The sequence below is a fragment of the Culex pipiens genome, chromosome 3 (assembly GCF_016801865.2).
Source record: "Culex pipiens pallens isolate TS chromosome 3, TS_CPP_V2, whole genome shotgun sequence".
Taxonomy (NCBI): Eukaryota; Metazoa; Arthropoda; class Insecta; order Diptera; family Culicidae; genus Culex; species Culex pipiens.
Window position 1 is genome coordinate 106,860,030 of NC_068939.1, and position 1,003,583 is coordinate 107,863,612.

The 1,003,583-nt window shown below is 38.3% G+C and overlaps 17 protein-coding genes, 5 long non-coding RNA genes, 1 other non-coding gene and 3 pseudogenes across 39 annotated transcripts; 12 read left to right on the forward strand and 14 right to left on the reverse strand.

The window, feature by feature from the left end:
* Positions 1–129,176: 129,176 nt before the first annotated feature.
* On the reverse strand, positions 129,177–134,564 carry LOC120421521 (uncharacterized). Its single transcript, XM_039584742.2, has one exon. It carries the CDS (start codon positions 134,562–134,564, stop codon positions 129,177–129,179), a length of 5,388 nt encoding a protein of 1,795 aa, XP_039440676.1.
* Positions 134,565–155,307: 20,743 nt separating this feature from the next.
* Positions 155,308–378,962, forward strand: LOC120422116 (fasciclin-2). 9 transcript variants are annotated; one of them, XM_052709795.1, is made up of 11 exons: positions 155,308–155,670; positions 324,899–325,073; positions 328,558–328,611; positions 330,464–330,630; positions 340,424–340,548; positions 340,635–340,930; positions 341,002–342,202; positions 342,268–342,451; positions 369,518–369,722; positions 372,074–372,190; positions 377,205–378,962. In XM_052709795.1, exons 1-11 carry the CDS (start codon positions 155,613–155,615, stop codon positions 377,332–377,334), a joined length of 2,712 nt encoding a protein of 903 aa, XP_052565755.1. In that variant the 5' UTR covers positions 155,308–155,612; the 3' UTR covers positions 377,335–378,962. The 9 variants fall into 9 exon arrangements, with proteins under 9 accessions (XP_052565755.1, XP_039441455.1, XP_039441462.1 ...); XM_039585488.2 differs by lacking the exon at positions 155,308–155,670 and adding an exon at positions 282,592–283,525; XM_039585496.2 differs by lacking the exon at positions 155,308–155,670 and adding an exon at positions 282,593–283,525 and having other exon boundaries at positions 372,110–372,190.
* Positions 185,903–186,893, reverse strand: LOC120421531 (uncharacterized). The gene is made up of 2 exons (XR_008212422.1): positions 186,549–186,893; positions 185,903–186,481 (listed from the first exon to the last, which is right to left on the reverse strand). It is a non-coding gene; the product is annotated as an uncharacterized LOC120421531 (long non-coding RNA).
* On the reverse strand, positions 213,545–214,202 carry LOC120421986 (uncharacterized). The gene is made up of 2 exons (XR_005606059.1): positions 213,891–214,202; positions 213,545–213,824 (listed from the first exon to the last, which is right to left on the reverse strand). It is a non-coding gene; the product is annotated as an uncharacterized LOC120421986 (long non-coding RNA).
* On the reverse strand, positions 320,439–330,594 carry LOC120422167 (uncharacterized). Its single transcript, XR_005606087.2, has 3 exons — positions 330,453–330,594; positions 322,733–322,824; positions 320,439–320,928 (listed from the first exon to the last, which is right to left on the reverse strand). It is a non-coding gene; the product is annotated as an uncharacterized LOC120422167 (long non-coding RNA).
* Positions 378,963–383,724: 4,762 nt separating the features above from the next.
* Positions 383,725–387,304, reverse strand: LOC120421952 (galactosylgalactosylxylosylprotein 3-beta-glucuronosyltransferase I). The gene is made up of 3 exons (XM_039585266.2): positions 386,686–387,304; positions 386,266–386,611; positions 383,725–384,714 (listed from the first exon to the last, which is right to left on the reverse strand). Exons 1-3 carry the CDS (start codon positions 386,925–386,927, stop codon positions 384,340–384,342), a joined length of 963 nt encoding a protein of 320 aa, XP_039441200.1. The 5' UTR covers positions 386,928–387,304; the 3' UTR covers positions 383,725–384,339.
* A 1,757-nt stretch (positions 387,305–389,061) lies between these two features.
* Positions 389,062–391,095, forward strand: LOC120421538 (molybdenum cofactor synthesis protein cinnamon). Its single transcript, XM_039584767.1, has 4 exons — positions 389,062–389,214; positions 389,274–390,361; positions 390,406–390,745; positions 390,800–391,095. The coding sequence occupies exons 1-4, from the start codon at positions 389,062–389,064 to the stop codon at positions 391,043–391,045; spliced, it is 1,827 nt and encodes a 608-aa protein (XP_039440701.1). The 3' UTR covers positions 391,046–391,095.
* Positions 391,096–391,184: 89 nt separating this feature from the next.
* Positions 391,185–392,484, reverse strand: LOC120421998 (beta-1,3-glucan-binding protein-like). Its single transcript, XM_039585312.2, has 3 exons — positions 392,248–392,484; positions 392,036–392,190; positions 391,185–391,977 (listed from the first exon to the last, which is right to left on the reverse strand). The coding sequence occupies exons 1-3, from the start codon at positions 392,482–392,484 to the stop codon at positions 391,185–391,187; spliced, it is 1,185 nt and encodes a 394-aa protein (XP_039441246.2).
* Positions 392,485–396,147: 3,663 nt separating this feature from the next.
* Positions 396,148–397,469, reverse strand: LOC120422209 (beta-1,3-glucan-binding protein-like). The gene is made up of 2 exons (XM_039585596.2): positions 397,231–397,469; positions 396,148–397,162 (listed from the first exon to the last, which is right to left on the reverse strand). The coding sequence occupies exons 1-2, from the start codon at positions 397,435–397,437 to the stop codon at positions 396,209–396,211; spliced, it is 1,161 nt and encodes a 386-aa protein (XP_039441530.1). The 5' UTR covers positions 397,438–397,469; the 3' UTR covers positions 396,148–396,208.
* A 2,318-nt stretch (positions 397,470–399,787) lies between these two features.
* On the reverse strand, positions 399,788–401,398 carry LOC120421047 (endochitinase-like; annotated as a pseudogene).
* Positions 401,399–403,451: 2,053 nt separating this feature from the next.
* Positions 403,452–404,819, forward strand: LOC120421075 (beta-1,3-glucan-binding protein-like). The gene is made up of 3 exons (XM_039584224.2): positions 403,452–403,716; positions 403,787–403,935; positions 403,997–404,819. Exons 1-3 carry the CDS (start codon positions 403,495–403,497, stop codon positions 404,787–404,789), a joined length of 1,164 nt encoding a protein of 387 aa, XP_039440158.1. The 5' UTR covers positions 403,452–403,494; the 3' UTR covers positions 404,790–404,819.
* A 49-nt stretch (positions 404,820–404,868) lies between these two features.
* LOC120421102 (beta-1,3-glucan-binding protein-like) lies at positions 404,869–411,487 on the forward strand. The gene is made up of 4 exons (XM_039584252.2): positions 404,869–405,308; positions 405,369–405,443; positions 410,453–410,547; positions 410,608–411,487. Exons 1-4 carry the CDS (start codon positions 405,018–405,020, stop codon positions 411,398–411,400), a joined length of 1,254 nt encoding a protein of 417 aa, XP_039440186.1. The 5' UTR covers positions 404,869–405,017; the 3' UTR covers positions 411,401–411,487.
* A 105-nt stretch (positions 411,488–411,592) lies between these two features.
* Positions 411,593–412,982, forward strand: LOC120421056 (beta-1,3-glucan-binding protein-like; annotated as a pseudogene).
* Positions 412,983–413,013: 31 nt separating this feature from the next.
* On the reverse strand, positions 413,014–414,638 carry LOC120421086 (uncharacterized). Its single transcript, XM_039584232.2, has 3 exons — positions 414,468–414,638; positions 414,156–414,215; positions 413,014–413,701 (listed from the first exon to the last, which is right to left on the reverse strand). Exons 1-3 carry the CDS (start codon positions 414,551–414,553, stop codon positions 413,014–413,016), a joined length of 834 nt encoding a protein of 277 aa, XP_039440166.1. The 5' UTR covers positions 414,554–414,638.
* A 1,103-nt stretch (positions 414,639–415,741) lies between these two features.
* LOC120421017 (protein slit) lies at positions 415,742–752,738 on the reverse strand. 5 transcript variants are annotated; one of them, XM_039584150.2, is made up of 20 exons: positions 751,514–752,738; positions 641,817–642,850; positions 451,696–451,767; positions 444,531–444,602; positions 442,451–442,522; positions 439,916–440,059; positions 439,591–439,826; positions 431,058–431,199; positions 430,846–430,989; positions 430,534–430,749; positions 430,189–430,346; positions 429,964–430,117; positions 426,525–426,743; positions 426,392–426,463; positions 425,964–426,332; positions 425,688–425,903; positions 420,010–421,528; positions 419,836–419,950; positions 419,374–419,516; positions 415,742–419,302 (listed from the first exon to the last, which is right to left on the reverse strand). In XM_039584150.2, the coding sequence occupies exons 2-20, from the start codon at positions 642,107–642,109 to the stop codon at positions 419,216–419,218; spliced, it is 4,443 nt and encodes a 1,480-aa protein (XP_039440084.1). In that variant the 5' UTR covers positions 642,110–642,850; positions 751,514–752,738; the 3' UTR covers positions 415,742–419,215. The 5 variants fall into 5 exon arrangements, with proteins under 5 accessions (XP_039440084.1, XP_039440076.1, XP_039440102.1 ...); XM_039584142.2 differs by having other exon boundaries at positions 419,776–419,950; XM_039584168.2 differs by lacking the exon at positions 442,451–442,522.
* On the forward strand, positions 487,287–488,168 carry LOC128093336 (uncharacterized). Its single transcript, XR_008212420.1, has 2 exons — positions 487,287–487,586; positions 487,644–488,168. It is a non-coding gene; the product is annotated as an uncharacterized LOC128093336 (long non-coding RNA).
* LOC128093337 (uncharacterized) lies at positions 600,162–602,891 on the reverse strand. The gene is made up of 2 exons (XR_008212421.1): positions 602,756–602,891; positions 600,162–602,349 (listed from the first exon to the last, which is right to left on the reverse strand). It is a non-coding gene; the product is annotated as an uncharacterized LOC128093337 (long non-coding RNA).
* LOC120421064 (nedd8-activating enzyme E1 regulatory subunit-like) lies at positions 602,343–605,943 on the forward strand (annotated as a pseudogene).
* Positions 620,852–620,923, forward strand: Trnaa-cgc (transfer RNA alanine (anticodon CGC)). The gene has a single exon. It is a non-coding gene; the product is annotated as a tRNA-Ala (tRNA).
* Positions 752,739–777,811: 25,073 nt separating the features above from the next.
* LOC120422006 (uncharacterized protein K02A2.6-like) lies at positions 777,812–784,420 on the reverse strand. 2 transcript variants are annotated; one of them, XM_039585324.2, is made up of 4 exons: positions 784,220–784,420; positions 780,543–782,212; positions 778,196–780,401; positions 777,812–778,124 (listed from the first exon to the last, which is right to left on the reverse strand). In XM_039585324.2, exons 1-4 carry the CDS (start codon positions 784,233–784,235, stop codon positions 778,003–778,005), a joined length of 4,014 nt encoding a protein of 1,337 aa, XP_039441258.1. In that variant the 5' UTR covers positions 784,236–784,420; the 3' UTR covers positions 777,812–778,002. The 2 variants fall into 2 exon arrangements, with proteins under 2 accessions (XP_039441258.1, XP_039441265.1); XM_039585331.1 differs by lacking the exon at positions 784,220–784,420 and adding an exon at positions 782,281–782,842.
* A 1,701-nt stretch (positions 784,421–786,121) lies between these two features.
* Positions 786,122–788,359, forward strand: LOC120422093 (tRNA-dihydrouridine(20a/20b) synthase [NAD(P)+]-like). Its single transcript, XM_039585445.2, has 6 exons — positions 786,122–786,247; positions 786,322–786,416; positions 786,474–786,595; positions 786,661–786,736; positions 786,793–787,187; positions 787,840–788,359. The coding sequence occupies exons 1-6, from the start codon at positions 786,239–786,241 to the stop codon at positions 788,340–788,342; spliced, it is 1,200 nt and encodes a 399-aa protein (XP_039441379.1). The 5' UTR covers positions 786,122–786,238; the 3' UTR covers positions 788,343–788,359.
* LOC120422100 (uncharacterized) lies at positions 786,975–787,785 on the reverse strand. Its single transcript, XM_039585455.2, has 2 exons — positions 787,149–787,785; positions 786,975–787,084 (listed from the first exon to the last, which is right to left on the reverse strand). Exon 1 carries the CDS (start codon positions 787,682–787,684, stop codon positions 787,199–787,201), a length of 486 nt encoding a protein of 161 aa, XP_039441389.1. The 5' UTR covers positions 787,685–787,785; the 3' UTR covers positions 786,975–787,084; positions 787,149–787,198.
* Positions 788,360–791,949: 3,590 nt separating the features above from the next.
* On the reverse strand, positions 791,950–955,049 carry LOC120421822 (amyloid-beta-like protein). Of its 4 annotated transcripts, none has more exons than XM_039585133.2 (11): positions 954,232–955,049; positions 907,997–908,167; positions 859,444–859,582; positions 849,071–849,289; positions 803,171–803,619; positions 802,957–803,109; positions 802,560–802,709; positions 801,817–802,484; positions 801,600–801,747; positions 795,678–795,854; positions 791,950–795,605 (listed from the first exon to the last, which is right to left on the reverse strand). In XM_039585133.2, exons 1-11 carry the CDS (start codon positions 954,298–954,300, stop codon positions 795,504–795,506), a joined length of 2,445 nt encoding a protein of 814 aa, XP_039441067.1. In that variant the 5' UTR covers positions 954,301–955,049; the 3' UTR covers positions 791,950–795,503. The 4 variants fall into 4 exon arrangements, with proteins under 4 accessions (XP_039441067.1, XP_039441042.1, XP_039441051.1 ...); XM_039585108.2 differs by having other exon boundaries at positions 802,560–802,697; positions 802,957–803,130; positions 849,071–849,292; XM_039585117.2 differs by having other exon boundaries at positions 849,071–849,292; positions 954,232–955,048.
* On the forward strand, positions 906,954–908,177 carry LOC120421852 (uncharacterized). The gene is made up of 2 exons (XM_039585144.2): positions 906,954–907,976; positions 908,036–908,177. The coding sequence occupies exon 1, from the start codon at positions 907,014–907,016 to the stop codon at positions 907,974–907,976; it is 963 nt and encodes a 320-aa protein (XP_039441078.1). The 5' UTR covers positions 906,954–907,013; the 3' UTR covers positions 908,036–908,177.
* Positions 955,050–975,981: 20,932 nt separating the features above from the next.
* On the forward strand, positions 975,982–977,193 carry LOC120421751 (uncharacterized). The gene is made up of 2 exons (XM_039585027.2): positions 975,982–976,616; positions 976,673–977,193. Exons 1-2 carry the CDS (start codon positions 976,347–976,349, stop codon positions 977,120–977,122), a joined length of 720 nt encoding a protein of 239 aa, XP_039440961.1. The 5' UTR covers positions 975,982–976,346; the 3' UTR covers positions 977,123–977,193.
* Positions 977,194–990,963: 13,770 nt separating this feature from the next.
* On the forward strand, positions 990,964–1,000,701 carry LOC120422106 (MICOS complex subunit MIC27). Its single transcript, XM_039585469.1, has 3 exons — positions 990,964–991,125; positions 991,190–991,527; positions 1,000,267–1,000,701. The coding sequence occupies exons 2-3, from the start codon at positions 991,194–991,196 to the stop codon at positions 1,000,632–1,000,634; spliced, it is 702 nt and encodes a 233-aa protein (XP_039441403.1). The 5' UTR covers positions 990,964–991,125; positions 991,190–991,193; the 3' UTR covers positions 1,000,635–1,000,701.
* Positions 1,000,702–1,003,583: the final 2,882 nt, after the last annotated feature.

Below are 1,003,583 nucleotides of genomic sequence, written 5' to 3' on the forward strand. Positions count from 1 at the left end.
AGTACATATGGATTAAAAGTACAGTCGGTATGATTGGGAAGTAAAATACCTAAACTGTATTAAACGTACACGCCGCAGAGTAGAGCTTTCTTGCTGAGTGACCTTTGCTCATTCCTTTGGTCACTCAAATGCCGAGTACCTTTTGCGCCAGTTATCCCAAAAGCTTTCCGTTCAACCAGATGGCCGAGTGGTTTAAACTCTGCTCTTGAGGTGAGCCAGCACAGGAGATCGGGGAGAGCCAGCCGCACGAATCTCGCGAAGAGTTTCGCGTTTTCGCGGTTCGGGGGTGATGAGATCGTGGAGGTGATAAAGCGGTCTAGGGGAATGACAAGCTATTGTCCAGGGTTGGTAACCGTGAGAGGGAACGGAATTCGGAACTGAAGCCTCTCATAAGTCTCGGCGTTCTGATGACGCGCCCAACGGTTCACTTTTATCAGTTCCGCGGAAGAGGCACCAGTGGCCCTCGATTGTGCGCGTCTCGTGATTAAATTGTAGGTTTTCTAGTTTCCATGAGTTTGTCTTTTTAGGTTATCTCTAGTGTAATGTGTTTCTCTGTCCTTTCCCTGTTAGCTAGTTTAGCGAGATTTAGTAGTTCGAACTAGTGCCGTGTCGTGTGCGTGTGTGAAATTCTGCCGTGCATGTGCGTTCCAGAAATCCTGGTAAGTGCTGTCGTTGGCCACCTCGTGGTCACCTACCCAGGGCGAAGCCTAACATCTATCCCGTGACCAGCTCTGCATCCACCGCCACGCTCGTCACAGACGGCCCGAACTACCGGGGACCAGCTACCGCTTCGATCCGGCCGCAACGCCCACGCCGCCGAAGGCCAGCGCTCGCCAAACCGCGCTCGGCAGCGGAACTGTACGGCCACGCCGTAACAGGACAGCAGCAACCGTCACCGCAGCGTCCTTGAACTAATCGCCATCGCGATCAGCATCCGCCATCGCGATCGCCAACCGCCATTGAAACCTAACCTGGAAGGTTAGGAAACCACGTGAGTGAAGAGGGAGAGAAGTCCGGCCTCGAAGGCGGACACGCGAACCGGCAACCAACAACCAGCTAACCAGCGTTCCAGCCGAGCAGCAGCAGCAGATCTTCAAAAGTAGATCGTCGCGGTTCCCTCGCAGGTGCGACCAACCACGTGCTCGAGTCCCGTCCGGTGCTAACCGGAGAGCAGCAACAGCAGCAGCAGCGAGTGATGACGTCGTAGACGCCGTCCGCCGCAGAACACCAACCGTCCAGAGTTTCTTCGAAACCAGCAGCAGCAGAACAGGTATCGAGACGACCACGTGATCGTCGACCGCGAACGCCAAGCCAACCGTGAGTAAAGCATGCACTAGTGGTAAGACCATGGCCCACACCTTTTCGCCCGCTACCAACCTTACCAACTAAGTAGCGCGGCGCTGCGCGTCGAGATTGTTCCGACACGTCAAAAATGAATACATAAAACGCACATAGCACACACACCTAAACCGGAAGAAGAAGAGAGAAGAAGGAAGACAAACACACGGTAGATTTTTGATGAAGTAACAGGATCTCAGGGAAAGGAAGAGGGGAGGATCGCCGGCAAACACGAACGTACGTACGGAAACATGTATGACTCACTGTAAATAAACGAACACCAAACACTACAAATGTTTTTCCTGCTGCACTTAACCTAGACACACAGTAGCTATAAAAACACTTATGCTAGGGTGACCGAGAGAGTCGGCTCATGTTATTCGCGACCGATTAAATAAATGTAGATTTTCTTTCCTTACTCTATTTTACTTTATTTTTCTACTGGAGTCAGGGCTCCGAATCCCTTGGACCATTTGGCTATTTTTCTGTTGCACTGTTTCAGGTAGACTGTTGAAGGCCGCAGGTGATGAATCACGCCCTGAGGTCTCCAGTCCGTTTCCGGTTCCTTTTTCAGCTACCCTTCCTGGGTAGTGGCTTGGTACGCTAGTCGGAGTACCTCCGACGCGTTTTACACCCCCACAGAACTCCCTGTCCCGAAACGGGATTACTGAACCCCCCTCGAGAGGTCTCTACGGCTGGGCAAACCGACAAACAGGTGGATGGTCTCCCTCGGGAGTGGCGCTTAAGCCATCTCACTTAACCATAGGGGAGTTCGATAGGCTGGCGGGCTATAACCGCATATGGGGGATGCAAAACCGAGGCGTGCATAACCGAGGTACAGAGCTTATGGGATTTTGGCTATATGGGAGACATTGGCTTTAATCGTACGAAAAATCATGCAAACATCAAAAAATTATAGTGTTTTGTAATCGGGATGATGTCAGCTATCCATTGAAATTATTATTTCATGAAAGTTTTCACAAAAATACGTATTTTTCCTGTTTTTCGAAAATGCATATTTTTTCTCTAAAGAAACCAAAAATATATTGTTATTGCAATATGGGTATCGAATGATCAGATTTTTTTCATACATTTTGGATGTAATAATAACATTTTTAGAAAATACTCAAAATTTTCACAAAACTACGTTTTTTCGAAAAAATACTCAAAATTTCAATTTTTACAATATGGGTATCAAACGATCGGGATTTTTTCAAACATTTCGAATGTAATAACAATATTTTTTGAAAATACTCCAAATTTTCACAAAACTACGTATTTTCGAAAAAAATATTCAAAATTTAAATTTTTACAATATGGGTATCAAACGATCGGGATTTTTTCATACATTTCGAATGTAATAACAATTTTTTTTAAATACTCCAAATTTTCACAAAATTACGTATTTTCGAAAAAAAATACTCAAAATTTCAATTTTTACAATATGGGTATCAAACGATCGGGATTTTTTCATACATTTCGAATGTAATAACAACATTTTTTGAAAATACTCAAAATTTTCAAAAAAATCGTATTTTCGAAAAAAAAATACTCATAATTTCAATAATTACAATGTGGGTATCAAACGATCGGGATTTTTTCATACATTTCGAATGTAATAACAATTTTTTTTGAAAATACTCCAAATTTTCACAAAACTACGTATTTTTGAAAAAAATACTCAAAATTTCAATTTTTACAATATGGGTATCAAACGATAATAATATAATAATATAACAATAACCGCAATAACTGTTTTTTTTAAATAAGAAGTTTTGTGAAAATTTTGAGAATTTTCAAAAAAATTGATTACATTCGAAATGTATTAAAAAATCCCGATCGTTTAATACCCACATCGTAAAAAAGGAAATTTTGAGTATTTTTTTCGAAAATACGTAGTTTTGTGAAAGTTTTGAGTATTTTCAAAAAAATGTTGTTATTACATTCGAAATGTATGAAAAAATCCCGATCGTTTGATACCCACATTGTAAAAACGGAATTTTTGAGTATTTTTTCGAAAATACGTAGTTTTGTGAAAATTTGGAGTATTTAAAAAAAATGTTATTACATTCGAAATGTATGAAAAAATCCCGATCGTTTGATACCCATATTGTAAAAATTGAAATTTTGAGTATTTTTTTCGAAAATACGTAGTTTTGTGAAAATTTGGAGTATTTTCAAAAAAAATTGTTATTACATTCGAAATGTATGAAAAAATCCCGATCGTTTGATACCCACATTGTAAAAACGGAAATTTTGAGTATTTTTTTCGAAAATACGTAGTTTTGTGAAAATTTTGAGTATTTTCTAAAAATGTTGTTATTACATTCGAAATGTATGAAAAAATCCCGATCGTTTGATACCCATATTGTAAAAATTTAAATTTTGAGTATTTTTTAGAAAAAAACGTAGTTTTGTGAATATTTTGAGTATTTTCTAAAAATGTTGTTGTTACATCCAAAATGTATGAAAAAAACCTGATCATCTGATACCCATATTGCAATAACAATATATTTTTGGATTTTTTAGAGAAAAAAATGCATTTTCGAAATACAGGAAAAATACGTATTTTTGTGAAAAATTTCATGAAATAATAATTTTAATGGATAACTGACATCATCCCAATTCCAAAACACTATAATTTTTTGATGTTTGCATGATTATTCATAGAATTATAGCCAATGTCTCCCATATAGCCAAAATCCCATAAGCTCTGTGCTTCAGTTAAGCACTCGGCCGTGCTTAACCGAGGCAGCTGAACGGTGCAAAACCGGGGCAGTGCAAAACCGAGGCGTGCAAAACCGAGGCATGACTGTATAGACATAAGGGGGTTGCTTATAAACATCACGAGTTATCGCAATTTTACAAAAAAAAAGTTGTGAAAATGTTACTTTTTGCGATTCTCTTTGTTTCGTCGTCCGTGTCTGTCGCGGGTGACCATGAACGACCATGATCGATGACGACCAACTTTTTCAAAACTTTTTTTCGTAAAATCGCGATAACTCGTGATGTTTATAAGCAAACCCCTTATGTCTATATATAAAATTTTTTGTAATTGTCTGCTCTACAACTATGTAGAACATTGTTACACTCTAAAAAATAACCCTGTGAAGTTAGAAAAAACACGAAATTCTAAAATGAAAAATTTTGTTCTAAATGAAAAAAATACCCTTCTGGGTCAATGTAGATTCGAAAAGTACATTAAATTTCCCATAAAATGACATGTTCCACAAAAATTTACAGTCGTGTAACGGAAAATGGGAGAATTTTTTAAACTTTTTCATTGTTTTTCGATGAAAAATACGTTTTTTCGGAATTCTGAGTACGCCATCAAATCGGGCGTCTAATTTTACATAAAAGTTATTTGACATCAAATTTCTATCTCATCACCGTTTCAGGCTGCAAATTATTGAAAAACATCTCTTTTTTCGCATGTTCAAAAATGGAAGGGGTCGTACCGCCCCTCCGTCACGAGATATCAAAAAACGGACCTCGGATTCGTGATCAGGGACAAAAGTTACCCCTTAGGACAAAGTTTCACGCAAATCGAAGAGGGGTCGGGGCAACTGCTGTGTGAGTTGGCGGAGAATTACCCAAATCTGAAAAGCACGTGTCACCAGTGTGTTTTGAAAGTAAAATTGTACTACGTGTCACAAGTGTGCACAGAATTCCCGTACAAACTAAAATAGGCTTAAATCAATAGTTTAACCGACTTAATCAGTATATTTTCAAAAACAAAAGATTGAATTGCCTTTAGAAAGTGGGCATCAACATAAATTTGTGAAAAACAAGGGAAATTTTCCACATTTTCCAACAACATGTACGACGTGTCACAAGTATGCACGATAATTTTGATGATAAATTGGTCTATGTCACAAGTGTGTATTGTGATATCCGGGAAACGGAAGCGAGTTCCCAAAATTGGGTTAAAGCATCTTTTAGTGTTCGTTAAGTATAGCAAAGCGTCATCATTAACTCATTTTCGACCAAAATGGTCTATGTCACAAGATAGCACACAGCAGACGAATTGGTGTTGAGTCATTAGAGAGCAATAAAAATTTACCATAGTTTGAACCATTCTATATATCACGTACAATTGACGCTAAATCGTGATCGGAAGGGTTTTTTTCCCTAAAATATTATTATTTTTATAGATTTTCAGTGTTCAGTCTCTTCAACTGCTTCGTTCCGTATACTAAAAAAAAAACAATTCTTTATTAAGGAATAAACCGGTTTGGAAACAAAAAGTCGATATAATCACTGTCTAAAAAAAGCATTCATTCAACCGCAGAAATCCGGCAGACCATCCAAACCGAATCTAACCATGTTGGCTGCCTTTAGGCACAGTAAAAAATTGGTACATTTAGAAGGTGGAATATAGCCTCTTTTATGATGTAATTTTACCTCAATTAGTAACATTACACCAGACAACTGGTAAAATTACACATTTCAGAGGTCATTTTTCTGACATAAAAGATGTACCCATACCCAAATGTAATATTACCATATTGTTTACTGTGTAGATATGCCATTCCAGGAGCCAGAAAACATAGGCTCACAACCATTCCATCTCATCATTGGCCGTTAAACGGACGCAGAGGTGGAGAAAGGTTTGCACGTGTTTGTGATTTGCACCTGGGGGTCCATTTGGGTTTACGTTTTGTCGGAAGGGATCGCCCTTTTTGGATGGAAGTAGGATTCTTTCTTCTTTTACCTTAAAGCTTTGCAGATGATTTTGATGATTGACATCCCTGTTGACTGGATGCTGCCGAATTACAAAAACACCAGAAGCAACACTTTTTGACTTATTAATTTACGAAACGTAGAAGAATTCTTGACTTTTTTTTGATAAGGTCCTATAAACAAATGTAAACATTGAGTGTATCCCGCTTACTCCGATGGACTTTGACATAAGGTGTGAAAGGGATACACTCAATGTTTACATTTGCTTATAGGACCTTATCAAAAAAAAGTCAAGAATTTTTTTTTTAGAAGAATTTGCGGTGCGATGTGCTGTGGCTATTCTTTTGGTTAGAATTAAAGTTAAACTTTGTTTGAAAGGAGGTAAACCTTGAGAAACGTCGAAGCCAATATACTGGGTACCGTAAACTGGGGTCAATCGGGACACATGGGGCGAATTGGGACAGCAGTTTTAACCATGTTGGAGCACAATATTGTGATTTTTCTGGTTGGTTTCGGTTAGAACAGACTCAGACCAACAAAATGTGTACATCCATTTCCAAATTTTAAAGCTTTAAGTGGTCTAAAAACTGCTGTCCCTATTCAGACTGTAGTCCCGGTTCACCCCAGATTACGGTATCTTTCAAGTTTGAAAGTTATTGCATTGAAAATCAATTTGACATGGGAAAAATAATCTTTGAATGTTTAAAATGTTAAATGCCCGGAGCAAAACTTGACCAAAACTTAAATCTTGAAAACAAGGATGCCAAAAATAAATTGTCATTCTGTTAGGTTTGCAATATTGTAGATGGATACTTTTAAGTTAGTTTAATGTCATTGTGAATGTTGTGATTCTGAAATGACAACCTCCATAGAAAAAAGGTGATTATTGCATTTGAATAGGAAACCTTAATTCCATTACAAAGTCGTGAAATTTGTTTTAACAAGCATTACTAAATCCTTTCTGAATTTCACGGTACGCATAACAAAAGCTAACATTTTCTCCGAAACACGTTTAGTAACCCAACTCATGCCCGCGACTTTTCATTTAGCATAACAAGATGGAAATTTAATACTAACCAGCGTCACCCAGAATACAGCTCAGAGAGCTCATTTCACTGATGCGTGCCTTGTGCAAATTGTGGATCTACCAGTGAATCTGGGTCGGGTGGAATCCAACATTGGTACACTTCCTGCTTTACACCCCAGCGAGCATCCTGACTAGAAGTTTCCCGGGAACTCTGGATGAAAAGTCAGATGGATGGAATATCTACGTTCGCGCTGCTGGCAACATTTGTCGGATAATAGGAAAACGTGATACGTTAGACGTCATGCACATCAGCCAGACAGAAAAAGTAAATTGCACCGAATTTACGAGCTGCAAACAGAACACTTTGCAAGCTTTATTACAGACAGGGTGTTTTTTTTTGGGGGAAGCACAAAGTATTCTTGGTTTTTCACCTAAGGCCAATTAACGTCCACATTCTGGCAGGATTACAACCATTGCTTTATGATTCTTGCGTGTCCAGTCGAGAATGTCATCAAACTGAGCAGAATGAAGGGATGTGCTTCTATTTTCGACACATTTTGTGTTAAAAAAGTTATTTAGTCCGGCATGTATTTCCATCGAGCACCTATAGTAACTGCAATCAAGTTTTGAAGCACCACAGTTCAATATTGATGATCTTTCTATAGATATGATTGAATATGCTCATCTGAAAGCTGTAGTTACGAAAAAGTTTACCTCAATTAATCGAACACGTCTTTCATTCCATACAACGTCAGGTAAATGTCACCAGACAAAAAGTTTTACTTCAAATGTCTTCTGACATGTTCCAAATTACTGCGGCAATAGGTTAGTCAACATGTAGTTAACCTCAAGTTTCGTCCTAAAACGTCTGTCGTTCGTTCAGCAATTTTGGGGGTTTCCCTGGCATCTAATGTCAATTCCATTACACTCTCCGGGCATGCTCCTGGGGTGGCTTGACAAGCACACTTCGCCAGTGTATTATAATTGAATTTTCTATTTTGTTTGCCCCCCCAAAGACGGGGGATGGTTCCACGTGCACTCCTTCGTCCTTAGAATTCCGGCTGAGCCCGCCTGTTGTTTCGGAAGTACCGTCAACCAAGGTGGATTGGGATTGTGATGCGAGTAGGAACAGTTGTTGTGTATTCTGTCATTTTTCAGACAGAGTCCCAATTGGCCCCCATTGATGGTTATTCGAAAGGAGAGAAACGTTTTTTGCCATTCTCCAACCGAACTCACAACACACAGTAATCAACAAAACTGTCATCATTGTGCCTTCTTTTGGCTCCACGGTATGGGGCCCCACTTCTCCATGTGCTGCCAACAACATCGGGATTATAAGATGCCGCTTTTCATCGTGACCCCCGTTGGCGTTGGGTATAATTTGATTGGTTGTCCTGATGCGACCAACGTCGGCGTACGTAATGGCATCGGACGAAGGCGGCGATTCCATTTCCGGTGATCGAGATCTTATTGAATTAATCGTGGCTCATTTCTGATTAGTGGCCTGGAGTGCTTGGACAATAAATGAGTTCCACTAATTTGGGTCAATTGAGGGATGTTTGGCCATACCATGATGTATGAAAGTGCCACAACTTTTTACGGGGGTATCATTTTAAGCTGAATGTTTGTGGTCACACCTGCTCTAACAAAGGATTTCTTCTGCAGTAATTAAAATAGGGGCAGGGGGGGCAGAATGGCCCGCCTAAGTAAAATGCGCAAAAAACCATAGAAAAACATAAAAACTTATGAATTCAGTGTAGTAGGCTTATGCTTTGGGATGTTCCCTTCAATGTTGTATACTTGGTTGATGAAATTTTTTAGCTTAAAACTGTTTTTGAGCCACTTAAAAAAAAAAGTTTTTTCGACTGTTTTTCCAGGGTGCGGGGCAGAATGGGCCACCCTGCGGGGCAGAATGGGCCACCTTAGAAAACAAGCCATTTTGTCTAATACAACGTTGAAGGGAGATAAGAAATGACTTAAGGTACCTTTCTAACATAGTTTCCATGAAGTGAGACCACTTTAATAAAAATAGTCACTTACCAAAACAAAGATTTTTGAAAATAGTGTTAATATGTTGAAAAAGGACACTATTTTTACAAATAATCATCAAAACAACTAAAAAATCAACTAATGTTGCATTAAACGTGATTTGTGAAGCTACCAGGAGTGAAATAATCCATTAAATCCAAATTTCATAACTTTTGATTGTTTTTATAAGGCAGGATAAGGGTGGTCCATTCTGCCCCCAAGTGGATTTTAATTTAACACTTCCACCACCAAGTCTCTAAATGATTTCAAGGTTCCGTTGTTGTTTGTATACCTTGGTAGTAACATCTAGTAACGTTATAAGCATTGAGCTAACTTTTTCAAGCAATCCAACTTTTCAGAAAGCTTATTTAAAAACCTCAAAATAAACAACATTTGCGTGGTTTTTCAATAAATTTACAATTTTGCTCATAATTCGAAAAATACAATGAATTCAAACGTCGTTTTCGGTATGGTGATGTTATTTGACGTCCTTTATAAGACCCTTGCCTTACAATTGGTCTAAATCCATTCTAAAGCCCAAAACCAAGGGTGGCCCATTCTGCCCCCCTGGTCCATTCTGCCCCCCCTGCCCCTATGCTTCAAAGGAATCGCAGTCACAAATCAGCAGCCCCCTTTCTGCCTTTTGGCAGTTTGACCACTTCTCCAGGCCGGTTCAACCACCCACTCCGGAAGAGAGCCTCCGCCAACTGTGCGCACCGTTTTATTGCCTCCCAAACATCTTAACGTTTTCTTTCGCGCCTTTTTGCCAAGCTGCCAATGTGGTTGCGGCATGAGGGTGGTGATGGTGGGTGTAAAGTTGAATATCGGTGTGGTGGAAATTAAACCGAGTGGAAAATTATGTTCTCTTTTCAGCAACATTTAAACTAAGCGCTCAACCAACAGGTCGAGGGGAAGTTTTGGGGTGGAACGTGGCATCACGTGAAGAGCGATTTTTATGCGGAGAATTTTCTGAAAATTGCATTTTTATTTTCGACAGGCCTTGGGGATATAAGAGAATGTAGGACACTAATTCTTTACCGGTTGAATGTATGCTACAGTATGTTAAAAAAGTATTTACACCCCTTGGACACTATGCACATATTGTGATAAAACATGTAAACAATTTAATAAAGAAAATGAAAATTTAAAGTTTGACAGAAACCTAGTACCGTAAACTGGGGTCAATCGGGACACATGGGGCGAATTGGGACAGCAGTTTTAACCATGTTGGAGCACAATATTTTGATGTTTCTGGTTGGTTTCGGTTAGAACAGACTCAGACCAACAAAATGTGTACATCCATTTCCAAATTTAAAAACTTTAAGTACTCTAAAAACTGCTGTCCCTATTCAGACTGTAGTCCCGATTCACCCCAGATTACGGTACTACGTTTTGTTCAGAAACTCATGCCGAACATTTTGCTACCATATGCTCATGATAAGATGATTTCTATAAAAAGTTATATAACAAATACTATTACAAAAATCAAAAAAGGTGCAAAAAAAGTTTGTCCACCTTTCAACAAATTAACACAAATAAAGTTATTTGTTGACAAATCACCATAAATCCAGCCTACGAACTCTAAATAGGCATCCTTGACTGATAAAAATAATAATTTGGATTGAATATAAAGTTTACTTACTACTTAGTACAAAGGTTTATATAACTCTGGAAATTCTATATAAAACTTATCTAAACTTAATTTTGCAAACTTTTAATTTAACTAAATGTCAATATATTACCATAGAATTGCTAAATATACATTTTGGAGTGAGTATAACACCGTATTGGGGGTCTTTGTATCGATAGAATAGATTTTTCGTTGGAATTTCGTACCAACCCGGAATTACGTCGTCGGAAAATCCGCCGGCATCCGAACCGGTCCACGATTCACAAGTCAACCTATGTGGCATCGGAAAGGGCATAAAATTTCCGATCTTTTGATACTCATACATCTAGGTTTTCTATAAAACCCACGTTTTTAAATACCAGCAGCCAGCAAAATCTAAACGTAGAAATATGAATTGATCTCAGTTGAAGGGTTCTCCAAATTTCTGAATTGCAAATGTAACATCCTGGAACAGAACTGCTGAATTCTAATAAAAACACTGATTGAATTGAATTGAATAATTGTCTTTTCAAACCGGTTTACAACAAATGTTGATTTTGTAATTATTTATTTTGCCTTCAGAATATAACTTTAACACCATTAATATCAACACAAAATTTGAATTGAGGACCTTAAACTTCAATGCTCGTTTTACCACACTTCCCTTTGACGTAGTGGGCTCATATTTGGCATTAGTTCGTATTTATGATCTATAGACAAATAAACGCTGAAAGTTTCATCCAACTCGATACGACCTGTTTCTCATTGGTGAAAAACTCGCTCTTAAATACATTTCTCAAGAAGTATGTTATTCGACAATTTGTCTTCTTTTAATTAGATTTTTCTCAAAATGTTGTCTTTTCATAACCGAGAAAAACCCTCATGGTTAGGATTCCTTCAAGATATCTCATTTCCCGGGGCTAATCCTGATGAAAGCCTTGGTAGTGACGCGTTTGACGACCTATGCGGGCGAAGGATCAAACTGGCTGCAAGACGGAAGTTCTAATCTATTATTAATACTTCAATTTCTCCCCGCAGGCCGTCCCATGTGGCAAAGACAAGATGCAAAAAAAAAATCTGTCGCCGCAAGGCGTGTTGTATTTTTTTTACGGAAAAATAAAATTAAGGTTGGGGTTAGCTCTTATGGCATCATCAGATTCGAGTTTCGTATCAGTGATTTTGATGTGTGCCGAAGATAAATGGAAGTTGGCCTGCCGGTGAAATACGGGCTGAATTTTACTGACAAGTGCTCGCGAAAAATGAGCATTCAATCGAGATGATGGCTTTTTAATTTGATTTCTGCTTTAAAATCGCAAGATAAAACGTTATGTACATTTCGAATGACATTAGAAAGTGTTTTCCTTGTATGAAATTAAATAATTTAGTATAAAATGAAACACAAAACATTTAAACTGGCACAATCCATGACCGAATGACCTATGGTTGAATTAAAGTGCTTTGGTTGTCGGATGTCGAAATTTATTGCTTAATTGATAGCACAAACCGAACAATTTATTTTAATTTATGCTCAACAGGCTTTGCCTAATTAAATTACGTGGAAGCTTTTCTGTATTACGCAATGAATTTGAGCGTCTCCCCCTAAAAAACGGGAGCTGCAACTGTACCGCGGTACCAATTTGTTTGCTCTGCTGTTAGTATCGTTTTTAAGTTCACCGCTTGCCTTATCCTGACGATGAACGAAGCTCTCGGGTAATTGCTGGCTACAGGAGAAAAGTGATAAAATCGAACCTCTATTTAATTAAGGACGTTCCGGCGGATGTTTAAAGAACGGAACCAATAAAGGGAAAGAAGCAAATTTCAGATACTTTTTGCAGCCAAGTTTGCTGGGCATCTTGGTAGAAGAAGATCGAGATTGTGGCGTGCTGTGAATAGCAATTATTGGCGGAGCTTAATTGAATATAAACAAGTAATTAAATAATCTTTGACAAGGCGGAAAGCTAGGGGAAAGTGCAGACACAGAAATGTTGCTTTTTTGCAAAAAGGTCTAAATAGGTCGATTATACTAAGCTACACTGTCCACATGTCCCATATGCAAAAACAACTAGCTGAGAAAAAACGCAAGGAATGTTTGTCCCACTCTTAAGGCTACGTGTTAAGTTTTCGGGAAAAAAACTGGATTTCCTTCAGATTTCTAGAACAAAGTATTGGATGGATATTTGGTTTTTCTGAAAGAGTACACAATTTTGAACCAAACTGCATCAATAATTCAAAAAGTATGAAAATGCATATGGGCCATTTATGCGAACATGGGTAGTACAATATATCGTCGCTTGTGTGCTATCTTGTGACACGTCCTATCTTTTTACAGCAGATAGGACGTGTCGTTGATTATTTATGATATTTGAAATTTTACAATCTTTTCCAACTGATACCTAAAAAGGAACAAGTTTCTCCCATGTGGTGTTATTTTATTTATTTATTCATATTGGCTCACCGAAAATTAGATTTGATTTCATGGGACACTACGGAAGTCCTCCCCAAGACTTCCGGTCGAACGAAACGGAAGCAAAATTAGATGCAAAAAGAAAATTAGATCCACGGTCAAAAGACATTTTGGGCACAACTTTCCCTTCTTCCATCAGTACGTATCAGTACGATTGCCGTCCCAGTCCCAAAGTCTTGCTCCAAAGGGGGAAGAGTGACCCTGACCCATTAGGGTGTAATATGAAAATCGATTTTCCAGCACAGCAATTTTTCAGTTCCTTTTGGGGTCCTAAACAACTCCCCAAAGTTTGAGAACGATTGGTTTAGTCCTCACATTGCGCAAAGCGATTCAATTTTCCATATAAATTTGTATGGGAAAAACAATTTTTTTGGATTTTGATATTTATAAAATCCACGTTTCACGCTGTACTAAAACCGGATTCATATTCGGATGCTCTGGAATGTACTCTACAACTTTCCCGAAGAGAGTATGGTGCTAGCTTGTCGCTGAAAGAAGATACAGCGTCCTCAAAACTCGTCTAAAACGTGATTTTCGATCAAAAAACACGTTTTAGACGAGTTTTGAAAACGCTGTATCTGTTTATAGGAGCAAGTTACCACCATACTCTCTTCGGGAAAGTTGTAGAGCACATTCCAGAGCATCCGAATATGAATCCGATTTTAGTACAGCGTGAAACGTGGATTTTATAAATATCAAAATCCAAAAAAATGGTTTTTCCCATACAAATTTATATGGAAAATTGAATCGCTTTGCGCAAAGTGAGGACTAAACCAATCGTTCCCAAACTTTGGGAAGTTGTTTAGGACCCCAAAAGGAACTGAAAAATTGCTGTGCTCGCTAAATTTGGACAACTTTATTTTTTTCCATACAACCATATTACACCCTACTGACCCATGTGTGTAAACACGGTTAGTTTCTGAGTTGGGGAGAAGATATTGCCTCCAGCAACGGAAGGACGAGATTTGTCACATAATATATGATTGGTAAAATATAAAATCAAATCTGTTTGGGCTTTATTCGCTTGTAACATGGAAAACATACCGTAAACCGGGGTGACTTTGATAGGATTTCAATTTGTTTTTGGAATATTTTCCAACAGGAAAGGTTTTTCTCAAGATTATTATTTCTAAAACATGTACTGGGGTACGCCACACCAAGTCCATGCACTATTTTGGAAAAAAGTTTTTTCAATAGTGTTTAGAAAATAGTTACGTTAAAAATTCTTAGTTTAAATTCCGGGGTGACTTTGTTAGTCATAGTTTTTCTTATTAAAATCATATTAAAGATGTTCAAACTTTATTTTTACGTTAAATGTACCATCACTAAAGTAGCTGATATAGTTTTAAGAAAAAAAAATCCATGTTTATATTTAGTTAACTAAGTTTATAAGCTTTTTAACAAAATACATATAAATTTTAGGTAAAATTGCTAAAAAGTCGGAATTTTGCCAGAAATTTGTTAAAACTAGTTTTGTTTATAAAACTATCGATTTAAATTGCATTTCATACTGAATTCGAAGCACGAATCACAAGTTTTTACATTTTACATGAAATTTGTTCAACTGAAATTGCCTATAAATTTGGAGAATTTTTGTTAATTGTGTTTCAAAAACACATATTATTTATTATTTACAAACTTATTTAACCTTCTCCTAGTGGAAAATTGTCCAAAAAATCCGAAAATGCATTCCGTTTTCCAATTCAAAATCATGTTCATTGAGAAAATCATGACACTTTGAGAAGTTTAAAATAATGACTTTCATCAACATTTTCTTAACTATAGTTAACTAACTTTTTAAACTTTTCAAAATTTTATGAAAAGTTCTTTTTGAGGTACTTTGAACACTTCTCTACCACGGTCAGTATGAATCTAAACCATTCCGTACGTATTTTAATTGTACTCTTCATTTTGCGGAAAAATCGCAAACCTATCAAAGTCACCCCATTTTACGGTATGCAGATAATATTTAGATCAACAAAATTATGTGACTCAAAGATCAAACGAGACCAGAGTGAACTCTGTACTCACTTCCGGCAATAACCATATTATCCCTTGTATTTTCCCGACCACGCGTCGCGACGCTCTGGCGCCAACTGCAAGCTTTCAACGTGCATAACGCAATTTACACACAGAAAGTAAAGCTCTTTTATGCATATCCGTAGCAGCCAAAGAGCACCACATGGCATGGCACTTTAGGGAAAGCCATGTTGAACTTTGCTCGAAAGTGAATTTCCCTACTTTCTTCCTTCATTGGCCTTCAGCGTGTAGCAGTCTGACAAAAAGAGAGTACATTTGCAAAATGTGGTTCACAAGTGCATTTTTGAAAATGTCTACTTGCAAACCATAAAGTGAATTTACCTTCCCTGTCATCAGTTTGAGATGTCAAGGGGGGGAGTAAGCCCTAATGTTGGTTCCCCCATATTGGACGAACCCCGAAAATCCCCCGGAAACAAACTTTGTCGAGTCCAATCACGTTTCGCATCAAGCCCCTCTGCCCCACGTGTCAAAAAAGGCTGTCTAAAAAATTCCAAACAGCATCCTTCCTGCAGCACTGGCTTTGTTTTGTGGGGAATAAATGAATATAAATGATAATTTTATTCCCATTCATCAAAGCCCTACCGCTCCGAACTCATCGGGATTCCGCGACGCGACATTGGCTGGCTGCAAAGGTATTTTTTGAGGGGAGTCTCGTCAAGGGTGAAAGTGATGTGATGTGTACCGTGCTATCGGGAAAAACTGAAAATTCCAATTTACCGAGCCTGTCACTCTGGCGAGATTTTACTTCCATGTCAATTATTTTGTCGTTTCATTCAGCTGCGTCACTGGTTCGGAAATATCCATTAAAGTTACTGGAATAGTTTTGTGGCTTCTGAAGTCTGAGGGGGGAAACACGTTCATGGTTTGTAAGTAATTTTCGGTTCGTTCGGCAATCCTGTGAGTTACTTCTTTTGGGATAGGAAAAAATGAAGCTGTTATATATATTTACAATCATTTTTTAATCGAATTGGTGAACTATCTGATAGATAATAAGATTTTTTGTAACTTAAATGATGAGCATTTAGTAATCATGCAGATAAAAAAAGGGAGGAAAAAAACCGTCAATTTTTCCGAGTGTAATTACATTTGTATTCTTGGCGTATTACCCCCAAAGAGGGGTGCAGAGATGGTGCACAGTAGCTTGGCGATATTTATTAATGTATAGGTCAAATAGGATTATCGTATTTCGACATCGCGATCTGAGCGTTTTGTTTTGTTGTTGATTGTTCAAAACAATTTTTGAAATTATTTTAAATTCTCAAGAAAACTTATAAGCGTTGGTAAATTTGCCATTGCCAGAAAGTAAGGAAATGCGTTTTCACAATTAAGTAAGATATTATCGGTAACCATTCAATCTGAATAACGAATATGAACATCATCTTTAGTATCGTTTATTTTTACGACAGTACCTACTGGTAAACTTTTGGCTTTTGTACAAAACTTTTTTTCTAGCAAGAGACTCTTGTCGCACAACTGACAAACTTCTATCGCCCACCTCGGTTGGCTTTCCGACGAACAATTGTTTCGATCAAATCAGTTTCGCTTTCTTTTAGAAAGTTTAATTTTCTTCATGTTCTAATGTATCCCAATCCTGGTCGTCGTTATTTCCGGGGGTCTACCGAGACGATTTTGTTTTGCCAAAAAAATAGGCATGAAAAGGTTAAATGCAATTCACATCTCTTTCGTTTAGTAAAAATCTAACTTTTAGTAAGTGTAAAAGTAAGTAATTTATTTCCCAAAATTTTTACTTGCCACAAAAAGGGGACTTCAGTATTGATTATTTGGACTCGACTTTCACATCCTTCAACAATTTCAATTGCTTCAACATAACTGCTGTTGTCAAAATTCATCCGCAGTTTGAAAAAATATCTTTTAGCTAGCTTCATTTCGAACATTTTTAATTCAATTGTTCACCTCCGTGTACGCACGAGTGCAAGCAGCAGTCAAGTGCTCAGTGCTCCATCGTTTTTTCGAAATTTTTCGCCGTAATTTACCGTGATTAGCCGCGAGTTTGCTCCAGCAGCATGCCAAGGGCCGGCCGTGGCCGTGGCAGTTCGAGTGCGGCCTCGAAAAACCCGCGAAGTTCGTCTACCGGCCGTGTGCAAAAAGGTAAACAAACCAACGCCGTGTCGACCGCCATCGCGCAGGGTAGAGTGAGCGCAGAAGGCATCGACAAAAAGTTACTACATCCCGGATATGTTCCGAGATCACCAGTGCGAACCCGTTCCGGTACTTCCGGTGCCACGACCAGTGGCACATCAACATCCGCCAACATCCCCATCAGGAACGAGTTCCAGATGCTGAGCGACGATGAAGAAAACAACAACAACAACACCGACGGTAGCAGCACTACCGACGACGACGACGACGATGATGGTCGTGCACGGAAAAAAGTGCTGACGTCAAAAAAGAACAACTCTCCAGCGGAACGTAGACCACCTCCAATTTTTGTTTTGGACACGTTGGCGGACGATGTTGACGAGTTGCTGGAAGGCCTCGGATATTGTCTGAAAATCGGTAAGTCGGCAGTGCAAGTGATTACACTGAGCAAAAAAGATTTCGACCTGGTGCTTGAAGAACTGAAGCGTAGCAACTTCAGCTTCTACACATACGACCCAGAGAAGCCCCCTGTTAAGGTCGTCTTGCAGGGTTACCAAGACCGTCCGATCGCCGACCTGAAGCGACACCTCTCGAACGCCGGAATAAAACCGCGGGAGATTAAAGTGCTCTCGCGCAAGGCAACGGTCACGGGTGTGCACACTCTGTACCTGTTGTACTTCGACCGCGGCACCGTCAAGATCCAAGACCTGCGGCGGACTAAAAAATTGGACGGTTTTTGGGTAAACTGGCGGTTTTACTCCAAAAACCCGACGGACGTAGCGCAATGCCACCGTTGCCAGAAATTTGGCCACGGCTCGCGGAACTGCAACCTCCGGCCCCGCTGCGTGAAGTGCGGTGAATCACACCTCACCGAGGCGTGCGCACTGCCACGAAAGGCGGACTTGGGGGACAAGGCAGAACAAACCAAGCCGCGCGTAAAGTGCGCGAACTGTGACGGAAACCATACCGGCAATTACCGCGGATGCGTCGCGCGCAAGGCCTACCTCGAGGAGCAGGAAAAGAGGAAGAAGAAAGCCCACCCTCCTCAGCGAAGTACGAGCGCAGCCGTTCCTGCAGGTGGACAGCCTACGGTTCCAGCGGACAACCCAGCGATCCCTCCTGGATGGGGGCGTTCGTTTGCCAGCGTGGTCGCTGCCGGTAGCGGCGATGCGACCCAGCAAGGAGTCACCGGGGAAGATCTCTTTACCCTGCCGGAGTTCTTTGCTCTCGCGGGGGAGATGATGACGCGGTTTCGGAGCTGCCGTAACAAGGCGGAGCAATTTCTGGCCCTCGGGGAGCTGATGATCAAGCACATCTATAATTGATTATTTTTGTCTGTGATCTAGTTTTAAGCTTTCTCTTTATCTATCCTTTTCCCATTGCACTTTCTGTAAGTTTTTTGAAAACTTTTTCTTACTCTTGTCAATTCCATAGTTATAAGTAATAATTTTTCGATTGAATTACGATGTAAAACACAGCTGAAAGGAACACCAAAACTCTGTTATATACCTAAATGAACACATTGTAACTTGGATTATTCACAAATAAAACCGAATTGAATTGAATTGAACAATTAAGTACGACATTACCAGTAACCATTTAATCTGAATAACGAATATGAACATCATCTTTAGTATCGTTTATTTTTACGACAGTACCTACTGGTAAACTTTTGGCTTTTGTACAAAACTTTTTTTCTAGCAAGAGACTCTTGTCGCACAACTGACAAACTTCTATCGCCCACCTCGGTTGGCTTTCCGACGAACAATTGTTTCGATCTAATCAGTTTCGCTTTCTTTTAGAAAGTTTAATTTTCTTCATGTTCTAATGTATCCCAATCCTGGTCATCGTTATTTCCGGGGGTCTACCGAGACGATTTTGTTTTGCCAAAAAAATAGGCATGAAAAGGTTAAATGCAATTCACATCTCTTTCGTTTAGTAAAAATCTAACTTTTAGTAAGTGTAAAAGTAAGTAATTTATTTCCCAAAATTTTTACTTGCCACAAAAAGGGGACTTCAGTATTGATTATTTGGACTCGACTTTCACATCCTTCAACAATTTCAATTGCTTCAACATAACTGCTGTTGTCAAAATTCATCCGCAGTTTGAAAAAATATCTTTTAGCTAGCTTCATTTCGAACATTTTTAATTCAATTGTTGTTGTAGATAGATTTCATAAGATTTTTTTTTGTGTTGCCATGGTAATGCGTTTAAGATTTTCAGAGGTTCAACTTTAGAAATATAATTAATAATTTAAAATAATCCACTCCACGTGTCGGTGGTGTGAATTTGGACACATATTTCTAATAATTCTTAAAGTGGTGTAACCGTGTAACGGAAGAGTGGAGTGTACAAAAAATAAACAATAAAGTCGTCCCTAGCCCTTGTTTGTCTACAAGCAAATGATTTCGGTTAATCTAATCAACAAACACTTGCTCCGGTTGGATTCATGGTTCAGACTTGGTTCTGCTTTCACAGCACTATGACTGTGGAGTGGCTGTCGCCTTCACCACATTTTGAAGACCCCAATCAATTAATATTCTTTTGATCAAGGCTATTCTGTGGGAAGCGGAAACGCATTCATTAAGCTATTTTGATGAAAATCATTAAAATTCTGACAGTGTCACTGGCAGGCATAAGCAGGCAGATGGAATAATCTAATGGAAAAAATGAATATTTTGTCCTCTGAACCAATATTTATCGGGGAAAATTGACTGTTTTAGTAGTAAATATAACGCCCAATAAGGAATCATTGACCCGTTTATGCTAGGAGAAAATGATAGAAAAACAATGGGTCACTAATCTGCCCATAATTGAAAATTCGGCTATTATGCCAAATCAAGTATTCCGAGAAAAACGCGTTTTAGTGTTTGTCACAAAATCTCCGTCAAGGCAATTTCCCATAAGAGTGGCATATTAGCCGTTTGGTTTTTCTTATCGGCAGCCAAGTCTAAACATTATTTCAGTAAAATTCAAGGTCCAGAAGATGCGTTGGAACGTCCTCTACCAGCTGGTGCTAATATCTCGTTTTTGCCAAAAGTGGATATTAGCCGTTTTTTCAATGGTGGGCAGTAATGAAGTGCATAAAAGTTCGATTGTATAGCACATACACATTTTACCTCGGACAAAATTGGAACCCATCAAATATCGCCCCAAATTACGTGCGTCCAGGAAATGAAATTTCATCCATTGAAATGCAGTGAACCAAAGGGGGGTGTACACTAAACAATTGTCCAATTTGGAGCACAACGGGGGTGTATAACCCCGGAAGCTGATTCCACTTCCCAAAAAACCCACTAGGGGAAGCGCAACACAAAGGAATACATGGCCAGATAACCCCAGGCAGGGGGCTACAAAAATCATATAAAATTTTATTGTTTATTGTTTGCCTTCATTTTCCCTCATCTTTTAGCACCCTTTCAGTGGTGGAGCTTTGGTGTTCGGGGTGAAAAAATCCCTCACTGCAGTCAAGTGAACTGATGTTACAAAGAAAAGGCTAATCCCGGAAAGTGTGTCAGTTTGAGATAAGCGCTAAAACATCTGCAGAGGGTTGGTGAAAACATGTATCAGAGCGATTCGAAATGAAATGTATGGGGGAGCTTCAGATCTTTCTTTCCTAGTTCGGTATACATAGTTTAATGCAAAAAGTATCTTAACATCATGCTTTTCAATGATTTGTAACAATAATTCATTTCGATTTATTAGACAGTCATAGAGCACCTATGAATTCCTCAGTACCACGAAAACTCCAAAGCAAGCAACTTAGTCATAGTCCAGGTCCCCATAATCATCGTTATCATTGTTTTAGTCATTACTCACAGATCTAAAAAACAAACATCTTCAATAATGAATCAGTATGGGTGCGATTGCTACTCGTAAAGCTGGTGCCAGAATGTCGCGCCGTCGCGACTCAGCAAATAGGAATAATCAATAAAATGAAATGGATGCTGAGCAGTTCTCTACGAAATCGGTCTTTTTTCTTCAATTTTAGTTTTTGTATTTTTTAATCCGACTGAAACTTTTTTGGTGCCTTCGGTATGCCTAAAAAAGCCATTTTGCATCATTAGTTTGTCCATAAAATTTTCCATACAAATTTGGCAGCTGTCCATACAAAAATGATGTATGAAAATTCAAAAATCTGTATCTTTTGAAGGAATTTTTTGATCGATTTGGTGTCTTCGGCAAAGTTGTAGGTATGGATACAGACTACACTGAAAAAAAATGATACACTGTAAAAAAATTTGGTGATTTTTTTATTTAACTTTTTATCACTAAAACTTGATTTGCAAAAAAACACTATTTTTAATTTTTTTTTATTTTTTTATATGTTTTAGAGGACATAAAATGCCAACTTTTCAGAAATTTCCAGGTTGTGCAAAAAATCTTTGACCGAGTTATGAATTTTTTAATCAATACTGATTTTTTCAAAAAATCGAAATATTGGTCGCAAAAAAATTTCAACTTCATTTTTCGATGTAAAATCAAATTTGCAATCAAAAAGTACTTCAGTGAAATTTTGATAAAGTGCACTGTTTTTAAGTTAAATCCATTTTTAGGTAACTTTTTTGAAAATTGTCACAGTTTTTCATTTTTTTAAAATAGTGCACATGTTTGCACACTTTTGGAAAAAAATATTTTTGAAGAGCTGAGAAAATTCTCTATATTTTGCTTTTTCGGACTTTGTTGATACGACCTTTAGTTGCTGAGATATTGCAATGCAAAGGTTTAAAAACAGGAAAATTGATGTTTTCTAAGTCTCACCCAAACAACCCACCATTTTTTATTGTCGATATCTCAGCAAGTAATGGTCCGATTTTCAATGTTAATATATGAAACATTTGTGAAATTTTCCGATCTTTTCGAAAACAATATTTTAAAAATTTCCAAATCAAGACTAACATTTCAAAAGGGCCAAACATTCAATATTACGCCCTTTTAAAATGTTAGTCTTGGTTTAAAAATTTTGAAAAAAATGTTTTCGAAAAGATCGGAAAATTTCACAAATGTTTCATATATTAACATTGAAAATCGGACCATTACTTGCTGAGATATCGACAATAAAAAATGGTGGGTTGTTTGGGTTAGACTTAAAAACATCAATTTTCCTGTTTTTAAACCTTTCCCAGTCACGACGTTCTAGCAGGGTTCTAGCAGAATTCTTAGAGAGCTGGATATTCTTAGAGCATTCTAGCAGAGATGTTCCACCGTTCTAGCAGGATTCTGACAGAACCAGCTCTGCTAGAATATTTCGTGACTGGGTTGCATTGCAATATCTCAGCAACTAAAGGTCTTATCAACAAAGTCCGAAAAAGCAAAATATAGAGAATTTTCTCAGCTTTTCAAAAAAAAAATTTCCAGAAGTGTGCAAACATGTGCACTATTTTAAAAAAATGAAAAACTGTGACAATTTTCAAAAAAGTTATCTGAAAATGACTATTACTTGAAAACGGTGCACTTTATCAAAATTTCACTGAAGTACTTTTTGATTGCAAATTTGATTTTACATCGAAAAATGAAGTTGAAAATTTTTTGCGATCAATATTTTGATTTTTTGAAAAAATCAGTATTGATTAAAAAATTCATAACCGGGTCAAAGATTTTTTGCACAACCTGGAAATTTCTGAAAAGTTGGCATTTTATGTCCTCTAAAACATATCAAAAAATAAAAAAAATTAAAAATAGTGTTTTTTTGCAAATCAAGTTTTAGTGATAAAAAGTTAAATAAAAAAATCACCAAATTTTTTTTACAGTGTATCATTTTTTTTCAGTGTAGTCTGTATCCATACCTACAACTTTGCCGAAGACACCAAATCGATCAAAAAATTCCTTCAAAAGATACAGATTTTTGAATTTTCATACATCATTTTTGTATGGACAGCTGCCAAATTTGTATGGAAAATTTTATGGACATACTAATGATGCAAAATGGCTTCTTTGGGCATACCGAAGGCACCAAAAAAGTTTCAGTCGGATTAAAAAATACAAAAAAAAATCGAATGACCGAAATCCTAGAGAACTGCTCTGCTGTGAAAGTGCCTGCCAGACAGCTCACCAAGCTACCAACGATACTTTTCCATGGTCCTATGTTTCTGCAGAATGGCCAAGTGTCCAAGATGCTCCATAGAGGGTCGTGTTCGTAGCAATCAACAAGTAGAGTTTTGAAAATACATGACCTTTCTTCCTAGGAAACGATTCCCGGAGTTCTTTGGGATTCGCGCAGGACAAAGGATGGAAACAATGTCATTTCTCACAGTCCGTTTCTTGCTTTGTCCTGGGAAATAAATATTCGGAAAAGCACTTGGGCGGCCTAAAAAAGTGAAAACTTTGGGGGTTTCAGTTAATTCCACGCGAATTCATCACAGGAATTTCCTCGTAATAAATTTCCTTAGTCTTTTTCAGCATCCGCTTACTTCTAAAAGTTCCTAAGAACAACCCAATTTCCATCGTCAGAATGGCTAAAAACCGGTCCAGTGTAGCTGCCACGGACAATTGAAGCTGAATGCCATATAAAACAATTGCTTCGTGCAATGGGCGTGTAGACGGGCATTTTTCTCTTTAAGAGATTTATTAAATGGACTACCGCCTGGATGGATTCTGGTGGGTTGAACCAAAGAAAAGCGGAAGAATAGCTCAAAGCGAAGAAATCACTGCCGATGGCATAAATCATTACGCAGCGGCGTTACTGTTTGGGGAAATACTTTTTTTGCGCACCCCAATTTCGTAGACGACGTGGCCAGATAGAATGTCATTAGCGATATTCGGGTCGATTTACAGTGAAAAATAGTTGATTTTTTGCATTGTTCCATTCTAAAGGAAATTTGAATCGGTGATATTTTTAAATGTTATTTTTTGCCTTGTAAAATTTTAGTAAGTGGGCTGTGCCCACGTGAATGGATTTATCGCCGAGAGTTATAAACTGAAAATTATTTATATTCGATCTCCGAACTTGTCATCCTTTCCTGAATAATTGTTGTGGACAAAAATAAACCAAGCATTAGGTGTTCAGAGCACATAACCCTGCAGGCCAGCCTCACTAAAATTGTGTCAAGATTTCGTCCACCTCTTTTCTTGAGGCCATCCAGACTTTGCGACTGAGGGTGTTTTGAGTAAAAGCTTCGTTCGTCAAACATACTCGAATAAACTGGGAAGGAAGCTTGTGCAACATGTCCTATCGTCGATCTTGGTCGAGGCAGGACATCTCCGTGCCTGTTTGTCTACCTTCAAGAAGTGTCGTCTGTCTCCTGGGCCACTTTGTCTTCGTGATGTGAAAGCAAAGTACCGTTGATTTTGCTAGCGGTTTTGTGAATGCACCTGGTATCTTTTGTTACGACAGTTATATGAAATTCTGTCTTAAAAAATTTTTTGATTAAAATTTTGTTTCTTTTACTTGCCATTTTGTTTGAATGTTTCAAGTATTTGTTGCAAATTGTTGATTATCAAACATTAAAAACTAAACCAAAGAATGTTATGAAATATGTTTAACGTAACAATGTTTGCATAAATGTTCCATATGCATTGTCATTAATGTTAATTACTGATGCAGTCTATCTTTAATATAGAAAATTGTATAAAACTATTTTATAAACGACATCTTTCATGTACACGTTGCGTTTTTCTCAGCTTGCTGTACCTTACTGTCACTCACATACCTACATGTGTCAATCTCCAGAAAGGAAAGTAAAAAAATCGAAATTCCCGCTAGTTGTCTCGATTTGATTTAAGGGGTTACATACATGTAAATCGAAAAAAAGGTAAGGTGGTTTGGGCACACTTAAACATTTTTTAAAATCATTTTTAAGGGCATTAAAATATATATTTTCAACTATTATTGTTGCGACAAAAACGCAAGTGTCGCACCCCTCGGACACTGCTGCTCAAGATCGTCGTGTTTTCGTTCTATTGTATGTGCTTGCGACTTGTGTCCGTGCTGCTGCTCAAGAACAATCAGAAGTAGACGACAGTTTGCAACGAGCGGTAGTAAGGACACCAAAGTCGTAAGTAATTTGTGTTGTTGTGAACTATATGTTGATTAACGACTCCAATAAAATTACAGTTTTGTAGCGATGGAAAATTTGGTGTTTTTATTGAGTTTTCCCGCTCATGAAATCGGTGTCCGCCCTGATCTCCCGACGTTCGCAACAATTATCAAAATAAATTTGAAGATATTTGGTTCTATCATTGCCGAGATATAGCCATTTTAAGTTAGCAGTTTCAAAAATGGGTGCCAGGGTATCTCCACACTGCTTTGGCCAAATCGGCTCAACATTTTGGTGAAGACTCGTTTAACCGGTCCTGTGTGCATGACGAAGCCCGATTTTCAAAAAGGTTTGTTTGAAAAAAAGATAAAAATAGTTTTATGTTTTTCATATAAAACATCGCCAGTTTTTGATTTTTGTATTTTTTTAAAAAGCAAAATTTCAAAATCGGGCTTCGTCATGCACACGGGATATGTCTTGCAAGATGGAGCCAATTTGGTCCATCCCATCTCGAGATATCGTGGCACCCGTAAATCAACTCGATGTTCAGAGAAAAACGCTCACAAAGTTCGACAGTTCGCTTTGCGCATGGCAAAATTTTGAACGTAAATTGTCTCTTACTCAGTTGAATCATGAATTATCTTCATGAAACTTTCAGGAGTGATTAAAAATCATCTTTTAAGTGGATTTATTAAATTTTCTGAAATATGGAATTTTTTATTTTCTACATGTATGTAACCCCTTAAACAAAATGAGTAGGATGATGTGCCATGTCGTAAATTTCCCCAAGGGCCTTCTGTTTTGCCGCATAATATCGTTCACACTGTAGTGTGGTGAAAATAAAAATTAATTGTGCGTTTACCGATGAGATGGTCAATGGCAATGGAACACCTGACGGCCAGTTTCCTAAAACTGCCGCTAGGTGCGCCTTTGTTGTACGCTAAATCCCCCTGGTGTCATTTGCATAGAACTAAATTGACAAACATAGATGCCGCCACTGTCACGCAAACAGTGACCGTGCCAGGTAGTCAACAGAGTTATCTAAGGCTGATGTCACGCACACTAGCTTACCATTTGTTTTTGCTGGGGGTACAAATTTTAACCTAAAAACCCTTCGTGTACAAACACGCAATACATGCGCACGTAGATAACTCTACTGAAACTTAAAAATAAAAAAAAAATAAATAAAAATAATTTATCGTGCGTTTACCGATGAGATAAACAACTGGATGGGAATGTCAACTGCAACGGTAATAGTTGTGCAGGCAAAGCTCCGGAGGCTACATTTTGTATAGTACCAGAATGCTTTTGTTCATTTATAGAAACTGAAACATGAAACTGATTCGAAACGAAAACATTTATTTTGTTATTACTCATGCTGATTGAATTAGTATTAATCAATTGATTGGAATACCTGTTGATAAAGCTAACAGTTCAATTAGCATTTATGTTTTTTTTAATCGCACTGATAGACAACAATATTATTTGTAGGATTCATTAAAGGTGGTAAGGGTTAGTGATGATTTCATCATTATTTACACAGAGCTCCATGAGTTACATATAGATTCAATGTGATGCTTGCGATCAAACAGTCATGAAATCGTTCCTCAAATCCAACAAGCGAAAAGGGGTGATAAAATGGCACTCTGAAGTGCATCTCGCTGATGCTGTATTCTATTTTTTTTCTGATATGTTTTAGGAGACATCAAATGCCAACTTTTCAGAAATTTTCAGAACGGGCAATAAATCTTTGACCGAGTAATGACTTTTTAAATCAAAAATGATTTTAAAAAAAATCTAAACATTCGTCGCAAAAAATTTTCAACTTCATTTTTCGATGTATAATCGAATTTGCAATCAAAAAGTAGGGGAAATATACCCATTTTAATCACTCTAAACCGTTCGACCAATTCTCATCACTTTTGCCGTTTTTCGCTATTAAATCAACATTTTCAGATGTATCAATAATGGAGAGTTGCTTGCTCACTTTTATTTGAGCTATTTATTACTTTGGAACAGTCAAAAACACTTTATAAAAGCTGTAATTCTTGTTCAAAGTGCTGATAGGCCGATAATAGAAATAGGCGGAAAAAGGGTATAGTTCCCCTACTTTAGTTAAATTTTGATAAAGTGCATTGCTTTTAAGTTATAGCCATTTTTAGGTAACTTTTTTAAAAATAGTCGCAGCTATTATTTTTTTTTAAATCAGTGCCTATGCCCAACTTTGAAAAAAAAAATTAAAGATGAGAAAATTCTCTATATATTGCTATTTCGAAATTTGTTGATACGGCCCTTATTTGCTGAGATATTGCCATGTAAAGATTTCAAAACAGGAAAATGGATGTTTTCTTAGTCTCATCTAAACAACTCACCATTTTCTAATGTCGATATCTCAGCAACTAGTTGTCCGATTTCCGATGTTAAAATATAAGCATTCGTGAAATTTTCCGATCTTTTCGAAAAAATCTGTTTGACCAATATTTCGATTTTTTGAAAAAAAATCATTATTGATTCAAAAATTTCTAACTCGGTCAAAGATTTTATGCCCGTCCTTATCCATACTTACAACTTTGCCCAAGACAACAAATCGATCAAAAAATTCCTTCCAAAGAAACAGATTTTTGAATTTTCATAAATCATTTTTGTATGGAAAAACGAAGTTGACTTTATAGCTGTCGGCAACCATTGCTAGTACCAACCACTAGTGTCTTCCTTTTTATCTACAAGGACTTCGCCGCCCTGGGCTCCTAAGAGTATGAAAGTATGGCACGGAGTGACGGCGCCAAATACCCATATTTACACAAAGAATTTTAGAGCGCCCGCCGCGGGATTCGAACCGGCGACCTCTGGATTGTGAGTCCAGTGCACGGTCCTATTGATCTACACGGGCGGGACAGCTGCCAAATTTGAATGGAAAATTATATGGACAAACTAATGATACAAAATGGCTTCTTTGGGCATACCAAAGGCACAAAAAAAAAAATCAAATGACCGAAATCTCAGAGAATTGCTCTGATTTATATTGCGTCTACAATCCGTCTAAGCTTGTTATAACTAATTTGTTATTGAATATGACCATTTGATTTTATATTAGTTGACCAAGTGTACGTGATTAATCCTATCATAATTGCACTGGCAATAGTCGATATCCGGCATCATATTCGTTTCTGCTGCTAATAGAATACTTAATTCTGGCTCCTGCTCCCGAACCTCTAAGCCATGTCAAAATAGTATCTCTGGATTATTTTTTCCACCTGCACCTAGTTGTCTCGCTACTTGAAGCATAATTTTCCCTAGGTACCTCCTGTTGATATGTTCATTATGCAATTGTCTTCCTGAGGTGACTCGATAAGGCCCTGTTTGTGGCGATACACTACCTTCTCTTTACTAAGCAATCGTGTTGGTCCTAGCCGGGGATAGAACTCCTGCTCTACCGCATACGAGGTGGAAACGTTACCACTAGGTTACATGGCTCGGTCCGGGGAGAATCTCACTATAGAATTCTGCTAGTATTCCATCCCCAAAAACTCTGACTTTTTAATATTGTTTGCTTTGTCGTTCTTGTTCGTTATTCTGAACCTATTTTACAGTATAACATTGAAATATGAGCATGGAATTATAATGAAGTGTACTTTTGCAGCCGAACCCGCCCGGATCTGGGAACTCAACGAGTTTTGTTTCCCTAGCCCTTCCTACCCCAAGGGACACGCTTCAAGAGGGACGTTCATTGTTTAAAAATTTGATTTTAATTTTTATTGCGGAAGATATTGAATGTTAAAACAGTGTCCCAGTTTGAGAGTCTTCCTAGTTGGCAGAAACCGGCGCGAGTTTGGATTGTCTCAATGTCCCTGATACGTGATGTAATTTCCATTCTTTGATGAATGACAACCAACAGACAGGGCAATCCTCTCTCTTTTTTTCCAGGAGGATCTCAAACCAGAAGACAAAAAGCGCGTTGACAGGTGACAAGGACGAGCCGACGTGAGATACTTCGACAACGGTGGTTCTTGCCTGAGGCATGGAAATAACTTTAATCTAGAGAGGGCCCTGGTACTGGTCTGAAGAGGTCGTTTTAAAGGAAGTAGGAAATCGTTCGTACAATACTAAAGTTGGATGGTAGCACTTTTTACTTCATTTGTGTTTCTTGAAAGGGTCATCCAAAACCCACTTGCACACTTGGGTGGTTTGGCGATTGTCTACGCTCAGTACAATAATGTTTTGCCTTCCTCACCTTACTGAGGAAAGGCTATAAAATCACTCAGAAAACGAACTTCTTAGTTTTATCTCCTAGACCCACCTTCATGTATACATATCGACTCAGAATCAAATTCTGAGCAAATGTCTGTGTGTGTGTGTGTGTAGGGATGTGGGTCTGTGCACCAAAAAATATGCACTCGATTATCTCAGCACTGGCTTAACCGATTTAGACCGTTTTGGTCTCATTCGATTCGTCTTGGGGTCCCATAAGTCCCTATTGAAAATTATGAAGTTTAGTAAAGTACTTCAAAAGTTATGCTAAAAAAACGATTTTAACAAAAGTCCGGAAGATTGTAAAAAGGGTGGTTTTTGTAAGAAAACTCGTCATGCTATACATTTTTAGAAAGGTAATAAAAAGACCTTTCCAATGCGTCAAAAACATTTAAGATCTGACAACCCTATCAAAAGTTATAAGCACTTAAGTGTTATTTATGCACTTTTTGGAGGCCGGATCTCGAATATTTCGATGAAAACGTTGTCCGGATCTCTCATGCGACCTACCGTTGGATAGGTAATCAAAAGAACTTTCCAACGCGTCCAAGACATTGAAGATCTGACAACCCTATCAAAAGTTATAAGCATTTAAGTGTTATTTATGAACCTTTTAGAGGCCGGATCTGATATATTTCGATGAAAACGTTGTCCGGATTTATCATGCGACCTGTCGTTGGATAGGTAATTAAAAGCCCTTTGCAACGAGTTCAAAAGATTGCAGATCTGACAACCCTATCAAAAGTTATACGCACTTAAGTGTTATTTATGAACTTTTTTCAGGCCGGATCTCATATATATTGTTGAGAACGTTGTCCGGATCTATCATGCGACAGGTCGTTGGATAGGTAATCAAAAGACCTTTCCAACGAGTTTAATAGATTGCAGATCTGACAACCCTATCAAAAGTTATAAGCACATAAGAGCCCTGAATTATGAAGATCTGACTATACCCAATCTGACGGTATGAATAATGAATCAAGTTGATAGAACACTGAAAGGTCCGCCCTTTTGTATCTATTTTGGATAGCATTACCCTCTAAATGTGAGGAAGGCACCAACCACCTAAGGGTGGATTAAGTAACGTTTTTTTTTATTTTAGACAGTAGTTCACCCGGGGAAGGGGGAGCGATTCATGGATGGTCTGATGGAGCACGAAATAAAATGTAGCTCGGCCTGCAAAATGGTCGAGTGAGGAAGTGAAGTTTTTTCCAATCAGCTGGATGGATCATTTTTTTACTGGTGCGGAGGTCCTTAGAAGTCATACTTTGCGTAAGAAAAAGAGGGACGATTGTATTAGGAAAATTTATCATTTGACAGGTCTAATTTTCAACAACGACGATTATGAAAAAGCGCTTTTCACTTGGGAAGTTACCAATACTCAAATGTCATGTTGTTAGAGATTTACGGTGTAGTTAGGGATGTTTAACAAGCTTCACATCTGAGATTTCCAAAAAAGTGTGCTCGTGGTTTATGTATGGTCCCTTCGGATACAACGTCGGTGGATACATAATCGATAAATGTTATGATTTCATCATTGATTTAAAGTTGATCGATAAGTGTCGTTGATAAACTCTTTTTTGGATACTCATGAGTTTGGCCTTTTATGGCTTTAAAATGCACGACACCATTTCCAGAGTTTTTTTTAAAGGGCCAATAAACTATTGTCTTTCATATGTTTATAGGACCTAATAAAAAAAACTCTAGGTTTCATCGTTCCTGCTCCTCCGTCGTCGGAATCAAAGTTCAAATGATATTTCCTTCCCTAGTCCTGGATATACGTTACATATTCATTCATTTATACCTCGATTTTTGGCACATGGTAAAAATTAGATGTTCTGCAGACAGAATGTCATCCGGACTTTCTGCTTTCGGGTATAGCTGTCTCCGTTGACTCTTGGGAGAAGATCGATAGTCTGTCATTCGCATATATGCAAATGCATTTGGATCTATTAATTTATGTTAAAATTTATACCTCCATTGTGAAATTAACAGTGTTTGGGGCCACGGCTCTCGGATCTTCGACCTGGAACATGTGAATCAAAACGTTTCGACGTTCCGCCTGGAGGTGTTTCCCTATTTTCGTGGTTCATAAAAACGACCTGATAGGAGCGAAGTTAAAAAAAACGGCCGACATCCGACAATGCCCCAAAAAGCAGCTTGGCATGTAATCCATTTTCATTACGAAAACCGACCGTGAAGGATTTCATCGGGAGAACATGTAGCAACAAAAAAATCCTCACGCCGAACGGCGTTTGAACAACCACGGTCGGTTAACTAATCGTCGTTCAATACAACGTCAAAGGATATTTTTGGGACGTTGCCACTCATTTGGGCTTTGAAGGTAGATTTTTATTTAATTTTAATTCGTTTCCTGCCATCGAGGCTGAAATAAAACGAGAGGGTCAGTAGAACGTGACATTCGTTGTTCGGGTTGTTGGCCTGGTCATTTATCCGATTGTTGAGTACCAGATTATCAGCTTTCGCTGAATTATTGTGCTCAATGTGAAACATTCGAGCTGTTATTTAATTTTTCACTTGTTGGTGAGCTTAATCTTCTTGCTTGGGTGAAAGGGTGGAGCAAACCAGGATTTTCCATTTAAAGAACTATGACGTGATTTTGGTGATGCCCACACCGTCGAGGAATAAAAAAATGTGACGCAAAATCTGACCACAGTGAAGTGAACAGAACTTGTTGGAGCTGAAAGTTTTTCTTTTGGGGTGCTAATATCGATTCATGCAGATCTGGTCAGTTCTGGATGCCATATGAGTCGTTATAATTTTTTAACACTCGGTTTTTTTGCCGGTTCCTTACCAAGTGCGTACACTGCTTTACTATTGATCAGATGTTTTGTATGGATAGTATTGGTATTTGGAAGAATGTTGTGTTCAGCAGCGGTTTGTTCAATGTTTCAAACTTTATATTCTTATTTAAATAGTTAAATTGATGGAGGTGCATGGTGTTTTCTGGTGAAGCTTGGCTTAGTATCAGGTACCATGGAACTCCATCAAGTGTATTACTTAGTTTTCTTATTTTCAATGCTATGCATGACATACACATATTTTTTAATCTATTTAATTAAATTTCAGTAAAATGTAGCATATCTTCCAGTTCCAGGTGTATTTTTCAGTTTCCAGAAAGAGAACTAAAAATAGCGCAAACGTGTGGCCCGCTAATGGCCCAGATTTACGATGATAAACGATCACACGTGAGCAATTTTCGAAAGCCGGAAGTCATGCGAGGAAAATATGGTGAGCTATAAAAGGTAAACAGCAACGCCACACAATGGCCACGTGTATTGGTTATGTTGCAGAGTGGTTGTGTTTTATTGTGAACTTTGTGTGCTGCAAAATGATGGCCAAAACGGAAAAGCTATACGTGTTGAAGTTGGCGCCCGTTCGGAGCATCTGGTGCAATGCATTTAGCTTGGCATTTCAAATAAGCTTCGTTAGTCTTTTGATTTTTTTTTAATTTTGATTTTTGATTTTTGATGGTCTTGACAAAGCGTTTAAAGAAAACCTGTACTGTATAAAGAATACCAATGTATTCATTAAAATTTATCCGATGCAATCGTGAAACTGCAAAGGAGAATCTACTCAAATCCATGAAATATTTATCCTAACCTTAGCCAGTACCAAATTGAGCGCATAGCGTAAATTGACACTCAATTTGCAAAATTTTCCCAACAATCGAGATCCAATTACAATGATGATGATGATTACGGGTCTTCCTGTCGTTGTCAGCACTCTGGCGTCCCCACAAATCTTTTTCGCCTGCGAGAGGGGGATCCGTGGGCCGACTATAACGAGGGGCAATTTGTTTGTGCAGCATAACAGTAATCCCTAATCAGCATTTTTGGCTAATTTATATTGTTGCCACTTTTGAATATAATCAGGATTTTCTTTGTTGGAAAGTTTTTCCGACGAAACGGTGGGGACGTTCGTGCGTGGGAGGGACCTCGTGCACTGCATAACAAATTTATTTTCAGTATCGGAAAAGTGTCTGTTTTCTTGTTTATGGACTTCGAATGGTGGGAAGTTAGTGTTTTTCTGTAAATTTATAACCTAGAAACTCAGTTTAACTTGAAATTACTGATTCTGACCGAGAGTGTAACAGTGACAATCATTTATTCCACTGCATCATGTAAGTGAAACTCGTTAAGATGAGAGTATTTCTACTTGTTTTTAGAAGTTTGGTCGAACATAAATTCATTGGAAAACTATGATTTTCCCATTTGGCAAATGTATTAAAATTAAAGTTTTCAAAGCACTTCTCCAGTGCCATAAAGCTTCAAATTGGGAGGCCACAAACAATCAGGACATGGACGTGCTGTACAACGTCCGTTAAACTTTTAACTCCCAGCTCACTATGGTGCACTGGGTGGCCAAGTTTCAAAAAAGTGACTTTCTCCAAGTATTTTTTTCTCGAAAGTAAACATTCTAACTAAGAAAAATCTAAATTTTCAAAGCTCTAAGTTTGTTCATTACGGAGATAAGCAAGCTGAAAGTCAAAAGATGGAGTAAAAAACTAGCGTTTTTCGTAAAAAAAGGCTGATTGTTTAATTTTAACATAGCTCAGCCATTTTAAATATTTTATTAGGACAATTATACATCCTTGGAAAGGTAATGAGATAAGCTTTGAAACTATTAATAGATAAAATGTTGTTTCCAAACCAAAAACTGAAGTTTTTATCGAATAACCGGAGCATTTTTTTGACAAAACTTATTTTTTTGTGTTTGTTAATCGAGTACTTTTTTTGCTAACCGATGCTAAACATGAAACCAAGATCACTTGAAAGATTGGATCATAATCTAACATTGCTGAAATCTCCAGCCTGCAATTTTTTGCGTTTTCGGAGATATGCCATTTTGAATATTTACGTTTTATCAAAATTTGCTGCAATCTACATATGCGCCCGTTTATTTCACTTGCTTTGCTACCTACTTCGTGGGCATCGTCGCTTCAAAAATTAGTACCTGGTTTCTAGAAGTTCGAAATGACTTTATTAGAATTTTCTGTTGCCTACATTTAAAATTGAGTACCTTAGTCAAAATAAGGTATTCGTACCGAAGTTTCTCAAGCGAAACTGGAGAATGGAGAATCTCAGTTTGACACCGAAAAAAGTATTCAGCAAAATATTGACTTAGCATGATGAATTTCTGCGATCAATCCATGAAACTGATCCACATTTAAGTTCTATGTTGGTTAGTACAAAACGTCATAAAAGTCCCTTTTAGTATGTAAGCCGTCAGAAACTCTATAATCAAATGAATTTTCATGAACAAGAACATTAGGATTAGTAAGAATATGTTTTGTATTTTATCGTTTTACTTCATAATTAATATTTTGAATAAAATAAATTTTTCTGTTATTTGATTTAACAATTAAAATTTTCGCAATTTATGCCCGTAAGGGTGGGGGGGGGGGTCTCAAGTTATATGGCATGGACTCACAAAAAGAAACACACAGCAGTAAATAATAAATATTTGACTCAAAATGAATTTATTACGCTTAACAAAATTTTGTTGGAGGGGTGGAGGGGAGGGGGGGGGGTGGTGAAAGAATGAGGGGGGAGGGGTTGTGTTCTTAAAGTGGGGATATATTATAATATATATAAGCAATTCTGTTATACTTGCACTTGTATGAAAAGACTATTTATTGTAAACAATCTACTATTGAAAAACATGAAAAGTCATAAAAATCGACTTATACCATTTCAATACCATAAAATTACCCAAATTTGTATGAAAAAACATTTAAAAAGCAAAAAAATAATTTGGCCGCCTGTTTGTATGGGGATGGCTCATAGTGCAGCTGTGGGTGTGAATCTCGTAGTTCTCCGGAGTGAACACACAAACTGGTGCAATCCCTTAGCTGCTGTTTCTGAGCCGTCAAATGGAGGCGGTGTGCCACAGTCAGCATCCTGTCCTCCTTTTGAACATGGACCTGTTGTGACCCAGATGTGGTGAAATAAACTTCATCTCACTCGCAGCACCACTGACTTAGGCATAATCCACTAGATATACAGTTCCGAAAACTGAACTCTTCGTTGTGGAATCTGATTGCAGTTTTAGCGATGATACATGCAGATCCTGAAATATTGCGGCTACATCCGCTCTGACAGTTGAAAAAAGTATCAGTACACTACGTGTAGATTCACGTGAAATATTTTTGTAAAATGTAGAGAAAAATTGTGAAATTTTTTTAATCTTTAAAAAATAATCAAAATTGATGGTGGTAAATCAAGTATTAGGAGCATGTTCTGAGCCCACAAGGTTATAAAGTCGATAAAAGTCTTCAAAACTCAGCAAAAATTATTATCGCCCTTAATTGCTGTATCAAGCCCATAAATCCACTCGTGAAAAAGAGTGGAAACAACAGCATGCAAAAGCATTAAAATGATCCATCTATATGCCACGAATGGATTTAGAAGCCATTCAGGTGAGAAGCCATCGAACAGTAACCCTGGTTTTACAGCAGCCGCGCACAGGAAGGCAGTTTATTATAAAATGATCCAAAAATTCCTTCATCGTACTAAAAATTGCCTCCTTGCTGCCTTCCACGTGGAGCGTTCCGCGGATGTTAGAAAATGGCCCTAAAAAATTGCCATTCGCAGCACGTTCTCCACCTCCGCAACTTTCCCCCTTTGAAAACGTCGATGTAGGGGGGTAGTTCGGTAGGCAGGTACCGTAAACCGGGGTGACTTTGATAGGATTTCAATTTGTTTTTGAAATATTTTCCAACAGGTAAGGTTTTCTCAAGATTATTATTTTTAAAACATGTACTGGGGTAGGCCACACAAAGTCCATGCACTATTTTGGAAAAAAAGTTTTTTCAATAGTGTTTAGAAAAATAGTTACGTTAAAAATTCTTAGTTTAAATTCCGGGGTGACTTTGATAGTCATAGTTTTTCTTGTTAAAATCATATTTAAGATGTTCAAATTTTATTTTTACGTTAAATGTACCATCACTAAAGTAGCTGATATAGTTTTAAGAACAAAAAAACAATGTTTATATTTAGTTAACTAAGTTTATAAGCTTTTTATCAAAATACTAATAAATTTTACATAAAATTGTTGAAAAGTAGGAATTTTGCCTGAAATTTGTTAAAACTAGTTTTGTTTATAAAATTATCGATTTATATTGCATTTTAAACTGAATACAAAGCACGAATCACAAGTTTTCACATTTTACATGAAATTCGTTCAATTGAAATTGCACATTATTTTTATTATTTACAAACTTATTTAACATTCTCCTAGTGGAAAATTGTCCAAAGAATCCGAAAATGCATTCCGTTTTTCGATTCAAAATCATGTTCATTGAGAAAATCATGACACTTTGAGAAGTTTTAAATAATGACTTTCATCAACATTTTCTTAATTATAGTTAACTAACTTTTTAAACATTTCAAAATTTTATGCAAAGTTCTTCTTGAGGTACTTTGAACACTTCTCTACCACGGTCAGTATGATTCTGAACCATTCCGTACGTATTTTAATTGTACTCTTCATTTTGCGGAAAAATCGCAAACCTATCAAAGTCACCCCGGCTATCAAAGTCACCCCGTTTTACGGTACTTGCTTTGTGTTGAATAAATGATTATAAATGACAATTTAATTCCCGTTCATCAATCCGCAGCATGCACAAACTCTTCAAATAGATTGAATCTAATTGCTTTCATTGATATGCAAAACTAGTTTTGTTTGGCATATCAAATCAAACTGTTAAATTTTCGTACTAACCTGAATTTTGTATATTTCATCGTTTTTTCTTTCAAAATATTTTTAGGTTATTTTTAATTTCGATTTCTTGCGTATAATGAATAGAAAACCATAAAAACTACCTTTTGTTCGTTTATTTCCAGACTTTAAATGTTCAATAATATTTATTTGTTTAAATTTTATTGTAAGTCATCCAGATTTATAATTTTTTTTATTTATTTTGTAATGTAGATAAACTATTACAAAACGAAAAACAAATGGATCTGAATATTATTTTTTGTCTTGTTGCAAATTGCAAGTAATCCTTTTTTCTCCTCAAAATAACACACTTCAACTCATACAATTGCTACGGGTGATAACACCGATGCCGATAAATAATCCGATATAACTAAATACTCCTTCGAAGGGCAAAGCTCTTCCTAGAAAAAGTAAATAAATAATTGAACAGTCCCAGGAGAATCTGGGTACAGTAGCTGATAAAACGAAGGACGTGGGCATAAAGGTAAAAGTGAAGGCTAGATAAAGGGGAGCTTAGGAGGATTTATCAGGGGAAAGTAGCAAGAGTTAGGAAATTCAATCAAGTTATACCATTGAAATAAATTGCTCGATTATGATACCTTTACGAGTCAATCATTCCTTGAAGTCTCTATGGGCTGCTTCAGTAAAACAACTTTCATTAAAGGCAATTAAAGCATACTAATTATTCAAACAGTATTAAAAAAACTGTTGGATCCTGGCGATATACCCATTCCAGAGTGGCGCCACCGTTCTGCCATGAAGTGGCACAATTTACGCTTCATTTTGCATTATGCCGCAATAAATTTTCTGGATATTATCCGCGTCCGACGTCGATTTGTCTCCTGGTGACACTCACTTGGCGTACCGAGGGCGTAATTCCGGCCTCGAAGTCGTCGCCAAGTGCCGCCTCTCGAACGAATAAATGGCCGAGGCCGAAGTGTGATATGGCGGGAAAACGGCACGCATCCCGACAAATTTATTGCTAATACGCTTGATTGTGTTGTAAAATGCAAATTTCACTGGTGTCGAGGACGGCTGTTTTATGATATTCATAACCAGTGAAAGGCATTTCATCAGACCGCTTCCAGCTGCCATCAGTGAGAATATGGGGCCTGGGTGAGCTGTTTTTGGCACGACTTTGTGGCTTCGTATGAATTTTGGAAATTCCTTCCTCAGTGGGAATATTCCTTATGGAATGTCTTGTTGGGTATTTGCATACGTAGCAGGTGAAGGATAGGATGCACGTGAAAGATGAACAAAATTAAGTAGAAGATTATATGCAATCCAATTAGGGCTTTCAGAATTAAAGGTATCTTGTTCAAGGAAAACAAAGCATAATTACATAAATTGCACAGCAATCTTAATTAAGCCGATTAGGAAATTCAACATGATATAACAAAGCTTCGCCCTTTAGACCTGATATTTAGAAGGGCAGTAAAAAATGATGAACGATAAAGATTTTATTTAAATTCAACAGTTCTAAGATAATAACTCAAATGAAACCAATTTAATTTGCTAAGCGATTCAGCAATTTTTCGACAATCTTCCCACATCGTTCCTCCTGGATCCAATCCCAGAATTCAATCTCAGATCTGGTGCTATTTATTCGGATATTTTATTCCATCTCCCCCTGCTGCAGATGCTGCTGGTGACGGGTCATGGCAACATATTGGCCTACAGGGTATACTTGTTGATCTAACCCGTCAGGGTTTACAGCTCAGCAGCTCCGAGTGCCCGAAAAACACGAATGAATTCTTGAAATAGAAGCTGCAACCCTGAAGTGCATCCTGCTTGAGCTCAAAATGTGGCTAGAAGGGGAAACCTGAAATTTATTTCCCCCTCAAGTGCTCCAGAGCTGCACCACGTTGACTGCACTTTCGGAACATTCGCCGGAACAAGTCGGAGAGAACGGAAAACGTTTAAAAGCAGCTTCCGAGTTGCTTATTTGTTGATTCCTCTCGGATCCTTTGCAGGTTCTGAATGTGTTGCCAAATTGAAATATGTGCACCAGGCTGCGCAAACGATTTCCTGGAAGAGAAATTGTAGGAAATAATTCCTTCAGTTCCACCGGATCAGATGAAATCCGGGCTTAGCTCGTGCCGGTAGCATTCGTTGGTGTCCCTAGAAACATGTTGCACAAAACTAACCAAATAGTGCTGATGTTGATTTGGAAACAGTATTGGTAATGATATATCATATGATTCGGTTTTCTTTTTTTGTCGATTTGCTTGTTTCTATTTGGCAAAATTAACGAAATTTAGAAATTAACGCAGCATAATAACCTTTGGCCATAATTGTCCAATTAGTTTACTAAATTAATGTTTGATATGTTTTTAACGTACTTTGTCAATACATATCAACTGTTCAACGCTTGACTACGAACGTTTGCAGATAAGTCCTCTTTCTGATTTTGAAGAATTGATTTACGTGAAGGCATTTAGGTATACTGAAAGTCAACTCTTTCGAAACAAGCTTAGAACAGGACACTTTCAAGGATCGATACATCTCGTGAAGCACTCCCGGAAGGAGGTCAAATTTCGTGTAACTTTTCGAACTACAAAGCGCTTCTACATCGTCCCACTTTTATTCCAGTTCGTTGAATAAATTGATTCGATTGAACAGGAGCTTAGCTTTTCCATTATGTTTCCGCTTCTCCAGCAAGGTTGCCTTTCCACCACCCTCTGACTACCTTTCATCTTAGACAAGCAATATTGATTGCTTTGCATCCACATCTTTTATCAATTTCTTACCAGCCAGAGAACAAACAAGAATTTGAACTGGCAAATCTACAAGTTTTTCCTGACTTCCGGGATGGCCCGACATATTGGAACCCATTTTTTCTCTTCGTTGTCCTGTGGTACGACAAGGGAAGCTGCACTTTGTTTCATGGCTCGTCTTGTCCTTGGAAGAGGAATATTTTTCCACTTTTCCAACATTTTTCCCTTTGTTTTTGTTTTGTAAGTCACAGCACGTTTCTCGCCACATCAACGCAAATTTTTGCCCCACTTTGTTAAAGCGAACCTTGATAGGCACATTAGACTTGGTTGTTCGGAATAAATGAATACTAATGATCGAGGCCTGGTTTTCCTCACCATTGAGAGCCTTCAGAGATTCCACGAAGGGAGAATGTTGAATTGATCGTAATTTATTAAAGTGGCGATTTTTTGCAACAGGTAAATCCATTTTTGTTTAGGTGAGATTGTGAAACTTTTAATAAATGTCTTGTATGAACTTCCTAATTATATAACCACAAATCACCATCCAACCGATACTTCATGATTTAGCTTTGATTAATTAAAACTCAACACAATGTAAACATGCTCAACACCAAACTTAAATGAATTTCTTCTTCCATTTTTAGAGGGTACGAGGCTATCCGTGCAGTGAAGCAATAAAAATCATCCTGCTAGTGTAAATTTTGTAATGTAAAACACCCTTGTTTATGCTAGTAAGGGCTTGCAAATGATGTTGACAAATCTAATCAACTGACTGAGGAAATATATTTCTGGTAGGGTGATGCCTTTAACAATTTGTTCAAAATTTCGGCGAACTGTGAGTGGATTTGCTGTTCAAATGGAAATTAGCAGAACTGAGTACACCATATTCTTTTTAAAGTCACCTTTTTTTAAACGATTCTCGATTTACTTAACTTTTTTTTAGTCATGACTTAAAATGAGAATGAACATGACTTAAATCTTTGGGATTTCGTTAATCGTCGGAGTATTTTCAAAATGTATCAATTGTATTTTGTTTAGTTATGCTATTAGAACATTTTAGCATGGGTTTGGAACACCTGGGATGTTCTAGTCCATCCGAAACTTCCGGGAATGTTGTGCAACTGGCTTACCAAAGAAACTAGTCGAAACTTTAAAACTTTGGCATCGGATCCTAACCAGATTGCTTCAGTGAGTGCGGAAGGCTATAGTACATTGTTGTAACAACTTGTTGGGATGATCTGGGTCATCCAAGGACTTTCTGGAGTTAAGATCTGCCGGTCTACCACCGTAACAAGCCAGAGGTCGACGGTTTTTGACCCCGGAACATACCCGCATAGCTTCACAGAGTATGGTAGACTACTTTCCAGATGTGTTGAGATGGCCTGGGTCATCCAAGAACTCCCTGGAGTTAAGATCTGTGGATCTACCACCGTAACAAGCCAGAGGTCGACGATTTTTTACCCCGGAACATACCCGCATAGCTTCAGTGAGTATGGTAGACTACCTTCCAGATGTGTTGAGATGTCCTTGGTCATCCAAGAACTCCCTGGAGTTAAGATCTGCCGGTCTACCACCGTAACAAGCCAGATGTCGACGATTTTTTACACCGGAACATATCCGCATAGCTTCAGTGAGTATGGTAGACTACCTTCCAGATGTGTTGAGATGTCCTGGGTCATCCAAGAACTCCCTGGAGTTAAGATCTGCCGGTCTACCACCGTAACAAGCCAGAGGTCGACGGTTTTTGACCCCGGAACATATCCGCATAGCTTCAGTGAGTATGGTAGACTACTTTCCAGATGTGTTGAGATGTCCTGGGTCATCCAAAAACTCCCTCCCCTCCCGTACCACCGTAACAAGCAAGAGGTCGACGGCTTTTCATCCTGTGACATACCCGCATAGCTTCAGTGTGTATTGTAGACTTCATTTCTGGTATGTTGGGATCTTCCAAAAAGTCCTTGGATGACCCAAGACATTCAACACAAAAATACGTCAACAATACGCACTGAAGCTATGCCGATATATTCCGGGGTCAAAAACCGTCGACCTCTGGCTTGTTACGGCGGTAGATCCACAGATCTTAACTTCAGGTAGTCCTTGGATGACTCAGGACATCTTAACACATCTGGAAAGTAGTCTACCATACTCACTGAAGCTATGCGGGTATGTTCCGGGGTCAAAAACCGTCGATTACTGGCTTGTTACGGTGGTAGACCGGCAGATCTTAACTCCAGGGAGTTCTTGGATGACCCAGAACATCTCAACACATCTGGAAAGTAGTCTACCACACTCACTGAAGCTATGAGGATATGTTCCGGGGTCATAAACCGTCGACCTCTGGCTTGTTACGGTGGTAGACCGGCAGATCTCAACTCCAGGGAGTCCTTGGATGACCCAGAACATCTCAACACATTCAAAAAGTTGTCCTCTGGCTTGTTACGGTGGTAGATCCACAGATCTTAACTCCAGGGAGTCCTTGGATGACTTAACACATCTGGAAAGTAGGATATCTTAACACATCTGGAAAGTAGTCTACCATACTCACTGAAGCTATGCGGGTATGTTCCGGGGTCAAAAACCGTCGACCACTGGCCTGTTACGTCGGTAGACCCACAGATCTTAACTCCAGGGAGTCTTTGGATGACCCAGACTATCCCAATAAGTTGTTACAACAATGTACTGTAGCCTACCGCACTCACTGAAGCAGTCTGGGTAGGATCCGTGGTCAAAATTTTGATGTTTCGACTTGTTTCTTTGGTAAACCAGTTGCACAAAATTCCCGGGAGTTTTGGATGGACTAGAACATCCCAGGTGTTCCAAAACCATGCTAAAATGTTTTTATAACATCACAATATTCAATTGATACATTTTGAAAATACTCCGACAAATAACGAAATTCCAAAGATTCTTGATTTAAGTCAGATTCTCAATTTAAGTCATGGACATTCTTTTTTTAAACGATTCTCGATTTAAACACCCCCGTTTCGTTGTGTAAATCAAGAATATGGTGTATTTCAATCTGTGAATGTAATAATATCTCTCAATTAAGTCTCCCTAGTTTTCAAGCTTATGGAGGTAATTTAAGGTGGTCTAGACGCACTCCTCATTAAGTTCCAGGACTGTCTGAGCCAGATAAAGTAATTTTCAAGTGCAGTTTTGTTAAATTGTAAGGACGACAAAATATATTGAAACAAAATATGAAAAACAGAGAAAAAAACTGAAAGATGAATTTAAATCGAACAGAAGTAAATAGAAAGTAAGTCACAATGAATAAATCAAAAGCAAATTAACAAAAATGAAAGTGTATTAATAATAAGAACCACAAAATTCATTTTAAATTATGTTATGATTCAGACCAAGATTCTGTAGAGTGCGTGTGGAAAACACCCCGGAATCGAGTGTTCTCTATAATACGCGTTCCCCAACGAGGACCAACCTCCACGTGCTCCAGATTCATCCCCTCAATGGTGGCTGCCAAAGCGTAACCGTTAAGATGGTGGCTTGTGATATGAGTCATCCCGACGCATAAGCTGATTTGATTTATTATGTTGCCAACAAAAGGGAAAAATAAACAATCCTTCCGCAGACTGGGTGGGGTTGGTAGTGGGGCACGAAATAAGGACAAATGTCTCCGTGGAAAACCCCATTGCGCGTGGTATCCCATGACACTTTCTTGCAATTTCTCTCTTTATCTCTGGTTTCGTCGTGAACAATGCTTAAGGGAGACTAGGGAAAATGTGAAAACTTTTTTGAGATTTTGAACTTAGTTCAACAGTACAGTTGGATAATTGAAACAGGAAAATTTCACCTGATGTTATTCCAAAACTCGTGATGAAATGAACTCCAGCATCCCTTACGAACACAAACATTTCAACCACGCATCCTTGGGAATGATTTTCTTTTCTGTTCGTCCTCATCGTCTCTGGTAACACACAACGTTTCATATTTATCACACAACTCCCCCGTTCTCTCGTGCCAGCAGGGAAAGCTTGAAGATTCGCTTTTCAATTTCCCAGTTGATCAGCTGGGGGAGATTTTGTCTCCACGTGCCCGAATACCCATAGGAAGCTGCACGGGGGATATTTCTTCCCCCAAACTTTAGAGGGGTTGCTGTTGTTTACATTTGAGAAGGCTCTGGGGTGTGACGAAATGTTTTCACAATGTATGTGGTATTCCGGGAACTTTCCATGTTGTCAATTATGGTGTTGACTTGGAGTCAATAAATCGCACAATTTGCATATTCGACTGGTTAGGCAACAAACTTTTTTTGTTATTTTTTTGGTATGATTTATAGATTTTGTTGACAACAAAAACTTGAAATTAATTGAAAGCTTACAAACACTATATACCGTAAACAGGGGTCAATCGGGACACATGGGGCGAATTGGGACAGCAGTTTTAACCATGTTGGAGCACAATATTTTGATTTTTCTGGTTGGTTTCGGATAGAACAGACTCAGACCAACAAAATGTGTACATCCATTTCCAAATTTAAAAGCATTAAGTGCTCTAAAAACTGCTGTCCCTATTCAGACTGTAGTCCCGATTCACCCCAGATTATGGTACAGTATTTTTGGAAATTGGTGTAATCTCATTTCTTAATATGCTAGATTGTGAAAGTAGAAAATGAATAGAATAAAACTTCCAAAAGCAACAGCTGGCATAACATCTCTCAAGCTTTATGAATAAAAAAAAAGAAAAAGTAACAATCACCGTCAGGGTAAGGTCACAAAATTCAGAAACAAAATGCTAATGAATTACAGATGGCACCCAAAATAACGGAACACGTAATAGATTTTGTATCGTTGCGAAATTGAAGACAAACCAAGCGATTTCGCCAAAATTTAAATCCTTGGGAATAATTAAAAAAGGATTTTGTGGCAAGTCTGCGGCTCGTGTTGGCGAAAACAACTGAAAATTCCGACAGTTCTGTCCTTGTTGCAAGATGGTAGTTCTGTTGAAATCTTCACCAAGGCCTAGGGGCTGAGCTCAAGGATTGCCCAAGTTGCAGACTGTGGAGAGCCTGCAGGCATTTTTCAAATTGCAGCTTAGAGTAACCAAAACCTTGCTGCATCCACAGTCTCACACCTGAGGGACCATCTGAAGTCCTTCGAGCTATCTGCAGTGCATGTGTGTGTGGGTAGGTGTTTGTGCACCGCAATATTTATTATGCTCTTGATAACGGAAGTGGCTCTATGCTAAATTACGGTTACGCTTCCGCCTGGTCTGCATGCTGTAGTTAGTTTAGATGTTCAGGAGGTTTGCAAACCTAAAGCTAGCCTAGACGAATTCCGAGAAAGATATCCAGAGAGATTATAAAAAATGTACAAACTCTGGAACATTGTCTTCCACAATACTGTCTAGTTTCTTGGATGTTTTATGGACACTTGAAAATTTGTTATTGTTATAAAAATCAAAACAAATATTTGAAATAAACTCCACATTCATATGCAATGTACGAAATGAACAATGCAATAAACTTGCACTAGCAATAATGACTCGTTGTTTGTGTTTCGTGTAAAGAGAACAACTTAATCCATCACCACAATATTCGGCAAGAGCTTACACGCTCGTAAAGAATACAATACTTGAGAATGGCAATCGTCTTCCAGAGCTAGACCGCCATCCTCACAGCGCTCACACAAATCACCAGACGTTCTCGTCGACTGCTCTCCAATTTCACCATAACGAGTTTTACTCTCTGGGTTTTTTCTTCCTCGTTGACGCCAAAAAGAGAAGAAAAATGCTCCAGGAAATAAAACTGATTTTCCTCAACGCACTCAATTTACTCCTCGGGGCATTTTCTCGTAATCGTGCAAGAAATTCATCTTGTTTATTCTTTCGGCAATAATTAGCTGGAATTGAGGCAAGAACCGTGCTAAAGGGGCGAGATCTAATCAGCGATAAATTGCTGACTGCTGCAAACGCAAACGGAAGGGTTCTCTGGGAGTGACTGATTCTTCGTCTTATGACACTTGAACTTATACAAACAGTGATTCGACCTTTATACAAAAATACTATTTTTTTTAAAACATTCAGAAATAAAAATACCAACGTTTAACAGTTTAAAGCAAAGGCTGATTTGCAGTCCACCATGTTCACTATATCAATGTTCTGCAAAAAAAGTGCAAAAAAATATTCATTAAGATCCAACACAACGGCAGAACGTGGTTGTTGTCGGCATCGGTCCCATGCCCATCAACTGCATATCAACATACTTCCGGAGTCCCATTTCGTGTTCCATCCTGTTAGACATCGGAAACTGGGATCAAGTAAATGTACTCGCGTCGTTTGTTTCGCACATCGTTGTTACTCACTAGTTATCGGCAGTCCTTCCACTGGGATGACCTTTCGTTAGTGCGTAATGGACGACCAGCTTCCAGTCTGTTGGGACTGCAGGTCCATAGCATGCCAATCGATAGAGGAGTCATGGGAATCCCTCCAGGAAAACATGTCAAAGCAATTTCTAACGATTAAATTAATCTAAAACAACAAACTATGTTTTTTTAGAGCTATGCTTGTCGATGCAAAGTGGTGCAATATGTTTGAGTGTTTCTAAACATTTTTATTTTTAAAGTTGGGCACATTCAATGATTAGTTTTGATTTCAAGTGTATCATTGAAAATTAGATTAATTTATTCTTTAATCATATCATTTTCAACATTTTCTGCAAAAAGTTTTGAAATAGAAGAATATAAAAGAACACAAATTTAACAAAGGTTAAAGGTAAATTTTTAAAGCCATCGATTTACTAGTACCCTCAAAAACCAGACATTCATTCAACCGCAGAAATTTGGCAGACCATCCAAACGGATCCAAACCATTTCGGCTGCCCAGGAGTTAGAAAGCATCATTTCCCGACTATTCAAATCCAGCATTAACTGGACGCAGAGGGTGGAGCAAGTCTGCACGTGTTTTTGATTTGCGCCAGGGGCTCTGTTACCGTTTTACGTTTTGTTCGGAAGGGATCCAAATTTAGTTCTGAGGTGCGATGTTTTGTTTTACTGGGTTGTTAAGGACACACAGAATTGTATTGTCCGTTTCTCTTAAAGGTACACGTCGCGTAACATTGCGGAATGTGCCGCAGACATTGTTGCCAGCGATTTTCTGCACTTTTGGTGCGGCGAAGAAGAAGATCAACAAAAACATAACGCGCAGTATGGGATTTGACAGCGCGCATTTGCCGAAAGTGCGGCGCGTCGTTCCTATGCTGGTTTGCCGCGTGTCTTTTTCGGGAATACGCACAATATTCTTTCCTAATTATGTGTCTTTTATCATGCAAATATTCTTCAAGACATTTGGAGGTATTTGGTAACATAATACTGCCATTGTGCACTCTTGTACTAAGCTTGCTTTGACTACAACATCTTTTCTATCTAGTTAGCGTAAGAGCACAGAGCGTCGATAAGTTTACAACGGGACCATCCATAAACCACGTGGACATTTTTTTTGAAATCTAAGACCCCCCCTCCTCCCCCCCCCCCTCGTGGACAATTTCCATACAAAACAACACTTTTTTGTATGGAGCGTGGACAATCTCTGAACCCCCCCCCCCGCCACTCCCCAAGGTGTCCACGTGGTTTATGGATGGTCCCAACGTTGAGTTGGTTTCTAATTTCTAACGCATAACGCGATAATGGTTTCCTTGTCGAACGGATGTTGCCAATTCACAGCAGCACCGGAAGCGGCGTTTTATAACTTATTCATTTCGGAAACATGGAAGCTTTTGCGGTGCGTTGAGGTTGCGGTCGGCGGTGTTCTCTAGGCTTAATTAAGGGTTCTTACTGTCGGTTGGCACTTAAAGAAAACTTTGTTTGAAAGGGGGTAAGAGTTTGAAAGTTATTGGTTGGAAATTAAATTCAACATGAAACGAATAATGCCGACATGCAGAATCAGATGCTTCTATTTCAATGTTGGTTTAAAGTTTGTAAACATCCTGAGGGAAAATTGGAAACAATATCATAGCTAGAAAACCCCCGCAAAGCTCTGTTTCAACAACTAACAATGCTTCCTTTGAAGGTAAACCTACCAGAGTCGCATACGGTTATGCATTCTACCACATGAAATGAAACAAATTTCATTGCACATTTGCCGTTTGTCAATGCTGCTAACTACAAAACTCATTTCGTGCATTGTTTTCTACGTGACTCAAACGAATTCCACGCTTATACATCATGAAGTTCATTGGAATTCAGCGTGTTTGTGATGATAGAAATATGGTTGTCGTTCGGTTGAGCTGGGAATATTGTTGATGAAAACACTGAAGTTAGTTTTGCAAATTGAAAATGGAAAACTGTGAGTTCAAATTCTAGTCAAAAAGTCGTGGCCAAAATTCCTCAAATTGTTGTAGTCAATTACATTTTAAACGGCCTTTTATTTCTGTAAACTTTGAATATTTACCGCAAAACTTAAATTAAATTTAAAGTTTCTAGTAATCCTGCACGATTATTTGTGCTTTTGTCAGCTATTTCTGCAACTAAACTCATGCCCTCGACTTTCCATTGAGCATAACAAGGTGGAAATTCAGCACTAACCCGATGCTATGGGGGGCCATTTCACTGATGCGTACCTTTTGCAAGCGGTGGATCACATGGTGAACATTTGCTAAACCAGGTATGCGGCAGGTGTATCTGGGTCGGATGGAATCCAACATTGGTACACATCCTGCATTATACCCCAGCAATCAGCGGCCAGACTAGAAGCTTCCTGTGGGAGGAACCCGAGACTCTGCATGTGAATCCAGATGGATGGAATATCCACGTTCGCACTGCTGGCAACATTTGTCGGATAATAGGAAAACGTGGTACGGTAGACGTCACATCAGCCAGACACGAAAAGTAAATTACACTGAATTTACGAGCTGCAAACAGAACACTTTGCAAGCTTTATTACAGACAGGATGGGTTTTTGGAGAAACATTTGAAAAGTAAACGTGCATCAACACCTGGTTTTTGGTTACGTTTTCCACCTAAGGCCAATAAATGACCACATTCTGGCTAACATTTTTTATGATTCTTACGTGTCCAGATCAAAACGTCACCGGTCTGAGTGACAGGAAAACAAGTTCTATGAAGAGTAGATGCTCCTATTTTTGTCACGTGACCTAGGAAGGGAATGAACGTCTTTTTCATCTTTTCGAGGTTAGTAATAATTATAAAAAAACACACATTTTGCTATAAGTCCAATATCTATACTATTACCATAGATAACAGCTGGTCGGTAACCAGTCCGTCGAAAACCTCTTGTAATTGCATTCACGAAAAAGTTAGCCCAACTTTATCATACACGTCGTTTATTATATGCGACGACACAGGTGAATGGCACAGGGAGGGATGGTTCCCCGGAAACATCTTCTGGCATATTTACTGCGGTAATAGCTTAGTTAACTTGAAGCGTCATCCTCGTCTGCTTGGAAATTTGGAAACGAGCTTCTAGTGCCAATTTCATCACACTCTGCGAGCATCGTCCCGGTTGTGGCCGTCTAAGCATATTCCTCCAGTGTATCGTAATTAAATTTTCTATTTTGTTTACACCCCTACCCAAAAGATGGCTCCACGTGCGCTCCTTCGTCCGTTGTCTCATCCTCATCGGCTTGGATAGGCCTAAAGAACTTTTTTGCTCATGCTTGGCCCCAAACGAACTTGGCGCACAAAGTTATCAACAAAACTGTCATCATTGTCTCTCCCTTTGGCCCCACAGCAAGAAGCTCCCTTTTTGTGTTGCCAACAACATCGTTTAATGATGGCGGACCCCCCGTCAGTCGTAATTAGATTTGTATCCTGAACGTGTTTCTCGTCTAATGCGACCAAAGTCGGCAAGACAGCAGAAGAAGACGTTTCTTCCACCGGCAACGGTTGGTGGTGGTCAAAATCTCGCATTTATCGAGGCTCACATCTGATTAGTTTCCTGGAGTGATTGGACTATAAATGAATTTCACGTATATAGGTCGATTGAGGACTGTGTGTGTGATTATTAGGCAATTATTGGCATAGTTAAAGGATCGTTTGATTATTCAGTTGAATAAAATCTGAAATTTTTCCAGCAATTTTTTTTCCAAATTGTCTTTTATTCCGTTAAATGTTATTTCGGAGATAATTATTTCTACATTAAAATTGTAAAAAAATAGTAAGAAACTGCAACAGAATTCACAATTCAACAACAAATCTTTCCAAAGTTAAGGAAATATAAATATAGGTTTATACCTATTGCTGATCATTTCGTATGAAAAAATACATTTGCGGTTGCACGCGTCTTCCCTATGAAACCTTTCTCTGAAGAAGTAATTAAAACATGCAACCCAAGCTCTCGCAATCATAAATAAACATCCATATGCTTGGAGGTTAAGGGGTTACATACATGTAGAAAATCACAAAATTTTATATTACAGAATATTTGTTAAATCCACTCAAAAGATGATTATTGATCACTCCTGAAAGTTTCATGAAGATATTTCATGATTATACTGAGTAAGAGACAATTTAAGCTCAAACTTTTGCCATGCGCAAAGCGGGCTGTCAAACTTTGTTGACGTTTATCTCTAAACTCCGAGTTGATTTACGGGTGCCACCATATCTCGAGATGGGATGGACCAAATTGGCTGAAATTTGAGGTGAAGACTCTCAAGATGTTTCCCGTGTGCATGACGAAGCCCAATTTTTGAAATTTGCTTTTAAAAAAAATACAAAAATCAAAAACTAACGGTTTTTTATATGAAAATTACAAAAATAATTTTATATTTTTTTAAAATAATCTTTTTGAAAATCGGGCTTCGTCATGCACACGGAATCGGTTTAACGAGTCTTCACCAAAATTTTGAGCCGATTTGGTCAAGTGGCACCCGTTTTTTGAAACTGCTTACTTGAAATTGCTATATCTTGACAATGACGCAACCAAATATCTTCAAATTTGTTTTGTTAGTAATTGAAAATGTATATTTTAATGCCCTCAAAATAGAATTAAAAAAAGTTGAAGTGTTTGCTTAAACAAACCTCTGACTTTTTTGCCGATATACATGTATGTAACCCCTTAAGGCAGTTCAACCACTCCTCCAGGCTGGATCACTCCGGCAAAGAGCCTCCGCCAACGGTTCGCGCCTTTTTATTGCCTCCTAAACATCTTAACGTTTTCTTTCGCGCCTCTTTTTCATGCTGCAAATGTGGTCGCGGCGTGGGTGGTGGGGGTGGCAGTAATGTCGAATATCGGTGTGGCGGAAATTAAACCGAGTGGAAAATTCTGTTCTCTTTTCAGCAACATTTAAACTAAGCGCCCTACCACCAACAGGTCGATTCAGTAGCACCGGAGAAGGAGTCGCTATCACGCTGAAGAGTGGTTTTTATGCGGCAAATTGGCAAAAGTGGCATTTTCACTTTCAAACAGAAGCGACTGGCGTTGCGACTTTGCGTCTGGGTGTTTGCCAAGAGTTCCTTCAGGTTGGTTCAATGCCACGTGGTGGTTTCATCCAGAGGTTGAAAATTTTGAACGTAATGAGTTTATTACTTTGTTGGTTTAGCTTTAGTTACTTATATTTTTTATTGGAGTCAGGTTATCAGGTTCTGCACTTATTTCAACCAAATTGAGTTTTAATGAAAGGGGTTCGTTTTTTGGAAACTGTGTTGTTCTTTATGGCAAATTTAGAATTTTACAAATTATTGTTTTCCAGAATCACTTCGTTATTTCGTCAAAATCTCTGCTCGAATTCCATTCTTATTAATCGAAATCACACGAATAAATTAACCTTATCCCTTAGGCGCTATGGTTTGACGTTCAAGAATTCTTCACCACAACACGCGAAAGAAAAAATCTGCCATTCCTTATGCATAAGATATGATGTCAATGAATATGGAATCATCTCTTTGAGCATCGTCCTGGTAAAGTGCTTCTGGTCTGGTGAACCATGAACGACGATGTGTTTGCATACGGAAAACGTCTTGAATGCTTGCAGAAGTTGCTGAAAGTTATTTCTCCTCCTTTTGGCACCTCGTCTAGACGATTTGCGCACATTCCCGTTGGTCGTGTAGTTCATCCTTGAGCATCGTGTATGCAAAGATTGGGTATGTTGGGAGATGTCAGAGATCACCTTTTGGTGTTAAACGATGTCACTTATTGAGATATAACTCAGGTGCAACAACTTTAGTAGGGGTTTTCTTAAGATTTGATTTTTCCCTTGAAAGTTTTTTTCCTAACAGCCTCTCATCTCCAGAATCCAATTCTGGCGAAAGCTTTGGTAGTGACACGTTTGATGACCTGTGCGAGTGAGGTATCAAACTCTGGGCAAGACGGGAGTTCTAATCTATTATTAATATTTCAATTTCTCCCCGCAGGCCGTCCAATGTGGAGCTGAAAAAACGCAAAAAAGCTGTCGCCACGTGTTGTTGTTTGCAGCATAAAAAATGTAGGTTGAGGTTATCTCTACACGGAACAAAATCCGGTTTGCGGAATCGCAAACTTTGCTTCCGATTTGCTCTAAAAATCGCAAATCTTGGTTTGCACTTGTCAGCAGGAAGCATTGCTTCCGATATCGCAAACCAGTTTCCCCGATTTCGCAAACGTAACGCAGTAACGCATACCCCGGCAAAAGCACGCAGCACGCAGCCACTTCAATATTTACCTTTTTGAATTGACCGTTGCTGCTCGTTATTTGGATGGAAATAAGAAGAAGAAGAAGAAGAGGTTTTTATTTAGTTTTAATTTTATTTATTTATTCATATTTCAAAACCAAATCAATTGCGTAACCGATTGCTGTGGCTTTTTGAAACCTGGAAAAAAACACAGACCAGGCGCCACTGACTGGCGACGGTTCGAACGAATCGATTCGTTTCATCTAGCAGAACAAACCGGCCTCGATGACCGTGGTGCAGCCGGGTATTGCTGGGCGCCGTCATCGGTGAGTTCCGGTGCTAGCAGTAGCAGGATGCGTTGCCGCCGTACACTTGTTGATGCTCCACTTGCCGAAGTCTTTGATGCTGGCACCGTGATCGCGCCGCGGATGTCGACGGATGATGTCGGCGTTTTGCGTTTTACGCAGCAGAGTATGCGGGTTCTGGTTGGCAGCCTTCGCCTTGTCCAGATCCTTCTCGTACTCGGTGACGTCGGCCGCGGAGCCACACAGACCGGTGCAGCGTGTTCGGGGCGGCGATCTGGTTGATTTCCGGCGCTGGCTTCAGACTCAGTTCTATGGCACCGCGCAGCGAGCTGGCACTTCCCTTGAGCGGATTCGCGTACCGCCGGAAGTTCTCCTCGTTCTGGAGGTTGATGCTCTTTTCCTCTTCGTGCCTTCGGGAAAGGTTCTAGTGCCGACTCAGGTTCATGACACACGAGAAAAACGAAGGCGCCATTCCGAATCCGAACTTAACCTCGACTTGAGCGCTAGGAAACCGTCTGCCTGGAACGAATCCCCGCTTTGGACATCCTGCTGGCGAGCAGAATCTCCGCCAGCAGTAGAATCGGAAAGCTGCAATGCAAAAGAGAACACAAAATTAAATTTCAATTATTGTCACATAACTCCAGAAAATTATTTAAAAAATCAAAAGTTCAAAAATTAAAAAAAAATCAGAAATTCAAAAATTCAAAAATTCTAAAATTTAAAAATTCAAAAATTCAAAAATTCTAAAATTTAAAAATTCAAAAATTCAAAAAATCAAAAGTTCAAAAACTAAAAAAAAATCAGAAATTCAAAAATTCAAAAATTCAAAAATTCAAAAATTCAAAAATTCAAAAATTCAAAAATTCAAAAATTCAAAAATTCAAAAATTCAAAAAATTCAAAAATTCAAAAATTCAAAAATTCAAAAATTCAAAAATTCAAAAATTCAAAAATTCAAAAATTCAAAAATTCAAAAATTCAAAAATTCAAAAATTCAAAAATTCAAAAATTTAAAAATTCAAAAATTCAAAAATTCAAAAATTCAAAAATTCAAAAATTCAAAAATTCAAAAATTCAAAAATTCAAAAATTCAAAAATTCAAAAATTCAAAAATTCAAAAATTCAAAAATTCAAAAATTCAAAAATTCAAAAATTCAAAAATTCAAAAATTCAAAAATTCAAAAATTCAAAAATTCAAAAATTCAAAAATTCAAAAATTCAAAAATTCAAAAATTCAAAAATTCAAAAATTCAAAAATTCAAAAATTCAAAAATTCAAAAATTCAAAAATTCAAAAATTCAAAAATTCAAAAATTCAAAAATTCAAAAATTCAAAAATTCAAAAATTCAAAAATTCAAAAATTCAAAAATTCAAAAATTCAAAAATTCAAAAATTCAAAAATTCAAAAATTCGAAAATTCAAAAATTCAAAAATTCAAAAATTCAAAAATTCAAAAATTCAAAAATTCAAAAATTCAAAAATTCAAAAATTCATAAATTCAAAAATTCAAAAATTCAAAAATTCAAAAATTCAAAAATTCAAAAATTCAAAAATTCAAAAATTCAAAAATTCAAAAATTCAAAAATTCAAAAATTCAAAAATTCAAAAATTCAAAAATTCAAAAATTCAAAAATTCAAAAATTCAAAAATTCAAAAATTCAAAAATTCAAAAATTCAAAAATTCAAAAATTCAAAAATTCAAAAATTCAAAAATTTAAAAATTCAAAAATTCAAAAATTCAAAAATTCAAAAATTCAAAAATTCAAAAATTCAAAAATTCAAAAATTCAAAAATTCAAAAATTCAAAAATTCAAAAATTCAAAAATTCAAAAATTCAAAAATTCAAAAATTCAAAAATTCAAAAATTCAAAAATTCAAAAATTCAAAAATTCAAAAATTAAAAAATTCAAAAATTCAAAAATTCAAAAATTCAAAAATTCAAAAATTCAAAAATTCAAAAATTCAAAAATTCAAAAATTCAAAAATTCAAAAATTCAAAAATTCAAAAATTCAAAAATTCAAAAATTCAAAAATTCAAAAATTCAAAAATTTAAAAATTCAAAAATTCAAAAATTCAAAAATTCAAAAATTCAAAAATTCAAAAATTCAAAAATTCAAAAATTTAAAAATTTAAAAATTTAAAAATTTAAAAATTTAAAAATTTAAAAATTCTAAAATTCTAAAATTCTAAAATTCTGAAATTCTAAAATTCTAAAATTCTAAAATTCTAAAATTCTAAAATTCTAAAATTCTAAAATTCTAAAATTCTAAAATTCTAAAATTCTAAAATTCTAAAATTCTAAAATTCTAAAATTCTAAAATTCTAAAATTCTAAAATTCTAAAATTCTAAAATTCTAAAATTCTAAAATTCTAAAATTCTAAAATTCTAAAATTCTAAAATTCTAAAATTCTAAAATTCTAAAATTCTAAAATTCTAAAATTCTAAAATTCTAAAATTCTAAAATTCTAAAATTCTAAAATTCTAAAATTCTAAAATTCTAAAATTCTAAAATTCTAAAATTCTAAAATTCTAAAATTCTAAAATTCTAAAATTCTAAAATTCTAAAATTCTAAAATTCTAAAATTCAAAAATTCAAAAATTCAAAAATTCAAAAATTCAAAAATTCAAAAATTCAAAAATTCAAAAATTCAAAAATTCAAAAATTCAAAAATTCAAAAATTCAAAAATTCAAAAATTCAAAAATTCAAAAATTCAAAAATTCAAAAATTCAAAAATTCAAAAATTCAAAAATTCAAAAATTCAAAAATTCAAAAATTCAAAAATTCAAAAATTCAAAAATTCAAAAATTCAAAAATTCAAAAATTCAAAAATTCAAAAATTCAAAAATTCAAAAATTCAAAAATTCAAAAATTTAAAAATTCAAAAATTCAAAAATTCAAAAATTCAAAAATTCAAAAATTCAAAAATTCCAAAATTCCAAAATTCAAAAATTTAAAAATTTAAAAATTTAAAAATTTAAAAATTTAAAAATTCTAAAATTCTAAAATTCTAAAATTCTGAAATTCTAAAATTCTAAAATTCTAAAATTCTAAAATTCTAAAATTCTAAAATTCTAAAATTCTAAAATTCTAAAATTCTAAAATTCTAAAATTCTAAAATTCTAAAATTCTAAAATTCTAAAATTCTAAAATTCTAAAATTCTAAAATTCTAAAATTCTAAAATTCTAAAATTCTAAAATTCTAAAATTCTAAAATTCTAAAATTCTAAAATTCTAAAATTCTAAAATTCTAAAATTCTAAAATTCTAAAATTCTAAAATTCTAAAATTCTAAAATTCTAAAATTCTAAAATTCTAAAATTCTAAAATTCTAAAATTCTAAAATTCTAAAATTCTAAAATTCTAAAATTCTAAAATTCTAAAATTCTAAAATTCTAAAATTCTAAAATTCTAAAATTCTAAAATTCTAAAATTCTAAAATTCTAAAATTCTAAAATTCTAAAATTCTAAAATTCTAAAATTCTAAAATTCTAAAATTCTAAAATTCTAAAATTCTAAAATTCTAAAATTCTAAAATTCTTAGACTTTCAGACTTTAAGAATTTTATACTTTAAGACTTTTAGACTTTAATACATTTGGACTTTTAGAAGAATCGACTTTATGACTTTACGACTTTTATACTTTACATTTTTGCGACTTTACGGCATTATGATTTCACGACTTTGAGACTTTTATATTTTACGACTTTATGATTTTGCGACTTTAAGAATTTATTATTTTATTGCAGATTGCAACGATTTTTAGACAATCGTGCAAGTTGTGGAAAGCTCTTCACAAATGTGCATACCTCAAACTACAGACTTTTAAACTTATAGATTTTTGACTTCTAGATGTTTAAACTTTTAGACTTTAAGACTTTTAAACTTTTAGACTCTAAGACTTTACGAATTTTAGGCTTTTAAACTTTTGGACTTTAAAACTTTTAGAATTTTAGACGTTTATACTTTTAAACTATTAGACTTTTAGATTTTGTACTTTTAGACTTTTAGAGTTTTAGATTTTTAGAGTTTTAGACTTAACGACTTATCGACTTTATGACTTTACGACTATTAGACTTTTTGATTTTTATATTTTACGACTTTATGATTTTGCGCCTTCATGATTTTATGACTTTGAGACCTTCAGACCCTTAGCCTTTTAGACTTTTATACGTAACGGCTTTACGACTTTAAAACATTACGATTTTATGATTTTGCGACTTTACGAGTAACGAATTTTAGGCTTTTAGACTTTTATACTTCACGACTTAACGGTTTTGTGACTTTACAACTTTTAGACTCTTAGATTTTACGACTTTCCAACTTTACGACTTTATGACTTAACAATTTCACGATTTGAGACTTTTAGACTTACAGACACTTAGACATTTAGACTTTTGGACTTTTAAACTTCAAGACTTTTATACTTTTAGACATAATTTTTCAGACTTTTAGACTTTAAGACTTTACGACTTAGCGACTTTTCACAGTGTACGTGTTTCCTGAGAACCCAACTTCATACCTCCCCTCGAGTTGAGTCTGCACAGTCAGTTTTGTCAATTTTTGTAGGTCAGTGTAATAAAACTTATCATATTGGGCAATTTTTCTAGCAGATAGGTAAAACCAGAACTTACTAATCGATCTAATCCAAATCGTACTTCCTACCAAATGTAGTTTACAGATGCCTGCAAACACCCAACGAGTGCGGATCGCATCTCCGACACGTGTGCAACACGTGAACCGTAAATTCTACACGACGAGCACCCCAGAAAAGAGCCGTTCACACCGGATCCGGTCGACCGGCACCAGCAGCTCGCAGAGTTGTATCGGAAGGCGCACGAAAACGGGATGATCACGTAAAAGGCACTAGGCCAGACGGAAAAGCTCGGCACACCGCGAATCCCGAACACATACATCGATTGACAACTTGTCCAACCCAGCCCCAAGAGTGTAGCCGCGCCTGGTACAAAACGTCGAGCAGGGCGATCTTGAACACCGCCAGTTGCAGCAAACGCATGAGCTTCCAGACGCACTTCGAGACACACCGGTGACGCGCCTGAGTACGATCCCAATCTGGATCCGACACGTGAAACCAAAATCGAGAGCGGAGGCAGCAGGACAAACGCACCGCAAAATTCCGGGTTATCACCGCACACACACGCACACAACTGGAGCGCGACCCAAACCGCATCAACTTCGCGTTGTTGAGGTTATAAACTCACCGCCGGTTATGTAGCAAATGCCAAACTTGGGACACGGAGGTGCAGGTGCCCTTGCCGGAACCGGACGGTAATCCGCTTCAGCTGACTGGTTCGTGTACTTGGCTGAAATGTGGCTTCAACTTCCCTCCAACTGCCATAAGTTTGCAGCGCAGGAATCGATCATTCTTAGACCGATTGTACGTCCCGCTGTAGTGCCGGTTTAGCTGAAACTTTTGTTTCTGTAAGAAAAAAAGTGAGGTATAATTTCAATATACTTATATAAACTAATATTACTCACCAATTCTTGATCAATTTTTGGCCAAAATATTAGCCCCGCAGAAATGTGGCACCTTCACGACGGTTTTTCCTCGTTTGTTTATGTTTTGCTAGCCGTGCGCAAACAGCTGAATCTGACAGCGTAACGCATTGGCTGCGGCAGGCAGCACAGACAAAAAGACCGCAAACATGATGTTTGCGATTTTGGAATCATTATTTTTCAATATCGAAAACAATTCTTTCAATATTGGAAACATTCTCGATGAATTCGGAAACGAGCATTGTTTTCGGATTCATCGCAATATTTTTCCGAATTCGCCGACCGGATTTTGTTCCGTGTAATGGCCTCATCAGATTCGAGTTTCGTATCAGTGATTTTGATGTGCGCCGAAGATAAATGGAGTTGGCCTGTCAGTGAAATTCGGAGTAAATTTAGCTGGCAAGTGCTTGAAAAATCGAATTCAATCGATATGATGACTTTTCAATTTAATATGTATTTAATGAACGAAGGTCTGATATCGTTTTGATTCTAGTTGATGTTTTCAAAATTGTAATTTTTTAATTTTGTTTGTGGTCCACTGAAGTTTAATATCAAATTGATTGCTCAACCCAAACCATTTGTTTTATTTTATGCTCAACAGACATTACCAAAATAAATTATGTTGAAGCTCTTGTGTTTCACACAATAAATTTGAGCTTCCCCCAAAAATAAAAGCTACAGCTTCGAAGGGGAGCCAACGCATTGTCCAAGTATCGATTTCAGCCCGCTTCTATCGTGACGTAGAACGAACTTCCCGGCCATTTGCCGGCTACAGGAGAAAAGAGATAACGTCTATTTAATTAAGGACATTCCGAAAGCAGCTAAAAGCAAGCAACAAATAGAGGGAATCCCGACCAGGATTTTGGAGCGCTGTTCATTGGAATTATTGAGGGGACCAAATTGAATATGAACAAGTATTAAAATAATCCAAGTTCGAGACAAGTTCAGGACAGAGAATAGTGCAGATATTCTATTTGTAATGTACATGCCCAGATTATTGTTTATATCATGCAGTTGAATCGAAACTTATCTCCCCCTTGTCGTAGTAATTTAATTTATTTATTCATTTTTTCTTCCTCAAATATTCATGTGGACTTGTGATAAGATTGCCAAATCATTCGATTACACTGCCGAGGGACACTGCGACAGCCATCCCCACGACTTCCGGTTGAGCGAAACGGAAGCCGAAACTAGAACTGCAAAAAGAAAATCAGATCCACGGTTGAATGACATGTTGACCCACACTTTTCCCTCTTTCTTCAGCGTGTGTATGTTATTGCAACTCTCACCGTTCCATGGCTTTTGCCTCCAAAGGAAGGGAACGACCCACGTGTGTACATGTGGTTAACTTCCGTAGATGGGGAGAAGATGTCACTTCCGGCAGTGGAAAGGTGAAGGGTTTTCTCATGATTTATGACTTGGCGCAAATCGAAAGTCAATCCTTTTTGGGGTCTCATCTGTTGTTGCTTGAAACCATCAACATAGAAAACATATCGACGTCGTCGTGCTATCTTGTCGCACCCGCCATTTTGACGTTCCAAGAAAAACGTGTTTTAATGTTTGACCTTGAATATACAAAAACGAGTGCACGCAATGTAAACAATAACAAACACGTTTTGTTTGGCTGACCATTCTGTGCATTGTCCCGAAGTTTGGTTGAAGTTGGTTGCTGGAGTCCCGAGTTATAAATACAAATGTTTACGGTAGTCTAGCTTTTTTTTTTTCATAAAATTATTTTTATTAGGTCCTTTTCGGTACTGGGACCTGGTTAGGACCGAGTCGGCTCTGATAGTCTAGCTTGTACGTGCGTCAAACGCATCCTGACTTTCCTGGCCTGAAATCCCTTTGGCCTTTTGTCGCACTTACATCAATTTTCATGGAGTGACAAGATACACGACAAGATTGAAACTACTTTCATATGTAAAGTGACAAAAATGCACGGAGTTTTTTCGGTTTTTGTTGAATATCTCAGGATTGGAATCGAATTTTCGGGATCTGTGAAGGTCAAAAGATGAGGCATTGTGAGCTGCACAAAATGGCGTTCTTAACTCAATTTGGCCCAAAATGCACGTACGACAAGTTAGCACGATGGCGACGATATGCAGATAATAGAGTACAATATGTTGCTATGATCAAACGAGTATGGGCACAGAATCGGGTTTGTGTTGTGGGCTTTTTACTCACTTCCAGGCGGTAATCATATTTTCCCCGACCAGGCGTCGCGACGCTCTGGCGCCAACTGCAAGCTTTCAACGAGCTTAACGCAATTTGTATACAGGAAGCATCGCCTCTGTTGTGCATCTCTAAAAAAAATGCAAAAAGAGCAACACATGGCAAACATGAACAAAGGCAACTTGAACGATGCTACGAAAGTGAATTTTCCATCCATTTTTTCTCGGCATTCAACTTGGCACTCTGCCGAAACGAGAGTACATATCCGAAATGTGGTTCACGAGTATGTAGAAAGTGGTCCATCAGGAAAGTGAATTTGATTTTCTCTCTCTGGTTGAGATGTCGAGGGTGAATTTCCCCTGGAAAAAAATGTCGTGTGGAATCACGTTCCGTATCAAGCCCATTCCCCCTACCTGTCAAAGAGGATGTCTAAAAATACCATACTGGAAAGTGGCTTTGTTTTATGTGGAATAAATTAATATAAATGAAAAGTTTAATTTCATTTATCGAAGCCATCGGTTTACCGAACTCATCGGAATTCTACCAATAACACTGCTGGTTGTTGAGGTATTTTAGAGTGAAGTATGCCTTGTTTCAAAAAGGGGAAAGTGAATTTGGGATTCGGAAAAACTGAAAATTCAATTCCACCGTATCTGTCACCATGGTAAGATTTGCCTTCCATGTTAATATTATGTTGTCGTTTAATTCAGCAACCCAAATTTGTCCAATTCGAGGTTGGCCGCCATGATGTAGTTTTGAAGCGCTTTTTACCCAGGATCTAAGCTAACTCCAAACATGTCTTAGGCGTCATCCATAAAGTATGTCACGCTCTATGGGGGGAGGGGGGGTCTGAGCAAGTGTGACATTGCATGTTATAAGTATAGGAAAAGCGTGACAAAGGGGGGGAGGGGGGGTAAATTTTGGCTGATTTTTGCGTGACGTACTTTATGGATGAAGCCTTAGTTAATTGGCTATCAAAGGAAGGAAACCTTGATTTTGGTTACGAGCGTTTCCAGGCTGTCATAGTCATCCATGGTATGTGCATATTTCAGCTAAGCCATAAATCTGCTCGCTTGTTACGATACCTGTACAGCATATCACATATTCCTCTTATCCTGTCGAGTTCACATAGAGTGAGAAAATTCCCCTCTGTGTTACAGCTGAGCTTAACTGTATCTAGCCTTACTAAGTAGACCTCACCTCACCTTTAGACTCCTTCGAGTGGATCACGTGAGACTTACATCGAAATCATCCGCCTAGAGATCTCAGGCTAATCCTGAGCAAATATCGGAAACGTGAGATTTCGACACTTTACTTTTTGTATAATATTTTGAGGGAACCCTTTTATCAATGTTATCGATAAATGTAAAATGATAAAAAATCAGGTAGGTGAAAACACACTTATTTTAGTCCATTTTTGTACTATAAAAATCCATCAATTTAATGGTTAACAATTTATCAAATCAGCAGAAAAATTAGAAATCCATTGTGCACAAGTGTGTTTAGCCCATAAACGCTCTACAGCCGTTGAAAATCGATGAAATATATTTTTTACGATGCTATCATATTTGACCTGCCCAGAATGCAGTCCCTGCCAGCAGAGCTAATAGAATGGCATAGAACCACAGAGAGGGGAAAATTTCTCCATAAATAGCTATCCTGTGGCTAGTAGCAGCAACCGTCTGTGTGTGCACCGTATAAAATATGCGCTTTATCGAATAGCTTTTCTCAATAGACATATTTTCCGGACGGTATTATAGCTGACATACCCTTTGCCACATGTTGCAAGTAAATATTCCCGAGTGCAACAGCATGTCCGTGGCGAATCCTGCCGCTTTGCTGAACGTTATCCCACGTGCCATGGACTCAATGGTGCCGAAGCGAGAAGGTTCAGGTCACATTCTTGCGGTGCCAATCTCCAGCGCTAAGAGTCATGAGAAAACGGATCGGAAGTGTAGATAACGCCCCGGAAGAGGCCAATTTTCCAATCACATGTGGAGGTGAATGTCAGTTGAGAAAAGGATTTCTGTGCTGTGGGCCAGCCGAGATGGGTTCGGAAAGATAAGGCGTACAATAAATTACTGATTCTTGTCCTATTTTTGTCATGTTTTGATTGTGACAATTTTGGTGAATATAGATTGTGGTGTCATCTTGAAAGGTTTTTGAGACGAAAATAACAAGAAAATTACAAGAGATAATTTATGTTTGTTGAATAGATCTGTTGTTTCTAATGATATTTTGGTCAATCATTTTATTAAACTTGTAACATCACACGATAATGATCAAAATGATTCATGCTTTTTTATAACTTCAATATCATCATGCGACCGACTGCGATGCTCAACACAGCATCCTTACAAAATAATGTGCCAACGTCCTCCTGCAGAATGTATATAATACATTTAGTATGAGCAGGGTGGGCAACATGAATAATGCTTCTCGATGGGGATATTTTACCTGATAAGAGAATTAAGGGGAACATCATAACCGCTTATAGTATAAACTCATACCCCAGAATATGCTGCTACGCAACATGGAAAAGGATGGAATCATGAACATTCATTCAAGGCCAATTTAATTAATTGAGCGCATTACTCATGCAACGTTGGACTCCAATGAGTCTAGCTGTGGAAATTTGTCATTAACGTTCCTGGGGTGGGAGGGGGGTTGGGGGGCGATGACAGCATAAACGGTGAATGCTTTGGGACCGTCAGGTTAGCTAAAAGCACCGACATTCATGTTGTAGTTTAATAAAATTGATTGACAGTGTAATGAGGGCTTGCATTTTACTTTAATAACAAAGATTAGTTTTAAGCTTTGCGATAAAATGTGACATTTGAATTGAATTAAGACTCTCTGGTGCCTACAATTGTGTTACATATAACTAATTTTTGATCTCTTTGTATGAAGCCACATACTATGCTTAATTAGAAACTGTTAATTAAGACCTTTCAATTCAATAGTCTAACCGTCTCATGTAAAGCTTGAACATGTTATACATTTTAGTAAGCCGTCAGTCTATTCAATTTTAAAATGGATATGAACACCATCTTGAGTGCCGTATAATTTAACGACATCCCTGCCTCTTCAATACCTTTTTGCCAAGGACCTGATGAGTCCAACTTTTGTCACACTTTTCTCTGCAAGCTTAATTACGGAATCCTTTTAAATTAACGCCCATTCTTTGGCTTGTTTTTCAAGTGCTCATCATGAAAAAGGACAGACAGTTTTTGCACGTCTTTGGCGTGTTAATAGCGCGTGAAAGCTAAGAAATTGTCACTTGCCGGAAGGTCTCTGATGATACTCCTCCGTCTATTTGCAACCCTCGTCGCAGGGAAATTATCATATTTAAGAAAAGGGTCGCGTCTACGGGGGTTGCTCTGGTTGAGTGAGACATAAGATTATCAAAAGTCCTCTGCAGTGGCTCGAGTGGTGTGTGTAAAGGTGGTATTTAGCCATTAAACGGGTCTCATCATAGCCATCAGAGCTCGCCCGGAGAGCTCACGCAGAAACAATCATCGTTCTAGCCAGGAATAAACAAATTTTAAATGTAGGTAGCTCTGGATTATTCGTTTCATCATATTTTTCCAAACAAAAATTGTATTGAAACTTACAAGGTTTGTGACCTATGTATAATTTAAAATTAGGCTTTTAATTAGTTTACTTTTGTTGACATAATTAAAACTTTCAAATAATCCACTCCACGTGTCACCACAAAACAAATTGGCGGACCCCCACAAGCGGTTGAATTGGGAGAAATCCGTTTGCAAAAGGGGTGTGACCATGGACAGGAAGGGGTGATATTATTATTATACAATAAAGTCCTCCCTAGTGTTTGTTTGCAAATGATGTCGCCTAATCTAATCAACAACCACTTGCTCTGGGGTCGTCTCATCGTCTGGACGTGGTTTAGCTTTCGTAGCATCGTGACAGTGGAGTGGTTTTCTCCTCTTTCGCCAGGCTCCTAGAACCACTAACCTATTAATATTCTTTTGATCAGGCTTATCCAGTGAGAGGCGGGAACGCATTCATTAAGCTATTTAGATGGAAATTATTGAAATTCTGACAGTGTCACTGGCAGCCAGGAGCAGGAAGACGGAATAATTGAATTGCAAATTTGAATATTATGCCCTCTGATCAAATATTTACCGAGGATGATTGGCTGTTTGGGATGATTTTGACGACCAATCAGAAATCATTGGTCCGTTTGTTTTCTGTCGAAACAATAAATGAAAACACAGAACTTGTTGTGGGTGAAGCGAAGAATGGATTGATTTTCTTTTTCATTTGTAGATCATTAATTACGGTCATTTCCTGAAAATCATGAACCACAAAGTAAACTTGAATCAACCAACGTCGGTTAACTATGCACTTTGGAAAATGAAATTTCAGTTAATGATGTGTGATCATCACAAAGAAGGAGTGAACCCCAAAAAATTGTCTAGGTTTGGATACAATGGGGGCGGATAACCCCCGGAAGCTGGTTTTGCCCCTCAAAGAAGGCAGCGTGGCTGCAAAAATCCTATAAAATTTGATTGTTTGCTTTCCTTTTCCCTTATTTTTTAGCACCTTTTCCATGGTGCAGCATTGGTTTCTGTGGTGAAAATACAACCCTATTGTAGGGGAAATATACCCTTTCTAATCAATTTTCAATTTTCTAATCAAATTCCAACTACCGGCAGCATGTTCTTTTGCACATTAGTTAGTCACTCACTTGAAAAATAATCCCGAAACATGTAAATAATTAGCAAGCGCCTTAAAAAAAACAAACGCGCCAAGTCTTTTGACGTTTCAATTTTGACAACCCATTCCAATCGAAGGCTGAAGAAAACCGAGCGAGAAGCGAAGGCAAAAAAAGAACAAAGGGGGCAAACACCAGCACCAGCAGCGCCTGTTGGAGTGAGCCAGTGAGGCCAGGAAGCTTTCTCTATACATGCAACTTTTCGTGAGTGTTCGCTTAAAGTTTCATTAATTTTGGCAGCACTAAGTAGACCCAAAAGAGCGCTGGATGAAAAAAAGAACTAAGCTGAATAGGAAAATGGGCGTGGCCCAATGCACTCGACTGATTAGAATGCATTTTGGAAATATTTTTTTTAAATGCTTATAAAAGGAATAGCATAAATTTTATTAAAAGTGAAAATAAACAGAAATGTTCACAAAAAAATGCTCTACTCGTTGGTGTACTTGGTTTTAGTAAATTTCAAGAAACACTCCAGATTATCCAGCATCATTCAAACACTACCGCTTATTAGGCTTAAAATGGGTTTATTTCCCCTAGTAAGTCGTGTAGGCTGCCATAAAGAAATAACTCGTTCAGGAAATTGCGTCAGTTTGGGATAGCCGCCAGGACTTCTGCAAAGGGTTGGTGAAGATATGCAGCATAACAATTCGAGACAAAAAAGCTTGGGGTGGAGCTGGAGATCCATGTTTTGACTTTGGCTTCAATTCTTAAAATGATTCTAAATTTTATTTAGAAAAAATACCAAAAGATGTCATTGTCAATCTCTTTGGAAATAGTGATTTATCTCGAGTAATTCTAAACAAAACAGCTGTGATTGATTTCATTTTCAGTGATTTCTGCTTCATAAGTTCTTCTTTGGGTTTTCCTTTTTTTATTTCCACATAGTTGGGTTTTCTGTTTTCAGTTTATCATTAATCTCCAAACAATGGCATACAGCTTCAATTGTCCATGGTAGCCACTCTGGTTCTTTTTTAGAATTTGGTCATTCCAAGTTGCAGAACGGTTTCTGAGAAAGCCCAAGAAAATTTATGACAAGGAAACTTTTATGATGCATTCGCATGGAATTAACTCGTGGCATTATTTTAAGTTTTCACTCTAACATCCATTAGCTGGGTGCTTTTTTAAAGAATATTCATATCCATTCTGTGAGAAATTGCCTTCTTTCCATTGTTTGCCATACGAATCCTCCAGGACTCTAGGATCCTGTCTTGAATTATGGGGAAAAAAATACTGGATAAAATTCATGGAAAACCCGTTTCCCAAGAAGAAAAGCCATGCAATCTAACAAGCTTCGCTTGTTGCTTGTCGAGAAGAAGAACCATCCAGAAGTTTCATGGTCTCTACGAACACGAGCCAACTGGCTGGCCATCGGATGTATCCTTGGCAGGGTGGCAATTTTCCAGCTTGCATTCCATGTTATTGATTATTTCTTCTTGTTGAGCCAGCACAGCGCGACATTTTGGCGCCAGCTTTACGAGATTACTGGCTAGTGGTGTTGATGAGGACGACGACGAAAGCGGCGATGTTTAGGGTCATAATAAGTAGTTGATCGAGTTTCTTGGCTTGGTTTTAAAAGTTTTGTCCGAGAAAAATATAAAAGTATTTTAACGATTTGACCAATTGGGTAATTTTTACATTCATATTTATTTTTCAATTCATAAAAATTTGAAAATATTTGTTGAATTTACCAGGGCTGTGGCATCAGGTGGCTTTAACGCGACTTTGACTGCGACTTCTACACGGGCTTCTAGAGATTAAGTGACTCACACTCCGATTCTGACTCCAGCTTTCCAAAAAGACCCGACTCCTATTCCGGATCCAACATCAACTCCCATACAGAATGATTGAAAATAACTGACACTTGCTTCGACTCTACAGCTATGGAAGTTATAAGTGTTGATTCCAATTGATTTAAGGGTGCACAGCAACGAAGGAAGTTGTTGTCTTCTTAGTACAAAATTGTCTAACTTACACAGAAGAAAAAAATCATGGTAAAATTTCATCTAAAAAGGGGTACATCTTTTATGTCAGAAAAAATGTGTAATTTTACCTCTGAAAATGTGTAATTTTACCACTATTCTGGTGTAATGTCGCTATTTCAGTCTAAATTGAGCTAAAATTACATCATAAAAGATGTTATATTCAACCTTCTAAAATTACAGCTTCCAAAATTACACAATTTTTTGCAGTGTACGGACCCAATCTTGCAACAACGTGATTGTAAATATAGTCAAACTTTGTTGTAAATTACTTGGTGGACAGTACTTTAGGGGATGAATAAAAAAATATTTCGATAGCACCCGTAGTTTTGAAGATACTAAAATGTCTATAAAAAAATCTGGGTGTGAAAGCTCTGGTTGATGTGCACCGTTAAAAAAAAAATATAAAAAAATAGTAAATGTTTCGGAAAATCACCATTTTTATTTTTTTTATGCAATTCAAAATACCTATATCATGAGTCCATTTTAGATTTTCTTGTGATGTGCACTCTCCCTTTCCATTACACAGAGTTTCACATTAGTTGTCAAATCTGCATTGAGTATATTTAATGGGATTATTCAATACCCATAAGAGGATTTGTTGCTGTTATCGGATTGCTTTGGATTTCTAAGAAAAAAAAAAAGCTCTAAGTAGATTTCCAAATTTTGCGCACCAAAAGGTCACATATGTAGCATACCAGTCTTTTTTATCTTAAAAAGCATAGAATTACATCACTATTTCGATCCTCTTCAGATTTATCAGAGTTCTTTAATAGGATTAAAGGTTGCTGAATATATAATTCAGAAATTCCTCCCCAAAATATTAATCATAATTACTGCAACTTTCCCTTCTCCTTGTAAACGGAAATTCACTTGGGTCCATCAAATTAATTACATTTTTATTGAATTATTGCACAACTTTATTCGCTTCAACCCTCCCTCGAGGGCCGTATTATTTCGCCGAGAAACACGAGTCAGCCAGATAGGGCAGACGGTGACTAACTCAGAATTGAGAGCAGTTATTCTTTGAACTATGATAAATGATACTTTTAATTGTGATCCTTTTATACTAATGATAGGGTCGGCTTTTTCTCCCCTTGACTCTTTTTGATTTCTCGAGCATTTGGATTTCATCGTGTTTTGGCAAATTTATTTATTGTGTTAAATTTGCTCTACATTTCACCATGTTTATTAGTGTTTCGTGTGCAGTCAGCAAACCATTCTGCCAGGACATAAATAAAAAATATGTTGTAACACCCTCTCTGGAATGTGGCCGGAGGAGGAAAGCCGGCACAATTGGCCGTATAGAATTCGTTACATTGGCAACCGTTAGATTCCCTGGTGGAAAAGTGCGTGATTGAGCACGGTTATTGCCCATGGGTTACGATGTGTGAGTGCAAACACACACAAGACTGATATCAACGCAGGACTCTTTTGAGAAGTTCGATAAGGGGGGACTATATTATTATATCATTTTGGAAAGGGAGAGGGAATGGTACCTAAATTTGTGTTACACATTGAATTCGTTTGTGTCAATATTTGTTTAGTTCCGTACATTGTAATCTGATGTGTTCTAATCTTATTTCGCCCACTTTTTAATAATACAAAGTTGTTACAAAGTTTAAAATGAGCAATTCTCGCTGAAACCGTCCCACTAGATGCACATGTTCTCAAATCGTGACGGCAATGTTCTCATTCGATTCAGCGCACCAAAAAACCATAAAAACAACCTTCGAACCAATGAAAATGTCAGCCGTTAGCCACCTGTAAATAAAAACATGTTTTGAACAATGGATTTTTTCGAAAAAATGCCCTAATTTGAAGAAATGATATCTCCCAAAATACATTACCAAACATCAAAAACTTATATATCGTTGGAAAGGTAATCGCGAGGGCTTTCTATCGCACTTTGACCCCAAATCCCACACAACAAAATTACCTTTTTCACAGTAACCTTAAGTTTTTCGCACCAACTTCTTACTACTAATTTGAATCCCTATACCTCCCCACAACACCACTTCATCTCCCATATACGCAAGCCATTTTCCCTCGAAAATTGACGATTTCATAAATATCCACTTGCCAATCCGCCATCATTTTCCCCTACTATACAATCCCAGCTATAACTAGAACACTTACAACTCTTCATCATAACAATTAACCAAACCTCATACTTCACCACACACCCATCTCATCCACACAACTACCATCTTCATTTGAGCCGTAATATACCAGTCATCTAGCACAATCCACTTAGATGAATAAATATCCTAAAAAACAACACGCTGTTTCAACTATGCTTTCCACAATCATTAGCTCATATTTATAACAATTTGCTTATTAAACCCAAATCATACAACAAACTAACCTCAAAAAAAAAATAAAAATAAAACTCAACCAACCACCCCCAATAAAACAAACAAATAATCTTTAACTAACACTCTAAACACTAAAATTACCATACTCTAACTGCAGAATACTCGATTCGCCACCTTTTCACATGAACTAATATTTAACATTTACATAATTTCATTTTCATTAAGTTCATGCCTTTAATTTGTATACCTCAACGTACACATAATAAAAATTTCAACTATTAACTCCTCTTTAAATATCAAGTTTTATCAATTACAATGGTATTGGTCGGGCTTAATAACCGTCAAAACAAGCAAGAAACTCGATTTTCGTCCAAATCGGACTACGCCCTTTTATTTGACACAAGTCAATTTACGATAAATTTATCTTTATTTGGGGTAAATAACAACCCCCAATTAAAAACTGTATGGAAAATTAACTTTAAAAAACAAAAAAAAAAATTAAAAATCCCTTTGCCCCACATACGGTGCAAAGCTACGCACTTAATTTTTTTTAATGGTAATTGCCTAGTTCTCGACATAAAACGATTTGAGGTAAATCGTAGTACCTAGGTACTACGTTTTGAAGGCAAGTGATAGGGGTACCATTTTGTATGTACATCGAATCAAAAATATTGTATGATCGGTGACAGAATGATTGTCACTAGGTGCGTACCTTTGCCCCGCTTTTCTCTATTTAATGCAAAAAATATGTTGGGATTCATTCAACTTTAAATTTAATTGCTCTTAATAGGAAAACTATGTATCAAGTTTTCATTTGCGCAACATAAATACACTGAAAATAGTTTTAATTGAAAAACAGACTACAACTATAAATTCTACGTAAAATTATCTTTCTAGTGAATTTCTTGCTCGACTTTGTACTACTTGCGGTTTTAGAGATATAGCAGTTTGAAAATGAAGGTTTTTAACATTGTTTGCAAAAAAAAGCGAAACTTTGGGGTGGTGTCAAATAAAAGGGCGTAGTTCGATTTGGACGAAAATCGAGTTTCTTGCTTGTTTTGACGGTATCAACAGCCCCACCAAATTTTAACTTGATCAAAAAATATTGATTTCAACTTTGCACTTTTATGTGTACGATTGAGGTTATACAAATAAAGCAGACCTTCCTGAAACTGAAATTCTGTACATAAAATATTACTTCAGTGAAATGTGGCGAATCGAGACTACAGTCTAAGTAAGGACATTAGTTTTCAGAGTACTTAAAAGCTTCAAATTTAGAAACTTGTTTGTTTATGTATGCTTTTACATAAACAAATTAAAAATATGATCTAATGAGTGAAAGCATAGTTGAAATAGCTGTCCCTATTCATCCTACATGTCCAGATTTGCCTCAGATGACTGTATATTCGGCTCAAATACAATCCTGCTTTGTTTTGCCTGTAAATAAGCCTCATTTCTGAAGTCTGAGCTTTGGTTATTTTTAACTGAAATTTTACCAATTTCTTTCATCCGCTAATAACTATACGAAAACTATTTCATTACACTACTTTTCTCAAGTTGATTTTATGCAAAATCGTCCAATCTTTCGAATGAAAATGGCTGCGTAATGATAAGTGGTTGCGAACACGGTCAAAATTCAAAATTAAGAGTAAGTTTCCCAAAAACCCTTAAAATTACCCTTGAAAAAATAATTTTTCATATGTTTATCAAAGTGCGATAGAAAGCCCTCGCGATTACCTTTCCAACGATATATAAGTTTTTGATGTTTGGTAATGTATTTTGGGAGATATCATTTCTTCAAATTAGGGCATTTTTTCGAAAAAATCCATTGTTCAAAACATGTTTTTATTTACAGGTGGCTAACGGCTGACATTTTCATTGGTTCGAAGGTTGTTTTTATGGTTTTTTGGTGCGCTGAATCGAATGAGAACATTGCCGTCACGATTTGAGAACATGTGCATCTAGTGGGACGGTTTCAGCGAGAATTGCTCAATTGATTTACAAAATGACAGTGTTGAAATTGGATGACAAGTACTTAAAAAGTATTGGTGTTCTATGAAGATTCTACAACGCACAAATGACGATGACGATGTTTGACGCAAATTGAGCACGAACGAGACTGTTGTCTCAATTTTTTGGCAGGGGGGCAATTTAATCAAAGTTCAACGACTTCTCTCCCTACAGTTGAAAAAAGTTTTTCTCAAACGGTTACTGGAAGTATTATTAATCAGCTTTTGTTTTAGACTTGCTTGATTCTCAATATTTCGAAATTTTTGTTAGATTGCAAATAAGTGTAGCATTTATGGCTGAATTATAGTTATTCAGCGTACAAAATGGGAAATTTAAACCATGAATCTAATCAGTTTTATCATATTGCCAAATCAGTTCCCAGACAATTTTATTGTTATCCAATTACGCATAAAGTATCAAAAGTCAGCAATTTCCCCACTCTTATCTCGCCTGTGCCGATCTAAATGGTACAATATTGTTTGCAAAACGAGCTTGAAGGCAACGCCGAAATTTGATATTTTCGGGAAACCCACGGAACTGGGAGGGTGAAATCGATTTCCGTCGAAATTTTGTTATCAACAGAACAGAGCAAAAATCGGTTTCCTGTGCTACCGTTTTGGGGTATCAGCTTTTGGAGCATCGTGGGGGGAGAAAGAAGGTACTCCAATCAAGCATTTATCAAAACAATCGGCATCCAATTATGGTAATGAGAGAAGTCGTTTGTGATTGCTAGTGGATGTTTTTCCTCGGTATGTTATTCAATTTTGGTTCTAAATGGAGTGTACTCGTTTGGAAGGTTAACTTTTCAAGTGGACTTTCGAGAGCCTTTTAAAATATCTTCATGATGGTTCGTATCGTTTAGCAATTTTTGATGGCTGTACTACTTATTCAAGGGAAGCAAAATGACGTCAAAAAAGAAAGTTCGTCGAAATTTGGACATTGTGCTCCAAAGTTTCATTCATTGCTGCGTTTTCAATAGAAGAATACGTTACGGGTATGTCATCTTTTCTTTTGTTCTTGGATTGTATTGTTAAAACTTTCAAGATATTTTGAGGAGTTATGCTTTTCGTTTTATACAAAATAGGGAAAAAGCATGTATATGTGTATGTGTAGAGAGATTATATCAATGTGATGAAATGAAATTAATTCCTTAGCTATACTTGAATTCTGACATTGACAATTTAATTTTGTCATGGTCTAAAAGAAAAAAAAAATAAACAGCTTTTACACCACATTTCCGAAGAATCTTTAGAGTCATCAGAAAGAGCATCGAAGATTGTGAGATTGTGAAGCTACAGTACCAGGGCTTGGTTGGGGAATTTTTTTTTGAATTTTTTTGAAATTAAATATGTCTTTATTGAACTTTCTTATAATAATTACACTTCTTTTACATGCTAAGTGGTTTTGGTTAATGCTCTTCATCTTTGTTGTATTTTTCGTTTTATTATTAAAGGATCACATGTATTTTATTTACTTCAAATTGTTTTACATTTTTGCATTGAATCGAATACATCTAGGTAAAAGAGAAAAAAAAACACTTCAACAACTAATCCTAACTTAAAACTAAAAAAAAGTAAATTCTTTGAAACATTCAAAATCATTAGAACGAGTAAACTACGAACTGTATTTTAAGATAAATCCTCCAAGCGTTCTTACTTGTTCCGCACGAGTTTTGCAACCACGCAGTGTTGTTGTCATCTCGATGAAAATGTTCAGAAGTTCTTGTGGTGAAAACAAGGCACTGCTGCCTCATCCGTTGATGCTGGTTGCTGGTTGCTGACTGAAGCCTGGATGTGTTGTATTCTTTGCAACTTTTTGCCAGATTTGGAACCACTCGAACAGATCCCGCTCCAGGTGACGCCAAAGCAGGAAAATCCACGTTCGTGTATACTGGTGGTGTTTTGCGACGATTTGGTTGGTGCCTCGTCGTCGCTTGCTGGTGAATTTTTACAAACTCAGCCCATTTTGGGTAGCTTCGATTCTTGGTCGAATTGTCGCCACCGCAGGTTGCACAACGACTCTTGATAAAACAGTTCCTTGCACCATGTCCAAACTGCAAGCAGTTCGAACATTGCGTCACTTCACGGTGCACTGGACGATAACGTTTCCATGTCACGATGATGTTGAAAATTCCAGAGCTGGTTTCAGCTCAGACGGCGTTGTCGATCCTTTCTCGAGATGAACCAGGTACAGTTGATCACGATACTTGATGTCCTTGTTGTGTCTCGTCATCTTGAAGACTTCGATCACGTTCAGCTTAAGAGTTTTGAGCTCTTCTTTCAGCACACTCACATCCATGTCGTACAGGCCTCGGAGGACCTGTTTCATCGGGCGTTTACCTGGATCGTCATGGCTGTAGTATTCAATCTTTGTGTTGTTCAGAAAATCCCGAACATAGTTGTAATCCTTTCTGGTAGGTAGCAGAATTTTGAGTCCATCAGCACACAAGCGAATGGAAGCTCGTAAAGCACCAGATTTGATAAACCCGGTCAGCCACTTCGCACCGAATCCGATAACGATGTTTTCACAAAAATGGGTGGCAACTTTCCCCGTCGTTCAAATTCTTCCTTCTCGCTCACGTCCACACGGGGGGTAGCAAACTGGTTTCCAGACGAATTTTGAGCGTCCTTGCTCAAACTGCCTGGCTTTGCAGGTAGCGCTTCGGCATTCTTTAGCTTCTTCAAATCTGCCGATCCTGCTGGTGAGGACCGCATCTTTTTCTTGCCGTGAGGCATTTTTTGCACTTTTAAAGCACTTTTTAGGAGCTAATATCCAGGAGTACCTCACTAATCGGTGGTCCACAAAGGAATGGGAATTTATTTTGATTATCTAATAAAGGGGAAAGTTGCGTAATTTGCTTGGTGGTTACTTGCTGCAGGGGGTGAGGTCAAAATGTGAATTTTGAGCTGAGAAATCACAAATTGTCATTAGATAGGATGCTCAATAGAAATTAAGTTTGAAAAGAATACCTATTATAAAAAATACACAAAGCTTAATAGTGAATTTGACTTTTGATTTGAGAGGATAATGATCAAACATCACCGACCATCTATTTTGTACATATTTTCGGTGAGGGTCGGATGATGTTTTTGAAGTTTGTATGGAAATCGTTTCTGCTGCCCACAACCAAAAATGCGTGCTTCGCAGTGTAGGAAATTGTTCTCCACACAAACCAACGCGGTGTTGCAGATAATGAAATTGAGGTGGTAAATTTATTTCTTTACGCTAGAGCCGTACACTTCCGCTTCCCCTTCGGCCAACTTGAATGAAAAGTTGTGCGACAGAATCCCTCCAACGCCAACGATGACGACGAAGGATTTGACTGGGGGCATGAGTTTTCACTTTACTCACGTCTAGCAGCTCCTGCACAGAAAAAAATCATGGTAATATTACATCTGGGAAGGGGTACATCTTTTATGTCAGAAAAAAGGTGTAATTTTACCTCTGGAAATGTGTAATTTTACCACTTTTCTGGTGTAATGTCACTTTTTCAGTCTAAATTGAGGTAATATTACATCATAAAAGAGGTAATATTCAACCTTCCAAAATTAAAGCTTCCAAATTTACATTATTTTTTTCTGTGTGGAATGCAATTCACCGGGGACCTCTGCTGGTGACGATATGCTATTCCATTTTCGTCGGCTGGTAGACTTTTTGCACGGAAAACTCACGAGGGGAAGATTTCAAGGTTAGACCACGTTTTCTGACTTGTGTGCGAATCCTTCAGTGTTCCGGGTTGTATCATTGACTCTCTGCTACAGTTGCAACACCTTTTCGACTGGTATATATTCTATTAATACTTGATTTCCCACCCTTTCAGCAAGTAGAAACAACCTGCCACAGTCTCCCACATCCGCGAGGTACATGAAAGCAAAGGTTTTAAAATGGAGCACAAGGCACCACACCACAGAGAGATTGCGAGATATGAACAAGAGCCCAATGATACAGGAGAAAGGTTCCCCAGTAATTACAGAGGATTTATAAATTTTATTCCATCCTTTTTTTTTGCTACATTTTTAACTTCATTGGTATGGATGGCGGTTGGAAAAAGGGAAAATTTTGATTCTATTAATTTATGGCACTTTTTGCGCAACGGAACTCGGGGACTCGAGGACTTTTGTTCTAGACCCTGAGTCAACCCAGAAACCAGAAGGAATATTTGGGGGAAAAAGCATGCCATCGTACGTTCTACTGTACGAGCAGTGAACATATACTATCACTCTCAATCACGCATTTTCAGCAGGGAATGAACCCTGTTACCATTTTCTTTCTATACCTCGGAGGTTGGGGCCTTTCACTTCGTTCCGGACATCGTCGAGGCTGTAATGTGGTGTTGTAGTTCGCACTAATAAACATCGCAATCTGTATGTAGAGCAGACATTTCTGGAGTGATAAATAAGTTTGTCAAAACATAATAAAAATAAACGATATTGCACAAGGGTGACACAACATCAAAGGCATTAATCATAAATTTTAAAATTTTAAACACTTGTAAAAGATTTATAGTCATTTGAAATGGTTTATTCTAAATGCAAAAGCAAACAGTACTCATCATAAACTATAAGTCAAATAAGTAAGCTCAAAATTTAAATCAAATAATTACAGCTGTTGCACTTCGAAACCTTTAATAGAACAGATTTTAATTTTCCCTCCTCAAACAAGTTGAAAACATCCAAAGTAAATTGACTGTTCTTAACTTTTTTGGAATTACTCTTTCTCGCAGCTCTGGATTGTTACAGTGTCAGAGAGTTCACTGTTACTCCTCCAAACTTATTGTCAAATATCCAAACAGATGCTTTATCCCACAGCCATTATTCAAAGATCCCTTCATCTCGTCGGCTCTCGTCGTCATCCAGCAGGAATACCCTATGCGTAAATTATTAATACATATCCCCGGCATCGGAGGAGTGTTCCTAAACAAATATTTAATCTCTTCCCTGAGCCGGCCGAATGTGATGGTCCGCCGTCCTCGAAGCTGAAATCTATCAAATGGATATTGTTGGTCGTTTCGAAATAAGAAGACCTTTCCAGAGAGAGCACTCTACTGACTCTTGAAACAAAGTATGGTTAAGTGACGGACCTCGAGGGTTTTGTGTACACAGAGAAATGGCCCAGAAAAGTTGATACGGCACACTTGCAGCGCCAATTCCTCCGGCGTCAAGAATTATCCTTAACTGTGACACGTGGGTGGAGTGCGCATCCTTAAAGCAACGCATGGCATGTGTTTTTGTTTATCTTCAGTATCCGTAAAAGGGCAACATTTTGACGCTCTATCAAAATAATTTCCATCACAATCAATCTCATCGTCAGCCATGCCAGACCTCCAGCCATCAAATTTGCGAATACGTAAGAACATCCTTCCTTCCTCTGGGCGTATGGTCGCAACTTCATCACAAAGATTTATCTAACAAAAGGGCGCATCCGCATATTTAATTGATAGTTTTCGCCAGCACATGTCAAGTTGACACAGTGACGGCGTTGGCAAATATCATAACCCATCAAGAACCTTCAACGGAACGGATCGAAGAGCCATGCCATGAGTCAGTCGGATAATAAACTTGACTAATGCATCAACATCTAAACAGTATATGGGCGTTTTGGGCATGTGGCATAGGGGAGAAAGTGCAAAATTAACATTGGCATCTTGACATTCCACCCCCTTGAACTGAATAGAGGGGCGCGCACAAAGCAGAGCAAAAGTTATATCAAACAAAGGGATATCGTTGACATGTGACTAGCTTGACATGACCGATCGACGGCTGTATTGTTTGTTCAAAAATAGTTTGTAAAGAAGAACTTTTCATTAGTTTTGGCAAATGTTTGAATCGAAAAAATAAATTTATTAAAAAAATGCATTCAGCAAACATTTATAAACACAGAAACTTATCGAAGTTTTTGACAATTAACGTTCGATTTCATTTTCAGAATGATAATGAGAATATTTGAAAATGTTCTGATGTCACGATCAACCACTAAAATGGCTAAAAATCATTATGAAAATATAACTTCTTAGAAGTGGCGTGACCAGGTTCTGACAGAAGGTATAGGAAAAGTTTTGATTACGGTATTTGTGAGGGACCCCTAGACAAATCTAGAACAAATTTCTGGCGAAGGTGGCACGTAAACCCCCCCTCCCCTTTCTCCTAGTACCGCTTGTGCTTCTTTGTGATGTGTGTATGTATGTAATAAATTTGATTATCTCAGCGATTTGTAAAAGGGTAATTCTCCGCCAACTCACACAGCAGTTGCTACGACCCCTCTTCGATTTGCGCGAAACTTTGTCCTAAGGGGTAACTTTTGTCCCTGATCACGAATCCGAGGTCCGTTTTTTGATATCTCGTGACGGAGGGGCGGTACGACCCCTTCCATTTTTGAACACTCGAAAAAAGAGGTGTTTTTCAATCATTTGCAGCCTGAATAGGTGATGAGATAGAAATTTAGTGTCAAAGGGACTTTTATGTAAAATTAGACGCCCGATTTGATGGCGTACTCAGAATTCCGAAAAAACGTATTTTTCATCGAAAGAAACACTAAACAAGTTTTAAAAATTCTCCCATTTTCCGTTACTCGACTGTAAAAAAAATTGGAACATGTCATTTTAAGAGAAATTTAATGTACTTTTTGAATCTACATTGACCCAGAAGGGTTATTTTTTCATTTAGAACAATTTTTTTCATTTTAAAATTTCGTGTTTTTTCTAACTTTGAAGGGTTATTTTTTAGAGTGTAACAATGTTCTACAAAGTTGTAGAGCAAACAATTACAAAATATATATAATACAAGCCTTACCCGACAAACTTCGTTCTGCCTTTTTTCGTTTGTTGACGTTTTTAACTTTTTTGCTTATTCAGCCTCCTGTGATCAAAATTTGATTTTACGTAACTTTTCCCATACAATTTGCAGATTTTCCGGAATCGGTTCCAGAGTGGCCAAAGTTGTAACTTTTTGGCGTAAGAACCTTCCTTGGACTTATACGAACCCAACGCAACAAAGAGCACCTCGATCTGACGTTCCATGTTGAATTGATTCGCGTTCGAACAAAACCGTCGAAGTTTTTTATATATATAGATGTAAACATCACGAGTTATCGCGATTTTACGAAAAAAAGTTTTGAAAAAGTTACTTTTTGCGTTTCTCTTTGTTTCGTCGTCCGTGTCTGTCGCGGGTGACCATGAACTGCCATGATCAACGACGACCAACATTTTCAAACCTTTTTTTTTTTCCTAAAATCGCAATAACTCGTGATGTTTATAAGCAAACCCCTTATGTCTATATATAATTTTTTTTTGTAATTGTCTGCTCTACAACTTTGTAGAACATTGTTACACTCTAAAAATTAACCCTGCAAAGTCAAAAAAAAAAATTGTTCTAAATGAAAATTAAATGAAAAAATAACCCTTCTGGGTCAATGTAGATTCGAAAAGTACATTAAATTTCCCATATAATGACATGTTCCAATAGTTTTTACAGTCGAGTAACGGAAAATGGGAGAATTTTTAATTTTTTTTTAGTGTTTTTTTTCGATGAAAATACGTTTTTTCGGAATTCTGAGTACACCATCAAATCGGGCGTCTAATTTTACATAAAAGTCCCTTTGACACCAAATTTCTCTCTCATCACCTATTCAGGCTGCAAATTATTAAAAAACACCTCTTTTTTCGCATGTTCAAAAATGGAAGGGGTCGTACCGCCCCTCCATCACGAGATATCAAAAAACGGACCTCGGATTCGCGATCAGGGACAAAAGTTACCCCTTAGGACAAAGTTTCACGCAAATCGAAGAGGGGTAGAGAATTACCCAAAAGTTATCTAAGTATTCAAGAAAAATATCTGAACAAAATAACCTTATTTTTAAATGAAGAAAGTGTTCAAAAATTAAAAGGATATGCAAAGACAGAAATCAAAAAAAGTCACCCGAAAACCCAAACAAATCAACAAGTTGCAGCACGTGTCGCTGGCGTTGTTCGCCGGTACACATAAAACCGCTTCAGCGTCATCCAGCCGGTTGTTCGTTTCATGAACACATTTTCCGTTCATATCACGAGTAGATGGATTCATTCCCGAGTGAACTTCGTCCTGTGGTCGACTCACCGCCGTTGTGCCGTTGCGCACGAGGTTGCACGTGTAGTTGTTTTCAATGAACTTTTACGACCACGCTGCTGGTCGGATAATGGAATCGGAGGGTTCAAGCGGCCTTTGCTGGATGCGATTCATGCAATAGTACGTTAAAAGTCACGCGGTACTATCGAATGTCTTGCTGAAATTCGTAGTAGGAGGATTCTGCAATTGGATAACATGATACATCGTCGTCGTCGTTTCAGTGTATTGCTTGCTGACCATTACTAAAGACACTTTCAATTATACTATCATTAGTTTAATTCGCTGCAACACCTTATCGCCTTCCTAACACTAAAAGTACTTTTCCAAATTGCTTAGCAGGTTTGGATGTACCCCTATCCACTTTCAGGTCACGGATTCATTCACACAATGGCAGGTTATATTTTTTATATTTGTAGTCATTTTTTGAGATTGGATGAAAACCTACCGGTCGCAGACACAGTCGTAAAATTCTTCGCCACATGGAGTTTCAACCACTCCCTTGAGAATATTGCCCATGCTAGCGTTTTCTCAGGACTTAAGGATGTTCCTACATCTTGTCGTTGTCTGGTTTGCACTAAAACACTTATACCGAGGAAACCTTGAAAATGGGTGCCTAAATTGGTCTGGGGAAAATTTAATTCCCATTCCGTGTTGGTAACGCCCTATGAATCCACTTTCGGTAGATCCATGTGTGGCACGTAATAGTGTGTAGCGTGTGGGAGCTGAGCGCAATGTTCGTTTAAAATTACGACTTTTATGAATCGTTGCTGCCTCCCGGGGGGCAAACAATTATGTTCGCTGCTGCTATGTGTCTAGGTGCAATGAGTGTGATAGTTACACGGAGAAAAAAGAGTTCCCAAAATCGTGAACAAGCGTTCATGAAATTCGGAACCACGAACAAAGTGTTCAAATTCCATGGTACGATTTTGAAAAACGTACCATGAAATTTGAACACTTTGTTCGTGGTTCCGAATTTGATGAACGCTTGTTCACGATTTTGAGAACTCTTTTTTCTCCGTGTAACAGGCGGACTAGCTTTGAATTAGAACTGTGATACAAGTTTTAAATGAAACCAAAATTTATTTTCAAAATTATGTATTTACATTGGTCTCTAAGGCAGCGCTACACCGGGGTTGAATATAATTTTTGCCAGTGCTTTGCTGTTCATCTTTCACGTGAATTGTACTTCGATGACGTTCATTCATAAAGTGGGTCTTCAAGTGGGATGTGGAATCATCTGCAAGCAGGTCACACTTGCAAAGCTTTACAGATTCCCAGGACAAAGTTTTAACGATTTATGATTTCAAAAATAATTAAAAAGAGCTGAGAAGATACGTTTATAAACGTGATAAAGTTGTGAAATGCTTTCAATTATTAAGACATTTTTTTCTTTTCTCATGCTTTGATGAGCACCAATACCACAATTTTTGCCGACATGCCATCGCTTGAAAATTTGACGAATAGCGCGCAGCAGATTCCAGAATAGGTTCAACAGGAGCCATCAAGGCGCCCCCGCAGATCCCACACAGTGAATTTAAAGAAACTGAACAATAAATTTAAATTCTACATAGCCCCTTTTTGCAAGTTCTTCCTTTCCTTCTAAATGTAAATACAAAGTTGAGATTTTCATGTCGCATGCACAAGATCGAAATTACTAGTCCTCCCAAGTTTCACCTTTTTCATTAGCAGCTTAAACAGATTGTTTCAATTTACTTTCGTCAACTCCGCCCTACATTGCCAAATAAAAATGAATTTCAATGAATGTTTTACCACCTGACAACAAATGCGTACCACACAAAAGCACCAACAAGTAATGAAATAATTAAATACAGTTCCAAACTTACACTGCTGGGAAAACTTTAGAACAAGAAACCAAACGGTGAGCGTCCCTTTCATAATTAGCATACTTTAAAAGCATTTACACAGAACGATGTGAAATGCGGGGAAGTTTAAAACTTTTCCACCACTCAAAGAAAAGGTTTTTTTTTCTTCTGAAAAGAATGAAAGACGGGAAAGGCCAAAAATACTTAGTGGCGAGGAAAAGTTTTACTATTCCCTGCTTCAACAATTCGAGGTTTTTCCACAGAACAGCTTCAAAATGTCATAATTTTTTGACAGAATCTTTTTCGCTTCTTTTCCTCCTCCTTTACAGTTTAATTTTCTTTAAAAGGATTATTTTTACGCTAATTCACGTTTAATTAGCTCACAGAAGTGCTGTTTTGAAGAGAAATATTTCCTAAACTTATTCTAAAATTGAAACCAGCATCCAGCATCCACCGTCCACACAAGGGACTTAACTATGAAGCCGTGTTGGCATTCCCCGATAAATGCAACGTTATTCTGGAGAGCGCCCCTAATTAGTGCGGTATCATCGGCAACACTTTCTATAATTAATGAGCTCTCGCGATGCAGTCACCAAAGCTGTCACGTCCACCGATGTCGGCAAACGGCCGCAACCATTCCCAACTTGTAGAAATCCGTAGATGAGTGCGTCATTAAATCCGCAACCAAAACTCATACACCAACTTCGATTTTGTTCGAAAATCAATTATGTCCAAACTTTCCGGAGAAACTATGATGAGATTGGGGACCGGGTTCGGATTGTTCTGGCCAGTCCATAGTCGTCGGACATAAAATTGGAGAGCATCTGCATCCCATCAGTGTTCAGTTTGAATTTAGCGTGTTGGGGGCCACGGGTTGACTGCTTTTGTCCGGCTAAGTTCAATCAATGAATTGAGTCATTATTTATTTTAATTGAGACCACTCTCGTTCGCAGCATTCCCGCGGTCCGGCGCTAAACGTTACCGCGTTGAAGAAAGGGTTTCCGTGGTCTTATGAACATGTATGGAGAAGAGCAAACATTAACACAGTATCACCCATTGTGAGGGCGGGTGTTATAAATTATTCCGTATTAATAACGCACCCTTTATGCGATCTGATGGCCCAGAATCTATCGAGAAATTAAAAAGAGAGATGTGAGCCGGTAACATGGAGTGAAACTTTCGCAGCTGTCATGGAAAACTTCACAGCATCTTGACAAAAAGTTTAACTCCATGTTGCACTTTTAATTTCTCGATAGGTTAGGTTCAAGTGGAGAATACTTCTTTCTGAACCACGACCGGGTGAGAGTGAAAAACGAAAGTAATTATGATGAAGACTATAGCAATACACGCTGAGCAGGACCCCAAAGGTAAAAATGTTCATACAATTACAACACAAGTGCTCTCAACATGAGTTTCGAAATTCCGGTTCAATTAAATATTTATGATCTGTTGTGCTAGAGGTCGCAGACGACTTGCAGGAAATTGAGATACCATACTTTTTGTCGAGATTGCGTGGTATTCAACTCGATTAATTGGGAACTAAAGCCCTATGCCAATGTTTATGTACAACGGTAAAAAACACGATTAAAAACCATTTCTAATCACTTTTTTCATTTTAACGCAAAAAAGTTATTGACAAGACAACATTTTTTCGTTGGATCAACTATGGTCCCCTTGGAACGAGCTGTCAAGTAGGACCTTTTCTGTCAAGAAGGGTCGTGAAAATTGAATTGAATTGACAAATTGAATTAAAAATACATTTTAAATCCATTGCGATCGTTCAAGGGGTCATTGTACTCAGAAAAATGAGCTTTATCGTTGTGAACAATAATATCACAAATTTAAGCTTAATTTTAGGAACCAATTAGGCAGCTGTCTAATAATTAGCAGACCTTTGTTTATTATATTGTAGCTGATTGGAAAATTAATTGAAATATGATGCATCATGTGCATATGGTTTATATGTAAACATTGAATGGGATTTATTGTTTGATAAATTTTACACTTAGGAATAAATCTGAATGATGTTTTTCAGAAAACAAAAATAAATAGTTACTCTACAAATTGGATCATTGTCACCACGTCGACAAAACTAACAATTTTTCTAAAATTTATGGACTGTATCAACTTGTAAAAAAAAAAATCAAATGCCTGGTTTCACGCAATCTGGCACAACAGTGTGTGGTCTCAACAATTAAGCAATTTAGCGTTACAAATGTGTCCAATGTGGATTGCTAATCTGGGGCTTAAACCGTCACTTGATAGGACATCAAAAGTAAATTTATTCCCAATCCAGTGATGCCAAGTTTCAATGTTGAGTAATCTAATTACGGGTTAGTGCTTTTGTCTAATCAGCACAATAATTTTATCGCATTTATGCCCTAGTGAATCACCATTTCAAACGATTGCGCTTGATTGGGCTGATATATCTTTGTCCAGAATAAATTGCAATTGATTATCGACGCACTCTGTTGTCGAAGCTGATGTAACTAAGATGAAATGGAGGAGTAATCAGTGCTTAACGTGAGTTTAAATCAGATAACCTTCTACAAACAAACATTCACCCATTTAGCATCTGACTTGATAATGTCTTCGTGACAAAAGGCTCCGCTATCAAAGTTTGCCCTCTATACCCATCCAGAGCCATCCGATGTAAATGGATTCAAAGGCCGGTGGGGTTGTGATCTCTGTTGAATGAACTGCAAAATGCTTTTCCAATACCCTGTGGATCAACTGGAATCACGTAACTCTCAGCAGCAGCAATATTCGAATCTCTGTTACTGATTATAAAAGGACAGGCTTTTGCTAGTGGCACCTTTGAACTATCGAACCAAAAATATTGCAATAAAATTATTCTGTCAAGATCGTCGAGTCGTTCCTGACGAATCGGTCGTTTACGGTGACGGTGAATGACGAGCGTTCCTCCGTCCACAACATCCCCTTCGGCGTGCCCCAAGGATCAGTGCTGAGCCCGACTCTCTACAACATCCTCACCTCCGACGTGTCGATGATCGATGGAGTGTCGTACGCATTCTTTGCGGATGACACTGCATACTTGGCATCGGATAAGGACCCGAAGATCGTCGTCGCCCACCTCCAAGCGGCACAGAACAACCTCGAGGAGTTTCAGCGGAAGTGGCGCATCAAGCTGAACGCTGGGAAAACCCAGTCCATCTTCTTCACCAGGAGGCGTGCTGCTCGGCACCTTCCCCGCAGATCGATCAGCGTCAACGGCCAGCCTGCGACGTGGGACGATGAGGTCAGGTACCTGGGTGTGGTGCATGACAAGAAGCTGAAGTACGACAAGCACGTGAACAACATCATCGAGAAGGTGGATCGTTCCACCAAGGCGCTCTACTCCCTGCTTAATCGGCGGTCGAAGCTGAGTATTAAGAACAAGTCGCTCGTGGTCAAGTGCATCATCCGTCCAATGCTGACCTACGCTGCTGCGGTCTGGGGCAACTGCTCCAAATCGCACCGTAAGCGACTCCAGGTGAAGCAGAACAAGCTGCTCAAGATGGTGCACAACTTGGACCCGTGGTACCCGACCGACGATCTACACGAGCTGGCCGGCGTCGACACCATCGACGCAAGCATCGAAAAGGCAACGAGAACCTTCAGGACTTCCTGTGGGATGTCAACGAATCCGCTCATCGAAGCACTCCTCCGTCAACAACTGTGATATTAGTCTTAAGCCAAACATAGATCTAGGGTTTTTTCTCAAAATTTATTTTCCCTAAAAGAGCACGCAGCTAGCAACATCTAAACATAGAAACATGTACCCTCCCTGTAAAGGATTATGAATTGATCTCAGTTGAAAGGTTCTCCAAATCTCTGATTTGCAAATGTAACATCCTGGAGCAGAACTGTTAAATTCTAATAAACACCAATTGAATTGAATTGAATAAAATTATTCTGAGAATCAATTCGTAACGTTAGTGTATTTAGATGATTTTGATTGATTGTTTTCAGATTTGAGAATTGAGACCTTGAAGCACCGCCTATTTTGCTGAGCATTCACAATCTTTTCTCCAATTCTCCATAAAACAAAACGAGAGCTACTAATAAGCATAAATTCAGCAAACACCCACGAATGTATGCTTAAAGCCGTAAAACATAACGAGGACATCGATTGTCAGCGTTGGCCGTCGTTTCTGAGAGAAAAAATCGAAACAACATTTGACACCTTTCCAAATGTTGGTGCCAAAATGTGCCCTGGCCCCTCATCATATAACCATCAATTATGCACCGCGCCTGGGTGGAAACATACGACGGGAACTCCGGAATTACCCGTATGCAACCGACCCAGTCACACGTCCCGACGATGGACGACATAATAAGCCACACTAACGAGCAAAAAAAGCACCGTAAATGTGTACCTTTTCCAATGCAACACCCTCCAGATTCCACAAGACTCAGGGTGAACTGTGGGGTGGGGGTGTGAAAATGACCCCGGAGGAATGGGACATAGGCGTTTCCAGGGGTAACACGGGTTGGGATGTGACTTTCGAGTATCGTTACAAAACCGAACCTCATTGAATCCGGTGCTGGTGAAGGTAATCACAGTGCCATTACAATGCGTAACACGATAGTGCTTTTATCGCAAAAGGTGTTATTGTAGCACGTGGAGGGGTCAACATCATTGGCATTTTTTAAATCTGCGAGGTTGCATGGAATCGGTGTGAGGTTCTGAATGGGCTAGTTGCATTCCGGCTTTCTGAATTTTGATATAATTTGTTAGTGCCAACTAAATCACGATAAATAAATCTGATAACGATTGCACTGAAACATACTGAATTTTGCCCGAAAAATTGTCTGCCAAGTCATTTGAAAAATTGTAAATTCTGTTGCGGCCATAGCCCCTCTCATACGAACTCTGGGATGCTTTATGAATGCTCTTGTGAGAGAAGCTTTGCTGTAAAACAAAAACTATTCCGACTCAACCGGATTGAGCTAGAAATGTTTTATTTCGACAGAATTACATATTCCCCAGTTGATCGTTGTGGGACATCGGCGTTGTCTTATTGGTATGGACTGGTCATGTCTGAGACACTTGCTAAAGATCTTCTAAAAGTGCTAGGAAATGCAACTCCGAAAAAAAGAGAATAGCCATAAAATCTAAATTATCAAACCTACCATTTGCGATCTGCTTCATTTTGGTGCGGAGAGAGATGTCATGACGCACCGACAAGAGTGAATTGTGTTATGGTTATTGTAACAATACTATATACATGCGATTTGAACCCCTCAACCAACGATGAATAAATATTGAGCACCTCATACAAATATTGGACTGAATGTTTCAATTTAGCTTACCGTAGTTTGAATTACTTCTAAACCCCATTTATTTTGTTTGATCAATTCATACGATCACGGGTGGTCAAAACAACCGATAACATTACGCAGCTGCCCTCCAACTACCAAAACGGCTGGACATTAGGGTGCCCAGAATATGGAACTTTTTTTCAAAACCTCGCTCCACAAGCTGAATATTATTCCTTGACCTATTTTAGGACTCTGGGCCAAATATGAGCAAAATCGGTCATCATTTACCCATTGATACTCGGAGGTGAAGTTTGTATGGAAAAAATCGAAAAAATGTATGGAAAACCCAAGTTTCATACGGTTTGATCTGCACCGTGCGCTACTTCCATCCAAATATTCCCAAAAGTGAGATTCTTATTGAAAATTTAATGCTCTACAACTTTGTAGAACATACCAAAGCTGTAAAGCTCGATCCTGAAAAGTTATTAGCGATTTAAAAAAGTCATTTTTGTATGAAAAACAGTTTTTTCACCAACTTTAGGCTCGGGTATCAATGGGTTAATCTCATCCAATTTCGCTCAAAATTTACACAGATGCTTAAAATAACCCAAAAAACCGTTTTCCGCTTGTGGAGCAGGGGGTAATTTTTTCTGGGCACCCTACTGGACATTCATGACAATTCCATGAAGGCACTATTTGGTGGTGTCCTTGTTCGTTCGTTTGTTTTTGTTTGCTTGTTTGTCGACATGACACCATGTGGAGACTCTGATGCATTTGTTCGATTCATTCATTTTGGCGTTGTTAGTTTGTGCGCTCTATCTCTCTCTGCATCAAAATATCTGAAAATATTGATTATCCATAAAAACTAAATTTATACAGGCGATTCTGTTGGCGGCTAGGCAGTCAGTCAAACCCCTCTGGCAGTTAACGTTATTGTGGCCATTTGGAAGGAAGGTCCTGACGAATCGCGTCCAACAGGACCACGCGTTGGCGCAACCGCCAGCAACGGAGAGCACACTTTTTTTTCCAGCGGGGCTTCGTCCTGGAAAAAAAGGAAATAAAAACTTTTTGGGGATATCGATTCTGGTTCGGTGCAGCTGAGTGAGGGAGAAGATGAAATTAAAAACCGTGCTGCTGAGACCAAAAAAGGATGCGGTAACGGTTATCACAATATTAACGTCAAGACTCGAAATCCTGACACATACTACTAAATATCATTTTTGTTATAACCGGTAAAAAATCATGTAATAAGTTGGAAATGTGGAAATATCATTAGGATATAGTATTAAAAGTAATTTTTTGGAAAATGCATGCAAAACATGTAAACAATTTTTCATCAGAATTTTAAAAGAATTTTTAAAAGCTTTGAAAAAGTCACTTTTTGCATAACTCTTTGTTTCGTCGTTCATGTCTGGTGCGGGTGACGATGAACGGCCGTGATCGACACAACCAGCTTTTACAAATCTTTTTTTCGTAGAATCGCGAAAACTCTTGATGGTTTTAAGCAAACTCTTTATGCTTGTGTATATTTTTTTTGTAATTGGCTGCTCTACAACTTTGTAGAACATTATCATACTCTAAAAAATAATCCTTCAAAATTGAAAAAAAAATTAATTTGTAATTTGTTGTTTTATTGGTTACGAAAGCCTGTTATAAACTGTGCACCAGGTCAAGGATTAAAAATGAAAAAAAATGTTCTAAATGAAAAAATGACCCTTCTGGGTTAATGTAGATTCGAAAAGTACATTAAATTTCCCTTAACCCTGAATTTTCAAAAAAATGATCCTGAGGAACATACGTTTTTTTTCGGAATTTTGAGTCATCAAATCGGACGTCCAATTTTACATAAAGTCGCTTTGACACAGAATTCCCTTTTGACCACCATTTCAGGCTGCAAATTATTGAAAAACATGTATTTTTTTCGTATGGTCAAAAATGGAAGGGGTCGTACCGCCCTTCTGTCACGAGATATCAAAAAACGGACCTCGGATTCGTGATCAGGGACAAAAGTTATTCCGTAGGAAATAGTTTCACGCAAATCGAAGAGGGGTCGGAGCAACTGCTATGTGAGTTGGCGGAGAACAATGCTTGAAAAGGGATCTATCACTGAATGGGACTGCTCGATATTCGATAGAACTTTCTGTCAGTGATCATTTCCCAAAACGATATTTGATCGCTGACATACAGCGCCAATCATGACCGTCGTTGCTTGGCGACGGTCAGTGAACGTAAACACGAAGACGAAACGAACGAAAAATGCCTCAAGCTCAAGCAGCCGCCCGAACGAGACAACGTGCTCTTTCTTTTTCTCACGTTTTTGTCTCTCTCTTCCTAATGTATGCTGCGTGGTGACAGGTGTCATATGATTGCTATCATTGGAGAGATGATCGGAATCTCGGTAGAATGTCAAACGAACGCTCTCCAAGCGATTTTTCTCCTGGAGGGAAGTCAATGATTGTGTGAGTGACTTTGCGTAGCACTCATTCCTTTGTGTGTGAAACGAACGAAAGTAGAATGTAAAAATCAGGTTGTCGTGGTGAAAACGATTGGAGTGTTCTGTCAGCTATCACCAAAAAAGTCGAAATTTCGCAAGCCCTGGCGGAGAATGATCCAAATAGTTACCTGTTTTCTTGGAATTTGCAAAACCGTTCCGTAGAAATTATAGTTTTCTCTTAGGGAGTGTATATTACCACCCCCTCTCCCTATTATGTACGGGCGCTTCGTCGTCCGTTATTCTCTACACATTTTTCATTGTTCAAGTTCATTGTTTCAAAATTTCATTTTAATTTTTATTGAAGATGAAATTGAATATTAAAACAATGTTCTAGTTCAAGAGGTTTCCCCGTTAACAAAAGCAAGCGGAAGTTCCCATTGTCACATTGTCGATACGTGATGTAATTTCCATACTTCGATTCGTGACAACCTAGAAACAGTGAAGCTCTCCCTCTTCGATCTTGGAGGCATTCATGCCTCAAGACAAAAAGAAAAACGCGTTGACAGGCGACAAGGACAAGCCGACGTGAGATATTTCCACTACGGTGACAGTGTTGCCAGCGGATACAATTTTCCGGCCCATAAGTAAGAGTTTGAACTGCTGAGGCAATACAATAACGCTCTTGCCCAGAGATGCTGGTCCGTACAAAAGCAGGAAATGGTTCGTACAAGAAGGAAGTTATCTACCTCTTGCTCAGCCTTTCGACTGCCTGTTGAGGCTGGTTTTACTTTTTGCTTCATTTGTATTTCTAAAAAGAGCAAGAAAAAATAATAAATGTAACATGGCCGGAAAACTGGCAGAGCGAAAGAAGGGAAGGACGTTTTTCCTGTTGTACAGTCACCCCACATATTCGGAACACCCACAAATTCGGAACACTTTTGTGGAAATTTGTCAATAGGATGCAAAATGCAACTTTTCTGTCGACCCTACTATTTTTGGGACCTTTATTTGGACATTGCCTTGCTATTTCACTAGTAAAAGTAGTACTTTTTGAACAAAAAACTTAATATCAAGACTATTTTATTGGGAGCAGCAAAACACTGCCTCCAAATGGCCTGTTCCATGATTGTGGGATGTTATTGTGCCTCCCACAATTGTGGAACACCTGAATTTTACTGATATTTTCACAAAAAAAGTTATCAGACCATTCATAAAACATTACTAAGCATGAGTTTTGTTGATCTCAGTGTGTGAAGTCATTATTTTGTAAAAAATATGTACTCCTGGAGAGAAAAAAAAGTTTGTTTACATCGTAAGAAAAAAGTGTTCCGAATTTGTGGATTTCAAGGGTCAATGTTTTTCTTTAAAAACTTGATATAAAACGTAACAATGTACAGCCGGTCTATACATCAATCGAAAGATCACAAGAAATGCTTTCCCATGAAGGTAAAAGCAAATCATTATGTTCAATTATCGATTTTCTATAATTTGTTGAACATTGGCCGATCTGTAAACTGTTCCGAATATGTGGGATGACTGTAGACTATTTTTGAATCGTTGCAGGAAAATATGGAATAGTTATATTTGGCTTGACAGAGAAGATTGTTAAATTGTGAGTATTTTTCTTTAGAGGACCCACTTGTTAAGGTTTGACGAGAAACTTACGTTCCGTCATCAGGGTGTAACATTGGGTCTGAGGGGTGAGATTGGGTCATACAAATTTCTGCATTTTTGTATGACTCAATCTTACCCCCCAGACTCAATTCACCCATGATGACGGTTTTACTTAAATTGAGATTATTTTTTTGTCTTCAAACTTTGGGAAAATGTCAGTAAATGATCTAAGAACATTTTTTAAATCGATACTTTGAAAAAATGTCACCCCCATTGACGGTTCTTGCTTACGTCATCCCAAAAATTGCATGCTTGATGGTTACGAACTATAAGCAACATAATTCTGTGTCTGTGTTCTGACTCTTTTTGTCACGTCAAGGTCCTCGTCAAAATATCCTTATCATCTTTATGTTTTGCGCTAACTTTGCTGCCCAAAGTGACCATGAGCCATGGTAGATGCTAGAGCAAATGATGACACTTCCAAGGACTGATCACCAAGAAAGAAGGACGTTGGTAAACAACAACGAATGATAACATGATAATGATTAGATGCTCACATAGGGATAATTGTAGATCAATCAGTACACCATATTCTTGATTTACACAACGAAATGGGGATGTTTAAATCGAGAATCGCTTAAAAAAAGAATGTCCATGACTTAAATTGAGAATATGACTTAAATTAAGAATCTTAGTGATTTCGTAATTTGTTGAAAAATTTCCAAAATTTATCAATTGTATTTTGTTTAGTTATGTTATTTAAACATTTTAGCATGGTTTTGGAACACCTGGGATGTTCTAGTCCATCCGAAACTTCCGGAAGTTTTGTGCAACAGGCTAACCGAAGAAACAAGTCGAAGCTTCAACATTTTGACAATGGATCCTAACCAGACAGCTTCAGTGAGTGCGGTAGGCTACAGTGCATTGTTGTAACAACTTATTGGGATGATCTGGGCCATCCAAGGACTCCCTGGAGTCAAGACCGGTGGGTCTACCGCCGTAACAATCAAGAGGTCGACGGATTTTGACCCCGGAACATACCCACATAGCTTCAGTATGTATGGTAGACTACTTTGCTGATGTGTTGGGATGTTCTGGGACATCCAAGGACTCCCTGGAGTCAAGACCGGTGGGTCTACCGCCGTAACAAGCCAGAGGTCGACGGATTTTGACCTCGGGACATACCCGCATAGCTTCAGTGAGTATGGTAGACTACTTTGCTGATGTGTTGGGATGTCCTGGGTCATCCAAGGACTCCCTGGAGTTGAGATCTGTGGGTCTACCGCCGTAACAAGCCAGAGGTCGACGGATTTTGACCTCGGGACATACCCGCATAGCTTCAGTGAGTATGGTAGACTACTTTGCTGATGTGTTGGGATGTCCTGGGTCATCCAAGGACTCCCTGGAGTTAAGATCTGTGGGTCTACCGCCGTAACGAGCAAGAGGTCGACGGATTTTGACCTCGGGACATACCCGCATAGCTTCAGTGAGTATGGTAGACTACTTTGCTGATGTGTTGTGATGTCCTGGGTCATCCAAGGACTCCCTGGAATCAAGACCGGTGGGTCTACCGCCGTAACAAGCCAGACTTCGACGGATTTTGACCTCGGGACATACCCGCATAGCTTCAGTGAGTATGGTAGACTACTTTGCTGATGTGTTGGGATGTCCTGGGTCATCCAAGGACTCCCTGGAGTTAAGATCTGTGGGTCTACCGCCGTAACAAGCCAGAGGTCGACGGATTTTGACCTCGGGACATACCCGCATAGCTTCAGTGAGTATGGTAGACTACTTTGCTGATGTGTTGTGATGTCCTGGGTCATCCAAGGACTCCCTGGAGTTAAGATCTGTGGGTCTACCGCCGTAACGAGCAAGAGGTCAATGGATTTTGACCCCGGGACATACCCGCATAGCCCCAGTGAGTATGGTAGACTACTTTGCAGTTGTGTTGAGATGTTCTGGGTCACCCAGGAAATCCTAAAAGATCATCAAAGTAGTCTACCATACTCACTGAAGTTAAGTGGGTAAGTCCCAGCGTCAAAATCCGTCGAACTCTGGCTTGTTAGGGCGGTAGACCCACAGATCTTAACTCCAGGGAGTCCTTGGATGACCCAGGACATCCCAACTCATCCGCAAAGTAGTCTACCATACTCATTGGGGCTATGCGGGTATGTCCCGGGGTCAAAATCCATTGACCTCTTGCTTGTTACGGCGGTAGACCCACAGATCTTGACTCCAGGGAGTCCTTGGATGACCCAGAACATCCCAACACATCAGCAAAGTAGTCTACCATACTCACTGAAGCTATGCGGGTATGTCCCGGGGTCAAAAACCGTCGACCTCTGGCTTGTTACGGCTGTAGACCCACCGGTCTTGACTCCAGGGAGTCCTTGGATGACCCAGGACATCACAACACATCAGCAAAGTAGTCTACCATACTCACTGAAGTTATGCGGGTATGTCCCGAGGTCAAAATCCGTCGACCTCTGGCTTGTTACGGCGGTAGACCCACAGATCTTAACTCCAGGGAGTCCTTGGATGACCCAGGACATCACAACACATCAGCAAAGTAGTCTACCTTACTCACTGAAGCTATGCGGGTATGTCCCGAGGTCAAAATCCGTCGACCTCTGGCTTGTTACGGCGGTAGACCCACCGGTCTTGACTCCAGGGAGTCCTTGGATGTCCCAGAACATCCCAACACATCAGCAAAGTAGTCTACCATACTCACTGAAGCTATGCGGGTATGTCCCGAGGTCAAAATCCGTCGACCTCTGGCTTGTTACGGCGGTAGACCCACAGATCTTAACTCCAGGGAGTCCTTGGATGACCCAGATCATCCCAATAAGTTGTTACAACAATGCACTGTAGCCTACCGCACTCACTGAAGCTGTCTGGTTAGGATCCATTGCCAAAATGTTGAAGCTTCGACTTGTTTCTTCGGTTAGCCTGCTGCACAAAACTTCCGGAAGTTTCGGATGGACTAGAACATCCCAGGTGTTCCAAAACCATACTTAAATGTTTAAATAACATAACTAAACAAAATACAATTGATTCATTTTGAAAATTCTCCGACAAATTACGAAGTCCCAAAGATTCTTAATTTAAGTCATATTCTCAATTTAAGTCATGGACATTCTCATTTTAAGTCATGACTTAAAAAAAGTTGCGTAAATCGAGAATCGTTTAAAAAAAGGTGACTTAAAAAAAGAATATGGTGTATTCTTAGAACTATGCAAGTATCATGTATCATTTTCATCGATAATGATGATGTTAGAGATAAAAGAAAAGTAGCTTCTCCTCAGAAGGTTTTCCTCCAACGCAACGTCTAGTGGTTAACAGTTTACGTCATATGTTGTTTCAGTCAAAATGGATTTAGAAGCTTATGGAACACATTCTAGGATTAGAATTTGGAATTTAGAATAATAGAAGAATCTTCACGCTTATGAATGTAGAATGACACTTCTTTTTCATACAAATTTCCTTGGAAAACTGCCAATTTGTTCCCAGCTTAAGTCCAAACACATAAAGCGCATCGTGTTCAAACTGTTTGGCAGTCTTTCAATCACCCCAAAACGTCAGTTGAAACACAATCCGCGAATGTCATACTTTTATTATTAATCCTGCAGTTGATCGATTGCTGTCGTTAATTGACTCTTTTTGGATGGATCGTCCGGCTACGGCTATTCCTACCGTCATCTGCACGTTCTGGCCATTCGTTACCAATCAAGGTTTAAATATTCCTCTCTGGTCTGCTCCTGGTTAGAGCACAAAAAAGTTCACCTACCGCGAACATGCACCGCGACATATCCATCTCCCGGTTTTGGCACATGGTAGAAATTGGATGTTCTGCAGACTCAATGTCGTCCACTGGCGTAGGAGCATGGTGTCCGGGTATTTTTGATTCCGAGGACTTATCCCAAGGGAACGATAGCCAGTCACTCGCATATTTGAATCTATTCATTTATGTTAAAATTTATGTCTTCAATGTAAAATGAACCTTCTAGTGACGACTCCCGGTTCCAGACCACGTTGATCAGAATGTTTCAACGTTCCGGCGTTTGCCACTTTTTTTTCTCAGTCTATAAAAAAGAATCTGCCAGGAGCGCCTACCGACAAAAAAGCGGACGACAATCGAAAATACCCAAAAAGAGCAGCTTGGCATGTAATCCATTTTCATTACACACACCAATCGTGGAGGATCCAAATAGATTGGTGAACAGCAAAAAATCCTCACACCAAACGGAATCTTCATTCAATAAACCCCCAAAGGGCGTTTTGGTAACGTGGCCACTTTATTGGGCTTAGGAGGTTACCTTTTATTAATTTTAATTTGTTCACCCCTGGAAATTAAACTGGACCATGTAGGGACCAACGGTCAATGGAACGTTACATTGGTTGTTCGGTATGTTGCATTTTGGTAATTTAGCCAACTGTCTAGCGCAAGATTATCAGTCTTGGGTCAGTGATTGTACTGTTTTATCGTGGTATGTAAGTGGTGTTATGAACTTTTTTCTTCTAATTTGTTGGAAGAATTAAACATTTTTTTCTCAATTAGGTAGATCCTTCAGGAGTTCATACATATTTAAATTGTAGTTTTGTCTGTCAATATTTTTGCACCTCTTTTCTTTTTATATTATTCCATCGGTTCCCAAAAATCCTCGTGCGACTTTGACTCCGATACCAGCTCTTCAAGACACCTGACTCCAACAACAAAGTTGTTAAAAATTGGCTGATCCCGAATCCTCATTCTATAGATTTAGCGAATCCGACTCCAATTTCGACTTCGGCTTCAGAGATTTTGTCGACTCCAACTCTAACTCTGGTTCCTCGAAAGTATCCGGACTCCACCGACTAAACAGCCCTGCACTCAGTATCGTTAATGGAAGTAACACGGTTATACCAATTTCTTCCCCGGTGAACTCGCAACTTTTCTTTGAAACGGCTAAATTAGTCGCGACTTTTTAGGACAAGACAGGATAGGAAAGAACAACGAAAAATACTATCACTTATACGAAATCCAATGTATTTTTTGCATCATACCAAAAAGTGCTCCGCAAAAAAGAAAGGAAATATATTATTCGTAAATATTATTTTCAGCACGCCATTCGAGAGAAAGAGGTGGATAACGAGTCTAGTTGAGAAAAAATATAACTGAGATGCGAAAATGTAATAAGCGGAAAAAGGAAAAACCAGCGAAAAATCCCGCGAACTACTCACATTGGACTGAAAATGCAAATGAGGCGCAAATGAATCAAGGCAAAGCGGAATGCAAATTACAGGAATAATTAATTTCTCCTTCTCCGTTTCCGATTTCCTCCTATTGTTTGTTCTCTGTAATAGAGGTGGCGATCCGTATAAGATTAAGGAATACTTTCTATTTTCACGCGATTTGCGTGTGGATTGCGTTACACATGGAAGAATAAATTCTCAAGTGGAAAGTGGCACTCGAATGAAAGTGGAATCGCATTCCGAATCATAAATCTAAGAGCACCTTCCCACTCATTTCCTTTCTATTTTACCTGCACAGGGAAAATTTACAATCGGGAGGGGGTGGTCAAGCATTACGGAAAATTTCCCAACTCGATATGCGATTGTGTGAGGACTAATTCCTTTATCAAGTGCGGTTATTCACGGATTTGGAAGGCGCGTTCTTTTGTGGGTTTTTATCACGGATCGTAACTTAATTTAATCACTTACTGGCTGCCGAAAAGGAGGAGAACAAGGAAGGGTCAAATGATATACCGTGCAATTATGTGGAGAATTTTTATGGTGTCCATATTTCAAGGGGTGACATAAATTCGGTCAAAATGGAAACTGATTTGATGTGAATGCCAAGCATAGCAGAAAAGTGAAAATGATTTTATCTGTAAGAAGTTGTTGTTTTTTTATTAACGTGACTTTAACCTAATTTGTAAGAAGTAATCTGGAACAAAAGTATTGCCACAGAATTACTTGCGGCTATGTCAAAGAAAATACCTTTCCCAACTCGAAATTGATTGCATGGCAAGCAGATACATTGCAAAATAAAAAAAGTTTAAATATTTGTTCCAACCACTGTTACAATTACCCCACAAGCTGCTCCTGCTGCTGTCACGGCTAGGTAACACGTTTTCCCTAAATTCATACCCACTTCGATACCATCAATTTCGAAACTTTGGTCGATAGCACAGTAACAATTTGTCCTGCGGAACTATTTGGCCAAATTTGTTTTCATCTTAGTTTGCCATTGGCTAGGATTGAAAAGCACAAGTATAGGAAAAGAATAACCAGGCACCAGATGTTTCGCTATATAAATTGGTCACAAGTTGAACTTCTGTACCGAACATTTGCACTTCTTGTTTTATCCTCGATTTTGAGGTCGTGTTTCGATCTTTTTTTTTTGCAAATCTGTGAGCTGATGTGGTCAGATTTGTGTTGGTTTTTGATTACTTGTTTATTTGTTCAGGAAGTCATGTTTCAACTTAAGTGTCCTAAAAGGGAAAACGTTTATCTCTACACATTTTTCTAAAATTATTTGATCGATCCACTTTTGGGAGGGATACTGGATTCTCTTGTGTATCAGATCTAACCGAATTACGGTCAAGACTTGACCGACAGAGAAATACAGTGCAATCTTTCGAGATGGACCATTTTAGCGCGAGTAGCGCCATCCGGCTTCCGAAACGCAACTGTTTCTTCTGCTTTTACGACGGTTCTGGAAATGGAGGGAAAAGGCTTTTTCACTTGGGTGGGTTTAATTTTTGCTCACATTTAATTACTTTGGCAACGGTCTGAACTTCTGCACGGGGGAAAAGAAATCCCAGCAGCAGCAGTACCAAAGTATATCGTTTGGAAGACTGTGGAAAACTGTCTGGAATAACAGCAAAAAATTGAATGAGAACCATACCAGAAAAACGGAAGTCCTCGTATAGTGGATAGGGTATAAAAGTACTGACTCATTTGCCCTTCAGTCGTTGCTGATCCGATTAACTTTTCACGAGTGTGTGATTTCTCCCTTGAATTGGGTGCATGCATGTGGAAAAATCTTTCTCAATTCTTGATTTACTTGACTTTTGAAGCGGGTTAGTATGCACACAACCATTAAAATTTGCTTTGTTTTTGAGAAAAAGAGCATTTAAAGGTCGTGCATATAAACAATAAAAATCATTTTCCATGTTAACAATTTGTAAATTTGAATAAATTAATTAAATTGCCTGCAATTAAGCTTTCACAGGCATTTCCTATTACTTCCAACACAAGTTTACTCCTACTCAACTATGTGAATGAATATAGCAAATCGATACAATTGTGTTGTATTTTAAACAATGATAGGTTTCAATTTTAATTTTAATTGGTATTGCAACAATATAAAATCCAGTAATTATAATATTAAAACAATATTGTATCCACTTTGAGCAAAACATGTTTGGAATGGAATGGTAAATGACAAAAAAAAAAAAAAATTAAAAATCAACAACGAGATTACACACAGTTAATGTGAACGTATTGAACAAATGATTAAGAATGAAGTGTGCTCATAAAAACAACACCCTCCTATTGATTGCATCAGTGATCTTTTTTTCAAATCAGCAATTGCATCGTAACCGTCCACTCTCTTAAACTGATCTTGGTGGTAATCTTTATAAATTAATCACATTCTAGTTATCTTCCCGATATTACAACGCGATCTTCCCGATATTTTACCTATACTCCTAACCCTTCAGTAAAATTAATTACCTAATCAATATTAGAACTTCGATAAAAACGACATCAATGATAAACAATCTGCAAGAAAATAGTTTTGCTGAAATAAATTAAATTCTGAACCAAGCTTATCTCTCAGTCAAATCGTTTACAAATTAAATTGTCTAATCCCTAACTGAACTCCTAACCTAACCATAAATTAGTGCAACATTGTGTACTGTCTGAGCTCATTCGCCTCCTAAGCCAGAGGCCAACAGCTTTAGGAACAAGGATTGGTGTACAACGTCCGACAAACTTTTGGCCCCTCGGTGGGTGTGGATAACGTAGTCCCTCTGCTCCTGTACCAGAGCTCCAAAATGGAAGCGGTGTGACACAGTCAACATCCGGTCCTTCTATCTAACATGGCCCTGTTTTGACCCAGCCGTGGTGAAATAAACTTCATCTCGCTAGCAGTCTACCGACTTAAGCCTAATCCGCTAGATATACAGCTCGAAAAAGACTACTTCTTTTGCAGAAGTCGGATTGCAATCTGTGTTAGGATACAGATTCTTAAATAATTGCAACTGACTGCAACTGCAACTTTGACATTTTTAGTCTCCTAGTACATCGAATAAAAATGATTTATAGTTTGTCTCCAACTATAGCTAACCAGTTAATTATACCGTCAGTGGGGGTGCCTATGGGTCAAAAAACGATACACCTCTCGTAATTTCTCAATAACAAAAACAATCTAAATAACATCGAAAATCTTTAAGCGTTCTTAGATAGTTTACTTACATTTTCCCAAAATATAGTGGAATTTGATGAAAAAAAATACCAACCGTTTGAAATTTACCCAATCTCCCCCCTTAGAGGGGGTGACATTGGGTCATATGAAACTAAAATGATGCTCAAATACAAAGATATGTAATCCAGCAGTGATTCTTGTTCGACGGAATCGTATTGACATGCTACAATGTTTGAAGCAGAGATTTTCAAACATTTGGGTACACAGCAAAAAATCCGATGGTAAAATCGCATGCAAAAGCATGCACATCACCTTCGTCAAAATAAACACTTAATATTACACACTGCATGTACAATTTTTGCAAACACAAAAAAAAAAGTTACAACCGACGGGATTCAAACCCAGCACCAACAGTAAGGACTGGCGCCTTAGCCCACTCGGCCATCAGACCGATGAAGAATGGAAAGGATAAACACATATATCCGCTTGACATTTCGGTCAAGTAGGTTTCCCATACTGATGGGCTACATATTTCAGAGTGTAAAATCACATAAAATTGCATAAAATAATGCAATATTTATTTTACACTCAGGCCTTTTACACGCAGCTGGATTACTACTTATTTAGCTGTGATACTTTTCGAGAAATTCCAATAAAAATATTAAAACATGGATTTTTTCGAGAGGTCATTTTTAGCCAAAAGCATACCTCAACTTTAGACAGCTGCCAAATTGACATGATTTGTTCTAGGGACAAGATTTTTTCAGGGAAGTCATCATAAGATGTCCCCTACATAACCCTTTTGACAGAATTTAGTTTCATTGAACCTGAGAAATGGTAAAATCCGTAAAAAAATACTTTGACCCAATTTCACCCCCCAGACCCATTGTCACCCTCCAGACCCAATGTCACCCCCACAGACGGTAGCTAATTCACGTTAATAATAATAAAATTTTGTAAACCTACAGATATTATTTGTTTGAGGTTTGTAACCCAAATTTTAAGATAAGTATGAAATTCAATGCCTAGCTCGGAAAGTTATAAAGTCGATAAAAGTCTATAAAGCTCTGTAAAACATTTTAATCGTTTAAAACCATAAATTCTCTCGTTGGCTCTGTGTGGAAAAACATCCTGCAGAGGCATTAAAGTGATTCATCTATATTCCCGGAATGGATTTTGAAGCCATCAGGTGGAGAGCAACGTAACGGTTGCCCCGGTTTTACAGCGGCCACACACAGGAAGCAGTTTATGATAAAATGATAAAAATTCCATCACCGTACTAAATTTGCCCTCATTTTGCCAGGTGCATACTTATTTGCCTACAGAATGTGCTTCCACGTGGAGCGTTTCCAGGATTGTAAAAAATGTCTTTTGATATATTGCCATTCACATCACGTTTTCCACCTTCGCAGCATCATCTTTTGGTAAAGTCGCAGTTAAAGGGAGCTGGTTTGTACTGCTTAATGTAGGAATAATGAAATAATTAAATTTGCATTGATCAATTCCTGTACCTTTGAATTCACATTTCAAATATGTAGATCTATAAATCTTTCATTTATATTTTAAATAGTAGTGTTCGTTTGATTAGTTTGACCATTTAATTTGATCAAATATTATAAATTTACCAGCTTGAGTAGAGCTACCAGCAAATAAAATAACAAACATATGTTGAAATCCCTTTTTTCTTGTTGCAAGTAATCCCAGACTTTCTCCTTGAAATAACACGCTCAGGCTCTCGCAACCAGCAAAAGAAAAAATAACCATTACGGGATAAATAATCCGATAAAAACTAAATCCGCTTTCACAGGACAGCGATCCGAGTCACATGAAGAAAAAAAAACAATAAAATGGTTCGAAAGTCATAGGAGGAACTGTGTGCAGAATCAGCATTAAACATAGGACGAGGGTACAAGGGTAAGAATCAAGAAGCTTAGAAGGACTTACCGGTAGAGCAAAGAAGAATGATTTAGAAAATTAAATTATGCAATCCCATTAGAATTAATTGTTCGATTATGATACTTGAATATGTTTTTTTTTAATTCTTCAGATTACGTTTACAGCTGTCAATGCTTACTAATTATTCAAGCTGCATACAATAGCAAAAAGATTCTGGTTCCTCTCCAGTTCTCGATCTGCCTTGAACCTTCCGGTGGCGCCACCATTCTGGCACGATGTGTCACACTTTTCGCTTCATTTTGCATTATGCCGCAATAAATCGTCCGGATATTATCCGCCACCGACGTCGATTTGTCTCCTGGTGACACTCGCGTGGTGTACCGAGGGCAATTCCGACACCGACGCCGCCCCTTAACGTATGGATAGCCGAGGCAAGTTTGTCTGGAATGGCGAGGAAGTGCACGTAGCCCGACAAATTTATTGCTAATACGCTTGATTGTGTTGTAGAATGCAAATTTTACTGGAGTTGAGGACGGCTGTTTTATGATATTCATAACAGTGAATGGCATTTCATCAGCTCTCCAGAGAGAATTTGGAACTTGTGTGAATTCTCATCTCACTCATATTGCGCTGATGAAGGGAAGATTTCACGTGGTAAGGTATTTTCAACGTTTCCATTCGCAGTAGGTTTTCATACCGGTACATGATATGAACGAAATTGAGTTGAAGATTATTCTTCCATCCAATTAAGTTTCAAGATCATCAGGTTTGAAGGAATACAAGACAATATTAAATTAATTGAGATGTAAGCTATGTAAAGCCGATTACCATGCTAAACAAGGATGTATAGTCTCATATGCTCAGACAGTAAAATGTTCTTAACAGTTTGTAGGGACGTTTGGTTGGAATTTCTTTATTAAATAGTTCCAACAATTTGAACGCTTTAATAAAACGTTTTTGATTCAGTATTTCTACAAGAAGAAACAATAGTTCACGACAATTTAACAACTCCTTAGCATCCTTGTCACGTCATTTCTCCTGGTTCTGATTTCCATAATTCAATCTCAGATCTATAGCTATTTATTTGCCATGATATTTTATTCCTTCGCCCTGCTGCTGCTGGTGACGAGTCGTGGTAACAGATTGGCCTACAGGGTCCTACTTGTTGATCTAACCCGTCAGGTTTTACAGCTCAACAGTTCCGAGTGCAAGTTAAAAAAAAGGGGCAAAGAAAACACGAATGGATTCTCCAAATAGTAGCATTCCAGCAAAGTGCAGCCCTCGATTGCATCCTTCTTGAGCCCAAAATGTGGCTAGAAGGGGTAAGCTGAAATTTATTTCACCCCAAGAGCTCCAGCTGCAGTTGGAACAAGTCGGAGAGAACGGAAAACGTTTAAAAGCAGCTTCCGAGTTGCTTATTTGTTGATTCCTCTCGGATCCTTTGCAGGTTCTGAATCTGTTGCCAAATTGAAATATGTGCACCAGGCTGCGCAAACGATTTGCTGGAAGAGAAATTGTAGGAAATAATTCCTTCAGCTGCACCGGATCCGATGGAATCCGGGCTCAGCCTTCAGTGGCAGAACCCGTTTGCCAAGTTGTGTAGGAAGCTAGAAACATGTTGAAAGGCACGTAAGTAACCACAGAGTTCCGTTTCGATTTTCAATATAAGGCATAGATAGGAGACGTTTTATGTTTTACTCTCAATACATTCAGAGTGTATCTTCAATTTATTTAGAAAAGATAAATTTATTCAGGGATTTGTTCAGTTTAAAATTTAATTCTTAGTTTGTTGAACACAGATGTGAATATTACTTAATAAATGTAAAATTAGTAAAATCGTTAAATAAGTTTATTTTAGTCACAACTTGTAGAAAATTCAATTTCTGATCCAAATCTGTTATATTATTGAAGTTTTGGAATGGTTTTGATATCATACGAGATATATATAAAAAAAGTGCAAAAAATTCGTGACGTTGCATCGCCGGAATGTGTCATTTGGAAGTAGGTATTTATGGAAATTAAGCATTTTACCCCACACTCAAACGAGGTAAGAACATGATATTTTCAAGGATCGAAACAATTCGTACAGCACCCTCGAAAGCAGGTCAAATTTCGTGTTACTTTTCCAACTATAGCGGGCTTCAACATCGTCCCACTTTTATTCCGATTCGTTGAACAAATTGATTCAATTGAACAGGAGCTTAGCTTTTCCGTTACTCCAGTTAGGTTGCCTTTTTCTACCCCATAAACACCTTTCGTCTTAGACAAGCAGAATTGATTGCCATGCATCCACATCTTTTATCAATTTCTTGCCAGACAGAAAACAAAAAAGAACTTCAAATGTAAATCTACAAGTTTGCTCGACTTCCGGGATGGTCTGATAAATTGAGACCCATTTTTCCTCTCCTGTGCCTCGGATTACGATGAGGATGCTGTAGTTTGTGGGCTAGTTCTTCAGCACGCCATTGCTTGGCAAAGGAATATTTTTCAGCACTTTCCCCTTGTCTTGGTATTCTAAGTCACAACACGTTTGTAGCCACATCAACACAAATTTTACTCCACTTTGTTAAAGTGAACCTTGATAGGATCATTTTGGGTTTGGTTGTTCGGAATAAATGAATACTGATGACCAGTTTGCCTCACCTAAATTTTAAGAAAGGTTTTCATTTGGTATTGTCTGCATGGTTTATTTTTTTCAACTGATTGGAAATTGCAGCAAATTTCCCTTAGAACATCATGCTTCCAAAATATCACGATTTAGCTTTGGTTATTCAATGCTCCGCATTAATCCTCTCCACGTGTCCCCACAATGTAAACGCACCAAACCCCGTAAACCTGGCAGGGAGTTGTGAATGATTTGAAACCAACTATATAATACCACGCAGTCGTCCGCAAGAGTAAGGTTTCTAATCAACTGGCACGATTCAGGAACGTCTGTCAGGGTCACATCAGTAGGGATTCCTATTTAAATCAAAATTTGCAGAGCCGAGTGTTTCAATCTGTGAATTAAATTATACCCCTCAATTAATGATTCTCTTTTTGGTGGCGTGTGGAGGCAATTCAGGCGGTATTCATAACAATCTATTCATAAGAAGTCATTCATATTCTAGAGCTGTCACAACCAGATTGTGTTGAGAGTCCTTCTTGTTCCTTAAAAAAAACCTACAATGGAGAATTCTTTTAATTTTTTTGAAATGTGAAGAGAATTATTTGAAGTATTTTTTTTGGTATCTTGGGTAAATATTTAATAAATAACAATGACATAATCTACCGTTTCCCCCAAAATTGAAAATGCAAAAATAATAAGCCGTACGAATTTCATTTCAAACTCTGTTGTAAATCAGTTCTACACTCTGTGCTGGTGGAAACCACCCGTGACTCGACTGTTCTACTCGATACGCGCTCCCCCACGAGAACCAACTCCCACATGCCTCCCAGATTCATCCTAGTCTGGTTGCTGGAGCGTAACCGTTGAGATGGTGGCTCGTGATATGAGTCATCCCGCCGCATAAGCTGATTTGATTTATTATGTTGCCAACAAAAGGGAAAAATAAACAATCTTTCCCCGCCCCGCAGATGGGGTGCAAAATTGCGTGTGGAGTTGGTGTGGCAGGATATGAGGACAAATTTCTCCATGGAAAACCTATTTCTCGTGTAGTATCCCATGGCACTCGCTTTTTCTCTCTTTATCTCTGGTTTTGTCTGCAGCAATGCTTCACGGGGACTTGGGGATGTTGAAAGATTCCGTTTTTGTTTTATTCAAAAAGCCAACATATCAAAAAGCAAGTTTGCAATACATTACATTTGATAGGATGATTTGAAAAAGTCCAATTCGTAGCAACCGAGCTTGGACGGCACGTTGTTGTAATTGAAATTTAATTGAAAATGAGCTTTGCTGATTATTTTTAAAATGATTAGATTTAGAATTCTGTATTAAAGAGCGTAGATTTTAGCTAAATATGAATTTATTGTTATGTAATATCGATTGGTTTCAAGTAAGTCCAGATCCAGAATCCAATGAAAAAAAAGAAAATATCATCAAATGAATCCGAAATATTTTTCTTAAAGTTCGTCCTTGGTGTCTCGTGGGTGGTCTCCTACAGTTTGTACCACGAGGATATGTTTAAAGATTTCCTTTTCAATTTTTCCTTCTATCTGTTGCAACGCGTTGGGGATATTTTGCTTCCACGTACCACGTGATCCCCCCCTCGAATTTTCGGATTTGTTGATGTTCTTTACATATGTGGAGGCCCTGAGCGTGGCGAAATGTTTTCAAAATAAATGTGTTTTGCCTATGGAAATTTGATTTTGTCAATTATGGTGTTGACTTAGAGTGAATAAATTGATCAATTTGCTTGTGGTTGTCGTTGTGCTTTCTTGTCTCTTTCCAAATTAAATTTGTTCTGTTCAGATATTTCAGTTCGCAAAAACTTTCATGAAATTGAGGACCAAATAGTATCCGTTTCATAACCATTTTTTCATGGTTAACAAATTGCTAATAGAATAAAAATAGCATCCAAATTAATTAGACGAGAGTTCTTGTATCATTGCGACATTCAAGACAAGGCAAATTCGCAGGCAACTAAAATCCGTGGGAATAAATGAATAGGTTTTCATGGTGGCAAGTCTGCGGCCCTTGGCGTCGAAAAAACAACTGAAAATACCAACATTGTTTGCTCTGCTGTGGAGTTGCTAGCAGGCTGACTCGTGGCTTTGCGGAAATCTCCACCATGACCTAAGGGATGCAATCAGCCTGCAGGCTCACTGCAAGCATTTTTCAAATTGCAGCTTAGAGTAGCCGAATCCTTGCAGCTCCCACAGGCACACACACACACATGGGACCATCTGAAGTCCGTTGAGCTATCTGCAGTGCATGTTTGTGTATGTTGAGGTGTGTATGTGTACCGCAGGTGGAAATATTTATTATGCTCTTGATAGCGGAAGTAGCTCTATGCTAAAATTACGGTTGCGCTTTCACCTGGTTTGCATTCGGTAGTCAGTGTTCAGGTGGTTCGCGTGCACACGGCTAACCTGAAGTATTTTTGAGAAGGGTTTTCATAGACAGATTTTGATACATAGTAAAAAGTGTGTTGCGTGTCGAAAGTGTCTACATAGTAGTCTTTTCGGTGACCTTGATTGATAGATTAATAAATTGTGTAAATATTATTGATCATGTATATTTCATATCAATGAAAATTAATTCCAGCGCAACTTGATAAACTGAACATATCAAAAGCAAAAGTTCAATCGATTTACTGCAATATTATTAGAATTACTTTTGACATGAGCTTATGTGAATAATTCAATCTATGACCACGTTTTTGAGTAATATAAGGACAACAACTCACAGAGCTCTTAAGGCCTTTGTACTGACTGCTCTCCAATTTTACCACCACTAGTTTTACTTTCAGCAATTCTTGCAGAAAACGCAATTTTCCCTCTTTTCTACTTCGACCAACATTGCTGAAGAATGCCCTCGAAGGACATAGATTTAGCCTCGCAAGACGTCGAAGTGAAAGGGGAGGTTAGCGCCTCGAGGCATTCACTCGTAATCGCGCAAGAAATTGATCTTGTTTGCTCTTTCGGCAATAATTAGCTCAAATTGGGGTAAGGGGCGAGATCTAATCAGCGATAAATTGCTGACTTATGCACAGCCTCATCAGGACTTGAGAGGGGAAAGTAATGTGGGGATTGACACTTGAAGTTGTACAAACAATAATAAATTGACTTTAGTTTTTTTTGTATAAACCAATCAAGTTTCACAAAAACAGGAGTTTAAAGTAGGTACGTAATATAACATAATATTCACCTTATTTTATTTCAGGGTCTCTTGTATATTTCCAAATTGTGTTTAAACGGTACGCTTAGGCAAAGTCTGTAAAAAGCCAATTCGCTGCCAATTAGTATCAAGTGTAATTGGGCTGCTGTAGAGTGCAAACGAAGTAGACTTAATAGCTGTCGGCCACCATTGCTAGTACCAACCACTAGTGTCTTCCTTTTTATCTACAAGGACTTCGCCGCTCTGGGCTCCTAAGTGTATGAAAGTATGGCACGGAGCGACGGCGCCGAATACCCATATTTACACAAAGAATTTTAGAGCGCCCGCCGCGGGATTCGAACCGGCGACCTCTGGATTGTGAGTCCAGTGCGCGGTCCGATTGATCCACACGGGCGGGACTAGAGTGCAGCTTCTATGTATTTTATCGAGAACTTTTCATCCAGGCTCAATATCGGGAAAGCCATGTGGTTGTTTGCTTTTCGAATGATAGCCGTTCTGGTGTTGCCATAGTCCCGTTTCGTGTTTCGTCCGGACAGACATCGGCAAACTGGGATCAAGTACACGAACTCGCATCGTTTGTTTAGCACACATCGCCGTTACGTTCCAAAACACACCAACTATGCACCAGTGCACTGCAGTGGACAGAACGAGGTCTATCGAAAAAGCCTAGTTTGATTAGTTGCAGCAAGAATCAATGACTCAACTGGGAGGACATTTCGTCAGCTACAGGGCGTAATGGACGACCAGCTTTCAGTCTGTTGGGACCGGTTGAGCTGCAACAGTAAACTGTACTGCATGCTAATTGCATGGTATCGAGGACCGATAGTATAGAACAAATCGATTGAGCAGTTAATTGTTTTTACATGTAAATTGTAACTGGACTAAATCTCAAGCCCCCGTTATGTTGTATACGATTTGTGTGATTGCATCGCTATGGTTAGAACGGAATGATTCCTCTAGAGGATAATGTAGCCAAATACACTTTAACCATTATTTTGATTTAGACAAGCAATGCTATTTAGAATTTTGCAAGTCGATGCAGAGTAGTGCAATTTGTTTGCAAAAAAAAAAAAGTGGCTTTAAAAGAGGTTCTGTCAATGTTATAACATTTTATTTAGTCAGATATTTGTGCAAAAACACTTTATAAACTTCAAATATCTTTTTAAACTCAGCCTTCTCAGTGTGCTTTGATTTATCACTGTACATTTTGCTGGGACCATGAGAATTTCGTAAACTCCGGAATTAATTTGCTTCTAGGCAAGATTAGAGACCACGGATCATCTTGTACCCTTCATAGGAATTGTTTCCCAGGCCATCCCCTTGGACCCCATGGTATGCAAAAGTCTTTAAATTTCAACGAAAGACTTGTACAGAGCAATGCACCCAATTGCTCAAGTTTTACGGGTTAATTCCCATTTTAACTTGTTCTGCTCAAGGCAAGCCAATTTTCAACCAAATGGGCTGAAATTTGGGCTGGAGGTTCCATTTTGAGTACTCTTTCGGGCAATCTCATATACTTTTTGATTTGAGCAATTTTATTTTTTTTGACCCGGGCTATTAGACATCTTTGTGAGTATTCTTTGCACAACTTTGCTTATTTATTATAATCTGACTTCAAAACAAAATGGTATTTTTCGACATAAAGTCCACTGTTATTTAATTTTAACAACTATCTTCCAGATATTCCTGTAAAAATTAAATAAATCTGTCCCAATTCCCGCTGAGGGGAAAAACCACTGAAAAGTACCGGGACCGGAGCTTACAAATTGAAAACGTAGGCTTATTCACGTGATGACGTTTTCCTCGAAGCTCGTTCACTATTTTAACTAATGCCCTCGACTTTTCATTGAACATAACCTGGTGGAAATTAAGTACTTACCTGTGTTAGTTTATTTCACTGATGCGTATGTTTTGCTCATGTTGGATTCCATGTGGTGAATATTTGCTAACCTAGGCATGCATGCCACAGTGAATCTAGGTCGTTTGGAATCCTGCTTTATCCATCAACAAACAACCTGACTAGATGTTTCCACAGGGAGGAACCTGCGGATCTGATGAGGATCCAGATGGGTGAAATTGCCACGTTTTCGCTGCTGGCAACCTTTGCTGGATAATAGGAAAACGTGATACGGTTTCGTAGACATTGCATCAACCAGCCAGGAGAAGAATGTTACATCGTATTTACGAGCTGCAAACAGAACACTTGGCAAGCTTTATTACCGACCAGATGTATCTTTTTTTGGAGAAGCACGTGCAAAATAAGCGTACACCACCTTCACTGATTCTTGGTTATGTTTTCCACCTAGGAGGGACAATTAACGACCACATTCTGGCAAGATTACAAAAATAATTTTATGATTCCTACGTGTCCAGCTCAAAATGTCATCAGTCTGAGCAGACCGGGGGGAAATTTATCTTAGCAGGGAGGTTACCGTCATCTGGGGCGAATTGGGACAACAGTCTGTAAAGGAACAGCACGTTTAAGAGCAGTTGAAAGTTTCTAATTTGGAACTGGATGTACACATTTGGTTGCTCTGAATCTGGCCTATCAGGAAACACTCAAAAATATCAAAATATTAGGCTGCAATATTGCTAAAACAGGTGTCCAAATTCGGGTCATGTGTCCCGATTTACCCCAGATGACGGTACCCGTATTATTAATCCATTCATTGGTTGTTGCAGAGATGCCAGAGACCATTCAACATCTGAAGCTTGTTTGTCTCACAAAGTTCATGAAAGAGCTGGTACATTTTTGTTAAATCATAAGTCCAAAATAGATGCACTTACCGTAGACAAAAAGCCGGCCGGTGTCTATCGTCGTCTGAAACCGGTTGTAATTGCATTCACGAAAAAGTTTGCCTCATTTTATCATGCACGTCTTATATTACCTGAGACGACGGTGACAGGTGAATGCCACCAGATGGAAAGTTTTGCCGGATACATCTTCCGGTATGTTCTATTTACTGCCGCAATGGCTTCGTTAACTTCAAGTTTTGCAACCGTCTGTCGTTCGTTCAGCAATTTCCAGGGATCATCCAGCTTCTAATGTCAATTTCATTACACTCTCCGGGCATGCTCCTGGGTCGACTTGACAAGCATATCCCTCCGGAGAATCATAATTAAATTTTCTATTTTGTTTACCCCCCGAAGACGATGGAAAGCTCCACGTGCGCTCCTTCGTCCCCCGTCTTGTCCTTACCTTCTCGGATGGGTCTGCCTGCTGTTTCGGAAGTAATTCGAATGAAGAAGAACTTTTTTTTTACGTTCAGGCTTGTCTCCAACCGAACCAAAGTTATCAACGAAACTGTCATCATTGTACCTCCCTCTCTTGCCTCACAGCAAGAAGCTCCCCTTCATGTGTTGCCAACAACATCGGTTTAGGATGGTGCACCCCCCGCCGGCCGTAATTAGATTTGTATCCTGAACGTGTTTCTCTTCTAATGTGACCAAAGTCGGCCAACCTCGCCAAGACAGCAAAAGAAGACGGTTCGTGCTCCGGCAATGGTGACCAAAATCTCTCATTTATCGAGGCTCATTTCTTATTAGTTGCCTGGAGTGTTTGGACAATAAAGTAATTTCACTAATATGGGTCAATTGGGGCCGTGTGTGTGTAATTATTTGGAAACGATTAAGGATTGGGTGGTTATCCAGAGAAAATTTGTCAATTACATAAGTAATTTAAATTTTAATACCTGATTTTTCCAAACGATAAAAGATTGTATGAGTGCAGATGTAATAATTGTTTTGTAGGGGTAAATAGAGTTGCCCTTACTCCAGTAATGGTATAAAACGAAACCCATGTTTTATATTTTCTTATACTTTTTATAAGTTATATTGCTAAACCTATTTTATTGCGGTTATAACATTTGTGGTTGCACATGTCTTCGCCAGAAAATCCTCCCCTGCAACAGTAATTAAAATATGCTTCCAAGCAATCGCAGTCACAAATCAGCATCCTTCTGCCAGGAGGTTAACAGATGTTCAACCACCACGCTCACCGAAAGAGAGCCTCCGCCAACTGTGCGCGCCTTTTTATTGCCTCCTAAACATCTTAATGTTTTCTTTAGCGCCTTTAATTTCCCTGCTGCCAATGTGGTCGCAGCGTGGGTGGTTGGGGTGGCAGTAATGTTGAACAGCGGTGTTGCGGAAATTAAACCGAGTGGAAAATTATGTTCTCTTTTCTGTAACATTTGGACAAACGTTCATCATCAGCAAGAAGAAGGCGAGAGGTTTGAAGAGGATAAGCAATTGCTGTAAGGTAAATTGGCAAGGTGGCATTCCCAAGTAACAAAAAGTTTCACGAGTTCTACAGGAGCTCATCAAGATAGCTAAAGCATAGCAGTTCGGACCGCGGTACAATAAAACTCGCTTAAAGTGTTCTTTCAAACTCTTGAAGATGTTTTGAATATAATTTAATTCTGCCACGACCAGAACTGCCATGCTGTGGCTTTCCGAAGAGCTTTTGTAGAACTCTTGCCATGGGTTTGGTTCAATCTATGTTTTGAGAAATATTGAATTAAAAGATATTTCGTCCATTGCAGTCCGGTCATAAAGCAAGATTCTCCAGATTTTTCAACAACAACATTACGTGGCTGTGATCGTGATTTCGTGTTACACGTCGATTCTGAACCAAAATTGAGTTAGGAACTTTGTGCAGCTTTCAATGTCTCACCCTTTGATCTTCACAGATCCTCAAAATTCGATTTCAATCCTGCAATGTTGTCACACATCATATAAAATGTGGTTCCTATCAGATTGTGGAATCACACCCTGAAGATGCCGTTTTGTCAATCTTGCGTGCACGTTTACTGTTAACATTTTTGAGTATAACTCGGAATTCCGGCAACCAAGTTCAACCAAATTTTAAGACAATGCACAAAGGTCAGGTCTGGAGTTTTTTTTTGAAAAGGTCCAATAATCCAAATTTTCAGTTTTTGCTTTGTAGGTGTTTTTTTTACTACACCGTCTTCGAGTTAATACCCCTGACTCAAGGCGGTTTCAAAAACACCCAAAAAGCAAAAACTGGAAATTTGGTTTATTGAAGCTGTAATTTTTGTTCATTCATTAAAGAGTGTTTTTTTCTCGGAACGTCAAAAAGCGTTATACGACAAGATAGCACGATCGCGTCGAAGTGTTGATTTCAAGGATGAAAAAAACTATGCTGTTACTTATGCATAACATACTATGCTGATGAAAATGGAATCATCTCCTTGAGCATCGTCCTGGCAAAGTACGTTTTCTTTGGTGAACCATGAACGACGATGTGTTTTTATGTAGATGATGGCTTGGATGAACGCAGAAGTTATTTTTCGTTTCATTTGGCACCTCGTCTAGCCGGCTGTTGTAATTTTTTTCCGTTGAGATCTTGAGTATATTATATCGCCGTGATCATACTATCTTGCCACACGTCACAATTATTTCTCACAGGTGCAGACTTTTTGTGAGTGCATGAAAAGTGTTTAAATTTCAAGGGTCTTTTGTTTTTTTTTATGTCCTAGAATTAAAAAAAAAATGCTGTAGTTGTTCAAAATGGCGTGATTTTTATTTTACGAAATCCAATTTCAAGGTTTATTTTTATTAGGATAACTTTAGAGTTTTATCTTTTCCAAGCTTTATTCGTGACGCTTGGAAGACTTATATGGGCTGGTATCGAACTGGCTGCAAGACGGAAGTTCTAATACATTTTTAATATTTCATTTTCTTTCCGTAGGCTGGCTCATGTGGCAAAAACAAAATGCAGAAAAGAGCCAGAAGGCATGTATTTTTGTGTACAAAATAGAAGAAAATGAAGGTTGAGGCTATCGCTTATGCTATCATCAGATACGAGTTTGGTTTCACTGATTTGTTTTTGCTGTGAAAAATTGACGTTGATGTTGTCAGAAAAATACAGTGTTGATTTTGAAGGAGTGTTGGAACAAATGAGCATTCAGTCGAGCTGATGACATTTTAATTTCGATTTTTAAGTTGATGGGCCAATGTCGACTGTTGACATTATTTCGTCTAGCTGATTTTGAATCTGTCTTTAATGATTATTTTTTTGTATTCGAGATAAATAATAACATCAAGATTTTCAAATTTTGATTTCATAAAAGTAAATACAATGTTTAAGGTTCTCTTAATTGTAAAGAAAAAATGATAGCATATATAGTGAAAAAACTAAACTTTATTTGAAATAAGTGTGTAAATATTATTTGGTAGAGTGTATTATTTGGAAGTTTAACCCAATGAGTTCCCCTTAAAAAAAATCATAAGCTGCAACTTCATAGTGGGCAAACGCTTTAGTTTAGCCATTTTTTCTTTTCTCAGCGAAGATCAAAATAAAATTATAATTTTATATCACAAAGTTTAATATGACAGTTGCTGCAGTAGATATTAGAGTAAACTTTTCCAACTAGCAAGCTGACCAAAAACCTAATTCCATCACGCACCTGAAACGAAACTTATCTCCCCTTGTCGTAGTAATTTCATTTATTTATTCATTTTTCTTCCCTCAAATATTCATGTGGGTTGGAAATAAGATTGCCGAAAAATTCGATTACACTGCCGAGGGACACTGCGACAGACTTCCGGTGGAACGAAACGGAAGCCAAAACTAGATGCAAAAAGAAAATTAGATCCACGGGTGAATGACATTTTGGACCAAACTTTCCCCTCTTCCATCAGCGTGTGTGTGTATGTGATTGCTGTACTCCCCTCGTTCGATAGATATGAAGAGAGTGGGTGGGAGTGACCCATGTTTGTACACGTGGTTTACTTCCGTAAATTGGGGAGGACTTTGGCATAAATCTCAAATCAATCCTTTTGGGGTCTCATGTGCATGTTTGATGTTTTTGCTTGAAACCATCAACGTGGAAAACATATGCAGATAATAGAAAAACTTTTTTTTCTGTGAATCAGAGAGCACAAGAGGAGAGTGTGGGCATTTATGTACTCACTTCCAGGTGGTAGTCACATTTTCCCCGACCAGGCGTCGCGACGCTTTGGTGCCAACTGCAAGCTTTCAACGAACATAACGCAATTTGTAAACAGGAAGCATCGCTCTCTTTTTCATCGCTATAAAACCCAAAGAGCAACACATGGTACTTGCGAACAATGCCATGATGAACTTTGCTACGAAAGTGAATTTTCCTACTTTCTTTCTTTTTTTTGACTTCCACGTGGCACTCTGCCAAAAAATGAGTACATTTGCTAAATGTGGTTAACGTGAGCAAAAACTGGTCCATCAGAAAAGAATGCTGAACTATTGACATGATGCGAAATGTTTGAATGCCTTTACAATTTACATTTCCTGTCGACAGGTTGAGATGCGAGCAGGGAGTTAGCCCACATTTTGGATTCCCCCTTTTTGGTGTGTTTAAAAAATTTCTTCGGATACTTTTTGCCGAATACCGTCACGTTTTGCATCAAACCCCAACGCACGTGTCAAAAAAGCTGTCTAAATATGGCAAACAGCATTCTGCCTGAAACTGCCTTTGTTTTTTATATTGATTTGGTTGTAATCACCGTGGAATTTTGAATTGGTTAAATTCGCCTGGTTCTGTTCGGTGACACCGAACAGAACCAAGTGAATTTAACCAATTAATTTTGTTTTTTGAGGAATAAATGAAAATAAATAATAATTTTATTCACATTCATCAACGCCCACTGTCACCCCAAACTCATGGGAGTTCCGCATCCAACCTATCTTGTCGCTTTTGTGAGATTTTTCTTCTATGTCAATTGTGGTGTCGCTTTAGTTACTGATTCTGAAATAATCTTGAATGTGGTTGGATTAGAATTGCAATTAATGACATCTGGAAGAAAAACGCCAATGTATTGAACAATTAAAAAAAGAATGCTCAGCAAAGGTTTAATCAACTAAACATTTTTTTTTGCTTTTTGAGTGTTTTTGAATATCCCTGACACAGGCCTGTTTCAAAAACACCGAAAATGCCAAAAAAAAAAATTTGATAAAAATTCCAGGTTTTATTCTATTCTCACAAAAAACCCTTGCATGAATGCTGAGCAAATTTAAATAGGTGAGAAATAACATTAAAAAACACATACAAGGGGAGTAGCCCTCGTTCATTTTACCGGCAATTACATTTTGCATCATACTATAAAGATTATCTAAAAGCACAGACAATCATTTACAAGTCAGACCTGCCTGTCCGTATTTACTTTTGGCAAACATTTGCTCCCCAAAGTAGATTATTACGTTGACACACGATGTCAACTTTCCGTTGAGTATCCCCCTTTGTTTTCAACTTTGTCCCCAGAGTATCAAATGCCATAATTAAATTTTCATTTTTTTTTCACCCCTTAATCATCAACGCATACATACCTTTCCTGTTGGGGGCCAAGCTAACCAGGTCCAAATAATTCAGAGGGTTTTTGTTCATCCGGTCCGTGTGGCCTAAACAAATTCAAAGTTCCCTTCTCCCACAGGCAGTGAAGTCAGCATCCATCACAGGGTAAGATTTGCGCGCTACTTCCGGGAAAGCCATCACCACTGCTGCTTCGGAGTGTAATTACATTTGTATTCTTGACGAGTTTTTCCCAAAGTGGGGTGACGCAAAGTAGCTAGGCGGAAATTACCCTAATGTACACGCAGAATCCCTGGTGGGTTAGGGCCCGTTGACAACTGGGGATTCCTCTCGGAATGAATGCGATTTATTAATGTAGGTCAAATAGGATTTTCGCATTACGACGACTCGATCTGAGTAGAATGTAAATTTTGTTTATTTTGTGAATCTATCCATGCTCGGGCGAAGGGATAATCAACGATTCGTCATGGATACTGCAACCTAAATTAGTCTAATTTGAGGTCGGCAGCCTTAATATAGGTTTGAAGCTCTCTGTAACCAAGATTTAAGATTACACTGAACACGTCTTAGTTAATTGGCTATCAAAAGAGAAAACTTCGGATTTGGATAAAAGCGTTTCCAAGGCTATGGAAAGCACTCCGTCCAAATCAAGCCATAAACCGACGGTAATTTACTTTTCCTGTTCGGCTTGATGCGGTACCTGTGCAGCATATCACGTTTTCCTCTTATCCTGCCATGTTTACATTGAGTGAGCAAATTCTGTTCTAGCTACCATGTTACAGCTGAGCTGAGCTGACAAAGATTTGATCTCGTTGAACGAAGGACCGGTGACGTGAGGTGACGTTTGCTCCCTCAGCATGGCTTTAGCATACAAACCATCTGTTCCTGGCTTATCTTGAGAAAATGCCGGAAACGTGAGATTTTGACGTTAGGTAGAGATGTCTATGTTAGTGATTTCAATCTCGAGCGCCAAGATTCATAAGAATATGATGCGGAAGAGTTTTTAAATTCGTTCAAACGGAAATCTTCCATTTGTCAGAATCTGAGCACACGGATGAACTTTTCTCAACTGATGAACTTTTTTCAAAAAATGATTTTGTCGATTCTGATGTGTAAACCTTGAGTAAAGGCAGAATCACAAAGGATGCATGGGAAGCTCCTAACCTTCTCCCCCTCTCTAACACAAGTCAAAGTACACGCAACTCCCAGTGAGTTGTTCGACGTAACATAAAATATCAAGCTCAATAAACTCGCATCCCAAAATGCACAAATCACCCATTAGATTAGTGCAACACTTGCTAGACTCGTTCAAAGTGTCCCTTAATCTCTGGAAACTTTTTATTTGCCACTTAATCGTTATTGATTTTGTCATTCACCTGATTTATGCTTTGTAATTACTAGAAGAGCATTAAACGTCCGATCAAGGTGCTCCACACAGCATCCTTACAAAATAATCTGCCAACCTTCATGCTGCTCCGGAGACCATCAACGTTCTCCTGCAGAAGGTATAACATTAGCCTGTCCCATTTTGAGGTCATGTCGAGGAATTTCAGGTGCTCACTTCTTAAATGATAGATTATGATGTTAGGAACAATGTTTTCTTAGACAAGAAAAAATAATAAAATACTTTCTCGCACCCCCTAGTCGATTTACTGAAAAAAGTCACTTTTTTGAACAAATTTTCTAAAATCGCTTGGAATCAATACAAAAACTGTTTCGATCAGGTGTGTATTATCTTCAAACGATAGGTTTTTGTCCATAGATTAAGATGCACTATCAATATTGGACCAAAATTTAAGTTTTTGGACTCTCCCAGGCGGATTTGTGTCGAAAAAATCGCATTTTTTCGAAACTTTTTTCAGAAATGATCATTTAATTTAGGGTAGCCTATTTTTCCCAGTGAAACCAATACATGCAGCTTGTAGGAAATTTCATGGCAAACATTTTTCCCTCTAAGAAAATGCAATTTCGACACTCCAGAGCCGAGATATTTGAGTTTTAGTGAGGAAAAAAGTGCCAATTTTCAAAATTTCTCAGAATTCAGAAGCAAGGCCTACTAATTACACGATGTAGCAAGCATATGTCTCAAAAGTCAGGGTATGCTTTTTTATAGTAATTTTGGCCGCTGAATCCGAATCTGAAATCAAATTTCGTGTAAACAGTGATGTTTTGGAGCTACACCCTTTTGGAATATTATTTGCGTGTTTAAGAGGCAGTTTTTGTAAATATTGCTCGGTTTGTTCTAGAGGTCGTATCGAGGTGCTCCGATTTGGATGAAACTTTCAGCATTTGTTTGTCTATACATGAGATTAACTCATGCCAAATATGAGCCCTCTACGAAAAAGGGAAGTGGGGTAAAACGGGCATTGAAGTTTGAGGTCCAAAAAATATAAAAAAATCTTAAAATTGCTCGCATTTTAGTAAAACTTCATCAATTCCAACTCTCTTAGATGCATTCAAAAGGTCTTTTGAAGCACTTCAAAATGAGCCATAGACATCCAGGATTGGTTTAACTTTTTCTCATAGCTTTTGCAAATTACTGTTAAAAATGTTTTTTTTTTATACCTCAATATCTTTTTGCAACAGCCTCCAACATCCATACTCCCATAGGTTAAAAGATTGGTAATTTCATAGACTATAAGCCTACGGGAATAACTTTTTGGCCAATGCAGTTTTTCTCATAGTTTTTCGATTTTTCTATAACAAACATTTTACAACGTTAGTTATTGTCCTGCATCCATAGCGGCACTTTTTAGTCTCACTTTTGTCATATTCGAAATCCTCGGAAAATTCAAACTTCAATGCCAATCCTGGATGTCTATGGCTCGTTTTGAAGTGCTTCAAAATACCTTTCGAATGCATCTAAGAGAGTTGGAATTGATGAAGTTTTACGGAAATGCGAGCAATTTTAAGATTTTTTTATATTTTTTGGACCTCAAACTTCAATGCCCGTTTTACCCCACTTCCCTTTTTCGTAGAGGGCTCATATTTGGCATGAGTTAATCTCATGTATAGACAAACAAATGCTGAAAGTTTCATCCAAATCGGAGCACCTCGATACGACCTCTAGAACAAACCGAGCAATATTTACAAAAACTGCCTCTAAAACACGCAAATAACATTCCAAAAAGGTGTAGCTCCAAAACATCACTGTTTACACGAAATTTGATTTCAGATTCGGATTCAGCGGCCAAAATTACTATAAAAAAGCATACCCTGACTTTTGAGACATATGCTTGCTACATCGTGTAATTAGTAGGCCTTGCTTCTGAATTCTGAGAAATTTTGAAAATTGGCACTTTTTTCCTCACTAAAACTCAAATATCTCGGCTCTGGAGTGTCGAAATTGCATTTTCTTAGAGGGAAAAATGTTTGCCATGAAATTTCCTACAAGCTGCATGTATTGGTTTCACTGGGAAAAATAGGCTACCCTAAATTAAATGATCATTTCTGAAAAAAGTTTCGAAAAAATGCGATTTTTTCGACACAAATCCGCCTGGGAGAGTCCAAAAACTTAAATTTTGGTCCAATATTGATAGTGCATCTTAATCTATGGACAAAAACCTATCGTTTGAAGATAATACACACCTGATCGAAACAGTTTTTGTATTGATTCCAAGCGATTTTAGAAAATTTGTTCAAAAAAGTGACTTTTTTCAGTAAATCGACTAGGGGGTGCGAGAAAGTATTTTATTATTTTTTCTTGTCTAAGAAAACATTGTTCCTAACATCATAATCTATCATTTAAGAAGTGAGCACCTGAAATTCCTCGACATGACCTCAAAATGGGACAGGCTAGTATAACATATATTTAGAGTGTGGGCAGGATGGGCAACATGAATAATGCTTCTCGGTGGGGATATTTTATGGTCTACGAGATAACAGAACTACACGGAAAAAAAAGTGTGCGAGAAATCGTGAATTTCGATTCATGAATTCGTGAATAATTTTGTGCATGATTTCGTGATACCTTTCATGATTTCATGAATTTTATTCATGAAATCGTGCATAAAAATGCACGAATTTATGAATTTAATTCATGGCAAAAATATTTTTACGAATATTCATGAATTTTCCTTCATGAAATCATGCATATCACTATTCATGATTTCATGACTGATTTTCATGAAGTTATGACTAAACTTCATGAATTCATGAAAAATATTCATGATTTTACGATTATTTATGCATGCGTAAATTTTACGTCGTAAAATTTTATTCGCGAATTTATGAATCATATTTTTCATGATTTCATGAAAGTTTACATGTTTTCATGAATAAAATGCATGAATTCGTGCATAACATTCATGGGTTTATGAATTTGTATCCATGTTTATGATGAGTGATCTTGATCAATCAAGAACAGTTTCGTTCGAACTGTCAAGTTTGTTTTTCGCTTGCCAGTTCAGCCGCGTGTTTATTTGCCACGAAGTCAATCGCGTTGTGACTTGTCGCGTCCTGTTGTGTTTGCCGGTAAAAGTGACCGTGATTTGCGGACCCGGGATTTGGAGGTGCTGTCCACCGGAACCGGGAAAAGATCTGCGGCCGTTCCGTTGGAAATGGCAACGGAGCCAAGGGCTAGCAGGAAGAGGACCGAGCTGCAGGAGGAGGACCGAGTGGCAGTAGGAGAACCGAGCGCGGGAGGAGGACCGGGCGGCAGGAGGAGGACCGAGCAGCAAGAGTAGGACCGAGTGGCAGGAGGAGGAACGAGCGCGGGAGGAGGACCAGGCGGCAGAAGGAGGGCCGAGCGGCAGGAGGAGTAACAAGGTAAGAGACAGAACAGTTCCCGGTTTGTTTCGATTGTCGAATCAAGGGGAACATGGTCCATAAGACAGTTCCCGTGTTTTATCTCCGCGTGTGACAGTTTCTTGGTCGTGGACTCGTAGGGATCTCGGTTTTCTGTCAATTGCCGGAGCATTCTACGCGTGTGACAGACAGTGAGGTTTGTTTTGGTTTTGGAAACGAAAAAATCCCGTTTTTTTTATCGGTTCTCGTGGATGCGCTGAGTGACATTTCGGTGCTTTGTTTTGAGCTAGAAATGGGGACATAGGTAAAGTATGTTAATAATTTTAATGATTTTAATATTGTAAGCATATTATTTTAAAGTATTTAACATATTTAAAGTATTTGAAGTTAATAACGTATTTTAATAATTTTCAGCATTTCAATTTTCTTAGGTACTTTAATTTTGTAAAGACTTTTAAGTTTTTTGAAATATTATTATTTTTAGGTATGTTAAGTATGCTAATGAATTTAGGAATTTTTTAATTTAACAGGTATGTTAATATTGTGACTTTTAAAAGTATCTAAGTATTTCAAGTATTTTAAATATTTCAAGTGTTTAGAGTTTGTTGAGTGTTGAAATAATTTTAAGCATTTAATTTTTTCCAGGTATTTTAATATTGTAAGTATTAAAAATATTTTAAGTATTTGAAATATTTATTTTTTAAGTATATTCATTTGTTCAGGTATTTTAATATTAAATGTTTTTAAAGTTTTCAAGTATTTCAAGTATTTGAAATAATTGAAGTGTTTAAAGTTTGTTAAGCTTTTAAATAATTTTAAGCAATTAATTTTTTATAGGTATTTTAATATTTCAAGAACTTGAAATATTTTAAGTATTTTTAAGTTTTTAACATATTTAAAGTATTTAAAGAATTTAAATAATTTTAAGTATTTTCAGTATTTTAAGTATTTTAAGTATTTTAGGTATTTTAAGTATTTTAAGTATTTTAAGTATTTTAAGTATTTTAAGTATTTTAAGTATTTTAAGTATTTTAATTATTTTAAGTTTTTCAAGTATTTCAAGTATTTCAAGTATTTTAAGTATTTTAAGTATTTTAAGTATTTTAAGTATTTTAAGTATTTTAAGTATTTTAAGTATTTTAAGTATTTTGAGTATTTTAAGTATTTTAAGTATTTAAAGTATTTTAAGTATTTTAAGTATTTTAAGTATTTTAAGTATTTTAAGTATTTTAAGTATTTTAAGTATTTTAAGTATTTTAAGTATTTTAAATATTTAAAGTATTTTAAGTATTTTAAGAATTTTAAGTATTTCAAGTTTTTTAAGTATTTTAAGTATTTTAAGTATTTCAAGTATTTCAAGTATTTAAAGTATTTTAAGTATTTTAAGTATTTTAAGTATTTTAAGTATTTTAAGTATTTTAAGTATTTTAAGTATTTTAAGTATTTTAAGTATTTTAAGTATTTTAAGTATTTTAAGTATTTTAAGTATTTTAAGTATTTTAAGTATTTTAAGTATTTTAAGTATTTTAAGCATTTTAAGTATTTTAAGTATTTTAAGTATTTTAAGTATTTTAAGTATTTTAAGTATTTTAAGTATTTTAAGTATTTTAAGTATTTTAAGTATTTTAAGTATTTTAAGTATTTTAAGTATTTTAAGTATTTTAAGTATTTTAAGTATTTTAAGTATTTTAAGTATTTTAAGTATTTTAAGTATTTTAAGTATTTTAAGTATTTTAAGTATTTTAAGTATTTTAAGTATTTTAAGTATTTTAAGTATTTTAAGTATTTTAAGTATTTTAAGTATTTTAAGTATTTTAAGTATTTTAAGTATTTTAAGTATTTAAAGTATTTAAAGTATTTAAAGTATTTAAAGTATTTAAAGTATTTAAAGTATTTAAAGTATTTAAAGTATTTAAAGTATTTAAAGTATTTAAAGTATTTAAAGTATTTAAAGTATTTGAAGTATTTAAAGTATTTAAAGTATTTAAAGTATTTAAAGTATTTAAAGTATTTAAAGTATTTAAAGTATTTAAAGTATTTAAAGTATTTAAAGTATTTAAAGTATTTAAAGTATTTAAAGTATTTAAAGTATTTAAAGTATTTAAAGTATTTAAAGTATTTAAAGTATTTAAAGTATTTAAAGTATTTAAAGTATTTAAAGTATTTAAAGTATTTAAAGTATTTAAAGTATTTAAAGTATTTAAAGTATTTAAAGTATTTAAAGTATTTAAAGTATTTAAAGTATTTAAAGTATTTAAAGTATTTAAAGTATTTAAAGTATTTAAAGTATTTAAAGTATTTAAAGTATTTAAAGTATTTAAAGTATTTAAAGTATTTAAAGTATTTAAAGTATTTAAAGTATTTAAAGTATTTAAAGTATTTAAAGTATTTAAAGTATTTAAAGTATTTAAAGTATTTAAAGTATTTAAAGTATTTAAAGTATTTAAAGTATTTAAAGTATTTAAAGTATTTAAAGTATTTAAAGTATTTAAAGTATTTAAAGTATTTAAAGTATTTAAAGTATTTAAAGTATTTAAAGTATTTAAAGTATTTAAAGTATTTAAAGTATTTAAAGTATTTAAAGTATTTAAAGTATTTAAAGTATTTAAAGTATTTAAAGTATTTAAAGTATTTAAAGTATTTAAAGTATTTAAAGTATTTAAAGTATTTAAAGTATTTAAAGTATTTAAAGTATTTAAAGTATTTAAAGTATTTAAAGTATTTAAAGTATTTAAAGTATTTAAAGTATTTAAAGTATTTAAAGTATTTAAAGTATTTAAAGTATTTAAAGTATTTAAAGTATTTATAGTATTTAAAGTATTTAAAGTATTTAAAGTATTTAAAGTATTTAAAGTATTTAAAGTATTTAAAGTATTTAAAGTATTTAAAGTATTTAAAGTATTTAAAGTATTTAAAGTATTTAAAGTATTTAAAGTATTTAAAGTATTTATAGTATTTAAAGTATTTAAAGTATTTAAAGTATTTAAAGTATTTAAAGTATTTAAAGTATTTAAAGTATTTAAAGTATTTAAAGTATTTAAAGTATTTATAGTATTTAAAGTATTAAAAGTATTAAAAGTATTTAAAGTATTTGAAGTATTTAAAGTATTTTAAGTATTTTAAGTATTTCAAGTATTTAAAGTATTTTAAGTATTTTAAGTATTTTAAGTTTTTTAAGTATTTTAAGTATTTTAAGTATTTTAAGTATTTTAAGTATTTTAAGTATTTTAAGTATTTTAAGTATTTTAAGTATTTAAAGTATTTTAAGTATTTTAAGTATTTAAAGTATTTAAAGTATTTAAAGTATTTAAAGTATTTAAAGTATTTAAAGTATTTAAAGTATTTAAAGTATTTAAAGTATTTAAAGTATTTAAAGTATTTAAAGTATTTAAAGTATTTAAAGTATTTAAAGTATTTAAAGTATTTAAAGTATTTAAAGTATTTAAAGTATTTATAGTATTTAAAGTATTTAAAGTATTTAAAGTATTTAAAGTATTTAAAGTATTTAAAGTATTTAAAGTATTTAAAGTATTTAAAGTATTTAAAGTATTTAAAGTATTTAAAGTATTTAAAGTATTTAAAGTATTTAAAGTATTTATAGTATTTAAAGTATTTAAAGTATTTAAAGTATTTAAAGTATTTAAAGTATTTAAAGTATTTAAAGTATTTAAAGTATTTAAAGTATTTAAAGTATTTAAAGTATTTAAAGTATTTAAAGTATTTAAAGTATTTAAAGTATTTAAAGTATTTAAAGTATTTAAAGTATTTAAAGTATTTAAAGTATTTAAAGTATTTAAAGTATTTAAAGTATTTAAAGTATTTAAAGTATTTAAAGTATTTCAAGTATTTAAAGTATTTAAAGTATTTAAAGTATTTAAAGTATTTAAAGTATTTAAAGTATTTAAAGTATTTAAAGTATTTAAAGTATTTAAAGTATTTATAGTATTTAAAGTATTTAAAGTATTTAAAGTATTTAAAGTATTTAAAGTATTTAAAGTATTTAAAGTATTTAAAGTATTTAAAGTATTTAAAGTATTTAAAGTATTTAAAGTATTTAAAGTATTTAAAGTATTTAAAGTATTTAAAGTATTTAAAGTATTTAAAGTATTTAAAGTATTTAAAGTATTTAAAGTATTTAAAGTATTTAAAGTATTTAAAGTATTTAAGTATTTAAAGTATTTAAAGTATTTAAAGTATTTAAAGTATTTAAAGTATTTAAAGTATTTAAAGTATTTAAAGTATTTAAAGTATTTAAAGTATTTAAAGTATTTAAAGTATTTAAAGTATTTAAAGTATTTCAAGTATTTAAAGTATTTAAAGTATTTAAAGTATTTAAAGTATTTAAAGTATTTAAAGTATTTAAAGTATTTAAAGTATTTAAAGTATTTAAAGTATTTAAAGTATTTAAAGTATTTAAAGTATTTAAAGTATTTAAAGTATTTAAAGTATTTAAAGTATTTAAAGTATTTAAAGTATTTAAAGTATTTAAAGTATTTAAAGTATTTAAAGTATTTAAAGTATTTAAAGTATTTAAAGTATTTAAAGTATTTAAAGTATTTAAAGTATTTAAAGTATTTAAAGTATTTAAAGTATTTAAAGTATTTAAAGTATTTAAAGTATTTAAAGTATTTAAAGTATTTAAAGTATTTAAAGTATTTAAAGTATTTAAAGTATTTAAAGTATTTAAAGTATTTAAAGTATTTAAAGTATTTAAAGTATTTAAAGTATTTAAAGTATTTAAAGTATTTAAAGTATTTAAAGTATTTAAAGTATTTAAAGTATTTAAAGTATTTAAAGTATTTAAAGTATTTAAAGTATTTAAAGTATTTAAAGTATTTAAGTATTTAAAGTATTTAAAGTATTTAAAGTATTTAAAGTATTTAAAGTATTTAAAGTATTTAAAGTATTTAAAGTATTTAAAGTAATTAAAGTATTTAAAGTATTTAAAGTATTTAAAGTATTTAAAGTATTTAAAGTATTTAAAGTATTTAAAGTATTTAAAGTATTTAAAGTATTTAAAGTATTTAAAGTATTTAAAGTATTTAAAGTATTTAAAGTATTTAAAGTATTTAAAGTATTTAAAGTATTTAAAGTATTTAAAGTATTTAAAGTATTTAAAGTATTTAAAGTATTTAAAGTATTAAAAGTATTTAAAGTATTTAAAGTATTTAAAGTATTTAAAGTATTTAAAGTATTTAAAGTATTTAAAGTATTTAAAGTATTTAAAGTATTTAAAGTATTTAAAGTATTTAAAGTATTTAAAGTATTTATAGTATTTAAAGTATTTAAAGTATTTAAAGTATTTAAAGTATTTAAAGTATTTAAAGTATTTAAAGTATTTAAAGTATTTAAAGTATTTAAAGTATTTAAAGTATTTAAAGTATTAAAAGTATTTAAAGTATTTAAAGTATTTGAAGTATTTAAAGTATTTAAAGTATTTAAAGTATTTAAAGTATTTAAAGTATTTAAAGTATTTAAAGTATTTAAAGTATTTAAAGTATTTAAAGTATTTAAAGTATTTAAAGTATTTAAAGTATTTAAAGTATTTAAAGTATTTAAAGTATTTAAAGTATTTAAAGTATTTAAAGTATTTAAAGTATTTAAAGTATTTAAAGTATTTAAAGTATTTAAAGTATTTAAAGTATTTAAAGTATTTAAAGTATTTAAAGTATTTAAAGTATTTAAAGTATTTAAAGTATTTAAAGTATTTAAAGTATTTAAAGTATTTAAAGTATTTAAAGTATTTAAAGTATTTAAAGTATTTAAAGTATTTATAGTATTTAAAGTATTAAAAGTATTTAAAGTATTTAAAGTATTTGAAGTATTTAAAGTATTTAAAGTATTTAAAGTATTTAAAGTATTTAAAGTATTTAAAGTTTTTAAAGTATTTAAAGTATTTAAAGTATTTAAAGTATTTAAAGTATTTAAAGTATTTAAAGTATTTAAAGTATTTAAAGTATTTAAAGTATTTAAAGTATTTAAAGTATTTGAAGTATTTAAAGTATTTAAAGTATTTAAAGTATTTAAAGTATTTAAAGTATTTAAAGTATTTAAAGTATTTAAAGTTTTTAAAGTATTTAAAGTATTTAAAGTATTTAAAGTATTTAAAGTATTTAAAGTATTTAAAGTATTTAAATTATTTAAAGTATTTAAAGTATTTAAAGTATTTAAAGTATTTAAAGTATTTAAAGTATTTAAAGTATTTAAAGTATTTAAAGTATTTAAAGTATTTAAAGTATTTAAAGTATTTAAAGTATTTAAAGTATTTAAAGTATTTAAAGTATTTAAAGTATTTAAAGTATTTAAAGTATTTAAAGTATTTAAAGTATTTAAAGTATTTAAAGTATTTAAAGTATTTAAAGTATTTAAAGTATTTAAAGTATTTAAAGTATTTAAAGTATTTAAAGTATTTAAAGTATTTAAAGTATTTAAAGTATTTAAAGTATTTAAAGTATTTAAAGTATTTAAAGTATTTAAAATATTTAAAGTATTTAAAGTTTTTAAAGTATTTAAAGTATTTAAAGTATTTAAAGTATTTAAAGTATTTAAAGTATTTAAAGTATTTAAAGTATTTAAAGTATTTAAAGTATTTAAAGTATTTAAAGTATTTAAAGTATTTAAAGTATTTAAAGTATTTAAAGTATTTAAAGTATTTAAAGTATTTAAAGTATTTAAAGTATTTAAAGTATTTAAAGTATTTAAAGTATTTAAAGTATTTAAAGTATTTAAAGTATTTAAAGTATTTGAAGAATTTAAAGTATCTAATATATTTAAAGTATTTAAAGTATTTAAAGAATTTAAAGTATTTAAAGTATTTAAAGTATTTAAAGTATTTAAAGTATTTAAAGTATTTAAAGTATTTAAAGTATTTAAAGTATTTAAAGTATTTAAAGTATTTAAAGTATTTAAAGTATTTAAAGTATTTAAAGTATTTAATGTATTTAAAGTATTTAAAGTATTTAAAGTATTTAAAGTATTTAAAGTATTTAAAGTATTTAAAGTATTTAAAGTATTTAAAGTATTTAAAGTATTTAAAGTATTTAAAGTATTTAAAGTATTTAAAGTATTTAAAGTATTTAAAGTATTTAAAGTATTTAAAGTATTTAAAGTATTTAAAGTATTTAAAGTATTTAAAGTATTTAAAGTATTTAAAGTATTTAAAGTATTTAAAGTATTTAAAGTATTTAATGTATTTGAAGTATTTAATGTATTTAATGTATTTTAAGTATTTTAAGTATTTCAAGTATTTTAAGTATTTTAAGTATTTTAAGTATTTTAAGTATTTTAAGTATTTAAAGTATTTAAAGTATTTAAAGTATTTAAAGTATTTAAAGTATTTAAAGTATTTAAAGTATTTAAAGTATTTAAAGTATTTAAAGTATTTAATGTATTTAAAGTATTTTAAGTATTTAAAGTATTTAAAGTATTTAAAGTATTTAAAGTATTTAAAGTATTTAAAGTATTTAAAGTATTTAAAGTATTTAAAGTATTTAAAGTACTTAAAGTATTTAAAGTATTTAAAGTATTTAAAGTATTTAAAGTATTTAAAGTATTTAAAGTATTTAAATTATTTAAAGTATTTAAAGTATTTAAAGTATTTAAAGTATTTAAAGTATTTAAATTATTTAAAGTATTTAAAGTATTTAATGTATTTAAAGTATTTAAAGTATTTAAAGTATTTAAAGTATTTAAAGTATTTAAAGTATTTAAAGTATTTAAAGTATTTAAAGTTGTACAGAACCGGATGGGGCCGGATCACTCTGGAGAGTTCCGGAGGAAATCAAACACCGCGGAGTTCGTAAAACACAAACTTTATTTTGCACTCGCAAACAGACCGAACTTCTCCAACGGACACTTTATTGGGATCTGATTACTCTAACAAAAAACTACATGTAACATACATGGATCAGATCGGTGCATCTTCGCGCCACCGATCGCAGTAAGCTGGGAGGGTTAATTTTGTGAGAGTGGGACCACAGAGAGTTTAAAATTAGAGAGAAAGAGCGACTTCAGAACTGCCACCTAAACAGGCGAGAATTAGTACGGCGCGGGGTAGCACCAGCCGCGCGTACCACAGTACATCATTAGTCGTCTCTTTTGCTTACCTCTACCAATTCTTTACATCCCGGCCGCCTTGAAAGACTTTTCAAACCCAACCTACTGACCATGACACTAATACTACACCTAACATCTAACACACCTAACAACTACTTACAAAAATTAAATGTAAACAAATATACATGGAGCAACAAGGAAAAATTATCACTTTCGCTTTCGATCGCGGTGCATCATTCTTCGGCACAATAGGTGCATCCTCATTGTTCGCCGATCAGCTGATGACCTAGCCGTTCTGCTGCTGCTCGTGGTGTTTACTGCTGCTGCTGTCGATCGCTGCTGATCGAATTCTTCATTCGCAGGTCAGTTGCAGGTTTTTTTAATCGTCTCTCGCTGCATTTTAGGGCTGCTGCTTGCCGTGGGGCGTCTCTGACGGCGGCAATCTCGTTCTCGATCCTCGGATGGTCGTCCTCGACGACGGATGCAACTCTGGGAACAAACATAGGCGGCTTTTTAACAAGAAAATCAGGGACAAAAAAAGACTCGCCTGGAGCGGAGGCCACCGTGGCCTCCGCGGGTGCCTCCGGCACCGATGCTACTGCCCTGGCGCGGACAGTGTGGGTGGATGAGCGGCGTACGTGCGACGTACGGTGTGTGTGCGTGGACTTGTGCGATGCTTCGACTGCGTTGATCGTCGGGAAGGCTGGCCAAGCGTTCGACGACCGGTGCAGGGTGACTCCAGCGGCCGAATTACTGCAGGTTTTTCGGTTGCTGAGTTGATCGTAGCTTTGCGTGTGCCCCCTTGGGCACGGATGGAACGATTTTTCTGGCGGTGTAAAAACAGAAAAGCATTACTGTTTGCTTTGCGTGGGAGACCACCGGTCTCCGGGCGCGCTCGCGCCGAGTCTAGTGCGACTAGACCAATCTTCTGGAATGCGTCCAGCGGGTAGATGCGGTTGGTGATGGGACCCTTGATTGACGGTTTGTTGGAGAAATACGGACCTTAGAGCGAGTGGGACAACAGCGAACAGGTGCAGGGGAACATGGGCATCAACGCTGGCAAAAAAGAAATGGGATTACTTTTTGCTCAAGTACAAAATACATAAACTTAACTGGTGTGCGGGAGTGCACATCTGCACCCCCGCAGGTGCGTAAAGCACCTCGATGGAGAATGTTTAGTTCTCTTGTTGTGTGTTTGGGAAGTTATCTGCTATGGGAAGGATGCAGATCTTGGAGATTCCTCTCTCGTAGACTCCGTCCTTCGTTCTGACGACCGCAACGCGAACGTTGCCATCGCTCCCAGTGCGGATGTCGGTCACTCGCCCTAGGTGCCACATCTGTGGCGGCAAGTTCTCCTCTTTCAACAGCACCATCATTCCGCAGGACAGGTTGTTGCGCTGTCTCGTCCATCGCGTTCGGTTGTGGAGATCCGACAGGTACTGCGTCGACCACTTACGCCAGATCTGCTGCACAAAGTCCTGTGTTCTCTGCCACGCTGACAGCCTGTTCTCTGGGACTTCCGCCAGGTCTGGTTCTGCCACCGCTGCTAGTGGTCTTTGGACCAGAAAGTGACCTGGGGTGAGGACGTCGAGATCGTTCGGGTCACTGCTGAGGGGTGTCAGGGGGCGAGAGTTCAGGCATGCTTCAATCTGCACCAACACAGTCACGAACTCGTCGTGCTGCAGCACTCGCAGTCCAATCGTCTTCTTGAAGTGCGTCTTGAACGACTTCACCGCTGCTTCCCACAATCCACCGAAGTTCGGTGATCTTGGCGGAATGAATTTGAACTCGATGCTCTCCTTCGCCGCGTCTCTCACCACCGCTTCGTGGAACTGTTGATCGCAGAACAGCTTCGCCAGGTCGTCCAGTTCTCTCTTCGCTCCCACGAACGTCTTCGCGTTGTCGCACATGATCAACTGCGGCTTTCCTCGCCGCGCGGTAAATCGCTTCAGCGCCGCCAGGAATGCTTGTGTGGTGAGGTCGGTCACAACCTCGAGATGTACTGCCTTCGTGACCAAGCACACGAACACAGCTACAAAGCATCGGACAGGTCTCGCCTTCCGACCGGGGTACGACAGCTGAAACGGTCCGCAGTAATCCACACCCGTTTTCAGGAACGGTGGAGCTGGATTTACGCGTTCTTGGGGTAGATCGGCCATGAGCTGATCTTGCACCTTGGGCTTGTTTCGGAAGCATGGCACACACTCGAAGATGACTTGCCTCGCTGCGCGCCGGACGCTCAGCGGCCAGAACCGCTCGCGCACACTAGAAATCAGCAGCTGAAGTCCAGCGTGGAAGTACTTGTGGTGGTAGTGCTGTAGAATCAGTTTAGTTAGCGGATGGTGGTTGTCCAAAATCATCGGATGCTTCCTCCCAGCTGAAACTGAAGCGTTTCGTAGCCGGCCGCCAACCAGTATTACGCCCTCCACGAGCCTAGGATTGAGCGCATTCAACTTTGAAGTCTCGTTAACTTCTCCTTTCTTTCCCAGATCTGCGAGCTCATGCGGGAAGCATTCCTTCTGCGCCAGCTTCACCAGCTCCAGCAGTGCCGCTTCGTGCTCGGCGTGCGTGATGTACCCGCTCTTTCGGCACTCACGGTTGGCAGGTCGAGCGTTGTGAGCGAATCTGCGGCAGAGCGCGGTGACTCGAATCAGCGCAAACAACGACGAACAGCGCGTGAACAGCTGCTCCGGCTGAAGAATCTGGACAGTGCAGGCGTACGACGCTCTCTGCTCCAGCAGTGCAGCTTCCAACTCCTCCTGCGTGGGGTTTCTCGTCTGCGGCCACTTGTCTGGACTTAGGCACAGCCATGTGGGTCCAATCCACCACAGCGATGCGTACGCGAGCAATGCTGGGATCATGCCTCGCGAGACCAGATCCGCCGGGTTTTCCACACCGGGTACGTGGTGCCAGACACAACCTTTGCTCAGGTGCTGCATCTCCGACACACGGTTTGCCACAAATGGATTCCAGCGAGATGGTGCGGACGCCAGCCAACTCATTACGACCATCGAATCCGTCCACAGATGGATCTCAATGTCGACCGGAAACAGAGGGCGTATCTTCTGCAGCAAGTGGCACATCAGCAGTCCTGACGAGCACTCCAGTCGCGGGATCGTCTCCTCCTTAGTTCGTCGCTTCAAGTCGGTCATCGGCGCAACCTTAGTCTTCGACGTCAGCAGGTTGACCGACACGCCACCGTTGCTCCAGGTGCTGCGCGTGTAAAAACACGCTCCGTACGCCTCAAGCGACGCATCGCAAAATCCGTGCAGCTCAAGCTTGACACACTGCAGGCTGAAACCAACCCAACGTGGCACAGTGATGTTGTCGAAGCTCATCATGTTTCGTCGAAACTCCTCCCAAATGTGCACAAGATTTTCTGGCAACGGCTCTTTCCAATCGATTCCTTTCTTCCACAGCTTCTGGAGGAAGATCTTGGCGATCACAACAACTGGTCCGACCAGTCCAACGGGATCGAAAATGCGTGCTGTGTCTGACAGCACCGTCTGCTTCGTGAACACCGTAGCGGCATTCCACGTCGGCGTTTTGAACTTGAACTCATCGCTGCTCGAGTCCCACAACAGACCCAGCGTCTTCACAGCGGCAGTTGACGAGTCCAACTCTTTCGCACCTCCTTCGTCTCGCAGCTCCTCGGGGATGGCTTCCAGCACGGCGTTGTTGCTGCTTCGCCACTTCCTGAGCAGGAACCCGGCCGCCATCAGCCGCTCGCTGGTATCTCCAACCAGCTTCTGCGCTTCCTCGATCGAGTCGGCTCCCGAGAGCATATCGTCGACATAAAAGTCATGCTTGATGGCCTTCGCCGCCAGTGGATGTGTGGTTTCCACCTCTTCTCCGACCGTGCGCAAGCATTTCGTGGCCAGGTAGGGCGCCGACGCCGTTCCGTACGTCACCGTAGTGAGTTTGAAGGTGCGCACAGGCTCGCTCGGCGAGTCCCTCCACAAAATCCGCTGCAGATCCTGGTCATCTGGGTGAACGTTCACCATGCGGTAAATTTTTGCGACGTCTGCCACGACGGCGATCTTCCGCAAACGAAAGCGAAGAATGATGGTCAGCAAATCATCCTGGACCACCGGTCCTACCATCAAAGCATCGTTCAGCGAGACCCCAGACGAAGTAGCACATGAGGCGTCGAAGACTACTCTCAGCTTGGTGGTCGTACTATCTGGTCTCAGCACAGCATGGTGAGGTAAATAATACGCCTGCTTCTCCTCCGTGTCTTCTTTCACCTCCTCCATGTGTCTCATCTCCAGGTACTCGTGAATGAAGTCAGAATACTGCTTCATCAGTTCTGGATTAGCGGTGAGCCGCCTTTCCAGCCCGTAGAACCGCTTCATCGCGATCGACCTCGACTCGCCCAGACTCTGCAGGATCGTCTGCTTCTTCGGCAGTCTGACGACGAACCGACCGGTCTCGTCGCGCACGGTGTTCGCCCTGAACAGGTCCTCGCAGGCGCTCTCCTCGAGCGAATGTGTACTCGGCGTCTGGCACGACTCCAACTCCCAGAACTTGGCGAGTAAATCGTTGATCTCCGCCAACGCTTCTGATTCTGCTGAGTTCTGGTTCGCTACGACTCGTGGTAGCTTCGCCGCTACTCCGTTGACAACGCCAGACACCACCCAGCCGAGCTCGGTGTTCTGGATCGTCGGGCTTGCTTCTCCAAGCTTCATCTTACCATCGGACAACAGGTCATAGTAATGTTCTGCTCCAATGATCATGTCCACAGGTCCAGGACGGTAGAAGTGCGGATCCGCCAGCTTCACGTCCTCTGGAATGCTCAGCTGCTCGGCATCGATGTTGTTGAACGGCAGATTCGCCGTGACCTTCGCCAAAACATGGAACCTCATCGATGCTGCGAACTCCGAAATCGTCGAAGAACGAGCGCAAACAGTAGCGGTCACCGCAAAGGTGGAAGTGGATTCTGCAACGCCGATTCCTTTCACCCGCAGGTAGTCGGACTGCGGCTTGCATCTCAGCTTGCGCGCGAACTCCTTGGTCATCAGGTTTCGCTGGGAGCCACTGTCAAGCAGTGCTCGAGCGAACAGGGTGTGACCTCGCGAGTCGCAAATCCGTACAACAGCCGTGGACAGCAACACTTCTCGAACCTCCTCCGTACGACTTGGAACAAGGGACGACGACAGGTTGCACGCTGCTGTGTGGCCTGTGGCGAGCTGTGAGCTTTGTGGTTGTGAGCTTTGCGAGACTGGTGTCTGTGTAGGGTTTTGTGTAGATTGAGTGGGTGTGTGACGGGTTTGGCTTTGTGTCTTCTGTTGTGGGTAGTGTGTGGATGGTGTGTTCCCTGAATGAGGTCGCGACGCGTTCGGGCCTGCAGCGGCAGCGTTCGACCTTTGGCCAAAGTTCTCGTGAAGAAGCGTGTGATGTTTCCGCTTGCACATCGAACAAAATCCTCTCGTACACTTTTCCACGACGTGACCAGGCTGCAGACAGTTGAAACACAGCATATTCCTCCTGGCAACCGCGACACGCTCTGCACAGCTCATCTTCTTGACCGCAAAACACTGGAACACGTTGTGCTGAGGTCCGTTGCAAAAAAAGCATCCGCTTGGCTCAGCAGACGCAGCGTGACTTGACGCGTACTTCGGCGGGCGACGCTCGTTCCTCGTAGCTTTCTTCATGGAATCGATCGTCTGCAGCACTCCACACTGTTCCCGCAGAAACTCCAGCAGCGTCTCGTACCTCACAAACTCCTTTGACTTCTTGTTGTGTTCCTCCCAGTGGCGCAATGTTGCGGCGTCCAGCTTGCTAGTGACAACGTGAGCGAGCAGGATGGACCAATCCTCAGTATTCACCCCGAGCTTGTTGATCATCTGCAGGTTCTTGTCCACCACGCTCAGCAGATGGTTCAACGCTTCAAAGCACTCGTCTCGTACGGGCTCAACAGCAAAGATGGCGTCGAGATGGCTCTTCAGGATCAGCTTCATGTTCCCGTAGCGATTCTCCAGCACGCCCCACGCCACCTGGTAGTTTGTATCCGACACGCGCACTGTGCTGATCTCAGCAAGTGCTTCTCCAAACAGTGAAGACTGAAGATTAGTAAACTTATCGAAATCTGAAAGGTTTTCACTGTTATGGATCAGCGACTTGAAGGAATCCCGAAAAGTTATCCACTCGGTGATGTTTCCCCCAAACGACGGCAGCTTGATTTCGGGCAGCTTCACGCGCGAAACAGTCGATTTCGTCTGAGCTGGTGCCGCTTGCGTGGGTGCTTCCTCCTTCCGCTTTGCTAGCAACTTCGCCTTCAAGTCACAGTACAAGTTCTCGAACTCCCACAACGCCTTAGTGTGCTCCTCTACATCTTGTGCTTTCTCCTTTCCAGCAGCATCAACCCCGAAAACATCAGTGAGGACGTCGATCTTGCGCCGCACGACGTAGAACTTCGCCAACGCATCATCCAGCATGTTCAGCCGCACGTCGATCTGAGCTTCGTCTTCGCCATCCTTGAAGCCATCAACGAACTTCTTCGTCATCTCCAGCGTACTACGAAGCTGCCTCTCCTGCATCTGGTACTCCCGCAACGTAGTCATCGCGATGCACTTCTTGGACCACAATTGACACCTGAAAACCCGACGCGCGCGACCTCTCGAAGACAGATGACAGAGAACAAGACCAACCCACTAAGCCAGGGACCCCAGAACCGTCAATCACAGGGAGAATTTCACCACACTCAAGAACCCAAGCTCAATAAAAATCGCATCAACTCAAATCGGTTCAGCTTTAATTGTGGATCACCACATCTCAAACAATACAATCAATTTTAATTGCAATGGCTGGCAGAGCATGCATCAGCTCCAAGCCACAGACCACTTCTACTTCCCTTTGAATCCGCAATCCGTCCGCAGCTCGAAATTCCGTCCGTCCAATCGTCGACACCAACTGCAACAGCAACCGTAGCAGCAACAACACCAACCGCCGAACTGCAACCGCCGCCGAATCCTCCAAATCCAACAGCACCTTCTTCAGCGTCCAACTGCAGCTCGTCGACGGTCAACTCTGGGTCGTTGAACTCCAGCCAGCGGTCGTTGACCTCGTCGCAGTCGTTCACCTCCGCACAGCAATGGCCAACACTGCTGCACTGCACAATTTCTCCGGAACTGGTCCACCGGTCGAGTGATCCGGTTCGAAGGACCAAAATGTACAGAACCGGATGGGGCCGGATCACTCTGGAGAGTTCCGGAGGAAATCAAACACCGCGGAGTTCGTAAAACACAAACTTTATTTTGCACTCGCAAACAGACCGAACTTCTCCAACGGACACTTTATTGGGATCTGATTACTCTAACAAAAAACTACATGTAACATACATGGATCAGATCGGTGCATCTTTGCGCCACCGATCGCAGTAAGCTGGGAGGGTTAATTTTGTGAGAGTGGGACCACAGAGAGTTTAAAATTAGAGAGAAAGAGCGACTTCAGAACTGCCACCTAAACAGGCGAGAATTAGTACGGCGCGGGGTAGCACCAGCCGCGCGTACCACAGTACATCATTAGTCGTCTCTTTTGCTTACCTCTACCAATTCTTTACAAAAGTATTTAAAGTATTTAAAGTATTTAAAGTATTTAAAGTATTTAAAGTATTTAAAGTATTTAAAGTATTTAAAGTATTTAAAGTATTTAAAGTATTTAAAGTTTTTAAAGTATTTAAAGTATTTAAAGTTTTTAAAGTATTTAAAGTATTTAAAGTATTTAAAGTATTTAAAGTATTTAAAGTATTTAAAGTATTTAAAGTATTTAAATTATTTAAAGTATTAAAAGTATTTAAAGTATTTAAAGTATTTAAAGTATTTAAAGTATTTAAAGTATTTAAAGTATTTAAAGTATTTAAAGTATTTAAAGTATTTAAAGTATTTAAAGTATTTAAAGTATTTAAAGTATTTAAAGTATTTAAAGTTTTTAAAGTATTTAAAGTATTTAAAGTATTTAAAGTATTTAAAGTATTTAAAGTTTATAAAGTATTTAAAGTATTTAAAGTATTTAAAGTATTTAAAGTATTTAAAGTATTTAAAGTATTTAAAGTATTTAAAGTATTTAAAGTATTTAAAGTATTTAAAGTATTTAAAGTATTTAAAGTATTTAAAGTATTTAAAGTATTTAAAGTATTTAAAGTATTTAAAGTATTTAAAGTATTTAAAGTATTTAAAGTATTTAAAGTATTTAAAGTATTTAAAGTATTTAAAGTATTTAAAAGTATTTAAAGTATTTAAAGTATTTAAAGTATTTAAAGTATTTAAAGTATTTAAAGTATTTAAAGTATTTAAAGTATTTAAAGTATTTAAAGTATTTAAAGTATTTAAAGTATTTAAAGTATTTAAAGTATTTAAAGTATTTCAAGTATTTAAATTATTTAAAGTATTTAAAGTATTTAAAGTATTTAAAGTATTTGAAGTATTTGAAGTATTTGAAGTATTTTAAGTATTCTAAGAATTTTAATTACTTTAAGTAAAGAGTTTAAAACTCTATAATAAAGTATACAAAAAAAGTATTTTAGGTATTTCAAGTATTTTAAGTTTTATGAGCATTTTATTTATTTCATGTATTTTGCGTATTTCAATTATTTTGAGTTTGTGAAGTATTTAATTTATTTTGCGTATTTTAAATAGTTTGAGTTTTTGAAGTTTTTAAAGATTTTTATTTTGTTTAGTATTTTAACAATTTCTGTGTTTTTTTTAAATTTTCAATTCAACTCTCTATGACTCTATTTGCGTCAAATTAAAGTGTTTGATCATCTGAATTTACAAAAATAAATCCTTTTATTGTAATTAATCACTTTATTGTAATTGGAGTTATTAATGAGACAAAAAAATTATGGCTTTACTATACGTATTATCGATTATTCTATTATTAGTTCATCAGACAATCGAGTCTGGACTGTACAAGAAATCCCTTAGGTCTTTTTGTATTTAATTTAAGTTTTCGTTGTATTTTTGTATAGTAACGATCGGTACCGTAAAACGGGGTGACTTTGATAGCCGGGGTGACTTTGATAGGTTTGCGATTTTTCCGCAATATGAAGAGTACAATTAAAATACGTACGGAATGGTTCAGAATCATACTGACCGTGGTAGAGAAGTGTTCAAAGTACCTCAAGAAGAACTTTGCATAAAATTTTGAAATGTTTAAAAAGTTAGTTAACTATAATTAATAAAATGTTGATGAAAGTCATTATTTAAAACTTCTCAAAGTGTCATGATTTTCTCAATGAACATGATTTTGAATCGGAAAACGGAATGCATTTTCGGGTTCTTTGGACAATTTCCCACTAGGAGAATGTTAAATAAGTTTGTAAATAATAAAAATTATGTGTCCTTGAAACACAATTAAAAAAAAATCTCCAAATTTATAGGCAATTTCAGTTGAACAAATTTCATGTAAAATGTGAAAACTTGTGATTCGTGCTTTGTATTCAGTTTAAAATGCAATATAAATCGATAATTTTATAAACAAAACTAGTTTTAATAAATTTCAGGCAAAATTTCTACTTTTCAACAATTTTATGTAAAATTTATTAGTATTTTGATATAAAGCTTATAAACTTAGTTAACTAAATATAAACATTGATTTTTTGATCTTAAAAACTATATCAGCTACTTTAGTGATGGTACATTTAACGTACAAATAAAGTTTGAACATCTTAAATATGATTTTAACAAGAAAAACTATGACTATCAAAGTCACCCCGGAATTTAAACTAAGAATTTTTAACGTAACTATTTTTCTAAACACTATTGAAAAAACTTTTTTTCCAAAATAGTGCATGGACTTTGTGTGGCCTACCCCAGTACATGTTTTAAAAATAATAATCTTGAGAAAAACCTTACCTGTTGGAAAATATTTCAAAAACAGATTGAAATCCTATCAAAGTCACCCCGGTTTACGGTACCCAATTAACGTTTCCGAAATGCTCATGTCAAGTTTTTGAATGTTGGTTTTACTAAATTTATGATTGTATTTTTAATTTATTTAAAGCATTTTTGAACATCACATAACTGGGACCTTTGTAAATTCAGAATTCTTCCGCAGTGACCGGTAATCGGTTCCAAGGTGGCCAGATGGAGCCAGAGTACATTGGCATCACATACAATGGCTACAGTTTTAAATTTCATGAATTTTGATATGTCACATAACAGGGTTCCTTGCACATTCCGAAATGTCCCCAGTGACCACCGGTAACCGGTGACCGGTTCCAAAGTGGCCAGGTGGGGCCAGATTTCATTGGCATCACATACAATGGCCAAAGATTTGAATTTCATGAATTTTGATATGTCACATGACAGGGTTCCTTGCACATTCCAAAATGTCCCCAGTGACCACCGGTAATCGGTGACCGGTTCCAAAGTGGCCAGGTGGGGCCAGATTACATTGGCATCACATTAAATGGCCCAAGATTTGAATTTCATGAATTTTGATATGTCACATGACAGGGTTCCTTACACATTCCGAAATGTCCCCAGTGACCACCGGTAATCGGTGACCGGTTCCAAAGTGGCCAGGTGGGGCCAGATTACATTGGCATCACATTAAATGGCCCAAGATTTGAATTTCATGAATTTTGATATGTCACATGACAGGGTTCCTTGCACATTCCGAAATGTCCCCAGTGACCACCGGTAATCGGTGACCGGTTCCAAAGTGGCCAGGTGGGGCCAGATTACATTGGCATCACATAAAATGGCCAAAGATTTGAATTTCATGAATTTTGATATGTCACATGACAGGGTTCCTTGCACATTCCGAAATGTCCCCAGTGACCACCGGTAACCAGTGACCGGTTCCAAAGTGGCCAGGTGGGGCCAAATTACATTGGCATCACATAAAATGGCCAAAGATTTGAATTTCATGAATTTTGATATGTCACAAGGCAGGGTTCCTTGCACATTCCGAAATGTCCCCAGTGACCACCGGTAACCGGTGACCGGTTCCAATGTGGCCAAGTGGGGCCAGAGTGCATTGGCATCACATACAATGGCCACAGTTTTAAATTTCATGAATTTTGATATGTCACAAGACAGGGTTCCTTGCACATTCCGAAATGTCCCCAGTGACCACCGGTAATCGGTGACCGGTTCCATAGTGGCCAGGTGGGGCCAGATTACATTGGCATCACATTAAATGGCCACAGTTTTGAATTTCATGAATTTTGATATGTCACAAGACAGGGTTCCTTGCACATTCCGATATGTCCCCAGTGACCACCGGTAATCGGTGACCGGTTCCAAAGTGGCCAGGTGGGGCCAGATTACATTGGCATCACATAAAATGGCCAAAGATTTGAATTTCATGAATTTTGATATGTCACATGACAGGGTTCCTTGCACATTCCGAAATGTCCCCAGTGACCACCGGTAATCGGTGACCGGTTCCAAAGTGGCCAGGTGGGGCCAGATTACATTGGCATCACAATAAATGGCCACAGTTTTGAATTTCATGAATTTTGATATGTCACAAGGCAGGGTTCCTTGCACATTCCGAAATGTCCCCAGTGACCACCGGTAACCGGTGACCGGTTCCAATGTGGCCAAGTGGGGCCAGAGTGCATTGGCATCACATACAATGGCCACAGTTTTAAATTTAATGAATTTTGATATGTCACATGACAGGGTTCCTTACACATTCCGAAATGTCCCCAGTGACCACCGGTAATCGGTGACCGGTTCCAAAGTGGCCAGGTGGGGCCAGATTACATTGGCATCACAATAAATGGCCACAGTTTTAAATTTCATGAATTTTGATATGTCACAAGACAGGGTTCCTTGCACATTCCGAAATGTCCCCAGTGACCACCGGTAATCGGTGACCGGTTCCAAAGTGGCCAGGTGGGGCCAGTGTACATTGGCATCACATAAAATGGCCACAGTTTTAAATTTCATGAATTTTAATATGTCACAAGACAGGGTTCTTGCACATTCCGAAATGTCTTCAGTGACCACCGGTAACCGGTGACCGGTTCCATAGTGGCCAGGTGGGGCCATAGTACATTGGAATCACATAAAATGTGCTCCGTTTTTTTTTTTTCACAAAACAGGATTCCTTGTCAATTCCGGTATGTGCCCCCAGTGGCACGATATGGTAAATGTACAGAAAAAGTAATCCGGAAATTGTGAAAATCGTACCATGAAATCGTGAATATTACGAGTTTTACTTTACGAATTTTTGAACTATGCATATTGGGCACGAATAAGCCAGGAGCCGTGAATAAATATGCATGATTAGACATGCCCGAATACACTCGTAAACGTGAATTAAATTCATGATTTCATAAAAAAAAATCACGAATTCATGAAATTTATGCATGATTTCATGAAGTTTATACATGATTTCACGAATTTTTTTACGCCTTCAAAAATAAATCATAAAAAATATTCCAGAACTCATGAATTTTGTGCACGAATTCATGAATAAAATTCACGATTTCATGATTTATTTACATTTTTTCATGAATTGTGAGCATGAAATCGCGAATATTTTTACGCCTTCATTTACAAATCGTAAAAATAATTCGAGATTTCATGAATTTTGTGCACGAAGTCATGCATAAAAATTCATGATTCCATGAATTTTATGCATGAAATCATGAATTTTAATTCACGAGGTATATTTTTTTGATCGTAATCATGAATTTTTATTCATAAAATCGTGAATATTTTTCACGACTTCATGCATCCATTTCATGAAATCATGAATATTATTCACGTTTACGAGTGAAATCGGTCATGGAAAGTCATGCATATTTATTCACGATTCCTGGATAATTCGTGCCCATTGTGCATAGTTCAAAAATTCGTAAAGCAAAAATCGCGATATTCACGATTTCATGGTACGATTTGCATGATTTTCGGAAACCTTTTTTTTCCGTGTAAGGGGAGCATCATAAGCGCTTATGGTATAAACTCATCCCCCGCGCCCATAATATGATGCATTGCATTGAAGAGGGCTGCCAGCATGAAAACACTCTCGATTTATTAAAGGGCAATTTAGCACATAGGATACTGATACGTTGCCCACGTAATTAATTGAGCGCGTTACTCATGCAACAGCGGCTTTCGATGGGGCTGGATGGGCAAATTTGTCATTTTGGATCTGGGGAAGGGGGTTACGATGACAGCATAACAGGTCGATGCATTAGAGCTGTCAATCTGGCTGGCAGCATCAACATACACTGAAATAAAAAAAAAGTACTAAATTCCTAAATTCTAGGAATTTTGCCTCCTTTCCTTATTAAGTAATCCAAAAAACCCGAGGGCTTTTGTTAATTTGATTTGGTTAACCGCGGTGGATTTTCTTGAAATAATTCGAACTGTCAAAAATCCACCAATGCATCTACCGGTGGATACTTTTCTACCACAGATTTTTGTGCGATCAATGTGGTAGATGCTTTGGAGGATTTTTGACAGTTCGATTTATTTCAAGAAAATCCACCGCGGTTAACCAAATCAAATTAACAAAAGCCCTCCGATTACTAAATAAAGAAAAGAGGCAAAAATTCCTACAATTTAGGAATTTGGTACTTTTTTTTATTTCAGTGTAGATGTGGTTGGTATTTGAAAAGGATCGATTTATAGGGACTAAAAAGGATTTAGTTTTGCCTAATTTTCATCGATTTTGGCTTAGGTATAAATGGAAGATGGAAAATGTGAAACTATTGAAAATTAAAACCTTGTTTGTATCCTTACTAAAATGTTGTGAATCAATGCTGCAAATTTTGTTTTGTTTACATTTGACTTTTTCAATCATAATTTCAAACATTAATTGCAAAATTTCTTTAACACTACATTTGGAAAAATAATAAAAATAATAAAATAAAATATTGATGATACATTTGATGCATATTCCAATGAAGAAAAAGATATTAAAAATAATCAAAAAGATCAAACGACTTTTTGCTGTATAGTAAGACATTATCATTAGTCTATCCAATTTCAAGAAAGGATATTAAACATCATCTTGAGTAACGTATAATTTTACGACAATACTTTCACTCTATTACATCTTCGCCAAGAACCTGATGAGTCCCTCTGTCTTTCCACTTTCCTCGGCAGACTTAATTACGGAATGCTTTTAAATCAACCGCTATCCTCGAGCTTTGTTTTGGGGAGCACTTCAGAAAAGGGGGACATCGTTTTTGCACGTCTTTAGAGTGTTAATAGCGCGTGAAAGCTAAGAAGATGTCACCCGTCGGAAGGTTCCGCTCCTGATGATGATGCTCCTTCGTCTATTTGCAACCCTCGTCGACAGGAAATTATCATATTTAGCGAAAAAAGGTGCGTCTCCGGAACTGCTCTGGCTACGTGAGCCATCAGATTAGCAAGTGGTAGGAGTAGGGTAAAATTTAGCCATTAAACGGGTCTCATCATAGCCATCAACACTCGCACCTGGGACCTACGCAAATGTCGTCATCGTCGTCCTGGCCAGGTTGTCACGTAGGAATAAAGTGACGGGACGTGGATCAGGAAAATGGCAAATTTAAAAGGTGAACTGCTTATCAAAATTTCATTCTGTCGAAGAACAGGCTTCCATAGAAAACTTTTTGGAAAAAATATCATCTGCATTTCAATTTATGCAAATACATTCCTACTTCTGTAAATTTGTACCAGTCTGCATATTTAAAACACATTAGGTTGTTTGTTTATCGTATTCTATAGTTGTGTCATTTCCCAAATATGCTTTCTAATATAAGTTTATGTTTGCAAAAAAGAAAAATTGCTGAAGCTTCTACCACCGACGTTCTGGAAATACAGTTTCTTTTTCAGAAGAAAAAAGTTACATTTCCATTGTGCTCTGGTACAATCCATTTCCGGCCCAAACTTATTCTCGGAGTAAGTTTAATCCATTTCAAAAGTTTTCGCAGCAAACTGATTCCAATGCAATTCACTTTCCCCTCGTGTTGGTGTTTCCATTTCTTTTCTCCATTATTCCACCCAACATACAAAACAAGAGGGTGGAAATTTTCGTCTGAACCGTCTCGTAACCCCCCAACTCCCAGAGCTCCAGACGCCAGTATTGATTGTGTTAACTCGACTTCCGCATCCTTTACCAATTGCTCACCAGCCCAAAAATAAACAACGCACACCAGCAAGGCAATCAGTGCGTAGCAAAGTTTGGAACGGAATTGTAAGCTGCTTAAAAAAGAGGGAGCACGTTTTGCTCGAGTTTGTTCCACTGGTGGGCTTGTTATGAATTAAAATGAATTTGAAGGTGACAGGGGTGTGAAGTACTTTTATCAAACAAAATTGAAAGGAGCTTGAATTCATCAGAAAGATTATAAATGAAGACTCACCTTGCTACTTTACCATTTTATTTTTTAATTTGCAAGCCATTTTGATGTTCATTGATTTGATGTTCATTTCGGCCCACATTGCCCATTCTAATTAATGTCGAAACTCTTTCGGTTTGACTTGTTTAAATATAACTTCAAGCATTGCGTTTTTTTCCAACTAAGTAAATTTGTGGAAATAAGTTCGTTTAACACTGCGGTTGTTGAAGTACTGCCGTGGTCTGAATGAATATTTTAATGTTGGCACCCTTTTCCATTTTTGTCGTTAGTTAGTGACTTTTCAAACAGAATAAATTTATTCAATCAACAAGCCGCGGTAAAAGTTGTCTGTTCTCAACAATATTCAAAAGAGATTTAAGCTTTTAAGAAGTTCACTTTTCTTGAGGTTGTTGAAACATCAAAATAATCTACTCCACGTGTCGCCACAAAACAAACAGCTTCCCTGCCATGTGGTGGAACAAATCTTTGTTCATAATGCTGAAAAGAGGGTGTGATTATGGACAGCAAGCGGGAAAATTAATAATATACAATAAAGTCGTCCCTAGCTCTTGTTTGTCTACTTGCAAATGATGTCGGCTAATCTAATCAAAAACCACTTGCTCCTGGGACATCTCGTCGTCTGGACTCGATTTTCCTTTACAGCATCATGACAGTAGAGCGGCTCTTTGCTGTAAATTGCTGTGAGGACCATCAACCAATTAATATTCCTTTGAGCAAGCCTATCTTGTGGGAAGCGGAAACGCATTCATTAAGCTATTTAGATGGAAATCATTGACATTCTGACAGTATCACTGGCAGCCAGGAGCAGGCAGGCGGAATAATTGAACGGTAAATTTGAATATTATGTTTTCTGAAACAATATTTGCCGAGGATGATTGGCTGTTTGGGATAATTTTGATGACCAATAAAGAATCATTAATCCGCTTGCTTTCTCTAGAAAAATAGTAGAAGCACAATTGATTGTTAATGAAGCGTACAACTAATTGATTCCGTTTTCCAATTGTATAGAATTAACAACTGTTATCTTATATAAACTCCGTTGCAATCACGTCAACTTTATGTGAATTAACAAAAAATAAATTACACAGTTGAAAAACAGGGCAAAATTATATCTGTGAATGGGTTGATTTTTCAATAGGGTTAACGTGCAATTTTACCTTTTTTGATTTTACTGTGTATGCTGCACTTCAGGAAATGAAATTTCAGTCATAGTTTTGCAATGAGCGTAAAGGGGGCACGAACCCCACAACAATTGTCCAAATTGGAGCACAATGGGGGTGTGTATAAACCACGGAAGCTGCTTCCACCCCTCAGAGGAAACAGCATAAAGGGATGCGTGACCCTTGGAAGATAGGCAGCTGGGGCTACAAAAATGATATAAAATTTTATTGTTTATTGTTTGCTTTCATTTTCACCCTTTCGATGGTGAAGCTTTGGGGTCTGTGGGGAAAAAGTAACCCCGCACTGCAGTTAAGTTGGTTTGGGCTACAAAGAAAAGGCTAATCCCGGAAAGTGCGGCGGTTTGAGATTGGCGCTAAAACATCTGCAAAGGGTTGGCGAAGATATGTGCTCTTCGAGATAAAAAGTTTAGGGTGTAGTTGAAGATCCAACTTGTGCTGGTGAGATCCGGTATAATCCTATTTATCTAAATGGGAACATTAAATATTAAAAAAAGCTTTTGAAAACAAGTTGAACAGGCGTCGAGATAAGGGGGGTTGCGTGGCATCCACGTGAAATTTATTTAAAATGTTTCTGGCTCCTGCTTATTTTTGACCAAATAAAATTTCCAATAATTTAATTTTCAACATAATAAAAATCCCATTAAGACTAACTAAATCAACCACCAATAATGATCCTCGATATCACCAGTATCATCGTCATCTCTTTCTGCCCTGGAAAACAAACATCCTCACACAACGAGCCCAGCAGCGATTGCTTTAGTTCCTCGTAAAGCTGGCGCCAGAATGTCGCGCCGTGCTGGCTCAACAAACAGGAATAATCAATAAAATGGAATGGATGCTGTGAAAGTGCACGCCACCCTGCCAAGGATATATTCGATGGCCAGTTGACTCGTGTCGTGAGAGAGCATGCAACTTTGGGATGGTTCTCGACAACCAACATGCACAGCTTGGGAAATCTTGTAGCTTCTCTTGTTGAAAAACGTCTTTTCTATTCCAGTGAAAATTCTTTCCAAGAATGCGAGTGTTCTTTCTCAAATAGTCCTATTAGAGTAGAGTTCTCACAGTGCATAGGTGGAGTTGAAAAAGTTCCCTCGAATGGAAGTAATTTCATTTTTTACCGACCGTTTCTTCCTTCAGCCAGAGGAATAAATATTCTGAGAAGCACTTGGGCGGCCTGAAAAGTGAAAACTGAAAAATAATGCCTCGGAGGTTTTCAGTTAAATCCACGCGAATTCATCACAGGAATTTCCTCGTCATAAATTTCCTTGGGCTTTCCCAGCATCCGTTTTACTGGAAGTTGCTTCGAATGGCCAGTTTTCCGTCGTTGGAATGGCTAAAAAGCGGACCAAAGTTGCTGCCACGGACAATTGAAGCAGAAGAATGCCACATAAAACAATTGCTTCGTGCAGTGGGCGTGCAGACGTTTGGAGATTTATGAAATGGACTCCCGTAGGACGATTTCTGGTGGGTGGAATAGGGACTGGAATATGGAAAGAAAAAGTTTAAGAAGATGAAACCACTGGCGATGGCATAAATCATTACAATTGCCTTTTTTTTCTTTCTACGCACAATATTTTTTCAAGTGATATGGTGAAAATAAAAAAGGTAAATGGCAGAACTTGTAAATTTCCTGTACTTTTCAAAATAATTTTATAATGTATATTAAGTTTTGCATAAATTTTATTTTTACTTATTTAATCTCATGCAAACGTATTTAAGGGCCAGCTTCATATTCAATTAAGGAAACATCTTCCCTTCCCAGTACCATTTGCAATGCAATCCATCCCCTTAAGAACAAAAATGTTCATAAGGGGTGAGAGGGTGTTTTTTTTCGCAAATATCAATCTCGATAAATGGTGTTTTTACCATTATCGGCTTATTTCAAATTTCTATAAAGAAATGCTTTAAGAAGATTATAGCGTTTTGCGCACCATAATTTCACATATGTTGCATACCCCTCTTTTTCATAATACCATACCAACAACATTTCCTACCACTTCAGATTCATCTGTATTTTGGTCATATCCTCCCGAAAAATCAATCATACTTACTTCAACTTTCGCGTCTATCTGTTAACGGGAATTCATTTTAGTCAATCAAATCAATTACATTTTTATTAAATTATTGCACAACTTTATCCAATTCAATCCTCCCTCAAGTGCCGAATTTCCCCTGCAAGAAACACGAGTCAGCCAGACAAGGCAGAAACGGTGGCTAATTCGGAATCAAGAGCACTTATTATGTGAACTTTGATAAATGATACTTTTAATTGTGATCCTTTTTTACTAATGATAGGGTCGGCTTTTTCTCCCCTTGACTCTGTTTGATTTCTCGAGCATTTGTGTTTTATTGTGTTATGGCAAATTTATTTATTGTGTTAAATTTGCTCTACATTTCACCATGCTTATTAGTGTTTCGTGTGCAGTCAGCCAACCATTCTGCCAGGACATAAATAAAAAATATTTTGTAACACCATCTCTGCATTGTGGCCGGAGGCAAAGTTGGCCCAATAGAATTTGTTACATTGGCAACCGTTAGATTCCCTGGTGGAAAATGCGTGATTGAGCACGGTTATTGCCCATGGGTTATGATGTGTAAGTGCGAACTCACACAAGACTGATATCCACGTAGGACTCTTTTGGGATGTTCGACAAGGGGAACTATAACTCATGTCGGAAAAGGGGCGGGAACGGTATCATAAATTAATTGAACCCAAATTTTTGTTACACATTGCGCTCGTTCGTGTCAAATAGTTATTTCGTTCCACACAGTGTGATTTAATTTGGAAAAATATGACCCTTGAAGGCAGATTTAATGTTGCCTATTGATTTGAAAGAGGTTTACTAAATTTCTGGACTTGCAAACAGAGTCAATGACTGAATGTTAAAAATTATTATAACAAAATGTTTATTTTTGCCTTACGTATGTACTATAAAGTAACGTTTTATTCGAGTGTTCAAAATGTAACAATTTACCATGAATCAATTCAGTCGATTCCCAAACCATTTTATTGCTATCCAGTCTCGCATAAAGTATCAAAAGTCAGCAATTTCCTAACACTTATCTTTCCGGTGCCGATCTAAATGGTACAATATTGTTTTCCAAACGAGCTTGAAGGCACGCCGAAATTTGATATTTTCTTGGAAAATCAGAACCGGGAGGGTGAAATCGATTTCCATCGAAATTTTGTTTTACTGGCGGTGGATCTTATCATCAGAACAGAGCAGGAAGCACTTTCCGCTGCAGGATTGTTGCCGTTTTGAAGTATCAGATGGAGCATCGCAAGGAAATAAAAGGTGCTTCAATCAAGCATTTACCAAAACAATCAGCATCCAATTATGGAAATGAGAGAAGTCGTTTGTGATTGCTAAAGGATGTTTTCCTTCGGTATGTTATTCAATTTCAGTTCCTAATGGAGTGTACTCGTTTGGAAAAGTTAACTTTGTAGAGGTTTTTGAAAGTCTTCACGATGGTCCTTTTAGTTGAGCTATTTGATGGCAGATGAAAAATAATTGCAGAAATGCAATTTGCAGATATGCTTGATGTTGTTGTTGTTGATTTTATTGTGGGAACTTTAACCCTATGGGTCATTCGCTCCCGTAAGATATGCTTGATGGTTAAGATAAAGTTTGGGTAACGTTCGCTAACTAACTTTTTCAAAATTCGCAAGCCTCAGATTCATCCTATTACGCTCTGTAGCAAAAATAAGAAATAGAAATAATAAATAACTTCCTCAAAAGTTTTCTTAGTCATCGCTCCGGAAAATCCTATAAGCGATACAGCTTCTTTCACACTTCCCGCTGAATTCAAGTTCGCACCAGACAAAGCCTCGAAATTGGCGCCAATTTGACGCGACATGCAGACGATGAGATTCTGATGCCACACTGTAGCAGCTACAGTTACAAGGCTAGGGAAGTGGGACTTGTTTTGATGATATCATTCAAGGGAAAGTTTTGTTGGGCAATTTTCTACGTGGTCACGTGCTGCAGGGGGTGGGCAAATGAAGTTCACTGTCGAAATGTGAGTTTTATGTTTTTTTTTGTTAATCAGTTTCTTAGGGGCGCAATTTCGATATACTATACTTTTGAACTAGATGGGAAAATTTCAAGCATATTTTTATGCGGGATTGTTTGTAAAAATATTTTAATACGCCTTTCTTTAAAATTATAGAAATAAATGTACTTTTCATACAATTAAAAGAAGTTTCAGCGTATCGAACAAACTGTTTCATGGGACAATAAATGTTTGACATAAAAATGAATTCGTTACACCACAATATTCCCTTTAAGTTTACCAAATTCTCAACGGTCCCTTGTCGTTAGTTTTTATTATGTTTTGACAAACTTATTTATTGCCTCAGAAAAGTCTGCTCTACATACAGATTGCGATGTTTATTAGTGTGAACTACAACACCACATTACAGCCCCCGGTAGAAAAATGACGACGATGGCCGGAACGAATTGAGAGACCCCGAGCTCTTCTGGGTAGAAAGAAATTGGGACAGGGTTCATTCCCTATGGAAAATGCGTGATTGAGAGTGATAGTTTATGTTCACTGCTCGTACAATAGAACGTACGCGAGCGCGCTTTTTCCACCCTAAATTTTGAGATCCTTCTGGATACGGGTTGGATTCCGGAAGGAGAACATGGGTCCTCGGGTTCCGTTGCGCAAAAAGTGCTATAAATTAATAGAATCAAAATTTCCTTTTTTCCGACCGCCATCCATAGCAATGTAGCGGAAAAGAAGCACAAAAAGCAAAATGAAATAAAATTTACAAATCCCCTGTAATTGCTGAGGGATATTTCCCTTGCTTCATTGTGCTCTTGCTCATATCTATAGCGATCTCTCTACGGTGTCGTGCCTTATGCTCCCTCAGAAGTTCAGAACCAATGATTCTATGTAACTCGTGGATTTGGGGCGCTTGCCGCAGGTCGTTGGTACTCGCAGGTAGGGTGGGACATCATGTATTAATAGAATTGTACCAGCCAAAAAGGTGTATCCATTACAACTGTTGCCCTGAAAGCTTCCCCTCGTTTTCCGTGCAAAAAGCCAACCAGTCGACGGAAAATGAAATAGCATATCGTCACCACAGTAGTCCCCGGTGTGTTGTACTCCCGAATCTGCCAGACCTGAGTGAAGTGAAGACTCATGCCGCGTAGCCGTCGTTGGCGGTATTCTGCAACATAGCGTTCCTTTCAGCATCAACCAAGAGAGGGTCGCGGAAGTGTTTGGCTATAGCGTAAAGAAATAAATTTACCACCTCAATTTCATTATCTGCAGTATCGCGATGGTGTGCGTGGAATGATTTTATGTTGACGTAACTTCGCTCAAATTGTGACTATTTATGACATTTTTGGTTTGTAATCTGATTGTACTATACTTTGTATTTCTTGAATTTCATTAGTTTATGTCACCATGAGCAGAGTAACACCTTACAAACAATCTTTGAACAAACAATGTTGCCGTCTATCGGTCATGCCGACCAAGTCTATTCTTGAAGCAAAAAAACTTTATCCTTGCCTTGATGTTCGCGCCCCTCTGTTCAGTTCAAGGGGGTGAGTAGTCAAAATGTCAATGTTAATTTTGCACTTTCTCCCCTATGTTGCATGACCTAAACGCCCTTATTTTGTTTTGATGTTGATGCATTAGTCAAGTATACGATACGACTGACTCATGGTATGGCTGACATCGTCACTGTGCCAATTTGGCATGTGCAGGCGAAAACTATCAATTATATATGGGGATGCGCCCTTCTGTGAGATTACTCTTTGCGATGAAGTTGTGAGGAAGTAAGGATGCCTTCGAGCAAATTTCATGGCTGGAGGTCGAGCATGGCGATGAGATTGATTGTGATGGAAATTATTTTGATAAAGCGTCAAAATGTTGCCCTATTACGGATACTGAAGACAAACAAAAACACATCACATGCGTTACTTGAAAGACTTTCGCTCACCATCCATCCACGCGTCTCGCCTAAGGATAATTCTTGACGCTTGAATTGTGCCGAATCAACTTTTCTGGGACATTTCTCTGTGTACACAAAACCCTTGGAGTCCGACAAGTGTGCAAAACCATGCATTGTTTCAAAAGCCAGAAGAGTGCTTTTTTGGGACGGTCTTTTTATTTTGAAACGACCAACGATATCCATTTGATAGATTCCAGCGTAGAGGACGGTAGACCTTCACATTTGGTGTCGTCGTCCTGGAATGAGATTAAATATTTGGTTAGGAACAGCTCGTACAAGCAACGGAAATGGATTAATATTTCACGCAGAGGGTATTTTTGCTGAACGACGACGAGTGTCGATGAGTGGAATCAGGGTTTATGAAGAACGGATTTGGGATAAAACATCTGTTGCGATATTTGATTGTCAATTCTAAAGAGTATAAGTCCACTCTTAGACGCCAAACAATTCACAGCAATGCGAATTTGTTATTCCAAGCAGATTCGGATATTCGAAGAAATTAAAATCATCGCTGTTTACGCTCTGCAAGCTGCAACAGTTGGAGTTATTTGATATTAATATTGTTTAACCCTAGTTAAACTAGTACATTTTGCAAGGATTGCGTCTAGAAATATGGTGCTGTTTTGTTACAGGCATGGCACAGAACTTCTGTATAATTTTAATAACAGTCCAGATTCGATTATCTGAATGCTATTGTTTTTAATTTTGTTATTCCGAGTTCTTTTTCTGCATTGGTTTACTTTGGTTGAATGTTGCAAGATAGCCAGCCTGCACAGCGACGTGCCTAGTTCTTATTAGAGTAACCAACATATCCTGTAAGCCATCTGCGGTGATTTTAGTTATGCAAATGCACTCACCAGAACAACAATAAAAACTTATTACAAAAGGAAACCGTGAAACCCAAACAAGTCAACAAGTGGTTCTAGTCAAGGCTAAAAACCCAAAAATAGCATGTCTAACGGCAAATCGTGTAACAGGCCAGGTTTTGATGGATCTAGGCTAAATCGACCCTGCTGAGTCCGAATATCGCGGTCACGAAGCCCGATTCCTTAAGGGAAGCGAGATATTCAAGATGGCGACCAATATGGCGGCTATATAGAGAAGTCAACAATATCACAGTATGAAGGTTGTCGACGTGTCGATTTTAACTAATTTCGGGTCGCTGAACCCGAATATAACCATGAAAATCGGTCACGGCGACCCAGTAGCGTGTAATCCAAGATGGCGTCCAATATGGCGAATAGTGAATCTTTAAGTATTTTTAAACAACATGTAACAGGCTTGTGACCGATCAAATTTAACTAATTTGGGGTCGCTGAACCCGAATATGACCATGAAAATCGGTCACGGCGACCCAGGAGCGTGTAATCCAAGATGGCGTCCAATATGGCGAATAGTGAATCTTCAAGTATTTTTAAACAACATGTAACAGGCTTGTGACCGGTCAAATTTAACTAATTTGGGGTCGCTGAACTCGAATATGACCATGAAAATCGGTCAAGGTGACCCAGTAGCGTGTAATCCAAGATGGCGTCCAATATGGCGAAGAGAGAATCTTCAAGTATTTTTAAACAAGATGTAACAGGCTTGTGACCGATCAAATTTAACTAATTTGGGGTCGCCGAACCCGAATACGACCATGAAAATCGGTCACGGCGACCCAGTAGCGTGTAATCCAAGATGGCGTCCAATATGGTGAATAGTGAAACTGCAAGTATTTTTAAACAACATGTAACAGGCTTGTGACCGATCAAATTTAACTAATTTGAGGTCGCTGAACCCGAATACGACCATGAAAATCGGTCACGGCGACCCAGTAACGTTTAATCCAAGATGGCGTCCAATATGGCGAATAGTGAATCTTCAAGTATTTTTAAACAAGATGTAACAGGCTTGTGACCGATCAAATTTAACTAATTTGGGGTCGCCGAACCCGAATACGACCATGAAAATCGGTCACGGCGACCCAGTAGCGTGTAATCCAAGATGGCGTCCAATATGGCGAATAGTGAAACTTCAAGTATTTTTAAACACCATGTAACAGGCTTGTGACCGATCAAATTTAACTAATTTGAGGTCGCTGAACCCGAATATGACCATGAAAATCGGTCACGGCGACCCAGGAGCGTGTAATCCAAGATGGCGTCCAATATGGCGAAGAGAGAATCTTCAAGTATTCGACGCCATCTTGGATTACACGCTGCTGGGTCACCATGACCGATTTTCATGGTCATATTCGGGTTCAGCGACCCCAAATGAGTTAAATTTGATCGGTCACAAGCCTGTTACATGTTGTTTAAAAATACTTGAAGATTCACTATTCGCCATATTGGACGCCATCTTGGATTACACGCTCCTGGATCGCCGTGACCGATTTTCATGGTCATATTCGGGTTCAGCGACCCCAAATTAGTTAAATTTGATCGGTCACAAGCCTGTTACATGTTGTTTAAAAATACTTGAAGATTCACTATTCGCCATATTGGACGCCATCTTGGATTACACGCTGCTGGATCGCCGTGACCGATTTTCATGGTCATATTCGGGTTCAGCGATCCCAATTTAGTTAAATTTGATCGGTAACAAGCCTGTTACATGTTGTTTAAAAATACTTGAAGATTCACTATTCGCCATATTGGACGCCATCTTGGATTACACGCTACTGGGTCACCGTGACCGATTTTCATGGTCATATTCGGGTTCAGCGACCCCAAATTAGTTAAATTTGATCGGTCACAAGCCTGTTACATGTTGTTTAAAAATACTTGAAGATTCACTATTCGCCATATTGGACGCCATCTTGGATTACACGCTCCTGGGTCACCGTGACCGATTTTCATGGTCATATTAGGGTTCAGCGACCTCAAATTAGTTAAATTTGATCGGTCACAAGCCTGTTACATCTTGTTTAAAAATACTTGAAGATTCTCTCTTCGCCATATTGGACGCCATCTTGGATTATACGCTCCTGGATCGCCGTGACCGATATTCATGGTCATATTCGGGTTCAGCGACCCCAATTTAGTTAAATTTGATCGGTAACAAGCCTGTTACATGTTGTTTAAATATACTTGAAGATTCACTATTCGCCATATTGGACGCCATCTTGGATTACACGCTACTGGGTCGCCGTGACCGATTTTCATGGTCATATTCGAGTTCAGCGACCCCTAATTGGTTAAATTTGATCGGTCACAAGCCTGTTACATGTTGTTTAAAAATACTTGAAGATTCACTATTCGCCATATTGGACGCCATCTTGGATTACACGCTGCTGGGTCGCCGTGACCGATTTTCATGGTCATATTCGGGTTCAACGACCCCACATTAGTCAAATTCGATCGGTCACAAGCCTGTTACATCTTGTTTAAAAATACTTGAAGATTCTCTCTTCGCCATATTGGACGCCATCTTGGATTATACGCTCCTGGATCGCCGTGACCGATATTCATGGTCATATTCGGGTTCAGCGACCCCAATTTAGTTAAATTTGATCGGTAACAAGCTAGTTACATGTTGTTTAAATATACTTGAAGATTCACTATTCGCCATATTGGACACCATCTTGGATTACACGCTCCTGGATCGCCGTGACCGATTTTCATGGTCATATTCGGGTTCAGCGACCCCAAATTAGTTAAATTTGATCGGTCACAAGCCTGTTACATGTTGTTTAAAAATACTTGAAGATTCACTATTCGCCATATTGGACGCCATCTTGGATTACACGCTACTGGGTCGCCGTGACCGATTTTCATGGTCATATTCGGGTTCAGCGGCCCAAAATAAGTTAAAATCGACACGTCAACAACCTTTATACTGTGATATTGTTAACTTCTCTATATAGCCGCCATATTGGTCGCCATCTTGAATATCTCGCTTCCCTTAAGGAATTCGGCTTCGTGACCGCGATTTTCGGACTCAGCGGGGTCGATTTAGTCTAGATCCATCAAAACCTGGCCTGTTACATGATTTGCCGTTAGACACACGAAAATGAGCCCTTTTTCGATTTCGTGCCTTGACTATTCCCCCTTGCAGAGAATTCGGCACGCGTCATTTTCGTTATTCGCCGGTACAAACAAACCCGCTTCGGCGTTGGCGTGCCGGTTGTTCGTTTCATGAACACATTCTTCGTGGAGCACGACGAGTAGATGAACTCACTCGCCGAATGAATTTCGATTCGTTTTCGCCGCTTCACCTTCGGCTTGTTTCGCATGTAGTTGTGATGAATGAATCTCTTTTACACTTTTGGTCGGTCTTTCAAACCGAGGGTGCGAGCAGCCGTCACTGGATGAGATTCATTCACTAGTACGCCAGAAGTCGTGCGGTGCGTATGGACGTTAGTCTTGCAGAAGTACGGTGGAGGTGGATTCTGCAGATGGAATACGTCACCAGGGTAACCGGGAAGATCAAATCGTTGGGAAACGGCGCGACGTGTTACCCAATTTAAGATCTCCAAGACAGTCGGTCGTTGGAGTTCGCCGGCGTATGTAAATAGTGTGACGACGGCGACAACGACGTGCCAAGTGCAGTGAATTAAATTTAGAGAAATTCCCCTCATGCGACGTAACAATTGTATACGCTCTCTCGGCAATTGTTTGAATTGTATGAATGGACCACGGTAGTACCAGCTGGATCGGGGAGTGTTACCCTCGGGTTCCACCGTACACACCATTGTGATTAATCATCGGAATCAATTCTGTGAGTTGCGACAGTTACCTTCAATTTATGAGTTGTGTTTACGGTGGGAGATTCTGAAAACAACTATTTGGTACAAATACCGGTACACCTGTGTTGTAGCACATGATCGTGAGGTGTAGAGGTACAGTGGTGGATATTACGAGTGGACAAGTTGCTTGAGTTCATGCTGCTAGTCCCAGAGCACACGAATAATTTAATCAATATTCATCTGATTGCTTGTAACAGCTCCGTTGGAGAAATATGGTAATGAAATGAGCAACAAGAATCAAGTGAAGTGGTCAAGTGCTTGCTTTCCTTACAAAAATATTGACAACCCAGAGCTAATTAAAGGTGTATGTGAGGTGGGAGAAGGAAAAGAAACAAGATACAAAAGCCATCAACGGTCCGGTCACACGTATACATCTATACAGCGCTCGCAGAATTCCAGCAGACTTAGCTTAAGTTCTAGCGTCCAAAAATGACGGCGAGGCTGAACTCCTTGTCGCTGGTGATACTTTGCTGGATAACAATTTTAGGTAAGCAAGTCAAACATCATCCTTCTACATTATGCAAACGCTTAGGAAGGATCACTCATTTTCGACACTAAGTCGTCCATGAGCGTCGGGAGCTCGGGCACCTGCCAGAAGTCGAGATAATCGGACCTCTAATTACGTCGCCGTTCAAGTAGCTCTATGTGTTCCCTACCTTTCTGTTGAACCTTGAAGGTGGCGTATTCTAAACATACAACGTTCTAGTACTTCGGTGGAATTCTCCGTCGATGGGAATCGATCTCCAAACACCACCTCGTCCTCCTCTCCTTAAGGTAGTGTTCCACTTGGCTGACTCAATGACTGTTTCGCGCAAAACTCGGCAAACCAGCGCGACTTCAGGACATGACGCGACAGAGTGAAATGTTCTATTTTGAGAGAAATGTGTTTTTTTTTGCTGTTGTCCCACGGTATGGGTTGCACTTCGAAATGGGACTGGACCGACGAATGGAAGTGGTGGGGTTTTGAGCTAACATGAAATCGTCGTTTATTTGCAGAAGAGATTTATTTTCTTTTTGACCTCCACCGTGGTCGCTTTGGGTTGAATTTGGAGCAGTTTACTGATTTATCGAACGTTGGTATACAGCAATTCTACATCAAAGAACAGATTGAAAGTAAAAATTCACCATTTTTCAAAAAAAATAGCTTTCACGATTTCAAAGAACCTATCTGAGCTGGGTTATTGAGGAAAAATAACAATGCTTTTAAATGTTTGCTTAAATGATTATCTCTAACATCAACAGTTCAATTGAAATTTAAATGAATGGGACCTGTTGAACGCTAACCATAAAATAAATATGCCCTCGCAAAATATTCTAGTAGATTAGCTTCGCGGTCAGTTCGGGACGGATTGGTTTATATGACCTAATTTTAACGACTACCTTTCGTTGCCAATCACTTTCTAATGCCCAAACACTGAACGGTTTGAGTGTGCGAAAAAAGGCACGTTTCAGCAATAAGATTTGTTCACTTGGTCTCCTCCACACTTGATGCCAGGCTATGAGCTCGTTCGTCATCAAATTATAATCTTTCCCGCTATAAATAGCAAAGTCGTATAATAACTTCACTTGCACCGAGTGCACAGCCTGGAGTTTGCAAATCTTCTCTGCATGAAACTGAATGGTGGTGTAGGGTGTTTAAAGAGAAATTGGGGCTCATTAGGGCGATATTATGGCCAAATCGTTTGTCCAGGTTTTTTTAGCTTGAGATTAGAACGTATATTTTTTTTTATTTTTTGCTCCTCATCACGATCTGAGATCACCCTAACCTTTCATTTATGTTGCCGAGTATCAAGAACATATGCAAGAGGATCCATATGTTTCGTCTACACACTAGCAAGAGTTGGTGGATGATGCGATCATATAACAGTTTGGGGTTGGATGGGAGGCAGCAAAAAGGAAAAACATTTCACATTTTGGTGGAAACATTTCGCTGTTTTTTGTTTTTGCTCGTTGAACCGCCCTTTGGATGGTCCGCTGACTTGGGATTTTTTTTGTGTATGTAGTTTTCACTATTAGTTCAAAAATTAGGGTGATGATGATCATATTTCTTGATGCATTCGTTTTTAAACATTATTTAATATTACTCTACTTATGTTTTTTTAATGTTCAAGTCTAAATGTTTTTTTTAACGGTGCCCTGCTGAGCTAGTGGAGCACACATTGTGGGAAACGACGCTCGTTCCGGAGGAAAGAATGTTTATGTAAACAACTTTAGCATTTTGACTTGTTGATCTCGACAGATCTGCTTTTACTTGTTTTGCGAGGGTATTATTTTTTTTCGCATAGACTTTTAGTATGATTTCAAACCACAATAGTTTTAGTGTTCGTTTGCGCAATTAGTGTCGAGATGTGTTTCGCTTGCATAAATCTGGCTGATACAATAACTTGAAAACTTTAGCACTGACCTCAACATTTTTAGGTATAGCTAATTCTATGAAAATTTATCCACAAGCTTGGAAGAAATCAAGGGTTGGCTTAAAAATTTTTTCTCTGAAATGACTACATTATTTTTTTGTATTAAAAAGACGCAAGTTTAGTTTTTTGATAAGTAATGCAAAATTTTCTGAGCAAATCCTTAGCTCTCTGTTCCTATATTCCCTTAAGTTTTTGATTTTTTTTAGACATAAATTGGCGATTATTGAATCTTCTGAAATACAATGCAACTTGAGCAAACCTAAACTTTGTAAAAAAATGTGACAGTAATAAAGCAAATAGGTCTACTATTTGTGTCGATAAAATATGAAGGAAAATATAACAAAATAAAAAGATTATTGTGACAGCAGAGCACTCCACTGACAAAATGTAAGATACCTGGTGCATGCACAACACGAAGCCACCTCAGACTCATACGTTACAGCGCTGCGAATGTTCTAACGTTCACACACCCAAGACAGGTTGCTTCTTTGCACCAAGTACAAAGTGAGCACAGAAGACAGACCAAAAACAGACGACACTTCGCGTGGGCTGAAGGAAGGACAAGCAAGCAGGAAGATGTCATGGCGGTTGGCCTCGTCCAAGATCGGCGATAGGACATGTTGCATAGCTCCCCTCCCCCGGTTTATTCAAGTATGTTTGACGAACGAAGCTTTTGCTTAAACCACCAGACTCACACACCGAGTCTGGGTGCCCGCAAGGGTTGACACAATCTTGATATAATTTGAACGAGGCTGGGCCGGTAGGATTTAGCAGGATGTGCTCTGAATACGTTAGCCTTGGGCTACGTTTAGACGGCTTGGAAGGAGGAATTTCTGTAATAGAGGTTAGATCAAACCTGTCTTCCTAAGGACCTCAGCACAGCATATAATTCAGGAATTTGATAGATAGTTGCATACCTGGAATAGAGTTGAGAAATGATGATTGGTTTAGATAATGTCGACAATTTTCTTAGGAGTTGATGGTTCAATAATTTGCATAACCTATTTTCAAAAACAAATTTTAATGCAATGTTCACATTTATTAGCCATATTTTACGCTCAATTAAGAATGATATTGGAAATTATCCTTTTCCGCAAAATAACCGAAACATGATACAAATCCGTTTCCACCATTTCATCTCCCCATTTATCCCATTTTACACACCAAATTCTGATGTTCGTTTTCAGTAAATAAGTTTACTGAAAATTTTCAGTAATCCTATTTTTACTGAAATTCAGCATTCGTCTTTTGAAATTACTGAAAATCAGTAAACCGTATCAAATTTACTGAAAATCAGTAACATTCCTGTCAGTCTATTTATGTTTCTGACATTTGCTCTGCCAGTCTATTTGGTTGCCATTTTAGTTTGTTCTCGAAGCGTGCCGTTGGAAGTCGAGTTTTGATCCGCGTCCGAACAAAATCGGTTCTCAGTTTCGCTGCGGCCGGAAGTGGATTCCTGTTGTTTTTTGTGTTTGGCAATCGTATATAGTAATAAATAAAGGCATTTTTATTGTTCTTAGGACTTTCTGTAACGCGATCTTTTGTAGAACTGGCTGACCATTTCTCTTTTTTCACTTTTCTTCCACGCGAAAACGAAAAAGTAGCCAGCGAAAAAAAGCTGGACTTGCTCCGACGTGATGACCTGCTGAACTCAAGTAGTTTTGGGGATCATGGATGAGAAATAATCTCGGAAATAATTCCGTAATTTGCCATTACCCGGGTTTCACCGGAGTACCGGGAACCGGATTAGCTGAAGACACAGTTCAGTTTGACAGTTAAGAATTACTGAAAATTCAATATTGTCTGACAATTCGGGCTTACTGAAAATTCAGTTCAATTTGACAGCTTATCAATTACTGAAAATTCAGTTTTATTTGACAAGTATTTATTTACTGAAATTTCAGTTCAGTTTGACAGATCTTCGATTGCTGAAAATTCAGCATTTCTTACGTCATTTTGACATTTTCAAACTTACTGAAAATCCAGTTTACCATCTGTCATCCTGATTGGTTTCAGAAAACTGAAGTTTCAGCAATTTACTATTTACTGAAAAACTTGCTGAAGATTCAGTAGTGCAGATTTCAGTAAATTTTTACTGAATTTCAGTGAAAGAAAGTTGCTGTGTAGGTTCAGAGATCAAAAGGAAGCAAACCCTCCAGTCACACGCCGGCATATCGCTTTCAACACAGTAGCAGTAGTGAAAGAACTCTTAGATTTTATGTGACACCCAACGGCAACGGCTGGAACGAGTTCGAGGTTTTCTTGCGTGGCACACATCTGGGCGCCGCAGCAAATATCTCGGATTAGTTTTCAAAAAGCCGTAAGAGCCATTGGTAAACAAAATCCTTTTTGCATCGGTAATCGACCTACTTACAAAAAAACCAATATCAAAAATGCTTGAGATTGTTCATCTACACATCCTTCAAGTGCCCCTAACTAAAAATAAATGAAATTTTGTTTAATTTTGGAGAAAAACGCAAATTAGTGTCAGAGGTCACGGTGGCTCTTACGGCTTTTTGAAAACTCACCCGAGATATGTTTTTCCACATGGGATACCCGAACAAAATGTTTAATGACACTGACGTGAGTAAATTTTGGGAACATTAACATAAAAATAAAATTAACAAATTTTGACACCAGCAAAAAGGTCAAATATTATGACAGCTCACTGCTTGTGCTGTTGAGAGGGGGTTTCCTCACAGCTTCATTTTGCTCTTCCATTTGCATTTTTAATGTGGTGTAACCGAGACAAGAACCCTTGAACGAAGAGTTTGAAAATTTAGACATCAGAAAATGTTACGCCCCATCAATAGAAGGACAAGATGACAAAATTTTCAAGTAATTTGTTGCACAACATAGAAAAATTGATATTAACGATTAGTTTAATGAAAACAGCAACGCTTGAAGGACCTGGCCTTCCGAACATTAAAAGCATCGTCAAAATATATCATGACAAGATTGTCATTTTACAGTCAAAAAAAATTTCATGTTCTGGAAGATCTCGAGCTAAATACTAAAGAAAGTTTTATTGGAAAACATTGCTCTAGGATTGCGAACTTCAATATCCTAGAGAAATCTTGCAGATTTCAATCAAAAACTTTTTCAATCTATTTTCCAGATTGGGATAGCACTTTATCCCGCACATCAGCCGTTATGATGCACACTCCGCTAAGGATAATATTTAATTTGGCGTAAATTTCGCCGGAAATCTCCTTCAAGAGGGATCAGCGTAATTGAGGCAGCAAATAAAACCCATCCTCGTCCTCGTTGGCGTCCATGATGGGCTCGGCCACGGGTTTACGGTATCGGTTTACACACTCACGCATCCCAAACCACACAACCGAATGCATATTATCGTTCCTGTGGCTTCGAGAAAACCCGAAAATTGAACCGATAATATTGTGATTACCGTTACCGGATCGTTTCTTGGCCTCGGCAGCAGCATGGTATCCAATTTCATTTTCTCCCTCACTCAGCTGCACCGAACCAGAAACGATATCCCCCAAAAGTTTTTTTTGTTCCAGGACGAAACCCCGCTGGAAAAAAATGTGCCCTCCGTTGTTGGCGGTTACGCCAACGCGTGGTCCTGTTGGATGCTCTCCGTCAGGACCTTCCTACCAAGTGGCCACAATAACGCCGACTGCCAGAGGGGTTGACTGACTGTCTGCCTACCAAGAGAATCGCCTGTATAAATTTAGTTTTTATGGATAATCAATATTTCCGATATTATGATGTAGAGAGATAGAGCACACAAACTCACAACGCCTGGGTTGAAAGGATCGGACAAATGCATCAGGGTCCCTGCAGGGTGTCCTGTCGATGAGCAAACAAACAGAAACAAACAAACAAGGACACCCACAAATAGTGCCCTCACATGAGCAACGGGGGTTGAAGCAAATGTCCAACAGTTTTTGGTGGTAGAGGAGCAGCTGCTTGATTCTTATATTGCTTTGACCACCCGAGATCGATTGAATTGTCTAGATAAAATAAATGAGTCTTAGTTGTGATCTGTAACCTAAGCTTCGATTCAAAATTAAATAATCATTTCAATTTCAATATATCGAACCAGTTCGATGATTTAAGGTTATCCCTGAAGGTCCATGGCTGCTACCTTTAACTAGTCCAACATCCACATACTTATGCTCAAAACCGTAAAACATAACGAGGACATCGATTGTCACCGTTGGCCTACACAGAAAAAAAATGATGGTAATATTCATCAGGAAATGGTGACAGATTAGGTGGCAAAAAAAATGATTAATTTTACCCCAGAAAATGATGAATTTTCATCAGTTTTTGATGAATATTCATCAGGTTCACATTTTTACACATTTTTTATGTAATATTAATCAAAAAAAGAGGTAATATTCAACCTACCAAATTTTCAACATACCAAAATTCAATTTTTTTGTTCTGTGTATGTTTTCCGAGGGTGCAAGTACACAGAAAAAAAAAGTTGAATATTACCTCTTTTTTGAGTAATTTTACATAAAAAATGTGTAAAAATGTGAACCTGATGAATATTCATCAAAAAATGATGAAAATTCATCATTTTCTGGGGTAAAATTCATCATTTTTTTAGCCACAAAATCTGTCACCATTTCCTGATGAATATTACCATCATTTTTTTTTCTGTGTACTATCGCACAGTGGATCCAGGTGTGACAAAAATCAAAAAATGAAAGTTAAATTTCAGCAGTGTTAGTATTTTTCTATTTTTTCTCATACCTTCAAAAACTCTTTCCCAAATTTTGAGCAAGATTGGATGTAATTTGAATTTTTGGCGGCTTTGAGAGTGCAGACATTTTTGTTATTTCTAGTAGCTGAAACTTCAAAATTCGCAAAAAATATTTTTTCTTAAAACTTGCATAACTCAGCCAATTTTAAACCAAATTTGATTCTTCTGGCTGCATTAGAAAGGTATTTAAAAGTTGTTGATTTTACTGTTCTTGGAATTTTGATTGACCCCTCCCCCCTTTTCAGCTATTCAAATGAAAGAAAGCATTAACTATTTTCAAGATTTTTTCGAATTTCAACCCTTCAGGAACAATTTTGTACGGGTGTGACCAAAGTCTCGTATGCAGTTTCTGTCGTGAAATTTAATGTACTTTCGGACAGTGTATAGCAAATTTTGCTCATACTTGCTCGAAAGATCAAAATTTGCATGTTTCTAAAAAAAGTCAAAGTGGATCTACTTTACTCTATTCACGAATCGGATCAAAAAGTCAGATATGGCAATCGCCTTATGATCTTTCTTCATATTCAAGAATTCAACAAATGTACTAAAATAATACTGGATTTTGGATTTCTTAGTGTACCAAGAACACCCCCCCCCCCTCTCTCCCTCGTCTTTTTTATGACTTGGTTAAATATTCCTCTTGGAATAACTGAAAACTTCAACGGCGAAAATACTTTCTATTGTAAAATTTCACATGTGCTTGTGTGCTATCTTGTGACCCGTCTGCTGAAAAAGATAGGAGGTGTCATAAGATAGCACACAAGCTACGATGTGTATCTGCATGGAGAATTATTGGAACAAAGTGATGCGGGCAGTGATGAACATAGTTAATGAGCAATTGCAAACATTTTAATGAATACCGTCATCAGGGTGACATTGGATCTGGTGGGTGAGATACAGTCATACAAAATTGCTAAAGTTTGTATGACCCAATCTCACCCCCAGACCTAATGTCACCCCTGATGACGGTACATACTTTTTTTGGTACGATAGATTTTCTTGTGGGAATCTTAACCATGCAAGATTATTTTTCAACTGTCCCAAAAAATCTTCCAAAAAGTCTTCCTACAAGCAGTTTTTACCTTACATATTTTTATGTGCAGCTTAGTACATAAAAAGCAGAGCAGACCTTGGCTTTAGTCGTAGATGAAGAGAAGAGGGAAGATGGGAAATTAAAAAACTAAGATTCAAAACTTTATTCTCAACTTTATAAATTAAAATGTATCACAAATTACTCTAATTAATAACTCTAATACAAAAAAAGTTAATGATTGATTAATTTTGAAGGTTTATCTTTGTTTTGCACCCTGGTATTTGGAGAATATTCGAAAGGGGAACGAGATAAAACCTTGAAATGAAATTTTCGTTGGCCTAAACAAAAATCTAGAGTTTTTTTAAAGGTCCTTTAATTTATTGTGTTTCATATGTTTATAGGACCTTTAAAAAATCTAGAAATGTCTTCTGATCTTTTTCTACCTAAACTACAGATACTACTAAAATGTGCACAAGTAAAATGTGATGATAATCTCATAGAAGTCAAATAACACTTTTCCTCAAATACACAAATTTTGGAACACCCTATTAACTGGACCACTCTAACGTTACTACTGTACTGACCCTGATCAACTTTTCGGAAGATGACAAAGCTGTTATTTAAAAGTGTGGTATCTACAAATTTGGTTTAACAAAATTTCGGTTATGGATCATTGTGATATGGTACCACCCTAACATTCTATTTGTTAACACACACACACACACAATGAAAATTCCAAGCTACTATTGATATAAAAAAATACAATTTCAGCAATTAAAAAAATATATTTAAAAAATAAATATTTATGAACCACCCTAATGTACTTAGATTTTATTTTATGAAAAAATAAATGTGTTTTTTGAATTCAGCTGCCCAAAATTACCCTTATATGACATATTTGGTAGAATACATGGCATTTTTTAATTTTGTCACAACTTTGTTCGGAGAGGATCCACTGTGTATCGGAGCGACATTTAATACCTTTCCAAACTGTGGTGCCAAAACGTGGCCTGGCCCGTCAAATCAACGTATAACCATCAATTATGCACTGCGCCGGTGACGGAACATACGGTGGGGGTCCCCTGAATTGCCAATATGCACCCAGCACAGCCACACGTCCCGACGATGGACGACATAATAAGCCACACTAACGAGCCGAAAAAAACACCGTTAATGTGTACCTTTCAATCCAACACCCTCCTGATTTCACAGGACTCATGGTGAACTGCGGGGGTGTTGAAATGTCCCCGGAGGAATGGAATATAGGCGTTTCCAAGGGTTACAAGGGATGGGATGTGACTTTTGGGCTTTGTTAGTGAACCTCATTGATTCCTGCCGCTGCCGAAGGTAATCACAGTGCCATTACAATGCGTAACACGATAGTGCTTTTATCGAAAATGTTGTTGTTGTAGCACGTGGAGGGGTCACAATCACAGTCAGTGTCTGGTTCCGTTTTTGATGGTTGTACGTAGGGTAGAGTAGTCATCAATGAGACACGGGGAACAATGATAAAATGGCTCTCACAAGACGTAGTTTCAATCAATCAGGCTCATATTTGGGGGAAAGGTGTGTCTACTAGATACACGTCTGCTATAATTGTGGCTTTGGTTATGGATGCTCCCTTGTAAAGTTATTCATACATGTTTGATTCTGGGGTGTAATAGTAAATTATGACTAAAAATTACATTTTCGCTCATAGGCTGCCATTAACACAAAAACTAATATTTCTCCAAATTTCTTTCGTCATTTTACAGGGCATAAGTTGGGCTACAATGTCCTTTTATTGGGTTTGACCAAAATTTAGAATATACCCAGAATCCAGGGCTGTCTCATTGTTCCCCACTCTTTTCTACCCATGGGTAACAATGAGACACTTTGATTTTTCTTCATTAAACTTTTCAAAATCTGTGGAAATCTTTCAAAACATGAATTAGAAGTGATTTTTGGCATATTTATTGAGTTTGAACTTCATTTAACCAAAAATATAAAGTTATTTGATAAAATATATGGATTTTACAAAATTTAAATACTTTTTAGTATAACTTTTGTAAATTGAAGTTTCATGTTGACAAAATTGCTTGAATATATTCAAAGCAAGTCACCTGCAATGGAACAATATTAAAGCATGATGTTTTACTAGAAAAGTATTGATTTTTGTAGAGTGTCTCATTGTTCCCCAGCTGTCTCAATGTTCCTGCCAAGTGCGTCTACAATGAGACAGTTGAATAACTCTGACTGTAGACGTCAGATCGATCTCATATTTTGGTCAATGTTAGAACAAACTAAAAGAAAGAAAATGCAACAAAAAGTTCTTTAAAATATACTAAAGAAAAAAATACAAAAATCGTTGAAGTTTAAAAACCAAAAGTGTCTCATTGATGACTACCCTACCCTATTCGACGGGAGGTTCTGATTGTCCAAGTTGCTCTTTAGAATTGGTCTTTCTGGATATTGGTGGCCGTATATGTAACTTAATCATGATTAAAAATTAAATAACTTGAGCAACTTCAAAATTTCAAATCTCTCAAAATGAGTAAAAAAAATTGAGCAAACGAAGTCACTACAAAACTTTAAATTTATAAATCAATCAACCTCTGAAAAAAGAAGCTCAATAAACTGGTAACTCGACTTTATGGCTTACCATGCCATCCAACCGTCCTCGGTCATTGAGCAGATCCATACCGGGCAATTGAATCCAGACCAAAAATTAAAAATAAACATCGAGTGCATATGGAAATACTCGGCGTCATAAAACCGCCACTCCACTATTCCGACTTCCGAGACTAGTTCCAGCTTAGCCCAGCTCGTTGCCCGGATTAATAATATAATAAAAACGACAAACTAAAATCCCCAATCACTTAATAACCATTCCGAAGTAAAGCCATTAGAAAAACCAATAAATTCTCATTTTATTTTTATTGCATTTCATCGAGTTCTCATTTCGCCAGAACATTGGCCGGGGCTGCACCGCAAAATTGTGGTTCTTGGAAAGGCCAGCCGGCCGCAACCAGGAGAGAGTAATGGATGCACTGATCCAAACTTGAACCAAGCTTGGCGAAAAAACGAGACCGACCGGCAAAAAAGCTGGTTCTAGTGCGGTCATATGCCCCTCTCATACAAACTCTGGGAAGTTTTATGAAGGCCCACGCGAGGAAAGATTTGCTGCAAAACAAAAACTATTCCGACTCATTCGGGGCAGCTAGACATGTTTTATTTCTACGGAATTATTCCCCAGTTGCTCGTTTTGGGACGCCATCGTTGGTCTGAGACACTTGCTAAAGAGCGTCTTGAAGTGCGAGGAAATGCATCTCCCGAAAAGTTACAGGGGTCATAAAATCTTAATTATCATACCATTTGCGATCTGGTTCGATTTGGTTCACAACTTTTCTCGTTATCGCCAGTTCGGTTCGCATCATCAAATAAATAAATAACTCCTCGTTTGGAGACATTGCGGAGTGGAGATGTTACGACGCACCGACAAGGGTCGAGTAAGATGTGCGTTTTCAACGGCTTGGTTGAGTCGCGACGCAGTCATATTTCATCTGTTTTTTTCGTGTTGGACCTGACGCGATTCTCTGGGAAAACTTGTTTTGTTTAACGAAGTTTCCATAAACGTACCAACTCGACAATCTTTGTAACAAAATGCTGTTTTAGCCAACATTGACCAAAGCCAACCAACAAATTTCCCAGAGAACATCCTCTCAGAAGCGATTCTGGGAAGCCCTTTCAGCCGGCCAATGTAAAATCTCTGCTTCAGTTCCCGTTGGTTCTTCCGTTGGCCGGAACGTGTCTCCCCAGTAGAGATAATGGGAAATTGAGGCAGCCCAACAAATGATTTATTCATAAATATTTCAGCACCCCCGAAAAAGTTTGCGCTTAGTGCAATGTGCATTAGAAGTAGAGGAGGAAAAGTCCGGAAGAGGATTTTGTTCCAGAAAAAAAGTCGACTTGTCCTCATGGAAACCTCAGACAGAAAAAAAAGGTTGATGCCAGAGGCCTTGTGCCGTTGAGTTATGGTGTTTTGAAGGAAAACTTTGCGCTCGACTCTGTTTGGGTAACGGATGACGAATGGCATCCAGTGCGGTTCTTTTACTGAGGGAATGGCCTTTAGGGAACGACGGCAACCCAGTTTAAACCGGTGCAAAGCTTACAGAACTTAAACGGCACTTTTACCTTTACTTTTTTGTTCAGTGTAAACAAACCAAGCTGACTTATGGACGGTCATTAAACAAATTGCTTGATAAATGAGAGAAAAGTTGACTAACATTTATCACTAGTTTAAACTCTGTAGGTACATTTGATAATTAAAAAGAATTAAAAGGTAGATGTTTTATTTGGAAATATGTGAATAAAGTGTTATTTTACAAAAAAGGGAAGCTGGTTTAGAATTTCAAATTCTTTATTTTAGGTCATCAGGAACAGGAGTGTGAGGTTATGACTTTGAACAAGCCACTAAGAAATGCCATCGCGAAGAATACCATTCGCATTTCGCCGATTTTTTCCTAAAAATAATATCCTTAACACAGCCTGTTCCATTATCATCAGCGATCCGGAGATTGGTCCCGCTGCTGAAAGTTACGTGATTCCAGTTGATCCGCAGATATTGGAAAAGCATTTCACAGCACATTCGGCAGGCGGACACCACCAACACCGGGTTGGAATCATTGGGTGGCTTTGTGGGGGTGAAGGGAAAACTTTGGTTTGCGAGCAAGAAAATGAGATTTCACCGCTGTTGTCGAAGAAAACCCGACAGAAATCGGGTCGCCCAGCTGTCACGGGGGTTATTATCAAGCGGAAAGTCTGTGGCTGATTGGGTGGATGTTTGCTTGTGGGTGGTTATTTGATTTAAGCACGCGTTAAGCTGCGATTCCGTATTAGCTTAATGGTCACGACTCGGAGACAACTTTGCGTTCCGAGGATAATCAATTTATTCTGATCACAAAGAGATTTCGTCTGTTCAATCAAGTGTAAATGTTTGAAACAGTGGTTCACTAGGGCGTAAGTGCGATAATATGATTGTGCTGATTAGACAAAAGCACTAACCCGATGTCAGCGTAATGAGTTAATTAAATATTCAAACGCGACAGCAGTGATTGGAGAAACATTGAATCAGCCACATCAATGGTGGCCATTTATCAATAAACTCGGAATAAATTTACTTTTTGGTGTCCTCTCTAGTGATGGTGATTAGCCCCAGATTGGACACCTTTTTACGCTCGATTGCTTAATTGCTGTGACCACACACAGTTGTGCCAGATTGCGTGAAACCGGGTAATTTAATTAGCTTTTATGGGAACAATTGAACATGACGATTTAATTACGTGTTGCTTCAGTAGTAAATTTCATAAGAATTGAAGTTAAGTTAAGTCGATGTTAAACTCACGTCAATGTAATCTTTTTTAAATTATTATTTGCATTTCCCATAAATCTACATTTAGTTCATCCCCATATGTTTAATTCATCGAACAATAAATCCCATTTGAAGTTGCTATCGAAAGCAAATGCTCCTCATTTTTCAAATAACTCTCCAATTGGCTGCGTTAGCATAAACAAAAGACAACTAATTATTAGAAAAAAAAAACGAAACTATTGGCACTACGCCCCCCGGGGCATGGCCTTCCTCTAACGTGGGATTTCTGCTCCAGCGCCTCTGACGAGACAGGAGAAACCGGGACCGACGTTTTACTTCACCATCCGATAGAAGCTCAGTGGATAAGGCGGGAATCGAACCCGCGTCTCATAGCATCATCGGGATCGGCAGCCGAAGCCGCTACCCCTGCGCCACGAGACAGCTACCTGCGCCATTAGACAGCTGTCTAATAAATCGAGTTAAATGCCGCGCAATCTCGACACTAAGTATGGTTTCCCGATTTAAAGCAAGCCACCAACCGCCTCCAGCACAGCAGATCATAAATATTTCATTGAATCAGAATTCCGATACTCTTGTAGAGAGCGCTCTTGCAAGGCACTTGTGTATGAATCAGATTGCCTTTGGGGAGCGCTCCAACATCTTACTCAGCGTGTACATATTGCCACGGTCTTCATCATAATTACTTTCATTTTCCACTCTCACTCGGCTGGATTCTCCACTTGAACCAAACGTATAGATTCTGGGCCTAGCCGTCAGATCGCATTAAGGGCGCATTATTAATACGGAATAATTTATAACACCCGCCGCACAATGGGCGATACTTTGTTTATGTTTGCTATTCTCCATACATGTCCGCATGGCCACAGAAACCCTTTCTTCAACGCGGTATAGATACTGCTTCTGGCCGATGATGATGACGAGCGCCAACCCGGACCGCGGGGATGCTGTGAACGAGAGTGGTCTCAATTAAAATAAATAATGACTCAATTCATTGATCTAACTAAGCGGGACAAAACCAGTCATTCCGTGGCCCCATGTGGCCCCCAACACGCTGGATTCAAATTGCACACTAATGGGATGCAGATGCTCCCCGAATTGATGTTCAACGAGTATGGTCAGGCCAGAACAATCCGGACAAGGTCCCCAATCTCATCATAGTTTCGCCGAAAAGTTTGGACATAATCGTTTTTCGAGCAGAATCGAAGTTGGTGTATGAGTTTTGGTAGCAGATTTAATGACACGCTCATCTACCTAGTTGGGAATGGTTGGATGTTTGCCGACATAGGCGGAAGTGACAGCACTGGTGGCTGCATCGTGAGAGCTCATTAATTATAGAAAGTGTTGCCGATGATACCGCGCTAATTAGTGGCGATTTCCGGAATAACGTTAAGCCCTGAGCTTGTTTGGGTGGTGAATGTGATCCTATAGTATTTATGTTATAATAAGTTTTGAAATATTTTCGCATCACAAAAGCTTTTTTGCAGGGTAATTAAATGTGAATTATACAGCGTAGAATTTAATCATTTGGTTAGTTCTACAGTTGGCTCAACAGTACAAAGAGTATACTTAATTTAATATAGTCATCTCGACCTTTTTGAATCCTTGCATGTCTATGACTTTCATTTATAAACCTGGATTATGCTCAAAATTCTACCACTGAATTATTTTTTCTAATATCCTGTTTGATTCAGCGGAAAATCATAAAAAATACGTTTCATTACAAAATAAACCGCACAATGAATGATCCGGCAAAAAGTTAGTCCCCAATTCGATATGCACAATCTTCCCAGCTCCTGGGGGTTCAACTGTGACTGTAACGGAGAGAAAAAAGGAGCAAAAAATGATTAAAACATCCGTCAAGAAATATGACATTTTGATCTCCTCCGGCTCCCTTGGGGACAGTTTTCATTTCTTATATTATTTTCCATTCCCTTGTTCGAGCAGGACGATTTAAACTCCAACCGGGGCCAAAGCTGTTCCTGGCACAAATCTTAGGCTGTATAATTCACGTCCTTCTTTTAGGATGGTCCGGTGGAGATTTTTCGTTATTACAACTTTTTTTTCGGAAGTAATGGCAAACAGTCATGGCTGAGGAAGTTTTGTGTGTGTCAGTGTAATCATAAACAGGGCAGAGAGGAAAAAGAATCCTTCGCTGGAAGACGGCAAACAGAACAACTTTTCCGCGCCGCAAAGTATTTTTGGATTTTCCGTGACTGCGTTTTTTTCCCGGAGGGTTAAAAATGTTTCCCTTTGCAAGGTGGAAAGTTTTAAACTTTCCCGCATTTCACATCGTTTTGCGTGAATGTTTTTAAACTATGCTAATGATGGGAGGGGAACTTGTTGGTTTTCTTTTTGGGTTAACTTCTTGCAGCAAAGATTTCCCAACAGTGCAAGTTTGGAACTGAATGTAATGTATTTCAGTACTTGGTTGTGTTATTGGTGAGAGTTGCACATTTAGCCAGGTAGCAGCACGCGAATTTACATCCATTTAAATTCAAATTGGTAGAGTGGTGATTTGTGGAATTTACGGGAGTGAATTGAATTATTTGTGTAGTCAAATTTAACTTCTAGAAAAACTGAGTTGTATTTTCGCCAGCAGATGCATCTATTGTATTAGGATATTTTGATCTGCAATCTGCGCTGATATTATAAGCAGCGTAAAATCTGCGTCAAAAAGGTTTTAACGCTTCATTCACGAATTCACCTCGTTTGACCTTCGATGTCAGTTCTGACTGTCGGAATCACAAGTTCCCTGTTACAAAATGCTCTCCTCTCCTAACCAAACTAAAGAAGATTCCCACGCCAGCAGCCAGTTCACCTCCCGGAGGATGATGACCCTCGAAGGGCCCTTCAAATCCAGTGCGCAGCCAATGTCGAGACCCATTCACCAAATCTGCCGGTATTTTCAAACGTTGCTGGCATGTCGGGCGCAAAAATAAAGGTGGGGGTGGTGTGGCGTGCTCATCATGGCGGCAAAAGAGGAAAGAAATTTTCTTATTAATTGAAAGCATTCAACAGCTTCATCACGTTCTAAAACGTGTCTTTTCAGCTCTTTTGGATCATTTTCGCTGTGGTGAAGGCGGATTAAGCTCGGCCCTGGGAATCCATCATCCGGGGGTCGGCGGGCCTGTCATCCGCAGAGCTGAGTTGCTTTTCTTTAAAGACATACTTTTCGCTGGGATGAGCAGAAAACAAAAATGTAGCTGTGCTTGGTTGCAGTGCACTTTTGCTGCTGTGCTGAAAATTGAGGCTCTGGGATATTAAATTGTAGTAATTTTGCATCATTAGCAAGCGCGCAACATTTACACAATGATATCAGAGCCTTCCACAGTGAAGAAAGTTGTCAACTTTAAATGCCTTAATTTGATAGTGTTTTTGAAGACCCACTTTACGAACGTCATCAACGTGCACTTCATGAGAAAGAAATGCCATCTAAGCATGGCAAAACTTAATTCACGCTCTGATGCGGTGCAATATTGCTTCACTCCTCCACTTGAAGGCACAAAACCATAATAAACGCTCTCACGCAATCAACAGGAGAAACAACGAGATCAGCACGGGATCAAAGAGCAATCAAGATTAACCTTTTCGCTTCTCAATCGAGTAACTAGAGGGAAATTTAGATTATTTTGAGCTTTCACAGAAGAAATTAACAATAATTTAAGACTGATGAATGTATAACGTCTTAACACCACCATTTAAATTAGTGCTATGTGTACATGACTTTGTGTGAAATCGTATCCGAAAATCTCCCACAAAATACAAACTAATCTGGACCATGTATTTGTAAGCAAAAAAGAACCAATGTCTTATATTTACCAAATCATTTGCATTGGTTGATGTGGCAAATTTGATCTTACCTAGAAATAAAAGAATGAATTATTTTAGTAAATTGCGTACCAAAAAGAAAACAATAACTAGTATTTTTGAAAATAACAGTTTCAAATCTAATTCTCATGTACGATTATTTCGCATTAATGATCATAACAATTAACTGTTCTAAGACAAATCTTCAACGACCTCTCCCCACACAACGGCATCAGCAAGCGTATTTGTCCCATCCTGGAGACAGTAGATTCATAAAGGTCGTTAAGTTTAAATTAACATTGCGCCCATCACCCACACGCTACACACTGTTTTAAGCACCACACATGGGTCTCCCCTTAGCCGAGTGTTCTTGGGGCGTTCCCCAAACTCTGAGTGAGAATTTAATTTTCTCCAGACCAATTTAGACACTCGTTTTTAAGGTTTCCTCGCTAGAATCATTTTCAAAAGCGTGCACCGTAAAAGGACCAGAATCGTCCTGAAGCCTTGAGGACAAACCAGCATCAGCAGCACCCTCGGGAGAGAGCGTTTAAACGTTCATGTGGTGAAGAATTTTACGACCGGTAAGTTTTAATCCAAGCCCCCAAAAAACGGCTGCGAATCATTTCCTCTATTGTGTGAACGAATGGACGGGCGCCACCCATCCGTGGCCCGGAAGAAGGTGAGAGTACACGTACAACCTGCTAAGCAATTCCGAAAAGTACCTTGCCAGACCTTTCTTTGGTAGACGTTGGAGGTTGAAGGTGTGGCATTTATACCTGTGCACTCTGAAAACTTGTGCTCGTACAAACAAATGAAGATATGCACAAACGAGCGTGAAATTGCTCTGCTGCCATAGAGGTTTGAATTTTTTTTTCCGAAAAACCATCAATTCGGATAATTGAAGGTGAAGGTCTATCGAGAAATTGAAAGTGATTTAATTTTATAATAGAAATTAAACAAAAATATGTTATAAAAACTCACTTCCAAGGCATCTTAAAAAATAAGTGATCTTCATACCCACACATAGTTATCATTCATCATAGAGAGATCAAACACACCATCCAACATTGAAATCAAACGGTTCCATAAACGCGCAGCACATATGGTTTCCAAATGAAAGACAACAACATTTCAGTTCCTGCAGCATCTCTCGTTGTCAAACTCCGATGATGAATGAAGCCATGCGGCATTTGCAAAAGCGTTGCCTTCAATTAGTTTCGTCGTTCGGTGACAGTTTAAAAACGGTTTTTTCGTATTCTCACTATTGGACTGTGAAACTGAAACTCCCCAAATGAATGAGTGGATGAATAAAAGAACGCCAGAACATGGCCTGTCAATTGAAACTAATCTACTTCACTTTTTGCTGCGTTCTGACTGTTCTCTATGAATGAGCGATGCATTCGTCATCATTTGTTTGAAGTTTTTTGTTAAACTAGGGGAACATCATCTAATTCCAGCGTGCCTCTAATGTTGGCAGGTCAGAACTTTGACATTCAATTAAAGCTAATTAAAAGCGTTTTCAACTGAAATCGAGTGATAAATAGCTCAATGAGAAGTGAGCAAGCAAGTTTCTATCAAAAGTTTTGCAAAATTAGTTGTTTAAATAGTAAAAATCAGCAAATTGGATGGAGTTAGGAGCGAGAGCTAAACCTGCCAAACATACGAGAATTTCCCCTAGTTAGTGGTTATGGACAGGGTTACCAGGTCAAAATTTGGAAAATCTGGCAAAGTATCGCTCAAAAATCTGGAAAAATCTGGCAGACGAAAATCTAACAAATCTCAATGGTGAAGATGGTGGAGGATATAAATGAATTTAAAAGTTTGTAGAATTCAGACGTTTTTACTGTTTTTTGAGGTCTAAAAAAGGTAGAATATACTTTTTATATAAGAAAAACATATTCTAATATTTTTGATTTTCAATTAAAATCTTTTATTTTAATCAAACAAATTTACAAAATGGGAATTAAGTGAAAAATCTGGCAAAATCTGTCAATATCTGGCACTGAGAAGACTGAATCTTTATTCTGGCTGACACTTGAAAAATCTGGCATTTCCAAATTTATCTGGCAACCTGGCAACCCTGGTTATGGATACTACAAAGTCGAATGATCATTGAATGTTTAATCATCAATCAGAACCGTCTTGAACGTATACTGGCTTAAAGACATTAAAAAGTGTCCCCAATGAAGAAGCCTTAAATTCATGTTCTTTGAGCTTGGAGTAGGTCATGAAAACTCGAGGAAAAGTTGAAATGTTGAGATAATATCCTCAAAAAACAAGCCACAACCCACTGACCAACTTTATCCGGAGAAAAGTAGATTTCAATTAGGAGGCAAATTTTCACACCGCAGCAGAAGTAGACTTCCACGCTTCACTGACCCGGGTACGACATTAATGTTTTCACCTGATGGCGAACTTGGCCCCACTCAAACAGCTCCCAAGCTGTTGAGTGAAAAATAAAAGAAGGCCAGCTGGAATTTATGTTCTGCACGAACGACTTCCAGAGGAGAGACGAGGGTTGCCCGAAAAGAGAACGGTGAATTATGGTCATAAAGTTGAATGAAATATTTAGCGAATTATGAACGAAGATGACCCTCTTCGAGCACGTCTCAAGTAAAATGAGAGCCAAAATCGTTGACTGCAGATTGGTCATCTCAGGAACGCGAATTTAATGGCCAATTGTTGCCACAGCTTTAGGGTAATTACGTATTTTTTATTAACACGGCAACTAAAGTGAATTATAACAAGGCTGCGCTACAAGAATAATACAGCTTGTAATGCTCAATATAAAATTTTAAGTAAAGTCTACTGGAGAAAGCATAGAATTATGAGGTACAAATTTGCATGCGAACCATTTCTGCATAAAGTCAGAAAATGTTTTCAAATATTGTAATATGCTTATGCTTGGCTTTTTTATGAAGAAAAATCTTTCTCACTTGGAAACAAATTAAAGCAAAACAAAATTTGTGTCTCAGAAGCTATTGTTTCGAGCAAACCAGATATCACAATCCACAAGCACAAATATTTTGTTTTAATTCGCTACTCTCGCGTCATAAGGGTCCCAAATTAGTTCATCATTTCACTCGAGCTTCAAATCCACCACCGTATGATCCCAGGGGTGAACATAATACCCCGCGCGTGCTAATTAAAATAGCAAATAGAATTATGCTCTTTTTCTACCCTCTCTCCCATGTGTTCTATGTTATCAGAGCAAACAGTAGGGAAACGCGCGAGATGGAAGTGAAAAATAGCGGTCCTCATTAAAACTCATGAGTACCACACCTGTATGGAGCAAAAGGGACTATTCCACAGAAGGTACGTCCTTTTCGCAGGAGGCGACAACGATACACACCACTCCTACATGACACCGGTGTGGAAACGGTACAGAAAAAAGCAGCACGAGCTCGTTTTGAAGTTTTATGGTGGCAAACTTTATCGTGTACCGTTTGGAACCGTTAGAGAAAACTTTTAGCTCACCATCTTGTCACATCATCTCATTTAAGCGGGACGAAATTTGCCATCAGAACAAATTTGAGACTTTTGGAGAAAGTTTGCCATGCCACCCCAAGGTGAAAATCCACCAAAAAGGTAATTCAACAGAGTTGGGTACCAGCACTGGTTTCCTGGAAGTTGGAAATAAGCACAAGTGTCACAACACAAGTACCCACACGACCACTAATGTGCGGGAGCACTATTGAGCCAGTCGTTAATAGAGATAACTTCGATGACGTTAGTTAAATTATAACTGCTATTGTTAGTATTTTGAAGTATAAGACAATGTGGATTAAAGTAATTTTAAGGGTATTTAAGATAAACACATGTTTCTAAATCATACAATTCTTAGCAATTTATGTTTTTGTTGTCAATACCCCTATCGACCACATTTGAATCACTCAACATTTCCACACTTACCCTGTTCAGCTAGTGAGCACAAACCAACGACAGGTTGTTTGCCAAATATGCTTAATGTTGACACAGAGATAAATTACAAACCCAACGCCAGCATAATTTATCAAGTTTCTCTCGCATATCAAAACAAGTTCAGGTGGCGCTGATAAGGTTCATGATGGTATGATAAAAGTGAGCCAACTTTCACACCTTTGATATCGCGATTCTCATAATATAAGGTAGACATACTCATTCTGAATCAAAATGTTGTGAATTTTTCAATTTCATACGTAAGAAACCATAATTAAGGTCTTCCACCCTACTTAAAGAGCATTGCTTGAAGAAAGGTAAACCTTAAAAGGTACAACTTTGCCATATCGCGCGCACACAAGGACATAACACCGCGCTGCTGGGACCTAGTGAGAAAAAGGATAAGTATCATCCACGCTACGACAGTGTAAAGAGTCTCCGGCAAACAAGACTCGGTTTGTAATTACCGGTGATGAAAACGATCCTTCTAAGGCGCTTATGCAGAGATTTATGGCATAATGAAACGAGCAGGAGAAGACTTGTACTTTGCTGGTATCTGCAGACTCTTAAAAACTATCTTCCAAATTGATTTCAAACTGGACACTTATTGATAAAAAGATACCAACAGAAGAATCCAAAACATAACAACAATAATAGGTCAACGATATTCACAATCCCGTGGACTTTCAACCACAAGCAGAAACAAACAACAGCTGTCAAGCACATCGAGGTGGCAAAAGTCATCTTTTGGAACCCATTCAGAGCCAGTCTGCGGCCTCATGAATAACTCATTCAGCTTCTGCAGATGGGCCGCCGCCCAGACGATGCAAAACGGACGATAATGAATGCTGAAAAAGGCCTTTATCCTCGGGTTAACCTTTCCTGGACGCTTCTTTTTTTTGCTGCAAAAATGTGTTTTGTACATGCAAAACGGAGCCATCTCTCGGGATGATCATGGAGATGACGAAGGAAGGGATACAAAGGCAAAACTTCTTGTTGCTCACTTTTGTCTCTTGTGTACAATCGCTGATGATTATTTCCAAAACAAGAAGGGGGAATTTGAGATAGGGACTACAGTTTTGACTCTTCCCCTTCGAGCGACATGCATTCATAATGAAGCAGTTAATCCATGTATTGTGTAAGTGACATAATGGAGCAGTTTTTTGGCTTCTGGTTCTAGAGATTACGTTTAACTATGCTTTTAATGTTGGTCTAATTGACCGCTCAGCGGTAAGTAGATTGATATTGCAATATGAAGGATTTCCTTTATTTTGAAACCTGTACGTACATTATTACATTTCTCAAACTGACCAAACTTCCAAAAAAATCCCAAAAATGGCGGTCAATACTTTTTATCGCAATTTCTGTCCATTGTGCAAAGATCAAAACTAAGTTTAGCGCACGCGAGTCAGCTCCCCACTTCATCTTGTTTGTTTTGCTTTTGACAAGGTCCAAACGAAGAAAGGCGGAAAATAACGGATTCAGCCGCTCTCCAGGTGAAACAGTAATTTGTTCCAAACAATGCAATCATTTCGTACAACTTTTCAAGATTTCCTCCAAAGTTGTTTCTTGACGAGATGCTCGAAAGCTCGCCCTTTCCGCGCGTTTTATTCCACAGCATGCGGCGAGAAAAGTTTCAATTTGGCCTTTCACATCAAGGTCATTCCGATGGAGCTTGTCAATGTGGGCCACAGATGAACCACAAGCTGTGTGCCGACTGCACTTGACTTCACCATGGTGTGTACTCTCGTTTTCAATGGGAAAGTTTCACGTTTAAAAATAGTCTCAGCCAGAAGAGCGGCGCGACAAAAAACGCTTAACTGAGAAACAAATCAGTTACCAACCACTCCCACCACCCACTGGCAGTTTCCGGAAGTAATTTTTATGTTCTCTTTTGCTGTCGAGAACCGTGGTGTAGGGGTAAGCGTGATTGACTCTCACCCAGTCGGCCTGGGTTCGATCCCAGACGGTCCCGGTGGCATTTTTCGAGACGAGATTTGTCTGATCACGCCTTCCGTCGGACGGGAAGTAAATGTTGGCCCGGGACTAACCTAAAAAGGTTATGTCGTTAGCTCAGTCCAGGTGTTGGAGTCGTCTCCCTGTGTCCTGCCTCGGTGGAGTCGCTGGTAGGCAGTTGGACTAACAATCCAAAGGTCGTCAGTTCGAATCCCGGGGTGGATGGAAGCTAAGGTGTAAAAAGAGGTTTGCAATTGCCTCAACAATCAAGCCTTCGAACACCTAGTTTCGAGTAGGAATCTCGCAATCGAGAACGCCAAGGCAATGCTGTAGAGCGAATATTTTGATTTTTTTTGCTGTCGAAGCTAGAGGCAATGCTGGAAAAGTGCACGTCGTCGCTCGATACGTTTATAGGAAAAAGTCAGTGGTGCGACGATGCAGTCGGGCGTGACGCATTTCAACGCTTTCTTTTGAACTAACGAAGGGAGTGATTTGAATCGTTTAAGGTCAATTTATGTTTCAATTGCAACGAATTCAATCGAAAGGAAGGGCTTCTAAAAAGGGCTAATTAAATTGACATGTTCAATGGACGTTGCATAATTTGTTGAATTTACATTATAAAGTTTTCCAATTCTGTTGATTTGAGCTTGTTCAGTGAGCCCAAATCTATCATACCTTGACGAAACAGAAGCGTTCATTGACATCAACTGAACAAGTGTCAAGTTGTGTAATTTACAGTCCAATAATATTCGTGCTTACATATGATTCGTATAACTCCGAACGTTGGTGTTTGCTTCATTATGGTGAGAATTTTTTTCTCACAAAACTCCAATCAAACTTGATAAGACCTTCGCATCCCTGTAACTAGAAAAGTTTTTGCTAGAATTATTTCCGTGAATCTGGTATCCTCGTTGGGGCTACTCATTTTGTTGTGCAAATACACGTTGTAGCATCACGATTTAATTAAACTCTTCATTATGCGCACCGCACTGATTTGCACTCAAGAGGAAGCTGTATTTTTTTTGGTGATGACCCAAAGGCACCTGTTTATTTGGAAACGACCTATGGCGCGAAATTTTAGGGTAGGTACCACTTCGAACGGATGCCGTAGTTTATTGGAACTTGTATTATTTATGTATAAACTAAGGCACGTCCCTGTGGCGTGATTTTGTGGCAAACGAGCCCTAAGGGGGTGGTGAGAGGTAGAGAGGGTGTTATTATTATTTATCACCCCCAGGGTAATCATCGCCAGCGTTCCATAAGTGACATCTAGATTCAATGTGATGCTGCCGATCAAATATTCATGAAATCGGTCCTCGGATCCGACAAGCGGCGATAAAATCGACACTATGATGTTCGCCTGGGTTTGAAAATATGGCCCTGGCCACATGACAAGCTGTCTGTTCAGCTGATTTCTTCAAGGGTTAGTTCACGGGCCAAGTTTTGCTTTGATCTACGATGTGAGTGATGACGTTGAGGCGATGAATTTTGTTAGAAGCGTCAGTCAGCTTCATCCTTTGGTTGACGAACAAGATTTCACCACAGACAGACACTCAGTCACTCAACTATAGTCAGTTAGTGAATCTCTGAGAACGCATCCGTCATATCCGAAGAACACACCCATACGGGATTGAACATTCACTCAACTTTATTTCCAGCTGTATCATTTTGTCGGAAACTTGTGCGGAATATTAAGTGGATGTATATTTCGGCAACAATCCGTCATATCATATTGGCTAGTTTTGCTGCTCGCTCGCGCAGGTGAGATTGGACTTGCCTCTTTTTACTTTCTTTCCGTTCCGTTCACGTGACGTGACACACCACGTAAGACACGGACCAAGTTCAATCCTAGTCTGGTCTAGCAGCACTGATTTAAGGGATCCAACCCATCCTTCGTTAGGGGGATCGTCGTGGTAAAAAGAAGGGACTAATGAAAATGTGGACCCACGTGCGGGGAATAACAATCGAGCGTCTGGCCAAATTGTACTCTAACGAGAAAATTACGGCTGGAAACCACCCGGTACGGTTCGTCTCTTCCGATTGTCCTCTGCTTTAAACACTAGAGAGGTATGCTGGGGAAATGGAAATCGTATTCATTCACTATTCCGGTGGAGTCCCGATCCGCTCGAGTAATTTAGAAAGGTTCCTGTGTATTGGAATAAACCTTTTGTGTGGTTTTGAACCTACCAAAAATTTGTTTGATTTGTGAGAATTGTTGCTTGAAACATAATGTAAAGGGTTGAATTTCAATCTTCGATCTCAATAATTTATGATACAGTTTTGCCTAGATGCACTTTTAAGAAAATACTCAACAGTCGTCTGTATGTGCATAATTTGTTGATACTTCAAATGTTTGCTCAGTTAGAAAGTGACAACATTAATTAGCTTGTATTACAATTTTCAGTATGAGTGGGCTAGTAATTAATTCGTTTCAATGCAGTCAGCATGGCTTGTCATAGCTCATAAACTCATAAACGACTTGAAAAGCTACAGCCACACTGCTTGTCAAACGTTGATTGCATAAGAAAAAAATCCATGAAAAATATAAAAAAGTTGTTTCTCTTTGCATTTTTTTTCACGTCAACGTGCCAACCAAGATGCAATGTTATGGGATGAGCAAATTTCATCAAAATTTCCACATTTCTACAAAAATATCCCACAGTTGAAACTCCGTTCTTCACCCAGCTGTGCACGCCGTTTTTTCACTTTCTGTTGTTCTAGTGCTTTCGCCGCGTTCCTCCCCTAAGTGCAGTCAATAGCTCACGTGCCCATAATCTGATGCGGCGAAGCATAATTTCTGTACGTGGCCCCCGTCTGTTGATGCGCTCGTCATATGCTTTCACCAACGACCTGTTCTGCTACAAAAACATTGCTCATTGACGCCGCACCACCACTTCGCTTAACTATATTTTCATTTCGAATCATTCATTCGACTCTGTTCTTCGCCGGTGTTTGTGTTTGGGAAATTATTATTTTTGTATCTAGAAGATAAATGATACATTAGCTTCGAGCTTGAAACGAGTCCAGAACAAAACGGAGGATAATTCTTAATAGAACGAGAAGGAGGACGGTTCCAGCCGACCACTCAACTCATCAGGATCAGGCTAGGGGAGATTGTTGAAACAAAAGAATTCCGCCTCAGAGGGCCTCATGTCTCAAGTATCGCGCTAATTGAAGCCCCGAAATGCTAATAATAGCCAAGTATGGTTCGGGAAAACAACACTGTCATTATCTGAAGCGTTGCTGGAGTTTGAGAAGGCGTCCATCATCGTTTTGGAAAGGGCATTGCCGGCAATAATTGATGGGCCAAGCCTAGAGAGATACTTCAGACTTTTGGTTTTGTAGTGAAGGGGTTGAAATACTAGCACAGTGTTTGAAAAGTTTTGTGTTTCTTATTGGTGAATCTAGAGCAATGAATGAAAATAGTCGTGAAAAGTATGTCGTTCCTAATGAAAATCTGATCAAAATTTCGTAATGTCTCCATCTGACTTTTTTAAAAACATTAAAACTGTAGATTTTTTATAACTACACCCAACCGGCGGTCGCATGATTGTGATACATGGCGGCATGAAAGTATATCAGAATCTGCATGAAAACTGTCCTCATGCATTTTTTGCGATATAGGGATATGACATTTTTGCCCGTTACCGATAATTATCGACATTACCGACGGCAGATTGATTGTATTGCAGAAAAAAAATCTTAACAGAACGAGGATTGAACCATCAACTTCTAGGTTGCTGATCCGACACGCTACCACCGCGCCATGGACGCTTGATGAATGGTGAGGGACAGAGCGCGAACATAATGTTCTCTCTAGAGTGTTGCTCGGGGACGCGCCAGCATTCTATGTGTTGGTGAGAACTGCAGATCGCTGACGTGTTTACACGCGGGCAAAAATGATCTATGGGCTTGCTGCAAAAAATGTAATAAAATATAACATTTTTTGCAGCAAATCCACTGTTGCAGATTTTGAGATATATTTTTCGTTTGGGTGTACAAAAGTAAAATAAGAGTTCGGAATTCGACCGGATCCTATCTTGCCCTAAGGGATACAATTCTAATTGAGAGTTATTTGTCCAAAATTTGATTTAAATTTTAATTTAGCTAGCTATTGAATGCTTTCCTTGTTCGGAATTTCCATTGTCTCAATGCCCCTGATACGTGATGTAATTTCCACCCTCCGATGCATGACAACCGAGCAGACGGTGAAGTCCTTTTGTTATCCTGCAATCCTGGAGGCTCTCAAGCCATGAGACAAAAAGAAGACGCGTTGACAGCCGTCGAGGACGAGTCGACGTGAGATACTTCCACCATGGGGACAGTGTTGCCAGCAGATATACATCTTCCGGCAGACCCACAGAAAGGACCTCGGAAAGAACTTTTGACGAAGGTATTAAAATAACGTTCAGGCCATGAGAATGCTGGTTGCTTACGAAGCAAAGTGGTTGTCCGTACAAAAGCAGGAAATGGTTCGTACAAGACTGAAGTTATCTCCTTCTTGCTCAATTCTGCTGCTGCCTGTTGCTGCTGGTTGCAGTTTTTCAGTCACATTGCACATTTTTTACTTCATTTGAGTCGTGTAGAAGAAGCAAGAAACAACAATAACTGTAAACGATCGGAAAAGTGAAAAGGAGACAAGGATTTTTGTTCTTTGTTAGCATTTAAGAAAGAAGTTTACACTACCATAGTTCTCGCAATCGTTATCTAAATTTATATTGCTATCGCGACTTTTGTAATGGAGTTGAATTAGGAGACATGCTTTTTTGTTTTGATAATTCCTGCAAATTTGTGGGTTTTGGTACTAAATAGTTGATCCGTGCTTCTATCGGATGGTGAAGTAAAACGTCGGTCCCGGTTTCTCCTGTCTCGTCAGAGGCGCTGGAGCAGAAATCCCACGTTAGAGGAAGGCCATGCCCCGGGGGGCGTAGTGCCAATAGTTTCGTTTTTTTTCGTTAGTTGATCCGTTAATATATTGTCACCCTAGCAGAAAAATCTTCTTTCCTACAAAAGGAAACAAACCAATTATTTTCCATGTTTGCCATTATGCTCCTCAAAAATCATCCCTTCAAAACCGCTTCTGACGGATGTGGTTTTGTGGTTGCCACTTTCACATGCTCTTCACGACTTCATAATGATTTTCTCTTCTAACTGATGTCGTCCCCAAAGCTCCCCATGCTCGGTGGAAACGAATAATAAGCAACAAAATTGTATGATCGTGGTCTGGCCCTTGTTCAGGCTCCTTGCGGTGGACACAGCCACGTCAAGCTCCTCATCATTGTGTCCTTATCATCTTTATTTTTTGCGCTCACTTGGCGACTCAAATGGCTACACCGTGGAATGAACCTCGGCAGAAGCTACTCAAGGACAAATGAGAACGCTTCCAAGGCCAGAAGGACGTTGGAAAACAACAATGAATCATAATGATTGCCTGCTCACACAGGGATAATCATTCAGCTTGGTGGATCAATCATCTTCTACGGAGCAAAGAATATCTCTTTTGAAGGTCCTTAGAACGTGTTTTTTATGGCGAGAGAAAATTATGGGACAAGTGTATTTGGAGGATTTGCCGAATGACGCAAGTATCATTTTCAACGTTGACGATGATGGAGAAAAAAAAGAAAAGCGATTTCCGCTTGGATGGTTTTCAATACTCTAATGTCAAGAGGATAGCGGTTTACGTCATAAGTTGTGTCACAGAGTACCAAAATGGATTTAGAAGCTTTTGCAGAACACTGTTGATGTAGTCATTGATCGTTATTATTGAGAGAAAGATTAAATTTGAGACGAGAGTTAGGTAATACAGTAAAACCTTATTTTACGCGATGCGTTACGTTTTCTAAATCGTCGTTTTCTTTGGAATGACGCAACATTTTAGCAATGTTTGAACAGCAATTAATAGGTTTTGTTCAGATCTACAAAATGCATTTTGAACCTTGCAATAATATTAAGTGAAATCGATGAAATAAAAGCGTAGCGCCTAGAACTTGAACTTCTGGAAGTAAAGGAAACAATTTCGTTTAAAAAAGCCACTAAAATAAAATAAATTACTAGTTAGATAACAACATTTCTACTAACAATCAATTCCAGAGATTTTTTTAAAAGGACCAATAACCTATTGGAGGAGCTAATAAAAAAAACTCTAGAATTGTACACTCCATTCACCAAGGTTCTTATCTCCCCTTTTGCTTCTAGTGGAGTAAACAAAATAAAATTTTAAAATGTTTTCCCTTTAAGCTTAATAGAGTTTGTTACGTTATTGAACATCGATTAGTTATCAAGCCTCGAATCCTATAATGGCGTGAGGTTTTTTTTTGCTGCAAACTCATCCTTTTGAATCCTTCACGGTCGGTTAGTATAATTAAAATGGATAACATGCCAAGCCGCTTTTTTTTCGATGTTCGTTCCAGGCAGACTTATTTTTTTTATGGACTGCAAAAAAAGCGATGAACGTTGAAACATTCTGATCCCACGTGGACAGGGTTTTGGAGATTCGGGAATCGTCGTTGGATTGGTTCCGAACACGGGTTCATTTCACAATGGAGGCATAAATTTTAATATAAATGAATAGATCCAAATATGCGAGTGACAGGCTATCGGTCCCTTGGGAGTAGACCCCGGAGTCAACAAAGACGGCGTTCAGTCTGCAGAACATTCAATTCTACTATGTGCCAAAAACCGGGGGATAAATGGATGAATATGTCGCGGTGCATGTTCGGTAGATGGACTTTTTCTGGCTTTCTAACCGGGGCCATGTCAGGAAGGGACATTTGAACCTTGATTCCGGCGACGGACGACCGGGATCGATGCGAAGGCAGATGAAAGTGTAGTAAACTAAAAACTCAAAACTGGTAAACTTAAAATGTCGTCAAACGACCATTTTCTGCAAATTTACAAACCAGACTGAAGACCTGTCGTCCCCGACGAAAGTCTTACGACCCGATCGGTTCAAGCACACCCACACACGCTCAAGCGCCGCGCGTTTCCGAACCGACGTTTTACCGACGTTCATTAGCTTCGCAACCATCGGTCTTAACCGCTCTCTTCAATTTCTCTCTCTTTCTTTTCCAACGCTTCACGTTGCGCAGACATACCCAACCTAGACGAAGCACTCACACTCAAACAGCCATACATGCGTTGCTGACCCTTTTCATGACACACGAGGTTGCACTCGCGTCGTGTGCGTCGTCGTACACTCAAAAAAATATTCACGTTTAAGTTACGTGAAAAGCTATGTGGTATTTTTCCACTAAAGTTTTCACGTAACTTCTACGGGGCGGCCCAGTAGAAACGGAATTTACTTGACCAGATCATTTCACGTCGTTTCTACGTGCTTAACACGTAAATGCTAAATGAATCAGCTGGTAAACTCTACATGAACGTTTTAGTAATTGTTATAGGAATTTTGTAGTACGAATGAGATTTAATTTCAGCTTTTTTTTTTTGTTGGTGTTTGAAAAAAGAAGAAAAAAATGCAGTTTTCAAATCATCTCAATGTTTATTTGCATAATTCTTTAATTGCATTCATAAAAAAAACAATTTCACGATTCGATTTGGTTTCCGCTTGACGATACGAAGTTGGTCACGGGTGATCATTCCGGCGTGGTCAGTGGCTTAAAAGATAGCTGGTCTGGCTAGTCAATTTCGCTCTGGTGTTAATTCTGGCCTACAAGTGGTCCCGTCGTTGTCGGTTCGTCCTCTTCCCAGTCTCGCTTGTAGCCGACCACGAAGAAGTTCGGTCACAATTTCCCGTTTCCCGGCCGCGGGGGAACCCGTTTCGAAGTTATGACTTGCTAGACGAGAGGGTGGCCGCAAAGCACCTGGCGTACTTGCACTTTTCCGGGCACACTCGGCAAAGCTCCATGGCCATTTCAGAAACATTTCCGGTGGCGTCAAGCACCACGTTAGCACTGGCCTTGCTTGCCATTCCGTCGGATGAAATCGACGCCAGGATGATGACCGGGATTGCGCCTGGAATTGCCTTCGAGGGATTCTTGAGGTCACCGCTAATGATCGCATCGACCAGAATTACAAAGGCCACCAGGAAAGAAGATGAAGCTTCTAGAGATTTGCAAAAAAAAAAAAAACATTAATTCTAATAAAACTATTTAAACCCATTTTTACTAACCGTCTGCTGCACTCTTTGAAAAATGTTGCGAGCGCAAGTCCGGCAGCAGGTCTTTGCTGTACGCCGTCAATTTTCATACAAAATAATCACGTAGAAATCTCGGCCGAATGGCGCACTCGAGTCTCGTTGAAGTTACATTTCAAAACACATAAAGGCTACATGAAAAAACCTAGTGGAAAAATACTATAAGGTTTTTCACGTAACATCAACGTGAAAACATTTTTTTGCCAGTACACTTTCACATTATTTTTACGTGTGTCACGTAAAACGAGCCTAGCGAGGGGAAAATCGGGGTTACGTGATTTTTTAGGTAGCATCAACGTGTGGATTATTTTGAGTGTAGCAATCGAATTTCGACTCTAACATTTTAAACAGTCATAGTTTATATCTATTACATATTTTTCATTTGATAATTTAATCAATCAAGTTTATTTTTTTTTTGCATCATTCCTTATCTTTGTCTTATTCTCTACATTATCCCCCTTCTCTACTCTCTTTTCCTTTCTTTGGTTTCTGTCAATTTTCAAATATTTCAATTTGAAGCGCCAAAAAAATACAATGTTATTCAAAATCTATTTTTAAGATCCTGGTTATGCGTAATTATGCTGTACCTGATGCTCAATTCTATGCTTTGTTTTATATTGTGGATATCTGTCAAATGAATCGAAATTTAATTCCACGTGGCAGCAAAAGATTCCAATTTTACAGTAGACCAAGTCTAAACCAAGTTTTAAAATGTAAGCAAACGGTGCACATCAACCAGAGCTTTGACACCCAGATTTTTGTTACATACATTTTAGTATCTTCAAAACTACAAGTTCTATCGAAATATTTTTTTATTTATCCCCTGTACTGTCCACAAAGTAATTTACAGCAAAGTTTGATTAATTCTACAATCCTGTTATTGCAGGATTTGGTCCGTAAGGTTGACAAATTTGGAATAAGAAGACAACAACTTCCTTGGTTGCTGTGTACCCTTAAAGTTATTATTTTCAAACTCGAGTAGTATTTTTGCTTTGGTTTACTTTATTTTATTTTATTTTTTTTTCTCAACTTCATCGTTTTTTTATTAAACCAACTAACTCAATCATTTCTCTGCTCAATCTTTTTTTTCGTATTTTTGTAACATACATATTTTTCTCGTCGTTAAAATTTATGCTGTCGTTTTTTTCTTTATCTATTTATAGAAACTTTTTTTTTATCTTTTATTTTTATTTTATTTTTTTCAAGTGTATTTGATAAACAATATATTACCTCTTCCTTTTCCTTTTGTTCAATCTACTTTAAATATTTTTTTCAACCATTTATAATGTTTTCACCCAATCCACGCTTTGTGATCCTTCAAACTCTTTATTGTTCCACGCAATTTTCTGATGATGATTTCTAGATTTCTTACATTTTATCTTCTCAAATACGTAGCAAAGTATTTTAGTAATTCAAATTGCTTTGTCATTTTAAGATTTTTATTCTGTTGCTTAAATTTTTCTTCAAACTCACTGCAACTCTTAATATTATTTCGCATCATTCTAATTCCTTATATGTGTCACTTGGTCATTATTCCCAACTTGTTTTCAGACGAATATGTTTATAATGGATTTAGCAATCTAGGCCATCGTACTTCAAATTTCTTCAAAGTTGACTCGACAGGACAGTACAACAGTTCTCTTCCCATTTTCTCTTATATTTTATCTTCGCCGGTTCCAATTTCCGATTCATTTGTTTTAATGTTTTCATCTCATTCACTCATAGTAATGCACCAAAATGCTATTTTTGTTTGCTTATAATTTTAAAGAGTTGATTTCTAGTATATCGTTTTTTACATTACTCTCTAAATTAACTAATGTAATCAAATTTAATCAAACTTATTAAGAAAATTCTTTTAATTTAATTTTCTTCAAAATTTCAATCAATTTTAATATACCTATTATGCATTTTGTTTTCCAAACTACCATTTCTTATATTTTCTCGTTAAACTGACAGATTTTTTTTTTTCAGAGCCATTCCAAACTATTTTGTTCTTCAGAAAAAATCACATCAATTTTATTACCTCGAGGAACATAGTCTAGAGCTTGTAAATTGTAAAATACGCTTCCATTTCCTCTTCAAACTTACAAAAAATAGAATCATTCCAAATTATTTTGCTCATTGCGTTTCTTCTCTACAGTTACTTCTATTTGATCTTCTGAAGATTTCCTTCCATGCTACCGTTTCTTTAATTTTTGCCTTGAGCTGACTGAAATTGAAATCCTTAAGAAACTCAGCTCAATGATCAATATAAGGCGAGTAAGTTGCGAGTAAGTTTCCGAATTACCGTTTCTTACATTGCCTTCGTAAACTTACTGAGATTTTATTTTCTCCATAAATGCAAATCAGAACCTTCCAAAATTATTCCCAATTGATTTTTTCCTGTTATCAAATACAAAAATAAAACACTTTTACTAATATTTTCTCCAGAAACTCAGTCAACATTTTCAAACTCGACTGTTTTTCTCTTCTTATCTTATTTTTTTTATTCTCTCTGATTTCACTGATTTTTATTTTATTTGTTGTTTTCATCTCATTCACTTTTAGAAATGCATCAAACACTTGTTTATTGTTTTCCATTTTAGATTAATGATTTCCAGAGTATCGTTACTTACATTTTCTCATTAAACTAATTGAAATTTTTAATTTCAATTAAAGTCATTGAGATAATCCCTTTTAACTTAATTTTCTCCAGAAATTCTGTTCAATGTTAAAAATATGGCGTGTTAATTTCCATGCTACCGTTTCTTGCATTTTTCTTGAACTGACTGAAATTTTCAGAATAATTCACATTTATTAGACACTTTTCTTTCCTTGAGAAAAAATCACTTTGTTTTACTTCCTCCAAGTACTTAGATTAAAAACTTCGAAAATTATTCCAAATTATTTAGTTCCTCTTGATAAACTGTCACTTTGATTAAATTTCTCCAAAAACTTAATCAAACAAAAGCATTTAAATCCCAAAACTTTATCTCTCAACCATCTCTGATATTTTTTCTTCAAACTGTAACAATTGCTTTTTTTTTCGACTGATAAAAAATTCCAAATGATTCCAATTTTTTTTTTCGTTTATTTTATGTTTGAGAAAAAATATTATTATTTTATTTCCTTTAAACACTAAAATAAGAAATTACTAAAATTATTTTTTTTCTTTTCTTGATAAATACAAACATTCTTTTTGATTTTCTCCAGAACCTCGTGTAGGTTTCCAAGCTACGCTGCTTATATTTACTTATTGTCTGAAATTATTATTATTTTTTTATTTAATATTTTTTTTCGATCGGAAATTGTGTTCAATGACCCATGCATTCAAGCTACCATTTCTTACAGTTTCTCCTTACACTGGCTAAAGTTTACAATTAATTCAAATTATTTAGTCTTTTTAATTTAATTCTTTTTTTTGTGAAAACAAATCACTTCTATTGAATTCCATGAACAAATAAAATGAGTGTCTTTCATCATTTTTTTTAAGCTGTCCTTAATTTTCAGGAGCATTTTAAATTATTGTGTTCCTAAATTTATTATTTAAAACATAATTTTTATTCAATTTTCTCTAGAAACTCAGTCCAATGATCAACAAAAAGCATTTGGTTTCAAACTTTACCGTTTTGTAAAATTACTCTAAAAATGACTTAAATTTTCAAATCATTCCAAATTATTTCTCTCTTGTATTTTCAGTTTGAGATAAAAAACTTTTTTTTCTCCTTAGCTATAGTTGTTTTTTTTTTTTTTAACTAATTGTTAATTATTTTGCCGTTTTTTTTAAATCCTCGGTTAAAAAAAATCATTGCATTTCTTTTTTTATATATGATCAATTCAAAATTTCAGTTAAATGATTAATTTAATGGTAGTCAAACTACCATTTCTAACATATTTTCATTTTGTATCACTGTATATAATTATCATCAGTGATTGAGATCATTCAACTCTAGGTCAACTGACTTCTTTGAAAATTAATTATTAATTTTATGAAATACTTCGAAACAATTTTAACTCAAATGACAGCCAATCAAGCGATTTAGCAGAATTTGCTATGTTTACCTAGAATCATTAGCCACCAGCGTTTCTTTATTTGCAAAAAAAAAACATTTCAAACAAAAAATCAAGCGGTAAAACTTCCCAGAACACCACCAACAGCAGATTTTTAATCAAATTATCCACCTCGATACGATCGAACCAAGTCAGCTATAGTTAAATTGATTGGCCTCCAAGGAACGTACGCGCCCGAGCTACGCTTGAACCAGTCGGTGAACCTTTCTTTTCCAGTGAAAATCGTGCCTTCGTCTGCGCTGTCTCAAAATAAGCCGGTTAGTTATTGCTGATTAAGAACTAATTGAAATTAGAAGGAGGTATCCCTCAAGAAGTGACCCTTGGCATTGGACGTTGGGTTTCTTTTTATTTATTTTTTCACACTGTACCGTCATCATGGGTGACATTGGGTCGGCCCCCCAGTTTTGAGTAATTTTTTTTCAACTTTTGTCTTATTTTCATTAAAGCAAAGTAAACTAAAACACACATCAAGGCCCATCCCACGAACGGGTCGAACATAATTCGGTTAGCGTTCTGCCTCCACACACCTTTCAGGCTCAGCCTAGAGATGTATAAAAGGACATCAGCGGAAAAAAATCGTACTACAAGCACTTTCTACACCCAGAACTGGGCATCGGCTTACGAGAGGATAAAGAGCACGGTTCGGTAGTAAAATGTTACTGTGTGCGGACGGAGAAGATAAATCCCGAAATTACCGAGAGTACATTACTCATGGGTTCATTTTCAAAAAAAGTTCATCTGCCAAAAAAAAGAACCGGTATTGAGACTCGAACCCAATACCTCCGGCATATTGAACCGTGCCTTTGCCGTATGGGCCACCAAGGTTCGGTAACTAAGTGTTGGTCATTTGTCCATACACTCATCCCTCATATTCGGAACAGTTTACAGATCGGCCAATGTTCAACAAATCATATAAAATCGATTATTGAACATAATGAATTGCTTTTACCTTCATGGGACAGCTTTTCTTGCGATCTTTCGATTGATGTATAGACCGGCTGTACATTTTTACGTTTTATATCAAGTTTTCAAAGAAAAACATTGACCCTTGAAATCCACAAATTCGGAACACTATTTTCTTACGATGTAAACAAACTTTTTATTCTCTCCAGGAGTACATATTTTTTACAAAACAATGACTTCGCATTCCGAAACCAATAAAACTCATGCTTAGTAATGTTTTATGAATGGTCTGATAACTTTTTTTTTGAAAATATCAGTTCAATACAGGTGTTCCACAATTGTGGGGGGCACAATAACATCCCACAATCATGGAACAGGCAATTTGGAGGCAGTGTTTTGCTGCTCTGGATAAAATAGTCTTGAAATGAAGTTTTTTGTTCAAAAAGTACTACTTTTACTAGTGAAATAGCAAGAAAATGTTCAAATAAAGGTCATAAAAATAGTAGGGTCGAGAGAAAAGCTGCATTTGGCATGTTATTGACAAATTAACACAAAAGTGTTCCGAATTTGTGGGTGTTCCGAATATGTGGGATGACTGTATAAGCCACTCAATGGGAATAACTGTGTCAATGAACGAATGAACACGCGAGAGGTCTATACTCTCGTAAAACAGTACTTTCCTCACGTTTCTTTTCGGGAGGACTATCCCCTCTATCTTTAACTTTGGGTGTACCTGACCTGAAACACAACGCGGTGAGGAACCCAGCAGAGTGGCCGGAAGTGTATTGTTTAGTCCCGGACATCAAAGGAGCGATCTCCGAAGGGTAAGGATATTGCGGAGAAGGAGGAGGTGAGTTGTGACAAAAGTATGTAAGTTTTTGGTTGAAAAAGTTTTCCCGAATCAGCGGTTGTCAATTGGAACAATTTAAATTCAGAACTAGTAAGATGAATTCCTGACCAGAAAATCACAAAAAAAAACAGAATTAACTCGGTTTTGTAGTAAACTAAAAACTCAAAACTGGTAAACTTAAAATGTCGTCAAACGAGTCTGGTTTGTATCTATTACATATTTTTCATTTGATAATTTAATCAATCAAGTTTATTTTTTTCCATCATTCCTTATCTTTGTCTTATTCTCTACAGAAAGCTACGAATTGCCGAACCAAATGAACGACACGACATGAGGACTCTTTCAAAACAGAGTCGTTTAACGACAGTGATCGATCAATTTCAAAATTAATAACGAAAGTACGACATTCGCGGATTATGTTTTTGCTGACGTTTTGGGTGATGAATTGGGAGGCTGCCAAGCTGTTTGCATTCGAAGCGCTTTCAGATTCTTTAGTTTCCATGCTGGATTAAATATCATTTTCACTCTTCACTTCTGTGAAGAGTACTTCATATTTTCAGCACCTCTTTCCTATCTATGTAACTCCATTGGTTCCAAAATAAACTCTAACCTATATTTTGGCTACGTGAGACAACGCGCCCTCTAAACAGTTCTTGCAGCTACTCAGTAATTCCCACGACACACCGCCTGGTGGCGGCGGCATTCAATTTGTCGTCGCGTGACTTTTTGATGTTTCCACGTGTTAACACGGATTATTCAATCACAGAACGTACTCCCCCAATGCTGGTGGCAGACACACGCAACGGCCAAAAGGCGTTACAACCTAATCAATAAAGCTTTTCCTTTAGTTAGTGGGGCAGGAGGGCGATGGAAACTAGGATACATAATTCATCGCGAGTGGTATTTATAGAATTATGACGCGAGTTTGCTTGGAAAAGGGTGAATTGTAATAGTAGAGACATGCAAAGCAGTTCCCTCTTTTCCAATGAGGGTATTGGACTACATCACCTTGAATGTCCCAACTGTGGCCAATACATTTCTTTAGCGCACACTCTCGGTAATTGGGAATGACATGCTTCCGGAGGTTTCCGACGTTGTTTCATTAGCCGCCGAAGCTGCCGCACTTAACGTCACTCATTTCGACTTCTAATTCGATTTCGTTCCTAATGAAATGGAACCCCTTCGCCACTGTCTGGGGATAACTCTCCAAAAGTAAAACAATCCAACGGCAAGTGGAAGATAAATCCCGACCTCTCGTTGTCCGACACTTGAGATCTGTCTCGTTTGACGGTTCCTTCTACACAGAAAAAAAATCGTGGTAATATTACATCTGGGAAGGGGAAGGGGTACATGTCAGAAAAAATGTGTAATATTACCTCTAAAAAGGTTTAAATTTGCCTCATTTATGAGATAAATTTACCTCATATAATGCTTAAATTTACCCTAGAAAATGTTGAATTTTACCAAGGAATAAGCAATATTACATCTAAAAATGCTTAATTTTAGTCATTTTCAGTAAAGTTCAGTGGACTGATCTAGAACTGTCATTTTAATGATATAACATAAACAAAACATGGATTGGAGTAATCTTTTTTAATTCATGGGGTGGTTATTGGATTTTGGGCCAGTTTGCCCAATTGATTCTGGATGAGTGTGGCAGATGCTCGCTTTGATCTCCCGGATGTTGACGTATGTAGTCTCACAAACGCCGGTCGAATCGATTTAGTCCACGAGCGGCGGCATGACTCCGAACCCGTTTGGACGGGTTCCGTTGGCACACGTTGGGGAGATCGGTTGATTCTTCCGTTGCACTGATTGTAATAATTGGATGACGGATTGAATAACGGCGACAAAGGTCATCATGTGGCATATTGCACTGAGTACGGCACCTCTCCGTCCTGGACCCTGATGTGCCCTCGGTTGTCTCAAGACTCCCCCTGGTCATCGCAGAATCGCGAGTTGGTCTAAAATGTTCGAGATTGCCTTTCCGGTGGAGGCGATACATTTGGGGCCACAACTTATACGAACCTGCTGCAGCATGTCAAAGAGAAATGCGTTTCGTCCCGAGTGATCAACAACGCGTCCATTTGAGTGTTGCGGTGAAACGATGTCCATTCCGTAAGGCCAGTTCGTAGCACCTTCGGCAAGATCTTAGCCAACGCGGACCGCGGCGCGTCAACGCTGCCGCAAACTTTAAAATCTGCCAGTTTCCGCCGCTGTTCAAAAGATATTCACCTGAAAATTAACGAGAATTTTAACAAAGTGTCATGTTCTTTACAACAAAAATACTTATCTAAATCGTTATCATCATCGATGTTGTTGGTCAGAATGATCCTGGTCCAAACACCCGAACGGGCGCCGCCGACAGCGACCGGCAAAATTCCTCCAACCCGATCGAAACCAGCACCAAAACACGCACACGATGACGGCCATGGAATCTGCCACGAATCTGGAGGGGCCCAAATTCCCGTACGCGGCGACCTTCTCCATCCGAACCAGCAGCAGCATCAAACACATACACGACGACGGCCACGGAATCTGCCACGAATCTCGAACGGGAGAAACTCCCGGATGCGGCGACCGTCAATTCCTCCAACCGGACCAAAACCCGCACACACACGCACACGACGACGGCCACAGAATCTGCCACGAATCCCGAACGGCACAAACTCGCGGCCACCGACAAGTTCTTCCAACAGAACCAGAAGAAGCGCCCCTTCACTTTGAACATTCCCAAACAACAACATTTGACAGTTGTCAAATTTGCAGTCTTTCGAAGTAGATGTCCGAAATCTATTGTGTGCAATATTGCATCAAAGAAGACGAAAAATTACACCTTCCATCGCAATATTTAACATTTGAAGAGTAAAATGTGTTATACTGAATTTTCGGCAGCAAATCATCTAAAACAGATGTAATATTACACATTCTTTTTTTAAGCATTCCATTTTCAAGCTTCCATTTTTACACAATTTTTTGCTGTGTACGGGGAGATTCCATAAGAGAACAAATCTTTCCTCGGCAGCCCCAGCTATTGATGGGTACGAATGGATTCCGCGTTGCAAGTATTCCCAACGGGGACGGTTCCATACATCTGCTTCACTTTTCGGATTTCTCTGGCGCTCTGGATCCAATGGCATTTATGTCTTTGTTATTGTCTCGTATTGCCAGCTGCTTCTGGCGATGGCGGCAGCGCGTTCTCTTCAATCCATTGAGCCAAAATAGTCCATTCTATTCAACGGTGCCCAAGAATATTGGCTGGTTGGTTTGTTGGAAGGTCCTCGGGAGGATGTTGTGAACGGGGAATACCGCTCGTTTTACCCACGTGCAAGTGAAAAAAAAGAGTCTGTTACTCAATTGTTATGGCGTGCAGAACTGACAGCTCTATTAGAAGTTGGTTTTCTCGTTGCTGTTGGAAAATCAATTCTGGACTTGCTATCGTCTTGTGGGTATGCCCTTAGGGTCGTTACCTTTCAATGTGGTTCTGCTTTAAGCTTTATAATTGCTTAAATGCTAAAAGCTTGTCAAGTACGTGCCTTACTCAACGTAGTTAGTTAAATATAGACAACTCTCTCAAACAGAATTTATGTCAGCAGAATATTATCAACGATAAATATGTGATCACATTATCCTGTGGTTAAATCAGGAACGAGCAATCGATTGGGGACACCCTTCTTTGATCATCCTATCACCGTTGATGCACGTACCGAGTACTTACAAGAGTTGACCAGAATGGCAAGTCATGCGAGTGCAAAGCTGTTGAAGCTACAACAAAAATTAGAAGCTGTGTGATCCATGTCAATCGTTCTGGAAAAAAGGATAAGTGAGCTCTGGTGCGCAGCAGATTGGAAAAGTGCTCTTGTTGTTAGTTTCTTTCAATGGTCCACTTGTTCATGCCAACGATGTTGATGCTGTTGTCGTTGCATGTACACATACAAGCTTAACCGGAAAGACTTTCTGAGTTCAGAGCCGTTCGATGACCAGTATCTTTTTGCTGTCGAGCATATCTACAGTATGCTTGCAAGTATGATTCTGCGATTTTATAATATTTAAGATTTATAAATTTCCTAATTGTCAAAATCTTATTTTCATATCTTCAAATATTACAACCTTTCTGTTTTCAAATCTTCAGATATTTTAGTAAGTTCTTTTTTCTTAATTTTTCTTGCTCTTGTTAGTGCCTTAGTAATAGAAATAATTGTTCCAAAATGGATTATGATGCAACACACAGCTGAAAGGAACTCCAAAACTCCGTTATGAATTGCAAAAGAATTGATTGTATCTTCACAGAAAAAAAAGTTGAATTTTGGAATGTTGAAAATTTGATAGGTTGAATATTACCTCTTTATTTGTGTAATATTACATAAAAAATGTGTAAAAATGTGAACCTGATGAATAGTCATTAAAAAACTGATGAAAATTCATCATTTTCTGGGGTAAAATTTATCATTTATTTTGCCACAAAATCTGTCACCATTTCCTGATGAATATTACCATCATTTTTTTTCTGTGTTGATTATTCACCAATAAAACAGAATTGAATTGAAAAAAAATCTTCAGATTTTCAAATCGCTCATTTTTCAAAATTTCAAATTGTCATTTTCTCTACCATTAAATTTTCCAATCCGTATCTATTTTCTTATTTCAAATGATTTGCTCTACGAAACAACCTGAACCATTCTGTAAGCAATCCCCTCTGGAACCAAATTTCTCCTAAAGCTTCATCTCTCCAATAAAAGTTCCACAACCATTCCTCCGGTACATTTCAAGCCATTGAAACTCAATCAGTTTGCTCGAGTGATAAGTCGTTTTAGCACATCTATAATGCACTTCAAATGCATACATACAGGAAGCATTGGCAATCCCAGGCGAAGGATTATGTCAGAAAGAGAAGGATAAAGTCTGTAATGCAATAGTCTCTCTTCTTTTTCTGCCCGGAAAGCCACACTGTAGAGCGATTTCGAGTGCAATGATGCAGAAGGAAAATTTGTAGCCCACTTTTCGTATTATGGTTGAATTGAGAATCCCTGAGCATTAGTGAGGTTGAAAAAATCTTTTTGCTGGCTTACGATGAGAATCCCGAGCATGGGTAAATAACAAGGGAAATGCAAAATAATACCATTCAATGGTATCAATACCAAATGTTGGTTTTCGCGAGCCCTTGAAAAAATGTCTGAAGTATAATTTAATACCAATCTGTGGTATTATACCAAATTTTGATATTGTTTTGTTATTGAGCAAATGTCGAATTTTGACATACTGTTACTTACTTACATACTTAAAACGCAAATCTACTCCAAATTAAAGCCAACTATTTTATTTTGGTCTAAAAAAGTCATTTGATGATCTTTATAAATTAGGGAATACCATACATTGGTATTGTAAAGGTATTTTAAATAAAAATATTATAAAATAAAGGTAATTCATAAAAAAAATCTATTTTAAATGATGTTTAGCATTCTTAAAAGTATACTGATACATTTGAAATTGATAAGAAAAACATTTATATATTTAGACGATTAACTTTACGACAACAATAGGTTCAACGTGAAAAAATTAAAATTTTAGAATGGATTTTATTTAACATTGTGTGCCTTTTGCGTCATAATCGATAAACTCAAAAAATAATGTCAATCTTTGTTAATTTGATGAAATAACTCTTTCAATACCAAAATGTTGGTATGCATGTGGTATTCGAACTTCGTTCTAAAATCCTTTTAATATTGAATTTGTGTTGAATCCTATTCAGTTGGAATCATGCATCCTCAAAAATCCCACGAAAAATGCCACGCTGCCTGGGCTATAGCCTTTCTCGTTCTGGTTTAGTTTGTTTCTCTTTCTTTGAATTTCCTGATATTTTTGCCTGCAGCTAAAACATGTTGATGCAGCAGCAGCTCATTTTCAACAAGCGTTGATAGCTCAGTTGGTAAACGGGTAGCTAAAATGGTGTCTGCACCTTACCTGTCATGAGTTCGATTCCAGTATTCCTCTAGTTTTCTTTACCTGATACTTTTTGGCTCTCCAAGCAAGACTTCGTTTTCCTGCCTGTTCGAAGGATTTAAATATAGCATCAAAATTCTACCCATATCTTATTGCAATCCCATTAGCCAAATTGAATTCCCGTTGTAATTCTATAGAGAATTATCATTGTTTTTTTTTCCAACGAGATTTTTATTTACCCGGAAAAATCTGTTACAAACTTTGAGGAAAAGAGCTCAAAAAGATCTTTTGAAAATTACGGACACTCTAATATCCACACAGTTATACTATAGGAAGCATCATAACAGCAGTTGGTAACGCTCCTTCCTTCAAGTTCTTACAACTTTTCTCTTATAGCCAGCATCAGTAGTGATAGCATGCTGTCTGCCATCCTGCGACGCTATGTTGATGACGCCGTTGGCCATGGAGAACCAGGCAATTTTTCAGCGTATCGTAATTATGATTGGTAGAAGGGATGTCAAGGCAATGTAAATATAATATTATCAGAATATTATGAAGAGTTGAGTGTTAGATTGAGGCTAAAAAAAATGTTACTTACAATATCGTAACTAGTCAGTATTATTATCTATTTTGTGTAATTTTTATTGATTTGATGTCGACATTCTTAGGTCTGGAGCATATTGGTCATCCCTTAATGTTAACTAATGTTGAACGTAGATGTTAAGCAGCATAGATCTTGATGATAATTAAATATAGCTTTCCTGATAAAAGTTGCCCGAGATCACAAAGTGTTTGTGTAAAATATCAAACAAGCTTTTGATATGCTACAAGTTCTAGTGAAAAAAGAAGCGAAGGATGTATTTTAATTAAATGCCCGTTTTTCCTCTCTGTTGTCTCATTTATTGGTAGTATATGAGAAACGTGTTCCGAACAGTCAAGATTCGTCAGTGTCTTGCGAACCTTCGTGGTGAACGGACACTAGAGCTGCGGTATTTTTTTACTACCTAAGCTCAGAGTTATTTCAAACAAAATTCACAGTCTTTTTAAAGACTACCTGATTTATTTTCCAAAATTCTAAACAGTCTTTTCAAGACTAACCCCACCTGAAATTTTGCTGTATTTTACAAACGAAGCCATCTTTTTAAGAGAACTTTGCTTGCAAAATGCGTCAAAACAAAGGTAAACGCAAATCTTCTGAAGATTTGATCGTTACGTCGGTGAAGCGTTTGAACGCTAAACCGGCTAACGGAAACAGAAAAAGAAAACAGCCTCATCCGAGGTCTGATTCTGATTCTGAAAGTGAGGTTAATCCTCCAATCCCATTGGCAAATAGTTTCGGTGTTTTATCCGAAACTGTTGACAAGGATCCTTCTCCTCGTACTGAGCCTTCTGCCGTCGAGAAACGAGTAAAGGCTCCGCCAATTGTAGTGACTTCCGTCTCCGATTTGGTCAGCTTTCGAACGCAACTGAAGAATTGCAAGGAAACTTGCAATTTGAAGGTTTCGTTCCAGCTTGGTCGAAGAGGAGAATGTCGCTTGTTGACGGAATCTTTACAAGATCACCAAACTTTTGTTGGTTATTTGAAAAACCACAAACACAATTTCTACACGTATGAGACCAAGAATGCTCGTCCATTCAAGGCGGTCCTGAAAGGTCTCTCCAACGACTTGTCGGTGGATGAGATCAAAAACGAACTTAAGGTGTTGCTTGGCTTTGCCCCATCCCAAGTAATACCAATGAAGAAAAAATCAAACGGGAATATTTCTCGCTTTGGTTTGAATTCACAATTTTATCTGATTCATTTCAACAGAAATGAAATCAACAATTTGAAACTTTTGGACAAAGTTCAGTTTTTGTTCCATGTACGGGTAAAGTGGGAGCATTTTAAGAAACATGGCGGTAATGGCCAGAATCTGACCCAGTGCCGGCGTTGCCAGGCATTCGGTCACGGTACTGATCATTGCGCTATGGTTCCAAAATGCATGGTTTGCGGGGATTCTTCTCACGACAAGGACAATTGTCCCGTGAAAGAAGTCACCCAATTTAAATGTGCAAATTGTGGTGGAAATCACAAATCAAATTTCTGGGATTGCCCCATCAGAAAAAAGGTTTTGGATTCTCGTGCTAAGCATCAGCCGAAATCCAAACCAAAATTTTCTCAAAGTCAGGTTGTACCTGCATCTTTAAATCAAACGTTCGTGCTGTCTCACTCGAACAATACCCCTACCGTGGAAAAGTTAGGTAACACTAATGGTATTTCTTATGCCAACGTCGTTTCGGGTTCGGGTTCATCCACGAATTTTAAATCCTCTACCAATCTTCAAATTGGGCAGGTACCTCAAATTTCATTTGAAAATTTTTCTGCTGGCAACGCTTTGGGATCTTCTGATCTCGGCGATGTTACGTTTGAAAAAATGACTTTTTTTGCAAAACTCACTGTTTGGTTTGATTCAAACAATGAGTAATGCTACATCCATGATGGAAGCTATCCAGATTGGATTAAAATTTGCGAATGATGTTGTTCTTACCCTGAAGTTTAATCATGGATCTAAGTAATTCTATCAATATTATGAATTTTAATGCTCGCTCTTTAAAAGCGAAAGAAAATGAATTTTTCAACTTTTTACGAGTTCATAACGTGCATGTTGCTGTTATAACCGAAACATTTTTAAAAACTGGCACTTATTTGAAAAGTTATCCAGATTATAAAGTTATAACCAATAACAGAATGAATCGAAATGGCGGTGGAGTTGCAATAGTTATCCACCGTAGTATGACTTATAGCACTTTACGTGACTTTAAGTTAAAAGTTATTGAAAGTTTGGGCATTGAACTTGAAACTTCTTTTGGGAAAATTACGATTGCAGCTGCATATTTACCTTTCCAATGCACTGGGGAAAATAAAAATTATTTCAAAGGGGATTTGAATAAACTTACTCGGCATAGATCTCGATTTTTGATCATCGGTGATTTTAATGCCAAACACCAATCTTGGAATAATTCAAAAGTAAATTCCAATGGTAAAATTCTATTCAGAGATTGCACTTCTGGTCTTTATTCGGTTTTATACCCGAATGGGCCAACTTGTTTTTCTTCTGTTAGAAATCCATCAACAATTGATTTGGTTTTGACAAATCAAAGTCAGTATTGTGGTCCTTTAGTGACTCATGCTGATTTTGATTCTGATCATCTTCCAGTAACTTTTTCACTTTCTCATGAAGCAGTTATCAGACCCAATAGTTCTGTGTTTAATTACCACAAAGCTAATTGGGACAGGTATCAGCATCATATTGAGAACAATTTAAATCATGATTTTGTTTTAGAAACCAAAGCTGATATTGATTCAGCCTTGGAATCTTTAACTAATGCAATTTTGGATGCTAGGAATATTGCTATTCCTAAAGTCCAAGTCAAATTTGATTCTCCCATTATTGATGACGATCTTCAGCTTTTGATTCGTCTGAAAAATGTTCGCCGAAGACAGTATCAACGTTCTCGTGATCCTGCACTGAAGCGAATTCAAAAAGATTTGCAAAAGGTTATTGACCACAGATTCACTCTCCTGCGAAATGAAAAGTTCGCAAGAGATGTCGAACAAATTAAACCTTATTCCAAACCTTTTTGGAAACTTTCAAAGGTTCTTAAGAAACCTCAAAAACCAATCCCTTCTTTAAAAGATGGTGATAATATTCTATTAACTAATGGGGAAAAAGCTCAAAAACTTGCTCAGCAGTTTGAGAGTGCTCATAATTTCAACTTAAATGTTTTGAGTCCTATTGAAGATCAAATTTCAATAGAATTTCAGAATATTGTTGAACAAGAATTTTCATCAGATGAAGTTTTTAATACGGATCTGAATGAAATAAAATCTATTATCAAAAAATTTAAAAATATGAAAGCCCCTGGTGAGGATGGCATTTTTTACATTTTAATTAAAAAATTACCTGAAGCAACTTTAAGTGGCTTGGTCAAAATTTGCAACAAATGTTTTGATTTGGCATATTTTCCCAGTAGTTGGAAAAATGCCAAAGTAGTTCCGATTTTGAAACCGGATAAAAATCCTGCTGAAGCCTCAAGCTATCGGCCCATAAGTTTGCTTTCATCTATTAGTAAATTATTCGAAAGAATAATTCTTAATAGAATGATGACGCACGTTAATGAAAATTCTATTTTCGCTGATGAGCAGTTTGGATTTCGCCTTGGGCATTCAACTACTCATCAGTTGTTGAGAGTTTCAAATTTAATTCGAAGCAACAAATCTGAGGGCTATTCTACTGGCGCTGCTCTTCTAGACATAGAAAAAGCATTTGACAGTGTTTGGCATAAAGGTTTGATTGCGAAATTGAAAAGGTTTAATTTTCCGATTTATATCGTGAAAATTATTCAAAATTATTTGACGGATCGTACTCTGCAGGTATGTTATCAGAATAGCAAATCTGATCAACTACCTGTACGTGCTGGCGTCCCTCAAGGAAGCATTTTGGGTCCAATTTTATACAATATTTTTACTTCTGACTTGCCTGATTTGCCCCCAGGATGTCAAAAATCACTTTTTGCTGATGATACAAGCATCTCCGCCAAAGGTAGAAGCCTTCGTGTCATCACAAGAAGATTACAAAAAAGCTTGGATATTTTCAATTCTTATTTGAAAGAATGGAAAATTACTCCAAATGCTGCAAAAACTCAACTTATTATTTTCCCTCACAAACCAAGGGCTGATTTTCTTAAACCAAAAAGTCATCACATTATAAAGATGAATGAGGTAAATTTAAAGTGGGAGGATCAAGTGAAATATCTTGGACTTGCTTTTGACAAAAACCTTACTTACAAGGATCACATTGAAAGTATCCAGGTTAAGTGTAACAAATATATTAAATGTTTGTATCCACTTATAAGCAGGAATTCTAGACTTTGTCTCAAGAATAAACTGTTAATTTATAAACAAATTTTCAGACCTGCCATGCTTTATGCTGTGCCGATCTGGACAAGCTGTTGTTTAACCAGGAAGAAAAAACTTCAGAGGATTCAGAACAAAATTCTGAAAATGATTCTGAAACTTCCTCCCTGGTTCAGCACCAGTGAACTTCATCAATTAGCCGAAGTTGACACTTTGGATGTTATGTCCAATAAAATAATTGATGCATTTCGACAAAAATCATTGCAGTCTTCAGCTGCATTGATCCGCTCTTTATATAGTTTATAAGTTAGTTTTAAGGTATCCCTTTTCCCTTTTGTACATGTAGGACCTCCTACATTTGAAATCACTGAATAGCGAAAGCTAAATATTTCATGAATAAATGAAAGTTTTTAGTATTTAAAATTGAGGTGAAAAGTCATCGATTGTGATTGGACACTCAATAATATTTTAACTGAATGAATGTACATGGAAAAGAAAAACTGAATAAATATAAATAAAAAAAAAAATGAGAAAAAAAAAAAAAAAAGAACAGTCAAGATTCATTCACTACACTTGACATTTGCTGAAGTTTGGCAATTTGCTCCACAGCTTTTTATTTTAATAGATTTCTGTAAGGATTGGTAAAGGTGTTTTTTTTTGGTAGTAGAATCAAGTTTTGTTGAAACTACCTAAATAAAATGTAACGCTGTAATTGTTCTGGCCATTAAAAAAAAACATTTCAAGATTCATGAAAAAATAGCTCTTCCATCACTTCCACCATAATAATTTGAAATATTTCTCTTGTAATCCTCTTCTCCTACAACCCCGCGCTAGACGCGTTCCAAACTCCATCTTTATTACTCAAGTTTCACGGGGCATCAGATTTGCCACCGTTTCCCTGCTGGCGCGAATGTCCTTTGGCATCAGCTCCTTGATATCCGACTCCATGCCCCACACCGGGTTCGTACGACAATTTGGGATGCAATATCCTCCCCGGTGGCAGCAAATGGCATGAACTGTGCAGCTCGAAACTTGTAAAAATCTTCCCGAAGTTTTTATCGCATTTTTTGTAGCAACAGCAGTGGCTCAAAGTCCTTCAGAGTTTGGTGGTGGAAGATGCCGTCGTACTTCTCATTTTTATGTGAAAATGTTTTAATAAAGTTTATTAAAAGAATGAAGTGCAAGGATTGCGGCTATTACGAACTGGGATTGTGTCGTCAGATTGTACTTACCAGCTAGTTCGGATTTTTTCTTTTTTTGTAGGGAAATTTGAGATTTTTTGCACTGATTTCCTTGCCCAAAGGGCAACATCCTCCATAGTTTTGAATAGAAAAAGAAGCCACATCGAGCAACGTTATAAACTTGCTAGAAGGCGTGAATTCTGGTAATGAAGAGCTTTTAATATTATGAACGTTGATTGGGTTATAAAGTTGCCGGTCGAAGAGATATAAAATGATTTAACCTTTCAAGATTGCATGGAAGCTTTTTAGATCACGTCGACGTCGTCGTGCTATCATGTCGCACCCGCCATTTTGACGTTCCGAGAAAAACGTGTTTTAATGTTTGACCTTGAATAAACAAAAACGAAAGCACGCAATGTAAACAATAACAAACACGTTTTGTTTGGCAGACCATTCTGTGCATTGTCCCAAAGTTTGGTTGAAGTTGGTTGCTGGAGTCCCGAGTTATAATTACAAATGTTTACGGTAGTCTAGCTTGTACGTGCGACAAACGCATCCTGACTTTCCTGGCCTGAAATCCCTTTGGCCTTTTGTCGCACTTACATCAATTTTCATGGAGTGACAAGATAGCACGACAAGATTGAAACTACTTTCGTATGTAAAGTGACAAAAATGCACGGAGTTTTTTCGGTTTTTGTTGAATATCTCAGGATTGAAATCGAATTTTGGGGATCTGTGAAGGTCAAAAGCTGAGGCATTGTAAGCTGCACAAAATGGCGTTCTTAACTCAATTTGGCCCAAAATGCACGTACGACAAGTTAGCATGATGGCGACGACGTGCTGGTAATGGTTGCGTTTGGCACTTTTATTCTTTCTAAAAATTCTAGAGCTTTTTTGATGAAATAAAAAAGTTGTATGGAGTTATTGATTTATTATAATACATATTATGTTAAAAACTCTCTATATAATTTAAGCAAATGCCATGGAAAAGGTTATTTTTATGATAAAATTCCGCTATTTAATGTCGCAAACACCTTTTATTCATTGTCCAAGTGGTATTTGAAATTCAAAAATGCTTAACGATCTTCTCTACTTTTCCTTTTTTATTTTCAGACCGGGTACGATTTCGGAAGGTTCCGAGCCTGCAGATTCTGCCTTCGGCATCCAACCAGCAGAATCCTGTAGGTGCCTTGCTGCTACTGACGTGAGGATGTCCCAGATGATGCACTGATTTACAATCTGCGTTGGAGTAGCATCGTAACATGACGACGAAAAAGTAAGTTTTGGTGTTAAGAAGAAGAATCATTAACAACATTATCATCACCATCGTGAGCGATAAAAAGAGAAGGTATTTTGGAATGCCTGAATTGGATTCCTTTCGTGCAGTAGGAATGTAGCTCTTAGAATACCATCTACCAGAAAATAAGAAAGACCTTTTCGGACATTCTATGCTAGCAAAGGAATGTAAACTGATTGTTTTGTACATGGAACTGGGGCTAACTGATATGATGGTACAACGAGGTCCAAATGTAATATGGATCAAGACAAACAAATCATATGACACCTAGAGAGCCTATATGGAGAGGCGAAATGTCATTCTCAGGGTTCCAATCGAGCAACAAGACCATTGAAAAACAAGGTCGGAATCAATTTAAAATAATTTTGGCCAAAAAACGTGATTTATAACGTGTAAAACTGTTAAATTATTATAATTTGCCAGTTTTTGTTATTTTTGTGCTTGTTCGGTACAAGAAACGTGCCAGCATCAAAGAAAAAGTTTTTCAACCTTAAATTTGAATGACCTTGAATGTTCGAAATTTCTCCCAGAACATTTAATTCCCTCCCCCCTAATAACACCGACCAACCAAATTTCTGAGCAGTCTCAACTCGAGTGAAAGCATGAGCTTTTGGGTCCCCGGAAATACGTGCACCTTTTTTTTCAAAAATAATTAGGCAGAGCCAATAGGTCTTTCTCCAAAGTTTGTATGGAGAATTAAACGTTAGCAGAAGGGCTGAGAATCGCACGTCAGCCGATGGGCTGTTTAGTAAGAGCAAATTGAGAGCCAAGGTGATATCTTTTGAAAGTGAACCATCCCAGAATAGAACGTTGCTGACCATAACCATTTCTCTCCCTTTATCCCTTTCCATTTCTAGAGCTCATCACGTGGAAGGATGCACTGGTGCATCTGCGGCCAATCCTGGGTGACGACTACATTATTCGCTGCGAGGTGACAGTAAAACCACCGGGGATCGTGGATTGGCTTCACAATGGAGATCCGGTAAGACACACTTTTAGAGTCTGTAGAGTTATCTCCAGCGATTGATACGTAATTGAGGATTGCGCGTAATTGAGCTGTTGATTCGGAATGTGCTAAATGTGAGTGTGGGTCGTCGCAAAGATGATGAAACACGAAAAGGAATCATCGTATGTCAAGAATGTGGAACATTCTCCGACACATTTAGTGTTGGTAATGGTGATTGTAAAAAAAGCTCGAACATTGATTTTCTCTTTATTATTTCTCTTAATAGCCTTTCATAAAAAACTAGATTTAAATTAGTTCATCCTTTAGAATTGGAGAGATTTGAACCTTGATTTGAACAATATGAATCATTCGGTATTTCCTAAAACAAATCCTCTCACAGTTTTACATAAATCATTTGATACTACTTGATTGCCATCATCGACAATGCACCAAACTTGTCGAAAGATTAGATAAGTGAATACAATTTAATTGGATTTAATCAACCGGAAGTGTCTTGTATGACTGGTTGGCTTAATCGAAGCTCTACTGCATCCCCACACTGATGGGGAATTGACGACCTCTGGGTGGAAATATTGCTGAGTTGTCGAATGAGATGACCACGAAACGTGTAGAGAACTGCTCTTCTGCCAAATCGCTAAGTAATTTTGGTTTGAAAAATGCATTCTCATTTTGGAAAATTGCTTTCTCACTTTATGATTTTCGAGATTCCTACCGCCATCATCTATCTCTGCGCTTTTCAATTGTCGACAGATCAAGAAATCGATTTGGTAGCAATTTCTCACAAAAGAAACCCGAGTCCAAACTATAAACCGCAAACGAAAACGCCCATCAATCATCAATGATTATTCGTTTCTTCATGGGATCGCTTAGCAAAATCTTGTTTCTATCAAAAAGTTTCACTCGAACACAAACAGTTATTCTTTTGAGCTCATATACATAAATTTCTTTCACCTTTGAAAAATAATAAAATAGTTTTCCATACTTTGGAGCCACACCTGATTTGAATTCTAATGATTGAAAATACTTGATACTATTAAAACGATTAAAACCTCCTAATGACGATATCAGTTGAAAACTTTAGCATTAGCATTAGCATTAGCATTAGCATTAGCAATAAAGGTCACACAATTCCGGATGGCTGCACAACGCTTATCTTGCTGTTTAACTGTAATTAAACGTATGATAGCACTAGACTCTCATCCGGTTACAATATTCCAACACGGGAGATACCATGTTTTCCTCTTTAGATGAGCTTGTAATACTATCCAGTAAGATAAGGGGCTCCTGGCCGGTACCTTGCTATCTCGGGGATTGGAAGGTATGTTAGTAAACATCTATCTAGAATGCGCAGAGATCTCTACGTCACCTAGTGGTATAGATGTTTGTAGGGAGGTTTTGGACTCAATGTTAGTAAATTGAACGTTTGTTTTTTTTAACACCACCACCACCACCACCAAAACCATACCATCACCACAAAAAGCCATGCTAGATTTTAATACAAATATATTACAAAACGAACACAACAATAACAGCAATTCCCCACAAAAACAGCATGATTCGAAAAAAAAGTTATCCGATCGGGCTCAAAATTTTTCTGGGGGATCCTTGGCCGAAATAATTAGACCCGTATTTTTTTGTTTGGCCATTAGGGTGACCTACGCCGTGTTAGGGTGGTCCGAAAAATGGCAATTTTCGTCGATTTTCGCAAAAACCACTTTTTTCAAAAAATCATATCTCCGCGCCATTTCATCCGATTTTAGCTGTCCTACACGCAAAAGAAAGGTGATTAGTTTGGCTATTTGGGAAAAATAGTAAGAAGTTTCGAAAAGCTAGCTTAACATTTGAAAAGGTCATATGAAAACATAAAATGCTGTTTTGAAGGTCTCGGGACCAAAGAGCCTATGTCTGAAAATATTTTTATCGGATTCCTCGGAAAATTTCACATAACATATCAAAAAATGGTGAAGTTATGTTTTCGATACTCTGAGATACGATTTTTTGAAAATAAAAACTGTGTTTTTCGACGCGCCACGCGCAAAAATTGGAAAATGACGAAAACGGGGAAAAATCGACTTTTTTCACTAAAACTGCGATAACTTTAAAATTTCAGCGATGACCTATAGATGTTATGGTACCAAAAGTTGCGTCTTTTAATTACGAAAATTTTAGTACCCTAACATGTATAGGTCATCGCTGAAATTTTAAATTTATCGCAGTTTTAGTGAAAAAAGTCGATTTTTTCCCGTTTTCGTCATTTTCTAATTTTTGCGCGTGGCGCGTCGAAAAACACAGTTTTTATTTTCAAAAAATCGTATCTCAGAGTATCGAAAACATAACTTCACCATTTTTTGATATGTTATGTGAAATTTTCCGAGGAATCCGATAAAAATATTTTCAGACATAGGCTCTTTGGTCCCGAGACCTTCAAAACAGCATTTTAAGTTTTCATATGACCTTTTCAAATGTTAAGCTAGATTTTCGAAACTTCTTACTATTTTTCCCAAATAGCCAAACTAATCAACTTTCTTTTGCGTCTAGGACAGCTAAAATCGGATGAAATGGCGCGGAGATATGATTTTTTGAAAAAAGTGGTTTTTGCGAAAATCGATGAAAATTGCCATTTTTTGAACCACCCTAACACGGCGTAGGTCACCCTAATGGCCAAACAAAAAAATACGGGTCTAATTATTTCGGCTAAGGATCCCCCAGAAAAATTTTGAGCCCGATCGGATAACTTTTTTTTCGAATCATGCTGTTTTCGTGGGGAATTGCTGTAAAACCATCTTCCTGGCCCTGCTGCCCACACGATACTCATTATTATGCCCAATCACCCCATGCACACAAATAGCGACACAAAATAGACGGAAATTATCACGAAAAAACAGGACTGCGCGTCCCCAGAAGCACTGCACTTATGAAGGCATTATTCAATTATTATGCCCAATCACCCCATGCACACAAATAGCGACACAAAAGAGACGGAAATTATCAGAAAAAAACAGGACTGCGCGTCCCCAGAAACACTGCACTTATGAAGGCATTATTCAATTATTATGCCCAATCACCCCATGCACACAAATAGCGACACAAAAGAGACGGAAATTATCAGGAAAAAACAGGACTGCGCGTCCCCAGAAGCACTGCACTTATGAAGGCATTATTCAATTATTATGCCCAATCACCCCATGCACACAAATAGCGACACAAAATAGACGGAAATTATCAGAAAAAAACAGGACTGCGCGTCCCCAGAAACACTGCACTTATGAAGGCATTATTCAATTATTATGCCCAATCACCCCATGCACACAAATAGCGACACAAAAGAGACGGAAATTATCAGAAAAAAACAGGACTGCGCGTCCCCAGAAACACTGCACTTATGAAGGCATTATTCAATTATTATGCCCAATCACCCCATGCACACAAATAGCGACACAAAAGAGACGGAAATTATCAGGAAAAAACAGGACTGCGCGTCCCCAGAAGCACTGCACTTATGAAGGCATTATTCAATTATTATGCCCAATCACCCCATGCACACAAATAGCGACACAAAATAGACGGAAATTATCAGAAAAAAAACAGGACTGCGCGTCCCCAGAAACACTGCACTTATGAAGGCATTATTCAATTATTATGCCCAATCACCCCATGCACACAAATAGCGACACAAAAGAGACGGAAATTATCAGAAAAAAACAGGACTGCGCGTCCCCAGAAACACTGCACTTATGAAGGCATTATTCAATTATTATGCCCAATCACCCCATGCACACAAATAGCGACACAAAAGAGACGGAAATTATCAGAAAAAAACAGGACTGCGCGTCCCCAGAAACACTGCACTTATGAAGGCATTATTCAATTATTATGCCCAATCACCCCATGCACACAAATAGCGACACAAAAGAGACGGAAATTATCAGGAAAAAACAGGACTGCGCGTCCCCAGAAGCACTGCACTTATGAAGGCATTATTCAATTATTATGCCCAATCACCCCATGCACACAAATAGCGACACAAAATAGACGGAAATTATCAGAAAAAAACAGGACTGCGCGTCCCCAGAAACACTGCACTTATGAAGGCATTATTCAATTATTATGCCCAATCACCCCATGCACACAAATAGCGACACAAAAGAGACGGAAATTATCAGGAAAAAACAGGACTGCGCGTCCCCAGAAGCACTGCACTTATGAAGGCATTATTCAATTATTATGCCCAATCACCCCATGCACACAAATAGCGACACAAAATAGACGGAAATTATCACGAAAAAACAGGACTGCGCGTCCCCAGAAGCACTGCACTTATGAAGGCATTATTCAATTATTATGCCCAATCACCCCATGCACACAAATAGCGACACAAAATAGACGGAAATTATCACGAAAAAACAGGACTGCGCGTCCCCAGAAGCACTGCACTTATCGATATCAGTTGAAAACTGAACTGAAAAATGTTACGTTTTTATCTCATCTCGTAAACTCATACAACACTGGGATATTTTTTTTTAATAATCTTATTTCTCGATTAAATTTTCAAAAGGCCCTATCTGCATAGGAAACCCATGAGGGATAGGTTGTTTTGAAAATTTAATCTAGATTTAAAGCACTACTGCGGGAGGATGGTGGAAAACGGGTTCAGTTAAGTGGAGGAAAATCACTGGAAAGGTAAAAAAATGCGCAATCGACAAGACTGGAAGAGATCAAAGAGGAAGAAAAAAGAAAAAAAAAACTATTGGAGGAAAAATCCGCGAACTAGTCGACTTCGACCGAAAATGCAAATAAGGTGGAAATGAATCATGGGAAAGCGGAATGCAAATTACAGGAATAATTAATTTATCCTTTACTGCAAGACTCCTCCATCCCTCTTTTCTTCTCTGTTATGGAGGTGGTGATCCGTATAAGATTAAGAAATACTTTCCGGTTTCACGCGGATTGCGTTACATTCCCTCCATGGTGAAATAACATTCGAAAATGTGGAATCACTATCCGAATCATAAATCTTAGAGCGCTTTCCTTCCCTTATTTTTCACTTTTCATGGTTCAAATTATAATTGGGTGATATTGGTTAAACTTTATGCTACATTTTCCAACCCATGTGCGAAGACGACTTCCTGTTTGAAGTGCGATTATTCACGGATTTGGAAAGCGCGTTCCATTGTGGGTTTTTATCACGGGTCGTTACTAGTTGCAATATATTATCCTTTTGCTGAATGCTCCAGGGCTGCTGCAAATATCAACTATTCCACCACCAGCTGTGCATGTTATCCTTTCCCGCATTGTTAAAATATCGAAAATAGCCTCCAGCTAAACTATGTTGAGCACACCTGTAACACTGAGTTAAGTACTCACATTTTTTTATGCGAATTCGACTGGAATTTCCAGCAGCTAGCAGTCACTGCAACTATTTCATATTTTATGTGGTGGAATATGGATTTATCCGTTTTCGGGTGTTCGAATTAAGAGCACTCCATAAATTACCAATCTGCTGAATGCAAACCAATATTGGCTTATGAGTCTATTACCTTCCTGGAAAATGGTGGATCAGATTAATTATATACAGTTCTGTTGAAATCGTCAAACAAGCGCCTTGCCAATAACTAACAATTATGCATGTAATCATCTGCAAAACCAATACCCTGCTTGAACAAAAATAATAATGTTGTACAAGTTTCAACAAAATAGATAAACATGGAAGCAACGCAAATGATTATCTTTCATGGAGTAAATTTTCTCTTACTTTTTCATGGCGCATCGGTTATTTTTTAAAGGATTCTAGAATTGAGTTATTAACTGAATTTAAATTTACTGGAGACGCATGGTATTTCCAGTATAGCAAATTCTAGTTAAGAGTTCTTTGCGTCTCCATCGAAATAATAATAGTTGGTCTCATCACAGAGAACAGATGTACATCTTGGTTCTAACTTGTGTGTAAACCGCGTAAACTAAAAAAAATGCGTTGCGTACAATCTTGCATCAAAGAAATTAGAGTGTGCAGGATCATAGACTAAATATATATAGATACGCCACTCCGCTGTTGGGGCTGGCGACACTACCGCCACGCCAAAATTACACCTGGTGGCAATTCACAGGTACTAATCTACCCTTAGGGAACGTTTGAAAAAAAAAATCCTCCTCAGTTTCAGTTCAATGCTCAGTGGGTATATCCAAGCAACTTTCGACTAGCAACTGCTGTTTCCAAGAAATGTCAAAACAAAGGCATTTTCATTTTTCGTTCTCTTTGCTGTTAGTTTAGCATCCTTCGCAAATGTTTTATAAATTTGCTGGTTGTGCAAATGCAGATTCTAGCGGCGTGAATGTTCCAGTCAATAGATCGAAAGTGTTGTGCTCTTCAAGAAAGCAGGTGAGGAAAAAAATATAACAAAAAAATCCTCCATCAAAAAGATTGTTTCGATTTTCACAGCTTCGTGAGATTCCGGAGAACTATGATGGTGAAAGCGAACTCGGAAACGATGAAGCGGAAGTCTGTCTAGCCGTCCATGGTGGATGGCAATCAACGCTCAGTCACACATCCGGACAAACCTAAGACCTCGACTACTGAACAAGCAAGGGCACAAATGCTGCCCCGCCAAAGAAGCTTCTCCTGCCACAGAAGCCCTGTGATTACCCAAATCATCTGGCACCTGTTCAAAAAAAAAAAAAATAGATTCCGGTGTTCAACTACAGGTTCGACGGCAAACCTGACCGGAAATGTTCGTCTTTTGCATCTGATCTCGTAAAATAATGCATCTTGAAACTAAGTTTTGAATCGGTTCGAAACGATAGTAAATCGGCGTCATGTTCCAATACTGCTAGTAGTTGTGTGTAACACAATTGGTTTAAATGTATACTACGCAATGTAAAATTCTTGGGAATAAAATAAAAATCTAGTTTTTTTTATTATTCTTGTTTTTTCACATTACATAACTGAACTTTGTGCGACTTCTCTTTTATTTGGGCCTGAGGTACTCAGCCAGGAACGGGGCTGGTTTCATTCAAGTTGTTGGGGACACGACACATGGGATGGGAACTGCTGTGGCGGCCTTGTCAATCGCCATTTCCGCTATCAACGCCTGGTCCTTTATATCGAACATCAACTTTTCAACGACGCGAATCCCATGAATTGGCGCAACCAGTTTGCTGCTGCAGACTCCACTGAAAAGAGAACACGATTTTATAAATTGTACAGATCAAATAGGAGAACCTTGTTGCTGTTCTTACCATTAACGGACCATCAGTTCCCGGCAGAGTCCCTGTTTACACCTCGCGAAAATCGTTTGTTGCAACTAACTCTCCGCCACAAACCGCCACCACCTCCGTTGGTATCATGGAAACCGTTTAAAACAAAGCAAGTTAGTGACACTTTTTGATGTCAGGAAACATTTGGTCGAAAAGTGCAGAGTGCTACGATTTTGTTTAGCAATTTAGTACCTGTAACTTGACTGTGGTGGCGCGCGGAGCGCTAAAGGGGTGTCGCCAACTGGATGTATGGCAAAATCCCGAAGTGAGACATCTAGGTAATTAATAATCTATGGCAGGATACGCTTGGCGGCGCCACCGTCGCGGCTGAGAATACTTGACTTAACAATTAAAAAGGCTCAATAATTTCGAAAGAAAATAAATGTTAATTTCGTTTAAATATAAAATTCACTTCTGTATAATTCCAGTTGACTAAAAATAATGCAAAAATGCATTAACATTAACGAAAACATAACAGAAAATTCATTCAAAAAATATTTTTCAAGCGACAACTTAAAATAGTCCCTTTACACATGTTATGTCTGATTTCGTTTTGTTTACCTTCTTTGGCGCGTAAAATTACAACCCTCTGATGAAGGGCAGTCAGACATTGGTCTGATGTCGTTCGTACGGAATGTTTTATGCAGTGATTAGATGGTCCAACGTTCTGCTACTGTAGGCCATCATGATTTTGGAAGTGGCGCTATCTAGGCGGATGGTGCACACCCTAGCTCTTTTCAACGTATTTTGGTTTAAATTTTTACACACGTTTTTCAGTGCTGTTTGTTCAATGATATACATCTGTTCTCTGTGGTCTCATGCTTAATCTGTACATTAATTATTTTGAATTTATTAAATTTAAATCGTTACAAAATGTTTCCTATAAACCCACAAGCTGCTGCTGCTGTCACAGATAAGTGATACATTATTTAGAATACGATGCCGCTTCGGTACTATCAATTCCAGAAGTGGTCAGATTTGCTGTGATTTTTGTAACTTGTTTATTTGTTCAGACATCCCACAGGCAAAACATATCGACCGATCCAAACGACATTACCAACGCTGAGGGATGGATCAACTTTATTTTCCCAACCATGAAACTTTCATCTCCACTCATTTCTCCTAATTTGTTGGATCGTTTCACTTGTGGGATGAATTCAGCTTCCTTTTGGGATGAAATCAGACCCTTTATGACCAAAACTAGGAAAATGGCGGTCTAGTATTGACAAACAGAGTAGTGCAGTGCATCCAGCTTACAAAACGCAGCTGTTTCCACCGTTTCTACTACGGTCAAGGAAGTCAAGGAAAAAAGCTTTTTCACTTGGGCGAGTTTAATTTTTGCCCACTTTTAATTACTTCGAAATGGTCCGAACTGCTGCTCTGGGGAAAAAAATCCAAGCAGCAGCAGCAAAGTATATCGTTTGGAAGACTGTAAAAACTGGCAGGAATTGCAGTTTTTGTACAGGCAGAATGGTCAGCCATACTGTGAAACGGAAGTCCTCTTTTGGCAGATATGGTATAAAAGTACAGACTCATTTGCCCGACTTCTGCTGTTGGTGGCCATTTCGCTGATCCGATTAACTTTTCACGAGTGTGTGATTTTCCCTTGGATGGGTTGCATGTGAGCAGGAAAATCTTTCTTTTTGGATACATTTTACTTTTAAAACCTCTACATTTATGCTTTTCACATGATAACTGAATCGTCATACTTTGCTATTACAAGCTTAACGTTATTTATTGGATAAGTTGAAGTTAAATAGTGTTTTTTTCCATGCCGGAGCTAAAAGTGTTGATTTGTGCAACTAATTAATTTACATTCCAATTAGTTTGCACTGCAACCCCCGAATGCTTCCTGCACAAACACAATCATTTATTGCAATTTATTGTTTGGTTGATAAGCTGCAATCAGGATATGAGGCAGCGATGTTAGGTTTAATTTCCTTTGGACATGTGTCAATAAAAATCCGTATTTTAAATAAATAGCAACAATCATAGCATTTTATATCAAAACTTACGAAGAATCATTGTTTTTATTTTCAGTGCACAAACTCTACCTTTCGGCATCTTCAACACTTGATCGGCAGCGCAAGCAGAAGAGGATCTGCAGTGTTACCTAGAGCAAAAAGAGGACTTGGAAGACTCCGATGAGTTCCAAAAATTCCATGGGATTTCTTGGCCAGGGTCTTGGTGAAGGAATGGAATGTCATGTCATGTAATGTTATGACTGTTACTGACTTCATTACTTGATCTTTAAAAAAAATGTTTGTCGGGCAAAGTGTGTTTATTTTTTTTTGTTTAAATAAAAACTGCTCATTGTCTTTTTCACGCAAACTTGATTTTTTTTCTATCCGAAAACATCCCAGAATATTTTTTTTTCTTTTAATCGTATAAAACCTGCTAACCATATTTTATTGTTTGTCAGCTAAAACATTTACTTCAATCGTTAGCCATTGTATCGTGGATTTCTTTACCTGAATTAGATTTTTTTGTCAATCAATTGCATTAGGATAGCTATTGACTTGTTCACGTACTCTTTGCTCTGTTAGATAACATGCCACTTTATCTTTTTTTTTTCCTTTTGCTACAGTAAAGGTCTGAAATTTTAAAATAAATAACTTTGAAAAATAGCTATTTAATTTAATTAGACTTTTCAGAGTTAATGAGTATATTACAAAAAAAGTAAAAAAAATACAAAAATACTTTTGTTTACAAAACTAGGATACTGTCCAACATTGCGTTATTTTTAAGCGTGCTTTCCTTTTCCGGGGATTTTTCCCAGCAAAAGAAGGAAAAATAGCGCACAAACGTGTGGCCTGCTAATGGCACTGATTTACGATGATAAACGATCGCGCGTGAGCAATTTTCGGAAGCCGGAAGTCATGTGCGGAAAATGTGGCAAGCTGTAAATGGTAAACAGCACACAATGGCTGCAAGGATTGGTTTTGTTGTGAGTGGGTTGGTTTCAATGTGTATTTTGTGCGTTGCTACAACGTGATGACCAAAACGGGAAAGCTATACGTGATGAAGCTGGGCCCTTGTCACAGCATCTGGTGCAGTGCATCAAGCTTGGCATTCCAAATAAGTTGGACAAATTTAGCAAAAAAAAAAAAAAATCCTGCATTCAAACTTTATATTGCTAATCAAAGTTAATAAAATTGGCTTACATAAAAGCAGTTGTCGACACCCCACCAATATTTTCCACCCTCCCGATGTTACGTCAACGGGGGGGATTCTATGTGCTGCCTCTAATGAGGGGAAATTTGTTTGTGCAGCATAAAAATAATCCCTGATCAGCATTTTCAGCTAATTTATATTGTTGCCACTTTTGAATATAATCAAGATTTCCTTTGTTGAAAAGTTTTTCCGCCGAAATTATTAACCGTTCGTGGGTGGTAGAATCCTCGTGCAATGCATAACATTTTTTTTATCAGATTCGGAAAATTGTCTTTTTTATATATGTATGGACTTGTAATGAGTTTATTTTATGAAGCAATAAAAAACTGTTCAATGATAAGTTGTAAAAATTACTGAGTAGATAATTTATCTGAATTCCTCATAGATAACCAAAAACTGAAGTGCAAATTATAATTATATTTATAGCATTGATAAGTGAAAAATCTGACGATGCCATTCTGAAATAATGTCAGCATTTCTATTGGTGAGACATACATTTTCAATCATCTGTTAAACGGTAATCAATTGAAAATGTTATCTATAACAAATAAATGCACAAATGAATATAATTTAAAATCAAAATAAATCCCCAAACAAATCATTTGTAAATACTGCTGTATTGCTGCGATTATTCAACTTCCAGGCCAGAGGTCAACAGCTTTCGAAATAAGCACTGCTGTACAACGTCCGATAAACTTTTGGCCCCTCGACGGGTTTGAATCTCGTAGTCCCTCTGCTGCTGGATCTGAGTTGCCAAATGGAGGCTGTGTGCCAAAGTCAACATCCTTTTCGCCTTCCTAAAATGGCCCTGTTTTGACCTAGATGAGGTGAAATAGACATCATCTCACTCGCATTCTGCTAGATATACAGCCCAAAAAGGATTACTCTTCATTTTAAAATCTGTTGCAATCTGTATAAGGATACGTGTAGGTTATGAATTATTGTAGCTCCACTTGTGACCACTTTAAGTTTCCTTCAATATTCATGATTCAAGATTCTAACGTCAATTGGAGCTTCAACTTCAGCAATAGATTAGCTTGAACTGTAATGCGTATCTGAATAAATCTTTGTCATTCTACTGTTATTTAAACACAACTCTAGAGGTTAAAGTCAAAATGCAAAAAAAAAGTCCAAAAAGCTCTGTTAACCTTAAAATTACACTAAGCCATCAGAGGGAAAGCAACAGCATGCAGAAGCATTACAGTGAAGATAAAATTATAAAAATGGCATTACCGTACTGAACTTTGCCTCAGTGTTGCTATTTGCTATGTGCTTTTATTTGCCTACGGATTTCGCTACCACGTGGAACGTTTCCAGAATTGTGGAAAATGTCTCCTAAAATATTGCTATTCAAATCACGTTGTCTACCCCCGCAGCATCTAATTGGCTTACATTGAATTTATAATACAGGCATGACACAAATTAAATTCAATTACCCAACTCATTTATCTCCAAGCAAGTTTTTATAACATTATTTTTTTAAAAGATCCACGAGATATATTGACTCCGACTCAAGCTCAGAATAAAATTATTTCGAATACACAGCCTTGATTTTAACGTGGTTAAAAAATACTTGTTTATGCTTCGGTTACTTAAAATAAATGTAAATGTTTACCAGCTATTTTAGAGCTACCAGCAAATAAAAAAGCAAACATATGTCAAAGATCTCTTTCGCTTGTTGCAAGTAATCCTCTTTTTTCTTCGTGAAACATCAAGTCTGTAGTGAGGTTGAGCACTCCAAAAATAACCATCACGGGATAAATAATCCGATAAAAACTAAATCTTCTATAACAGGGCAGAGATCTGACTACAAGGAAAAAGAAAAAAAGCAATAATATGATTCGAAGGTCAATGGAGGAAGCGTCGGGGGAAGTGTGTTCAGGCTGGACATTAGAGTATAGGACGAGGGTATAAAAGTAGATCATGAAGCTTAGAAGGACTTACCGGCAGAGGTAAGAGGAAAGATTTAGAAATTTCAATTATGTAATCCGCTTGAATTAATTTTTGGTTTATGGTACTTTTGTATGTTATTTTTGCTGCGCTACAGATTATTTCAACAGCAATTAATGCTTGGTAATTGTTCAAACATCAAGAAGTGCCTGGTTTCTTCCCCACCATTATGGCACCGAGTGTCACAATTTTCGCTCCATTTGGCATTATGCCGCAATAAATCGTCCGGATATTATCCGCCTCCGACGTCGATTTGTCTCTTGGTGAAACTCTGCTGGTGTACCGAGGGCAATTCCGGCAGCATCGTCACTCTTGAATGAAAAACTGGGCAAGGCAAATTCGCCTGAAATGGCGGGAAAATGCACGCATCTCGACAAGTTTATTGCTAATACGCTTGATTGTGTTGTAAAATGCAAATTTTATTGGAGTCGTTGAACATTGAAAGACATTTCATCAGATCTCTTTCAGCTGACATCAGTAAGAATATGAAACTTGGATGAGCTGTTCTAGATGGCTTTGTGGCTGCATGAGAAATTTGGAAATACACATCTCACTCATATTGAGGGGTGAATTTCACTTGGTATTTCCGACATTTCCATACGTAGCAGGTAAGAGTTTTTATTCTGGAGGAAAAGCTCTTCTTATCTTGCCTCGGATTTGAACCGCGAGTCGTTCAGAACGTCAGTCATGAGGTTGTCCAACTCTGGGTCAAACTGAACTTTGGAGTTGGGCTTGGTTGGCCTTCCGAGGCAGTTGGATTCACTTTCGGGTTGAAAAGCATCGTTGAATTGGTGGCCACCATTTTTATTACTCGATTTTAGTTGACAATGCTTTTAATGAGCTGTATTTGAATGTCAAAGTGCTGATATTATGGCAACCTTAGAGACAGGCTGATATCGAATGCTGTTCCCCTACTTGGTGATCACCCCGTCAGGGTTTACAGTTCAACAGTTCTGAGGACACATTTGAAAGGGGACAAAGAGTGTCGTGAAAACACGAATGGTTTTTCGAAGTAGAAGCTTCCTGCAACTCGCGATTGCATCTTCCTTAAACTCAACAAGGAATCTCAAGCGGGAAGATGAAATTTATTCTTTCCACATGCTCTAGCTTCACCACGTTGACTGCACTACCGGAACTTGCTCCGGAAAGAACTGGAATGAACGGAAGACGAACGCAGCTTCCGAGATGCTTATTTTTGATTCCTTTCGTATCTTTTGCAGATTTTGAATCGATTACCAAATAGAAATATGTGCACCCGGCTGCGCAGACGATTTTCGGAAAAGAAATTGTAGGAAATAATTCTTTCAGCTTTGCTGGAACTGATGAAATCTAGGTAGGAAACGAGAAACACGTTAGAAGGCACGTAAGTAACCACTGAGTGCTGATTGAAGCAGAAATACTAAAATAATATTTTCAAATCATATTTTGTTTTGCTTTTATACTAATACATTGGGATTCACTCTTGAGATTGAGTCATACATATGTCTGCATTTTTGCACATTTCACCTCCAAACACAGTGTAACTCCTGTTGACAGTACTGTACACAGAAAAAAAAATAATGGTAATATAACATCTGGAAAGGGGTACATCTTAACCTTCTAAAATTACACCTTCCAAATTTACACTTTTTTTGCTGTGTACAATAACTTAATTTCTGTTGAAAAAAGCTGTAATAGAACGTCAAAGTCAACAAAAGTTGCATGGTAAGAACAACATACTTTGAAAAGCACTCTTGGAAGCAGGTCAAATGGAGCCTAACATTTCAAAAGGGCACATAACATTTGTAAACAATAGTGTATCCCTTTCACTCAAATGACAGTTTACATAAGGTGTGAAAGGGACACACTCTTGCCTAAAAAAGTTATGTGCCCTAATGAAATGGCAAGCACGAAATTTCGTGTTACTTTTTCAACTGCAGCGGGCTTAAACATCGTCCCACTTTCATTCCGGTTCGTTGAACAAATTGATTCAATTGAACAAGGGCTTAGCTTTTCCATTATGTGTCCGTTACTCCAGCAAGATTGCTCTTTCCACCCCACAAACACCTTTCGTCTGAGAGAAGCAAAACTGATTGCTTTGCATCCACATCTTTTATCAATTTCTTGCCAGACAAAAAACAAAACACGAATTCAAAATGTGAATCTACAAGTCCTTCCTGACTTCCGGGATAGTCTGATAAATTGGATACCATTTTTCCTCTCCGGTGCCTCGGATTACGATGGAGGATGCTGCAGTTTGTGGGCTCCTTGCCTTGTTCTTCGACACGTCTTTTGCTGGAGAAAGGACTCTTTCCCAGCGCTTTTCGCCTTGTCTTTGTATTGTAAGTCACAACACGTCTGTAGCCACATCAACGCAAATTCTACTCCACTTTGTTAAAGTGAACCTTGATCGGAGCATTTTAGGTTGTTCGGAATAAATTAATAATAATGGCTAGTTAAAAAAACGAGGATATGTTATTAGGCAAACGGTTTAAATTTATAGCAATTATTCTGTTTAAATTTCTTTGAAGAAATCATCTGAAAGTTCTTAATTACGCTTTGATTAATTAAGACTTTGCTATAATCCTCCTCACGTGGCAACACAATGTCAACAGGCTCTACCTTTTAACCAAAAGATAGAATCTTACCTAATTTCAAAAAGAAACGAGAGAACCGTAGCAGTGAACCTTCAACTTTGAAAGGGCACGCTGTCTACCGCAAGAGGAATGTTTCTAATATGTCAGCACCCCATTTTGATCCTCACTAGTTGCAAATGATGTTGAAAAATCTAACCAACTGGCAGAATCAGTTTGCTCTGGGTAGGGATGCCACAATGATGCTTCAATAAATTTGGATTCTACGCCTAACTGTGAGAGGGTGTTTGAATCAAAATTAGCCAAGTATTTCAATCTGCGAATGAAATAATACCCTTCAATTAATGTTCATCGTGGGCCAGAGCTCGTGGGGTCGCTGGTGTTCGGAGGCTGTTGGCATATTAAGGCTTGGTATGTGGCAGGTCCGACGGCTTCTATACCGTGGGGAGGGGTGGTTAGGATCCCGGCGGCATAATTCGCTGTTGGGGACAGAGGGGGGGGTAGGGGTTGGGGGATTCTATCGGGGCTAGTAGGTGAGATTCGGTGTGTATTGAGGTTTGGGGACCAGGGGTAAGCTGGGGTGGGTTCGGGGTGTACGTCAAGGGTGGGTGACGCGTGAGTTTTGAGGGTATGGAGAGGGGGGTGGGGTAGCGGTCCGGGGGTGGGGTCCAGAGTCACGTAGGGAGGACCTGGGGTGGCAAGATAATATTGGACGAATGGGGGGGCATTGGTCGCGAATTTTGGGGATCTGGTGTATTGTTTGCTTGATTGGGCATAGCTGTTGCGGCCGGAGGGCAATAATTTTGGGGTTTTTGGGGTTTTTTGATGTAGCTGCGTACGAAATCTCATTGCAAACGCGGTTGTACCCCCCCCCCCCCCCCCCCTACCCCCCCCATCACCTTCTCCCCCCCCCCCCCCCCCCCCCCCCACCCCCCCCCCCCCCCCCCCCCCCCCCCCCCCCCCCCCCCCCCCCCCCCCCCCCCCCCCCCCCCCCCCCCCCCCCCCCACCCCCCCCCCCCCCCCCCCCCCCCCCCGCCCCCCCCCCCCCCCCGCCCCCCCCGCCCCCCCCCCCCCCCCCCCCCCCCCCCCCCCCCCCCCCCCCCCCCCCCCTTCTGTGGAGTGTTTGTAGAAAGCACCCGTGACTTGACTGTTCTACTCGATACGCACTCCCCCACCGAGAACCGACTCCCACGTGCTCCAGATACATCCCAGTCTGGTTGCTGGAGCGAAACCGTTGAGATGGTGGCTTGAGGTATGAGTCATCCCACCGCAAAAGCTGATTTGATTTATTATGTAGCTCACAAAATGGATAAAATAAACAATCGTCCCCCCACATGCCGGGTGGAAAGTTGCGTGTGGAGTTGGTGTGGCAGGATATGAGGACAAATTTCTCCATGAAAAATACATATCCCTTGGTACTTTCTCACTTTTTATATTTTTTCTAGTTTTGTCTTCAACAAAACCTTAAAATAATCTGGTGAAAGATAATATGACCAAAACTTTGTAAAACCATCGTAGTACCAACAAACTTTAAAAAGTCATACGAAAAAGTGACCAAACCAGGGCTGAGCTGTAGGTTAGTCGAGGTTAGTCGTCGACTAACAAGTTCTTTAACAAAAATGTCGCCCTCCTTAAACCATTTGGCGCCCTTAGCAGGGCCCAAGAAAAACTTCGCATTTTGCAAATTTGCCAAGTTGCCGATTTGTGCTGCGCCTTCTTGAAAAAGATAAAGCGCCCCCTCAGGAAGCCCCAGGGCGCCCAAAATGACATTTTCGCAAATTAAAAAAAAAGAGCCTAAGGGAAATCAGGGCTGAGCTGTAGGTTAGTCGAGGTTAGTCGTCGACTAACAAGTTCTTTAACAAAAATGTCGCCCTCCTTAAACCATTTGGCGCCCTTAGCAGGGCCCAAGAAAAACTTTGCATTTTGCAAATTTGCTAAGTTGCCAAGTTGCGCCGCGAAACGCTGCCGCGTTTGTTTGGAATCAACTAGCAGTGCTCTTCAACTTGTTCCGTTTTGATGATTCTTTCCTTTTTCTAGATGCTGCTGAGCAATTCTCTACGAAATCGGTCTTTTTTCTTCAATTTTAATTTTTGTATTTTTTAATCCGACTGAAACTTTTTTGGTGCCTTCGGTATGCCCAAAGAAGCCATTTTGCATCATTAGTTTGTCCATATAATTTTCCATACAAATTTGGCAGCTGGCCATACAAAAATGATGTATGAAAATTCAAAAATCTGTATCTTTTGAAGGAATTTTATGATCGATTTGGTGTCTTCGGCAAAGTTGTAGGTATGGATATGGACTACACTAGAAAAAAATAATACACGGTAAAAAAAATTTGGTGATTTTTTTATTTAACTTTTTATCACTAAAACTTGATTTACAAAAAAACACTAGTTTTATTTTTTTTTATTTTTTATATGTTTTAGAGGACATAAAATGCCAACTTTTCAGAAATTTCCAGGTTGTGTAAAAAATCATTGACCGAGTTATGAATTTTTTAATCAATACTGATTTTTTCAAAAAATCGAAATTTTGGTCGCAAAAATTTTTCAACTTCATTTTTCGATGTAAAACCTTTGCATGGCAATTTCTCAGCAGCTAAGGGTCGTATCAACAAAGTCTGAAAAAGCAAAATATAGAGAATTATCTCAGCTTTTCAAAAATATTTTTTTCAAAACTGGGCAAACATGTGCACTAATTATAAAAAATGAAAAACTGTGACTATTTTTAAAAAAGTCACTTAAATATGGCTATAACTTGAAAACGGTGCACTTTATCAAAATTTCACTAAAGTACTTTTTGATTGCAAATTTGATTTTACATCGAAAAATGAAGTTGAAAAATTTTTACGACCAAAATTACGATTTTTTGAAAAAATCAGTATTGATTAAAAAAATCATAACTCGGTCAATGATTTTTTGCACAACCTGGAAATTTCTGAAAAGTTGGCATTTTATTTCCTCTAAAACATATAAAAAAATTAAAAAAATTAAAAATAGTGTTTTTTTGTAAATCAAGTTTTAGTGATAAAAAGTTAAATAAAAAAATCACCAATTTTTTTTTACCGTGTATTATTTTTTTCCAGTGTAGTCTGTATCCATACCTACAACTTTGCCCAAGACACCAAATCGATCAAAAAATTCCTTCAAAAGATACAGATTTTTGAATTTTCATACATCACCGAAATCCTAGAGAACTGCTCTGCTACGTTGCTTGGGTCGCTGTTCGTTTTATGCATCGCTAGCATACAATGACCGGTGTTATGGTATATCTGGGTCTGGCCTGTCTTTGAAATATACTTTTTTGTTCGCTGCGATGATTATTTATTGCGGCTGGAGTGGCTATTTTTTGCCAAATCATTCAAAAAACTTACCTTTAGTAGGGGTGAAATCGGGTCAAAATGTTTGTTTTATGGGATTTGCAATGTCTCAGGCTTTTCAGTGAAACTTAATTCTGTTAAAGGTTTGAGTAGGAGACATCCTAAATACGTTTGCTGAAAATCTCATATTCCAAGAACAAAACCTGTGTTTGTAGCAGCTATATTTGTTAGGGGTACGTATTTCACCAACAAAGATTTTTCAAAAATTCAACCTTGAGTATACTCTTTTAAAAGGGTCGATTCCTTTGAAAGAGTAACAGTGCTGAGTGACTTGTTTTGATTATTTCTTAGTATTAGAGCATTATTTCAGTTTCAATTTTAAAACGATCCATCAAATTTAAATATATTTTTGGGAAATGTTGGTAAGCTATCTGAAATTTTTCGTATTTTTTTTCAGGTTTTGTGCGGTAGAAGTATTTTTTGTGTAATCCAAAAACGAATAACATATTTCACCCCCCCCCCCCCCCCCCCGCTCATCACTTGGCGCCCCTTGTACAAATATAGGCGCCCTCGCCAGGAACATTGGCGCCCTGAACCCGCCAACAGCGACTAACTAGTTCAAAATCGTACAGCTCAGCCCTGGACCAAACTCCTAAGTTTGAGTGTCTGTGTACTAGGTCACAAAATTCTAATGAATTCCAGATGGCAACCAAAACAATAAAACATACAAAAGATGTGGTATTTTAGAGAAATCCAAGACATGGCAAGCAAATCTACCAAAATTAAAACGGGTGACTGGCAGCGATGCTGAAATCTCCACCATGACCTGAGGGATGAGCTCAGGGATGTACTAGCCTTCATGCTTACTGCAAGCATTTTTCAAATTGCAACTTAGAGTAACCAAATCCTTTCTGCTCCCACTGACATACAGTGTTGAGCTATCTGCAGTGAATGTTTGTGCATCGCGTAGCTGCAGGTGAAAATATTTATTATGCTCTTGATAGCGGAAGTGCTTCTATGTTAAAATAACGGCTGCGCTTTCAGCTGGTCTGTTTACCATAGTCAGTGCAGAAGTTGAGAAGGTACACGAGGACCAAAGCTAACCTAGACGAATTTTGAGAGGTCCCCATAGAAAGATTTTAATGCATAATCAAGGGTTGCCTGCCAGATTAATATAATATTCATTAGACATGAGGATTTCATAGTAGCATTGTTTTTTTTTTTAAATTAAGTATGTCTTTATTGAACTTTCTTGTAATAATTACATTTCTTCTACATGCTAAGTGGTATGGCCTAATGCTCTTCATCTTTGTTGTATTTTTCGTTTTATTATTAACTGATCACATTTATTTTATTTACTTCAAATTGTTTTACATTATTGCTTTGAATCGAATACATTTGGGTAAAAAAGAAAACAAAAAAAAAATACTTTAACAACTAATCCTAACTTAAAACTAAAAAAAATAAATTCATTGAAATATTCAAAATCACTAGAACGAGTAAACTACGAACTGTATTTTAAGATGAATTTCGGTTGCTGACTGAAGCCTGGAGGTGTTGTATTCTCTGCAACTTTTTGCCGCTGATTCAACGGCAATGGCTGCAGATTTGGAACCACTCGAACAGATCCCGCTCCAGGTGACGCCAAAGCAGGAAAATCCACGTCCGTGTAACGTCATGATTCGAAATCCGGACACTTAGTACCATATTATTTTTGTTATAGCTGGAAAAAATCATGTAATAGATTTTAAGAGAATGCATGCAAAATATGTCTTTTCAAACCATTTTTCATCAGAATTTGAAAATTAAAATGACTTGTTGTGCTTCGAATCCCGGACACTGTTAAAGGCTGATTCGAAATCCGGACACTTTTGCTTCGAATTCCGGACACTCGATTTTGCTTATGAATCGCACAAATTTGGACTGAAATGTTAGTGAATGGCATTCTTTAGGTCTCAAATAAGCTGTTAACATCAAAACAATCGATAGTTTATATAAACATTTGCTAGAATTTAAGGAAATCAAAAACATAAATTTCTGCTTTGCCTTCCCGGTGCTTCGGACGCCTATGAAATATTTCAGTTGAAATGTTTCGCATTTTTGGTAAACTTATAATTTTATTTTATTTGATTGTTTTGGCATTAACTAAAGCGTTCAAACAAACTTTAAATGAAAGTTGATGTTAGAATTCATCAAATAACACCGTTTAGACATTCATAATGCGAATCGGCAAAAAGTTTTTTTATTGTAAAAATTAAAAAGAAAATTAAAGGGAAAGTAAACGCAAGTGACCGTTGCGTACGTGCACCAAAGCCCCCCCCCCCCCTCCGCATCCTGTTTTTGGGCGGCTATACCCCAGGTTAGGGGCGGCCCAAAATAACGTGGGGTTTCGACTCCCTTTCCCCGTGAGCGGCTGTTCCCAGGTTAGGGGCGGCTCTGAAGAGGTGATCGACCCCCCCTCCCCCCTTTGAGCGTCTGTTCCCCAGGTTAGGGGCGGCTCGAAGAAACTGGTGTCTGGCTCCATAGTCGAGGTAAGCGTCTGTTCTCCATGTTAGGGGCGACTTACAGCGGATAGAGTTCAGACCCCCCCCCCCTCCCCCCTCGAGCGGCTGTTCCCCAGGTTAGGGGCGGCTCAAACAGCGTCTGTTCCCCAGGTTAGGGGCGGCTGATTAACAGTCCCAGTGCCAGGGTGGGACTCTAAACAGTCCTGGTACGACGGTCCTCCGGCGAGACAGGGGGTTGGTGATGGCTACATGCACCCGCCGTAAAACAGTAGTGCAGAGAGCTCCAGATGCGAGCCGATCCAATCGCCGACGCGATTTTCGGGGATCCAGGGATTGGAAACTCGGGACGTGGAACTGCAGGTCACTCAACTTCAATGGGAGCGACCGCATTCTTTCCAACGAATTGCGGATCCGCGGTCTCGAAGTCGTGGCGCTGCAGGAGGTGTGCTGGGAGGGGAAAGACCACCGGGAGTACGGTGACTACACTATGTATTGGAGCGGCGGCACTACACGCGAGCTGGGGACAGCTTTTATAGTGTTGGGTGAAATGTCGAAGCGCGTGATTGGTTGGTGGCCAGTCAACGACAGAATGTGCCGGTTGAGAATCAAGGGCCGATTCTTCAACCTGAGCATCATCAACGTGCACAGCCCGCACATGGGAAGCGACGCCGATGACAAGGACGCTTTCTACGAGCTTCTTGACCGCGAGTACAGGAAGTGTCCAAAACACGATGTCAAGATTGTCATCGGCGACTTAAACGCTCAAGTCGGCCAGGAGGAGAAATTAGACCGGTTATTGGGAGGTTCAGCGCCCACCAGCAGACGAACGAGAACGGCCTACGACTCATCGATTTCGCTACCTTCCGAAACATGGCCATACGTAGTACCTTCCCAAGTAACCACAAGCACTAAATTGAAGTATTTATTCAGTACTAAATCAGCACTCGAATGCTTTGAAGTAGTAAATAAGCTTTGCGAATGCCTCAAAGTACCAAAACTTTTTAGCATTACAACTGGCATTAAATCACCATTTACGACCTTGAAAATGTGCTTCAAAGCATTTGATGTTTATCAACAAAGTAACCCATCCATACGGGAAACATTTCAGCCAGTCACGCTCTTATTGACTTTTATTCTTCTCCCGTTATACTGTTCCAATAAGCGTGCGGGCTAAGGCGCATTTCCCCCAGTGTGCAACAGTTTTATTTTTGCGTGAACTGGGTTCAATTCCCGCTGACTGAAGTGTTTTTTTTTGTTTATTTTTTTGTGGAAAACTGCATCCTGTAATTAAGCAAAATTTTTCAAAACATATGCCCATAGCACAAAGGACATTATCAAAAGTTCTCTGGTAAATTGAATGACTTTTCTCGCAAGCAAAAAGCTGCTTTCCGGAAGTCTGATACACTTTGTGAAATTTTGCCAACCGTGGACCAAGCACTCCTCGGCAAAACAGTTTAGGTTAGCCGTTAGCCATTACTTGTCCCTATTAACCCCAAGCCTTCCGTAATTGATTGTACTGTACTTGACTGGATGGCCGCAATTTGCTGAGTGACTCGTCAATAATTTTCGTCCAACAAAATGACAACGGGTTTTTCTCATGAACCAGAAACTCGAAACAGCAGAAAGAAAGTCTTCCTTAATGTTCGATGCATCAACCACATCGATTAAAACTTTCAAAACAAACACTCATTTCAGAATACATCAGTTGGCTGGCGCGCATCCTGGAGATCGACGAGAAAAATGCAAGAATAACATCAAAGTGTCACACTCACACATGAAACGCAACAGGAGAAAAACAAAAAACAAATGAGGCCCACCACCAAGTGTGTGGAGCAGCTAGCTGTCCTTTTTTTTCCCCCAGCCTTGACGTCGATAAAGCAGTTTTTTTTGTTCGAGCTTTCGGTGAGGCATTAAATCGGCATCACTGTGCGCCACTTGAAATATTTCTCAAGGGAAAAGTGCTGATTTAATGTTTTGAAGCATTATTTGCTGGTATTAAATGCCAATATAATGCTGATTTAATGCCGCTATTTAGTGCCTCGCGGTTACTTGGGTTCTTCCAGCACACCTCCCTATACAAGTACACCTGGAGATCACCAAACGACACGGAGACGCAAATCGACCATGTTCTCATCGATGGTCGGTACTTCTCGGACATAATCGACGTCAGAACCTACCGTGGCGCGGACATCGACTCGGACCACTACCTGGTGGTGGCAAAGCTGCGCCAACGCCTGTCCGAGGTCAACAAGATCCGGTACCGTCGCCCGCAGCGGTATAACCTGGAGCGACTCAAGGACCATGAGGTCGCTACCCAGTACGCGCGGGAACTCGAAGCTGCGTTGCCTGACGAGGGTGAGCTCGCCGAAGCCCCTCTGGAGGCCTGCTGGAGCCATATGGAAGCAGCCATCAACGCAGCGGCATCGAGCGCCATCGGGTACGTGGACCGAGTTCGACGGAACGGCTGGTTCGACGAGGAATGTCAGGCGATTTGGGACGAGAAGAAAGCAGCGCGGGACAAGTGGCTGCTGCACGCGCGGGAACTCGAAGCTGCGTTGCCTGACGAGGGTGAGCTCGCCGAAGCCCCTCTGGAGGTCTGCTGGAGCCATATGGAAGCAGCCATCAACGCAGCGGCATCGGGCGCCATCGGGTACGTGGACCGAGTTCGACGGAACGGCTGGTTCGACGAGGAATGTCAGGCGATTTGGGACGAGAAGAAAGCAGCGCGGGACAAGTGGCTGCTGCACAACACCCGTGGGAACAAGGAGTCGTACAAACAGTTGCGAAGACAGCAAACCCATCTCTTTCGGGACAAGAAGCGCCGCCTGGAAGAGTTGGAGTGCCAGGACATGGAACAGCTGTATCGCTCCAACGAAACGCGCAAGTTCTACAAGAAACTCAGTCAATCCCGGACTGGCTTCATGCCGCGAGCCGAAATGTGCCGGGATAAGGACGGGGGAATCTTGACGGACGAGCGTGAGGTGATCGAAAGGTGGAAGCAGCACTTCGACGAACACCTGAACGGCCCAGAGGCGGAGTACCAGGGCGACGGGGGAAACGACTTCAGCGGTATGGTGGACGGCGATGACGAGCCAGCACCCACGATGAGGGAAGTTAAGGATGCCATCAAGAAGCTGAAGAACAACAAAGCAGCGGGTAAGGATGGTATCGGTGCTGAACTTAGTTCGCTGATAGACTTCAAGCGAGATAGAAGTGTTTTCACCAGTCGCTAACGTATATTGAGCACTCTGTGAACACAAAAGCCTTTGTTTTACTGGCATTGTTTGCCAGGGATTTTTTCCATTTGTTGAATTTTTCGGGGCGTAGCTCCCAAAATGGAACCGAAACGGGAATTCACCATCAAGCTCCGGTTTGGGGCTGAGGCCCGGAATCCGAACAACGCGGAGATCTTCAAGTTCTTCAACAAGCAAGGATGGACCAGCGAGGACTTGAGCGCAATGTACCGCGACGACCACAGCGTGTTCGTGCGGTTCAAAACGGAACCGATGATGCGCGGTGCCCTGACCAAACTGGGGCCGAAGGTCAAGTTCGACTACGACAACGGAACCTCCCTGGAAGTGCAAGTACAGGCGGCCGCAGGTACGTTCAAGTACGTCCGGATTTTCGGACTCCCCCCGGAAGTGGACGATCGGCACATCGTTACGACGATGTCCAAGTACGGTGCCATCCAGCAGTTGGTGCGGGAACGGTATTCGGTGGAAACTGGTTTCCCGATCTGGAACGGGGTCAGGGGTCTCCACATCGAGCTGGTGTCGGAGATTCCTGCGCAGCTGACAATCCAGCACTGCAAGGCAAGGATCTACTACGACGGATTGCAGAACAAATGCTTCGGGTGTGGGGCACTTGATCACCTTAAGGCGACCTGCCCGAAACGGAACAGTGTCAACAAGCGGCTGGCCGCGGCGGCGACACCAGCTGGCGGATCCTTTGCCAGCATCGTTGCAAACGGAACACCTGCGGAACCGGTGGGCGCATCGCCCTTATCTGGAATGGTGGTACTCAACCCCAAACCCCCAGCACCCATCAGCAAACCTAACCTCGAAGACCACGTGGAGCCGGTTGCTCCAGAGTTTACGGCTCCTGCAGAGCTGCCTGCGCTGCCGCAGGGTGGAGGGGACGAGGTCGCGGAGGAGAGCGGCGATCAGTCCATGGACGAAGACGACGACAACCAGCAAAACGAAGGAGAAGTTTCGCCAAACGGCGCAGCTTCGATGGAGACGGACGCCGCCTGGACTGAGGCGAAGGGTAAAGGCAAGAAAAGCAAGGGGAAGCGTGGTCGTCCACGAAAGCCCATCGAGTCGGACGCATCCGAGTCAGATGCGATAGGAGGAAAGCAGTTCATCGTACCAGCCCAAGGTGCCGATCTGCTGGCGGCGTTGGCGCTGCCGAAGCCGACGGGACCACGAACGAGATCGGCTTCCGAGCAACGATCACCACACGACAACAAGTAAATTATTTCATCGTACCCACACTCCTTTTCCGGATATGACCTTTGCCCACCAGTACACTGACTCTCTTCGGACACTTTTACTAACACAAACGATACGCCAATACTAACCCATACTAACCATACTAACATATACTTATACTGATAATAATAACCCAAGCCACACTAACACAATGAACTATTCGTATTCTATTGCCACCATAAATTTAAACAGCACCAACACGACAGTTAATAAGGGATTATTGAAGGATTTTTTATATAACCACGACATCGATATAATTTTTTTGCAAGAAGTTAGTTATGAGGATTTCTCTTTTATTTTTACACATAATGCTTTAGTTAATATTAGTTTAGATCGTAAGGGAACAGCAATACTTATAAGGAAAACTTTTGATTACTCTGATTGTATATTTGATCCATCTGGTAGAGTTATCTCTGTAATTGTAAATAATGTAAATTTTGTAAATATTTATGCGCACTCTGGAAGTAATATGAAGAAGGAACGGGATAATTTATTTACAGAAGCTTTGACTGTACATTTAAACAAACCTAATTCTGCATCAACGTTGATTGGGGGAGATTTTAATTGTATTTTGGACGCGGCCGATACTAAAGGGCCCTACAAGAATTTTTCTTGTGGATTAAAAAGTTTGATTGATCTATTTGCTTATAAAGATATTGCTAAACTTAGAAAAGAAAACCAATTCACCTTTTATCGAGGCGATTCGGCCTCCAGACTAGATAGGTTTTATGCGCCTTCTAGTTTGGTCGAAAATGTTGTAGCTTGCTCTACATTGCCCCTCGCTTTCTCGGATCACCACTCTGTAGTAATTAAAATAAAATATTTAAATGGAAACTTATTGACAAAAGGGCGTGGCTATTGGAAAGTCAACCCCTCTTTACTTTCAATAAATAATATAACTGACAAATTTAAACAAGAGTACGAAAACCTTAAGCAAAGGAATGTATATAATTATAATTTTAATAGGTGGTGGAATCAACATTTTAAAAATAAAGTTAAACAATTTTATAAAAATGAAAGTTACAATTTAAATCTTACGGTCAGGAATTCTAAGTCAGCTCTGTTGAGCTCTCTAAACTATTTATCGAAGCGTTTGGTTGAAGGGGAAGATGTGGCAGATGAAATGAGTATTGTTAAATCTAAACTAATGAATTTAGAACAAAATCGGTTGAAAAATCTTGGGGAAAAAATGTCGTCGAGCACAATCGCAGAGGGGGAAAAAATGACAGTTTACCAGCTTTCAAATTCGATACATCGTGGAAGTTCTTTCGGTCTTCGTTTGAAAGACATTTCAAACGGAAATATTGTTACTGAAAGTGCCAAAATCGGCCCCATGGTGCACAGTTACTTTTCGGAACAGTACAATAACGTTTCAGATCTTGTTGACCAAGACGAAGCAGACAATATTTTACAAAATGTAACCAAGAATTTAACGATTGAGGAAAAACAAAGTTTGGAAGAGTACATAAGTGTTGAAGAAATCGCTGCAACTTTAAAATTATGCAACCGTAAAAAGTCGCCGGGCCCGGACGGGCTAACTTATGAATTTTATCTAACGCACTTTGAAATTTTAAAATTTGATATTTGTAAACTTTTTAATGCATATCTTAGTGGAGAATTAATTCCTCCAAAAGAATTCTCAGAAGGAATAATCACTTTGATACCTAAAAAAGGTGATACAACTCTTTTACAGAATCAAAGACCAATCAGCTTATTAAACACAGATTATAAACTTTTTACAAAAATTATTGCTAACAGGATACAGTCAAAAATTGGAAATTTAATAGATATAGGGCAAAGTGCATGTATTGCAGGGCGTTCATGCACAGATAATCTTAATGATGTTCGACGTATTTTAACTAAATCGATTGAAAGTAAGAGCTTCCAAGGTTTTTTGCTTAGTTTAGATCTCGAAAAAGCTTTTGATAAAGTTAGTCATAATTTTCTTTGGATTGTTTTAAAAAGGTTTGGATTTTCAGATAAGTTGATTAGTTGCTTGAAGTGTTTATATGGAAAAGCTTCTTCTAAAATATTGTTTAATGGTTTTCTTACGGAGGAGATTAAAATTAGGTGTTCGGTTCGTCAAGGCTGTCCTTTGAGTATGATTTTATTTGTTTTTTATATAGAACCTCTTATTAGGAATATTGATCAGGCCATACTCGGGGTCCTTACGTTTAATAAATTCCTCAGAGTCATTGCCTTCGCTGATGATTTAAATGTGTTTCTTAGAAACAATGAAGAGTTTGATATTGTTCTGAATATTATTGACTCTTTCTCGCAATGTTCAAAAATAAAGTTGAACAAAGATAAATCATGTTTTTGGAGGATAAATAAATGTAAAGGAGGCCCCTTTATGGTTGAGGAAACAGAAAATTTAAATTTGCTCGGGGTGACCTTTAAGAGCAATTGGAGCAATACTATTGATTATAACTACGAAAAATTAATTAATGGCATAAAATATAGGATCAACTTAAATAATTTTCGAACAATGGATTTAATTCAAAAAGTTTGGTATTTAAACACATTTATTCTTTCTAAGTTGTGGTATCTCTCACAAGTTTTACCACCAAAAAATAAGCACATTGCTTCAATTAGGAAAGTATCGGGAATGTTTCTTTGGAAAGGTTGTATTTTTAGAGTTGACAAAAGGCAGCTATATTTAGATATGGACCGCGGTGGATTGGGTTTCATTGATCCAGAAGCCAAGTGCAAAGCTTTATTTATAAAAAATATTTTAAAAGAAACAGATGACAACTCTCATGATGAAAAATACTTATTAAATTTTAATCATTTACAAAGATTGACGAGAAATGGCAAGGAATGGGTAGAAGAATCAAATAGGCTAATCAACGACAATATTCAAATAAAATGTACTAAACAACTTTACCGAACTTTCATTGATCAATACAATTTTACCCCGCGTATTGAAACAGAGTTTCCTTTAATTAACTGGAACATACTTTGGAATTTAATGAATAAACCATATCTTTTATCACATGATAAATCTAAACTTTATTTACTTTTCAACGATCTTGTACCAAACAAGCGCAAATTATTACATTATAATATAGGAAGAGTGGAAAATGAAATTTGTGAAGTTTGTGGTGAGATAGACACTAATCTGCATCGAGTTCGTAGTTGTCTAGCGGGAAAAGAAATTCGCGATTGGGTTTTCGGAATTTTTCGAAAAAGGTTCGCAGTTTCGACTAAGCAAATAGATGATCTGTTTTTCTGGCGTATTAATACTGAAAGTTTTCCCCAAAGGGCTGCGATGTGGCTTGCTGTACACTTTGTCGCTTACTGTGTGGATAAATTTCCCCGTTTCAATTTGTTTATTTTCCAGAGAAGCATAAGAGAGTTTAGATGGAATTCAAAAGGTTTAGTGAAGAAGTATTTTGAGGATTATTTGAACATTTGTTAAAAAGCGTAGGGAGTAGATGTCGTCGTGTGTGGTGCCTGCATTTTGTAAAGTTACAATGCAATAGAGAAATAAAGGATGTTTTAGAAAAAAAAAAAAAAAAAAAACTCATCAAGATGGGCCCGGACAAGCTGGCGGCCTGTCTACACCGGCTGATAGTCAAGGTCTGGGACACAGAACAGCTACCGGAGGAGTCGAAGAGCTATGGAAGATCATGTACGAGAACGGCTTTCCCGGGAAGCTGATCAGACTGGTGAAATCGACGATGGACGGGGCGCGGTGCAGCGTGAAGATTTCGGGAGCGATGTCCGACCCGATCGAATCGCGCAAGGGACTGCGACAAGGCGACGGTATCTCCGGCCTCTGTTTCAACATTGGGCTTGAAGGTGTTATGAGGCGGGCGGGCTTCAACATGCGGGGCACGATTATCAACCGATACAGCCAGTTCATCTGCTATGCCGACGACATGGACATTGTCGGCAGAACGTTCGAGGAGGTGGCCAGGCGGTACACCGAATTGAAGCGGGAAGCGGATAAGGTTGGATTGAAGGTGAATGTTGCGAAGACGAAGTATCTGCTGGCAGGAGGAACCGAGTCCCTTAGGACTCGCATAGGACCGAGCGTGACGATCGACGGCGACGAGTTCGAGGTTGTGGAGGAGTTTGTGTACCTCGGATCGTTGGTTACGTCGGACAACAACTGCAGCAGAGAAATTCCGAGGCGCATCATCATCGGTAGTCGTGCCTACTACGGACTCCACAAGACCTTACGGTCTGGTCACCCATCCCGGCGTACAAAGTGTACCATGTACGAAACGCTGATAAGACCCGTCGTCCTCTACGGGCACGAGACGTGGACGATGCTCGAGGAGGACCTGCAAGCGCTTGAAGTTTTCGAGCGACGAGTGCTTAGGACGATCTTTGGCGGCGTGCGTGAGAACACCGTATGGAGGAGAAGGATGAACCACGAGCTGGCGCAACTCTACGGCAAGCCAACTATTCGGAAGGTCGCCAAGGCTGGCCGAGTCCGGTGGGCCGGACACGTCGCAAGAATGCCGGACGCGCTGGATGCGCGCCAACCGAACCAGACTATCAATCCGGTGAAGTTGGTGTTTAATTCGGAGCCGGCTGGAACGCGGCGGAGGGGGGCGCAACGTGCACGGTGGTTGAACCAAGTGGAGGAAGATCTGGAAAGTGTGGGAGTTCCGCAGCGGAATTGGAGAGTAGCAGCCCAGGACCGAGTCCAGTGGCAGCGCATCTGGAGACAGCTCATGACCCGGAGGTTGTACGAGCAGTAAAAGTAAAGTAAGTAAGTAAGTAATGCGAACTTATATCCAAATAATTGATAAAACAAGTTGAAGTGTCCGGGTTTCGAAGCGTCCGGGAATTCGAATCATGACGTTATGCTGGTGGTGTTTTTTGACGATTTGGTTGGTGCCTCGTCGTCGCTTGCTGACGAATTTTTACAAACTCAGCTCGGTTTGGGCAGCTTCGATTCTTGGTCGAATGGTCGCCGCCGCAATTGAAGCATTTGGCTTCGATGTTCTCGTTGATTGTTTTGTAACGTTGTGTGTGCGTTCCAACCCCAACTCCAGTAGCTTTTGCACCGTGGTGCAGCGCCACTTCCAAAATTAGGAAGACTACTGGAGCACTTTCTATGGCCCGGCAGAGGCTCAATTCCCAGGGCAGGTTAAGGAGAAGCTCAAACACAAAGCTCACTGTGACACTCCCAAATGGCAAATCCAACGACTAACGAACCAAAATCTAACTATTGATTAATTGAGACCAAATTGATAACGACCATAGAACGTTTGCGAATAAAAAGTTAATAACGAGTTGAGCGCTTAATGAACGGACCGTCAACCTCCATTGAGCAAAGTTTTATTAAGGTTCCATTACAGGTGAACGATTCTACCTGAGTTCTGACGAGCGACTACCCTCGGTACCAGGATTTTTGTTGACGTCAACGTTCTAATTTGCTCTTGCTCTTTTCCTACAGACTACCTCATAATACTAATCTGACCTTCACGCCTCGTCCGGCGAGTGCTGCGGGAGGTTCGGCTGGCTCACGTGCTGTTGATGGAGGTTTTGGAGGCCGCACGTGGCTTCAGGAACTGTTGATTCTACCGGGCGACGATCGCGTTGTTCGCCTTATGCGTACACGCACCACTTGCAGGAACCCGAGCGGACCTCGCTGGCGGGTTGGATCGAATGCGGTCCAAGCTGGACGAGCCACCGATGGAATTGCTTCACCGGATCAGGTGCGGAAGCCGCACGTGGCTTATGCCGATCGCCTTCGCTTGAGCTGGTCGCGTGGTCGGCGCCTGAAAACACCAGCGTCCCGCGCACGGGTGGATCGATTGGCCGTACCAGGAAGTACGAGGATGGTTGGGCGACGAGGTGCGGTTCCGGGAATCTTGCTCGCAGGCCGCGCGGTTCGTTCTGGGCGAACGCCCGATGTGCACTTTGTCACGTGTCTTCACGCGAATTTTTGACCACAACACACCGCTCTGCGTCCACTGTGCGTAATCCACGCGTGCTCACCAATGCTGCCAGTGGTTAGTGTCTCGGCTCGCGCCGCCGTGCCGCTCACTCGCTGATGATGGCGACGCGGATGTGACGTGCGATGATTTCCACGTTGCATGCAACTCGTCGAACAGTTTCAGACCCCTAATGCGGCACAGGGGTTCGTGTCGAGGGGTTCGCGGATGAACTGTTCCACAGTCCAGTCACTCACGTTTGGCCACGCCCAGGATGACGGAGGGGCGTTTACAGGTGTCCACGGACCGTAGCGACTTCCGGGAGGGTGCGCGAAGTCGAAGGCGCGCCCAAGGAGACGTGCAGGGTGCGCCGAGCAGTTCCGGTGTGCCAGGGTGATGGAGAGTCGATCGGAGAACCTCGTAGCGGACGGTTCCTTCCTGGAGGGTTTTTGGGACCCTAGATTTTGACCCACGGCAAACTGTGGGTGCTGTTTACCGCGGCGAAATACATTTTAGCTTCGTGTTCACAAGGTTACAAAGATTCAGCATCTTCTTACCTGACTCTATCCGAACTAACTCTCTAACGCTTAATTCAACCGGTGCAAGATGAAAGTCGTACCGGGTTAGCCAATCTGTACAAACATTCTGGCTAATTAGATGTGGTTTTCAACTAAATTTAGCGAAGTTTTACCTGTTGACGTAATGGCTGACTCTCCTAGGCGTCACGTGTTCTTTCTCACCACTTGCACTTGAACTGACTTCGTGGACGGTCCGGACAGAAATGCTCGATAGGGAAAGGGAATGTACATGGGAACCCGTGCAAAGTATCCGCCTCAACTACTACACCGTTGAACGTTATACGTCCGTATATCCCCTCAATTTCAACCAATCACCAGTTGCCAGATGGTCCATAAGCATTGGTTAGTCCACCGTATTTACAAATACAGAGAGCCCAGCCCAATACCTCCAAGTTGTTCGACGTGCCATTTGAGTGTACCACCCTGAGTATTTCATGGAACTCAAACGAGGGATGGGTCAAGAGCCTCTCACAGTAGTGACGCCTTCCACAACTAGCGGCGCTGTTGCTGCTAAAGGGAGGCTAAAGAACGCACCACACTTAGGGTGATTCACGATCGTTACAGTTTCGCAAGCTTGAGTTTTGTGCTCACCTCCACAGGTTGCACAACGACTCTTGATGAAACAGTTCCTTCCACCATGTCCAAACTGCAAACAGTTCGAACACTGTGTCACGTCACGGTGCACTGGACGATAACGTTCCCAAGTCACGATGACGTTGAAAATTGCCCGAACTGCTTTCAGCTCAGACGGCGTTGTCGATCCTTTCTCGAGATGAACCAGGTACAGTTGATCACGATACTTGATGTCCTTGTTGTGTCTCGTCATCTTGAAGACTTCGATCACATTCAACTTAAGAGTTTTGAGCTCTTCTTTCAGCACACTCACATCCATGTCGTACAGGCCTCGGAGGACCTGTTTCATGGGGCGTTTACCTGGATCGTCATGGCTGTAGTATTCAATCTTTGTGTTGTTCAGGAAATCCCGCACGTAGTTGTAATCCTTTCTGGTAGGTAGCAGAATTTTGAGTCCATCAGCACACAAGCGAATGGAAGCTCGTAAAGCACCAGATTTGATAAATCCGGTCAGCCACTTTCGCACCGAATTCGATGACGATGTTTTCACAAAAATGGGTGGTAACTTTTCCCGTCGTTTAAATTCTTCCTTCTCGCTCACGTCCACAGGGAGGGTAGCGAACTGGTTTCCAGACGAATTTTCAGCGTCCTTGCTCAAACCGCCTGGCCTTGCAGGTAGCGCTTCGGCATTCTTTAGCTTCTACAAATCTGCCGATCCTGCTGGTGAGGACCGCCTCTTTTTCTTGCCGTGAGGCATTTTTGCACTTTTTAAGCACTTTTCAAGAGCTAAAATCCAGGAGTACCTCACTGATTGGTGGTCCACAAAGGAATGAAAGGTAGCATTGTTTATTTTTTCATAAGCAGTGACATTGATGGCACATGTGATTTTTCAAATAATTCAATAATTCTGTCAATTTGGAGAGATTTCAAGAACTATTTAATTTACTGATATGATTTGATTTCATAAAAAGTATCCCTAATAGTAATGTTTCTAAATCAAACGGCAATAAAATGTGCTGTTTGACGAGCAATACAATCTAATGCCACAACCTTTCGTCAGGAACGGTTAAATACTCAATCATTTAGGAGGGCAATCATTCTTCAACTAAAACTTAACAGCCAATACTAACAAAAAACTTCAGGCTTTCTCGTTGACTGCTCTCTAATTTCACCACAACAAGTTTTACTCTCGGCAGTCTTTTGCAGAAAACGCAATTTTTCCTATTTTCTGCCTTGGACTCGGATTAACTTTCAATAAGATTGCTCTTGAAGGGCTTAGATCAGGTCTCGAAAGAACAAAAGGAAAGAAAATGCTCCAGGAAATAGACAGATTTGCCGAAAGCAAACACCATCAGGAAGCATTTTTTTCGTAATCGTGCAACTTGCTTGTTCTTCCGGCAATAATTAGCTGGATTTGGGACAAGAAACGAGGAGTAAGAGGCGAGATCTAATCAGCGATAAATAGCTGACTGTTATAAGTCCTTCTGTTGTTGCAACATTAAAAAGTGACGGGAATGACTTAATATTTTTGTTAATTAAAAAGGTCACAGACTTTTACATGAGCGAGTTTTGGCGCTATTACCGTGACAATTTCCATCTCTATGTGTCATTTCCTGTAGATTCAGAATTGTGTTGTTTGAACACTCCGTGCTCAAATTCAACCCACTTCAACGAATCATCTTTGCGATAAACATTACACAGTACGTCTGGCCGCTTTATCGTTTATGATGTTTTAATGCATTCTTATGCATAGCGCACAACAAATGTCAGTAAATGACAAGAAGAAAGCTTGGCGTAATTTAACCTAACGCTTTCGCCAGAATACCAGATTGGCTGCGCTAGACTCTGATTAGATTAGTTTATAAAAAAAGACACATACTTCTACACAGTAAAAATTTGTGTAAATTTGGAAGGCTTGGAATTTTACGGTTATATATTACCTCTTTTATAAAGCAATACAATATTTACTTGTTTGATAGAAAAATGTACCCGTCCTTCCTAAACAAAATATTACCATTTTTTTCTGTGTACATGAAACAGATCTTAAATTGATGACCCTCACGTTCAAACGATGCGCTTAGTCAAATTTGGTCAAAAGCCAATTGGCAGTCAATTTGTTTCAAGTGTGATTGGGCTGTTATTCGGTGCAGCTTCTCCTGGGTCCAATGCAGAACTAACAGCAGTTTTCATCCACGCATCGGATACGCTTCGTGGTTGTTTGCCCTTCGAATGATGGCCGTTCCGATGTTGTCATAGCCCTGTCTCGTGTTTGGTTCCGGCAGACATCGACAAACTGGTTAACGTACTCGCATCGTTGGTTTAGCACGCATTGCTGCTACACCGACTATGAACGGGGGGCTGTACGAGGTCTATCGAAAAAGGCTTGGATTGAATGATTGCAGCAAGAATCAACGACTCCACTGGGAGGACCTTTCGTCAGTTTCCAGTATGTTGAGATCTGTTGAGCAACTCGAGTAAACTGTACTGCAGGCTAATTGCATAGTTCGAGGACCGATAGTTTGGAACAAATCGCCGTATTGCCTTGGTCAGAACAGAAATTTCACATTGGAGAACAATGTTTACAAGCCTTCTCTAATGATTATTTTAATCTAGACAGGCTAGATTATTTAGAGTTTTACTTATCGAAGCAATGCACAGTAAAAAATCATGGTAATATTACATCTTTTGTGTCAGAAAAAATGTGTAATTTTACCTCTGAAAATTTGAAATTTTACCACTTTTCTGGTGTTATGTAATTTTTTAGTCTAAATTGAGGTAACATTACATTATAAAGGAAGTAATATGCAACATTCCAAAATTACACAGTCCACTAATTCTCCATACAATTTTGTAGAAGAGACATACTTGATCTTTGTGAAGAAATAAATAAAAGCTGCGCATGAGGTCCTTTTGGAATGTGCTTCCACATGAATTGAGCATGTACAAAAAAAAAAGTTGGTAGATGTTGCTTAAAATTCTAATTAAACAGCAACCATTCATTAACACAAAACGGGTTTGCAAACAAAAGTCGATTCACTCGTTACCACAAAAAATAGACACTCATTCAACCGCAGATATTTGGCGGACCGTCCTTACCAAAACAAACCATTTTGACTGCCAAATTTTCACCCGTCCAGGAGTCGTCACGTCCATACAAATGCAGCATTAGCCGTCGAATTGACGCAGAGGTGGAGAAAGGTCTGCACGTGTTTGTGATTTACGCCTGGGGGTCCATTTTGTTTTACGTTTTGTCGGATGGAACATTTGGATGGGGCTGCACATTTTGATTCATCAGGGTTGTTAGAAACTCAAGATTTGATATAAATTTTAGATAAATTAACATTATTTTGCTACCCTTCGATCTAAAATTTCATTTTAAATGCTCAAAAAAACCTCAGCTCGCAACAATTTCAAAAAGTAATTTTTGAAGTAAAAGTCTAACATAGTCGAGATAAATCATGTGAAATCATGTGCTTTTCATACATCTAACAACTCTGCAATACACAACTTTGGAAGGTTCCTTGTCGAATGGTTGTTGCCAATTTCCAACAGTTCCGGAAGCAACGTTTTATTACTTATTCATTTTGAAAACACAGAAGCATTCGTGGTGCGATGAAATTGCGGTCGCCGGAGTGTTTCAGGCTTAATTAAGGGTTCTTGCTTTCAGTTTGAGTTTAAAGTAAAACTTTGTTTGAAAAGGGGCCAAACTTGGGAGAAGTCAAAGCAGATTTCCATTGTATCTATCAAGTTTGAAACTTATTGCCTGGAAATTAACTCTAGGCGTGCTAACCCCACCTTTAGACAACTTATGCGGTATCAGGATTGTTATGCCCCCCTCATTTCACAGATTTTTTTTCCAGATTCAGCTAAGAGTCGTTTTTAATTGCTGCTATACACAAAAATAATTTCAAAGTATTTTATAACTAATTTCACGTAAATTTCATGCTGGAGATCTCGTTTGATGGATGTAAAGTGAGTATCACTCTGATAATACAAATGAATCAAAACGTGAGATTGAATTTTAAGCTTGGAATAATGCTGAACGATTATTCCAGTGATGACATTATACCCTATATCCTGTATCCCTAAGATTTTTCATTCAACAAGGTGGAATTTCAGTACTAACCCGAGTCACCCGCATGACATCTCCGAGAGCCCATTTCACTGATGCGTACATTGTGCAAATAGTGGAAATCATGGTGAATATTTGCTAACCCAGGTATTCATGCCACAGCGGGGTCTGGGTCTTACATTGGTACACTTTCTGCATCAAGCTCTAGCGAGCAGCAGCTTGACTAGAAGCTTCGTGACGGAGGAACCCGGTAATCTCATAAAGAGCCAGATGGAAGAAAATTCCACGGTCCCACTGCTGGCAACTTTTGTCGGAAGATAGGGAAACGTGATACGGTTTCATAGACATTGCATCAGCTAGAGAGGAAATGTAATTTATACCGAATTTACGAGCTGCAAACAAAACACTTGGCAAGCTTTATTACCGGCTAGGTGTTTCATTGTTTTTTGAAACACATGCAAATTAAGCGGCCAACACACCTTCCCTTTGGTTGTCATTTTCTTCCTAGTAAAGAAAACTATCGACCACATTCTGGTAAGATTATTAAAATTATTTTTAGAGTCATATGTGTCCAGCTGAGTATGTCATCAGTCAGAGTAAATCAGAGGTAATGTTTCTGAGAAAGGTAGTTGCTTCTATTTTTGAAACGAATCTTTTGCGAAATAAAATAAACAAATCTCGAGTTTTTTTTTGAAAAGGTCCTATAAACAAAATTTTCACTTTTTGCAATTTGGGTGTTTTTGAATACCCCTGACTCAAGGCGGTTCTGAAAACACCCAAAAAGCAAAAATTGAAAATTTTGTTTATAGGACCTTTTCAAAAAAAACTCTAGAAATTGTGTGATGAAACAAGGCATAGCTATCTGATGCCCTAGTAACATTTTTAAACTTACAGGTTTTATCAGGGTTCTGAAAACCTTCATGCGGCCTAAATAGGCTTTTATGGCCTACTAGTCGGGTCCGGTGGCGCAGTGAATAGCGTGGTAGCCTCTAAACCCCAGTATGGCCTGGGTTCAATCCCAGACGGACCCGGTGGCATTTTTCGAGACGAGATTTGCCTGACCACGCCTTCTATCGGATGGGGAAGTAAAACGTCGGTCCATTTGCGTAAAAGAGGTTTTGGGTGACTCACCACACAAAACATTCGGACGCCTAGAAATGAGCAGAAATTTGCAACAGAGACCACAAAAGACCCGGGGGTCGTTAAAGTGGATTACTTTGCTTTGCTTTGGCCTACTTAAAACCTAAAATGTTACTAGGGTGTAGTAATTCTTCTTATGCCATTGGACAAATAAAGTTGCTCCAAGCATAGATAAAACAACCTGGTCGACGCTTGTAACCTGTTGTAATTGCAATCACGAAAAAGCTTGCCCCACTTTACCGTACCTATCATACAATAGCTTCGTGATCTTCAAGTTTCGTAACCGTCTATCGTTCTTTCAACAATTTGAATAAATCTTCCAACTTCTAATGTTAATTTCAATACTCTCTCCGGGAATGCTCATAATTAAATTTTCTATTCTGTTTACCCCCCCAAAGTCGATGGAAAGCTTCACGTGCGACTCTTCATCCCCCATCATGTCCTTGTACTTACCATCTTGTATAGGCCTGCCTGCTGTTTCGGAAGTAATTCGAATGAAGAAGAACTTTTTTCTCGTTCAGGCTTGCGAACTCGCAGACCAAAGCTATCAACGAAACTGTCATCATTGTCCCTCCCTCTGGCCCCACAGCATGCCTTCATGTGTTGCCAACAACATCGTTTAATGATGGTGAAACCCCGTCGGTCGTAATTAGATTTGTATCCTGAACGTGTCTAATGTGACCAAAGTTGGCAACCTCGTCAAGAATGTAGAAGACGACACTTTTTCCTACGGCAATGATAGTGGCCAAAATCTCTCATTTATCGAGGCTCATTTCTGATTAGTTGCCTGGAGTGATTGAACTATAAACGAATTTCGCTAATATGGGTCGATTGGGGACTGTGTGTGTGATTATTTTGAAAATATTGGAAAAGGATTTGATGTTTTTCAAAGGAAAACTATACTAAAAATAAATCTAGTATTGTTTCTGTTTTGGCTGCAAAAATGGTGCTCTCATATGTCTTCTCCAAATAATCGTTTCCCTGCAACAGTAATTAAAATATTCTTCCAATGTGCTGCATTCACAAATCAGCGGCTTCCTTTTGCAACAGTTCGACCACTTTTCCAGGCCTGAAAAATCTCCCTCGCCGGAGCCTCCACCGCGCCTTTTTATTTCCCAAACATCATAATGTTTTCTTTAGTGCCTATTTTCCCTGCTGCCAATGAGGTCTCGGCGTGGGTGGTGGAAGTGGCTGTAATGTCTAACATTGGTGTGACGGAAATTGAACCGAGTGGAAAATTCTGTTATCTCTTCAGAAACATTAAGACAATGCGCTAAAGAATCAGCAGGTTGATTCTTTTTATAAGGGGTAGGTTTGGAAATGAAAGGTTTCTCATGAAGAACGATTTTTAATGCGGAAATTTGACTAAAGTTTTCTACAGGTTTGGTATTTGTCACGTGTTGGTATGAGAAATGCTTAATTAAGGGGTTACATACATGTAAATCGCCAAAAATGTCAGAGGTTGTTATGAGCACACTTTATTTTTTTATAAATCTGTTTAAGACATTAAAATATACGTTTTCATCAATTAACAAAACAAATTTGAAGACATTTGGTTGTATCATTGCCGAGATATAGCTATTTGAAGTTAGCAGTTTAAAAAAACGGGTGCCACGATATCTCAACACTGCTTTGACCAAATCGGCTCAAATTTTTGGTGAAACCTCATTAAATCGGTCCCGTGTGCATGACGAAGGCCGATTTTCAAAAAGTTTGATTTAAAAAAAGATAAAAATATTTTTAAGTTTTTCATATAAAATATCGCCAGTTTTTGATTTTTGTATTTTTTAAAAATGCAAAATTTCAAAATCGGGCTTCGTCATGCACACGGGATATGTCTTGGGAGTCTTCACCCAAAATTTCAGCCATCTCGAGATATCGTGGCACTCGTAAATCAACTTGGTGTTCTGAGAAAAACGCTCACAAAGTTTGACAGTTCGCTTTGTGCATGGCAAAATTTTGAGCTTAATTTGTCTATAACTCACTTAAATCATGAAATATCTTTATGAAACTTTCAGGAGTGTTTGAAAATCATCTTTTAAGTGGATTTAATAAATTTCTGTAATATACCCCTTAAACGAATTAGCGTAATTTCATGGTAGTTCATGTCTGTTTTTAAAATTTATGATTAGAATCAGGTGATCCGATTGTGTTCCTTGTTCATTGTTGTAAAGTTTTTGGAAAGGGTATTATTAAAGATAACATTTAGTAACGAAATCAAAAAATAAACCCCAAGAAACACAATAGTAGTTGTTTAACTGTGTAGTAGAGTTTTTTTTTCTTATTTTTAAATGTGCTAAGCCAAAATTCAAAAAGTATTTTTGAACAGCAACGCCATGTATTGATGTCAAGCAAAAAAAAGGTGCAGGTGGTTATGTTCTACATGACCAATATGACAAAAAACTTTGTACAAAACTCTAAAAATCATGCTATTTTTATTTATATTTTTTAGTTCTTTGCCTATTTATTTAATCCTGAATAATCAAAAAAATCAAATCAAATTATTCGCTCTACAGCATTGCCTTGGCGTTCTCGATTGCGAGATTCCTACTCGAAACTAGGTGTTCGAAGGCTTGATTGTTGAGGCAATTGCAAACCTCTTTTTACACCTTAGCTTCCATCCACCCCGGGATTCGAACTGACGACCTTTGGATTGTGAGTCCAACTGCCTACCAGCGACTCCACCGGGGCAGGACCCAGGGAGACGACTCCTACACCTGGACTGAGCTAACGACCTAACCTTTTTTTAGGTTAGTCCGGGACCAACATTTACTTCCCTTCCGACGGAAGGCGTGATCAGACAAATCTCGTCTCGAAAAATGCCATCGGGACCGTCTGGGATCGAACCCAGGCCGACTGGGACTGGGTTAATCCTGAATAATTAATTCTAATTAAATTTATTCAATCAATGGCACCGGTAGAACCTTCTCTCAGGGCTATGGCCACTCCGGGTGTGGCCAATCCTGTCAAAATGGCCATTTTTATCACCAGTATCAAAAACCATGAATTTTGATACCCATATTGCCCCAAGTCGTATGGTTTGATAAATGTCCCCCCGGTAAAACCTTCCATCAGGGCCATGGCCACTCCGGGGGTGGCCAATCCTGTCAAAATGGCCATTTTCATCACCAGTATCAAAAACCATGAATTTTGATACCCATATTGCCTTAAGTCGTATGGTTCGATAAATGTCCCCCCGGTAGAACCTTCCCTCAGGGCCATGGCCACTCCGGGTGTGGCCAATCCTGTCAAAATGGCCATTTTCATCACCAGTATCAAAAACCATGAATTTTGATACCCATATTGCCCAAAGTCGTATGGTTCGATAAATGTCCCCCGGTAGAACCTTCCCTCAGGGCCATGGCCACTCCGGGTGTGGCCAATCCTATCAAAATGGCCATTTTCATCACCAGTATCAAAAACCATGAATTTTGACACCCATATTGCCCCAAGTCGTATGGTTCGATAAATGTCCCCCCGGTAGAACCTTCCCTCAGGGCCATGACCAGTCCGAGTGTGGCCAATCCTGTCAAAATGGCCATTTTCATCACCAGTATCAAAAACCATGAATTTTGATACCCATATTGCCCCAAGTCGTATGGTTCAATAAATGTCCCCCCGGTAGAACCTTCCCTCAGGGCCATGGCCACTCCGGGTGTGGCCAATCCTGTCAAAATGGCCATTTTCATCACCAGTATCAAAAACCATGAATTTTGATACCCATATTGCCCCAAGTCGTATGGTTCAATAAATGTCCCCCCGGTAGAACCTTCCCTCAGGGCCATGGCCACTCCGGGTGTGGCCAATCCTGTCAAAATGGCCATTTTCAGCACCAGTATCAAAAACCATGAATTTTGATACCCATATTGCCCCAAGTCGTATGGTTCGATAAATGTCCCCCCGGTAAAACCTTCCATCAGGGCCATGGCCACTCCGGGGGTGGCCAATCCTGTCAAAATGGCCATTTTCATCACCAGTATCAAAAACCATGAATTTTGACACCCATATTGCCCCAAGTCGTATGGTTCGATAAATGTCCCCCGGTAGAACCTTCCCTCAGGGCCATGGCCACTCCGGGTGTGGCCAATCCTGTCAAAATGGCCATTTTCATCACCAGTATCAAAAACCATGAATTTTGATACCCATATTGCCCCAAGTCGTATGGTTCAATAAATGTCCCCCCGGTAGAACCTTCCCTCAGGGCCATGGCCACTCAGGGTGTGGCCAATCCTGTCAAAATGGCCATTTTCATTACCAGTATCAAAAACCATGAATTTTGATACCCATATTGCCCAAAGTCGTATGGTTCGATAAATGTCCCCCGGTAGAACCTTCCCTCAGGGCCATGGCCACTCCGGGTGTGACCAATCCTATCAAAATGGCCATTTTCATCACCAGTATCAAAAACCATGAATTTTGATACCCATATTTCCCAAAGTCGTATGGTTCGATAAATGTCCCCCGGTAGAACCTTCCCTCAGGGCCATGGCCACTCCGGGTGTGGCCAATCCTGTCAAAATGGCCATTTTCATCACCAGTATCAAAAACCATGAATTTTGATACCCATATTGCCCCAAGTCGTATGGTTCAATAAATGTCCCCCCGGTAGAACCTTCCCTCAGGGCCATGGCCACTCCGGGTGTGGCCAATCCTGTCAAAATGGCCATTTTCATCACCAGTATCAAAAACCATGAATTTTGATACCCATATTGCCCCAAGTCGTATGGTTCAATAAATGTCCCCCGGTAGAACCTTCCCTCAGGGCCATGGCCACTCCGGGTGTGGCCAATCCTGTCAAAATGGCCATTTTCATCACCAGTATCAAAAACCATGAATTTTGATACCCATATTGCCCCAAGTCGTATGGTTCAATAAATGTCCCCCCGGTAGAACCTTCCCTCAGGGCCATGGCCAGTCCAAGTGTGGCCAATCCTGTCAAAATGGCCATTTTCATCACCAGTATCAAAAACCATGAATTTTGATACCCATATTGCCCCAAGTCGTATGGTTCAATAAATGTCCCCCGGTAGAACCTTCCCTCAGGGCCATGGCCACTCCGGGTGTGGCCAATCCTGTCAAAATGGCCATTTTCATAACCAGTATCAAAAACCATGAATTTTGATACCCATATTGCCCCAAGTCGTATGGTTCGATAAATGTCCCCCCGGTAGAACCTTCCCTCAGGGCCATGGCCACTCCGGGTGTGGCCAATCCTGTCAAAATGGCCATTTTCATAACCAGTATCAAAAACCATGAATTTTGATACCCATATTGCCCCAAGTCGTATGGTTCGATAAATGTCCCCCCGGTAGAACCTTCCCTCAGGGCCATGGCCACTCCGGGTGTGGCCAATCCTGTCAAAATGGCCATTTTCATAACCAGTATCAAAAACCATGAATTTTGATACCCATATTGCCCCAAGTCGTATGGTTCGATAAATGTCCCCCCGGTAGAACCTTCCCTCAGGGCCATGGCCACTCCGGGTGTGGCCAATCCTGTCAAAATGGCCATTTTCATCACCAGTATCAAAAACCATGAATTTTGATACCCATATTGCCCCAAGTCGTATGGTTCAATAAATGTCCCCCGGTAGAACCTTCCCTCAGGGCCATGGCCACTCCGGGTGTGGCCAATCCTGTCAAAATGGCCATTTTCATCACCAGTATCAAAAACCATGAATTTTGATACCCATATTGCCCCAAGTCGTATGGTTCAATAAATGTCCCCCGGTAGAACCTTCCCTCAGGGCCATGGCCACTCCGGGTGTGGCCAATATCCTACCACCAGTTTGGTCCCAACCCCATTGCCTTGAATCATTCTGGTTTCCGAGTGACCGTTCTAACAATGTTCTTTAGAAAAGAATTCCTTCCAAGTTGGTGCACAACCTGTGTCTTTCAATGTTTGTATGTGTGTATGAGCAATAAAATTACCACCGTCGATCCGTCTCTGACGGATTTCAGTCAAAACTAAAATTGTTCAGAGGCTATCTGTTAGCTTATATTGAGTGATTCGACAGAAACGTGCACGCATCCTGGTGGCGAGTAGAAGCACTACGCGACGATGTTCGGAATGACAGCGTGCTTGGAAATATTATTTTTTTTGCAGTTTTTGATTTTTATTTCATTCAAATATTTTTTAACATCGATGAAAGTTATTGTAAAGTGTGGCAATTGCAAAAACGAATCGAATGATGTATAAATCATAGGGGCTGAGTTAATTTTTCATGCTTTTTTCCTCGAATTTACCAAAAAGCTCTTTTGAAAAATTGATTTAAATAAGATTTAATTGATTGATAATGCTGCTTATGTGTGTATTATTGATAGAACAGACTATTAGAGTCATATTACAGCATAATAACAATAATTTTCTTAAAAAATGACCAGTTATTCGAATTTTTCCAAAAAAATCCAAAAAAACACCATAAAGCTTTTTTAAGATCAATATTTTGGTCAAACAGGAATAAAAGTAATGTTTTAACACTTTTACATTACATTTGATAATTACTTTCAACTTTTGCAACATATAACTCAAGTTATCCAAAATATCGATTATCTTTTTAGAAAAATCGTCTAAATAAAATACCACTCAAAATTAATCGCTACAATTCACCACGCATTATGATCGTTAGCGAAATTGCCACACTTTGCCATAACCCACTTTTCTGAAAATGTTTGATTTTTCATTATAAACGCATTTTTTCCCTTAAAACTGCTCAAAATGTATGGGGGCTGTCATTCCGAACACCGCTGGAACAACAGCGAACCTAGCGGAAAAAATGTCGTCGAATTCTTCAATAGTCCGCATGAAATGTGGCAACATGGTTCAAATTTTGCCTCGTCTCCTGCTTTCTTGGAACTGTCACGCGAGAATGTTGCACCATTGTTGCCACACTTCATTCGTTGCTGACCCCTTCCGCAGTACCAAGCATGCAACATTTTCGTAACGCGCGACATTTTTCGTTTTTCTGGATTGACACCTCACCAGAATAGAGCCCTTAGGACAAAGTTCTTTGTCAAAAAAAATCTGCCATTCTTTATGCATAAGATACGATGCCGATGAATACGGAATCATCTCCTCGAGCATCGTCCTGGCAAAGTACTTTCGGTCTTTGCCAGGACGATGTGTTTGCGTATTGACGATGTCTTGGAAGCACGCAGAAGTTATATCCCTCCTTTTGGCACCTCTTCCAGACGGTTGTTGTTATTCTCTTTGGTCATGTAGTTTATCGTTGAGAATATTGTGTATCGTCGTTATCGTGCTATCTTGTCACTCGTCACTTTTTAAAATTTAGAAAAAATCAAATTTGGTTGATCGACCTTGAATAAATTTACAAACACGTTTGAGTCCCTTTTATGCTTGTTGTATTTTGAAAGATTAACCTCAGGGGTTAACCCTGATGAAAGCTTGAGCCGTGAGGTATTGGAAGGCTTCAGCGGGTGAGGGTTTAAACTGGTTGCAAGACGGAAGTCCTAATCTATTATTAATACTTCAATTTCTTCCCGTAGTCTCATGCAGTGAAAACAGAATGCAAAACAAATCTGTCTCCACAGGCGTGTTATATTTTTACGGAAAAAAAGTAAGGTTGTGGCTCTAACAGCATCATCAGATTTGAGTTTTGTGATTTTGTTTGTGCCGAAAGTAAGTGGATGTCGTCCTGCCTGTTAAACATGAAGATTTTTTTCCAACCATTTCTTTTTTTTCAAATCACTAAAGTTTATGATGACACTTTCGCAAACTTTTCCAACTTGCAATCTGACAAAAATCTAATACCATCACGCACCTGAAACGAATCTTATCTCCCTATTGTCTTAGTACACGGAGAAAAATCATTTCCCCAAACCATAAACCAAACCAAGACCACTTTGTTCGGGATTCCAAATTTCAAGAACGCTTTTTAAAGATTTTGGGAACTGATTTTTTCTCCGTGTAATTCCATTTATTTATTCATTTTTTCTCCCTCAAATATTCATGTGAACTTGTAATAAGATGGCCAAAAAATTCGATTACTCTGTCAAGGGACACTGCGACAGTCATCCCCACGACTTCCGGTCGAACGAAGCGGAAGCCAAAGCTTGATGCAAAAAGAAAATTAGATCCACGGGTGAATGACATTTTGGACCGAACATTCCCCTTTCCCTCCTTTCCCGTGTGTGGGTGATTGCTGTCCACCCCCCGTTGGATGTTTTCTGGCCCCGAAGGGTGGGAGTGGCCCATGTTTGTACACATGGTTAACTTCCGTAGATGGAGGGATGACGTTGCTTCCGGCGGTGGAATGGTGAAAGTTTTTCCATGATTTATGGAAGCATGACTTCGGCGTAAATCTTAAATCAATCCTTTTTGGGCGTAATGGTTATTTTTGATGCTATTGCTTAAACATCACTAACATATAAAACATATGCATATAATATAGCGAAAATTGTTGCTGTAAATCAGGGATCACACGAAAAGAGGGTTACCAGGCAATAATCACATTTTCCTGTACAGGCGCCGCGACGCTTTGCCGCAAACTGCAAGCTTTCAACGAGTAATTTGTAAACAGGAAGCATCGCTCTCTAATGGATCGCTTTAAACCTCAAAGAGAAACATATGGCACTCAAGAACAATGCCAAGTCGAACTTTGTCACGAATGTGAATTTTCCTACTTCCTTCCTTTTTGACTTCCATGTGGAACTCTGCCAAAAAGTGAGATTTTTTTTCAAAATGTTTTTCATGGGTACAAAAAGAATTTTGTACTTTTGACATGACACGAAATACTTTCATACCGTAAGGTGAATTATCTTTCGCTGTCACAAGATTTAGATGTGTGCAGGGAGTAGGCCCCTAATTTCGGAACCTCCCCTATTTGGTGTACATAAAATCTCCCTGGAAAATGTTCACCTATTCCCGTCACGTTTTGCATCAAACCTTCACGCACGTGTCAAAAAATGCTATCCAAAAATTCCAAACATCGCCTACTACTTGCTTTGTTTTGTGTGGAATAAATGAATATAAATGATAATTTTATTCACATTCATCAAAGCTCTCGGTACCCTCAACTCATCGGGATTCCCCGACGACACTAAAATGGACCACATCTCGTATAAAGGGTGAAGGTGACGTTGCTATCGAGGGAAAAAAAAAATAAATTTTCAATTCATCTAGTCTGTCACTTTGGGGAGATTACACTTTCATGACAATTATTTTGTCTTTTCATTCAGCTGTGCTGCCCCTGTTCGCATAGATGTTCCATATGCATTTTAAATCACTTTGTTGAGTTATTGATGCAGTTGAGTTCAAAATCATGTTTTCTTTCAGAAACACCAAAAATATCCAGCACTTAGTTCTAGAAATCTGCATGAAATCTAGTTTTACTGCGAAAATTTAACACGTGTCATTACGTCTGGGAAAAACTTGCCTTGTGTTATTCTTAGCTTGCTGTTTTTGCATATGCGAACATGTGTAGTGTGGCACATTGTTTCGGATATACTAATTTAATAATCAAATTTATCAACAATTTTAAGAAGATCCTTTTGAGGAAGGAAACAGATGTCTTCAAAAATAACCATTCAAAATCAAAAAATAAAGTTTTTATTATTTAATGATTTTACTGAACAAACCTACACAGCAAAAAATCCAATGGTAAAATCGCATGCAAAAGCATGCACATCACCTTCGTCAAAATAAACACTTAATATCACACACTACATGTACAATTTTTGCAAACACAAAAAAAGTTGCAACCGACGGGATTCAAATCCAGCACCAACAGTAAGGATTGGCGCCTTAGCCCACTCGGCCATCAGACCGATGAAGAATGGAAAGGATAAACGCATATATGAGCTTGACATTTCGGTCAAGTAGGTTTCCCATACTGATGGGCTACATATTTCAAAGTGTAAAATCACATAAAATTGCATACAATAATGCCACAATTATTTTACACGCAGCTGGAATACTACTTTTTTAGCTGTGTAACACAAATAAGAAAGATATCACCAAATATGCCCCTCATTCCTTTCCCCGACAATTACATTTCGCAGCATGCCAACAAGATTATCTACATAAGCCAGACCTGCCTGTCCGTATTTACTTTTGGTAAACATTTGCTCCCCAAAGTAAATCATAGCGTTGACCCACGATGTCAACTTTGGGAAGAATCGCCCCCTTATTTTAAACTTTGTCCCCAGAGCATCTTATGCCATAATTAAATTTTCTCAATTTTTCCATCCTAAATCACCAACGCATACCTACATTTCCTGATACGGGGCCAAGCTAATCAGGCTGAATAAAAAATCAGAGGGTTTTTTTGTTTTACGGGTTCGTGGCCTACACAGCAAAAAATCACAGCATGCACATCACCTTCGTCAAAATAAACACTTAATATTACACACTGTATGTACATTTTTTGCAAACACAAAAAAAAGTTGCAACCGACGGGATTCAAACGGGACTCAACAGTAAGGACTGGCGCCTTAGCCCACTCGATCATCAGACCGATGAAAAGCTGTAAGGATAAACGCATATATGAGCTTGACATTTCGGTCAAGTAGGTTTCCCATACTGGTGGGCTACGTATTTCAGGGTGTAAAATCACATAAAATTGCATAAAATACTGGAATATTTATGGCCTTTTACACGCAGCTGGGTTACTACTTTTTCAGCTGTGTAAGCAAATTTAATGTATCATCAGCAGAGAAGTCAGCATCCGTCACAGGACAAGATTTGCGTTCTACTTCCGGGAAAGCCATCGCCACTGTAGCTTCAGAGTGTAATTACATTTGTATTCTTGACAAGTTTCTCCCAAAGTGGGGTGACGCAAAGTAGCTAGTCGGAAATTACCCTAATGTACACGCAGAATCCCTGGTGGGTTAGGGATTGATGATAAGTGGGGATTCCCCCGGAATGAATGCGATTTATTAATGTAGGTCAAATAGGATTTTCGCATAACGACGACTATATCAAAGTAGAATATACATTTAGACCATCCATAAACCACGTGGACACTTTAGGGTGGGGGGGGGGGGGGTAAGCGATTGCCCACACTCCATACAAAAAAGATTTTTTTTGTATGGACAATTGTCCACGAAGGGGGGGGGGGGTTGAGATTCCCAAAAAAGTGTCCACGTGGTTTATGGATGATCCCTTAGAAAATTAAGCCATTCTCAAATGAAGAGATAATCTTGGATTCGTCATGGATACTGCAACCTAAATTAGTCCAATTTGAGGTTAAAGATTTGAAACCTTATGTAGCCAAGATTTTAAGATAACGCCGAACATGTCTTAGTTAATTGGCTATCAAGAGGGAAAACATCGGAGCTGGATGAAAACGTTGCCAGGACTGTGAAACGAGCCAAACCTCCAAACTAAGCCATAAACCGAAGGTAATTTACTTTTCCTGTTCCGGCTTTATACGGTACCTGGGCAGCACATCACGTTTTCCTCTTATCCTGTCATGTTTACATTGGGTGAGAAAATTCCTTTCTGCCTGCCATGTTACAGCAGAGCTGAACTGACAGAGATATGATCTGGCCGTAGGAAGTAGTGAGGTGAGTTTTGCTCCATCAAATCCATCTGTTTCAGGGAATAAGGCTTATCCTGAGCAAATGCCGGAAACGTGAGATTTTGACATTTAGTAGAGGTGCTGCTCTTTCCGGTGAACGTTCAACGAAATACACTTATCCATGTTGTCGATATGTACGATATAACTTGATGTAGACAAATTTAATGTTTTGTCAGACTGACAGAAGTCTATTCTATCATTTTAGTTTTCTTTATTATATTTGTGACAGTTCATTTTTATAATGGCAAACTATACCAACAGCTATATTATCAAACATTGCAAAACGATGCGTTTATCTCATAAATTCGTTTTTGACCCTTCTGTAATGATGTTCCCGCCAACATTGCTGTGCTGATAGAATCGTAAAGAACCCTAAGTGAAAGAAAATTTCCCCATAAATAGCTCTCCTGGGCGTTGTTGCAGCAACAGTGTGCGATGAACCATATGAAAAATGCGCTTTATCGAATAGCTTTTCTCAATAGATATATTTTCCGGACCGTTTTACAGCCGGTGTACCCTTTCACACATGGTGCAAGTAAATTTTCCCGAGTGCAACAGCATGTTCGTGGCAAATCCTTCTGCTGCTCAGAATGGCCACGGAATTGATGGTGCCCAGGGTGAAGGTTAGGTCACATTCTTGTGGAGCCATTACGAGAAGAGTTAAAAGAAAACAGATTGAACGAGTTGAGTTACCCCCGGGAAATATAATTTTCCAATCACTTTTGAAGGAAGATATTTGCAATAAAAATAAGAGTTTTGGTTATGCATCAAGTAAGATGATTACAAGCCTTCGAAAGACCACAAAAAAGTAATTTTTGTTATATCCTAATGGCTGAAGGATTAGGATGTAACAAAATTGGTACAGAATTTATAACACCGCCGCTGAAAACAAAAACATTTTCTCCACTGAGCAACTCTCTACGAAATCGGCCGATTTCGACCATTTTTATTTTTTGTATTTTTTGATTTGACTCAAACTTTGTGGGGGCCTTCCCTATGACCAAATAAGCTATTTTGCGTCATTGGTTCACCCATACAAGTCTCCATACAATTTTGGCTGCTTTCCATACAAAAATGGTATGTAAATATTCAAACAGCTGTAACTTTTGAGTGAATTTTCTGATCAATTTGGTGTCTTCGGCAAAGTTGTAGGTATTGTTGAGGACTTTTGAGAAAAAAATAGGTACACGGAAAAAAAAAATTGCAGATTTTTTTATCAACATTTTTTTCACTAAAACTCAATTTCCCAAAATACGTATTTTTTTATTTTCGAGATTTTTTGATATGTTTTAAGGGACAAAAATCCGCAACTTTTGAGCCATAGAGAAACATGGTCAAAAAATCTGCCGCCGAGTTATGAATTTTTGAAAAAATAGTGATTTTTGGAAAAAATTTAAGTTTCATGCAAAAACAAGTTTGACATTACTTTTTAATGCAAAATTGAATTTGCAATCGAAAAGTACTTTACAGATTTTTTGATAAAGGGCTCCGTTTTCAAGATATAGCCACCGAAAGTTTGATTTTAGCGAAATATTTGCAGTTTTTCAATTTTTAAAAATAGTGACCATGAGTGACCATTTCTAAAAATATTTTTTTTTGAAAGGTTCAGAAAATTTGCTATAAAATTGTCTAAGAGACATTGAAGATTGGACCTCTGGTTGCTGAGATACAGCGGCTTAAAGAAAAAGAAACACGAAAATTGAAGTTTTCTAAGTCTCACCCAAACAGCCCACCATTTTCTAATGACGATATCTCAGCAATTAATGGTCCGATTTTCAATGTTAATACATGAAACATTCGTGAAATTTTCCGATCTTTTCGAAAAAAATATTTTGAAATTTTTTAAATCAAGACTAGCATTTTAAATGGGCGTAATATTCAATATTTGGCCCTTTTAAAATGTTAGTCTTGATTTAAAAAATTTCAAAATATTTTTTTCGAAAAGATCGGAAAATTTCACGAATGTTTCATGTATTAACATTGAAAATCGGACCATTAATTGCTGAGATATCGTCATTAGAAAATGGTGGGCTGTTTGGGTGAGACTTAGAAAACTTCAATTTTCGTGTTTCTTTTTCTTTAAGCCGCTGTATCTCAGCAACCAGAGGTCCAATCTTCAATGTCTTTTGAAAAATTTTATAGCAAATTTTCTGAACTTTTCAAAAAAAATATTTTTAGAAATGGTCACTCATGGTCACTATTTTTAAAAATTGAAAAACTGCAAATATTTCGCTAAAATCAAACTTTCGGTGGCTATATCTTGAAAACGGAGCCCTTTATCAAAAAATCTGTAAAGTACTTTTCGATTGCAAATTCAATTTTGCATTAAAAAGTAATGTCAAACTTGTTTTTGCATGAAACTTCAATTTTTTCCAAAAATCACTATTTTTTCAAAAATTCATAACTCGGCGGCAGATTTTTTGACCATGTTTCTCTATGGCTCAAAAGTTGCGGATTTTTGTCCCCTAAAACATATCAAAAAATCTCGAAAATCAAAAAATACGTATTTTGGGAAATTGAGTTTTAGTAAAAAAAATGTTGATAAAAAAATCTGCAAATTTTTTTTTCCGTGTACCTATTTTTTTCTCAAAAGTCCTCAACAATACCTACAACTTTGCCGAAGACATCAAATTGATCAGAAAATTCACTCAAAAGTTACAGCTGTTTGAATATTTACATACCATTTTTGTATGGACAGCTGCCAAAATTGTATGGAGACTTGTATGGGTGAACCAATGACACAAAATAGCATATTTGGTCATAGGGAAGGCCCCCACAAAGTTTGAGCTAAATCAAAAAATACAAATAAAATCCATTTCCGGTTTTGGTAGAGAATTGCTCCACTCTCTTTTGGCAGCACTTGCTGCTCCTGCAAAAAAGATTGAGGCTGGAGCCGCGACGCTCATGCAACCAAGCAAGCTGATGGTGCTGCCAAAAAGCTTGAAGAAATAGTCTGTACCCATTTTAAATAGTGGACGAATCTTTTCGCACTCTTCGGCAAAGTTGTTCCTTGGAACACAGACTATGAGCTCACGAGATTTTTGAAAAATGCAAAAATTGTTAAGGGGCTCAAAACTACCAAAAACGAAAACGCACTGATTTTACGAGTTAATCCTATTTAAATTTCAAATTAGAAGCGCCACGTTCTGTCGCAACCAATCAAGCTCGTATTTGGAATTCGGGCTCAGCACACATAGTGGATCATGCTCTGAAATGCCTGCGAAATTGCGATGCCTCTGTGTTCTCTTATGCTAACTAGATAGGAAAACCAGCAAGCTTAGTACAAGAGCGCACAGAGGCATCGATTGACCAATTTTGTTACATCTTACTGTGTATAGCTAAGTTTTTACCAAGGGAAAATTTAAAGCTCAATAAAACCTCATCTCAAAATGCATAAATCGCATACGATTAGAGCAACGTGCACACTTGCTAGGCTCATTCAAAATGTCCGTTAATCTCTTGAACTTTTTTATGTGCCACCTAATCGTTATTGATTTTGTCATTCACCTGATTTATGCTTTGTAAAATTATTTGAAGAGCGTAAAACGTCCAACCAAGGTGTTCAGCACAGCATCCTTACAAAATAATCGGCCAACCTTCATGCTGCTCCGGAAACCATCAACAGAACGTACAACAAATTGTGAGTATGGGCAGCATTAATAATGCTTCTCGGTGGGGATAGTTTACGGTCTACGAGATAAGAGAGTGATGGGGAGCATCATAAGCGGTATAAATTCATCCCCCCATAATATGATGCATTGTATCAAAACTGGAGAGGGCTATAGCCGGCTAGCAGCATGAAAACAATCTCGATTTATGGAAGGGAAATTTAGCACATAGTATTTTGATACGTACCCCACGTAATTAATTGAGCGCATTACTCATGCAACAGCGGCATCGAATGTGTCTGGCTATGGAAATTTGTCATTTTGATCCAGGTGGAGAGAGAAATGATGACAGCATAACAGGTCAATGCAATAGAAGCTGACAGTGCGGTGATAGAGACTATTTTTGCTAATCAAAATTTAACTGAATGACTGTAGATTTTATTAAAAACTCAAGAGATGATAAATAGTTTAATGGTTTAAAAATATCACGATAAAGATCATATAAAGCTATAAAAAACGGTAGCTATTTATTTATATATTCTGCTTTAGTATTCCTTTTTTTCTTTCATTTTATCTATTAAAAAAAAGATGCTGAGGAAGATGCCAATAAAAATAACTATAGGATCTATTAACTCTTTAGAAACATTGTCACGACTTTTTGCCGTTTACTAAGACATTATCATCAGTCTATCCCATTTTAAAAATGGATAAGAATACCATCTTGAGTATCGTAGAATTTTATGACAGTAATTTCGCTCTATTAATTCTTCGCCAAAGAACCGATGAGTTTCTCTATCTTAACACTTTTCCCGGCAGACTTAATTACGGAATGCTTTTAAATTAACCACTTTCCTCAATCCATGTTTTGGAGAGCTCTTCATAAAAGGGGGCACCGTTTTTGCACGTCTTCAGAGTGTTAATAGCGCGTGAAAGTTAAGGAGATGTCACTCGCCGTAAAGTTCCGCTCCTGATGATGATGCTCCTTCGTCTACTTGCAACCCTTGTCGACGGAAAATTATCATATTTAGGGAAAAAAGGATGCGTCTTCGGGACTGCTATGTCTGCGTGAGCCATCAGCAATAAGCGAAGGCCCTCTGGTAGGGGTGGGGTAGAATTCAGCCATTAAACGGGTCTCATCATAGCCATCAGAACTCGCACCTGGGACCTACGCAAACGTCGTCCTGGACAGGTTGTCACGTCGAAATATTGCGACGGGACTTGGACCAGGTTAATGGCAAACTTGAAAGGTGAGCTGTTCATTGACATTTCATCGTGACAAGAGAAAGTTTTGCACATAATAAAATTGTTTGAAAATATATTTTAACACTTAATTTTATCCAAATAAAATTTAACTTGAAAAAATTCTCCAAGTCAACAAATTTGAAACAGGACTAGTTTTTACAGGATTTAGTTGCGTTATTTTCAAAAATGTTGCAAAATCTAAAATTGCTGAACTTCTACCACTAGAGCGTTCATTGGATTTATGAAAGCCAGTTTCCATTGTGCTCTGATACAACCCAATTTTGGCCCTAACTTATCCCGGGGCAAGTTTAATCCATTTCAAAAGTTTTCGCAACAAACTGATTGAAATTTAATTCACTTTCCCCTCATGTTGGTGTTCCTATTACTTTACTCCGTTATTCCACCCAATATACAAAATAAAAGGTGGAAATTGGAAAAGGAATCGTCTTATTATCCTCAACTCCCAGAGCTTCAGACGCCAGTATTGATTGTGTTGACTCGACTTCCGCATCCTTAACCAATTGCTCACCAGCCCAAGAATAAACAACGCACACCAGCACAGCCCACAATGTGTAGCTAAGTTTGGAACAGAACTGTATGCTGCTTAAGAAATAAAGAGTTGGTTATGAATTAAAATGAATCCGAAGGTGACAGAGGGGCAAAGTACTTATGATTGAACGAATTTTAAGGCGTAAGAATTCATCATTAATCTCATTAAAAAAAATCGTGGAGTAGCAGAAGCGAAGCAGTCTTGATTAAAAAACTAAATTAATCCACCTATGTGGTTGGTGCCTTCCTCACTTTTTATCAACATTTGGTGATATGATGAGTTTGGACACAAATTCCATCTATTTCACAATGAAAAAATACACAAATGTCACTTAAGCGGTCATAACTTGAAACTGAGCGTTGCCAGATCTTCAAAAAACTCATAACCTAACCAACGATGGGTCGGATGATGGATCCGGACAAAGCTTAGGAATTTAAAAAAAAAGTATAAAAATATCACTTGGTCATATCTCGAGACAAGGTTGCCAGATCATCAATATTTTGGACTCATTGGAAAAGTCTTTTGATTACCTAACCAACGATGGGTCGGATGATGGATCCGGACATAGTTTACATACATTTAAGTGAGAACCGGCATAAAGAGAACATAAATATCACTTAAGTGATGGTAACTTGAGACAGGGTTGCCAGATCTTCAATGTTTTGGACTCATTGGAAAGGTCTTTCGATTGCCTAACCAACGATGGGTCGGATGATGGATCCGGACATAGTTTACATACGTTAAGTGAGAACCGGCTTCAAAAAAGTACATAAATATCACTTAAGTGGTCATATCTCGAGACAGGGTTGCCAGATCTTCAATGTTTTGGACTTATTGGAAAGATCTTTTGATTACCTTATCAACGATGGGTCGGATGATAGATCCGGACATAGTTTTCATATAGATAAGGGAGATCCGGCATCAAAATTCCAGCAACTGATTCGCAACTCTGACACTTTTTTTTACGTAACTTTTGAACTACTTATCGGATCTTCAAACAATTCAATAGTGCAGTATGGGGCACCAAAACGAATCGAATGCAACTTGTTTTACTCAAATCGGATCAGCCAGTGCCGAGAAAACTTGGCAAGAATTTTGAGCACCAAGGTGAATACGCACACACATACACACACACACAGACATTTGTTCAGTTTTCGATTCTGAGTCGATAGGTATACATGAATATAGGTCTACGAGCTGTTTTTCAAAAGTTCATTTTTCGAGCAGGATTATAGCCTTACCTCAGTGAGGAAGGCAAAATAAATAAAATATTGTTTTCGTAAAGATCAGAAAATTTCACGAATGTTTTAGATGTTAACACCGAAAATCAGACCATTAGTTGCTGAGAGATTAAAAAATGGTGGGTTGTTTGGGTAAGACTTAAAAAAACCAAGAGTTTCCAGCAAGGCCTCAGACTGGCAACTAATTAATAATTACTTTGATTTTAAGCTGGTAATTAGGTAATTCATTAATTACTTAGTAATTCATGGTTATTAGAGTAATTTAAAATAATTATTTGGTAATTGAAGTAATTTTGAGTAATTAAAGTAATCTTTTTCATATTGTACTTCTTCAACGAAACTTTTTGATTTTTTGATATAATGTATTAGAACAGAATTTCTTTTTTATTTCAAATAAGAGTGTCACACATGGATTGAAAAAAGACTGGTTCTGTATGTAGAAGGCCTTATTCACCATAATTCTCTCCTAAAACTTTCCTAAAATTTATTTTCAACATGTAGTTTAGCCAAGCTGATTAACAACAAAAGGCTACGCCATGATATATTACCCAGTAAAACATGTTTCATGAATCCAAAATCTATTTATTTTTATGAAATAATTGTAAAAATCCAGAGTTTTTTCTTTAAAGGACCTATAAGCTATTGTCTTTCATATGTTTATAGGGCTCAATAAAATAAAGTCGAGAAATATGATTTTTTTTTGCAAGAACTACATTAGAGCTGTCTTTCCTTCTAATAGACAGTCAAAATTATTTGAAGTTTATGTGGATCAAATATTTAAAACTAAAATTTATCATTGACAATAGCAATGTTTTCAAGTGAAAGCCATTTAAAAATAAATAAAAATAAAAATAAGTTTTTTGAATATAATTTTTAAGAGCTGAACTATTTTCTTGAAACATTTCCAAATATTTCTGAGACAAATGTTTCATTGTTAAAAATCAAACTCAGTGAATTGACTAATCACTAACTAAATTAAATCCAAAGTAAATGACAAATTACACATTATCTGTATTTTTGGTAACGTTTTTTTAAATATACTTGAGAAAAAAAAACAAACGAAATAATGTCAAAACAATGTACGAAAAACATTGTAAAACATAACGTTATTTTGAAGAATTTCACAGTTTTCATGAAGAACCGCTGCAGATATTTTTCAAAGTTTATGTTTGGCTCGAAAATCTGGGGCCCTTTTTTCAAACAACTTTAAATAACAATATTTCAATGGCATTCGACTTGCCAAGTTTCAGCACCCTCTAGTGGGAGAAAATGTTCAATGGGTAAACATGAAACTATTGTGAAATATTCTGCAATTTTCAATAAAAAATATTCAAAAAAATCACAATGTCCAGATTGGCACAAACAAAATAAATAAAAAAGCATAATTTAAGACTTTGAACAAAACAATACTGTTTGTACTTTGCTTGATATTGAGTGTTTTTATTTTATTTCATTAAATTTATTTTTGAAAGAGCTATCGAATGAGCTATTAATAAATATTCAAGATTAGAACCGTAGAAATAAATACTTAAATCTATTTAATATTAAATTATATATTTTTTCATCATAGTGAAAAGTAATAAAGTAATTAATGTAATTAATTAATTTGGACCAGTAATTTGAGTAATTAATTGGCAGACTGGCAAGTAATAAACGCTTCTGGAAACCCTTGAAAAAAACATCAATTTTCATGTTTTAAAATCTTTGCATGGCAATATCTCAGCAACTAAGGGTCGTATCAACAAAGTTCTAAAAAGCAAAATATAGAGAATTTTCTCAACTTATCAAAATCATTTGTTTGAAAAGTGGGCAAACATGGCCACTAATTTAAAAAAAAATTTATAACTATTTAAAAAAAAAGTTACCTAAAAATGGCTATAGCTTGAAAACGGTGCACTTTATCAAAATTTCACTAAATTACTTTTTGATTGCAAATTTGATTTTACATTGAAAAAATGCGACCAATATTTCGTTTTTTTTAAATCAGCATTGATTTAAAAATTCATAATAAGGTCACTGATGTTATGCAAATTTTGAAAATTTCTGAAAAGTTGGCATTTGATGTCCCCTAAAACATTTAAAAAAATAAAAAAAGTGTTTTTCTGCAAATTAAATTTTAGTGACAAAAAGTGAATTAAATGACCACCATTTTTTTTTTACCTTGTACCATTTTTCAGTGTAGTCCTTATCCATTCCTACAACTTTGCCGAAGACACCAAATCGATCAAAAAAAGTCTTCGAAAGATACAGATTTTTGAATTTTCATACATCATTTTGCCTTCCTCACTGAGGTAAGGATATAATCCTGCTCGAAAAATGAACTTTTGAAATACAGCTCGTAGACCTATATTCATGTATACCTATCGACTCAGAATCGAAAACTGAACAAATGTCTGTGTGTGTGTCTGTGTGTGTATGTATGTATGTGTTAAAAATTCTTGCCAAGTTTTCTCAGCACTGGCTGGACCGATTTTGATCAAACCGGTTGCATTCGACTTGGTTTAGGGTCCCATACATCGCTATTGAATTGTTTGAAGTTTCGATAAGTATTTCAAAAGTTATATATAAAAATGTGTTTTCACATTTATCCGGATCTCACTTATATGCATGAAAACTATGTCCGGATCCAACATCCAACGCATCGTTGGTAAGGTAATCAAAAGACCTTTCCAACGAGTCCAAAACATTGAAGATCTGGCAACCCTGTCTCGAGTTACGACCACTTAAGTGATATTTATGTACTTTTTTGAAGCCGAATCTCACTTAAATGTATGTAAACGAAGTCCGGATCCATCATCCGACCCATCTTTGGTTAGGTAATCGAGAGACCTTTCCAACGAGTCCAAAACATTGAAGATCTGGCAACCCTGTCTCGAGATATGTCCTCTTAAGTGATATTGATGCACTTTTTTGAAGCCGGGTTCCACTTAAATGTATGTAAACTATGTCCGGATCCACCATCCGACCCATCGTTGGTTAGGTAATCGAAAAACCTTTCCAACGAGTCCAAAACATTGAAGATCTGGCAACCCTGTCTCGAGATATGGCCACTTAAGTGATATTGTTGCACTTTTTTGAAGCCGGATCTCATTTAAATGTATGTAAACTATGTCTGGATCCATCATCCGACCCATCGTTGGTTAAGTAATCGAAAAACCTTTCCAACGAATCCAAAACACTGAAGATCTGGCAACCCTGTCTCGAGATATGGCCACTTAAGCAATATTTATGTACTTTTTGGAAGCCGGATCTCACTTAAATGTATGTAATGTCCGGATCCACCATCCGACCCATCCTTGGTTAGATAATCGAAAAACCTTTCCAACGAGTCCAAAACATTGAAGATCTGGCAACCCTGTCTCGAGATATGTCCTCTTAAGTGATATTGATGCACTTTTTTGAAGCCGGGTCCCACTTAAATGTATGTAAACTATGTCCGGATCCACAATCCGACCCATCGTTGGTTAGGTAATCGAATAACCTTTCCAACGAATCCAAAACACTGAAGATCTGGCAACCCTGTCTCGAGATATGGCCACTTAAGCAATATTTATGTACTTTTTGGAAGCCGGATCTCACTTAAATGTATGTAAACTATTTCCGGATCCACCATCCGACCCATCGTTGGTTAGGTAATCGAAAAACCTTTCCAACGAGTCCAAAACATTGAAGATCTGGCAACCCTGTCTCGAGATATGGCCACTTAAGTGATATTGTTGCACTTTTTTGAAGCCGGATCTCATTTAAATGTATGTAAACTATGTCTGGATCCATCATCCGACCCATCGTTGGTTAAGTAATCGAAAAACCTTTCCAACGAATCCAAAACACTGAAGATCTGGCAACCCTGTCTCGAGATATGGCCACTTAAGCAATATTTATGTACTTTTTGGAAGCCGGATCTCACTTAAATGTATGTAATGTCCGGATCCACCATCCGACCCATCCTTGGTTAGATAATCGAAAAACCTTTCCAACGAGTCCAAAACATTGAAGATCTGGCAACCCTGTCTCGAGATATGTCCTCTTAAGTGATATTGATGCACTTTTTTGAAGCCGGGTCCCACTTAAATGTATGTAAACTATGTCCGGATCCACAATCCGACCCATCGTTGGTTAGGTAATCGAATAACCTTTCCAACGAATCCAAAACACTGAAGATCTGGCAACCCTGTCTCGAGATATGGCCACTTAAGCAATATTTATGTACTTTTTGGAAGCCGGATCTCACTTAAATGTATGTAAACTATTTCCGGATCCACCATCCGACCCATCGTTGGTTAGGTTATCGAAAAACCTTTCCAACGAGTCCAAAACATTGAAGATCTGGCAACCCTATCTCGAGATATGGCCACTTAAGTGATATTGTTGCACTTTTCGGAAGTGCATCGTTGGTTAGGTTCAAGTTAGGTTATCGAAAAACCTTTCCAACGAGTCCAAAACATTGAAGATCTGGCAACCCTGTCTCGAGATATGGCCACTTAAGTGATATTGTTGCACTTTTTGGAAGCCGGATCCCACTTAAATGTATGTAAACTATGTCCGGATCCATCATCCGACCCATCGTTGGTTAGGTAATCGAAAAACCTTTCCAACGAGTCCAAAACATTGAAGATCTGGCAACCTTGTCTCGAGTTATGATTTCTTAAGTTATATGTGTGTGCGTTTTTTTTCTGGATTCAATAAAATAGCTGAAATATGTGTCCAAACCAATCATATTACCCATTGTTGGTAAAAAGTGAGGAAGGCATCAACCACATAGGTGGATTAAGTTAGTTTTTGTATTGAGAGCTGCCAAATTTGTATGCAAAATTATATGGACAAACTAATGATGCAAAAAAGTTTCAGCCGGATAAATTATCCCAAAATTCAAATTATTAAAAAAAAAATTCGTAGAGAATTGCATTACATCAGAATAATCCACCCCACGTGTAGCCTCAAAACAAACAGCCTCCCTTATAAGTGGTGTGAATTATATCTGCTGCAGAATTATTTCAAAGGGGGTGTGACGATGGACAGGAACGGAAGAAATTAAAATTATATTATAAAGTCCTCCCTAGTCTTTGTTTGTCTACTGAGCAGTTCTCTACGGAATCGGTCTTTTTTCTTTAATTTTATTTTTTGTATTTTTTAATCCGGCTGAAACTTTTTTGGTGCCTTCGGTATGCCCAAAGAAGCCATTTTGCATCATTAGTTTGTCCATATAATTTTCCATACAAATTTGGCAGCTGTCCATACAAAAATGATATAAGAAACTTCAAAAATCTGTATCTTTTGAAGGAATTTTTTGATCGATTTGGTGTCTTCGGCAAAGTTGTAGGTATGGATATGGACTACACTGAAAAAAAATGATACACGGTAAAAAAATTTTTGGTGATTTTTAATTTAACTTTTTGTCACTAAAATTTAATTTGCAAAAAACACTATTTTTATTTTTTTTTTATTTTTTGATATGTTTTAGAAGACATAAAATGCCAACTTTTCAGAAATTTCCAGAATGGGCAAAAAATCTTTGACCGAGTTATGATTTTTTGAATCAATTCAGATTTTTTCAAAAAATCGAAATATTGGTCGCAAAAATTTTTCAACTTCATTTTTCGATGTAAAATCAAATTTGCAATCAAAAAGTACCTGAGTGAATTTATGATAAAGTGCACCGTTTTCAAGCTATAACCATTTTTAGGTAACTTTTTTGAAAATAGTCTCAGTTTTTCATTTTTTTAAATTAGTGCCCATGTTTGCCCACCTTTGAAAAAAATATTTTTGAAAAGCTGAGAAAATTCTCTATATTTTGCTTTATTGAACTTTGTTGATACGACCCATAGTTGCTGAGATATTGCCATGCAAAGGTTAAAAAACAGGAAAATTGATGTTTTCTAAGTCTCACTCAAACAACCCGCCATTTTCTAATGTCGATTTCTCAGCAACTATAAATCCGATTTACAATGTTAAAACATGGAACATTCGTGAAATTTTCCGATTTTTTCGAAAAAAATATTTTCAAATATTTAAAATCAAGACTAACATTTCAAACGGGCCAAACATTCAATTTTACGCCCATTCAATAAAGCAAAACATAGAGAATTTTTTCAGCTTTTCAAAAATATTTTTTTCAAAGGTGGGCAAACATGGGCACTAATTTAAAAAAATGAAAAACTGAGACTATTGAGCATGAGCATGAGCATGAGGTTGACTGCCAATTAGCTGCTACTCCGTTATTGACAGATCAGCTGAAGTTAAACAATGAATCAAAAATGATCAGTGGGAGCCAACCATCCGTTCACTGTTTAACCTCTGAAGATCCCTACTTTATTAGTCAATACCGGCGCCCTCCCAAGAAGCCTGCAGTTCAACGAAAGGGAGGAATGTTAGTCCGATAGTTGAAGTTGCAGACTCATCAAGCACACAGTTTTTCGCTATATACTTGTTGATACCGCTTGAGACCGTTGAATCCACAGCATCTCCTTCAAGCATCACGTGATTATTATTTTTTTGGGTTAGTAGGATAAGGTATTGGCTTTTCGATGCCTCCCGAGCTACGATGCTATGGGGAGGACTTTCATAACAGACCCGTCGGCGAGCCTTCCGAGAAACGATGCTATGGGAAGGTCTTTCTGGTTAACACACAAAGTCACTCACACACAATTATTTCACTCCACTATTAATTAATCCAAAATGTCAGTGCGTCTTTCGATCATTATATAGAAATGGCTTTTTCACCATAAAAAATAAAACCTTTTTCGAAAAAAATATACACAATTTACCCGACGCCGTGCCTTCCGAACAACGATGATATAGAAAGGGCTTTGAAAATCACAAAACAATTAATTAAGATCGCAAAAAAAAATCACAAAAAACACCAATTATTCAACGAAAATTACGCTCAAGTCACAAATAATTCAGTAAGTCATGCTATTATTCGATTACCACAGTCACTCACCCCATACGAATAGCGACACAAAAGCACACCAAAAAATTAACCTGCATAATCACGATTTCGCGTCCCCACTTCCAGCGCACCAATGATGCTATTATTCGTTTACCACAATCACTCACCCCATACGAACAGCGACACAAAAGCACACAAAAAAAATAACCTGAATAATCGCGATTTCGCGTCCCCACTTCCAGCGCACCAATGATGCTATTATTCGATTACCACAATCACTCACCCCATACGAACAGTACACAAAAATAATAACCTGAATAATCACGATTTCGCGTCCCCACTTCCAGCGCACCAATGATGCTATTATTCGATTACCACAATCACTCAACCCATACGAATAGCGACACCTAAAAAAATGAAAAACTGAGACTATTTTCAAAAAAGTTACCTAAAAATGGTTATAACTTGAAAACGGTGCACTTTATCAAAAATTCATTAATGTAATTTTTGATTGCAAATTCGATTTTACATCGAAAAATGAAGTTGAAAAATTTTTGCGACCAATATTTCGATTTTTTGAAAAAATCTGAATTGATTCAAAAAATTATAACTCAGTCAAAGATTTTTTGCCCATTCTGGAAATTTCTGAAAAGTTGGCATTTTATGTCCTCTAAAACACATCAAAAAATAAAAAAAAAATAAAAATAGTGTTTTTTTGCAAATCAAGTTTTAGTGACAAAAAGTTAGATTAAAAATCACCAAATTTTTTTTTACCGTGTATCATTTTTTTCAGTGTAGTCCATATCCATACCTACAACTTTGCCGAAGACACCAAATCGATCAAAAAATTCCTTCAAAAGATACAGATTTTTGAAGTTTCTTATATCATTTTTGTATGGACAGCTGCCAAATTTGTATGGAAAATTATATGGACAAACTAATGATGCAAAATGGCTTCTTTGGGCATACCGAAGGCACCAAAAAAGTTTCAGCCGGATTAAAAAATACAAAAAATCGAATGACCGAAATCTCAGAGAATTGCTCTACTTGCAAATGATGTCGGCAAATCTAATCAAAAACCACTTGCTATTGGGACATCACCTCGTCTGGACTTGATTCTTCTTTCACAGCATCATGCCAGTTGGAGTAACTTTCTCCTTCATCAGACGGTGAGGACCATCAACCAATTATTAATCTTCTGGGCAAACCTACACTGTGGGAGGCGAAAACGCATTCATTAAGCTATTTATATGGAAATTATTTGAATTCTGACAGTGTCACTGCCAGCCACGAATAGGCAGATGGAATAATTTAACAGCGAATTTGAATGTTATGTTCTCTGTTCAAATCTTTGCCGAGGATGAATTGCTGTTTGGGATAATTTTGATGATCAATAAGAATTCATTGATCCGTTTGTTTACACCAGGGAAAAATGATGGATAAACAATAGATCGTCAATGAAGTGCACAACGGATTCAGTAACTTACACATTTGTATAGAATGGTTAACTATTATCTTGAACAAAGCATGAATCTCATCAAATATCACCCCAAACTATACATCAACCAACAGCAATCACTGTGCGTTTCAGGAAATGAAATTTCAGATCCCCAAACAATTGTCCAAATTGGAGCATACTGGGGGCGTTAACCCCCGGAAACTGATTCCACCCCTCAAATGAATCGGCAACAAAGGGTAACATGACCCTTGAAGATAGGGAAGCTGGGGAAGCGTGTTTCATTCTATTGTTTATGATGTACTTTCATTTTCTCTCATCTTTTAGCACCCTTTCGATGGTGGAGCGCTTTGTGGCTGATGTATAAATAACCCTCAATGCACTGACTAAATTTTTTTTTTAATTTTTTGAACATCTTTAATAAAAAAAAATCATATTCAAATAAAACATATATCAATGATTTGCTTTTCAAGTCGATAGTGTCGTTATCATTGTCATCGTAATCACTTTCTTCTCTGAAAAAAAAAAACAAACTTCCTCACACAACGAGCCAGTAAAAAGTTACTTGTTCCTCGTAAAGCTGGTGCGACAAAGTCGCGCCGGGCTGGCTCAACAAATAGGAATAATCAATAAAATGGAATGGATGCTGTGAAAGTGCCAGACAGCCACCCTGCCAAGGATATATTTGATATCCAGCTGGTTCGTGTTCTCGACAAGCAACAAGCGCAGTTTGAAAAATTACATAGCTTTTCTTCTCGGGAAACGAAACTGCCAAATTTTAAGAAAGGAACCTGGATTTCTGGAGAATTCGTAGAACGAAGAATGGAAACAATGTCATTTCTCACCGACCGTTTCTTCCTATTATGGGAAGCAGCCAACCTCGGCCTTTAAAAGTGAAAACTTAAAATAATGCCACCGGGGGTTTCAGTTAATTCCACGCGAATTCATCACAGGAATTTCCTCGCAATAAATTTCCTTGGGCTTTTCCAGCATCCGTTCTTTGGAAGTTCTTTGGAATGACCATCGTCGGAATGGCTAAAAAGTGGACCAAAGATGCTGCCACGGACAATTGAAGCTGAATGCCATATAAAACAATTGCTTCATACAGTGGGCGTGCAGACGTTTGGAGATTTATGAAATGTACTCTGAGGTTTGGAACATGTAAAAGAAAATGGGAAAGAAGGGCTCAAGACGAAGAAATCACTGCATAAATCATTACGCACCAGAGCCACCCTAGTTTTTAAACCGATGATTTTTGTGGGGAAAATGTCCTTTTTTCGGTAAAAAATCGTTAACTGATCTTACTTTTTGTTTTGAAATAGATTAAAAACATTTAATTTTAAGGGACCCGATCGTTTGAAGCATTGAGAGCACTATCACCACCCAAAAACCCTACTTTATACTCTTTGGCAAATCTATATTAATCATAATTACTGCAACTTTCGCATCTCCTTGTAAACGGAAATTCATTTGGGTCCATCAAATTAATTACATTTTTATTGAATTATTGCACAACTTTATTCGCTTCAACCCTCCCTCGAGTGCCGAATTATTTCGCCGGGAAACACGAGTCAGCTGGACAGGGCAGAAATGGTGGCTAATTCAGAATCGAGAGCTCTTATTCTTTGAACTATGATAAATGATACTTTTAATTGTGATCCTTTTTTACTAATGATAGGGTCGGCCGTTTCTCCCCCTCGGATGTATTTGATACTTCAAGCGACTGGGTTTTATCGTGTTTTGGCAAATTTATTTATTGTGTTAAATTTGCTCTACATTTCACCACGTTTATTAGTGTTTCGTGTGCAGTCAGCCAACCATTCTGCCAGGACATAAATAAAAAAAATTGTAACACCATCTCTGGAGTGTGGCCGGAGGAGAAAAGTTGGCAAAATTGGCCGTATAGAATTCGTTACATTGGCAACCGTTAGATTCCCTGGTGAAAATTGCGTGATTGAGCACGGTTATTGCCCATGGGTTATGATGTGTGAGTGCCGAACTCGCACAAGACTGATATCCATGCAGGACTATTTTGGGGTGTTCGACAAGGGTGAACTATAACTCATGTTGGTAAGGGGGAGAAAACGTCATCATAAATTAATTCGACCGAAATTTTTGTTACACATTGCTATCGTTCGTGATTAAAAGTGATTTCAATACTTGCAAAGCGATTTGGTTTATGATAAATAGTCATATTTATTTAGGCACACTGTCATTTTTTTGATATCTCAGACCTCAACCAATCTGTTATAGAACGTTAAAGTGTTGATGAGTCAAAATCAGGTGCTCAATCGAATAACATGCTTTTCTACATGGTAGTCAGCATCCGAGTCAGAAAATTTTCTTCATATTAAATCTGATCATGGTTATCATATTCAAGAATCGATTCCCACGCAATTTTATTGCTTTCTAATCACGCATACAGTATCCAAAATCAGCAATTTCCAAACTCTTATCTATCTGGCACCGATCTAAATGTTACATTATTGATTACAACGCGAACTAAAAAGCAACGCCGAAATATGATATCTTCGAGGCAAATCAGGACCGGGAGGGCGAAATCGGTTTCCATCCTTATTTTGCTTTGCTGGCAGTGGATCTTATCAAAACAACAGGGCCGAAGCACTTTTCTTTGCTAGCTTTTTACCGTTTTGGTGTATCGGTAAACATTACGGGGGAGAAAAGGTGCTTCAATCAAGTTTTTACCAAAACAATCGACATCCAATTATGTTTAATGAGAGAAGTCGATTGCGATTGCTCAAGGTTGCTTTCTGTTGGAATGTTATTCAATTTCAGTTCAGTGGAGCGAACAATAGTCTAACTTTTGAGAGGTCTATTGGGGTCTTCATGATGGCGTCATAGCTTCAAGTGTCTATGTTTTGCATAGAAAGAACTTGACTTTCATTTTAATTAAATCACAACTCTTAATGATTTCCAGCCAACATATTCAAACATGTAAAAGTTTTCTTAGTCATCGCTCCGAAAATCCTATCAGCGGTACAGCTTCTTTTCACACTTGCCGATGAATCCATAGTTGCACCAGCAGAAGCCTAGAAATTGGCGCCAATTTGACGCGACATACGGACGAGATTGTCATGCTACAGATTCAGGACTTGGCAAGTAGGGTTTGTTTTGATGATATCATTCACGGGAAAGTTTCCTTGGGCAATTTACTTTGTGGTCACGTGCTGCAGGGGATGGGCTAATGAAGTTCACTGTCAAAATGTGAGTTTTAATTTTGTTTTGAAAATTAGTTGTTGTTATAGTTATTGGATCTTGGGTGGAAAAATATAAATACATTGTTGGCGTAACTTTCAGTACCTCACAAACCTCACGCATTTGCCCCTAATTTGGGCTATTTTAGCTTTTTTAGTACAAATAACTTGTACCGTTTTTTTGCTACAAAGATTACAAACGAAGGGCTGTGTTTGAGTTAGCACGCAGAATAAATTCGGTACACTATTCTTATAATCCCTTCAAAGTTTCCACAAATTTCAGTTCCCAATACTCAATTCTAAGAAAAGTGTTGTCCCTTTCTTTAAACCCGTTAGTTTTATTATGTTTTGACAAACTTATTCAAGGTATCAGAAATGTCTGCTCAACTTACAGATTGCGATGTTTATTAGTACGAACTACAACACCACATTACATGCCCGGGTGGGAAGATGACGACAATGTCCGGAACGAATTGAAAGGCCCCGGGCTCCGAGGGATGGAAAGAAATCGAGAACAGGGTTCCTTCCCTGTGGAAAGTGCGTGATTGAGAGTGATAGTTTATGTTCACTGCTCGTACAATAGAACGTACGCGAGCGCGCTTTTTCCACCCTTAATTTTGAGATCCTATTGGTTCAGGGTCGGATTCCGGAAGGAAACCATGGGTCCTCGCGTTCCATTGCGCAAAAAGTGCTATAAATTAATACAATCAAAATTTCCCTTTTCCCGACCACCATCCATAGCAATGTAGCGGAAAAGTAGCACAAAAAGCAAAATGAAATAAAATTTACAAATCCCCTGTAATTGCTGGGGAACATTTCTCCTGGTTCTTGCTCATATCTGCGATCTCTCTATGGTGTCGTGCCCCTCGTGGACTTGGGCCGCTTGCCGCAAGTCGCTGGTACTAACAGGTAGGGTGGAAAATCATGTATTTATAGAATTTGCACCAGCCAAAAAGGTATACAGTTAAACCTCGCATATGCAACTCATATGGGGGTTTCTTATGCGAAGCACGCATATGCGAGGTACAGAGCTTATGGGATTTTGGCTATATGGGAGACATGGCCTATATTTTTGTAAAAAATCATCTTAACTATACAAATTTATAGTGTTTTGGAATCGTTATGAAGTCAGCTATACAGCTAGACCAAATTTACAAGGTTTACGATGTTCTAGGTCATCCGAAACTTCCTCAAGTTAAGGCCTATGTGTTCACCGCCGTAAAAGTATGAGGTAGGCGATTGTGACTTTGGTTTTTGACCTCAGATCATATCCGGATAGCCTCAGGGAGGTTCAGGGACTAGTCTACCTATATGTGGTGATGTTCTGGGTCTTCTGAGGAGTCCCGAGAGTTACAACCGATGGATCTACCGCCGTAACAAAATAAAGGTCAGTGATTTTTCACCTCAGATCATATCCAGATAGCCTCAGGGAGGTTCAGGGACTAGTCTACCGATATGTGGTGATGTTCTAGGTCTTCTGTAGAGTCCCGGGAGTTACGGCCGGTGGGTCTACCGCCGTAACAAGATAGAGGTCAGTGGTTTTTGACCTTAGATCATATCCGGATAGCCTCAGGGAGGTCCGAGGACTAGTCTACCGATATGTGGTGATGTTCTAGGTCTTCTGTAGAGTCCCGGGAGTTACGGCTGGTGGATCTACCGCCGTAACAAGATGGAGGTCAGTGGTTTTTGACCTCAGATCATATCCGGATAGCCTCAGGGAGGTCCGGGGACTAGTCTACCGATGTGTGGTGATGTTTTAGATCTTCTATAGAGTCCCGGGAGTTAAGGCCGATGGGTCTACCGCCGTAACAAGATAGAGGTCGATGGTTTTTGACCTCAGATCATATTCAGATAGTCTCAGGGAGGTTCAGGGACTAGTCTACCGATGTGTGGTGATGTTCTGGGTCTCCTGCAGAGTCCTGGGAGTTACGTCCGATGGGTCCGGGTCGTAACTCCCGGAACTCTACAGAAGACCCAGAACATCACCACACATCGGTAGACTAGTCCCTGAACCTCCCTGAGGCTACATGGATATGATCTGATGTCAAAAACCACTGACCTCTATCTTGTTACGGCGGTAGACCCACCGGCCGTAGCTCCCGGGACTCTACAGAAGACCTAGAACATCACCACATATCGGTAGACTAGTCCCTGAACCTCCCTGAGGCTGTCTGGATATGATCTGAGGTCAAACATTACTGACCTCTATCTTGTTACGGCGGTAGACCCATCGGTCGTAACTCTCTGGACTCCTCAGAAGACCCAGAACATCACCACATATCGGTAGACTAGTCCCTGAACCTCCCTGAGGCTACATGGATATGATCTGATGTCAAAAACCACTGACCTCTATCTTGTTACGGCGGTAGACCCACCGGCCGTAACTCCCGGGACTATACAGAAGACCTAGAACATCACCACATATCGGTAGACTAGTCCCTGAACTTCCCTGAGGCTGTCTGGATATGATCTGAGGTCAAACATTACTGACCTCTATCTTGTTACGGCGGTAGACCCATCGGTCGTAACTCTCGGGACTCCTCAGAAGACCCAGAACATCACCACATATCGGTAGACTAGTCCCTGAACCTCCCTAAGGCTATCCAGATATGATCTGAGGTCAAAAACCAAAATCACAATCGCCTACCTCATACTTGTACGGCGGTGTACACATAGGCCTTAACTTGAGGAAGTTTCGGATGACCTAGAACATCGTAAACCTTGTAAATTTGGTCTAGCTGTATAGCTGACTTCATAACAATTCCAAAACACTATAAATTTGTATAGTTAAGATGTTTTTTTACAAAAATATAAGCCATGTCTCCCATATAGCCAAAATCCCATAAGCCCTGTACCTCGCATATGCAACTCTTGCGACAAAACCGAATCAGGTGGAATGACTCGTATATGCAAAGTTGCATATGCGAGGCGCTCTTATGCGAGGTTTGACTGTATCCATTTCAACTGTTGCCCTGAAAGCTTCCCCTCCTGAGTTTTCCGTGCAAAAAGGCAACCAGACGACGGAAAATAAAAAAGCATATCGTCACCACAGTGGTCCCCGGTGAGTTGTTCTCCCGGAGTTGCCAGACCTGAGTGAAGTGAAGACTCATGCCTCGTATCGGTCGTTGGCGTTATTCGGCAACAAAGCGTTCCATTCACCATCATCCGAGGGGGACGCGGAAGTGTACGACTCTAGCGTAAAGAAATAAATTTACCACCTCAATTTCATTATCTGCAGCACTGCGAAGGAGTGCGTGGAAAAAGTTTTCCGGCATTGCGAAGAACGAATATTTTGTTGAGCGGCTTTTGAATGGTTCAATTTTGACGAAGCTTGACGCAAATTGTGACACATAAAAACTTGTTTGGTTTGTTAATCTGATGTCTTGTGAAATTTTAACTTCAGTTTTTCCCCGTCCGTGTGAATCAATCGGACCGCGCACTGGACTCACAATCCAGAGGTCGCCGGTTCGAATCCCGCGGCTGGCGCTCTAAAATTCTTTGTGTAAATATGAGTATTCGGCGCCGTCGCTCCGTGCCATACTTTCATACACTTAGGAGCCCAGGGCGGCGAAGTCCTTGTAGATAAAAAGGAAGACACTAGTGGTTGGTACTAGCAATGGGTGGCCGATAGCTATAAAGTCAACTTCGTTTTTTTTTTTCAGAAAACATGAACAAAAAGTTACAACTTTGTGTACTGATCTTAGAAAATCTTTATCATTCAGAGTGATTGTACTCTTCGGCAAAGCTGTGTCGTTGCTGCAACTCTAGTTCATGTTGACATTCTGACATGAGAAAGTTTGAGTTGAAATACAAACCAGGGTACTGTTTAATAACATTGGTTTAACCTGGAAACCAAGGACATAACATCAACTTTGTATGTACTAGGGGAGTGTGGGGTAATTTGGACACCCTAAGGAAATTGCTCTGCCACGGGCTGTATGGATATTTTAAAGGAATGTTAATGACACCAGAGGATAATAGAGACCATATTTGATGGAAAAATGACATTCATTTCGATAAATTTTGATGAAAAACCCATTTTTATCGGAAAAATTAAAAGGTGTCCAAATTACCCCCACATTTTTGTGTGGGGGTAAAATGAACACCCCTATGGGGTAATTTGGACATGCCTTGTGGGGTAATATGGACATACCTTGTGGGGTAATATGGACACCTTTTGTGGGGTAATTTGGACACATGTTGAAGAATAAGTTTAACTTTTGACTTTTTGAGCATGTTTTTTTATACTTCAACCTGAATTTGTATTTGCTTTATATTTGAAGTGTTTGTTTTGCTCACAATACTTCATCAAAGGTTTAAATAATCATTTTCTGATAGAACTATAATATAATAGGAAGATAACAAATAGTTCAGTGTAGTATACAAAATTTAATCATTAATTCTGAAATGATTTAAACATTGATTCTGGATTAGGCACAAATATAGGTTTTAGTGATTAAGTTATCGTTTAAGTTTATATAAATCAATCTTTATATAGAACTAATTAACCTGAATTAATTAACCATTTTTTTAATTTTACGTTCTGTAGCCCTTCAAATTTAAATATTATTGTAAACCAGCATAGAAATTAGAAATGTCAAAGAAATTAATTAAAAGCAATCAACATTAGAGTCTAGTTGAACGCCAAATGTGCAGTAATCAGATTTTCATCCATTCGAATATTGGAATAAATTTATCTAAATTAATAAATAGGGGTTTTGTGAAAGTTCTCATTACTCACATTCCTTATTGAGTGTTTTGAGATTTTAAATCCCTCTAAATTTATCTAAATCGCTTTAAAAACTCAACCAACCATGAAAGTTACTTTTTTTTGCCTGACAGGTAGACTTTCAGGTATGTCCAAATTACCCCACAAGCCATGTCCAAATTACCCCCATAGCATGTTTTATCATAAATTGCAATTTTTGATGATAAAAATGGATAAAATGCACAATTTTTATACGTACATATCTCAGGCATCGTCCAAGCAACCCCCTTAAACAAGAATTGTCCACTTTTTTTGCCATATAACTCCTACAAAACTTTATTTCCCAACCCTCAAATATTATAACTTAAGGCAGTGCCAACCGCCCTTTGGAAACTTTTACATAATATACCAAAACTACTTAACCTATTCCAACTTTTTTGGTTTGTCCATACTCCTAGGCCATTACTAGTACTAGCCTTATCACTTAAATTGCTGTTTTCACTTTATATCCGAAGAAAACGTGATTTTTAAAGGGGTGTCCAAATTACCCCCACTGTCCATATTACCCCAAACTCCCCTATACTTTGCATTCGGTTTTCGGTCCTTATCGTACTGAATTAGTATTTCTTTAATTTCATTAGTTTTTGTCTCGATGTGCAGAGAAACGCTTTACAAACAATGTTGCCGTCAATCGGTCATGCTAACCAAGTCACATGTCAACAATCTATTCTTGTTGCAAAAAAAACTTTTACTCCGCCTTGATGTACGCGCCCCTCGATAAATAAAGCGAACTGAAGTTTACGGGGGTGGAATGTCAAGATGTCAATGTTAATTTTGTCACTTTCTCCCCTAAGTCGCATGACCAAAACGCCTCTATTCTGTTCCGATGTTGATGCATTAGTCAAGTATATCATCCGACTGACTCATGGCATGGCTGTTGTCTTCTGATGGGTTATGATATTTGCCAACGCCGTCACTGTGTCAACTGTGCGTGTGCTGGCGAAAACTATCAATTATATATGGGGATGCGCCCTTTTGTGAGATAAATCTTTGTGATGAAGTTGCGACCATACGCCAAGAGAAAGGAACGATGTTCTTCGAGCATACACATTGGCAAATTTGATGGTTGGAGGTTGGGCATGGGCGACGATGAGATTGATTGTGAGGGAAATTATTTTGATAGAGCGTCAAAATGTTGCCCTTTTACGGAAACTGAAGACAAACAAAAACACATCACCATCCACCCACGCGTTTCATCTAAGGATAATTCTTGACGCCGGAGGCATTGGCGCTGCAAGTGTGCCGTATCAACTTTTCTGGGCCATTTCTCTGTGTACACAAAACCCTTGGGGTCCGACGAGTGTGCAAACTCATCCATTGTTTCGACAGCCAGTAGAGTTCTTTTTTGGAAAGGTCTTCTTATTCTGAAACGACCAACGATATCCATTTGATAGATTTCAGCTTCGAGGACGATAGACCATCACATTTGGTGTCGTCGTCCAGGAAAGAGATTAAATATTTGTTTAGGAACAGTTCTTCCACGTGCTGGGGGAAATGTATTAATATTTTACGCTTACGGTATTTTGCGTCGACGAGTGTCGATGGTAGTAATCAGGGCTGTATGAAAAACGGCTGGGGGATAAAGCATCTGTTGCGATATTTGACTGTAATTTTGAAAGAGTAAGAGTGCACCTCTTTGGTTCTGAAACAATCCAAAGCTGTGAGGAAGTGTAATTCCAAACAGATTTAGGACAGTCAATTTACTTGTAGTGCTGCAAATCTGTTTGTGAAGGGGAAATTAAATTCTTCTCTGTTTACGCTGTGTGAGCTGTAACAGCTGTAATTGTTTGATTCGGAATTTGTTTTACCCTTGTTGAATCAAAATGATGGCGGTTCATCTTCACAAATATGCAGTGATGACAAAGAAGAGTTTCAGATAAATTCAGGAATAACTATTTGAGACTTAGAGTTTTTGTGTCTGCCGCGTCCTCTGAATTTTTAGTGCAGTGAGTGCTCCGTTTGATTCACATATAGGCAGACGAAGTTATAAGGAGCATTTGATTAACCCAATCTTTCCTCCCAAGGCCCAATGTCACTCCTGCTGACGGTATATGAGTTAAACCGAAAAGTTATAGGAGTCAAAATTTTGTTGAATTTGGTTGCCGGAGACCCGAGTTAGAAGCAAAAGTGTAAACAGAAGACATGCATGTCAGAGTGTCAAACTGCATCTGACTAAAACTTTCACATAAATTTTTTCGCAAATGCATACTGCGGCAAATAGCATCGCAACTACATTCAATATGAAGAGTGACAATATTGTACAAGTTTTTTTTAGTCTTAGCCTCAATTCTTGTAGGGGAGATGGGGGTAAGACGGCCACCCTAAGGGAGAAGTCTCATAAAATTTACGCAACAGATTATTTTGATATCAAATTACGTACATATTGTTCTACTACTAGTCCATTATAGAAATGACATAAATTAGTTGGTCTAAAAACCAATTTTCAATACTTTTCAGCAATTTAAAAAAAATAATTGAAATCGTATATATATGAAATACGCGGGGTAAGACGGCCACCCATGTGGGGTAAGACGGCCAGTGCTATAAATTAACTTAATAACTTTGCTAAATTCACCCAAATACCTACATGGTTGGTTGAACAGACTTCTCTGAACATCATAACTATTTTGGTTGAAAAAAATCAGGTTTCAAATGTGAAGAAAAATGCTGTTTAAAAATTTTCATAATTTGGCTTAGTGAATTTCATATTATTGCAAACACATTTTATGACAAACTGTGAATTTTTACTACAAAACAAACACAATTTGATGCAAAATAATTAGTTTGTGTATTTCGATTACAATAAGTAAATCATAATTATGTAAACAATATTAAATTAGCGATTTTTATGAAAAGTTTGATAGGATTTCATACTATTCTATGAGTTTTGCTATATCACAGTAAAGAATGTTGTCGAAACAGTAGTTAACAGTATTTTGGTTAAAAATGGATAGTTTTATTGAAAATGCTTTTCCTTATCTTCAAATATGTATTAATAGTCAAAAACCGTCAAAAATATAACCTATATCAAATAAAATCTACAAATTACGGGTGGCCGTCTTACCCCCGGAGAAGGTGGCCGTCTTGCCCCCAAATAAATTATTTTTTTAAACATTTTTTGTAAATAGCTCATCGCATTTTCAAAACTTTTTCGAGGGACATAATCTAGGGAAAACTTCAATTTAACATCAAAAAATATTTGAAGACAGGAAAACATATTGTTATCTAACAAAAATGCCTAAGTTGTAATTCATGAAAATTACATCCAGTTTCAAGTTCAAAAATTATTTGTGTATTTTGAGCTATTTTTATACTATTTCAAACAATATTTTTGGCAAAGGTGACTCCTTAAGCATTATTTAGCATGAGGAACAGTATTGCTAAACATTTTAGTAATATTCATTAGTATACTTAGTAAAACAGTGGGGTGGCCGTCTTACCCCGCCTGGCCGTCTTACCCCCAGCTCCCCTACAAGCTATAGTTATCCAAATGATTCTAATGCACTCACCATAACAATAATAACAACATAAAAAGGGACCCCTCAACCCAAACAAATCAACAAGTGTTTCCCCCTTACAGCTCATTCGGCACGCGTCTTTTTCGTTTTTCGCCGGTACAAACAAACCCGCCTCGGCGTTGTCGTGGCGGTCGTTCGGCTCATGAACACATTTTCCGTTAATAGCACGAGGACGACGAATAGATGAACTCATTCGCCGAATGAATTTCGACTCGTTTTCGCCGCTCCACCTTCGGGTTCTTTCGCATGTAGTTGTGATGAATGAATCTCTTCCACACTTTTGATCAGACTTCCAAACAGAGGGTTCGAGCAGCCGTCACTGGATGCGATTCATTCAATAGTGCGCCAGAAGTCGTGCGGTGCGTACGTACGGAGTACTCTCGGTCTTTAGCTGTGAGTCTTGTTGAAGTTTGGTGGAGGTGGATTCTACAGTTGGAAAACTTGACCCACCGACGCCAAGGAGAACGAATCGTTGGGAAACGGCGCGAGGTGTTACACAATTTAAGATCTCCAAGACTGTCGGTCGGTTGGTCGTCGGAATTCGCTGGCGTATGGAAATAGTGTGACGACGGCGACAACGACGCGCCAAGTGCAGTGAATTGAATTTAGAGAAATTCCCCTCGTGCGGAACGTGGGCGGCATAACAATTGGATACGCTCTCTCGGCAGTTGTTTGAATTGTATGAATGGACCACGGTAGTACCAGCTGGATTGGGGAGTGTTACCCTCGGGTTCCACCGCACACACCATTGTGATTAATCATCGGAATCAACTCTGCGAGTTGCGACAGTTACCTATTCCTTTCAATGTATGAGTTGTGTTTACGGTGGGAGATTCTGAATTGAAAACAACTCTTTGGTACAAATACCGGTACACCTGTGTTGTGGCACATGTTCGTGAGGTGTAGTGGTACAGTGGTGGATATTACGAGTGGACAAGCTGCTGGAGTTCGTGCTGCTAGTTCCAGAGCACGCGAATAATTTAATCAATATTCATCTGATTACTTGTAATAGCTCCGTTGGTGAAATATGGTAATGAAATGAGCAACAAGAATTAAGTGAAGTGGTCAAGTGCTTGCTTTCCTGAGAAAAATATTGCCTTCCGAAGGTTGTAGTGGTTCCATTCGGAGCAAATTAAAGGTGTTTGTGAGGTGGGAGAAGGAAAAGAAACAAGATACAAAAGCCATCAACGGTCACACGTACACATCTACACAGCGTCCGTAGACTTCCAGCAGACTTAGCTTAAGTTCCAGCGTCCGACAATGACGGCGAGGTTGAACTCCTTGTCGATAGCAATTCTTTGCTGGATAACAGTATTAGGTAAGCAGTTTCTACATTATGCAAACGCTCAGGAAGGATTACTCATATTCGACACTAAGTCTTTCACGAGCGTCTAGAGCTCAGGTACCTGACGTCGAGATAATCAGGCTTCTAATTACGCGACACCACTGTCGTCGCTCAAGTAGCTCTTTGTGTGCCCTACCTTTCCTCTTAAACCTTGAAGGTGGCGCATTCTAAAAATACAACGTTCTAGTATTAGCTGCATTCACTTCGGTGGAAGTCGATGGGAATCGATCTTGGCACGAAGGCTTGTAACCACCACTTCGCCCTCCTCTCCTTAAGGTGGTGTTCCACATTACTGACTCAGTGACTTTTTCGCGCAAAACTTGGCACACCAGCGTGACTTCAGGACGCGACGAAGTGAAATGTTCTATTTTGAGAGAAATGTGTTTTTTTTCTGCTGTCCCACGGTGTGGGGTTGCACTTTGAAATTGGACTGGACCGATGAATGGAAGCGGTGTGAGGGTTTTGCGCTAACATGACATCGTCGTTTATTTGCAGAAGAGATTTATTTGCTTTTTGACCTCCACCGTGGTCGCTTTTGCTTGAGTTTGGAGAAGCTGCTTGCTGCTGGCAAACTCAATTCCAGCTTGTTATTTGAAGCTGAATGTTGTTCTACAGAAATTTAACAAAAAATGGCTTTTCTAATCTAATCTAATCAAACCCTAGCGCAGCCAGTCTTCCGAAGGGATCCTGGAAAGTGCCTTTGGTTCTATTACGCCCTTGACATTTCAAGAAAAAAAACTGGATTTGCTCCAGTTTTGTAATTTTGCATATTATTAGTTTTGATGAAAGTACACATAACCAGAACGAAAGAAATGAACTTAACATGACTTTACTGGAATCTGCCATACAGAACAAACAGAGAGCTGTGTGGATCAATCGGACCTGTTTGGATCAATCGGACCGCGCACTGGACTCACAATCCAGAGGTCGCTGGTTCGAATCCCGAGGCAGACGCAAAAATTCTAAGTGTTAATATAGGTATTCGGTGCCCTCTCCCCGTGCCCATACCTTCACACTTAGGAGACCCGGGAGGCGGAGTCTTGTCGCAAAAAGAACGATACACGCCTGTGGATCCGTTGACGAAACCGCAAGGTTTAAGAGGGCCACATTATAAGGTGTTACGTCGATTCCGTTTCCGAGAGCTGTTAAGAAGAGCTCTTAGTGCCGATGCATGTCTGGTTCACGGTATGCAAAACTCGAATTTCAAAGCTAGTCGCGTTTAACTAACTTGGTAAGATAGAACATTATATTTCAGCACTTTCGGAAAGTCATGCATGCATTGAAGGATAAACATAAAAATATATTCAATACAAAATCTCCCAGTTGTTTAGCTTCTCGGGCACTTTGGGACGGATCGGTTCAAACGACCTAATTTTAACGACTCCCTTTCGTGGCAATTCACTTTCTAATGCCCAAACACCAACCGTTGTGTGCGAAAAAGGCACGTCTCAGCAATAAGCTTTTTCCACTTGGTCGCCACACTTGATGCCAAATTATGAGCTCGTTCGTCATCAAATTATAATCTTTTCCGCTATAAAGAGAGAAGCCATATAATAACTTCACATGCACCGAGTGCACAGTCCGAAGTTTGCAAATCTTCTCAGCCTGAAACTGTTGGTGGTGTAGGGGGTTATTAGGGCGATACTATGGTATAACCAATTTTGAGGTTTTTTATGTCTTGAGATCAAATCGTGCATTAAAAAGAGGTTTTTTTTTATTAAATGGGATCACCCTAACCTTTCATTAATGTTGCCAAGTATCAAGAACATATGCAAGAGGATCCATATGTTTCGTCTACACACGAGCAAGAGCCGGTGGATGATGCGATCATATAACAGTTTGGGGTTGGATGGGAGGCAGCAAAAAGGGAAAACATTTCACATTTCGGTGGAAACGTTTCGCTTTTTTTTGTGTTTGCTCGTTGAACCGCTCTTTGGATGGTCCGCTGACTTGGAAGTTTTTTATGTGTTTGCAGTTTTTCCGTTTAGTTCTGCAGTACACTATAACAAAATTTGGTTGTTATTATTTTAACTACTTGATGCAGTTTATTTTCATATAATTTTATACAATTTCATAAATCATTTTTAAAATGTAAAACTCAAATGATTTTTTCAACGGTGCTCAGCTCTTGCTGAGCTGGTGGCGCACACATTGTGGGAAAACAACGCTCGTTCCGGAGGAAAGAATGTTTATGTAAACAACTTTGCCATTCCGACTTGTCGATCTCGACATATCTGCTTATACTTGTTTTACGAGGGTTTCATATTTTTTTCGCACGTACTTTTAGTGTGATTTTAAACCACAATAGGATACACACACACACACATGTTGACGGACGAGATCCAAAAGGCATTATTTTCCGTATTGTCCGAAGGTTGAGCAAAACCGCGAATGAGTTTTAGTGTTTGATTGCGCAATTAGAGTCGAGATGTGTTGCTCTTGCATCAATCCGGCTGACTTTCCTCAGAATGTTTACATACACAGTCTGGGCTGATCGGATTTCGCATTGTCTCGCAGGAATCCGACACCGGCTGGTACCGGTCAAGCATCGTTGTCACGCGTTCTGGATGAGTCATTCTGGACCGGACGTTTCTTTCGTTATGAGAGTGGCTTTTTTTTGCAGAATGAGATTAATTGACAGTAATGGATGCATATCTGTAGAGTTGAATCTTTTACTCTAGAAATTGAACAATAAATTTTAAGTATAATATTTTTTTTAACAATGTTCGATACAAAAATGATAATAATTCATCTAAAACTATCATCATTCATGAGGTGATGTTGGCCTAACAGCTTCATATTAATTTTTCAAAGAAATGAAAATGAAAAAGGTTACAAAAAAGCAATCTTCATGACATCATTTTTGCAAATCCAGAGTTTTTTTTGAAAAGGACCAATAAACTATTGTCTTTCATATGTTTATAGGACCTAATAAAAAAAAACTCAAGAAATACTTTTCCATCGATACAATTTTCACCAACAGAAAAATATCGGAGACATGACTTCAAAAATGCAAATAAGTGATTAAATATTTACCTAGACACGGGTTGAATGAAGAATCCAGGCGTCAAAAATGTATGACGAAATACAAGTATATATAAAAATTTAATAGCTTCTAGGTTTACACTTCTTTATAGACTCGTATTTACAAATATTGCAACGAAAATTAGATCGAAATAATCTTTTCATTGGCTTATTCTGGCAGGTTCAGCGTCATTCTGCTGATGATCTGGTACCCCGCCTGGACCGCGTACTGGACTTACAAACCAAAGGTCGCTGGTTCAAATCCTATGGCAGGCGCCTAAAAAAAATCCACATGTAAATATGGGTACCCGGCACCAAAGCATACACTTAAGGGCGTTGAAGTCCTCGTAGATAAAAGGAAGACACCGAGGTACAAGTGATAGTTGCCGACAGCTATAACTTCGTTTTTGGTGATCTGTTAGCAGTGTCTTGAGTGGTATACAGAATATATTCGACTTAAGTGGTATTCAGAATATTTTCAAAGCTGATAGGTAAATAAGAAAATGATCGAATTCTTAATCCACCTTTTGATCATCGTTGAAAAGGAAATTGAAGACCTCGATTGCGCTGAAAATATTTTCAAAATCTGCAACATTGTTGTACAAAATCGAACAAATTGTTGACGATTTTGGAAGCAAGTCAATGTTAACAAATTCGACCACATAGAGATAACGGATTTGCAGGATTTCTATTCATGTAAGGCAGCGTCATCCGAGAGAATATAGAACACGATCTGATAGTAGCGTCAGTGGGAGAGAATGATTTTCTACGAATCTTACAATTTCTCAGTTTCTCCTCAATAAAACTTAAATTCTGTTATGTAGGAGTTGTATGGGGTTGTGTAGGGGGCATCTTAAGAAAACTTTAATGAAAAAAAAACGTGCCTGGAACAAATCTACAGTGTTTTTTAAAGGTCCTATACCTAAGCTATTGTGTTTCATATGTTTATAGGACCTAATAAAAAAAACTCTAGAAATCCTGACATATTTATTGGCAGCTTTATAAAGTTGAGATACTTTTTTGCCAAATTGACCTCTCGATAAATCAACCTTTTAATATAGGGGAGAGTAGGGAGACTTTATCCCCTTTTTTGTATCGCACATAACTTTGTTAATTTCTCACAAAACTATGATTTTTTTTTTCATGAATTGAAAGCTTAAACATTCAACTATGTTTGACTGATAAGGGTATTTCATTAGATGAACTCTTCGAATCATGCCAAATGTTTAAAAAAAAACATTGTAAACCAGCATTTTCAAAATGTTACGGGGTAATTTGATCCTACTTTCAACATTTTGAAGAAATCTTAAGCAAATTGTTCATCCAAACTGTTATTTTTTAATAAGTTACAGCAATTTCACATAAAACCTGTACGTTTGTGTTCAAAATATAACAAGTTTAGTATGTACAATATTTAAAAACTTAAAATATTCTTTTTAGAACAAAATTGAGCATTTTTACAAAAGCTGGTAATTTTTGTTTAATTAAGCTTAAGGCTGATTCCAGTGACTGTAAAATGCAGGGATCAAGTCTCCCTTAATGCACTTTTTTAAACAATTGATTGTAAAAATAATATGACGATAAATTTAATGTCAAATGCGTATGAGTTTGGGAGTTGATAAGTTTATCAAGTTTATCAAACAATTCGTGGGTAAAAAAATATTCTTAAATAAATTTTGAGTGTTTTCTAGACATATCAAAACAAAGAAAAAAGATCTCTTGGAGGTTTTTTTGCAGCACTTTTCAGAAAAATGTGTGTAACTCAATCTATTTTTTTTTTAATTTTTTCTTTATTTTCTACAATGAGTTTTAGTCAATTTCGCATAACTTTCTAGAACAAAGCTAATTTTTTAACCCACATGCTGACGAGATACAGGCTTGGGATCAAGTGTCCCCGGGGATCAAGTCCGCCCACTCTCCCCTACTTTTTTGAAATTCCTATATTACGTACACAGTACCATTTAATTAAAATTGAGTAAACTTGTTCGATTACAATCAACTATTCAAGAGTATTGTTCTGTTCATTTGCGCTACAGACTTGTTTTTTCGAGTCATTGAACTTCCATATTGATCCAATAATATGTTCTGATTTTTATCACTGCCTATTCTCTTTGTCCACAATATTACCTCGTGTACCAGAGTCAGTTTGTTATAATTAACTGCATTCTTGCCGACCAGCAAAACCGGAAGTGGAACACCGAGTTATTAATAGAATAGGGGCTATGATATAGATGGAATGCCTTGCGGGCAGGTGTGCTCTTATTCACTTAAATATTCTCATTCCGCGGTAATGGTGTGGTTTCAACCTGCATCGGAATCTATTCAGTGCCACAGCCAGCATAACATCGTTACGCAAGGCTTCGATCCAATCACGGCTAAAATTGCGTTCGTTACAAACCAAAAGTCTTCTACTGGTGCAAAACCACTATCCAACAGCCGCGAGCCGCGATTTTCGCTGGATATGCATTTCGTTGGGGAATGCGCGTCGACATCATAAATTTTAAATTATACGCTCCGCATAAATAATTTACTAACTCAGCATCGTACTAAGAGCGTGAGTGTGGTTATGTGTAGGAATTCTCGTAGCTCGTAGAAGCTAAAGTGCATTCAATATCAGCATTAGCCTTCACATGCACACTTACAACTTCACATTTACAACAGTACGCCAAAGAGTTCGCACAATTGAATGACGCATGAACATATAGTGGCTGCACGTGTGCAACGGGCTTGCACCTGCTCTCACGCACACACGTTTACCCACCACCTGGAACACTTGTGCCGACGACGAAGGCGCTTCACTGAGCCGATGAAAAGAACCGCAGGAAAGATTTGATTTGCAGCACTTTCATAGAGTGGTGCTTCTTTCGAAAGGTGGAAGGTTGGGTCTTAACCCTTTTCTGCCAAAATTTTATTTGACAATTAAAATTGTTGTTGACACTCTTTATATGTATTTGCTGTCTGTTTTAACTATTATTTCTTTCAAACTCGCTTTAGGTAATTTAACTCTCTTAAAGTTGAAACAAATTATATTGAATCATAATCAAGGACATATTAAAGCAAAATAAAACAACTCAGGCCAATTCCCTATAATAACAAAGTTGTGTTTTTCTTCTTTCTAAAAATTTTGAAAGTCAAATTTGAATATAAAAGATCAATTCAATTCCGTCCAGAAGCGGGCTTAAGTTGTATAGAGGGTTAAATCTTGGTTGCATGGAGTGTGCACTGTGAGATTTTCAGTTTTGTAACTGTCTGAAAAATTAATATTGTAAATTCATCAAATTGTTGTTTTATTTTGCGTAAAAAAACATTTTCTATTTTAATTAGCCCTTCTCTAATTATGGGGAGTTTCGATTGAAACATCAATTTTTATGGCATTAACCGATTTAAACCACTCCCACCGTTATTTCATACCAGAAAGCGTTGAGAACCCATGCGTCACGCCCGAGTGCATCGTCGCGCCACTGACTTTTCCTACAAACGTATCGAGCGACGACGTGCACTTTTCCAGCATTGCCTCTAGCGCCGTCTGCAAAAGAGAGCATGAAAATCACTTCCGGAAACAGCCAGTGGGAGGTGGGAGTGGTTGGTAACTGATTTGTTTGCTTAGTCAAGCGTTTCTTGTCGCGTCGCTCTTCTGGCTGAGACTATTTTTAAACGCGAAACTTTCTCATAGAAAACGAGAGTACACACCACGGTGAAGTCAAGTGCAGTCGGCACACAGTTTGTGGTTCATCTGTGGCCCACATTGACAAGCTCCATGGGAAAGACCTTGAAGTGAAAGGCCAAATTGGAGCTTTTCTCGCTGAATGCTGTGCGAAAAAAGCGAGCTTTCGAGCATCTCGTCAAGAAACAATGGAGGAGCAGTTAAACATTTCAAGTGTTTGATTTTTCGAGGAAAACCTGAAAAGTTGTGCGAAATGATCGCATTGTTTGGAGCAAATTGCTCTTTCAACTCGAGAGTGGATGGACTCGTTGTTTTCCGCTTTTCTTCGTTTGGACCTTGTCAAAAGCAAAACAAACAAGATGAAGTGGGGAGCTGCTTCGGGTGCGCTAAACTTCGTTTTGATCTTTGCACAATGGACAGAAATTGGGATGAAAAGTGTTGACCGACATTTTTGGGAAAAGTTTTGGCGATTGGTCATTTCGAGAAATGTAACAATGTACGTACATGTTTTAAAGTAAAGGAAATCATTACCATTATCATATCAATCTGCTTACCATTGAGCGGTCAATAAGACCAACATTCAAAGAATAGTAAAACCTAACCTCTAGAACAATTTTCTTAAACCAGAAGCCAAAAAACTTCTCCATTATGTCTCTTACACAATACATGGATTAACTTCTTCATTATGAATGCGTGCCGCTCTAAGGGAAAGAGTCAAAACCTAAATTCCCCCTTCTTGTTTTGGAAATAATCATCACCGATTGTACACAAGAGACAAAAGTGAGCAACAAGAAGTTTTGCTTTTGTGCTACCTCTTCCTTCGTCATCTCCGAGATCATTCCGAGAGATGGCTCCGTTTTGCATGTACAAAGCACATTTTTGCAGCGAAAAGAAAGAAGCATCCAGGAAAGGTTAACCCGAGGATAAAGGCCTTTTTCAGCATTCATTATCGTCCGCTTTGCATCGTCTGGGTCTGGGCCCGACTGCGAAAGCTGAATGAGTTATTCATGAGGCCGCAGACTGGGACTGAATGGGTTCCAAAAGATGACTTCTGTCACCTTGTTGTGCTCGACAGCTGTTGTTTGTTTCTGCTTGAGGTTGAGAATATCGTTGACCTATTCTAGGTGTTATGTTTCGGATTCTTCTTTTGGTACACCCAAAACTGGGCAGCGCTAGTCCGAGAGACGCGAGAATAGTGGTACCATTTACGGACACAGAGAACACAGTTCGAGATGGGCGAGAGTATTATTCTGTCGAGGTTATTTTGCAAAAAAGTTCATCCGTCAAAACAAAAAAATCAAATGTGTCGACTACGGGATCGAACCAGTGACCTTTAACAGACTAACCCACAGACATAACTGCACAGAAAAAAAAATGATGGTAATATTCATCAGGAAATGGTGACAGATTTTGTGACAAAATAAATGATAAATTTTACCCCAGAAAATGATGAATTTTCATCAGTTTTTGATGAATATTCATCAGGTTCACATTTTTACAAATTTTTTATGTAATATTACTCAAAAATAGAGGTAATATTCAACCTACCAAATTTTCAACATTCCAAAATTCAACTTTTTTTTCTGTGTGCCTCGGCCACCACAGCTTGGTGAATAAGGAGTGGTCAGATGTCCATGTATGACACTTGTTGGAGATTATTTGTTATGGTGGTGTGAGTTGGTAGCATTATTCTTTCTGTTTTTTCGATGAGCCCTCATTTTGAGGCAACGATTCTCTTGACTCTGAGTTTTGAGTGTATCTTTTTATCAAGTATTTAAAATCAATTTGCAAGATAGTTTTCAAGAGTCTGCAGATACCAGCAAAGTAAAAGTCTTCTCCTGCTCGTTTCATAATGCCATAAATTTTTGCATAAGCGCATTAAAAGGATCGTTTTCATCACCATTAATTACAAACCAAGACGTGTTTGCTGGAGGTTCTTTACACTGTCGTAGCGTGGATAATACTTATCCTTTTTCTCACTTGGTTCCAGCAGCGCAGTGTCATGTCCTTGTGTTGCGCGCGATATGACAAAGTTGTGCCTTTTACGGTGTACCTTTCTTCAAGCGATGCTCTTAATGTAGGGTGGATTTTCTTAATTATGGTTTCTAATGTAAGAAATTGAAATATTCACAACTTTTTGATTCAGAATGAGTATGTCTACCTTATATTATGGGAATCGCGATATCAAAGGTGTGAAAGTTGGCTACGGTCTACTAGTCCCTCACTTTTATCATACCAGCATGAACCTTATCAGCGCGACCTGAACGCGTTCTGATATGCGAGGGAAGCTTGATAAAATATGCTGGTGCTTGGGTGTGTAATATAATCGCTGTATCAACATTCAGCATATTTGACAAACAACCTGTCGTTGGTTTGTGCTATCCAGCTGAACGGGGTGATTGTTAAGGTGGGAATTTTGAGTGAGTTAATAGAGGTTGAGAAGGGGTTTACTGGACTTTTTTTTAGTTATAATTGAGTTATTTTTTAAAGTTGTTTTTTTCTCATTACCTCATTGATTGATTGAATTGATGATCTTCGCTCATACTTTGGAACGAAAACAAAATTTGTGATACATACATAAATATTGGTCTTACCTTCACCATTTTCTGTCGCAAGTGCTTCTTAAAATAGAGGTAGTCAAAATTTGTGTTGTACTATTTGTGTTAATTTCCCACTTCAAGGAAACCAATGCTGGTACCCAACTATATCGTCACACCTTTTCGGTGGATTTTCACCTTGGGGGGGAAGCATCACAAACTTTCTTCCAAAGTCTCAAATTTGTTCTAATGGCAAATTTCGTCCCGCTTTAATGAGATGATGTGACAAGATGGTGGAGCTGAAAGTTTTCTCTAACGGTTCCAGTTCAGGGATACACGATAAAGTTTGCCACCATAAAAGTTTAAAGCGAGCTCGTTCTGCTTTTTTTCCTATACATGTAGGAGAGCTGTGTATCGTTGTCGCCTCCTGCGAAAAGGACGTACCTTCTGTGGAGTAGTCCCTTTTTCGCCATGCAGGTGTGGTACTCATGAGTTTTAATGAGGACCGCTATTTTTCACTTCCATCTCGCGCGTTTCCCTACTGTTTGCTCTGATAACATAGAACACATGGGAGAGAGGGTAGAAAAAGAGCATAATTCTATTTGCTGTTTTAATTAGCACGCGCAGGGTATTATGTTCGCCTCTGGAATCGTACGGTGGTGAATTTGAAGCTCGAGCGAAATGATGAACTAATTTGGAACCCATATGCTACGGGGGTAGCGAATTAAAACAAAATATTTGTGCTTGTGGATTGTGATATTTGGTTGCTTAAAACAAAAGCTTTTTTTTTGTACCAGATATCTAAACCTTCTCCAGTTGGGTGTATTTTAAATTTTATGTTGAACATAACAAGTTAAACTGTTCTTGCAGCACATGCTTGTTACGATTCACTTTAGTGTTCATGTTAATCAAAAATTCACCACTTTCGCAAAATTCCCCTAAAGCTGTGGCAACAATTGGCCATTAAATTCGCGTTCCTGAGATGACCAATCTGCAGTCAACAATTTTGGCTCTCATTTTACTTTAGCGGCCCTCTCTTGAGACTTGCACGAAGAGGGTCATCTTCGTTCATAATTCGCTTAATATTTCATTCAACTTTATGACCATAATTCACCGTGCCTTTGCCGGGTCGCTCTCGTCTTCCCGAGAACATAAATTCCAGCTGGCCTTCTTTTATTTTTCACTCAACAGCTTTGGGACTGTTCGAGTTGGGGCAAGTTCGCCATCAGGTGAAAACATTTATGTCGCAGCATGCCCGGGTCAGTGAGGCGTGGAAGTCTGCTTCTGCTGCGGTGTGAAAATTTGCTGCCTAATTGAAATCTACTTTTCTCCGGATAAAGTTGGTCAGTGGGTTGTGGCTTGTTTTTTAAGGTTACATCTCAACAGTTTAACTTTTCTCTGAGTTTTCATGATCTACTTCGAGCATAGAGAACATGAATTTACACTCAAGACGGTTCTGCTTGATGCTTGAACACTGAATGATCAATGTACTTGGTAGTATCCATAACCACTAGTTAACAAAGAACTTCAAACAAATAATGACGAATCATTCATAGAGAACAGTCAGAACGCAGCAAAAAGTGGGGCAGATTAGTTTCAATTGACAGGCCAACTTCTAGCGTTCTTTTATTCATCCACTCATTCATTTGGGGAGAGTCAGTTTCACAGTTCGGCAGTGGGAATACGAGGAAACCGTTTTAAAACTGTTACCGAACCGCGAAACTAATTGAAGGCAACGCTTTTGCAAATGCCGCATGGCTTCATTCATCATCGGAGTTTGACAACGAGAGATGCTGCGGGAACTAAAAAGAAAAAAGTTGGTATCTTTCATTTGGAAACCATGTGTGCTGCGCGTTTTTGGAACCGTTTGATTTCAATGTTGATGGATGATATGTGTGGAAATAACTTAATGTTTAAGATGCCTTGCAAGTGTTTTTTCATTACATATTTTTGTTTAATAGCTATTATAACATTAAATCACGTTCACTTTCAATTTCTCGATAGACCTTCACCTTCAATTATCCGAATTGATGGTTTTTCGGAAAAAAAAATTCAAACCTCTATGGCAGCAGAGCAATTTCACGCTCGTTTGTGCATATCTTCATTTGTTTGTATGAGCACAAGTTTTCAGAGTGCACACAGGTATATATGCCTCACCTCCAACATCTACCGAAGAATGGCCTGGTTAAGTACTTTTCCGAATTGCTTAGCAGGTTGGATGTGTACTCTCACCTACTTCCGGGCCACGGATGGGTGGCGCACGTCCATTCATTCACACAATGGAGGAAATGATTCGCAGCCGTTTTTTGGGGGGCTTGCTCTCAACCGCTCTCTCCCGAGGGTGCTGCTGATGCTGGTTTGTCCTCAAGGCTTCAGGACGATTCTGGTCCTTTTACGGTGCACGCTTTCGAAAATGATTCTAGCGAGGAAACCTTAAAAACGGGTGTCTAAATTGGTCTGGAGAAAATTAAATTCTCACTCAGAGTTTGGGGAACGCCCCAAGAACACTCGGCTACGGGGAGACCCATGTGTGGTGCTTAACAGTGTGTAGCGTGTGGGTGATGGGCGCAATGTTCATTTAAACTTAACGACCTTTATGAATCTACTGTCTCCAGGGGTGGACAATTATGCTTGCTGATGCCGGTGTGTGGGGAAAGGTCGTTGAAGATTTGTCTTAGAACAGTTAATTGCTATGATCATTTATATTATCGAAATAATCGTTCATGAGAATAAGATTTGAAACTGTTATTTTCAAAAATCCTAGTTAATTGTTTTTTGGTTTGCAATTTACTAAAATAATTCCTTCTTTTATTTCCAGGTAAGATCAAATTTCCCTCATTATCCAATGCAAATGATTGGGTAAATATAAGACTCTAGTTTTTTTTCGCTCAAAAATATATGGCCCAGATTTGTTTGTATTTAGTGGGAGATTTTCGGGTACGATTTCACACAAAGTAATGTACACATGGCAGGTGGCGTTAATACGTTATACATTCTCAGTCTTAAATTATTGTTAATTTCTTCTGTGAAAGCTTAAATAACCTAAATTTGCCTCTACAGTTACTCGAATGAGAAGCGAAAAGGTTAATCTTGATTGCTCTTTGATCCCGTGCTGATCTCGTTGTTTCTCCTGTTGATTGCGTGAGAGCGTTTATTATGGTTTATGTGCCTTCGTGCCTCCAACTGGATGAGTGAAGCAATATTGCACCGCATCAGAGCGTGAATTAGTTTTTGCCATGCTTTGATGCAGTTCTTTCTCATGCAGTGCACGTTGATGACGGTCGTAAAGTGGGTCTTCAAAAACACTATCAAATTAAGGCATTTAAAGTTGACAACTTTCTTCACTGTTGAAGGCTCAGATAACATTGTGTTGCGCACTTGCTATGATGCAAAATTACTACAATTTAATATCTCGGAGCCGCACAACAGCGAAAGTGCACCGCGAAACCAAGCACAGCTACATTTTTGTTTTCTGCTCAGCGAAAAATATGTCTTTAAAGAAAAGCAACTCAGCTCTGCGGATGACAGGCCCGCCGACCCCCGGATGATGGATTCCCAGGGCCAAGATTTTGCCGCCTTCACCATAGCGAAAATGATCCAAAAGAGCTGAAAAGACACGTTTTAGAACGTGATGAAGCTGTTGAATGCTTTCAATTAATAAGAAAATTTCTTTCCTCTTTTGCCGCCATGATGAGCACGCCACACCACCCCCACCTTTATTTTTGCGCCCGACATGCCAGCAACGTTTGAAAATACCGGCAGATTTGGTGAATGGGTCTCGACATTGGCGGCGCACTGGATTTGAAGGGCCCTTCGAGGGTGCTTCGAGGGTCAGCATCCTCCGGGAGGCAAACTGGCTTGCTGGCGTGGGAATCTTCTTTAGTTTGGTTCGAAGAGGAGAGCATTTTGTAACAGGGAACTTTTGATTCCGATAGTCGAAACTGACATCGAAGGTCAAACGAGGTGAATTCGTGAAATTCAAGAAAAATTTAGTTCAAGTCGTACTTTCCACGGGTTGTACTCTTTTCTTTTTGGCTTGATGTAAATAATTGATAGTTTTCAAAAATAATAATTTATTACATAAAACGCCATTAACGTACAAACTCAATGACACCAAACTTTTTAATTGCACGAACAAATATGTTCTTCAGTGACTCGTATTTTTCTTAATTTCTAGTAACCAGATTCGATTATTTATATTCTTTTACGCGAATTCCACCTGGTGAATTTTGGACTGCTACCTGGCTAAAATGTGCACCCTCACCAATAACACAACAAAGTACTGAACTATTTACGTTCAGTTCCAAACTTGTACTGCTTGGAAAACTTTGCTACAAGAAGCCAACCCAAAAAAAAAAAACAGCAAGCCTCCCCCCATCATTAGCATTGTTTAAAAACATTCACGCAAAACGATGTAAAATGCGGGAAAGTTTAGAACTTTTACCTTGCAAAGGAAAACATTTTTTCCTCAATCCCAAAAATACTTTGCGGCGCGAAAAAGTTTCCTTCTGCCCTGTTTATTATAACACTGGCGCACACAAAACTCCATCAGGCATGGCTGTTTGGCATTATTTCCGAAAAAATTGTAATAACGAAAAATCTCCACCGGACGATCCTATAAAAAGGACGTAAATTCTAAAGCCTAAGATGTATGTCAGGAACAGCTTTTTCCAGGTTGGTTTTTTCAGAATCGTCCTGCTCGAACGAGGGGAAAGAAAAAATAATATAAGAAACGGAAACTGTCCTCAAGGGAGCCGGAGGAGATCAAAATGTCATATTTCTTGACGGATGTTTTAATCATTTTTTGCTCCTTTTTTCTCTCCGTTACAGTCACAGTTGAACCCCCAGGAGCTGGGAAGATTGTGCATATCGAACTGGGGACTAACCTTTTGCCGGATCATTTATTGTGTGGTTTATATTCTAATGAAACGTGGTTTTATGATTTTCCGCTGAATCAGACAGGATATTAGAAAAGATAATTTAGTGGTAGGATTTTGGGCACAATCCGGATTCTTGTATGAAAGCCATGTGAGGATACAAAAAAAAGAGATCTGAAAAACTCCAGATTTAATTTTTCATGCTGTTAATAGTTATATTTTATGTGAACTAAAATAAATAAATTAAATTCCACTCTGTATAATTCACGTTTAATTAGCCTGCAAAAGAGCTTTTGTGATGCGAAAATATTTCAAAACTTATTATAACATAAATACGATAGCATCACATTCCCCACCCACACAAGCTCAGGGCTTAACTTTGAAGCCGTGTTGGCATCCCTTCAGCAAATGCAACGTTATTCCGGAAATCGCCACTAATTAGCGCGGTATCATCGGCAACACTTTCTATAATTAATGAGCTCTCGCGATGCAGCCACCAGAGCTGTCACTTCCGCCGATGTCGGCAAACATCCAACCATTCCCATCCGTGGAATCGGTTGACGGGCACGTCATTAAATCTGCAACCAAAACTCATACACCAAATTCGAGTCTGCTCGAAAAACGATTATGTCCAAACTTTTCGGCGAAACTATAATGAGATTGGGGACTGGGGTTCGGATTGTTCTAGCCAGTCCATACTCGTTGAGCATCAAATTGGAGAGCATCTGCATCCCATCAGAGTGCAGTTTGAATTCAGCGTGTTGGGGGCCACATGGGGCCACGGGTTGACTGCTTTTGTCCGGCTTAGTTAGATCAATGAATTGAGTCATTATTTGTTTTAATTGAGACCACTCTCGTTCGCAGCATCCTCGCGGTCCGGGTTGGCGCTCATCATCATCGGCCAGAAGCTGAATCTATACCGCGTTGAAGAAAGGGTTTCTGTGGCCATATGAACATGTATGGAGAAGAGCAAACATAAACACAGTATCGCCCATTGTGCGGGCGGGTGTTATAAATTATTCCGTCTTAATAATGCGCCCTTTATGCGATCTGACGGCTAGGCCCAGAATCTATACGCTTGGTTCAAGTGGAGAATCCAACCGGGTGAGAGTGGAAAATGAAAGTAATTATGATGAAGACCGTAGCAATACACGCTGAGTAAGATGTTGGAGCGCTCCCCAAAGGCAATCTGATTCATACACAAGTGCCTTGCAAGAGCGCTCTCTACAAGAGTATCGGAATTCTGGTTCAATGAAATATTTATGATCTGCTGTGCTGGAGGCGGTTGGTAACTTGCTTTAAATCGGGAAACCATACTTAGTGCCGAGATTGCGTGGCATTTAACTCGATTTATTAGACAGCTGTCTAATAATTAGTTGTCTTTTGTTTATGCTATCGCAGCCAATTGGAGAGTTATTTGAAAAATGGAGAGCATGTGTTTTCGATAGCAACTTTGAACGGGATTTATTGTTCGATGAATGAAACATATGGAAATAAACTGAATAAAGAGTTTTGGGAAATGCATATAAAATTTACCAAAAATTCAAAGCCCAAAGTTGATAAGCAATGATTTTGTTCAATAGCTTTTATCTATGTAAGACCCTGACAATGTAAATCGACACAACTTCACTTCGTTTCTTCTGAAATTTACTACTGAAGCAACACGTAATTAAATCATCGTGTTCAATTGTTCCCATAATAGGTAATTCAATTACCCGGCTTCACGCAATCTGGCACAACTGTGTGTGGTCACAGCAATTAAGCAATCGAGCGTAAAAAGGTGTCCAATCTGGGACTAATCACCATCACTAGAGAGGGCACCAAAAAGTAAATTTATTCTCAGTTTATTGATTAATGGTCACCATCGATGGGGCTAATTCAATGTCTCTCCAATCACTGCTGTCGCGTTTGAATATTTAATTAACTCATTACGCTGACATCGGGTTAGTGCTTTTGTCTAATCAGCACAATCATATTATCGCACTTACGCCCTAGTGAACCACTGTTTCAAACATTTACACTTGATTGAACAGACGAAATCTCTTTGTGATCAGAATAAATTGATTACCCTCGGAACGCAAAGTCGTCTCCAATTCGTGACCATTAGCCTAATACGGAATCGCAGTATAACGCGTGCTTAAATCAAATAACCACCCACAAGCAAACATCCTTTCCGCTTGATAATACCCCCTGTGACAGCTGGGCGACCCGATTTCTGCGGGGTTTTCTTCGACAACAGCGGTGAAATCTCATTTTCTTGCTCGCAAACCAAAGTTTTCCCTTCACCCCCACAAAGCCACCCAATGATTCCAACCCGGTGTTGGTGGTGTCCGCCTGCCGAATGTGCTGTGAAATGCTTTTCCAATATCTGCGGATCAACTGGAATCACGTAACTTTCAGCAGCGGGACCAATCTCCGGATCGCTGATGATAATGGAACAGGCTGTGCCGATGTTACGAAAGGATATTATTTTTGGAAAGATTCGGTGAAATGAGAATAGCTTTTTACGGGATGGCATAAGCTCACACTCTGGTGATATTCTAAAACAAACAATTCAAAACTGTATGGTTTTGTTTAATTTTTACGTTCAACCCAACATATTAGAATTTTCCCTCGTTATCAAATATACGACTTAGTTTAAAAAAAAGACTTAGTCACCTTTTCCCTCATTTATCAAAAAAATTGTTTAATGACCATCTATAAGTCAGCATGGCTTGTTTACACTGAACCAAAAAAGTAAAGGTAAAAGTGCCGTTTAATTTCTGTAAACTTTGCACCGGTTTAAACTGGGTTGCCGTCGTTCCCTAAAGGCCATTCCCTGAGTCAAAGAACCGCACTGGATGCCATTCGTCATCCGTTACCCAAACAGAGTCGAGCGCAAAGTTTTCCTTCAAAACACCATAACTCAACGGCACAAGGCCTCTGGCGTCAACCTTTTTTTCTGTCTGAGGTTTCCATGAGGACAAGTCGACTTTTTTTCTGGAACAAAATCCTCTTCCGGACTTTTCCTCCTCTACTTCTAATGCACATTGCACTAAGCGCAAACTTTTTCGGGGGTGCTGAAATATTTATGAATAAATCATTTGTTGGGCTGCCTCAATTTCCCATTATCTCTACTGGGGAGACACGTTCCGGCCAACGGAAGAACCAACGGGAACTGAAGCAGAGATTTTACATTGGCCGGCTGAAAGGGCTTCTCAGAATCGCATCTGAGAGGAAGTTCTCTGGGAAATATTTTTTTTTTATCTTTGGTCAATGTTGGCTAAAACAGCATTTTATTACAAAGATTGTTATTAAAAGTTAACGAGTTGATACGTTTCTGGAAACTTCTTTTCCCAGAGAATCGCTTCAGCTTCAACACGAAAATAAAAGATGAAATATGACTGCGTCGCGACTCAACCAAGCCGTTGAAAACGCACATCTTACTCGACCCTTGTCGGTGCGTCGTAACATCTCCACTCCAAATGGTATGATAATTAAGATTTTATGGATCCCTTTATTTTCTCTGAAAATGCATTTCCTCGCACTTCAAGAAGCTCTTTAGCAAGTGTCTCAGACCAACGATGGCGTCCCAAAACGAGCAACTGGGGAATAATTCTGTCGAAATAAACATGTCTAGCTACCCCGGATGAGTCGGAATAGTTTTTGTTTTGCAGCAAATCTTTCCTCGCGTGGGCCTTCATAAAACTTCCCAGAGTTTGTATGAGAGGGGCATATGACCGCACTAGAACCAGCTTTTTTGCCGGTCGGTCTCGTTTTTTCGCCAAGCCTGGTTCAAGTTTGGATCAGTGCATCCATTACTCTCTCCTGGTTGCGGCCGGCTGGCCTTTCCAAGAACCACAATTTTGCGGTGCAGCCTCGGCCAATGTTCTGGCGAAATGAGAACTCGATGAAATGCAATAAAAATAAAATGAGAATTTATTGGTTTTTCTAATGGCTTTACTTCGGAATGGTTATTAAGTGATTGGGGATTTTAGTTTGTCGTTTTTATTATATTATTAATCCGGGGCTTGGGCGGCTTAGTCCGAAATAGTCTCGGAAGTCAGAATAGTGAAGTGGCAGTTTTATGACGCCGAGTATTTCCATATGCACTCATTGTTTATTTTTAATTTCTGGTCTGGATTCAATTGCCCGGTATGGATCTGCTCAATGACCGAGGACGGTTGGATGGCATGGTATCCAAGTAAGTCGAGTTACCGATTTATTGAGGTTGTCTTTTCAGAGACTGATTTATGGGGAAAATGTATTGAAGGTTTTAAAAACAAATAAAAGTTTGAAGAACAGACTTAAACATTTAACTTTTTCTCTCGTTCGCTCAAGTTTCTTCTGGAATTTTATTAATTAATGTCTTTAAGTGAATTTCATTTTTTTAAGTGTTTCACATTCTTTTATTTTTATCCTGATTTATTATCATTTTCAATGGTCGCCAATATCCAGAAGCCCAATTCTGAAATGCAACTTGGCCTATCAGAACCTCCCAATGAATCCGTACAACCGAGAAAATACCTCACTGAACCCAGAATGTGATTGTGACCCCTCCACGTGCTACAACAACAACATTTTCGATAAAAGCACTATCGTGTTACGCATTGTAATGGCACTGTGATTACCTTCGCCAGCACCGGAATCAATGAGGTTCACTGACAAAGCCCGAAAGTCACATCCCATCCCTTGTAACCCCTGGAAACGCCTATATTCCATTCCTCCGGGGACATTTCAACACCCCCGCAGTTCACCATGAGTCCTGTGAAATCAGGAGGGTGTTGGATTGAAAGGTACACATTTATGGTGTTTTTTTCGGCTCGTTAGTGTGGCTTATTATGTCGTCCATCGTCGGGACGTGTGGCTGGGCTGGGTGCATATTGGCAATTCAGGGGGCTCCCACCGTATGTTCCGTCACCGGCGCAGTGCATAATTGATGGTTATACGATGATTTGACGGGCCAGGCCACGTTTTGGCACCACAGTTTGGAAAGGTGTCAAATGTCGCTCCGATAGGACTCGCACCCTCGGAAAAACATAGGCCAACGGCGACAATCGATGTCCTCGTTATGTTTTACGGTTTTGAGCATAAGTATGTGGATGTTGGACTAGTTAAAGCTAGCAGCCATGGACCTTCAGGGATATCCTCAAAACATCTAACTAGTTCGATATATTGAAATTTAAATCATTATTTAATTTTGAATCGAAGCTTAGGTTTCAGGTCACAACTAAGACACATTTATTTTATTTAGACAATTCAATCGATCCCGGGTGGTCAAAGCAATATAAGAATCAAGCAGCTGCTCTCCAACCACCAAAATTGCTGGACATCCGGTTTGACCCCCGTTGCTCATGTGAGGGCACTATTTGTGGGTGTCCTTGTTTGTTTGTTTCTGTTTGTTTGCTCATCGACAGGGCACCCTGCGGAGACCCTGATGCTTTTGTCCGATTCTTTCAACCCATGCGTTGTGAGTTTGTGTGCTCTCTCTACATCATAATATCGGAAATATTGATTATCCATAAAAACTAAATTTATACAGGCGATTCTCTTGGTAGGCAGACAGTCAGTCAACCCCCTCTGGCAGTCGGCGTTATTGTGGCCACTTGGTAGGAAGGTCCTGACGGAGAGCATCCAACAGGACCACGCGTTGGCGTAGCCTCCATCGACGGAGAGCACATTTTTTCCAGCGGGGTTTCGTCCTACAAAAAAAAAATGGGGGATATCGTTTCTGGTTCGGTGCAGCTGAGTGAGGGAGAAAATGAAATTGGATACCGTGCTGCGGCCGAGGCCAAGAAACGATCCGGTAACGGTAATCATAATATTATCGGTTCAATTTTCGGGTTTTCTCGAAGCCACAGGAACGATAATATGCATTCGGTTGTGTGGTTTGGGATGCGTGAGTGTGTAAACCGATACCGTAAAACCGTGGCCGAGCCCATCATGGACGCCAACGAGTACGAGGAATGTTTGCTGCCTCAATTACGCTGATCCCTCTTGAAGGAGATTTCCGGCGAAATTTACGCCAAATTAAATATTATCCTTGGCGGCGTGTGTATCATAATGGCTGCTGCGGTGTGCGGGGAAAACTGCTATCCCAATCCGGAAAATAGATTGAAAAAGTTTTTGATTGAAATCTGCAAGATTTCTCTAGGATATGGAAGTTTGCAATCGAGCAATGTCCAAATAAAACTTACTTGAGTTTTTAGCTCGGGAACGTGAACGTGAAATTTGCTACAGATGACTCTCAAATGACAATCTAGTCATGGTATGTTTTGAAGATATTTTTAGAATGTTAGGAAGGCCAACTACCTGTAGCTATTTTTTTTATTTTGAATTGAGAGATCTTCCTTCTCGATGCGTTTCTGCTTTAATTTAACTAACCATTCATATCCTTTCTCTACGTTGCGTAACAAATGACTTGATAATTTTGTCACCTCCGGTGGTTCTTTCTATTGATGGGGCGTAACATTTTTTGAAGGCTCAATTTTCAAACTCTTCGTTCAAGGGTTCATACTCATCTTTTCTCGGTTACACCACATTAAAAATGCAAATGGAAGAGCAAAATGAAGTTGTGTATAAACTCCCCAGTAAGCTGTCATAATGTTTGACCTTTTTGCTGGTGTTACAATTTGTTAATTTTATTTTTATGTTAATGATCCTAAAATTTACCCACGTCAGTGTCACCAAACATTTTGTTCGGGTATTCCATGTGGAAAAGCATATTTTCTGCGGCGCCCAGATGTGTACCACGCAAGAAAACCTCGAACTCATTCCAGTCGTTGTCGTCGACGTTGGGTGTCACATAAAATCTAAGAGTTCTTTCACTGCTGCTACCGTGTTGAAAGCGCTATGCCGGCGTGTGACTGGAGGTTTTGCTTCCTTTTGATCTCTGAATCTGGTGTAAAAAATGTGCTACCTCGCAATGGAAGAACATTCCTGGGGTTTATAGAGCATGAAAAGGCAATGTAACATCTGGATCATTATAGGCTGAAATTGCACTGCAAGATTTACTTCTTACATATTTTCTGAACAGTATTTTTTCCAAATTTCTTGTTAACTATTGAAGATCCACTGTACAACATGTTGCGTAAAGCAAACTCTCTCACTGCCTAGTAGTTTCAGTTGTAAAACAAGTGTCAATGAAGACCAACCAGCTCGCATTTCCCGCGACAAAGTCGAAGGACGGTTGTTTATGACATTCGCCAGATGTGGTGCAAATGTCAGTTGGAGGTTATGTTTTTTTCGCGCGCTTTTCCAATTCCAGACCTTTTTATGTCATCATCGCCGCGTTTGGACCACCATCCGGTCGCCCTCCAGACTGCTGTGAGAAAGGATGATGTTATATTTATTCCAGAGAACGCGGCATTCCAAACGGACTTGGCATTGGCGCGGATCTGATCCGACCGCGGATGACGCGCTCGCACTCAATGGCATCGTTTTCACCACGTTTTCACACCACATCTGAGAGAAGGCGGCTGAAATGCCCGATGGCAATGCTGATGTTCTCCGGCCCATCAAAATGTTATGACACGCGGCTCTAGCGGCATTTCTATGAGCCGGGAGTCCTACGAAGCATAGAGCGCGCGAAACCTAAAGAGGGATAAAAGGGGGTTGAAATGGTGGAAACGGATTTGTATCATGTTTCGGTTATTTTGCCGGAAAAGGAAAATTTCCAATATCATTCTCAATCGAGCGTAAAATATGGCTTATAAATGTTAACATTGCAATAAAATTTGTTTTTGAAAATATGTTAAGCAAATTATTGATTCAACAATTCTAAATAAAATTGTCGACATTATCATAACTAATCATCATTTCTCAACTCTATTTCAGGTATGCAACTATCATCAAATTCTTGATGCTGAGCAGAGGTCCTTAGGAAGACAGGTTTGATTTAACTTCCATTACAGAAATTCCTCATCCCAAGCCATCTAGACGTATAACCCAAGGCTAACGTATTCAGAGCACATCCTGCTAAATCCTGCCGGCCCAGCCTCGTTCAAATTATGTCAAGATTGTGTCAACCCTTGCGGGCACCCAGACTCGGTGTGTGAGTCTGATGGTTTAAGCAAAAGCTTCGTTCGTCAAACATACTTGTATAAACCGGGGCTATGCAACATGTCCTATCGTCGATCTTGGTCGAGGCCAACCGCCAGGACACCATCCTGCCTGCTTGTCCTTCCTTCAGCACACGCGAGGTGTCGTCTGTCTTTGGTCTGTCTTCTGTGCCCACTTTGTACTTGGTGCAAAGAAGCAAGCTGTCTTGGGTGTGTGGACGTTAGAACATTTGCAGAGCTTTAACGTGTACGTCTGAGGTGGCTTCGTGATGTGAAAGCATAACATCGTTGATTGTACTTGCGGTTGTGCATGCACCAGGTATCTTACATTTTGTCAGTGGTGTGCTCTGCTGCCACAATAATCTTTTTATTTGCATGATTTCTCCGAATTTTATTGTGTCAAAATTTTTACAAAGCTGTAGTTTGCTAGAGGTTGTTAAGGCATATTGTATTTTAGAAATAATTTAATAATAGCCAAATAAACCTTCAAAAATTAAACAAAGACAAGTGTTGAAAAACAAAAATGTTACCTACTGAAACTGCTTTACACGTTGGAACGAAATGTCAGTCTTATTTCAACTTTTATTTTCCTTCCTCAGGAAATAATGTCAAAAAGTCGTACGAAACATACCGCAACCCCGCTAGTTGTCCCGGTTTGATTTAAGCTGACAGGGTAGGATGATGTGACATATCGCAAATTTCCCCAAGGGCCTTCTGTTCTGCCGCATAATATCGGTTGTACAGCAATCGAAATGAAATGAAAATGTGGTTACCAATGAATTCAACAACCGGATGGAAATATAAATTTCAATGGAATCGTTCTGTTCAGGGAAAGCTCCGGAGGCTATATTTTATATTGTTTCAAAAGAAAACATTTTTCATCGATAAAAAACTCAATCAACAATTGATTTGGATCAATATGTCAGTAACAATAATGTGGATACTTTTGATTTGCATTAAAGTTGTCCGATTTATTTGAAATACAACAGCTATTCATTATTCGCAATAAATACTATTGAAATAAGCAATTTTCCAAACATTATAAAGCAGTGCTGCCATATCGATACCTGCTTTTAAACAATCAAAAAGTTTTTTTTGTTCTAAGATTTTTAATGCGATGTGTTATATCTTACTGATGTATGACATTTTCAACGACATAAAACTTTGGGAATCTGGCAACCCTGTTTCAAATTATGACTACTTTAGTGAAACTTATGTACTTATTTAAAGTAGCATCAGGCTTAACAGTATGAAAACTATGGCCGGATCCATCATCCAATAGGTGAGTGAAAAAACCTCCCTTGAGAGTCCAAAAGTTTGAAGATCTGGCAACCCTGGTTCAAGTTATGAACACGTAAGTGATATTGACATTCTTTCTAGAATTGGATCATAGTCATATGGATCAAAACGAGAACCGATCAAGCTTGATAAGCCTTTCACATCCCTGCAACTAGAATAGTTTTTGTTAGGATTATTTCGCGTATCCCCTCTAGAGCTACCCGTTTTGTTTTGCAAACACACGTCACAGCATCACGATTTAATTAAACTCTTCATTATGCGCATCGCACTCGTTTGCTCCAAGTATGGTGGGGGGTCCTTCAATAGGCCGGCTCGACAACGCTCAAAGGGAAGCTGTATTTTTTTGGTGATGACCCAGAGGCACCTGTTTTTTCATATCACTCAACGGAAATGTTCGGTAGCGCAGCGCGAAATTTCAGAAAAGGTGCCACTGCTGCTACTGCTGAAGTTTATTGGAATTTGTATTATTTATTTATAAACTAAGGCACGTCCCTGTGGCGTGATTTTGTGGCAAACGAGCCCTCAGGGGGTGGTAGGAGGTAGAGAGGGTGTTATTATTATTTATCACCCCCAGGGTAATCATCGCCAGCGTTCCATAAGTGACATCTAGATTCAATGTGATGCTGCCGATCAAATATTCATGAAATCGCTCCTCGGATCCGACAACTCGAAAAGAGGCGATAAAATCGACACTGCGATGTTCGCCTGAGTTTGAAATATGGCCCAGGCCGCAAGACAAGCTGCCGGTTCAGCTGATTGCTGATGCTATTCCGGGGTTAGTTCACGGACCAAGTTTTGCTTTGATCTACGATGTGAGTGATGACGTTGCGGCGATGAATCTGGTTAGAAGCGTTCGCCACTAACCTCCAAAAGGATACATCAGTCAGCTTTATCCTTTGGTTGACGAACAAGATTTCACCACAGACAGCCAGTCAGTCACTCAACTAGTCAGTTAGTGAATCTCCGAGAACACATCCGTCATATCCGAAGAGCACACACGCACACATGTGGGATTGAACATTCACTCAACTTTATTTCCAGCTGTATCATTTTGTTGGGAACTCGTGCAGAATATTAAGTGGATGTATATTTCGGCAACAATCCGCCAAAGCTTGTTAGCTAGTTTTTGCTGATCCCTCGCGGAAGTGAGATTGGACTTGGTTCTTTTTACTTTCCGTTCCGTTCACGTGACGTGAGACACGGACCAAGTTCAATTCTAGTCTGGTCTGGCAGCACTGATTTGAAGGAGCCAACCCACTCCCACTTCTATCGACTGTCCTTCGTTAGGGGAATCGTCGTGATAAGAAGAAGGAGGACTAATGAAAATGTGAACCCACGTGCGGCGAATAACAATCGTCCGACTGGCCAAATTGTACTCTAACGAGAAAATTACGGCTGCAATTGGGGGCCGCCCGGCACGGTTCGACTCTTCCGATTGTCCTCTGGTTTTAACACTGGGGAGGTACGTTGGGACGCCGGGATAGGAATCAACGAGAAAGAGAAATCGTATTCATTCACTATTTCGGAGAAATCCCGATTCACTCGAGTAATTTTGGAGGTTTCTGGATAATGATAGAACTCCTTTGTGTGGATTGATAAGGGCTCGTCAGATTTGTTAGAGCTGATGTCAGAATTTGTATAGAAACATTGCCTAAAGGTTGCAATTTAATCGTCGTAGTGCAATGTTGACTCGTTCTCTTCAAAAACGCTGTTACACTGGTCGAAAAAATAACTGTTTAGTAAAAAAAACTTCAAAGGCCAGCCTCATTTCAAACCTATTGACTCAGGATCGAAATCATTTCGATATTTTGAACTATTTTAATAATTCATCGGAAATAGTTTATGCTCTCAACTACACTAACACCCCCATTTACGCGCAGACGTTACGCTTTTTGTTTGGTTAATTTCTCGAAAACAGTGTAATGTTTTTACATTCTTTTGAAAGCAATTTGTAGATCTGCACAAGACCTATAAATCGCTTTAAAAAGATTGCAAAAATATTGCGTCGTTCCAGAGAAATCGACGAAATACAAAGCGTAACGCCTGAGCGTAAACCGGGGTTTTAGACTGCTAAAAACGACCTATTTATGGTGTTGCCTCATTATTAAGGGCATTTTTGTTATTTATCTCGACAGTTACGATATTAATTAGCTGCTCTTACAATGTTTAGTAGGAGCAGCATGTCATTAATTCATTCAGTTGCAGTCAGCATGGCTTGTCATAGCTCATAAACTCATACAGTGCACCACGGCCTGTGAACCATACTGCATATCATACGGTGACGGTGCTCAAAAAGGATGTTTTAAACTTAGAAGTTAAGTAGAGATTTTTCAATATTTGTTGACGTCAACGTGCCAACCAAGCTGCATTGTTATGGGATGGACCAATTATGGCAAAACTTGCACTTTTCTTTTATAAAGTCTCACAGTTGAAACTCCGTTCTTCATCCAGCTGTTCACAGTGTTCTTTCGCTTTTTGTTGTTGTTCTAGTGCTTTCGCCGCGTTTTCCTCCCTTAAGTGCAGTCAACAGCTCACTCACGTGCCCATAATCTGTTGCGGCGAAGCATAATTTCTGTCGGTGGCCCCCGTCTGTTGATGCGCTCATCATATGCTTTCACCACCGACCTGTTCTGCTACAAAAACATTGACGCCGCACCGCCGCTGCTACACTTAACTATATTTTCATTTCGAAACATTCTTCTGACTCTGCTCTTCGCCGGTGTTTGTGTTTGGGAAATTATTATTTATCGTAGCCAGAAGATAAATGATACATTAGCATCGAGCTCGAAACTAGTCCGGAACAAAGCGGAGGAAAATTCTTAGCTGCAGGACGGTTCCAGCCGGCCACTAAACTCATCAGGTTCAGGTTAGGGGAGATTGTTGAAACGAAAGAATTCCGCTTCTGAGGGCCTCACGTCTCAAGTATCGCGGTAATTGAAGCCCCGAAATGCTAATAATAGCCAAGAGTGTTTCGGGAAAACAACACTGTCATTATCTGTAGCGTTGCTGGAGTTTGAGAAGGCGTCCATCGTTGGGGTGGCAAGTGGGCGCCACTGCAGAAAGTCGGAAAGATTCAGCGATTGGAGCCCCTCTTAGAGCAAACAAGGGCAGTGCCGGCATTAATTGATGGGCCAAGCCTAGAGAGATACTTCAGAGTTAATTTTGGCTGTGTGGTTGGATATTCCATAGCACAGTGTTTGCAAAGATTAAGTTTCAAAGGGAAGAATGATTGCAATGATTGTAACTAGTCCAGAAAAGTTAATTTGAGTTAGTTTAATGTTGATGATGTTATACAAACAGGATGATTTCGGTGGCACCTTAATTCTTGAAATTTGGAAATCGATGCATTATTTTTGTTAATCTGTGTCTGTTTTAACACAAACTCATCCAGAATTGATGCACATTTAATACTGTACGTCTACAGTGTTTTCAACTGCAGTTTTTTCAATCTTCATTACATCGGTGAAATATGAGCTCGAAATCATAATGAAGAGTTTTTCAGCAACCGAACTCGACCGGATCTGGGCGTTCACCAAGTTTTGAATTGCTCTCCCTTCATACCCTGAGCGATACAACACAAGTGAAAAGTTCATTGTTTTAAATTTGATTGTAATTTTTATTCAGGAAGCTATTGAACGGAAGTTTCTATTGTCACATCTTCCCCGATACGTGATGTAGGGGAAATCTACCCTTTCCAATCAAACACCTATCTTCGTCATATGGAGAGTTTGATGCTCGATTAAAGCTCCAAAAATACTATTTGGGCTATAAACTTACCAGCAACAGCACCGCCTCGAGTAAGCACGCAAATGTATGCCACTTACTGGCCAAAAAGATCACATTTAATGCACTTTTGATCATAATTTGTATTTTGCGAGACCACTTCTCATCATTTTGTTGGCACACACAGTGACACACACGAGAATCCCTCAAACGCTTAATGAATATCGCCAAAATTAACTTTTCACTTTCGCTTACTTTTTCACGGTGCTTAAGATATGAAATTGCTTCCAACTACCGGCAACATGTTCTTTTGATCATTAGTAAGGCACTCACTTGAAGAATAATCCCGAAAAATGTAATAAATTAGCAAGCGCCATCAAAAAAACAAACGCGCCAAGTCGTTTGACGTTTCAATTTTCACTTTGCATTCAAATCGAAGGCTAAAGAAAACCGAGCGAGAGGCGAAGGCAAAAAAGAACAAAGGCTGGCCGTCAACACCACCAGCAGCACAGCCAGCGATGCCAGGAAACTTTCCCTATAAATGCCACTTTTCGTGAGTGTTCGTTTGAACTGTCAGCGCAAATGGCAACACTCGACAGAGTGTTGGAAGAAAAAAGAACTAAGCCGATATTAGAAAAATGGGCGTGGCCCAATGCATTCGCCTCGATTAGAATACCCTTGGGGATTGTTTTTTGTTAAATGCTTGGTAAAGAAATAGAATAACTTTTAGTGAAAGTGAAAATAAACAGAAATGTTCACAAAAACTTGCTCTACTCGTTGGTGTACTTGGTTTTAGTAAAATTCAAGGGAGACTCTAGATTATCCAGCATCATTCAAACACGACCGCTTATTAGGATTAAAATGGGTAGATTTCCCCTAATTTCCATTCTTCCCTGCCTGACAACCAAGAGACAGGGGAGTTTTCCTGGTGGCTCTCAAGCCGTAAGACAAAAAGAAAACGCGTTGACAGCCGACAAGGACGAGCCGACGTGAGATATTTCCACCATGGCAGCCGTGTTGCCAGCAGATACACATCTTCCGGCAGACCCACAGAAAGGACCATGGAAAACACCCTTGACTGAGGTATTAAAATAACGTTCAGGCCTTGAGTATGCTTGCAAAGTGGTTTGTCCAAACAAAAAGCAGGAAATGGTTCGTACAAGACTGAAGTTATCTCCGCCTTGCTCAATTCTGCTGCTGCCTGTTGATGCTGGTTGCAGTTTTCCAGTTACATCTCACACTTTTCACTTCATTTGTGCTTTGTAGGAGGAGTAAGAAAAATAAGTAAATGTAAACGACCGGAAAAGTGAAAAAAGGATTTTTTAGCTTAAGAAGCTCAATACAATTTAACCACATTTATCATGTAGACAAACATTACGTGGTCTTGCACACGTGAATTTTGGGCAAAGTTGAGTTAAGAACGCATTTTTGTGCAGCTCATAATGCCTCACTTTTTGACCTTCACAGATCCACCAGAGATATTCAATAAAAACAAAAAAAACTCCGTGCATTGTTGTAACTTTTTATATGAAAGAAGTTTCAATCTTGTCGCACCCTTCTAATTGCTGTAAATGCGTCAATTGGCCAAAGGGATTTCAGATCAGAACGCGTTTGACAGACGTGCATGCCCGACTACTGCAAATATTTTTAATTAAAACGCAGGACTCCGGCAACCAAATTTAACCAAACTTCGGGACAATACACATAATGGTGTACCAAATAAAACGTAATTGTTGTTGTTTACAATGCGTACTTTATTTTTTGTTTATTCAAGGTCAAAAATTAAAAGGCGTTATTCTCGGGACCTACGTGCGAATATGACAAAAAAGAGACCAAAAAGTGCCGCTATGGAGGGCAAAAACTAACGTTGTAAAATGTTTGTTATAGAAAAATCGAAAAGCTATGAGAAAAACTGCGATTGGCCAAAAAGTTAATACCGTAGGCTTATAGTCCATGAAATTACCTATCTTTTGACCTGTGGGAGTATGGGTGTTAATATTCCAACGCCAAAGGCTCTAAAAAAGTTGGAACGGTAACTTCAACTCAATGGTTCTCGGGCATAACTCAACCAATCAAGATGATTCTTCTTTCCAGTGATTTGTTAGGTTTTCTAGATGATTCTAGAACTTTGCAGAACTTAATTTGATCAGATCTGTAATTTTTGCGATCAAAACCATCTTTCCAATTTTTTTTTGCGTGTAAAAAAATAATCGCCAAAAATTCCGCGGAGGAAGTCGTTTTAAAAAAGGTGGAACGATGTTTTCGGTCGCAGAAATTACAGATTTGTTCAAATCAAGTTCTGCAAAATTTTAGGATCATCTAGACATTCTTACAAATCACTGGAAACTTGGGCGTCCGTGTAAGTTGGACAAGCGTTGGGCGTCCCAGTGTTAAAGGCTGTTGCAAAAAGATATTAAGGTTTTAAAAAAATCAATTTTTAACAGTAATTTGCAAACAGTAAGTCAAACCGATCCTGGATGTAAATGGCCCATTTTGAAGTGCTTTAAAAGACCTTTCAAATGCATATACGATAGTTAAAATTGATGATGTTTCACGGGAATGCGAGGTTTTTTTTTTACCTCAAACTTCGAAGCCCGTTTTACCCCATTTCCCTTTGTCGTAGAGGGCTCACATTTGGCATCAGTTCATCTCATGTATAGACAAACAAACGCTGAAAGTTTTATCCAAATCGGAGCACATCGTTACGACCTCTAGAACAAACCGAGCAGAATTTACAAATACTGCCTCTTAAGGCATGATACTGATGAACAATGGTCATTGTATCGGTTCCCAGGTTTGACAGTAATGTTATTTTGCACAAGTTTTTTTTTCAATAGTGAGCCTGACAATAGAATGATTCGAAGACAGGAATCAATTATTTTCTATTACCGAATCTTACAGAGAAAGAATTTCATTATTTCCAAAGAAAGATAACTAACAAGTAATGTTCCATGTTTGCCATTATACCCTTCATGATACATCCCTCGCAAACCACTTCTAAAGGATGTGGTTTTGTGGCTGCCACTTACACATGTTCCTCGCGACTTCATAATATTTTTTTTTTCTTCTGTCAGGCCACTTATTTACGTCATCCCAAAAGCTCCCCTCGGTGGACACGAATAATAAGCTCCAAAATTGTATGATTGTGGTCTGGACCCTTCTTCTTCTTCTTCCGGTGAACAAATCCACGTCAATGTCCTCATCGTCGTGTCCTTAGCATCTTTATTTTTTGTGCGCTCACTTGACGGCTCAAATGGCCACAGCGTGGAATGAACAAATGAGGAGGACACTTCCAAGGACAGATCCTTAAAAAGAAGGACGTTGGAACACAACAATGAATCATAATGATTGCCTGCTTACACAGGGATAATCATTCAGCTTGGTGGATCAATCTTCTCCTGCGGGGACGAGATTTTTTTTTTTTGCGTGAGAAAATTAAGGGACTAGTGTATTTGGAGGATTTCCCGAGTGACGCAAATATCATTTTCAACGATGATGATGATGGAAAGGCGAGTTTCGCTTGGGAGGTTTTCAATGCTCCAATGTCATGGGAATTAGATTATGTTCCTCTTCATCTGTTAGAAAAGCTTATAAAAAATTGCACTAAGTCTAATAGAGTACATTACGTTACAAAAGCACCCTTCAACAATTGCATTGAACGGCGATTAGTTATCAAGGCTTAAATCCTATTTTGGTGTGAGATTTTTTTTGCTGTTCACCCATCTAGTTGGATCCTCCACGGTCGGTTTGTATAATGAAAATGGATTACATGCCAAGCTGCCTTTTTTGTGTATTATCGGGTGACGCTCTTTTTTTCGGTGCTCCTGGCTGACTGAATTTTTATGGACTGCGAAAAAAGGCAAACGCCACTAAGCTGAACGTTGAAACATTCTGATCCCTCGTGGGCTTGGTCTGGCAGATCCGGGAATCGTCGCTAGACAGGCTCCGAGCACGGTTCATTTCACAATGGAAGCATAAATTTTAACATAAATGAATAGATCCAAATATGCGAGTGACAGGCTATCGGTCCCTTGGGAGTAGACCCCGGAGTCAACAATACTCGGCAGCATGAGCCCGACGCCAGTCGACGACGTTCAGTCTGCAGAACATCCAATTCTACCATGTGCCAAAAACTGGGGGATAAATGGATGAATATGTCGCGGTGCATGTTCGGTAGGTGGACTTTTTTTGTCCTCTAACCGGGGCCATGTCATGAAAGGACATTTAAACCTTGATTCTGGCGACGGACGACCGGTCCGGATCGGCAGATGAAACCAACGAATCGAACGAACGACACGACAAGAGGGCTCTTTCAAAAAAGAGTCGTTTAACGACAGTAATCGATCAACTTCAAAATTAATAATGAAAGTACGACATTCGCGGATTATGTTTTTGCTGACGTTTTGGGTGATGAATTGGGAGGCTGCCAAGCTGTTTGCATTCGATGCGCTTTCAGATTCTTTCGTTTCCATGCTGGAATAAATATCCTTTTCGCTTTCCACTTCTATGCCTAATATTTTCAGCACCTCTTTTCTGTTTATGTTACTCCATTGGTTCCAAAATAAACTTTAACCTATATTTTCTCTACGTGAGACAACGCGCCCTCTAAAAAGTTCTTGCAGTAACTCAGCAATTCCCACGACACACCGCCTGATGCCGGCGGCATTCAATTTGTCGTCGCGTGACTTTTTGATGTTACCACGTGTTAACACGGATTATTCAATCACAGAACGTACTCCCCCAGTGCTGGTGGCAAACGCACGCGACGGCCAGAAGGCGTCATAGCCTAATCAATAAGGCGGCTCCTTTAGTTTGTTGGAGTCGGCCAGGAGGGCGATGGAAACTAGGATACATAATTCATCGCGAGTGGTATTTATAGAATTATGACGCGAGTTTGCTTGGAGAAAGGGTGAATAGTAACAGTGGGACACCCAAAGTAGTTCCCTCTCTCCCAATGAGGGTATTGGAGTACATCACCTTGAATGTCCCAACTGTGGCCTATACATTTCTCTAGCGCACACTTTTGGTAATTGGGAATGACATGCTTCCGGGAGTTTTCGACGTTGTTTCATTAGCCCTACCAGTTGCCGCCGAAGCTGCCGCACTTAACGTCACCCATTTCGACTTCTAATTCGATTTCGTTCCTAATGAAATGGAACCCCTTCCCCGTCGCAGCCGTCTGGGGAGAACTCTCCAAAAGTAAAACAATCCAACGGCAAGTGGAAGATAAATGCCGACCTCTCGTTGTCCGACACTTGAGATCTGTCTGGTTTGGCGGTTCCTAGTAAGGAGAGATTCTTATAGAGCAAATCTACCCTCGGCAGCCTCAGCTATTGCTGGGTTTCTTACGAATGGATTCGGAGTGTCGAGTATTCCCAACGGGGACGGTTACATCTGCTCCTCTGAAAGTACTTTTCGGATTTCTTTGGATCCAATGGCATTTATGTCTTTGTTATTGTCTCGTATTGCCACTACTGGCTTTGGCAGCAGCGCGTTCACCTCAATCCATTGAGCCAAAATAGTCCATTCCATGGTTCTGACGAATATTGGCTGGTTGGTTGGAGTCTTTGGGGGGAAGTTGTGAACGAACGACTAGCGCTCGTTTTACCCACGTGCAAGTGAAATAAAAAGAGTCTGTAACTCAATTGTTATGGTGTGCAGAACTGACAGCTCTATTAGAAGTTGGTTTTCTCGTTGCTGTTTGAAAATCAATTCTGGACTTGCTTCTGCCCAGAAGGTGTGCTCTAAGGGATGTTACCAAGTACTGTTCAACATGGTTACTCTCACAAACAGAATTCCCGTCAGCAGAATATTATCAACGATAAATATGTGATCACATTATCCTGTGGTCAAATCAGGAACGTGCTATCGATTGAAGCCGCAAAAAGGGACACCCCTCTTTGATCATGGTAGTGTCTTCCTATATCGATGCCGATGCACGTACCGAGTACTTACACGAGCTGACCAGAATGGCAAGTCATGCGAGTGCAAAGCTGCTGAAGCTACAACGGAGAAAATAGAATTTGATCCATGTCAATCGTTCTGGAAAAAAGGATAAGTGTGCTCTAGTGTCCAGCAAGTTGGAAAAGTACTCTTGTTGTCCGTATCGACGATGTTGATGCATTTCGTCGCCATCGTGCTAACTTGTCGTACGTGCATTTTGAGCCAAATTGAGTTAAGAACGCCATATTGTGCAGCTCACAATGCCTCACCTTTTGACCGTCACAGCTCCCCAAAATTCGATTTCAATCCTGAGATATTCAACAAAAACCGAAAAAACTCCGTGCATTTTTGTCACTTTATATAACGTCATGATTCGAAATCCGGACACTTAGTAGCATATCATTTTTGTTATAGCTGACAAAAAATCAAGAATATACCATCAGGATGTAGTATCAACAGTCAGTTTTAAGAGAATGCATGCAAAAATATGTCTTTTCTAACAATTTTTCTTCAGAATTTTAAAATTAAAATGACTTGTTGTGCTTCGAATCCCGGACACTGATAAAAGCTGATTCGAAATCCGGACACTTTTGCTTCGAATTCCGGACACTCGTTTTTGCTAATGGATCGCACAAATTTGGACTTAAATGTTACTGAATGGTATTCTTTAGGTCTCAAATAAGCTGTTAACATCAAAACAATTGGAATTTTATATAAGAATTTGCTTGAATTTAAGGAAATCAAAACCATAAATTTTTACTTTCCCAGTGCTTCGGACGCCTATGAAATATTTCACGTGAAATGTTTCACACTTATGGTAATCTTATAATTTTATTTTATTTAATTGTTTTGACATTAACTACAGCGTTCAAACAAACTTTAAATGAAAGTTGATGTTAGAATGCATCAAATAACCCATTTTTGACATTTATAATGCGAACTTATATCCAAATAATTGATAAAAGAAGATAAGGTGTCCGGGTTTCTAAGCGTCCGGGAATTCGAATCATGACGTTATGAAAGTACCTAGTTTCAATCTTGTCGTGCTATCTTGTCACTCCATGAAAATTGATGTAAGTGCGACAAAACTGCCCACCATTGAAAAAACGGCTAATATCCACTTTTGGCAAAAACGAGATATTAGCACCCGGCGGTAGAGGATGTTCCAACGCATCTCCTGGAACTTGAATTTCACTAAAATAGTGTTTAGACTTGGCTGCCGATGCGCAAAACCAAACGGCTAATATGCCACTCTTATGGGAAATTGCCTTGACGGAGATTTTGGGACCAACACTAAAACGCGTTTTTCTCGGAATACTTGATTTGGCATAATAGCCGAATTTTCAATTATGGGCAGAAAAGGCCAAAGGGATTTCAGGCCAGGAAAGTCAGGATGCGTTTGTCGCACGTACAAGCTAGACTACTGTACACATTTGTAATTATAACTCGGGACTCCAGCAACCAACTTCAACCAAACTTTGGGACAATGCACAGAATGGTCAGCCAAACAAAACGTGTTTGTTATTGTTTACATTGCGTGCTCTCGTTTTTGTATATTCAAGGTCAAACATTAAAACGCGTTTTTCTCGGAACGTCGAAATGGCGGGTGCGACAAGATAGCACGACGACGTCGATTTGTCGGTGCATATACACGTACAGCTCAACCGGAAGATAAAAAAGAACGTTCCAAGTTCAGAGGCGTTCAATGACTAATATCCTTTTGCTGTCGAACATTTCCTACAGTGTGCTTGTCAATATCATGCTGCAAATCGTACTTATATCGGTGCTTTTATATCAATATCTTAATATAGTTATACCTTCAGCTCACCATGATTTCATAACATCAAATCTAATTTTTATTTCTCATCTTTAACAATTAAAATTTTAGTATCATTTTGATCTGAAATATATACATTGGCATATACAGTATATAAAAAGAGTATTTACACCCCTTGGGCACTATGCCAGCTGGGCAGAAAGTAAGTTTTATCCATGAGTACAAAAATTACGAAATTCTATACATTTTTGGAAAACCTAGATGTCTGGGTATCAAAAGATCGGAAATTTTATGCCCTTTCCGATTCCACATAGGTTGACTTGTGAATCGTGGACCGGTTCGGATGCCGGCGGATTTTCCGACTACGTAATTCAGGGTTGGTACGAAATTCCAACGAAAAATCTATTCTATCGATACAAAAACCCCCTCCAAAACGGTGTTATACCCACTCCAAAATGTTTATTTAGCAATTCTATGGTAATATATTGACATTTAGTTGAATTAAAAGTTTGCAAAATTAAGTTCAGATAAGTTTTGTATAGAATATCCAGAGTTATATAAACTATTATACTAAGTAGTTAGTAAACGTTATATTCAATCCCAATCATTTTTTTAATCAGTCAAGGTTGCCTATTTGGAGTTGGGAGACCGGATTTATGGTGATTTGTCAACAAATAACTTTATTTATGTTAATTTTTCGAAAGGTGTGCAAACTATTTTTGCACCTTTTTTGGTTTTTGTATTAGTATTTGTTATAGAACTTTTTATAGAAATCATCTTTTCATGAGCTTTTTGTAGCAAACTGTTCGGCATGAGTTTCTGAATAAAACGTAGTACTAGGTTTCTGGAAAATTTTAAATTGTTTACATGTTACATCACAAAACGTGCATAGTGCTTAAGGGGTGTACATTCTTTTTTTACATAACTTAACTTGGACCATTCTACAGAACAATACTCTCTAAGACCAAATTCCTCCCTTAGCTGGTTGCTCCACAACCATTCCACAACCTCCACATAGAAAAAAGTATAGTTTTGGAAGGTTGAAAATTTAATTAGATGAATATGACCTCTTTTTTAGTAATTTTACATAAAGAATTTGTAAAAATGTGAACCAGATGAAAATTCACCAGTTTCTGATGTAATATTACTCATTTTTTTGACACATTTTTCCGTAATTTTTTTTCTGTGCACGGTAGTTTAAGGTATTGAAACTGTATCAGTTTGCTCGAGTGATAAGTCGTTTTAGCCCATCCACCATGCACTCTAAATGTTTACATGCAGAGCAGCATTGGCAAACTGTACGTATATGCAAACGAAAGGCTCGAGCGAAGGATTATGCCAAAACGAATGGAATAAAAGTCGGTAATGCAATAGCCTCTCTTCGTTTCTGCTCAGGAAGTCTCACAGTGAAACGATTTGAAGTGCAATAGTGCAGAATGCAAAATATGTGTAGCTCTCTTGTCGTATTATGGTTGAATTGAGAGGGCTTACGTGAGAGTTGAAGAAATACTTGTTGTTGAAAGTTAGAGTTGGTTTTTTGAAACCAGGCTTTTTCATTCCTAATTTTTTCTCAACCAAAATTGCGGAATATTATGGAAACAAATGATTTGGCTAATCAGGAATGAAAAAAAAATTAAAGCTTCAAGATTCAAGATTTTGATTTATTTTTAAGATGGACAAATATTTTTGATTTGGTACCACGCCATATATTTTTACCAGTTTAGAAGAGCAACAAATGTTGCTCATTACAAAACTTCAAACAATGTTGAGGGTTGTGAAATATATATTCCTTCGAAATGTGCAAACCATGCTTCCTTGTTTGGACTAGCTCAAACTTCGTAGAAAGTTTCGTTGGAAGACTAAAGAAACTTTTGTGTGTGGGAGCAATTTTAATTACACACTTGTCTTGTTTCCTATTTGTTTGATCATTTTTTTAATTAGTTTAGGAAATAATTTTGACCTTTGTTCATGGTTGGCCAATTGACGTTGGCATCCAATACGAGTCTCATTCAGGATTTTTTTTGTATTACAAACTGTTCAAACGTGCATTAATATTGTTCAAATTCAGTATAATCAGTATTAGTATAGAATGAGACACTCGTTTAAATGAAATTCTATCATTTCCATCGCAATAATCTGTAAAATTTCTCTTGTAATCCTCTTCTTTTACGTCCCCGGGCTAGACGCGTTCCAAACTCCATCTTTATTACTTAAGTTTCACAGGGCATCATCAGATTTGCCACCGTTTCCCAGCTGGCTTGAATGTCCTTTGGCATCAGCTCCTCGAAACCGGAACCCATGGGCCTGGGCCCCACACCGGCTTCGTACGACAATTTGGGATGCAATATTCTCTCTTCGGTGGCAGCAAATGGCATGAACTTGTGTGCAGCTCGAAACTTGCTCAAAATCTTCCTGGAGTTTTTATCGCATTTTTTGCACCAGCAGCGGTGGCGCAAAGTCCTTCAGAATTTGCTGGTGGATGATGCCGTCGTACTTTTCATTTTTATGTGAAAATGTTTTAATAAAGTTTATTAAAAGTATGGCGCGCGCGAGGATTGCGGCTATTACGGACTGGGATTCCCGAGCAGGGGTAAATAACACGGGAATACCAAATTTTGGTATTACTTGGGCAAATAACAGCGACCAAAATGTGCCCTTGGTTGCCCAGTAATAGATGGTAAAATACCATGAAATCATACCAAAATCTTGTATGTGTAAGGGCACAACAATACCAAACCATGTTATTCCAAGGGTAAAATAATACCTCAAAATAAAACCATTTCAATACCAACTTGAGGTCTTCTGGATTTTTGAACATTGCTTGAATACCAAAACTTGGTATTGCCATGGTTTTAAATTTAGGTATTCCCGCGCCCTTGGAAAATCATATTTTGGTATTCCTGTGGTCTTCCACATACATGATTTTGGTATGATTTGATGGTATTTTACCATCTATTACTGGGCAACCAAGATCACATTTTGGTCGCTGATATTTGCACAAGTAATACCAAAATTTGGTATTTTCATACCATTTTTAGTGCAGCAGTTGCAGTTAGTGAAAAACGGAAATGATCCATATGCAACAGCCAAATCTACTCACCTGATGATTCCATGTTGTTCTTAGTGATATTCTTCATCACATCGAATGCATTTGTCATTGATAAACGGACTGTGCTTGAAGTTCTTGAAGCTTCTGAAAAATAACAAGATTGAAAAATAAGTGTTATTAAAATAAAACTGGATTGAAATTCACCAAAATTCAATAATCTTTCGATTGGCTCGTTTTTCAAAGTATTTGGTTTTTTTTTTAAAGTCATTTTATCGCAAAATTTATTATCTTGTCCAAATTGGTAAAAAAATCCCATAGTTTTAGAGAAAATTGATGAAACCTTTCAATACCAAAATAATCGAAAATGTGCCATCCTGACTTAGAAAATTTTCCACAATTTCAAGTCATTTCTGTAGGGGGTATATCAAAAATGTTTAAAATCAAGTTCGAAATTTCCGGTTTTCAATGAAAGCATTCGCTTTGAGACATCATTTTAGTGCAAAATTAATTATTTTGTCAAAATTGGTCAAAATTTTCCCAAAGTTTCAGAGGAATTTGATAAAACACTTTAATACCAAAATGTGCCATCCTGACTTAGAAATTTTTCCACAATTTCAAGTCATTTCTTTAGGGGGTATATCAAAAGTTTTAAAATCAAGTTTGAAATTTCCGGTTTTCAATGAAAGCATTCACTTTGATACATCATTTTAGTGCAAAATTAATTATTTTGTCAAAATTGGTCAAAATTTTCCCATTGTTTCAGAGAAATTTGATAAAACACTTTAATACCAAAATAATACCAAAATGTGCCATCCTGACTTAGAAAATTTTCCACAATGTCAAGTCATTTCTGTAGGGGGTATATCAAAAATGTTTAAAATCAAGTTTGAAATTTCTGGTTTTCAATTAAAGCATTTGCTTTGAGACATCATTTTAGTGCAAAATTAATTATTTTGTCAAAATTGATCAAAATTTTCCCATAGTTTCAGAGGAATTTGATAAAACACTGTAATACCAAAAGAATACCAAAATGTGGTGTTCGATCATTGACAAATTCTGCAATTTTGCAATATCAAAACAATACCTTAAATTGGTATGATACCACATTTTGCTCTTGCATAATCCTCAAGACAAATTTCAAAGGGTCCAGGAATACCAAAAATTGGTATTGATACCAGAGAAAGGTATTATTACGCATTTCCCTTGTTATTTACCCATGCTCGGGTTGTGTCGTCAGATAGTACTTACCAGCTAGTTTGGATTTTTCCTTTTTTACAGGGAAATTTGAAAAAGTTTTTTTCAAGCTGATTTCCTCCTCTAGAGGGATATCCTTCGTAGGTCTGAGTAGAGAAAAAAAAAGCCGCAGGGAGCAGCGTTATAAACTTGCTGGAACTTTGCTCCTCATGAAAGAAGTAGATAAAATTGTCAGGCGTGCACTCTGGTAATGGAGCGCTTTTAATATTATGAACGTTGATTGGGTTATAAAGTTGCCGGCCCAGGAGATATGAAATGATTTAACCTTTCAAGTTTCTACGGGTGCTTTTCGGGCCACCAGCTACTAATGCACAGTGGTCCAGATCGCAAAATTAAGTGGAAAATGGATTTTCCGAAAAATGGTGACGTTTTGGAGCTTTGGTGTCTTCAGAAGAGTTGTTGCAAATGGAAAGGGGCAACTTTTGGTTTGGTTCAAAATTAGGGTGGTTCACGATTAGGGTGATTTTGAAAATCTAACTTTTCAGGAATATTTTTGGGAATTTTTTTGTCTTCTAGAAAGTTGATGGGCTTGCCAATCCAAGCAACTTTGTCGAAGACACCAAAATTTTATCTCGTAATCTACGCCTTCTATGACCAAATTTATAAAAAGCATCTGAGCAAACCTTCAAAAATCAGTTTTTTGAACGTGGCAATTCAGGGTTAACTTTTAGAGAAAAGTGATATTCGGAGCACTTTTAGAGCTCTACAAAACAAACATTTTCATTTTTTGACATGTCAATTTGGACTTAAGGGTCAAAAGTTACAGCCATTTTAAGGTAAAAAAGATGCAAATTTAAAACTTAAATATCTCAAAATGGCGCAAGCCAAATTTTGAGCACTAGGTTGCATTTGAAAGAAGAGATCTAGCACTACAAACGCTGAAAAAATCTCAGGGGTGTTTTTCTTTAAACTTGAGATATCTTCATTTGAAAAAGTCTAATTTTCAAGGGAAAACCATATGGGACCACCCTAACGAAATTCGAAAATTGTCCAAATATATGTTTTTCCATGTAATTTTGCCCGCTAAATCTGAATCTGCCCTCAGAATTGAGCCAAAATGTCAACAAATCGATTTTTGGTCATATTTTGGGTTTAAATGATAATTTTACATGGAAACCCAAAATATGACCAAAAATCGATTTGTTGACATTTTGGCTCAATTCTGAGGGCAGATTCAGATTCAGCGGGCAAAATTACATGGAAAAACATATATTTGGACAATTTTCGAATTTCGTTAGGGTGGTCCCATATGGTTTTCCCTTGAAAATTAGACTTTTTCAAATGAAGATATCTCAAGTTTAAAGAAAAACACCCCTGAGATTTTTTCAGCGTTTGTAGTGCTAGATCTCTTCTTTCAAATGCAACCTAGTGCTTAAAATTTGGCTTGCGCCATTTTGAGATATTTAAGTTTTAAATTTGCATCTTTTTTACCTTAAAATGGCTGTAACTTTTGACCCTTAAGTCTAAATTGACATGTCAAAAAATGAAAATGTTTGTTTTGTAGAGCTCTAAAAGTGCTCCGAATATCACTTTTCTCTAAAAGTTAACCCTGAATTGCCACGTTCAAAAAACTGATTTTTGAAGGTTTGCTCAGATGCTTTTTATAAATTTGGTCATAGAAGGCGTAGATTACGAGATAAAATTTTGGTGTCTTCGACAAAGTTGCTTGGATTGGCAAGCCCATCAACTTTTTAGAAGACAAAAAAATTCCCAAAAATATTCCTGAAAAGTTAGATTTTCAAAATCACCCTAATCGTGAACCACCCTAATTTTGAACCAAACCAAAAGTTGCCCCTTTCCATTTGCAACAACTCTTCTGAAGACACCAAAGCTCCAAAACGTCACCATTTTTCGGAAAATCCATTTTCCACTTAATTTTGCGATCTGGACCACTGTGTAATGGTTGCGTTGTGCACTAAGGGAATAAAAGAGCTTTTATGTGATGAAAGAAAGGAGTTGTGTGTATTTTTTTCTTGAAAATTAATTAAGAGTGAAAATAGGATTAAGTTTCTTTTTGTAAACACAGATTATGTCGAACATTTTCACATAATTCCCACTGTTCAATGACGCAGTCGTCCTCCTCTCATTACCGCGTACAAACGGTCATTAAAATTCAATATTTTTCAACAATCTTCTCTTCTTTTCCTCCCTCCCTTTCAGGCCTGGTACGATGCCAGAAGGTTCCGAGCCTACAGATCCTGCCGGCGGCGTCCGTCCAGCGAAAACCTGTTGGTGCCTCGTTGCTGCTGACGTGCCGACCGGATGTCCCCGATAGCGCGCTGATTTCCGATCTGCGGTGGAGTGACAATCGCAACATGACGATACCGCCAAAAGCGTAAGTTTTCCGAAAAGCTCACAATTCTGTGAGCAAAAAGTTTTCTCATCTAGCGCGTGCACCACTAACAAAGTGCATTGTCCCAAACCACCTCCCCCAGCAGTTTCCCCCACATTTCCCTAGCTCGTTATCACCGGGCATATTCGAATGCGTCGTTATAACGGGGTGAGTGGGTGGGTTTCAGTGCACGAAAGCGCGAAAATGCCACCTTTGGAAAACATTTCAATTTTCATTGTGCACGCTCTCGTTGGCGCATCGCAGAAAATATGACACTGTGTGTGTGTGTGTGCAGGAAGCTTACCGGAGGGGAAAACCACGCCAACCTATAATTAACTGAACTCTGCAGCATGATTCTGAGACCACCCCCTACTTAATACCCCTCCCTTACCTTTGTTCCACACCATTATCAGTTTTGTGAGTGCACAAAGCTGCAGCAGCAAAGGGGAAAGTTTTTCCGAAAGTGGTGAGAGCCTTCCGGGCGGGTTTTTGCTAAATGTGACACGCGCGACACATCGGTGCGGCGTTCCGCGGTGACAATTGAAGGGAAATTACTAATTTGACGGATTGGGGTGTTCAAATTGGAAGTATTGTTTTATCTTTTCATTATTGAGTAACAGGTAAATTGAGTTTATTTATAACTCAATTTACTTGTTTAACAACTGGAAAGGAACTTAGAAATATTTTTTTCAAAGTTTATGTCTCTCGACTTTGATCGCGGTTGAGAAGAGATGAAAAATCGAAATAAAGATTTACAATCTCAACATTTCAATGAAAAAGCGAAAGTTAAATGAAATTTTACACCTTTATAGTTGTTTTGCAATCAAAAGCATTAAAAAAAATCTGGTACAGTATATGTCAATTTTCATAATACAAACTCAAACATTATAAAAAATAAACCTTTTGTCAACCAATTTTATTTCAGTTGATTGCAATTTTATTTTCACTAAACATTAATACTTCTGGGTGATTCTCCACCAGCCTACACAGCATTGGCCTAAGGGGTAACTTTTGTCAATGATCGCGAAACCAAGCTCCATTTTTCGATATCTCCACGGATATTAATCCTCTAAGCAAATCCGGTACCGTCATCAGGAGTGACATTGGGTCTGGGGGTGAGAATGGGTCATACAAAAATGCTGAAACTTGTATGGCCCAATCTCACCCCCAGACCCAATGTTACCCCTGATGACGGTAGCACTGTGTTGTTGAATTCGACAACATGGAAATGTTTCCAAAATCGTCAACATTTTTATCGATTTTGAACCACAATGTTATCGATTTTGCAAACATTTGCATCGAAATCGAGAAAAATGTTGACGATTTTGAAAACATTTTCATGTTGTCGAGTTCAACAACACAGTGTTACCGGATTTGCTTACAGGATTTCTATCCGTGTCGTGACGGAGGGGCGCTTCGACACTTTTGATTTTCGAATGTTCGAAAAAAGATGTTTGCGGCCAGAAATTGTGATTTTGAGGAAATTTGGTGTCAAAGGAACTTTTATGTGAAATTTGACGCCCGATTTGATGGCGTACTCAAATTTCCGGGAAAAAAATATTTCAATCGAAAAAATACAACAAAAAAAACTAAAACTATACCATTTTTCGAAATTTGCCTGTCAAAACAATGTGGAATGTGTCATTTTAAGAAAATTTAATGTTATTTTGGAATCTTAAATAACCTAGAAGGGTAATTTTTTCATTTAAAACAAAGTTTTTTATTTAAAAATTTCGTGTTTTTGTAACTATGCAGGGTTTTTTTTGAGTGCAATAATGTTCTACAAAGTTGTAGAGCAGACAATTACAAAAAATATGCATAAACATAAGGGGTTTGCTCGTAGCCATCACGAGTTATCGGCCATGTATCGAAAAAAAATTGGATAAAAACTGTCTGACAAAAATCTTATTATTATGAATAGCGAAGGGGGGATGGATACTAATCAATTCAAAAGTTTGTAGAATTCTGACGGTTAAATTGTTTTTCGGGCTCAAAAAATTAATTCATATTTTAAATAATATAAATATACATATTTTTTTAATAAAATTGTTCATTTTGGTGTTTGAAAAAGTTGAAAAATCTGGCAAATATAATGATCAATCATTAATCTGGCTAGCACTTGAAATAAAATGGATTTAACAGATTTATCTGGCAACCTTATCCGTGACAGACGCGAAACTGAAATGGTTGCTCGAAAGTACTTTTTCGTACTGTTATTTTGGCTACGAAAAAAAGCCGTGTATTTATCGAGAATGACAGGAAAAGTGAGTTATTCCAAATAGAAATTTTAAAATCTTTAGTTTGAAGCTCCTGTGGATGTATTGCTTCAAAATCAAACCATCCACATTAACGACCCCCGGGTCTTTTGTGGTCTCTATTGCAAGTTTCTGCTCGAACCTAGGAGTGCGAAGGCTTGAATGGGGAGAGCACCCTAACCTCTTTCTACTCCAAGGAACCTTCCACCCCAGTGTTTGAACTGACGACCTTCGGATTGCGAGTCCAACCGCCGCCAGCGATTCCACCGGAGTAGGCTTGGTTTGGTGTGTTGTTTGTACTTATGGCATGGAGGCGACTCCTACACCTGGAATGACTTAACGGCCTAACAGCCAAGGCCGGGACCGACATTTTACTTCCTCATCCGATGGAAGGTTGCAACAGATGGGAATTGAACCCAGAATCATCCGCTTACAAAGCGGACAGCGTAACCATTCGGCCACGCACTGCCAATACATTCTCAATACATTCTATGTAAATTTGTACCATTTCAAAAAGTTATATCGAACTCCAATATTGACACCTCAAAAACAAAATAACAAAAACACGACACGTATTACTATTTTATTGTGAAACTTTAAGGCAAGCTTTGTTATTTATTGGATTTATTATCCAATCTTAAATTAGTCTAACTATTGTAAAAAAGGATTCGGTTTAGTTTTTCTCAAGCTGATGTATCCCTAAATCACCAAAAACTTCAATTCAAATTGAAGACGGAAAACTTTCCGAGAATTGTGTAATTTCCCAAAATTGCTGCTGGCAGCGCCACTTTCGGATTACCAGGTGATGCATGTTATATTTTTTTCTCTTATAAAACTTTGCACAAAACTTAAAACGTAACGTTTTCACCTGGCACAACTACTTTTATCTGGTGGATTGTTTTAATGTCGTCGGCTTCGTGTTTTAAATTGTGCAGTTTATTAAAACTTCTTTGCGTGTATAACGGTGATTAGTTTCATTCTTTAGGCATTTTTTCTTCCCGACTCACCTGGGTGTTTGACTTGTTTTCGTTCTTTCTGTTCCTTGTAACATTCTGTTTCATGCAGTGACTTTTCACCGCACCGTAATTGGCGTTTACAACTTACCCCACCGAAAAAAAAAACATTTGTAGAAGCTTTCCCTTGGGAGAATCCAGTTTCTAACACCCTCGCCCTCCAAAAACTCGTCCCGATTTCATCCAGTCAAAATTAATTTTCGTTATTTTATTGTTTAGGACTAAATATTACTACCCACAGTACGATTCTAAAGGTCGAAAGCTCCCAGCGAAGTAAGTGTGCATTTTGGAGTTTGATTGTTGTTGTTTCATCATGTTTCCCCACCTTCATGCATTTCTAGAACTATAGAGCGTAATCGCGATCTCTTTCTCTAGCCTATAGATAGTTTCGCACGGGGTGGCAGAGCTTCAACACTTCCTCTTCAGCGAGCGTAGCCAATGCTGAAGCCACCGCGGTGTGTTTCCTTAATAGAAAAAAACAATAATAAATAGTGTCATCTGTGTACTTAGTTGATGGAGTTTTTTAGTTAACCGAGCTCATTAATACAACTGCGCCACTTTTGTTTTATATTGATTTCGTGTGACACTGTACAATTGTATTAACCATTCACATCAATGTTCATCAACAATCATTAAGAGTATCTGATAAAATCACAACTAAACATAAACAAAATCGAACGATTCATGAAATGGTTTCATAATGAATCATATTATCATATTACTTTATTACAGTCAAATTAAATGTTTGAAATAATTGGAACAATGATTGAAAGTTTTAAACAGTGAGAAAGAAACAAACCAGAATTTCCTGTATATGGATTTGAATACTTGAAGAATCGAATTCATGTAAACTCAAAGATATAATTCGAAAAAAATCACGCGTTATTGTATTGATACTTTCGTACATTATTGAGAGAAAAATAAATTGATTGCGTAACTATAATAAAGCATTTTTTGAAACACTTAGATTCAAAAATTCAAAAATTAGACTTGAAATTTAAAAAGTGTGTTTGCATTGCATAAATTGTTTGTGGATCATTTCTACAACTGTTTGAAGAATTTGCGACTGACCACTTGTGCAATGAGCTATTCAGATTATCGTGCAAAAGCAAACACCGACAATCTCATCTCACTTCATCAACCAACACCTCCATTGACCACCTTCGATCGAACGCATCAATCAAACTCTAATTATGTGCAAGCACGAACCACTTGCTATCAATCTCTCTCGCTCTGTATCTCTAACCTTTTCCTACCAGTTTAGTTCCGATGTGTAGAATCTGTCTATTGGTATCCATTCCAAGCATTCTGCGTGCGTGTGTGCTCTCACTTCTCACCGGTGGAATGATACTCCACGTGTACACTATCTTTTACGTTCCTGGAGAGTAGCCGTTAGTGATAATGCTTGCAAACCACAGAAAGTACCCTCCCACATAAACACACACCCACACCTACACAGGATTGATAGATCCTCACACTTAGAACTTTGCCGTATACGTGGAGTGTACCTTCTAATGAGCTGGCAAATTTCAAACGATTGATTTGTTTGCCTTGCTCCACATCACGTTCCGGCGTCGCCGTATGCCATATCCATTAGCCCCACTTTCATGTCCAATTCAATCAGTCCAAATTCCTCCGCTTTCGTAGCAGGTCCCAAAAGGTCTTTCTTCCTTTCTTCTTTGACGATGGTATTCCTGGGCAACATTCGTATTGCACAAGAAGAACTTCATTCCAGACATTCCAAGGCTCCTCCAACTTTTTTCCTCACGATGGTGATGATGTTGTTGCTGATGAGGATGTTTCTAATCATTGGTACTTTCTGAAACCAGGGCAGACTGTTGTGTGCACGTTCGAGCCGTCCTCAATCTAATTAAGAGTTTTTTCCTCCAGCTGATGTCCCTTCTCATCTTCATGTAACGAATACTGACACCACAACCACCCTAATTTTCTTCCTGCTCTCAAAAGTGTACAGAACTTTTACCCGACACACACTTAAACATGTAAAAACTTTCCTGTCCGAAAACTTTTCCACTTTCATTGCATTATTATGATACAGAAAAGTGCAATAAACAAGTCTAACCCAACACCACCCTAACACCCCCCAACTATCTCACCTTAATTCCAGGGCCGGACAATCGTCACCCCCCATCTACACCGAGTCGATTGCCTCCGGGCAGGCGCTGGCGCTGATCTTCAACTCGCTGCAGGAATCGATGGCCGGCGTGTACTACTGTGCGGCGTCCTATTCCGTGACCGAGCAGCTCGGCGCGTCCGTTTCGGTGGAAACTTACGGTAAGTGCAAGGGCAGTCATTTTGAAGCTTTTAAATCGTGTCAAATTAAGAATCAAAAGGTCTCTAGGCGGGCTTTGATCTTAAAATTTACATAAATATATTTTCCAACCGATTTTTCGCCTTGAAAATGCATTGGCAAGAGGAACTCCTTTATTTTTTTTTAATTTGGTATTTGGTGTTTTAATATTTTTATGTACCCCTTCTTATAACACGGGACTTCGAATTTCGAAAGCTTTGTTTTGCAACTTAAAAAAGTACATAAATATCACTCAAGGGTTCATAACTCCAGACAGTGTTGCCAGATTTCAAAGTTTTAGACTCTTTGGAAAGAGTTTTTGACCTAACCAACGAAGGTTCGGATGATGGATCCAAACATAGTTTACTCTGGTTTCAAAAAAGGACATAAATATCACGTAAGTGGCCATAACTTGAGACAGGGTTGCCGTATCTTTAATGTATTGGACTCGTTTGAAACGATGTGTACCATGGTGGTATTTGAATAAATTTCTGACCACCATATCTGTGCTCTATTGTACTAAGTTTGCTGGTTTTCCTATCTAGTTAGTATAAGAGAGCACAGATGCATCGATATATGACGAAACTGTGCATTCCAACGTGTCTGCCAGAAATCTTCCACTTGAGAATGATACAAGCCGTCACTTTTTGATGGGTAAGAATAATTCATTTTTTCCTCTTAAATAAGAAATAAAGAAATAAACTTATGAGTCAAAAGTTTATTTCTTTATTTTTTATTTAAGAGGAAAAAATGTCATAAGTTATGACCCTATTATTTTGTGGAAAATTGGTAGCTCCCGATTAGGTCCAAAATTTTCACCATTCTGCTTATCGCTTCTTGACACTCAACCAGAAGGTGGGTCGTAAATTGGTACAATTGAAGATCAAATGGTAGTACCAACATATTTTGCCTTTCTTACTAAAGAAAGCTATAGGTTTTACTTTATGGCTGGACGTCATTTCCATCTTCGTAAATATGTCGATTTAGCATGAATTTTAATCGGAAAAATCGTCAAAAAATCACACTGCATCGATTTTCGACGCTCCCTCGCCAAGTCGACAAGTTGTCAAGTTGAGCTTCGAATACTGGCGCATATATTTTGTTGCTCGACTTATACTCGTTTTGTAGTAGCTTGTCTACCGATGTTTCCTACAACATGTAAGATATCGTAGCTTTTCGGTTTCTTTTGCCCTGTCCGTTTTTGCATAACTATCCAATATTTATGCAAAAACATTTGTGACATAGGACATTCATCCGGCTACAATCAATTTGTTTCCCGTGCGCTCCTAAAATCGCCTAAATGTAGACTTCATTTTTTCGTGATTTCGTAAGTTTATTTAACAGAGTTCATTGGATTCCAATAGGAGCTTTCTAAGCTTTTCATCGTTTATATCGTTTTCAAAGTTTTCAATGCTGGCGACGCCAATGGCTTTCTACCTAAAGTTCTCGCGATTGAGTGTGTAGTGGTGCGGTTGTTAAAAAAAGCTATCTCTGACTCTGTCACTTCCGTAGAAGCTGCACACGCGGTTCACTTCTCGGGTGAGTTTTCAAAAAGTCGTAAAAGCCACCGTGACCTCCGATGCTAATTTTCGTTTTCTTCAAATTGAAACAATATTTCATTTGTTTTTAGTTTAGGGCACTTGGCGGACGTGTAAATGAACAATCTCAAGCATTTTTGAGATTGGTTTATCGTAAGTAGGTCGAATACCGATGCAAAAAGGGCTTTGTTTACCAATGGCTCCCTAAGTAACATTTTTTTCCAGGAGTTCTACAAGAGCTCTTCAAGATAGCTACAGCATAGCAGTTTGGACCGCGGTAGGATAAAATTCTCTTCAAAACTTCTTCAGGAGTTTGGAAGAGTACTTGAAGAGAGTTTTATCCTACCGCGGTCCAAACTGCTATGCTGTAGCTATCTTGAAGAGCTATTGTAGAACTCCTGGAAAAAAATGTTACTTGGGTCATACGGCTTTTTGAAAACTCAACCGAGACTTGTACCTCGGTTTTACTTGACTTGGTGCGCTGGAACGATGAACCAGAATACCAACACACAATAGGGCTCGTAATGAAGCTAAAAAACCAAAACCGCGGTGTGCGTTGTCACTGGCGCATGGGAAGCTTGCTATGATCGCGTTTGTCATAAACGCTTGTTTGATTACAAACGTACAAACATATTGTACGATTGAAAATATTCTTTTGTTGAAAATTGCGTTTTTTATTTCTTTTGGAAATCATATCATTTATAATACATCGCTTTCATTATAAGACTTTCTTTTGTGTTGACGTTATAAATAAACAAAGTCGATGTTATGAATTGAAAAAAAAAATCTACCATTGTAAAATTCTTTAGTAAGAAAGGCTCTATCTCACCCCAGGTGGGATTTAATCGGGGTTTTTTTTTTAATTTTTCGGGATTAGAGAATTACATTGAATTAAAAGTGCACTCTACTTAGTAGACCGAAAAAAGGGACATCTACTCAATGTATTTCCAAAAACTAACAAAATCCTCCTACGTGGTTAATGGGCTTTTTTGAGCGAACCGTTCTTATGAACCGGCTCAAGCTAAAGAACGAATGAGCGACCGCTCAAAAAAAATGAGCGGCGGTTCATTTTGTGAACCGGTTCTTTTCAAAGAACCGTCCAATCAAAGAGCGAGCCAAAGAACGAACCGAACGAGAGCGAATGAGCGAGAGCGAATGAACGGAAAGAACGAACGGAGCGCTTGATTAGCGTCGCTCGCGCCGTCGTCGACGTCGTCGAACGGCGTCGTTTTCGCTCACTCTTTCGTTATTTCGCTCTCGCTCATTCGCTCTCGTTCGGTTCGTTCTTCCACGCGCTGGTGGTGACGGTGCTGTTGAGAAAAGAGGGGGAAACTAGGTTCTCACCGGTCGCCTCATGTTCCAACATTATGGGGCACTTTATGCTTGTTGCTTGCCTGTGTCGGGGCGCCTGTGATTTTGAATCAGCTGACTGCCGCCAGATGTTGCATGATCTCATTATGTTAGTTGTTACACGCATTCGAACATAATTAGTATGCTAGTTTAAGGTTTTAATCCATGTTTTGGACCGTTTATTATTTAAAATGTAATTTACCACAGCACATCACACAAACTTGGTACTCTTTTGTGGTAATTGTTCAATAGATTTATTAAGGCATTTTTTCAAATCTTTTTTGACGCTTGTTTTGATCATTCATTTGCTGTCATGAATAAAGGTTGTTCTTATTAAACAAAAAACTGCATTTCAAGACTAATTTATTAAGTGCAGCAAAACGCTACCTCAAATATGCATGTTACTGAACACCAAATTAAATCTTTTGTTTCACAAAATAATGGGAAGATAATTATCAAAACGATAATTCAGCTAACTTTTCATAACATTTTACTTTTTACGATTGAAAGCAATAATTTGGTTGAAAATATTCACTTCTGAAAAAAAAACTCAAGTTTGTTTATCTCTCTATGAAAAAAGTTTTCGATATGTGTGGATTTCAGAGATCAATGTTTTTCTCCTTTTTCATATAAAACGTTTATATTTGAAATGCTTTCCAAAAAAGGATAAAGTAAATCGACGGTTTTCTATGTTTTATGGACGATCTCCAATCTGTTCAGAATAAGTGCGATGAAAACATATATTTTTGAATTATCAATCAACAAAAATCATACGAAGTGTGATACTCATGGACACTCCATTGGTCGTTTGAAAAAAAAATCTAAATATCTTGGGCAGATGTTTCAGTTCATTCCAGTCTATTTTCTGACTTTGAGCGGAATGAGCGGATGAGCCGTTCAAAAGAGCCGCTCATTTAAATGAGCGAACGAAAATGAGCGGCTCACAGAAATGAGCGGTTTTGCCCACCACTAGTTAATGCCTTACTCACACTTTTCAAATTAAAATTAATTTGGTTAAGATAAATATTAAAGAATAATTTGATTGTCGATGGACTTGAAATCTTTTCAAAGATGTGTCGTATAATGAGTTTGGACTCTATGGTCATCAAAAATATAAGGGTTTTGTTTCAATCAATGTTTCCAGCTTATTTAAAAAGTATTTCAACTACCATGGTTCGAGTGATGGAATCGATTACGTTTTCGTTAAAGAACATCAATATCACCACGGGTATTAATCTTCAAGCAATTTGAATATGGCGACATGTATCAGAAGAAAGTGAGTCATTTTCGCTAGTTCTAACTGTTCTGTGTTCTGCGTGCACATCCGTAAACATCGACCACTACTTATACAAAGCACCACCAAGAGGCAAAAGGTAATTACGAATATTTTTGGCACTTTCGTTGATAAAAACATGCGGTTTTGCAAAAAAAAATAATAACAAGACTAACTTTTAAGTCGACTTCGTCGTGCTATCTTGTCGCACCCGCCATTTCGATGTTTCGAGAAAAACGCGTTTTAATGTTTGACCTTGATTAAACAAAAACGAAAACACGCAATGCAAACAATAACAAACACGTTTTGTTTGGTTGACCATTCTGTGCATTGCCCCGAAATTTGGTTGAAGTTGGTTGCCGGAGTCCAAAGTTATAATCATAAATGGTTACGGTAGTCAAACTTGTACGTGCGTCAAACGCGTTCTGACCTAAAATCCCTTTGCCATTTATCGCACTTACATTAAGATAGCACGACAAGATTGAAACTTCTTTCATATGAAAATTGACAAAAATTTTGGAGCTTTTTTGGTTTTCATTGAATATCTCAGGACTGAAATCAAATTTTGGGGATCTGTGAAGGTCAAAAGATGAGGCATTGTGAGCTGCACAAAATGGCGTTCTTAACTCAATTTGGCCCAAAATGAACGTACGACAAGTTAACACGACGGCGACGAAGTGTAGTTTGACTATCAAACTTCTAAATTGTTGCTGATTTGTTCAAACATTTGATAAAAATAATGAGTTTTTTTGCAGCACCCCTTTTGGACAGACATTTCTGTTGCCACCTTTTGGTTCCTTGGATTAGCCATGGATAATTTCACAGTGTAATAAACAGGGCAGCTACCACCACGCGGCGCCACCGTCTTGAAGGAGAAAATGATACAGGTTTTTCAGACGAGTATCAATCTCCTGATATCAGTAAAGTAGTCATAACTTTAGATAACGTGACTAGATATCAAAGTTTTTTCAATGATGTGTCACAAGATAGATCCGGATATCATTTTCATTTTTGATTGGGTGCAATTATTTGGCGAGCAGTCTGATTAAATTACCTATTCGACGATGTGTCAAAAGACAGATCCGGAAGTCATTTTCATCCATTTTAGGCCATTACTTTCGATAGGGTGACCAGAGAACCGGCTCCGTGGCTTAATGGTTACGGCTTCTGCCTCACAAGCAGAAGGTTCAGGGATCAAATCCCGGCCGGTACCTTTGAAATTTGGAATCAGGAATTTGAACTTTGAATATGAACAAAAACGAAAATGAATCAGGTGGGATTCGAACTCACACCTCTGGATTGGTGGTCTGGGACGCCAAGCAGTCGGCCATCAGAAGGATTACGCTCTAGCAGTGAATTGATCCGTAGTGTTGAAACATGCTATCTTCTCATATTAAATACGCGCTGATCCCTGATTTGCCTGACGGGATTGGAAGTCTAAATATAGATCGAGTTTCCTTCAGATGCTTGCTTCTATGTTTAGGCGGGGCCGAACAATGCCCAGCGACCTCGGAATTGGACCGCAAGGAGCTCTGTCATTCTGAAACGGGTCGTTGGAAGCAGCGCGAGGGCTATCACCACCTAATACCCGGGACTGAGATAAGTTGTATCAGCATTCGGCATATACAAAGTCTGATACAAATTATACTTTCCCATAATTTCGCTACCGGTTAGCGGGTATTGGATTGGACCACACACACACACACACACACACACATTACTTTCGATAGGGTGACCAGATCTTCATTTTTGTTTATTCATCGAGAGGTCTTTTGATAATCTTCTTATATAATGTGAGGGGGTTTGGTATTAAATAATTTCACTTTTGTGATATCCGGACATTTACGAAATAGAGAGCTGAGAAATTAGGGCTAATTAGATAGCACTAGGAAAAACTATTTTTTCTCCAAATTTATGCACTACGAGGCATTATCTCAGCATCCATAAACTATGAAAAGTGAGTGTATGAATTTAGATTTAGACAATATTTGAAGGTCTGTCAATATGTGGAAGGCAACAACCTCCATAAGGTGAATTAAGTAACGTTTTTCATTTAGAACTGCCTAAACATTAACAAATAACAGTCTAATCTAATCTAATCTAACACAAATGCTGCCAGCCCTACCACGTTGTGTTTATCGTAGAGAGGATTCTGAGAACGGATCACATTTCACAGAATCTACAGGGGAGGAAGGATGCGTGGACATTCTGTACCAACCGCTCCGTGTTTGTATTATTGTTGAAAGTTGTGTTTAGTATTATAATATATAGTTAAATGTAATATAATATCTGCGTATGTAAACAAGCAGTCTATCCCCCTCTTACTTGACTTGAACTGTCACTTGAGCGGAAGGGATAACGTCATGATTCGAAATCCGGACACTTAGTACCATGTTATTTTTGTTATAGCTGGCAAAAAATCATGTAATAAGATGGAAATGTAGAAATATCATCAGGATTTAGTATAAACAGTCAGTTTTAAGGGAATGCATGAAAAATATGTCTTTTTCTATCAATTTTTCATCAGAATTTGAAAATTTAAATGACTTGTCGTGCTTCGAATCCCGGACACTGTTAAAAGCTGATTCGAAATCCGGACACTTTTGCTTCGAATTCCGGACACTCGATTTTGCTTATGAATCGCACAAATTTGGACGGAAATCAAAAAAATAAATTTCTGCTTTGCCTTCCCGGTGCTTCGGGCGCCTATGAAATATTTCCGTTGAAATGTTTCGCAATTTTAGTAAACTTATAGTTTTATTTTATTTAATTGTTTTGGCATAAAAACAGCGTTCAAACAAACTTTAAATGAAAGTTGATGTTAGAATTCATCAAATAACACAGATTAGACAATCATTATGCGAACTTACATCCAAATAATTGATAAAACTAGTTGAAGTGTCCGGGTTTCGAAGCGTCCGGGAATTCGAATTATGACGTTAGACTGCTTGTTTACAAATGCAGATTCGCCAGCAGAAAAATTATAAATTATTTCTATTATCGGCCTATCAGCACTTTGATCATGAGTTACAGCTTTCATAAAGTGTTTTTGACTATTCCAAAGTAATGAATAGCTCAAATAAAAGTGAGCAAGCAACTCTTCTTTGTTGATACATCTGAAAATGTTGATTTAATAGCGGAAAACTGCAAAAGTGATGAGAATTGGTCGAACGGCTTAGAGTGATTAAAATGGGTATATTTCCCCTAAGACGGAGCGTATACACAGCAAAGAAAATCATGGTGTTATTACATCTGGGAAGGAGTGCATCTTTTATGTCAGACAAACAGCTTTAATATTATCTTTGATAGGTGTAATGTTCAGACATGAACAAAAGAAGCACGCTTTACTTTTCAATACGATACTTTATTGATATCCGGACCGATTACAATACCCGACTGTATCCGACGACTGTCGGTGGTGAAAGAGGACGATCTCTGAGACACATTCTTTATCGAACCTGACTGCTATAATTTGAGGGAAATTACTATCTAAATTGGACACAATAGATGTTTGATGTGGTACTACTTTTATAGTGACCAAGGGACACTACACCTCTCCCTCACATAACCTTTGACTACTTACGAACACAGACTGTCGACGACTCTTTTGACTGATCGGTTATGTTTGACTTCTAGGTTATAATTCTTTAGACTTTTGCTGACTAGCGACTACATCTGACTGTTTTGGTCTTGCTACATGTGACTTTAGACTTTCAGGTTAGGAACTTTTCGACTGATTGCTGACTAGCGACGACACAGAACCCATTTTCATATTTTTCTGACTTCAAACGACTTGACTAACTTGACCAAACAGATTCTTTTAAACTACGCTGCTTTACCGGACGACAAACGGTTTCAATTTAATTAGATTAACAAACGACTTTGAAATTGAACGACAACTATTTCTGACTACAACTGAGCAATCTTCTAACTCACTTCATTTCACCGACTTACTGATGGTACCTTGCCACGTGGCCGCTCCAGAACTCCTCAGGATTACCGCTGCTTGCCAACATGCTCTGGATTGCGACAGAAGTCACTACGAAATTGCATGTCACCGATTTAGGAATCTGAACATCTGCTGAAATCCAACATCTTCCGGCACACAAATGTTTCTGGAACCAACCACTGGCATTCGGAATGGATTTGCTTGATCCGCCATTATTTCTAACGCCATTGCTTGACACTGCAACTGGCGTCCCCATCGACAAGGTCTTCAGACTTTGAGGTTATGGTTCTAACCTCGTGCACTCACTCTCGACCGTTTACTTTTACGATTCGCAAAACACGACTACCTTTTACTCGCGAACTCGATGTTTATCTCTCGTCGCCAAGTTGTAATGTTCAGACATGAACAAAAGAAGCACGCTTTACTTTTCAATACGATACTTTATTGATATCCGGACCGATTACAATACCCGACTGTATCCGACGACTGTCGGTGGTGAAAGAGGACGATCTCTGAGACACATTCTTTATCGAACCTGACTGCTATAATTTGAGGGAAATTACTATCTAAATTGGACACAATAGATGTTTGATGTGGTACTACTTTTATAGTGACCAAGGGACACTACAATAGGGTGTAAATATACCTCTGGCATATGCAATGCAATGCAATTAAAAAAAGACTTGCAATTCCAAAAATAACATCAAACTGGATATAATCAAAAACATTGAAAAGTATCAGTAGACAACTATGCCACACAAATTCTAGGCCTTAAACAATATTCAATGTGGTCAGCTAAGAGTCAAAACTGAAATGTCCAACTTTTCATTTGTGGTGGCTGTAAAACAAGACCATTTTTCCTACCCACCGAAGAAGACTCGAAAAATTTGTTGAAATTTCCCCCCACTGGGTTCGATCAAAACTTTGCATGCCGCTGAAATTTTAATCGTTGCGGCATGTCAGCAAAACTATTTAACAATCTAATGATTTTAATAAATTTTACATACACATACACACACGAACGTTGCATAACACTAATGGTGCGCATTTTGTGGAATGCAATCTCTGGAATTTGTACCAGATCTCCGCGATGCGTTGCCTCTGTCAGATCATCCTCCCCCACACACACACACTTGGGGAATAACTTTAATTTCCCTCGTTATGGACACATTTGAGTTTTGGATAGTGTGGCATGAACATGAGCGCACCGCGCGGAGCGATGGAATGTTTAATGCACGCGATGTGTGTGTGCGGTGTGGGGGATTGTTTTATGGAGGGATATTATACGACCAGCATCCTTCTCTGCTACATTCATAAAGCCCTTTGCATTATAATGCTACTGATGCTGATGCATATTGAGCAGCATAACGACCGTGTGTGTGTGCGTGTGTGTGTATTTATGTGCTGACTTGGCTGAATATGTGCAACAGCAGTGCAATTGTCATGCCGTACCAAAAGCTCGGGCTGTAACGAACGTTTATCGAGACGACGAGCTTCCTTTGTTCGTTCCTTTGTTTTAAATTGCACGTTAGCCGGTTGGTCTGTTCAGCGGGATCAACTCGAGAGCCACGATGATATCTTTTGAAAGTGAACCGTCCCAGAATAGAACGTTGCTGACCACAACCATTTCTCGCTCTCTCTCTCTCTCTCTCCCTATCCATTTCCAGTGGCCATTACGTGGAAGGATGCACCGGAGGATCAGCGGCCAATCCTGGGTGACGACTACATTGTTCGCTGCGAGGTGACAGCAAATCCGCCGGCGACCGTGGATTGGCTCCGTAATGGAGATCCGGTAAGGCATACACTTTCAGAGTCTATTGGGTCCTCTTGTGAGGTTTGGGGAATTGCGTGAGTACAATGAGTGTGTGCAATTTGCAGATTAAATCCAGCGGTCGGTACGTCATTGAGAATCGTGGGCTGTTGATTCGGAATGTGTCCGAAAGTGACGACGGTTTGTACACGTGCCGGGCCGCAGTCATATCCACCGGCGAGCTGGCGAAGCGCGTAATTCGAGTTGAGGTTCAAATCAAGCCCGAGGTGCAGAAGTTGCCATTGGTGCTGGATGCTGTCGAGGGACAATCGTTTTCGTACCTTTGCAACGCCACCGGCAAGCCCGTACCTGAGTTCCAGTGGATCAAAAAGAGCACACAGCAAAATGTAGTTGATATAGATAGGTATGTTTGTGTTGACTTGTTTCTTTCTCCTTCCCCGTAGCTTTATAGTTCCACTCCATTTGTTTCAATAGATTTTCCGTTAACGCATTGACCGGTCAGCTGGACATTAGCCGTGTGGAGCAGGATGACCACGATACGTACTCGTGTGTGGCCAAGAATGCAGCAGGTATTTCCGAGTCCACCACCAAACTGAACGTTCTGATTCGTCCAAAGATTTTGGAATTCATGAACATTACCGTACCTGAAGATAGTGACGCCGTGTTGGCATGTAGAGCATTTGGACGACCCCCACCGGAGATTACGTTCCGTCGCTTTGGAACGACCGAGGAGTATTCTGTTGGACTGCAGGTCAGTGACGACCGCATCGTGCTTGACTTGGATACCAACGCGGAACGTGGTGAGACCATTGGTAGTTTGCGAATTCACAAAGTAGACAAAACTGACGACGGACTGTACGATTGTATCGCGAGAAATCCGGGAGATGTTGCGTACAAAGTGGGACACATCACCGTCGAATACAAACCCAATTTTGACAACATGAAGTCACTGCCGCCAGTTTACACGTGGGAGCAGCGCCCGGCAAATCTTAGCTGCCTGGCTCAAGCCATCCCGAACGCGACAATCGAATGGCGCTGGAACGACCGACGTGTGTTGGATTTGTACGACATCAACATGAAGGTCGAGAATGTAGGTGCGCGCAGTGATCTGATCATTATTCCTCGGGAACCCCGCTACTACACGAGCTACAAGTGCGTTGCCACCAACCGACTTGGTAGCGAAGAACATGTCATGGAACTTCGCGAAGCACGCATTCCGGACGCGGTTGGACAAGCTCGACCAAGGTCCGTCAGCGCAACCTCCATGACCTTCGACATCATTCCACCGGCGATCGAAAGAGGACTGCCCATTACGGCCGTGTCCGTTCAATACAAGGAGGAGTTTAACCCCGATTGGAACACCGCCCTGAACCGCACCTGGTCGCCGGACAGTCCGTACATCGTAGAAGGGCTGCGACCGCAGACGTCGTACAGCTTCCGCTTTGCGGTACGCAATATCGTCGGTCTTGGTCAGTGGGCCGCTTATGTGGTGCACTCCACGCCCAAACGATCCGAACCGGAAACGCCCAAAACGCTGCACACGCCCATCCAGGAGGAGGACGAAGAAGATGACGCCATCGTGACGTCACCGTACGCCGACCACTTTGAGCTGCGGTGGAACGTCCCCGTTGACAACGGAGAGCCCATCAACTTCTACCGGGTGAAGTTCTGCCCGGTAAGTTTATAGAAACCAACGTGTTCGCAACGAATTATTCATGTCTCGTCTTTTGTTTCGCCCAGGGTTCCAAGATCAACGGCGTGTGGACGGAGCTGGAGGGTGCCTGCATCGAGGAGGACATCCAGATCTCGACCTCGTACGAGATGCGCGACCTGCAAGCGGACACCTACTACCGGATAGAGCTGATGGCACACAACGCGATCGGGTTCTCGAAGCCGGCTCACCTGCTGCTGAAGACAGCCCGAGGTGAGTCTAACAACAATCTTGGCAGCTTGTATAACGTTTACTCGGCTGGATTCGGCTATCCTCCGGCCAGCGCCGCCGGCCGCTTCGCATCCCGGCCCACGGAACATGTTTTACTGTTGTTTGTTTACTCTGTGTGTAGTTTTGTGTTCGTTTATCGCTTCTAATCTACACCACTCTCTATCAATAATACGCGTGACTTAATCACCACCACCCGATGATGTGTGACCAAGTAATGTAAGAACCGCCGGCAGAACATAAAAGTGCGCGTGAGAGTCGGCCACGGTTCCACAGAACCCAAATCTTTAATTGAGCTTGTGTAAACATTACTTCCTATATTTTAACTGAAACGCTCTGTACTGTTGCTCATTCTATGAACTTTTACTCTATTTGCTCACTCTTTTTGGCTTGCTTTCTAAATTTTGCGAATCTTTTATCCTCTTTGGTTTGGCAGCACATTTGGGAACGTTAAAAAGTGTCTAAATTCCAAATTTCAAACCAAAACCCGATGCGATATAGGTTGCGACCAGTGAAATTTAGCATCCAAAACACATCACATTGGTGTAAGAGATAGCGTTTCAGTAGGGAGGAAGATTCGTACTTTTAAGAGCAGAATCGAATAAGTTTTTCCTGTCTGGTAAATTATTTCCTGTCTTCTCACGTACTATCTGCTATTATGTGCATTGGAAGGAAAAAATACTTCCTTATTTTCTCATCTTTCTTTATTAGACTGGTTCCAATTTTGATAAGAAAATTTCAACTATGCCAAAAAAATATAAGTGAATTGGTTAATTTGTAAAGAACGTAGCAAAAACACACATCAAATAAAAAAACGATTTAAATTCAATTTGTTTATACTTTAAAATTATGAATAGGTTGTTACAGCATTACAATAACTATTCTGAATTCTAAAAACTGTAATGTTTCAAAAGATCAAGAAAATTACATAAGAAAATAAATAAAAACAATTTTAATTTAGAGTTCGAGCTCATAAACTTTAAAAATAGTTCGATTAAATTGTAAATTAAGAAAAATGTGTGGCGGTCAGTCTTTGGGAAACCATAATTTGAACCAGTCTAATCTTCTCGTTATTTATAAGTTTGGCGTACGCGAATAGCACCACGTTGAAAAAGCGATATCCTTTCCTTTAGTTTCTTTGGCTTGGAGACCAGAAGCAATATAATGTTCATTTTTTCAGAATAATTTTAATTAGAGTTTCCAATTTCGACATAGTTTTAGATTTAATTTATTGCTGTACAAGTCCTGGATAGGAGAAGAAACGTACGATTAAGTGATTTTAGATAAGCTAAGACAAACACATACATACACACACAATCGCCCCATTGTCAATTGGTGAATCACAAAAAGAAAACATGAAAAAGGCAATAAAATTAACGTCGAATATTCTGACATCATCAAAAACAACAACAAAAAACTGGCGTCTGCTTATCAATGCTAATTTCGAATGTCTCTTCCTCTAATTGGAACATCCTTTTTGGCAACCGACCTCACCACATCAAAAGCACACACTCATTCAAAAAGAAACTCGCAATCAGTCACGTATTTCGTTCTGAAGTTTCACTCCTTTTGTTCCGTCTGTAGATTTGTCGTTGGTTTTTGTTTCGGTGCGATTCAAGTTGTGCATTTCATTTCCGGTGGTTTAAGATAATCCATTCGCTTAATGTTGACTCTTGTCGTTTTTTTACGGTTTGGACGACCTCCCAAATTGATTGTCCCTTTGTTCGTTCATTGGTGTTGTTCTTTTCTCTTGGTAGTCATTCAAAAAAAAAACTTAAATTTAAATTAGTGCATCCAGTTTAACCGCGCCTACAATTCAAATTAATTTATCTTCTCCTTGTTCCACCGAATTGAACTCAAATCGAGTAGAGTAGTTTGTGTTTTCTGTTTAGAGTATCTGGCATTTGTTCTTGCTGTTCTTTTCCCCTCACTCAATTTCCAACTGCCATCTCAAATTGAACTACACTACCAAGCAATTAAAGTCATATCTGCCATTCATTCCTAGAAAATGCTCCTCTCACAGCTTTCTATTTTCGTCATCTCGCATATATCTGACGGTCATCTCCGACAGAAAGCCCCGGACTAGTTGAAAGATGAGATGAGTGAGCACAGTTTAATTGGTTTTAATCAACCGGATATGTCACATTTGATTGGCTGGCTTAAACGAAACAGTACGGCACCACTGTGGCACTGGTGTTAAATTAACAGTCATTGGATGCGAATATTGCTGACTTCACCATGTCACCAAAATTGGTACCAAGAGCTGTCGATTTAGATGACCAAAATAAAAAAAAATGTTTCCGAATCCAACGTTCATGAATTTTAGCAACACGAAGTTAAACGTTCATTTTAAATTAAATCTGATTTTTTTAATTAAAAAATTTCGTGTTTTCCGTGTTTCCCAAAATGTATGAACGTTGTTCACGTTTTCGATAACTTCTTTTGAGCTCTCTCCTCTCAAAACTAAATCACCAAATCAATATTAGATTGTGAAGTGCATTATCATCAAAACCTCAAAAAAGAATTTGTCGAGTCATCAACTATCTGTGCGCTTTTCAATTGCCAAGAGATCAAGAAATCGGTAGCAAAACCACAATCCGCAAACGAAGACACTCATCAATCATCGAAGATTAATCGTTTCACCCTGAGATCGCCTAACAGAATTCTTTTTTGCTTGATTCACTCACCCACATCCACTAAAATACACTCAGCCAATCTTTCATCTGAGCACACTGACATATTTTCCTATCCCCGTATAAAGTGGAAAAATAGTTTTCCCCCTGACCCTGGCTTAAAGTATTTGAGTTTTTCAATTTGCGTTTCTCTGGTGCGCCCATTAACCCAATAACGAAAATGACCCAGCAACTTCTTGTAGGAAAAACGTGGTGTTCAGTTTGATAAATTTGGCTGAAAATTGCGAATTTTATGGGTTCTGACAAATAATGATAAAAAAAGTTTGTTGTTGATACTTGACTTGTAAAGTATGCAAGTGGTGATACTTTACTTTAATTTATTTGAATATTGATTTGAATATTTTGGAATTGATTGGATTATACACTGCCCCTGATTGCATAAATATCCCATATGCATTTTAATCGATTTTGAGTTTTTGATGCAGTTTGGTTAAAAATCGTGTGCTCTTTCAAAAGAGTCTATAACATCCAGTACTTTGTTCTAGAAATCAGGAGGAAATCCAGTTTTTTACGAAAACTTAACACGTAGCCTTATGTATGGGACAAACTTCAAATGCGTTTTTCTCAGCTTGCTGTTTTTGCATATGGGACATTTATGCGAACATGGGCAGTACAAGTATCAGAAATTTGGTATGACCCAATTCCCCCTCAGACCCAATATCACCCCTAATGGGTATTTTGAATTAAATTTGAAAACTGTGATTGAATTGAATCATAGTTTATTAGAATTTAAGAATTTCAGTAAGTAGATTTCTTGCCTCTTATATTCAACCACAAGTTTGCATTTTTGCATTTTCATTCCCCATGTCTCATTATGTCATTGCCCGATCAACTTTTTAAAATGGTTTTTAACAAATTAAACCTATTTCGATTTGAAACGTTTCCTTTGATGAATAAATAAAGAATTAATGAAGACCGCAATTTTGAACAGAAGTGATATTCGCAAAGAGCTAGAAGCTAACAACAGAATACATTAAATTAAATGAAAAAAATTATAAAATTCGATTTGTCATGATTTTTTTTAAATTTTTTAAGAGTTTAGGCCGTTGTAAATATTTATTAAAGTTCATGTCATGTTTAAAATCAAAGTTAGCATCGATCGATCAACAATATTTTTTTGGTGAAATTCCGTTCTGTTTTTTTTCGACAAAAAGAATATTTTAGATTTTTTGAAAACTATAGATTGCAAAACATCTGGGCAGGTGTAAAAACATTTTAAAACACTTTTTTCATTCAAATGTTAAAGCCATGGTTTGTTATTTCGATTTTTATATATTTTTGTTTGATCAAGATCAATATCGGATCAAAATTTAAGTTTATGGATTTTTCTATGGAAATATTCTAAACACCTCAAAATGGAACAGCCAATTTGAGTTTTTAGATCTTTAAATTCTTGACAACAATTTGAATTATTGTAAGGATACCAGAATCCATGATCATAAAATATCTTGTTGAAATAATTGGATCGAAGAAAATTTAAAAACATTACAAACCAATTATCAAATTTATATAACTGAACACCATAAACCATAGAGCTACCCGACCCCCTAGTAAAACTGGAAGATAAATAAGACCCGTCTTCCTTCTTTTTCTCTCTCTCTTCCTCTTGTTTTTTCCCACGGAATCTCGACACTCTCTCGTTTAGGAAATTATTACTACGGCAGTGGCAATCGCAACTCCGCCCTGTGGCCATCCATCATGGCCGGATTGATGTTGATAGCCACGCTCGATTCGATCCATCAACGGCGATCGTAAAAGCGCGCGTCCAAAATCTTCCCGGGAACGATATGTGTTCTTCTTACTAGGGTAAACGGCCTCGGTAGTCGGACATTCGGGACCCTTGCAGCCAATTATCGTCGGAAAAGATATTCAGAGTCGTGTCAACGCCATTTTTAGGTTCTGATTGGGAAATTTGGCCTCTGTATAAACGAAAAATGCTAAATTGGCTAGGGACTTAGGATAATAACACGCTTAGAAGGAAAAGTTTTATGATAAATTAATATTTGATTTGATTTTGTTTATTCAATTCTACCAAATATGTAGACTTTATGATGCTTTTCTATTAAAATTGAACTTAAATTTATTTTAAGAAACAACATATAGCTTTGCCCGGAATGTATTATTTTTAAATTTATTTTAAATTTTTCTTCCAAGTGTGATTTTATCTAAACGATCATATTCTAAGGAAATTTTGAAGCAAAATAAATCAAATGACGATAACAGTGAAGGAAAAATGAACCGTTCTGTAAATGGCCCGTAGCTACGGTTTTTAGCGTGACTCCGTGCAACATGAAAAAAAAACAGAAAAACTATCTCTAAAGACGAAATCAATAGCCATTTTTTACATCACACCAAAAAGTGTTCAGCAAAAAAAAACGGGAAGATAGAATCGAAACGGAATAATTTGCTGCTGGCACATTTCGATGAGGTTTTTTTTATCTTATTTTTAGCACCACTTTTGAGAGAGGGTGGAGAAAAACGGGTCCTGTAGAGTGGAAAAGTATTACTGGAAGGCGAAAATTTAAGCGCAATCGACGAGACAGGAAGTGAGCAAAAAGGAAGAAAAAAGGAAAAACTATTGGAGAAAAAACCGCGAACTAGTCGCATTTGACCGAAAATGCAAATGAGGTGGAAATGAATCAAGGCAAGGCGGAATGCAAATTACAGGAATAATTAATTTCTCCCCTTCCCTGAGCGACCCCCCTATCCTCTCGTTTCTGCTCTGTAATGGAGGTGGCGATCCGTATTAGATTAAGGAATACTTTCTATTTTCACGCGATTCGACCGCGGATTGCGTTACATTCCTTCCATGGTGAAATAACTTTCCAAAATGTGGAATCGCTTCCCGAATCGTAAATCTGAGAGCACCTCCCTAGCCCCTATTCAACCTGAAGTGTGCACTATTAAAGGTTCAATTTATAATTGGAAGGGGGTGGTCAAACTTTATGCTAAATTTCCCAACCGAAATTGAAATTATGTGAGGACGAATTTCTGTTTGAAGTGTGGGTTTGCACGAATTTGGAAAGCGTGTTCTTTTGTGGGTTTTTATCACGTAACTTATTTTACCCAATGAAAAAAGAAAAAAATGGGTAGGCCCCATGATATACCGTGCCATTATGTTGGAAGTATTTTATAGCGTACGATATGGTTGCCATTCGGCCTAGTTGAGCAAAGTAGGCTAAGCTGAGCCAAATGAAAATTCATTGGTTGTAATTTCCTTTCATACAGCATATTTGTTAGTTTTCATTTTTTTAATTTAATTTAAAAGAAAAGAATTTCTTTTGAAAATTTTTACAGTGCATCAAAAGACTTTTAAAATACGAGAGCATTTAATTTCACTTAGTTAAAAAAAATGCTAACATTTTATTGTTTACTAAAATGATTTCAAATTTTGCGTACTAGGCCTATTTCTATTTTCGACCAAAACATGACTTTGATCATGAATTACAGCTTTCATAAAGTGTTTTTGACTGTTCCATAGTAACAAATAGCTCAAATAAAAGTGAGCAAGCAACTCTCCATTGATGATGTATCTAAACATTTTGATTTAAAAGCAGAAAACTGCAAAAGTGATGAGAATTGTTCGAACGGCTTAGAGTGATTAAAATCGGTTTTTCCCCCTACCTCATTTCAAAATTAATTTAATTAAAGCAAAAATTGATAATTTTTCAATTTCGGTGCGATTTTTTAATGCCGTCATTTGGGTCGAATCGGGATCACAGTCCGAATTGGGACAGCAGGTTTTAGAGCACTCAAAAGCTTGAAATTTGGAAAACGACGCAATATTTTTGTTAATCTTTATCTGTTTTATCCGAAACGAATAAAAAATATCCAATTATTGTGCAGTAACAAGGATGAAACAGTTATTTCAATTAGCCCCATGAGTCTCGATTCGTCCCAGATGACGGTAATAAAAATAGTTTACGGATTTTTTAATCCTTTTTGACCTATGGCGACCATATCGATACCCTTAACGTCAATGCCATGCGCATCAATCAATCAATTTATAATTCCCCCGCTGACTGTCCGTAATTAATGAGCTTAGTTTGTTGAAAAGAAAATATAAACTTGTTATTTCGCGCACGATCGAAAACAACCGCACTATGATTAAAACAAATCTTGTTGACTAGTGTGAAAAATCGGACGACACTCGGAAACCTATCGAATTTATCGCGACTTTTCGTGGCTTTTTTCGTACGCGTATATTTTTGCTGCATTTTTTCCGCGTCATTCACGGGACAAAAACTGAATAGGTAGGTGAAACAGTTACTAGAAACTAATCATTTTATCCGTAGAACTAATTCAAGGGGCAGATATGGTGATGGTATAACAAAGTTTCAGATCGTAGGCTAAACTTGTTAGAAAGAATCTGGAACCAAAGAGTATTGTCATGTTGAAGTTGAGAACTCCTCAAAGACTGTAATATTGTTTATAACCTTGGTTTGATCTGGACTGAAACAGTTGTTGAAAGTATCGTATGTTAACTCCTTCCTAATCTATAGGTCGTAGGAATGCTAAAGAACCAAAATCAAAATCTACATTTAGTCAATCTCGTTGAACAACATTTTCCATCTAGTATAATAACTTAAATTAATGAAGCAAACAGAATCCACGTTGGAAGCAATTCGGATGTAAATATTTGTGTGCTGTTAGGGCAAATAGACCACTTTTGTAAATAACACGTTCAAAACCATATCGAATTCTCACCAAAAATGCATCATCCATCATCCCAGAAATCCCCCAACAGAAAAACACAAAATACCAGTTGCAATCTATTATCCTTTTGTTGAGTGCTCCCGGGCTGCAAATACAAACCATTCCACCACCAGGTGAGCATTTTATCCTTTCCCGCATTGTTTTAATATCGAAAATGGCCTCCAGCCAAACTATGTTGAGCACACCTGTAACATCGAGTCCACCACTCAACTTTTTTTCTACAGAACACGTTCGACATTCGAATTCGACTGCATTTCCAGCCACGGCAACTATTTCATATTTTATGAGCAATATGGATTCGCCCGTTATTGAGTGTTCGATTTTAAGGGCCCTCCATAAATTACCAATCTGCTGAAAATGCAAACCAATATTCGATTCTACGAGTAGTACCCACCTGGAAAGCGTTGTATTAAATGGAATTGTACAGAGTTATGTTTGATGAGGGTTTGTGAAAATATTTCCCATTAATAGCTAATATTGAATCTTGAACTAAAACAGACCCCTGTTTTGTAATTATCAATGTAAATATTTGACAAACATGTTACCATTGAAACTATACACAAATTGTTATATTTTATGAAAATAATAAAATTGATCAAGAATCGCCTAAATTTAATTTTCTGGAGACGCACGACTTTTGATGCCACACTAAATTCCCCATCAAAACACCATGCGTTTCCATCGAAGAAAGTTCAAATCCTTCTGCCACCCTGACAATTTATTGCATCGCGTGATGGTACATTGCAAAATTATAAAAGTTTTAAAATTTGTCCCAACCGCTGTTACGATTACCCCACAAGCTGCTGCTACTGTCACGGGTAGGTAACACATTCTTCCAAAATTCGATCCCACTTCGATACCATCAATTCCGAAACTTTTTTCGATAGCACCGCTTAACAATTTGTCCAGCAAAACTATTTCTCCAACCGGGGTTGGCATCGTCTAGGAAATGCAGGCAAAAGGGACCCGGCACCAGATGTTACGCCGTATAAATTTGTCACATGGTGAACTTTTGTGCCGAATATTTGTACTTTTTTGGTCAGGTTTTTTGTCCGGTTCTTGGGAAGAGCTATGGGTTGAAGTGGTCAGATTTGGTGTGGTTTTTGATTACTTGTTTATTTGTTCGGGCAGCCCTCAGGCGACAAGTATCGAGCCAAACGGCACAGTGATCAGAACTGTCGGATGGACCAACTTTAGTTTTCCCAAAAGGGAAAACTTTTATCTCGACACATTTCTCCTAATTTGTTGGATCGATCCACTTGGGTTGAGGTAACCGAACTGAAAATATACCGTAAAACGGGGTGACTTTGACAGTCGGGGTGACTTTGATAGGTTTGCGATTTTTTCGCAAAATGAAGAGTACAATTAAAATACGTAAGGAATGGTTTAGAAACATACTAACCGTGGTAGAGAAGTGTTCAAAGTACCTCAAGAAGAAGTTTTCATAAAATTTTGAATGGTTTAAAAAGTTAGTTAACTATAGTTAAGAAAATGTTGATGAAAGTCATTATTTTAAACTTCTCAAAATGTCTTGATTTTCTCAATGAACATGATTTTTAATCGGAAAACGGAATGCATTTTCGGATTCTTTGGACAATTTTCCACTAGGAGAAGGTTAAAAAAGTTTGTAAATAATAAATAATATGTGTTTTGAAACACAATTAAAAAAAATCTCCAAATTAAAAGGCAATTTCAGTTGAACAAATTTCATGTAAAATGTGAAAACTTGTGATTCGTGCTTCGAATTCAGTATAAAATGCAATATAAATCGATAATTTTAAAAACAAAACTAGTTTTAACAAATTTCAGGCAAAATTCCGACTTTTTAACAAATTTACCTAAAATTTATACGTATTTTGCTAAAAACTTATACACTTAGTTAACTAAATATAAACATTGATTTTTTTTCTTAAAAACTATATCAGCTACTACAGTGATGGTACATTTAGCGTACAAATAAAGTTTGAACATCTTAAATATGATTTTAACAAGAAAAAACTATGACTATCAAAGTCACCCCGGAATTAAAACTAAGAATTTTTAACGTAACTATTTTTCTAAACATTATTGAAAAAACTTTTTTTCCGAAATAGTGCATGGACTTTGTGTGGTCTACCCCAGTACATGTTTTAAAAATAATAATCTTGAGAAAAACCTTACCTGTTGGAAAATATTCTAAAAACAAATCGAATTCCTATCAAAGTCACCCCGGTTTACGGTACCAAAGTCTGGGTTACAGCACCAGGCACTTTATGGTCATGGCCTATCTACAATCACTTAGCTTAGAATAGTTAAGTAAAGTAAAACTTAGAAAATGTACACAACTTACGGCCGTCATCCACAACCAACTTAGAAAATTTGCTGGGCTGATATACGCTGCTATGCAGTTGTTTGTTTACCTTTGATATGGAAACGTCAACTTACCGTAGATTTTGAAATTTTCCAAACCATACGTCAAGTTTATAATTTTATTCCTTTTCATTGTAGAAGATCAGATTCATTTCCATTGATTCAAACTCCTAAGCTAAGTGAAATTTTCTAAGTTAAGTGATTGTAGATAGGCCATCACTCAAATAAAAGAATGTTAACCATACTCTGACTCCGAATAGCAGCTACTATCTTCTTCTAATTTTTTGACAAAAAAAGCAAAGCAAAGCAATCCACTTTAACGACCCCCGGGTCTTTTGTGGTCTCTGTTGCAATTTTCTGCTCATTTCTAGGCGTCCGAACGTTATGTGTGGTGAGTCACCCAAATCCTCTTTTACGCAAATGGACTGACGTTTTACTTCTTCGATAGAAGACTAGGAGGATAAAGCGGGAATCGAACCCGCGTCCCATAGCAACTAGGGGATCGGCAGCCGAAGCCGCTAACCACCGCGCCATGCACGGAGAAAAAAGAGTTCCCAAAATCATGAACAAGCGTTCATGAAAATGGGAACCACGAACAAAGTGTTCAAATTTCATGGTACGTTTTTCAAAATCGTACCATGAGATTTGAACACTTTGTTCAAGGTTCCTATTTTTATGAACGCTTGTTCACGATTTTGGGAACTCTTTTTTCTGCGTGTGAGGCCCTCCTATTGATTGACATTGTTGCTTAAATTAAGAATATATTTTAGAAAGACTAATAATGAAAACCTTTGTGTTATAACACACACAGTAAAAAAATGTGTAAATTTGGAAGGCTGAAAATTACCTCTTTTATGATTTAATTTGACCTCAATTTAGACTTAAAAAGTGACATTACGCTAGACAAGTGGTATAATTACATTTTTATGGACATGAAAAATGCACCCAGATGTAATATTACCATGATTTTTTTAACTGTGCATCATGGACAAAACTCATTTTTTAAACCTATAAAATCAACAATTACACTTAAAATTGACCCAATACACGTATTAAGAATGTTTTAAGTGCAGCCTCAAATTAAAAAAAAATGAATCACTCGAACAATTTAATAACATTTTTTTGTTTTTCAAAAGATGGATTTTTTAATCAAAACAAATTTATGAATTTCCTTCATCTTCATTTTACCTTTTTTTTAAATCGCTAATATGACTTTTCTGGAGTAAGTTGTACAGCTTTGGTCATTTCGACAATGTTGTAAAGCGTGAAATTTCCAAAGAGAATCTTACTTTTAAAAACTAACTTAATCCACCTATGTGGTTGGAGCCTTCCTCACAACAATGGCTGTACACAAAATTTCATCTATTTTTTTGATCCGGAATGAAAAAGAACATAAATATCACTAAAGTGGTCATATCTCGAGACAGGGTTACCAGATCATCAATGTTTTGGACTCGTTGGAAAGGTCTTTTGATAACCTAACCAACGATGGGTCGGTTGGTGGACCCGGACTTAGTTTACATACATTTAAGTGAGATCCGGATATATGTGAAAACACATTTTTATACATAACTTTTGAACTACTTATCGAAACTTCAATCTGTATAAAACTCGATCTATGGGACCCCAAACCAAGTCGAATGCAACAGGTTCGGGTCAAATCGGTTCAGCCAGTGTCGAGAAACATGAGCTAGTTTGTTGGTCACATACATACATACACACACACATACACACAGACATTTGTTCAGATTTCGATTCTGAGTCGATATGTATACATGAAGGTGGGTCTACGACGTTTTTATACGAAGTTCATTTTTAGAGCAGGATTATAGCCTTACCTCAGTGAGGAAGGCAAAAGTGAATGGAAACAACGCCACCTGCTAATAAATTTGCAGAAAAATAGTTTTGCCTTCCTCACTGAGGTAAGGCTATAATCCTGCTCTAAAAATGAACTTTGTATAAAAACGTCGTAGACCCACCTTCATGTATACATATCGACTCAGAATCGAAAACTGAACAAATGTCTGTGTGTATATGTGTGTTTATGTGTGTGTGTATGTATGTATGTGACCAACAAACTAGCTCATGTATCTCGACACTGGCTGAACCGATTTGACCCGAACTTGTTGCATTCGACTTGGTTTAGGGCCCCATAGATCGAGTTTTATACAGATTGAAGTTTCGATAAGTAGTTCAAAAGTTATATATAAAAATGTGTTTTCACATTTATCCGGATCTCACTTATATGCATGAAAACTATGTCCGGATCCATCATCCAACCCATCGTTAGTTAGATAATCATAAGATCTTTCCAACGAGTCCAAAACATTGAAGATCTGGCAACCCTGTCTCAAGTTACGACCACTTAAGTGATATTGATGTACTTTTTTGAAGCCGGATCTCACTTAAATGTATGTAAACGAAGTCCGGATTCACCATCCAACCCCACGTTGGTTAGGTTATCAAAAGACCTTTCCAACGAGTCCAAAACATTGAAGATCTGGCAACCCTGTCTCGAGATATGCCCACTTAAGTGATATTGATGCACTTTTTTGAAGCCGGATCTTACTTAAATGTATGTAAACTACGTCCGGATCCACCATCTGACCCATCGTTGGTAAGGTTATCAAAAGATTTTTCCAACGAGTCCAAAACATTGAAGATCTGGCAACCCTGTCTCGTGATATGTACACATAAGTGATATTGATGTACTTTTTTGAAGCCGGATCTCACTTGAATGTATGTAAATTATGTCCGGATCCACCATCTGACCCATCGTTGCTTAGATTATCTAAAAACCTTCCCAACGAGTTCAAAACATTGAAGATCTGGCAACCCTGTCTCGAGCTATGGTCACTTAAGTGATATTTATGTACTTTTTTATTCCGGATCTAAAAAATAGATGAAATGTTTGTACAATTCCATCACATCAGCCATTGTTGGAAATAAGTGAGGAAGGCTCCAACCACGTAGGTGGATTTAGTTAGTTTTTTATACAATGTTTTAATTTTCTCATGTAAATTTCACCCTAGAACATAAATGGGTAAAAGTTGACAAATTTGCTCATAATTAGAGAACAATATTCAGCTTGTGGTGCACAGTTTTGAAAAATGTCCCATGTTCGGGACACCTTAATGAAATATGATGTAACAATTGTCAGTAGATGTTGTTCGGGTGTTGCACGCAATCGAGGAAATAGCTTTTCCACTTGGCCGGGTTTAATTTTTGCTCACATTTAATTACTTTAGATACGGACCGAGTTTCTGCACTGGGGAAAAGAAATCCCAGCGGTAGCAGTAGCAAAGTTAATTGTCCGGAAGATTGTAAAAGCTGTCCAGAAATACAAATTAAAAAAAACATTGGAAAGGGAACGGAAGTATTCTTTGGCGGAAATGGCATACAGAAAACCGTTCCATTTGCCCGGCTTCACAAGTGTGTGGCTTTTACTTGATTGAATCTTTTTTGTTTCATTCATTGCCTTTTTGAAATGATTTCTGTTATATGGTGCTCTGAAAAGCGATAATACAAATATATTTAAATTTAATTGGCAAAGTCGACTACAAATGAGCAAACAAATCCAGTTAAATGCGATACCAATATTGCTCACGTTAGTTTCCGTGGCTGTGGGTGTTGATTCGTTAAACCAATTAATTTGCATTCAATTATGTTTGCATGGGATCCTCTAATTACTTCCTCCACAAATACACCTACACAAATTGTAAATAGCACAAACACACATCGATATAACCGTCATTGAGGACAATAATGAATATAACACACTCACACACCATTTAGTGGAACGAAATTTTAAAAATAATAATACAATTATCATGAAAGCAAAAATCAATCAAACCCGCACACACTCCAGGCAGGATGGCGGATCCTCGCGACCAAGCTCTCCCTCAACCATTTAACGTATGAATAAACGAGTTATACCACCGGATACAGTCATCAGTATGAAGAGGAGGAGGAGGAGGAGTAAAAACATTGAAACCGTACCTGTTTGGTTAATGAGTTGCAGCCAGGATTGTTTCAGAGAGTAAACAGCAACAGTGTTTAATGAGATTTTAATTCAATCATTTCGGGTTTTATTTTCCTTTGGGATGATGAATCAATATTTATACCACCCATAATGGAGTACACTTTTATAACAGAGCAACATTGTATCCACTATCGTTTGATTGGAGGGTCTGTTTCGTAAATAATGAAAGGCAAACTGTTAAAAAAATTGAATACTAATAAACAACGAGAAAGTATGAGATGCAAATGAGAAAAAAAATAACACGAGTTATAAAAAACTCGCTTGTACATACCCATTCAACCGTTAATCGATGGAGAACAAGAGTAACTGAAATAAAACGAGATGAATCAACAATTCAATCAATGAGTGGTATTTTCTGTCGTGGTCCACCAGTCAAACCGAAAATAAGTGGTGAGGAAAATTCCTCCCTTCCCCCGCAGAGCAATTAATAGCATCAACGATCATTTCACCTCGACCTGACCATGTTTCCCCCCCCCTGAAATGAATAAATAAATTGTCCAAATGAATGTGTTCGGTTTAACACCTCTCGGCGGCCCCAAAGTGATGCCATTTGGCGGCTTTTATGCGTGTGCGTGTGCGTGTACGTGTGTGTGTTTGTACGTGTGGTAAACGCATCAGTGTCAGTGCCAAAGAGAAGAAGAGAAGCCTGAAAGCCTGAGCCCAGCCCAGAAGGTAATTATAGCTAGTCAATAAATCTAGTACAAGCCAAACCAAATCTACCTTTAGACATTCACTAAACGATTAACAGTTTCTAGAACTATTCTGATTAATTTTGCATATCATTAGACTAAACAACAACTATGTACTCAAAAGTTCACTATGTAAATATGTTTACTTTCTCTAGATAGTTATGACTATGACACCAGCTATCTCTCGTTCGATGTAAATACTCTACATACATAAGTCATACGTCATACATGCTTTCGATGTACACACAAGTTCTATAACTTAGCGTTAGGTTAGAGAAACACACACACACACAAATCTGCAAACCAAAATAAAACATGGGTGTCGCATCGACCGGGTCGAGATTATGCTCTCGAACTCTAAAATCGCAATTCTTGCAGAGCTGAGCACTGTTGGTTATTCGTTTTTCTTTGCTTAGTTTGGTACAACTTGTGTTTTATTTGCCATTTCTGTGCTTTTTTTGTACAATTCAATCGCTTTTTTTCTATTGATCTTTTCTGTTCTCTTGCATGTGCATGAAATATTTAGAAAATGTTTGATATTGCTTCCTTAAACGTATTTTTTAAAGAAAATTAAGCATAGAATATAAAAAGCAGTTTTCAGCTGGGTATTTTTTTTCTGAAATTCTTGATTTCACAGCTGTGACCTACCAAGGCACACCATCTGCTCCACCGATAATAAATTATGAAGTTCCTCAATGTGTAGATTTCCGCGGAGGATTTATTACCTGCCCACAGCATCAGCACACAAATTCCCCTAATATTGTAGTTTCCAAGTGTATATTCTCAACGAGAGTTTTCCCTCGCTGGGGCTACCACTACCTGTGTGGTTCGTTAATCTTGGTTACAAAGGGTTTAACCCACCGCCCACTGGTTGTGGGACACAGTCGAGCATAATTAGCCGCACCCGCGTCTCTCTTGGCAGGAGTAATGAATCTTATTAGTCTTACCGCCAACTACAACGACGCCGTTGTTTAACTTGCTGTACAATCAACAGCAGCAGCAGCAGGGAGCGGATATATTCTTCCACCTGCTTGACAAAGAGGCTCTTACCTTTGGGGATGAACAACCGTGAAGCGGGTGAAGTTGGTGCATTTTTTGCTGAATGAATTGGAATAACCTGCCCAACGATGCGTTCTGGATCCCAAGAGACTGATTTTTGATTTAAATAGATTTGTGTCAGTTTCCTAAAAATTATAGGCTTTTTGCAAGCTTTCAGCGGCTGATCAAAAATTTCATTTTTATCAATTTTGACGAAAGTCATTCAAATTTCACCACATATTTTTTTAATTCACCGCCAACTCACACGAAATCGGAAAAAGTTGTTTTAAGAGGTAGTTTTGGTCCCTGATCACGAATCCAAAATTCATTTTTTGATAACTCGTGACGGTGGGGCGGTACGACCCTTTTTCAGTGAGCTACAGATACCGGGAAGATATAGATATTTGGTGTCAAAAGGGACTTTTGTGTAAATTTGGACGATCGATTTGATGTCGTACTCAAAAATCCGATAAAACTTATTTTTCATCAAAACAAAGTTAAAAAAAAAGTTTTAAAATCGTTGCCATTTTTCATTAATAAAATTTCAAAAACCGAGTGACATGAGACATTTAATGGGAAATATAATGTACTTTTTGAACTGCTTGGAAGGGTATTTTTTTCAATCAGAACAACATTTTCAAGTTCAAAATTATGTGTAATGTTAATTTTTAAAAGTGTAACATTGTTCTACAAAGTTGCAGAAAATAACATAACAAAAAAATGATGTACAACCTTATGTTTTTATGTATTTGTCATGAGTTATAAGAATTTTACGAAAAAGTTTTTTTTTTTGAAAATTTTTATGATTTTGACCTGTTTTGAGAAACTTTAATCGTGTGATTTTGAAAGTATTTTTTCTAAAAGTCCTGTTGATTTGGCATAAGAATAACCCAATATTTGTTGTGGCTGGTTATTCTGATAAGTGAATTACCTTTAATTTTAAATCAATCTTTCAAACCTATAAAGTGTTTTGAAAAATTCGATAACCTTTAAATTAAGTTAAGGTTGTTTATTTGATTGTTTTTTTTTCTCATCGAAGTCATATCTAGAGGTTCCAATCTAGATGGAAGCTTTAGCGTTTGTATGACCTAATTAGCTCTCAATTAGTTTCCAAGATTTCGTCAGTTGGAAATTACAGGCTAATTAGCCTAAGTAGGTAACAGTCATTTTCTTCGATTCGAGTTCTTTGTGAGATCGTATCTCAGAAACTAGTTCGATGGCAACATTTCAAAAGGCATAATGTACATTTTGACATTTTCTGGGTTATTGCATATTCTGAAAGTAATCCTAATAAGCTACTTATATATATATATCCTAATAAAATACTTCAGTAAAGTCTGTTTAATAATGATTTTCAATAAGGTAACATAAACAAAATATTTGGCATCAGCAGTGCCTGTTTATAAAGCCCAGTCAACTTGTCAAATAAAACACTACATGAACCTCGTGGCGAATAAAAAGCATCAGGAAAAAGTCACCATGTACATTTGCCGAAGAAAAACGGATCATAACTGAGCTTTCCCTCCAATGCACAGTGGTCCGAAACCGAAATCTAGCGTGACAAAATTGATACCGGCCACACGTTAAGATTTAGAGCTTTGGTGTCTTCGGGACAAAGATCAGGGTCAATAGGAGCATCTTTTGGTATGGTGGACGTTAGGGTGGTCCAAATTTTAGGGTGGTTCAGAATTTCTATTTTGGTGGGATGACGAGATAGCGCTTTGGTGTCTTGAGAAAAGTTGTAGAGAATACCATTTTGAGCAACTTTGCTGAAGAGCACAAAGCTCTATTTTCAAACGGAAAGTTTATAGAGCCATTTTTGTAATTTAGGTTGATGTGTTTATGAAAAAATGAGTTTTTTGAATTTATCAACTCAGGCTTGTGTCGTAGCGAGTTGGTGTCTTCTAAACATTTGTAGAGCTTATCAAAACACACATTTATCTTCCAAGAGAGCGAAAATCGGACCTTTAAAACGAAAGTTATAGCCAAAATACGACGAAAAAGACGTCATTATGAAATGTGAATAACTCGAAAAGGTGGTAGAGTTTGGCCTCGCTCTTAGAAGCATCTGAAAGTACACATTTTAGAGTACATTTGCTGAAAATTTCTCGGGGGTCTTTTTTGTTTAACTTATTTAATCTCAATTTGAAAATGAGCATTTTTAAATCGTTTTTTGCCCATAACTTTTGATAGAATTGTCCAAAATTCATTTTTCAAGAATAAAAATGTTCATTTTGACAAGCTCTACAATTGTCTAGAAGGGCTCAAAAATGTACAAAATGATCTGGTGGTTGTAAAAAAGAAGAAACAAGTTTTGGCTAAAATATTTCAGGAATCAACAAAATAATTAAATTTATTCCTGAAATAATTCAGCCAAAACTTGTTTTGCCTTCCTCACTGAGGTAAGGCTATAATCCTGCTCTAAAAATGAACTTTTTATTAAAAGCTCGAAGACCCACCTTCATGTATACATATCGACTCAGAATCGAAAACTGAACAAATGTCTGTGTGTGTGTATGTGTGTGTGTATGTGTGTGTGTATGTGTGTGTGTATGTATGTATGTGACCAAAATTCTCACTGAGTTTTCTCAGCACTGGCTGAACCGATTTTGACCAAACCAGTTGCATTCGACTTGGTTTAGGGTCCCATACATCGCTATTGAATTGTTTGAAGTTTCGATAACTAGTTCAAAAGTTATGTATAAAAATGTGTTTTCACATATATCCGGATCTCATTTATATGCATGTAAACGATGTCCGGATCCATCATCCGACCCATCGTTGGATAGGTAATCGAGAGACCTTTCCAATGAGTCCACAATATTGACGATCTGGCAACCCTGTCTCGAGTTATGACCACTTAAGTGATATTTATGAACTTTTTTGAAGCCGGATCTCACTTAAATGTATGTAAACGATGTCCGGATCCATCATCCGACCCATCGTTGGATAGGTAATCAAGAGACCTTTCCAATGAGTCTACAACATTGAAGATCTTGCAACCCTGTCTCGAGTTATGACCACTTAAGTGATATTTATGTACTTTTATGAAGCCGGATCTCACTTAAATGTATGTAAACGATGTCCGGATCCACCATCCGACCCATCGTTGGATAGGTTATCGAGAAACCTTTCCAACGAGTCCACAACATTAAAAATCTGGCTACCCTGTCTCGAGTTAAGACTGCTTAAGTGATATTTATGTACTTTTCTGAAGCCGGATCTCACTTAAATGTATGTAAACGATGTCCGGATCCATCATCCGACCCATCGTTGAATAGGTAATCGAGAGACCTTTCCAACGAGTCCACAACATTAAAAATCTGGCAACCCTGTCTCGAGTTAAGACTACTTAAGTGATACTTATGTACTTTTATGAAGCCGGATCTCACTTAAATGTATGTAAACGATGTCCGGATCCATCATCCGACCCATCGTTGGATAGGTAATCGAGAGACCTTTCCAATGAGTCCACAACATTGACGATCTGGCAACCCTGTCTCGAGTTATGACTACTTAAGTGATATTTATGTACTTTTTTGAAGCCGGATCTCATTTAAATGTATGTAAACGATGTCCGGATCCATCATCCAAACCATCGTTGGATAGGTAATCGTGAGACCTTTCCAATGAGTCCACAACATTGACGATCTGGCAATCCTGTCTTGAGTTATGACTACTTAAGTGATATTTATGTACTTTTTTGAAGCCGGATCTCATTTAAATGTATGTAAACGATGTCCGGATCCATCATCCAAACCATCGTTGGATAGGTAATCGAGAGACCTTTCCAATGAGTCCACAACATTGACGATCTGGCAACCCTGTCTCGAGTTATGACTGCTTAAGTGATATTTATGTACTTTTATGAAGCCGGATCTCACTTAAATGTATGTAAACGATGTCCGGATCCATCATCCGACCCATCGTTGGATAGGTAATCGAAAGACCTTTCCAATGAGTCCACAACATTGACGATCTGGCAACCCTGTCTCGAGTTATGACTACTTAAGTGATATTTATGTACTTTTTTGAAACCGGATCTCATTTAAATGTATGTAAACGATGTCCGGATCCATCATCCAACCCATCGTTGGATAGGTAATCGAGAGACATTTCCAACGAGTCCACAACATTAAAAATCTGGCAACCCTGTCTCGAGTTATGACTACTTAAGTGATATTTATGTACTTTTTTGAAGCCGGATCTCACTTAAATGTATGTAAACGATGTCCGGATCCATCATCCGACCCATCGTTGGTTAGATAATCAAGAGACCTTTCCAACAAGACCACAACATAGAAGATCTGGCAACCCTGTCTCGAGTTATGACCACTTAAGTTATATCTGTGTACTTATTTTTCTGGATCTTAAAAAATAGCTGAAATATGTGTCTAAATCACTCATATTACCCATTGTTGGTAAAAAGTGAGGAAGGCATCAACCACATAGGTGGATTAAGGTAGTTTTTTCTTTTACAACCACTAGATCATTTCGTACATTTTTGAGCCCTTCTAAACAATTGTAGAGCTTGTCAAAATGAACATTTTTATTCTTAAAAAATGAATTTTGGTCAATTCTATCAAAAGTTATGGGCAAAAAACGATTGAAAAATGCTCATTTTCAAATTGAGATTAAATAAGTTAAACAAAAAAGACCTCCGAGATATTTTCAGCAAATGTACTCTAAAATGTGTAATTTCAGATGCTTCTAAGAGCGAGGTCAAACTCCACCACCTTTTCGAGTTATTCACATTTCTTAATGGCGTCTTTTTCGTCGTATTTTGGCTATAACTTTCGTTTTAAAGGTCCGATTTTTGCTCTCTTGGGAGATAAATGTGTGTTTTGATAAGTTCTATAAATGTCTAGAAGACACCAACTCGCTACGACACAAGCCTGAGTTGATAAATTCAAAAAACTCATTTTTTCATAAACACATCAACCTAAATTACAAAAATGGCTCTATAAACTTTCCGTTTGAAGATAGAGCTTTGTGCTCTTCAGCAAAGTTGCTCAAAATGGTGTTCTCTACAACTTTTCTGAAGACACCAAAGCGCTGTCTCGTCATCCCGTCAAAATACAAATTCTGAACCACCCTAAAATTTGGACCACCCTAATGTCCACCATACCAAAAGATGCCCCTATTGACCCTGATCATTTTTCCCGAAGACACCAAAGCTCTAAATCTTAACGTGTGGCCGGTATCAATTTTGTCACGCTAGATTTCGGTTTCGGACCACTGTGCAATGACAGCAGGGAGATAAAGACGTTTTTTTTAATTCCTATCTCTTGAAACAGATTTTGCACCCTTACGTACTATGGCCCTAAAAATGTATTTTGGTTAAAAAAAAAACAAAAAAAAACGAAAATTAAAAAAAAATAAGGGATTTTTTTTTGGTGATATAATGTTGAATAAAAAAAAAGATTTTTCCGTGAACATTTTTTTTGAAATGTTTTAATCATAATCTACAACTAGAGGGTGACGATTCTCGAGATTTTCAATTTCCCGGGAATCGAGAGTTGAATTTGGCCATTTCCCGGGAATTCCCGGGACCCGGGAGTTTTTTTGTATGCCAACAGTGGCAATAATTTAAAAGACAATGTAATAATATTGTTTTTTTTTTCAATCTATTAAGTTACATGGGTAATTCTCTACCAACTCACACGAAATCGGGAAAAGTTGCCCCGACCCCTCTTCGATTTGCGTGAAACTTTGTCCTAAGGGGTAACTTTTGTCCCTGATCACGAATCCGAGGTCCGTTTTTTGATATCTCGTGACGGAGGGGCGGTACGACCCCTTCCATTTTTGAACATGCGAAAAAAGAGGTGTTTTTCAATAATTTGCAGCCTGAAACGGTGATGAGATAGAAATTTGGTGTCAAAGAGACTTTTATGTAAAATTAGACGCCCGATTTGATGGCGTACTCAGAATTCCGAAAAAACGTATTTTTCATCGAAAAAAACACTAAAAAAGTTTTAAAAATTCTCCCATTTTCCGTTACTCGACTGTAAAAATTTTTGGAACATGTCATTTTATGGGAAATTTAATGTACTTTTCGAATCTACATTGTCCCAGAAGGGTCATTTTTTCATTTAGAACAAAATTTTTCATTTTAAAATTTCGTGTTTTTTCTAACTTTGCAGGGTTATTTTTTAGAGTGTAACAATGTTCTACAAAGTTGTAGAGCAGACAATTTCAAAAAATTTGATATATAGACATAAGGGGTTTGCTTATAAACATCACAAGTTATCGCGATTTTACGAAAAAAAGTTTTGAAAAAGTTACTTTTTGCGTTTCTCTTTGTTTCGTCGTCCGTGTCTGTCGCGGGTGACCATTAGCCTGTCCCATTTTGAGGTCATGTCGAGGAATTTCAGGTGCTCACTTCTTAAATGATAGATTATGATGTTAGGAACAATGTTTTCTTAGACAAGAAAAAATAATAAAATACTTTCTCGCACCCCCTAGTCGATTTACTGAAAAAAGTCACTTTTTTGAACAAATTTTCTAAAATCGCTTGGAATCAATACAAAAACTGTTTCGATCAGATGTGTATTATCTTCAAACGATAGGTTTTTGTCCATAGATTAAGATGCACTATCAATATTGGACCAAAATTTAAGTTTTTGGACTCTCCCAGGCGGATTTGTGTCGAAAAAATCGCATTTTTTCGAAACTTTTTTCAGAAATGTTCATTTAATTTAGGGTAGCCTATTTTTTCCAGTAAAACCAATACATGCAGCTTGTAGGAAATTTCATGGCGAACATTTTTCCCTCTGAGAAAATGCAATTTCGACACTCCAGAGCCGAGATATTTGAGTTTTAGTGAGGAAAAAAGTGCCAATTTTCAAAATTTCTCAGAATTCAGAAGCAAGGCCTACTAATTCCACGATGTAGGAAGCATGTGTCTCAAAGGTCAGGGTATGCTTTTTTATAGTAATTTTGGCCGCTGAATCCGAATCTGAAATAAAATTTCGTGTAGACAGTGATGTTTTGGAGCTACACCCTTTTGGAATGTTATTTGCGTGTTTAAGAGGCAGTTTTTTGTAAATATTGCTCGGTTTGTTCTAGAGGTCGTATCGAGGTGCTCCGATTTGGATGAAACTTTCAGCGTTTGTTTGTCTATACATGAGATGAACTCATGCCAAATATGAGCCCTCTACGACAAAGGGAAGTGGGGTAAAACTGGCATTGAAGTTTGAATTTTCCGAGGATTTCGAATATGACAAAAGTGAGACTAAAAAGTGCCGCTATGGATGCCTACAGGACAATAACTAACGTTGTAAAATGTTTGTTATAGAAAAATCGAAAAACTATGAGAAAAACTGCGATTGGCCAAAAAGTTATTACCGTAGACTTATAGTCCATGAAATTCCCTAACTTTTGAACTAAAAGACTATGGGTGTTGGAGGCTGTTGCAAAAAGATAATGAGGTTTAAAAAAACATGTTTAACAGTAATTTGCAAAAGCTATGAGAAAAGTTAAACCAATCCTGGATGTCTATGGCTCATTTTGAAGTGCTTCAAAAGACCTTTCGAATGCATCTAAGAGAGTTGGAATTGATGAAGTTTTACTAAAATGCGAGCAATTTTAAGATTGTTTTATGTTTTTTGGACCTCAAACTTCAATGCCCGTTTTACCCCACTTCCCTTTGTTGTAGAGGGCTCATATTTGGCATGAGTTCATCTCATGTATAGACAAACAAACGCTGAAAGTTTCATCCAAATCGGAGCACCTCGATACGACCTCTAGAACAAACCGAGCAATATTTACAAAAACTGCCTCTTAAACACGCAAATATCATTCCAAAAGGGTGTAGCTCCAAAACATCACTGTTTACACGAAATTTTATTTCAGATTCGGATTCAGCGGCCAAAATTACTATGAAAAAGCATACCCTGACCTTTGAGACATATGCTTCCTACATCGTGGAATTAGTAGGCCTTGCTTCTGAATTCTGAGAAATTTTGAAAATTGGCACTTTTTTCCTCACTAAAACTCAAATATCTCGGCTCTGAAGTGTCGAAATTGCATTTTTTCAGAGGGAAAAATGTTCGCCATGAAATTTCCTACAAGCTGCATGTATTGGTTTTACTGGAAAAAATAGGCTACCCTAAATTAAATGAACATTTCTGAAAAAAGTTTCGAAAAAAATCGATTTTTTCGACACAAATCCGCCTGGGAGAGCCCAAAAACTTAAATTTTGGTCCAATATTGATAGTGCATCTTAATCTATGGACAAAAACCTATCGTTTGAAGATAATACACACCTGATCGAAACAGTTTTTGTATTGATTCCAAGCGATTTTAGAAAATTTGTTCAAAAAAGTGACTTTTTTCAGTAAATCGACTAGGGGGTGCGAGAAAGTATTTTATTATTTTTTCTTGTCTAAGAAAACATTGTTCCTAACATCATAATCTATCATTTAAGAAGTGAGCACCTGAAATTCCTCGACATGACCTCAAAATGGGACAGGCTAGTGACCATGAACGGCCATGATCGATGACGACCAACTTTTTTAAAACTTTTTTTCGTAAAATCGTGATAACTTGTGATGTTTATAAGCAAACCATTTATGTCTATATATCAAAATTTTTGTAATTGTCTGCTCTACAACTTTGTAGAACATTGTTACACTCTAAAAAATAACCCTGCAAAGTTAGAAAAAACACGAAATTTTAAAATGAAAAATTTTGTTCTAAATGAAAAAATGACCCTTCTGGGACAATGTAGATTCGAAAAGTACATTAAATTTCCCATAAAATGACATGTTCCAAAAATTTTTACAGTCGAGTAACGGAAAATGGGAGAATTTTTAAAACTTTTTTAGTGTTTTTTTCGATGAAAAATACGTTTTTTCGGAATTCTGAGTACGCCATCAAATCGGGCGTCTAATTTTACATAAAAGTCCCTTTGACACCAAATTTCTATCTCATCACCGTTTCAGGCTGCAAATTATTGAAAAACACCTCTTTTTTCGCATGTTCAAAAATGGAAGGGGTCGTACCGCCCCTCCGTCACGAGATATCAAAAAACGGACCTCGGATTCGTGATCAGGGACAAAAGTTAACCCTTAGGACAAAGTTTCACGCAAATCGAAGAGGGGTCGGGGCAACTGCTGTGTGAGTTGGCGGAGAATTACCCACATTTAATTCATACTTATTCTAAGAAACGGTAACTTCAGTATCCTCTTTATCTGAGGAACTATATCTACCTTTTGTTTTTTTTCTGAATCTGCAAATACAAGATCGTTTCTTGAGCTTTTTTTGACTCAAAATTGTAGTTTAAAATGTCAACGAATTTTTGGTTCGCACTAAGTGATTTTTAAAAAGTTTTTTTTTTGTCGCATGAATTTTGTGAAGTAAAAACAAATAGTGCAATATAAATATAAAAAACAACGGATTAAAAACAACAACTTAAACTTTTTTTTTCCTTTTGAAGGTTAACTGTAAATATAAATTGAAGAAATAATTACAGTTATCAGGAAACCCCGAATGTTCACAATTGTTTTTTTAAAAATATAATTGAATATTGAGGTTGACATGAAACACAAAATGACTTATTGACCTCTTAGAATTAGAATTAGAATTAGATTTAGATTTCATTTCTGGGGTGTAACTGCTAAGTATGCTTCAAGATAAATTTTGGGGTCCAATTTATTAATTTTTTAGCTTCTTTTAATTATAGTTATTGGTATTTTTGACAAGTTGAATTTTTAACTTTTTTAATAAAAAGATCAGAGAAGCATTGGTTTATTCGAACTTGGACATCGAACATTGAACTTCCAATGTTCTATAAAATTAAGAATTGTATAATTTTGCATCGATATTTATAAGTATAAAATTTCCCGGGAGTCTCGACCGAATTTCCCGGGAATCGAGAGGTCCAAAAATGGTTGATTTCCCGGGAAGTTTTTCCCGGGATTTCCCGCTCGTCACCCTCTATCTACAACTTTGCTCAAGACACCAAATTAATCAAAAATCCCTACTCAAGGTACAGAATTTCATACATTTTGATGAACAGCCCCCAAAATTGTATGGAGATTTGTATGGAAAAACTAATGACGCAAAATTGTTTCTGTTGACAAATATAAAGAAAAGTCGATTTGCGAAATCGTAGAGAACCACTCCACATCGATGCATCTGTGCTCTCATATGCTAACTCGATAGGAAAACCAGCAAGCTTAGTACAAGAAAGCACAGAGGCATCGATTTGTTGAAACTGAGAAATGCTGTGCGCCCTATTACTCCATACAAAATTTGGAGAAACATCATTCGACCCTGTCTAAATATTTTAGACCATTTCAAAGTCTATGGGGACCCCAACGTGTATGCTTTCCCTCGAGTTGAGATTGTGCAGTCATTTTTTTTTGTAGGTCAGTGTAATTTACTGATTTATAGTGGTTTAAGAAACATAAAAATATGGTGATAGGATCAATCCATAACGTGATTTATTTAAATAGGATTTTTTTGTTGAAGAACAAGGAAAATTGGTTGTAAGAAATATATTTAACTTTACCGTTTTCTCAAGAGTTCATTCTTTGCAAATAGAAGTAACAAGAAAATAACTAATTCGATCTAACACTAACAATAGGGAAGCATTTCTGCCAGATCATTTTAGTAATTCTCAAATCAACCCTACTCGACGGTCCAACGCAAAAGCACACCAAAAGGGAAACTCTCGCAGAACCTCCTGGCGGCGGTGCTGGGCAAAACTTTGAAAGCACCGCTCGCAAACCGGGCGCGATAAACGGGAAGTGTAAATGCAAAAGTTCCACTTCCGCTGTTCCGCCTCTTTGTGGCGAACCAACCACCGAGAGCAAAGGTCGAAACACTCCCGCGGGCTGTAATCTATCTGCTGCTCTGTTGGTGGTGCCGTTTGGTGGTGTGACCACAACCCCCGGTGAAATCTGGCCCAACAACCAACGCCGAGAGGACAAGTTAGTGCAGAGCGAGCGAGCGCCCGGATGTAGTGACAGAGCACCTTTGGCCCTTCCGGTTCTTGGGTTGGTGGAGAAATATTTCTCTTTTTGGAACGTCGGTTGCAACGCTGCACAAAATTAGTACAATTACAAAAGTTATTTATTTAATTTCAAGTTTCACTATTGATAACCCCTCCGCGCGTTGGACGGAAACTGCGGTAGCAAAGCTTTTAGCACAAACACACAAACTCATCCACTTCTGGGCATGATAACTCTCTTTTTTTCCTTCGCACAAAATCCCATTTCGATGTGTAGAACTGTTCCTGACACTTGCTCACTATACTCTTGGAGAAGGATTATTTTTCTCTCTGTTTTCCACTGCACATTTAATTATAACTTAGTAATTAATTTTTCGTTTCTCCTTTTCTACCCTCGTCGTTTTTGGCAATTTAGACCAAATTTCTGTTTAATTTCCTAGATTTAATTTGTCAAAATAAATAGTGGCGACCTGTTTCGTTCCAGCAAACTAATGACACTTTTTTTTCTCAATTCCGTACTTTTTCCCTCTTTTCTTCCCAAAAATCCACGTGTCATCCCTCCACCAGGAATCGACGTGGTCCTGCGGGTGGACGATCGGGCCCTCTCGTCGGCGGCCGTCATCGGGATCGTCGTCGGGTGCGTCCTGCTGCTGCTGCTGGTCATCGACATCCTGTGCTGCCTGATTGGAAACCTGGGCCTGCTGGCGATGATGTGCCGCCGGACGAAGCGGTCCCCCTCGGACCTGATGGGCGACGAGGAAAAGCTCGGAAGGTAAGTCGGTTTTTCTTTGCTTTTCTATTTGCTTTCTTCATCTTGTTTTGTCGAGAAAAGAAACAGATCGTTAATTTAAACGGAAGGGAGCAGGATAAAAGACCATTCTGCGGTGTCGTCGTTAGCTGACCTGGATTGAATTAGTTGCTGAGGATGTTGAGGAGGGTAAAATTAATCACTGGTGATCAATTCACTCCAAGAAAGCAGACTATTGAGGACAGTTGGTGATTTGCAAGTCTTCCTCATTGTGATAGAAATGGGGTTATGGAATTGTTCTTTAATTACTACATCTGAAAATTTAGAGTTCAATTCTATTTGCCAAAGTAGGCCGATGGCTAATATTTGAACAAAATTTGTGCAGGTGAACCTATCGACCAAGAGGTTTAAACATTTTAGCTATTGAAAACGACAAAAAAATGTTCACATCAATCACCGAATTAGTTGTTTGCTTTATATTTTTATAAATATTTCAGGGCCCATTTAGGCATGAACAAATAGACAGTTTGCTGATAAAAACGTTACTTAATCCACCGATGGTGGTTGGTGCCTTCCTCACAATTATGTACATATTTGTTTCTGTAGTAAGAATGTCAAACCTACAAATTTTATCTAAATTTTACTTCTTACAACATATCTACATGGAGTATGGGGTCTAGAATCCCAAAAATCATTGGACGTAATATTAAAACAACACCTACGGGGCTGTTTCATGAAAATTGTTCACTTTCAGTAGTTATATTATTTTAAAGTTTTTTAAGCCTTAAGGCAGTAAAAAAATATATCTGTTCATTTTTCCCGGGAGTTTCAAATCAACAAAATCCCGAGAGCCAGATCTCCGGATAGATCCGGACAACTTTTTCATCAACATATTTGAGATCCGGCCTCTAAAATGTGTACAAATGACACTAAAGTGCTCATAACTTTTGATAGGGTTATCAGATCTTCAATGTTTTGGGCTCATTAGAAAGGTCTTTCAAATACCTTTCTAAAAATGTATGATCAAACGGGTTTTCTTACAAAAACCACCCTTTTTACAATCTTTCAAACTTTAGCCAGAATCGTTTTTTTAGCATAACTTTTGAAATACTTAACAAAACTTCATAATAGTTAATATAGGTCTTGTGGGACCCTAAGACGGATCGAATGAGACCAGAACGGCCCAAATCGGTTCAGCCAGTCCGGAGATAATCGAGTGCATTTTTTTTGGTGCACGCACAGAAATTTGCTCTGAATTTGATTCTGAGTCGATAGGTATACGTGAAGGTAGGTCTACGAGGTCGAATTAAGAAGTTCATTTTTCGAGTGATTTTATAGCCTTTCCTCAGTAAGATGAGAAAGGCAAAAAGATTAACTTTGTTGAAAAATATTGTCTTCAAAGTATTGAGTAATGGATAGTAGTTTTCAATTTACGAAAATATTTGCACCACATCTTTGGTTGAAGGGCGATTCCCAAATAAAGCCAAAAATATAAAAAATTACTGTGAATTTTGTGAAAACAATTAAAAATAAATGCATAAGTAATTTATTCGCTCATCAATTTAAATTTTCTTGGATGGTTTTAAAAAGCAACTTAACAAACCTAATTCAAAATTGCGTCGAAGTTTGTATGTCGCAATTGCTTTAAACTTCCTCAACAATGCTCCAGATAAAAGGAAACCTTGGAGAGATTTTCATACCCAACTAGCTTTCTGTTTCGAGTGAGCAACGACCAACAAAGGAAATGCTCATAGAAATTAATTATTTCCAGCAATGCAATTTCCTTGCTTCAAACAGCAAACTATTTTTACAAGGATTAACTCCACTCTCGGGGGAGGAAAATGCGCAACGCGGCGGCTACAAAGCAAAAATGGTCTTTTATCCTCCCAGTCGAGGGTATATAGAAACGAGTTCAACCATAAGCAGATAATGTAATTAAAACTTGCCTCATAGTTTAACAAGCTTCGTGAAGTTTTTTTTTCTCTGCATTCGCAAACATGAAATAAAAAAAAACGTGTGCACTGTTACTAACCGGCAAGGGTTGGATTTTGCTTTCTATATACCTACTACCCACCATAGTCTCTGCAACTAACTCACTTTTCGACGCTCATAATTTCTGTAGAACAATACTCAACCAAATTCCATCGCTCTCTGTACACTGTATACTCCATCATCGTAATCGTTGTTTTCTCATCCCCTCTTCCTCGTTTTGTTCCTTTCGAATTAATTAAAAATAAACCCCGAAAATCACCCAAAAACAAACGAAACATTCTCTACACCTCAAACCGCACAACTCCAAACCCTAAAAATAAATGAAACAACAAAAAAACGCAAAAATTCTGAACCACAATCGCTACATTATAACCACAATCCAGTCTATACGGTTGGCGTTTTCCGCTACCCTATTGCAGTGGCAGCCTCATCAAGGAGCGTCCCCCCTCGCCACTGCCGCTGCCCCCGCCGATCGTAAAGCTTGGTGTGACCACGCCGATGTAAGGATACACACTCTCTCTCTCTCTGTCTCTCTCCTGCAAGTCCAAAAGCTTTTTTTCCTGCTGCTGCAACCCCTCGTTTTGCGTTTGTGTTGATATTGTTGTTGTATTTTGCTAGATTTGCTTCCCACCACTATTATTAGGCGTCGCCGGTCCCCGTGCTTTTGAAAAACCAAGCGGAATTTTCCCGGTTTTACCCTTTTGCAAAAGCCCACTTGACTGCGAAGCGGAGAAACAGTCAATGTCACCCAGTTGTGATGTTGATATATAAAAAAAATACTTTACAGCTTTCAATAATTTCATGAAACATTTTTCCTTAAATTTCACTTCTTTTCTTCTCAAAAACTAAAATTAGTAAAAGCCTAAAATGGATAAATCTTCAATTTCAGTATTTAAAGTTCTCTAACATTATGATTTTTTGAAACCAATGTATGAAGGACAAATGTTCTGGTGTAAACACGGTGTGTTTCATAGAACGACTTAAGATAATAACAGCATGTCTGGTATTTGGCACCAAGAAAGAAGGTTTTTTTCCGACATTTTTCGGGGTTCTTCAGAAAAGTCGCAGAAAATCGATGAAATATGATGTACAAATCATCAAGTTTCTTATGGATATGAAATTAAAATCCATATTTCACCAACATTTGATCTTCAAAAAAAGTTTCCCAAACCAATTTACCAGATTTTAGCTTTCTTTATTGAAATTATCTCAGAATCAATGCTGGAAGATTCAAGACGATATAATAAGCAGAGATATTCCAAATTTTTAAAAATTAAAGCATAATTCATTTTCTAAATCAAAACTTCTTTTTTGAAATTTCAAGACTGCTTCCAAAACATTTCACCCAAAAAGTATAGCGATATGCTTTATACATTATTACCGTTATTATTTTTTTACAACAATTAAAAGTCTTCTTTTCATTTGGTAATAATTTTTAGTAATAATAATTTTTAGACCTCGTGATTTCTTGTGAAAATTTTGAACTGGTTACAAAAACATGAAATAAATAAACAAAACATTCCGCAACAAAATAAACATTTCAATGCATCAAATCCAACATAGATTTTGATCCTGCATGCTACTGCAGGCTTTCGCTATTTTTTAGTCCTTTTCCAATTTAAATTTGCATTCAAACGGTACTGGGGTCCTTTCCGGCTTTTTTGAAAATTAAATTGCCATAACTTTTGCTGTATACATGCTAGAGCCTTGAAATTTTTTGACATTAAATTTATAGTATAAAAGACAATCACACCGTCTTTACAGACTGAATACTAATATATAACGAGACAAACATTAAACGAAAAGCTCCAGAAGGATAAGGCGGGAATCGAACCCGCGCTCCATAGCAACTTAGGGATCGGCAGTCGAAGCCGCTGTTATTAAATTTTTACAAAAAAAAGCTTAGAACGTCCTCTTTCCGAAACCGATCTAGAAAATCGGATATGGTCACTGTGTCCACCGGGAATCGGCTACAACCGAAAAAAGACTTTTTTGAGACCCTAACTTTGACGACCTGTATCTCCGGCAAATTTCATCCAATCAGGATGCTCCGGGTTGCATTTGACAGGTATTATTTATCTGTACTTTGACCACAAATATTAATATCAGGGCCAGGTGACCTACCGGTTCTGGGAATCCGGAACATCCGAAAAGTTCATGTTTTTTGTTTTTCACTATATGTGATACCAATACTCTCATGATAGTTGGAATTGATCCATAAAACTTACTAAAAACAAATACACGAATGCCAGAACCACTCTGGAGTGTTAGTGGCCACTTCCGGGTAACGTGGAACAACAGCATGATCGTATATTGACATATCTTTCAATTTCATGAAGTTTGATATGTCGGATGATAGGGTTTAGGGATAGGGGATAGGGAAAGTGTCCCCAAGGGGCCACCGGTAACCGGTTCCAGATTGGTCAGAATGGGTCAGCGAACAATGCACAGTGGTCCAGATCGCAAAATTAGGTGGAAAATGAATTTTCCGTAAAATGATGAAGTTTTGGAGCTTTGATGTCTTCAGAAGAGTTGTTGCATATGGAAAGGGGCAACTTTTGGTTTGGTTGGAAATTAGGGTGGTTCACTATTAGGGTGATTTTGAAAATCTAACTTTTCAGGAATATTTTTGGGATTTTTTTTGTCTTGTAAAAAGTTGTTGGGCTTGCCAATCCAAGCAACTTTGTCGAAGACACCAGAATTTTATCTCGTAATCTACGCCTTTTACGACCAAATTTATAGAAAGCATCTGAGCAAACCTTCAAAAATCAGTTTTTTGAACGTGGCAATTCAGGGTTAAGTTTTAGAAAAAAGTGGTATTCGGAGCACTTTTAGAGCTCTAAAAACAAACATTTTTATTTCTTGACAAGTCAATTTGGACTTAAGGGTCAAAAGTTACAGCGATTTTAAGGTAAAAAGATGCAAATTTAAAACTTAAATATCTCGAAAAGGCGCAAGCCAAATTTTGAGCGCCAGGTTGCATTTGAAAGAGGAGATCCAGCACTACAAACGCTGAAAAAATCTCAGGGGTGTTTTTCTTTAAACTCGAGATATCGCCATTTGAAAAGTCTAATTTTCAAGGTAAAACCTTATGGAACCACCCTAAAGAATTTCGAAAATTGTTCAAATAGATTCTTTCGATGTAATTTTGGCCCCTGAATCTGAATCTGTCCTCAGAATTGACCCAAAATGTCGAAAAATCGCTTTTTGTTCATATTTTGGGTTTCCATGTAAAATTATCATTTAAACCCAACATATGACCAAAAATCTTTCAAATGCAACCTGGCGCTTAAAATTTGGCTTGCGCCTTTTCGAGATATTTAAGTTTTAAATTTGCATCTTTTTTACTTTAAAATCGCTGTTACTTTTGAACCATAAGTCCAAATTGACTTGTTAAGAAATAAAAATGTTTGTTTTTTAGAGCTCTAAAAGTGCCCGAAGACCACTTTTCTCTAAAACTTCATCTTTTACGGAAAATCCATTTTCCACCTAATTTTGCGATCTGGACCACCCCAGTCACGAAATATTCTAGCAGAGCTGGTTCTGCCAGAATCCTGCTAGAACGGTGGAACATTTCTGCTAGAATGCTGTAAGAATATCCAGCTCTGTGAGAACTCTGCTAGAATCCTGCTAGAACGTCGTGACTGGGACTGTGCAATGGCATGACCGTAGATTGTCATATCTTTCAATTCCATGTCGGTTGATAGAGTTTCTCTCATATTCCGGAAGTGTCCCAAAAGGGGTCACCGGTAACCGGTTCTAGATTGGCCAGGATGGCTCAGCAAACAACGGTATTATCGAAGATGGACATATTTATCTTTCAATTTCATGAAGTTTGATATGCAACATGATGGGATTTCAACAAAAAAATCAAGTTGGCCGTACATCGGGTACCCGGGAACCAGAGTGGTTGTGGCAAACGTATATTGTATTTTTAGTAAGTTTTATGGATCAATTTCAACTATCATGAGAGTATTGGTATCACATACAGTGAAAAACAGTAAAACGTGAACTTTTCGGATGTTCCGGATTTCCGGAACCGGAATATCACCTGGCCCTGATATTAATATTTGTGGTCAAAGCACAGGAATGCAATCTGGAGCATCCTGATTGGATGAAATTTGCTGGAGATACAGGTCGTCAAAGTTGGGGTCTCAAAAAGGTCTTTTTCGGTTGTAGCCGATTCGCGGTGGCCACAGTGATCAACTCTGGTTTTCCAGATCGGTTTCGGAAAGAGGACGTTCTAAGCTTTCATTTGTAACCATAAGAACCGGAATCGGAACTGGATTTTTGACTATTTTTTAATGTTTGGGGTCGAAAAGGACCTGAATACCTTATGTGTGATTTTTTCAATACCAAGGGAAGGTTAATACAAATGTATTAATTGAACTTACTCTTATTTGACTGGTAAAATTATATTTTAGGCAAGCGTACTTAAGGTTTGATCTTGATTTTTTTTTAATTAAAAAAAGCAAAATAGATGAAGGATTAATTTTTTCTAGCTTTATATTCTAGAAAATGATTGACAATTAATAAAAGAGGTCTTAAGATTTGATTAACACACATATTTTAATATCGTTCAAATAACATTCTACTAGTATGAACATTTTTTGAACAAATAAGATTATAATTTTAAACTTGATTTTTTTTTATTTCATAGCAATTGGTTCAAAACAATGATATAATGATTTCAACTCAAGATTCAAAATGTTTATGGGAGTGATTTTTCATGGCAGCGACTGTAGCAAACCAAGCTTCAGAAGAAGGCGTACAAGTTGCCTTTTCGCAGAAAAATTCACTCTACCAAGCGGATATTAGTAGCAAGTGCCTCCACTTGTTGTACAACTGTAGAGCAAACATCTCTGGCTCAAAATTGGCTCCTTTTCGACGTGCACCGTGTTATTAGCATCCATTTTTTTTCTTGGCTTTTAATTATCAACCCAGGTTTAGCATGTCGAAAAAGAGCGCGAAATAGTGCACAAATGAATACAGAGAGTGTATTTGCATGAACGTTTCCGAGTGCTGTAGACAGCTTGCAGGCAGGAAGTATGATCCTGTTTCGAATTTGCATGAAGATAAATATTTGATTTAGTGTTGAGAGTGTTGAAACTGAGAATTTAATTACAGTTGGGATGTGCCATTTCGCTGGCGCGATTACTCATGTTTGGTAGATTTCTGCGAATGCGTTGGGTAACTTGTAGTCGATGAATGTAATTTTGATTTAAGTACCAAAGAACAAGAAATATATTAGGTTTTTGTAAAAATTACTTGCTGAAGAAGGGATAAAAATAAATAAACGATTCAAGCTATGAATTAATTCATCTTTCCAACACGAACTATATTCAAAACAAAAACAATTCATCATCAAACACCCAATCACTTCCATTTCCATTCATTCATAGCCATTGTAGTGCATGTAGCGTGCTTTCGTTCTCATTTCATTGCATCTGTTTGGGGTTTAATCTTACCTGTCTAGCACTTCAAAGCTACAATTAATCTCACCGTAATCCACAGGGAGGATGAAAAGCAACCGCTCAACAATGGCCCCGATGGCGATGTCCTCAAGAGTTCCTCGGTCGAGTTCGACGGCAGAGGCGTCCAGATTCGAAGTGGCGAGATTATCGGGAAAAACTCCGCCGTGTAATTTGACATCCCAGTTGGGATCCCTCCCCCCAAAGAATCGTGCGTACGAGTGGTCGAGGTGAGAGTGAATGTGGTGACGGGACGACGGGACACTTGCTACCGGAAGGTCCGCTGGAACTGAGAGATTTGCTGACTGATGTAGGAGGTCGTGGTCAGAGTGTCTACCGGACGAGATTGAATGTACATTTAGTGCGTCTACTATAGTGATAAGTCGAAATTACTGTTCTTTTTATGAATGTACTTTCCGGATTGGGATAGAGTTCGCTCTAAGAATTTACCAAAATACAGGTCCGTTCCGAGCGAAAGTGCCGTTTTCATTTTGGAAGCATCGTATCATCCGAGAGTAATCATTTTTCATCCTATATCGATAAACTTCTTGATTGCTACGTCTAACACACTATGACTGTTTTATTGGAAGATGTACAACCATTTATAACAATATTCACAGAGAATATTCGACTAATTTAGCTGTTTTATACCAATTACATTACCCAAGGATGCTAAACTGTGTGCTTCTGCTTGACAAGAATAGCTACAGAGTTCCGACGTGCTCAAAATGAAGCGTACTGTTCCAAATTGGTAGCAGAAAGAAAGATTATACTGATTTCAATCGCACTGAACAAGAGAAAATCGAACAAACCAGAGGAAATATTAAAGAACAAATGTTTAAACTATCTATTTGCTTCTGCCTTTACGCAACAATACTACAAATACCTACCAAAACGTGTGCTTTGTACCAAACAAGAGAAGAGTAAAGAAAACGCAACATACCCTAACAAAATGTTTGTCGCCACATTAACAACCCGTTCGGAACATAGCTTAAACTTTACTATTATAAACAAAAAAAAAACTAGATCTAAACACAACTTTTTTCGTTGAGCTTCTGTGAACTTAATGTAGTTTAGGCGAAAATCAATCATCATTCATCGGGAGCGATGGTCGCAAAATGGGTGAAAGAGAGAGAGAGACGAGAATCAGTGTATAATTCAGTAATTTAAACAAAATAGCAGTCATTTAAGTGGAAACCAGTCGATTACCAGCAAACCATAGAAGGAATGAGAATCGAAAAAAGCCAAAAGTCATCAGAAGGAAAGCAGAAAGCCAACAATAATCCGTCGTCTGTTGTCGTAACAGTCTGCCATAAATGTATTCATATTTTACCTGAAATCATCAACTTGTGTGTACTTTACTTGGAGATGCGTCTCGAGTATCGAGCCTCTCAGACAGGTGTGACCAACCAAAGTATTTATATATTTCCAAAAAGCCATTAAATCATCAATCCTCTTGGCGCTACATAGTTTCAGTCTGCAACAACAATTGGTCGATTCGCATTAGTCATGACTCAGTTAACTATTTCTGTACACTCGGCTCGGAGTGTTTGCAGCAGAAGTTTTGTTTTTTGTTTAATTAGATCTCATCCGAAGAAGAAAAATCTTATCTTTAGAAAGCAAAAGTACTATTAATTTAAGTGTCTTATAGAAATTAGACTAGGTTTTAGTTAGTTTTTTTTCTTCGACATTCAATCAAACGAGCAGAAAACCATATTGCTGTATGTTATTTTGAACATATACAAAATTCACCGGAAAATGTAACGAACGCTGAAAATATACGTTTTTAATGAAAATACAATCGTCGTTGACTCCTTTTGTTGAATATCACAGCTCTTGCTCCGAACTAAATTCATGTACACAAATCTTGAACAATGAAATGCTGACATCGAAATTTTTTGTGATGCACTTTTTTGGCTTCCTTTCCAGAGTGCAAGGCAGAACGAGCCATCTTAAAAAACCATTCGAGTGATTGGAATTGGAAAAACCCCTATGTGGTTGATGCCTTCCTCACTCCTAACTAAACTTGAGTCATATAAAAGGTCAGGAAATAAAAAATGTACATCTTAGCACTCAACATGGTCGTTGGTACGGAACCGACTAAATCAAAAAAAAATCGGTTTGAAAAAAGTATATTTTATCAATTTAGTTGACAGTTAAAAACGAGACAGGGTTGCCAGATCATCAGATCCAACAGATAAGTGAGATCTGGTTTCAAAAAGTACATAATATCACTTAAGTGATTATAAGATACAGCGTTGCAAGATCTTCAAAATTTGGAACTCTTTCGGAAGGTCTTTTGGTTATCTATGAAACAATATTTGTTACGATTTCCGGCCATTTATGTATCATCCGGATTTATACGAAAACACATTTTTATGCATAACTTTTGAACTACTAATCAAACTTCAAACAATTCAATAGCGACGTACAGGGCAATAAGAGGAGTTCAGTCAGTGCTGAGAAAACTGACTAACAACAGGTAACAGGTTTATTTTTCAGTTTTGAGCCCCATAGTTCGTGTTCCAGGGAACAACTTTGCCGAAGAGTGCGAAAAGTTTTGTCAACTGTTTAGCTAAGAACAAGATTGTCCGTTCGACGCAGTGGTGAACGCAGAACGCTGTGCCAGTTCGATTTTTCCATCAACTGTCAGTCGAACAATCTGCAGGGGTTGCTTTGTTCAATGGTCGATGACTGGCAGGCTATGATGACAGGCGCAAAATTTTGCGTTTGCGTTCAGGACTGACGGACAATCTTGTTCTTACCTTTAAGAATGTAACAGAATTTATAACTCCACAGCTGAAAACTTCAACTTATTCTTCAAGCTCTTCTGACAACCATCAGCTTGCTTCGTTGCGTGAGAGTCTCGACGCCTACGAATCTTTTCTGCCGTAGCAGCAAGTGTTTTCAGCGGAGAAGTTATAAATTTTGTACTATTCAATAGTTGGTGAATCTATTCGCACTCTTCGGCAAAGTTATTTCCTGGAACACGAACTACACCGAAAAAAACCAATTCTCGAAACTGTGAAGTCAGTTCACGATTATGAGAACCACGAAGGAATATATTCACGTTTATGGTGCAAATGCACCATACTCATGAATAAATTCCTTCGTGGATCTCACATTCGTGAACTTAATTCACGATTACGGGAATTGATTTTTTTCTGGCACTGACAAAAAATAGAACTAAACAATTTTACGGGTTAATGTCAGAGGTTGGTATGAGCACACATTGTCTAATCTAATCTAATCAGACCCTAGCGCAGCCAATCTTTCGAAGGGATCCTGGAGAGTGCCTTAGGTTAGATGACGCCTAGCACTCTTCTTGTCATTTATTAACATTTGTAGTGCGCCATTGCATTGAAATGCATTGAAACATCACAAGCGTTAAAGCGGCCAGGCCTACTGCGTAAAGCCGTATCACAGAGATGACTCGTAATTGGGTTGAGTTTGAGCACTGAGTGTTCGAACAACAACACAATTCTGAATCGACAGGGGAGGAAGAAGCGTGGGGACACACCACCATTAGGGTGGGTACGTTTTTCAAAAAGTTCTCGGATCAAGTTTTAGTATGGTTCCCCTTGTAGGGCATGCCCATAGGGACTTTCATGCCAAATATCAGCTCATTTGGTTGTAAACTGGCTGCGCGCCATATGCTCTCTTCGGGAAAAGTGTTCTCCAGACCATTCCCCATAGGCCTGACCATACCAGAAGTTGGCGCGTGATTTTCCCTGACCTGTAGGAGCGTTTGAACAAAAAGCTCCAATTTCCCATAGTAATTCCCATGTAAACTTGAACCCTGATGCGCGCAGCCAGTTTACAATTAAATGAGCTGATATTTGGCATTAAAGTCCCTATGGGCATGCCCTACAAGGGGAAGCATACTGAAACCTGATCGGAGAACTTTTTGAAAAACGTACCCACCCTAACCACCATACGCTCCGAGATTTTGGTTGTATTCGTTGGGAGCACCATGCTAAGAAGGTTTGGTACTCCGGGACCCTCTGGGATGGGACATTGTTTTTCCACGAATACCCTGGACACTATTTGCCGTGGTTATAGCCAGAGGTTGGTATGAGCACACATTGTAACTTTTTTCTAAATCTTTTTTCAGGATATTGAAATATACATTTTCATCTGTTAACAAAATAAATGTGAAGACAGTTGGTTGAATCAGTACTGAGATATAGCTATTTGAAGTCAGCAGTTTAAAAAAAAACGAGTGCTTCGATATCTCAACACTGCGTTGACCAAATCGGCTCAAAATTTTGGTGAAGACTCGTTGAACCAGTCTCGTGTGCATGACGAAGGCCGATTTAAAAAAAGTTTATTTTAAAAAAAGATTCATATAAAAAAACGCCTGTTTTCGATTTTTGTATTTTTCGGGCTTCGTCGTGCACACGGGATATGTCTTGAGAGTCTTCACCTGAAATTTCAGCAAATTTGGTCCATAACATCTCCAGATTTCGTGGCACCCGTAAATCAACTCGGTGTTTCGAAAAAAACTAACTTAATCCACCTATGTGATTGGAGCCTTCCTCACAACAATGGCTATACACAAGTTTCATCTATTTTTTAGATCCGGCTTCCAAAAAGTACATCGCTATCACTTAAGTGGCCATATCTCGAGACAGGGTTGCCAGATCTTTAATGTTTTTGACTCATTGGAAAGGTTTTATAAGTTAACCAACAACAGGTCGGATGGTGGATCCGGACATAGTTTACATTCATTTAAGTGAGTTCCGTTTTCAAAAAAGTACATCAATATCACTTAAGTGGCCATATCTCGAGACAGGGTTGCCAGATCTTCAATAATTTAGACTCGTTGGAAAGGTATTTTGATAATCTAACCAACGATGGGTCGGATGATGGACCCGGACATAGTTTACATACATTTAAGTGAGATCCGGCTTCAAAAAAATACATCAATATCACTTAAGTGGCCATATCTCGAGACAGGGTTGCCAGATCTTCAATGTTTTGGACTCATTGGATAGGTATTTTGATAAGTTAACCAAAATAGATAGGATGGTGGATCCGAACATAGTTTACATAGATTTAAGTGAGATCCGGCTTCAAAAAAGTACATCAATATCACTTAAGGGGCGATATCTCGAGACAGGGTTGCCAGATCTTCAATAATTTAGACTCGTTGGAAAGGTCTTTTGATAATCTAACCAACAATGGGTCGGATGATGGACCCGGACATAGATTACATACATTTAAGTAAGATCCGGCTTCAAAAAAGTATATCAATATCACTTAAGTGGCCATATCTCGAGACAGGGTTGCCAGATCTTCAATGTTGTGAACTCGTCGGAAAGGTCTTTTGATAACCTAACCAACGATGGGTCGGATGACGGACCCGGACATAGTTTACATACAGTTAAGCGAGATCCAAATATATGTGAAAACACATTTTTATACATAACTTTTGAACTACTTATCGAAACTTCAATCTGTATAAAACTCGATCTATGGGACCCTAAACCAAGTCGAATGCAACAAGTTCGGGTCAAATCGGTTCAGCCAGTGCCGAGAAACATGAGCTAGTTTGTTGGTCACATACATACATACACACACATACACACACACATACACACAGACATTTGTTCAGTTTTCGATTCTGAGTCGATATGTATACATCAAGGTGGGTCTACGATGTTTTTATACGAAGTTCATTTTTAGAGCTGGATTATAGCCTTACCTCAGTGAGGAAGGCAAAACGCTCAGAAAGTTTGACAGTCCGCTTCGCTAAGCTTCACTTTCACTTCTTTAAGTTAAAACATGCTTTAATTCATGAGTGGTTCTTAAAATATTAAAACAGATTTGCTTTAAATAATTCTCGATATTTTTAATTCCAAAAAGAACACCGGATGTTATTTGGGTTTTTGAAAAAGATTATTGAAAACAAATTGTTTTGTTTCTTATTGAATTGAATATTGAGAATTTTTGTAAAGTTTTGCTGAATACTGTATTGAATATCAAATGTTAAAGGAAATACATTCTTTCAACTGGAATGTTTCTTTTTGTTAAATTGTCATGCTATTAAACATTATCATTGGAACAAAAAGGTTTTTCAAAATGAATAATTAATTTGTGTATGGAATTCTGTAAAACTCTAGAAAATTTCTAATGTATTAAATGTTTTGTTTATTCTCGGTAAGAAAATTTAATTAATTTTTATCAAAAATTATGATAGTCATGCATTGATACCAACAAGTTCAAAATCATGGGAGGGGATGGAATGGAACGAAAAAGGTTGAGAAACACTGTAGGACCTAGGTGATCATTCCCTGACATGCCGTAAAATTCGACAATTTTGTTAAATCCTAATACACATAGACATTTGTTCAGTTTTCGAATCTGAGTCTACGAAGTTATTAAGAAATATTCATTTTTTGAGCAGGATCATAGCCTCAACTTATTGAGGAAGGCAAAAGATTTGTTTTGAATGTAAAATTGACCATGAGGGGTAAGATTTCCATAAAAGTGTGGTTTATGGATGAACCCTACTAGCATATCAGAGAGAGGAATAGGAGGATTTGGAGCAATCAAACATGTTTTGTAATTATTAATTTTAGACTTTATTTGTTCTTTAGAAGGATATTTGTCTGATCAATCTATCGCTACGAGTTCATATAATTTAAGGCATTATATTTGTTCTACCGTATCTTCGATTGAAGCAGGAAGGTTGATGAGAAAATAGTTTAAACTTATCACTATCGTGCATTGCATAGTCATTTATAATGTTGTGCACTTTTGTTGAAATTCTTCAAATTCTTACGTTTATCTCTAGTTCTACTCTAACTTGAAGTGATGGTTGTTTGAGCAAAAATCCTAACCGAATTTCAAGTGAAATGTGAATAATAAATACACTATTTACACACATTTAAATGCTACTGTCGCACCTGCTGCCAAGGTATGATCATGAATCCTTCTACACTAGGAAGACCGAATAATTAAGTATGCAGTTGTTCTCAGCTACCGTCAGGTTCTAAAATGCTTCTTATAGTTATGTTATCTCGTAATACTGAATCTTATTTGATCGATTAAAATTTGTTCCATCATTTGAATAGAATCAAGCAGTCGTTTGAAAGCAGAAAAATCTTGGATCACATCGTATTGCTACTCTAGTTAGGCCTCGCTAAGAAGAAAATTTCATCGATTGGTCACATTTACACCTCCAACCCCGCGTCCGATCGTTTTCCCGCCTTCACCAACGGCTTTTCCGCGTCCAGCTTAGGATTTTCGGTGCGAGTGTGCCACACCAGCACGTCCGTGCACTTGTTGGCCAGCGGTTGCATCTCGTGCACGATCGTCAAATGGCGCAGGATTTCACTCTCCTGGTAGCCACGCTCGACCTCGTAGCTGAACTGGGCCTGCGGGTTGTCCAGCAGCAAGTCGGAACTGATGGCGAAGCCGGCCATGTCGAGCGGGAAGGGACGTTCCGGGCGCCACGCACTGTTGAACCCGAGCACGATTCCATCCCGGTTTAGCACCGGTTTCTCCACCATTAGCCCACCCACGAGCCCGACGGGCCAGACGCCGACCTAGAGCGATAAGAGAAGTATTTTATCAATACAATAATTTTATATTTTCAAAATAAAACAGCGCAGATTTTAAACTGTAACTTTAAAAACAATATATTTTGAATTTCTACAGGTAACACAACTCGACATTTTTGAAAATCAGTAAACGGCTCAGATTCATCAAGGTATGATAGAATTGGGCTCCAATCAACAGAATTAAATTTTAGTGGATTCCCTGCCAATAAATAAAATTTTAAATTTGGGAACAAATTCTATGAAACTATCTTTAGCAACCATGCGCACCCACGTTTATCTATGGGGGTAACAAAAATAAGGGGGTGCGCATGGTTGGTTATATTAGGGAACGCATGGTTGTTTAACATGATTCCATAGCATTTATACTTAAATTTACAATTTTATTTATTTGTAGAGAATTCACTAAAATTCAATTCTGTTGGTATGAGCGTGTTCAGGGAACCCAAATCTATCATGCCTTGATGAAACCGAGGCGTTTACTGACATCAACTTCAAAAATGTAGAGTTGTGTATTTTTCATATGTATTCCTATATTCCCTTGCGCAACGAATGACCAAGAAGGTCAAAGCTGCCAGAAATAAATGAATTAACAACAACATGAACCTATATTCCCAAGTCAATCGAGGGCAAATCTAAAAATAGTTTCAAGCCAAGCAAGAAGATCACGGGTTTAAAATCAAAGACGCTGGAATGAAGTTTGTCCACTCGTGTATTTAACGTCTCGCATTATTGCAACAGTGGTAATTTTAAAGTGAGCACTTCAAATACCTTCAGATAACAAAATACTTTTACTTTTATAGTGGTATGCATTAAACTTGTTAAAAGCACTTTATCGGCTCATTCTAACTTCGTCGACATTGTGCTATGTTGATGAACTTTTCTTAGAAAAAATCTTTCAAAATCTTTTAAGTCAAATTCTATGTTTTACGGAATGGTAAGCCAGTACTAATGGGCAGCTAAACAAAATGTAGGGGAGCAGCATTTAACTCCATCGTGCCTCTAATGTTGTCATATCAGCACTTTGACGTTCAATAACAGCACAAAAAATCGTTTTCAACTGAAACTGAGTTATAAAGATCTCAATAGGAAGTGAGCAAGCAAGTTTTATCAACCGTTTTACAAAATAAATTGTTTAAATAGTGAAAATCATCAAATTGGATGGAGTTAGAGCGAGCGCTTAACCTACCAAGCATACGAGAATTTGCCCTATTTGGTTTTGTTTATTCAAAGCCAAATTTTGACAAGATATACAGAGAAACCTCTTTTTAAGCGGATTACAAAAATGTTGCGTCGTTCCAGAGAATTCGACAAATTGGAAAAACGTAACGCATCGCGTAAAAAAAGTCGATACACATACGTATTGTAAGATAATTCAGTTATCTACGTCGGTTGACAAAGTAAATTGAATACCTACTCTTGAATTTAAACAGACGTGATTGCAAACTACCATAAATCATTACTCAAACTAAGCATCTTCTATGATTAGATTTACTCATTCAAGCGTAGATTTCCAACTGAATTGAGCCACCAATTTACCTTGTTCCGCTCGATCTTGGACATTTCGCCGAACAGCTCCGAGCTGTACGTGTTGTCGTCGTCCATGAAGTAGACGACACTGTGCCGTTCACGGCCACCGTTTGCCGCCAGCTCGCGACGTACCCAGTCCAGTGCTTTGTTGCGCTGCTCGACGCCGCGTGGCTTAAGCCAGTTGGGATCTTTGCCCTGGAGCTTAAAGTTGGTGGGCGTTTTCGCAAACAACTGAACGCTTCGCTCTTCGAGGCCACTCCGCCGGAGCAGGTTCGCGACCAGTTCGGAGCCGTGGTCCGCATCTTCAACTAGCACCCAGAATACGTTCGGGGAGAGGCGAATGACCTGGGATAGTCTGAAAGGGGGACAGGTATAAGTTTGTTAACCACGCGGCACGGGCTAATTGCTTTCAAGGTCATCCATTCCTACCTGGTTAGTTCAGCTTTCTGTACGGGCCGCGCGTACGTCGGCGTAATGGCGTAGATGGTTGGTCCCTTTTGGTTGAGCAAGAATGCTTCTCGTCCGCCGGCAGCCGCAAATTCAGAATTCGGCGACGACTGTCCGTCACTATCACAGCCATTATTCGAGCTTAAACTATAGATCAACAAAAAGCCCAATATCACTAGCACCGCGTAAAAGTGCTTCGTCTTGATGCGTATTTCCTGATTCATGGCTAATCCGTATGTTAATTACTAGTCTATTGAAATCGATCCAATTAATACCGTTTTCGGCGTGCGTGTGAAAAAATAAGGTACAACTAAAGCAGCCAAAAATATCTACGTGGACGGGGGCTAGTGTGGAAAGGTTGAATTTCGCTCGAAGGTTATTTCTCACATCTTCAACCACTTGACTGACTCAGACGCGCAACGAACGATACGCGAGTGAAGACGCGACGCGATTGACTTTCTTCTGTAGCTAAGCGCAATCGACGACTTGGAGACTGGGCTGGAGATTATGCTAACGTGACGAATGTGGTGACGAGGGTCTTGTTTGTTGGGGAATTCTAAGGTTGCTGCACACGAAGGCAAATCTTGCAATTGTTTACGTTTTCGTTTTGACTTTCAATACTGTCAAAAAGGGACGCAATGCAGGAACACAACATTTTTTTAATTATTGCAAATTGTTTAAGACAGTTTGAAGATTTGCAATATTCATCAAGCTAAGAATGCATTTTATTCTGATCAATAAATAACAAATACTTATGTGTGTTACAGATGAAAGATAGGATGAAAGGAAGCAATCTGTTAAATTGGATCGGAAATGGATTTTAATGAACAGAGAGTTTGGTAGGAAGGATAATAATCAAAACGGTTTTCTGTTTCACCTTAAGTTACAATAACTTCTAAGTTAAATGTACAGAGTAGTCCGTACTCGATTATCCGAAATCATCGCCCAAATTTCGCTCCAGATAATCGAATCTTCGGATATTCAAATCATGATTTTTTATTATCATCAAAATGTTGGTATCTAACCTTAAGGTCGTAGATGGTATCTGTCACTCTTGGGGCAATGGTTGTCAATAATGCTACTGAATTCAGGGTCCAGCAATAGTAAATTGAAATGAAAAATTAATCACTAAATCTAAAATGCTTCTACAATCAACACATAAAAAAACCATTTTTTGATTGAAACATTCTGAATCAAGATTTGAATGTTGAAAACAAACATGGCCGCCAAATGTCCGATCGGGAATGTTCCCTTCCGAGCCTTAAATATTACTCCAAAAATGCTCGAATGTTTTCTAGTTAGGAATTATTGGGTATTATCTTTTTTCCAAAAGTCTGGCATCTCTGGGTTGATTTTATACGTAACAAATACAAAAACCAACTTTATACCAGTCTGTACTTCATTGACAGTGACTTCTCTATTTGTGTTAGTTGCTCATTCGCCGGCTCTGACATCGGTCGTGTTGTTATCAGCTGATTTAATTGAATGTTGCATTCGAAGTAGACATAGAAGTATTACATTCCATTATTATTGTTGTGCAACTCCAATGATGAAGTTCAGTGTGATAACAGGTAATTTACGTAGATAGCTGCATTAGGTTTACGTCGACTAGCCTTGAGTAAGATATGAACAAACTAAGCAAATGGCTTGAAGTTTATGGATAACTTCAGTTTTGTTGTCATCTAGTATCTGAAAATAACTCTTACCATAAAAAAAAACCTTATAGTAACTCCCACATAAACTTTATCCACTTGAGACAAGCCAGTTTTCAACCAAATGAGCTGATATTTGGCGTAGAGTCCATGTATATGGGCAAGTTCCTCAATAGGTACCTACCCTTGTATACATACACCAAACACTTGGAACACCAGGCGGATTCATGTTGTAAAAGGAAAGATATTAGCCAGTTTAATAATCAATTGTGTCAGATAAGGGTTATCCATTGTATTTTTCCATCGCTCATCGATACTCGTTAAAATAGCCAACAGACGTCCACAACGATTATCCGAAATTATGACTCTGCCTCTGACTCAACTCTGGTTCAACGATTTCAGACCCCCTGGACATTGTCTTGAAGGGACAAATTGTGTTGCACGGTGTATTGAAATTATATTGCTCTGTGACTTATGCATCACCGTTTTACTCCAAAGTGCAAATTATATAGTTTAAATTATAGTTGACATGCTAAGTAGGGGAGTAACAGAGACATACTTACAGGGCAATTCGTACCTTCCGTAAGGAAGACTAGAGATTGATTCCAAACTTATGAATCAAGACCCGTGTTTATTAAAACCTCGATTAGAGCACATAAAACCGAAATCATTGTAATTTATGGTTGTATTTAGCCTTGATACTAACATGCAGACTAATGACATTACAGTTAGCGATAGTTGCTCCAATGGGACGGCAACAGATACAAGTGGTCCTCATTTGGTCTCGCTGGTTAAGGAAAAGCTAGATGCCACTGATGTCAACTATTTGGTAGTCCCGGACGAGGCAGACGTAATCCAGGTAATTTTCTCTATTGCATCAGCTTTAATGGCGTAACTTTCATATTTCATTTACCGTAGAAACTGCTCATCTACCAGTGCGATGTGCTGAAGGTTCGTGCCGTATTCACCACCGGTGGTACTGGATTTGCTCCACGTGATGTCACTCCAGAGGCCACAAGGGCAGTTCTGACGAAGGAGGCCCCTCAATTGACGATGGCAATGACCTTGACCAGTCTGGAAAAGACCAAGTTCGCCGTCCTGTCGCGGGCTGTGTGCGGTGTTCGGGAGAAGACATTGATCGTCAACTTTCCCGGCAGTAAAAAAGCCGTTGACGAGTGCTTCCACTCGATTGTGAATGTGATTCCTCACATTCTTCAGCTGATGTCCGATGAGATTCCGAAGGTTAAGGAGACCCACCGAAAGATACAGTCTGGCGAAGGCCATGTGCACGTTTGTCCGCATGCCACTGGCAAAGGTGGGGACGATAGAAATTCTCCATACCCGATGTTGGAGGTTGTTGATGCGTTGGAAATCATAATGTCTACCATTGCGACTCAGAAGATTCCGCGGAAGCAGATAAGCCGGGTCAATATTCCTCCGTTCAGGGCGTCGGTCAAAGATGGGTACGCGCTGAAGTCATCCGGAGATAAGGGTGTGAAACGAGTCGTTGGTTACGTGGCCGCTGGTAACGGGATAATCCGCGATTACTTCGACATCGATCAGTGCTACAAGATTAACACCGGCGCTCCTGTTCCGGACCAGGCGGATGCGGTGATTCAAATCGAGGATACAAAACTAATTTCCACGGATAATGACATTGAGAAAATCATTGAAGTGCTATCCAGCCCAAGTCCGAACTTGGATATTCGTTCCATCGGAAGTGACCTCCGAATGGGTGAGGACGTTTTCGAGCATCGCTACCCGCTGGATGCTGCCCAGCGGTCACTGTTGGCATCCATCGGAGAGACTATCAACGTGGGGCAGCTGAGGATTGCGGTCATTTCTACCGGTGACGAGCTGGTTCACCCTTATGGGGATGGAGCCCAAACGGGGACGATAGAGGGAAAAATCTTCGATTCGAACACGACCATGCTGGTCCAGCTGTTGAGACAGTTTGGTTTCACCGAAGAACAGTGCCTGGTGTCACAGATTGTCGTTCATGATGAGTTAGTGCTTCCTGCAAACTTCATACTTTCAAATCTCTTTTCAGTTACCAGTCTCTTCGCAAACAAATCGAAATCCTAACAGGATCGGTGCACGCCATCCTTTGCACCGGAGGAGTTTCAATGGGGGACAAAGACTTCGTCAAGCCAGTGCTGAAGGATCTCGGCTATGATTTAAAGTTTGGACGGGTCAACGTGAAGCCCGGCAAGCCGTTTACGTTCGCCAGCAAGGATATCACGCGTTTCTTTGGCCTACCCGGCAATCCAGTTTCGGCCTTCGTTACGTTCCATTTGTTTGCGCTTCCGGCCCTGAGGAAATATCTGGCCACGTTGAATCAAACGACATCTAACTTGGCAAAGTGTCATCTACCCAAGATCACCGTCAAGGTATGTTGACATTGCTATTCAGATGTTCAACGTCTACAATCCTTCCTATTGCAGCTCCTAACGGAAAGCTACGAGCTGGATCCTCGTCCGGAGTACGCCCGGGCCAGCATCGTCTCCAAGGGTGGTGAACTGTGGGCACAAATCACTGGCCAGCAGATTAGCAGTCGGCTGAAGAGCATCGTTGAGGCAGACGTTCTGCTTCACTTGCCTGTGCGATCGCCATCGAAGACGACGATCGTACGCGGAGAGTCGGTGACGGCCTTGACGCTGAGGGCGGATTTCATTTCTGCATATGAGTAGCAGTCAAGATGAAATTTTAAGAGTAGCTAGAAGCAAGCATAATAAACTAGTGTAGATTGGGTAGCTGTGCGGCTGAAAATAATAATAAATAAAAATGTTGAATTAGGTCCTGTTTAAATTGTTTATTTCCTGGCAAAATTTAAAGCGCCCAAACTCTCACATAATCAACCTGAAGTGAAGCTTCCTTGCTGTTATTCTCATCCAACTTCCACGTTGGCAACCAATCCTCTCGTGCTTCCCAGAATTCCTTGATCGCTTTCGGCGAACTGTTGATCCAGGGCTTCGGCTTGTCCCCGTTCATGGCGGGTGCATCTGGAAAGTACCCTCCCGTACCTCCAATCGCCAGATTCATAATGATGTAGAACTCTTCATCAAACGGTGCCATTTTACCTCCACTGACCCACGGATTAGGCGTTCCAGGAGCGCGATCCTCAAAGTTTCCACGATTCCAAAAGTTGCCGTCGACCAATAGCAGCTGCTCGTCATCGACGCTGAACTTCATGTACTCCGGAGTCCACTCCAGCTGATAGCGGTGAAAGTCCCTGTTGAATCCCTCTCCGGCCGATGAATACTTCACAGCTGTTGATGTTTCGTACCCGTTGGTCCAAGGGTTAGGTCCAAAATGCAGAGTTTGACCCACGTGTTCCACACCAAGTTGACCTCCCTCCGGGAAGCGGTAGTCCAGATTTCCACGCGTCTCCATCAGATCGATCTCTCCGGACGTTGGCCACGTGCCGTACTGGTTAAGCTTAGGCATAAGCCATAGCGCAGGCCACAACCAATCGCCAGTTGGTGTTTTGGCGCGGATTTCCAGCTTGCCATACTTGAAGTTGAACGAATTGACCGTACGAACGCGTGCACTTTTTACCGGATTTAGAAGAAAGTCGGGAGTTCCAGTGCGAACACATCCGTTCCAAGCAGGGTTCGTGCAACTGCAAGGATTTTAAAATTGACTACGAACTTCTAAAATTATCTTCAAAAGCAACATACAAATCATAAGGAGAACCCCCGTGAGCATCCAAAGTTCCACTGGTCAGGAAATCTTCGCCAGCTTCATCAGCTATCAGCGTTGGACGGATGTAGAAGATGCCATTTTCCACGTACGAGTTTTGGCGATTGTTCAGATAATATTGAAACTCGCCGTTCTGAAAAGTGTTGAAATCACGTGAGTAGTCCTACAACCTCGCAGTTTCGATACTTACACCGCCACCTCCCAAAGTATGCTCGTGTTGCCACTTTTCCAAATCCAGCTTATTGAAGTTGTCTTCGAAAATAAGTTCTCCAGAGCAAAAGGACGATTTTTTAACAGCGGATCCGCTGGCCGTAGTTACGGAAGGAAGTTTGCAGCCATTGTGGTAGTATTCGTTAGGATGCGCGTTGATGGTTACAACGATAAGCGCCAATCCAAGAAGTCGTTTCCAACCAAAAAATGGAACCATTTTTAAGAAGACCTGAGCCCAGACTAATGACGGGCTGGGATGGATGCTGGCTTTTATTGAATCTCTGTTGGGAGACAGATGGGACACCTGCACCGAATCGTTATCATTGACTTTGATGAAACAGGATAAGAGAACAAAGTGACATAATTTCATTTTGTTATGGTTTATCACCTCCGTGTACGCACGAGAGCAAGCAGCAGTCAAGTGCTCAGTGCTCCATCGTTTTTTCGATTTTTTTCGCCGTAGTTTACCGTGATTAGCCGCGAGTTTGCTCCAGCAGCATGCCAAGGGCCGGCCGTGGCCGTGGCAGTTCGAGTGCGGCCTCGAAAAACCCGCGAAGTTCGTCTACCGGCCGTGTGCAAAAAGGTAAACAAACAAACGCCGTGTCGACCGCCATCGCGCAGGGGAGAGTGAGCGCAGAAGGAATCGACAAAAAGTTACTAGGGTAGAGTAGTCATCAATGAGACACGGGGAACAATGATAAAATGGCTCTCACAAGTCGTAGTTTCAACCAATCAGGCTCATATTTGGGGGAAAGGTGTGTCTACTGGATACACGTCTGCCATATAAGTGGCTTTGGTTATGGACGCTCCCTTGAAAAGTAATTCATAAATGTTTGATTCTGGGGTGTAAAAGTAAATCATGGACAAAAAATACTTTTTCGCTCGTAGGCTGCCATTTACACCAAAACTAATATTTCTTCAAATGTCTTTCGACGTTCCATAGGGATTAAGTTGGGCTACAATGTCCTTTCATTAGATTTGGCCAAAATTTAGAATACACCCAGAATCCAGGACTGTCTCATTGTTCCCCACTCTTTTCAGCCCATGGGTAACAATGAGACACTTTGATTTTTCTTCAATAAACTTTTCAAAATCGATGGAAATCTTTCAAAACATGAATTAAAAGTGATTTTTGGCATATTTATAGAGTTTAAACTTCATTTAACCAAAAATACAAAGTTATTTGGTATTAATATATGGATTTTACAAAATTTAAATACTTTTTAGTGAAACTTTTGTTATTAAAAATTTCATGTTGGCAAAATTGCTCTAAAATGTTCAAGGCAAGTCACCTGCAATGGAACAATACAAAAACATGATGTTTTGCTAGAAAAATGTTGATTTTCGTAGAGTGTCTCATTGTTCCCCAGCTGTCTCATTGTTCCTGCCAAGTGCGTCTACAATGAGACAGTTGAATAACTCTGGCTGTAGATGTCGGATCGATCTCATATTTTGGTCAATGATAGAACACATTAAAAGAAAGATAATGCAACTAAAAGCTCATTAAGACATGCTGATGAAAAAATTAGAAAAATCGTTGAAAGTTGAAAACCAAAAGTGTCTCATTGATGACTACTCTACCCTACATCCCGGATATGTTCCAAGATCACCAGTGCGAACCCGTTCAGGTACTTCCGGTGCCACGACCAGTGGCACATCCGCCAACATTCCCATCAGGAACGAGTTCCAGATGCTGAGCGACGACGAAGAAAACAACAACAACAACACCGACGGTAGCAGCACTACCGACGACGACGACGACGACCATGGTCGTGCACGGAAAAAAGTGCCGACGCCAAAAAAGAACAATTCTCCAACGGAACGAAGACCACCTCCAATTTTTGTTTTGGACACGTTGGCGGACGATGTTGACGAGTTGCTGGAAGGCCTCGGATATTGTCTGAAAATCGGTAAGTCGGCAGTGCAAGTGATCACACTGAACAGAAAAGATTTCGACCTGGTGCTTGAAGAACTGAAGCGTAGCAACTTCAACTTCTACACATACGACCCAGAGAAGCCCCCTGTTAAGGTCGTCTTGCAGGGTTACCAAGACCGTCCGATCGCCAACCTGAAGCGACACCTCTCGAACGCCGGAATAAAGCCACGGGAGATAAAAGTGCTCTCGCGAAAGACAACAGTCACGGGTACGCATACCCTGTACCTGTTGTACTTCGACCGCGGCACCGTCAAGATCCAAGATCTGCGGCGGACTAAAACGTTGGACGGTTTTTGGGTAAACTGGCGGTTTTACACCAAGAACCCGACGGACGTAGCGCAATGCCACCGTTGCCAGAAATTCGGCCACGGCTCGCGGAACTGCAACCTTCGGCCCCGCTGCGTGAAGTGCGGTGAGTCACACCTCTCGGAGGCGTGCGCACTGCCACGAAAGGCGGATTTGGGGGAAAACGCAGAACAAACTAAGCCGCGCGTAAAGTGCGCGAACTGTGACGGCAACCATACCGGCAATTACCGCGGATGCGTCGCGCGCAAGGCCTACCTCGAGGAGCAGGAAAAGAGGAAGAAGAAAGCAGCAGCGTCCCACTCTCCTCAGCGAAGTACGAGCGCAGCCGTTCCTGCAGTTGGGCACCGAACGGTTCCAACGGACAACCCAGCGATCCCTCCTGGATGGGGGCGATCGTTTGCCAGCGTGGTAGCTGCCGGTAACGGCGATGCGGCCCAGCAAGGAGTCACCGGGGAAGATCTCTTTACCCTGCCGGAGTTCTTTGCTCTCGCGGGGGAGATGATGACGCGATTTCGGAGCTGCCGTAACAAGGCGGAGCAATTTCTGGCCCTCGGGGAGCTGATGATCAAGCACATCTATAATTGATTATTTTTGTCTGTGATCTAGTTTTAAGCTTTCTCTCTATCTATCCTTTTCCCATTGCACTTTCTGTAAGTTTTTTGAAAACTTTTTCTTACTCTTGTCTATTCCATAGTTATTAGTAATAATTTTTCGATTGAATTACGATGTAAAACACAGCTGAAAGGAACACCAAAACTCTGTTGCGTACCTAAATGAACTCATTGTAACTTGATTATTCACAAATAAAACCGAATTGGAAAAGTTATCGTTTATTTTCGATTCACATAGGCATGTCTTATCAAATTCGGGTTTATCAAATTGAATAAATCAAGATAAACACTGAAATGACTGGGTATGCTGCATCCAAACGATCCAAACCAAACTACGCTGACATTCAGTAATAACCAGGCTACCAACTTCTATTGTAAGCACTCCTGCCAACCAGCGATGAGAGCATCTCTTGATCCGGGCAGTTGGTCAGTTTTGGTTTACGTTCCATCGCATCGCATGGGTCTCGTGGCGCAGGGGTAGCGGCTTCGGCTGCCGATCCCGATGATGCTATGAGACGCGGGTTCGATTCCCGCCTTATCCACTGAGCTTCTATCGGATGGTGAAGTAAAACGTCGGTCCCGGTTTCTCCTGTCTCGTCAGAGGCGCTGGAGCAGAAATCCCACGTTAGAGGAAGGCCATGCCCCGGGGGGCGTAGTGCCAATAGTTTCGTTTTTCCATCGCATCACTAATAAAGCAATAGAGAGCAAGGGCGATGAGCAACCAGAGTCCAATGCAACTGCAAATTTGTCAGTGACGAGGACGCATTTAGCCTAAAAACAAGATTATCCAGATTTTTAAGCGAAAATGGCGTAACTTACGGTGCACGCCCAAATAAAGTGTGCCTTGGCATGACAGCCACACTTTTTATCTAATGTTGGTACCACTGCGCAATTTTCACATTTCGGGCGTGCACCATTCGTTTCGAATCGTAACGCATTTTTCACTTAAAAATCTGGATGAATAAACCACACCAGTTTTTGGACACGCTCTATGGATACGTTGTCGTAATAAAATAACAAAAAAAAATATTTTTTTAAATAAAATCATAAAAATTGCATTTATATTGCCTCAAACTCCAAATCAAAATTTACAGTGCCCAAACTCGGACGTAATCCACCTGCAGGGACGATTCCTTGCCCCGGTTGACGTTCATCTGCCACGTCGGCTGCCAAATGTTGCGACCATTCCAGAAATCACGAGCAGCGGCTGGTGAATTGTTGCTGTACGGTTTGCCACGGTTGCCGTTGGTTGCCGGTGGAACATCCGGGAAGAATCCGTTGGTACCTCCAACGGCCAGATTCATGATGATGTAGAACTCCTGATCGAACGGAGCCATCACCGACGCGTGCATCCACGGGTTCTCCGAAGCGGGCGATGTCGTTACGAAGCCACCCCTGGACCAGAAACCGGTTCCAGCGTCAATACGGCGCAGCACCTGGTTGTCAACGCTGAACGTGATGTGGTCCGGAGTCCACTCCAGCTGGTACAGATGGAACCCGGTGTTGAAACCTTGACCTGGTCCACTGTTCTTGTAACTCAATGTGGTATCGTATCCATTCTGGTTCGGATTCGGGCCAAAGTGCAGCGTCGATCCGACCTGTTCCACACCAATGTGAACTCCGTTGACACGATAATCCAAGTTGCCACGAGACTCGACCAGATCAATCTCACCAGAAGCTGGCCAGGAGCCGTAAACCTGACGCTTGGGCAACAGCCAAACCGCGGGCCACAACCAGTCTCCGGTTGGCATCTTGGCTCTCACTTCCAGCTTACCAAACTTGAAGTTGAACGATTCCACTGTACGGACACGAGCACTCTTGATTGGGTTGACGATATTCGTTGGATTTCCAGCTCGTTCGCATCCCCAGAAGAATGGTCCCGTGCATAGATCCGCAGGCTGTCCTCCATGAATGTTCAAGGTTCCACTGCTTAGGAAGCCCTCGCCAGTATCGTCGGCAACAGCCGTCGGACGGATGTAAAAGATGCCATTCTCACAGTACGAATTTGCTCGGTTGTTAGTGTACCACTGGAACTCCCAGTTCTGAATGGAAAGAAAGTAAACCTCATCAAAACTAAAATCCACACAAGCCTCAACTCTGCAGAACTCACGCCACCACCCGCCAAGGTGTTCTCGTGCTCCCACTTTTCAAAGTCCAAATGGTTAAAGTTATCCTCGAAAATCAAATCTCCGGAACAGTACGGGCCAGCCCGAGCCTGGGATCCGCTGGCCGTGGTTGGTGAGGGTGTACACTTCGGGGAGCCTTCTTCGGCTAGGGCGGCCGCCAACAGGCACGCCAACACTACGACGAACTTCATTTTGCGCTCAGTTTGGCACTGATCCGTACCGCCGGTTTGAGCCTAGTTTTATAGCTGAACTTGGAACGCGATTGGGCTTATCAGTTTATCGATAAATCTAAGACATCAAACGTGCACGGAATATCCCACCCGTCGCAGTTTCAAAATATTTGTGACCAGCCCATGCGATCCTGCTGATTTGAACGGATAGAGATTTCTTGTGAGTATTTTTTTCCAGGTCTAGATGTTAAGAAGTTGCCGCTAAAATTTCGTCGAGAGAAGGCAGGCTTAATCCTGCTAGTCAACAAATCCGGCGAGACAAAATCAAAAATGATCTGGAATAAATCAATTCATTACATACGCGTTGATATCTGGAGTTTTTTTCAAAGGTCCAATAAACCAAATTTTCAGTTTTTGCTTTTTGGGTGTTTTTAAAACCGCCTTGAGTCAGGGGTATTAAAAACCCTCAAAAAGCAAAAACCTGACAATTTGGTTTATTGGACCTTTTCAAAAAAAAAAACTCCAGATATATGTTTTGCCTTATAAAATTGGGAGTTGAGAGGACCCATCTGTTTTTGCTCAATGACCTCGGTAATTTAAATCTCCTAATCCAAGTCGATTATACACTATTCTTCCCCATAATTTCGCTGCCAGCCAGCTGATACTACAGTCATCCCACATATTCGGAACACCCACAAATTCGGAACACTTTTGTGATAATTTGTCAATAGCATGCCAAATGCATCTTTTCTGTCGACACTACTATTTTTCGGACCTTTATTTAGACATTCAGTTGCTATTTCACTAGTAAAAGTAGTACTTTTTAAACAAAAAACTGCATCTCAAGACTATTTCATTCAGAGCAGCAAAACACTGCCTCCAAATTGCCTGTTCCATAATTGTGGGATGTTATTGTGCCTCCCACAATTGTGGAACACCTGAATTTAACTGATATTTTCACAAAAAAAGTTATCAGACCATAGATAAAACATCACTAAGCTTGGATTTCATTGGTTTCAGTGTGTGACGTCATTATTTTGTAAAAATTATGTACTCATGGAGAGAACCAAAGTTTGTTTACATCCGTAAGAAAAAAGTGTTCCGAATTTGTGTATTTCAAGGGTCAAAGTTTTTCTTCAAAAACTAGATAAAAAAGTTAAAATTTGCATTTGTTCGATACAGCATTCGAAAGATCGCAAAAAAAGCTTTCAAATGAAGGTTAAGTTCAATTATCGAATTACTATGATTTTTTGAACATTGGCCGATCTGTAAACTGTTCCGAATATGAGAGATGACTGTAGATTGGATCACTAAAACACACACACAATGTCAAGTTATGAATTATGAAAAAGTACTCAACCTGTTTGAATGTCTCGAGTGGTCACAGGCAATGGGGTTCTCTAGATACTGCTCCTAATAGTTATTTGGCTTCGTCGTTAAAAATGTCCCAGGAGCGAAAGGGTTAATCAACAGCGGTTATCTGTTCGGGCTAGCTGCCGCAAGTTCGTGTATACCTGCATTGGTCAATGTATTTTTAATTGTACTGCCGAAATCTGGATTTTGAACCTGCCGTTATCAGATAAAATTTCAGCCCAAAAATTGCTGGAATAGCCGAGAGCGCTGCTGGGGTCTTTTCTTTGATTCATCCTTATTTACGAGTGGTAAGCGTGATACGGCGTACAAGGATTACTTTCGATGATTACCCCCTCGTTATCATCGGCGTGATATTGATAAGACCGTGAGTGTTCAAGTTATCGAATATTTTATACTATTTTTTTTAATGCAGAATTGGCTCTTCAGTCATAACCGTTTACTTAACAAATCGATGACTCTGTGCTCTGTTATGCAAACTAGATAGGAAAACCTTTTTATACCAAAACCACCCAAAAAACATGAACTTTTAATCGAAATAATGACAAAAACAGCTGTCCCAAATCGCCACAGTTGACAGGAAAAATATTCAAGTTAGAACTTTGAAACTTATTCTATTCATTCAAATTACGCAAGACTTCTTTGCATTGGGACAGCCAAAATTTTACGTAGCGATAAATCGAACTTTGGTAATTTCGTCGTTATAGCAGCAAATTTGAGTTTGGAGCGAGCGAACTGCTATATGATACTGATAATAACACAGCGCTATCGCAACGACTTTAAGTTCAAATTATTGTTATCTTATGGTCAATTGGTAGCATTCAAAAATTGTTTCGATAGTAGGTGAATCATAAGCAATGCAACAATATTATGTAATACTCTTCTATAATCATGATGCATCCTTTCTTCCTCTATCAAGAAGATAAAATAAGACATTGTTGATAAAAAAAATCAATTTGATATTTTCAAAATGAAAAATTCAAAGATACAACGTCAAATTTAAAGTTTATTGTTTTATTTGGAATATCATTTCAAATTTGCTCTATCGATGCCTGCAACTATAACATCATAGCTTGTCGCGGATGGCAATTTTCTCATTTCCGTCGAAACAAACTCAGTCAGTGGATACCGTTTGCCACAAGTTCCCCGAAAATCATCCATATCTAGCGCATAAATCATCGCACCTGCCAACCCTTCCTTCCTGATCAGATCAACCTTCTCCCTCAAAGATTCGACGTCATCGTATCCAATCCACTGATCACCACTGGTAGTGTAGGGAACATTGCCCACGGGGTCCCGCCGCACGGTCCAACCGTCCTTAATCCGCTTGCAGACCTCGTAGTACGCAATGTATCCGTCGGACTTGGTGAATTCTCCGTGAGCACCTGTGCCACGCGCTGCAGCGCCCAACCCATTATTGTTGGAGTCTCGCAGAGTGTAAGTTCTTCCAAGGGTGGCAACGCCAAGAACCAACTTCCCTGCTGGGCAGCCACGTTTTGTCCATAGTGAAACCCCGGACACCTGTGGGAAAAAGTTGAGATTCTGTAGGAGATTTCCTAGAAAGAAGATCATAGTTTAACTTACCACGTTGAAGTTAGCAAAGTTATCACTATCAAACGATCTTCTTCCCATGGGCGTGTGTACGTCAACGAAATTGTTCCAAAACCCACGCAAATCAAAAGCTGGCAAATAAACGTAATCAACCGATCTGTAGAGAATCAAAAAAAAAATCTTTAAATATAATCTCTATCTTCACTTTGTTACAAATTACCCGCAAACATCCGCCACATCATAACCCTCATCGACGCGGAACTCCTCAACCGTCGTCATTACGGTTAATAAACGACCTTTGCCATCCTGGTCAAAGGCCTTGCTCATCTCTTTCAACAAAAGTGCAAAATTTGCCTTATCCGCTGGAACACCTCCTCGGCTAACATGACCCGGCCACATCCAGTAAATATTAAAACCATCCATTTTAAACGCCTCGAGCAGTGAAATCACACTGGTTATGAACTCCTCCCGACTATCCCTTTGAGAGATCATTTTCGAGAGCTTACTGGACTCGTGGTCCCACCCACCGACGCTCACAAGCAGTTTTGCACTGGGAAACCGAGTGCGCAGCTCGGAAAATTTTCGCAGCCCGTTTGGATCGCTGTCATCCTGAAAAACAAAAAAAAAAACAGATCCATTATCCCTCTGTGAAACAAATATCACCACTCCTTACCTCTGGCCTCATCTCGGTTATCTTATTAGAAGACGTTTCCGAGAATCCCACGAATGCATACACGATGTGGGAGCAGAATCCGCCAGGAATCTCATCGAGCGTATACCGTCCCGCTCCGGGCCTCCAGATGGCCCAGTTGCTGAAGAAACAAACCGTTAGGGCACTTTCATCGGGCTGGGTTATTGCTGGGAAGGTTTACGGGGTTACAGAATGGCTAAAATTTACAAAGCCAAAGTTACCTTGTCCGCCGCTTAATAAACTGATAACGAGCAAAATGCTACCGCCAAGCACTTTCATGATGCCACCACAGAGGAGAAAACTCAACTGGATGTTGATTGCAGACGGGGAATTTTCAATTACTTTCTGTGTGAATCCCATGAGATCAGATCAAAGTGAGAGGGAGAACGTCTTACACAGAAAAAAAAACAAATCCTAAAATTGTGAACAAGCGTTTATGAACGCAAATGAAAAAAAAAATCAATGTTTATAACTAAGTTTAAACAATGTGTGTAAGCTTTTTTACAAAACACATATACAATACATTTTAGGTAAAATTGTTAAAAAGCCGCAAATTTGCCTGAAATTCGTTAAAAATAGTTTTGTTTATAGAATTATCGATTCATATTGTATTTTAAACTGAATTCGAAGCACGAAACAAAAGTTTTCACATTTTATATTAAATTCGTTTTTCCGGAAATGCCTATAAATTTTAGGATTTTTTTATTACATTTGGGATACACGTAATATTTATTATTTACAAACATATTTTACCTTCTCCTAATGGAACATTATTCAAAAAACCCGAAATTCATTCCATTTTTCGATTCGAAATCATGTTCATTGGGAAAATCATGACACTTTGAGAACATTAAAATAATGCTATTCATGAACATTTTCTTAATTATAGCTAACTAACTATTTAAACTTTTCAACATTTTATGAAAATTTCTTCTCGAAGTACTTTGAACACTTCCATAGCATTCCATGCGTATTTAATGTGAACTCTTCAATCTCAAACCTATCAAAGTCACCCCGTTTTACGGTACTATTAACTTTTTTTTGCAATTCCGCCGTACATTTCCTTTCATTCCCGAACGACGAAACGGCCTGAAAAGTTGAACTTGTATCGAAAAGTAATACTTTTCAATATTGTTTTGATTAGAACGGTGAATTGACTTGACACATGGTCGTTCGACTTCAAATTTCATTCATAGGGTGTTTTTCGGAATTGCAAAAAATGTGTTAACAACTCGTTGAAAACCTTGATTTTACAGAACTACTTAGAACCATGGTACTCGGTAAACCTATACGAAACAAGGTTGACTTTATAGCTGTCGGCCACCATTGCTAGTACCAACCACTAGTGTCTTCCTTTTTATCTACAACGACTTCGCCGCCCTGGGCTCCTAAGTGTATGAAAGTATGGCACGGAGTGACGGCGCCAAATACCCATATTTACACAAGGAATTTTAGAGCGCCCGCCGCGGGATTTGAACCGTCGACCCTTGGATTGTGAGTCCAGTGCGCGGTCCGATTGATCCACACGGGCGGGAATCGGGACTCGGTAAACCTTGTTGGATATAAAATCTGAAAAAACTTCTATTTTCAACATTTAGCAAAACTTCTATTTCAGCATTATCAATTTGAGTACTGAAAAGTTCAACATTTCAACACTCGTATCGAAAAGTAGAGTTTTATATTCACTGAAAAAAATCTTATTCAAAGGGTGTTTCCAGAATTACTAAAAAACTGTAGTAAACTCGTTGCAAAACTCTATTTTATCAACACTCGTCTTAATGATCCAACTCGGTAAACCTCGTACCGTAAACTGGGGTCAATCGGGACACATGGGGCGAATTGGGACAACAGTTTTAACTATGTTGGAGCACAATATTTTGATTTTTCTGGTTGGTTTCGGTTAGAACAGACTCAGACCAACAAAATGTGTACATCCATTTCCAAACTTAAAAGCTTTAAGTGCTCTAAAAACTGTTGTCCCTATTCAGACTGTAGTCCCGATTCGCCCCAGATTACGGTATACGCTTATGTTAAACGTGAAACTAATGGGGATTTTCTGTTCAATTATTTATAATAAAATCAAGTCATAAATTCAAAGGGGATATTCGGAAGAGTTTTCCGCGAAAAAACGAGTCGAAAATAACAATATGAATGTGATATAGCTGAGGTCGGTGAAAAAAACACTTTTTAGGCGCGCTAGTTTAGTTGTTCAACCAAATGCGTTTTGAATTGCAAACTATTTTCCTATTTTGCTGCACGGTGTTATCCCCCAAAACAACTGAATTGAATTGAATTGATAATTTAGATTGCAAACATCTTGTATAACTTTATCAGTAACAAATTCATTAATGATTGACATCCGATTAGATATTCTCTTTCTTCTCTCCAAGCCTTTGATTTTATATTCAAATATAAAGCAGCATCCCACACTGCACCCATCGACAGACCGTTACTAGAAGCCAACAATGGCAGCCAAAAGTTGGAAATTTGCGCTGTACAGCGCAATTTTAGTTCTCTCCTGCGAGGCTCGCCCAAACCGCGAATGCAAGACACCTTCCGTGACAACCGCCAGCGGTGCTCTGGTCTCGCGGTCTTCCTTCTGTCCGGGCGAACTCATCTTTGAGGACAACTTCGACACGCTGGATCTGGAAAGGTGGCAACACGAAAAGACACTCGGAGGTGGTGGTGTGAGTTGCTGGGGATGTTTCGCGAGATGGTGACTCAGAAGCTCAACCACGTGATACTTTTTTTTTGCAGAATGGCGAGTTTCAGTTTTATCTCAACGATCGGCAGAATTCGTTCGTGGAGGATGGCATTTTCTACATCCGTCCGACGATGCTGACTGACGATGAGGACTTTTTGAGAAGCGGAACACTGGATGTTAATGGGGGGTCGCCTTATGATCAGTAAGTTGGGTTTTGATAGACTAGAAGATGTGTTGAGGGAAACTAACAAGTTGGATTTTAGCTGTACCAACCCCGCCTGGAATGGATGCGTTCGTATAGGAACTCCGGACTTTTTGCTGAATCCAGTGAAGAGTGCACGTGTTCGGACGGTCAATTCGTTCAACTTCAAGTATGGAAAGCTGGAAATCCGGGCAAAAGTTCCGACCGGTGACTGGCTTTGGCCCGCGCTGTGGATGATGCCCAAGCTGGACCAGTACGGAACGTGGCCGAGATCGGGTGAGATCGATCTAATGGAGACGCGGGGTAATTTGAACTATCGCTATGTCAATGGGACACACCTCGGAGTGGAGAATCTCTTTTCTACGCTACACTTTGGACCTGAACCGTGGTACAACGCGTACGAAACGTCAACGGCCCACAAGTACACTGCGCCTGGAGAGGGATTCAACAACGACTTTCACCGGTATCAGCTGGAGTGGACTCCCGAGTACATGAAGTTCAGTATTGACGATGAACAGTTTTTGCTGGTTGACGGTAACTTTTGGGAACGTGGGAACTTTGTAGATCGTGCTCCAGGCGCACCAAACCCATGGGTTAGTGGAGGAAAGATGGCTCCGTTCGATGCAGAGTTCCACATTATTATGAATTTGGCAATTGGAGCAGCGGGAGGATATTTCCCGGATGAACCAGTTGCGGTGAATGATCCTCCAAAGCCGTGGAAGAACGGGTCACCCACGGCAATCAAGGAGTTCTGGGAGGCTAAGGATGAGTGGCTTCCAACATGGAAGTTGGACGAAAACAATGGGAAGGGAGCTTCGCTTCAGGTCGACTATGTGCGGGTTTGGGCGTTGTAAAGGTCAATAAATGATTGATTCGGTACTGAATACCTTCCTTACTTTGAGTGATACCCGAAAAAGGTTCCGAAATGCCTCTCGAATCGCAATACATTCGGCTTCTCCCTCGCATTCAGATAAGATTAGCCGACGGCTTTGCACTAGATAACCGATTAATGCCTATAAAAGCAGACTTTGATTTACGCTCCGATAGCTGTCTCGTCTCATCGGGCTTAGCGCACAGTGATCATGGGGTTTCTGGATCGGAAGAGTCTGGTGTTTTTGGCCATTATAGTGGCCCTCTCGGTGGCACTGATTGCCGTGTGTATTGACGCTTACGCCGGAGGAGAAGACGAGAAAAGAGATCCACAGCGTGATACGCCGGAAGAGTTAAAGTGCGAAAAGGCTTCGGTTACGACCGCCAGTGGATCGTTGGTGGACCGGAAAGCATTCTGCTCGGGTGATCTCATCTTCGAGGACAACTTTGACCGGTTGGACTTGGAAAGGTGGCAGCACGAGCACACCCTTGGAGGAGGTGGTGTAAGTTAAGAGTGGTTAATGAGCTTAGAATAGGTTTGATGTTTGTAATTGATGTTGCAGAACTGGGAATTCCAATACTATTTGAACAACCGTCAAAACTCGTACATTGAGAATGGAGTGTTGTACCTCCGGCCTGTGGCATTCTAGATTAGCCGTGTTATGCCTAAATTAGTGTTCAGTTTAGGTAAACGAAGATAAGCGTGTGAACGCTGTGAGTTCAGTCTGTGTACGAAGATGGACGAATAAAGCGGTGCGTTGAAAGCCGCATTATTGTGTTTTATTACAAGCTTGAGAAAATCACATTGGCGATCCTGCCATGATGATTTTTCCCTTGTTTTGTGAAGAAGAGTAGTGATTCAATCTGTAGTGTTGTGTTTTTGTGATAAAGGAGTAAATTTGTACATTTGCACGCGTGAGTGATGTTTTGTTTTCGTTTGGTTGGTGGCTTGGTTGAACGAGCTCTTGGGTTGGCCCAGTGCGTGATTGGAGTCCGACAGGAGCCCGACGTTTACGAGACATCGTCGGTCGAATTCCATTCAGCGAGGAAGGATGAGTGGTTGCGGAGGAGGAAGGCGTTTATAACGGGTGGGAGCCGTGTCGAGCTCTGTTCGGTAGCAGTGAAGGAGGTTTGAGGAGTCGGCGCTTGAGGAGGTGAACGGGTAAAAGAGACAACTGTGAGTAGGGTGCTAAGGCTAAGGAGTGAAAGGGGATTTTTCTTTAATTGAGGTGGAAGTTGTTCTATTGTGGTTTAGTGTTTTGCGGTCGGTTTCTTATTGGGTCGTTGGGGCGGCCGTCAAAATAGGCGGCGGGCCAGATACGGGCAAGGAAAGTGTCAAAACCTCTCCCCCCTCATTTCGTCTCACCATCCAGCTGCAGCTGTGTTGGTAATCAAACGAAACGCGCGGTCGCATGATGGCAGCATCGAGCAGGCCCTAGTGGTGTTCATGTTGTTAGAGAAAAAAAAGAAACTATTTTTCAAGAAAAATAATACATTTTAAGCTGAACTAAAGGTTTGCAAGAGCAATCGAACAATTATTACTGATGTTGGAGAAGTGATTTGGGACCAATGTTTTTAATCCATAAATTTTCTGTGAATTGAACATTTACACGCCAAATGGGAATCCCTAGGCCTTTCCACCACCGTTTCCAATGACCGTGACAAAATGCTAAAAATCCAGCTATCAGCTAAATCCACAATATTTATGAGCAATAATAAAAAAAAAATGTTTTGTATTTCTAACATTATTTATCGGTCAAGATGAAAAATTCTAAATTATGTCGTGTAAACGTAATATGTCATTTATTGTTGTATTAGATAGGGCAACCTGTTAGTGTGCACTTCAGATCAAGGAAGAACCGAGTCAAGGAAGAGACTATACGAAAATTATACGGAAAAAATGGAATTTGAACTATCTAGTTAAGCGTTAGTATTTATGAATTTTTGACGCCAGTTTTGATGGTAAATGATACAATAGTAAATAAATAATAAATTTATGATATCAAGGATATTTAGCAGTCTTGGCAGAAATCAATTAAGTCAATTAATTGGTTACGAAGCATTATTTAAAGTTAAAGCCTCGGTTAAAGCTCTATATCTACACATTTTAAAAATGATAAATGGAGAGAGTGTGAGAGTTATTAAAAAAAAAACATTTAGCGATTGGATTGGAAAAAGATACATAACAAGATTTTTAATAAGAAATAGATATGCTTCGATTTTTTTTATTTAATCATTCTCAGAAATGGAAAAAAATGAAGCAGCTGATAGGTACGATTCATTGAAAGTTAGTATGAAGGGGAAAAGTCAGTAAAATTAGATAAAAGGAACCTGAAAAGAGAAGTTTTATTTTACTGCCAATGTTAACTAATAAATATGAAAAGGTCACATAAATAATTGCGCCAAGTTGTTTGATTACAGGTTTATCTAAAAATAGTTTGTTTTTCTATCTTCGAATAAAGGATGAAAGTGTTCCAACTGTTCTGGCCAAGTAATGTATAAATTACCGATTTAGATTTTTACGATGAAATTCGATTAGATTCGATGGGAGAACTATAAGAACAATAAATGGGCTAGAAGTACAGTTCGGTTATATTCTGTAAGGAAGTTTCACAAGAAAGCACAGACAAAGCATGGAAAAAAAACGAGAAAAAAAAACAATGTTAAATTTCAGGTAGTTGGATCAAGTTTGACCCATTTCCAACTATAATCAAATTATTTTTGAAAGTTAAGAATGCAAGTCTTGGTCGAAAAAAAATGCAATTGGTTTCAAAAAGTTGAGTCGGGTTAGGTTCATGACTAGCAAACAAAGAGTTGAAAAAGAAAGTGGATTCAGCCCGTAACCTGCTTGGAAAAAAGGGTTGCTGACAGTTGAGTCGGGTTCAGCCCAAGGCCAACTTAAACTAAAGTGTGGTTGAAAAGAGGAGTCGGGTTTAGCCCATGACCTTCTAAGAAAAAAAAAGAGTTGCTGATAGTTGAGCCGGGTTTAGCCCATGACCAACTTAAACTAACGTGTTTGGAAAAAGAAGGTGGGTTAAGCCCATGGCCAGCGAAAGCCAAAAGTGTTGAGTCGGGCTTAGCCCAAGACCAACTAAACTGTGTTTGAAAAGAGGAGTCGGGTTTAGCCCATGACCTTCATAAAAAAAGAGTTGCTGATAGTTGAGCCGGGTTTAGCCCATGACCAACTTAAACTAAAGTGTGTTTACAAAGCGGAGTCGGGTTTAGCCCATGACCTTCTTAAAAAAAAGAGTTGTTGACAGTTGAGCCGGGTTTAGCCCATGACCTGCTTGAAAAAAAAGTTGCTGACAATTGAGTCGAGTTTAGGCCATGACCAACTCAGATTAAAATTTGTTTGTAAAAAGAAGGTGGGCCCATGGCCAGCGGAATCCAAAAGAATTGAGATGGCTTTAGCCAAAGGTTAACAGAAGTAGAAAGTGTTATGGAAAGATGAGTCTGGTTAAACTTATGGCCAAATATCTTGAACAGGTTTATATAAAATAGAGGCATATTTAATTCATAGCAAACAACTGTTTAAAAGTTTAATGAATCTTTTATAGGATAATCACAAAACACGCTGCCGAAGAATGTTGTTCAGAATAATATACAAGTTGTTTTAAATTAATAATCATAGAAAAAAAAATGAATGAATAGTATAGCTGAAAGCTATATAAGATCACCAAAGCATCAGAATAAATTATTCATTAACGAGTAGTCAGATTTTGAGCTTTTCGGTACAGTTCAGCTGTGTTTTATCGTTCGAGTTTGTTTCAGTGATTCTTCAAGTTAGTCGTTAAATTTTATGTTAATAACAAATCAGGACACTGATTTGATTGAAATCAAGATTAACAAATAATATAAATCACCCTACGAAAAAAAAATGGAAGAACAGAGGAAAAAAAAACATGTAACATGCACATGAACTATTTTCTTTGTAAACAAAACTCATTGGATAAAATAGTTCCATATTGCAGAGAGGTATAGATTGTACAAAACAAAATATATCTTGATTGTGACACATTCACAATTGGATTCTAAAGTTAAGCTTTAACTGCTGATTTAATGTATTATAACGGTAAAGTTTTTTTTTTTACAATTACCCTTTGTACGACCACAAAGGGTTAGAAATGAAAAGTTGATCCATCGTAAACAAAATTTGTCTTGTTCCTTTTTATTTGTGTTAAAGTTAAAAAAAAGTGTTCATAAATTACTGTAAGCGTGTAAGGCAAAATAAATGGCTGACATGATAGAGAGATGGTTACACGTGTTTTCAACATTTTCGGAAAAGGCGAGACATGGTACCCGAGTTTGGCTCTATTGTGTATTGGTTGTGTATTAAGAATGGCAGTAAAGAAGAGTTTTTTTTTATTGGTCGAGTAGAAGCAGGAGATAGTAGAAGATAAATAGCAATTTGTCCTGTCTCGGTAGAGTCGCTGTTAAGCAAATGGACTAACAATCCAAAGGTCGTCAGTTTGAATTCCGGGGTGGAAGGAAGCTATGGTGTAAAAAGAGGTTTGCAATTGCCTCAACAATCAAACCTTCGAACACCAAGTTCGAGTAGGAATCTCGCAATAGAGAACGCCAAGTTAATGCTGTTGAGCGAACGACCTGTTTTTTTTTGTTTTTAGAAATTTGTATAATGTAGGAATTTGGACATCATTCTACTTGTACCTGGATGAATATGTCAAGTTGAAAATACAAACGTTGGTTTTTTTGTTATTTTTAATGCAAATGGTTTCCTAGTTCCCACAAGGAGAGAACCCTTGAAGAGTATGGGTGCTGGCATTTACAACGCGGATTCAATTCAATTCTTACTCAACTAATGGTAACATACCATAAGTCGCCTTCCAAGGCGCCGTGATAAAGTTCAGCTCGTGATGATGCGCTACCTTCTCTCCATAAAGCAATCGATTTCAGATGATGATTAGGATTATATATAGGATGGTTATTATTGTAAGGGTCTTCAAAGATAGCATTAGAAAAAGTTATTAAATTACTATGTTCATTTAACTCTATGATAAATGTATAATTTGAAGGAATATAAAATAAACTGTTTGTGGGTAAGCCTGATCAAAGTAAACAAAAGGAATTAGGGAAATACAGGCAAACTGGGACAAGGGATTTGCAATTGTTAGCAGTATCAGAAGATTGCAGGAAAATTATGAAATAAGTTTAGTACTTTATGGTATAAGTTGCTGAATTTGATTTAGATCACTGTTCGGTTAATATTATGTTTTTGTTTGTGGTTTGCTTTTCTCTGTTTTTTCTCGTTTGTTTTCTTTTTTTTTCTTTTTAGCGGTAGCAGAGGAAGAGGGAAGAACAGAAGGAGCAATCATTTGGAATTCAAAGAACTGATGATGACTACCGGAGGGACCGAACGCTGTGTACATCACTTCTACGATACAGTTCATCGAGGACCTAGAATTAAGAGTTACAATACAAGTGATAGTTTTTAAGTTATCATTCATTCATAATTTATCGAAGGGGAGGATGTGGCATTCTAGATTAGCCGTGTTATGCCTAAATTAGTGTTCAGTTTAGGTAAACGAAGATAAGCGTGTGAACGCTGTGAGTTCAGTCTGTGTACGAAGATGGACGAATAAAGCGGTGCGTTGAAAGCCGCATTATTGTGTTTTATTACAAGCTTGAGAATATCACACGGCCTACGCTGCTGGTTGAAGGCGATGACGACAGTTTCCTGACCAGTGGAACTTTGGATATTAACGGTGGATCTCCCCACGACTAGTACGTATTATTCAAAGTTCAAAATTCAATAATGATTTATAATTTTCCGTAAACTTGCAGCTGTACCAATCCTGCGTGGTACGGATGTTTCCGCACGGGATCGCCAACGAATTACCTGAACCCCGTCAAGAGTGCTCGTGTTCGCACGGTCAACTCGTTCAACTTCAAGTATGGCAAGCTGGAAATCCGTGCCAAAAACCCCACCGGAGATTGGCTGTGGCCTGCGCTTTGGCTTATGCCCAAGATGAACCAGTACGGCACGTGGCCCATGTCTGGTGAAATTGACCTGATGGAGTCGCGTGGTAATCTGGAGTATCGTTTCCCCGGTGGAGAACATCTGGGTGTGGAGCACGTTGGACAAACTTTGCACTTTGGACCCACCACGTGGTTGAACGGTTATGAAACTGCAACGACAGCGAAGAACTCCCCGGCTGGCGAGGGCTTCAACAAGGACTTCCACCGCTATCAGCTGGAGTGGACACCCGAGTACATGAAATTCAGCATCGATGACGAGCAACAGATGTTGGTGGAAGGAAACTTCTGGAATCGTGGAAACTTTGAGGAACGTGCACCGGGAACGCCCAACCCGTGGGTCAGCGGAGGAAAGATGGCTCCGTTCGATGAGGAGTTCTACATCATCATGAATCTGGCGACCGGTGGAACTAATGGATACTTCCCGGATGCACCTGCTATGAACAGTGGTAAGCCGAAACCCTGGAGTAATCAATCCCCTACGGCCATCAGAGAGTTCTGGTCGGCCAAGGCCGATTGGCTGCCGACGTGGAAGCTGAACGAAAACAACAGCAAGGAGGCATCACTGCAAGTGGATTATGTCAAGGTTTGGGCGCTGTAAACTTTAGTGTAGCATGTGGTCATAAGAAAACTGCCGATTATAAATAAATTCTTTTTCGAGTCTAAAAAATCTTTTTTTTTTTGATATTTTTCGAACCTTCGAAAATCCTAAACCATCTAATCTGTTTTCTTTTATGGCTAGATTACATACTAATCTTTGCAAAATAAAGTCATTCGAACTCTTCTTCAATCTTGTGCATTCAATTGGTCCTCGACTCCCACCCGGTACGGTATTGACCATGGGGTTCCTAGACCGCAAAAGTCTAATCTACTTGGCCATCATAGTGGCCCTGTCGGTAGCTCTGATTGCCGTGTGTATCGACGCGTACGCAAGTCCCGCCGCCGCTCCTCAGCGGGACACTCCGGATGACGGGTTGAAGTGTGGGCAGGCTTCGGTCACGACGGCCAGCGGGTCGTTGGTGGATCGGAAAGCGTTCTGTCCCGGAGAGCTGCTCTTCGAGGACAACTTTGACACCCTGGATCTGGACAGGTGGCAGCACGAGCACACTCTCGGGGGTGGTGGGGTGAGTTGAGTTATCTTTCATGGGTGAAAAATTCATTTGTGACACGTGATTGGTTTTCAGAACTGGGAGTTTCAATACTATCTCAACCATCGAGATAACTCGTTCGTCGAGGATGGTGTGCTGTATCTTAAGCCGACGTTCATTGGGCTTGAACCTGGCGGTGAGGAGTACCTTAAAACTGGAAAGCTGGACATCAACGGTGGTGATCCGGGGAATTTGTAAGTTTTAAACGCTGATGAGCTGGCATTAGAATCTACTAATGATGTTTTACAGTTGCACGAATCCCGCGTGGGACGGGTGCGTCCGAACCGGAACCCCCGAAAGCATTCTCAACCCTGTGAAGAGTGCCCGCATTCGGACGGCGCACTCGTTCAACTTCAAGTACGGAAAGCTGGAAATCCGAGCTAAGCTGCCAACGGGGGATTGGATGTGGCCAGCGCTGTGGCTTATGCCCCAAACTAACCAGTACGGCACGTGGCCGGCTTCGGGCGAGATCGATCTCGCTGCAATGTGGACTATCGTGACGAAGAGGGGACTCATCTGGGGGTAGAACAGGTTCTTTCGACGCTGCACTTTGGACCTAACGCTTGGACAAACGCGTACGACACCTCAACTGCTCCGAAAAATTCGGCTTCCGGACAGGGATTCAACAAAGACTTTCACCGCTACCAGCTGGAGTGGACTCCGGAGTTTATGAAGTTCAGCGTGGACGGTGAGCACATCCTGCAAGTGGATGGAAACTTTTGGCAAAGAGGCAACTTTGACGAGCGAGCTCCCGGAACGAGAAATCCTTGGGTCAGTGGAACCAAGATGGCGCCGTTTGATCAGGAATTCTTCATTATTTTGAATCTGGCCATTGGTGGAACTAACGGTTACTTCCCAGATGAGAAGGTAGTGAATACTAAACCCAAACCATGGTCGAACCAGTCACCAGTTGGACCTGCCATGACTAGTTTCTGGGAGAAAAGGGACGATTGGCTGCCCACGTGGAACCTTGACATAAATGATGGCAAAGACGCTGCCTTCCAGATTGACTACGTGAGAGTTTGGGCTTTATAATAAACAAACAATTTGATTCTTCAAAAGAAATTTATTTTATTTTCTTCATTTTGGGATTCTTCCTCCTGTTTGGATTACCTTGAATTCGGTTCACAGTCAGTCCAATGTAAGGACCACTTTGCTTTCTTAGACTTTCGTTACTCTTCGCGTTCAGCTTGCCCGCAATGTTCACTTTCTGTTCTAGCTCTTCCTCTTCACTCTCAAACTCCATAGATTCTGGAGTTGATTTGTTGAAAGAAATAAATTCGCCCCAATCAGTCTTGGCGTCGCCAACCTTCGATTTAGTCGCGTAGCATGAAATTCTGGGAATAAACGCACGTTGGTTCGATTCCGAACGGGTGAGGTACAACCTAGAAATCTCTTCAGGGCCCATTTTAGTAGCAACTTTCCGCTTCCTCAACTCATCCTTCTTGATCGAAACCGTCGATGCGCACAAGTCATCCTCAAAGTCATTCGCCTTGATAATTTCCTCCATCGCCTGCAAAAGTGAGTCCACCCTCTGGTCGCCGCTTCTGATGGCGATCATTTTCTGCAGGTTGTCGTCCCATTTTAAACCGGGAATGGCAAGAATTTTTACCGTTGAAAGGTTGCGCCGGGCCATTCGGATGATTTGCTTGCCCAAGATATGGGGATGAAAGTCGGACGTGAGGAAGAGGGCGCACGCTTTCGCCGTGTGGAGTAGCTCGAGAGCGGCGTTTGTACCGACCACGACGTGGTCTCTGTAAGACAATGTAACGTGTTGATGATTTGAATAAGTTTATTGTCGTAGATGGTGTCATTCGCTCTTGGAACAATGACTGCCAATGATGGTTCTAGATTAAGAGCTCAGAAATATTACATATAATTATTAAATTGAAATGAAGAACCGTCAACTGGGGCAAATTAGAACAAAAGTTTTAATAGAGAAAAAGAAATCAAAAATCCAATTTGAAAATCAATGTACTAATTTCGTTGATATATATCTGTTCTAACCAGAATCAATCAAAAATATCAAAATATAATGCAAGAACCTGGTTGAAACAGTTTTTTTCCTATTCGCTCAATGTGTCCCGATTCACCCTACATGACGATATGTAAAGTTCTTCTACAAACAACATGTACAACCGATTGTTTTGCTGATGCACTCTGAATCAAGAATTTAATGTTTCCTAAAACAACCATTTGTTATCTTACCGAGGTACTTCTTCCAGGAATTTGGTAACACGTTTAGCATCGTTTTCATTGACAAGAGGCCTGAAAATAGAAGGTTTTTACAATCAATCGAACTATCAATATTAAAAGTTACATTTATATTCATTCCTATATATCATTCGTCTTGTATCCTAATACATTCGTCTTGTATTATTCATAAATCTTATATATACCTAAATAACAATCTTCAGTTGAACTACAACATTATCATAAGTTAATGAAAGTTCAAAGCTAATTTGTGCTTCCCAAATTTATCCTTAAAAACAAAATTTAACCGACATTGAAGAGACTTACCATTTTGTCTTGAACGGCTGAACCAGAACGTTCCGAATTGTTTTTGACGCTTTGGGGTTCTTGAACGATTTACTTTTTGCACTCATTTTTATTATTAACTACAAATCGGAGCGAGAAATTAATGCTGTTTAACAATAACAAAAAATGTTAATCAATGTTAGCAAAACAAGTTTATACCAGTTTACACGCACGTGGACAAGCGGTACTTGTGTTAGTGACAACACTTTCATGAAACGAATTTATCTAGGCAGCAGTATTCTTGCATGCAATAATTAATGTTGTATGCAACTTGTTTAGCCAATGTGAATCAGAGAGCTGCTTGCACGTGGCACGTGTTAAATTTTGTGGGCAGTCGTAAAAACATCGTGAACTGAAAAAATGTAACTTGTTATTTTATCAGCTACCATACAGCTTGTAAATTGAGCTTTAAATCAGATGAAAAAAAAAATCCAGCGTGATGTTCACAGAAGACTAAACTGCCGTTCTACGCATAATTGTCCCATGTACGAAAAAGTGCAACTGAGAAAATGCTATGAAATCCTTCGACCGATTTCTGTTTTTCTACGCATAAATGTCTCGGAAGTCCCTGTTCGTCCAATATGTCCCTAAACATACCAGTTAGCAATTCATCACTCCTATTTATAGTCATTTTGTAATCAGACTTGATGTTGTTTTTAATGAGTTTCCAAACATAGTACTACATTTGATTGGTTTTTTTTCGGAAACTACAGTTTTGGTTCGAACTGATAAAAAATATACAATTCTAGCAAAACATAGCAATAAGGCCGAAGCCGAGAGCAGGATAGACTCTTTGTTTACACTTCAACATAGGCATATTTACATTATTTTGCTTGAATTTCAAAAATTAGGGGGAAAAGTTAGACGGAGGGATGAAGATTTCCGTGCATGTAGCTGAAATTATGATGGAATTATTTCGGATTTAGTAAACAATCACCACTTGAGTAAAGTTTCTGTATAAGACAGTATATTTTAGCTGCTAGTACCTATAATACATGAGTAAATAAAATAAAATCCAGCTTTTTTTTTATTTTGATAATTTAAAAGAGAAAAATTCAGTTATCTCATACATTTGTAACAATACAGGTTAACATAAAGCTCAATCGTGAAATTCAAAAGGAAATATATTTTTGTTTATAAATGGCAACATTCATAGCAGTCGAGAAGTTGTGGGTGAAATCTCAAAAGAAAAGATTGCTAAACCGACTTAAAAAGTAACTGCCTTCGTTTGTTTTGTTTTTTTATTTATTTCTTTCTCTTTCAGATAGACCGTACTGTTTTCGGTGTTGTTGTTCTGTAGTTTATTTTCGATCCATGCTTGACTTTTGTTTCTATGATTTGCGTTTGGTTTTGCGCTAGGAGGAGGAGGGAAATGATTATGAGCGATGTGGTTTATAAAGGATACAAGAATAGTGAAGTTTGTTGAATAGTGTGTGTGAGTGTTTGTGTGAGTGTTCGCACGTCGGTAGAAATACATCTGAGTATATTCGATTAAAAGATACAGTGTTTGCCTTGTTTTGCTTAGTTGCTAACTTCGTTTACCATGCTTGTTTGTGTAACGTTCGTCACATAGTCTACGGGTTACATTAGGAGACACCACTGTTGTTTTTTCTTGTTTTTAGATTTGAGTATAGGGATTCTTAGGTGTGTATGAAATAAAATCAGGATTATCGTGATAATAAATACTCTCTGCCAAAACTAATTAACAGGATCCTTCTTTAGCTACAATTTCGCACAGTTTAATAAAATATACGTTCCAATTTATATGCTTGCTTGCTCGTACTTTCAGCGCTTTTAAAAAATATTTATATGATAATTTTAGTTCACCTTCGTTTTTTCTTCTCTTCATTTGCATTAATCTTTGAATGATCTTTCGTTTCTATCAAATGTTCTTCGTTTAAAAAGGCAAAATTTACAGTTTTTTGTTTGTTCGTTCTTTCGACGCGTTACCGAAATGTTTGCTGTTTTTGCAACGACACGTTCCTGTGTTTCTGCTATTTCACCTTGCGTGTTTTAAAAAACAGTTTTCTATCCATACTTTCTATCAGTTAAATAAATGCTCGTTCAATTTCTACTCTCATTGACTTGTTTTCAAAAAATAACGATTCCGCGACTACCCTTTTTGTTTGTTTTCCCATTAGCATTTTAATCATAGTTTTGTTCGTTTCTGATTATGGATTCGGTGTACAATTGTCAAATGCAACGTCCAATTGTGTGTTTGTTTTTCTGTGTGGCAAGTAAGATTTACAAAAATATGTTACAACTATTGACATAAGTGACGATTTTTTGTATGGTTGCGCTTTGCTCCAATAAATTAGTTTTTTTTTTGTTTAATTCTACCTATATAACAATTGCGTTCCCAGTAAAATAACCACTTTTGTTTCTCGTTCCGATTTCGACAATGAAATAACAGAAGCAGAAGTTTCGTCGTCGTTTTGGGGGGCTGGAAACTGTTGGTTAGACACTCTCGTATTATTTGTTATTTATACATTCAACGTTCGAAGGGGAAATGCGTCAGCGACGACGAATGATGATATCTACGGGGGTCCAGTCTGTTTGACACACGTAATCTCTCTAGTTCCATCTGTGAACTACGACATTCAACACATACAGTCACTGTTTGTATCTTACGTGGTTAGGATTAAGCTCACCAGGTTTAAGCTGGCACTGTTGTTGTGAGGGTTGGTATTCAATCGCGATCTCGCCGTCGATTGAATACCAGACAAATTTTACCAATTCAGCACGCGGTCGAGCACCCTCGTCCGGAAGAACGCACCCGCGATGCCAAAGAACGTCCCGAGCACGACGCACGAGACCATGGCCTGCATCGCACAGTGCACTGTCTTCGGGTGGCCCCCGTTGGCGTAGTGATGCCGATGGCGCCGGTGGTGGTCGTCGCCGTGCTGCGCTCGGATGTACTTTTCGTCGATCTCGTGCTCGAACGCGGGGATGATGGCGAGGTTGATCACCTCCGGTACGGAGTTGTCGTCCCCGTTGGTGGCCCACTCTTCGTCGCTTTCTTCCTTGATGACTCGCGGTGGGAGTGCTGGCGTGGTTCGCCGGTTGATGTAGAAACGAGACCGACTGAACCCGTTCACGCTGTAGCCACCGCGGTCACCGAGGGAGAGGCGATCTTCGTACTCGACGTTGGCGTTGTTGCGGAAGTTTTTGCTCACGTAGTTGCTGATGATGCGGTTGTTGGCGTTGCCGGTGTTGTTGGCAGCTTCACTGGTACCGTTGATGCTGTTCAGCAGTGAGGACAGCAGATTGTTGTTGTTCGTTATCCGCATTTTGTGGGTTGAAGTTTCGATATTTGGTATCTTGACGCTAGTATCTAGGTACAGGTTTTTCTTAATGCCTAACACTTCCGACAGGGGACGATTGATGAGGAGGGTGTTCTCCCCACCGCGTTCCTGCAGAAGCCCTTCGTTCTCGTCCGGGTGCGTGTCTTCCCACGCCGTTGTCGTTGTTGTGGTTGTGATGCTGGTAGCAGCAACAATAGTGGTAGTAGTTGTAGTGGCAGTAGTAGTAAAAGTACTTGGGTTCACCACCTCGGCGGATGGCGTCGCTTGCGGTTCTGCGCCGTTCGCGAGCTGTCTATGGTTTACTGAGCCTTCGACCGAATCAGATTCGACCGTTGCCGGGTCTATGATCACATTGTTGCTGTTTCTATTAAAACTATCATAACTATCGTAATTACTACTATAAATACTATTCAAAGTGGTAATATTTTTAATACTGTTGTTAGCGTTACCGCTACTGCTACTAAAAGTACTCTTGTTGTTGCTATTATTGTCGATCAGTTGTGTCAGAATGTCCTTATTGGTAATGGGCTCGTACTTGTTTCGGAAGGTTTCGCTGTTATCCGAGGCACCACGGTACAGGAGAGCCACCTTGCCGTCGGCCGTTATGACCGGCGTAATTTTCTGCTGAACCTCGGGCGTCCCGCTCTGACTCTCGCTACTCTTCTTCGCTTTGTCGTCTTCGGGCGCCTTCGGTTCCACTTTGTACACAATTCCTACCTTCCCGTTCGGGGTGGAGATCACCTTGATCGAGTCGTTCTTGCGCAGCTTGCGATTGCCAGACGACAGCAACTCATCGCCGTCGTCCGCAAAGTCGTCAAAGCGCGATTTGAACCGATGTGACGCCGTCTTTCCCTTGATGAAATCCTGCATCACATTCTTACTGTCCGTGGACGACTTTGCCTCCACTTTATCCTTTTTACTGTCCACCTCCTCATCGCTGTAATCATCGTAATAGTCGTCATCATCGTCGTCGAAAAGCTTCCGCTTGCTTTCCTCATCCCGCTGTTGCTGTTGCTTCTGCTTCCGAATTAAGGAGTCGACGTCCTCGTAATCATCGTCGTCAAACAGCTGATCGTCCTCCTTCACCTCCTGCTCTTCCTCCTGCGTAAACAACGGCTTTGCCTTCATCTGTTCCAGCTGTTTCATCAGCTTCTGGAAGTCGTCCAGCGGCTCCTCGGTCGCAACCGCGACCGCTCCCGCATCATCATTCTGCATCATCTCGTCCTCGTCAAAGTCGGTCTCGAAATTGACCCACGTATTATCATCACTCCTCCGCTCTTCGCTGGCATTTTCCCCTCGCCCTAACCTATCGCTAATTACACTTAACCTAGATGAACCTAATCCTACGCTATCGAATCCTGCTACTTGCACTGCTGCTAATGGTGTTGCTGTTGTTGATGTTGTTTGGGTAGTCGCGTCTTGCAGTCAGTAGCATTTCTTTGTACATTGGCATTTGCGCACGATATCGAGGTGCTTGATGTATTTGGTATTGTTGCTGCACACCATGCGTACCTGGTTGGATGAAAGAACCCCCGATTAGAATACTCGACAACACATCAACGCTCACCCAAAATTAAACTCACTTTTCTCCTCCGTACGATCTTGGCCGCGCAACACTGGTTCCCGCAACCGCCCACGCACTTGGCGTACTTGAGCGGTTGCCGCGATCGACACTCATTCTCCGTGTAGTACTCTCGCACTTGCTCCTTGCGACAAGTCGAGGACCCTAAACAACAAGAAGCCACGATTAGTTGACGATCACACATCACGCTAGAAAAAAGCCAGTTTAAGGAAAATCTAATCTACTAGCATGCAAAAAGTTCAACTCTTCCGTTCTGTCGGAGCTTTCGATTCGAGTTCGAGTTACCAATCCATGCAACCGGAAGAAACGTTCAAGCGCAGATCAACAAACCGCAAGAATGTCCCTTCCCACCAAAACTACCAGCCAAAATAGAGAAAAAAATCCGAGAAAAATTTTGCTATACCGGAAGAGGGAGCTTTGAAGGGGAGGTCCTCGTCGACGACCACCGAGACCGAGCCCTCACCTTGGTCGCAGAATTTGCCCTTGGCACCGTTCTTACACTTGCACGAGTAGCCACCCTTGCCGTTCGGTATGCACTTGCCACCGCGCTTGCACTGGTGGTTCTCGCACGGGTCGACCTGTGAATAAAAAGAAGTTCAGAATTACAGCCCAACCGTCAAATCGACTAATCACCCACCTCTCTCAGTATCATCGGCGTCTCCTGCATAAAGTCATCCTCGACCTCGCCCTCGCTTTCGGCGTCCAGCAGGGCGCAGCCGGGTGTCACCTTCTGCTGGCGGGCCGCGTTCAGGAAGTCCACCTGCTTGTGGTTGATCCACACCTCCTTCATGCAGCCCTTGAAGCTGGTCAGGTTGCGCAGATGCCACAGCTTGTACGCCTGCTGGCCCGGTTCGGGCGCCAGACCACCCAGGTACAGCGGCGTCGTCAGCTTCAGGAAGTCCTTGGAGCCCTCGTTGATGATCGAGCGGGCGAGGCCACGATCGACGCGCAGCGTAAAGTTCTTCTTGATCGCGAGCAGCTCTACCATGTGGTACTTCCCATCGGCGACCATCTCGAAGCTGTACATGGTTGAGACCGGATAGTTGCCGACGTCGTAGCTGACCCGGATGCGGCCGTTGAACAGTTCAACGGCCAAATGTTCGTTGTTTCCGTCGTACATTAGGACTCCGTTCTGTTGCGTGCTGCTGAAGACAATGGTCACGTTCGCTTCCGGCTTTGTTCGCAGCGGTTCCAACTCGACGAAGGAGTTGTTGTGCAGGAACGTTAAACTTGTAAGGTATTCACAGCGCTTGCCGGAATAGCCCGGAGCGCATTTGCAGATATAGTCCGCGCTGGAAGGATTCGGCTGGAAGCAAACTCCAAACTTGCACTCGTGCTGCTGGCACGGAGACGTCTGAGGGTACAACATTGCGACCATCGGAGTTCCTTCGCAGAATTTACCCGTAAACTCCGACGGACACTTGCACACGTAGTCGTTGATGCCGTCGAGGCACGTTCCACCGTTCTGGCACATGTGATTCACGCAATCGTCAATGTTATCCGTACAATTGACGCCTCGATAGCCCGGAACACACTCGCAGCTGTAGTGCGTCGAATGGTCCACGCACTTCGCTCCATTCTGACACGGGTTAAAGTCCGGTCCACAGAACTCAATCTTAGACTCACAGTACGGACCCGTGTAACCCGGCAGACATCCACAGCTGTACGAGTTCACCCCATCAACGCAGGTAGCATTGTTCAAACACTTGTGCCCAGTACAGTCATCGATGTTGATCTCACACCTAGCCCCCGAATACCCGGACATACACTGACAGCTGAACCGTCCCTCCTCCATCACCGTACACGTGCCGTTATTCCTGCACGGATTGCCGTAACAAGCATCGATCATGAACTCGCAGTGCGCTCCGTGGTACCCGGGCGGACACTGGCACTCGTACTGGCGCTCCGGCAGGGCCTTGCACACGGCGTTGTTCTTGCACGGGAAGGTGTAGCACGCGTCACACTTGGATAGGATTTCGTTGCTGACCTTGCCCTTGCACACAAACTGCGCGGCCGGTGTCGAAAGAACCAGCTTGTCCTTCATCGCGTCCGGCTCCGCGCAACGGGCGATTCCCGGCTCGACGTAGTCCCGCTTGACCCACTCGGAGAGCCACTTGAGCGAGCAGTCGCAGTACAGCGGGTTGCTGCCGAGGGCGCTATTGGAAGAGGAGAGACATTTAGATATGATCATTTTGACTAGGAAATCGCCAATTTGAAAAATACAGTTTATTTGATGATATCAAAACAACAAAACTAGCAACACTAAATTTGACAAGTCCGAAATCGAGAATTTTTAAATTCTTAAAATTCTTAACCTTTTTAAAATTCTTTAAATTCTTTAAATACTTTAAATTCTTAACATTCTTAAAATTCTTAACATTCTTAAAATTTCTTAAAATTCTTTAAATTCTTAAAATTCTTAAAATTCTTAAAATTCTTAAAATTCTTAAAATTCTTAAAATTCTTAAAATTCTTAAAATTCTTAAAATTCTTAAAATTCTTAAAATTCTTAAAATTCTTAAAATTCTTAAAATTCTTAAAATTCTTAACATTCTTAAAATTCTTAAAATTCTTAAAATTCTTAAAATTCTTAAAATTCTTATAATTCTTAAAATTTCTAAAATTCTTAAAATTCTTAAAATTCTTAAAATTGTTAAAATTCCTAAAATTCTTAAAATTCTTAAAATTCTTAAAATTCTTAAAATTCTTAAAATTCTTAAAATTCTAAAAATTCTAAAAATTCTAAAAATTCTAAAAATTCTAAAAATTCTAAAAATTCTTAAAATTCTTAAAATTCTTAAAATTCTTAAAATTCTTAAAATTCTTAAAATTCTTAAAATTCTTAAAATTCTTAAAATTTTTAAAATTCTTAAAATTCTTAAAATTCTTAAAATTCTTAAAATTCTAAAAATTCTAAAAATTCTTGAAATTCTTAAAATTCTTAAATTTCTTAAAATTCTTAAAATTCTTAAAATTCTTAAAATTCTTAAAATTCTTAAAATTCTTAAAATTCTTAAAATTCTTAAAATTCTTAAAATTCTTAAAATTCTTAAAATTCTTAAAATTCTTAAAATTCTTAAAATTCTTAAAATTCTTAAAATTCTTAAAATTCTTAAAATTCTTAAAATTCTTAAAATTCTTTAAATTCTTAAAATTCTTAAAATTCTTAAAATTCTAAAAAATCTAAAAATTCTTAAATTTCTTAAAATTCTTAAAATTCTTAAAATTCTTAAAATTCTTAAAATTCTTAAAATTCTTAAAATTCTTAAAATTCTTAAAATTCTTAAAATTCTTAAAATTCTTAAAATTCTTAAAATTCTTAAAATTCTTAAAATTCTTAAAATTCTTAAAATTCTTAAAATTCTTAAAATTCTTAAAATTCTTAAAATTCTTAAAATTCTTAAAATTCTTAAAATTCTTAAAATTCCTAAAATTCTTAAAATTCTTAAAATTCTTAAAATTCTTAAAATTCTTAAAATTCTTAAAATTCTTAAAATTCTTAAAATTCTTAAAATTCTTAAAATTCTTAAAATTCTTAAAATTCTTAAAATTCTTAAAATTTTAAAATTCTTAAAATTCTTAAAATTCTTAAAATTCTTAAAATTCTTAAAATTCTTAAAATTCTTAAAATTCTTAAAATTCTTAAAATTCTTAAAATTCTTAAAATTCTTAAAATTCTTAAAATTCTTAAAATTCTTAAAATTCTTAAAATTCTTAAAATTCTTAAAATTCTTAAAATTCTTAAAATTCTTAAAATTCTTAAAATTCTTAAAATTCTTAAAATTCTTAAAATTCTTAAAATTCTTAAAATTCTTAAAATTCTTAAAATTCTTAAAATTCTTAAAATTCTTAAAATTCTAAAAATTCTTAAATTTCTTAAAATTCTTAAAATTCTTAAAATTCTTAAAATTCTTAAAATTCTTAAAATTCTTAAAATTCTTAAAATTCTTAAAATTCTTAAAATTCTTAAAATTCTTAAAATTCTTAAAATTTTTAAAATTCTTAAAATTCTTAGAATTCTTAAAATTCTTAAAATTCTTAAAATTCTTAAAATTCTTAAAATTCTTAAAATTCTTAAAATTCTTAAAATTCTTAAAATTCTTAAAATTCTTAAAATTCTTAAAATTCTTAAAATTCTTAAAATTCTTAAAATTCTTAAAATTCTTAAAATTCTTAAAATTCTTAAAATTCTTAAAATTCTTAAAATTCTTAAAATTCTTAAAATTCTTAAAATTCTTAAAATTCTTAAAATTCTTAAAATTCTTAAAATTCTTAAAATTCTTAAAATTCTTAAAATTCTTAAAATTCTTAAAATTCTTAAAATTCTTAAAATTCTTAAAATTCTTAAAATTCTTAAAATTCTTAAAATTCTTAAAATTCTTAAAATTCTTAAAATTCTTAAAATTCTTAAAATTCTTAAAATTCTTAAAATTCTTAAAATTCTTAAAATTCTTAAAATTCTTAAAATTCTTAAAATTCTTAAAATTCTTAAAATTCTTAAAATTCTTAAAATTCTTAAAATTCTTAAAATTCTTAAAATTCTTAAAATTCTTAAAATTCTTAAAATTCTTAAAATTCTTAAAATTCTTAAAATTCTTAAAATTCTTAAAATTCTTAAAATTCTTAAAAATCTTAAAATTTTAAAATTCTTAAAATTCTTAAAATTCTTAAAATTCTTAAAATTCTTAAAATTCTTAAAATTCTTAAAATTCTTAAAATTCTTAAAATTCTTAAAATTCTTAAAATTCTTAAAATTCTTAAAATTCTTAAAATTCTTAGAATTCTTAAAATTCTTAAAATTCTTAAAATTCTTAAAATTCTTAAAATTCTTAAAATTCTTAAAATTCTTAAAATTCTTAAAATTCTTAAAATTCTTAAAATTCTTAAAATTCTTAAAATTCTTAAAATTCTTAAAATTCTTAAAATTCTTAAAATTCTTAAAATTCTTAAAATTCTTAAAATTCTTAAAATTCTTAAAATTTTTAAAATTCTTAAAATTCTTAAAATTTTAAAATTCTTAAAATTCTTAAAATTCTTAAAATTCTTAAAATTCTTAAAATTCTTAAAATTCTTAAAATTCTTAAAATTCTTAAAATTCTTAAAATTCTTAAAATTCTTAAAATTTTATAATTCTTAAAATTCTTAAAATTCTTAAAATTCTTAAAATTCTTAAAATTCTTAAAATTCTTAAAATTCTTAAAATTCTTAAAATTCTTAAAATTCTTAAAATTCTTAAAATTCTTAAAATTCTTAAAATTCTTAAAATTCTTAAAATTCTTAAAATTCTTAAAATTCTTAAAATTCTTAAAATTCTTAAAATTCTTAAAATTCTTAAAATTCTTAAAATTCTTAAAATTCTTAAAATTCTTAAAATTCTTAAAATTCTTAAAATTCTTAAAATTCTTAAAATTCTTAAAATTCTTAAAATTCTTAAAATTCTTAAAATTCTTAAAATTCTTAAAATTCTTAAAATTCTTAAAATTCTTAAAATTCTTAAAATTCTTAAAATTCTTAAAATTCTTAAAATTCTTAAAATTCTTAAAATTCTTAAAATTCTTAAAATTCTTAAAATTCTTAAAATTCTTAAAATTCTTAAAATTCTTAAAATTCTTAAAAATCTTAAAATTTTAAAATTCTTAAAATTCTTAAAATTCTTAAAATTCTTAAAATTCTTAAAATTCTTAAAATTCTTAAAATTCTTAAAATTCTTAAAATTCTTAAAATTCTTAAAATTCTTAAAATTCTTAAAATTCTTAAAATTCTTAAAATTCTTAGAATTCTTAAAATTCTTAAAATTCTTAAAATTCTTAAAATTCTTAAAATTCTTAAAATTCTTAAAATTCTTAAAATTCTTAAAATTCTTAAAATTCTTAAAATTCTTAAAATTCTTAAAATTCTTAAAATTCTTAAAATTCTTAAAATTCTTAAAATTCTTAAAATTCTTAAAATTCTTAAAATTCTTAAAATTCTTAAAATTCTTAAAATTTTAAAATTCTTAAAATTCTTAAAATTCTTAAAATTCTTAAAATTCTTAAAATTCTTAAAATTCTTAAAATTCTTAAAATTCTTAAAATTCTTAAAATTCTTAAAATTCTTAAAATTCTTAAAATGCTTAAAATTTTAAATATTCTTAAAATTCTTAAAATTGACGTTTGCTGAGGATACCAAAAAGTTTGTTCTACTTGCATAAGACAATAATGTAATGTAGATTCGGTAAATATAGTAAAATGCAAAACCTATCAAACACAGTGTTGCCATTTCTCCAAAATTGCCATAATGTTAAAAGACCAAATCGTCGCTTGTTTCTTTACTTACATGTGCGTAATGGCCTGCAGATCCGCGAACGACCCGTCCGGAATCATCGAGATGTGGTTACCGTGCAGCGACAGCACCTTCAGGTTCTTCAACCCGGCCAGCGCGTACTGCTGCACGCACTGCAGATTGTTGTAGCTGATGATGAGCGTTGACAGCCGGGACAAATTGGCAAACGTGTGGTTCGACAGCATGCTGATCTTGTTGTTGCTCAAGTCTCTGCGAAAAAACGGAATCAATCAAAATTACGCCCCAAATCGTTACCCAAAACCAACTTACAGTCGCGTCAACGCCTTCAGGTGGCTGATCCGGGACATTTGGATCATTGAGATTTCGTTCGATTCCAGATACAGCTCGGTCGTCTCCGACGGAATGCTCTTCGGGATCTCCTTCAGCTTGTTCCGCGAGCAGCGCACCACAGTTCCGGTGCAGGTGCAGGACGGCGGGCAGTACCCTTCGCCCAGGCAGCCCTGGTCGGCGTCCGAGGTGCACTTGAACTCAAAGTGGGGCAGATCCTTGACGGGCACGTCGCGAACCTTGGCCGGGGAGGCGCACCGAGCCGGCGGTCCGCCCAGTTGCTTCTTCCGGAGCCAATCCGAGAACCAGCCGAGGTGGCAATTGCAACGGAAAGGGTTCGAGGCGAGGTTTCTGCGAGAAAATGGGATGTTATCAATCGAAACTCTACAACAGAATCTTTTCAATCTTACAATTGAGTCAGCGAAGACAGGAACTCGAACGATCCGGGCATGACGCACGTGATCAGGTTATCGTACAACGATCTGTAAAACAAGAATTTATTTAACAAATCTGAAGCAAACTACCACGTCATGTTGAACTCACAGTGTCTTGAGCTGGTGCAGTCCGAGGAACATCTTGTTGTGCACCTCGGGGATCTTGTTCTCGCTGATGAACAGCTCCTGAATCTTGGTGGCACCTTCGAACGCGTTCGGTTCGACGGCGGAGATCTGGTTGCGGCGCAGATCCAGCTTGACCAGGTTGGGGAGCCGTCCGAACAGGCCGTCCGACCGTATGCGGTTCAGCTCGTTGTCATTAAGCAGGCTGAATAAAGGTGGCAGAATTTGAGTTGGTTTTAGCCATTTTTGAGTCTTACAATTTTTCAAAAACATCATGAGCTAATAGTGCTTCTGAAATTTTTTAAAACCAGGTACACCAACGAGTAGAGCAACTTTTTGTGAACAATTCTGTTTATTTTCACTTTTACTAAAAGTTATTCTATTCCTTTTACAAGCATTAAAAAAAAAAAATTTCCCAAATGTATTCTAATCAGACGAGAATGCTTTGGGCCACGCCCATTTTTCTATTTTCAGCTTAGTTCTTTTTTCTTCCAGCGCTCTCGTGGGTCTGCTTAGTGCTGCCAATTGTGATGAAATTTTAAGCGAACACTCACGGTATTTCTGGCTCACACCAACAGGCGTTGTTGGTGGTGTACCCTTTGTTCTTTATTTGCCTTCGCTTCTCGCTCGGGTTTCTTCAGCCTTCGATTGGAATGGGTAGTCAAAATTGAAACGTAAAAAGACTTAGCGCGTTTGTTTTTTTGATGGCGCTTGCTAATCATTTACATGTTTCGGGATTATTTTTCAAGTGAGTGGCTAACTAATGTGCAAAAGAACATATTGCCGGTAGTTGGAAACAATTTCATATCTTGAGCGCTTTGATATTGATGGCGACTTTCGTTAAGCAGTTAACCTCTCATCTTGGACGTGTGTGCCAACAAAATGTTGAGAAATGGTCTCGCAAAATAGAAATTATGATCAAAAGTGCATTAAATTTGATCTATTTGGCCAGTAAATGGCAAAAATTTGCGTGCTTACTTGAGGTGGTGCTGTTACTGATAAGTTTATAGCCTAAATAGCATTTTTGAGCTTTAATCGAGCATCGAACTCTCCATATGACTAAGATAGGTGTTTGATTAGAAAGGGTATATTTCCCTTAATTAGTGTTGCTGCAACTGCAGGGAACACGCACGTTCAAAATCACTCAGTTTTCGCCAAAACCGAACCTACTCAGTAGGGTTAGTGAAATTTCACGATTTCGCGGACAGCGTGAAATCCGCGAAATTTGGCTTTTTCCGCGAAATCCCGTGAAATTTTATGTTTGTGGGGATTTGTAACGATATTTCTTAAAATAATTTATCAGACTCAAATAGGAATGAATTACTGTATGATTAAGCAAATGAATACCTTGGTTCAATTACTAATGCAGGGTTAGTGATTTTTGACGATTTCGTTGACGGCGAGAAATTCGTGAAATTTATCAATTTCCTCAAATCATTTTTTTTAACTAACAACATAATAAATATATCATCCATAAAGACTGTTTAAGTAAATTTTATAAGTATTCAATTGAAAACCATGATATGTATCATTTGAAGAATTGTTCAGTTTCTTTTAGAAACTAACTAAATTTAGTAATATCTTCGTTCGCTGCAATAAAAATTTTACTGCTATTTTATTTGAAACAAAAAAAATAATAAAATAAATCAAAATGAAGAGTATTTATTTAAAACTGTTTAAAACATTTCAGATTCTTTCTGAGTCCTAACGATATTTGCTTATTTGGGTTGATGATTTCTGTGAAAGTTAAAAAATACTACTTTTTATGTTTTCTGTTCTCATTTACAATAATAATGTTGCATTTGTTACAGATAACATTATTATTGCCTTTTGATTTTAAATTCAGTTTTTGATAAGTGAGATGAAAACCTCAAAAAAAAATTTTTTTATGTGCTAAACTGCCGTTCTAGGCATAATTGTCCCATGTCATTTTTGGACGATTCTGACTTTTTATCATTTTTAAGCTTAATTTTACGTATATTTAATAATCAGACCCTAGCGCAGCCAATCTTTCGAAGGGATCCTGGAGAGTGCCTTAGGTTAGATGACGCCTAGCACTCTTCTTGTCATTTATTAACATTTGCAGTGCGCCATTGCATCGGAATGCATTGAAACATCACAAGTAATAATTTTACGTATATTTTCAGAAAAACACATAAAATCTAATACTTTGTTCAGAAAATCATTGTAAACAACACCAAGTCTGTTTATCCCATCGTTGAACTTCTACGCATAAGTGTCCCACCAAGTATTTTCTATCACGAAATCATGAGTTTAAGAAGCATTTCATCTTGTGTACCTGTTTAGCTCTAAGAGGATTATAAATAAGGGTGATAAAATGTTAACCGGGGTGATTAGGGACAAACAGGGCGAATAGGGACTCACGGGACAATTATGCGTAGAAACACAGAAATCGATCGAAAAATTTCAATCGCGTTTTTCTCAGTTGCCCTTTTTTTAACATGGGAAAATTATGCGTAGAACGACAGTAAATGTCGCAGAAAATTCAAATTATTTTACTCTTTTTGGCTGGACAAGATTGTTAAATCTTGCTTTGATATGAAATTAAATAAAATGATAAAACAGAAGCAAATGCGCGAAAACTTTTTAGCAGTGAAGCAGTTCTGTAAATGAGAATACGAATGCCCTACATATTGTTTCAAAAAATATATAGAGCTCATCCATAAAACAGGTTGAAACTTTTTTGAAAATTTGAAGGATTTTTTGTCACGCTCAAATTTAGTGTGGATTTTTTAGTTTATCGAAGAATAACATATAATTACGCATAAAAAGTAGTTTTCGTGATTTAAACATAAAATTTTCAGAGTTATTTTAACTTTTTTCACGTTCCGCGAAATTTGCGTGAAATTCGGTGTTTTGAAATTGAGGTCCCCGTGAAATTTGCAATTTTCGAGCGTGAAAAATCACTAAGCCTACTACTCAGACATGATTAAAGAACCTACTCAGACATGAACTCATGCGGAACTATCGCGAGTTTCTTTAAAAAAAAAACACTTCTACAGCTCTGAGTGCGGCACTCAGTACGAAACTAGCCCTCAAATGAACATACCGTAAACTGGGGTGACTTTAATAGCCCGGGGTGACTTTGATAGGTTTTTCAAATGCCCGTCAAATTAATATCTAAACATTTTTGAGAATTTTGAGTATGTAAGCATTAAGAGATAGCTTATTATCGAACATATATGCAAAAATGTGACTGTTACATTGGATGTATCAAAATTAGTGGCCAAATCAAATTTCTATCAATGTCACCCCGGGCTATCAAAGTCACCCCAGTTTACGGTACCATGAGGGAAATTCACTCAAATCTGACAGATGCCCCCTTTACTCGCGTCTGAGCAGGTTTGGTTTGGCGTCACTTCTAGGCAAAGTGAACGTATGAATCAAAAAATAAAAATACTCACAGCTCCGTCGTGTACAGCGGAATATCCCGCGGAATCTCCTTGAGTCCGCGCGACGAGCAGTCCACCGTCGTCCTGTCGCAGTGGCACGCCGCCGGACACTCCTGATCCATGCGGCACTCGCCGGCATACTTGATTTTGGCGTGATCTTCCGTACCTAAACAAACAAATAAGCATAAATTCAGGCGTGCCCCGTGTCGTTGAATCAATTATGTCCCGGTCATTTACATTTGAATTTCTCATCCTTGAGCGCTTCGATGCGGCGTCTTTGCATGCGTTTCGGCGAGTCGCAGCGGGCTCCACTCGTTTCAATTGGGTTCTGATGCAAATAGTCGCCGAGCCACCGGAGATTACAATCGCAAATGAAGGGATTACGTGCCAAGTGTCTGTAAAAAGGGAACAACGGGATTTTGTTTTTAGGGTGGGGGGAAAAGTCACAGATGTTGCGACGAGGACAGCAGTGTCGCCAAAAGGTAGCGACGACCGCGGCACAAATTTAAACAATCGCAAACAAATTGAAAATTGGATTCTAACCGTTTTACATGAACGGATTACGAAGGAACATTGACTTACAAAGTTTGGATGCTCTTGAGCGCGTCGAACGTGCCGTTGGCCAGCGTCTGGATGTTGTTATCGTACAGCGAGAGCAGGCTCAGATTCTGCAGATCCTTGAAGGCGTCCTTCCGCACGCAGGTTATCTCGTTCGCGTTCAGCAACAGCAGCTGCAGGGACGTTAATCCCTTGAAAACACTCGCCGGCAGATCCTTGATTTTATTTCCGTAAAGGACACTGCCGTGGGGTAGCCGCGCGGAAGAATAAAGGATAATAAAGTTATTTATTTATGATAATGCTGGGTAGGACGGATGAAAGCCGGACGAAACCTACAGCGAAGTGAGCGATTTGAGGCCACTGAAGGCATCGTAAGCCACGCGGGAGATGTTGTTGTTCGAGAGGTCGATCCGTTTGAGCCTCCGGTGGGCCGCGAACGCTTTCGGTGGGATTTCCGTAATGTAGTTTTGCTCCAATCGCCTGAAATAACAGCAATGGTTTTCCAATTAACCCACGAGTTTTTTCTCGACAGAAGGCAAACCACTTACAGCTCGGTGGTGTCCTCGGGCAGCGTGGCCGGAACGCTGGTCAAGCTCTTCTCGCGGCAGTCCACGATACCGTCGGCACACCGACACGGGTGGGGGCACAGGCTGCGGCCACCGCATTCCATTGGTGCGTTCTCGGTGAGTCCTGTGAGGGGAAGAGAAAAAAAAGGTGTGAAATAGAAAATCAGAAACCATTGATATGTGCATTGGAATGCGCTGGAAGGTGTTGGCATGAAGATGGAACAATTTATAGCTTTATCACGTTCAGATTTATGAAGAACCATCAGCAAGGTTCAAAATCTTCTGAAAGGTGGATTGTTTTTTTTTATTCGAAAGCTGTTGTTATCTGTCAAGTAGGGGAACAGCATCTAATTCCAGCGTGCCTCTAATGTTGGCAGGTCAGAACATTGACATTCAATTAAAGCTATTTAAAAGCGTTATCAACTGAAATGGAGTGATAAATAGCTCAATAAGAAGTGAGCAAGCAAGTTTCTATTAAAAAGTTTTGCAAAATTAGTTGTTTAAATAGTGAAAATCAGCTATTTGGATGGAGTTAGGAGCGAGTGCTTAACCTGCCAAACAGACGAAAATTTCCCCTACGCATAAATGTGAAAAATTGAAATTCCTGATGATAATTTCATTATTCCAATGAAAAAGTGTTGTGATACGCTAGAAAAACGGGTTTACAATCCTCCTTTTCGTTAGAAGATAGACATTAGTTTCAGAGTACCTAAAAGCATTAAGTTTCGAAATAGTATTCAGAATTGAGAATTAATTAAAATCGAAGCTTTAATTTAAATATTATGCAAGAAGGTTCAACTTATATATTCAAAATTTGTATCAACTATTATTTAGTATTAACTTGACATTTTGAAATCTTATATTTTGATTTTGAATTAAAACGGTGAAAATTTCCATCATTCTATATTCAGTGCATTAAAAAAAAACTGCAACTCATTCGAAAAACCTTTCAATTTATCGTCCTTTATTATGTCAACACCGACACGCACGTACGAGCACACACACACAAACCGCTCAATCTCCATTGTTTGTTATCGTTGGCTTAACACTCGGTGGACAATATTAAAGCCGCATAATAACACTTTTTTGTTCCCAAGCCAAAACCACTGCAACTGCAACAAGCAGCCGAGAGAGAGAAAAAAAACGATCATGTTTGGGAAAGATTTTTCACCCCCACTCGGTCGCCAAAAGTGACACGCACACACACCCACACGGGACCAGTGACGACCACATGGTCCACAAAGTCGGTTCCGCTTGAACTGGCTCCCTGGTAGTTGATTTCCTTCCACGCTTCCTCCCTGGCTGGATGAAAGGGGAAAAATGGGGAAAAAACCAAGCGAGATCGATCGGGCAATAATTTTCCATCCGGATATGTACGTGACACTCATGAATATGCAAATGTTAATTTATTTTTCACCCATAACCAGAACCTTCCGTGCTTGAGCGAGAGCAGGCCGTGCATTGCCCGCTTCCGGTTCCGCGGTTTTCCCCCACAGCTCCCCGAACGATCACAGACAATAGGACTTGTAACATATCAGCAGTTCGTCACAATTTTGTTCGCTAGAAATCTTGAACTATGTTATACAATTAATTAGCATATTAGCAGCTCTATTGAACTTCGCAAAAAAAAGCCCATCTACTCCTAATGTTCAAATAAGCCATTTTGCATCATTAGTTTCTTCATAAAAGTCTCAATACAAATTTGGGTGTTGTCCATAGAAAACTGCTATTACATAGCACATTCGATAATCTGTATCTCAAATAGAAAAAAGTGCTAAAGGAGCTGTTACACTACGGCAAAAAAACTCGCACTCTTTGACAGTTTACCAATTTGCCTGCTTTGTTTGTTTACCTGGATTTGTTTGTACAAACTTCAGCCTGCATACATTTTGCCTTGTTTGCGAGTTTGGCAAACTTTCAAACACGAAAAAGGCCGAGTTTGTTTACGGTAGTGTAATAGCTCCTTAACACATCCTGCAAACGTTTGATTTGTTTGCGAGTTCGAGTTGCGAGTTGTTTGTTTTTTTGTCATAGTCTAATACAGGGGTGCCCAACCTTTTGGCCCTGCGGGACAAATTTGGTTTACCAAAAGCGGTGGCGTCCGGACCATTTTTAATCATAATTTTTTGTGACGAAAATAAAAAAAATACATGGAAATTGCTAGAATGCTCCTCTCGACGGGCTTCCATTTAAAAATAGTCAAAAATCGATTTTCAACCAATTGGGTCCTGAAATTACGTTTAAATTTGTGATATTATTGTTCACAACGATAAAGCTATTTTTTCTGAGAAGAACGACCCTTTGTACGACCGCAAAGGACTTAAAATTGATTTTTAAATCAATTTATTTTTTTAAACTTTGGGCCCTTTTTGACAGTTCATTCCAAGGGGACCATAGTTGATTCATCGAAAAAATGTTGTCTTGAAAATTATTATTTTTTTGCATAAAAATGAAAAAAAAAGTGATAAAATGTTTTTTTATCATGTTTTTTACCGTTGTACATTAAATTGTGCACAAGGCTTTAGGTCTCTATTGTCGATCTTTAAAAAGCATTGGAAAGAAGAACTCTTGAGAATTAAGAAAATTTTAGGGTTGGAAGTTTTACTTGTTTTATGTTACTTTGCCAATGTTTTAAAAAATTTCATTTTTTTAGGGGTTAACTTTGGTTGTGTTTTTACTAACATTTCCTATATTTTAAGTAAAAAGAAGGATGCAGTAATTTTTGTAGTGTCTCAGACTATACATTTACGAACTACGAAACAAGAAAATCAAGTTTTTCGTAGAACTAAAGTTGCTCAAAATGACATCCTGAACACGGGAGAATTAAAAAAAATCGAAAAAAATGGCAGTAGAGGGTTCACACGATTTGTTAAATTCTCTAATATATTTTGTAATGATAAAAAAAACATTGATTTTTGTTTTATTTGCAATGAAAAATTAAAAATATCAGTTCTATATTATTCAAAACATTGAAAAGTAAAAATGCTCTTGACACAACAAACAAGTTTTAGATACATTCAGAAAAAGATTTTTTTTTTGATTTTTTAAAAGGTAAATCCAAATTCAAAATCATCAAAAAATCATGTTTTAATTTAGTTTTTTTCGTTTTATAGTTTCACTTAAATGTAAAGATTTGATCTGAGGGTAGTAGGAGGATTTTAAAATTTACGTTTACGTTACCCTGAATACTAATACAAATTCTAATTAATTTACCCAAAAAATAAGGGAGCAATGTAAAAAGGGGAGAAATAAAATAATACATATTTCCGAAATTTTTAATGAAAAAATCTACTTCAACCGATAGATTATTCATAGAGTTTTAGAAGATTATTTTTTTTTGATTAAAAGAAATTATAGAAGGTTTGAAATAATAAAAAAAGAGACATTAAACATCTTGAATATTAAAAAAAGGTGCAGGTGGTTATGTTACACATGACCAGTATGACAAAGAACTTTGCTAGATGATTGTTGAAATTTTCGATTAGAACGTCCGATCCAAATTTCCCCATGATTCCCTTATAATTACACAAGACAACTCTTTTGTGGTCTATTTCGTGGCTCTGAAACAGGCTGTTTGATTTGTAAAGTTTTAAGACATAATATCAACGTCCTATCGAACTAAGGGGATGAAAATTGCAAGTGGAGCTGAACTGCCCTATTCAGGGCTCTAATTGATTACGAAATAGTTATTCTAAATTTCCAGAAACAGATTTCAGAAGTTTAACAGTCATTTTTCCCCAACTCTTATGGTTCGGCAAATGTCCCCCCATCGGAACATCCCCGAGGCCTCCGGCCACTCCAGGTGGTGGCCACTACTGCCGAAATGTCAAATTTCATGTCCAGTATCAAAAACCCTAAAGTTTGATACCCATATTGCCCCAACTCTTATGGTTCGGCAAATGTCCCCCTATCGGAACATCCCCGGGCCCTCCGGCCACTCCAGGTGGTGGCCACTACTGCCGAAATGTCAAATTTCATGTCCAGTATCAAAAACCCTAAAGTTTGATACCCATATTGCCCCAACTCTTATGGTTCGGCAAATGTCCCCCTATCGGAACATCCCCGGGGCCTCCGGCCACTCCAGGTGGTGGCCACTACTGCCGAAATGTCAAATTTCATGTCCAGTATCAAAAACCCTAAAGTTTGATACCCATATTGCCCCAACTCTTATGGTTCGGCAAATGTCCCCCTATCGGAACATCCCCGGGGCCTCCGGCCACTCCAGGTGGTGTCCACTGCTGCCGAAATGTCAAATTTCATGTCCAGTATCAAAAACCCTAAAATTTGATACCCATATTGCCCCAACTCTTATGGTTCGGCAAATGTCCCCCAATCGGAACATCCCCGGGGCCTCCGGCCACTCCAGGTGGTGGCCACTACTGCCGAAATGTCAAATTTCATGTCCAGTATCAAAAACCCTAAAGTTTGATATCCATATTGCCCCAACTCTTATGGTTCGGCAAATGTCCCCCTATCGGAACATCCCCGGGGCCTCCGGCCACTCCAGGTGGTGGCCACTACTGCCGAAAAGTCAAATTTCATGTCCAGTATCAAAAACCCTAAAGTTTGATACCCATATTGCCCCAACTCTTATGGTTCGGCAAATGTCCCCCTATCGGAACATCCCCGGGGCCTCCGGCCACTCCAGGTGGTGGCCACTACTGCCGAAATGTCAAATTTCATGTCCAGTATCAAAAACCCTAAAGTTTGATACCCATATTGCCCCAACTCTTATGGTTCGGCAAATGTCCCCCCATCGGAACATCCCCGGGGCCTCCGGCCACTCCAGGTGGTGGCCACTACTGCCGAAATGTCAAATTTCATGTCCAGTATCAAAACCCTAAAGTTTGATACCCATATTGCCCCAACTCTTATGGTTCGGCAAATGTCCCCCCATCGGAACATCCGCGGGGCCTCCGGCCACTCCGGATTGTGGCCACTACTGCCGAAATGTCAAATTTCATATCCAGTATCAAAAACCCTAAAGTTTGATACCCATATTGCCCCAACTCTTATGGTTCGGCAAATGTCCCCCCATCGGAACATCCCCGGGGCCTCCGGCCACTCCGGATTGTGGCCACTACTGCCGAAATGTCAAATTTCATATCCAGTATCAAAAACCCTAAAGTTTGATACCCATATTGCCCCAACTCTTATGGTTCGGCAAATGTCCCCCCATCGGAACATCCCCGGGGCCTCCGGCCACTCCGGATTGTGGCCACTACTGCCGAAATGTCAAATTTCATATCCAGTATCAAAAACCCTAAAGTTTGATACCCATATTGTCCCAATTCTTATGGTTCGGCAAATGTCCCCCCATCGGAACACCCGCCGGGGCCTCCGGCCACTCCAAGTGGTGGCCAATTCCAATTCCCGCTCATGCCGGCTGGCATGTCTTGGCGTGTCCATGCCTCCAGGCTATCTGCTCCCTGCAAACGGGCCACCAGGCCATCTGCTTCTGATGTGTTCTCGTCGAAGGCCAGCAACAGACTGAATTTTCGGGACCGACCGAGCCGCGTTTTGTTAATTTAGATCGGGGACGTATGCCCCGCCTCTTTGCACCCATTCTCCTACATCTCCTTATTCGCTTTTTGCCGCGTCGACGATCCGAAAATTATGAGAAGAGTGGGGGTGATTTTAGATACATCAATCTCACGTCTCTATATTGACTGATTGGGAAACGTTTGTTCAACCAACCAGCGTGCACCAAAAAGAGGGGAAATTGGCCGAGAGGGGAATTCGTCACGTAACGTTTTCGCTTCGCGAAAATTTTGGATTGACACCCCGTATAGAAACCTTAGGACAAAGTTCTTTGTCAAAAATAGCTTGGAATTTGCAATGTATTGATTTTTACCTAATTCTTTATGGCTATAATTGTAAAATAGATTTAAAACCTTTAAGATACTTTTATTTTTTTTTTAACTCATGGAACGTTTATTCAAAATAAAATCAACAAAGCTGTATCAATTTCATTGCATTAAATATAAATAATAACTTTTCGTGAAGGGTCTCAAGAGCTAGTTATTGAACAATTTTCAGAGGCAGTCGCGGGCTGGATGCAATGCACAGTGGTCCAGATCGCAAAATTAAGTGGAAAATGGATTTTCCGAAAAATGGTGACGTTTTGGAGCTTTGGTGTCTTCAGAAGAGTTGTTGCAAATGGAAAGGGGCAACTTTTGGTTTGGTTCAAAATTAGGGTGGTTCACGATTAGGGTGATTTTGAAAATCTAACTTTTCAGGAATATTTTTGGGAATTTTTTTGTCTTCTAAAAAGTTGATGGGCTTGCCAATCCAAGCAACTTTGTCGAAGACACCAAAATTTTATCTCGTAATCTACGCCTTCTATGACCAAATTTATAAAAAGCATCTGAGCAAACCTTCAAAAATCAGTTTTTTGAACGTGGCAATTCAGGGTTAACTTTTAGAGAAAAGTGATATTCGGAGCACTTTTAGAGCTCTACAAAACAAACATTTTCATTTTTTGACATGTCAATTTAGACTTAAGGGTCAAAAGTTACAGCCATTTTAAGGTAAAAAAGATGCAAATTTAAAACTTAAATATCTCAAAATGGCGCAAGCCAAATTTTAAGCACTAGGTTGCATTTGAAAGAAGAGATCTAGCACTACAAACGCTGAAAAAATCTCAGGGGTGTTTTTCTTTAAACTTGAGATATCTTCATTTGAAAAAGTCTAATTTTCAAGGGAAAACCATATGGGACCACCCTAACGAAATTCGAAAATTGTCCAAATATATGTTTTTCCATGTAATTTTGCCCGCTGAATCTGAATCTGCCCTCAGAATTGAGCCAAAATGTCAACAAATCGATTTTTGGTCATATTTTGGGTTTCCATGTAAAATTATCATTTAAACCCAAAATATGACCAAAAATCGATTTGTTGACATTTTGGCTCAATTCTGAGGGCAGATTCAGATTTAGCGGGCAAAATTACATGGAAAAACATATATTTGGACAATTTTCGAATTTCGTTAGGGTGGTCCCATATGGTTTTCCCTTGAAAATTAGACTTTTTCAAATGAAGATATCTCAAGTTTAAAGAAAAACACCCCTGAGATTTTTTCAGCGTTTGTAGTGCTAGATCTCTTCTTTCAAATGCAACCTAGTGCTCAAAATTTGGCTTGCGCCATTTTGAGATATTTAAGTTTTAAATTTGCATCTTTTTTACCTTAAAATGGCTGTAACTTTTGACCCTTAAGTCCAAATTGACATGTCAAAAAATGAAAATGTTTGTTTTGTAGAGCTCTAAAAGTGCTCCGAATATCACTTTTCTCTAAAAGTTAACCCTGAATTGCCACGTTCAAAAAACTGATTTTTGAAGGTTTGCTCAGATGCTTTTTATAAATTTGGTCATAGAAGGCGTAGATTACGAGATAAAATTTTGGTGTCTTCGACAAAGTTGCTTGGATTGGCAAGCCCATCAACTTTCTAGAAGACAAAAAAATTCCCAAAAATATTCCTGAAAAGTTAGATTTTCAAAATCACCCTAATCGTGAACCACCCTAATTTTGAACCAAACCAAAAGTTGCCCCTTTCCATTTGCAACAACTCTTCTGAAGACACCAAAGCTCCAAAACGTCACCATTTTTCGGAAAATCCATTTTCCACTTAATTTTGCGATCTGGACCACTGTGCAATGGCATCACGGGCCGGAGGTTGATCGTGATTTCAAAGCAATATTTTGATAAAGTAGTTTTTGATTATAGTAAAAAAGGTTTTTACAAATAATTCAAGTTTCCTTTAAGATATTAACGATTTAGGTTATACCTTTTACTTTTTATCATTTTTTTTTTTGTAAATTCAATCGAGTGTTCAAACTTGTGGCATATACAAAATGCATATAATATGTACATTGTACACTTATCTGTGAGCTGTTCGCTCGTCCTCAGCCCCATTATTGTGCTCTCGGCACGTCCTGTTCGATCAATAAAATCAAATTACTGGGAAAATAACGCCTCTGTTTGTGCACCCACACCCACATCCACACTTGAGGTCCGCACCTCAGGCCTTTCCACATCCAACCACGTGGCGGATATTGGGGAGTTAATGATTTTCATTATTTTTACCCGAAATAATTTACTCATGAGTGTGTATGTTGGAGTTGCTGTGTGAAAATTCTGGTTCCGGTTTATTTTCCCACACACACTTTTCGGTCTCGCTCTCTTGAGGTTTCACGTGTGTTATTCGGTTCAAGTGGCCCCTCACAGCTTGATACATCGATTTGTTGTTGTGATCCCCATTTTCCGGAAACGGATCAGGTGGGGTCGTGACTTATCTGCCAAATTGGGGATACAATAATTTGTGCGGTGCGTTTTCAGTTGGAAGTGGGTCCCACTTGATGGTAATTACTTTTGACCCTTAGCATAGATTACGCATTTTGTGGGCTTTTTTTGTTTCAGTGAATTCTAAATGGAATTTAGCTCTCGGAGGTCATTTGGGAAATCATTTTGAATAATTTCATGTTTCACTGTTCAATCAATATTGCTGTATATCCTTACCCGAACACTTGAACTCCTGGTCGTGCAGGTCGGCCACGTTCTGGCCCTTGAGCTGGCTGGGCGAGTGGCAGCGCGTGTACGGGGCCAGCCGGGGTGCATTCTTCAGATAGCGCGCCAGCCACGACAGATGACAGTCGCACGCGAACGGATTCTCCGACAGGCGCAACGCCCTCAGCCGGGGCATCCCGGTGAACATGTCCCGGGCAAGTGTCGTGATGTTGTTGTTGTTGAGCGTGCTGGGCGACGGAAGAGAAGTTCGAAAAGGATGGAATGTTAGACGTGGTTCTGATTTTGGCGTGAGGACATTCAGTGCTTCCTAACTTACAGGATTTCCAGCTCGGCCAGACCCTTGATGGCCTGCTCGTCGAGGCACGTGATCTGGTTGTTGTCCAGCTGGAGACTTCGCAGCGAGGTGGCACCCTTGAAGGCGCGTTTCGGGATTGCTGCGAGGGCATTGTGCGACAGGTCTCTGCAATGAATTGGGTGGGGTGAGATTATTGTTGAATAATATGTGATTTGAAGATTTGTGTAAAGAAGGTGTGAGTTACTCCATGACATTTCTTGTTTTCTGATGTTTTAAAAAATAAGAAAAAAAAAACACTCTAGCAAATCTGCCTTAACAAAGGACCTTCAAAAACATCTTCCCATTTTGACCGTTTTTAGTTTTAAGTTTTAAGTTTTAAGTTTTAAGTTTTAAGTTTTAAGTTTTAAGTTTTAAGTTTTAAGTTTTAAGTTTTAAGTTTTAAGTTTTAAGTTTTAAGTTTTAAGTTTTAAGTTTTAAGTTTTAAGTTTTAAGTTTTAAGTTTTAAGTTTTAAGTTTTAAGTTTTAAGTTTTAAGTTTTAAGTTTTAAGTTTTAAGTTTTAAGTTTTAAGTTTTAAGTTTTAAGTTTTAAGTTTTAAGTTTTAAGTTTTAAGTTTTAAGTTTTAAGTTTTAAGTTTTAAGTTTTAAGTTTTAAGTTTTAAGTTTTAAGTTTTAAGTTTTAAGTTTTAAGTTTTAAGTTTTAAGTTTTAAGTTTTAAGTTTTAAGTTTTAAGTTTTAAGTTTTAAGTTTTAAGTTTTAAGTTTTAAGTTTTAAGTTTTAAGTTTTAAGTTTTAAGTTTTAAGTTTTAAGTTTTAAGTTTTAAGTTTTAAGTTTTAAGTTTTAAGTTTTAAGTTTTAAGTTTTAAGTTTTAAGTTTTAAGTTTTAAGTTTTAAGTTTTAAGTTTTAAGTTTTAAGTTTTAAGTTTTAAGTTTTAAGTTTTAAGTTTTAAGTTTTAAGTTTTAAGTTTTTAGTTTTTAGTTTTAAGTTTTAAGTTTTAAGTTTTAAGTTTTAAGTTTTAAGTTTTAAGTTTTAAGTTTTAAGTTTTTAGTTTTTAGTTTTTAGTTTTTAGTTTTTAGTTTTTAGTTTTTAGTTTTTAGTTTTTAGTTTTTAGTTTTTAGTTTTTAGTTTTTAGTTTTTAGTTTTTAGTTTTTAGTTTTTAGTTTTTAGTTTTTAGTTTTTAGTTTTTAGTTTTTAGTTTTTAGTTTTAAGTTTTTAGTTTTTAGTTTTTAGTTTTTAGTTTTTAGTTTTTAAGTTTTTAGTTTTTAGTTTTTAGTTTTTAGTTTTTAGTTTTTAGTTTTTAGTTTTTAGTTTTTAGTTTTTAGTTTTTAGTTTTTAGTTTTTAGTTTTTAGTTTTTAGTTTTTAGTTTTTAGTTTTTAGTTTTTAGTTTTTAGTTTTTAAGTTTTTAGTTTTTAGTTTTTAGTTTTTAGTTTTTAGTTTTTAGTTTTTAGTTTTTAGTTTTTAGTTTTTAGTTTTTAGTTTTTAGTTTTTAGTTTTTAGTTTTTAGTTTTTAGTTTTTAGTTTTTAGTTTTTAGTTTTTAGTTTTTAGTTTTTAGTTTTTAGTTTTTAGTTTTTAGTTTTTAGTTTTTAGTTTTTAGTTTTTAGTTTTTAGTTTTTAGTTTTTAGTTTTTAGTTTTTAGTTTTTAGTTTTTAGTTTTTAGTTTTTAGTTTTTAGTTTTTAGTTTTTAGTTTTTAGTTTTTAGTTTTTAGTTTTTAGTTTTTAGTTTTTAGTTTTTAGTTTTTAGTTTTTTAGTTTTTAGTTTTTAGTTTTTAGTTTTTTAGTTTTTAGTTTTTAGTTTTTAGTTTTTAGTTTTTAGTTTTTAGTTTTTAGTTTTTAGTTTTTAGTTTTTAGTTTTTAGTTTTTAGTTTTTAGTTTTTAGTTTTTAGTTTTTAGTTTTTAGTTTTTAGTTTTTAGTTTTTAGTAAAAAGTAAATTTAATGTTGCTTTGGAATTATGATAAACTCTTCGTTTATCAATAAATAAGAAGCTACTATTAATCCACCTTATCATAAATTTTAACAAAGTTTGTAGAATATTGTGTTTTGTGTTAGGGTAATCTAATCTCTTAAATGTAAAATAATTTGATTTCATAAACAGATACAATAATTTTTTTCGTTAACAATTTTCCCAACCATGTATTGAAAAACAATAAAAAAAACTCAAACAACCAACTTCCGCTTGAAAAGTGCTTGCTAAAACGCAAAGGAATGTACAAAAATCACAACCAATAAATCAACATAATTCGAATACCAAAGCCAAACAATGTGAGTGTTTGTGTCGTTGTGCAAATTAATTAAACTATCAAACTGATAAAATCACTACACCAGAGCTGGAGAGAGAGAGAGACCGAGTTGGTGGGACAGTAGCACGGCTCGGAACTGGTTTCGACCCCCTCCCTGTATTGACACGTGGGTTGTGGGCATTGGTCATGGAGTAACTCGCCGGTTAGAAGGCAAAAGAACGGAGTGAGAGTGAAAGAGAAAGAGTGAGAGAAACAGCCAGAGCAAAGCGACAGAACCAAATATGAAACAATAAATCATTTCATACATCCTACTACTTACAATCGTAATAAATTAGCAGCGCTCGATAAAAAATTATCTGGTATTGATTTTAAGCGATTGCTATTAAGTCGTCTGAAAAATAAAAAAGAGAGAGTGTGTGAGGCGAGAATAAACGAAAAATAACACAGCAAACGGGAAGAGACCAATTAAGAGCGAGTCCACGAACAGGGCATACCCCTTTGTATGGGACGTCGTTTGGACCTCACCAATCTGCCTGAAATTTTCAGGGGTTGTTTGTACAGATATAACTAGCATCTGGCCAAAATATGAGCACTCTAGGTCAACGGGAAGTGGGGCAAATCGGGACACAAAGTTTAAAGGTTCAAAAACGTCAAAAATCTTAAAAAGGCTATAACTTAGGCAAATATCAATTGAATTTCAAAATTCAAAATGCATCTGAAAGGGCTTGAAAAATGCAACAAAATGCAGGGTAGAGCATCTCAATTGGTTATTTCTAAAGGGAGTTATTGGCATTTTAGTGAAAAAATAGCATAATTTTCAAACTCAAATAAAAAAGTGTTCCATCCAGATATCAACTCGGTTCGACCTGCAGCTTGTAGGGGACATCTTGGACTACCATCTGAGACTGAGAACGCTTTGGGTAAGGCAGTTTAACATATTAAATAGACACTTTTACTTTTAGTGAATTTTTTGGTTGTAAATTTTTGCTCGGGGGACCCCTTAGATCCCATTTTTTGGTGATAATTTTATCATATTCGTGTTCCTGAGACAATTTCACAATAGAAACATGTATAAAAATGTTTATTTTCATCCATTTTAACCCTTTAAAAAATGAAAGTTAAAAAAAATCTTCGATTCACATTTATTGAAAATCAAGTTCGTTTCCAAGGATACTAGATGACACCAGAAAAAAGCAGCTTCTCAATTTTTTTTAACTTTCATTTTTTAAAGGGTTAAAATGGATGAAAATAAACATTTTTATACATGTTTCTATTGTGAAATTGTCTCAGGAACACGAATATGATAAAATTATCACCAAAAAATGGGATCTAAGGGGTCCCCCGAGCAAAAATTTACAACCAAAAAATTCACTAAAAGTAAAAGTGTCTATTTAATATGTTAAACTGCCTTACCCAAAGCGTTCTCAGTCTCAGATGGTAGTCCAAGATGTCCCCTACAAGCTGCAGGTCGAACCGAGTTGATATCTGGATGGAACACTTTTTTATTTGAGTTTGAAAATTATGCTATTTTTTCACTAAAATGCCAATAACTCCCTTTAGAAATAACCAATTGAGATGCTCTACCCTGCATTTTGTTGCATTTTTCAAGCCCTTTCAGATGCATTTTGAATTTTGAAATTCAATTGATATTTGCCTAAGTTATAGCCTTTTTAAGATTTTTGACGTTTTTGAACCTTTAAACTTTGTGTCCCGATTTGCCCCACTTCCCGTTGACCTAGAGTGCTCATATTTTGGCCAGATGCTAGTTATATATGTACAAACAACCCCTGAAAATTTCAGGCAGATTGGTGAGGTCGATGCGAGATGGGTATGCTTTGCTCGTGAACTCACTCTTAAATGAGTAAAAAAACACACACACGGTGAAATGGAACCGAACGATTTATTTAAAACTGGTAGGAAAGCAATCGAATGATACGAAACACAATACGCGAGAAAAAGTTGAGTACAGCAAAATGAATTTTAAATAATACTAAAAGCAAGCAGCAAAAATGGCGAAAAGCGCACGATAGATTAATGGAATCGATAAAACCGTAACGATTTTATCGAACAGTTAGGACCGTTGACTGCGTGTTTCCCGTTTCTCGTGTATTGTGTGTGTTTTTGTTTGAAACTGATGAAACCGGTGAACAGGTGACGCGATGAAAAGTGTATTTTACAAAGTTCGATGAAAGATGAATGGGAAAGCTAATTGAATCGTTTTTCGTGCCCTTGGTTGAATTGATGAAGGTGGAATTGTAAGCTTTTTTATGTTTATGACTTATGAAAACATTTCTTTTTTTTTAATTCAATAAACCAATCAATCAAGGTACGGTTTCAAATTAATTTAAACACGCTTGTGCAGAAAAAAAAGAGCAAAACGTTATCAATAATCAACTTACAATCGTTCCAGCGAAATCAGATCCAGCAGCGCGTCCTTCTCTATCGTGTAGATTTGGTTGTCGGTCAACTGCCTGTAAAAGTTAATTAAAATATGCATTTTAATTAAAAGTTAATTTTCAACCTGTCTCGGCTGCCTGCCTGCCAGTCGGGTGGCTGTCGAATCGAATGGGTGTTTTTCAATTATGCGGCGGAGGGAATATGGATTTTTGCCAATCAACATAATTCATTTCGATCGAAGGGAAATGTTGCCGATGTTCGATGGGAAAAGCTGTCATGAATTTGTACGAAAATTGCATTACATTTAATGATTTGAACGTCAGAGTTGATTTAAATGGGATGGACAATTGATATTGACTCTTGTTGAGCCAGTTTTTTTAAACAATAAAAAGTTTAAAACATAATTCATGGAAAAAATCAAAATGAGAATAAAATAAAATTCCAAAAATACTTTGAATAAATTTTTTTTTTTCAATCAAGCTTCAATTTTTAACATTCCAATTCCCAACCCCTTAAAAAAGTTGGAACGGTAACTTCAACTCGCGGGTTCTCGGGCATAACTCAACAGATCGGGGCGGTTCTTTTTTTGAGTGAATTGTAAAGATGATCCTAAAATTCTGCAGAACTCGATTTGATCAAATCTATGATCTTTGCAGTAAATAAATATCGTTCCAATTTTTTTGCGCTTGTAAAATAAATGTTAAAAATTCTGCGGATTCAAGCGTGATATTTTGATATTTTTTATTATTATAATGTATTCAAAGTTCCGCGAAAAACAATTCCTCAAAAAAAGTTTATTAGGCATTCAACAATTTTGAAATGATTTATTCAAATTTACATTTAAAGTTATACCCCTGCAAATTTTATATGCACTTCCCTTTGACCTTGGCCAAATTCGAGAAACATTAAATGTCATAACTCTGAATAGGAAACAGTATTAGGTCCTGTATAAATGTTATGCAAAGTTAACAAGACCTAAACTATTCTGATTGTTTCAATAGTTTTTTTTTGCTTTTTGAAGAAACTTTTGAAACAATCAGATCAGTTTAGGTCTTGTTAACTTTGCATAACATTTCTACAGGACCTAATACAAAAATCAATGCAAATATTTTTCAAATGTTTTGTCTTCCGAATCTGGAGGGGGGAGGCAAACAAATAAAAAATATCAAAAATAGAACAACAAGCTATAGCTTTTAAAAGGTTTTAATTTTAAACAAAATGAAAAAACTTTTTTTTATTTTTTAAATTATATTCTGCATATAGTTTGTATAAATGTTTTAAGTCTTTTTCAATTCATAAATTTTATTTAAAGTTGTGCCAAGTTGAGACAAAAAAAAATACATAGAATTAAAATTATTCATTATAAATGTCAACAATGAATTGCAAACAACTCATAATTAAATTTATAAAATTATAATAATTTATTTATCTATATATATAAAAAATTTCGATGGTTTTGTTCGAACGCGAATCAGTTCAATACGGAGCGTCGGATCGATGTGCTCTTTGTTGCCTTGGGTTCGTATAAGCCCAAGGAAGGTTTATACGCTAACTAATTGACACTTTGGCCACTCTGGAACCGATTCCGGAAAATCTGCAGATTGTATGGGAAAAGTGGCGTAAAATCAAATTTTGATCATAGGAGGCTGAATAAGGAAAAAAGCTAAAAACGTCAACAAACGAAAAAAGGAAAAGACGAAGTTTTTCGGGTAAGGCTTGTATATATATATAAAAAATTTCGACGGTTTTGTTCGAACGCGAATCAGTTCAATACGGAGCGTCGGATCGAGGTGCTCTTTGTTGCGTTGGGTTCGTATAAGTTCAAGGAAGGTTCTTACGCCAAAAAGTGACAACTTTGGCTACTCTGGAACCGATTCCGGAAAATCTGCAGATTGTATGGGAAAAGTTACGTAAAATCAAATTTTGATCACAGGAGGCTGAATAAGCAAAAAAGATTAAAACGTCAACAAACGAAAAAAGGTAGAACGAAGTTTGCCGGGAAGAGCTTGTTTATCATAATTTAAATCCTTCACTTTTAGGCTAGTACAAATTTCACTTCATGTTTTTGCCCCATAGCTCTGGTCGAGCTCGGATTGTGGGAGAGTAAGCTCATAAATCTAAATTTCAAGCCATTTTGCAACATTTTGAAGCAAATCAGTAACACAAAATTTATACCGAAAAATATTTATGAATCTATGATGTATTTTGATCTAAAATGTCAAAATTTGTTAAAAAAATATAAAAAAAATTACGATAAACAAACTTCGACCGATTTTGCAAGTTTTTTAAATTAAATTTTCTATTTTCATCAACTTTTTTCTCTTTGATAAATTTTATTGTTTAGAGAAACAAAAACTTGAAATGAAATTTGTAATGGAAAAAAAATAAATTAAAAATAATACATATAGTTGGACCATAGATCGCCAAAAGACGAAAACTTATGGAAAAATGATATTTTCAACAATTCTCATGTATTTGAAAAAAAAAAAAAACTCGCAAGGTTCATTGCTGAATTTTAAATCGTGGGAATCGTGCAACCTATTTTGTATCCTGAAATATAAATTTTGGATAGTTAAAAAATATTTTTTTCTTTTCATACCTGACGGCGACCAACTTGGTTGAAATTATAGGTCAATCTTAACTAAATGGATTTGAAATTTCTTTTTTTTGCGTTAACATATCAACAGATTCTATCAAAAGGGATCAAAATTTGGTGAATATTTGAATTTAAGATAGTTGCAATTATAGTCGAATGTCTCAAAATTAAATTTTTTAAAGACTACAAGTGCTTGATACAACTCATTGAATTTCTATTCGTTGTTCGTTTCTGATAACTTTAGAACTGGACAACTACAATTGCAACAATTTATTTTATTTTTAGAAGCAAAATAAACAAATTTGAAGTCAATTCACGTATTGTAAAATTAAATTTATGGGCCTCAATCAACACAAATGTTCCAAAAAATAAGTTATCGATTTTCGTTTTTTTTTTGCATGAACTATTTAAAGCAAACCAAAACAGATTAAAATTCATTAACAAGCTTATCGCAGGTTGACGATTTTCATATAAAACCCAAATTGAATAACTTCTTTCCCATGATTGATTGCGGCATCGCAGTGTTTAAATAACAGTTGATTGTCCACAAATCCTCTTCTTTCTCATGCAAACATCACGCTAAAAAGGCCCACGGTTGGGGTCAGTTCTGCCGCTAGACTAGACTACCCTGGGAGGAGGAAACAAACCGATTGACCACTTCACAGCGAATAAATTAATGGCCCCATATTGTTTTGTGTCGAAAAAGTATGTATAATTAATTATGAATCCTTTCCTCGAGCAGCTCTCTTCGCCGAAGTCGACCTTTTTGTTGGGAAAGTTATATTTTGGATATTTATGGCCTCCCGCCGGGGCGTCGGGTTGCATAGATCACCAGCACCTCTCTCTTTCGAAAAAAGGGGGACTTTTTCACTCCATTGAACAAAACCAATATAAAACTGTGGGGAAATTTGATCGAAAGCTTACACCCCACATTCATTAGCCAAAACGGGGTGCCTCGAATGATAGCATAGTATTTATTATCACTCCTAAAGCGATCACTTCATCACCCTCGGCTCTCGGCTTGATTTAGCGCAGGTAGCTTTATTTAACGAGCTCATTATTCAAATAACATGTGTAATTTGATTTCTTTTCCGCTGCGGCTAATGAATTTCGTTTTAATCGGTTCCAAATGATATCGCCACGTATTATTAACGACCGATTCGAAACGTGTTTTTCGAAGCCTTCCGAGGTGAAATGTAAACAGCTGAAGATGGCCAGGGTGGCGCCGTTTTGGAACGCGGATGTATGCAATCAACGATGGCGCTGATGGGAAACAACTTACCCAAAACTATTTCGGGTTCGGGTTCAAATGGCTTGCAGTCAAAACGTTTCAATTTTACACACGTGCCAAGGAGAAGCTTTTCCCTGTCAAGCGCCTCCACTACTTAATGGAACGGAAATTAACTAAATGTAATTAGTTTAAAAGCTTCCAAAGTGTGTAGGGCTTGTGTAGTGCTCGAAAAGTGGAACTGTAACTCGGGTAAAACGGGACCGTGCACAGTGAAAGTTTCGGTAACACTATTAAAAGTGCTTGAACGGTTCGACGATCCGCACATGGAATTTAATTATTCACCATTATAAAGGGAATCAACTTCTGGAACAGCGCGCTGCTGCGTTCCCTTTCAAGTTTGGAATTGCACACTATCGAGCGGGGGTGTGAGGTGTGAATGGGGAGTAGTAAGGGGTTGCGGAAAAGGTTTCACAAGTTTGTGTATAATTCATTTTGAAAAATATAATGGTACCAGAAAAAAAAAATCCAAACCAATTTTTCTCCAACCTATGACAAAAAAACTTTCTTTGAGATAAAAATGACAGAAAATAGAACTTTGCAGAAATATTTGTCAATAGCTTTAGAGTTTTATAAAAGAAGCAACTAGGGTTATTTTTCTTTAAACTCGAGTTATTTTCATTTAATAATGTTCAATTTTCAATGTTAAAGTATATGGAAACAATCAAAAGAAATTAGAACATTGCTCAACATTAAATTTTCATGAGATAACCCCCGTTGAATCTTTCAGATTTGAGTCGAAGTGAGCAACTCTCTACGAAATCGGCCGATTTCGACCATTTTTATTTTTTGTATTTTTTGATTTGGCTCAAACTTTGTAAAATCCATTGTACCTATTTTTTTCTCAATAGTCCTCAACAATTCCTACAACTTTGCCGAAGACACCAAATTGATCAGAAAATTCACTCAAAAGTTACAGCTGTTTGATTATGTACGTACCATTTTTGTATGGACAGCTGCCAAAATTGTATGGAGACTTGTATGGGTGAACCAATGACACAAGATAGCTTATTTGGTCATAGGGAAGGCCCCCACAAAGTTTGAGCCAAATAAAAAAATACAAATAAAATCCATTTCCGGTTATGGTAGAGAATTGCTCAAGTGTCAAAATATCGATTTATGGACAAATTTTGATTTTGCATTGTTTTTATGATTATTTTACAAAGACACAAAATAAGATCAAAGATCGTAAAAATTTCCAAACCTTTTTTATAATCCAAGATGATTGTTTTTTAACCCTCCACAGCCCATTTTTTTTCGATTTTTTTTTATTTTTCCCTTGTTGAGGAGGTCATTTTGAGCAACTTTTCTCCTACGAAAAACTTTACTTCTCTTGTTTTATGTTTTTATTGTTTTATTTTTAGTTGTTTAGATTTTAATTCTTTTTAGTTTATCTTTGTTTTTGGTAGTAATTGGCCTATTCTACCACCTCTTATCATTACATTTTGCCTTTCTAATTTTATCATGTTTTTACAGCCACTTTATACATTTTTGCTTATTTTCACATTTTCTGCATTATTCTTTTTTATTGTGAAAACATGCACTACAAAAATTACTGAATTCTTCCAATTACTTAAAATATAGGAAATGTTAGCAAAAACTCAGCCAAAGTTGACCACTAAAAAATGACATTAAAAAATAGTGGCAAATTCACATAAAACAAGTCTAACTTCCAATCCTTAAATGCAATTTTAGCTCAAAAATTGGTTGAAAAATAGATTTTTGGAGATTTTTTTCAGTTCGAAGCCCGTCCAGGGCGTGGTTGGGTTGTAGAGGGTTAAAGCTCTATTTTCCAATATTTGACCTCCAATCAAAAGTTTCCACAAAAACAAAAAAAAAAACAAATTAATCACATTTCTAGCTTTCTTTGAAATAACGCCAATATCCAGGCTGGAAACCTCAATAAGACGAAATAAAAATCTTTTCTTTGTACAATTTGTCATGAAAATACAGCGCCCATCGGTTGAATGGGAATTAAATCCAGAAATTTTGGAGAAAGTCACTTTTTATTTCACGAAACTGTTCACGGCGTGTTTTCTAGAACAACCTTATCAGGAAAAAATAGTCATTGCTACATTCAAATGTGTCTTATAGGAAATTTTCTCAGCTTTCCAATGATTCTAAGAGCGAAATGTTTCGTCGAGAAATTTCTGAGATATCTTTATTTTAAGTTTTTTGTTTTAAATTCCTTCATCATTTATTGAAAACTTTTTAAAAACAGTTCAGAAACTAGTCAAATGATGTGTTTTATGTGTCATTTACTCATCAAAATGGGCAAAATAAGACAAGAAACAATTTTTTAGAATGTTGCAAATCGCTAAACATTTTTAGAATTATATTTTAACTGAGTTTTGAACTTGTGGAATTTATTCAGTAATTTGAATTATAAAACCGTATTTAAATGAAAATTTTACTACAATTAAAAGATTATTACATAATTTTTGTGAACATATATTACGTGTCTGCTCTGATTTGGCTGATACTACCAATTTTTTTGCAAGTGTGAGATTGTTATTGCACTTTTATGAATAAATATGATACTTCCTTTGTTAAAGGAAATATCACCAGGATTTAACCATTAACCAGGAACATAGATACAAAACATGATTTAAAATCGGAAATGTACTACAAATTACAGTTGCATGTTTCAAAAGTCATATTTTCATAGGTATAAAAACGTTTTACTGAAAAATCCTATTCAAAAGTTTTTTTTAATAACTGCAAACATTTTATCAAGACATCTTAGGAAGACAACCTATGGAATGTTAACATTAACCTCAACATGTTAACATTAAGTTGATTTATAAACTGTCACTGATACCGATTTGTAAATGCCGGCCCGATACTCTTCACGGGTGTTCCCCTCAGGAACTGGGAAAGATTTACTTTTTACTTACAAACATTTTATAAGCGACGCGTTGCACCACTCCATTTTTTCAGCACTCGTCATTTTTATCTAACGTGGGAAAGCTTCGTTCGCTGGTACTGAAAAGTTGATCATTTTGCAACTTGTTGCATAAACTACTATTTAAAACAACATAGGAATTGTTTTCCCTTCCAAAACTGTGGTCCTTGCTACGATCCTGATCAACTGGCGCGTGGGCAAACTTCTAAAGCGCAGGGATCCATTGAAGTTGGCAGGCGCGAGCCCGGAGCAGGGCAGGGTAGTTCTGTTAAATTACTTTCTAAAATATAATGAGATTCGAGCGGTGTTGCGCTGTTCACAACCAGCAAGCGCCACCCAGCCACCGTAATCAGCAAAAGTGTGTGTGTGTATACTTACAATATTCGCAGCTTTGACAGACTCTGGAAATCTGACTCGTAGATGACGGTGATGTTGTTGCCCTGCAGGTCTCTGGAAAGCGGAAACGGAAAAGCGAGGGAAAACGAAAGGAAATTAGTTTATGGGAGCTTTTACAAAGTGTCCTTCTTCTTGTGGTTTGCGAAAAGTTTCAACTCCAGCCAGCCAGCTCGGCGTACCTCCTCCCAGTCAAATGTCCTGGATATTCGCAAACGAACTATCAGTTTTGCAACAGTCCGGGAACCAGTCCGCATATTCATGAGCCCTGTCTCTGGTGGCTTATTTCGCTGCCAATCGGGGTGTCAATTATGTTCAAAATTCCAAAATAGTACCACTGCTGCCGGTTCGGTTTGGAAGGAAATATTTTTTTGATGGAATCTCATTATCATGCAAAATCTGAGTGTTTGTGTATTCGCAGTGACATTCGTGGCGCCGGAATTGGACATGAAAAAGTACTATGTTTCAAACTAACATTGGATGGTGATGGTGAACACTAGATAACAAGTTAGAAGCGTGCAGAAATGAAGTTGCGAATGCTTTCCGCTGGAATTCTGCCGCCACCACCACCACCAGTCAGTGGAAATCAACGCAAGGATAATGAAAATATATGGTGTGATTTGCTGTGGTGCTTCCTTGGCGTCTTACAGAGGGAGGGGTTGGATCAAAAGATTATACCAAGTTTGCAAAGGAAGAAGAAAATCAAATAGAAATGTGGAAGTGGTTAAGGCGGGAAAATATGACCGTGTTGCACGCGATGGTTCTGCGCGAAGAGTTTGAAAAACACTTTCCGAAAGGAAGTGCCACCAGGGCGTGAAGTTTGCGAAAGGAGAAAGTTACATTTACATAGCGATCAGATAACGTGGTAGCTTAAAGAATTTGCAGAAGTTTTTGAACTTGAAATAATCTTGAAATCAGCTTGATACTTTGAAAACTTAAAAAATACACTTGAGCTTCTGCTCAAAGTTTTGAATTTGCCTGAACAAGAACTGAATTCTGACACTCAAGTAGTTGATTAGAGAAAATCGAGTATATTTTTCAAATTGAAAAAAAATAGGAAATGATTGGAAACTTTTTTAAACTGTTTGCAATAGAAACAAAATTTCAGTAGTTTAGTAAGGAAAGATACACTCGTTAAAAGTGAAATTTTTAAAGCAAACATTGTTTCCCCGCCAAATAATCATAAATTAGCCTTTGGCAGTTAACGATCACTGTCACACACTACACGAATTCGGCGCAGCCCTAAATCATCGGCCAGCAGAATGCAAACATATGTCCTTGGGTTGTTAACAAAATTTATGTTTCATCCACCAAAAAAAAAAACGACATTTAAATTCCACCGCAAAGCTTGGTGTTGGCATTTCGTTTGTCATTCACACCTTCATCCGTCCATTTCAAACGCCGCGCCGCACAGATATCTGCATATTTCGGTAACAATCCCAAATTTATGGATTATTCCGAAATCCATTTCATCCGCGATTGGATTGATCTTTGATCTGTTGCGCGCACGTAGCATCTTATTTTCCCATCACCAGTCTTCACTTTAGCTTGAATCGTCTCCTGAATAAATATTTATTCGCAAATGCCAGAGAGAAAAAATCATCTTCCCCCGGCCTGGTTGAATCAACAACAAGAATGCAATCGCGTGGGCTCCAGCCTCCGGGCCCGTCAAGGATCTATTAGCGGAATTTAATGAGTCGTAAAAATCGCTGTTTACTCTAAAAATATGCGCGCGTTCAGACTTTCCTGCGAACGGTCCGGATTATGTTTTGTTTGGATGTTAATGGTACCATTTATTGGCAAAATTTACGACACATAAAGCTTGATTTAGAGAAAATAATCCATTTGTAGCGGCAAAGTTACGAGTTCAATGAACGTCCGCGCGGTGCCCAGGTAGACCGGGACCGGAGTTCTCCCGTGCAGGTGGCCATCGTCGCGCTTTTTGGCCACTGAATATGGGAGCGAAATAGAAAAAATATCTATACGCAAATAGTGCGGCTTCTAGACGCAAATTTGCGATAAGCAAAGATGTGAAACAGGGTCGTAAAACCTAAGATATGTCAATTTAGAAGATAGCCGTAAGTGTATACTTAAGACGTGTGTTTATTTCGAAAATATTCAAATGCTTCCGGGTGAGATTAGTGAACCGGATGGTTCAGAATAGATCCGAGCTTAAGTTGCTACATATTTGAGATAGAAGCACTTTAGAAAAAAAAACACACAATAGAACTCAGTTTGAAACGAAACTATTTGTTAAAAGATCCTCAATATCAACTTAAAAAATCAGGATATACAATGTACAATAGATGTAAACAGTGTACTGCTTTGAAGATTCAATCGAAAGGTATATCGACAAATCATAGATATCGAGAACCGGAGAGTCGACTGTATTTCAAAGGTTTGTAGCTCAAAATGGTTACAGTTTGAAACAAATTTGGATGCGGATTCAGCGCGGAAAATGTGTGCTTAAATATAACTTTTTGTTTCTGTATTTTAAAAGTTTTCTGTAGGATTGTACTGTCATAAAAAATATTCTAAGCAATTAATTATATTTTTAAGAGATTGTACAGATTCAAAAGAATGCTCTATTCTAGATCATAAAAGTTTAATATTGTTTTTAGAAATGTTTAAAGAGCAGCACATTTTTGGATTTTTTTCAATATAAAATCTAAAAAAATTGTGAAAAATGCATGGATAGTGTGAAAAAAAAAAACAAATTTCTAACAATTAAGTATTAAAAATATAATTTATCATAATGCAAACTATGAGAGAAACGCATAGTATATTTCAGAAATAGAATGGCAAGTTTAGACAAATTTACAAGAAAATTAGTCGAAAAAAGTTGAAGATTTTAAGAAGCTAAACATCTATTTGTAACCACATTTAAAAAGTTTACTCAAAAAAGTGAAAAAAATCGAAAAATCGATACGTTTTTTTCTACTGTTGCAACCAGTTTGTCAAGATTCGTGAACGTGAACTGAATAAAATATTGATTTTGTGCTTTGAACCATCAAAAATACACGTGCGACCAAGCATTGATCATCGTGAACGCCCCCTTCATTTGAAATGCAGCAAGGCAGCGTCACCATCAAATAAAAAAATCCGTTCTCCATGATAAAAAAAAAAAATATTTTTTTTAAACTAAGAGAACAATCAAAACTTAAAGTAGATATTTTTTGCAATCTGATTTTGTTTATTTATTTCCTTTTCCAATTTTGAAAGATTTTTAAAAGATCGATTAATTAACATTTCATGTTTTGCTATAATATTGTCGTGATCGCGCTATCTTGTCGCACGTAAATTTCGGACCAAATTGAGCAAAGAACAACAATTTTGCAGCTTTCAATGCCTCACCTTTTTACCTTCGTAGATCGCCATAATTCGATTTCAATCCTGAGAAAAAAAAAAAAAACCAAAAAGCTCCGTGCATTGTTGTCACTGTTCATATGCAAGAAGTTTCAATCTTGTCATGCTATCTTGACACACCCTTAAAATTGATGTAAAAGCGATACCTGCCAAAGGAATTAAGTCAGAACGCGTTTGACACACGTACATGCCCGACTTCTGTAAGCATTTGTAATTATAACTCGGGATTCTGACAACCAAAATCAACCAATCTTTGGGACACTGCACAGAAAGGTCAGCCAAACAAAACGTGTTTGTTATTGTTAACATTTCGTGCTGCAGTTTTGGTTTATTTAAGGTCATACATTCAAATGCGATTTTCTAGGAACGTCAAAAAGCGACGTGCGCCAAAATAGCACGAAAACGTCGATATGACGTAAAAACAACAATAACAAGTTCTTATCATAAATATTTCTCAGATTTTTGCAACAAATCTGGTCTGTTTTTCTTCATGTATCTCAATGCTTTTCAGGTGAGCAAACAAACCACAATTATAGGAAACGATGTCATTCGCTTTTGCAAATCTAATCCACTGGGGCCGGAATGATTTCCATTAGCAGCACATGTGTGAAGTATCCCATCACCGGCACACCAGCCATTGTTGCTATTTCCATTCCTGTCCAAAGCTGAAACCCCGATCTTCAATTCCAACAAATCCCGGCACTGTTTGGCCAAAGTATGTGCTACGTTGTTGACAACATCTGCTCCAACCAGAGAGCCCGGAGTTTGGCGTCGACGTTATCTATTTTTGACACACCGTATTGCCAGCACGAAAGAGTCTGTGGCCAATTCTTGCAATTTGCAGGGCCATCCAATGGCACACAACCCTTTCCCTCAAGGGGAAGCCACGTTAGACGTTGCATGCAACTGTGGGGTGGTGCACTTTTGCAACCAAATATGAAATCCCTTCTCGAGAGGGAAGCTTTTTAGACTCTCTCTTTTTTTGGGAGGAACAGCAATCGACACTAACAAGGTCGACACGTGAAGCAAAATGTGCCAGTTGTCGGGGTCAGGTCTCACAGGAAAGTGGGATAGAACAGATAAACAAACAAACGACTAGTTGGCAGCTCGACTTTAGATTGGATTTTATGTGCGGAGGAGGGGATGAACTGGTTGAATGAGGGGTGTTTGCAATTTGGCACAGCTGATATTTGATTGGGTGAGAACTTTCATTGTTGTGATTGTTTGGGACAAACTAGCACTTTGTCACTTTGGGAACCGAAAGCAATGGCAAAATTGGGTGAATAAAGTGTTTTGAATTGATTTCGTGACCTTCAATAGATGATCGAAGTTGACTTTTGCACTAAAAAATAAATCATCTCATAGAAGTCATGTTTAAAATAAAAACAAATTTTGAACTGCACTTGGAAGAATAATATTTAAAAATCTAGAAGGTGAAATGTACATTACTCAAATGTCCCCGATTCCCGATAATCTGGAATCAACTCTACACCTCACTTCTTGTGCGTTAAATTATGAAAGTGCGGCGTGCGTGACTTGGCATGCAAATTGGATGATGGTCGTAAAGTTCGCTTAATGTTTTCATCTCCTCTTGACACCACAATTGAGACATTTGGAAATCATTAACACTTTCGTAGCTTCGGCCGGTTCATGCAAATTAAACCCATAAAATATTTTATGGACTGTAGTTTTGCCAATTGCCGTGGCAAAATCCGCCGCCGGTGGACCTTCTTTGCACCCAAAACGCAAATATTTCTCTTTTTCCTTCGCTCGCGCGCCTCTGTCATTTATCACCATAATCATCATATTTATGAGCTAGAAGCTCCAAAGTTTGGGAATTAATTGCACCCGGTTAGAATGATCCACCCCGTTGGCTTAATTTGGCGAGGTAAAAAAAATCTGACCGAAGTTTACACTGATTGATTTGCAGGATGTTGATGGTTTATGAGCTTAACTCTTGATCAAATTCTACGAAAAAAATCCCACGCACCAGATCCGGAAAAGTCGAACCTATAAAATGCTTTGAAACTTTGTTTTTTTTTTTTTTTATTGAATCTCCCCCTGGTGCCCTCTTTGGCACAGTGATCAGCTAATGAATGTAGCAGAAAAAGTTCTATCCCCTTAACTTAAGAAAAGACAAGAAGATCTCTCTTCTAGGAATCTCCAAATCGCAGCCGATTGGGAAATTATGCGCATCGATTAGTGAACTCGGCACCACCCCTGACCTAACCCTGAGTCTGACCACGGGGTTCTTGCCCAATTTTTGTGCGCTCCAACGCCCAGTCCCAGACTCCAAAGTTGCCACCCTGCCGGAGAATGATCGATGGAGTTTCGGCGCGTTTCCGACCGGCGATGTTTATGTTTATTGATACTATTTGGCCCGCGACGACGGGCGATCATCGTCTCGGGGACCACCCAGGGCGAACTTTTCGGAACGTTCAATTTCCAAATCAGCACGCGGTCTTCGACGGACTCGGCGTGGAGCAGATGAGTGTTGGCGAAAAGTCAACCTAGAAAGATGCAGCTTTAATTTAATGCGGAATGATACTGGAATAAAAGTTGGTCGATTTGTATTCATCTTTCAATATGAAATATTAAAATGATATAAATCAAATTATTTTTGAGTAAAATTCGGACAGCTTTGGTATTTGAATCAAATCGAGATTCTTCATGCAAAATGATGATAAAACACCACATTTAACCTGAACTGAACATAACAATATCTGAAAATTTCATGCTCTCTATATCTTCACTTTTAAAGTGTGCAATAGGGTGCCCAGAAAAAATGACCCCCTGCTCCACAAGCGGAAATCGGTTTTTTGGGCTATTTTAAGCATCTGTGAAAATTTTGAGCGAAATTTGTTAAGATTAACCCATTGATACCCGAGCCTGAATTTTGCGAAAAAATTGTTTTTCATACAAAAATGACTTTATTAAATCGCTAAAAAAATTTCAGGATCAAGTTTTCCAACTTTCGTATGTTCTACAAAGTTGTAGAGCATTCAATTTCCAATGAGAATCTCACTTCTGGGAATTTTTGAATGGAGGTAACGCACGTGGTAGACAAAACAAACTGGGTAAGCAAACTGGGTTTTTCATACATTTTTTTTATTTTTCCCATACAAACTTCACCTCCAAGTATCAATGGGTAAATGTTGACCGATTTTACTCATATTTGGCACAGAGTGCTAAAATAGGTAAGGAAAAAAAAAATTCAGCTTGTGGAGCGAGGTTTTGCAAAAAAAAGTCCCATATTCTGGACACCCTAGTGTGCAATAAACTTTCATCACAATCCATTTTCATTTCCGCCGTAATATATCTAAAAACTCATCAAAATTCTTCAACACTTTACATCGAAAAAACTCAACCAAACCACATCGGCATTTATAGGATCATCAGCTGTCTGTCAGGGTCAGACCATGAAATTGCCCAAATCGAAAAATGGGAAAGAACCGCCGCCACCGCACTATGGTATATTGGGTGGCCAAGTTTCAAAAAAGTGACCTTCTCCAAATATTTTTTGGTATTTTTTTCTCGAAAGTAAACATTCTAACTAAGAAAAATCCAAATTTTCAAAGCTCTAAGTTTGTTCATTACGGAGATACGAAAGCTGAAAGTCAAAAATTGGAGTAAAAAACTAGCGTTTTTCGTAAAAAAGGCTGATTGTTTAATTTTAACATAGCTCAGCCATTTTAAATATTTTATTAGGACAATTATGCATCGTTGGAACGGTAATGAGATAAGCTTTGAAATTATTAGTAGATAAATGTTGTTTCCAAACCAAAAACTGAAGTTTTCATCGAATAACTGGAGCATTTTTTTGACAAAACTTATTTTTTTGTGTTTGTTAATCGAGTACTTTTTTTGCTAACCGACGCTAAACGTGAAACTAAGATCACTTGAAAGATTGGATTATAATCTAACATTGCTGAAATTTCCAGCCTGCGATTTTTTGCGTTTTCGGTGATATGCCATTTTAAACATTTACGTTTTATCAAAATTTGCTGCAATCTACATATGCGCCCGTTTATTTTACTTGCTTTGCTACCTACTTCGTGGGCATCGTCGCTTCAAAAATCAGTACCTGGTTTCAAGAAGTAAAGTAGTAAAAAAGTAAAGAAGTTTCTCAAGCGAAACTGGAGAATGGAGAATCTCAGTTTGACTCCGAAAAAAGTATTCAGCAAAATATTGACTTAGCATGATGAATTTCTGCGATCAATCCATGAAACTGATCCACATTTAAGTTCTATGTTGGTTAGTACAAAACGTCATAAAAAGTACCTTTAACAAATCCTGAAGCCGTCAGAAACTCTATAATCAAATGAATTTTCATGAACAAGAACATTAGGATTAGTAAGAAAATGTTTTGTATTGTATCGTTTTACTTCATAATTCATATTTTGAATAAAATAATTTTTTCTGTTATTTGATTTAACAATTAAAATTTTCGCAATTTATGCCCGTAAGGGTCAAGTTATATGGCATGGACTCACAAAAAGAAACACACAGCAGTAAATAATAAATATTTGACTTAAAATGAATTTATTACGTTTAACAAAATTTTGTTGGAGAGGAGGAGGGGAGGGTGGTGGGGTGAAAGAAAGAGGGAGGAGGGGTTGTGTCCATGAAGTTGGGATGTATTAGCTTATCCATAATTTAATAATATAAACTTGCAATACAATATATACGCAATTCTGTTGTACTTGCAAATGTATGAAAAGACTATTTATTATAAACAATCAACTATTGAAAAACATGAAAAGTCATAAAAATCGACGTATACCATTTCAATACCATACATTTACCCAAATTTGTATGAAAAAAACATTTAAAAAGCAAAAAAATAATTTGGCCGCCTGTTTGTATGGGGATGGCCCATAGTGCACCGCCGCCGCCACCACCCCAGAATTGTGGCTCCAATTTGTACCGCTCAGCCAAAGCCAAACGTCGGTAATGATAATTAATCGTACTATTCGAAGGCGATTAAACAAACAGGTTGAAACAAAACAGACCAACTAAAGTTAACTACTCACACCGCACATAATGATGATTAGTTTTAACGCTTTTACACCAGGCCGAGCTCTAACTCCCCACGAAAATATGGTTGCGCGGGCTCCTCGGGAGGATGCCTAAAACGATGGTTCCGTTGGTTTTATTATTATTTAATTTTCCCCGATTATCCCCGGTTATTCTTTGTGGTCAGCACAGCACACGTGAGAGAGATTATTAGTGCGCGGTAATAAAGTGGAGGTTAACGTCTCGAAAATTGCTCCACGCGTTTGAGGAGACGCACGAAACAAGATTGATTGGCGATTTGCTGGGCCCTACGGCCTCCAGGTTGCGTTCGGGGGAATTAGGTTCTGGCGACGTCGCGCCCTAAAGAACGCACGAACTGTGATGGCATATTAGCCAGTGAGATAGAGATTTCGTGCGAAACAATTGGGCTTTAAGGGGTTACATGTTGCACAGCAGACGACCGAGAGTAAAATGATCTCGATTTAGATTGAGAAAAGGATGGGGACTCAAAAAATCACAAACCTAGCGAGATATCAAAGTCTTTTCTACTCGTAGTCCCTCAAGCTGACCGAGCGTAATCGGCCAGTTCACCACGCTTCTATGTCAGGTTTAATAATTACAAACGGCTGTCTCGACCCGCAGCTAAACCGCTCCGCGTAGCTAATAGGGCTTTAAGCTATTCAATTTGCCACATTTCTTAGACACGCCACCCGGGGGTGAGAGGCACTTTGTACTTAATTAAATCGCACGCGGACGCATCGAATTCAATCAAGCATGCTGATTAATTTGGCGCTAGTCATTTCTCTCTCTCTCGGGTGGAGTCTATCACCACACAGGCAGCTTCCAGCTGAGCGATTGCCAGATTAATTGCCCCGTCATTCCGTGTCCTATTCGTAGATCCACGTGGACAGCGGGACTTGGCGCGCCAAGGACAGCCCTTACACTACCGCCCATTGCGATGAATTCTAATTGAATCTGCGACGCCCAAGGAAGCTTCCCGGGGTCTTCCCCCTTTCTCTTCTCTCTTACCAGGAGAAGCGCGAAGATTAATTGAACGCGATAAAATATTCATAAACGACATTCAAATTAACCTGTTGACTCCCTTTTCCTTCAGCACCCCCCCAAGAACATCTCCAAAGAGCACCGCGCGATGCACTTTGCCAGCCGACGAGGATCCACGAGGGAGAAATGTTTATGCAACTACGTCCCCGCAATACACTTTGCAGCGCTCAAGGGTTTGGTTTGGTTAGGTCTGGCAGTGGCATTGGTGGCAGCGTCGACAGCCAACTTGGCGTGGCGTGCGAGATGAAATGTCGATAGCTCATCCTTCTCGCGGGCTGGCTGCCGTAGAGCGTTCGAGGTTGGGTGCTGTGAAGTCAGTTACAACTGCAAGGGGAAACCATTTGAATTGCAAAGGCGTGTGGATCGGGCAGTACTGGCTTTGCGTTTAAATTTGAGGGATTTTAGCTTTAAACTTAAAGTTTTAACCAAAGACGGAAACCTACTCAAAATTAATCTCAATTAAGTTAATACTGTTTATAAATCTCTTGAAAATAAAACATCTGTATTAAACCTCGTAGACCCACCATAACATGAAACATGATAAAATTTCTCAAAACTATATTAGCTCCCTTTTTCTTTATAGTCCTTCTGATTAAACTTAAAACTTTGCCCAAAACGTAGATTTTCGAACATTTTTATGGTTCGAACCAAGATCGAACCAAGTTTTTAACGCGTGGCGTTTGAAAAGGTCGAATGCGCATCGGCCAGAATTTACAAAAAATAAACCTTTTTTTAGTTTTTTTTTAAGATTTACATTTAACTTCGCATTTGAACTAGGGGAACAACATTTATTTCAATCAAGCACCTAATGTTGGCATAATAGCACTTTGTTATTCAGTTAATACAAGTTTAATACAGTATTTATAAATTAAGTAAGTATTCTAAAAGCGCAATTCATGTTTAACCAACGATCAGGAAGAATCAAACGTTATTTATTTTGTTTCAAGGAAATGGAATCTATTTAATTTTAAGTTTAGTGCATTGTGTTGTATTGCTTGAATGGCCAAGTAGAACTATGTAATATTTTGATCTAATAAATATTAAATGTGGAGAAATTACGGTTTACTTGTTGTCAAATATATTTGCAAAAAGATGGTGTAAACGTACAAAAACCTGGAACCTTATTATGTATGTATTTCATACGACCTTTTCAAAAACCAGACGTAAACAATATTGACAGCGCCTCTGGCGGTGACTTCAGGAAACTGCATGCGTGTGAAGTCCCTTGTAAGGTTACGTCTTTTAGAACAGCTGAGAAAAGCTGAGAAAATTCTCTATATTTTGCTTTATTAAACTTTGTAGAGACGACCCTTAGTTGCTGAGATATTGCCATGCAAAGGTTTAAAAACAGGAAAATTGATGTTTTCTAACCAATCAACCCACCATTTTCTAATGTCGATATCTCAGCAACTAATGTTCCGATTTACAATGTTAAAATATGAAACACTAGTGAAATTTTCCGATCTTTTCGAAAACAATATTTCAAAAAATTTAAAAACCAGACTATCATTTCAATAGGGCGTAATATTTAATGTTTGGCTCTTCTGAAATGTTATTCTTGAAAATATTGTTTTCTAAAAGATTGGAAAATTTCACGAATGTTTCATATTTTAACATTGTAAATCGAAACATTAGTTGCTGAGATATCGACAATAGAAAATGGTGGGTTGTTTGGGTAAGACTTAGAAAACGTCAATTTTCCTGTTTTTAAGCCATTGCATGGCAATATCTCAGCAACAAAGAGCCATATCAACAAAGTTCAAAAAAGCAAAATATAGAGAATTTTCTCAGCTTTCCAAATTTTTTTTCCAAAGGTGGGCAAACATGGGCATTAATTTTAAAAAATGAATAACTGCGACTATTTTCAAAAACGTTACCTAAAAATGGCTATAACTTGAAAACGGCACACTTTATCAAAATTTCACTTATGTACTTTTTGATTGCAAATTCGATTTTACATCAAAAATGAAATATTTATGCGACCAATATTTCGTTTTTTTGAAGAAATTTGTATTGATTCAAAAAATCATAAATCGGTCAAAGATGTTTTGCCCATTCGGAAATTTCAGAAAAGTTGGCATTTGATGTCCTCTAAAAAATATCAGAAAATAAAAAAAAATAAAAAAAGTGTTTTTTTTGCAAATCAAGTTTTAGTGACGAAAAGTGAAATTAAAAATCACCAAAAAAAATTTACCGTGTATCATTTTTTTTCAGTGTAGTCCATATCCATACCTACAACTTTGCCGAAGACACCAAATCGATCAAAAAATTCCTTTAAAAGATACAGATTTTTGAATTTCGTATCATTTTTGTATGGACAGCAGCCTAATTTGTATGGAAAACTATATGAACGAACTAATGATGCAAAATGGCTTCTTTGGGCAAACCGAAGACCCTAAAAAAGTTTCAGCCGGATTAAAAAACACAAATATTAAAATTAAAGAAAAAAAGACCGATTCCGTTTGGTACGGTATGTCCACGCATCCTTCCTCCTCTGTAGATTGTGTGATCCGTTCTCAGAATCTTTTCTGCGGTAAACACAACGCAGGTGGCGCTTGAATTTTAGTAATAATTTTTTGGGTGTTCTCGGACTTTCCAGATTGCTTTCATCGAACTGGCTGCGTTTGTGTTAGATTAGATTTGATTCTTTTTCAAGAAAATCACTACTTTTGAACAAAACTTAACTTCAGCATCACAAATTATTATGGCACAATAATTTCAACATTCCCTCCTTCACCTTGCTGTACACCAACCGAGCAAGAAATATGAAGCAAGACTGTTGTTTTGTTGCGAAAATTTCACCAGGAAAACTCCGAAAACCGGCGTCTGCTACATGAGCGCGTCTTCCTCAACGACGACGGTACGGCGTCAGCGGGAAAATAAGTGAATGTTCTCGCTCATTGAAAAACATCGCCGGCACTTGGTCAAGAAATTTGTACTGCACAAGTACCAACCTCCAGAACCATCATGGGAAGTGATGAAGGATGCGTTTCGTATTCGCTGAGTGGCGGCGCTGATTTATGCGTTGATGAAATTTATTACTCCTGGGGGTAAAATGAGATTTTTGCTGCCTCGATGGTCAGACGATACTTATTTTTGGAGTGCTTCTTTCGCCCCCCGGAATGTGAAACCCTTTTGGGGACGTTTTTGGAAAGGTTTGAGCTGTTTTTTCTTGAGTAAGAAAGACTGATTTTATGACTCATGTTAAAATATATTGGATGGTTTAGCATCAACAATGTAATTATTTGTTATGCTCAACAATCAAATTAAGGTAATGTGTGTTCACTTGCCCAAAGCCATTACGTCACTCCGAAAAGAAAAACGGTGGCCGCACCGCAATGAATGAAGCAATCAACGAGCCAAAGCTTAATTCTGCCATTTGAATAAATTAAAACTTTTATAAACACAGATCAAATTATGTCTGTAAACATCATAAATCTTGTCGTCCACTCTCCATAAATTTCCATGCGACGAGTCGAGCTCAGAACCAGCCCAAGCAACAAGACACACACAGACGTCATTTATCGTATATATGGTCACTGTCTCCGACTCGTCGTAAATTTTAAATTAGATGCACTCTGAGCCAGCTCTACATTGCTGGGGCCAAGCTGCTCCCGGTTGCTCCATTTCACTCACCTTATTTTTTACAACTCAAAAAAAAAAAACTGGGGTGGGGAAAAGTGGGTGGTGCCTGGGTGAGGGACGGGTGCCACACATAAAAAGAGACACTAATGAATGAACTGTTGCTGCTGCTCGCTTTCACCTTCGTCATGTTTATGCGACTCATAAATGCGACGACGACTCATAATGTGCCTTTTATTTATTTTCGGGAACACCTAGCCCGTCGCCTAGTAGGAAGAAGGAGTAAAAAAAGGAGCAACTGAACGACTCAACACTGGTGACGGGTTGTCAGCTGAAGCTGGTGAGATAAGGTGGCCGACCGGTAGTTTGGAGAATGGTAGTGTAGTAGCAGACAGCTGACAGAGCGCTACAATGTTGGATTAAATTAAATTACTTAACTCAAATGAGAAAGAATCGCGACAGGTTGGGTTGATAGTGACAGAATTTGTTTGAACTATAATAAGTTGACTAGGAAATCCAACGGAATGATTAGACAAATCTCGTTTTGAAAAATGCCAACCGGGGTCAACTGGGATTGAACCCAGGCCAACAGTTATAGCACATAGGACCTTTTTTTTAAAAAAAAAATTACGCTGGAAATAATATACACAGCAAAAAAAAAAAAATTTTGGAATGTTGAAAATTTGGTTGGTTGAATGTTACTAATTTCTTGATTACTCAAAAAATGTGAACCTGATGAATATTCATCAGAAACTGATGAAAATTCACCAATTCCTGATGTAATATTACACATTTTTTTGCCACAAAATCTGTCACCATTTCCTGATGAATATTACCATCATTTTTTTTTCTGTGTACTGCACGTGACTGGTTCTGATCCAACTATTTTTTATCGAATTAGATTGGATCGATTATTCGAAGTTCGATTATCCGAAGGTTTGTTGAGAATCGAATCACGTGCAAAAACATATTTTTTTGTATTTTTTTATTTGCTTACTTTTAACATTAAATTCGAGTTCTGCGACACCATTAAAAATAAAAAAAATCACTTTTTCAATATTTCATCTCCACCATATCGGTCGCCATCTTGGTTTTATAAATTCAATATCACTTTAGAGTAGTTTACTGCCCATGTTCGCATAAATGTCCCATATGCAAAAACAGCAAGCTGAGAAAAACGCATTTGAAATTTGTCCCATACATAAGGCTACGTGTTAAGTTTTCGCGAAAAAAAATGGATTTCCTCCTGATTTATAGAACAAAATACTTGATGTCAGGGGCGCCGACTAGTCCAAAATGTTGGGGGGGCACGGTTGTTTTCCGAAATCGATAGGTAAGAGTGGCGATTAGATGTTAAAGTTTCTTGTATATCACGATTTTTTTTAATTTTTTTTACGACGTGACACGATTTTTTTTTGCATTCGGAATCATTTTTTTTAAGAGAAAGATTATTTATTAAAACGTGATTAGAATGTTAATTGGGGGGATTTTTTTATATGTTTGGAAGGCGAATTCCTTCTCATTGGCATATTCTCACTTATTTTCTAGAAGTAACAGTCAATAATAAAAATAATCAGATATTTAGAAATTTAACAATACAAATATACTAAAAATAAAAACAAAATAAAAAGCGCAAAAATTTAGAACTTCAGAAATTTAAAAATACAAATACACATTTAAAAAACATCCATGTTTTAAATCTGCAATTTAGAAAAAAAATAACAGATACACAAAATTCAATATTCCAAAATTAAAAAAAATAATAGAATAAAAATATTCTAGGGTTAAAAAAATGTTAAGAAATCAAAAGCAGAAATCCAGACATTTAAACAATCAGAAATTTAGAAATAACAAAAAAATTCAATGTTTTAAAAAATCAAAAATTTAAAAATAACTACATGAATTATTTTTCAAGAATTTAAGAATTTAAAAATTTAATTTTAGAATTTTAGAATTTTAGAATTTTAGAATTTTAGAATTTTAGAATTTTAGAATTTTAGAATTTTAGAATTTTAGAATTTTAGAATTTTAGAATTTTAGAATTTTAGAATTTTAGAATTTTAGAATTTTAGAATTTAAGAATTTTAGAATTTTAGAATTTTAGAATTTTAGAATTTTAAAATTTTAGAATTTTAGAATTTTAGAATTTTAGAATTTTAGAATTTTAGAATTTTAGAATTTTAGAATTTTAGAATTTTAGAATTTTAGAATTTTAGAATTTTAGAATTTTAGAATTTTCGAATTTTCGAATTTTAGAATTTTAGAATTTTAGAATACGACCAAAAACTTTTTAAAATGGATTTCCAATACTCAATAATGCTGATTTCCTGAAAATGTTCTATTTTTAGTATTATTCTCTACTCCCTGATTTTTTGCATATTTTTTGAGGGTGCAGTTTAAATTTCTACAGCCTTATTATTTTTTATTTTTTCAATCGATCATAAATTGCTTGTTTTTTGCCTTTCTTACTAAAGAAAGGTATAGGGTTTGCTTTTGGCTCCGACGCCAAATCAAGCTTCGTTCCCAAATCATTTCTCGAGTTTAAGATTATAATGTGGAATTGTCTCAGAAAAGGTTTTAATTTGTCGGTTTCTCAGTAGAACGGTGCGCTAGTTTTCAAAAATTTACTTTTTTTGAAACAGTTGTATTTTTCGGCTAAAATTGGTAAAGAACGGTTAACGGTTAACAAATGTATTTGAAATCTTTTCAAATCGTTTCTTAAATTACCCAAAAAATTATTGAATTTATCAGCATTTTTGTAAATGTAAAGCAGTCAACAAATTACCACTTTGAAAAGTGTTTCAGCTTATATTCGCTAAATCCTGATCTACAATGGCAAATTGCAGAATGTTGCGTTTGAAAACTTGATGATTGTTTTCGCAAGAGTTTGCGTAAGTTTGATTGTAGATGAAGTGCTTTGGGAAAAGTACATTGGTTTTGTTTTTGGAACAACATGCACAGATAGAAATCTTATGAGCAAATCCGTAAAATCCAACATCTCTCAAATCATTCACCGATGCCTCTGTGCTCTTGTACTAAGCTTACTGATTTTCCTAGAGAGCACAGTGGTATATTATATAAAACGTTGTCGATTTAGAAAAAAAATGCATCTAAATCCAGAAAATTGTAAACGATTTTGTTCAAAAATTTCAGCGATTTCGAAAACAACAAATGTTTTTGAACTATTTTACGGATTCGCTTACAAGAATTCTATCCGTGTGTGCAAACAATGTTCCATTTAAGTTTTAGATATTATTTTCGATTATTTCCTTTTTTTATATTTGATATAAGTATATTTTTCTTCCAAAATTTCTGGGGGGGCACAATGTATGGGCTGCCCCCCCAGCAAAATTTAAGGGGGGCAAAAAGTACCGTGCCCCCCCAGAGTCGGCGCCCCTGCTTGATGTTATAAGCTCTTTTGAAAGAGCACACGATTTTGAACCAAACTCAATAACTCAAAAGCGATGAATATGCATATGGGACATTTATGCGATCAGGGGCAGTTTAGGGGTCATACTAAAGCTCAACTATCAAAAATAAGATAACAAAAACCATTTTTTTCGTGATTCGATTATCCGAAGTTCAAATAATAAGAAGTGAAATTTCGCCAAGGCCTTCGGATAATCGAGCCTGAACTTTTCAAACTAATGATAAAATTTGAAGAAAAAAATGTTGTCAATTTCTCTTAATTGTCGTACCCTGTAAAGCCTGCAAAATCGACCGTTTTGTTCACCTAATCCCCGAGACTGAGACATAAAACCAAGTCTGATACAAATACAGTTGACTCTCTAGCTGTCAATCTTATCGATAAAAATATTTCTCTATCTGTCAATGCATTTTTCAGTCCCTTCAAAAAGCAAGCTTTGCATTTTCGTTCTATAATTTGATAACTCCCACTCTTGACGGTCTCTTCAATTTCGACCCAGAGGGTGTCCACTGTAGTACTTTCCCGTAATTTCACTGCCGGCCAGTGGGTATTGAGTATAAAAAAGCTGAAAAAAGTAAACAAAAAATATTGATGTAACATGATGAATAGAAAACTCGCAGTCAAACTTTCTCTCAGTCAACAACTGCCCAACTCATAAAAAAAAATATGTTGGTCTGATCTTTTATCAATTTTCTTTGTCGAATGATTGCTCATATATCGTCGCTGTCGTGCTAACTTGTCACATATGCATTCTGGGTCAATGTGCCTCACCTTTTGACCTTCACAGCTCCCCAAAATCCGATTTTAATCCTAAGACATTCAATAAAACCCGAAAAATTCCGTGCATTTTTGACACTTTTCATACACGCAAAAAAATGAGTTCGCGTAAACGTGAACAGCGCAAGAAAGCAAGAAAGAAACTGTTCAATTTTCATGGAGCCAAATTAAAAAAATGCGCCATAAAAAATTAACAGTTTCCACTTGGTTCTCTCTGGCATGAACGCTGTTCACTTTTACGCGAACGATTTTTTTTGCGTGTATGAAAGAATTTTTAACCTTGTCGTGCTATCTTGACACACCCTGAAAATTGATGAAAGTGCGACAAGGCAAAGGGATTTCGGGTCAAGGGCAAGCACGAGTTCGATTACCGTAAACATTTGTAATTATAGCTGACCGATTCTTAGCGAAGCTACACCAAAATGTCACTTTTTTCAATTTTCAGTGTGATTTTTTATATGATAGAATTCATTTTTATTATGATTCAATAATTGCAATGTGATTTAAATGCGTTTTCTTGCCTAAAGAGCCAAAAATATTGACCAAATATGGTCTGCAAGCCATTGAATGGGAGAGGAGTTTTTTCATATATCTGCTCCTTTCTTTGTCCCGTCACGGAAAGAAATGGCTAGCAAAAACTCGTTCAGTTCAAGGAGCAAAAGATTCGTTTATCAATTTGTGATAATGTATAGAAGAGCAAAAGTTTAAAAAAATCAAACTGGCAAAACTGTAGCGATTGTTGTAGTGTGCCTTTTAAAAGTCCAGTTTTACGATGTTGTCCCGTCACGCTACATTATCATTTCAAGAGAAGCATTCTACATGATATTTCTTTGTAGGAAAACCAATTATCTTTCCAAAATGTAATAATATTGGGGGGTTTCTACTTTTATTTTACCACTACAGCCAAAACGCTGAAAAAACTTGGGATTTTTTGAAAATGAGCCGAAGAATCGGTCAGCTCGGGTCCTCAGCAACCAAATTCAACCAAACTTCAGGGCAATGCTCAAAATGGTCAACCAAAAAAAAAAAAACGTGTGTGTTATTGTTTACATTGAGTGCTCTCGTTTTTGTTTATTCAAACTGTTGGGGCCGAGCCTTCCTGCCCAACACAGAAATTGTTAACGAGGAGTTCGCTGGGTCGTTTCCTGTGGTCCTGTTCCTCCACCGGGTCGTAAATCCTTTGGGAACTTGATTGGTCACTTCTTGAGGTCGTCCGAGGCTCTAGTCTGACCGTAGAGCCAGTAAAACGCACATGTAACACCAAACACGTATATTTCATCTTAATCGCACTATATTTACAGTAATTCTAAGTTAGTCGTAGTTATTAAGATTCCCAGTATCCGACTGGTGCGCGGAACGCGCGGAGGCACCCGTGGCCTCGTTACCCGACCATGGTTCGGTTTGTACTTATCCTGACCTATCCCAAAGATCTGATAATTAGCCTAAAGTGTCGTAGATTGCGTAACAAGAGTACAATTGTGTTATCTCAGAGAAGTGATCGCCTCTCCCCGAGAGAGATCATTCCCTGGACCCGTGAGATGTTGGTTCTGGTCAAGTTATCGTTTTGCTGTCCTACTCTAACCTACAGTGAGGCTCCCGAGCTCCCGAACATTCTCACCCACCCTGAAATTTCCCCTGAAATTTCTGAACTCCTATTACGAAAGTTAAAATCCAAAAAGTGTAACAATCATGGTCAAAACTAATACAAATGTTTAAAAAATGTGTCCAGAGTTGGTGTACCTAAACCTGGTCCAAGTTGGTTTGACCCATGACTTAATCGCTCACCCACCGTTTGGTAACGTGGAGTGACCCTAGATATTTGGTTGATCTCCTAGCAGTTCATTCATAAAGTTTTCTTCCTCCAATTGAATGGTCCCAGTCGTGTGATTGCTTCACAACGTCTCTCCATCAACGCTTTGCAGGTGTGATCCGTCCCTGGTTGTCCAAACCGTTGTAAATCAGCTTCGTCCTGCCGCTGATCTTTGCCCGCGCACGCCGTGTACGCTCTTGTTGGTAGTGCACCATCAAGTCCTCGACCTGATTTGCCTGTTGACCTTGACCGCCGATGCAGGTGTTATACAACAGTCCCGCCGCATGTCTTGGATTAACCGTTGTTGTACGACGTCGGTTGACGCCGTCATCTCAGCCAGATGTCCTTGGAATCTTGCAGTGACCCCTTCACTGCCAGCAGAACCGGGTTCATTGGAAAGCAGCTCGCCCGCTGCTGGTGTGCCGTGAGAGCCCCTGCTCTGCCAACTGAATCTCGATGTAACCGGAGCCCATACTCCGTAGGCGTGCTCCCCTTTGCTGTGTCTCAGCAGTCGACGACTGATTGCCGAGCCCTCAGCGACGTCGCGTGTGGATGTGGTAGTTTGTAGATTCTCCAAGCGAAGTAATCGCCGAAACCAATACCGTTGTAGATCCTCGCGTCCTTGCGAACAGCCTTCCCCTTGACGAGGCTGAATCCCTGGTAGTTGCAGTGTATCCTCGACTGCTTGGGTTGACACCGGAACCGGACACAGGAAGTGTCGTGGGTGTGTGTATGCGCAGTGCTCCGTTGACTGCTTGGAGGACGGAAGTCCACTCTTCGCTTGCCCTGATGTAACCGAAACCTTGTTACGTGGTCGTACAGTTCGTCCTGGACTGCACGTGGGATGGGAACCCGTTGCTCCGCTGGCCCGATAATTGAATCCGTAGGAACCGGAACCCTTGCTCCGTGGTGTTCGCTTTGACCTATGATTCCGCCCGTGGGAATGCTTCACCAGCTGCTCTTGCAGTGGTCACATGATCTGGCATCGTCCTTGGTGACCAGATCGCCGGTAGGTTGGCTGAGTCCAAAATCCTTCCATTGGACTCTTTCTCCAGGTGTGCACGTCTCAGTGACGCAGCACTCGCGTAGGTGGGATGACCGTTTCCCGAAACCTTTGGATGACGTCCCAGTGACGTCAGCTCGCCTCTAGAGTGACCACTCCAGAGGTTGCAGTGCTCCTGACTGCTTTGGGATGGGAGCCCAGTGCTCCGCTTGTCCAGGTTGGACCCTGAACCCTTGGTTGGATTGTGCAGCGCGTCCTCGGCTGCTTTGGATGGGAGCTGGGTGCTCCGCTTGTTCAGGTGGGATCCTGAACCCTTGTTTTGGGAATGTGCAGCGCTTCCTTGGCCGCTTGGGGTGGGAGCCCAGTGCTCCGCTAGTCCAGGTGGGATCCTGGACCCTGGCCTTGGACCGGTCAGTGGGTGGTGGCATTCCTTGTGGCCACGCTTGTATCCAATGCCACGTGGCGACCGTTCGCCGATCGTGGTCGATGATGTCCCTATGACGTCACGCTTGGTAGACATGGTTCAGCCTCCCTGAGCCACGCCTGCGCTCCTAACTCCGGACCCTGCCCAGAGTAGCGCCCTGCCATAACCGTCCTTGGTTACGACAAACCTTGGTAGAGTTGATTCGCATTGCTCCAAAATGTCGCCCCTGGCAACATTTACATCCACGACCCTGCCGTGGTAGTTGACGAGTGGTGTTCAAACCGAGATGAATGAGGTGTGTGACGTCACCATACGCCTTCCAGAACCAGCATCACATGTTTCACGTGCTCGCTGTCCAGCGAGCCCTTTCCGTATTTCTCAATCGGTCGACGAGCAGCAACATGTAGAAGAGGATAGAAACGAATCTGAGTGTGTGTAGATCCGATGTCCGGCTTCGGCGGACATATACAATAGCCATCTTTACCTTACAAAACACTTGCGCGTGCCTCCTCTTCGTGCTGCGAGACGTCCCGAACCGATCCCGTTCCGATCAGTCACGTGGTGCGACCGACCAGAAGTAAACAATCCGAAGCAGCGATGGTTGTTTGATTGTATGGTTCCTCGAGGTGTTGAGTCGGACTTGATGGTTATCCTCGCCGACTGGACTCCTGGTAGCTTGGGTTGCAAGACTTGGCGAGAGATTAAAATTGTACTCCCACGCGACTCGTCAAGCCTTGTCCAGATGTTGATAGTACGTGGACCATCTCTCACAGTCGGTCCCAGTTAAACCAGTGATTTGAGTCCGGATCGTTTGAAGAGGATAAAGTTACGGTTACTTGGTGCAGTCTCCAGACGTCTAAACTTCGGTAGACATATTTTCAAAGTTTTTTTACCTGACGAGAAATATTATGCTGCAACCTCTCCAAACCAATCGTCCTGTCCATCAGCAATCGAGCAGAGAAACCTTCAGCTGCACGAAGTGTGTCCGTTGTCCCAGGACACCCAATAGTCACCGTTGCGCAGAACATAGCCATCGACCGTCCGTCAATGAGCGTGAATTCCAGATCTGCGTCTCCATTCAGCGACCATTCATTGAACCGTGTTTGCGGTCACGTGAGGACCATTCCTCAGCAGCGTAGTTCGGACATCGTAGAATATTGTTTCCGCAGAAAGGTGGGGAAAGTTGGTGTTAGTACATTGCCATTCATGCTTCGGCCAGACACATACACTCGATTTGTAGTATTTACCTTTGGAAGTAAAGGATTTCCCTCGTTGAGTGTGTGCGACCGAGCTGCCTTGGGTGTAGTGATGATCGTTCCTTATCCACACGATGTCACACTCTCGCAGTTCCTTGCGATCATGCGATGACGATCACGTGCTGCAGTAGGTTGGCACACGAGTAGTAGTGCACAATATCCAGACCAGTAACGCGTAACCAATACGGCAACCTTCCGAGTTGTGTTGATACGACGATCTTCCAAGTGGTGGTGATCCGACAATCTTGATGATCTGCGTGATCTCGTAACCTCCGTGCCGATTCCACATCGACGACGATCACTCGATGCGGGCGTGTAGTGGTGTTTTGCGAGATGAAAATTGGTGTTAGAACCGAGTAGTTGCTTGCTTCGGCATGCGACATATACTGAACTAATATTTACCTGGAAAACTGACTGCCGCGCAGGTTCAGTATTGTCCGAGTTGGGTTGGTTTAGTACGACCTCCTCCAGATCCGTAACAGCTCCCGATGAACTGTCCAGAAGCAGCAAATCCGTGTTGTTCCAGATTCAACTCGATCTCGTTTGGTCCATGATGATAAAGTTGAACTTCGACGGGAAATCCAAATCCCGCAAATCGACCAGAAGTGAGCCATCCGTTGGCGTAGAGTTGACCACCGGCCAGTGTGGTGCTTGTAACCATCCATCGCGGTCCGTAGGGTTAAAGAACGCCATTTGCCTTGGCGCAAATCCAACAAGTACGTGGTACTAGAGCGGGCTTTGTACAAACCGATTGCTAGTGGTGGTGATGGTTCCAACTAGCGCCAATTCCATCCGCGATGGCCGAATCCTTTTGTCCTTCCATCCATAGACGCAGCGTTCTCCCCGGGCCGGATCCATCCTGGATCCGGCTCGAAGGACCATTATGTTGGGGCCGAGCCTTCCTGCCCAACACAGAAATTGTTAACGAGGAGATCGCTGGGTCGTTTCCTGTGGTCCTGTTCCTCCACCGGGTCGTAAATCCTTTGGAGAACTTGGTTGGTCACTTCTTGGGGTTGTCCGGGGCTCTAGTCTGACCGTAGAGCCAGTAAAACGCACATGTAACACTAAACACGTATATTTCGTCTTAATCGCACTATATTTACAGTAGTTCTAAGTTAGTCGTAGTTATTAAGTTTCCAGTATCCGACTGGTGCGCGGAACGCGCGGAGGCACCCGTGGCCTCGTTACCCGACCATGGTTCGGTTTGTACTCATCCTGACCTATCCCAAAGATCTGATAATTAGCCTAAAGTGTCGTAGATTGCGTAGTAAGAGTACAATTGTATTATCTCAGAGAAGTGATCGCCTCTCCCCGAGAGAGATCATTCCCTGGACCCGTGAGATGTTGGTTCTGGTCAAGTTATCGTTTTGCTGTCCTACTCTAACCTACAGTGAGGCTCCCGAGCTCCCGAACACAAACATTAAAACGCGTTTTTCTCGTAACGTCAAAAAGGGTTGTGTGACAAGTTAGCACGGCAGCGTCGATGTGAAAGAATGTAAAAAGATAGACCGCAATTAAAATATGGTTAGGTACTAAGTAATAAACTTTATATCTATATTATCAACTTTATGTCTTTTGTTCTCTTCTCGCACAACACATTTGGGATAGATCAAAATCAAAATCGTTGTTATGTTGTTGTAATCTCTATCAAGTCAAGCAAAGAACTATCCGTGTAAAATTGGCAATAAAATCACGTTTCATCAAGGACGTGGTGCAGCTTGCGATTAATACCATGATTGATGTAACCGTTCGCTCAACTGACGTAACGAATGGTTAATTGCACCAAAATTGCATGCTCAGTCACGTTTGTTGTAAGGATTATCGTCTTCCATGGTTTTGGCCCAGGCAAAGAGCCCAACCAATCCTTCACACCACACCGCCACGCCGCGTCTTCGTCCCTCTATAATCGCATCGGATTATCAAGGTGTAGCGCGCACCCACAAACCCGCTCATTACACAACAACGCGCAGCTTCTCCGACAACGCCATGTCCTATAGCATAGCTATCTCCGTGTCAGTCAGGTGTATGCTTCACGCCGCAAGGTTCACGCGTTCTGTCTCCTTGGCTGGTGCACACACCCACCAAAGTTGGAGGTAGTTTTGTTGGCGTAATGCTTTCGCAGTGAAATGGTTCTACGCTGAAACTACTCAAAAAGCCTCATAAAGTGACTTAGTTTGCAGCACCTTGCTTAGCATCGCTGCTCGGAAGGCACGCCGACGGAAGCATAAGAAGTCGCGAAAGCGTCGTGATAGCACAACTCCCACGAATTGTTTACGAAGAACAAAAACGGAAAAAAAACTTCAGCCAAAGGTGTGTGCACGGAACAGCACCAGATTTCATCGCATTATTCCGGCACAGCACCTTCCCGTGCGCGCCTGTCTCCCTTTGTCTCAATGTCTCGGTCTTCGTGGTTCATGGCATCGAGTCGAGGACGATTCCCGCCACTCCGTCAGTCCGTGGTGTGGTACGTGTGTTGTAGTGGGTAATAATGTAGTCGTTAGGTTAATGGGAGCTTATTTCAAGTTTCGCACACTTATCTGCCATTTGCCCGCGCGACTGACTGACTGACTGTGTCGCATCGTCGTCGTCGCTGCCTTTAAACGGGATTACGTGTTTAATTTGCCTCGTAGTTGGGCTCTTGGGGCACCCAAGGCAGTTTAGCGTGTACAAATCCTCCCGGGCAAGGTTGTTGGCGCTGGGAGGACTCTTAATATTACAATATACCTTCTCCATCTCGTGAAGTCGTTGAGCCGGGGCAGGGAGGTACACGTCATGAGCTGGGGCTGGATGGAAATAATGTACTTAACACTCACCTGAAATGAGAAGAGACGGAAAAAAGCACAGTGTAAGTGATAAATGTCAGTTGAGGTTGTGGTGTTTGGTGGTAGGAATTTTACGGGTAAAGGTTTTGAGGGTGCACTCGGGGTACCAATCAATTGCATTGAGCACTATTGATGAAATCCAGCGTGAGGAGAAGTTGTTTTTCTTGGAAATGTGATTTATTGGTTACAATTATATGGTAATGGATGCAGCAGATTATCCCCGATTACGTGATATTGTTACTTTTGAAAATCCTCCAACGAGGTTTTCATAATTAACAATAGCTTTTAAACAGTCAGTAAAATATTGATAAATGTTCCATTTCAGATCTGTAAAACCAATTTTTACAGACAAAAGATTAAAAATAATTCCAAAAAATATTTTGCTTCAACGAAAATCACTACAACACCGAAAAGGCCATATTTCATGGAATTCCAAGCGCACGTTTTGCCCCCGCCAAGGTCCGGTTTGTTCGTGCTCGAAAATTTATGGAAATTAATTTGCGATGTTTTGCTCCGATTTTCAGAATAAATATTGGGCCCATTAAAGCGCGAGATGTTTTGTTTTGACCGCGGGCTAAATTCGCGCTGCTCAGAACATCGAGAGCCTTAATTTTTGCTTTGGCCGTTGTTCTTTTACATTGTTCGACACGATACCCCACGAGATGTGCGTAGGTTCTTCCGTTCCGTGGGCTGCCGCCGCCGATTTTCGACGTTTTGCGGAGGTCCCTCTGGGGCGTCACTGTCTGTACATAATCAACCTGTCATCATTAATTAAGGGACTTATAATTTAAGACTTGAGCGGTGGCCCTTTTGGCTATAATGCGTACTTGCGGGCTCCGTTCTTTGGGATGTGAAGACCGACGTTGAGAATTCTGTGCAAATTGTCCATGCTACTGGGTGGCAAGGAAACACGTTTCGTTGATGGAAAGGGGACGCGGACGTGAACTTGCAGGTAATGAGTGCACGAAAGTTTGATAGCATCTGCAAATAAATCGCAAGGGGTTCAATTTAAGCCCACGTACGTCTTCATTTTCGCGGCCGGCGAACGATCAAGTTATGAACTGAAATTGCGAGTTGCTTTCAAAGATTGCTCGATAAAAGAACAATAAAATTTTACTATCCCAATAACGATGCCCAATTCGAAAATGATTTACGAAATGCTTTCAAGACTGCGCACAACGGGGCCGCGTCGATTGAGACAAATGAGCTTGGACTTTCTCATAACTATATGTCTTTATCGAAAAATAAATCCACCAATCGAAGAGAGAAAAAAAAATCCTATCGGAAACGGCCGAGTATCAATTTGTATCTTTTATATGATCACTCAATCTTTCCGATTTCTCATACATCTGCGGCGAACTTGGGTCTGGCCCAAAAAATCTCAACTCCCAAACGAGAGAGAGGCCGGGCTGCGGCGGCTTTTGGAGAAGAAAATGATTTCCATTAAATTGATTATGATTGTCGAATGATTTTCATCCGCCCGGGGCGCAACATAAAACAAAACCGACGTGACTGGGGTCTGGATTGTCGGACGATGTTGGTATGTGGGACCTCCGTCGTGGATTTATGGGGTGGACGATGTAAGAGCGGGAGAGACTTTTGCTCTTTTGCTGATTGATCGCCCAAATTATACAGTCTCATCGCGCATAAAACATTCAAATCTTCCCCCGCCTCAGACGCATAGAAATTTTGCGAGAGGGAAAACAAGAAGATGAAGAAATATGGAGTTTTATGTGATCGATGCTACCGCGCTTGAACTATGCTTTCGAGATTATGCTCGAGATGTGCTAGAAGGTGTGCTGTGTGGTAACGAACGGTGAATTTATCGGTGATGGATGCTACCGGACGGCGTTACGCTTTGATTGAAGCTTGGTTTGGCTCTGGGGGATCGAAGATGAGTTCGACTGGTCGTTAATTTAAATGTTACGAAACCCACCCCGGGTTCGATATGAGGCAGTAGGTTAATCTAATGGGTCATTATGTTGTAAGTGGAAGCATTTAAGCCTACTTTCAAAAGCATAACGTGAATAGTATGATTTCTATTTGTGAACCCTCAGTGGGGGTAACATTGGGTCTGGGGGTGAGGTTTGCTGAAAAATCACGTTTCAGAACAAATCCTGTCTTTTCAGCAGCTATGAGGTAAGTTTTTGGCACGTGACCTCTCAAAAAACAACCTTTAAAAATATTTATTGAAATTGCTCAAAAATTACTTAAATAATCTTAGCATAATCTAATTAATAGGTTCGAGCAAGGTTTAATGCCTCGGACATAAAACTTGGTGAACATAAATGCCAATTGGCTTCCAATAAGGTTTTATGGTGGTTTTAAGAGAGTTTTGTAAACCAGATGGCAATGCCATGCCAAACGGTTTTATCACATGCTTCTTTAAAACCAAGGGTGTTGTAGTTTTCAAGTGCTATTAGGCATGCAAAAAGCTCAATTAAAACCATAAGCTCCTAAAAAAGCATTTCTGATTGCATAAATAAACTACTAATTTCCCATTCCCAACTCCGTTATTGACCTTCTAGAATTACTCTGTGGACCACAGATAGGCCCACAGATGTATAGGAGGGACCAATCATCACCACTTCGCAACTAACAAGCTGATCAATCTCGGAGCCAGCCACGACCAGTGGTAAGATCACGGGGAAGTGGATAGGAATGTTACTATTTTCCCATCATAATTCCCATATAAACTTTAACCCAATGTGCTGATATTTGTGCGTGAGAGTATGCCCTACAAGGGGAACCAAACCAGATCTTGACTAAGAACTATTCGAATTCCGTTCCCATTCAACACACCCAATCTTGAGCAAATAATCCTATGACAAATTTATCAGAGGCTCTGCAAAAGACGAAGTTGTGTACATTGCGTGATCAAGCAAGATCTTGCTTGTTCGAATTTCTACGTTGTCCAATAAACTCAAGAAAAACTTAATTTTCTGTCTAAAAACGAAACCTGAGCCGATTTCAAGCACGATAACAATCGTCGACCTGTTGATCTACCATAAAGCAAATTAGGAACCATCCAGAAATGGAGCAACCTCTCAACCCACATGCAATTCGTTCGAATCCGTCCCAAAAAAAAACAGATATGGTAACATCTTTCGGCACTCTTTATGGCCCAGCAACTGGTGCATTTGCGGGCCCGCCATCTAGGCTATAGTCCGGTTTCGAGTGGACACTGGACACATACGGGGACGCTCTGCGTGGGCGTTCCTGGGTGCACCGCGATTATTCAAATTTGTAACGAGCGATGTTTAACCGTTTGACATTAATTTAGTGGCCTTTGCCGTAGTGGTCGCGATAAATCTTTTCCGCAGATCTCGAGATAAATCTCGCGGGTGCGCGCGCGCGCCCTGGCGCGCGGGGCTTTCTGGAGATTTGTTTCGTGAAAATAAAAATCAGTCGTAATTTATATGGGTTTTGGATCGGTTGCACTTCCCGGCAACCGGGTTCCTTTCACTGGGGATCCCGAACCGCCGCCCACAAGGGACCGCTTTTTTCGGGGTACGTATATTCTTGAAGTTGACAGCGCAAAAACACCAGACGATCAAGACGTGTATATGGTAATATAGTTGTTTCCGAAGTTATTTTTGAAAGGCGCAATGATACGTCCGAAGATAACAAGCCAACGCCGAGTTAATAAAATTCACATGTGTCGCTTCGAAGGCAGATAAAATATTTAAGTAACAGAATAATTTCGTGGGTCGGCGCGATAAAGTTGGGTGATCTTTATTGAAACGGACGATGTGACTCTTAAAAAGTTATGAAATCTTAAGTGCTTCGCACTAAAACATCCACGAAGTCCTTCTTTGGAGTTGCAGATCTGCATTAAATCCTCGTTTGTGCTCAGCGAGAAAGGTTGCCAAATTGCATTTTGATATGCATTGACCCGATTCTTCCTATTTCGCTCGCGTCGTGCCGGACAATGCATCACGACTGTGCGGCCAACAATCATTTCCCGGACCCCACCGGAGGAGCGCATGCTTTCACCATTTTTGAGTTCCTTTGGCGCGAGAAAATGCAAACATGATCATATTTATTGCTCTCGAGACTTTCTCGAAACTTTATTGTAATGCAATCGTGGCGTCATCATCCCTTCCTCAATCGGCACAATAAAATAACACAACTATTGATTTCCTCCCGCGTTCTCCCTCGGCCGGCTTGACCTGGACCCGGTCCGTGGCGGCCACTTTTGACTCCCAGACTAGACTGGGAGGTAACTAAATACACGAAATGTGATAACATCTCCGGGCGGCGCAAAAGCCACGGCTTTGAATGGTCATTGCAGCGCGGCCGTTAGAGAAGGCGCGTACTTATACTGGTAATAATACAGAGATTAGCCCCAACTTGGGCGACTTAGTCATACACTCCCGATGGGGTGGTGGGTGCTGAGAAAGAAAGTCGTGATCTTCGACTGGACTAAACGTGAAGGATGCAGGACTAGGGTAACTGTTGTAATTTGAGTTTCTTTAATTAATCGTAGATCAAAATCATAACCATAATTCTCCCAATACAAACCGCAACCCTTTAACTCTCGGCCTACTGCTGTGGCTGCAATTTGCAAAGTTCGCAAACATCGCACACTACCCTACCCTGCGCGGGGTTCGGCCAAGGGAATCGCCAAAGAAAACAAGAACCGTACTGGAAGTGGCCAACTGTCAGCCGGCCCTCGTCGCCCTGCCCTCCTCGGGTCAGCTCCGATTATACGTACAACTGCAATAACAATTTCTCATTGATCTGCCTTTCTCACACGTTGGCAGCCTCCCAGACTGCCGTCCAGCTGCTCAATCCTCTATTATAGTTCGACGACGACGACGACGACTTTCAATTGCTATAATCTTACTATTTGTGCACATGGGGTTTTGGATGGGGGAAGAATACTGTTTCGCAGATGTATGTGAAATCGGAAAGCACTCCTGCCGGATGGAGAGGAGACTCCCCCGAAGGCAGGCAGGGTTTCCCCTTTTTGTGCTGGCATGTAGTACTGATTATCGGTTTCCCATTACCGAGCGATTATCACGGAAGTGAATTGTTTGGTTTTTATGTACACAAATTCCCCGGTAATTGTTATTACAATGATACTTTGTTAACGCTCTCTCTGTGCTGGGGATTGGTCTCGTGTTGCTTTGTTGTTTGAAATAGGAGGCTGGGAGGTTCATGCTGGGTGGCGCAGCAGTTTGTAGCCCCCAGGGCGGTGGCTTTGCTGATATGTTCATAATGGCAATAACATACACAAAAGGCTTTGGTGATGCTGTGTGTATGCTGATAGATCATTTAACCACACTCTCGTAAAGGTTTACGAGCTCTGTCGATAGGCTTCTGGGAGATTTAGTGGTAAAGGTGCAGCATAATTTGTCAAGAGATAAATGAAAATCAAATTTAAAAAAAACTAATCTGCTATATTTTGATTGCAAACAGCTTGTCATTAATTTTGACTGTCCGCCACCAAATCAGCGTTGTCGTGCTATCTTGTCGCACGTGCATTTTGGGCCAAAATGAGTTACGAACACCATTTTGTGCAGCTATCAATGTCTCATCACTTGACAGATCCCCAAAATTCGATTTATTGCGCGTATTCCCGAAAAAGACACGCGGCCTATCAGCCTCGAAACGACGCGCCGCACTTTCGGCAAATGCGCGCTGTCAAATCCCATACCGTCATCTGGGGCGAATCGGGGCTACAGTCTGAATAGGGACAGTAGTTGTAAGAGCACTTAAAGGTTTTAAATTTGGAAATGGATGTACACATTTTGTTGGTCTGAGTCTGTTCTATCCGAAACCAACCAGAAAAATCAAAATCTTGTGCTCTAACATGGTTAAAAGTGCTGTCCCAATTCGCCCCATGTGTCCCAATTCGCCCCAGTTGACGGTACTGCGCATTTAGTTTTTGTTGATCTTCTTCTTCGAATCGCCTGGCATTGTTGCCAGGTATGTTTTTTTATTGCACCAAATGTGCAGAAAATCACTGGCAACAATGTCTACGGCACATTCACATTCACACAAATGCCGCGCGGCCTGTACTTTTGAGAGAAACGGACAATACATCCTGAGATATTCAATAAAAACCGAAAAAACTCCGTTCATTGTTGTCATTCTTCATGTGAAAGAAGTTTCAATCTTGTCGAGCTACTGTAAACATTTTTAATTATAACTCGGGACACCGGCAACCAAATCCAAACAAACTTCAGGACAATGCACAAAATGGTCTGCCAAACAAAACGTGTTTGTTATTGTTTTCATTGCGTGCTCTTTTTTATGTTTATTCAAGGTCAAACATTAAAATGCATTTTTCTCGGAACGTCTAAAGGTGACGTGCGACAAGATAGCACGATAACGTCGAAATGTCATGCAATTCATCATAAATACCATAGCATTGCATAGCACTGCATAGCATTGCATAGCATTGCATAGCATTGCATAGCACTGCATAGCATTGCATTGCATTGCATAGCATTGCACAGCATTCAATCGTGTCTGGCTTTTTAATTCCAATTTGAGAGCTGTTTCCTCTGAGTTTTTTTCTGTGCATCTTTGGGTGTAACCCTGTTTGGAATCCTAGAAAATGCTATTAAATGTTACTTTTTAAAGATGTTAAATCTATTGCACCAATATTTTAAAGTAAAAAAAACTCCACCAGAGTAATTCTTCGTTCGTCCAATTTGTTGTAGTACATTACGGCGTATCTCGGCAGCTCATCAAGCTTTGTCCCGTTGTCACAAACTGCACAAGTCGACAAGTTAGCTTGCACAAAAAGCAGACAACAAATAATGTAAAACACTTTGAACTAATTTATCTCTCGTGTTCTGCTTCTTTGTCTTCTCGAACCTGGAGAAAAAACCGTCCACCGAAGAGCAATGACCATCGCAATTGTAGAGCAGTACTCCGTGGCGCAATTCCGTGAAGATGTCCCGATCTGGACCACCTTTCCGCCGGTGCCATGCGGCAATAAGAAAGAATAACGAGCGAAAAATTACGCTAATTGCAGCTGACAATTCGCTGAAATTTCACGGAGGGACAAGTCAGAAACAAAAAGGCACCAAGCTCATTAGAGATAAGGACGGTTGGGAATGCCCTCGGGGTCCCCGGGCCGGCTTCTTAATTCCATTAATTATTGGTTAATTATATTTTGATAACATTTAAGGAAATTAAACCACAACCATTAAACTCCCAGGGGACGCGGCGGAGACCAGTTGCGACGGAAAATTCATTTAAGGAAAGGAAGACTGTGACGATATTTCGTTGGAGGGTTTTTTTTGGCTGGTTGAAACATCCGAGTGGGAAGTCGCGCGCGGTGGAATCTTGCCAGCACTGGAATCAATAAATTTTCATTAACGGTTATCAACGCCGGGGCGACTCCACCCAAGACGATTGAGATTTACTGGCAGCAATTTTTGGTTGAACGAACAAATTAATCGACAAATTCCTTCATCAAGTCGAGTTCGGAACAGTTATGGCAACGTGATCAATTCCACCAACCAACTGTTTGGAACCAACAAAAAAAAGGGGCAGACGAGTGTTCCAGGAAAGCTCTATGGGAAGTAGAAATAAAATTAATGTTCCAATCTTATCTGGAATCGATCGGCACCACATACGCCTCAAAGGGACCCTTTTTCCGAAGTCGAGAGCTCATTCAGAAAAGGGGGCGAAGAACCCTCCTGCCGAGACCCTCGGAGAACCGGTGAAGAAGCGACCTGCAGTCCGGGGATAAAACAAGCACAAAACAGTAATTAAATTTGTTAATGAGGCGTGATGATGTTGATTCGGTTCTCTCTTTGTTTAATGGCGCAGTTCAACCAGTTGTCGAACCTATTGTTTTTGGTCGTGTCAATCGCTGTTCCTCCATTATCGTCGGATCTCGACGACGGTGACCGCCTCCATCGATTCTCAATCGGGCGTTTAATTACTTTTCGAATCAGGGTAGTTGCGCTCACTTTGGGAACTTTGAAGATTGTTTTTCACCCTAGAAATTCACGCCAAACTCACAACCCGCTACCCTCAATCATCGTGCAAATAAAGAGCATCCTGCTGAAGTGGCACGTCTTCTTGGTATTCCGACTGGTCGTGTGGGTGCATCTCTATCGTCACCCAATCGGACTGACGTGGCAACGTGCACCAAATCAACAACCAAAGGGAAAACCTTCGCTGCCGATGCTACTGCTTCCGTCACAATTCAAGGGAAGAAATTCGCTCGGCTGTGTGCATAATGCAAAAAACAACTTTGACCTGGCCTCGTAACGACCGCACAACGTGGGTATGGTTGGGTTGACGAGGTGGGGTTTAACGTCAAAAAGATTTAAAATAATTCAGAATGTCATGGAAGTTTCTCACAAAAAGTCACACAAGTTCACACAAAATCACACAAAACCACACAAAGTCACACGCATCACCATAAACGCAATATTAAGTTAAAATTCAGAAAGATTTTCCCAATCAGCCCCACCTTTCAGTGCATGTGCAAGGGTCAGTGCATTCGGTCACGATTTTTCCGCACATCCTCGTTCCCGTTCCGAAGAGGGCCTCAATCAACCTCGCGTGGTCCAATCTGCACAGCGTGGAAAATAAATATTCATCGATATTTTACAACTCCCAGGTTTGCCGGGCCATTCTTCGCGGCGGCGGCGGCTGGTTTGCCCTGCCAATGTGGTCCATCTCGCGGGGTCGACGTTGGTACGCGGAGGTGCACCGCCAACTACAACAACACGACGGATGACCGGTTTTTCTGGTTAAAACAATTCGAAAATAACAACCGGCAAGACGGAAGGAGCGGACTCCTCTCCTTGACCGAAGTCAATTTTTCATTTGTAATGACTCTGTGGCATATTACATCGCTGTTGGTTTGGGCAGTGCACCAGTTCATTGAACACCGTAGAGTCTTCAAGCGCAGATGCCCCCCAAAAGTGATTCTCAGCTTTACGAGCTCTAAATTGGCCGCAGAACGAGATGATTGACAAAGATAAGCCCTAGGCCGAGGACTGCTGGAGATGAGTGGCATTTTAGGGAAATTGGATACACCATCAGTCGCTGCGTGCGGGGCCATCGTAGACTCGGCATCTCCAGAATCTCCCTTGGTGGGAGGTCCCCACCGTTTCTTGGATTGACATCTGACCAACCTGCAGACTGTCACACGCAGACGACGCGCGGTCGGTTGGTGCACGTCAGCCGTAAACTGTACGTTCTAATCTTGTTGGCTAGAGTCGTAACGGCTGGGGCTTCTAGATGCAAGATATGCTGTTTGTGGCATTTGTGGAAACAGTTCACGTTACACGACTGTTGACATGGATGAGAAATGGGAAGATTAGTATGTAAAATACATGAGCCAAGATAATCAAGTGTCGTTGCCTCGGCTATAATGTGAAATATTAATGGCCCTAACCTGAAGATCTGTTATCTTTTGCTGTAACTCAATCAAATGTCGTATCAACTGCAATTCTTTGATCCCTACTTGATGATTTCCTAATAGACTCGAAATCTCTAGCCCGAATTCCAGGTCCTCTGAACAATCATAACTGAACTTAGCTATCAAAACTCCTTTGTAGTCCACTGGACAGTGCTCGACCTGCAAGACCCTTTTATCAAACAGAAAAAAAGGAAGCAAACCGGACGACCAGCAAAAAAGGAAAATCTTAAAAGAAATCCCTCCTACTAATGCACTCTGCAGTTGGTACAAATTTAATTAAGCAATATTTCCGTCCTCGTCCATTACCGAAGACGAAGACGACTCGACCCGGACGGATGCAAACAGGCCAGCCTCGGCTATGATGTTGTGGAAATTTAATAAAAAGTGATTTTACGAGGGCACCCCCGCCAGGCTTCCGACTGGTGTCTGTTTGGCGGCGGCATTCCACAGGACGCAACCGACACGAACGCATGACAACACCAGCCCCCGACTCTCGGAGAGGCCTTTTATAGAGAAAATGCTTTTAGTTTTGCGGTTCTGGGTGTGTGTGTGTTAGGCATAAGGAAAATCATAAAAAAGCGTATGAAAATAATGAGGGTTTCCGTGTCCCTTCACACGCGCACCCACGAACCCGGTGTCGACCGGTTCAAGACTATTGCAGTACACTGGTTCACGGAAAGTCCTTTTGCATCAATTGGATTTTATTTTAGCTGGATTAAAGAGACTCCACAGCTGTTTAAATATGACGTCACTGAATTCGAACCGTCTTAACTTGACGCCACTGAATCTGAGGTCTAACGTCTTGACGCCAACTTGACGCTACTTAAGTATATTCGGCCAATCTTGACGTCACGTCTTGGAACAAGATTAATTAATTACATTGAAGTTGAACCGTCTCAACTTGACGCCACTTAAATCATGCCATCTAAACTTGACGACAATGCAGTCTGAAATTGATGTGATTTGTCTAAACTTACGTAACTGAAGTTGAAACGTCTGAACTTGACTCCACTGAAGTTGAGACGTTTTAATTTAACGCCACTGTAGTAGATAGTATGAACTTAACGCCACACTGAAGTTGATTAGTTCAAACTTGACGCCATTAAAGTTTGGCCTTCTAATATTGACGACACACACAGAAAAAAATCATGGTAATACAGTCGACTCTCTGGCTGTCGATCTTCTCGATATCAATATTGCTCCATCTATCGATGAATTCTTCAGTCCCTTCAAACTGCATACTTCGATTGGCTTTATTCCTCGATATTTTCTCTTGCTTGAAGGTTCTCTTCCTCGACGGTCCCTTGGATTCTGTTTGCTTTAAAAATCTCTTCCGGTTGTCGATAATTTCATTTTCTCATGGCTTGCATAGACATTTTTCTTGGCGAAACGAAGCTTTGAAGGGTGTTTGACATTAGTTTGTTTTTGTTTGCTGGACGTTGCCATGATTCTCTCCCATAGCTGGGTACCAAGAAAAACATATTTTCAATCGAGTCTTCATTTTGCATCGTTCTGTAAACTGATGATTCTCTTCCTCGACGGTCCCTTGAATATTGACAACCAGAGAGTCGACTGTATTACATCTGAGAAGGGCACTCAAAATAATCCACACGTAGTTGCTACGTGAAAAATCACGTAAACCCAAAATTCCCCTCCATAGGTCCATTTTACGTGACACACGTAAAAATAATGTGAAAGTGTACCGGCAAAAAAATATTTTCACGTTGAAACTACGTGAAAAACCTTATAGTATTTTTCCACTAGGGTTTTCCATGTAGCTTTTATGTGTTTTAAAATGTAACTCCAACGTGACTGGAGTGCACCATTCCGCAAAATTTCTACGTGATTATTTTAGTATGAAAATTGATGGTGTACGGTGAAGACCTGCTGTCGGTCTTGTGCCTGAAAATTGAAGTGAAAATAGAACGGTAAGTTAAATTAAGTTAAAATAATTTGATCAATAATTAATAATATTTTTCTCGCAGAAGCCGATTCTTTGTCAGCAGCATCCTTTTTCCTGGCGGCAAAAGAATTTCTAGGCCCGTTCTAACAGTAGTGGCCGATGCTACCGTGTTGATTGACATCACCGAAAATGTCACGGATATGGCCAGCGTTTGCCGGGTGTGTTCCGGAGGATTGCGAGTATGGATTGCGTTCTTGGTGGTCCGATCTTCAATGCCGGATGCTTTGCCGCCACTCTCTCGTCGGCCCTGGCCAGTTTAGTGTCCGCGTCGAAGGTGCTCCAAGCAACAAGCTGTATCCAAATAAAAGGATTGGTTTAGAACCAGCATCGGAAATAACAACCAAGGCGGACATCCACTGGGGTTCGACGATGTAAGCCGACCAACCCGACCATCTACGACAACGACTTCGAGACGGGTTCCCTTGCGGCCATGCAGGCCAGCGGAATCATTAAGCTTCGCTCGAACATCTTCCTGCTCGGCACATGCACGACTGGGCCAAGATCAGTTAATCTAGTTAATGAATAAAATGAATTTTTGCAAATTAAATTTAATTTCTTTTTATTTCTCTTCGAAAAACAAAAATCAATTATAGTTATCACCCACACCTGCAAAGTTCATATAATGTTTACTAAAACAAACATGTAGAATTTACCAATCGATTCATATAGCTTTTACGTGCGAAACACGTAGAAACAACGTGAAATGATCTGGCCAGCAAATTTCGTTTCTACTAGGGCCACCTTGTAGAAGTTACGTGAAAACTCTAGTGGAAAAATACCACATAGCTTTTCACGTAACCTCAACGTGAATAATTTTTTGAGTGGGGTACATCTTTTATGTCAGAAAAAAGGTGTAATTTTACCTCTGGAAATGTGTAATTTTACCACTTTTCTGGTGTAATGTCACTTTTTCAGTCTAAATTGAGGTAAAATTACATCATAAAAGTGGTAATATTCAAAAATGTTCGGCAACACCAGCCAGCAACAGTCAAGTGTTCGGAGCTCTTCAAACTTTTCGATTTTTCCGCCGTAATTTACCGTGATTACCCGCGAGTTTGCTGCTCCAGCATGTCAAGGGCCGGCCGTGGCCGTGGCAGTTCGAGTGCGGCCTCGAAAAACCCGCGTTGCTCATCTACCGGCAGAGTGCAGAAAGGTAAACACACCAACGCCGCATCGACCGCCATCGCGCACGGGAGCGTGCCCAGTGACGTCACCGATCCATCGTTTTTACACGTGTCATACCGTCCACGTGAGTCCCCAGTACGGACGAGACAATCGACCCGGGCATCCGGAAGCACTTCCGACCAGCAGGAGCAGCAGCAGCCGTCCACAAGCACCACGACGACAACCACTTCCAACGTTCCCACCAGAAACGAATTCGAGATTCTGAGTGGAGAAGAAAACAAAACCGACAGTGACAGCAGCAGTGCTAGCGACGACGATGACGATGATGAACTTGCGCGCAAGCAAGAAAAGAAGAAAAAATGTAACTCTTCGAAGGAACGACGTCCACCTCCAATTTTTATTTTGGATACGCTGGCAGACGATGTTGACGAGTTGCTTTAGGGCCTCCAATATTGTCTGAAAATAGGTAAAACGTCAGTGTAAGTTATTACACATAACAAACTGAATTTCGACATGGTGGTGAAGAAGTTGAAATGTTGAGTGCGAAACTTCAAGTTTTTTACATTTGACCCTGCAGAGAAGGTCCCAGTGAAGATCGTCCTTCAGGGATATCCGGACCGCCCGATCTCCGACCTGGAAGAACACCTATCGGGCATCAAGGTTAAGCCTCGAGAGATTAAGGTGCTCTCAAAAACGACAACGGTGACAGGTACGTACACATTGTACCTCCTGTACTTCGATCGTGGGTCCGTCAAAATCCAGGACCTTCGGCGGATCAAAGCACTGGACGGATTCTTTGTGACGAGGCGATTCTACATGAAGAATCCCGCCGACGCAGCCCAATGCCACCGCTATCAAAAGTTCGGACACGGTTCAAGAAACTGCAATCTTCCGCCCCGGTGCGTAAAGTGCGGTGAGACCCACTTCACCGAAAGGTGCAATCTTCCGCGGAAAGACCAGCTGGGGGAAAACGCCCAGCAGCACAAAGCGCGCGTCAAGTGCGCGAACTGTGGTGGAAACCACACGGCGAATTTCCGTGGCTGTGCCGCGCGGAAAAAGTATCTCGAGGAGCAGGACAAGAAGAAGAAAGCGCCAGCGTCCCACCAACCTCCGAAGACTTTGAGCTCGAACGCTGCAGCAGCTGGCGGCGGAGCGGTTCCATCGACCAAACCAGCGTTCCCTCCCGGTTGGGGAGGTTCGTACGCTAGAGTAGCCGCTTCTGGCGTCGGTACTCCCCCGGGACAAGCTGATGTTACCGGTGATGATCTTTTCACGCTTCCTGAGTTTTTTGCCCTTGCTAGAGAGATGCTCACGCGCTTTCGTGCCTGCCGAAATAAGGCAGAACAATTCCAAGCTCTCAGTGAGCTGATGATGAAGTACATCTACAACGGATAAGCTGTCTTGTGCAGCGAAGTTTTTCGACGTCAACAGACAAAACAAACTGTGATTTAGTTGTAAGCTTTTTCTATCCTTTTCCTTAGCAAATCTCGAAGGTTTTTTTTATTTCTCCTTCTCTTGCCAAATCCATTGTTAGAATATCCAATTACATCTAAATGAATTATAGTGTAAACCATAATTGAAAGGAACTTTCAAACTCTATTAGGTTATAAGAAACACGAAATTGTAAATTGATTATGTACTAATAAACACTAATTGAATTGAATTGAAAAGTGGTAATATTCAACCATCCAAAATTACAGCTTCCAAATTTACATTATTTTTTACTGTGCAGAAGTTGAACCGTCAGAAATTGAAATGATTCGTCTCAACTTGACGTTACTTCAATTGAACGGTCAAAACTTGACGCCAGTAGAGTGCAATCGTATGAACTCGACCCCATTGAAATTGAGCCATCTGAACTGGACGCCACTTTGGCAGAATCGTCTGAAATTAAGGTGATTCGTAAAAAAAAATACAAAAATTGACGGCACTGCACTTGCACGTCTGAAATTGAAGTGATTCGTCTAAACTTGACGCCACTGAAGTTGCCGACACTGTAACTAAATCATCTGAAATTGAAATGACTTGTCTCCGTTTGAAATCCGTTTAAAATTTTAAACATTCATCTAAATTTGCGTTACTACATTTGAACGGTTAAAACTTGACGCCATTTGAGTTGAATCATATTAGCATGACGCCATTGAAGTTTAGCCGTCTGAGCTTGACGCCACATCTGCAGAATAGTCTAAACTTGACGCCACTGAAATTGACAACATTTCAGTTGAATCTTCTGAAATTGAGGTGGTTTGCATTAACTTGGCGTTACTGAATTTGAAAAACTACATAAATTGACGACACTAATGTTTAGCCGTCTGAACTAATGTCTTTGAGGTTAATCCGTCTCAAATTGACGTCACCGAAGTTAAATCTCCTTATCGTGATTCCACCGTATACAAAATACAAAACCATTCAACTTCCAACCTTTTATTTTGCCACCCGGTGTAATTGGTTAAAGTACCAGTCCAGGCAGGAAGGCAAAAAACGTAAACGTCAGGGAAAATAACGTGAAAAATGCGGTCTGTATCGTGGCAGAAATGAAATGGAAAAAGAGGCTAGCCGTCGTCGCCGCGTACGACTTTCAGGGGGTGGTGGAAAACTGCTGGTCCCGGAAAAGCCGTTGGATTGTAGCAGGACAAAAAGGTTCCGAGGGGGCGAGCGCGCGCAGGAATAACGACTTCCTTCGGCGTTTCTTCTGGCCAGGAGTTGAGCACATCCCGCGTCGTCTTTATAGTTGCCAAAGGTTTTACCCTCCGCCTCGAAATTCCGGACTTTGGCTTGGAATAATATTTATCAAAATGATTGTGTGTGTGTGCAGCGGAAAAGGGCGTAATGGGTGTCTTGGGGGAGGCGAAACTTTTAATAAGGGGTGAACTTGGCCAGAGATGAATTTCCCATTTCGAGCAAATTATTTCACATCTTGCCGATGGGGGAGAGCTCGAGCGAGAGAGATTGTGGAGGTGTCAGACCTGGACTAGCCGACCTGACTGGGATAAGGGATCGGAAAGGTTTGAGATAACCAACTTGGGAATTGAAACGGTAAACACGGGAGAGGGGACGCGCCAAAATATGGCGCCACACTGCGAGAGATATAGACTGAGGTATTATAAATTATTCATTAAATTCGGGGAAGGGTACGGGGACTGCCCTCGTGGGCATCGGCCGGATATTACGCTACGTGAAGGATTGTTTTCCGCATCTTGATAGCGATTAGGGGCAAATTGTGACGGGAAAATAGGTGCTGCGTTGAATGAAGCGTAATTTATGGACAAACTGCGTGCTCGCGCTGTCGGAACAGATTTTCCTAATTTCGAGTTCATCCGTTGCGACAACTGTGTCTGGTGCGTACGACGGAACCTGTCACTGCTTATGAATATAATTGCTTTTCAGAACTTTATGGAATAAATAATTACCCCACGGAGTTGAACCGGTGACGTCGGAATGTTTCACCCCAGCTTGTCTAACTGGAAGTTCAAACAACACACGTTACTAATTCAGCGTGGATGTCGTCCCCCATAAAACGGTAGCATTCCAGCTTCCCGATCTGCCCAAGTCCCCCAAAGTTGAACGCACGGCTTCCTGTCTGTGTGGGGCAGCCAAGTCACTATCTCAAATTAGTTGCTATCGAGTCGAGTCCATTCGAAGCAGAAAAAAAGCGAAAGAGCTCTAATTCGAAACCAAATTAGTGTCAATATCGGGCTTTGCCACCAGGAATTCACACCGCATCGACTCCAAGGGGGAGCGCGCTGGCAGAAGAAACGACTCCGATTCCCGTTACTAATTAGCATGTACAACAGATTTATGCTTGTTAGATAACGCTCTACTCCAAGCAGATCCAGGCGGTAGGTAGTCCAAGCCCAGCAGTCGACATGGTTTAACCAATCACGATATTGGGTCAATAGAGCTCCAAACAGGCTTCTCGATAACAAAAACATTGACGCCAAATTGGGGCATTATTCAAATTGGGGAGACAATTTTCAAACAAAATATCAATAAAAATCAATGCTCTTGTCTCCGTGATGCGAGCATTCATGTCTGAGACCACGGTTCAATAAACTGTTTATTGCACCATTAGGAAGCCGCGTGTAAATGGCCACCGGTAGACATCCACCACGGAGGTACTTGCCCCGGCAACGGAAGGTGTATTGTATGTGTCTCTATAGATGAAAGGGAAGTCATTTTTCCGATATGCCGCCGAAGCTAATTGCCTCCGCCGCCGCCGTCACGTCGTATGCTGCTATCAGGTAAAGATAACGGACGGCACGGTTGTTGGAAGTCTCGAGCATGTATCTACAAGGGAACCACACTTTCATCTTCGATGGCGCTGATTTCGCTACTCGGCTTTTACCGTGGTGACAGTAGTCAGTAATAAGGTTTAATGATAGGGAATTTGTAACTTTTTTGTGAACTTTCTTGTGAAAAACCGCCTTTTTAAGCTTTAAGAATTATTATTCCCGATCGGTTATTTTTCGTCCATTTTTGTTTGAGAAAATTAAAATGTTGACCCAGAATGCAGCAATAGATCTAAAACCATTTGGTATCTAGAACCATAATTGAAATAACTGTGTGTTACTTTTTTTTAGAACAGAAATTAAAACACATCTCAATTATCTCGAGAGATATTGAAAATCAATTTTTGTTTGGTAAATATTTTAGAAAATTTCAGGGAAAAATCATTAAAAAAGTTTGATCTGCCATAACTTTTCAGAGTTGTGACTAATGTGAATTTAGAAATCTTAGAAAGGTCGAGAGTAATGAAATTGGTTGAAAAGACTTCTTAGTCCCACTGTTTATCTTCCTACCTAGCACAAAACTCATGCTTGCAACACTATCAACGAGAACATCACAGAGAAATGCTTCAACTGTGGTGGCAACCAGTCGACGAAGAATTGAAGCTGCCCAAAAAGAGCTGAATTTGTGAAAATTCGGCAGCAAGCTACAACGAGGAACCAACCAAATTTATGCAAAATAACACTAGCATTCGAGATTGTGGTTTTCCCGCGTCTAAAGGGCAGGGAACAGTTTGGTTGGTTCCAAATCTGCTGCCATTCCAGCCTTGAGTAAGCTACTGAGGGAAAACAAACCATCATCAACGGAAGAAGGAACCACCACAAGAACTTCTAAATATTTTCATCGAGATCACAACAACTCTGCGTGGTTGCAAAGTACGTTTAGGACAAATGAGAACTCTTGGAGAATCCATCGTTTAATACAATTTGCAGATTTCTCGTTCTAATGTTGTTGTTCTTTATTGAATTTGGGTGACTTTAACTTTAAAAAGGTCACCACTCTTTCTTATGATTTTGAAAAATTCAGTTAATTTATTTAAATAGTTTAAAGTTAAGATTAGATTTTTTTACTCCAAATGTACTTCTAATACAACATTTTAAAATGATTTGATATAACTTAAAAACAGTGATTCTTATACGAAAAGATCAACAAAGATGAAGGACATTTAAGCTGACCTTTTAACATGTATAAGAAATTAAATGTATTATAAGAAAGATAAATAAAGATAACCATTTTAATGAATCTTAAAAATTGATAAGCTGGCAAATCTGTCACAACTTAGTGAGTGGGAAAGTTCAATTTCAGATGTTAAAAAAGGGTCTTCGTTAATTTATCAACCATTTCTGAGCACTATTTTTTAATCTTATGCAAAAAAAACATCGATAAATCGACGTTTTGCGATGGATTAACTATCAGCAATTCCCCACGTAGTTTTCCAATCCAAAAACCACATTTTACAAAATATGGAGCATCAACTTATTTTTCGAATCATGCTGTTTTCGAGGGGAATTGCTGTTTGGTCGAGCTGTCAAACAAGATACTTTCTGTCAAGAACGGTCACAATCCAAAATGTTCATAATTGATATTAAATTTCATTTTAAATATGTTGTGCATGTACACAGTATCATTGTGCTCAAAAAAAGCTTAATCGTTGTGTGTGAGCAATATCAACCCAGTTTTAAAACTTAATAAAGTATCTACATTTAGTCTTCTCGCACATTATAGTTTCCATGTCTTTCATGTTAAGGGAACACAAAAAAGTAAATTATAGATAATCCCATAGCGTATAGGACCCTTAAAAAAATCTAGAATTTAGCTGAAAAGCACCTAACTACAAGAATGTGTCCCGAACTCATCGTTGAAGAAGAACTCCTCGAATCTAGCTCACGAAATCTTCATAACTGCGACACCTGTCACACAATTTGTAGGTCAGCGAAGATAGGTGGCAATCCCGGTGACAATTTATTCGTTCATGGATCCTTCATAGACGACAGATTTCAGCACACCTTAAGCTCGTCTTAGCACTCAGAAGCCGCCGCTGATGCCGCTGACACAAGCGCAGTTTGTATTGCCAGAAGTCAAGCCGCACTCCATCAAGTACCCATTAGGCGCATTATCTTGCCCAAACATCTCTCTCCCCTCCCGTGAGCGCGCGCGGTCACGGGGACCTGGCCACAACCAGCCAGCCAGCCAGCGATGACGGGTTTTACGAATGATGATGCTGCGGTTTGGGGTTTTCGGAATAGACAGACAGCTCGGCTGCTGTTGTTGCTGCAGGTCGTCAACCAAGAAGCGGGTTGGTGTTTAATTCTCGTGTGCGCGCACACGTTCGGCAAGTGGAAGTGACTTTCGAGTTAATTATCGGGAAAATATATTCCATTCATAAAATTTAATTAGCACCATAAATTAAGGAGACGACGACGGCGACGAAACCACAAGACACCGACACGGACGGCCGGCGGCGGTTGTCTATTGGCTGCTATTGAGGGGGGAAGGCGGCTCGGCCCAAGACACTGCTGTTGATCGGTTCGGTTAGATGTGGGTGGATGATGTTGAGGCAAATGGGGAGGTGGCACGCAATGAAAACGAAATTATGTTTACACTAAGGAGTGTAATCTTCACAAAACAGCAGCAACCGGCAAGTGAGCGAGAAAGACACATCATTTATGCTCTGTTCCCATGTCTCACGTTTCATTTCACTCGTCTTATTGCGCTATAAATAAACACGAGTCGTGCGTTAGGACTTGGATTCGGGGTACGCAACGCACCATCCTGGTTGGAAGTGTGATCTAGGGTGGTCCTGTCCTGTGATGTTACGTTTATTTTGGAAAATAATTTGCATGTACTGTAAAACAAATTACGAATGCTGACGAAATTTGCTTCCAATTTCATTAATTATCAAAAATAAATGGTGCAACAAATTCTGGACTGCTTTTTCATATCTATTAAAAATGTAGGTACACAACAATAAAAAAAATCCTGCTTGTTAAATGAATGTTGTTATATTAGCCGCTATAATATTAAACACTTCAAACGCTAAGAACCCAAATCAGCTTTGGCATAAAAGTTTCAATATTATTTTGAGTGCAAAAAAAAACGCAATAAACAAAAATTATGTATGCCAGAACAAATATTCATGAGAAAATAGAAGTTTAGGTTCATGCACCGTTTTCATATCAGTATACCTACTACAAAGAATATTTTATTGAATAAAAAACTATTTAGAGGACTTGATCGCCGGGGAAACTTGATCCCTAGCCTGTAACTCGTCGTTGTCGTTGTGCGGAATTGACATAAACTCACTGTAGAATACAAAGAAGAATTGAATTTTAAAAAAAACTTTGGCTGTGTTTTTCACTAATATTTTCTATATCGTATTTTTCTATGCTATGCCTCTACTAGGATGTAACAAAAATGACTTTTTGGCGGGCATTCAGGGGTTTGTTCCGGTGGGCATACTGAGCCCAAATCCCAAATATGAGCTCGATCGGACGTAACAGGAGCTGGCGCTCCGCCCTTCAATTTTAAATGGGATTTTACCCGTAAAAAAAGATTTTTTCAAAAATATAAATTTTTGAGGCATTTTGGCCACCAATGTGTTTACCAAAAACATCACTGGCGTGTAGGCCAGATCCTTGCGCATCTTTTGGTATATATAACATTGAAGTTCGGAGCATCCTGGAGCTCGGTACAGACCTTCAAAGTTTGGCATTTTTTCGAAAAATCGGTCCCAGCAAAATCAAATGGCGTCTCGGGCGTCGCGAGGTGCGACGCATATCTTTTTTGCCGGGGCCGATTTTTCGAAAAAATGCCAAACTTTGAAGGTCTGTACCGAGCTTCAGGATGCTCCGAACTTCAATGTTATATATACCAAAAGATGCGCAAGGATCTGGCCTACACGCCAGTGATGTTTTTGGTAAACGCATGGGTGGCCAAAATGCCTCAAAAATTTATATTTTTGGAAAAATCTTTTTTTACGGGTTAAATCCCATTTAAAATTGAAGGGCGGAGCGCCAGCTCCTGTTACGTCCAATCAAGCTCATATTTGGGATTTGGGCTCAGTATGCCCACCGGAACAAACCCCTGAATGCCCGCCAAAAAGTCATTTTTGTTACACTCTAGCCTCTACACTTTTTTAAACAATTGAAATGATAATGGTTTCATTCTGCACAACAAAAAAAAAGTTGCATTTTGGAATGTTTAAAAATTTGCTTGGTTGAATATTACCTATTTTTGAGTAATATTACTCAAAAAATTTGTAAAAATTTGAAGCTGATGAAAATTCATTAGAAACTGATAAAAACTCACCAATACCTGATGTAATACTACTCATTATTTTAAGACATAATCTGTCCTAATTAATATTACATCTTTTGCCTTTCTTACAAAAGAAAGGTTTAAGGTTTACTTTTGTAAAAACGCTTTTTTCAGAAATCTAAAAAAAATCGTGCACGACGAGGATTCGTCCCAGGAAAAAATCCTATTACTAAAATGAAGGTTTAGATGCGCTCTTTCGATTGAATTTTCGCCCGAAACCCGGAACTCAAAGCCTGATTTTTTAGAGCTCTTTTTCTGAAATACATGTCTGTATCCGCTCTTAAAAATTTGTGTCTTCCATCACTGGAAAACCGCTCGTAAAACCCACAATTTTTAAAAGCCAGATCTGTAGCCGTGGGGTCGGAGACGAACATTTTATTTTTCGATTCACAATTTTCGACCAGTAAATGTGGTCAAAGCCATTTTTAGAGGTATTTTTTGGACTATTTTGCAGATAACACTATCAAATTAAAAGAATTCAGTTTCAAACAAAAAGCCATTCGAGAACATGCGCCATAAACTGCTTGGGACCAAAATGTGAAGCATTTCCAAAATGTATTTCCAGAGATATAGCCATTTTAGTGTTTTTCGTCTTATTTTTACCCTATTTTTTCCTATTAAATTTTTGGATTTATACAAAATCATATACTGAACATCAAATTCAAAGTCCCGGCTCGTTCTCGCTCGAAAGCTCGACAAGTCGTCAATTCGAAACTGCAACGCCAGCGCTTTCTCGGAGTTTCATCATTTTGTAAGAAAGGCTATATTTCACCACTGGTGATATTAAATCGGGTTTTTTTCTGTTTATCGGGGAAAAATGTGAAAAACAACCAAAAATGGAAAAACTGGCTGTAAAAACATGAAAAAATGAAGTGACAAACGATAATGATAGGAGGTGGTAGTATTAGACAAATACTACCAGAAAAAATATACATAAACTAAGCAAAATAAATGCAAATATAAATACTAAAAAAAGAAAAATATAAAACAAGAGAAATCAAGTTTTTTGTAAAACAAAAGTTCCTTAAAATGACCTCCTCAAAAGTAATTGTTTTAATATATATTTGATTTAAGTTTGCTGTTTACAGATTTTATAAAAAATATTTTTTGTTTTGTGATCATGTTTTGCAATTTATTTATTTTTAACGGAAAGTGTTAGAAAAACAAAACCACCTAGAAATTACTACTTATAAAACCCCTGTTATCTTTTAATTTTTTGAAGATTTTTTCTATATTATATTATTTATCTTTTCAGCGAAACATCATTAGGTTCAACGACTTTTGACGTAATTATTTTGACGAAATTATTCCCTCTGTATATGAAAATGGCTTAGAAGCACACGGATAGAAATCCTGTAACTTTATTTTGTCGAATTTACAAACATTGAAATGTTTTTCAAAATCGTCACCATTTGTTTCGATTTCACTGTAAATATTTTCAAAATTGACGACAATGTTGTTTAAAATCGAAAAACGATTTTGGAAACATTTCAATGTATACAAATTCGACAACATGGAGTAACCGGATAATCTAACAGCATTTTTATCCGAGCAGATCATCAATGTTTATCAATATTTACGACTTTTCGAAAGATTCACTCAAGATTTATAAATTTATAATAATGTTATAAAATCTTAAAAATTATGTTCAATGTTATTCGAACAGACAGTAAATCTAGACTTTAGTAAATATCAGTTCAGAAATCATTTGTTTTGAACCACCCCATTCCCCACAAAAACACAAATCTTTTGGGATTGCACGACCCTTTCAGAGTTCCATGTTTTGCTTCTTTTTCCCCACCGCCCATCATGTGCTGCTACTGTTGCACATCACATCATCTCTGGCCCAGACCACGGCAAGACATGCGATCAAGTGCTTCATCACCAACAAGTCATATTGCGCGACTACGAATGGACGGTAGCGTCGTAAAGTTGCGATAAAAAACGACCAACTAAAAAGGGCCAAAAAGTATATTTATGCACGCGGTGGGAATCGCTGGGAACGGGATGGCACACGTACAAATTACGAGCACTCACATACACACTTACAAAAAGTCACGTGGTCGCTCTCGTTAGACATTCCGGTGAGTGTTAAATTATGCGGCACAAGAAAATAAAACAAGAAATTGGAGAGTGACACTACACTGGGTTGGATTTGCCCTCGATTAAACGCAGGAGTGAATTTTAGCGCCAGTGAAGAATGAGTTGATGTGGGTTTTGTTATTTTTTTTTCGCAAGAAATAGAATCTGGTCCGGTGGTCCGGCATTCGCCAGATTCCATTGAGATGAAAGATTGCCGATTGCAGCAGGACGCTAATTGAGCGTCGAAATGCCAGAAGCACTGCTGCTCCTTGCGTAAACAGTTTATCGCTCAACGCGCGTGCACTCGGAAATTGCTTCAAAGCAACTCAATTAATCCGCGCGGCCTCTTTTGGGGCGGAACGTCTGTTGATCGGTACGATCACCCCGGAGGGAACGCGAACCATCCAAGAAGATTCCATCACACTCTGGCCACTGCAAAGTCAGCAAACGGCGCGGCTAGATTACGGGCCGTATCGCGCGATGTCCAGCCCACCTTGCCCGTCGAGCTTCAGTCCAAACATCACCGTAGGCTGTCCCACCCCCGCAGTTTTTTTTTTGTGCTTGGCGGGAATTTTCAGATTTTCTGATGATGGTGCGGCTTTTGCGAGCCGTCCATCGGCAGCTACCGGAATTGCTATGTACTATACAGACTGAAGAGTAGCACCACCAGTAGGCGATTCAGCGATTGCATGCAATGTCCATTAAAGTCGCATTTTAGAACAAACGGTCGGTGGTGGCGAACACAGTTCAAACGAGACTTGCATTATCTCAATCAATCATTGCCGTGTGGCGGTGGAGTAGCGTGTGGTCATCCTGCTGAAAGAACCGTTTACTGTTCGAAGGGACGATGACCGTTGCGGCGCTGTTGGAGCTGAGGGAAGGCAGTTTAGTGTTGGACACCAGCAGCAAACACTTTGCAGTTGTTGAGTTTAGTTCAATCGATTGGCAGCAAGTCAATCGAACTATTGGTACTACATATTTGAGATTTGTTTAATTATCTCCTTTCGTTTAATCCTTTAAAATTTAAAAATTTGGGCCAAATATATTCTTTTAAATTTGATTCTCCATCAAACTTGGACTAGAAAAAAATATATTTTCAGCGAGAAACAAATCAACACACCATATTCTTTTTAAAAGTCGATTGCCGCAACTTTTTTAAGGCATGACTTAAAGTGAAAATGACCATGATAATTATTGATAGTTTAACCTTTGGGATTGCGTAATTTGTCGAAGAGTTTTCAAAATGTTCAATTGTATTTTGTTTGGATTTGTTATAAAAACATGTGAGCATGGTCTTACCAAAGTATGACAACTTGAGGTTGCTGAATTGTGCTTCCAGTTTGGGTCGAGCTTAACACCGATGGAACTTTCACGCAAAAAAAAAGCGTTCCCGTAGCCATGAACAAAAAATCACGAATTTAGCAAACAAACGTGTTCATGGAAACGTGAACAAATTCATGAAATCATGGTACAAAAATCATGAAATCATGATATGCACTTCATAAAGTTATGAACTAGTTCACGACGCTGTGATCCGTGTTTAAAGACGATAAGTTGCGTTACTTTTTCAAAGTCGACCAGTAACGCTTGGAAACAAAACAGACAAGTTTTGACGTGCTGACCAGCTGATTGGTTGAATTAGTTTGTGTATTTATTTTCAAAAAGATTATCGAAGAAATACAAATCAATTTTGTAGTTTTGTGAGTGGATTTTCGACCGTTCGGTTTCTGGGGGCGGGTGGCTCTGGTAAGTTTTGTGAGGGGTCATTGCCCACAAGGACTCATGCATGTGTTTTTTTTTTTGGAGAGGAGGGAGAAAAGCAACACAGGGAGAGGGTGAGGGGTTGGGTTGGAGGGGTACTTCAAACATTTTAAGCATTTCGATAAATTCAAGTTCATTCCAAGTTTTTCAAGTAATTCAAGTAATTCAAATTATTCAAAAAATTCAAAAAAATCAAGAAATTCCAGAAATTCAAGAAATTCAAGAAATTCAAGAAATTCAAGAAGTTCAAGAAATTCAAGAAATTCAAGAAATTCAAGAAATTCAAGAATTTCAAGAAATTCAAGAAATTCAAGAAATTCAAGAAATTCAAGAAATTTAAGAAATTCAGGAAATTCAGGAAATTCAAGAAATTCAAGATATTCAAGAAATTCAAGAAATTCAAGAAATTCAGGAAATTCAGGAAATTCAGGAAATTCAAGAAATTCAAGATATTCAAGAAATTCAAGAAATTCAAGAAATTCAAGAAATTCAAGAAATTCAAAAAATTCAAGAAATTCAAGAAATTCAAGAAATTCAAGAAATTCAAGAAATTCAAAAAATTCAAGAAATTCAAGAAATTCAAGAAATTCCAGAAATTCAAGAAATTTAAGAAATTCAAGAAATTCAAGAAATTCACGAAATTCAAGAAATTCAAGAAATTCAAGAAATTCAAGAAATTCAAGAAATTCAAGAAATTCGAGAAATTCAAGAAATTCAGGAAATTCAGGAAATTCAAGAAATTCAAGAAATTCAAGAAATTCAAGAAATTCAAGAAATTCACGAAATTCAAGAAATTCAAGAAATTCAAGAAATTCAAGAAATTCGAGATATTCAAGAAATTCAAGAAATTCAAGAAATTCCAAGAGAAATTCAAGAAATTCAATTAATGGTCGAAATTCAAGAAATTCAAGAAATTCAAGAAATTCAAGAAATTCAAGAAATTCAAGAAATTCAAGAAATTCAGGAAATTCAGGAAATTCAAGAAATTCAAGAAATTCAAGAAGTTCAAGAAATTCAAGAAATTCAAGAAATTCAAGAAATTCAAGAATTTCAAGAAATTCAAGAAATTCAAGAAATTCAAGAAATTCAAGAAATTCAAGAAATTCAAGAATTTCAAGAAATTCAAGAAATTCAAGAAATTCAAGAAATTCAAGAAATTTAAGAAATTCAGGAAATTCAGGAAATTCAAGAAATTCAAGATATTCAAGAAATTCAAGAAATTCAAGAAATTCAGGAAATTCAGGAAATTCAGGAAATTCAAGAAATTCAAGATATTCAAGAAATTCAAGAAATTCAAGAAATTCAAGAAATTCAAGAAATTCAAGAAATTCAAGAAATTCAAGAAATTCAAGAAATTCAAGAAATTCAAGAAATTCAAGAAATTCAAGAAATTCAAGAAATTCCAGAAATTCAAGAAATTTAAGAAATTCAAGAAATTCAAGAAATTCACGAAATTCAAGAAATTCAAGAAATTCAAGAAATTCAAGAAATTCAAGAAATTCGAGAAATTCAAGAAATTCAGGAAATTCAGGAAATTCAAGAAATTCAAGAAATTCAAGAAATTCAAGAAATTCAAGAAATTCACGAAATTCAAGAAATTCAAGAAATTCAAGAAATTCAAGAAATTCGAGATATTCAAGAAATTCAAGAAATTCAAGAAATTCCAAGAGAAATTCAAGAAATTCAATTAATGGTCGAAATTCAAGAAATTCAAGAAATTCAAGAAATTCAAGAAATTCAAGAAATTCAAGAAATTCAGGAAATTCAGGAAATTCAAGAAATTCAAGAAATTCAAGAAGTTCAAGAAATTCAAGAAATTCAAGAAATTCAAGAAATTCAAGAAATTCAAGAATTTCAAGAAATTCAAGAAATTCAAGAAATTCAAGAAATTCAAGAAATTCAAGAAATTCAAGAAATTCAAGAAAATCAAGAAATTCACGAAATTCAAGAAATTCAAGAAATTCAAGAAATTCAAGAAATTCGAGATATTCAAGAAATTCAAGAAATTCAAGAAATTCCAAGAGAAATTCAAGAAATTCAATTAATGGTCGAAATTCAAGAAATTCAAGAAATTCAAGAAATTCAAGAAATTCAAGAAATTCAAGAAATTCAAGAAATTCAAGAAATTCAAGAAATTCAAGAAATTCAAGAAATTCAAGAAATTCAAGAAATTCAAGAAATTCAAGAAATTCAAGAAATTCAAGAAATTCAAGAAATTCAAGAAATTCAAGAAATTCAAGAAATTCAAGAAATTCAAGAAATTTAAGAAATTCAAGAAATTTAAGAAATTCAGGAAATTCAAGAAATTCAAGAAATTCAAGAAATTCAAGAAATTCAAGAAATTCAAGAAATTCAGGAAATTCAGGAAATTCAAGAAATTCAAGATATTCAAGAAATTCAAGAAATTCAAGAAATTCAAGAAATTCAAGAAATTCAAGAAATTCAAGAAATTCAAAAAATTCAAGAAATTCAAGAAATTCAAGAAATTCAAGAAATTCAAAAAATTCAAGAAATTCAAGAAATTCAAGAAATTCCAGAAATTCAAGAAGTTCAAGAAGTTCAAGAAATTCAAGAAATTCAAGAAATTCAAGAAATTTTTGTATTTTTGTATTTTTGTATTTTTGTATTTTTGTATTTTTGTATTTTTGTATTTTTGTATTTTTGTATTTTTGTATTTTTGTATTTTTGTATTTTTGTATTTTTGTATTTTTGTATTATTGTATTTTTGTATTTTTGTATTTTTGTATTTTTATATTTTTGTATTTTTGTATTTTTGTATTTTTGTATTTTTGTATTTTTGTATTTTTGAATTTTTGTATTTTTGTATTTTTGTATTTTTGTATTTTTGTATTTTTGTATTTTTGTATTTTTGTATTTTTGTATTTTTGTATTTTTGTATTTTTGTATTTTTGTATTTTTGTATTTTTGTATTTTTGTATTTTTGTATTTTTGTATTTTTGTATTTTTGTATTTTTGTATTTTTGTATTTTTGTATTTTTGTATTTTTGTATTTTTGTATTTTTGTATTTTTGTATTTTTGTATTTTTGTATTTTTGTATTTTTGTATTTTTGTATTTTTGTATTTTTGTATTTTTGTATTTTTGTATTTTTGTATTTTTGTATTTTTGTATTTTTGTATTTTTGTATTTTTGTATTTTTGTATTTTTGTATTTTTGTATTTTTGTATTTTTGTATTTTTGTATTTTTGTATTTTTGTATTTTTGTATTTTTGTATTTTTGTATTTTTGTATTTTTTGTATTTTTGTATTTTTGTATTTTTGTATTTTTGTATTTTTGTATTTTTGTATTTTTGTATTTTTGTATTTTTGTATTTTGTATTTTTGTATTTTTGTATTTTTGTATTTTTGTATTTTTGTATTTTTGTATTTTTGTATTTTTGTATTTTGTATTTTTGTATTTTTGTATTTTTGTATTTTTGTATTTTTGTATTTTTGTATTTTTGTATTTTTGTATTTTTGTATTTTTGTATTTTTGTATTTTTGTATTTTTGTATTTTTGTATTTTTGTATTTTTGTATTTTTGTATTTTTGTATTTTTGTATTTTTTATTTTTGTATTTTTGTATTTTTGTATTTTTGTATTTTTGTATTTTTGTATTTTTGTATTTTTGTATTTTTGTATTTTTGTATTTTTGTATTTTTGTATTTTTGTATTTTTGTATTTTTGTATTTTTGTATTTTTGTATTTTTGTACTTTTTAATATAGCAACTTCTACGTGACTTTGGGCCATGGTTCGTTGACATTACATTAAATGGTCGTAATTATTAATTTGATGAATTTTGATATGTCACATGGCAAGGTTCCTTGCAAATTCCGAAGTGTCCCCAAGTGGCCACCGGTTACCGGTGACCCGTTCCGGAGTGGCCAGGTTGGGCCAGAGGACGTTGGCATCACTTGTAATGGTCATAGTTTTTAATTTGATGAAATTTGATATGTCACATGGCAAGGTTCCTTGCAAATTCCGAAGTGTCCCCAAGTGGCCACCTGTTACCGGTGACCCGTTCCGGAGTGGCCAGGTTGGGCCAGAGGACGTTGGCATCACTTGTAATGGTCATAGTTTTTAATTTGATGAATTTTGATATGTCACATGACATGGTTCCTTGCAAATTCCGAAGTGTCCCCAAGTGGCCACCGGTTACCGGTGACCCGTTCCGGAGTGGCCAGGTTGGGCCAGAGGATGTTGGCATCACTTGTAATGGTCATAGTTTTTAATTTGATGAATTTTGATATGTCACTTGGTTCCTTGCAAATTCCGAAGTGTCCCCAAGTGGCCACCGGTTACCGGTGACCCGTTCCGGAGTGGCCAGGTTGGGCCAGAGGACGTTGGCATCACTTGTAATGGTCATAGTTTTTAATTTGATGAATTTTGATATGTCACATGACATGGTTCCTTGCAAATTCCGAAGTGTCCCCAAGTGGCCACCGGTTACCGGTGACCCGTTCCGGAGTGGCCAGGTTGGGCCAGAGGATGTTGGCATCACTTGTAATGGTCATAGTTTTTAATTTGATGAAATTTGATATGTCACATGGCAAGGTTCCTTGCAAATTCCGAAGTGTCCCCAAGTGGCCACCGGTTACCGGTGACCCGTTCCGGAGTGGCCAGGTTGGGCCAGAGGACGTTGGCATCACTTGTAATGGTCATAGTTTTTAATTTGATGAAATTTGATATGTCACATGGCAAGGTTCCTTGCAAATTCCGAAGTGTCCCCAAGTGGCCACCGGTTACCGGTGACCCGTTCCGGAGTGGCCAGGTTGGGCCAGAGGACGTTGGCATCACTTGTAATGGTCATAGTTTTTAATTTGATGAAATTTGATATGTCACATGACATGGTTCCTTGCAAATTCCGAAGTGTCCCCAAGTGGCCACCGGTTACCGGTGACCCGTTCCGGAGTGGCCAGGTTGGGCCAGAGGACGTTGGCATCACTTGTAATGGTCATAGTTTTTAATTTGATGAAATTTGATATGTCACATTGCAAGGTTCCGAAGTGTCCCCAAGTGGCCACCGGTTACCGGTGACCCGTTCCGGAGTGGCCAGGTTGGGCCAGAGGACGTTGGCATCACTTGCAATGGTCATAGTTTTTAATTTGATAAATTTTGATATGTCACATGCCATGGTTCCTTGCAAATTCCGAAGTGTCCCCAAGTGGCCACCAGTTACCGGTGACCCGTTCCGGAGTGGCCAGGTTGGGCCAGAGGACGTTGGCATCACTTGTAATGGTCATAGTTTTTAATTTGATGAATTTTGATATGTCACATGACATGGTTCCTTGCAAATTCCGAAGTGTCCCCAAGTGGCCACCGGTTACCGGTGACCCGTTCCGGAGTGGCCAGGTTGGACCAGGTTCCGTCAGCATTACTTCAATAAAGCAGGTTCTTAGTATCTTTCATCTGCGGCCAAAAAATCCAAAATCGGTTAAATTATCTAATTTTGGTATGCGAATAACTGATTGCAGATAAATATATCCGTACCCGGGCCAAAATTAAATAGTTCATCACGTAATAATTGAATGATACCCCTCAACTGTCACTTTTCCGTATAAGGATTTCTGAACGTTCTTCGCCTCTGTTTCAAAGCTGTGGCAACGCCCACAAAATTCCCCCGAAGAAAAAATTCATGCTTTTTGTTCGCATGAGCGTGAACAAATGTATGATTTGTTTCCCATTACCATGAACGAAGTTTATGAATACGAGATCAGGAAAAACGTAACCAGACCTGGCGTTACGGTTTTTCGTGAACAAACGTTCATGGAAATCGGTTGCAATCATGCATTTGTTCACGGTGCAAAATCTTATCATAAAATTTGCTTTGTTTCCTATTTTCATGGTACGTTGTTCACGTTTACGCGAACGGACTTTTTTGCGTGTTTAAACTCGAGCAATTCTTTATAAAATCGGCCGATTTCAACCATTTCGATTTTTTTGTATTTTTTGGTTTGGCTCAAACTTTGTAGGGCCCTTCCCTATCATCAAAGAAGCCATTTTGTGTCCTTGGGTCACCCATACAAATCTCCAAACAAATTTGTCAGCTGTTCATACAAAAATGGTAAGTAAATATTCGAAAATCGATAACTAACTTTAAAAGAATTTGGTATCCTCGGCAAAGTTGTTGGACTATTTAGGAAAAATAGGTAGACGATTTTTTTTGGGATTTTTTAATCAACAAAAGTTTTACAAAAAAATCATTTCCCAAAATCCATATTTTTTATTTTTTTTAATTGTTTATATATTTTTAGGGGACAACACCTACAACTTTTAAGCCAATCAGAAGTATGGCCCGAAAAATTGCCAAGAGTTAAGATTTTTTTTAAATGGTGTTTTTTGTAAAAAAATAAATCTCGTACATAAAATTTGTTTACCTCATTTTGGATTTAAAATCAAATTTAAATATCCGAAAAATGTTCGGCCAATTCATTTAAAAAAAAGTGTCCATGATTGTTCATTCTTGAAGATATTTTTTTTTCGAAAAATTTCCTACAATTTCGTCTGGAAAACATTTAAAAATTGGACCACGTTGCTGAAAATTGTTTTTTTTTTCAAGTCTCACCCAAACACCCCTCCATTTTCTAATGTCGATATCTCAGCAACTAATGGTCCGAGTATCAACGTTAAAATGATACATTCGTAAAATTTTCCGATCTTCTCGAAACAATATTTTGATTATTTTAATCAAGGCTAACATTTCAAATAGGCGAAATATTGATTTTTTGGCCCGCCAAAGCTTAAAAAAACGATTTTGTTCATATTTTGGGTTTATATCTTGACTTTTTTTTGATAAGGTCCTATAAACAAATGTAAACAGTGAGTGTATCCCTTTCACACCTTATGTCAAAGTCCATCGGAGTAAGCGGGATACACTCAATGTTTACATTTGTTTATAGGACCTTATCAAAAAAAACTCAAGATATGTCAATTAAACTTTTACAAAAAAAAAACTGATTTTAAAAGGTTTTCTTTCTCTAAATTTGGTCGTAGAAGGCATGGATTGCGAGATAACATTTTGGTGTTTTCGACAAAGTTGCTTGGATTGGCAAGCCTAACAACTTTCTAGGATGCAAAAAAAACAGAAATATTTCTGAAAAGTTAGATTTTTAAAATTACCCTAATCGTAAACCATCCTTATTTTCAACCAAACCAAAAGTTGCCCTTACCATTTGCAACAACTCTATTGAAGACACCAAAGTTCCAAAACTTCAACAATCTTTCGGAAAATCAATTTTCCACTTCATTTTACGATCTGGACCATTGTGCGTTAGGGTGACAATAAAAAAAATCGACATCAGGGATACTCCCTGATTCGATTCCTTAAGCAAAAGTAATTAACTATGAAAACTTTGAGCGAAGTCGGTTAAGGTTTAAGAGTCACTATAGATCGTTAAAATTGCTAAAAAAAAAACTTTTCATACAAAACGCGTCTTCTTTCAATCGTTAATAACTCGTCAGAGTTAACTCGTATCGTCTTGCGGTCTTGGACAAAATTTGTTTGTCATAAATTAAGAATCCCTCACTTGACAGTGCTCCGACACATTTAACGCCACCTTTTGGCGGAAATTTGAAATTTTTGCTTTCCCTTATACATGTTTTCAAATTTTCCCATACAAACTTCAACGTTAAGCGACCCTTAACCCTTAACAGATTTGGCTCAAAATAGGCACAGTTACTTATTTTTACCTTAAGAATCGAGCCAGGGGTATCTCTAACGATTTTTTAAAATTTTCAGTTTTTCTTGTAACCTTACTGTTGCGAATACGCAAGTGTCGCACCCCTCGGACACTGCTGCTGACCCCTTTGTGCTCCGTTCAATTGTTTGTGCTTACGATCGGTGCCCGTGCTATCGCTCAGTGAAAATCAGAAGTAAACAACAGTTTGAGACGAGCGGTAGTGCGGACACCGAAGTTGTAAGTTTTTTGTGTTATTGTGAAATATTTGTTGATTAAATGTTGTAATAAAATTACAGCTTTGTAGCGATCGATAAATTGAGTGTTTTAATTTGTCACGCTCACAATCCCGGTGTCCGTGCTCACATTCCGGCCGTTCCCAACACTTCGTCGCCATCGTGCTAACTTGTCGTACGTGCATTTTGGGCCAAATTGAGTTAAGAACGCCATTTTGTGCAGCTCACAATGCCTCACCTTTTGACCTTCACAGATCCCCAAAATTCGATTTCAATCCTGAGATATTCAACAAAAACCGAAAAAACTCCGTGCATTTTTGTCACTTTACATATGAAAGTAGTTTCAATCTTGTCGTGCTATCTTGTCACTCCATGAAAATTGATGTAAGTGCGACAAAAGGCCAAAGGGATTTCAGGCCAGGAAAGTCAGGATGCGTTTGTCGCACGTACAAGCTAGACTACCGTAAACATTTGTAATTATAACTCGGGACTCCAGCAACCAACTTCAACCAAACTTCGGGACAATGCACAGAATGGTCAGCCAAACAAAACGTGTTTGTTATTGTTTACATTGCGTGCGCTCGTTTTTGTATATTCAAGGTCAAACAATAAAACGCGTTTTTCTCGGAACGTCAAAATGGCGGGTGCGACAAGATAGCACGACGACGTCGACTTACTGTGCATTGATTGCTAAAGACGTGAAAAAAGGGTAAAAGTATTGATGTGCAAAGGATGTTTTGAACTTTTTCCACAATTTTTCACAGAATTCTTTCAGTTAAAAAATCAGTTAAGTTTAAAAACATCTGTCAAAATCAACAAAATGTTACCGAAATGGTAAAGCGAGTTAAACTATAACGATTTTCATAATAAAATTTAAGTTAGTTTTTAATTCAATCGATAGTTTTAAATACATGGAATTTCAGTAAAGGTTCAAACATGTTCACAATTGTTTTAAGACATCGTATGTAACATAAGATTTAATACCATCGTATCTGTTGATAGCTTGTTAACAACTGATAACCAACATAACAATTGTACCAATCTGTTAAACAATCCACCATCCTTTCCTCGCTGTCACACCTGAATGCACCGAATAGTTGCACTTTCCGGGTTGAGATATTGCAGTCTCTTCACTGCATAGGAAGTGGTCGTTTGTGTTCCGGGTGCCAACCGGGAACGTGATTCAGATGTTTCGCCGCACAACACTCCCAAGCAGGCAAACTTGGTTTCGCGCTGAAATACAACGGCGGTTCTTGAGGATGCGAATTCGTATCGTAAAATTCCTGCTGATTCACTCCCTCCAGTGTATTTGCATGCATCGCAAAGTTCTAGAGCCACTTTTGGAGACGTTCCAAGCTGAAAGTAACCCATCACGGCGGCGGTATCTGTTGAGTGTGGCATGTACACTGGTACAACTCATGTTGGCCTCGTCGTCGTCCTCTTCTCTTCAAGTAGACGACGATACTATACTCTATTAATACTGTAGCATACGACACCGAGGAACGACTCGATAGACAGCGAGTTCCAGTACATTTTCCACCGACCTCGCCTTCGCCAAGTTAAAGAGGCGTGCAGTTTCTCCCTGCCTGCCCTGCCACCCACTTGACAGGGAATGATTAAGAAACATGGAAACTGTCGGGGAAAAGTGGCAGGAAGGCTCAATATAATTTCACACCACTTTGGCCGTAATTCGATGCTTAAATCGATTTATGTTTAACGAGCGAGCGTCTCTCTGGCATCGACTTTGAGTCGACTTTTACCCGATATCGACGCTCTCGCAGGCGTCGAATTGGTCTATTTGTATGGATATCGCTGAGGTTAGGGTGATCAGCTGACCGGGAGTTGCTGATCAGAATTTTGTTGAGTGGAAATTATGAAAATTGAGAAGAACTGTCCTACACCAGAATCATGAAATGCCCAATAACAAGTTCCAACATCTTAGAAACTAGTCGTGAACTCTGACCACCCTAACCAGCCCTAGCCTGCCACGACGTCGTCGACGTTTGCTCTCTAGTGGCATAATCTACTTTCTTATCTGAGCTATCTTTTGCCATTGTGAGTGGTTCACATTTGACGGCTGACAGCGCACTCACTTTGTGCGTGCCTGCAAGTTGCGTTGCGTTGTTATGTCTGCAGAACCCGGGGACTCCAGTGGCCTGTCTGTGCGAATATTGACTTCTTTGGTCCGATGCAGCTGCTTTGGCCGCTGTTAGTCGGAGCGGTATGACTTTATTGGAAATTGAACAGATAGTCTTTCGAGAGTTGTTGTTGCAACCAGAAGAGCAACGTCTCGTCGTGAGCTGGGTGTTCTGGAGGTTGGCTTGTTGCGTACACGGTACGGTTCGGCTCATCTTAGGGTCAGATAGATAAAGCCAGGCCCTGTTTAATGGTGGTCGCGCAAGTGTGGTGGTCTTGGGAGATAAATGTAATGGAAAATCATGGCCGCAGCCAATGGACTGATAGTCAAGAGGGCTATAAGTGTTTTGCGGACTTGAGTGAACTTTAGGAATATTATTGAAATTCTTGGAAGCAGCATTTTCCTCAGCTTAAATTTGAAATAAGCATAGTCCATTTGATTTCAAAGGCTACCCTACAATTGTTTCAAGTCTTTCAATATTGATGATTAACCTGAGATTCTCATGAATTAAGATTCATAGTTCAACATATCAATTAATCATTTTAAACATCGTTTAAGCTTCATTGTGTTTCCCTTCGACTTCGTTGCCCTATCAAAAACATGGCAATCCCATTTCTAATGCAAATTAGCCCGATACGAGGGCGACAATCGCTGCTGCCTCGAGCCACGTGTGCGTGTAGGTTGTACTACGGCGGTGGAGACAATTGCGATAAAATTAATGTTCCTCTGTTTGTTAATTTATCGCCGAAAAATGCTCTTTTATCTCGACGACAAACCGCACCGTTTATTGTGTGCGTTCTGTTTGTTGTAAAACGATACTTCCATTTGAAGCTTCTTCGACCCCGTAGAACGTCAACAGTCCGGAACTGCGTTTTTCCCTTCCCTCCTTTTTTTCGTGACCAAGACGCATGTTTGGACAACAAAAAATCACCACGGACGCGGGGGAGTGGAGTTCGGGAACCGACCTGCTGGCTGAAAGTGTCCATCACATGATGCTCGGTTGACTGCCTGCCTGCCGGAAGATGTTAATTAGTTACACCAGGACGGGGGGAATGAATCAAGCTGGATCGCGTGTGTGGGCCGCCTTCGGTTGCCTAATTTGCCGATTCGTTTGTTCTAGGGAATTTCACGTCTTTGGACGTTAAACGCAGCTCAGGCAGGGAAAGAGAGACGAGATTGAACTCCCCAATTTGTGAAGTCGAAGGGAAAAGAATGCCTCCCACAGTCATTCGGAGCAAATCAGCGTGACGTGAATGAGGCAGCTGGAATGCAATGGGGGGGAATGCTCTCGGGTTGGGTTTGGGAAGAACGTTGGCAGTGGTGTCTGATTGGGAAGGTGGTCAACCTTTCAGAAACATTTGCAAGCAAACTTTTAAAAAATACAATTTGCGCTCTGATTTTAGATGTTTAGAAGTATTGATGCTTCGCCTTAAAAAGAGGACAAGGGAAATTCTCCACGGTGACATAAGCCTTCCAGTATTCATTTCGAATATCTAAACAAACTAAACCACTCCAATTTGTTCTCCCACCGTGTCAGTCATTCCAACCAACAAAGTTCCGCCAAATTGTAACGTACACGCAGCGAACCATTCATTTTCATCAGTTTCACAGTCGAGTACCTCCTACTCTATTTCCCCTCCCCACGACTGTGTATGGGAATTGAGTTTTTCCAAACTCTTTTTCCCGCACACAGATTTTGTGTCGCGCTGCCGGGGACACTTGAAATTGGCGCGCAACGTCAAAATAACAAGTGCAACTCCAACGGAATCGAGAATTCGTTTCGTTTGCCAAACATTGAGAACTCGTTTTTCCAATTGAGGGAGGAAGCAGCGCGGGTCCTGTGTTATGCTTTAAAGTTTAATTTTCCGGTGTGGGTTACGTGTGTGTGTGTTTTGGGGAAGATTGATAGACCGATGGTGTCAAGCGCCTGCCGGAAGCTGCCAGACGAGATGGTGTGTGTCGCACGCTTTGCAAACACATGCCGGGGTTTCTTCTTTTTAGTTTTTGGTGGTGGAATTTAGTATCGGGAAACAAATTCCCATCTCGCACTCTCGAGTGCCGTTCCGGAAAAGTGGGTCAAAATCAACCGTTTCTGGGTTGGGGACTTCGTCACTCCAAGTCCACATGGGTGTATGTGTGAGTGTATGGAAATGATTGATGACTGAAGATTCTCGTGGGAGACACGGGAAGCTTCCTCTCCTAGATGTGTATAACAAGTGAGATTTGGAACGCATGTCACGTTGCTGAACAAATATACTTTCTATATATTGAGTTTATTTTACCATAATTTGAATAGCATTTGTTCCGGAAGCTATGGGACTTTGTGAGAAAATTAGATTCAATGCGATTTGGATGCACTGAGAGAAGTCAAGAAATGCACTCAAGCGGAGAAAGCTGTAATTTAATGAAGTTTGTTTTTCATTTACTTTTAAAATAATCTCTAGGCAGTGTTTCAAAAACGAAGTTGACTTTATAGCTGTCGGCCACCATTGCTAGTACCAACCACTAGTGTCTTCCTTTTTATCTACAAGGACTTCGCCGCCCTGGGCTCCTAAGTGTATGAAAGTATGGCACGGAGCGACGGCGTCGAATACCCATATTTACACAAAGAATTTTAGAGCGCCCGCCGCGGGATTCGAACCGGCGACCTCTGGATTGTGAGTCCAGCGCGCGGTCCGATTGATCCACACGGGCGGGACAGTGTTTCAATGTTACCAGTAATTTTCAATTTTGTATTTTCTCATGCTGTATATTTTTTAAAGGTTAAGAAGTTATTTGCCCCAAAGCTAACAACCAAGGTTGCCAGGAAGCTAGATAAATCTGGTATTTCTAGATTAAATTTTCAAAACAACCTATCCCTCATGGGTTTCCTATGCAGATAGGACCTTTTGAAAATTTAATCGAGATTTCAAATAATTTTGAGCGAAAAATATTGTCTATTCCAGATAAAGCATTTTTTCATAAATTGGAGCCATACATTTCAAAAGGGCACATAGGCACATAAGTTTAGGGTTCCATAGATCGAGTTCCAAAAAAAATTATGTTTCGATAAGTATTTCAAATGTTATGTAACATATGTGTTTCCGCTAAAATCCGGATGTTAGATAAATGACCATAAATCGTACCAAATATCATCATGTTATATATCGTTGTAATCAAAACACCTTTCAAACGAAACAAAATATCGAAGATCTGGCCAACGTTTTGAAAACATTGAAGATCTGGCAACCCTGTATCATGTTATAACCACTTAATGATATCTGTGTAGTTTTTTATTCCGAATCTAAGAAAATTATATGAAATTGTGTCCAAACCCATCATGTCATCCATTGTTGGTAAAGAGTGAGGACCACCTCCACAAACCACAACCACAACCACAAAACTAGATTAAGTTAGTTTTTTACAAGATTCAACCCTTTTAGACTGATAAAAAATCATAATTTCCTGAACTTTGCAACCTTGCTCACAACATTTACCCAAAACAAATTCATTATTTTCTCTAGTGTTATGTGTTAATTCTTTTAAGGAACAAGATTAAATGTAGGTAAAACTAATTCTTTCAGGTTTTTGATTGTTCGAAAAAAAAATTCAAATGCCTTTCTACACAGAAAAAATCGTGGGAATATTACATCTGGGAAGGAATACAAAATTAGTAATTTTGCTTCTGAAAATGTTTAATTTTGGCATTTTTTTGTTGTATTGTCACTTTTTCAGTATAAATTGAGCTTAACTTACATCATAAAAGTGGTAATATTCAATCTTCCAAAATAACACCTTCCAAATAAAAAAAATGTGTTTAGTTGTTTCATGATGAATATTAACTTCATTCGACTTTGAAAAGCTTTGTGAATCTTACTTAACTTTCTAAGTCCCACCACTAAATGGACTTCGATCTAAAAAAAATGCAAAAAAACGATTTTAAATCAGTTAGAATCTTTAATTATGAAATACAACCACTCAATTTTTAAACAAAATCTTGATTTTTGTGATTTGTTTGTTTCATGTGACTTTGGTAATGTTTAAAAAAAACTGTATTTTTTGGGTCAACTTTGGCCGAATTTTTAACTAATATCCTCTATCTATTTGTAATGTCCCAGGTTGGGTTTTGACACATTTTTTTTTGTTCTTAACTTATTTTTATTAGGTCCTTTTATGTGCTGTGACCAGGTTGGGACCGAGGATCGGTAAAAACAATATATAATAAAAAAAAAAACTCCTTAAATCCCATACTTGGAGATCATGTAACTGACGAGAGTTACTTAGTCCAAGCGGGTCTTGCAGGTCTTGAACCTGCCAATGTATTCGGAGCAAATGCCCCACAGCTCAGCCGAGATGTAGAACACCTCCCCGGCTTCCTCCTCCGTGGCTCCACCGTCTCGTGAGCCACTGCTCCCTTTGCTGCTTCCTGCGGGTCGAGGACGATCCTTCGGTTTTCCGTCCGGAACTGCGCCCGGCAGCGGAGGGAACTCCGCCGGCGTGAACGCTGGAACTGCTGGGCTCTGCTTCTCCGCCTTCCTTGCCGGCGGTTTTGGTTTCGACGCCTGCTGTCGCCGCTGGATGAAATCCGCACGCTTGGGGCAGCTGCGGTCCGTAGCTTCGTGGGCTCCAGAGCAGTTGGCACACCGCTTTGGCTGGGCTTCCTGGACTTCGCACTCGTCCGTTTTGTGGGGACCCCACAGTTGTTGCACCTCCCCTTGAGGTGACAGTTCCTGGTTCCATGACCCAGCTGCAAGCAATTCCTGCACTGGGTCACGTTCGGTCGCTTGTTCCGGTAGGCCTCCCACCGGATGTGAAATCTCCTCAGCTGCTTGAGGTTGGTGTACCCCTTGGGGAACGTAACAATGTACGGGGTTTCCTCTGACGAGGCGAACTCTCCCTTTCTCTTGATGGCGTGCACCTTCACAGCATCCATGTTGTGCGATTCCTTGAGGTTCTTCTTGACGTATTCAGGTGAAGCCGGTGGAAGTCCTCTGACAACGACGCGGAGTTGCCGCTCGCTTCGTTTCTCGTGGGTATAGAACTCCACTTTGTTCGCAATCAAGTGGGCCCGCGCGGTTTCAAAACGGTCCTCGGAGATACACAGCAATTTGATCCCAAACGGAGTCAGCTTGTAAGTTGGCTTGGTTGTGCACGACGACAGTACATTCCTCAGCTTGGCGTAGCTCGTATTCTTTACCACCAGAGGAGGTGGTTTCTTGGCCACTGGAACCGGTGGGACGCTTCCTTTCCCGGCTGGGTTACCATTGTTATTGTTGTTGTTCTCCGCCAGCGGGCTGAACTTGTTGTTGTTGAGAAGATTCTCCTCTGGGCCATTTACGACAACGGCTCCGTCGCTGGTCTTCCTCCGTTTCCTCGTTCCGTTTACGGAACGAAACTCGTCCCCGTCGGAGGATTCTTCCACCTCCATCCGTAAGCACTTTGCCGCGCCACGAAAACAGCAGAAAAACAACCGCTGTCTCCGGCTGTCACACGAAAACTGTTTTGACACATTTTGTTGCGACTGAGGTTTAGGTTAATTTACAAAAACTGCGAAAAACATTCAAAAAATTATGAAAGGACTGAAAAGTTATGAAAAACTAAATATAAAAAAGATAATGATAAATGGTTGAAGAAAAGGCAATAAAACTATCAATACGATACAAAAACTACAGCAGTACTATAAATTAATGAAGAAACAGAGGAGTGCTATCGACTGGTGGATCAATTCTCAAATTTAGTTCTCGGCTTATCAGTCCCAGTAGCAAGTAAAACGAAATTTTGTTTTTTATGCCCGACGTTTCGATATATATAATATCATTTTCAAGGGTTCTACAAACAAGACATAATACATGATTAAATTAAAAACATACATGAATTACATAAAGCGAACAAACAAAAAAAAAATCTTACAAAAAATGGTTCGTCTTTTGTCAGGTGGCTTTAGTAATACAGCAAAAACAGTCACATCCTGAGGGACAACTAGCATCAATCGGCTGTAATTAATACAAATTTAAATTAAATACTATCCAAGAGAAACGGTTGCAGTACAAAAAAAAACTAACTGTAATAGAACACTTTTGCACCGAAAAAGTTCTAAAAAAAAAACACTTTCGCTGAATTCGTGTTCAACTATGGCGGAACAACGGTCAAATCTTATGCATTGGATTGGGATATCTGTATGGGGTATGGACAGTGGGTACTATTTTGGGCAACAAACTATTGGGGGTTACTATTGACATTAGTGGAGGGTTGTTGTGTTTGTGTGTTTGTGCAACCGTTTCTCTTGGATAGTATTTAATTTAAATTTGTATTAATTACAGCCGATTGATGCTAGTTGTCCCTCAGGATGTGACTGTTTTTGCTGTATTACTAAAGCCACCTGACAAAAGACGAACCATTTTTTGTAAGATTTTTTTTTTGTTTGTTCGCTTTATGTAATTCATGTATGTTTTTAATTTAATCATGTATTATGTCTTGTTTGTAGAACCCTTGAAAATGATATTATATATATCGAAACGTCGGGCATAAAAAACAAAATTTCGTTTTACTTGCTACTGGGACTGATAAGCCGAGAACTAAATTTGTTAATGAAGAAAAACAAAACACAAGAGAAGTTCTAATAACATTAGAAGGAGATGTCAGTTTTTGGATAGCTTGCATCATTTGAGAAGTCTTCTAAATGCCATTTAAGGGTGCACATCAACCAATGAAGTTGTTGTATTTTTATTCCAAAATTGTCAAACTTACGAATCAAATCCTAGTCAAACTTTGTTGTAAGTAAATTTGTAGGCAATTCTTTAGGGGATGAATCAGAAATAATATCGATTGTTCCCTTTTTTTAAGATACTGAAATATGTGTAACATGAATCTTGGTACGAAAAGCTATCAACCAGAGCATGCACCGTTAAAAAAAGTAAATCTTAAATCTTTAGAAATCCCGGATTGAAAACAACCCAGTTTTTTGCACAACCTTCATATTTATTTATTTTTATTGTCTTCGATGGGATCAAATGGAATCAACAATTAGGTGTTTTTATAAGGTATTTCTAACAAAAGAGAAATTTTTTTTCGGTATCCGAAAACAATCTAGGAAGGGTTTGAAGTGTCTCAGAAAAAAACATATAAGTAAGCTCTCGATTTCAAAATTTTGAATATAAAAATCACTTGCAACGCTCGATCCACTCCAGTCAAAAAACGAGTAATGCTTTATGAACTCTCCGAACCCAACCCCATTCATCAGTCGCACCGAGTGCATCACGCTCGAGACAATAAAACTCATTCGATAATAACACCCAAACGTCACGGCTTGTACCGAACCGGACAGTATATCATTTTTATGGTAGCACACGAGCCCGACACAGAAATCATCAATCTCCAATCCCATCAACTGCAGGATAAACTTTTATTGAAAGCTGTACAAAAGCCAATACGATTTCAATTGTGCTCGACCGACTTCAAGCCAGAGCTTTTTATTCAATTACCATATACTGTCACATCCTGGCTGGCCTTCGTAACTCATCGACCAGAGTTCCAGCCTCCCCTTCCAGTCTGCCAATTGGTTGGACTTGGATCGATTGGAAGTGGTGACCTACGATGCCAGGGATGGGAAATTTCACAAACCCTGGGAAATGTTCTGAAATAGATTTCAACTCACGACTTCGAAGAATCTTGGAGGAACTTAAAAAAGGAGTTCACCTAGAAGATGACCATTCGCGATGCCTCTCCTCCCATCACTGCTTATTGGGAGAACTGTAAAATCGACAGGGCTCGGCAGAGATTCAGGGGGACGGTAGGAGGGCGGAAACGAATGCCACCAACGATGGCAGACACTTTATTTCTGTCTGTCATCATCAATTGCGACACTGCCGATGCAGCCCTCTGCGTGGGTAATATTTTGCCATCATCGTCATCAGAATGCGATTTACAAGTGAGTGATGCGAATGATTGGATTGGAGCCATATTTATCGCCTTCGACAGATTGACGCCCCGCGCGTTCACCAACCCTCGGCCGCCGCCGGACAAGTCGATGTTGGTTAATTAATTCGATTTTGTCTCGTTTGATGGCCATTCAGATCGAATTTATGGGATGGGGTGGTGTAGCCACGTACTCGATGACCGGTGTCACGTTTTATTAGTGCTTGATATGATCTGGGCGGTGTGTGTGTCTGTATGTAACGGCTACGGGAAGTGGCGACGGAACAGCTTGTTCGGCCTAGTCCGGTGTCAGTACAGCGGTTTATTGACTTACGGTCTCTAGCTGGTAGTGGGACAAGAACACTTACCTGAAAAAAGAGAAAGAGGCAAATATTAGTTTTTATATCTATCCTACAAACTTATATTTTTCTAAAAAACATTAAAATTTAGAAACTTAAGAAAAAAGCATGGATCAAAGGGATAAACAATGCCAACTTACACGAAGTTAGAACGATTGAATCTGATACTTCACACTAAATCTTTTCTTCAAAAGTATCAAACATTTGTTAAAGGCAGCTTAAAAAAAGCTAAGAGTCTGGTACCAATCGATATATAAGCATCCTTGAAATTTTAATTTCACCGCAAAAGCCCATTCTCGGCTCGTGGCAAACCGTTTCCAAAACCCAAAAAGAGAGAAATAAAAACAAATGCAAAAAAGGTAACACCACAAAACCACAGTCGGGCCACCACTTCCTGGGTCGCCACGCCATTCTGGACCCCACATCCACCAAGTTAATAAACAATAGTATTAATTATTGAAAACCAGGCAATCTACCTCTCTCGGACCGAACACTCGTAGATTGAATTAAATATGAACGTGAGGTAATATACTGGGAGGGTGAGCCAGAGGTCCGACCCACGTGGAATGTATTCCGGACACGCTCGTTCGAGGACGAGGACGGCGCACGTGGATCCAAGATATCCTTGCACCTTCTTCCGTGTTCCTTCCAAGACGACGATGGGTGTTATTTCCTCCTGCAACGTGAATCCTGGTGGGGAGAACCTGTCTGACCTGTTGTCTTACCGCTGCTGGAATAGGTTGTAACACAAGAGTCCAGGAAGCACCCTCCTGCGCCTCGTCGGACCGACCATCAACGCTCCGGTAATAAATTGCAACATCTTCCTTCGAAAAAGGAGCACTTCTTTCTTCTTACCTTGTGATTCTTCGAACTCGGTAGCGTGACTTTGCGGAAAGAAACCATTCACCTGTTTTAATTTAATTAAATTCTGATATCTGATAGTTACGGCAAACTGCTGGCAAGTCCCCGGAACCAGGTGCAACAGTAGAGTTCCCTCCTCCCCTGCTACCCCGTAAACGACCGTGGATCCACCGTTTTCCACTCATTATTCTTCCATTTTCATTCGTCTGACAAATCGTTTTACCATGCCACCACTCTGGCTCTGCCTGCCCACGTGCTGCCAACCGACCAAAGTACGACAGATCCTTCTTAGCTTTTGGAAAGTCGTGTCGATTCCATCGAACCTGCCGCCACCGATGCTGCTTGCTCGGAACTTCTCGCACCCAACCCAAAGGATTTCAAGTGAGCAATTCGATCCAAACGAGCAACGACGACGACCAAGTTCAGAAGCTGGAGCAAGACAAGAAATCGAACGGATTGAAATACTTCCCTTGCATAAATCATCCCCATGAATGCTAATAAATCGAGAAAGTATTAAATCAGATAAGAGGAATTCATCTTCTTGGAATATCCTTGGTCCTCCTGAAGTATGCCATCTCGCTTGGTCTTAAAGGGGATGTGGTGTTGCTGCGACTAACCCGCTCATTACGGACCATTTTGCAACGAATAATTAGATTAGCCCAGAATGTGCAATAAACTAGCAAGATTTATTATTCATGCCAATTCCCGAACCATAAGCGCCAATTGGCACGCACTTCTGACCCACAAAAAAAACCACCCAGGTTGAGGAGAGAGAAAAAGAGACCCGCCAGGACAAAACAAATAATTGCCCGACAAAACATTAACTTGGCCCCAAGAGCCATAACAAAAACATATTAACTTTTATTTCGCCACCAAAACATGGCCCATAAGCCGAGGGAAGTGAATGGAAACTTTTTGACTTGCGATTTGGCCAACAACGCCAAAACGGAGGGAGCGACTCATAAACATAAATTTAATTACCACTCTCTGTGTGGTGGTTCATTCCAGAGCGTTTGGAGCGAGTGCGATTTCGTGAGTAGTTTTTATTTATTTATTGCCGCTGGTTAAGGATCGGGAGCATTGAGTTTATATCGCAAAGTTTTGAAATTATGGCTCGACATCTTTTTGGAGTAAATAGTAGGAATTTGAAAAAAATCTTCACTGGGTGTTATTTATTGGTTCAGTGAGTACAAATCTAGAGTTTTTTTAAAAGCTTCAATAAACCAAGTTTATTTTTGTTGCTCTTTGGGTTTTTTTGAAACCGCCTTGAGTCATGAAATATAATAATTCAAATCTAGAGTTTTTTTTAAATGTTCTATAAACAAAATTTTAAAATGTTCGCTTTATGGGTGTTTTTGAATACCTACCCCTGACTCTAGGCGGTTCTAAAAACACCCAAAAATCAAAAATTGAAAATTTTGTTTGAAGGAACTTAAAGAAAATCTAGAAATGAATTAATGATTTTTCAAAGTAATCACAAAACTTGAAATAACATTTGCAATGAATGGTCTTAATATTGCTTAAATAATATTTTTGTGATTATATTTCATTATTTCCATTAATGTTTAAAATATGAGAAGTAGCGTGGCTCATGGATATATGAAAAAGATAAAAGTGTTTAATTTCGAACGCCTTAACCGGAATTTTGAAGCAGTGTGGCCCCAGAAGCTAGCCTGAAGTTTTGAGCGCATTTGGTTAACCCTCTAGTGCCCAAATTTTTTTTTCGAAAATTTTTATTTTTCCCGTGTTCAGGAGGTCATTTTGATCAACTTTTGTTTTACGAAAAACTTTTCTTCTCTTGTTTTATGTTTTTCTTGTTTCATTTTTAGTATTCAATTTGCATTTATCTTGTTTAGTTTATGTTTGTTTTTGGTAGTTTTTGGCCTACTCTACTACCTCCTATCATTACATTTTGCCTATCTAATTTTTCATGTTTTTACAGTACCTTTTTCAATTTTTTGCATGTTTTTCACATTTTCTGCTATAAAATGGCACCATTACCATTTAAATTGTAAATAAATGCGTAGAGTCGTAGTCTGGGGCACTAGAAAAATTACTGCATACTTCTTTTTACTTAAAATATAAGAAATGTTAGTAAATAACACTGCCAAAGTTGACCTCTAAAAAAAATATATTTTTTAAAACATTGGCAAAGTCACATAAAGCAAGTAAAACTTCCAACCAATACATTTTCTAAAATTTTAAGAGTTCTTCTTTCCAATGCATTTTAAAGATCAAAAATTGGTTGAAAAATGGATTTTTGGCGATTTTTTAAATCGAAGCCCGTCTAAAGGTGGGGTTGGGTTGTAGAGGGTTAAGGTTTAGTGCTTCCACCATTGACCAGAAGTTAATATTGAACTTCTAAAAATTTATTAAGGGAAATTTTCACTTTTTACCTCTTCTTAGAGAAATTTTCCCAAAACCCTATTAAATTTTCTTAATCTTTGGTTTCTTATAGGTTTTGTTCTGGGGAACAACTTTGTAGAAAATCTCTAAGCGCTAGGAATTAATCCAAAAAAGATACAGGATATTTTTTGGAGTATGGAAAAAACGTGCTCTAAAAAAATACCGGGATTAATTTCTAGCGCTTTGCGATGTTCTACTAGTTTAACTCAAGCTCCTGGTACCCCTTAGTATTCATACATAAAATTTTCATAATAAAAAAAAAATCTTAAAATTTTCTTTCAATGTTCTGTTACCGTTTATTGGGGTGACATAGATAAATATTAGAGTTTTCAGAGTTGTTTGCAAGCATGTTCTGTCTGTCTTTATACTTATTTTCAAATTAATTTTATTTCAATGAGCCTAAATTAAAAAAAATCGTTAAATTTTGGACAAATACATATATTTAGAAACCATGAAAACACATTTGAGAAGATTTCCAAAACCATTTTTTATATCAAATTGAAAAAAGTACAATTAATTCGTGATATTTTGATAAAGTTCACCATTTTTTAAATACATAAAAAATCAATTACTTTTTAAATAAAGTAAAAGTCCAACCCTTTCAACTCTGAAAAATCGAAAAGTTGAAAAAAAATCATTCATTGCCAGGACTAATATCGAAAGAGCATTAATTGAATTCTTTGATAATTTTAGTACCGTTATCAGGGGTGACATTGAGTCTGGGGGTGAGATTTAATCATACAAAAATGCTGAAATTTGTATGAACCAATGTCACTCCTGATGCCAGCTTTGATTTTTTTTAAATGTTTTATACAAAAATCTGAGAAAATTTCATTCCAATGTTGTTTACGTAAAATTAAAAATACACCCAACCGGCGGTCGCATTATTGTGATACATGGTGGCATGAAAGTATATCAGAATCATGCATTTTTTGCGATATAGGGGTATGACATTTTTGCCCGTTACCCACAATTATCGACATTACCGACGGCTGATTGATTGTATTGCAGAAAAAAAATCTTAACAGAACGAGGATTGAACCATCAACTTCTAGGTTGCTGATCCGACACGCTACCACCGCGCCATAGGGGGATGGCGTCGCTATTTTTAGACCACGTTTTCCACTTTTTCTCATCGAAACCGACTACTTTATCGACTTCATTTTGCTGGGCGAGATACGACTCAGCACTTTTCCACTCTTGCACTTAAAAATCCAGATGGCAGCACGATGTAACGCCACGTCCCTATTGACGCTTGATGAATTGAGAGGGACAGAGCGCGAACATATTGTTCTCTCTGGAGTGTTGCTCGGGGACGCGCCAGCATTATATGTGTTGGTGAGAACTGCAGAACGCTGACATGTTTACACGCGGGCAAAATTGAGCTATGAACTTGCTGCAAAAACTGTTATAAAATGTAACATTTTCTGTAGCAAATCCACTGTTGCAGATTTTGAGCTATATATTTCCTTTGGGTGTAGGATCCATGATTTCAAGATATCATTATTTAAAAATTTTGAAACAATTTTGAAACAAAAAGTAAGAGAAAATCTCTTAATACTTGAAAATGGAGCAATTAATAAAAAAGTAATTTAAAAAAAATTAAGTATATATTTTTTTTCCATTTAAGGCCGTTTCAAATATTTTTCAAAGTTTTGGTCACCATTCACCCAGTCCCCCCCCCCCTTTCTTCAAAATCGATCCGATAAATCAGGGGGCAAAAAAATAGTTTTTCAATAAAAATCAAAATTTTCTAGGAAATAGAAGTCTAACCAACTTAAAACAATTTTATATGCATTTTCCTGCGTTAAAAATCATATTTAGCATGTCTGGGATCGATCAAAAGAATTTTCAATTGTGGAATTCCAAGGTTTTTTTTTTTCGGCGAAAAAAAATCTCTCCAATACTTCAATACCAATGATTGCCATACAACAGGGCAGGCAGACGTGCATTGGCACGCTCTGCACTGCACCTTCAAATTTAGCACTTACCTTAAATGCAACGCGCACAGCGCTTGCCCAGTGCTAGTGCTATTATTTAGCACTCCCGGATAGCACGCCAAATAAATTTCAGTTAAATTTTGTGTGGGAACTTTAAGTGGTGGCCAAAAAGAGACATTTTAGGGTCCCAAAAGACTACAATCCTCGGTCTGTTTCCTTTATGTTTCCATTTTCACTGATTTTCAGGCTCTCTCACCATTTTTGAAGATTTTTCGCGATGATCTAAAAGAAATAGAATTTTGCTTGTGATTTGCATAAGGTAAAAAATGTGTGCCACACAAAGAACAGAACCATGGACCTTTTACATCCAAGTCTTGAACGCTAGCACTACACTATATTTTCTGATAAAACCTAGTGGAAATATTTGCACCACATTCTAGTGGTTGTGACAGAAGTTTTCTAATAAACAAAGGGCAACACCATCTTAGTTACCGTTTTAGTTAGAGTGCCAGGGCGAGTGCTATGATCAGAAGCGCAGTGCTATCCGTTAAAATAGCACGCGTGCTAGTCAAGTGCAGTGCCAGTGCATGTCTGAGGGCAGGTGTAAAATGCACTGTGGCTAGGAATTAAAATTTTCACATTTTTTTTATTTGTTTGAATTTGGCCAGAGCCGAGGGACATAAACATAAAAAAAAAATTGCAGCGGCCTAAATTATTAGATTTAAAAAAAGCATTGAGGCCATTTTTTAACACAGCTTGACCAAAAACAATTCGTCCGTCAAAAATCAAACCCTAAAAATTGGTAGTTTTAACTCAGGAATTTAAATTAAGAAAAATATTTTTTTTATGAAAAAAAAAAATGTTTTCTAGAGAAAACTTGTTAATAATAACAAAATTGCCAAGAATTGGTGATAAGAATATCTCATCTTAAGATATAGACAGATTTTAGAAAATTTCATAGCCTTTTGTTTATGAAAAGCCCTCATTTTGTATGCAGCAAGCAATGATGCACAGTTTTTTACAAATCAAAAAAGTTAATGAAAAGTTTGTTTCCGAAAACAATTCTCTACTTGATTGAACAAAAAATATTGTGTTAATATTTTGTTCAAAATTTGGTTTGTATTTTTTCTCAAATATTTTGTTTAAGATATTTTTCAAATGTCCGCCATTACGGGGTTTGACTTCCGGTACCTCCTGAGGCAGCTCGTGGTACCCCTAGGGGTACATGTACTCCAGGTTGCACTACCCATAAAATCCCATATTTATGAAAAACAATCACAGATTTGTTCCACCACTGATTGCAAACACAATATTCGAGAGAAAACAAATCGCTTCTTCGAAACGTATCCTATCATCAAATCTAATCTTGCGTTGAATTGTTGACTCTACGGAAACTCAATATTTCCACAAAGCCGCAAACAGCATTCAACAATTTCCCACACATCAGCAAACCAACCGATATAGGTTCGAGAACATGATCCAAAACGGTTTGAAAATCTTTCCCCCCCTGTCCGTAATCAGGAAGTTGGTCCAAGTCGGTCTGTAACGATTTCCGAAGGCTGCAATCCTCCACACGTTGGTCAATTTGGCCAGAGAAAGGCTTTTCGGACCGGAACCTGCCCCACCACCAGGAGATGGTGTTTGCTCGATTTTAGATTTTCTGTTGCTCGAAACTGTATCTCCTGATCTATCTCATCGAAGGCGATCGGCATGGCCCCAAGGAATTCAATACCAGCAATCAAAATCCTCATTGTGTGTGCTGAATCAAAATCCGAGGCCGGAAAATATCGAACCTGGTCCAGGCTGGCAAAGTGATTGTTTGAGGAAGCGACCCCCGAGAGACCCAGTGATGCCAAACAGAGCAAAAGCACAACCCGGAGGTACCCGACGGACAATGAAATTTGATTGCTCCATTTACCAGGTTTTTCTTTCTCGCAAGGAAAGGATTGGAGGCCCAAAGCTGCGGAAGTTATGAAAGGATTGCGCCCAATTTTTTCCTTGTCAAACAACTAGAGTTGGCGCTGGGACGACGGAATCCGTCCGGAACGTGGGGGCGGAGAAGGGTGGGGGTCCGACGGGAAAACTTTTCATCTTGAACTTTGTTTGACCCACATGTACAAGCCAGCATAGAAGAGCAAGGGCCTGCGGCGCAGTCCCGGCGGAGACCCAAGTTTAAGAAAGCGACGACGGTGTGGCATGACAAATTCATGAACGGAACAAGGCTGCTGCTGTAAAAATGTTAAGAAAACAAACCGAGCGTAAGGCTAAGGTTTTCTTCGCGCCGGGGAAGAAAATAATTTGCCGGAAGTACATCGCACGGGAGGTGCGGGGAAGACTAGCAGACGGTTTTTCTTATGAAGGCAGGGTAGGGGAAAACTGGCAACAAAAGGCTCGTTTCTCGTCGTCGCTTTTATGTGGTTAGGATTGGATTTTTTTTTCGTGCTTTTTTGCAAATCACTTTTTGAAAGTTGTAAACGTTTAGGGCACGGCACGGTACGATTAGAACGGTTCGTTAGGTTGAATTGGGAAAGTTCAACTAACGATTAAATTTATTTTCAAAGCAAAAATGTGTATTTGGAGATTCATGCATTTATTCGATAGAAGACAATTTTCAAACAATTTTTTTTTCTAATATTAAATATTTGCTGTGGTCTACCAGGAGACAATAATCTTAGTGGTTGTTAATGTGATGATTTTCAAGTCCATGTTGCCAAGGGGACCGGCAAACAATTCCACCAGATTACATCTTTACCACCATCAACTGTCTCCCATCTTTAACGACACAGAGAGTAAAGAAAGGGATTTGGAAGATTGGAAGTGTTGATGCTCCACTTTTTGAAAGGCCAAGGGAAATTCTCCATAACATCCCCAAATAAATTTCGCTTAGAGTTGGATGTTTTTGAGGGCGGTAAAAGGTCTAGGAAGCGCACTAAGAAAGCGTTACGAACATTTCATGTTTTATTTTCCAGAAAATTCAAAAATCAAATCAAATTATTCGCTCTACAGCTTTGCCTTGGCGTTCTCGTTTGCGAGATTCCTGCTCGAAACTAGGTGTTCGAAGGCTTGATTGTTGAGGCAATTGCAAACCTCTTTTTACACCTAAGCTTCCATCCACCCCGGGATTCGAACTGACGACTTTTGGATTGTGAGTCCAACTGCCTACCAGCGAATCCACCGAGGCAGGACCCAGGGAGACGACTCCTACACCTGGACTGAGCTAACGACCTAACCTTTTTAGGTTAGTCCGGGGCCAACATTTACTTCCCGTCCGACGGAAGGCGTGATCAGACAAATCTCGTCTCGAAAAATGCCACCGGGACCTTCTGGGATCGAACCCAAGCCGACTGGGTGAGAGGCAATCACGCTTACCACTACACCACGGTCCCGTTCCAGAAAATTCATTCATTTTAGAAAATATTGGTTTCTCTTGTTCGTTCAAGCATCTCTATGAGCAATTCTCTGAGATATCAGCTAATTTTATCGTATTTGTTAATCTTTTTATTTTTTTTAAATTCCTGATCTGAAACTTTTTAAATGCCTTTCAAATAATTTGCATTTTCAGTTTGTCCATATCATCCGTCATAAAAATTTGGCAGCTATCTAAACATAAATTGTATGCAAATATTCAGAAATCTGTATCTTTGAAGAATTTTTTGATCAATTTGGTGTCTTGGGCCTAGTTGTAGGTATGAATGTGGACTACGCCGAAAAAATTGACACCCAGTATTTTTGTTGCCAATTTTTAAAATCACTTTTTGTCACTAAAAATTGATATGTTTTAGGGAACATCAAATGCCATATATTATGAAAATTCCAGAAAGGACGAAAAATCTTTGACAATGTCTTGATTTTTCGAAAAAAGAAATCTTAAAGGTTAAACAAAGTTGACTTGTTTTTAATGTAAAAAATAATTTTGCAATACAACTAAAATTCGGTGATATTTTAATAAACTTCACCGTTTTAAAGAAGCGTTTCTGAAAAAAGTCATGATCATTCATTTTCTGAACATAGTGCGCAAGGCCCAATCTCGACAACAAAAATTTACCTCGTTTTTTGAACATCATATATCTCGGAAACTAATGGTCCAGCTTTCAATGTTTAAAAATGAAAATTGTTTTGATTTTTTTGTTTGAACCTAACATACTGGCAATACTGTTATTGGGAGGAACCCTCGTTGTAAATGAAATAAAAGACGAAATGCGACATGCGACTTAAAATAAATCTCTCAATCTGAATATCAATATTTTAAAATCAATTTAAAAAAAAAACAATTATTGAAGTTTCAGTTTTCCCTTTATATTTTGTTGAAATCTGTTTTGAAATTATTTACAAATCATATTAAAATTTTCAGTTTTCTTAAGTTTTATTAGGTTACAGAAGGTGTCCTATTTTGTTTGAATGTTTTGAATTTAATTATATTTTCTAGTGGTAAACCACTATAAAATCAATTTCAATCAATCAATTCAGGACAACATAAACTAATCACACCACGTTTTGAATATTTATTGAATCCCACCAATCAGATGGATACAATTAGCGGCGACACGTGTCGCGAGCACATCTGCTGTAATTACATTCCCCGGATTGATTGCCACCGGAATCGCGTCGGAATATCGTAGAAAAAAAAAATAACTCGACCTACATGTTGGTCACCGGTGTCAATCGTTGAACATCCATCGTAAAAAATACTCCACCGCACTACATTCAGCTCGAATTAAGCGCTGACCAATTCAATTAGTCCCGTGTGTCACTTTATTAACGATTCAATAAAGGGCCCGGGGGGCGACGGCCAACAACCGACATTTTTCCGTGGTTTTTCGGGGGCAGCACCGCTCTGACGTTTCTTTCTGAAAACGGTAACCGAATTCCGAGGGAATTCAACCCCCCTCCTGAACTAAAAAAAAAACGAAGCGAGAGACAACCCACCCAATCGACGGCACACGACACGGAGACGCAACTCGCCGTCAAAAGTTTATTTCAAATTAAAATTACTGGAGCTGCGGTCTGACTGATTTGATTGAATTAGTTACGATCTGGTGGCGGTGGCATCAAAACCGGGATGTTTTGATTCGATGTGCCACACAACATTGCGACGTCGGGGTTGATTTAGATCGTTCTCTGGAAAACAAATTTCGAGGAAAATGGAGGGAGTTTGGAAAAAAATGACGCTTTATTTTTAGTTTTTCTTAGGAAAAACGAAGCAAAAAACTCAAATTCTTCTTTAAAACTATTTAAAACTTCTCAAATATGTTTAATATAAATTTAACTTGATAACACCACTGCATAAAATCGAACGAGTTGCTCATCCGTCAAACATTAAATTAGATAAAGACTGCCACCAACTGACTGCTCGCATTTTAGGGGACGCCACGTTTAAATTTTTAATGCACATAAAAGGCATGCGGGTTTTGCTGCATAGATGATGCACGACCTGCAGCGGAGATTGAGTTTCAGTATTTGCCTCGGTCAATTATGCTGACGGGATCCGCGTGGCTCAAACTGATGTCTACTTCCAGCCCGACCATTAGAGTTTGTCGCGCTAAATGTGCACGACGGTGACCCGGAGAGTTTAGTGAATATTTGATGGAAGTGTTAACTTCAACGGGTTCCCTTGATGATCCTTGAACGAATATGTTTTAATTGGAAATCTCTTTGAAACTACCAGATTTTTTTAATTTCACTAATTTTACAGTAAATTACATGTCATTTAAGTTCCCTTATAATACTTCCACGAGTCCCTGTTCTTCTTCAACTCTTCTTCCGTCATTTGTCTTGGATTGTCAATTCCCTGTATGTCCGTTTGAAAAGCATGCTCTTGGTTACAATTATCCAATTTGATTTGGTTCAATCCATTGTTCTGTTCTCCATCTCCATATGACTTTTTGTTATCTTTCGAGTTATTTTGCTTTAAATCTATTCTTTGTTTTGCCTCTTTGTCTTCATGGTTCTCGCAGTTGGCTACAACTAGCAAGCAACCTGGTTGAGCGACTTCAGAACCATTGTTTCTTGAAGATGAGCAGCCATCTTCTTTTTCAGAAGTTGGCAGTCTATTGTACTTCTTTTTCCTTCCCGAACAGTTGACCTTCAGATGATCCTGTGAACCACACTTAAAACAAGAACTGGTTTGTCCATCATAAAAAACTCGAGCAGATACTCCTCCAACTTCCAAAGATGACGGAATTTCCTTGACCAACTCCATGTAGGCACCTCTATTTCCGTTCCAGATAGGATACCCTGTTTCAGCCGCATACCGCTCCCTTACCAAATATTGCACTTTTCCGAACTTTTCCAGACTGGTTTCAATGTCAATATCGTTCACTTCTGGAGGCAAACCAAAGAGCCTCACATATTTGCATACCACATTAGCATCGTTCACAAATACCTGTCCTTTCTTCCCATCGCCATACTCAAACAAAATTACACTTCCTAGACTATTCAATGCATTACCAGCCAACCTTTGATTCTTGAAGCGTACAAATATCAAATTTTGTTCACGGTAAAAAGCACTCAAATCACCACTTTTCCAGTTTTGTTTTCGAAAGAATTCAAATACTTCCTTATCCGTGGGGCTCCTAGCTCCTTCTCCAAAGCTGAGACGCAAAGTGAAATTACGTTTCTTCTCCATTTTGTCCGAATTTATCCTTGAACCTTACAATGAGCAAAATGCTCTACGCTCCAAAAGCACGTCCGCTTTGTCTGAGTTCCACTTCCAAACTGACTTGAAATCAAATTTTAAATAAATTTAAAGTAAGAGCAATTCTCCCAAGATTTTTTTTTCGACATTTGTATTTTTTTATTTGGATGAAACTTTCTATACACCATTTCAAATGTCGAAAAAAACCTTTTGCATCATAAGTTCGTCTATCCATAAAAAATAAAATTAAAATATCGAATCGGATTTTTCGACAAAAATGTAAATTTTGCATAGAACTTTTCAGAAAAAAGTCATATTCTAAAAAATACTTATTTTTGGATATGATTGAGTTGTCAAAAATACCATGTTTTGAGCTAAAGCAGTTGGTCAAAATTAATTTGACAGTGTTGCCATTCTTTAAATTCTTTTAAATGTTAAGTGCTGATGTGTGTGTGTGTGTGTGTGTGTGTGTGTGTGTGTGTGTGTGTGTGTGTGGTCCAATCCAATACCCGCTGGCCGGCAGCGAAATTATGGGAAAGTATAGTTTGTATCAGACTTGGGTTGTGCTGATACAGCTTATCTCAGTCCCGACTTTCAAATGTTAAGTGCTGATCAAACAAAAAGGGTATTGATTTTTTAAGAGGTATCGTTCACCGGTTGGGTATGCTTGTTCAAAAAAAACAGTAATTGCTCCAAGAAAGAATGATGCGATATATGTCTTTAAAACATGGAAATCTGTTTAACGATTTTCGAAATACGGCCTCCCTGAATGTAACTATAGAAAAAAAAATTGCAAATGTTGCCATAGTCAGTTCTTAACGAAAATTCATTAAATTTTCAATGGCAAGAAATGTTTGTTTATAAGTTTTAAGAACTGAGCAGTTCTCTACGGAATCGGTCTTTTTTCTTTAATTTTAATTTTTGTATTTTTTAATCCGGCTGAAACTTTTTTGGTGCCTTCGGTATGCCCAAAGAAGACATTTTGCATCATTAGTTTGTCCATATAATTTTCCATACAAATTTGGCAGCTGTCCATACAAAAATGATATGTGAAAATTCAAAAATCTGTATCTTTTGAAGGATTTTTTTGATCGATTTGGTGTCTTCGGCAAAGTTGTAGGTATGGATATGGACTACACTGAAAAAAATGATACACGGTAAAAAAACATTTGGTGATTTTTAATTTAAATTTTTGTCACTCAAACTTGATTTGCAAAAAACACTATTTTTATTTTTTTTTATTTTTTGTTATGTTTTAGATGACATAAAATGCCAACTTTTCAGAAATTTCCAGAATGGGCAAAAAATCTTTGACCGAGTTATAATTTTTGAATCAATACAGATTTTTTGAAAAAATCGAAATACTGGTCGCAAAAATTTTTCAACTTCATTTTTCGATGTAAAATCGAATTTGCAATTAAAAAGTACTTCAGTGAATTTTTGATAAAATGCACCGTTTTCAAGTTATAACCATTTTTAAGATTTTTTTTTGAAAATAGTCGCAGTTTTCCATTTTTTTAAAAATTGGTGCCTATGTTTGCCCACCTTTGAAAAAAATATTTTTGAAAAGCTGAGAAAATTCTCTATATTTTGCTTTTTCAAACTTTGTTGATACGACCCATAGTTGCTGAGATATTGCCATGCAAAGGTTAAAAAACAGGAAAATTCATGTTTTCTAAGTCTCACCCAAACAACCCACCATTTTCTAATGTCGATATCTCAGCAACTATAAATCCGATTTACAATGTTAAAACATGAAACATTCGTGAAATGTTCTGATCCTTTCGAAAAAAAATATTTTCAAAAATTTTAAATCAGGACTAACATTTCAAATGGGCGTAATATTGAATTGGCGTAAAATTCTTTGGGCATACCGAAGGCACCAAAAAAGTTTCAGCCGGATTAAAAAATACAAAAAAAAATCGAATGACCGAAATCTCAGAGAATTGCTCAACTATTTCATAAAAAATACTATAAATTTAAATTTGGTCTAGCCTTTGGAATGTCGAAAAAAATGTTTTTGCAATTCCGTCGTGAAACTACTTACTTTTCCTGTCATTCTTGAACGACGAAATAGCCTACTTTTCTGTACCAATAATAACAGAATCGAATAGCAACACTTTTCAAAATAAATGCTGAAAAGTTCTACTTTTCAGCACTGAAATGGGTGCTGATAAGGCTGCCTACCGAAAACGAGGATCGCGAATGGCAAGAAGATTGGATATCCGGAACAAACGGCAGAAGCCCATTGAAAAGCAGATCACCGATTGGCGACTCGGTTCTTGGAACTGCAGGTCCCTAAACTTTCTGGGTTTCGAACTCGCTTTGAGTTGCAACCTCGCAACTTCGATGTTGTTGCACTGCAGGAGGTGTCCTTGGAGGAGAAGCAGGTGCTGGACTGGCCAGGTCAGCAGACCAATTCCAGATTCTTTCTGAGCGGCGGCACGGACAAGAAGCTGGGTACCGGCTTTATCGTGAGGGGTAAGATGCAGGATCGCGTGTTCGGCTTCACGGCGATCAGCGAGCGGATGTGCAAGTTAAGAATACTAGGCCGGTTCTTTAACTATAGCATTATCAACGTGCACTGCCCCCACGAAGAAAGACTCGATGACGAAAAGGAAACATTTTACGCGAAGCTGGAGGAGGAGTACGACAGCTGTCCGCGTCAAGATGTGAAAATCGTCATTGGGGACATGAACGCTCGGTTCGGCAGAGAGGAAATGTTTCGACCAACTATAGGCCCGGAAAGCCTACACATGGTCACGAACGACAACGGCCAACGCTGCATCGACTTCGCAGCCTCTCGTGGAATGGTGGTTAGAAGCACTTATTTCCCACGCAAGGACATCCATAAAGCCACCTGGACATCACCTGATCAACGGACGAAAACGCAAATCGACCACGTTCTGATCGACGGCCGATTCTTCTCGGACGTAACAAACGTACGCACCTTTCGCGGTGCGAATATTGACTCGGACCACTACCTAGTTGGAGTTGACATGCGCTCAAAGCTGTCGACGGTGTTCAACCAACGCCGAAGCCGGCGGGCCCCTCCGTTCAACACCGCGTGTCTGCAGAACGGAGATGTGGCCCACAGTTACGCGCAGCAGCTTGAAGCGAATCTGCCAGGTGAGGAGGAACTTGGCGCAGCCTCGCTCGAAGATGGTTGGAGTCGCATACGCTCAGCCATCGGCAGTGCAGCGGAAGCCACACTGGGTAGTGCGATCCGAGTCAGTCGAAACGATTGGTACGACGACGAGTGCCAGCGGATTACCGCCGAGAAGAAAGCAGCTTACGACAAGAAGCTGCACAAGGCGACGAGAGGGAACGTGGAACGATACCGGCAGGCTCGGAATCGGCAGGTCGCGGTCTTCAAGCTTAAGAAGCGCCAGCAAGAAGACCGAGATTGTGCGGAAATGGAGCAGCTATTCCGAGCTAATGAAACGCGGAAGTTTTACGAGAAGGTGAACCGGTCCCGCAAAGGCTTCGTGCCGCGAGCCGACGTGTGCAGGGACAACGGTGGAAACCTGATCGTAAACAAGAGCGAGGTGTTGGAAAGGTGGAAGCAGTACTTCAACGAGCACCTCAACGGCGATGAAGCGGACGGAGACGGCGTTGGAGTCAACCTTGGAGCGCCCGCAGCTGATGAACAGTTCCCAGTGCCTGATCTGGAGACGGTGAAGAGGGAGATCAGGAAGCTGAAGAACAACAGAGCTGCCGGCAAGGATCGGTTACCCGGTGAGCTCTTCAAATATGGAGGAGAGAAACTGGCGAGGGCGCTTCACTGCGTGATCTCCAAGATCTGGGAGGAGGAGAAGCTACCGGAGGAATGGATGGATGGTGTCGTGTGTCCCATCTACAAAAAGGGCGATAAGCTGGACTGCGGCAACTACCGCGGCATTACGCTTATCAACGCGGCCTACAAAATCCTCTCCCAGATCCTCTGCCGTCAGCTGTCACCCTATGCAAGGAGGTTCGTGGGGCCCTACCAAGCGGGCTTCACTGGCGCGCGCGCCACCACGGACCAAATATTTTGTCTCCGACAAATCCTCGAGAAATGTCGTGAGTACAACGTGCCCACACATCACATCTTCATCGATTTCAAGGCGGCCTATGATACAGTCGACCGCGAGCAGCTATGGCAGATTATGCACGAGAACGGGTTTCCGGATAAACTGACTCGACTGATCAAGGCTACCTTGGATGGTGTGATGTGTCACGTGCGTGTTTCGGGGGATTTAGCGGAACCCTTTGGATCACGCCGAGGGCTGCGGCAAGGTGATGGCTTATCCTGTGCGCTGTTCAACATCGTTCTTGAGGGCATCATTCGAAGAGCGGGCATTGACACGAGTGGCACGATCATGAACAAGTCTTACCAGTTGCTTGCTTTTGCCGATGACATCGACATTGTGGCAAGAAACCTGGAGACGGTGACGGATGTCTACACCCGACTGAAGGTACAAGCAAGGCGTGTAGGACTTGGCATGAATACGACGAAGACGAAGTACATGAGAGGAAGGGGTTCGAAGGATGTCGGCCCCCCAAGTCTCACCCCTCTAACTGTGGATGGTGATGAGTTGGAGGAGGTGAGCGAGTTCGTGTACTTAGGATCGCTGGTAACCGCCGACAATGACACCAGCAAAGAGATCCGGACTCGTATTTTTGCTGGAAATCGTGCGTACTTCGGATTACGGAAAACCCTTACTTCGGATCGAGTGCAACGCCGCACGAAGCTGACGATGTACAAAACACTGATTAGACCGGTAGTCCTCTATGGCCACGAGACCTGGACGATGCGGCAGGAGGACGAACGTGCCCTTGGAGTTTTCGAACGGAAGGTGCTACGAACGATCTACGGTGGAGTACAGGTGTCTGACGGAGTGTGGCGAAGACGCATGAACCACGAACTGCACGCGTTTCTTGAAGAACCGACCATCGCCACCCAGGCGAAGATCGGGAGGCTCAGGTGGGCCGGCCATGTCGCCCGAATGGACGAGGGCCAGCCTGTCAGACTGCTATTTGACCGCGCTGAACCAGCTGGCGGAACAGGCAGAAGAGCAGGGAAACCGCGCGCACGGTGGGGAGACCAAGTGAATGGTGATATCCGGAAGATCTGTAACCTGGGAAATTGGAGAGTAGCAGCACAAGACCGAGAAAGATGGAAGCGTCTTCTTGCTACAGCACGCGTACCTGGTGCGCTATGCTGATTGGTATGGTATAATGGGTGCTGAAAAGTTGAACTTTTCAGCACTTGTTTCGAAAAGTAACACTTTTCAAAAAAATTTGATTTAAACGTTTTATAGACAAAATACATGAAAATTTGACTTAAAATTTCACTCAATGGGTGTTTTTCGGAATTGCAAAAAATGTTGTATGGAACTCGTTGCAAAACTTGATTTTTTCAGCACTCGTCGTATTTATCCAACTCGGTGAACCTCGTTGGATAAATGTACGACTCGTGCTGAAAAAATCCTCTTTTTGCAACTTGTTGCATAAACTACTATTATTTCGGCCACTTACCAATCAAGACATCATTTTAAATATTTTTAATTAGACACTTTTCCTTGCCCTTTTCAAAAAATTGCCAGTTCTAAGTTCTAGCTCCAAAAAACGAGCTGAAAATACAAGTGTTCTCCACAACGATGGCTTTGAATCGCCCCCAATGTTTTATTGCAACCATCCCCAATGATGTGTGATCATATTTTCACGGTTCACCAAGAACCCATCTCCCAAAAACGACAGTTTTATAGAAAGCTATCATTTTCGTGAGATACGGCTGCCAGAAGTCGTTAAGTTTCAGCACAGTGATGTTCTGTTGCTGCAATGCTCGAGCGCCCAGCAGCAGTGGTTGAAACAGGGGATGCACTTCAAGCTGGGCGAAGAAGATGAAAAAAAATGAAAATCGAACGAAAAGAGTCACTAGACTGGAAATTATATGTGTAGTGTATGTGCTTTTATGATATGTTTTTCCTCTCCTCGCCGGATGATTGCTGGCAAATGTTTTCCCTGGTTTCTGATCAGAACTTTTTTTTTCAAGAGTGGAGGTTATTGAAAAAATTGATGGTCATGGCTCCGTCAAGTGTGAGGATGAGGAAAAATGTCGTTCAGTTGAATTCAATTTGCTTGAGAAATAAAAACAACTTCAACTCACGTTACGACTCACTCGAAATCGCACAAGAAATATCTAAAGGAGCCCATTTTAAAAACACTAATCCGCTGTTGAGAGATTTCGTGTGAAGCTGGAAAACAGGCGCTACCGTTTCAGGTCCAAGCTTTGATCTTGGAGTGGTGATAAAAAGACTAAGACTGTGCGGCAACAGCAAAAAAGCAGCGGGAACTGCAGCGAAAAAACGTTTAAATACTTTTCAAGGCAGATCAGTCAACAGTTTGAGGATTAATTTTTAATCTTTTGTGCAAGTTTACTGTCTGTCGACTGTGACTGACGACGACGACTGCTCTACTGAGTGGCTGGGAAGGCTTGCTTGCAGCAATAAGGGATTTCTGTTTCGAGAGATAAATCCACTTTGTAAACAGAAGAAAGATTAAATACTTCAACCCACGAGGTAGAAGGGCACTGATTGTGCAATTTGGTACGGTTAAGGACGGATTCAGGTTACCTGTTGCACGGACAAATTTCTTCGAATTTTGTTTCGTAACAACTTGGTTACCAATTTATAAACAACTATAGAGTTTGATGTTTTTTCTATAACTTGGAATGCTGTCAAACTAATTTATATATTCAAGCAACGTTTCACCAAAAACATTTCAATAAATTCCAAAATTTCTCTCCAAATGATAAATATTTGCACACATTTCACGCCAAGTAATATTGAATCGTACTCGCTTCCCGCCGTCATTTTCCCGTACGTTCAAGAGTAGAAAAAAAACTCCCGTAAACATGAATATTGCTCTCTTTTTTACCACAAACGATGAAACACGAAAAAACACCTCCGCTGCCACCATTTTTGTACGTTTTCCGGGCAACAAAATGCACAAATTTCGTTTTAAAAAGTGCGTTACGTGACCGGCATGCAGGACGACGACGTGGCATGTTCCTTGAGCACGCGATGCCGGCGAACGGATAAGAGAGATGTAAAATTTCCACTGCTGGCTGGCTGGTAAGTTGGTGCCCTGGCCCAAGACGACGCAAAGTCAAACTCAATTTTTACGCTACTGGTCGGGTGGTAGTCGACGGGTACCAACAAAGTTTATTTGACATTGCAGATGAGTTTCTTGTGGAGGAAAAGTTACTTGTTTTGAGATTTATTTGAGAAGATTTGGAAGAACACTGATTTGTCATGCAAAAGAGCATTCTTTGAAATTGTATCGTGTATAAGGATAATTTAATTCAAAATAACATTTTAAAATGATTTTGATAACAAGATTCTTCAAAAGTGGAAATAATTTTTAATTTTTTAAAGTAAACTCTTAGGTCAACACAAATTTATTTGAAGGTCTCACTATAGGTATACCTTCTCCTTGGTTTTTAAGGATTTCATTTATGATAATAATTTCCGTTGAAAACATGTATTCCAAATATAAAAAATAATTTTGAATGCATTTAAAAATGCTTATTTTTCCATTATCAAATCAATTGCTACCCAGGCTTAAAATTGGAAGGTTTAATATTACCTCTTTTATGATGTAATATTACCTCAATTTAGACTGAAAAGGTGACATTACAACGAAAAAGAGGTAAATTTACACATTTTTAGAGGTAAAATTACAACTTTTTCCAGACATAAAAGATGTACTCATTCCCAGATGTAATATTACCATCATTTTTTACTGTGTAGGATGATTATTGAATACAGTGACAATACTGTTAAAAAATAATAACTCCACTCCATACTTTTGCATAGCTCAAAAGTTGCCAGCCTTGGTTCAGTAAAATCCTGCTCAAACTTTAAAGGGTCATTCAAGGTCCATTCCTCCCTGCTAGTTGAATCAACCAAGGTTATTTTTTCACTTTAAGGAAGTACCGTCGTCTCGTCTCATCGGACCAAAAGTAGGGTAGACGTGCCTCACGTGGTAAACCAACCAACCCCTCCTCGGAGTCTGGCCCGACGACGACGCGGAACGAGAGATAAATTGCTTCCTCCAATTTTTATTTGGGTACGCTTGACTTGAGCCGAAAATGCCTATAATCGTAAAACAGTTTTGCCGTGAAGTTGATTAATTATTTATTGCACGTTTCAGAGCAGAGGCGGTGGCGGTTGTTCCGCCGGATGTTTCTCCACCCGCAAGAGGGTGGAAAAAGGTGCGGGGGAGGGGGAAACTCGTAGAACCGGAAAATCGTTTGCAAGGTGCGGCCACAAGTACGACCTTAACTCGAAAAATACTGCCGGTGAAAATGTCCTTTCGCCAGGATGTTACTTTCCGCAAGGAAAATAGAATGTGACAACTACAAATAATTGTTTCGTACTGGTTGAGGGCAAACATTTTCGGAAAAGTTTTGCTCTAAAATCTCCCAAGGGATGTCCCTTTATTCAGCAAACTCAATCTTTTTTCCCTCACCACTTTCCACGGATAAAAGAACCGCCTCGTTCAAGAGTGCGCTCATTAATTTAAAGCCGAGCCGAAGTGCAAAGGACTCCTCCTGCATCATGTCCCACGATACGAATAATCCTTTCTAATTAAAGTTAATTGGAACTTTCTTCGCATCCAACTTGAGGCTTGCGCAAAAAAAAACTAGACCACCACCGAAGTCGCAGTCGACCAAGTCGCCGGTGTTAATCGTTGTCGCTTTTTATGGCACAAATCTTCCGAGATTGTCGACACCAGCAGAAATCGTTTTCCCCAACCCCTTGCCAAGAGGCAACTTCTCCCCGTGGTGGGCAAATAATCGATATTATTTCTGATCGGTCTCTGATTGTCACTCCAAAAACAAACTGGACGCGAGGTAGCAGAAAGAATATAATTGCAAAACACTACTGGCCCCTGAAGGGCTTCAGTTTTTATCCTGATGGTGAGCTCGCAGTTTTGCATAAGGAAGAGTGGGTTTAGTTGGATTTTTTCTTTCTTTTTAGCTGTGGATTATTATCAATGATCTTTATGTCTTTGGAAGGAAGGACCAATTTCAATAGATGCAAATAAAGATTTAAAAAGGAAAAACAACGTTTTTTGGTTGGTTTTTCAGCTGAATAATATCTGCAAAGATAAGTTATTGATAAAAATCAAACTTCGAGGTTTTCCAAAAAAGTTGCGCCAAAGATTTCAGAAAAGTTGTACAGGATAACTAAAATTATTCTAAAATAAACACACCAACAGCAGTTTAGAACTGATGAAAAAAAAATCTTATTCCAAATCTCTATTTTCCAACAAAATACAAATTGAAATTTTTAGATGGGTTCTTGGCAAACAAGGGAAGCTTGATTTTTAAAGATAATATTTGTTGTTAGAAAAAACACTCTAAATTTATACAGGCTCAGTTAGATTATCGGGAAATTTCAAATAAAAAAGACTAAGTTAGATCACCTGCATTTATTTTTTGATATTTTTTTTTAATTCTATGCAAATAAAGATGATTCGTGAAGTAAATAAACAAATACTCGATTTAAGAGCATTTGATAAGTGCACGTTTGTATTTAAATATCACTGCAGTACAAATAGAGTTGAAGTTTTTCTTTCTCATTTAATTTGAAATAAAACCAAAAAAAAAAGCATTGAAGAAGTCGATTTTTATTGAAAATAACCACATTTTCATTGAAAAATATCATATTTGAAATTTCTTCCGAATTCTAATCCACATCTCGGTTTGTTCTATAAATTGATAGAATACATGGAATACATTCCAATGCATCTTAACGATGTTTAGTTCAAATTGATTTCTTGCTGATCTGCAAAATTCAAAATTTAAATGAAGCAATTAATGTTTAAAAAAAAAACTGTTTGAATTGGTTCGAAAATTTCAAGAATTGGTTTTTTTTGCAGTTGTTTTCAATAATTAGTTAAACATTTTAAAGTTTCATGAAATCATGAAAATCGACATAAAAAAACATTAAAAGCATTTTTTCTGCGATTGAATTCATAATTAGCATGTTTCGGATTGATAAAAGACAAAAAGCTGTTTTTTTCGAGGAGTCTTTTTTCGCATCAAAACTTAAATTTTTTTTAAACTAAAAAAAAAAACAAAAAAACAGGGGCAAATGTCATTCAAATGTTTTTTTTTGTTTTTTGGTACGTGTAATTTTTTTAAATTGATATTTTTTTGGTAAATTCTACCATTGCCAAGTTGAAGTCACTTCAAGTTATTTTTCAAATTTACAGAGATTTTTTTCCCTAAGAATTCTTTAACATACCTGATTAACCATGGCAACACTTTTATTTTTAGAAATTAAAGATCCTGGTTTTTAAATAGCCTTTAAAGGAAATTAGAAAAAGTAGAAGAGGAAATATTATTTAGACCAGTGTTTCTCAACTGGGGAGGAATTCCCCTCCTGGGTGGGAATTTGACTCTTCTTGGGGGGAATGAGGATCTCATAAGAATCAAATGATAAAAAAAAACATTCAATGCTTTCGTAAAAAACTTTAACTAACAAAAAAACATTTTTTTAAAGTTTTTGAAGTATCAACAGTAATTTTTACTATCCCAGATTTCATGTTTGAATGTGCTTATAAATACAGCTTTTATAAACTAAAAATAAAAATATTGAAAAAAATGTTAATTTAAGCCGAATTTTGCAAAAAAAAAAGAATAAACGAATTGGAAATGGATACAAGCTTTTCTTTTGTTATTTTAAGCATATAAACAGTTTATTAAAAAACCAACAAGTTTCAAATATTTTTTTTAGTTATTTTTTGCTTTTCTTTCATTACCAGTCTTCTTGAAAGATGATATTTTTTGTAAATTTCTGTTGTGTTTTTTTTTTTGTATTTTGGCATGTGTGCATTGATACTAATTTGTATAAAATTCAAAGGGGAGAATGGGGTTCTTGAAAACTAAGGGCCAGGGTTGATAAAATATCAAAATATCAGCTCTCAGCAACTACAATTATCCCGCCTGAATATTCATGCCTCAAATACAACTGCTCTTCTCTCCTCATTGAAACTCTCAGCGCCGAACATAGCCGAGCACGTTTTCGTGTTCACCACTCGCGATTGACATTTTCCTTTTCTCTCTCATTCTCGCTTCCACGATCATCCTACCGCAACAGCGTTTAACCACAAAAGCCGCCACAAAACCAATTTTGCAAACGCAGTTTAACGGGTCGTTAAGCGTGGTCGGCTCCTAATCGCCATCTCGCGTTCTCTCATTGCAGTTTTCGGAGAGATTGAGAGACTCAGCGGTGAGAGCGCATAGTCGAGGAAAAGGGAAGGAGTGATAGAGAGAGAATGACATCGCTCGGAATCACGAGACACAAAAAGAGATCTCACAAGCTATAGTGACGGCCGCTATACTCTCGGATATTTTTGGTGCAGAGATAATCTATTGATAGCTTTTCTATCACTCTTTTGCAACACTGCTAAGGGCTAAGGGAGAAAGAATCGAATAAGGTTGAAAACCATTGATTGTCTGCAAATATCCTTCAAAATTGGGCCCAAAATCCCGGGGGCAATTTTCTTTAAAAAAAAACGTTACTTAATCCACCGATGGTGGTTGGTGCCTTCCTCACAATTATGTACATATTTGTTTCTGTAGTAAGAATGTCAAACCTACAAATTTTATCTAAATTTTACTTCTTACAACATATCTACATGGAGTATGGGTCTAGAATCCCAAATATCATTGGACGTAATATTAGAACAACACCTACGGGGCTGTTTCATGAAAATTGTTCACTTTCAATAGTTATATTACTTTAAAGTTTTTTAAGCCTTAAGGCAGTAAAAAAATATATCTGTTCATTTTTCCCGGGAGTTTCAAATCAACAAAATCCCGGGAGCCAGATCTCCGGATTGATCTGAACAACTTTTTCATCAACATATTTGAGATCCGGCCTCTGAAATGTGTACAAATGACACTTAGGTGCTCATAACTTTTGATAGGGTTATAAGATCTTCAATCTTTTGGGCTTGTTGGAAAGGTCTTTTGATTACCTATCACACGATGGGTCGCATGATAGATCCGGACAACTTTTTCATCAACATAACTGAGATCCGGCCTCTAAAATGTGTACAAATGACACTTAGGTGCTCATAACTTTTGATAGGGTTATCAGATCTTCAATCTTTTGGGCTTGTTGGAAAGGTCTTTTGATTACCTATCCAACGATGGGTCGCATGATAGATCCGGACAACTTTTTCATCAACATATTTGAGATCCGGCCTCTAAAATGTGTACAAATGACACTAAAGTGCTCATAACTTTTGATAGGGTTATCAGATCTTCAATCTTTTGGGCTTGTTGGAAAGGTCTTTTGATTACCTATCCAACGATGGGTCGCATGATAGATCCGGACAACTTTTTCATCAACATATTTGAGATCCGGCCTCTAAAATGTGTACAAATGACACTAAAGTGCTCATAACTTTTGATAGGGTTATCAGATCTTCAATCTTTTGAGCTTGTTGGAAAGGTCTTTTGATTACCTATCCAACGATGGGTCGCATGATAGATCCGGACAACTTTTTCATCAACATATTTGAGATCCGGCCTCTAAAATGTGTACAAATGACACTAAAGTGCTCATAACTTTTGATAGGGTTATCAGATCTTCAATCTTTTGGGCTTGTTGGAAAGGTCTTTTGATTACCTATCCAACGATGGGTCGCATGATAGATCCGGACAACTTTTTTATCAACATATTTGAGATCCGGCCTCTAAAATGTGTACAAATGACACTAAAGTGCTCATAACTTTTGATAGGCTTATCAGATCTTCAATGTTTTGGGCTCATTAGAAAGGTCTTTCAAATACCTTTCTAAAAATGTATGATCAGACGGGTTTTCTTACAAAAACCACCCTTTTTACAATCTTTCAAACTTTAGCCAGAATCGTTTTTTTAGCATAACTTTTGAAATACTTAACAAAACTTCATAATAGTTAATATAGGTCTTGTGGGACCCTAAGACGGATCGAATGAGACCAGAACGGCCCAAATCGGTTCAGCCAGTCCGGAGATAATCGAGTGCATTTTTTTCGGTGCACGGACTTACAGACATACACACGCACAGACATTTGCTCAGAATTTGATTCTGAGTCGATAGGTATACGTGAAGGTAGGTCTACGAGGTCGAATTAAGAAGTTCATTTTTCGAGTGATTTTATAGCCTTTCCTCAGTAAGGTGAGGAAGGCAAAAAGAATTAATAAATTTTATTGAAAATAGAAGTCTTTTCAACTGAAAACAATCTAAAATGCATTTTTCTGCATTGATAATCATTTTAAGCATCTTTGAGCTTGTTTAAAAATAGTTTGAAATTTTTATGAAATTGCAATGAACAGTACCGCAAAAAATTGTCAATTCTTAGATATTTTGGAAACTAATAAACACTAAAACATTTTTTTCATATAAATCTTGTAATATTGTTCGTAATATCACTCGATTTTGGTCAGAGTTGAGGGACATACACTTCAGAAAATATTTGCAACGACCTTACTGAGAAAGACCTAAACAAGGTTAAAATACAAATGATGATAGATCTGCATTGAAGGGCAAAAATAAAACTTTCGTTAAATGTTCAGTTCTTTTGAAAAATGTGAAAACATTTTACACGAAAAAACACCTTGTGAGCAAATCTATTGAAATCAATGTTGATGAATTCTAAAATAAATTTTGTCAATTAATAGAAAATTTGCTTGGAAACAACAAAAACATGCTTATGCTTTTAAGAACTCATTGTTCAAACATTTGACATGAAGATTTTACGAATATAAAATTTTAGTGGTTGTTAAAAAAACGTTTTGGTTAGACTTTTTTTCAAATGTCATTTTTTTACATTGGAAATTGTGTTTCCTTCCTTTTTAGAAAATTTTACATTTTTGTTGCCTAAATTCATACGTAAAACAATCTGTGAGCAAAAAGGTGAACAAATTTTCATGAAATTGTGAATCACAAAGTTGAACTAAAGTAGCTCAAAACTTAATCAATTTCTTTAAATATCTGAATGGATTTTAACGAAAAGATACTGATTATCATATTTTTTGCTTTTGAGATCAACTATATCAACTTTAGAATAGCTTAATGCTAGGATTTTCGGAGCTTATAAGAATTAAATATTTGTCAAACTTGATTAAATGTATTTTAAAGAACGTTTAAAGTTAGATTTATCAAACATGCCTGATTAGATTTCTATGTTTGTTTTCATAAAATCCTCTACCCTGTCATCCCCTACGTGCTGCTGCTCTCCAGCAGTAATCAGCATCGCTAAGCAATTTATTTCTGCTGGCACTTTTGGTGTGTCTCTCTTTTCCAGGACACTCCAGTCAGCAGTAGCAGCCCGCGCGGGGTAAGCCGCTACATTTGCAGACAAAGTCCAGGTTAATCCGGTCTATCTTATCGCGCTACACCCAGGAGGAGTCGCACCACGGCCAGGCCAAGACAACGGACAGCCAAGACTACGACGTAACTGGATACAACTCATTAAATTTAAATTTTTATTATCTTAACAAGCCACCATCGTCGACGGCCGGGTTGTCGGGTGTCTTCCCGGTGGCAGTAGATGTGTGCTACTGTTGTAGGCCACGACGACGGCGACGGTGGCTCCCCGGCAGTCTAAGGGTTGTGAACCACACCGTGCCAGGTCAGCACCAGACTCCCAGGCTTTTCCATGGCAGAGGAGAGTCGAGCTGCGATGCTGCAAAAGCAAATGAATTTAAGATTAAAGCTGAACGCAAGCTTTCAGCAGGACTGCAAAAACTCCCGTGCCGTAAACAAACAAAGGAGCTTCCGCAACTCCGAAAAAAGTGGCCTCTTCTCGGCAGCTTTCGTTTACCGCCACGTTTTGTGTACTGTTTTCGACTGAGAGTTTGCACAGACGACTTCAAACCCAGTCTGGCAGTGTTAGCAATTAGCCGACGACGGTGTCTTCTTCTGCTCCGTTTCTAGGCCTAACTTGGGGCAGATTTTCCGGTGACCATCCAAGTGGAAACACAAAAATACTCGCGGAAAATGAAATAGAGCCTGCCAAACGCGCGCTAAACCGACTTTAGGTTGGCGGATCGTCCTCGGTGGGTGGTGTATAACAGCGGCTAATCTCGTAATTCCTGCTCACAATTACTGGGAAAATGTTGTGGTGCGGCAGCGCACTCACTCCGGTTGGGCTTTGGGGATTTACTTTAAATTTATCTGTGGCCACTTGGCGTAAACATCGCGGGCTAGGAGGGGGAGGAGAGGATTAGGTCGGCCAATTTACGCCGGAATGATTTTCGGGGAAATGGCTTGCGTTTTTTTCAATTGAAGTTGGTAGACTTGAAAGCTTGAATGATACAAAGAAGGATTATTTTTTAGGTTGGCACATTTGGGGCACAATTTCCACGTTTCTTCTCCGTAGTCGAGTAAAGAATAATGTTTTGAAAATAAATTGCAAAAAATGAAAATTTCAACATTTTTCTATCATTTGAATCCTGATTGCATAATTTAACAAATAACATTTAGTGCTCGTTTCAGTCAATACCATGTACTTACTAATGTTAACCTCTTGTAAACCAGTTGATATCATGCAACTTACCTGGAAAGAAAAGAAAGAAAAAACGTCTATCAGTTATTGGAACACTTTTCTCCTCAACAATCTTTCAAAGTGGAAAACGAAGTGCACTTCTCGGGCAAGTCCCCATCATTCCTCAAATACTGCACAAGGGAAAAACTTTCACTCGTCGTCGTCGCTCGGAAAAGTAAATATTACACTCTGGAGAAAATTGCTTTCGCATTGCACCCACAGAATGTGCAGAGTCCCACTGCAAGATGCTGATCAATACTCGTCAGACAGAAAGATAGTCGAGTCGATTGGGAATCTTGCTTCTGGAAAAAAGGCAAAACTAGCATCAGCAGCAGTATCACCCAGATGATGAGGAGGATGAAGAAGCCCGATCAAGTCACTTGTCGAACGCTTGATGGAGAGAAGAGGGTAAATAACATTGTATATCGTGCCACGTGGAGGAAAAAGGTGAACCCAATCAGAGACGACGGGACACGTGCTTCCGACAGGCATCCGCTCGGTTCGGTGGTGTCACCACGGACTGTATCCTTGTCATCCTGGAGAGGCATGATGAAATTTCAAACCAACATGATGAAGTCCCATTCCTGGCATTGCTACCGGTCCAGGTCCAAGCCCCCACTGTATCTGGATGGCATACCATATTGCCACTTTTCATTTATCATAAATATTTATGGAAGCATCATCAACCAGTTCGTTTGTGTGTATTTGTGTACGTATGTGTGTGTTTGTATTTGTGATGAGTGCGTTCAATCCAGCCTCCGGACTCGATGAATACCCTCATCATACGGCTTGGTGAATCTGTTTTTTCCTCCCACCAACGCCGACGACCTCTCCTCGGTCGTTACCGCAACTCGCCGGGAAAAAGGTGTCCCATCAAGAACACGCATCAGCGGAAATTTAACAATTTCCATATGACAGCTCATCCAGCAGTGAGTCACTCTGTCTCTCTCTGCGAGGGGTTCAATCTATTTTTTCCATACCGCACCTCCATCAACCTGTGGGAAGGGGAAGCAGGAGGAGGCAGGATGTCTTTCAGTGATACACGCGCCAACATCAACGAAATTGGATATCGACTACTCGGAAAGTAGAGTACACCTAGCGGCACACCCACACACGTGATTAAAAGGGTAGCTAAAGGGCAAAACAGTCCTATCGATAATATGTCACAATTTGATTTTAGAATTAGTAGAGGTATTTGCATGTAGGATATCCTAATCAAAACATTTTACAAATATCAAAGAATGTGTTAAAAAAATCCTGTTTAAGAATGTCAAAATTTTAAACAAATAAATAGATCACATTTTAAATGAACCATTCAACGATACTACATACCACAAATAACACCCGTAATATAATATGAGGATTTTTTCAAATAAATATATTTCTTTAAAAATGAAATTAACAAGTTTTTCCTTTATTTTAGAAAATTAATCAACCCATTCCAGGAATGCCAGACTTTTTAATCGATTGATTAAAAGAGAAAACTAAAAATCAAATGCAATATTTTATTTGCTGTTCAAATATATTTAAATGAATAATGCACTTTTTCACTTACCTTAGTGAGTGAAAAAGCACAAAACTTTCAATTTTTCCTTAGAAAGAAAAATGTTCGGGGTGAAATTTCCAACCAGCTTAAGTTATTTTGCAATATGAAATATTATGATCGGATTTTTTTCTAATAAAAATATAAAGAACCCAGCTGAAAACTTCTTGCAGAAATCGAGCAGGAGTTACCTTGCAGATTCGATGCTTTTAGAAAAGAAAGCATCGATGCAAGAGTTATTTTCTTCGTTGTGCTAAAAGTTATCTTGCACACGGAGAAAAAAGAGTTCCCAAAATCGTGAACAAGCGTTCATGAAAATGGGAACCACGAACAAAGTGTTCAAATGCCATGGTACGATTTTGAAAAACGATATCTCCCAAAAACTGAAAGCCAAAATTCTGGTCAAATATTGACAGAACATTTCATTTTATGGTCATAATCCTGTCATTTAAAGATTTAATAAACCTAAAAGAAAGTTGTATGTAAATTCTGAGCATTCTGAGCAACGATGGAAAATTTGTTCAGAAAGATATTTTTTCAGTATTTTGGGACCATCCATAAACCACGTGGACACTTTAGGGGGGGGGGGAGGGGTATGGCGATTGTCCACGATCCATACAAAAAAGATCCACGTGTCCACGTGGTTTATGGATGGTCCCTTTACAGCTATGTTTTTTTGAAAACTTTTATTCAAAAAGAAGTCCATTTATCAATTTAAAAACTGAGCACCTAGAATTCGAATTCATGATCTCTATTAACATTTCTTTATGTTTCTGTTTACTCTACACTTTGTAGGGCACTGTTACAATAAAAAACGTTACTTACTCCACCTTTAGGTGATTGGTGCCTTCCTCATATTCATAAAGTCAATACATTCAGTAAAAATAGCAACATTCCCCCTTAAAGTTTAACAAATCAACTTTATTACTCATTTCTTTTGATATGGTTCGCAGATCATCAATATTTCTGGCTCATCGGCAAGGTCTGATAAAAAAAACCTATCCAACGATAGTTCGCATGGAAGATTCAGACAATATTTGAATCACAATATCTGAAATCAAACCTCTAAAAAGTGTATAAATAACACTTAAGTGCCAATAACTTTTGATAGGGTTGTCAGATCCTTGATGTTTTAGGCTCATTTGAAAGGTCTTTCGATTATCTAACTAACGATGGGTCGCATGATAGACCCGGACATCATTTTCATTGAAATATCTGAGATCCGGCCTCCAAAAAGTGTATAAATAACACTTAAGTGCCAATAACTTTTGATAGGATTGTCAGATCCTTGATATTTTAGGCTCATTTGAAAGGTCTTTCGATTATCTAACTAACGATGGGTCACATGATGGACCCAGACATCATTTTCATTGAAATATCTGAGATCCGGCCTCCAAAAAGTGTATAAATAACACTTAAGTGCTAATAACTTTTGATAGGGTTATCAGATCTTCAATGTTTTGGGCTCATTGGAAAGGTCTTTTTAATAACTTTCTGAAAATGTATAACATGACAGGGTTTCTTACAAAAACCACCCTTTTTACAATCTTCCGGACATACGCCAAAATCGTTTTTTTAGCATAACTTTTGAAGTACTTTACTAAACTTCATAATTTTCAATAGAGACTTATGGAACCCCAAGACGAATCGAATGAGACCAAAACGGTCCAAATCGGTCAAGCCAGTGCTGAGATAATCGAGTGCATATTTTTTGGTGCACAGACCCACATCCCTACACACACACACACACACACACACACACACACACACACACACACACACACACACACACACACACACACACATACATTTGCTCAGAATTTGATTCTGAGTCGATAGGTATACGTGAAGGTGGGTCTACGAGGTCAAATTAAGAAGTTCATTTTTCGAGTGATTTTATAGCCTTTCCTCAGTAAGGTGAGGAAGGCAAAAATAACCCTGAAAAAAGACAAAAATATGTTGTTTTCTAAAAATGAAATTTTTAGTTCAGAACTAAACAAAATACCTCTCTAATTTATGGCAGATTGCAGATTGCAGAAAGTACATAATTTTTACCCACAAAAAGACATGTCTCTCGATCTTTACCGTTAACTAACGAGAAAAAAAAAATAAATAAATAGTAGTTTATGCAACAAATTAAAAAAGAAGTTATTTTTCAGCACGAGACAAGACTTCCATGATTCACTGTTCAAAACAAACTGAAAAATATTACTTTTCGATGCAAGTTCAACTTTTAGGAACTTTTTTTTCAGCACATTGGAAGGTGATAATTTTCCTTTATGATATTTTTGGCAGATAAAAGTTTCGTCGCTCGAGAATGACAGAAAAAGTTATTTGTTTCACGACGAAATTGCAACTTTTTTTTTAAATTTTGAGTGAAAAAGGTTTGATCTCATGAAGATTTCGTGTCAGAAATAATTGGAAACGTAACTTAATCAGGAAACAAATGGAGGGACGTTCCTCCCCCACCCCACGTCGTGAAATATCGAAAAACGGACCACGGATTTGATACCAGGGTCTAAAATTCCCTCTAGGGACTATCCATGAACCACGTGGAAACAGTTTCGAAATCCCAGACTTCCCCCCTCGTGGACAATTTTCATACAAAAAAAAATGTATGGAATTTGGTCTATTTTGAAATTTAAAGGAACGCCTCGTCTTTTTAGTATTTTCGGAATTTTATAGTCTTTCTCAAAGGCTTGAAAATCTAATTAAATTTTAGTTTTAACGGTTTAAAATTTTCGGTTTTCAATTACGGTTTCGTGAAATTCCACTCTGGCCGTAAAATTTTCTAAATACCGTGAAATGCCGCGTAATTTCATATATTTTATTGATAAATCGCAATTCAGTGCATTTAAGCTTTTTTTTATTCAAACATTTTACAAGATTTCTAACATGTAGTTTACAAATAATAAAGTTTTTCATATCAGATCTACAACTATTTTTTGAAAATATTGTTTATTAGAATATTCAAAAAATGCAAATAGTTTCTTTATTCCACCAAATTCCAAACAGATTTTAAAAGAACATTAACCAGCACTTCTCTGAAAGAAAATGCAAAAATAGTTTTTTTTTATTTTTGTAAATTTTATGTTAAATAATCAACGATGAACAAATTGCAATAAAAATGATTTAAATATTTTGAATATAAATTATGTGTTTTTATCAAATTGATTAGTAAAATAATACATATAATTGTTAACCATTTTGCAATGTATTATATTTTTTCTTGAATTTTCAATAAATGTAAAAACTGCTTTTAATAAAATTTTGCTTGAGTACCGTGAAATTGCCGTGAAATTTTATTTTTTTGTAATTGGCATGCCTCGTAATTTCATTTTTTTTCCGTGAAAAATCACTAGCCCTACACATGATTTAGACCTAGACAATCCCCGCATCAACCGTTGGCTCCGGATTAGCCATCAATGCGTTAACGAGCCCAGTCCGGTTGAATCACCAGTATTCCTCGTTCCGTTGCATTAAAAATGTATCCCCACGTGGGGAAGTGCGTGTGTGTTCCTCCTGTGACTCCGACTCTTTCCCCTTTGACGAACGGCAAACTCGAAGCGATAGGTCACGTTTATTCAATTACAGCGCGACAACATTAAAACGAAACGAGTCTGGATTCACATACATTTGCCATCCATTTTTGCGCACTCTTTTTTGAACATTTTCAGTTTTGAGCCGAGAGAAGATGTAAAGTGCGCCTGGTTGAACACGGAAAGAACTGGCCCAAGAGTTGCAGTCGAGGACGCACGCAAGTGCCGCCCTCTAGCGGGGGAAGCTTTGAACAAGTCATCGCTTGAAATGCTTTTTTCTCCTCGTCCCGATGACTTTTGGAGGACTACCCCGAGCCTTTCAGTTAGTCAGCAGCAGCAGCTGGTGGAACATCTCGTCTTTCAGGCGTAACTGCTCCTCGACAGCTGCTGCATGCTGATGTTTGGTCCAACGTGGCATAGGGATGCTGGAGTGGGGTACTTGGAAGGCTCTCTTTGATGCGTCCTTTGGGAGTTGCTGCATGATACGGGGGCTAATTGTTTCAGGAATTGCGTCCCGTCTCATGAGAGTTGCGTTAAAGTTAATCGCTTTGGAGAAGTTGGAGCACGAGTGTGATGTTTTTGAAGCGTGGAAGAGTGTTCAACTTAGTAGAAGGTCACAGATTGATTGTGACTGTTTCTAAGATGACTTTAAACAAGGTCAGTTCTCCTCTCTAAACTGCCCTAACTTTCCCACCATACATTATTCCCACGCACTAAAATTAGTACACGCTCATTGCCTGTCAGCTTCGGATGATGTATTCTTGAACCAAAAGCCGCTCGCTGCTACTTCGTTAAACCCCGAAAGAGACCGGTCAACTCTAAAGCACTTTATGAAAATTTACTCCCCAAACATTCACGCCGCGAGACCAAATCTCCTCCGCAAAAGACCTTGCCCGAGCACATTCCGTTCCAGCAAGGCAGCAGCAGCACATATCGTTCGGAGATCATCTTCGAGGAGCTTATACGAGCGACCAAAGACGGCGAAGACAGATGCAATAAAAATGATTTACATCCTAGTTCGGATAGGTTCTTTCATCTCGACTTAACTTTTCTGATTTATGCGTTAAGACATCATTCATTTTCTTGCGGTTTTTGCTCGTCGTTGCGGGATATAGCACTTTCGGCCTGGAGACTATTGCCGGAGAAGCTTTTGCGATGAAATATCTCCAGCTACTTGAGCGGCTTGTCCAACTTGCTGCGTCTTGCCAGTAATGGTTACAAATTTGCACCGCACACATTCTAGCTGAGCCCCTAAGTGTACTCGAGGCAGGTTACGGGGTTTAATGAAGTTCGCAGCAGAATCCGAAATTAGTATTCAGACATGAGAGGTCCGTCGTCATAGGTCACACACAGACCACTCAGCACGCACACAATATGCTTTCCGTCCTCCAGAGATCATTAATAACGCACGTGGTACAAGATAATCACCACGGTCCCAGTCCGGCTGGGCCAAAGTTCTACCCGGTCGGATAATGCGGAATAATCCCCCGGTGTCAAATTTTAAACGAAGACGTCACCCTCAAAGCCGACTTAAAAGGTCCTCCTTCTGGTGTTGCAGACTGGTAGTTGGTGGTGGTGGTGGCGTCTCGACTAATACTACTCACCCGGGGGCAACCGAGACCGAGACAAGTGAATAAAACCATAATTCATCCACCGGGGGATTCCGGTGACACACGGAAATATTGCCTAGCAATTGGCGTGGGAGGGTGGTTCCGGGAGAATTTCGGTTTGAGGTTGCTGGAAGTTTTTAGGTTTAAGTAACTTTTTTAAACCAACTAGCCACCACCTAGTTTTATTAAGGTTTTATGGTAGCATCTTGATTGCTTAATAGTTTTATTTGGGCATTCACCGCAACCAATAAGCAAGAGCTAATTAATAGGTTCTAACAGGGTTTTATGCCTCGAACATAAAACCTTGTGACAATAAAAGCTAAATGGCTTTCAATAAGGTTTTATGAAAGTTTTAAGAGAGTCTTGAAAACCAAATGGCAATGTCATGCCAAACGGTTCTATCGCATGCTTCTCTAAAACCAAGGGTGTTTTAGCTGTCAAGTGCCATTAGGCATGCAAAAAGCTTAATTAAAACCACAAGCTCCTGAAAAGGCTTTTAACGCGGCCAATTGGCAGTGCATAGATATGGCGCTAAACGCGTGTTCTGATTGAATGTGATTGACCGCCATCTTGGTTGAACAAAATGGAGAACTGAGAAATTTGACGAAAACATTTGAATTTCTGATTTGATAATTTGAACATTTTTTCCAAAAAAATGCATTAAAAAAAATTTGGCATTAAAAACTATGATTACAAGTTATGATTTTTATAAAGCGAGTTTATTTTTTTTTTGGCTCTATCTCCCCTACATTTATCAATAAAATTTCAACTGCAGCTGAATTTGAGCTTTCAAGATATTTTGATTACCTCCAATATCTATTATTTATCATCGTTATTTTTGCAAACCATCTCCATTTTATCATTTGTCAAGACAAAGACTTATTTTTTGCCAAAATAAAACCTATTTGGCATAAGACGTTTGAAGACGTATGAAATGTCATTTTTCCTTAACGTGAAGACTTCCATCATTGTCATGATTTTTCGTTCAAAGATATAAATGTTGCGTCTCTATCAATAATTTGGCAAAATTCCATCAACAAGTTGTTGAGAATAGTGCCCTACACATGCTGATTACTTTTGGTAACGATTATCCCATCCCTCCAAATCGTCATTAATCAATGATTGCCAAATAGGACGTCAATGACTGTGCCACAAAATTATATAAATTTTGAAGCACAAAAGATTTAATTCAAAAAAAATTTCAGTGGCTTCAAGAAGGCAACAACCGGCACATGCTGATTCCTTTTGATGCTGAAATTCGTTAAATTGAATTCAATACAGAATATTGTATAGTGATGATCAATTTTCTTCGAAAATGATCAACGGCTTCACCTTAACTCCTGACTAGGTTTTAACAAAGGTTTTATCAAGGCTTTGAGGATGTTGTTTGGATTCAGTTGTAAAGCCTTGAACTCCTATGTAGGTTTTATAAAAAAAGGCCGTGACAACCTTTTGCGGAGGTCCTTTTGGGTTTTAACAGAGGTTTATCGGGGCTCTGGGGAGGCTGTTACGACTAAGTGGTTTTAATGTTGTTTTTGGCTGACAAGTTGCTAAGGTTGCAGAGGTTGCTGAGGTCGTTGAGGTTGTTGTCAGCTACGCTTCCGTCCTTCGCAAAATCTTGACGTGCAATGAAAAAAGCAGCTCGGTCGGCAACACTGGTTGCTGCGATCGACTCACCAACGCGACACCCCTCGTCGCCGCCTGCGACGACGCAAGGAACGATCGAGAAGGTGGGAATTGGCGCGCAACGGAAGCGCGCGCAAACGAGCAGAAGGAGGAGAGAAAGAGAGAAAGAGAGAGAGAAGTGGAGATTTTTCACTCCAGTTCGCGACGCGTTCAAGTAAAGACGTGTTCTTTGTAAATAGTGATCAGGAATAAAGTTTTTTGTTAGGAAAAGTGAAATCCGCAAAGTGTTTTTGATCACCCGCAGAAAATCCCTAATACAGTCCACTCGAAGATCTAGTTGGGAGATTTGGCCCCAACAGTTGTTGAGGTCAATAAGGTCGTTAAAGGTTGTTCAGGTTCAAGAAGTTGATGGGACTATTAAAGTTAGTGAGGTTATCAAGGGTTGAATTAAGGTCGTTTTGGTTGAAAAATCTTTAGGATTGTTGAGATTGTTGAATTTGTTGTAGTTCTTAAAGTTGATGAGGCTGTTGAAGTTGGTGAGATTGTTGCGGTCACTGAGGTTCTTGTGGTTGTTGAGGTCGTATTGACGTTTGTAGATATTTTTGAGGTCAATAAGATTGTTGATATTGTTGAAATTTTTGGGGTTGTTAATGTTATTAAAGTTGTTGATGGTGTTGAGGTTACCGAGGTTGTTGAGATTGATAATGTTCTTGAGGTCGTTGAGGACGCTGCAGCTGTTGACGATGATGAGTTTGTTAAGATGTTTAATTGTTGAGGTTGTAGAAGTCATTGACTTTGTTGAAGTCGTCGAGGTAGCTGAGGTTATTAAAATTGCAGTGATTTTTGAAGGCATTGAGGTTGCAAATGTTGTCGAAGTTGTTAAGGTTGATGAGATTGTTGCGGTCACTAAAATTCTGGTGGTTGTTTAGGTCATTGGCGTTGACGAGGTCGCTCTGGTTGTTGAGGTCATTAATTTTTGATTGTTTATATTGTAGATTTTGTTTAAGTTTTTTAAGTTGATGAGATTGTTGCGAGGTCGTATAGGCCATTGACGCTGTAGAGGTTATTGTGGTTGTTAATGTTGTAGATGTTGTTGAGATTGCTAATGTTGTTGAGGTTGCCGAGTATTTTGAGGTTGTTAAGATTGTTAATGTTCTTGAGGTCGTTGAGGACGCTGCAGCTGTTGATGATGTTGAGTTTGTTGAGATGTTTAGTGAGAATGTTGAGGTCATTGACGTTGTTGAGAATGTTATAGCCCCTGAGTGAATTAAGATTGTAGAAGATTATTGAAGGTGTTGAGGTTGTCAATGTTGTCGAAGTCGAAGCTGAAGTTCGTGTGGTTGTTGAGGTCATAAAGATTGTTGATATTTTTGAAGTTGTTGGGGTTGTCAATGATGTTAATGTTGTTAAGGTTTTTGATATTGTTGAGATTGTTGAAGTAGTAGGTTGTTCAGATTTTTGAAGCTGTTTTCAGTTAAGGTTGTTGAGTTTAGTTTTTCAAACAGTTGTGCTTGTTGAGTTCTTTAGATTATGTGTTGTTTTTTGTTTACATTCTTTAAATTAAAGGTATTAAACATTCCAGAGCCACCCTACCGCAGACGGAAATACATCAATAAATGTAACGCGTGTGTGGGGTGATTGTGGCTGCCAAAAGCCACTGAATCATCCCCTAGCAATTTGTCAACCTTGTGCCCCGGCGACACCGTATCATTCCCCGTGACCCCCTCCAGCCCGAGCAGAGCAGAGACACTTGACAGTAAAAACCTCCACACCCCTGCAAAACTCAAGACAATAATGCGAAATTACTGGTTTGCGGAACAGGTCCTGCTGCGGGGAAGAGCGAGCAGGAAGACAACATGCTTCACCCACCCTACACGTGTGCCGCTGGCCACGTTTCAGCATTTATAACGCGCTCAATTTCGAACGACTTGTTCAGGAAGTGCCCTAGCTGTTGATCGTGCGGTTCAAGAGGTGCACTTTTTCGCGGGCCTCAACCCTCGGGAAAATGGGAAGAAACGATTTTCATGGAAATGCTGCGCTGCGCGCAAAAGGAAATCGATGAATGGTTTATGGGCTGAATTTTGAATGTGGCTCATAATGGAAATACACATTGTTTTAAACGACGTGACTGAATGGGCCCTTATCGTGGCTCCTCGACTCGCACTTCTCCATCGGGACACTTTGGTTTGCATATTTCATGAGCGCCAGCGCCAGCATTGTTGCGGGAGAGGGTCTTGAATCTTGAACACATATCCGAGCAAGTGGGATTTAATATTTACATGCCCAGCACGTGTGCCCCTCTCGAGTCGCTCTGGCGTGAAATGGTACATTCGCTACAATATTGTCCGTACCAGTTTATGGGAACTTGGATTTTTATGGTCCCCTAATAAAGCCATAAAGTGAGGTCGCCCCCTTAATCGATTCCGGACCGCGTGAAATGAATAAACACGAGCCTCCGAGCTCGAAACAAGGTTATTATAATACTCAGAAAATAAAAAGAGAAAGGACACTCGCGCGATAAGTATGATTGATTGGACGCTATTGAAAAAGCGCACACAATTCGAAAAGTCACGTCACGTGACCAGGTCATCCCGGCAGGAAGCCCAGAATTTCGAGGTCAGCAGATGAAACCTACCTTTCCAGTCGAGGCAGGACGATAGTGAATCAACTGCGCCGAAAAGACCATTAATCATCCCTGGGAGTGGGACTCCAACGGTGCGGTTCCCATCGATCTCCAATCGACTCGAGGGAAAGACCAATAGGTTGGCCGGAGATAATGCCACAGACGTCAAATACCAACAACTTGTCTGTTCCTTAAACGACCATGTCAGCAGCAGCATCAACCGCAGTGCAGAAGCATGTTTCTTGCTGGGGCTCGTTTTGTCAGTGGGTCATTTGCTCTTTTCGCCGAATCATGTGAGAGATTGGGTATCGTGGGGTCTGTCGGGTTTTTATTGCTTTGTTGATGATCGGACTCAAAGACTAGGGGGCTGTTTAAAGTTGAGGTTCTTGGTCGGGGTCGTTGGATTAAAGTTGTCTTTCTTAGGAGGAATGCCAGTTTATAGTAGACAGGTCAAAGGTTTCTGCGAAAATGAGGAACTGCACGACCGACCTCTTTCTTCCCCTACTAACACAGCAAAACCATTTACTAAAAAGACAAAATCTTAAGCCGGACTAAGCCAATGAAGCTCAAATTTTGCCAATAGATGCGTTATACTGAAGGCTACAAGTTGTCAGGCCGAATTTCCGAAAAAATTAACTGCTATCAAGAAATTCCCTACAGTCCGAACAGCTTAGAAGCCCTTCCCTTAGCCCTTAACTTTGTCTTTAAAGTATTTCTTCAGTTGCTAACCCAAGTCAAACAAAAGATCTAAGTATTCCCACCAAACAAACGCTCAGTGTACGCTTTCAAGTCCCACTTGTACGGATATTGATCACCCCGCGGTTCCTCGCGTTAAGCCGCGTTGCTTTTCAACAGTCATGATTGTAAACAAATATCATCGCCAAAGAATCAACGCTCGCTTTCGGCACGGACTCCGATGATCCGCTTTGCCACCGTTGGTGCCGCCGAATGAAGCCGTTTGGTGGCTTTTGTTGGTTTTCTTTGGTCAAAGTGGCCAACTCATGGTCCTACTGTGTATGGTACAGAAACTAATTGGTTCGTAACGTTTGCCTTCCCAAAGTATGCGCGCGCTAACAAATGGTCAAACAGTCCCAGTTATTGAGTGTATGACGAGTGGAAGAGTGCTAATCATGCGTATTTCCAATTAAACACGTACGTTTTACAGTCCAATAAAGGGAATCGGTTGCGTAAGCTCCAAAAATGCAAAGTATTTCTTCTCTGAATAGAAACTCAAACAAACATTTCCAGAGCCCGATGGTACCCTTACGGACCTTACGTAATGCCCCTCAAGAGGGAGCAGCTATTAATTACGCCCTGGGTTGAAGGAGCAGAGCACGCAGCAGTAGCACTCACATTCGGTGATACTATCTGCGGCGGTTGAATCTACTCCAGAGCATGTGGCCAGTTAATTGCTGAGGGCCTTTGCGACTTCACCTCAGCGCTGCAAGCTTGACCATCGGCGCTGTAGCCCCCGGTGTCACTGCCGCAGTCCAAAATTCGTAAGATCAACAAATGGACAGCCAAATAAGTCCCAAGGACCCCGCTCCTAATTAGTAAATGAGCAATCACTTTTATAGAATATCGATTCATCATGTGGGGGAGAGTGGGGTTAATTCAGCACCCCGGCACTTTTCTTCGGCGCGACCCGGTGACGCTGGATGGCACGAAAGGTTATTTGCATACATAATAAATGAGGCCCCCCGACTCAACAGTTGTCTCGTTTAGCGTCGACCTGTTTGGCGTCGTCGTCGTTATTGTCGACAGCGTCGACGTTCTGGTCTTCTGTTATGTATGACACAAGGTATGAGCCGCTCGGAAAGGTGGCAAATTGACATTCAACTATGTTCCGGATCGTAGTTGGGCTAGGGAATCTATGAACGGAGCTGAAGTCTGAGTTAATAAAAAAACAATAGTTTTGGAAAAGGTCAAAGAAAATTATGTTGACAGGAACATAAACAACGTAGATAGAAGAGTTGAAAATGTATTAAATTTAGCTACAATCAGTGTTGTTAAATTATCAAAATATCAGCTCTCAGCAACCACAATTATCCCGCCTGAATATTCATGCCTCAAATACAACTGCTCTTCTCTCCTTATTGAAACTCTCAGCGCCGAACATAGACGATTCACCTTCGAAAAACGAACTGATTTGTGTCGTGTGAAAATAATTCATTTGTAAGAGGTAGCGACATTACCAACTTGGATGAAGCAAACAAGATATTACTGAGCAAACCAATGAATTCCGTAGAAACATTTCAATAGGGTGAATCCTAGATTATAAACAAACAGTATATCCCTTTTGCTCAAGTGACTGTTCACGTGAAGAAAGAAAGGATAGGCTGCTTGTTTACAATATATATGTAGATTGCATAAGGTAAGACGGAATTTCCAGCTGTCAAAAAATATTTAGCATGAAATCCGGATTTCAAATAAAGATTTTAAGAAATGTGAAAATTTTACAAATTTTCGAGAAAATTTGACCTTATTTTTTCTGGTTAGCATGCCAAACTGAACCGAAAAACGCTTTAAGTTGATTTTTTTTCAATATTTTTTAAAAGTTTATATTCTTGTAATAAGAACCTGCGGCGTAATAAATGAACTATTATGAGTTGCTTCTGAGTGGTTTAACAGTTGTCTTTATAAGGAGTCAAAATTTAAAATCTTTCTATCGAATCACATTTTTAAAATAACCAATATTTTCTACACATTATTCATGGTAAAAACAAAGCATTTTTCAAGGTCAGCAAGCTAAGCTGACTTTACAGAAATTTGTCGTTTAGAACAGGCCTTTGAAATGAGCTCTTAGTGCTGATGCATGTCTGCTTGTACGTTTGTTCTACGTTTGAATGCCAGAGAAAATTTTGGATCGAGTCTCGAGTCGATTCGATAAAAATCAACCGGATTTAATTTAAAAACTGTTACTGTAAAAATACAGATACAGATGATTAAAATCATTGTTGGTAGTGTGTTAAGAAATTCACGATCTCTATATTATATCTTTTAGTGACGTCCCACCCGTGTGGATCAATCGGACCGCGCACTGGACTCACAATCCAGAAGTCGACGGTTCGAATCTCGCGGCGGGCGCTCAAAAAGTCTTTGTGTAAATATGAGTATTCGTCGCCGTCGCTCCGTGCCATACTTTTATACACTTAGGCCTGCACCTGGGCGGCGAAGTCCTTGTAGATAAAAAGGAAGACACTAGTGGTTGGTACTAGCAATGGTGGCCGGCAGCTATAAAAACAACTTAGTTCGACATATTGCACTTCCTTTGTAAGGATCTTCAACCAAGGGTACCTAAATAATGCTAATGTTATTTCATGCACCTATTCTGCCCACCATTGAAAAAACGGCTAATATCCACTTTTGGCAAAAACGAGATATTAGCACCAGATGGTAGAGGACGTTCCAACGCATCTTCTGGAACTTGAATTTTACTGAAATAGTGTCTAGACTTGGCTGCCGAGCATGAGCATGAGCATGGTTGACTGCCAATGAGCTGCTACTCCGTTATTGACGGATCAGCTGAAGTTACACAATGAACCAACAGATGAGTAGTGGGAGCTAATCATCCTCACTGTATAACCCCTGAAGATCTCTGCTTTAAGTCAATACCGGCGCCCCCCCAAGGAGATGCAGTTCAACAAAGGTAGGAATGTTAGTCCGATAGTTGAAGTTGCAGACTCATCAGACACAGAGTTTGTCGCTCTATACCTGTTGACACCGCATGAGACCGTTGAATCCACAGCATCTCCTTCAAGCATCACGGGAAGTGGGGGAATTGTGTTAGTAGGGGAAGGAAAGGGAAGGTCAGGATTCATCTTGGTAGATGATATGACCAGAATGTGAACCATAATCGTTGCCTTCTGAGCTACGACGCTATGAGAAGGACTTATCATTCGCGTTTTTTTACTTCTTACCGCCGGCGTGCCATCCGAGCAACGATGCTTTGGGATGGGCTTTCAAAACGAAATGAAATTATTAGTCACGTATTATTCGTTATCATGTAAACTTCTTTGCAACAAACTTCACCACGAATTTGCCCAGTTTGGACCGCGAACAACCAGCTCAACTATAGAAATTCAACATACACACGACGACACGAATCCTTCTTTCAATAAATTCAAGAATCTTCCACTACTTTCTCGCGAGTACTAATTTATTCCTCAAACGCGAATTTCCCGCCGGCGTGCTTTCTTAGCAACGATGCTTTGAGAAAGTCTTTCAAAAGAAAATGCATGTTTTACTAACTATTCGACGACGAACCTTCCGAGCGGCGGTGCTATGGAAAGGGATTATACTTGAAACAATGTAGAATATAATATCAACACACATTTAATTAAATGTCTCGAAAATTTTCGCAAACAATACATTATTTCGCGTTTAAGAACCAAACGGCGACTACGATTATTAAAGTTAGCACGAACACAACTCGAATTGTATCTAACAACTTGACCGATTCAAAAAACTACTATCGAACGACGAACGAGAACAAATTTCACCGCGAGACTGTTCGTATTTTTTCAGTTAAGTCCAGTTTTTTAACAACCGCGCGCGCGACCGAGAGAGCCCGACGATCGACTGGTCAGCTCGAAGGCCCCAAATCAACTGAAATCTTCTTTTATCGTTTCACTTCTCCTTCCCCCACAATGAATCTTCCAGAATTTTCCGGAATTCTATTTTTTCACACACGCGCGCGACGGAGAGAACCCGACGATCGACTGGCCAACTCGAAGGCCCCAAATCAACTGAAATCTTCTTTTATCGTTTCACTTCTCCTTCCCCCACAATGAATCTTCCAGAATTTTCCGGAATTCTATTTTTTCACACACGCGCGCGACGGAGAGAACCCGACGATCGACTGGCCAACTCGAAGGCCCCAAATCAACTGAAATCTTCTTTTATCGTTTCACTTCTCCTTCCCCCACAATGAATCTTCCAGAATTTTCCGGAATTCTATTTTTTCACACACGCGCGCGACGGAGAGAACCCGACGATCGACTGGCCTACTCGAAGGCCCCAAATCAACTCAGTGTCTAGACTTGGCTGCCGATGCGAAAAACCAAACGGCTAATATGCCACTCTTATGGGAAATTACCTTGACGGAGATTTTGTGTCAAACACTAAAACGCGTTTTTCTCGGAATACTTGATTTGGCATAATAGCCGAATTTTCAATTATGGGCAGTATTAGTCAAATGGTATCACTGCGCCCGTATGAGCGACTCGAACAACATGCTCTATCGATTGATGAGCTCTTACCTTTTTGACGGTTCTGTCAGCATTTGGAAGAACCCTACAAAAACGCAGGCGATCCTTCCGGACGTCGGCAAAACTACTCAACGACCATTCAGATTCGCGAAAATTTCAACCAACTCCGCTCAAAAAGAGACTCTTCAAAACTTTCCCTCCCGGCACTTCACGACCATAGTGGCGTCTCCTTTTTTCGGGTTCAACGAATGGCAAGCCTCCTTCAAACTGGGAAAAAAAACTTTTTCGTGCCTTCCATGAAGAGATTATGCTAAAAACTGATTAATCCCAGTGCAAAAAGAAACCTCCTTTTTCGCGGTTGCCAGATCCTGCGCGGGGGAGGGGGACCGGAAGCGGATATTAATTTCTCTTTTCCCGCTAGCGCGCCGCACAATCTTTATGCAGATTTGAAATTGAAATTTTAATTATTTTCTCATTAATAAACATCTAATTACTTTTTGTGGCTCTTTTCCCTTTTCTCAAGTGTGGCCGTCCACCGTCAATGAGTTTGTTGGCCCCCGGGGGCTCCCCCAGCAGAACCTGCGTGCTGTGTGTCTCCTCGGAGCACTTGTGGTTTTTGGTGGTAATGACAGTTTCGAGATTTCCAGCGGGGGCACCAACCGCTCTCTCGCTCTCACTCTATGTATAATTCAATTTAAATTGTACGGTTTGTTTCTGCGAAAGGAAGTGGCGCCATCTTTTCGCTTTTCGCCGGAAACTGAGCGCAGATAAAACGGGGTTGGTCCAATGTCAGCAACACTATAAAGTGAGCAGAAACGTTGTCGGACGTTACCTTAACGTTTTGATGACACCCTTTGCAGTGCAAACATCGCGTGCTGCATGCAATTTGGTCGTTTTGACTCTTCCACCGAGACGCCAAAGTCACTCGAACGAACAAGTTCTGCTGCGTCTCAGCAGAAGAGGACGAATGCTACTTTAAGTGAACATTTTTATTGGGCCAATTAAAACGTATATGTACAGTACACACACGGTAACGTAACGTCGTAAGTTTATACATCAGCAGTTACGACCGACACGAGACCGTAATGGAGATAATTTCCTCTGGCGCAAAAGGTAATGTTTGGATTGATGAGCGCGGTGATGTTTGACACAATTGTTGGGGATTCAGAGTTGTTGAAAAAGAAGTAAAAAAATGTAGCTCACTTCTTGTAATCTCGCTTCCTTATTCTGGACACGTAGGACATTTCATCAATTTTTGTAACTTTGTAATCTGGTTCGTTTTGTTTCATGTGTTGAGCAATTCCAGCTCAAAGCAGGATTTTTCTGGTACTTTTGTACTCGCCCCTTTTCGATTTCAAATTTTCAAATCATTTACTAAAACTATTGTTTTAACTGATCTAAAATAGCAGGAATAGATTCTCCATTCAATTTTACATAAAAGTCTCAATTTTTTTTTTGTAATTTTTGGCAGACTTAATTTTCCACTTGAGCGTCCCGCCTGTGTGGATCAATCGGACCGCGCACTGGACTCACAATCCAGAGGTCGCCGGTAATAAACATGTGAATCCCGCGACGGGCGCTCTAAAATTCTTTATGTAAATATGGGTATTCGGCGCCGTCGCTCCGTGTCATACCTTTCATACACTTAGGAGCCCAGGGCGGCGAAGTCCTTGTAGATAAAAAGGAAGACACTAGTGGTTGGTACAGTCATCCCACATATTCGGAACGGTTTACAGATCGGCCAATGCTCAAAAAATCATAGCAAATCGATAATTGAACTTAATGATTCGCTTTTACCTACATTTGAAAGCTTTTCTTGCGATCTTTCAAATGATGTATCGAACAACTGCAAATTTTAACTTTTATATCATGTTTTTGAAGAAAAACTTTGACCCTTGAAATCCACAAATTCGGAACACTTTTTTCTTACGGATGTAAACAAACTTTGGTTCTCTCCATGAGTACACAATTTTTACAAAATAATGACTTCAGGCCCTGAAACCAACGAAACTCAAGCATAGTTATGTTTAATGAATGGTTTGATAACTATTTTTGTGAAAATATCAGTTAAATTCAGGTGTTCCACAATTGTGGGAGGCACAATAACATCCCACAATTATGGAACAGGCAATTTGGAGGCAGTGTTTTGCTGCTCTGGATAAAATAGTCTTGAAATGAGGTTTTTTGTTCAAAAAGTATTAATTTTACTAGTGAAATTGCAAGAGAATGTCCAAATAAAGGTCCTAAAAATAGTAGGGTCGACAGAAAAGCTGCATTTGCCATGTTATTGACAAATTATCACAAAAGTGTTCCGAATTTGTGGGTGTTCCGAATATGTGGGATAACTGTACTAGCAATGGTGGCCTACAGCCATAAAGTCAACCTCGTTCGTTCGATTTTCCAATATCGTATTATTTTTACCGCAAAGCTCGTCCAATTTTTCAGAAGTTTGTTTTTTGACAAAGAACTTTGTCCTAAGGTTTCTATACGTGGTGTCAATCCAAAATTTTCGCGAAGCGAAAACGTTACGTGACGAATTCCCCTCTCGGCAAATTTCCCCTCTTTTTGCTGCACGCTGGTTGGATGAACGAACGTTTCCCAATCAGTCGATCGAGAGACGTGAGATTGATGTATCTAAAATCTCCCCCACTCCACCTCATAATTTTCGGATCGTCGACGAGCCAACAAAACTCGGCTCGGTCGGTCCCGAAAATTCATTCTATTGCTGGACGACGACGAGGACACATCAGAAGCAGATGGCCTGGTGGCCCGGTAGCAGACGGCCTGGAGGTCCGGGAGCAGATGGCTTGGAGGCAAGGACCAGCTAAGACATGCCGGTCGCGTGAGTCGATCATTGGAACTGGCCACCACCTGGAGTGGCCGGAGGCCCCGCGGATGTTCCGATGGGGGGACATTTTCCGGACCGTAAGAGTTGTGGCAATATGGGTATCAAACTTTATGGTTTTTGATACTGAATATGAAATTTGACATTTCGGCAGTAGTGGTCACAATCCGGAGTGGCCGGAGGCCCCGCGGATGTTCCGATGGGGGGACATTTGCTGGACCGTAAGAGTTGGGGCAATATGGGTATCAAACTTTAGGGATTTTGATACTGGACATGAAATTTGACATTTTGGCAGTAGTGGCCACCACCTGGAGTGGCCGGAGGCCCCGGGGATGTTCCGATGGGGGGACATTTGCCGAACCGTAAGAGTTGGGGCAATATGGGTATCAAACTTTAGGGATTTTGATACTGGACATGAAATTTGACATCTTAGCAGTAGTGGCCACCACCTGGAGTGGCCGGAGGCCCCGGGGATGTTCCGATAAGGGGACATTTGCCGGACCGTAAGAGTTGGGGCAATATGGGTATCAAACTTTATGGTTTTTGATACTGGGCATGAAATTTGACATTTCGGCAGTAGCGGCCACAATCCGGAGTGGCCGGAGGCCCCGGGGATGTTCCGATAAGGGGACATTTGCGGAACCATAAGAGTTGGGGCAATATGGGTATCAAACTTTAGGGATTTTGATACTGGACATGAAATTTGACATTTTGGCAGTAGTGGCCACAATCCGGAGTGGCCGGAGGCCCCGGAGATGTTCCGATAAGGGGACATTTGCGGAACCATAAGAGTTGGGGCAATATGGGTACCAAACTTTAGGGATTTTGATACTGGACATGAAATTTGACATCTTAGCAGTAGTGGCCACCACCTGGAGTGGCCGGAGGCCCCGGGGATGGTCCGATGGGGGGACATTTGCCGGACCGTAAGAGTTGGGGCAATATGGGTATCAAACTTTATGGTTTTTGATACCGGACATGAAATTTGACATTTTGGCTTTATGGTTTTTGATACTGGATATGAAATTTGACATTTCGGCAGTAGTGGTCACAATCCGGAGTGGAAATTTGATGTTTCGGCAGTAGTGACCACAATCCGGAGTGGCCGGAGGCCCCGGGGATGTTCCGATGGGGGGACATTTGCCAAACCGTAAGAGTTGGGGCAATATGGGTATCAAACTTTAGGGATTTTGATACTGGACATGAAATTTGACATCTTAGCAGTAGTGGCCACCACCTGGAGTGGCCGGAGGCCCCGGGGATGTTCCGATAAGGGGACATTTGCCGGACCGTAAGAGTTGGGGCAATATGGGTATCAAACTTTATGGTTTTTGATACTGGGCATGAAATTTGACATTTCGGCAGTAGCGGCCACAATCCGGAGTGGCCGGAGGCCCCGGGGATGTTCCGATAAGGGGACATTTGCGGAACCATAAGAGTTGGGGCAATATGGGTATCAAACTTTAGGGATTTTGATACTGGACATGAAATTTGACATTTTGGCAGTAGTGGCCACAATCCGGAGTGGCCGGAGGCCCCGGGGATGTTCCGATAAGGGGACATTTGCGGAACCATAAGAGTTGGTGCAATATGGGTACCAAACTTTAGGGATTTTGATACTGGACATGAAATTTGACATCTTAGCAGTAGTGGCCACCACCTGGAGTGGCCGGAGGCCCCGGGGATGGTCCGATGGGGGGACATTTGCCGAACCGTAAGAGTTGGGGCAATATGGGTATCAAACTTTATGGTATTTGATACTGAACATGAAATTTGACATTTTGGCTTTATGGTTTTTGATACTGGATATGAAATTTGACATTTCGGCAGTAGTGGTCACAATCCGGAGTGGAAATTTGATGTTTCGGCAGTAGTGACCACAATCCGGAGTGGCCGGAGGCCCCGGGGATGTTCCGATGGGGGGACATTTGCCAAACCGTAAGAGTTGGGGCAATATGGGTATCAAACTTTAGGGATTTTGATACTGGACATGAAATTTGACATCTTAGCAGTAGTGGCCACCACCTGGAGTGGCCGGAGGCCCCGGGGATGTTCCGATAAGGGGACATTTGCCGGACCGTAAGAGTTGGGGCAATATGGGTATCAAACTTTATGGTTTTTGATACTGGGCATGAAATTTGACATTTCGGCAGTAGCGGCCACAATCCGGAGTGGCCGGAGGCCCCGGGGATGTTCCGATAAGGGGACATTTGCGGAACCATAAGAGTTGGGGCAATATGGGTATCAAACTTTAGGGATTTTGATACTGGACATGAAATTTGACATTTTGGCAGTAGTGGCCACAATCCGGAGTGGCCGGAGGCCCCGGGGATGTTCCGATAAGGGGACATTTGCGGAACCATAAGAGTTGGTGCAATATGGGTACCAAACTTTAGGGATTTTGATACTGGACATGAAATTTGACATCTTAGCAGTAGTGGCCACCACCTGGAGTGGCCGGAGGCCCCGGGGATGGTCCGATGGGGGGACATTTGCCGAACCGTAAGAGTTGGGGCAATATGGGTATCAAACTTTATGGTATTTGATACTGAACATGAAATTTGACATTTCGGCAGTAGTGGCCACAATCCGGAGTGGCCGGAGGCCCCGCAGATGTTCCGATGGGGGGACATTTTCTGGACCGTAAGAGTTGGGGCAATATGGGTATCAAACTTTATGGTTTTTGATACCGGACATTAAATTTGACATTTCGGCAGTAGTGGCCACAATCCGGAGTGGCCGGAGACCCCGCGGATGTTCCGATGGGGGGACATTTGCCGAACCGTAAGAGTTGGGGGAATATGGGTATCAAACTTTAAGGATTTTGATACTGGACATGAAATTTGACATTTCGGCAGTAGTGGCCACAATCCGGAGTGGCCGGAGGCCCCGCGGATGTTCCGATGGGGGGACATTTGCTGGACCGTAAGAGTTGGGGCAATATGGGTATCAAACCTAATGGTTTTTGATACCGGACATAAAAAGTTGACATTTCGGCAGTAGTGGCCACAATCCGGAGTGGCCGGAGACCCCGCGGATGTTCCGATGGGGGGACATTTGCCGAACCGTAAGAGTTGGGGCAATATGGGTATCAAACTTTATGGTATTTGATACTGAACATGAAATTTGACATTTCGGCAGTAGTGGCCACAATCCGGAGTGGCCGGAGGCCCCGCAGATGTTCCGATGGGGGGACATTTTCTGGACCGTAAGAGTTGGGGCAATATGGGTATCAAACTTTATGGTTTTTGATACCGGACATTAAATTTGACATTTTGGCAGTAGTGGCCACAATCCGGAGTGGCCGGAGACCCCGCGGATGTTCCGATGGGGGGACATTTGCCGAACCGTAAGAGTTGGGGGAATATGGGTATCAAACTTTAAGGATTTTGATACTGGACATGAAATTTGACATTTCGGCAGTAGTGGCCACAATCCGGAGTGGCCGGAGGCCCCGCGGATGTTCCGATGGGGGGACATTTGCTGGACCGTAAGAGTTGGGGCAATATGGGTATCAAACCTAATGGTTTTTGATACCGGACATAAAAAGTTGACATTTCGGCAGTAGTGGCCACAATCCGGAGTGGCCGGAGACCCCGCGGATGTTCCGATGGGGGGACATTTGCCGAACCGTAAGAGTTGGGGCAATATGGGTATCAAACTTTATGGTATTTGATACTGAACATGAAATTTGACATTTCGGCAGTAGTGGCCACAATCCGGAGTGGCCGGAGGCCCCGCAGATGTTCCGATGGGGGGACATTTTCTGGACCGTAAGAGTTGGGGCAATATGGGTATCAAACTTTATGGTTTTTGATACCGGACATTAAATTTGACATTTCGGCAGTAGTGGCCACAATCCGGAGTGGCCGGAGACCCCGCGGATGTTCCGATGGGGGGACATTTGCCAAACCGTAAGAGTTGGGGCAATATGGGTATCAAACTTTAGGGATTTTGATACTGGACATGAAATTTGACATCTTAGCAGTAGTGGCCACCACCTGGAGTGGCCGGAGGCCCCGGGGATGTTCCGATAAGGGGACATTTGCCGGACCGTAAGAGTTGGGGCAATATGGGTATCAAACTTTATGGTTTTTGATACTGGGCATGAAATTTGACATTTCGGCAGTAGCGGCCACAATCCGGAGTGGCCGGAGGCCCCGGGGATGTTCCGATAAGGGGACATTTGCGGAACCATAAGAGTTGGGGCAATATGGGTATCAAACTTTAGGGATTTTGATACTGGACATGAAATTTGACATTTTGGCAGTAGTGGCCACAATCCGGAGTGGCCGGAGGCCCCGGGGATGTTCCGATAAGGGGACATTTGCGGAACCATAAGAGTTGGGGCAATATGGGTACCAAACTTTAGGGATTTTGATACTGGACATGAAATTTGACATCTTAGCAGTAGTGGCCACCACCTGGAGTGGCCGGAGGCCCCGGGGATGGTCCGATGGGGGGACATTTGCCGGACCGTAAGAGTTGGGGCAATATGGGTATCAAATTTTATGGTTTTTGATACTGGGCATGAAATTTTACATTTCGGCAGTAGTGGCCACAATCCGGAGTGGCCGGAGGCCCCGCGGATGTTCCGATGGGGGGACATTTGCCGAACCGTAAGAGTTGGGGCAATATGGGTATCAAACTTTATGGTATTTGATACTGAACATGAAATTTGACATTTCGGCAGTAGTGGCCACAATCCGGAGTGGCCGGAGGCCCCGCAGATGTTCCGATGGGGGGACATTTTCTGGACCGTAAGAGTTGGGGCAATATGGGTATCAAACTTTATGGTTTTTGATACCGGACATTAAATTTGACATTTCGGCAGTAGTGGCCACAATCCGGAGTGGCCGGAGACCCCGCGGATGTTCCGATGGGGGGACATTTGCCGAACCGTAAGAGTTGGGGGAATATGGGTATCAAACTTTAAGGATTTTGATACTGGGCATGAAATTTGACATTTCGGCAGTAGCGGCCACAATCCGGAGTGGCCGGAGGCCCCGGGGATGTTCCGATAAGGGGACATTTGCGGAACCATAAGAGTTGGGGCAATATGGGTATCAAACTTTAGGGATTTTGATACTGGACATGAAATTTGACATTTTGGCAGTAGTGGCCACAATCCGGAGTGGCCGGAGGCCCCGGGGATGTTCCGATAAGGGGACATTTGCGGAACCATAAGAGTTGGGGCAATATGGGTACCAAACTTTAGGGATTTTGATACTGGACATGAAATTTGACATCTTAGCAGTAGTGGCCACCACCTGGAGTGGCCGGAGGCCCCGCGGATGTTCCGATGGGGGGACATTTGCCGGACCGTAAGAGTTGGGGCAATATGGGTATCAAACTTTATGGTTTTTGATACTGGGCATGAAATTTTACATTTCGGCAGTAGTGGCCACAATCCGGAGTGGCCGGAGGCCCCGCGGATGTTCCGATGGGGGGACATTTGCCGAACCGTAAGAGTTGGGGCAATATGGGTATCAAACTTTATGGTATTTGATACTGAACATGAAATTTGACATTTCGGCAGTAGTGGCCACAATCCGGAGTGGCCGGAGGCCCCGCAGATGTTCCGATGGGGGGACATTTTCTGGACCGTAAGAGTTGGGGCAATATGGGTATCAAACTTTATGGTTTTTGATACCGGACATTAAATTTGACATTTCGGCAGTAGTGGCCACAATCCGGAGTGGCCGGAGACCCCGCGGATGTTCCGATGGGGGGACATTTGCCGAACCGTAAGAGTTGGGGCAATATGGGTATCAAACTTTAAGGATTTTGATACTGGACATGAAATTTGACATTTCGGCAGTAGTGGCCACAATCCGGAGTGGCCGGAGGCCCCGCGGATGTTCCGATGGGGGGACATTTGCCGAACCGTAAGAGTTGGGGCAATATGGGTATCAAACTTTATGGTATTTGATACTGAACATGAAATTTGACATTTCGGCAGTAGTGGCCACAATCCGGAGTGGCCGGAGGCCCCGCAGATGTTCCGATGGGGGGACATTTTCTGGACCGTAAGAGTTGGGGCAATATGGGTATCAAACTTTATGGTTTTTGATACCGGACATTAAATTTGACATTTCGGCAGTAGTGGCCACAATCCGGAGTGGCCGGAGACCCCGCGGATGTTCCGATGGGGGGACATTTGCCGAACCGTAAGAGTTGGGGCAATATGGGTATCAAACTTTAAGGATTTTGATACTGGACATGAAATTTGACATTTCGGCAGTAGTGGCCACAATCCGGAGTGGCCGGAGGCCCCGCGGATGTTCCGATGGGGGGACATTTGCCGAACCGTAAGAGTTGGGGCAATATGGGTATCAAACTTTATGGTATTTGATACTGAACATGAAATTTGACATTTCGGCAGTAGTGGCCACAATCCGGAGTGGCCGGAGGCCCCGCAGATGTTCCGATGGGGGGACATTTTCTGGACCGTAAGAGTTGGGGCAATATGGGTATCAAACTTTATGGTTTTTGATACCGGACATTAAATTTGACATTTTGGCAGTAGTGGCCACAATCCGGAGTGGCCGGAGACCCCGCGGATGTTCCGATGGGGGGACATTTGCCGAACCGTAAGAGTTGGGGCAATATGGGTATCAAACTTTATGGTTTTTGATACCGGACATGAAATTTGACATTTCGGCAGTAGTGGCCACAATCCGGAGTGGCCGGAGGCCCCGCGGATGTTCCGATGGGGGGACATTTGCCGGACCGTAAGAGTTGGGGCAATATGGGTATCAAACTTTATGGTTTTTGATACTGGGCATGAAATTTTACATTTCGGCAGTAGTGGCCACAATCCGGAGTGGCCGGAGGCCCCGCGGATGTTCCGATGGGGGGACATTTGCCGAACCGTAAGAGTTGGGGCAATATGGGTATCAAACTTTATGGTATTTGATACTGAACATGAAATTTGACATTTCGGCAGTAGTGGCCACAATCCGGAGTGGCCGGAGGCCCCGCAGATGTTCCGATGGGGGGACATTTTCTGGACCGTAAGAGTTGGGGCAATATGGGTATCAAACTTTATGGTTTTTGATACCGGACATTAAATTTGACATTTTGGCAGTAGTGGCCACAATCCGGAGTGGCCGGAGACCCCGCGGATGTTCCGATGGGGGGACATTTGCCGAACCGTAAGAGTTGGGGGAATATGGGTATCAAACTTTAAGGATTTTGATACTGGACATGAAATTTGACATTTCGGCAGTAGTGGCCACAATCCGGAGTGGCCGGAGGCCCCGCGGATGTTCCGATGGGGGGACATTTGCTGGACCGTAAGAGTTGGGGCAATATGGGTATCAAACCTAATGGTTTTTGATACCGGACATGAAATTTGACATTTTGGCAGTAGTGGCCACAATCCGAAGTGGCCGGAGGCCCCGGGGATGTTCCGATGAGGGGACATTTGCCGGACCGTAAGAGTTGGGGCAATATGGGTATCAAACTTAATGATTTTTGATACTGGACATAAAAAGTTGCATTTGGCCATTATCTGAAATTAAGCAGTTAAAATATGCTAATGCTAAGCAGTTAAAATATATTGCTTATTAGGCAGGAAGTAATAAATAGACTACTGCAATGCACATTTTTTGTGCCACTGTGAAAATCTGTTTCTGGAAATTTAGAATAACTATCTCGTAATCATTAAGAGCCCTGTAAAGGGTAGTTTTTAATGTCTGCTGTTCAAATTTCCTTTACTGCCGCCGATTGCTTGCAACAGCCTTGCAAAAACATTCCCGCATCTTGGTAACTTTCGAGTGGTGAAGGAAAGTAAATTGATTTCACTTCGATTTCTATTTCAGCTCCACTTGCAATTTCCGTCCCCTTAGTTCGATAGGACGGTTATTATAAGGGGAATATAATCGAAAATTTCAACAATCATCTTGCAAAGTTCTTTGTCATACTGGTTGTTCGGACCCGTGAATTGGCCTACCTCGAACCGCGCTCACCTGAGTTTTAATCCTCTGCTCGTTGGACGTATAATTCTACGTTGTGTTTTTTGTCGTGTGTTGTGTGTTTGTGCGTTGTGTCGTCCTCTGTGTGTTCCGTCCCTTTCCGTTCCAAAACTCCTTCCAAATCCTGTCCGTCCCGTTTCCGTCCCGCTTTCTTCCTTCTTTCTTTTGTAGGTTCCACAGGTAAGTATCTTCCAGCAGGTTCAATCCGGCAGCGGTGGCAGCAGTAATTTTCTCCCCACAGCAGGCAAAACTTCGGCAGCAGAATCTTCTTCTTTTCCAGGCAAACGGCGCACGAGAACGGCGGAATCGACCAGGGTTTCGCAGTGGTCAAACGGGTAAGTAACGGTAAGTATTTTCTTCTTCACAGGTAAAAACACAGAAACGACTTTTCTTCATAAAACTACAAAATTTATTCAGACCGACCGAGACTTTATTTCCTAAGTCCAAGAAGTAAACAAAAGTGTTCTTCTCAACGCGATCCGACCGCGACGACGATCTATTTCGACTGGAATTTTGGCACAGGCAGTGTGAAGCAGAATGGAAGAAAACGGTGCAGTAGTGCGCGTGATCGCGACGATCAAGACTACCACTACCACCACCCTGCCGTGTATGTACGCAAATTATAGCAAGAGAATTTATGCTACACGGCAGGGTGGCGAGTCAATTTTGCTCTGCAACCAAACATGCCGGCCACCTTAAATTCCCTAAGAATTTAAACTAGACAAATCTAAACGCTTATTTGAAAAACTAAACCTACTTAAAATTAGCACTTTGCAAAAATCAAATTTTCTTCTGACGCCTTCTTCACCAACTCCGTTGCGCCGTAGGGTTGACGGTTGACGGCGATCTTCCTCCTACGCTGCGCCTTGTGTCGGTTGAAGGCGCTCGTGAGCTGCACCGCCGAGTCCTTCTCGAACGGCAGCAAACAAATCCGTGCGGACTGCCGCTTGTAGACCGCACCGTTCGGCAAACGCAGCTTCACCACACGGACGACGCCGTCGGGGCCTGGGTAGACCTCAACGATCCGCGCGAGGGGCCACTCGATAGCCGCCTTGTTGTCCTCCTTGAGGATCACCATCTGTCCAGCCTTCAGCTGGGTTGCTCGCGGGAATTTCTGGTTCTGGTTGTGGAGCTGCGAGATGTACTCCCGCCTCCACCGCTTCCAGTGTTGCTGCACCAGCTGTTGCAGTTGCTGGTAGTGTTGCAGCCGGTTCGTGGGAACGTCCGTGTAGTCCGGATCCGGAATCGCTAGCAGCGACGATCCGGCGAGAAAATGCCCGGGCGTGAGCACGTCCAGTTCGTCCGGGTCCTCCGACAACGGGGTTAGCGGGCGCGAATTCATGGCCGCTTCGATCTGGGTGAGGACGGTTGCCATGTCCTCGAAGGAAAGTTGTCGTTGACCCAGCACACGGACGAGCGACGTCTTGGCCGACTTCACGGCCGCCTCCCATAGGCCGCCGAAGTTCGGCGCTCTCGGCGGGATGAACTTCCATTCGATCCCACGGCGGGACGCTTCGCTTGTGATCTCCGTGATCACCTTGGTGTCTCGAAGCAGCTCGTACAGCTCGCGCAGGTGGTTGCTTGCTCCCTGGAAGTTGAGACCGTTGTCCGAGTGGATCTCAGACGGTAGACCTCGGCGAGAAACAAAACGACGCAGGGCAGCAAGAAACGCAGCGGTGGTCAAGTCGCCCACCAGCTCCAGGTGGACCGCTTTCGTGCTGAAGCACACGAACACCGCAATGTACGCCTTTTGCGCAGCTGCTCGACGGTGTACGGGTTTCAGGTAGACAGGGCCACAATAGTCTACGCCGGTGACGGTAAATGCGCGAGAGGGGGTTGTTCGAGGTTTTGGGAGTTGACCAGGGGGTTGCTTAACAGGGGCAGGGTTGGTACGAAAACAGCGCACACAGTTGCGAAAAGTGTAAGTTGCCAATTGTTTGCCGTTCAATGGCCAAAATTCGTGCCGAATTTGAGCGAGCGTCATACGGGGGCCAGAGTGGAGCGAGGTTTCGTGGTACGCGACCGCCATTTGTCGCGTGAAAACGTTGCTGCTGGGAAGGATCATGGGGTGTCGGGTAGAGTACGCTTCGCCTGCGAGTCCAAGCCGGCCACCAACGCGCAGAATGCCCTGCTGGTCGAGAAACGGGTTGAGCAGCTTCAGCGACGAGTGAGCCGGAACGAGTCGATGGTTTGCGAGCGCCTTGATCTCCGCGGCGAAGGGTTCCTGCTGCACGCCGCGCACGAGAGCGAACTTTGCCTCCTTCAAATCTCCAACGGTGAGAAATGGGGTTCTAGGGGGCTGCTTGCGACGCTGACATCTCCGGACAAACCTCACGCAGTACGCCGTAATCCTCAGCAGCTTCCAGTAACTGCCGTAGCGATCGATGAGCGGGTGAGGTTCCGGGGAAGCGGACACGATCAGCACGTTCTTCTTCTTCTCCAGCAACTCTTCAGCAGGTTCATCGACCTCCAAATGCTTCACTCTGCTCCAGTACTCCTCGAAGGACTCCAACCACTTCGGACCGTAGAACCACAGCCGCAATCCAACGAGATCTTTCGGCATGACTCCACGGGAAACGAGATCCGCTGGGTTTTCAGTCCCCTTGACGTGGTTCCAGCGATGCCCTTTCGTCAACTCCTGGATGTGCGAGACTCGGTTCGCAACGAACGTGGGCCACACGTACGACGGTGACCTCAGCCACGCCAGCACGACTGTCGAGTCCGACCAGAACCAACTCTCCGTGCCCTCCATCTTGAGGGCTTGCACGACCTTCCGGTACAGTCTTGCTGCCATCAAAGCTGCACACAGCTCCAACCTCGCCAGGGTGACCTTTTTCAAACCTGCGGGGCGCGACTTGGCCGCCAACAGCGCAATTTTGACTAGCCCCGACTGGCTGATCGACCGAGCGTAGATGCACGCTCCGTAGGCCGCTTCGGACGCATCCGCGAACACGTGAAACTCGACATGGACCGGATTTTCCACGAAAGCGCACCTGTCGACCGAAATCTTCGACAACTCTGGCAACTGCTGGTAGAACTCAGTCCACCTCCCGGCCAAATCCGGTCTCAATGGGTCGTCCCAGCCTTGTGTCGCGACCCACAGCAGCTGCATTCGAATCTTGGCCCACGAAATGACCGGAGCAGTGATCCCAGTTGGATCCCAAAGTTGGGCAATGACCGAATAGACCTTCCGTCTGGTCCATTGCCCGTTCACGGACAAACCCGTGACATCGATGCCGAGAACGTCTGGCCCTGGCTGCCAGTTTATTCCCAGCGTCTTCACCTGCTCCTGGTCGAAACTGAGCGTGGTCTGCGTACCCAAATCGTCCGCAGCCAGCCCTGCCAACGCCCCTGTGGCGTTTGACACCCACTTGCGCAGCCTAAATCCACCTTTCGGCAACAGCTGCTCCAGCTCCTGCCGCAACAGAAGCGCTTCTTCTTCGGAGTCCGCTCCGCCGATGAAATCGTCCACGTAGAAGTCACGCAACAGTGCTTCCTTCGCACGTGAATACACCTCTCCTTCGTCCTGCGCCAACTGCTGCATACAGCGCGTGGCAAGGTATGACGATGGGGCCAACCCAAACGTCACCCGTAGCATCTCGTACGTCCTTATTGGCTCCGACGGCGAAGGCCTCCACAGAATCCGCTGCAGAGGGGTATCGTCCGGATGGACCTTAACCTGCAGGTACATCTTCTCGATGTCCGCAACCAGGGCTACCTGCTTCTTCCGAAAGCGCAGCACCAAATCGAACAACGGGTCCTGGAGAACCGGACCAACCATCAGCGCCTCGTTCAGCGAGAAATTCGACGTCGTCTTGGCAGAACCATCGAACACGGGCCGGATCTTCGTCGTCGTGCTGGACTCCTTGAAGACCGGATGGTGAGGCAGGTAGCATTCAAGCCGCTTGTCGCCCTTCAGCTCCTCCTCCGAAACAACCTTCATGTGGTCCTGATCCAAGTACGCCTGAATCGCCTCGTTGTACCGCTTTCGCAAGCTTTCGTCCTTGCCCAGCCTCCGCTCCAACTGCATCAGCCGCCGCACCGCCATATTTCGCGATTCGCCGACCATCTTCTCGAAACCCATGCGCTTCGGAAGTCGCACCACGTATCGACCCGTGACGTCGCGTGAAAACGTGGCCTGAAAATGCTCCTCACAGTCCTGTTCCTCTTGCGACCGCTTCGGTGCCTCCTGCAGCTCCTCAATCGTCCAAAAACGCTCGATCTTCTCCTCCAGGGTCGCATTGACGGAGACGTGACAGCTCGGGACGGGGTTTAGACTCCCCAGATCGGTCTTTCCCGCAGCTATCCAACCGAAAACCGTGTTCACGAACAGCGGAAGACCTTCTCCCGGCCGCTGGATCTGCACCCGGCCACCATTCAGCAACAGGAACTCGTAGAAGAACTCCAGCCCTAGCAGCAAATCGATTGGAGCCCGCTTGTGGAATCCGGGATCCGCCAACACCATGTCAGAGGGCAAGTTCCACTGGTCGATCGGAATTGTGGCCGACGGCTGGTCCTCCGTCACCTTCTTCAGCACCAGACACTCCATCGGGACCGTATAGTTGGTGACACGCGAGGATACAATCGCCGACACCGAGCTATCAACCTGCATACGGGAACTTCCGACGCCGGAGATCGGCACACTCACCTTCTTCCGCGGCAATCTCAAGATCTGACACAGTCGCTCACTGATCAGATTCGCCTGCGACCCGCTATCGAGCAACGCTCTTGCGGTGTGTAACCGGCCATGGCAATCCTTCACCGCCACGAGGACCGTCGACAGGAACACGTGGACCTTCCGCGACTCCGCTGCCACATTTGCAGCGTAAATTGTGGCCACCGAACTCGTCACCGCTTGCGGTTGAGCTGCCGGCGCCGGCGAAGAACGCGAACCACCCTCCTGTGAATCTCCCGTTACCGCAGCGTTCGGAGTGGAACCGGAACCAAGCCTACCAACAGGATGCAGCAATGTGTTGTGCTTCTCGCTGCAACTGGAGCAGCGACTCCTGACATTGCAGTCCCTCACGAAATGGCCACCCCACAGACAATTTCTGCAGAGCCTCTTCGACAACACCAGCCTGTTACGACCATCCAGTGACAACTTCTTGAAGTCCGAACAGCTCGAAAGCGAGTGTGGGCCGCTACACATCCTGCACTTCGGAGAGGAAGAGTCGGAAGCGGCGTTCACTGTCAGCTTCGGGAAAGATTTCTTGGGCTGGGCTGCTGGAACCGAAGACACGGAGGGAGAACCACGCTGACTGCCCAACAGCTGATCAACTGCGACCGCATCCAAGACCTTCGTCCGCTCCTCCAGGAACGCTATCACGTCGGTGAACTGCGGGTCCTCCTTCTTGGCTGCCAACGCCTCCCATTCCTTCTGCGTCACGTCATCCAGCTTCGACACCAACAACTGCGTCAGCATCACGCCCCAGCCACCGGTCACTTCGCCCAACTGGTCCAGAATCTGCGTACAACGGCTGAAGTGATCCACCACGTCGTGGATGCTACTCGACGACACCCCTTTCACTCGCGGAAACTGAAGCAACCCGTTGACATAGCGCTTCTTCTGGAGATACTTGTTGGCATGTCGCTTGACCAACAAGTCCCAGACCACCTGGTAGCTCTTCGCGCTGAACTCACTCGAGTTGATCATCTTCTTGGCCTCACCGATAAGACAGTCTCGCAAGTAGTGGAACTTCTGAATCGCGGTCAAATCAACGTTTTCGTGGATGAGGGACTTGAAAGTGTCGTGGAAAGGCAACCACTCATCGTACTCCCCACTAAACTTCGGCAAAGTGTGCCGGCACGCGCAACGCATGCACTAGACCCAGACGCAACCCCAGAAGGCAACCTCGACTTCAACCCTGCCCTTACCTTGTGGTACAACCCCTCGAACTGCTCTCGGACTCGCTCATGTTCCTCCTCCATGGCTGTGGCATCATCCTCTTCCTTGAGGTCCTCCTCCTCGATGGTCTCGATCTCAAGCTGGAGCGCCTCGAACTCCGCCCAGGCCTGGTTGACCGCATCGAGCCGCGACTGCACCTGATCGGCGTGCTTTTCCAGCACAAAGTTCTGCAGGAACTTGTCGGCGCGGTTGAGAGACGCGAGGATGGTGTTGCGAATCTTCAGCTTGTACGACACCTTCTTCGGCATGGTGACGCAGGGCAACTGAACTGCAAAAAGAGAGCGAAGCGAAGCACCACACAAACGATCGCTAGGGAGTTGGAAAGAGGCTCACCTGTGAGCCTATTAAACAAGGCCTTGTATGTTTAACGCCCAACAGGATACTCTCCAAAACTCTCCGCCGGCCAATGCACAGCCGCAGCGATGACGTCGCCGAAGAACAGCGTAAATCCCTCGAGAGCAGCGCGTCGTCCACCGAGAAAGGCAAAATATTGCAAACACCGTCGAGCAACGAAAATTCCAGCCGAGTACTCACCCTGTGAGCCTGGCTGTACAGGCCTTGCAAAGATCCGTAACTAAATACGCGCCCCCGGTAACAAACAACACCCGTAGCACGGGTAAACAATGGCCAAACAGGCCAGCAGTACGGCACAAGTACCTTCCGTACTCCAATCGTCGCCGAAATAACCAGCGGTCGGTCCAAACAGCTCGTGATCGTCCAGCAAATCGTCCAACAGAACCTCAGCAGCAGCAGCAATCGCAAACAGCAGCACCGAAAAAGTTCAAAACAGCGCAATGAGGACACCAGTTACAGGAAAAATGGGGACAAGTGTACTCACCGTGTGAGCCTGTCCACCAGGCCGTGCACGTATCAATGGATGTCCTCTTCACCCGCGCGGGGTCGCTGAACTTTCCTCTCCGGTCGATGAACTCTGCTACTGCTGAGCGCCAAACCAAAACAATCGCGATGGCCGCGAACTTTCTCCGCAGCAGCGATGGCGAACTCGTTCGGCGCGCAGATGATCGCGATGGCGTTCGATGGGCCACCCGAGGTACCAATCCTGGTCACGGCACCAATGTTCGGACCCGTGAATTGGCCTACCTCGAACCGCGCTCACCTGAGTTTAATCCTCTGTTCGTTGGACGTCTAATTCTACGTTGTGTTTTCGTCGTGTGTTGTGTGTTTGTGCGTTGTGTCGTCCTCTGTGTGTTCCGTCCCTTTCCGTTCCAAAACTCCTTCCAAATCCTGTCCGTCCCGTTTCCGTCCCGCTTTCTTCCTTCTTTCTTTTGTAGGTTCCACAGGTAAGTATTTTCCAGCAGGTTCAATCCGGCAGCAGCGGCAGCAGTAACTTTTTTCTCCCCACAGCAGGCAGAACTTCGGCAGCAGAATCTTCTTCTTTTCCAGGCAAACGGCGCACGAGAACGGCGGAATCGACCAGGATTCGCAACGGGTAAGTGACGGTAAGTATTTTCTTCTTCACAGGTAAAAACACAGAAACGACTTTTCTTCATAAAACTACAAAATTTATTCAGACCGACCGAGACTTTATTTCCTAAGTCCAAGAAGTAAACAAAAGTGTTCTTCTCAACGCGATCCGACCGCGACGACGATCTATTTCGACTGGAATTTTGGCACAGGCAGTGTGAAGCAGAATGGAAGAAAACGGTGCAGTAGTGCGCGTGATCGCGACGATCAAGACTACCACTACCACCACCCTGCCGTGTATGTACGCAAATTATAGCAAGAGAATTTATGCTACACGGCAGGGTGGCGAGTCAATTTTACTCTGCAACCAAACACTGGTCATGTGTAACATAACCACCTGCACCTTTTTTTTTGTTTATTAGACATACCGATTTTTTTTTTCTATTTTAATATCCTCGGAAAAATACACCGTGACTGGTGGGCTACAGATTCCTGAATGTAATATTACATAAAATGATTTAAACAAGGCAAAAGATATTTTTCATCCAGGTCTTCACAAAATTGGCACGATGTAAATAAATGAAAACACTATAAAATACAAAAGAAAAATATCAAGAAGAACTAATTTCAACAAAACTCTACAAGAAATAAAAGAAACTGAACAGCAATTGTTTACCAAAACCGGAAATGGAATTCATTTGTTTTTTTAGGTAACTCAAACTTTGTGGGGGTCCTCCTATGAGCATGAGCATGAGCATGAGCATGAGAGACCACCCATGGTTGTCATTCTCCGTTGCTGAACAGAACCGTAATATCCTTTCAGCACTACTGATTATAGGCTTCGACTATCAAGTGGTATTTCCCTTATCAATATGAATGCGCTGAAAAGATAAAACACCATGATTGCCAAAACAAGATCAGTTGCGAATAGGTAGGGTAGGGTAGTCATCAATGAGACACTTTTGGTTTTCAACTTTCAACGATTTTTCTATTTTTTTCATCAGCATGTTTTAATGAGCTTTTTGTTGCATTTTCTTTCTTTTAATGTGTTCTAACATTGACCAAAATATGAGATCGATCCGACATCTACAGCCAGAGTTATTCAACTGTCTCATTGTAGACGCACTTGGCAGGAACAATGAGACAGCTGGGGAACAATGAGACACACTACGAAAATCAAGATTTTTCTAGTAAAACATCATGTTTTTGTATTGTTCCATTGCAGGTAACTTGCCTTGAACATTTAAGAGCAATTTTGCCAACATGAAACTTTAATTAACAAAAGTTATACTAAAAAGTATTTAAATTTTGTAAAATCCGTATATTTATACCAAATAACTTTGTATTTTTGGTTAAATGAAGTTAAAACTCAATAAATATGCCAAAAATCACTTTTAATTCATGTTTTGAAAGATTTCCATAGATTTTGAAAAGTTTAATGAAGAAAAATCAAAGTGTCTCATTGTTACCCATGAGCTGAAATGAGTGGGGAACAATGAGACAGTCCTGGATACTGGGTATATTCTGAATTTTGGCCAAACCTTATGAAAGGACATTGTAGCCCAACTCAATCCCTATGGAACGTCGAAAGAAATTTGAAGAAATATTAGTTTTGGTGTTAATGGCAGCCTACGAGCGAAAAAGTAATTTTTGTCCATAATTTACTTTTACATCCCAGAATCAAACATTTATGAATAACTTTTCAAGGGAGCGTCCTTAACCAAAGCCACGATAATGCCAGACGTGTATCCAGGAGACACACCTTTCCCCCAAATATGAGCCTGATTGGTTGAAACTACGACTTGTGAGAGCCATTTTATCATTGTTCCCCGTGTCTCATTGATGACTACTCTACCCTAACAGTCATTGGCCACAAACGGCGCCCGCCATGTCAGTTTGTAGATCTCGATTTTAAGGGACGGGAATGTTAGTTAGCGCAGGTTGCTACTAGGGCAGCTGATTTACTCTGTGCTTACACCCCACAAGCGCCAGGAACCTGAAAATTTGTTAGTAAGATAGGGTGTTTGGTCAGGATTCATCATAGAAGATGATGATGCGACCCAAAATCATAGTGTTTGTTGAAAGGTATTATGTTTTATTCTCAAGGCAAGCAATTGGATGCTGCGGATGAGACATTTCCCGTTTATCGGCTGTTAACTTTTAATTGAAATGGTTTAATCTTAGACAGCCGGCTGTGGAAAGATAAAACCAAATAATAACGTCATGATTCGAAATCCGGACACTTAGTAGCATATCATTTTCGTTTTAACTGACAAAAAATCATGTAATGAGTTGGAAATGAAGAAATATCATCAGGATGTAGTATTAACAGTCAGTTTTTAGGAGAATGCATGCAAAATATGTCTTTTCTAACAATTTTCCATCAGAATTTTAAAATTAAAATGACTTGTTGTGCTTCGAATCCCGGACACTGATAAAAGCTGATTCGAAATCCGGACACTTTTGCTTCGAATTCCGGACACTCATTTTTGCTAATGAATCGCACAAATTTGGACTGAAATGTTAGTGAATGGCATTCTTTAGATCTCAAATAAGCTGTTAACATCAAAACAATCGATATTTTATATAAAAATTTGCTAGAATTTAAGGAAATCAAAACCATAAATTTCTGCTTTGCCTTCCCGGTGCTTCGGATGCCTATGAAATATTTCACGTGAAATGTTTCGCATTTTTGGTAATCTTATAATTTTATTTTATTTAATTGTTTTGACATTAACTACAGCGTTCAAACAAACTTGAAATGAAAGTTGATGTTAGAATTCATCAAATAACACAGTTTTGACATTCATAATGCGAACTTATATCCAAATTATTGATAAAACAAGATGAAGTGTCCGGGTTTCGAAGCGTCCGGGAATTCGAATCATGACGTTATTTATTTATAAAATGAGGTGTTAAACGCAATCAAACTTTGTGGGGGTCTTCCTATGACCAAAGAAGCTATTTTGTGTCATTGGCTCGCCCATACAATTTTGTCAGCTGTCCATACAAAAATGGTACGAAAATATTCCAAAATCGGTAAGTTTTGAATGAACTTTCTAATAAGTTTATGCATCCGGCAAAGTTGTAGGTATTGTTGAGGACAATTCAGAAAAAATAGGAATACGAAAAAAAAAATCCGATTTTTTATTGCCTTTTCCCCAAAAACTCACGATGTTAAAATCTAGTTTTTTTTTTCAAAAATCACAATTTATAACTAGGCGTCAACAATACAACAAAGCTCAACAATACCTGTAACTTTCCCCAAGACATCAATATGATCAGAAAATTCATTCAAAAACTACAGACTTTCAAATAATTACATACCATTCTATCGAGACTTGTATGAGTGAACTAATGACACAAAAAAGACACCTAATATTACACACTGATTTTCTCCAAACAAAAAAAAAAGCTGCAACCTACGGGTTTTAAACCCAGCACCAGCAGTGTGGACTGGCGCCTTTGCTCGCTCGGCCATCAGACCGATGAAGAGTGTAAAGGATGAACGCCTATATGAGCCCGACATTTCGGTCAAGTAGGTTTCTCATACTGGTGGGCTACATATCGTCGGTTGTGTGCTATCTTGCACACAAGGGACGATATTTCTGGGAGTAATTTTACATACAATTTTATAAATAATGCAAAATTTATTTTACACCCAGTCCTTTTACACGCAGCGGGATTTATACTTTTTTGCTGTGTATGATTAGATTTGTCTCATTGCGTAATTAAATTTGCGTAAGTGGATCCTTGATAGTTAGATGAAAAAAGATGAGAACTCAAACCATTCTATGCCAAATCACACCCTAAGGCAATCATTTTGTTAAAAAAAAAGTGATGCTCCTCCTCCCAGATTACGCAGCACGCCCCCTTAATTATATCTCGACGGCACATTACGAAAATTTCAAAGGAATTCCAGCAGGAATGTCACGCAGCGCGCGCTCTATCCGTAATTAAGTCCGGTTCGGCGATAAAAAGAGGGCCATTTTTCCAGTTCCACGATTTTAAAAGCACGACCGCCTTCTTCCTTGCTCGAGGGCGCCACTAACTGAACTGGGTCCATTAAAATCGCTCGTTTCGCGGACGGGAACCCGCGTGAACGCATTCAGCGCGAAAATGTGCGTGTCGTCCATTTGTCGCACCTTTATCTGTCACTACCAGTCAGGGGAGGGGGGGATGGCTCTTTGTGAAAACCGGGTCAGGATGTACCACCGCGCGCTCCGGAAGTAGGCCTCGAGGGGTGTTACGTTGGCACGTTTCGGCCGAAATTGTCGAGATCTGGAATTTAGATTTGCTCCCGGGATGGATAAGAAGCAGGGCAAAATGAGACGAGGGTTGCACAGGCTGAACAAGCTGTAGATGCTATCGGTGTCATCGTGTTACTGAAGAAGGACAAAGAAGCGGTGTATTACAACTAGGTCACAATGCAAATCGATGAACAGTACAAGAGGGGGGGAAAAGAACCTGTAATGGCACTTATCTGCACCAAATTATCGCGATGTTCTATTACGCTGGCATTGTTTCGTCGGAACTTTGCGGATATATCGATCCATCGATCCGTTCGCAAACAACAGCGATTAGTGCGCAGAACAAACAAATCCCGCAGACACGAGTTAACAAGTTGTTCAATCATTTCAGCACTTCCGGCGAAAAACCAACAGACAAAGTGGCAGCCTGGCTTCGCGCACTGGTTTTCATTTGCGAAAGGCGTCGGACCATTAATCACTTACATTTTACCGCTCCATAAATTTGCATTTCTCGCATTATTAATTTCACTCGACTTTGGCACACACAGACAGACAGAGCGACACTCACACACACATGCACGCACGCACACACTCAGAGCATTTTACAAAAGCGATAGCATAGAAAATGTGCACAGAGAGACAGAGAGCATAGCATGAAAAAAAGCTGTCAGTTTTTGCTCCTTCACTCTCGATTTGGGTTCTTGTGGGGTGTGGAGTTGCCTTCCCATCTCATCATAATTGTGTTGCCTTGACCCAAACCGAGTTTTGGTCAAAATTTAAATGTATGCTTTTTTTAATTTTAACGATTCATTTCAACGATTAATCTTTGCGGTTAATTTTACACAGTAGGTCTGGCCATCATAAATGAAGTCAATTGCAATATTACCATACGTCTTGTTTTATTTCCAAAACAGTTCCAATCTTGAATCCCGTTTGATTTTGTTAATTCAAATCCTCCACGCGTCAAGAGCGCACAACGTCAACGATCTGTGATCTGCTGGACCGGAGATCTTGAAGCTTCGCTATTGTGTTTCGGGGCCAATTTACCCCCGAGGGCAGGACGACTTTAAATGGATTCTGCCTTGGAAGACGAATGTGCGTTTACATACCCCTCGACCTGCTCTCCTCCACACCTCGGAAACTGGGTCCTGAAGGGTGGCTGTGCGGTGGAAATGGAGATTTATTACGAGGACGATTCTCGGTGTACGCAGCGCACACTTTAATTGCTCTTGGAATTACTTTTCACAGATCCCAGTTACGGGATTGCGTGTGAGAGGCTGTGTGTGTGAGAGAGTGGGGCGTGATGACAAATGGGATTGTTCCTTGAAAAATATAACAATAAGATTTTTTTTTTTTTGTTTGCCATTAAAAGTTCTAAAATATTTCAGATCATTATCCCAACACATTAGTTTCCAAAATAAGTTTACATTTAATTTTATTTTTATTTATCTGATTTTATTGAAGGCATCTTAACATGCGAAAGCTTACATTAGAAAATAAGTCTTTTTTTAACCATATCCAAAGCAAAAGTATTTCAATTTCAATTAATGTTTATTAGAGAATAGTCAATTTACAATTTCGTGTTTCTTGGAGTTCCTTTCAACTATGGTTTACACTATAATTCATTTTGATGTAATTGGATATTCTAACAATGGATTTGGCAAGAGAAGGAAAAATAAAATAAAAACAATTAAAATAAATGGTTACAGCGGTTTTAAAAATTAAAATGTTGAAAAATAGGTTTTTTATGGTTTTTTGCAAATTAATATGTGACAGACTTGATTTTTCAGTCTCGAACATAATTTTAACGGAAAGTTCGTCCAATTTCCCATAAGAATGTCTTTGACCACTATTTAAAATAACTCGTTTTTTTATGATTAAAGCTAATTTACTATCCAGGTTACTATACTACACTGAAAAAATATTATGTTTTCAGTTATGTTCAATGTAATAAGTAAGTCCATACATCCAATTGAAATGTGATCAAAGACAAACTTATTGGAAAATGGAAGAGTTTTCCGGTAAAAATATTTTCGAGACTGAAAAATCAATTGTCAAAAACCATCAAAAAACATTTTTTTTTTCAATATTTTAATTTTTAAACCCGCTGTAACTTTACAACGATTGGAATTAGGATAATGGTCAATATGGGAACTTTTATGTAAAATTGTCTGGAAAATCGACCCTCGTGTTCAGATTTAAAAAATTATGCTGTTTACAGCACTTTTGAAAAAAAAAACAGTTTCAATCAATAATTTTTGTATTTTTTAAGGTGAGTTGCTCCATCCAGCATTTTAGTTAGTCTTTTCATAACATCTTAGGATATTTTCACAAAAAATCGAACGAAAAAAAATTGTGGGTTCAACTTCAAATTTGACTTTGAAACTTAAAAATCAAAAAATCTCATAAAAATCGCGTGTTTTTTTCTTTCAGTGTATTTTTTTCGGAAAGCTCGTCAAATTTCCTAAAAGTTTGTCTTTGACCACTTTTTGATACGATGCAACGGCTTCAAGATACAGCAATATTAAAATTACGAAATACAAAATTTTTTAAAACACTTACGCCCTTCTCAAATGTCATTATCGAGTGAAACTGGCTCCATATACACAAAAATGGCTTATATAAGCGTAGGATAACATGTCTGTAAACGTTTCATTGAAATCGGAGAGGGTCGAGATAAAAGTACCTAACAAAATCCTGTTTTAGGCTGAAATTGCTCATAGAAAAACTCTGGAGTTTTTTTTTAAAGGTCCAATAAACCAAATTTTCAGTTTTTGCTTTTTGGGTGTTTTTGAACCCGCCTTGAGTCAGGGGTAAAACCAAAATGTACTTAATTATCATTGAAATAAACGAAGTTTTCAAGTGATGGCCATTTAAAAATCAATAAAAATAAAAATATGTTTTTTTTAATATTTTTTCATCATCTGCAGAAATTGGCAGTCCTGTAATATCTCTCTATTAAGAGATTAGCTATTTTCCCGAAAAATTTCCAAATATTTCTGAGACAAATGTTTCAATGGTAAAAATCAAACTCAGTGAAATTAAAATCAACTTATATTCAGATTTTAATGTCACGTTCCACATTACCTGTATTTTCAGTAACAGATTTTTGAAATTTGCTTCAGAAAAAAATGCAAAGAAATGTCAAACCAATAATTGAAAAACGTTTTAAAACTTAACGTTATTTTGATGAATTTCACAATTCTCAAGAAGAGCCGCTGCAAATATTTGTCAAAGTTTTTATTTAGCTGAAATAATCAGGGGGCCTTTTTTACAACAAATTCTATATATTAATGGCATTCGACTTTGGAAGCTGAAAATATTATTGAAATTCATATATTGAAGTACAACAGCACAATATTTTTTTTTTGCTTCTATGACAAACATGACTTCAACAAACGTAAGTCAACTTAAATAATCTTCATTTGCAATTGATTGATAAGGTTTCGGTTGATTGAAACGTGAACATTAAGGAAATTTCGAATCAGATAATGAACAGGTTAAATTGACCGTGAAACAATTATTATTGTTCATTTCTAGAGTTTTTTTTAAAGGTTTCATATGTTTATAAACCTATCAAAAAAACTCTAGATATCAATTGAGCTACTTATTTTTTACCGAAAAATTGTATAATTAAAAACGAATGTCAATTTTATAATAATTTTTTTATTTAGATTTTTTCTAAATTGCGACTTACATTTCGAATGAGGAAATTTGCCATCACACCTTGTGGTACCTATATGAAAATCCAAGTTTCCTAGGAAAAAATACTTAACTTTGATAGTTTCACTTAATGAAGCACAATTTCAACAAATTTCAGCAAATTGTGGATATTTTTAGGAAGAGTATTAAAGAAAATTTTAATGTTTTTGGCTTCCTCGCTGACAAAAGGAAATAAAAAAAATCACCGCTGCTATTTTATAGATGTCTTCTTTTTCAAAGCTTTTATTGAAAGGATTCTTTTAAATGAAAGTCATCAATCACTAAAGAGGGTTTAGATAGTTTTGTTAACTTTTGTTTGACTGATCGCAATTTGTAGGTAAATAGCACAATTTTTAAAGAAAATTTTAAATTTGTTACATGCTCAACTGATAAAGCATGAAAATCTTCTTTCAAAACAATATGATTTTGAACAGAATTGCGTAAGCATACCTCAATTTAAAGCTATGACAATTCACGTTGAATTGTTGTTGAAGAATCTTTACTTGTTTTTGATGGTTACAAACATTCATCGAGGAGTTCCTTTTTCATAGCAAGAAAACTTGTACGCCAAACACATTCATTCTGCATAATTTCACTGCATGCTCTGGTGCAAACGACCCAAATTCAAATTGTTTACCCTCTTCGGTGAACCGACCTCCAGAACCCTCCAATCGATCATTCTGCCGGAACTACCCTGCCGTCCGTCCATCGTGGCTGGTCTCGGCTGGTTGGTGCTGCACCCCAGCAAATCAAATATTCACAAATTGAAGGCTTTCTTCCCATGGCTCCATCATCGTCGTCGCCATCACCCTACCAGTGCCGCATCGAATGCGGTTTATTTTCTTTTCCATCGTCTTGGGTCGGGGCCCTCATCTTCGTCGGCAGCAGCTCCCGAAAGTGCAGAAGCTTCTTCAAGTGTTGCACTCAAATGCGCCGTCTCCCGACACCACTACAAGACGGTCGGTCCCTTTTGCCCAAGATCTCGTTCCGTCCGTGTCGCTTCCTTGTGTCACCATCGCCACACCGCAAGATTCAACTTTTCTGCCACCCAAGTGATAGTTTATATGTAAATGTTTTGATTTGAGGTTTTCCTTCTCCGGTTTCCCCACGGCTTTGGTGTACTACTACGACAAATACCCGGCTCCGGCGTGCCTCACGAATCCTCAACCGCTTGTGAGGCCCGAGCACAGTAGTTCAGCCGCAGCAGTCCTTCAGAAGGCTTCGAGTTTCTCGAGAAGTGTGCGGTTATGATGCGATGCTGCGCCGAGGAAGCCAGACATTCCACACAATCCCTCGACACAGTGTCACGCGGGGGTGGTCCAGGGGGGGGGACGCCAATTGCATTATGTCTGCTGTCAACTATGTATATAGCGAGATGAAGTTAGTCCTTGATTGGTTGCGGTTTTTTTTTTCTTTCGCTGCTGCATCAACGTTTCATTTGAATTTCTTTCGGTTTTGGAGCGTGTTTTTTTTTCTTACCCAGCAGCAACGTTGGCAAGTGCCACCGACAGAAGCACCCGTTTTTCGCCGTTTGTCCCTTCGTCGGAGGCTCAAGCGCCAAAGTGGCACTATCTCTCAAAACAGAACGTGAAGCACGACGACGACGACGGAAGTGTGGCTTTTATTTGACTTTGGGTTCAAAAGCTGTTTTTCAGAAGCTCTGGAAGACCCAGAAAGAATAACCCCGAGAGAGAGAGAGAGCGCGAGAGGAGGCAGAAGAAAAAAGCTGCGAACTGTAATTTAATATGAATTTGTCAATGTCTGAGCAGATTTGTCGGATTTTGCTTCGCCGGGCTTTGTTTTGTTTGCGCCGTTTTGTTCGTCGTACCTGATCTGGGGAAGAAATCTGCAAACTGAATGACTGCCGCTAGGCGGCACGGCTTTTGTCGGTGTTGTGTCACGTTAATGGATGTTGTTGTCGGTCGTGAATGTGTATTAATTAACGTTAATTAATTTGCTGAATAGGCTGTTTAAAACATGCAAACAGCAACGATTTTGAAGTCATTTTAAGTCAAATCAGTTCAATCAGTCAAGAGTTAGTCAACAGTCAGTCAACAGTCAGTTAACAGTCAGTCAAGAGTGAGTCAAAAGTCAGTCAACAGTCAGTTAACAGTCAGTCAACAGTCAGTCAACAATCAGTCAACAGTCAGTCAACAGTCAGTCAACAATCAGATAACAGTCAGTCAACAGTCAGTCAACAGTCAGTCAAAATTCTGTCAAAAGTCAGTCAACAGTCAGTCAACAATCAGTCAACAGTCAGTCAACAGTCAGTCAACAATCAGTTAACAGTCAGTCAACAGTCAGTCAACAATCAGTTAACAGTCAGTCAACAGTCAGTCAACAGTCAGTCAACAGTCAGTCAACAGTCAGTCAACAGTCAGTCAACAGTCAGTCAAGAGTCAGTCAAGAGTCAGTCAACAGTCAGTCAACAGTCAGTCAACAGTCAGTCAACAGTCAGTCAACAGTCAGTCAACAGTCAGTCAACAGTCAGTCAACAGTCAGTCAACAGTCAAAAATCACCATGTCTTCAAGTCTTCAACTCCTAGAATCCCCAAGGTAATAATGTTATGAAGCCTGTGTCTAGCTAATAAACTAGGAAAAAATCACGTACAATCCAGAACAAACAGTCCGCTCCAGTCCGCAAATTGGCCAATATTTATAGCGGAAGCATGCACCCGAAAAGAATGAGCTAAAATTTACCCTGCCAACAAAGAACAAGGAAAAAATCCGGAAACTCATTCCCGAGCCTAATCAAATTGTCTCCCTCGGGGAGGCCAACCCGACTATGTGACACCGCTGCAACTCCTTTCTTGCAATTCTTCCTCACACACACAATGCACAATGCAGCATTTTTAAGGACGTGCCTTGGCGCAAAAACTTGGTGGAAAGCCCAAGACGACCTCGGAGAAGGACGTGTGAACGAACGAACGTGAAGAACACACGGTTTGGCATGTCCTGCGGAGTGTCGGCCCGTATAGGCTTCAAGCCAAAATTCCCACAGAGAAGCCGAGCTGCGCAAGTGGCGCCGAAATTGGAAATCGTGGTTGAACATAAATTTTCGATTAGACACACACACACACACCCTTGGTTGATGCTGTTTTGCTCAGTTATCTCGTAGTTGACACTTCTTTTTTACGGCGTCAACTCTCCAGATGTGTGTGAGTGTGTGTGGGTTTGTGGGAGTTGAACCACATGCTGTCATGGCAAGGCGCTTTCGTCGTCGAGGTTTTTATGATCTTTGTTCTGACGGCAAGACCCCGGGGTGAAGAGATTTTCGGGAAAGTACACACACACAGTTTTGCAGCATGCCCCTTTTTGCGTCCTTGTCCCTTTCGGCTAAATGGAATACAATTGTCACCGAGAGAGTCTGGGAAAACCCCAGACTGACTGAGATATGCACTTTAGGAGCCGATGACCCCCCGCGAGGAACAAATTAAATCCAAAATCCATTTAAAAAACAAGGACCTTTGTCCAACGGGACACTTTTTACAGCCAATTACGAGCCCGGAGTCCTCCTCCTGGCCGATCAATCAAGCCGCACCGCCAACGAAACATGTTGTAAAACACGATTTTCATCCCGCCAATAAATCTCGACACATGGGATTCAATCAATCTTGTCACAGCTCATTTAAGACGATTTATACTCCCCGGCCGCCGGCCGGTGACGGTTCAGTAGCCCAACCTTGTACGACGGATCAACTCCGGGTGAGGTGTATTTCTTTTGCTGCAGCAGCATCAGCAGAGTTACCTCTCATGGTTCACTTGTGCAATTTGTTTAATTTAACGTCGAATCCAAGTGGAACCTCCTCCTGCTCCAAGTGACGCGACGCTCAATGATTGATTGAGCACCTGTGCGTACAACACGGCAACTTGTGAATGGCTTTTGGGACGACAACCACCGCCGCCACACCACTTTTGCCAATGTTAAGCGGTCTGAAACATTGAAGCAAGTACCCATGTCGAACAGGTCTCTCTGCAACAAAACACAAGTCTGAAGAAGTAAACAATATGCTCGAGAGTAAAAACGAGAGGACGAGGGTGCGGTGAAGGTTTTCTCGCAAAATTAACTCGATACTTGACACGGTCGGATTTGCAGTGGTACCTACATAATTAATCAGTAATTCGTGAGTTATGAAGCGCGCGCTTTGCCTGACAAATGAGGTTATGAAACGCGACGTGACGTGGCGTTGGCAGTTAACCAAATTAAATTTGGGCTAAGCTTTTCGGGGTTTGGGGTGTTTTGTAATTGATGAAGGGTTGAGTGTTTTGATTAAAGCGTTTCAACCGAACTTTCAAAGCAATCAAAACATTGAATGAATTCTGTTTGTGTGTTCAGCTAATCCAGTGTGCGTAGGCTGGCTACGAAATTATGAGAAAGTACAATTTGTATCAGAACTGATCTATTCAAAAATTCACATCTTAAAATTGAGGAATTCTCTAGAATTTTTCAATTTCTTCGAAATATGTATGAGCAATTCTAGGCCAAAACAGGAATCCTTTAGGTACTTTTTTCTCGACCCTCTCCAATTTCAATAAAAAATGGTAGACATGTTATCCTACGCTTATATAAGCCATTTTTGTGTACGTGGAGCCAGTTTCACTCGATAATGACATTTGAGAAGGGCGTAAGTGATTTAAATATTTTTGTAATTCGGAATCTAAATATTTCTGTATCTTGAAGCCGTTGATTCGTATCAAAAAGTGGTCAAAGACAAACTTGTAGAAAATTTGAAGGGCTTTCCGAAAAATATACACCGAATGAAAAAAACACGCCACTTTTATGAGATTTTCTGATTTTTCAGTTAAGAAGTCAAATTTGAGGGGAGCCTACGAATTTTTTCCGTTCAAAATTTGTTTGAAGATGGAGCAACTCACCTAAAAAAAATCATTTACTGAAACTGTTTTTTTGAAAAGTGCCCTAAACTCTAAAATTTTCATAAACCAAATACGGGAATCGATTCTCCAGACAATTTTACATAAAAGTCTCCATATTGACCACTGTCCTAAGTCCAATCCTTGTGTAATTACAGCGGTTTTAAAAATAAAAATGTTGAAAAATTGTTTTTTTGATGGTTTTTGACAATTTATATATGACAGACTTGATTTTTCAGTATCGTAATTATTTTTACCGGAAATCTCGTCCAATTTCCCATCAGATTGTCGCAGTCACAGTTTTTCAACTTTCAAAGATTCAAAGATTCAAAGGTTCAAAGATTCAAAGATTCAAAGATTCAAAGATTCAAAGATTCAAAGATTCAAAGATTCAAAGATTCACTGATTCAAAGATTCAAAGATTCAAAGATTCAAAGATTCAAAGATTCAAAGATTCAAAGATTCAAAGATTCAAAGATTCAAAGATTCAAAGATTCAAAGATTCAAAGATTCAAAGATTCAAAGATTCAAAGATTCAAAGATTCAAAGATTCAAAGATTCAAAGATTCAAAGATTCAAAGATTCAAAGATTCAAAGATTCAAAGATTCAAAGATTCAAAGATTCAAAGATTCAAAGATTCAAAGATTCAAAGATTCAAAGATTCAAAGATTCAAAGATTCAAAGATTCAAAGATTCAAAGATTCAAAGATTCAAAGATTCAAAGATTCAAAGATTCAAAGATTCAAAGATTCAAAGATTCAAAGATTCAAAGATTCAAAGATTCAAAGATTCAAAGATTCAAAGATTCAAAGATTCAAAGATTCAAAGATTCAAAGATTCAAAGATTCAAAGATTCAAAGATTCAAAGATTCAAAGATTCAAAGATTCAAAGATTCAAAGATTCAAAGATTCAAAGATTCAAAGATTCAAAGATTCAAAGATTCAAAGATTCAAAGATTCAAAGATTCAAAGATTCAAAGATTCAAAGATTCAAAGATTCAAAGATTCAAAGATTCAAAGATTCAAAGATTCAAAGATTCAAAGATTCAAAGATTCAAAGATTCAAAGATTCAAAGATTCAAAGATTCAAAGATTCAAAGATTCAAAGATTCAAAGATTCAAAGATTCAAAGATTCAAAGATTCAAAGATTCAAAGATTCAAAGATTCAAAGATTCAAAGATTCAAAGATTCAAAGATTCAAAGATTCAAAGATTCAAAGATTCAAAGATTCAAAGATTCAAAGATTCAAAGATTCAAAGATTCAAAGATTCAAAGATTCAAAGATTCAAAGATACAAAGATTCAAAGATTCAAAGATTCAAAGATTCAAAGATTCAAAGATTCAAAGATTCAAAGATTCAAAGATTCAAAGATTCAAAGATTCAAAGATTCAAAGATTCAAAGATTCAAAGATTCAAAGATTCAAAGATTCAAAGATTCAAAGATTCAAAGATTCAAAGATTCAAAGATTCAAAGATTCAAAGATTCAAAGATTCAAAGATTCAAAGATTCAAAGATTCAAAGATTCAAAGATTCAAAGATTCAAAGATTCAAAGATTCAAAGATTCAAAGATTCAAAGATTCAAAGATTCAAAGATTCAAAGATTCAAAGAATCAACGATTCAAAGATTCAAAGATTCAAAGATTCAAAGATTCAAAGATTCAAAGATTCAAAGATTCAAAGATTCAAAGATTCAAAGATTCAAAGATTCAAAGATTCAAAGATTCAAAGATTCAAAGATTCAAAGATTCAAAGATTCAAAGATTCAAAGATTCAAAGATTCAAAGATTCAAAGATTCAAAGATTCAAAGATTCAAAGATTCAAAAATTCAAAGATTCAAAGATTCAAAGATTCAAAGATTCAAAGATTCAAAGATTCAAAGATTCAAAGATTCAAAGATTTGAAGATTTGAAGATTTGAAGATTTGAAGATTTGAAGATTTGAAAATTTTAAGATTTAAAGATTTAAAGATTTAAAGATTTAAAGATTTAAAGATTTAAAGATTTAAAGATTTAAAGATTTAAAGATTTAAAGATTTAAAGATTTAAAGATTTAAAGATTTATAGATTTAAAGATTTAAAGATTTAAAGATTTAAAGATTTAAAGATTTAAAGATTTAAAGATTTAAAGATTTAAAGATTTAAAGATTTAAAGATTTAAAGATTTAAAGATTTAAAGATATAAAGATTTAAAGATTTAAAGATTTAAAGATTTAAAGATTTAAAGATTTAAAGATTTAAAGATTTAAAGATTTAAAGATTTAAAGATTTAAAGATTTAAAGATTTAAAGATTTAAAGATTTAAAGATTTAAAGATTTAAAGATTTAAAGATTTAATGATTTAAAGATTTAAAGATTTAAAGATTTAAAGATTTAAAGATTTAAAGATTTAAAGATTTAAAGATTTAAAGATTTAAAGATTTAAAGATTTCAAGATTTAAAGATTTAAAGATTTAAAGATTTAAAGATTTAAAGATTTAAAGATTTAAAGATTTAAAGATTTAAAGATTTAAAGATTTAAAGATTTAAAGATTTAAAGATTTAAAGATTTAAAGATTTAAAGATTTAAAGATTTAAAGATTTAAAGATTTAAAGATTTAAAGATTTAAAGATTTAAAGATTTAAAGATTTAAAGATTTAAAGATTTAAAGATTTAAAGATTTAAAGATTTAAAGATTTAAAGATTTAAAGATTTAAAGATTTAAGGATTTAAAGATTTAAAGATTTAAAGATTTAAAGATTTAAAGATTTAAAGATTTAAAGATTTAAAGATTTAAAGATTTAAAGATTTAAAGATTTAAAGATTTAAAGATTTAAAGATTTAAAGATTTAAAGATTTAAAGATTTAAAGATTTAAAGATTTAAAGATTTAAAGATTTAAAGATTTGAAGATTTAAAGATTTAAAGATTTAAAGATTTAAAGATTTAAAGATTTAAAGATTTAAAGATTTAAAGATTTAAAGATTTAAAGATTTAAAGATTTAAAGATTTGAAGATTTGAAGATTTGAAGATTTGAAGATTTGAAGATTTGAAGATTTGAAGATTTGAAGATTTGAAGATTTGAAGATTTGAAGATTTGAAGATTTGAAGATTTGAAGATTTGAAGATTTGAAGATTTGAAGATTTGAAGATTTGAAGATTTGAAGACTTAAAGATTTGAAGATTTGAAGATTTGAAGAAATGTTGAAAATTTTAAGAATGTTTTAATCTTCAAGCCAACAAGAAGATTGAAACATTTTTTTTAAATTCGAAATCTACCTTCGTTCGCAAACAAAATGTACTTCCATACCAATTATTTAACGTTCAGATTTGCATTCTTCCTCAATGTACGTTGTGAAAGTTTATTCTCTTCCGGTTGGTAGACTGGAAGGAAAAGAGAGTAGTGCACAACATTCCGATTGGAAATCGTTTACTGAACATCCTTTGACCTGCAATAGGGATGATAAGTTTTTATTTTAGTTCATTAAGTTTTTGTTAATCCGATTTATCAAATGTTCTTAGAACCCGATCAATACGAAAAACTATGAAAACCACAACATTATTTATTGAGATTTCTGGCCATCCCTTGATCGAAAGCAGTTCATTCACTCCGTACCCCCCGTACGAAAGACAGAGTGTGATTGATGAATATTTGCTCCCATGGCTCATGGAGCTCTCCGTACTCTGGGGCTGGAGTGCGCCGTCTGGCCGGCCACCGATTAAGGATATTGCTGTTGATTACGGTTGCATCGTATTCTTGCGTATACGTACCAACGAATGTAGCCGTAGTTGCGAATCCCCCTGGGGGATGAATTCCGACCCGGTCCAACCCGGTGCACAATAATGTCCACTATACGGTGCCGTATGCTGCCTGAATCGTTCGCCATAGTTCCCCCTTCCCCCTTGTTGATGTGTGGGTATAATGCGAATGTTTGTTTTAATGAATGCTTAACACACATTAGGATGCTTCATCGAGTCCGGACAATATATAATTTGCTGCAGAGAGTACAGCATCAACGTCGGAACGATTGTCGTCAGCACTTGTCGTAGCTCCACGTCGCACGAGATTGCTCTTGTGAGCGAACAAATTGACTCCCCGGGGCATTCGATCGGAGTAATTACTTAAGTCGTTATGAATATTGCGTTGTTATTGATTAGAATTGCCCTATTCGAAGTTGGAACGATTATTTGGTCGAAAAACTGATCAAGCGGGGTGAGTCCCCTTCGTGGGAATCATGTTGTTTCAGCACTTGAACAAACTTTGTGCAACACAACTTTGGAGAACTTCAACCAGCAAAACCAAAGTCAAGTTTCATCACCCAGGGTTACCATCGCTGGAGTTTTGTGTTGACGGGGGGCTGTAGAATGCTCCAAACATTCAACAATGTTTTTGCCAAGCCGGCAAGGTACTGCTGCAGCATCGCATCACCAATGAGTCAAAAGTCCGCGTTGCTCCACATTCGGAAGGCTCGTAGCCAGGCCCAATTCCCACAGCAATCACTCTCAGCTGCCGGATAAATCATCTCATCGTTCTGGGGGTCGGCGCGGCGACAGCGCGGACAGTGGCGTGCCAAGTGGGGTAATATGAAGTTTGGTTCAAAAAAGTTCTATATTTCAGACAAATCAAAAATATATAATCTCTAGAAATCTAGAGGAAATCCAGTTATTTAGCAAAATCTTAGCACATAGCCCTCCCTTTGCGTACGTCACTGTTCCGTCGCCGCAGCTCCCCAGGAAACGCTTCGTTGCAATCATAAATTTCCGCATCCCTGAAGAGCTAATTAATCTCAAAATAATTGACATCGCGAGAGATACGCTACCCGAGCAGACGGAAATAACTTGGGAAGGTCAGTTTTTGATATTGTGAGAAGATCAAAAACCGTTATTGGGATGATCGGATTAGTTGTTAAAATAACAAATTTCCATAACAAAGATTTGTTCGAAAAATAACTCAAATTGTTATTGCTCTGTTATTGCAATAACATATTAATAACATAGAATCCAGAACAATAGAATAACAAGGTTAGTTATTCTGAGCAATGGATGGGGAGCACCCAAATAACAAAAACTGTTATTGGTATGGATTGATTGCATAACAAAAAGTGTTATTATTTTATCAAATGGAAAGCTAGCTTTTGATCCCAAAAATAATTTTATTCTTTTTTAATGCTCATCGACCCATTAAAAACCCTGCCCCACCTTTTTTACAGCTCTCGATAATATTTCGGGCAAATGTTATATCAAAAGAAGATTTATAAATGATTTTAATTATTATGTACCATTTTTGCTTATTATCAGAGCACAGTAAACAAATTTAAGTTGAAGCTGTATAATGAATAGATGGAAAAAGGAATTCTAAGAAATAGGAAAGAAGTTTGCTCAAAAATTTCTAAATTTTATTTTAAAATTGAATTAATGATAATTTTTTTTAATCAAAATTAAAGCAAATCTATTTTTAAATTTAATTGTAAAAGTTTCGTTTTAACATATTTTGAGACTTTTTTTTACATCTTGAATTTTAAATTTCCCATTTATAATATAGACAAGTTAAGATGATTTTACCAATAGAAAAGAGTGATAAGTTCACTTAAAAATAATATTTTTTTCTGACATACCTGGCTAATCATATTCATATTCCTTCGACAGACGCATAAATGGACACTTGTGAGAAAAGCCAAAACACGCGGATATCCATCCAACAGGTTAGGTACTGTAATTCTGTAATTCTGTAATTTCGGAATACATTCGTCCGGCTTCAGCTGAAGATTCATGCTGTCCCATGTTGCATGTTCGAGTGTAGACCTACGGAAAACCTTGCCGCGAGGAGAGGTGAGTGAGAAGTACACGAACCACCTACGACATAATTCCTCGGGCGGCCCAGGTCAACTCGAAGTTACCCCAGGCACCCCCAGTGCAGGACACATTGGGGGTAGAAAGCGGATAGATATTTCAGTGAATACAATAATTATGACAATATAGTTTCATATAATCCTTATTCCTTAATCTTACCTTTTGACACTATCAAACCTAGCAATATTACTATTGCATCTTACCATTCCCTTTTGATAGTGTCAACTTCAAACCTTCACTCATTGTGCAATTAACACATAATTTCCGCTATATTCTTCATGCGGAATCTTCGTCTAATTTCTTCGCCTTATTATCACTGAACCACGGCGCGATATTGTTCTCACATTTTTTGAGCTTCAACGACCGATTGTTATTCACGCACTTATAAAAATACTTGTTCTGTTTCGCGGCTTTGTGAAAAATACACGTGTGTTGGCTGATACAATGACTTTTTCGGTCATCGTATGCTCGCAAGGTACATGAAAGAGAAAAAGAGAAAAAATGGGATAAGTACAATGTAAAATAAAATCGAACATTGGAACAGACTAACACAGAAAGAAAGAATAAAGAAACCTTATTTTGCAACTAGACAGAAATACCAACTTGTAACGAGAAGTTTACAAGAAAACAACTGAAGTTGTGAAATATGGGACAAGACAAGCAAACTAGAATAGTTAATATATATAATAAAACAGATTGAACGTACCTTTAATCATATTAATAACAGTTATGCCCAAATTTCTTACCAATTTTTTTCAGCAGTTACATTTCTACAATAATGTATTGCGATTCCAAGTTTGAAGAATAGAGTAGTTAAAGTTTGTGAGGTAAGGGACAAGTTATAGCAATAGCAAAATAAATAGATGGATAGATTTTAGATTTTACTAAATTGTATCTTAAAAGAATAGTAAACATCTATCTTGTTTTGAAAATAGCCAATGCACCAATTGCAAACATACAGCATGTCACGTTCACACCGTATGGAGTAAATGTGATAAGCTATATGTCCACATTCGGGGCACCACCTTTTTTCAAAATACAGGAAATGATAGAAGGAAGACCCCTTCTGTATAGTGGAAGATTTCTGCAACACCTTGGATTCGGACCAGACATTTTGTCTGAAATAAGAGAGAAAGACAAATATTAAAATTGTGGTATTATCACTAAATCCTATCATCCTTTCACCCCCCAAGACATGGTCTATCCTTCGTGCCTTCGTGTCTTGGGTGATGGCGAATTCTACCTTCTTCAATGATCTTCGGACCACCTCCAACTAGAATTCACAACAGGACCCCCCTCGGCTCCAGTTTACAACATGACAGCGACGAGAACACAGCCGAATGGGAGTTGACAGTATCAAATGCATGCTATACACTTTGCTTTGCTGGATACTTACTAATAGCAAAGGGCGAGAGTCCTGCGACTCTCAGCAATCATGAATACTGCCCATTTGCCACATATCCATCCAACAGGTTAGGTACTGCATTAAAATTCCTATTTGTAGCTGATCCATCTAAAAAAAAGAAAACTGTTAAATATGCGATGTGCGATGTTACAAATCTAGAGTTTTTAAAGGTCCTTCAAGCTATTGTATTTCATAGGTTTGTTTATAGGACTTTTAAAAAAAACTCAGAAATTCCAAAACGTTACCGTTATAAGGTTCATCTCCAACATGTCATCCCAGATTTGATAACAATATTCAGTCCTGTGAAAAAAGATAGAAAAAAATCACAAAGTATCAATTCTCAAAACGCAATTTGAAGATGTCGCACTGTCGCAGTAAAATGTGGGGGGAATGTGTCTATTATGGTTTATTTTCTTTTCAATTCCAACTAATTAGACAATTCAAGCAAAACATTATAATAGTACCGAAACCGACGTGTAAACAAAGAGTCAATCCTGCTCACGTCAGTTGACGTTTACATTAGGAAAGAGCAGGTTAGACTCTTTGTTTACACTTCGGCTTCGGCTCTATTACTATGTTCTGCTAGAATTCTCACTATCTACACACAATATTTTGCCAAACTCTTGAAAGAAACTTGTAACAACTTTATTTTTTTGTTGATATATAGAGAAAAACTTTTCCGATAGTGAGATTTTTTAGAAGTGATAAGGTGCTTAATCGTAGTTTTCCAAAAATAGTTTATTTCTCATAAGAGGCAGAGAGAGAAACGGAGGAGCAGGAGGAGGAGGAGAATGTATGTAAAGGAAAGAGAGGTGCAAGCGTGTTTTTTCTTTCTCACTTGAGCTATTTGTTATAAACATTGCAAATTAAATTGAAAAAACGCAAAAAATACTTATCTAATTGGCAGCGCCTCCTTTTGCTCAAATCATTCTTGCGATTCAACGACGATAATATTATGTTCACGGCCGTCTTCGTCGTCCTGATGGACGTATTGAACAGGTCCATAGTCGAAGATATCCTCGGGAAAGCTTTGCGTGGATATCGCGAAACCTATAAAAAAGTTTCCCGTTAAGCAAAACAATGTGAAAGTACCAAAGCGAGTTTGTAAACAAATAGTATATCCTGCTAACTCATAATGCAAACATCCCCTGACGACCTTTAGAAGGTTTGTTTACCTTTTGATACATCCCGTTTGAAACATGAACCAAGAAAATGTAATCAATAAGAAAATCGCTGAATTATGTCCTCGTTAACAAACTCGCCGATCGATAAACTCATAATCTCTCATAATGAAAACATTCGCTGAGCAGGATACACGCTTTGTTTACAAATTAGAGTGGGTTTCTTGTTGATTAAATGTTTTTGGTTCATGCTTCAGACGGGATGTTTCGTAAGGTAAACAAACATTCTAGTCACTCGGAGAACAAATCATAAGTATTCTTGAAAAGTAACTTACCTTTTCGATAAGCACCAGGGATATTGGAGAATATTTTTTCCTCCTGCTGCATCACAAGCCGCAAAACAAAAACACACAATTACTGGCCGCCAAACAGCTGTTCACTGTGCCACGGGACGGAAATGACACGGAAATCAAGGATTTACCGGCCCTCAAAATAAATATAAACTAGTCGCGTTAGCAGCGCGCTACACAAAACGAAATCACGCATCGCATAGCCGCTTTGACGTTTCACGGTGGGGCGTCCACAAACAACGTATGAGCAAAAAGTTGCTTTCAAAATTATAAAAGTAGTGTTTTGCTAGAAATAAATTCAATGTTTACATTGGTGGATTTGACAAAATGTTTTGATCTCGGTTCGGCCTATATTTTGACTCATTACACATGCTAATAAAATAATCATTAAATCTGTAGCAACATTTGAAAGGGGCGGTACGACATTGCTCTTACGGCCTTTCGTCTCATTTAAACGCGTGTAATCAAAGGCCGTAAGAATAATGTCGTACCGCCCTTTCAAAAGTTGCTCCAGAAATGTCTCTTAATGTTTACTAGTTGTTTACAAACCCACATTGGTCCATTTACATTCTTCCCACCTTTTTGTGTTTTTAAATTCCATGTAGTATTTAAGCGAGTTTTATCTACGATTTATTTTTCATTTACTAATTGAATTTTAAGTGATACGCAATTTTTGAATGACGCTGGCATAGCGCGAGATCGCGACAGCCAAAACACAGCTGTTTTGATGGTTTTGACAGATCTTCTGGAGGGGCTGGAGGGGGTTTAGCCGTTATGTCGACCGGTGAATTGTATCGATTAAGTCGATGTTTAGATGCAATGTTGCATGCAAGTCGATTGCATTATCACCCAGTCACGGCATTCTTGCAGGATTCTAGCAGAGTTCCAACAGAACTGGATATTTTAACAGCATTCTAGCAGAAATGTTAGGTCCATTCTTGCAGGATTCTGGATTTGTAATTTATTTGAGTCTGTAATCCCTACCGTGGCCAAACCCGCAAAAGTGATGGCGCAGAACTCAACTTCTTCACTTTTATTTGCAAACCAACAGTCTCACAGCAGAAGGTTAAACTGGCAACCCTATTCTGTCGACAAGAAAAAATCGCCAAAACAAATCAGGAACAGCTGTTGGAAAAAAAAACTTTTGGTTTTTGCGATCCAGCTTACAGTTTACGATTCTTCAGTGTTATTTCTGTTGCGACCATGTCTCCGTTGGAACCCAAGACTCCAGAAGTGTCGGACAAGAGTCGAAAGTACGAACAGCAGATTCGGTAAGCGCTTACAAACATTCTTCAAGATCGTCGGATTTATTACGATTTTTTCCTCATCCAGCTTGTGTTGCGAACACGGCCAAACGCTGCTGGGAAACGCCCAGATCTGGTACGGAGATCCTTAAGGGTGTGGTGCTGCTCGGCATATAGTGGTCTCGTAACTTGATGTAACTTCTTCCTGGACACGGAATCGATCGGGCAGTTCCGGGAGCGCAGTTGTATGCAGCGGCTGCAAGAGCTTAACCCGGACGGGAACGGAGAGTACGTGGACGAAGCTGTGGACCAGCTGATCGACGGCCAGCCGGAGTTCTCCAAGAGCTTTGACGTGATCGTGGGCACGGCCGTCAGCGAGCGGACCCTCGTGTGGATGTCCAATCTGCTCCTAGGCCATGAACATCCACTGCTGGTTTGCAGCTCGGTGGGTTTCTACGGAGTCGTTCGACTGGATCATCCGTTCGAGGTACTTCGCAAGCACATAGCCGAAACGGCTATCACGCCGAAGGTACCCAGTGTTGTGGTGATGTACAAGTTTCTGGAGGAGTGGGTCATCGCGCACAAAGGTCGCTATTCGGCCAATTACTAAGATAAGTCCGAACTGCGAGACTTGAATTAGTCCAAGAAGAGTGCCGACAAGGAAAACCACTCGAGCTTCGGCGGGAGCAAACCACATTCCGCAATCAGATAAAATCTCGCGGACAACTGTTGGAGCAACGTAAACAAGGAGAACAACGTCATCCGGATCCTCGCTCGCGCTCTCCGCGACTTTGTCAAAACGAGACGCCGGCCTTCTGCCCCTCCCAGGTGGCCTACTGGACAAGGTCTGCAAAACGTGTACCGTTCGCAAGCCGCGCACGACTCCGAGATCGTCCGCGCTCACCATTTCTTGAAAGAACTCAACATACCCAACGACCTCCTCACCGAGAAGAACGCCCGACTGTTTTGCCGCGAAGCAGCCAACATTGCCAACGCCCTCGGGACCAAAATTGACAATGAGCCGAGATCTCGACCGGCCTCGAATCGCCCAACTCGCTTAGTCCACTACGTGACGTTGCGTGTCGTGGACAAGTTCCAGAGCTACCTGCCGGACGAGTGCAAAGTCGAGGTGGACGCGTTACACATCAAGGGACTGACGGCCAAAATGGTCAGCGAGTAGATCATCAGCACGCCGATCAGTGACGATCTGGCGCACGAGGTTTGCAGTTACGGTGGCGTGGAGATTTCTGCGTTTTTTCAACTGTTTCCTTTTTTTGTAGTTTCCGAAACATCAAGGGATAAGACAATAATTATTGCTAAAAATCGAAATGTTTAATGATAAAACTTAAACTCATTCTAATACATAATAACACTTTTATTTTCGTTTTTTAGTAAAATTTTATTCGAAATTTCAAACTCAATACTAAATGATATTTTTCAAGCCAAGGAACATGCGAGGCTTAGTGTCGGAAATTAAAAATTCAAATCCAAAATCATTCATGTATGGTAGGTGGGGCCTGGGCAAAAAAAAATTAAGAATCAGTGGAATCGGTGTCAAAAGTTGTTAGTTCACAGTTAGTTCAAACTCACTTTCCGCCCGGGATGCGACCTCGGGCATGAAAAACATAACTTAAACTGTTATTATCGTCTTATTCCTCATTCCCAATGGAATATCAAACCAATAACAGTTTCTGTTATTATACAATATAATGGAGAAACATAACTTAAACTGTTATTATCATCTTATTTCACATTTTCAATGGAATATCAAACCAATAACATTTCCTGTTATCATAGAGTTAAATGAAAAAACATAACTTAAACTGTTATTATTATCTTATTCCACATCTCCAATTGAATATCATCCCAATAACATTGTTTGTTAAAATAACAGAAACTGTTATTATTTTTTCTTCAAAAATTTATTTATAAGAATATTCAATAACAGTTTCTGTTATTTTAACAAAATCTGTTATTGAAATGACATGAATTTTGTTATTACCGTCTGCCCGGGTATCGCTAGGGCTTGAACTCGCGCATTTCAGTGTGGTATCCACCGAACAAACCAACTTCTGCAAACACACACAAACCAATTCCCGACTCCCCTCTTGCCCTCCGTCAGAATCCAATTCGTTGGGGCGAGCCACAAATCCTACGAGCCGAGCGCCAGTGATTTCGCCGAGTCAAGTCCTGGAATTTCCACCCTCTTCAAGCGTAACATAACAAGATGGCAAACATCACCGAACTCGACGAAGGCCAATCCAATCCATATTTCATGAAGTTTATAATGATTCGGTATGTAAAGAGAGAGAGTCGGGAATTAACAAAACATCACGATCGACAAACACAGAGTTCGTCCCCCCACCCACTCCAAGGAACAAGAGAATTTCCCGAAGCAGTTGTCTTCAATTTGACGGGGGTTGTTGGAGCCAGGAGCGCACGCAAAGTTTTCATCAAGAGTTCGCGGTTGACTTGTAATGGAAACGGTGCTCCCACCCCTGAAGATGCCCGTAAGGAAACCCATTGTGTTGTCACCGAGAGCATCCAGGTTCAGAGCGCCAGAACACGTGTTTAGACAGGGGCGCCAACGGTTCAAATACTGTTGACAAGCGTCGCTCGTAGAACAAACAGCTTTTGTCGTCTCTGCCCTGCGACATTCGACGACTCGGTTCAATATTTAATGAAACAGAGTTCGGAGTGATAAGCCGCTCTCTACGATGACAGAGTGATAATTAACTGTTGAATAAAAGATGGCAAATTAAAAGCTGGTGACGGTGACGAAAGTTGGAGCTACTTAAGAGTAAGTTTTTCTGCGCTCAATAAGCTTGTTAGCGCCGCGACATAAGGGCGGCGTAACCGGAAAGTTTCCCGCGCTAAGACCTTGCGAAAGTTTTGCGAAAGAATTTCGCGCGCGCGGAATTCCAACAGACAACTCGGAACAAGGTCCTCGGTATTTCGTCTTGATTTGCCTCCTAATTGAATTTGAATGTCTCGACGATGGTCGTGATTCTTGGCTGGTGATGGTGCTATCAATACACGCTGGGGCTTGTTTTTGCGGAAGTTGTTTTCTTTTACGCAAAACAAGCAGCTGAAAAGCGCTAAATCGGCTTATTGAATTTCAACGATTTCGTGGGAGAAAATTTGGAAAGAATAACAGGGTGGGTAAGAGGCGTTGTTATTTCAACTTTCTCGTTCTGGAAAATGGAAAGTTTAAAAAAAGATTGAAAAATAAAGATAATTTGAAAGAGATTTAAACTGTCGTTGTATGTAAGTGTAAATGTTCGATCAAAACTTTTGGTTTTCTAGCATAAATGGAGGCCAATTTAAAATTTCATCCATCATTTGGGTCATTCCACCTCAAACGTATCAGCTCGCCAAATCAACTTTTTCTGATCAAGCTCAAATTTGGAGGAACTGCTGATACCATCAAAACATGTTAAAGGAAAACATTTACAAAAAATGCCAAAATAAAAACGATGGAGAAGTCAAAACTGTCGTTAAAATAAGAGCTCAATGTGGAAATTAAGCAACAAGTTTTTATCTACGCTACACACACTGAAAACAATTTTTAATTCGAAAATATTCATAAATTTACATTTTTTTCTGTTATTTTCTTCATTACCGTTAAACATTTTTTACTGCAGACTACGATAATTTATGCATTTTTAATCGAATTTGGCCCTTCAGGCTTTTAAAAAATGTGGGAATTTTGAGACAACTTATCGTAAAAGAAATGGAAAAATAATTATTAAAATTTTTGATAGTAGCAAAACAGCAATAGTGTTCAAGAATTTATGAAACATCTTGCCTCAAAAATTTGAAAAATTCAGTTAAAAATTAGTAAAAATGCTCTTTTGAACGGATTGCGCACAATATGTTTTGCACTTCTGCTGAAACACATTTGAATACGACTTTTCAAAATAACGTTAGAAATTATACGTTCATGATACAAGACTTTTCAGCACTGGAAAAAGTGCTATTATGATCAATTCAACAATTTAATTTATGGCGATGTTCCATTGAGTTGCGAAAAGTGCATCATTTCACAACGTTGTCAAATATCACTTTTCGCATCGTCGACAAGGGCTTTTGCGAACTTGTAACAAGCCAGACTAATGCGTCAAAAAAGCTGGTGGATTTACGTTACACATGGACGCCTGCATAATTCATAAAATTCGAGTAATTATTAATAATATGATTATTATTATTAATTTTTTAATGTTAAAAATCATTGCAAAGAAAAAAACTTGATTGTATTAGGTGTTGTCGTATTTAGCCAACTCTTAATAACTGGAAATTCCTTTAAGCTCCATGTTTTTTTTTATCTGGCTATGTAGACATTTATTTAAATAGATTCAACTTTTTACGATTTTTCAGAATTAAATGATTTGGAATTTTAGGAATAATAAATATAAGTTAAAAATGATTTATTTATTCAACCCTCTACTGCCCAATTTTTTTCATTTTTCCCGTTTTTAGGAGGTCATTTTGAGCAACTTTTGTTCTACGAAAAACTTTACTTCTCTTGTTTTATTTTTAGTATTTTAGTTTGCATTTATCTTGTTTAGTTTATGTTTGTTTTTGGTAGTATTTGGCCTATTCTACCACCTCCTATCATTACATTTTGCCTTTCTAATTTTTTCATGTTTTTACAGCCCCTTTTTCAATTGTGAAAAATGCGTAGAGACATAGTCTGCAACACTTGAAAAATTACTGCATACTTCTTTTTACTTAAAACAAAGGAAATTTTAATAAAAAAACACCGCCAAATTTGAACCCCAAAAAAGTGACCTTTTTGAAAACATTGGCAAAGCCACATAAAACAAGTAAAACTTCCATCCCATGAAATTTCTAAAATTTTAAGAGTTCTTCTTTCCAATGCGTTTTAAAGATCATAAATTGGTTGAAAAATGGATTTTTTTGTGATTTTTTAAATCGAAACCCGTCTTAAGACGGGGTTGGGTTGTAGAGGGTTAAACAGAAAAGTAATTAATCTAAAATTTGAACATTTCAATTGCTAGCTGGAACAGTTTTGCTAAATTTAACCGGTCATTTATAATAAATGTAATTTGAATCGTTTGTAGTGAATATTGCCATCATTTCATCAATTATATAAAAAAATGGACCATGAATTATCATTTGACTTTTACTTTTTCTTCGGCCAGACTCAAGGCACTTATTTTTTGAAAAAATATTAGTATGAATATTTTTTTAATTATGATATCAATTTAAAAAAAATACATGATTGATTGTTTGATTATTATTTTTTGAATTGAAGTAATTAATTGATCTAACCTGCTAATTCTTAAAATTTTTGAAAGGCTGTCAAATAATTATACTCAACATTTGGTTTCTGAGAAATGGCATTGCAAAGAATTTAAATTTTCTCGTTCGGCCTTCAATTTTCAATCGATGATATCTTTAAAACTATTTATCCGATTTAGAATTTTTGTAAATTTTTACAACCTCTTGAAAAAAAAAAAATTTCAATTCTTTTAAAATCACAACTAAATTTTCTAAATATTATAATATTTGAAACGTCTTAATTTCGCTATTTGTTTCAACACGTTTTGTGTATATTTTTGAAAGGATTTTAAAACTCGTTTAACGTACTGTTTATCGGTAATAACATTACAAATGAAAAAATCCCACGATAAAGCCCTTTTCATCCGAAAAAAAAACATTTCCCATTCACCACCAGGAACTCCAATGTGTGACAATCGCCATAGAATATATTCCGAACCCCAAACTCGACAAATGTTTCAAAGTTTTTGCCGGTCCGACCTAACCAAAACACGACACAGAGAAAAGAAAAAAAACTGCCCTCTCCATTGATGAGTTCGGGGGGAGGGCAAAAACTGTTTAGGTTCAGCTCCCGGGAGGGAAAATAGCTTGCACAATACAGTCCAAACCAAACTTCATCTTTTCTGCGACACACAATGGGGCCAACCCCCCTCCGGGGAGTTCATGTATGAACTCTCTTTCGACAGCAAATTTACGTATGTAAATCATTGGAAACCCCTTGGGGGTGGAAAACTTTTGCACCACCAACTCTCCCTCGACAAAAAAAGCAAAACTTCCGGAAGTGAAGAAAAGAACGAAAAAGTTTCGGCCAAAGGTGCTGCCATAATAAACAAAATTAGGCATTTTATGGCTCGCCACATGCACTGGAAAACGACGACCTTTGAGGCGATGTTATGTTTTACATTTTTTTTAGGACTTCATGGGTTTTCAATGAGCAAAATGGGGCCGGCTGAATAGAAAAAAAATGAATGGAAAACCCTATTTAAACTGGTGGGAAAAAAGTATGCTGCCTTTTTCCGTCAACACTTCAGGATTCCGAGAAATTCTTGATTGTGCAAGAGATCGAAAGTGCACTCAAAGTTGAGTTCGATAGTTAAAAAATAATAATTTTGAATTGAACCCAAGACTTTAGCATACCCTAACAAAGCTTTACCAACTGATTTAACATACAATTACTAGGAAAAAGTGTTATAATCCAAAGGAATTCAAGTTCTGGGTGTACGCAAACACTTTATATACTGTGCCAACAACCGGTATAGAGTAGCTTGTTTTGCCTCGAAAGTTTTCCACGTGCTCTCTTTCTCTCTGCAACAAGGAAAAGGTTTATTCCCAGTTGTATACATAACATAATTAGCATAACCAACTTTTTCCATTTTCCGCCGTCCCATATACGTGTGCGGGTGGAGTGGGTGGGTGGTGCTTTCGACGGAGTTTGATGGCTCTTTCCGGTTTGTTGCATCCTGACAGAGAAAAAGAGGGGCAAAAAGCGGTGGGACAACGCGAGCGTGAAGCAAATCAAACTTTTATTCGAAACGGCTAGAAGGGTTTCCTAATTGTGTTAAATTTTACGATAAAAGGATACAACGGTTTTTTTCGGAATTCCCTGAAGAGTATGATTCTTTTTTCAGCAAGAAATACTTGATCGGTTGAAGTGCACAACTGCGGTGATGGAAACTTACCTGAAAAAGAAAAAAGAAGAAAAGTTAATAATCGAGTTGACAAAATATTGATTCAAGCAAAACAGCGAAATCTCTGAGCAAATAATTGTTTCTAGCATTAAATCACCGCAAAAACCCTCGTACAAACAATAATTCCTCGTAAATCCTTCCACGGACAACATTTGAAACATCTGTGCAGCGATGTTGGGGGGAAAAATATGAAGCAAAATTCCACCAAACCATTCTACATGAATTGAGCCAAAAAGCAGATGACAACACTGAAAGCACTCTCAACCAAAAACAAAAAAAGGCACATCCCATAATCGCAACACAACAGCAGTGGAGCCATGTAATTTGTAAATGGTTTTGTCTGACAATGCGAATGAGAGAGCGATGTGGTTTAATTGTTATTGTGTGTGCTTACGCGAGACAAAGGGCTGAAAAATGGGAAAAGCTTTTTCTTCCGGAAATGGTTCGCGGTGTGTGTGTGCTGCTACTTTTTCGCAGCCGCCAACCGATGGTGACATGTGTTTTATTCGGAAAATTTGTTGGGTTTCCGTGAGTCTTTTCAGTTGGTTTTTGTCTCGAAGATAACTTTTATGTTTCTTGGCAGAGGTATTTGTGGTGTTTTCAAATAATATTCTGGATTAATAACACTAATTTTGTTCAATATTTTTGAATAGGGTTTGAAAGAACTGGCTTTAAAATCGAGATATAATTTTATTTGCGATCAAAATTATACATAACTGTTTAAGAAGATTGAAGAATTGAAAACACAATCTTAATGATTAAGACAGATTTCAATTAGCTTATCTTTGATTTAAAAACTTCATTATAATAATTTATTGAACATTAGCTACTATCTAGACTCGATTACCCAAAGCCTTAACTATCCGAAATTTAAATTATCCGAAACGATTGTAGGATTATCTGAATCGAATCATGGATAATTGTTCCCATATTTTCTTACTTTTATCGTCAAATTCGAGTTCAAGGACCCTATTTTAGTTTTTTGAGTAGTTGATTGCCTGCTACATTACCAAATGCATTTTCTCAATATTCATTGCAACCAACTTGATCTCCATCTTGGATTTGAAATACCAATTTTACGGGACAGAATTCCCGAGAATTTTCCTAAACTAGAAATTCCCGTGTCCCGGGAATTTTCAAATTTTGTCCCGGTTTTCCCAAAATTGAAAACAGAATACCGTCAGATGGGTTGAATCGGGACACACGGGGCGGATTGGGACCGCAACTTTAGCAATGTTGCAGCCTAATATTTTGATATTTTTGAGTGGTTTCGGCTAGACCAGAATCAGAGTAACAAAATGTGTGGATTCATTTCCAAATTTAAAGCTTTTAAGTGCTCTTAAACGTGCTGTCCCTATTCAAGCTGTAGTCCCGATTCATCCTAGTTGACGTTACACATTTTGGATTTTGATGAACACTACCTTAAATGCCAATTGTTTGAAAATTGACCCTATCTCACCCCTTAGAGGGGGTGACATTGGGTCAAATGAAACTAAAATGATGCTCAAATGCAACGATATGGTAAAAACAAGTCATCCAACAGTGTTTCTTGTTCGAGGGAATCGTATTGACACGCAACAATGTTTGAAGTGGAGATTTTCAAACATTTGGGTTCTTTTCGAGCAATTCTAACAAAAATATTAGAAAAATGATTTTTCGAGAGGTCATTTTTGGCCAAAAACGTACCCCAACTTTAGACAGCTGCCAAAATAACAGGATTTGTTCTAGGAACGAGATTTTTTCAGCGAAGTCATCTTAAGATGTCCCCTACACAACCCTTTCAACAGAATTCATTTTCATTGAAAAGAACCTGAGAAATGGTAAAATCCGTAAAAAATCACTTTGACCCAATCTCACCCCCACTGACGGTATTTTCTTTGTAATTTTTGATATTTTGTCAAGATTGGCTTTTATATTTTTGCATATTTGTTTTTGAAATTTAAAACATTTTTTATGATGTTCCTTTTTCTTAGACACCGGCATTTGGAGCGAATCAAGACAATTTGATTTAGATAAAATTGATTGATTTCGGTTGAGACATGAATAGACAACAAAATTAGTACATCGACTGCCAAATTGAATGCAATAGAATCTTCTGCCCTTATTCAGACTGTCTTCCCGATTTGACTAAAATAGGGATAACTATTCGAAAAAATTGTGTATGCAAAATTTTCAAAAATGAAACCTGTCTAAAATTTTATCTTGTATTTTTAATTTATAAGCTTTTCTTTTCATATAAAAAAGTTACTTAATCCACCCTTAGGTGGTTGGTGCCTTCCTCAAATTTAAAGGGTGCTATCCAAAATAGACACAAAAAGGCGGTGTTTTTCAGTGTTTTATCAATTTGACTCATTATTCATACAACTAGATTGAGTCAGATCTACATATTGCAGGGCACTTATGTACTTACAACTTATGATGGGTAGTCAGATCTGCAATCCAATTTGTGCTCGTTGAAAAGGACTTTTAATTACCTATCCAAAGATCGGTCGCATGATAGATCCGGACAACGTTTTCATCAAAATATCATGAGATCCGCCTCCAAAAAGTGCATAAATTACACTTAAGTGCTTATAATTTTTGAAAGGGTTGTCAGATCTTCAACGTTTTAAACGCGTTGGAAAAGACTTTCAAATACCTTTCTAATGTATAGTATGATGGCCTTTCTTACAAAAACCACCCTTTTTACAATCTTGCGAACTTTAGTTTTTTTAGCATAACTTTTGAAGTACTTTACTAAACATAATGGTATGAAAATATGACCTATGGGACCTGTAGACGTATCGAAAAACACAAAACCAGGAATATATATTTTTTATATGAAAATACTCAATGGTATTTCTATTAATCTTAAGAGAAAGTTTACCAACTTTAAGGAATTAGACATTATTTCTATCATTCATAAATAATGTTGTACAATCATGTAATTAAAAATCTTCAAAATATTCACCTTTTTATGTGTATCGGGAAATAAACAAATATTCATCAAAATTATACTTGATATTATGATTTTTTAGATTTGAAGAGTTAAATTTTTTTTTCATATTATCCAAACTCATCATCATAATCAAGAATGAAAATCATTGTTTTTATGTGAAAATATAGATTTCAAATTCAAATTTTTGCAAAAAAAATTGATTTTGCAAATAGATTTGAAGTTTGTAGCCACAAAATTCCAAATTCTTTAATTTTTGTTCGAAATTTTCGGTTTCGATATCTATTACAATTGGTTGAAAACATTTTTCAAAAAAAAAAACGATTTATAATTTCGCCCTCAAAAGTCTCAACCAGCAGCTTATCTTACAATGCAATTTAAATGCAAATGCCTCGAATGAAAAGTGTCACAGTTTACACAAAGCAAACAACAAAATCACTTCAACTTTTTTTGCCATTCCGACTTGCATAAATGATCATGATTGTTTTTTTCCTGACACTTCTAACGACTTCATTAGTCGCTCGATTCAGCAAACGAATGTGCCACGTGACTCACATAAACAACGGCCATTCGGGGAGAGAGCAAAACAAAAAAAAACAGGCGAAATCAACCGCGCCAGGACGTTTCAAAAAGGGCAAAAGCCGATAAGTGGTGTTAATAGCTTATGCATGCAGGCAGCAGTCTCGCCCGGCTCCAGCTTTATACGCAAAGGATCATTACGACACACAGCTTGCGTTTTTCTTTGCGAGCTCCTCTGATGGTGCCCAATCTAACATTCCATTTTCTTGTTTTCCTTTCAGACGGACCGAGAAGGAGCCCCCCTCCCTTCACATCTTGAGCCACCTATCTGTCCATACAATTTGCCACACACCGCCTCAAATGAACAGAAAAGTGGCACCGTCTGCGAGTGTATGTGTGCACAAGTGTGTGTGCGCGCGTTCTCAAATGGATAAAAACAAACCAGGCGAAAAGTACACACTTACACACACACACTGATGCAAACAAAGTCAGTCGGTTCAGCAACACCTTTATATTGCACCCCGGTTGGAGTCTTGCGCATATATTTCCCTCCTTCATGACTACGACGAGAAACATCCCCTTTTATCTGCCAAATGTACACTATCTTTCCTCGAACCATTTCCTTTTATGTTTTTCCAACCTCCCCATCCTTTGCATTGATGGTGGCGCTTCTGGCGACAGAAGCAAGCTTCCACCGGTCGTTCATTCATACATTCATTCATTCACTCATTCATTTGGTGCAGCAGCAGCAGGCGACGACCCAAAGGAGCTTTTGCCCCGTCCGTGGAGGATCTGCTTAGCTTACAGCTTAGGAATAGTTTTGCAAAAGGGACTATCGCAAAAAAAATGTACTCATTTGAATAAAATTATAATTTTGAGAAGTCATGAATATTTCTCGTTACAAAAGCTTGATTAAGATTATAAATTATTACATTTTTTTTAAATAAACTTCTACAAGATAACCCCTTTGCTTTGAAAATCCACACCAACTTCTCCGCTGTCAGAACAAGCCTTTTGTCTCTATTTGCAAACAACGAAGGGTTTGCCGTCTGTCGCCAAGTCTCCTCTCAGTGCTAGACCATTTTTGTTTGAGCTTTCCTCTTCTCCGAGGGGTTAGCTCGAAACGATCTTCCTAAACGAAGGAAGCAGCCCCAAGCGTTACACTATCTCTTTATTATTTCACCGTTTGTTGCCCCCTTGGCTTGTCTTTAGTGTTGGCGTCACATTGGAGCTCTGTTGAGCATACTTGGAGAAGTTTTCCATAGTGTCGTATTTATGATTTTACTGATTTCTAAACTTTGCTGAGAAGCTTTATCAAAACTGAAGTTTTTGGCAGATTGAGACAGGTATCTATCCCAATGTTGGATACTTAGTTACCGATCATTTCTATTACCGAAATAAAAATCGCTTTCGTTTTACAAACTTCGCTATGTAAAATATCTCGTGTTAGTTTGGAATACGTTGTAACAGCCATCACGACATCCAACATTCATTTGTTTATTTGTCTCTCTAAAACAAATCAATATTCATTCAATTTCTGTACTGAGCCATACCGATGAACAATTTATAGCATTTGGAAGATGATAGATCGTAAATTAAACGAGAATCGATCATCACAAGATCGGAAGAAATTAAAAGATGTAAACATTGTATTCAAAAATGATGTTAAAATAAATGTTCTTTCTCGATGGATTTGATTTAAGCCTTTCAGGCCTGTTGAGTAATATTGACCCAAAAATAGAAAATTTCTAAGCATACAGGATATAGATATTTTTTTTTTCTAAAAAATCAATTTGCCTTCCTTCCCATTTTTTTTGGTCAAGATTCAGGCCTGAATGGGTTAAGGGTAATTCTTCGCCAACTCACATAAAATTGGAAAAAGTTGCCCCGACTTATTTTCGATTTTCTTGAAACTTTGCTTCAAGGGGTAGTTTTGATCCCTGATCTCGAACCCGAGGTCCATTTTTCGATGTCTTGTGACGGTGGAGCGGTACGACCCCTTTAATTTTTCTGGATTTTTACTAAGACACGTTTTTCAGTGATTTGTATACCCAAAAGAAATATATAGCTCAAAATCTGCAACAGTGGATTTTCTACAGAAAATGTTACATTTTATAACAGTTTTTGCAGCAAGCTTATAGCACAATATAATGTTCTTTTTGAATCTGAAATAACCCAGAAGGGTAATTTAGAATAACATTTTGCATACCGTCAGTGGGGGTGACTATGGGTCAAAAAACGATACACCTCTCGTAAGGCTGGTACAAATTTTATTTTAAGTTTTTGTCCCCCCCCCCACCCCCTTCAAAGTTCGCTCGAAAAATTAGGGGGCAAAAAAAAATATTTTTTCAAAAAACTCTAATATTTCACGGAAAATGTAAGTGCAATCAATTGAAATTTATTTTGAATGCATTCCCCTGCGCTTAGAATCATTTTCAGCATGTTTCGGTTGATTTAAAAATCATTTGAATTTTTGAAAATTTTTGATGTTTGTTATCGCAAAAAGTTTTTTTTCGCTAAAATTTTGGTTTTCGTCAAATTTTACATTTTTTGAAAACTAATGATTGCAAAACAACTGAAATAGTGTAAAATGCATTTTAAAACACCTTTTCCGTGTAAATGTTGAACATATGGCTTGTTATTTTAATATTTTTATTTTTTTGCCCCGGTAAAAAATCACTTTGACCCAATCTCACCCACCAGACCCAATGTCACCCCCTCTGACGGTATTAAAATTACGTGTTTTGCAACTTTGCAGGGTTATTTTTTTTTTTTGTGCAGCAATGTTCTACAAAGTTGTAGAGCAGACAAAAACAAAAAAAGTTGATATCCCAAGTAACATTTTTTTCCAGGAGTTCTACAAGAGCTCTTCAAGATAGCTACAGCATAGCAGTTTGGACCACGGTAAGATAAAACTCTCTTCAAGTACTCTTACAAACTCCTGAAGAAATTTTGAAGAGAATTTTATCCAAGTAACAAATGTTACTTGGGATATAAATATAAGAGTTTGTATGTATTCTTCACGAGTTATCAGAATTTTACAAAAAAAGTGTTTTGAAAAAATGATGATTTTGACCATTTTTGAGCAGTTTTTCGAAGTTAACCCCTAAAATTCAATCGTGTGCTTTTGAAAATATTTTTTTCGAAAAGTTCAAAAAGCTAATTTTGCTCAAAAAGAACAATAAAAAAATCAAATTACTAGCATAAGGCCGATGCAGATATTTGAAATAGTATTTATCAGAGTTCGAGGGGGGAAAATGAATTTAAGATTCGACGAAAAAAAATCAACGGAAAAAAAAAACTTTTAACGGTATTATGTATAGAAAATGTACTAGCAATCAAATTATTTTTGAACTATCCCGAAAATGCTAAAAGCGATTCTTAACGCAAGGGAGTGCACTTAAATTTTTCATTTAAATATTAAAGTTTTTTGATAAAAATATTATTTTTTATTCTTTTAAAATATTAGTCTTGATTCCAAATTTTCAAAAAAATAGAGGAGATCAGAAAATTTCACAAATGTTACTTTTCTATATTGCAAGTTGGACCATTAGTTGCTGAGATATTGGCATTGTATAATTTGCTGCTTGCACAGAAAAAAATTTGAATTTACTCGACACGGAAAAGATTATTCATATGTAAACACAATTGATGTAAACTTAAGATTCGACGTAAACTGATGAATCACACGTAAAATCATGTTTTTACGAATTATTTGCTGCAAATTTACATCAAATTGCATTTAAATTTTAAATGACGTGCAAAAGTATTTAAACATAAATGATGTAACACTCTATTTTTTTGTTTTGAATTTTGGAACTTGAATTTTTATAATTTTTCTTTACTTTTATCCGCTGCATCTTAGCAACCAGAGGTCCAATTTTGAATGTTTCTTAGACAAATTTACAGGTAATTTTCCAATTATTTTCTGAATTTTCCAAAACACGTATTTTCAGAAATGGACACTCATGGACACTTTGTTCTAATCTAGGCAAGCTAATACAAACAGGTTCAGTTATTTTTTTATTTCAGCACTCAAATAAGTGCTTATAAGTTACACTTTTCAAAATGGTGTTAATTTTTGACACGGCAAACAGTAAAAAACATAATAAAAGAACGTTCCACTTGGAATTTCATTCAAAGGTTTCGGAATTGTAAAAAAAATAATTGTAATAAAAATAATATTTATTCCACTGCGTGCAAGAACATTCACTACACAAACGAAATATTTACTGGGCTCCAACCGCACACAAACACACACTAGCCCTCCAAGAGAAACATTTAAAAATGTTGGCGTCGTTTGCTCCACTCTGGTGGCTGTCATGAAACATTCAGTGAAGATACGTACAGAAGCGGAATAAATAATAACTTTATTTGAATATTATCTTTGGCTCTCTATCTTTTTACACACACACACATTCAACCCCGCGAGACTATCACGGAGATAAAACAAGGATGTTTCTGTCTGTTTTCCCTCCGTGCCACTGCGCTGCATCTCGCAAAGTCGTGAATTTTTCGCCACCGAGCGCTTTCCTCTCCGCGGAGCACCATAAACATGGAAAATTGAAAAGGAAAGGAAATTGAAACACATGTAGCGGAAGCTCAACCGGGGGGACTGCTCCGCGCGCCAGGATGGAAAAACGGAAAATCGCTTTTCTTGCCCCGTAGTGTGGTGCGGAGCGGTGGCTTAACGTTATTCGTTACACGAGAAAATCGTTTCCTAAACAATCATGGAAAATGTACGTGTGTTTGTGGGAAATTGTGCGAGTGTGTGTGTGTTTGTGGGGGGTTTATTTTTTGGCAGTGGAGCGAAGAAAAATTTAATAGCTGTTTGCATATTGAAGGTGACTTTTATTCATATTTGCGTAAGAAACGTGCTCTCATTTTTATTCCACATTTTTTTCTTTTCTCGTGAGTTAAAACCTGACGCAGCAATTGCAAATCGGGTCTGAATTCACCTTGAAGTGTCGTTAACTACATTTTTTTTCAAAATTTATCTGTTGTTCTGTTTGTTCTATTGGTTCTATTGTTCTGTCGTTCTGTTTGTTCTATTGTTCTTTTTATTCTGTCGTTCTGTTGTTCTGTTGTTCTGTTGTTCTGTTGTTCTGTTGTTCTGTTGTTCTGTTGTTCTGTTGTTCTGTTGTTCTGTTGTTCTGTTGTTCTGTTGTTCTGTTGTTCTGTTGTTCTGTTGTTCTGTTGTTCTATTGTTCTATTGTTCTGTTATTCAGATTCTCATGTTCAATTTCAAATCAAACCCTTTCTCCACCAAGAACAGCAAATCATTTTCTTGCAGGTGCTCTAAATTTTTCCTTCATTAAATTCCATTCCCATAACATGTTGTTGTTTTTTACGCTTTTCACAGCATTACCCCTCATTTGAGACCACTCCACTCTCCAGGCGCACGCCACGAAACAACCTAGATAAATCAGCAAGATTTATAAGCCATCTCTCGCTCGCGCGCCAGTATCATCAACCACCCCATGTGCATGAATCCTGCCTTAATCTCGTTGCCACAGCTGAGCGCGCGGGGAGGTGTCAAGTCGTACAAGTGCCGCCTGGGCCGCGGTGGAGTCGTTTTACACCGCAAGTACATCTCTTTTTTATCCCTCACCATGTGCGCAACTCCAGCTTGGTGGTTCTTGCAACCTGTTTGACATGCTGCCAGGCCAGCTAGGCTCTATCTCTGTGGCACCGATTTTCAATAAGCCTGTCCCGGGGGTTAGGACCAGGTCTCCGGCGGGTTGCGCAACGGAATTATAAATAGTGTCTTAATGTGGTGGAGGTGGTGGTGGCACTTGAAACTATCTGACACTGGTGAGGAAGTGTGGCAATGTTTCAAATGGCTTTTTGAATTTGTCGGTTGTGGGAAAAAGAGGTTTGGATTTCACTGGAAGGCACGTGTCCATGGCGGCAAGTCGGTTGAATTAAAGTTCTAAAGTCGGAAGCCATTTCTGTAAACATTTGACTCCACAATTGGCAGGGCAAGCTGTTTAGACGTTTCGTGTTGAACATGTGTAGCGGAAGTTCTGAATGGGGGATATCCATTTCAGCTGAGAATGGAAACATTGCAGAGTTATTGTATAATCGTAATTCACAAGTAAATAAAATGCAAAAAAAATACAACTCTTCATCGCTAAATATAAAAAAAGTTAAATAATATACATCGAACCAAATTTTGAAGATAGTTGTATCGGTATGGCAATGATACAATGTGAGATAATGCCATATTTCATAATGACAGTAAACGACGAACGCTCAAAAACAATCAACTCTGGATTAAGACAAGACAAGAGTAAGTGGAGATAACGAAAAACGTGAAACCAAAACTGTCGAGAGATCCGAACACAGACCGCGCAATTGACTAGCGATATGGAACACCACTTGTCACCAAGGGGATGTAGCTCAGTGGTAGAGCGCTCGCTTCGCATGTGAGAAGTCCCGGGTTCAATCCCCGGCATCTCCAGAAGATTTTTTTTTATATTGGTTTTTACTCAATTTTACTAAACATGACTGAATGTGTTAGAACAAACTATGTCAAAAATAAAGAGCTTAAATTTTGCAACATTCTACCGCAAATACCAACCAGCTTCAATCATAATAACTTTTTCCCACAACCATCATCATCATCACCGCCGCGCTCTGCCGCGTCTGGAGTGCGCCACTATTAAAGTGCGCATTTCTCTTTAATTTATTAAATAGTTATGTCTTGCAGGCGCGCACGACGACGACCAGTCGTCTCAGTCGTGTGGGCCCTCGTTTTTACGATTGTTTCGCACTCCACCCAGAGGAACTCCAACTGTGTGAACCCATTTATGATGCTAATTCCCCCGCGGTTCATCCAGTCCGTGAGTGCTCCAAGCGAGTGAGGGGCTCCAGGCTGGCTGGCTCCGTCATCACCTCCGGCTTCCAGCCCCAGCCAAACCCTGGCCGATTCAGATGGACGGATATCATGTCCGCGCATTAATGAGTTTTAAGTTTTGCTGGTGGTCAAAGGGGGAAGTGGGCGGTAAGGCATAAAATTGAAATCACTTTTATGAAGTGTGCCCTCCCCTCTTCCCCATGACTCTGGCGGGGCCGCGGTTATATATGGATGCAGAGCAAATGGCCACAATGAGGCCTGGCCCGACGTGGTTCCCCCGAGGGATGAACAGACCGAGCAGAGATGAGAATTGCTTAATTACTTTATCTGCATCTCTGAAGAGTTGAAGTGCGCCGGCTGTTGAGCGCTACAAGCGCATAGTAATTAAAGATTAGGATTATATCACGGCCCCGGACGGTGATAATTGAAAGTGAGCGCTTAAACTCAATTAGACTAAACTTTCGAGAAACTAGTGGGATGAGATGAAGACATTTGGAATGATTAATAAAGGAGCGTGAAGGTAACTTTAAAGAGCAGCCGAGACATATGCAGCTTGTTGCGCAACAAATCGATTTCCAACATCTGCATGACCTAACATTTCACGTATTCAACCTAATCAATCCGGTAGTAATTAGCGTTAATCAAGAAACAATTCACCCATTCGCACGAAGCAAGTTGCATAAAATCAACCTCCTCTATATGGTATCAATCACAAGAAAACGCCCCTTCTCAAACAACTCCCCGAACTGCTGGGACTCAACGTGTTCGAGCCGACTCCTTGTGCATTGTGTAGGATCTCGTTAGCAATTAGCGACTCACGTTCCGACAACACCTTCAGCACTTCTACACGGGAGGCGCCACCTCACAATTAGGCGCGGGAAAAAACCAGGTCACCAGGAAATGTCGTTGATTGAGCCCGCTCAGGACACGTGTTCCGAGCGCTAAAGTGCGCCAATTTGTGTGCGGCCGCGGAGATGATTAGTTCCGATTATGCGGCCACCATGGGAACAGCACACGGTCACGAGTCACGAAATTGGTCGGTCGGTTTGACCGGTGACCACGTGATGAAGCATTTAGTCGGGGTGGCTTAACAGATCAAAGAGTCGGAACACCTTTTAACGAACTCTATCCCGGGGTTGCAACTAGTTTTTGGATCGAGTCACAATAAATTAATCATTGGTGGGGTCGGCTGGGCCGTTCGAGTTGAAAGGTGTCATCGGTTTGGGAAGGATGTTTCATGTTTATTTAGTGCGTTGCAATCTCTAAATTAGTTTGACTAGTGCTGGCATTCTTGTGCAGTACACGTATCGATCGCACGCTTCCAAATTGTTATGCACATAACTCATGTCCCGGTTTGAGTATATTTTAGTTTGTGTGCGATTTTATAGTGAGGCTTTTGCTGTGGGGTAATTTGCTCTATTAAATAGAAAAATAATAATTTTTATTTCATTTTTTTTTTAAATAATTTCCAATAATGCTCTTGTCATTTGCTATTCCTTGGCTAAAGATTTATATTCGAATATCAGAAATGCATATTTGAAAAAATCTAATTTGCAGTTGATCTTTTTTTCAGCATTTAAAAAAAGGCAAAAAAAAATAACGTGTACTCTAAGATTCAAACCGAAGCACTTTGAATGAAAGACTACCTCTTAACCGTTGCGCTACGAGAGCTTGTGGCTCAGTTGAAAATCAAGGGTAATTTGAAAAAAATAACATCCCGAAAAAAATATTTGAGCTATTATGTTAGTTTCAAAAAATTTATTTTTTATTTCCTGAAATCGTGACAAAGCAAAATCGTCCCGTAGCAAAATTCCCTTCGCTCAACCAGAACTTTATAGAGTCAGTGAGAAAGCTCCAATCTACACTACAAAGAGTTGTACGAATAGTGTGCATCACCCTACTCTACCCTTGCTGGACAACAAGCACACAGTGCATTTGTCATTCTACTGATGGTGCAATTTTCACGCTCGGACCACGTCTATCGGAATTTCCGCTTCTGTGTGGCGAATGCGTTTTCCCGGCCATCAACCGTTCCGTCCTCCGCTGCCACCGTCCAGAGGGGGAAAAGCTACACGGGAAAGAATGCCGTACATGCGGAAATGCTGCTGCAGTGGTTCATAACACACTGAAACACATTATTCGTATGCTACGAGCATATCAGCTGAGCGGTAGGGTGGTTCTTCTTAGTTAGGATATATTGAGAAGAAAACTTCAATGAACCACCCTAAAGTGCTCACACAGGACAAAATCGGTGAAGCAGCACCGACTGATGATGATGCTGTGTGCCAAGAGGGACAGCTCCTGCCAGAAGAGTGGATGCTGGAAAAGCGCGCGAACGGTGATGATTTTCGGTGCTGGCCTAGTTATGTCTATTTGGACTGGAACTCTTTTTTTTCGTGCTGCTGCTGTTCATCGGATTGAAAATCACACCAAAAATGGATTTAAGCGTTTTGCACGTGATTCAATATGCAGAACCGGGGGTGTGACAGAGAGAGAGAGAGAGCAAGCAAATGCAAATTGAATAGTCAAATGCATTTTTAAAGGATAACTGACGTGGACGGAATTAACTACCCGGAGTTAGGGTGGCGTGGTTGAAACGCAGGGATGAGAGCTGCAGGATGACAAGTTGGCAGGAACAAGGCTTTCTGGCAGTTTGAGTGGTCATTTTCATTAGCATGAGCTGGAATTAGAATCGAAATTGGGGACGCGATATGATGTTTGACATGCTAAACAGCTATCGGCGGAAGTTGTTGTACAATCATCGAAGGCTTTTACTAGGTAATTTGGTTTGGTTTGGTTTGATTTGATCAGTGTTTGGCAATAGAATCGTTCATAATAATGTTAATTTGGCAAATAATTCTATCAAATTTTCGAAAAACTTTAAGCAAATCGCTCAATTCACATATTGTTTTGCAATCATTGGTTATCAAAATATCAAGTATGTATTAACGTTTATTTTTTTTTTTTTGTGAAATTGCAAGTTAATTCGAAACGAGCCTAAACTTGCTAAATATGATGATAAACGCAGAAAAATGAATTACAAATTGTTTTCGGTTGATAAGACTAGTATTTCCATAAAAAATTTTGAAGTGTAAAAAATGTGCGTTTTGATTTTTCGGGAACAGTTTTAAGAATGGAGGGGGGGGGTCTGGGAGGGCGACATAAGCTATGAACATTTTTTGCAACGGCCTTTATGTCATGGACTCACTCTTAAACTTATAACCTCCGCACAACATCGGCGTTAATCAAAAGACAGATACTTTAAGTACTTACCAAGTACGGCATTGAAATCTAGTTTAAATAAGAATTCATCATTCTGATATAATTGTTTTGTGATAATAAATAAAATTATTTTTGAGCAATTCGGATGAACGTAGGGTGATTTTCAGACTACATAGAATATTTTAATTATTACTTGAAACATAAAGAAAATAATAAAAAAGTACTTTTATTCAATATAATATTCAACCTTTATAGTTCTGATTACCAACATTTTTTTTCTTTGAAAAAATACATAGGTTTTTAAGCACAAGTTTTATTTTTATCGGAGCGCCAAAGCCATATTGTAGAAGGAACAGTTTGATTTGATTTTGATATTATTATGACGTTAATTTTTGCAATCCAACTTTTTTGCCTTTTTTACAAAAGAAAGGTTTAAGGTTTGCTTTTGGAAAAACGCTTTTCTCAGAAATCTTAATAAAAAATCGTGCACGGCGAGGATTCGTCCCAGGAAAAAATCCTATTACTAAATTGAAGGATGCGCTCTTTTGATTGAACTTTGGCCCGAAACCCGGAACTCAAAGTCTGATTTTTGAGAGCTCTTTTTCAGAAATACATGAGCGATGTCTGTATCCATCATGGGAAAACCACTCATAAAACCCACAATTTTTATATTTCAGATCTGTATCCGTGGGGTCGGAGATGAACATTTTTATTTTCGATTCACAATTTTCGACCAGCAAATGTGGTCAAAGCCATTTTTAGAGGTATTTTTTGGACAAATTTTACAGATAACACTATCAAATTAAAAGAATTCAGTTTCAAACAAAAAGCCATTCGAAAACATGCCTCATAAACTGCTTGGGCCCAAAATTTGAAGCTTTTCCAAAATGTATTTCCAGAGATATAGCAAAATTAGTGTTTTTCGTCTTATTTTTATCCCTTTTTTTTCCTATTTAATTTTTGGTTTTATACAAAATCATATACTGAACATCAAATTCAAAGTCCCGGTTCGTTCTCGCTCGAAAGATCAACAAGTCGTCAAATCGAAGCATAAACGCCAGCACATTTACGCTTGCGCGTTTTACGCTGCGCGTGAAAGTGTGCTTTCTGGCTTCTCATAATAGATTGACAAAGTGCAATATCGATATATATTTTTTCAAGTTAATCATAGACTAACATTAAAGACTGAGTACCCTTTTTTTTCTAATAATGTCAATCCAATAAGTTTTTCTCAATCAAATATAATTATCTTGCGACCCAGAATGTACCTCTGAAATTAAAAAAATGGCATTCGAGGTTCAGTTTAAAAAGATTCGAAGCTTTAGGTCAAATTCTCACTAGATGGTATCATTATGTTTCTGAAAAATTAGTTGTACCAATATATTTTTCGGAGTTTCATAATTTTCTAAGAAAGGCTCTATTTCACCTCTGGTGATATTAAATCGGGTTTTAACTTCAGATTGACATTCACAACTTGTTTTTTTTCTTGAATTCATTTAAATTTTGTCAAATTCAGAAAGTAACTTAATTGTTTTGATATTTTTTTCTGCTAAATTATGAAAAGTTATGCTCATAATTGAAATTCTGATTTTTTTTGTGTGTATCAACAACAACCAGCAATCCAATCAACGAAATAAAACAAAACGTTGGAGAAGTTATATCAGATATTCAAAAATATTTTTTGGAGTAGTTTTTTTCTTTCATGAAGTATATTTAAATAAATTTCACCCAAAAATATATTTTTTTTAATTCACATCTCCGATACCAGATTTTGCACCAACTTAAACTTTTGCGCAAAATTTACATTTTGAACCCCATAACCATGAAGGAATTATGTTTTGTAAAATATCATCAAAACGCAGCAAAAAAAAAATAGTTTAAGTATTTTAAAATGGCTTAGGCAACATAAAAAAAGGTCTATATTTGTTTAAGTAAATAAGACTGATACAAATATATTGAAAAGAAAAACTAAATTCTTCAAAAAAAAAATGCCTCCGAAAATGCCTGTCATATTCTTGCCAGAATTGCACATTAAAAATGATTTGAATTTTGTATGGATATGTATTGAAAACAAACGATTTCGGAACTTTAAGTGAAACAAATCTTATTTTTTTCGTCAAATCGAGTAATCTCTCATTCCCCTAATTGCAATAGCTCGTTTACGATGACTGCAAATAATCTTAAAACGCGCTGAAATATTTCCTTCCTCCTCTCGTTTGATGTGCACTCGGCAGCATTACCCGGCCAACTTGACCACTTGGACACGACCTGCCGGCGCGGCGGTCAGCGTTGGAGAGTGTGCAAAGAAATTATGAGCGTCGTAAAATGGTTATTTTATGGTCAATTAAATTTTTTGATCATTTTCATCACCCCACCGCCGCCGCTCGGCACTTGAAGGGGGCCTGCAAATTATGTGAGAAAGTAATTGGATTAAAAATGTGCAACGAGAGCGATATCGGGAATTGACTGAGCCGGTGCAAATCCGTTGAGCCATTTCGGCGTGGCGCGGCGAATAAACATTTCTTTTTTAAGTGGGTTCGGTTATTTTTGGGTGGATTTTTAGCTTTTTTTTTTGTATGGTTAAGGTGAATGGAAACGTTTTGCGGTGGATTGTTTCTGTTGCGAACCTTTTTTCAAGCAGGATGAATTTATGACACGCTCGCGTGAAATCAGATTGTCCAATTTGTTTTGCACCTTGAAAGTATGCCAAACTGTGGGATGTTTGAACGCGTGTGCATTAAGGGTGCACAGCAACCAAAGAAATTGTTGTCTTCTTATTCCAAAATTGTCAAACTTACGGACCCAATCCTGCAAGAATCTGATTGTAAAAATAGTCAAACTTTGTTGTAAATAACTACGAAGACAGTAATTTAGGGGATGAATAAAAAAATATATCGATAGTTCCCGTAGTTTTGAAGATACTAAAATGTCTGTAACAGAATTCTGGGTGCAAAAGCTATGGTTAATGTGTACCGTTAAGGGGTTCGCGAGGTGATCTTTTGATTGAGACGTTTAGCTTTGAAGCGAAAGGAGATATCTGATCTTGAAATAGTGCAGAAATTAGCAGCAAAACATGCAGAGGCGTTCAGTTTATTTTCTGCAAAACTTTGTTGCGTTCGAAATCCCACAAAAGGCAACATTTTATTTGAGTTTCAACTTTGTACCAACTTTTAAACAACCTTAATTACCTCCTGCCTTTCGTGTCCTACCCCCCACGTTGCAATCTCAGACACTTCCCCGTCCATCACCGGTGAAGTTCCGACCGCAAATTGTGGCCATTCCCAGCACCACCTCGATAACTTTTTTTAATTCTTCCAACTGCTACATTTTATTGTCTGCACCTTGTTGTGTCCAATCAAAACGATCACCAGACAACAACTATATCGTGAGAAACGGTGCATAATCGGAAGGGGTTCCACCTCCCCCTTAAAGCAGAAAGGGTTGTACTTCCAACGCCTCATTTTCCCATCGGGCAAAATAACACACAAAAAAACACGCCATAAAGAACGCGAGGCGAATAAACCAACGAGGGCGAAATTTACACGCAACCCATTTAGACCATAAATTGTTTTCTTCCCTTGTTTATGGCTTTTTATTTATTATCGTTATTAAGTTATCGATTTGCATACCTGTTTCAGGTGATTTTATTCATACAGTACCAGCGCTAGTTGCTTTTGTTCCACCCCTCTCTGTTAGGCAGCTGTACTATGAAGAAACAAACATCAATTTGTTTGAAAAATGGCTTGGGTGGTCCTGGTCATAAAAAGGGCACTTGCCCCAGGCCGGGAACACACGTATCAAAATTAAACTCACAGCGCAACATTGAAACGACCCCAAAAATGGGCGCCCATTTCCCAGAGATCGGGCGTGGAATTCAACGAGATGCAACGGTAGAGTTAGTTGGGCTATTCTTGAAGAAGATTGTTTATTTGAACGCTCAATCGTGCGAAGCACTAAACTGAGAGTAAAATGCTCTCCAACTGGGAGCAAAACGGAACGGTGAGCATTTAACTGTCAGGTTTATTCTAGAATCTGTTAAGGCACTGCATTGATGAGTCGGTGGCCATTCCTGTAAAGGCACTGTATTGCTGAGTCGAAGGTCTTGGGATCGAACCCCGTTATCGAAGCTTTTGGACTTTTTTTTGTTTGTTGATGAATTAAACTTAGAGTAAAATGCCATCGGCCTTCCTATGCTTTATTGCTGATCTGATAACTTTTTACTCTCAAATCGATGGTGCACACAAGCAAGAGCAAAACGGTCTTGTATTGGATTGTGAGAATGATAGTGATACTGAGAGAATAATTCTCTAAAGTTCTCGTCCAGGGGGAAAACATTGTTATTTGAGAGTAAAATGCTCTCGACCGCTTGTCGTCATTGATCGCCGTCCACGCAGTTCGTTCATTTACAGAGCAGTTCTCTACGAAATCGGTCTTTTTTCTTAAATTTTAATTTTTGTATTTTTTAATCTGACTGAAACTTTTTTGGTGCCTTCGGTATGCCCAAAGAAGCCATTTTGCATCATTAGTTTGTCCATATAATTTTCCATACAAATTTGGCAGCTGGCCATACAAAAATGATGTATGAAAATTCAAAAATCTGTATCTTTTGAAGGAATTTTTTGATCGATTTGGTGTCTTGGGCAAAGTTGTAGGTATGGATACGGACTACACTGGAAAAAAATGATACACGGTAAAAAAATGTGGTGATTTCTTATTTAACTTTTTGTCACTAAAACTTTATTTGCAAAAAAACACTATTTTTAATTTTTTTTTGTTTTTTGATATGTTTTAGAGGACATCAAATGCCAACTTTTCAGAAATTTCCAGGTTGTGCAAAAAATCTTTGAGCGAGTTATGAATTTTTGAATCAATACTGATTTTTTCAAAAAATCGAAAAATTGGTCGCAAAAATTTTTCAACTTCATTTTTCGATGTAAAATCAAATTTGCAATCAAAAAGTACTTTAGTGAAATTTTGATAAAGTGCACCGTTTTCAAGTTAAATCCATTTTTAGGTGACTTTTTTGAAAATAGTCGCAGTTTTTCATTTTTAAAATTAGTGCACATGTTTGCCCACTTTTGAAAAAATATTTTTGAAAAGCTGAGAAAATTCTCTATATTTTGCTTTTTTGAACTTTGTTGATACGACCCTTAGTTGCTGAGATATTGCCATGCAAAGGTTTAAAAACAGGAAAATTGATGTTTTCTAAGTCTCACCCAAACAACACACCATTTTCTAATGTCGATATCTCAGCAACTAATGGTCCGATTTTCAATGTTAAAATATGAAACATTCGTGAAATTTTTCGATCTTTTCGAAAAAAATATTTTCAAAATTTTTAAACCAAGACTAACATTTCAAAAGGGCCAAACATTCAATTCAAACGCCCTTTTAAAATGTTTGTCTTGGATTAAAAATTTTGAAAATATTTTTTTCGAAAGGATCGAAAAATTTCACGAATGTTTCATATTTTAACATTGAAAATCGGACAATTAGTTGCTGAGATATCGACATTAGAAAATAGTGTGTTGTTTGGGTGAGACTTAGAAAACATCAATTTTCCTGTTTTTAAACCTTTGCATGGCAATATCTCAGCAACTAAGGGTCGTATCAACAAAGTTCAAAAAAGCAAAATATAGAGAATTTTCTCAACTTTTCAAAAATATTTTTTTCAAAAGTGGGCAAACATGTGCACTAATTTTAAAAAATGAAAAACTGCGACTATTTTCAAAAAAGTCACCTAAAAATGGATTTAACTTGAAAACGGTGCACTTTATCAAAATTTCACTGAAGTACTTTTTGATTGCAAATTTGATTTTACATCGAAAAATGAAGTTGAAAAATTTTTGCGACCAATTTTTCGATTTTTTGAAAAAAATCAGTATTGATTCAAAAAATCATAACTCGCTCAAAGATTTTTTGCACAACCTGGAAATTTCTGAAAAGTTGGCATTTGATGTCCTCTTAAACATATCAAAAAAAAAAAAAAAATAGTGTGTTTTTGCAAATCAAGTTTTAGTGAAAAAAAGTTAAATAAAAAATCACCATTTTTTTACCGTGTATCATTTTTTTTCAGCGTAGTCCGTTTCAATACCTACAACTTTGCCGAAGACACCAAATCGATCAAAAAATTCCTTCAAAAGATACAGATTTTTTAATTTTCATACATCATTTTTGTATGACCAGCTGCCAAATTTGTATGGAAAATTATATGGACAAACTAATGATGCAAAATGGCTTCTTTGGGCATACCGAAGGCACCAAAAAAGTTTCAGTCGGATTAAAAAATACAAAAAAAAAACGAATGATCGAAATCTGGGAGAACTGCTATTACTTGATTGAAAGTTCTTTCCTCTCACTATGATACGCCGCCACCTTGTGAGTATAACATTAGCGAAATCTGAGCAGAAGCCAAAACTGCACCATCTACCCTAACCACTTTTGCTGCATCTAGGTCTTAGGGTGGTTAGGAATGTTCGCACAGTACCCATAACAACAACAGCAGCAAAAAGACGCTAAATCGTGCCATCGTGATTTAGCACTTCTCGCGCGGGGACCGATTTCACTACACTCGGTTATGACTCTCAGATCACGCTAGAAAAAGACAGAGAAATGATCTTGAACAGCCTCGGCAGAACTCCGAAAGAGAGAGAGCAAGAGGGGATGGCTATAATGATAGCACGTTAATAACATAATTTTGCACGGAGTTTATGCAAAGTGTTTGTTTGTCTTGTAATTATGTCTTTCGAATGTATAATTTCGTACGAAAACTGGTTCCCCGAGCCGATCGGGGGGGCCTTTGACGCCTGAAGGCGATATAATTGGCAGTGCGCGCAACACACAATATGATCAGCGACGAATTTGATGATGGATGATCGTGACCGTGTGCTTTGCGAGGTGGACGGTTTTGGGGCCAAGATGCGGTGTGTGAGAGAGCCCTTGGGGCAGTTTGAACATTGTCAGCTGCTCGGAAATTGTCGTACTTGATCTGAGGAATAGTGAGCGCAAATGGTTGAATCTTGGTCAAATCTCAAGATTCAAGAAATCAAAAGTCAAAACATATGATTGAAATAAGGTTATCATCATCAGCGTCATAAAAATTTGAATCAATAAAGTTTCACTGGGAAATCACTGAGAGATAAATTCCAAAAAACAGGTCACATTCTCATAATAATTATGACAAATTTGTAAGAACAGGAGATTTCTTAAAAACATCGTTTACTCATTGATATTCTTTTGAGAGTTAGGAAGAGATTTTCGTCATCGTGTTTCACCAAGTCCAGCATTTTTTGGTGAGTAAAGTAAGCTCTAGAAGAATGTCGTCAAACAAAACAAAGCCGCGTAATTGAGTAATGCTGATCAAATTTTAAAAGTCGTTGATTTTGGCCAAAAGTCTCGAGATTAAGCCAACTGTGCGCGGTGGAGTCAATTTCGACGACGAGCCGGGGATTATAGTGCTTGATAATTTTCGACATTTGGCCGCAAATCACGACTCCAACGATAATGCTCCGTCCCAATCGAACGGATATGGCAAAGTGGAATCCAGCAGACTATTTTTTGTGCCATATGCTGGCACAATGATCAAAGGGCCACACAATCATCAGCATCCAAGTGCAAACCTGATCAAAGCGGGCCTCATGATTGTAGCACGTAGGAGTAACGATGCTGCAATTACTTTTATTCCTGCCACTCTCGCTCTCTGGTCTTGATGTTAATGATGGCCGACACTTGGGCTCGGGATCAAAGGGAGCAAACTTATGGCTAGATTAGGGGCAAGCCCCACCACACACGTGCAAACATTTGGGGAATTCAATCTTTGTTCGTCCCTTAAATTCTCGCTCTGAATTCTTAGCCGTTTTCTTGGACCACATAGTTTGCGAATCTCGTCTGACGTGCATCCTTTGGTCAGGAATTCCAGCGGAACATCGTCATCATCCGCAGCAGCAGAGCCATCATCATAAGCACATGCGAAAGAGCCAAAGTAAACACGACATTCTAGTGGCAAACAGTTCCCTCTAGTGTGTGTGGGTCGCAACCGGACTAGAAGCAACTCCGGAGGCGGCTGCAGCAAAATACCTTCTAATATCACTTTGGCCGCCTGCCCGCTTCTCTATGGCCAGATTCTCTGTAGTCCGTGCACAACCAAAGTCCAGTCCAGCTCACAGACACACATGCACACACACGAGCTCTAAATACCAGCACGATGCTGCATATTTAGCCCAGGTCTGGAAAATGCTGTCAAAAACCATAATTCTGTGTTATCGTCACACAAGCATTACTATTATTACCTTCCGGTGAGCCCAGTGCGGTTTTCCCTCGGATTTGTTGGAAGTTGAGTGGACGGTAGGACGATGTGGGACTTTTGGACGAAGATTCATTTGCTAGATGAGTGGATTTGAACGTATTTTTGGGGGAATGTAACTGGAAGTCCGGAAAGCGGTACAATACGAGCTCAACCTTTCTTAAATCTTCAAATCTTCAAATCTTCAAATCTTCAAATCTTCAAATCTTCAAATCTTCAAATCTTCAAATCTTCAAATCTTCAAATCTTCAAATCTTCAAATCTTTTTTTTTTTTTTTCAAATCTTCAAATCTTCAAATCTTCAAATCTTCAAATCTTCAAATCTTCAAATCTTCAAATCTTCAAATCTTCAAATCTTCAAATGCTTCAAATTCTTCAAATCTTCAAATCTTAAATTTTCAAATCTTTTTCAAATGTCATTTAAAACTCAAAAATGTCACACCGTCCCCCAGAACACAAATATCAGAATCAAGTTCTAGTGTCCCCCTCCCTCCCAACTTCCGGTCTCCCAAATCTTCCCGTACCCTCTGAAAAAGGTAAATACTCACCTGGACCACCACACGCTCTAATATTTGCACTGTCCTCCTCGAAACCAGAGTGACCATTATTGCACACAACCGGGTTCAACTCAATCCGGACTGTCCAAGTGACCCTCCGAACGAAAGTGCAATTTTCGACCAAATAATGGCATCTTTTGGGCAGTGGGAACTTTTCTCGTGGCGAACTTTCCCCGGTGTTTGGTGGTGTGTCGAACGAGAGAAGAGCTTTTTTCTGGAGGGGGTGGTAGGTGGAATTAACCGCATGAAAGGGTTTTTCATTGGACGAGTTCTCCGGTAGGTTTATTGCGAGAAGAATGTGAAATGAAAGGAATTGCTTTTCTATGAGTGGGGAACGTACTCAGCACATGGCTTGGAGGATTAAATTTTTCTTGGCTGGGGATAACGCAGCGTAGTTTGAGTACATTAGGGATTTAAGAGCATTTGCAATTTTCTTAGAGATGATTATTTTGAAGGATTTTTCCTCATTCAACTAATTCACTTATCCACCGGGCAGTGCAAATGCAATCTAGATAAGCGTCTCTCTACATATCCAATTAATTTGACTAGATAAACTAGACTAGATAAAAAAAAACCCCCAAATTTAAATTAACAAATTTGTGTCATTGTTGATTCGAAATTTCATTTTTGTAATTTAAAAACATTTAAAAATTGGAAATTGAGCTACTCAGAAATACATATTTTTTGCTCAGCATTTTGCGATATTCTAAAATTGACCTAGTAACAACTAATTTAAGTAAAACGAAAGGCTTAGAAATGGTTTAGATCCAACTCTAAACTAATGAAAAGAACCAGTTAAAATCGAGGGATTAAAACAATGATTTTTCTGAACAAAAGTCATTCCATTAGTAACTTTTTATCATCCCGTTATGGAAATAATGGTTTACAAAAGCGCACGAAATGAAAGAATTATTTTTAAAGAAAATGATTAATTTCTAAACTAGACTTTCAAACTATCAAAAAATGGTCCTCAACCTTATTTTTCGATGCAAGATAGGATTTGAAATGAATACATATTTTACAAATATTTTAGAAAACCTAAAATTTGCTTTTGCGGAAATTTTGAAATATAACCCTTTTTTTAATAGTTCCTGAGACAGGTACAAATAGATTTTTTAAAAGAAAATATGGGGTTTTTGGTTATTATTCAAATGAAGCTTAACTTTAAAATGCCGATATATAAGTAACTATTGATTTTTTGCAAAGTTAATTCATGAACTAAACGTGAAATTTTTTGATCTTCCCGATAAAAATATGAGAAGAGTTCTAAATTCAAGACTTACATTTGAAAAGGGCTTAAGATACTTAAGATAGACCCTTTAGAAATGCTTGTTTTGAATATGAAATTAATTTTGATAAGATTTGAATCGAAAAGATCAGAAAATGTCACGTATGTAAATCCGATTTTCAATTGGGATCAGTAATTGCTGAAAGATCGACTTTTGAAAATTGAGTACTTGAGTGAATAACCCCATTTTTCTTGTTTTTTATGGCTTTCAATCACTGGCCCTAACTCGACAAAAAATGTTCTAGATTTGTCCGGGGGTTATTTACATATTCCGTAATCAAATATTTTTTCATAGAAGTGTTCAACTTCAAAGATTCTTATACAAATTTATAGGACATTTACTGAACTTTTCGAAACAAATATGTTCAAAGACTTATGAATCCTCTAGCATATTGAAATTTTTGAAAATATTTTTTTTCGAAAATCAATTATTAAAATGAGTAATTCTATTAGACTGTACTCAACAAATTTGTGTGTGCAGGATCTTATAATATTTTTAAATGACTATTGTTCGACCTATCTCCTGAGGTTTTCTATCATAAACTTCGATTTAGTACTCTGGGATAATCCATTGTTCCAACAGTTTTTCCACCACACAAAACTGACATTTCAAAAGTAACAAAGTTTACGATACCTCACAACAATACGTCGAATATCTATCATCACCAATCAACTCGTAAAAAGAGTGCATCAACATTTTTCCCACTAACAACCCCGACAGTTTATTTATGATTCGTTCTGAGTGGAACAAAACCACATAACACGCATCAGCATCATTCCGACCAGACCTCACTGGATGAATCAATCCGAAGGTCTCCCGCTTCAATCCCATTACTTTCGAAAATTGAGTTGAGTTGCTCCAACGTTCCTCCGAGCAGCTTCTTTCCCCATCTGCACTCACTGGAGCTCTGAAGAACTCGCCATCATCACGGCAGACGTGACTTTTAAAATCTTGATTAACGCGAGCCGGCAAGAATTGAATGGGATTGGGAATATGCATCGCGTTCCAACTCGTTTTTTTTTTCTTCTCCACTCGCAGATTCAGCTTCCAATAGATCTCCCGCACTCTCACGGGTCTAGGTTGCTGGAAAATGGATTTCTGACTTCCACAAGACGTCTCTCATGCTGCATTGCATACGTAAAAGAAATCTCCGGGTAACTGCAACGCGGGGAAGGATATTTATGGGCTCAGACTGATTTTAATTAAATCGCTTTTCTATCGAAGGCACTAAAAAGCACGAAAAGAATCCCATCGATGATTGCTGCTGCTGCTGCTGCAGTAAAAAGGGTAAAAAAGTCGAACCGTCTTAAGATGGAAACCGGCATCGTATCCGTTTAATGGAGATTATCGAGATGATTTAATATCTAATTTATTTCGCCAAGAGACCCAAGTACAGAGCGAAGGAGCATAAAAACCTCAAGTACCTCTGCATCGCCGCAGGCGGATCAGCACTCACGGGATTGCCTTTGGCGCGTACGTCAGGCTAGTTACGAAGATGCTGGTGAAGTCTCGAAGCCAATTACTGCGACTCTGCTCTGCGCGATCGACATTGGTAATGTGGGCTCGTTCGCTCGCAAGTACTCTTTACGGATGGTGAGCTATGTGGCTCGGTGCGTTTCAATAATCTTAATTGATGGTAATTTGTTTGATGATATCTTTTTTGCAATTTCTCACTTCTAACTGGTTTCCGTTGGCAATCTTTCGGTTGGCACATTGCAATGTAAAAGATTTTTTTCCTTCTTTCATACTTTTGCTTTTGCTGCAACCAGAGTTCTTCTGTTAATCACACGCTTCGCTAAATGGACCTGTTTTCCCGCTATAAAATCACAACTCTGTGTGCAATCGGACGGAATCACACTTGCTCGGCGGAATGGCAGACCATCGCATCGTCGGAGGGGTTGTGGCTCGCTAATGAGGAAATGAGCGACCGTTGTGGTCATTTATTTGCTCTTTGAAGCACACGGATGCGTTTGAATTGCTCAACTACCAGTACTCTACCAACTACTGACTGACTGGCTGGCTAATGTGCTCTGCTGGGACGACATTCCTTGCATGTTTCGTTTGAAGTCCGCGCGAAAGGAGAAATGCTCGCTTCAACTTCAATGGGAATCTTGGCCGGGAGGAAAAGTTGGCGGATGTTTGCAGTGATCAGAATTTTGAACGTAATTGCGATAAGTTGCGTATGATTTGATTACGCAAATCAGGTGATTGAATTCGATTTGATATCTTAAAGTTAAAGTCGTAGAGAATTTTGAATTATTTTCAGTGAGTCCGATGGATGAGAATCTTTGAGATGGAGTATGCTTGGCCAAATGCCTATTTTAGCTAACTTGCAATCTGTATTCTCCATGATTTTGAGATATTTGTCTGCACATGGCTGAGAATTCCAAAGTGTCCACGTGGTTTATGGTCCAAAACTCCAAAATTATTATAGTGACGAAAAGTAGAACTTTTCGATACAAGGGCAATTTTTTTTTAATTTAAGCTCTCAAATTAGTGATTTAATGAACTTTTCAGCACTTTTATTTTTGGTGATGATAAGTAGGGATTTTTTACTCTTTTGAACAACATTTGAAATAATTCAACAAATAACTTATCTGTTGATTTACATAAAACAATAAAACAGAACAATTCAGAGAGCACAGATATGCTTAAAATAAGTGGCTGTGAAATGAACTTTTTAACAAATTTCATCAGTTTACGGTGTAGCAATATACTATATATATTAGGATGTAACAAAAATGACTTTTTGGCGGGCATTCAGGGGTTTGTTCCGGTGGGCATACTGAGCCCAAATCCCAAATATGAGCTTGATTGGACGTCACAGGAGCTGGCGCTCCGCCCTTCAATTTTAAATGGGATTTAACCCGTGAAAAAAGATTTTTTCAAAAATGTCACTTTTTGGGGCATTTTGGCCACTGAAGCGTTTATTTTCAACATCATTGGCGTGTATGCCAGATCCTTGCGCATCTTTTGGTATATAAACAATGAAGTTTGGAGCACCCTGGAGCTCGGTACAGACCTTTTTTTTCGAAAAACCGGCCCCGGCAAAAAAGATATGCGTCGCGTCTCGCGACGCCCGATACGCCATTTGATTTTGCTGGGACCGATTTTTAGAAAAAATGCCAAACTTTGAAGGTCTGTACCGAGCTCCAGGGTGCTCCAAACTTCAATGTTATATATACCAAAAGATGCGCAAGGATCTGGCATACACGCCAATGATGTTGAAAATAAACGCTTCAGTGGCCAAAATGCCCCAAAAAGTGACATTTTTGAAAAAATCTTTTTTCACGGGTTAAATCCCATTTAAAATTGAAGGGCGGAGCGCCAGCTCCTGCGACGTCCAATCAAGCTCATATTTGGGATTTGGGCTCAGTATGCCCACCGGAACAAACCCCTGAATGCCCGCCAAAAAGTCATTTTTGTTACACTCCAATATACAGTATGTAAAAAAAGTATTTACACCCCTTGGGCACTATGCACATTTTGTGATTAAACATGTAAACAATTTCATGTTGACACAAACCTAGTACTACGTTTTGTTCAGAAACTCAAGCCGAACATTTTGCTGCAAAAAGCTCATGAAAAGATGTTTTCTATAAAAAGTTATATAACAAATACTATTACGAAAATAAAAAAGGTGCAAAAAAAGTTTGTACACCTTTTGAAAAATTAACATAAATAAAGTTATTTGTTGACAAATCACCATAAATCCAGTCTCCCAACTCCAAATAGGCATCCTTGACTGATTAAAAAAATAATTTGGATTGAATATAAAGTTTACTAACTACTTAGTGTAAAAGTTTATATAACTCTGGAAATTCTATATAAAACTTATCTAAACTTAATTTTGCAAACTTTCAATTTAACTAAATGTGAATATATTACCATAGAATTGCTAAATACACATTCTGGAGTGGGTATAACACCGTTATGGGGGTCTTTGTATCGATAGAATAGATTTTTCGTTGGAATTTCGTACCAACCCGGAATCACGTCGTCGGAAAATCCGCCGGCATCCGAACCGGTCCACAATTAACAAGTCAACCTATGTGGCATCGGAAAGGGCATAAAATTTCCGATCTTTTGATACCCAGACATCTAGGTTTTCTATAAAACCCACGTTTTTAAATACCTAGGCAAAAACGTTGTTATGGTTTCTTTTGAGCAACCTGCCAAAAATGTATGGAATTTCGTAATTTTTGTTCTCGTGGATCAAACTTAGTTTTTGCCCAGGTATTTAAAAACGTGGGTTTTATAGAAAACCTAGATGTATGGGTATCAGAAGATCGGAAATTTTATGCCCTTTCCGATGCCACATAGGTTAACTTGTCAATTGTGGACCGGTTCGGATTCCGGCGGATTTTCCGACGACGTAATTCCGGGTTGGTACGAAATTCCAACGAAAAATCTATTCTATCGATACAAAGACCCCCATAACGGTGTTATACCCACTCCAGAATGTGTATTTAGCAATTCTATGGTAATATATTCACATTTAGTTAAATTGAAAGTTTGCAAAATTAAGTTTAGATATGTTTTATATAGAATTTCCAGAGTTATATAAACTTTTATACTAAGTAATTAGTAAACTTTATATTCAATCCAAATTATTTTTTTAATCAGTCAAGGATGCCTATTAGGAGTTGGGAGACTAGATTTATGGTGATTTGTCAACAAATAACTTTATTTACGTTAATTTTTCGAAAGGTGTACAAACTTTTTTTGCACCTTTTTTATTTTTATAATAGTATTTGTTATATAACTTTTTATAGAAAACATCTTTTCATGAGCTTTTTGCAGCAAAATGTTCGGCTTGAGTTTCTGAACAAAACGTAGTACTAGGTTTGTGTCAACATGAAATTGTTTACATGTTTTATCACAAAATGTGCATAGTGCCCAAGGGGTGTAAATACTTTTTTTACATACTGTATATAGGCAACATTTGAAAAGGGCGCATAAGTATTTTGACAGCTGGAACTATTTTGCAAATTCCAAGACAACAGGTTACTATTTAACAAAATCTGCAGCGTTAGAAAAAAGCTGGAAAGGCAAGCTATTGTTTAACACTTCGAGTTTTGTGAAAAAGTTACTTGTTTGAATTTTCAAAATAGCTTCAGCTGACAAAATGCTTATCCGCCTTTATCTCGAGTTGCTCCAGATTTAATAACAATTCAACCCCCAGCGCAATTCCAAAGAACGTCAGCTTATGTTAATAATGCGTTTGAATTAAATACAACTCCTTCCTACCTTCTAGAATGGTCGGAATGGTTAAGAGAGATTTTTCAAATTAAAGATTTGATAAAAAGTAGGTAATGCAAAACAACAGCCATAACAATCTTCTTTTGAGTTCAGCTATTTTTAACAAGAAAAGTAATCAGATATTCTCTATTCTCAAATCCGATGGTACTTATAATCATCATTAGTATAAAATATATTTAAAAAATCATAATGCATTTTAGAAACCAAATAATAAGAAATTGACTGAGGTATGATTCAGAATGATTTCCTTTTCTTAAAAATCTAGATTATTGGAAAACAGTGATATTTGGTCATAAAAATGATTTCATAGCATTTAAAATTAAATTAACAATATTATTTACTGGCAGGGAATACACTCAAATTCAATTCTGTCGATTGCAGCGTGTTCAGGAAGCTCAATTCTATCATACCGTGATGAAACTGATGCGTTTACTGACATCAAACTCAGAATCAAGATGTGTTATTATTGCTAAGAATTAAAATTTTCATTGAAAACACTTGTAAAATCGTTGGTTAACTGTTCCGAGTTCATTTTTAAACGTTTGCTAATGATCAAATATAGGTTTTTTAAATAGAAAAAAAAATATTATTTTGGGACAAGAAAAGACACAAAACTAAAAAGATTTTTTCCATAAATTCATTGATATTTTGCAAATTGTGACAGTAGCATAACGGTATAGTGATGCAATTTGTGATACACTCTGCTTAATTTTTTGACAATTGAGGCTGAGGGACAAAAACTTTAAATAAAATTTGAATTAGCTTAAGAGCGAGTTCACGAGCAAAGCATACCCATCTCGCATCGACCTCACCAATTTGCTTGAAATTTCAGGGGTTGTTTGTACATATAAAACTAGCATATGGGACAAATATGAGCTTTCTAGGTCAACAGAGAGTGGGGCAAATCGGGACACAGAGTTAGAAGGTTCAAAAACGCAAAAAATCTTTAAAAAGGTCGTTACTTAGGAAATCAATCAAATTTCAATATTCAAAATGAATCTGAAAGAGCTTGAAAAATGCAACAAGATAAGGGGTGAAGCATCCCAATTGGTTAAATCTAAAGAGATTTATTGTCATTTTAGTGAAAAAAAAGTACAATTTTCAAACTCAAATAAAGAAGTTTTCCATCCAGATATCAACTCGATTCGACCTGGAGCTTGTACGGGACATCTGCGATTTCCATCTGAGACTGATAACGCTTTGGGTAAGGCAGTTTAGGACATAAAATAGACACAAAGAATTGGGATTTGTTCGTGGACTCGCTCTTAATAGTTTAAAATTAAATACACAATTACAAAAAAAAAACACAGGGAAATTTAGGTTTTTTACTTTTATCGGACGATCCTGACAAGCACTCAATTTCAAGTACCTTTTGATAAAGTAAGTAAATTTTGATTTCTTTTCATCAAATTGGCTGAACATTTTTCCTTAATTAAAATTTAAAAATGAAGATTAAATTGCCTGAACTAACATTTAAATCAATCACATATTTCAACAAATGGATAAATTTTACAATGCGTCTTGTCTATCGCAAAAAACGGGTTTGTTACAAGAAAAGCTATCAATGGTTTTTGGTTCCATAACACAATGTGTATCGAGATCGAATGCATCGGAATACAGCTCCAGACGAGCTATCCTGGCCAATCGCACATCCCCCTCATTGACCATTATGATCCATTATGCTAGATAAATATGACGGGAGAGATAGCATCCCGTAATTGCATTTTCAAAATTTCATCAGAACCCGTTTCGCGCATCCCTTCTGTTGCCGACCTACCAAGCTATCTAGCTCTGCTAGAACTGTTTTACAGGAATTATTTGCTCAGAAATTAGCCCCCGCCCTCCTCACACTGCCAGGTACTTACAGTCTATCGGTATCCAGCGGGATCTTCCGGGGCACCTGGGTGAGCCCCCGGTGCGAACAATCCACGGTCTGTCCGGTGCAGGAGCACAACCGGGGGCACCGCTGCTGCTCGCCATTCAGGCCGCCACTGCTGCCGCCGAGCCCTCCGACTCCTCCTCCGCCAAAGTGTCCACCGCCGTACGGATCGCACCGGGCCAACTGGCCGGCCAAACAGACAAACAGCAGCACCGTTAGCATGGCGCACGACGATGGCGACGAAGGCCGTCTGGACCACAACCCACGGGCACTGGCCATCCCAAAGCTGGGCACATTAAAATTCGCGCACTCGGTTGGATTTTCCCGGGCTTCACCAATTCAATATTTGCGATAATTTCATTCAATTAGGCTAACACAAAAGCACCGGATAATAAACACATAAAAATACCTCAGATTTTCACACTTTTAGCTTATTAGCGATTATTTGCGGGAAGTTGCACCACGTGGCGTCGATGTTCACACATTGCGCCGTACAACACAGCGTTTGCAGCAAAACCAAAATCTGCAAGCTATCCAGAGGGGCAGCAAAAAAACTATCATCCACTAATTTAATTATAAATTTTCAGCACTTTCACCACCACACAGCTCACCAGGCGATGCCGGTTTTTCCTCTCGCGCGCTGGAAAATTCTCTCTGTATTCAATTAATTTTCATAACGCTGTGATGCACTTTCCCGCTGCCGTTGCACGTGTTTCGCATTTCGATGGGTGAACTGCTGCTGCTGCAGCCAACTTTTACAACGCGGCACTCTGACCCTGGTTCATCTGCTAATACTGTTAGGCGGGGCAGCTTCCAAAAAAACGCTCGGTAGAGTTTAACTTTAAGTAATAATTAAAACTGCTCACTTCTGCGTTGGTTCACGGTGCAAACTAGACTAGACCTCGGGCAGGCGGCCAGTCGGTCGGTCGTTAGAATGGCTTTAGAGTGAGCGAGAGAGAGACAGCATATGTTGGCAGGAAAAACCCGTGTGCATTCGATCAGTGCTCGGCCAGCATAAATCTGGAAGGAGAAAGGAGGAAGAAAAAATAAAACAGAATTAATCACTTGAAGTTATGGATGGGCACGAAGAAAAAAGTGAGGAAGTGCGTCAGTGAGACGTTTAGAGAGTTTTTTAAAGCAAATTCGTGTCCTAACAGTCTTACTTCTTAACATTTACTTATGACTATTGAAATTATGAAACTATAAAATTCGTTCAATTTTGTCAGCACTCTCAATTTTGTAAATTTTGTAAATTTTGTAAATTTTGTCAATTTTGTCAATTTTGTCAATTTTGTCAATTTTGTAAATTTTGTCAATTTTGTAAATTTTGTCAATTTTGCTAGTTTTTGCAGTCAATAAGTTAATTTTATTTCTCAATTTGTTCATTTCTCCAAATATTTCTAAAAATACTATATTTTGTCGTGCTCACTTGGCCGTTATGCTGCACTCGACGCCAAACATTGCCATCTGTTAGACATTTAAAAAAGTCACACAAACCAACGCGCTCCGCGCATTAATCCGGTGAAATTTATTTGGCCTTCTCTGAAAAATTTCCCAGCCCAGGGTGCCTGTTGCGTGTGCTCCCACCCGCCATAAATCGCTCCCCGGTTATTAATTAGTCAGCGCCAAATTGGTAATCCTTGGCCAGAATCGCAAAAAGCATAAACCAAAAGCAAAAAAGTGAAATCACGAGAGATTTTACGACCCAGATGTTTCAGCGGGCTCATCTCTCGACGCGCGTCGATAATGATGATGTCACTGGGTGGCTGGCTGGCTGGTGTGCCCTCCACGTGGCCTAGGCGCCAAGCCATCAAAAATAATTAATTCGTTCAAGCGCGCAAATTTCCACGTGCTGGCCCCCTGCTCGATTTTCCAAAAAGCCTAGCTTCCACTTCACTGGAGGGGAATTAATTTTCATAACTTTTGCATTTTATTACCGGTGGGGTGAAGTTTGGGAGGGGGAGATAGGGGGTGCGGGAGGATGTGACTAACGAGCCCTGAATTTTAATTTTTTTTTCTTGAGGGTGAATGTATTTTCTGAGGCAGAATGATTTCAAAGCCTTAAACTCAGTTAAAACATTTTAGGAGTGGTAATTGAAATTTGTTGAAAAATTGACTAAAAAGTAAATTGATTAGACATCACAAATCAGAGCCCTCGAATCAGAAAAAGGTCAAGGCTATGACGACAAAAGAAGCCAGCTTGAGGAAACTGTGACGGGCCAGAATGGCTTCCGATCAAATTAATGTCAAAGGTCTGACAACGTGACATCGTCATTAGCATGGCTTAACATTTTAAACGGAAGTTACGTTGTATTTAGGTTGAAAAATTGATGAGTTTGGAGTTAAAATAATTTTAATGAAATTTGGAAAATATTATCATCAAAGAGAATCAAATTCTAAATAAATTTATTCCACATAAAGTGTCATCCAGATTAGCCGACATTCAATAAAATGATAAGCAGATATGTACACTCCAAACATTACACAACCGCCCTGAGTCACGACCTCTCTGACGTCTGACGGCTCGTCTTTGCAAATATTTGCGGAATTAATTTGCGCGCTCCACCGTCTTGGTTTGCCGCAAGGCGCCGCGCCGCGGTCGAAATGAAAGCAAGAGTTGAACTCGTTCAGGCTGAGGGTAAATAAAATCTCACCAAACATAATCTGATAACGAAGCAGCAGCTCTGAACTCATCTACCGCCTCCCGTTCACGTCGATACAGATGTGGTGTGTGCCAGAGAATGGGGAGGAAGTTATTCTTGCACTATCTCCGATCGGAAGATCAAATACCACCACTTACCGAGCAATTTATTCAGCCTAATGACTCGAACGGCACTTTTGGCCCCCTTCGCCAATCTGAATGGCACACACGGAAGAGTTGGCTATCACAAACGTGTGAATGAAATAGGGTGACTTTCTTTGTGTTCTTATCGAGAAAAACTAGAATTTAGCTCAATATTTGAACTAATTTCCAACTTATTTACTTTTATATAATGATTATGTTAAAAAAAAACAATTCTTCAAACACCAACAGAACTTCATTCGCTATAGCTGGAGGATAATGGCATCAATGCGAGCATTTCATATTCGACCTTTGCAAAAAAAAACCATTCAGTCACCCTAACAATCAAACCCGCTGAACAAGCAAAATAAACGAAAAACATAGCCACACAAACGAAAATACACACACAAACACTTCCCTCTAAACCAGCATGATAACGCGCACACACATTCACGAACAGGAAAACGTGAAAAGTTTCGCCAAAAATTGAGCCCAATTCGATTCGGTTCCTCGTTTTCCGCGTAGATATCGCACGCACCGTTTGGGCCGCACCACACACCGTCCTGCCAAATCTGATACTAATTTTTGCCTCCGTTAGAAGTTCCCAAAACACACACACACACACACACAGCATGGCGGTGATAATTTGCCAGGAGTGTGTTACTTTTTGCTTATTCTCAGCGATGTTGTCGTCTGTTGTCAATTTTGTGTATCAGGTGGGGTAAAATGAACTAGCATTTTGTTTTAAGTATTGTTTTGTTTAGTTGCCAAAAAGGTAATATTGGACCTTTTTTTAATTTTATTTCTAACATTGTTTTTCATTCATTCACTTAGTTAAAAATATTATTGAGTGTCCAATCACAATCGGTGGGTTTTCACCTCAAATAATATTGAACCTAATTACTAGATATGCACTGTTACAACTTAACTGCACTGTTACAAAAAAACTCTAGATTTATTTATGTCAGCAGTAAATTTCATTTGCAAATAAGAAAATGTGATTTTTTTGGAACTAAAACACCCTAGAATTAACGACCTAGAGCAATTCTCCACCAAACCCGGAAATGGATTTTATTTATATTTTTTGATTTGGCTTAAACTTTGTAGGGGGCCTTCCCTATCACTAAAGAAGCCATTTTGTGTCAATGGTTCACCCATACAAAGCTCCATACAATTTTGGAAAAAAAATTGTTAATGGACAATCATATTCGAATAATTTTAAGTACAAGAATTCAATTCAATTTACAAAAATCACTATTTATAGATAAAAAATCATAACTCGTCAGTCTAAAAGATGCAAGATGTTCCCCTAAAACATATAAAAAAATAAACTTAAAAAAAATGCGGATTTTGGGAAATTTTTTTTTTGTGAACAAAAGTTAATTGAAAAATCACCATTTTTTCTGTGTACCTTTTTTTTTTTTAGTAGTCCTCATCAATACCTACAACTTTGCCGAAGACACTAAAAAAAATCCTTGAAAAGTTACAGATTTTCGTAGGTACCATTTTTGTACAAGCAGCTGCCAAAATTGTATGGAGAGGTTTGAGCCAAATTAAAAAATCCAAAAAATCAAAATGGCCAAAATTGCCGTAATTCGTAGAGAATTGCATCTCTAGTAAAAAATATGCCTTTAAACCTTAACTGCTTGCAAGTAGTTTAGGATGAAACAGAAAGCCTGGCACGACTCAAGTTTTTGTATTGTTCATAATTGAATAAACTACCAAACTCCCTCTCAACATAAATTCATTTCTGAACTCGACAGATTGCTTGCTATCGTCATATTTTTTGTCTAAAACACAAAACTAGATTACTTATTCCAAACTTATGTACATAGAACCTTTTTAAAAAGTTATAGAGAAATAACTTTTTTTGCGATAATTTCCTTAAAATTGTTCTCTAAAACTCGAATCATGCTACTAGGCCTTCCCATTTCACGTTAACCCTCTACTGCCGAATTCAAAATTTTGCATTTTTCCCGTGTATAGGAGGTCATTTTGAGCAACTTTTGTTTCAGGAAAAACCAGCCTGATGGCAAGATTATCAAAATGTATGTATGGGCCGCGATACTCACATTGCTTGGACCGTGGCCTCCGCTATTTGGTCGCTTTACCCCTGTGACGCTAAATATAGGGTAAAAAAGAGCCAGCAAATGTGCAATTGAAAAAAAGTTTTTTTTGTGTAAAATTATTTTAAATTTTGTTTTTGATGAATTATTTTGAATATGTTTTGTCAAAAAATAAATAACTAGATAAAATAAAATATTATCCAGTCTTTTGAGGACGAATTTAATCGTTAACATTTTTTAATGTTAACTTATTAACATGTTTTAGTGTTAAATGTCAACATTCCAAGAAGATAATGTCCAGCTTGTGACAATAAACTACTGTTCCTTTACTTAGAAATCGAATTCAGAAGGGAAACTATAAGCAGTTATGTTGGTCCGCACCGGGTTCTGAACTCCCGTTTACGAGGCGGAAGCGTTACCGCATAGCTCGGTCTTAATAAAAAAAATTAACTAGACAATAAATAACAATTTCAAATTACAAACCTAAATATAAAATAAACTTATTTTCAAATTTACTCTTAAATGGCCTGTATGCCCTATTTTGTGCAACCAGTTTATGCGAGGTTCACTTTTTGACAAGCTTGCCACCAGTTTAGGAAAAACTTAACTTCTCTTGTTTGATGTTTTTCTTGTTTCATTTTTAGTATTTTATTTTGCATTTATCTTGTTTAGTTAATATTTGTTTAAAGTAGTATTTGGCCAATTCTACCAACTCATATCATTTAAATTGTAAAAAAATGCGTAGAGACATAGTCTGGGAAATTACCGCATACTTTTTTTTACTTTAAATATAGGAAATGTCAGTAAAAAACACAGCCAAAGTTGACCCCTAAAAAAATAAATTTTTTTTAAACATTTGCAAAGTCACATAAAACAAGTAAAACTTCCAACCCATAAATTTTCCCAAATGTTAAGAGTTCTTCTTTACAATGCTTTTTAAAGATCAAAAATAGGTTGACAAATTGATTTTTTAAATTGAAGCCTGTCTAATGGCGGGGTTGGATTGTAGAGGGTTAAGATCATCATCAGATCTATTAAGTATTCGTATCCAAAAATGGGGCAATCCGGTGATGCCAGATCACAAAGTTAGAAATGATATCATTTTTTTTTTTATATTTTCACAAACATTCACAGTAAGGTGATCTGGACAAACATTTTTTTAACTAAAAGTGTCCAATAAAACTTAACTTTAAACAGGGTTGCTCGATCTTCCAAATTGATGTTAAAAATATTGTATCTAACACTAACAAAACGGAGTAAACAGGGATAATCTCTGACGTCATTTTAATTAAAATTATTTTAAAAGATGATAAAAACTATTCAAGTACCTGTAACATAAGCCACGGTTGCCAAATCTTCGAATTCAATGTTATTTAGGTTGATCCAAAATGTATAGCATATATCAAGACGTTATTTGTTTACAAAAAACTCGATCCAACGTTGAAAAGTAGGTTAATATTACATAATTATGCGTCCTCTTTTGAACCAAACATAATTAAAGTTCTTAAAAAGTTAATTACTTCTCAAAAAAGGTATGTTTATCACTTATAAAATCAAGTACCTATCTCAAACACATCAATTAAACACTAAAAAGTGATCAAGCTTATATTTGACGGGGCTGTTGATACCATAAAACAAACAAGATTGACAAATTTCTTCCAAACATTTTTTTATATAACTTGTTGAGTATTGGCACTTTTCTAACTAAGTCATATTTTACTTTCAAAATTTAGTTAGTTTAGATAGATTTCAAAACAGTTTTTCCCGTAATTTATATAAAATTTAATTTTAAACTTTTATAGAGTAGGGGAGAGTGGGGAGACTTGATCCCCTTTTTTTGTATCGCACATAACTCTGTCAATTTCTCACAAAACTATGATCTTTTTGCATGAATTGAAAGCTTAAACATTCAACTATGTTTGGCTGATAAGGGTATTTCATCAGATAAACTCTTCGAATCATGCCAAGCGTTTTAAAAAAATATTTTAAACCGGCATTTTCAAAATGTTGGGGGTAATTTGATCCCCCTTTCAACATTTTGAAGAAATCTTAAGCAAAATGTTTCTTATTCATCCAAACTTTTAATTTTCTATAAGTTACAGCAATTTCACATTAAACCTGTACGTTTGTATTCAAAATATAACAAGTTTAGCATGCAAAATATTTAAAAACTTAAAATTTTCTTTTTTAGACCAAAATTGAGCATGTTTACAAAAGCTGGTAATTTTTGTTTACAAAACTTTTGAAAAATGGTTCAAACTGCAGTAAGTTATGTACAACTATACTAAAGGAAACTATGTACGAAAACCCAGCCCAATTATTTAATCTTGAGGCTGATTCCAGTGACTGTAAAAATGCAGGGATCAAGTCTCCCTAAACGCACTTTTTTAAACAATTGATTGTAAAAATAGTATGACGATAAATTTAACGTCAAATGCGTAAGGGTTTTGGAGTTGATATGTTTATCAAACAATTCATGTATAAAAAATATTTTTTTGAATAATTTTTGAGTGTTTTCTATACTTATCAAAACAAAGAAAAAAGATCTCTTGGATGTTTTTTGCAGCACTTCTTAGAAAAATGTGTGTAACTCAATCTAAACATTTTTTAATTTTTTTCTTTGTTTTCTACAATGAGTTTTAGTCAATTTCGCACAACTTTCTAGAACAAAGCTAATTGTTTTACCCACATGCTGACGAGATACAGGCTTGGGATCAAGTCTCCCCGGGGATCAAGTCTCCCCACTCTCCCCTACTTATAAATTTGGTAGGGATGCCAGATCATTACACTTGCAAATGCAAAATAAAATAAAATGGGATAATAAAGTTTTGATAAATCATTTTTATTACCAAATTCTTAATTAATTTAACATTTTTTAGAAGTTGTAGAATAACATTTTATAAGATTATATATAACAGTAGAAAACAATTTAGCATAAATAATCCACATAGATGTTATTTCTTAACAAAAACGTACGAATTTTTATCGAATATCGAAGTAATTTTTAGCCAGTCCATTTTACCCCAACAGTCCCACCCCGGCGAAGAACACCAATTGCCACGTGTTTATTAGACCAGGAAACGACTGATACGAATACTTTCCGAATGAGTGGCTCGTAGGACACCATCAGTATCTCTCGCGCCCTGCCTATCGGAAGGTAAACACGACCCAGCACTGTGCTGTACAACATTCGGAGAAAGGAGTCCAAAAGACGAGATTCGCCAACGTCATTGCCCAGCTCTCGCCCCCAAAAGAAGGAAGGAAGTGAGAAAGTAATCACGAAAACTCGCCGGAAAACACGTATAGAGCTGCGCGCATAAGTAGCACAAAGAACCATGATTTCATCAAGATTTTGTTTGCTTCCTCGTTGGCTGAGGACGACGACGGAGGCCAACTCTGTCGTCGTGTCCCGCGTGTGGGCCCTGAGCAGAAATAATCACACCCTGGAAGCCGACTGCGCCGGCTGTACGTGAGGCAATAATAAGATGCTGGCATTCCCAGCACAGCCTGTACACAGTACACCACCGGGCTATCATCATCATCATCAACGTCGCAATCAACATCAACATTGGTTTGCCGATGTTTCCTAATTAAGTTCTTCGTGAAGGCATCGCCAGCCGGGAGAGAGCGCTCGGCAGATTTTTGGCAGCAGCTTCCATTCCCCGAAAGCAAGCCGGGCATGCAATAAATAGCGAATTATGCCTCGAGATTGCGGCCGGCGCGGTTCTTCCCAGACCGGGTCAAAACAGATAGACAGATAGACGGGCAGAAAGAGTCGGAAGTCACGAGATTGGACGTAAAGATCAAATGACAACGCCGGGGGAACGTGTGCTGTGTTGTTAGTGTCGGCTGATGAGCTATGAGTCTGGATCACGATCATACCCTGGAGATTTGGATGGCAAACTCACGTGGTAGGTCGATTGATATGCAACGTAGCCGGTGGACTGCATGTTCACTTGGCAATCGATTAGAGAAGGATTGTTAGCTGCAATATTTCAATGGTCGTAGGGGTTGCTTAGGGCGGATCCTAAATGTTTTGAGAAGAGCAATCCAAACTTGTTCAGGTAGTTTATTATGACGCAAAGTTTACATAACTTTCATTGTGCGTCACTTTCAACATGACACAATATTTGCAACCCTTCAATCAAGTGCTAACAAGACGCAACAAAGAAAAAAAAACAGAACTAAACAAGTAATCCGATTCCGATACGGAACCGCAAAAATCTGCTCTGTCAACAGTAAACGGTGTCACGGCGCACAAATCCCACTCCCATCCTCCGGGGAAATCTCAATTATTGTGCGGCGAGGACAACAAAAAACTCACAGTCTGCTCCAAATCCCGTGACATCTCAATCAATCTCGGTGTTTTGACGAGACGGAAGCAACGTCAACATACACAGAGAGTGAGAGCAAATTTGAATACGCCAAAAATGAAAAATGTAAATTTACTCATGAAAATAATAACAAACAACCGGTTCTTCCCCGAAGGGCAGGGAATGAAAGGGGATTATGTTAGTGTATGACAAGAAGAAGCCTTCATCGTCACGTTTCTGACGTGAGTACGCAGTAGCAGCGGCGTGAACATTTGTGACGAAACGTATGGATCCGGGTGTTTGCGTTTACCCTTAGCACTTTTGATGGTTGCTCTGCCTGTTTGATGGATGGGTGAATGGAACTGGAAGCAACGACGGAATGAAATTTGAAAAGGGCAGCTTATTCATGGTAAATTTACAAAATGATTCGGCAACAAATGAAAAGAATCTTAAATTTTAATGAGTTTATAGAACAAAATATGCTTTTCCTAACATTTATTTTCTGTCAGTTCTGTTGTCCTGTAGTTCTATTGTTCTGTTGATCTATTGTTCTGTTGTTCTGTAGTTCTGTCTGTCCTGTTGTCCTGTTGTTCTGTTGTTCTGTTGTTCTGTGGTTCTGTTGTTCTGTTGTTCTGTTGTTCTGTTGTTCTGTGGTTCTGTTGTCCTGTGGTTCTGTTGTTCTGTTGTTCTGTTGTTCTGTTGTTCTGTTGTTCTGTTGTTCTGTTGTTCTGTTGTTCTGTTGTTCTGTTGTTCTGTTGTTCTGTTGTTCTGTTGTTCTGTTGTTCTGTTGTTCTGTTGTTCTGTTGTTCTGTTGTTCTGTTGTTCTGTTGTTCTGTTGTTCTGTTGTTCTGTTGTTCTGTTGTTCTGTTGTTCTGTTGTTCTGTTGTTCTGTTGTTCTGTTTTTCTGGTGTTTCTGCATATGTTTTTTTGGAAGCTTGATATTCTGAGATTCGTATAATACAGTTTGCATCAGCTTGCAATAAATTAACCTTTATATTTAATGCTTTTGAGAGTAGTTTCTCAACTAGCAAGTCAAACTCATAAAATAACTTTAAAGCGATTGCCCCCCGATTACATCATCTGGTGATTACTGCGCGCTCTAACCTCTAACCAGCATCGCCAGTGCATCATCATCTTGACTGGAGCTATCTAGAACGAAGTTGCTCGTTGTTGTTCCAAGAAAGGGCACTGGGTTGCTCCAAGGCAACAACACCGCTCTCGAGAAAGCAAAATCAGTCTAATGGCTATAAAACTTTCGAAATACCGTTAAGGAAAAGAATCCGATACCGGCCATCAATCCCCGGCGAGGTCCCACGCCACGATGATGTTGTTAGCTTACGCCAGGCTCTGGCGGTCTGCGTCGGTGTTCAGTTTCAGTCGTCTGCCACGTCGAAATCCCTTCTGGAAATTGAAAAACGCCGGGAAACGTGATCGAGACTAGATTTAGTGTGCTTAAACAGTAATTTTCCTCTCTGTTTATTAAAGCATTTACGATGATAAACATTGAACATGAGCAAGGCATGGCAGCTTGGCCTGGGCACACAGCACCCGCAACACCAGCAGCAGCATAATGTTCACCTCTAATGCAGCTACTGGTTCTTGCTACTCGATGTTGAGCTGCAGGGCTCAACCAGGGTACAACACATCATGCTGCTGCACTTCCATCCCATAACTACGCCATCATCTCTGCTCTTCAAGCAGGGCAAAAGGGGTTTTCCTCGCCGGTCGTCCACAGAGCAGGCCCGATGAAGTGGCGGTAAATGGTCGTAAATTAATAAGAGAATGGGAACTTTTGATATTCCAGGGAAATCTGAGAGCGCTTACGCTCGCGTGCTTCTCCATCAAGTAAAGTGCGTAAAATCTTGAAACTGGAGATGATTTCCACCGCGGCACGCGGGGTTGATGCTTGTCCTTAAAAATAGACCACAGCTTGAAACAGCAACAGAAGCAGCAGCACTTACATAAATAAATAACCTCTTAGCGGTGCCACGTGCGCCCGTTTTTCCCCCTTTTTTAAAAAAAAAAAACTCGCAAACAAGAAGAGTTGAGGAAAAAAGCACGCAATTCTTGGAGGGCAAACAATGATGAAATTATTAAATTATAAAATCAAACAGCACGCGGGGTTTCACCGTGAACCCTTTGCGTATGGTTCCGATTTTTATTATATGCGCATTTGGTTCGGCTCACTGAATCTCTCCGCTGCCCTCGGATATTGCCACATCAAAAGAAGGGCAGCTTCAAGTGGACACGGCTTTTCTACCGTGAAACGAGATCCAGAAGAAATTGATGTCTTCCTTTGCTAACAAAATAAATGTAACTCATAGCATAATCCAACTAGATTAGGGAATTTTCTCAATATAACAAATATAGACAATAAACTGAATATTTCAAACTGCAAAATGTTCGCAATTGATTTGTTGACAGTTTTTTTTTTCAACCATTGATATTTCACACAGTTTAACTGAGAAAATCTCTTCCAAAATATTGAATAAACATTCCTCAACTTTTCCGATCCACCATCACCGATGGCAAAAGTTATTGCAATCAATCGAAAAAAATTAAAATAGTTTTGCCGGGGCGCAAACTTTTGAAAGTAATTTCCGCTCGTCAAACTGAACAATCATCACCGCTTCCCGCACCTCCTGGACTCGGACTCTGAAAATTGAAATTCCACGATGACAAACGGAAAAACTTCCCTCCAATTCAACCGTCTTTCTTCAACCCGCGCTGGCCATCGATTCGAGTGTGATGACAGCAGAGAAAAATAGGAATCAACCCCTTTTCTCCAGCCGCCGACGGGGGGTAAAAAGTTGCCCGGTTCATAAATCCCGTGTCACCCGTGTGATTGTGTGTGTCGCGCCAGGATTCGTATGACAAGCGCGTCTAATTCAAGTTTAATTTCGTTTTCCCACCACTCTGCCACTAACTGTGCGCGATTCTAATGACGGAGGACGACCCCGAACACCAGCCCGGTGCTGATCCAGGGAAAAATTAAAATTCCTGTCACCTTGGCTGTCAATGAATTCCGGTTGAGGGTTTTTAGTTTTGTTTTGTCTTTTTTTTTGGTTAAATGGGGTGCGCGCAGGTCGACCACCAACATTATGGGGTGGCATGTGACCCCTTAACCACGTGGGAAGTGGGAGTTTGGCGGGAAAAAGTTTGTCATTTGGCGAGCGGGTTTTTGTTCGAGTTGGATGCACAAAAGGGAACGGGACCTTTATTGGTGTGAAATATATGCATTTAAATAATGTTAACAAAACCTTAATATTTGAAGAAAAAAAAAGCGAATTGAGGGATGTAAAAGTAATATATTGGATACACAAATCAATTCCGTATTAACATTTCAATAGGAAGAATCCTTAAATGTAAACTAGCAGCCTATCTCTTATTTACTCAACGAGAACTGTTATTAGAGCAAGTGGGATAGACAGTTTGTTTACACCTACAGATTCGCCCTATTGAAAAATTAATCCTCAACAACCCAAACCCGCCTCTAGACGTTTTTAAAAATGTCATTTTTATAGGGGTCACCTTTGGCTGTGTTTTTTACTAACATTTCCTATATTTTTAGTAAAAATGAGTATGCAGTGTTGCAGACTATACCTCTACACATTTTTTTAAATTTTAATGGTAATGGTGCCATTCTAGAGCAGAAAATGTGAAAACAGGCAAAACATTGAAAAACTGACTGTAAAAACATGAAAAAACTAGATAGGTAAAAGGTTATGACAGAAGGTGGTAGAGTAAGCCAGAAACAAACATAAACTTAGCAAGATAAATGCATAATAAAATACTAAAATTAAAACAAGAAAATCATAAAACAAAAGAAGTTAAGTTTGTCGTACAACAAAAGTGGCTCAAAATGACCTCCTAAACACGGGAAAAATAAAAAAAATCGTACAAATAATTTGGGTAATAGAGGTACAACACATCATGCTGCTGCACTTCCATCCCATAACTACGCCATCATCTCTGCTCTTCAAGCAGGGCAAAAGGGGTTTTCCTCGCCGGTCGTCCGCAGAGCAGGCCCGATGAAGTGGCGGTAAATGGTCGTAAATTAATAAGAGAATGGGAACTTTTGATATTCCAGGGAAATCTGAGAGCGCTTACGCTCGCGTGCTTCTCCATCAAGTAAAGTGCGTAAAATCTTGAAATTGGAGATGATTTCCACCGCGGCACGCGGGGTTGATGCTTGTCCTTAAAAATAGACCACAGCTTGAAACAGCAACAGAAGCAGCAGCACTTACATAAATAAAGAACCTCTTAGCGGTGCCACGTGCGCCCGTTTTTCCCCCTTTTTAGAAAAAAAAAAAACTCGCAAACAAGAAGAGTTGAGGAAAAAAGCACGCAATTCTTGGAGGGCAAACAATGATGAAATTATTAAATTATAAAATCAAACAGCACGCGGGGTTTCACCGTGAACCCTTTGCGTATGGTTCCGATTTTTATTATATGCGCATTTGGTTCGGCTCACTGAATCTCTCCGATGCCCTCGGATATTGCCACATCAAAAGAAGGGCAGCTTCAAGTGGACACGGCTTTTCTACCGTGAAACGAGATCCAGAAGAAATTGATGTCTTCCTTTGCTAACAAAATAAATGTAACTCATAGCATAATCCAACTAGATTAGGGAATTTTCTCAATATAACAAATATAGACAATAAACTGAATATTTCAAACTGCAAAATGTTCGCAATTGATTTGTTGACAGTTTTTTTTTTCAACCATTGATATTTCACACAGTTTAACTGAGAAAATCTCTTCCAAAATATTGAATAAACATTCCTCAACTTTTCCGATCCACCATCACCGATGGCAAAAGTTATTGCAATCAATCGAAAAAAATTAAAATAGTTTTGCCGGGGCGCAAACTTTTGAAAGTAATTTCCGCTCGTCAAACTGAACAATCATCACCGCTTCCCGCACCTCCTGGACTCGGACTCGGAAAATTGAAATTCCACGATGACAAACGGAAAAACTTCCCTCCAATTCAACCGTCTTTCGTCACCGCGCACCGGCCACCCATCGATTCGAGTGTGATGACAGCAGAGAAAAATAGGAGTCAACCCCTTTTTTCCAGCCGACGACGGGGGGTAAAAAGTTGCCCGGTTCATAAATCCCGTGTCACCCGTGTGATTGTGTGTGTGTCGCGCCAGGATTCGTATGACAAGCGCGTCTAATTCAAGTTTAATTTCGTTTTCCCACCACTCTGCCACTAACTGTGCGCGATTCTAATGACGGAGGACGACCCCGGCCCGGTGCTGATCCAGGGAAAAATTAAAATTCCTGTCACCTTGGCTGTCAATGAATTCCGGTTGAGGGTTTTTAGTTTTGTTTTGTCTTTTTTTGGCTAAATGGGGTGCGCGCAGGTCGACCACCAACATTATGGGGTGGCATGTGACCCCTTAACCACGTGAGAGTTTGGCGGGAAAAAGTTTGTCATTTGGTGAGCGGGTTTTTGTTCGCGTTGGATGCACAAAAGGGAACGGGACCTTTATTGGTGTGAAATATATGCATTTAAATAATGTTAACAAAACCTTAATATTTGAAGAAAAAAAAAGCGAATTGAGGGATGTAAAAGTAATATATTGGATACACAAATCAATTCCGTATTAACATTTCAATAGGAAGAATCCTTAAATGTAAACTAGCAGCCTATCTCTTATTTACTCAACGAGAACTGTTATTAGAGCAAGTGGGATAGACAGTTTGTTTACACCTACAGATTCGCCCTATTGAAAAATTAATCCTCAACAACCCAAACCCGCCTCTAGACGTTTTTAAAAATGTCATTTTTATAGGGGTCACCTTTGGCTGTGTTTTTTACTAACATTTCCTATATTTTTAGTAAAAATGAGTATGCAGTGTTGCAGACTATACCTCTACACATTTTTTTAAATTTTAATGGTAATGGTGCCATTCTAGAGCAGAAAATGTGAAAACAGGCAAAACATTGAAAAACTGACTGTAAAAACATGAAAAAACTAGATAGGTAAAAGGTTATGACAGAAGGTGGTAGAGTAAGCCAGAAACAAACATAAACTTAGCAAGATAAATGCATAATAAAATACTAAAATTAAAACAAGAAAATCATAAAACAAAAGAAGTTAAGTTTGTCGTACAACAAAAGTGGCTCAAAATGACCTCCTAAACACGGGAAAAATAAAAAAAATCGTACAAATAATTTGGGTAATAGAGGTATACGGAAAAATCAAAAACGCAAATTCTGAATTTTGTTTAGGTCCTAAGATTATTCCACTTCTTTTTTTGTTGTTGAATAATTTACAGCTGGTTGGCGTTTTGCACGAAGTTTGAAGATTGAAATAATTTTAAGAAACAGTTTTTTTTAATAAGCTTGTTTAAACAAATAACAATGCTTCCAAATTTAAAATAATATACTAATTCAGCAATTCCCCACGAAAATTATTCGAAAAAAAGCTCTCAGATCGGGTTCAATTTTTTTCTGGGGGTTCCTTGGCCAAAATAATTAGACCCGTATTTGTTTGTTTGACCATTAGGGTGACCTACGCCGTGTTAGGGTGGTCCGAAAAATGGGAATTTTTGTCGATTTTCGCAAAAACCACTTTTTCAAAAAATCATATCTCCGCGCCATTTCATCCGATTTTAGCTGTCTTATACACAAATGAAAGGTGATTAGTTTAGCTATTTGGGAAAAATAGTAAAAAGTTTCAAAAATCTAGCTTAACATTTGAAAAGGTCGTATGAAAACTTAAAATGCTGTTTTGAAGGTCTCGGGACCAAAGAGCCTATGTCTGAAAATATTTTTACCTGATTCCTCGGAAAATTTTACATAATATATCAAAAAATGGTGAAGTTATGTTTTCAATTTTCTGAGATACGATTTAAAAGAAATTAAAACTGGGTTTTTCGACGCACCACGCGCATAAATGGGAAAATGACGAAAACGGGAAAAAAACGACTTTTTTCACTAAAATTGCGATAACTTGAAAATTTCAACGGTGACCTATACATGTTAGGGGACCAAAAGTTGCGTATTTCAATTACGAAAATTGTGGTACCCTAACATGCATAGTAGGGTGGTCCAAATCCGGACTTTTTTGGGGCTACCCCCTGAAATCAAAGATTGACCCATCACTAGGCTAAAGTCCAAATTTGAGCTCATTCTGACCACGGGAACCCCTCCCTCCAATCGCTTAAAGTTTGTATGGGAAAAATCGTCAAAATGTATGGAGAAAAGCAACTGTTCTACTTTTTTACCTGTGGAAGGCGCCATAATTATCCGATTCTTACCATTTTTCAAATGTAGAACCTTCATTAAATTTAGAACAACTTTCCCGAAGACACCATATTTTTAGGATTTTTCCCGCGAAGTTATTAGCGCTAAAAACTGACCCTTTTTGCGCGGCCAGCTGTAAGGAGCTACCTAACAACGATGTTTATTTCCAATTCGTACACGCACGTGCTCTCTTTCAGGTTCAAACTCTCTCACGAGCTTGCTCGCCTGCCTGCCTGCCTTTTACCTACAAGCGCGCGCTGTTTCTCTGCTTGGACTTTTGTCGTCGTCGTCGTTTTCGTTTGCTATCCGCTGCGCTGCGTTTCTGGCATGTTTATTATAATTTTGAACTAAAATACCAGGTTTGTTTTGAGATATAAAATTTTATGTAATATGTGATCAACAATAGATATCATATTATAAGAGCGTGTGAGAGAGAATACAAATTTGATGAATTAGTTCATCCATGAATCGTCATCTGTTCTGATCCAAACCTAATTGCAAACGTTTTGGATTTTAATTTATCTGCTTTTGTTACAAGAAATACCATGCAGTTTTTGTAGATAAAAAAGGAAGGAATTTTCTTTAGATTTTTTTAGAACTGAATCCAAATGAGTATCTTAAAGGAAGGCCGCAACTGCAAGATCTGAAGGTAGTTAACGATTGTGCAGAAAGAGATGTTTCCTGAATCGAAAAATTTACAGGTAAACTGACAAAAATGATAAACAGTTGCAATATTTGTTGCAGGTGGTCTAAGAACACAGAAAGAAATGTCCAGAAAGAATAAAAAAAAATTAGAGAGTATGAATGAAAATTTGCAGCAATAATTGTAAAATTGCCTTGATTTGTTCTGATTTGTACTAAAGTATATTTTTGTTAAAGCAAACTACCTAAAGGAACAACATTTGTATTACCTGAAGATTTTTTTTTAAATAATTAAATCATTATCATGTTTCTTTAGCATATACGAAAAAACTGCGTGTAATGCTTGGAAAAACAAACAAACCCTGTTCTCATGACATTTGCTGTAATTTTTTAATTGAGCCTAAGCTGTTTTTTTAAATCTTTTTTTTTTAGCGCAGTTTTTTTTGACATAATTTAAGAATTTATATGCTAAATATAGTAGAGAAACAGCGCGCGCTTGTAGGTAAACAGGCAGGCAGGCAGGCGAGCAAGCTCGTGAGAGAGTTTGAACCTGAGAGAGAGCACGTGCGTGTACGAATTGGAAATAAACATCGTTGTTAGGTAGCTCCTTACAGCTGGCCGCGCAAAAAGGGTCAGTTTTTAGCGCTAATAACTTCGCGGGAAAAATCCTAAAAATATGGTGTCTTCGGGAAAGTTGTTCTAAATTTAATGAAGGTTCTACATTTGAAAAATGGTAAGAATCGGATAATTATGGCGCCTTCCACAGGTAAAAAAGTAGAACAGTTGCTTTTCTCCATACATTTTGACGATTTTTCCCATACAAACTTTAAGCGATTGGAGGGAGGGGTTCCCGTGGTCAGAATGAGCTCAAATTTGGAATTTAGCCTAGTGATGGGTCAATCTTTGATTTCAGGGGGTAGCCCAAAAAAGTCCGGATTTGGACCACCCTAATGCATAGGTCACCGCAAAAAAAAAAATCTTTTTTTTTGCCGTTTTCGTCATTTTCCCATATTGCGCGTGGCGCGTCGAAACCCCAGTTTTTATTTTCAAAAAGTCTAATCTCAGAGTATTGAAAACATAACTTCACCATTTTTTGATATATTATGCAAAATTTTCCGAGGAACCAGGTAAAAATATATTCAGACAAAGGCTCTTTGGTCCCGAGACCTTCAAAACAGCATTTTAAGTTTTCATACGACTTTTTCAAATGTTAAGCTAGATTTTTTAAACTTCTTACAATTTTTCTCAAATAGCCAAACTAATCACCTTTCATTTGTGTATAAGACAGCTAAAATCGGATGAAATGGCGCGGAGATATGATTTAAAAAAAAAAGTGGTTATTGAGAAATTCAACGAAAATTGCCATTTTTCGAACCACCCTAACACGGCGTAGGTCACCCGTTTGGCCAAACAAAAAAAAATGGGGTATAAATATTTCGGCCAAGGAACCCCAAGAAAAATTTTGAGCTGAATCGAAGAACTTTTTTTCGAATCATGCTGTTTTCGTGGGGAATTGCTGAATTATAATGCTTCTTTATAAATTACTGCAACTTTTTCAGAAATGTGTTCAGCAAAGATTTATGATTTATAGAAAATAAATAAAATAAAGAATCCAGAAGAATCTTGAAGATGTACTTAATTTTATTTCGACATTTATTTTTAATAAGTAAAGCAAAATTTTGAATCCAAGAGCATTTTGCATTTTTTTATGAAACTTATCATGTTCAAGTTAAAGCCATTAACAAGGGTTAGTTTCAGGTATTTTTTCATCGGAATTCGTACATTTCTTAAAATCAGTGACCATTTATAGAAATTTGTGCAATTTTTTTTACAGGTGAGATTTTCTGACATATTTGATTTTAGGTTACTCTGAACTAATCATTAAGAGAAAAAGGCATTTGAGTGTCATGAAATCTTCATTAAAATGACTTATTAGCTAAAAATCAACATTTTTGTTTAATAAAAAATCTATTTTCTAAGGGTTTTTTTTAAATTGTGAATTGACGTCAAGTTAGCCCCCAAAAGTATTACTTCAATAACTATGTTATTTTATAATGCCAAACCAGTCAACGTTTGTTGAATGATAAGCTTAAAATCATGGATAAAGTTCAATGTTTTCTAATAAAATGAGAGAAATCTGCGAGGTACAGAAATATAAAAGAAGCTTCTTTGATTACAACTGCATTCCAGAGAGAAAAATCACTATTCGAAATTGTGACTCCTAAATTTTGAGCTCATTTATATGAATAAAAAAAAATGGGGGTTTTCCAAGTTCTGTTATTTGTTTAAAAGTGCAGGCAGCTATTTTGCAGATATGACAAGTACGACAAAGAACATTGTTATAGCTGATAATCTTCATCTACATAAATAAAAATAAGTAGGTGTGTTTGTCACACCAAATTAATTTTATTGAGTGGTATTTTGGGAGCGTTTCTTTAATTGCGTATTACGTAACGAATGTACGCTTCACACAATTTGTTTATATTTGGGAAGTACAACTTTTCAATGCCCAACACTGCTTTCCTAACCCTTTCCCATGGGTCAGATTTGCTGTCCAGCTCAAATGACAAGTTTAGTTTTTACGACAGTTTTTCCACTCTCGTTTTCTCTCGCTCGCGTTGAGCTTGAGGATTTCAGAAATCCTGATTATTCATCAGCGTTAATTACGTGTCCAGCAGCAGCTCAAAAAAGCAAAGTCCCCGCGAGTGTTGTGTGTGTGCGCGACCCCCGAACAAAAACACGGGAATTCCATTTCATGGTTCACATTCTATCGGATTACCGTCCAAACGGCCGGCCGGTTTTGGCTTGCGGCCAGAACCCAGAAAATGCAGAAGGGGTTTTTCGAGTCTCGCTACATATTTACGTGTACGTGAAGTTTAACGAGCACAACAACAAATAGAACGACGACGACGACGCATCAAATGTCAGGAAACGATTAGAGGGAGGGTCGCCCCCTGAGTTGGATTTGGATTATTCAGAGAAAAACGGCAGAACCACCCTCTCCGAAAGGCTTGCAATTTATCGCGGCCATAAGTTATGCGAATCCTTGGAAATCATCGCCAACAAGGGAGTTGGCATGGGCCATATTTTTACAAGTCATTACACTTTGTGACAAAAATGCAGTATTATTTTCAGTAATTTTATAAATTTTCATGAAATTCAGGATTTAATAATTATTGGTGAGTTTCATTTTTCTATTTAAAAAAACCAAAGTAATGAAGCAAATTCATGGGAAAATAACTTTTTTTTTGTTTCACTGTGTAAAGGGCACACATAAGGGTAACGCACACCACTCGACCCTTGGCAAAGTCGTGCTGCGCCCGAGACTAGGGCATGAATGAAATTATTTACATATGAATGAGTTGCTACCCTTCCTGGCAACTCATTTCCCCTGAGGTCGCGTCCATTTTCGGGGTTCTTCTGGTGTCCTGTTTTTTTTTCTCTTTTTCTCAAAACCCCTCTTCACCCATATCTTTCATCAAATTAATAAATGATTCAGTGCCCAAACATGAATAACATTTAATCTCACAAATTAATTCAGAACAAATTCGTTTACATTTGTACATTTTCACTTCCCTATTTGCGTGTGTGTCGGAGAGCGGAATGAAAGCACTTTCCCAAAGTACGCCCCCATGTTTGTTCACCTTTTCTCTCTCTATGGTGAATGAAAAAAAAGGAAACTTCAGAAAAAACACACTGCACACAATTGAAACCAGTAGCTTTCAGTCAAATGGAGATAAAGAGAGGGAAAAAAGTGCAAATAGAAAAACACTCTTTTTCAGTGGTTTTTGAGCACTGTTTTCACTAGCAGCAGTCGGATTACTGCTCATCCCACTCCTCGACATTTCGTAGGGAAATTCTTTTTAAAAAATTCAAGAAACTCATCATTCAGTAGAAGCACTTTCATTCGTTAGACACCGAAAAGCCGGCCAATGTTTATCTTTGCCCGGGTGATATAATGAAGCAGCAGCAGCTTGAAAGATAGTTGATTTCTTTGTGCTTAGAAGAACTGCTACTTTGTAGAGGATGATCTTTTTTATGGATAAATAAATTAAATCCGGAATTAGATTTGATGCAATTTTCAAAATGACTTCCTTCAAATTATTTATCGATCTTTGTTTTTTTCCTAAAACCTAGAAAATAATGTAAAGATTGAAAAAAACTCAAACTAAAACCCCATAATATCTTTTTCAAGAATTTTAAAATATATTTTGTTACTGATTTTTAAACTGTTTCAATCTAAATGTATACAATGCTACTAATTTAACCCTCTACAACCCAACTTCGCCTCTAGACGGGCTTCGATCTAAACATTCGCAAAAGATCAATTTTCATCCAATTTTTGATATTAAAAAAGCATCGGAAAGAAGAACTCCTTAAATTCAAGAAAATTTTAGGGATGGAAGTTTCACTTGTTTTATGTGACTTTGGCAATGTTTTTAAAAATGTCAGTTTTTTCGTGGTCAACTTTGGCTGTGTTTTTCACTAATATTTTCTATATGTTTTGTAAAAATAAGTATGCAGCAATTTTTGTAATGCCCCAGATTATGTCTCTACGCATTTTTCTACTATGTAAATGATAATGGGATCGTTCTATAGTAGAAAATATGAAAAATAAGCAAAAATAGAAATAAGTGAGTGTAAAAACATATAAAAAAATACTTAATCCACCAGAAGGTGGTTGCTGCCTTCCTCCTGAATGCTTTGGCTAACGCTTACTTAGTAAAGACACTATACATCTGAGTGCTGCCATCTATGATAAATTTAATTATTCATTTGAAAGCACTGCAGTGTTTGTGTGCGTGCACGGTGTGCACTGAGCAGAAAGTTCCGACAGCTATCCGCCGGAGCTTTCAAATTATGTAAATAATGACCCTTTTTTGTATCAACCAAAACAGTTTTTCTAACATAACTTTTGAAGTACTGCACCAAACCGGATGAAATTAAAAAAAGACTTAAAGGACCTGAAGGCGAAACCAAAAACATAGATCCGGACAAAATCGGTCGGGCCAGTTCCGAGAAAAGTGAGTGAGAAAAAAAATTCTACGTCCATCCACACGCACAGACATTTGCTCAGAATTTGATTCTGAGCCGATATGTATACGTAAAGGTATATCTGGAAGGCTTATTTAAAAAGTTCAATTTTTGAGTGATTTTATAGACTTGCCTCAGTGAGGTGAGGAAGGCAAAAACTAATTAGGAAAAAGATAATGCTAAGAGGTGGCAGAATAAGCCTAATATTATCAAATACAAACATAAACTAAACATGATAAATTCAAATAAAAATACTTAAAATGAAACAAGAAAAACAAAAAACAAGAGAAGTAAAGTTTTTTGTAGAACAAAAGTTGCTCAAAATGACTTCCTGAACAAGGGAAAAATGAAAATTTTAGAAAAAAAAAATTTGGACAGTAGAGGGTTAAGACATCAGATTCTGATTTCAAATTAACATATAAACGCAAAAAGAAAAAATGTTTGAAAAATTCGAACTTTTTTTGAATTTCGAAAATTTGAAGAAAAAAAGTTAATATTGTGTTAGCAAATGACACATTGTCATCCCTGACGAAAGAAAGCAGTATACAACAGAGAGGAAATAATTACTTGAATTTGACGACAGAAGAAACGCGATCCTTGTTGCTCTTTCCCCCGGAAGTCATTTAATTTGTTGTTTATGTAAGAAATAGAGATTTGAGGTCCTTAATAAGGTGACAATTTGTTGGGTGTGAACTTTGTTTGTCACTTTGTGGAAAACAAAAATAAACATAAAGAAGTATGGTTTTTGTATCATTTTATTCAAATGTAGATTAACAACACTGGGGTATGAATTGTTTATCTTACTGACTCTTTGTTCAAATATCTGACCAAAATTGACTGAAAAAAAGAAAATGAATGAGAACATGATCGATTATTTGACAAGATGCTCACCCAACAGCTCATCTCAGCCCACAACATAACCGGCAGCAAAGGATTAAAGCATTTGCCACCAAAATGTTCCCTCAGCATCAAAGAGTGAAACCAGACCAAAGTCTCCAACCGTAACAACAAAATCAAAAGGTATAGCAGGGGAGGAAGCTGGTACCTCGCCGTTTTCCCCATAAAACTTAACGAGTATCCAAAAACACTTTTCCATCGCCCCAGGAGTAATATTCAAATTTATTAAAATTCCCTCCGCACGTAATTCCGTGGAAATTTGACACCTTCTGGGCTCGTGTTTTCAAAGCAACTCGACGTTGCAATGGACTTGCAGGTCTCCGGGAGGAAAAGTTATGTTGCATCCAGAAGGGACCAGCTGATGCGCACACACACCAAAGTGCAATCTGAGCTGAGTCGAGCTGCTGCTGCTGTTCATAAAGCGTAGATTTTTATGGAAGTGACAGTGAAATTAATATGCATTGAGATGCACTGGGGATGATGGTGGGGTGAGGTGGGACGGGCAGCACCTTGGTGATCAGCACCAGTTGGTAGCAACAACTATTATAATAATAATAATGCTCATCCCACTCACAAGTACTGGTTGTGTCTTTCAAAGCGCAGATACTTAGCAGATTCATTACTCAGCTGAATGGAGAAAGAATGATGCTGCTGCTGCTGGAGAGGTATCGAGTTCTGGCTGAACGCAACACAGGAAGCTACAAAGAACCTCCCGCGGAGCGGGATTGGATTCCTATGCGAATATAGTATGCCATTATTGCCTAACCTTTCAAGTTGTTTCAAATAAAAATTGCTTGGCATATTTTCCATTTATTCCGCGAGTACTCCCCCCCGTCGTGCCAGCCTTCGTGGCTAATATTGTACATTTCTTATCCCATTTTAAACGAGTTCCGCAAACATCGCGCCGATAATAAGAAAGCAAATTCATTCCGCGCGATGGTGCGTCGTCTTGCTAATGGTTTTTAGCCCGAAGGTATGCGGGAAATGCTTGTTGAGCTCGTATTTTTTGGGCAGGAATCGTTGTCGCCGGTTTGTGCACCTGCCTCACAGCAGCCACACGAAACCATTTGCGCCAATTTCAATTCTTTCCCATCAACGCATATCATTCACGCAGATTTTTTTTAAGGCAGCAGTGGTTCTTTTAAAAGGGAATTAATTTGTTTTTCTTGTAAAATTATTTACACACGGACAAAGTCTGGTATCTGCAATTTAGTATAATTTTAATTTTTTTAGCAAAAATGTTAAATAAAGGCCATAAAATCTATTTTTTTAAAGGTATCAACACCTAAATGCCATCAATACTACTTGAATCAGGATAATATATTTAAATAAGTAATATCTAATTTTCTCTCACATTGAGTTTAAATGAACATGAATCCTATTAGACGCCACCAAAAATTCATCAAGACAAATTTTTTCAAAGAAAACTTCAAATAATCAATGAAAATGAAGTGCACTTAATTTGAAATTTCTTGAAATACATTTCTGAAGATTGATTTAAGTAAACAAAAAAATAAAACTCTTCTGAACAATTGAAGAAAATGGGAGTTGTTGAAATTTTGTTAACAGATAAATTTTTCTTAGTAGTATGTACTTCACCATTTTAACATATCGATGCCCGTGTGCTCTTTTGTTCTCTCTAGATAGGAGTTCCAGCAAGCTTAGTACAAAAGAGCACACCGGCATCGATATGTCACGTAAAGTTGCCCGAGGAATCCGATAAAAGTATTTTCAGACATGGGTTCTTTGGTCCCGAGATCTTCAAACCGCATTTCAAGTTTACGTACTACCTTTTCAAATATAAGGCTAGATTTTTGAAACTTTAAACTATGTTTCGTTAAAAAGCCTATCATATATTCTTTCATTTGCATTCAAGACTAAAATCGGGGAGTTATGATTTTGTGAAAAATGTGTTTTTTGCAAAAATCGACGAAAATGGATAATTTTTGGACCACCCTAACACGGCGTAGGTTACCCTAATAGCCACACAAAAAAATCGAATCATGCTGTTTTCGGGGGGAATTGCTGTATGTAAATATTTGTTTATAAAACTTCATACTTTTAACAACATTTGACTAAAATTGTCTTTCTTGGCAGAAAAGATCGATTTTTGGTCATATTATGATTCAGAATCAGCGGGAAAAATTACATGCAAAAACAAAAAGTTGAACATTTTTCGAATTTCGTGGTACCATACACTTTATCCTTGAGAATTTCAACTTTTCCAAATGAAGATATCTCGAGTTTAAAGAAAAATACCCCGGAGATTTTTGTAGTGCTTATTATCTCTTTTCAAATGCAACCTAACCTAAGTTTTGAATGCTTGCTCAGATTTTTTCTTTATTTTGGTCCTAGAAAACGTAGATACTGAGATAAAATTTCGGTATCTTCTACAAAGTTACAACAACTTTCTAGAAGAACAAAAAAAACCCAAAAATATTCCTGAAAGTTGAATTTTCAAATTCACCCTTATCGTGAACCACCCTAATTTTCGACCAAACCAAAAGTTGTCTCAACTCTTCTAAAGAAAAAAAAGCTTTTAATCTCAATATTTATTTGGAAAATCCATTTCCACTTATTTTACGATATGAACCACTGTGCAATGAACAGAAAAATGAACTAACCTGATTTATTTTGAACTGAGCTCAGAGCTATCAATGGAATGTAATTTGTTGCTGGTTTTAGAATGATATGTATTGCAAATATTAAATTAATAAAACAAGCAAAACATAAAAAAGTGACTGGAAATAGGAGGTGTTTATGCTAGAGACATGACAAGTATCACAAAAAATATAGTAAAAATGTTCGTCAAGGCAAATCTTAATGTACTGTAATCTCAACCATGTAGCTTAATACCCATATCGCCCAAACTCGTATGATCGGTAAATGTTCGTCAACAGAAAATTCTGGAGGACTCAGGCAGGTTGTGGTAATCGTACAAAATTTGTAACAAGTCGATATTCCGCAGAAAAAACATTTGAATTGTAATATCGAGAAAATACTTTTTCAGTTTAACTGAAGCAGTTTTTGATCATCAAAAACTTAAGCTTATACCAACTACCATTTCAGAAAAATCTTTCAAAGTCGACAGAAGGCTCATTTCCTGCCAAAGTTTTTCGCGACCAGAAGGATTCCGCGGAACCTCTGCTTCCTTCACCGCCACCATCAGACCGTCCTGGATGACGACTGCTTTCTTCAATAGACACCAGAGAGGATATACCTCTTCTGCACCTCGTCACGCTCGCCATCCACCTTCCTGTCTTGTTTCTACAACTGTCAGAACCGAATAATGCCCTCGCATTCATCTCGACCGGCGGAGGAACGCATTTCTTGCGTCGTCGGAATGAATAAAGCACTCGCCCGCTCTGGTCTTTTCTTATGGAAACACTTTTAGCCCCTGAAGGTATTTTAATTTCTTCCTCCAACCTCCCTCAACCCATCCCGACGAACAAAGTTTTCCATTCATTGTTGGCCGGGCCAAAGTTTCTTTTCTCCTCTCGTGCGAGCTCGGCAGAAGGAAATTTTGTCTGCACGAACTCCACGGGTCCTGGATCCTGGGGGGTGCCAGGTTGAGTTATGTTTCAACACAGTTCAGCACCATTATATTCGTTCTAGTTTTGTGCCCTGCAGCCACTTGTTAAAAGAGTGTTTTCCCTCTGCTGCTGCTGCTCTAGTGGGAAAGTCTTTGTTGAGCTGCTAAATTGAATAACATTCCGCGCCTACACAAACCACCGCCCCCCGAAAAAGGAACTGATTGTATGGGAAAAGTACACACGCCATTATTTGAGGAAAATCCACACTGTATTTTGTTAATTTAATTTTTCCACGCCACACAAAAGCCACATCTCGAGCGACTCTCTTTGTGCTCCACGACACGATTTCGAAGAACGCCAAAAAAAATTCCGCTTTATTTTTCGAGCATCATTCAAACAACACTATAAATACAAATTATTTATAATGAGAGTATATCGTGCAGTGGCCATTATTCAGAAAATCGAAAAAGCAAGGCACAAACGGTGTGTGTGGAGTGAAAAGTGCGACTGTTTGTTGTTTGCGCGCGCGAAACTCAACGCAAAAATCTGCGGTCAACCGCGAGTTAATCCACTCGCGGAATGCTGAAATCGTCGTCACTCTCTCACGGGGCTTGTTTATTATCTCGGATTCGACAGTCCGGGCGGAGAAGGAGAGCGATAAATTTGTGACACTACGTTGAATTCCGAACAAATATTTTCATATTCATTCTGGGGTGGATTCTTCTGCGTAATCCTCTCATGACAACAGGGTCATTTAGCGATGGTCATTGGCAGAAGAGTTTTCCAAATTAAAAAAAATAAAAGAAAAAGATAATTTAAATTCACCAAACAAGAACAACTTACAAAAGACAAAGTGTTGCTTTTCGAATCAAGTTGTGAAAAGTGGAAAATTTTCAACTTAATTATTTAAAGAACGATACAAAATATGAAAACTCAATGGTTTTAAACAATTTTGAATAGCACAAAAAAATAAAATGATCAGAATTTCAAAAATTTACAGGTATTATTGATCTCTAATTTCAATAAAAAAAAAAAAAACTAACTTAATCCACCTATGTGGTTCGAGCCTTCCTCACTCTTCACCAGCAACGGGTGATATGATGGGTTAGGACACATTTTTTAAAATCCGGAATAGAAAAGTACAGGAGACAGGTCTTTCGATTACCTATATCAACTATACATTAAAGTGAGATCGGGCCGCAAAAAAAGTTCATAAATAAAACTTAAGTGGTAATAACTTGAGACAGGGTTGCCAGAACTTCAATGTTTTGGACTCGTTGGAAAGGTCAATTATCTTTTCAACGATATGTAACATGCCGGTATTTGAATCAATATCTGGCTACTAGTCTATCATCGGGATATATGAGAAAACACAACCGAGTCGAATGCAACCGGTGTTCGATTCTGAGTCGATATGTATACTAGGGTGGGTACGGATTTTGAAAAGTTCTCAGATCATGTTCTGGTGTGGTTCCCCTTGTAGGGCATACCCATAGGGACTCTCACGCCAAATTTCAGCTCATTTGGTTGAAAACTGGCTTGTCTCAAGCGAGTTCAAGTTTACATGGGATTTACTATGGGAAATTTTGAATTTTCGTTCATTCGCTCCTACAGGCCTGGGGAGAACATGTAGAAACTTCTAGGATAGCCAGAAATGAGCGGAATCGTCTGGAGAACAACTTTCCCTAAGAGACCAGGTCGATTCGTTCAACGCCCATCGAGCTCAACGGCAAAACATCCGGGGTTTTCGGAACCAACGGTTTTCCCCAGAAAAGCATCAAATTTTCCTTAGCATGCTATGAATGGTGGATGAACACTGCGACGCCACATGTCAAACAGCTACCACGTGGAATAGCATCGCCTATAAAAAAATATGTTTTATTACTTTTTGAACTATACAATTATTATTAATGGTGATCTTGATACTATTTAGCTGTATTCTAAACCTCCAAATTAGAAAAAAAAAACTGTTATGGTGCAAATTTTACAATCACGTGGTAGCTGTTTGACATGTGGCGGATGTTTTCCGTTGAGCTCGATGGGGGTTGAACGAATCGACCTGGTCTCTTAGGGAAAGTTGTTCTCCAAACGATTCCGCTCATTTCTGGCTATCCTAGAAGTTTCTACATGTTCTCCCCAGGCCTGTAGGAGCGAATGAACGAAAATTCAAAATTTCCCATAGTAAATCCCATGTAAACTTGAACTCGCTTGAGACAAGCCAGTTTTCAACCAAATGAGCTGAAATTTGGCTTGAGAGTCCCTATGGGTATGCCCTACAAGGGGAACCACACCAGAACTTGTTCTGAGAACTTTTCAAAATCCGTACCCACCCTAATGTATACATAAAGGTGGGTCTACGAAGTTCTTTTAAAAAGTTCATTTTCAGAGCAGGATTATAGCCTTACCTGAGTGAGGAAGGCAAAACAATTGAATTTAAAATTTAATCAGAATCATGAAATTAAAAAAAGAATAAAAAGTTCTGAATACTTTATAAATAACTTGAAAAAAGGTAGTTGGAAAAACTGAAATTTTAAAAATGTAACAATATTTATAAATTTCAAAAAATATAAAAAAAGTCTTCAAGTACAAACATAAGAAAAATAAAAAAAATCCTGATTTGAATTAAATTGTCGAATCTTAAAAATTTAGGAATTGACGAATTTTACAATTGAGATTCTCAGATTTAGAATTAAAGAGTTTATAAAATTTTAAATCTTAAGAACTTTAAAACTGATGATGAAGTAAATCTCCAAATAATAAGCAGTCTTGTGCAGTGTAGTTTTTCGACATCACAAGACGAAACAAAGCCTATAAATTTCTATTTTTTTCCTTAGCAAATCTCGCATGTTTTTTGTAATTTTTCTTGCCCTTGACAAATCGATTGTTAGAACATGCAGTAAGGGTACTAATTTTAAAAAATGAATAACTGCTACTATTTTCAAAAAAGTTACCTGAAAATTCTAATAACTTAAAAACGGTGCACTTTATCAAAATTTCACAAAAGTACTTTTTGATTGCAAATTTGATTTAACATCGAAAAATAAAGTTGAAACATTTTTGCGACCAATATTTCGATTTTTTGAAAAAATCAGTATTGATTAAAAAAATCATAACTCGGTCAAAGATTTTTTGCCCATTCTGGAAATCTCTGAAAAGTTTGCATTTGATGTCCTCTAAAACATATCAGAAAAAAAAGTATATTTTTGTAAATCAAGTTTTAGTGACAAAAAGTTAAATTAAAAATCACCTCATCCATACCTACAACTTTGCCGAAGACACCAAATCGATCAAAAAAATCCTTCCAAGGATACAGATTTTCGAATTTTCATAAATCATTTTTGTATGGACAGCTGCCAAATTTGTATGGAAAATTATATGGACAAACTAATGATGCAAAATGGCTTCTTTGAGCATACCGAAGGCACAAACAAAGATTCAGCCGGATTAAAAAATACAAAAAAGTTAAAATTAAAGAAAAAAGACCGATTTCTTAGAGAACTGCTCGTAGTAAAATGTTTGAATGTTTTATTTCTTATGTTTTTTTTTTTTAAATTGAAGTGCCGATATTTTAGAATTTGTGATATTTTTTTTTAATGTTCAGTTTTTGAGTTTTCCTGTTTAAAATTTATAGATTCTTTTAATTTAAGTTTTTTTTTTATTTTGGCATGAATATATTAAGATTTTCTCGATCGTCAGTCGTAAATTGTCGAATGATCTCAATCTCCTATCGACAAATTACGACGAATTGCTGACAAATTACGATCGTCATATTTCTTCAAGAAATCTCCATCGTGGAACGAAACATTATGATCGGAATATGTTTTTTTAATAAAATTGGAAATACTGCCAAATATAATGTTCCTTGCTGCGCCATCGATCAAAATTCCTCTTTTTTGATTCATTAAAATTTGTAAATCTAAAATCATAAATCATATTTTAGAGAGCACTTATTTTTCCCGAGTTGTCTTCATCTTGCGAATATAGGCACTTTGCCGAAGACAGGATATAGATTTTAGAATATTCAGACACCATTTTTGTATGGGCCACTGTCAAATTTGTATAGACGAACCAATGATACAAAATGGCTTTTCTGGTCATAGCAAATAACCCTGCAAGGTTTTGTTCTATTAGAACAATAAATTGATTCTCAATAAAAAAAAACTAATGAAACATTTTTACATTGCGAATATCACCTAATCAATCGAAATAAGTGTTGCTGTCAAATTGCTACTAATCACTTATTTCATCTCGAAATTTCCAATTCTTCCGAAGTTTAATCCGAAACGGTACCACAGGGCTGAGTGAATACCACGATGGCAAACAACAGTTCAATTCGGAGGTCATAAATCTGGGTACACCGCACCGCTTCTGTTCCGACCGTGGCCGCCGCAAGCCACGCCGAGTGCCCACTGTCGCGCTCTCTTGGGACACCTTCCGGACGATTTGCGATTGGTCGGTTGGTCGGTTTCGGTGACATTCGGATGAAAATGCACACGCGAATGGCCAAGGATCGTGCGGTCGGCGGAAGCGGCGGACTCCCGTGTATGTGGTGAAGATAAATGGCGTAAACAAGCGATTTGTGGTGGATGAACTGGGTGGTGGAAAACCAGGGAGTGTGGTTACACTGGCTAATCACACCGAGGAAACCCGCGGAAGTGCTGGAATTTGGTATCACTACGGTTGTTTGATAAATTCTTGCACAGGTGGGCAGTTTTTGGTTGCATCGCAAATTAGCTCGAGCGGAAGTGCGAGGGTCAGCAATTTTGATAGAAATGTTATCAACTCGGTTTAATAGGTTCTCTACTTACAACAGTTCATGCATTATGGAAGTCCATGTTACCTGCAATAAAAAAAAAAAAAACATTTTAGGAAATTAATTATATCAACTTACTACAGACGGCAAGAGTATAATGCCATCGGATTTGTATGAGAGAACATATTTTTTTTTCGAGGCGTGATAGTCGAAACTGTAGAGGCTATTTAGATTTACTAATGCATGCATGTAGGCAAAAAAATCAGATCTTAAATTTCGGGTCGTCAATTTGAAAAATGATTAAATCTTGGCGCCCATTAAACACCAATTTCGATAGAGGGGTCAATTCAGAAGCCACCTGCGCTGAATCGCCTCTCATTATTGACACCAACCGATGGCCATTCACTCGTGTAGATTGCAGTTTTAAATCACCTCCAACGTAATGTCCACGTGCAGCAGCCGTTTTAAACTCGCTGGAAAGAGGGTGGTGGACGAGGGCAAACACACACACACACACAAACATAGACACTGCAATTAATTACAAACGCTTGTGCCGTGGCCCTGCTGCTGAAGAGGTGCCATAATAATGGTGCCCTTTTATATGTTTTTCCCCGGCCCCTGGGTGTCGAGAGTCGCCGCGGTAATTGAGATGTATTTTTAAGGTCCCACAAACACAGGCCGTGGTGGCGCCCGTTTAAGGTGCACAGTGCGCGCATCATCGCCGGCTGAAGCAATTTGGCTAATGGCTTCCGGTGAGCATCCGGTCCTAGGCGTATTTATGTGTGGACACACTCATCCAGCGGGCAGGGGCAGATGTCCTCGTTTTCGCACTTGGCCACTTGGTCGTCGTCGTCGTTGGCTAATTCTTCCGTCAACGCTTTGAAATGGAACCTCCTCTGGAGAGGCCATGTGGAAGTCCCGATCCGGACCAAAAACAAATAAAAGAACGGCCGACAAAGGAACGAATTCTGGTTTAGGGTAGGTGGTCCACTTTTGGAACTAGTAAAATGGTGCCTTCTGAACTGAACAGTAGAAAATCATGAAAGTTGTAACATGCAAACTAGGTCAAACTAGGTCCCCCTACCCTACCATGATAGAACAATATGCACAAACGACGGCAAAGAAACTCACAAAGCGTCAAATGGAAATTGAAAAAGAGATTTATTTTTGATCCGTGACCGTTGTGTTGTTCCGTCTTTGTGCCCCCACGGTCTCGTGCCCTTTGGCCGGCCCACCGGAAAGCCTGGAATGCACTACTTTTCCGGCTCTCCGGACTTATTTTTGTTCTTCTTGTCACCGAGAAAAGCCGTACAAGCGAGACATGGCCAAGTCATACATAACGAGATTAAAATCAAATATCAATTTGGATATCGGTGTGTGTACCATTGAAATATTGAAACTAATGGTATAATTTGTTATGAATAAGGGCACAAGTACGGCTGCTGCTGTTGCTGCTCCTACCAATGCACCGTTGGGCCGATTGGACGAAAGAAACCCATTAGAAAGGATGTAGACAGGGAGAGAAATTTAAGCCGATTTTAGGTCAGCGACAAAAGGTAGGATTTTTCTGTGTTATTATTGTGTGGACCAAAGTCTTCATACATAGAAGCGTTCCTATTCTCGTCGTAATCGAAACGATTTTGGTTGAAAGCCAGATTCCAATCTGGGCTTCGGGGAGTATTAAAACACCCTGCTACCTCTCACCCCCGTCACACCTACGACGACGACATACGGCAGCAAAAAATCTGGCCACATGTTGAAACAATCTCGGCGTCGGTGTTACGTACGACGACGACAACCTACGATTTAATGAGCCGTCCACATACACACACGGTGGAACAGAAACTGCAGAAGAGCTTTTCAAATTGGATTTCAATTTAACTTTCGTTCCACCAAGTGTCGAAAAGGGGGCGTTGGGGTTATGTCAGACCGATTCTTGGAAGCTTCTAGGAAGGTCTTAAGAATTGCTAGGTAATTCTGAAGAAATCAACGTAAAAGCTCAGGCAGAGCCGTACCTTGGGTCTACGGCACCCTTGGCGAAGCATCAATTTGGCGCCCCTCCCAAATTTACGAGCATTTTGATAAATTGATGTTATTTTTCAATGATTGCTTCAAAGAGTTTTGGTTTTATAATTGCAATCGGAGACCTTAATATGTTTAAATTCAGAAACCCATTTATTTTATGTTTTATTATTTGATTATTTCAAATAACTGGAGATAGGTTGAATTGAAAATTTATTGTAGGAATTAAGTTGGCTTAATATTTTCTCCGAATTCATTAAATCTATAATGATATCAAGGTTTTGTTTTTTTTTAAATGTTTTTTTTTTCAGATAATTTCACATAGTTTAATACTCAATCATGATACATTTTGCTATAACTTGTTAGCAAATTTGATATTTACTAAGCCTTCTTTTTGATCTGATCTAGTATTAATTCGATTGTATACCGTAAACCGGGGTGACTTTGATAGGATTTCAATTTGTTTTTAGAATACTTTCCAACAGGTAAGGGTTTTCTCAAGATTATTATTTTTAAAACATGTACTGGGGTAGGCCACACAAAGTCCATGCACTATTTCGGAAAAAAAAGTTTTTTCAATAATGTTTAGAAAAATAGTTACGTTAAAAATTCTTAGTTTGAATTCCGGGGTGACTTTGAAAGTCATAGTTTTTCTTGTTAAAATCATATTTAAGATGTTCAAACTTCATTTGTACGTTAAATGTACCATCACTAAAGTAGCTGATATAGTATTTAAGAAAAAAATCAATGTTTATATTTAGTTAACTAAGTGTATAAGCTTTTAAGCAAAATACATATAAATTTTAGGTAAAATTGTTAAAAAGTCGGAATTTTGCCTGAAATTTGTTAAAACTAGTTTTGTTTATAAAATTATCGATTTATATTGCATTTTATACTGAATTCGAAGCACAAGTTTTCACATTTTACATGAAATTTGTTCAACTGAAATTGCCTATAAATTTAGAGAGTTTTTATAATTGTGTTTCAAAAACACATATTATTTATTTTTTACAAACTTTTTTAACCTTCTCCTAGTGGAAAATTGTCCAAAGAATCCGAAAATTCATTCCGTTTTCCGATTAAAAATCATGTTCATTGAGAAAATCATGACACTTTGAGAAGTTTAAAATAATGACTTTCATCAACATTTTCTTAACTATAGTTAACTAACTTTTTAAACTTGTCAAAATTTTATGAAAAATTCTTCTTGAGGTACTTTGAACACTTCTCTACCACGGTCAGTATGTTTCTAAACCATTCCTTACGTATTTTAATTGTACTCTTCATTTTGCGGAAAAATCGCAAACCTATCAAAGTCACCCCGGCTATCAAAGTCACCCTATTTTACGGTAAGCAAAGAAATTTCCCAGATTCGTCAAAGCTGATTTGGCTTTGAATTGCATTACGGTGTTATTCAAAAAAGAAAAAAAACCTTCTTCAAAATAAAAAAATATAAGTCGATGTCCATGTGCCCTCTTTTTTAATCTAGATAGGAATCCTAGCAAGCTTAGTAAAAAAGAACACACCAGCACCGAAGTATAGTTTTTCAACATGCAGCTGTAGATTCAAATTTAGATAAAATCAATTTAAGATCATTAAAATTCAGCGCAATGCATGATGAAATTATTTTAAAGATAATAATAAGAGCATTATATTCGGTAAACAATATTAAGATAAAAAAATTTAATTCATTTTTGTACATATAGTTAGTTTTTTTTTTAGTCTGGAAGGTATGACTTAAACTTTATTATACAACAGTCCAAACTTAAATGCTGTAATTATTCTGAGAAGCTTTTCTAAAACTCCTTAAATTTTCTGTCACTTGAGCGCCCCTTTTTAGATGAAAAAATAAATTTAGCATTAAGTATGAATTTCAAAAACACTTCGGTAGAAATATTCATACAATTGATTTTGGCGCCCCTCAATATTTTTTTAATATTTTATAATTTGGCGTCCATTCTGTTTTAAATATCTGTTGAGGATGTTATAACTGACATGAAAATTTTGTACAAGCATCGATTTTGGTGCCCCCAAGGGCTGGCGCCCTTGGCGGTCGCCAACTGCGCCAACCCCTAGCTACGGCGTTGAGCTCAGGTTAGAACAATGCGTACTGTCTGATGCCAAGTAATATTAGTTATAAGTGTCTTATCTTGTATCATACGAATGACTAATTTCTAGTAATTGAAATCTCATCTCACCCCACATTAGGATGTAACAAAAATGACTTTTTGGCGGGCATTCAGGGGTTTGTTCCGGTGGGCATACTGAGCCCAAATCCCAAATATGAGCTTGATTGGACGTAACAGGAGCTGGCGCTCCGCCCTTCAATTTTAAATGGGATTTAACCCGTAAAAAAAGATTTTTTCAAAAATGTCAATTTTCGAGGCATTTTGGCCACTGAAGCGTGTACCAAAAACATCACTGGCGTGTAGGCCAGATCCTTGCGCATCTTTTGGTATATATAACATTGAAGTTTGGAGCATCCTGGAGCTCGGTACAGACCTTCAAAGTTTGGCATTTTTTCGAAAAATCGGTCCCAGCAAAATCAAATGGCGTCTCGGGCGTCGCGAGACGCGACGCATATCTTTTTTGCCGGGGCCGGTTTTTCGAAAAAATGCCAAACTTTGAAGGTCTGTACCGAGCTCCAGGATGCTCCAAACTTCAATGATATATATACCAAAAGATGCGTAAGGATCTGGCCTACACGCCAGTGATGTTTTTGGTAAACGCTTCAGTGGCCAAAATGCCTCAAAAATTGACATTTTTGAAAAAATCTTTTTTTACGGGTTAAATCCCATTTAAAATTGAAGGGCGGAGCGCCAGCTCCTGTTACGTCCAATCAAGCTCATATTTGGGATTTGGGCTCAGTATGCCCACCGGAACAAACCCCTGAATGCCCGCCAAAAAGTCATTTTTGTTACACTCTACCCCACATGCCCCCACCGAGTTCCCAGCGTGTAACGCGTGGACTCCTGGTATGGTAAAACCCTTCGTGATCCAGAGGAGCTGCAAATTGCCAACGGAGCGAGGAGAAATGACGAGGAAGTGTTTCGAAAGTAATTGCCAGCAATCGTTGACCCCATTTCGAGTGAATAGTTTCTTGGCACCTCCTAGCACACACACAAACTTCACTTCACATCCAAGGGCCAAGGAGAAAACTTTGTCGTGCCGAGATCCCCAATGAAAGTAAATTGAGGAGCTTAAAGGCTACTCAATGAAACAAACAACTCGAGCTGACTGCACAAACGCACACATGCCTCGGCTATCAAAAAGGAGAGCGAAATTGTTTCAAGTGTAATTGACAGTATCACCATTATTAAGGGGGCGCTCTGGGAGTAGGGAGAGGAGGGAGTAACGCGCCCTTTAACTGTACCACCCTCCTGATGCCCGGGACCGATGGTAATTTATAAACTCAAGCTGATCCGCATCAAATCCCATCTAAGCTTTTCGGTCCACTCGTTCCAGCTGAGATTCGTCGTCCCTTCGACTTTCTTCTTCGGGGGGGTTGAGCGAAGAAAATATGACAACATAAAACTTTATTATTCATAGAATCTCGCTTCGGCTTCATCATCGGACGGATTGAGACTTCCAAGACCTCTCGGCTTCTTCTGTTCTGCAGCAGGAGTGCCTGTCGCCGCAAACTAATTGATTTTAATTTTCCGTGCAGAACTTTCTTTCCCCGGACAAATTTGTGGCACATATTAAATTAAATTTAATTTGATTTTATGGAGATTTTGCCTGCAACTTTTCCCCACTAAAAGTCCCAACTTTCTTTACGACACACACGCATGAATACGGACCCGGACGAAGTCAACGGTGGCAAACTTTACGTCGCATCTAGCGTAATCAACTTAATCAAGGATGTGTCCACACTCTGGACTGTGGACCTTCTTCGGGGACGCCCGTTATCAACCTTAATAGAATTAATGGAGTGCACACTATCACCCTGTTAAGATGGATCGATTGACGTTGATGATGGTGATGAGGATGGTAATGGATTGATGGCAAAAGGGCATTTCGGACATAGATTGACTTAACCCAACACAAGACGGCCGGGATGGTCAACGATAGACGGTTTGATTATGCTGTTCATGCTCACTTATGGGAGCGATGGATGGGTAATGAATTCTAGATAGAGATCAAAATTCTGAACCCTAATTGGTCGTTGATTGAATTCGATTACGGGAAATCGTAGCCGTTAACTGGAGGCTGACAGGGCGTACAAAATAACCTGGCCGTAGTTTGTTATTTAGTTAATATTCCATAGGTCGTTTTCCCGATTTACCGGTTACGAGACGGAAGCATTACTAAAGGGCTACATGGCATGGTCACCTAAACCAAGTTACGAAGTATTTTCCTCAAGATTTTTCGCAGTGTGAAGTTACAGTATGGTATGGGTAAACAAAACAACACACATACATTGTTGAAATTTAGCCTACTCCGAGTCTGGAATTTAAAAATTTTCTGACTTCGAGTCTTGGTCCTCAAAAAAATCAGATTTCGTTGACTAAGGGAAATATATATCCTTTCTAATCAAACACCTGTCTTCGTCATATGGAGAGTTTGATGCTCGATAAAAGCTCCAAAAATACAATTTAGGCTATAAAATTACAAGCAACAGCACCGCCTCGAGTAAGCATGCAAATGTATGCTACTTACTGGCCAAAAAGATCAATTTTAATGCACTTTTGATAATAATTTCTATTTTGCGAAACAATTTCTCATCATTTTGGTGGCACACACATCCAAACGCAAGATAAGAGGTTAACTGCTTAACGAAAGTCGCCATCAATATCTTTTCTCTTGCGCTAAAGATATCAAAGCGCTTAAGATATAAAATTGCTTCCAACTACCGGCAAAATGTTCTTTTGCACATTAGTTAGTCACTAACTTAAAAAATAATCCCGAAATATGTAAATAATTAGCAAGCGCCATAAAAAAAACAAACGCGCCAAGTCTTTTGACGTTTCAATTTTGACGACCCATTCCAATCGAAGGCTGAAGAAAACCGAGCGAGAAGCGAAGGCAAATAAAGAACAAAGGGTGGCCACCAACACCACCAGCAGCGCCTGTTGGAGTGAGCAAGTGCTGCCAGGAAATTTTCTCTATAAATGCTACTTTTCGTGAGTGTTCGCTTAAAATTTCATCAATTTTGGCAGCACTAACCAGACCCAAAAGAGCGCTGGAAGAACAAAAGAACTAAGCTGAAAATAGGGAAATGGGCGTGGCCCAATGCACTCGACTGATTAGAATGCATTTGGGAAATATTTTTTTTAAATGCTTGTAAAAGGAATAGCATAACTTTAAATAAAAGTGAAAATAAACAGAAATGTTCACAAAAAGTTGCTCTACTCGTTGGTGTACTTAGTTTTAGTGAATTTCAAGGAACACTCCAGATTATCAAGCATCATTCAAACACGACCGCTTACTAGGCTTAAAATGGGTATATTTCCCCTACGACCCACAGCCAAATAATGTCAAAAACTTGATTTGTTCGAATAATAGAAAAAAATAGTTTTTGAAATATTACCATACATGCCTTGGAAAATTAACAAAACATGTTCTCAAAAGTCCATGTATGGAAACTCAAGTAAAGAGATAACCCTTAACGTAACTGGATCAAGCACAGTCATTTTTCACGTTCACGTTTGCATTGTGCCTCGATGCCTCGCCACATGAAAAAAAGGATAAAAGTCAATTTATCAACAATAAACAAACACTTTTTTTCCGCGATAAATTTGTCATTTGAATTTTATGACGTGCGACCGCGGGCACACAGCAGAAGACACAAGGAGCGGCGGAAAAGTGCTCGTCCTGGAAATGTGTACATTTTCACCGGGTACGCAACGGCAGCACATTCGATGTAATGTTGCAAAAGCATAAACCACCATCGGGACTCCATTGAAGGGAAGAAGGGAAGAAGGAGGGAAAGGTAATCGAACATCAGCATCATTTGATTGAGTGGATCGATTCTGGATGCAAAGTGGCGGGGTTGAGCCTTCTGGTCGAATTTCGTTTCACCGAATGATGTTATTGCCTCTTTCTTAAGACGGTTTATATGGTATGACATTATGGACATTCGACAAAACGCCTTTCGGTGAAATGACCCAGTTTCCAACTCAACAGCTCGGTAATGGCCATCGAGCATCACCAGCCACCATCGGCAATCGAACTCGTGGCAGCCGTCAAACAAATGAGCCGGCAGGAATATCGAGTGAAGTATTATTTATTGCCTCGGTGGATGGGATGCTGCTGCTGCTGCCGGGAACATCCATCGAATCCTTGTTCAACTGCTACCGCGTACACCACGGCGGGCGCGGATAGCTGATGATGATGATGGTGATGGTTGTGATAACGCGCTGGCTAGCAATTCGAATTTGTGACGCGGGAAGAGCGTAAAATTTTATTGAGTGTTTCGATATAATCAGCCATCGTCGGCGTCGGGACGATCGAACTCCAGTGAGCTGCTTTATTGACTCTATCGATTCCCCTCTCTGCATCCAGCAAAATTTGTCCTCCAGCACCAGCCTCAGGCCATTACATTTATGCCGTCAATATATTTATTTTCGATTGCACTTGACGCGGTACTACTGACTACTGGCAGACAGCACGGTGGGTGATGCTTGGTCGAACACTTCTTCATCGCCAACAGCTGTTTGAAATTTTGTCGTCAATCGAGTGTTGTTCGTCACCGTCTGGTAACGGTGTCCCGTCGATGTTCCTGTACCTCGATGTTGACTGAGCTGATGCGAGCCAGGCTTGTCGTAAACCGCGTTTGTGTGAAAGATGAAGATGAACCGTTTTGAAAACAAATTTAAAAGTACCAATAAATCTCTTCTGAGGGGAACCGCAAAGAAGTGGTGAGGGGGGTGAGGCTTAAGTCAATGCGTTGGAACGGGGGGAGGATGGAATTTGTCGTACTATTTTATTGGGGGGAATTACGAGCAAGGCGTGGTTGCATCGTGCACGGATCGTAGCTTATATTGGACTATTTTAAACGATGACCTATTGGTGGTTAAGAGAGTGAACGATGTGTTTCAGAGTTGTTGACAATAATTTTGAGGAAAAATGTAAAACAAATGGCACGAATGCATTTAGCGTAGAGGGAACGTATATTTTGTCAGAAAAATGTTTTCTTCGCATTTATTTTACTGTTTCAGCATTGCATTGATTTTTGGTAAATACATTTTGCAATGCACTCAAGTAAACAATTCGTCAGCTGTGTGCTATCTTGTGACATAGACCATTTTGGTCGAAAATGAGTTAATGATGACGTTTTGCTATACTTAACAAACACTACAAGATGCTTTAACCCGATTTTGGAAACTCGCTTCCGTTTCGCGGATATCGCAATACACACTTGTGACATAGACCAATTTATCATCAAAATGATCGTGCACACTTGTGACACGTCATACATGGTGTTGGAAAATGTGGAAATTTTTTCTTGTTTTTGACAAATTTATGTTGATACACATTTTCTGAAAAATATACTGATTAATTCGGTTAAACTATTGATTTATGTCTTTTTTAGTTTGTACGGGAATTTTTGTGCACACTTGTGACACGTAGTACAATTTTACTTTCGAAACACACTTGTGACGCGTGCTTTTCAGATTTTTGATTACATAATTTACTGTATCTTTTAACTGGTGTAACCAAATTAGTTGAAACTTGGAGCGTTTGTTTAGCGATAGTATACGAACCGATTGCTTCAAAAAGTTTGGCTCTACCATTCATAGTTTTGAAAATATTTATCATCAAACTTTAAAAATCGATTTTCTCGAAAAGTACTAAATGGTCGTTGTCACAAGATAGCACACAGCTGATGAAATGGTGTCAGAAAAAGTCATTAGATTCCAAATGTAATATTATGAAATATTTTGAAAGTTATTTCTAACCTGTCTTATTTCAGAAATTTCATGATATTTGAGTAACTATAAAAAAAACTCGCTTGTCCTGTTAAAATAACTATCAGATGTATTATGTGCAGGGCTGTGGAGTCGGAGTCGGAGTCGGAGCCGGAGTCGGTGGAGTCGGGTCTTTTTGGGGACCTGGAGTCGGAATTGGAGTCGGAGTCGTCAAAACTCGAACAGCTGGAGTCGGCTAAATATTAAGAGCTGGAGTCGGAGTCGGAGTCGGAGCCGAAGATTTCTGATAGCCCGGAGTCGGAGTCGGAGCCGGAGTTATCTTAAATTCAACAAAAAATATGTTTTTTTTATTGTTCAGTATTTCTTATAGAACAGCTTAATTTACAAAACATCTTATATTTTTAGTTGTTTAATCAGATGCAATTATGTTTTTGAAACTTTTTATTGTGATTGAAACGCTATAATTGTATTATTACACTATAATCACTAAATGATATCCTCTTACCCAAGTATGTAGTATCATAATTTAAAAAATAATAAAAAAAGAATTGGTTATGTAGTCAGACATATCTAATTGATTCTTGAATGCAACCTTTTGCCTTTATTTATGTGCCCTTTCAATTCAAATTTGACCAAATTTCATCCAGTTATTTCTGAAAAAAGTACACACACAGTCATCTTTTACCCCGATAGCATATGTCTTGGAAGTTTTAAGTTAAATCATTTTTTAGGAAAAAATTACGAGGTACATAAAAAGATTAAAAATAGTAATCACTGTTTTTGCAAATCGAAAAAGAGTCACTGACAGTTTAACTTTTGTAACAAATAATCAACGATAATAACAATCTCTTACTTGGAACTCAACATGCGCATTTTGTTTATAACTGAGTACAAGAAAATCAAAGTGTTGCATTTAAAATAATTGAAACTAACAAAAAATATCAAAAGAAGTTGCAACAAATTTTGAAATAATCATTGATTGTTGATGTTGATTTTAGGTAAACTATTTTGATATCGTTGCAAATTATCGTTGAACAAATCTCAAGAATTCAGTACAAAAATGAACTAATAAAAAATGTGTAGAACAAATTATAGGATTTTAAAATCAAAATATTATTAACTGGTACGAATTTTCTCATACTGTATGTCCCACGCCAATATGACGGAAGGTGATAATCATTGCATATCAATGTACCTTAAAAAATGAAATATTTGTGACCTAGAAAATATTTTACTTGTGGATATTTGTTTTTTATTATATTTTAAGTTTTTTCATATATTTTGATGGAGGCGCAAGATCATTCATAAAGCTTCGTTTTAGGTGAAGATTCACGAAGTATCGTGCGCCTCCTTTTTAAAGTATATTAAATTTTAAAATTAAAATAAATTAAAAATTTCCAGGGTAAAATATTTTTCATGTCACAGATAATTGAAAAGGACATCTTAATAATCTCCTTCAGCCATGGCGTGATGTCCATGTACGTCTTAAAAAAAAACAAAAAAAATGTTTCGTTTAAAATTGTCATTTAAAAAACAAGGTGCCTGTCACTGTGCTTCTTACAAATGCCAGCCTGAATGTGAGCAAATTGAATTTTAATGTTCAATAGATCATTAAGGTCAGGTTTCTTTTAGTTATTCATTCAAAAATAACAATTTAATATTTAAATTTATTAGCCTTGAAAAAAATATTTTCAAATTTGATTGAAAAAAATATTTTCAAATTTGAGGTTAAGCAAATAAATCCAAAATTTACTTACAAAACTGATCTTCTCAAAATGCCTCTAAAACTGAAGATATTTTTTGATTTCTGTTTCCATAACGTATAAAACTTGTAACCTAGAAACTTTTTTTCTGTTTATTTTCTTTACTTAACTTTTACTTAACTTGATTTTCTTGAGAAAAACATGACGCTTAGAGAATATTTAAATAATCCTATTTATCAATGTTTTAAAAATAATTAACTTATAATAGTTAACTAACTTTTGAAACATTTAAAAATATGAGGAGTCGGAGTCGGAGTCGGAGCCAACTATTTGTTGAAAGCTGGAGTCGGAGTCGGAGCCAACCATTTGTTGAACGCCGGAGCCGGAGTCGGAGTCGGAGTCGGCTAATCTGAGAAAGCCGGAGTCGGAGTCAGAGTCGGAGTCGTTTGAAATATGACCCGACTCCGCAGCCCTGCTTTAAAGTAATGTAATCTTTAGGTGATGACATAGAATTGCATCACTACTGCAAACGAAGAACCGAAGGGCGAGATCATCTTGCCATCCGTTCAGTCCAGCAGTTGTCACGTGTGTCAGACTGTTGTTTAGCTGGACGCTCGATTTCTGGGCAGATAAAACAAACGTCAAAAAACAATAACAAAGTAAAATTATCGAGGGGTCAGTTGATGCAAAATTAATTATCAACAAATAAAATATTATTTTTAAAGTTTTAAGAAATATGCTCTGGAAATATTTTTGAACAACTTTTATTTTTTGTTAAGAAAATATATTGCACTGATTTTACTCCGTCATTATTCGATCAGCCCAGTTAAAGAGCAACATTCGGAAAAAGGGCTATGTTCTTTGTCCAGTTACCGAACTAGAACTGTATACAGGAGAGTGCAACGGCGAATAGCAGGACTTCGTGCTGCCACTCCGTTACCAAAATACCAAATCTCGGTCTGACATCCGATGGTTAATTATGTTTACAACATTTACAGTGATTCATTTTTAGCTCAAAGAAATTTAATATTACCGTGATCAGGAATGACATTAGGTCTTGGGAGATGAGATTGGGTCATAAAAATTTCAGCATTTTTGTATGATCCAATCTCACACCACACCCAATGTTACCCCAGATGACGGAACCACAATATATTGGCCACACATTTATCTCTTTTTATGTGTTATTTCACTTTTACAACATTATTTGAGGTAAAATTACGAGGTTAAATGATCAACCAAGCACCAAAGCTGTGATCTTATTACTTTATATTCTGTCACTCTGCCACATCTCAATTTATGCAAAACACGCCATCATTTGTACCAACACACATGTATCAACTACCTCAATCGGTTTTCCCAAAACCCCCCGTTCAACTTCACCTGTCCTGCACCCAAACAAGTTACTGACGTGTGAATGAAAGGTGCAGAACAGGAGCAACATCAAAAGGAAGAAAAAAAAGAAGCAAAATCGTTACTAAAACTTGAGCGGCATGAGATATAATATGTAAAGTACACGAAACTAATGCAAAGTAAACATGTAAATCAATCACGGGCGGAGTGTGTGCGAGCGTTCAAACAGGCAAGCAAAAGAGTTTGCCGTTCCTTGTCGTCGACAGTAGTTCAGGTACCTGACGTAGGTTCCACCCAAGCTGCTCCAAGCTAGCAAACTGGATCGGTTGATGTGTATAAAAATACTCTCCAGTGGCGTTCGGAAGGTGTGGGATCGAGTGGGGAACCCACACTCTCACTTCTTGATACGTAACGAAGGGGGGGTGGAGGCACGCCAGGAAGGAAATCTTTAAAGAGCTGTCAATTATTCCGTTCTTGGGCCCGCAAACAAGAGAAAGAAGACGCACGACATCAATGGGAAACGAGGATCGCATTAATTCTGCTGGAGCACGAGAGAATACGCAGAGATTGAGACCGTTTACTCACTTGTCCGTCGCGTATCACTCTGTCAAGCGGAGCAGAAGGAGGTTTGTCTGCCGTGGTGTTGTTTTGGCACGCAAACAGACAGACAGTCGGAGTGGTGTGTAACAGTTGTTGTGTAGATATGTTGTGTGGCCACATAACCTCAAACCACATCTCATTGAGCATACGCCGCTGGAAGAATTCCGTTCCGTTCCGATACGATACGCTCGTTGGCCTCTGAAGATCTGCCTCAATGAGTACACTTTTTTGTCGGTGAGATCCGGCCCCCTCAGTTTGTGGGGATAAGAACGCGCGCACACACAGACAATGTCTTACTGATTGACAGACACATTCTCCAAAGTTGAAGTGATTAATCATATATTCAATTACTCTGACAAGTGATTGGTCGCTCCTTGGGTCGTCGGATCAAGTCGACGGACGGCGGTCGTCGGTGGCAGTCTGTCAGTTCTTCGATCAAAGATGGGTCTGTTGGTGGCGTTTTGGGTGGGAGAGAGATACTGAGACTGATATAGGTTTGGGCGCTTTAGCCAGATAATTTATTTACACGGAAAAGTGGCAGCTATGTGCATAATGCCACAATTTTGGTTGATTTTGTTGCTGAAATCTTTGTAGATAAGTAAAAAAATGTAAACAAAAGGTTTAGGTATGACAATCTGCATCTGTATGCAATGCGACAACACGGTTCTGTACAATTTGGCAAGAATCAACACTAATCTATTCTAAAGCTAGTATCTAACCTAATCTATCATAGATGCTACTGGAAAGTCTAAGGTTATGATTACGCTTCATGTACTTTTCTTGAAAACAATAAAAGTTGCAGTAAATCCCAGAGCACACGAAAATGTTTTCAAAAAATTAAAGCCTGGCCAGTCTTACTGTGTTGTGTTCACCGTAGAAAGGATTCTGCGAATGGATACAATTTCACACAATCTACAAGGGAAGGGGCAGCGAATGACCACGTTGGTTAAAGCTGCCATAAATAAATAAATGAATAACAACAACTACAAGGGAAGGAAGGAAACGTGGACATACCGTGTGGAAACAATGTATGGCGTGAATGTTTTTATTTGCATATCTGAGATTTCAAATCAAGTTTTGTGGATTTGGCCCAATTATCCACAAGGAAATGCATGCAGAAGTACAATTCAGTCCAAAATACACGTGAGATAAGTAGCATCATGATGAGTTGTTATGTAAAACACCATCACCCCATTCCAAAATGCATGCCTTCTGACACTGTCCATGTAGGTGGAAGATATCAGCGAGCAGGCCCATGTCAAGTCAACTTCACTGCACCGCACCGCCGCCCAAACCACACCCGAAGCGCAATCAACCGAATCAAGATATGCAGGCTCTGTTTGACACTACCTGTCCGCGAGCCTTGGCCAAGGAATTCAGGGAGAAGCCCGCGAGCCCACTACACGACGTTACGAAAGCTTCATTTGAATGGAAAAGAGGAACACCGTCCTACGTTTGGTGGAGGATGTGCTGCACCACCAAAGACATCAAGTTCCACTTATCACTACACAGCAGAAGGCAGCAGCCCGCGAAGAGATAGCATATTAATGGATGTTGTTTATCACGGAATCCATCACCTTGTCATGTCGGTCGGTCGGACGTGTCTCGGCTTGGCGCTCTACTTTGGAGTTGTTGTATTCCTGTGCGATGGGGAACATTCATTATAATCACTTTCATTTCTTCCGACGACAAGCTGGAGAGCTTCTGATGCCCCCGTATGGGAAAAGATGGACGCATAATTAGATGGCGCTGGGAGCAATCGCATCCCATCAGCAGCAGCATCCAGCATCCATCTATCTCCAAGCTTTTCCAAGTGGACCGAAACGAGACCAATTTCTAGCAGGGAGGAGAACGCACTCGACTCGACTTGTGTGGGATCTGGAATCAAATTGAAGATAAAAGAAAAAGGCTGCTCTCCTCTTGCTATTCGAAGTGATGACTGGCGGAGCTTCTTTTCGAGGTTGAGATTTTTATATGGGGTGCAGTTCTAAAACTTGAATGACTCCTTGAAACAGTTGCTCTCGTTTCTAAGAAGGGTACTTTTTTTGCATTCCGAGGATTTCACTCTTTACTCTCTAAAGCCATCTTACCAAGTTTTGCTGCAGTGGTTCTCGAATTATTTGTTTTATTTACAATTTCTTTTATAAGGTTTAAGGTTTAAGGTTTAAGGTTTAAGGTTTAAGGTTTAAGGTTTAAGGTTTAAGGTTTAAGGTTTAAGGTTTAAGGTTTTTAATTGGAGTATTGAAGTGTTAAAACTGTTGAAATTTTGAAAATGTGTTCATTCGTTGGATCTTGGAACCCCTGCCCGGCCCCACTCATCGCTGGCAAGGACTTCACATTCCGAAAGAAGCTCAAATGAAATTTGCCTCGGAAATAAAACATCCCAAGCTTGAACTTTCTTGCACTTTTCAAGAAGAGCCCCCTAATCAAATCATCTAACTTTGCTAGGTTCGCCTCGCCGACAAGACTCCGTCCAGCTCGGCAGCATCATATTTTGCCTCACCGAGGAGAGCAATCTGGTTTGATTTTGAAGCCCACCAGCAAATGGCTAAAGCCCGGCTCTCTCAGAAGAAGACCGATGGATGGCAAAATCTAAGATGCTACCGTAAAAACCCGGTGGAAGTAGTCGATGTTTGGGCTTGTTTGTTATCAACCGAGCACCAGCAAGTGAAGATTATAAATAAGGATGAAGGCAGTTGCCGTTGCTGCACGGTTGCTGATTTGAATATCTTAATAAAGTTAGAAGGAGAAGAAATATCTCTCTCTCGCTGCTGGATGTGGGGTTTGTGTTGCTATTTTTCGCTTCTTTTGGCATAATTTAGGACGGACCAGCAAGCATTCGGTCGTTCGGCAGTTTGCCGCCACACTCCGTTTTCAGGATGGTCCCTTCGGAGCGGGGCGAGGAGGCGGGAATTTTCCACACAATTTGAATAAATTTGTATTAGAAGAGGATTCCTCTTTTTTTTGTCGGTGTTGGCTCCAATTCCGACCAACCCAATCCATCCAGCATCGAGCACCGCCGCCGTTTGGCATGCTTTTTCCGACCCGCTGGGCACCACCACCTCTCCCGAAGGGTCTCCCCAGTTGGCAGTAGCTGGTTGGAATGTTCGCTGGTGGGATATTGAGATATTTATCTTTGTTACCTTTGTACACATAAATAGTAGCAAATTTTTCTGCGGGGGTTTACGGTTACAGAATCTTGATCCAGCAGGAATACATGAGCGAGATTTGTGTTTTTACCTGGAATAGAAAAAAAGAAGAAGAATTATTACATTTGCATAGTAATTTTTGAGATCTGAGAAAAAACCAATTTACTTCGCCAGATTATTTCACGCTGGCAATCCTGAACTAATCTTTACAACGCTAGTAACACGTTTGACTTTATTCCCCTCGTTTGACTGTTGACATTTCGGCCCCGAATCAATATGCCACCCCCGGTTCCAGTCAGTAGCTACCCTTTAAGAGTGCTGACACACGCAACGTTTGCCTCTTGCTTCCAATAAATTTAATTAATCCGATTAACCGGAAACCGTTAAATCGTTCCTCGCCTCCCCTCTCCGCATCGGCAGTAGCCGAAATAAAAGGGCACAGACATATTATCAAATAACATAATTTATGAGACAATGAAACCTCCGGCCAGAACAGTGCGGCTCTCGCACCATGTGCGTCCTCAGCCCGGTGACATCGACGAAAACGACACGTTGTCTGTCGAGGTTCTAGCCTCTTGCTCCTCCAGGCCTGGCATTGAGGGAATTTGGTGCCAATAATAGCGCCTCGGAAAAGTTTTTCCCCGTTCCGGCACATCCTTCCTGGGTCCTGTGGCGTACGGGTAGGAGAGAGGAGTCTACAGCGGGACTTGAGTACAAGTCTTTCAAGGCTTCCTTAGATTTACAAGTCGTCGCTGTCGTGCTAACTTGTCGTTCGTGCATTTTGGGCCAAATTGAGTTAAGAACGCCATTTTGTGCAGCTCACAATGCCTCAACTTTTGACCTTCACAGATCCTCAAAATTCGATTTCAATCCTGAGATATTCAATAAAAACCGAAAAAAAACTCCGTGCATTGTTGTCACTTTTCATATGAAAGAAGTTTCAATCTTGTCGTGCTATCTTGACACACCCTGAAAATTGATGGAAGTGTGACAACTGGCCAAAGGGATTTCAAGTCAGAACGCGTTGACATACGTACAAGTCCGAATACCATAACATTTGTAATTATAACTTGGGACTCCGGCAACCAAATTCAAAGAAAATTCTGGTCAATGCTCAGAACGGTCAGCCAAACAAAACGTGTTTGTTTTTGTTTACTTTGCTTGCTCTTGTATTTGTTTATTCAAGATCAAACATTAACACACGGGAAAATTTGGTGATGAACACAATAACGGGTTTTCTCGGAATACTTGATTTGGCATAACATCCGAATGGGCAATTATGGGCAGTCTCGTTCTTCCATGTCTTACAAGTTAAGGGTTACCAAGTAAAAATTTAAAAAATCTGTCTTATTATCAATTATAAATCTGGAAAAATCTGGCAGATTAAAATCTAACAATTCTGAATGGTGAAGGAAAAGTAGGATGTGAAATAATTTAATTGTTTGTTGAATTCATATGGTTTAACTGATTTTATAGCCTCAAAACTGTTGAATATACACTTTCTATTACAAAAACACATTCTATTTATCATATTTTTAAATAAATCCGTTCATTTTTATCATAAAGTTGTTCAAAATGGGCATACAGTGAAAAATCTGGTAATATCTGGCACAGAGAAGGATGAATCTTTATTCTGGCTGACACTTGAAAAATATGGCATTCCCAGATTTATCTGGCAACCTGGCAACCCTGCTTACAAGTCGTCTTAAGTCTTTTGAGCTTTCGAAGTACCGTCATCTGGGGTGAATCGGGACTACAGTCTGAATAGGGACAGCAGTGTTTAGAGCTCTTAAAGGTTTTAAATTTGGAAATGGGTGTACACATTTTGTTGGTCTGAGTCTGTTCTATCCGAAACCAACCAGAAAAATAAAAATATTGTGCTCTAACATGGTTAAAACTGCTGTCCCAATTCGCCCCAGTTGACGGTATTTTAATTCTTACTAGTGTCACAGATCCTTCGAGTCTTCTGAGTATTTAAAGTCTTCCAAGTCTTCCAAGTCTTCACAACTTTCACAAGTTATTCAAGTCTATCAATTCTTTCTAACTCTCACAAGTCTTCTTTAGATCTTTTCAAGTTTCACAAGCCTTTCCAGTTCTTCCAAGTCTTACAGATCTTTTGAGTCTTAAAAGTATTGCGAGCGCATGACAGTCGCAGTGTAAAACGTAAACAAATCGAAATATCGCTATTGCTCTCAAAAGGTAATTAAATAGGAATTCAAAATCCTCACAAATACTTCCAGTCTTCTATTTTATTAGGTTATTCAAAGTCAAGTCCTCCCAAATCTCCTGATTCTATCAATTATTTCAATTCACTCGAGACTTCCAATTCGTCGTAAGTCTAACAAGCCTTCTGAGCCTTCCAAGTCCAACAAGTCTTTTGAGTCATCCAAGATTCTCAATTCTAGTCTTTAACTAGTCAGGTTCCACTATCCACTGCTCTCTCCTACTGAATACATCGGTGGCGCCTTTTGTCGCCGCTCGTGCGACCAAACAACAGAGTCAGAGTTTATGTTGTACGGCCCGGGTGTATGAAAAGGAACTTTTGTTCGTCCGTTCCCGGAGAGCATAGCAGAAAAAAGCACAGATCTCATGTGGTGTCAATTTATGTCCCCCTCTCTCTCTCTCTTTCTCTGTTACTGCACATCGCACTCTAGGAAATGCTTCCGACGAGGCTTTCTCCGTGTGCATGCATTCCCCGCAAGGAGCCTCATACGAGCGCCACCCTGCGGTGAAATATGTGAATATGACTTAGCGGGAACCGCACGCCTCGGCGGGAAGCCAACGAAAACTGTAATAAAATTAACCTTAACACGTAAATGTGATTCTAATGGGTGACATTTTTCTCGCCACTGCAGCTTGGGACACACCCGCGGATGCCGGTCCGGATTCCAGCTGGAACTGCGAAAAACGTCTTCTCATAGAGATTCCGTCAAGCGTGAAGGTTGGCGTGGAATCTTGTACGAATAAAACAATGAACGAGGAAACTGCGGTAACTCGTCGGGTTTGGGAAGTCAAAATGTACGCGGATTACTCCTGGGGATTCTGCCTTCAATTCAAACCCATCCAGCGGAAGGATCCCAGGACACGACCACGACATCCTCCCATAAACCAACACAGGATATGAGTTTCGGTGTCGTACGTTTCGTTTAGACGAGATAAAAGATTTTACAACGACACCGAAATTACTTCCGAGAAAACCTTCCAGCAGGTTGGGCAGAATCTCGGTGAAAAGCCACACAGACATGTGTCAAGAAACAAGGAAAAGTCCCATCCTCCTCAGATAACAAGTTCCTTTCGGTTGATGGCTCCCTATTTCGCCTGGGTGCACGTGAATCGTATAAAAAACGAGGCCTCGTGGGACTCGTTGCCAACGGTTGTTCTGCGGCGGTGGAGGTGCTCAAAATTGGTTTCGTACAAGGATTTATAGACGCCAGACTGGTAATATCCACCAGTTATACTCAGCACCAATCTCAACTTAATCATTGTTTATGGGACCTACAAGGGCGGATTCGATTTCTTCGTTAAACCTCCGCCGAGCTCAACTTTCAACGAATCTGTTGCAAATAGGCCCAAACTACGCCTTCGGAAAAACTTTGTCCAATATATTTTCATTAACCACCCCGCTGCTGCTACTCCTGCTGCTGCTCGGAGCCGAAAGTTATCACCAAAAATGCTCTACATGGTTTTAAAAAGGCAAATTCTTCGAAACAGTTCGAAAAGAAAACCCAAATTAATCTTCAACAACTATTTCTCCCTCCGAGCTAACCCACGCAGCAGCAGTTCCAAACTCGGAAGAGAAACTTTTGCCGTCGAGCAAAAAACCAAGAAAAATTTCAATGAACTCTCGAGAAGTGGGTCGTCGGTTGCGTCCACCGCACTATTTGAATCGAAGACCCTTAAAAGGACTTTGGTTGGGTGCACATCCCTATCCGAAGGAAGTTTTTCATACCACCACTTCAACCCGGGTGGAATTATCTTCACTCACACGATCGCTTCTTGTTGTTTGGTTCTGCCACCAGATTTTAGTGGACCTGTCCGTAGTGGGAAGTGTTTGGGGGATGAGGGATCTGTTTTGGACCCTGTGGTCAAAAGAAAACTAAAGTTTGATTTAATGTCTGATTTTTTCCCCTAACTTAACCTAATCGCGTATTCGGTAAGAAATTTTTGGCTTCTACAAGACGACAATTTTCGGGACATTGAATGAATACAAATTTCATTATCTGAAAAGTAAAAAAATAAACAGTAAAATGTAAACAGTAAACAATAAAGAGAAAACAGTAAACAGTAAACAGTAAAAAGTGAATGAAGAGTAAAAATTTTTAAGAATTCTAAGTAATGTTAAAAGCAAAAAATTAAAAAAAGTAAAGCGAAAAGTGAAATGCAAATATTTATTCGAGAGGAATAACCATAAGTGAATAGTTACATGTAGGGGAGTTTGGGGTAATATGGACAGTGGGGGTAATTTGGACACCCCTTTAAAAATCACGTTTTCTTCGGATATAAAGTGAAAACGGCAATTTAAGTGATGAGGCTAGTACTAGTAATGGCCTAGAAGTATGGACAAATCAAAAAAGTTGGAATAAGTTAAGTAGTGTTGGTATAATGTGTAAAAGTTTCCAAAGGCCGGTTGGCACTGCCTTAAATTCTAATATTTGAAGGTTAGGAAATAAGGTTTTTCAGGGGTTATATGGCAAAAAAGTGGACATTTTTTTTTTAAGGGGGTTGCTTGGACGATGCCTGAGATATGTACGTATAAAAATTGTGCATTTTATCCATTTTTATCATCAAAAATTGCCATTTTTGATAGAATATGCTATGGGGGTAATTTGGACATGGCCTGTGGGGTAATTTGGACATACCTGAATGTCAGGCAACAAAAAAGTAACTTTCATGAATGGATGAGTTTTTAAAGGGATTTAGATAAAATTAGAGGGATTTAATTTGTCAAAACAATCAAAAATGAATGTGAGCAATGAGAACTTTCACAAAACCCCTATTTTTTAATTTAGATAAATTTATTTCAATATTCGAGTTGATGAAAACCTGATTACTGTACATTTGGCGTTCAACAAGACTCTAATGTTGATTGCTTTTAATTAATTTCTTTGACATTTCTAATTTCTATGCTGGCTACAATAATATTTAAATTTGACGGGCTACAGAATGTAAAATATAAAAAATGATATTTCCAGGCTAATAAATTCTATATAAAGATTGATTTATATAAACATAAACGATACCTTAATCACTAAAAACAAGTATAGTGTGCCTGATCCAGAATCAATGATTAAATCATTTCAGTATTAATGATTAAATTATGTATACTACACTGAACTATTTGTTATCTTCCTATTGAATTATAGTTCTATCACAAAATCATTATTAAAAAATTTGATGAAATATTGTGAGCAAAACAACACATCAAAATATATACAATTACAAAACCAGGTTGAAGGGTAAAAAACATGCTCAAAAAATCAAATGTTAAACTTATTCTTCAACATGTGTCCAAATTACCCCACAAAAGGTGTTCATATTACCCCACAAGGTATGTCCATATTACCCCACAAGGCATGTCCAAATTACCCCACAAGGCATGTCCAAATTACCCCACAAGGCATGTCCAAATTACCCCATAGGGGTGTTCATATTACCCCCACACAAAAATGTGGGGGTAATTTGGACACCTTTTAATTTTTGCGATAAAAATGGGTTTTTCATCAAAATTTATCGAAATGAATGACATTTTTCCATCAAATATGGTCTCTATTATCCTCTGGTGTCATCCACATTCCTTTAAAATATCCATACAGCCCGTAACAGAGCAATTTCCTTAGGGTGTCCAAATTACCCCACACTCCCCTAAGTAAAATAAGAATAAAGTAATATGAAATTCAAAAAGGGAAAGGTCAAAATGGATTCGACTATTGCGAAAAAATCATTAATTTATATTTGATGCTTTTGTATTATAATCACTTTTCTTAAATTTTTATGTTTATTTGTATACTTCAATCCCAAATCACACGGTCTAACCCTTCATCGTTAGAATTTTCCTCTGATGCCCGGCGTGTGAAAACCGAGCGAAAAATGCTTTTCTTTTTCCACAGTACCATGCGCATTCTCCTGCGCTCCCACCAGGCAGCAAGTTCACAAAACGGCAAAGTTAAAACGTGTGAAAATTGTTTGATCTACGGCGGCGCACTTGCAGGCAAGAAGACAGCCCAGCCAACTTTGGCGCGCCAAATGAAGACACACAATGCAGCACTGCTGCCGATGCTACTGGCGATGCACTTCTTCCTTGTAACAGTAAAAAATATATTTTTTGAATTTGAATTTTTGAAGCTGATTGTAACGCATTTTCTCGGGTGAAAGGAACAATTTTCAAAGAAGTAAATTTTAGGGTGATTTGGATTTTTTTATGTGACAGTTGACTTCTTTGTCCAAAATAGGAGGGAAGCGCGGGAAACTCCTCTTTTCGCGCGCGCGACCTTTTCAGTGTCAAGTTACTTCCTGTGATTTGTGTGAATATACACTAGAAAAGAAGAAGTTTTTTGTCCCTTTCTTTACGGAGCGAATGCCGGGAGTGAAACCGGGAAAAGGAAAAGCGTGAAGTGGGAAAAAATTCCGCCTCCACGGAGAAGTTGGGAGTTTCTTATTTACGCTAATGAGATAACTTGGGATGTTTCAAATTACTGGTCGTTATGGAGAAGACGCGCGACACTTGGGAACCTGCTTCCAGCCTTGACACACATATTTATAGCATCACAGAAGAAGTTATGACAGGGCAGGTGACAGCGGGATAACTCCGCTGCTGCCAGAAACACCACTCATTTGAATGAATGATTGGCCGTCATTTGTCAAACCGTTCAACGTGTTCTTCAACGTGTCGTCTCTTTGTTTTACGAGGCTGCATCGAGTTATGGTGATTGGAAGATTTTTTCCTCTAACGAACAATACATGCCTCAACATTAAACTTAAAAAACACGTCCGTTGACAGCCCGTCCAGGTCACATGGACACCCCCTACCCCACTTCCTCCCCCTTTCGTGACACAATTTGTGCAGTTGAATGCAATTTCCGTGTTATTTCATTTTATTTTTTTGGGGGAAAATCACAAAAGGTCCACCACCGTAAAACGATTCGGATATTTCCACGCTCCACTGAACTGGAGAACTGCCGGCCATCCCCCTCTGCGAGCGAGGTTGGGCCATGTGGATGGAAATGTGGTGTTTCACACTTTATTATTTATTTACACGGTTGAGCGAGAGGGAGAGAGAGATGAAGGAGAAGGCTCATGCCACATTTAAATTCCGGAATCCAGCGCTGCAGGAGGAATTCCCCCCAAACACTTTCTTGTAACGAAAGTACGCTCACACAATTTCGACGTAGTTTTGAAGCGTCGTTCAATCAAGTACAGGTATGATTCGACTTTCTGCATATCATTGAGGAAACGGTTATTATTCACTTTTGTCAAAATCAAGATGTTTGCTCCGGGCGGTAGAGAATGTTCCAATGCATCTTCTACAACATGATTTTAACTAAAATAATTTTCTGTGTTGGGTGCTCATGCTAAAAACGAACATTGGCATGATAGCCGAATTTGCAATAAAGAACAGCTTTATCAACTGTAAATAAAATTAAAATTTTCAAAGCCGAATGTTTATTTTTTTCTTGTCTACCTTGCAAAACTGGCATTGGATCAAAAAGTTTTTTGCAGAAATTCTGTAATCTATGTTTAGTGTTCCAATCTAATAATTTTGTCAGGGGACCATCCACAAACCACGTGGACACTTTTTTGGAAATCTCAACACCCCCCCCCCCCCCCTTCGTGGACAATTGTCCATACAAAAAAAAACTTTTTTTGTATGGAGCGTATACAATCGCCATACGATTAGAAAAATTAGAAAAATGAATTTAAGAATTCATCCATTTAAGTAGAGGTCGAGGTAGAAAACTTTTCAAAAACTTGTAAAAGTAGATATTTTCTCCTCTACACCTTTGTAAAACATTGTTACACTCTAAAAAGTATCCCAGCAAAGTTAAAAAAAACACGAAATTTTAAATTGAAAATTTTTGTTCTGAATGAAAAACTGACCCTTCTGAGTCAATGTAGATTCGAAAAGTACATTAAATTTCCGGAAAAATGACATGTTCCAAAATGTTTTACAGTCAAGTAACGGAAAATGGCAGAGTTTTTAAAACTTTTTTAGTGTTTTCTCAATAAAAAATACGTTTTTTCCGGAATTCTAAGTACGCCATCAAATCGGGCGTCTAATTTTACATAAAAGTCCTTTTGACACCAAATTTCTATCTCATCACCGTTTCAGGCTGCAAATTATTGAAAAACACCTCTTTTTTCGCATGTTCAAAATTTAAGGGGTCGTACCGCCCCTCCGTTAAGAGGTATCAAAAAACGGACCTCGGATTCGTGATCAGGGACAAAAGTTAACCCTTAAGACAAAGTTTCACGCAAATCGAAGATGAGTCGGGGCAACTGCTGTGTGAGTTGGCGGAGAATATGACAGTCGTACTCATTTAATTAATGTTCTTGTCTAAATTCACTTAAAAAATAAAATATTCAGAATTTTAAATAAGTATTTTTAATGATTATTTAATAGCCTGTCCCATTTTGAGGTCATGTCGAGGAATTTCAGGTGCTCACTTCTTAACACTGAAACGCCCAACGCATGTCCAACTAACACGGACGCCCAAGCCTCCCAAGAAAGTTGGAACGGTAACTTCAACTCGCTTGTTCTCGGGCATAAGTCAACCAATCGGGACTATTCTTGTTTCCAGGGATTTGTAAGAATGTCTAGATGATCCTGAAATTTTGCAGAACTTGATTTGAAGAAATCTGTAATTTCAGCGACCGAAAACATCGTTCAATTTTTTTTCAAACGACAGCCTCCGCTGAATTTTCGGCGATGTTTTTTTAACACGTGAAAAAAAAAGTTGGAACGATGTTTTTGATCGCAAAAATTACAGATTTGATCAAATTGAGTTCTGAAAAGTTCTAGGATCATCTAGACATCCTAACAAATCACTGGAAAAAACAATTGTCTTGATTGGGTGAGTTATGCCCGAGAACAAGCGAGTTAAAGTTACCGTTCTAACTTTTTTTGGAGCCTTGGGCGTTGGAATGTTAAATAATAAAATGTTAAATAATGTTAAAAACAATGTTTTCTTAGACAACAAAAAATAATCAAATACTTTCTCGCACCCCCTCTTCGATTTACTGAAAAAAGTCACTTTTTTTACATATTTTCTAAAATCGCTTGGAATCAATACAAAAACTTTTTTAATTAGGTGTGTATACTTTAACACTTGTAGCACCAACGGGGTCAAAAAAGTTGGAAATGCAACTTCATCCGGCTGTATCTCGGCGAAAACTCAACTGATTTGGATTATTCTTGTTGCATTCGATCCGGAAGGATGTCAAGAATCACCTAAAACAAGGTAGATTCAAAACAGATGCGTCTACCCTAAGTTACAATGAAAAAGGCATTTCCAACTTTTTTTTTCCAGACCTGTGTTCAAAGAGCCGGTGAAGTTGCATTTCCATCTTTTTTGACCCCGTTGGGGCTACAAGTGTTAAACGATAGGTTTTTGTCCATAGATTAAGGTGCACTACCAATATTGGACCAAAATTGTAGTTTTTGGCCTCTCCCAGGCGAATTTATGTCGAAAAAAACGCATTTTATCGAAACTTTTTTCAGAAATGCTCATTTTATTTAGTTTGCCCATTTTTCCCAGTAAAACCAATACATGCAGCTTGTAGGAAATTTCACAGCAAACACAGGATTCAGAAGCAAGGCCTACTATTTACACGACGTTGCAAGCATATGTCTGAAAAGGCCAAGGTATGCTTACTTGTAGTAATTTTATCGGCAGTAATTTTATCGGCAAAGTGTGCGGATTTTTTCTCAGCAAGAGTTGGTAGCCTTAACTATCACTAAGGTTGCTAATACAGTTTTCAAGAAAAAAAAATCAATGTTTATATTTAGTTAACTAAGTTTATAAGCATTTTATCAAAATACATATAAATTTAAGGTAAAAATGTTAAAAAGTCAGAATTTTGCCTGAAATTTGTTAAAACGATGTTTATAATATTATCGATTCATATTGCATTTTAAACTGAATTAGATGCACGAATCAAAAGTTTTCACATTATAAATAAAATTCGTCATACTGGAAATGCCTATAAATTTGAAGATTATTTTTGAGTTATTTTTTAAAAGCACTTAGTATTTATTATTAACAAACTTATTTTACCTTCTCCTAGTGGAAAATTGCCTAAAGAATCCGAAAATGCATTCCATTTTCCGGTTTAAAATCATGTTCTTTGATAAAATCATGACACTTTTAGAAGAATAAAATAATGCTATTCATTAAAATTTTCATAATTATAGTTAACTTACTTTTGAAACGATTCAAAATTATATGAAAAGTTCTTCTTGAGGTACATTAAACACTTCTATACCACGGTCAGTATGATTCAATATCATTCCGTACCGTCATCAGGGGTGACATTGGGTCTGGGGGGTGAAATTGGGTCATACATTGGGTCCCGGCAAAATCAAATGGCCTATCGGGCGTCGCAAGGCGCGACTCATATCCGGCCGATTTTTCGAAAAAAAATGCCAAGCTTTGAAGGTCTGTACCGAGCTCCAGGGTGCTCCAAACTTCAATGTTATATATACCAAAAGATGCGCCTGGCCTACACGCCAGTGATGTTTTTGGTAAACGCATTGGTGGCCAAAATGCCTCAAAAATAGACATTTTTGAAAAATCTTTGTTTACGGGTTAAATCCCATTTAAAATTGAAGGGTGGAGCGCCAGCTCCTGTTACGTCCAGTCAAGCTCATATTTGGGATTTGGGCTCAGTATGCTCACCGGAACAAACCCCTGAATGCTCGCCAAAAAGTAATATTTGTTACACTCTAGTTTTTAATTTGTACTCTTGATTTTGTGGAAAAATCTCAAACCTGTCAAAGTCACCCCGTTTTACGGCATCTCTGAAAAATTCTTGATTTTGGTTCATTAATGCTATCTAAAATTTATAAAAATAAACTCATTTAAAGTTAAACTTATTACCATTATTTCGCAACTTGGCGAGTTAAAAGTGGTTCAGCTCTTTCCGGAGATATGTTTAAACACAGTTTTTGCTAAAATCTTCATTCGGATAGGACCACCCATAACGCCAAACAATAAAAATAACAATAATATTTTCCCTGTTTGTTTTGCAATCAATAGTTAAAAAAAAACATAGTTTCGGCAAAAGAAAAAATCAGATGAGAAACAAGTACTATACTTTAAAAATTAAACAAAATTCAAAATATTTGTTAGCTTCAATCTTCTTTAAAAAGATTATTTACGCCGGAAAATGCATTTTAAATAGTTTTCGGTTGATTAAAAGCATATTTCTGATGAAATTTTAATATTTCCTTGATATTTTTTGTTGCATCCTGACAATCAAAAAAATAGTTTCTATTCATCACTATAATGTTTTACTGATTTGCTTTAGTAAAACGAAAGTTCTTGTTAAAACTTGATTATGGTTTTAAATGTTTGCCAGAAAAGACTAAAATATTGAAATAACTCCATCACTGGTTACAAGACACAAACATTCCGACGTTGTGTCAACAATTTTCGCCAAAAACCGTTGATAAAATCATCTATTTCCTTTTCACATCCTGCCTCCCTGCGCACTACTTACAATATGGCACAAGCGTTCAATTGATTTCCTCCCCCAAGCGTCCTCGTTGGGGTACACAGTATGGCCAAACCAATCAAGCATCTCACTGGCTTCCGTCGTCGTCGCCGGTGTCCTTCGTCCTTGTAACACCAACCATTCATAAGGATTCAAACGGAAAAGAGGAGCCAACGCCATCACTCGAGGCGATTTAGAACCCCTTCCCCTTTCTCGTCGATCAGGAGGAAGTTGGCTACAAAGTGCGTCGTCGTCGAGAAGAATTGAAAGAATGTAAAACATCTCAAGTGTATAAAGAAATAAACAACGACGGATTCGGCTGTTTGATCGCATCGATACGGCTTTCTGGTCTTGGATTGAGTCAGAGAGGGAGAGAGCGAGCAAAGTCGATTTACCGTCAGCACAAATTCGAAACCACCGCGAAACGAAACTGCTCTTCAGTTTTTTTTTCGGGGGAGTTCGCCAGGGGAGACATTTGGGATCCGGCTTACCCGGAAGATCCGGCGGTGCCTTCGTCTTCTTCCCTTTGTGTGCTGTGTGAGAGTGCCAGACCAGACGTCATATTTTACTGCTTTTATGGATTTCGATACGACTTTCTTTTGCTGTCAAAGCCGGAGATTGTCTGGAGGAGGTGGGCGGTGTGGGGTGGCGTTGGCAAACAATTTGCTTGAAATTGACTTTTTTTTCACTCATGCTAGATGCTTTCCGTTTGAATGGTTAAATCTATGGGTAAGGCTTACATTTTTGACAACGGAAGGGAATTTTAAGTTTCCATTTCATGCTTATATTCAACAGCCAAACAATGGCTTCCAGGTGAAGGGCAAGAAGAATTGCCACTTATTTCGAGTGTTGAATTAGGAGATCAATTCTATTTTTATCAATCTACTGACAACATATCAACACAATATGAGAGTCCAATGTATCTTATCAAGAATAATTGTTCAACAATATTTTAAGTAGTTCTTGTAATTGTTTTTACCTACATCAATGTTATAAAATTTCAAGAAAAAATATCGTGTATTCTACAGTAAGTTTGACCAGCTCGGCATAGAACGTAGAAAATTCACCAATTATTTAAATCAGTTCACGATTTATAAAAAAAAGTAATTTAAAAATATCAAATATCTCTAAAACAAACAACGAAATCGTAAATCATGCCCAAATCACACAACATTTCAATACTATGATTGGATCCCACCCATTCTTCAACCAATCCCATCAAACCCCAAATTTGATTCATATGCTCGACTTTAAATTTCCTCCAAGCCCCCCTTATTAGGGGCACTTTTATTACCCACAGCCACCAGATTAGGATCTGACCGGTAATCTAATCCAGTTTTAATGTGGCCATTAAAGCCGCGGTACGTGTCATGCATCGACCATCAAACTTTGCACTTGCCTTCGCGACCACCTCCCTCGGACTCGGAACTTCGGACTAATGAAATAAGTCATAACAAAACGGCATGCGACAGAGCAGGTCCTAACCTACGCCACACGTGCTCTGTGAAGCTGGGACCCGTTTTTTTGGCCACGCAGCCACTTTTTTTCTGAAACTCGTAAAACCGTCTACTTTATTACTGCGTCAATGGTTTTGCGTCCCGCGCGCGCGATTCCGCACGACGACCGACTGTGGCCACCTCCTTACTGGACACCGGCTGACCAACGACTTCGAAGTTTCGGAGGAGAGCCAGCTTGTCTCCTGGGGCAGTTTTTATTTTGCAACTTTTTTTTTTCTCCGGTTTTATTTTTCATTTCACGTGTGTCTTATAAATCCGCACACCCGTCGTGGTTCGACCTCCCGTGATCAAGGGGGCCCATTTGTGGCGCGGCCGCGCTAATGTGAACTCGCGAGCCTGGGCGTGGAACCCATGCTGGGGGGAGCTTTTGCACGCGGGATGGACGGATCGGCGCTGCTGCAGGTTGTTGTACAACCTGTTCGGGGGGAACGCACAGGTGGAATATGGGAATTTTGGAGATTTGTAAAATACTAACGAAGGCTTTCAGGACCTTATAGACCTTGTGCTGTACTAAGAATGTAATCACCTTCCACGGGATTTGAACCGACAACCTTTTTGATTGGTTTTCCAGTGTGCGGTACAATCGGTCCACGTAGGTAGACGGATAATTAAAAAATATTGCTCATTAATATTCATAAAATGGCAACAAAAAAAAACCGTAAAGATCAATGACGCTAGATTAGTTGAAGTGTTGAAAGGAACAATAAACAGTGTATATCATTCCGAAAAATGATTAAAAATATGAGGAAGCAAAAACTATAAAATTTCAAAACAAGTTCCACTTTTTCATGTTCTCAAAAACCGTTTATTGTTGCTTGATTTATTAGCCGATGTATTTCATAAATAAACCATCAACGATTTGTCTTATTAGAATGGTCCACAGAACTTATAAAAATGATGTTTGACTTTCCCATTGTATGGACAATCTAGTTTACTTGGACTACTTGAGATTTTCCCCAATCAAGCTCATTTCTCATGTTTATTTAAGCCCTTACTGCCCCTGATTGCATAAATGTCCCATTTGCATTTTCAACGATTTCTAGTTATTGATGCAGTTTGCTTTAACATTGTGTGCTCTTTCAAAAGATATAACATCCAGTACTTTGTTCTAGAAATCAGGAGGAAATCCAGTTTTTTCGCGAAAACATAACACGTAGCCTTATGTATGAGACAAACTTCAAATGCGTTTTTCTCAGCTTGCTATTTTTGCATATGGGACATTTATGCGAACATGGGCAGCTTAGTTCACTAAAATAGTAAACTAATAATTTATTTAATGTTTAGATCAATTTAGCGTATTCAAACAATTAATTTAAAACTGTTTAGAATACTTTGTATGACGGGATTTTTTTCGAGTTGTCATAAAATAGGGTATTTTTGAGCGTTTTACAAATTTTCAAATCGATTTTAACTATAAACTTTAGGGAAAAAACATAATTTCATGAATTCTTTAGTAATTTGTAAAAGTTTGACAGTAGCTTTTTTGTTAAGTAATCGTTATTTGATACTTTTTGCATTAAAATTTAGAAAATTAGTCTAGAATTTTGGTTTTGCTCCTTGTTCTCCCCCTGCACGGTCCGCACTTGCCCTTGACCAGGGCTGAGGAACAATAAGTTGAAATGAAATTTGTACTACAAAGAAAAAATCATGGTAATATTACACAGAAGAACATTGTGTAAATTTGGAAGCTGTAATTTTTTAAGGTTTAATATCACCTCTTTTATGGTGTAATTTTACCTAAATTTATACTGAAAAAGTGGCATTAAACCAAAAGAGTGTTAATATTTTACATTTTCTGAGGAAAAATTACACATATTATCTGACATAAGAGATGTACCCTTCCCAGATGTAATATTACCAAGTTTTTTTTACTGTGTACATCTGGGAAGGATTTTTTATTCGACTTCTTTACAAAGCTTCTTTGCTCTCTACTTGACTTTTAAAAAATATGAAAAACAAGTTTTCAATAAAATATGAGCTGCATTTCACAAAAAAAAATCTATTTTAAATTTCAAACCATTAAATGAGAACAAAATAGTTTTGACGTGTAAACAACGAAGTGAAAATTCTTGTATTAAGATTCCGTTATAATTTTATCATTTTTTTCTGGTTCTCACCATATAAACGAGCTTTTTTTGCAAAACTTTTAAGAGAAACTTGCTTGACTTCCTATTTAGCTATACACAGCAAAAAATCCGATGGTAAAATCGCATGCAAAAGCATGCACATCACCTTCGTCAAAAAAGACACTTAATATTACACGCTGCGTGTACAATTTTTCTAAACACAAAAAAAAAGATGCAACCGACAGGACTCAAACCCAGCACCTACAGTAAGGACTCGCGCCTTAGCCCGCTCGGCCATCAGACTGATGAAAAATGGAAAGGATAAACGTATATGTGAGCTTGACATTTCGGTCAAGTAGGTTTCCCATACTGATGGGCTACATATTTCAGGGTGTAATATTACACAGAATTTCATAAAATAATGCAATTTTTTTACACCCATGCCTTTTACACGCAGCTGGATTACTATTTTATTTGCTGTGTATTTATTACTTGATATTGAATATACTTTCTGAACCATGTAATCAAATTTTAATTTGCTAATAGACGCTAATTTTTTTATTTGTATGTAATATTAAAACTGGGAATGAGTATATCTTTTTTATCACAACAAATTAGTAATTTTAATTCTTAAAATGAGTAAACTCGCTGCTATTTTTGCGTATTTTTTCTGATTTTTCAGTATTAATCAAGGTTATATTACATCATAAAAGAGGTAATATTACACTTACAAATTTTATGCCGCTTAAATTTGTATTTTTTTCAAGTGTTTTTTTTTTATGTTTTTAGCTAAACATATATTTTAAAACTTAAGCAACACAGCAAAAAATCCGATGGTAAAATCGCATGCAAAAGCATGCACATCACCTTCGTCAAAATAAACACTTAATTTTACACGCTGCATGTTCAATTTTTGTAAACACAAAAAAAAGTTGCAACCGACGGGATTCAAACCCAGCACCTACAGTAAGGACTGGCGCCTTAGTCCGCTCGGCCATCAGACCGATGAATAATGTAAAGGATAAACGTATATGTGAGCTCCACATTTCGGTCAAGTAGGTTTCCCATACTAATGGGCTACATATTTCAGGGTGTAATATTACACAGAATCTCATAGAATAATGCAAAATTTATTTTACACCCAGGCCTTTTACACGCAGCTGGATTACTACTTTATTTGCTATGAATGTGAACAAGCAAAACAACAGTGAAAAGATATTTGATTTTAAATTTAGAGGATTGCTTCTCAAATTTGGCTGTGCAAATATTTTTCAAAGTTTATGTTTTATGATTGCAAAACAACACAGTAAAAAAATGTGTAAATTTGGAAGGTTGAGTATTACCTCTTACATGATGTAATTTTACCTCAATTTTGACTGAAAATGTGACATTACAACAGAAAATTGGTAAAATTACACATTTTCAGAGGTAAAATTACACATTTTTCTGACAGATGTAATTTTACCATTTTTTTGTGTTCACAGTGTGAACTGGACAGGTGTTTTTTAATGCATTTCAAAACACTTTTTTTTATTCAAATGTTGAAACCATGGCAAGTAAATTCAATTTTCAAATTTTTTGATTTTGTTGCACCCCCTTCTCCTCCCTACGACTTTGTTCAGAGTCGAGGGACATGAACTTCAAAAAATATTTGAAACGGCCTCAACGGTACACATCAACCATAGCTTTTATGCCCATATTTCTGTTACAGACATTTTAGTATCTTCAAAACTATGGGAACAATCGATAGGCGTCATCCATAAAGTATGTCACGCAAAAATCGGCCAAAATTAACCCCCCCTCCCCCCTATGTCACACTTTGTCACACAAGGTTGAACCCCCCCCTCAAAAAGTACGTCACATTTTGCCAGATCCCCCCCCCCCCCTTGTTTTCGATGAGATTTTTTTATAGCTTTTACATCATTAAACTTTCATAATTTTGGTATTTTTGGCAATTTTAATACGAAAAAAATGTTAAATTATTCTAATTAAACATATTTTAGGATAAACATTGCAATATAATTTTTTTTTGTATCTTTTTAAAAATAGAAGACCTGGTATAACATTCAAGTATTAAAAATCTTGAAAACTGTTTTTCAAAGCTTTGTATCTAATAAGTTCAAACCATTTAAAGCAGTTTTCTTATGAACACCCTGCTTTCAAAGCATTTATTTTTATCAAGCAAGAATTTGCAAAATATTTCAGCTGAAAAAAAAAGTTACTATTTGATAAATTATAATGTGATACCGTCATCAGGGGTGACCCAGACCCAATGTCACCCCTGATGACGGTACTTCTAAAAAATAGTAAGCAAACAATTTTAGAAAAGAGGATTTAATTATTTTGTGTACATTTCAAATTAATATTATACAATCATAAAAAAACCTAGCGTGACGTCACCATCTCGAAAACCCCCCCTCCCCCCTTCGTGACATCTTGTCACACCTTCGGTAACCCCCCCTCCCCCCTCTAAGAGCGTACGTACTACGTGGATGACGCCATATGAATTTTTAATCTTCCCCTATATTACTGTCTTCAAAGTTATTAACAATAAAGTTTGACTATTTTTACAATCAGATTCTTGCAGGATTGAGTCTGTAAGTTTGACAAATTTGGAATAAGAAGACAACAACTTCCTTGGTTGTTGTGCTTCCTTAAGTAGAAAAAAAGGAGAAAACAGACTTTAACCAGGAAGAAATAAAACGTTTCGAATCTTGATACACAGTTTTAATCCAGCTGCGTGTGAAAGGCCTGGGTGTAAAATATATCTTGCATTATTTTATGATATTCTATGTAATATTACACCCTGAAATATATGTAGCCCATTTTTATGGGAAACCTACTTGGCCGAAATGTCAAGCTCATATATGCGTTTAACCTACCCATTCTTCATCGGTCTTATGGCCGAGCGGGCTAGGGCGCCAGCCAATACTGTTGGTGCTGGGATTGAATCTCGTCGGTTTGCAACTTTTTTTGTGTGTTTACAAAAATTGTACATGCAGTGTGTAATATTATGTGTCTTTTTTGACGAAGGTGAGGTGCATGCTTTTGCATGCGATTTCACCATCGGATTTTTGCTGTGTAGGAAAGGGTTTAGTTTGTACTTTTGATATTGTTATTTTCTCGAAAATTCAAAAATTTGAAAAATACCCGTTTTAAAAATCAATCACTCCTTTTAAGCAAATATTTCAATAATTTGCTAATTTCTCCCCAGCGTCTCTTGCTCACAGGTGTCGCAGCTCACAGTCGCAAAAGGACCGCGAATAACTTTGGATTAAGCTGGCTGTTGTTGTTGGCTGGAGTCCGAGTGTGGGTAAATTCATAAATTAATCGCGTGTGGGGAGTTTGTGTGCACTTTTTTTAAACTTTATTCGCATTCGATTAACCCCTCGCAAACTGGCTCCGCACAACAGGTGAGAACATTAGGATTAAGCACGTAAATTAGGCGTCGTTTGGGTGGACAATTTGGGTGATGGCTTTCTTTGGAGCGGCACACAACTGGATCTTTTTAAGTAACGATACAAGAATGAAAGATTCCGAAACGATGACGTCTAGTTTACACAATCGAGCCGAGTTCATTAGAGGGGACATGTATATTCGGACATATGCTGCGGTTGTTATGCAAATGAAATGGACAAGGGGGGCGTTGCAGCAACAACAACAACAACACGCATTCACTTTCGTTCACAGATAAAAGAGCCACAAACGCACCCTTTATCTTGTGACTAGAGTATCTCTCCGTCAATGTCTATCCATCTGTCCAAACGACGACGGACGCAAGACGCTGTTTTTATTATGATTGACATAAATTGGTGACAATCATACAATCACCCCGTGAGTGTGTGCCCGTTTTGAATGGGCTGCGAGGGCAAACCCTTCGAAGCGGTTCTGCCCTGTTCGATGTTCTTCTCTCCAAAGACCCGTGTGTAACGCGTTCAGACGACGACGAACTCGGGAGTTTATGATTTATGTGCGTTATGTTTTATTGTCTGCACGACACACGGTACACAACTACATACACGTCAGTCGATAGCCGATAGCCCAACCGTCCATAAAACCACACAATGACGTGCCAAGATAAGCTTTGTTCCGTGCTGAACCCGGTCGATTCGGAGGGGGTTAGAGTCCTGCTTGCCGTGGTGATCGATAGGGGTCACCATAAAAGGAGCAGACAGGGCGGGGTAAATCATCGAACACTTGATCGGAAATGTCTTCCAGAGTTGTTGAAAGATGCTTTAAAGTGACATTGAAAGCTTGAAACTTGAAAGCGTCCTCACAACTCTGTTGAGCACTGTAGAGCGACATATCTGCGGATGTCCTTGGTTCGATTGATGACACCGTTATTTCTTTTTCGTGTAGCAGCGGTCAAGTCGCGTGTCCAGTTGTCTGTTGTGTATCGCCGGATCCAAGGCAATCCCCTTTTGATACATTTTATATGGGCGGCATGATCCGGGGGACGACGTCTTGTCCAGTATCGTGCGTTCTTGCGTTAAGGTCTCGCTACGAGCAGGCTGCGACACCATGCCGTTCCGGGATGCCTTCAGGGGTGGAAAGAAAATAATCAAAAAATATATTTGATGACCAGCCATTTTTACGATGTCAACGGCTCTGGCCAAGAAGACACGTCTTCTCCCCGTGTGTGCATCGCGCAATGTTTTTCTCGTGTTTGGTCAAATTCCGAGACTAACAAATGGTGTCATCATATGTATTTCTCGTTTTTCTTCTTTTTATGGTCCTGATTTGATGTGCACCTTAATGGCGGCTGGAAGCTGTGATTTATACCGCTATTAGTTGTATTTCATTTTGCGGAACGACGAGGGATTCCCTTCGAAGCGTATGTCACTGATGACGGAGGTCTGTTTTTCATGGGACCCATCACGCGTTCGAAGCAAGTGTCGAAAAAATAATATCGCTCCACATTCCCCCCTGAATGACAGGTGACCGAAAATTATGTCCCAGCGCATGTCGCCCGACAGCCCATGAAATTTTCGTATTCCGCAGTGCGCTCCCTCTCTTTAAACTTCACTTAAATCAAGCTACAATAAAGACCCAAAATTATGACTATAATCATTATCTTCATTCACCCATTCATTCATAATGCACTGTTCTTTCCACCATCCTCCCCTTGCAAGTGAGGAACAAAAATCTTCCTTTTTCTTTCTGTCGTCCACTTGGGCAATACCTAAACTCTCGTCCCGACTTGAATCGTCGTCTTTTCGTTTCTTGAATGTGCACTGTCTGTGTGTGTGCAATATGAATGCTCCAGCAAACTGCCTATCCTACACGCCCCCTAGCCATTGTTCAGCATAAATACTCGAGGCGCACTCTTCTTTTGTCGCCGGGTGCACAGTTGTCCAAACTCAAAATCCAAAATTCGCTTGAAATTTCATTTTTGTCTTGATGTCTTGTTGTCTCGTTGTCTCGTTGTCTTGTTTTCTTGTTGTGTTGTCTAGTTGTCTAGTTGTCTAGTTGTCTAGTTGTCTTCTTGTCTTCTTGTCTTCTTGTCTTCTTGTCTTCTTGTCTTCTTGTCTTCTTGTCTTCTTGTCTTCTTGTCTTCTTGTCTTCTTGTCTTCTTGTCTTCTTGTCTTCTTGTCTTCTTGTCTTCTGCTTCTTGTCTTCTTGTCTTCTTGTCTGCTTGTCTGCTTGTTTGCTTGTCTTCTTGTCTTCTTGTCTGCTTGTCTGCTTGTCTTCTTGCACGGGATTGAAACTCGTCTGAAAAACCTGTATCATTTTCTCAATCAAAACGGTGGCGCCGCGTGGTGGTAGCTGCCCTGTTTATTACACTGTGAAATTATCCATGGCTAATCCAAGGAACCAAAAGGTGACAACAAAAATGTCCGCCCAAAAGGGGTGCTGCAAAAAAAACTTTTTATTTTTAAAAAAATTCCTAGCAAATCAGCAACGAATTACAAGTTTGATAGTCGAACTACACCTAAAAGTTGGTTTTGTTATTTGTTTTTGCAAAATCGCATATTTTTTAACAAAAGTGCCAAAAATATTCGTAACTACCTTTTGCCTCTTGGTGGCGCTTTGTGTTAGTATGTGTGTGGTCGATATTTGCGGACGTGCACGCAGAACACAGAACAGTGAGAACTAGCAAAAATGCCTCACTTTCTTCTGATACAAGTCGCCATATTGAAATTGCTTGAAGATTCATACCCGTGCTTCTTGTCTTCTTGTTTTCTTGTCTTCTTTTCTTCTTGTCTTCTTGTCTTCTTGTCTTCTTGTCTTCTTGTCTTCTTGTCTTCTTGTCTTCTTGTCTTCTTGTCTTCTTGTCTTCTTGTCTTCTTGTCTTCTTGTCTTCTTGTCTTCTTGTCTTCTTGACTTCTTGTCTTCTTGTCTTCTTGTCTTCTTGTCTTCTTGTCTTCTTGTCTTCTTGTCTTCTTGTCTTCTTGTCTTCTTGTCTTCTTGTCTTTTGTCTTCTTGTCTTCTTGTCTTCTTGTCTTCTTGTCTTCTTGTCTTCTTGTCTTCTTGTCTTCTTGTCTTCTTGTCTTCTTGTCTTCTTGTCTTCTTGTCTTCTTGTCTTCTTGTCTTCTTGTCTTCTTGTCTTCTTGTCTTCTTGTCTTCTTGTCTTCTTGTCTTCTTGTCTGCTTGTCTGCTTGTCTGCTTGTCTGCTTGTCTGCTTGTCTGCTTGTCTGCTTGTCTGCTTGTCTGCTTGTCTGCTTGTCTGCTTGTCTTCTTGTCTTCTTGTCTTCTTGTCTTCTTGTCTTCTTGTCTTCTTGTCTTCTTGTCTTCTTGTCTTCTTGTCTTCTTGTCTTCTTGTCCTCTTCTTGTATTCTTGTCTTGCTGTTTTGTTATCTTGTTGTCTGGTTGTCTAAATCTTCCCTAATATATTTCAGCGTCCAAATTTCCAGTAACTTCCCCCGCTGTGCACCTCGTTTTGTCACTTGAAGGAGTAGGAACCTCTTCACCCTCATTGAGTCAAAATTTTCCCATAAGCACAGTCGACGTCTTTTTCGCTTTTCTTTCGAGATTTCCACTGCTGCTGCACACAAAAACTTCATTCATAAAACCGTGGCACCAGTTATGGGCACGCCGAAAATGAATTGCTGGTTGCAGTCTGAAAGTTGTTATTAGTGCTTCTTGCGTTGTGACGGCGGCTCCCCCCGTAGAAGGGAGTGTGTCCGGATGGTTTAATGACGGCTGAAACAGCCACTTTGTAGTAGCTAATGTTTAGTAATTACCAAATTTAGTCCCGCGCCACACCACAGACAAGCTAGCGGTTGTTGTGATGCCACTCGTTTTGGGCTTTCTAGTTTGAAATTGGGCGTCCGAAAACCCGCTCATTATCGTAATAACGCAATCGAAGGTTGTGGTTTCACCCGACTGTTTGTGCGTGTTGTTATTGCACGGAAAGTACTTCTTCTGTGAGGTAATTGTTTCTGAACAACTGTTTCGTTGTGGAATCTACGCATTTGTGGATTCTCCTATGTCATCTAATTGTGGTCGTTGGCAAATAATGGAAGAAACCTACCAAATCTCCCTGAAGAAGGCGTCACCCTACGCCGAAACGTCAGACACGTTTCAAACTGAGCAGCCGTTCAAAATCAATAAATGCGATGATAAACGTCAAACTAAACACAAACCACTCAATCGTGCCGAGCTCAACCTGCAACTAGTGCAAACAAGCTATTGAACCCGAAACCAAGTCGATCGATAGTTCCACCGTGGGTCACAACGGCACGGTGTTCAAATATTTGCACTTGTTCCCACTCAAACATGCATTCACACGTTCCCGAACCGGTTAGGACAATGTGTGTGCGCGTGTGTATGTGCACTCCCAGCAATGAACTCCACCGTAATCCGCTTTTAAAAGCGTGATTTTCACAACCCTGTTAAGGCAAATAAAACAAAAAAAAAACGACTGAAAAAAATCTGTACACCAAACGCAAATAAAAACAATAATATTTATTTCGTACATGCTTCTGCGGTGGCCCAACAACAGGGACCGCGCGAGAGAGGGGTCGGACACTCCCTGGAGAATTCCCAACGGTTGTCGAAGTGCATCCAACTTAAAGAAGAAGTGAAGCCAAAGATGCTCCAGAGTGTTGTAATGTGGTTTGGTAAACTGAGTCAACATCGAAAACACAGTAAAAAAATTAAGTCGCGAGCGGGAATTGAACTCAACTTCAGCGACGCGCTATGGACCGACGCGCGAACCAACTCGTCTATGCGCGCTCTTCAAAAAAGTACTAATTTTGCAACAGTGCAGCTCCGCGACTGCACCCAAAACCAAAGGAGCCAAAACTAACGGAAGTACTGCCACACTATTGACTCGGTCGTGTTCGTGTGCAGCTAAAATTGAGTCGTGTAAGAGCAATAATATGGTAATTGTAGGAAATGTAAATATGAATTTGTTTTTATTGCATCAAGTTACGACCCGTTTGTGTCGGTCCTAGGTCACACTGGCAAAAGGTCTCAAAATGAGAATAGCAGTCACCAGGAGAGCGGAGGGAAAAAAGGTGAGGCAAATGTGATTTCGCTTTTTTTATAGTCGTAAAATATTTGTGCATTCGAACAGTGAGTCGGTTTTTTCCCTCTCGTCCATTCGTTCGTTCCATGCCATTTGACTTAAACAATAAGGAAATTTGCTGCTGTTGATTTTTTTTTTGTTGGTCGAGGAGGTTAAAAATGGTCTGGGTGCCAGCGACACGAAGGGACATTTGTTTGTGGTCTTGTCGCGCACCAATTAGCCGGGTCATTGATTAAGAACTGCCACCCCGGGGGAATTAAACTGAATTAATGTTTTGCAGTGTTTTAATTTAAATAAAAGTGGTTATGTTTCGAACTTTTTGGGAGAGGTCAGGAGACTTAAGAAGAAGGAGAAAAGAAGAAGCTTTTCAGTTTCTTCCTCAGGACTGACAGTGAGCAGAAGAGCAACATTGATTGCCTTGAATTATTTCATTTTATCTTCTTTGCTTTGTTTAAGTTTTCTCTGAGAGCAAGAGTAAAGTTAAGAAAGGCAGAGAAATCCGACTATCCAGTGAGAAATTTGATTGCCGATGCGAGTCCGATCACCATAAATCATAAATCGTTCTATCTCTCTTTAAGACACGCTCTAAAATTAAGGGAGCAAACGATGGAAATGACGACTTTGTGATTGTGGCCGAAATCATAGTTGCTGAGCAGTTTTATTTCTCAAAATTGAATTCTTTTCTAGCTGACAGACCTCACCAATCAAAGGAAGCTTTGGAGAAACACGAAGAAGGCTCTCCTCTCTCGTGCCAATTTCACTATTACACTTGCTGGTGTGATGTCACACGTTGAAAAAGGTCTGTCAGTTTTCGTATAGGACCAATGTATGTAAACAAAAATAAATAAACTTATTTATGTGGAACTAACAATGAAATTTACAAAAAAACCTCTTTGCTATTTAAATTGGTGGAAAAATTCCCATCAAAAATCATTTTGACAGCATTTTTTTCAGCAGTGATTTTACCGATGTATCATGTAAGAGAGAATCACTCTCAAACGAAATTCTAGGTGTAATATTGCAACCACTGAGATAATTAAATTTTGTTTCAAAGTACTCTCAAGTGCCACTTATTTCTCTAAGACACTTCAAAAAGTTTTGACAATTTGGAATATCGATGCAATGAGCACTATCAAAGCTCAATGCCGAAAATTATCTTCAAGGACAATCAAATGAAGATATTTTTATCAAATACACAAGTTAGATCTGAAAAGACCCAAAAACTCCCCATCAAAAGCATTTTCCCGCGGCATGATTAGTCCCCAATGGTGTGGTGTCAACTTGGAATGCTTTTTTTTTTCATTCTTTAAAATGCAACACTTGTTCAACTTTAGCGCGTGCAGCAGCAGTGCCAGACCGAACTTATTAGCATGCCTTGCGTGACTTGTGCCATAAATTTGTTCGGCAAAAAGGCAAAAGATGTTGGCTCTTTTTTTGGTGCTACAGAAAAATAAACACACACAGCCTTTGAACAAGTAATCCCACAGTGTGACTTACAATCACGCAAACGAGAGAAGGAAAAAAAATGCTAGCGACAACATGTGAATTAGTGTGGTTCATGTTGTTTTAATTATGATTTTTTCGGTTAATTTCTATGATTAAAGTGAAGGTGCCACCTTAAGTTTGTGTGAGATTTATCAACATTTTATTTTGAATAATCTCAACTTTGAAATTTTGAGAGTCTTATTAATTTTGATCAAAGGATTACCTTCGAAGATAAACGGTGACGTTCAAATATTTTTTTTTTTTTGGAATAATATTAAGGAGAATCGGTACACCTAGCACTTTATTCAATTTGCAGTTTTTGTTACAATTATATGACAGTGCAAGTAAGAAAGAAGTTAATTTTCTGATTATTTGACAAACCAAAAAAAAAACTATATTAAAACTACATCCTTTTTATTGTGTTCAATCACTAGATATCACTAGATTGTTAATATCTTTTCGGAATCAAATGCAATAGTTTGCGATGTTCTACAAAGTTATTCCTCAGTAAATTGTGTATTTCTACTAGTGTGGTCCACACTAACCTGGATGTATCTACAACATGTATACAACTGATTGTATTCGCAGCCAAGAGTGCTATTCTGCGCTACTTTTTTGTCCCCAGAATCCCAAACTGCCGACGGCGGCTGGTGTCTCATGTCTCGACCAAGTTGTAGCCCGGTATAATAAACGGGATCGCGTCGCAGGAATTCTAATTTTTGGTTCATAACCCAATCAGCCAAAGCCGTTGGCGTTATTTATGAGTCTATTGTTGGGCTGGCTGTTTCATGCATGGCCCGCGAGGTGGCGGAAGTCGATGGGAAAGGGGTGTTGGTTTTATGGCATCGGATCCGTGGTGGCGAGGTCATGTACTAATTTCTGCGCCATATCGAGCTCGTGGGGATTCCTTTTGCGAGCGTCACGTGCAAAATTTATGGCGTGCTGGGCGGTAGGGTGGTTCACACGTTTGACTTTCTTTCCAGGATTAAAAATATAAATTTTTTTTTCATCTCATTTCAAATTTTATGACAATTTTGAAGAATATAAAAAATTGGAGCTACTATCAATTTGTTCAGCTTTTTTGTTCAGTGCATTCTGACTTATAACACAAAAAAAATGTCGACGACAACAATCGATACCGAGACCTTTGGATCAGCAAAGCAGCGCTTTCACAGTATCGGCCATCACGACTTGCTTTGATCGGCGAAAGAAAAAAAAACACGCCTTTGATTGAAGTGCACAATCGGTTGAACTTTGTTAAAAAGAGTTCAAAAAGGGGAAATTCAAGAAGAACAAACTAAAAAAAAAACAATAAGAGTTGTTTACACATGTATTCATCATCTTTTCAGAAACGCAATAAATATTGTGTTTATTTAAAAACTCACAATGATTACATTAGCCAAATCAAACTTCAAAGATACCACAATCCTAATTCATCCCATAAACTTAGCTGATGGATGAAACCAATATTTCTCTCCAAACTAGGCCGGAATTCCGAGTTCCATTCACACCAATTAGCGGTCGGCCAATGTTTATTTTTCCGCCACTCGAACCTTTGTCCGCGGTCAGATCGATCGATCAGTTTTGATTTAGATTTTTCTCTTTTGGCATTCTTCAGCACCGCGCGCAATGAAAATCGTTGTAGTGGCCTGCTACGTTCGTGTTTGCGGCTGATCTGTTTTTCCTTCTACCGGGCCGGCCTGCCTCGATGGTCTGTCGTCCCCCATCGAATGCACATAATTCAATATTATTTACACAATGTGTGAGTGTTGAAAGCACTTTTTCTGATTTATCTCGACAGAAAAATCTCCCCCGAGAGCGGGCTTGAGATGCTGTTTGTGTGGCTGGGAATGGCTTTTATTACCCTGGTGGTTGGCTGGTGTCCGATAGAGTCTTGTGAGTGGCGACTTAATGTGGAGCTGAGCTCAACGGCAGTGGTGAATGATCAGGTCGAAAGCGTATCAAGGTAAGCTAGAAATAAACCTCAAAGGGAAGGTGCGAACCGAGCTGAACAACGGCGTTGACGGACGCGACCGGGTCGCGCCAAGTTCTGCACTTCTGATTAAACACCTTGGTGTCACCGAGACGCAGCAAGCTGTGAGCACTGCGCGGTGGGGAGTCCGAGCTAACTAGATTGATTCTGGTCATAGCGGTTTTGCTGGTATAAGGTGTCTGAAATGTTAATGAATTTACAATATCAGGACTTGAATTTCAGAACATCAACTAAATGAACATTTCACAAAGTACCATTCCGAATCCCTTTCCCTCAAAATAAGTTCTCCCCCACTAAGCTTCACCGAGTGCGGTGGGCGTAAAAGGTGAACGGATTCGAACCTTTCGAAACAACCTATTGGCACACATCACAGCTTGGAATCAGTGCTGACTGTTCACCTTTCTGCCTTCTTCTTTCTCTGATACGATGCTGCTGTCTCCTCGCGTGGAGAGCCTTCCGGATTGATACTCCACATACGCGCTGAGCCGATCAGAAGCCCTCTTCTCCTTTGAGCTGGTCCAGGTCGTATAATTTGTGGTGCCGCATCTCTGCGTTGCTCAGCAAAGGGGAATCAATCATAACGGATCAGACCCCCAACCCGCCACGACCCCAAAACGGGTTTACGTGGGCTATGGGGACTCCCTCCACCCCAACCTGGTGACAGGGATGCCAGATGAAATTTTGAGTTATCTGCAATTTTTTTTTCAAAAATCTGCAAAAATCTGCAAACTCAAATACACGCAAAACTAGGTTTATGAATTCGTATTCTACAATTCTGTTTAACAAAATTATGGTGTTTAACCCAAAAAACGTTCACATATATGTTTTATGTACTTAAATCTGTGTGAAATCAAACTATTTTGCTAAAATTATTTACAGTATTTTCAAGTAATTTGAAAAAGTCTTAATAAAATGTACTGTAGCTTTAATTAAATCTTATTTACCTGCATGATCAAAAGTCTGGATCGAATTGCATTGTGTTTTACTTTTCGATAAACGGCAGGATATCCTTAGTAAATTTTAAAATTATACAAACAGTATTCCAAAAAATTACATATTTTTGTCAAGATACCTTTTGTATGTTTTATTCCTCAAATTTGTGTTTTCCTATTTCAAGGTTAGGCTAATATAAATATACTTTTTAAGTTTTCAAACAAAAATTTAGAAAAAAAATAACCCATCTAAAATAATTTTAATTAAATAATTTCGGCACGGTTTTAGTTCTGCCTATTTTGTGATACTTTTGAATAACTTAACAAAAAAGTAAAAATAAAATTTGCGACAGTATTATTTCGTGCAGTATTATTTACCCTTTAAGGCTGATACGCAGATGGGAAGGAACGCAAAACTCCATACAAAAAAACGCCCAAGAAACGGTCAAGGAAAGGGTCACGAAAAGATTTTTCTTAAGCGGTACGCAGCTGAAAAGTAACAGAAACGGAAAGATTGCGTTTGACGTTTCTTCGCGCGGTGCTTGTTTGTAATATGTTTTGATGAAAAAATCAAAGAATTTTAATTTTTCTTTTTGAATGCGACTGATAATTACAAACTTTTTAATAATTTTGTATTGGAGATAATAATATTTAAAATTCCCTCCGAATCTCAAAAAGCAGAATATTGAAACTAAAAGGACAGATTTAGTTTTTCGGTCGAAATGGAGTAAAAAAAGAAGTTGTCTTTATAGATGTCGGCCATCGTGTCACCAACAATTTATTGCTAGTACCAACCAGCTACCTCTGGATTATGAGTCCCCTGCACTGTCCGATTTATCCACACTCGCGGGTCCAAAATGAAGTAAATCAGAGTGAAATTAAACTTGACAATAATCATACAAATATCTATGTTCTTACTGAAAATACAACAATAATCTGAAATTTTGAAATCCAACCAAACAACAAATTCAAAAATGTGAAAAAAACAAACATTTCAGAAATTTCAAATAACATTTTAAATATATAATAATAATAAAGAAAATTTCAACAAAAATCTGAAATTTGGAAAATCAAAATTAAAAATATGCAGAATTGAATAATAATTTAAATTTTTAACGTTTTCATAAATTTCATAGTTCAAAAATGTTAAAATTCGAAACGTATGTACAAGTCGAAATTCCAAAAGTTTTAAAAATCGGAAATATAGAAATTAGTAAATACAAATTTACGAAAACCTCGAAATTCAATAACTCTATTTCTTCCAAAATTAAAAAATCTAGAATGAAAATTTAAGAATAACGAAATTTTAAAAAATTAAGAAATTCAAAAAATTTAAGAATTTAAGAATAAAAAAAAATTAAAAATTTAAGAATTAAAAAAATTAAAAATTTAAGAATTTAAGAATTTAGGAATTTAGGAATTTAGGAATTTAAGAATTTAAGAATTTAAGAATTAAAGAATTAAAGAATTAAAGAATTAAAGAATTAAAGAATTAAAGAATTAAAGAATTAAAGAATTTAAGAATTTAAGAATTTAAGAATTTAAGAATTTAAGAATTTAAGAATTTAAGAATTTAAGAATTTAAGAATTTAAGAATTTAAGAATTTAAGAATTTAAGAATTTAAGAATTTAAGAATTTAAGAATTTAAGAATTTAAGAATTTAAGAATTTAAGAATTTAAGAATTTAAGAATTTAAGAATTTAAGAATTTAAGAATTTAAGAATTTAAGAATTTAAGAATTTAAGAATTTAAGAATTTAAGAATTTAAGAATTTAAGAATTTAAGAATTTAAGAATTTAAGAATTTAAGAATTTAAGAATTTAAGAATTTAAGAATTTAAGAATTTAAGAATTTAAGAATTTAAGAATTTAAGAATTTAAGAATTTAAGAATTTAAGAATTTAAGAATTTAAGAATTTAAGAATTTAAGAATTTAAGAATTTAAGAATTTAAGAATTTAAGAATTTAAGAATTTAAGAATTTAAGAATTTAAGAATTTAAGAATTTAAGAATTTAAGAATTTAAGAATTTAAGAATTTAAGAATTTAAGAATTTAAGAATTTAAGAATTTAAGAATTCCAGAAAAAAATATTAATCATTTGTACCAGCCTTATTTTATAATTTCCAAATTTCCTAACTTCCTAATTTCCATACTTCCAAATTTCCTGATTTCTTAACTTCCTAACTTCCTAAACTCCTAATTTCCTAGTTTCCTAATTTCCTAACTTCCTAACTTCTTAATTTCCTAACTTCCTAATTTCCTAACTTCCTAATTTCCTAGTTTCCTGATATCCTAATTTTCCAATTTCCTAACTTCCTCACTTCCTAATATCCTAATTTAATTTCCTAACTTCCTAATTTCCTAGTTTCCTAATTTTAAAAATTTCCTCTTTTCCTTATTTCCTAATTTCCAAATTTCCTAATTTCCTAACTTCCTAATTTCCTAATTTCCTAATTTCCTAACTTCCTTACATCCTAATTTCCTTACATATTAATTTTCTAATTTCTTAATTTCCTTGTTTCATAATTTCATAATTTTCTTATTTTCTTTATTTTACTAATTTGCTAATATCATAATTTCCAAATTTCCTAATTCCCTTGTAACCTAATTTCCTAATTTTTTAATTTCCTTATTTCATAATTACATAGTTTTTTAATTTACTTATTTCATAATTACATTTTTTTTTAATTTCAGTTTTTCTTTTTTAAGAATTTCTAAATTTGCTTTTATTTATTGATTTCTTCATTTTGTTTATAATTGTTGTTAAAAGTTTTTGAATAAACATTTTTAATCTATTTAATTTAAAGTTTTGAATATTTTTAATCTTTTTATTTTTTCCTCGAAAGAACCTCAAGCGCGCACACCGTCAATCGCGCTCATACCGAACTGTCAACTTTTCTTGGGGGGGTCACGAAAAGAACACGCAACATTTCTTGACCGCGTTCCTTCCGATCAGCATACTGTACTTTAGGCATTTTACACAATATGTTCTGAAACATAAAAAAAAACTTGAAACCTAGCTCTACATTTTGTAAAGTAACTCATGCTGAAAATGTGTGGAACAATAAGTTAGTAAAAATATGAATTCTTAAAAAACTTCCAGAGCAACAACTTAAGAAAAAGAAAATAAAATGTTTTTTTTTTAATATTGTGTTTATTTGTTTGATTATCACAAGTAAATCTGTAGAACTTCATAAAAGTAAAACTTTGATCAGTCGAGTCTGGGTTGTATGTAGAGCGTCCAATTTCCCGGGGTTACAAAATGCTCGGGAAAAGGTGAATTCTCAGAAAATTTTAAATTTTACAAAAATTGATCTGACTTTGCAACAAAATTGTATAGAATAGCAATAGCAATGGTAAAAATAAGTGTGAGAATCAACTAATGCCTTGACTGCCTGGTAAAAAACATACGACTTCAAGATAATATATTTTTTAAATTTATAATCATACAAAATATAAAAAAAATAAGTTTTTTTTCTAGGGTTTTTTTTTCTCAAAATTTACTTTCCCTAAAAGAGCACTCAGCTAGCAAAATCTTAACTAAGAAATATGTACCCTCTCTGTAAAGGCTTATGAATTGATCTCAGTTGAAAGGTTCTCCAAATCTCTAAATTGCAAATGTTACATCCTGGAGCATGACTGTTGAATTTTAATTAACACTGATTGGAATTTGTATTTTTCTAAAAGTAGGTATGATTTTTTTAATCACAGTATTTGGACAGTGAGTAAAATTAATTCATGCCCAAAAACAATAAAATGCTTTTAAATTTGTCTCTGTGACCAGTTCGAGAGAAAATAATAAAGAAAAATATTGATAATTAAGTTGCTATAAAAATATTTTTTCCAGAACAAATTTCACTGGTTTGAGCTCAGGAATAAATAGATAAGCATTTAATTTGCCTTAAAAATAATCTTTTTCACTTGAAATACAATTTTTATGCAAACACAACTCAAAGTTTTCAAATATTTGGAGCGAGTTTTTTGAAGGAATGTTTGCATTTTTTTTTTGCGCTTTTGTGTAATACGAAGAAGTTTTTCAATGATTTTTAAATGATGCAACCTTCGGTTAAAATCATTTTCATAGCAAAAAAGTAGTTCATTAGTTTCACATTTAAAACTCTTACGCCCTTGTAGTTCTTAGTGCCATATAAATTTAATGAATTCAATTCAATTTGCATCTAATTTGGTCATGGTAAACAAAAACGTAGAAGAAACTTAATTTTGACCTTGGCGGGAAGGGGTACTTTATTTTCAAATGGTAAATGGTATTTCATTATTTTTTATTTAAAAAAATGTTCCAAAAAGTTCAAAAAAATAATACTTTTGATAGAATTTCGGGAATTTCGGGAAAAGGGAAATATTCTTTTTTCGGGAAATCTCTCAATTTTTTTTCCCAGGACGGGAAATTGGACGCTCTAGTTGTATGTGTTCTCTTAAAAAAATTACATGACAGTCAACACTTTATTGTCGATATTCCTCCTCGATAAACTTGGGTCTTGAATAAAACAAAAAATGAAAAATAAATAAATATTTAACTGTCGTTTTGATCTGTTTTTGCTTTTGGTCCGAAAACATAATTATCAATTTCGTACAAAATTGAAATATATCAAAAATAAAAAAACTCGGATTATTGAACAGAATGACTATAATATTGAATTCCTAACAGTTTTGAATGTGTTTATTTGAAACATAAATTTTGAATTGAAATTTCTTTCTTGAGGAATTTGTTTAAAATTGATTAACTTATAAATGAGTAAGCAAAAAATGATGTAGTTTTCAATAAAACATTTTAGCAATGTATTTTGTTAGGAAATAGCTTTAAAAAGCCAATATTTTTAAAACATTGAAAAATGTTTGAAAATGTGTCAAGAAATCAATCAAAACATTGAAAAATGTTTGAAAATGTGTCAAGAAATCACCTTAAAATATATTGTTTAATTGAAATTATATTGTTTGAAGAAATTAAAAGAATAACTTTTTAACAATAACGCAAAAAGTGCATTTAATTTTTTTTATAAATGTTGTTGTGCTGAGGAAATTTAACTTTTTAAACTTTCTACGACCATTTGTATTCAAATGCAATCGACAAAACAATTGCAATACAATTTTAAACAAAATAAAAGTAAATTAAATAAACACATTTTTGTAATATATCTTTGTTTTTCTTTCTTATAATCCAAATAAATTAATCTTATTTGCGACACTAGTTATTTTATTTGTTTATTTTAACAGGATCGGTTGAAAATATGAAAAAAATAGTTTGCATTATCAATATAATAAATAATCTAAACTTATGCTTTGTGCTCTATCTGAAAACTAGAAATGCTTTGATTTATTTTATTTTTATAAGTTTTTAAGTTTATCTTCATCAAATCCTTCTGTGAGCCAAAATTACTTTTTAAATATCGATTGCAATAGTTTTTAAAATGATATTTATTTAAAAAAAATCATATTGTGTGCACTGCTACCGAATTTTCAATGGGAAAACAATTTAAAACTAAAATAACAATTTAAATAGTCTTCCAAAATTTAGAATCATAATTATTTCAATCAATCCAATTAAATAAAAAAATAAGGCATAAAAAAGAAGTATGCAACTGACGTTTTTGTGCAATTTAAGAAATATTTTGAAATGATTCGAAACACAAACCTAAAATTAAAAACAGGACAACAATATATGTTGAAATGTTTTTAGAATGTTTGAACATTTGACTTGAAAATACAACTAATCATTCTTTATATGTGAATGCCTTAGGTTCTCTATACATCAGACAAAATTATACAAGATTTTTTTCTTTTATATCTAGAGTCCTATAAGCTATTGTCTTTCATATGTTTATAGGACCTTTTCGAAAAAAATCTGTAGATATGTACTGTGATACAAACAGTAATGCAGAAAGTGCTAAAAATATCATTAGAAAAAGTGAGCAGCTTTCTTTGGTATCATATTCATGTATGATTCGTTTGTAATTAGTCGTTTAACATTCCATATTCATGTTTATAAGTTATAAAAGAAAAAAAAAAGAAAAGCGGAGACAAAAACAAAAAAAAAACATTTGCAACATCATTGTTGATTGAATTGGGATAATGTTTGTTATAACTGATTAGGTTTTTTTTTGACAAATTGAAACTAGCTGTTTGTCATAAGTTTTTTTGGCTAACAAAAATGAATATGTTATCAAAAACAAAACTCACTGAACAAAATCATCGACAAAGTTTGGCTGTACCGGCTCAATGGAAAAAAGAAACTCCGGAATATTTTCTCACACATAAGTGTCATGTAGATTGAACAATGTTGTACCTGTGCTTCCCGCGAAAAGAAAACTGAACTTTTAAAAAGAATGTATACATAATCGCTACAGTTAAGCATGTTTAAGAAAAAACTCGTTATTTTTTTGGTCAATATTTTTGGCGACTTAGGTAAAAACGAATGTAAATCATATTTGAATCATTGAATCTTAATTAAATTGAATGTTTTATTTAGAAATTGCCATTGAACATTTACCTTTTAATCTTATATCTTATAATAACAATATACCAGGAGGACGACTCTTACGGAATGACTTAACGGCCAACTGAGACCGGGACCAACGTTTTACTTCTCCATCCGATGGAAGGCAATTTAAAAAAATATTTTAAAAACCACATTGAAAATCTTATGTAAGTTACATAAGATTTTCAATGTGGTTTTTAAAATATTTTTTTAAATTAACAGAGGTAGAAAATCTAATTCACCGTTAATTCTTAATTATTACAAAACATGTAGAAATTTATTTAAAAAATGCTAAAACTCAAATTGAACTTACCCAAGTAACATTTTTTTCCAGGAGTTCTACAAGAGCTCTTCAAGATAGCTATAGCATAGCAGTTTGGACCGCGGTAGGATAAAACTCTCTTCAAGTACTCTTCCAAACTCCTGAAGAAGTTTTGAAGAAAATTTTATCCTACGTGAAGTAAACAACAATATTTGCTTCAAATAACTTAGGACAGCATTTTTTCAACAATAGCCAAAACCTTGGAAAACATTTACTGAAACAGAAATTAATTAATTACAATTGAATTTTCTTGAAGCCAAGCAACTTCAACCTTTTGAATACCAAGATTTGCAGTAGAGTACACCAAAGCTTGCAGTAGAGTACACCAAAGCCATGTTGTAGAGCGCGCAATCTGATTTGTATTTTTTTCCGACAATCACTTGGGAATAGAGGGTGACGAGCGGGAATTCCCGGGAAAAATTTCCCGGGAAATCGACCATTTTTGGACCTCTCGATTCCCGGGAAATTTGGTCGAGAGTCCCGGGAAATTTTGTACTTATAAAAATCGAAGCAAAATGTTATAAACTAATCAGAACATCATTTGACAAATTTGAAATGGTTTAGAACATTGGATGTTAACTTGTCGTACGTTCCAATAACTATAATCGAGAGAAGCCCAATAAATGTGGACTCCAAAATTTACCATAAAGCAAACTTAGCGGTTACATCCCAGAAATAAAATAGATTTTTTTATTATTTGTAATAAGGATAACCCTTTTCAAAATGTTCAATTTCCATATACTCTCTCAAGCATAGCAATTTCATTGTTGATGGCAATAAGTCATTTTGTGTTTCGCATCAACCTCAATATTAGAATATATTTTGGAAGAAAAAACTCGGCAATTTGTAAAGATTGCCTCAATTTTTGTTAAGGTCCGCCAATTGTGAACATTCGGGTTTTCCTGAAAAATGTAAATTTTTCTTCAATGAATATTTTCAGTTGATCTTGAACAAGAAAAAAAATTCAAATTGTTATGTATGATATTGCAAAAATCCCGATACTGGGAAATTATATATTTGCTATTTTTTACTTCACAAAAATCTAAAAACAAGTGCATGCAACAACTTTTGAAAAATCACTTAGTTCGTCTTAATTATTGCAACCTTAAATTTTTTTTCTGAATCTGCAAATACAAGATCGTTTTTGAGCTTTTTGGGACTCAAAATTGTAGTTTCAATTACGAATTAAGACTCGTAATTGAAACTACAATTTTGAGTCCCAAAAAGCTCAAAAACGATCTTGTATTTGCAGATTCAGAAAAAAAATTAAAGGTTGAAAAAATTCCTTGAAATAATGAGGCTACTTAACTCCTTCCCGCCCAGAGCAAAATCGAGATTTTTTTAAGGTTTCCACCATTACTCGAAACTGATTCGACCAAATTCGATGAAATTTTAATGGTTATAAGTTAACATTCTATTTAAAATAACGCAGGTTGAACCTGGTTGAAAAAATGCATGGTTGAAGAGAAATTTAATTTTGAAGACAAAAATGAGTGGTGCTCTGGAGTAACCATGTATGAATAAGTATGAATAAATTGTAACCGAATTCTTTGAAAAGAAATAAATTTATGACTTTTCCTTTTTAAATTATTGGCACTACTGGCATAGCTAAAAAAAACTCCCGGGTCCCGAGAATTCCCGGGAAATGGCCAAATTCAACTCTCGATTCCCGGGAAATTCAAATTCTCGAGAATCGTCACCCTCTACTTGGGAACAGTGATTAAAAAAATAGTTGGGAAAATTCGGAATACTTGCATATTTTGACAGTAATCAAACTTGACGTAAGTCTAAGAAGATTGATTCTAAATTTGTAAATGCTATGTACTGTTGGGTTACTCAACTTATTCAAAGAAATTGTCACATAAGGATTATTTTTTTTTTTTTGCAAACCTCATCGGTAAAATATCTGCAAAAATCTGCAACGAAAAAGTTGTCTGCAACAAATTTCGGAAATCTGCAAATTTGCAGAGAAATCTGCAAATCTGGCATCCCTGCCTGGTGAGCCCGGAGAGAAATGAAGTGTGAAAAATGCTCACTGATTTCGAAAGTGACATAAGTGATGTTGAGTTCGCCCCGGAGTTGGGCGACGTTTTGTAGCCATTAGCTTAAACCGGTGTGCAGGGAAAAGGGCGGTCACGTCTGTATTGGCACACGTCCGCGCCCAGCCGGAACCATTCCCGATGATCGATTGACCGAGCGCGCTCGCACGAGATTCTGCGGGTGCGAAGAAAGTTGCCTGCCGGAACAGAGTCAATAAAACAAGCCGTCCGACAAGCTGATCAACGGTCGGGTATGCAAATAAGTGGCCGTTGCGACGATGTTTATTAGCTTTAATTCAGTGGATTAGTGCGGCCCAATTTGGGATTCCATTAACTACAACCCTGCCAGGGGGGAGGAAATCAAACAGTTTTGACGTCAACGAAATCGACGCGATAACTCAAAACTGGAAATGCTTCGATCGACAGCTGAGCAGCATGAGATCGTTATCCGATGACTCGCCCAAACAATGTTCATATTTCATAAAGGATCACCATTCCCAAGCTTAAACTTTAAAAATTCCTCAATGTTTATTGTTCTTAACACGTTCCAACGAGGAAAATCAATAAAATCAACAACGTAAAACCAAGAATTCCACTATTTAAACCACTGCTAAGTGACCGATTCTCCATACCCAAAAAAATAAATAAAGGACCAGCAGAACGATCTAATCACCTGCGGTGCTCATCCCCGAAGGTAAGCACCTCTTGAGCTGGTTTCCACCAACAACAACAACAACAAAAAGGGACCCTCAAGCGTCAGGTTCATATCTTCATCTGGAAATCTGGCCGACCCCGCACAGGCTCAATTTGTTCTTTTGTGTTGCTCTGTTGAATGTCCTTCGTGATAAAGAAAACGCAGAGCAAGGATTCGTTTCGAGTTCCTCGATGTTATGTTTTGTGTGAGTGTGTGTGGGGGTTACAACCGTTCTGATGGGCATAAAGAATAACAATAAAACCTTTGAACGCCCTATTACCGGCCGGTTGAGGCCGGTGGCTGAGCCTGAATTGTCGTCATCTTTGTAGTCGATGGGATAAGCAAAAATTAGAAGATTATGCAGGTTGGGCTTTTTTGTTACGAGAAAATGTAAAAATATTGTAACAATAGTTTCTCGAGTTAAAAAATATGGGCTAATTAATTGACACTGAGAAAAACTACATTTTCACCAAATTAAGACTTGAAGAGGCAATCTTAGCAATCAGCATTTTTTTTTAACATGAAAATGCATGGACGAAATTTCATTTAAATAACAAAACAACTGCAAAAAAGCAATAACGGGTTTTAAGAGATACTAAAAGAGAGTTAATTTTGACTCTGTTTCCCCAAAAAGTTAATATTTGTGTTGGTTATTTATGTCTTTTTTTTATCTATTTTGTTTTTCCTTAAACATTCATTCTGTTAAAAATATTATTGAGTGCCCAATCAAAATCGGTGACATCTCAGCACAATTTTTAGTACTATTTTTTCTAAAATTATTATTCAAATAATGTAGCTCCAATGAAAAATTGAACTCTTTTGTCTAAGTTCAGAAATTTGAAAGAAAGTTTGAAAAAGAAAAAAATACTAAAGATAATTTGCACATTTAAAAATTTACTTTGATTGATTTTTGTGCCAGTAAACAATGTTTTCAACTTAAAAACAACTTGGAATTCATTATGCGATTTATAAAAAAAATATCTTTTTCAGAGAAATTATCAAATCATGTTCTTAAATATTCTTAAATAAGATAAAATCACTACGCATTTTTTTAAACCTATAGCTAGGAGTCCCACCAATAATGTTCTGTGTTTATATTGATTCAAAAAGACGTAATTTTAAATTGACGTCATGTTAAAAATAAAAATATGGATTTTTTTGCCTCGATTTTTACGAAAACTTCCTCGTGAACATTTTAGTTTTATGAAAAATAACTTTTGGTTACTTCATTGCCAAGATACTGCAATTTTAGTGGTCAAAAAATTGCGATTTTTTCAAATTCCTTTTTAAATTTGTCGCACTGTGTAAACTACTGCAATAATGTTTTTGTATCCGAAACCCTTGACAAATTTTAATTTTTTTAATGTAATCTTAATGTTCTATATACGTTTAGTATAAATGTAATATCTTATTTGTGGCGTTTACGTCACATTGTCAAACGAATGGAAATTATCGAGGTTTTTAAGCGAAGATGGCGTTCGAATGGCGAACGCCCGAAATGTCAAAATCACGCAGTGGTACCAACATTACGGAACAAGTGTGCCATGGCATGACAGCCACATTTTTTTTTCTAATGTTGGTGCTACTGCGCGATTTTGACATTTCGGGCGTTAACCATTCGAACGCCATCTTCGCTTAAAAACCTGGATAAAGTTTCCATGTCAGTTAATCAACTAGAGGTGGGCGAAAAAAAGAGCGAGCCGCTCGAAGAGCCGGTTCACTAAAAAGAGCGAACGAACCATGGCTCACAAAAAAAGAACCGCGGTTCTTTTTTAAACTCCGGTCTTTTGAAAGAACCTTTCCAAGATAGAATGATTTTTAAACTTGTTATAAATATAATTTACCGAATTTCGAACAAATTGCATCACAAAATTTGTTTTTAGAATTGAAAATGCAATTCTCAATTGAAAAATAATTGCTTATAAAAATTAATCCCAAAATAGCATTGCTGCCAAACACCACTTTAAAGTTTTCAAACTTATTTTCAGTTTCCTACTTTTCTTTGAAATTCCAAAAGTAAATGATTTTCTAAACAAAATGAAAAAGCTTTTCTTTATATAACTGATCGTACATTAAAGTATCATCCGAATACAAATTTGAGCACTTAAAATTGCATAGCTTGTAAAATATTACCAAGTATCTTCTAAATAGCTGAGAGATTCTGGAAAAAAATCACTTGCCTGATTTAACTTCAGTGTTTAAAGACTTCATCGATTAAATCAGAATTTAGAAAAGAGTTCGCAAAATCACACAATTCTTAAAAATAACCTTTTTATCAAAATTTTGAGAAAGAGCGAAAGAGCCGTTCAAAAGACTTCCTCCTAAAAAAGAGCGGTTTTGCCCATCTCTATAATAAACTAAAATTTTTTAAAGGTATGAAAACAAAAAACAATCGCAGAGCTTTAACAGTTATACAACAGGTGTAATTGGGTTTTCATAAGGAATTTTAAAAAAATATCATTTATATTTAACTTAAATGGTTGATATTGGCACTGAAGTGTAGAAAACTGATATTTTCAGCGGGATCTGTCCTACAAAATCATGCAATTAGACTGTTGCAATTATTTTTCAAATTCAGGGAAAAATTGAAGGTTTCTTGAAAATCAATCATATTTCCCAAAGAACACAAAAATAAGTACAATGTTATGGATCAGAACCCCCATGAGCTGATTTGACCATGTTATGGACCATTGTTATGATAGTTTGGTTGGTTTCAAAGAGAAATTACACAAAACATTAAAATTCAGCATTTTAGTGCTCTAAAAACTGCTGTCCTTATAGTCTCGATTCACCTCAGTTGATGGTAGTTCGTTAAATTCCAAATGGATAAAAAAAAACAAAAATAATTTGCAATCATAATTAAAAATATTATTATGGATAGCTTTTTTATCGTTATCCTGATTTGTTTCAAACTACAAGACTATTTTTTAATTTGTTTTATGATCCAAAGAGCATATTTACTCTACTTGAATTGTTGGTTTCAATTCTGATTTTTATAGTCTACTATAATTTTCTAGTTTTTACTCAAAATTCAGACCTGCTTCAACAAGGCACAAGCATTGTTTGATTTTAATCCTGTTAGTAGTTTCACACAAGTAACGCCTTTCCCTCCTGAAGCTTACAAGATATTATCGCCATACGCTGACTTTGAGCAACCTCACTGTCGCTGACACCGTTGAAATGCAACTACCTCCAAAACTGCACAATCATGCTGTAACGGTGCCCTAGCGGAAGGATTCAAGCTGTTGTAATAGAAACTCTGCTCCAAACAGTAAAAAAAGCACCCCGACAAGATCCCTGAGAAACACACCAGTTGCAGTGGTGAAAATGTGCGCCGCCACCGGAAACGGGTTCTCTCGGCCTCCACCGAACGTGCCACCCGGCAGCTTTGCCAGCTCTCGGAAGTAATCCCTTAGCACTTTTCAAAAGTCATGTCCCTTCCACCGTTTCGTACGGAGTACCGGTTTCCATTTCTTTGGCTTCTCCCGTCCCCAGAATGCGCCAAAGCCAGAACTTCTGGCTCACACACAACAGTCTCGATAATAAATTTATGATCACGTTCGCCGGCTAGAATCAAATTCCGTCGAATAAGACGGCGTCGTCTTTGGAACTGCTGGAACGTCCCGGATCCCGAAACGGTTAGGTACGGTTGAAAACGCACGTTTCCGCTTCGCGAGCGCCACTTCTTTCGTGCTGTTTCAAGGTTCCAACAGCAGCTGCTGTGGATGCTGGAAGGGAAAGGACTTGCTCCATGTGGAATGACTGTGCTGGCCATGGCCACGACCATGTTGTAACGTAACCGTACACTACACACATGGTACTCCCACGCCGTAGCTGAGCAATGCTCCATTGAACTCGTCACGTAAAATCAATTTATAGAAAGAGAACTAGAAGCAAGTCGACGACGACGACGAGATTTCCTTCACACAGTTTATGTCTTTGTTCCTGGGAGATTTTTCCGTTCCTTTCAATTGGCCTTTTGCCCCCTCCGAGGGACTGCGAGCCCGCAGAGTGGCCAAATAAAAGTCAAGGGAGTGCTGTGTTGTTTCCTTAAAACGTGCTCTCGAACGCTTCTAATAGATTTTTTATTATTACCTGGTTTTGACGCTTTTTTGTACGCTCTTTCTCTTCCGCTAGTTCGGCGTATGACTAATTGGATGGGATTTTGGATGGCATTGAAGAGTACGTGACGGATGAATGGGACAGGGATTCGATATGGGAAGGAAGTATCGTTTGCCGTAGAATATGTGTCAACTGAGCTGAGAGAATGGCCGGGAGGTTGGATTTAAGATACAATGCGTATCATTCTGACTTTTTGAATTGCAAATTTCAAGCTATTTATGCTCAATCAGCTGGTCCATGAAAATATGGAAAACATTACAAGCTGCCTAGAACAATTTTCGATTTTTCATACAAAGATTAATTGTAAATAGAACCAGAAAGGTCTTTCAATTACACTTCCAACGACAGATCGCATGATTGATCTGGAAATCATTTTCATCAAAACTGAGAGTATATGAGCAATTCTCTGAGATAGAGGGTGACGATTCTCGAGATTTTCAATTTCCCGGGAATCGAGAGTTGAATTTGGAGATTTCCCGGGACCCGGGAGTTTTTTTTTCTATGGCAATATTTAAAAGAAAATATGATAATATTGTTTCTTTTCAATCAATAAAGTTACATTTAATTCATACTTATTCTATGAAACGTTAACTTCAGTATCCTCTTTATCTGAGGAACTATATCTACCTTTTGATTTTTTTTCTGAATCTGCAAATACAAGATCGTTTCTTGTGCTTTTTGGGAGTCAGTTTAAAATGTTAACGAATCTTTATTCGCACTGAGTGATTTTTCAAAAGTTTCACAAGCTTTTTGCATGAACCTCTTATTAGTTTTTTTTAAGTAAAAAAATAACAAATACATAATTTCCCAGTATCGGAATATTTGCAATATGATAAACAACGACTCAAAACAACAATTTAAACTTGTTTTTTATTTCCTTTTTAAGGTCAACTGTTAATATTCATTGAAGAAATATTTACAGTTATCAGGAAAATCAGAATGTTCTCAATTGGTGGACCTTAACTTTACAAAGATTGACAGAGTGTTTTTTTTCCAAAATATAATTGAATATTGAGGATGACGTAATACACAAAATGACTTATTGACATCAAAAAAGAAAATTACCTTGATACAGCGTCCCTAGGCATAAAAAACAGATTATGAGGGTCGCTATGCTCGATAGAGAATATGAAAATTTATTGAACTTATTTTGAAAAAGCTTTCCCGCTTAGAAATAATTTTTTTTTTTTTTTTTTTTGAAACTTTGGATTTAATTTCTGGGGTGTAACTGCTAAGTATAAATCAAGATAAATTTTGGGGTCCAATTTTTTTGGCTTCCCTCATTTATAGTTTTTGAAATTTTATACAAGTTAAATTTTAAACTTTCTGAATAAGAAGATCAGAGAAGCATTGGTTTATTCGAACTTGGACAGCAAACATTAACTTCCAATGTTCTAAACATTTTTTTTTCAAATAATTTTCTGATTAGTTTATATAATTTTGCTTCGATATTTATAAGTATAAAATTTCCCGGGAGTCTCGACCGAATTTCTCGGGAAACGAGAGGTCCAAAAATGGTCGATTTCCCGGGAATTCCCGCTCGTCACCCTCTACTCTGAGATTTCGGTCATTCGATTTTTTTGTATTTTTAATCCGGCTGAAACTTTTTTGGTGCCTTCGGTATGCCCAAAGAAGCCATTTTGCATCATTAGTTCGTTCATATAATTTTCCATACAAATTTGGCAGCTGTCCATACAAAAATGATATGTGAAAATTCAAAAATCTGTATCTTTTGAAGGAATTTTTTGATCGATTTGGTGTCTTCGGCAAAGTTGTAGGTATGGATATGGACTACACTGAAAAAATGATACACGGTAAAAAAAAATTGGTGATTTTTAATTTCACTTTTTGTCACTAAAACTTGATTTGCGAAAAAATACTATTTTTATTTTTTTTTATTTTTTGATATGATTTAGAGGACATCAAATGCCAACTTTTAAGAAATTTCCAGAATGGGCAAAAAATCTTTGACCGAGTTATGATTTTTTGAATCAATACAGATTTTTTCGAAAAATCGAAATATTGGTCGCAAAAATTTTTCAACTTCATTTTTCGATGTTAAATCGAATTTGCAATCAAAAAGTATTTTAGTGAATTTTTGATAAAGTGCACCGTTTTCAAGTTATAGACATTTTTAGGTAACGTTTTTGAAAATAGTAGCAGTTTTTCATTTTTTTTTTTTTAAATTAGTGCTCATGTTTGCCCAACTCTGAAAAAAATATTTTTGAAATGCTGAGAAAATTCGCTATATTTTGCTTTATTGAACTTTGTCGATACGACCCTTAGTTGCTGAGATATTGCCATGCAAAAGTTTAAAAACAGGAAAATTTATGTTATCTAAGTCTCATCCAAACAACCCACCATTTTCTAATGTCGATATCTCAGCAACTAATGGTCCGATTTACAATGTTAAAATATGAAACAATCTTGAAATTTTCCGATCTCTTTGAAAAAAAATATTTGCAAAAAATTTAAAATCAAGACTAACATTTCAAACGGGTAAAACATTATATATTATGCCTTTTTGAAATGTTAGTCTTGATTTTAATTTTTTTTAAATACTTTTTTCAAAACGATTGGAAAATTTTACGAATGTTTTATAGTTTAACATTGTAAATCGGACCATTAGTTGCTGAGATATCGACATTAGAAAATGGTGGGTTGTTTGGGTGAGACTTAGAAAACATCAATTATCCTGTTTTTAAACCTTTGCATGGCAATATCTCAGCAACTAAGGGTCGGATCAACAAAGTTCAATAAAGCAAAATGTAGAGAATTTTTTTCAGAGGTGGGCATTGCATGGGCACTAATTTTAAAAAATAAAAAACTGCGTCTATTTTCAAAAAAGTTAACAAAAAATGCCAATAACTTGAAACGGTGCACTTTATCAAAAATTCACTAGAGTACTTTTTGATTGCAAATTCAATTTTACATCGAAAAATGAAGTTGAAAAATTTTTGCGACCAATATTTAAATTTTTTGAAAAAATCTGTATTGATTCAAAAAATCATAACTCGGTCAAAGATTTTTTGCCCATTCTGGAAATTTCTGAAAAGTTGGCATTTGATGTCCTCTAAAACATATCAAAAAATAAAAAAAAATAAAAATAGTGTTTTTTTTTTGCAAATCAAGTTTTAGTGACAAAAAGTGAAATTAAAAATCACCAAAAAAATTTTTACCGTGTATCATTTTTTTTTTCAGTGTAGTCCATATCCATACCAACAACTTTGCCGAAGACACCAAATCGATCAAAAAATTCCTTCAAAAGATACAGATTTTTGAATTTTCACATATCATTTTTGTATGGACAGCTGCCAAATTTGTATGGAAAATTATATGAACGAACTAATGATGCAAAATGGCTTCTTTGGGCATACCGAAGGCACCAAAAAAGTTTCAGCCGGATTAAAAAATACAAAAATTAAAATTAAAGAAAAAAGACCGATTTCGTAGAGAACTGCTCATATGCAAAAGAGTTGTTCATACAAAAATAGTCGAAACGTTTTTAACTATTGAAGGAATTTCTGATCGATTTAGTGTTTTCGGTAAAGTTGGAGGTATTGATGAGGACTATTCAGTCAAAAATAAATACATGGACATTTTAATGCCGATTTTTTTTATTAAAATTTTTTCACAAAAAATCAATTTCCCAAAATCTGATTTTTTTTAAATTTATTTTTTTATATGATATCGCAACTTTTAAGGGGAGAGTGCATGGCCCGGGAGCGCTTTTTTGCTCATCATGGCAGTGCTGCCAGTAAATCAAGTTTGATTTTTATTAACTCAAATTAATTTTGAGAATTTTTTTATGTCGATTGTTCTCAAATTTTGTGAAGAGTCTATGTTGATCATTTTCATGACCGAGTGGCCACTTGTCCACTCCGGAACCGGTTCCGACGGATTCCGTGAATCCGGGTGCGGTCATTTGGTGGATTGTTTTGATCCCAATCATGTTACATATCAAATGCCATGAAATTTTGTAAGGAATTATTTGTGACCACTTCCATGACCAGATGGCCACTTGTCCACTCCGGAACCGGTTCCAACGTATTCCGTGAATCCGGGTGCGGTCATTTGGTGGATTGTTTTGATCCTAATCATGTTACATATCAAATGCCATGAAATTTTGTAAGGAATTATTTGTGACCACTTCCATGACCAGATGGCCACTTGTCCACTCCGGAACCGGTTCCATCGGATTCCGTGAATCCGGGTACGGTCATTTGGTGGATTGTTTCGATCCCAATCATGTTACATATCAAATTCCATGAAATTTTGTAAGGAATTATTTGTGACCACTTCCATGACCAGATGGCCACTTGTCCACTACGGAACCGGTTCCGTCGGATTCCGTGAATCCGGGTGCGGTCATTTGGTGGATTGTTTTGATCCCAATCATGTTACATATCAAATGCCATGAAATTTTGTAAGGAATTATTTGTGACCACTTCCATGACCAGATGGCCACTTGTCCACTACGGAACCGGTTCCGTCGGATTCCGTGAATCCGGGTGCGGTCGTTTGGTGAATTGTTTTGATCCTAATCATGTTACATATCAAATGCCATGAAATTTTGTAAGGAATTATTTGTGACCACTTCCATGACCAGATGGCCACTTGTCCACTCCGGAACCGGTTCCGTCGGATTCCGTGAATCCGGGTGCGGTCATTTGGTGGATTGTTTCGATCCCAATCATGTTACATATCAAATGCCATAAAATTTTGTAAGGAATTATTTGTGATCACTTCCATGACCAGATGGCCACTTGTCCACTCCGGAACCGGTTCCGTCGGATTCCGTGAATCCGGGTGCGGTCATTTGGTGGATTGTTTTGATCCCAATCATGTTACATATCAAATGCCATGAAATTTTGTAAGGAATTATTTGTGACCACTTCCATGACCAGATGGCCACTTGTCCACTACGGAACCGGTTCCGTCGGATTCCGTGAATCCGGGTGCGGTCATTTGGTGGATTGTTTTGATCCTAATCATGTTACATATCAAATGCCATGAAATTTTGTAAGGAATTATTTGTGACCACTTCCATGACCAGATGGCCACTTGTCCACTCCGGAACCGGTTCCGTCGGATTCCGTGAATTCGGGTGCGGTCATTTGGTGGATTGTTTTGATCCCAATCATGTTACATATCAAATGCCATGAAATTTTGTAAGGAATTATTTGTGACCACTTCCATGACCAGATGGCCACTTGTCCACTACGGAACCGGTTCCGTCGGATTCCGTGAATCCGGGTGCGGTCATTTGGTGGATTGTTTTGATCCTAATCATGTTACATATCAAATGCCATGAAATTTTGTAAGGAATTATTTGTGACCACTTCCATGACCAGATGGCCACTTGTCCACTCCGGAACCGGTTCCGTCGGATTCCGTGAATCCGGGTGCGGTCATTTGGTGGATTGTTTCGATCCCAACCATGTTACATATCAAATGCCATGAAATTTTGTAAGGAATTATTTGTGATCACTTCCATGACCAGATGGCCACTTGTCCACTCCGGAACCGGTTCCGTCGGATTCCGTGAATCCGGGTGCGGTCATTTGGTGCATTGTTTTGATCCCAATCATGTTACATATCAAATGCCATGAAATTTTGTAAGGAATTATTTGTGACCACTTCCATGACCAGATGGCCACTTGTCCACTACGGAACCGGTTCCGTCGGATTCCGTGAATCCGGGTGCGGTCATTTGGTGGATTGTTTTGATCCTAATCATGTTACATATCAAATGCCATGAAATTTTGTAAAGAATTATTTGTGACCACTTCCATGACCAGATGGCCACTTGTCCACTCCGGAACCGGTTCCGTCGGATTCCGTGAATCCGGGTGCGGTCATTTGGTGGATTGTTTTGATCCTAATCATGTTACATATCAAATGCCATGAAATTTTGTAAGGAATTATTTGTGACCACTTCCATGACCAGATGGCCACTTGTCCACTCCGGAACCGGTTCCGTCGGATTCCGTGAATCCGGGTGCGGTCATTTGGTGGATTGTTTCGATCCCAATCATGTTACATATCAAATGCCATGAAATTTTGTAAGGAATTATTTGTGATCACTTCCATGACCAGATGGCCACTTGTCCACTCCGGAACCGGTTCCGTCGGATTCCGTGAATCCGGGTGCGGTCATTTGGCATTGTTTTGATCCCAATCATGTTACATATCAAATGCCATGAAATTTTGTAAGGAATTATTTGTGACCACTTCCATGACCAGATGGCCACTTGTCCACTACGGAACCGGTTCCGTCGGATTCCGTGAATCCGGGTGCGGTCATTTGGTGGATTGTTTTGATCCTAATCATGTTACATATCAAATGCCATGAAATTTTGTAAGGAATTATTTGTGACCACTTCCATGACCAGATGGCCACTTGTCCACTCCGGAACCGGTTCCGTCGGATTCCGTGAATCCGGGTGCGGTCATTTGGTGGATTGTTTTGATCCTAATCATGTTACATATCAAATGCCATGAAATTTTGTAAGGAATTATTTGTGACCACTTCCATGACCAGATGGCCACTTGTCCACTCCGGAACCGGTTCCGTCGGATTCCGTGAATTCGGGTGCGGTCATTTGGTGGATTGTTTTGATCCTAATCATGTTACATATCAAATGCCATGAAATTTTGTAAGGAATTATTTGTGACCACTTCCATGACCAGATGGCCACTTGTCCACTACGGAACCGGTTCCGTCGGATTCCGTGAATCCGGGTGCGGTCATTTGGTGGATTGTTTTGATCCCAATCATGTTACATATCAAATGCCATGAAATTTTGTAAGGAATTATTTTTGACCATTTTCATGACCAGCTGCCCACTTGTCCACTCCGGAACCGGTTCCGTCGAATTCCGTGAATCCGGGTGCGGTCATTTGGTGGATTGTTTTGATCCTAATCATGTTACATATCAAATTCCATGAAATTTTGTAAGGAATTATTTTTGACCACATTCATGACCAGATGGCCAATTGTCCACTCCGGAATCGATTCCGTCAGATTCCGTGAAACCTGTGTTTGATATTTTATAATTTTATAATTTTATAATTTTATAATTTTATAATTTTATAATTTTATAATTTTATAATTTTATAATTTTATAATTTTATAATTTTATAATTTTATAATTTAATAATTTTATAATTTTATAATTTTATAATTTTATAATTTTATAATTTTATAATTTTATAATTTTATAATTTTATAATTTTATAATTTTATAATTTTATAATTTTATAATTTTATAATTTTATAATTTTATAATTTTATAATTTTATAATTTTATAATTTTATAATTTTATAATTTTATAATTTTATAATTTTATAATTTTATAATTTTATAATTTTATAATTTTATAATTTTATAATTTTATAATTTTATAATTTTATAATTTTATAATTTTATAATTTTATAATTTTATAATTTTATAATTTTATAATTTTATAATTTTATAATTTTATAATTTTATAATTTTATAATTTTATAATTTTATAATTTTATAATTTTATAATTTTATAATTTTATAATTTTATAATTTTATAATTTTATAATTTTATAATTTTATAATTTTATAATTTTATAATTTTATAATTTTATAATTTTATAATTTTATAGTTTTATAATTTTATAATTTTATAATTTTATAATTTTATAATTTTATAATTTTATAATTTTATAATTTTATAATTTTATAATTTTATAATTTTATAATTTTATAATTTTATAATTTTATAATTTTATAATTTTATAATTTTATAATTTTATAATTTTATAATTTTATAATTTTATAATTTTATAATTTTATAGTTTTAAAATTTTATAATTTTATAATTTTATAATTTTATAATTTTATAATTTTATAATTTTATAATTTTATAATTTTATAATTTTATAATTTTATAATTTTATAATTTTATTATTTTATAATTTTATAATTTTATAATTTTATAATTTTATAATTTTATAATTTTATAATTTTATAATTTTATAATTTTATAATTTTATAATTTTATAATATTATAATTTTATAATTTTATAATTTTATAATTTTATAATTTTATAATTTTATAATTTTATAATTTTATAATTTTATAATTTTATAATTTTATAATTTTATAATTTTATAATTTTATAATTTTATAATTTTATAATTTTATAATTTTATAGTTTTATAATTTTATAATTTAATATTTTTATAATTTTATAATTTTATAATTTTATGATTTTATAATTTTATAATTTTATAATTGAGGGGTAAGCGTTGTTGCCTCTCACCCAGTCGGCCTAGGTTCGATCCCAGAAGGTCCAAGTGGTATTTTTCGAGACGAGATTTGTCTGATCACGCTTTCTGTCGGACGGGGAAATAAATGTCGGCCCAGTCCAGGTGTAGGAGTCGCTTCCTGGGTCATGTCTCGGTGGAGTCGCTGGTAGGCACGCAGATAGAAATCCTGTAAGCAAATTCGGTAACTCTGTGTTGTTAAATTCGATAACATTTCGACAAAATCGTCAAAAAAAATTCGATTTCAATAATGTTATCGATTTTGATAACATTTGCAACGAAATCGACAAAAATGGTGAGGATTTTCGAATAATTTCCATGTTGTCGAATTCTTCAACACAGAGTTACCGATTTTACTTACAGGATTTCTATCCGTGCAGTTGGACTCGCAATCCAAAGGTCGTCAATTTGAATCCCAGGGTGGATGAAAGCTTAGGTGTAAAAAGAGGTTTGCAATTACTTCAACAATCAAGCCTTCGGACGCCTAGTTTCAAATAGGAATCTCGGAATCGAGAACGCTAAGGCACAGTGGGATAAAATCGGGAAAAGGCGATTACGTCCACAATGCGGCTGGTTCCTCAAGTTCGGCCAAGAAATTTCTTATGTATAAAAAGTCGATTGGTCAAAAATAATTCCTTTCGAAATTTCATGACATTTGATATGCAGCATAATGAGGTTCGGAACAATCCGCCAAATGACCGCACACGGGTTCCACGGAATCTGGCGGAACCGGTTCCGGCGAGGCCAAGTGGCCACCTGGTCATGAAAATGGTCAAACTTATTTCCTTTCGAAATTTCATGGCATTTGATATGCAGCATAATGAGGTTCGGAACAATCCGCCAAATGACCGCACACGGGTTCCACGGAATCCGGCGGAACCGGTTCCGGCGAGGCCAAGTGGCCACCTGGTCATGAAAATGGTCAAACTTATTTCCTTTCGAAATTTCATGGCATTTGATATGCAGCATAATGAGGTTCGAAACAATCCGCCAAATGACCGCACACGGGTTCCACGGAATCTGGCGGAACCGGTTCCGGTGAGGTCATGAAAATGGTCAAACTTATTTCCTTTCGAAATTTCATGGCATTTGATATGCAGCATAATGAGGTCCGGAACAATCCGCAAAATGACCGCACACGAGTTCCACGGAATCCGGCGGAACCGGTTCTGGCGAGGCCAAGTGGCCACCTGGTCATGAAAATGGTCAAACTTATTTCCTTTCGAAATTTCATGGCATTTGATATGCAGCATAATGAGGTTCGGAACAATCCGCAAAATGACCGCACACGGGTTCCACGGAATCCGGCGGAACCGGTTCCGGTGAGGCCAAGTGGCCACCTGGTCATGAAAATGGTCAAACTTATTTCCTTTCGAAATTTCATGGCATTTGATATGCAGCATAATGAGGTTCGGAACAATCCGCCAAATGACCGCACACGGGTTCCACGGAATCCGGCGGAACCGGTTCCGGTGAGGCCAAATGGCCACCTGGTCATGAAAGTGGTCAAAAAAAAATCCTTTCGAAATTTCATGGCATTTGATATGCAGCATAGTGAGGTTCGGAACAATCCGCCAAATGACCGCACACGGGTTCCACGGAATCCGGCGGAACCGGTTCCGGCGAGGCCAAGTGGCCACCTGGTCATGAAAATGGTCAAACTTATTTCCTTTCGAAATTTCATGGCATTTGATATGCAGCATAATGAGGTTCGGAACAATCCGCAAAATGACCGCACACGGGTTCCACGGAATCCGGCGGAACCGGTTCCGGTGAGGCCAAGTGGCCACCTGGTCATGAAAGTGGTCAAAAAAAAAATCCTTTCGAAATTTCATGGCATTTGATATGCAGCATAGTGAGGTTCGGAACAATCCGCCAAATGACCGCACACGGGTTCCACGGAATCCGGCGGAACCGGTTCCGGCGAGGCCAAGTGGCCACCTGGTCATGAAAATGGTCAAACTTATTTCCTTTCGAAATTTCATGGAGCATAATGAGGTTCGGAACAATCCGCCAAATGACCGCACACGGGTTCCACGGAATCCGGCGGAACCGGTTCCGGTGAGGCCAAGCGGCCACCTGGTCATGAAAGTGGTCAAAAAAAATTCCTTTCGAAATTTCATGGCATTTGATATGCAGCATAGTGAGGTTCGGAACAATCCGCCAAATGACCTCACACGGGTTCCACGGAATCCGGCGGAACCGGTTCTGGCGAGGCCAAGTGGCCACCTGGTCATGAAAATGGTCAAACTTATTTCCTTTCGAAATTTCATGGCATTTGATATGCAGCATAATGAGGTTCGGAACAATCCGCCAAATGACCGCACACGGGTTCCACGGAATCCGGCGGAACCGGTTCCGGTGAGGCCAAGTGGCCACCTGGTCATGAAAGTGGTCAAAAAAAAAATCCTTTCGAAATTTCATGGCATTTGATATGCAGCATAATGAGGTTCGAAACAATCCGCCAAATAACCGCACACAGGTTTCACGGAATCCGGCGGAACCGGTTCCGGCGAGGCCAAGTGGCCACCTGGTCATGACAGTGGCCAGAAACATGAACTTTTAAAATTTTAAAATTGAAAAAATGAGTTCATTTGAGGAAAAAAAAAGTTTTTTGTTCAAGTCACATTGCTCAAAACTTTATTCAATCTCGTTGGAAACAAATCTGGCAGCACTTCCGCACACGGGTTCCACGGAATCCGGCGGAACCGGTTCCGGTGAGGCCAAGTGGCCACCTGGTCATGAAAGTGGTCAAAAAAAAAATCCTTTCGAAATTTCATGGCATTTGATATGCAGCATAGTGAGGTTCGGAACAATCCGCCAAATGACCGCACACGGGTTCCACGGAATCCGGCGGAACCGGTTCCGGTGAGGCCAAGTGGCCACCTGGTCATGAAAGTGGTCAAAAAAAAAATCCTTTCGAAATTTCATGGCATTTGATATGCAGCATAATGAGGTTCGAAACAATCCGCCAAATAACCGCACACAGGTTTCACGGAATCCGGCGGAACCGGTTCCGGCGAGGCCAAGTGGCCACCTGGTCATGACAGTGGCCAGAAACATGAACTTTTAAAATTTTAAAATTGAAAAAATGAGTTCATTTGAGGAAAAAAAAGTTTTTTGTTCAAGTCACATTGCTCAAAACTTTATTCAATCTCGTTGGAAACAAATCTGGCAGCACTTCCTTTTCAAGCGCTTTGCTGTGTCAAAACGTAAACATTCCAACATAAATGAAATTGATTTTTTTTACAAAATGGATAGTTCTGTAAGTTTTTGGTATACAATGCTATACTATCTATACATCAAATTGAAGGGAATTGTCTAAACTAAAACCTGTCGGGACCAGTTTTCCCAAAAAATGGTTTTGTTTTCTGCTACACGAAGGGGAACTTAGCGAAAATGTTACGTTCATCAAAAGTTGTTTACAAATTACATATTTCTATGAGCTAGAGATTACCAACAAAGCTCATATTTGCACAAGACATACTCTGAAATGTCCTCTAGGCCCGGTCGGGATTAGTTTTGCGAAAACTTTAACCCTTTTCGAGAAATTTGAATTTTAGTAAAAAGTTCCCGGGTGATGCACTCAATCGTTAAGCCATCGAGAAGAATGGGGAAAAGTTTTGCCACCGTGCTATGTTTTTTTAGGAAAAAATAGATTTTTTTTGTTGACTTTAGTTTTGAATGTAAAATCAATTTTGCAATCTTAAAAGTACTTGACAATGAAATTAACTGAGAGACATTGCAGATTGGACCTCTGGTTGCTGAAATACAGCGTGAAAGAAAAAGAAACAAGAAAATTTAAGTTTTCTTAGTATCATTCAATCATTCTCTCATTTTTTTAAATGCCAATAAGGCTGGTACAAATATTTTTAAAAGTTTTTGTCACCCCCCCCTTCAAAATTGGCCCGAAAAATCAGGGGGCAAAAAAAATATTTTTACAATTGAGGTTTTGCAGCGCGACTGTGTTTCAAATGTAGGTGGCGCCAAAATGAGGTTACTTGCCAAAAATCGCATTTCTTTCTGCTGGATTGAAGAACAAAATCGCTTATTTCTCATGATTCCCTGCATCAATCTTAATAAAACTGGTTGCAAAAGACGAGAAAAATTTTTTGCTTTAAAATAATGAACATCAACTTTTGGGCGCGCAAAAATATGTGACCTTTTTCTTTAAAAAACATGTTTTGGAACACGAAAAAATTAGTTTCCCCGTTTATATCAATGAAATAAACAGTTATATAGTTGATAACAGATGTGTTAACGTATATTCAACAATTTTTATTGATTTTTGACAGACTGTCTTGCCAAATACTCCAAATTACTATCTTTTTCTAAATTTACAGTTTTCTCATAGAAAAATCAAACAAATATTGGAAAGTTGTACACCAAATTGTTGGAAATAATTTTTCTCATTCGAATCCGGCATAAGTTTTATAAAAATGTTGATTGTGAAGGAAAAAACACATTTTTTCAAAAAATCATAGGTTTACGCTATTTGTTCATAGGTGGCGACATGTGTCTTTTAGCTTTGCTGCAAATTCTCTATAAACTTCAAAATTTCAATGAAAATTCAAGTGCAACCAGCTGAAATCAAATTAAAATACATTCTCCTGCGTTTAAAATCATTTTTAGCATGTTTGGGTTTGTTAAAAAATCTTAAGATTTTTTGAAAATTTTCGATGCAAAATCTTTTTTTTCGATACAATTTTTGTTTTTGTCAGATCTTAAATTTTTTGAAAACTAATGATTGCAAAACAACTGAACTAGTGTAAAATGCATTTTAAAACACTTTTTTCATTTAAATGTGAAGACTATGGCTTGTTATTTAAATTTTTATTTTTTTTTATTTGTTTGCCCCCCCCTTGACCTTGGCCAGAGCCGAGGGACAAAAACTTTTTTAAATATTTGCATCGGCCTAATAGCCCAATTTTCAATGATGAAAAATGCAACATTTGTGAAATTTTATGATATACTTGAATTTTTTTTGACAAGTTTAAAATTAAGACCAATATTTTACATGGGCGTAATACTAAATGTTTGGCCCCTCTGCAAACTCACACGAAATTGAAAAAAGTTTTTGATTCGCATGAAATTTTGTTTTAAGAGGTAGTTTTGGTTAATAATCAGGAAGTGAGTGTCTTGTCGCGTCGTCGGTTTGTGTGTCAGGCGGTCCGGGAAAAAATACATTTTTCGTGTTGTATAACGATGTTACCTACATTTGTTTATTGGTTAAACGTTGAAGCAATGTCAACATTGCTGAAATGTAATGTAGTTCGGAGGAAACCTGTGAAATTTTGAGGAAAAAAGGAAAATTTTGTGTTGCTAATTTCTTCTTTGCGTTGCGTGAAATATGAGTTCCACCAAAACGTCAAACCGGGTGGCACTCACTTCGACTCACGTCACGCATCTCTCTCGTCTCACATCTCTCTTATCTCGTTAGAGTACCTAGAGAAAAGAAGTAAAGTACGGTCGGTAAAATATCTGCGCGTTTAGAATCGAAATAGTGCTATGCGTTGGTTCTTTTCATTTTTGGTGCGTCAAGTTTTTCTTTAAATTTAATTTTAGTACATTCAAGTGTGTTCGGTTAAATTTCGCAAATTGATCCGAACATATTGAGCAAAGACAGCGAAAGAAGGGTGGGATTTTTTGGAGTACCAAATGAACAGGTTGCGGCCGCCGGAGGGAAGTGATGGTACCTGATGTTTCCCTTGCGGCTTCCATCGAAGGCCGTTTTTGAAGACGTAAGTGAAAATCTACGTGCGAGCTCAAGGGATCGTGAGTGTGCGGCACTCACACGCGCTACAGACAGCGCCTCCTCGGGAAGCTGCTTGATGGTGTGCGTGGCAGGTGAATGTGCCGATTTTAAGAGTAATGGTTGCTGCTGGAGTAAAAATTGATATTGTAAGGTAAGCCCGTTCCCTTTAATGTGCGTGAATGCGTGCATTTATCTGAGGGCATACAAGGTGAGTTTAATGTTGCTGGTTTAATTTTTAATGCTTTAAAAATTATATTGAAACCATTTCAAACTAAGTTGTGTATCCTAACAACAAATATGTTTCGATTGTATTACTCATCTTTATTTTTCTATTCAACAGAGAGCGAGTTGTGGCGCTTTAACCACGGCAAATAGTGTCCAGGGCATTTGTGGAAATACAATGTCCCATCCTCGAGGGTCCCGGAGCACCAAAACTTCTTAGCATGGTGGCTTCCATCGATTTATTGCCTAAACAAACAGGAACGTGAGCGGGGGATCCCCACGTTTCTTCCTCCCCTGTAGATTCAGAAATGTATTGTTGTCTGAACATTCGTGCTCAAACTCAATCCAATTCAACGAATCATCTTTGCGGTAAACTTTACGCAGTTGGCCTGGCCGCTTTAACGTTTTGTGATGTTTCAAGGCAATTTATTGCATTGGGGCACTGCAAATGTTAATAATGACAAGAGGATGCTAGGCGTTAATCAACCTAAGGCATTTTCCAGGATGCCCTCGAAAGACTGGCTGCGCTAGGGTTAGATTAGATTAGATTAGATTAGAGGTAGTTTTGGTTAATAATCACGAATCTGGGGACCATTTTTGGATATATCGTGATGAACATTCGAAAAAATACGTGATTTTCAATTTTAAATGGTGATGATTTCGAGTAAAAGGGACTCTATGTAAAATTGAACACCCGATTTGTTGGTATATTTTTCATCAAAAAATAAAAAAAAAAGTTTTAGAAATTATGCAATTTTTCACTACTTTACTGTAAAAACTTGGGCATGTCATTTTTTGGGAAATTTATTGAAATTTAATTTAGAATCGTAAATCGGTGCCGGCATTTACAAAACGTTCAGTGACAGTTTATTAATAAATTATTGTTAACATGTTAAGGTTAATGTTAACATTCCATATATTGTCTTCCTAAGGTGTCTTGATAAGATCCAGTTTGTGACTATACATTACCTTCCCTTTACTAAGCAACCGAATCCTGAAGGGAAAAGATCACCAGTTGTGTTGGTCCGAGTCAGGATTTGAACCCCGATCTACCGCTTACGAGGCGGAAGTGTTACCACTGGACTACTCGGCTCGGTCAAGGCTTGTAATACTTATGAGATATAAAATATGGTCAAAAAGTCACGCTTCTTTTGATTCCTTAAGAAAGCCCAAAATTCTGCACAAATATGGTGAAAACTGGCATATTGGATTGAATATCCAAAGGTGTTGATTTCAATTTTATAAATTTTTAAATACTTTTTTTCAGAAGGCTATAAAATTCTTTCTAAGACAACTAAAGATTGCCTTTAAAGCAACACACTATCGTAACACTGTATTTTAACCTAATTCTCGGTTGCAGTCATTAATTTCCCTTCCAGACGAACGCATTCCAACAAGTTGTGACTTACGTGCGCTTGATTAAGGGCACGCGGGGGTGACCAACTTGCACAAACGTGCTGCCATGAATCAATATCCGCTCCCATGCGTTCTCCCCCCTAACCCATTGCCAGTCAGGCAGCAGCGCGTCAACGTTCATTATGATTTATCTTTTCTTGTCAGAAAATTATGATTTATGTTGCTTCTTTGGCTCGATCTGAATAATACACTCTTTCTCATATGAATATTAGCCGCTGCACGTCTTTCTCCCTCTGTGTATTTGTGGTTTTCCCGCGTGGATACAACTTTTCCATGTTGGTGTTTGTGTTTGGAGCACTTTTCAGACCGGGGGGAAACTTTTCGTCGCCGGACCATTCAACGGGGGCCTTGGTAACATGTTGTAAAAATCGGCAACATCCTTTCCCATTTAGTGTGTTGGGTGGCCTGGTCACTTTTCCCTTCTGCGAGGGATGGAGCTTCATCGCCCTCTCGTCCCTTATTTTCGCCACAAAGGAATCCCAAAACACAGCAAAACAGCAAAAGTTGCAGTATTAAAAAAAAACACGCTGACATTTTGGGTTGACGACGGATTGGGGGTGGGGGAGGGATCCCAAAAGGAACGCAACACTTCTCCGCCCCCGACGCCACTGAATCAGGACTCGTCGAGTTGAAAAAGGACGACGACGTCGACAGTCGGAGAAATTGAGGGAGCTTTCGCTTCTTTGTTTGCTTGCCGCCGCCGCCCGGTCGTGCTCTTCGAGGACGAGGACCAGACGTCGGGGCTTCTGATTCTGCTTGGCTGTCCTTTTATTACGTCCTTTGAGATTTTCAACAACATAGATATAAATTACGGATAATAATGGGGTGTGTGTAAGGGGCCGCCGCAGCTAACGAATGTGAAAAGTATCCTTCGGTATCACGTCGGTCGGTTGTTCGACACGAAGGTTTTCTCCGTGATGGCATGGATTGAGGAGGTAAACCACAGGCATTATTTTATTATTAACTTTTCACCTCTCTACAATTTTATCACACAAGGGTGTGTGACTGTGTTTGGACATGGAAGTGGTTGCTGTCGGAAAATAGTAGGTTAGATGATGCGTGACCGAAGTAAAGAAGGAAATTTGGGGTAGATATTTTAATTCCATCATCATGTGGTAGCCAATAAATATAATCACAAAATGGATATTGGTCGAGGTTGATAGCAACTCTTATAATGATTATCTTAACATATATGTTTGAGCTACTGTACATCGGAATTCAACAAAAAAATCAACAGCTGATAAACTACATTGAAAAAAGAATAACATAAAACAAGACGAGTATTTTCGTAAAATACAAAATGCTACAAATGATATTCCGAAAAGGTAGAAAACAATTCTTTAGGTTTAAAAAATTTAACTCTTAAGGTTTAAAAAATTTAACTCCAGAAAATCCTCTCATTCTAGCAAAGCACGAACCACAATAACGTTCAAATAATGGTCATTCTTAAGCAAAATTTGCTGAACTTTTCGGAAAAAAATGCAAAAACCTGGTCAAAAGTAGACTTTTTTGAAACTTTTTTTTTAAATTCAGAAAACTTTCAAAAATACATGCACTCAATTTTGTTGAACATTGACATACTCTTAAAAATAAATCATGCAAAGTTACAAAAAACATGTATTTATCAAATAATAATATAAGGTTTTCTTGGCCTACTGAAGATGACGAAATCCTCGTCACAGAGCACGGCGTGTTTTCTGAGCAACCTTAAGAAGAAAAAATGGTCATCGCTACTTCCAAATGTGTGTCAAAAAACTCGGCAAATATTAAATTTTCAAAATGTTTAACGATTTGCAACCTTCTACAAAGTTTTTTCTTGTCTTATTTTGCACATTTTGAAAACATATCATCTGAACTGTTGTTAAACATTTTCGAATTTATAATTAAGGAATATAAAACAAAAAAACTTAAAAAATAGATATCTTAGGAATTTCTCAAAGAAACATTTAGCTTTTAAAAGCATTGGAAAGCTAAGACAATTTCCTAAAAGACACATTTGAAGGTAACGATGACTATTTTGCCTTCCTCACTGAGGTAAGGCTATAATCCTGCTCTAAAAATTAACTTTCTATTAAAAGCTCCTAGACCCACCTTCATGTATACATATCGACTCAGAATCGAAAACTGAACAAATGTCTGTGTGTGTGTATGTGTGTGTATGTGTGTGTGTATGTATGTATGTGACCAAAATTCTCACTGAGTTTTCTCAGCACTGGCTGAAACGATTTTGATCGAACCAGTTGCATTCGACTTGGTTTAGGGTCCCATACATCGCTACTAAATTGTTTGAAGTTTCGATAAGTAGTTCAAAAGTTATGTATAGAAATGTGTTTTCACAAGTACCCGGATCTCAATTATATGCATGTAAACGATGTCCGGATCCATCATCCGACCCTTCGTTGGTTAGGTAATTGAAAGGCCTTTCCAATGAGTCCAAAATATTGAAGATCTGGCAACCCTGTCTCGAGTTATGACCACTTAAGTGATATTTATGTACTTTTTTGAAGCCGGATCTCACTTAAATGTATGTAAACTATGTCCGAATCCATCATCCGACCCATCGTTGGTTAGGTAATTGAAAGGCCTTTCCAATGAGTCCAAAATATTGAAGATCTGGCAACCCTGTCTCGAGTTATGACCACTTAAGTGATATTTATGTACTTTTTTGATGCCGGATCTTACTTAAATGTATGTAAACTATGTCCGGATCCATCATCCGAACCATCGTTGGTTAGGTAATTAAAAGGCCTTTCCAATAAGTCCAAAACATTTAAGATCTGGCAACCCTGTCTCAAGTTATGACCACTTAAGTTATATTTATGTACTTTTTTGAAGCCGGATCTCACTTAAATGTATGTAAACTATGTCCGGATCCATCATCCGACCCATCGTTGGTTAGGAAATTGAAAGGCCTTTCTAATGAGTCCAAAACATTGAAAATCTGACAACCCTGTATCAGGTTATCACCAAAATGTGTTCTTTTTTTCTGGGTCTCAAAAAAAACTGAAACCGCTCATATTACCCATTTTTGGTAAAGAGTGAGGAAGGCATCAACCACATAGGTGGATTAAGTTAGTTTTTTCCTGATAAGTTCGTTCGTTCTAGAGAACACGCCGTGAGTGTCTTGATAGAAGCAACGAACGAGCTTGAGCCGTCACAGTCTCTGAGAAATATATTTGCTGACATATCGAGCGGTTAGTTAATAAAACCAACTATAATCTGAATGACAAAAAAAAACTTTAGCTAGAAAGAGATAGCTTATTTATTCTTAATGAATAGAATAAACTCTCTGAGTTATGGCAGATTCGGAAAATACATTAAATTTTCATGAGATGACTTATCTTTCAATTTTTGGTTGTTGTGTAACGGGAATTAGCAGTAATTTCATAAATATGTCTAACTTTAGGAAAATACGCAAAATTTTCATTTTTTTGCTTTTTGGGTGTTTTTCAATACCCCTGACTCAAGGGGGTTCTAAAAACACATAAAAAGCAAAAAAATATTTTTTTTTGTTTAGGCCGATGCAAATATTTAAAAAAGTTTTTGTCCCTCGGCCCTGGCCGAGGTTAACGGGGGGGCAAAAAAAAAAATGAAATATAAAAATTTAAATAACAAGCCATAGCCTTCACATTTAAATGAAAAAGTGTTTTAAAATGCATTTTACACTAGTTCAGTTGTTTTGCAATCATTAGTTTTCAAAAAATCTAAGATCTGACAAAAACAAAAAATGCATCGAAAAAAAAGATTTAGCATCGAAAATTTTCAAAAAATTAGAAGATTTTTTAATAAACCCAAACATGCTAAAAATGATTTTAAACGCAGGAGAATGTATTTTAATTTGATTTCAGCTGGTTGCACTTGAATTTTCATTGAAATTTTGAAGTTTATTGTAAAAATATTTTTTTTGCCCCCTGATTTTTCGGGCCAACTTCGAAGGGGGGGTGACAAAAACTTTTAAAAATATTTGTACCAGCCTTATTAGGCATTTTCAAAAAAAAAAAACTGCAGATTTGTAACTTAAAAAAAATCATCGTTAAATTACAACTTGTTGCATGATCTTCTAATTATTATCATCAGTAAAATGTATGGATTACAATAGTGTCAAATTGTCTTTTATAATTTTGCCATAAGTTAAAAAAAAACATTCAAAAAATACCTTACCTTAAAAGTTTATTGATAATCCAAAACGTTCTACTTTCCACCAACTCAGCCAATGTTTGTGATGATTCGTCAATCAGTTTATTGCCGCATCAAACTCTGTCAAAACTTTGCCAAAATCTTTTTTCTATTATTCTCTTTCCCCCGTTTGTATGCTCGTCACAGGAATCCTCCCTCAATTCAGGGGTGGTGTCGTCTTCTATGCAAACGAATTTCAACAAACGCACACACTCGCAAACAAACACTGGGAAATTCCAACTTCTTTCCCTGCTAGAGGAGGCCACTAGAAACACATCACACTGCTCTGCTGCACCCCTCAGGTTATGATCCCGTTTTTCCCTCCGTGCTCTCTCTCGGGGTACGTTTCCTTCTGTTTCTTCGTGAATATTTTATTTACATCCAGTGCTTTCTTCACTCTTTGCTTTCGTATCGCTATCGTGTCGTGTATTATGTTTCACTTCACTCACTTTTCTCCGTGGGTTGATTTTTCATTCAAGCCTTGCCGTTGACCGGCTTCTTCACGAGGAATAAAACACTTTTCCTTTTTTATTTCGCTTGGAAGGATATCTTCCGGGGTCGTCGTGCCCGCTACGTGTACATCTCCCTTCAGAAAGGCTTCTTATCGCCGTCAACAACAGCAGAACGTTGCATCCGTTCACTTCATTCAGAACTGCTGCTTCTGCTGCAGAAAACACACAGCGAAGGATATCGATCACCACTTGAGCAAACAACGGAGCAGGACTTGCACCAGAGTCACCAACCAACTGCTCAAGAACCGGTGGAATGGAAGGGAATTGCGCGCAAACGCGCTAAAAATCTCTTCCTTCCTTTTGTTTTTAGGGAATAATCCGCTTCTTGCCTTCCGGACAAGCAAATCACCACCACCTGAATGACAACGCTGCCGTCCTGATTCAGAACGATTTATAATTTGCTTCGAACTTGTTCAACCACAGCGAACTTCACCGTATTTGCACCGTTCGGTCTCAAAAAGTGATCAAAACTCGTTCCAACTGTCGTTGTCGGAATCCAGCCAGGATAACTCACTCCCCCTGTGCTACAACACCACACCACTGTGCGCGTCCAGTGCAGCCAGCGAGGAGGCGAAAAACACAATTCCCAAGCACCACAATACACCAGAAACACACTCTTGGTTATTGAAGAATCGACGAAAGCAGGTCTAGCATCCACCCGGCGCGAAGGACAGAACTCAACTGACGAACCACAGCGCGACCAACCACCGAGTGAAAGTCCAACAAGAATCCAACATCCTTTCGTTCCGGCAGTGTTGCCGAAGCCGAACCCGAACCCGAAACGAACCGAAGTCGTGCGCTCGCGGGTAGGAGGAAATGGCGAGCAAAACATAATTGATAAAGGAGCGTGTAAAGAGGGAGCGATTTGTTATGGCGGCGACGGCGTGCTTTGTGTACGGCGGAACAAACGGAAAGTGAAACCATCGTGAATGGGACAGTACACCCAAACGAGACAGTTGTGGCAGAAAATGTTAAATTTAGTGAAACAATTCTGTTAAGAACAACCAAAATTAATCAATCAACACATGTTGAATCGACACAGACCGAATCAATACATCCAATAGCCTGTTTTCGTGCGTTAATGACACCTAACTGCACATTTTTCGTCAATTTTGAACAATAAGTCGTTCAAGCCAGTTTTGGGTGCAGCTATACGTGTGGGTGTGAAGGCTGCAGGTAAGTCTTTCTTTCACACATACAGACAGATGTGCGCATGAAAGAATTCTTATAGGATTCCCATGCACACATCACTCGCGCGGGGTATCAATGAACATAAACAAAGTGTTCATCACTCGAATAATGAGTGAGTGGTGCGATTGACATGAGTGATGGCGCATTTTATTCGTAAATTATTTCATTGAAAGCATAGAAAGAAGTGGCAGTTTCATAGGCAGCTCGTAGATGTTCACCGGTCAGAGGGGATTAAAATTAATACATTAACAATAAGAATGAATCAATACCAATTCTCATTAGAGGACCATCCATAAACCACGTGGAAACCTTAGGGGGGAGGGGGGATTGTCTACGCTCCATACAAAAAATATTTGTTTGGTATGGAAATTGTTCATTAGAAGGGGGAAGGGGGCCTCAGATTTCAAAACTTCCACGTGGTTTATGAATGGTCCCTAAAATAACTTTCGATTTACAGTTCATTTCAAGATGAGTTCAGGATAGTTTATCCTATCCAGGCTTTTAAGCAAAAATGGCGTTCGAAAGGTGAACGCCTGAAATGTCAAAACCACGCAGTGGTACCAACATTACGAAAAAAAGAGTGCTATGGCATGACAGCCACATTTTTTTCTAATGTTGGTGCTACTGCGCGATTTTGACATTTCGGACGTTCACCATTCGAACGCCATCTTCGCTTAAAAACCTGGATACAATAGACTCCAACGATCTGGAAACCATGGCATGTGTTCTTCCTACACAGTATATTGTGTAAAATTTTGAAGGTGTAATTTTGGAAGTAATTCAACCTATTTATTATGTAATTTTACCTCAATTTAGACTGAAATCGTGATTTTACACCAGATGATGTAATCTAACCAGAATCTACACTAAAAAGTGACTTTAGACCAGATGATGTAATTTTACCTGAATTAATCAGTGACTTTAGACCAGATGATGGAATTGTATTCTAAAATGTGTACTTTCAAATGCTTTTAAGAGCGAGGCCAAATACCTCCACCTTATCAAGTTATCCACATTTCAAAATGGTGTCTAGTTCGTCGTATTTTGGCTATAACTTTCGTTTGAAAGGTCCGATTTTCGCTCTCTTGGAAGATAAATATGTGTTTTGATAAGCTCTACAACACCAACTCGCTACGTCATAAGCCTGAGTGAATAAATTCCAAAAACTATTTTTTCATAAACACCTCAACCTAAATTACAAAAATGGCTTTAGAAACTTCCCGTTTGAAGATAGAGATTTGTGCTCTTCAGAAAAAATTCTCAGAGTGATGTTCCCTACAACTTTTTTGAAGACACCGAAGCGCTATCTTATCATCCCGCCAAAATAAAAATTTTGAACCACCGTAAACTTTGGACCACCGTAATGCCCACCATAACAAAAGGTGTCTCTATTGTCCTTGATCATTTGTCTCGAAGACATCAAAGCTCTAAATCTTAACGAGTGGCCGCTATCAATTTTGTCACGCTAGATTTTCAGCAATTCCCCACGAAAACAGCATGGAAAAAAACAAAAGTCCTCGGATCGGGCTCAAAATGTTTCTGGGGGTTCCCTGGCCGAAATAATTAGACCCGTATTTTTTTTGTTTGGCCATTAGGGTGACCTACGGCGTGTTAGGGTGGTCTGAAAAATTGCCATTTTCGTCGATTTTCGCAAAAACCACTTTTTCGAAAAATCATAACTCCTCGCCATTTTAACCGATTTCAATTGTCTTATACGCAAATGTAAGGTGATAAGTTGGCCTTTCAAAGAAAAATAGTAAGAAGTTTCAAAAATCTAGCCTAACATATGAAAAGGGCGTATGAAACTTTAAAACGCCGTTTTGACGGTGTCTGGACCAAAGAGCCTATGTCTGAAAATATTTTTATCGGATTCCCCGGACATTTGTACATAATATACAAAAAATTGGAGGAGTTCATTAACAGGATTCCGAGATATGATTTTTTGAAAATAAAATCCGTGTTTTTTGACGCGCCGCGCAAAAACCGGAAAATGACGAAATTGGCAAAAAATCAACTTTTTTCACTAAAACTGCGATAACTTTAAAATTTCAGCGATGACCTATAGATGTTTGGGTACCAAAATTTTCGTAATTAAAAGACGCAACTTTTGGTTTTGTATAGGTCATTGCTGAAAGTTTGTATGGGGAATTAGTGCTGTTCGCTACTCCCACTTATTACATGCAATTTTTGGATTGTATGCAACAGCGACGAACCACCCTAATTCTCCATACAATTTGGAGAAAAATCATTCGGCCCAGTCTAAATATTTTTGAAAAATTCAAAGTGTAGGAATCTTGCAATTGAGAACGACAAGGTAATGGCTGTTGAGCGAACAATTTGATTTTAAATTCAAGATGGTGGCCAAATGGCGGTGATGAAATTTGCGATGTCACAAAAATCAACCGCTCAAATTTGATTAAAATGGGTTTGCAGAACTAAATAAATCAACAAATTGATGCTGTCCATGAATCAATTATCCTTTGGATTATCCAACGTTCCTAAGAAACCTTCAGAAAATAGAGCGAATTATGAGGTTTCGGATAATCGAGTTTAGATTGTAGGGACCATCCATAAACCACGTGGACACTTGGGGGGGGGGGGGTAAGGCGATTGTCCACGATCCATACAAAAAAGTTTTTTTTGTATGGACAATTATCCACGAAGGGGGGGGGGGGGAAAGAGATTCTCAAAAAAGTGTCCACGTGGTTTATGGATGGTCCCGTAGTTACTTCCTTAATTTGATATGAAAATGTATCGAAAATTCTAAATTTGCGTTAAATTATTAATAAACGCTCCCCAACGACTTTTTTTCAAAAAAAAAATAAAATTAAATTAGATCTTTTTTGAAAAAAATATTAGTTTTGCCCCCCAACTTTTCGACCAGTCTTTGGTGGGGAGGTTACAAAAACCTTAAATAAAATTTGTACCAGCCTTAAATGCTTAAATGTTGAAGTTGAATGATAAACATGTTAAATACGATTTTGTTTTGTTCAATATATCTATCGTAATGTTATATACAAATTTGTCTAACAAGGATTAAGAGCATTTTAGAGATAAATGTTTCGGCTAATTGTGGCACACTCATTGTCCATTCCTGAACTACCTTTTCCAATAAAACAGACTATAAACCATGCTCAGAAGCGACCATTGACTAAACCTTTCCCGGTGCTTCGAATGCCTTCGGAATTGCCTTCCGTTAAAACAATCCGCTTAGCACGACATTCCGACGTCCGTTTGACCGTCTGTGGGTCTGTGGCCTTCCACCCAGATGAGAAAGTAATTTCACGTTTAGACACCCACACATGTGGGGGTGGTTCGGCAGCTCCGTGCATACATCTTTTATCGTGCCGTAATCCTAGCTTATTGGCTTAATTTAGAGACTACGTGTTTGTTACAACACACTATTGGAGGAATTTCTCCGTCAATTTTCGTCTCACCTTACCTTTCAGTTGCTATCTTTCCTTTCCCTTTTCCTCAATTACCCAGCCTAACCCTCCCAAGTCGGCAAGAAAATGGCCAAACTAGATATCGTTGTTTACTTTGTACCAAATTACTTTCATTTTTTTTCTCTAGCTACGTTCTACTCAACTCTTGTCTCGCTTCAGTTGATATTGTGTTGTTCGTTCTATGCTGCTGCTAGCCAGGGAAATTGGGGGGATGAAATTTAATAACACCCCTAAGACGACCTACCGGGCACAGCTTCTGTTTGCTTAATAACCAACCTTCCCTCGAGTATAGAGAGTGGACAATAGCATCTCTCCACCCCAAAACGCTTTAACCCCACCACTTTTCCTTAGAAAAAAAAGGAGGGAAATTGGTGGAGAAACCACGTCGTAATTATTTTTTAGAGCGGTCAAATCAAATTAAGAAGTTCTTTTTTGTTTTATTTATTTTATTGGTTCTGCTGAGGGTGAAAGGGCCAACTTATCGGAACGGGCCATTTTTGAACTTTTTGAATCTAATTAGTCGTCGTTTTCGCAAGCGATGATGACGAGTTAATTGCTTTGTTCGTTGGCGTTTGATGTTTGCTGTAGGAAGAACAGCAACGCGGTTTATAACTTCGTTTTGCGCATCGTTTGGTTGCATTTATTGTTCTTCAGATAGGTTTGGAATGTTGGAAGAGTTGGAAAGCTTTTCAAACTTGGATAATTAGGGCCTTTTTCAATAATCCTGTTGCAGAAAGTCTTATTGAATGTAGGTCTTATCAATACATTTCTCTATTTTTATACAATCCAATCTTTAAATTTTCATATGCATTTATCTCCAAATCTAGTTTTCTTTTAATCTCAAATGTAAGCTAATGAAGTCCCCCTTGTCAAGGAAAAATAAAAAAAAAAGTATCTTATCAAATACAAAAAATCTTGTACTCAAAAAAAATAAAAATAATTAATAAAATTATAAAAAGCTGCCAAGGACACCAACCCTCTACCTTAGTTCAAGTCAGCTAATCTTTGCGACCGTGTGCACCCGTGAGCATCATCTCCGGAGGGCATAAATTATGCAATCATTGTCATATTTATAAAGTCATCTTCAGCTTCGGGATGCTGGGCTGGATTGCTGAACAACACAATTTGGTGCATAGAGTCACGCTCGCTCGCTGGCACGGGCTTTACCTTTTCTTGTGCAGAGAGCGAGCGCAATATTTTGTATCACAAAGGAAGTCAACACTGACTGAACAACGGAACAGGCGAATTTCCATACGAGCTGAAACAGAGGACAGGAAGGAAGCGATAGAGGTTTTACAGAGAAAAATAAGAAGAAAAAAAAACGTAAGGATGCTGCAGCTGAGACGCATAGAAGTCTCCGAGAAACGTCTTTATCATAATATAAATCCGATGTGGCAGATGCAGACAAATCGACCGTCTTCTGCTTTGGCGTAATAAATGGAACCCAGAACGTGAAACAAGCTCGCGATTCTTTCTGCCGAAACTGAAAAAAAAAACCAACTCGAACCGTAACTCAACTCCCATGCTCGGATGAATTCGGTTGGAATATTAAATTATGAAAAATGGAATTTATTTCCGTCGAACTCAGGGCAAACGGTTGATTTATGGCTTCTTGTTGTGCTGTGGAGCCTCTGTTTCGAACAGTCGCAACAATCTCTGAAAAAAGGGGTTCCTGCTGGCTGGAGTTCTGGACACATTCCATCGAGGCTATCTTATTTGATCAACGATTCGAAAAGCTTTCGATTCGAGAACTTTGAGCACTCGCTGGTCCGTAAGTGAATTATTTCGACACTAACGTCGCTGGCTAAAAATTGCAAATGTTGCGAGATGTCCAAAAGCGTTGGAAAGTGGCGAACAAATGGCTGGCATTAGTATTCAATCGTTAATTGCGACTGGCTAATGTTGTTAGCAAGTGCCTTTACCAAAGATGAAAGCGCTCCTTGATTGGCAGTGGAACTAATGGCCAGTCGAACGAAGCCACCCAGTGCGCGGCTCGGCATTTGCTCACAGAACATTCCGATATGGATGACAAATGGACAATTGAATTATCAGGTCCATCAAGTGGAGATTATTGAATTTAAAGCGTAAGTATACGGGCGATGCCTTGATAGGAGTTTTCTCTATGTGATAGTTTAATTTATTGTTCAAGCTATAATGTAAAATTATCTTTTTTTAATTCTGTTGCTAATCAATGGTCGTTTCATATGCTTCTTTAGTAACGAGCCGTCTTTTTTGTATTACTTGAAAAATTTGAATCAAAAAACACAATTTGCATTGGCTTTACAAGACAAATGTTAGCAAATACTTCTTATATTCAGGGCTGTGGAGTCGGAGTCGGAGTAGGAGCCGGAGTCGGTGGAGTCGGGTCTTTTTGGAGACCTGGAGTCGGAGTCGGAGTCGGAGTCGTCAAAACTCGAACAGCTGGAGTCGGAGTCGGAGCCGGAGTCGGTTAAATTTTATTAGCTGGAGTCGGAGTCGGAGTCGGAGCCGAAAATTTCTGATAACCCGGAGTTGGAGTCGGAGTCGGAGTTATCTTAAATTTAACAAAAAATATGTTTTTTTATTTTTCAGTATTTGATATAAGACTGCTTCAACATAATTTATTAAACTTCTTATATTTTTAATTATTTTTCAAGTCGCATGCGTTGCCATTTTTCATTTTTTAGAGATCTATGATCACTAAATGATAACCTGTTAATCCAATCTTACCCAAGTATGTAGTATCATCATAACTCAAACATTAAAAACAATATTGGTTCTGTAGTCAGAAATATTTAATTGATTCTCGACTGCTTCCTCAATATCTACATTTTTGTACCCTTTCAATTCAAATTTGACCAAATTTAATCTAGTTCTTTCTAATAAAAAGTAAACACACAGTCATATTTTACACCGATAGCGAATGTCTTGGAGGTTTTATGTGAATCATTTTTCATGAAAAAAGTTACGAGGTACATAAAAAGATAAAAAATAATAAACACTATTTATGGAAATCGGAAAAAAAATCACTGGCAGTATAACTCTTCCAACAAATAATCAACGATTATAACAATCTATTACTTGGAACTCAACATGCACATTTGGTTTATAACTGAATGAAAAAAATAAAGTGACGCGCTTAAAATATTTGAAACTGACAAAAAATATCAAAAAAAGTTGCAACTAATTTTGAATTAATCATTGAATATGTTAAATATATCGATTGTTTTAATGTTTACTATTTTTGCTCCATAGGCAAACTATAAATCTTAAGATTGCAGGATAGGATAGAATTTCAAGTTAATCAAAATGTATAGGAAAATGATAGAATTTTAATTCATATTTCAAATAATAAATCAAATCAAAATCAAAATATTATTCAACCGGTAAGAATTTTCTCATTTGATTAACATTGCAACTCAATGTGCCCAAAACATTTTTTCTTGGAATGATAGCTTAAGGACCCTTTCAAAATTTCCGTGACTTTCAAAATATTTTATTTGTGGATTTTTGTTTTTTATCCAATTCTAAATTTTGATGGAGGCGCGACCATACATAAAGCTTCGTTTTAGGTGAAGATTCAAGATGCCTCCTTTTAAATATATAGAAAATTTTAAAATTAGAAAAAAATAAAAATTCCTAGGTAAAATATTTTCTAGGTCACGGATATTTGAAATGGACCACTTAAGCGTCCTTACCACGAAGATTTTTTTTTAGATACATTGATTTGTAATAGTGATCTTCTTGAGGCATGGCTCGATGTCCATGTACGTCTTAAAAAAATCAATGGAGCTTTAAAAAATAGTTGCGTTTTAAAAAGTTAAGGCAATGTGCTTCTGATAAATGCCACCCTAAAAGTGAGCAAATTAAATTTATATGTTAAATCGATCATTAAGGCCAGCTTTATTTTAATGATCATTCAAAAAATAACAATTTAAAATTTTAGCTTTTAATAAAATTAATGAAAATTTGAGGTTAAGTAAATAAATCCAAATATCAAGCTGTTCTTCTGAAAATGCTTTCAAAACTGGAGATATTTTTTGATTTCTGTTTCAATAACGTATAAAACTTGTAAAACTAGAAACTTTTTTTCCGTTTTTTTTCAACTTAGAGAGTTTTTAAATAATCCTATTTATCAATGTTTTCGAAATAATAGTTAACTAACTTTTGAAACATTCAAAAATATGTGGAGTCGGAGTCGGAGTCGGAGCCAACCATTTGTTGAATGCTGGAGTCGGAGTCGGCTAGAGTTGGTAAGCCGGAGTTGGAGTCGGAGTCGGAGTCGGTTAGAGCTGAAAGCCGGAGCCGGAGTCGGAGTCGGAGTCGGCTAATCTCAGAAAGCCGGAGTCGGAGTCGGAGTCGGAGTCGCTTGAAATATGACCCGACTCCGCAGCCCTGGTTATATTGTTGTCAAACATCAGCCTTGGCACGTCGCTTTTTGACTTGTCGCACGTCGCTTTTTGACGTTCCGAGAAAAACACGTTTTAATGTTTGACCTTGAATAAACAAAAAAAAAAATGGTTACTGGAGTGCTGAGTTATAATTATAAAGTTTACATCAGTCGGGCATGTACGTGTGTCAAACGCGTTCTGACCTGAGAGCCCTTTGGCCAGTTGTCGCACAAGATATCACGACAACGACGATTTGCCGTTACTAAACTTAGTTTCTGAGAAAAGTATGCAAAACCAATAAAAAATAAAACCCTAAAAAGTCTTCTGAGGGAACTTTCACCGACGTAAATCACTTTGAACTAAAAAAAACTGATCATACGCATTGATTCCATTCATTCTGGGATAGCGTCACACCATGTCCTATAGAAACCTATTGGGTAATTCTCTACCTACTCACACAAAATCGGGAAAAGTTGCCCCAACCCCTCTTCAATTTGCGTGAAACTTTGTCCTAAGGGGAAACTTTTGTCCCTGATCACGAATCCGAGGTACGTTTTTTGATATCTCGTGACGGAAGGCGATACAACAACTTCGAGTTTTGAACATGCGACATATTTTTCAATAATTTGCCGCCTGAAATGATGATGAGATAGAAATTTGGTGTCAAATGGACTTTTCTGTAAAATTGGACGCCCGATCTGATGGCTTACTAGAAATTCCGAAAAAAAAACAAATTTTTCATTTAATAAAAAGGACTGAACAAGTTTTTTAACTCTGGTATTTTCCTCAATTGTAGAAAAAAATTTAACATGTAATTTTCAGGGAAATATATGTACTTATCGAATCTACATAAACCGATTAGTGCGCTGACCATGGGGAAGCGTTGTCTTGTTTTTGCATGCTCATTTTCATTTCTTTTGTGTCGCTGTTTGTGTGCTTGGGTGAGTGGTTATTATAATTAAATAATGGGGGGGTCATTGTGCTAATGAATATTGTTGCGCGTCAGTCGAAGTCGTGATTATTCAGGTTAATTTTGTTTGTGTGTGCTTTTGTGTCGCTGTTCGTATGGGGTGAGGGATTGTGGTAATTTTACTGTCTGCATGCAAATTTATCAACTCACTATATGATTTATATAATTGTTTATATTATTCCTCATCCTTTTCCTTTCCTGTAACATACCATCTCCTCATACCATATATGATCAAATTGTTTAAATTAACGAAACTTTCTAGAACAGCATGGGAACCATCTGGAGCATTTATATTTTAAATTACTGCATTTTTTTACAGCTTCCTGGAATCATCTTGATTTTATTTATTATATTTATTATATGTATTATATTTGTTTCGTTTATTATTTTTACAAAACTACATGCTTATTATATAATACACTAAAGACTCACATTTACACGTACAAACTTCCAAATCATTTAATACATTACGCATTCAACCATTTTCATCGGCCCGATGAAATGCCCCTAACCCCCATTCCAAACCTCCCAAAAATATTCCGTTCACTTTTAAAAGTCGCATGGGTTCCCTGCACTTTTGCCACTAGTGAACAACAAAAACATCCCCTCCCAAATCCCCACGGGACTGTATGGGCGTAGCCTTGGAGCACAGTGTGGAAATTTACGTTCTTAGATATTTTTGGATGTACCGGGCAGCAATCAAATTGTCTAAGAATATTGAATTGACCATTGTGGCACCCCCTACAGCGTGGTGCAGACCCGTTATGCTATGCTATGCTATGCTACTTATCGAATCTACATAAACCCAGAAAGGTTATTTTTTTCATTTAGAACAACATTTTCATTTTGAAATTTCGTAACATAAGTAAAATTTCGTAAAGTAATTATCATTGGAACGCCCAATGCATGTCCAACTTACACGGACGCCCAAGCCTCCCAAAAAAGGTGGAACGGTAACTTCAACTCGCTGGTTCTCAGGCATTACTCAACCAATCGGGACGATTCTTGTTTCCAGTAATTTATAAGAATGTTTAGATGATCCTAAAATTTTGCAGAACTTGATTTGAAAAAATCTGTAATTTCTGCGACCGAAAACATCGTTCCAACTTTTTTTAAACGGCTGCCTCCGCGGAATTTTTGGCGAATTTTGTTTTACACGCGAAAAAAAAAAGTTGGAACGATGTTTTTGATCGAAAAAATTACAGATTTGATCAAACTAAGTTCTTCAAAGTTCTAGAATCATCTAGACATCCTAACAAATCACTGGAAAGAAGAATCATCCTGATTGGTTGAGTTATGCCCGAGAACCAACTCGTTGCAGAACTTTATTTGTTGAGTCCTCGTCGTATTTATCCAGCTCGGAAAACTTTGTTGAATGTATGACTCGCGCTGAAAAATCTCCCTTTTGGATCTTGTTGCATAAAATACTAACTGATAAAAATATTTAATATATTAAATAAATAATTAATATCCTCACTGAAACGACTTTCAAGAAAATTTGCTTCGCGGAAATTGCCTGTGGTGAAATTTAAGCCCCTCGAATTCATGAATCCTTGAAAATCAAGTACATTCAATCCAGATCTACCTTTTTTGAAATTCTTAAAAAAATCTTAAAATTCTTAAATACCTTTTTCGACAGTAATTCGAAGAGTGAAAGGACAACAACTATTTTTTTAACGCAGGTCGCAAACTTAACAAAAAATAAAGTTATATAGTCTTAATCTTATCTTCATCTTTCGATAATTTCCCAATAAAAGCAGCAGCAGCATTTACGACTGTATACCAAGCAGTGATTTGCTGTATGACCTTTTAGAAGTCACACTCGTAGTGTGCACTCCATTTGTCAACGACGACAGGCGACGAAGCCCCTCCCCCCCAGAGTTGGTATAATAAAAACTATCATTATTGACACAACTTTTACTGTTATTACGCTCGCACTAAAACTTTCGTCAGCTTGCGTAGTGTCAAGTTTGGCGCCAGATAGTCGCCCGACTAGATTGGAGTAAGTAAGCTGATGAGCACAGCACTTTTTTTTTTTGGATATTTTGAAATTTAAAATTTTAAAGACTTTCATTTTTAATTTCTTTGTTTAACAAAGTTGCTTTATTACATAAAGATAACATATAATTTCACAAAACAGTAGCTCTAATCTACAGAGCACTGAGTTGTACTATCATTCTTCAGGTTCACCTTCGAACGGGTATTCGTCTTCAGGTTCTTCTTCAATATCAAGGACCTCATCTTCTTCTGGTTCGTTTTCACGGAACAATTCGTCATTATAAAAGCTTAAAAGTGTTTCGAGACTATAATGGACTTCAAATCTGTCAACGCTTTGCTCACCTGTTGTTGGAGGTTTGTCCTCGATCTGCGATTCTGCGTTACTTTCAATACTCGGATTGTTGAAAAAATCATTGGTATCATCGAATTCATCAAGCTCGTCATAATCTGATTCTTCGTTCATGAAATCATCTTCTTCATCTGAGTCACGTGATTCATGAGCCAACGGAGCATAGAAGGTTTCCCTGGAAGCCATGAACTGAATTACTTCCTCTTCTGGCCAATCTGAGACATGCGTTGTTTCGACGTTACTTTGTATCTGTTCATCGTCCCCACAGCCGTTATCCTCTTCTTGTCGAAGTCTTTTCGCAGGATTTCCAGCCGATCTTACCTGGTGTAACGCGGGCAGCTCCACTTGTATCGCCATTGGCCAGCATGCTCCGTTGTAGATAAAGTTCCTAATTCTGGTGGCTGCTTGGTCCTGCATGGTTTGAAATCTCTTGATAAAGCCTATGCACAGCTGGCAGGTTCCACAAATGTATCGAGGTTTTTCGTTGGTGTTCCGGGCAGACGCAAAAAGTGAGTCAAGGGTCTCGGTTAAAAATTCGTCACAATCGTCAATACTGTTGAGGTTGGTCGTCCCTAAGCAAAATCTGCAAATGTCTGCGTCGGAAATTGCGGACATTTTTTGCACCACGTCTGGGTTGGCAAACATTTCTAGGAGAGAAGCCATAGCTGTTGGTTGCTAGGAGATGTGCTTAGAGTGAATGTTGTAGATTAACTGACTGTTGATAAATTTAAGATACACCTTATATAGTAACGACTGACTTTACCTGTTTTTAGCTCGAAAGAACAAAACTGGAAAAAGGTGTTGAGGTGTTGTTGGTGGGGCCTTCAACCCTACCTAATTATTCTTTGATAGCAAAAATGCTTTCTTACCTGTTTTCAGTTTGATCCAATCTTACCTGGCAAAGTTAATGCTTTCTTATTGATCGGTTTCAATCAAATCTAGATCAAATTTACCAACACCTCTTCGAAATTTCAGAAACAAAACTAAGATAAATATTATGAATAACTCAATTATAATTCAGCAATGAATAAATGAGAATAATACAAATAAATTTTCAGAAAATAGTTAAAAATCTCATGCCGAGCAAAAGAAGTGACATAAAAAACCAGCGTAACAATTCTTTAAAACAATAAAGAGTTTAATCAAATTAAGCAAATATATCAACAAGTTCTGAAGATTCCCGTTAGTCTTCTCAATAGTTTTTTGTTTACCTCTAGTATGATTTTCAAATAGGTAAATTAATGCCTTGCTGGGGTATACAAAATCTTTTAAGAACAGCTTTAGTAACCTAGAGGTGTTTATTGAAAGTGGTTATCGTGCGTACTGTGCTGTTAAGATGTGAAACGATTTTTAGATTATTCTCAAAGTTTTTCAATTTTCAATGTTTGCCTTACTCAACATTTTAGGCTTTTCACTTGGCCTTTGACTACTCTTTTTTTTTGAATATTTTTTTATCATCTATACCTTAAACATTTTCTACGCCATCAACACAAATCCGTAATTCTGTTATCAAGGTACAGATTTTCTTAAATGTTTATTCAATTTGCTATTGTCAGCTACCAAGTTAATATGGAGATAATTATGAGTAAGTAAAGTAAATTATTCCCATGAACTATGAAGAGTATCGGGCCGCTACGTGGCTCGGCATTGGTATTTATGAGTGTATGAAACAAACATTTTTTTTTAAAGCCCATACGAAGCCAATTAAACAATAAAAAAAATTAAATTGGTTCTGGTTGATAAAAATCTTAAATTTTCTTCAGTTTTCAAAGTTTCTTCTAAGAACAATTTTGACTTTGTATTTGACTTTCCTAATGTTAGAAAACTTATAGTGCTTTATTGTTATTCTTAAAACATTCTACTATCACCAAATTTTCCACTAATAAATCAATCATGGCTATGAAGAATGTGCCACAAACTACTGGACACAAACACATGTTGTCATGATTAATTTTAAACTATACTCCAGTCTGCAAACAGCACCATCGAGCCAAACCAAAGAAGAAGTGTTGATTGAATTAGTTACGATTCGAATCGAAACGATGTTTTGATTCAATTTGGCATTGAAATAGTTGATTCGTTTGTCTCGTCAGTCAGATTCCACAACCAGCCAGTGGCATCATGTGAGCCCCTGAATACGGGTTCGACTGAACCAGTGCGCGCGGTGTGGGTAAGATTGAACGTGACATTTAAAATTCGATTTCAATTGGACATCGTTGTTCGGAATTGTCCCCGGGAGAAATGTCTGACCGTGTGGTTTGGGTTTGTCTATTGACGAACCTGCATGTTGTTCCGCCCGGGCAAACCCCGGCGGTCGTCGGATTACGACGATTGTTTATGAGTTTTGCAGAGAAATGATTCTAAAATTTCCATTCAGACTCTGGCGGTGAAATCGTTTCCAGTTTGTGTCTATTAGGACCAGCGTGTTTGGAAATAGCATGAAATTGTAAATTGAATGCATGTGAGTCACCAGTTGGGAAACTAGCGACATTCCTTTGCACTAGCAGACTCGATTGCGTTTCACAGCAATGATTTAGTAGTTGGGAAAACCAAATTAAAGTTAAATCGGGCAAGATTCTCGTTCTTAAAATCTCTCAGTTTTTTCTGAGAATAATCAAAAATAATTCTATTCAACTGTTTTTGCCTTCCTCACCTTACTGAGGAAAGGCTATAAAATCACTCGAAAAATGAACTTCTTAATTCGACCTCGTAGACCCACCTTCACGTATACCTATCGACTCAGAATCATGTTCTGAGCAAATGTCTGTGTGTAGGTGGGTGGACAAAAAAAATTTCACTCGATTATCTCCGGACTGGATGAACGGATTTTGACGGTATTAGTCTCATTCGATCCGTCTTGGGGTCCCATAGGTTTCTATTTAAAATCAGCAAGTTTAGTTAAGTACTTCAAAAGTTATGCTAAAAAAACGATTTTGGCGTATGTCCGGAAGATTGTAAAAAGGGTGGTTTTTGCAAGAAACCCTATCATGTTATACATTTTCAGAAAGGTATTAAAAAGACCTTTCCAATGAGCCCAAAATATTGAAGATCTGACAACCCTATCAAAAGTTATTAGCACTTAAGTGTTATTTATACACTTTTTGGAGGCCGGATCTCAGATATTGTGATAAAAATATTGTCTGAATCTTCCATGTGAACTATCGTTGGATAGGTTTTTTTTATCAGACCTTGCCGATGAGCCAGAAAAATTGAAGGTCTGCGAACCCTATCAAAAGAAATGAGTAATAAAGTTGATTTGTTAAACATGTTAAGGGAATGTTGCTATTTTTACTGAATGTATTGACTTTATGAATGTGAGGAAGGCACCAACCACCTAAAGGTGGATTAAGTAACGTTTTTCTTTTAGAAGCTGAGAATTTTTAAAATCTGGACTAAAAAATTAGTTGATAACGAATTGATTACAGAAAAATTGAGCTAAACATTATGTGTTTTTATCCAAGGCCACTTATAACAGCACTTTTGTAAATACACTACCCAGTCAACTCAATCGGAATTCTGAAACGGAATTCAATTCGTATCGTTTACCTATTCCGTTTCAAACGCAACAACCGGTACGTACACGAAATGTTTTATTTTCGGTAGAATTTAGGCGTTTTACTCTGTGCAAATTTGTATGAAAAAAAAAATGTTTTGATTTTTTTTATTATCCGCTTATTTTTACAAACTATCACAATTTTAGTAAAATTGAAATATTTCCCTAATCTTTTCCAATGAATGTACCGATGCTCTCTTGTTCTATCTAGATAGGAATCCCAGCGGACTTAGTACAAAAGAGACCACCGGCATCGTTAAACTGAACTTTCTTTTCGCAATTTTGATACGTAGGGTATTTTAACCATTAGTGTGCACTCTAGTAGAGCCGACGAGCTTTTTTCACAATTTTGCAATATTTTTAGCACTATTTCATAACCCTTTGTACAAAAAAAGAAAAGAAATCTGAAGTCTTTTGAACAATTCTGACTATTTGTTTTATCAATTATTAATTTTTGTGCAGAAAAATAGCCATTTGAAAGAAAGTGTGTTTTTCCTGTTATGGACCCCATTTTCCTATAGTGGACCCGGGTCCAATATAGGAAAACTGTTGTTTTGCCGGCCTCACCTTACTGAGGAAAGGCTATAAAATCACTCGAAAATTGAACTTTTTAATTTGACGTCCTAGACTCACCTTCACGTATACATATCGACAAAAGATGAAGACATGGTCAGAATTAAATTCTGAGAAAAAATGGGCACTCGATTATCTCCGGACTGGCTGAACCGATTTTGTCCGTTTTGGCTTCATTTGATCGATATGCTTACAAAAAGATTTTGGCTTAAGTTCGCAAGATTGTAAAAAGAGTAGTTTTTGTAAAACTTGTTAAAGGGGAATGACGATATTTTTACTAAATGTATTCAATATATGAATGTGAGGAAGGCACTACTGTGGATTAAGTAACGTTTTTATATCAAATTCTACCGATATTTGATGTTTTGATGCATGGTGTGGGTCTAATGATAGATATAAAGCATAAAAGAGATGGCATTTGCTAACTTTTCATTGTAAACCAAATAAATTTTGTTAACAGATATGACTTAAAACAACATAAAAACCTAACAGACTTTTAAACACATTTACTTCCGAAAAAGAGAAAAAAAATGTTAAAAACCACTGTAAACATTAAAATGATTTAAAAATGTAATTTTGATGCAAATTTTTCCATATTAACTACTTAAATAGTTGACCAAAACAAACCAACAGATTTGTTTACAGTTCGTCTTTTGTGTGACAACAACCATTTTGGTCAACAATGAGCTAATGATGACGTTTTGTTATACTTAACAAACACTACAAGATGCTTTAATCCGATTTTGGGAATTCGCTTCCGTTTCCCGGTTATCGCAAAACACACTTGTGACATAGACCATTTTATCATCAAAATTATCGTGTACACTTGTGTCACGGCATACATGTTTTTGGAAAATATGGGATTTTTTTCTTATTTTTCACATATTTGTGTTGATACTTTTTTAAGGCAATTCAAACTTTTGTTTTTAAATGTATACTGATTAAGTCGATTAAACCATTGAATTGAGCTTATTTTAGTTTGTATGGGAATTATGTGCACACTTATGACACGTAGTACAATTATACTTTCAAAACACACTTGTGACACGTGCTTTTCAGATTTGTGTTTACATAATTTACTGTATCTTTTAACTGGTGTAACCAAATTAGTTTAAACTTGGAGCGTTTGTTTAGCGATAGTATACGAACCGATTGCTTCAAAAAGTTTGACCCCATCATTCATAGTTTTGAATTTATTTACCATCATACTTTTAAAATCGATTTTCTCGAAAAGTACTAAATGGTCGTTATCACAAGATAGCACACAACACACGAGTTGCTGATAAAACCACGCATGTTTAATTTAAAAAAAAAATGTTTTGTTATTGATTTTTTATTAGAAAATATCATTTCAAACTCAATAACGATGCTACAGTTAAGTACGTTTAACTATAGTTTTATTAATTATAAAATCTTACAGTTTCAGCAACTTTGGTACTTTTGACATGAAAACAGCTATATTTATATTAATGATTCAAAAAATCTGCAATGAGGTTGATTACAACAAGCATTTATTGTATGTTTAAGAAAAACTTTTGCTTGAATGCGCAGTTTTCTTCATTTTTGTAGATTAAATTAACACTTTTGGAATAGTTAGGATTTTCGTTGTCCTATATTGAACCCCCTTAATTTTGCTCAAAATTGAGCAGTTCTTCGTTTTATTTTAGTAAAGTTTCCTAAACTTACATTATTTCGACACAATGAAGTGAAATAATCAGTCAAAAAATGATTGGATAGCTAATTCAATCATAAAACAGAAATGCTGTTTTGTTGTGAATATGCTAGAGGCCATGGCTGATTTCAGATGTCAGTTAACTTTGTTTAAATGATGCTGAACAATTCCTTAAAATTAACTCCAGGGCTTTGAAAATCAGACAATTATTTTCTGAGATACACTCTCATAGTTTTTCTTTGTTTTATCCAATTAGCCTGTAATTTTCAACTGACATATCTCGTAGACAATTGGTCCAATTTTCAATGTTAAAAAATAAAAATATTTTGAAATTTTCAGATCATTTTGCTTTGAATTTAACTTCAACTTCAACTTAATAAAAAAATGGCGAAAAAATCGATTGCCTATTTTTTCTGAAAATTCCTAATCGTACTACTCCTTGATATTGATAGTTTTCACGAGCTTTCGGAAACTGGTAATAATTTATTTAATTTATTTTCCTAAATATTGCATATATTTGTTTACTTTTATCCATGTAGCTTTGCTTAACATATTTTGGGCGATAATTATTTGATTTTGCTAAGGAAATCGGGGGCATATTATTTGGATGAATTATATCTCCTATCAGCGAAACACACCTGTAACAGTTTTGTCCAATGCGTCACCCTCAAGCATTTCAATTGAGAACCGTGGAGTCCACCAGGATGAGAACCCCCCGTTCCGACCTTTGTCCAGACTATCTTAACGTTCACTTGGGGGTGGCAATAACAATAAAATTTTCATGACGTATTCGCTCCCTGAAGTTGCCTACTTTTACAGTCACAATTCCCCCTTCAAAGGCACCACCCAACCGGCCAGGATTTGTCCACCTGATTGTGACCAGAATGGCCTCCACAACCGCTGCTGGTGGAACACCGTTACACAAACAAACAAACACACGCTGTTGCGCTTCCAGTCTTGTATTCAAACGAATACCAGCTATAGAGTAGAAAAGGAGCTTCGTGGCCGGCCAAGTCCTCGGCGCGCCGTTGGCACTAAAAACCTAACCTGAAATCGTCGACCATTTTCCATGGCAAAATTCCGCGACAATCAGACGACCCCGGGACGGCCAGGGGGGGTTCTCCCTATTAAGTGGATGATATATGGGTCTCCGGGAAAGGTTGTTTTCGGAAAATTTATTTGCTCTGGTAGTTGTTGCGTATTTTCGGCTTGGACGGCTTCATGAGCCAACGAAGCGGTCGTAGTCGTGGTGGTGGTTTTGATAATCCGGCGCTGGTAGTTTATACAGTCGTTAAAACTGATGGTCGTGGATAAGGGCACGTGAAGCAGAGGAAGAAATGGCTGGAGGTTCAGTGCCAATTTGTACACTGGGTACACAATTTGTGGCAAGGGAAGAGGTCACTGCCGCCACCGGTGCACCGGCTAAAGTCCTTTGCAGTTTCAGTGTACTGAGTCCGCGTTGCTTTTCGTGTTGGGCTGAGAGTCCATGAATACTATAGTAACGTTGCTTCTGCCTCGTGGTTTGAAGTTGTGTACAGTTGAATGGAACGGTTTGGTGCAATAGCTCAATAAAAATAAATAATGAATGGCTTATTTCATTGACTTTTTTGAAAATTCAGGGAGAATATTATTCTGTGTCAAACATTGTTAGTTAATTTTACACAGAAAAAAACATAAGCGCATTTATGCATACTAATTTCTTTTAAAATCTTGATGCAAAAGTAAACCAAATGCTAACGAGCTGTCAAATCTGCAACATGAAGTTAAACCACGGACGACCGGACATGACACGAAGTTTCAAAAACTGAAGCCGGTTTTCTTTTACTTCTTCTTAGCGCAAACCTGCATGCGCAAGCGAGATCGCTTGTGTCAAAATCATCGCGCCACGTTGTTTCAAACGTAAACAAAGCCAGCTGATGCCGCATTAGGGTGTAATATCAAAATCGATTTTCCAGCACAGCATTTTTTCAGTTCCTTTTGGGGTCCTAAACAACTCCCCAAAGTTTGAGAATGATTGGTTTAGTCCTCACTTTGCGCAAAGCGATTCAATTTTCCATATAAATTTGTATGGGAAATTTTTTTTTTTGAATTTTAATATTTAAAAAATCCAAGTTTAACGCTGTACTAAAACCGGATTCATATTCGGATGCTCTGGAAGGTGCTCTACAACTTTCCCGAAGAGAGTATGGTGCTAACTTGCCCCTGAAAGAAGATACAGCGTCCTCAAAACTCGTCTAAAATGTGATTTTCGTGCAAAAAACACGTTTTAGACGAGTTTTGAACACGCTGTATCTTTTTATATAGGAGCAAGTTAGCACCATACTCTCTTCGGGAAAGTTGTAGAGCATCTTTCAGAGTATTCGAATATGAATCCGGTTTAAGTACAGCGTGATGCGTGAAATTTATAAATATCAAAATCCAAAAAAAATGGTTTTTCCCATACAAATTTCCATAGAAAATTGAATTGCTTTGCGCAAAGTGAGGACTAAACTAATCGGTCCCAAACTTTGGGTAGTTGTTCAGGACCCCAAAAGGAACTAAAAAGTTGCTGTGCTCATTAGATTTGGACAGTTTTATTTTTTTCCATACAACCATATTACACCCTAATGCCGCATATTCATGGGCAATTTTTGAAATGGTCGTATGAATTTATAATAAAAATGCAATAAAGTTTTCGGCAATTTTAGTAAAAAAGATGAATTACCTAGAATCATAAAGACAAACTCAATGCCAAAAAACTGTTTCTAGTACCATACAAATGCTGAATATTTTAATTAATTATTTCATAAGACATTATGAGAAATCATGCGTAATCGCTCGATGCTACTTCGACAACTTAAATGTAGATGGTGTAGATGATAGTTTGCTTCAGAAATTTGAAGAAAATTTGTTCCTGGTGTCATGTCCGTTCGTCCGTGGTTAAACTTTCTGTCCAGTTGCTGTGAAGTTTACCTTGGCACTTTGAAATTTTAACTCCTTGTTCCACGCACGCACTCTCACTTTTAATTTCTCGATAGAAATGATTAGACATTTAGTTAATCTGCCATCTGAAATTTTTTTTTTAAATTTTGTTAAAAATGTGAAAAGCTGAAAATATATCAAAGAAGTTCAGAACTTAATTCCCAGGATTATTGAATTTATCAATAGAGAATGATTAGAGATCAAAATGATTAGCTTGATTAACATGATTAGAGGGTTAATCAAAAATCTGAACAATATCTTTGAAATCAACCAATATTTGAGTCATTCACTCGCACACTCGTTCATCCACTTACTCACTTATTCAATCACCCACTTACTAACTCACTCACTTAATCACCTACTTACTCACTTGCCGACTTGTAAACCTGCTCGTCTATTCACTCACTCACTCATGATGTGCCTACACCCAAAGTTAAAGACCGAGGGGATAGTCCTCCCGAAAAGAAACGTGAGGAAAATACTATTTTGCTTGAGTAAAGACCTCTCGCGTGTTCATTCGTTCATTGAAACAGTTCATCCTATTGAGTGGCTTATATAGACAAATGACCGCCATCTAGTCATCAAACCATGGTGGCCCATTAGGGTGTAATATCAAAATCGATTTTCCAGCACAGCATTATTTTAGTTCCTTTTGGGGTCCTAAACAACTCCCCAAAGTTTGGGAACGATTGGTTTAGTCCTCACTTTGCGCAAAGCGATTCAATTTTCCATACAAATTTGTATGGGAAAAATCATTTTTTTGAATTATGATATTTAAAAAATCCACGTTTCACGCTATATCAAAACCGGATTCATATTCGGATGCTCTGGAATATACTCTACAACTTTCCCGAAGAGATGCTAACTTGCTCCTGAAAGAAGATACAGCGTCCTCAAAACTCGTCTAAAACGTGATTTTCGATCAAAAAACACGTTTTAGACGAGTTTTAAACACGCTGTATCTTTTTATAGGAGCAAGTTAGCACCATACTCTCTTCGGGAAAGTTGTAGAGCATCTTTCAGAGTATTCGAATATGAATCCGGTTTAAGTGCAGCGTGACGCGAGAAATTTATAAATATCAAAATCCAAAAAAATGGTTTTTCCCATACAAATTCCCATAGAAAATTGTATCGCTTTGCGCAAAGTGAGGACTAACGTCAAACTTTGGGGAGTTGTTTAGGACCCCAAAAGGAGCTGAAAAGTTGCTGTGCTCATTAGATTTGGACAATTTTATTTTTTTCCATACAACCATATTACACCCTAGTGGCCCATACGGCAAAGGCACGGTTCAATAAGCCGAAGGTCTTGTGTTCGAGTGCTCGGTACCGGTACTTTTTTTTTTTTGATGGATGTTTTTTTTTGGAAAATGAACCATGAGTAATGTACTCTCGGTAATTTCGGGATTTATCCTCTCCGTCCGCACACAGTACCATTTTACTATCGAACCGTGCTCTTTATCTTCTCGTATGCCGATGCCCAGTTCTGGGTGTACATAAAGTAAGATATAAAAGTTATGGGTGGAGCTTTTTGGAGAGCTAATTGACTTCAACTTATGGGTCATTTATACACTCATTTCCTCACTTATTCACTCGCTCATTTATTCGTAATCTCACTCACTTACACTTACTGACTCACTCACTTACTAATTAACTCACTCAATCCCTCATCCTTTCACTAGCTCACTCACTCACTCACATATTCACTCATTCTCTCAGTAATACATTCATTGAATTGCGCGCTCTCTCACTTACTTATTTGCTCACTGACCCGTTCATTAACTCATTCACTTACTTTATCTATCTGTCACTAACTCACCCACTTACTCAATCACTTACTCACTCATTTACTTACTCACGACTCACTTACCGACTCGCTTACTCACGCACTCACTCACCCACTCATGATAATACTTTAAGGAGCATATAAACTTTAAAGGTACCGTCACCTGGGACGAATCGGGACAACAGTCTGAATAGGGACAGCAGCTTTTAGAGTACCGTAAACCGGGGTGACTTTGATAGGATTTCAATTTGTTTTTGGAATATTTTCCAACAGGTAAGGTTTTTCTCAAGATCATTATTTTTAAAACATGTACTGGGGTAGGCCACACAAAGTCCATGCACTATTTTGAAAAAAAAAGTTTTTTCAATAGTGTTCAGAAAAATAATTACGTTCAAAAATCTTAGTTTATATTCCGGGGTGACTTTGATAGTCATAGTTTTTCTTGTTAAAATCATATTTAAGATGTTCAAACTTTATTTGTACGTTAAATTTACCATCACTAAAGTAGCTGATAAAGTTTTTAAGAAAAAAATCAATGTTTATATTTAGTTAACTAAGTTTATAAGCTTTTTAACAAAATACATATAGGTAAAATTGTTAAAAAGTCAGAATTTTGCCTGAAATTTGTTACAACTAGTTTTGTTTATAAAATTATCGATTTATATTGCATTTTATATTGAATTTGAAGCACGAATCACAAGTTTTCACATTTTACATGAAATTTGTTCAACTGAAATTGCTTATAAACTTGAAGATTGTTTTAACTTGTGTTTCAAAAACACATATTATTTAGTATTTACAAACTTATTTAACTTTCTCCTAGTGGAAAATTATCCAAGGAATCCGAAAATGCATTCCGTTTTCCGATTCAAAATCATGTTCATTGAGAAAATCATGACACTTTGAGAAGTTTAAAATAATGACTTTCATCAACTAACTTTTTGAACTTTTCAAAATTTTATGAAAAGTTCTTCTTGAGGTACTTTGAACACTTCTCTACCACAGTCAGTATGATTCTAAACCATTCCGTAAGTATTTTAATTGTACTGTTCATTTTGCGGAAAAATCGCGAACCTATCAAAGTCACCCCGGCTATCAAAGTCACCCCGTTTTACGGTACGGTATTTGGAAATCGATGCACTATTTTTGGTAACCTGTGTCTGTCCTATCCGAAGCCAATCAAAATATTCAAATAGTGTACATTAACAAGGCTAAAACAGCTGTCCCAATCCGCCCCATGTTTCCCGATTTACCCCAGATGACGGTAAACGGTGAATGTTAATGTTTTTTTGTCAACTTTTGCGTCACGTTCTAATAGACTAATCTTTGATTTTTTTACCCCCATGCCCCCAGTTGAAATTCATTTTCAATTTCTATCAAAACTAAAATACGGTGTTATTTATTGATCATCGCCAAAACTGTTCAATCTAGAAACGCATATCCACCACCGTTTCATAAACCCCACATCAAGTTTCTGTTCTAATTCACCTTTCAATATCCTTCCTTTGCTCGTATTGCTCCCTTAGGATCAGTTGTAAATTCTTAAACATTACCTTGAAGGGGGGAAATTTCTTTCCTGGCAAAACGAAACAAATTGGATACAGGATGCGTGTGTGTGTGAGAGCCTTTGCGAAGGTGAAATGTGAAAAGTTTTTCGTTAGAAATTTGCATTTCACTTTCCGGTTGCAACCTTCCCATCCCAGCCCCTGTCTGTGACTTTTACGTGTCACTACTTTCGATAGAGTTTGGATTCGCTTCTATTGGCCACTCACTGAGGTGAAACGAACTAGACAGAATTTAGATTAGGATAATGCTAGCGAGACTGTTGGAATGTTGCAAATTGATAGATAAGGAACGATGATATTCTAGGTTGGGGAAATGCGCACAATAATAGAGTACAGGCACTTTTCAAAAACAGGAGCCTTAATTTAAATTTTCCAATAAATAGTCCCTAAAGAAGCTTCTCGTAAACCGCCTGTTGCACACAACAACATTCCACTGACAAAAGACAAAGTTTCCTTTCAATTTTGTTCAGTAAAACACTGATGTTTTCTGAAAGTCAGTGGTGGTGACCATCAGCTTGAAAGCTTCCTGGTGAGAAAAAAAAGGGAAACCGAAGAAAAGTTGGAAAAGCCAACATCCAACAGGCTTGGGCCCAGGTCCAGCAAGAACGAAATATTATCTTCTGTGTGCCATTTGTGGGGTGGAATTTTCTGCAGCAGCTACAAACAGCCTGTTGTGTTGTTTCGTGAAGTTTATCCAAGTGGAAAACAATTAAGATAGTAAGTTTTTGGTGCCTGCTGCCAGTCAGTCATAAGTGATCTCTGCAGGGTGGACTGACTGGAAGGAAAAGTTAGTGTAGCTGTGAAGCTATCTCTGTAATTTCGGCGAAACACACTCGGTTGTCCCTTTCCCGTGGGGGAACCTCATCATCGCCGAGCAGGGTCAGAGTAACTTTTGGTTGGGCAGCCAAAAGTTGCCTCCCAAAAGTGGGAATAAACAGCAAAAGTCGGGAAATTGTCTTTCCTTCGTACTGTGAGGTTCATGTATTTAAAGTGTAAACTTTATCAATATAAACATCCATATATGCTTTGGGAGACATGCATACAAAAATGAATTCAAGATGCAATGCGGGTTGCAAAATGCATAATACACACAAATCAATAAAAGTAGGTAAGGGAACAGCATCTAATGCCAGCGTGTCTCTAATGTTGGCAGGTCGGAACTTTGACATTTAATTAAAGCTAATTAAAAGCGTTTTCAACTGAAATCGAGTGATAAACACCTCAATAAGAAGTGAGCAAGCAAGTTTCTATAAAAAGTTTTGCAAAATTAGTTGTTTAAATACCGTCAGTGGGGGTGACTATGAGTCAAAAAACGACACACCTCTCGTAATTACTGTACTATCGAGAAGATTCCGGAGCTCAAAGAAAACACGTTGTGCACGCTTGGTGGTCAGAACAAGAATCCCCGTTTAATTATTTCTCTGTAAGTGTGTGTGTTTCATGAACAGGGCTGTGTCACTCATGTTATTAGCAAGGTATATCAATATAAAGGTAGCTAGGATACTACATCCACCTTCCCCTTTTCTTTGAATTAGTAATCCTGTACAGAATGAACATAATCACGCATGTAGGCGGGCTGACGGGTAGCCCGTCTGGATCCGGTCCTTGTAGTGCTGTTATCGGGGAGGTGTCCGCTGCGACCGGGATGGTTTCCTGCAAAATATAATTTATTTTATTTTATTATTTAAGCTTAAAGTTAATAATACAAAATAAATATACTGTACCGTCCGAGATCTGATCAGAATCAGATGAAACAGGTTTCTCGATTTTCTTCAGATGAGTCACATGTCTGCGATACTTGACCCCAGACTCTGAAGCTATCAGCGTATCACCTCCCTTCCTTTTTACAACTTTGAATGGTTCAGATTCAAAATTAGGAGACAATTTGTTAGCCTTGCTCATTTTCTTCACCAAAACATCGTCACCTTCCGAAATCGGGTTTGGCTTAGCGTGCCGCTTCTCGTCCGCGTACTGCTTTCCTTTGTCCTTCATCTCTCGATCACGATCAACCAGTGCTTCGTCCACTTCCTTCGGCTGATAAATACCCGGAAGTTTATCACGAATGTTGTAGCCAAACAGCAACTCCGATGGTGTTTTCTTGGTAGTTGAGTGTGGAGACGATCGGTACATTAGCAGATATTTGTTCAGTTCCTCGACCCAGTCGGCGTTTGTTTCATGGCTGATAATCAACCTTTTCAGGATAGAACGATTTTGGCGCTCAACCTCGCCGTTCTGCTCTGGCCAGTACGGTGTTGTGGTGATCAGCTGAATGTTGTTTGATTCACAGTAAACTCGGAATTCCTCGCTTTTGAATTGCGGACCGTTATCGGCAGTAATACTCAACGGCAGTCCAAATCGAGCAAAAATGGTCTCCAGTCGCTTGATGGTGTCTTTCGAATCGATTTTTGTCATAATTTCCACTTCAATGTAGCGACTATAATAGTCAACTACAACGAAGAGGTAATGACCAGTCGGAAGTGGGCCAAGGAAGTCCATAGCCACATGTTGCCACGGTCCAGATGGTAGCTCACGTCGTTTCATTGGTTCCGGAGCCGAAGGTGCTGCTACCAGCGTGCAGCCTCGGCACTGCTTAACGTATTGTTCAACCTGTGCGTCGAGCTTTGGCCACCAAACCTTAGCCCGCAGCCTTTGCTTCATAATCGTCATACCGGGATGACCCTCATGAGCCAGGTCCAAGGTCTTCGTTCGTAGTTGTTCGGGTATCACCATCCTAGTTCCACGCAGCAAGATACTGCCAGCAAAGCACAATTCTACCGCAATCAGCTTGTACGGGAGCGCTTCTTCTGCCCATACACCTTCATCCAGCGCAACACGAACGGCCTGTATAGCTGAGTCTGTTTTGGACGCCTGCTCAATTTCCGTCAATTTCAGAGCAACGGGCTTTGCGTTCGATGCAACCCACTGCACGTAGTGTTCAGCACAATCATCAAACGTCATGCCTGTAGCGTTAGCCGTGATCGCAAGCCTTGACAGTGGGTCAGCGATGTTCGATTTGCCCGGCTTGTAGATTACTGTACCTTTGTACGCTTGCAACCGTACGACCCACCTCTCGATTCTTGCGCACGGTTTCGAGCGTGATCCGAATATTGTTTCCAACGGCTTGTGATCAGTGATCAGCTCAAACTTCCGCCCGTACAGGTAGTAATGGAACCGCTCTACCGCCCAAACTAGTGCCAATGCTTCCTTTTCGATCTGTGCATACCGCCTCTCGGTATCGGACAAGCTCTTGCTAGCATACGAGATTATTCTCGGGCCAGCGTCATTCAACTGCATAAGCACAGCTCCTAATCCGACGGGGCTTGCGTCGGCTACCAGCTGGGTGCGGTCGTCAACGTCAAAGAAACCCAACGACCGTGGGTTCATCATGTGGTGTTTCAACCGTTCAAAAGCAGCTTGTTGCTCACTTCCCCATGTGAACTTGCACACCTGGTTGGTAAGAAGTCGCAACGGGAAAGTCAAAGTAGCCAAATCAGGAATGAACTTTCCAACGTAAGTAACTAGGCCGAGAAAGCTCCGAACCTCCTCGGCGGTTCTAGGCTCACGGAAGTTTCGAATCGATTCAAGTTTGTCCGAGTCAGGTCTAATTCCATCCGTAGAAAGCACGTGTCCCAAAAAAGTTAACTCTGTCACTCCGTACACACATTTGCTATCATTCAGTAACACGTTCCTCTCCTTAAATCGCGCCAGAACTTCCTGCAGCCTTAAGTCGTGTTCCTCTCGATCTGATCCATAAACAATAACATCGTCAATGTAAATCAAGCATCCTTCACAGCCACTTAAGATCTGCTCCATCGACTTCTGGAAATACTCCGGGGCACAATTAATCCCGAAGAGGAGCCGCGTGTACCGGAACAAGCCTTTGCGAGTCATAAAAGTAGTAATCTCTCGAGATTTCTGAGAAATTTCCACCTAAAATAAAATATCGATTTAATCCTCTCAAAAGCAATTTATTTTCAAATATTCACTTTATTTTCATCGCAGTTTAAGAACAAATTAAATCCAAGATAAAGTTTAAATCCAGTTTAGGGTGTTTAACAGTTAGAATCCTACCTGATGAAAAGCGTTCTTCACGTCCAGTCGCGAGAAAATCTTGGCCTTCGCCAAGTGTGGCAAAAAATCTTCGATGGTCGGTAGGGGGTGGTTCTCCCTTTCCACAGCTTCATTCGCTCGTCGCATGTCAATGCAGATTCGTACGTCGTCGCCTTTTGGCACCACTACTACAGGAGATATCCATTTTGATGGCGCGTTCACTCGCTCGATTACACCCTGGCTCAACAGCTCGTCAATCTTCTGGTCCACTTTGGCCTCCAACGCCACCGGTATGCGTCGGTACGGTTGAACAACGGGAGTTACGTCAGCCCTGATCGGGATGTCTACGACAATTCCTTTGATGGTGCCCAACCGCTTGCACTCAGTGTCCACTTCGTTAACTGGTACACCGATTCGCAGGACACCCATCGCTGTAGCTGTGTCACGACCGATAAGAAACTTGCCGTTTCCTTCCACCACATAGAACTCGGCCGGTTCTGTTACGGATCCAATCTTGAGCGAAGCTGTAAATACGCCCAGCAACGGAAGAGGCTGCCCCCCGTACGCTTTGAACGACTTCGACGTCTCCTTGCGTTGATTCGACACGACTACCTTCTTGGCCTTGAGTTTTTCCCAGTCTCCTTGGCTCAGGAGGTTGTACTTCGAGCCCGAGTCAATAACCGCACACATACCAACGCCACCTACTTCGCATTGCATCTCACCATCGTCGTTACTTGAAGTCACGTTAAAGACATACTCCGTGTCCTTATCAGCGATGTGTTTCACCGTGCTGGAATCCGCCTCAGAACGATCTTGCTTGGCGGCGTAAGCTCTCGGGTGACTTCCGGTCCAACGGTTTCCACCAGGCCTGAACGGTTTCTTTGCCGTTCGACACTTTCTCGCAAAGTGGTCCCTTCCACCGCATTTGTTGCACATGTGTCCTCTGGCAGGACACCTCTCATCACTGGCCACGTGACCTTCAAATCCACAACGGTGGCACTCGGACGAAGCTATCTCCGGAAATCGTTTGCGGTTACCCGACGGAGGAGGCTTAGCATCAATCTTGCTGACCTCACTTGCCGCTGGCTTAACATCTCCCGACGCAAAAGATTTGTCCTGCTTCGCCACGGTTTCGTAGATCTTCACAACGTTTACTATCTCTTCGAGACTTGCGTCGCCCCGCTTCAGCAAATCTCGGCGCAGCGTGTCTGGTTGGCTTGTCTGAATAATTTGGTCCTTGATGTGCTCCTCCATCCGATCATCAAATCCACACCTTTCGGCCTGAACTCGCAGTCTAACGGTAAAAGCGTCAATACTCTCACCGAGCCGTTGTTTCATTTGCCGCAAAATGTGGCGCTCGTAGGTCGAGTTTTCCTTGGGCAGAAAGAACTCATTCAGTCTGGCGCAGGCTTCCTCGTAGCTGGTCATACTTGGCGTGTAGTGTTCGATGTTTATCAACGGCCCACGCATTTCTTCCCCGGGCAACTCCGGCAGCGTTCCGAAGAGCTGCTGAACATTTGGGCCGGCATAGTGCAGCAGCAGATCTTTTTTCCAATCTTCATCCTCGATGCGGGACGCTCGGATCATCGTCTCGAACGACAGCAACCACTTTCGCCATTCCACACCCACATCGTCAGTGTGAGCTGCATAATCAAACTGCTTCATCTGCAGCCCCAGCGTACGAATCATCTCTGCAATTGAACGAAACAGAAACTCGAATTTAGCAACAGCATTTTCCGCACAAAGCTTCAAAATTTACTGTTGATCTAAACACTTTTCCCTTGTTGTTTACTTTACACACCATCTCTATCCGGCTAGCAACATCTGTCAATTTATACACGGTAATTCGAAAACAATCAAATCTTTATAGCAGAATACCTAAACTGTTACAACCTTTGAGGACAACATCTTGGCAAACATGACTCATTTTTGGAGTTGTTTCTGTCTCTTTCTTTCCTCTTCGTTATTTTTCTTTTCCGCATTCGCACTAACACATTGAAGCGATGCTTCAGTTTTTCGCTTGGCCACTTCTAACGGTTTTCTGGTCGAACAATTTCCATCTTCAACCGAATATGCGTTTTAGAAACTGCGTTTTCATTTTCTGCGCATTCAAGCAATTTTCTTCCCGCATTTAAGCAATTTTCCCGGCATTTAAGCGACTTTTTTTTTCCGCATTAAAGCGAATTTTCTTCCCGCATTTAAGCGACTTTTTTTCCTCGCATTTAAGCGACTTTTCTCCAGCATTTAAGCCATTGATCTAATTTGATTTTCACAATAAGTCTTCCAAATACAGCATCTAAGCCAATGATCTTTTTCCACTTGTTTTTGGGTAATTCTCCGCCAACTCACACAGCAGTTGCCCCGACCCCTCTTCGATTTGCGTGAAACTTTGTCCTAAGGGGTAACTTTTGTCCCTGATCACGAATCCGAGGTCCGTTTTTTGATATCTCGTGACGGAGGGGCGGTACGACCCCTTCCATTTTTGAACATGCGAAAAAAGAGGTGTTTTTCAATAATTTGCAGCCTGAAACGGTGATGAGATAGAAATTTGGTGTCAAAGGGACTTTTATGTAAAATTAGACGCCCGATTTGATGGCGTACTCAGAATTCCGAAAAAACGTATTTTTCATCGAAAAAAACACTAAAAAAGTTTTAAAAATTCTCCCATTTCCCGTTACTCGACTGTAAAAAATTTTGGAACATGTCATTTTATGGGAAATTTAATGTACTTTTCGAATCTACATTGTCCCAGAAGGGTCATTTTTTCATTTAGAACATCATTTTTCATTTTAAAATTTCGTGTTTTTTCTAACTTTGCAGGGTTATTTTTTAGAGTGTAACAATGTTCTACAAAGTTGTAGAGCAGACAATTACAAAAAATTTGATATATAGACATAAGGGGTTTGCTTATAAACATCACAAGTTATCGCGATTTTACGAAAAAAAGTTTTGAAAAAGTTGGTCGTCATCGATCATGGCCGTTCATGGTCACCCGCGACAGACACGGACGACGAAACAAAGAGAAACGCAAAAAGCAACTTTTTCAAAACTTTTTTTCGTAAAATCGCGATAACTTGTGATGTTTATAAGCAAACCGCTTATGTCTACATATCAAAATTTTTGTAATTGTCTGCTCTACAACTTTGTAGAACATTGTTACACTCTAAAAAATAACCCTGCAAAGTTAGAAAAAACACGAAATTTTAAAATGAAAAATTTTGTTCTAAATGAAAAAATGACCCTTCTGGGACAATGTAGATTCGAAAAGTACATTAAATTTCCCATAAAATGACATGTTCCAAAATTTTTTACAGTCGAGTAACGGAAAATGGGAGAATTTTTAAAACTTTTTTAGTGTTTTTTTCGATGAAAAATACGTTTTTTCGGAATTCTGAGTACGCCATCAAATCGGGCGTCTAATTTTACATAAAAGTCCCTTTGACACCAAATTTCTATCTCATCACCGTTTCAGGCTGCAAATTATTTAAAAACACCTCTTTTTTCGCATGTTCAAAAATGGAAGGGGTCGTACCGCCCCTCCGTCACGAGATATCAAAAAACGGACCTCGGATTCGTGATCAGGAACAAAAGTTACCCCTTAGGATAAAGTTTCACGCAAATCGAAGAGGGGTCGGGGCAACTTTTCCCGATTTCGTGTGAGTTGGTAGAGAATTACCCTTTTATATCAAAATACTTACCAAATGGGAGCGCCATTTTAGAATCCTCGTCGCCAAATGTACTATCGAGAAGATTCCGGAGCTCAAAGAAAACACGTTGTGCACGCTTGGTGGTCAGAACAAGAATCCCCGTTTAATTATTTCTCTGTAAGTGTGTGTGTTTCATGAACAGGGCTGTGTCACTCATGTTATTAGCAAGGTATATCAATATAAAGGTAGCTAGGATACTACAATTACTTAATAACAAAAACAATTTAAATAACATCGAAAATCTTCCAACGTAGATTTGTTCTTAGATAGTTTACTAACATTTTCCCAAAATATGGTGGATTTTGATGAACACTACCTTAAATGCCAATAGTTTGAAAATTGACCCAATCTCACCCCTTAGAGGGGGTGACATTGGGTCAAATGAAACTAAAATGATGCTTAAATACAACGATATGGTAAAAACAAGTCATCCAACAGTGTTTCTTGTTCGAGGGAATCGTATTGACATGCTTCAATGTTTGAAGTGGAGATTTTCAAACATTTGGGTAGTTTTTGAGCAATCCCAACAAAATTTTTAGAAAAATGATTTTTCAAGAGGTCATTTTTGGCCAAAAACGTACCTCAACTTTAGACAGCTGTCAAAATAACAGGATTTGCTCTAGGAACGAGATTTTTTCAGCGAAGTCATCTTAAGATGTCTCCTACACAACCCTTTTAACAGAATTCAGTTTAATTGAGAAGAATCTAAGAAATGGTGAAAACCGTAAAAAATCACTTTGACCCAATCTCACCCCCCAGACCCAATGTCACCCCTACTGACGGTAGTGAAAATCAGAAAAATTGGATGGAGTTGGAAGCGAGAGCTTAACCTGCCAAACATGCGAGAATTTTCCCTATGTAGATGGTTTCGCTAGCACAGAAATTAAAATGATGGTAATATTACATCCTGGATGATCAAGATGTTGACAGAATTTGTGTCCAAAAATGAATTATTTTATGTCAGGAAGTGGTGAATTTTATTCAGATTCTGTTAAATTTCTTATTTTTACACATTATTTTTGATGAAATTACTCTAAAAAGAGGTAATATTCAACCAATCAAACTTTAAGTCTTCCAAAATTCCAAAATTTTGCTGTTTTTTAGGAAGATTTACATAAACGAATTGACATTTGAAAAATGGCGGCAATTCCATATTGCACCTTTTTCAAAAGTTAGTCATGAATATTTATTTAAAAAAATAAAAAAAATCATTGAATTATTGTTACATTCATTAGCATTGTAGTTTTTGAGTAGTTTTCTAAAATTTAGGCAAAAATCTGATTTCAATTTTTGTGTTTTTTTAATTGTATGGAACTTTGTGTCGCTTTCTGTTATTCAAAAAAGCAATTTTGCATAATTAGTTTCTTCATAAAAATCTCCGAACAAATCTGGTGGCTCACTAAAAGAGAGGGTGGAGGGAGTATTGTGTCCTTCAAGTTGGAATGTATTAGCAGATACATAATATAATAATATTAACATGCAATACAATGTATAATAAACTCTTTTGCATTTGCAAATGTATGAAAACACCATTTATAACTATTTAATATAGTTGTCACGCTTGCCGAGTGTGACAAGATAGCACGTTTATATCGCAACTACTTCCAAATGAAGAGTAACAACATTGTACGGGCTTTTGCTGATTTTGTTGAATCTCTCGATTGTAATTTGGTAATCTGTCATCTGGTCAAAAGTTCTGCCAAAAATGGCGTCCTGAACTCAATCTAGCCAAAAATACACGTCCGAAAAGTTGGCACAATCACGAAAAAAATTAGAAAAATTTGGTAAATTCAACACGCGGGAACACTCGGGAAAATCTTCATCCTAGATTTTATTGTCAAGTGGTCTAATGCACGTGCTAGTGGCGAATAGAGCAACCAGGCTTACATTGCTGTTTCAGCTAGTCGACACCACACAAGATTGGCGCGCTGTTTTCAGTGACAACCGGGTTGTTTATTTACAAACAATCCTAGCACGATTCAACGTGAAAACGTGTTTCACTTCGTGACGATGGCTGAGGTAAGTTAAACTTTTTACAGAGACTAAATAAGTAGATATTGAATCAAATGATAACCCATTTTCTATTTTTCTAGCTTAAACCAAAAACCAGCATTGCTGGCCTCTTCGAAGACGCCAGGAAGAACGGAACCTACCTTAAGATTTGCGCGCCAATGGTGAGATACAGCAAGTATGTATTCGATTAGCTCAATATGTTTCAATTTAGTTACATGATTTTAAATTGCAGATTAGAATTCCGAAATCTGGTTCGCACCTTCGACACCGATCTCACCTTCAGCAGCATGATTATGGCCGATTCTTTCTGCCACAGTGAGAAGGCTCGACTGAACGAGTTCACCACAAATAAAGGTTGGTTTATTGACGATTAAATGTAGCTAGTTTGATATGATAGATACTAATATGGTGCATTTCAGACGACACTCCGATGATAGTGCAATTTGCCGCTAATAATACGATTGATTTCCTGTCCGCCGCTGAAATGGTCTATCCGTAAGATGGTTTGGACTATTGGTTGATAAAATTGGTTAATTTGAGTTATTCTTCAGCTACTCCGACGGTGTGGACCTCAACTGCGGCTGCCCACAGCGTTGGGCAATGCAGGACGGATATGGCAGCGCACTGCTCAAGACTCCGGAGCTGATAGCGGATATGCTGGCGACGGTGCGACGGAATCTGCCCTGCTCGTTCAGCGTTTCCGTGAAGGTGCGGCTGCTGCAAAAGTCACTCGCTGCCACGGTGGACATGTGCCGCCAGCTGGAGGCCTGTGGGATAACGTTCCTGACGGTGCACGGACGGACCGCGGCGGACAAGACAAACGTGCCGGTGAATAAGGACGCGCTGAAAGAGATTAAGGCCAGTTTGAGCATTCCGATGGTGGCGAATGGGGACATTTTTAGCTTACAGGATGCTGATGAGATGCACAGGATAACTGGATGTGACGGTGAGTTTGCTTTATTGATGCTCTTCTAGGGAGATTTTGGACAGTTGTTCGTCGAGAGCCTGTTTGTTTGCACTTTCCATGTACTCGATGTCGGCGTTCAGCTCCGAAATCGATTCCTGGTGCATGTTGATCTTCTTTATGCCTTCCTTCAAGTCGGACATGACACGGAAGAATCGATTCAACTCGGGAATATCTTCATATTTTGCGTTTGGCTTCGTAGTAACCGTGCCCAACTTCTCCAACGACTTGACGATGTCGACTTTGCTGTTGGAATCTACGACCAGCACTTCTTCCGGTTCTGGCGTATTCATTTCAGTCTCGTTCATCTTTTCGTTGAGATGTTCAAACGATATGCTCGACAACGCTTCTTTGGCACTCACAAATATGTTGTACGTATCGTCCAGCTGCTTCCGGATATCCACAATACGTTGCTGGATCATATCCTCCGGTGGATCCGACGAGTTGGACGATCCAGAATTTGCTCCCAACTGTTCCATTTCTTCGCCTGGACTGTTTTATTTGAAGCTTGTAAACAAACCCGACCGTCACTTGGCAACATTCGCTGGCCCATTTAATTCAATCACTTTCTCGCTGGAATGCGACCCAAATAAGCCCGTAATTAGTTTCTAACCCACCCAACCCTCCCTTCCAGGTGTCATGTCCGCTCGCGGGATACTGTCCAATCCGGGCTTGTACGCCGGCCACCGGCAAACCCCCCGTGAGTGCATCCAACGCTGGCTGGACATTACGGCCCAAGCGGACACGGACATTACGTATCAGGCGATGCACCACCATCTGAGCTTTATGGCGGAATCGATGCTGAGCAAGGCGCAACGGGTCACGTTCAACGGGCTGAGCAAGGACAAGCGGCTGGTGGTGGACTTTCTGAGGGAGCACTTCCAGCTGGAACCGCGCCCCTGTGATCATCCGCCGAAGTTGGCGTGTACGTTTGACGATGGGGCGTTCCGGAAGCGGGCGCAGGCCGACGGAAGGAGCGCCGTTGGCGATGGGAAGGGTGAGAATGGGTACGCCAGCGAGAACACAGATGGCGCGTTCTTCAAGAGTATGGTTGACGACTTGGCTAAGGAGGATGGGGACGGCGGTGTGGATGATGTTGGTGTAATGGGTGGGTTGTTTGGGGATGAGGAAATATAAATGAACGTTGGAAATGTGTTTGAATTTTCAATGACATAAATTAAGCTCTTCGAAAACCATTAAATTGGAACGTCATACAAATAAAGGTGTTATGATAAAGTTAATCACCTCGAATAAGGGCGTCAATGCAATCCTGTAAAATTGTTAAAGGCTTATTCCTGCATATAGCTTAATCTCGACATCAATTAAGATTCATTGTGCATCGGTTCAAACGACATAAATTTCACTCGTTTTGCTTTTAGAAAAATGTTCTATTTTTACAATTCGGAACTTTTCAGGTTCTCCCATCGGGACCTGAAATAAAAACCATAAGCTCAATTTTACAAAAACTTGTGAGGAAACGACATATAAATTTCAAGGAATTCGATTAAGCATGTAAAATGGATTATGTATTTGAAAAAAATACATCCACGACTGCACGGTTGAGCTGTACAGGTTGTTTATGAAGGATATTGTCAGACTCAAGTAAAGCTGTTGCTCAAAAGGAAACGGTTTCATTAATTCTAATCGTGTGTCCACAAATAAAGATCACTGGGATTCTGCTACCGAACCTAGTGCAATCACGATTTAAATTCAGCAAGTAGTTTGCTTAACTTTAGTCTCCACTGTTTTCTGTAGAAGTCTCGGGTTAGTTTTCAAAACGTCGTAAGCGCCAAACCCCTCAAGTGGGGAAAACCGATGAACAAGTTTTCGACCATTATTTTAATTCTTATTTATATGTAAGTGGGTTTCAAGGGCATATTTTTAGTCAAAATCATTGCTTTGACTATAAGCTATGGTTGTCATATCAAGTGAATTAAAATTTTTAACAATTAATGTGTGTTTTAGCCTTGTTTTACCACACCAGGTTGATTCGACCTTTTACATGAGCAAATTGTTTCATACGTCCCTGTACTTGGGACTTTTTTTGAAGAAGAATGACATTACGACCATTGGCAAAATTTATTTATTTTATGACTAAACCACATTTAAATCAAACATTATTATTTTGAACATCGTTTCAACACCCCTCGCAAAGAGGGAAGTCGATGTTTTGTGTTTTTGGAGGAGATTGGGAGAAAACATCGCAGGGGAGAAAGGTCCAACTGACAGATTTTATTCTCCCTCTCTCGCGTTGGCTCATACGCTAGCTGAGAGCACGAACAAAATGACGAATTACCACTGATTTGTTTATCTTTTCTTCAGTGGTCTATAGGACCTTGAAGAACTTGGGTTCCTGGAGTTTTGAGAGGGCGTTTATGCGTGATAAGATGGATGCGGTCATTATCGCTTGTTCCTGAACAGATTATGCAACTTGATTTTGTGTTGGTTTAGGCTGCCACACTAAATGATGATTTTGGGGGAAACTAGCCTCTTCCGGATTTAATGACTGAAACTGGATTTTGCTGGCTGGCAAATTGGAAAATATTCTTCGCGCATCCTTTAAGTCATATAATCAGCGCAATGTATTTAACGAGATAACAAATATTCATCTTTTTTCGTAAAAACTCATGTGCGCATAATCATAAAGCAATTAAAACTGAACTTACGTCCTTTTTCTATGAGCGTAAGTACATTTTTGAAATTATCAGTACTTACGACCTTGCATCACCAAGGACGTATGTGACTTCTCCGTATGAAAAGCACATTCGACCTTTTATATGCAGGCGATATTTTTGTTTAAATTTATTTTTTTGGAAATTCTGCTCAAGTTGATCATTAGTAGTGCGTTAGAAGAGTGCAACCGTGCCAAAAACTCAATTTTGGACAACTGGCGCTTACGACCTTTTGAAAACTAACCCGAGAAGTGCACAAGAGCTCTTGTGAAAATCAGTCTTATCAGTCAAAAATGAATATATGAAGTAGCTAGGAAACCATCCAGAAACCACGTGGACACTTTTTTGAAAATCGTGGAAATTCGTGGACGATTGTCTATACAAAAAAAAACTTTTTTGTATGGAGCATGGACTATCGCCAAATCGACCAACCCCCCTACAGTATCCACGTGGTTTATGGATGGTCCCTAGGTTAATCGGATTCACGTCTGTGTTTGGGGAGCACTTTTTACAGGCGACTTTAATGCGTTCTTAGTCATTTGATGTCTAGTCGGTGCTCTGGAAGCGCATTTTTCTACATCAAATCGAATCGATTTCGGACGCATAATTCCAATTTGGATTATTTAAAGTTCCGACTGTCCGAAAAGCTTTGGACATTTCATGAAAAAAAACAACTCATTTTGGATCATTGAATACAATCGGATTACCAGATAGCTTGAAAGTGATAGTAATTCACAAATATTCGGTGAATATTCAATCAATTCAATTCAAATCAATTCAAACATAAGAATACTCTTAAGTTCGTCATGGATCATCATAAGATCCTAGCTTTCGGCTTTGTCAGCATATCTCGTGGCCGGGTTTCTGCAAGCCAGACGACTCTACTCAACAATTCACGGGTTCTGATCAGGGATCTGCCACGCATGCAGTTTCCTGAAGACCCCGCCAGAGGCACTGTCAATATTGTTCACGTGTGGTTTTTGAAAAGGTCGTATTTAATAAATATATTAATTTTGTTCCCAAATTATTTTTTTGCCAGTTTTTTTTATCTTTTGCATATATTTGCGAGATAATTACAATTATTACGTAAATTTTTCCACATTTTACATTAATTAGATTAATAAAACATAGTTCTACTTGACGATACAATACAACCAAACTCACTAAACTAAACTGAAAATTCGAATAGCTTCAGTTATCTTGAAATAAAATTAAATTAGTTTGATTCTTCCTGACCGTTGGTTTAAAATTATTTGAATACTTATTAAATTTCAGTCAAAAAAGCTTTAAACTAGCTGTCACTGAACACCACAGTACTGATATGCCAACATTTTGTGCTTGACGGAATTAAATGCTGTTCCCCTAGTTGTCCCCTGCGATTAAATTTATGTTCGATACGCATACGACAATTTCAAAAGCCACGTGCCATTAACTTTGTTATGTGGATGACAGTCGTGACGTAGCCGTGGTTCTGATAGCTCAAAATCCTCCTCTTCACTGGCGATCACAAATCATACGTGGCGCAAACCAGCTCCGTGTATTCTGCTCTCCATCTCTCTCTGATCGAGTAGGAAAGTGATTGGCTTAAATCGGGCGATCACTTTGAATCGCTCTAAACTGATTCAATGTCATTGGCTACCGGTTGTGATAAATAACATCATCGATTGCTTAAAATAAATGTTTTCAAAAACTTTTACAAAATAAATGTTTGCACATATCAAAGACACAGTGTGAGTGCAAGCCTAACGAGTGCCGTGCTGGTTTTTTGTTATTTTCGCTCCTCTCTGAGCATGATCGTGTGTGAGTGTCGCTGACGAGCGAAGTAGGACAAGCAATTCACGAAAGATTTGAATCGCTGTGTAAAGCGAACCAACCTAATCCCTGGTTGCTGGCAAATCTTGGTAGATCACGATTGGTTACAAGCGATTGGATCGGCGACGAGCAAGTGGTTTTTGGTCTTTGAACCAAAATTGGGACCGTTGCGACCATTAATGTCTAGTAGAGTCACTCGCAAAAAAAAAGCTCTGGGAATATTCAAAAGAATGTCATCAACGACAAAAAAACGCAACAACTATTGTTATTTCATACTCTATTATCCTCCTTCAAATTAGGTATTAGTTTTGCTTGTTTACAGAGCATTTTGACTCATCCAATTTGCTTTCTCTTCATCTTCTTCTTTCTTCTTCCCAGCGCTATCTTTCATTCTACAAACAGATATCTTTTTTTGTGTGGGGACGATGTTATTATTTCTCTTATTTTTGTCTCTTTTTCAAGGGGAGCTTTCAGATAGAAGTGTTTCATTGTTGTTGTATGTGTGTCTGTTGTTGATTTTGATTCGGTTAATTCTCGCTTCTACTGGTTTCAGATTTGCCTAGTATTTGCTTTCAGTTTATTGTTAGGAAAAGTGACTACCACCCCAAACAGGGGTGCAGCGCAGTTATTAAACAGTTTACGATTTTCATTCAACGAAGCGGCTTTTTGTTTATTCTTGAAGCGATCATTTCTCGGAACATTCCAATCAATCTTCAAAACGTTTGCTGTTGGTAGCTCGTAAAACAAAAGGGGTTTGTAAATTATTGTGCTGTTTTAGACGAGTTCACTTTTTCTTTACTTTCAAACTGGTTGATCAAAGTGAAAAACAAATTTCTAACCGTTAGCTTCAACTGTGTCGTCGTGTCCTGATTTCCTGATTTAACAGTGAGTGTTTCCTCTTTTTCTTTTTTTCTTTCTTTTTGGTTGAATATGTATGACACGTTCTATTCTACTGTTTTTTTGTTGTTCTCTTCAATGAAAAGGGACGTATTCATCTACTAATCAATCATTACACATACGAGTAACAATTAATTGTGTCCTTTTTGTTTGCTGCTGCTTTTCTCATTGATGATACAAATTGTTTAAATTTCCTTTCCTTTTTTGTTTTCTAAATGTCGCACACAAAAAGTTAGTTTTCCTTTTACATCTTTCCCCAATGTGTGTTGGTTAATGAATTTCATTTGTTTTTGTTCTTGACAGCTAAGTAGTTGTTGTTTTGTTATTTTTCGAATTTGTTCGCCTTGCCTTTTTGCACCGCTCTGCTTCTTGTTCTTGGTTTGCTTATTTTGTTTTTGCTGTATCTTAAAAAAGTTTGTTCATATATAATAGTTTGAGTAATATTTGTCTTGAAAAAACGAACTGATGAATAAACGAGCGGTTACATTTTGATTTAGCGTGTACTTTGCTGATATAATTGTTGCTTTTTTTTTGTTTTGTTTACTTGAGTAGTAGTGGATAGCAATCGTGTCAAACTAAGCGGTTTTCGTGATAAACTTGATTTCATTTTTGTTAGTTCGGCGTAACTTTGTTTTTGCTCAAGAGAGTTTAGCATAATCGTCCTGCCTGCCTGCCTGCATGCATGCTTTTTATGTATTTTGTTTTCCTTTAATAAATGTGTGTGTGTGGTTTCGCATTTCAACGTTATAGTTGAGAGACTAGAGTGTATCATGCTTTTGCTTTAAACTTCAAGTAGAGTATTTATTAAACTTATAGCCGAAAACATAAACGTCAGAGAAAAGAACAGTGTTGACTGATTTGGTTTGGATCAAATCAAGTGTTGTTACATTGTTGCTTTTTTGTAGTCTCCTAATAAAACTATTCTGTAAATGTTTACATCATTACATTTATACGTGTTTGTATAAATATTCTCGTTACATACTTTTACATGATATATAATCTATTTTATTCTGCTTTTTTTTTGTTTCTTTAAATACTTTTAGTCATTATTGTTAATTTTAGTGTTCTAGCAATATCAAATTCATTTTTTACATAGATTATATGTCTTTCCCAATCAGCAAGTAAAGTGAATAATAGTGAGTAGTGACTGTTTCGGACTTATTGAAGTTGAGTGTTTACTTGTTTTCCCATTTAAGTTTTTTTCTGTTGAATATTTGCGAAACTCAAAACCAAAATCAACATCGGCCCGTGTCTCTTCAGGCTGAGGGTTTACCGTTTTCTCAGGGGGGGTTCTTTTTGTATCTTTTTTGGTATAGTGCAATCAAATCGTAACTATGAGCGCCAAGCGGGTTTCTTTTACTTTTTTTCAATAATTCATCACAAGCATTTCTGGCAACACTGACTGACGTGTGAGATTTTTTATTTTATTTCATGAAATTTGGGACATATCTCGCGGGGAACAGCACGACCCTTTGTTAGGTTGGTTTTGTCTCGATGGTTTTCTCCTTACATTTAATTACGCGCTCGCAAAAGTCTACAAAAATGGACGAATTTGAATTATCAGGATGCACAAAATTGCGATATTTGCATGATTGATGTTGTCTTGCTTTGTTCTCGTGTTTTGTTTTGTTTATACTTGGTTTTGCATTTTTAATCCTTTAGTTTGTTGTTTGCTTTTGTAACTTTTGCTTGTTTACATGTTTTTGTTTGTCTCTAATGCTCGCTACGTGTTTTTTTTTTCGGAAGAAGCTCTTTAATTGGTACACACACACCTCATGGGCTACGATGCTTGAATTTTTTTTGCACAGCTTTGTGTCTACACAACGAGGACGACATCTATAGTGTGAATGAGTGTGGTTTTTTTGTTTGTTTACTTATGTTGGTTGCTGCTGCTGTTGCATGTGAGTTTTGTCAACTGTCGAGGGGGAAAAACCTAAAACCGAAAAGGGCCTATAGAATGACTGTTTTGTTTTCCGTTGAAGCATGTGATAGTGAGTGTCTTATTGTTGTTGTAAATATATAGTTTACCTTTTATTATTGTTAAGATTATATAAATATGAAATTTCAAAGCGTATAGCAGGCTTGTTACAAAAAATATATATTTTTGATAGTTTTTTTCTATTATCATTTTCCGGTTTTTACTGATCAAAAAAGCTATTATACTTACAATTATTGTTTTTTGTTTTATTTTTTTCTTGTTTTGTCTTGTTTCTTTATAATAATAACTAATTAGCTACTTAGCTATCTAACTATGAGTTAGGGATGAGAAGGGACCTCTGCGGTGCGTATTATTTTCGCAGATTCAGTTGCCCCCTTAGACTCTAAACCCTCATGTTTTTTTACTGCTGCTGCTGCGCTATATGAAGTGTGTGGATGGGTGGAAAATGTGCCTGAACAAAAAACAAAAACGGTAGCCTGGCATCACTGCTGAGTGAGTTTGGTTTGTTATTGTTGAAGAGATTCCCCAAACAGTTGGTGACTTCCTGGTAACGGCGGCATTCTCTGACGAATATACTTGCTCTGATTTGCTCAACTTCTCACCTAGCATGTTTCCTTAAAAATACTTTAAATTAATATCTTGCGGGCAAATTTACAATTACAATCACACTATTTAACGGTAGTTTTGCTCTTGACTTCTAAAAAGATCAAATCGCCGAACTTAAAAATACTGTTCTTAATTTATCCTTACTTGCTTCTTTTGTTTCGCGTCACATCGTCATTTTCAAAACAAACATTAGATTACTTTCCTTCTTCCAACGTTGCCATTCTTCCTCCGATAGAGTGCTCAAACAGAATAACATAATTTTCACTTTGTTCTTCAAAACAGACACTAGATGCAAATGTTATAGTTTTGCAATTTACTCTACAAGTGTGTATCCTCCTCTCTTGCACCGCTCACGGCAATGTAATGCTTCACTTATTCCTTCACCTCAAAGTACTTGTAGGTCGGGTTCTCGTACCCGTTGATCTGCATGTTGGCCACGTGCCGCTCCTCCGGTGTAATGGGTTGTCCAACGGCCTGCCGAGCAAAAAGTTATTCAATCATCAATATCTCGAATAGCAAAAGGTCTAAATAATCTCCACAAATTACCTGATCGACCTCGACAAATCCTTGAGCATGGGGCGACCGGGAGGCCTTCCACTTGGCGACGGCGACGCCGACAAACACCGCGGCCATCAGGGCGATGCCGGCGAAGGCCAGCGTAAAGTACACGTTCTTGCCCTCGTGGCCGCTCGAGCCGTAGATCTCCCGCCGGACCGAGTAGCTCTGCGGAAGGAAAAAAAGAAGGAAAAATGTCTCGTTATTTGATTTTGGAGGTTCTTGTAAAATTTCTCATGAAAAAGAGATTATTCGAAGAATTTTTAACCCCAAAACTGAGGAGATTAGCAATTTGTGGGTGACAATTACCAAAATTTGATTGATTGAAATTGTAAAAAATATCCTGATAATTACTTTATAACTAAAAGTTACATTACATATCTCAAACGGACAGAATATTTTTTCCAATATATTGCAAACAACGCATGTTGTTTAAAAAATTTGTATTTGTATATTTCAGTATAAAAGTTTTTTTTTGAATTTTAGAAATTTAGTATTACATTTTTTTTAAATTTAAGTATTTAAGTATTTTAGTATTTTAGTATTTTAGTATTTTAGTATTTTAGTATTTTAGTATTTTAGTATTTTAGTATTTTAGTATTTTAGTATTTTAGTATTTTAGTATTTTAGTATTTTAGTATTTTAGTATTTTAGTATTTTAGTATTTTAGTATTTTAGTATTTTAGTATTTTAGTATTTTAGTATTTTAGTATTTTAGTATTTTAGTATTTTAGTATTTTAGTATTTTAGTATTTTAGTATATTAGTATTTTAGTATTTTAGTATTTTAGTATTTTAGTATTTTAGTATTTTAGTATTTTAGTATTTTAGTATTTTAGTATTTTAGTATTTTAGTATTTTAGTATTTTAGTATTTTAGTATTTTAGTATTTTAGTATTTTAGTATTTTAGTATTTTAGTATTTTAGTATTTTAGTATTTTAGTATTTTAGTATTTTAGTATTTTAGTATTTTAGTATTTTAGTCATGGCTGCGGAGTCGGGTCATGTTTTAGACGACTCCGACTCCGACTCCGACTCCGGCTTTCTGAGTTAAGCCGACTCCGACTCCGACTCCGGCTCCGGCTTTCAGTTTCATACGACTCCGACTCCGACTCCGACTCCGGCCTGCCAACTCTAGCCGACTCCGACTCCAGCTTTTAACAAATTGTTGACTCCGACTCCAATACTAACTCAGTATTAAGAATATCTTAAAAAAATGTTTAAATAAAATCTCTATTCCTCTTACTATCCCCCACCTATTAGCTATTTTGAAGGTTATTTTGTAACTTTCCATCAGTTGACATAGATTATTTAAGAACCAACTCTGTTCCCATCTTTGAATTAACTCTCTACTGCCCAAATTTTTTTTTCGAAAATATTTATTTTTCCCGTGTTTAGGAGGTCATTTTGAGCAACTTTTGTTCTACGAAAAACTTAATTACTCTTGTTTTATGTTTTTCTTGTTTTATTTTTAGTATTTTAATTTGCATTTATCTTGTTTAGTTTATGTTTGTTTTTGGTAGTATTTGGTCTATTCTACCACCTAATATAATTACATTTTGCCTATCTAATTTTTTCACGTTTTTACAGTCACTTTTTCAATTTTTTGCATGTTTTTCACATTTTCTGCTATAGAATGGAACCATCATCATTTAAATTGCAAAAAAATGCGTAGAGGCATAGTCTGGGACACTACAAACATTACTGCATACTTATTTTTACTGAAAATATAGGAAATGTTAGTAAAAAACATAGCCAAAGTTGACCCCTAAAAAAATGACATTTTTAAAAACATTGGCAAAGTCACATAAAACAAGTTAAACTTCCAACCCTGAAATTTTCTAAAATTTTAAGAGTTCTTCTTTCCAATGCTTTTTTAAGATCAAAAATCGGTTGAAAAATTGATTTTTGGCGATTTTTTAGATCGAAGCCCGTCTAAAGGCGGGGTTAGGTTGTAGAGGGTTAATCAGCTGTTCAAAGGTAGTCCACAACTCAGCTTAAAATAACTTCACACAAGTAATGCTTAAACAACGAAATAAATGAAATGAAATGAAAAGTATTAATAACATCACTTACATGTTCAGCTCACATTTGCGCGTATACCTGTATACCGGGGTTACATTGATAAGTTGTTTTTTTGCAAAATGGTAGTACAAAATGATTTTGAAAAATCAGAGTACCTCAAGAAGTATAATTGGATTCTGCTTTTAGAATATTGAGAATTTTTATTTGATTTACTGAAAATTTACAAAAATCAAATCAAATTATTCGCTTTACAGCATTGCCTTGGAGAACGATTGCGAGATTCCTACTCGAAAGTAGGTGTCCGAAGGCTTGGTTGTTGAGGCAATTGCAAATCTTTTTTACACCTAAGCTTCCATCCACCCCGAGATTCGAACTGACGACCTTTAGATTGTAACTCCAAATGCCTACCAACGACTCTACGGAGACAGGACCCAGGGAGACTGAGCTGACGACCTACCTTAAAGTTTAGACCGGAGCCAACATTTACTTCCCCATCCGATGGAAGGCGTGATAAGACAAATCTCGTCTCGAAAAATGCCACCGGGACCTTATGGGATCAAACCCAGGCCGACTGGGTGAAAGGCAACCACGCTTACCCCTTCACCACGAGTCCCCTGTAATTTACATTACTTTTATTTAAAAGTTTATAAACTAGTTAAACAAGTATTTAATTGATATTTAAAAAAAAAACAAATAAAGGAGACATAGCCTTCATAAACGATTTGATATAACATATAAAATCATTTTGCTTACATTCAGGCTGTAATTTGTAAGACACAAAGTCAAAGTCACCCTGGTATTGAAATAAACAGTTTACGTAACTATATTGCAAAGCTCTACTGCATTTATTTGAAAATACATACATGGACATTTTGTGACCGAGCCAAGTCCATGGTTTGAACATATAAATCATGATAAAATTCTTACCGGTTGAATAATATCGGAAAAATTCAAGTTTCATCAATGTTACCCGGTTTATGTAATTTAAAAAGAAATATTTTTTTAGATTTGTTCAACGATATTTTTAAGGATCCACACTTTCATTTTTTTTTAGAGAAATAGTAAACATTAAGGAAATAGATATATTTAATATATTCAATGATGATTTCACAATTAGTTGCAACTTATTTTTGATATTGTCTGACAGTTTCAAATATTTACAACACGGCCCTTTGATTTTTTTAAAATTTATATACAAAATGTGCATGTTGAGTTCCAGATTGAGATACCTAATAGTTGATAATTTGATGGTCAATTTTACCAATGTTTCAAAAACGTTATCATTTTAGTTAAGTACTGATGGTGAAATTTGAATTGAAAGAAAACATAATTACAAGCAAACATCAACTGTATATTTATAAAAACTAACTTAATCCACCTATGTGGTTGGAGCCTTCCTCACTCATTACCATCAATGCCTGTACACAAATTTCATCTTTTTTTTATATCTGGAATAAAAAAAAAACATAAATGCTTCAATGATTTGGACTCGATGGAAAGGTCTTTTGATTACCTAACCAAATATAGGTCCGATGGTGGATCCGGACATAGTTTACATATCATTTAATTGGCCATATCTCGAGACAGGGTTGCCAGATCTTCAATGTTTTGGACTCGATGGAAAGTTCTTTTGATTACCTAACCAACGATGGGTCGGATGGTGGATCCGGACATAGTTTACATACATTTAAGTGAGATCCGGCTTCCAAAAAGTACATCAATATCACTTAAGTGACCATATCTCGAAACAGGGTTGCCAGATCTTCAATGTTTTGGACTCGTTGGAAAGGTCTTTTGATTACCTAACCAACGATGGGTCGGATGGTGGATCCGGACATAGTTTACATACATTTAAGTGAGATCCGGCTTCCAAAAAGTACATCAATATCACTTAAGTGACCATATCTCGAGGCAGGGTTGCCAGATCTTCAATGTTTTGGACTCGTTGGAAAGGTCTTTTGATAACCTAACCAAATATAGGTCGGATGGTGGATCCGGACATAGTTTACATACATTTAAGTGAGATCCGGCTTCTAAAAAGTACATCAATATCACTTAATTGGCCATATCTTGAGACAGGGTTGCCAGATCTTCAATTTTTTGGACTCGTTGGAAAGGTCTTTTGATAACCTAACCAAATATAGGTCGGATGGTGGATCCGGACATAGTTTACATACATTTAAGTGAGATCCGGCTTCCAAAAAGTACATCAATATCACTTAATTGGCCATATCTCGAGACAGGGTTGCCAGATCTTCAATGTTTTGGACTCGTTGGAAAGTTCTTTTGATAACCTAACCAACGATGGGTCGGATAGTGGATCCGGACATAGTTTACATACATTTAAGTGAGATCCAGCTTCCAAAAAGTACATCAATATCACTTATGGGGCCATATCTCGAGACAGGGTTGCCAGATCTTCAATGTTTTGGACTCGTTGGAAAGGTCTTTTGATAACCTAACCAACGATGGGTCGGATAGTGGATCCGGACATAGTTTACATACATTTAAGTGAGATCCGGCTTCTAAAAAGTACATCAATATCACTTATGGGGCCATATCTCGAGACAGGGTTGCCAGATCTTCAATGTTGTGGACTCGATGGAAAGGTCTTTTGATAACCTAACCAACGATGGGTCGGATGATGGACCCGGACATAGTTTACATACATTTTAGTGAGATCCGGATATATGTGAAAACACATTTTTATACATAACTTTTGAACTACTTATCGAAACTTCAATCTGTATAAAACTCGATCTATGGGACCCTAAACCAAGTCAAATGCAACAAGTTCGGGTCAAATCGGTTCAGCCAGTGCCGAGAAACATGAGCTAGTTTGTTGGTCACATACATACATACACACACACATACACACACACATACACACACACATACACACACACATACACACAGACATTTGTTCAGTTTTCGATTCTGAGTCGATATGTATACATGAAGGTGGGTCTACGACGTTTTCATACAAAGTTCATTTTTAGAGCAGGATTATAGCCTTACCTCAGTGAGGAAGGCAAAATGACTGCACAACATTTTTTTTTATAATTTTATGAGTTATGAATGTACAAACATGGGTAAATGAGGGGAAATTTATCATTTACTGATCATAGTGAAATAACAAAGTCGGAGCTATGCAATCAAATTGAAAATGCTACAAAAACATAATGGCATCTGATAAATCTCTTGAATCAACCCATAAATTAACTGAAAAAAATCAATGCCAGGTTTAAAATAAATTAGGCTCATAAAAGTATTGTAGATAAATTAGCATTATAACAAAAACTGAACAATAAAAAAGTTCGTAAAGTTTATTGAATTTAAGATAACTCCGACTCCAGCTCCGACTCCGGGTCTATCAGAAATTGTCGACTCCGGCTCCGACTCCGACTCCAGCTAATAAAATTTAGCCGACTCCGACTCCGACTCCAGCTATTCGAGTTTTGACGACTCCGACTCCGACTCCAGGTCCCTAAAAAGACCCGACTCCACCGACTCCGGCTCCGACTCCGACTCCGACTCCACAGCCCTGATTTTAGTATTTTAGTATTTTAGTATTTTAGTATTTTAGTATTTTAGTATTTTAGTATTTTAGTATTTTAGTATTTTAGTATTTTAGTATTTTAGTATTTTATTATTTTAGTATTTTAGTAGTTAAGTGTTTTAGATTTTTAGTATTTTAGTATTTTTGACGATTGTATATTCGAATTGTTCCATTTTGATTGAAATTCTGCCAGGAAACCATTAATTTCCGATGGACCAACCGAACCAACTACTAGTCAACCTACTAGTTGTTGTTGACTCAACCAGAAACGTAGCATAAGTTACTAAAATACTAGTTAAATTCCGAAAGCAGCATCATATAATCACTCACCGGTTCGCCGTGTCCAATGTCGTGGGCCATCACGTGCTGCATCTTCGGTTCCGCTTCCTGGTGAGCGACCGCGGCAGCCACCTCCTCCACTGCACGCTGGACGGCCTCGTCGTCTACGGTCGGCAGTGCCGTCGACTGTGGACTGTTACTAGATTGAAGTAAAAAGAAAGAATGTTGGATTAAGATCTTATGATTTTTTTTATGAATTAAAACTTACGTAATGGTGATATCCTCCGTGTAGTCGCGTGTAGCTTCGGTGTCCTTCTGGGTTTCCAGCTCGATCTGCTTCTGCGTCTGTGGCTGCTCCGAAACTGGCAGCTGCGTTTGAGCCTGCTGTTGTTGAGCCTGTTGCTGTTGTTGCTGCTGCTGCTGCTGTTGCTGTTGGAGTTGCTGCTGTTGTTGCTTGTAGGCGGCTTCCATCTTCTTCGCTTCCAGACGCAGCTTTTCCTCGCGGATCTTCTCACGTTCCTGGGCGCGCTGCTCCTTGCGTTGCTTTTCGGCCAGACGCTGGCGTTCCTTCTCGCTGACCTTGCGTTCGATCTCCATGCGGTACTTGTCCAGGATGGTGGCCTCGGCCTCCTCGGTCATGGCCAGCATCGAGCCGGGGGTTTCGTCCTTGGAGCGCAGCGCCTGGATGTAGTCGTCCATCAGCTGGGACAGCTTGGTGGACAGTTCCGGGTAACGCTTGAGCATCGCCATCGACTGGTTCACGGCACGATCGATGTCCACGAGGCGTTCCAGCGTGCGGGGTCGCTCGGAAGCGGCAGCCTCCAGTCCGCCGGCACCTCCCGAACCCAGCAGGTGGCGGTAGTGGGACAGGGCGTGGGCACGGTCCTTATGCAGGGCGCGCAGCAGCTTCTGCAGACACTTTTCGACGCGGTGGGACTGGTGTAGGGAAATTGGTATTGTTGAATATCTCAGGAATTCAATCGAATTTTGGGGAACTGTGAAGATACTCACGTTCGGCGGCTGCTCGGTCAGGGCCTGGGTGTAGCAGGTCATCGCCTCACGCTTGCGCTGGTTGATGTGGGCCAGCACGCGCTGCTGGTGCATCGCCGCCAGCTGGTGCTTCTCCGAGTTGCCCTCCTCTTCAAGTGCCTGCACAGAAGTCTAGAATGTTACAAATATATTCGCGCGTTTAATTCAGGTGTTGCAACGCATGTCAACGGTTTTCATCAAACGGCTATTCTACGGCATCATTCCGGGCAGATATATTTTGTTTTTGTAAATATTTTGCTCTACTAAACTAGTGCAACCAACTACTTTGTATGCTACTTTGTTTGGCGGTTTGGAATTTGTTTTTAAGGGGAAAATCTATGACATGGTTTTGCACTGAAAGCAGAGAGACCAACTTTACCTGGAACCGAGCGGTCATTCGCTGTTTGAAGGTTTGGGCGGATTTGGGATCGGCCATTCGCATGTCCTGGTACTTTTCTTCCAGGTCGGACCAGTCCTTCATGACGCGGGTGACCTTTTCGCGGTGGCTTTCCTCAAGCCTCTGCTGTGCCTCCTGGAATTCAGCGTGCAAATTCTACGAACAGTATATATTACACCAAACTAATCATACAAACCTTGAAGCTCTGATGCTCGTAGCGCGGGTCAAAGTGGGTGAAGTACGGATCCGGCGTCGGGATGGCCGTGACGGGGGTGGTCGGGATTTCCGTTGCCTTCTCCGTGGTGCTGGACGCTGCCGTGCTGAACGAGTCCTTCTTGTTGATGTTGACGTTGCTGCTGCTGCTGTCCTTGCCTAGCAGGGTCTGCGGAGTGCTGAAGCTGTCCCAGACGGCGGATCCGGTGTCCGGTTCCTTGTCGGCGTCAAAGTCCTCCTCGGAGTCGTACTCGTCGTCGTCACTCTCGATCGGCTCATCTCCCAGCATGTCCTCGTCCTCGTCATCGTCAATGTCGTCCTCGTCGTCATCGTCCTCGGAGTTGTCCGCGTCGGTCGCGTCATCCAGCGCCGGCAGCACTTCCGTCTCCTGTGGCAGCACCGGAAGGTCGGTCTTCTTTACTTTCATCGGCACTGCGATAAGAAAAAGAGAGAAGGAGAGAAAATAGCGCCATTAGATCGATTGCGATCGAAATGGTCCCGCCGTTAAACGGGAGAATGGTGCCCATTAATCAGCATCCCATTTAGTGTTCGTCTCCCCAAAGCTCCCGGACGAACGGTTCATCAATCTCGCTCTAAATAAACTTTCGCCAGTCCGTAAATACAACGACACACACAAAGCGTCTACAGAGGCAGAAGAAGCCATTGTGCGGTCCTGTTCCTTCACGCGAAATATCTCAATAAGCCGCAAACTCAATAATGACCCCCAATAAAAATGTCAGAAACATTAATCGTCTCCCACCGCAAGGTTCTATTTTTGGGAGGAAGGGCCGGACCGCGCGCCCTTCTTGGAAAACTTGGAAATTAAGTGCGCTCCTACTGGCGCGGCAGCTGCGGAGATGGAGACGCCTGGCCCTTTGCGGGGCTCTAATGCAGTGTTCGGGTGCTCAGAGTGCATTTCAACGGAACAAATCTGTTTTAGTCGGGGTCACACGCTTTTTTCCCACTGAGGAAACATGCCCTCAGAAAAAAAAAGAAAACGGTACAGCTGGGAGCAGTGGGGCAGGGTGTAAACCAAACGGAGAAGAAAAACATTTTTATCGACCGAGCTCCGGAAGTTTTTCGGGGTGGGAGGAGGGTTGCGGGTCTGGTCGGTGGTTTGGTTTTTGGACGGTGGATGCAGAGCAGAGCTCAGAGAAGAGAATGGAAATAACGAGCACCAGAAACAACAAAAAAGTCGTTCAGCTTGAATAAGCCCTACTCCATTGAAGGGACCGACTTTGAGAGGGCAGCACACAGTGGGTATTCATCACGACTACATTTAAAAAATCCTTTATATTTTGAGGACCTACTAGGCAGAGCAGGGATGTCAGATGCACAGATTTGTCTGTGAGCTTGTGCAAGACATTTTTTGAGGTGCACAGACTTTTAAAAAACTTCATTCATTACTTTGTCAAAATATCAACCGAAACTTATTTCGTTAGTTTTCAAATTGATATATTTGAGTTTTAGACAAATGTACAGATATACAAAGACTTTTTTACAGACATTTAAAAAAAAACAAGTGGCACACCTGAGGCAGAGCCCCCTCATCTGGACCTATACACTCAAACCCCGATGGTTTGACACCAACTGTTGTCAAACCAACGGGGTCACTTTTTAGTTTGACACCCCTTTTACACGGAGTTCACACACACTACCAAACGTTTGTTTTGATAGTGTACAAACTAAAATAGTGTCAAACGAAAAAGTGACCAACCACCGGGGGTTGAGTGTATCTAGGTTTTCTATAAAACCCACTTTTTTAAAACTTCACTGAAATTGTTGTTATGGTTTCGTTTTTGAAAACTGCTTAAAAAATGTAATTATAAATTGCGATTAAAAATCACTTTTTACTCAGCTGTTTAAAAACGTGGGTTTTAAAAAATCTGGATGTTTGTATATCAAAAGTTTTGACTTGCGAAACATGTAGCCGCTCGTATGCTGTCGAATTTTCCGACGATGTTTTTCCGGGTTGGTATGTCCACGATAAATCAATTCTATCGATACAAAGACCCCTCAAAACGGTGTTATATCCACTCCAATTAATTTATTAAGCTGTTCTTTGATAATATATTGACATTCAGTTATAAAATTATGTTTAGATAAGTTTTAAATACAATTTTTAAAAGTTATATAAACATTGGAATAAAGCTGTTAGTGAACATTATTTTCGAACCAAATTCTTTTCTAAATCAAATAAGGATGACAATTTTCGGTTTGGACCCCCTAAAAATGATGATTTATCAACAAATCGACGCTGTCGTGCTATCATGTCGCACCCGCCATTTCGACGTTCCGAGAAAAACGCGTTTTAATATTTGACATTGAATAAACAAAAACGAGAGCACGCAATGTAAACAATGAAAAACACGTTTTGATTGGATAACCATTCTGTGCATTGTCCCGAAGTTTGGTTGTATTTGGTTGCCGGAGTCCCGAGTTATAATTACAAATGTTTACGGTAGTCTAACTTGTACGTGCGTCAAACGCGTTCTGACCTGAAATCCCTTTGGCCAATTGTCGCACTTACATCAATTTTCAGACTGTGTCAAGATAGCACGACAAGATTGAAACTTCTTTCATATAAAAAGTGACAAAAATGCACGGAGTTTTTTCGGTTTTTATTGAATATCTCAGGATTGAAATCGAATTTTGGGGATCTGTGAAGGTCAAAAGGTGAGGCATTGTGAGCTGCACAAAATGGCGTTCTTAACTCAATTTGGCCCAAAATGCACGTACGACAAGTTAGCACGACGGCGACGAAATAACATCAATTTATTTGAAATTTCGAGAGGTATAAAAACTTTTTTTTTGCATTTTTTGAAGTATTGGTTATGAAACATTTGATAAAAATCATCTTTTCATGAGCTTTTCGTGGCAAAATGTTCGGCAAGAGTTTCTGAACAAAATGTAACACTAGGTGTTAGTCAAACGGTCAATTTTCCGCTTGTTTCACCACAAAACGTGTATTGTGCCCAAGGAGTGTACAAACTTTACATACTGTAGCTGTTTGAGATCAAATTGTCAACAATTAAAAATGAATTTTCAATCAGGTTTATGTTGAGCTATTTTCACAATGAGAGAAGAGAAGTTGAGATTAATTAGATTACAGAATCAGAACAAACGCTAGTGTAAGGCCTTTTTAAATATTTAAATAAAGGATAATTTAATACAGCTTTGTGTTTGTTGTGATGTGAGTCCATATCACGATTATTAAAAGATTTATTTTAGGTAAAATGTTACATAAATATTTATTTTGATAAATGTTAGTTTTAAATTACTTATTTTAAATACTACTTAGACTGATTTGAAATTTTATTTATCAAGCGAATAATTCGTTTTTGAATTTAGAACGAATTTAGTTAAGATTAATTTTGTAATATTCAATTGTCATGATTCTCGGTTCAATGATCAAATCACTTACTCAGTGACCTACCACGATTTGGACTGCACAAACAACGTAAGATTGGTTTATTAGAATTTTGCATGCAAAAATAGAAAAGATGAGATGAGATGAGAAATATGCAATTTAAGTTCATCCCACAAATAGGATATGTGGTGAGTTTAAGTTTTTAAGAAAAACCTGGTTTTTCTCCAGATTTCAAGAACAAAGTACTATATATTTTTTTATTTTTCTAGAAGAGCACATTAATGCGAATAGGAGCTTTACATTGTGGTCAATGATTTTTTGTTAAGTTGTATCAATGCAATTTTCTGCAATTTTAAAATTTAGCATTTTTTAATTTGGAATTGAATTTTGTTCATCGATTCATAATATCCAAATTCACCATTTTTTTTTTGCTCTGAAAAATCAATTTTGACAAACATTTTATTTTATGTTTCAGTGAATCAAAAATGCCATTTGTTGAGCTGTAGTGCAGGGACGGACGGTTTTATTTCGTCTAAGTATTGATTAAAAAAAAACATTTTTTTGGAAATTGCAAAAACACTTGACTTTTTTTTTCAAAACATGTATTTGGATGTAATTGAATTTGCAATCTAAATGTACTCAAATGAAATTTTGGTAAAGTTCACCGTAAATGAGCTTCAACCATTTTTTTTTTTTTGAAAAAATGTATGCTTTTTTTAAACAGTGTTCACTCTTATCCATCTCTTAAAATTTAAAATAGCTGAGAATTTTCTAATATATTCTAAGAGCTACTTAATAAGTCCTCTTTTTTCAATCGATAATCTATTGGAAACTATTGATCTCATATTATCAGAATTACAAAATCATGATTGACATTTCAAAAGGGTCTTTTTAGGCCTTTTGAAATGTATGTTGTGATTCTGATGTTCAGAAAATATTTAGTTCAAAAGATAAAAAAAAACCACAAGGGTTTTATATTTTTACATTTAAAGTTGGATTTATAGTTTCCAAGAAACTGTCGATTGAAAAAAAAATGTGGGCTGATTGAATAGCACTTAACGGTGCACATTAACCAGAGCTTTTGCACCCATATTTTTGTTACAAACATTTTAGTATCTTCAAAACTACGGGTACTATCGACATATTTTTTTATTCATTCCCGAAAGTACTGTCCACAAAGTAATTTACAACAAAGTTTGACTAATTTTACAATCCCGTTGTTGCAGGATTGGGTCCGTAAGTTTGACAATTTTGGAATAAGAAGACAACAACTTCCTTTGTTGCTGTGAACCCTTAACAACGTGTATGTTTCTTAATATTCATTCCTTGAATGGCTTTATTCTTCAACTAATGGTCGGATCAACAAAAAATAAAAGAAAGTCATAGATAATTTTCTTAGCTTTTTGAAAATATATTCTTAAAGATAGACAAGGATGGTCACTATTGTCAGAATATGAAAAAATAAAAATTTCTTCATAAGTAACCTTAAAAAATTTTAAGTTTTTGGGATAGTGTGCACTTAATCAAAGTTTTAATAACAGTTTTTTTCGGTTGAAAATCAAACTTTATGCCAAAACCTATTTTTTTGATTTTTTTTTATTTTTTTTTATTTTCGAAGTTTTTGAAAAAATGTTTTTCTTTAAATTCTATAAAAAATATTAAAAATCAATCTTAGGAAAACACGTTTTCAAAATCTGGACATGGGTGATCCAAATCAAAAACTATAATGAATGATCGATTTGCGAAAAGCAAAAGGATTGCTCGTAAACAGAAATTTTGAAAAGTGTTTCGAAAACATTGATTATAATCATCGAATCAATTATTCAAATACAACCGATCGCAGATCGATTTTGAATCAGCTTGGTGGTGGATTTTTAGCAATCAAGACCCAATGTAGTGATATTTAGCCAAATTTCTCACATTCTGAATCTAACCCCGCATGAAATTATTCAGTAAAATCTTGAATTAAATTTCAAAACTTACTCCGTTTCCCCCCAATGTGCCATCGCACTTTTATTTGAACTGTTCAACCCCCTAACACCCAAGGAACAAATCGAAGCGCGCAAACGGCGGTTGGGGTTGGGATTCGCGCGAGGCTGTTTGCCACCCTCCTTCCCATTTGTTATTATCACCTTCTATATTTTCGGAAACTGCATAGCGGACTTCCGGCCTCCGCGCCGTGGAAAAGCTCCGTTCGGGCGCGCGTTGATAACTTTTTACGGCCCAGCGTTTGAGTGAAAAAAGAGAAGAAAAACAAGAGAAAGGGAAGAAGCATGTGCTTTCGATCGAACGTAACGTCCTCGTCCTCGCAGGGGGTAGGAAGACTTTTTAGCCTTGTGTGAGTATGTTTGCATCGTGTCGAAAGGCAGCAGCAAAAAAAGAAGGAAGCAGTTTTATTATCGTCAACTTTTATGTGCCAATTTTTCGGGGTGACATTTAGCGACCTAACCCAAAAGCACTCATCTCGCTCGGCCGGGGAGGAAGAAGCACATTTGTTTTGTGGGCGGTTGGGAATAAGAAGAAGAAGAAGGAACAATGACTTTATTTTGTCATGTTTCTTCTTGATATTTATGTGGTTGGTGTTTTTATGTCAGTTGAAATTTGTTGACATTTTGTACGTTTTAAAACATAAAGCAGTTGAGAGTTGGGTGTTTTCAAAAACTTCGGAAAAGGAATAACAGGATCAGAAAATTTCAAACTAAAGTTATCTTATTAAAATACTTGTAAAAATAAATTGTTTGAAAAACTTTGCAAATCAAGTTTTTGATTTTATTGAACTATCGAAACTTCCTTGGAAAAACATGACTCTGTCATCCAATACCAGAAGCTCATTTATTTATTGTATTTAACCTGTTTTTGTTTAGATTGCAACACGGAATAAACAAACGTTAGCACAACCGCAGCTGGCAAATTTTCCCATCAGAATCTGATGTTTTTGTTTGGGCGTTAGCATTCGATGATCCGATTTTGATTCTTCGGGGTCGATTTTGTTTTCTTTACCTTTTGGTCGAGTGCCGACTTTTCAGATGTGACTAAGCTTTTAAATTTACTGTAGAAGTTTTACCTATATAATAGGTATGTGTTTTTTTATGTTCAACGTTAAAAAAAAGATGAAATGAAGAAGAATATTTAGGTATTTCAGACATTTTAATTGTTGTAATAAATAATTTATGAAAATATTTGTTTTACGTCTGTTACGACTCGTGTTCCCGAAATTATTTACACAAATATCACCAACGAAGATTTAGAGATCCTGCATTTTTTTCAAGTAAGAAAATTTCACAAAAGTTTCTTGCTTTGGTTAAACATCAGATCAGTTATCTCGCTTTTTCATCATATCAATTGTTTTTTTTTTATATTCATTGTTGCTTCGTAAGCTATTATCGTCATCATCATTCTTAAAATGGAAAATATTAGGGAACATTCTCAGTTATTTGAAATTATTTTTTCAGAGCTGGACGAGGACAACATATTTTTTGAATATATTATATTATCATATATATCATATATGATAAATAATAAAAAAAAAACAAAATCCCTGAAAAGGTTAAACTATAAAAGCTTTTTTTCCTTTTCAAATTAAATTTGGCGCCGTAAAAATTATAGTTAGACAAATCTAATGTTTTTTAAAAACATTTCATCTTTGACTTATACTTTGCTAGAATAAAGGTTTTTTTTTTAAAAAACGAAAATTATATATTTTTATGATGAGCGGTAGTATCTGGTTGCTTTCTGTGTTTTAGAAAATTCCCCACAATATTCCTATAATTTGTCCTGTCCCAGTGTTAGTTTGGCTGGGCAAAAAAACAGTGGAGCAATTCTCTACCAAAACCGGAAATGGATTTTATTTGTATTTTTTGATTTGGCTCAAACTTTGTGGGGGCCTTCCCTATACCCAAATATGCTATTTTGTGTCATTGGTTCACCCATACAAGTCTCCATACAATTTTGGCAGCTGTCCATACAAAAATGGTATGTAAATATTCAAACAGCTGTAACTTTTGAGTGGATTTTTTGATCAATTTGGTGTCTTCGGCAAAGTTGTAGGTATTGTTGAGGACTATTGAGAAAAAAATAGGTACACGGAAAAAAAAATTTGAGGATTTTTTTATCAACTTTTTTTTTACTAAAACTCAATTTCCCAAAATACGTATTTTTTGATTTTCGAGATTTTTTGATATGTTTTAGGGGACAAAAATCCGCAACTTTTGAGCCATAGAGAAACATGTTCAAAAAATCTGCCGCCGAGTTATGAATTTTTGAAAAAATAGTGATTTTTGGAAAAAATCGAAGTTCCATGCAAAAACAAGTTTGACATTATTTTTTAATGCAAAATTGAATTTGCAATCGAAAAGTACTTTACATATTTTTTGATAAAGGGCTCCGTTTTCTAGATATAGCCACCGAAAGTTTGATTTTAGCGAAATATTTGCAGTTTTTCAATTTTTAAAAATAGTGACCATGAGTGACCATTTCTAAAAATATTTTTTTTGAAAAGTTCAGAAAATTTGCTATAAAATTGTCTAAGAGACATTGAAGATTGGACCTTTGGTTGCTGAGATACAGCGGCTTAAAGAAAAAGAAACACGAAAATTGAAGTTTTCTAAGTCTCACCCAAACAGCCCACCATTTTCTAATGACGATATCTCTGCAATTAATGGTCCGATTTTCAATGTTAATACATGAAACAATCGTGAAATTTTCCGATCTCTTCGAAAAAAATATTTTGAAAATTTTAGAATCAAGACTAACATTTTAAAAGGGCCAAACATTGAATATTACGCCCATTTAAAATGCTAGTCTTGATTTAAAAATTTTCATAATATTTTTTTCGAAAAGATCGGAAAATTTCACGAATGTTTTATATATGACCATTGAAAATGGGACCATTAATTGTTGAGATATCGTCATTAGAAAATGGTGGGCTGTTTGGGTGAGACTTAGAAAACTTCAATTTTCGTGTTTCTTTTTCTTTAAGCCGCTGTATCTCAGCAACCAAAGGTCCAATCTTCAATGTCTCTTAGACAATTTTATAGCAAATTTTCTGAACTTTTCAAAAAATATATTTTCAGAAATGGTCACTCATGGTCACTATTTTTAAAAATTGAAAAACTGCAAATATTTCGCTAAAATCAAACTTTCGGTGGCTATATCTAGAAAACGGAGCCCTTTATCAAAAAATATGTAAAGTACTTTTCGATTGCAAATTCAATTTTGCATTAAAAAATAATGTCAAACTTGTTTTTGCATGAAACTTCGATTTTTTCCAAAAATCACTATTTTTTCAAAAATTCATAACTCGGCGGCAGATTTTTTGACCATGTTTCTCTATGGCTCAAAAGTTGCGGATTTTTGTCCCCTAAAACATATCAAAAAATCTCGAAAATCAAAAAATACGTATTTTGGGAAATTGAGTTTTAGTAAAAAAAAAGTTGATAAAAAAATCCTCAAATTTTTTTTTCCGTGTACCTATTTTTTTCTCAATAGTCCTCAACAATACCTACAACTTTGCCGAAGACACCAAATTGATCAGAAAATTCACTCAAAAGTTACAGCTGTTTGAATATTTACATACCATTTTTGTATGGACAGCTGCCAAAATTGTATGAAGACTTGTATGGGTGAACCAATGACACAAAATAGCATATTTGGTCATAGGGAAGGCCCCCACAAAGTTTGAGTCAAATCAAAAAATACAAAAAAAAATAATTTCGAAATCGGCCGATTTCGTAGAGAGTTGCTCAGTGCACGAGTCACAACAAACGTTTCAAAGGGTTATTCTTATGTAAAAAATTGCTGAACTTTCCGATTGCAAAAGTACATTTGTAAGTTTCAGGGCTTCAACTCCAAAAATATGGTGATATTTTTTTTCGTCAAATTCTGATAACTCGTGAAGAATAGATGCAAACCTCTCATGTTCAATATCATTTTTTTGTCTGCTCTACAACTTTGTAGAAAATTATTACACTCTTAAAGGTAACCCAAAAAAGGTACAAAAAACATGTTATTTTAAAATTTAAAATTTTGATCTTAATAAAAAATTACCTTCCTGGGTTTTAGCAGATTCGAAAAGTACATAAAATTTCAAGCCGCTTAGTAAAATTCCAGACCCCACCACCACGAGATATCGAAAGATGGACCTCGAATTCGTCACTAAAGACCAAAAATACCCCTCAGGGCAAAGTTTGAAAGAAATCGAAGAGGGGTCTGGGGAGTTGGTGGATAATTACTCTATTGACTAAACTGTGGAAAATGATCCTTATGACCATACGTACATTTTCGCCTAGGTTTGGAAATGTCTGTTTTACTAATTAATTGATTTTTTTAACTTTTGCAATTTTATTGCAAAGTGATACATTTAAACTCATTGGATATTGCTTTTTAGCCTATACTATTTCATACCATTTACACTTGAAATTCCATTAGAACATCAACCGCAAAACAGGACCCCCAATTTTTGCGGACCAATAAGATGAAACACATCTGGAGGGGCCATCAATGTTTGTGGTTAATTTACTTTTCCAATTGATTTGGACCATCATTGATCAGCACCACCAGGGACACACCTGAACAAATTGAATCCAATTTCGTTTGGGAGATGTGAAATCCAAACCAAAAAAAAAGAAAGCTTAGATAAAATGTGCTGCGAAGCTTTTTTTGATGCTGTGGTCGACCTCTTTCCTTGTCCTCAATTTGGCTAGCACAATGCCACAATGCTGGTTCGTTTTCTTCTAGTCTAGATTTCCTCTTGCCAGCCACCCCAAAATAAAAAAAGAGAAGCTTTTCTCTAAACGAAACCCCATCCGGAAGAAAGGACATCTTTATCCGTCGCATCTCAATATGAATGGCCACACATGGCATCCTTCTGATAAGCAGCACTTGATCTGATGAAGAAAGGCGGAGACTTCTACTTCTACTTTAACTTTGTCGTCGTCGTCCTCACCCTCAAGAGCAAAGGTGACTCACGTGGACTGCGTGTATTCGAAGCATAAAAGAGGATTATAAAGCCACGATAAAAAAAAGTAGAATTTTATATCATTCAACCCAATTCATACGGATCTGGCACATAATACCAGAAGGACGCATATATACATATATTCACCGCACATTCACATTCAAGTGGCAAGTGGGTGAGAAACGTGGATCCCGTGCCGCAAGACCAAAAGCTTTCTTTCCATCTCCACCCTCTTAAACAGCTAGACTTTGCTACACCGTGCTGTGCGAGGCTCGACTGTTGGGACTACGTGGGAGCAGCATATTAATATGAACATTTTTCTCTCCACCCACCCTCAATTTTCTTTCAGGTAAGTCGATTTTCCAGGTTCCGGAGCGCCCGGTGTTGGAAGAATTGACGAGCCGCAGTAACGCAGGGCTTGATTTTCATAGCTGGATGGAAACCCCCTTCGGTCGTGTGACGTCTTTGGTCGTATGGAAATAGCTGCTGATGTAGGATGGAGTCATCTATGGGTGGGTTTTTATTTTTGGGTAACGAAACGGTGGGAAATGTGGAAGGAAGATGGGGGCAGGAGAAGAAATCATTCAGAAAATTTTATGGTGAAAAAGGGTTTTCCTGATCAAAGAGAGTTTTGCAAGCATGCTTGGAGTCGACACCAGTAGGTTTCCCAGTAATTTGAAATTGTGAACTACCTTGGTGATTAAAGGCTAGGAGGTTTCGTGCTTTGAACTAGTTTTATTTATTTTATTTTAGAATAATGAGTGGAATTTTCCATCCACTAGTGAATTCTAGTTTGAATTGAACAAAAATCGGAAGAATTCTAAACATTTTGATCCAAAAAATCAAAAATATTTCTAAACTTCAATTGACTTGTGCTTTGAAATAATGTTTTCATGAATAACTTATTATATTTTAGCAAATTTGAGCAAACTTTTGATTTGATTGTTTGAAAGTTGGTAAAAATAGGTTCCAATAAATAAGATTTCGAGAGCAAAACATGTCAGTTTAAAGCATATTCTTTTGTTGAGTTTATTAAAATTGATTTAAATGGTATGTTATCCATTAGTGGACACATTTCCTATAGTGGACCCCATGAAGGTTTTTTGATGAAAAATTCAATAAAATCTTAGTTCCAAGCAGACATTTGTCTGCAAATCTTTTATTTGGCATGTTCAGCATCATTTAAAACAATGTTTTGAGTTTGACATCCGAAATCAGCCATGGCTACTGGCATTTTCACAACAAAATAGGCTTTCCTTTATGTAGTTGAATTAACTTTCCAATTAATTTAAATAATTTAAAATTTAAAGTAATTTTCTGAAATAAAGTAATTTAAATTTAAGGTATCTACTACTACTTCAATTCTAATAAACTACTTCTATCTATAGCAAATCGGGTCAGCATTTTGACCATTTCATTGCCTTCGTACAGAACAGACTTAGAAAAATACATTGAATGCATAGAATTCAAAATTTCAAATTTTAGTTTCTCCAACAAAAATGCTGTCCCTATTCAGAATGTAGCCCCGTTTCACCCCAGTTGACGAAAGTTTAGGAGTATTTACAACAAAAATTTTTTAAACAAATTTAGCTTTCTCTTCATAATATGTTCCGTTAAACTTCATATCGCCATATGGGACGTTACTATGTCTGAATCCATCATCCGACCGTTGGTTAGGTTATCGAGAGGCTTTTCCAACAAGTAAAAACATTGAAGATCTGGCAACCCTGTCTCGAGATATGGCCAGTTAAGTGAAATTTGTGTACTGTTTTTATTCTGAAACTTAAAAAATAGATGAAATTCGTGTCCAAACACATCATGTATCACTAGGGCTAATGATTTGCACGACTGAAAAATCGAAATTTCACGGCATGCCAATTATAAAACATTGGAATTTCATGGTACTCTAAAAACTGCTCACAATAAACGTATAAATGAGTTGAAATGAGCACAAATTATTTATATTTATTAAATGTAATGTAATTTAATGTACTTTTCGAATCTACATTGACCCAGAAGGGTAATTTTTTCATTTATAACAAAATTTTTCATTTTAAAATTTTGTGTTTTTTTAACTTTGCAGGGTTGTTTTTTAGAGTAAAACAATGTTCTACAAAGTTGTAGAGCAGACAATTACAAAAATTTTAATATATAGACATAAGGGGTTTGCTTATAAACATCACGAGTTATCGCGATTTTACGAAAAAAAGTTTTGAAAAAGTTACTTTTTGCGTTTCTATTTGTTTCGTCGTCCGTGTCTGTCGCGGGTGACCATGAACGGCCATGATCGAAGACGACCAACTTTTTCAAAACTTTTTTTCGTAAAATCGCGATAACTCGTGATGTTTATAAGCAAACCCCTTATGTCTACATATCAAAATTTTTGTAATTGTCTGCTCTACAACTTTGTACAACATTGTTACACTCTAAAAAATAACCCTACAAAGCTAGAAAAAACACGAAATTTTAAAATGAAAAATTTTGTACTAAATGAAAAAATGACCCTTCTGGGTCAATGAAGATTCAAAAAGTACATTAAATTTCCCATAAAATGACATGTTCCAAAAAAATTTACAGTCGAGTAACGAAAAATGGGAGAATTTTTAAAACTTTTTTAGTGTTTTTTTCGATGAAAAATACGTTTTTTTCGGAATTCTGAGTACGCCATCAAATCAGGCGTCTAATTTTACATAAAAGTCCCTTTGTTACCAAATTTTCTATCTCATCACCGTTTGAGGCTGCAAATTATTGAAAAACACCTCTTTTTTCGCATGTTCAAAAATGGAAGGGGTCCTACTGCCCCTCTGTCACGAGATATCAAAAAACGGACCTCGGATTCGTGATCAGGGACAAAAGTTACCCCTTAGGACAAAGTTTCACGCAAATCTAAGAGGGGTCGGGGCAACTGCTGTGTGAGTTGGCGGAGAATTGCCCATATGCAATTTTTTTTTGTTAATTTGGAAGCTTCTTCCAAAATGCTTGTTTAAATGCTTGGCCACCCATGAATTAAAAGATGATTTTCAATCACTCCTGAAAGTATCATGGAAATATTTCATGTCTAAACTGAGTAAGAGGCGTTTAATGCTCAATATTTTGCTATGCACAATGCGAACTGTCATACTTTGTGAGCGTTTTTCTCGAATCACCGAGTTAATTTACGGGTGCCACGATAGCTCGATGGGATTGGCTGAAATTTGAGGTGAAGACTCACAAGACATATCCCGTGTGCATGACAAAGCCGATTTTTGAATTTTGCTAATTTAAAAAAAAAAATCAAAAACTGGCGATTTTTTTATATGAAACACATATTTTTATCTTTTAAAAAATTAAACTTTTTGAAAACTGGCCTTCGTCATGCACACGGGATCGGTTAAACGAGGCTTTACTCAAATTCGGAAACAGTTTTGAGATTTTTTTGAAACTGCTAGCTTCAAATATCTCGGCAATGGTACTACCAAATGTCTTCAAATTTGTTTTGTGAATAGATGAAAATGTATATTTTAATGCCCTGAAAACAAATTTGAAAAAAGTTTGGTTTACGGTAGTCGAAAGTGGGCTTGTCAAGATCCAGAAATAAATTCCAAAAATGTATATTTCAATATCTTCAAATTTGCCTATTAACTTAAATGTTTTCATGTAAATGCTTTTGAATCCCTTTGTTCAATAATAAAAAAATCACCCTCTGCTTTGTTTATCATAATCTTTCCCTTAACTTCCTTTTTTTTTAGATAAGTTTTAGATAGCAAGATGTTTAAAAATATCTAAATCTGCTAGAAACAATCAACTTTTAATCTCATTTTAAAACAACTTAAAAATAAAACATGAAAAAATATCTTTGTTGAATTTAAGGGTTTCAGAGAAACAGGGCTGTGGAGTCGGAGTCGGAGTCGGAGCCGGAGTCGGTGGAGTCGGGTCTTTTTGGGGACCTGGAGTCGGAGTCGGAGTCGGAGTCATCAAAACTCGAACAGCTGGAGTCGGAGTCAGAGCCGCAAATTTCTGATAACCCGGAGTCGGAGTCGGAGTCGGAGTTATCTAAAATTCAACAAAAAACATTTTTTTACTTGTTCAGTATTTGTTATAATGCAGGTTAGTTCACAGAACTTCTTATATTTTTAAGTTTTTTTAAGTTGCATTCGTTATTATTTTTTCATTTTTTTCAGGAGATTTATTAGATGCCATTATGTTTTTGGAGCATTTTTATTGTGATTGGAATGCTCTTATTGTGTTATTTCACTTTGATCACTATATGATACCCTGTTAATCCTCTCTAACCCAAGGTTGCAGTATCATGAAAAAATAAATTGACTAAAAAATAATAGACAATATTGGTTTTGTACTCAGAAATATTCAATTGATTCTTGACTGCATCCTTTTGCCTGAACCCTTTCAATTCAAATTTGACCAAAGTGTCGATCCTTAGGCAAGCTATTTTGATATCGTTGCAAATTATTGTTGAACAAATCTCAAGATTTCAGAACCAAAAAGGACTTAATAAAACGTTACTTAATCCACCCTTAGGTGGTTGGTGCCTTCCTCACATTTAAAAGGTAATGCTATCCAAAATAGGGCGGACCTTTAAGTGTTCTATCAATTTGACTAATTATTCATCTCATTATTATTTCAGGGCACTTATGTGCTTACAACTTATGATAGCGTAGTCAAATCTCCAATTCAATTTGTGCCCGTTGGAAAGGCTTATTAATTATCTATCCAAAGATATAGGTCGCATGATATATTTGGACAACGTTTTCATCAAAATACCTGAGATCTGGCCTCCAAAAAGTGTATAAATAACACTTAAGTGCTTATAACTTTTGATAGGGTTGGCAGATCTTTTATGTTTTGAATGCATTGGAAAGGTCTTTCGATTACCTATCCAACGACAGGTCGCATGATAGATCCGGACATCGTTTTCATCAAAATATCTGAGAACCGCCCTCCAAAAAGTGCATAAATATCACTTAAGTGCTTATAACTTTTGATAGGGTTGTCAGATTTTCAATGTTTTGGACGCGTTGGAAAGGTCTTTTGATTACCTGTTCAACTATAGGTCGCATGATAGATCCGGACAACGTTTTCATCATGATATCTGAGATCCGGCTTCCAAAAAGTACATAAATAACACTTAAGTGGTAATAACTTTTGATAGGGTTGTCAGATCTTCAATGTCTTGGACGCGTTGGAAAGGTCTTTTAAATACCTTTCTAAAAATGTATAACATGCCGGGTTTTCTTACAAAAACCACCCTTTTTACAATCTTCCGGACTATTGTTAAAATCGTTTTTTTAGCATAACTTTTGAAGTACTTAACTAAACTGCATAATTTTTAATACCGACTTATGGGACCCCAAGACGGATCGAATGACGCCAAAACGGACAAAATCGGTTAAGCCAATGTTGAGATAATCGAGTGACAATTTGTTGATCAACATCCCACCACACACACAGACATTTGCTCAGAATTTGATTCTGAGTCGATAGGTGTACATGAAGGTGGGTCTAGGAGGTCTAATTGAGAAGTTCAGTTTTCGAGTGATTTTATAGCCTTTCCTCAGTAAGGTGAGGAAGGCAAAAAATGTATAAATAAAAGGATAGGATTTTAATTTATTTTTCAAATGTGATTCAACCAGTAATAATTTTCTCATAATGTATATGTCCCAAGCCAATATGACGGAAGGTGATAATCATTGCAAACCAATATACCTAACAAAATCTTTTTGGAAAGGTGGCTTATGAGGTCCTTTTGAAATATCCATGACCTAGAACAAATTTTACCAGTGGAGTTTTTTTTTCCAATTTTATGTTTTTTCATACATGTTAATGAAGGTGCACGATCATTTATAAAGCTTCGTTTTAGGTGAAGATTCAAGAAGTAACGCGCGCCTCCTTATGCATAGAAAATGTTAAAATTAAAATAAATCAAAAATCCCTGCGTACAATATTTTCTAGGTCACGGATATTTGAAAAGAAGCCCTTAAGCGTCCTTTCCACGAAGGATTTTTTTTTTGTAAGTAAGTTGATTTGCAATAATATTCTTCTCCAGCTATGGCGTGATGTCCATGTACGTCTTAAATAAAAATCAATGGAGCTTTAAAAATAGTTTCGTTTAAAATTGTTATTTAAAAAACCAAGGTGACTTTGATTGTCACTGTGCTTCACTGTGAGCAAATTAAATATATATGATATTTAAATCGATCATTAAGGCTAGGTTACTTTTAATGATTCATTACAAAAAAAATGACAGATAAATATTTATTTATTTTTTACCTTTTAATAAAATAAGTGTAAATTTGAGGTTATGTTAATGAGTCCAAATTTACTTTCAAAATTGTTCTTCTAAAAATGCCTTCAAAACTGGAAATATTTTTGATACTGTCCAGACTCGATTATTTTAAGCCTCGATTATACTAAGTTCGACTTGTATGGGCTTCGGATAATCGAATCACGTTCTAAAAAAAATATTTCCGTTCTTCCATTCGAGTTCTGCGACCCCATTTTAGTAAAATTTGAATAGTATATTGCCTATTAAATATCAAAATGCAATTTTTTTCAATATGTTATCACCGCCATTTTGGACGCCATCTTGAATTTAAAAATTCTAAATCACTTCAGCGTAGTTAAGTGGTCATACTTGAACCCGACAATTAAAAATAAGACCGAAAAAGAATATCAGAAGTGAAATTTTTCCGAGGCCTTGGGATAATCGAATCTGAACTGTATCTGGTTTGATAACGTATACAGCTTGTTACCTACAATTTTTTCCATTTTGTGATTCGAACTTATTTTTCTTGAGAAAAACTTGACACTTAGAGAGTATTCAAATAATCCTATTGATCAATGTTTTCAAAATAATAATTAACGATTTTTTTAAATATTAAAAAATATGTGGAGTCGGAGCCAACAATTTGTTGAAAGCTGGAGTCGGAGTCGGAGTCGGAGTCGGAGTCGGAGTCGGCTAAAGTTTGTAGGCCGGAGTTGGAGTCGGAGTCGGAGTCGGTTGGAGCTGAAAACCGGAGCCGGAGTCGGAGTCGGAGTCAGCTAAACTTAGAAAGCTGGAGTCGGAGTCGGAGTCGCTTGAGATATGACCCGACTCCGCAGCCCTGCAGAGAAAATAGATCGACATGCTTAGAAACGTTCTTAAATTCCATTTTATTTTGTAATTTCCATCCCATTCAAACGTCGATGAAGGAAGCGACGTGCCACAAATTAAGTGTCTATTTTGGGATTATTCTACACCTCGCTACCCTTTTTTGCTCCCGTTGCTCCAGATACCAACAAACCCATATTTCTAACGGAAAAGTAGCGCTCTAACGATTTCTAAACTCGCACCCATCCACACCCTCACACACGCGCGGGATCCAGTCGAACACATGTATCAGCCCGTAAATAACTGTGCATGGGAAAATAATCCCAGCCATGATTCATAGTGGTGGAGAAAATGGGTGATTTGAATATTCGCGCCAGAATAGAAATAATGTTTTCTGTGCAAATAAATGGTTAGATTTTCCCATTTCCGGGGGCTGCCACGTTGCGGGAAAACGGTGCCACCCACCCGGGGTCCCTTCTTCCCACTTTTCCTGGGGTGGGGTGGGGGACCACTATTCCGGTAACTGCGGTATCGACACAACCGGACGGAACCTTTTGAACAGCAGCAGCACCGTCAATGAAATGAATCCGACCAGAAAATCGAATCATTTGAATATCGGGATACGGGCCAAAGGTTTCCCTGTTCGATTGGTGTATCGAACCTAGAAGTTCAGGCCGGAACATTGCGCTGGTTCAGCAATTCGATTAGCTCCAGGTTTCCCGGGAATCCGATTTTTGTTGGCGCGGTGCCAATAATAATGGTGGCACACACAGGACCCGGGATTTATGGCGCAGGTGCTCTGGGCGTGTAGGGTCGTGTGCGGACTGGAATACACTTTTGTCTAATTGTTCTACAGACGGGACGACGAGCCAACGGGGTAAGCTTGTGACGTTTTAGTGAAAATGATTGTTTATATTGGGTCATAATTACAGAATATTGATAGAGAGAGAACAAAAGGGATTGGATCCAGCATGGATAAAGTATTTATCCAATAAGTTCAAAGAGACTAATTTAGTTGAACATATCGCTTGTTGTATTCATTCTGAAAATTGTAATCTACCATACAAAGTTACATCGTGCCAAGTTTTGTTTTCCAACACCCCAAAAACTCACCCTTGTTTCCCGTGCCGCGCCACCCAAGAAACTTTATCTAATCGTTCCTTTTTATAGCCGAACAATTCGGCAACCGCCACATCCGCCCCGGAATTGTCAAAAGTTGTCACTTGTGAGACTTTGGGACCAGATCCTCGAAACGAGACGCTGACAAATCTTGTCGAGTGGGCACAAAATTCCCAATGACACACAAACTCCGCAGCCCAGGGATATTTGCCGAGGAGACAAAGTTTCTGCTACTGCTTCGGCTCCTTTGAGTGATTCAGAAGATTATGTCAAGTAAATTGTATTTCGGCTCGTTCTTGCGATTGCTTCCAACTTCCACTTCCTGTCACGCACTTTATACTCCCGCCCCCTCCCTCCTGTTCACGATGCTAGAGGGGCTTTGATCACTTTGAACATTTTCAATAAAATCTTCCATTCAACGACGGACGTCTTGTCCGTAGAGTGTGTCTAATGTAACTTGTTTCTTGCTGATGCCGACCGAATCGTGCTGTGTGTAAGTTCTAAAGACGTCCATGGCCGTGTCTAAATGAACATAATAGAGAAATTTTGGGTTTTCAGAGGATACTTTGTGACTTTTGGTATGAAACGATTGCTGTGAATGTGCATGTCTTAACTAAATTATGCGATTGCAATTAAATGTTTCAAATTGTAAAGTCAACATTTAATGATTATTTTTTTTGGATTTGATAAAGTCATGCAAGAAATTACCAATTTTATGGTACGTTCGTTTGAACAGCCAGTGCGGCACTGAGAGCCGCACTCGTTGGTGCCAGTTTTGGTTCAAACGAACATTCTTTTTCAGTGTGCATGGAACTCGCATGAAACTGAAAAAAATATCGAGTGCGGCTCTAGAGTTTCAGTTCCAAGATGGCGGCAAAACTCGTGCGGAACTAGCGCAAGTTTCTTCAAAGAAACACTTTGACAGCTCTGAGTGCGGCACTCAGTGCGGAACTAGCCCTCCCATATTTCAAAAATGGCTTTCCAGCTTCAAAATCTCAATTTTTAAAAGGTCTACATGTCCTTTCTATCAAAACTTGGGTGCGCGATCAGTATTTAATGTTTCTGGTTTCCATACAAAAACGGAATAGGGCGAATGGAATACCCGATTCGAGTGGTAGTTTGACAGTTCGCTCCATAAGAAATACATTGCTCACTACCAATCGCCTCGGGTACTCCATTGGAACTGCTGATTTAGCCTTGTTACTGTAAAATATTTGGATATTTTTGATAATTTTCGGATAGAGCAGACACAGACCATCTAAACATCGCTTTCCTAATTTCAAGCTTTATACTGCCCATGTTCGCATAAATGTCCCAAATGCAAAAACAGCAAGCTGAGAAAAACGCAATTGAAGTTTGTCCCACGCATAAGGCTACACTCAAAAAAATGAGTTCGCGTAAACGTGAACAAAGTTCATGCCACCGGGAACCAGGAAGAAAACTGTTCAACTTTTATAGTGCATTGCACCATGAAAGTGAACTGTTTTCTTCCTGGTTCCCGTTGGCATGAACTCTGTTCACGTTTACGCGAACTCATTTTTTTGAGTGTACGTGTTAAGTTTTTGCGAATAAACTGGATTTCCTCCTGATTTCTAGAACAAAGTACTGGATGTTATAGGCTTTTCTGAAAGAGGACACGATTTTGAACCAAACTGCATCAATGTGGAAAGACTATAAAATCACTCAAAAAATGAACTTTTTTATTCGACCTCGTAGACCCACCTTCACGTATACCTATCGACTCAGAATAAAATTCCGAACAAATGTCAGTGCGTGTGTATGTCTGTAAGTCCGTGCACCGGAAAATATGCACACGATTATCTCCGGACTGGCTAAACCGATTTAGACCGTTTTTGTCTCATTCGATCCGTCTTGAGGTCCCATAAGACCCTAGTTAATATTATGAAGTTTAGAGAAGAACTTCAAAAGTTATGCTAAAAAAAACGATTTTAGCTAAACTTCGGAAGATTGTTAAAAGGGTGGTTTTTGTAAGAAACTTCGTCATGCTATACATTTTTAGAAAGGTATTTAAAAGACCTTTCCAATGAGCCCAAAACGTTGAAGATCTGACATACTTATCAAAGGTTATAACCACTTAAGTGTAATTTATACACTTTTTAGAGGCCGGATCTCATATATTTTGATGAAAACGTTGTCCGGATCTACTATGCGTCCTGTCGTTGGATGGGTAATCAAGAGATCTTTCCAAAGAGTCCAAAAGATTGAAAATCTGCAACCCTATCAAAAGTTATAATTACTTTAGTGTTTTTAATTCACTTTTTCTAGGCCGGATCTTAGATATTTTGATAAAATAAGTGTTATTTATACACTTCTTTGAGGCCGTTTAGTGTATTCACTTTATGAATGTGAGGAAGGCACCAACCACCTAAAGTTGGATTAAGTAAGGTTTTTTTCATTATTTTTATTAGGTCCTTTTGCTGCTGGGACCTGGTAAGGACCGAACCAGCAAAATGTTCTGGGAACTCATTTATATGGGGAAGCATGGTTCTTTTAGTTCGATTGTTGTACCAAAATCCGATGTTTTGTGTATACCGCAGAATCTTGTTAATGAATTTCCACATTTTTTGGGTATGTTTCACTAAAAATTAAAACACAAATCTTTTCAGCTGGAAGCTGTTTGGTCCTTAGACCTTCAAATCAGAAAAAGTTAGTATTCATTCGATCTATTAGTATATTAAGCTATGTTGTTAAAATGTCTAAGTATTTTTCATTAAGGCCCAACTTATCACCCTTCTTTTGCAACACAGTGAGCTACAATTGGTCCAGCGGTTCCTTTGTTGTTTTTTGTTTGAAAATATTGTTTTTTTGTTGCGAAAATCCACAAAATTGTCCTTACCAAATATTAGCTTAATCAGGGCACTTTTGATCTGGTTTGACGTGGAATCTTAGGATCTTTGGTAGGTATCCTAATCCTAAAACCTATATCTCTCTTATCAATATGGTTGCGTCGGCAATATTTTAGATATAGATAAGTAAAATACGGTACAAAAGTATACTCTAAAATCACATTTTTTTACCTTTTAACATTCAAGTTCAATTTGAGCAATAAATATAACTTAACAAAGTGAAAAATAGTGTTAATTTTGGAAGGTTGAATATAACCTCTTTAATGATGTAATTTTACCTCAATTTAGACTGAAAAGTGGCATTACATTAGAAGAGTGGTAGAATTACACATTTTTTTCTGGCATAAAAGATGTACCCCTTCCTAGTTATAATATGACCATGTATTTTTTGGCTGTGTACAAGAATATTTTTATTATCATAAAAAAAAGTTTCAGGTAAGCGTAAACATTATTGGGCAGTTTTGCCATTTTTTTTTGAAGATAGAAAAATAACTATTACAATACACGTTCAATACACGCTAATTTTTTTGTTATGTGGAGATTAAATTTTTTTAACTTTCTTAGTCAAATAATTAAAAAAATTAAACTTAAAAAGAAGATTTTCTGAAAGGGGTCACCATAAGCACTATTGAGAAAATCGAAAAATAAAAAAATTACAATTTTTAATTTGAGGTGTATGTTTGTAAGGGAGTCTGTTTCAACATTTCTGTAAGTTACGTACATTCACACATTCTAATTCTATTTAAAATATAAAAATTGAGTAAAAATATTATAAGCCATTTCGTCGACGTTTACCGAAAGAAATGATTTTTTTTTCAATTACATCTCTGCCAAATAATATTTGACCAGCTAAAAAGTTGTAATATATGATTTTAAATTCTTATCCAGACTGTAAAATTATCAAAAATTATGTTTTAGCAGTAACCTCACAATATGATGAATTACGAATATGTCTAGATATCGCAAAGTTGTTTATCATGATTTTTGACAGCTCGAGCTCGATCTTTATTTTCATCAGGACACTGTGAAGATGATTTATTGATTTTCGAGTTAAATCATACACAGAAAAAAAAATCGTGGTAATATTACATCTGGGAAGGTGTACATCTTTTATGTCAGAAAAAAGGAAATGTGGAAATGTGTAATTTTACCACTTTTCTGGTGTAATGTCACTTTTTCAGTCTAAAATGAGGTAAAATTACATAATAAAAGAGGTAATATTCAACCTTCCAAAATTACAGCTTCCAAATTTACATTATTTTTTTCAGTGTAGTTTTCGCACTGGGCCTACAAAGCCATATATCGGATTAAAAGGATCAGCTTAACTCTTTAAGAAAATAATAAAACTTCAATACATAAATTAATGACTGCTTGAAATGTTTGGTTAATTTGTATAATTAAATTTATGAAAATACCTGTTTTGCCTTTCTCTGGCTCACTACATTTATTACCCTGTGCAATGAAATCAGAAACCTGTAATAAACCTGGTTGTGATAAACAACCATCGGTATGATTTGATTGATGGGATTTTGCTGATTCACTTGAACTCGTACAATTATAGCAATCTACTTGCATTGCAGCAGCATCGTATTAGCACCGAATGCACCGCGTTGCAACCATGAAATTGAAAATCTAGTCCTATTATAAACTCGTCAAGAGCTTCAACTACCCCACTTGCATACATAAATAATGGAAACTACCGTAATCTGGGGTGAATCGGGACTACAGTCTGAATAGGGACAGCAGTTTTTAGAGCACCGAAAGCTTTTAAATTTGGAAATGGATGTACACATATTGTTGGCCAGAGTCTGTTCTAACCGAAACCAACCAGAAAAATCAAAATATTGTGCTCTAACATGGTTAAAACTGCTGTCCCAATTCGCCCCATGTGTCCCGATTGACCCCAGTTTACGGTACTATAAAAGCAATGGTGTGAGTGAGGGTGTGTGTATGTTTGTTTGGCACGGGAAGGTGAAATTTAATTTCGCTGAGCCATTTTAAATGGTTCGACTAGACAAACACACGCCACAATGACGGCCATCATCAGGCTAGAATTGCAAAACACGATAGATAACTATGCACGTGTATTTGTGTGTGTGTGTGACTATCGGTGTGAAGTGTTGTGTGTGGGTGTGTGTAAGTGTGCGAGGTTTGCGGTGCAAAAGCCATCATCACATCGCACTCGGAAGAGAAAGGGGATTAAAACAAATAGCAACTTGGACCGAAATGAACTTCTGAAAGCGATGGCGGCGGCGGCGACGCCCGGCGACCGACAGTGACGATGGTGTGCCACGAGGGCCTGGGGAATGGTAATAAAACTTTGAACTAGATCGTGAGGCCTCCACGACCCGCGCTTCCGCCCAGTTGCCACAGGAAACTGTCACATCGCGTTTTCCGTGACACCATCCTGCAGCGGCCATTTTTTGTGTTGCGCTTTTATAGCTCATTTTAAAGTACTATTCAGTGTTGGTGACTTGTTTGGTGATGTAAAACATAAAAATATAGAAAATTGAGCAAAGCGAAATCTAAAAGTTTTACAATTAAATATGACCATCCAAATTCCGAATATGTGGGATGACTGTATTAAATATAGTGGACAAATATTAATTCTATCAAATTAACCCAGTTTACGGTACTTGACTCAAAAGCATGGGTCTGATTTTTCAAAATACACTCAACCCCCGGTGGTTGGTCACTTTTTCGCTTGACACTTTTTTAGTTTATACCCCGTTGGTTAGTCAAAGTCAAACTAAAAAGTGACGAACTGTCACTTTTTATACGGCGCTCACGCACACTATCAAAACAAACGTTCAGTAGTGTGTGTGAACTCCGTGTAAAAGGGGTGTCAAACTAAAAAGTGACCCCGTTCGTTTGACAACAATTAGTGTCAAACCATCGGGGTTTGAGTGTAATGGCTTAATTGAAGGTTAATTGCAATTGACTTGTAAAAAACCATTAACACAAAAAAGTAAATACCGGAAATGTGTACCAACCATTAGACGAATTTTCTTGAAAAATGTAAAAATAACAAAAAAAAAAGACTCATAAGATCATTGAAAGTCATTTTTGGTAATTAAAATCAAAGGAATTAGTTGAACCAACCAAATTGAACGCGAATGTTACAAAATCTAGTATAATTCTACCAAAAGTTAGTCAAAATCTGCCAGCATAGTGGCTAATCAGAAAAAAAAGATGTTTACATGACAAAAATGCTTTTGTGTGACAGCTGTTCGTTGGGTGTCTGATCAGATAAATTCCATGTGAAATATTAAAATAAAAATAAATAAAATAAAAATTGTGGAAGCAACATTGTATGTATTTCTAGGAGAATTATCATTATTTACTCAAAATCAAAAATGTGAAAATTGATACAAAAGAGATGGGAGTAGGTGGGAGTGGGAGAGGAAGAGTAGGCCTGGTTCAAATCGTCCAAACTTCCCCCATCTGACGGAACAACGTGCATTTGTGCAATAATGGGAGAAAAAAGCTCACCGATGATGGCCCACGTTCCGTCCTGATGGTCATCTGCACAACCTACCCCTCTCCCTTCACGGCCCAAATGCCGTCGGATGTTTGCTGGTGACACTTTTAGAGTGCAATTATGTTATATTTCGCATTCAAATTAATCATTCCAGGATGCCAACAACAGTAGTGAGGTTGTCGTCCACGTGTGTATGAGTGTGAATGTGTTTGCACGTGTACCCGTGCTGAATGTGCTGATGACAAAACCAGGCCTGGATGGCATCCATCGGTTGGTTCATTTTTCCTCGTCACCTCCACCACCATCCCACTGCACTGGTGGACACTTCCCCCGGGGGAACAAAGTGTGAAAATGTGCGAGTGCACTTGTCCACGTGGAAATGACAAACTTTTGTGCAGCCCGCCCCGTTGGAACATGTAGAAAGTGGGGTGGGAAAGGGAGGAGTGGGTTTGTGAAAGCAACTTCTGTTGACCTCGATCTTTTATGTGACGTCAAATGCATTCGGTTCGTTTCAAAAGTCGTCAAAGTTTTGAAATGGTGGTGTGCCAGCGCTGCAGCGTTGCCATTACAGGAGAGAAAGTGCTGCAGCGATGCAGTTCAGCAGAGTTGTAGGGAGAAAGTTGGCTGGCAGAATTGCATTTACTCTTGAAAGGGTATTCCGACGGGACCATTTCCCGTGCAGTGGCTTTTATTATTATTGGAGGGACTACTTTTTAATCGAATGTATATGTACATTACACTGGTTGCTCCTCTGACTTTCAAATCAGCTTAATGCACTTGTCGAAACGTTTTGCGAATGCTTCCATGCAATAGAAAAGGTATTTGTATAAATGACTCAGCGAAGAGCGTACAAAAAAAAATGATCAAATTTTCTAGGTTAAGCTCAATCGAAAAGAACCATGTACTTCCATTGTAATAATGCAAAAGTATGTTAACGATGGAGACGCACGATCAGTTGTAGTGTGAAAGTGTGCTGGATGGATTTAAAAATATGTGAAATGATAAAACATAGATTAACGGTGACAAAGAAGTGCTACGAGAAAAGGGAGTCGATCTGAATAAAAAAAATACATTGCTTCACTGCCCATTTTATCATATATCAGAAGAAAATGCTATTAAAAAGCTGTAATTGAACGAAAAATCGTCGTTGTCGTGCTTTGCCATTTTGTGCAGTTCACAATGCCTCACCTTTTGACCTAAGTGCGACAACTGGCCAAAGGGACTTCAGATCAGACCACGTTTGACACACGTAGATGCCCGACTACCGTATTCATTTGTAATAATAACTCGGGACTCCGGCAACCAAATTGAACTAAACTTCGGAACAATGCATAGAATTTTCAACCAAACAAAAAGTGTTTGTTACCGTGCTCTACTTCTTGTTTATTCCAAGTCATTAAAGCGCGTTTTTCTAGGAACGTCAAAAAGCGACGTGCGACAAGTTAGCACGACAGCGTCAAAATATGATATGCGAAATTATTTTACAAACTTTTTCCAAAGTTTTGTTTATTGGTCATCTGAGTACCGATTTCATTTATGGAATCAAAGAAAATCTAAAAATGTAATCATCTGGGAAAAATGTAATTTTCATTTTGAATGTTCTACTTCTACTAGTATAGCTTTGTTGCACCAAACAAAATGGTATGACACTGCAATTTCCCTATTTTTTTAGTTTTTTTAATTATGATTCTATATTGTTTTGTATCATTTTGATTTTTTATTTGTTTTTTTTTAATATTACGGTATTTTGATTTCTCTTTGTTTCAGAAAATGGGTTGTTCAAATTATCTTAATGAAAGACTGCATTTTTCGGAATTAAATATATCTGTTAATAATTTATACTCGTTCTTTTACAATACAAAGAACTAAAATTTTATAAAATGGAGCTTGGTTATAATCTTTTTATTCATATTTTCCTGCAAAAAAAAATTTACAGAAGGAATGATTAAAGTTCGATTCTTGTCCAAATCATATGTAATTATTAATTAAAAAATTAAGAAAAATTATAATTTATGACAATTAACGTAATTCTGAGGTCATTTGAGTGATTTTTTTTGTGATATATCACCAAACAGACGAATTTGTTGAATTGTTAAGGCCATGTATGCTCATACATTAATGCTGGAGACTAATAATAACATTTTGAGTTAAAGTCACTTAAATGAATTAACAATAACGTAATACGTTATATGTTAATATGTTAATAAAATCTAGAGATATTCATAATGTAAAACTAGGAACCCTGATCAGGCCTTGTAATGCCTACCAAAAAGTATGATTTTGTAATAGCCAAATAACAAAGCACTGTTCATTAATATGATTGTTATTTTTTCACTATATTAAAAAAAGCAAAGCAATCCACTTTAACGACCCCCGGGTCTTTTGTGGTCTCTGTTGCAAGTTCCTGCTCATTTCTAGGTGTCCGAAGGCTATGTGTGGTGAGTCACCCAAAACCTCCCAAACCCTTTTCACTTGTTAAATAGTGTGGAATTTTGAAGATTCTTTCACTGACCGCTTTTTTACAAATCATTGGATAAAATTAACTTGTGACACTTTATTTAAAAAAAAACTTCATTTTTATTCTTTTTTGATAATCATATTTAACATTTCGGACTCGATAACATAGTTTAAATATTAGAGAAAGGATCAACAATACCGCAAAACAAATTTTTGGGTCACCATATGTTTCTGTTCAACTTAAATCAAATTCAGGAATTCAGCCGGAATTCGGAAAGAAGTAAATTATGGTTCATCTTGCTTTTTTTAAGTGATACATTTTAAAACTTTTTTCGTTGAATTATTGAAATCATAACTTATAATATGAATTGTTTTTTGCAATTCCGTCGTGAAACTACTTCTTTTTCCTGTCATTCTTGAACCAAGAAACAGCCTACTTTTCTATACCAAAAATCACAGCATCGAATAGTAACCCTTTTCAAAACAAATGCTAAAAAGTTCTACTTTTCAGCACTGAAATGGATGCTGAATAGTTGAATTTTTCAGCACTTGTTAGGAAAAGTTGTACTTTTCAACATTTTTTTATTTAAATGATGCATTGTCTCAATGGACATTTGTACTATAATTCTGTTCAAAGAGTGTTTTTCGGAATTGCAAAAAAAAAAACGTTGTATGGAACTCGTTGCAAAACTTGATTTTTTCATCACTCGTCGTATTTATCCAACGAGGTTCACCGAGTTGGATAAATACGACGAGTGATGAAAAAATTCTCTTTTTTCACCTTGCTGCATAAACTACTATTTCTATTCATTTTTCAAAATACAAACATTTCAAAATATTTTGTCGAACTTTTTACAGCAAACATGTATGTATACATGAAAAGGCTACCCAAGTAACATTTTTTTCCAGGAGTTCTACAAGAGCTCTTCAAGATAGCTACAGCATAGCAGATTGGACCGCGGTAGGATAAAACTCTCTTCAAGTACTCTTCCAAACTCCTGAAGAAGTCTTGAAGAGAATTTTATCCTACCACGGTCCAAACTGCTATGCTATAGCTATCTTGAAGAGCTCTTGTAGAACTCTTGGAAAAAATGTTACTTGGGTATTGATCGATGTAAAAACATCTGCCACTGACTAAGCATAACAAAGTAATCAATAAAATATAAGGCAATTTCATACATTGTTGCCTAGTCAATGCTAACGGTTGAACTTGGCGTGTCAGTTACATGTTTTTTTTTTCCTATCAAAAAGTGACTCAACCAAGAACAACCTGCGTGTCCGTCCCTTGCAGGGCAGCGGGCACGTGTTGTAAGGTCGCGCCAAGTTTTGCCACCTCACCATAGCACTAGTCTAGTAGACGCCTGGCTGGCTTGGGCTGGCAGTGACATCTTACACATTTCCACCAACTTTTGGCTCCAGCAGCAGCACAACCAGCGAAGCAGCGGGTATAATTCTTCTTTGACATTTAATTTTGCCTGGCTACGGGGCGATGGTTCTATGGCGAAGTAGACCGCATACCGCACAAATTCCGTAGCCAGTGCAGCCAGTGCCTGGCGGGGTCTCGTTTGTTCTTTCCTTAAACACCATGAATAAAGTATAGTGCAGAGAGTGTATGTAGAACTGTGTAGTGAAACGCCCAGCTGCCATGTAACATGGTGCAAAGTTTCTCTCCACTTTGACGTGAACATGCCAAGGGGGGAGCGGGATGAAATGTGTTGTAACTTCAAGGACGCAGGCGGCATCGTCTGAGGCAACTTCACCAGAACTAACTAAAGAGCGGAGATTGGGGGGGCTTAAACCGCACACAGACGAGAGTAAATTTGCTTCCCATTTTTGCTGCAGTTTTGCAGCTTCCAGTAAATCTAACTTTCTCTTAAGGGTAAGAAAAGAGAGAGAAGAGTGCAGTGTAAATATCGCCAATCAGCTAACCAACTGCAAATTTCAATTCGTCTCACAACCCAACCCTCTCCCTCACATTAGTTTCCAGTTTCAAAAACATCCAAAGAAGCAGGAAACGATTTCCGCCATTCCGGGGTTCCTTCCTGACTCCGGGACTTGTAGCAGCTGCTGCCGGTTGTGTTGCATAAAGACTCTTCCTGCAAGTACACTTCTGCAGGAAAGCTTCGGAAAGGACTCAAAAAAAGAAAACTTTTCTTATTACGCTGCTTTTGAAAATATACATTTTTCATGCTCTCGAGAATATACAAAATGCTGCCAACACAACGGGGCCCATGGAATGATGAAAATATTGCATAAAACTTTTCTTATCGGTTGCTGTCCTCCCCGAGTTGTGCTGAAATATAGGTCTTTTGTCCACTTTCAGATTGTGCAAGATTGATTAAAGTATGATGTTATAAATCAGAATTGGCTGGATCGTCTCATGAACGATCGTCCCCGAACTCTACAGCAAGGACTTTCAGTATATCTTACGAGTTAAGAGTTAAGAGTTTAGAGTTTAGAGTTCAGTGTTCAGCGTTCAGAGTTCAGAGTTAGTAGTTAAGATTTAAGAGTTTATAGTTAAGATTTAAGGGTTAAGAGTTAAAATTTTGAAAAATCTGAGTGTTTGGTTATTTTTATAAAAAGTGTTTTTCTTATAAAGTAAAATTTTAATAAAGTATTCTTCAAATCCAAGTAGTACACCAATTGTAAATAAATTGTATTTTCAAAAAATCTTAACAGTAGCACAAAACCAATCACCACCGGCAATTCCAAATCGATCGAAAGCAAACAAACAAACCTTCCCACACGCAATCGACCCCAGCCCCAAAAGTCTTTTCCCGCACGCAACGCAATATGTGTGTGTGAGTGGGATGTCATGACCAAACACAGCCGCAATGCTCGGTGCTGCCTAATTGCCCGGAATTTTAAAATCGAAAGCGTCATTAATTTTATCACAAAGTGCTTGTTTTCTTGTGCCACCCCACCTCGGAGACGACGTTGGAGCGTTCTCTAATTTTGCCGACCGACCGTTCCTACCTCAATTTATCGGGCCCCGACAAGGAACAGTGGGCCTACGCCAAAGGTCACGGACAGGAGGAGGAGGAAGGCACCGTATAAACTACGAATCGTGCAATTAATTCCAGTTGACAGCAAGGCTTTCTGTGTACCAGCCAGCAGCAGGCCTGCCATTGATGGAGCCCTCCCAGGCCAGGTTTGAGGAAGGATGTGATGAACAGGAAGCACTCCGATAGTACGGCGTAATAACTTCACTGATGAATCTGATTATTCAATGTTTAATTGAAATTTGTTTAGATGGCATTTTTTCCATTATATTCCTAACGCTTTAGGGAATTTTTAAATTTCTGTACCCGAAAATGTGAATTTCTGATAATTTTTTTTTTTGCTATCGTCATAAGTTTTTATTGAAAGTGTGGATGTTTTTCAATGTAACACGAAATGTTTAATAAAATATCTTTTTTCAATTATCATCATTTTCAATATTTTTTTTGTATTTAAATATTGAATTCCCAAAATATGATTTAAATCAAGAGAAAGCTACTTATTTTAGTTGTTTACATAAGATGAGCTCAATTTTTATGTTTCGAAATGATTTTTGTAAAGAAATGCACAGAAAAAAAATTACATTGAAAATCGAACCAATAGTTTCCGAGATATCGCAAGTTGAAAAATGTGGGTAATTGTGATGACACTGAGAACAACTAATTTTTCATAAAATTGAAGCTTTGGGCTGGTGCATAAACTACATAAACTTTCAACTCCCCACCCCTCCCTCTTCTGGCTGATTTTTTCTCGATACAAAATTTTAACTTTTTATAAAGAGCGCTTTAAATTCCAAAAAGCTGTAAGTTTTTCGAAAAAATCACATTACAATGACTGTAATTTGAAAACGGCGCCGTTCATCAAAAATTTAGAAGTAATTTTCGATTGTAAGTTTGATTTTGCATCATAAAATGATTTTTGAAATTTAGTTTCACGGCATTTTAGATTTTTTTCTTAACCCTCTACAACCCAACCCCGCATTTAGACGGGCTTCGATTTAAAAAATCGCCAAAAATCAATTTTCAACCAATTTTAGATCTTTAAAAAGCATTGGCAAGAAGAACTCTTAGAATTTTACAAAATTTATGGGTTGGAAGTTTTACTTGTTTTATGTGACTTTGCCAATGTTTTTAAAAATGTCATTTTTTTTTGGGGTCAACTTTGGCTGTGATTTTTACAAACATTTCCTATATTTTAAGTAAAAAGAAGTATCCAGTAATTTTTCTAGTGTCCCAGACTATGCCTCTACGCATTTTTTTACAACTTAAAAGATAATGGTGCCATTTTATAGCAGAAAATGTGAAAAACATGCCAAAATTTGAAAAAGTTACTGTGAAAAAATTAGATAGGCAAAATGTAATGATAAGAGGTGGTAGAGTAGGCAAAATACTACCAAAAACAAACAAATTAAAATACTAAAAATGAAACAAGAAAAACATAAAACAAGAGAAGTAAAGTTGCTCAAAATGACCTCCTGAACACGGGAAAAATAAAAATCTTCGAAAAAAAAATTTGGCCAGTAGAGGGTTAATCAGACAAAAAAACCGAAATCAATCAGAAAATATCTTCTCAAGTTACAGATTTTCAAATATTTACAAGCCCATTTTGTATGGCCAGCCCTTAAAATTGCATAGACTTGTATGGAAAAACTTGTGTCATTGAATCACCCACACATTATAATTTTGGCAGCCGTTTGTATGTAAAAAATCTAAAATCTGAAACTTTTTTTTAGGTATTTTTTGATCGATTTGGTGCCTTTGGCAAAGTTATAGGTATTGATGAGGACTATTCAGAAAAATAAGAACATGGGAATTTGTTTTTGACGATTATAAATTAAGTTTCAGTCAAACAATTTTTTTCCATTCCTCAAAATATTTTGTTTGAAAAGTTTAGAAAATTTTCAATAAAACTGCCTAAGAGACATTGAATATTTGACCTCTGACCTTGCTAAAATATAGCGGGAAAAAGTAAAAGAAACCAGACATTTTTTCTAAGTATTATAAAAACAGGTCCCCTTTTTCTAGCACCAATATCTCAGCAACTAATGATCCAATTTTCAATCTTAAAAAACACAACATAACAAAACGGTCAAACATTCCATATTAAATTAATAGTACTGTTTGCTCCAGAAAGACTCATTCACTCGCGAGCACAAATCTCACGCCTCGTAAAACTGATCTGATGTATTTTTACCGTTTGTCACCTCCACACCAATCGCTACAGAATACTCTCTCTTTCGCTCTCTCTCTCACTCCAATCGGGAAGTACAGCGAATGGCTTAGATCAGGCCTGCCCAACCTTTTCGGCTCAATTTTCACATTTTTGATCGTCAAAATTACAATTGTTAATTTTTTCATGGATTCGACAAAATTACAATTGTTCATTTTTTCATGGTTTCTTTGATGGAATCGGTTCTAAGATGACCAGTGAACATAACTTTGATAAAAGTTTGAAAAAATATGTTTGCAGGTTGTTTTTATGTAAGTTTTATGTGAAAAATTGGTCCGGCCCGCGGGCCGGATTGATTTTTGAGGCAAAATGTAGATAAAAACGACTTGTATAAATATTTTTTCAAACTTTTGGAAAAGTTATGTTCACTGGTCATCTTAGAACCGATTCCATCAAAGAAATCATGAAAAAATGAACAATTGTAATTTTGACGATCAAAAATGTGAAAATTGAGCCGAAAAGGTTGGGCAGGCCTGGCTTAGATAGACCGATTGCGCTATGTTGCTCAAAACAGACTCAAAATAGTCTGCGATTGGCTTTTTTTCGATCATTTGTTAAATTGATTATAATCAATGTTATTCAAAACATTTTGCAAATTTGTTGGTAACTCAACATCAAAGACACATTTGACAGCAATTTCCAACATGCCAAATTAAAATTGACATCAACTTTGAAGGCCAAAAGAGCGCCGCGCTTGTATTTTATTAGATTCTCTGCTCTCTGAGCATACTTGCTTGTGACTCGGTTCAATTGACGGAGTAGGCAAAGAAATTCACGAATTATTTTTATCGCTGGATGAAGCAATTGAGCAACTCGCTGGCAGCTTGCGACTCGTTCCCACTCACGAATGCTTGCGCTCGTCAGTCGGCAAAAGTTTGTTCGGCGATGAGTGAGTGATTTATGATCTTTGAACTAAAAATTAGGACCTCAGGATGACGGTAACAGACAAAAGTCTTTTAGCGTCGTCTTATGTATTGAAAATTGTGTCCAATTGCGAAGAGTTGAAAATTATTGACATGTTTATTTATCAACAATTAGGTAATCTTTCAAAAAATGCTTTAGTATTTAAGAAGCACTTATTTTGACTGAAATGTTTTTTTTAATTTGTTTTATCAAATGTTTAAGACAATTTTCAAAAAATCAAATTTCCCAAAATTTTGATTATCTACCGATAGTTTCTTTATGCTTGAATCTTTATTCAAATATGTGAATATTTTCTTTGATTTCATTCTTACCATTTATCCAAAACAGTAGGGGAGAGTGAGGAGACTTGATCCCCGGGGACATTTGATCCCAAGCTCAACTTTTATAGTGCATTGCACCATGAAAGTGAACAGTTTTCTTCCTGGTTCCCGTTGGCATGAACTCTGTTCACGTTTACGCGAACTCATTTTTTTGAGTGTGAAGAAAACACTCAAAAATAATTCAAAAAAATATTTTTTAAGCATGAATTGTTTGATAAACATATCAACTCCAAAACCCTTACGCATTTGACGTTAAATTTTATAAGTAATAATTTTTCGATTGAATTACGATTTAAAACACAGCTGAAAGGAACACCAAAACTCTGTTGTGTACCTAAATGAACTCATTGTAACTTGATTATTCACAAATAAAACCGAATTGAATTGAATTGAATTGACGTTAAATTCGTCATACTATTTTTACAATCAACTGTAACTTATAGAAAATTAAAAGTTTGGATGAATAAGAAACATTTTGCTTAATATTTCTTCAAAATGTTGAAAGGGGGATCAAATTACTCCCAACATTTTGAAAATGCCGGTTTAAAATATTTTTGTAAAACGCTTGGCATGATTCGAAAAGTTTATCTGATGAATTACCCTTATCAGCCAAACATAGTTGTATGTTTAAGCTTTCAATTCATGCAAAAAGTTCATAGTTTTGTGAGAAATTGACAGAGTTATGTGCGATACAAAAAAAGGAGATCAATTCTCGCCACTTATAATTATTTATAATTTATAATTATTCAATACTTCATACATTATACCTGTAATTATAATTAATGTCCATATTTTTTTTAACCATTAGTCACCAAACTTCACAGCGTCTGATCGCCCTCCCGGCCATTTGCTGAATTCGATTGGGTCGAGTGCTTTCAATGTTTTCCCAAACAAACAAACGAGCCAGTTGGTGGTGGGTGGAAAAGTGCGGCTGCCGACGGGAGCCGTGTTTTCCGAGCTGTGTCTTTCATTATAGCCGTATAATTGTTTGGTGCGTTGCTGATTTTTTTTTCTTCTTTCGCAAAGCTTGTTCGATGATTCGTCCATGGCGGAGGCTGCCGGGGAAAATTTGATCCCAGCTCGAATCGAACTCGAGACCCTTTCCGACGGTTCACCCATTAATCATTCTGGCTGGCCCAGCAGTGACGAAGCCGTGAATGATGGCGAAATAATTGTTGTTTTTGTCTGCCAAACATGAATGGCGCGGGCTTGTTTCGACGCAAGAGCGATTGATTTGACCATGGTCAAACGGTTTGGGGGGTTTGGTTGATGTTGGATTGACAAATGTATTTGACAGTGGGACAGGTTACACGATGCGAGGACATTTGGCCTGTTCTTCAAATAATTAGTCTAACAAGCTAAAATAACAAATAAATCTATACAAAAACCCTTAATTGGAGTTGAACTAGAAAAGTTGATTGGTAATTCTAACCGTACATTCTTTGTTCAACACAAACACGTCCCGCCGAAGCGTTTCGAAGCAATTAAACTCTTCAAAATCCATTTATGCCTGTGAAATACTCGCTCAAATTGAGCACCGATCTCGGCACACTCGAGCACATCATCACGCGAACCTTTCATTCCGAAAAATGATGAATAATTGATAGTTTATTCATGGTGCATGTTTTTGAGTGCATCAAATTGACAGACACAAAAGTTGAAGCTTGGCTGTTGGCATTTCGTGGTGGTGTGCAGAAAATTGGAGTGAATTTGATCACTTTTTGGAGTAATTCAATACTAGGTTGTTGGGTGAACAAATAAAATAGAGTTCCACTTGGATACATCTAATGAAAATTGAATTTAAAGATTGGATCTGCCCCCACCCTCAACCTCTTAATTTTAAATTTAATATTTAACTTTTTAAAGCATTTTTTTTTAATTTTACAGTAGTATAACTGCATAACATGAAAAAAAACTTAGTATCTGTAGTCACGAAACGTTTAACATTCAAGGTATGCAAAGTTCGCCCAAAAACACCCAAAATTCCATAGTTTAATTTGCCAAAAGCAAAGTCAGAGTTGCGCACCGAAATTTCCACTCGGGCTGTTTTCCATTTCCGCCTAATTATCTGAAGCTGACCCCTTTTTTTCGTCAAAACTTTTCCCCGTTCGGTCCCGCCCCGCAAAGAACGGTCAGTATTTAGGCGGGTCAGCGGAAGCGTGTCAGAAAGGCGGCTAATGAGCTTAAAATGTGCTTCGGAAATTAAAAAAGATTCCAAGTTTGAAAGCGCGCGCGCGAAGAAATGGATAGCACCTCGCGGCTCATCCCGGGCAAACAAAATTGTGCAAAATAAAATAAAATGTTCCAGCTCGCGGAAAACGCACTTTTCCCACCCTCCCCCAGAGCTACCTCTGCCTGGGGTAAAACTTTTCCGTTCACTCGGCAAAGTCCTTTCTCATTTTCCACGCCAAGAGAAGGATTCGCGAAAGTTTTCCTCAACCACCCAAACCCAAAGCTCTTCTTTCCGCGGTCCCTTGTTCATTTTAGGTTAATTAGATGACGGGATGCACTCGCTTGCTTGCACACAATAAACTATAACTTCCCCCCACTCCCTTCTCCTTCTCTGTAGAGACGTTAAGAGTTTAGTGTCTGCTGGAAGGAACATCTTTTTCGGTTTTCGGCGCAGACAGCTGAGGTCTAGCTACTTTGTTGCCAAGTTTGGTGAATAACATTCCAACGCCCAAGGCTAAAAAAAAGTTGGAACGGTAACTTCAACTCGCTGGTTCTCGGGCATAACTCAACAAATCAAGATGATTCTTCTTTCCAGTGATTTGTTAGGATGTCTAGATGATTCTAGAACTTTGAAGAACTTATTTTGATCAAATCTGTAATTTTTGCGATCAAAAACATCGTTCCAACTTTTTTTTTCGCGTGTAAAAAAAATTCGCCGAAAATTCCGCGGAGGCAGTCGTTTTAAAAAAAGGTGGAACGATGTTTTCGGTCGCAGAAATTACAGATTTGTTCAAATCAAGTTCTGCAAAATTTTAGAATCATTTAGACATTCTTACAAATCAATGGAAACAAGAATCGTCCCGATTGGTTGAGTAATGCCCGAGAACCAGCGAGTTGAAGTTACCGTTCCACCTTTTTTGGGAGGCTTGGGCGTCCGTGTAAGTTGGACATGCGTTAGGCGTTCCAGTGATAATTGAAACGTGGCACGGTTGATGAATGGCGTTTACGCCAACAACATGGTTACGAGCGGTGTGTTGCCAAGATTGATGCTGCTTTGGAAAGATTTCTGGGGGAAAGATTGTTTGGAAACGGGAATTTATCTTACGGCTGCGGAAATAAATTGAAGTTTTGTTTTAGTTGACACAAAACAAAAACACATTATTTCAATATATTCACACATCAATCACGTACCTTCAGCTATGGAGCTGGTACGTTTTAGTCCAAAAATGATGAATTTAAACAGTGGTTTATGCAAAAAGTTGCAAAATAATAGTTTATGCTATAAGGTGCATAAAGTAGATATTTTCAGCACGATTCATAGTGTAGGGTAGTCATGAATGAGACACTTTTGGTTTTTCAGTGCATTTTCTTTCTTTTAATGTGTTCAAACATTGACCAAAACATGAGATCGATCTGACGTCTAGAGCCAGGGTTCTTCAACTGTCTCATTGTAGACACACTTAGCAGGAACAAAGAGACAGCTGGGGAACAATGAGACACTCTACGAAAATCAATTCTTTTCTAGAAAACATCATGTTTTAGTATTGTTCCATTGCAGGTCCCAAGTAGCACACTTTGTTCGCCAAAAGATTTCCGAACTTGTTGTTGAACTCATTTACTATGTTTTCCCAACGTCCCTGAGAACTCTTGAACGCTGGAAAAAGCGCACGTTTTTCTGTTGTTGAACATCTCTTAACCTGTTAGAAATGTGCGTAGTTTTACCAGCGCACGTCCTACTTGCATAGAGAACGTTTGTTGAACATGTCATAAGAACTCTTGACTATAAGATTCTGAACCGGGTTGGATAACGTCGTTAGTTAAATGTCAAGTCCGGGCGCGCGTCTGCTTCTTTCCACGAGGGATTATGTTGGATAAGCAGGCCTAAACGTCAATAAGAAGTCTGCGGTCATCTAGGTTTTACCAAGTTCACTAACAGTTTGCCAAAACTTCTTTCGAACATAAGCTGTTTCTATTTTTTTCCTTATCCTTGCTTGTTTCGTCAACATGTTCTTGCTCGGTTTTTAGAACACGAACGCGAACTTCACATAAACAACTTGTTTACAACAAATCCCAGCCAAAGGCAAAGGTCAAATCTAGTATATTATCACGTTTAGCAAACTGAAATGAAACATCATGTCTGCAAATGTCATTTTGCTTTTCGAGTTCTACAAGCATGTTTCATTGAGGTCAGAATAAACTTCAAAATGAACTATTCGTAATCCGTTGCTAGATTTGGCATTTGTGTTACACAGCCATGTTGAACAATGGTTTTTTGATCAAAATGTGAACAATTGACCAAATTTTTTGACACTTGTTCAATAATGAACGAATAAAAACACTTTTGCAGCAATTGTTCAACAAAAAAAATAAAGAGCGATGTTTTTCTTGCTACTTGGGGTGACTTGCCATGAACAAATTAAAGTAATTGTGTCAACTTTAAACTTTAATTAACAAAAGTTACACTAAAAAGTATTTAAATTTCGTAAAATCCATATATTTATACCAACTATCTTTATATTCTTGGTTAAATTTATCACGATAGGTAGAATGCTTCTACAAACAACACAAAGAAACCCATTTTTCAATTGATACATTTTGAGTCAAGATTTGAATGTTTTTTTTTAAACAAACGATGATTTGGATTGTAAAAATTACAGATATGATCTAATTGAGTTCTGCATAGTTATAGGACCATCGAGACATCCAAACAAATCACTAGAAAAAAGAATTGTCCCAATTGCTTCAGTTATGCCCGAGAACCAGCGAGTTGAATTTACCGTTCCAACTTATTTGAGGGCTTGGGAGTTGGAATGCTAACAGCATTAGGTATCATATAATACATTCTGAGATAAGTAACGAATGACGTAGCCCACTGTGTAACGCGGAAGATTGGAGTTTGAATCCTGGCTTGGAATAACAATTCTCTACCAACTCACACAGCAGTTGCTCGAACTTTTGTCCCTGATCACGAATCAAAACTCCATTTTTCGATATCTCGTGACGGAGGGGCGGTACGACCCCTTCCATTTTTGAACATTCGAAAAAATACGTGTTTTTTCAATAAATTACAGCAAGAAATGTTGATGAGATGGACATTAGGGTGTAATATCAAAATAGATTTTCCAGCACAGCAATTTTTTCCTTCCTAAACAACTCCCCAAAGTTAGGGAACGATTGGTTTAGTCCTCACTTTGCGCAAAACGAATCAATTTTCTATGGGAATTTGTAAGGGAAAAACCATTTTTTGGATTTTGATATTTATAAAATCCACGTTTCACGCTGTACTACAACCGGATTCATATTTGGATGCTCTGGAAGGTGCTCTACAAATTTCCCGAAGAGAGTATAGTGCTAGCTTGCCCCTGAAAGAAGATACAGCGTCCTCAAAACTCGTCTAAAACGAGATTTTCAAGCAAAAAACACGTTTTAAACGAGTTTTGAACACGCTGTATCTTTTTTTAGGGTTAAGCTAACACTATACTCTCTTCGAGAAAGTTGTAGAGCACCTTCCAGAGCATTCAAATATGAATCCGGTTGTACAGTATGGCCCATAAAAAATGCGACATTGTTATTAGGTGGAAATCGGGCATGTTTTGACTATTTATGATGTATGTAGCATGTGTACATTTTAAATAGGTTCCAAACAAAAAAATAATGCATTGAAAATCTTTTCTTTAGCTATACGAAATGTCACAGCACATTCAAACTTAAAATTCTCAAATTTGCTTCCAGCCCAGGCCATATAAAGGAAAAATGAATTTTCTATGTTGATCGTTCTGAAGAGCACCCTGTGGATTCTTGTATGGATTAAAAAATAAACAGCCTTCACAGTTACTGTTTTTGAGAGCTGTAACAATCAATTAATTACACTGAATTTTACGCATTCTATTAACCAGTTATACTAAAACAGTGAACTTTTTAGAAATATCCCGATTCTGAAAATGTTTAATTTTTTTGAGTTTTTTGAGCCTGCAATGATTTAATGAAAAAAAAATAATGCATCAAATGATGGTAATTGACTCTAGCACATGCCCCTGATATAACTTTTAGCAGTATAGAGCCGTTGGGCACCCTTTAGAGCCATTGACATAGGTTTTAAGTTATTAATTTATTTTGACCGAATCACTCAAGATGATAACCCAAATGGCATGTTTCTCTAAAATGCCTAATTTTATCAAAATTTATAAACTTTTTCGATTGGGTGTATTTAAGAGGGACTTTTAACGATGCTTTTTGCACAGGGTTGGATATTTTAAACTGTTCCGTTTTTAAGATATAAGGTATTAAATAAAGGTTAATTTTGTACCAAAAATACATCCATTATTGTAACCCACCAATACCCAGTTTTGGCGAACTGCATAAAAGTGTCATGAAAATATCTTCAAAACATACTAAACTAACACCATGATACATAAAAAAATTAGTTTGTTAAGTACATTTTAGAATGGAACCAATTTTCTGTGAAAATATGCACATGTCGCATTTTTTATGGGCCATACTGTAGTACAGCGTGAAACGAGGATTTTATAAAAAATCAAAATCCAAAAAATAGGGTTTTCCCATACAAATTTCCATAGAAAATTGATTTGTTTTGCGTAAAGTGAGGACTAAACCAATCGTTCCCTAACTTTGGGGAGTTGTTTAAGACCCCATAAGGAACTGGAAAATTGCTGTGCTCGCTAAATTTGGACAACTTATTTTTTTTCCATGCAACCATATTACACCCTAATGGACATTTGGTGTTGGAGGACTTTTATAAAAAATTGGTTGCCCGATTTGATGGCGTACTCAGAATTCTGAAGAAACTATTTTCATCGAAACAATACTAAAATATTTTCAAAAACATTTTTGAGACATGTCATTTTAAGAGAAATTGCATGTACTTTTCGTATCTGCAGTAATCTAGAATGGTATTTTTTTCATTTAGAACAAAGTGTAACAATATTCTACAAAATTGTAGATCAGACAATTAAAAAAAATTATGTATATATAAGGGGTTTGCATGTAACAATCACGAGTTATCGCGATTTTACGAAAAAAAAGTTTAAAAAAAGTTGGTCTACATTGATCTTGTCGTTCAAAGTCATCAGATACGAATACGAACGACGAAACAAAGAGAAACACAAAAAATAACTTTTTCAAAACTTTTTTTTTCGTAAACTCGTGACGGTTACAAGCAAACCTCTTATGTTTATACATCACAAGCCTCAACCGACAAAATTCGTTCTGCCTTTTTTTCGTTTGTTGAGGTTTTTTGATTTTTTTGCTTATTCAGCCTCCTATGATCAACATATGATTTTACGTAACTTTCTCCATACAGATTGCCGATGCTACGGAATTGGTTCCAAAGTGGCCAAAATTTGTAATTATCTGCTCTACAACATTATAGAATATTACTGCACTCACTAAAAAATTACCCTTCAAATTATGAATTTTTTAATTCTAAATGAAAAAAATACCCTTCTGGGTTATTACAAATTCGAAAAGTACATTAAATTTCCTTTAAAAATGTTTTCGATGAAAAAATGTACTTTCAGCATTCTGAGTACGCCATTAAATCGGGCGTCAAATTTTGAATAAACATCCTTTTGAATTGGTGGAAAATTACCCATATTAAAAAAAACATTATTCTCAATGTAATGTATCAGAAATAAGGTTAATACCGTTGGACAGTAATAATGCCATTCATAATGAGGTTGGCTGGTGGCCACTACAAGAATAAAATCACTAATTAATCGTTGGTATTCATAAAGTCATGACATCAAATTAATCGGATATAATTTTTCAATTACGTAATCAATTTTTTCGTGCATGAACAGTACAAACAAACGAGTGTGTGCGTGCGTGTATCCACCGAAACATAAAATATGAAATGTGTATATTAAAATGTACGAAAACACACGCACAACCGCCTCCGTCCGTGCATGCAGTTGGGCAAATATCAAAGGTTTTCAAATGTCACGTTTTACCCCCACCCACTGGAATCGGTCCGAATCGGCTGTCATGTGTCGACTGTACGTGACCGGAGCTGATTTCGCGACCAGATCAGTGATGGCGAAAATCGCGAATTGCACTGATAGCATTAATTTCACTCCCTGTTGCCGAACGACTTTATTAATAGGGTTGGGTCAGATCGAAATTTCCAATGTCCAAATCGGCTGCTGCTGCCGGTGGGAAATTTATAGGCCTTTCGCTTTGACCCCCGGCCACAGGATTAAGCGAACTGAAATTTTCCACTCAATTCAACGTGACAATTGGGGGAATGGTTAAGTAATTTTCGAATGAGTTTTGACCTGACCCGATGTCGGAGGATTATTGTCAAATATGGTTGAGAGAATCAATGTTTGATTTTAAGCTTATTGAAGTGAAAGAACTTGTATACTACCCATAAAAGCATGTTTGTCCCATGTGCATTTTAAATTATTCTAGAGTATTTAAAGGTTCTACAATGCCCCTGATCGCATAAATGTCCCATATGCTTTTTCATCGATTTTGAGATATTGATGCAGTTTGGTTCACAATCGTGTGCTCTTTCAGAAATCGGAAATCAAAAGGAAATCCAGTTTTTTGGCGAAAACTTAGCGCGTAGTTTTATGTGTGGGACAAACTTCAATGCGTTTTTCTCAGCTTGCTGGAACTAGATATTCAAAAACGCAATTGTGTGTTTTCTTTTATTTTTCTGTAAAAGTAAAAAAAAATTAGTCCGAATAATTCAAAAGTGCAGAAATTTCAAATGTGACATTTATGCATTTGAGCAATTCTCTACCAAAACCGGAAATGGATTTTATTTGTATTTTTTGATTTGGCTCAAACTTTGTGGGGGCCTTCCCTATGACCAAAGAAGCCATTTTGCATCATTAGTTTGTCCATATAAATTTCCATACAAATTTGGCAGCTGTTCATACAAAAATGGTACGTAAATATTCGAAAATCTGTAACTTTTGAAGGAATTTTTTGATCAATTTGGTGTCTTCGGCAAAGTTATAGGTATTGTTGAGGACTATTTAGAAAAAAATAGGTACACGGAAAAAAAAATTTCCCGATTTTTTTATTAACTTTTTTTTCACAAAAACTCAAATTCCCAAAATACGTATTTTTTGATTTTCGAGATTTTTTGATATGTTTTAGGGGACAAAAATCCGCAACTTTTGAGCTATAGAGAAACATGGTCAAAAAATCTGCCGCCGAGTTATGATTTTTTGAAAAACTGGTGATTTTTGGAAAAAATCGAAATTTCATACATACAATTTTTTTGACCTCATTTTTTTATGCAAAATTGAATTTGCAATCGAAAATTACTTTACAGATTTTTTGATAAAGGGCCCCGTTTTCAAGATATAGCCACCGAAAGTTTGATTTCAGCGAAATATTTGCAGTTTTGCGATTTTTAAAAATAGTGACCATGAGTGACCATTTCTAAAAATATTTTTTTTGAAAAGTTCAGAAAATTTGCTATAAAATTGTCTAAGAGACATTGAAGATTGGACCTCTGGTTGTTGAGATACAGCGGCTTAAAGAAAAAGAAACACGAAAATTGAAGTTTTCTAAGTCTCACCCAAACAGCCCACCATTTTCTAATGACGATATCTCAGCAATTAATGGTTCAATTTTCAATGTTAATACATGAAACATTCGTGAAATTTTCCGATCTCTTCGAAAAAAATATTTTGAAAAAAATTAAATCAAGTCTAACATTTTAAATGGGCATAATATTCAATGTTTGGCCCTTTTAAAATGTTAGTCTTGATTTAATTTTTTTCAAAATATTTTTTTCGAAAAGATCGGAAAATTTCACGAATGTTTCATGTATCAACATTGAAAATTGAACCATTAATTGCTGAGATATCGTCATTAGAAAATGGTGGGCTGTTTGGGTGAGACTTAGAAAACTTCAATTTTCGTGTTTCTTTTTCTTTAAGCCGCTGTATCTCAACAACCAGAGGTCCAATCTTCAATGTCTCTTAGACAATTTTATAGCAAATTTTCTGAACTTTTCAAAAAAAATATTTTCAGAAATGGTCACTCATGGTCACTATTTTTAAAAATCGAAAAACTGCAAATATTTCGCTGAAATCAAACTTTCGGTGGCTATAACTTGAAAACGGGGCCCTTTATCAAAAAATCTGTAAAGTAATTTTCGATTGCAAATTCAATTTTGCATAAAAAAATGAGGTCAAAAAAATTTTATGTATGAAATTTATATTTTTCCAAAAATTACCAGTTTTTCAAAAAATCATAACTCGGCGGCAGATTTTTTGACCATGTTTCTCTATAGCTCAAAAGTTGCGGATTTTTGTCCCCTAAAACATATCAAAAAATCTCGAAAATCAAAAAATACGTATTTTGGGAATTTGAGTTTTTGTGAAAAAAAAGTTAATAAAAAAATCGGGAAATTTTTTTTCCGTGTACCTATTTTTTTCTAAATAGTCCTTAACAATACCTACAACTTTGCCGAAGACACCAAATTGATCAAAAAATTCCTTCAAAAGTTACGGATTTTCGAATATTTACGTACCATTTTTGTATGAACAGCTGCCAAATTTGTATGGAAATTTATATGGACAAACTAATGATGCAAAATGGCTTCTTTGGTCATGGGGAAGGCCCCCACAAAGTTTGAGCCAAATAAAAAAATACAAAAAATAAAAATGGTCGAAATCGGCCGGTTTTGTAGAGAATTGCTCATTTATAGGAACGACATGCAGTATTTCCTTGTATCATAATAAAATAACCAATAAAGTCAAAGTTTGTTTTTTATTGTTAATATATTCTTGAATTTTTTATTTTTTTTTGTTCAAACATCTACAATGCAACAAAAAAATCACGTTTCATTATTCAAATAAAATTGAAATGCTAATCGCAAAAGGTGTTGGAACGGAGAGACCATTTGGCAAATGAAACGGTTTCTCCAATTTAGAATGTAGTGGTCAGAATCTCATTTCACTTTTCAGGTTATTTAGCAATTTCTCACGTAGTCCACCGTAAACTTTGTTAATGTGTCATTTCCACTCCACATTTTCGAAAGAAATAATTACAATTCATCTGACTTTATAATGGGATTTGTGTCAACATCCACCCGCTCTAAATTGTTTGGAAACAGTTTTAAAATGTTCGTCCAAAAGCAGCATTCCGGCAGTTAACCTGCATTTCATAATCCAAACCCGTGCCACAACCCCCATCATACATTCCTGTGCATCACGTGACAACCGTTTGCCGCGCTAAATTTGAAAGCTAACCAAATTTATGAAAATGTCTCTCAACCATGCTCCCCACTTTAGCACATAAAAAAAGAAACACTTTCCAGCGGAAAACAGATTCTCCAGAGTTTCCAGTGTTTGATTTGCATAACAATGACATTTAAATGGTATGAAACTGTAACCCACAGCGACCCACCCCCGTGTCCTTTAAACCCTCAAACTCAGGTCACCACGTTGGCTCGTCGGTTCACACCCCATATAGTGCTGATATAGTGCTACTGCTGCTCGCCAAACTGTAGGAAGAGTGAATTTTCCAAACAGTCGCACTCAACTGGCAACATTTTATGCAAATCGACTGTGACATGGACATGGACAAAAGGGCCAACCGGGGTTTGCCATAACACAATGATCTGGGCTGCACAGAGTGCACTGACTGTGGATTAAGATCAATCTCGAACGAAATCAATCCGGTGTTAACCGGGAGGGGTCCTATCGGTAATCGTCATCATCAACATCATTGTCACACTATCGATTTGTTTTTTTGGGAAGGGCGGAAGTGAGTCTTGATCCGGATTGCACGACCGGACAACAGGTTAGTTCATTAGAGCGGTCAACAATTGCTGCAGTCGTCGCCGTTGTGCTATCTTTCCACAGAGGAATTAAACCCCAAACTGAATTGCAAAAGGCAGTTTGAGCTAGACTTACCTTTGAAGTGCTTCGGGCAGCACACGAACTCGACGCCGGAGAACAGCGAGATGCCGCAGGGCAGCAGCATGGCGAAGCTACGCATTTGCATGTTCCGGTCCTGGCAGGCGGCCGCCCCGGTTTGGTTCCACCTGATGAACGGCCAGCACCGGGACGCGTTGTGGATGTGGTCGAAGAGGCAACCCTCGGGTACCAGGAGCGCATCCGACTGGAACGGGCCTTCTGGAAGCAGGGAGGGAAACCCATTGTAGTGGCTGTGTGTGGGTTAGTCGGGGATGTATGTGAGCAGGGAGGGAGGATTCGGGCGGGGCCCGATTTTGATGATTTAGGACGGTTTGCCGAATTAAATCTTTTGAGCTCTCCATCACACGTGAACGTGCATAAGCGGATTTGTTATCGATTTGCCGGCGGACACGGTTCCACTGCCAACCAGGAAGGGGCAATTCCACGGGGGATTGAAAGTTTTGATAGGAATAATAAAAGAAATTTGCACATCTGGATCAGGCCAAAATCTACTAGCTGGGATACTGCTATACTATACTGCCCACGTTCGCATAAATGTCCCATATGCAAAAACAGCAAGCTGAGAAAAACGCATTTGAAGTTTGTCCCATACATAAGGCTATGTGTTAAGTTTTCGCGAAAATAATGGATTTCCTCCTGATTTCTAGAACAAAGTACTGAATGTTATATGCTCTTTTGAAAGAGCACACGATTTTGAACCAAACTGCATCAATAGCTCAAAAGTGATGAAAATGCATATGGGACATTTATGCGATCAGGGGCAGTATAGTGGCTGAAAATGATTTCAAAAGTATCGAAGAATTTTGAATTTAGGGATTTGTGCTTAAGAGCTCTTTAAGTGCTCTGATTATCATATTCCTGCAACATTCAACCTTTAACGCCTTTTTTTAACTGGCGTAGATTACACTGACCAACAAAATGTCAGGGCAGGTTCAACCCGAGAGGGAGCATGTACTTTAGAATCCCCAGAAACACGCGCATCTTGAATTTTTCAAAAATATTCAGACAGGGCTGAATTGGTTAGCTACAAAGTTTGTGTGAAGAATTAATGCGGTACATATTGCATGGAATTTTTAATTGTATGCAAGAGCGATGAACCGCTCTTATTCTCCATACAAACTTTGAAAAAAAAAAACTATTCTGCCCTGTCTAAATATTTTAGAAAAATTCAAAGTGCACGTGTTTCTGGGGACCCCAAATTTCATGCTTCCCCGCGAGTTGAGCCTGCGCAGTCATTTTTGTCAATTTTTGTAGGCCAGTGTTATTGGTCAGAATGCACAGTAAAAAAATCATGGTAATATTACATCTGGGAATGGGTAAATCTTGAATGTCAGAAAAAATGAGAAATTTTTCCTTTTATAATGTGTAAATTCACCACTTTTTTAGTGTTTTAGTGTTCATTCATTCAAACAATTACATCACCAAAATTTCCTAGAAACAAGCAAATTAACAAAAAAAAACTAACTTAATCCACCTATGTGGTTGATGCCTTCCTCACTTTTTACCAACAATGGGTAATATGAGTGGTTTGGACACATATTTCAGCTATTTTTTTGAATCCAGAAAAAAAAACGTACATACATATAACTTAAGTAATCATAACTCGAGACAAGGTTGCCAGATCTTCAATGTTTTGGACTCGTTGGAAAGGTTTTTCGATTACCTAACCAACGATGGGTCGGATGGTGGATCCGGACATAGTTTACATACATTTAAGTGAGATCCGGCTTTCAAAACGTACATAAATATTACTTAAGTGGCCATATCTCGAGACAGGGTTGCCAGATCTTCAGTGTTTTGGATTCGTTGGAAAGGTTTTTCGATTACCTAACCAACGATGGGTCGGATGGTGGATCCGGACATAGTTTACATACATTTAAGTGAGATCCGGCTTCCAAAAAGTACATAAATATTACTTAAGTGGACATATCTCGAGACAGGGTTGCCAGATCTTCAATGTTTTGGACTCGTTGGAAAGGTTTTTCGATTACCTAACCAACGATGGGTCGGATGGTGGATCCGGACATAGTTTACATACATTTAAGTGAGATCCGGCTTCCAAAAAGTACATAAATATTACTTAAGTGGCCATATCTCGAGACAGGGTTGCCAGATCTTCAATGTTTTGGATTCGTTGGAAAGGTTTTTCGATTACCTAACCAACGATGGGTCGGATGGTGGATCCGGACATAGTTTACATACATTTAAGTGAGATCCGGCTTCCAAAAAGTACATAAATATTACTTAAGTGGACATTAGCCTGTCCCATTTTGAGGTCATGTCGAGGAATTTCAGGTGCTCACTTCTTAAATGATAGATTATGATGTTAGGAACATTGTTTTCTTAGACAAGAAAAAATAATAAAATACTTTCTCGCACCCCCTAGTCGATTTACTGAAAAAAGTCACTTTTTTGAACAAATTTTCTAAAATCGCTTGGAATCAATACAAAAACTGTTTCGATCAGGTGTGTATTATCTTCAAACGATAGGTTTTTGTCCATAGATTAAGATGCACTATCAATATTGGACAAAAATTTAAGTTTTTGGACTCTCTCAGGCGGATTTGTGTCGAAAAAATCGCATTTTTTCGAAACTTTTTTCAGAAATGTTCATTTAATTTAGGGTAGCCTATTTTTCCTAGTGAAACCAATGCATGCAACTTGTAGGAAATTTCATGGCGAACATTTTTCCCTCTGAGAAAATCCAATTTCGACACTCCAGAGCCGAGATATTTGAGTTTTAGTGAGGAAAAAAGTGCCAATTTTCAAAATTTCTCAGAATTCAGAAGCAAGGCCTACTAATTACACGATGTAGCAAGCATATGTCTCAAAGGTCAGGATATGATTTTTTATAGTAATTTTGGCCGCTGAATCCGAATCTGAAATCAAATTTCGTGTAAATAGTGATGTTTTGGAGCTACACCCTTTTGGAATGTTATTTGCGTGTTTAAGAGGCAGTTTTTGTAAATATTGCTCGGTTTGTTCTAGAGGTCGTATCAAGGTGCTCCGATTTGGATGAAACTTTCAGCGTTTGTTTGTCTATACATGAGATGAACTCATGCCAAATATGAGCCCTCTACGACAAAGGGAAGTTGAGTAAAACGAGCATTGAAGTTTGAGGTCCAAAAAACATAAAACATCTTAAAATTGCTCGCATTTTAGTAAAACTTCATCAATTCCAACTCTCTTAGATGCATTCGAAAGGTCTTTTGAAGCACTTCAAAATGAGCCATAGACATCCAGGATTGGTTTAACATTTTCTTATAGGTTTTGCAAATTACTGTTAAAAATTGTTTTTTTTTTAAACCTCAATATCTTTTTGCAACAGCCAGCAACACCCATACTACTCTTTTAGTTCAAAAGTTAGGGAATTTGATGGACTATAAGCCTACGGTAATAACTTTTTGGCCAATCGCAGTTTTTCTCATAGTAGGCATCCATAGCGGCACTTTTTAGTCTCACTTTTGTCATATTCGAAATCCTCGGAAAATTCAAATTTCAATGCCCGTTTTACCCCACTTCCCTTTGTCGTAGAGGGCTCATATTTGGCATGAGTTCATCTCATGTATAGACAAACAAACGCTGAAAGTTTCATCCAAATCGGAGCACCTCGATACGACCTCTAGAACAAACCGAGCAATATTTACAAAAACTGCCTCTTAAACACGCAAATAACATTCCAAAAGGGTGTAGCTCCAAAACATCACTATTTACACGAAATTTGATTTCAGATTCGGATTCAGCGGCCAAAATTACTATAAAAAATCATATCTTGACCTTTGAGACATATGCTTGCTACATCGTGTAATTAGTAGGCCTTGCTTCTGAATTCTGAGAAATTTTGAAAATTGGCACTTTTTTCCTCACTAAAACTCAAATATCTCGGCTCTGGAGTGTCGAAATTGGATTTTCTCAGAGGGAAAAATGTTCGCCATGAAATTTCCTACAAGTTGCATGCATTGGTTTCACTAGGAAAAATAGGCTACCCTAAATTAAATGAACATTTCTGAAAAAAGTTTCGAAAAAATGCGATTTTTTCGACACAAATCCGCCTGGGAGAGTCCAAAAACTTAAATTTTGGTCCAATATTGATAGTGCATCTTATTCTATGGACAAAAACCTATCGTTTGAAGATAATACACACCTGATCGAAACAGTTTTTGTATTGATTCCAAGCGATTTTAGAAAATTTGTTCAAAAAAGTGACTTTTTTCAGTAAATCGACTAGGGGGTGCGAGAAAGTATTTTATTATTTTTTCTTGTCTAAGAAAACATTGTTCCTAACATCATAATCTATCATTTAAGAAGTGAGCACCTGAAATTCCTCGACATGACCTCAAAATGGGACAGGCTAGTGGACATATCTCGAGACAGGGTTGCCAGATCTTCAATGTTTTGGACTCGTTGGAAAGGTTTTTCGATTACTTAACCAACGATGGGTCGGATGGTGGATCCGGACATAGTTTACATACATTTAAGTGAGATCCGGCTTCAAAAAAGTACATAAATATTACTTAAGTGGCCATATCTCGAGACAGGGTTGCCAGATCTTCAATGTTTTGGACTCGTTGGAAAGGTTTTTCGATTACCTAACCAACGATGGGTTGGATGGTGGATCCGGACATAATTTACATACATTTAAGTGAGATCCGGCTTCCAAAAAGTGCATCAATATCACTTAAGTGGACATATCTCGAGACAGGGTTGCCAGATCTTCAATGTTATGGACTCGTTGGAAAAGTTTTTTGATAACCTAACCAACGATGGGTCGGATGGTGGATCCGGACATAGTTTACATACATTTAAGTGAGATCCGGCTTCCAAAAAGTACATAAATATTACTTAAGTGGCCATATCTCGAGACAGGGTTGCCAGATCTTCAATGTTTTGGACTCGTTGGAAAGGTTTTTTGATAACCTAACCAACGATGGGTCGGATGGTGGATCCGGACATAGTTTACATACATTTAAGTGAGATCCGGCTTTCAAAACGTACATAAATATTACTTAAGTGGCCATATCTCGAGACAGGGTTGCCAGATCTTCAGTGTTTTGGATTCGTTGGAAAGGTTTTTCGATTACCTAACCAACGATGGGTCGGATGGTGGATCCGCACATAGTTTACATACATTTAAGTGAGATCCGGCTTCCAAAAAGTACATAAATATTACTTAAGTGGACATATCTCGAGACAGGGTTGCCAGATCTTCAATGTTTTGGACTCGTTGGAAAGGTTTTTCGATTACCTAACCAACGATGGGTCGGATGGTGGATCCGGACATAGTTTACATACATTTAAGTGAGATCCGGCTTCCAAAAAGTACATAAATATTACTTAAGTGGCCATATCTCGAGACAGGGTTGCCAGATCTTCAGTGTTTTGGATTCGTTGGAAAGGTTTTTCGATTACCTAACCAACGATGGGTCGGATGGTGGATCCGGACATAGTTTACATACATTTAAGTGAGATCCGGCTTCCAAAAAGTACATAAATATTACTTAAGTGGACATATCTCGAGACAGGGTTGCCAGATCTTCAATGTTTTGGACTCGTTGGAAAGGTTTTTCGATTACCTAACCAACGATGGGTCGGATGGTGGATCCGGACATAGTTTACATACATTTAAGTGAGATCCGGCTTCCAAAAAGTACATAAATATTACTTAAGTGGCCATATCTCGAGACAGGGTTGCCAGATCTTCAGTGTTTTGGATTCGTTGGAAAGGTTTTTCGATTACCTAACCAACGATGGGTTGGATGGTGGATCCGGACATAATTTACATACATTTAAGTGAGATCCGGCTTCCAAAAAGTGCATCAATATCACTTAAGTGGACATATCTCGAGACAGGGTTGCCAGATCTTCAATGTTTTGGACTCGTTGGAAAGGTTTTTCGATTACCTAACCAACGATGGGTCGGATGGTGGATCCGGACATAGTTTACATACATTTAAGTGAGATCCGGCTTCCAAAAAGTACATAAATATTACTTAAGTGGCCATATCTCGAGACAGGGTTGCCAGATCTTCAATGTTTTAGACTCGTTGGAAAGGTCTTTTGATTACCTAACCAACGATGGGTTGGATGATGGATCCGGACATAGTTTTCATGCATATAAGTGAGATCCGGATAAATGTGAAAACACATTTTTATATATAACTTTTGAACTACTTATCGAAACTTCAAACAATTCAATAGCGATGTATGGGACCCTAAACCAAGTCGAATGCAACCGGTTTGATCAAAATCGGTCCAGCCAGTGCTGAGAAAACTTGGCAAGAATTTTGAACACATACATACATACACACACACACACATACACACACACACACATACACACACACACACAGACATTTGTTCAGTTTTCGATTCTGAGTCGATAGGTATACATGAATATAGGTCTACGAGCTGTATTTCAAAAGTTCATTTTTAGAGCAGGATTATAGCCTTACCTCAGTGAGGAAGGCAAAAAAAATCGCAAATGTGTTGATTGATATCTTGAAATGCTCAAAATGATAACCATCTAGTGGGGAAGATGTTTAAGAATCAATTGGCCGAAGTTGCCAATGCTTCCCAAGAAATAAAATTTCTAAAACTGTTTGGTTGATTAAAATCTTGAAATTTTCCCAAGCTTGAAAAAGAAGAGATTCAAAATTCAACTAAAATGTTGAGTGTCAGGGTGAATTAAAAGAAAGTATAACGTGTTTGAAATAATTAAATCAATATTTCAAGTTATTCTAAATTCAGTATCGAAATTTTGAAAAAAAGTACACACAAGGTAAAAAAAATACCTCTTATTTGTTATTTTACTCAAATTGACCCTTAATGAATGGTTTTTTGACGAAAAAACACGCTTCGAAAAAAAAAACATTCCTGAATTGTAATTTCACACATTAATTCAGGTATAATTACACAACTAAAAAAGTCAATTATACAATTTTCAAGCATCTAAAATTTTGCTTTTTTTACTGTGCAAGAATTTCCAAAATAAACTACACAGTAAAAAAAACATGGTAAAATGACATCTAAAAAGGGGTACACTGCCCATGTTCGCATAAATGTCCCATATGCAAAAACAGCAAGCTGAGAAGTTTGTCCCATACATAAGGTTACGTGTTAAGTTTTCGCTCAAAAACTGAATTTCCTCCTGATTTCTAGAACAAAGTACTGGATGTTATAGGCTTTTCTGATAGAGCACACGATTTTGAAACAAACTGCATCAATAACTCAAAATGATGAAAATGCATATGGGACATTTATGCGATCAGGGGCAGTACATCTTTTATGTCAGAAAATAGCTTTAATTTTACCTCTAATAATGTGTAAATTTACATCTGGCAGACGCTAGGAAAAAATATCTGTAATCCTAAAAAAATATCAAACCGGCGATACATATATCAAGCTTACTAAGTCCGCGCCCCAACCCGCACGGCCAACTCGCCGCTGTGAAAATTGGACGATCAAAGCCGATGTAGCTCTATGTACCGTATATCCAGTAAATATAGTATACAAAGTACGGAACACATAGAGCTACATTGGCTTTGATCGTCCAGTTTTCAAAGCGGCGAGTTGGCCGTGCGGGTTGGGTATCGCCGGTTTGATATTTTTTTAGAATTACAGATATTTTTTCCTAGCGTCTGCCAGATGTAAATTTACAAATTATTAGAGGTAAAATTAAAGCTTTTTTCTGACATGAAAGATGTACCCCTTTTTAGATGTAATTTTACCATGTTTTTTTTACTGTGTAATTGTTTTTTCATTTGTGTACTGGCTGAGAGCTGTAGTTGGAAAACTCTTAGTAGCAGGAGCCGGATTTGCGGCCGGAGTTGACTTATTTTCACACACTTTGAATGGGAGATGATATTGGAGTCGGAGTCGAAGTCACAGAATCACCAAAAGCCGTAGTCGGAGTCGAGTTGCTTTTAAGGCTATCCTACTCTATTTGCTCCTAAATTAAAGAGTTCTTTATTCGAATGCTTTTGGTTATCATGAATTGGCTGAAGATGTTTTTCTATAAATGTGAATCCTAGTCCAGAATTGGGGTTTGTTTGTAGCGAGCTTAGTTGAAATAAATCTCATTATTTATCATAACCCTTTTTAACATGTTTTTTTTTTTCAAACAGCTTTGGTATTGATTACAGAAAAACTATTTATCACAAAAAGTTCCAGGTTTTGAATGAAATCTGAATGGAAATATATACAGAGTTGTGGATAACTCTATATATAAATGATAAAGTATGGGACCATCCAAAAACCACGTGGACACTTTTTCGAAATCTCAGCCCCCCCCTTAACCCTCTACTGCCCAAATTTTTTTTTTCGAAAATTTTTATTTTTCCCGTGTTAAGGAGGTCATTTTGAGCAACTTTTGTTCTACGAAAAACTTTACTTCTCTTGTTTTATGTTTTTCTTGTTTCATTTTTAGTATTTTAATTTGCATTTATCTTGTTTAGTTTATGTTTGTTTTTGGTAATATTTGGCCTATTCTACCACCTCCTATCATTACATTTTGCCTATCTAATTTTTTCATGTTTTTACAGTCACTTTTTAATTTTTTTGCATGTTTTTCACATTTTCTGTTATAAAATGGAACCATTATCATTTAAATTGAAAATAAATGCGTAGAGGCATAGTCTGGGGCACTAGAAAAATTACTGCATACTTCTTTTTACTTAAAATATAGGAAATGTTAGTAAAAAACACAGCCAAAGTAGACTCCTAAAAAATTACATTTTTAAAAACATTGGCAAAGTCACATAAAACAAGTCAAACTTCCAACCCTAAATTTTTCCAAAATTTTTTAAAAGTTCTTCTTTCCAATGCTTTTTGAAGATCAAAAATTGGTTGAAAAATGGATTTTTGGCGATTTTTTAAATCGAAGCCCGTCTAGAGGCGGGGTTGGGTTGTAGAGGGTTAAACTTCCAACCCTAAAATTTTCTAAAATTTTAAGAGTTCTTCTTTCGAAGCCCGTCTAAAGGCGGGGTTGGGTTGTAGAGGGTTAAATCTTTTTTGTATGGAGCGTGGAAAATTGCTGAACCCCACTACCCTTCCCCCCTAAGGTGTCCATGTGGTTTATTGTGACAATACAATTATTTATTAAACATTCAAACATGTTTCGTTTTTTTTATCTGTCCAATTTTGAAATCATTGTTTATGAGTGCAAGGTATGTTTTTACTTTTTTAATATTTTAAATTATTTTCCTCTTCGTTTATTTTCAGAGCTTCATGGCTAGTTGAATTTACACCGAAACATAAACTTTGCCATTTTATAAATTTTCCACATTTTCAAGCTCGCCACGTGCGTACACACCAGCCAGCGGCGGCGTGGCAACCAAGGTTGCGCATTTTTGCGTTCCTTTCGCTAATTATAACGTTGCCAGCACTATATATCTTTCGAGCCAAAAACGTGCCACGTAGCCAGAAAAGCGTAAAGTAATCACGCTTTATTTACTTTAAAATTATCCTGATGTTTACATCATCAAGCGAAAAGCAGCCGAGGACGACGACGGCGAAATCCGGAGAAAATGGAGGACGCCATCGCCGTAGCCGTCGCCGGAAGTTGGATAGATAAGATCTTAGCTATTTCAATCCACGCCCGGAGGTAGGGCACCCGGTAAACGACGAGAGCCATTCACCTTGCAGTGTCGCCCTTTTCGAGGGTGTGAAAGTTTGGGCAAACATTGTTTCATAGAACAAAAAAAAAACGACGAAAACAGGGCGGCATTCTTGCGTGGAAAAATAAATTACCGTAATAATCAAAATTACGGAAAGAAGATAGCGGCGACAAACGGTGGTGAAATCTACCAAGGAGAAGAGCACTGTGGAGTTTGCTAGATTAAAGCACGAGATAAATTGAATTTAATTCCAGATATGTACAGTTGCAGTGCCTTTGCTTTTGCTAGAGTTGGCTCGGCAAACTAGCAACGGATGCCCGATAAAGATGATTTTTATTTTTTTTATTCAGACTTGAGGATGCTCTAAGCTGTTCAAATGTTGTCCATAAAAATTGTTGTTATTGTTTTTTGGTTATGTGGAAATCATTTAAAATTTCAAAATTATCATCTCTTCTGACCATGGCATTTTAATCAAAGTTTGATTTATTAAATTTTGCGACTGACACTTCTTGGTTCATTTTTTGTCTTCAGTTTGTATAACTGGTATAACCTAAAAGTAAATGTGGATTTTTGTAGGCAAATAATAACTTCCTCGAAAGAACCTCATCAGTTTCCAAAGTCAAGGACCCTCAAAAATGAAAAATCATCATACAAAAAACTTTCATTCACCGTGGAATCATTCACTGGGCGCACTCAATGTGGCATTCTGCTTTTCATTTTCCGACTGGCACTTACCCAAACATCTGAATGGCTTGATCCATCGCTGGGCACCTTTGCACTTGGCTGCGTTCAGTGCCCCCTGGCGGCACCAGCCACCGATTTTCTGATAGTGGGACGACTCCACGATGTTCGTGATATCTCGACCTGGATACACCTGCGAAATGAAATTAAAAAGAAGCAGAAAAAACAGAAACCATTATTGGAGTGAACACTTCGCTTGGGAGGGTGATGTTCTGAGCGGATTCAAGTACAACTTTGGTGGTAAATTTCGCAGATAATGCATTGAGAAGGTACCTCTCCTTATAGTTGGTTGGTTCGAGGACTTTAGTATCATCGTTTCATAACTTGCACCAAAAGCTCACTTCAAGATGGGGAAATGAACGAGCTTTTCGAAACCACATCACGTAACTCGAATCATTATATGATCTGAATGCCATGGGAGAATTGCTCATTAAATTGCTATTAAACCCCCCTAGAAATGAATCTTCACCGTGCTATCTTTCGCACCGGCGGTCGGAGAGAGCGTTGAAGCTCTGGAGCAACTCGCCGAGGAGCAGAGTCGTGTTATGATGGCATCTCGCAGAAATTCATGACGAGCAGTGAAATTAAATTGGTATTGCGAGCACGACGACGCCTCAACCCTCGAGAGTACCTATTATTGCAGCCGATACGACGACGACAACGACCGGTACACGCCCTCTACGGCAGGGCTGTACATCAGGACAAGTTTTTCTCCCTTTAACAGGAAAGGAAGTATCGTCTTTAAAGTGTGTCCTTATTTTCTATTTGAGTTTTTTTTAACCATAAGAGTCTCTTTGATCAACTTTTTATAATTTATATTTGTTCAAAGATTTTCTGAGATTACCATTCCCCGATTTCCGTTTCTTTTTTTCCTAACAATCAACTGGAATCATGTCAACCAGTTGAAATTCCTCCCTTACAAACGAAGAAGAAACCCATCGACCCAGATAGCAATAAACGAACTGTCATTGAAATAAAATATTAAAGACGTTCACTGTCATTCCCTTCTCCCCCTTTTCTCAAACTGTGTGTCTCTCACGATTCTAACAAAAGTTTCATTAGCTTGACATTACGGTGTGCGTCCTTCAACAGGCTTTTTTTCCTTCACTTTTTCACTTTGTTCGTCATTCTTCGTCAGCTTTGTGGCAGCAGCTTTCCGGTGCAGCTTTTCATGGCCCCCTCTCCTTTCAAATACACTGTTGCACAGACAATGAGACAATGCGTGAAATGTTAGAGCTTAAAATCTGGAGTAACATTTGAAATGGGCGCAGAAGAATTTTGAAAGCCAGAACTATTCTGCTAATTCCGAGCAAATATTCAAACATCAAACTGTTAATCTGGCAGATTTATTCGATTTCTAGAACGGATGTGCGACAAAAGGACGTCGTCGTGCTATCTTGTCGTACCCGCCTTTTTGACGTTCCGAAAAAACCCCGTTTTAATGTTTGACCTTGAATAAACAAAAACTAGAGCACGCAATGCAAACAAAAACAAACACACTTTGTTTGGCTGACCATTCCGTGCATTATCCCGAAGTTTGGTCGAAGTTGGTTGCTGGAGTCCCGAGTTATAATTACAAATGTTTACGATAATCTAACTTGTACGTGCGTCAAACGCGTTCTGACCTGAAATCCCTTTGGCCAGTTGTCGCACTTACATCAATTCTCAGGGAGTGGAAAGATAGCACGACACGCTTGAAACTTCTTTTATATTTAGAGTGACAACAATGCACGGAGTTTTTTCGGATTTAAATCGAATTTTGGGGATCTGTGGAGGTCAAAAGGTGAGGCATTGTGAGCTGCACAAAATTTGGCCCAAATGCACGTGCGACAAGTTAGCACGACGGCGACGAAAAGGTCGTAGGCAGTGTTGCAAATAAGATATAAAAAAAAGCTATCATTTGATTATCTCTGCACCAAAAACATCTGAGAGTATAACGACTGTCACTATAGCTTGTGAGATCTCTTCTTGTGTTCAGCGAAGGCATTCTCTCTCTTTCACTCCTTCCCTTTTTCTCGATTTTGCTCTCTCACCGCTGAGTGAAAGAACGCGACGCGGCGATTAGGAGCCGACCACGCATGACGTCACGTAAATCTGCGCTTGCGAAATTGGTTTTGTGACGGCTTTTGTGGTTTAAACGCTGTTGCGGTTCGATGATCGTGAAAGCGGAAATGAGAGAGAAAAAGAGAGTGTCAAACGCGAGTGTGTAAACACAAAAACGTGTTCGGCGCTGTGAGTGTCAATACAAAGAGAAGAGCAGTTGTTTTTGGGGCATGAATATTTGATATTTTAACAACACTGGTCGTATGTCATTAGGTCGAATGGATAAACCATCGCCATTTCAGGGTGCAAATTATAGAAAAACACGTCTTTTTCGAATGTTCAAAAAATTTAAGAGGTCGTAACGCCCATCCGAGATATCAAAAAATGGAGCTCGGTTTCGTGATCAGAGACATAAATAAGTTTCACGCAAATCAAAGAGGGGTCGGGGCAACTTTTTCCGATTTCGTGTGAGTTGGTAGAGAATGACCCAAATGGCAATGAAAAATAGGTTCATAAAATAAATTTATTTGATATAGATTTTTTTTGAAGTTCAGATATTAATAAATATGTTTCCATTTAAAAGGTACATTAGTCGAGTTCATATCTTGACTTTTTTTTGATAAGGTCCTATAAACAAATGTAAACATTGAGTGTATCCCTTTCACACCTTATGTCAAAGTCCATCGGAGTAAGCGGGATACACTCAATGTTTACTTTTGTTTATAGGACCTTATCAAAAAAAAGTCAAGATATCTTGTTTCTAAGGATTCATAACCATCCCTACCATATTATTCCCTCTACTTTCACTGTTAGAAGGTCGAGTACACAGTTAAAAATTGTGTAAAATTTTGAGAATTTATTTTATTGCATAATTTTTTTAGTGGTAATATTACTCATTTTTTCTGACATAAAAGATGAACTCATCCCCAGATGCTACAATGATTTTTTTACTGTGTATGGCACAATTCATTGTGTGAATAAAGAAGAAAAAACTCCCTTCTGACAAAAGAAAAGTACGGTGGTATAGCTAGACAAACGTTACGACAGAACTGTCAAAGTAGCTTCTACAGAAACCTTCCGAGGAGGCGTCCTCTGTTGGATATGTAAGTGTATTCCACGCTGATGATTTTTTCCCCGATTCTTTCATATTTTAGTCATCTAATTCGCAGTATGAATATTTTTACGATGATCAAAAGCGATTAGCTGAAGAGAAATATTGATTTCCGGACGTGGATGTTGTTGTTGATTAAATTTGTCGAAAGGAATACGACGTAATCAAGTACCCCATCCCCCAATCCTGCCAAAAGGGATCTGATTTGTCTAACTTTTGCATAACACTTTGCCGACACGTTTACGATTTCCTTACCCGCACCCCACTTCTCTAGCCATGATGAGTGCTCTCAGAATGTACTGTAATAATTTTCAAGCAGCAAGGGTCCTGCATGACTTAAATAACGCGGGAAGCGCGCCAATTAGGAAGCATTTTTCACCGAGTCGGAATGGGAAAAAGATAATTAAATTACACTCGTTTCGCCAGCCCGAAACGGATGGCAACACTGGCACTGTTTTCCCCCAGTCAAGTTGAAAAAGTGACAACAGTTTCCGCTTTTACTGACTTTTTTGGGAGAAAAATTTGTTCTTCCTGGACCAGGTTCAAGCATATCTTTAGATGAGTCCCCCCCTTGCCATTTTTCTCTCCTCTCCTCGTGGAAGGGCGGTGGTTATGGTTTGCTTCAGGGCGTTGCCTGTTTCTGGTTGCCGTCAAATAATATGGCAACTCCGGGAAAACACTTGTTTCTTCCGACACAAAAACGGTGGCGGCGTCGAGTCAATTTAGTCGGCTAAGGAATGCCTCTGCTGGTGCTCCTCGCGGCAGCGTGTCGGAACAAGAATCAAATATAATGCGAATGGAAAATGTGGAAAACGAGATTGACGAGGGTTTAGTGGGGGGTGTCAGGGAGGGGGGAGGAGGAGTTGTGGGAAGCCCTGGGGCGGAAATTTATGCTGATTAGAATATTTATTGGATTCAATTTAGGTTGAATTAGCGCAGAATTTGTCTTGGGTAAATGCTATTTGAGAAGGTTTCCGTTTTGCGTAGGAATTACATGGAAGAACTTAGTCCTTCAATTCAGTTTCATTCAGTTGATGATCCTTTATTTCGAAATATATTTTTATGCTTCAAACTTTTAAAACCTTTTTGTTTTTTATTTAATTTTTGGTGGTTGCTTCGGCATCTATCTTCAGTTTGAATAACTTTGAACAGCTGTTTCATTTCCAGGAAATAAAAAAAAAACAATATGAAATTTCTATGTTGTAAATGGTAGTATTTCGATAGCAAGATATCATTTTTAGGAAATTGGGGGTTTTACTGCAAAAAATGTTTAAGTTAGCTGTTAAGATGAAACAAATTAACTTCAAAGCAAATTTTGTTGAATCAATCAGAAATAAACCGCCCTCTTTTTTTTACAATTTCCTAAAAAAAATCAATTTTCATTAAAAATGAAAAATCAACCCTCAAATGCCTTCCAATATTTATTTTTCCAATATGGGTCATTCCATCTAAAGCGGAACAGCATTTGAAAATTACCCTATCCGATTCTGCTCAAATTTGGCAGGGCTTTTGATACTATCAAAACATGCAAGAATGCCGAATTTCATCCAAATCGGACCACCCCCTCCATTTTTGTACCTCCCCAAAAAATCGACTTTTTGGCGATTTTTGAGCAAACCTCCAAGTTTCAATCGGCGATAGCTCAGGAACCACACATCTTAGATGATCGGTCTTAGGCTCAATTTTGAAGGAAATTGGACGTAGAATTCATTTCCGAGATCAAAATTTTGATTTATTTATTTGTTCTACCTATATTGCGCAATTGAAAACATTAAATGGCCGTATCTCAAAACACCCCAAATTATTTTTTAAATTTGACCTCACCATCGTATTCCCCGGCCAATTTCACATAACAATCACTTATTGACAAAATTGAATATGTTTCGTTCCAGCGATATCGAATTTTAAAGCTTTGAGTATTTTAAGATTACCTACATTAGCTACATTCGCCACATTTACTAGAAGCACACAACTTAAATATTCCTTCAAAATTGAGTCTAAGACCGACCATCTAAGATGTGTGGTTCCTGAGCTATCGCCATTTGAATCTAGGAGGATTGCTCAAAAATCGCCAAAAAGTCGATTTTTAGGGAGGTACAAAAATGGAGGGGGTGGTCCGATTTGGATGAAATTCGGCATTCTTACATGTTTTGATAGTATCAATAGCCCTGCCAAATTTGAGCAGGATCGGAGAGGGTAATTTTCAAATTTGCACTTTTTCGTGCACAGTTGAGATGGAATGACACATATTTCGTTTATTTTGGATCTAAAGTAATCATCGCAACGTCCTTCCTTAACCTGATACAAAGTGTTATACTAACAGGCTATCGTTTAGAATAAATTACAAATTACAAATAACAAATTACTATTACAATAATATTTCTTTGTAGTTTACAGTTTGAAACGTGATTTTCAGCCATTTCATTATTTAATTTATTTTTTATTTCATCACCATCGTGTTCCCCGTACAATTTTACATAAGTATCAATTCAAATGTCAAACTAAACCAATGAATTTCCTTTGCAAAACTGGTTGCGCCATGTACAAGTGCATTAAATTGCAAACCCCTGAAAGTAGGCCTTGTGCTGAATTTTGTATAGAGAGCTCAGAGTTTTAATTTATGAAGGGCTGTTTCTCGGAAATTTTTTGAACAAGTTTGAGATATGCATTGATTCTTATGTAAAATTGTACGGGGAACACGATGGCAATAAAAAAAATAATGAAATAGATGAAAATTATGTTTAAAACCATAAACTACAAAGAAACAAAATGGGAAGGGTAGATATTTTATTTTTCATGAGTCCCTTGGCCAATTTCCTACAACATGCAACCAGAAGGAAGTATTTTGATCTAATACAGGCCTGCCCAACGTCCGGCCCGCGGGCCGGATCCGGCCCGTGAAGCCATTTCATCCGGCCCGCGACAGCTTTTCAAAATAGTTCTATGACCGGCCCTAAAGGCTGTTCATAAATTGTAAATAAATTTAGTGTCAAAATTTAAAAGATAATCTTGAGATCAAATTTTCAGATATTATAACGAAACATTAATAGAGTTTTCTTTGAAAAGGTCCTAAAAACTATTGTCTTTCATATGTTTATAGGACCTATTCAAAAAAAACTCTAGATTTATTTGTTTAATTTTTGCTTTCGACATAAAATTTTTCTTATTCTACGTTTTGTTAGGATTATGCCTTTATATTTTTTTAGTTTCTCAAAGTTTTGGCTGTTTTTATGTCTTAATGAATTATTACATTTTTGAAGATTTTGATTGAAATTGATTTTTCATAAATGAGTAAGCAAAAATAATGTATTTTTTCAGAACATCTTTTTAATGATAAAGTTTGATGAAAAAAAGCTTCAAAAAAGCAAATTAATCATATCGAAAATAAAAATCGCTGTACATATTTTTGAAATATTTAAAAATCTTTCAAAATGAGTCAAGAAATCAGACAGCAATTTTTTTTTAATTTACTTCAATAATTCTAAGAAAATTTAAGAATGACGAATTAAAAACTATCAGATATTTATTTTTCTCCACTTTTTCTAAATTTCGTGTCTTTAAAATCATTTTGAAATGTTTTGTAAAATATTTGAATAAAGGTGCACAACAACGCAAAAATTGTTTTTTCGTAAAGAAGATTTGAATCCAAATTTCGATTCAATAAATTTTATCTTGTCCCGTTGATTTTTCAATTTATAAAAAAAATGCAGCGACGAAAATTGAATGTTTTTTTTTGTTAATGATATTAGGGTATTTAATGTTAATAGCATAGCATAGCATTTTATGATTTTTTTTATTTTTTTGAACTTTTACCAACATTAGTTCCGGCACTGCTTCAAAAAATTAGATCTGGCCCGCAGGGCCAAAAGGTTGGGCACCCCTGATCTAATACTTGGAAAGTTACGAGTAAAAAAATCAAAAACTTTTTTAGAAAATTGACAAAACAGAGGGCGGCACCAAACTTGCACCCGAAACTGGGCAGCGCTCGTCTGAAAAAAGGCCTCGAGACGAGAGAATAGTGGTACCATTCACGGACACAGAAAACACAGCTCGAGAAGGGTGCGAGAATTTTTCTCTTGAGGTTCATTTGTAAAAAAAAAGTTCATCCGTCAAAACGAAAAAACAAAAGTGTCGACTACGGGAATCGAACCATAGACCTTTGGCAGACTAACCCAATGATTTAACTGCCTCGGCCACCACAGCTTGGAGTAACGAATATTGTTATGATGGAGTGAGTTGGTAGCAATATTCTTTCGAGTTTGGCTTTGAGCCCTAAAAAAAGTCGATAGATGGACGTCTTCTCCAAGTTTGGTCCAAATCGGTGAAGGTCCAGTCCAAAAGTGTACCTAGTTGACCTGAAATGACCCATATACATTAATACAACCGTAACCGTGGACCGTGGTGTAGGGGTAAGCGTGATTGCCTCTCACCCAGTCGGCCTGGGTTCGATCCCAGACGGTCCCGGTGGCATTTTTCGAGACGAGATTTGTCTGATCACGCTTTCCGTCGGACGGGAAGTAAATGTTGGCCCCGGACTAACCTTAAAAGGTTAGGTCGTTAGCTCAGTCCAGGTGTAGGAGTCGTCTCCCTGGGTCCTGCCTCGGTGGAGTCGCTGGTAGGCAGTTGGACTAACAATCCAAAGGTCGTCAGTTCGAATCCCGGGGTGGATGGAAGCTAAGGTGTAAAAAGAGGTTTGCAATTGCCTCAACAATCAAGCCTTCGAACACCTAGTTTCGAGTAGGAATCTCGCAATCGAGAACGCCAAGGCAATGCTGTAGAGCGAATAATTTGATTTGATTTGACATTAATACAGTTTTCAAAAGATCTAACTGTTCGCTGCCTTGGCGTTCTCTATTGCAAAATTCCATCTCGAAACTAGGTGTCCGAAGGCTTTTCCCTGGTGTGCGGTGAAGATGAAGTTGAAGTGGCGTTGGAAGTCAGGTTTAGGTGGAGTTGGTTCTACTCCCAATCATCAACAAGGCAACTTGGACTTGGATAGCCAGCCCAAAATCATGACGAAATTTAATCAACGTCTCCGAAGCGAAGCCGTCCTTATCGGCACCAACCTAACAAACATTACAGAACTGTTTGTAATTCTTTACTTATAGTTATCTATCATGGAATGGATTTTTTTTTTAACATCTGCTTGATTTAGTCTTTCCTTAGTTAGTTAAATAAATCAAAACCAACGAAGGATTGAAATCCTTTTTGTATGGTGCTCTTCTCTTTGCCAGTATTTCCATTTGGAATTAATTGCACTTCTTTATCGGAGGGTGCTTCAACTTTCGAAATTGGTTCACTAACTGTTCGCGACCATTAATTTATGGCACCAGCAACATCAACGAAAGGATTCGCGGGCAAAATGCCACACCGGTTGGGGAATTCAGGTGCACATAATAGCGTGCTTTAAATATAAACGCTTCAAAGTGCTTGAATGCATTGCCATAAATCAGAGCACGATATTTTTTTCCTCCAATAAAAACGAACCACAATAATGTGGCACGCACGGTGGTCGATCGGCTGCCGAAATGAAATCTGCTTTCAAACACGGGGGGTTTTGCTACTTTCCAATAGTTTTCCACAATTTCCGTCCGAGCACGAGGTACTTCAAAGCGACCACCACCACCGACGATGAGCTTTTCATCCCACCCACCAACAACACATGGCCCGAAACAAAACAGTACGCGTTCAACCACCCACCCACACAATAAAACAATTCCCACTGGAGCGTGCAAACGCTAAACTGAATTAAAAGCCATAAATTCACTGTGGATCTGATTAATTTATTGCTTTATGATAAACACAATACACCTCTCGCGTATTATTTTATCACATTTTTAAAATCCATTATAATACAGCCCACAGGACGAAGCTGGCATGAAAAGTAGGGAGGACTTTTCCCCGACGAAGGGATTGCTGGTCAATTGTGAGCCACCCCCGATTTCGTTTCCAGGAAACTGAAAACTGCGAACAGGTGCCATCTGGACGGGAGGGAAAATTGCTGAATTTTACGTGATAAGGGTTGAAAGCAGTTTTCCACCATCGAACACACACACACATGGCTCGGAGGTTGGTTGCAATTGTGCAACTTTCGGGGGAAAAATGAGTTGATCGGAATTTCGGTCACAGGAAAGTGACGCAATCGGGAATCGATTTATTTAAATTGAAAAGGGCAGCAGTGTTTTGACTTTTGGGCATTAGAAACATTAAAACGGCATGTTGGAAAATAAATGTGCTCAGATTAAGGGTAAATTAAGTTCCAGCTTGAAATTTAGAACACTTCAAGCATCCACTTGGTTTCAAAGATAAGATCACGAATCCAAGGTTCAACTTTCGATATCTCGTGACGGTTGAGCGGTACGTCATCCTTTAACTTTTCTGGTTTATACTAAGACACGCTTTTCAATGATTTCTAGCTCGAAACCGTGAGGAGATAAAATAGAATGTTGGTGTCAAAGGGACTTAAAAAATATGCTACATAAAAAAAGTTACAAAATATTTACATAGTTTTAAACCTGATTTTTAAGTTTTAACCTCTAGCTTTTGAAAGTTTTTTTTTTTAATTTACGTCATCAAATCGGACGATTAATTTCACACAAAAGTCCTTTTGACTCAATTTTTTTTTATTTTCACGGTTTCAAGCTAAAAATCACTGGAAAACGTGTTTTAGTAAAAATCCAGAAAAATGAAAGGGGTCGAAAATCGGACCTTGGATTTGTGATCAGGGACCAAAATAATTGTGCATTACTGTAGCATTTCTTGGAAACAGTATAGTTTCAACACGTTATTTTGCTACGCTGGGTCAAACCACTTTTCCAATGAGTCTATGGTATAAAGGACGGATGCATCCAATTAATTAAAGTACCAATCTTTATGAGAATGCATCTTCACCTGATAGTTTATACTTGAGTCACTCTAATCCAAAGCTTCCCAACAACATTGCAGGGGAAGTCTGTTTGCAATGTAAATAGGAATACATCCTCATTTGTGGCTTATCTCTCGTTGCGGGGTGAAGCTGGTTATTTCTGTAATGTATGTATAACACAATCTGGAATAACCTAGCAAACACTCGCCAACCATCGCATCGTCCCTAATGTTTCGACCCGTTACGGTGTATCAGCTCCAGAGAGTGTCCTTCTCGATGCCAAAGTCAGGGCAAAAATAATGAAATACCTCTCCTTCCGTCAGCCGATTATCGAAAGCTTCTGCAGCAGTATATCTCCTCTCTACGTATAACTCATAAGTAAGTTGAGATGAGATACATTACAAACTCCCACACCAAGCTACACACACACGTACATGAGGGATTTTTCTCTAATGAATCTTGCATGTATCCACAGCTGCTCCGGTACAAAGTTGTTCGTCGGCTCAAGCTCCCCGCACAGCTGATGCTTTTTCCATCATTTTGACCCGGCAAAGCTTACACACATCTGCGGAAATTACTACAGGATATGTAAGCAGCAGAAGCATCAGAAACAACAAGGACAGCAACAAACCAGCCTCGCCCTCAGTTTTTCCTCCCTGTACATTTTGCTCCCGTTAGACACTCGATTCAGCGTGGAAAGGATGTGCTTTGGTTTATGTGTTCTCCCTTCCTATCCAGTCATCTCCTCAAATTTTCATCCTTTGGCCTGGAATTGAGGACAAACAGCCTCCCACACACTTGGATGAACAAATCTTTGGAATTTCGCAAATCATCTTTTCTTTGTCGAAATTGTTTGCTAGGAAAAGTCATCGTCAGTTGAAGGCAAAAGCACAACAAAGGAGTGCATGTATTGAATAATCTGTTTTGAAATTTGAAATGGCATGCATTACAAAATTCTTTTTCTAGAGATCAACGAACGATAATTAGAAGTAATTTAATTATGGTTTAATTTTATCATATTGTAAGAACAATGCAATATTGGTAAAAAAATAAGCAAATTCATTCAACTAAAACAAAAAGACTCTTAATTATCAAAAAACATTGAAATGAGGTAATTTAAAACTGTAGTTCATTTAAAAGTTTAGTACAATTCCACCTTTCCAAAAAAAAAAACAACACGCCGTGATTGCAATGATATGCCCCAAAAGTAGATTTGGGCCAAATATATATATTTTTTAAATTTAAAGTATCTGTAAAATTCTGACGTGTGTTTGATATATCTTAAAAAAAATTACCTTAAAAAATATTTCCAAAAAATGATATAAAAACCAATGGTTGCTGACTATGAACTTAATAACAGTTATTAGAATCAAACTCAGAAAAAATATATCTATTTAAAAAAAAAGAATTTATTATTTTATAGTAAAAATAGAGATTTTTTGAAAAGGTCCTATAAACATATGAAACACAAAAGCTTATAAAACCTTTTCAAAAAATAACTGGAAATAATTGGCAAAAAGAGTGAAACTGATTTAAAATCATTTAATAAATTCTAGGTGGTGATTTAATTTTAAAAGGTTTAATATTACCTTAGACGGTTAGACGGAAAAAGTGGTTAAAACACACATTTTCAGGGGTAAAATCACACATTTTTTCTGACATTAAAGATGTACTCCTTCCCAGATGTAATATTACCATGATTTTTTCTACCTTTTTTCAATTTCCAATGTCAGTGTGCAGGAAGACTCTTTCGAAGTCGGACGTGTTTCGGGACAGTGGTTACTAGCAGAGTATTGTTTTTGAGCATTATGCTCGGAACAATGGAACTGAAGAAGCAGGCAACAATAAAAATTCATTTTGGAGCTCAAGGTCGGAATCCAACAAATGACGACATCTTTACGTTTTTCAAGAAGCAGAAATGGAGCGCAGCAGAACTAAGCGCGATGTGCCGCGAAGATTTTTGAGTCTTCGTCCGGTTCCAATCCGAAGTTTTGATGCGGAAAGCTTTGAAGAAGCTGGGACCTCAGGAAACCTTTGTTTATGCTGACGGAACAACGGCACGTGTTAACATCTTTGATGCATCTGGCGCCATCAAATATGTCCGGATTTTTGGACTTCCCCCGGAGGTCGAGGACACGCAAATTGCGGAAGTGATGAAGAAGTACGGAACAGTTCAATGTCATGTTAGGGAACGGTACGGTGAGGAGACGGGATTTCCAATATGGAACGGGGTAAGAGGATTATTCATGGAGGTTAGGGCGGAAATCCCAGCTCGGTTGCAGATTCTTCACGTGGAAGCTCGCATATATTATGACGGATTGCAAAATAAATGTTTTGGTTGCGGTAAAACGGGTCATTTGAAGGTGACTTGTCCGTACAAAGCCAAAGTAAAGGAAAAGAAGGAGAAAACTTCAGGAAAGGACACCTTTGCGAAGGTGTTAATTCACGGGAAGTCAAGTTCGCTAGAAATTAAGCCGGGATTAAAAGAAGAAGAAAAACAAACAACTTTTGGAGAAGAAAAGATCGTAGAACCAAGCTCATACAATGAACAATACGTACAAATGAAAGATCACCAGAAATTCATGGAAATATTTAATCCTGAAAAAATGATAATCCCACCGTTCAGAGGATTCTCATACAATGAACAATACGTACAAATGAAAGATCACCAGAAATTCATGGAAATATTTGATCCTGAAAAAATGATAATCCCACCGTTCAGAGGAAAGAACAAGGTAAATCAGAGAAGATCCCGTTCTAGATCAGCTAGGAGACCAGAGAATAATGATCAATAGGAACAGTTGAACTTGTAAAATCATTGTATTTGTGACCAGACCAAATGTAAATAAAAACCTATTCTTATTAAAAAAAAAATGTGATTTTCTTTATAAGAGATTTGATTTTAATTTTGATTCAATAATTCTTATTTGATTTTAATGCAATTTTTTTCCTCTATTATTAACAAAATTAACCAAAAAGGCCTGGAAGCCACAAGGATGGGTATTGGATTTGCTTACAGAATTTCTGTCAGTGTATTTAATCGGAACGGAGTTTGTTCATTAATCTGCTACGGGAAAACATCACGGAAAGAAAGGCTGAATAAGAACTAAAAGAACCTTGACAATTTAACTAATCTTTAGTACTTTGCACCACACAAAATTATATTCATAATAATAATTGGTTCAAAAATGATTTTTATTATCAATATTTTCTTTATACCACCCTAACGCGACTAGTATTACACTAATGGGATAAGTTAAAAAAATGGGTCTAATGTTTTTTGCCAAGTAAACCCAGTACAAATTTAGGCACGATCCAATCTTTTATATTTTGCATATTTTATTTTTATTTTTGTTACACCGTGAATGTTACATTTGTGTTCAATGTTAAAATTAGCAAAACTTTGTAAGAAGTACAGTAATTTGTGATTTTGTTTTCACTACAACTATTATAAACATAAAAGTCGATTCAGGATTTTTGGTTTATCTAACTGTAAATGATCGAAGTATCTGTATGGTATGGTGTTTCAGGAATCCAAATATAAATTAAAAATGAGAAACCAGAAAAGATGCCATAAGTTTCGGTTAGATTTTGGACATTTTTTGATATTTTATCTCATACAAATCTTTAAAACAAATTAAAACTGAGAAAAAAAAAAACATTTTTCCGATTTTTTTAAACTATTTCTATGACTCGGGACACTCTAGGTTTTAAAAGTAGCAATTCCACTTGAAAAGAACCTAAAAATAAAGTTCGCCGATCAGGCTCAATTTTTTTGGGTTCCTTGGCCAAAATAATTAGCCCCTGATTTTTTGTTTGGCCGTTAGGGTGACCTACACCGTGCTAGGGTGGTCCCAAAAATTGCCATTTTCCTAATTTTTTGCCAAAACCACATCTTAACCTAACATTTGAAAAGGTCGAATAAAACTTTAAAATGCCGTTTTGACAATGTTTGGACCAAAGAGCCTATGTCTGAAAATATTTTTATCGGATTCCTTGAGCAATTTTACATAACATACCTACTCAAAAATGGGAGGTGTTCATTAACAAGATGCCGAGTAATTTGTTAATTTATTTTAATCTTTTACCGAGCTAAACGGTTGTACAGAATTTTCCAGAAAAATGAAACAAAAGTGTACACGAAGATTCGATTGTTTAAAAAATACGGGTAATGAAGTTTAAAAAATGCGCTTTTCTAGAGAACTCCCTGGGAGAGGATTTATGTCGTTAGAATGAGGTGGAGATCATTCCGTAAGCTCGTGTGTGAGTATGTGCTTTGCTGCTTCCCGGCACTCATAACCACAACATCTCACCTCTTTCAACACCCCTTTCCACCAGAATCCTTTTTCCTTTCCCGCCGGGTCGAAAAACATTGAGGTTTTGACACACAAAAACCAACGGGGTTACAAACTCGAGTCGGGGGCTGAATGTCGGTCTGTTTCGACTGGTGTTGTCTTAGTGGGAATGATTTCTCGTTGCAGATTGCATGACCCCCCCCCCCCCCCCTAACTTTTCATATTTCCTCTTGGATTTGAAACGAACTCGAGTGAAGGTTAAAAACACATGGATATTTGAAGAGTGCTAGAGCTTGTTTCGTTAAAGGGGGTTATGTTTTTCTTTCCGGCATATAAAGGGCTGTGGATTTGCTGGGAAAATCAACTTTTGGTAGTTGAGCTAGCAAGCATGGCGTTAGATTGTGACTTAGATTATAACATTGGGCGGAATCAACTGTAACGTTTTAAAATGAAGTAACTTACTTTTGATTAATAATTATTAGTTTTGTAATTGTATGTTTTCATATTTTAAGCTAAACAAATCTCAGAATAAAACAGCGTTGTTTTAGTTTTTGAACAACAGGGAACACAATTCCGTTGGACGATATGCCAATCGAGCTTTGATGCTATGTTGTGGAACTATACTATTCAACACTCGAAGATGCTCCGTCATTCAATTCTACCTATGCTCTTCCAATTTTCTCACTAATCAAGGATACTCTTCCAGTATTTCTTCCTGCTTTCATTATAGACGAAATGAGAAAGACAACAATTACTACCTCCCCCCAAACAAAACAAATCTGAATAACCAGCGTGATTGGAAAGCCCAAAAAGTAGCAATGCTGCAGCATATCCACTACAAAAGGATTCCTTTCTCATTTGTGGATTTTTTGTTTTCCAATTCCAACCAAATACCAAAAGCTTTGCTGCAACATGAATGGTGGCGTGGCACTGCACTACTTTGCCTCTTTGCCAGCAAACTCTTTCCTCTCCAATGAAGTGTGCTGCGTCTTATTTCAACCCAGTTGTTCACTCCTTGCCTAACCCCGAAACAACTGTATCTATCTATCTATCTATCGGTGTTGGGTTTTGCCAGGGCTGGAATCCATGAAGCCTTCTCGGAAATCGACACCGGGAAACTACAATATGAAATCTGGCACACTCACAAAAAAAACTAAACAAAGCCTTCGACCTCCTCCCCCATGTTGTTGTACAGCTTGCACTACAAGGGATTCTCTGGGGCGGGTGAAACATTGATGCACCGAGATAGGCTGGTAGTCGCTTTACCCCAAGATCTGCTAGCCACAGCGAGGAAGCAAATCGGAATGTGTTGTGGATACAAATTAAAATTTTGCAGCATTTGTTGCAGGTTTCGAATTGCTGGCTCGAATTGGTGGTGGTTGGGTCGTTGTGCCTTTTTGTCTGTGCTACGCTTTAATTTTCAAGATCTGGCCAAATGAGCAAAAGGCAAGGGAATAGAAGCATTCTTGTTCACATTTTGCTCAACCGTACACAGCAAAAAATCCGATCGTAAAATCGCATGCAAAAGCATGCACATCACCTTTGTGAGCAAAAGCATGTAATATTGTATGAAAAAAACGTGTACACAAAAAGCATGTACCGAAGAAAAATAAAACAGGTCTGCTCACCCCAAAAATAACATCATTCCGGCGAAAGTCATATTCAGACTACCAAATCCGCGCCCCAACCGTTTCGGCTATCTCGCCGTTATGTATACAGTTGGATCTTCACCGATTTAGCTGTAGGTTCCCCATACATCGTATGCAGTTAACACAGTATATGACGTACGGAAAACCTACTGTTATATTGGCATTGATCCGACCTTTTTCACAGCAAAGAGATAGCCGAGCGGGTTAGGGCGCGGACTTGGTAATCTGAATATGACTCTCGCCAGATTGATGTTTTTTTTGGGGTGAGCAGACCTGATTTTTTTTTCTGCGGTACATGCTTTTTGTGTACACGTTTTCTCATACAATATTACATGCTTTTGCTCACAAAGGTGATGTGCATGCTTTTGCATGCGGTTTTACACAGATTTTTTTTACTGTGTAGCTCAAATATTTAATCTTGAAATATCACAGCTGAAAAACTAGCTTTTCAGATGCGTATAAAAGACAGTGTCTCGTCTTTAAACACTGATCACGAATAAGGGGTTTATTTTTCGGTATTTCGTGACGGAGGGGTAGTACTTATTTTTTTTGCATTTTAATCAAGTCGTGTTTTTATGTAAAATTGGATGTCCAATTTTATGGCGCAATAGAAATTCTGAAAAAAAACAACTTATTTTTCATAAACAAAACTAAAAACCTTAAAAAGTGTGGGACACGTCTTTAGAAGGAAACATTATTGTGCATTTTGAATCTGTGTTGTTGTTTGTTGCGGCATGAAAATTGGTTGGAAAAATATTTTCTGAAGTTTTTTTTTTGTTGATTATAATATTTTTTTACTAACTAATAAAAAGATATATTGATCAACACTAATTAACAAATCCCCTTATTTATTCTCTAATATTTAAATGACGATTTTCAAAAATTATAGATTGAAATAAATTTGGCCCACCATTCATAAACCTTGGGTGGTATAGAACAGAAATTGAATTTATAAAATAATGTGTTCTTTGTAAATTGGCATCCATGCAGTTTTACCATTAGATTACACTGACCTTCAAACATTGACAAAAAATACTGTCCAGGCTCAACTCCAGTGGTAGCATGAATTTTTGGGTTCTCAGAAACACATGCACTTTGAATTTTTCAGAAATATTCAGACAGTGCCGAAAATGTTTTCTCAAATGGGGAATTCTCCGCCAACTCACACAGCAGTTGCCCCGACCCCTCTTCGATTTGCGTGAAACTTTGTCCCAAGGGGTAACTTTTGTCCCTGATCACGAATCCGAGGTCCGTTTTTTGATATCTCGCGACGGAGGGGCGGTACGACCCCTTCCATTTTTAAACATGCGAAAAAAGATGTGTTTTTCAATAATTTGCAGCCTGAAACGGCGATAAGATAGAAATTTGGTGTCAAAGGGACTTTTAGGTAAAACTAGATGCCCGATTTGATGGCGTATTCAGAATTCCGAAAAAACGTATTTTTCATCGAAAAAACACTAAAAAAGTTTTAAAAATTCTCCCATTTTTCGTTACTCGACTGTTAAAAAAAATAGAACATGTCATTTTATGGGAAATTTAATGTACTTTTCAAATCTACATTGACTCAGAAGGGTCATTTTTTATTTAGAACAAAATTTTTCATTTTAAAATTTCGTGTTTTTTCTAACTTTGCAGGGTTATTTTTTAGAGTGTAACAATGTTCTACAAAGTTGTAGAGCAGACAATTACAAAAATTTTGATATATAGACATAAGGGGTTTGCTGATGAACATCACGAGTTATCGCAATTTTACGAAAAAAAGTTTTGAAAAAGTTGGTCGTCATCGATCATGGCCGTTCATGGTCACCCACGACAGACACGGACGACGAAATAAAGAGAAACGCAAAAAGTAACTTTTTCGAAACTTTTTTTTCGTAAAATCGCGATAACTCGTGATGTTTATAAGCAAACCCCTTATGTCTATATATCAAAATTTTTGTAATTGTCTGCCCTACAACTTTGTAGAACATTGTTACACTCTAAAAAATAACCCTGCAAAGTTAGAAAAAACACGAAATTTTAAAATGAAATTTTTTGTTCTGAATGAAAAAATGACCCTTCTGGGTCAATGTAGATTCGAAAAGAACATTAAATTTCCCATAAAATGACATGTTCCAAAAAAATTTACAGTCGAGTAACGGAAAATGGGAGAATTTTTAAAACTTTTTTAGTGTTTTTTTCGATGAAAAATACGTTTTTTTCGGAATTCTGAGCACGCCATCAAATCGGGCGTCTAATTTTACATAAAAGTCCCTTTGACACCAAATTTCTATCTCATCACCGTTTCAGGCTGCAAATTATTGAAAAACACCTCTTTTTTCGCATGTTCAAAAATGGAAGGGGTCGTACCGCCCCTCCGTCACGAGGTATCAAAAAACGGACCTCGGATTCGTGACCAGGGACAAAAGTTACCCCTTAGGACAAAGTTTCACGCAAATCGAAGAGGGGTCGGGGCAACTTTTCCCGATTTCGTGTGAGTTGGTAGAGAATTACCCAAATTTTTTTTCGGAGAATTAGGGTGGTTTGTTGCTTTTGCATGCAATCAACAAATTTCATGAAATATGTACGAGGAGTGAACCGCACTAATTCTTGAAAAAATGTTCATGTTCATGCTTATCCTCGAGTTGATTCTGCGCAGAAAATTTGTTGGTCGGTGTTCCTTGCTGCGCAAAGCTAGCTCTTTCAATTATACTGAAACTGAATCTCTAACCTGCTGCATTACAATCATTCAAGTGGATTAAATCAGTGCAGTGGTCCTAATCAACTCCACCGAAAGCAGTGTGTCTTTCACCACAATAAATCAATACCAAACGCTAATCCCACCCAGAAGTGTTTGTAATTAATTTCACATAATCTACTGTCAACCAGAGCCGAAGTGTAGCACACGTGTGCCTCTGCTGCCGCGCACATCACCTCGCTAGATGGTAATTAATTTCAATAATTCTTGAATTAGCTCCAATCAAGCCTGCTGGTGAGCCGGCCTCTGTATGGGCGGGCCACTACATGGTCCATAGAACACAACAAGGCTTGACGAGATTAAGATTTCATTCCACGACACACGCGGTAAACAATAACTCATGCCTGAACATACTTAACCCTTCGGTGTCACCGCCATCGACATTCGATATTAATGGGGAAATATATATACAGCACGCACGGACCAGCACCAGGAATGCCCGCAGGCAATCAAGCTCGCGAGGTCTGGTAATCTTGTAACAGGACCTGCAAGAACACGATGTAAGCAGCTTTTCTTCCAATTTGCCCCGAGCTTTGGCAGAGAGTGAAAGAAGGAACAAGACTCTGCTAATTCCGCTTCCGGAGTACACAGCCACACTTCTTGGGGGACTTTGGAGAAAACTCGGGAGGATGGCTGGATCCTGGACAATGGCCTGAACTCATGATTTATGGTAGCGATCCTAGGGGAGTCTGGCTGTGCGGCCGTTAGTGTTATTTATTAACGCTGTATTATTTAGACACTGCCCCTGCCACTCCTCCGGTAGAGCAGAGGTGGTAAGGTCCTGGCCAGGGCGTCAGTGTGCATGTGGAACATAAATATTCAGATCTGCTCGAAGCTTGCCACATCACCGCCACTACCACCAGCCAGCCAGCTGGTTTTGGCTTTTGCTGGGTGTGAAAGTACCTAGGTCATTTTCAATGAATAAATCATGCGTGCGTTAATATAAACTAATGTTGACCTGGCCTGGCCGAGTAGCACCACTCGATGACTGCAGTAGGTGATGCGACGGGGTGTAAGTGTGAGTATTTTTTTTTTTTGGGGACAGGCTGATAGTTGATGTAATTTATACATTATGCGAAATTTATGCGCAAAAAGTGGGCTACCTTGCCAAAACAGGTGAACTGTACGTTAGAGCAAACAATGGCCATTGATGGCGGTTGTTATTCCTATTCAACAACGTTATGCATTTATGTTCCATTTTCAGAAAATCATTACCAAAAAAGGATAGACAAATTGTCAGAGAAATTCATTTCAATCATTGTCTTAGGGTTTCACTAAGTTTCCTTAATTGTTTACATGGTTAGCGTAACACATTTTGCAAAATGTTTTACGAATTGTTCTGAACAGCTAAGCTCAAATTTCTAAAACTTTGCTAACTGTAAATCATCAGTGTTTTAGTTCCAAATATTTAAAAAAAAATTGCAGAATTACCTAAAAATCAGTAAACAATTCAATTCAAACACTTAACAAATATTTGGATGTGCAAATTTCTGTGTAATAAAAAAACATAAAATATTACACATAATTTTTCGGCAAAATATTAAATAGAAAAGTTGCATACTTATTAGAGTATAACAAAAATGACTTTTTGGCGGGCATTCAGGGGTTTGTTCCGGTGGGCATACTGAGCCTAAATCCCAAATATGAGCTTGATTGGACGTAACAGGAGCTGGCGCTCCGCCCTTCAATTTTAAATGGGATTTAACCCGTAAAAAAAGATTTTTTCAAAAATGTCAATTTTTGAGGCATTTTGGCCACTAATGCGTTTACCAAAAACATCACTGGCGTGTAGGCCAGATCCTTGCGCATCTTTTGGTATATATAACATTGAAGTTTGGAGCATCCTAGAGCTCGGTACAGACCTCCAATGTTTTGCATTTTTTCGAAAAATCGGTCCCAGCAAAATCAAATGGCGTCTCGGGCGTCGCGAGGTGCGACGCATACCTTTTTGCCTGGGGCCGATTTTTCGAAAAAATGCCAAACTTTGGAGGTCTGTACCGAGCTCCAGGGTGCTCCAAACTTCAATGTTATATATACCAAAAGATGCGCAAGGATCTGGCCTACACGCCAGTGATGTTTTTGGTAAACGCATTGGTGGCCAAAATGCCTCAAAAATTTACATTTTTGAAAAAATCTTTTTTTACGGGTTAAATCCCATTTAAAATTGAAGGGCGGAGCGCCAGCTCCTGTTACGTCCAATCAAGCTCATATTTGGGATTTAGGCTCAGTATGCCCACCGGAACAAACCCCTAAATGCCCACCAAAAAGTCATTTTTGTTACATCCTAATACTTATGGTTTTCTCAAAGTTTAGTCGAATAAGCTAAGGTTTCAGCTAATTCATCTAAATAATTAGTAAGATAAAAAATTGCAGGTTGGATTGTCTTGGACAGACTATCTGTGTTAAAAATTGGAAATGGGCAATTCTCTACCAACTCACACGAAATCGGGAAAAGTTGCTCCGACCCCTCTTCGATTTGCGTGAAACTTTGTCCTAAGGGGTAACTTTTGTCCCTGATCACGAATCCGAGGTCCGTTTTTTGATATCTCGTGACGGAGGGGCGGTACGACCCCTTCCATTTTTGAACATGCGAAAAAAGAGGTGTTTTTCAATCATTTGCAGCCTGAAACGGTGATGAGATAGAAATTTGATGTCAAAGGATCTTTTATGTAAAATTAGACGCCCGATTTGATGGCGTACTCAGAATTCCGAAAAAACGTATTTTTCATCGAAAAAAACACTTAAAAAGTGTTAAAAATTCTCCCATTTTCCGTTACTCGACTGTAAAAATTTTGGAACATGTCATTTTATGGGAAATTTTGTGTACTTTTCGAATCTACATTGACCCAGCATTTAGAACAAAATTTTTCATTTTAAAATTTCGTGTTTTTTCTAACTTTGCAGGGTTATTTTTTAGAGTGTAACAATGTTCTACAAAGTTGTAGAGCAGACAATTACAAAATTTTTGATACATAGACATAAGGGGTTTGCTTGTAAACATCACGAGTTATCGCGATTTTACGAAAAAAAGTTTTGAAAAAGTTACTTTTTGCGTTTCTTTTTGTTTCGTCGTCCGTGTCTGTCGCGGGTGACGATGAACGGCCATGATCGATGACGACCGACTTTTTCAAAACTTTTTTTCGTTAGAAAAAACACGAAATTTAAAATTAAAAATTTTGTTCTAAATGAAAAAATGACCCTTCTGGGTCAATGTAGATTCGAAAAGTACATTAAATTTCCCATAAAATGACATGTTCCAAAAAATTTTACAGTCGAGTAACGGAAATTTTTAAAACTTTTTTAGTGTTTTCTTCGATGAAAAATACGTTTTTTCTGAATTCTGGGTACGCCATCAAATCGTGCGTCTAATTTTACATAAAAGTCCCTTTGACACCAAATTTCTATCTCATCACCGTTTCAGGCTGCAAATTATTGAAAAACACCTCTTTTTTCGCATGTTCAAAAATGGAAGGGGTCGTACCGCCCCTCCGTCACGAGATATCAAAAAACGGACCTCGGATTCGTGATCAGGGACAAAAGTTACCCCTTAGGACAAAGTTTCACGCAAATCGAAGAGGGGTCGGGGCATCTGCTGTGTGAGTTGGCGGAGAATTACCCAAATGCAAATTTAAAAAAAAATGTGACATGATATAAATTATCAAGCATTAAGGTATCAAACTCAGTGGATGTAGAACTTTTAAAGGGCCCGTTTAAAAGTCATATTAGGAATTATGTTTTATACTTGGAAAAAAGACTTTCTTAGTATTACCGGTTTTGCTCGAATTTGGCACAAAAACTTCAAACAGTTTTCCGGCCATGGAGCATGAGATTGTTTTCCTTGGTGGTGAGCAAATTCCAGGTAAAATAATATTTGATAACCATGTCATTTAGAAGCAATGAATATGAAATTTCATGACAGTCGGAAGAAATGATGAAATTATGAGTGTATGATAAAAAAAGTTCCACCAACTCAAGCTAGTTTTTCACTTTCTTCAACACGAACTCGTAGTCACAATCAGTGCTCAAATTTTACTGTTCACCAGCATGACAATACGGTAGCTGCATCGAAAGTTGATTGCAAAAACTAGACGAGTGTTCTGTCTCTCCTAGCTCAGTCAGGGATGTCTATAATTGTTTGAAAAATTGGAAAAGTTTTCCTCCAGAATTGTCGGGAAAACTCGCCTCTTGTCACGGACGGAGTCATAATCCAAACTTTTAAAAAGTCAATATTCTCCTCTTAATTTCCCAACTGAGCGACCGCGGGTAGACATCCCAAGCGCACACTCACTTTTCTTCCGAGCAGAATGTCGAAAGGTGCTCTGCTGCTGCTGCTCGAAATGATGACGGAGCGCAAACGAGTGCTGAATTTCAATGAGCACTGGCGGGGCAAACAAACATGAGCAATGGGAAAGAAAGCCGGGGCGAGCAAAAAAAAATACTCTTCGTTCGCATGAATTCTAATTATGAGTGCTTATTATTGCATGCAAATCATTCCTTAGTTTTACCGGCAAACAAACCCTTTTGATGAAAAAGGGGGGAGGAGACAATCTAAGGATGGTGCTGATAAAATTAGGATGTGCCAGTTATTCTTAAAAGTTGGGTATAGAGAAATACGAGCATGTGAAAATTGAATTAGTTCAACATCTATTTTATTTATTTATAAATAATTTTAAATATGTTTATGATGCAATGTCAAAAATGTTCAAAATTCAACAATTAAACTTTGAACAAAAAACTTAATTATCTTTTCTGGATTTGAATTGCTGAGAACTTTTGCTGACTCTCTGTATCATACCATTTTTTGATATTATTATTATATCGTAAAATTTAAAAACAGGTATTTTGAGGGTACCTCTGTTCGCATAAATGTACAATATGCAAAAACAGGAAATTGAGAAAAACTCAAGGTAAACTTTTTTGTTTTTCACGTCGGGCAGCTGATGTGTGAGTTGGCGGATAATAACCTTACCTCAAGCCTAACTGCTAAATAGTGTCACATGAAAACAAGTGACAATCCATTAACTTTGATTAAACCTGGCCAAATCAAACTGAGGGTTGAAACCCACTGTTTGTTTCATTACCTCTCAACCAGGCAAGTGTTCGTTCAAACAAATGCACGATTTGGTACAACTCCACGAGGGAACAACTTACGGAAGCAGCAAAAGCAAACGTATGGTTGACCCCGGCTTCATCTTCGAGCCAAACTTGGACCCTAAACACCGACTATTTAATCTCCACATGTACAGCATTCTGTCGTAGCTGTCGTCAGATAACGCTTCAAAGGGCGTCAATATTTGCTTATCTGTAAGGATAATCACTGTGCTAGACACATTTGTAAACATAATCTCGAGCAAAGATCGTCGTCGGCTGGCCAGGGCACATCAGAAGTATGTGGGAACTTGTCCTTCCGTTCTGAAGCAGATTGTGGAACGGAAACCGGAAAGCAAACTTGGCCTTGCTCAACCTCGTCCAGAACGCAGAGTTGTGGGAGCTCCCTCGTACACAAACAGTTCATGTCCAAGTCAACAGAGCGTCTTCATTGTTTGTTGGCCTCTGTGATGTTGGGAGATCTATTTGCGGAGTTTACTTACTTGGCCATAACCATTCGGTAAACTACTAGAGAGCTACACGGCGCGTGTTGTGCTCTGAACCAAGGTGAAGTACAGGAGGTTGCTTACCTGAAATGAAGTAAAGGAGAAGAGAAGAAGATTTTAGCTTTATTTTTATTTACGCCAACCGCTCAACCGTTTTAGTGGAAAGCGCAAAGGTATTTCATCACGGAAAAGTTCCTTATTAATTGCATTTAGTCAATACTCTGGGTTTCTGTGCTCGGGTTGAACCCGCAAGGCATCTCGACTGGAACGTTCCGTTACGTCGAAGCCAAGCTCTCTCCATTATACTCGTAGCACTAACTGGTGGTGATGGTTGAACCCCAAACCGACCACCGCAGGAGACGACACAGAACTGGGGTAAATAAACTTTTAATTAAGTTTGCTCTCGAGAGGATCAATGGACGTACAAACACACACACACACACAGCAGTGTGAATGGAAACAGGACCTTTTATTAAATTCCTGCACAATAATGAGAGATTTTTGCCCTGAAAACCTGCGAGAGACGAAGCGGTACAAATTGACGCGCGTGTAGGCACTGGTTCGATATTATGTTACTAGCTATTTGTGGGATGGAAGTTAGCAAACGTTTTGAGTTGATGGTTAAGTTTTCCCCCCCACATTTCGTAAAACCGATCGATGGCGTTGGTTACAAAAGTTTCACTTGGCTGCCACTTGTGCTCGTTTATGCTCGGTAAACAATGATTTCACTTGATTAGGCTTGCGTCGAAGCTGTGAGGGCAGCCCTTCTAATAGAGTAATATCAAAGAGTGTTGGTAATATGGATATTGATTCCGTCTACTGGTACATTAACTTTGCAACAACATTGCAACATTAATACTCAAACTCAATCCAATTCAACGAAACATCTGTGCGGTTAACTTTACACAGTAGGCCTGGCCGATTTTATGCTTGTGAAGTTTCAATGCATTATCAGGCCTACGATATGATATATTTATTTTTGCAATTCCGTCGTGGAAGTACTTCTGTTTTCCTCCTTGAACGACGAAACAGCCTACTTTTCTGTACCAAAAATCACAGAATCGAATAGTAACCCTCTTTAAAACAAATGCTGAAAAGTGTTACGTTTCAGAACTGAAATGGATGCTGAAAAGTTGAACTTTTCAGCACTTGTTTTTTGGAATTGCAAAAGAGTGTTTTTTGGAATTGCAAAAACTTTGGATGGAACTCGTTACAAAACTTGATTTTTGAATCACTCGTCGTATTATCCAACTCGGTGAACCTCGTTGGATAAATGTACGGCTCGTGCTGAAAAAATCCTCTTCTTGAACCTTGTTGCATAAACTACTATTTCAACATTTTTACACAGAGTTAAGACCAGGGCTGCGGAGTCGGGTCATCTCCGACTCCGACTCCGACTCCGGGTTTCTGAGTTAAGCCGACTCTGACTCCGACTCCGGCTCCGGCTTTCAGCTTCATACGACTCCGACTCCGACTCCGACTCCGGCCTGCTAACTCTAGCCGACTCCGACTCCAGCTTTTAACAAATTGTTGACTTCGACTCCGACTCCAACACTAACTCAGTATTAAGAATATCTGAATTTTTTTTAATAAAATCTTCATTTCTCTAACTATCCCCCAACTATTCGATATTTTGAAGGTTATATTGAAACTTTCTTTCAGTAGACATAGTCGATTCTTTGAGCACCTGCAAACTCTGATCACAACTTAGAATTAATCAGCTGTTCAAAGGTAGTTCACATTTCAGCTTAAAATAACTTCACACAAGTAATGCTTTAACATCACTCACATGTTCAGCTCACACATTCGCGTATACCTGTTAACAGGGGTGACATTGATGTTCGGGGTTACATTGATAAGCTGAAGTTTTTTTTTTTTTTGCAAAATGATAGTACAAAATGATTTTGCAAAATCAGAGTATTTCAAGAAGTAAAATTGGATTCTATTTTTATGAATAATTGTAATTTTTATTTAACTAACCCAAAATTTACATAACTTTTTATTAAAAGTTGGTAAACAAGTCAAACAAATATGTAAATGATGTTTTTTCATAATCGATTTGACAAATAAAATCATTTTGCTTACATTTGGGCTGAAATTTGTAAGACACAAAGTAACTATCAAAGTCACCCTGGTCTTAAAATAAACAGTTTACGTAACTATATGGCAAAGCTTTACTGAATTAATTTGAAAATACATACATGGACATTTTGTGATCAAGCCCAGTACATGTTTTAAACATATAAGTCATGATAAAATTCTTACCGGTTGAATAATATTTGAAGAAATTTAAGGACTATCAATGTTACTCCGGTTTATGGCATTTAAAAAGAAATATTTTATGGCCGAAAACAGCCATATTTTAAGATTTGTTCAACGATATTTGATGAATCCACACTTTTAGATTTTTGTAGAGAAATAGTAAGAAGAAACATTAAGGAAATCGAAATATTTAATATATTCAATGATGATTTCAAAATTAGTTGTAAGATATTTTTGATATTGTGTGTCAGTTTCAAATATTTACAACACGACTCTTTATTTTTTTTATTTATATACAAAATGAGCATGTTGAGTTCCGAGTAATAGTTTGATATAGGGGAGATTCTCGTAAGTTTGGTAAGCACTCGCTCCTAACACCATCCAATTTGCTGATTTTCACTATTTAAACAAATAACTGTTGCAAACTTGTTTGCTCACATCCTATTGAGCTATTTATCACTCGATTTCAGTTGAAAACGCTTTATATGAGCTGTAATTGAACATCAATGTGCTGATATGGCAACATTAGAGGCATTAGATGCTGTTCCCCTAATAGCTGATAATTTGAAGGTTAATTTGACCAATGTTTTAAAAACGTTATCATTTTAGTTAAGTACTGATAGTAATCCTTTGTTTTTGTGAAATTTGGTGAAATTTGAATTGAAAGAATACATAATTGCCGAGCTTCCGTGGCCGTGAGTTTACGAGTTTCGCCTTGTAAGCGGAAGGTGATGGGTTCGATTCCTGTCTGGCTCGGCAAAGTCAGATCCCTTAAAAGAGTAAATATGCTCACTGGGAATACTGACCGGTAGGGGATGGGTTTCGACTAGCGGCGTGCTGGGTTTCCAATCCAGAGGTCGTGAGTTCGATTCTCGTACCGGGATGATGAAGTTTTTTTAATTACAAGCAAAAGGAGGGAGTCAAGCATCAACTGAATATTAAAAAATATTTAGTGCGCAAACAAAATTTAATTTTATGAGTTATGAAACTACACTCATGAGTAAACGAGGGGAAATGTATCATTTACTGATCATATTGAAATAACACAGTAAGAGCTATCCAATCAAATTGAAAATGCTTTAAAAACATAACGGTTTAGTTTATAAATAATATTGAATTTAAGATAACTCCGACTCCAGCTCCGACTCCGGGTTTATCAGAAATTTTTGACTCCGGCTCCGACTCCTACTCCAGCTCATAAAATTTAACCGACTCCGACTCCGACTCCAGCTATTCGAGTTTTGACGACTCCGACTCCGACTCCGACTCCAGGTCCCCATAAAGACCCGACTCCTCCGACTCCGGCTCTGACTCCGACTCCGACTCCACAGCCCTGGTTAAGAGCAACCTTACCAGCGTGAGTATTAGGCCGGTTTTAGCGTTTTGTAACGCGTGTTAGTAACTTTGCTCCCACACCGGTCGTTGCTAAATGGGTTGCTAAACTAAAACGTAACGCGTCGGTTGGGAGCGAGTTACCAAATCTAGCAACGCGCTAGCAACGCAACTAAAACTTGGAACTGTCAAAGTTCAAAACAAAGTTTGTTCAGTTTTTATGTTCGAATGTTGTTTATGTGTTTTTTTTTTCGTCTTTTGTCGGTCGAAGTGACCAAACCGCGCAAAAATTAAGAAGGAGTTGGATTGCGGAAATAGAAAATCCGGTAAGTATCGTGAAAAATGGCCTGGATTCCGGGTTTACTGGCCACGGAACCGGCTACTAAAGGATTGACTGTTCATGAGAATGGTTTTCCCAGTTTTCTGAATACTCGGAAGGCCAAACAGCATCCTTCCTCTAGCGCAGGGAACTCTGGATGGTCACGGAGCTGGCAAAAAAATCCGGCAGCATCATCTCATGCGCAGGGAACTCCTTCCGGATGATGTTTGCTGGTTTCGTAACCATCCGGAACGAGTTCCCTGCGCAAGAGGGAGGATGCTGTTTGGACTTCCGATAGTCAGAGCCGGCAAAAACATCCGGAAGGAGTTCCCTTTACATCAGGGAGGATGCTTCTTTTTTTTGCTGGTTCCCACATAAGGTATTGGGGTCCTTTTCGACCCCAAACTTTAAAAAATCGTCATAAATCCAGTTTTTGACCGATTCCGGTTCTTTTGGTCACAAATGAAAGCTTAGGACGTCTCCTTTTCGAAACCGACATGGAAAACCGGATTTGGACTCCGGTGGCCACGGGAATCGGCTACAACCGAAAAAAGACCTTTTTGAGACCCCAACTTTGAGGACCTGTATCTCCGGTAAATTTCAACCAATCAGGATGCTCCGGGTTGCTTTAGACAGGTATTTACCTGTACTTTGACCACAAATATTAATATCAGGACCAGGTGACCTACCGGTTCCGGAAATCCGGAACATCCGAAAAGTTCATGTTTTAATGTTTTACACATATATGTGATACAAATACTCTCACAATAGTTGAAATTGATCCATAAAACTTACTAAAAATACAATACACGATTGCCAGAACCACTCTGGAGTGTTAGTGGCCACTTCCGGGTATCCTGGAACCGGTTCCCGGGTACCCGATGAACGGCCAACTTGACTTTTTTGGTGAAAACCCATCATGTTGCACTTCAAACTCCATGAAATTGAAAGATATGTCCATCTTTGGTAATGCCGTTATTAGCTGAGCCATCCTGGCCAATCTGGAACCGGTTGCCGGTGGCCTCTTGGGGGCACTTCGGGAATATGAGAGAAACCCTAGCATCCGATATATCAAACTTCATAAAATTGAAAGATATGTCAATCTACGGTCATGCCATTGTTCACTGACCCATTCTGGCCAATCTGGAACAGGTTACCGGTGGCCCCTTGGGGACCCTTCCGGAATATGAGAGAAATCCTATCATCCGACATGTCAAACTTCATGAAATTGATAGATATGTCAATGTAAGGTCTTGCCGTTGTTCGCTGACCCATTCTGGCCATTTTGGAACCGGTTCCCGGTGGCCCCTTGGGGATACTTCCGGAATATGAGAGAAACCCTATCATCACAGACAAACAGACGTGACTCTCCATACAAATTATTATTGAAATCCATCGTCCTTCATCAAACCACCAAATCACGGCGACGCCAGCGCTGCCTGGTGAGCTGATGCCGAAGCGCAGCTCAAACATACCAATACAAACCCTTCACTGTCATGTGTCATGTCAATGTATGCGTGAGACAATCAAGCCATAACGATTGTAAACATAATCAGCTGATCGAAATAATTTTGTTGTTGCTGATCGTCAGTACCCGATGAAAAACATAAAATTCAACACCGATGGCCGCAGACGGTCGGTTCCACGGTTGGTTCCGTTTCCAATGGCAGAACTTCATGTGCCAAATCATGCGGCAGCATCAGCAACAACGCAACACAACCGCAACGACAGAGACTAAAAAAACTGGTCCTCCCGTTGCTTCGAAGTGCTGTCGAAGATTCCTCCTCCACCGAAATCTCGATACCCCTGGTCACGAAAACACCAGTAGTGACCGCTGAAATAAAAAAAATCCAATTCAAATCTACCAGAATTGGTGATGGGCGTTTGGAAACATCCGCGGGGAATGTGTCCACGGAGCAGTTAAGTTGCGCCAAACAACAAAAGCAAAAAGTCGCAAAGATTCCAAAAAACGCTACCACAAAAACATACATCGAAACAAAATCTCGAACAAAATCAAAGAAACTCAACTGTAGAAGAAGATTGAGTGGCGCCCACGATCGACGCAACATCGCCAAAAGGACGACCAGCAGCAGCAATCTGAGCAGCAGTCCACGAAGGATAAGCATCAGGTTGCTCCGAAGGAGATGACTCCACCATAGGATCCGGCTTCCTCCGCAGTATCGGGCGCCTCAGCAGCAGCCTCAACATCGGCGGGCTGTTGAGGAGTCCTCCCGAGTCAATAGTGGGGCAAAAGGTATGTCCTCGTTAGTCAGCCGCCCTGACCAGGACTGCCCCAATCTTGTCCAGTAAAGCCTGGATTGTGGATCATCGATAGAATTCTTGAATTCCATCATAATTGTTTTGTTTTCATTTGCTGCCTCACACGTGCTCAAGCTCAACTTAAAAACACACATCACACACACTAAGAAAAGACGGGCGAGCTGTCACGACAGCAGCGACATCAGCGCCGGGTGAGTGGATGCCGAAACAAAATTGCATTTGAAATAACCGTTTTAGGCACTCGAGTGTCCCGTCTGTTTGTCTGTGCTATCATCTTACATATCAAACTTCATGAAATTGATAGATATGTCAATAAACATCGACATATCAAACTTTATGAAATTGAAAGATATGTCAATTTACGGTCATGCCGTTGTTCGCTGACCCATTCTGGCCATTCTATAACCGGTTACCGGTGGTCCAGGAGTGTACCCCTGGAATATGAAAGTAACCCTACCATCCGACATATCAAACTTCATTAAATTGAAAGATTTGTCAATCTACGGTCTTGCCGATGTTCGCCGATGTGACCCATTCTTGCCAATCTGGAACAGGTTACCGGTGGCCCCTTGGGGACACTCTCGGAATATGAGAGAAACCCCATTATCCGACATATCAAACTTCATGAAATTGATAGATATGCCCATCTTTGGTCATGCCGTTGATCGTTGACCAATCTTGGCCAATCCTGAACCGGTTACCAGTGGCCCCTTTGGGACAATCCCGGAATATGAGAGAAATCCTATCATCTGACACATCAAACTTCATGGAATTGAAGGATGCAGGCACCTAGCTAAGGGGTTGGGCTTCGGGCAAACCCCCCCCCCCCCCCCTCCTGAAATTTTTTTGGAAGACATATGGGAGAGAGGGAAGAAGAAGAAAAAAGAAGAAAATATCATGTTCAAGCCCCCCCCCGGACCAAATTTCTGGCTACACTTCTGGAAGGATGTGTCAATCTACGGTCATGCCATTGTAGTTCGCTTTGTGCTCGTGAAGCGACCGGTCGTATATCTTGAGCTCCTCGGTACGCGTGTTTTGTTTCGTCTTTGTTCCACACCACCGGGTGTAGGAGCTGAGATTTCTCGTCAGCTCGATTGACGACTCGGTGTTTTCTTGGTGGAAACGCAACAATGTCTCACGTGAGAACAAGGGAGAACACCTTCAAGGTGATTCTATCAAATTTTTCAAAACGTCCTAAGTTTGAGGAAATACATAAATTCATCCACGTTAACCTTGATCTGACTACAGACCAAGTGAAGCGTCTGCAATTCAGCCATGCTGAAAATTGCGCGTACGTGAAGTGCAGTGAGCTAAAAATAGCGCAAGAAACTGTTGCTAAGCACAATGGGCAACATGTCATCGAGTCGAACAACGCCAAGGTTAAAGTTCGTTTGGTAATGGTGGACGGGGGAGTGGAGGTGAAGCTCCACGATCTCTCGGAGAACGTCACCAACGAAGAGATCGTGGCCTTTCTTCAGCATTACGGAGACGTCCTCAGCATCAAAGAGACAAGCTGGGGAAGCAATTACACTTTCCATGGTGTTTCGTCTGGAATTCGGGTGGCGAAAATGATACTTCGTCGCCACATCAAATCGTTCGTGACTATTCAAAACGAATCTACTCTCATCTCCTACAAAAACCAACCTGAAACGTGTAGGCATTGCACACTGATCCAGCACATCGGGATGTCGTGTGTGGACAATAAAAAACTCGTCGGCCAAAAGACCGCTCTCAACCAAAGGATGAGTAATACTCAACCAACACCATCTACTAGCTATGCTAGTGTGGTCAACAGTGGATCATCTACCAACACATTGCAAATCAAGGTTGTTCCAGACAATCCCAAGATCGAGAGCTTAAGTAACTCGGAGAGCGTCGCGAAGGCGATCGTGATCGGTAACTCAGCCCAGACAACGGTCGTGCCCAGTGAACTCGGCACTTCATCCAGTAATTTAAACATATCGCCTCCTGCTGGAACAGAGGGCGTCACAGTCCAAGCTCTACGTAAGGACGCGGACGCTGCAGGTTCATCGGCGCTGATCGGTAGAACTGACGACGACGAGATGCCCATCGCTGTGTTAACTGCTACTTCATCCGTGGACGGCACATTCAAGGTTCCACACCCCTTCCTTGAACCGAAGCCTCATCAACCAATGGACGCTAGCTCTGGTAGTGATAGTGATCACTCTGGAAGCTCCGAATCTAAAAAGCGCAAACCTGGTAGATCCAAAAAGCCCAAGCTGGACAAGTGAAAACGAACAGGATTATAATGATGTTTATTCAAATGATAAATGTGTTTTTGAAATTGCTGTTCAATAACTTTATTATATTTTTAATTTACTTAAAACCTATGTAACCTTCTCGAAGTTCCAAATAAACGTTTTTACAAAAAAAAAAAATTGTACGCTTATTCATTCTGGCAATTCTGGAACTAGTTCCCGGTGGCCTCTTGGGGACACTTCCAGAATATGAGAGAAACCCTATCATCCGATGTATCAAACTTCATGAAATTCATAGATATTTCAACCAACGGTCAGCGATCAATTGCATAACCGTAGATTAAGGTAGTTTTCAATTTCATGAAGTTTGATATGTCGGATGATAGGATTTCTCTCATATTCCGGAAGTGTCCCCAAGAGGCCACCGGTAACTGGTTCCAGAATGGCCAGGATGGGTCTGCGAACAGCGGCATGACCGTAGATCAGGGGTGCTCAAAGTTTTTGAAGGCCGGGCCAATTTTGAAGCTCAAATGAGCTTGCGGGCCAAACTTACAAAAAAAAAATTGTTAAAAAAATAAATTACGTTATTTTAATGTTAATAATCGGACATTCCTGGTATTTAAAAAAAAATCTTTTCAAAATAATAGGAACCACAAAATAACGAGTGTCTATCGGTATTGTTGTTTCTGGTATTTGAAAAAAAAAAGTTCTTAGCTAAATGTACTTGCATCTTCAAAAAAAAAAGTTTTGTTTTTATATTTCGAAAATTGTGGTGACATTACATGTTGAACAATTCTTCTATAAGTTAAGTGTGGCTAATGAAAAATCGTTGAGATCCAGAATTTCAACATTTCAATGAAAAATTTTTTTTGGGAAATGTTTTAAGGTTCCGTATAGTTAACCTGCAATCATTATTTTCAAAAAAAAAGCGAAACAACATTTATTTATTTCATCGAAAATTCACTAAAATTCAAATTATTTTTAATAAACCCAAACATGCTCAAATGATTTTAAATGCAAAGGAATGCATATTTAATTAATTTCAGCTGAATGCTCTTAAATTTCATTTTTTTAAGTTTTTTGAAAATATATTTTTGCTCCTGGTTTTTCGAGTCAATTTTTTAATAATGGTGGAGGGGTGGGTTGATCGACGAAAGCTTTGTAAAATATTTGCTGCAAACTTGATCCTCCGATTTCCACATTTTGTCTGCCTGAATCAGTTGATAGTCAATCAGATTCGTTATCTAACTGTAATGAGTTCGAATCCCTAATGAAGTGCAATGTAAGATTGTGGGTGACTTGCAAATTAATAAAGAAAACTTTTATTTTTGCATCTATTACAGAATTCTACCTAAGGCAAACTTGAACGTCTTTTTGATATTTCTAAAAATGTTTGATGAAAGTTTTGACGACATTTACTAGTTTCACTCACATTGAAACGTGTGAAATTGTTTTAATTATAAAATATTTTGAACATATTATTTGTATCCTAAAGTGGGGATCAAAATATTGATAAATCATAAGTTTTTTTTATTAACAAAAAAATAAAAAAGATTAGCATATAAAAGCTTAAAATAAACCATAATTTTGAAAAAGTATAAAATGGTCAACGGGCCATTTTACATGATCATTCAAAATGGGTATCTTTCAATTTCATGAAGTTTGATATGTCGGATGATAGGATTTCTCTCATATTACGGAAGTGTCCCCAAGGGGCCTCCGGTTACCTGTTCCAGATTGGCCGGAATGGGTCAGTGAACAACGGCATGACCGTAGATTGACATATCTTTCAATTTCATGAAGTTTGATATGTCGGATTATAGGGTTTCTCTCATATTCCGGAAGTGTCCCCAAGGGGCCACCGGTTACCGGTTCCAGATTGGCCAGAATGGGTCAGCAAACATCGGCATGACCGTAGATTTACATATCTTTCAATTCCATAAAGTTTAATATCCAACATGACAAGGTTTCATAAAAATAATCAAGTTGGCCATTTTTCTGGTATCCGTTTCCATGTTAACTGGCCATTTGGTCAATAAGCATCCAAAGTGGTTCTGGAAGGCGCCTTCTGTTTTTGTAGTATGTTTTTTGTATCAATAAAAAAATATAATTTAAAATGGTGAAAGCTTTTATGATTTCTTCAAACAATGATTTCGAATCATTTTCATGAAACTGCCATACAGCAACCACCGGTAAGGTTGCCGTGTAGTAAATTGCTAACCCAATTTAGCAACGACCGGTGTGGGACCGGGTGACTAAACTAAAATAGAAGCGTTACGGGTTAATAAAATAGCAACAATTTCCGCAACGCACCGGTAATGATGCTCTAAGACCTTCAAAAAAGCTGATTGATTTTACAACTGCTACCTACTAACAAATTCACACAACTTTACGCATAAGTAAAAAGATACAAAGGAATCGATGCAAGAACTTGAACATACGGAACCAGTTTTTTGCCTTTCCGAACATGTTATTTTCCTTTCGTTTCCGAAAATTGCATTCCACACTAAATGCAATTCATACCGCTGCCCTTCAACGAACAAAAAAAAAAACAAAATCCTTCCACACACAAACGGTTCCCTTCCGTGAAAACCCGTGTACCGGACGAGAAAAAAAGTAGCTAAAGTTTCTTTGCACAAAACTAGCACATTTCCCAGGGCACCAGCAGCTTATGTGACCCTGCCTCGGTCCTCCCGGGGAGCAGGTTTCACGGTAATATATTGTGTCTTCGTGAGTCCCTCCGGTGGGCGCCGCATGTGCATCGCCAGAGATACTCAGTGTTGGAAGGGGGGAAAACTGAGCGAAAAATACGACGACACAAGTTCCCAATCCTGGAGTGTTCCCCCCTGGAAGATGCCTGGAAGAAACTCTCCACCGTACACAGCGGATCCAAATCTCCCGGAGCCAAGTGTTTGGGTGAAGAATAAATACGAAAGAAGGAAGATTTGGCAAATATAGAGAGGAAAATCTCCCCGACGAGGTGCCTTCCCGTTTTCCACCTCACCCCGTAACCCCCTTCTACAGCAACTGTGAGGTTGGGAAAAAAAGTTTTTTTTGCCAGGTTTCACTGCTTCTTTTTTTCCTCCTGCTCCTCCTCAAAAATCTTGAGCACAACTTGAAACTCGTCTCCTTGGGGGTACACCTTGAGCGCTCCAAAGAAGCTTTTCCTTGCCAAGACAAAGATGAATAGCGCCACTGTTTTGAGCGCCTGGTAGGAAGAGTGTTTTTTAAGGAATGTTGAGATACCTCATAAACCAGTCCTAATTTCTTTAAAAAATGGTGATAATATTCTATTAACTAATGAGAAGAAAGCTCAAAAACTTGCCCAGCAAAAAAAAGCAAAGCAATCCACTTTAACGACCCCCGGGTCTTTTGTGGTCTCTGTTGCAAGTTTCTGCTCATTTCTAGGCGTCCGAAGGTTATGTGTGGTGAGTCACTCAAATCCTCTTTTACGCAAATGGACCGACGTTTTACTTCCCCATCCGATATAAGGCGTGATCAGGCAAATCTCGTCTCGAAAAATGCCACCGGGTCCGTCTAGGATTGAACCCAGGCCATACTGGGGTTAAGAGGCTACCACGCTAACCACTGCGCCACCGGACCAGGCTGCCCAGCAGTAATGTCAAATTATTTTCTTTTTGAATTCTATTGGAGATCAATAGAATTTAAGAATATTGTTGAACAAGAATTTTATTTAGATGATGTTTTTAATACCGATTTGAACGAAATCTGAATCATACAAAAATGGTACGTAGGGGAAATATAAAAATTTTGCTGCCGAGTTATGATTTTTTTTAAAGGTGTTTTTTTTGGCAAAATAGAAATTTTATCCGAACAAATTTTGTAACTTAAATTTTTGATGTAAAATCAAATTTTCAATCGAAAAGTACATCACAGATTTCTTGATAAAGTGCACCGTTTTCATGATATAGCCACAAACATTTTAATTTTAACTGAAAAAATCCAGTTTTTCGATGTTTTAAAATAGTGCCTATGACTGTCCATTCCTGAAAATATTTCGTATTCAAAGAGTTCAGAAAATTTCCAATAAAATTTCATAAGAGACATTGAAGATTGGACCTCTGGTTGCTGAAATACAGCGAATAAAAGAAAAAGAATCATGCAAATTGAAGTTGTTTAAGTCTTATTCAAACATTCCCACATTTTCTAATGCCAATATCTCAGCATTAGTGTTGAAAATTGAAACATTTGTGAAAAAAAAAATATTTTGATAATTCTAAAATCAAGACTAACATTTCAACTGGGCGTAATATTGAACGTTTGTCTCATTCACTGATTGATTTAAAGATTGAAAGATTGATAGATTGAAAGATTGAAAGATTGAAAGATTGAAAGATTGAAAGATTGAAAGATTGAAAGATTGAAAGATTGAAAGATTGAAAGATTGAAAGATTGAAAGATTGAAAGATTGAAAGATTGAAAGATTGAAAGATTGAAAGATTGAAAGATTGAAAGATTGAAAGATTGAAAGATTGAAAGATTGAAAGATTGAAAGATTGAAAGATTGAAAGATTGAAAGATTGAAAGATTGAAAGATTGAAAGATTGAAAGATTGAAAGATTGAAAGATTGAAAGATTGAAAGATTGAAAATTAGAAAACATCTTTCTCCCTACTAAGCGTGTCATCACCAGCATGAAACAAAGGCAGCTAGGGCAGTGGCAAATCCTCCGGAGACACTCGAAAGATTCTACTTGATATATCTCTTCTCCTACTTCATCTCCCCCACCCAAACCCTCCTTTTCACCTTGCGACCCCTTTGTGGCGTCCCAGCGTGATGACGCGGTCTCTTTGTATTTATCAAGTCGTTCCCGGTCTGTTTGATTTGATGATGAAATCAGTGTGGAAATGTAGATTTCGTTTTCCGTCGCGATTTTCTTTCTTTTTTCAGGGACGTCGCCGGCAATGAAGCCGAACAGCAGCCTGATGGGGGGAAGCACTTTGGGAGCGAATTTTTGAGGTTGCATGCTTAATGAGTTTTTTTCCTGTTGTGTGGTAGACCCTTCTAGAAGAGGGATAAAAGTATTTTGAGCACTTGAAATGAAGTGCGGAACAAGATTCATTTGAATTTGTTTGTGAAATTTTATAAAATGAAAAGTTTGGAAATCCGCAGGGACTAGGAAATATCGATTGAGGTAGAGTTTATACTTTTTTATATACCTTGAAGCTTTGTAGATTTCAAGATTTAATGATTCGAAGATTTGAAGATGTGAAGATTTAAAGGTTTAAAGATTTGAAGATTTGAGCAACCCATTCGAACTCTTATCCGATGCCTCAAAATCCCCAAAGTCAACTCATCTCACGTCCACCAGAAAATTAAAATTTCCACAAAAAGAACATAATTCACTGTGTTCGTCCGGACATAATACTCACTTTCGTCGCGTAAACCTCGGTCCAGTGCCAAGTGGTCCCAAGTGGGGAGCGAGAAAATGAGGACTTTTTTTGTGGCGTTGCAAATTATGCCTGCCTTGAATGGACAACGACGCCAATGTAGATGCCCCGTCCAGACTGCAGTCAAGCAACCCAAACCGGCAGTGAATCAACTGGCCGCGGCGTGACAATGGCGGACGCCAACGGAACGAACCCATGAAGATTGGACGGTGGCCACATGAACGAGCGACCCTTCTTTTTTCGCGTGGGGAGGGATGACAAAATTTGCGGTGGAATTCTTTATGAATGTAATAACACAACAGGGAGGGAAGGGGGGGGAGGAGGAAGCGACGACGCATTGGCGTAATTGACCACGTGCCTTTCCGAGGAAGAAGCACTTGTGCCACGGCTGCTACTGTTGGAGTAGATGCCGACAGTTGTATGGCTTGTTCTTTGTGGAGTTCGACGACAAGGACGACTTGCAGAATGAAAAACAGAACGGGACAGACAGAATCAGGCCCGTGATACTGACGTAGCTTGCTGAAGCCGCCACCAAATGTTTGGTGGCGCTGTTTCGGGAATAACATTTCAGAGGGTCACAAATCAAAATATAATAAGTCTTATTTAATTTTTTGGAAAATAATCCTGTAGCTGCTCATATTGATTCTTTTCATTAAAATAAACCATAAATGCCGCCACCAACAATATATGTTTAGCATCAGGTCTCAGGCAAAGCTTCCCAGCAGGTGTCTTTTTCAAATCCTCTGAAATGTCTTCCGCAAATTCTTATTTGGCCAATGAACTTACAGATCATCATAATTCATAATGTTGATTTAAATCTGCAATTTGAGGCGGTTGGACTCAACCATGTTGTTGGGAAACCTTAAGAGTGAGTCCACGAACAGGGCATAGCCCATTGTTAGGGACGTTATGGGGCTCACGTTGTGAGGCTTTACAAAAAAGCATGTTTTTGAGTCAAACAAACCAACTTCTATGGTACCCCGTGGTTTGAATGTGTTGGTAAATTTTCGACAAGAAAGCCAAAACAGCTGTTTTTAGACATAAAAGTTCAAATTTAGAAACTAATTTTGTTGTTTTGTGTCTATTCCTACTGAAACAAATTAAAAAATATTCAAATATTGTGCAAAAACATTGCTAAAATCACTTCTCAATTCACCCCATGTGTCTCGATTTGCCCCGGATAATGGTACACATTTAATTTCATTTTAACTAACGAAACAAAAATAAAGATAAAAAATATTTTCGTCTTTTCGATTTTGCGCCCTTTTCGTCATGTTACTCCCCATAATTTTGACACTAGACACCAAAACTTTGGTACTTTTTAGGCTTCAGTGACATTGTATGCAGATGACAGCCGAAGCATCCCCGTGGACAGAATGGAGCATGAGTTGCAGTATTAGACTGGATGATTAATAAATTTTGCCTGCCTTCCGGCAGAAATGGCATTTTGACAACCGGAAAATAATAATTTGGTGAAAAGGCTGGAAATGCCAAAAGAGTCGAAATGAAGGGTGAAAATTTCAATCTTGTCCAGATAACTTCTTTTTCTTATATGGTTGTTTAATTTCTCATCGAAAGCAAGAGACAAAATCAGAGAAATCCGAAACAAAGGCAGAGGAAAGAAGGAAAAGGATGAACGAGAATTGCTCTCTTGCTTACTGTCTTGCAGTGGGATCAGCAGAGCACTCTATTTGGCTCAGTTTGTAGCGAGTCTGCTAGCCTTTTTCATAAACTTTTCAAATATTTTCATCATCATCTTCCAAAATTTAGCCATTGCCCTTCTTTTCTTCCATCAAAAATTCTACCCTGGTTATCTAAATCACCCCAAAACTAATCTCTCCATCTAGCGTGGTCCCGCGTTTTCTCTCTCTATCTCCCCTCTCTCTCTCCCAAATCGGAGCAAACCCATCTTTAGTGTCCCGAGGGGTGCAATAAAATATGGTCTGTTTCCAGGCAGTAGTGGATTGTTCACCACCGTCGTTCTCTGTCGTTATAAAACGCTTATCGGGCTATCGCGTTCTTCCGCTACGGCGGATTCTGCGTTATGGGGCTTTGTTGTCCTGGTTGCAGCACCGCCACCAGCTTAGGGTGTTGGCCGGTGTGCCCTGCGGAAAAAACGGCTCTATTCTATCCTTTCCGGGATGTGGACACTCTGGAAACGAATCGTTACTGGTACTGCAAATAATGATACAATGCTTTGGAAAAAGGGCAATCTATAAATGTGCGAAGATTATCCTCAGGTATCGATCTATAAAGGATTGCTTTTCCGAGATATTAAGTAATGGACCAGTTAGTATTCGTACTTAACGAAAAATCCATGAATAAACAAATTTTTCTCTGAAAAAAAAAATCATCTAAAGTAAAAAAAGATCTGTTTTAAACTGAATCTACCGTACGACGAAAGCTTCTACAATCGATGAGATTATGTTGAAAATGTCCCCAGTTTTTGTATCATTCCGGTTTTCGAAATTGAACGGAAATTCCAACTCGTTCACGAAAAACTGCTCACTTTGTATAGCCTGGCAAAACACAGCAGCTCCTTCTGAAACAGAAATCGTACTCGTCGCAGTAAAAATGTAACAACCCATTCTGCAGGACGTAACGAAATGCTGTAGCTTCTGTTTTAATTATCTTTGCTTCCGCCTTGCACCGGAGAGTGGCCAATATTGATTTCGAGCACAGTTGACAGTGAAAAGTCAACCGGTTTTGTGTAGAGGAAACTGGGGTGAGTTGAGTGCTTCCACGAAATTTTTAATTTAAATTAAACCTTGAGTGCAAATTTTGGCAAGAAACGGGGTAAAATACCTAGTAAATCTCAAGCAAGTCACATTCTTGCACCTCGGACCCCTCCCTCGATTACACAGACATAAACAGAAGGAGTGCAAAAATTTCAATTTACTATTACTGAAAGGAAGGAAATTAAAAACAGCTTACGTGTTGGCACGTAATTGGAATTGCTTGCGTGGGACGTCGAAAATGGTAGAAGCTTCTGGGTTCTGGGGCGCTCGACGAGAGTGGAATGTTATGTAACCTGATTTAACCGGGTTTAGGTACGAGTTACTCTGCTCGTACACGACATTGGTTTGATGTTTGCTGAAAGGAGGAGCTTAAAACTATGGATATCATTACGCTGCAAAGTTGATGCAAATCAAAGACGTACTTTAAAAAGCTTATGATAGAATACATTAATGGACGTTTAAAACAAATCCCTAATTAAATTTCAGAAAAAAACATCGTTGTTTTTTGTGATGATTTTATGAACTCATTACACTTTTATTGTATTTGAATATGCATAATAAACACCATTCGCATTGTGACCTTTCTACAGCAATTCCCCACGAAAACAGCATGATTCGAAAAAAAAGTTCTCCGATCGGGCTCAAAATTTTTCTGGGGGATCCTTGACCGAAATAATTAGACCCGTATTTTTTTGTTTGGCGATTAGGGTGACCTACGCCGTGTTAGGGTGGTCCGAAAAATGGCTATTTTCGTCGATTTTCGCAAAAACCACTTTTTTCAAACAATCATATCTCCGCGCAATTTCATCCGATTTTAGCTGTCCTAGACGCAAAAAAAAGGTGATTAGTTTGGCTTTTTGGGAAAAATAGTAAGAAGTTTCAAAAATCTAGCTTAACATTTGAAAAGGTCATATGAAAACTTAAAATGCTGTTTTGAAGGTCTCGGGACCAAAAAGCCTATGTCTGAAAATATTTTTATCGGATTCCTCGGAAAATTTTACATAACATATCAAAAAATGGTGAAGTTATGTTTTCGATACTCTGAGATACGATTTTTTGAAAATAAAAACTGGATTTTTCGACGCGCCACGCGCAAAAATGGGAAAATGACGAAAACAAGGAAAAATCGACTTTTTTCACTAAAACTGCGATAACTTTAAAATTTCAGCGATGACCTATAGGTGTTATGACACCAAAAGTTGCGTCTTTTAATTACGAAAACATCTACAGGTCATCGCTGAAATTTTAAAATTATCGCAGTTTTAGTGAAAAAAGTCAATTTTTCTCCTTTTTCGTCATTTTCCCATTATTGCGCGTGGCGCGTCGAAAAATCCAGTTTTTATTTTCAAAAAATCGTATCTCAGAGTATCGAAAACATAACTTCACCATTTTTTGATATGTTAAGTAAAATTTTCCGAGGAATCCGATAAAAATATTTTCAGACATAGGCTCTTTGGTCCCGAGACCTTCAAAACAGCATTTTAAGTTTTCATATGACCTTTTCAAATGTTAAGCTAGATTTTTGAAACTTCTTACTATTTTTCCCAAATAGCCAAACTAATCACTTTTTTTTTGCGTCTAGGACTGCTAAAATCGGATGAAATTGCGCGGAGATTTGATTGTTTGAAAAAAGTGGTTTTTGCGAAAATCGACGAAAATAGCCATTTTTCGGACCACCCTAACACGGCGTAGGTCACCCTAATGGCCAAACAAAAAAATACGGGTCTAATTATTTCGGCCAAGGATCCCCCAGAAAAATTTTGAGCCCGATCGGAGAACTTTTTTTTTCGAATCATGCTGTTTTCGTGGGGAATTGCTGTCTATAGAGTCAAATGTGAGCTACATGTGTGGAGCCACGTTCGCGTGACAGTAAAAATAAACATTAGCACATCTGTCGTCCTTTGGCCTCCAGTACGACTTCATTGTACGAGCGAAAAAAGTTTCATTAATCACAGAAACGAGCAGACTTGGTACAGATGGTGTACGCTGTGTGATTAAAATGAGAAAGAAATAAAACCAAAATTCAGATTTCAAGCTCTATTTCTAAACTAAAAACTAAAAACTAAAAACTAAAAACTAAAAACTAAAAACTAAAAACTAAAAACTAAAAACTAAAAACTAAAAACTAAAAACTAAAAACTAAAAACTAAAAACTAAAAACTAAAAACTAAAAACTAAAAACTAAAAACTAAAAACTAAAAACTAAAAACTAAAAACTAAAAACTAAAAACTAAAAACTAAAAACTAAAAACTAAAAACTAAAAACTAAAAACTAAAAACTAAAAACTAAAAACTAAAAACTAAAAACTAAAAACTTAAAACTAAAAAACTAAAAACTAAAAACTAAAAACTAAAAACTAAAAACTAAAAACTAAAAACTAAAAACTAAAAACTAAAAACTAAAAACTAAAAACTAAAAACTAAAAACTAAAAACTAAAAACTAAAAACTAAAAACTAAAAAATAAAAACTAAAAAATAAAAAATAAAAAATAAAAACTAAAAACTAAAAACTAAAAACTAAAAACTAAAAACTAAAACTAAAAACTAAAAACTAAAAACTAAAAACTAAAAACTAAAAACTAAAAACTAAAAACTAAAAACTAAAAACTAAAAACTAAAAACTAAAAACTAAAAAACTAAAAACTAAAAACTAAAAACTAAAAACTAAAAACTAAAAACTAAAAACTAAAAACTAAAAACTAAAAACTAAAAACTAAAAACTAAAAACTAAAAACTAAAAACTAAAAACTAAAAACTAAAAACTAAAAACTAAAAACTAAAAACTAAAAACTAAAAACTAAAAACTAAAAACTAAAACTAAAACTAAAAACTAAAACTAAAAACTAAAAACTAAAAACTAAAAACTAAAAACTAAAAACAAAAAACAAAAAACAAAAAACTAAAAACTAAAAACTAAAAACTAAAAACTAAAAACTAAAAACTAAAAACTAAAAACTAAAAACTAAAAACTAAAAACTAAAAACTAAAAACTAAAAACTAAAAACTAAAAACTAAAAACTAAAAACTAAAAACTAAAAACTAAAAACTAAAACTAAAAACTAAAAACTAAAAACTAAAAACTAAAAACTAAAACTAAAACTAAAAACTAAAAACTAAAAACTAAAACTAAAAACTAAAAACTAAAAACTAAAAACTAAAAACTAAAAACTAAAAACTAAAAACTAAAAACTAAAAACTAAAAACTAAAAACTAAAAACTAAAAACTAAAAACTAAAAACTAAAAAACTAAAAACTAAAAACTAAAAACTAAAAACTAAAAACTAAAAACTAAAAACTAAAAACTAAAACTAAAAACTAAAAACTAAAAACTAAAAACTAAAAACTAAAAACTAAAAACTAAAAACTAAAACTAAAAACTAAAAACTAAAAACTAAAAACTAAAAACTAAAAACTAAAAACTAAAAACTAAAAACTAAAAACTAAAAACTAAAAACTAAAAACTAAAAACTAAAAACTAAAAACTAAAAACTTAAAACTAAAAACTAAAAACTAAAAACTAAAAACTAAACTAAAAACTAAAAACTAAAAACTAAAAACTAAAAACTAAAAACTAAAAACTAAAAACTAAAAACTAAAAACTAAAAACTAAAAACTAAAAACTAAAAACTAAAAACTAAAAACTAAAAACTAAAAACTAAAAACTAAAAACTAAAAACTAAAAACTAAAAACTAAAAACTAAAAACTAAAAACTAAAAACTAAAAACTAAAAACTAAAAACTAAAAACTAAAAACTAAAAACTAAAAACTAAAAACTAAAACGTAACTTAATCCACCTTTAGGTGGTTGGTGCCTTCCTCTCATTTATAGAGTGATTACAATCCCCTAAAGTGTCCACATGGTTTATGGATCTCCCCTAACGTGATCGCAGCACCTAAGAGGTCCAAATAAAAATAAGTGACGAGTTAAAAATAAACAGACTTCCTACAGACTTTTTGTCAAGATTATACAGACACCGCCTTTCAGGAAAATGGCATCTCTCTACAAGGCTTTTTTCGTGGCGATCAGACGGGACCATTTGAGGTTATGTAAATTCAGACCATTTTTTAAACTGCTTGTAATTTTAGATAGGTAGGTCAGATCTTGAAAATTCTTAATCCACCTAAAAGGTCTTCTCATATGCTTTCTAAAAATATATAACATGTGAGGGTTTCATGAAAAAACCACCCTTTTTACCATAATTTTAATTTAATATGAAACAGTTTTTTAACATAACTTTTTAAATACATGATAAAACTGCATGAATTTAAATAGCAACTTAGGGGACGTTAAGACGGATCGATTAAAACCATTCCGGCCAAAATCGGTTGAGCCTGTGACAAGATATTCCAGTGACATTGATTTGGTACACATGTCTACATACAGCCAAACACACAGACATTTGCTCAGCTGGTGATTCTGAGTCGATGTGTACAAATGAAGGTAGGTCTAGGAGGTCTAACTAAAAAGTTCGTTTTTCGAGTGATTTTATAGCCTTTCCTCAGTAAAGTGAGGAAGGCAAAAACTAAAAACTAAAAACTAAAAACTAAAAACTAAAAACTAAAAACTAAAAACTAAAAACTAAAAACTAAAAACTAAAAACTAAAAACTAAAAACTAAAAACTAAAAACTAAAAACTAAAAACTAAAAACTAAAAACTAAAAACTAAAAACTAAAAACTAAAAACTAAAAACTAAAAACTAAAAACTAAAAACTAAAAACTAAAAACTAAAAACTAAAAACTAAAAACTAAAAACTAAAAACTAAAAACTAAAAACTAAAAACTAAAAACTAAAAACTAAAAACTAAAAACAAAAAACTAAAAACTAAAAACTAAAAACTAAAAACTAAAAACTAAAAACTAAAAACTAAAAACAAAAAACTAAAAACTAAAAACTAAAAACCTGCAACGTGAACTGTTTGTATAACTTCAAATAATCATAATAATATTATTGATTGGCTTTGTTTGCGTCTCTATACAACAATGGTGTGAAATACTAAATAAAAGAATATTTCATTAAATTTCTTAACCACAAAATATCGTGTTATATTTTTTTAAGTTTTTTTTTAAGCTCAAATAAAAGCACTGTTTTTAGACATTTAAGAAAAAAATATGAGTGAATAATCCTTGTCCGCAATATTCATACCGTTGTTTATAGTGTTTTTATTCAGCAAAAGTCAATACAAAACAATACTTGAGAGCAAGCACACATTCACCAGAGGGAGAAAAAAAGAGTGGCCTCACTCCACCGTGTGTATTTATTTTTATGAATATGAAAAATGCCATACTTCAACCAAATAGAAAAGAAAAATAAGCGCAAGAGGGGGATGAAAACGTCTATGCCACTGTGGATTGCCCGCGCCCCGATGGCGTTGACATAGCCGTAACGTGAAAGTAGAAGGGCGCGATTGTTTTACGGGGGCTGTCAGTTATGGCCTATCTACAATCACTTAGCTTAGAAAATTTCACTTAGCTTAGGAATTTGAATCAATGGAAATGAAGCCGAGCTTCTACAATGGAAAAGTAATCAAATTAGAAACTGACGTATGGTTTGAAAAATTTCAAAATCTACGGTAAGTTGACGTTTCAATATCAAAGGTAAACAAACAACTGCATAGCAACGTATATCAGCCCAGCAAAATTTCTAAGTTGATTGTGGATGACGGCCGTAAGTTGCGTACTTTCCTAAGTAACTACTTTACTTAGATGTTCTAAGCTAAGTGATTGTAGATAGGCCATTACACAACGGCACACCAACGGGACGGCGACATGAGGGCACTTGAACTTTGACAGGAGGACCCCACCCCTACCTCACACACTGAAATGGGGCATGTCGGTATTGTACGAATTGAATGGCGTAAAAACAACTCCAACTCACCAGCAAAACAAGCCTTTGAATGTCAATCTGGATTGTGTTGATTTTTTAGTTGGGATTTTGAACGTGCAAGGTGAAAATTGGGCAGTTGTAGAAATTAATTTGAATTATTGTTATGCTATTATACGAATGCTGATTAACTCTCAAAATCTGTAGTTCCTAATCAGATCGAACGGTAACTTCCATTCGCTTGATCCAGGCCATAGCTCAACCTATTTGAAAATGCTTTTTTCAGCGATTTGTACGGACTTCTACGGTCTGGCAACCCTATTTTATGTAATCAATATTCAAAGTGAAAAAAGGTGGGGACGAAATCAATCTCATACACTCAAACCCCGATGGTTTGACACCAACTGTTGTCAAACGAACGGGGTCACTTTTTAGTTTGACACCCCTTTTACACGGAGTTCACACACACTAACAAACGTTTGTTTTAATAGTGTGCGTGAGCGCCGTGTAAAAAGTGACAGTTCGTCACTTTTTAGTTTGACTTTGACCAACCAACGGGGTACAAACTAAAAAAGTGTCAAACGAAAAAGTGACCAACCACCGGGGGTTGAGGGATCAAGTTATAAATGTAGAATTGATGATAAATTTGATGAAAAATTTACACAAAGAATGCTGTACAGGTCCTTATTCATCTTCTTTTTATTTGTGGCCAACTCTCAGATAAGAAACATTAACGAGAATTCAAATTACTCAAAATAGCACGTGCCGTAGGGGGAAGGCTTTAGCAAAGTAAATATAATCTAGTCAACCGTTTATCTCTCAAAGGAGCGCCTCGCCCTCGAGGAAATCTCATCCCTGTCATTCAACGAAATTCACCGTTCCAAGAATGTCATCAACATTATTTGCCTTCGTGGAAGACCAAATTCGCACACAATACGCACTCTACCTGGCGGAACGATGTGCCCACCAGGGCTCCGGCAGTGGCCGAAAATTGAATCTGGTCCGCCTAAAACTGCGCCAGCTTCCACCGGCGCTGGCCGAGTGCACATTCCTGGCTAAACTGTCCCTCGACGGCAATTTGCTGTCGTCCGAATCAATCCTGGTCCTCGAATCGCTCAAGTTTCTCCGGTACCTGACGCTGAACGACAACAAATTATGTCGATTCCCGGAGGAGCTCTGCCGGCTCAAGTTTGTCGAGTTCCTGAACGTCGGTGGCAATCCGATAGACGGCCTTCCCGAAGCGATTGGGAAATTGAAAAATCTCATTTCCTTGTGGTGTAACGACATGCTGCTGGAACAGCTGCCCGAGGCGCTGGGCTCGCTTCGGAAGCTGCGAACCTTTGGTGCACGGAACAATCGACTGACCGGACTGCCGGACTCATTTGGCACTGGGACGAGGAGGTTACGATGGCTCACGTTGGCAGGAAACCGCATCGCGAATTTACCAGAATCCTTTGGACAATTGACCAACCTGACGCATCTTAGCTTGGCCGGTAATTGCTTGCGCGAAATTCCTGAGGCAATTTTGCAGCTTCATCGTTTGAAGTATTGTTCTTTGGTGGACAACGCGATTGGACACGTTGACGCGACACTGCTGCTAGAGTTGAGCCACGTTGGGAAACTTGATCTGAGCGGAAACTTGATAGATGCCGAGATATTGCAAAACTTTCAACCAAGCGGAATGAACTACCAGTTCGACCTAACTCAAGAAAACGTACCCGCAGACTGGGAACACAGTCTTCCAAACAGTGCAATCAATTCACCAGACTCCAGCGACTCGGAAGATACCGATGTGGAACTTGTCGAGCTCAACTTCCTGGAACTGGCCAGATATTGCTGCACTAGCTGAGTACGCGTGCGTCCACCTACCTTTTTACAGTAATCCAGCAGGTCCATTTTGTCCCTCAGGCATGTCGAACCGGGCACTTTGATGCTCAGATCTGTCGCCCATCTGCCCTCCTCTGAGAGATACTGCGGGTGATATGTCTGGCCGGCTTCGCATAGCACCGATATCTGAGGTTCCCACCGGGGTGATGCAGCCTGCAGGAAGAATAAAAAAAAACAAAAAAAACCTTGTGTCAGTACCATTTGTGTTCACCACGGACCATATCCGAAAGTCCCCCGGACCCCACCCCAGTGGAAATCTGCTCTTCATCACGTTAAGTGGACAGGACACAACAGCAGGCCGAATCAGCCCCTTGTGTCGTTTGCAATTCTCACGTCCCTCATCAAATTTTCATTAGCTCAACTTTTCGAGAGCGAGAGACAGACCCCCGGACCAAACACTCATTAGCTCGGCTATTGCTGATTGGAATAATTTATTCCATCCATCCGAATCTGGCTCTTCCCGCACCCCCCCCAACATCAACCCCCGCAAAACTAGGTTATCAATTATCACCAGCGTCCATTTACACACAGGATTCATTTATCCCGAAGTGGCGTAAAATTCGAGCCGGAAAACGGGAGGGCCTCTCATGTCAGAGAGGTGAGCCCAATTTGGTCCATTTCAGCATTTATTAGTCATAACAAAATTTGTCGTTTTACGGCCGATGGATAAAAACTTTTTTGCGATTGAAATTATTTTCGGGTTTATTACTATTGATGTCTATAAATTCTGGGTTTATAACACAGGGTCGAAATTTGAAGGTACTAGATTACCAAATACCGTCGTCAGAAGCGAATCGGGACACATGGGCCTCGGTCTAACCTAGAGGTTACACAGCAAAAAAAGTAGTAATCCAGCTGCGTGTAAATGGCCTGGGTGTAAAAAAAATGCATTGTTTTATGAAATTCTATGTTATACTACACCCTGAAATATGTAGCCCATCCGTATGGGAAACCTACTTGACCGAAATGTCAAGCTCATATCGACGTCGCGACGTGATATCTTGTTGCCAAAAGGTCAAAAGGTGAGGCATTGTGAGCTGCACATAATGGCGTTCTTTACTCAATTTTGCCCAAAATGCACGTGCGACAAGTTAGCACGATGGCGACCATATATGCATTTATCTTTTCCATTTTTAATCGGTCTGATGGCCGAGTGGGCTAAGACGCCAGTCCTTACTGATGGTGCTGGGTTTGAATCCCGTCGGCTGCAACTTTTTTTCATGTTTACACAAATTGTACATGCAGTGTGTCTTTTTTGACGAAGGTGATGTGCATGCTTTTGCATGCGATTTTACAATCGGATTTTTTGCTGTGTAGGTCGTTAGCTCAGTCCAAGTGTAGGTGTCGTCTCTCTGGGTCCTGTCTCGGTGGAGTCTCTGGTAAGCAATTGGATTCACAATCCAAAGGTCGTCAGTTTGAATCCCGGGGTAGATGAAAGCTTAGGTTTTAAAAGAGGTTTGCAATTGCCTCAACAATCAAGCCTTCGGACACCTAGTTTCGAGTAGGAATCTCGCAATCGAGAAGGCCAAGGCAATGCTGGCAATGCTGTAGAGCGAACAATTTATTTATATATATTAAACGGGGGTGAGCATAGGTCTTACAAAAATGCAGAAATTTGTATGACTCAATCTCCCCCCAACCCCAATGTAACCCCTGATGCCGGTACTCTAATAGTGTCATGCTTTTCTCAATGAAAATGAGTTTGAATCGGAAAAGGGATTGCATTGCCGGGTTCTTTGGACAGATTTACACAAAGAACGGTTAAAATCAGTTTCAAAGTTAAAAGTTTTCAGAGTTACTGAAACAGTATTCGATTATAGGAATTTTCAGGAAAACAAGTTTATTTGTTGAAATTGAATTAACATGGTACAACATTGATTTTGGTTGCAACAAATCTGAATATTGTGACGAAAAAAATAATTTGAAATGAATTTTGATCAATTTTGGAACTTTTATTAAACTAAATCTTAACTCTCTACTGCTCAAATTTTTATTTCCGTTTTGTTTTTTTTTTTTGGTATTTGGTCTATTTAACCACCTCCTATCTTTACATTTTGCCCTTCGTTTTTTTTTCATTTTTTTACAGTCACTTTTTCATTTTGTTGCTTGATTTTTACATTTTCTGTCATTATTTAAATTGTTAAAAAAATCGTAGAGGCAGTCTGGGACACTTAAAAAATGATGCATACTTAAATCTTTTTACTTAAAATATAGAAATAGTAGTTTATGCAAGAAGATTTTTTCAGCACAAGTCGTACATTTATCCAACGAGGTTTACCGAGTTGGATAAATACGACAAGTGCTGAAAAAATCAAGTTTTGCAAAAAGTTGCTTAAACATTTGTAATTCTGAAAACGCTTTTTGACTGGAATTTTTTGTCAAGCATCCATGGTTAAGTAAATTCACCGTTCAATACAAAAAAATATTAAAAAATGTTGCTTTTCGATACAAGTGTCAAAAATGTTACTTTTCGATACAAGTGTTGAAAATTTCAACTTTTCAGCACACATTTCATTGCTATTTATTTTATAGTATGATATTTTGGGTAGGGAAAAGTAGGCCGTTTCGTTTTGCCTTCCTCACTGAGGTAAGGCTATAATCCTGCTCTAAAAATAAACTTTGTATAAAAACGTCGTAGACCCACCTTCATGTATACATATCGACTCAGAATCGAAAACTGAACAAATGTCTGTGTGTATGTGTGTGTGTATGTGTGTGTGTATGTGTGTGTGTATGTATGTATGTGACCAACAAACTAGCTCATGTTTCTCGGCACTGGCTGAACCGATTTGACCCGAACATGTTGCATTCGACTTGGTTTAGGGTCCCATAGATCGAGTTTTATACAGATTGAAGTTTCGATAAGTAGTTCAAAAAATATGTATAAAAATGTGTTTTCACATATATCCGGATCTCGCTTAAATGTATGTAAACTATGTCCGTGACCACCATCCGACCCATCGTTGGGTAGGTTATCAAAAGACCTTTCCAACGAGTCCAAAACATTGAAGATCTGGCAACCCTGTCTCGAGATATGGCCACTTAAGTGATATTGATGTACTTTTTGAAAGCCGGATCTCACTTAAATGTATGTAAACTATGTCCGGATCCACCATCCGACAAATCGTTGGTTAGGTTATCAAAAGACCTTTCTAACGAGTCCAAAACATTGAAGATCTGGCAACCCTGTCTCGAGATATGGCCACTTAAGTGATATTGATGTACTTTTTGAAAGCCGGATCTCACTTAAATGTATGTAAACTATGTCCGGATCCACCATCCGACAAATCGTTGGTTAGGTTATCAAAAGACCTTTCTAACGAGTCCAAAACATTGAAGATCTGGCAACCCTGTCTCGAGATATGGCCACTTAAGTGATATTGATGTACTTTTTGGAAGCCGGATCTCACTTAAATGTATGTAAACTATGTCCGGATCCACCATCCGACCCATCGTTGGTTAGGTTATCAAAAGACCTTTCCAACGAGTCCAAAACATTGAAGATCTGGCAACCCTGTCTCGAGATATGGCCACTTAAGTGATATTGATGTTGTTTTTGAAATCCGGATCTCACTTAAATGTATGTAAACTTTGTCCGGATCCACCATCCGACAAATCGTTGGTTAGGTTATCAAAAGACCTTTCTAACGAGTCCAAAACATTGAAGATCTGGCAACCCTGTCTCGAGATATGGCCACTTAAGTGATATTGATGTACTTTTTGGAAGCCGGATCTCACTTAAATGTATGTAAACTATGTCCGGATCCACCATCCGACCCATCGTTGGTTAGGTTATCAAAAGACCTTTCCAACGAGTCCAAACACATTGAAGATCTGGCAACCCTGTCTCGAGATATGGCCACTTAAGTGATATTGATGTACTTTTTGAAAGCCGGATCTCACTTAAATGTATGTAAACTATGTCCGGATCCACCATCCGACCCATCGTTGGTTAGGTTATCAAAAGACCTTTCCAACGAGTCCAAAACATTGAAGATCTGGCAACCCTGTCTCGAGATATGGCCACTTAAGTGATATTGATGTACTTTTTGAAAGCCGGATCTCACTTAAATGTATGTAAACTATGTCCGGATCCACCATCCGACCCATCGTTGGTTAGGTTATCAAAAGACCTTTCCAACGAGTCCAAACACATTGGAGATCTGGCAACCCGTTCTCGAGATATGGCCTCTTAAGTTATATTTATGTACTTTTTTTTATTCCGGATCTAAAAAATAGATGAAATTTGTGTACAACCCCATCATATCAGCCATTGTTGGTAATGAGTGAGGAAGGCTCCAACCACATAGGTGGATTAAGTTAGTTTTTCTAGAAGGACAGGAAAAGTTGACAGTTTCACAGCGGAATCACAAAAATGTTATTAAAAACATAAATAAATGACATTTTTTTAAACATTGCCAAAGTCACATAAAATAAGTTAAACTTCCAACCCTAATTTTTTCTAAAGTTTTAAGAGTTTTTCTTACCAAAAAGCATTGGCTTATCAAAAATTGATAGTAAATTTGATATTTTGTGAATTTTCAGATCGAAGCCCGTCTCGAGATGGGTTTGGGTTGTAGAGGGTAAAATTTTTACACATTTAATTAAAAGTTAATAAACTTAGTTAAACAAACATTTAATTGCAATTTTTTTAAATGAAGCATTAATATTAACCTGACTTGTGATAACTTGTGCCTAAAATTATGACCACTTAAATGATACTTATGTACTTTTTTTAAGTATAAAAACTTTGTCCGAATCCGTTGCAACGCGTTGGTAGTGTTATTGAAATTCCTTCTCAACAAATCTTAATTGTGTACATCTGGCAACCCTGTCTCAAATTATGAACAATGAAATGGTCACCATACATGAGGATTAAGTAAGTTTTTAATTATTTCTTTACAAAGCTACATGGAGTATAGCAAGAAAAGATCGGCTTGTTTTTTTCACATTCATCAGCAATAAAAAACCGGCAATAGAATCAGTGAACCATAACTTCAGACAGAAGACATCGCAATCAAAAATCTCTAAAGCAGCGCGAACTGACAAAGTGCTTTCACCAATTAACAAACATCAATTTGCAATATTTGTCTAAGCCAAGGATCCTCAATCTTTGGCCCCAGCCCGAAACCATGTTCCGACACTCCATCGATCATGGCTACCCACACTTAGCTGATTGCCGACTTGCAGGGGATGTTAAGGAGTGTGTGTGGGCTTAAGTTCGGGGCAAGGGGGAGGTTATGTTCTTCAAACTTTTCAACGCAGCCAGCAGTGCACCCAAAACATCGCACACGTGGCGGCGACTGATTCGCCCTGCTGTCGTGGAGGGTGTGGGTGGCATGCATGGCTTCTGGCGTTCGACGATAAATCATTTCCGACGGTAGATGGCGCTACCGAAGGCCAAATTTGCGCTTCCAAACGATATGATGGCAAGCCATAAATCATCCGTTCGACAGATTGATTTCTTTTGACGTAGGGTAGAGGGTCTAATTTTGGACCAGATGGTAAGATTTTTTTTGCTTTTTTTCTAAACAACAAGAAAAAAACAAAATATTTTTTCTAAAATCCAGATTTTATTCTCTAGACCTTATAACATTTGAAAACCTTATTTCAACCGGCGGCGTACAAGTTGCGTGTGGGCGTGAGTCATTCCCGGGTATTTGCGTTTGGGAAATCGGCAAGAAAATTTGAGTTTCTGGAACGAGGGGGAAAACTCTGCCGTACCGCCCCAAGCCAAAGTTTATGCGTTGAAAAATTACGTATTAATCATATGTCGAGCGCACTGTACATCGAACGTCAAAAATAATTGGACTCAGTAGGGTTTACTGTTTGTCGAACGTTTTTCCTCATTTGGCAGCATTAAATTCAGACTGTGGCCGTGCCTCCAGAATAAGGAATCGTTATAAATTGATACTGACATTTAACAGAGTTACTACAATTCGTAACTTTGAAAAAAATGTTACATTATTACAAGCACTAAGTTAATTTCAGCATACCAGTACAGACCTTCGAACCAATAATAATCCAACACGTTGAGCACTAATTTCAAGCTCTGTTATCTACACCAGTCAGCCCTTCAGTTTCAACCGGAAGCGATTTGGTGGCTCTTTCCAAATTTCCTTCCCCACCAGAGTGCATGCAATGTGATAAAGTCTCCAGAGTGCATATGCCTCTGTGTCCTATCCTTGTCCTGTCAGCAGAGTGACTCGTTCCGAATTTGCATAACTGAATATTCGTACAAGTTTGCATTTATGTACGTGTCCGTCTGTCGGTACCCACACACGGCCACGTTTGCATTCACTTGGACGAGATCTCATTTTGGGGTCAAATTAAGACACACACACACATACTACAAATTGCGCTTTTGCAGTTTTTAGACATTGGGAAAAGGGATGAAAAATACTTGTTTTTTTTTGTAATTCAAGAAGGTTGAACATGATTTCAACTGATTACATAAACATAAACCTTCGACATTTATTTTGAGTAGCAATTCAATGCTCTGTTTGACAGCAGTTTTGACATTCGAAACGATTGTATCAAGTGATCCAAAACATATTTAAATATTCACTGGTCATTCCTTGTCGCGTCATTAACCACTGTATCTTTCCATAGCTGAAAGAGAAACTGCCCTCGGATTATTTGATAACATTATGAATCGACAGCGGATGCACCGTCCAATCAACTGTCCTCTCACGTCTGTCATCGACAACTAACGGAATAGACCGACCCCCAAAGTCCGGCGGGTCGATCATTTTCCAATTGACATCGCTTTTCACTTAGTCCTCCGTCCAAAACCCAAAATCCATATTTGGTTTCCCGCCACCGCCAAACCCATCCACTTTTCGTGGAAATATTGGCGAAAATTGGCATTTCCGGAAGGCACAGACCATTTTCGCATAATCACTGCCGCACTTATCAATCACACTGTAAATATACAATCGAATCCACAGCTCCGAAATCCAGCGCGTGGCACAAATCCCATCGTTTATTCAACGTGGAGTGTGGTCCACGTGTGGGCTCTGGGACGACGACAACGACAAGGACAAAGTGTCCACGTGGTACGAGAACTGAGAGTGCGCTCGTATGGGTTGTGTGTGCGTTTGTGTGTTGGTGGAGCGAGGGAAAAAGTTCCTTGATGCATGTTTAATTAATATTAATAACATAAATTATTTACGCTACGACAGCGCTGGAAACCCGAGCATGGTATGGTTCTGACTCGCTTGCAGCCTCCGCTCCCAACCTTTAGCTCCTTTTTTCGCACTCATGTGCTTTTTCTCTGTCATCAAGTTTTTTTTTTTGTTTTTGCTTCTCCCTGTTTATCGCAAACGCAATACAGATTGTACTGTGTGATGAAATAAAGTTTAATCCCAAGTTAATAAAATTTTTAATTTTGGCTCTGGACCACTAAAGAGTGAATCAATATAACAAGTTTTTTGGAAAGTTGACAATCTTGACGGATTATATTAATAAGTTATTGCACCTAAATCAATATTTAAAAAGTGAAATTCATCAGAAACTGATGATCATTTCACCAGTTCCTGATATATAGTTATTATTTTTTTTAGTTGTTTGATGTTTTTACAGATTACGACTAATTGAAAAGAAAGCAGGCATCGCTGAATAGTTACACTGTTCGCTTCGTAGTTGGAAGTTTCTTGGTTCGACTCCCATCTACTCCTAACTAGAAGTATATTCATAGTTTCAATTGAAGAAGGTCCTATAAACATTAGGATGGCTCGAGATTGTCGATTTTCAAAGCGATTAGTAGCGGCCACACTATGCGCATTGCATTTGAATTTTGTATGGGAATTAGTATGGAAAAACCATTTTTATTTTTATCATTTTTATTTACTACTGATTTTTTCAAACCAACACAATAGCGTTAAAATTGAGAAAATTCTCTAGAACTTTCCCGGCGAATGTTTTGTGCTTTCTTGCTCCTGTCAAAAGATACAGCGTACTCAAAACTGTTCTAAAACGTGTTTTTTTGCTCGAAAATCTCGTTTTAGGCCAGTTTTGAGCAGGCCTAAAAGGCATAAAAAAAAACTTTGTTCTGGTTTGATTTGATCACGAGATCACGAAGGAGGGGCAAAAAAGTAAAAAAATAACTACTTTTCAAATTTCAAGCAAAACTTTTAAAAAAATCAGGCATAAAGTATCACAAAATGCTTTATACAACCATTCCACATCGAACAGGAATTCTTCAAATCAAAAGTGCTCCGGTTTGGCTCAAATTTGTAGTGGGGGTTCTTTGGCCCAAATAATTAGACCCGTATTTTTTTGTTTGGCGATTAGGGTGGTCCTATCCAAAATAGGGTGGTCCTATCCGAAATAGGGTGGTCCATAAAATTGCGTTTTTCGTCGATTTTCGCAAAAACCACATTTTTCAAAAAATCAATTTTGGAGCGCCACAATTCAAAAGAAAGGTTATTAGTTGGGCTTTTTAGGAAAAATATGTTGAAAAAAAACTAGCTGAATATTTGAAAAGGTCCTATGAAAATTTCATTTGCCGATTTCAAGGTCTCGGGACCAAAGAGCCCATGTCTGAAAATATTTTTCCCTGATTCCTTGTAATATTTTACATAACATATCAAAAAAGTTGCGTCTTTCAATAACAAAAATTTTGGTACCCAAACATGTATAGGTCATCGCTGAAATTTTCAAGTTATCGCAGTTTTAGTGGAAAAAGTTGGTTTTAAACCGTTTCTGTCATTTTCCCGTTTTTGCGCGCGGCGCGTCGAAAACCCCAGTTTTTATGTTAAAAAAAATCATATCTCCGAAACGTGTTAATGGATATTCGCAATTTTTTGATATGTTATGTAAAATATCACAAGGAATCAGGGATTTTTGGTCCCGAGACCTTGAAATCGGCAAATTAAATTTTCATAGGACCTTTTCAAATATTCAGCTAGTTTTTTTGGACCTCAACATATTTTTCCTAAAAAGCCCAACTAATAACCTTTCTTTTGAATTGTGGCGCTCCAAAATTGGTTCAGCCGTTCCGGAGATATATTTTTTTGAAAAATGTGGTTTTTACGAAAATTGACGAAAAACGCAATTTTATGGACCACCCTATTTCAGATAGGACCACCTAATAGCCAAACAAAAAATACGGGTCTAATTATTTGGGCCAAAGAACCCCAACCCAAATTTGAGCCAAATCGGAGCACTTTTGGTTTGGAGACTTCCTGTTTGACGTGGAATGGCTGATATATTCTTACTGTTATGCTGCTAGAGATAATTTGTTAAGCATCACTGAATTCAAAAAAAGTCATAAAGTTTTTTGTCCTTTTCAGGTCTGTGGGCCCAAATTTCCGTAGTCGACACATTTGGTTTTTTGTTTTGACGGATGATTTTTTTTTTTGCAAATGAACCTCGAGAGAATAATTCTCTCGCCCGTCTCGAGCTGTGTTCTCTGTGTCCGTATATGGTAACACTATTCTCTCGTCACGAGGCCATTATTCTCTCGGACTAGCACTTTCCAGGTTTGGGTGTACTTTACTATTTTTTTTTTTCAATAGGAACTTATGGGACCCTAAATAGGATTAAATGACACATCAAATGATCCTAAAATGCATCGAAAATATTTTTTTGAACATTTTTTATTTTCAAATGGCATTAGATAGAATAATTTCTTTTTTGAAATTACTGGTTTCATGAATTGTATTGTTTTCTATAACTTTACAAATGATTTGATTTATTTATTCAAAGATCAACTCTGCCCGTATTTCTGCCTTATATCTTAAGTCAAACAATGTATGCAATAATTTTTGTGATTTCCCATATAATGTATTGACGAACTCTCTTGCGACTTATACTTTTGGAAGATTTTTCATAAACTATCTTAATCACACAATGGTGTTCAAAGCAACGAACATGCTAAATTTTATAAAACGATTCAGCTACAACTTCCAGGACATCTATACATTGAAGAAATTATTTATAGCATATGTACGTTCCATTCTGACATAAACTTTGAAAAATATTTGCAACGGCCTTATGAAATTTTATGAACTAAAATTTCAACATTTTTGTTTACAAACGGCTATGGTAGGTATCCTATACTATCTCCTGTTTCAGCCAATAAGTAAAGGCGCAGGACAAAATCTATCTGGCAAATTAAATGTGCTCACATTTGTGCTGATCATGAAAGATGCAATACCCGGGCCCAACTTTTTCCTCCTGCTATTGTTCTCCTAATGTCGTTCAGCAAAGCTTCCCCCGTGCCGTTTGTCCCGGGGTGGAAGATGCGTTTAATGGTGCATAAAATATCACCGAGAGCTTTGTTTCAGAGCCAGTGTCTTTGCTGGCTAGCCAAAGATGCCAGAGCAGTCGTCGGCAGTTGCGACCAGTCTCGTGGAATAACTAACTAACTGCTCGGAGTACAAGCGGACCAAACTACTTCAAGAAAGAACCAAGAAGAAAACGGCGTTTTCTCCAATGAAGCGGAAGCAAATCGCAAAATATGCTTGCCGTTAACTTTCCGGATACGGATGCTGCCGTGGATGCAGAGGACCTGCCACTAGCACTGGCACTGTTTGGCTAAAGGATCCGATGTGGCCAGATTTTGTCCTTATTGAATCAAGGGTAATTGATTGGAATTTATGCCGGGACGAAGCATAAAACCTTCGACTTTGGTGCGATGATGAACACTTTTAATGGCCGCTCCTTTTGTTTGAGGCCCCGGGCTGTATAAAGACCATTTCGAGTCTGTTTGGGGAGGAGGGCAATTAAATTTGGTTGGGTTATTTTTAGAAATTTGGTCTAGCAGAAAAGCAGAAAACAATGCATTGTGCTTCGATATCCATCATTAGTGTGATTTAAAATGTTTGGTAGTAATTAACAAATGTACTCGATTTTATTTGTACAGTATGTAATAGGTCAACCACGGATCTCTGACGCTCAAGGTGTATAGAACACTTAGATTCTTTGAAATTAGAGGAAATATTCTTTACAGGAAAAAGTGAGTCTATTAACTAATCCTCAGAAACACAAGAAAAATTCTACCCTCAGCCCAGCTCATCGCTAAGGCACCCACGCATCAGCCAAGTAATATCACTTGTACTTGTCTCGTTAATTAGATCATCAAAATGATATTAAACATTCATTACGGGACAGGAAAGGCTGGATTTTGTCACCCACGGCTTTTTGCCTTCTTGGCTCCGGAAAGAACAAAGTGGCTTGACGGCGATGGCGGTGCCGAATCGAGTTAGCCAATTTCATCCTCCAAGAATATATATTTATGTATTCCTGCAGCGATCCGCACGGACGAGTTCCGGAACTGAACGAAGATGACGCAGCAGCGACAGAAAGCCAAGTTGAAGGTTTGTTTTGCCTCTCACGCTTCGTTAACTGCCCGGAATAAGGCTAGGATTGGCCGCGCCACGAGCTGACAGCGTCGGGCGGCCCGGCCACTTGAGCATCCCTAGCACGAACTTCCAGTGTCCGTGACGGTGCTGCCGTCCGTCGCCATTTCTTCGAAAAGTAAACCCTTATCAGTCTCCCGCAAACTGGGCAGCAAAGAATGCAAAAAGAAAAGAAAGCTATTTATAAGCAAGTCCACGGTAACTCCTTGGACACGCCTGCCAACGCGGAGCCCGTTCGGGTAGGGTGGCCCAAAAGCAACTTAACGAAGAAATATTTGTCAGGAAATCTGATATCAAAACGTTGTAATCGTATCTTTTTATTGTAGGCACGTTATTGCATCAAAACAACTAAACAATTGACTAATATTGCATCAAATCTCGCTTACTTTTCCAAAGGTCCTATGTACATAAGAAACCCATAGCGCATTGGTTGTTTTGAAAAAGTAACTAGAAATGTGATTACTTTAGTAAAATATCCCATTTTAGTCGAATTACACACAATTTGAATGTTTTTGTGTTACAGAAAAAGGGTTACCCACATAGAAAAAAAAAATCATGGTAACATAAAATTTGGGAAGGGGTACATCTTTTATGTCAGAAAAAATGTGTAATTTTACCTCTGAAAATGTGTATTTTCACCACTTTTTCAGTCTAAATTGAGGTAAAATTACATCAAAGATCAATGCTAATATTCAACCATCCAAAATTAAACCTTCAAAATTTATAGAAATTTTTTCTGTGCATTAGTTTACATTTGGGTAATTCTCCAACTCACACGAAATCGGAAAATGTTGCTCCAACACACTTTGTTTTGCGTGAAACTTTTCTTCCAAACTCTTTGTTTTGCGTGAAACTTTGTCGTAAGGAGTATATTTTGTCCTTGATACCTCGTTAACATTCCAACTCCCAAGCCCTCAAAAAAGTTGGAACGGTAAATTCAACTCGCTGGTTTTCGGGCCTAACTCTAGCAAGCGGGACGATTCTTTTTCCTAGTGATTTGTAAGGATGCCTGAATGATCCTAGAACTTTGCAGAACTCAATTTGATCAAATCTGTAATTTTACGCCCGATTTGATGGCGTACTCAGAATTCCAAAAAAAACGTATTTTTTATCAAAAAAAATAACTTTTCGTTACTTGATTGGTGCGCTGGAAGTGGGGACGCAAAGTCGTGATTATTCAGGTTAATTTTGTTGTGTGCTTATGTGTCGCTGTTCGTATGGGGTGAGTGCAGAATTTGTAAAGGTGGTGTAAAAAATATTCGGAGTGAAATGTGATTTTTTTTGGTGTGCCTCTTGTCGTGAATTGTGTGTGTCTTAATTTATTTTTTTGTGATTTTCAAAGCCCTTCCTATATCATCGTTGATCGGAAGGCACGGCGTCGGGTGGATTGTGTTTAAGTTTTTCGAATAAGATTTTATTTTTTTGCGGGGAAAAAGCCATTCCTATATTATGATCGAAAGACGCACTGACAATTTGGATCGTCGAGTTAATAGTGGAGCAAAATAACTGTGTGAGTGATTTTGTGTGCTAACCAGAAAGACCTTCCCATAGCATCGTTGCTTGGAAGGCTCGCCGACGGGTCTGTTGTGAAAGTCCTCCCCATAGCGTCGTAGCTCGGGAGGCATCGAAAAGCCAATACCTTATCCTACTAACCCAAAAAAAATATTAATCACGTGATGCTTGAAGGAGATGCTGTGGATTCAACGGTCTCAAGCGGTATCAACAAGTATATAGCGAAAAACTATGTGCTTGATGAGTCTGCAACTTCAACTATCGGACTAACATTCCTCCCTTTCGTTGAACTGCAGGCTTCTTGGGAGGGCGCCGGTATTGACTAATAAAGTAGGGTTCTTCAGAGGTTAAACAGTGAACGGATGGTTGGCTCCCACTGATCATTTTTGATTTATTGTTTAACTTCAGCTGATCTGTCAATAACGGAGTAGCAGCTCATTGGCAGTCAACCATGCTCATGCTCATGCTCAAAACAATAACTTTTCGTTACTCTATTACGTCGTTGAGTTATTTTTCAGTGTAAAACAATGTTCGACGAAGTTGTAGAGCAAACAATCACAAAATTTTGATGCATAAACATAAAGGAATTGCTTGTAATCATCATGAGTAATTATTAAATAAAAATCACGATTTATCATAAAATAAAAAAGTTGTGAAAAGGTTACTTTTTGCGTTGGCCGTTTATGCTCAAAGACGACCCACTTTTTCATAACCTTTTCGTAAAATCGCGATTGCTCTGTAGAATATTGTTACACCCTAAAAAAGCCCTGAAAAATTTGAAAAATCGCGATAAAACGCGGCTCAAACATTTAGACCCGTTTTTGTGTTGGGTAATTACGGTGGTACTATCCTTAATAGGGTGATCACAAATATGACTTTTTTTGCAGATTTTTGCAAAAACACTTTTTCTTAAACCTTATCTTCGGATTAGCTAAACCAATTTCAAATCGCTACGTTGCAAAAAAAATGTGCTAAGTTGGGCTTTTAGTATAAAATTCTAAAAATCTATAAATTAAAAACAAAGCTGAATACACTTATAGATCAAACAAAACCAAAGAGCTTACAGCTGAAAATATATATTTTTGATTTACGTAATACATCTAAAAAGGTGAATATCCATTGATTGGATATGTATAATATGAAAAACCTGGATTTGGGTTCATTAGTTCTACCTAAATTCTATAGAAATAAGTTCATTTGAAGTTAACCTATTTCCATTATTTTGCAACTTGGCGAGTTAAAATTGGTTCAGCTCTTTCCAAAAAATATGTTTACAAACAGTTTTTGAAAAAATCATCTTTAGGATAGGACAACCCATATCGACACACAATAAAAATAATAATAATATTTTTCCTGTTTGTTTTGCAATAAGTAGTTAAAAAAATACTAAGTTTCGGCAAAAAAAATCAGAAAAAAACAAGTTCCGATACTATACTTTAAAAATTAAACAAGATTCAAATTATTTGTGGGCTCCAATCTTCTTAAAAAGGATTATTTACTCCGGAAATTGCATTTAAAATAGTTTTCGGTTGATTGAAAGCATATTTCTGATGAAATTTTAATGTTTCCTCAATATTTTTTTTTGCATCCTGACAATTAAAAATTTAGTTTCTTTTCATCACTAAAATGTTTGACTGATTTGCTTTTGTAAAACGAAAGTTCTTGTTAGCATTAATTGATTGTTGCACAGAAACAAAAAAACGCATTGAAAAAAAAGGTTTTATTTTTATTAATTTATATGATTAAAAAAGACTTTTTGAGTTCTTAAAGTGGATACATCTTTCTGGTCCACCCTACCGTTCCTCCCCTGTTTCCTTGGAGTGTTCACGACTGTCCCTTCCGCGGCACGACTCGGGCTGCCAGTGCCAGTTACAAGTGTACTTTTTTTGTACTTTCACACGCCAACTTTCAGGATCCAGAATCTAGATTGCGATGGATGGCAGCGATGGGACGAGTAACTGAGTTTACCGCTCGGTCTCTCGGAATAACAATGGTGTCCTCGCCCGAGGGGCCTTCCGGTGTGTGTGTGCGCCTTAGAAGGTGGGAGAGTGAGTGCGGTGGGTTGGTGGAATGACGAGAAACAGAAATGTCCACCTAAACACAAAAAGTCTAATTTATTCCGAGTGGTGACGCACACCAACCAAAGGGAAATGAAAGTTGTTGAGGAGAGAGAGAGAAAGAGATATTGTATCCATTTTTAACTAAATTATAACGATCGTTTAAGCTAACTTTTACATGCCAAAGCAGTCCATTTGGGCTCTTTTTTGTCTTTGTTTGAAGAAAGGGGACAGCCCCAGCAGGATGAGCGTCGAAGGGGTTGAATTTCAAAAACTGGGCCCTGTCACGTGATGCCCCCCGTAATTAATTCAGTTAGGTGGAATATCTCTTTCGAGTTCTGCTCTGGTTAAACGATGTTGGTGACGGCCGGTTGTCATGTAACAGTTGACGAATAAACGCTCTCTTGTTTGGGACAACTTGTGTCACATTGGCAACTGACGAATTAATTCTTAAAGCTCGAACAGATTCAGAGTGAAATCCAGTTTCGTAGAAATCATCATCCCTTTCATAGAAAATTTCAAATGTCCATTCAGTGAATGAAATATATCGGTTGGCAATATCTTTTCATAGAGAGCGGTATTGTAATGTCTAAATGAAATTTTCCTTTTTGGATCAACCCTTTTTCTCTATGACAACTAATTCGTCTCTTTTTGGACAAAACCCTGTTCACTCAATTGCCTAACCATTGATAAGAGGTACAAAGGTCCATTGTGGTATGTGGATGAACGAATATTCAGAAATAAACGAAAATTTGCCAAGAAATTGGGGTTTAAATTTAAATATGCAAATGTCTTGATCACTGAGCTTTAAACGATTTTCATTCAGCTGGATTACAAAAAGCCAAGCCAAGCAAATAGTTCAGGTTTTTAGTCTCAGGTTGTTTAAAAAATTGATTTAGGCACTGGAATAATGAGCTTTTTGGTATGGAGAATTGTGGTGGGCAAAAAAGCTAAGTTTTGTAGTTCTTACTTTTTGAATGTGTCGGATTGATGATGTTTCAAATTTAATTCAATTTGCCCATTTTCAAATATTCAAATAATAAAAAAATGCTGATTATAAACGACATAAAAATATATGCTACGGGCTGGATTCAACATGTGATTGTTTGTGCAAGTTTTTTCCTCAATTAAGTTCAATATCAAGGCTTCTACCCTTTCCTTCTTCGATAAAGACTTCCATGTGCTACATCAAACAATTTACAAAGCCCAACCCATTAACTGAAAAGTAACATTTCACATAAAATTTGACGCGCAAGCATCTGAGAACCCTCATCTTCTCTTACTCTCTGGCAGGTCGTTCACGCAAAAGCTAATTTCGCTCGTAAACAGCTCACATCCAGCCAGGCCGTTGTACCACTACGATACGGAATAATGACGACGACGGCGCTGCCGACGAGGGCGCATGAAAAGCTTTTAGCCCTGGAACCCATTCCCGGCTTTTCCAGCTCCACCACCGCCTCAATTGACACAGTTATCGTTTTAGAGCCGTTTCCCATGATATTTAGAAGAAGAAGCGCTCCTTTGCTCTCTCTCTGGCAGCGAACCAACCTACAACTCAAAGTCCCACATTATTCGCATCACATCGTTCCCATTAGCGTGTGAGATCCGCTTGATGTGTGTGAGTGTGTGTGTGTGTGTGTACTTCCTGACGCCACCCAGATTTGTTCCGTCTTCCCACGCGGACCATGCGTTTTTCCTCGGCTCGTCTTCTTTGCCCGCATCATTGTGCACCGTGAATCGGAAGCCGGTGGAAAATGGGAAAGGTCTGATACGTCACCTAGCGGGGTTGAAAAGCTTTTCTGAGGCTTAAAATTTGAGTTTTTTTTTACTTGATCCTTTTGAATGTAGCACGCCTTGCAGATTATTCAGTTCAACTGCCTCGGGAATGACTAGAAAAAAACACTACAAAGAGTCTATGAGAATTAGGCTACTGATGAGACGTGACAAGGGCTTGAAAGGGGAATGGTCATAATTAAAACTGAAGGAGTTATTAGACTATGACAAACAAACTCACAATTTTGACAGCCTGCATACATACAGTATGTAAAAAAAGTATTTACACCCCTTGGGCACTATGCACATATTGTGATGAAACATCTAAACAATTTAATGTTGACAGAAACCTAGTACTACGTTTTGTTCAGAAACTCATGCCAAACATTTTGCTACAAAAAGCTCATGAAAAGATGATTTCTATAAAAAGTTATATAACAAATACTATTACGAAAATAAAAAAGGTGCAAAAAAAGTTTGTACACCTTTCGAAAAATTAACATAATAGTAGTTTATGCAACAAGTTGCAAAAAGCGGATTTTTTCAGCACGAGTCGTACATTTATCCAACGAGGTTCACCGAGTGGGATAAATACGACGAGTGCTGAAAAAATCAAGTTTTGCAACGAGTTCCATACAACATTTTTTGCAGTTCCGAAAAATACCCTTTGAGTGAAATTTGAAGTCAAATTTTCATGTATATTGTCAATAAATCGTTTAAATCAAAAAAATGTTGAAAAGTGTTACTTTTCGAAACAAGTGCTGAAAAGTTCAACTTTTCAGCACCCATTTCAGTGCTGAAAAGTAGAACTTTTCAGCACTTATTTTGAAAAGTGTTGCTATTCGATTCTGTTATTTTTGGTACAGAAAAGTAGGCTATTTCGTCGTTCAAGAATGACAGGAAAAGTAAGTGAGCAGTTCTCTAGGATTTCGGTCATTCGATTTTTTTTGTATTTTTTAATCCGACTGAAACTTTTTTGGTGCCTTCGGTATGCCCAAAGAAGCCATTTTGCATCATTAGTTTGTCCATATAATTTTCCATACAAATTTGGCAGCTGTCCATACAAAAATGATGTTTGAAAATTCAAAAATCTGTATCTTTTGAAGGAATTTTTTGATCGAATTGGTGTCTTCGGCAAAGTTGTAGGTATGGATACGGACTACACTGGAAAAAAATGATACACGGTAAAAAATATTTGGTGATTTTTTTATTTAACTTTTTATAATTAAAACTTAATTTGCAAAAAAAACACTATTTTAATTTTTTTTTTTATTTTTGGATATGTTTTAGAGGACATAAAATTCCAATTTTTCAGAAATTTTCAGGTTGTGCAAAAAATCTTTGAGCGAGTTATGAATTTTTTAATCAATACTGATTTTTTCAAAAAATCGAAATATTGGTCGCAAAAATTTTTCAACTTCATTTTTAGATGTAAAATCAAATTTTCAATCGAAAAGTACTTTAGTAAAATTTTGATAAAGTGCACCGTTTTCAAGATATATCCATATTTAGGTGACTTTTTTGAAAATAGTCGCAGTTTTTCATTTTTTTTAAACTAGTGCACATGTTTGCAAACCTTTGGAAAAAATATTTTTGAAAAGCTGAGAAAATTCTCTATATTTTGCTTTTTCGGACTTTGTTGATACGATCTTTAGTTGCTGAGGAATTGCAATGCAAAGGTTTAAAAACAGGAAAATTGATGTTTTCTAAGTCTCACCCAAACAGCCCACCATTTTTAAATGTCGATATGTCAGCAACTAATAGTCCGATTTTCAATGTTAATATATGAAACATTTGTGAAATTTTCCGATCTTTTCAAAAACAATATTTTCATAAAAATTTAACCAAGACTAACATTTTAAAAGGGGCGTTCGAAAATATCGGAAAATTTCACAAATGTTTCATTTATTAACATTGAAAATCGGACCATTAGTTGCTGAGATATCGACATTAGAAAAGGGTGGGTTGTTTGGGTGAGACTTAGAAAACATCAATTTTCCTGTTTTTAAACCTTTGCATTGCAATATCTCAGCAACTAAAGATCGTATCAACAAAGTCCGAAGAAGCAAAATACAGAGAATTTTCTCAGCATTTCAAAAATATTTTTTCCAAAAGTGTGCAAACATGTGCACTAATTTAAAAAAATTAAAAACTGCGACTATTTTCGAAAAAGTCACCTAATTATGGATTTAACTTGAACGCGGTGCACTTTATCAAAATTTTACTAAAGTACTTTTCGATTGCAAATTTGATTTTACATCGAAAAATGAAGTTGAAAAATTTTTGCGACCAATATTTCGATTTTTTGAAAAAATCAGTATTGATTAAAAAATTCATAACTCGCTCAAAGATTTTTTGCACAACCTGAAAATTTCTGAAAAATTGGCATTTTATGTCCTCTAAAACATATCAAAAAATAAAAAAAATTAAAAATAGTGTTTTTTTTTGCAAATCAAGTTTTAGTGATAAAAAGTTAAATAAAAAAATCACCAAATATTTTTTACCGTGTATCATTTTTTTTCCAGTGTAGTCCTTATCCATACCTACAACTTTGCCGAAGACACCAAATCGATCAAAAAATTCCTTCAAAAGATACAGATTTTTGAATTTTCAAACATCATTTTTGTATGGACAGCTGCCAAATTTGTATGGAAAATTATATGGACAAACTAATGATGCAAAATGGCTTCTTTGGGCATACCGAAGCCACCAAAAAAGTTTCAGTCGGATTAAAAAATACAAAAATTAAAATTGAAGAAAAAAGACCGATTTCGTAGAGAATTGCTCAAGTAGTTTCACGACGGAATTGCAAAAATAATGTTATTTATTGAAAAATCACCATAAATCCAGTCTACCAACTCCAAATAGGCATCCTTGACCGATTAAAAAAATAATTTGGATTGAATATAAAGTTTACTAACTACTTAGTATAAAAGTTTATATTACTCTGGAAATTCTATATAAAACTTATCTAAACTTAATTTTGCAAACTTTTAATTCAACTAAATGTCAATATATTACCATAGAATTGCTAAATAAACATTTTGGAGTGGTTATAACACCGTTTTGGGGGTATTAGTATCGATAGAATAGATTTTCCGTTGGAATTTCGTACCAACCCGGAATTACGTCGTAGGAAAATCCGCCGGCATCCGAACCGGTACACGATTCACAAGTCAACCTATGTGGAATCGGAAAGGGCATAAAATTTCCGATCTTTTGATACCCAAACATCTAGGTTTTCTTTAAAACCTACGTTTTTAAATACCTGGGCAAAAAGTAAGTTTGATCCACGAGAACAAAAATTACGAAATTCCATACATTTTTGGCAGGTTGCTCAAACGAAACCATAACAACGTTTTTGCTTAATAAAAGTAAATCTTTCCCAGTTCCTGAGGGGAACACCCTTGAAGAGTATCGGGGCCGGCATTTACAAAGCGGATTCAGTGGCAGTTTCATTCTCAACTTAATGTTAACATGTTAAGGTTAATGTTAACATTCCATAGGTCGCCTCCCTAAGGTGTCTTGATAAGGTCCAGTTTGTGGCGATACACTACCTTCCCTTTACTAAGCAATCGATTCCAGAAGGGAAAAGATCACCAGTTGTGTTGGTCCGAGCCGGGATTTGAACCCCGATCTACCGCTTACGAGGCGGAAGCGTTACCACTGGGCTACGTGGCTCGGACAACGTTTTTGCTTAGGTATTTAAAAACGTGGGTTTTATAGAAAACCTGGATGTATGGGTATCAAAAGATCGGAAATTTTATGCCCTTTCTGATGCCACATAGGTTGACTTGTAAATTGTGAACCTGTTTAGATGCCGGCGGATTTTCCGACGACGTAATTCCGGGTTGGTACGAAATTCCAACGAAAAATCTATTCTATCGATACAAATACCCCCAAAACGGTGTTATACCCACTCTAAAATGTTTATTTAGCAATTCTATGGTAATATATTGACATTTAGTTGAATTAAAAGTTTGCAAAATTAAGTTTAGATAAGTTTTATATAGAATTTCCAGAGTTATTTAAACTTTTATACTAAGTAGTTAGCAAACTTTATATTCAATCCAAATTATTTTTTTAATCAGTCAATGATGTCTATTTGTTGTTGGGAGACTGGATTTATGGTGATTTGTCAACAAATAACATTATTTATGTTGATTTTTCGAAAGGTGTACAAACTTTTTTTGCACCTTTTTTATTTTCGTAATAGTATTTGTTATATAACTTTTTATAGAAATCATCTTTTCATGAGCTTTTTGTAGCAAAATGTTTGGCATGAGTTTTTGAACAAAACGTAGTACTAGGTTTCTGTCAACATTAAATTGTTTAGATGTTTCATCACAATATGTGCATAGTGCCCAAGGGGTGTAAATATTTTTTTTACATACTGTATTTCGTTAAACAAGTTGGCCAGTTTGGTAAACTGTCAAACACGAAAAAGTGCGTGTTTGTTTGTATGGTTTTCATAGTCTTATACCTCCTTGAGCAACATTTGAAGGTAATAAGCACATCTTTTCAAAAATCTGGTAAGCATATCCGGTAACTCTATGTTTTCGAATTCGTAAACATTGAAAATCAACATTTTCCTCGATTTCGATTTAAATGTTTTCAAAAACGACAACTTTGTTGTTTGAAATCGGAAAAAATGTTGACGATATTGGAAACGAATTCGAAAACATAGAATTACCGGATATGCTTACAAGATTTCTATCCGTTTTGTAATCATAATTTAGTTTTAATCAACAAAAAAAATCTCATGAAATCCGTCAATTTAGTGGAAAATTTACTGTTTCCGAGCAAATTTTATTGTAATGCAGCGACCTCAAATTTAAATCATTAAATTTGTCCATTTTTCGAACCTCATCACAGTTCTGACCATGCGCGCTTACGCAAGCATAAATAATTTTACCCGTCGACTCGCGTTGCGCGACAAATAATTAAGCTTATGTACAGGTGTGGATCATGAGTCATCCTCACCTGAAAAGCCCTTTATTAAATTTCGCCAATTGTTAGGCAATCAAAAAAATGGTTAAGCTTTCAATTATGAATGAGCGATGTTTTTCCACAGGGGAAATTGAGGGTGTGGCTTAACCAAATTCATTGGCATGTTCGTTCAATGGAGAATTCGACCTTCTCATTATTGACCAACATTTTTGAGAATGTTTTAGGAACATAATTTTGATATTCCAATAACATAATTTAAAGTTTCACGACAATGGTTCGAACCCATGATTCCGATTTTGAGGTGTACTCACTACACCATATGGAAAGTCATGAAGAATTGCAGAGGTCTGCATAATTTAATTCATGAGGTTCATCGATGCTTCTCATCGAAACGGACCACTTTTAGTAGAACAAAATTTAGTAGAGTTTTCGGGGACTGACTATAAAAACCCCAAAATTCTTGAGGAGGGCAATTAGTTCCAGTTAGTTCCAGTTAGTTCCAGTCAGTTCCAGCCAGTTCAAGCCCAGTCCAGTTCCAGATCCTGAAGAAGCCCCAGACCAGCCGGACCCGCCAGCAGCCACCAGTAGCAGAGGCCCCAGTCCAGCCGGACTTAGCGGTGGAGGCCGCAGTCCGCCGGGACTTAGCCGCTGTGAAGAGTCCGCCGGGACTTAGCCGCTGTGAAGAGCCGTCGGGACTTAGCCGCAGTGAGGAGTCCACCCGGGACTTAGGAGTTCGGGGTCTGGCATGGCTCGGCGAAGAGGTCTGGAGGACAAGTCTGGCTTCAACATAGAGAATTGGCTCGACGAAGGTCTTAATGAAATTAGCAACAAATAGTTGAGTGATGTGATCGTGCGCGTAAAAGTTAAGCGTGTTACCGAAAAAATGTAATCTTTAAAAAGTGTAATAGACAAATAAGTGATGTTTACTGATCTGTTTTGACTCTACGAGTAAATATCACAAAAATCCTGAAAGCCTAAACCGCTCGGGCCGTTCAGGTGGTGACTAGCGGAAAGCAACGCTGTGTGTGTTTGGACACGCCATTTTGATTGGACAAAATCGAGAGTTGAAAATGTGACTATGTTTGAAAATTAATGAACAAAATGATTTCGCGAAGTAACAAACAGTTAAAATAGTGTAAAAAAAACGTTAAATTGAAGAAAATGTTATGTGAGGAGTTCTAAGATGGAAGCAAATGTGCAGCAGTACGAGATGGAACCAAAACGGGCTCGACCAATGGCAGAAGCATCGAAAATTTCGAAACCGGCCAACGATGGACAGCATTAGGGATTCAACAATGACGAGATCATCTGGACCAACTGGAGACGAAAATCAGCCACATCGGACACCCAAGAAGACGACCATGGAAATCTGGCAGTTTAGGGTGAGTAAACAAAAGTTATACCGAAATTTGATGTAAATAGTTAAAAACACGCTTAAAAGGGTGCACAGCAACCAAGGAAGTTGTTGTCTTCTTATGCCAAAATTGACAAACTTACGGACCCAATCCTGCACAAATCTGATTGTAAAAACAGGCAAATTTTGTTGTAAATCACTTAGTAGACAGTACTTTAGGGGATGAATAAAACATTATATCGATAGTTCCCGTAGTTTCGAAAATACTAAAATATCTGTAACAAAAATCTTGGTGCAAAAGCTCTTGTTGATGTGCACCGTTAAAGATGGCGAATTTGGAGATGACGGATTTAATCCAGCTTATTCCAGAATTTGATGGGTCATTAGACTCACTGGAGCAATTTTTAATATTAATAGATTATTATGCTGATCAAATTCCTGAAGGCGAAGATCAGAGTAAATTTTTAAATATTGTTTTTATGAAACTAAAATTTAAAGCAGCAGCACGTATTAACCGAATTTATGCAAGCACTTGGGAAGAAACCAAGGCAAATTTAATTAGAGAGTTTGGTATCAAAACTACTTTTGGTAGTATAATTGAACAAATTGAAACTCTGAAACAAGGACGTGATGAATCTTTTAAATCATATGCAGGAAGAGTTCTTGACATAAAATACGAAATCATAAAAATTGATCAAAGTTACAACGAAAATTCATTTACAGCTTATTGCTTAAAAAGCCACTTTATAGTTGGAATTATAAATAATGAAATCAAAGCAATTGCCACTAATAACCGTCATATGAAGTTGGAAAATTTGCTAGAATTTTTAGAAAATGAACGAATTGACAGAGAGTCTTTAAGAACTCTCGAACAAAGGTTACTTGCTAGTACTGAAAATTCAAACCTTAATTTTGACAGAAAATTCAGAAATTTCAGGAACAATAAAAATAAAAAAATTTATCAAAGAAATAATTATTAAGCTAACAAATTTTATGAATGTTATAAAACGAATACTGCAAAGAGCACTTTAAAACAAACTTATACAAATAGTCGACGCAATAAAAATCAAATTCCAAATAATTTTAAACTGCAATTTAACGAATACATTCCACCACATGAAACATTAAAAATCAATTTCAATAATGATTCAATATTTTATGCAAATATTGCTACCTTGGCAAATCCAACAAAATTTCACAAATTTATAATTGACTCCGCATCATGTTACAATTTTGTAAGATGGGATGTGGTTAGTAATATGCGTTTAACTAACATTGATTTCAACGATAGAATTTCCATTAGAGGAGTTCATGGAATAGCAGAAGATTCAGTAGGATCTGTAAATATGATTTTATTGATAGGAAATTCAAAATACGAGGAAAAGTTTTACATTTTGAAGCATTTTGCTGATGTTGCAATTCTAGGAGCACATTTTCTAAAGAAATACACCTTATATATTAGTCAAAGTTTCGACAACATAGTTTTACGAACGCCTGACACAAATAATATGCAATATAATAATCATGAAATGACCAATTTATTTAGAATCAATGACATTGAAAATATAAACAAAGTAAATATGACAGGTATTGACGCAAATAGTTATGACAATTTTAATACAAATTATGATAAAAATAATGAAAATAATTATGATTATGACAATGGCCGTAATGGCAGAATTCAACCATGCATTGAAGATTATTATGACGATCAAATTGAAATTGATGATGATAACCAAGATTACCAAAAAGAGATGAATTTAGAAAATGATCGGGATTATGATGTGATTGAAAACATGAAGCATGAAAAACTTACAGGCAACGACAGAATGAGAAAAATTTATGAATTGGTTAAAACAGACCACTTGAAAGGTGATATCAATCAAGAAATTAATAATATTTTGCATGATTTTAATGAAATATTTTATTAAGAAGGTGACGAGTTGACTTATACCAATTTAACCATGCACGATATAGAGACAACAACTGAAATTCCAATTAACAAAAGACAATATAGATTTCCTGAAGCCACCAAGAAACACGTAGAAGAACAAGTGGAAGAAATGCTAAAATTAGGGATAATACGCCCAAGTAAAAGTCCGTGGAATGCACCGGTATTATGCATCCCAAAGAAAGACTTAGACGCCGAAGGCAACAAACGCTACAGAATTGTAGTGGATTTTCGAGACCTAAATACAATTACTAAACCATTTGTGTATCCTATACCGCTTATTAGCGAAATTTTGGACAGTATTGGAGAAGCTCGATATTTCTCAACTATTGACTTAAAATCAGGATTTTATCAAATCCCAATCAACCCAAAGGATGCTGCGAAAACCGCTTTTTCAACATTTCTAGGACATTATGAATTTTTAAGAATGCCAATGGGACTGAAAAATAGTCCATCAACATTTCAAAAATTTACATTCACACTTATTTATGAAATACAACCAGTTAATGCGTTTGTATATTTGGATGATATTATTGTATTCGGTAGAACTATCGAAGAACACAATGAAAATTTATATAAAGTTTTGAATGCATTACATGAACATAATTTAAAAGTTGAACCATCAAAATGTAAAATTTTACACAAAGAAGTCAGATATTTGGGTCATATTATTAATGAAGAAGGTTTTCGACCAACTAGTGAAAATATTGATACAATCAAAAACATGAAAAGGCCGCAGACGATTAAAAATGTGAGATCATTTTTGGGAACTGTTAATTTTTATGGAAAATTTATTCCAAACATCGCAGATAAACGTAAGCCACTTAATGCATTATTAAAGAAAAATGTGAAATTTATTTGGACAGAAGAATGTGAAAATGCTTTTGAAGAATTAAAAAACTATTTAATTTCAGAACCAGTTTTAGTTAGACCGAACTATAATGACAAATTTGTTTTGACAACTGATGCTAGCGATTATGCTATCGGAGCAGTTCTTACTAATGAGAAGTCAAATGATCACCCCATCGCTTACGCAAGTCGTGCGCTTATCGGGGCTGAAAGAAATTATTTTACTATTGAGAAGGAACTTCTAGCTATTGTTTGGGCAGTAGACCACTTCAAACATTTTATTTATAACCAAGATTTTATCGTTTACACAGATCATAGACCGTTGGTAGCTCTATGGCATTTGAAGGAAACATCACCAACTTTGACAAAACTTCGTTTGAAAATCCAAGGCATTGGATGTGAAATTCGTTACAAGCAAGGAAAGGACAATGTGGTTGCAGATTTTCTCTCACGTTTAAATAATGATGAAGATCATGCAGATGATAAACAAGCATCAAAATTAGTAGCAATTACAACTCGTCAACAAGCAAAACAAAATAGTCAAAATATTTCAGATAATCAAAACTCAACAAATACTCCAAACAGACAGAATTCATCTAGAAACAATACTAATTGGAATAATAATATGAATGGACTTCAACAAATTGACATAAATTTAGATAACGACGATGATAGCAACGATAAAACATTTACCTACAAGGATTTCCAAGATACAGATATCGATTTTACCGTTTTAAAATTTTCTAAAAATATTATACCATTTGAACAAGCCGAAGCTACTTTTATGATATTAAACAGTGTTACGGTACACAAAGAATTGAGTAAATACATTGACCTCCCACATGGTATTAAGGATTACACCAATGAAAATATATTTGTATTCCCGCAAAAGAAAATTTGGGGTTTAATTTTGAATGGAACATATCGTTCAGCAGTTAAAAATGAAGAATTTTTCGATGGTTTATTTAAAAGCTTTAAAGATTATCCTGATTTTGCTAAAGATGCATCAGTTATACAAATTATTTCTCATAGAATATTTAAAACAGAGTTGGAACTAAACTTATTACGATTTTTTGCAATGAAACTTTCAAAGTCATTTACACTATATGCAACAGAAAATGAACGAATTTATGTAAAGCCAGAAGACAGAGATCAAGTGCTTAAAGATTTTCACGACGCACCGTTGGGTGGTCATGTCGGAGGTAAACGAATGATTAAAAGAATGAGTCCTCTTTTTACATGGGAAAATATGCGAAGAGATGTTTTGAATTATGTAAAGCAATGTGATTCTTGTCAAAAGAATAAAATATGGCCAGCAAATAAGATGCCAATGAAAATTACAACAACATCGTATGAACCCTTTGATAAAATTTATATGGATGTGGTTATGTTACCAATTTCTAATAATGGAAACAATAGTGGACTTGTGATGCAAGATGATTTAACAAGATTTTTGATTGTAGCTCCCATGGAAAATCAAGAAAGTACTACTGTTGCAAATTTGTTGAAAACTTTGTTTGTAAATTTGGAGCTCCTAAAGAAGTTGTAACCGATCGAGGTACAAACTTTGTAAGCAAATTATTGCAACATACATGCAAAATATTACACATTAAAAAGATCGTTACAAGTGCATATCATCCTCAAGCTAATTTAGTAGAGAGATCAAATAGAGAGTTGAAAATTTATTTACGAAATTTTATTGGCAAAGATCCACAATGTTGGGATGAATTAATACCATATTTTATGTTTGAATACAACACTACAGAAAATTCATCAACTGGATATTCTCCCTATGAACTTTTGTATGGAAGAAAAGCTACAATACCAAGCACAATTTATAAAATCAATGATTCAGATTTAAATTATGACGACTATATTTGTTCAATGAAAGATATATTCAAGGATGCTCATGAAACTGCTAGAAACAACTTAATATTGTCAAAAGAAAAAAGAAAGGAAATTTATGACAAAAAGACAAATGATTGGGTACCAATGTGGGGAGATAGAGTTTTGGTACAAATGGTACAAACAGGAATTGGTCAAAAGTTACAAAATAAGTGGCGAGGCCCTTATGATATCGTTAAATTCAACAGCGATCAAACGACCACTATTAAAAATGGAAACAAATTTGAAGATGTACATAATAATAGACTAAGAAAATATAATGATTAACATATCACTAAATGATAGTTCAGAATGTACCCGTATTAAAATACATTTAACATATTTTTAACAATATACAATTAACATAATTTAAAATTAAATGCTCCAATACAAGACAAATATTTTTGACAATTACAGTACCATTAAAATAAAGTAAAAAAAAATAAGCGAGTTATGCAATGAATGACATAGTATCATAAACGATCAATATCTAAAGACTGCAATGAATGAAAATATTTATTTTAACACACGGGATTATTTATGTACATTAAAAAAAAAATAATAATAATAATAAACTTATTGAACTGATATGATTGATGAATTAGAAAAAAACGATTGTTATCAAGAGAACTAAATGAATCAAACAAATGTGTTATAAATACCGATTTTTTATATAGAAAAATAAACATGAAAAAAGAATATATGATTGATTTGATATGATAAATGAATGTTGAGTTAAACAAAATATGAATGATCATTTAAAAAAAAAAAAAGAAATGCGCAAACAAGAATGTTATGAATTGTGATGAAAGATGTTTTACAAATGATAAAATTGATGGGATTTAAACAAGAAACAGATTAAGAAAAATACCAGTACTGAGTTTATACATAATTTTTTTTTTGACACGTGAAGCGATTATGATCAAATATAAACATAATAATGAAGCAGTGATGAAACACGTTAAAACAATTAAGAAGCTGTTGGGTTGCAATTTTGGGAATATACTTAATTGAGCTAAAATGGGTATTAGAAAAACAATGACGCAATTTTTAACTACAAATAAAAACAAATCAAACGGACTGAACAATAATGAAATTTGAACGACAGGCAAATGAAGATGGTGTGATTATTAAATGTTTCAAAACAACATGTATGCAAGTAAGAATGTGTGTGAGAATAATTGGACAAGGGAGGTGCACCCCAGAATGAATGTTGAATGTAAACATGTGTTTTATAATTTACTTAACAAAATATTAAGAATATATTTTCAGAATGTCATACGCTTATACGAAGGATTTACAGGAAACCATTGGAAAACAATCAAGAAGACAACAATATCAGCAAGGACGCTTGCAAAGACGAATATGGACTACAGCTCAAGAAAGGGTAAAATTTGTGAGTACATCGTGGGGAATCTAAAAAGATCGGAAAGAACGGTATAAGTTCCGATCTAGGGATACATAAACTGATAAAGCAACGCCAAAGGGATTAAAAAGTAGACAATTGTACTCTATGGGGAGAGTTTTATGTCGAATAAAGCTTCAAACAGTTGTAATCCATGGGGGGATTCAATATGTTAAAAACATTTCAAAACATTTGCACTTTACGGGGATAGTCAAATGAAAATTAAAGGGAATGGATAAATAACGCTTCAAGGGAAAATCAAGGGATAAAATAATGCTTCAAGGGAAAAACACCTTTAAACTGATAAAATTCAGAGGAAAAAAATCAGATCGTTATCATTAGAATGATAATTGAACCAACTAATTATCTTGCAAATTCAGCATTTATTGCAAATTGCTAAAATAAACAAATTAATTTAATGGGTTTGACAAATTTGAAAACACAAAGTGATGTACAGATTTCATAAAAAGTTGGAAGAACAGAATGGATATTTTAACATACGCAGTATTGCAATGACAAGATGATAGGATGTATAGATCAATGAAAAACTTTATAGAGTAATTTTTTTTATTCAAGTATAAAAATAATAGTCAATTAGAACTGATTTCTTTTTGTATTAAAAATAATAGAACTGATTTCATATAAAAATATCAACAAGATTTATAAAATTGTAAGTAAATTTTAATTTCAATTTTGCACATAAATTAAATGATAGATTCCTGAAAATTATAAAATAGTATTCATGCGAAGAAAACAAGTAAGAAATTTGTGTGGGAGAAACAAAACTAAAAAACTGAAGTATGGCAGAGACACAAGGATGATCGACGCGTTCGTATGCTGAGAAGTTCTACGCGTTCGTATGCAGAAGTTTGTGATTGCAAGATGGTGAGTGGCAAAGTCATGCGGGAGGTTGGACAGGTAACGGTGTTGATGTTGTTGTAAAAGGTCATATCAATGAGGATCAAGTCGAATTAAATCGCATTTTTTGTAACGAGACATTCACGTAAAACAAATTACTAAATCGAAATGTGGAATTAAGCGAAGTAAAGATGATTGAAACATCAATTATGGAACAAAAATGCAAGTTGAGATCATACTGCACGTCTGAAACTATTGAAAAGGAGAAGATCATGATAAACAAATGATAACATCATCCGATGTCATTAATTTACAAAAGCCAAAGTTGCAAATTAAACGAAAAGACAATTTTGGACAAACAACATTTCCTAAACATTTGAAAAAAGAATTACATCAACCGATGTCAATAATTTGAGATTGTCAAAGATACAAAGCAACTGGAAAAGTCAATTTTGGACAAAAAAATACTGGATTTACGAACAATTCACAATACTCAGCAAGTGAGAAGTCAATGCACTCTCAAAATTGACCACAGTCAACTCACAGTTGAGTTATGAAGCATAATTCATGATGGAAACGACAATTGCACTAATCGACGAAATTCAACACCTTAGCCTCGAAAACTGATCAATTGACCAAGTCACTGTGGAATGAATAGCCTCACGATAGAGACGATTTTGATGGAAGACGACGACGATAATAACCAGCCGATCAACACAGTTCTACAACAACAAATTTAGCTTACAGTGGGAAAAATGCAATGATTTTTTTTAGGAGAGATAATGAAAATTAATTTCAAATGCAAGTTTATTTAAATCAGTTTCAACGAAAATATTTTTACAAGAGAAGTTCAAAATAGTAGTTCAAGTAATTTAACAGGACAGAAGATCAAAAAAGTAACGCAAATAATTTTTACAGGAGAAAAATCAAAAGAACAATTATATTATAAACCAATCTACAAGAAAGCACAAGAAGAACAAATTGTAAACCGCACGATCACTACACCCGACAATATTCTTTCCAGAGATGATCATTTCTTTCAGACGATCATCTAGCTGATAAGTGTGGGGGAGATTAACCAAACCATTTTTTTTAATCAATTTTTTATAGCCAGCCATTAAAGTATCTTTTTATGAATTTTTGCAAAGTAATTTTTACACAATTTAAATTATTGACTTTGGGAATATTATTTCAACCTACAAATAACTTTCGATAGATGTTCTTAATGCTTTTCAAGAATACAACATCTATGTTTGATTGTAAGCTAATCATATTTTGGCTTCAACCCTGGATATTGTATCGGTGGGATTTGGGTAATCGATTTGTGTGAGATATTGATTTACGCGGGAAAATGGGCTTGAACCGAGAGTTGTACTCTCTTCTCATCATCATCAGAACCCGAACTAAAAAACATCGTCAGGGCCCGAAGGGCAACTTTTAGGGCTTGTGCTCTCAGATCGCAGCTAGGACAAGTTAGTCAGAAAAGGTCTGCTCAGGACTACGGGAACCGGGTCGCCGGGACTCCGGCACACCGGACACTTTAACTTTTGTAACCAATGATAAATGTTATTTAATATAATTTGCTAAGTGTAATAAACGTTAGTTTTTGTATGTGCGAGTGTTTCTAAGTGGTGCGTTTTATTGGACATTGGCGGTGGCAAACTAGAAGCGTTCCTGTAGCAGTTGAACGCTACGATCCCCCCCCCCCCGCCCATTAGCGGGGCAGCACAAGTCCGTCGGCCAGGAATTTGGCTGTGTTGAGGTTGCGGAGGAACTGGTCCAAATCGAAGGTCCGTAGCCCAACATAATGGTCCTTCGAACCGGATGAAGTCACCTTCATCCGGCCGAAGTGAGGAGAACCAGTGCAACAACAGCCACGGACAACCAGGAGAACTAGGACGGTTCTAGGAAGGCGCGCTTTTACGCTTGGATCGCCGCCATCGCGATTTACCATCATCTGCTGAGAGGAGAAGTACTGCTGCCTGGAAGCTGGACAAGCATATGGAAATTCACCATCACGGCGAGGAAACCGCCATCGCTGTAACTACTTTTTCTGCTGAATCGGATATTCAGCCTGGACGATCATCACTTCGCACATCTACCGGAGAAACCACAGCGAACTACGGCTGCACTGATCCAGCACGGAATTCCTTTTCATAGGTAAATATTACTGATCAGTGTATGTCTGGCCGAAGCCAAGCAGTAACCTCTTCTAACACCAACATCCGCAATTTGTCTTTCTACCCTACTACGGAGCAAAACAACTCGTTGGCAGAGTTGCAAGGATCAACTTGGATCGGTTTCACGGTTTGGTGTCGTGTGGTATTGTACCATACGGCAAGGAGATCGAATGTTCGTCGAACACGTCGCTGGTGTTATCATTTGGACCAACTGGTACACCAGCTGGAAATCTATCCCGTTTAGCCGCAACAACACTTCGAGAGTTCTCGCACGCTGGCACGATCAAGCACGTGGTGCCGGTGTAAACAAACCATCGGCAAGCTCACGATCGGCTTTGGAAATTCTATTCGTGCGGTACCGGCGGTACCCACTCGAGGAGACGACAACTACTAATCCCTTGGATGTACGGAAGAGGCGGCAAAGCAAACTGTTATCCCAGGTAAATAACAAATTGGGTGGTATATGTCCGCCGAAGCTTACTCGGAAATACGCACACCAATAATTTTCAATCCTCTTCGGCGTACTACTACTATTCCGGAATCACCCTGCTCGGCCGAGATACCCACTCGGCAAATCGAAACAACAGCAACGCAACCTGCTACAACCCAGAGAACGTGTACACAAACATGTGTGGCTCGCTATCCGGACGACTGCGACATATGCTTTGGATGCGGAACGACACTTTGTTTGTCAAGGTAAACACAAGTATATGTCTAATGAAGCAAAGACCCCGACAGAAGATCTAACACACACCTTTCTTGGTTTTGTCTGGTCAACTACACACTACTCAACATCATGGCGAGTGCTGAAACTCCTCAACCGCTGGAGTACTGGATCGCTGATTTGTTGACCACACAGCTGAGGCTCGTCGAACTTTGGCAGTGTGTTAAGGATGGCAACACTACGACTTCCCAATTAGCCGTGTCGTACAAAGAAGTTGATGAGCTGTGGAGACACTTCTTTGATGCTTCGGTAGAATATCAATCTCACGACGACTTTGTGGAAGAAGAACAACTCACTTTTGATCGGGTTAGGCAAGACTTCAGCGAGCTCTATTTTGGTGTAAAAGCTTTTATATTAGACAGCATGAACCATGCAGGTGATCGTAACAAGCAGACACTAGATCAGATCGCATCAAGGGTGCACACTCAGGCTATGGACAGGGTGACTTATATTGGTTCTGGTGGATCAAAACTTTGTTTACAAAACCGGGATGAAAAGCAACACACTCACACTTGCAATGGGGTTCAGAAGGTCCAAGGGAGTATTTGTCGATCGCATCAGTTGAGTCACACTCAAACAAACGGCGGATCGGGTAGCACTTACACTCAGGAGGTCCAAGGGTCATTTACACACACTCAAATGGTTACACAAAACGCCAGCTCGATTGTTTTGACCATACCACCAACACTGCGGCACAGGTCGGAAAATGCACAATCCATTGGGGATTCGCTGCGTACGCCTACACACATCGATCTACCGGAACGATCGATTCATGCGGGGGAGGAATCTCATTCAGCTACACGGCAAGGGTCGTTGGCAGAGTTTTTCTCAATTGGCCGCAACCAGGAAGGAGCACCACTGAGGACGGATTTTCTATTGGCATCACTCAAGGGAGGGAACATCGTGCAGGGTACGAAAGGTTTCCAACAATCGGCTTTTGTTCAGGATCAAACGGACAGAGCAACTAATTCCACGCCAACGAAAAACTCAGCGATCAACAACACGACTCCACGGCGAAACAGCTGCAACGGGCAGCTTGGTTATCCGAATCAACGCAGAGGCTACAAGGTCAACAATTATTCTCGGAGGAATGCAAATTGCACAGGGCAGTTTGTGTTCGCGCACACCACCTCAAGGGAGAGTCGCTGTATTGGACAGCTGCTCACGCAAGGTTCGGACAAAACAATCACTACTACTCATATCAAGGCTCACATGTCCCAGCAAGTAGCAAATCATCTCGAAGAGTGGTATTCTTCAGTACGGTTCACGGGCTACTTTGGACTACAACTACCAGGGCGACTGTCGTATATCAACACCACCACATCGTGCACACAGGGCTGCACAGGACAGCAAGCTGTATCGATCACAGCGGGTAGCTGTACAGGAAGGTCCACACTTGTACCGTCAAGGCTAGGCTGCAAAACCAACACTTCTGCGGGACCGATCAACTGCGCTGGACAGCAGTTTACTAACACCACATCCAGGACAAGATCTAAGTGGTACGTTTCGAGGGACAACAGTCGGTTTTTGCTTCACCTCGCAGACTACAAACGGAATTTTTTTTCGGGACGGGAGCTCCCAGGACGTGAAAAAATCTGTGCGAAGATCATGTGGATTTTGCTGAAGCAAACGCCATTTCCAAGGACTGGACGGGGTGGACGACCGGAAACAGGATCTACGCCAAGGAATACAACCAACGATCATCGATGGTGGCTGGGCACGGTTACCCGCAAGAAGTGGTCGAGATCACCAAAACTTGTGTGGGTATGTAAGCAGAAGGTGTTTGACCCGAGGATGTATGTGTTGTGTGAAGTGACAGCACCGTCGAGCTGTGGTGTGATGTGAATATCAACTTAAATCTTATTTTTGAAGACACCAACACATCACCACATCTACAATAGACCAAGACCATTCATAGAACCTTGCTTTTTGGGGCTAGTTTTCATTCAGAAATGGGTTATTTCAGCGGGGGCAGAATGTTTGATTGTAAGCTAATCATATTTGGGCTTCAACCCTGGGTATTATTGTATCGGTGGGATTTGGGTAATCGATTTGTGTGAGATATTGATTTACGCGGGAAAATGGGCTTGAACCGAGAGTTGTACTCTCTTCTCATCATCATCAGAACCCGAACTAAAAAACATCGTCAGGGCCCGAAGGGCAACTTTTAGGGCTTGTGCTCTCAGATCGCAGCTAGGACAAGTTAGTCAGAAAAGGTCTGCTCAGGACTACGGGAACCGGGTCGCCGGGACTCCGGCACACCGGACACTTTAACTTTTGTAACCAATGATAAATGTTATTTAATATAATTTGCTAAGTGTAATAAACGTTAGTTTTTGTATGTGCGAGTGTTTCTAAGTGGTGCGTTTTATTGGACATTGGCGGTGGCAAACTAGAAGCGTTCCTGTAGCAGTTGAACGCTACGATCCCCCCCCCCCCCCGCCCATTAGCGGGGCAGCACAAGTCCGTCGGCCAGGAATTTGGCTGTGTTGAGGTTGCGGAGGAACTGGTCCAAATCGAAGGTCCGTAGCCCAACAATCTAGCTGGTAAGTGTGGGGGAATGCAGCGACCTCAAATTTAAACCATTAAATTTGTCCATTTTTCGAACCTCATCACAGTTCTGACCATGCGCGCTTACGCAAGCATAAATAATTTTACCCGTCGACTCGCGTTGCGCGACAAATAATTAAGCTTATGTACAGGTGTGGATCATGAGTCATCCTCACCTGAAAAGCCCTTTATTAAATTTCGCCAATTGTTAGGCAATCAAAAAAATGGTTAAGCTTTCAATTATGAATGAGCGATGTTTTTCCACAGGGGAAATTGAGGGTGTGGCTTAACCAAATTCATTGGCATGTTCGTTCAATGGAGAATTCGACCTTCTCATTATTGACCAACATTTTTGAGAATGTTTTAGGAACATAATTTTGATATTCCAATAACATAATTTAAAGTTTCACGACAATGGTTCGAACCCATGATTCCGATTTTGAGGTGTACTCACTACACCATACGGAAAGTCATGAAGAATTGCAGAGGTCTGCATAATTTAATTCATGAGGTTCATCGATGCTTCTCATCGAAACGGACCACTTTTAGTAGAACAAAATTTAGTAGAGTTTTCGGGGACTGACTATAAAAACCCCAAAATTCTTGAGGAGGGCAATTAGTTCCAGTTAGTTCCAGTTAGTTCCAGTCAGTTCCAGCCAGTTCAAGCCCAGTCCAGTTCCAGATCCTGAAGAAGCCCCAGACCAGCCGGACCCGCCAGCAGCCACCAGTAGCAGAGGCCCCAGTCCAGCCGGACTTAGCGGTGGAGGCCGCAGTCCGCCGGGACTTAGCCGCTGTGAAGAGTCCGCCGGGACTTAGCCGCTGTGAAGAGCCGTCGGGACTTAGCCGCAGTGAGGAGTCCACCCGGGACTTAGGAGTTCGGGGTCTGGCATGGCTCGGCGAAGAGGTCTGGAGGACAAGTCTGGCTTCAACATAGAGAATTGGCTCGACGAAGGTCTTAATGAAATTAGCAACAAATAGTTGAGTGATGTGATCGTGCGCGTAAAAGTTAAGCGTGTTACCGAAAAAATGTAATCTTTAAAAAGTGTAATAGACAAATAAGTGATGTTTACTGATCTGTTTTGACTCTGCAAGTAAATATCACAAAAATCCTGAAAGCCTAAACCGCTCGGGCCGTTCAGTAAGAAGCATTTCGATTGCAACTTGATTTCTGGTAAATTTCAAAGATTTATTCTAGGTTGCCAATTTCTTTCATTTTTGGTTCAATGAAAATTTTAACCTCGATCAGGTGACGTAATCTGTACGAACACGCATCCCTTCTCCAGTGAGAAAAGCTACCCAGGAAGGAAACTCTTTCATGTGCGCGTTGGCATCATCATCGAAAAATGTACACAAAGCCGTCGTCGGGTAGGGTCAGCGGGACGGAGGTGCTCCTCGGATTGGAAGGTTGAAAGCTCTATTTTATCTCTTCAGCATCCATGTTTCACTCTTTGAAGCTTCCCTTCCGGATAACACTTTTTCTCGGCATGCAAACATATGGCGTTAGGGTGGTTCAGAATAAGGTTAATTTTTTCATAAATTTTGATTTTGAAAGTTAAAAAAACTTTCTAGTTTCAAATGTACTAATAGGGCACCGAAGAATTCAAAAGAAAAGATCACCCTATTGCCCTCTAACATTTACGCAATTGGCAACCTCTCGGCCGTCGTCGTCGTCGGTGGGAGGAGGAAAGATGGTGATGCGATAAATACGGTTTACGGGGCAAAAAAGGGACACTCCGTCACTTGATTGGCCGGGTACTTTCATCTGACAACGTAACAGGGGAAAAGCATATGATAGACACTCATCCCCACTCCCCCTTCGTCTCGTCCGGCCAGCTGACTGACTGTGACTGTGACTGTTGGATGTTATGTAATCCCGTGGCCCTTTTTTATCTGGCCAATCCAATTGCTTTCATCGGGCTTTTCATCCGTTTAACTAGGTTAAGGGTAGGCAATTTGTGTTTGTCAGCTTGGATGTTATGGTAGTTTTTAACAGCCTCATTTAATTATCGCGCATGTTAGTAGAACGCTGACAGGGATATTAAATTAAAGTAATTCAAGTAAAAGTTATAGTTGAAAAATTCGTTTTCAGAATGAAACCTGACACCTAAGCAGAACCCCAAATTGAAACCCCACACATTCAAGAGGCAATTTCCCATCAGCCACGAGCCATGTTCTTATACTCCTTTGATGTGACAACACACACTCCACGTGTACAGCGAGCGTTTATGATTTTGTTTGCCCGCGACATGCGTGGTAATATGAATATTGCCAATAAAAGTGGCAAGAGGGATAGAGACACTAACTTCATTCTACGTCGTGTCTTCATGAACACCTTATGAAGCGTAAATATATGGCAACATACATGATAAAATTGTTATTTCAGGTGAAAATGGAGCAATTTTAGTTGAGATATTTTGAACGTTTCAAATATTTCTATGAAAAGATTAACCATAGAGAAAAACGTATTTTTCCGAAAAAAAATGATTCAAAATATTGGTTTGAATAGTTTTAGTTTTCATCAGATTTCAATGGCCATGATTGTTAAAAATTTCTCTAACAAGGTGGTTTTTGTATTATCTATGTGTAGTTTCTCTCCGGAGATTATGTATTCAAAACTGCTGCCTCAAGACCATAATTTGCTTTAGCATTCTGTTTTTTCAACTCCACAAGCAAGCAAATACATGTCGCATCTGATTTACTCCAAGCTTTGCCAGACCCCTTCTTACACTAACGATATGCAAAATAAATTGATTCTAATTTCACGCTTCACACTTTCAATCAGTGCAGCAAAAGAAGAAAAAAAGCTTAAACTTAATCCAAACCAACAAAAAAATCTGCTCATTGCAGGGGCAACAAAAACACTATTAGTCACTCTCTGCAGATTATCGTGACATCACTTTTCCATTTTCCGCGCTTGAATAAATTATCGTTTGCTCTCTTGGCGGCGGTGACGGTGGCAGCGTCGAGGGCAGTCACATTTTCATTTGACACTCGGTCGTCGTCGTGACAGCAAAAAAGAAAGAAAGTGAAGCCACAAAATCACGTTCCTTCTGCGCTCTAAGCTTTGAGCGTCGGTTGGTTCATAATCCAGAGTGCCAGGAGATAGTGGAAATGCATGATTACAATCTAGAAATTTTCCTTCTTAATGTTTTCTGTGTTGTCGTGTGTTTGTGACAAATGCAATGACATTTCGTGTTTGCAGAATGGGGGAACTATAATGCTGCGAAATTATTTTGCACACTCAGGTATATTAAAAACTAGCTCCACAAAATTCAAATATCCACCCAATAAAAAAGTTTTGAAATATTCAAAAACCTTTATCAATATGACAAAATATCATCATTTTAACAATTTGGCCAAATTCTATGGGTGGTACCATACACTTTTTCTTTTAAATTTTTTCAACTACTTAAGCTTAGCAATCAACTTTTTCTCAGAAAATTAATTTAAAAAAAATTAAAGGTATGGGTTGTCTGAAACATTACAAAAAATGTGCGGGTGGTTTATGAATGGCCCCATTTAGTGAAAATACCTTTATATTTTATAATATTATTGAATTCGGTTTCAATAAAACTTAAAGTTAGAAAACTTCTACAGTGGACTCTCTCGTTGTCGATATTGAAGGGACCGTCAAGAGCGGGAGTTATCACATTATAGAACGAAAAATCAAAGCAATCTATTTGAAGGGACTGAAAAATTTATTGACAGCTGGAGCAATATTGATATCGAGAAGATCGACAGCCAGAGAGTCCACTGTAATTTAGAAACAAATAACATTTCCCTAATGGATAATGTTCCAAAGCATCCAAAAAGACAAAAAAATCAGACAATTGAGTATGAAAATTGCATATTTTTTGACAGGTGACAGGTCATTTTTCGACGTGTGACGTTACACTTGCAAGTGTAGTAGTGAAAAAGATGTTCCGCCGAATAATCAAGATGATGATTTTTTTAAATTCTTTTAACCGATCTTTCGTATGCGAGAGAGGAGAGCCATGCTCCCTTCGGATTTTTTCTCTTGATGAACGCCCAAAGATTTTCTTTTTATGATGATTATTCCATCGCTGCTTTCGACTGATAGTTAAAAAATATCTAAAAAGAAAAAACTCTGGTTACATAGAATTGGAAAGGCGCTTTCACCATCTCAATTCTCTGAAAACATACCTCTGTAAAGCTTATCCAAAAAAGTAGTACAACAAATTGGTAAAGAAGACGAAATCACACGAATCGTACATTAACAAGTTTTACCAAGTTGGATTAATTCTTTGAAAAAATCAGTATTTGCAAATAATTCAATACATTTTCTGGGCCTTCCGGAAAACACCCTCTGCATTATTTTCATTTTTTTCAGTGAAATGTTCGTTTCCCTTGCTTGAATGCTTTTTTTGCCGTCAAGATGGGATTCAAATTCTGGAACAGCAACGAAAATAATTACCAGTGTTGCAAATGAGTGATAAAAATTCTATCATTTGATTATCTCTGCACTAAAAACATCAGAGAGTACAGCGGCCGTGACTATTGCTTGTGAGATCTCTTCTTGTGTCTCGTGATTCCCAGCGATGACATTCTCTCTCTCTCTTACTTCTCCCCTTTTTCTCGACTATGCGCTCCATGCGCTCTCACCGCTGAGTCACTCCATTTTTCCAGAAACTGTAATGAAAGAACGTGAGACGGCGATTAGGAGCCGACCACGCATGACGTCCCGTAAAAATGCGCTGGAGGAATTGGTTTTGTGACGGCTTTTGTGGCTGAACGGTGTTGCGGAGGGATGATCGTGTAAGTGGGAATGAGAGAGAAAAGGAGAGTGTCAAACGCGAGTGTGTAAACACAAAAACGTGTTCGGCTATGTTCGGCGCTGAGAGTATCAATACGGAGAGAAGAGCAGTTGTATTTGGGGCATGAATATTCAGGCGTGATAATTGTAGTTGCTGAGAGCTGATAGTTTGATATTTTAACAACACTGAAAGTTACGTTTCATTACAAGTGCTGAACTTTTCTTCACTCAAATTGATACTGAAAAGTACTTTTTGCAATTCTGTTGTGTAACTTTTTACTTGTTCTGTGTTTTTTGTAAAAAAAAAAAATTTTTTTGTGGATCACCCTTACGTGCAAGAACTACTCTTATGGAAAAATAATAAAAAAAGACAGTTTCAGTTCAAATGACCAGTCAATTCAACTTTTTTTACGATTGCGTTGCATAGAAGAATTTTGTTGGATGCCAAATACTTATCTACCATGATTTTACTACAAATATTATAATTTAAAATTCAATTAAGGATTCATGTTTTTTCGAACTGAAAATGATCATGTTTCAGTGAGATTTCTGCCATTTTTTCAACATTTTAGCTCATAAAAATGGTAAAAAATTCTTGTTACAACTTGTTGCATAAACCTTTATTCAAGCATCCATATGAGTGCTGAAAGTTTCTATTCATAATAACTTGCATCGAAAAGTCATACTTAAAGTTTCTTCGTCTCGTTTTTCATAAAATATTTTTTCTTTTGTTTTACGAGCTGGACCACCGTGCAATCAATTTTAATTTTTTTTTTAAAGGTGAAATTTGAAAAGCAATTTCCTGCTTTGATACTAATTTAAGACTTAGGAATCTGTTTTATTTAAATGTACTTTTGATATTCAGTGCCATAAAAAAGTGTTTATTTTTATGAAAACATATTTTGTCAATAAAACTCAGTTTATAAAACTTATATTGTTCACGAATTCCCCGAAAAAACACTTTAGAGACCAGGATTCCGTAGTAACAACTACGAAATTGGTATATTTTACTTGTTTAAAATCCATTCAAAACCAGTTTAGTAATTTTAAAATGCTCCATAATTTCAAAGTAATTTTCAATTAATGAAACCAGAGCATTTGTTTTGAAATCAATTCGTATTTTCAATACTACTGACTTTATAGTGGGATCATGTAATCATCGTAATGGTGACTGTTACCATTACATAATGCTAAAATGTGTACTGTGCTGCCTTGGCCAGGGTGACAAAAAAAACTAGGTACCACCAAACCACCTCGCACCGACCAGAGTGCAAAAGTCTGCCAACACTGCCGTCTGTGGCCTCCGGGCAAGGTATTCCCTTTCGTTTATTTTTCACTATTATCATTTTATCATTTGCCTCTTTCTCCCCGCCTTCTCGGATTATTATGAGTCATGCAGAATATTAAAAAAGAACCCCGTCTTCCACAACCACCCACCTCGACCACGAACCGACCGACCTTCCGACCAAAAGCCGGAAGTGAGTCGGCGTGTGTGTGTGAGTCAGAGGGGAGAGTGTAGTTTTCAGCAGCTGCCAAAGGTGTCAAAATCACACCGCTGCGCCGCGGCATGTCTCTTTGTCTGTGGTTTGCCCTTCTCGTTAGTATGGGTGGGTGTGTTTTTCCTCCCATCTGACTCGGTGGCAGTGTGTGTAAGTGTGTAATTTGTTTTTCCTTTGGCCTTTTGCTCTCTCCCTCTCTCTCTCGTTCTCATTCGCTCTCTCTCTCACACGAGCCTCGTTCGGCTTTATGTTTTCCTACTCGTGTGTAGCACGAATAAAAGGTATCAAACACAAAGATAACGTCGATATCGATTTTTCCTCTGTTGGGGCTTTTCCCACACTCATACAGAAACGAAACTGCTGTTGGGAGAGAACTTACTTCGCGGATAGAATTGGCCGCTACGACGGTGAGAAACAGCACCGGAGAGCACAAAGGGAAATAAAATCCTTCAAGTCAAAACTAAATAAAACAAGTGTGCTTCAACTCCTGCTGACGAGGCAGAGCTTCCAGCGATTTGTTTTGTAACTTTGCTGGGGTTGTAGCAGAACGGAGAATGTTTTTGAGGTACCGACCCTGCTCTCCTCAAATGATTTCGTTTTTTATCATCTAAAACATTTCCAAAATCGAGATTTTTGAAAATTGTTATTTTGCGTAATTTTTTTTTTGTGAAAAGACAAATCAAACAATGAGTGTAGCTTTTATTTTTGAGAAACCCTAAGGAATAACTACACCTTTTCTGAAGACACCAAATCGTTTAGTGAATCCGTTCTCAAGATACAGATTTTTGAATATTTTAAAAGCCTTTCTATATATGCAGTAGGGTGGCTCGAGATGGTCAATTTTAAAGAACAAGGTTTTTTTCGGTTGCGGTTGCTCCTAAACAACTCCAAAAAATTGGAAGTGATTGGTTGCGTCCACAGTTCAATTCTGTATGGGAAGTTGTATGAATTACTTTTTTTACCATTTTTATTTTTATCAGTTTTATTTTCCACTACATTTAAAAAAGCTTATTTTTCTGAGTCCAAAGACCCTTTGTACGACCGCAATGGATTTTTGATTCGGTTTTTGAAAATTAACTTCGTGACCCTTTTTGACAGAAAGCATCCTACTTGACAGTTCGTTCCAAGGGGATCATAGTTGATCCATCATAAAATGTAGTCTTAAAGTGTAAATTTATTTTTTTGCGTTAGACCGAAAAAAAGTGATCAGAAAATTTTTTAAATCGCCCCAAAAAGACTTTGCTAATATTTGCTAGAACTATGGAATAATTTTGACCATTTTCGTCGGGGTCATTATTTTGGCCATGAAATGGGGTCCTTAAGCTAAAATTATTCTAAAAAGTTGAAATTTTGAAAGTTGATTTTTTTTCATTATTTGATTGACCCCCTAAGGAACTTTGCTAAAATTGGTCATTATTTTGGGCCATGAAATGGGGTCCTTAAGCTAAAATTATTTTAAAAAGTTGAAATTTTGAATGTTGATTTTTTTTAATTATTTGATATACCCCCTAAGGGGCTTTTCTATAATTGGCTAAAACTATGGAATAATTTTGACCAATTTAATCGTGGTCATTTATTTATTTGACCATGAAATGGGGTCCTTAAGCTTAAACTAATATGATAAAATTAACTGTTGAAAGTTGGTTTTTTTTTAAATTGTGTTGTATTTACTAATGGAATTGATTTATTTATTGAGAATTTTTGAAATGTGAATAACAAAAACTGTTATTAATTTCACACAGCGAGGAAGTCGGAGCTGACGTTTAAGTTCGAGCTGGCATCGGATTCAGCTAATTTTCAGCAACTTTTACTTGGAGGCGGAATCTGTGAAGTCGGGTATTTTTGGAGAGCTGAAGTCGGCGTTGACATCATATCCTGCATCCAGAGTCGGAGTTGTCTTCAAAGTATGGATTCAAAGTCGCTTGAAGGTACCCGACTCTGCAGCCCTGACTAGTACAGAAGAGTTATGGCAACTGCAGGTTTATTTGCTAATGGCAAATAAACCAAAACAATTACTTTTTTTTTGTTATGGAGACATACCAGTTCAATAACAATTTTTGTTATTATGCTGCTCCTCCTCTCCGCACAAAATAACAAATCTTATTATTCCTTCATGATTCCTTCTGTGTTATTGGTTTGTTATTGCAATAACAACATAATAACAGTTTAAGTTATTCTTCGAACAAATATTTGTTATTGATTTTTGTTATTTTAACAACTAATCCGATCATCCCAATAACATATTTCGATCTTCTCACAATATCAAAAACTGACCTTCCCAAGTTATTTCCGTCTGCTCGGGTCTGGTTTGATTTGAACATTTTTAAAATTACCCTGCAACGACGGGCCAGTCTGATATAAAGCAGCCAAAACCGTATGGAGAATTGTATGGCCGAACTTATGATGCAAGATGTCTAATTTGGTCATGGAAAGGTAAATAATCAAATCTAGTAATGCAAATTAATTCATTTAAACATCGAATGCTTATTGATGTTGTTTTGAACTTTGATCAGTGAAAAAGTTCACCTATGAAAAATGAAACTTAAAGATAATCACAACGTCGGTCAATCACAACTTCGTTATTCATAAAAACAAAAATGATTTACAAATAGAGCCCCTGTTGTTGTTGGGTTGCAACCAGATTCCAAATTTATCCGGACTTATTACAGTTTTTTTTTTCAACGAAACTTTCATTTTGAATGTAAATTTAGAAAAATATACCTAATGTATCCCTTTCAGGTCTAATGGGGCATATTGCCTATCAAATCAATTGCAAAGCATCCTGTTTGTAAATTCAACTACGCCTGTATGCAAGCTTTGAAAAAGCTAGTTTCTAAATAAATCTAAATAAATAACCCAAGTAACATTTTTTTTCCAGGAGTTCTACAAGAGCACTTCAAGATAGCTACAGCATAGCAATTTGGACCGCGGTAGGATAAAACTCTCTTCAAGTACTCTTCCAAACTCCTGAAGAAGTTTTGAAGAGAATTTTATCCTACCGCGGTCCAAACTGCTATGCTGTAGCTATCTTGAAGAGCTCTTGTAGGACTCCTGGAAAAAAATGTTACTTGGGAAATGTTTTTTGTCAAAATCACCATGGTTTATTTTAGCTCAACTAAAGAATCACACCACCAAACATCAAAACGGATAAAAAACACTGATCCGAGCAAATTCGATTCGGTCTGTTCTGAGATATTCGACTGAACCACCATCCAAAACCAAAGTCACCCCTGATGACGGTATTGAAGATTTGGTAACATAAATAAATTTACTGTAGAGATTCCGTCAAATGTTACATTGTTCAAATGTTCAGCTAGCCAGGGTTCCATGGCCAAAATAAATAGACACTTTTTTCTGTTTGGCCATTAGGGTGACCCACGCCGAGCTAGGGTTGTCCTAAAAATTGACAATTATAAATTTTCGCAAAAACCTCGATTGTCTCGGAAAATTTCACATAGCATTTAAAAAATGGAGATTTCGACCCAAAAAAAAAAGTGTAATTTTACCACTGAAAGTGAGTAATATGAACACTTGTCTGGTGTAATGTTACTTTTTCAGTCTAAATTGAGGTAAAATTACATCATAAAAGAGGTAATATTCAAACTTCCAAAATTACATCTTCCAAATTCACATTTTATTTTACTGTGAATAATTCGACCGCAGCTAAGACTAAACACTGTTTAAGCAAAATATTCATGTTTCAAAAGCTCCGTTATAACATCCTCTGCTACCTGGAAATTTCGATTTGCTGGACGGTATAATAAACCTTCCTATGTGAGTAATGATTTTTCGAGACAAATCTTGTCACTATTCCAAAAGCTACATAATCTGCAATTAAAACATGACTGATGGTCATTTAAAGCCTAGTTTGTTAACGAAACAAAAACATCCCAGTTATTTCATGACATACAAAACTATCAAAAAGTGAACCTTCCCCACACTACAGCACCACACGCTGGCATCCCTGCCTTGTTAAGCCATCGTGACGCAGCGTGGCTTCAAGTGTGCTGCAGGCAAGCAGGGTGAGGTGGGGTGGTGGTAGCATAACTGACTGTGTTGGTTGTATTCCCAACCCTTGCGGGGTTTATTCAACGTCGTCGTCGTAACAGAGACATTTGGTCCAGGGTGGGTCAAGTGGGTGGTGGTGGTGGTGGGTGGAAACCGTTTTTTGGGGGGTTCTACTCTGTTCCACCGTTTTTCGTGTGGGTTGGAATGTTCTATACGTGTGGCACATAAACAACGGGCTTGTTATTGGTGTGCGCTATTTTGACGTTTCTCATCGCAGACAAATGCGATGACGGCCAGGCAGCTGGATCAATATTCTTCGTTCTAAGCATTTGTTATGAAGGATACGCGGCCAACGCGTTTTGGTTGCGAAATGTCAAGTGGAAATTTACGCTTGGGACGGTGTGATGATTCATAGCTTTTTTTGGGAGGAGTTCGGTAATCATATGCAAATAAATTCACGACGCAGTTTTGTGTCTAAACTAAATGACATATCGTTATAAAGGAAAGCAGAGATTATCCTTGCCTGAGCTTGGTGCGTCGAACTCCACGTCACGACGAAGATCACGAACGCTGCTGGCCACCGTGACAACATTTTGAAATACTTTATAATCCGCTCACACTGTATCCTGAGCACCTCCTGAACACCGCACCAGGACACACTCTCTAGCCCCGGAACTCACACTCCGTGTCACTTCACTACAACTCACTAACTCGTCGTCGTCGTCGGTGCTGCTTCTGCTGTAAAAACAACTTTTATTTTTTGCTTCTCTATTCGAACTTCTTGATCCGTGAAATCGATTTTCACGACACTCTGTTTTTCCTCGGCGCACTCTGTTTCAACTTATTTCGCCATACACCGCAACTTCAAAACTTTGAACTCGCTACAGTGTTACAGAGAATTTATGTATCCGGACAGTCCGCACTCGGGATTGTCACCAGAGCCAAGAATCGATTCTACAATACATCAGCAATGGACGAAGAAACATTACTGCAGTAAAAGGCGAAAGAATGGAAACACTGAATAATCACATTACAAATCGATTTTATCCCGATTCTCAATCCTTGTGTGTTGTGTATCCTTGGGCGAGGAATTTTCTTCGACTTGTTCCGCCGACTCTTCCACAGACTTCGGACGAATCGGAAAATCCCTTACTCACAGTCACACTCACACAAACACAATCGCCACGGGAACCGGGTTTTCCCGGACACCACCAAGTTTCGCAGGAAGTCCGCGGGCCCAAATTTCTCGTGTCGTCCGTCGTCGCAGGTTATGATTCACCGTGTTCCGTCACTTTAAGAATGACCGCGACCCCTCCCCTTATCTCCTCCCCAATCCTCCTGCAGAGGAAGAATTACACCCAGACCCACACGCACACGCAAAAACACACAGCCACAGGCGCACAAACCGTGTATTATTAAGGGGGAGACCGTTTTCAAAGATCTTGGGCAGGACACGTCCTTGCTTAGATGTGTTTCTCCATGCAACACGAGTTCGGAACTGGCGGAGGAATTCACGGAGCGAGCGCTCCAGCCAAATGTAAAATGGTGGCCAGGACTTTACGGCTGCTGAGAAACGGAAATGCTCTCGGGGAGAGTGAGTATAGGAGAGAGTGTTGGTGGTGGTTCCACAAAGGAACAGGGTGAATGCATTTGGTTAGCATGGGAAGCCAAGTTGGGGGAGAATGAGAATGAGAGTAAAGGATCGGAAAAAGGATTTTCCCGAGCGGGTGGGTGGAATGTTGGGTGAACCTTATTTGTAATAATCTAAATTTCATAAAATATTCAGTAATTTAAGTTCATATTATTTATAAACTCTATCCTGGAAATTCTCCTGGGCAAGTCGGGCGCTATATCTCCGAGGGTCCCGGAGCAACAAAACTTTGTAGCATGGTGGTTTCCAACGTTAGATTGCCATAACAAACGGGAACGTGAGCGGAGGATCCCCACGTTTCTTTCTCCCCTTCAGAAATGTATTGTTGTTTGAACTTTCGTGCTCAAACTCAATCCACTTCAACGAATCATCTTTGCGGTAAACTTTACGCAGTTGGCCTGGTCGCTTTAACGTTTGTTTTGCTTCAATGCTATCTAATACAATGGGGCCCTGCACTGCCCATAATTGAAAATTCGGCTATTATGCCAAATCAAGTACAGTCATGCCTCGGTTTATCACCGCATGTGGGGGATGCAAAACTGAGGCGTTCAAAACCGGGGCATGACTGTATTCCGAGAAAAACGTGTTTTAGTGTTTGTCACCAAATCTCCGTCAAGGCAATTTCCCATAAGAGTGGCATATTAGCCGTCTGGTTTTTCGCATCGGCAGCTAAATCTATTTCTATTTTAGTGAAATTCAAGTTACAGAAGATGCGTTGGATCATCCTCTACCACCTGGTTTTTCAATGGTAGGCAGTGCAAATGTTGATAATGACAAGATCAACCTAAGGCATTTTCAAGGATGACCTCGAAAGACTGGCTGCGCTAGGGTAAGATTAGTTTAGATTAGATTAGAAACTCTATCTTGGTAATTCTCCGCCAACTCACACGAAATCGGAAAAAGTTGCCCCGACTCCATTTTTCGATTTTTCGTACGACCCCTTCCATTTTCGAACACTCGAAAAAAGGCGTGTTTTCAATAATTTACAGCTTGAAATTGTGTTAGTTTGGAAATTTCAAAGGGTTTTTTGTGTAAAATTTTACGCCTGGATTGGTGGCGTACATACTCAAAATTCCAAAAAACGTATTTTTTTCGAAAAACATACAAAAATAGCTTGAAAAATTCTGCCATTTTCGGTCACCTGAAAACATTTTTGGGACGTGTTATTTTATGGGAAATTAATGGAAAGAAGAAAAAAACTATTTTCTATTTTAAAATTTCGTGATTTTTTGTAACATTGCATGATTATTTTTCAGAGTGTAACAATGTTTTCCAACGTTGTAAAGCAAAAAATTACAAACATTTTTATGAAATATAAGGGATTTGTAATCAAGTTTTGAAATTTCCGGGAAAAATATAAGTGGACTCCATACAAAAACAAAGAGTTTTCAATGTACTTTGTTTCCAAACACTTGATTCTAGATTACTTTTTGAAAACAACTAATGCGCCATGGGTTTCCTATGTACACAGGGCCCTTTGAAAAAGTAAGCGAGAATTATTTAAATGAAAAATAATCCGGATCTTTAGAATAACTCATATTGTAGGTGTATGTAGGTGGATAAATTTAGTTGTTGTTTTAATAATGAAATTTATTTAAAACCATTTAACCTGGTTAACCTGGTCCAATCTATATGAAAGTCAACTGAAAACCATTCGAATTTTATCCAATTTGTTCGATTCAGTAATGAGGAAAATGGTTTTTGCTCTGGCCGGAAAGGGGTTAAATATCCTTAAAAAGTTTCAACAAATTGAAACCTGTTAACCTGAGAAGTTTTTAGTGTTTTATAAAGAACCGGCTCCACGAATCAAGATTTTGGAAGCACTTTGAGAGAAAACACCGTAACTTATTCAAGCTCTGTCTATTGCAAACGATAAATAAAAAGATAGCAAGCAATCTGTCGAGTTCAAAAATGATTACAGTTGAACAGAAGTTGTCCAAGAACCTTATCGGATACGGCTTCTGCCTCATAAGCAGAATGTTCAGGAATCAAGTCCTGGTTGGTGCCTTTGAAAATTGGATCAAATAACACTGTCCTACAAAAATTTGACAAAAATGACTGCGCAGGCTCAACTCGACGGGAAGCATGATGTTTAAGGTCACCAGAAACATGTGCACTTGGAATTTTTCAAAAATATTTACACTTTGAGATAGCACCTTAAGATAGGTGGTTTGCATTATTGGATTGATCCTTAGTCATTAACCATGTCATCTTCTCATATTAAATACAAACCCGATCTCTGATTTGCCAGATGGGATAAATATAGATAGAGGATCCTTTTAGTGCTTGCTACTTTACTTAGGTGGTGCCAGACATCGGAATAGGACCGCAAGTTGCTTTGTCATTCTGAAATGGGTCATTAGAAGTAACGCGGGGGCTAAAACCACCTTGTTCCCTGTACTTAAATAAACTGTGTGAGCATAATCCAAACCTAATACAAATTATACTTTCCAAAAGTTTGAAGTCTGTAAAACTGTTTTTTTTTTTTCAGTTTGAGATCGATCCAATTAAAACAAATACTGTTGACCATTCGGGTCATCAACCTACCACGAACCTTCGCCGCCATCAAGAGAGGCAGAAGAGAGCCAATCGTCCGTACTTAGGGGGACATGCGCAGTGCCAATTACGCGCTCCAGTTTGGCACTTCCTCAGTGTCATGGTGCTTCTGCCTCTCTCCAGCTCTGAGAGTGAGAGTACTGGTGGACTGGCAATGCGCGTGGTCACCAACCAACCATCCTTGGGCAACGATGACATCCGATGGCCACCCTACGGAAGACCATACTATACTATACGGACTAGGATGACCAACGACACCAAAAAAGAAAGGGAAGAATACTCATGGCAGCACAATGGATAAACGTTGTTGGCCCAATATCGCCTTCGGGGACTGTGACTGAAGGAGCTCTGAAACCGACACCAAAATGTGGCGACAGAACACAGAACAAGAGAAGGGTTGAAAAATCAAATCGCCCCAACGGCGAATATGCTTCATACCAACAAAAAAAGGAGAAACGCCAAATAAAAAACAACGCTTTGACTTGGTGCTGAGGAAACGACGAGACAAGCGGTCATAGACAAGAGTCAGAGGACTCAGGAGGACTTGAGTCGTTGTTGCGGCCAAGAGAGAAAGTAGAAAAAAGCGGTAAACATCGCCGAATGCAGTCCCGACGTCGACGACGGGTTCATATGGAATTGCGGTTGGGAATTCATGAAAGGTCATAATCCGAAATTGGATATTGGGCAAGGATTTGTCGACAGGTGTAATGGAGCGAAGAAGAGGGATGGCGCAGTGTGGACGACGATGTGGGGAAGCCAGCTGAGTTATGTTCTCCACTGAGTCACACATAGCACCATCAGCAGTGTAGGTAGCAGTGTGTACTACAAGGTCTTCCGTCCCCTTAGGAGGATTATACAGTAAACATGAAAGAATGGTCTGTTTTGGATTTTCATTTTTGGTAGGGTTGAGTTCATTTGGAAGAAGGCGTGCAATACTTGGATATTATGATGAAATATGGAATTAGGGCCTAAATATCATTTAGTTCAATTTTGTATGGTATTTATTTCAAATCATATTATTTGAACGGAATTGATATAAAAAACATTTAAAACCATCAAAACATAAAGTTTATGGATTATTGTCTACTTGTCCAGTCTCGATTATTCGAAGTCCTCGGAAAAAAACTTCGTGTACAATCCAGACTCGATTATCCGAAGCTCGATTATCCGAAAGTTTGTATGGGACTTCAGATAATTGAATCACAAACAAAAACATAATGTTTTGTATTTTTTTTTACTTTAAACATCAAGTTTGAGTTCTGCAAATCTATTTTAGTCAAATTTGAATGGTTGATTGCCTATTAAATTTAAAAATGCATATTTTCAATATTTCATCACCATTATTTTGGCCGCCATCTTGGATTTCAAAATTTTAAATAACTTTAGAGAAGTTTAGGGGTTAAGCTCGACAATAAATAAGACAATGATTTTTTTTTTGTGATTCGATTATCCGAAGTAAAGTTTTACCAAAACCATCGGATAATTGAGTCTGAACTGTAGTTGAATCTTCGGATAATCCAATCTCGAGAAATTTGATTTTGTGTTGTCTTATTTTTTTGCGATTATTTCAAATATTACTCCAAAAAGGTTCTGAAGCGATTTGGACATTATTAAATTAGCAACCAAAATAGCGGTGATGAAATATTGAGAAGGTGCACCACTTTAATTTGACTAAAATAGAGTAGCAAAACTCGAAAACCCTGTGTTGAGAAATCTATTTTGGACCATTTTTCAAAATGCTCAGTAAATATATTGCGTAACATAACATGTCATCATGTAACATAGTATATTTTTTCAGATTTTTGTTTAGACCTGTAAAAGGAGAATAAACTGAAGATCTGGCAACCTTAATTAAATCAATTAATGTTATAGCAAAATTGTTTTTTTTTTATTCCAATTTCTTTGGTCCAATAATCGGAATAAAATAAAATGTAAATTCGGTGAGACCAAATGTTGATCAGTTTTCCGATTGCGGGCATCAAATAAATTGCTTCCAAATAAATACACTTCTCTTCAGCGATAAAACACCACTTCAAACCACAGCTAGCCCAAAACTCCAAAAAGCTCATCCTTGAAACAAAAACCCAACATAAGAGCCTTTCGATGTCCAACCCGGCCCCTCTCGGCTGACGTATGGTCCTGGTCCAGCAAACCATCCCCGGAACAGCTTGGTGTCTACCCCCTCCCTTAGGGAGCGAGAGGGGGGTGGGAAGAGAGCCCAAAATTTATCGAGGTCCATAATCACTGTGCGTTGCGTATTTCTTTAATGTGCCGGGCTAGGCTGGGCTGGACAGGAAAAGGAAGCTTCAACCGCCAACTGTCTCCTCGGTGGAAGCAATCATAACTCATCGCACACAAGCGGCACACATGCTGGCCGAATGATTGGACGTAGGCCAGAAAAAAGCAATTTTATCGCCACCAAAAAAACACACGTACACTGGTACAGGCATACGTATAGGGCGGAAAGGGCTGGGATTACTATTGCCGATGCTGGGTGAGGAAAACAAACGTTGGACATGGAAAAAATTGGAAGTATGTAGGGAAATTCCTCATATGACTGTCAGGTTTGGTCCTGTTTCCATCCAATTCATGAATTTCCACCATTGAAACTTATTTGGTAATTTTTTTTTAAGAAACATGCTTCTCTCTTAATATTAAGGTGATGCTTAGTTGGATTCTCATAACAAGAAGAGCGACTTCATCGCTGGTTTAGCATGCCGCCTACTGAGAAAAAAACTTAAGAGCAACTCCAATACTTCTAACTTACGTGAAATTGTCCGAGGATTCTAAATATGACAAAATTAAGACCAAAAAGTGCCGCTATGGCGGCCTACAGGGGAGAAACTAACGTTGTAAAATGTTTGTAATAGAAAAATCAAAAAACTATGAGAAAAACTGCGTTTGGCCAAAAAGTTAATACCATAGGCTTTTAGTCCATAAAATTACCTATCTTTTGACCCATAGGAGTATGGGTGTTGAATAGCCTGTCCCATTTTGAGGTCATGTCGAGGAATTTCAGGTGCTCACTTCTTAAATGATAGATTATGATGTTAGGAACAATGTTTTCTTAGACAAGAAAAAATAATAAAATACTTTCTCGCACCCCCTAGTCGATTTACTGAAAAAAGTCACTTTTTTGAACAAATTTTCTAAAATCGCTTGGAATCAATACAAAAACTGTTTCGATAAGGTGTGTATTATCTTCAAACGATAGGTTTTTGTCCATAGATTAAGATGCACTATCAATATTGGACCAAAATTTAAGTTTTTGGACTCTCCCAGGCGGATTTGTGTCGAAAAAATCGCATTTTTTCGAAACTTTTTTCAGAAATGTTCATTTAATTTAGGGTAGCCTATTTTTCCCAGTGAAACTAATAGATGCAGCTTGTAGGAAATTTCATGGCGAACATTTTTCCCTCTGAGAAAATGCAATTTCGACACTCCAGAGCCGAGATATTTGAGTTTTAGTGAGGAAAAAAGTGCCAATTTTCAAAATTTCTCAGAATTCAGAAGCAAGGCCTACTAATTACACGATATAGCAAGCATATGTCTCAAAGGTCAGGGTATGCTTTTTTATAGTAATTTTGGCCGCTGAATCCGAATCTGAAATCAAATTTCGTGTAAACAGTGATGTTTTGGAGCTACACCCTTTTGGAATGTTATTTGCGTGTTTAAGAGGCAGTTTTTGTAAATATTGCTCGGTTTGTTCTAGAGGTCGTATCGAGGTGCTCCGATTTGGATGAAACTTTCAGCGTTTGTTTGTCTATACATGACATGAACTCATGCCAAATATGAGCCCTCTACGACAAAGGGAAGTGGGGTAAAACGGGCATTGAAGTTTGAGGTCCAAAAAATATATAAAATCTAAAAATTGCTCGCATTTTAGTAAGTCTTTTGAAGCACTTCAAAATGAGCCATAGACATCCAGGATTGGCATTGAAGTTTGAATTTTCCGAGGATTTCGAATATGACAAAAGTGAGACTAAAAAGTGCCGCTATGGATGCAGGACAATAACTAACGTTGTAAAATGTTTGTTATAGAAAAATCGAAAAACTATGAGAAAAACTGCATTGGCCAAAAAGTTATTTCCGTAGGCTTATAGTCTATGAAACTACCAATCTTTTGACCTCTGGGAGTATGGGTGTTGGAGGCTGTGGCAAAAAGATATTGAGGTTTAAAAAAAAAAACATTTTTAACAGTAAATTGCAAAAGCTATGAAAAAAAGTTAAACAAATCCTGGATGTCTATGGCTCATTTTGAAGTGCTTCAAAAGACCTTTCGAATGCATTTAAGAGAGTTGGAATTGATGAAGTTTTACGGAAATGCGAGCAATTTTAAGATTTTATATATTTTTTGGACCTCAAACTTCAATGCCCGTTTTACCCCACTTCCCTTTGTCGTAGAGGGCTCATATTTGGCATGAGTTCATCTCATGTATAGACAAACAAACGCTGAAAGTTTCATCCAAATCGGAGCACCTCGATACGACCTCTAGAACAAACCGAGCAATATTTACAAAAACTGCCTCTTAAACACGCAAATAACATTCCAAAAGGGTGTAGCTCCAAAACATCACTGTTTACACGAAATTTGATTTCAGATTCGGATTCAGCGGCCAAAATTACTATAAAAAAGCATACCCTGACCTTTGAGACATATGCTTGCTATATCGTGTAATTAGTAGGCCTTGCTTCTGAATTCTGAGAAATTTTGAAAATTGGCACTTTTTTCCTCACTAAAACTCAAATATCTCGGCTCTGGAGTGTCGAAATTGCATTTTCTCAGAGGGAAAAATGTTCGCCATGAAATTTCCTACAAGCTGCATCTATTAGTTTCACTGGGAAAAATAGGCTACCCTAAATTAAATGAACATTTCTGAAAAAAGTTTCGAAAAAATGCGATTTTTTCGACACAAATCCGCCTGGGAGAGTCCAAAAACTTAAATTTTGGTCCAATATTGATAGTGCATCTTAATCTATGGACAAAAACCTATCGTTTGAAGATAATACACACCTTATCGAAACAGTTTTTGTATTGATTCCAAGCGATTTTAGAAAATTTGTTCAAAAAAGTGACTTTTTTCAGTAAATCGACTAGGGGGTGCGAGAAAGTATTTTATTATTTTTTCTTGTCTAAGAAAACATTATTCCTAACATCATAATCTATCATTTAAGAAGTGAGCACCTGAAATTCCTCGACATGACCTCAAAATGGGACAGGCTAGTGTTGAAGGCTGTTGGAAAAAGATATTAAGGTTTTAAAAAAATCAATTTTTGACAGTAATTTGCAAAAGCTAAGAGAAAAAGTCAAACCAATCCTGGATGTCTATGGCACATTTTGAAGTGCTTCAAAAGACCTTTCGAATTCATCTAAGAGAGTTGGAATTGATGAAGTTTTACGGAAATGCGAGCATTTTAAGATTTTTTAGGTTTTTTGGACCTCAAATTTCAAAGCCAGTTTTACCCCACTTCCCTTTATCGTAGAGGGCTCATATTTGGCATGAGTTCATCTCATGTATAGACAAACAAACGCTGAAAGTTTCATCCAAATCGGAGCACCTCGATACGACCTCTAGAACAAACCGAGCAATATTTACAAATACTGCCTCTTAAGCTTTTTATCACTAGATTTCAGTTGAAACGCTTCTTATAAGCTGTAATTTAACGTCATAGTACTATTATACCAACATTAGGTGCCCGATGGAAATACATGCAATTCCCTACATTGAAGATCATGTTACCTTTGCCCGTGCAATTGTGAAATATGTATACTAGGATGTAACAAAAATGACTTTTTGGCGGGGATTCAAGGGTTTGTTCGGGTGGGCATACTAAGCCCAAGTCCAAAATATGAGCTTGATTGGACGTAACATGAGCTGGCGCTCCGCCCTTCAATTTTAAATGGGATTTAACCCGTAAAAAAAGTTTTTTTTTCAAAATTGTCACTTTTTGAGGTATGTTGGCCACTGAAGTGTTTATGTTCAACATCATTGGCGTGTAGGCCACATCCTTGCGCATCTTTTGGTATATATAACATTGAAATTTAAGGCACCCTGAAGCTAGGTACAGACCTTCAACGTTTGGCATTTTTTCGAAAAATGGGCCCCAGCAATATCAAATGGCGTCTAGGGCGTAGCGAGGCGCGACGCATATCTTTTTTGCCTGGACCGATTTATCGAAAAAAAATGCCAAACTTTGAAGGCCTGTACCGAGCTCCAGGGTGCTCCAAATTTCAATGTTATATATACCAAAAGATGCACGAGGATCTGGCCTACACGCCAATGATGTTGAAAATAAACGCTTCAGTGGCCAAAATGTCTCAAAAAGTGACATTATTGAAAAAATCTTTTTTTACGGGTTAGATCCCTTTTAAAATTGACGGGAGGAGCGCCAGCTCCTGTTACGTCCAATTAAGCTCATATTTTGGATTTGGGCTTAGTATGCCCACCGGAACAAACCCGTGAATGCCCGCCAAAAAGTCATTATTGTTACACTCTAATGTATACAGAATCTCATAACTTTGCCGAAAGTTGTGGTGACCGTAGTTCCTCGTGTATCTTAATCTGACGAGAAACTGTTAGTTCCGATGTACTCATGCTGGAATAGATAGCAAATAGTTCCCTTGGAATTGGAATTTTATGTTGTGTTTTGAATTGAAATGTATTTCGATGAAAATATTTTCCTGTAATTACAGAAATTTTGAACTGAAAGCTGCATTTTATTAAAAATAATTGAAAATTTAAAAACAATTTTAATTTCTTAAATCAAAAATGGAATTGCATTTAATAATACCTTTATAAATTTAACAGTTTTCCAATTTTGATACTGATCAAATATAATTGTTTTATTTGTTTAACAATTCAAAATATGAGAGATCAATTAATATCAATTCTCTTACCCGACCGTTTGTTGGGTGAATAAAAATATTTCGCCGGGGGGTCTAAGGCATTTTTTTTATTTTTCTTTCTATATTAAAGGAAATTTTATTAGAAATGTCGCTGAAAATCGATGAATTTACGTACATATTTACCAAAGCTCTTATGTTTATGCCTTGAGAGAATATAAATTACATATTTCACCTATATTGGACGTCCAATAAATTTCCTTCACCAAATTTAACAGATTTCTTTTTTTTTTTTTTGAAACCCAAAATCAATGCCAAAAGAACCAGTAAAAGGATAAAGTTTTTTTTTCTTTGTACAATCTTCATGAGAATACTGCAACACATACACATTGTTTTGTTTACCCTCTGCCATATTATGAAAAAAATAAATAAAAAAAATCAAAGCAATCAGATTGTAGAGAACAGATTGCAGGACAAGCTCCCGAAAAAACATTTATTTTGATTCAATATAAGCAGAGATGGTCAATTTCATAAAAATATAGTCATAAGATTCATTAAAAACTCAACTCAATCGATAAGTCCGATCGTGTGAATAGAAATTAAATCCAAAACAAAATTGAAGAAAGTCACTTTTTTGTTTTTAGAAATTGGGCGAACCAGAACTGGAACTTTTTTTGGAAACTTGTTCTGCAAATTGTCCTCTACAATCCGATTGCTTTGAAATGCTTTAAAATGTCATGTTTTAATAAGCATACCTTTTAAAATATCGATTCAAATAGACAAGAGAATGTCCAGAACCTTTTGCCTTCCTCACTGAGGTAAGGCTATAATCCTGCTCTAAAAATGAACTTTTTATTAAAAGCTCAAAGACCCAGCTTCATGTATACATATCGACTCAGAATCGAAAACTGAACAAATGTCTGTGTGTGTGTATGTGTGTGTGTATGTGTGTGTGTATGTGTGTGTATGTATGTATGTGACCAAAATTCTCACTGAGTTTTCTCAGCACTGGCTGAACCGATTTTGATCAAACCGGTCGCATTCGACTTGATTTATGGTCCCATACATCGCTATTGAATTTTTTGAAGTTTCGATAACTAGTTCAAAAGTTATGTATAAAAATGTGTTTTCACATATATCCGGATCTCATCTATATGCATGTAAACGATGTCCAGATCCATCATCCGACCCATCGTTGGTTAGGTAATCGAAAACCCTTTCCAAAGAGTCCACAACATTGAAGATCTAGCAACCCTGTCTCGAGTTATTACCACTTAAGTGATATTTATGTACTTTTTTGAAGCCGGATCTCACATAAATGTATGTAAACGATGTCCGGATCCAGAACCCGACCCATCGTTGGTTAGGTAATCAAAAACCCTTTCCAACAAGTCCACAACATTGAAGATCTGGCAGCCCTGTCTCGAGTTATGACCACTTAAGTGTTATTTATGTACTTTTTTGAAGCCGGGTCTCACTTAAATGTATATAAACTATGTCCGGATCCAGAACCCGACCCATCGTTAGTTAGGTAATCAAAAACCCTTTCCAACGAGTCCACAACATTGAAGATCTGGCAACCCTGTCTCGAGTTATGACCACTTAAGTGATATTTATGTACTTTTTTGAAGCCGGATCTCACTTAAATGTATGTAAACGATGTCCGGATCCACAACCCGACCCATCGTTGGTTAGGTAATCAAAAACCCTTTCCAACGAGTCCACAACATTGAAGATCTGGCAGCCCTGTCTCGAGTTATGACCACTTAAGTGTTATTTATGTACTTTTTTGAAGCCGGGTCTCACTTAAATGTATATAAACTATGTCCGGATCCAGAACCCGACCCATCGTTAGTTAGGTAATCAAAAACCCTTTCCAACGAGTCCAAAACATTGAAGATCTGGCAACCCTGTCTCGAGTTATGACCACTTAAGTGATATTTATGTACTTTTTTGAAGCCGGATCTCACTTAAATGTATGTAAACGATGTCCGGATCCACAACCCGACCCATCGTTGGTTAGGTAATCGAAAACCCTTTCCAACGAGTCTACAACATTGAAGATCTGGCAACCCTGTCTCGAGTTATTACCACTTAAGTGATATTTCTGTACTTTTTTGAAGCCGGATCTCACTTAAATGTATGTAAACGATGTCCGGATCCACAACCCGACCCATCGTTGGTTAGGTAATCGAAAACCCTTTCCAACGAGTCTACAACATTGAAGATCTGGCAACCCTGTCTCGAGTTATTACCACTTAAGTGATATTTATGTACTTTTTTGAAGCCGGATCTCACATAAATGTATGTAAACGATGTCCGGATCCAGAACCCGACCCATCGTTGGTTAGGTAATCAAAAACCCTTTCCAACGAGTCCACAACATTGAAGATCTGGCTACCCTGTCTCGAGTTATGACCACTTAAGTGATATTTATGTACTTTTTTGAAGCCGGATCTCACTTAAATGTATGTAAACGATGTCCGGATCCACAACCCGACCCATCGTTGGTTAGGTAATCCAAAACCCTTTCCAACGAGTCCACAACATTGAAGATCTGGCAGCCCTGTCTCGAGTTATGAGCACTTAAGTGTTATTTATGTACTTTTTTGAAGCCGGGTCTCACTTAAATGTATATAAACTATGTCCGGATCCAGAACCCGACCCATCGTTAGTTAGGTAATCAAAAACCCTTTCCAACGAGTCCACAACATTGAAGATCTGGCAACCCTGTCTCGAGTTATGACCACTTAAGTGATATTTATGTACTTTTTTGAAGCCGGATCTCACTTAAATGTATGTAAACGATGTCCGGATCCACAACCCGACCCATCGTTGGTTAGGTAATCGAAAACCCTTTCCAACGAGTCTACAACATTGAAGATCTGGCAACCCTGTCTCGAGTTATTACCACTTAAGTGATATTTCTGTACTTTTTTGAAGCCGGATCTCACTTAAATGTATGTAAACGATGTCCGGATCCACAACCCGACCCATCGTTGGTTAGGTAATCGAAAACCCTTTCCAACGAGTCTACAACATTGAAGATCTGGCAACCCTGTCTCGAGTTATTACCACTTAAGTGATATTTATGTACTTTTTTGAAGCCGGATCTCACATAAATGTATGTAAACGATGTCCGGATCCAGAACCCGACCCATCGTTGGTTAGGTAATCAAAAACCCTTTCCAACGAGTCCACAACATTGAAGATCTGGCTACCCTGTCTTGAGTAATGACCATTTAAGTGATATTTATGTACTTTTTTGAAGCCGGATCTCACTTAAATGTATGTAAACGATGTCCGGATCCACAACCCGACCCATCGTTGGTTAGGTAATCGAAAACCCTTTCCAACGAGTCCACAACATTGAAGATCTGGCAGCCCTGTCTCGAGTTATGACCACTTAAGTGATATTTATGTACTTTTTTGAAGCCGGGTCTCACTTAAATGTATGTAAACTATGTCCGGATCCAGAACCCGACCCATCGTTGGTTAGGTAATCAAAAACCCTTTCCAACGAGTCCACAACATTGAAGATCTGGCAGCCCTGTCTCGAGTTATGACCACTTAAGTGATATTTATGTACTTTTTTGAAGCCGGGTCTCACTTAAATGTATGTAAACGATGTCCGGATTCACAACCCGACCCATCGTTGGTTAGGTAATCGAAAACCCTTTCCAACGAGTCCACAACATTGAAGATCTGGTAACTCTGTCTTGAGTTATGACCACTTAAGTGATATTTATGTACTTTTTTGAAGCCGGATCTCACTTAAATGTATGTAAACAATGTCCGTATCCAGAACCCGACCCATCGTTGGTTAGGTAATTAAAAAACCTTTCCAACGAGTCCACATCATTGAAGATCTGGCAACCCTGTCTCGAGTTATGACCACTTAAGTTATATCTGTGTACTTATTTTTCTGGATTAAAATGAAATAGTTAAAATACGTGTCCAAACCACTCATATTACTCATTGTTGGTAAAAAGTGAGGAAGGCATCAACCACATAGGTGGATTAAGTTAGTTTTTATAATAAAATAAGTGTTATTTTCAAGTGAAATAAAAAGTTTTAATCAATTCATTCTTAAAAGATGTTTTAATAATCAGATTTATGAAAACGAAATTTTATTGAACCATGATATGGCACGGATTTTAAACAACTATAGTTTTTAAGCTTTTGCTATATCGAACCTGTTTGAGATAATAATTATCTTTCAACGAACATTATCTTTTCAGTTAAGAGCGAGTCCACGAACAGGGCATACCCCTTTGTATGGGACGTCGTTTGGACCTCACCAATCTGCCTGAAATTTTCAGGGGTTGTTTGTACATATAAAACTAGCATCTGGCCAAAATATGAGCACTCTAGGTCAACGGGAAGTGGGGAAAATCGGGACACAAAGTTTGAAGGTTCAAAAACGTCAAAAATCTTAAAAAGGCTATAACTTTGGCAAAATTCAATTTATTTTCAAAATTCAAAATGCATCTGAAAGGGCTTGAAAAATGCAACAAAATGCAGGATAGAGCATCCCAATTGATTAAATCTAAAGGGAGTTATTAGCATTTTAGTGAAAAAATAGCATAATTTTCAAACTCAAATAAAAAAGTGTTCCATCCAGATATCAACTCGGTTCGACCTGCAGCTTGTAGGGGACATCTGGGACTACTATCTGAGACTGAGAACGCTTTGGGTAAGGCAGTTTAACATATTAAATAGACACTTTTACTTTTTGTGAATTTTTTGGTTGTACATTTTTGCTCGGGGGACCCCTTAGATCCCATTTTCTGGTGATAATTTTATCATATTCGTGTTCCTGAGACAATTTCACAATAGAAACATGCACAAAAATGTTTATTTTCATCCATTTTAACCCTATAAAAAATGAAAGTTAAAAAAAATCTTTGATTCACATTTATTGAAATCCAAGTTCGTTTCCAAGGATACTAGATGACACCAGAAAAAAGCAGCTTCTTAATTTTTTTTAACTTTCATTTTTTATAGGGTTAAAATGGATGAAAATAAACATTTTTATGGATGTTTCTATTGTAAAATTGTCTCAGGAACACGAATATGATAAAATTATCACCAGAAAATGGGATCTAAGGGGTCCCCCGAGCAAAAATGTACAACCAAAAAATTCACAAAAAGTAAAAGTGTCTATTTAATATGTTAAACTGCCTTACCCAAAGCGTTCTCAGTCTCAGATGGTAGTTCCAGATGTCCCCTACAAGCTGCAGGTCGAACCGAGTTGATATCTGGATGGAACACTTTTTTATTTGAGTTTGAAAATTATGCTATTTTTTCACTAAAATGCTAATAACTCCCTTTAGATTTAATCAATTGGGATGCTCTATCCTGCATTTTGTTGCATTTTTCAAGCCCTTTCAGATGCATTTTGAATTTTGAAAATAAATTGAATTTTGCCAAAGTTATAGCCTTTTTAAGATTTTTGACGTTTTTGAACCTTCAAACTTTGTGTCCCGATTTGCCCCTTTTCCCGTTGACCTAGAGTGCTCATATTTTGGCCAGATGCTAGTTTTATATGTACAAACAACCCCTGAAAATTTCAGGCAGATTGGTGAGGTCGATGCGAGATGGGTATGCTTTGCTCGTGGACTCGCTCTTAAATTTAGTACCTTTTTTCTCGACCGTCAGCTGTGGAGAAACGAACAAACGTTCCATCTTTAACAGTCCATCTTTGTTTCACCAAATGGTTCTAAATCATCATTTTACTTATAATCCACCCAATGATCCCGTCTTAGGCATGCCCACTCCGGTCATCGTTGAAAGGTCCTGAAGTGGTGTTTGAGCAACAAAAAAAAAAAAATGGGAACAAACTACATTCCGGGGCAGACATTCTTGGGTCCAGGCTGTCATTTAGCCCCCTCAGTCTGCCTCCATGTTCCTGCACATCGTACCAACCAGCCACCATCACCATGCTGTTTGGTAAAATAAATTAAAAAAGGATCTGACGCCGCCTATCCTGCCATGCACCAGCAAAGTCACCAGAGTCCTGTCACACTACAATGTGTTTATGTGTGAGTGTGCGACACAAGAGACACTTAAAAAGCTTCCTTTTCCTTCTCTCTGAATGCAGTTTGCACCAGTTTGCCGAGGCCAGAAGGAAAGCATTTTCCATAAAGAAAGGAAATCACTAGACTGCAAACAAGCAAGACAGTGCCTCATTTAAAAGCTAAATAATTTATTATCTGCCCCTGTTTTTTTTCTTGCCTCCTTCCATAGCCTAACATTACCATAGGAAGTGCTCGAAAGAATGTCACTTTTTATCTTGGCCCTATATCTGTCTTTATGCAGCAAGGAATTATTTCTCCGAGAAGTCTCGTCCCGTTTTTCTGAGAATAAGTGTTGACACAATGCCTGTCGTCGTCCTCGTCGTCATCATCGTCAGATTATGCCGGTGATGATGACCTTCTCACAGTTGCTATCGGGCCAACGCGTTGACGCCACACTTGAGTGGAATGACTTTTCCACTTTTTCCACCAGATTATTGCGAAAGAAAACTCATTGAGCAGAGCTCATCTGTTTGAGGGAGAAATTCGAATGAGCAACATTCCGGCACACGGAAGGGAGGGCAAATGGGATGTCGTTAGCCACGTGGATGAATCACTTATTACGTGTGCTGCGAGATCAATCCACGTGATGTGATTCCTGGCTTTCTTTATATTAAATAAAGTATGACTCATGAAGAGTAACGAGGCCACATTTACAAAGCGGATTCAGTGACTGTTTCGTAACTTAATGAATATTACCCAATAAGGTCTAATATGGATGCATGAAAAAAAAAGTTGTCCAAGTTTAGTGAGCACAGTAATTTTTCAGTTTCTTTTGGGGTCCTAAACAACTCCCCAAGGTTAAGGAACCATTGGTCCTCACTTTGCGCAAAACGAATGAATTTTGTATGGGAATTCGTATGGGAAAACCCATTTTTTTGGATTGCCCCTTTTTTCGATTTTTTTAATTTTGAGCAATTTTTGTTCTACGATAAACTTAACTTCTCTTGCGGTGCATTTTTCTTGTTCCATTTTGAGTATATTTTAAATTGCATTTTTCTGTTTATTTTATGTTTGTTTCTGATAGTATTTTGCTTTTTCTACCACCTCCTACATGGAGAAAAAAGAAAATTTCATGGTACGTTTTTCAAAATCGTATTCCCATACCAAACTGATTCGCATTGCGCAAAGTAAGCACAAAACAAATCTTTCCCAAACTTTTAGAGAGTTGTTAAGGCAGTGTTTCTCAACCGGTGAATTTGACCCTTCTTGGGGGGGGATGAGGATGCCATAAGAATCAAATGATCAAATGTGTTAAAACGTTTTCGTAAAAACACTTAAGCATTAGAAGAAAGTTCCAGATTCTTTGAATGACTTATTACAATAATTTTTCAACCCATGGAATATCTTTGATATCTCAGATTTCATACTTGAATGTGATTATAAATATAGCTGGCAAAGACTAGAAATAAAAAAAAGAATATTGAAAAAAATGGGAGTTTAAGACGAATTATGCAAAAACGGATTGGAAATGGAAACCTACAATCTTTTTTTTTCAATTTTTTTAGGCATAAACATTTCTTTGAAAACAATTAAGTTTTAAACCTTTTTTTCGCGTTATTTTTTGCTTTTCTTTGAACATTACCAGTCTTTTTGGAAGATTATATATATTTTTTATAATTTGTTGTGTTTTTATTTGTATTTTTCGAACATATGAAACGGATATGAAAGTCATGTTCTCATTGGTGAAACATGAGCAGCTCCGAAATATTTTTGTTTAAGTTTACTCAATTCAAAATTCATGTGAGTTTTCACATTCTTTCAAAATGGGCAGTACTTGAAAATATTTCCTATTTATAATTTCCTTGAGTTTTTGAATTGTTTCAATCATGAATTGTTAACCACCTGATTTTATTTTTGAAAATTAATAACAATTTAAATTCTTATAAACCAGAGCAAAGAAAATATTCGTAGTATTTTGAATTCATTCGATATCTTGAGTACATTGTTTACAAAAAATTCAATGATTTTTGCAACTTTTTAGCAATTAATTTTGGGCTTTGATAAATGATTGAGTTTTGAAATTAAATTTTTTTAAAGTTTTTGTTTTCTTGCAAACAACAAAAAGTTATTTTCCAGTCTATACAGCAGGTAATAAAATTGTTTGAAAGAAATGATTTAAAATCTACAAACATTACAGTCTAAATTTTGACATGTTTGCATTGATACCAATTTGTTGAAAATTCAAAGGGGGGAATGAGGTTCTTAAAACCTAGCCAAGGAATGAATCGAATAAGGTTGAGAACCTCTGTGTTAAGGACTTCAAAAGAATGACCGATGATATTGATAAGAAGATGTTTAATACGTTTTTAACTACCAAAAATAACTTTTATCATAAAATTATCTTTGCATTCAAATAGAAAAAAAAGATTAAAACATGAAACAAGAATAGAGTAGAAAAGTTTGATGTCGAACACACAAGTTGCTCAAAATTTCCTCCTGACCACCGGATGAATTATTCATTGACACAAAAATGGGCTGTAGAGGGTTAAGTCACATCGTCACATAGGTCTTGTTTGTTTCCTATTTAAACGATACCGTAAAAGAAATTAAATGGTAAGGAATTGATGGTAAGGAATCATACTGATCGTGGAAGTAAGTAGAAAGAAGTTTTCATAAAAATTTTAAAAATTTATAAAGTTAGTTAACTATAATTTAGAAAAGCACTCATTCAATATTCTCAAAGTGTCTTGATTTTCTCAATGAACATGATTTCAAATCGGAAAACGGAATGCATTTGGACAATTTTCCCACTAGGAGAAGGTAAAATAAGTTTGTTAATAATAAATATTATGTGTTTTTGAAACATAATTAAAAAATCATCAAAATTATACGCATTTTCAGTAGAACAAATTTCGCATAAAAAGTGAAAACCAAGGGTCCTGATTGCTCAAAATCAACCACTCCATTCGCGAGCACAAATAGCAGGCGACGCGATACTTTCCTGATGAATTCCTACAGTCCTTCTCTCTCTGATTGGCTCAGTCTCCGAACGGCTCAGGCTGGCCGAACGTTGCCGATCACTCTGAACTGAACACATTTTTTCTCTGATGCGCTGCGTTATACTCATTGATTTGGGTCGCCTAAAATCAATGTTATCAATTAAATTGTGCATTTATTTTGATTTCATAACATTATAGACACCATTCAATAAAACCTCCACCAAGACAAAATCAAATTGATGGCAAACTGAGGGCGTGGAGACAAAAAGACTGCCGCGCTGGCATTTTGTGAGAATGGCTCTTCGCTGAGCATGGTAGTGTGTGAGTGTTATCGAGCGACGGAGTAGGCAAATATTTTCACGATGTATTTGTTCGCTGAGTGAACAGATCGGGCCACTCGCTAGCTGCTTGCGAGTATCATTCGCTCATGAATGCTAGCGGGTTGGAATAGGCGACGAATGGATAGGCGATGAGTGAGTGGTTTCTGTTCATTGAACCGAAAATCAGGACCCTTGGTGAAAACTTTTGATTTGTGCTTTCGAATTCCGGTTTTTAAATTCAATATATATGGATATTTGTATAAACAAAACTAATTTCAACGAAATTCAGGCAAAATTCTGACTTTTTAACAATTTTACCTAAAGTTTATTTGTATTTTGTTAAAAAGCTTATAAACTGAGTTAACTAAATATAAATATTGATTTCTTTTCTTTTTTTTATTGATTATTTTATCAAGCTATATTAGTAACCTAGAACCATTTGACCAATTTAGAAAAGATTACTAGTTTTGTATCAAAATCGCATTTAGAAATAAATGTTTTTACTGGAATTGTTTTTTATTTATTTATTAGTATCAATAATACTGTCTTTAAGAAAATGTGTTGAAATCGATACGATCTAAGGGTATTTCAGATTTCCCGAATTTCTCTGAAAAATGGAAAAATTGTGTATTTTTTCTACACACACAGATTTAGCACTGTCGTGCTAACTTGTCGCACGTGCATTTTGGGCCAAATTGAGTTAAGTAAGCCATTTTTTGCAGCTCACAATGCCTAACCTTTCGACCTTCACAGATCCCCAAAATTCGATTTCAATCCTGAGATAATCAATAAAAACCGAAAAAAAACATCGTGCATTTTTGTCACTTTTCATATGACAGAAGTTTCAATCTTGTCGTGCTATCTTGACACAGCCTGAAAATTTATGTAAGTGCGACAGTTGGCCAAAAGGATTTCAGGTCAGAACGCGTTTGACACAAGTACGAGCTCGACTACCATTCCGTTACATTGCGGGCTCTCGTTTTTGTTTATTCGAGGTAAAACAGAGAAACGCGTTTTTCTCGGAACGTCAAAAAGTGACGTGCGACAAGTTAGCACGAGTGCGTCGTAATGACTCAAAAAAAGTGCTTTTATTTAAACGTAATTTGATTGTTCAATTGAATTTTTTTCATTTAAAAACAATCAATGACATCAAGGTGTATTCGATGAATTGTAAAATTTAGCTGAGAACAAAAAAAAAATAAAAAACCGTAATCATCAAGTGTGTTTATTTTCCTGCTGCCAAAGACATTGAAATCATTTTTCTTGCGCTGTCTACAGCTTCTGGACTTATAAAAACGGCAAGAAAATACAAAATTTTGGTGTTATTTAGACAAATATCAATAACCAAAACGTGCAGTCTGAAGGCGTTTGGATACAAAAAAAAAAACACATTCGACATTTGAATACGATGGATTAGTTTTGGTGTGGTCTTCCCCATACACTAATGCTTCTAAGTGCACATTTTGGTCGCTGTTATTTTTCCAAGTAATTCTAAAAGTTGGCATGCCAGTTAAACTTTTCCTTTCTCAAGAAGGGAATCTCTTGTGACATGCCTGAAGTGAACATGCATTCAGATTAACCAAAATTATTCTGACTCGAGCATTTCCCTGTCATCGTAGTGTGTCTTCACACTACCCGATCAAGGTAAAATAACTTGGGAATTGCAAATGTTGTAAAAAATAATAAAATTCCGTTGTATCTGAACACTGAAAGTTTAACTATCAGCAATACCAAATACATGAAATTTTGCACTAAAATATTTCTCGGGAGCAGCAAAAGCATCTGTTTATCAAGATTGGCTCAGTGTTTTCATATTCTAGGGAGCTCGCATAGTTTACTCAATTGAATCCATCGCGCACGCTCCGGGTATATCAATACAAAAGGGTCGATAACGTTATATGAAGCTTAGCCAATTCTCTTTTCTGCTTTAAATCAGACCTTATTTTATTTCAATATATTTCAATAGGTATTTGAAATGGCAAAGTCTCTTTGAAAATATGTATTTAGAAGATAAGGTAAGAGTAGTTGAACCCAAACTTGCTGCCTACAAATCGTGATTGGTCATTTTGATGTGTTTCGCTTGACTTAATAGCTTCAAGCGATGTTGTGTGAGCCAGCTATAGTTTAAATTGTATTCAAGGCCGAGTGCATATCAGGCACAGCTGTTTGATAAACGTTGCACTGATGTTCGATAACGTATAAGCTCTCAGCATATGTGATAAACTAACGAGCAAAAATTAGTTCCAAAATGTCTACGGTTTGGGGCAAGTGCTCCAACGACGAAATCGAAATCATCAGCTACGATGAGCAGTACCAAGAGGCTACGCTGGACGTACTCCGGAAGTCATTCTTTCTCAACGAAAAGGTTTGCATCGGAGCGGAAGTGAATCTTGACCGACAAGCTCAGGCAGATTTGGAGAAGCTCTGCGTGGATGTATGTCGCGGAAGTGGAGTTTCGTTGGTCGCCCGACAGGTGGCCACCGGTGAAATTGTGGGAGTTTCATTCAACGTGCTGCAGGTAAAACTTATAATATTTTAAAATTTGAATTTAATTCCGAAACTCTGAATCACCAGACACCCAGTGAACCAAACAGTCCCAGCTTTTTCGAGTCCTTCCGGGACAATCACTGCTTCTCGGAGAGTTCCAGAAGCACAATGCAGTACAACATAACGATGGACGCCAAGGTGGATCTGTTCCAGAGGTTTGGAATCGACTGTCTGTTTGAAATTATGTTTCTAGCGACGCAGGTTGGATTCGAAGGAAAAGGAATTGCTTCGGCACTGGTAGCGTGCTCGGTGAAACTGGCCAAGAAGTTGAAATCTTTGAATGATTTGACAAGCAGAAGACCAAAGCTTGTGTCGTCATTGTTTACGTCGAGATATTCCCAAAGTGTCGGCAGGAAGAACAACTTCAAGGAACTGCTAGAAGTGCCTCATGCGGAATTTGTGTTTCGTGGGAGAACATACGCCGATCGAATTGGACCTGATCATCCTTCGTCGATTATAATGGTACGAGAAATTTAGATGTTTGTTCAATTTTGGTATTTGTCTATTAAAATATTTCATAATTCTAAGCAAGAAAAGTTTTTTATAAGGATGATATAAATTTTAAGTCAAAAGAAATTTAGTTAATTTGAGTAAATCAGCTTAAAATCTTGTGAAGGTATTTAGGAAAAGTAAAAAAAGGTGCAGGTGGTTATGTTCTACATGACCAATATGACAAAGAACTTTGTACAAAACTCTAAAAATCATGCTATTTTTATTTATATTTTTTAATTCTTTGCCTATTTATTTAATCCTGAATAATTAATTCTTATTAAATTTATTCAATCAATGGCACCGGTAGAACCTTCCCTCAGGGCCATGGCCACTCCGGGTGTGGCCAATCCTGTCAAAATGGCCATTTTCATCACCAGTATCAAAAACCATGAATTTTGATACCCATATTGCCCCAAGTCGTATGGTTCGATAAATGTCCCCCCGGTAGAACCTTCCCTCAGGGCCATGGCTACTACGGGTGTGGCAAATCCTGTCAAAATGGCCATTTTCATCACCAGTATCAAAAACCATGAATTTTGATACCCATATTGCCCCAAGTCGAATGGTTCAATAAATGTCCCCCGGTAGAACCTTCCCTCAGGGCCATGGCCACTCCGAGTGTGGCCAATCCTGTCAAAATGGCCATTTTCATCACCAGTATCAAAAACCATGAATTTTGATACCCATATTGCCCCAAGTCGTATGGTTCGATAAATGTCCCCCGGTAGAACCTTCCCTCAGGGCCATGGCCACTCCGGGTGTGGCCAATCCTGTCAAAATGGCCATTTTCATCACCAGTATCAAAAACCATGAATTTTGATACCCATATTGCCCAAAGTCGTATGGTTCGATAAATGTATCCCCGGTAGAACCTTCCCTCAGGGCCATGGCCACTCCGGGTGTGGCCAATCCTGTCAAAATGGCCATTTTCATCACCAGTATCAAAAACCATGAATTTTGATACCCATATTGCCCCAAGTCGAATGGTTCAATAAATGTCCCCCGGTAGAACCTTCCCTCAGGGCCATGGCCACTCCGAGTGTGGCCAATCCTGTCAAAATGGCCATTTTCATCACCAGTATCAAAAACCATGAATTTTGATACCCATATTGCCCCAAGTCGAATGGTTCAATAAATGTCCCCCGGTAGAACCTTCCCTCAGGGCCATGGCCACTCCGAGTGTGGCCAATCCTGTCAAAATGGCCATTTTCATCACCAGTATCAAAACCATGAATTTTGATACCCATATTGCCCCAAGTCGTATGGTTCGATAAATGTCCCCCCGGTAGAACCTTCCCTCAGGGCCATGGCTACTACGGGTGTGGCAAATCCTGTCAAAATGGCCATTTTCATCACCAGTATCAAAAACCATGAATTTTGATACCCATATTGCCCCAAGTCGTATGGTTCGATAAATGTCCCCCGGTAGAACCTTCCCTCAGGGCCATGGCCACTCCGGGTGTGGCCAATCCTGTCTAAAATGGCCATTTTCATCACCAGTATCAAAAACCATGAATTTTGATACCCATATTGCCCCAAGTCGTATGGTTCGATAAATGTCCCCCGGTAGAACCTTCCCTCAGGGCCATGGCCACTCCGGGTGTGGCCAATCCTGTCAAAATGGCCATTTTCATCACCAGTATCAAAAACCATGAATTTTGATACCCATATTGCCCCAAGTCGTATGGTTCAATAAATGTCTCCCCGGTAGAACCTTCCCTCAGGGCCATGGCTACTACGGGTGTGGCCAATCCTGTCAAAATGGCCATTTTCATCACCAGTATCAAAAACCATGAATTTTGATACCCATATTGCCCCAAGTCGAATGGTTCAATAAATGTCCCCCGGTAGAACCTTCCCTCAGGGCCATGGCCACTCCGAGTGTGGCCAATCCTGTCAAAATGGCCATTTTCATCACCAGTATCAAAAACCATGAATTTTGATACCCATATTGCCCCAAGTCGTATGGTTCGATAAATGTCCCCCGGTAGAACCTTCCCTCAGGGCCATGGCCACTCCGGGTGTGGCCAATCCTGTCAAAATGGCCATTTTCATCACCAGTATCAAAAACCATGAATTTTGATACTCATATTGCCCCAAGTCGTATGGTTCAATAAATGTCCCCCCGGTAGAACCTTCCCTCAGGGCCATGGCCACTCCGGGTGTGGCCAATATCCTACCAGTTTGGTCCCAACCCCATTGCCTTGAATCATTCTGGTTTCCGAGTGACCGTTCTAACAATGTTCTTTAGAACAGAATTCCTCCCAAGTTGGTGCACAAACTGTGGCTTTCCATGTGTGCATGTGTGAGTGTGTGAGCAATAAAATTACCACCGTCGATCCGTCTCTGACGGATTTTCGGTCAAAACTAACTGTTCAGAGGCTATCTGTTAGCTTATATAGTCCGCATGAAATGTGGCAACATGGTGCAAATTTTGCCTAGTCTCCTGCTTTCTTGGAACTGTCTTGCGAGAATGTTGCACCATTGTTGCCACATTTCATGCGAACTATATAAGCTAACAGATAGCCTCTGAACAGATAGTTTTGACCGAAAATCCGTCAGAGACGCATCGATGGTGGTAATTTTATTGCTCACACACACATACACACATTGAAAGACACAGGTTGTGCAACAACTTGGGAGGAATTTTGTTCTAATGAACATTGTTAGCACGGTCACTCGGAAACCAGAATGTTTCAAGGCAATGGGGTTGGGACCAAACTGGTAGGATATTGGCCACACCCGGAGTGGCCATGGCCCTGAGGGAAGGTTTTACCGGGGGGTCCTTTATCGAACCATACGACTTGGGGCAATATGGGTATCAAAATTCATGGTTTTTGATACTGGTGATGAAAATGGCAATTTTGACAGGATTGGCCACACTCGGAACCATTCGACTTTGGGGCAATATGGGTATCAAAATTCATGGTTTTTGATACTGGTGATGAAAATGGCCATTTTGACAGGATTGGCCACACCCGGAGTGGCCATGGCCCTGAGGGAAGGTTCTACCGGGGGGACATTTATTGAACCATACGACTTGGGGCAATATGGGTATCAAAATTAATGGTTTTTGATACTGGTAATGAAAATGGTCATTTTGACAGGATTGGCCACACCCGGAGTGGCCATTGCACAGTGTTTGGAATGGCAAAATTAAGTGGAATAAATTGATAACTCTTTTATTTGACGTCCTAGCCAAATGGTGTCTTCGGAAGAGTTGTTGTACTTGATAAGGGCTATCTTTTGAAGTTATTGACATACAGGGTGACGACCTTCCAGGGTGTCAAACATAATTAACTTTGTTGGATGACGTTGTAGGGCTTTGGTATCTTGGGCAAAGTTGTAGAGGAGAAAAATTCATGAAGGTTGGTCGAAGGCGCCAAATTTGTAGCTCTTAATCTACTCGAGATATACGCCAGTTTTGCAAAAATGGTCCAAAAAGCACTTTTTTTGTGATAACTTAAAATGTTAGCGTTTTAGCGGCCTACTATGTTCTGAAGAGTTGTTTATGACATAAAATTACATATCTTTGCCGAAAACAGCAAAATGTTTTGAGCCTTTATTGAGGAGTTATAACCATTTTTAAGTGATTTTGAGCCTATTTTCAAGTTGCAATGTTTTCAAAATGGCGCATTTTGGCGCAAAATCGAACAATGCACCTGAAAGTACACACTTTTAACTACATTTCCTGAAAATATCTCCGTGTATATATTTTTAGATATCTCAATTTGAATTTGCCGATTTTTAATCAATTTATTTATAAATGTTATTCGAAATCATAATGAATACATGGTGAAAATCGGTAAATTGAAGGGTAAATTGATCGATTTTTATGGAAATTACATTGTCTATGAAAAAATACGACAACCTTTCCAGAGTGACCACATATAAAAGGAAATACTTAAAATTTAAATACGAACAATTATTTAAAATTTTCACTTACATTATTTTTGGGAAAAACATGTATTTATTCATAATTTTAAAATGTGTATCATAATTTTAAGCATGAACAATGTTTTACTGCGAGCGTCAATAATTAAAGTTCACGTGCGGTGATACGACCGCAAGATAATGGTCGCATGACAGCCGCAAGACAACCGCAGAACAAATTTTTGGCTGTTGTCAAAGGTTGCCTGGAGTTTTGAGCTGACTTTTTGGAAAATATTGAAAACAAACCAAGTTGAAAGCCAAATCAACCAGAATTTCAGTTCAACTTGCTGATTTTTACACTGCGGTAATAAGGCGGCAATAATCTCCTGTCACTAACAGCGAAGGAAAAACGTGATTTTATCTCGCAATAAGCAATATTAAAATCGATCAATTTACCCTTTCAATTTACTGATTATTACCACGTTTCAATAAGATTCCGCTTAAAAATTATAAATAAACAAGCCTTACCCGACAAACTTCGTCTTTTCCTTTTTTCGTTTGTTGACGTTTTTAGCTTTTTCCTTGTTCAGCCTCCTATGATCAAAATTTGGGTTTACGTAAATGTTTTCATACAATTTGCCGATGCTCCGGAATCGGTTCCAGAGTGGCCAAAGTGTCAATTAGTAAGCGTATAAACCTTCCTTGGGCTTATACGAACCCAACGCAACAAAGAGCACCTCGATCCGACGCTCCGTATTGAACTGATTCGCGTTCGAACAAAACCGTCGAATTTTTTTATATATATAGATTGATTAAAAACCGTCAAATTCAAATTGAGATACAGTGGACTCTCTCGTTGTCGATATTGAAGGGACCGTCGAGAGCAGGAGTTATGAAATTATAGAACAAAAAATCAAAGCAATCTATTTGAAGGGACTGAAAAATTTATTGACAGCTGGAGTAATATTGATATCGAGAAGATCGACAACGAGAGAGTCCACTGTATCTCTAAATCGACACCGATAGACACGGAGATATTTTCAGAAAATGTAGTTGAAAGTGTGTACTTTCATGTGCATTGTTCGGTTTTGCGCCAAAATTCGCCATTTCGAAAACATTGCAACTTAAAAATATGCTCAAAATCACTTACAAATGGTTATAACTCCTCAATAAAGGCTCACAACATTTTGCTGTCTTGGGCAAAGATGGGTAATTTTATGTCATAAACAATTCTTCAGAACATAGTAGGCCGCTAAAAGGCTAACATTTTAAGTTATCACAAAAAAAGTGCTTTTTTTACCATTTTTGCAAAAATGACGTAGTAGATTAAAAGCTACAAATTTGGCGCCTTTGACAAACTTTCATGAAATTTTCTCCTCTACAACTTTGCGCAATACACAAAAGCCCTACAACGTCATCCAACAGAGTTAGTTTTTGGTTGACATCCTGGAAGGTCGTCACCCTGTATGTCAATAACTTTAAAAGATAGCCCTTATCAAGTACAACAACTCTTCCGAAGACACCATTTGGCTAGGAGGTCAAATAAAGGAGTAATCAATTTATTCAAATGCCCTGAGGGAAGGTTTTATCGGGGGGATATTTATGGAACCATATATATTGGGGCAATATGGGTATCAAAATTCATGGTTTTTGATACTGGTAATGAAAATGGACATTTTGGCAGGATTGGCCACACTCGGAGTGGCCATGGCCCTGAGGGAAGGTTCTACCGGGGGACATTTATTGAACCATACGACTTGGGACGGTACCAAAAACCATGAATATTGATACCCATATTGTCCCAAGTCGTATGGTTCGATAAATGTCCCCCCCTGGTAGAACCTTCCCTCAGGGCCATGGCCATTCCGAGTGTGGCCAATCCTGTCAAAATGGCCATTTTCATCACCAGTATCAAACACCATGAATTTTGATACCCATATTGCCCCAAGTCGTATGGTTCGATAAATGTCCCCCCGGTAGAACCTTCCCTCAGGGCCATGGCCACTCCGGGTGTGGCCAATCCTGTCAAAATAACCATTTTCATTCAAAAATCAAATTATTCGCTCTACAGCATTGCCTTGGCGTTCTCGATTGCGAGATTCCTACTCGAAACTAGGTGTTCGAAGGCTTGATTGTTGAGGCAATTGCAAACCTCTTTTTACACCTTAGCTTCCATCCACCCCGGGATTCGAACTGACGACCTTTGGATTGTTAGTCCAACTGCCTACAAGCGACTCCACCGAGGCAGGACCCAGGGAGACGACTCCTACACCTGGACTGAGCTAACGACCTTACCTTTTTTAGGTTAGTCCGGGACCAACATTTACTTCCCTTCCGACGGAAGGCGTGATGATCGAACCCAGGCCGACTGGGTGAGAGGCAATCACGCTTATCCCTACACCACGGTCCCGGCTAACCATTTTCATTACCAGTATCAAAAACCATGAATTTTGATACCCACATTGCCCCAAGTCGTATGGTTCGATAAATGTCCCCCGGTAGAACCTTCCCTCAGGGCCATGGCCACTCCGGGTGTGGCCAATCCTGTCAAAATGGCCATTTTCATCACCAGTATCAAAAACCATGAATTTTGATACTCATATTGCCCCAAGTCGTATGGTTCAATAAATGTCCCCCCGGTAGAACCTTCCCTCAGGGCCATGGCCACTCCGGGTGTGGCCAATATCCTACCAGTTTGGTCCCAACCCCATTGCCTTGAATCATTCTGGTTTCCGAGTGACCGTTCTAACAATGTTCTTTAGAACAGAATTCCTCCCAAGGTGGTGCACAACCTGTGTCTTTCAATGTGTGTATGTGTGTGTGAGCAATAAAATTACCACCGTCGATTCGTCTCTGACGGATTTTCGGTCAAAACTAACTGTTCAGAGGCTATCTGTTAGCTTATATAGTCCGCATGAAATGTGGCAACATGGTGCAAATTTTGCCTCGTCTCCTGCTTTCTTGGAACTGTCTTGCGAGAATGTTGCAACATTGTTGCCACACTTCATTCGTTGCTGACCCCTTCCGCAGTACCAAGCATGCAACATTTTCGTAACGCGCGACATTTTTCGTTTTTCTGGATTGACACCTCACCAGAATAGAGCCCTTAGGACAAAGTTCTTTGTCAAAATGCATCAAAAGCAGTGCATGAATCATTTGAAACAATAACTCTTTCGTGAATTTTTCGTTGGCCCTGAAAAGCGCCATTTTGTTAAATTGCAGCAGAAGTTGATTCTTGTGGCCATCTTCTCGAGCGTCCATCCAAGTAGGCCTTGTTTTTCTCCTTCGACTTAATTTTGGCAGCAATTTCACGCAGACGCTGGCGTGTTTCTTCTTCTCGGAGCTCGCTCTTGATTTCCTCCAGTCGTTGATTTTTTTTTCCGCAGCTGCTGCTGCTACGATGTTGTCGGTTCGAGCGATGACGATGGAATGAACAAAACTGGCAAAAAAAGCTGCCTTTACGACTTCCCATCCCTACCAGTGCATCAAAATGCGAATGACGTAGGAATGGGATAACCGGTGCAAAGGGGCGGGACATCCGTCTCCATTCTAAGCCAATATAACCCCGCTCGGTCAACCCTGGGAAATCATTCTATCGTTGGACGCCGAGGAGTAAACAACAACCTGGACCTGGAAGCAGATGGCCTGGAGGCCCAGAAGCAGTTGGCCGAAAAGCAGCTAGCCTGGAGCTAGGAGCAGACCAAGCGGAGGCAGGCCAGCCAGAATAATTGACAGTATTGGCTACAACCTGGAGTGGCCGGTGCCCTCAGGGAGATTGTCCCGGGTGGACATTTAACGAACTAAACGATTTTGGGCAATATTGGTATCAAATTTCATGGTTTTCAATACTGGTAATGCAAAAGGGGCATTTTGACAGTATTGGCCACAACCTGGAGTGGCCGGTGCCCTCAGGGAGGTAATCCAAGGAGGACATTTACCGAACCATGCGATTTTGGGCAATATGGGTATTAATATTCATGGTTTTTGATATTGGTAATGAAAATGGCAATTTAGAAAAAGTTAGCCAAAAGCTGCAGTGGCCGGTGCCCTAAAGGAAAGTTTTTCCGGGAAGACATCTATTGAACCAACGAGTTTTGGCAATATGGGTATCACAATTCATGGTTTACAATACTGGCCATTTCGAAAAAGGTGACAACAATCTGGAGAGACCACTACCTCACGATTGTTCGGATTGGGGGACAAACATCGAATTATAAAGATATCATGGTTTTTTTTATGCGGAGCTTAAAGAGAAATTGAGCGAAAATATAAATCCAATAATGTTTTGATTTTATCTGACGCATAATTCAACAAAATGGCTTAATTTTAAAAGCTTTTCTGCTAAGTTCTTTGTCATACTGGTCATGTGTAACATAACCACCTGCACCTTTTTGCCAACGATTTTCATTCCATCGTCATCGTTCGAACCGACAACATCGTAGCAGCAGCAGCGGAAAAAACAACGACTGAAGGAAATCAAGAGCGAGCTCCGAGAAGAAGAAACACGCCAGCGTGTGCGTGAAATTGCTGCCAAAACGACGTCGAAGGAGAAAAGCATGGCCTACTTGGATGGACGCTCGAGGAGATGGCCACAAGAATCAACTTCTGCTGCAATTTAACAAAATGGCGCTTTTCAGCGCCAACGAAAAATTCACGAAAGAGTTATTGTTTCAAATGATTCATGCACTGCTTTTGGTGCATTTTTATAGCTTTTGACGCATGGCGTTTAAATTAATTCAAATATTTCCCCCAAAATTTTCATTTTTAAAAAAATTGAACGAATATTAAAAATTTTCGCTTGCAAGTGTCAAACGATCGCAGTTGGCCTTGAACAAGCAAGCGCGTGCTTTGACCCACGCAAAAAATCTTTCCGCTCTCTGATTGGCTGTTTTGTTTTGCCGTGGAGTCGTGAAGGCAGCATTTTTGCCAACGATTTTCAATCCATCGTCATCGTTCGAACCGACAACATCGTAGCAGTAGCAGCAGCAGCGAAAAAAAACAACGACTGGAGGAAATCAAGAGCAAGCTCCGAGAAGAAGAAACACGCCAGCGTGTGCGTGAAATTGCTGCCAAAACGACGACGAAGGAGAAAAGCAAGGCCTACTTGGATGGACGCTCGTGAAGATGGCCACAAGAATCAACTTCTGCTGCAATGCAACAAAATGGCGCTTTTCAGCGCCAACGAAAAATTCACGAAAGAGTTATTGTTTCAAATGATTCATGCACTGCTTTTGGTGCATTTTTATAGCTTTTGACGCATGGCGTTTAAATTAATTCAAATATTTCCCCCAAAATTTTCATTTTTAAAAAAATTGAACGAATATTAAAAATTTTCGCTTGCAAGTGTCAAACAATCGCAGTTGGCCTTGAACAAGCAAGCGCGTGCTTTGACCCACGCAAAAAATCTTTCCGCTCTCTGATTGGCTGTTTTGTTTTGCCGTGGAGTCGTGAAGGCAGCATTTTTGCCAACGATTTTCAATCCATCGTCATCGTTCGAACCGACAACATCGTAGCAGTAGCAGCAGCAGCGAAAAAAAAACAACGACTGGAGGAAATCAAGAGCAAGCTCCGAGAAGAAGAAACACGCCAGCGTGTGCGTGAAATTGCTGCCAAAACGACGTCGAAGGAGAAAAGCAAGGCCTACTTGGATGAACGCTCGAGGAGATGGCCACAAGAATCAACTTCTGCTGCAATTTAACAAAATGGCGCTTTTCAGCGCCAACGAAAAATTCACGAAAGAGTTATTGTTTCAAATGATTCATGCACTGCTTTTGGTGCATTTTTAAAGCTTTTGACGCTTGGCGTTTAAATTAATTTAAATATTTCCCCCAAAATTTTCATATTAAAAAAAATTGAACGAATATTAAATTTTTTCGCTTGCAAGTGTCAAACGATCGCAGTTGGCCTTGAACAAGCAAGCGCGTGCTTTGACCCACGCAAAAAATCTTTCCACTCTCTGATTGGCTGTTTTGTTTTGCCGTGGAGTCGTGAAGGCAGCATTTTTGCCAACGATTTTCATTCCATCGTCATCGTTCGAACCGACAACATCGTAGCAGCAGCAGCGGAAAAAACAACGACTGGAGGAAATCAAGAGCAAGCTCCGAGAAGAAGAAACACGCCAGCGTGTGCGTGAAATTGCTGCCAAAACGACGTCTGGAGGAAATCAAGAGCAAGCTCCGAGGAGAAGAAACACGCCAGCGTATGCGTGAAATTGCTGCCAAAACGACGTCGAAGGAGAAAAGCAAGGCCTACTTGGATGAACGCTCGAGGAGATGGCCACAAGAATCAACTTCTGCTGCAATTTAACAAAATGGCGCTTTTCAGCGCCAACGAAAAATTCACGAAAGAGTTATTGTTTCAAATGATTCATGCACTGCTTTTGGTGCATTTTTAAAGCTTTTGACGCTTGGCGTTTAAATTAATTTAAATATTTCCCCCAAAATTTTCATTTTTAAAAAATTTGAACGAATATTAAAAATTTTCGCTTGCAAGTGTCAAACAATCGCAGTTGGCCTTGAACAAGCAAGCGCGTGCTTTGACCCACGCAAAAAATCTTTCCACTCTCTGATTGGCTGTTTTGTTTTGCCGTGGAGTCGTGAAGGCAGCATTTTTGCCAACGATTTTCATTCCATCGTCATCGTTCGAACCGACAACATCGTAGCAGCAGCAGCGGAAAAAACAACGACTGGAGGAAATCAAGAGCAAGCTCCGAGAAGAAGAAACACGCCAGCGTGTGCGTGAAATTGCTGCCAAAACGACGTCGAAGGAGAAAAGCAAGGCCTACTTGGATGGACGCTCGTGAAGATTACCACAAGAATCAACTTCTGCTGCAATGCAACAAAATGGCGCTTTTCAGGGCCAACGAAAAATTCACGAAAGAGTTATTGTTTCAAATGATTCATGCACTGCTTTTGGTGCATTTTTATAGCTTTTGACGCTTGGCGTTTAAATTAATTTAAATATTTCCCCCAAACAATTTCCATTTAAAAAAAAAAAACGAATATTAACAATCAAACGTCAAACGATCGCAGTTGGCCAACTTATGAGGCTGTGGCCAATACTCTCAAAATGGCCATTTTCATAACCAGTATCGAAAAACATGAATTTTGATACCCATATTGTCCAAAATCGTACGGTTCTGTAAATGTCCTCTCGGGAGTACCTACCTGAGGGCACCGGCCACTCCAGGTTGTGGCCAATACTGTCAAAATGGCCATTTTAATTACCAGTACCAAAAACCAAGAAGTTTGATACCCATATTGCCCAGAACCGTATGGTTTGATAAATGTCTCCCCGGGACAACCTCCCTGAGGGCACAGGCCACTCCAGGTTGTGGCCAATACTGTCAAAATGGCCTTTTTAGTTACCAGTACTAGAAAACCAAGAAGTTTTATACCCATATTGCCCAAAATCGTATGGTTCGGTAAATGTCCTCCCGGGACAACCTCCCTGAGGGCACCGGCCACTCCAGGTTGTGGCCAATATTTTCAAAATGGCCATTTTCATCACCAGTATCAAAATCCAAGAAGTTTGATACCCATATTGCCCAAAACCGTATGGTTTGATAAATTTCTCCCCGGAACAACCTCCCTGAGGGCACCGGCCACTCCAGGTTGTGGCCAATACTGTCAAAATGGCCATTCTAATTACGAGTACTAAAAACCAAGAAGTTTGATACCCATATTGCCAAAAATCGTATGGTTCGGTAATTGTCCTCCCGGGACAACCTCCCTGAGGGCACCGGCCACTCCAGGTTGTGGCCAATACTGTCAAAATGGCCATTTTAATTACCAGTACCAAAAACCAAGAAGTTTGATACCCATATTGCCCAAAACCGTATGGTTTGATAAATTTCTCCCCGGGACAACTTCCCTGAGGGCACTGGCCACTCCAGGTTGTGGCCAATACTGTCAAAATGGCCATTCTAATTACGAGTACTAAAAACCAAGAAGTTTGATACCCATATTGCCAAAAATCGTATGGTTCGGTAAATGTCCTCCCGGGACAACCTCCCTGAGGGCACCGGCCACTCCAGGTTGTGGCCAATACTGTCAAAATGGCCAGTACCAAAAACCAAGAAGTTTGATACCCATATTGCCCAGTCTCGTATGGCCTTCCATCGGAACACTCCTGAGGGTTCTGGCCACTCCGTGTCTTGTGGCCAGAATATTCCGGCTGGACTGCCTCCGCTTGGGCTGCTCCTTGCTCCAGGCCAGCTGCTTTTCGGCCAACTGCTTCTGGGCCTCCAGGCCATCTGCTTCCAGGTCCAGGTTGTTGTTCACTGCTCGGCGTCCAGCGATAGAATGATTTTCTTGGGCTGATCGAGCGGGGTTTATATTGGCTCGAAATGGTGACGGATGCCCCGCCTTTTTGTGCCGGTTATCCCAAACCTCATCATTCGCTTTTTGTTTCAACTGTGTGGAAAATTCCACGCAACAGTGCTTTGTTGCGTCGCAGACCTCTTCCCCAGTACCAAGCATGCAACATTTTCGTAACGCGCGACATTTTTCGGTTTTCTGGATTGACACCTCACCAGAATAGAGCCCTTAGGACAAAGTTCTTTGTCAAAAAGTAAAAAAAAATATTTTGATAGAAAAGTTTTCCTTTGTAGCAATGCAAGGTTGAAAATATCTGAAGCATTTCTTTTTTGTAAGGAAGTTTTCGAATGGTTGCTTAAATAAAAAGTAACTTGTTATTTTAACAAATTTTAATAGATATCGATGATTATTTACAAAAAATAAACGTACAGTAAGAAAAAACTATAATCTTTAATAGTGACAATACTGTAATAATAGCATTATAATAATGATTTGTTTTTGGTTTTATTAATAATACAGTTAATTTTCAACGATTCGGTCCACGCAACACGCAATGCTGTTTAACTTTTTTAGCCCTGAGCCGCGATCTCCTGCCGTGCTTCCGACTTGAGTTTCACGAATTCCTTCGCAATTTCGTCATTGTTTCGCTGGGAAAGAATTCGCAGGATTGTCCAGCCGGTTTCATCCATGTGGATGCGCTTCTGCAGTGGCAGCCAGCAGGCAAAGGAACTTTGCTGTTGTTTTTAAAAGATTTGGGTGGGGATAAGAAAAATCTGTTAGTGCTCCGTTGAAATCACAAGGTCATTCGGTGAAAAATCGATATCATAATGCTCAGTCACACATCATCTCACACGCCCTCACGCAATACGGAAGAATACCATGTTTAATCAAAATAATTTAAAAGAAATGGTTATTTTATTCTGAAAAGGTTAGAAAATGTAATTTAATCAACTTCACGAAATGAATAAACTCTCTTAAAACTGGATACTTTCCTCAGGAAACCTGGACTAATCACATTTTCACTAGCAATTACACACTGATAAAAAAATGGGAGCTATCAGCAGAATGATCCTATCACGAGTGATGTTCTTATCAAAATGAATGTGCTGGACGGAAGAGCTGTGAAAATTATTGATTTTCTTTAAAAGGCATGCGCAACTGGAGCGTTAGCGTTTGCTACAGTCAGGATTTCATAAACTGTTGTGAAATGAGTATTTTATGAAAGGGTAATTAAAAAAAAAACATAAAATCAGATTATAAAATATCCAGACTTTTTTTTTTTTGAAAAGGACCTATAAGCTATTGTCTTTCATATGTTTATAGGACCTATTCAAAAAAACTCTAGATATATTAGTTGATTCGAAGTGGTCTGAATTTCGGTTAATCAAAACTTTAGATAATCAAGTATTTGGATAATCGGGTCTGGATACTTATATTTGTTGGGATTGCCGCGAAGTAGTTATATATTTTTTTATGTTTGTGATTATGAACGTTATTGTTATTTATTAAAACAAATATGTAGATTTTTTTTTTAATTTTTATTGTGAATTCAATCGTACAAAATCATAATCCACACTTTCTTATAAGAATTTTCCCAGTGCCAGTATCCAAGATACACACTACTTGCTAAACTACACTTCCCACGATTGCCGCAAGATGACGCAGCAGGCGCGCAATCACATGACAGCCTCAATGTCAAGATCATATGTGCCCTGTCAAAACAAAAACTTTTTCTGTGTAAATTTTTCGTAGCGCGGCGGTTCGTTGCGTTCCAAATTACATAATTTTAAGGAATTTGTAAGTTGTTTGTGCCTTATTGTGTCGCACCGCGATGTAACCGGGACTCCTTTCTTCTCTTCAGCGCCATGATCCGAGGTGTCTGCGGCCGCACGACCCCGTTCGTGCTCGGAGCAGCCGTCGTGGCGGCGAAGGCAGCTGACAGCGGCACTTCGGAGGCCGACCCGAAAACGAAACCGATCATTTGCAAACCATCGGAGCTGCCCCTGTACCGGCCCATCAACCAGAAAATCAACTGCGAGTGCGAGGGCCACAAGAAGTCTTCGATCTCGAAGCCGGAACAGGCCATCGAGGAGGGCATCCGGATGGTGCGGATCCAGATGTGCGAGGCGACCAAGCTCGTCACCGACCAGAAGAAGCAGGTTGTGGACTGGTACGAGGATGGCAAGAAGCAAACTAAATGTGAGTACTAACTGTCGGACTAAAAACAAGGTTTCACTTGGTTCATCAATAGAACTAAAACTAAAAAATTTCCAAGTGAAATGGAACAACCTTTCCCTTCTTGGAACGTACTATTCAAGTATCTAAATTTTCTAAAGATCGATATTCAAAATTACAATCAACATATTGTGCAACGTCGCTACAGTATTAAATGAGCGTTCAGCAGAAACTTGGGTAGCTGATGCAGCTATAGCACCACAGAGACAACATCCAACAACTCTTGGTCGCTTTTCGTGAGTTCGGTTTTCAGTTCTTCATCACGGTCGGTCCTCCGGAGTTTTCCGGAGTTCCTCATTCTCTTCACTCTCGTTACAATGCTTGCCTTGTGCTTTGCTTTCGAATTTAATTTGAGTATATTCATTTCTTCATTATTTGATATGTGTAACAATCTTAATACTTACAGTTCTTTCAAAAACTCCCTCAGGTCGATTTCAATCAAATTGCTTGTGGATAATATGTTTGAGCCGTTGTCCGTAGAGATGGTGTAGATTCTGACCACAGATATCCTTGAGGAACGTAGAACACTGGGTCTTCTTTTCTCATTAATTAATTCCGAGGACGTCATAATCTAGACGCGTTCCAATATATCCAGCTTTTGGCTGACCACCTTCCCTTGACTTCACTTTGGATAACAGATCGAATTACTTCAGCTTTGTTCCTCAGGGTGGGTTTGATAGTCGAGAATTTACGGACGGTATGTCAGTGTCAGTGACCAGCTTCACCAAGACTTGGTATACAATCCACGGTTCATCCTTATGCTCACCTTCCTCACCTTTTTCGGAGGATTCGGTACTTGCTCTTCGGTCAACCATATGGGTAGCCGCTTCCGGGTGCATGTTCAAAGAATGTCTCTTATTTACAAAGTTCTTCAACGACTGCACTGATTGCCCACATTTTAGGGACGATTCCGTCGTCTGTTCTTGAGCTTTAACAGATTGGTCTCTAATGTCCACTTCCAGTCACATTGGTGTAGAGAATAAGACGAGGATAATCAAAATAGCAAAATAACTTTATCGATTGAAATATTCAATACAAAATAAATGCTACATTTACGTATGGCCGTTTGAAATGTTAGAGTCGATACTCGACGGTTGTTGATTGCGGAGTGAATTAGCCAGCAACGCGTGAGTGAACGTTTGAGTGTGAGTGCCTCACGCTTGTCTGTTGCGCAACGCGAAACGTCTTTGAGGAAAAAGAGAGAGAGCGCGCGACAAGACAAAGTCATCGATTGCTGCGATGCACACACGAGAGTCGGTTGTGTGTGTGCGCTCTTGGAATGATCGTGGCCAGGGCCTGGTCTTCAGTCTAGTTTGGAAATTTGCAGTGGATGGTCGTTTGACGACATTTTCAGTTTCCATCGTCGAGATGGCTGTAGTATAAAATAAATAAATAAAAAAAACCGTGTTTACTACATGTGGTAAAGTGCCATACCGTTTTTGGCAACCTTTCCCTCTTGTCAAATATGACGGATTAATGAGACTAACTTCATTTTTCTTGTTGATCGAAAACCAATCTAAATCATCACTCGATAATGAACAATTTAAAAGTATTTTGTTTTCAATCTTTTTATATAATCAACAAAAAGTATCAAAAAAAAAAAATAAAAATGCAATACATGTTATAACAATTATGTCAATAAATTCATGATAATATTCCAATTTCAAGGATTTTCAAGTGTTCTCTATCGAAAAAATCAACATTTGTCAAAACAGTAGTAATTTTTTAATTAAAAAAAAGGTCGAAAAAATTTGCAAACTTAAAATTTTGACTCAAATTTATAAACAAAAAGTTCTTAAGCGAATCTTTGATAAAAAGCACAGTTTCCAAGTTATAGCCATTTTTAAGTAACTTATTTGAAAAGAAAGTATAGCAGGTTTTCATATTTTTTAGGAAAAGTGCCCATGTTTTAACATTTTCGAAAAAAAATTGTGGGGCTGAGAAATTAGCCCTCCATTTCTGATCACCGATATCTCGGGAACTGTTGGTCCAAATTTCAATGGTGAAAATTAAAAATTTGTAAATAAAAAATATTTTAAAAATTTTGCCTTTTTATCAAATTGTGAAAATTTCGCGGATCGTGATTTTTTTAATTAGCTATGGAAATTTTATGTTAAACTTACAGAAACTATTTTTTACTACTATTCTTTCAATAAAACTAATAAAAATCTTCACACTTTTTCTTATTAAAAAAAATCACTTGGTTTATGAATAAGCTATAAATATATTTTAAAACCAAAATGTAGAGCATGCGAATTGTCATTTATTGAACTGCTTTTTTAATGTTCGGCTGATATAGCGAAACATTTTTTGCTGATTTGCTACTATATTATCTCTTTACATTTTGTTGAATTTCATATCAAAGCAAGATTTAACAAAAAATAATATAACTTTTCTGCGACATTTTTACTAGTAAAAATATTTTCAAAGTATTCATCTCACTTTTCAAAAACTTAAATTTAAAACAAATAAACAAAAATAATTTAATCTGTAACGAAATCTTCAAAATTTTATTCAAAATCAGAACAGAAAACAAAAAAATATTTTTTTAACTTCCACGAAAACCATCCACCCAAATAATCAAATATCGTGAAAATTAAACAGGACTCAGACAAAAAAAACTGAAATGTTCTTAAAAAGTGACTTTAATGATAAAAAAAAAACTATTAAAACTATTATATTTATTTAATCTTGAATAAAGACGAGGATAATCAAAATAGCAAAATAACTTTATCGATTGAAATATTCAATACAAAATAAATGCTACATTTACGTATGGCCGTTTGAAATGTTAGAGTCGATACTCGACGGTTGTTGATTGCGGAGTGAATTAGCCAGCAACGCGTGAGTGAACGTTTGAGTGTGAGTGCCTCACGCTTGTCTGCTGCGCAACGCGAAACGTCTTTGAGGAAAAAGAGAGAGAGCGCGCGACAAGACAAAGTCATCGATTGCTGCGATGCACACACGAGAGTCGGTTGTGTGTGTGCGCTCTTGGAATGATCGTGGCCAGGGCCTGGTCTTCAGTCTAGTTTGGAAATTTGCAGTGGATGGTCGTTTGACGACATTTTCAGTTTCCATCGTCGAGATGGCTGTAGTATAAAATAAATAAATAAAAAAAACCGTGTTTACTACATGGCGCAGTTGGTGGGTAAGTTAGTGAGATAGTTATGATATCAGAATACAGTTGACGAACGCCTCAACTGCACTGACAATAAAACAGAGAAAACAGTTTGACGAACGCCTCAACTGTACTGATGATAAAAAGAAAATAAAAACAGTTTGACGAACGCCTCAACTGTACAAATAAATGTTGACGTATGCCTCAACAAGTTGAATCTTTCTGGTAATTAATATTAAATCAATATGGTGTTGGAGCGTATGCCCTCAATCACCGCTAATCATGAAAAAAAAGAAGAAAATAACACATATGGGAAAAGGAAACAAAAGTTGATCCACAAAGGAGATAAGCTCTTATTGAAGTTCTTATCAAATACAAGGAAAAAAAAAGAAAAAAATGAAAAAATAGTTTGGTGCGTAAAAAATAAGAGATTGAGATTAAAACAATCAATACAATTTATAAAGAAAATCACAACAAAAGAGAATGAAGAAAATAGGAAGTTTGATGCTCATTCACGACATGGCTCAGACAAAATGAATAAAAAAATACTAGCTAAGCTTAACATTAAAGAGTAAAATAGACAAAGGTGATAAGAATTTGGAAAAAGGAAAAGTTCTTATCAAATATATTTTGAGATGATTTAAAAAAAAAATAAAAAAACGAAAAACAAAATTGCCGCAAGAAAGATATAAAACGTTACAAAAAAACAGTGAATGCAATGAAAGAGGATAAAAAAAATAAAAATAGTTGAAGGGTTAAATCTACAAAGAAGATAAGCTCTTATTGAAGTTCTTATCAAATACAAGGAAAAAGGATAAAAAAAATTAAAAAATAGTTTGGTGCGTAAAAATAAGAGATTAAGATTAAAACATTCAATACAGTTTATAAAGAAAATCTTTTTTATTTAATTAAGAAAATAGGAAGTTTGATGCTCATTCACGACATGGCTCAAACAAAATGAATAAAAAAAATAGCAGCTAAGCTTAACATTAAAGAGTAAAATAGACAAAGGTGATCAGAATTTGGAAAATGGAAAAGTTCTTATCAAATATATTTTGAGGTGATTTAAAAAAAAATAAAAAAAAATTAACGAGAAAAAAATTGCCGCAAGAAGGATAGAAAACGTTACAAAAAAAAACAGTGAATGCAATGAAAACATTAAAGTTTTTATTTTTTGTTGGCTACTCAAAAAAAAATAATAATAAGGGAAAGATTTTTTTAAAAAGACTGTGGTAAAAATATGAAAATCAAAAGCTCTTATCATTTAAGATTTGATAAGAAAAAAAAAGGGAAACAATTTTGTTTAGACAAATGGCTGAAAATAAAATGGAAGATGAGTTCGAGTTAAAAAAAAAATGTGATGAATAAGTGAATAAGTTTAAGTTTATGTTTACTTAAACTTATTGATACAATCGAATACAAGAAAACGAAACGAAAGAGGAGAGTTCAAGTGTTTATGGAAAATTGTTGCTCATTCACAAATTGATTAAGTGACAGAAAAGGGAAGCACGACAGAACACAAAATTAATAAGAAGAGAATAGCAATACAGTAAATTAAAATCGAAGAGTTAATTCCATAGAGAAAATCAGTTCTTATTGAAGTTCTTATCGAATATAAAAAGAACGAGATAAAAAAAGGAACCAAGACATTTTTTGTTAAATTGTCGAAAAGAAAGAAATGTTTGGTGTATCACAAAAAAACTATAATTAATTGCAAACCATAAACAAGATCTAAATATGACCGAATTAATAGCAAGAGGAAAATTAAAGTGATTTTATTTGTTTGGTTGGTCATTCACAGCATGGTTCAAAGAAGAAAAAAAAAAGAACCGACAAAAATAGATAAAATAAATAAATAAATAAAATTAAAAGTGTAAAATAGACAAAGGTGATAATAATTTGGAAATTTATCAAATTCTTATCAAATAAAATTTGATTTAAAAAAAATGATAAAAAGAACAAGAAATCGCAAAAATTAATAATAAATAAAACATTGATTGATAAATTTGGAGCGAAAAATAAATTGAATGAAAAAAAGGTAAACATAATTGAACAGTAAAATCCACAAAGGAATGCTCTTATTGAACTTCTTATCAAATACAAGGAAAGGAAAAAAAATAACGAATAGTTGGTGCGTAAAAAAAATGTTATCTCATATAATTTATGAAGAAAATCACAACAAGAGGAAATTAAAGGAAAGAGGAAAGTATGTGTTTAAAAAAAACAAAACTGTAAATATATAAAAAATAAAAGGGTAACATACAAAAAAAGGTGTTAAGAATTTGAAAAATTCTTACCAAATATCCAAACAAAAAAAAATAATGGAAACAAAAAAATACGAACGAAAGAATGATAGAAAATTTTGTGCTTCACAAAAAAAATAACAATAATGAAATGAAATATTAAAACAAAATAAAATGATCAAATAACTAAAAGAGAATTGAAAGAAAAGAAAAAGGAAAAAAAGAGAAAGAATAAAAAAATAATTGGTAAAAAAAATGCAAAAACAAATATGAAAAAAACGGAATTCAGATATTATTAATGAATGAATGGAGTTTGAAAAAAAAAGATGAAAATATTAACTATAACTTATTGAGTGAAGTGAATAAGACAGAACAAAAGTAAAGAGGAGAGTTCAAGCGTAAAAAAAAGTGGAAATACATTAATAAGAGAAAACCAGATAAAAGTAACCAGATATAAAAAGGGAAAATCTAAAGGGGTTTTATTAGTCATTTTCAAATTTATTGAGTAAAAGAATTAAAAAAAAAATCAACTCTTAAATCAAAAAATGAAAATCAGAGTGATTGAAACAAAAGAGGTTACGTGTTATTACACATGTATTCCTTATTATCATTTTGATAGTAAAAAAAAAATCTGGAGATAAAAAAAACCAAGACCAAAGAGTTAGTAATAATAGAAAATGATTAAAATACTTTTCAAATACAACAGGATTAAAAAAAACCAAATACAACATGCAAAATTAAAAAAAAAATACAAAAGAAAAAAAAACAAAGATAAACAATTTGACAGAACAGTAGAAAGCATAATTATGACTGTAAAAAAAATCAGACATTTTATTATTTTGACTACGACAACTCTGGAATTAACATTCTGGATAATTTGAAGGAAATATCTACAATTTGATCAAGAAATATCAATTTAAGATTCAGGAAGAGTATAATTGAATCTATGAATTATTAGCACTTTATATTGAAATAAGTAAGTTCAAATGGAATCGACGAAAGGAAACAGAAAGTTAAGAGAGGATGCAAGAGAAAAAAAAAGAATGTTTTTAGGAGAAAACAAAAGAAATGGTAGATTGACGTATTAAACCTCTAGGAGAAATAGAAGAATAGAAGAATTGATTCTTTTCTCAAAAGAAGGAGTAAAATTACTTAGTTATAAACGATAGATAAACGAGTCTGTTTGTCTGTGATATAACTGATTTTTTCGGTGAAATTGGATTAGGTACTTTTTTTTCTACAAAAACAAAAAGTATTTTTTTCCAAGAAACAAGAAACAAAATAATATTGAACAATTTTGGAAGTTTCTTAAGTTAATATTTGTAGGAAATTAAATAAAAGTGATTTTTCCTCTGGGAATGAAAAGACCAAATTATTTGGAATTGTATCAAAGAGATTTTTTTTTTCAAGCTAATACTAACAAAGTAATGTGAAATGGGTTTAGAAATTTCTGTTCTGAATTCGGAAATGAAAAGGGGATATTTTTCTACAGGAAATTAAAGCGCAAGGAAATTTTTGATGATTGCTGATTACGACACGAATGCCATTGTAATGGTAAAGTGTCTTTAATAAAAAAAAAAAAATACGGATTGTTAAAAAAAAATATATATATATAGCACACTATATATTTTATTATAGAACTGGATTTCTGGAGGGAATATAAGAAAAGTATTTTTTCTTAGGTAAAAGAAAGAGCTATAAAGTATAGAAGAGAAAATGTAAAACCATTAGTTTTGAAATTGTGATCATTGGACTAAGTTTTTTTTTTTTGCAAAAATTGGAAAGAAAGGGACTGTCTCAATGATTTTTATCGAGTTTGAAAATCTATTTCAGTTTATCAAATAATTCAGAAAATGAAAATAAGAAAATGGAAAATAAAATAAGAGAAGAGTTTTTGCAAGTTTAAAAAAAAAAATAGTTAGTTTAAATAAAAATTAGTTCGTTTATGAGTCTGGACGGCTTATTGTTGTTGGAACGACAAAAGAAAAGAGAAGTGTTGAGAATTAATTGATTTGGAATGAAAAAACAGATGCAAATGAAAATAATAAAAAAAAAACCAAAACAATACACAGCAAGCGTTTTCAGGAAAGACATTAGAATTCAAAGTAAAAAAATCAGCAGCCGCCTTGAGGGCTAATGTGAGTGAGAAAAACGTAATCATGCTTTATAATCAAAGAAATTTTATGTAACTTTTCAACCAAATATTAACTTTGCTACCTCAGATTAAAAAAAAAATGGTAATATTCAAAATAACCAGAAAAGAGTAGAGAAGGGGGAGAATGTAGAGAATAAGACGAGGATAATCAAAATAGCAAAATAACTTTATCGATTGAAATATTCAATACAAAATAAATGCTACATTTACGTATGGCCGTTTGAAATGTTAGAGTCGATACTCGACGGTTGTTGATTGCGGAGTGAATTAGCCAGCAACGCGTGAGTGAACGTTTGAGTGTGAGTGCCTCACGCTTGTCTGTTGCGCAACGCGAAACGTCTTTGAGGAAAAAGAGAGAGAGCGCGCGACAAGACAAAGTCATCGATTGCTGCGATGCACACACGAGAGTCGGTTGTGTGTGTGCGCTCTTGGAATGATCGTGGCCAGGGCCTGGTCTTCAGTCTAGTTTGGAAATTTGCAGTGGATGGTCGTTTGACGACATTTTCAGTTTCCATCGTCGAGATGGCTGTAGTATAAAATAAATAAATAAAAAAAACCGTGTTTACTACAATTGGGATAGGTCGTTTCTCTTTGAAAAATGTTGGCGTGAACTGACCAAGGAACAAGTTTGCTATGACAAGGTTGTTATGTGATACTAAAAGCCGATTTGTCATAGGCAGTAGGCAGTGCCTACTAGGCACTAGGGACCTTGTTTTAAAAATTAGCACCGAATCCGTTGTTTTGATGTTTGGTGCTTATCAAAGTTACCTCACTTCAACACTCAAAAAAATGTTTTGTAGAATCATTCTGTACGAGGTTTTTTAACGCAAAATTTTTGTTGATTAGATTTGCTCAATTCCACAAAAGTCTTTTATTGTTTTGAAAAAGTTACGCATTGATTCAACAAAAAAGATTATTTTCGAATCAACGAAATGTTTTGTTGATTCAAACCTGCCTTATTTTACTGCGTGAAGAATTCTTGTCTCCTTTTTCTGTATGTCACCTACTTTTAATCGGAAAGGCGAAATGTATGCCTTTTCGTCCGTTTAATTCATGCATGTTTCCTAAGTAAAAGTTATTTACCAATAAGCTAATCTTTTGTCATCACTCTTTTATAAAACATAAGATATCCTCACCGTATCCATAACGCAGTGAATTCAATCCTCCTTACATTTCTCTCTTTGCAGTTATTCGTGACTATTTGAACGAGGAGGACAACACAATGCCCCGCGTCGGTGCCATCGCGATTGGTGGCGTGGCCGGTCTGATCTTTGGCCTGCGCGGTGGGTTCATCCGCCGTGTGCTGTACATGTCGGTTGGTGCCGGCGGTGTTGCGTCCATCTGCTATCCCCAGGAAGCGGAAGTGTACGCCCAGCACGGACTGGTCGAGGCCAAGAAGTACGCCACCATCGGGTACAACTTTGTGTACGGCGTAAAGCCCGGCGACAAACAGCTGGAACTGCCCACGATTCCGACCAGTTTGGGCGCGCTGAAGGATAGCGTTTCGGGCTTGGCCAAGACCGCGTACGATGCTGTTTTCACCGAGAAGAAGTGAGGTGGACCGTTGCTAGGACTGCGAGCGATTAAAATTCTTCAAATAAAGTAAATTGCACAGTTGTCAACCGTGAATTTTATTTATAGAATTTACTTTTATCTATATAGACATATTATCGAAAGCTTTTTTTTTTTTCAAAATTGAACTTAATTTAAGTCGTCTTTTTTCAAACGATTCTCGATTCCAAAAACTCGAGTCGATGGAAGCTTTTCTAGTCAATACAATTTAAAATATTTTCAAAATGTTTGGAAAATTTAAAATTCGGTTTTGTAAACAAGTAGGCATGGTTTTGGAACAACTGTTCTAGACCATTTGAAAATTGTAGGAATTTTTAGTAAATAACAAATTTATATTTTTATTTTTGCTAATGTGTCAGGATATCCTGGGTCAACTCCCTGGAGTTAAGATCTGTGAGCCGAATGTATGTATAATTGAATATTCTCGATTAGTAAAACGAAATACCGAAATCCTTAAAATGAAACTTCTTGATACATATCAAACTTAAATTTTGATATTGCTTCTCAAAATCAACAAATTCCTTGAAACTGCTTTCATGGCATTGTTTTCAAAATCTGTTTTTCAAGTGTCTTCTTTTTTCAAACTTCCACTCGTCGACAATGTAGTTTTGCTTGGTTGGAACCACACTATGTAACATTACCAAATATCACATTATACCACACGAGTATCAATGCTGTTTCGGTTAAAAAATCTTCACACATTGATGGGGTTGTTTTTCTCCTGTTACACTGTAATTTTTTGCATCTAACAACCTTTCAGCACACAAGGATACCTGTTCGGTGTATTGCCGCTCTCGTCATAGGATCTCAACATTTTCATAGAATCGTTTGCTTCTAAATGTGTTCTTCACACTATTGTGGAAGCCTTCCAGGTGGTTCGAAGTTCCAGGCCCCTTCTTCAAAACCGCTCTTCCAAAAAGAGATATGGTAGAAAGCCTTGAAACTAACTGCTTGGCCAGCGTAGCATGATACTCCACTCGGTTAATCCCAGGGTCACTGAATTTTTACTTTCAGCACTTAATTTTTGTTTCTGGTAAGTGTGGGTGTGGCTGGGCTTCGTCTAGGGGAGAGTGGGGACACTTGATCCCAAGCCTGTATCTCGTCAGCATGTGGGTAAAACAATTAGCTTTGTTCTAGAAAGTTGTGCGAAATTAACTAAAACTCATTGTAGAAAACAAAGAAAAAAATTAAAAAATGTTTAGATTGAGTTACACACATTTTTCTAAAAAGTGCTGCAAAAAACTTCCAAGAGATCTTTTTTCTTTGTTTTGATAAGTATAGAAAACACTCAAAAATTATTCAAAAAAATATTTTTTATACATGAATTGTTTGATAAACATATCAACTCCAAACCCCTTACGAATTTGACGTTAAATTTATCGTCATACTATTTTTACAATCAATTGTTTAAAAAAAGGGCGTTTAGGGAGTAATTGGGCTGGGGTTTCGTACATAGTTTCCTTTAGTATAGTTGTACATAACTTATTGCAGTTTGAACCATTTTTCAAAAGTTTTGTAAACAAAAATTACCAGCTTTTGTAAACATGCTCAATTTTGGTCTAAAAAAGAAAATTTTATGTTTTTAAATATTTTGCATGCTAAACTTGTTATATTTTGAACACAAACGTACAGGTTTAATGTGAAATTGCTGTAACTTATAGAAAATAAAAAGTTTGGATGAATAAGAAACATTTTGCTTAAGATTTCTTCAAAATGTTGAAAGGGGGATCAAATTACCCCCAACATTTTGAAAATGCCGGTTTGAAATATTTTTTTGAAACGCTTGGCATGATTCGAAGAGTTTATCTGATGAAATACCCTTATCAGCCAAACATAGTTGAATGTTTAAGCTTTCAATTCATGCAAAAAGTTCATAGTTTTGTGAGAAATTGACAGAGTTATGTGCGATACAAAAAAAGGGGATCAAGTCTCCCCACTCTCCCCTACAGTCATGCCTCGGTTTAGCACCGCATATGAGGGATGCAAAACCGAGGCGTGCATACCTGAAGCACAGAGCTTATGGGATTTTGACTATATGGGAGACATTGGCGATAATCGTATGAAAAATCATGCAAACATAAAAAAATTATAGTTTTTTTAATCGGGATGATGGCAGCCATCCATTGCAATTATAATTACATTAAAAAAAAAATACAATAATACGTTTTTTTCCTGTATTTTGAAAATGCCATTTTTTTCTCTAAAAAAAACCACAAAATAATAGTTATTGCAATATGGGTATCAAATGATCGGGGTTTTACATTGAAGTACTCGAAAGTTTCACAAAACTACGAATATTCGAAAAAAATAATCACAAAATTTAAGTTTTTTACGATATGGGTATCAAAATGATCAGAATTTTTTCATACATTTCGAATGTAATTGCAACTTTTTTGAAAATACTCAAAATTTTTACAAAACTACGTTTTGAAATGTATGGAAAATTCCGATCATTTGATACCCATATTGCAATAACAATAATTTTGAGTATTTTTTAGAGAAACATAGCATTTTCAAAATACAGGAAAATACGTACTTTGTGAAAATTTTCATGTAATTATAAGTGCAATGGAAAGCTGACATCATCCTGATTTCAAAACACTATATTTTTTTGATGTTTGCATGATTTTTCATACGATTATAGCCAATGCCTCCCGTGTGTGTGTGTGTGTGTGTGTGTGTGTGTGTGTGTGTGTGTGTGTGTGTGTGTGTGTGTGTGTGTGTGTGTGTGTGTGTGTGTGTGTGTGTGTGTGTGTGTGTGTGTGTGTGTGTGTTTGTGTGTGTGTGTGTGTGTGTGTGTGTGTGTGTGTGTGTGTGTGGTCCAATCCAATACCCGCTGGCCGGCAGCGAAATTATGGGAAAGTATAATTTGTATCAGACTTGGGTTATGCTGATAAAGCTTATCTCAGTCCCGGGTATTAGGTGGTGACAT

Excerpts from the sequence above, each read along its gene's own strand:
- LOC120422106 (XM_039585469.1), top strand. The coding sequence starts at position 991,194 with ATGATCCGAGGTGTCTGCGGCCGCACGACCCCGTTCGTGCTCGGAGCA. Across the intron at positions 991,528-1,000,266 it reads TGGCAAGAAGCAAACTAAAT|TTATTCGTGACTATTTGAAC; the intron begins GTGAGTACTAAC and ends CTCTCTTTGCAG.
- LOC120422116 (XM_052709795.1), top strand. The coding sequence starts at position 155,613 with ATGACGGCGAGGCTGAACTCCTTGTCGCTGGTGATACTTTGCTGGATA. Across the intron at positions 330,631-340,423 it reads CGTTTCGGTGGAAACTTACG|TGGCCATTACGTGGAAGGAT; the intron begins GTAAGTGCAAGG and ends ATCCATTTCCAG. Across the intron at positions 340,931-341,001 it reads AATGTAGTTGATATAGATAG|ATTTTCCGTTAACGCATTGA; the intron begins GTATGTTTGTGT and ends TTGTTTCAATAG.
- LOC120421852 (XM_039585144.2), top strand. The coding sequence starts at position 907,014 with ATGTCATCAACATTATTTGCCTTCGTGGAAGACCAAATTCGCACACAA.
- LOC120422100 (XM_039585455.2), bottom strand. The coding sequence starts at position 787,684 with ATGGAACAGTTGGGAGCAAATTCTGGATCGTCCAACTCGTCGGATCCA.
- LOC120422006 (XM_039585324.2), bottom strand. Across the intron at positions 780,402-780,542 it reads TGAAGAACGCTTTTCATCAG|GTGGAAATTTCTCAGAAATC; the intron begins GTAGGATTCTAA and ends ATTTTATTTTAG. Across the intron at positions 778,125-778,195 it reads TTCTGATCAGATCTCGGACG|GAAACCATCCCGGTCGCAGC; the intron begins GTACAGTATATT and ends TATATTTTGCAG.
- LOC120421998 (XM_039585312.2), bottom strand. The coding sequence starts at position 392,484 with ATGGTTCCATTTTTTGGTTGGAAACGACTTCTTGGATTGGCGCTTATC. Across the intron at positions 392,191-392,247 it reads ATACTTTGGGAGGTGGCGGT|AACGGCGAGTTTCAATATTA; the intron begins GTAAGTATCGAA and ends AACACTTTTCAG. Across the intron at positions 391,978-392,035 it reads GGGGGTTCTCCTTATGATTT|TTGCACGAACCCTGCTTGGA; the intron begins GTATGTTGCTTT and ends AAATCCTTGCAG.
- LOC120422093 (XM_039585445.2), top strand. Across the intron at positions 786,596-786,660 it reads CGAGTTCACCACAAATAAAG|ACGACACTCCGATGATAGTG; the intron begins GTTGGTTTATTG and ends GGTGCATTTCAG. Across the intron at positions 787,188-787,839 it reads CAGGATAACTGGATGTGACG|GTGTCATGTCCGCTCGCGGG; the intron begins GTGAGTTTGCTT and ends CCTCCCTTCCAG.
- LOC120421075 (XM_039584224.2), top strand. The coding sequence starts at position 403,495 with ATGGCAGCCAAAAGTTGGAAATTTGCGCTGTACAGCGCAATTTTAGTT. Across the intron at positions 403,717-403,786 it reads AGACACTCGGAGGTGGTGGT|AATGGCGAGTTTCAGTTTTA; the intron begins GTGAGTTGCTGG and ends TTTTTTTTGCAG. Across the intron at positions 403,936-403,996 it reads GGGGGGTCGCCTTATGATCA|CTGTACCAACCCCGCCTGGA; the intron begins GTAAGTTGGGTT and ends GTTGGATTTTAG.
- LOC120421952 (XM_039585266.2), bottom strand. The coding sequence starts at position 386,927 with ATGAATCAGGAAATACGCATCAAGACGAAGCACTTTTACGCGGTGCTA. Across the intron at positions 386,612-386,685 it reads CAGAAAGCTGAACTAACCAG|ACTATCCCAGGTCATTCGCC; the intron begins GTAGGAATGGAT and ends TCCCCCTTTCAG. Across the intron at positions 384,715-386,265 it reads CCAAGATCGAGCGGAACAAG|GTCGGCGTCTGGCCCGTCGG; the intron begins GTAAATTGGTGG and ends TTATCGCTCTAG.
- LOC120421086 (XM_039584232.2), bottom strand. The coding sequence starts at position 414,553 with ATGAGTGCAAAAAGTAAATCGTTCAAGAACCCCAAAGCGTCAAAAACA. Across the intron at positions 414,216-414,467 it reads CAGCCGTTCAAGACAAAATG|GCCTCTTGTCAATGAAAACG; the intron begins GTAAGTCTCTTC and ends TTCTATTTTCAG. Across the intron at positions 413,702-414,155 it reads TTCCTGGAAGAAGTACCTCG|AGACCACGTCGTGGTCGGTA; the intron begins GTAAGATAACAA and ends ATTGTCTTACAG.
- LOC120421822 (XM_039585102.2), bottom strand. The coding sequence starts at position 954,300 with ATGTTGTCACGGTGGCCAGCAGCGTTCGTGATCTTCGTCGTGACGTGG. Across the intron at positions 859,583-907,996 it reads TGCTGGATTACTGTAAAAAG|GTGTATCCAGGTCGAGATAT; the intron begins GTAGGTGGACGC and ends TTCATTTCGCAG. Across the intron at positions 801,748-801,816 it reads ACGGAGGATATCACCATTAC|TAACAGTCCACAGTCGACGG; the intron begins GTAAGTTTTAAT and ends ACTTCAATCTAG.
- LOC120421017 (XM_039584142.2), bottom strand. The coding sequence starts at position 642,109 with ATGGCCAGTGCCCGTGGGTTGTGGTCCAGACGGCCTTCGTCGCCATCG. Across the intron at positions 444,603-451,695 it reads CTGTCAAAGCTGCGAATATT|GCAGTTGACCGACAACCAAA; the intron begins GTAAGTATACAC and ends TAACTTTTACAG. Across the intron at positions 421,529-425,687 it reads CTGCAGGCCATTACGCACAT|CGCCCTCGGCAGCAACCCGC; the intron begins GTAAGTAAAGAA and ends CTCTTCCAATAG.
- LOC120421102 (XM_039584252.2), top strand. The coding sequence starts at position 405,018 with ATGGGGTTTCTGGATCGGAAGAGTCTGGTGTTTTTGGCCATTATAGTG. Across the intron at positions 405,444-410,452 it reads GAGTGTTGTACCTCCGGCCT|AATATCACACGGCCTACGCT; the intron begins GTGGCATTCTAG and ends TACAAGCTTGAG. Across the intron at positions 410,548-410,607 it reads GGTGGATCTCCCCACGACTA|CTGTACCAATCCTGCGTGGT; the intron begins GTACGTATTATT and ends GTAAACTTGCAG.
- LOC120421538 (XM_039584767.1), top strand. The coding sequence starts at position 389,062 with ATGCAGACTAATGACATTACAGTTAGCGATAGTTGCTCCAATGGGACG. Across the intron at positions 389,215-389,273 it reads ACGAGGCAGACGTAATCCAG|AAACTGCTCATCTACCAGTG; the intron begins GTAATTTTCTCT and ends CATTTACCGTAG. Across the intron at positions 390,362-390,405 it reads CAGATTGTCGTTCATGATGA|TTACCAGTCTCTTCGCAAAC; the intron begins GTTAGTGCTTCC and ends ATCTCTTTTCAG.
- LOC120421521 (XM_039584742.2), bottom strand. The coding sequence starts at position 134,564 with ATGACTACGTTGCGGGAGTACCAGATGCAGGAGAGGCAGCTTCGTAGT.
- LOC120422209 (XM_039585596.2), bottom strand. The coding sequence starts at position 397,437 with ATGAAGTTCGTCGTAGTGTTGGCGTGCCTGTTGGCGGCCGCCCTAGCC. Across the intron at positions 397,163-397,230 it reads ACACCTTGGCGGGTGGTGGC|AACTGGGAGTTCCAGTGGTA; the intron begins GTGAGTTCTGCA and ends CTTTCCATTCAG.
- LOC120421751 (XM_039585027.2), top strand. The coding sequence starts at position 976,347 with ATGTCTACGGTTTGGGGCAAGTGCTCCAACGACGAAATCGAAATCATC. Across the intron at positions 976,617-976,672 it reads TTTCATTCAACGTGCTGCAG|ACACCCAGTGAACCAAACAG; the intron begins GTAAAACTTATA and ends CTGAATCACCAG.